Source organism: Cynocephalus volans, chromosome 7 (genome assembly GCF_027409185.1).
Source record: "Cynocephalus volans isolate mCynVol1 chromosome 7, mCynVol1.pri, whole genome shotgun sequence".
NCBI classification, from domain to species: Eukaryota; Metazoa; Chordata; class Mammalia; order Dermoptera; family Cynocephalidae; genus Cynocephalus; species Cynocephalus volans.
The window spans coordinates 80,208,218-81,361,650 of record NC_084466.1 but is presented as its reverse complement, the minus strand read 5'-3'; the positions used below and the strand labels follow the sequence as shown (position 1 = coordinate 81,361,650).

At 41.0% G+C, this 1,153,433-nt stretch overlaps 6 protein-coding genes and 1 non-coding gene across 14 annotated transcripts; 3 read left to right on the top strand and 4 right to left on the bottom strand.

Moving 5' to 3' along the window:
• The first annotated feature begins 117,444 nt into the window (after window positions 1-117,444).
• On the top strand, window positions 117,445-134,185 carry POMP (proteasome maturation protein). The gene is made up of 6 exons (XM_063103227.1): window positions 117,445-117,554; window positions 120,040-120,137; window positions 121,933-121,993; window positions 125,945-126,046; window positions 129,564-129,657; window positions 134,004-134,185. Exons 1-6 carry the CDS (start codon window positions 117,552-117,554, stop codon window positions 134,069-134,071), a joined length of 426 nt encoding a protein of 141 aa, XP_062959297.1. The 5' UTR covers window positions 117,445-117,551; the 3' UTR covers window positions 134,072-134,185.
• A 9,904-nt stretch (window positions 134,186-144,089) lies between these two features.
• Window positions 144,090-146,356, top strand: LOC134382330 (RING finger protein 11-like). Its single transcript, XM_063102844.1, has one exon. The coding sequence runs from the start codon at window positions 144,361-144,363 to the stop codon at window positions 144,823-144,825; it is 465 nt and encodes a 154-aa protein (XP_062958914.1). The 5' UTR covers window positions 144,090-144,360; the 3' UTR covers window positions 144,826-146,356.
• Window positions 146,357-150,690: 4,334 nt separating this feature from the next.
• Window positions 150,691-165,775, bottom strand: SLC46A3 (solute carrier family 46 member 3). 3 transcript variants are annotated; one of them, XM_063102888.1, is made up of 6 exons: window positions 165,563-165,775; window positions 164,584-164,800; window positions 158,694-159,558; window positions 157,162-157,245; window positions 153,229-153,385; window positions 150,691-151,518 (listed from the first exon to the last, which is right to left on the bottom strand). In XM_063102888.1, the coding sequence occupies exons 2-6, from the start codon at window positions 164,770-164,772 to the stop codon at window positions 151,434-151,436; spliced, it is 1,380 nt and encodes a 459-aa protein (XP_062958958.1). In that variant the 5' UTR covers window positions 164,773-164,800; window positions 165,563-165,775; the 3' UTR covers window positions 150,691-151,433. The 3 variants fall into 3 exon arrangements, with proteins under 3 accessions (XP_062958958.1, XP_062958957.1, XP_062958959.1); XM_063102887.1 differs by having other exon boundaries at window positions 165,597-165,775; XM_063102889.1 differs by lacking the exon at window positions 165,563-165,775 and adding an exon at window positions 165,280-165,345.
• Window positions 165,776-238,573: 72,798 nt separating this feature from the next.
• On the bottom strand, window positions 238,574-238,648 carry TRNAN-GUU (transfer RNA asparagine (anticodon GUU)). Its single transcript has one exon. It is a non-coding gene; the product is annotated as a tRNA-Asn (tRNA).
• A 230,102-nt stretch (window positions 238,649-468,750) lies between these two features.
• On the top strand, window positions 468,751-873,610 carry MTUS2 (microtubule associated scaffold protein 2). 4 transcript variants are annotated; one of them, XM_063103094.1, is made up of 14 exons: window positions 468,751-470,955; window positions 476,948-477,188; window positions 533,238-533,432; window positions 680,452-680,613; window positions 710,666-710,764; window positions 732,461-732,672; window positions 821,007-821,073; window positions 851,352-851,566; window positions 860,607-860,712; window positions 863,763-863,836; window positions 866,655-866,753; window positions 867,839-867,958; window positions 870,984-871,081; window positions 872,979-873,610. In XM_063103094.1, exons 1-14 carry the CDS (start codon window positions 468,751-468,753, stop codon window positions 873,190-873,192), a joined length of 4,107 nt encoding a protein of 1,368 aa, XP_062959164.1. In that variant the 3' UTR covers window positions 873,193-873,610. The 4 variants fall into 4 exon arrangements, with proteins under 4 accessions (XP_062959164.1, XP_062959163.1, XP_062959165.1 ...); XM_063103093.1 differs by having other exon boundaries at window positions 533,235-533,432; XM_063103095.1 differs by lacking the exon at window positions 533,238-533,432.
• A 5,488-nt stretch (window positions 873,611-879,098) lies between these two features.
• On the bottom strand, window positions 879,099-952,148 carry SLC7A1 (solute carrier family 7 member 1). Of its 3 annotated transcripts, XM_063102318.1 has the most exons (13): window positions 951,856-952,148; window positions 919,597-919,694; window positions 904,788-905,171; window positions 901,660-901,818; window positions 899,661-899,835; window positions 893,811-893,932; window positions 893,018-893,240; window positions 892,090-892,229; window positions 888,936-889,038; window positions 887,041-887,258; window positions 886,607-886,773; window positions 885,823-885,931; window positions 879,099-884,235 (listed from the first exon to the last, which is right to left on the bottom strand). In XM_063102318.1, exons 3-13 carry the CDS (start codon window positions 905,155-905,157, stop codon window positions 884,132-884,134), a joined length of 1,890 nt encoding a protein of 629 aa, XP_062958388.1. In that variant the 5' UTR covers window positions 905,158-905,171; window positions 919,597-919,694; window positions 951,856-952,148; the 3' UTR covers window positions 879,099-884,131. The 3 variants fall into 3 exon arrangements, with proteins under 3 accessions (XP_062958388.1, XP_062958389.1, XP_062958390.1); XM_063102319.1 differs by lacking the exon at window positions 919,597-919,694; XM_063102320.1 differs by lacking the exon at window positions 951,856-952,148 and having other exon boundaries at window positions 919,632-919,659.
• Window positions 952,149-1,075,372: 123,224 nt separating this feature from the next.
• UBL3 (ubiquitin like 3) lies at window positions 1,075,373-1,143,470 on the bottom strand. Its single transcript, XM_063103261.1, has 5 exons — window positions 1,142,279-1,143,470; window positions 1,087,161-1,087,269; window positions 1,083,062-1,083,148; window positions 1,078,607-1,078,684; window positions 1,075,373-1,078,295 (listed from the first exon to the last, which is right to left on the bottom strand). Exons 1-5 carry the CDS (start codon window positions 1,142,303-1,142,305, stop codon window positions 1,078,243-1,078,245), a joined length of 354 nt encoding a protein of 117 aa, XP_062959331.1. The 5' UTR covers window positions 1,142,306-1,143,470; the 3' UTR covers window positions 1,075,373-1,078,242.
• Between the last annotated feature and the right edge of the window lie 9,963 nt (window positions 1,143,471-1,153,433).

Here is a 1,153,433-nt window from a genome sequence, read left to right as displayed (position 1 = left end):
TAGACACTGACCGAAGATTAACCAGTGGAGATAGCCCTAATTGGTCTCTCTCTCCTTCGGTTCACTGTCTCCTGCCTCTTGTCTTCCAGATTTCCATTGCTGCCCCAGCAATCTATAAAATGTAAGTCAGATCAGAGCCTTACCTTGCATGCATTCTTTAAGGCTCCCCAGCATCTACAGAGTCGAAGTCACTGTCCATTGCATGACTGAGGCCTTTATGATTTGGCCTTACCTACCTTTTCAGCACATCTCTTACCATCCTCCTATTATATTTAAAACTCTTGAAAACAAAGACCTACTTATAATTCCCACCTTTGAACATGCTGGTCCCCTTGCCTTTCCCCTTGTCCTCTCCCTATTGGCAACTGACAGTCTCACACTCACCCTTCAGATCTGAGATTTACAGGCCACTTCCCTCACAGGCTGACTTCGTGATCCTTTCTCTTGGTTCTAACTGTACCTTGTTTACCTAACACTAGATCAGTTATTCTACTGTAATAGATCATTTGCACTGTCTTCCCTGTTATTTAAACTCTTCGAGCTCAGGGACAGTTTCTTTTTATTTTATGTCCCTAGTATCTAATAAGAACTTGGGGTGCACTGAACCCCCTTTAAAGCTTAAGAAAAATAGATTCTGAAGAGGGACTGCCTACATTCCCGGCTCTGTCACTTGCTACCCTGGGATGTTGGACCAGGCACTTACCTTTCTATGATTTTGTTTCATTGTCTACAAATGAATAATGATGTTACTTCTTCCCAAGTTATTGTGAGGATTAACAAGCTCACCCAGGTAAATGCAGAGCACCTGAACAGGGAGGTAAAGCTGTATCATAAAGCACAATTTCAGGCACACAGTAATGAGAAAGTCGATGAAATCACATTCTGTCAGACCCAGACAAAATACACTGGGAAAGGCATGAAGGAGGAGGCCTCGTGATTCTTTGTCTGAGATAAGAACTGGACTTTCTAAACCTTTCTAGAAATCCTTTCACATTCTTCACGTCCCTCATGTACCTCCTGCTTTGCACGTACATATGTGTTTCTGTGAAGAGGTTTATCACTAGACATTCTTTAGAACTGCAGTAATTCAGATAAGATGCTCTGAGAGAAAACTGCCCAGTAGGGAACTGACAACAAATCTGATTTTGAACCTCTGTAACCAATGAATTCTTGTTTCCAAGCAGCTTAACGTGAACCTCGCTGTCTTTGTCAATAAAAACTCTCTCTTACCCTTCCTTCACCAAATGAATTCGTGGCTTGCCATGGTATGCATTCTGGATTATAATCCTATTTTCTGTTCCCAAATAAACTCAACATATTTGGCAATATTTTTCTCTAATGTGTTTTTTCAAAGTTAATAGTAAGCACTTGATAAATGTTAAAATTGTTATAAATGCTCACAGCATGTTTTTATAATGACTGATAATCCTTGCTCTCAAGGATTTGATGAATAAACATCAAATTCAAAGAAATTGTTCCATGCCAACCAGGCAGGACATTTAAGATATTTATTTACTTACTGTAAAGAGAGAGGATGTGCTGTTTACCCAATTTGCCTATCATTGCTTTACCAGGCCCTCTGCTTACTAGGCTACTCTCAAAGATGGTATTTGAGATAAGCCCTGAAAGGAGAGATAAAGTCAGCAGAAAGTGGAAGGGAATGTGTCCCTGGACAGAGGGAGGAGCTTGTGCAAAGGCCCTGAGGCAAAAACAAAAATGAAATAAAAACCCCTGCCATCTCCACTAACCTTACCACTCACCAGAAAAATACGGAGTGTTCCAGGGACCAAGAGGAAGCTGGTATGTCTGACACTTGAGAAGTGAGAGGGAAAGGAGGAAGAGAGAGAATTTGGAGAGAAAAGACCAGACACAGGGTCTTGTAGGAAGTGTTTGAATCCTATCAAATGTGTAATGGGAAGGTTTCAGGCAGTGTGATGGGATGATTTGTTTTCTGTTCTAAAAAAGATTGTCTGACTCTAGAGCCTTTTGTGTTAATAGGTAAATATCTGTAAATTCAAAAGAAAAGTTATTGACAATTCTAAGGGTAAAAGAATAACTTTTCCATGTGTCTTTGAAATTCTTAAAGGTCATTTTAATTTCCAGGAATGTATAGGAAGTGTTAAGAGGGGTAGCTGATTTATTTTAAAAAGTAAATTTACAAAAATCCAGAGGTAGATGAAACTTTTGTAAGATTTTTATTTTCTTTTTATACCATAACAAAGGATGAACATTAGTTGGGTAATTTTTTTATTTGATAAGATAATTTCAGGCAAATCTTATATTCAGTTTTATTTTGATAGCGACTATGTAAAAGACTTCGGTGGTCATTTTTGAAGATTTTGTTAAGTCTTGAATTGTAAAAGTCTGTTGTAGAGAACACGGAAAGATAGAAAGACATTTCATGTTCTTGGATTGGAAGAATTAACATTGCAAAAATGTCCATACTGCCCAAACTGATCTACAGATTCAAAGCAATCCTCATCAAAATACCAATAACATTCTTGACAGAAACAGAAAAAACAATGTTAACATTCATATAGAACAACAAAAGACCCCAAGTAGCCAAAACAATCTTAAGCAAAAACAAAAACAAAAACAAAAACAAAAAAAACCCAAAGCTGGAGGCATAGCACTACCTATTTCAAATTATACTACAAATCTATAGTAAGCAAAACAGCATGGTACTGGCATAAAAAAAGACACTAGGACCAATGGAACAGAATAGAAAACTCAGAAATCAACCCACATGTTTATAGCCAACTGATCTTTGACAAGGGCAAAGGAGCATACACTGGGGAAAAGACTGACTTCAATAAATGGTGCTGGAAAAACTGTTCATCTGTATGTGGACAAATGAAACTAGACCTGTGCCTCTTGCCATATACCAAAATCAACTCAAAATGGATTAAAGACTTATATATAAGACCTAAAACTATAAAATTCCTAAAATAAAACATAGGGGAAACACTTCAGGAAGTAAAAATGGGCAAAGACTTTATGAATAAGATCCCAAAAGCACAGGCAACAAAAGAGAAAATAAATGAGATTATATCAAACTAAAAAGTTTCTGCACAGCAAAAGAAACACAGCAAAAAGACAACCTACAGAATGGGAGAAAATATTCACAAACTATGCATCTGATAAATGATTAATATCCAGGATATATAAGGAACTCAAATAACTTAATAGTAAAAAAACAAGTAACCTGGTTAAAAATGGGCAAAGGAGCTGAATAGGCATTTCTCAAAGGAAGGTATATGAATGGACAACAGACACATGAAAAAATGCTCGACATCACTCAGCATCTGAGAAATTCAAATTAAAACCACTTGAGATATCATCTTACCCAAAAGTTAGACTGGCCATTATCAAAAAGACAAAGAATAACAAATGCTGTCGAGGATGTGGAGAAAAGGGAACCCTCCTATATTGTTGGTGGGACTGTTGGTACAGCCATTATGGAAAACAGTATGGAGGTTCCTCAAACAGCAGATAGAACTGCCATGTGATCCAGCAACCCCAGGGCTGGGTATATACCCAAAGGAATGGAAATCATCATGTTGAAGACTTACCTGTACCCCCATGTTGATTGCAGCTCTATTTACAATAGCTAAGAGTTGGAACCAACCTAAATGTCCATCAGTGGATGACTAGATAAGGAAACTGTGGTATACATACACAATAGATACTACTCTGACAGAAAAAGGAATGAAATTCTGCCATTTGCAGCAATGTGCATTAACCTAGAGAAAACTATGTTAAGTGAAATAAGCCAGGCACAGGAAGAAATACCACATATTCTCACTCGTAAGTGGGAGCTAAAAAAATAAATAAACAAATAAACAAAAAAAAAAAAAAGAAAGAAAGAAAGATACGACAATCACAATAATACATTGAACTTTCAAAAGGAGAGAACAGAACTGAGGTTACCACAGGTGGGAAAAAGGGAGGGGGGTTAGTGTGAAATTGGTAAATAACCACAAAAAATGATTACATTGTGTAATGATAGATACAGTAACTATCCTGATTTGAGGATCACATATTGCACACAGGTATTGATATTCAATGCTGTACCCCATAGATATGTACAATCAATTATGTTTCCATCATAAATAAATAAATAAAATAAAATAAAATAAAAATTTCACCAAGGGAAAAATAAAATAAATTTCTATTTGTAGATATTGCTATTTTTTAAAAGGACAGCTACTATTTCAAAGTTCAAGTTAATGTAATGGAAATCATTTACTTAAATGAAAAGGGATAAAATGGTGCTTATGAAAATTCCATAATTTAAAAGATGAATAATTTCTATCAAACAGGTACTGTTTTTCTGTTATACTTTCTCACTTGAAATCTTATATAAACTTGCTCATTTCTATGTAATTTTAAAAACTTTTATTTGTAGTTTGTTTATATACATTCTTGCAATTGGCAACTTTCAGTAGTGAGATAATTACTTTTCGGTGTGTCCTTAGTTGTTAAAAGCTATTTGAATTTCCAGTATTTTCTTTTTTAAAAGTTTATTCTGGCTGTTTTGTGGAGACTGTGTTAAGTAGAGGCAGCAGCGGGGCTGAGCCCAGTAAGGAAGGAGGCCACTGTGCGGGTCCAGGTGAGAGCAGAGGGCGCGTGGATGATCGTGTGTGGCCCCAGGGAGCAGGGACTGAGATGTCTGCACACCTAGCAGGTTAGAAACAGCAGGCCCTGCTGACGTGTTGGGTGTGGGGGGACAGGATGAGGGGGAATCATGGATGGGGTCCACATTTCCAGCTTGAGCAAACGGCTGAATGGTGCACCAGTTACTGCAACGGGGGAGCTGGGGAGAGGAGCTGATCTGTTGGGTAGTGACAGATCAAGAGTTCCACCTGGATGTGTCACATGTAAAGCAATGCATGCATCCATGCAGAGTTGTCAAACAGGCATTAGATGGAGCAGTCAGAGCTTGGAGAGGTTTGGGCCATCCTTTTGGGAATCCTTAGCACATAAAGGGCATGAAGATCCGGAGATAAGATGAGGTCACCCAGAGGAGAGTGAAGAGGAGAGGGACTAGAGAGGGGCTAGAGCTGAGCTATGAAGCCAACATTTAGAAGTTGTGTCCACGCATGAGGGATGCAGAGAAGTCTTCAGCAGATCCTGAAAAAACAGCAAGAGAGGTAGGAGGCAAACAGGAGAATCCCAGGAGCTGGGAGAAGAACGTGTTTAAGATGAGGAATTAGGTAAATTGAATGCAAAGTTCAAGTAAGATAGAAACAGAAATAACGTTGTTTGGATTTGTGACATGGAGGTGTTAAGTGGCTGGGACAAGAGTAGTTTGGGAGAGCCTGAGGACAGACGCCAGAGTGGAGTGGGTTTGAGGAGGAGTGGGTGGGAGGAAGCCAGCACTGCTGGCAGCTCCTTAGCAGCTGAGTTCAGGGGTGCGGGGGTAGCAGATAGAAGCGTGGGCAGCAGCAGGATGAGGGGTGAGGTGGGGGGGGCAGCGGTAGGTGCCGAGCAAACCACACTCCTTAAAACCAAAGCCTTTGTGTGCAGTAGTATGAATACTCTCCCCATGGCCAATTTTGAGTTGCCACTGTGATGTCAAACAGCTTGCAAATTCCCCAAAATTTAACAGCTGGCTGTTGGGAGCCAGTGGAACCCAGCTCCAGCACACCAGTGGGTCGGGGGAAGGCTGCTTCTCGTAGTGGCAGATGCCAAGTACGTGGGCATGCGCTGGAAATGGTCTTGAGTAGGAGCAGAGAGCTCTGTTCAGGAGGGCACGTGCACAGACAGGAAGGCGAGGCAGAGGGAACGAGGGCCGGCTGCTGCAGGTCTGTCGGTTTGGGGGTGGGGGGAGGAGGGAGGCCTTCCTGTGTCTCTTCTCTGTGCAAAAGAGTGGGTGGTGAGTGGAATCTGGTCTTTTTTAAAAATTGAATCATAATTGATTATGCATATTTTGGGGGTTCAATGTTGACATCTGTTGATCGAATCAATATTATTAGGATATACACTATTACAAATAGTACTTATTCTTTATGCCCCTTGTCCAATCTCCCCCCATCCCTTTCTCCCTCCTCCCTCCCACTCTGATGACCCTAGATTTCTTCTCTCCCTCTGAAAGAGTAATGGTTGCTCTGTTGATTTGTTGCCTAGATGATCTGTCCATTGCTGAGAGATGTGTTCAGGTCCCCACTATTATCATAGAGCAAATGCTTCTTCTATCACTCTAGAGTGTGCTTTGTGGAGAGAGACATTCTCTTCTTTTCTTTGGTCTCTGCTGGTGACTCTCCTTGTGTCAATGCACTCGAGTGATTGGCAGGCCATCTGCGCCATGGCTGTGGCATCTAGCTGCTTTTGGGGCAGCTATGGCTATTGTGGTGGCTGTCGTGAGCCACCCACAAGGAAGTGGTGTTTTTGACATGCTTCTTGCCTGTTTGCCAGGGGAGGGGTTGGTCCCTGGCTCCATACCTCAGGACCTGGGGAGGCCCAGTGGCAGCAGCGACATGCCTGGTTGTGGGAAGGGGTGGAATCTGGTCTTGATGGCACCGGGATCTGCCACGCTAGAGGTGTGCACACAGGAGCAGTGGGAAGGATAGGAGGGTGTGCTGGGTGGGGTGGGGGTGGGAGTTGAGACTGGAAGGAATGTTATGACACAGCCCAGGGTGTGGCCACCTGTGCATAGCTGCTGTTGAGACTGCTGAGTAGTAGACAGCCTGAGGAGCCAGCATGGCGCACATGTCATCTGCCTGTACATTGAAGGGGCCCAAAATACTGCAGGAGTTTGGGTGGAAAGGATAGGCAGCCAGGAGTGAAAGCCTTCAGTATTAGAAGGGTGTGTGTGTGTGTGTGTGTGTGTGTGTGTGTGTGTGCGCGCGTCGCGCGCTGGGGGGAATTCTGGAAGTCCATGCATGACAGTTAGTAGGAGGAGATGGAGGTGGCATGGGAGCGGTGTGAGTGGTCTTCGCAATGGGAAAGGAGAGACATGTCTGCAAGCTGCGATGGTGACCCGGGAACACACAACTTTTGTTTCTGGTCCTGGGACCCAAGGGGTGTGAGAGAGAGAAACAGCCCCCAATTGCTTGGACTTCGGTGGGATGTTCTCAGGGTCAGCCAGGTTCTCATAAAGGAAGGAGGTGGAGCTGGAGGGATTTTCTGATCACTGAGCTGAGGCTCCACGGGGGTGCAGCGGAGGGTTGCAGGGGAGGTCGGGCTGGGCTTGGGTCCCACTGGAGATGAACAGAGCCATCTGGGTGTGACCAGAGAGGCCTGGATTTCTGGCAGTGGTTGTGGTGAGGATGGATCTGGAGCATGTAACCTTGTTTGCATATAACACATTCCACACAAATATGCCTCAACATTATCAACAATATGTCAGACTTGAGCTCCTGTGAGACATTACCTGATTTAACCTCGAAGTGGCAGACTGAAAATCTATCAGGCATCAGTCACTGAGCCCTTAATTCCTTCAGTTAGGATCGCCTGAGTTCTAGTTCAGATTTCTGGCATCCAATTTATGTTTCTTGGCCTATGATACTCCTGCCTTACAGAGTTTTTCTCTCTGAGATTTAATTTCACATTTCTTTTGTGTGTCCCCTTTTGTTTTCTTCTCCTAGCTGTCTATTTGTGATGTGTAAAACCGTTCTTTTTATTGGATTTGTATTCCCTTAGTTGTCAGGTTGTCAACTCAAAACATATTACTTCCAAGGGTATTTTCTTTGCTTACTCGAACTTCTCTCCTGAACAAAACAAAAATCTTAAAAATTAACCACAGACCAATTTGATTTCTTTGATTCATGCAGTAATAGTAGTAGTAATAGATCTAGTAGTATTCCTACCTCCTTCTATATGTCCTTTTATAAAGTACTGAGGAAATATTTGTACATTGACCACAAATATTTTTCTGCAGAACTTAGAAGATTCTTAGTTGTCAACCAAATAGGATAATGTGATCTGTTCTGTTGCATTAATAAAATTGGTAGAGAGCTGCCAACCCCTGTTTCAGAGGATAAACACCACATTATGCTGAAGACACAGGACTCAAATGCTTAACTTTATAACTTGGAATTTTCCATCCTTAGAACCAGCCTCTGGAAAGAAGAGAAACAGTATCTTGGGTTTCTGTTTTTCAGGGTGGTGACCTTCAGTGTAGTAATAGCACAAATGAGAAATTCAACAAGGGTGCAGGAACTGCTGATTGGAAGTGTGAGTCAGAGTTAATTTGGTGTGCATGTCATTAGCATTAACTTCTAGTTCTATATTCCCTAAACAAAGCAGGTCCTCTTCATGTACTTAGAATAAAAAACAAAAACAAAAAAGCAAAAGAACACCAGGCCCCCAACTATTCTGTGAACGTGTCAAATAATTGGAGCATAATAATAATTTTAAATAACATGTGTCCATTAGTATAGCTACTGCCCAATCCCACTAATTGTATTCAGAAACCTGTAAGAGCCTACAAGATAAGGTATTTCTCTACAGCAAAGATTCCCTTGTTTTGATATTGATCATGATCCATAGTCTAAGCCTGTTTTGATGATCCATTTATTCTATTCATATCTACTGAGTGCCTGACATATGCAAAGCACCGTCAAGTTTTTTGGGGAAGCATTAATTCATGTAAATAAGTAGCAATAATGCCAAGCACATGTGATAAGAGATAAAGGAAGCCCCAAACGCTCTGGGAGTTTAAAGAAAGGAGCATTATTTCTTGCCAGGGAACGAGAGAAGGAATCGTAGAGGGAGTGGAATTTCAGTGGTGGGTCATAGGAGCAGTGAGAGTGCAACAGGAGGAAGAGGTGATGCAAACAGGGAAGGCCGGGAATCGGTGAGAGCAAAGTGTTCTGCGTGTTTTGGAAATGCCAACGAGCCTGGTTTGAGGGTGGCACAGGACACACAAAAAATAGAAAATTCATTTGTGTTCAGACTTGTGTGAATACCAGGGGAAGAAATATGGTCTCCATGTGAGAGGCCATAGGGAGCCATTGAAAGCCGAGAGCGTTGCTCTCAGCAGTTTAATCTCCCAGCACATGTAGGATGGTTTGGAGACGGGGAGATGGGTGCAGATGGAGTCAGCTTAGACACTATGCATCCCATGTTTAAAGTCTTTCACCATTGTGATTTTACTATTATTACTATTATCTCTCACAGATATATATGAGGTGCCTACCACATGCCAGGCACTAGTCTAGGCTTGGGGATACACAAGTGATCAAGACACAATGTAATGGAAGGTACATTCTCATTGAAGGAGTCAGATAATAAACAAGAGTGAGGGGGAAATTTTCAGGTTGAATAAGTTTTATCAAGAAAATAAAATGGAGAACACTTCCCTTTCCAGGAATGAGTATGATAGGTTATTTGGAACAGCCCTCCCACTGAAAACAACTCAAAGTGCTGGGTAAAATACATTTTAGAAAAACCTTCTCCAAAGCTCGGATACAATAGTAAGGAATTTACTAGGTTGGAATCTGTAGGAAAGGGGAACTGAGGATTGAATCAGTCCTGAAACTGCTTTTGCCCTGAGGACAGATCTAATCCAGGAGAATGTGAATTTGGGATTTGCTGGCCTGGAGGGGTAGGAGGGAGAATCTTAGCTCCTCATCTTGGGGAACTGGTAATATGTTACCCCCATTACATCAAGTTGGAACTAAAAAGGGGCTGCCCTGGCAGTGTTAGACTCAACCCAAAGTGAACCTCCCCACCCTCATGACTAGAGATCTCATCTCATTATCAATCACACAATTAACTTTTTCTAGAAAGTTCTTCTGAACCATGAAGATCACTGAGACTATCTGAAATGATCTGCCAAAGTTTCAGTTATTCGAATTCTCACATCTGTTCAGGGTGTTTTGTGAGTAGACAGAAGAAAAACAAATTGGATAGTTCATCTTCCTTGGCATGAAGAGGAGAATCAAGGACACTGACCCCTTCTCTGCCCATTAAAGTTTACAGCCGTCACGGAATTAGGTAGCTGGAGATGAGCACATGATATTTACGCCCACGAGAGGCACCCTAGCACATCGTGTGACCCAGAGCCACGCAGCTTTGCTGTCTGAAATGCACGTACTTGGCATTAGATAATACAGTCCTCTAAAGGGTGGGCCCCGTCTTGACCTGGACGTCGCTCCCTTCTCCTCAGCATGAAGAGCTACATGCGGTGTGACGACACAGCATCAGGAAAGGTGACCAGACTGGGGTCAGGGGCCTTCACTCTGGTCACAGGACAAGCTCCTCCACCCGTTGTTAGTGCCAGAACACCACCACACCTCCAGCATGAGAAGAGGACCAGGGGTCTTGAAGGATAATTTCCCACAAGCTGGCTGCTAATTACTTACTCAAACAGGGGAAAAAGATAGAACAAATTAAAATTTTCTTTTATATTACTACAAGTATTTACCCTATTTTCCTAATTTAGTCTTGCAATTTATAACTAGATCAAAGAATTTTTTTTTATAAAAACCTGACTCTTAAGCAACGGTAAATGGGTTGGCACTTGTTAGACATTTTACATTTTCTAAGCTTTACAAAAAAGTCCTGCAAGGTGAATATCACTGTGAGCACTGTATAGAAGAGACAGGCTCACTGAGCAAAAGTGAGCTCGGTGAGACCCTCGTGTAACACCTGTCCTCCTCGTAGTACCCTCAGCGTTCTCTCTTTTTTAAAAATTTTTGTATTTAAAAAAATTTTTTATTGCAATATAGTTGATTGTACATATCTATGGGGTACAGCATTGAATATCAGTACCTGTGTGCAATACGTGATGCTCAAATCAGGATAATTAGTATATTCAACATTACACAGTGTGATCATATTCTGTGGCCCTTTACCAACTTCTGGCTATGCCCCCCTTTCCTCCTTCCCACCTGAATGGGCTCAGTCCCATTCTCTTCTTTTGAAAGTTCAACAAATTATTGTGAATGTTTATCTTCCTTTTTTTGTTTTTACATTTATTTGCGTATTTTTTAGCTTCCACTTATGAGTGAGGACGTGTGGTATTTCTCTTTCTGTGCCTGGCTATTTCACTTAACATAATTTTCTCTAAGTTCATCCATGTTGCTGCGAATGGCAGAATTTCATTCTTTTTTATGGCTGAGTAGAATTCCATTCTCAGCATTTTTTATTGTAATCACTTGTTCAAGGTTTTCTCCCCTCCTGGCTGGCAGCTCTATGTGGCCAGAAACTACATTAGACTTGTTCTCACCTGCATATGCAGAGCCAAGCAAGGTGCATACATGAGATGCTCAGAAAACTTTGGTCAAACGAAAGAAAGAAAAACCGATGAAGAAAACCGACTCCAAGGAAACAAGTTTGTTTGTGGCAGACATATATTTTGGTAAAGATTTTATTTGGGGGAAAATTGGCCCAGCACCATCTCTACCATCCTTAAATTAGCATCTTTAGGAAGCTGTACGTGGTTGATAGTGAAGGCATTATCTCAAATCTGCTCAGAGCAGCTGGTGACACGAACTCATAATTTCATAAAACCAAATTTGCTTTCAGATTGAAAACGTCCTGCATGAGGTAGGAAAGATGTGTTCTGGCTGCTTTAATCGGTGTCATGCCCTCCCACATCTGTAAAAGTGCTATACTGTTCAGTGGTTCGTGTTTTAAATAAAACATGTATTTAGAGTATTGCTGTATTTTCTGTTGTTTCCCCGCTAGACAAGGAGAGTGGTAAAGTTTTCTGGTTTGTCCCCCCACTCTACCTTCTACCACCCCTTCAAATGTAAAAGGGGAATGAGGTTTTTATTCAGTAACCAAGTACAGTGGGGTTGGGTTCCCAAACGAGCATGAAAGGCTAAACTGCCAAGTAGTCAAATTACATGAGAAAATCTTTTAAGTTACCTGTAATTCTTTCTCTTAGTCTAATATCCATCTTTGCCTCTAGGGTTGGAGGGGGTCACTGTGTCTCCAGGTGACACCAGATGAAGGAGCTGCCTTGCATTTGGGGTCCCCAGTGTAGAATCAGGTTCAAGAAAAGCACAGCATGGGAGGGCCACAGCTGACGAGAATCAGCAGCTTCTGTGTCTCATCTCACTCACCCCAGGGGTCACTCAGGAGAGGCAGAATCACCAGGACTCCATGGGTTCTCTCTCTCTCTCTCACTCTCACTCTCTTTTACTCTCTTTCCCTCTCACTCTCCCTCCCTGAGCAAATATACATTGTGACTCTACTTGCATCAAGCCTCTCCAGGAGCCTACCAGAACATTGTCCTCACCCTTGAAGGGGCCACAGCCTAGTGAGGTTCACAGCCATGAACCAAAAACTCCATTACAAGGAGGTGAGTCTCAGAGAGATGTGTCCAAATGCTGTGGGTACGTGGAGGTGGCACCAGCTGGCTGAGTAGGAAGCTGGGAAGGCTGCCCGGAAGAAGTGACATTTGCCCTGGGTCTCAAGGGTTGACCATGAGCTCACTAGGCCCAGAGAGGAAGAGAACCTGCAGAGGGAGGCTCGTCCCAGTGACAGCAACAGGTGGAGGGAAAGAGGGAACAAGAAGATGCCGTTGGGCCCAGTGTTTCCTTCCTACTGGCATGTTCAATGAGAAAAGCAGTGCGAGACAAACATTTCATCCCACTCCATAAACAGCCAGAGGGCAAGCCTCCTGTACCCTTCCTCTGCAGGAGGCTCCCAGGGGGAGAGGAAAGAGACCAAGCTAGAGGTGTCTTCTCTAGACCTGCCTCCCCAGGAAGCCACCTTTGGGCAGGTTAACTGTCCAGACAGAAGTCAGTCTCAAGACCCCTCCTGTGCCTTTTGCTTGATCACTTCTTTTCAGTGACAGTGGTTGGGGATAAGAAACACAGCAGTGGTCTTGAGCTTTGAAAATGCAGCAAGCCTCCATTTCTATGATCCTACCTTAGGATCCACCCCCAGACCCCTGCAATTGCCCCAGTGCAGAGTGAAAAGCTCATGGTCAAAATGTGTAAGACTTAAACTCAGCTAGGCTAATATATGATCTCAAACTAGTAGTGATTTGGCATGATCCCAGGAGGAAAAGAAAATTTGTGTTGTAAGTTAAGGCTAATTGTTCCCATATTATTTTGCACTTCCCTATTACATGAGCAGTAAGCATGCTTCAGGCAAGATACGGCATGAGTTAAAGCCAATGTTACAACAAAGCAGGATTGTTCCTTTACAAGAACAGTGAAAGCCAAGGTTTGACAAAGAAAAGGGAGTAATCAGCCAGAAAGCTATTTTCTAATTCTAAGTATGTTACAGAAAACTTGAGAAATAGCACCTCCCGCAAAGCTAACCCTTCACTTTTCTTAATACTCACAGCTGAGCCTGTGAAAGGCCAGTTGATGTAAACAATTTTCTGCTAGAGGTAGATTTATGAATTCCCAGGAGAAGTATTTGAGAATGTGAACTCTGGGAAATATACAGAAAGAGTCAGCCCATTGCCACCCACTCCTCATCGTTTTTAAACCAGACTCAGGAAGAGGTTTCGAAGTCAAGTGTTCAACACATCTGGTTTTTATTTGAAATATAATTAGAAATGTATCTTAATATATAAGGAATTTTGAACCCAAGAGGAAGTACATTTCTGGGTGACCAAATGTTGTGGGTGACATCATAGCCATGGCACGAAGAGGAATACCAAAGACTCTTCGGCAATATTTTGAGAGATTTTCTCCTCATGTTGTTTTATTGTTCCTATGAAAAGTTATTTACAAATGAAATAAGAAGAAAAGAATGAGATTTTCTTAAACATAATTAGGAATCAAGGGGTTCCTAAACCTAAATGATGTAAAGAGAAAAGGTGGTTGCTAAGACATGGTTTCAAAATGCTAATCAATTGAAAAATGAAGTTTTTTGCTATTTTTTCCGTTCTCCGCCCTTTCCCACTTCTGTTTGTTTTTCTTCTGTGCATTTTCCACTCTGGAGTAATAGAGAAAGAGGAATATGTATTTGATTAGAGAATCGGAAAAAGTAAATACATGGCCGCTGTCTGGCCTCTGCCCCAGCTCATGCACCTGTCTCTCCTAGGCCAGCTTTTAAAATCCTGACACCCAGACCTATGACATTAGAATCCCAGGGCCACGAGTGGGGGGAGAGGGGAAGGCATCCGTTTTTTGAAAACGCAGCAGGTGATGCTGGTGTGCAGCCAAGGTGGAGATTCACTGTCCTATACAGCATCATGCCTGAGAGGTTCCCTGGTGACCTCCAGGCCAACAACCAAGTGTTTCCCAGGCCCTTGTAGTCACAGACCAGAAACATTTCAAAAAGCTCTCGGGGGACCAATATAATGTTTTGGTTTGTCAAGACATTAAAAAGAACAATTACCAACTACTATCATGATTATTTCATAAAATAAAGGACAATTTAATATCGAAACAGCAGAAAGAACATAATCTCAGAGTATTAAAAATATCATTATATTTATGCATGTATGTATACATAGATGCACATACACACATACCCTTGCATGTGTCTGTGTGTATATGTATGTGTGTGTCTGCATATCTATACATATAGGGGTGTGTATATACATATATATTTTGTTTTTTAAAAAATTGTGGTAAAATATGTGTACCATAAAATTTACCATTTTGATCATTTTAAGTTCAATAAGTACATTCACATTATTCAAGCTTCACCACGATCCATCTTCACAACTTTTCAGCTTCCCAAACTGAAACTCTGCACCCATGAAACAATAACTTCCCGTCCCTCTCCCCCCGCCCCCACCATTGCACTTTCTGTCTCTATGAATACGGCTCCTCCAGGTACCTCTTATCAGTGGAATCACACAATATTCGCCCTTTTGTGTCTGGCTTATTTCACTTAGCATAAAGTTTTCAAGGTTTATCCATGTTGTAGCTTGTGTCAGAATTTTCTTCCTTTTTGTAGACGAATGACATTCCATTGTATAGATATACCACATTTTCTTTATCCATTAATCTATTGTGAAGCGGTATCTTTGATTTGCATTTTGATTTTTTGGCTTTGATTAGTGATGTCCAGCATGTTTTCGTGTGCTTTTTGGCCGTTTGTACATCTTCTCTGAAGAGACGTCTACTGATGTCCTTTGTGCATTTTTTAACTGGTTGTTTGCTTTTTGTTTTTGAGTCGTATAAAGTACAGATTCTTGGCTATCAAACCAGGTAACTGCGTATTCAATCACCAGCAAACAGGTCTGCCTACTCATCCCTCATTTCAAGTCCAAGGTTTTCAGTATCATTTACATCGATTTGTCTGGAATATTCTATAATCTCACTTCATCACCTTGATGTTCACACAAGCGTTTCTGTCCAAAGACATCCAGGCAATTGTGCAGCACCTGTTTAGAAAGAGGGACTCCAGTGAGCAGAGAGAGTAAAAATCTGGCAGCTGGTCTCAGTTTGAATCTCTAAAGTCGATTTGGACACAAGGCCTGAAATGGGGAACCCAACCCAAGATTTCCATCTTCTAATTGTCTTCCGATCCCTGCTGGGCAAAGCCCCACTTAGCTTACCTGCTCCCAAGGCCCTACTATCTTGAGGGAAAATAAGGAGGCTGTCTGCATAAAATCCCATGGAATATAAAAACAAAGCAGCTCTGCCTTACCCAGAGGAACTCCAGCTTCCCTCAAGCACCCCTCAAGTTCTTCCAGATGGTTTGGAGAATCCCAAGAAGGGCTACACTCTGCTCTAGGCGCCCATTCTCTTGGAGGTGGGTGGCTCAGCCATGGTGCTCTCCCAGTCTCACTCCTGGAGCAGTACGTCTTCTGGGGAGTGCCTACTGAGGCTCTCCCACAGGAGCTGATACCCACCAGGGCCTGTGACATGGCCGTGGAAACCTGCCACAAACACACCGTGTTCCTGTGCTGTCTGGGGCGTTGGCTTTCAAGCTTGCAGGCACCTTGTACTACACCTGTCTCCTCTTCTCGCTGGTACTTGCTCTTCTCTGGCAGCCCCCTTGCCACAGATCAGGCCGGAGCCCTGGGCACAGTGCCTACGGGTTGTCGGACCGACGGCCTGGGCTGTAGCCTCCCCTCCCCACCCAGGCAAGACTATCGCTCTCTGGCCAAACTTGCATAAAGAAACTCACTCACTTTAGGGCCAGTTGTCCCCTGCTTGGATACTCATATCTCTCCCTTATTAAAATACATTCTGTTGTTACAATGTATTCCTAAATTAAAACTTCACACCTATGGAATTTAATTGAGTTTAGGTATTCCTGGAATAACTAAAAGAACAGCCACTCAAGATTGTGTGGTGCATTTATTATTCTGCTAGGGTCCTGTACATGTATATTTAATCGTATTTCTTTTTTCCCTTTTACAAAAAACAAGTCCTTCTTGAACCGCCCAGCTTTGGGAGCAACTTGGATTCTATCTGTCATGCTCCTTCCAAGAAGCTGACACTAATTGAGGACCAACTATGTGCCAAGCACTTGTCTGACCAGTTTACATATATTCAATCATTTAATTCTCACAACCCTAAAAAATAGATAGTTATTATAGTTGTTTTTCAGATAAATTAGAGACAGATCACAGGAAGGCTAAGCAGTTTGCTCCAGGTCACACAGTAAGGGAGGAGCCTGACTCTGAGCCCAGCTTGTCCGATTTCAGAACCCCCCACATTCTAACCATTTTACTTACAATAGCTGGATGTTCACGCATTCTATTATTCTATTATTCAGCAAGCACTTATTAAGCAATTGCTACGTGCGAGGCACTGTGAGGAACTCTGAGGATACGGAGATGAAGGGAGAAAAATCCTGGGTCCTGGGTGCTGGGGTGGGACACACACTTACTTCCCATTCCTGGTATTCCCACCTAAGAGAGGGACTATCCCCAGGAAGGAAGTGAAGGAAGAGCCAGCCCATCCAGCTTCTCTGTGTCCCCTGCTCACTACTGGGAAGCAGTGGCTTTCGATGGCTGGCGGGATGATGGGTGGTTTGGGAGAGGAAACCCAGCAGGCCCGGCAGGGAGTTTCCTGGGCCAGCCTCTTCCCCTGGGGAAGGGGTGGTCTGCCTGGTCTGAGGCTGCCCAGGACCCTGGGAGAAGTCTGACTAATTTACTTATATCCTGGAAGCCCTATTGGTCACCAGCTACTGAGTAGCCTAACCAAATATCAGTGCATGCCACGGCTGTGCTTGTTGTCACTGGCAATGACACCTGGGAATGAGAAAGAATTTGTCTCCCTTTGAAAAATGGTCGGCAGTTGGAACTTAAGTTTCTTCAGGGATGGTCTGCACTGAAAACAGGATTGGGGAAAGCAGGGCATCTGGGCCACATTCTTACCCCCACGAGGGCATCCAATGCCAGGTTCTGTGCACAATGTGTAATGTCCATGAGGGTGAACCAGGAGGATAGGAAGCCCAGGGGAGGACTGTTCCCACCCCCAGATTAGGGGGTGAGGGTGGGCAGTGACTTTTCCCTGAGAAAATGGCGTATGAACTGAGTCCTGGAGGACCACAGGCATTTGGGACTCTGGAAGGGACATGGGTGGGAAGACACACCAGGCAGGGGTGCGAACAAATGCAGAGCAGGAGAGGACAGGGCTGCATGGATGTCTGGGTGACCTGCATGCCCCTCAGAGTGACCCGAGCACAGAGCTTCTGCAGCAGGGGGGCAAGGAGGGGGCTGGGAGACAGGCAGAGATGGGCCATGAAAAGCCTTGAATGCGCCAAGGCCTTGTATATTTTACCCTGAAAGCAATGAGGAGCCCCTGAAGGATTTTAAGCAGGAAGTGACATGATCAAGTTTGCATTTTGGCAAGTTTCCTGAGCAAGAGTATTGAAAATGGAGGACGGGAGGACCTGCTGGGAGGCTGGAGCAGTGGCCAGGCGGTAGCTGATGAGGCCTTGAGATAAGAGAAAGCAGCTGTGGGTTGTGGAGGAGGGAGAGGTTAAAGGCAGGCCAGGGGGTCACGGTGACTGATCAGCTCTGGGCACCAGGGGAAAAGCAGTCTGATTTCTGGCTTAGTGACTGAATATATGTTGGTGCTGTTCCCAAGAGAGGGAATACAGGGAGGACAGGGAGAGGGTGGCAGTTGAGCCATGGCCAGGTGCATCTTGAGGTGCCACGATGGGGACTCTTGCCGTGCGCTGTGCTCAGCCCCTCCCATGGCCCCTGAACTGGACATCCATTCTGCTGGCATGCCACAAGACCTCCGATGATTGCCAGCACACCCATGAGGTTGGAGTGGCCGCCCCGTGTCCTGTGTCATGGCCTCAGATCTGTTTCGTGTCTCCCCCGGCTCTGGGTGCCGGCAGGGCATCTGCTGAGGCTCTAAGGCGTGTTCTGCGTCTTCCCCCATAACCACCGGGCTGCGCCTGGCTCATTCTCCTCCTAAGTCACTCCTGCGGCCTCCACGTGTACCAGTTTCATAAGTTTCTCTGACCATTCTTCTCCCTGCCAGTTTAAAGCTTTCTTGATCAACTCAGCTAGTCTCCAGGCAAACACCTTCCTCCCCTCGCTCCTGCCAGCTCCCTGTCCCAGCCAAGGAGCCACTCTCCCACGGTCCTCCATCCCGCTCCCCACCGGGTTATGTGTCTCCTGTGGACCTACTTGGGGTCAGTTCTGCCTAGGGCTGGCAGATTTAGCTTTAACATCCCAGTGCATCCACTCTCTTCTGAGGTCTGGCCTGCCAGAAGGCCTGCTCTAGTCTCTTCACAGGAGTTGAAGGTGACTAGGGCCGGCCTGGGGCCAACAGAAGGGCTTGTGGCTACACCAGCATGGAGCTGGAGCAAGCCCCACACTGCCCCGTGCCCTACCGCAGACCCAAGTTTGGCCACGAAAGAGTCTTCTGCAGCCTCCCTGTATCCGTCTCCTCTCTCTGCCCTCAGAAACTGGGCCCGGCTTGAGAGAAGATGCCTGGATTCTGGGCAAATCTGAAGATCCCAGAAGCAGTTAATTTTAGTAGACAATCAGAGAACCTAAGTTTAGGACTGAATGAGATCTCGAATTTCCTCCTGCACTCTGCAGCTCCGAGGACTTGCCCAGCAAACATGGTTGATTGGTGTTGGCCAGGGCCAGCCTGGAGGAGCTTGGCAGCCCCAGGACTGCCTTCTGGCTGCCCAGCTCTGGCCGTTCGTCTATAACATTCATGCTTTCCCAGCCAGGAGGCTTCATTTTGACATGAATTGGAGTTCAGACACGGCTGGTTGTAGACTGAGCTCTGCTAATGAAAAGGCATCACTAAATAAAAGCTGTCACACTGCAGCCAAAATACAAAAATATCACTCTGTCGACATTGCCTCTGATGGGGCCGGCCAGCCAAATAACGCCAGTGTACAAACTTCAACCCCAGCCGCATTTTCTCCTGCCCCTCTCCGGTTCCGTGATGCCGTGGGAAGAGCTCCAGACTGGAGCCCGGGGAATCTCAGCTCCCGTTTTTATTCTGTCCCTTACCGGCGGGATCACTCAGGCAGGTCACTTAACTTTTTTGCATTTCAGTTTTCTCGTCTAAAACATCAGATTTAAAAAGAGAGTGGAGCTGGCCTTTTAGCTCAATTGGGAGAATGTGGTGCTGATAACACCAAAGTCAAGCATTCGGATCCCTGCCTAAATAAATAAATACATACATAAAAAGAGAGTAAAGGACATTAAATGAGAAAACGTATATGGCAACTCTTGCATTCAGTACAGGAACAGTAAAATTAGAATTTTTTAAAAAGTCTGCTTCAAAGCATTACTGACCTTTTGTATGCTAATTTAAATGTCTTCATTTTGATTAACATTTTCAGTATATTCATTCAGCAAGCAGTTATCAACATAATAATAATAATGTGGAGGTATAATCTTATTAAACAGCTTTGCCTGTGTTTCTCTCTCTGGTATTTTCGGCCACCCCCAATGCAATCAGACAGAAGGGCCTCTGTTTTTATTGTCTTCAAGGTTGAGAACTAGCTTAAAGCAGAAATACAGAACAAAATTAAGCCACACTCAAGTTAGATTTCAAAATAGACTTTGAGTCTCACAGCAGAGATAGGAGTTTAAATGGAAAAGTTTTCAGTCTCAAAAAAACAAGGCTTTGAAGGACTTAGGGCATAGAGTTTGTGCCATAAACAACACAATTGGGAGAATGAATGATCAGATGAGAATGAATTTTTGCTCTCCAAAGGAGTAATCCAGACTGTGGGAAGGCAAGAGAGAAGACTTGATGGGGAGGTAGAGCCCCTAGGTAGGGTGTGGGATGCAGAGAAGAGCCGTGCTTCTCTTGGGGAGCCTTGGTGGCAAGGCTCTCTCACGTGGTGGAGCAGAGCAGCAATGAGGTCAGCGTGGCAGCCTGGCCCATCCAGACAGGGAAGGTTGGAGACAGCCCAAGTTCCTGTGTGCCCAGTGTGGAGCATCCAAAAGCTCATCACCTCTCCCTGAGAGGAACAAGGAGATTAATGAGAGAGGGTCAGGCACCCTGCACAGGAGGGCTTAGTGGACCCCACATGGATCCACTGCCAGAGACCAGAAGAAATGCAGCCATATCAGCCAATGCCACGGCGGTGGGCAGGGGGTGGGGAGATGAAAATGACCCCAGGGGAGAGGGAACATCTTGGCAGATGCCAGCCTAGGTAGATGATGACAACCAGAGACCTGATCTCTTGAACACGTGGCACTATGTTAGCACCTGAGAACTTAAACAGAGCCCCAGGGACATGGTCAGGGAAAGAAAAGCCTGAATCAACCAAGAAAATTTTAACTAGATTTACTCTGAAGTGACTACATTTTTACCGGCGGTAGAACAGAGGCTCAAGAAAAAATGAAATTCAGTTTTTTAAAAAATAAAGTTATAGTTTTTGCATCTCTGAGATTTGTGGATGAGGGTTTGTAACCAGTAAAATATGTTTCATCACCTGTTGATGGGTCAAAGCACTTTCCCATGTCATTTAATTCAGGGCTGATATTTGGCTGGCATATTTGGGGGTGGCCACCTCTGTGCCTGATGATTGTATCACACAGGTTATTAGATATTTTGAAGTCACCCCTGAAACTGAATGCCTGTTATGCACATCTCCACTGTGTTTGGCTCAGTGTGTCTTATTTCAATTATAAACATCTTCATTCATTTATTAGTTCAGTAAATATTTAAGTTCTAGGAACTGTGCTAGCAACTTAATGGTGAAAAGAAAAGAAAAATCAGTTTTTGTGTCATGGGCTTTATGGTCTAGTGGTAGAGACAGAACTTAACAAAAATAAATGTTAAATTACAACTGTTGCTATGAGAGTCCACTGGAGCCAGGGAGGTCACTGGAGGAGGTGATGACTGGGTTGAGTCTGAAGAAAGACAAGGAGTTAACCAGGTGAAGATAGAAGTGGGAGGGCAGGTGGGGAACAGGGCATTTCAGGCAATGGGCTAGCACGTACGAAGGTCCTGTGGCCAGAGGCAGCAAGGTATATTTGAAGGACCAAGAGAGGCCAGGATGGCTAGAGTGCAGCAGGACCTGGGAAGCTACCATAAGAATTTGGATCTTTATCCTCAGTGGGGAAAAAGGGATTTAAGCAGGAAAGTGGACTGTAAGGGGTTATGACCCCTTGAGTTGATTTTTAGTGCAGGTACACAGATCATTCTGAAGAGTTTATGGCTTTGTAATAGAATGGACCCAAAGAAGGCTCTTCGGAATTTGGTCTCTGATTCCTTTCATCACCAACTTCCTCCCAAACAGAGACGCCCCCCTTTCCCTTTGTCTCTCCTGGAGAGTTGTGGGTTCACAATGGGTCATCCACACAGCCTGGATTTAGCCCGTGAGTATACGAAGCTGCTTCTCTGTGTGGAGACTCCAGTGCCTCCTAATGTGATGAAGCTAGTTAAGGCCCCAGAGCATTCCTGGAGCTTTCAGGAACCAGTTACTTTGTATCCAGCTAAGTGGAGCTGGCTTCTCTTACAGGAGACCCAGGAGTCCTGGGTAACATGCCCGTTGTTTGGGCCTTGCTGACATGACGGTCATCCTTCTGCCCTCACTACTGCCCCACCTTCACCCAGTGATTCCCCCCTCCCCAAACACCTCCCCCCACCTGCCCCAGGCTGAATCTTGCTTTTACTCAAGACCAAACTAGAGCCTTCTCTCAGGTCCTCTGATCTCCGAGGAAGCAAACTTCTTTCGGTCTTGCTCCCTCATCCCCTCACCTGGCCACTCCCTCCTCTTCCAGCATAAAGTGCAGCCCACCCGAGAGCCATTCCTCAGCTCTCCCACCAGGAACCGAGCACAGGAAAGTCCGTCCGCAGCGGCCGCCTTCTCCACTCTCCAGCCATAATTGTATTCTGCCTGCTTCTCTCCCCCGACAGGGGCAGTTCCCGGCTGCTGTCTCGCCTCCCTGCTCTGCGTGGAGTCTCTTCTCCTTTTCACCTCCCATCACCTTAAGCTCCTCCAAGTTCTCAGCTCCATCTTGTCCACATTTTAAGCCACAGGTCTCTCTCAGTGTCTTCAATATATCTCCCAAGTATTGTCACTGTCTTCACAATCAGGGCTCTCAAAAGCTCACATTACCTGGTAAGGTCCTTGCCCTCTCCTTTTGGTTGACAACAGAACTTGCTGCACGTGCCACTGAAAATGAGACGCGTCCGCAGAGCTGGAAGTGGTGGTAGGCCGCACGTAGCCCGCCCTCTCACTTTGTAGGCAAGAAAACTGGAGGCCAGAGAGGTCTCCAGATTACACAGATGGCCACTTGACAGTTGGTTAGTTCTTCAAACAGTTGAGGGGGATGAATCACCCGGCTGCTCTTGTCTGGCATTATTGGAATATTGAAACCCACGGTGCCTATTCGTGAAGCAACCAAAAAGCGAAGGACTGGCTCCCACTGGTTGACTTGGTTGTCCCATGTGGGCTTACTGGGAATGCAGTAACTATTTTAGATTTCAGAAATGAGAGAGAGTGATGGAAACCTTGAGGATGTGAGATTAAGTTGAAAGAATACTCTGATCAGTGGAAGGGACAGAAGCCCTTATTTGCTGCTGGATACATCTCTGTGATGCATTTCTGCTACATCTGTACACAACTCCCCCCAGCAAATTGCAACCCCCATTCAATGGCCACTTGATGTCCCTAAGAAAACAAAAGCTTAGAGCCCTAGGCTGATGTTGAGGTTACCACGGGTAGGTCCCATGGCCAAGGCACAAAGCCAGAATTCGGGCTTAGATTTCCAAAACTTCCCTCTTTCCCCCTCCCCATCCCCACCCTCAAATACATTCTCAACCTCCTTGTTCTGTCCCGGGTGAAGAATCTAAACAGAAACAAACACAAGAGGTCCATGAAGTGGGGGAAAGTAGAGGAGATGAGGAGACAGCGGAGAAAGGGACAGAAATGGAGACACGAAGAAAAAAAAGTGGAGGGACGCATTCAGCCTCTACCCAGATCCTGCTATGAATGACTTTATTGTAGCTATTACCTTTCATTGAGGGAAAGTCTTTCCTCCCTCGGTGAAAAAGGATGAAAATATAAAATAACAATAAAAATGGCAGCTGCCTCATTTGAATAATAATTCTGTGCTCAGCACTGTGCCTATATAAATAGGTTCAAGAGAAATGTAGATAACTGTGTGGATTAGAAAATTGTATAAAGATTTTTAATGTTTTAAGAGACAGTGTCAAGGGTGGAGTAAAGAGGTGTTTCCTCTTAGGCACATGCACACACACACATACACGCACAACGTGCATATATGTTGTATTGTGTATTAAAGGGAATTATTTGTTTCAATAATTGTAAAGTAAATACTCCCTGAGGAAATATGCAAAATCTAAGTTGGGGATGAGGGGAAATTTGGAACCATTTCTCTTTAGCTATTTAGTGCAACCTTTGGAACAATTAAATTGTATTGCTTTTTAATGATAGTCACAGTCAGGGGATGTCTTTCTCAATAGACTAGCGTCCTCAGATTCAGCTCTCCTTCAGTGGTCGCCTTTCTGTGTGCCTGTGTCTTCACCCTCAGCTGAATGCTAGCTCCTAGAATGTGTCTCTGTGCGCTTCAAAGGCCCTGCTCTGGGGACTGTGTGTGCAGCTCAGTAAATCCTGCATGGTTGTGAATTGCCAGCTGGGCTGGCCAATTTTCTTCAAAACCAAGAGGATGACTTGACTTGGCAGCTTGTTCCTTGAACTTAATAAACGACAAGCCGAAGATGGATTTAAAACACAGATCCGGCTGTCCAAACATACTAAGGGGGAGCCAAGTGTGCTGAGCCTGGCCCAAGAGAGCCCAGCACTGTGGTCTGACGGCCACAAGTACCTGTCTGGCCTTGACTCATCCAGGCCTGGCCATGTACCCCTTGGAAAAGAGAAAGCAGAGCCCCACGCAGGGCTTGAGATTCAGACATGACTTTTCAATTTGATCAGTCACCTCAGTTTCCTGTATTGCTTCTCTGTATGTGTGTCTTTCTCTTATCTGGGACGTGTAAAAGGAGAAAAAGGTATGGCAGGTCCTATGAGAACGCCCTGCCCCCGCACCTTGACAGCACTTCTTTTTTTTTTTTTTTTTTTTTTTTTAGTGAAAAACTTTTTTTTTTTTTTTAATTTTATTTTGTCGATATACATTGTAGCTGATTAATGCTCCCCATCACCAAAACCTCCCTCCCTTCTCCCTCCCCCCCTCCCCCCAACAATGTCCTTTCTGTTTGTTTGTTGTATCAACTTCAAATAATTGTGGTTGTTATATCTTCTTCCTCCCCGCCCCCCGGTTTGTGTGTGTATGTGTGTATGTGTGTGTGTGAATTTATATATTAATTTTTAGCTCCCTCCAATAAGTGAGAACATGTGGTATTTCTCTTTCTGTGCCTGACTTGTTTCACTTAATATAATTCTCTCAAGGTCCATCCATGTTGTTGCAAATGGCAGTATTTCATTCGTTTTTATAGCTGAGTAGTATTCCATTGTGTAGATGTACCACATTTTCCGTATCCACTCATCTGATGATGGGCATTTGGGCTGGCTCCAACTCTTGGCTATTGTAAAGAGTGCTGCGATGAACATTGGGGAACAGGTATACCTTCGACTTGATGATTTCCATTCCTCTGGGTATATTCCCAACAGTGGGATGGCTGGGTCGTATGGTAGATCTATTTGCAATTGTTTAAGGAACCTCCATACCATTTTCCATAGAGGCTGCACCATTTTGCAGTCCCACCAACAATGTATGAGAGTTCCTTTTTCTCCGCAGCCTCGCCAGCATTTATCGTTCATAGTCTTTTGGATTTTAGCCATCCTAACTGGGGTTAGATGGTATCTCAATGTGGTTTTGATTTGCATTTCCCGGATGCTGAGTGATGTTGAGCATTTTTTCATATGTCTGTTGGCCATTTGTATATCTTCCTTAGAGAAATGCCTACTTAGCTCTTTTGCCCATTTTTTAATTGGGTTGCTTGTTTTCTTCTTGTAAAGTTGTTTGAGTTCCTTATATATTCTGGATATTAATCCTTTGTCAGATGTATATTTTGCAAATATTTTCTCCCACTCTGTTGGTTGTCTTTTAACTCTTTTAATTGTTTCTTTTGCTGTGCAGAAGCTTTTTAGTTTGATATAATCCCATTTGTTTATTTTTCCTTTGGTTGCCCGTGCTTTTGGGGTCGTATTCATGAAGTCTGTGCCCAGTCCTATTTCCTGAAGTGTTTCCCCTATGTTTTCTTTAAGAAGTTTTATTGTCTCAGGGTGTATATTTAAATCCTTAATCCATTTTGAGTTGATTTTAGTATACGGTGAGAGGTATGGATCTAGTTTCATTCTCCTGCATATCGATATCCAGTTATCCCAGCACCACTTGCTGAAGAGGCAGTCCCTTCCCCAGTGAATAGGTTTGGTGCCTTTGTCAAAGATCAGATGGCAGTAAGTGTGTGGGTTGATTTCTGGATTCTCTATTCTATTCCATTGGTCAGTGTGTCTGTTTTTATGCCAGTACCATACTGTTTTGGTTATTATAGCTTTGTAGTATAGCTTAAAGTCAGGTAGTGTTATGCCTCCAGCTTTATTTTTTTTGCTGAGCATTGCTTTGGCTATTCGTGGTCTTTTATTGTTCCATATAAATGTCTGAATAGTTTTTTCCATTTCTGAGAAAAATGTCTTTGGAATTTTGATGGGGATTGCATTGAATTTGTATATCACTTTGGGTAGTATGGACATTTTCACTATGTTGATTCTTCCAATCCAAGAGCATGGAATATCTTTCCATCTTCTTGTATCCTCTCTAATTTCTCTCAGCAGTGGTTTGTAGTTCTCATTATAGAGATTTTTCACCTCCTTGGTTAACTCAATTCCTAAGTATTTTATTTTTTTGGTGGCTATTGTAAATGGGCAGGCTTTCTTGATTTCTCCTTCTGCATGTTCACTAGTGGAGAAAATAAATGCTACTGATTTTTGTGTGTTGATTTTGTATCCTGCTACTGTGCTGAAATCATTTATCAATTCCAACAGTTTTTTTGTAGAGGTTTTAGGCTGTTCGATATATAGGATCATGTCATCTGCAAACAGGGACAGTTTGACTTCATCTTTTCCAATCTGGATGCCCTTTATTTCCTTCTCTTCTCTGATTGCTCTGGCTAGTACTTCCAACACTATGTTGAATAGGAGTGGTGAGAGTGGGCATCCTTGTCTAGTGCCTGTTCTTAAAGGAAAAGCTTTCAGCTTTTCCCCATTCAGGATGATATTGGCAGTGGGTTTGTCATATATGGCTTTAATTATGTTGAGATACTTTCCCTCTATACCTAACTTATAGAGGGTCTTTGTCATGAATGAGTGCTGAACTTTATCAAATGCTTTTTCAGCATCTATAGAGATGATCATATGGTCCTTGTGTTTGAGTTTATTAATATGGTGTATCACATTTATTGATTTGCGTATGTTGAACCAACCTTGCATCCCTGGGATGAATCCCACTTGATCGTGATGAATAATTTTTCGTATGTGTTGCTGTATTCTGTTTGCTAGTATTTTAGTGAGGATTTTTGCATCTATATTCATCAAGGATATCGGCCTGTAGTTTTCTTTTTTGGTTATATCTTTACCTGGTTTTGGTATCAGGATGATGTTTGCTTCATAGAATGAGTTTGGGAGATTTGCGTCTGTTTCAATCTTTTGGAATAGTTTGTAAAGAATCGGTGTCAATTCCTCTTTGAATGTTTGGTAAAATTCTGCTGTGAATCCATCTGGTCCTGGGCTTTTCTTTGTTGGGAGCCTTCTGATAACAGCTTCAATCTCCTTTATTGTTATTGGTCTGTTCAGATTTTCTACGTCTTCACGGTTCAGTTTTGGGAGCTTGTGTGTGTCCAGAAATTTATCCATTTCCTCCAGATTTTCAAATTTGTTGGCGTACAGTTGTTTATAGTAGTCTCGAATGATTCCTTGTATTTCAGATGAATCAGTTGTAATATCGCCTTTTTCATTTCTAATTTTTGTTATTTGAGTCTTCTCTCTTCTTTTTTTTGTTAGCCATGCTAATGGTTTGTCAATTTTATTTATCTTTTCAAAAAACCAACTTTTTGATTCGTTGATCTTTTGAATTGTTTTTTGGTTTTCAATTTCATTCAGTTCTGCTCTGATCTTAATGATTTCTTTCCGTCTGCTAACTTTAGGATTGGATTGTTCTTGTTTTTCTAGTTCTTTAAGGTGAAGTGTTAGGTTGTTCACTTGCCATCTTTCCATTCTTCTGAAGTGAGCATTTAATGCAATACACACTTCTTAATTGTAACCCACTCCTTTCTCCTCTGTTAAAATACAATTATTCTTCAGGGAGCTCATTCAAAAAATGATAGCAGCCGTTTATACTTTAGCATGAGTGAGTTTACCAAACACTCTGCTTTTCCTTTTTCTCTTTTTTTTTTTACTTTTGAAAAAGAAATTATTTATTGAAAATGCAATCATCTAAAATCACCTGTATATGCAGTGGCACTGAGGCTGGCAGATGTGTTAGAAAGTGTTATAAGGGGCCCAGTTTTTGGCCTCGGCCAAGCGTTGCCCCAACTAATTTTTATGCATGGCTATTGATTAGCAAGTAAAGTACACACCAGGATTTCATGTGGCATAGAGCGCAGAACACAATAAAATGAAGTGAAGCCAAACATTAATTATATATGTGTGTTTAGTTAGCTATGGTTATAGCATGGGTATATATTAGATCAGAGAGGATTCATTCCTTAAAACGGATTTCTGTCCCTCCTACTTTATTTTTTTCTGTATGACGTTGAGTCACTTAAGGTCTTTACAGTGCAGTGTTTTCATCTAAAATGGAAAGACAAGTTGAGACTTCCTGTTCAGACGACAGAAGAGTTTCCTCCTTTTAATTCATTACGTTCCTCAATTGTATACTGTGTGGCTCCGTCATGGTCACTTAAGACCTCTGTTTCCCCAGTTTCCTCACAGATGTGCTGAAATCAAAATTCCAAATAAGTTCATCAAAGCCAAAATTCATCTGCTTTTCTCTCCTTTGCTAGTGCCTCAACCTGCCTTCAGCCGCCCGTTCCACAATCCATCCTGCTTTTCTTATTTCACTAGAAAAGAAATAGATGAAAAGCACGAGCTTTGGGGAAAGAAGGACTAGAAAGAGATGTGACTTTCAGGGAGGGGAGTTGCAGAAAAAAATAAAGCAAAGAGGTGAAGCTGAAGATACCAAAGAGAACATTTCCATCTTTATTATTTTTCCCAGTGTCTACCCTGTCCATCTCTCTCTCTGGTCTCACTTCCCTTCTTTGTGTGGACGTGTAGGGCATTGCTACATATGCCCATAGGCACACCAGTATTATTTCAACAATGCAGAGTATTAACTGATCCTTTAAAATCACTTCAACACTTGGCATTGAAATCATGAAAAATCTACTACGTTTCCAGTCAAGTATCTTTCACTTATCATTCAACAGATATTGATTTAACACTGTGCTAGGCACCTGAGGATACAGAAATGAATGAAACAGATAAATTGTTTTTATCTGCATAGTGAAAACAATTCTGCCCTTTGTCTGAATAGATGGACTGTGTTTTGGAAGAGAAAAGAAATATACCTGTTTAGCTTAGGATAATGGGACTGTGTGTGTGTGTACCATTAAAGGCACAAGGAAATTCGTGAGTCTTTTGGGGTTTTGCTATATCTATTCCTAATTATTTCAAAAATTCAAGTTACCCTGCATGAATGCTGTAATTGCTCATGTTGCAATTCAAGCCATTATCTCCTTTTTTCATATGGTCATAATGTTATAAATAGAAGATGAATTCCTGGAAAGCCATTTGATACCATAAAAACACCAAAAATTAATGACAGAAGAAAAATAGAGAACAAACATATGCTTTTATATGTAATTTATTAAGTATATAAAACCAAACACTTTAAGGTAATCTTTGGGGGATTTTTTTTGCAAAGGATGTACTGAGAATTTTTTAAATGAGCCCATTAAAATCCAGGCTGATGGTGGCTTCTACCACCAGCCCCCACTGCAGCAGGCCCTTGACGTTATAGAAAACCGAAGTGGCATCCTTGTCCAGCATCTTTCTTGCTGACTGAATGTGTATGAGTTGAAATTCCTTGAATGGAGGCGGCTGAAGAATTCTTCTTTCCTTGCTCATGAGGCAAATGGGAGTCAATGTACCATGAGTCAAGCACTGTTTGTTCTGGTACGTGCAGATAAAATCCTAAATGCCCCCACCCAGGAAATGGCTGCGTTATTTGCGAGACTCAGTTCAAAATGAGGATGACAGGACTCTGTTAAAAAATAATTGAGAATTTCACGAAGGCAATAGCAGAGCCCTGAGCCACACACAGGCTCTTCTGAGCACAGGGCTCTGGGTGCATGAGATCTGCCTGCCCACGATGCCGGCCCCGTGCCCACCTGCACAGACAGACAGCTTGCAGAGACATCAGCCGCATTCACCTCCTTACCCCACACCCTGGGCTCTACAGCACTTCTGCTCTGCTTTTGGGCTCCGGCTCAGTCTTCCTGGTCCCAGTGTATTCTTCTCCTGTCTTGAGCAAGCTCTCTCTCTTTCTCTCTCAGCTTCCCTTTCTTCCTAACTCCAGCATCTTGACACTTCGAGATATGGCCCATCCAATCTCTGGATTCAAATCCACAGCCTGTTCCAAGATCAGTTCTAATCTCACATACGTAAATGTCTTTCAAAATTTCCCTGTTATCTCCAGGCATTACTCTTCTTGGTGCCAAAATGGATCATAATGACCAAGTCCTCATCCTGCAGGTGTGACGAATGGGCACGTGGAAGGTGGCTGTGCGGGAATAACCTGGGCCCACTCACAGGGCTAAGAAGAGTCAAAAAGGAAACGATGTCCCCAACCCTCCCCTCGGTTCCACCTCTTTGCTACTGTCCCTTTTATTCTTTTGTTCTTTATCTCAATTCCCCACATTTCCAACCTCACATTGTTTCTCCAGTCTCGTTCTTCCAAGTGTCTGCAGAAGCTCTTGCTGGGGCTATCTTGGACCCACACCTAGGCCAGGAATCCAGGGATGGAGAGGCACCATTGGGCCGGAAGTGAATGTTTCCCTGCAGCGCCACGTGCGAGGGCCGCGACTCCCTGCAGCACGCTCCTGAAGGAAGAGGAGACATGAGTCACATCTCTGATTGCCCTGGGTGAACTGCTTTCAGATGGTTCTCGTCCCGCAGCGGAACCTGATGACTCACGAAAGTTTTCAGTCATGGACTCTTTCTTCAGAGATCAGTTGAAATGACTCACACCTCTATTTACCAGATTTTGCTGGGAATGTTAGGTGAAGTCCTTTCCTCTGGGAACAGGCAGTTTTCGATGTTTCTAGGCAGAGGAGGCGGCCGTGGGAGCAGCACACGCTGATGGGCCGCTCTGTTGTCAGGCGCGCTCAGCTAGCGCCAGCGGGGCCCTTCTGCAGGAGGCGAGTCAGCGTTGACAAGGCACATTCGACATCGGTACTGTTTTACTAATCCTAGTCCCCGGAAGGGGAGGCTGAACAAATGTTTCAAGTTGTGAATATTTAGAAGAGAGACTGAGAGGAAGAAAGTATTATGGGGGCATTGGTAAGAGGCTCAATACCTGAGTCTTGGGAACTGCAATCACTGATTGTTCCCGATGAGGCTACTAAGGTTATCTGCAGTCGATGGGAAAGGAGCGGAAGGTGAGTCAACCAGGCACTGCCACGACTTCAGGCTCAGGCAAGCGGGGCAAGCACCCAGCAGGCAGTGAGGGACTTTGCACCAGAGGCTGGCAGGTGCCACTGGCACTAGTACCTGCCAGAGTTCAGGAGCCTTCTCTTCCTCCTCCGCCGCAGGACAAACGTCTCCCCCAAATGTCAGATGCCATCTCAGGGAAAGATGCAAAGTTAGTCAAGAGACTGAGCAATTGTAGAAGAGAAGAAAAGCACTACCTGAAGAAGCTATTGAAATTAGCAGGTGGACTAAGCTTTAACCCAGATCAGACTTTTCAGTAAAATGTTCCCAGTAGCCATTGGGTAGGGGCATGGGAAAATGATCAGGTTATTTATAGACCAAAATCATTTCATTTTTGTCTACACATCAAATGGTGCCATGCATGACATAGAAATCCTGCTACACAGTTGGTTATTTAGTACTTGTTATGTGCCAGGTACCATACTAGATGTGGGGGGAAAAGTCTAGTTCGAGAGAGGCAGCTAGATAAAACAATTACTGTAGCACTGTTGGGTTGTGCTTTAAATGTGTCCCCCAAACTTCATGTGTTGACTGAAGCTGGGGTCTTTGGGAGGTAATTAGGATTAACTAAGGTCGTCAGGGTGGGGCCCCCATGATGGGACTGGCGACTTTATAAGAAGAGGAAGAGAGGCCAGATCTTGCCCTTTTGCCATGTGATGTCCTGCCCCACCTCAGGACTCTGCAGAGTCCCCACCGGCAAGAAGGCCCTCAAACACGGCCCTCAGCCTTGGCCTTCCTAGCCTCCAGAACTGTAGGAAATAAATTAATTTTCTTTATAAATTAACCAGTCTCAGGTATTCATGCATAGCAACAGAAAATGGACCGAGACAGTTGGTATGATGGGGGATCACCTCAGATGCCCAGGGGCCCGGAGGAGGGACATTTAATGCAGAATAAAGACTCAGAGAAGGCGTCCTAGGAGTTGAGACTTGCTGAATTTGGAAGGGCAAGTAGGTGTTAACTAGCATTGAGGTTCTAGATGAAGAAAAGGGGGAAGCTCTTTCCAGGCCAGAAGGGTAGTGGAGAGACGCAGAGGTGAGAAAGGCCACGACTGGGTCCGAGGAGGGAGAGGACTCTGTAGCTGGGTGTGAGCAGGGCAAGCCCTGGAGGGCCAGGGCTGCAGAGGTACGAGGGGCCTGTCGGGGAGGGGCCTGGGAGCTGAGCCAAGGCATTCGAATTTTGTCCTGAAAGCTATAAAGAATCCCTGAAAGATTCTAACTAAAGATAGGATGGAATCAGTGTCTCGTTGGAAGAAGCTAATCTAGGTGGCAGGGTGGAGGATGGGAGGGGAGGGCGGGGACGGAGGGAGACAGCCCAGGGCAGTGGCGATGACCGTAGCCGGGTGAGAAATGATGGGGCCCGAACCAAGCTGGTGGCTTTGCCAGGGAAGAGGGGGATTCAGATTTGAGTCGCATTTGCCAGACAGAATCTAAAGGATTTTATAACCAATTATATGAGGGAGGCGAAGCAGAGGGACTTGCAGAGTTCTGCCTGGATTGTGGTGCTGGAGTGGGCGCCTTGTCTTAAGGGGGCTGCGAGGCCGACAGCGTTTGGGGGAAAGGAAGGTGATGAGGTGGGTTTGGGACATGATGGATGATGTGGCGCCTCAGATCCAGTATTTCGGAATGTCTCTGAAAAGGAAAACCAGGGCTTGGGCTTGTCGCTTTGGCAGGTACTGGTCATCTTAGTAAGAACAGGTTCAGCGTGGTGCGGGGGATAAAATCCAATCCTCTTTGCAAAAAATTTAATTTAATTTAATCATTTTTATTTTTATTTATTTTATTTTTAAAAATTTTTATTGAATCATAATTGATTATACATATTTTGGGGGTTCAACGTTGACATGTTGATCGAATCAATATTACAAGTATATATATTGTTACAAATTGTACTTATAATTTATGCCCCTTGTCCAATCTCTCCCTATCCCCACCCCCGCACTGATAACCCTAGATTCCTTCTCTCCTTCTGAAAGACTAATGGTTACTCTGTTGATTTGTTGCCTAGATGATCTGTCCAATGCTGAGAGGCATGATCAGGTCCCCCAGTATTATCATAGAGCAGCTGCTTCATCTGTCTCTCTGGAATGGGCTTTGTGGAGAGAGACATCCTCTTCCTTTCCTTGGTCTCTGCTGGTGGCTCTCCTTGTGTCAGTGCACTTCAGTGGCTGGTGGGCCATCTGCGTGGTGGTTGTGGCACCTAGCCACTTTTGCAGCAGTGGTAGTTATTGTGGTGGCTGTGGTGGGCCACCCACACGGAGGTGACGTTTTTGGCATGCTCCTTGGTGCTGGCGGTGTGCCTGGTTTTTGGAGGCAGGTCTGGTCCCCAGTTCGATTCCTCAGGTCCCCAGGCAGGCCCCGAGGTATTGGTGGTGTGCCTGGGCTGGAACTAATTTTTTGTCCTTTGCTTACTTATAAAATGGGGGAACTTCCTGTGGGGACCAGCACTTGAGCCCTGTGGTTGAGCTAAATTGCTGCTTTGCTGCTGATTCCCTGGGGAAGACTTTTTGTGCAGCTCAGGGTTTAATGGTTGATCTTATAGGTACTTCCGGCTCTCCAGAGACCCCATGCACATGGGTTGTGTAAAAACTCTGATCTGGGCCTGAGTCTTTTCATCAAACTGCACCCCAAACAGTTCTATATTCCTGACCGGTCTCCTCTGAGTGGTCCTTCACTGATTGGGGGCAGATCAGCTGTCCCTGCTGTGTCCCAGTGTTCCCCTGGTGGGCCTGTCTCCCCCACCACCCATGCTGCAAACACTTCCCATGGGACAGGCTGTGCTCCAGTCCTTTGCAATGACTCACTGGCTTCTGAGTGACTCCTTTTTTTGTTGTTGTGGCTCCTTAGTCCTATGTGGGTCCATGGGATCCCTATTAGTGGTCTTGCTGGCCCAGGAGCCACCAAGGCCCTCTTCTCCCCTGCCACCTCCAAGCAACTTCATCCAAAGGGCACAGCTGCAGCTTTTGCTGGCTCCTGCTCCATGCACTCAGCAGCTCCAGCTTTAAAGCAGTCATGGCCCAAAACGCTCCAAGCAGTTCTTTCTTTCTTTCATCTTGGCTTCTCCCACCTTCATGCACTCCGTAGGTCTCTCCTCCTCTTCCCCTGAGCTCTAGTGGCCCCATCTTGGCTGTTGTTGCCTTTTTATAGTTGTAAATTGGTTGATTTGTGGGAGAGAGTCATGCTGGGGACCATCTATTCCGCCATCTTGACTGGAAGCCTAAAATCCAATTTTCAGTGAATAAGAAAGTGAAGCTATTTTTTTCTGGTGAACGCTATTCCTCCTGGTGCATGCTTGTCTTGGTGAAAGTCCATTTGGAAACTGGTGGACACCACTGACTCCTGCCTCTTTTTCATACCATGCATTTGGCCAGTTCCTGAATCCTGTTGATTCTATTCCCTTAAGATCTCTTGACTCTGTTTCCTTTTCTCCATACAGCCTCCCACTTGAATCCAGTCTTTCCAAGATTTGCTGCCTCAACTTGAACAGAACTGAAAAAATCCTTTAAAAACACAGATCAAATCAGTAGATGGCCCTGTATAACCTTCAGGATAGAGTTTGGACTCCTCGGTATGACATATAAAGTCCTTTGTGACTGGATCCCTAAGTTCCTCTCTAGCCTCCACCCCTCCATGCCCCCAGCCCACTGCTCCCCAAAACCTCTCTGCTTTGCTCTGATCAAGACCATGTGGCTCCCTCTCTCACTCCAGCTCTCTCTTAGCACCCTGGGCTTGTCTCTAGTTAACACTTACCTCTCAATCATTGCCGTCACCTGCTAGTCTTCTTTCTCCCCACCCACCCCCCAGCCCCTTGACAATAGGAACCACGTCACATCCATCTTTTGTACCCATGGCAGCCAGTAGAGTAGCTGACGTAAGTGTACAAACTCAATGAATGTATGTTGAATAAATGGATGAAAAAGGTATTGATTCTCCAAGAGCTCACTTGTGAAAGGGTGTATGATTTGAAGCAGTGTCGAAGGGGTGGGAGCTGGGAGGCACAGGAGGCAGGAGACCTGGGGGGGAGGGAACAGTTCCAGTGAGCCAACCAGGGAGGAGACAAAATGGGCTGAGAAGCAGAAAAGTCCCTAGACACTCAAAACAAAAGGAGCAGGGGTTTTGCACCTAACAGCCTTCATCTGCTCAGTGAGGAGGAGATGAGGTCTGAGAGTGAGTGGGGATGGGCCAGGGCAGGGGTGAGAGGAGACCAGATAACGTTTGGAGGAACCATGAGGAAGGCTGGGCTAGGTCATGCTGTGGTAGCAATCAAGCCCAAACCCCAGGCACAGCACAACACATGATGATTTCTCACTCTGAATGTACAAGTCCAATGCGGGTGGGCATCAACAATCTCGTTGACAATCTCAAATTTGATAATTCCTCAAAGAACCAGGCAGGCTTCATAATTTTCAGGTCCGGTGTGAAATGAAAAGGCAGGGCTCCAGCCTGGGCTGGGATGCCAATTTCCCTTTCCCACGGGTTCCAATGTCCCCGCCACAGCTGATGGCTGGCCCCCGAGGGGTGGGAGCCTCCACCCTGGGATGCACTTAGTACCCAGATCAGGGTGAGCAAGAGGCCCCCTCTGAGTTGCCCACCAAGTGTGCAGGGGGCTGACAGCCACTGCCTCGCTCTGCCCTGAGATGCTGCAAGGCACGTGTCCAACAGCTATGGTTTAAATGTTTTTGTCCCCTCCAAAGTTTAAGTGTTGGAAACTTAATCCCCATTGTAATGGTGTTGGGAGGTGGGGCCTTTTGGGGAAGTGTTTAGGTCATGAGGCTCTGCCCTCATAAATGAATTAATGCCACCATAAAAAAGGCTTGTAGGAGTGAGTTTGCTCTCTCTTCCACCTTCTGCCACATGAGGACACAGAAAGAAGGCCCATGCCAGATGATGGTACCTTGATCTTGGACTTCCCAGTCTCCAGAACTGTGAGAGAACAAATTACTGTCCTTTATAAATTACCCAGTCTCAGGTATTTTTTCAGGAGTGGAGGGCGATGGTGGAAGATGGGCTTCCCCCTTCACTGTGACCTAGTCACCTCCCCAGATGGAAGGCAGGAGCCATAGTAGGGCAGGGGCAGGGAGGGGGAATTGGGCAGGGCCAGAGGCCAGGGGACAGGAACCAGTGGCCAAGCACATGTCCTGGGATTCAGGGAGACAGCAAGAGGCAGGGCTACACATGAGCAGAGACTCCAAGTCCCCAGCTGTTTTAGTCCGTTTTGCATTGCTATAACAGAAATACCTGAAACTGGGTAATTTATAAAGAAAAGAAAGGATTATTTGGCTTATGATTCTGGGACAGCTGCATCTGGCGCAAGCCTCAGGCTGCTTCTACTCATAGCAGAAAAGTGGCAGGCAGCTGGTGGGTACAAGCAGATCACATGGCAAGAGGAAGCGAGCGAGCGAGTGAGAGAGAGAGAGAGAGAGAGGAGGTGCCAGTGTCTTTTAAACAATCAGCTCTCGCAGGAACTAATAGAGCGAGAACTCACTCACTACCCCCCCTCCCCCAGGGAGAGCATTAATCCATTCATGATGGATCCGCCCCCATGACTCAATCAGTTTCCAACACTGCCACATTGGAGATCAAATTTCCACATGAGTTTCGGAGGGGAAAACACATCCAAACTCCATCACCAGCATGCTCCATTGTCCCATTACACTGCACTTACAGAACACAGGTTTGAAAATAAAATCCTTAAGAATTTCGAGGCAGTGACTCCAGAGCCTTAAATCCTGACCTCCTGAGTACACATCCTGTGCAACTGCACCGGCCCCACATGGCATGATGCCAGCTCTGTGCCTTCCCTCCATCCTTAAAATCCTGGAATGGCTCACATTCTATTTTGTTTTGGTTGGGTTTGGTTTTTGTTTTGATTTTTTTAGGAATAAAAATCCAAATGCTCTAACCTGGCTTTCACCTTTGGGCCTTCTGTCGTACTGTTCTCATTGCTTGGACATGCTTAAGCCCTCCCCCACGGCCCTCAGCCTCCGTCTTGTTCATCACTGAGGTCTCGATTTCAATGCCACTTTCTTAGGGAAACAGTCCACGACCCCACAGCGTGACGATCAAATGCAGAAGGAACTTCCCGTGGACAGGCGGATCACACACATCAGAAAAGAGGATTGAAATAAGCACACAGCTTGACTACAGCCTTTCCACAAGAACGGCTGGGGTTGCCCCTGAGACATGATAGGACCTGGGGTAGAAGCCTGTGTGATCAAGCTGTTATTAGCATGTTCCTCTCCCTGTGACTGCACTTACCACGTGGGGTAGTAATGCCTGTGGTCTGCATCTGTTTACTCGCCCTACAGAGGCTGAGATTTCATCCTCATTACCTAGGTACGTGCTAAGTGCTCAGTGAATATTTGTTGGCTAAATCAATGAATGAAAGTTTTGTAGTTGTATGCTCATGTTACTGTAGCAGCCTAAGACTGCATCCGAATACCAGAGTTTCCTCAAATAATAAAACTATTCTCTAAAGCAGAGGATGCTCACTGGAGCTCCCCAGGGACTCCTAGGGATTGCATGGATTGGCTTGGGGTGGAAGGACTATAAATCCCAGAGACTGAATGCAAAATTTTGTGAGTACATGAAGTTTGGAGAGGTAGATGATCAATAGTTTTTAATATTCTCAAAGGTATCTCGATCCACCAAAGCTAATGAATCTTTGCTCTGAAACAGTGGTTCTTAAAGTGTGTCCCCAGAGGATTAGCATCAGCATCATTAGGAGACTTTATTAGAAATCCAAATTCTCAGGCCCTACTTCAGCCCTGCTAAATGAGAATCTCTGGATGGGGGCCCAGCAGTCTGTGAAGAAGTCTCCCAGTCTTCTGTTGTTGTACATTCCAGTCCGAGGACCACTGGAGAATTAGGAGACATGTGAGGTGTGGGCCCCTGGCATGATGGATGACGTGTCTGACAACAATCAGAAGAAATAGACTTATGTTTTCAAATCCATAGAGGTAAAAAGTGGGGATAAACTATAAAAGGCACAGAAAGAGAGATAGAGAGAGAAGGCAAGACAAAGCATGGCAAATAGCAAACAAAAATACAGTAGTAGAAATAAGTCCAAATATGTGAGTAACTGAAATATACTAACACACTAAAGTCACCAATTAGACGAGAGAGAGGCCTGGGTTGGTTAAAAAAATGGGCCCAAACCTCACGTTATACATGGTAAATATATTATTTTTATTTGTCAATTATACCTCAACCAAGCTGGGGGGAAAGAAAGAAAATTAACGAAACACAATAGGCAGATCGAGGAAGTTACTAAGCGCTCTCATGACATCATCTTGTAGCTTGCAGAGTTTTACAGCCCTGCAGGTGGCAGCCAGTGGGGAGCAGAGCGGGAGGAGGCGGTTCTTCAAGCGTGTTCTCTCCCTTCAGTGATGAGCACGTTCACCAAACCTGCAACTGGTCGTGGTTGTGACGCGTGTGCACGATCATCTGTTATCCTTAGGCCAGCACGTTAGTACTTACTGTGCCATAAAATGAATTCTCTTTTTAATGTATGATTACGTATGATTATCAGAGGCATTTGGTTTACCCTAGTAGAATTTTATATGGTGCCAAGTTTAGTAAGTCTTTTTTTTCTCTTTCTTCCTTCCCTCCATTTCTTTCTTTCTTCTCTCTTTCCTTCCTTCCTTTCTTTCTCCCTTCCTTCCTTCCTTCCTTCCTTCCTTCCTTCCTTCCTTCCTTCCTTCCTTCCTTCCTTCCTTCCTTCCTTCCTTCCTTCCTTCCTTCCTTCCTTCCTTCCTTCCTTCCTTCCTTCCTTCCTTCCATCTGTCCTTCCTTCCTCTCCCTTTCTTGCTTTCTGATAGCTTCAGCCTCAAGAAGCAAAGGGATTGGGCAAAGGTCAAGAGGCCACTTGCTGAGGAGCACAAGACCTGCAGCAGGATCTGCACAGTGAGAGTGGGTGGGGAGAGCCCCCCAGGGGGTCCAGGGGAAGTCAGCGAAGGTGCGAGCTGTCTGCAGAAGGGAAGAGAGTGGTCAGGTAGGGCTGGAAGGAGGGACTCAGCAGGTAGAGACTGCAGCGACAAGGAAAAGAAAATCATGTGTTTGACCTAAGAGCAGAGGAGGGAACATCCCCAAGAGACTTTGAGGTTCCATCTCTTCACTGAGCTGAAACAAGCTGGGGTTTCTTTAGCAGCTCCCATGACATGGGGACAATGGGAGATCCGACACATGGGGAGGGCCTCGCTTAAAGGTTAAAATGAGGAGGAGCTGCTCGGTGGAGAGGCCCAGCTCTTTGAAGTCTGACGTCAGAGTTCACTTTGGAGTGACACTGGGCAATTGATTTCCTTGAGATTCTATTCCCTTGTCTTTGAAATAAGGATTAACAGCACTGTTAGGAAGATGACATAACGAAGCACAGGAAAAGCCCACAGTGCAGTAGACACTCCATCAGCATTAGTTCCCTTGGCTCTGTTGGGTCCCTCTTTTCCCCAATGTACAGCAATATGGATTCAAATTCATTGTGTGCTTCTAGCTCTCCAGCAAGTGTTCTTAGTGCAGCACTAACTATTAAATTTTGCTAGAAAATAATGCATCTCCTTACCTTGCAGCTGTCTAGATAACCTACTTAACCGCATCTAAATCTAGAAATTCAGAAATGTTTGAATGTGTCTCTCCCTCTGTAACATCCTGGGATGTCCCCACTCTGTTTTCTCACCCACTTTCCTTTCAGTGGTTCAGATAGTCTCTCAATATTTGTGTTTGCAAAAACCTGTCCCTAAGCCTGAAATTTCTTCCAAGTTCTAGTGGCACAGATCCAAGCAGCCTGAGGACTGCATCCTCTTGCAGGGCCCACCCTTACCTCACACAATGCTCCTACTCAGTGAATATGTAGGCAAGGCCACAAGATGCCACATCCTGAGTGGGGACCCACGGTCTTCAGCTAAGTCAGAAACAGTTCAGCCCTCAAGGGACTCTCCATCCAAGGGGCCAGGCAGATTACGCAATGTCCCTCTGGTACGGGATGTGCCTGAGACGGGGACTGGGAGGTGGGGCGGGCCGGCAGCTGCTCAGACCTAAAAGAAAAGCAACAGAGGAACAAGACAAAATGCCACCCCAACCGTCGAGGTCCCCAGCCACATCAGAGGGCTGCTGGGCACTGTGGAGTCGCAAGTCCACCAGGAATTCCCAGCCAGCACTGTCTGCCCTGCAGGCAGAAAGCAAAGCCACCATAGGCACCGCAGCAGCAAGGCTGAGCTGGAGAGGGAGCCGTCCCACCAGGGCAGGGCTGCACCTCCAGGACCTGGCCCTCATGAAATGCGGTAATACTTGCTGGGGGATACTGTTCCCACATACTTGCTTGGGAACAGAAAGACCTGGACCGAGGGGAAGAATCTGTGGGCTGACATTCTCCAGGAATTCCACATCCATATGGACGTGGTGATGCCAGCACTGAGGGTTAAGTAAACGTCATGATCTGGCTCTGGGGTGGGAAAAGCTGTCCCACGTGTGGGTGTGCCCCGCAGGCTGCCTGGAGGACAGGGCGACCCAGCAAGATTGCAGAAGCCGAACTACTGAGGAGAACGAATACACCTTTGAACGATCATGTGGAACACCTCTGCAGTTTTCACAAACCGACGCCTCTTTCTTTCTGCATCTGCTTGGAAATCACCGTTCTCGTGGCCATTGGACAACATGATGCGGCAAAGAAAACATGACCTTGGGGTCAGACACACTCAGGTTCAGTCCCAGGCCTGAAGCACGTAGTAGCTGGTGACGGGCGAGTCACTTATCCTCCCTGGCCTCAATGTCCTAATCTGTAAACTGGGGCAGAGGGTCATGGTGGAGACTGGATTAGAACTAATGTATGAAAAGTGAGGTGTCTGGTATGTGTTAAATATTCAACAAATGGTCATGGCGGTGGCTGTGGCTGCCCCTGAGCGAGGGATGCCCTCTCCCTCTTCTCACGCTGTGTCGGGCCACTAGACCATCCTTTGTAACCCCTCTTCTCTCTGCTCCTCTCCCTTCCTTTCTTATCAGGCCCATCCTCATGAGTGACAAAGTACAGCAGAGGCAGCTGTGGGTGTCCCCACTCCAGTCCTCTTGCCCAACGAAGACGCCTCCTTCTTAGCAAAGCTGGCCCTTCTCACACCAGCTGAACGGGGCCTCTTCCACTCCTGGACTCCTACCACATATGGTTTACCCATTCCTCCATGACACTTGCCACGTTTTGCCTGGCATGGTGGTGACCGAGTGCCTGTCACTGACTGAGCTGAATCAGGAGCCAGGATGTGCACAGACCAGGCCATTCCGACCTGGGCTCCCACTCAGCACCCAGCAGGTTGCCCTGTGTGTGTATGTGCTCATTACATATTGAATATGAAGAAATTTAGGAAATGCCACCCAAAAAATGCTGCTTTGGTATGCTGATTTCATCGAACCTAGGACACTTGGAGAATAGCAAACGTGGGGAGGAGCTTCTTCTGAACTCCCCTTATCTGCCTAAAGACAGTTCCTCCAAAAGGATCTCAGTTGTCATGAATCCCTCCCTGGGAATCGCATCAACCAGGGAAGATGAATTCACATCATGGGAGAGGAGACTGGAGGTCCCCTCCACACCCAGACAGATCTGTCACAGGCCGTCACCTGATCTTCTGAGGACTCATCCATTTTTACCAAAACCTATTTACTCACCTCTAAGTTGCCTGCATATCCCCTCCCCCTCCCCTATGAGGAGGCTATACACACTTCTAGGACTCACTGAGGTTTTGTTTGTTTGCTGCTTGGCGGCTGGGATTGAAGAGATTGGCAGGGATTGAAGGTGTTATCAGCACCACGCTCTAACCAATTGAGCTGACTGGCCAGCCCTCGCTGGGTTTTTGAATGCTCACTTTTCTTGATGCCCGTGATGCCCCCATGCACATAATAAGTGTGTATATCTGCCCGTGGCCAGTTTATTTCATAGACTCAGTCATCAAACAGAGGGCAGAGGGAACGTTTTCCCTCTCCTACAAGTGTAATTACAAGAATAGTCAGCACATACTGAATGTGTTAACAAATGCATGAAAGCACTTTCTCCCTGCACATACTAACCCACCAAGAGGTGGGTGAATAAAGGTTATCTGAGCCAATTTCATATGGACTGTATCCTCAGACAGCACCAATTGTCCCAGTCGCTCTTCTAAGCCGGAACCAAAACCATATATTGTGATCTTTAGTTTTCTGGGATTTGCAATATAAAAAGGAACCTGATGCCACATTCCAGAGCTATTACAAGTCAAATTCCAATACTACAAACTCTAAAAGATCATAAAATACATCATGGCAAAGATTACTTCCAATAAGAGTCTGGCTGGCTAGGGTTTTAAATCTCTTGGCTTGTCAGATGCTGTTATAATCTGACTTCACTTGTGGCATTGCTAGCAAACTTTGAAAATCCTAAGCATGCTGTTGGCAGGGGAGATGGATGGAATTGTTGGGAAAGCCATAAGGTGGAAAACATTAATTAGAGATTAAGAAAAAAAGTACAAAGGAAATGAGGAAAGGATAGGCAAGTGGGGAACTCGGTGAGGTTTTGGTGGAATGGTGCTTTATCCTGTGCCTGAGATCTTCCTCCTCCTGGCGTCTTTCTCTACAGAGGCCTTGACAGACCCTAAAGGTGACAGAGTGATCTGAGAAACCTAGGAAGTGGGCAGGCTGGTTGGAGAAATATCTGTGTGCTACCCCCTTTTGACGTTATTCTAAAGAACTTCTAAAGAAAAGTTCTAAAGAAAGATTAACAGCAGAGAAGAGTTTTCCTTTCCTCCCAGTCTCTACTAATCCCAATCTCTACTGATCTCAATCTCTATTAATGATTCCCTTCCTCCCAATCTCAACCGATTGGCACATAGTAGTTGCTCAATAAAATACTTTCAACCTGATTAAAGTGTATGATTGTGGCTTCAGTGCAATTCTTGCCACATTAATTTGTGTTTCATACATTTGAAAGTAAGATGAGTTTTACTTTCAAGATTGTGACGTGACATAATGCAAGGGTCAGCACTGTAGGATCAGAAGTGATTATGTCAGTGACCGGATAAACAGCTTTATAATGGAGGAGTTCTGACAGGTCACTGTGGGTCTCTTTGAGATGTTCTGCTTTGTGTCTGCTAAAAGAGAAATATGAGCAGACAAAACATTGCTCATTTTGCCTAAAAAAAGAAAAGAAAAGTAAAAGGCCATCATGCCCCAGGGTACAAGTAACAGACAATAAAATAGCAAATACCAGTGAATTGTTGGGAATTGGGTTTTTGCTAGGGCATGATGGAAAACACATTTACACCTAAGAAACAGGAACAGATGGGCTAGATTCCATGGGAAATGGCAAGCAAGAGGATAAAATAGACCATAGACAGTGAATCACTTTCATGATTAAGAAAATGTAGATTAATTATAAAGGCTTTCTTTCTGAAGCTCACTTAAAGCTTTATAGGCACACACAGAGAAAAATCCTACAGCATGCCTAACCAGGGGTTATGTGCTAGCTATGTTAACTGAATAGTTAGGGTGGGGGATTTAGGTGGGAATATATGGTACATATTAAACTTCAGCCTCTAACAAAACGCATACTCATTAAAAATTTTCATATTGAGTACTTATGCTACAGCATGTTTATGAAACTCCAGCAACTTTTGTTAAATGCTTCGTGAAGGGGACCTTATTCAGCAAAAGATGCTGCCCTTGTGGTGTTTTTGTACAGCTGAAAAATTCCAGGGTTCCTTGGCATACAAGGTTCTATCATGCTGAGGCTTTTGAAGCCACCAGGTTTTTTGCTACAGAAAAACCACTGCTGAGCACCTGGGGAGTCCCTGGGACATCAGTTAAGAGTCCCAGGGGACAGTAGAAAATCAGAATCTGACCCAGTGTGATAATCACTCTGGGGGCCTTTGCTGTTTATTTTCTCACATTCCTCCTGCCTGCCACCTCATAACTCATCTTTGTCCCCTTCTCTGACACTCTTGATGCAAAGCAGAACCAGCAGAAATGAATAGAAGGTTACAAATGAGCCAGCTTGAGTGGTTTGGGAATCAGCCCTCGGCTGGGCTGAAAGGTCAAAGCAGCAGCAGCCTATATTTAGCCAAGAGGTGCAACAGCTGAGAGGGATCTGATCACAGTCCTAAGAGCTCAAAGCAGGCAGGGGAGCAGTTGGTCACAGGCAAGGGAATGAGAGGTGTGGCTTTACATGCCAAGAGCACTTAGACTGGACCAAGGAAAGGCTCTCCAATCTTCTAGAAGTCTTTGACAAAAGATGGGTGACAGGTTCTGGTAATCATGCTACACTGAGAGCCAGCCTCACCTGTGTGAGGACATCCAAATGGGCACCTGGAAAGAGAAGGCACATGATATGCTGCCCTCCCCCTGACACACACACACATGTGAGCACACACAATTACTCACTGCCAACCTCTCTCCACAGGTCTCGGTGTCACTGCTGCATATTGGTTTTATGAGAAGGCAGGAGAACACTGCCATTGGGGGGGAAGTGAATAAAATAATTCAAATAAAAAAAATTCCTAATGCCTGTTATTTCACCATTATAACTTCATTCCTTTGGATCTTCAAAAGTTTCTATTTAAAATTTAAATACCTTTGTGTCAGAGGTAGGGCTCACTGGTAAGAAAAAATGGCATCTGGTTGTCCTAGGAATCTTTAGTTCTGGGTTATTTTGACATCTCAAACACTGTAGCCTGGCTGTATGTTGTCTGGGGTCCCAGGCCTGCTGAGCTGGGACTTAGATTTCACAGAGGTGAACTTTCCCTGCTGGCTGGCTTAGTCTCCAAGGACAAGAACCTAGCTAGGGATTTATATTGCCCCAGGTCCAAAAACAAAATTAAGAGGCAATTAACATATTGAAAACATATTTGTAACTTGTGACAAAGGTAAATTGCTTTAATATAAAAAGAGCTCTTGTAAATCAATATAAGATGAATACCATATAAAAAATCAACTGCAACAACACAAACCCCTACAAAAAATGAAGAGATAATTTGCATGGGAAGAAATACAACATGATAAAAAGGCAAATGAAGAAAAACAGTTCAAACTTACAAATAATTAAAGAAATGTGACATAAAGCAGCAATGAGACCCTCTTTTACTCCTCAAATTAGCAAACATTTTGTTTTATTTCATTAATGATAAAATTCAGTATTGGCAGGGTTCAGAATGGGTCTCTTTTCCACTGGTGGTAGAAGTATACATTGGCATAGCCTTTCTGAGGGGAAGATTGGGATATTTATCAGTGACCAAGCATTTCTCATTATGTGCACCACAGGGAACTGGTTAAGTAAACTGTGGTACATCCATATGTTACCACTAAAAATGGGGTTGTGGAAGAAACATTCAGTGACATTGAAAAAACATTAGGCTACTAAATAGCACATTCACTATAATTTTTGCTTAAACAATATATAGAAGGTTGAAAAACCAGATTCTTTCAACTTAAATTATTAAGTGTGAAATTTATTTTTCTTCCATGAGTGAGCCTACTTTAAAATCAACAGAATTTTCCAGTGCACGCAGAGCAGGGAGATGTCCAGCAGGTGAGGTGGAAGCTCCTCAGAGATCACACGCCCTGCGGTGCTGCTGTGCAATACAGCAGGTAGGCCTCACCGCCACCACCCGTCACCATCCCCAGCCCAGCCCAGTGTGCACGGAGCACAGAGACGTCCAGCAGGGGAGGCGGAAGCTCTGCAGAGACCACACGCCCTGTGGTGCTGCTGCGTGACCCAGCAGCCCGGCCGAGTGCATACTGACCAGAAAGTCGGCACCCCAGAGAGGCCCAAGACCCAAGGCAACCACACACACAAGGCACTAGTGGCCAACTGAGCAGACACGGAGGTAGCCATACCAAATTGGCAACACCAGGAACATCCTAGCCAGACAATCATGTTAAACCAGTGGACTGTGAAACCCCTTGCCACAATGACTAAACATCAAAGAAAGATACCAGAAATATGAAAAATCAAGAAAGTACACCACCAAAGGGTAATAATGCTCAAGCTCTAGATCCTATAGAACAAGAAGCCCTTGAAATGTCTGACAAGAAATTTTGAGTGATAATTCTAAGGAAACTAAATGAGATACAAGAAAACTCAGCTAGACAACATGATGAAATGAGGAAAAGTATACAGGACCTGAAAGAAGAAATGTATAAGGAAATCAATGCCCTGAAAAAGAATGTAGCAGAGCTTGCCAAGCTGAAGAATTCTTTCAATGAAATAAAAAACACAATAGAGAGTTTAACCAGCAGGCTTGCAGAAGTAGAAGAGAGAACTTCTGACCTTGAGGATGGGCTGTTTGAAATAACACAGGCAGACAAAAAAAAAAAAAAAAAAAGAATTAAAGGCATTGAAGAAAATCTGAGAGAGATATCAGACAACCTTAAGTGCTCAAATATCTGAGTCATGGGTATTCCAGAAGGGGAGGAAAAAGGAGATTGCATTGAAAACATATTCAACAAAATAGTGGCAGAAAACGTCCCAGTTATTGGAAAAGACACAGATCTTCAGATTCAGGAAGCTCAAAGATCCCCAAATGTATTCAACCCGAAAAGGTTTTCTCCAAGACATGTTATAGTCAAATTGGCAAAACTCAAAGACAAAGAGGGAATCTTAAAAGCTACAAGAGAGAAGCATCAAATCACCTATAAAGGAGCCCCAATCAGACTAACATCAGACTTTTCATCACAAACCCTAAAAGCCAGAAAGGAATGGGATGATATATTCAAAATACTAAAAGACAGAGATTGCCAGCCAAGAATACTTTACCCTGCAAGGCTATCCTTCCAAAATGAAGGGCAAATAGTATATTTCTCAGACAAACAAAAACTGTGGGAGTTCACCACCACACGACCACCCTTACAAGAAATTCTCAAGGGAGTACTGGGTTTGGTTCCTGAAAAATAACTACCACTGCCATAAAAACCCAAGAAAAATCAAAACCCACTAGTATAATAAAAATGGCATTCATGAAGAGAAAACAAACAAACAAAAAGGCTATCTACAACCCAAGGAACCAACAAAAACATAAAACAAACAGTAAATCAGAAAGAAAGGAACAATGACACCTGAGACATCCAAACAATAATCAATAAAATGCTAGGATTAAATCAACACTTTTCAATAACAACTCTTAATGTAAAGGGCTTAAATTTCCCAATCAAAAGACACTGACTGGATTAAAAAGGAGGACCCAACTATATGCTGCCTTCAAGAGACCCACCTCACCCATAAAGACTCACATAGACTAAGAGTGAAAGGATGGAAAAAGATTTACCATGCAAACAGAAAAGAAAAATGAGCTGAAGTAGCTATTCTCATATCTGATAAAATAGACTTTAAGCCAAAAACCATAAAAAGAGACAATGAGGGACACTACTTAATGATAAAAGGACTGATGCATCAAGAAGACATAACAATCATAAATATGTACACACCCAATGTTGGAGCAGTCAGATTTATAAAACAAACTCTATTAAACCTAAAGAAGGAAATGGACACTAATACCATAATAGCAGGGGACCTGAACACCCCACTGTCAATATTGGACAGATCATCTAGGCAAAGAATCAGCAGAGAAACACAAGATCTAAACAATACTCTAGACCAATTGGACTTGACAGATATCTACAGAACATTCCATCCAACAACCTCAGAATATTCATTCTCATCAGCACAGGGATCATTCTCCAGGATAGATCACATATTAGGTCACAAATAAAATCTCAACAAATTCAAAAAAATTGGAATTATCCCATGTATTTTTTCAGACCACAATGGATTAAAATTAGAAATCAATAACAAACAAAATTCTGGAAACTATACAAACACATGGAAATTAAACAGCATTCTACTTAATGACATATGGGTCCAGGAAGAAATCAAACAGGAAATCAAAAAATTTATTGAAAATAATGAAAATAATGATACATCATACCAAAACCTGTGGGATACTGCAAAAGCAGTACTAAGGGGGAAATTTATTGCATTAAATGCTTACTTCAGAAAAATGGAAAGACGGCAAGTGAACAACCTAATACTTCACCTTAAAGAACTAGAAAACAAGAACAATCCAAACCCAAAGTTAGCAGACGGAAAGAAATCATTAAGATCAGAGCAGAACTTAATGAAATTGAAACCCAGAAAACAATACAAAAGATCAATGAATCAAAAAGTTGGTTTTTTGAAAAGATAAATAAAATTGACAAACCATTAGCATGGCTAACTAAGAAAAGAAGAGAGAAGATCCAAATAACACAAATTAGAAATGAAAAAGGCGATATTACAACTGCTACATCTGAAATACAAGGAATCATTCAAGACTACTATAAACAACTATACGCCAACAAATTTGAAAATCTGGAGGAAATGGATAAATTTCTGGACACACACAAGTTACCAAAACTGATCCAAGAAGATGTAGAAAATCTGAACAAACCAATAACAACAAAGGAGATTGAAGCTGTTATCAGAAGGCTCCCAACAAAGAAAAGCCCAGGACCAGATGGATTCACAGCAGAATTTTACCAAACATTCAAAGAGGAATTGACACCAATTCTTTACAAACTATTGCAAAAGATTGAAACAGATGCCAATCTCCCAAACTCGTTGTATGAAGCAAACGTTATCTTGATACCAAAACCAGGTAAAGATACAACTAAAAAAGAAAACTACAGGCCAATATCCTTGATGAATATAGAAGCAAAAATCCTCAATAAAATACTAGCAAACAGAATACAGCAACACATATGCAAAATTATACACCATGATCAAGTGGGATTCATCCCAGGGATGCAAGGTTGGTTCAACATATGCAAATCAATAAATGTGACACATCATATTAATAAAATCAAACACAAGGACCATATGATCATCTCTATAAATGCTAAAAAAGCATTTGATAAAATTCAACACTCATTCATGACAAAGGCCCTCTATAAGTTAGGTATAGATGGATACTATCTCAACATAATTAAAGCCATATATGATAAACCCACTGCCAATATCATCCCGAATGGGGAAAAGCTGAAAGCTTTTCCTTTAAGAACAGGAACTAGACAAGGATGCCCACTCTCACCACTCCTATTCAACACAGTGTTGGAAGTACTAGCCAGAGCAATCAGAGAAGAGAAGGAAATAAAGGGCATCCAGATTGGAAAAGATGAAGTCAAACTGTCCCTGTTTGCAGATGATATGATCCTATATATCAAACAGCCTAAAGCCTCTACAAAAAAACTCTTGGAGTTGATAAATGATTTCAGCAATGTAGCAGGATACAAAATCAACACACACAAATCAGTAGCATTTCTATTCTCCAATAGTGAACATGTAGAATGAGAAATCAAGAAAGCCTGCCCATTTACAATAGCCACCAAAAAAATAAAATACTTAGGAATTGAGTTAACCAAGGATGTGAAAAATCTCTATAATGAGAACTACAAACCACTGCTGAGAGAAATTAGAGAGGATACAAGAAGATGGAAAGATATCCCATGCTCTTGGATTGGAAGAATCAACATAGTGAAAATGTCCATACTACCCAGGGTGATATACAAATTCAATGCAATCCCCATCAAAATTCCAATGACATTTTTATCAGAAATGGAAAAAAACTATCCAGACATTTATATGGAATAACAAAAGACCACGCATAGCCAAAGCAACGCTGAGCAAAAAAACTAAAGCTGGAGGCATAACACTAGCTGATTTTAAACTATACTACAAAGCTATAATAACCAAAACAGCATGGTACTGGCATAAAAACAGACACACCGATCAATGGAATAGAATAGAGAATCCAGACATCAACCCACACACCTACACCCATCTGATCTTTTACAAAGGCACCAAGCCTATGCACTGGGGAAGAGACTGCCTCTTCAGCAAATGGTGCTGGGAGAACTGGATGTCAATATGCAAAAGAATGAAACTAGACCCATACCTCTCAGCATATACCAAAATCAACTCAATATGGATTAAAGAATTAAATATATACCCTGAAACAATAAAACTTCTTAAAGAAAACATAGGAGAAACACTTCAGGAAATCGGACTGGACACATACTTCATGAATACAACCCCAAAAGCACAGGCAACCAAAGGAAAAATAAACAAATGGGATTATATGAAACTAAAAAGCTTCTGCACAGCAAAAGAAACAATTAACAGAGTTAAAAGACAACCAACAGAGTGGGAGAAAATATTTGCAAAATATACTTATGACAAATAATTAATATCCAGAATATACAAGGAACTGAAACAACTCTACAAGAAAAAAACAAGTAACCCAATTAAAAAATGAGCAAAAGAGCTAAGTAGGCATTTCTCAAAGGAAGACATACGAATGGCCAACAGACATATGAAAAAATGCTCAACATCACTCAGCATTTGGGAAATGCAAATCAAAACCACACTGAGATACCATCTAACTCCAGTTAGGATGGCTAATATCCAAAAGACTGTGAATGACAAATGCTGGTGAGGTTGCAGAGGAAAAGGAACTCTCATACATTGTTGGTGGGGCTGCAAAATGGTGCAGCCTCTATGGAAAATGGTATGAAGGTTCCTCAAACAATTGCAGATAGATCTACCATACGACCCAGCTATCCCACTGCTGGGAATATACCCAGAGGAATGGGAATCATCAAGTCGAAGGTATACCTGTTCCCCAATGTTCATCGCAGCACTCTTTACAGTAGCTAAGAGTTAGAACCAGCCCAAATGTCCATCATCAGATGTGTGGATACGGAAAATGTAATATATCTACACAGTGAAATACTACTCTGCTATAAAAAAGAATGAAATACTGCCATTTGCAATGACATGGGTGGACCTAGAGAGAATTATATTAAGTGAAACAAGTCAGGCGCAGAAAGAGAAATACCACATGTTCTCACTTATTGGTGGGCGCTAAAAATAAATAAATAAATACACAAAAAAACTGGGCGTGGGGGACGGAAGAAGACATAACAATTACAATTCCTTGAAGTTGATACAAGTGAGGTTGTTGGGGGGGGAGGGGGGGAGGGAGGTTTCGGTAATTGGCCAGAAAATCAACCACATTGTATATTGACAAAATAAAATAAAATTTGGAAGAAAAAAAAAATCAACAGAATTTCCCTAGTAGTAATTCATTTGTTCTATAAATATTTATTAAACTCTGCCTGTGAACCAGGCAGTATTCTTGGTGAGAGGTACAGAAGTGAATAAGACAAAATTCTAGCTTTCATGTACTTTTTAGTAGGGAAACAAGATAATGCATAAGTAAAACATACATAAACAAGAGGATGATAATTTCATGAAGAAAACAAAAGAGATTACTGGGATAGAGACTGTCAACAGGTTGGGGGACAACAGTAGATATGATGACTGAGCCGATGAAATTACATTTAAGTTGAGACAAGAGAGGAGAAGGACTGAGGCACATGAGGAGCGTTCCAGGCAGGAGAGAGAGCAGGTGCAAAAGCCCTGAGCGGGGAACAGCATCGAAATGCTTATGGAACAAATATAAGTCCAGTGTGGCGAGAGTCTGCATGTGAAAGAGAGCGAGAGGGTAGGAAGAAATGAGGTCAGAGTTAGACAGGAGCCAAATCACATATACTCTTAGGTCAAGGTATGGAGATTGAATTTTATTCTAGGGGCAATGGGAAGCCGTTGGAGAATTTTACCAATAATCTGTGAAATCCATTTTTAAGGAGAAAAAAAGTCTAAACTCTGGGTAATAATTTGGTCAATAAATTAGCTTCACATATATAATTTCATTTAATAAAACAATTCTGCAGCATAGTTATTGTTTATGCCCCTCACAGATCTGCTACAAAGGCTTAGAGAGGTTGAGTGACTTGGCCATGGTCACACAGCTGATAGATGGCAGGATTGGGATGAGAGCCCAGGGCTCCTGCACCCCAGGTAAGTTACTAGGAATGAAAATAAAGACCAGGCGGCAACACTGAATGTTAGTCAGTTACAGGGTGGCTAAAATTCATACATTAGCATTACCATGTGAGTAAATTGAATGAAATGAATCTTCCTGTCACCGTCCCCCAGTACCGGCTTTCAAGGAAGTAACTGAGGGACTGTTTGGGTTGCCCCAGGTTATTGCACCAGGACAGGAGAATCTGAGACTCTGATTGCAACATTTGGTATCTTCAATTCAGATTGTCTTTAAGCCTTTTGAAAGACGAGCCTAAGTGTGCTGGATGCAGGCTCTCTTTTGAAAGGACTACACCATCCCATCTCCTTGGGTGCATTCCTGTAGGAGAACTGAGCGCTTATTCCAAAACAGAAAGGCTGCTTCAAGTTGTCCGATCAGGCCCCAGCCATGCCCGGCTTCATGTCAGGATGGTAGAAACATCTGTTTTAGAGTTCAACCTTCTCTTTCATCCTTTGGCCTTTGTTGCAAAGGAGAAGCTGATCAGACTGAGCCATCCCAGCTGAGCCTTTTCCAGCTGCTGCAGAAGCCACCTTGCCTGTCTCTGCTTCCTAACGGGGTCACAACAGCCATTACCTGGTGCTTCTTTCTCTCCACGTGGGGCACTGAATCTTACTCCTTTTCCAGTCCCTCCTCAGCTCTTCTGGGCTCATCACTCAGGCAGCTGCCAGCTGGGCAGCATCTTGTGCCCTCAGTGCTCTGTGTTGTCTCTGGGTTCCCAAAATGCTGCTCTTGGTTAGCCAGACCTTCCCTAGTCGGGGCCCTGCCAGCCTATGCTTACGTCTTCTCTGGGTAGCCCAACTGTTCTTCTGTAGGGTCCTTCACAGACATAGCTCTTTGGAATTCAAGTTCAGCCTTCTTAAATAAGCTGGTAACTTATACGAGGTACCTAGAGTGATCAAATGCATAGAAACAAAAAGAACAGGATTGCCAGGGGCTGAGAGGGGGGGCAAAGGGGAGTTAATGTGTAACAGGCACAGAGTTTCAATTTTGCAAGATGAAAAAGTTCTAGAGATCTGTTACACAATAATGTATACTTAATACCACTGAACTGCAGACTTAGAAATGATTAAGATAGTAAATTTTGTTATATGTTTTTTAGCACAATTTTTTAAAAAGCAAATGAGTGGCGAGTCTGGTCTGCCCAGAGTATGCTGTCCCCTTCTCCACCAGGCCACCACTTGAATGCGTGGAGCTCTGCTTCCTTCCGTGTAGGTCAAGCCGTGGGTAATGAGACCCTCTGACTTGTCACTTGGTGTTCTGGGATAACTGAGAACCCACTGCCCTGCAGTCTCCATGAGTACACAGTCCATCTCCTCAACCCGTTTCACGATGCCACCCTCCCACCAATCCTCAGTAACCCTTCTTGTCAAAGTCACAAATGGCCTCCACTTTGCCAAAGGCAATGGTCACTCTTCTGTCTTCTCTCTCTCAACTTCTCTCTTTGACACTTTTGACCTCCTTCTTGAAATGCACTCTTCTCTTGGTTTCAAGCCCACCTCAATGTCCTGGTTTCCTTCTAACTCACTAAACCTTTTGATCCCTTTGCTGGCTTCACCTCTTCTCAGCAGGTAAATGTCAGTGTAGCCCAGGGCTCTGTCCTTGGCCTTCTCTTTTCTCTCACTATTTCCTTCCTGGGTCATCTAGTCCACCCCTTAGATTTACCCACAAGTCAACAGGATAACCCCAGAGCTGTACTTTCAGCCTGGACCTTCCCACTAAGCTCCAAAATTATGCCTCCACTGCCTCCTTGACCTCTCCTCTTAGATGTCTGTGTCAATGTATTGAGAATTTTCAACTCATTGTGGGTATAAATGTGAAATCTTTTCTTTTTTTATATAACTTGCCTGATTATGCTGTTCTCAATAATCAAGAATCTTGGGATAGTTCAGTCCAATTCCACAATGTTCAGATTATTAAAGCCATCTTATAAGATTTTTAAATCTTAATATTGTTCATATTTAAATATTATCTCAATAGATGATTTTCTGTCTGGGACAGCAAATGTGTGAAATAGGCCTATAACATTGTGGAACACCAGAAAGCAGGGAATGGGTCAAAGAATCCTATGGCCATGCCAAAAGAATTCAGGAGCCAAGTGAAAGAGTCTGCCTCTATCTAAAGAGGGAAACATTTGAACAACAATAAAAGCAATAACTGCAGTGGATTAAACACATCAAAATTATTAAATCTGTGAGTTCATAATGGAATTTTTAAAAATCTTTCAATTTATTCGTCGTATTTTGAGAATATTAGGGAACCAACACATTATTTTGACAACTTGTAAATAAAGCTTTGGGATAACCAAGTAGTTGATGAAGGAAAGTTCTCCTCATAGAAGCATTCCACCTAATAGATGAAGCGGGACTGGATGAGAATATCACAATTTTTGGAATTTCTGCTGAAATAACTGTTCTTGGAAAGGATCGTAAATAATGGCTTAAAAGGACAACTGTAGAAGAAAACATGGGGGGAAGTCTCATGCCATTGGATTTGGCAAGGATTTCCTGGGAATGACACCAAAAGAACAGGAAACAGAAGTAAAAATAGGCAACTGAGACAACATTAAAATTCAAAAGTTCTGCACATCAAAGGAGTCAATCAACAGAGTGAAAAGATAACATACAGAATGGGAGAACATATTTGCAATTCATATATTTGATAAGTGGTTAATATCTAGGATATGTAAAGAACTCCTGCAGCTCAACAACAACAACAAAAAAACAACCAGATTTAAAAATGGGCATAGAACTTGGATAGATATTTCTCCAAAGATGATATGTAAATGGCCAACAAGCACATGAAAAGATGCTTGACGTGACGAATCATGAGGGAAATGCAAATCAAAACCATGAGGAGAAATCACCTTACACCCATGAGGATGGTGTATTAGTCTGTTTCTGTTGCTTATCACAAAATACACAGAATTGGGTGATTTATAAGAAAACAAAATTTATTGCTTTTAGTTTCTGAGGCTGGAAGTCCAAAGTCCAGGGAACACAGAGGTCTTGGTGGTGGTGACAGTAATGGCAGGGTATCACTTTGTGAAAATGGTGGAGCAGTGAGAGCAGAGACTAACCTCCTCATTCACTCTCCTTTTAAAGGCCTCAGAACCAGGCCTCTGGCCTCCATTTTTAATCCATTCACTACAGCAAGGTCCTACAATCACCTCTTCAAGGCCCCACCTTTCAACGACCTTAATAGGATTTCCCACTCTCAGCAGTTACAGTGGGGATTAGTTTTGGGGGGACATTCAACCCAAGGCAGATGGCTACCATCAAAAAACAGAAAATAATTGTTGGCAAGGATGTGGAACAATTGGAACCCTTGCACCCTGTTGGTGGGAATGTAAAATGGTGCAGCTGCTGTGGAAAACAGCATGGAGATTCCTCAAAAAATTAAGAATAGAATTACCATATGGTCCAGCAATTCCACTTTTGGATATATAACCAAATTATTGAATGCAAATCTTGAAGAGACGTTTGTACACCCATGTTCAAAGCAGCATTATTCACAATAGCCAAAAGGTGGAAACAACCCAAATGTCCATGGATGGATGAATGGATAAACAAATTTGGTCTATACATACAATGTGATATTATTCAGCCTTATCAAGGGAGGAAATTCTGACACAAGCTACAACATGCGTGGACCTTGAGGACATTATACTAAGTGAAATAAGCCAGCCACCAAAAAGCAAATATTGTATGATTTTATTTTAAGAAGTACCTAGAGTAGTCATATTCACAGAGACAGACGACAGTAGAATGGTGGTTACCAGGGGCTGGGGGGTGGGGGAAATGCAGAGCTGTTGTTTAGTGTGTGCAGCATTTCAGTTTTGCAAGATGTAAAAGTTCTGGAGATAGACAGTGGTAATGGTTGCACGACAATGTGAACATATTTAATGCCAATGAACTATGCACTTAAAAATGGTTAATAGGGTATAAAGTTTCTGTATGTGGTTTTATTTTATACCACAATAAAAGAGAGAGAGAGAGGCAACTGGACATTATATTCCTCATGAGGAAGAAATATGAAATAGCCTTGTCAAAAAATTAAACCATTTTAAATCTGATCAAGCCTCCGGATCTAAATACTACAGAATGTGCAGGACAGAGGAACACGGTAAACAAGGTCACATGGAAGCAATCAGCAAAATCCGGACTGTGGGAAACTCTACAGGAAAAACAATTGAATTTCTTCAATAAATAAATTGCATGGGAAAAATAAAAAGTAGAGGGAGGAGAAAACCATAGATACCAATTGCAATGTACAGAACTTAATTGGGTCCTTAATTGAACAAACCATAAAAAAAAAAAAAAACACGATCAGAGAATATTTGATAATATTCAGGAATCTAATGGTTTTTTAAAAGTCCTTATCTTTTGGAGATGTATATACTAAATTATTTATGGGTGAAATAGTATGATAGCTGAGACTTGCTCCAAAATGATTTGGGGTGGAGAAGTTGGCAGGTATGGATGAAATATGCTTGGCTATGGGTTGGTTATTATCGAAGCTGGTGATGGGAGTCACTAGTACACTATCCTGTCTTTATGTGTGAAAATTTCTATAATAGAAAGTTTTCTTTTTTAAGTATTAACCTGGTATTCTACTCGAAGACCTCCTCATCTTCCCCCAGCAGCTCAGCACAGGGCACAGGGCCTGGGCTGCAGCACTTTCCCCTCCCATCCCCTGTGCCCGTCCTGCTGGTCAGGGCAGGAGGTGGCACAGAGTGCACAGGGACAGCTCCTTGCTGGGCTGTCCAGGGCGAGGAGGCAGTCTCCTCTTTTCATATAGCTGCAGCCTCTTTGCGCAGTCTGACCACGTGTGTGGCGGGATCTGCATGGCGCATCTCTCCTGGGACACATCTATGGGTTTTCTAGACGAGCCTTCATGTGCCTTTCCCTGCGGCACAGACCCCTGGCCTGAAGATCTGGCTCTGGCTTACTTTAGAGCTTCCTCCCTCCGATAGCCCCACCACAGCTCCTAGGGTTGCCCCTGTCTGAAGGACAGCAGCCTTGGGTGGGGTGCCTGAAGGCAGCTTAAGTCCAGCCACTTTCTGAGCTGTCTGCAAAACTCACAGGAAATCCATGTGTCATTTCTATGTCAAGTGGAGGAAATGCAGGATGCCCAAGTGGCACACCCTCTCCTGGCCGTCTCTCCATCTTTCTCCACATCCGGGCAGCATCAGACCATGTCTGCACAACTTTTAGATAAAAGTCGATTAGAACCGGGGATCAGTTGGGGTTGGGTTTGGTACCCCCACTCTTTGCAATTAATTATCTTGGAGCCTCTCTCTCCATTATTGAATGAATGAATAAATGATTTAACAACAACAACAAACACACCTCTGTGTAAAATACTGCCAGACTGAGCTTACAACTTAAGTTCTACTAGCCCAAGTATTCCAAATAGGGAGAGTCTGGATTTCACGTGATATTTTGAGTTGGCAACTGGAATAAGCTTGTTTCTTGTTTTATTTTTTTAATTACCCCAGGTTTTATGAAAGAATCTCTAACGATTAATATTTCAACTTCTTTTGGGTTTTTCTTATTGATAGAGCTGTAATGGTGTCCAGAAGCATAAAGTTAATATGAGATCATGAGTGTAATACTTTAATAAATTTTTCCACTGTGAAAGTATGTTTCTTAGCACAAAACAAATGCACAGTACGGGAGACTCAAGAAACACAATGCCTAGTGCAGCAAAGATAATAGCAGATATGACTTATTGGCATAGGTCTGATGTTAAGTACTTTCTATTTGTTACCTCATATAATCCCCCAACAACTCCACATGGTATGCATTATTTTTCCATTTAGAGATGAGGCAACCAAAGCTCAGAGAAATTATTTTAGTAAATGATGAAGCCAGGATTCGACTCCAGCTCCGTCTGACTCTAAAAGTTGAGTTCTTAGCCTTTATATAATTCTTATCATAAAACATTAAAAACACAATACTTACCTGGTTAGGAGATAGTTAGATAGAGATATGGATATTCAAGTTAAAATCTGTTGCCCTTTTGAGTAAGGTATAGGAAATTGTGAAAAACTTAGTGTATATAATGATCAAATCCTTACATATTTAACAGTTCTTCTAACGTATCATAAGAATTATTTCCCAAGAAAATGTTATGATCCCAGCTGGACCGGGTAATGTGGCAGAGCTGTTCATACAAGTTACCACATTATAAGTCTACTAGAGATCCAAAGAAATTTGCCTTCTGGAATTTGAAACAAAAGAACAAGCAGCAAAAGCTATCGAGGTAGGTCTAGAAGACCTGAAAGAAAAGAAAGTATCCAGCGTTGTAAACAGTAACCAACTTTTTTGAAACCGCTTCAGTTTCTTAACAATCCCCGAGAAGAATCACCAAGAAAATGTGGTATATTATCAACACAGTCAAAAAGAAGCCATCCGTGCCTAGGGAGCAGCTGGTGAGGTATTTACCTAATATTTAAACACATGTAGTTGAAGTAAAATGAAACCAATGATAACGTTGTTAAAGAAAAACAGAAAGAAGACGACTAACGCCCAAGGAGGAAGGAAGATAACATCCAGGCCACAGAAACAAATGTGGACACAGGCAACAAGAGCGTCTGTGACATGAAAAGACCCAGAACCACATCTGAGGGCTGCAAAGTAGAAATTACTGAACCCCAAAGGTGCCCTCAAAGAAAAAGAAAAAACTGGGAAGAGTTGAAGTGTGCAATTTCCTGAAGTCAGACCAGGGGAAAGAAAGAGAAATAGCTCTGAAGATGCAGACTGCCCAGCTCCCAGACCAAAGCAAAGAAAGCGGCTAAGGAAGACAACATTAACAAGGTGCTCCAGAAGTTTCCAAAGAAAGTAAATCTAAAATGACTTGAAGGTTAGGACTAGATAAATATGGTTACATTTCATCCATTTCATAACCACAAGTATCATAGCTGGACTTTTAATTTCTCAAGATTTGGAAGTCTTTACCGAAGAAGAAAAGGATATTGGAGATAAAAAAGATCCCTTTAAAAAGCAAAAAGGAAGCATAACAAAACAAACAAACAAAAAAACATAAAGAGAGACAAAATGAGAGAAGAGGTTATACGACTAGGAGCACCATCAAAGTGAGTCTGTGGTATGAAATCTGTTGTTAGCAAATGACATGCACTGCAGGGTTAGGATGTATTTTAACAGCTATGACAATACTTAAAAGGAAAAGTTAAGAGGAGTTACATCTTGTAGGTAAAGAAGATGAAGCAGTATGGTTTCGGGTATTTGCAAGTCTAAGGTGTAACTCATAGGGGTGGATTTTGTAATTCTGCAGACCATTTAGGTTTGGACATGCATTTCTTGACACTGTAAAGAAGGTGGAGGGAAAAGCAGCGCAATGCCATGTTGCCTAAATCTTGAGTGACTCAACGATGTTTAATAACATCATGTATCAAGCAGTAAAGTAGGGCTTAGGGGAATTCCCAGGGGAATCTCCACAAGCCGTTTTTATATCTAGGATTGATCTGAAGAAAATCTAGAAGTTCCCATGGACATGCTGTTCAGCTAAATTCCTTACCTTCCTATATCTTAAAATATTTTAGAATACAACTCTTTTGCATAACAAACCAAAGTAAAGTTTTGTTACTTTAGTGTGCTGGAGGGAACTATACATTTGACAATGCTGGATATGTTTGACATGAAATATAAAATTTCATTATTCACTTATTTAAATATTCTTTATATAAAAGGAAAAATCTATTTCTCATTTAGGGAAAAAAATTCAGATTTGGTATCTAAGACAAATAAATTTAATTTTTCTAAGTAATCAAAATATTACAGAAATTAATTTGGACTTTCTATCTCTTTCATAAGTAAAGCTAGTATGTAATTGTATTAGTTAGTACTGCTGCATAACAAATTATTCCAAAACTTTGTGACCTAAAACAATAAAAACCTTCTTTTTTTTCCTTTTAATCACATACTTACTGTGGTTCAGGAATTTGGAAATAGCTTAGCTAGTGGTTCTGGCTCAGGGTCTCTGGGGGTTGCAGTCATCTGAAGGCTGGACCAGGGCTGGAGAATCTTCTTCCTGTGGCTGGCAAGGCAGTATTGGTAGGAGGCCTCAAATCCTCATCATGTGGACTTCTCTATACAGCTGATTGAGTGTCCTGTGGCTGACTTTCTCAAAGCAAGTGATCCAAGTAAGTAAGGCAGAAGCTGCAAGTGCTTTTATGACCTAAACTCTGAAGTCACACACTGTTATTTTCACCATATCCTATTAGCTACACAGGTCACCTTATTCACTGTGGAAATGGATTGCACAAGGCTGTGGAAACCAGGTGGCAAGAATCATTGGGGACCATCTTAGAGGCTTGCTATCACAGTAGTCAAGGCACACTTAAGGAACACATACTTCTAAAATAAAAAGTTGGTCACATGGGGAGCTTGAAACACACTGTAACATATATTCTATAAAATATGGTATGTGAAAAAAAAAATAAATAAAATAAAATATGGTATGGGAGATTGCTACGGTAATTGCTCCTAATATACCACATCTCCTTGAACCCGTGACCTCACATGGTTCGCACTCACATTGATTCTGGCTTTGGTCACATGACTTGATTTGGCCAATGGGATAATGGGAAGTGTGATGCAAGCAGAGGCTTGAAAAGCAAATGTGCATTTGGACTTGATCTCTCCTGCTGCTGGGGATTCTTCCTTCACCATGTGAACAAGCCCAAGCTAGCGTCCTAGAGGGCAGGACAACATATGGAGAGAGACCCGGCCAGTCCAGCTGCCTTAGTGAGCACTGCCAAGACCACCTGAAGTGCAGATGCCATCCCAGCTGAACACAGCCCGCGTGACTAACCCACACATTAGTGGGCGAATAAAATACTTGTTTCAAGCCACTAAGTTTTGAGGTAGTTTATTATGCAGCAATGTATAACTGATACATTTGGAATGCAACGGCCTTTCTAGTTTGGGCTTGGGAGAAATCACAGAAGAAGTCATGGAGTCACAGAAGAAATAATTCTTCAGATCTGTGCTGGTCAATACAGTAGCTATTGAGAGCTTGAAATATGGCTAATCCCAATAAAGGTATGCTGTAAATGTAAAACACACACTGGATTTTCGAGAACTTCATATTATTAAAAAAAGGGAATGTAAAATATCTCAATTTTAAAAAATTGATTACATGTTGAGATGATATTTTAGATACAGTGGGTTAAATAAAATGTATTAAAATTATTTTTACCTGTTTCTTTTTGCTTTTTAAAAATGTGACTCTTAGAAAACTTAAAATTGTGTAAGTGGCTCATGTTTATGACTCACATCATATCTCTGTTAGACAGGGCTGCTCCAGATCCTTCCTAGTTACCAGGAGAACTCTTAACCACTGTCAAAGTTCTGTGCCAAAGCATGTTCCCAAGAGGCAGGGGGAGCTGAAGCTCCAGACCTCAAGACTACTTTGTAAGTCCCACCTCTGCCACCTCCACTCTCCCACCACCATACACACCTTATATAGCCTCATCCCTGGCCACAGTCCTTCTGTTTTCCTATCAAAACATGCTACCAAGAAAAGGTCTAAATTTATCCACACTGCATATAAAATTTAATGGCAGCTTAAGTGTTATATATATATCATTTTTATTTTAAAACAAAAGGTAGATTTTTTTTAAATTCAAAAATCCAAAGGTGAAATAATTAGGGGTAGGTAAAAGGAGTTATGATTACTGTTTCCCCTCCAAGAGTTCCCTACTCTCTCCCCCCAGGTAGTGATTGAGAGGGAGAAGGATCTCGAAGGAGACCTGACAGATGACAGAAATGGCCTCATCAGGAATCAACTGCACTTCATCTGCAGGTCCCGATTGTGCTCTTGGTTGCTAATAATCAGAAATCCAAGAGCCTTTCACTGTGGCCTTAATGAAATCTTCCCTAAAACCCTTACCACACACCTGTACACTACCGGAGTCACTTCTATAGGGCACAGAACTTTATAAGCCCAGCAATGTGCAGAGAAAGGGACCTTTTAAAGGTTTTTTGGTCCATATAGAGTAGCCTGTTATCTTCCCCAAAGCAGTCCATTCTTACTATCATATAGGAAAGAATTGGTTCCCAAATTTGTTCTTATGACCCATATGGCTTTTCTCTATGAAAACACTGCTCAAATCCACATGGTGGGAAAAATGGAATGCCTGTACGCATTCCCTGGTACTTGTTGTCCTTCTTGTACCTAAATGAAACCATCATCAGTAGGGTATATGTGTTGAGCTGATTGTCTAACAGAAGAGATGCATCTGAGAAAGCTCTGAGGCTCTTTATTCTAAACAAGTACAGTGAATAATAACACCTGCCACACCTGCTTTAGGCGGCCACAAGGAACAGAAAAGTGCATGCATGGATTTGCATATTGGTTCCAGAACTTAGGGTTTGATTTGGGGAGAGCTTCTGAACCTCTCCAAGCCTCATCTAGAAAATGAGAACAATGCTACATGCCTCACTGGGATCGGGTGAGAATTCCTAAGGCACTATGTTTAAAACAGAGCACGTGATAACGGGTCTTAATCAACGCTGGTCTCACTCAGCTTCCTTCCCTTCCCTTCCCTTCCCTTTAGATAACACATGTGCTGTGGGAGCTAAAGGCATCACTTCAGTTCTGGTGTTTCATGTGACCGTAGAACAGAAGACCAGAAGACAAAACATTATTATTGGTGTCTGTAGTCAAGGATGAAAGGATCCCTTCTTTTGAAAGTTTCCAGTGTGAGATGGAACGCACTGATTCAGACTACCAGCTACGACTAGGCAAACCAGCCCGAGACAAAAAACAAATGTGTTAATTAGTGACTGGAACGCATAAAGGAATGGCGCAAGAGCTTTCGGTGTGGCTGTGTGATGACCTGCGTGTGGCAAGTCCAGACAGGATGGGTTTGGGGGGTAGGGGTGGGGGTGGGGAATCACCATCCTGGTCCAGCTTGTTGAGAAAGGCTCTGTGAGAAAAGAGTGATTTCAGACTTATTTGAATATTTGTAGGAGGGGGGGGTTGAGCTAGGAGTGAAGGGGGTGTTCTGGGTACAGGGTGTGGCATGAGAGAGAGGTTCAAGGGACAGAGTAGTGAGGAGGAGACGCAAAGCCACACGTGACATTATTCAAAATCAGTTAGGGAAAGAGCAAATCACCACTGAGATCAGGGGTGAAGAAGCTTCTGAAAAGCTGGCAAGGTGAGTCCTTCAGAACTGCATAAATACATTTTCTCTAATCTTGATATCAATTTAGTTTAGGGCCCAGAATTAGAGTGAGGTATGGGGGACCCTTCCAAAGAGGACTCACAGTTGAGGCCCCCATGAAGAAAAGCCAAAGGGACTGGACTCTTAACTGGGACGGCAGACAGTCTGGAGAGACCTGATGCCCTTCCTTTTTTAAAGCCTGCTCTGGGAGCAGTGTGGCTGCTGCTTCTCCACTCCCATGAATGGCAACGTGGAAGAAAGGATTTCAGTTTCAGCAGAAGAATATAGGAAAGGCAAGGAAAGATCAGTGATTCCTGTGACTATGAGACAGAAGAACAGTTTGATCAGAGGGCTGTAAAATTTAATTCCTAGGAGTTCTTTCTGGAGAGGAGAAACCTGTCTCCATGCTGCATTTGTTCATGACCCCTCAGTTTAGGACATTCAATAAGTGAATGTTTGTGAGATCCAAATTCATAATGCAGACTACAACCTTAGCATACCCAATCCCAAGGATTTGCCATTATATAGTTTTCAGGTCCCCTTGAGCTTAAGTTTCAGGAAACCAGCTCCCTCCCCCTGGAATTGCATGTCCTACTGCATTTCCCATCTACGCTACTCACACAGACCTTTGTCTTTCTTCAAACCAGCAACTTCCTTCCATAGGGGCTCAGAAACTGAGCCTGAACCACCAGAGAGGAGAGATGTTGCACTGCCACAGAGTGTGGGAAAGGAGGTTGGAGGTGGAGGGTCTGTGCAGGAGCTAGGAGCAAACACACACACACACACACACAATTACAGGTGGCATAGAGGGTATGGCATAACTGCTGTGTATTTACCAAATTCTGTCTCCTTTTCCTCCCAGCAAATAGAGTCAGCATTCCTTGGTTTCTCTTGCAGCCAGTTGGGGCCATGTGACTGGGGAATCGAAAGTGGGCAGGAGTGATGTGTGCTACTTCCAGGCCTGGACCCTAAAAAAAACAAAGACAACACCCACAAGATCCTCCGTGTCCTCTCTCTTTCTTTCCTTGACTGCTGGCCAGATCCAGAGCATCCAGTGAAGGACTAGGGGACAGCAGAGCCTCGGGGTAGAAGAAGCCTGAGTCCCGAGTGACTGCATGGAAATCTCCTTACCCCGCCAACTCACGTTGGACTACAATGGGAGAGAAATAAACCTTTACGGTGTTGGGCCACTGAGATGTAGGGGGTTGTTTGTTACAGTATTTGGTCTATCCTGACTAATGCACATGGAGATCAGAGAGAAGCTTCTGTTGGATTATAGAAATGCCAGAGCGTGTATTAACATGGGTGCCCTATTGGAAGGCCTGGCCCTGCAGCCTGAGCAGGGGGGCCCAAAATGATGAAAGAAAATAAACTGATGTTTAAAGAAATTGGGGGTGGTATCAGGTCAAAATGTAAGATAACATTTATTTATTTTTATTTATTTATTTATTTATTTTTTAAATTTTATTTTGTCGATATACATTGTAGCTGATTAATGCTCCCCATCACCAAAACCTCCCTCCTTTCTCCCTCCCCCCCTCCCCCCCAACCATGTCCTTTCTGTTTGTTTGTTGTATCAACTTCAAATAATTGTGGTTGTTATATCTTCTTCCCCCCCCCGTTTGTGTGTGTGTGTGTGTGTGTGTATGTGTGTGTGAATTTATATATTAATTTTTAGCTCCCTCCAATAAGTGAGAACATGTGGTATTTCTCTTTCTGTGCCTGACTTGTTTCACTTAATATAATTCTCTCGAGGTCCATCCATGTTGTTGCAAATGGCAGTATTTCATTCGTTTTTATAGCTGAGTAGTATTCCATTGTGTAGATGTACCACATTTTCCGTATCCACTCATCTGATGATGGGCATTTGGGCTGGTTCCAACTCTTGGCTATTGTAAAGAGTGCTGCGATGAACATTGGGGAACAGGTATACCTTCGACTTGATGATTTCCATTCCTCTGGGTATATTCCCAACAGTGGGATGGCTGGGTCGTATGGTAGATCTATTTGCAATTGTTTAAGGAACCTCCATACCATTTTCCATAGAGGCTGCACCATTTTGCAGTCCCACCAACAATGTATGAGAGTTCCTTTTTCTCCGCAGCCTCGCCAGCATTTATCGTTCATAGTCTTTTGGATTTTAGCCATCCTAACTGGGGTTAGATGGTATCTCAATGTGGTTTTGATTTGCATTTCCCGGATGCTGAGTGATGTTGAGCATTTTTTCATATGTCTGTTGGCCATTTGGATATCTTCCTTAGAGAAATGCCTACTTAGCTCTTTTGCCCATTTTTTAATTGGGTTGCTTGTTTTCTTGTAAAGTTGTTTGAGTTCCTTATATATTCTGGATATTAATCCTTTGTCAGATGTATATTTTGCAAATATTTTCTCCCACTCTGTTGGTTGTCTTTTAACTCTTTTAATTGTTTCTTTTGCTGTGCAGAAGCTTTTTAGTTTGATATAATCCCATTTGTTTATTTGTCCTTTGGTTGCCCGTGCTTTTGGGGTCGTATTCATGAAGTCTGTGCCCAGTCCTATTTCCTGAAGTGTTTCCCTTATGTTTTCTTTAAGAAGTTTTATTGTCTCAGGGTGTATATTTAAATCCTTAATCCATTTTGAGTTGATTTTAGTATACGGTGAGAGGTATGGATCTAGTTTCATTCTCCTGCATATCGATATCCAGTTATCCCAGCACCACTTGCTGAAGAGGCAGTCCCTTCCCCAGTGAATAGGCTTGGTGCCTTTGTCAAAGATCAGATGGCAGTAAGTGTGTGGGTTGATTTCTGGATTCTCTATTCTATTCCATTGGTCAGTGTGTCTGTTTTTATGCCAGTACCATACTGTTTTGGTTATTATAGCTTTGTGGTATAGCTTAAAGTCAGGTAGTGTTATGCCTCCAGCTTTATTTTTTTTGCTGAGCATTGCTTTGGCTATCCGTGGTCTTTTATTGTTCCATATAAATGTCTGAATAGTTTTTTCCATTTCTGAGAAAAATGTCTTTGGAATTCTGATGGGGATTGCATTGAATTTGTATATCACTTTGGGTAGTATGGACATTTTCACTATGTTGATTCTTCGTAAGATAACATTTAACAACTCTATTTCATGCTAAGAAAATTCAATATGGAAAAAGAATATTCTTTCCATACTGAATTTTCTTTTCAACAAATGGTGCTGGGACAACTGGATATCCATATGCAAAAGAATGAAGCTGGACTTCTTTATACTGTGCACAAAAATTAACTTCAAATATATCATAGACCTAAATGTAAGAGCTAAAACTATAAAACTCTTAGAAGACCATATAGGAGTAAGTAAGTCTTCATGGTCTTGGATTAGGCAAGACCTTCTTAGATTTGATATTAAAAACACAACACCAAAATAAAAAATAAATAAATTGGACTTCATCAAAATTAAAAACTTTTGTGATACAAAGTACACCATCAAGGAAATGAAGACAAGCCACACAATGTGTGAAAATAATTGCAAATTATATACCTCTTAAGGGACTTGTATACAGAACTAGGACAACTCAATAACAAAAAGACAAATAACTTGATTTAAAATGGGCAAATGATCTGAATAGAAACTTCTCCAGAGATGATATTCAAATAGCCAATAAGCACATAAAAAGATGCTCTATAACATTAGTCATTAGGAAATGCAAATCAAAACCGCAATGAGAAACTATTTTACACCCACTAGGATGGCTAAAATAAAAGAGCCAGACCATAAAGAGTGCTGACGAGGACGTGGAGAGGTAAGAATCCTCATATATTGCTGGTGGGAATGTAAAATGGTGTAGCCTCTTTGCAAAACACTTTGCAGTTCTTCAAATTGTTAAACATAGTTATCATATTACCCAGGAATTTTACTCCTAGGTACGTGTATATCCAAGAGAAATGAAAATTTATGTCCACCCAAAAGTTGTACATGAATGCTCACGGCAGTGTTACTTGCAATAGCCAAAACGTAGAAACAATCCCAATATCCATCAAGTGATGAAAGAATAAACAAATAAAGTATATCCGCATAATGGAGTATTATTTGGCAATAGAAAGGAATGAAGAATGGATATATACTGCCACATGGATGAACCTTGAAAACATTATATTATGTGGAAGAAAAGGAAGAAATAGGCACAAAAGGCCACCTACTGTATGATGACATTTGTGTAAAATGTCCACAGACAGAAAGTAGATGACTGCTTAGTGCTTAGAGGGGAAAAGAAGAACTGGGAGGAAATGGGAACTGACTGGGAACCGGCACAGGGTTTCTTCTTGGGGTGAGGAACACGTTCTAAATTTCATTGTGGTGATGACTGCACAACTCTGTGAATACACTAAGAATCGTCGAATAGTATGCTTTAAATGAGTAAATTGTATGGTATGTGAATTACATCTCAATAAAGCTGTTAAAAATCTATTCTGGATTCTTTTCTATTTGATCAATGACATATTTCCAATTACAGAATGACATAATGGCCCAGTACACAATTGGGTTACAAATGATAGGTCCAATATTATAGTCCCACAAACATTGCTCAGGATAATTGTCCTCAGAGATTACTAAACTGAACTGCCCATGGCACCCCAAGGCCAGTGGAAACTTAAGCAAGTCTATTTCTATGAAACTTCAGAGGGTACTTTGCAGTAATGTGCTAGTAAATGTTTAATAACTGGCTCTCTGGTGGTGGCGGTGGGGGGTTTGGGGGGTTCCCTGATTTGTAGCACTTACTGATTTCCCTGGTGTAAACACTCCCACTATGGCCAATTTCAAGCTATCAACATAAGGCCACTACACATAGAGTTTGGAGGACACGGGTAATAGGATTCCATCTATAATATTTCCACCATATAGACATAATAGATGTAAATAACCTCAAAAGCATCACAAATAGTAAAATGTAAAATAATTAGGAATTTATGAGTTTTGGGCATCTAATACCTTTTTAAAAATATAATATTTTTAATCATAACTTTGCATAATTAATTTTTTTAAAAATGGATGTGTTTATCAGCCAATTTGCAAAATTCCTGAAAATTTTCCAATGGGCTTTCATGAGCTGGTACAAGCTGACTCCAGCAACCACTAGTCCTTTAGTTTATTTCAGTCTGTGGCTGGTCAGAGGAAGAGAAAAGACAAATAGGCAAAGTTTCTCTCCCCTCTTACCATTCGCATGCCCACCTACCCTTGCCCTTAACTAAACAGAACTCCCCTGATTCCCTAATCCAGAATCAGGCAATTCTTGGAAGACTGTAAATTGATTGGGAGTTTTCTTTTTCTTCCTATTTAAATAAAATTCCTGGCTTTGTGGTTCTATTCACCAGATTCATCTGTATCCCTTAATATTCTGCCCCATTCCAAACCCATGTCCAAGGAAAAATAGCAAGGGAACAAGAAAGTGTCAGGCAGAGATGGCAGCTGATTTAATACCTTCCATACGTTCTTCAGAAAGGTAACACTCGGGTCCCTTCAGTTCACAATGAAAGAATTTCAAAGTTATAAGAAATTTGCCTTGAAGCTGTCCTGGAGTCAAGTGAATCATGAAAGTGGTATTTCCATAGAGAAAGTCTGCAGACATTTTCAGGCTGTTAGCCCTAACAGCTTGAGCTAATATGTTTAGAACAGAATCCAGGCTTGTTTTGTTTGTCTCTTTTGTTTGTTCGCCTAAAAAACTGAACATTTAAAGGTAGAGTGTGGCTGCCTGTGGACCTCCTGGGAAGGCAAGGGCGCAGATGCCTTCTCCTTTCTTCTCCTAGTGAGCTGGTTCATACCGGACCCCCAGGAAGGATTAAGCAGCCCCTCCTCTGTGCTCCCACAACTATGCTTATTTTTCTATTGCTACACGCAATCCTGAAATGTTTGCTGAGCACACTGTATGTGCTAGGTAATTGGATGTACTGTCATGAAATGACCGATCCAGTCTCTGTCCTCCAGAACCTTAGAAGTCTATTGGGAGAACTCATCACCTTGTGTTCCGGCTCCTCAAGTATGTCCGCTGCACAAGGAGCCTGTATTGCACATCAAAAAGGGTTTTCAGAACACTAGGTACTCAAGAAAGTGTGACAAATGAATGAAAAAGGTCTATAGCTATTCCATGGGCCCAAGTCTTTGAAAGCTCCTAATGAAAGATCTACCCTAAAGGCACCTGGAACTCTTTAACCTCTGAGAATCCAGACACAAATATCCCAACTCCCCATGACTGATTTACATATTCTTAAGTCACAAATTGACTTAATAACCACAAATCAGTGGATGAATACATGAATCAGGAGTTTAAGAGTAGCTTAAATTTCTGGGTCAGAGATACTCTGAAGAGAAAGGAAAAAAATTGTTCGAATGATGTTTCCAGCTTCCTGGAGCCCGCAGTTTATGACTTCTGTGAGGGGACTATGTTCAAGTAGACACTGCATAAGGATTTAAGAAAAGGAGAACCAAGGAACGGATGGGAATTTTCCAAACCCTTTCAGGCATGCCCATATGTCATCTGCATCACTGTAAATATACGGGACAAAAACCCAAAACACCCCTGAAGAGATGCGTAAACACTAGAACACGTGCTCACACATGTGCAAACAGTCGCCAGTGACCAAGAGGACCACTGGGGTCTTCTGACTTTAACAAATGAGCACTTGAAAAGAGAAAAGTATTTCATAAGTTACACTAAATAACAATTTTACAGACATAACTAGTATAAACTCACTGGACTTTTGTTAATTAGGTGCATTCTCCTGTAATATTTTAAATGATCTCCTTGATGTCTGATTTTACACAAATCAAATGGGACCTCCCTGTTTTGTACCATAGTTTATCTGATGTGGTGAATGCCTCCTTTTATCTATAGAGAAATATTTTGGAAAAGTCAAATGTTTATGTCCTTTCTCAAATAGCTTTAACTCCAACAGGAAGAACAATTAGAAAACATGAGAATCCATCCATATAACGCGTCACACAATTCTACAAACTATCAGAGAGTCTACAGCAACAGTGACGGCTTCACCTGTGAAGGAAGTACAATCTTCATGATCACTTAAAGGATGGGGCTTTAGATTCTACAGCCCAGCGTCCACGGGATGACGGAACGAACTAGAAGGTGCCGTACGGATCTTCCTCATTTTATAGGTGAGGAAACTGAGGCCTGCAAAGTTGTGACACTAATACAAGGTCTATCAACACCCTTAATTAAGTTAAGCATGCTGTCTGCCTTTTTAGATCTACTCTCACACTTTCTTCTGCTCTTTGTTCTGGGAGGCTGATTTGTGTGGGATACAGCAGTGGTTCTCAAAGTGTGGTCCCCATACCACCTAGGAACTTATTAAAAATGCAGATTTTTAGGCCCCACTTTAACCTACTGAATCAGAAACTTTGGGGCAGGGTCCAGCAATCTGTGTGTTACCAAGTCTCCCTGAGGTTGCTAATATATGCTAACATTAGAGAGAGAACCACTGAGCGATATCAGACAGTCTCCTTAACCTCTGACTTCCAGCTGGTCCTTGGCCAATGGGAAACATGAGCAGAAGATTCCAGACAGAAAGAGTGAGTTCAGGGTTGTTGTTTTTTTTCCCCTAAGTTTCTCTTCCTGCAGGATTATCTAGGACTGGCTGGATCAGGGCACCAGAGGTCATTGTACTTCTCAGGACACCCGGAGCCATGGCCCATTTCCTCCTCTCATCCTATAGGTCCAGAGATGGTACCAGTCCCTGCTACTCACTCCAGAGCACTGCCCTATCCCTCGTGGCTCCCCTATACCCCATCACATCTTTGGAAAGGGTCCCTTTATTCAGCCCTCCCCTAACTATCCTAATTTAGATATGCCACCTGGGATGCTCACCCAACGCACTTCTGGGTAGAAAGCTGCTTGCCTGGGTGATGGGGAGGAGCACAGCATGGCACTGTGAGATTTTTCTCACATGGGATAAGAATTCATCTGCCTCTCTCCAACCCCAATAGCACAGACGACACTGGGATATTTCCAAGTACTATATTTACAGCAAAAGAACAGAAAATTTTTTGACACCAAACATAACCATGATGTTTATTGTGTAATTTTTGAGACAAAATGTATTTCTTTCCATAGATGGTCTACCTTGAATTTCTTTTTTTCCATCCTCTCCCCTTTCACTGGCACGTAGCATGTGGCAAAAGGTTTGGCCTGGCCTGGCTCAAGTTCCTTTCAAATAACCTTGACCTGCCTTTTTCTCCTAAACCCTTTGCTCGTGGACACATGTCTCTTAAATCCACTCTGACTCTTATCTTTTTTATTATTTTGGTAAAATATACATACTATAAAATTTACCATCTTAACCATTTTCAAGTACCATTTGGGAGCATTAAGTGCATTCCTGTTGTGCAGCCATCACCCCATCCATCCATAGAATGCTTTTATCTTGCAAATTTGAAACTGTGGACATTAAACAACTCTGCATTTCCCCCTCCCCGCAGCCCCTGGCAACTGCTGTTCTACTCTCTGTCTCTATGAATTTGACTGTTCTAGATACCTCACATGAGTGGAATCATATCGTACTTGTCTTTTGGCGAATGGCCTATTTCAGGTAGGGTAATGTCCTCAAGTTTCATCCACATTGTGGCAGGTGTCAGAATTTCCCTCTTTTAAGGCTGAATAAACTCCATTGTATGTATATACAGCATTTTGTTATCCATTCATCCATCAATGGACACTCGGGTTGCTTCCATGTTTTGGTTATTGTGAAAAATACTGCTATAAACATGGGTGTACAACTATCTCTTCAAGATCCTGCTTTCAATTCTTTTGGGTATAACCCAGAAGTGGAATCACTGGATTATATGATAATTCTATTTTTAATTTTCTGAGGAGCCACCATACCATTTTCCATAGTGGCTGCACCATTTTACACGTTTTAAAGGGCTCCCTCTCCTCTGAGGATTTGGCGTTCATGTATCCTTCCTTCCTGATAAAGATATCAGTGTTCTCACAGAATAGCCAGAAGGGAAGTTAAAGTGCAGGAAGGATATCTCGACTGGTATTAATGTCTTCTGTGATGCTGTCAGGGACTGGCCCAAGCATCTTCCATGCAACCATCCATTTTCCTCCAATCTGGGAATTCGTCGTTTTCTCTCCGTGTCAGCTCACCACAGTTTTAGCCACAGGAGTCTCCTAGAGATTATGGCTTAGCCCCCTGATCAAGCAGCCAACATCCTGCTGACAAGATTGCCATAAGCTCCAAGACCACTCAGATCTTCAAGAAAGCAGCTCTTATCACTTCAGGGAAGAGGCCTCCCTCTGGGCACTAAAGCACCAAGTGGCATGTGGTGAGATCACAGGATAAAAGTGACTTCCTGTCTTCAGTCTCTTTGATTTCTTCTTTAGAGAATCTCCAGAGGGAAGTAGATAGAGATGGGAAAGCCCACACTGTTTCTTTTAAAGGACTTCTCAGGGTACTCACTGTTCTTAGTAGTTGTCAGGGTTTGAGTTAGTTGTCTTAATGAGTTCCATATACTCTTTGAATAGGGTTGTGATCATGATAGAGGTCACGTAGTGCAATCTGACAAACTTCCATTCAACTGTTTCCTTCCTAATTCACATTGTAGGACCTGGGTGGTAAGGCCATGCGTTAATAGCCAAAACATCTCTATTGTGTCCTTTACATTCTAAGTTGATGAATTACTAGCTGTTGATTTTGGAGGCATTTCTCAGTCCCTTAGGAGGGAGCTGCTGTCTGCCCTGCAACCCCAAGTTCCTGTCAGTGCACCACGCATCTCGTATCATCAGTGTCTTGGAGAAATAGAGCATCACAGGGCTTTTCCAGGACTGTGCTGCCATTTCCCATGAAAAATTCCAGGCCCTCCCTGGTTAGGTACAACTTCTTTTTATCACCAGGCTCCCTCCTGGTGAGCTGTACTTTCCTCGGTCAATTTCAAGCCTCACAGGTCAGGGATTCCTTGACAAAGACTTCCCTCTCACTGCAGTTGGTTCTTGAGTTCATTTCTGTAGACTAGAACCCAATCCAGAAGGAAAATATGGGGGTGGTTGCTATCATGTGATACAAAAACACACGGAATTGGGTCAAATCTAACTCAAATCAAAGGATTCATCTCCCTACCTTCATTCACCTGCGTGCCTATACCCCAGTAATGAGGTCATTTCACCACCATGGGACAGGAGGAGGAGGCACTTATGGCACGTGGTTTAAGGGCAAAGGCTTCAAAGACACATTGCCTGGCCTCATTGCTCGTCTCTGCCATTAGTTGTGTGACCTTGGGCAAGCTATCTGACCTCTCTAAATATTAGTTTGTTCTGTAAAATGGGGACATCATCTCATTTAATCTCCATAACAATCATACATAGCTAATCCAGGTAAAACATTTAATGAAGTATTAGTCACAGAGTAAGTGGAGGGTGTTATATTTTTTTTAATATGAAGTCACTAGTCATTTAAAAAAGTGCAGCTCTAATCATGTGATGTGGTTATAAGAAGTCATTTCCAGAGGCCTCTCCCACAGTCAGCTTTGATCACTGGAGCATCAGGCAAGACCCCTGAGGTTTATTCTCAACCCTTCAACCCTTTGCTGTTCTTGTTTTATATATCTGGTTTCTCTGTTACCCAGACCTGCCCTCGTCCAGAGGCTCCCTGTCTATCCCCGTCTATTCAGGACCTGGTGGGTGAAACTAGATCAATGCGGAAGCTATTCCAAGATGTGAACTCGTTCAACCCCTTTAAAGCATGTGCCAGCCTCAGTGCTAGACATTAGGGGCACAACCTGGATGCAGGCAGACATGATCTCTGAACTCATGGAGCTTATAGTTTGGATTAGAGGGTGATGAGCTCTCTGCTCTAGCCACACCAGCTTCTTCAATGTTTCCTAAATATGCCAAGCACATTCCTGCCTCAGGGCCTTTGCCCTGGCTGTTTCCACCACCGCTTGAACACTATGCACCCAGACATCTTCATGGCTTGTTTCCTCAATTCCTTCAAATCTCTGATTAAATGTTCCTAGACCAGGACACCTTTCCTGACCACTTTGCCTAAAATAGCCTTCCCACCCCGTTCCTCTCATTTGCCTTCCCTATTTCATTTTCTTTATAGCACTTATTAATGCAGGACATATTACATAGCTGGGTCACTGTTTGTTAATTGCTAATCTCTCTCCACTAAAATGTAAGCTCTCAAAGGCAGGGATTTTGCCTGTTTTGTTCACTACTATATCCCCAGTGCTTAGCACAGTGCCTAGGACATTATGGATGCTCAATAAATATTTGCTAAATAAATGAAAAGAAATAATTAAACATGCAATTACAGGCCCATGAGCTAAGTATGAAAATTGGAGACAAAGGATATTACATGGGCACATCTGAAGGGCTCTAAACTCTGATGTGGGGGTAGAAGCAGGGGCAGGAAGAAAAGCAGAAGGCACAGCATGTGCAAAGGCCTGGGGCAGAGCGGTGCACCTGGATCTGAAAGGACTTCGGGTTGGTTGGAAGGTGTCACAAAGAGACAGGAGAGGAGACTGAAAGGACCAGATCACACAGGGCTGCAGGGGCAGGATATCTAGTCCTGGTGCCCTCCCTGCAGTATCCCACTCTTTTGGCTGGTAAATGAAGATCCAATAGTAACCCCATATGCTAAGATTAGTAGCTAGGCTGGGAAGGGAGCAAAACAGGAGAATTGATTAGCAGTTTAATCTTGTGTTCAACTAAGTTAATAAATTCCTTTTATTGATTTATTATTTAATATTTTTTAATTCAGCAAATGTTTATTAAATCTCTCCTCTGTGCCTGGCACCGTGTGGTCACAGGTATGATTAACCCAGATGTATGACCTACATTGTGGCGTGAAAGGAGGAAGAACAACAAGAAAACAGACGAAATTTTAAATATCTGCAAGTTTTAATAAGATCTGAAGGAAATAAGTAAGAGAAAAGACTGAGGGGACTTACCTGTAGCAAAATGGCATGCATACTGTGAAAAGCTGACTTAATGAAAGACGACAAGGTGTGCAGCGAGGGATGATGGAGGGGCCACAAAAATGGCTAAGGATGAGCTTCCTGCCTTCATTGCTGGCGCTGCTGCCCGTGATCACCTGGAAATGCATGCGAGGACCTGAGCAGAGAATCGTCATCGGTGGGTTACATGGGGGATACCCGTTTTATTCTCAAACCTCTCCTTTCCATCTTGGTGCCACCTGGAAAGACCATTTGTCCTTCCATCTTCTGTCTCAGACCCTTCACGAGCAGCTCTGGGCTGCTTACATGGTCTCAGCCTACTTTTCAATGGCACCTGTCTGTTCTTTTGCCTTTAATCCACTTAGGACAATAGGTATAAATGTACCGTCTTCACAGATCATGCGATGCAGGGTGGAGAGTCCTCCAAAATGCGGGGCTCCCCTCTCCTGGAGTTAGCTACATGGTCAGTCAGCCCACATCTGTGGAGGGCCCACCACCTCACCTCTCACGCTATTCAAACTCATCTTACAGTTCCCATGGGGTCCCCTTCTTTACAATGAAGAGAAGGCCAAGGGAACCTTTCTGGGGCTGTCAGTCATGGGCTCCCACAGAAATGAGCCCCTCGTCAGCTGCGGTGTTGCTCTGGCTCAGCTGCTTCTGCGGCTGCACCTGTCTAGACCGCCCTTCCTCCCACCACTGCACGAAGGTCTGATCGCCATGGAAACAACCTCCACAACATCCCTCCTTCCCTGGAATCTCTTATGTAAGAAAGGTGATTTCCTCTGACCTCACCCTGTCTAAGTATGTTCTTCCCACAACATGTTCCCTCAGATACACCTGCCTTGTGGCTGGCACCAAGCACATTGTCTACTGTTTGTTCTTGGTTCCTCCGCATATCTGTGGGCTGATTTATCAGTAAGCTTCAGAGGTCAAGAACTATCTGTTTATTTGCATAATTATTATGACAAGGGAAAGGTAAAAATCAGACGAATGAGAAAACACAGACAAACACAGTGCCTGTCCAGAGAAGTGCCAGTAGAGGGTAGTTATCAGTATTTAAGAGTAGATTGTTTTGAACTGTGTATTTTTTGGAGAAGTAGTATGTGAATATGGTATGAAATGGCACAGGTGGATCCTCCCTCTGCTACTTGTATCCCCTCCGCAGGCGGCCACTGTTGCTCCTTGCTTGTGTATTTTTTCAGGGCATTTGTAAAGAGGTTCTTAAGAAGTGAGGCTTTCACTTTGGAGAACAAATTACTGTGCTATAATGCACTTCGCAGTGACATGTGGAAACGACTCTTTCCTTCTCTCCTGATCCCAGCCAATCCCTGTCTTCACCCTGACATTCCCACTTGAAAGAGAGAATGACTCAAAGCAAGAAAAGGTGTTTAAATGAATGTACAGTCCCCTCTGTGGGCAACGTTATAAGAAATTGTTCTTAGCCAGGAAGGAGCAGGGTTCTCTGATCTGCTAAGATCTGAGGCTGAAGCCAATTTCTCTATAATGAGATTTGTTCACTAATAAAAAGGTGTATGTAATTACCATGTTTGATGCAATAATTGTATATTTTAAAGTCTATTCATAGAAAAAAGAAATACACCGCTAGCCCACCAGCAAAAATTTATATATATAGATAGATAGATAGATAGATATGTATACATGAGGGTACTTCGAAAAGTTCTTTAAAAAGTTGAATTAAAGATAATATGAATCTTTCCATGAACTTTCTGAAAACTTCTTGTATGTATATTCATATATAAAATATATATATAGTAAGGTGGTGGAATTATGAGTAAACGGTTCTTTTTAATAATTTTCTATATATCTGTAATGTACTTTTATAACAAAAATATGGAATATACTTTACAATTTCTAATACTTTATTTGATTTAGTTTTATTTATCTGGCTCTCACTCTGCATGTGTATTTAAATATTAATTATATTCCACGAAACAGGGAAAGGTAATAAACTCTTTGATTCAAGAACATTCAGCAAATGAAGTCCATTCCATTCTCATCTATATACTTATTTCTTGAGAGCACAGAGAGTATCCTATAAAGTGGTAATTCTCTAGCTTGCCTGAATATTGGGATCACTGGGGAGCTTTAGGAAAGGGCTGGTGCTTAGGTGCCAAGGGCACAGATTCTGATGTGGTTGGGCTGCAGTGGGGCCTGGTTTGGGGTTTTTGCAAGCTTTCCAAGTACTTCAAATCTGCATCCAAGGTTGAAAACCATTGACTGAAAAAAGAAAACAGGAATGAACCCCATTGAGACTCCATCAGAATAAAGCTCCAGAGAGAGTGTCTACAGACACAAACGGTCCTCAGTGTGCATGGAGGGAAGAAAGTCTGAATGGGTGGTCATCACGACGCCAACACCCTTGTGAGGGGGCAGGCCTATCACTTTTTATTTTAAATATTTCTGTTGTGTGAATTTTTTTTAAAAGATGAACATAAATTATCCTTGTAATTTATAAAGTATAAAAGCCGGCGCGGAGGTAACCATCTGCAATAACACGATGGTTAAGGGCAAGACCTGGACAGGCCGAGGGGCACCATTGCTGTCTCCCCCTGACTTCACTTTAACCTTTTTTTCACCCAAACCTTTTCTGTTAACCAGCGGTAACAACAGTACCCACTCAGGGGTTTTGTGAGGATGAGATGTCCTTAGAAAAGGAATATTACCTATATTACTCCTATATTGTATCACCTATCATCATAGTAATAGCTATGGAGGTCTTTACACTGAAATACTTTAAACTTATTCCTGTTTTAAACCTGGCAGCCAAGCTATGGTAACTCCTGTTTTTGCGGGTGGGGAACCAGAGTCCAGGTCACCAGTACTTGAATGGCAAATAGGCACAGCGTGGCAGGTTCCCAGGCCCAAACCTCCTCTCTTTGCACTCACCCTGCCCTGACTCTCAGTTCACAGGAGGTCATGATTTCCCATAAAGTAATATCAGACAAAGATTAGGTCATCTTTTCAAATTGTTTTATCTGTCAACCATGAGGGCATTAAATGTCAGGGCAGGCCCGGCTCAGAAAGAGTGAGGAGACTCAGTGTCCTGATGGGGCCGCTGCAGACCAGAGCGCCTGGAGGGAGCAGGGGCCACCGAGCAGGACTGGGGGCAAAGTGCCCGCTTTCGACACTTCCTAAAAGCCCCCAACTTCTCATGTAAAGAGCCAATATTTAACTGCCTTCCGACATATTCCAGGGCACGCCCACTTCCCGGAGGAAGCCCACTGTGAGTTAAGGGGAAGGAGAGACTGATCTTCGCTCTGCAGGAAGCAGGGAGGTCCTCGCTGTCCCCACGGCCGTCCCAGCTGCACACGTAGTTGTGGAAACCGGGTTCAGGGCGAGGGAGGAGAAAGTTCCTGAGCAGGATGCCGAGGTGAACGGGGCTGGCCAGAGCGCACGTAGGGGCTGGGCTGTCCTGCTGGGCCTCTGACGACAAATGGGATGTGAATGGTTCTGGCATTTCACAGGGAAAACAGACACGTGGGAGAAAACACACGTGCCTTGCCCCTCACACTCACCGAGGGCAGGAACACGAAACAGATCATCCCCTCTGTAGGCCAGATGGTTGACAGTAAGAAATGCCATGAGAAAGAGCCCAGTGAGAGCACGATTGGAAAATGCTGGAGCCTTTGCAGTCCACTCACGTGTGTTCAGATCCTACCGGACAAGCATGAAATTGAGGCACCAATCTGTCTTCTTTTAAAGGAAGAAAAACAGTTGCTTAGGGGAGAACGTGTGTCAGGAAGAGGAAATTTTTGTGAGCATGAAGGGTGTTTATCAGAGCATGTGTGAGCGTGTATGAGAATGGGAGTGTCCATGAATGAAAGTGTTCATTAAATAAAGAGGTCAAGGCCTGAGAGCAGGTGCCTGAGCGTGGAAGGAATGAGAGGAAATGAGAGGGTGACCTAGGGAAGAGGTTAGGGGCAGCAATGAATGTTTCTGGAGCAGCTCCTGTGGACCAGGTGACCCTTCTGTGGTGTCATCTCTCTTCTCTCTAGAGGTAACTTTTCAGAGCACCCTCTAGAATGAACAATTCTGAGGCTCAGAGAGGTTGAAAATATAATCAGCTTGTACCGCCGTTAAAGGGGGTAGAGATGGGATTTCAACTCAGTTGCCAAAGCCCCTTACTCCATCCCTTCCTCCATGTCATCACTCAAGGTGGGGAAGGACCAAAGGACACCTTACAAAAACAGCCTAAGAAAATTAAGAGCAGGGGCCGGCCCGTGGCTCACTTGGGAGAGTGTGGTGGTGATAACACCAAGTCCATGGGTTTGGATCCCTGTATAGGGAAGGCCGGTTGGCTCACTTGGGAGAGCGTGGTGCTGACAACACCAAGTCAAGGGTTAAGATCCCCTTACTGGTCATCTTTATAAGAAAAAAAAAAAAGTTAAGAGCAACAGGCAAGCATATGGTTAGCCTGTGACTGACTGTCAAGGGCCCTAACTTCTTACGAAGGACTGGCTAGTGCTGGGCCATGCGTGTTCTACGTGACACAGCGGCTGAGTAGGATATTTTAATATTTTGGCATATTGTCTTTCTGGGTGTGGTGCACTATTGTTACACATGCCGCACACCCAGACAACATTGTATGAGGGTTGCTGCTTACCTGGAAACTCCGGGCACCAGGATTTGAACTGCAATAGTCAGAAGGGGTCCACCCTGTGCAGGTATCTTGCTATAATAATAGCTGGAGGCTGTCCTTAACCCAGGACTTTATAAGATAACAAAAGGAAGTATCGAGAGTGTTTGAACCCATGCTGTGAAATAAGCCCAATCTGGTTATTTCCAATTAAAATTTTATGCGACAAGTCATACATGATACAGGAAGGCATTTTGGCATAAACTCCCAAATTCTTCTAAGGAATAAGAAAAACTCTTAGCAGGGGGTGACTAAGAGAATGTTCTCTGTTCTGGTGTGGTCTGAATTCCTCTACATCTTGCGTCTCCAAATTCTGGTGATCCTCCTAAGCATATTCCACCTTGATCTTGTCATATTTCTATAGAAAGGCCTCTGTCTCTACACTGGGACCTGCTCAAATTTAACTTTAAGCACCAAATATTTATCCATCATATTCCTGAGGAGGTTTGTTCCTCCTTCCCATAGGTTCACCGAAATGCCTGTTGCTGGTGAAGTCTACGTTTTGCAAAGGGCTTTCCTATGTTTTTGAGGCCCTGCAAGTCTGAGAACCCAGTGTTCTGGCCAGTTGTACTTGATTTCTTCCTAATTTGTGTGGTCACAATCTATTATACTCAGCTTCTGTTGACAAGAAGAGTGACTTCTTTATTTGCGACCCTCCTCACATCAAAAACAGGAATGCTGGGGCTCTCCTTGTGTAGCCTTAGGTGTAGCAGCTCAGGGGTGTTACTATCGACCGTTTTGACCTCTGTAGTGTTTGGGATGCACTAAGATACATTGCTAAAGGCCCAAATGGATCTAGGTACTTGAAAGAAAAACATTCAGGTTTTGACAATAGGGGAACTAAATTTTGCCTAAATTAGTTTAACTAAAGTGTGAACAACTTGTATGTGCTAGGTGCTGTTAGGAGTTTTACATACATGCTTTCATTTAATCCTCAGAATATCTCTATGAGCGGGTGTTCTATGCCCACCTTACTGATGAGGAAACTGAGACTCCAAGAAATTAGTTGACTTGCACAAAGTCAAGGTCTTACAGTCATTATGACTAGATCTTGGATTTTTTTTTTTTTTTTGTGGTTAAAAAGAAAAACCCCACATAACAAAATTTGTCATCTTGACCATTATTAACTTTATTAAGGGTACAATACGGTAGTGTTAACTATGTGCACGTTGTGCAACAATCTCCAGATGTTTTCATCTTGCAAAACTGAAACTCTGTACCCACTGAGCAACTCCCCCTCGTCCTCCCCCAGCTCCTGGCCACCGCCATTCTACTTTCTGTCTGTGAATCCGTTAGGTTCCTCATATAAGTGGAAGCATGCAGTATTAGGCCTTCTGTGACTGGCTTATTGTTGCATTACTGCGTGATGTCTTCAGGGTTCACCCATCTCGTAGCATGTGACAGGCTTTCCTTCCTTTTTGAGGCTGAATAATATTCCATTATATAGACAGATGACATTTTCTTTACAGATCTCTGATTTTAATCGAGTCGCGAGTCTCCAAATCCCATGCTCCTTTCATGTGAATAAGCCATGTCAGTGCTGTAAGTTAAAGATAATTACAAATGTCACATTAGATATAAAATGAAAGTGAAACGAGATAGAGGTGTCCAGCTCCGTTCTTAACATTCCAAGCTCGCGACGGAGGGACAGAGGGCTGGCAGGCCCTTTCCTCCGATCACCGGCTGGCCCAGCACCACCTCGCGACACGCTCCCACCCCCGCGCGCACCCCGGCCTTTCCTCTTGTCACGTACCCAGGGCTCCTGGACATCGCCAACCGAATATAAATAGCCCTGAGACCGCAAACTCCCCACCCTTCCCTCGCCCAGGCTTCCCTGTTGCACAACTTCTGTGTCCTCGTGGGCTGTGACAGTGTCCTCTCGCTTCTGCAAGTCCGCCGCTCGGTAACCCGTCGCCTCTCTAGCTTTCGTCACACATTGTGGGCTGCCGAGGACAGCAGCTTCCTTCGCAGCCTGCCTCTCAGCTGCCCGGATCTGTCCCTTCCCTAGAACTCCATCCAGCCCCCTCGCCCGTGCTCGAGGGGCTGCACCTGCGCGTCGCTCCCACGTGAACATCCCCCGCGACCCTGCTGCGGAGAGGTCTGCAACCAGCAGCAGCCGGGTCCCCTGCCTGGCCACGTCGTTCTACCACATCCGATCCTCCGTGGTCACCTTATCTCACAGAGTCCACACTGCCCCGCCCGGGCCTGCCTGGCTGCTCACCCGCTGCCCCCCACCCCCACCCCCACAGCCCCAACCCACGCGCTTCACGTTCAGCCTCCAACAACCGGTGGCCGGTCATCGAGACACTGCCGAGACCTGGGACTCCTTCAGCTTCCACTGCCCCTGTGAATCCCTAACCTCTGCTTCCCTCCCTCTCTCTGGACTGCACTTTGCAACCCAGATTAATTCCACCCATTGTCTCGTTTGTCGTCTCTGAGCTCTCAGATTTCAATATAATTAATCTGTTTCTTTATAAATCCTTTCGTAAACCACGTATAAATTTATCTTTCTTTGTACATGAGTTCCCTTGAGAATGAACTCGGCCTGCTCTTCCTGTTCCCAGATGGCTTCCTTGCTCTCACAGCTTGTATTGTACAATGAATATATTATTCCATAAACACATCAGGGGAGCGATACAAGATCGCATAAGGGCTGTCTCCTAGCCAGGCCGAGGTGACCGGGGACAGGGAAGGAGAAGAGAAGAGCTGGAGGAGGTGGCGAGGCCCTGACAGAGACCCCAGATCTGTTTGGAGGGTGGCATGCCAGACGTCTCCATACAGGTTGGCACCTAAGCCCGAGGCAGGGCTGGCAGCGGAAGACCTCTGGGCCTGTGGGGGCACCTGCACCTCAGCCTGACGCCGAGGGAGCACCCCAGGGTTTCCCCATGCTGCCTGCCCCCAGCGCCCATGCACAGAAGTGGCTGTGTGGCCGGCCCACGGGATGCCTTGTGCGGAGCCTCACAGTGGCAGGGGCCTGGGGCAACACCCTGGACCCAGCTTAGCCGTGGCCAGTGACAAACACAGAGCAGACTCAACCTCCCCTTGACCCCCACTGCGAAAAGGACAAATGGAGGGCTGACACCCACGCAGAGTTTAAAGTGCCAGCAAGAGGAAAGGGCCTCGAGGTGAGCTGACTTCACTAGCAAATTCAGTGGAATTCCTCTCCCCTGTACAAATGATGTGCCCAGCACCCTGTGCAGACACGTATGACTTGGGCATGAGCCCCTTGGCAGAGGCTTTAGAGGTGACCTAGGCAGAGCCTGTCACTTTAGAGACAAGGCCTCAAGGCCCCAAGGAGGAGCGGGGATGCCACCAGCTGAGTGGGAAGCAGCCGGGTGCCCACTCCCTGCATCATGCCTGCACTTTTAACCCCACTTCATGGGCCACTGGGCTCTGTTCCCTTCTGTGGACAAAGGATGCCACACTGAAGAGAAGAGGGACCGATGCACTGAGTTTCATATGACAGCATAGGGTTAAACTAAAGGACTGGACCACTCCAGATATTATAGTGCCAGTGTGTATGTTAGGGGTGTAAAGGTGATATGGGGATGGGGGAGAGGCAGAATCCATTATTATTATTTTTTTTACATCAAAATCAAGGTGGGACACAGTGGAGCAGTCATGGAAAGGCAGAGGCGACTCCCTGTCCTTGCCAGCTCCCGGGTCTGGGCGACTTGTAGATGGAGGTGGGACAGCTGGAGCCACCTCCCTGACAGCCGTGACATAGCGGGAATTTGCTGGGTGTTTCTGAAGCTGAAGGTTAAGTTCCAATCATTCCTTACTCCATGAACATTTGCCTTTTTTACAAAGTGTGCTTTCAAAAAATGTATACCCATTTGCCCGATTATCTAACACTTTTTCACAGTAACAGAGGAGCAGCAAATTCCCTTGCTCTTCACTCGTTTGAGAGTGCAATCTTAGCCCAACTCTCGGCTTCTGAGCCAAGAATAGAGTATTTTGGTGTTGAATTAAGCAGTCACGGATTGTCACCGATTCACCTCCCATATGTTAACAGTTCATTTCCCCCACAGAAGCAACTATGGATAGCATAGAAGCAGAGAAACGTATTTAAAATCTTATTGAGTTATCTCATAGCTTGTTATGTGATAAATGAAAGCAAACACCTCCTTAGACAGTGTCTAGATAGGCATCCATAATGTTTAAGGACACTTGTTGGATGGAAAGCGACTCTGCTTATAGTCAAACGTCTCTACCAATTTCGTTGGATAGAATAATTTGAGGCTTATTATGCTAATTATATCTGCCATTTATACCCAGTGTATTGCTGTTCTTAGACTAGGAGGTGATAATTTTCAAGTTTATGGACCCAGTTCACCCAATCAAATTGTTCCTTCCTGGCCTTTTAGGGGTAGGAGTGTGGGTGGAGAGAAGGGATGGTCGTGGAGACCCTTGCGGACTTTGGCTTTGGGGTGAATATATGCTTATGCATATGACCATCATAAGCAGCTGAAAATGAGTCCTGAACCATCTTGCCACACAGGTCAGGCCCTAGGAGCCAGGTCCATGCTCAGTGGTGTTATGGGCTCCTACACGAGGCTGGGGACAAGGGAGCAAAGGTAATTTCTGCTCACAATCCCCCAGGCAATGTAACATTCACACAGATGAGTAGCATTTCCTTGCATTGAATATTAAAGAATAGCTAATCATTCTCCAAGACTGTTTTGAAGGTAACAGTGATGATAATGACCTTGTGAATGACATGTTATGAGCTGCGTTTCACATACACTGTCTCGGTCAATGTTTCTAAACATCATAGGAGGACTATGATGACCACCCGCCCCCCCTTTTACAGATAAAAGGTCTTTGTGTGTGGTATAAAAAAATGGAGGTGGGGACTGGCTCCTACATATGCCCCAGCTTGTTTTAGTTAGAACACAAAGGTAATGTTCATCACGTGCCAGGCACTCTTCAGTGCTTGGTTGCGTGCTCACTTGTTTACTCCTCATTGCAGCCCTGAGACTGGTCACTTTCCCAGGGAGGTGGAGATGGGACTGTGGTCCTTCAGTGGCTGGTACTAGTCACTGCCCGCATCTCCACCATGCCATGCTGCTTCTCTGCGGATCAGAGATGCAAGGTCACATTGGGCACCGTGTTTCTCTTCTTCATAGCCATGATCACTTGGTAAATATGTAATTATTGGTTTACTCCTTCACCACCTCATGGCAAAGGAGTGTTTATAGTAGATCTGCTGTACTCACCGCACAGTGCCTGACGCATCCTGGGCCCTCAAAAACAAGTGGTCGAATTCAAGGATCTGTTCTAGTCGTCCATATTATACATAGAACTGAGCTGACAACACAGTCTTATAATTAATCTCGTTTGTTTGAAGTTGATATATGCTAGGTATATGAGATATTTCAAAAGCCTGAAGCAGCCTAAAAACTATAGTTTTGCAAAATCACAATTGATATCTATTAAAAATGCAATGTCAAGCATTATGTAAAGCACCTGACGTGCATTTCTTGTTTATTCCTATAACAGCTCCGTGAAGTAGGTACTACTTTGCCTATTTCATTTTTTTTCCAACTTCAGATACACTAGCATTGGGTTCATTGAAATCCTTGGTTCAGGGCACACTGCCACTGCTCTAAGCACGGCCCTCTTTCTCTCATCTTTTATTCATTTATCCATATTTTAGATAACAAACTGAGCACTCAACACAGGAACTAGAACATGAACGATGACCTGCATCCATCCACGCGCTCCTCCCATCCCAGCCTCACGTTCTCCCCACATGCAACCACAATCCAGAATTTTGTATTGGTAAATACTTTACTGTCACTTTGAGTTACTTTACTGTCAGTATATAAAATACCGTCAGTATTTTACTTTACTTTAGATTCATCCGTGATGTCACATGTAGCTGCAAGGCATTCATTTCCTCTGCTGTGTGGTTTTTCCATCGTTTGTTAGCGTTTCAGTTGCTTTCCACTTGATAAACATAAAAGGCTATTTCTTTTGGGTAGAATGCTGGTTTTACAGAGGACGAAACTGAGGCCCAGGAAGTTAAGTAACTCATGCAAGATCTCCCAGCCAGTAAGTGGCTTAACCAGGATTCGAGCCTCGGTCTCTCTAGCTCTAAAACATGGGCTCTTTCACCAATATATGACACAGCCTCTATCAGTCTTCCCGTGAAGAAAAGTTAGTAGAAGGTAAAGAGCACATTTTCCTTCCTCATTTTACTGGTGGAAAGTTACTCCACCCACTCTTTGCCTACTGGAGAAGAAAAACTTGTAAGTTGAGTTAATCAGCATTTCAAATAAAATCACTTATTTTCTCCTGATGCAGTAACTATCCACTCCTTCCCATTAAAAAAAAGTAACATTGTTGGGTGTGATCCTTTATCTACAAGACCATATGCCCACATAGTTTGGTTTTACACCTATAATGTGTTCAGCTCTTCTTTTTGTGCTTAAATTCCCTTATCAACTGTGTAGTATGTATTTTCCTTTCAGTCAAAAGTTCTGAAGAACAAAATGATGGAACAATAAAATGAAATGTTAGCTTCTACAGCCTGCTGTAATGTTCCTAGAAGCAAGATAAGGAAATTCACCTCTTCAAATTAAAAACAGGTTTTACATGGAGTGGAAAATAGATCAGTAAAATAAAGGAAGCACTGATCATATCAACTGTAGATCACAATTTTAAAACAAATGATTTTTCACTTACGTGTGAAATAATTTTCCAAAGAAAAGGTTTAGGTATTTGGAGTTTAGGAAAAAATGGGAATCAATGCATCATATGCTTGCGTTTATACAGCCTGTGCTTTTAAAAAATAGGCATTTCTGTACTTTGGGTCACTGAACAATGTAAACTTTGGATTTTCGTGGATTTTAGATGTGGACCAGATTGAGGTCTGGCTTCAATAGATTGTGCTCCCACTCCGCCTGGCTCCAGGGACTTCACTGTCCCTTCCCCTCACCTCTCTCCTCCGTGTAACAGACCATTCTGGGGCCACCCATTTCTTCAACAGCTAATTCTCACTTCTGTTTCCACCTTTCTCTGTGTGCGGATTTGGGGTACAGACGTTTTTATTGTTGTTTAAAAATATCAAACAAAAAATATTTTAAAATCGTCTAACAACTTTACAGGAGGTTTAGGAAATAGAGGGGGGATCTCACGTGCTCTCACCACCCTCCTTCAGCTCCCATCACTGCTGTGTGCACCTTCTCATCCTAGCCGGTGTGCAACACACCGTCTATATAGGAGCAAACAGAGATACATCTCCATTTCCTATCCTGCAGGTCTTAGCTTGGATGTCTCAGAGCAGACACTGAGAAAAGGATCCCTGTGAAGGTAGTTTATTTGGGAAGTGCAGGTGACATTGTTAGGGCAGTGGGGAAGCAATACAGGGAAGAGAAGACAACCAGTAAGAATGCAATTATTAAGTGATCGAACCTTAATCCCCAAGGAAATTTGGGGACATGGTGCAAAACCTCCACCTCAAAATGACCCTACCTTATGGGTGATAAAGCTGGGGTATTATGCATCAGCTTCCCACAGTCATTGTTTGAGGACTGCGGGGGGGCAGGGAAGAGAGCTAATTCCTCCCTGTTGTGGGTGTCCACAGTTGGGGGTGGTTAGCTGGAACTTGGCTGGAACACACTGAGAGCCCTATGTGACATGGGTGGACCCAGAGTGTCTGCTCTCCTGCTTTGTTCACTTAACATTAATTACAACACAGACACTTCCTTGTTGCTACACAATCTTTGCATTTATGACATTAATTTCTGCATAGTATTTCACAATGGAATCATGATTTAACTAACCCTTTAATATTTGATATTTAGGTTGCTTCAAAATGGAATGAATAGGGCCGGCCCGTGGCTCACTTGGGAGAGTGTGGTGCTGATAACACCAAGGCCACGGGTTTGGATCCCTATATAGGGATGGCCGGTTAGCTCACTAGGGAGAGCATAGTGCTGACAACACCAAGTCAAGGGTTAAGATCCCCTTACTGATCATCTTTAAAAAAAAAAACATGAAATGAAAGAGTGGGCAACAAACAGCTAACTCATTTCTCCCCAAACTCGGCAAGCAGAAGCTGTATACCAGGGAATGGAAATGTCATCTGTTTTTAGAGATACTGGAAGTTCTCTAGCTGAATGAGCCAAACAGAATACTGCAGGTGAGAATCGAGGACGCTGAGAATCAGAAGCAAGTAGCCTATGCAATTCACGCCCTGTTAATTAGAGTGACACCTCCATTGCTGGCATATATATGATCACGCAATAGCTGTACTTTTTGTTCTTCATAATTTCCGAGTCTATAAATTTTGTACATCAAAACTTTGCACCAGGGTCATGATAGTTGAAAAGCACATACCTAGCTATCAGATCATTTTGTGTCAAAAAGTAATATTGAAACATGAGCACTAGAGTTTGCTATGGCTAGCCACCAAGCAGCTGCATCAACTTGGGGAGGACTCAGTGCATCTCTGTGCTTCACCTATAAATCAAGGTGTGGGGCAGGCAGAGTCTGCAGCTTCTCTGATAGCCATTTCCACCTCCCCTCTCTTCCTTGCTGCACAAATTTTATACAGTTGCCAGTTGGAGAGTCCCTGTTCCCAGAGAATCAGTCCTGAGAAACCCCAGGAGATAATTGTGATTGGTTTGAGTCATTTGCCGTAATTACATTCTGCTTTGCCACATGAGTATGTGGCAGCCTCCTTTGTAGCTAGGGACAGCCAGGTTAAAAAATTATAACTCTTACACAATATAACACTTTCCATGTGCCACTCTTGAACTACTTTATGTACATATTAACTCATTTAATTCTCATAACAACCCCATGAGTTAAGTGTAGTATTATCATCTACTCTACTGAGGAGGAAACTGTGGAACAGAGAAGTTAAGCAACTTTCTCGAGGTCACATGGCCAGTAGATGTTGGAGCAAGGGCTCTTATCCGGGCTGGTCTGGCTCCAAGAGTTATGCTCCTGCGTCATATGAATATCTTGGCTTGTCTTTATGTACCAAGAGCATATCTAAGCATTATCCGGGAATTTTGCAGAGGTTGGCTCTAGAAGACACTGGGCTTCCCACACAGCCTTATGCATCACCAGTGAGCCCCAGGGGAATTGCCTCCTGGTTCTGAATGATCAACATTTGTAGTTTCTTCTTAAAAGCTTCATCATTAATTATAAACATTAATCAAATCACACTTCTGGGAAGGCAGCAGGTAAGAATGTTTAATTCCCTCTTTTTCCTACCCTCTTCAGCTTAGATTGTGTAGGGTTAGCCCATGTCAAAATCGCCTTTTCTCTAGGGCTGGCCCTTGGCTCACTTGGGAAGAGTGTGGTGCTGATAACACCAAGGTTACGGGTTCGGGTCCCTATATAGGGATGGCTGGTTGGCTCACTTGGGAGAGTGTGGTGCTGACAACACCAAGTCAAGGGTTAAGATCCCCTTACCCGTCATCTTTAAAAAAAAAAAAAAAATCGCCTCTTCTCTAGTTCCACTCTGTGTCATGTGCACGCGCACACATGCACGCACACGCACACACACACACAGGGCACCCCATATAAATGGTGCCCCCAGACAGGCTCTCCTCTGGGTGTTCAGTTGTCTTCAAATTCTTATTTGAAGAAACTTTTCCTTGTACCTCATCCCAACCTGCTTTCAACTCTTCAGGTTCCCTTCTTCTTTAGTCTTTCCCTTTGACTCTCACTTTTTGGCCTAAGACACACTGTAATCTCTCGGGCTAGACATGAGTTCTTTTGACAGAGTCCTTATTTTCTGTCTTAGAGACTGGCTAACACCTCTCCCAACTCCACAAGGCCTTTAGGTCTCACTTGACTTGACCCCCACTATCAAAGTAGCACCCTCAACTGGATTCAAAGCTTCCAGGCAATAACTTGTTAACTCTTTTACTTATTAGCAACATAGTACCTTCCAGAAAGCACTGCTCCTTCGCTCCTTCTTCATTCAAGGCCAGGCAATCATAACCATAGTGCTCAGAGCAAAATCACTTGAGGATGTGCTTGAGGTACTACCATCAGTTCTCCTTGAGAAATCATATGGAGAGACACAGTGCACAGAACACAGGTTATAAGAAAACATTGTCCCAGTTTCCAAATGGGAGAAGGCTATCTTACAGAAACTATAAACTCTTCAGCTTAATCCCCCAGACATGACTGTGAGCATTCAGAAAAGAAATTCAAGAAGATCCCTGAAGAGTCAACATGAATTCACTAAGAACAAGTCAGGCCAGGCTGACCTTGTTTCTATTTTTTTCAAGGGTGGCAAATTGGAAATGCAAATCTTAACCTCAGCTCTCAATATCCTGGCGTGTAACAATCGAAAATGGAAAAGCAGGGGAGAGTAGAGCTGTAACCAGCCCATTATATGTACATGTTCAGTCAATATCAATGTGTTTCAGCCCTTTAAAATATACAAGAGAAAGCTTAACACTGAGCAATTGTTATATTTAAATACTCAGAGGGCTGTTGCGTAGAGGAAGGATTAGATCTCAGAGGGCAGAGCCAGCATAAGTGTGTGCAACTTACTGGGAGGCAGTTTTGTGCTCCACACAGGGGAAAACTAACACTTAAAGCAGCATTTCTTAAACCTGTCATGTACAGACTTCTGACACAGAAAAAATTCTTGCAAATCTCCAGGGTTTACAAATTACTCTTCTATAATATTTCTTAATTATGGACAAACATATGACTAGGTATAAAGTCCTTATGCTTATACAAATTTATAAATGACATTTACAAATGTACAAATTAAAGGCAAGCAAAGCTACAATGTCAACACAATACTTAAATAAGCAACATTATTTTAATGAGAGAGATTATGTTGTTTTGCTAAAACAGAATAACCATTCAGAGAATGAATATGGTATCAACGGCTTTTGTCTTGGGCAGGCATACACCGCTGCATAAATAGGAATAACTGAAACTGAACATTTTTCTGAACCACAGAGGAGCCTTCATTTATGAGGCATGGTATGATGTCACTTTCCTTCACTAAAATTGACATAATTAGTTACCTATTCAGCCCAATTCTGTTCTTTTCTTAATCACACCTATTAAAGTCGAAATACTCTCATAAAACATAAACAAAAGTAACTGCTGAAAAATATCTTATAGTGGTCCTCAGATAAAAAGTGGCCACTACATTTGTCAAAACCCATAGAATATACAACATAAAGAATGAACCCTAATGGAAGGTATGGACTTTAATAATAATGTACCAATATTGGCTTATCAATTGGGACAAAGGTACCACGTTAACGTAAGGTGTTAAAAATAGGAGAAATTGAGGGTTGGGGGGCCAAGGAGTATATGGAAACTATGTCTTTGTTCAATTTCTCTGTAAAAGTAAAACTGCTCAAAAAAAAAAAAAAGTCTACTGATTTTTTAAAAAGTGGTCACTATAACATGCTTATACATTAGCTCTTTTTAGATCATTGTCCAAATGAAAAGGCAAACCTTTACAGATCTTGTATAAAAGTTTTGGACCTCCAAGAGTATGTCAGTGTATTCCGGGGTCCCCACCACAGTTTAAGAAATGCTGAAATTTGGGGTTCAAAAATGGAATGAGAAGATGACAGAATAAAAGGTCCCCAGCATTACTCTCTCCCACAATCAACCATTTCACAACTATTAAAAAGCAATGACAGGGGCCGGCCCGTGACTCACTCGGGAGAGTGTGGTGCTGATAACACCAAGGCCATGGGTTTGGATCCCTATATAGGGATGGCCGGTTAGCTCACTTGGGAGAGTGTGGTGCTGACAACACCAAGTCAAGGGTTAAGATCCCCTTACCAGTCATCTTTTGAAAAGAAAAAAAAAAAAAAAAGCAATGACAGCCAAACTGGAGCTGCTAGAGCCCAGGGGAAGAGGAGGAGAGACCCACAGAGTTCATGAAGGTAGGAAAAGCCATGATGAGAAAAAGAAAGGACCACTCTGACCGTTTTGAGTCCCAACCATTTCAAGGCTGGCCCTGGTGAGCACATGGAGCAAGAGCTGGCAAAAGCTGCTGCTTTGCTCTGTGTGTGAAGTTGCTTGGAGGAGGTAGGGGAGAAGAGGGCCTTGGTGGCCCCTAGGCCAGCTGGACCACTAATGTTTTTCCCACGGACCCACAGAGGAGTGAGGGGCCACAGACAACTGAAAAAAGGAGCCACTCAGAGGCTGGTGAGTCATTGCAAGGGACCGGCACATAGCCTGTCCTATGGGTGCAGCTTGGGAGCCCAGGGGGCTTCCTGTCCTTATAGGTTTTATTGGTATTCTTTGGTGATGTTTGACCTTTACTGGTTAATATCAAAATATGAGTGCAGGTGGTTGGGGAGACGGGCCCACTGGGGGAACACTGGGGCATGGCATGGACAGCTGGTTTGCCCCCCAATCAGCACAGGACCACTCAGTGGAGACTGATCAGGAGTATAGATCTGCAGGGGGTACAGTTTGCTGAAAAAACTCAGGCCCAGACCAGAGTTTCCACACAACCTGGATGTACCAGACCTCACAAAACCCAGAAGTGCTTACAAGGTCACCAATTAAAACCTGAGCTGCACAAAAAGACTTCCCCAGGGAATCAGCTGCAAAACAGCAATTTAGCTCAACCACAGGGCTCAAGTGCTGGTCCCCATAGGAAGTTCTCCCATTTTAGAAGTAAGCAAAGGACAAGTTAATTCCAGTGCAGAGTTTAAGTGGTGGGGGTAGCTAATAATCCAACACAAAACTGAAGGAAAACCCACAGATCAGAGATAAAATTTTCATATTAACCAGTAAAGGTCTAACACCACCAAAGAACACCTATAAAACCTAGAAGGACAGGAAGCCCCCTGGGATCCCAAGCCAAAGTGCGGAGAGGGCCGAGGACCTCACCCATGCCCACCCCTGATGTCCACATCCAGCCCAGCCACAACCAACAGGCTGTCCCCATAAGTGCCCCAGGCTCTTGAGCCAGGGTGGAGGGGCTAAGGGCCTCAGCCAGGTGGGCCCCAACATTCTCATCCAGTCCAGCTACGACCACCAAGCCATAGCTGGAAGCAACCCGGGCTCCTGGGCCAGCATGGGGGGGCCGAGGGCCTCAGCCATGCTCCTGGAAATCTGCATCTGGCCCAGCAATGACCACCAGGCTGCCACTGGAAGTGACCCAGGCTTCTGAGCTGGGGAAGGGACCGAGTGTCTCAGCCACATCCCCCTGACATCCACATCCAGCCCAGCCACGACTGAGCTGCTGCTGGAAGCCCCCTGGGCTCCTCTGCTGGAATGAGGGAGGTTGCCATGGCCTCAGCCATGCCCCCTCCCCCTTACTCATCTACCCACCCTGTCCCCCCTTCCCATCTCCCCTTCCACCCCAAGTGCTCTGCAACATCTTAGAATGTAAAAAAAAAGCAATAATGGTAAATAAATTTAAATTAAAAAAAAAAAAAGAATGGAATGAGATATTCTGAGAAGTTCTTAGAGCCTCTTTACTCAAAGTGTTCCAGAAAATGCCTGGAAGTTCATCTTTCAGAAATGTTCTTCTGGGGACTTCTGCTTTTAGAGAGAGGTCAGAACACATGATCTCTAAATCTAAGATTATATAATTCCAGTTTTTATGAAAATTTAGCCCTGAATTAACTTGCTTTTAGCTCTACTTTTCATAAATTGTACAGTGGCCCAATGCCAGAACAATAATGTGCTCAAACTTGTAGCTCTCTAAGTCATTTTTCTTATTCCCACAACCCTGTCCAAATAGCAACAATTTGTTTAGGGCAATCAATTGTCAATTTTTGGTCCTGGGAAAGAATATAACTAATAAACTCCACTTCATTCCAGCAAATCCAGATTGCATTCCTTTCTGATGGCCTATCACATTGCACCCTGAGCTAAGCTAAGTTGTACCATAGTTACAGCTCCATTTTACATCTTTGGGTTAGTCCATTTTCTAACTGTCCTCTTAGGGAAAACCTAGAAAACTTTTCTATTTCTTTATTCCCTTTGGAAAATATTTCCTTCCAGGAATCTGAGGCTAGGATTAAAACTGTAAGTGGACTCTTGTAATTCTAAACTTTTTAAAACCATACTTTCTTGAATTCACATGTGTTTTGTTTAGTTTTAGCAGATGACAACTGGACATATTAGAAGTTGTAACATCACTGAGTTACAATGAGTATGTAAAACCCTTTGGCACAATGTCAATTGGATCTTAAGATTTAATTTCTTCTATTAGGTAGAATTCCTGAATTGGGGTGGAATTGTTTTCTATTTGGAAGTAAGGAAGCTGGGTCTTAGTCATACATGTGGGTATCTAAGGGAAGAATAGATACCTATGTTTTCTGGTTTCCAGTCTGTCTCTCTCCTAGGCAACATTCTCTCCCCATCCCATCAGACTACTCACACTTCCAAAAATGATGGCTGGCTTGGAGGCATGGCTTTTTATCTCCACCTACCGTCTGCTTCAAAAACTGCATGATCATTTCAGACATTCCAGTACCCAACCCACAGGGAGAGGTGACTCTCCCAACCACGGAAAGAGAAGGAAGTATAAGTGGTGGACCAACAGGTACAAAACTAGCTATCTGCCCTAAGTGAATCATTGTGCAGTATACACATGTATTGAAATAACACACTGTACTCCACAAATACGTACAAGTAATTTAAAAATTTTTTTAAAAAGAGGAAATATATTGGAATTAGAAAGAGTAAAATGAAAAAAAAAAAAAAAGAAAGAGTAAAATGGAAGAACAAATGAACATTCAAAGATTCTGGGGAATACACCTGAAAAATGGGTCACCAAGGGAAATCTATACACCTATCTCTATTTAGATATTTCCAAAAGGGAGCACTTATTTTTAAAAGGTCTCAACCAAAGTCTAATGGTCTGAAATGAGATGATGTTTTCAATGTAATAACAAGATCTACTAGTTACGCTCAAATTGAATGAAAAGCAGTAGTATCATAGCATTTTTACGGAGATATGTTTTTATAATTGCTGTCCAGTGTGTTCCCTGTTTGAAAGCTATTACAAGGTTAGCATCAATTTACTTTGGAAACAGAAGCAATCTAAAAACAGACAAAACATGCCTCCCTGATGTGCTGAGATTCTTCCTTTTTCATTTCAGTGGTTATTTTTTTTTCATACTTTCACCAGTTTCAGGAAAGGGTGGGTTAGAGTCAGGGGCTTCCTGGAACTTTTCAGTACAAGAATTCTAATGAATCAGTGTGTTTAGCGGGGTCCCCTGAGAATCATGTTTGGGAACACACCGACCGCATATAGTATTGTCTTTGCCACATTTTGCAGTTTGGTGTGAAATTTATTTTTAATCTTTAACAAAGCATGCCCATGTTTATCTTAAATGCTGAAAAAGTTTAATAGTTTAAAGCAAAACTTTTAAAAATAATTAAATATACAATGAATGCTGAAACATAAAAGTCAGACAGAATGTTACCTTAACAAGAAAGCGCTTCCTAAACATCAAAGGATTGCTGTTTGTTTTATTTGCTAAAGACAAATAAAAAGTACTTTCTCTTTAAGGGATTCAGATGACTACTGAAGAAGGCTAGGAGTTTTTATTGACCCACCCACACCAGGATAAAGGCTTCCTACACCTCATATTCATAGAACTGGAAAATTTGCTCATTGACACTAAAAAGATGAGTGTTTAGAAAAATGGAATGCTAAGACTTGATTAAAGATAGCATATGATTCACACCAAAGGCATTTTGAGCATGTCTTTCAATTTTATTTAAAATTATGGAGGAAAGAAAAAAAATCTTGGGCTTTGCCTTATTTTGTGTATGGGTAGTAAATAATCAGTGCAACATTAAATCATAACTAATTGCATGAGCTGCTGTGTCCATCACTGAACGCAAATACTTTCAAGTTCCACTCACAGCTTCAATGCTGAGCTGGCTTTAATGCGATAGTTGGTAAAGAAGGGAAGAAATAGGCTTTTTGAGAATAAAAGCCCTTTTTTTCCCCTAAATACCTATAGATTTGGGTTTTCTTTAAGTCAGTGATATTAGGTAAGTCAATAATAAACTGACATGTTAGAAAAGGACAAGATGGAAATATACTCTCAGTCCAATTTGCAGTGGCCTGTAAGACATGGTCTGTTTAATGGTGATCCCTTTCTTTACTGGGCTGTTGTAATCAGGCAAGGCACTTTTAGACATGTCATATCGGGTCATCCCATCCGCAGCCATCATATGGGTCCTATCTAATCCTACAAAATTACTATTCAAAGAGAAACAACAGTTCTTTTTCATTATCTTGTATGTGTCACCTCAAAACAGCTTCAAAATATGTTTGCTATTTTTTATAAAAGCTTCAGCAAATTCATACTTTTATACATGGCTACACTGTGATTTCTGGTTTTTTACCACGATGTTTCTAGGTTTCCTACCCAGGCACTGTAGTCAAGTGGTTAAGAGCTTGAGCTCTGGAATCAGACAAATGGACTCTCACTTGTGTGGTCTGAGCAAATCAATGAAGTCTTCTAAGTCTTCATTTGCTTACTTGCAAAGTGGCAAATATTAATAGTCCTTAACTAGAAAGGTTGTTGTGAGGATTGAACCCATGTAAGGAGCTCAGCACAAGGCCTGGCACTTAGAAAGAATCCACTAAATAATGACTGTTGTTATGATAAGTAGAATGTGTCCAAGTCCTTAAATCAATTACAAAGAACCTAAAAGAGTTTAGGCAGTAATTGAGAGAAATCTAACACTACCTCTCTTTTCAACTCATTTTCTTTCTGTTACAGTCTCATGGAATGATATGGAAGTTCTTTCTAGAACGCACATCTGTAGGCAGTCTATAGGCTCGTGCTGTGAGAGTCCAAAGAAGAAAGAAGGTCATGAAGCAGAGAGAGTGACCCTGATAAGTACAGACATGACAAAACATTCATGCTGAAGAAGCTTTTGTTGAACCTATCATTTTTTACGACTACACGGGACTGAACGTAATTGCAATGTGTGATAATGATATCCCGTGACTTCAGGAAATCTTAAAAAAAAAAAAAAAATCTCACAGTTGGGAGAACAGTAATGCAAAGATTACAAACAACAGATATTCCCCAAATTGTGGCTTTGGAATGCACTGAATCAGCAAATTACCTTGTTTTGTTTAATTTACTTTAATGGGAGGCAGTATGGCAGAGTGGTGAAATGGGGTAGCTTAATTGTTATTGTTTTAAAAATGATTTCATAGTTTTCCTAGCAATAATTGCTTGTGATTGTTGATTGACATATAATTACAAGTTCATCAGGACAGCAGGAGAGGTACTTCATTTGTATTAGAGACAATAAAAGTAAGTTTTAAAAGTATAAGAGAAGGAAACGACTACTTATAAGGGAGGATTCAGAAAGTAGGACAAGTTATCTTGTGTAAACTAATTCTGTTATATTGGGCTTCTAAAAGTTGTTTGGTTTGAAGAAAGATTTGAGTTTGGATCAGCAAAGAATGTTCTAAAGCTCTAATTTTTTTCTGATCTATTTGATATTTTTATATAGATTTTTATTCGGTTTCCAATGGACTGAAAAGATGATTTTTCAAAGTGCTTCATTTCATCTACAGCATGATTAACATTTATATTCAGACTGAGTCTGTGAGTGTTTTCCCAATGTTGATTTCATAGTTCCTTTTCAGTTCTGTATGTGAAGGACAAGCTGCCATCTGAGGAGTGGCTGATTCTGAATGAGGTCAGACTGGGCTATGAGACAGTCCTACCAACAGATGCAACAGACGGTCATTTCTGTTGGAAAGTTCTTTATAGTCACATCCTGATCCGCCAAATTATTAGTGAGTAAACAGTTGATGCTCCCATCCCATAACTCTACCACAAAAATAGAATTTCAGTTCTTTTAATATGAACATTATCTAGATAACACTATATCTAGGTCTTGCCTGACAAGTTATGTGATTCAGTGCTTTGTTTCTATGAACTAAAGTTAGAAACCGAGTGACTCACTTTTCTTTTTGTATGCATCTAAGTATACAAGGAAATCGGACTGCTTCTGGTGTTGCTTTCTTTAAAAGAAAAAAAAAGACAGGCTCCTTCTTGAGTATCCTTTTTAGGTCAGCAGTTTTGAAGTGCAGGACTTATTGGTATCCAAGCGGAAAGGGCCGATGCTCTGATTTATCACGACTCCCTGTGAGTGGAGTTCTTCCGTGGCTGGAGAAAGGAAAACATTTGTTGTACTAATACTGAATGTGCTTCCTGTGTAAAATAACCCTTAACTCTGTGGAGATCCCCCATTTTAATGACCAGTGTTATAGTGGAAGTAGAAAGGAGCCCATAGCCCCACTGGCAGCCATTCTCTTCAGCAGCAGGCACGCTGCAACCCTTGCGACCACACGAGTGGCTGCTGGGGGAGGGTTCGGCTGGGCTCTCTGTCGCCTAGTTTAAAGCATGACTACCTTAATTGCTTAAAGTGTGTGTGACATTTTGACCCAGGTATCGTGAGGTGGATGGATGGGGGAAGAGGGTAGACCTGTCACTCAGGAACCAGTCATGGGTCCTGCGGGGAGTCGGGTGCACTGCAGAACCGGTTCTCAAACCCGGGCCAGACTGCAGGTTTCTAAACCGCCGTATCTTCATCATGTAACTCTTGAGCCTACAGAGACTGCCCTAGCCATGGCAACTCCTCTTTCTACCCAAGTCTTGAAGTGGGATTCCCTGCACCGAAGGAGGGGAAAACCAGGTGAAATTAACAAACCCTTCAAGTCTATTTGGGTTTTTGCAAGCCCCTGCAGTAACCCAGCTCTTTAAGTTGTATGGAAAGTGCACCCATGTGATGGGGAAAGAAAGGAGTTAATGCATGCTTTCAGAGCCTTCCTGGCACCCTGGCACCATGTGTCTTAGTGGGGGACACAATCACATTCTGTCTCAGCAACTACAACTTAATAATGATTCTGTATTCCCAGCTGCAGTTAACAGTGGACAGAGATGAAAGCTTTCCAGTCGATTAGTGGTACGTCACCTCCAAGCTCACTTGCAGGTTGCTTTTTTGCAAAAGACATACAGTAGTCTCCCCTTACCTGTGAGGAATGCGTTCCAAGACCCCCCGTGGATGCCTGAAACCAAAGATAAGCCTGAACTCTATATATACTATGTTTTTTCCTATACATACATATCTATGATAAGTTTAATTTTGAAATTAGGTACAGTAAGGGATTAACAATAATAATAAAATAGAATGATTACAATAATACACTATAATAAAAGTTACGTGAATGTGGTCTCTCTCTCTCCTTCCTCCCTCCCCAACTTACATCTGCAACTCCCTCAAGCCAGATCTTCGTCTTGATTCTCACGTCTTGCCTCCTCCTCCCTAGGAATGAATGATTTGTCTCAGTGAGTACAGACCAAACCTTAACAATACACGAGTCTTGCATTTCACATGCCTCGGACTCTGTCAATGAGTCAGAAAACTCCAGTTAAGTCTGACATGGCTGTGGTGAGGTGGAAGGAACACTAGCTGGTCCCTTAGTAGGTATTGAATAAAGATTTGTTTATCAGCTTGTGTTTGATATTGCGTGTTTGCCGGTGGGTTGGACGCCGGTTAGAAATCATAACAGCCAGCTCTGTCCACATTCTACTAATTTGATGTGCACTGTTTTTGTCAGTCTCCTAGCTTCTCTGGGTTTACGATTTCCTGGCTTTCCAAAGAGGAACTGTACTTTTATGATTCTTAAAATAGGGCATTCATACTCCTAGACAGAAGAGTTCAGAATCGTGTCAGAGAAGGTACATAGCCAGAAGATAAATATCTTCTAACAGTACCAATTTCATTTGAGGGTAAATAATCTTAAAAGTTCTGTTTTCTATTGTTATACGGAATCAAACAAGGATATATTAAGTACTCCTGAAATGGGAAATGTACATCATTTTGTGTTTGCAGTCAAGTTTTAAATCATGCCCACATATTGCCCCTCCATCCTCACCCCATGTTCATATTCACCTTCTTCTGCTTTTAGGGGTTTTTCAGTGGAGAACTCTGGAAAGCAGTTAGGTGATAACTACTTTCTCTTTTAGCTCCTGTTTCTTTCCTAATTTTAAAGTTTTCTCTTTTGGGGGAATCTTCCCATGCCCAGGGCTTTGATCACCCCCTCTACCTAGATGTCTCACTTGTTTATGGATCTCGACACCATGCTGCCTACTTGGGATTTCCTTTTGGATATCTCAAATGTGCAAACCCCACGTCTAAAGTAAAACTCATAACTGTCCCCCCCCCAAACTTGGTACCTTTCCGGTGTTCTGTGAGTAAATGCCACTATACCCATTGAGTTGCAAATATTAGAAACAGTCACCCGACACCTTCCTCTACCTTATTCCCTATAGCTAACCCATCAACAAATCTTGTCATCATTGATTTCTAAATCACTCTTAAACCCATCTTCTCTACATCCTCAAGCTACTCTCCTCCTTTGTTTTAGCCTCCTCTCTGTTCTATGCGACGCCCCATTCTGGCCTCTCTACCTACGAGACCCTGCATGTTCTGGCCCTGCACCTACCTCTAACAGCTTTGTTTTTCTGCTTCTGCCACACTGGCCTTCTTCCAGTCCCTCCTAGTCACCAGGCTCCATCTTCTCACAGGACCTTTGACCATGTCTGTTCTCACTTTCTCCCTTCCTTATGCAGGTAACTTCTCATCAGACCAGAGAAGCATTTTCTGACCTCGCTGATTCCTCTGTGAGGACCATTTATTCCTCTTTTGTGGCATTTGCTGGAGCTGCAGTTTTATTTCCATCTATTTGATTATTTGACTGATGTGTGCTCCCCCAGGCTGAAATTCCATGAGGACAGTGACCATGTTGGGCAGGCGTTGTGCCCCAGAAACTAACATAGTAGATACTTTAACCAATGTTTGGCGAGCCAATGAATAAAGTAATTATTCATTATCAAAAGAATGGGGACTATTGATAAATGCCATCAAAAATAATTATTTAGTACCCATGAAAGCATTCTGTGAATCTAAACTGCTGTTCAATTTTTAGGTTCTGTTTGGAGTGGTTAGTTGGTATGCTATTTTTCAAACAACAAGTGCAGATCACTTGAATATAGTGTGCATATTTATAAAGACAAAATGCAGATGAGCATTTAGAGTCAATCACTCCAGACCCTTTAACAGAACTGCTGACCTTTCAGTGGCTGCTATACCTGGGCATTCAAACAAAAGAGGAGTTTTTATACATATGCACAAATTGGACTCTATCTCTGTTAACTCCTAGAATTATTTTCCTGCACTTGCATGACTTTTGTCCTAACAAGAAAAATATATTTTCACAATGTCTCACCCTTAAAATAAATCTTCCTGAGAATAAATGGCTTGGCATTGGACAGCCAGCAACAAAAATAACAAAAGAATAATACTCCTTTCACTTTTAAGACCAAAACTTGTTTTTTATTTTATGAATATTCATGAGATACAAAGCTGATTGTCACCCCTTGTGCCCATGATGTGAGGGCCAGATTCATACTGGCAGCATACCAATTACCACAAATTGCATTTGTCCCCCATGTCCCCCACCCAATTATCCCCAATCTCCCTCCCCCCCCACTTTGTAGCCCAAGGAATGTTCTCTCCCTCTGCAAGAATGATGTAATACTGTGGTCTTTCTTTCCTTCCTTCTTTCTCTCTTAGCTCCCACATCTGAGTGAGATCATGCGGTATTTATCCCTCTGTGCTTTGCTTATTTCACTCAACATTAAGTTTCTCCAGGCTCATCCATGTTGCTGCAAATGGGAGTATTTCATTCTTTTTTATGGCAGAGTAGTATTATTCCATGGTGTGTATGTACCACAGTTTCCTTATCCAATCATCCATTGATGGACATTTAGGTTGGTTCTATGTCTTGGCTATTGTTAACAGAGCTGCGATGAACATGGGAATGCAGGTATCCCTTCAACATGATAATTTCCATTCCTCTGGGTATACACCCAGAAGTGGGATTGCTGGATCACATGGAAGATCTATCTGTAGTTGTTTGAGAAACCTCCATACTGTTTTCCATAGTGGTTGTACTAATTTACAGTTGCATCAACATTGTAGGAGTGTTCCCTTCTCTCCACACCCTCGCCAGCATTTGTTATTCACCATCTTTTTTATTATAGCCAGTCTAACTGGGGCAAGACTTCTGTTTAAATGACAATATGAGTTACAACACTAAGTTTAAAAAGTAATTAATTTCAAAATAAATTTTCAGTTGAAGGGGAAATCTGATATCACAAAGTTGTCATTAATCAATGATTAATCTCTTCTTCCTAGTCATTAATTTAGACATATGCTCAAAGACAAAACACAGATTTCTCTATGCACGTGACACAAAATGATGAGTAGTCATTTAAAAAAATATCATTGAACAAGTACTATGTTACAATGTTCTGGTGCACTTCACAGGGGAAATAAAGTATTGTATTTTGATTAAGATTACTTTGAATGCAACAGAATACCTGACTAAAGAGTGTAAGTTAAGCAAAAAAGGCATTTATTTTTCTCCTATGGCATAAGTCTAGAGATAGGCAATCCAGTGCTCAATGAGGTTATCAAGGGCATGGGTTCTTTCTCTCCCATTTCTCTACACTTGTGTTTGTCACCTCATGATTTCAAGGTGGTTCTCCCAGCTCCAGACCTCATAACTGCATTCAAAGGTAGTGGTCATGGGTGAAGGGGAGAGGGACAGGCAAGGGTAAAATGTAAAAATTTTTTTATAGTCGCTCTCTATTTTATCAGAAGTTTTAGTATGCCCCCAAAATTCAAGGCAGGATAAATAAAGAAGGATAAATAAACAAGAGAATGCATAAAATAAGATGGTAGAAATGGAAAACAAACACATTAAAGTAACAAACAGTAGGTGGATTAAACTTTTTATCAGCCTAGATAAAAAACAAAATCTTTTTGCTTTTTATAAAAGACAAATGTATAACAAATTCATGGAAGACTTGAAAGTAAAAAGAAAAACATTTAATAAACATTAACCAACAGAAAGTTTATATGAATACATTATTAGCATATAAAAAACAGTTTAAGGCAAAAAACATCACTAAATGTAAAGGTGCATTACATATTGAAAAAGGTGCAATTCATTAGGAAGATGTTAACAATTCTAGACTTGTACACTTCTAATAGAAAAACTTCAAGAAATATCAAAAAATGACAGAACAAGAAAAAGAAATTGACAAATATACCATTATTGAGGTAGACTTTATCACATCTTTGCCAGAAACTGACAAGACAAAAATATCAGTAAGAATATGGATTCCTGTACCAAATAACTGGAGATACACTTTCTGTTCCCAGGAACAATTATAAAAATAGACAATGAACTAGCCCATAGAGCAAGTTCTAACAATGCCAAAGAATCACTATCATATAGATCACATTCTCTGACCATAATACAATTAATTAAACTAATAATCATTAAATTAAGTTAATAATTCAACTGATAATTTAATTGCATAATACAATTAAATACTTAATAATAAAAATATAGCAAAAAACTTGGAAATTTAAAAGTATAATTCTAAATAATTCCTGGCTGAAAAATGAAAGCATAAGGAAAATTAGAAAAGACTTAGAGCCAACAATAATGATTAAACAGAACAACTTGTAAGACACAGCTAAAGTGGTAGAGGGGAAAGTGAATAGACTTCTAATACTTGGATTTTTTTTAAAAGTCGAAATTATTTAAAAAAACTAAATAAAATAGGATAAAGGAAATAATAAAAAAAGAGCAGAAATTAATAAAACGGAAAATATTCAGTAGAAAGGATCGACAAAAAAAGTTGATTTATTGAAAAAAATTAATAAAACTCACAAACCCTTGGCAAATTGATGAAGAAAGCAAGCAGATACAAACAATTTTTCTTTTTTTTTTTTTTTTCCGTGACCGGTGCTCAGCCAGGGAGTGCACCGCTCATCCTTATATAGGATCTGAACCTGCGGCGGCGGGAGCGTCGCCGCGCTGCTAGCGCAGCACGCTACCGAGTGCGCCACGGGCTCAGCCCAGATACAAACAATTTTAAGAAGGAAAAAGGAAACATAGTAAATGCATTAGCAATTACAGATAAAAATATTAAGAGCAATTTATTAATAAATTTTAAAATTTAAGGAAAATAGACAAATTCCTGGAAACATAATTTATTTACAAAACTGACTTAAGAAATTTAAAATCCTGTGTTTCAGCCTGTATGCAACCATATAGCTGAACTGTTTCCTAGGGACAGGGTCTGTTTTGATTGATTGGTGTGACCATTCTAATTGGTTGTTAAAATAGTTTATCACCCAACCTATAATCATTAATGAAATATTGTCAGTAATTAAATTTTTTTCCCACAAAGAAAACACCAGATCCAGGAAGTTTTATAGGCAAATTTACCAAGATTCAAAGAGCGGATAATTCCAATCCTCAACTCTTTCAGAGAATATAAAAGAAAGAACATCTCCTAACTCATTTTATGAGGTTAGCATAACCTCATATGAAAACCAGACTAGAAGAAGATTATAGTCTAATTTCCCTCTTGATCTTGGATGCAAAAATCTTAAACTAAATCTTGGCAACTATATGCAGCAATATATAAATGAAGATAATGAGCAATAGGTTTTATTCCAGGAATGAAAGGTTATCGCACCATTAGAGAATTTATTAATGTAACTTACCACATTAACAGATTAAAAGAGAAAAATATATACACCTATTTCAAAAGAGGTAGAAAAAGCATTCAAGAAAAATTCACAAGCCATTTATAATAGAAACAAACAAAAAACTCTTAGCCAAAAATAAATAGAAAAGAACATCCTTAGCCAATCTAAAAAGGGTATCTGCAAAAAAAATCTCCGACAAACACAGTGCTACATAGTAAAAAAGTTAAAAGCATTTCCTTTAAAAACAAGGAATGGACAAGGAGATAAACTATCACCATTCCTAATAACTTTGTGCTGGAGCCACTGCAGAACATCAAAAACAGCAGCAACAACAACAACAACAAAACACAAAGCAGTATAAGAATTGGAATGAAAAAACTGAAATTGTCATTATTGTTTACATGGAAAACACAAAGAATCTACCACAAATTATAAGAAATAAGAAAATTTAGCATGATTGCCAGATATAAAATCAATAGGCAAAAGACAATTGCATTTCTATGTATCAGCAAAAAAGAGATGCAAAACTTATTTTATCTCTCTATCTCTCTATCTATCTCTCTATCTATCTATCTATCTATCTATCTATCTATCTATCTATCTATCTATCTATCTATTTATTTATTTTTGGCGGCTGGCTGATATGAGGATCTGAACCTGTGACTTGGGGTTATAAAGCTGCTCTCTAAACAAGTAAGCTAACCAGCCAGCCCTCAGATGCAAAATTTAATTTTAAAAGGATGCCATTTACAACAGCACAAAACATAAAGTATTTAGGAAAAAATCTAACTCAGGCTGGCTAGTTAGCTCAGCTAGTTAGAGCACAGCCTTGTAACACCAAGGTCAAGGATTTGGTTCCCTGGCCAGCCACAAAAAAAAAAAAAAAAAATCTATCTAAAATATTACTAAAACTTCATGTAGAATATTATGAAAATTTACTGAAATAGATGTAAAAACACCTAAGTAAATGAAGAAACATGCCATATGAATGGAGAAGTTCCATTTTAAAGATGCCCATTTTCCCCAAACTCTATAGATTCAATAAAAATCCAAATAACCTTTTAAACTGATGCTTAAATTTACATGAAAGAGCAAAGTACCAAAGGTAGCCAAGATTCATCTAAAGAAGAGAGTCTTGTCCTGTCAGATATCAAGAGATATTATAGAGCTTTAACTATTAAGACTATAAAATTTGCATAGATGAGCAAATTGATCAATGCAACAAAAAAAAGAGCCCAGGAACAAATATTTAGGAAAGCTGGCATTGCAGATGAGTGGAGAAAATGATGGATTTCTCAATCTAAACAGAGTTGGAATAATTCATATGGGGAAAAATAAAAGAAATTGGATCCCTACCTCTCCCAATGAGAGTGTATATGTATGCAGTGTGTACATACATTACAGGTCTATTAGGGACATAAATGTGAAAGGTAAACCGTAAAAAGTCTCTGAAAAAAATTACTGGTAAATTTGATTATAATTAATTTTAAAATATTAATTTATCAAAAACCTGTCACTTGATCAGGATTTGATCCCTGTACCACCCAGCTGTCAACAAACAAATCAACCCACACACCTATCACTTACCTACAGATCAACAAAAAAAGATAAATCAATAGACAAATGAGCAGAAGATATGAATAGACACTTCACAGGAGAAAAAAACATATATTGGCCAATAATGTGAAAATATACTCAATTTCAATAGTAATTATAAAAAATAAAACCACAGTAAGATTCAATTTTATACCTGACAGATTGCCCAAAATGTCAAAGTTGAATAAAACCAAGTCAAGGATGTGGACAAATGGAAACTCTGTTAGTTGAAGTGTAAATTGCTTCAGCCTGTTTGGTTAACATGTTGGCATTATCTAGCAGTGATGTGTACATTCTACAAGGCAGAAATTCCACTCCCAGTAGAGACATTCTGCACCAACACAGTTATGAACAAAAATATTTGTGTTACCATTATTTATATTAGCAGAAACTGGAAATAATCCAAAGAATCTAGTAGAACATATTTTTTAAAAAAGATGGTATGTTTATACAATGGAATATTATACAACAGTAAAAATGAATCAATGGAATATCAATATGGATGCATTGCAAAAACACTGTTGGGTAAAAATAAGTCATGATAAATATACCATATGATTTTGTTCTTATAAAGGTTAAAAAAAGGCAAAATTAAGTAATGTATATTTAAGTTACAAATAAACTGATAATGAGAATAAATAAAAGGAAGGGAATGATTTAAAATTCCTTTTCATACATCAGGGTTAAGCCCATCAGTAGCTCTGCCATCTTCTGTGACCTCAGAATTCCCCAGCAAGTCCTCCTTCACCTGACCAGCAGAGAAGACAGAGTCACAGAGGAGGCTCAGAGTTCAGACTGCAAGTGTCATCCACCTTTTCCACTCACTTCCTCTGACCAAAATTCAGTTAGTTTGGATGTACCTAATCCCAAGTAGGACTGGAAATTGTAGCTCATTTGTGTTCCCAAGAGAAAAGGAAAAGGGTTGGGTGAGCATCTAGCCAGTCTCTGCCACAGAGAGTAACTACCTATAATATTAAAGACCTTACCAAAAAATTGATAGCAGACATTATTCTGAAGAGTGAAACACTAAGTACTGTACACATCCACTGAAATCAGGAAAAAGACAGGACATCCACTATCACCACTATTTATTCAACATTATTTTGGAGGTTGTAGCTAACTGTGGTAAGATAAGGAAAGGAAATAATATAAATTTAGGAAAGAAGAGATTAAAGTATCATTTTTCTGATGACTATATATTTAGAAACCCCAAGATAAGCTTTTAGAAAAAGCTTACTAGAATTAATAATTGAGTAACATGGCTGGACACAAAAGAAATATAACACATCGCAACAAATACATATATAAATATACATGTGTATGTGTGTGTGTTTGTGTGTACATTGTTCTCTATATGGTAGAAGCTTTCTTAATTCATTTCTATCTAATTCACTCTGGGGATTTACACAAACTCTCAATTTCATCTGTGAAACCTACAGACTATTGCCCATGGAAGGAAAAATGTGTTACTATCTTATATAACCACGTATTCCACATTTGACAATTGAGTTGTCTGCTTACCAATTTCCAGTTGTGCATGCTCCTAAACATTTTTATGACAGTTGTACTGTTCCTATAACCAAGTAATTTAAATAAACATTACTGAATCCAATAAATAATGTGAAAAGTATAAATTTTTGCTTCTAGGAAAACTAAGTTGTCTGCTTTAGAAAGATTTAATAAAGGCAGGTTACAAAAAATGCTATTGGTTTAGGCATAACAATTGCAAAAGATGAAGGCAAAATGGTAAGAGTCTGTATAAGTTTCTACAAGTATTTTTAAGTTCCTGATCCATGTTAAAGAAATCCAAACTGGAGACTGTGTATGATGTATTATGAATATGGATTATGCAAGAAAGATATCATGGCACTTCACATCAGTGGACCCATACTTAAAGAACTTGTCCTACACCATATTATGGATAAATGATTATACATATATACAATGTTTTAGGGTAAAATATTTAAAATATGTATTATTACTGTAGCATAACCTAGCATAACCGAGGTAATGCTACAGTAATAAAAAAACAAAAACAAAAAACACCATTAAATCTCAGTGACTTAAAACCATAAAGACACTTTATCTGGGTGACACCCAGAGCCACTGTCTTCTATATGAAGACATTTCTAGCTACTTTGATCTTTTTGTACTTCCACATCAAAACATACTTCCACAATCACCACGGCAGGTAAGATATCACGGAGAACCATGCTCCCACTCCTCAGGGCTTCTATGCAGGAATGAAACACATCACTTCCACTCACATTTTCATTGGCCACGATTAGCTACATGGCTACGTCTAATTTTAAGGGATAAGAAAGTGTCATTTTCTCGCATTCTTGGAAGTAGAGAGGAACCAAATATTGTTGAACAGTGATAAATGTCTATCACACATATATCGTTTTCTAGGATTTCTCAATCTTGCTGCCTTAAAAACAAAACACGGTGATGGACTGTATTAATAATCAAAATATTTGCATTCCTCCAAGTCAGATTGTTCATCCCCATCCCATTGATATTTATTTGAAGCCAGCCTTGGCATTGTGACTTAAAGGGCCCTTCCCTGTGGGAGAATTATGCATCCCTGATGCTTCAGTGACAGATACAGGCCTGTGCCTTGCTTTGACCTATAAAGCATGAGGGAAAGCGACATGTGACACCCCTTGGTAGAAGCTTATGAGCCAGCAGATGCTGCACCCTGATTCCTTTTCTCTCTCCTACAAGAAGGCAATGTGCCTGACAGCAATGGCTGCATTAACCCAGGTCCCAGAGTGAGGATGGTATGAAACAGGGCTGTAGCTGCTGCGCTGGGCGTGCAGCGTGGGCAGGAAACTATTTGTTGTTGTAAGCCACTAAGACTTCCAGGTTGCCTGTCACTGAAGAGTAATTTAGTCAAAACCTACTGATACACATATACCATCCTTAATGCATCAGTAAGAATACTTATAGCAATAGCCAAATAGAAGTGAAAATAGAAAAACATATTCCACATGTAACAGTGATAAAAGTACAGAATACTTAAAGGCTAAATTTGACAGGTTTAAGACACATGAAGAAAATTATAAAATATTATTGAAGGATATAAAACATGTCAATTCTCCCAAAATCAATGCATAAATTGAATGTAATTCCAATCATAATCTCAATGGTTTCTTTTCAATTTGCTAAAGGCATTTTAAAGTTCATGTAGAATAACAGAATTTACCCACAATGCTGCCTCCAGGATTGAATGAGCTAAAACATGTAAAGCACTTAGGACAGTATCTGGCACACAGATACTCAATACATGTTAGCTACTTTTGTTAGTTGGAAAAATAATTAGATCATTAGAATAAAGATTACCAAAATGTATCTTAGTACATATGGGATTTTAACATAACCATCTAGAGGAAACTAAAATTAGATTTTATTTAATCCATACTAAAAAATAAATTCCCTATGGATTAAAAACAGATATGTAAAACATAAAACAAATATTTTAGAATAAAATTTAAGAAAATAAATTTATACACTAGGGGTTAGTGAAACATTTTCAACTGAAACAGTAAACCAGGAAGTTGTAAAGGAAGAGAATTTTTTAAAAAATGTGTATGGCAAAGATACCATGAACAAACGAAAAATATAACAGATTGTGGGAAATATCTCTAATGCATAAGACAAAGGTTAGCATCTACAGCATACGAGTCCACCAATTTACAGGAAAAAGATGAAAAACTCCACAGAAAAAATAAGCAAAGTATTTGCAAATAGGCATTTCCAGAAAAGCAAATCTAAATGGTAAATATGAAAAATACTTAATCTTAACAGTAATCAGGAAGATGTAAACTAAAATAACTATGAGTTATCACTTCTCATCATCAGATCAACAAAAATTAAATATTAAAATTAAGTATCCACAGAAATGTGAATTTCAACATTTTGAATCATTTTTACCTTTTAAGAAACAGATGTCTCAAAACAATCTTTTACCAAGGTCAAGGGTTCAAATCCCCATACCAGCCAGCCACAAAGAAAAAAAATTTTTTTTCAAAACAAATCCTTAAATAAATATAGTGGCCAAGGAGGAAATTATTTGGTATTGAAATAAATCAAATACAAACTACAATATTATGAAAGTTCAGATTTTCATGGAATTTGACAAGACACTGTCTTACGCTACTCTTTGTATCTCCCACAGTGTATGATCCTCTAGGTTCCAAACACAGAATTTTGCAACTACTTTTGGTCACTGGACAGTGTTTATTTTACTTTATTACCATTCCAATCCTTGACCACATGAAAGCTCCCAGTAGCTCTGCCCAGCGCACCCTAACCACACATGTTCTGGCAGCCCTGGTTGAACTCTGGCTAACTATGCCTTTCTGGATCTATGACTTGTATGGCTGTCCACACTTGATTCTCCACCTGGTTTCTCACAGCCCTCAGTTTCTCCACTTCTTCCTACTTCTTCCCCACCCCCCATTCATCTAGACAATCTCTCTCTCAGGCTGCTAGGGTCAAGGCAGTCATGGTATCTACTGTAGTAAACAGATCACAGCCGGTGCTAATTGTGCCCTGGCACTCATTTCCCCCAGTCCCCACTCCCAGACCTTTCAGAGAGGCATTGTTTGCTGAGTCCACTTACTCTGGAGATGATGTGGAGAAGGAATTAGGGAGCAGGAGAGTAAGAATGGGGGCAGGCAGGCTAGCTGAAAGGCTATTACAAGTGTTCCTAATGAAAGATGAGAGCTGCAAAAGGATACAATCAGCTCCCAAAAGATGGTGAATGGAGTTTAACAAGGAGAGGAACACGTGAAAACAAGCAGTACAACGTGTTATGGCTGCTGGGATACAACTCTGTATGTCTAGGCAATGCGGCACCAATGGTCTACTCTCCCTGGAAGGGGGAAAAGCAGATGGTAGAGTCAGGAAAGGTTTCACAGAGGAAGTGATCCTTGACCTGAGACAATGTCATAGAGCATTCTAGAAAGAGGAGAGAGCAGGAATAAAGTACAGCGGCACAAAATCAATGACACGCACAGAGAATTCTGAGTAATTAAAAATCACTGGAGTAAAGGATTTACCGAAGCTGGCAGATTACAGAAAATCTGTTTCCCATTCTAAAGAGTCTTAAGTTCATCCCGCAGGGCAGGCAATGAGGCAATATTGAAGGTCTTTAAAGGAGAATTTTGAATTTTAGAGGACAAAACACCCTTAGTAGCAGTATGGAGGATGGCTTGGAATAAGGCAAGGAGCTCTGCTTGTGGCTCAGGCATCAGGTAATTAATTCCATTAATTCCATTAACCACAATCAATTTCTCAAAAGGTGAGTTCACTGAGGTATTTTAGAAATAATACTTTTTCTTTCTCACCAGTGTAAAAACTAGAATGATAAACAAGGTCTTTTTTTTCCTAAACTCTATTGTATAAACTTAGTTGTACACTCTAATAAATGGAGTGAGGCTGAATAGCCTTTGGCATCCATCCCAGATACCGAAACGGTGAGAAAACAACAAAACACGGAACATAATATCTATCCATAAATCCAATTGTATGGCTAGGGTTATGGAGAATTTTAAGAGTTATGATTTCCCTGGCAAAGTATCAAAAAACATACCTTCAAAAGTTACTCAGAACAGTCATTTGGAGTCCGGCCATGCTGACAGAATGAAAGATGTTCAGTAAATAGCCTACGTGTAATTCCCCATTTCTGAAGAAGTAAAAAAAGGATGTTTTCTAAGGCTCCCGAATGACATATTTTATTAAATAGTAACATGGTCGTAAAAAAAAGCCAAGAGAAAACTTCCCAGCACACGTAGAAAATGGAATCAATCTATTTTTTTCTTTAAAAAAAAGATAGGTATCTTCTGTCATATAGAAGAATGTCTGAGAGGAAACTCACCAACACGTTCACAGTGGTAATCTCTGGGTGAATTACAAGTGCTCTCTATTCTTTTTTTGCCTTTTGGTGTTGTCTAATTTTCTACAACAAGCATGCACTGCTTCTACAGGTAAAAACAAAAAAGTCAAAAGAGCAACCAGGTGTACAGTCAGAATGTTGTAGGCCGTCTTTTTCAACTTTCTGATTCTGAATAAGATTAATGTAAACTGCTTTTGAGGTAACCTTCTAGTGTGCTTTGAATATAGGCAAAATTTCTTTCCTTAAGTCTTTGTCTTCAGAGAATAAACTTTTGGATTTTCAAAAATACAAAAATTTCCACTTTTAACTTATTTAGGCTAGTGGAGGGGAATACTGATACTAGTATCTGAAAACAGTTGGGAATTGAAAATATCATGTATAAACATGTTATAATAGGCTTTTGAAAGCATTAAACACAATGTTTTTGGCAGATATGCCTTCTGAATTAAAATTTTCTTTGGCTAATAAAATGACTCTATGCTCCTATATGTGGGCTGATAAATGAAGGGAGAACACTGTGGTAAAAGTGACAGGTCTAGAATTTTAAATTCATTGCATATAATCTACAAACCATATACTCTACAGGAAAATTAACAGACTCTCTATGGTGAAAATATAAACTATTTTTTAAGCACAGGCAGACACGAAAGAGGGCTACAAAAGCATGGAAAACAGAATGCTAATCTCTGCTGTGTCTTATGCAATGCCATACAAAACATAAAATAGCCATACAAAACACCTGGATTCAAAATAGTCCAATCTACTGCTTATTCTCCAAATCCAGCTTTTCATAATCATAGGACACTCTTTTAAAAGAAGATCTATCTAAAATTATAGTCAGCAAAGTATTTCAAAAGAAAAATTAAACACTCATCTCCCAGGGTTAAAGAAAATTTCTGGATTTGTCCAATAAACTTGATGTGAAGTATTTTTCCATCTCTTAACACATAGAAAGGGACTTGCAAAGAAAGACATGTAATTCTGATTCATCTTAAATTAAGTGCATTGAACCTTTCCTGACACTACAAGAATTTGGATAGTTTAAAGAAGATTTGGATGTATTGTTTATAATGTATAGATTCTCTTCAGATCCTCTGAAACACAGTATTTTCTTATAGGGTAAGATGTGTACCCTCCCCTCATAAGAACTCCCTTCCTCAATGCATAGGGGAGCACAATTTCTGAAACCACCATACAACATTCTAATTTTTAGGTACCTTGGAGAGAGAATAAGTTTTACAAAGTTTTTACACTAATTATTTTTCCCTCCCATCTGTCTCCAACAATGGAGTTCTACCCTAAACTCTGAAGAAACACCATCATCACCAGTCTCTGCCACCAGTCCCTCTTCGAATCTTGATTTTGCTTTCAAAGCTCAAAAGAATCTGTCCAGCTGAGAAGGGAGGGGAAAAGACCAAGCAGGCCTGGAGAGAACTGGTAGGCTGATCACAGTCCCCACTCTCAGGGAGCTCGCAATCCAGAGAAATAAGCACTTAAAAAGGCTTTCAACACAAAGGGATGTTGGAAGGCTAGAAAGCAGGTTCTATGGGTAGGGGTATCATTGTACACCTTTTAATCACTTCCTTGACCTTCCTGACCTCTTGTACCACATGGTCATCTAGAATCCCTGCCCTGCTTACTCTCCATGATGTCTAGTTTGCCATCCCTCTTTACCTACCCGTATTGCTGAGAAATGCTACAGAAAACAGTGAAACCGTGCTGATCTAGCCCATTACAAACTGATGTTACTCTCCCTCACTCCTGTCCTCATGGTTCTGAGCAGTTCTTTTAGCTCCTCCTACTGGTCTGCTAGTACCTTCTCCATGGTGACCTTTCAATTTTGCTTCTTTTATAAAGCCACCACCAGCCCCTCTTCTCCCATCACTATTAACAGTGATGATCAGATTTCAGTTCCCACAACATTCTTCCTCCACAGTTCAGGACTACTTCTTCATCATGGTTTCCACCTTTTTCATATTTGTAATCTCCATCGCTGCCCTTAACCCCCTCACACCTGCTCTGGGCATCTGCGAGGTCATTACTTTGATCATTCATTCCGTCTTGCTGCTATCTCTCCCTGCCATCTTCACTCTTGCTCCTTCACTGACTCTAACATCTACCTAACAAACATTGCTCTCTCCAACCACACACATGAAACAAAAACAAATACAAAACCCAACTTTGATTCAAATCAAAATCCTTTTTCCTTTCAAGCCAAAAACCAGTTTCTTTTTTTCGAGACTGTCAACATTCTGAAAAGATTAATCTACAAAATTTAGTGCCTCCATTTTCTTATTACTAATTCTTCACTCCTGGCAATCTGATTTCTGCTCCCACCATTTTACTGAAGTTGCTCATCATACAAATAACATCCCATTTGCCAAATACCATTGATTTTTCCACAATCATAATACTTGACATCATCGGTCATTCCTTTATCCTGACATTATAACTTCCTTGGCTCCAAGACATTCCTTAGCTGAGACATTTTCCTGTCTCTCTTCTCCATGCCTCTTTTATGCCTCTTTTAGCTTGTCCCATGTTCTAAATAAAAAAACATTCACAATATGTTAGATTTTAAAACTTTTCTGAGTGCCTGCTTAAAGTATGCAAGGCACTGTGCTATACAGACAAAAACAGTCATTAAGAGGGGTCGAGCCAAGCATGCTAGTTTGGGTAGGGTTTCGACGCCCAGGGTTTCTTCTTAGACAACGAAGAAAAAAGAGCAAAGGGTAAGTATAATTCCAGATTTTTAGAGAGCACTAAACTTTAAGTCAGGAGGACCAAATTCAGTAGACAAGATGCAGTACAGGAATAGGACCCAAACAGGAAACAGCCAAAGGTAACGAATAGGGAAAGAGCTAGAATGAGGGGGGAGGGTTCTTGCCAGATGCTGTGTACAAAGCTGACTTGTCCTCAGTTGGCCTATATAGGTCATCAGACAGGCTTAAGAATAAAGTCAAGGAAGACAATAAAAAGTAAAATAAAATGGGGTAATTGCTCTTATACAATGCACACAAGTCTCAGTTTCTTCTGTGAAATGTGAATAAAAGCAGTATCTAAGTCATAGGGTAATTAAGAATTAATTGAAACAATGTATGTAAAGAATGAAGCACAGGGCCTTACATATAGTAAAGGTAAGCTATTATTGTTAATATTCTATCCTCTAAACTATATAACACAGATAAAGCTTAAGTTAAACATATGAAATCATTCTAGTATCAAATCTAATTTAATTCTTTCACCTATTTGGCATACTCAAAAGTGGTCTGTAGGTTAATGCTCTAACCTTTTAAAATAGGATATAAACGTGGGTGTGTGTACTGCTCAAACTAAGGTGATTTTTCTTCCTACTTGCTGCACTACTAAAACAACTGCCTTCATATTGGTTACCAACGGCCTATTTTCAGAACATCATGATCTCTTTTTAGATACTTTTGAACTACTTTCTACCTCTCAATATTTTCTTGCCCTGTGGATTCCCAGATACCACTTTGGTTTGGTATTTCTCCTGCCTCTCTTACCATGTCTTCTTCATCTCCATGGAGGCTCCCTTTCTGGCTGCCTTTTGAATTCTGGTACTTCTCAGTTTCATTCCTACTTATTCCCACTTCCAAAGCTTTCCAATATGCTACACTATCTTAATTTATATGTTCATCATCTCTGACTTGGACTATTGCAATAGCTTAAAGGGTTTCCTGGTTCCTACTTTCTCCCAATCCCACTCTTATTTCTCATGACACCATCAAAATAATTTTTTTTAACAGCAAATGTTTGTGACAAGACCTCCATTATCTCCTATTGCCTACAAGAAAAAGTCCCAAACCTCAGCAAACAAGACCCCTCATTTTCACTCCAACCAATCCCTCTAGCCTCATCTCATCTTGCTCCACCAGCTCACCCAGAACTCCAACCACATGGAAATGTTCCCCGTTGCTGAGATTACAACATGTTCTTTCACAAATCCCTGGCTTTCCACATTTCTTCCTTGAAAGCTGTTTTTGCTGTTGCCAACTAGTTCCTGACCCAGCTCCTTTTTCTGTTAAGCATTTACCACACTGCATTTTAAATATCTGTTAACATGTCTATTCCCCGAGGAAAATATAAGCATCTCATGCACTGGGAATAGCCTTCTCTTTTTCATAGCTGCAGAATCTAGTACCAAGCAAATACTCACCAAATATTCACTGACTGAATTGTAAGCTATCAACAAACATTAAAATTATTTTTAAAAAGAGTTGCAGTTTTAAAATTTCTCCTTAGGTGGAACTGATTGAAAGAAAACAGATGCAAATAAAATACTCAAGCTCAAATCTCAAAGTAAACACAGATAATTTGAAGGACCAGAAGACACATAAGGACAACAGCGCAGTAACATCTGGATTTTCCAGAATGTCAAAATTGTATGGCCAGGGCAGTAAATATACAAAACACACACACACACACACACACACACACACACACACACACACACACACACACACACACACACACACACACACACACACACACACACACACACACACTCATCACCTCCCTCTCTAAAATCCTTCACACACACACACACACACACACACACACACACACACACACTCATCACCTCCCTCTCTAAAATCCTTCAATGGCTTTTTAGACATTTAAAGGGCCTGTGTAAAAAACTTGCCTCCATCTAGAGTCTCATCTCACACTACTCCCTACCTTACTCTCTCAGCTTTGGCCAGACAGGCCTTTTCTCCCAGTTCATTTTTTGCACAGGCAGATCTGCCACTAATGTTCTTTACATACCCCTAATACCCCGAACTAGCTCTTATCCTTTAGCTATCAGCACAAGAATTTCTTAAATTGTCTCCAGTATACGGTGGAAGGAGCATAAGGCCGTTTTATCACATTATATTTGGAAGGCAATACAGTATAGTGCTATGACCGTGGATTATGGACTCAGGCTGGGTCCTTGGGCATATTTATTTAACTTCTTAGTTTCCTCATCTTTAAAAGTGAGGAAATAGTCGCGTCTACCTCATAAGGTACTGAAAGGATGAAAGGAGATAATTTATGTAAAGCACTTACAATTGTGTCCATACGTAGTTTTAAGAACCCACTATGTCAGTCATGATCGCATTTACTTTTTTAGCCGTCACCCCCAGCCCCTGGATTCCCGCTGCTGTTCTAGCCCAGCGACCTCGCCAGCCTGGTACTTTTTTGTATTCTTAGCCTCAGCACGGGGTTCTGAACACGGCAGGCCTTTTGATAACTGATTTAAATTTATTTTTTAAACTGTCAAAAACCGTACTAACTGAACGATCTCAGGGATATCACTCAACCCATCTTAGCCACGTTTACACTTCTGTAAAACGTAATATCTGCCTCAGATTTTGTGTTAAATAAGGCGATGCATCTACAAAAGCGCACTGCACATCTTAAAATTCCATACGAACGGTGGATGTTTATTAATAAAGTGGAATCCGCGTCTTCCCTCCCCTGCCGCACGTCTCGTCCCGCTCCTGCCCTCCTCCCAGCCCACACCCTTACTGCGCCCTTGGCCCTCCTCAGTCCCTCGTGATTGCAGGCGTGGGAGCCCCGGCCCCGCGAAGATCCCTCCCGGCGCCCGCGCCCTTCTTCCTTCCTTGCCCGGACGGACGCACTTCCGGCGGATGTACGGGAACGGCCCCCGGAAACGGAAGTGAGCGGCGGGGCCGGCTGCTGGTGACCGCACTGAGAGGCTGTTCGCAGAGCAGGGTTGAAGATGGTGAGTGAGCCCCGGGCGGCCCGAGTTCCAGGCGGGCTCGGGATCGTGGCCCGGCGGGAACAGACCGTCGCCTCCCAGCCCGTCCCCGGGTGGCGGGGGCGACGGAGATGTGGGGATGAGGCCGGCTTCGGGCGCCATGATCTGTCGAGTCACGGGGTTGGGGCGGGTATTAGTGGCTGTCGCCGGGCCCGGCTCCAGCACTGGTTCTGTGAGCAGCGGTTCGACTTCGTCCTGTTCCTCCTCCTCTTCGCTCGGTGTGCGCCCTCACATCCCCAGGTCCCCTAGCAGTCCCGGGTCCCTCTCCCGTAGTTGGCGCGGAGCTGGAAAGGGCACATTGGAATGCGCAGTGTTCCGTGGTGTGGTGCCGCCGACTACCCTTTTCCTCTGAGGAGGTAACCTCTGCGAGCCCCGAGTCCTCAAACTGCTCCCACCCCCCGTCCCTTGTAACTGCCTGATCATCAACCCACAACTATAGGTCGCATCTAAATAACCGTCTTTACAAACGTTTTGAGAGGTATTGGAGAACTCCCCTCCGCACTTTCTCTTTCTTTTTAACGTAAAAGTTGTGATACAATTTGGGGAGACTCCTGAATCGCCATTGCCACTGACTGTTACCAATGCTGTTGATAGGCTATCCGTCCGAATCTAGAAAGCTTCTGTTGGTAAATACTGCAAATCCTTGTAAAGAAGTTTTATAAACACTCCCAAATGTAACTGTAATTAGGTTTTCATAGATTTGTTTTTCTCTGCTACCTTATTAGAAACATTAAGTACTAATCCTGATATTTTACAAAAGGAAATTGGGAAAATGATGGTAATAATAATACCCAGACAGCAGAATTCCCCTTTTCTTTGTGCATAGAAGAAACCTTTCTTCTGTCACTTTACAAGAAAGCAATCTGACAGGAGAATATTCATGTAGTAAAGTAACAGAAGATACATTTGGAAAGCCACAGTCATGCCACTCTACTCCTGGAAAGAGATCAGCTGCCTTGTGCAGATGATTTTAAAAAGCCAGAGAGGTTGTATGCATTGCCACCAGTCAAAAAGTAGGTTAGTGACAGTTCACACTAGATTCCAGATTCTTTTCTTGGTCCACCATGACTTTTTGTTTGTAGGGTATTTGGAACCTGTTGTGCAGGTTCTTGAGTTCCAGCCTAAGGAGTCTGCACTTTATTTTTCAAACACTGATGAGCGAATGAAAGGTTTTATAGCAGTTCTGGGATGTGTGGAGGTCTGGGGAAGGGGGAGTGTGTTTTAGGAAAACCTTGATATGCAGAATTGGAAAATGGGTGAGTGTAAAGCAGTAGGACTCAGTGGAATATTGTTAAAGTTATCCATGTGTGAGAACCTGAACTTGGGTGGTAGAGTAGAGAAACTGACAACACAAAGTATCTGACCAAATGGAATATACAGATGAATTGAGAAGCCAATAAAAAGTTGGTTTATCAGAACAGTTTCTCCTAGAATGGTAGTCTAAAATTAGATACCAACCCACCTGTAGTCGTTTTACATTTTTCTGCAGAGTTGCAGGGATGTTGTACTTGAGCAACAATTGATTTAAAGTCAGCATCTTGTTCTTTACCTGTTGTAACACTTACTTGTGTAACTTCATTAGATTAAGCCCTGGGAGTAAGACCTGTATCTTCAGCACCTAGCAGAGTATCTGACACATAGTAGGTGCCTAATAAATATTTGGTGATTGAAAGTTTCATAGTATAAATATATAGGCTGACAATGTATCGGTACCAAATGCACTGTGAGTCTTTTTTGTTTGTTATACATTATCCTGATTAGATACATTTATTTTTTATAGGTACTGCCCTCTACTCATAAAAACCAAACACTTTCTGAGATTTCCTTTCTTTTTTCTTAGCTTTTGGGACCACTCTTTTCTAGCTACTTGTCTGTTTTTAGTCCCATTTCTTTGTTATTCCTTGTTATTAAGGAATAGTATTCCCCAGCATTCTGCCCTCAATTTTTTCATTCTGTGTTAAACATTCCATCCTAAGGGAGGGATCTTATAGTGAAAACAATATGATGATGCCATAACCCTTCAGAGGCTATCAATTTTGGTATAAAACCCAAATTTCTTTGCATGTAAGGCTTTTCATTTTGCCAGCCTTTATTTCTGCCTCACTCATGCATGCATTTAGCCAGTCATCTCAAACTGCCTGTAGATTGCTCATTTATAGTTTCATACCTTTATCTATGTTATTTCTTTTTTCTTAGAATGCCTTTCAATCTGGCAGTATTCAGAGATCAGCTCAGGAATCCTTCTCACCCCCAAGATTGGTATTACTCATTCTACCATGTATGTCCCTCTACCATAATGTTTAAGGCTCATTGGAATCGCCCATACAGCTCTTTGAAGGCAGAGACCTTATGTTTTTTCTTCTCTGCTTAAACAATATTTTAACATAGGTGTTTGTGTGTGTTTAAAATTTTTTTTGTATTAAATGTTTGTTTTTTATTTGTGTTACAGAATGCCAGGGGACTTGGATCTCAGCTGAAGGACAGTATTCCAGTTACTGAACTTTCAGCAAGTGGACCTTTTGAAAGTCACGATCTTCTTCGGAAAGGGTATATGGGGGAATTGTGGCTTCAATTTTGTTATAATAAAATGTTTCTGGGCTGGCCGGTTAGCTCTCTTGGGAGAGCATGGTCCTGACAACACCAAGGTCAACAGTTTGGATCTATGTACTGGCCAGCTGCCAAAATAAATTAATAAAAATCTTTCTGTGAATTATTTTTCACAATATTCTGTAAATATTTTTAGGCTATAAATGTATATTTAATTTGAGAGATAGCAAGTAATACCTTAGATAGAGGGTGGGGGGAAGAGGCTTAGATGTTTTTCATAGTGGAAGAAGCATCTTATCAGAGTAGTAGGTTCCTAGGGACATCCTCCTAGGAGATGGTACCCAGTAGCATGATTTCATAGGATTCTTCTTTTTGCTATTATAACATTAGCCTACTTATTAACTATTGGAGCAATTCACCTTTTGTGGGGTGATACTAGAACAGCAGTTAAGAGGATGGATTTTAGGTTCAGGCTGCCTGGATTTGGATCCCGGCTCTGCTCTTTATTAGATGTATGCCTTTGGGTATGTTACTTACTTGCTCTGTGTCTCAGTGTGCTCTTCTATAAAATAGGGCTAATAGTAGTGTGTGTGTTATTTTGAGGAATAAATAAGTTAATACCTGAAAAATACTTCAAACAGTACCTGACAGTAGTAAGCACTCAGTAAGGGTTGGCTGTTACTGATTTTCTCTTCTAGCTTTAGCATGCAGTTATGCCCCTTTCCATGATTTCCTTTGTTTCTATATGTTTAGCTCTCAGTTTCTGGTACTAATCCCTTTTCTTGGCAGGTCTCCTTTCTGCTTAATCAAATAAGAATAATACATTTCCCCTTCTATTTTTTTGAATTTTATATCTAATTTTAAGGTATTTACTCTTATAATAGAATGGCATATTAATGCTCATGTTTGGAGACAGATATAATCCCTCACTATAGACTTACAATTTTATAGTAAAAGATGTACCATATTGACTTTGGAATTGGAGATATAACTTGGTTGGTAGTATAATCAAATTCATAGGGTAGCCACTAACCAAGTCCTAATAATTCTTTTTCCCACACGAATTGTTCCTTTTTCTTTTCTTTGCAATTAGACTGTAAGATTGCCATGAGCCAGACCATTTTTGTTCTGTATAAAAGCAGTATTCAATAAATGATTGTTACAGGATTTCTAAGGTTTCTTTGAGCCACCAAATCCTGCTTTGGACAGTAGACAGTCATCTGTATATATCTAGAATGATAAAGACCAGTGGTCTGGTTCTAGCTGTGCATCACCTAATAATACTTTGTATATAGTAGGTGTTCAGTAAATGTTGAACATATTGTTCAACATATATTTATTATAGACATATTAAATATTGAATATGTGTTAGACCTGAAGGAAGGGGAGAAGCTTAGATATTTTATATAGTGCAAGAAGCATCTCATCAGAGTAATAGTAATAAACATACATTTTTTAAATTTCTTGTAGATAGAGGGGATCATTTGGCACCAGTTTTTGGAAGGTTCTGCCTAGTGATTGAAGTCTTGACCACCAGTGTCTGTACTAGATGCATTTTTTAACAATTATCATACAATACATTTGACTTTTTTTCTTTTGGTGTATAGTTCTATGAATTTTAGCACATATATTAATTCATGTAACTATCACCACAATCAGGATGCAGAATAGTTTCATCATCCCCAAAAAACTCTCTCATGCCATCCCATTATAGTCATACCCTTGATAGATGCAATTTCGAGCTATGAATATTGAGTGACATTTGATCTTTTTAAATGCTTTTTTTTTTTTCCAGTTTTTCTTGTGTGAAAAATGAACTTTTGCCCAGTCATCCTCTTGAATTATCAGAAAAAAATGTAAGTATGTTACCTGTGTCTCTATTTTTATCTTCTAGTAGAAAAATACTTTTAGCAATACTTTTGTGGTTTCATTTTATGAAAACAGTTGTGGTGCTGAGGATTTGAACATGGAGAATAGGAGGTCTTATTTTCACTTTCCTTGTAGGGTAGGTTTTCAAATTATCATTAAACTGCATCACTAACACTTCCTTTCTACACATCCTTTTCCATCTTTTTTTGGACATCTCTAAAGGTTGGTTTACCTCTTCTTTCTTCTCATAATCATTTCTCATTTGATAACCCTGTTTCCTTTTATATCTTTTCTGTGCTATTTTTGCTGTTGACCTCCAAGTCCATATCTCTAGCCTTGACCTCTTTCTCAAGCTCTGCATCTCCAAGTTACTGAGGGACATATCTACTAGGCACAGTAGGTATGCAGATAAATATGACATAATCTCCATCCTTAAGAAAGTTAAAATTTAATAAGGAAGACAAGCAACAGGTAGAGGTCATCATAAAGTGCTGAAGAGGACCAAGGACGGGGCAGCCACCTGTGCTTAGGGTTTTTGGAAGGCTTTGTAAGGGAGGGGACATTGAACAGTTTTAGGCCAGTATTCACCAGGTAAATAGGTGGAGAAAGGTCACTCCCAAAGAGAGGATAGCATGTACAGTTTTTTTGAAGGCAACTTAAAAAGTTCTTTAATATACATTTAGAGCAGGAGGAAAGAGGTATCTCACTACTTGGGGAAGATGGTGCAGTGTCACCTAGGTAAAAGAAAGCTGGTCTATCCCCCCTCTTTAGCAAGAAGAAAAATCTATAAGAAAGGGTAGAACAAATAATGGAATTATGAAGCTCACATAAGATGAGAAAATAAAAGAGCTCCTAGTTGCTTTACGTGCATTCAGATTTCAGGCTCAGAAGTTTACAGCCCAGAGTAGACATAAAAGCATACGATGATGATTATAAAACCATAGTTGATCATTTTTGAGAAATAATGGGAGAAGTGGAAGTTGTCTTTAGACTAAAGATGAGTTTAAAATCCCACTTTTCTAAAAGGGATCTAACTAAAAATTAGATTTTTTAGTGGTAGCCTTGGTCCCTGGCACTGTTCAGTGGATTAAGTAGATGACTGTGAGGGTTTAGGAAAGTAGGTGGTGTTCACCAGCAACTGAAGGAGCTCATAACAAATTAATCTTAGTTCATGCTTCTGTTAAATTACCAAATGGGTCAATCAAGGAATCAAAATATCTGACAAAGGGATAAGCTTGAGGGTAAGATGGTGGATATGGGCCAAGTGAAATTAGTGTAGTGTAAATTGTGGTTGATAACTGTACCCAGAGAGCAATGATCAAGGAATTGTCAATTTAGAAAGGGTATTTTGGTAGGGATCTTGGGTCTCTACCTCCATCTTAGGTAGTAAGGTGAACACTTAGGAAGGTTAAGTGTTTTTCAAAGACTTGAGGGTAACCATAGGAAGCATGTAAATTAGGTTTTTGGAAGAAAAAGCTGGTAAGGATAGCTCATTTTGATGAATAATTGAACTATATCATGGATGACAAAATAGGCCAAAACTTTAAGAAAAACATTGATAGAGGTAAGTGTGAAGTACTGCATTTGGGTTCAAGAAATGAATTAGACACATTTAGGTGGGGTAAACCTGACTTGTTACATAAAATTTGAGAATTTTAATCGAATGTATGCTCAGTATAAGCTGCAGATTATGTTAGCTACTAAAAAGAACAGTTAATGTGATCTTGGACTTTATCAATAATAAGATGGGGCTCAAGTAAAAGATTACATTTCCACTTTTTCACTATGTGTTAGTCTGGCCATTAGATTTGGAATATTGGTTCAGTTCTGAGCAATACATGTTAAGAGAAACTGACAAATCTGAGTGAGACTGGTCAGAATGAAGAGTCTAGAAACTGCATGGATCTTTTGAGATCTTAAGACGCAGCTTACATCTACTGCCTCTGTGTATTCTTCCTTAATCACTTAACCACTAATAGTTTCTCTTTTTCTTGAAATTCTTGGGCACTTATTATTTATTATGTCCTTTAGCATGAGTTGTGTAGTTGAACTACCTAGGTACTATGCTTATTAGCTAAGTAAACTTGGGGAAATTGCTTATTCACTCTCCAAGTCTTAGTCTCCTCATCTGTAAAGTGGAATTAATAATAGCCCATCCCTTGGCGTATTATATTGCTGGCCTCTAGTAGCTCTCCATGATTGGGAGCTACAGTGGTGATAGTGATGGAAAATGACTGTCATCATCTGTACCAGTGGTTCTCAACTTGGAAGGAGTGGGATTTTTGCCCTCCCCCCCAGGGGAAAGTTGGCAATGTCTGAAGACATTTTTGGTGTCACAGGTGGCATGGCTGGGGCTGGGCCAGTATTATTAATAATGGCATCTATTGGATAGAGGCCAGGGATGCTGTTAAACATTCTACAATGCACAGGACAGCCCCCACAACAACAAATTATCTGGCCCAAGATGTTAGTGGTGCTGAGAGTTGAAAAGCCCTGATCTATATGTAATGTCTCCCCAACTTGGTTATAACCTTCTCCAGGTTAGGCTGTTTCTTCCATTTTGTTGTATAATGCCACAGAGCATAATTTTGCATGTGGTTGCTAATGTATGTATTGATTGATAATTGCAGTTATCACATTACAAGGTGGGTGTATTCATCTAAGTTTATATAAGTAGAGTTTTTCTACATAAAGTTATATTTACTTATCATGAGGATAACTCAACATCTGAAAGAAATCCTTCACTTAGAACTTCAGATCATGGGCCGACCTGGTGGCGCACTCGGGAGAGTGCGGCACTGGGAGCGCTGCAGCGCTCCCGCCGCGGGTTCGGATCCTACATAGGGATGGCCGGTGCGCTCGGTGCGGCCGGTCACAAAAAAAAAAAAAAAAAAAAAGAACTTCAGATCATATACCTGTAATAAAATATTGCATATTTTCCATAAGGACCATCTGTCAAAATTTGCTGTGTCAAGCTAAAGTAATTAAAAACCATATTGCTAGACACCTTACTTTCAAACATCATATATATGGTCCCCCATCATGTCCCCAGTAGGCACTGATCTTTGAAAAGATTTTTGATCAAAATGATCTTTTTGATGATTGTTAGAGAGTATAGTGTAATAAAAAGTAATCACAAGAAGTCACTTTCACCGCATTATAATTACCTTAGCTTGGACAGATCTTTGTAACAGTCTGTTTGCATATCATATTTATTCTCCTTGTGAACCATTTTGGGAAACTGTGTGTATTAGAATCCTTGAGTTCAGTTGATTCATTTTGCCTGAAGTATATAAAATGATGATCAAAGTTTCTTAAACATAATATTAATGCTTAGTAAAAGTATTATTCCAGAAAAAATTGCTGTTTAGTGCCCAATACAAATCAAATAGACTTTTCAGAGTTTTGGGTTTCCCCCCGCCCTGACTCAATTACCCAAAAAAAGTGGAGTTTAAATATTGTAGTTTAATTAGAGGATTGTATGATTTGGTTATTTCTTTTATGAAATCCTTTAAAATAAATACTTTTATACTTAGAAATTCACTATTAATTTTCAGCAATGTATGTGATATTTTCTGGATCTCAAATTATTTATACCATTTTTTGCTCTACCAGATTTGTATTACTTCTAATCAGGCACTCTAAAATATGCCTTGTAAATACACTTTTGTGATGTGAAAAACATTTAAGTTACTGGTTTTGTAAATACAAAATTAAGGTAGTAATTTTACACTGGTGAAGTATACTTGCCTGATGTCTGGGTAAAATGTAGACGTACATATTCTAAAATCTATCAGGAGAAATTAGTAAAAGTACTTTGTTTTTATTTCAGTTATGGATATTAAAATCTTTCATTCACGTACTGTGTTCCATATGTATTACTCCTGTTTTGAAAACAGAATATTGAGTGTAACGTTTCAAATTACATTGTCTTGTAGTTCCAGCTCAACCAAGATAAAATGAATTTTTCCACACTGAGAAACATCCAGGGTCTGTCTGCTCCACTAAAATTACAAATGGAATTCAAGGCAGTACAGCAGGTGAGTTATAGAGCTCAGTTATTTATGTGTCCCACATGTGTTGATATCAGTTGTAAGGACTCTTCTGTTTTCATAACAGCTATTCAAACCTTATCTTCTCTGCTCCATTACAGCCTATTCTACTTTCTCTCTTTTTAGGATATGACCTTGATTCATACTTCATAGACAAAAAAAAAAGCAGTCATTAAGTGGAAAACTCCTTCAGATTGTAGGCTCAATGTCTGAAAACTTATCTGCCTCTACTTTCATGTTTTTCTTCTTTTTGTGGGTTACACTGAATTTAAGATGCCTCTAGGAGTATCCAAGTGGAGGTATCAAGAGTATGCCATTTACTTATAGCTGGGTGTACCTGTTACCGAGGAATAAGTACTTGGAAAATGTCCTTCCAGGTGTGTAAAAACTGTCCTCCTATACTTGTACTCTGGATTTTATCATATCACAGTACTTCAAGAAATTCCCTTTATCAGTGATCCTTCGTGTTGCTAATATCTTCAATCTCTCTCTCTACTCGCTATGTCTCATCAGCAGCATTTTACACATATTTGAACCTCTTTTGTCTTTTAAAACAAAACAAAAATTGTCAGTCCCAAATCCCGTTATAGTAACTTTTCTCTCATTGAGTATGCTTTTGTAAGCTGAGCCTTTTGAAAAAATTGCCTGTGTTTTCCATATATACTCCTATACCTTCTGTTCATCCAACCCACTATGTTATTGCTCCCATCACACCAGTGAAACTGCTCCTGAACAATGTGTACAATTTTTTGCACTCGTTTTACTTGATCTCTGTAGTATTTGACACTAATGGCTACTTCCTTCTTCCCTTGACTTTTAAAATACCACACTTTCCTCATGTCCCCCTCCTTCTCAGTTGTCTCAATGGAGGTTCCTTTTGTCTTGTCTCTTCCCTGAAAAGTACCCCATCTCCTGTCCTCTCTTCATTCTATTTCCTTCCTATTCCTGTGGCTTTTGTTATCTTTTATAGCTGGCTCCCAAGTTAGGATTCTCATGAGCACCTATAGGCTTTTCCAATTGGAAATCCCATAGGTCCCTCAAATTTTACTTGTACAAATACAGAATAATTCATTATTCCTCACGTACTTCTTACCATGTATGAATAGGTTTCTGTCTAAGGCAGATATCAGAGCATGAGCCTTAGTTATCATAAACCCAGGTTCATTATTTGATCTTCTCACTATTGCTGCTGCATTGGTTCTCATGCCTGCCATGCTGCATTAGGTTTACTGCAACACTCAGCACTGCTGCCCCTTAAACCCATTGTTTGTACTGTAGCCAGAATAACCTTTGTAAAACAGATTTCATGTCACTCCCCTCACTTTGTCCTCAAAATAAAACCCAACTCCTTAACGTGGCTTTGTTTGTGAATTGACTTCTCCTTGCTTCCCACCAAATTCCATCCTTTTCTGAAGTACTTGCAGTTTCTTGATTATGTTCTTTGACCTTTTGGCTTTTGCACATGTTTTTTCTATTAAGATGAATTCCTTTCTGTGACCTAGCTAAAATTGCATCTTTTTCAGTAGTTCTGTTAATGTCATCAATTGTATTGGCAAAGTCATTCTGGAAGCCGCTTTGAGTACTTCTTTCCAACGATAAATCTCTAAAAGGAACATGGCTTTAAATCAGAGTAATCTGGGTCTGAATCTTGGTTCCACCAACTATTGGCCTTAAAAATTTAAGTAAGTTAGAGACCTTTCCAAATCTCAGATTTTTTTCTTTGTTTTTAATGTGAAATGGAGAGAGCAGTAAGGACAGCCTAGGGTTGTTCTGAAGATTAAGCAAAATAACATATGTTTGGCAATGAATTGTCAGCTTTCCTTTTTATTTTCCTATTACTCATATTTCAGCTACATATTGCTCTTATTTTGGGCCTACGTTTTTAATACCATTTCATCTAAAAATCTTCGCCCAGAATTCTGACCCTTTTTTTCTTATCAGACGGATCAGAAAAGAACTTTTGCAATCCTTGCTTGTCAAGATACATAAGAGCTGCCTGCTCATCCCTGCTTTTGATGCCTTCTTAGTACTGTACCTCTCATCTAACTATCTGCCAGACCCCTTGCTGTCTGGTTTAATTTACAGGCTCCCATTCCTTCCTCTTCCTCCTCTTTCCTTCTCACTTGCTTCTTTTTTTTTTTTTTTTTTTTAAAGGTTTGACGATCCAGAGACATTATTCCACACTGTAAAGATTTAAATTACTCAGTAGGCCATTAGTAATTGAAAATAATATCTTTAGTCTGGATACATTTTTGGGGGAAATTCTGAGCATAACGTCCCCCTTAGATTCTAAATGTGTGATTATTGTTAAGATACTAGTATCATTTAGTCACTCACCACCTGTTACTCTTTCAGCAATCTTGACAATATCCAGAATTATCTACATTCAGTTATAACTGTTGGACAACTAACAAAGAACAGAAAAACTGAAATTTGTTTTGGGCACACCAAAGTGTGTTGAGTACCAATTATGTGCTAACCGTTTCAAACAGTAGTGGTAACCAGAGATGCAGATCAAAGCCATTTGTGAAGCCTTTAAAAACAGTGCCATTCTGAACTAATGTCATCTCTTTCTTCCAAGTATTAAATACATATACTGCAGAAAATGTAAGCTATACTATACTATATACATACTTTATACCACACTTGAGAGGAAGGTGGTATTATCTTATTTCACAGGTGAGGAAACAGGCTAAAATGGATCCAGTACCTTGTGCAAAGCCATTTAATTGATGAGCATCCAGATCATTCTGCCTCCACAGCTTATGCGTTCTCCGCTCTATGTACCACATTCTACGATATATGTATTTAATACTTGAAAAAAGAGATCACGTTAGTTCAGAATAGCATTGTATTTTTAAAGGCTCCACGAGTGACTTTGGTCTGCATTTCTGGATACCTCTCCTGTTTGAAAGGCTTATACCTTCCATTTGTACTATGAGCAGTACAATACAACATACAAAATGAAGTAATCTGTTTATTAAGTAGAGTAATGCTCTCACTGAGTTGGAATTTCTTCAGGAATTTGATCATTGCACATGGATCAGGAATGAGACATCGTGTTAGGCTTTGAGTTTTGCATTCATCACGTAGTATGTGATGTAGTTTTCCTGGACAGGAGCAAAAAACTTCAAAATATGTGCAAACTTGATGGGATTGTTAAGTGATAATAAAAGCTACAATTTCAGTGTCTTGACATATTTTGAATAAAATTTTGAGAAAAAAAATTTTTTTTGGCAGCTGGCCAGTACAGGGATAAAACCTGGACCTTTGTGTTATTAGCGCCATGTTTTAACCAACTTAACTGACCAGCCAGTCCAGAGGTATTTTTTAAAACTTTGTTTGTGTCTAAAATATGAGCTGGTGTTTTCCTCCACTGGTTAAGTTTTGTGAATTTTTCAAATAAAGAATGAAGAACATGAAATTATATTATAGATTCTGTATAGATTATAGATTTTTCTCTATTGTTTTTTTCTAATCTTACCCTTTCATAATTTGCCCAAAGGTTCAGCGTCTTCCGTTTCTTTCAAGCTCAAACCTTTCACTGGATATTTTGAGGGGTAATGATGAGACTATTGGGTTTGAAGATATTCTTAATGGTAAGTATCATTCAGCACCTTTTTACAGAGCCCCTGTAATATACAAGGCAACAGCAGCAAACAAAACAGGCACAATCTTCATCATGGAGGATTATAGCTTATTGGATTCCCTTGTTTTTATTCACTGCAGTAAGATAAAATTTCATGGTAATAACTGTTTTTTAACTGTTTTTAACAGTGAGGATCACTTATGGAGTTATAAGGTTATAGTCATTTCAGTCAAGTAATGGTAGTAACTCATTTCATGTCCTGAACATCAAGTCTGATTTGTTGGGCAGCTTAAACAATGATAGTTGTTTCTGCATTCACAGTATTTATGGGATTTGACTAGTTTTTAAAATGACTAGAACAAATAAGATAAAAGTTTTCTTTAGCACCTTCTCCCCAATAATTTTTGTGCTTCTACAGGTGGTAAGTAGAAAAGAAGAATCTGTCATTTTTAACAAAATTCCCTGAATAATTGTATTATGTATAACATAAATGACGTTTGAGTAAGAACAATACATGCAGCATCCTCTATTTTTTTCTGGTCCTAAGGAAGATAAACAAATACATTCCTGTCCAGTACTGCCTTTGCTAAGTATGTCCCAGCAATGTAGGAGAAACAGAAAAACCCAATAAGATTAAGTTTTATTAGTTTTGTTTAGCTGGATGTCCGGTAAGGAAATGCTGTGGACATAACAGAAGTCTAGTGAGCCTCCTCTTTGAGACTCTTCCTTGAGGGAATTTTTTGAATGCAGGAAACCTGGGATTCCTAAGCAATTACATTGAATTTAGACCTCATTTGAAAACTAGTAAGGTGATAGTTCAGGTCTAGGGCTGGCCAGTTAGCTCACTTGGTTAGAGTGTGGTACTGATAACACCAGGATCCTGAGTCCAATCCCTATACTGTCCACCTGCCAAAAAAAAAAAAAAAAAGATAGTTTACTTTTATATGAGGATACTTCAGAAAGTTTGTGGAAAAATAGAATTGAAATAATATGAGTCTTTCCATGAACTTTTTGAAGTACCCTCATATGTTTTTAACCTTTAATTAGTTATAAAAATGTATTCATTTAAAAATCTGCTTCTGTAATTCTTTGGAAAGAAAAGAAGAGGGACTTACTGAGCATTTATTCAGTCAGTCAAATATTTATTATATGTCAGGTATGGGCTAGGCTCTGAATATACATCAGTGAACAAAACATATGTGCTTTTTAGTGGGGGAAGCAAACGTTAAACAGATAAAACACAAATATAAAACTAAATTGTGATAAATTCTAGGAATGACACATAAGTTGATTCCTGAAAGATACATGAATTTGAGCTACAAGTAGAGGGAAGAATGGTGGGTCAGTTAGCTTTGTTGGTTAGAGCAGATGTTATAACACCAAGGTCAAAGGTTCGGATCCCCATACTGGGCAGCTGTCTCCCCCCCCCCAAAAAAAGAAGTTGTCAGCAAGTACAGGGAAGAATATTTTAGGCAGAAGAAACAATATGTTTGGGATCTCTAACCTGAGAATAGCTAAAGAACTTTGAAGGATTTGAGGTCTTACCCTGCTTACAAGTTAACAAGTTTGCCTGCCATGGTTTAATGGATGCTGGTAGATATACTCCTAGAGACAAAGGACAGTTTATTACTCATAGCAATAGCAGTAGCCACAGTATCAGCATTTCTTTTGGTTTCCTGGGACCCATTTCCCACAGACCAGCCTGAAGAGAGTCAGGTGATGCCTGCATGTTGTATTTTGTTACAAGAGAGGAACTCCAAGTTCAGGGCACCTGAATCTTTTATAAACCTGCCTGTCCTATATGCTCCTCTGTTTTCTGAGGCCATTCACTTTAGAAACAGCCTAGAAAAGATAGTTTAGAACAAAGGCAATAAGTGCCTCTGTTCCCCAAGAATGGCATAATTGTGACTGCGTCAGACTGATAGAGTTGTCTCCCAACACACATAAGAACACTTTAAGAAGGCTCGTAAGGCTGGAGTGTTTTGAGCAAAGTAGAGAGTGGAATAAGGTGAGGCTGAAAACTTCTAGGCAGGGAGTAGATGAGCCACGGCCCGCAAACTGCAAAAAGTTTAGAGTTTAGATTTGCAATGGAAAGCCACTGAATAGTTTTAAGCAAGGGCATGATGTGACATAATTTCACATTTAAACAGATCACTAGCTGTCTTGTGGACATCTTTTTTTAATTCATTCTTTGCATCTCTCTAAGGTAGGTATTAGCTGGAAAGATCTCTTGTTCAGACAGATGAGTTTTATCCCAAGGAGACCACTGCCTTACACTTTGGATAGTTTCCCTCTTGTGGAAATGGTGACTACAAAATATATTTGGTAGTTTATGGCATCACTTTAGAACCTTGCACTAGCTGTTACTTCTGCTTAGAATATTTTAAGATCCCAGTTTAAATGTCACTTCTTCAGAGAGGCCTAATCTAAAGTCCCTAGTCACTCTGTCACCTCACCTTACATTAATTCTTTGTGTGGCACATGTTGCTTTGCCTCACATGGATTTATCACCTCTCTTCCCCTGGGTGATGGAGCCACAAAAAGGATTACTCAAATCCATTTCTTCCTAGCAGTGAGAGACCCTGGAGGGGTTAATTTCCCGGAACCTTCAAGAGAGAGGCATTCCTTCCTTGGGAAATTAACCATGAACTGGGGTTTCCCCACATTTATTCTCCAGACCAGGAAGTTACAGTAAAAGAACATAGGTGGGGTTATAGTTTAACAATAGAGGCTGGTAGCATCAGTGAAACAAGCAAAGTGACATTCCATAATGCAATTTGCAAAGGTTAAGTCGATCCACCAACAAAACCTTAATCTTAGCAAACATTCTTTTACTCTACAGCAGCTTTCCCAGTAGTTTACATATCAATCAAGTAACTTGTCTGTCCTTGAGCCAGCAACTTTGCTGTGTTACGAAGACTTTATCCCACAACAGAGACTTTAGCCTGGGGAAACTTTCCTGTCTTTTGCAAGGTTAACATTTCTATATGTAATTCCAAAAGGTTATGCTAAACCTGAGACTACAGGGCTTTGGAGCCCTGTGAAATACATTTGCTTTATAGTATACTCCACAGCACATAGTTATCTAATATTTTTATTGTTTATTATTCATTCTCCCCAACTTAAATCTAAGCCTCATGAGAGCTGGGAACTTTGTCTTGTTAACTATTATATCCCCAGTGCCTAGTCAGGTGCTTGATCTGTAGCTAGTGTTTAAACCTCTAGCACATCTCATTCTCCTCATCACTTTTGACCCAGATTGCAGTTTTCAGTCCATAATAAGAGAGTAGTAGTTAATCTAAACACTGTATGAAGACTTAAAGTCCTGGAGATGATGAGGATTTTGTCTGTTTATCAGTGAAGTGTTTGGCCAAGAAAATTCTGCACATTTTACAAGGAGGGGAAGGATGTATGAGGAGGGCACTAGTAAAGTCAAAACTAGACTTTTTCTTATGGCTGGAAGGAGCTTTTCACATACTGCAGTCCCCTCACTTTAAGATGAGTAAACCGAGGCTTATGGAGAGGCCCTGTTCTTACTCATTTTCAAGGCGAGTTCGCAGCATGAGTGCTAGAACCATAGGCTGCAAGCCCGTGGCTTGCTTTGGTGCAAGAGATTTGTTTAATAAGTGCACACTTTATTAAAGAAAGTCAGAAGCTTAAAAAAGTTTAAAAGAAAATTGAAGTTACATAAATGAGTATATTCTTTGTTTAGAAATTTAAAACAGTATCATTGAAACTCAGATTCCCCATAATTATCCCTGATATCATCTCTCTTTCTCTCTCTCCTTAGTTACCTGATGTTTTAAAATTTTTAAGTTTAGGATTTGAATGCCTTTATATACACAGGTTTGGATCCCCATGCTGGCCAGCTGGATCCCCAGACTGGCCAGCCCCCGGTAAATAAAAGAAAAAAAAAAAGAAAGAGGATCCAGATAAAACATTTTTGCAAATTAGATTAAGAGATTGTTCCCAGAGTTATCTGGGAAGCCACTGGAAAACTTAAGAACCTTGAAAAAGGAGAACTTCTTCAATCTAATTTTTCTTTTAAAGTCAACTGTATTGAGGTACATTTGCCATACAATAGAATGCACCCATTTTTAAGTGTACAGTTCTGTGAGTTTTAACAAATGCGTGCAGCTGGGTCCCCTCAATCAAGATGTAGAATGTTTTCATCAGCCCCAAAAGTTCCCTTGGTCCCTTTACAGTTAGTGCCCCACTCTGGCCCCAGGCAACCAATGGTCTGTTTTCTGTCACTTTGGATTAGTTTTATGTGTTGTAGATTTTCATGTAAGTGGAATCATTGAATTTATCTTTTTTTGAGTATCTTTTAAAATGTTTGTTTTTGTTTGTTTTCAGATCCATCACAAAGTGAACTAATGGGAGAACCACACTTGATGGTGGAATATAAACTTGGTTTACTGTAATATAGTGTGCGGTTCATGAGTATGGAGGGACAGCATCTTGTTTATAGTGTCTTTTTACTATCATTTGATGTACTCAACATTAAAAGTACTGACACATGAGAATTTTTGCCTAAATAGTATTAGTGATCATTTAAAATTATTTTGGTTTTTGATTTATGGCCTTGTAACACTTCAAAGCACTAAAGGGAGATGATTTTAAAAACTCCTACTTTATATTAAAACAATAACATTCTATATCTTTAAGAAATTGTTGCTCCTGATAATTATAAATCTGTCCATAAGTTTCAATTCATTTTTTAGGTATTCTATAAATTTAATTTTGAATAACCATTTTCAGTATTTGAGTCTGCAAACTTCATAGTGGCATCTTTCAGAATAAACATTTGTAATTGATTTAAGTGGGAACACTTCAAATTGAGTACATTATAAAATATTTATTCTTTATCTTATTTCAGTATAGCCCATTAATAGTCATATAATATTTGCTGTATTCATGTAATTTTAGAATTATAGCTATTCTTTGATTCTTTCAGGTTGCAAAATATAAGTTCAGAGGCTTTGATTTTGGTCTTCTCTTTAAAGTGAAAAATTAAAGTAACCAGCAGATGTAAATTAAACTGTTGTACTTCATAGATTTAATACAGATTGCCAAGCAACACTGTTGAAGAAAAGTTAAACTCATTTTTTTCTGGTTCTTAATTTATATATCACAAGATGTTTAAATTTTTAAAAAAATTATTAGAATATTTATATATACACTGTGCATCCATGAACACATTCCATGATAAATTATTTTAAAAATGAATTTTCACCATGGTTGCTCTTTCTTATAAGGTATTCTTTGTGAACCTGTTATATACAAATTTAAGATTTTTAGAACATTAGTGAGTGGGTCATCTTTTGCTAACTAAAAAATATGTTTTCATTATCTGTTATTTACGAACATTTTTATTAGGTAAGTTACTGATTTGAAACATTTCACAATGTCTAGAGACATTTTTGGTGCCGCAACTTTGGGAATGGGCTGCTACTGGCATCTAGTGGGTGGAAGTCAAGAATACAGCTAAACATCCTGCAACAGCACAGGATGCTGTTTATGGTCATGTAACAAATTGAAGATGCTACAGAGAAATGATTTTTTTTTTCTTTTTTAACCAAATTATGCTTTATTAATATTTTTTTTTACATTCTATGATGTTGCGGAGCAGTTGGGAGGGAGAGGGAGAGGAGAAAGGGGAAGGAAATGGGATGAAAGAAGGAGGAAGGACAAGGGGCAGGATTGAGGCCTGTGGCACCCTCCACATTCCCACAGGGGAGGTCAGGGGGCTTCCAGCAGTGACTTGGTCCTTGCTGGGCTGCGTGCAGATGTCAAGGGCAGAAACTCTCACCCCCCACCATCCCAGCTTGGGAACCCCAGGTCCTTACTGGCGGCTTGGTGGTTGTTGCTGGGCTGGTTGCAGGTGTCAGGGGACTGTGGCCGAGGCCCTTGTCCCCCACCTTCGGGACTGGTTGTGGGTGTCAGGGGGCATGGCTGAGGCCCACAGCCCTCCCCCATTTCTGGCTTGGTAGCTCAGGGGACTTCAGTCCTTCTAGGTGTTATAGGTGTTCTTTGGTGAAATGAGACCTTTACTAGTTAATATCAAACTTTGTCTCTGGTTGTGGGTACTTTGTTTTTTCTTTCAGTTCTGTGTGGGGGTATTTGCTGTTCCCACCACTTAAATGCTGCGCTAGAACTAATTTGTTGTCCTTTGGTTACTTCTAAAGTGGGGGGCACTTTTTTGGGGGGCCAGTACTTGAGCTCTGTGATTGAGCTAAATTGCTGCTTTGCTTCTGATTCCCTAGGAAAGGCTTTTTGTGCAGCTCAGGTTTTAATGGTTGACTTTATAGGTACTTCTGGGTCTAGTGAGCTCCAGTGCATCTGGTGGTGTAGAAACTCCAGTCTGGGCCTGAGTCTTTTCATCAAACTGCACCCCATGCAATTCTGTATTCCTGACTAGTCTCCTCTGAGTGGTCCTACACTGATTGGGGGGCAGATCAGCTGTCCTTTCTGTACCTCAGTGTTCCCCCAGTGGGCCCGTCTCCCCCACCACCCATGCTCCAAACACTTCCCATGGGACAGGCTGTGCTCCAGTCCCTTGCGATGACTCACTGGCCTCTGGGTGACTCCTTTTATTTCAGTCTTTGTGGCTCCTCAGTCCTATGTGGGTCTGTAAGAACCCTATTAGTGGTATTGCTGGCCTGGGTGCCACCAAGGCCCTCTTCTCCCCTGCCGCCTCCAAGCAACTTCATCTGAAAGGCACAGCTGTGGCTTTTGCCAGCTCCTGCTCTGAGCAGTCAGCAGCTCCAGCCTGGAAGTGGCTGGGGCTCGAAACAGCGGTTTTTTCTTTCTCTCATCATGGTTTCTCCTGCCTTCATGCACTCTGTAGGTCTCTCCTCCTCTTCCCCTGAGCTCTAGCGCCCCCAGCTTGGTTGTTGTTGCTTTTTTATAGTTGTAAATTGGTTGATTTGTGGGAGAGAGTGATGCTGGGGACTGTCTATTTCATCATCTTGACCGGAAGTTGAGAAATGATTTAAAACTCATAATTTATATTAAAACAGTAGCCTTCTCTGTCTTAAAAAAAAAGTTGCTAAAGAATATTCTAAAACTGTCTACATCTACAGTTTTTTCCCTGGAACCAAGAATCATTTGTTTCAAAATGTCAGACGTGCCAAGGTTGAAAACCTTGAGATAAATGACAGATTAAAAAAAAAAAATCTCTCATCACTTCTCAGCCTTTTGGCTGAGATCAAGTGAAGATCTCTTTTGCTCCTGACTATTGAGATTAAGCTTAAAATTGTCTTTGCCAACACAATATTTGCTAACCCAATTTGCACTTAAATGATGAGAAAATATGGAAGTAAAGTTTCACTTACTGATTCTAATTAAGGGAGTTGGAAATTTCTTCTGGACCTTAGTTTTAGGAATAATAGATACCCCTCCTGACCAGTAGAGGGTGCTACAAAACTAGTGAGTATAGTTTAAATGGAAAATCTGATGGTTTAAGTATGGAAATTGGTAATCATGAATAGTGCTTCCTTTTGCTTCCTCTCTCCTTTTCCTCTTACCTTCTTTGTATTGACACCTGTGGTACTCATCCCTGGATGCATGTGAGAATCAGGAACACTTGCTTAGAGCATGGTGTTGGTAACACCAAGGTCGAGGGTTCAGAACCCTGTATGGGCTGGCTGCCAAAAAAAAAAAATCAGCTGGAGTCTTTTTAAGAAATTTCAGTGTTGTCAGTGTCAGAGTCTGAATCCCAGAAATTCCAATAGGACTAGTCTGGAGTGGATCCCAGGAAGTAAGTATTTTTTGAAAAGCTCTCCAGGGTTGAGAATCTTTGATTTATGTGCTTTCTTTCCTTTCTTTGATTGCTTTGCACTTTTTATTAACAGCATTCATTAGCATCATTTAACTTTTCTGGTGTACATCAGTGCTGAAAAGTTTACTAATATTTCTTGATGTCTGCAATCTGTAGTGCTTGCTGGGAGTTGGGAAATTATTTGGATTTCTTCCAAGGAGTCAGTTGCAGGCCCCTGTGAGTTACCTCCCTAGATACCAAGCTCTTCAATTAGGCATTTTTTCTTTTATATGCTGTGATTTTGTTGGAGAATTAGTTTAGTATTTTCCTTGCCTTGATTTAGCTTGTGAAAGACTAATCTTTGAGTTCAAGGTACGCCATAAGTTGGTGCCTGACCTAACGGAAAAACTAAGTTTTCTCCTACTGTATCACACTCACTCTCAACACTTCACTTCTGACACCAGTACTCTAGCGGACACCAACAGGGTGTCCTATATTTTAATTCAATTCTGACATTATCTGCCTAGAGTTAGAGTCAGATCCCACGGGTTAAGGTTTTAATCTCACAAGACTGCCTCCACTCCAGATGCCAATCACAAGTACCAGGTTGTGACATGTGCTTCTGACCAAATAGCTATAAATTGGGGTTCCCATGTCCTCCCTCCTAAGGTTTGATAATTTGCCAGGACAGCTTACAGAACTCAGGGGAACACTTTACTTACATTTACTCATTTATTATAAAGGATATTACAAAGGGTACAGATGCATAGCCAGATGGAAGAGATGTATAGGAACAGGTGTGTGGGAAGGGGCTTGGAGCTTTCATGCCCTCTTCAGACATACCACCTTCCAGGCACCTCCACTTGTTCACCAACCTGGAATTTCTGAACCCCACAGTTCAGGGATTTTTATGGAGGCTTCATCACATGGGCATGGTAGATTAACTCAATCTCCAGCCCCTCTCCCCTTCCTGGAGGTTGGGGGCGGGGACTGGAAGTGCCAAGCTTCTAATCACAATATCACAATGCTTGATTAAAATTTATTAGCACCAAAATGATAAAAGAGTAGCAGCATACTTAATGGGGGTGCAACCTAATTCTATATTAAGTCTTTTAATATATATATGAGAACAAAAGAATTGGCGGATTGTACCATCCAAAAGTGTTGGAGGGTTGGGCTATAATTGAGCACTGTTTAGCACACCATGGGATGGTTCTTTAAACACACCTCTTCACTCCCACCTCTGTGCAAAATATAAAAGGTTTATCACTTTTCATAAATCTTGCCCTTCTCTGTGGGCATTATCCCTTTTTCAGGAGGGCAGGTAAATACAGTCCAGTGCTCTCTTGCATTTTTTTTATTCCCTTTCAATGTAGACTTTCAAGAATGTAAAAGATAATCTAAATGTTGTGAGGCACCCTCCCCCAAGAAATGCACTTACACGCCACTCATGCAGAAAAGGGCAGTATTCACTCCAGCTGGCCAGCGTCTGTCTCCCAAGGAGCAACCAAGGAAGAGCGGCCTTGGGCCTTGGTCTTGTAGGGTTTTTAAAGGCAAAAACTACATCCTGTTGGCACTCGGGTTTGTCCAGGTGCACAAAGCAAGCCAGGGAGCTGGGTCACAGAGGTTGAGAACGAGCCGTTCGAGCAATCAAGCATACAAGTTTTCCTTGTGTATGGTTCCTGTTCCCATGTAATAATTCATTGTGTATGGCTCCTGTTTCTATGCGAAGGTCAATGGTTTCTCATGCAGAAGTGGGGGTAGTCTGCAGGTCAGACGGGGCAAAATGGAGTTACTTAGGTTAAGCAAGCAATTCTACAGAAGCAGATAGCATATGTTATGAGGATGTAGGGAGCTCTATTTCATAAACAAGTAGATACCTTTTGAAAAATGGAACTGCTATGTGGTATATAATCTTTCACACACATGAAATATAAGTGTACATTAATCAAATTTTGACTTGGTATTTCAGTAAAATAAAACTAAAAATGCTGTGACACTTCTTTGGACTTAGCTCATGATTTCAAAATTGAATTCAAGTTTCTTCATGTACAATAAATGCCTAACTAAGAAACTGTACTTTTAATTTGTTTTATTATAGATCCTTAAATATTATTAAAGAATGAGAACATACCGTTAGTTTCTCAGATAAAATTTCTGTAGGTTTTTTTTCCAGATTAAAAAGATGTAAGGGAATTTAAAAGTTTTTTTCTTTCAAAACTTTTCATCTTTAAAAGCTTTGAGTTTGCTTCCAGATCTTGGATTTATTTCTGGAGCCAGTAAACGTGCTTGTCAGCTATACTTTGTCTTTTGCTTCTTTTCAGTGTCTTAACCTAATGGAGACAGGAAAAAGAGTTAAATTGTTCATTGTTGTGACAAAATAGAGGTCACACAGAGGATATGGCTTGGGTCAATGGAGGATCAGGTAGAATTCTACTTTAACTTTGGCTACGCTTACTGCTTTTGGAGAGATGAATTGATTTTAACTCAAAACTTACACCACCCTTTTTCTTTATTTTTCTGCATTATATAGAAGTCTTGCAAAACATAAACCAAAAAATTTTTTCTACTAACTTTTTATTTTAAAAATTTCAAACTTAAGAGAAAATCTGAAAGTACAATACAAAAAACACCATATAACCTTCACGTAGATTCACTAATAGTTGACATATTGTCTTATTTTCTCATTAAGTAGAGTCAGGATAAACATTTCGGCAAGACATCCACAAAGGTGGTGATATGTACTTCTTACTGCATCTCATCAGGAATTGTACAATGTCAGGTTGTCCTACTATTGGTGATGCTAATAAGTTTGATCACTTGGTTGATGGGTGATGATTACCAGAGCTCTCCATTGTAAAAGTACAGTTTTCCTTTTATAATTATTAAGTAATCTGCAAAGTAATCATTTGAGACCTTGTATATATCCTGTTTCCCAAGACCCTTTCATCCAAAGGTTTTAGCATCCATGGAAAATCTTTGCCTGAATCATTTATAACATGGTCATGGGAAGTCAAGAGAGGGCTGCAAAATCATGATATTTTATTATTTCTTCTACTTTCATTGGCTAAGATCCTGTAAAGCGGAGTTTCCTCACATTTCTCTTCCTCTCTGTAAAGTATCTTTATGAACTCATGGATTCTTATTTAATGTTTTTGGGTTTTGGTGGCTGGCCCATAAGGGGATCTAAACCATTGACCTTGGTGTTATCAACATTGCATTCTAACCAACTGTACTAACCAGCTAGCCCTCTTATTTAATATTTTATAATGTTTCTGTCAATACCCTTCTGATGCCCTAAACTTAATCATTTTAATGAACAGTTAGACCTTCCATTTAAAGAGAAAATTATATTGATGTTAAAGTGCTAAATTAAATTTTTAACATTACTGTTTCACAGTATTAAGTATAGTTGAGATATTTTAGTTTCATAATCACAGTTATCATATATGTTATGACCAAAGGAATACCATGTTGGCCATAAGGGGAGCAACTGCTGATCTTAACAGTACTGACGTTCTGCCGGATCACATGAGCAACAGAGACAGCTGAGGTGACACCGAGACAAGCAGGCAGCCATTCTTGCTCCTCCACTCTGCACCATAGCTTCAAAGTACACGCTATAGTATAGAAACGTGAGAGGAGACAGGAAACATAAGGCACAAGAAGTGCACTTTCATTCTTTTTAGAGTTTTTTCCTGTGGAAATTTTCAAATATCCATAAGTGTATAGAAAAATACAATATAATCCCTTGTCCCCATCACTTAGCTTCAATAATTTATTCATGAGCAATCTTATTTCATCCATATTTTTCACCCATTTTTCCCTCCATATTATTTTGAAAGAAATTACAGATACCATTTCTATGTGTAAATAAATATTATAGTTTATAACACTAACATAACTGCAACACTGTTATCTAAATTAACAATAATTCCTTACAATCAAAAATACCTAGAGTTCAAATTTCTGATGGTCCAATATGTAGAGGATTCATGAAGCAAATGTACTTCACAGGGCCTGGTGTTCCAAAGCCTTGCAGTTTCAAATATTGATCTTGCAAAGGACAAGAAATTTTCCTCAGGCTATAACGTCTCTGGTGTAAGATAAAGAATTCTAACACAGGGCCGGCCCGTGGCTCACTTGGGAGAGTGCGGTGCTGAGAACACCAAGGCCCCGGGTTCGGATCCCATATACGGATGGCCGGTTCGCTCACTGGCTGAGCGTGGTGCTCACAACACCAAGTCAAGGGTTAAGATCCCCTTACCGGTCATCTTTAAAAAAAAAAAAAAAAAAAAAAAGAATTCTAACACAGCAAGGTTGCTGGCTCAAAGACAGACTAGTTACTGATTGATATGTAAAGATACTGGGAAATTGCTGGGAGAAGGAATATTTGCTAGATCAAGCTTTTGTTGGTGGATCACTTAATTGTCTAATGGAATGTCATCTGAGTTGTTTTTACTGAATGTTACCAGCTTCTATTGTTAAACTTGTTAAATGGTAGGTAGAAAAAACCCCACCTATGTCTCTTCCTGTAACTTCTTGGTGTGGAGAATAAATGCAGGAAGAGAACCCCAATTCGGGGTTAATTTCCCAAAAGGAAGAAATGCTTCTCGCTTGGGGGTTCTAGGGGAGATTAACCACTTTGGGGCTTCTCACTGCTCAGAAGGGATGGGCTTTGAGTAATCCTTTGTGGCTCTGTCACCTGGGGAAGTGGGGTGACAAATTCGTGGTGGGCAAAGCAATACCAACAACTGTCAATAATATTTTTTCCTGCAGCTGTTCTATTTAAATTAGGATCCATGTCACATCCACACATTGTGATTGCTCCTTCTGCCAATTGTCTCTTTCTCTTTTTACATTTTCCCCCTCCATCTTCCTCTTTTTTCATTTTCTTGCTAATTGGAGAAATCAAGTTGTTTGTTCTGTAGAGTTTCCCACAGTCTAGATTTTGCTGTTTGCATCTTTGTGATATAAACATGTTCCTCTCTCTCTCCTCTGTATTTCCTATAAGTTGCTAGAATTGAATCTGTAGGCTTGATCAGGTTCAGGTACATTATTTTTGGAAAGGTCATTTTATAGGCAGTGTGCTCTTCCATAAAAAGATCCCTAATGTCTACCCATCTCTCATTTTGTGATATTGGTGGCCATCAATACACAATGCATAGATCCATTTATTTATCAGGTGTTGCAAAATTGTGACTCTAAATTTGTCATTTCTTCATTTTTTTTTTTTTAGCCAGAATAGTTCTTTGAAAAGAAACTTTCTGTAACCTAGCATTTGGTTACCCAGAGGTAGAGTATTTTAATATAGGAAAGGCAGGGAAAAAATACATTATTCTTTCTTTTTATTTCTAGCATTTTTCAAAATATAAAAATTGTAATTATACAATAATAAAAATTATATAACATTTTAAAATTATTCAATATAAAAATTGGGTTATTCTATAACAGTGATTAATTAGTTTTTGTTGTCATCAGTATCATCATGAAGGTGCATATTGTTTAATCAGTGTTTTTTTGTTTGCTTGCTTGTTTTTCACAAAGATAAAGTCACAGAACAAAGTACCATATTAAGGACTAGGCCAGGCTCGAGAGGCTCTTTCTTCCTTTAATGAAACAGTAACTGAATACCTCCAGGATTTATCCTTGGGGAAAAGATAGGCAAGGTCACCAACCAGGTTCCATTACTCTATCTTACCTTCCACGTTGTAAAACTCATTTGTCTTCTTTTGGCTGTCTGGCATCCACCCTTGCTTCCTAATGGCACCCTGAATTCTTTAGGGAAATTGCCTTTCCTTAGTTTTGCATGCTTTTGGGGAGAGAGTGCCTTCCTCCCTCTCTATGCTTCTAAGAAGGCACATCAGCTTTCCTCTGCTCCTGGGGCCTCCAGAGGGCAGGCATGTGGCCTAGTCCAAACTTCTCACCTGGAACTGGGATTCCTGAGCAAGGACATTAGCAAGAGGACAGTGAGGTGCCTATCACTGATGCAGAAAGCCCTCATGCTGCATCATCATTGCTGTGGTTTCTGCTGCTTTCTCTGTTTTAAAAGTAGTTTCTTTTTTTAAATGAAGGTTCCTTAGAATTTTCTATGTCATATCATATGCAAATAAACAGCTTTACTTTTTACTTTTCAATCTGTGTTTTATTTTCGTCTCTTGCTTTATGGCCAGTACTTCCAGTATGGTGTTAAATAGAAATTGTGAGAGTGGATATTCTTCCCTTATTCTCAGTCTTGGGGGGAAGGGATCAGTTTTTTTACCATAAAGTATCATTAGTTGTAAGATTTTTTTAATAGATGCCCTTTATCAGCTTGATTCCTAGTTTCTTGAGAATTTTCATCATGAATGGATGTTGAATTTTGTTAAATGCTTTTTCTGCATCTATTGATATGGTCATGTTTTTTTTTTTTTTTTCTCTTTAGTCTGTTAATGCAGTGTGTTACATGAAGTGATTTTCAAATGTTGAGCCAGGCTTTCATTCTCTGGTTAAACCCCACTCATTCAGGATGTATTCTCCTTTTTATATACGAGGATCTTCAAAAAGTTTATGGAAAGTTTGCATTATCTTTTAATTCTATTTTTTCACAAACTTTTTGAAGTACCCTTGTATTGCTTGATTTGTTAATATTTTTTGTGAATTTTTGTTTATGTTTGTGAAGGATATTAGTTTGTAGTTTTCTTATAATTTTTTTGTCTGGTTTTGCATCAGGGTAATGCTGACCTCATAAAATGAGTTGGAAAGTGTTCCCTGCTTCTCTTTTCTGGAAAAGTTTGTGTTAAATGGTTTTGTTTCTTCCTTAAATGTTTGGCAATGAAACTATTTGGGGAGAAGCTGCCAACAGTGCACAGGTATGAGCTAAGACTCAAACGGCGCGGGAGCAGTGCGTGTGGGCAGGCGCCGGAGACCCCAGACAGGTTTGAGTCAGATCATACATCCTAGCCCCAGAAGATGGGGAACTGCCTCAAATCCCCCACCTCGGATGACATCTCCCTGCTTCACGAGTCTCAGTCCGACTGGGCTAGCTTTGGCGAGGAGACAGAGCCGGATAAGGAGCCGCCGCCGCCATATCAGGAACAAGTTCCAGTTCCAGTCTATCATCCAACACCTAGCCAAACTCGGCTAGCAACTCAGTTGACTGAAGAGGAACAAATTAGGATAGCTCAAAGAATAGGCTTTATACAGCATCTGCCTAAAGGAGTTTATGACCCTGGAAGAGATGGATCAGAAAAAAAGATCCGGGAGTGTGTGATCTGTATGATGGACTTTGTTTATGGGAACCCAATTCGATTTCTGCCGTGCATGCACATCTATCACCTGGACTGTATAGATGACTGGTTGATGAGATCCTTCACGTGCCCCTCCTGCATGGAGCCAGTTGATGCAGCACTGCTTTCATCGTATGAGACTAATTGAGCCAGGGTCTCTTGTCTGACTTCGACTGAACCATCACTTTTGGTGGTTTTGATCTTTTGTCACTGAGCCCAAAGAGCCAGGGATTAGGAATTAAGATCATGCGCAAAAATTTCCTAAAAATTCCTGGATGGCTGCAGATGTTGGGGGAAATATGTGATATTTTAGAAACTTAGGGGGAAAAGTAGGATGGTATTTTTACGTAAAGCCTTGACCCAGTGTTTAAAAATATAGTTGTATTTAGATCTTGTTATTGCTCCAGTACATAGGGATTGTGTAAAGTGTTACAGCAGCTGTAATATGTTTAAATTGTGTGTATTGAAGATTAGGAAAAAGATGGTGGTTATTTTTTCCTAAATAACTTTCTTCTCCACCCCACCCCACCTCCCACTCTTTTCTGAAGTTGCTGGCATTTGGGTCAAGGTTTTATTAAAGCTACATTTTATAACACTGGCACACACACACAAAAAAGTAGTTTTAAGCTTCTTTGCACAGTTCTTTTTTTCCATTGGAAATGGAATTCATTGCCTTAGGTCTTTTTAAATAGTGTATTATTATCGTTGGGGCTGGCTCTATGCTTGAAAACCAGTTTATTTATAAGCTGTTATAAGTGCTATATTCTGTTTGCAGTTAGGAAATGCAGAATTCAAAGTGATCTCCTAGCTTGTAAGCAAACTGAGATGCACTGTCCCTTTTCTGTAAAAAATGAGTTAATGTGTCAAGAAACCAAATCTAGTAAAGTGGGGTTTAATATTTCCCTTTCCTATGTGTTTTATCTAATTATTTTGGTTGTTAATATGGTGATAAATAAAAGTCAAGGTAAATTTAAATATTAAGATTTCTGATTTATTGAGCTCGAATTATGTCACCATACTTACACTTATGTAAAAATGAATGTGGCACCATGGTGAAACTTAACGAGAAGTAGTTTCTCAGTTGTAACAATTTTGATTTATTCTCTTTCGTGTGACCTCCTTCCCTGTTGTCTTGAACCATAGCAAAAGGATACTGCATCTCTCATTACTGTAGTGTTGAGGGTATTGAAATTATATAAAAACACATCTCAGTCTCTGTTTCTTGGAAAGGTATCTGTTAAGTCCTGCTAACTGACTTATAAGACTAAGCAGGAAAAATAAAAATAAATGTGTTTCATGTTTTGCACACAAATGCAGGATTTTTATAATCACATGACTTCATAGTTGTGATTTCAAAAAAGAAGGAATTTCTCCTTTATCTTTTCTTGCAGTCAATGTAAGAATACTCTAAATCTCTAAGCTTCTGAAGTGTTAGAGGTAGAGATGGTCTAGTAAAGGTGTAGTAGTAATGTTTTATCCACTTAGCATGTGTTTATTTTTCCTTATGTACTCAAAGGTGACTTATTTGTTCAGCTTGGTGATATTCCATCTAAAAATCATTCATTAGCAAAAGGAGAAGCAATCTCAACCTAACAAAGAAATCAGAAGTGTTTCTTATTATTTTATATTGAGTTGAATATTTAACCCTAACACTTTTCTACATACAAAATACAAGTATCTTGAAGGTTCTTCATAATTGCATTATAAGTACTATTAGTATGTCATAAGTACTTTTTAGTATGTCATAAGTACTTTTTAAAGATTTGGCATTCAACTGTAATATCTATATGTTGGTTAATTTTCTTATGAGCCCCATGATGGAAAGACTTAAAGATGAATTTGAGAAAAATTGAAACAAATTAGTTTATCAGGTTCTGTTAAATTGTTACATGTATCTTGCTTAAATTTATTTCATTAATTTGTATTCACCCAATTACATACAGCAAATTTGGAGGAAAAAAAAAAAAAGAAACTATTTGGACTAAGCCCCATCTTGATTATACTCCAGCTACGTATTATCCCCAAGAAAGCAGTCCCTAAGCAATGATTTGAGGCTACAGAGACTTCATTCTGTCAGTGCAACCAGAATTAACTGGAGCTGAAGGGACTTTCTTGGGCTAAACAAATGAGACTGATTTTTGAGCCCTCACTGAGCTGGGCACTATATCAAGAGCTTAATGTTTACACTATTTTATGCATTCTATAACCTAAAATGTCAATATTTACAATGAAGGACAAGACCTTTCCAGTGACCAGAATTTGTGTGTCCTTTGCCCAGAGAAGGGGTTTGACAAACTACTGTCTATGGGCCAAATTCAACACGATGCTTATTTTGTAAATAAAGTTTTATTGGAGCACAGCTATGGCCACTCATTCATGCATGGTCTCTGGTTGTTTTGTGCTACAGTGGCAGAGTTAATTAATGTGACAGACTGTATAACCCACAAAACCTAAAATACGTAACACTCTGGCTCTTTTACAGAAAAAGTTTGCTGACCTCCACCCTAGACTAGTGATACTCAACTCGTGCCACATATTGGAATCACCTGGAGAATGTCTGAAAAAACATTGTTTGGATCTCACCCCCGGAAATTGGTTTATTTGGTTTGGGCTGAGACTGAAATATTAGAAGTTTTTAAAGCTGCCCAGGTGATTGGACTTAGCAGCCAAGGTTGAGAACTACTGGCCTAGCATAAGGCCGCCCCCATACTGGTTATTCTAATGTGCCTTTAGGGATAAGAAGCACTTACCTACAGCAGTATTTTCCAGATCTGTATGTGTATCAGTCATCTGGGGAGGCTTTTAAAATAGAAGTTTTAAAATAGCCACGACCCCACTGCAGACCTACTGAATCAGAATCTCCAAGGTATGAGGCCAGGGAATTTTTTTTTTTTAATTCCTCAAGGGGTTCTTGATATGCAGGCATTTCTATAAAAGAATATCAAACCCAGGGTATGCTATTTTTATCATCAAGGTTTTCGGATATTGCTTGAGTAATTGTGTATATTATTTAGTGAGTATAGGAGTGGGGAAAAGGGATTTGAATGGTTTTGAGGCTGTGCGATGCATGCTATGGATGATCCTATTGAATGGTCAAGCCTCACAGAAGTAAAAACATACCTCTCCAGTGATGAAAATACTGTATTCGTTTCTAGTAGGCAGGGTATATCTAACCCCCTTTGTACAGTGCTGGCTAAAAAGGAACAAGTTTTTCCTCTTCAGTTTCCCTTTATCTGGATTCTATAAAGACCAGTCCTTCCATTAATATTCTTTGTTCAAATAATCAGATTACATTATGGGAGATTCGATGTTAGCTTTTTAAAAACTTTTACTTATTTATTTCACACTTCTGTTTTCAGTATATTCCCCCATCTCATTAGCTTGCATGTTTCCCTAGTCTCTTCAGCATCACATTTACTAATTATCTCTTAAGACAGACACTTTTGAGATGGCTAAGTTCATTCATGCTGTATTTCTACCCTGGACCACCTCAATTCAGTCCCCTGATATACTTATTACATCTCAAATAGAGTTCATCTCAAAAAGAGTTTTTGCTCAGCTGAGGAGTCATCTATTAATCCTTCACTGTATTAAATAATATCAGAGCGGGGTGCTGATAACAACGAGGTCAAAGGTTTGGATCCCCATACCAGCCAGTCACCAAAAAAAAAAAAAAAAACACCCCCAAATGTGCCCTTTTCAGTTCAGATGAAATGTGTAAAATCATGGACTATTGAGCTGGAAGGGACTTTATGGACCAAAAAGCAAAAACAAAAACAAAAAATCTTCAAAAAAGGCAATAATTATAGGCAGTTTAGTTGGATATAGGTAGTGCTAATGTGTTTTTGGTGGGCACTTCATGCTATACATGATACACTTCCTGCTTTTGAATTTATAATCTGTTACATGCAAGCCCTAGCTATGAAGAATCTCAGTAGTGTCAAATCCATCCATGTATAATGCTCTTGCTTGACAGTAACTGAATGACCATGGTCAAGCCAAATCTGAGACTTACCTTCCCCATCTGTAAAATGAGGAAAATGAAGATCTACTACACAGGGTTATTAAAAGAATAAGACAAGCTAATAAAGAAAGCACTTTGTAAACTGCAAAGTGCTTTTTCTTTTGGTTTGGGAAGAACATTGAACAGGAAGGAAAACAAAAATAAATCAATCAACTGGAGAATCACTGTTATTACATGAGCCCCTACCCCAGCAGACATTAGCTAAACGGAAAAGGAATGGTCTTGGAAATAAGAATTTCTAGTATATTAAATTATGAGTGCTATTTGCTAGTCAAGTAATCATTGATTACCTAACAGGAAAAAGCCCTAAGCAATACTGTCAAACAGAAGACTGGATCTGCTTAAAAGGGATTTACAAATAAGTTAACCATCAAGTTGCACATCAAGGCTGTAAGGGAGGGAGAGTTCACTTCCACCCACCCCTCCTTAGTTCTTATGTGGGCACTTCGGCTGGATCTGGGAACCAAACAAATTTTATTAGCTTTACATATATATATACATAGGGATTTTGTGAAGTCTGAAGTGGCCAAAGCAAGATGCTTTTGTACTTTTTAGACAAAGAATGATCAATTTGTGAAGAAATGACAGGACAAAGGGGCAGTAAATTCTAGGGGAGTCAATGGGAGACATATGGAGTGTGTGTGTGTGTCAAGGACTACTTTGGGAGATTTATTTATTCATTTCCATTGCAACCCCAATTCCCAATCTCTGGTGATAAGGCCTATTTTCACACCCTGGTACGGGGAGGGCATTCCTCCCAGAGGAATCTTTATGGTTTGCTGCATATGGGAAAAAACAGTTCAATTAGCCCTTTCTGAAATCACAATTTCTCCAATGTTTTCAGCTCAAAATAATCAATATACCAATCTGGCATATTCTGAGATGGCATGTCCTTCACTCCTTCAAAGCATTTGTATATTACATATGGTAAAAGAAGATGGGTGCTATTGGCTGGCTGGTTTGCTCAGTTGGTTAGAGCACAGCCTTAATAACACTAAGGTCATGAATTTGGATCACTGTATGGGCCAGCTGCAAAAAAAAAAAAAAAGAAAAGAAAAAAAAAAGAAAAATGAGTTATTGAAGGACTATGAAAATACCATAAATCAACTTAAAAGGGGTATGGGCTAGCATATTTTTCAATTTATTTGCAAGGCTGGTTTAATGACTATGGCATGGTATCAGTGGTTACTCTCATAAGGCATTATATATATAGCTTTAGGATAGATTTTTACAAACAAAAATAAAATTTTGTAATTATTTAGTTTAGTTCAACAAACATTTATTGAGGATATAATAAACAATCATAGATTATCCCTGTCTTCAAGGTGATGATTGTCAAGTAGGGGAAGCAAACAAGTACAAGACAATGGAAAATGCTGGGATGGAAGTGCTATACATGAGGCCGGCCCGTTGCGGGCCGATAGAGTAGAGTGCGGTGCTGATAACACCAAGGCCACGGGTTCGGATCTTATATAGGGATGGCCAGTTAGCTCACTGGCTGAACGTGGTGCTGACAACACCAAGCCAAGGGCTGAGATCCCCTTACCGGTCATCTTTATATAGGATTTTTTTTTAAAAAGTGCTATACATAAAAAGCATGGTGGAGCCCTGCAGGGACTGGGGGCAGGGTGGTCAAGAAGGCTGGCTACCCAGAGGAAGAAGTACTTCAAAGTTTCAATGACATGTGGGAGGAAGGGCAGATGGAAGGATGTGAAAGACTTGGATGCATGAGAGAACATCGAGTTTTCAGGGAGCAGGGTGGATCCCAGGATGAGTGTAAGGCAGCAAGAAATGACATAGAAAGGGGTGGAATCATGACTAGTTTGCTTGTTTGATCATTTTTTTAAAGGGTGGCAGCTGCTGAGGGACTCTAATTTGGAGAGTACAAGAACTGTGTTTTAGAAGTGCCCTACTCAGCGTGGTGGGAGGATGAACAAGAGCTGGATAAGAAAGACGAACGGTAGAATTCCCAGCTAGGGCTATGGAGTGTGGATACCGTTCTACTGACACACGAACAAATACTGGTTCCATAATGTTAGATACTTTACACCACGATTAGCTGTTTATTCAGTTTTTATACTTATTTAGAACAATTTTATTTATAATCTTATTCTTCCCCAATCACCCCTGTGTTACATAAAGTGCTTCCCTTTTAACGATTTTCTATTAAAAGCTTTGAATATCAACAGCACGTTGATAGGCTTTATAAAACAAAGTATTATGCAAGTATGGGTGAAATTATATGATAAATATTTGGAATTTACATCATCATTTTCCTATCTGTGAGTGATTCACCATAATTTTCATTATGCCTTCAAAATCCTGAGAGAGGTCAGAAACCCATTTTGCAGATGAAGGAACTGAGGTAAAGAGTTCTTCTTGGTCTCAGCATGAGAGACTGGACTATGTCAGAGATTATTGCTTTTATCCTTACCAGGTTCCTTAATCCCTCCTTATACCCATAAGTTTCAGTTTTTTTGTAAGTCCAAAAGTGAGAAGTGTTTTGAGATTTGTTGTTCTGTGTATGAGAAATACCGCACTTCTCCTGACATGCACAATGTGCTCACAGTGCATGGTAGCTTAAGAAGCTAAAGCCAGGAGCCTCTTCTCCGATCACTCAGTTTACAAGAAAGGATATGTAACACTGAGTATTAGTGAAGCGCTGCTTGTGGAGTTAGTTTATATTCAGAAGTCACAGTGTATGTGTGCATTAATTTTTAAAAAAATTATAGTCATCTGTCTGAAGTCTCTTCACTGGATTCTTCCTGTATAAGAAGTCCATAGCTTCCCTCATTCCAGCAGGTGCACTTGACAACACTACGAAAGCAAACAAGACATTTCAAAATTGAGATTAAGGTAATATATAAATAAGTTGTCTGCATTTCATCTAGTCTCCCAAGATAGCCTATCTGTGCCACTGTGTACTTTATGTATTCCACATAAAATAGTTATAATCGAAGCTATTACTGAAGTTCCTGTTCAGTAACTGTAACTGAAGCTAGGAAGGAGGGTATTTGGAAATAACTAAAACAGCATGTAATTTTAATTTTAAAATTGAGCAGTATAGGGTTAAAAAAATCTCAGAAGCCTATCTGCATTTACCTTATTAAAGCATTATTAAAAGGATAACTACTTTTTACCCATCTATTTATAACAATAATTATAAATACATGAAGAATAAAATTAAAATTAGACATTATTCTACCTCCTGTCTATGCAATTCATATTAGTTAAATCATTTTTCATGATATGGCTATACCATCATTTATTTAAACATGCTTCAACTGTTGGATATTTTGGTCATAACATTTTTTACTATAATGAACTTCTTTATATATCAGTTTTTGACAACATTACTGATTATTTCCTTAGGACAGGTTTCTAAAATCAATCACCATGAACTGTTTTTAGAGCTTTTCATACATGTTCATATATTGCTTTAAGTTAGAGCTGAGTAACACTACTTCCAACAACGTATCAGATAGATGTTCTCAGCATGGGCTCACCAGCACAGCGTGTGTTTGTAATTTTGCTAATTCAATAGATAGGCTTTTTAAAAAAGATAATATAGTAAAATAACTTTTCATCAAAATTAGAGGAAATGCAAATACTATTTTTTTTTTTTTTTTTTACTGGTGACACCTGCTCCAGATGCAAAAAATACTATTGTACTCTGACACAGCTCTAGATAGCCAAATTCAATTGAGGCAGTATGAACTGAGCTCCTACTGTGAATAAGACCAGGAGTTCACAGTCTTGGCAAAAGACTTAAAGCCTGTGCTTGTTAGGTAACTTTCTTTCCCCTTACTCACTCACCCCAAAGTGCTTAGGAAAACAGAGAAAGCCTGGCTTTCCCTTGATTCCTACCATCATGCTATGCTGATTTCACCAGCCATGTGAAATGGACAAAGCTCGGTGGTCAGCTCAATGCTTTGGCCCCACAGAATGTGTCAGATGTATTTGCTTGAGCATTTTAGGGACTTATCTAGTTGGCTCACGCTTTTTGTTAATTGCAAGGCAAAGGAAGAAATAAATATTTCTTTTATGTTTACACCTCTGGTCTCCATTATATGTACTATTAATAAACAGAATATTGTATATTGTATTTATTTGAATATTTACATTTAAAAAGGAGTCATTAAACAAGCCAACTCTATGGAAGAAGAACTCTTACTATTCTGTGTATTCTATCTGCTTTGTCATTTACCCAAGAATCCATATAAAGTAAATCTTATTACAGCAATCTTTCACCATCAGGGATTATTATACTCTTGAAAATCATAGTAAGAGGCAGGGGATAACTTCCCAGGGTCTCTAATCCAATTTTTCTTTCTCCTAGTTCTGGTCAGCCATGTCACTGTTTCTATCTTAGACTCCAAAATTATTAATAAATGTCTTCATGTCCAAATGTTCTCACGAAAAACACATTCTGAGGCAAAATTTCAACAGATCTATGTAACTGGTAGGGTTAAGGAATTCACTTAATCTAACAGCCCTTTAATACAGTGATTAAAAATAATTACATACCATAGACTGATTGCTGGAATTAGTAATAGGCCAGCAGACAGCAGAAACGTGAAGCCAGGGTACCAAGAAACAGTGGCTGAATAAATCCCATTAAAAGTAGAAACTGCAGTGACTACACCAAGAGTTTCTAAGAATGCAATACAAGCAAACAGGATACCTGTTTTGGGTAGAGATATGAAGGGAGAAAAAGAAAAGGATGAATTACAAATAAAACTAATGTTGAAAATTATTTTTCAATGAAAACAGCAAACTTGGGGGCACTGCTGGATGAATGAAAATTATTCCTTCAAAATCCCTGAGAAGTCAGTGACCCATTTTGCAGATGAAGAAATTGAGGCAAGCATTCTCCTTGGACTTCATGTGAGATCTGTTGAAAAAACTAAAAATAAATAGATAAATAAATAGCTGAGTTCCATAGTCCACAGGGCAAATCTAAAGAGGCAACAGCAGCTGACTCATTTGAAAACTAAGCCTCAGGCAAAGGCACACCTACCCCTGATTCCCAGCTCTCTATGCTAATCTGTGATACAATGTATAGGCAGCAATGCTCCCCTCCAAGGGCCTTTTGAAAGGTAAAGAAAATTTTTTCATCTGCTTCTCAGTTCTAGCAAAGAGTGACAGCTGCAGGCAAGGAGAGACCAGGAGGTTCTTATCATACACTCTGCAATTTAAATTTTATCCCTTCCTCCAAAGTGAAAAAAAATACAGTCACCACTAGATTCCTGCATGTTTGACTCTTTAAGCTAAGTATCCTGTGCTCTAGTGAACATTTATGCCACCATCTTATGTTAAGTGATTTTTTAGAACATATTTTTCTATCTTACTCAATTGCAGCTGCTTCTGCTCTGAGGTGCCTTACAAGGTTAAGAGGAATGGGGATTCTTCCACAGTCACACTTGCTGTACACCAAGACTGGTAAAGAGTAGGCCACTTGGTATTGTCATGAAGCGTGAAGGGACTGCATGGTCGGTCCAAGCATGCAATCAGAGAGAAATGGATATCATTCTACCACTGTTTAGTTCTTTCTGGAATCCAACACCATGTTGACTGAAGAGTTAAACCTCCAAAAGACAGGCCATCCATCTTGATGTATTTTTCTTCCTTTCGACCAAATTTTGCATCACTAGACATAAAATTTTGTGACCATTTTCATCAGCTCAACATGACTTCCTCAGTCTAAGTTCCTTTGTAGTTTCTGGTTTCTGCAAATAGTTTCATCAAGCCCTTGCATTTGCTCCCTACTTTGCCAAGTTTACTTTTCCATGGTAAACTGCAATGCATTTTTCTTGTTTTTTTGTGGCTGGTGGGAATCTGAACCCGTGACCTTGGTGTTATAAGGCCACGCTCTAACCAATTGAGCTAACCAGGCTGTCCTGCAATGCATTTTTCTTATAGACAATGCACATCATGTAAATAGTTGTGTTTGCTTGGACTGATAGGAAGAAAAAGCAAAGCTCGAGGATTACCTTTCATAGCTAGGTTCTGGTTTACAAGTCTGTTATTCTAATTTTTGCCATAATCTTGATCTTTTAGAGACTGTATTGATTTTTATCCATTTAGACCTTTCCATTCTATTATATATATTCTCATTGCTTCAAATTTTCATCGAATGATAGGACATACATTCATAAAACATAAATCTATTTATACAAAATATAGTGTGGTTACGTGTCTTTTGACTAAAATGAAAGCTCTATCAATGCCAAGTCCACACCTGCTTTGCTCACTGCTGTTTCCCTCAGGCCCAGCTGTCCTGGTGAACAGTAGACATTTAATAAATATATGTCAAATAAATGAAAAAAAGCTTAATTCAGGAACCTACTTATCAATCATCAAGTAGCATACAGACTTTCTGCCTTCATGATTTATGATAACACATTAAGTCAGTTTAATTGGAAGGAAGTTTTCCTATTTGTCTAACTACATTATTGTTTTATTTGTGATCCCTTGCTACAGCCAGGACTAGCGCTATGGAGGACAGACTGCATAGTACTAGTTCTATTATATAAGAGCTTTAATCCATTCTTAACGGGAACTAGGTCAGCCATGTGCCATCTGTTCTGATACAAACAGGCAATTATGAAATAACTTCAGCTTGTTGCTGAATTTCTCTGAGCAGTTCAACGTATTTAATAGTTGTCAGATAAACAGGATTAAATAAGTTCAATTGAGTTTCTCATCTTTTTAAAAATAAATTTTTTTTTTTTTATGGTGGCTGATCTGTAAGGGGATCTGAACCCTTGACCTTGGTGTTACAAGGCTGCACTCTTTTTCACTTTCTTCATATGGTGTCCTCTGAGGCACAAAAGTTTTTCAAAGGACAAACTTTGAAGTTTTTAGACGAAATCTAATTTATTTATTTTTTTCTTAAGTTGTGCTTTTGGGGTCAAATCTAAGAAACCACTGCTTTCTTGGATTATGCAGTCGTAGATCTTTACATAGTAGAGTCACAGATATTTATATTCCTAAGTGATTTTCCAGGTAATCATCACTGCATAATCTATAATCAGCTGGGTGAATGTACAGCTACATTTTATGAATGGAAACGAATCAAGAAATATATTTTTTAATTTATTGAATTATGCAGTCTTCCAGTGTTGACTAAGCTGGCAATAAATAGCATACTTAGGAATTACTTGTAAATAATCAAATAAGAACATTGCACCTGGCTAAGCTATGGAACAAATGAAAAGTGCCAAAGTCTAATAATATTCATATGATATGACAAGGTAGGAGGACAACCCCATATCCCTAATATCTAACTAGTATCTAGTTCTACTAGACATTTATCTGCTGTCGTCCTTCTGCACTGGTTATTCTCTGACTGCTCTTCAACTGTTTGACCTTCTGTGCCCTGCTCTGTGCTGGAGAGGCTGGCCCACAGAGTATGGGACTTGTACTTCCTTGCTGGCCCAACTTCTGATTGTACCTGGTCAAAGGGATGAAGGAGGAGGAAAAGCTTAAGTTGTCTCTTCTCTGCTCCTTCCCTATTTGGGGCATCCCTCTGGCTGCCTCCACACTGTCCGTCCTCTATAACGCCCTTCCCCTTCATGGAAATCTTTTGATTTGAACCAGCTGAGTGGAATCCTGTTTCCTGCTAGGACTCTGAGTCAGGCCCAGCAGTAACACTTGTGAGACCCAGAGAAAGAATATGAGTATAATTAGAGGCGTACATATTCTATTCTAAGTATTTAAAAGTTATAAATCTGGCTAACAGACTGTTGACTAAAATATGTTCAGTCTCCCTACTGTGGGAAATATACCTTTGTAACTATCTGAAAGGCCAGACACAAACTTAGAATTTTCAGGCTTTTTAAGAGTTCCATGTAGGACCATGACAGCACTGGGAGAGCTGACCCTTGGGCCCCAGTCCCTGGCCTGTGGCCCACTTCCACTCTGTTCTAACCCTTGCTCCATCCTGCTCATCCTGGTCATTTATAAGTAGGTGTAGACACTCTGCTCTGCAATTTCAAGGTTGGGCTAGGACCTCCTATAAAGACTCACCACTTGGCTTCCCCTTTGGTCTAACGGTGAGCACACTGGGGCACAGTCCACCCTCGGGGGAAGGGGCTGAGGAAGAGGATAATCCAGGCACTCACAGGACAGGAGCCCAGAGCCCAGCATCTGGGCTGAGAATTATGGGGACCCAGGTAGCCAGAGTGCAGTCTACAAGGGGAGGAGTTTTGTGGGCTCCTAGTGGGCATGTCTGTTTGGTCCTGAGCTCTCTTCTCCACTTGGGGTGGGGCTCGGCCAGAGCTAGGCCAGAGTGAGCCCTCAAGTAGAGGCTCCCATGCCCGAGTGTAAGCCTCTTCCTAATGGAGCTTACCACTTAACGCATGGAGATCAATGCAGAAAAAGGGCTGCAAAATAAACTGAAGCATCAAACGCAGATCATAAATGGATCATTATATCCCTTAAACAAATGTAACTCACCTTGTTCAGTAGAGCGAACCACTTTGGACAACATGGACCGTAGAACAGAGAGCGGCAGAATATTGAAAAAGAACGGCACCCTGACTGGGACAGAGAAGATTGCAAATCACTGGCTAGGTCAGAAAATGAACGGTCAGTTTTCAATGTGAAACTCTTTCTGTCTGTCTAAATATTTCATTTACTATGAGCATTCTAACTCTAATGTACCTAATGATTATATTAATTAATTGTGGAATTCTGCCTAATGAATTAAAATAGACTATGGATAGGTCAGGTTAAGGGTACTTTACTCTAGAAGTCTTATTCTAGTACTAAAAACAAGAATTCAGGGAAACAAGAGTTCAGAGTTTTAGGTCCAGATCTACACAATCTGCCAATTGAAACTGATTTTCCTATTTTCCTAATTATGTAGTAATCTCTTATTTAGCAAGTTGTGACTACTTATTATTTTTTGATTTTTATTTTTGCTTTTTCAGACGTGGCATTCTTTTGTTAACATTCTTTTATTATGTTGATTCATTTATTGGTAAACTGGTTCTTTATCCTCTTGCTTGTTTATCTTTGTGGCTGAATAACTTCATGAACACAAATTGCCTCTGGTCTTAAACTATGACCCTTAATAGTAAGGTTTTTAGATATGTCATAAAATAGTAATACATTGCATTTACACATCACTTTAAAGTTTTCAGAGTGTTTTCACAGATATTAGCTTACTTGGCCTCGGCAGCTCTCAGGGAGACAGGAAGAAAAATGGGCATTTAAAAAATAGTAGCATTGTGCTAAGTGCGTTATAATACTCATTATAACCTGTGAATGAGGTACTAATATGCCCATTTTATAAGTGAAAAAATGAAGACTCAGAGAAAAGTAATTTTCCCAAGATCACCTATAGATGGAAATTAAGCCCAATTCTGCTTGCTCACACTGCTTCCCTGCCAGGAAGCAAGGGGTTAACACCTCCATTGTGGAAGGGTCCCACTACAGTTCCACAGCCCTTTCCACTGCAGTATCTCACTCAAACCCAAAAAACAGTTATGAAGTCGGTAGTCAAGGAAGCAGTCCAATTTGCCAAACAGGAATTCACCAAAAGTCAATCATGAAATGACCAATTTGCTGAAAGATCAATTTGTAAAACCTGTCTTAAAGAATTTTCTTCTTGACTATATTTAATGAATATGAATTTTTCTTATAAATCTAAAATATTTTTATGGAATGTAGTCTTTTTGACAGCATTTTAAGAAATGTTCATTTTTATGAACACTATATTGAAGAACTGATTCATAAGAATATTTCTCAAAACAATTTTTTGGCAAATATGCAAATATGGAAAATTATATTTATTCAGTGATTTAAATTTTTTAAAGCAAATTTGGCTTTCAGCTTATTGGCTTCTGGCGAACTAGCTTTTTACCTTTAATTGAACTAGAATGGGTTAGAGAGCTTGATATTAAAGTTTCTCTCCCAGCAGACTAAATTCATTTTATATAAACAGCAAATACACAGTCAGTTCTAAGGCTGCATTTGTAACTCACCTAAAAGCATCATTGGTGTTGTCCTGGCAAAAGCAGTCATAGCCATTCCTGCCATGGTGGTAAAAATTCCAATGAAGACCATATAAATATCTTCCATACAATAAGAAAAAGCCCATATTCCTAGGAAACTACTCAAAAAAGAGATACTACCCAAAGCTGATCCATAACCTATAAAAACTTCATCCCAGCAGAGTGGTGAATTCAATTCATAAAGGATAAAAATTGGGGCAACGCCAATTATTACAAAAAAATAAGTGATCAGTGTAAAAAATAACAAGCAGAGCAAAGACTTATGAGAAGCATTTTTAAAAAGCCTGTAAGTTCGGTAACATAGGTTTTTAAGGCCTTCATTACAAGACATAGTGACCTTCTGAGATGACGACTCTTTCACTGGATCACCGAGAAAAAATAAAATATAGATCAAGTTAACAGTAAGAGCCACAGCAATAATTAAAAACGACCACATAAAACCTAGTTCTCTAATAAAATAGCCAGATGACAGTCCTGTTAGTCCAGTAACAAGTCCAAGTATAAAGTCAACTATAGCTATTCGAATTGTTTTCTGTTTGTGTTCTTTACACTGATCAACTATATAGGCAAAGCAAGCTCCCCAAAATGTGGTAAAATTGCCACAAAATGCACCAATGAAGGTAGATACAATCAAAAACTGTAAGGGAAAGGCAAAATAAGAAAGCAAACAGAGCCAAATGCTGGTTGCAAGAGCACCAATAGAAGACAAAACCATGGGGAATTTACGGCCGTGGTGATCACTATTAGACAAGAGTATGAACGTAGACACTAGACCAGGAATTAACGCGCTTAGTTCCATCTGCAGACTAAAAAGAGACACTTTTTTCTGAACTTCCTGCAAAGAAATACAAAGAAGACAATGTGTTTACAGAGGTTTACACAATGTGCATAAAAATATCATGGTACATACTTTTCCTGATGTCAGTAGGTCATGGGTGGGGAATCTCTGGTGCATGGGGGGATTCTTTTTTTTTATTTTTAGGAAAAGATGACTGGTACGGGGATCTTAACCCTTGACTTGGTGTTGTCAGCACCATGCTCTCTCATGAGAGCTAACCGGCCATCCCTATACAGGGATCTGAATCCGTGGCCTTTGGTGTTATCAGCACCACACTCTCCCAAGTGAGCCACGGGCCAGCCCATGATGTCACCTTTTGATACTTGCTTTGTGAGCTTGATGAAGATTTAAACTGTGTCAGAATCCCCCATGGGCTCGAGAGAGTGTGGTGCTGATAACACCGAGGCTATGGGTTTGGATCCCGTATAAGGATGGCCGGTTTGCTCACTGGGTGAACGTAGTGCTGACAACACCAAGCCAAGGGTTAAAATCCCCTTACTGGTCATCTTTTTTAAAAAAAAGAAAAAAACAGGTGACATCATCATCCATGCTCAGTCATGATATTCAAGTACCACAGTGGGGACTTTAACCCATAAAAAGAAAAATGTGTGTACTGGTGACTGTCCATCTTATACAGAGGACTTGTAGACCCCAAGGTCTCTGCTGCTGGCCGCAGTATGATTTTTCTTTCTTCTACAAACAGTTTGCACTGAGAGACCATACCACTGTTCTAAAGAAAGAGCAATACCCTTTCCTGTGGTATGTCTGCCTATCTGCTTTACAGGGAAAGGAAAAGCATGTGTCAATGCCGTGCTTGATAGGCCTTTATTTAGGAAGAGCTTGGTTGCCCTTTTTACCTGTGTCTCCACAAATAGACTAGTGAGAAACTCATTCCTTTATTTACTAAATAGAAGAAAATTAAAAACAAAATAAAACCCAAAGAGGAGCCTTGTATCAGCTAAAGATGGTAGCATACCATGAACTGAAGAGATAAACTCAACCCCCAAGGACCAAGACAACAATGACAGACAACTACACACACACACAGATTGGAAGATGTGACAATTGTTAATACTAGTTATTTGATAGAAAGAATTCTGGGTGATTTAAAAACATTTTCTACTTGCCACTTCTCTGAATTTTCCAAATTTAATATAAAGAGTATGTGCCAACTGTATAATGGGAAATATTAAGCTCATTAAAAAAAAAAAAGATTTATTCGTGTATCTAGAAAGCACCCTGAACAATTGATAAACTACAAAAATATGAAAAACTGCCTTCTCCACTACCATCTATCCTATAGGCAGGCAGGAACTTTGTCGTCTTCACCACATTATCACCAGCTCTGAGAACAGTGCTAGGCACAGGGTAGGTACTTGGTAGATGTTGATTGAATGAAAGAATAATCAGGTAAAATAGGGCCTCTGTAACTTGCTAGCTGTGCATGATTATTTATCTCTAGAGCTCCTTCATCTGACAAGAAGGGATAACAATGGTGCCTACTTCACAGGCTGATGTGAGGGCTAAATTTAAAATAAATATAAAGTACTTGGCACAAGGCCCTAGCACACAGTCACAGCTCAATCAGTTATAGCTATTTCATTTGTACTAGATTAGACTTCCTGAGCATATCTTTGTATCTCCTACAGATAGAGTAGCCATCAAGAAAATATTTATTGAATAAGTAAACGCATAAAACAGTAAGTAGTTTTTCCATCAACTTCTCAATAAGATATTCTGTTTGGGGTTTTTCCTCCCATTTCGACCCCTCCACCCACATCCTGTCTTCCCCTTTCTATCTATTATCATTCCTAACCCAATCTTGTATACAGACGACCTTCTCATCTGTGATCTATGTTTTGAAATACAAATTGTAACAAAGACAAATTCAAAGCATATTTCCATCATATACCAAAGTTGAGACATAAACAAATTGTGTGTGTGTGTGGGTTTGTGTGTGTTTGTCTGCACCTTTTAAACTCTGGAGAATTACATATTACATACGGGTAGATAGGAGAAATGAGTCAAAAAATGCTATTTCCTACCCAAGACTGAACAGAACGACAATGTACTGAGACAGGGAAAAATTAAGGAAAGCAATATCAATTTTAAAGAAATTTTTAAATGTATATATTAATTCCAACAGAGTAGAAAACAGTACATGTCATTTTCCCTAAGTAAGAATCTTCTGGTAACAAGGAATTGTGTTAGCTACTAAAAGGTTTACAAATAAATTTCTGAGCAAGAACAACTTCATGATCTGCTGGGTTTCCCCTAAATTTCCCCTTTCCAATAGCAGAGTCCCTATCTTAAAAGCTTCTGCAGAGAACAAACTACAGTGGCCAATTTAATATGTCAAAACTAATCATTTGACAAGGGAAGGAAGGAGCAGGTAAGGGGTTTAAAAATTCCTTCCTCCACAAAAGCCAACAAACCTGCCTAGAATTCCTTATCTCTTCTCTCCTTAGCTGAGTTTCCTTCCCACAGCCTTGCCATTTTGTTAAGGGGTCTTTTTGAGATTAAACTCATTGCCCAAGAGAAGTATGTAGTGTACCTTAGAGTCACAGGGCTCAGAAAACCTGAAGATTTGAAAAATAGGTTAAATATTAAGTTATTTATATAAGTATATATATGTGTGCGTGTATATATATATATAATCCCAAAATTAATTGAAAAATAAGACTTTCATTCATATAGACTTTCAAAATGTCAAATATAAGTGTTCAGTTTATTCTTCTACCTATACCCTGAAATTCATAATATTATCTTGCATTTGAATACATATGCACGTGCGTGTATATTCTGTAGGAAGAATAGATATGGTATAAGAGTAAGAAGACCAATACATGACCATAATAGACACTGTCTTCTTCAAAAAATGCCAAGTATATATTAAAAAAAAAATCTCTTTTATTCCCCTGTACAGTATTTCACTCAGCTTTTATTTTAAAAACTAGGCACTGTCTTCTTACAATTGATCTTTTAGGGGAAGTGGCAAGAAAAAAAATTTGAGCTGAAAAATCACATATTTATTTTATTAGCGATTCATTCTGTGCTATGCTATCTTGTATTTTTTAGGGTTACAAGAACAGTCCACAACCCCCTAAACTTCTTTTGGAGAGCAAGTGGCCAGAGCCCACCCAGCAAGTCTGGGTGTTGGAGATGAAAGTGCAGGGAACTGGAAACATTTGGTCTTGGACTTGGAAGGGAAGAAGATGTTCTCTGAGGAGCTGAACAGGAACAGCACCCTGAAAAGGGGCCAGAAGGAAGTGCTGAAGCCAATGGAGGTGCCTCCTGGGAAGCAAAAATGTTCCTTTGCCCAAACGGTGAGTGGGCCACCATGCCTTGTCCCAGCTGTGGTTGTCATGATGGGGGCGGGGGTGATTTCTACTTCCTCACTCTGAGAAAAAGCAACCTGAGGTCTAAAAGCACCAACTTTAAAGGGAAGGGATTTAGAGTAGCATGTTCTCTTGAATACTACCCTAATCACAAAATAATAAATAAGAAAACAGTCAATCAATTTGAAAATTTGGCAAAAATCTAAGTGAGACCAGTGCTCTAGGCAGTGGGGGGCTCTGAGCAGCAGGCCAGGCTGGAGGCGGGGCCAACACTCATCACCTGCACAGTCACAGAGGCCACCATGGTGGCCGGACCAGGACCTGTCTCCCCTCACCCCAAGACAGCAAGAGCAGCAGACTTTTCCAGACATGCAAGTCCTCACCTCCCTGTTCCCTCCCACTGGAACAAGGGGGTCTGCTCCCAGGGGTCCAGTGAAGGACAGCATGGAATCAAACATAGAAAGTGATGAGCCTCCTGCCTGCTCACTCCTAGGAATGACAAATAATAGACCTCCGTGAAGGGAGACAAACCCACTAGGGGAGACCTTGGCCCTCTCTTTTTATGACCTTAGTGTAGGCCAGTATCTTGATGTCTGCATGGTTGCCCAGAAATAATCAGTTCCAAGAAAACCTCTACCATGGAAATGAGGAAATGTGGAACGTCAGGGGCTGCACCAAACAGCTGGCCTCACCCAGCCAAGTTCCACCTCGGGAAGGGAAGCGGGAAGCGAAGGGAGAAGCGGGAGAGTCTTCCCCTGAGGCCCTCTATACCATTTCCTCCACTCAGACTCCCAGTTACAGGGAGACTCTCTGAGCCAGCAGTGGTGACTCAGTTCCCTTTAACTCTTCCATCTCTGATGAGAAAGGCAGCACCGTTCTTTTGCCATCAAAAAATATCCCCCAGGGAAGAGTGCAAAGTTTATAAGCATGGCTTGTTTTTGAGGCATTACAGGGAGAAACATTTCCAAATTTGGGTGCTATCTCCTTTGCCTTTGGACATCAAAAACTGCCTAAGGGACCAGGAAAATGGTGAAGTACCTCCTGTTTTAATCGAATAATCGAATAAAAATTGGGGGGAGGAGGAAAGCTTCCATAGTATCTGGCTAAACGTTTTCAGTGTCCTGAGAGCAAAAGTGAGTACTCCCTACTCCAGATGTCCTCACACAGCTGCTCCTCCACACGTGGAAGTCAAAGCTGATTTGATACCATCACCAAATGACAAATGCTGCCCCACCTAATGACAGACATTGGCCCGCAGTCTTCAGTAATGGGCCTCTTTCTGGAGTCCCTGAAAGCTGGGACCTGCAGATGCAGGAGAAGGGGCTGGCAGAAAGAGAAACAAAAGCAGAAACGCTGTGTTTCCCCCATCCCGTCCACCACGTAGCTCATTCCAGCCGGCCTTGGTCCAATTTTCAGACTTTTTTTTTAAGACAGAGGAAGGAGACAGCCACAGAGGAGATAAGACTGCACTTAAATTTTCTGAGAGAAAGAAGAGCTAGTGTCACAGAAGGAGCAGGGGGTTTTAAGAAGACCAGGCAGATTAAAGGTGCAAGAAAACCTCAAGTGGGATGAGAACTGAGTAAAGGCCATTGGGTTTGGGATTTAGGAGTTTGGCGGTCACCCTTGAGAAACCCCATTACACATTCCCTTTTTATGACATTTTAGGAATATTTTAATTTCTTACCTCCTGGAATGCAAAAATTGGGCTGCTTTTGTTTTTATCACACTCAGAAATATTGCTATCAGATGGAAAACTGTAATTGCTTGATTCTTCCCATATTCTCCGATAAACATATTGTGCTGTCAGTGGAGCGGTCAAAGACATAGCAAATGCATTTAGGACAACGGCTGGTTCTACAAGTAAAATCTTCATATTGCTTGGATAGGTAGCTGAATTCTATCTAAAAAGAAAAAGGAGAGGGCTAATCAGTTGCATTCTTATCCCAGAGGCTAGATTTTCAAAGATGGGGAAGTTAGAGAAGTGTTGTGAAGGAGCCCTAACATAAACAAGCAACTAGAGAACAAAAAGGCAGCAGAAACACTTCCTAGGAGAATAAAGTTTACTTTGGAGAAGGGTCCTCAGGAACCCGAGACTGTCATCCTTCCCATTTTTAAAAGTAGGACCTTTTGGACTCAAGCCGCCTTTAAGACGATTCTCTGAAATAATCTTGATAAGTTGTCACCCCTCTTGGGAAGCCACTGATCACACCACAGTTCCCACATTGTCTATTGCCAGCTGGCTTTCATAGGATAAACAGTGAGGTTCCTCTGGGACGCGACAGTGGCACAAATGTTATTTTGCTGCGTGTTAACAACGGACAGGGAGGGGCCTTTTAAAAAGCGGCTCCCAGTCGGAAGAGGATCTTTTTTTTTGACTCACCCCGCGACTACAGCCTCCCTGCCAGGCTAGGCGCCGTTCGGACCATTGCCGGACTATTGCCGGACCATTGTCTCCTCCGAGGCCCCGCGCTCCCGCGGCGCCACCGGGCTCGGGGCAGCCTGCGGGGCCGGGGAGACCCAGGACGCGAGGGGACACTGACGGCCGCGCGGGCGGGCCCGGGCTACACCGCCGGCGCGGGGCGAGGGGGTGGGAGGAGGAGGTCCCGGTTACATTGGACCAAATAAGCCTGTCGGGGAAACTCAAGCCCTGTTTTAAAGCCAACCAAGGCAAGCGCCCTTCCGCTTCCAGAGTGACACCTGCGACGTTCACTGCGCAGCCCTCGGCTCCTCCGCGGACCTGCAGACTCGGCCTCAACCAGCTCGGGGAGGCGCCTGGACGCGGCAGCTGCGCCTCTGGCGCGGTCGGCAGCCGGTCGTTCGGTCGGTGGGTCCGTCGGTCAGTTCGCTGCCCGACCCGCGTACACGGTGACCTAGCTGCCGCCCGCCGAGTACCTCTGCCCGTTGCGGAGGCGGGGCCGCCGCCGGTGCTGTCACCGTCCCGCCCCGCTCTCCTGCGATTGGGCCCCGCCGTCGGCGCCCCTGCGGCGATTGGTCCACCCCGACGTCACTCCCGTATGCCCGCCCCCGGAGGCTCCGAGGGGAGCCAGCGCCGCCCAGCGGTGACCGCAGGGCCGCAGGGTACTAAGCCGCGCCGCCCGCTCGCTCCACTGCTGCACAGATGCGATGCATTTTCTGGGTCGGAAAATCGTTTTCTTCACAGAAGCACACAAGATCAGTTGCAAAAGTAACATGTTTGAGCGGCAGCTCCCTGCAGTATCCCGGTCGGCCGGGCAAGTGCCAGATGAAGAAAAGTAGAAGAGGGGGGACAAGATAGGGGCGCCCGAGGAGGGTACAGGAAAGACAGCACTCAGAGGAAAGGGTTAACCGTGGTTTGGAATGTGGTGGCTGGCTCTTCCTGGTGGTGTGACCTTTGACAAATCATTAAATTCCTATGAATCTCCATTTCTTTATCTGTCAGGTGGGGATAATAAAAGTTTTACAGGGTAATTAAGCCCTCAGCTGTACGCACGGCTTAGGTCCTGGGGCATAGGACGAGCTCTCCAACAGGCGCACCAGGAGCACCCCTCCCCGCCCCCGTAGCTGAGTGAGTTGGGGTTATTACTGCTTGCTGCAAGGAGGGATGCATACTTGGGGAACCGTGGGAGCATCTCAGTAAGAAGGTGTTAGAATTTATTATGAGCTTGTGTTATGTGATTCCGGGCAGAGTTCAAGAAAGTAAGGCCTTACTCTGGATTGGTTGCTTTCAGGCGTAATTCTATGATTAGGTATCCTTATAAATTTTGTTTAGGAGTCAAGACTAGATGAAGGCTAAAGTCATAATTGATAAAGAAGAAGCAGTCACACATCCGAGGGTACTTCAAAAAATTCATGGAAAGAATCAGATTTTTCTGTCCATTGTATTTTTCCACGAACTTTTTGAAGTACCCTCATATTAGTCATTTCTGTGGTTTAGAAAATATTCAAGTTTTGTTTGTGTTCAGACAAGATTATGGAGTCTTGTTTTTGTCTTGATCATGGTCACAGAATGGCCTTGTCTGATGTTGGTGTTCTGTGAAATTGCTTTTATTCAACAGAGCACCATGGTCCAGAAAAGCTGGTAGCAACACCAAGGCCCAGCTGATAGTTTCAGGCCAGCACCTGGACATCAGAGCTGCTTTCTCTTCCTCAGTACTCAGTAAATGATAATTATGTCACTGAATATAGAGTTAAAATCCTTAGATTTGAATCCTAATTGCTACTTAGTAGCTCTTAACCTTGGCCTTGCCACTTAACTTCTCAGCATCTTCTTTTTTTTTTTTTTTTTTTTTTTGCAGCTGGCCTGTATAGGGATCTGAACCCATGACCTTGGTGTTAAAAGGCTGAGCAGCTTCTTCAAATGAGCATTTATGAAGCACTTCTGAGTTTCAAATGCTTCAGTGTGGATGTGGGAAAGAAAATATACAAAAATGAACAAGATAAAATCAAGGTGTTGCAGAGTTGAAAAAGTAAATAAAAGATACAGTTTCCTAGGAAGACATAATATTTGTAAATTGCAGTACACTCTGCTAAGTGCTAGATTAGGAACACATGCAAAGTGGGATGGGCTGATGAGAGCAGTTGACTAACCAGAAAAAGTTGGTCTGGACAGCAGAGATAGAGATCTTACTACCTCCCAAGATTACAAGGGAGAATAAATGGAATAATCTATGCAACAGTGCTTTTGACCTTTGGATAGCATTATATTATCTTAGTTATTACTAAAATAACATCTATTTTTGAGCTAGCTGAATCTATTTTCTACATATTTTGGTTGGCTTAGGCCCTCTTGTTGACTGTCTTAACTATCAGGAGTAAAATGATCACTTCAGGTGCTTGGCTCCTGTAAAATCAAGGTTAAGGTCATTCTCCAAATCTTACTATCTTAAAACAGCAAAGGTTTATCTCTCAAGATACATGTGCATCTTGGGTCACTGGGGAGCTTCATTCCCTGTCATTTTCACTCACGGACATAGATTGGTGGAGCCATTGTCTGAATATTATTGCTGGCACCAGGGCAGGGAAAAGATATTCACAATGAATCTGACTCCAGCTCTTAAAGGTTGTCCCCTAGAAAAGATACAGGCCACTTCCGCTCACATTCAGTGGGCCAAATAAGTCACCGGACCATTTGTAGAGGTGCAATCCTATCATGTGCTCAGGAGGAGGAGGAAATATCCATAAATAGCTCTAATGACTTCCATATCCCCAAGCCATAACTTCTCATGCACACCAATAGAAAGGAAAAGGCATTTAGAAGATGTTCCTTCTTATGGGGCAGAAAGAATTAGAATCCAGAACACTGCAATGCTTCGCTGCCTGACTCTAATATAGGAAGAAGAAAGCTAGGCCTTAATGCATTCTGCTGCCCATCTCTATGGTGACAACAATTGTTATGCAAGCCTCTTCCTTCGTTTCCTTTCTTTTCTTTCTTCTTTCCAAATAATATTAAGTGCTCAAGTACGTATTAAGCTAAAGAAGACTTCACTGACTGTTAACGGGAATCTGTCCCTGTACTGGGCACTGTGGATTCAACAAGAGACGTCAGTACACCATAGTTAATCATCAGATTGTTTCCCTGTATTTGGTAAGAAAAGATGGAAATACATGAAAGGAGTAAAAATAATTCTAAACCCAAGTATATGGAAACCATCAGAGACCTGTCACTCCCATTTACCCACTGCTATCATTGCTGCTCACGGCTCCTGCTCAAGCCTTCTTCCTTCAAAGACTGAGAGAAGAAATGGAAAATAAAGGCTAGGTGTGCAGGGAGCTGTGCCATTCGCCAGGCTTCATCTCCCTGTGGTGTTCCTGAAACATGGATTAACAAGATCGTCCAAGGCAGGGGCCTGCAGGAGGATTTTGAAATTTTATGTTTTCAGTTCAATGACCCAGAAATTTTAATACAAGGACATTACTTGTAATCAAGTACTGATATTGAATTTCAGGGTCTGTATTTCTATTTCTGCTTGTGGTCACAGTGGCTCCAAGCACAAGTCAGACTAATGAGAAAAGAAGTAGACTAAATATATAAATGATATGCCCAAGCTAAGTGAAGACTAGATAATATCACATCATGTTGTTCAAGGGAAGTTTTCACAGCATTCCAATAAAAAGTGTGGGAGCGTTGAGTTATCACCTGACATACAGACATACTGAACTCAGATGAACCCATGCTGTGCTGCACGGTAAGAGCCATATTCAAGTGGCAAAAGCCAAAATGGAGTGTAGTAGCTATGAGATTTTGTTGGTTTCAAGAAGAAAGTGGCTTTTTCATTTCTGATAAAATCAGCAAAGTAAGATGTGATGAAAAGATCTCAGTTATACCAATTACTGCTTAAGAGGTGATTGTCAATATGGTACTGACAAGTCTAATATGACACAACTCTAAGCACAAATTGTTGAAAGGAAATGTAATCCAATCATATGATCTTGGTCAATAATTTGCCAAAACCAGACCTGAATAGGTCTTATCTATTTGAGAAATTCATAACCTGAGTTCAGCCCTTGTCTTTCTTGACCTCTGTTGCTTTGGACACTATTGAACAGATTTCCTCTTTCTGGAAACGTTCTCTCCCTTTGGGTTCCATGACTAGACTCTGCCTTCCTGTTACTCTGAGGGCTCCTTTCCAATTTCCTCTGTGAGGAACGTTTCCTTCTGCTTCTCACATGGTCCTGTTCCTTGCGTCCCATCTTAGCTCCCTTCTCCCCAATCTCGTCTGTACTTGTCACTCAGCTTCCACAAATATGCTGACCACTGCCAAATCTCTTCCCTCAAGTCCACCCTCTGTTTTTGAACTTGATACCTAGAGCTTCCACCTGAATTTTTTTTTTTTTTAAAGGTGACCGGTAAGGGGATCTTAACCCTTAGCTTGGTGTTGTCAGTATCATGCTCAGCCAGTGAGCTAACCGGCCATCCCTATATAGGATCTGAAGCTGTGGCCTTGGTGTTATCAGCACCGCACTCTCCCGAGTGAGCCACAGGCCGGCCCGCCTGAATATTTTTTAAAAAAATGACTATCTACTTTGAATGCCCAAAGCAAGGTATGATCTTCATGAGTCTGATACCCTCTTGTAATCCTGTTTCAGTCAGTGACATCACCTGACCAATCAACAGAGACAGAGGCTTCAGAATCATCCTTGACTTTTTGATCACCAAGTACATTGTAGACATTTTACATCATAAATATAACTGGCATTATCTATACCTTTTTTAGGTGTGTGGCAGGGGCAAATGGGCTTCCTGGTTTTGGAGCATTTAGGCTGAACAGCTTTTTAGCTTGGTTAAGGTGTAGGGTTCTTTTTTTTTTAAAGATGACCAGTAAAGGGGATCTTAACCCTTGACTTGGTGTTGTCAGCACCACGCTCTCCCAAGTGAGCTAACCGGCCATCCCTATATAGGGAGCTGAACCCGTGGCCTTGGTGTTATCAGCACCACACTCTCCCAAGTGAGCCACGGGCTGGACTCAAGGTATAGGGTTCTGTCTTGCCATTGTCCCGTTGGTGAGTGGCATTTGAAGGTTGCTGGAGAGAAGGTGGAAAAATATGCAAAGGAACCAAGGAGTTCCCTTGTAAATCAGAAATCCTGACCCTTTCCCTTTAAGGCTTTAAATTATAACAGCACTTCTGATGGGCTGGGATGGCCTAAGAAAGCTCAGTTGTCGGAAATGCATAATAATGGCCCTGAAGAAGAAATCCACCATGACGGTGGTGATGATGGTGATGGGGCTGGAGGAGATCCGGCCTCAACCCCAGGGCCTGTCTTGTCCCAGGGGAGGGTCAGGTAGGAACGGAGTGATGGAGCTGCATCACATGCTGATCCACCACCTTGGACTTTGGGCTTCCTTAAGAGCAATAACTGATTAACTGTAAATGAAACTATCATCTCTAGAGTTGTAAGCAGGCACCTGGTGTCATGTGGTGTGGGTAACCATTGCTGCAATCTTCACATCTGAGAGGGGAATTCGGTTTTCTGTACCAGCCTCACTAAAGCAGAGGCTGGAACTTTAGGTAGTGCAACCAAACTTCTGAGTTGCTTTTTCTGCACAACAATAGTAAACAGGACTAACTCATTTGGACTAAGTAGGCACCTGGAGGATTTTCCTTTTCAAGGAAGGGAAATCTCAGAGAATAAAGAATGGACTTCTCACAAGTATGCAATAGAAGATCAAATCTCCCACCAGCCACAAAATAAATAAATAAATAAATAAGTAAATAAATAAATAAATAAATAAAAGCTTGAATTTGATTTGTTTGTGTATTAACTTAAATGTGACTTTATTTCCTACTGCAGCAGGTGAAATAGGACGTGGGTGAAAGTTCCTAGGACAAAGTCTGATACTTGGTGGGTATTCAATCACGTTAGGATTTGATTCTAAATCTTGCTTGATCAGACACTCATAACACTGTCTTTGAGATGTCAAAGAGGACAACCTGGTCTCTGCTCCAAATTGGCATTTCCTCTTCAGAGGAGTTAGTCCAATCTTTAATGGGCTTCTAACGTCCAGCAGAGGATGTTATATTCACGCACTTGTGACTCTACAATATAGACTGCATGTAGAGGATTATCTGGCTTCCTTCCATCTCCCGCCTCTTCCCCCAGGCCACCAGTCTCTCAGCTGCATTGCTGCAGTTTCTTACTGGGCATTTCACCTCTACTCTTTAATCCGTTCTTCACACAGCAAGGAAGCAGGATCTTCTGAAACCCTTCAATGGCTTCCCCACTGAATTCGGAATAAAACTCGACCTCCTCATCATGGCCTGAAAGATTCCAAATGATCTGGCCACTATCCATTCTGCATCCTCAGCCAGCCAAACTCCCTCCCACATCAGGATCCCAACCCTACCCTTTCCCTTTCCTTAGATGTTTGCTTGACCATCCTACCCAAAGCAGGAAAGTGAGCTCTTTTCTGCTATTCTCTAGCTCCACAACTTCTTGTTCAATTTCTTGTATAACACTTCACAGTCTATATTGTTTTATTTGCGTGTTTACCTTTTTTGGTCATCTATGCCCTGCACTAGAATGTAAGCTCTGTGTATGCAGACTGTAGCTGATTCATTCATGACTGTGTCCACATCCTGAACAGTGGCTGGCACGCAGTAAATCTATGTCAGACGACTGAAGCAAGGTGGTTTTGTTCAGTACTTCCAGATTATGGAATCATACACTAAAGCTGCCCTTGGGAACCACAGAGAATAATTATCTGATGTATTTCTTTTTCTGAGTGAATGTATGACAACACGCTCTGTCTTGCTGAATCACTTAAAATAAATGTGTAGCGGAATATCCAGCAAACTTTGATTACAAGCAATATTCAAATATATGTAATCATAACAGAAATGGAGAAGTTTTTATTCACAAAGTGAGTCTATCATAACCTCCAGGTCACAGGTTCAGATCCCTGTACCAGCCAGCAGCAAAACAAACAGACAGCCAGTCTAAAATGTGTAACTTCCAAGCTAATTGTAGTTCTATCTGAAATTTTATTCTTGACCAGAAAAGGAGGGAGAAAATGTTCAACTTCACTAGTAATCAAATAAACATACATTAGGATAACAATTAAGATATTATCTTTCTTTCATGTTCAAATGATCAAAGATTTTGTTTTTAAGATAAAGTTTATTTGGCCAGCCTGACGTGAAAAAATCGGAGTACACTGCTAGTAAAAAGTAAATTGGCAAATTTTTTTCAGAGTAATAATTTAACAATATGCACAAAATTATTGCACATTGTCTACCCAGCAAGCCCTGCTGATAAAATAATAGGAATTTATACAGCAATTTAGCTACTCGGATTTTTATTATAAGGTTGTTTATAATTTGAAAAGACTTAAATATATACCAATATATAACTAAATATAACCATATATATATATGTTAAAAAATAATAGAAAAATAATGCATACATATAATTGTATGTTTAGAAAGGCCTTTATGTTTTTACGGAACATTTATTTACAAGGAAAAATTTCCATGCTATGACATTAAGTGAAAAAAAAAAAAAAACAGGGAGCCAAAAGTATATAGTATATCTCAATTTTGTTAAAAAATAAGTATTCATATGAATGTGTAGAAAAAAGCCCATAAAGTAATACATCAAATGTTAATAGCAATTATCTCTAAGTGGTGGGATTACTAAAAATGTGCTATTAAATATCATAGACAGTATAACTTTCTGTATTCCTCACATTTTCAACAATGAATATGTATCAATTTATGATCAAAAAGTTTAATTGAAAAGAAATGAAAAAAAGAAATGAGAGAGGGAAATAATAAAACAATTACATGCAAAATCATTTGTATTTGTTAAAAAGCTTAAGAGAAACAAACCCACCCAGACCTTCTCAAAGGTTGATATTTTCCAAGCAGTTCTACAAGCTTTAAAGTTGAATCAGCAACCTCATGGCAAAATGACATTCTTGGATTGTCACAGGGGGCCCAAGATAAGACAGGACGGATGCTAACTACTAACTATCAAGAGCTCTTCACCTCTAGAAAGTGCTGTCAATAATGGAGTAATAACTGTTCTGAAATGAAGAGAGGAACTGCAGTGCGATTCTGGGCTGTCTTTTTTCTTTCTCCTTGGTGGTCGGCTGGTATTGGGGATCCAAACCCACGAACTTGGTGCTACCAGCACTACGCTCTAGCCAAGTGAGCTAACTGGCCAGCCCTGGACCCTGTCGAGGGTCCTTCTCGGAATCTAGGACCTGCTCTCACCCATCTTTTCTCTATTTTCCTAACAGAAAATGGAGTTTTTAAGGAGGCATTTAAGGCGATGCGTAAGAAGGTTGAGAAGGTGTTTTTAAGGAGGAAAAGCTCAGGTCTATGCGTGTGCCACAGGAAGGTAAAGAGACTCTCTTATCTGTCCACTGCCACAGCCACCCCCATCTTTACTCACCTTTTACTGCTGCTGTCCTCTCAGCCACTGCCCTCCCCGTGGTTTCGGAAACAGGGCAGTCACGTCACCCTGACTCTGACACCAAGGGGAGCTGCACCCTTGGGTATCTTTAAATGAAGGGAGAAAGAACTTGTCTCATCAGCATTCATACCAATCCTGACCAATTCTGCTTTCCTTTATTTCTGTCTCCCTGTAACTCTGATAATAGATTTGTAATATGCAGAAAACCCTCAGGTAATCAGAACAGAATCTGCAAGTATTCAGAGCATAATGAAGCAGAACTCTCTATTAATGGGCTTTTTCTTTTAAAAAAATCTTTTCTTGGGCCGGCCCGTGGCTCACTTGGGAGAGTGTGGTGCTGAGAACACCAAGGCACCGGGTTCGGATCCTATATAGGGATGGCCGGTTCGCTCACTTGGGAGAGCATGGTGTTGACAACACCAAGCCAAGGGTTAAGATCCCCTTACCGGTCATCTTTTAAAAAAAAAAAAAAAAATTTTTTTTTCTTGTCTGCAAATAATCTGCTACCCCACTGGATTACCTATCTAGTGTCCCACAAGCCACAACTATATAGGATTTTCCTGAAGACCTATGAGTCAGTTTCCTAGGGCTGCCAAAGCAAAGTACCACTGGGCGACCTAAGCAGCAGAAATTTATTCCTTCACAGTTCTGGAGGTCAGAAATCTGAAATCAAGGTGTCAGCATGGTTGTTTTTTTCTGGAAGGCTCCGAGGGAGAATCTGTTCTATGCCCTGCTGTTAGCTTCTGGTGGCCTGGCAATCCTTGGCATCCTTTGGCTTGTAGAGGCATCACTCCAATCTCTGCCTCCATCATCACATGGGGCTCTCCCTGTGTGTCTCTCTCTGTGTCCCCTCCTCCTATAAGGACACCAGTCATATTGGATTGGGGCCCACCCTACTCTGGTATGACCTCATCTTAACTAATTACATCTGCAACAACCCTATTTGCTTGTAAGGTCCCATTTGGAGGTACTGGGAGTTAGGACTTCAACATACCTTTCAGGAAACATGATTCAGTCATGACACTGTATGTCTTCTGTATCTGTTATCCTCTCGTCGGTAGTTTACCAAGGGCAGAGAAGGGGGCATGTTTGGCCTCAGGTGCAGACAAAAAGGGAAAATAGTGAACAACAGAAAAACATAATACAAATGGCTAAAAGATGGTGGCTTTTTATTATCAACTTGGGCCAGCAGTTCTAAACAATGTCAGTGAATAAGATACTGCCTCCCCCACCCAATCTGTTTGCTTGTTCCAAATAATTAATGTGTGGTAGTTTTAAAAATACATTCAAGCTGGCCAGGTAGCTCAGTTGATTAGAACATGGTGCTGATAACACCAAGGTCCAGATTCAATCCCTGTACGGCCGCCACCAACAACACATACATATCCATACAGATATAATCACAAGTTCCTTAACACTCCTTCCTTCCAGAGGTGCCCAATTCCCTTCTTCTGCATGTGGGCTGGACTTAGCTCAGTTGGTTAGAACATGGTGCTGATAACACCAAGGTCCAGATTCAATCCCTGTACGGCCGCCACCAACAACACATACATATCCATACAGATATAATCACAAATTCCTTAACACTCCTTCCTTCCAGAGGTGCCCAATTCCCTTCTTCTGCATGTGGGCTGGACTTAATATTTTTCTTTGGTAACTGAAAATGTTAGTTCATACATGACCTATTTACAGAACTTGAATTCTATCTTTAAATAAAAATGTATTCTTTTTACTAGTTGTTTTAAAACTAAAGAAGGAATCAAGCAAATATAAAATTAAGTATAAAAATAAAATCATTTGGGCCGGCCCGTGGCTCACTCGGGAGAGGGCGGTGCTGATAACACCAAGGCCACAGGTTCGGATCCCATATAGGGATGACCGGTTCGCTCACTGGCTGAGCGTGGTGCTGACAACACCAAGTCAAGGGTTAAGATCCCCTTACCGGTCATCTTTAAAAAAAAAAAAAATTCATTTTCAGTAATTACTGAAAATAATTTTCTTGTTTACAGCTAAGAGGGTATGAAGAAAATGATTTGGTACAGTTGTCAAATATGCTAAGTATTAGCCACTGCTTTCACAGCATTTAAACTTGAGACTGGGAATTCTCTGAGGGGGATAAGAGCTCCAATAGGCAGAGACGACTACGTCTTCCTCTTCACTGCTCTTTCTGATGTCAGAGAGGTAGCTTATGTAAATAAAGAGTGAAGTCATGTCCCTCCTTGAGCTGATGAAAATTCATCAGACAAATTCAACAAAGGTTTCCTGAGAATGCACTGTGTGCTTGGAATACATCTGTGGACAAACAGACTCCTGCCTTCTGAGGGAACCTTCTAGGAGAGGGTGACAGCCAACACATAAGTGTATCGTAGGATAGAAGTGGGTAAATGCTTTGGAGGAAAAAGAAGTCAGCAGGACAGAAAAGGTGGGCGTGCCTGGGTGGAGTGGAGCGGGCAGGCCGTAGGATTATGCAGGTGGATAGGGCAGGCCCCACTGAGAAGACAGACTTGAGCAAAGACTCACAGGAAGCCACGGAGTTTGCTGTGCAGATAGCCGGGAGAAGATGTCCCTGACAAAGGGAGCAGCTCAGGCAAGGCCCTCCGGAATGTGTACCTTACCTCATAGGTTGGAGGAGAGGCAAGGAGGCCCGTTTGAGCAGGAAAGAGAGAGGGGAAGCTTCCCCAGGAAGGTGGCGTAACCTCGGGGGAGGCAGCGCTCTTCCAGGGGAGTGCCTGGGCCAGCTCAGCTGACAGCCCTCCAGGGCGACATTCCCAGCAGCTGGGGAGCGAGGCTCCAGCTGGAAGGGGGTTCTGGCCAGGACTCCCAGCACCCCCCACACAGCTGGATTTATAGGACTTGAGTCATGCTATTTGGATAAGGAATTGAAGGGGCATCATAGAAAGTTAGCATATTGGGGCTACTCACATAATCCCTAAGGTAGCTGACTAACAGCTACAAAATGCCAAAGACCCATGTTCTACAAGATTTTGCATAGATGGGACCAAGATCAAAGCTAAACATAACTTTGAAGAAGATGAACAGCGCGGTGTTATAATGCCAAGGTCAAGGGTTTGGATGCCTGTATCGGTCAGCCGCCAGAAAAGACGAAGGTCATTCAGCAAGGAAATTGCAAAAGGCCACAAATGTTTCCTGGCTGCTCTCTTTTCCCGGTATCTGAGCTCCATGACTGTATGCAAGCTGTTAGTAAGAAAGAAGTGACTCCTATACTTTTGTGTGCATGTTAGTCTGTGAGGGTTGCCTTAAAATACTACAGGAGCGTATTTTCTCCCAGTTCTGGAGGCTGGAAGTCCACAATCAAGGTGTCAGCAGAGTTGGTTCTGCTGTGACCTCCCTCCTGGCTTGTTGAGGGCCTCTTCTCGCTGCATCCTCACCTGGTCCTTCCTGCCTCTGTGCATACTTGCCTGGTGTCTCTTCCTCTTCTTCTTTTTTTTAAAAATTGGTTATAAATATTCATGAGATACAAAGCTGATTGTCACCCCCTGTGCCCATGATGTGAGGGCCAGATTCATACTGGCAGCATACCCATTACCACAAATTGCATTTGTACCCCGTGTCCCCCACCCAATATCCCCAACCTCCCTCCCCCGTCCTGCTTTCCCCTCATTCCACTTATGTAGCCCATACAATGTTCTCTCCCTCTGCAAGTCCGATGCACCACTGTGGTCTTTCTTTCCTTCCTTCTTTCTTAGCTCCCACATGAGTGAGCACATGTGGTATTTATCCCTCTGTGCTTTGCTTATTTCACTCAACTGTAAATTTCTTCAGGCTCATCCATGTTGTTGCAAATGGGAGCATCTTCCTCTTCTGATAAGGACACCAGTCCTATTGGATTAGGACACACCCTAATGACCTCATTTGAAGGTCCTATCTCCAATTACAGTCACATTGGGGGTTAGGGCTGCAACCAATGATTTTGGGGGGACACAATTCAGTCCAGCATAGTGTGTTACGTTACCTAGCATCATTTTAGGCATTAAAAACCACAAAATTTCAGAATTGGGCAGGCTATTAGACATGTTAAAATTTAATTTTCCCTCAAAGCCAGAACCCCTGGCAAACAGGTCTTAATTCACTGGAGAACTGAACTCTACCAGTTGGCAAGTCTATTATACAGGAATAATAATTTATACCATGTAAGAGTCGGAGGGATTGGAGGGTTAGGCAAGAATATTGAATTCCAAAGCAAAATTGATCTGTAGTAATAAAAAGAGACTACAGGAGGAAGCAATGATAACCAAAGTAGAAGCTGACAACACATCAAATACAGGGCCCAGAAAGGTAGGCATAGCCCTGGATTAGGGGCAAGGTCCCCAGGGGCTGTCTTAACTTTACACCTAACACTGACTTCCCTGCGGATGTGCTCACCACCCCCAGGAAAGGTGTGGGATGATTAAAAGTTGAGATAAGCACACGAATAGGCTGTGCAAGCTGTCATGGGATATAGATGAGGAAAGGGATAACCCTTCTTAAATATAACTTCTCTTCTGAACTTGGATGCTTCTTAGAGTGAAAGGGGTGTGTATCAGTCTGTTTTGTGTTTGTATAAAAGAATACCGGAAACTGGGTGATTTATAAAGAAAAATGACATTTATTTCTCACAGTTTCTGAGGCTGGGAAGTCCAAAGTCCATCTGGTGATGGTGACAGTGACTCAGTGGTCTCACATTGCAAGATGGTGGAAGCAGAGAGAGCAGAGAGAGCAGAGAGAGAGAGAGAGAGAGAGAGAGAGACAGACTCTCCTTTTTTTTAAAGCCCTCAGAACCATGCCCCTGACCACCATTTGTAATCAGTTCACTACTGCATGGTCCTACAATCCAATCAGGCTCCACCTTTTAATCACCATAATAGGATTTCCCACCCTCAACAGTTACAGTGGGGGCTAAGTTTCTAATACATAAAACTTGGAGGACACAATTCAAGCTTCAATGAGTTTTGGGGGGACATAGTTCAATCCACTACAGGGTGCTATTAATAATTATGCCAAGACAACAGGTGCACATGGGGAAACTGGGGCATATGGTCAGTCCAATAAGATAGGGTTATTGCCAAGGAAGGCTCAGTGGATAAGCATGGGGTGGGCACTGGGTGGGAGGATCACACCAGAAGTGGCCTTTCACGTGGAGTGCTGCAACATTTCTCCTTGGCCATAGTGGGCCAAGGGCAAAGGAAGTTAACAAGATAAACCCTTGAAATGTCAAGCTCTATAATATTCTGGCAACCCCCAAAAGGCCATCACTACTGGTCCCTTTCCTTTACCTTCCACTCATTGATTTTAATTTTCTTCTTCTCCAAGCTTTCAGATGTATATTTTAACCCTTCAATAGTCAAAATTTAGTGCTTGATAATAAACTCTTTGTTGAGCAATTGGTCGTTCAGCAAGGAAATAAAACCAAAACTTGTCACCAAATTCTGTGCTTTGGCAGTAGATTATGCAAAGCAGCCTTTCCTATTAAGACATAACATAGAATCTGAAAAACACAACTAGGAGCTCAGTTATGTGTCCCACATGTGTTGTTACCAGTCATGAGGACTTTTCCATTTTCATGACAACTTTTCATGACCTTTTCTTCTCTGCTCCCTTACAAACTATTCCACTTTTCCCCTTTTTAGGATATGATCTTGATTCATATTTCGTAGAAGAAAAAAGCAGTCATTAAATGGAGAACTCCTTCAGATTGTAGGCTCAATTTCTGAAAATTTACCTGACGTCCTTTCATGTTTTTCTGCTTTTTGTGGGTTACATGGAATGCGAGATGCCTCTAAGAATATACAAGTGGAGGAATTGTGTCTATAGCTGGGTGTACCTGTTGCTAAGGAATAAGTACTTGGAAAATGTCCTTCAAGTGCATGAAAACTGTCCTCCTGCCTGTGCTCTGGATTCTGTCACATCACGCTACTTCAGGAAATTCCCTTAATCAGTGGTACTTCGTGTAGCTGTTATCTTCAACCTCTCTACTTGCTGTGTCTCAGCAGTAGCATTAACACATACTCAAACCTCTTTTGCCTTTTTTAAATTTGGTGGCTGACTAGTACGGGGATCCAAACCATTGACCTTGGCGTTTCTTTTGTCTTTTAAAACAAAATAAAACAAAACAAAAATTGCATCAATCTTAAATCCCCTTATAGTAACTTTTCTCTCATTGAGTGTGCTTTTGCAAGCTGAGCTTGAAAAACACAACTGCGAAAGTACCCCATTAAACGTCAACAATCAGCCCAAGGACATAAAAGCATGCACTTATCTTGGCAGGTGTCTTAATATCCGTCTTGGCATAGGAGAACAGAAGTAGTTTGCCTGGGAGCAACTGTCAAATGACTGGGGGCCGAAATTCTTAGAGTTAGAAAATGTTATCAGTAAACTGCACATTTTGAAAACTTGGGAGAGGGAGCCAGTTACAGATGGCTCCTTCCCTCTGTCCCTACTCCTCAGTGCCACATATACTTTTTTTTTTTTTGATGGCTGGCCTGTATGGGGAACCAACCTCTCCCTTGACCTTGTTGTTAGCAACACCATACATACACATTTTTTAAACCTTGCTGTTAGTGTTTGCATTTTGTGCAGGTGTCTATTCTCTTTCACAAGCCCTTGACTTCAAGGCCATGGTCCCTCAAACCTAGTCCAGAGGTAGAATCCTTATTGGTCTAATCCAACCATTTCCCTCCCTGTGGATTACTGTAGCATGAGTGTGTGATGTAATCCTGGTCCATGAAGTGTACACACAAGTCTGCTGGAATGCTTCACGGAGAAAAGGGGATACACAGAATCACAACCTTCCCTTTTTTGCATCCGGAAGTTGTGTAGTTGTGAAATCTGGAACTACTGCAGCTGTCTTGTGACCATGAGGAGAGCTGGCAGAAGACAGACAATCTTCTGAGGACTGAGGGAAAGGTGGAAAGATAGGAAAAATTCAGATTCCTGAAAGAATTGTTGACTTGCTGAAATTTGCAACACTGGAGCATGGTTTTCTCTGCACTTTTTGCTTCTTTCTTGAAACATAGCAGGCAGAGTTGGTTTACAATTTGTCTCTAATAAGTTTTTTAAAGTGTGTGTAGGTCTATTTCTGCTGTTTCTTGTTTCCACTGGCTTTTTCTCATGAAGGCTTGTTTCCTGATCTGGCACTTATATTTGGCAAATGATGTCTGGGGACGCTGGGAGGCCTGGGATGGGCAAGTCTCCTCTGCAGAGGATTTGCATTTGCTTCTGCCAGGCAGGCGCCTGGGGACTCTACCAGTCAAGGACACCTTAAACTCAATATCTGGCTTCACCCATTACTGGCTAGTCACCAAAAACCCCAAAACAAAACAAACAAGACAAAAAACAAACAAACAAAATACCTGTCTTGAGATTCCATGAGGCAAACTGGACTGAAAACCTGCTCAAGGCAACCAGGGTGGGGCTGCAGTCCAGACCACTCCCCCACCCCCCGACAGATTTCTCTCTTTTTTAAAACTCCAGCTGTAGCCAGCACCCAGCAACTTTCCTTGAGGTCCCCTAACATCCAGGGGAAAGAGAAGATTTTTCTCATGTTCACACTTACCATTGTTTTTGGTTTTTTTTGGTGGCTGGCCGGTAGATCCAAACCTTTGGTGTTATAAGGCTGCAACTAACCAACTAAGCTAACCGGCCAGCCCGGTTCTTTGACTCTTTTAAGCTGATGCTCTTTGTAGTTCATCCTGCAAAACGCTGTTTCCATTGAGAGGGTAGATCCTCCTCTGGAGTCATTGTTTTGTGAGACAATACATTCGTTACTTTCCTGACTCTCACATCACTTGAGTCAGGGTTTTCTGCTATTTTCAGCCAACTGCTCCTGACACCTTAACATATTCTGGAGGAATATCTGTTGGGATACCTGAAAATTGGTCAAAATCTCTAATATTAGGTTTTGGGATGCACTGATTCAGTAAAGATTTCTTAGTTATTCTGGACAAATCTCTATCAAGAAAAAAAAATTTATTTATAAAGGAGATGTACAAATATTGTAACAAGAGAGAAAATTAACGTTCATTGAAGGTTGGTAGGTATTTGGGACTTTAGCTTTTTATCTCTGGACTGAAACTCTGTCACTTAGATTACACAGTGAGGTTCTATTACTTAAGATGTCCAATAAAGTGCTAGAACTAGGGAAGGAGAGGAAGACGGAGAAAAGGAAAGGTGAGGGAGGGGGGAGAGATCTGTCCCGCTAGTTCCTACCTGGAACGCATACACGAAAGGTAGTTTATTCTCTGTTTCCTGCTCTTTTGGGTCAGGCAGAGCATATCGAGCAATGAGTACTGAGATCTCATGAAGATTTTCTTCACCGAGCAGAAGCTCAGCTTGTGAATAACATTGCCATGTTTACAGACAGTGCAATTTACGTTTGACTTGATGTTTTCAAGCTGAGACCTTTAGTTAAATTTGTATTTAGAGCCATCGTAGTTGTGGTGACTATAAAGTCATCTTCAGCTGGACATGATATCTTAGAGAGAACCCTGGGAATCCAGGCCTTGGGTCCAGCTTGGCTCTCAAGGTGTCTCTAGACTTTGGGAGAATCTCAACTTTTGGGGGGGGGCCTCTTTGCCCCCAGTTTTTAAATAAAGAGTCCAAAGAGACTCTATAAGATTGATTTTGAAATGTTGTTTTACGAATGTAAAATTTGTTCAGAATCTTAAAGGCTCAATCTGAGGGCAAATCACTGAAATTATTCTTCTAGTACTATCCTTATCCCTGCAATATTTCCCTCATAATGTTCTCGATCCTCTTGTGTGGTTCATCCTACAGCAGAGGATGCCATCTGCCAGCCCAGACCCTTACCTGGCCTGGCTGCTGGGCTCCTGGCTCAGTCCCTGCCCAGGAAATCAATGCCTCACGTGAAGTGAGGTGCCTCGGCCACCGCAGAGCCCCTCCACAGGGCAGCTCACATCCAAGCACCGGCCAGGGGGCTGTGGATTAGTCGGCTCGGCTGCTGTAACAAAATATCACAGACTGGGCGGCTTAGACAACAGACATTTATTTTTTACAATTCTGGATGCCGGAAGTTCAAGATCGAGGTGTCAGCAGGTTTGGTTTCTTCTGAAGCCTCGCTCCTTGGCTTGCAGAAGGCCACCTTCTTCCTGTGCCTGCACATGGCCTTTCCTCTGTGCACAGGCATCCCAGTGTCTGTCCCTCTTCTTATAAGGACACCAGTCAGATTGGATGAGGGCCCACCTATATTGTCTCATTTAACCTAAATTACTTCCTTAAAGAACCTGTCTTCAAATACAGTCATTTTCTAAGGTACTGTAACTTCGACATGTGAATTTTGAAGGGATATTGTTTCTGTAGCAGGAGGTAACTTAGTCTCAGACTCCCTGTCACAGTCAGAACAACTGCAAAGGGCCATCCTGGCTCCAAGGTCTCCCAGAGGCCCAGTGAGTCCTTTGATGCCACTGTTTCTCCTGCCGCCTTCACTCTTTCAGATGCCACCTCAGGGCACACCTCCATACGCTACCTGCACCCAGACCTCCACCTCAGAGTCAGCACCTCCTTTCACCTGAGCCATTTATTTCCTGGAAAGGGACTTAAGACACATCCTCCACCTTTCCTTTTTCCTCTTCTGGGGAAGAGCACTTTGGCACACATCAGGAAGGTGACCCTTACAATGACAGCTTCCTTCAAAAGTGTGGCTTCATTACATAAAGAGTAGCCAGCACTGGAGGGAGATTAAAAGGGTCTGACTAGGTGCTTTCTAAGGACCCTTTTATAGACTTGCCTGTTCTAACTCATTGTCACTGGATAGCTCTTCCTTAAATAGGCAGAGGGCTTAATGGCTTAAATAAAAGCAAAAGTTACATGTCGTGTGCCCCATTCTGCTGTTCTTAGGCCAAACTTATCTCCCTTCCTAAGCTCCCAGTGGCCCCAAACAATTTCACTCACTCCCTGCCTGCCTTTCTTGTACAAACTAAGGAAAGGATTTGGGGTCATTACAATCAATCGCAAAAATGTAAATTACAATGGAGTGGATTTCAATGAGAATCTACTCTTTCCTGAGCATCTCATCTATGCAGGGCAAACTACCCTGGGGAATAGCAAAAAAGCAGGAAAAAAAAAAAAACCCTTGCTCTAAAGTCATTACAAAGAAGACAAAGAGGCAAGTTATATTCAACCCGAAACTTGTCATTGTCACCAGAGATATGCCCAGAATGGAGGCCACTGGCCACTTTAGAGAGGATCTGATAATGGTGGCCTTGCTTCTGGAAATCAAAGTGCTCCAGGGCCTATGACCAAGGGTATCCCCAGCTGTGGGAATCTCTCTTTTTATGTTGACACTAACATCAGGTAAGGATCTGTGATCCTGACTTTGCAGGGCTTAGCCTTAGGGGAAGGTATGGGGGAAGAACAGAGGTCCAGCTGCCTTGGATGAGGTTTCCCACAGGAATCCTGGTGTGGAGGGTGGGTGGAGAGCTCTTACAAATGATCTGCAAAAGGCTTATGAGCTCTTTGGAAACAGATATGGAGTAAACATAAAGATTATGTTTATAATATTAATACAGAAAACAGTTACACAATTCTCAGCTGTTCTGTTCGTACCAGCAAATGCTATTGTTCACAGAACCTACAGCCCCAACAAAGTTAGTATATTTATGTCTGTTCTGTTTCCTCTACGAGTCCTGTATATGTCCCTAAAAAAAAAAAAAAAAAAATCACATTGAGCCAAATGTCACTTAGGTAACAGGTCCAGGAAACTCTCAAAGATTTAGAAGAAAACCTCCTCAAAATCACGTAGAAGAAAAGTGTCAAGATTTAGCTAGCTATTGAATTTATCTCCTGCTCTTCTCCCTGAGTATCAACTACAGCAAAATATCAAGAGAGAATTAAGCATCAGGCAGAGATCCATATGAAGTCTAATAAAAGACCACAGGGAACCTTGGTATGAATTTTGGGACAGTTCTGAAGCCAAAAGTCTAGAAGCTGTCACTGGGCAATGCCAGGTTGCATGGACCCACCATCACTCTTTCTGGGTTTGCTCAAGGCTCAAGGCTTTGGGACATGGGAAGGTTCTAGACATCCACTGGGGGCTTCTTACAGGGGCCATGGGAGATTTGGGCTGAGTTGGGCTATATGCTCTGAAGTTAGCTTAAAACTTGAAGAGATTCCACAGAGACTATAAATTGCCCTCTCTTTAGGACTCCCTAAAATAACTCCATTCCTGGCTTGGGCTAGATTTGTCCAACAAACTCAAGACCAGCTGATTGGTTATTCATTAGCAGGTTCAGAACAAGCATCCCCTAGTGCTCCTTAGGTAGGGTTTGGTTCTTTGTTGGTGACATACTCAACCCAGACCTTTGACGATTTTATACTCAGTTGAAAATAATGTCAAAATACGTTTAGTTTTTTCTTTTTTCATGACTTGCATTTGTCTGTATGTTCTCTGCTATTAGAATTCATTTTCTTTTAATTTTTTTGGAAGGTGGGTGCTTTGTAACCTGTAGGGGAAAGCAGACTCTTTTTTGCATTTTTTTTTTTTGCTACTTTTTCTGCATTTTATAGTGAGTTCTGTGAGAAGAAATGAAGTTAAACTGTTCACTCGATGTGTAATGAAAATACATTGCATTTATATGTCAGAATTTTCTTCCAAAGACCACTCCCAACCATCATTTTGATTTTATAGACATAAATAGACATGCTTATAGACACACATACAGATTAATATGCATATGTAAAGATGTAATTGTTAAATACATATGTGTGTATATATGAAAGATATAGTGTTAATACTGAGTATGTGGATATATGTGTAGATTGGTGGGTATACGAATATATAGATGTGTGTGTATATTACATGTAATTGTAAAATTTAAAGCAAACTATAGTATAGGTGCATCAATGCCAATTTTATCCAAGACAAAAAACTGTTTGTGACAGGATATGGAAATCTATTAATGATTAATTTGAAATGATCAGTTTCCTCAATTGCTAATTTTAATCTACATTTGAAGAAATGCACTATTTGTGTGAGCTCCTTGGGACAAACCCTTCTCTGAGATCCAATTCTCCCCTTAGACCTTGGGATTTTTTTTAACCATTCCAGAATACGGATCTCTAACCTGACAGGAAAAGCTGTTTATTGCTTTATAAAGCCTTGAGTGTTCTCCAAGTAAAAGAGGAGAGGTTATAGAGAAAATCCTGAGATGCCTGGAAGCTCTGACAGCTACACCACCTCCTTGTAGGGAATCTCCGTAAACCAAGTGGAAAGTAAAAAAGGAGAAGGGGTGGAGCTGTGATGGCAGCTGACTTTCATTGTGGCCAGGAATGTAGCTTGGGTGTGCAGTGGCACACCTAGAATATTTGACACCAGGAGTGGTACCTTCTACACAACAAAATTATTTCCACTACTGATCATGTAATAATCAGCAATAATCATTATTCTCTCAATTAAAAAGGATATATTTTGACTTAAAAGATATTATACAAGTTTAATAAAATATTTCAGGGATACACTAAAATTTGCACTTACCACACAAAAATATTCCACTTCATAGTTGGCACTCTGTTTTACTCTTTTACTCTTTAAGCACACTAAAAAATTCCAAGCCGTCATATGAAATGACAAAATTGAAGTATTGGAAGTTCTGCTTTTCCACCTTTTCAAGCCCTCTGTTATCATATTTCACATCTGCTTTTTAAACGCAATAGCATGTGGTAACACAAGATTGGAGACAGGAAATGAGCCTAAAGCGAACTTGAGCAATTCCAGACTGTTATCTATTTATTCTCAAAATGGCTGCATGTAGATGATTTCATATAAGTCAGAATAACTGAGGATTCTCCAAATTAACTTCCATCTATATAATGCAATATTATGAAAGGATGTCATTCAAGTGTGCTAATTTGAAACTTACATATATATTAGTAGAGCTTACCAATAACTGCAGCAATTGTTTAGAACTTTGACCATAAAAAGATTTTCAGGGAGGTGCATTTTGTGTAGAATCACTAGTGCATGATGCTTATAAAAAGAAGATTGGCTTTTAGTTGGTTTTTTGAATGCTTTTTGTCCCTACCAATGATGCACACCCCCTTATCGCCTGCCTTCCCACCCCACTCCCTTTGCAATGGAAAGCGGATCTGGACTTGAGTGATGGTGTATGACCTTGAGAAATTGAGCAATATTATTGCAGCAGCTCATTTTACTTATCAGTAAAATGAAAATGATAACACATCTCTGCTTACCTCACATAGCTGTTAGGGAGACTCCAAAAATGTGGAGCCTGGAGCACGCTATATCAGAGCTAGCATGTACTCGGAACCCCTGAAGCTGCGTTCATTACTGTCAGAGCCTCATCGCCAGGCTCCCTCTTGGGCTTCCCTGATGCTCCTCCTGCTCCTTTTCTCTGCACGTCTCTGGCTCCTCTCCCTTGCTGGCCTCCTAAGCACAGTGTGCGCATTTCCCCGGGTTCTGGCTTGGACTCTTGGCTTCTCCCACATCTTCTATTTCTGCCCTTTTTTCCTCCTCTCTGTCCCTGCTGAGCTTATCCACTTTCTGCTTCCCCTTTTACGAATAGCCCAACAACAGTTCCCAAATCCAGCCCTCCGATGCCAGCCCAGCATTTCCAGCAACCCGCTGTCTTCTGTGCAAGCAGATGAACTCATCCACATTGAAACTTTCATCTTTCTCCTCCCTCTTCACAGCAACGTCCTCCTCTGGGTTTCCCACTTCTGTAAACTAAAGCCACATCTTACAGTCCCAGACGTGAAACCAGAGTCTTCTTGATTCTGTCTTCTTACTGTCCCTCACATCCAAACAGGGGGCGGTGTGGAGGGGCTCCCAGGTCAGCTGACTGGATTCAGATCCTGGCTGCACCAGGTACTAGTTGCCTCGAGCAAGTTTTCTACCCTCTGTGAATCCTGGATTCCTTAAGTGAGTTTTGACCCCTTTTTTTCCATCTCCCACCTGAAAAATGAAGTGACAGAGCTAATAATTTATTCTTTGTATAAGATTCTTTCCCGTTAAGAGGTATTGAATATTTTTTTTAAATTGTTTTTGAAATACAGAGGCTGGCCGGTTAACTTTGTCAGTTAGAGCACAGCCTTGTAACACCAAGGTCATGGATTCGGATCCCCATACCAGCCAGCTGCCAAAAAAAAAAAAAAAAGTGTTTTTAAGGTCCTGCCCGTGGCTCACTTGGGAGAGTGTGGTGCTGATAACACCAAGGCTGCGGGTTAAGATCCTATATAGGGCTGGCCGGTTAGCTCACTTGGGAGAGCGTGCTGACAACACCAAGGCCACGGGTTCGGATCCTATATAGGGATGGCCGGTTAGCTCACTTGGGAGAGCGTGGTGCTGACAACACCAAGTCAAGGGTTAAGATCCCTTTACTTGTCATCTTTAAAAAAAAAAAAAAAATCCCCCAACTGACCAGCTGCCAAAAAAAAAAAAAAAAAAGTGTTTGTTTTTAAAATGCATGTGACAAAGTTTGCATCTTAACCTTAAGTGTACAGTTCAGCGTCATTAAGCACATTCCCGTTATCGTGCAGCCGTCACCTCCACCCTCCTCCAGAGCTCTCTTCATCTTCCTGAACTGAAACTCTGCCCCCGTTGTTAAAATTTGTGGGAGGCCATTGATTTGGACTAGGCTCCTGTACAAGGGCTGACAGGCCAAACTAGTATGAAGTTTACTTATGGTAACTGAGCTCTAGTGAATTGCAGGGGCTCAGTAACCAATCAACCAATTAAGCCGTAACCGTTCAGGTTGTTTCTACACTGCACTTCCGTTTTCTATCAATGCTGTCAGGTCATTCTACTGGCTGGAGGTCTCTGAACCTGCTCTGGTTTGGAAGGCTGCCTGATTTGTGATCATTTTGTTTGCTTTGTTTTGTTTTACTTTGTTCTGTTTTGTTTTTCTTTGCTCAAGTAAACTGAGTTAAAATTTCAAACTTGTCAGGCTGGCGGGTTAGCTGAGCTGGTTAGAGCTTCCCACTCTCTCTCCAAAGACCTTGGCAACCCCATTCTACTGTGTGTGTGAATTTGACTAGGTACCTCATGTATGTGCAATCATAAAATATTTGTCCTTTTGTGTCTGGCTTATTTCACTTAACACAGTGTCCTCAAGGTTCATCCGTGTTGCGGCATGTGCCAGAATTTCCTTCCATTTGAAGGCTGAACAACATTCCGGTGTATATGTATATACTACATTCTGTTTGTCCACTCATCCATGAATGGACACTCGAGTTGCTCCCACCTCTTGGCTATTGTGACTAATGCTGCTGTGAAAACGGGTGTGCAAGTGCCTCTTCAAGATCCTGCTTTCAACTCTTTGGGGCATATCCCCAGAAGTAGGATTGTCATGTGACAATTTTATATTTAGCTTTTTGAGGAAATTTTATATTTCCCCAGTGGCTGCACCATTCTACATTCCTGCCAGCAGTGGCAAGGGTTTCAGTTTCTCTGCATCTCATGAACACTTACTTTCTGGTTTTTTATCTGGATTTTTTTAATATGAGGAATTAACTAGGTTTTAGTCAGCATTTCTCTAAACTTATTCTGAAGATCACCTCCTCGGAAACCTCTGAGTGCTTGTAGAAAGGCAGACTCCTAACCCTGCCTCAGACTAAGTGGGCCTCCGAGAGTGGGTCCCTCGAGTGTGGGCTTTTAAACAACCTCCTGTGCGTACCCTACTGCCTCCACCCACAGGAGGGCCTTTGCAAGGGAGGCTGTGCGCCCGCCTGCTGACAGGCTGCTGGGGAGAGAGAGTCGGGCCCCCCAAAACCACAGCACTTAGGAGAACTCAATCCTCACCCATCAGGACAGTTTCATCACGTGGATTCAAATGACAATACAAACTAAAGGATTACCATCAGATATTTTTTAAAGTTTTCAGGCTTTTCAATCATGATCTGCTAAACAATCAAATTGACGTCTGGAAACATGACATTTTTAGCAAGGGAAATGCTCTTGATCAAAAACCAGATTTTTACCGGTGATATTCTAGTGAAATACCCTATTATCAACTCCCTGCAGATCTCTTAAGAGCCATTCTCAGGCATTAGGGAAGCAGTCTTTACAAGGGCCACCTCCCTGGCCATAATGCCTACTGCGACATGAGTCATGCCTTTTGCCTTGTGCCTGAAATTAGAGGATTTTTATGAAAAGTGCTTGTAAATACTACTCACGATTCCTCTCTTCATAGATTTTTTCCCTCCAACAAAAGCAGCCTGACTTTAGTGCAGGGAGGCTGGCGTGGCACAGGGCAAGTGAGGGTCTCCATAGGAACTCCTGTTGCTGAGCAGGACTGCCAGGTCCCAGGTCTGTCCGGAAGCCAGGAGAGGATCCACATCCTGCCCCTTTTGGTTTGTCCTGCAGGCCAGGGCCCAGGCCCTTGCTACTTGGAACTGGGGACAAGGTTGGAAACGGGTCTTTCCTGTTTTCCTCAAGGTTGCCAGCAGAGTGTCCATGCTGTGCTCAGGTTCCATGCAAACCTTCTTGCTGGGGAGGTCAGTGTGAAACTTACCTGCTCCCAGCTTGTTGGGGACCGAGACACCACTTCAGTGCAGCCCTCACAGCTCACGTCCATGGAGAACTTGTGCTCTTGTGCTTTGGCAGGACCGAGGCAGCAATACTGGTGACGCGGGCAACACTGGCGGTGGCTGCAACACCTCTCCAGTTTCCTCTTCATAGATTATTCCAGAAAAATAAGTATCTAATCACAGGCAAAAGTCATATCACTTCCAGCTCCATTGCCACCTGGAAATGTTCTATTTTACTTGAGAAGAGTGTGTCAGATACTGTCCCCCCGCCACTCCTCCCCAACAGTTTTTGAATTGCCACCAATAATGTTGAAACACACATTTGCATCAACTATACTGTAGGGAAAAAGAAATAACTTTCCTTCCCGTCTTAGGCTCATGGCTGAAGCTCCTATAGCAAAAAACAGAATAACAAGAGAAAAACGTACACATTTACATAGCACAAGTTTTATGTGTCACGGGAGCCTACATAAGGAAATGAAGACACAAAGAAACAGGTAGACCTGTGCATTTTTTAATGCTAGTTCAAAGAAGTAGATAGCTGTGGGAAAGTGCAGTTGGACAAAGAAGTGTGACTCGTGGTGATGAAGTGGGGAGAACTCAGCAAGGCCTGTTTGTTCAGATTCCTCTCTGTGTCCTGTGTTTTCAGAAATAAGGGTGTTTCTTTCTTCCAGGTGTAGGGCATGCACCTCTCACACGAGGGTCTCATCATCTGCTTCAGCGGAGATGGGGGGAAGGCGAGAGTGACCTTTCTGCTTCTGGTTTCTCGAATGCCAAGGTACCGTATTTTGGGGTAGCAAGTCCTTAACCCCATTATTACCGACATCATCTTTTGAGGGCAAAACAGAGAGTCTTGCGGTTAAGAAGTAAATGCTAATAAAAAGCAAAGAATCTTTTTAAGTGTGGGTTTGTTGAGTACAACATCTATTCACCTGCTTCATTTAAATTCCCAGTGCAGGTGGAGATGCAATTAATATACACACCAAGATGACATTTTCCATAGCACAATAAAACCTTGTTTTCAAATTAAACTGCTCTGATATTGATTATTAACATTTTAAAGTAAAGCGTGATGGTTTGTAACTTTTGAAAAATACAGAGAATGGTTCACTTGAGCTTTCTCCCCCAGCGGCACCTCTCAGCGTTCTTCCGTTTAGGCTCCAGACACAGATATTAGACTAGCCCAGATGAACACAGTAAAGCAGGACATAGTCCAGACTGCCCAGCTAGTCTCAAAGAAAACAGAGCAAAACAAAAAGGACAACATTCCACTGGGTCCCTGTAAATAGAAGTACTTGTTATGGAAAGTGTTACCTATACCATCTGTAGTTTGCAAATGTTGACGGAGGGAGAGAAGGAAGTTAGAAATAAAGTGATCAGATGTTCTGCCTAATCAATAGTCTGGGAGAAATAAGTATACTGTTTATGGAAGTAAGCATTTAAAACTGAATTTTTAAAACTTTTAGTTGCTATGGGAATATATTGAAATGGACTTATCCTTAGTGCAGTTTCATTCATGTAAACACGGCTATTTTATAAAGGCTCTGAGGCAGGTGAATTATTAATTGGGCATCTCCACTAATTTTACTGTTTGACAAGATGGAAGAGAATGAAGGCTGGGAAAAGTGAGCCTCGATTCTCCTTTCTTCTGTTCAATAGAAGACGGTAGCAATGACTTCTTTCATAAGTGGAGAAAAAGTTTCTCAGCCTTTAGCGTGGATGCGTCTTACCTGGGGACTGTTGACATGGAGATTCTGGTTTAGCAGGTCTGTGGTGGGGGCTGGGATTCTGCATTTCTGACAAGCTCCCAGGTGTTGCGGATGCTTCAGGTAGCCAGCGAGCACTTTGTGGTGCTGTCTCTCGTTCTCTTTCAGTGTTGTGGAACATGCTGAATTTGCACCTTATTAAAATAACCGCAATAAGAAGCAAACAAGGGCTTTGCATTCTCTCACAGCTGCACAGCAGAAAGCCCTGAACAACAGAAAGACAGCCCAAGCCCTCTCCACTGTTAACCTGTTTGGCTCTATTATCAGTCAGCTGATGATTCACCAGCTTCATCAGACACTATAGTGCTCCCACTTGACAGAGAAACCCAGTCCCTGCAGACCACATCTGCCTTTTGGAAGAAGCCCTGGTGACAAGGTCATGAACATTTCACTCTATGAGCTCTCATTTTTCTTCCCTTCTGTTCAATTTCACAAAAAGCATTAGTTAAATTTTACTAGGAATACAAGGTCATTTTGCCCCAGTGTCCTGGCACAGAGAACAAAGGGACTCTGGGTATTCAGTGAGCAACAGACCAAGGCCAAAGTCAAGAAGTTCTGCGTGGAGAGGTTGTAACTAAATCCCGAAGTCTGCCAGGGCTAAGCTTCCACCTTTTTACAAGATTACTTTTCCTTATTGCTAGATATTTCACTGTGAGTCACAGGGTGTGGGCAAAATGGTCTCAAATATTTCCTCTTAAAATTCACATATGCCACTCCCTGTGACCTCAGGGCCAGTGACAAGTTCTGATAAAGGCGCAGCAGGTTTTTGTTATCCTCATCTCTATATTCACTGGCAACTACCAGCTCCATCCGCCCTTTCCCTGTGCACACATGCATCTACTAAAACATTACCAATGTTAAAAGATAAACTGAGGCACATGAAAATATTGAAGAGTATTTAAGCAGAAAGCAATTCATGAGTTGGGCAGCTCCAGACTTCGGGCGTTTTGGGGCTCTGACAAAAGGGAAAGTTGGGGGGAGTTGGAGATGAACTTGGAGGTAAGACAAAGAAAATATTTGATTCATTGAAGTGTAGCAGTAGCCTTATTTGGATCATTCCAGTCGAAGGTCCCTAGTTAGTGGTCAGTTGGTGATTTCTAATTGGTTAAGCTCACCATTGACAGAGTTGGGTTTGGTTTGCTTAAGCAGGAATCCAGGGCACTGGAGCCACCTCAGCCTAACGGCCTCCCAATCGTTGTTATTATTAGGATTATTATTATTATTTTGTGTGTGTATGGCTGGCCAGTAAGGGGATCCGAATCCTTGACCTTGGTGTTATAACACACGCTCTAACCAATTGAGCTAACTGGCCAGCCAACGAATTTTATTTAAAACACCCGTCATCATTCTTGAGTAACTGCTCATGTGGGTCTTTGGTTTGAGATGATTCTTAAGTCAATGGTTCAACTTAGAATTTTTTGACTTTTTATGCTGGTGTGAAAGTGATACCCATTTAGCAGAAACCATCCTTTGAGTTCCCATACAACCATTCTGTTTTTCACTTTCCATGTAGTATTGAATGACTTACTGAGCTGTTCACTTTATTATATAATAAGCTTCGTGTTAGATGACTTTGCCGAACTGTAGGCTAGTGTAAGTGTTCTGAGCACGCTTAAGGTAGGCTGGGCTAAGCTATGATGTTCAGTAGGTTAGGTGTATTGAATGCATTTTCAACTTATGATATTTAAAACTTACAATGGGTTTACCGGGATGTAATTCCATCTTAAGTTGAAGAGCGTAGTACAGAACTTCCCCCAAACTACCTTTTTGTATAGTCTTAATTTTCTATTGTAGGACGGGGGGATGGGAAGGAGGGGGTGAGGTTTTTTTTAAAGTTTAAGAAAACAGCTATCATAACCATCATGTGGCTGGCTGTTAGTTCAGTCAAAAACTGAAATCAATTCTTGTACAAGGTAAGGACTCCATAAATATTGGTTTATTAAAAAACATTAAGATTTAACTGTCTACAATGCATTACTGTTTATTTTTCCAACACCTCTCTCAAGGGCACATATATATTGGCTGTAGATATATCCAATCTTCAATGTAAGCTGTTAAAAAATAAACAAGTATAGTCGACCATAGTCAAATAACACCCTTCTCTAAAAGGAGGATAAACTCAAGTGCAGAGGTAATTTTTGTGTGTGTAGGAAGAATTAGGTGCTACAAAAACTTGGTTATTTTATTGTTTCTGTTCCATTCAGTAATTAGTTTTGGAGCCCTGGTTGGTACAAAAGCTCAAGTACTGTTTTGCTTCTTTCTTGTCACGGCCTGCCACTTCTTTGACTTTATGACCAAAATCCTTGCTCAAGTTTTCCTTTTCTGTGTTGTAACACCACACTCTAACTGACTGAGCTACCTGGCCAGCCCCTCCCTCAAACTTTCTACTCACCATATTTTACTTTTACTGACATTACCGTTTAAGTAATGGCAATACTAATGGTAACGAGAAATCTAGTCATCTAGTGGGTATTCCCTGCCATGTCTTTCTTCAATCATTTCTGGATTCAAAATTAATGTGAATAAAGACAACATTCCTTCTCCCTGATGTTTTAAATTGTTTGCTTATTTGCATAGAGTGCAATTCAGAAACTACATATGTAAGACTGAAAATTTTTTTTTGCTACATGAAATGCAATATTGTGGAGTGATTAAGATTTCTGCTTCTGAGCTCAGGTTGCCTGGGTCTGAATCCCACTTTGGCACTTACTAGCTGGGTAAATGCAGCTTACTCATCCTCTCTGGGTCTTAGTTTCCTCACCTGTAAAATGGGTTTATAATAGGGCATCTTTCATTGGCTATTGTTGTGAGCATTAAATGAGTTAATACCTGTGGAGTACTTAGAAAAACACTTGGGAAACTGCAGTGTTAGGAAGTGTTGCACCCTACACAGTCAGAAAGGAGGCAACACAGCATGGTTGAGAGTACAGGCCTTGGCATCTGGCTGTCTCTGTGGCCTTAGGCAAGTTAGTGACCTCTCTATGCTTCCATTTCCTCATCTGTCAAATGGGGACAATAATAGCATTTACCTTATAGGAGTTTTATGAGGCTGAAAGAAAATAATATGTGTAAAGCTCTTAGTAAATAGTGCTGCTACATACAAACTGCTCAATAAATACCAGTTATTTTATTATTAGTATTGTTTTAAAAATTCTCAGCATTTAAAGAAATCTACCACCTACTTTCCAAACATCCCATGCTTTCCTCTTCTTTTGGTGGCATTTCTCTCACAGTTTGAGAGATTTATTTAATTAATTAATTTATTTATTTTAAATTTTATTTTGTCGATATACAATGTGGTTGATTATTGTGGCCCATTACCGAAACTTCCCTCCCCCCTCCCTCTCCTCCCTCCCACCCAACAATGTCCTTTCTGTTTGCTTGTTATGTCAACTTCAAGGAATTGTAACTGATATGTCTTCTTCTCCCCCCCCCCCCCCGGTTTTTTTTCTTTTGTGTGTGTTTGAATTTATTTATTTATTTTTATCTCCCAATAATAAGTGAGAACATGTGGTATTTCTCTTTCTGTGCCTGACTTGTTTCACTTAATTTAATTCTCTCAAGGTCCATCCATGTTGTTGCAAATGGCAGTATTTCACTCGTTTTTATAGCTGAGTAGTATTCCATTGTGTAGATGTACCACATTTTCCGTATCCACTCATCTGATGATGGACATTTGGGCTGGTTCCAACTCTTGGCTATTGTAAGGAGTGCTGCAATGAACATTGGGGAACAGGTATACCTTCGACGTGATGATTTCCATTCCTCTGGGTATATTCCCAGCAGTGGGATAGCTGGGTCATATGGTAGATCTATCTGCAATTGTTTGAGGAACCTCCATACCATTTTCCATAGAGGCTGCACCATCTTGCAGTTCCACCAAAAATGTATGAGAGTTCCTTTTTCTCTGCAACCTCGCCAGCATTTATCATTCAGAGTCTTTTGGATTTTAGCCATCCTAACTGGGGTGAGATGTTATCTCAGTGTAGTTTTGATTTGCATTTCCTGGATGCTGAGTGATGTTGAGCATTTTTTCATATGTCTGTTGGACATTTGTATATCTTCCTTTGAGAAATGCCTACTCAGCTCTTTTGCCCATTTTTTAATTGGGTTGCTTGTTTTTTTCTTGTAAAGTTGTTTGAGTTCCTTATATATTCTGGATATTAATCCTTTGTCAGATGTATATTTTGCAAATATTTTTCTCCCACTCTGTTGGTTGTCTTTTAACTCTGTTAATTGTTTCTTTTGTTGTGCAGAAGCTCTTTAGTTTGATATAATCCCATTTGTTTATTCTTCCTTTAGTTGCCCATGCTTTTGGGGTCGTATTCATGAAGTCTGTGTCCAGTACTACTTCCTGAAGTGTTTCTCCTATGTTTTCTTTAAGAAGTTTTATTGTTTCAGGGTGTATATTTAATTCTTTAATCCATTTTGAGTTGACTTTAGTGTATGGTGAAAGGTATGGGTCTAGTTTCATTCTCCTGCATATTGATATCCAGTTCTCCCAGCACCATTTGCTGAAGAGGCAGTCCCTTCCCCAGTGTAAAGGCTTGGTGCCTTTGTCAAAGATCAGATGGCTGTAGGTGTGTGGGTTGATTTCTGGATTCTCTATTCTATTCCATTGATCGGTGTGTCTGTCTTTATGCCAGTACCATACTGTTTTGGTTAATATAGCTTTGTAGTATAGTTTAAAGTCAGATAGTGTTATGCCTCCAGCTTTATTTTTTTTGCTCAGCGTTGCTTTGGCTATGCATGGTCTTTTGCTATTCCATATAAATGTCTGGATAGTTCTTTCCATTTCTGATAAAAATGTCATTGGAATTTTGGTGGGGATTGCATTGAATTTGTATATCACTTTGGGTAGTATGGACATTTTTACTATGCTGATTCTTCCAATCCAAGAGCATGGGATATCTTTCTATCTTCTTATATCCTCTCTAATTTCTCTCAGCAGTGGTTTGTAGTTCTCATTATAGAGATTTTTCACCTCCTTGGTTAACTCAATTCCTAAGTATTTTATTTTTTTGGTGGCTATTGTAAATGGGCAGGCTTTCTTGATTTCTCATTCTGCATGTTCACTATTGGAGAATAGAAATGCTACTGATTTGTGTGTGTTGATTTTGTATCCTGCTACTTTGCTGAAATCCTTTATCAACTCCAAGAGTTTTTTTGTAGAGGCTTTAGGCTGTTCGATATATAGGATCATGTCATCCTCAAACAGGGACAGTTTGACTTTACCTTTTCCAATCTGGATGCCCTTTATTTCCTTTTCTTCTCTGATTGCTCTGGCTAGTACTTCCAACACTGTGTTGAATAGGAGTGGTGAGAGTGGGCATCCTTGTCTAGTTCCTGTTCTTAAAGGAAAAGCTTTCAGCTTTTCCCCATTCAGGATGATATTGGCAGTGGGTTTATCACATATGGCTTTAATTGTGTTGAGATACTTTCCAACTATACCTAACTTATAGAGGGTCTTTGCCATGAATGAATGTTGAATTTTATCAAATGCTTTTTCAGCATCTATAGAGATGATCATATGGTCCTTGTGTTTGACTTTATTAATATGGTGTATTACATTTATTGATTTGCATATGTTGAACCAACCTTGTATCCCTGGGATGAATCCCACTTGATCGTGGTGAATAATTTTACGTATGTGTTGTTGTATTCTGTTTGCTAGTATTTTATTGAGGATTTTTGCATCTATATTCATCAAGGATATCATCCTGTAGTTTTCTTTTTTGGTTGTATCTTTACCTGGTTTTGGCATCAGGATGATGTTTGCTTCATAGAATGAGTTTGGGAGAATTGCATCTTTTTCAATCTTTTGCAATAGTTTGTAAAGAATTGGTGTCAATTCCTCTTTGAATGTTTGGTAAAATTCTGCTGTGAATCCATCTGGTCCTGGGCTTTTCTTTGTTGGGAGCCTTCTGATAACAGCTTCAATCTCCTTTATTGTTATTGGTCTGTTCAGATTTTCTACGTCTTCATGGCTCAGTTATGGGAGCTTGTGTGTGTCCAGAAATTTATCCATTTCCTCCAGATTTTTAAATTTGTTGGCGCATAGTTGTTTATAGTAGTCTCGAATGAATCCTTATATTTCAGATGAATCTGTTGTAATATCACCTTTTTCATTTCTAGTTTTTGTTATTTGAATCTTCTCTCTTCTTTTTTTTTGTTAGGCATGCTAATGGTTTGTCAATTTTATTTATCTTTTCAAAAAACCAACTTTTTGATTCATTGATCTTTTGTATTGTTTTTTGGGTTTCAATTTCATTCAGTTCTGCTCTGATCCTAATGATTTCTTTCTGTCTGCTAGCTTTCGGTTTGGATTGTTCTTGTTTTACTAGTTCTTTAAGGTGAAATGTTAGGTTGTTCACTTGCCATCTTTCCATACTTCTGAGGTGAGCATTTAATGCAATAAATTTCCCCCATAATACTGCTTTTGCAGTATCCCACAGATTTTGGTATGATGTATCATTATTTTCATTAGTTTCAATAAATTGTTTGATTTCCTGTTTGATTTCTTCTTGGACCCATATGTCATTAAGTAGAATGCTGTTTAATTTCCATGTGTTTGTATAGTTTCCAGAGTTTCATTTGTTATTAATTTCTAGTTTTAATCCATTGTGGTCTGAGAAAATAGATGGGATAATTCCAATTTTATGAATTTGTTGAGACTTGATTTGTGACCTAATATGTGATCTATCCTGGAGAATGATCCATGTGCTGATGGCAAGAATGAATATTCTGAGGTTGTTGGATGGAATGTTCTCTAGATATCTGCCAAGGCCAATTGGTCTAGAGTATTGTTTAGATCTTGTGTTTCTCTACTGATTCTTTGCCTAGATGATCTGTCCAATATTGACAGTGGGGTGTTCAGGTCCCCTGCTATTATGGTATTAGTGTCTATTTCCTTCTTTAGGTCTAATAGAGTTTGTTTTATAAATCTGGCTGCTCCAACATTGGGTGCGTACATATTTATGATTGTTATGTCTTCTTGAAGGATGAATCCTTTTATCATTATCTTGTGGCCCTCATTGTCTCTTTTTATGGTTTTTAGTTTAAAGTCTATTTTATCAGATATAAGAATAGCTACTCCAGCTCGTTTTTCTTTTCTGTTTGCATGGTAAATCTTTTTCCATCCTTTCACTCTTAGTCTATGTGAGTCTTTATGGGTGAGGTGGGTTTCTTGAAGGCAGCATATAGTTGGGTCCTGCTTTTTAATCCAGTCAGCCAGTCTGTGTCTTTTGATTGGGGAATTTAAGCCTTTTACATTAAGAGTTGTTATTGGAAAGTGTTGACTTATTCCTAGCATGTTATTGATTATTGTTTGGTTGTCTTAGGTGTCTTTTGTTCCTTTCTTTCTGATTTACTGTTTGTTTTCTGTGTTTGTTGGTTCCTTGGGTTGTAGATAGCCTTTTTGTTTGTTTGTTTTCTCTTCATGAATGCCATTTTTATTATACTAGTGGGTTTTGATTTTTCTTTGGTTTTTATGGCAGTGGTAGTTAATTTTCAGGAACCAAACCCAGTACTCCCTTGAGAATTTCTTGTAAGGCTGGTTGTGTGGTGGCCAACTCCCGCAGTTTTTGTTTGTCTGAGAAATGTACTATTTGCCCTTCATTTCGGAAGGATAGCCTTGCAGGGTAGAGTATTCTTGGCTGGCAGTCTCTTTCTTTTAGTATTTTGAAAATATCATCCCACTCCTTTCTGGCTTTTAGGGTTTGTGATGAAAAGTCTGATGTTAGCCTGATTGGGGCTTCCTTATAGGTGATTTGATGCTTCTCTCTTGCAGCTTTTAAGATTCTCTCTTTGTCTTTGAGTTTTGCCAATTTGACTATAACATGTCTTGGAGAAGACATTTTTGGGTTGAATACATTTGGAGATTGTTGAGCTTCCTGGATCTGAAGATCTGTGATTTTTCCTATACCTGGGAAGTTTTCTGTCACTATTTTGTTGAATATGTTTTCAATGCAATCTCCGTTTTCCTCCCCTTCTGTAATACCCATGACTCAGATATTTGAGCGCTTAAGGTTGTCTGATATCTCTCTCAGATTTTCTTCAATGCCTTTGATGCTTTTTTCTTTTTCCTTTTGTCTGCTTGTGTTATTTCAAACAGCCCATCTTCAAGTTCAGAGGTTCTCTCTTCAACTTCTGCAAGCCTGCTGGTTAAATTCTCCATTGTGTTTTTTATTTTAATTCTTCAGTTCGGCAAGTTCTGCTACATTGTTTTTCAGGGCATTGATTTCCTTGTAAATTTCTTCTTTCAGGTCCTGTATACTTTTCCTCCTATCATCATGATGTCTAGCTGAGTTTTCTTGTATCTCATTCAGTTTCCTTAGAATTATCACTCGAAATTCCTTGTCAGTCATTTCAAGGGCTTCTTGTTCTATAGGATCTAGAGCTTGAGAGTTATTATCCTTTGGTCATGTACTTTCTTGATTTTTCATATTTCTGGTATCTTTTCTTTGATTTTATTCATTGTGGCAGGGGGTTTCACAGTCCACAGGTTTGACACTATTGACTAAGTAAGATGTTGCTGTGGTTGCCAATTTGGTATGGCTACCTCAGTGACTGCTCAGTTGGCCACTAGTGCCTTGCATGTGTGGTTGCCTTAGGTCTTGGGCCTCTCCAGGGAGCCACCTCTCTGGTCAGCTCGGACTCGGCTGGGCTGCTGGATCATGGGTGGCTCTGCAGACTGTGTGGTCTCTGTGGATCTTCCCCTTCCCCTGTTGGATATCTCCCTGCTCCATGCACGCTAGGCCGGGCTTGGGATGGAGCTGGGTGGGGGTGGTGACGCCTAACTGTTGCTGGATCACGCTGCGGCGGCCCCCCCACAGTGTCTGTGGACTCTACAGAGTTTCTGTCTCCCCTGCTGGACGTCTCTGTGCTCCATACAGATTGGGCTGGGCTGCTGGATTGAACGGCAGTGGTGTGGTCCCCGCGGAGTTCCTGCCTCCCCTGCCGGAAGTCTCCCTGCTCCAAGCAGACTAGGCCAGGCTGGGAGTGGAGCCGGGTGCCTGCGTTGAAGCCTAACTGCTGGATCACGCAGTGGCGGCCCCACAGGGTGTGTGGTTTCTGCAGAGCCTCTGCCTCCCCTGCCGGATGTCTCCCCACTCTGTGCGTACTGGGCTGGGCTGGGAATGGGGCCGGGTGGCTGCAGTGAAGCCTATCTGCTGGATCATGTGACAGCGGCTCCGCAGGGCATGTGGTCTCCGTGGAGCTTCTGCCTCCCCCGCTGGACATCTCCCCGTTATGTATGCACTTGATGTTATGTTTTTATAGTTTAAATCGGTTGATTTGTGGGAGAGAGTGATGCTAGGGACCATCTATTCTGCCATCTTGACCGGAAGTTCCAAAACACTGGGTTTTTTTATACTTAGTGCAAAGCAGATTTTTTTCCTTCAGTTTCTGAGGCTAGAAAATCCAAACTTCAAGGAATACATCTGGTGGTAGTCTTGGCAACAGTGACCCACGGGTCTCACGTTGAGAGATGGTAGAAGCAGAGAGAGCCAGTTTGAGAGATTTAATTCCTGGTGTTGTTTAGTTTTATCTTGATGGGGTAGTTTCTTTGATCCTGGGGTGTGCAGTGTTTATGTTGGCTGTCAACAGGGCAATGCCCAGGAAAAATTTTTCAAAAATGATCTAATGTCATTTCTCAGAAATCCTCCAAAAAATAAAAAATGTCTTTAGGGGTAAAATAAATGTGAGACTCCCATTAGTTCTTGCAAGCATCCATCTTTCAGATGCTAAGATTTTCCTGTACATCCTGACCCTATGCCAGAAATTGCATGGCTCTAACATCTAAAATGAGAATTGTTTGGGTTAATTCAGTACATTCTGTTTGGTCTGAGGTATATCATGTACTGGAAGTTTAAAAGAATTACCTTGGATCTTATATTTAGAGTACAATGACTTGTTTTTCTATTTACATATTTATTCAGTTTTGTTTCCTACTTTAGTGTACAATTACTCTATGTTGGGAAAATAGAGTAATTTAATCAGGCTCCCCTCACTTCAAGGCCATTTGGGGGTGGTTCAGCGCATCTCTGTAAACAAATTGTGTGTCTGTGTGTGGGTGGAGTTAGTGCACAAGCACAGCACCACACTTGTCTGGTGACCACCTATGGCTTCCAAGGACCTGCTTGCTGGTTACCTAGCTCATAGACCTACGTGTAAGGGGTCTGGTGACCCAGCCTGCTGTGTGAGGGGTGTGGGGACCCAGGCTGGCATGTGAGGGATCTGGTGACCCAGCCTGGCATGTGAAGGGTTGTGACCCAGTCTGTGAATGGGCTTGATGGTTCTGTGAGCTCCAGACCCAGCCCTAGCTCAACAATTGGCCCAGTTGGCAGGATTATGGGCAAGTAAAAGAGCACGACATTCGGAGTTGTTGGCCTCCATTACTATGCACCTATTTCGGTGGCAGCGGTTACAGGAGAGCCACAGATACGCACAGGGGCAGGGCAGCCACTCCTTGATGGACTGGGCAAATGCAGCTGTTTGAACTGTGTGGGCAAATGCTGCTGAATTGCCTGAGACTGAGTGAATAGCTGATGTAAGCTGAGCTGATTGAAGTAATTCAGGAGCTGGGGATGGGACAGCCAGATGCTACGAACCAGGACAATGGGGAAAATGCCCTAAAGGCATTTGAGAAGTCTGGATGGGTGCTCCACCCATCACAGGCCCTGAAGGCTTTTGAGAAGTTTGGGAAAGCACCCCTCCCATCCTAGGAAGACTAAGTTGTCCCAGAGGACAGACCTCGGGCACAGCTGGCCTCAGTAAACTGCTCCCTGAATCCCAGCTGCTCTGGCTGGAGCAAGCCTGCCTCAGCACCTCCGAAGAGCAAAAGCCAAAAACCTTGGTGGGGTTCACATTGTGTTAAGTTTGCAGGCCAGCAGTATGTGAGAGCAGTGGAGGCATGGTAGCCTCCACCTAGATTTTGGAAGATGTATGAAAAAGCTGGGGGACTCAGACAAAGACCAGCTGCAGGGGTGGAGCCAGCTGCAGAGGTCATCTACAGAGCAATGTGGAGCAGAAAAGTGGGGTCAGAGCCCCCACAAAGAACCCTCACTGAGGAAATGTGTAGTGGAGCCAGAGTGGCAGGACTGCCACTCGGAGCCCAGAACTGTGGGGCTGCTGGCAGTGTGCAGTGCCAGCTTGGAAAAACTGTAGGCACCAGGGCAGCTCAATGGGCTGCACTTGGCGGAGCTGTAGGAGCGTGGTTGCCCAATGCTTTAGGGGTCCAGGCGCTCTAGTGTGCTTAACGTTTGCCCTGTTTGGGTTTTGGATTGTTCATGGGCCTGTTTTCCTTTCTATTCCTCCCTTCTGGAATGGGAATGTGTACCCAATGTCTGTCCCACTGTATCTTGGAAGTAGATAACTTGTTTTTGACTTTTTAGAGGTTCATGTCTGGAAGGACTTTTGCTCTTGATCTCAGATGAGACTTTGGACTTTTGAGTTGGTGCTGCAACAAGCTAAAGACTTTTGGGACTGGGATGGAATGTGTAATATGTGAATGTAAGGGTCATCTATCATCAGGAACATCACGTGGAAGATTCTGAATGCATAGATTGTACAGAGAGGGACCCTGAAGGGGTGGATTGTTGGGAAAATAGAATAATCAGGCTCCCTTTGCCTCAGGGCCAGTTGAGGGTGGTTTAGCACATTCTCTGTAAACAGTGTGTGGGTGAGTGGAGTTCGTGCGCACGCGTGGCACCACAGCTTGGCTGGCAACTGCCTTGGGCGGATGCCACTCCCAGAGGCCGGTGCTCTCCAACCTACAGCTCCCAAGGAGCTGTTTGCCGGTTACCTAGCTCATAGACCTGCGTGTGAGGAGTCTGGGAACCCAGCCTGGCATGTGAAGGATTTGTGACCCAGTCTGTGAACAGGCTTGAGGGGTCTGCGAGCTCCAGACCCAGCCCTAGCTTGACAATTGGCCCAGTCGGCAGGATTATAGGCAAATAAAAGAGCACAACAGTTGGAGTCATTGGCAGGATTCCGACATTAGCTTAGTGCTACACTTCATTACACAACTTATTTTACAATGATTAAAAACACATTAATTTCTTCTGTGAAATCTCCATATGTTTTAGAATTAAGTAGACATTATTAACTGTCTCTTCACTTCTCCCAGAAACTCCACATTCATGTCAGTTCCTGTATCAAAAAGATCTCTAGAAACATTACAAGTATGAAAATAAACTTATTACGAGAAAACAGCATTTCTTTTTATCTCTTAACTATTACAAATATATCAAACTTCTTGGTTCAAGTCAAGTACTAATTTACTTCTCTCAAATTACTAGCAATAGCTTTATTCAGGAATAATGCTGAATCTTGCAGACATTCAGAAACAAACTCTCCTACACTGGAATGCGTGTTCTCTCTGGGGCTTTTATACTCTCAGGGAAGTGCTGAATCATGCTGGCTGCACTCAGGTGCCTACAGTTTCTAAGCCAGCCACGTGCTGGCCAAAGGTCTGAATGGGTCCTCTTTGCCTTTCACTGACATCACTTGTGACGGGCTGAGCTCCTCGGCAATGCTAGCAATGGCTCCTTTAGTTAAAAGAGCTTTTTAAAGCTTTTAACAATTATAAAGATTATTAAAGAAGCTTGGTTGGTTCTGACAGATTCTTTGCTTGGCCAAACTTTAATCAGGCTTCTGAACCTTCTCCTAGGCTCATGTGTGTACTTCCGTGTAAACCCAGTTTTAAAAAAGAACCCCATTAAGTCAGTTCAGCAAGAATCCCCCACCTTCAATATCTGGTCACCTTACATGTCTGATCAGGTTCCTCATGCTCCACTATCCCTCAGGTGATGTCTGATCACCCTGGCCTGCCTTCAGCAAGAATCCTGTTAGGTTGATTTAGCCAGAATCCTAACTTACCCCTGATGTCTCCTCTTAGTAATTTTTCATCCACTGACCCCACCTTCTCTCCTTGGCTCTAAATTCCCACTTGCCCATGCTGTCTTCAGAGATGAGCCCAGTTCCCAGCTGCAAAATCCCATTGCATGGTAGTCCTTATACCTATTGTGATGGTCCTGAATAAAGTCTACCTTACTACGCTTTGACAGGTATTGCTGGATTTTTTCATGAACAATTACCCACACCACAATGCCTCTGTCACTAGTACGATTCTTTAGAAGGCCGCTCAGGAGAAAAGTGCCGGGGAAGCGGGGTTTGTTCAGATCAGAATAGAAGCAGCACGCTGCGGATTTCAGGGGACAGATGAAGCTGGGGAAAGGGCATTTAACTAAGGAGTTTATGGGTAAAATGTGGAAAAAGAAAGCCACGTGTATCTGCACCCAGGCGAAAGGTAGGGCTCCCTAAATGAATGGGAAGTTGACCACGAGGGGGTGGGAGAAGTAACCGTGTTGAGAAGGAAGCGTTGTGCAGATACAGCCGCAGCTGGCACATTTTGATAAGCAATCTGGTATTCAGGAAGATGGAGGGACTGTACGTGTCAAAGGAGCCACAAGTCTTTCCAATGTCTTTGAGATCTACATCCCTTTTGCCCGGTACCACGGTCCCCCAGCTCCCCCAGTGGGTCGCACTTCCAGCACACCGCCACTAGGGGGCCCTGTGGTCCATTCTAGCCTTATAGGCGCTTCCTGCGGAGCCCTGAGCAAAAGGAAACACTCTGCGGGCTCACATCCCGGCTCCCAGCCCCGCAGCGCTCGTGTGCCTGAGCCCGAGGCGGCCCCGTTCTTCCGCAGCGACGCTCCTCCCGGGACAGCGGGCCCGGCCGCTTCTTCACCGGCGCCCTCCCCTGCCCGTGCGCTGGGAGCATCCGGGAGGGCGACTCGGTTTCCGCAGTTTCCTGCCGACTGACCGATCGTCTGCACTGCTCCAGGGCCAGGCTGTCTCTTTGTCCTCAGGAAACCTCAGCATCTAGCTGGGAGGGGACTGGTTTCCTGGGAGAGCGCTGGGGAAAGCCCACCTCCCTAAGAAACAAAGTTTTTATCGAGGCACGTCCTGCTTCCTCGGTGTAAAGCACCTCAGAGCCTCTAAAGGTACTTCAAAGGCTGGGCCCCCCAGGGTTAGGCTCACGGGCTTTTTCCTTTTAACTCTTTATGGCTCACTCTAATGGGGCATTTGTTGTCCTGCTAAGTGGTTTGTGGCTATTCAAGGAGAATTGTTAGTAAATTCTGTTCAACGAATTCCTGCTAACACTCGTGTGTGTGTCCAGTCTCAGCACACGTATTATGTTACGCCTGTGGTTTGGGGCTTCAGAGGAGAAAGCGCGCTGTGTTCAGATGTCACAGTGAGGCTAACGGCACACAGTGGATGCTGCTGTCACTTTTAAGTGCAATAACTTAGATTTATTGATAAAAATTTGCAAAAATGGATACCCATTATACCTTCGCTTGCAAAATTATGGTAGTTTATATTTCTCTATGGCATGCATGTGGTTATTCTCTTGAGAGGCACAAACAAAAATGATGTGAGTTTCAAGATTAGGAAGTCACATCTTAAATACAAATGTCGCTTTAAAAAAAAATTCCCTTTTAAATATACTGGCTAGCAGCAAAAAAAAAAATAAAAATAAAAATAGATGACTGGTAAGGGGATCTTAACCCTCGACTTGGTGTTGTCAGCACCGTGCTCTCCCAAGTGAACTAACTGGCCATCCCTTTACCGGGATCTGAACCCGTGGCCTTGGTGTTATCAGCACCACACTCTCCCAAGTGAGCCACGGGCCGGCCCCTGAAAAATCCCTTTTATAAAGCTAATCTTTCTTGGGTAGAACATGTAAAGGAACTAGCCATCACATAAACCTCACTATAGATCAATCTACTGGAGATTGGAAAGATCTTAATGAAAGGAGACACAAGGGACAAGGGTGAGTTATACAAACATGGGCAAATTACCACTGCTTGAGCCTCCTCATCCTGTGGAAAAGTGGGAGAGATATTATTTCCCAAAGCAGGTTGAATATCAAAATCCGAAGGAGACTGATTTAGTCCATTTTCTGTTCCTTATAACAGAATACTCGAATTTGGGTAATTTATTTTTTAAAAAAAATTCTTACAGTTCTGGAGGCTGGGAAGTGCAAGGTTGAGGTGTTGCAGAAAACAGTGGAAGACAGACAGCCAAAAATCCAAGTGCCACTGGAACTCAAGTCTTTATTACACCGGTGGGCTCAGAGAAGTTAGCACCCTGAATTCTCAGCCCCAAACCAGGGTTTGTAGAAGGTTATATAGGGTTCTTATTTCTGGGTCTTTCAGTCAGTTTCATTTTTTCGAAACCTGTGTAGTGGGGTTTGGCTGATGCAAGAAGCAGGGGGAATTACAAAAGCAGAAGCGCCAGGTATGAGTATATTTCCACATCAGACGGGGTACATCTGGTGAGGGCCTTCCTGCTGGTGGGGACTCAGCAGAGTCCCGAGGTGGTGCAGGGCATCACATGGTGAGGTGGGCTTAGGTCTCTATTCCTCTTCTTATAAAGCCACCAGTCCACTCCCTTAATAACTGTATCATGGGAGCACTAAATCTGAAAGGGCACTTGCATAGTGTTCACCTGTTCCAAAGAAACTCACCCAATATTGCAATAGGTAGAGACATTGGTTTATTAGACTTAAGGGGAGGTGCTGATGACAGCTGGTCAGCTAGAAATCTGCACCAGATCAAAGTACAGGTGTAAACCATTTGCTTGCTTATGTGCCCCTCACGCAACTCAGAGCTCAGAAATCTGGCTGAGTGGATAAGTTAACCCCTCCTTGCACCAGAGTAGTTAACATTAGCATTCTAACTCATTTACATGCCAGTTCATTTACTCAGGGATCCTGCTTCCTTCTGTCTTCCATTTGTCTTAAAGGAGACATACCTTTCCTTGGGTAAAGTACCTTGGCCAGGGTAGTTTCCCAGGGGGAGGGGGACTCTGTCATGAACGGGGAGGGTGGGTATGTCTGTGTCCTGCATTTTACTTACAGTACTCATTAATTCATTACCCCATTAATCCACCAGTCTATGAATGGATTAATCCACTCATGAGGGCAGAGCCCTCATGACCAAATCACCTCTTAAAGGCCACACCTCCCAATACTGCCACATTGGAATTAAATTTCAACGTGAGTTTTGGAGGCGACAAGCATTCAAATCATAGCAGAGATGATGAATGGAAAAGTTCTTCATAAACATCGAACACACCGACCAAATGTCAAGACCGTTATTGTTTTAATGACAGCAGAGGAAGGAAGGGGCTGCAGGAGAGGGGAAGGAGGGTAGGCAGAGGGGAGGGGTCAACGTCTGGGGGCTGAGTGCCCGCCATGTCAAGAACGGAAAAGAAGCAAGGAGGCCTGCGGCAGACTCACCTTGCAGGTTTGCACTGTGTGTGGCTCTGAGGGTTATGTCAATCAGAGGTGGTGACAGGTGTGTTTTGTCATGAAAATGACGTGGGATCTTATATCTTATGAGTCGGCACTGCCAGGTGATAACCTTGGGGAAGTTACTCAAATTCTCTGTGCCTCAATTTCTGATATGGAAATGGCAGATGATGATAGTTGTTATTGTCAGCATTAAATGGGGATCATAGAAAAACTGACTTGGTAAACTTTAAAGAACTGTGGTGACACTATTTTATAACAGTAATGATTATCCAGCTTGCTTTCTGAAGCACCAAACTGTGCTAGCAGTCACTGTGTTCCTCACCACCACACATTCCCAGTCTAATAAAGTCCATTTCCCTTAAGACTGTCTTTGATGAAGCAGTAAAAATTACTAAGTGCATTACATGTCAGCCCTTTAGTACCTGTCTTCTTCTCGCTAAAGCACTTCTGCTGCACGCTGAAGTTGATAGTTATCTTGAGGAAAAGGACTTGTGTGATTGCTCGAGATGTGAGCTCAACTGACTGCTTTGTTCATGGAACTCCAGCGTTACTCACAGAATGATGAACGGTCCAATTATTGTTATTCAGACCGGGTGTTTGGTAGGTAGGGATATTCCTTAAAAGGAATGAGGTGAACCTGTCATTGCAAAGCAAAGAACTGACAGTATTTGTTGCTGTAATAAAACTCAAGATTCCAAGAAAAATCAGAATTTTGTCTGCCACCATGAATTTGACAGCATCCCAATATTTACATTTTTCTGATGAGATCAATGATATTAACCGACATGGTTTATAAAAAATCAATTGACTTTGTATTTTAGGGGAGTTTGAGATTAACTGAAAAATTGAGCAAAAAGTACAGTTCCCATACACCCCTCCCCACCCCAGTTTCTCCTGTTATTCACATCTCACATCAGTGTGGTACATCTGCTACCATTGATGAACCATATTGATAAATTACTGTCCATAGTTTACATGAATATTCACTCTGTGCTTTACAGTTCTGTGGGTTTTGACAGATGCATAATATCATGTCTCCATCTAGCATCATACAGAACAGTCTTGCTACCCTAAAAATCCACTCTGATAGAGATCAGGACATGCTACCCCAAAATATGGCACCTTGGTGTATTTAATATTTTAAGCTGAAGAAACCTGAAAAAACTGCAGAAGCAGAAAGGTCACTGTCACCCTCCCCTGCCCTTCTGCTCTGAAGCAGCCATCATACCTAGGAAGGATTTTCTGACCTTTCCCTGAAGCAGGTCATAAGACCCTTGTGTGAAAGGTGTCCTCCCTACACCCAGAGGAAAAGCATATCTCATCTCTGAAGATGAAGCAGCACAGAGAGGAATCTGAACACAGGCCTTGCCACTCTCCCCCAGTTTAGCATTAGAGCGTACTCTGTCTGGTGGAATTTCTCTGTGACTGTCCACTCTTCATCAAACCTGGCATAGAAATACCCAAGTTTAATCATTTCTTCAGGTCTCCATTTCCTTATGAAGGCTCCAGTGTTATTTAAAATGTATATTAAGTAGATTTGTATGCTTTTCTCTAATTAATCTGTCTTTTGTTACAGGGGGGCCTGCCATGAACCTAGGATGGTAGAGGAAAAGATATTTTTCCTTCCCTACACCTGTGTTCTATCCATGCATCTCTCCCTTCCATCTCCCTCACTCTCACTCACTGATCTTTTTTATTGTGTGCTAAAATAACACATAACATAAAATTTGCAGTCATTGCCTCTTGAGTATACAGTACTGTAGTGTTAACTAACTGCACCTTGTTGTGCACAGATATCTAGAAAGTTTGCATCTTGGAAAGCCAAGACTCTACAGCTACTGAACAATGACTCCTCTATTCGCCTCACCCCAGCTCCTGGCAACTGCCACCCTATTTTCACTTTGTAGAGTTTGACCACCAAGTATAAGTGGAATCCTGTAGCACTTGACTTCGTGTAAGTGCTTATTTCACTTAGCATGATGTCATCCCTTGAGGTTTATCCACATCATAGCAGGATTGCCTCTTTTTAAAGGTTGAATAACATTCTATTGTATGCATATACCACATTTTCTTTCCCTTTCTTTCTTTCTTTTTCTTTTTTCCCATTGGTGATGCAGTTTGCTTTCTTAATTTCATTTTATTTTAAAATAAATGCTGCATTTTTAAAGCTGGCTGTTGGAACCAGTTGGACATCCCAGCTTGTGCCTCTCCTGCCAACCCTGAGTGAGGCCTTGTGAGTCACTCAGGCCCTGCTGGAGGACAGAGGAGAACCTTGGCACTCAGGCCCCTAGAACAGCGGTAAGATCTTAGACATGCAGCGTCTGTCTATAGGAGCTGGGGGCCACAACCCTAAGATGTCATCAGGACCCTATGGGCCAGGAAAGCACACGGTTGCCAAGGCTCTGTTTTTACCAGTTTTTTTAGACAAATATGGGAAGAGCCTTGCATTTTAGCACTTTGTATCCAGCTGCAGCACAGGGTTTCCCCAGCTCAGAGCAGAGGTAAGGGTGTGGGTTGGGGAGATCCAACCGCCACAAATGCCTGTGGGTGAGAAGCTTATATGATGTATTAGTCTGTTTCCATTGCTTATAACAAAGTACCTGAAACTGGGCGATTTATAAAGAAAAACGACATTTATCACAGTTTCTGAGGCTGGGAAGTCCAAAGTCCATCTGGTGGTGGTGACAATGACTAAGGGGTCTTACATTGCAAGATGGTGGAAGCAGAGCAGAGAGAGAGACAGATTCTCCTCTCTCTTCTTTTAAAACCCTCGGAACCATGGCCCTGACCACCATTTTTAATCCATTTACTACCACATGGTCCTACAATCCAATCACTTCTTCAAGGCCTCACCTTTCAATTACCGTAATAGGATTTCCCACCTTAACAGTCACAGAGGAGGCCATATTTCTAATACATAAAACTTGGGGGACACAATTCAAGCTTCATTGAGTTTTGGGGGGATATTATTCAATCCACTACATACCACATATCCTTTATCCATTTGTCCATTGATGGACATTTAGGGTACGTCCACATCTTGGCTATTGTGAATAATGCTGCAATGAATATGGGTGTACAGATGTTTTTTCAAGATGCTGTTTTCAATTCTTTGGGATATATATATACACAGAAGTGGGATTGCTGGATCATATGGTAATTCTTAGTTTTATGAGGAACCTCATACTGTTTTCATAGTGGCTGCACCATTTTACACTGCCACCAACAGTCCACAAGGGTTCCAATTTCTCCACATCCTCACCAACACCTGCTATTTTCTCTTTTTCTGATAGTGGCCATCCTAATGGGTGTGAGGTAATAACTTACTGTGATTTCGATTTGCATTTCCCTGATTACGTTGAACATCTTTTCATATGCTGTTTGCCATTTGTATATCTTATTTGGAGAAAAGTCTGTTCAAGCCCTTTTCCTATTTTAGTCAGATTATTTGGGTTTTTTTGTTGTTGACTTGTAGGAGTTATATGTATATATTTTGGATATTAACCCCTTATCAGATATATGGTTTGCAAATATTTTCTCCCATTCTGTAGGTTGCTTTTTCATGCTGTTGATTAGTTTCTTTGCTGTGCAAAGTTTTTAAGTTTAATGCAGTCCCATTTGTCTTTTTTCTGCTTTTGTTGCCTGTGCTTTGGTGTCATATCCAAGATCCTTGTCAAATCCAGTGTTGTGAAATTTTTCTTCTATGTTTTCTTCTAGGAGTTTTATAGTTACAGGTGTCATGTGTAGATCTTCAATCCATTCTGAAATAATTTTTTGTATATGGTGTAAGGTAAGAGTCCAACTTAATTTTTTTGCATGTGGATATCCAGTTTTCTGAACACTATTTGTTGGAAAGACTATCCTTTCCCTATTGTGTAACCTTGGCACCTGTGTCAAAGCTCATTTGACCATATATGTGAGGATTTATTTCTGGGCTCTCTATTCCATTCCATTGGTCTATATATTTGTCTTTAGGCCAGGACCATACTGTTTTGATTATTGTAGCTTAGTGATATGTTTTGAAATCAGAACGCCTCCAGATTTTTTTCTTTCTCAAGATTGTTTTGGCTATTCAGAGTCCTTTACATTCCATATGAATTTTAGGACTTTTCCTATTACTGCAAAAAAAATGCCATTGAGATTTTAATAGGGATTGCATTGAATCTATGGATTACTTTGGGTAGTATGGACTTTTTCAGCACCACACTCTACCGAATGAGCCACGGGCCAGCCTAGTATGGACTTTTTAACAATATTAATTTTTCTAATCCATGAACACAGTGTGTCTTTCCACTTAACTTGTGTCCTCTTTAATGACTTTCAGCAATGTTTTGTACTTTTCAGTGTGTAAGTCTTTTGTTTTCCTGGTTAAGTTTATTCCTAAGGTTTTTTTTTTTTCCAATTATAAATGGGATTGTTTTCTTAGTTTCCTTTTTGAATTTTTCATTGTTAGTGTATAAAATGCAATTGATTTTTGTATCCTGCAACTTTGATGAATTTTTTATTAATTCTAACAGTTTTTGTGCAATCTTTAGAATTTTCTACATGTAAAATCACATCATTTGCAAACAGAGATAATTTTATTTCTTTGTTCCAATTTGAATACCTTTTATTTCTTTTCCTTGCCAAATTGCTCTGGCTAGGATTTCTAGTACTATGTTGAATAGAAGTGAGAGCAGGTGAGAGCAGGCAACCTTGCCTTGTTCCTGATCTTAGAGAAAAAGTGTTCAATTTTTCACCATTGGTGTGTTAGCTGTGGTCTATTCATATTCGGCCAGTATTATGCTGAGGTAATTTCTTTCTATTCCTAGTTGTTGAATGTTTTATCATGAAAAGATGTTGAATTTTGTCAAATACTTTTTTCCGTGTCCATTGAGATAATCATGTGGTTTTTGTCCTTCATTTTGTCAATAAGGTATATTATGTTGACTGATTTTCATATGTTGAACCATTCTTGCATTCCAGGAATAAATCCCAATTGGTTATGGAATATAATGTTTCAAATATGTTGTTGAATTTGGCTTGGTAGCATTTTGTTGAGGACTTTTGCATCAGTATTTATCAGAGATATTGGTCTGTAGTTTCCTTCTTTTGTAGTATTTTTGTCTGATTTTGTTATCAGCATAGTGAGTTTGGAAGTTTCCCTTCTCTTCAATTTTTTGGAAGCGTTTGGGAAAATTCTTTTTAAAATATTTTCTAGAATTCTTCAGTAAAGTCATACAATCCTGGACCAACATGATCTTTTGATATTATATAATGTAAGGTATCTACATTTAGAAGGTCTCTATGATAGTGAACCAAAATTTTCCAGCTAATCAGTGATGTTATAAAATTATGCATGGATGAAAGAGCCATTCAAAGTGCAAGACAGGTGAATAAATTCTAATGTAACAGAAAAGAAAAGTTTATTCATGTAGTTTCAAATTCTACATTGCGGCTAGCCTTTTGTCTAGTTTTGGTATAATATCAAAAAAGAATACCCACAATTATCTGAAAAGACTATTAAAATACTTATAGCCACATATCTGTGAGGCTGGATTTTCTTCATATAACTTAACCAAAACAACCCAACATAACTGATTGTGACAACAAGGAACAGTAATATTGGAGAGGACATTTCTGCACTCTTTGCTGGGTTGGTCTAAATAAACTCTAAAAAGCATTCTGTTCCAATTCTTAAATTCCAAGATCTCAGCTTTTTTAAAGTAAGATTTTTAAAACTCTTGCCTAAAAATGTTGCCATATAGAAACCAACAATTTGTTGTTATCTTTCTGTAAATGCACGTGGCTGTGTGTGTGTGTGTGTGTGTGTGTGTGTGTGTGTGTCCATTCATTTTTCTGCCCTAGTTATCTTATTACTAGGAACATAGTCCAAGAAATAGATTCTGGATTTCCATTCAAGATGGCAGAATAGAAGGTACCCAGCATCACCTTCTCCCCAAATCAACTAACCAGCTGTGTGACCTGGGGCAGCCACTTGCTCACTTCCTTGTCTTCCTTGCTGGGTTATTGTGAGAATACGTAAAATGGGTCGTGAATTATAAAACAGAACAAAACATAAGGTGACCATTACTTTTATCCTCCGTACAGAGTATTTTAAAAACTTCAATATTGCAATAAATAAGAACTATATGTGTCATATAGAATTTGTGATTTCATGGTAATTTTATAAATCATTGACAGAAAGCACCAAATTTTCCATTGGTTTGGCTTCATGATCTGCAAAATCAATACTTTTTTCAAAGTACGAGTTATTTTTCAGAGGCAGACATTTTTCTTTCCTCTTAGCACACAATTAATTATATCTTCTAGGGTCAGTGAGAGACCAAACCAAGACTAGACCCCCACCTCACAACCACCACTTCCACACGCCGTTCCCCCTGACTCTGTGCCCGTTATTACACACAACATAGCTCAAACCAAGGACAAAGCGTTCAGAAGCATGTTGGACTCCACCCCAAATTCCTATTAATCCTGGGTCTTGGGACTTGGAGGGAGCAGTTTCGGTGATTCTGGGGAGAAGCAGAACAAACTCATTTCAAGCGACGCAGTCCTCAGCCCAGTCTGGTGTGATCCGCTAGAGGGTGCTGATGTCACTTCTGGTGTGTGGTGCTCTGAAGACAGTTGTCGCATGAAGACAGTTGTCGCAGGAGCTCAAGTCCATTCCAGGGAACAGCGGCCCGACACCTGCAGTTACAACAGGGAAGGCGAAGGTGGGGTGAGGTGGAGTCCGATGGGATGAGTCACGTTTACTGACTCTTATGACATTCTTAGCAACCAGGGACATCCCCTCGGGGCAGCCCCAGGTGCGTGGGGCCTCCCAGCAACGTGGTGTTGTAAATAACGCAACACGTCTGAGAAGGAGCCTGGGAGAAGGGCGGCGGGGAGGGCCAGGGCTGTCAGAGGCGAACCGAGAAGTCAGCGGGCTTGTCGCAGTGCCCACGCCCCTCTCCCCTAGATGCCAGACCCGCGGCCTCGGGCTCATGACCTCTGCCTAGGGAGCTGGAGGGACCGATCTGTGTATGGGGGTGGGGTCGGGGTGGGGGCGGAGCTGGGGCTCCCCGCAGGCAGAAGGAATGCAGCTGGGAGACCAGGTGTCAGCCGAGAGTAGCTCCAGAGGTGGGCAGCGTGTCCACCGTGCCCGGCGGGGCAGCAGCCCGAGAGCCTGGCAGCAAGTCCTGCCAGGGGACGCAGAGCCGGGCGTGGCTCCAGGACGGGCCCTGAGACCTGGGCTGAGAGGGCAGGAGATCGTCCCACCTTTCTACCAGAGATCAAATAAACGAGGTTTCCAGCTGTCACTGCGTCAGTCCAGTTGCAATGTGCCTGTCTCCTGAAGGTTCTGAAGGTGGTGTTTTTCAAAGGATAGTCCCCAGATGTATAGAAGCACCTCGATATCCTTGATAAAAATGTAGACTTTGATTTTGTGGGGGTGGGGTGGGGCTGGGGCACGTGCATTTTAAACACAAACTCCAAATGTTCTTACACTTTTTTTTTTTTTTTTTTTTTTTGTCGTTTTTTCGTGACCGGCACTCAGCCAGTGAGTGCACCAGTCATTCGTATATAGGATCCGAACCCGCAGTGGGAGCGTTGCCGCGCTGCCAGCGCAGCACTCTACCAAGTGCGCCACGGGCTCGGCCAAATGTTCTTACCGTGTAAAGATTCCCCTGCCGACGGCTATCTCAGATGTCAGGACAGGAAGGTGAGGCGTACCCTTTTGACTGAGCTTTTCAGCGTCGCGCAAGTCACACTGTGCTGGTTGCTGTTCACGCCATCAAACCTTCAGAGGAAAGTGAGGTTGTGGATGGAAGACAGCTGCCTGACGTTTCTGGCGTCCTTCTCTTCTCAGCTTGGTGTGCTGCTGCGTTTCTGGTGAGCGTGCCTAGCTCAGAGTTCCATGGGCACCACAGGCCTCACCTCCCTCAGCCTGCACCAGGAAACAGAAACCTCACCATCAGCCATGTGTTCGTTTTCTGCGCTCCCGTAGCAAATTACCAGAAACTTAGCAGCTTAAAATACAACCTGTTTATAACCTCATCATTTCCATGGCCCATGAGTACAGGCGTGGCCTGGGGCGGGGGGGGGGGGGGGGGGGGGGGGGGGGGGGCTTCTGCCCCTCAAGGCTGTTGTCGAGCTCAGCCAGGGTGTGTTCTCTTCCAAGCTCCCCTGACTGTTGGCAGAATCCACTTCCTCATGGTTATAGAATTGAGGGCTGTGGCTTCTTACTTTCTTTTGGCTGGAGGCCACCCTCAGGTGCTGGAGGTGCCTGCAGTTCTCTGCACATGGTCCTCACCACAGGGGGGGCCACACTGGCTGCTGGCATCTCTGAAACCAGCAGGAGAATCTTTCTCTGTCTTTCCCTGTAGGCAGCTGAGAGAACATCTTATGTAAGGTACCCTAATCAATGGAGCGATGTCCCATTGCCTTGCCGCATGGGCTGAGTATGTGTCTGCTAGAGCTGCCATAACAAAGTACCACATACTAGGTGACTTAACCAATAGGCAGTTACCATCTCACAGTTCTGGAGGCTGGAAGTCCAAGATCAAGGTGTCAGCAGGGTTGGTTCCTTCTTCTAGTTATTTATTTATTTATTTATTGGTAATTAAAAAAAAATTGAAACATAATTGATTGTACGTACCTGTGGGGTATAGCACTGCATATCAATACGTGTGGGCTGATTTCTCCTGAGGCCTCTTGCCCTGGCTTGCAGATGGCCGTCTTCTCCCTGTGTTTTTGCAGGGTCCCCCTCTGTGTGTGTCGATGTCCTAATCCCCTTTTCTTATTAAGGACACCAGTCACATTGGTTTAGGGCCTACCCACATGGCTTCATTTTACCTCGAGTACCTCTTTAAGGGCCCCGTCTCCTAATATAGTCACATTCTGAGGTTCTGGGGGTTAGGACTTCAACATATGAATTTTGAGGAGGACCCAAGTCAGCCCATAACACAGTGTGTGGGATACGTATGTGTGTGTGATAAGTACCATAGTAAGAGAAATACAAGATGCTGTGGGGGAGTTCCTGGGAGGGTGGTGAGATCCAGACTCAGGAGGTTGCAGGAGCCTCCTTGGAGGAATGGAGATCTGAGCATGGCCGTGAAGCATGAGAAGGAGCTAGCAGGAAGGAGAGGGGAGGGGCGGCGTGTTCAGGCAGAAGAAATAACACCGATCAGTTAGGAATGACTTAGGTGTCAAGTATGAGTGTATTCATAAAGGGTGACTTGAAGAAGTAGGAGCCTGTTTTCGTCACATCATGATAATTGGTGCTGTTAAGTGACACATGCACACAGGAGCAGGACAGATTTGGGAGAAGACAATGGCTCTTTTGAACACTTGAATTTGGGGTTCCCGTGAGGCATCCAAGAAGAGATTTCTAATAGTTGGTCATATGGGTTTAATGTTCAAGAAATTTTTTTTTTTTAATTTTTAAATTTTTATTTTATTTATTTATTTTTTGTCAGCTGCCCGGCACGGAAACCCGAACACTTGACCTTGGTGTTACAACACCGTGCTCTAACCAACTGAGCTAACCAGCCAGCCCTCAAGAAAAATTTCTAACCTAGAGATGTTGATTTGAAAATCATCAATACATAGTTGGTAATGGAGATATTGGGAAAAATGAGATTTACCAGAGAGAGAGAGTGTGGAATGAGAAAAGAAGTGGGGCTCAACAGGATTCTGGGAAGCACCAGCATTTAAAGTCCAGGCAAAAGAACCTGCAGATGAGGCTGAGGAGTGGTCAACAAGGTAGGAGGGTGTCGTGGGCTGATAATGGCTCCCAAAGACAGGTTCATATTCTAATTCCCTGAACATGGAATGTTATCTCATTAAAAAGGGTCTTTGTAGACATGATTAAGGTAAGGATCTTGAGATGAGGAGTTTATCCAGGGTTATTCAGACACACCCTAAATGCCATCACATGTGTGCTTATAAAAGACAGGCAGAGGGAGATTAGACACACGCAGAGGAGAAGGTGATGTGAAGATGAGGGTGGAGATTAGAGTGACGTGGCCGCAGCCAAGGAACATCTGGAGCCACCAGAATACAGAGAGGCAAGGAATAGAGTCTCTCCTGGAGCCTTTGGAGGGTGCACACTCCTGCTGATACCTTGATTTTAAACTTCTGGCCTTTAGACCTGAGAGAATAAATTTCTGTTGCCTTAGGCCACTTAGTTTATGGCAATTTGTCACAGTGGCCCTAGGAGACTAATAAGAGGGAAATCAGGAGAGAGCGATATCATGAAATCAAAGAAGAGAGATATCAAGAGGATGAGTGGTCAACAACTTAAATAGTTATTGAGTGCGTTCTGTGTAGCAAGCCCTGTCCAAGGTGCTGTAGATGCTGTCCTCACACAGCCTACATTCTAGAGGAAAGGAAACAGACAATGAAAGAACAGTACTAAATGCTGCGAAGAGGTCAATTAAAATAAGGATGAAAAGAGTTGTAGTGGAGATTTGTTTTTTTTGTTTTTGTCACCTTGTGTCCTTTCACCATTATTTTTATTAGAGCACCCTCGTCTATTTTTAGAGAACTTGCTTCCCCATTGTGTGCCACCTTGGTTGTCTCCTGAGTGCAGCCCTGTCAAGGCTGTTGAATAGTTGCTGTGACCTAGATCCCGCTAGCCATCCTGGTTTCTGCCTTTCTTCTGATCCTGGTTCTCCAGGTTTTCTGATGATTCCTGCTCTATTTCTTTCTTATTGATTCCTGTTCTGCTTAAGGCAGTCAGAGTAGGTCTCTGTTGCTTGCAAACAAAGACTTCTAGCTGATAGAGACATCTGTTGTCTTTCAGCCAGATCATAATTTATTAAAGAGTATATAGGAGGAAAATGAGTAGGGACAAGTGACAAAGAGAAAAATGGTATAATAGCTGGAAAGGATGTGGAGATACAGGAAAGAGAGGGGGTAGCTGATGGAGATGTGTCTGTGAGAAAAGACGAGATGGGATCCACTATGGTTTGAATATTTGTACTCCCCCCTCTCAAATTCCTGTGTAGAAATCCTAGTCTCCAAGGTGATGGTATTAGAAGGTGGGGCCTTTGGGAGGTGATTAGGTTATGGGGGTGGAGCCCTCACAAATGAGATTAGAGCTCTTATAAAAGAGGCCCAAGAGAGACCCTTCACCTCTTCCACCATGTGAGGACACAGCAAGAAGGCACCATCTATGAACCAGAAAATGAGAGCTTGGCAGGCACTGAATCTGCTGGTGCCTTGATCTTGGACTTCCCAGCCTCTAGAACTGTGAGATGTAAATTTCTGTTTTTTATAACCTACCAAGTTCATAGTTTAGTATTTTGTTGTAGCAGCCCAAATGGACTAACAGAATCTCTAACACAGATCTCAAAAGAGATCTACTGTGAATGAGGAAAGGAGATGGATAGGAACAGAGCTATGTTTGTAGGAGAGGTGGTAAAAAAAAATGGTGAGGTTCCTTTCTAGTATCTTTTATTTTCTCTGAAAAGTGGGAGGACAGGTCATCACCTGGAGGAGAGTGGTGGAATTAGTGGTTTGAAGAAAGAGATGGTTTGAAATCACCATTGTGGACAGTGGGAAGGAGATCCGTTAAACTAAAGCAACTTGGAAGAACTGACTGGCAGGGTTGTGGGCCCAATTTGGGTTAGACACCATGAATGTCTAGTGACAATCTGGGAGGTAGTGTGGTTTTCTTCCACAATGCTTAGCAGCATTAAGAAAGCCAATATGTAGAGTAATCCAGGGTTAAGGTTTTGCCAGGTGGGTGTGATGGAAAGGCAATGAGTTGAGCTTGTTGAGAATAATGCCAAGAGAAGTTTGACATGATAAAACATTGGGTCTAAGTGAGGGAGGAAAGGGAGTGTTGCCAAGAGAGCTAGGTAGATAAGATCAAGAAAGGAGGATCAAGGGACTGCAGATCTGGACAAAAGAATAGAACCACCAAAAAGGAGGGTGACCAAGCTGGGAGGACAGGGATGTGGTCGTAACACAGATGCTGGAGCTAGGTTTCCAGAGGATGGGTAGGTTCAGGTGATGAGAAGGTCTATGCTCCTGGGAGGGCATAGAGCCATGCAATAAACGTTCTAGCAGAGAAGGTGGCTGCTGATGAAGAGGTCAAGGAAATAGAAGATTAGGTCTTTGAGGTCATTCTCAAAGGTGGTTAATTCCCTCAGCCTAGAAATGTAAGGGAAGACTGAGCCATATACTAGAGTCTTCAATAAATTATGGAGCAAGAAAAGAAGTTTAGGGGATAGTAGTGATGGGGGGGGAGAGTGCAGCAGACATGAATCTGTTTCTTGGTGTTCAGGCACACAAAACATGACTTTTTTGTTTTTGTACAAGACAGATCTGGCTCCAAGGCCCCACCTCCCCGGCTGGTGGCACAGCCAGCGTTGGTCATTATCGGGGCTCTTCCTGCCCTCCTCCACGGAGTCCTTTAACAGAATCCCAGAACTTGCATGGTGTCTGGGAGACAGGGCGTGCTGCTTTCTTTCCTCTCGCTCGCAGTGCACGATGTTGTCAGCTCCCTGTGCTGCTCCGGCGGGTGCAGTGATGTCTGCTGTAGCGGACCCTTGCCCATGCCCCTGAGCCTTGCAGATTTAGACTCCAGCCCCCACAGACACCCGGGCACTCAACCCGCCTTGGGTCCAGCCACCTCCAGGGCACATGGAAGCCACGCTTACGTTTCCAACACTCTAGGCATTCAGGGCGCTTGGCTTACAAAGTATTGAGCACTACAAAGAGCTTTTGTTTACGCTGGTGGTGACTGTCAATACTTACTGTGTTAGAAATTAAAACCGAGAAATGTTTAAAAGAATTATTAATTCATTTAATAATAATAAGCCCATTGACACATTAGCCTAAGTAACATTTTGGGGTAAAATTAATGTGTTTTCCAAAACAAACAAATTTGATGAGAAGAGTGGTATTGTTTTATATTTTTGCAAATCACTTTAACAGAGGATAGCTGGATTCTCATCCGTGCTTCTGTGTTTAATCCATTGAATTAGGTGGCCTCTGGACAACTGCATTGTACATTCAGGAGAGAATAAAAGTGGAAAAGGCAAAAAATATCTTACTATTATGAAAATTGCTTTGACCTCCTGAATGTACTTAATGGGTCTGGGGGACCCCAAGAGTCCCAGGATGGTATTTTGAGAACCTCTCTTTAGAGGATCCAACTCTTCTTAGGTTGGAGGGGTCATACCCGATCTTCCTCAAAATTTAGGACACCTCCAGAGACCTGTCATTTCTTCTCCAGGCCAAGAGTAACCCAAGTTTCCAAGACTCAGAGGTAAGATTGCTTTCTGGGAGTAGAGTAAAAAAAAAAAAAAAATGTTTCTCATTATTTTTTAGCGAGACACTAGCAGAACTCACGATAGAAATTTCTCAGTCAGGTTAATCTGCTCCAGGGGGATGACAGGTATTTGGTGAGGGTGGATGGGAAATGCTTTGTTTGGAAGCAACAGAGAGACAGGGAGTAGGGATGGAAAGTGAGCAGCAGCTCCTTGGGAGGGCTCAGCCCACATCCAGGTCCGCATTAAAGCTGGGCGGTTTGAATACTATTAGACTCCACTCTCGTTTTCTCCTTGCCTAGTCTTTTCCTGAATTTCTCCTTCACACCCGTGATGTGGGTAGTACATGGGTCTCACTAACCTCTCTCCTTTATCCTACCCTATTTCCCTCTCTCCAGACTAGCTTCTCTTACTATCCAGTTGAAATCTGGCTAGCTGCATGGCCTCCAGCAAGTCGATTAACCTCTCTAAGCCTCACTTTCCTAATCTGTAAAAGGGGAGATGATAGTAATACTTGCCCCAGAAGATTGTGCAATCACATAAGAAAATGCATGCGACTCACGCAGCACAGTCAGCAAGCATCTGGTACATAACAAACATTCATTTCACATCAGCTATTTTGAATGAACATCTCTGTCAAGGCCTCTGTGATGTCAGAGCCAACTGGAACTTCTTTTGTAACATAGGACTCTGACTTAATATCCTCTCTACAAGTTTTTTTTTTTTTTTTTTTTTGAGACCTCCATGGCACTAATCATTAAAATCGTTTTTATCTCATATCTGGAGAATGGGAGGTAAGGGAGTCTGTGAGCGTCATCTTATGGTTCTTAGGTCTCCGATATTCATCCAATTACATTTGTCAGCAAACACTGGCTACAATTATCCTATCAGCATAACTCTTCCCTTCCTCACCATATCTCTTTATTTTCTTACACTGGGACTAGTTTTAGGTCCACAATAAATCCACCATGGATTTCATAGCAAGAACAGAAATGCACAGTGGGTCATTTCCATCCAGCGGTGTTTCTCCCTGGCTTTGGGCTGGTGGGGAGGGACGGAGGGAGGGGGCATGACTGCGGCCATGGGAGGTGCAGCCCCTCCTAGGGGCCTCTGCCCTCCTGTGGCAGAGTGAGTTGAACCATTCACCCCATCACAAGGTCCTCTCCACCTGCTGCTCAATTCCGAGGCTGATTTGGCAGAAAACAAGACTTGTGTTTAATTAGTGAGGATCAGATTTTAAATACCCTCTTACGAATTTTTTTCCCTTTCCTTTATGAGAAAAAAAGGAATAGGCTCACTAAAAAAATCCAGTTTCTTCAATTTATCATCCTAAGGTACTTTGGTTTGGCAACTGGATTATTTAGTAAACTGTGTATCATTCATTCATTCAACATATGTATCTTGAGAGCCACCCATGTTATGGACAATTTTTGGTTCTGGAGATCCAGCAATATAGAGGGCAGACAAGTTCCCTTTCCTGATGGGGCCATGAGGGAGGCTAGAAAACACAAGAAAACAAACAGACCAGAAAATATCAGGCTGAAGGCCAGGTAAGGACTTTGACTTTGTCAAAAGAGGAATTTTACTGGGAAGATATTGAATTCCTCCCAAAATCAAAGGACAGGCTGAAGAACCAAGATTTGGAAGTTCCAACACCAGAATAACTTTGAGGATCAAGGGAACTAGAAGTGACTGCCTGTGTCTTTCCAGCACCTCCATGGGTGTCAGTGAGCTCCTACTGGTATCTCCTTCTGAGTCAAGATGAGAGAGAGAGACAGAGAGAGAGAGAGAGAGAGAGAGAGAGAAACAGTTAATTGGTGTAGCGTCTTGGCCAGGGTAGGACAGACCATTTGCATTAACTGTTCCTCCAAGATTCTCTCCAATGGGAATGGTAAGTCCCTAAAGCAAAATTGTTGTGCTGTTGCAGAAGAAGGAGCAACAGATACTGAGTAGACAAAAAGGACAGATGTTGCCTGATTTTAAAGCAGTTTTCATAGAAGAGACCTAAGGGTTTTTGCTTATGCAGGTGTTCCAAAACTGGATGTAGTTAATTAGATCCAACTGGGTTTCAAGGAGGTGACAACTCCATAGTTCTCTATAGTGATGAGAACAGAGGATTTAAGTTGAGTCATTTTGAGAAGGACACTGGCAATTTAAACTGTATCAAAGGTAACAGGATAGTGAAGGATCTGGAAAGCCTGATCTCTGAAGAGTAAAGAAATTGCTCTAAATAGTCTGGAGCCCCTAAAAGAGATATTAGTTGTGTCAGTATTGTGATGTATTCTAAATGAGTTAAATAGTAAGTTTTATCCCAACTTTGAATATAATATATTATTGAATTGTATTCTATCAAATACAATTCAATAATATTTGCTATAGAAATATATTCAATTTGTTATAGAAATTACATTAGATATTTGCTATTTCTGCATTTTTGTTTACTGCTATGAAAAATGAATTTGAACCATGATAAGGTTTGAATGTTTGTTCCCTCCAAGGCTCATGTTGAAGCTTAATCCCCAATATGGTATTTGAAAGGTGGAGCCTTTAAGAGGTGATTGGACAATGAGGGCTGTGTTCTTATGAATGGATTAATCCATTCATGGATTAATGGGTTATCATGGGAACAGACTTGTGTCTTAATAAAGAGAAGAGAGCACGTTAACATACTCTTTCCCTCTTGCCATGTGATACCTTGTGCTGACTCAGGACTCTGCAAAGGGTCCCCACCAGCAAGAAGACCTTCACCAGATGTGCCCTCTCAACCCTGGACTTCTTAGCCTCCCAAACTGTAATAAATAAATTTCTTTTCCTTATAAATTACCCAGTTTCAAGTATTCTGTCGTAAGCGACAGAAAATGGACTAATACAAGCCAGACCACATTTGGGGTTTCTCCCAGTTTTAAAATTCTATGTTCTACAAATCTCATCATCTTTCCCAACCTGTTATGAGACAGCTATGTTATAAATAATAATAATATTAACATGATACCTTTGCTTGGCAAAATGTATTCTAAAATGTTTTTGTTTTATCCAAGAGTGTTTAATTAATCTTTATAATCTCCTTTTAAGTAGATAAAAGTCAGATGGAATTTCTTTCATTTTCGAGGTTAGGAAATGAGAAACATGGTGGTTCATAGACGAGGATAGAATACATTTCATTTTTTCTGGTCATGCTGAAATGTATTATTCTTATCCCTTTTGTAATAATTGTACATCTGACACTATTAGATAATTATGTCATGAAGATTATTGTCAAATAGAAAATTTGATATCTGTTCAAAAGTTACCTATGGTGTACTTGGTTGCTTAGTTGTGCCAAGGTTTTAAAAATAGTTTAAGATAAAACATGAGCACAGGATCTCAATGATGAAATCTAAGATCTTCATTTCGGGATGAAGAAGCAATTACAATCTGCAATTTAATTAGAAAAACATAGTTAAAGGAACACAGTATCTATCACAGTATCTATCCTGCTGAATATTAAAGCTCACCACAAAGGAAACCTTTATGTGACATGTGGTTGTGGCTAATTAGCCACAGTAGATGGGCTGGAACAAGTGCCTTGCTCAGGGCTAGAGGATGAACTCCCCAGGGGCCAGAGATCAAAGGTCATTTAGGAAGCAAGTGCTTAGTGTCACATGGCTTAGAATATGCCTGTCTACTGTAGTGTTTCACAATACACAGTTCATCTCCCTCTATTTTTTCTTCATATGTGACATGCAATTGCTTGGAAATATCATATGCTTGGGCTTATTAATGAAGAATTATTGATCTGCTGACCCTGAACTGAAACCAAGGCAAAGCTGACTGAACTCTAAAAACCAGCTGAGTAACTTCCCAAGGTGCTGTGCCACTAAGTAGAGTTACTAGGGGCAGTAGGTTTCAGCGGCTGCCTCCTGATCCTGGAGTAAAGGTACAAGCTCAGGTTGCAGACTACGTGTGCAGAACAGCATGTTCTCTGGAAAGAGTCCAAGGATAAAACTGGTTTTTTAATTTTGAGTTGTGTAACTTTAAGTAAGATTCTTTACTCCTCTGGGCCTTACTTATTTCATCTGTAAAAGACGTGACCAGGTCATTCTCCATGGGTGTTGTAAAAATATCAGATCAGGAGATGGGAAAATGTAAAGATACTATGCAAAGCTGACATTCTTCTGTAGAGCAAATCTGCATACGAGTAAAGAGACCTTTCCCATCCCAGTCACTCATTTAACTGGAATGTCCTCCTTGGTGATAAGACCTGCCCTGGGAGTTCTTTGGTCTCATCAGTTGGTAAGGCCACCATTAGACAGTGGGGTTGTCAAGACATTTATTCTCATTTTAACACTTGAGTGTTTACATATGCTGGGCACTGTTCTAAGGAGTTGGAAATAGTCATGAACAATAAACCACCACAAAATTCCTGCTCTCATGGACACTCTAGCAGAGCAGATTGGTCAAAAGCAAGCAAATAAATACATAATACATCAGGAGTTGAGCTATGAAGAAAAGTAAAGCTGGTTAAAGAGTTAGACCATCCTATGATCTGAATGTTTGTCCCCTCCAAAGCTCATGTGGAAGCTCGACCCCCCAGTGTGGCAGTGTTGAAAAGTGGGGCCTTGGGGAGGTGATTAGGTTGTGAGGACTGGGTTAATTATTTGTGGATTAATGAGTAAATGAATAGTGGATTATCAAGGGGCTAGACTGGGGGCTGTATAAGCAGAGGAAGAAAGCATGTGGAAACCCTCTTGCTCAGCCTGTGCCCTGTGATTCCCTGTGTTGCCACAGGACTCTGTAGAAAGTCCCCACCAAGAAGGCCCTGACCAGATGTGCTCCCTGGACCTCAGACTTTTCAGCCTCCAACACAGTAGGAAATAAATTCTATTTCTTTATAAATTATCCACTTTCAGGTATTCTGTTTAAGCAACAGAAAAGGACTAATACAGACTGTGCCTGGAGAGGGTTGCTAATTTGGTGGGGAATGCCTTCCTGATTAGGTGACATCTGAACAGAGATCTGAATGAAGGGAGGGAAGGGTCCCAGCGGAGGGATAGTTTAAGGGTCCCTTGAGAGAGCAAGCCTGGGTGTTTAAGGAACGTGGAGGAGACTACTGTGGCTGAAGCCAGGAGGAAGAGAGAGAGGAGGTGGGATGTTGGTGGTGTGTATTGTTCCAGATGGCAGTAAGGACCATGGGGAGTAACAACCTTTTTTCTTCCAAGAACTGGAAAGCATGCAGGTGACAGCTGTCTGGATTTAGGGGTTTGGGGGTAGGTTAGCATTGGCTGGGCTCAGAGCAAAGGATACCCTCTAGATGGTGCATGACCTGCGTGCTCCCACAGAGCCCCGCCCCCCGGCTCCCCACTTGGGCTTTAAGGCTCTGTGGCCACCGTCTTGAAATTCTGAATACTTTTATCTTTGCATTTGTGTTCTGGAAGTGCATTTGCTCAATGCAGCCTGTGCCTGGGGTTTGGAGCCTCGGTTCCTGCGCGGTCCTGCCTCCTGCAGCTTCCCCACTCCCGGGATTGGGTCTGGGCCACCCGCTCCTGCCCCTGCTCAGAAGTGCTGCTGCCCTCTGCCCCGATGGGGGACCAGGCATGGTGGTGGGAGGGCAGGTGGGAGCAGGGCCAGGCCTTCAGCGCATGCAGACTCGGGGCTGGCCCCTGGTCCCCTGAATGTCTGCACCCTCCCCGCAAGAATCCCTGTGCCTGAGGAAGTATGACATTAAATAGCAAGTAAAACACACCATGACAGGTCGAGAGAGACAGGAGAAGAAAAGAAACGCTATTTTCCTGCTCTTTGAACAAGGGACCCACATCTTCATTTTGCACTGGCCCCCTGGGTGCTCTTCTTGGCCTGCAATAGAGTGCTACCCGCCTTGCAGCGGCCTGCAGCGGCCCCTCCTGTGGCACGGCCTTTTAAAACTGACAAAGGCTCCTGGACTTTCCTGTGGAGCCTGCTGCCCTCTGCTGAGCCGGCCAGGCATTAGCTCACCTCGAAATCTGTGAAGAAAATGTTCCCACATTAAGAATTGCAAAACCCAATTTAAGACGATGGTTAAATCATCAATTTTCTCCCTCTGGGCTTTTGAAAGCTACTGCAGATTTAAATAGCTAATTCCGAAGTGAATTGCCTCCTAGGTAGGTGATTTTTATTCCAAAAAAAGCAATCACCAAACTTTAGTATCCAGATCCAAGATGTAAAGTATGGCAGAAACATAACCTTTTGAACAGCTGGTGATACTGTTTTGTTGTGTCATCATGTAATCTTGCTTACTGTGAATGAAATATTCTTCATAATCTTTAAAATAATTGGAATGGGCCTACACGTTAATGGTCCGGGGTTTCAAGAACACAATCATTCCCATTTTAAAGTTCTATATATCTGATGACTGTTTTATTGGACATAGGGAGAATTACTCGGGGAATATTTTTTTTAGTGATTGTAAGGCATAAAGAATTTAATATTTAACCATTAAATCACTGCCTCTGTAATAGCCTCTTCTTTTGTCAATGATGAACTTCCTGTGTATAAGCACAGGGGTGTGATTTACACAACTGAAGTCCCCGTCTAGACTCTTGCCCAAGGTTGTTAAGCTAAGAACTGATAGTTTGAACTCAATGCCAGATCCATCTGACCCCAAAGCCCCCCATCCTTCCACTATGCAATGTGTCTGCCTAATGAATGACTTTAACTCCAACTAGTTTTGCAGAGAAATCAAGTTGTAGAGATTTACCAGGTTGTGTAATTCGATAGCACATTACAGTTTATAGATGGCAAAATTGCAGCCCGGAGGAGTGCGGGGACCTGCCCTAAACTGGGTGTTAAGGGGAAGAGCTGGACTTAAACTCCAAGACCTCTTACCCTAATTCAACATATTACATTGCTAGAATAACTTAGCTTAGAAACTGGGGCAATTTTTTTAAATTCTCCCTTTATTATCTCCTGTAGGGTGTTTGGGCCCTCCACAAACTATGTAGAATGGGAGGTATGAAAGAATGACTATTCAACAGGAGTTGAAATGAATTGTATATTGGTCATGGTTTAACTGTTCTGAAAAGAGGACAGAAGCTAAGCAAATTGGCTGCCCACTTTAACATCACCCAGTGCAAACTTTCAATCAGTTGATCAATCAACAACATTTACTGAGCATCTTCTATGTACTAAGCACCAAGATAGGTACTAGACAACTAGAAATGAATGAGGTGTGAGCTCAGCTAAATGAGATGGACAAACGTGTAAATGAAAGTACACTGCAACGCCAGTCCTGCAGACACACTGCCGTGGGACTGTGGGAGGCAGAGCAACAGATCCCACGTGGGAAGATCAGGGAGGGCACCACGAAAGGACAGACATTCACCCACGCCAGCATGCCGTCAATACGCAAATGCTATTCATGCAACATTTTTCTAGTCCTTTCGACAATGAAATATGCATCCTTCGATGCCAGGTTGTACAGACAAGAGGATCATGAGAAAATCTAGAAACTGAGGGCAGGCCTGTGGCTCACTTTGGAGAATGTGGTGCCGACAACACCAAGTCAAGGATTAAGATCCCCTTACCGTTGATCTTTTTTTTTTTAAAAAAAAGAAAATATAGGGCCGACCCGTGGCTCACTCGGGAGAGTGCGGTGCTGATAACACCAAGGCCACGGGTTCGGATCCCATATAGGGATGGCTGGTTCGCTCACTGGCTGAGCGTGGTGCTGACAACACCAAGTCAAGGGTTAAGATCTCCTTACCGGTCATCTTTAAAAAAAAAAAAAAAAAGAAAATATAGAAACTGGAAATAGTAAAACTTTTTGAAAGCAACTTTATTATTTTGGCTACTAAGGGACAAAGGTGTGGGTTTGTAGAAGGTTCTAGTAAATTTAAATTCTTTGGAGGAATTGGGCAGCCAATAAAAGCTTAATTTCAGTTTGGTTAAACACAATGTAATTGAAATAGTTAAATTGGTATGCTAATTTAATTAAAAATTTAAAGTAAAAAGAAACATTAGCTAAGAGGCTAACTACTTATGTAATCTTAATGAGTTTTCAGTTTAAATATTTTTCCGATTGGAAATAGGATTAATTTTAGGGCTCCCACATATATTACATAGAACTCAGAAAAAATAAGAATGATTAATATAACTCTCTTGTTCCAGATAGATTACAAAATAACATAGTTTTAGAGTTTTAGAAAAATAGAAAATGGATTTGGTTATTTTTTAAATCTCAGAATTGGAGAGGACTGTATAGGTTCAAAAGTAGTAGGAAAATAACAAAGGAAAAAACACACAAGTTTAACTAAAAGTCAAAGTTTCCTTAGGTAAAATTTTAAAAAATCATCAAAATACAAGGCAAACTGTCACAGGGGAATAGTTATAGCAATGAGGTAATAATTATATTTTTAAAATTCTACAAATTGATAAGAAAATTTCTAACACCTTAATGGATAGATGTATTAGTCAGCTATTGTTACAATAATGCCATGTAACAAATACCCTTAAAACTTAGTGGCTTGCAACAGGAGCCTTTATTCCCACACAAATCTGCAAGCCCACTCTGATTTGACTGAGTTAGGCTGGGCTTGGCTAGATGATTGTGCTTTGGGCTGCAAGTTGGCTGGGCTTGGCTACAAGATTCTGTTTGGGTACAGGTCTACCCCAAGAGTCTGTCATCATACTAAGACAAATGCTTACCCAGGACTGGTTCTCATCAGGATGGCAAAAGTGCAAGAGATAGGGCCGAGCCTGTGGCACACTCGGGAGAGTGCTGGGCTGGGAGCGCGGCGATGCTCCCGCCGCGGGTTCGGATCCTATATGCGAGTGGCCGGTGCACTCACTGGCTGAGTGCCGGTCACGAAAAAGACAAAAAAAAAAAAAAAAAAGAAAAGAAAAAAAAAAAAGTGCAAGAGATAAACTGCCATGTTCTCTAACACTCTCTTGCCCAAGTAATATGGGCAAACACAATATCACTGGGAGTAGGGAATGGCATTCCATCCACAGTGGGAGAGCAAAAGGAACTAATCCAATTGATCACCATGGGAAAAGGAGATAAACTGGCAACCCACAAAAGAGGAAAACCACAACTAATAGACATGGAAAGATGATCAACCCCTTTAGTAAGGTAAAAAATAGAAATTAAAACTGCATCGATAGCACTTATTATTTATTAACAAAGAATGTACTAGAGAAATTAAATCACTCAACAGTAAAAATTCTTCCTGACAAGAACATGAGAACCAGGTGATTTTACAGTAGAGTTCAGCTAAACTTTCTAGAAGCAGATTATTCTTTCTTTTTTTAATTTATTTTTTATTAGCATATTCATTATATAAATCATACTTATTCTTTATGCCCCTTATCTAATTTCTCCCCCTCCCCTCCCCTTCCCCTTTCCCCTCTAGTAACCATAGATTTGTTCTCTCCATCTGATAGGTCAACTATTCCTCTGTTGGTTTGTTACCTAGATGATCTGTACAGTACTGAGACAGGTGTGATCAAGTTCTCCCCTATTATTGTAAAGCAGAAGCTTCTTCTATTACCCTGGAGTATGCTTGGTGTAGAAAGAGAAACTCTTCTTTTTTTTTTTTTTAGTCTCTGCTGGTGCCTCTCCTTGTGTCAATGCAGTTGAGGGTCTGTTGTGCTATTAGCATGGTGGCTGTGACTGCTGTTATAGAGATTAGTTGCTTTTGCAGCAACCATGGCAATTATGGTGGCTATGGTGGGCTATCTGTGTGGAAATGGTGTTTTGGGTGTGCTCTTTACCTGGTTACAGCTGAGTTCAGCTTCCTCAGCTCCATGCCTAAGGACCACGGCAGGGCCCCGGGGCTGTGGTGACAGCTTGCCTAGTTGTGGCAGTATGTGGCTTCCCCCAGCTCCATGCCTCATTCTAAAATGTTGTTGTGGAGCAGTTGGGGGGTAGGGGGAAAGGAAACAGGGGAAGGCAATAGGGTGGAAGATAGGGTGGCATGATCAAAGCCTGTGGCACCCCCCTCATTCTGGCAGGGGAGAACAGAGGGCTTCCATTGGCAGCTTGGTCATTGCTGGGCTGGATGCAGATATCAGGGGGGTGGCCATCTCTGGGCTGGTTGCAGATGTCAGGGGGGCATGGTTGGGGCCCTTGGCCCCCTGCTGCCCTGCCTCGGGAGCCCAGGGAACTTCCTGCGGCAGCTCGTAGGTTGTTGTTAGGCTGGTTGCAGATGTCAGGGATGTGTGGCTGAGGTCCTCGGCCCCCTATTGCCCTGGCTCAGGAGCATGGGATTCTTCTGGCAGTGGCCTGGGTGTGGCTGTTGGAGGCATGCCTGAAGCCTGAGGCCCTCCCCCTCCCTGGCTTGGGATCCCAGGGAGCTTCCAGTCCTTATAGGTTTTATAGATGTGCTTTGGTGGTGTTAGACTGGTTAATATCAAACTTTGTCTCTGAGCTGTGGGTATTTTGGTTTTTTTTTTTTTTTTTTCAGTTCTGTGTTGGATTATTTGCTGTTCCCACCACTTAAACTCTGCTTTGGATCTAATTTGTTGTCCTTTGCTTACTTCTAAAATGGGGGAACTTCCTCAGGGAACCAGCACTTGAGCCTCGTGGTTGAGCTAAATTGCTGCTTTGCTGCTGATTCCTTGGGGAAGGCTTTTAGTGCAGCTCAGGTTTTAATTGTTGACCTTATAAGCACTTCCGGGTCTTGTGAGGTCTGGTACACCCGAGTTGTGTGGAAACTCTGGACTGGGCTTGAATCCTCTCAGCAAACTATACCCTCTGCAGTTCCAAACTCCTGACCAGTCTCCACCGAGTGGGCCTGTGCTAACCGGAGGGCAGATCAGCTGTATATGCTGTGCCCCAATGCTCCCCTGGTGGCCTGTCTTGCCCACCACCCACACTCTAAACACCTCTCATGGGATGAGCTGCTGTCCCTTGTGATGACTCAACGGCCTCTGAGTGGCTCCTTTTTTCTGTTGTGTGAGCTCCTTGCTCCCACGTGAGTCAACAGGAAATCTGCTAGTGGTGTTGCTGGCCTGGGGGCCACCAAGGCCCTCTTCTCCCCTGCTGCCTCCAAGTAACTTCATATGAAGGACACAGCTGCGGCTTTTGTCAGTTCCTGCTCCATGTGTTCACCAGAGCCAGCCTTGAAGCGGCCAGGGCTTGAAATGATGGGAGTCGTTCTTTCTTTCTCTCATCATGGTTTCTCCCACCTTCATGCACTCCATAGGTCTCTCCTCCTCTTCCCCTGAGCTCTAGCGGCCCCAGCTTGACTGTCATTGCTTTTTAATAGTTGTGAATTGGTTGATTGTGAGAGAGAGTGATATCGGTTACCATCTATTCTGCCATCTTGACTTGAAGCCTGGAGCATATTACTCTATCTTATGTAAATTCTCCCAGAGAATTGAATGAATGGAAATATTATTAATGTATTTTATGGCATCAAAACAAGAAAAGAGCACTATAATAGAAGAAAGTTACAGTTTTATCTCACTTTTAAGCATAGATGTAAAAATCCTAAATAAAATATCACTAAAGAGAATCTAACAGTGTATAAAAAAGACAGCATGCCACAACAAGATACCACCAAATACCATGACTTAAGTAAGAGAGAAATTTTTAGCTTGGCTGGTGTAGGCTGGTGGGGCATCTGTGCTTTGATAGGTCATCCAGAGGCCTGGCTTCCTTCCACATTGTTGCTAGGTTATTCCCAAGAGCTCTGTCCTCATCTGAATAACGCAAGCTGGCCATTCCCATGTCAATGTGGTGATCAACACAACACAAGGAAAAGCTGAGGTCCAGGGAAAGCAGTGTTTCAAGGAGGAGGTACTTAGAAACTGCACTATCACTCCTGGGAAGAATAGAATCTCTCACTGGGTGGCCGTGTGCCCAGGAAGAGGAGAATGAAATTTTTGGAGACAATTGGCAACCTGCCACACTAGGAATAACACTAGCAAAAGATGTGCAAGATCTATATACAGATCATCATAAGATCTTACTGGAAGGCTTTAAAGAATATCTAAGTAAATGGAATGATATTTATGGTTTTGGAGAGAAATACTTGATAGCATGAGGTTATTAATTTTCTCCAAATTTAAAATAAAAGCCAAATGGAATTTTCATTGAAGTTGACAGGTTGGTGCCAAAATTTATGTGGAAGAGAAAGGGACCAAAAATAACCCAGAAGCATAAGGTAGAGGCACATTTCCTAGCTAATATAAAGACATTATAAATCTGTAGCATTTATGCATTGCATATTGGTGCAGAATAGAAAAATTGACCAGGAGAACAATATAAAGAGTTCAGAAAGAAGGCCACATGCTTATGCATCTTTGATATATAACAGAAGTGGCATTGCAGATAATTAGGGGAAGAAGAAACTATTTAATAAACAGTTCTGGAACATCTGGGTATTCACATGGATAAAATTAAAATTGGATTCTCACTTCACACAAAACACAAAAATCAATTCCAGTTGATTGAGTACTTAAAATGTGAAAGGCAGAACTTTAATACTTTTAGAAAAAATACGTAGGAGACCATCTTTCTAAACTTGGAATTTCTTTTTTTTATTTTTATTTTTAATGTTCAAGAAAGGCTAGAGGAATTTCGTAAACAAGACACAGAAACCCATGAAAGAAAAAGTAGGTAAATTTGACTACTTTAAAATTAAGACTTCTTTAAAACATGTCATTAGAAAAATGAAAGTCAAGGCATACTTGGGAGAACACATTTTAATACATATAACCAACAACGAATTGGTATACAGAATATGCAATGAACTTCTGCAAATCTGTAAGACAGGTGACCACATACGAGTGAAACATAAGCAAAAGATATAAACTGGTATCTCTCTCTCTCTTTTTTTCTGCAGCTGGCTGGTTCGGGAATCTAAACCCTTGAACTTGGTGTTACAGCACTGTGTTCTAGCCAACTGAGCTAACGGGCCAGCCTAAACTGGTATTTCACAAAAAAGGAAATACAGATGGCTTATAACCATAGAAAGAGGTGCTTTGTCTCATTAGTAAGCAGGGCAATACCAAGTAGGAACACAGATATTTTATACACACTAGATTGCCGAAAATTAAGAAGTCTGAACCTATCAAGTGTTGGAAGGCTGGCTGGTTAGTTTACTTGGGTGAGTGTGGTGCTGGCGACGATGAGAATAAATGGAAAATCTTTTATATTGCTGGTGAAAATGTGCATTGGTACAGCCAGACTGGAAAAATATTTGGCACTATCTTGAGTACTTTTTGATACCTAAAGTGATTTTTATGAGATGTTCATACGGATTCATAACAACAAAAAGTAGAAATAACCCAACAAGAAAATAATGGAGTATCATAGAGCAGTGGAAATGAATGGACTTCAATTACATGCTACAACATCAATGGATCTTAGCAACATTAAGTTGTGTAAAAATAGCAAGCTGCAGAACCCTATTAAGTATGGTACCATTTTTATAAAGCTAAAAAACCTCACCAATATATTATTCACATGTGAGAAAATTATTTTAAAAGAAAGACAAGAGAATAATGAACATGAAATTCGGGATAAAGCTTGTGTTGGAGGGTGGGGTGAGGAGAAGGGGAACGGGGCAGAGATGAGGCCCCCCAGTGGGTGCAGGCTTGGGTCAAGATTTCATGTGCATTATTTTGTTTTATAACTTACGTCCATGTTGCAGAAATTCTTCTGTAGTTTTCAATGTTATATTTAAATATATGACAAATAATAAGAAAAGAAATCTGATGCCATTTTATCTAATTTGCAAAGATTTTAAAAAGAGATTAAGAAAGGTGAAATAGCCTTTTTTGCACATTGATGTTAAGAGTATAAATTACTCGAATTTCTTTCTCTCTATGCATGTACACACACATGAGTATATGTACATATAATCCATTATATGTAGCCATAAACATGTTAAGTTCTCTATTCCAATAATTGAATTTTGGTGAAATAAAGGCTAAAAAACTCCTTGAAATTAAAAAAAAAAAGAGTTATGCCCACAAAAATGGAGTTAGCAAGTTCTTTTCCACCGTGGGGACCTGTCACTCTCCCTCTACCTGGAAGGCTCTCCTGAGACCTGTAGCACGAGGAGCCAGGCATACGGAGCTCCAGTGGAGGACAGTCTCACACCCAAAGTACATGCCCAACCCCTCCAAGATTCTGTCATACAATCCTATTTATTTTTCCCGTGGTCCTTGCACAATCTGTAATTGCCTAGGATATATGTCCCTTAAGAGCAGTGTCCATGTCTGATGTTTTTACAGCTGTCGCACTGCACTGCCACAAAGTAGGTGTCCAATGAATACCTGTTGAGACCTGAAGGAATGTTAAGTCATGTGTGTCCCTGCATTGTGCAGATTTTACAATCCTGTTTGGATTTTGGGGGTCAATATTTGCTGTTCTCTAGAGAAATGCCTTTCTGAGATCTTAGGTAAATGCTAGAAGATTCTTAACCAGCTAAGAAAACCTCTCGAAAGGTCTTCTGTGATTAGGTTTTTAGATACTATAACAGAACGTAACAATCTGGGACATTAGGAAAACTGGCTTGACTGTATCAGGTTTCCTGAGAAGGATTCTTTATATGCTACAGATTGTTTAAAATCTACGTGTACACTTTCAGTAGGCTTTGCCATAATAACACGTTTATTCCACCATAAATACATGAAATAAGCAAAGGGAAGCAAAGAAAATGTCTTTCAATGTACAGTATTTTAATTAATGTCACATTCTCAAGGGACTCATAATGCATTTGAAATTCAAGTAGCATAAAGAAGATTGTAGTCATTCTTATTTTACTGATGTTTCAGCCATGGCAAATGATTGCCTAGGGGAATTTATCTTAGGTCTAGGGACAGAATTTATGATGATTTTGTATCATATCCCATACTTTATGCCACTAGAAACCCAAAACCAGAGCAGTCTCAAATTGGAGGAAAAACAGACTTTCAGGGCAAACGTAAAAATGTATGCATCATTTAGGCAAAGACCTGTCAACCCAGTTTGTGCCAGTTTGTTCTTTAGGTTATTAGCTATAGTCCTCTAAATTGTAATCAAATTTCAGAAGATCAAAAAGTCCTTAAGCTTTTGGATATTAGAGCCAAGTGAACACTGCTGAGGGAGGGAAAGACAGACAGGAAAGGCCAGCTCTGGGTACACTGTCAGAAGATGGGAAGTCTGCCTTTGTGCCTCTGGCTGTTCTGTTCTGCCTTCCCCATCCTGGGTGAAAGGATTTCCAGTCTCCCCAGAGCTAGGCTGGTGTTACACCTCTTTTCCCTGTGTAACAGAGATGAAAAAAAAGAATTACATGAATACTCAAGCACTATGTATGCACTGAGGCCCAGACAGACTGCACTTCAGTAATTTCCTCATTATGAGGGCTGAAACTGAATGTGTCAGCCCCGTCCAAAGTTAGCCTCCCCCTTTTATTGTAAAGACAGGGAAGTTTTACAAGAAAATTCAATTGATTTCAAACATTACAAAAACACAAGGATATCAGCAGAATTATGGCTAACAAATGGAAAACTAGTTACATCACTGAAATAAGCAAAGTGACATTCAATAATGCAATTTGCAAAAGGTTAAGTCAATCCACCAGCAAAAGCTTGTTCTTAGCAAATACTGTGTTTTCTTACAGCTGTTTCCTCAGTATTTTTACATAACAATAAAGCAACTTAACATATCAATTAGTAGGTTAACCTGCTCCAAGGGCATTTGTTCTTGCTGTGTTATAATTTTTTTATCTATGTCAGAGAATTTAGACTGGGGAAACTTTCCTGTCTTTGCAAGGTTAACGTTTCTATATGTAATTGTAAAAAGTTAGGTTAAACCTGAAACTGTAGGACTTTGGAAACGAGGCCCTGTGAAATACATTCGCTTTATAAATGTTGGTGTACTCCACAGGCCGGTGGTGGCAGAGCAGAGGCAGAGGGATGGGGAGCATCTGGGAGGCCTAGAGTCTGGTGTGCATGGACCACGACGCACAGGAATTGTGTGCCTGGGAGCTGGGCAGTATGTCCAGGGCGGGGAGGCCACTGGCTGGGGGATGTCCACACACCCATCAGCCTTGCACAGCTTCAGGCCCAAACTCCCAGAAAGCCAAGGCTGCCACACTGGTCCTAGATGCAGCAGGTGCTCTTGTTGTGAAAATCACCCCTTTGCCTTCTATATTACTTCAATCCCTGGTTACATTTTTAAAAATTGCCGTAAAATACGCGTAATATAAAATTTACCATCTGAACCGTTTTTAAGTGGCACCAAGGACATTTGCATTGTTGTGCAACCGTCACCACCATTCATCCCCAGAATGCTTCTTGTCTTGTAAAGCTGAAACTCCATACCCATTAAACGTCAACTCACCATGCTCCTCCACCTCCTGCCCAGCCCCCAGCGACCACCCTTCTACTCTCCGGCTCTATGAATTTGACTAGTCAAGGTATGTCATGTGAGTGGAGTCATGCAGTATTTGTTCTTTAGTGTCTAGCTTATTTCACTTAGCATAATGTCCTCAAGGTTTATCCATGTCACAGCATATGTCAGAATTTTGTTTCTTTTTAAGGCTGAATGATATTCTGCTGCATGTATATACCACATTTTGTTTATCCATTCATTGTCATGGACATTTGGGTTTTGTCTACCTGCTGGCTACTGTGAATAATGCTGCTATGAACACGGGTGTAGAAATATCTGTCTGAGTCCTGGTTTTTAATTCTTTTGGGTATATACCTAGCAGAGGAATTGATGGATCATATGGCAATTCAATTTTTAATTTTTTGAGGAACCTCTGTACTGTTTTTTTATAGTGGTTTCACCATTGCACATTCCTACCAATAATGCACAAGGGTTCCAATTTATCCACATTCCTGCCCTGGTAACATTTTATGTGACAAAGTATATCACTGGGACATGTCTGCTTCATTCCAAAGAATATCATCATACATCATATCTGGTTTATTCTTTTCTCTTAAGCTTCCATCTCATGCCAATTTTTTTTTTTTTTGGCAGCTGGCCAGTATGGGGATCTGAACCCACGACCTTGGTGTTAACAACATCATGCTTTAACCAACTGAGCTAACTGGCCAGCCCTTCATGCCAATTTTTTTCTTATCAAAAGCCCAGGACTTGGAATGGTTTGGTTCTGGGAGAGTGGTACAGAGAGCAGCCAGGCCACCAGGAATAAGCCTTAATATTTACAATCATCATGAATTGTATGGCACTTACAGCTTCTAAAACACTTTTGTTTTCATTATCTCTTTGATTCCTGTCCTACAAAGTAGGTGATATACTTTTTATTATTCCTCCTCCCATTATAGATGCAGAAAATGAGGCTCACAGAAATTGGGTAACCTGCTTAGGTTATACAGCCAATGTCAGACTGGAAACAACGTCTTCTGATTTTGACACTTTGGTGCTATTCCTATCCCACTGCAAGACTTCTGCAGTCTACTCCACAGGCACATGCACAGAGACCAGTGTAATTATTCTCCTTCCAGATATTTGGAGGGACTAGATATTCTAAGAAAAAAACAATCCTTGATTCAAATCCTTAAAAAGGTTGTAAACTGTTCAATTAGTATTGGATAATAGACACTGCTCATGGACCTCTGTAAATCCCTAAAAATGTCATAAACTATCCAGTTAATATTGGATAATGGACACTGCTTGTGGACCTCTATAAATCCTTAAAAATGCATAAACTATCCAGTTAATAGTGGATAATGGACACTGCTTGTGGACCTCTGTAAATCCTTAAAAATGCATAAACTATCCAGTTAATAGTGGATAATGGACACTGCTTGTGGACTTCTGTTAATCCATTTGGTTCCACTGTTTGCTCTAGCTGCAGCTGTGGCAGCCAGTTTCAAGAGGCTCAGACCAGCCTCATGCCAGAGTCACCAGACAGCACCTCACCTTGATTCTGCCCTGGGCATCTCCTGTTTTCCTCCCTGAAGAACCTCTGGTGTACAGGTACGTGGGGTACCTGTAGAAACTTCTCATCTCTCACACAGGCACACCCTGGAAGAGTGGGAGAGTTAAGACATGTGGACGACCCATGACCAGTAGAAATGGAAGCCAGTGGCTAAAGAGTGTGACCCTTTTCTCTCCCAGGAAGACATTTCTGAGATGCACTCCGTAAAGCGTTCTTCATAAGGACCTGGCAAGATGTAGTATTATTCACACTTGGTGGCCAACTCAATAATGCATACAATATTGGTTTTCCATCCTTTCATGTTCTCCAACTCCCTCCATATAACTGCTTCTTGGATCACTGGCCCAATAATCTGCCTGAATGTAAGTTTCTCCCTACGTCCTCTTAGGATGTGCTTTCAGGGGAACCTATGCCAAGACAGTCAGTTCTAGAAGTGGCTCTGGAAAGCAGACCCTCAGGATGGGATTTTGACTGGCGTGCTTCCCATTCAGACAGCTGCAGGCACAGCCTCAGCTGGTTTCCCATGACAAAGTCAGTGCCATGATATAAAACAAGTAGGGTCCTGAGATCTTGGACAGGGATGTTTGGGTTGACAAGCCAATGTGCTTTCAATCCCCAGATTTCCTTGAGCCATCTGGACTGGTAAAAGCAGCCCTGTCTCTTTTGCTGAGGAGAGAACACCCTGCTAACTTTATTTCCTGTAAAGATCTCACCTGAGGCAAACTCCTCATAATATTATGCTGTGCTCCTCCAGACATGCCCCCACTGTCCCTCCAGTGCCTCCAGGCTGGCATGCACAATCAGCTCTCAGGTCAGTCTGAGCAGAAAAATGCAGACTCTCCTGCAAGAAGAAAAAACTTTTATACACACACACACACACACACACACACACACACACACACACACACACATTTTGCGGCTGAACCTTCTCCGTGGTATGTGTGCTAAACTGTTGGCTGATGGATGGTGCTGTGTGGTCAATAGTTAAAATATGTTGGTCCAAGAACCACAGGGCATAAGTAGAATTAGGCCCTCTTATTAATACTTCCAGTGACCCTCTCATAATTTGCCCTTCCTCTAAAACCTTGGACTTTGCTGGATTAGAGTCCCCGATTTACTGTGATGTTCCAAAGAACTTGAAGCTACAATGACCATCTGGTCACTTTGAGCTCCCCATGCCAATAGACCAGCAGGCAAAGGAAGGAGTTATTATTCTGGCAGGAGATATTGACCCTGGATATCACGAGGAGCTAAAATTGTTGCTGTATGATTGCTCAAAAAGAAGTATGCTGGAATGCAGGAGACTTACTTGCCATCTTTCACTACTTGATGCCCAGAAACTGCAATAAATGGATAATTGTAGTAGCTATTCTCAAAAAAGTCAAGGGAACTAAGAGCTCAGGTCCCTCAGGGAGGAAGGTCAGGGTCACCTCACCTGATATGCAGCCAAGCCTGGCCAAAGCCCTGGCAGAGATAAAGAAAATCTGGAATGGGAAGTAGAAGAGGAACATGTTGATTATCAATGACTTTCTAGGAACCAGATGCAACAGGAGAGACTATAGCTTGTCATTCTAACCCACTGGTATGAAGTCTCTTTAAAGATTACTGCTGGCCACCACTGTGAAGGAAACTGGGATGGCTTGGACTTACTGTAAAACGCAAGAGATACTAGTGGTGCAAGGAGACATATCTGAGAAGCATTTTATAAGAACCCAGCAAGATCGAGTGTAAGCCATTTGGAGCAGTGGCTGACTCTGAAGAAATGTTTGTTTTCCTCCTTCCTTCGTCCCTTTTTGCTGTTCCCTGGGATCACTTCCCAAATAAACCACCTGCACACAAAACTTTGTCTCATGTTCTGCATTTAGGAGAACCCAGACCATAATAACACATTTTGATGTATAGCTAATCTCACAAAAAAGTAAAAGAAGTTGACCAGGCTCTAAAATAAAAAGAGAAAGAAGGAACTGAACCTACAGTCATAAGCAATTAATGAGTAGATTGCCTATAAAATAGGGTTTGACTGTTTGGGGGATAGAAGATTAGGTATTTGGTTTATACAAGGAAAATGTTGGAACTAAGACCTCTGCATACATTGTCAGTAAAAGGGTAGATTATAGAAAGGCCCATCCATCAGTAAAAGGAGTCCAGAAGGAAATCAAACATGATCTCTAAACAAAGAATTACCAAATATATGAGGATACAATGAGTGAATGTCAGCAGAAAAATTGTCATAGACTGAATGTGCTCCCCTACTATTCATACCTTGAAATCTAATTCCTAATATCATGGTATTTAGAGGTGGGACCTTTGGGAGGTAATTAGCTCATGAGGGTACAGCCCTCATGAGTGGGATTTGTGCCCTTTAAGAAAAGGCCAGAGAGCCAGCTCACTTTCTTTCTATCATGTGAAGGTATAAGGAGAAGGTGGCAATTGCAATCCAGAGGAGAGCCCTCACCAAAGCCCAACCCTGATCTTGGACTTCCCAACCTCTGGAACTGTGAGAAATAAATTTCTGTTCTTTATAAACCACCCAGTTTGTGATATTTTGTTATTGCAGCCTGAAATGATTAAGACAAAAAGCAAATAACATTATTATATGCTCAAGGATTTCAGGTATTGTACTAATCATATTTTAAAATTTAAAAAGTATTTTAAGGTTTGCTGAAATTAAACAGGGAACTGAAAATATGAGAAAAGAATTAGAGACTATAAAATGAATGGGCATATTTGGAAAAGAACTAACTGGAAAGAAATAAGAACTAAAGAGAATGTCAAGAAAAGTTTAATGAATGGGATAAACTGTTGATTAGATACTGGTGGTGACAAATTAGTGAAATAAAATAGAGATAGGAAGAAATTATCTAGAATTCAGAGAGAGGGAGAGAAATAAAAGGCTGGGGTGGGGCGAGTGGGGTGAGAAAAATAGACTAAGAGACACAAAGAGTAGAATAAGAAAGTCTAACGTGCATTTTTGGAATTCCAGAAATATAGAATGGGGAAAAAGTCAGTATTAGAAGATAGTACTAGAGAATTTTCCAAAATTGGCAAAAGACAACAATTGTGCAGGAAGCACAATAAATCACAGTAAAAGGAATAAAAAGAAATCCATACCTAGACACAAAGGACCAAAGTGCAATGCCTCCCGACATCCACAACCAGCCCAGCAACAACCCCTGAGCTGCTGCTGGAAGTGCCCTGGGTTCCCAAGCTGGGGCAGTGGGGGGCTGAGGGCCTCAGCCACACTCCCCCCGGCATCTGCAACCAGCCCAGCAACAACCACCAAGTACCACTGGAAGCACCCTGGGTTCTTGAACTGGGGTGATAGGAGGTTGAGGGCTTCACCCACACCCCTGGACATCTGCATCCAGCCCAGCAATGACTGAGCTGCCACTGGAAGCCTGCTGTTCTCCCCTGCCAGAATGAAGGGGGTGCCATGAGCCTCAACCATGCCCCCCCTTCCTCCTCCTCCCAACCTATTTTCCTCCCTCTTCCCACCTCCCCGTTCCCCCAACTGCTCCACAACAACAGCTTAGGATGTAAAAAAATAATAATATTAATAAATAAATTTTAAAAAAATCAAAAACAAACAAACAAAAAGCACCAAAGTGCAAAACTGCAAAGACAATGAGATCTTATAAGCAAACAAGGACAGATGACTCCCAAAGGAACAACAGTCGAACTGGAAATGACTTCACAGCAACATCAACTGAAGTCTAATGACAATGGAAAATATTTTCAAAGGGCTGAAAACATGGATAACCCAGGACTGTAAACATGGATAGCTATCATGCAAAAACAGAAATGAAATAAAGACATTTTTAGGGAGACAGACTGGAGAATGTTTATCACCAATAAGCATTCATGAAGGAATTTTTGATGATGTAGTCCAGAAAGAAGAAAATTGATCTCAGAAGGAAGATCTGAGATTCAAGAAGGAATAGTGAGCAAACACTGATTATAAAATAATAACAGTGTCTAATTTGGGGGGTGAAAACCCCCCACTAAAATATTGCATGACATCATGTAAGACGGGCAGGGAGTGATTGGTGTGTAAGTGCTCAAAAGTCCTTTATTGTTTGGGAGAAGCACAGCGACATAAAAAAATTAGAATTTCTGGTTACCTATATACAAGTTTAAGGATAACTGCTGGAAGAAAAAAGTAGAGCATATAATTTTTTTAACAGGAAATATAAAACAGCAGAAAATTTCCCTTAATCAATCTTAAGAATGGCAGAAAAGAAGATGCATAAAAAAGCAGGACCAATAGAAAGCACAAAGTTATATAGTGAGAATAGGTTCAATTGTGCAAGTAATTGTAATCGTTTTAAATAGGGTAGGTTTACAAATTAAAAGACAGATGTTGTCAGATTGAATAAAAATAACCAGATATTGCAAAGGTACATGGAACACACCTAAGTAAACAAAGTATAGTTAAAAGACAGAAACAGGTACATGGCTATTATTAGTGAAAAGGAAGCATCTGTAGCAATACTTACATCAGAAGAAAATATATTTTAAGGTAAAAAGTATTAGGGAGAAAGAGACTCACTACATAATGATAAGATACATTTTATCAGGAATATATAACATTTCAAAACTTGTTTGCCCCTAATAACATAGCTCCAATAAATATGTAAAGCAGCAGCTCACAGGACTGCAAAGAAAAATTAACAAATTCAGCATCATAGTGGGGAATTATAATACTCTTCTCTCACTAACTGATAGCTCACAGAGACAAAACATTAGAAAGGATATAGAATATTTGAAACAAAAATTTAAAATGTTTTATCTAAAAAGCCCAACATAGAACCCTGCACCTAAGAGTTAGAAGATACACATTCCTCTCAAGAATATGGAGTATTTATGAATAGGCCGCAAACCAAGTCTATATCGATTTTAAAGAATCTGTATTAAACAGACCATAGTTTCTGGCCACAATGTAATTAAATTAGAAATTAAGAGCAAAAAGATATCTAAAAAAGCCTCATGAATTTAGAAATTATAAACACACTTCTAAATAACTTGTGGGTCAAAGAAGTAATTGTAATGGAAATTAAAAATTTAAAATTTAATGATATTGAAAGTATCACAGATAAAAATATGTGGGAAATTTATAGGAAAAAAGAAAGACTACAAACCAATGAGCTGAGCTTTGAACTTGAGAAGTCAGAAAAAGAACAAAATAAACCCAAGGAACATGGAAAAGAGGAAATAATAATAATCAGAGCAGAAATTAGTAAAATTATAAATAAAATACAATAGAATCAAAACATTCAAAAACTGGTGGGGTTTTTTTTGTTTTTGTTTTTTTCTTTTTGCAGCTGGCTGGTATGGGGATCAAACCCTTGACCTTGGTGTTAGTAACATCATGCTCTAACCAAAAAAAACTGGTTCTTTAAAAACACATGAAAAAGACAAACCTTAGGCATAATAAAGTAAGGAAAAAAAGATTAAGAAAAAAGACACATCTAAACAATCTTAGAAACGAAAATGGCTATAACTACAGAAGCAGCAGGTATTTTAAATGAATAAGAAAATACTGTAAACAACTTTATGCCAGTTGTGGGGAGTACAGAGATGCTCCTTCCAGGAAGGACTTGTCACCTCAGCTGTCCATTGAGCAGATGCCTCACCTGCAGAGAGCCGTTGCCTGAGAACACCCCTACCCCGGACAGTCCGCGTCTGATGGCGATCCAGCATTGACACGGAGACCAAACCAGTTCTTCCACCCTGAGACACCGCTGACCCTGTCATATATGCTGTAATATGCTGTGGTGAGCCTGTAAATGTTTAACAGCTGGCTCTGTGGGGGAAAACACCTTGATCTGTAGTGTTTGCTGATTTCTGTGGAGAATATATGCCCTCCGAGGACGATTTCAAGCTACCAAACAATATCACTAAACGTGGAGTTGGGAATACCCCCCACATAGCACACTATCGTATAATATTTTCACCATACAGATATGCTAGTTGTGAATAAATTCAAGAACATTAATTAGGAAGTGATGAGTTTTGAGTATTTATTAAGTTTGTTTTTAATTTAATATATAAGCTGTATACAATTATAGATTTATATAGTCTTTAATAATGGCTGTGTTTAAAAACTGGTTCACGAAATTCCTAAAAATTGAATGAATGGTGCTCTTGGGCTGGTAGGAGCAGGCTCGCGCACAGCACCCCGAGCACGCTCCGGAGCTCCCCGTGGATTTGGCTTGAGTCATGATTCAATCTCATTCTTGGTCCCTTCACGCTGGCACCGACCCCTCATAACTCTCCTGCTGTTTGGTGAGCCAGGCTGCTGCCCAGGTGTCCTTCACAGCTCGCAAACATTGCTCTATTCCTTCTTCCTCAGTCCTTTCCCACTGGCGTTTCAGCAACTTGGACTTTCTCAAGGTGGATGGATGCCTCTGGCCTACATACATGCTCCTCAGTCTGGCAAGGCTCGGGGAGAATGCTCCCAAGGCCTGCTCTGGCAGACACCATCGCTGCCCTGGGCCACATCTCCTTGGCCACCTCCCAGCCACAGCTCTGATGGGTGCTGTTGACCCTGTCCCACCTCAGGGATGCTGCCACGGGCCACTGTTTTCAGCCTCAGGGCCTTTTTTAAAGCCCTGAATGCCTTTTGAGTTAAGCCCCAAAGGCAATTCCAATCAATAGAGAATGGGAGCCAGAGGGTGAACGCTCAGCCCCATGTCTCTGAAAGGTGAGCTTCTGCAGAACTGACAATTCCGGGAGGACTGTTCATAAGCTTCCCAGAGATCCTGGTAGTATGGTGCGCCTGTGAGCCTGTTGTGTGCAGTGGTGCCCTTGAAAATACACCTTTATATTGCCTTCTCATACTTCCCTGTCTCCATATCTCAATCTCATTACTTCTGCTTCCTGGCATTACCTCCCAAAACCAACCGAGATGTATTGGAGAAAACACCTGTGCAGGATAGTGCAGGAGGTAGAAGGAGTTTGGCCTGCAGCTGAGAAGAGCCTTCAGACTGCGATGCAGGTCTGACACTTGAGAATGGAGAGAGGAAAAGGAGGAAGATTGGGTAGAAAGAGCCCCAGATGGCAGCACAGTCCTGAGGAAGCCCTGGCCAGGTGGTGGGAGTTCCTAAGCAAAGGCCGCCTGGTCAAGGGGACATGCAACAGGCAGAAAGGGTATAGTTCTAGTGCTCCTACCATGCTCAATTGTGGGCTGGGGACAGCTGAGGGACGTGTGACCTTGGTGTGAGTGCTCTGGTGAATCCAAAGTGTGACAGCTGGAGGCTCTCAGTTATGCTCCTGAGATCTGAGGGGCTCACCTCGGTGCTGCCAGACAGGCGTCTCTACATATTGATAGAGGTACTGGGCCTTTGTAGAAGTTGCTAAGGATGGGCTCTGCCTTCAGCCCAAATAGAAGGAAAGGAGAGAGTGCTCGAGGGAGAAGGTTGGTGGTGAGAAAGATAAGGTGCTGTCTGGGGTGGCAGGGGAGGACCCACCCACTTGGTGCAAAGAAAGGTGAGTTTCTGGAGAACTACATGGACAGCTTGGTTATGTGGCAGCTGGAATGCATGGGGACATGCATGAAACCAGAGAGGCTGCCCGAGAAGCCTCAAGGACAGAGACCATCTAGAGCTACCTGTGACCAGAAAATGAAGAGAGTGTACTGCACTTCTAGGGTGAGATGGGCAAAAATACCAGGTGTTGTCTGGGGCCAGCGTGAACTTGGTGGAAGGCAGCTAGCTGGGTCTGCTCACTGGGGCATGGTGCCTGGCAGAGGGTCTGTGAGAGGTAGATCACCAGAGGAGAAGCGAGAGGACTCAGTACTTAAAAGTAAACGTCGTTTTCCTTCTCCATGCCGGCCTGCGTCAGGCTGGGAGCTGGTGGATGGTAGGGCCGGCCTGCGTCAGGCTGGGAGCTGGTGGATGGTAGGAGGGGAGTGGGAACGCTTAAATGGAACGAGAATAAAGTTTTGATTTTGATTGGACTGGACTTTTTAATACCACCGAATCAGACTGTTTATTAGCACCTGAAAGTGCCAGAAAAAGCCATGCAATCTGCCCTAGATTCTTCCAGAGGATAAGGGAGATCGGATAGAATAATCTTAAAAGACAGTGGTGTGAAAAAAAATGTGCTATTTCACGATTTTCCTTCACCAAGTAGTCCCGGTTGTTAAAAAAAAAAAAAAAAAAAAAAAAAAAACCGGTATAAAATATTGCTTAACACAGTAGTTTGAGAAAAGACACTCCCTAAAAAAAAAAAAAAAAAAGCCAACCGAAATAGTGCAAAGGCCAGCACCATCATTTCATGTTTATAATGATAAATCTTTATTCCATTGCTGCTTGAACCAGAGGCTGCAGAAGTCCTCACTGCTTGGGGGAGCCGGAGCATTTCAGATGGGATTGGAAGGGTCTCTGAGAAGACATCAACTCATTTATTTACCATAAGAGGTCAAGGCTTGCAGGAACCCCTCGAACAGTGCGTAGGCGCATTTGGTGCTTATTAAATGCAAATAAGCCTGCTTCCAGAAAGAAACGCCCGCCTTTTCCGCAGACCCTTTCGGAGACCGGCTTCGGGCTCTTGCGAGTCAGGAACGCTGCTGCCTCCAAAGTTCCTGCCAATGCTGAACCCCAGTTCTTTCTGCTGCTCATAATCCCAAGCCGCTCCCTTTTCTGTCTTAAGCGGAAAACAGCAGATCCACTCCTTGAAGCCCGATAGCCGTCAACTCGGTTTTACTCCTTCCTTCACCTGGGGTCTCCTGGTACTCGGGGACCGCGGTGGCCGGCGGGGCCGCCGCCCACCGCTGCTCGGACCCGCAGCCGGACGGCGCGCGCGCAGGGGCGGCCGGCAGAGGGCGCTGCGTCTCCCAGCGGCGAGGCTGCGGTCGGCGGCGCGGGGCGCGGGGCGCGGGCCGGGAGGAGGCGCCGGGTCTCGGCGTGTGCGTCTCCCGGCGGCCGGGAGGGGGTGCGCGCCGCTGCCGCCCCGCGCGGGCCCGCTCGCCGCCCGGCCGCCGGCACCGCGGACCGCACCTCGCGGGCGAGGCGCACGGGCTGCGCGGCGCACTCCGAGGCTCGGGCTGGGCGGCCGCCGGCCCCGCGGCTTCCCTTTGTCCGGGCGAGGCGGCCGGAGGAGCAGCCGCTGCAGCGGCCGAGCCGGGGAGCGCCTGGGCGACGTTTCGGCGGTCCCGGCCCCCGGCGGTCCCCAGCGCTCGGAGCGGGGGCGGCGGCCTGGGCGGTGCCTGCGCGGAGGTGAGTGCGGGGGCGCGAGCCGGGCGCAGCCGCCGCCGCGGCCGGGCGTGGGCGGGCGGAGGTGACAGCGCGCCCGGCGTCTCCAGGTGCGGGGGCGCCTGTCGTCCCCCACCTGCGCCACCTCGGCGGGCTCCCGGGGCAAGTTTGTCGGCCCCGTTTTGCGGAAAGCCTTGACCGGTCGGCGGAGTGCAGACCTGTCGGTGATAGAAAAGTCCAGCTGGGGAGGAGGAGGACGCAGCGTGTTGGAACCTGGTTCGGGATGAGAGTCTCCCTCAGGGCAGTGGTGGCCTCTTGGACATCTTTTTGGCTCCTTCTGACCCAGGTGAGCGGCCTGTCTTCTGCACCGTCCGGCGGGGTCGGGCTGGGCTCCGGCGCCTGCCTTCTGGAGGCTGCGGGAGGACAGGTGCACGAGGCGGGGAGCGGGGCAGCGCGGTCTGTCGGGCTTTTCGCTCCTCCGAGCACTTCTTTTCTGCCCGCATCGCCTGCTCCGGCCGGGGTCGTGCCGTGCATTCGGCGCCTTCGCGGGCTGCCGGGTTAAACGCCCCCTGTTTTAGAGGCGATGTTAGGTTAAAGTGAGGCCCCCTCCCCTCGCTTTGGATAATTTGGTCTGTGTCTTCGTCTTAATTTAGTATGAATGTGTCACTTCCTTCGAGCTTTATAATGGTAAGGCAGTGAAGCGCCTTGCTACATCCATTTTTTCGTTCTGAGCCTGTGCACAGAAGGAATTGCAGGCACACAAGTGATGTTACTACCGTTCTATTTTAAATACAAACACGGAAAGAAGTACTCTTGGCAGGATACCAAAGACGCTTGTACTCTCTGTTATATAAGTGCTTTAAAAATATGTGCTCATTGGTGCAAATAAAAAGTTATGAGTGATTGCCGGAGCATCTAAGACAGCGTGAAGATAAGTCAGAACCATAATTTCTGTTTTAAACTGAAACTTTACTTGAAGGTCTTAGCTTGAGATACCCTTTTAAGATAATATAGGACTCTTTAAAAAAGTCATTAGGTAGAATTGTAAACCATTACAAAATAAAATAGATTTTGTAAAGCTTATTATGAAAATTGATGAGAATTTTTATTAACTACTTACTGATAGTGATAAAAAAAATCCCACAGATATCCTTTATGGTTTTCAAACTATTGAAATGATTTTATTTTTGATATCTGATGGAAACTTAGTCATTGTGAGTTACCAGTTATTAAAGATCTGTCTCTTCTCCCCACCCCCAAATAAAACCTTTGCTCACTTTTATGTTTATTTTTTCAGGTAAGAGGAAGACAAAAGTAGAAAGTGTAAGACATACTGATGTCTAGGCAACCCCCTTTTTGGTGCTTCCTCATATCCTGTTCTAATTGGTTTGGGGTGATCCCTTGGCATCTGTAATGTTAAAAGCTGTCCAGATGATTCTAATGTGTAGCCAGGGGTGAGACTCATTGGAGAGCATTGTTTCTTTTAATTTGTCACATTGTAGCCTACGGTGTGGCTAGAGTGGTTTAAGGTAACTAAAAAATATGTGGGTAGAAATATGGGAAGAGAAAAATGGTATTGGAAAGGAGATATGTTGAAGAATTATAGCATGCACACTTTTGTATTTTGTCTAAATCTTTCTCGATTGTTTTTCCTGCAAAGAATGGTCAGTGTTTATCAGGGACCCATGATTCCATGCAGAATACTTATGGGAGTCCTAAGTGGTACATTTCATTGTGCAGAGGTAACAGTGACAGTTGGGTAGTAATGTCAGGATGTTCCTTTATGTTTATATGATAAAATAATAAAGTCTACTTGAAGATTATTTTCCCTGTCAAGTTAACATTATGTTAATATAAACTAGTAAATTAAGTTCAAAAAACTTTTATTGTTTTTAAGGTCAGAAATAAACCTGGCTGCTGAATCAGTGTTTTCTGTCTACCTTATGTAATTCTAAATATCCAGATCTGGGAGCAGATCTTATGGATGGTTTATGAAGGCTTATGTAAGAACTACGACTGTGCTTTTGGTACTCCATTAAACTCCCTGTTTTGGCTATTACATAATTGACACGGAACTAGACAGTTAAAGCCAAAATCGGGGGAGGATGCACAAGCCAGTCCCACATACGCACTTTTATAATGAATTGCTGCTGCCAAATTAGAGGGAACAGCAGGGATGGTGGTTTGTGAAAGAGAGATAAGAATAGCATCTTGAGAATTGATGTAATAGAAGACCGTTATGCTTAGTGATTTTTTTTAGGAATTTGAATGCAGTGGTAGAAACTTCTCTAGGCTTTTATATCTCCCAAAAGAGGTGGATTGACTGGGAAACTAATGAATCTTAAGCTTCGAGCCCCTCACACAGGCTTTTTCTGAGTCCCTGGGAGGGGTATTCACATGGTCACACCTAAGTTTGTATTTGTAGTTTTGCATTCTTTTTAAAATAGGGAGTGTGCTCTTTCTACCCTCCTACCCCCCAATTATATAAAACTAAGGTTCCACAAACCCTGAATCTGCCTGTTTTCAAGTTATGTTCAAATGTTGTCAACTGATAAAGTTGCCTGATTTTAATTTTTGTCATCTTATGAAAATATAAAAGTAAAGAAATCAGGCCAATATTGTAGTTGACCTGCTGAGAAAATGCAAATTGCTATAACCTAGGACTGTGTGGAGCTGCTGGAGTCAGGTGGTTACCTGGAGAACCAGCTCTTTGCTTTGTGATCTCATACGAATGGGACTTTTTTGGATCTGAGTGTGAGTTGGAGGTGGAAAAAAGTGGAGATGGGGCAGAGAAAGGAGGAAAGTGGGTTACAGCTCTTCCATGTCTTAGAGGCAGGCTGCCAAGGGGAAGGGAAGGAAAAAAGCTACTACTAAAAGATGCTTCATTAATAAAAAATTAATAGGAATAGATAGCATCGGCTCCATGGGAGATCCTTGTATAAGCTCCTAAGGATCAACCTATAATATGAATCTTAAACACTGAGCAAACAAAATCAGACCTGGAAAATATTCTGCAGGAAACAAATGCAGGTTGGAAGGACGGGATTAACAATTGGCTTATGCTGATTAGCAGTTTTTATGAGCAAATGGGGGGCTTATTATATGTCCACCACAAAAGTGTTTGAGAAGTTGTCGTTGAAAAGAGTTGAGGATTTTCCTTCTACCCTGAAATTATTTCTACTTCTTTTCTGAATTTAGATGTGTTTAGATCTTATCCTCGTGATCCTTCTCCCACTGACTCATAGACCTCATCCATCCATCCATCGTCCATCCATCCACAAAGACTCTCTCCTTGACCAGACTTTAGTCAGGTTCCTCTGAGCCCTCTTCTCAACTAGGCCTAAACGTTGGCCTGTAAGAACTGCAACTTTTAGCACAAACAATTCTGTCCAATCTGCCCCACCCTGCAAGAGACTTGAAAACAGTCTAACATGGCTTCTAGAAGCCTAAGGCCTGTCCCTGGGATGACCCTGCTCACCTCCCCACCCCCACCAACTTTGGTCCCCCTTGAGTTTGTGCCTGGAGAAGCATAAGGCTGCCAAAAGAATTTACCTTTTGTTATAGCCAACACCTGTCATTAGGCCCCTGACTTTCCTTTTCTTAGTGAATTTATTAAAAACTTACAATTGTAATTCTCTCTCTGTCTCTTGGAGATATACTTGTATCTCCTACCACCCAGGAGTGTCTTTCTCAAGGACCAGAGAGCCATTCCTTTGAAATGTAATCATCAGGAAGACAGGGCTTTGCCTCCCAGTCTTTGTAGGACCCTAACCTTGATGCTAGTTATCAGGCACAGATGGCCTAATCACACTGACATTAACCAACCCCCTTTCCTGGTTTTTGTGACTTTATACTTCCTTGTTCCCCCTTCCTACCCCCTCATTTTCCCTTTAGAACACCCAGTCACCTCTGCATGGATTGGGGTCGAGCTGTGTCCTGTACTGATGTCTCTTTCCCCTACTGCAGTAGTACTGGACAAAATCTGTCTTTGTTGCCTTTAACTAATGTCCGCTATTTTTTCTTTTGTAAATGCCATCCAACAAATAATTTTGAGTGTCTGTATGTGCCAGGCAGCCATTGTTGTAGGCATTAGATATAGAGCAGTGAACAAAACAGACAAAAAACTGTGCCCTGAGGAGCTTACAGTGTAATGTAAGAAATCAGATGAACTTAAGTAAAATATTTAATATGAGGTAGGGATGACACTATGGGGAAAAGTAAATCAGAGATGGGAGAAGGAGAGTGGGGTGGGGAATTGCTACTTGCAGGAGGCCGTCGGGGAAGGCCTCACTGAGAGGAGATGTTGGGCAGAGCCTGAAGGAGGTGGCAGCGTGAGCCACATGGCTGTCGCTCACTGTGGAGCAGCAAGTGGGGCCTCTGAGCAGAGTTTGCAGCTGGCGTGTGTGAGGAACGCAGGAGCCATTGATGCAGGCAGCCCTGGGGACTCTCATGCTGATGGCCGGTCTTTCCTCTTGACAGCACTTGGGGCTATGTCAGCAAACAGAAGGCTGCTGTTGCTCTTGGACCTTAGGTGGTGTCATGGCTTGGAACAGGGTACAACCGATGACCTATCAGGGTATCTGGAGTCCAGCCTAGACTGTCACCTAAATAGGAGTTGGGGGGCGGGTATGTTCTTCATGGATGCTCCCCACTGGCTTGTGGGAGGAAACAAAGTGGCCAGCAGGCAAGTTCCATGTCAGTCACCCTGGGGACAAGTAGAACTATGATGGATGGAGGATGTTGACAGCAGGAACCATACTGCTCTTTCTTGAGGAATGTCTAAATGTCAGGAGCCTAGAGCAACTTTCTGAGTGAAACTGAGCCAGAGAGAACCCCCTGGCCTCAAGGCAACTTGGGGTAGTTGGAGTTTGAGGAGAGGAAATTGCTTGGGGATTGACTGAGGCTCCTGGGTGCCCGCATGGCTGCCTGTGTGTGCACAGAGTGCACGTGTGTCTGCACACACACTGTCACATGCGTGTGCACCTGGCAGCAGGTTGTCACGGGGCCCTCAGTAGAGGAGGTGAAGAAGCTGTTGGGAGCAGCAGCCCAGAAGTGTCTGCTGGTTTTTAGTTGCAACCTTCCTGGATGCACTGGGGACAGGGGTGTGGGACAAGGATGGGATGGCTGTTTACTTTTTAAAACTTATAACCATTTTTTTTTTTTTTTTTTTGTCTTTTTTTCGTGACCGGCACTCAGCCAGTGAATGTACCGGTCAGTCCTATATAGGATCCGAACCCGCGGCGGGAGTGTCGCCACGCTGCCAGCGCAGCACTCTACCAAGTGCGCCACGGGCTCGGCCCAAACTTATAACCATTTTTGATCCTCAACAGCTAAAGAGGAAATCTTCCAAGGTACTTTGGGTTGTTTGCTGGTGGGTAGGGAGCATCACAGCAGCTTGAATGAACACATGTGCAGTGGCATTAGAAGGTGGCATTTATAGGAGACTGGTGTTCTGGCCTCTTCTTTGTGCCTGTCATTGCTTTGTGTGGTCTGTTGCTTTGCAAGCTTCTGTCATGTGCCCTGCCATGTTTGGAAAATGGGGGATTTAAGATTATTCCTGGGTATTTGAAATTCTTCTTTAGCTTTTTGTAAATGGGCCTTTTCCTAATTGGCTTTGCTATATAACCAATTGGAGATATATATAAATATAAATATATATATATATATATATATATAAAATATATATTGGTTGAATTTATTTATTTTTTCTTGAAACACAGTTGATTGTACATACCTTTCGGGTGGAGAGTTGAATATCAGTACCTGTGTGCAATATGTGATGTTTACGTCAGGATAATTGTTATATTCAACATTATACAATATAATCGTTTTTCATGGCCCTTAATCAATTCCTCCCTTACCCCCCTCCCCATTTCCCCTTTCCCACCTCTGGTATGGTTGTATTCTATATAATCAATAGCTGATCTATATAGAAAGCTATTGATTTTAAGATGTAATCCTGTAAACAGGCACTTTTCAAACTCATCAATTCTAACTGTTTTGTGGTTATTTTCCATGGATTCTCTAGGTAGATAATCATGTCATCTGCTAGATAAGTAGTAAATAAATAAATGATTAGATGAGTGGGTAGATAAATAAAATAAGTGACTATTTCGGTCTCTTTTCTTATTTCTATTTTATGTTTTATTATCAGAGTTCAGACTAGGTAGGGGAAGAGATTCTTAACTGAATCTGTTCAGAGATTTTGTTTTTATATGCTTGGTTATAGTCTTTCAGGCAAAGGTACTTCTCTTGTCCCAGGGAGGATGGGCTGTGTGACCCCTCAAGACTTCTCTGTGTTAGTCTTGCCACCCTTTATGTTCCTGCAGACCCACTGAACCAGTAGGTTCAGTTTCCATAGAGAAACATAAAAGTGTGTACACAGTCATTGTAGGTAAGTCAGCAGTGCATGGGACTAGGGCCAAACCAGGAATAATGACAGGTTGAAATTGACTTTGGAAGCTTGACTCACCAGCAGAAGTGAAAAGCCAACACAGTGCATTAGCTTCTATAAAGACTGTATAAAGGCAAATAAATTTGACCAGAAACAGGCTAATATTGATATAGTGATTTTAAATGCTTTTCAGAAGCACAGTGGAGAAAGCATGGGATATAGAGCCATGGATTACAAGAAATGACAATAAAACAGCAGAAGCAAATAATGAACACTTAATGGGGAAGTTAATTTTCACACTTCACTAGGCCGCTACTGTAAAGTACTAAACTAAAAAGTATGAACACTATCTGTGTTAAGTGACAATATAGGAGATGTAATCTCAAATCATCCACAATTAATTGTCTTTGTACTAAGCTGCTTGGAATTAGTCACTCAAAACAGCCTCTCAAGACAGGCAGTCTTTCTCTACACATAAATAATTGTCTTTTCAGGTTGGAAATGTTGCCACATATTAAGCTAAACACATTTTTTTGTTCCTAATTTCTGTATTACTATAAGTTTATTTTCAGGAGAAGTCAATTTGAGAATAGAAATTATGCAGCAGAATAATTTTGGTTGAAATTGATATTTCTAAGCCTGATGCATTTTCTATTATTGTTGTGTGATCTCTTAGGACGTTTGTATGGTGGACATGCCAAACATTACATTTAATTTGCCGAAGGCTCTAGCAAGTATTTCTTAAAAGTGAAACAGAACAAAAAACCCACCCCACATTGTGTAAGTTTAACTGGCAGCTAGTAAATACTGAGTTAATTTGCTTCTACTATCAGATTTATAAAGTTATTTTAATATAACTGCATTGTCCTCTACCTGTAAACTTTATACTGAAAATTTTATGCTAAATTTTAGGATTATAATTTTGATAGTAGCCCAAGATATTGCAATGAAATATAAATGTGAGTTAGAACTAATGTCTCAGTTTAGAGAATTAAAAAAAACCCCTGCAGAAATGTGGTCTGAAAATTACCCTTCCCAAGGGTGAGCACTGGGGAGAGGCTAGTCAGGCGCTTGCCTCAGGCACAAGATTTAAGGGGGCACCAAAAAAACTCAGGAAGGAAAGTAAAATTTTCATGAAGTTTAAAAAATTAGAATTAATGCACAAATTCATGATGAACAAATATCAAAAATTTAAAAGAAGACAGAATCAGTACTACTGATTTCTCTTTTTGTGTCAGACTTAAATGTGGCTTGGCACACCACTGTTATTGGTCCTGTCTTTATTTAAAATTTTGATTTTTTTTTTTTTGGTGGCTGACTGGTATGGGGTCACTCTCTAACCAACTGTGCTAACTGGCCAGCTCTTAATTTTGATTTTTTAAAAATATTGTGTTAAAATATTTATCTTGGAAACACATTTGTAATGTTTGAGTAAAGGCATTCTGAAAATGCTGTCCTATACAACAGCAATGAGAACATTGGCAAAAATTATCAAAATAAACTATTTTAGAATGGTGGAAATTAACCAAAGTCTTGTAAAAGTCTGAGGAGTGTTTATTGAAGAAAGAGGGATGAATCTCAGTAAGAATAGTGAATTTTGTGGTATTTAAACTTACCTTATTCCCATTCCACCCTCACCAGCTTCCTGGTAGCCTTGAAAACTAATAGCCTAGAAGCCACAGAAGGGGACAGAACAGTTTCAGAGCTCTCTAAAAGCCCCTTTCTCTGAAAATTGTCACTATATGAACTGATGGGCAGCTCCCCGAGAAACTCCATTCTCAAAACTTGTTTTTATTTCATGTACCTAGACCTCATGCTGTGTGAACAGTACTAGGGCATTTGTTGAGAACAATTAGCAGCAATTGTTTAACATCCTGGCTGCCTGAGGTGGTGACACCAGTTAGGGTTAACAAGAGGTTGACCAAAAAACTCAAAAGGAAAAACTGGGAAAGGAGATATCCATAGAGGGTTTTAAAAAGCTTTGACATAGTCCTTGGAACCCAGAAGGAAAGACTTGAGAAGGTCCTAATCTGTTATCTCTTGCTGACATTGAGACTCTACACAAGTAGGAAGAAAAGGCGAAGGCAGAGTTGTAAACTGCCTGCTGGAGTGCTGAAAACATGTGCCAATATACACACACATAGAGCCCCTCAGCAAAGGCTGTGAGACGTATTTGTTCAAGGCATCTAAGGAAATCTCTGTCTCATCATTAGCTAGCTGGCCACTGAAGCTAGACTTCAGCAATTACACATGGTAATGAAAACAGACTTCATATAGTAAGTCCAGGAATTAGATAAACAGCAATAGGAGCAACAAAAGCAACAAACATCAACAACAACAAATGTTTGGTGGGAATGGAATCTGATTTCCAGAATTGTCCTTTTATTTAAAATTCAGTTTTGAACACGAAATTACAACACATGTGAAGAAACAGTAATATATGGGCCATACACAGAAAAAAAATGATCAAAAGTATTCCTGAGAAAGTCTAGATCTTGGACTTAGACAAACGTCTTAAATCAGCTACACTCATGAGTTACTTGACAATGGAGATATGTTCTAAGTAATATGTCATTAGGTGATTTCATTGTCATGGGAACATCATAGAGTACACTCTTACACAAACCTAGATGGTGTGATCTTACTACATACCTAGCCTTTATAACTTATGGAACCACTGTCATATGATACGTGGTCTGTTGTTGACCAGGCTATTGTTGTGTCGCTCATATCTGTATTATGTGTTCAAAGAGCAAATGAGAACCTTGTCTGAAGAATTAAAGTATGAAAATCATGTCTCACTAAATAGAGAATATCAGTAAAGAGAGAGTTTATATTAAAAAAGAACAAAATAGAAATTATGGAGTTGAAAAGTACAATAATTGACCTGAAGAAAATCACTAGAGGGGCTCATCAGCAGATTTGAACTAGCAGAAGGAAGAATCAGCAAACTTAGGAATAGATCAAGTGAAATTATACAGTCTGAGGTACAGAAAGCCAGAAGACTAAAGAAAAATGAACAGAAGCTCAGGCCTATGGGATACCATCATGAGTACCAACATATGCATAATGGAAATCTCAGAAGGTGAAGAGAGAGAGAGGGGACAGAAAGACTGCTTGAGGAAACAGTGATCAGAAACTCCCTAAATTTTATTTAATACCATCTGCACATTCAAGAAGCACAGTGCTTTCTAAATAGTATAAATGCAAACAGATCCACACCCAGACACAAGCTGTCAGAAGCCAAAACAGAGAGAAACCAGCAAGAAAGAAGTAAATCCTCATGTACAAGGGATTGTCTCAATATATTTAACAGCTTACTTTTCATCAGAAGTCATAAAGGCCAGAAGTTAGTGCGATGAAGTATTCAAAGTGCTGAAAGAAATAGACTATCAATCAAGAATTTTATATCTAATAAAAATTATCCTTCAAAAAAAGAAGGAAATATTAAGACATCTCAAAAACAAAAAGAAAATTTGTTCCTAGCAGACCTTCCCTACAAGAAATATTAAAGGGAGTCTTACAGGTTGTTATGAAAAGACACTAGCCAGTAATTCAAATCCATTGGAAGAAATAAGAGTACCAGTAAAGGTAATTACATAGGTAAATATAAGAGTATAAACTAAGAAAACTAGGAATAGAAGGAAACTTCTTGATCCTGATAAAGAGCGTCTATGAAAAACGTGTAGGTAACGTCATACTCAGTGGTGAAAGATAATACTTATTGGTGAAAGACTGTTTTCCTTCTAAGAAATAAGGCGGAGTTGTTTACTCTTATCACATTTATTCAACATCATACTGGAGTGTCTAGCCAAGGTAATTAGGCAAGAAAAAGAATAAAAGTCATCTAGACTGGAAAGGAAGAAGTAAAACTATCTCTATTTGTAGATGACATGATCTTCTAAATAAAAAATTCTGACTTCACACCCACCCACATATGCAAATCGTTAGAATGAACAAACAAGTTTGGCAAGGTGGCAGTGTACAAGATCAATGAAAAAAAAAAAATTGTACTTCTATACTCTCACACTGAACAATCTGAAAATCAGATTGAGAAAAAATTCCATTTGCAATAGCATCGAAAAGAATAAAATACTTAGGAATAAATTTAACAAAAGACATTCAAGACTTATACACTGAAAGCTACAAAATATTGTTGAAAGAAATTAAAGACTGCCTAAATAAATGGAAAGACATCCTGTGCTCATAGATGAGAAGACTTAGTATTGTTAAGATGGCAGTGCTCCCCAAATTGGTCTACATGTTCCATGCATTCCCTATCAAAATCACAGTTGACTTTACCTCTTCCCCTCAAACTAAAGAGCTGATCCTAAAATTTATATGGAAGTGCAGAGAACCCAGAATAGCTAATGTGATCCTGAAAAAGCAGAACAAAGTTTAAGGACACATAATTCTGGTTTCAAAACTTACTACAAAGCGAAAGTAATAAAGACAGTGTGGTACAGGCATAAGTGTAGCCTTATGGATCAGTGGCATAAAATTGAGAGTCTGGAAATAAACTCTTACATTTATGTTCACTTGATTTTCAACAAGGATGACAGGACAACCCTGTGAATATGAGGGTACTTCAAAGAGTTCATGAAGAAATGCAGATTATCTTTCTTTTCTTTTCTTTCTTTTTTTTTTTTTTTGGTGGAATAGGAAGTCAGCTTTTATTCAGGTATACTGGTGACCTGAGGAAAGTATGTTAGGCAGACACATCTCTCTGATAAACCTGAAGGAGAGTGGTCAGATGAAAACTATCTCAAAGACTCAGATTTACTGAGGAGTTTTTTAAAGAAGGAGTTGAGGGAAAGGAAGTGGGAGGTGAAAAGCAGGAGGGAGAGGGACATAAGCTTGGCGGCTTCTTGCACAGAACCAGGTGTGAGGTCTTACCAAGCCTGCATCTAGTTTCTTTTCCTATCCTTGGTATTGTCTTAGGGTCCTGCTGGATTTTGATGTGCTTCAGGTGGAATCGGCATAGCTTTATTGATGTCTTCTTTGGTTTTTTGGGGTCTGGATAGTATGTATCTCATGGCAAGTTTGCAGCTCCAGGCTAACTGGAAAACAATGTTAATTCTTTCATACAATCATCTCCCTACTCTTGAGTTAGTTTAGTTTATGTTCTCTGTTTGCTGCAGTAAATCATTCAGCAAATTTTTCAGGGAAGGTTCTTGGTTGGAATACATTCTTAACTCCTGCATATTCGAGAATGTCTTCCAGTTGCCTTTGTACAGTTATGACTTGGTAGGGTGTATAGTTGTTGGTTCAAAATTATTTTCCCTTAATACCGTAGATATTATATTGTTCCATTGTCTTTGGACATATAGAGTTGCAAGAGAAAATCTGAGGTCAGCCTTTTGCCCCTTCATAGGTAACTTGCTTTCTCTGTCTGGATACTTGTAGAATTTTTTCCTTATCCCTTGAAATTTAAAAACATCAGCAGAATATGTCTAGATGTTGCTTTCTTTCTGTCAAATTTTGAAGGTACCCTGTACTATGCCTTTTCCATTTGTAGCTCTAGTTTGCTCTTCAACGCTGGAACATTTTCTTTCAACTCCATTTGCTTTGTCCTGTGTTTCAGGTATTTTTACTATGTGTAGATTGTATTTCCTGGACTGGCCCTCTAGGTCTTTCTTTTTCTCGTCTTTTCTTATCTTGATTTCTTTTCCCTTGTTCTCTGTATTTTGTGAGTCTTTCTCTTGTTTTGCATTTACTTCAGTAATTCAATTTTGTGGACAATCTGGTTTGTACCTTTCTATTAACTCTCTCAACTTCTTGATACTTTTCGAGCTCTCTGACCATCCTTTCTCTAACACTACAGTTAAAACCATGTATTATATATGGTTCTTAAACTTTTCTATAGCTTCTGTTTCTGGTGCTATATCCATTTCAAGAAGAGTCATTTTCTCGATTACTTAGCTCTGTTCCTTTCTTCTGAACTACAGTATTATGACCTTTTCAATAGCTCTTCTTAGTAATGAGGACCAAAAACAAAGATTAAGAAAGGTCTTCTGCAGCACGGAAAAGAAAACATCCAAAATCCATATTATCTTTCAATTCTATTTTTTCACTAACTTTTTTCCTACTACTTATTATTATTTTTTATTGAAACATAGTTGATTGTATATATCTGTGGAGTATAGAGTTGAATATCAATACCTGTGTGCAATATGTGATGCTCAAATCAGGATAATTAGTATATTCAACATTATACAATGTAATCCTTTTTTGTGGCTCTTTACCAATTTCTCACTTACTCCTCCTTGCCCTCCCCCTTTCCTACCTCTGGTAACCTCAGTTCTGTTCTCTCCTTTTGAAAGTTTAATGAACTTTTTGAAGTACCCTCGTATACTAAAAACTATTGAAGTATACCCTTTAAAATGATGAATTTTATGGTAGGTTAATTACAGATCGGTAGAACTTATTTAAAAAATTATTTGTCTTGATTACTGAGTTTTTTGGTTCTGCTTAAATTTTGTGCCTGAGGCAAGTGCCCTGCCTCACCCTGGTTTTACCCTGCTTTTTCTACAAGCCTATAGCCTCAAAATTCAGTAAAATATCTAATTGGAAGATTAGAAACATTGGGAGCTGCATGTGAAGTGCCAAGAAGTCCAATGAGTTGATAGAACTCCGAAAGCAATATTCTGTGAGCTTTTAGTATAGGGCAAACTCTGTATGTCCAGCCTGGCCGTGTTGCATAACACTGCTGTGCAGACTTTGATGCTCATGGCAAGGTTAAATTATGCTCAGCATTATGGGGACTGACTGGTTAGCTCAGTTAGAGCACAGCCTTGTAACATCAAGATCAAAGGTTTGGTTCCTGGTACTGTCCACCTGCCAAAAAAAAAAAAAAAATTATGCTCAGCATTATGTGAACAGATTCATTAATAAAGAAGAGGAAGGCTGTACTTTATAGAGTAGTTCTGTCCAGTAGAAATATAATGGGAGCTGGATATGTACTTTTTAAAAAAAAAATTTTATTGAATCATAATTGATTATACACATTTTTGGGGTTCAATGTTGACACATGTTGATCAAATCAATATTACTAGCATATATATTGTTACAAATCATAATTATTTTTATGCCCCTTGTCCAGTCTCTCCCTATCCCCCTCTCCCTCCCCACCCCCACCACTGATAACCCTAGGTTTCTTCTCTCCTTCTGAAAGAGTAATGGTTACTCTGTTGATTTGTTGCCTAGATGATCTGTCCAATGCTGAGAGGTGTGTTCAGGCCCCCCAGTATTATCATAGAGCAGATGCTTCTTCTGTCACTCTGGAATGGGCTTTGTGGAGAGAGACATCCTCTTCTTTTCTTTGGTCTTTGCAGGTGACTCTCTTTGTGTCAATGCACTCCAGTGGCTGGTGGACCATCTGCACAGTGGTTGTGATGTCTAGCCACTTTCACAGCAGCTGTGGTTATTGTGGTGGCTGTGGTGGGCCACCCACACGGAGATGATGTTTTTGGCATGCTCCTTGGCACTGGTGGTGTGCCTGGTTTTTTGGTGGGGGGGTCTGGTGCTCAGCTCCATGTCTTGGGTCCCTCGGCTGGCCCCAAGGCACTGGCCGTGAGCCTGGTTGTGTGTGGGGGGGTGTCCAGTCCCCAGCTCGATGCCTCAGGACCCTGGTTGGGCCCCGAGGTGCTGGTGGTGTGCCTTGGTTGTGTGTGGGGGGTCTGGTCCTCAGCTCCATGCCTCAGGTCCCCTGGTGGGCCTCGAGGTGCTGGTGGTATGCCTGGGCTGGAACTAATTTTTTGTCTTTTGCTTACTTCTAAAATGGGGGAACTTCCTGTGGTAACCAGTACTTGAGCTGTGTGGTTGAGCTAAATTGCAGCTTTGCTGCTCTTTCCATAGGGAAGGCTTTTTGTGCAGGTCAGGGTTTAATGGTTGACCTTATAGGTACTTCTGGATCTCCGGAGACTCAGTGCACGTGGGTTGTGTAGAAACTCTGATCTGGGCCTGAGTCTTTTCATCAAACTGCACCCCATGCAATTCTATGTTCCCGACCAGTCTCCTCTGAGTAGTCCTGTGCTGATTGGGGGGCAGATCGGCTGTCCTTGCTCTGTCCCTGATAGGCCTGTCTCTCTCACCGCCCATGCTCCAAACACTTCCCACAGAACGGGCCTGGCTCTGGTCCCTTGCAATGACTCACTGGCCTCTGAGTGGCTCCTTTTTTCAGTTGTTGTGGCTCCTCGTTCCTGTGTGGGTCCACGGGAACCCTATTAGTGGTTTTGCTGTCCTGAGGGCTACCAAGACCTCCTTCTCCCTTGCCACCTCCAAGCAACTTCATCCGAAGGGCACAGCTGTGGCTTTTGCCAGCTCCTGCTCCATGCGCTCAGCAGCGCCAGCCTTGCAGCATCTGTGGCCTGAAATGCTCTGAGCAATTTTTTCTTTCTCTCATCATGGCTTCTCCCACCTTCATGCACTCTGTAGGTCTCTCCTCCCCTGAGCTCTAGAGGCCCCAGCTTGGCTGTTGTTGCTTTTTTTTTAGTTGTAAATTGGTTGATTTGTGGGAGGGAGTGATGCTGGGGACCATCTATTCCACCATCTTGACTGGACCTCTAATCTTCAAAAAAGAAACAGGTGGAATTAATTTTAACATATTTTATTTACCTAATATGTCCAAATATGATCATTTGAATGTGGAATTTTTTTATTGAATATTCAAAATCATGTATTTTATACTTAGAGCATATCTCAGTTCAGACTAGCCACATTTCAAGTGCTCAGTACCCACTTGTGGCTAAGTGGCTATGATATTGACAGTTATTTTAAACTTATAGACTCAAGGCTTCTGGAGACACATCTTGGTGTACTAATTTTGAGTTGGATTCAGATTCAAATTATGGCTTTGGCTCTAGCACTGCATATATTAAAATATTTACTGACATTTGTTCTCAAACGTCATCAGTCTATTTCTATCAGACATGTAAATACTGGAGAGAAGATAGTGTTCTTTTGTTCTAATTATTGCAGGACCCAGTTATGGAAGTGGTCAGTTCTACCTGCGGAAGGGCTGGCAGTGGTCAGGAAGGGCTTTGTAGAGAAGTGTGGCTTGAGCTGCATCTTGGAAGAGGAGTTAGATGAAGGGCAGAGGCATTCCAGGAACAGGCAGGTGCAAAGGTAAGGCAGGGGGCTTGCAACAGTGCTGCCTAGGACATTGCTTAGTAGTTTGGTTTTCCTGGAGCAGGGATGTGATTGAGTGGTGGGTGGAGCTGGTGTTGCGGGCCATATTAGGTAATGGTACCAAGGGAAGAGCTTCAAGAAGGAAGTCATGAGGTAAGATTTGTTTTTTCTTGCTTTAGCATTTTGGGCAAGTCATTGACCTTTCAGACCTGCCCCTCAGTCTCCTCTTCTGCAAAACTGGGATATAGACATCTACTCAGGAGGTTGCTATGAAGATTAAGTGAGCTAGTGTATGTAACATGCCTGATGGTCTGGCTCAGACTCCTGTTGAATTTTGCCCTCACGTTGGTTATTCAATGTGGCTATACTCCAGCAGTACCCAGGGACAGCTTTCAAGAATATAAATTTTTAGAGCATAAGAGTGAGTCTCAGGGTGATGCCCAGGGACCTCTATGTTTAACAAATTCCCTTGGTGAATATTTTGCAGTCATCTGTTTCAGCTTTGCAAACCAATGTGCAGAGTTCTCTTCCTCAGCCCTTTTACGTAGGACTCTGGGCCATTGGGTATCACCTGCTCCCCCCAGTTGCCTGGCTGATGGTCTGTAGACCCTATCCCGATTGCAGTGGCCTATGGCTCCTCTGTATGAGGTTGAACAGTTGGTTTTTAGGTGGCCTCTGGCTCTTCACAGAGAAGCCTCATTTAGTTGGTACCTGACAGCTTCCACACGTGTGTATATTGTCTTCACATATGAGGACCAGCACTCCTTAACTTTGTTCACACTCTTATTTGACCTCTTTGTTGACATAAAGTCACTTTCGTACTCTCCTTCACAATGGGTGGTGTAATTCCAACTGGTCTATTAATTTAGGGATGTTACTTATATTTGCAGCACCTGTTTGTCTGTGGCCATGCCCATTATAATAGTAATGATTGTCTTTTTCTGTTACCGTTAGTGCCGTCATTCAGCTATCACCATTGACGCAGTGACTTTCAACATTACAGTAGTCCACAGTAGACCAAAATATCTCTGTTTTAAGGGGAAAGTTGCTGTTGGAACAACACAGAGTGCCTCTGAATGTCAGATTTACTCTGCTTTCATTTTCCTTTTTGGTTTTATGTTTTTTTTAAAAATTCTGATAGATGAAAACAAAATGATAGGTTTCACCTAGCATGTTAACTTGGACTTTGTCACCACCCTGCATAGTCTCAGTGCTGATTTTGATCCTTATCTTCTTTCCACATAATTAATTTAAAAAGTAGGGAATGAGAAAAAGATGAACTGTACTAAAAAGAGATCAAAAGGTTTATTTTGCAACTGGCTGCTCATTTATGCAGGAAACAAAACAAAGTAGTTTATTGTAGGCTGCTGATTTAATGGGTCTCCTGGTGGGAGGGAAAAACTTATTTAAACCTTTTCTACTCCTTCTCAGAAGAAACCACATTCTGTGAACATGTAAATTTTCTGTACCTAGGGTACTCACATGGCCTCTGGCTGGTTTCTAGTTCTGGTAGTGCTGTGCATACCGTGAATCACACTGATAGTGCTGGGGCTGGTTGTGATGCTGTTTGTTGTGCAGGTGGGCGGTGGGGGAAGTGGGAGTGGTTATGGTAGGTCCTAGACTGATGGGTTTTTTAAATGTGTTATTAGAAGTAAACAGTCCCTTCATTTCATCTGGACTTGAGCTTGGATCTGCTTCCTTTCCTCAGTGTGGTTTGCTGCTCCCCTACCATGCGAGCCCTGGACGGGTGGGCAGCCCTCTGCTCTCTGCCCTTTGCATCTTACTCCTTCATCTGCCTGACCATCGCTGCATCTTGTGTCTCACTTGATGCTGTCTTGGTTTCTCTTTGGCCTGCCCTTCTTAGGGATCAGCAGTCTTACTGTCATTTCTTTGCCCTCTAGTCCTCATCTTTTCTTTCTGCCACATTTATGCTCTTGGAAAAGACTCGTGGTGCAAGGAGGATGCTGAGAAAAGAGTTGGCAGCAAATAGGGAGTGGGTGGGAAGAGAGAATTGAAAAGATACACGTAAGCCCTTCCAACGCCAGAGGTAATTCATTTATTATCTTTTAGAAACTAATGATGACAAGTTGGAATGGAAACAGTTAAGAATATTCAAACCATTGATGCTGTTCAAAAAAATTACTTATGTTGAGCAACAGGTAGTTGTGAAAATTTAATTGTTTCATAATCACTGGGTTTTCCAATCTGGCTTATTTTCTTGTTTGTAAGAATTATAAAATTGCTATTTTTGTAGGTAAAAAATGGTTGAGTATTGGCAATTTTGTATGACTCAGCCTAATAATAGCAGGCATTCCGTGGTATCTACTCCTGTAGCATTTGGAGGAAAATTTGTGTCTTTTCTACTATCTAACAACTAATCTTCCTGTTGGACAATTTGGAGAAGAAAGTAATTTTTGCTGATTTTTTGAAACAAAATTTTCTTAAGGATTTAATTAATATTAATCTTGATAATATTGTAGGATTCATACTTCCTCTTTTTTTATTGCTTCTGAATTAGAAGAACATAAGTATGCCAGGCATAAACTTGGTATAGTTTAAGAAAATTAAGATTTACAAAACGGACATGATTATTCATGTATCAAAGGCATTCTTCCCCAGATAAAAGCTATGACTTTAGTTCTTAAGATACTTCATTTATATGGTGTATTTAAGAATCAGTTTTCAGATCATTAACTACTTAAGGGATTAAGATAGAAAATTGAAGTCATGTAATCCATTGAGGATTAATTTGAAAATAAGATTAAATATGTCTAAAATCCTAGGCTCAGCCAATAGAAAAGTGGTGCATTTATGGAACAACTCCAGTTATAAAGAGTTTATTTGTGGTATAGTTACTTTGTAATTCAGGGACTCCTGAACTAACTTTGTTTTTCAGTGAGAAGAAGTTTATAATGAAGTTACTGTTTATGCTTTCCTGAAGCTTTCTCCTTTCTTCTAAATTTTCCTGTATATTTTTCTTTTTAAGGTTTACACATCTGGATTGTCTACTAGGGCATATTGTCACCAATGGCAGTGACCTTGTGTTCTGGGGGTCAGGGTGAGTTGATGTGGATTTCTACTTGATTTATTATCCCATTTGACTTGGGTCTGTAATTGCCTCTTAAATGTTGTTGAGCACTTCTTGCTACTCAAATTAAATAGCTGGTGGTAGTTTTTTTGTAAGTGATATTATTGATGAAACGAGTCAAAGTAAATGAATTCCTCAGATGAAAGCTTAATTTAATTTTGCTTTTTTTAAAATGTGAGGAATATATTAAGATAGTGACTAAAACTCAGGTTCAAGCGACATGTTTTTGTTAATGATTTTAAATTTGTGGAGAGTGTAAGACATCTCTTTCTTAGTGGTCATTAATCTTCTTCTGCAACAAAAGGTTATTGAATTATTGTTAACATGTGTTTAGTAATATCAGTGGACAAAAATAGGACAAGAGAATGCAGTAGTATTTGGTGGCTTACTTTGAGTAGGGATGAGCTCCGTAACTGAAGTTACTGAGAGAAAAAGGCCAGATTTGGGGCGAGGGGTAATTCATGCAATGTAAACAGAGTCTATTACAATGAGAGCAGAAGCTTTAGTGAACAGCCAAGACCAAAGAAAGTTTAGAACATTTGAGAGAAGGTTTTCTGAGGGCTGCTGCTAGCCCATATGGCACTTTGTGCAAATGAGACAAAGGCGCCCCTTCCACAAGACATTTTGCTTCCTTCTGATGGAAAATTGTTGAGCTATACTGATTTTTACAACAAGGCACACACTTTATTGCTATATGTCAGGAAATTGTAATATAAATACCCAAATTACCCATCTTTAAATCATCCAAGTTTTAATAAAAATACAAACAATTTAAAAAATAATGGAGATGTTCATGATGTAACTGGAGCCCTCTTAAATGTGGTGCTCTTGCACGGCGCACAACCTGAACAACTGGCGGGCCGTCTCTGCTTTGTTGGGATTCAATTCATAGTAGACTCTAAGAAGAGAGGTGTTTTATTAAGATTTGGTCATAGGGGACAGAGGATAGAAACAAGAGTTTGAGGTTTGCCTTTGACTGAAAGCTTGGATGACTCGAAAGAAACTTACCGGAGAGGCACAGTAACTTTTGAAGATTTGGGGTCCAATGGGTGTAGCCTGAGCTTTCCAGGGATAAAACTAGGAAAGAAAAACCTGAACTGTGTTTTAAACCAAGTTTATGACTGGGCTCCTGCAGTTTAGCGATATATAGTGTATACTTTTAGATTCCCCACACTTTAGTGTAAGGTAAGCTTTATTCTGTAGATCACCACTTGTGTGATGTTCTTGTTCTCAAAGACCATCTAAACTTGGATTTTTTTTCCCCAAGTAAAAGGGAGTTGCTTTCAGAATGTTGAGTGTATTCCTAATGTATGGCTCTTAATTGTAAATTTTTGAAATTAATCTTCTGATGAAACAAAAAGCAATTATGTTGATGTTAAGTGTAGTCGGGGGATGCAGCAATACTTTGGGGCCAGACAGAGAGCCGCAGGTGGAGTATGTGGCTGGTGATTGAAAAGTTACTGAGAAAAAATAAAACCCGATATGGGGAGAAGCTCTTATGCAGTGCACATAGGTGGTGGTGGTGGTAGCTGGAGTCATGGTGCAGGTGGCGGTGGTAGGGAGGAGTGGCTGTGGTAGAGGGTGGGCAGCAGCTGCCATGGCACTGAGGACTCATGAGAAGGAAAGAAATGGAGATGGAAAAGTTGCCAGGCCATAGATGTAAAATATGTGGCCAGAGAAAAGCCTTTGCTTCCTTGGGTACTGAGGACAGAATCGATCAGAGGGGAATTCAAGGGGTCTCCACAGAGAGTTTCTTATCATATCATTTGTCCAATTGCCTTTATTCCCCAAAGGATACCTACCACCTTACTTTAAGAATGACAGTAAAGAGAGCTCAGAGAGTAGCCACGATTCCAGTGAATGTTGACATTTATGTCCCAGACTCCTTCTCAAGGCCTGTGTTTCTTCTCTCTCCTTCTCTCTCTCTCTCTTATGTGTATGGTGGGGGATTCCATGACTCTGAATACAGAGGCACACAAACATGATCAATTAAAAGAACCATTTATGAGATTTAGGGTGAAAGGCCCTGGTATTATTTACCTCCTAAATCTCCCCTCCTGTGCCCTGCCAACACACAAACGATCTATGTTTTGAAGAAAAGATGATGCAATGATATAGATTTTTTTCTTTAATGAGGTGTGGGGAGGGGCAGAAGGAAGAGGGGAAACAGAATAAGGAAGGCTTACATCAATCAATTTCCTCCGTGAAAATTGCATAGCTGTCTGTTTTACTTTGTGGGTAGTAATCTGATTTTTTTTTTTTGCCTTTCGAATACTGAGGAAAAGGTGAAAATATGAAGATGTTTTGGGCCTGATTTTGGCACCTGTGATAGTGAGCTAATAATTTTGTGTTTCTATTTTTCCTTACCTTTCAGTAGGGAGAATGATATTTGCTATTAGAAAACACCGAGGGAATGTTTGTAAAAACACCAGCCTAACGAATGTTAAAATGAAACACCATGATCGGTTTGACGACACTCTGGTGTTGTCACTGTGGTTGATTTTCATTCTTTTTGGATTGAAATATTTTATCACTGGATGGTCCAAATAATTGTTCTGATTAAGAAGAGATCCTTTATGGTGATTATGTAAGGATGTACGTACTTTGTGGCAAGACAGATTTAGACATAGTGGAGTTTTTTAAAAAAATTAAAACATAATTGATTATACGTATTTGTGGGGTACAGAGTTGAATATCAATACCTGTGTACAATATGTGATGATCAAATCAGGATAATTAGTATATTCATCATTACAGCATGTAATCGTTCTTTGACCCTTGACTAATTTCTTGCAAACCCTCTTCCCCGTCTCCCTTTCCAATCCCTAGTAACTGTAATAGATCTGTTTTCTCTTTCTGAGAGTTCAGTGTATTATTGTGATTGTTTCTTTCTTTCTTTCTTTCTATTTGTTTATTTTTTGGCTCCCAATTATAAGTGAAGACATGCAATATTTCTCTTTCTGTGCCTGACTTATTTCACTTAACATAATTTTCTCTAAGCTCATCCATGCTGCTGCAAGTGGGAGAATTTTCATTCTTTTTTATGTCAGAATAGTATTCCATTGTGCATATATCCTATGTTTTCTTTATCCAGTCATCCATTGATGGACATTTAGGTTGGTTTCAACTCTTTGCTATTGTTTATAGAGAGAGCTGCAGTAAACATGGGAGTGCAGGTATCCCTTTGACATGATGATTTCCAATCCTTTGGATATGCACCCAGCAGCGGGATTGCTGGATTGTACAACAGTTCTATCTTAGTTGTTTGAGGAGCCTCCATACTGTTTTCCACAAAGGCTGCACTAATTCACAGTCCCACTAACAGTGTAGTAGGGTTTCCATTTCTCTGCATCCTCACTAGTATTTGTTATTCTCTGTCTTTGTGATAATGGCCAGTCAAATGGGGTGAGATGGTATCTCAGTGTGATTTTGATTTGCACTTCCCTGATGCTCAGTGATGTTGACCGTTTTTTCATGGGTCTGTTGGCCATTTGTGTCTTCCTTTGAGAAATGCTATTCAGCTATGGAGTGAGTGGATTATCCTGTGATGCAGGCTGTTGGATGAGGTGTATAGCGCCACATGCTTAATGCATGCAGAGAACTGGCCATAGTGTTCAGATGCTAAGAGAATCTACCATGTGGTGCTGTGCTGAGCCCATAGCGCTCATCATCCCACCTGCTCCCTGCAACCCTCAGAGGCAGGTGCTGCCATTGCTTTCGCGTTACACTCCTGAGCCCGCATGTCCATCACCACTAGGCTTTTCTGCCTCCCTGGGCCCAGCTCTAGCTCCACTCTGAAAGTTCTTTTTCATTTCTCTAATTCTATGCATTATAGACCAGCCTGTCTCATCCCTCATAACGGCTTTAAAATTGAGCAGATAATTCTATCATTAGAGGGCACCAGCCGAATAAGGCCAGAGGAATCCTGGAAATAAATTTGTGCCACATAATGAGATGTGAGAGAATTGTTGGTTACAATTTATTTCCCAGAGACCTTAGAGATTTGTAAAGGCTATGTGTATGTGTTTTTTTTTCCCACACGTCCTGTGATTCTGAAGTATCTAAATGTCAAATAGGACTGGAATATCCTCTGATTTGGAGCATGTGAAGAAACCCAGCAGTATGTGTATCTTATTTTTGGCTTTTAAATTATCCTTAGGAATAGATGAGAAGCACTAGGGTCTCAGAGTCTATTATTTCAGGGAGGGTAAGGTTAATCTTTTTCCTAATACATCTTTTCCTTTGGCAGAAAGCACAGGAGAAGAAAAGACCAAACACATTTTAATATTTAAATCCATAGATCCAGAGCCCAGACTTTTAGGAAATTGGTTATTGGGGGAAGGGGAGCAGATTCACTAAATGTCACATGGGCCATTCTGTTGAGATGATAGAAACCACATAAGCTTCTTTGTTGTCCATTTTTAAATGTACGTGAGACTGTGCAATTTTCCATATGCTGCTCTCATAAGTACTGTTATCTAGCTGCTGTAGCGAGGAATTAAACCTGTGGTCTGCCTGACACGAGGCCAGATTTTATTAAACTAGGTCATCAGGGCACATGCATGGGGGCTGGGTCATGCCGTTGCTGTGTCATCTTGGGTAATTAAATGGGGAAGCACGCCAGTGGGCAAATGAAACGGCTTCATTCCTGCTATTTGAAGTGGATAGCAGAGACTGTGCAGTGTTTGAACACACACCCGGTCAATGATGAGTTACAGTGGGAATCCTGGAAAAGTTCCTGTGATATTCATATTATGTCAGAGGAGTTCATCATATTTGAAATTATCACAGAAATTACAGGAGAATTAAAAATGAATGGATTATTATTCAAATGTCTCGTGAGGTATTGCTTCAACTTGCACATTTTTAATACAATGTGGATTTCCCCCCTCCCCTTTTAGAAGCACTGGGAACGCAAGCTGACATCAGCTGTTTGGCAGCAGTTTCCTGGGGCAGAAGCTTGGGACTTTGCGTAGGAACATCAGCTGGAGATTCATTTATAGTTCTTTTTTTTGAAGGTTTAGTTTGGTTCTAACAATAAGAGAATAAATTAAATGGCTTTAAAAAGAAATGGCTTTTTAAGATCTGCTTTGGCCTGAAAAGGATTTTGTATTTAAATCTTCATCATATTTATGTTATTCATTTTACTTAGTGTCCTGACTTTTTTCCTTCAAATTTCTAAGATTTTTCTTTTTATTGAAACATAATTGATTGAACGTATTTGTGGGATACAGTGTTGAATATCAATAGCTGTGTGCAATATATGGTGCTCAAATCAGGATAATGAGTATATTCAACAGTGTGCAATTCAATCATATTTTGTGGCCCTTTGCCAATTTCTCACAACCTCTGTCTTCCTCCCTAGTTCCCACCTCTGGTGGCCTCAGTTCCATTCTCTCCTTTTGAAAGTTCAATGAATTATTGTGATTTATGTGTCTTTCTTTTTTTTTTTTTTTTTTTTTAGCTCGCACTTATGAGTGAAAATATATGACATTTGTCTTTCTGTTCCTGGCTTATTTCACTTAACATAATTTTCTCTGAGTTCATCCATGTTGCTGTGAATGGCAGAATTCCATTCTTTTTTACAGCAGGATAGTATTCCATGGTGTATATATACCACATTTTCCTTATCCAGTCATCTGTTGATGGACATTTAGGCTGGTTCCAACTCTTGGCTGTTATAAATAGAACTGTGATAAACATGGGGGTACAGGTATCATTTCAACATGATGATTTCCAATCCTTTGGGTATATATCCAGCAGCGGGATTGCTAGATTGTATGGCAGTTCTGTCTGTAGTTGTCTGAGGAACCTCCATACTGTTTTCCATAGTGGCTGCACTAATTTACGGTCCCACCAACAGTGTAGGAGAGTTTCTCTTTCTGCACATCCTCACCTGCATTTGTTATTCTCTGTCTTTTTGATACTGGCCAGTCTAACTAGGGTGAGATGATATCTCAGTGTGGTTTTGATTTGCATTTCCCTGATGCTGAGTGATGCTGAGCATTTTTTCATGTGTCTGTTGGCTATTTTTATGTCTTCCTTTGAAATGCCTATTTAGGTCCTTTGCCCATTTTTTTAATCGAGTTACTCATTTTTTCACTGTTAAGTTGATTAAGTTCCTTGTATATTCTGGGTATTAATCCCTTGTGAGATGTGTAGTTTGCAAATATTTTGTCCCATTCTGTAGGTTGTCTTTCTCTCTGTTAATTGTTTCTTTTGCTGTACAGAAGCTTTTCATTATTTGATATAATCCCACTTGTTTATTTTTTCTTTTGTTGCTGTGCTTTTGGGGTTATATTCATAAAGTCTTTGCCCAGTTGTGCTTCCTGAAGTGTTTCCTCTATGTTTTCTTTCAGCAGTTTCAAGTCTTATATTTAAGTCTTTAATCCATTTTCAGTTGACTTTGGTATATTGCGAGAGGTATGGGTCTAGTTTCATTTTTCTGCATATGGATGTCCAGTTTCCCCAGAACCATTTATTGGAAGAGTCAGTCTTTTCCCTACTGTACGTTCTTGTTACCTTTGTCAAAGATCAATTGGCTGTAAGTATGTAGGTTGATTTCTGGGCTCTCTGTTCTGTTCTATTGGTCTGGGTATCTGTTTCATGCCAGTATTATGTTGTTTTGGTTACTATAACTTTGCAGTATAATTTGAAGTCAGGTTAGTGTTATGCCTCCTGGCTTTATTTTTTTACCCAGGATTGCTTTGGCTATTTGGGGTCTTTTGTTATTGCATATGAATGTTAGGCTTCTTTTTTCTATTTATGTGATGTAATGCCATTGGTATTTTGATGGGGATTGCATTGAAAATGTAGATAGCTTTGGGTAGTATGGACATTATCGCAATGTTAATGTCCAGTGTAGGAGCATGGGATATCTTTCCATATTTTTGTATTCTCTTTAATTTCTTTCAGCAATGATTGTGTAGTTCTTGTAGAGATCTTTTACCTCCTTGGTTAAATTGATTCCTAGGTATTTTATTTTTTTTGGTGACTATTGCAAATGGGCTTGCTGATTTTTGCAAGTTGGTTTTGTATCCTGCAGCTTTACAGAAATTATTTATCAACTCTTAGAGTTTTTTTTTCTTATAGGTTTTTCTATATATAGGATCATGTCATCTGCAAACAGGGACAGTTTGACTTCGTCTTTTCCAATCTGGATGCCCTTTATTTTGTTTTCTTGCCTGATTGCTCTGGCTGGTACCTCCAGTACTATGTTAAATAGGAGTGATGATAGCAGGTATCCTTGCCTTGTTGCTGTTGTTAAGGAAAAAGTTGAAAGCTTTTCCCTATTCAGGTTGATATTGGCAGTGGTTTTGTTGTATATGGCTTTTATTGTGTTGACATACTTTCCTTCTATACCTAATTTGCTCAGTCTTTTGTCATGAAGTGATGTTGAATTTCATCAAATGCTTTTTTGGCATCTATTGAGATAATCATATGGTTTGTGTCCTAGATTTTGTTGATGTGGTGTATCACATTTATTGACTTGCATATGCTGAGCCATCCTTGTCTCCCTGAGATGAATCCCACTTGATCGTGGTGAATAATTTTTTTGATGTGTTGCTGTATTCTGATTGCTAATATTTTGTTGAGAATTTTTGTGTTTATGTTCATCAGAGATATTGGCCTATAGTTTTCTTTTTTTGTGTGTGTCTTTGTCTGGTTTCGGTATCAGGATGATGCTGGCCTCACAGAATGTATTTGGGAGAATGGCTTCTGATTCAGATTTTTGGGATAGTTAGAAAAGAATTGCTATTAACTCCTCTTTAAAGGTTTGGTAGAAGTCAGCAGTAAAGCCATCCAGTCCTGGGCTTTTCTTTGTTGGGAGATTTCTGATTACTGCTTCAATCTTGTTGCTTGTTATTGGTCTGTTCAGGTTTTCTGTTTCTTTTTGGTTCAGTCTTGGTAGTTTGTTATGTGTCCAGAAATTTATCCATTTCCTCCAGGTTTTCAAATTTGTTGGTGTATAGTTGTTAGTAATTGTCTCTAATGATTCTTTATATTTCTGTGGTATCGGATGCAATGTCTTCTCTTTCATCTCTAATCTTTGTTATTTGAGTCTTCTCTCTTTTTTTAGTTAGCCTAGCTAATAGTTTCTCTCTTTTATCTGTCTTCTCAAAAACCAACTTTTTGTTTCATTGATCTTTTGTATCATTCTTTGGGTCTTTGTTTCATTTAGTTTGCTCTGATCTTAATTATTTTCATCTACTAATTTTGGGATTGAATCGTTCTTGTTTTTTTAGTTCTTTAAGGTGTGATGTGTTAGGTTGTTTATTTGAAATCTTTCTATTCTTTTGATGGAAGCATTCATTGCAATAAATTTCCATCTTAGTACTGCTTTTGCAGTATCCCGCAGATTTTGTATGATGTGACTTTATTTTCATATTTTCAAGACATTTTTTGGTTTTCTGTTTAATTTCTTCTTGGACCCATAGGTCATTCAGGAATGTGTTGTTTAATTTACATGTGTTCGTATAGTTTCCAGAGTTTGGCTTGTTATTGATTTCTTTTTTAACCCATTGTGGTCTGAAAAGATACTTGAAAGGATTTGTTTTTTAAAATTTGTTGAGGCTTGATTTGTGACCTAACATGTGCTCTGTCCTGGAGCACGTTCGATAAGAATGCGTATTTTGTAATAGTTAAATGAAATGTTCTGTAGATATTTGCCAAGTCCAACTGGTCTAAAGTGTTGTTAAAGTTTTGTGTTTCTCTGTTAATTTGTTGCCTAGGTAGTCTGTCCAGTGCTGAGAGAGGGGTGTTCAGATCCCCAACTATTATTATTAAATTGGGGTATCTCTTTCTTTAGGTCTCATAGTGTTTGCTTTATATATTTGGGTGCTCTGGTGTTGGGTGCATATGTATTTTATATATAGTCTTCTTGCTGGATAGATCCCTTTATCATTATATAACAGCCTTCTTTGTCTCTTTTTGTGGTTTTTGGTTTAAAGTCTATTTTTTCCAGTATAAGAATAGCTACTCCTGTTTGGTTTTGGTTTCCATTTGTATGGTATATCTTTTTCCATCCTTCACTATTAGTCTGTGTGTATCTTTATAGGTGAGATGAGTCTCTTGAATACAGCGTATAGTTGGGTCTAGTTTTAAAATCTAGTCTGTCAATCTGTGTCTTTTGATTGGGGAGTTTAATCTGTTTACACTTTGGGTTGTTAGTGAAAAGTATTGTCTTGCATTTTGTCAGTTTTCCTTTGTATTTTTTTGATATGTTTTATTCCTTTCTTCCCTTTTTATTGTTTGTCTTCGATGTTTGTTGGTTTTTGAGGTGGTTTTAGTTTCTTTAGTTTAGTTTCTTTCTCTTTCTCATTTGCATTTTTGTTTTACCAGTGTGTTTTGTTCTTTGTTGTGTATTCATGATAGTGGTTATTGTTTTTCTGATTCCAGATGCAGGACTCTCCCCATGCAGGGCTGGACATGTGGTGGTGAACTCCCAGTTTTTGTTTGTCTGGGAAATACACTATTTCTCCCTTGTTTTTGAAGGATAGCCTTGCTAGGTATCGTATTCTTGGCTGGCAGTTTTTTCTTGCAGAATTTTGAATATATCATCCCATTTTCTTCTGGCATGTAGAGTTTCTGTTGAGCAGTCTGTTGTTAGTCTGATGGGGACTCCTTTATAGGCAACTTGATGCTTTTCTCTTGCTATTTTTAAGATTCTCTCTCTGTCTTTGAGCTTTGCCAGTGTGACTATAATGTGTCTCAGAGAGGATTCCCCCCCCATTTATTTGTTTATATATGTATTTATTTATTTTTATTAGCTCCCACAAATCAATGAGAACATGCAGTAATTCTCTTTCTGTGCCTGACTTGTTTCACTTAATATAATTTTCTCTAAGTCCATCCAAGTTGCTGCAAAGGGTATTCATTTTTTTTCATAGCAGAGTAGTATTCCATTGTGTGGTTACACCATATTTTCCTTATCCACTCATCTGATTATGGGCATTTAGGCTGGTTCCAACTCTTGGCTATTGGAAATAGTGCTGCAATAAACATGGGAGTACAGTTATCCCTTTTACATGATGATTTCCATTCCTCAGGGTATATACCCAGCAGTGGAATGGCTGGATCATATGGTAGATATATCTGTTATTGTTTGAGGAGCCTCCATACCATTTTCCATAAAGGCTGCACCATTTTGCAGTCCCACCAACAGTGTAGGAGGGTTCCTTTTTCTCTGCATCCTCACCAGCACTTATCATTCTCAGTCTTTTGGATCTTAGCCATCCTAACTGGAGTGAGATGGTATCTCAAAGTTGTTTTGATTTGCATTTCCTGAATGCTGAGTGATGTTGATCATTTTTTCATGTGTCTTGGCCATTTGTATATGTTCCTTTGAGAAATGCGTATTCAGCTCCTTTGCCCATTTTTTAATTGGGTTACTTGTTTTTTTTGCCGTAAAGTTGTTTGAGTTCTTTGTATATTCTGGATATTAATCCTTTGTCAGGTGTATATTTTGCAAATATCTTCTCCCACTCTGTTGGTAGTCTTTTCACTCTGTTAATTGTTTATTTTGCTGTGCAGAAGCTTCTTAGTTTGATATAGTCCCATTTGTTTATTTTTCTTTTGGATGCCTGTGCCTTTGGGGTCATATTCATAAAGTGTGTACCCAATCCTATTTCCTGGAGTGTTTCCCCTATGTTTTCTTTAAGGAGTTTTACTGTTTCAGGATATATATTTAATTCTTTAATCCATTTTGAGTTGATTTTGGTATATGGTGAGAGGTATGGGTCTAGTTTCACTCTCCTACATGTGAATTTCCAGTTTTCCCAGCACCATTTACTCAAGAGCCAGTCTCTTCCTCATTGTGTAATCTTGGTGCCTTTTTTGAAAATCAGATGGCTGTAGGTGCATAGGCTGATTTCTGGATTTTCTATTCTGTTCCATTGGTCTGTGCATCTGTTTTTATGCAAGTACCATGCTGTTTTGGTTACTATTTCTTTGTAGTATAGTTTAAAGTCAGGTAGTGTTATGCCTCTGGCTTTATTTATTTTTATTTTTTTTGCTCAGGATGGCTTTGGCTATTTGGGACTTTTTTTTTTATTCTGTATGAATGTTAGGATTGTTTTTTCCAGTTCTGAGAAAAATGTCATTGGAATTTTGATGAGGATTGCATTGAATCTGTAGATCACTTTGGGTAGTATAGACATTTTCACAATGCTGATTCTTCCAATCCAAGAGCATGGGATATCTTTCTGTCTTTTTGTGTCCTCTTTAATTTCTGTCAATAGTAGATTGTAGTTCTCATCGTAGAGATTTTTCACATCTTTGCTTAAGTTTATTCCTAGATATTTAATTTTTTTGGTAATTATTGTAAATGGGCTAGCTTTCTTGATTTCTTTTCCTGCTAGTTCATTGTTGGAGTATAGAAATGCTATTGATTTTTGCATATTGATTTTGTATCAAAGAGGATCTTTTTGTATTGAATCTGTTTGGTGATCTTTGAACCTTCTTTTTCTTATGCTCCATGTCTCTCCCTATACCTGTTAAGTTTTCTGCTGTTATTTTGTTGAGTAGGTTTTTAATGCCTTTTCCTTTCTCCTCCCCTTCTGGATCATCCATGATTCACATATTTGTGCACTTTAGGTTGTCTTTTTGCCCTCTTAGATTTTCTTCAGTTTTTAAAATTCTTTTTTTGTGTGTGTGTGTGCCTGGGTTATTTCAAAAAGATCATCTCGAAGATAAAAAATTCTTTCTTTTGTTTTTTCTAACCTGCTTCTTAAGCTCTTGGTTGTATTTTTTATTTCATTGAATGAATCCTTCATTCAGTTCCAGGAGTTCTACTACATTCTTTTTAAGGTATTAATCTTTTTGTAAATTTTTTCCTTAATATTCAGGATTCTTTTAAAAATTTTATTGTGTTGTCTAACTGAGTCTTCTTGTATTACATTGAGTTTCCTTAAGATTGTTGGTCGGAATTCCTTTTCAGTCATTTCAAGGTTTTCCTGCTTTATGGGGTCTTGTATATGAGAATTACAGTATTCCTTTGGTGGTGTCATATTTTATTGTTTTTTCATATTTCTAGTATTTCTACGTTGTTGTCTGGTCATCTCGTGGAACATTTGCTTCTTCTATTACTCTTGGGTGAGATTTGAGGAGAGAGACTTCCTTCTCTTTTTCTGGGCTCCACTGGTAACTCCTGTGTGTCTGGGCTCCACTGGTAACTCCTGTGTGTCTGGGCTCCACTGGTAACTCCTGGATATGGTTGCTGCTCTGGTGGTGAGCTGCCCTTGTGGTGGCAGTGGCTGTGGTGGTTGCTGTGGTGGACAACCCATGTGGAAGCAGTTTTTGTGGTAGTGGTGGGGGCTGTGGTTCCTGGTACACTCCTGCCTTCTGTCAGGTGGGGGTGGGCAGGCTGCCTGCAGCTCCGGGTGGGATTCCATGTGTGCTCCTGTCTTCTCTGGAATGACTTCTAAAATGTTGTGTATGTGTGTTTAATGTTCAGCTGCTAACATGGGAATATTCCTTTTAGATGGCAGGATAGGAAGAATGAGTTTTTGACTCTCAGAAGGAGTTGTTGACTCTGTGTGGCTTGGGGAGCATCCTTGGTACCTGGGGAGGGATGCAGGAGTCTACAGCATTTTCTAATCTTGCCCCTATAGGTTCCTCTTGTCACTGGAGTGTACACTTCATGAGAGTAAAGATTTTGTCTGCTTATTCATAGCTATTTTTCTGGCACCTCGAACAATGGATGCCTGACTTGTATTTGGTGCTCAGGGAATGTTTCTAGAATGAATGAAGCAACTTTTATGCTTGTGGCTTTGGGATGTAGAATTCTTTTACTTTATCTCAGTTGGCAGAAAACAGGAAGATTTACATAGCTTTTCATTTATTCTTTTAGCACAGAGACATATTGAAAGATCAAGGCAACACTTTACTTAAGTAATTGGAAGGAAAAAACATCCTTTATTCCTGGTATATGACTAACTTAATGGAAGGACTGACTTTGTAGTTTAGCGCCTTGGGACATATGGCTCCTCTCTATGTTTTTTACCTAGACAACTTGTTATCCTTGTCACTCAGAATGAGGTGGTAGATGGCTCATCAGCAAGCCATGAAGAAGGACACTGTGCAGTTTGGTGATGGCTCTGGCATTTTGCAGTGTGAGACCTTATTAACATTACAGTTTCCTTACCTTGAAATGGGATGGTACCTGGCGTGTGTGGCTTCATAAGGGTTCAGAGAGATAACAAGGGAGAGTGCCAGTGATGTAACAGTGCCTGTCACAGTGCAGTGACACAGGAGGCCGTGTGTAGAAGTCTCCTTTAAGAAGTTGACATTTCTAGACTTGCTCAATTACTGTTTTTTTTTTGTTGTTGTTGTTTGTTTGTTTTAACATGCATGCAGTTTTTTACACCTCCCTCACAATAGGGCATATTAAACAGAGTCCTGTAAGGGAGTAGAGCTGCTTGAGTCATGATTTGGCATTGTGGAGCTTATTTAGGCATTTACATAACTGCATTGACCTGAACTAGTTTGTTAATGAACCAGCATTCTTAAATATAGAAGCCACATGAGAGACCATGGGGAAATCTAAACCACGTTCTTGTGGTCTGTCAATCCAGGGCAGCTTTCACTTCAGAATTTAATTGAAAGGAATAGTAACTCTCTGTAATAACTAAAATAAATGAGAGAATTATATTGGAAACACTTGGCTAATTATAAATTCTAAGATGCATTTCAGTTCACGTGAGGGTTTTAACATCCACCAGAACACATAAATACTCTTCTGAGTCCATCAAGTCAAAAGCTGTATGTGTCCTTTAAATATTTTAGTTTTGTTTTCTTTTTTCCACTTTAGGAGAGATTAAATTATCTGGGCAGGATAACCTCTGCAGACTATCATCAATGTGCAAATAATATGCCACTTAGGGTGCATTTTTAGTAGACTGCTTGTCAGAAGAACTCATGTTTTCTTCTGCTTCATGCAGAAGCAGTTCTTGTTCTGCATTCAGAAAACAAAGCAGTCTTTCACTTATTAAGAAAATACGCACTTAGCAAAACCAATGAATTTTAATAGGAAAAGGGAATCAGGACTCATCTTCTTCAAAGGCAGACATAAAAATGAATGTCTGTGAAACGTGCCAATTCGTCATTGTTCTCTCCTTAGCACTTCCTCATACCTCAAGGATGATACTTCCTTCTACGTTATAGTTATTTACAAACCCACATTATTTCTGTAGTGGACACTAAGCTTCTTCAGTAGTGTGATTCAGCAGTAATGTGGCCAGGTGCCTTACACCTAATGAGGCTCCCTAAATATATGGTGAATGAGTGGAGATTCTCTGAGCAAAGCACAGAGGGCTGGGTTTGTCATTTGTGGTTCTCATAGTTCAAGATGTGGGTGGTGTGGAAGATCCTGACTGAGCCATTGCACTGTACTACTGTATCTAGGATGGCAAGAGAAGCCTTCCAGAAAACCACCTAGGATAACTTTCTTTGTAAACTGGGGAGACATTGAAATAGGCATGAATGATTTAGTATTTTTGCTAATAAAGTCAATATCACTTGAGTTTTTTGTGTCCCCTTGTTTCTTTCTGTTGGCTCTAGTGCAAAAGAGAAGATGGGGTTGAGGGTGGAGTCTAAGGTTTTGCCTTTCAGAGAGAGGGACTAAGGGCATAGGGGCTTTGACTTTGGGTTTGTCAATGAGAGGGATGAGGGAAGGTGAGCGGACCAAAGGAGCAAGAGGCAGGAGGATCGACAAGAGAGTGCCCAGTGTGGCATCAGGCCCAGATTAGAGTCTAGAGGATGCCAAGGATAACTTAGGAGACTTTCAAGACTGCTTTTGATTTTGTAACTGCCCCCCTGTCTGTTATTTCCTCTGTCTTGCTCAGGCAAATGATCGGGAATTGATGAGGACTTGGTAGAGTGGTTTTGCAGGGCAGGCCTCATTTCCTTTCCTGCATGGTCTCTTCCTCCATCTGTGACTCTCTTGTTAGCATCTCTGCAGACTTCCTTCTGTCCTTGGCTGTTTCAACACCTGCCAGGTCTGTCTCCTGCTGGGGCCCTGTTCGAGGAGACCACGCAGCAGCCTTGAAGATTGATGTCCCTTGGAGTTATATTTTCTAGTGCCAGCTGGGCCTTGCATAGCTGCAGCCTCCGGGCGCCCATCCTGTGCATAGCCGAGCTGTGGGAGGTGGGTGGGAGGGAGAGTAGCCAGGCTGCCCCCATGACAGGCTCACATTGGCCCAGTCCTTCTGTCTCTGCCAGCCTCAGCCTTCCTGTTATCTGACCTCTCCACACATTTACCTCCGGGATAATGCCCAGATTCCTTAGCAGTCATACAGGGCCTTCATGCACTCCATGATTGATCCACATTCCCTGTGACATACTCCCTTTTTAATTCAGGTGTATATGTATTTATCAGATGCCTGCTTTGCGATAGCCACTGTGCCAGCTACTGAGAACATAAAAGGGAATACAATTTAGTTTTTGCTTTCCAAGAATTTATAATCTAGTGGGATAGCCCAATATGTAAACGATTTCAAAGGAATGGTTTAAAAGAATGTAAGGGGAAGCAGAGAGGTGGGACTGACAAGCCCGCTTTTCTCCATCCTTCCTGAGCCACTCAGTATCGGTTTGATGTTGGTGTTTTATAACTGTGTAGCATTGTATGACAATAATTGCTGTTCTGAAAAATAATTTTAGATATAAGAACTATAATAGTCAAAAGGATTACATTATACTCAGTTAATAGTACCTAGTATGATAGGAAACGAGACTAATATTTTGGAAGTATTTTCAATAACAAGGGGGTGTGATTGCTGAGTTAAAAGAAAATTAATCTGAAGAGTCTTTCATTAGATATTCCTCTTACCATTTTATAATACTCTAGCCTTAACCTCTTTCCTACCAGTCCCTCTGCTATTGATGAGAGAATATTTTTGGCCTGAATACACTACATCTCAACTTGGGGTGATTTTGTCCCCTCTCCCAGTGGATATTTAGCGATTTCTGGAGGCATTTTTTGGTTGTCATGGCTGGGAGGTACTACTAGCATCTTGACAGGTAGACGCCAAACGTCTGCTCATTAACACTAATGCATGGGATAGTCTCCCTCAAAGAACTTTCTAATATGAAATGTTAGCAGTGCCAAGGCTGAGAACCCCTGGTCTGGATGAATAGCCTATAATGCTCATATTCACTGGAAAATGTTTACAAGATCCAAAATCATGTGTGCTTATAATGATGTAAAAAAGATGATTTTGAACAAAAGGGGATTGGAGGGTAAGGTAGGAGGATGATAGTGATTTTTGGCTGTTAGCCTTTTAAATTTTATTTTGGCTTTTAGTGCATGGTGTTCTGATAATAGGCCTGTTTTCATTACTTAATCCATAAGATAAATTGTTTTGATTATTGCTTAGCATGTTTTGGAGAACTTTACTAATGTATCTCCAGTGTCTAGCACAAACCCTGTAACATAGTTCACAATGAATATGTATTTGCTGGATGAATGCATGAGTGCATATATTCCTGGAGATAGTAGCATTTTACTCACCTCTTATACTTTCACAGTGAGCTAAATGAAAAACATGCTGCCTGAGTTTATGAAAGTCATTTTAAGAATTCAAAGCGAGTGTTCGGTCAGTAAAAAGGAGACACCTGGCTCTCCAGTAGGGTGCGTCAGCTTGTTTGGAAAGCCGAACAGGAGAAACACGGCAGAAGTTCACGAGAGCCCACTTGGTCTAGAGCCACAGAGGAATATGCTGTAAGCAAACAGCTGCACCAAAAAGCAAACTCAACGCAAACCTGTCATAGGAGAACAAGTGAGCACCGTATAGGGTCCTAAGCGACAGTGGAAACCTTACTTATGGGCAGACTGCTGGCAGCCGGGGGCACAGACCGACGGAGCCAAGGCCAGGCAGAAAGCACCTCGCATGGCTGCTGGACCCCATCTGCGCTGTGCTGTGCTGCTGGGAAAAGCGGGTACCTTGCTCTTCCCACTTCCTCCTTCCCGTTTTCCTGCATGAACCCTTCTCTCCAGCCAGACTTCCCTGCTGCTTCTCTAAACACGCCTCGTGTTGCCCCCCATCTGTTCACCATGTTCTTCTGTCCACAATGCCATTCTCTCTCTCCTTGCTACCTTTGAGTTTTCTTTTACAAGACAGCTCAAGTTCTTTACCCTTTGTGGAACCCTTGCTAGGTTTTCCTACATCAGACATCTTTCACAATCTGATTCCTTCCTCTCTCCCTGCCTAAACAGCTTGCAGTCATGGCTATTAGCAGGGCTTCAAAGGTACTGTCGTTGGCATAGCACATTCTGGGACAGGAGTCAGTAGTAAAGACGTTACAGTTAAGGAAAACACACAAAAGTTTCCACTGTATAGACACCTCAGGTGTCTTAAAATAACTGGGGACAAATTCATCTTGTTTTGGCTGTTGGAACAGTAAGGATAGTAAGGCAGTGAGGATAGGAGAGCATCTCCCTTTGGTCCATCAGGGGCCCATTGGATGGATGTTGTCTTTACATGGCACCTCATGGCTCAGCGTATGAGCGACGGTTCTGACAGTACCTGCCTGGACAAAGGGATCTGGAGGAGTGCTTATATCTTGTCTGCAAACTCCAGACCCAGAGAAAGACAAAAATGTAAATGCTGTCCTAACACTAGTCAGAGGTAGGTTCCCTTATGTATAGGTCCCCATTCCAGTTTTTGGATACAGGTGGAATAAGGCTAGACCTTGTTTTCTCAGCATCCAGGTACAACATGGAAGGGTGTGTGTCTCTTGCTGTGCCCTGGTCTTGGCTCTTGGCAAGCTCAGGGAGTGAGGCCCAGTTTTGCTAATTGGCCAGAGCCAACCCTCTGGGCTAGACATTCTGTCAGTCTCCCCAGGGACCCTCTCCCCAGATTCAATCAGAACTATGCAATATTGTGTAGAATTCCCAGCGATAGTGGATTTTGGTCAGCTCTATTTACAAGAGCAATATTAAAAACATAAAATTGCCCAGAGAGTATGCTTAAAATTAAAGTGTAAAGCAGTAGAAAATAGAAGGGACTTGTGAAAATGAATTTTAATTCTGCTACAGAGAACTTTTATTCTTTGTGCAGCATTTTTTAAGGATGTCTGTAAAACATCCTGGAGACCAGTCTTTAGAAAGTTGATTCATTTTATAGTAAAACTCTGACAGGTGTATTGAAATTAAAATCTCATGTTGAGTGTTAAAATTTTATTATCATACCTGTCCTTATTATAATGACTTGTTTTCTATTCATCTGAGATCGTTGGGTAGAGAAAATTTACCTTGATTTTTGCATTCAGAATATTCAGTTGCCTGTTTACCATGGTTTCATTTATTTTTAGATGAAAATTTCTCCTTTTTTGTGTGCAGCTGAATGTGTCTCTCAGTTGCCAAAGAGGAGGGGAATATAGCTATTAAATGAGGATGGTCATTTATATGCAAGTTAAAATATATTCTGAAAAAGATGGAAGTTTGTTCTTGCCTGTAGCTTATTTGTTCAGTCACGGCTGTTTCTACACTGTGTTTTGTCCTGTATCTTAGCAGTAAGGCCTTTATTTATGTTGAAGTAGAGAAAGGTGATAAAATGTATCTGGAGTGGACCTATAAGAAATAAAAAACCTGTAACCCTTGCATAATTTAAATATGGGGCCAGTGATTCTGAAAGAGTCTAAATTGTCTTTTTAAATGCCGTCGTGTAAACACATACATTTGGCCATTGACCTGATGGAATTTATCTTAAATGACCAGCTTCTAGATCTTTGCTGATCTAGAAAAGAAATCACAGTACTTGTTTCAAAACAAGTCATCACATATATATGTTAAATCATTCAGAAAATATGTACGGAGTGGCTACTGTGTATTGGATACTATGCAGATGTCATGGGTATAAAGGTAAATATGGTCCTTACCCTCCAGGAACTTGGAGTCTAGGAGGAGATACAGACGAATGAAGAAGCAGTTATGGTATTGGGTGAAAAGGGCTCTGATCAGGGCCCCAAAGCATGTAATCCTAGAGGCCCTCCTTAAAAAGTATCCAAGAGAATTTGATAGAGAAATGAACATGTATTTTGAAGGGGTTTGTGCAGGTGAGGAGCCCTGAAGTGTGAGCTTCCCTCCCCTGGCCCTGTGGGACATATCCATAGGGGGTGGGAGCACCTGAGCAAACTTGGCGCCAGCTCCTGGAGGAGGCAGCACTGTGGGTGTGTGTCGTTCTGTTCCTGCTCCTTTACAGTGTACTGTCCACACAGCAGTCAGCTGAGCCTTTGAACCCTGAGTGAGGTGCCAGCCCTCCCCTGCTCACACTTGCTTTCCATCACGCTCAAAACTAAACCCTCCAACATGCCTCGGGGGTTGCACTTGCTGCGTTCCTGCATGCAGGGTTCCTCGCCTGGGTTTAGCACAGGCATGCTCCTTTGCTGTCTTCCCGTCTGCTCAAGCGTCCCTCTCAGAGGGGCCTCACCTGGCCATGTCATCAGGAGCACCCCTGTGCTCTCTGCCCTCTTGATCCTGATTTCTTTTCTTCAGAACATCATCTCTACATTATACACTCATCGTTTTTCTGTCTCCCCTATGGGGATGGAAGCTCTGGGAGGATGGCCACGCAGACCCTGTTCTCTGCAGCATCACCTGCACCGAGAGAGGGGTCTGGCATGAAGGAGGCACTCATTAAATATCTGCTACAAGAAGAAGTGAATGAAAGCAGTAGAGACATGGTGTGGGGACAGTAGCCGGGAGGTCTGTTCTCAATGGCTTGTGCAAAGGGAAGCTAGTGGTCTTCCGGTCTCTAAATATTTTGGGAGGCTAAAAATATTTGTTCCTGAGCATCATAAATTTACAGAATTTTTAAATTTGGAGGGAAAATATTTCCTGCCAGATTCCTATGGAAGGACAGCAGCAGATGTCCTAAAATAGGTCTGATATTGTATTATAATCAACACGTATATTAAATGTTCTGTTTAATTTCAAATGCCTTCATTTTGGGTCTGGTTAGAAGAGATTTTGAGAAGTGGGAAAGGAGGGAACAATTCAGAGTGTATGTGTGGTAGGGGGAGTGTAATTTCTAAGAGGTTAAAAAAATCCCAGATAAGATGTTTTCTTTCCGATTATGCATTTGTTAAGCTTTTTGAAAATGCATTTGGTCATGAAAGCAGCATGTTGAAATGTGCAAGCGGTCTCCTGCTCTTTATGTTTCTGCTGGTACGTACAGCCTCTTTTCTAGGATGGCAGTGGGTGCTTTGAGGAGACTCCTAAAATTCCTTTGGGGGTGGATGATGAGACAGCCACTAAGCTTTTTTATATTTTGATATAAGGGCTGCCATAAACGACCTCATTTAGTCACCTGTAATGCTCTGAACTGAGGTGTCTTGAGGGAGCTAGCGTGTGGAGGGGAAACCCTGACACCTTTACACCCTTGTCCTTTTTATAGCATATATGTGTGGGGTTAAGTAGATTTACAAATTACATTATCTTGTTTAAATTAACCTTCACAAAATAAATAAGTGGCTTAAGAAACAGAAATTGACAGTCATGCTAAAAAGTGGCAGTGCAAGTGAGTATCAGAAGACGGCCGAATTGCTGTGGTTTCTACCACCGTTTCTACGAGAATTTCCTCAGCCAAGTGGAAAAACGATAACTTCATTCCACTGGACAAGAAGTTGGCCAAAAAATTCAAAATCATCAAGAAGAATATTTGGAATGTGGATTCATAGCTATTATTGTAACAATGTACAGTATCTTGCCCTAACTAGATACAGGTTGAGTATCCCTTACCCAAAGTGCTTGGGACCAGAAGTGTTTTGGATTTTGGATATCTTTGGGTTTTGAAATATTTGAAGAATACATACATGCCTCATCTGAAAATCTGAAATCTGAGATGCTCCAATGAGCATTTCCTTTGAGTGTCATGTTGGTGCTCAAAAAGTTTCAGATTTTGGAGCATTTCTGATTTTGGGTTTTTGGATGCGGGGTGCTCAACCAGTAGTAGATCTTGTTATATTAGTTACTGCTCAGAATACACGTAATATACAATGTGTGAACAAGTGTACACATATTGGAGGATGCATGCTCAAAGCATATTGCTGTTATGAGTGTCTGTTCAAGAAAGCTTCGTGTCCACTGCTCCAGCGTCTTGCTAAGACATGAGGCATCACCTGAAAACCTAGAGATGCAGAATTTCAGGCCTCATCCCAGACCTCTGGAATCTTAATCTGGAGCTCAACAAGAACCCCAGGTGATTTCTTGCACGTTACAATTTGGGAAACACTGCTCAAGGGAATATCTTATAACATGCTGCTTCTGTGCATTTGACATCAGGGAGTGATTCCTCTCCACAAGAAATTATGGAACTAAACAGGTCCAGTTTTTAATTTTAGTTATGTCACTAAGAAACTTGGCCTTAGGCAGTGGATTCTCAGACCCGCTGAGACCCGGTTTCTGCAACCGTAAAGCAGAGACAACACTCCCTGCCTCCAGGTCATGTGCAAGGATTGTCCGTATGCGCAGCATTCTCAGGGACACTGCCCTTCAGTCCCTGCGCCTCCCCGCAGCCTCACGTGTCTGTGAGCGCATTGAAGGGTGGATGACTCTTCCTTATCTTTGTATTTCCCAGTGCAGAGGTCTTTAAACTTTCTGTTCGTGTGCCTCCTAAAAGAATCTTGAAAATTTGTGCATATCCTCCCATTTTTAAACATTACATTGAGAAATTTCATCATAAGTTTAAAAAGTTGAAGAATAACTCTTAGGTTATTGTAAACATTGACATTTAAAAACCAGAACAGGTTACATCACTGTTTTCCGTCTAGCCAGTGGAATCTAGATACTGGCTGATTTCATAGCAGATGGGAGAAGCCAGAGGATGTCTTCCCTGACTCTCTCTCTGGCTTTGGTGGCATCTCTAGTAGCAGCTGAGTCTCCTGGCAGTTCCAACTTCCACTGGGTGGGCTCACAGTGGCTGCAGTTACCTGGGGATGCTGGTCCTGAGGCCCTGGTGACACCACCTGCTCCCTTTGCTTCTCCAGCTCAGGGTGGTGCTGGCTTCCAGCCATCTCGGTGTTGCTCTGAGGTTCCCAAGTGGTTTATTATCTCTTCCTTCATGTGTATAACCAGTTTCCTGAACTAATTTCCTCTGTGCCAAATAAAGTGGATTCTGTTTTTTTAGTTAGATCTTGATATAGCAGTCTTTATTGATATACCAATATGTGGAATTGTCCTGTTGTCACTGGAAGGCTTTTATACCCCATATCAATGTATAGAAAGATTCAGTATGTGTGAGGGGTGTTCTTCTCCTTAAAAAATGAAAGAAGGGCAGTTGTAAGGAGGAAGGATGTTCCCAAGCAGAGCAATTTTTGGGAAAATGTACAAATAGAAGATAAGGATTTATAAATTGATTCCTTTGAAAAGAGTACCCCTGAAGAGTCTTTGTGTGCTCTGGTGTGAAGACTGCTGCCTTGCAAAGCCAGGCATGTTGCATATTTAGGTACACTAAGTGTTGTTTGTATAAATGGATGATGGCATATGTACCAAAATCCCAAATTGTCCAGAAAATCATCTATTACAGTAATGGGGCCTGGTTGCCGCCAACTGAGTGGAATACATTGGAGGCTGCAGCTCAGAGTGGGCTGCACTGGGCCTCTGCAAGGGCCGGCACTCGGCTGAGCAGATAGAGCCACCGGAGGAGCAGGCAGGATCTTGGATGCCCAAGCAATAATGGGCCATCAGCTGGAAACAGGGCTGCCTCACTCTCTGTGCCAGCAACAGCAGCCGTGGTGCTGAGGCTTGCAGTTGTCGGCATCTGCCGCTTTGCTTTGGAGCTCTGCCACTTATCTGGGGAAATATCTTTGACAAATTTGTTTACAGTATATCAAGTTGTGCATTTATTGGCTAGCTGACTAAACTGAAAATGGCCCAAGGAGGATTTTAAAAAGGACCACTTTTCATTCATTATAGAACAGAGTCCTCCTCCCCCAAAGAGTACTATTTAGCATCTTTACTTTTTGCTATAATTTTAAATTACAAATATATTATGAACTTTAATCTATATTAAGTGGAATGAGAGGAGTGGAGCTTAAAATCCCCCCCCATCCCACAGAAACCAAAACCACAAAGAAGGTGCTCATGCAGAGAGAGACCCCGTCATTTATAGTGTGCTGACTGGGCTGGGCACCATGCTTAGTGCTCATGTCTTCAACTTATTTCTCTCTCTGAACTTATCAGATGGATATTGTTATTGTGCCTGTTTTATTGATGGGGAAACTGAGACTCACGTAAAGTAGCTTGCCCAGAGGCACACAGCTATTAAGAGGCATAGCTGAAACTGAACCAGGCATTTTGACTCCAGAACTCAACTTCTTAACCACTCAGTCAAAACATCAGAGCAGCTGGGCACACCAGCCACTTTTTCTCCAGAAAGGTGCTGATATTTCCCCAAGGGGTTGATTGCCTTTGTTTGGCTTACTTGGGAGGAGAAGACCTTGGCATTTAGTGTATTGAGACAAGGTTAAATTTAACTGACAGTTGAAATAAATATTCTTTCAAAGAGCCTATACCCTGGGTATAGAGTTGGTTTCTTACAGGGAACGCTGTAGCAACTGAGAAAATTTGTGAGGATGATAGCTCTGGAAAACAAAGGCAAACCTTCTTAAACCTAGAAATTTGCCCTTCCAACTGGAGATTCTTCTTTTAAAAAATCCAAAAGGTTAAAGTCATATGGCCTGTCAGCTTTCTGGAAGGATTAAAGATCAGAGATCAGTTTTTAGGAAGATGTCACGTGTAAAATGGAGACCCCGATAGAACAAAGTTGGCTCTTGAAAGAAAAGGTAGAGATACTCGACATGTGGAGCTAGGTCTCCACGAAGAAAGAGGGCTTTGAACTAATATCAGGAGGCAGCAAGTACCAGGGAACAGGCTGCCTTTGGGAAAGGGAGAATAGATAATTAATGGTTTTGAAAGTCAAACTACAGAACTGCCCTTTTCAAGATTTTTAATAAATAAGAGAACGAAAATATGTTTGATATAGTAATGCAGACACAGTGAAGGACTTGTTCATGGAGTTTTGATGATCAGTATGTAAGAAAGTACTTAGGAAATGAGAATCAAAGTCAGGAGAGTTGCCTACTTAAGTTCAAGTTTGCTCCAGTGTTCTGCGTAGAATCGTACCTTGTAGTTTTACTTTGGTATTTCCAGTGTTACTAGTCATCATCCTCGCCTTCCTTCCCTCCCTCCCATAAATACCTTTGAGCCTCCATGGTATGCCCTGAACCCTGGGCTGGGCACTGAGGACACAGTGGTGAACAAGCCACACATGGCCCTTGCTGTATTAAATTTCATTAAAAAGCACAAGTATATAATTATAGCAGCACTAAGTATTATGCAGGAGAGCCACGTGGTGATCTGGATGTGTAACAGAGAGATCTGACCTAATCAAAGAGCGAGAAGAAAAAATCCAGCGAGGGAGGGTATGCCTGTTCCCCAAGAGGCTGGGTCCTCACTTGTTTGGGAAGTTCAGGATGTGTAGACCTTCCCTAAGGCTGAAATTCTTTTGCAGGAAGGATTCTTGAATGAAGAGATCCAGAGATCAAAAGCCTTTTCTACCTTACATCATTTGTTTTTTAGTTTATACCAGTATATTATACTGGGTTGTGGCTCAGGAATTAAACCATGGCTAAAGGCAGGAGCATTACATTGTCAGTTTGTCTTTTTCACTGACCTGCTGGGTAAATAATATGGGGGTACTTGAAAAAGGTTGGGGAAAATAGAGTTAAAAGATAGTACAAATCTTTCCATGAACTTTTTGAAGTACCCTTGTGCTAAGACTTACATTTGCATAGCAATTAATAGTTGGCTGAGTACTTTCATGCGGTTTTTGATTTTTAATTTTTAAAAGATTGTAACATTTACTTGTACATACTCGTGGGGTACAGTGTGTTGTTTTAATACCTGAGTATATTGCACAGTGATTCACTTAGGGTAGATAGCATAGTTTTGTACCCGTTAGTTCACCACTTCCCACTCCCACTCCCAGCTTCTGGTAACTATTATTCTACTCTCTACTTCTATGAGAACCACTTTTTTTTTTTTTTTTTTAATATTCCACATATGTGTGAGATCATGTGAAATATGTCATTTTGTGCCTGGTTTACTTCATTTAACATGGTGGTTTCTAGTTCTATCCATGTTGTTGAAAGTGATAGGATATCATTTTTTGTGTCTGGATAGTATTCCATTGTGTAAATATACCAGTTTTTTTAAATCTATTCATCCACTGACGGGCATTTAGGTTGATTCTATCTCTTGGCTATTGTGAATAGTGTCGCTATGACATGGGAGTGCAGGTATATTTTTGATATATTGATTTCATTTCCTTTAGGTATTTACCCAGTAGTGGGATTGCTGTGTCATAAAGTAGATATATTTTCATTCTCTAAGGAACCACCATTCTGTTTTCCACAGTGGCTGTACGAATGTACTTTCCCACCAAGAATGTAGGAGAATTCCCTTTTCTCTGCATCTTTGTCAGCATTTGTTATTTTCTGTTTTGTTGGTAATACAATTCTAACTGGGGTGAGATGATATCTCACTGTGGTTTTAATTTGCATTTCCTGGATGATTAGTGATTTTGACCATTTTTCATGTGCTCGTTGGCCATTTGTATGCCTTCTTTTAAGAAATGTCTGTTCAGGTCCTTTGCCCATTTTTTAATTGTTCTTTTTTTTTTTTTTTTTTTTTTTTTTGCTGTTGAGTTGTTTGAGTTCCTTATATGTTCCAGATATTAGCCCCTTGTCTGATTTATAGTTTGAAAACATTTTCTCCCATTCTGTTGGTTATCTCTTCAGTGGTTGATAATGTCCCTTGCTGTGCAGAAGATTTTTAGTTTGATCTAGTCCTGTGTATGTGTTTTTGCTTTAGTTGCCTCTGCCTTTATAGTCTCACTTAAAAAAGCGCTGCCCACTCCCATTTCGTGTAGTGTTTCACCTGTTTTCCTCTAGTAGTTTCATAGTTTCAGGTCTTAAATTTAGGTCTTTAATCCATTTTGAGTTGATCTTTGTGTATGGTGAGACATAGGGGTCAAGTTTCAATCTTCTTGAATATGTGGATACCTAGTTTTCCTAGCACCACTTATTGAAGAGGCTGTCCTTTCCCCACTGTATATTTTTGGTACCTTTGTCAAAAATCAGTTAGCTGTAACTGCGTGAGTTTATTTCGAGGCTCTTTATTATGTTCCATTGGTCTTTTTTTCTGTTTTTATGCTGGTGCCATGCTGTTTTGGTTACTATAGCCTTATAGTATATTTTGAAGTAAGGAAGTACGATGCCTCCAGCTTTGTTCTTTTTGTTGAAGTTTGTTGTAGCTATATGGGGTCTTTTGTGGTTCCATACAAATTTTAAGATCATTTTTTCTATTTCTGTGAAGAGTGTCATTGGTATTTTGATAGGAATTGTGTTGAATGTCTAGATTGCTCTGGGTGATATGGACATTTTGATGATGTTAATTCTTCTGACCCATGAACATGGTATATCTTTTTATTTATTTGTGTTCTCTTCATTTTTTTCACCAATGTTTTATAGTTTTCATTGTAGAGGTCTTTTCACTTCCTTGGTTAAATTTCCCCCTAGGTATTTCATTTTTTGTTAGATGTTATGAACGAGATTACTTTCTTGATTTCTTCTTTAGATATTTCATTGTTGGCATATAGGAAGGCTGTTGACTTTTGTGTGTTGATTTTGTATCCTGCCACTATACAGGATTCATTTATTAGTTCTAGTATTTTGGGAGAATCTTTAGGGATTTCTATATATAAAACCATGTTATCTACAAATAGGGGTAGTTTGACTTCCTCTTTTCCAATTTGGATGCCCTCTGTTGCTTTCTCTTTCCTTATTGCACAGGCTGGAACTTCCAGTACTCTGTTGAATAAGAGTGGAGAAAGTGAGCATCCTTGTCTTGATTTAGATCTTAGAGGAAAAGTCTCTGATTTTTTTCTGTTCAGTATGATATTAATTGTGGATTTGTTGTATTGAATTGAGGTACACTCCTTCTATAACTAGTTTGTTGAGTGTTTTTATCACAAAATGGTGTTGAATTTTATCAAATGCTTTATCTCTTATCTATTGAAATGGCCATAAGGTTTTATTTCCTTTGTTCTGTTGATGTGATGTATCATGTTTATTGATGTGCATATGTTGAACCATCCTTACATCCCTGGGATGAATCCCACTTGATCGTGCTGAATGAGCTTTTCAGTGTGTTGCTGGATTCTGTTTGCTAGTATTTTGTTGAGGATCTTCGTGTCTGTGTTCATTAGGGATATTGGTGTGTAGTTTTCTCTTTCGTTGTGTCTTTTTCCAGTTTTAGTATGAGAGTAATGCTGGCTTTGTAGAATGAGTTTGGAAGTATTACCTCCTCTTCAACTTTTTTAGAAGGGTTTGAGAAGAGTTGGTATTAGTTCTTCTTTGCATGTTTGATAGAATTCGGCAGTAAAGCCATGTGGTCCTGGGGTTTTCTTTGTTGGGAGACTTTTTATTACTGCTTCAATCTCATTACTTGTTATCAGTCTATTTGTGATAATTCTTCATGATTCAACTTTGATAAGTTGTGTGTGTTGAGGAATTTATTCATTTCTTCTAGGTTTTCCAGTTTGTTTGTATATAGTTGTGTAGTATCTTTTATGATTCTTTGGATTTCTGTGGTATCAGTTGTAATGTCTACTTTTTTATTTCTGATTTTATTTATTTGAGTCTTCTCTCTTTTTTTCTTCATTAGCCTAGCTTAAGGTTTATTGGTTTTGTTTATCTTTTTGAAAAAACAACTCTTTGTTTTATTGCTCTTTGGTATTCCTTTTTAAATCTCTAATTCATTTATTTCTGCTCTGATCTTTGTCATTTCTCTCCTGCTGATTTTGTGTTTGGTTTGTTCTTGTGTTTCTAGTTGCATTTCTAGTTCCTTGAGGTGTAATGTTAGGTTATTTATTTGAAGTCTTCTTTTTTGATGTAGGCATTTATTGCTATAAACTTCTCTCTTAGACCTGCTTTTGCTTTATCACATCGGTTCTAGTATGTTGTATTTTCATTTTCATTTGTCTATAGGAATTTTTAAATTTCCTTTTTGATTTCTTCTTTGATGCATTTCTAGTTTAGGAGCATGCCATTTAATTTCTATGTATTTGTATGGTTTGTAATGTTTCTTTTGTTATTAATTTCTAGTTTTACTCCATCGTAGTCAGATAAGACAGTCAATATGATTTGGGTTTTTAAAAATTTGTTGAGACTTGTTTTGTTACCTAACATATGGTCTATTCTAGAGAATGTTCCATGTGATGCTGAGAAGAATGTGTATTGTGCGGCTATTGGATAAAATGTTCTATATATGTCCATTAGGTCCAATTGGCCTAGAGTAGGTATTAATTCTGATGTTTCCTGTTTAATTTTCTGTCTAGATGATCCGTCCCTTGCTGAAAGGGTGGTGTTAAAGTCCCCAACTATTATTGTGCTGGAGTTTATTTCTCTTGTTAGGTGTAGTAGTAATTGCTTTGTATAACTGGGTGTTCTGGAGATTTGGTGAATATGTATTTAGAATTGTTATATCCTCTTGTTGAATTGATCCTTTTATCATTATATAATGATCTTCCTTTTTTTAACGTTCCTTGGCTTGAAGTTTATTTTATCTTGTATAAGTATAGGTACTTCTGTTCTTTTTTGGTTTTTATTTCCATGAAATATCTTTTTCTATCCCTTCACTTTCACATGGTGTGTATGTCTTTGTAGATGAAGTGAGTTTCTTATAGGCAGCATATTTTTGGTTCTTGTTTTGTAAACCACTCAGTCACTCTGTGTCTTTTAATTGGGTCATTTAACCCATTTACATTTAGGGTTATTATTGATATGTAGGGACTTGTTACTGTTACTTTCTTACTTTTTTTTCTGGCTTTTTGTTGATCCTATTTTTTTCTGGTCTTACTGTCTTTGTGATTGAGTGGTTTTATCTAGAAGTATATTTTCACTTCTCACTATTTATTTTTAGTATGTCTTCTATCCATTTTTGTGTTACAGTTACCATGAGGCTTACAAAAAACATGTTATAGTTATAACAGATTATTTTAGACTCATAATAACTTAACTTTGATATTTAAGAAAAAAGGAAAAAGCAAACCCAACTTTATGCTTTGGTGTCATTTCCCCCACTTTTTGACAATTTATAGTTTCAAGTTACATCTTTTAATACTGCCTATCTCTTATATGGTTGTTGTATATGTTAGCATCTTTTTAGGTTTGTTCTTTAGTCTTCATACTAAGGATGTAAGCAGTTTATTCACTGCCCCCCCATGATATTAGAATATTCTGTAGTTGTCTGTGAACTTACTTTATTAATGAGGTTTGTACCTTCAGGTGTTTTCTTGCTGCTCCTTAGAGTTGTCTTTTTTCAGATTGAAGAACTCTGTTAGCATTTTTTGTAATGCAGGTCTAGTGTTGATGAATTCCCTTAGCTTTTGTTAGTCTGGGAAAGACTTTATTACTCCTTCATATTTGAAGGTTAGTTTTGCTGGATACAGAATTCTTGGCTGAGTTTTTTTCCTTCAGCACTCTGACTGTATCATTCCATTCTCTTCTGGCCTGTAGGGTTTCTACTGAAAAATCCACTGAGTGAAGTATTGGGGTCCATTGAATATTATGTGTTTCTTTTCTCTTGCTGCTTTCCATGTTATTGTTTCTTTGTCTTTGGTTTTTGAAAATTTGATTATGATGTGCCTTGGGGTATTCCTTCTTGAATTGGATTTGATTGGTGATCTCTGAGCTTTCTGTATCTGGATGCTGTCTTCTTTCTCCATACGTGGGAAATTTTCAGTCATTATTTTCTTCAATATGCTTTCCACATCTCTTCCTTTTTCCTCTCCTTTGGGTATGTCAGTTATGCAGAGGTTATTTTGCTTGAAGAGTCTCATATTTACTGTATTTCTGTTTCATTTTTTCTTATTCTTTTTTCATTTTGCTCCTATGATTGTATTATTTCATTTGTTCTATCTTTGAGATCACTGATTCTTTTCTCTGATTAAACCTGCTGTTGGAGCTTCCTACTGAGTTTTCCAATTCAGATAATGTAATTCTTTATTTCTGGAATTTCTTTTTTTTTTCAATTGATTCAATTCTTTTGTCAAGTTTCTTATTCTGCTCCTGAATTATTTTCCAGATATCATTTAATTTTCTTGTGACTCCCTGAACATCATTGAGAGGGTTATTCTGAAGTCTCTGTCAGACATTTCATAGGTCTGCTGGTCTTCTGGGTCCATTGCTGTTGTTTTTTTGATTTCCTTTGCAGGTGACAAATTTCTTTGTTCTTTGTCGATCTTTGTATCTTTACATGGATGCCTAGGCATTTGAGGAGACTGCTGCCTCTTCTAGGTTTTATAGGTGTTCTTTGGTGGGTTAGACCTTAACTGGTTAATATCAGAGCTTTTCTCTGGTCTGTGGTTTTTTTCCATGTTCTGTGGTAGATTAATAGCTACCACCTCCACTTAAACTCTGCACTGGAACTAATGAGCTGTCCTGTTGTTATTTCCCTAATTGGAGAAACTTCCTGGGGGGACCAGAACTTGAGCTCTATGCTTGAGCTAAACTGCTGCTTTGCTGCTGATTCTCTTGGGAAGGCTTTTCATGCAGATCAGATTTTAATTGTTGGAATTTCAATGACTTCCTGGTCTGGGCTGTGTGGAAATTCTGGCCCTGGACTGAGTTTCATGCAGACTGTGTCCCTTGCAGTTCTATTGCCTTGAGCATTTTCCACTGAAATCAGCTGCCCCTGCTGGGCTCCAGTGTTTTCCTGGTGGGTCAGCCTTTCTCCCACACTCCAACCACTTCCTGTGGGGTGCATGGTATATGTTTTCTCATGATGACTCACCAACCTCTGGGCAGCTCTTTCCTCAGCTCAACTGTGGCCACTCACTCCTGTGCGTGCCCTGGGGAACACTGCCAGTGGTCTTTCTGGCCTGTGGGCTGGTATGGTGCTCTCCGAAGCCCTCCTCTCCCCTGAAGACTCCAAGCAAGTTCCCAGGAAGTGTGCTGCTGTGGCTTTTGCTGAGCTGTGTGCTGCACTCACAGTCTGGCTTAGAAGAGGTTGGGGTTCAGAATGATTGGGGATGTCCCTATTCCCTCTCGCATGGCCTCTTGTGCCTTCATGAACTCTGCGGGTCTCTCCTCCTCTTTGCCCAAGCTCCAGTGGTCTCATGTCAGCAGTCTTTGCTCTTTAATAGGTGTAAATTGCTTACTTATGGGGTTGAGCAATACTATTAATTGTCTCTTTTGCCATCTCGATGACTCCTCATGTAGTTTAAACTCGTGTCTCTATCTGCGGCCTCCTTCGTCTCTTTCCACACCCACCTACCTTCTAGGTTGGTAGGACAGACGGAACTTCATTTTCATTATCCCTGGCCAAATCAAATGCATTTTGAAGATTTGCTGCATTGGAGATTTACAATAAAATTATAGTATGTGCCCAATAACTATCCACACCCCCCCCTCGAACTGAGTATCTAGAGGGGGACAGATACTTCCAAATATAAGGTGTTAATTTCTCCCCAGGCATGTACAAGGCTTATTGGAATATGAGGGGGATCCCCAAACTCAGAACATATGTCTGCGTGTGAGGGAGATTGTGTGCGGGAAGAGAGAGCTTCCTAAAAAATCTTGAAGAACAGGTAAGATTTAGCTGGAGAACAATACAGGTGGTTGAGGGTCATGTTCAGACTGAGGGTGAGCTTTGCTGGCTGAGGATGCAGGACAGCTAGAGTTGAGGCCAGATCTTCTCATCCTACCTCTAATGCTCATTCCCTGAACTACTTGCCACTCAGGTGGAGGGAGCAGGTGGGAAAAGGAAAGGCAACATGCGGATGGGGTAACCCAGGGAGCAAGAGGACTTGAATATCAAGAGACAGCAAGTACTCAGAACAGGCTGCTTTTTGGGAAAGGGGGGATATAGATAATTATATGTGATTTTTAAAGAGGTGTTGTCCACACTGCCTTCATCGGGCCCTGTGCAGTCATCCTGTTTGCTCTCCACAATGCTCTGATGTAGATGCAGCTGCCCCCATTTTTCAGGAGACTGAGGCCCAAAGGGGCCAGACCCAGGTTGGACTTTACCCTGCACAGCCCTGGGTCATTGTTCAGTACTGCAGGGGTAGGTGGGGCCTGGCGATGTCATCCTAGGTTGGATGTCAGAAGACAGTCCCTACAGTGGTCAGGCATGGTTGGATTCTTCAGGGATATAATTAGCAAAAGGACTTTGGGGACTGGCTTGGGGACCCAATCTCTCCAGTGCAGTCATTTCTATGGAAAAATGTGTTTGGAGACCCGTTTGTAAGCTGGGCCTGTCTGGATGCTTTTTAGGGCTGGGAGTTCATCAGGTGTGTATGTACTGGCTCACTAGGCCCTGCATGGATGGGCGTCTGCCAGCTTTCTAAGCTACAATAACGAAGGCTGTCATGAGTTTGTAGAGCTCAGTGTAATGTGGCACAGAAGAGTCTACTGTAAAACTTAACTACTGAGGTAAGTTTTGTTTTTGCAGTGAATTTGTAAAGGCATGGGGTAAATCATCCTTTATCTGATTTAGGAAAGGCTACGTTTATTTAAGGAGCTTCACAGAGAAACATCATACATAGAGCAAAGATATGCTGTGGGTCACGTGCATGTTGTTCAAGAAAAGTGTTTCTATGGGAAGATCAGGATGTACAGATTCTTAGGGCAGGTAGAAGCCCATCCTGTAGCATGTTTCCCCTACAGCTTTGATAAGAGAGACAGACTGTTGGGTTTTGTTTCAGAATTTATATGCTGATCAATAAACTTCCTTCTGCCTACTTTTGTTGCAAAACCTTGTGCCTGGGGGGAGGCAGCCTTGTGGGGAGGGATTTAAATTACATTTAGTTGTAGTCAGTTAGACAAAGTGCTAGATGTCTTTGACAAGATGGATTTGGAATGTGCTTAATTGCTATTTGCTCTGAAGTTCTGCCATCTGTAGGAAGAGCTTCCATTTGGAGATATAATCAAATTAAATTTCTAGATTTTATTGAGGGTCCTCCTCCCTTAAGCAAACACTGTTGTTTCTTCTTTGCAGTTAACTGTTTTCGTTCTCTGTGAAGACATGCATACAAGGATAAATGAGTCAGCGTTGCTGGTTGTCACTCCTTTGCCAGCTTTGTGCAGGAATCAGGTTGTTTGCTTTTCTTCCTCCTACAAGGTAGTGTGTGAAATGACGTGAGCAGGAGTCAGGCGCCATAACCAGGCTACCACGAGGGGTTTGGAAAGGAGACCTCGGTCTTGACATTTTTATACTCCTCACGGGAACTGGTGGAGAAACCCAGTGTCAGGCAAGTGTGGAAGCTGGGATTGGGGACGGGCTCTCTCGCCCTCAGTCATGTGGGGACAGCAAACAGTGGAGCGCACTGTAGCGGAACATCCCCACAGCTGCCTGTGCCAGCATCAGGTGGGATGTGCCCCAGCAGGGCCTGTCCCTGTAGTTCCATGTTGACACGTGCAGCTTCACTGACTGCACCTTCCTCACCACCCCCTGAGCTGCTGCTCTGTGTTTGCCGGACACTGGAGGAACTAGGACAAGCTATTCTTTCAGACATATGTACTCAGTAGTATGTGAAATTTCCTCCTGTGCCCACTCAGTTTTTGCAAGCATTTGGGGGGTTCAGTGTGGCATCTCATATGTTGCATTGTGTCCATGGTTGTGCTGTGCTGAACAGTGCAGCTGGGCCCAAGAACAGAACCTCACCAATGGCAGGCACATGGTCCCTTGCTGGTTTCATCAGTCACAGATGCTGTTCTTTTCAGTCTATTAGGGAATCTCATCAGAGAGCCCGCAGGTGGAGGGCCGAACCTCTGTGGGTCACAGACAGGGAATTAAGGGCAGAGCTCCTAGCTGGATGCTGTCTCTCTTGGGCCATTACAGGAAGAAGGTTCCCAGCACTATGCCATAAACAGAGAACATACCCCCTGGGGTTAGGACGGTGTGTGACATGGGGAGTAGTATGTGGTAGAGTGTAGTGCCTTTGCACTTGCACAAGTTCTGGCGAGAGTATGTAGATTAATTGCCCATTTAACAGTGATTGCCAGAATTGCATCGGAGAATTAATTGCAGGTAGTCTGCACATCCTTGTAAAGCTCTGCAAAATTATTGCTGTACATGTAGTTGGGAGGCTGTGGGCTGGAAAGGCCTGGTGTAGGGATGGTTGTGTCACTTACTAGCTTTGTATAGTGGTGAAGCCTTTCTGAGCCTCGGTTTTTTAACTATAAAATGGTGATAACAGTCAGCCCAAGGGTTGCTTTGAGGATGAAATAGATGACTTTGTGTGTGTGAGTAAATAAACAAAATGCCTGGCAGTTAGTAGGCAATAAGTAGGCAAAAGCTGCTATTATGTGAAGGCCAAACTGTGATCTTTGGGAATACTCTTTACAAATCAGGAGCCTAGGGTCTGTGTTCGGTGTTGTTTTTGCTGAGCCTAGAACAATGCCTGGCACAGGGTAGACACTCAGTTGGACCTTACCAGGTATATGAAAGAATCAGAGGAAAGTGAGGAGGCAAATATTCTCCATGCTCAGGATGCGCGCGTGAAAGGGAATGAATAGCTCTACAGGCTTGAATGGAAGGGTGGCCACGTGCAGCGCTTGAGTCGCAGTCAGCCTGCACCTGGTTTTCCCTGACAGTCCCTGGAGATTCCCAGAGAACCCCTGTAGGTTCCTTTCCTTTGATTTTTGCTGCAACCCTCCTCCCCATCTATATCTGGCTCCCAAAAATATGTGGGAAAGAAAATCCTTTTTATTTTCATCCTGAACATAGGAGAGAAAGGCTAACATTTTAAGAAGAGCTTCATCAGAAATAGACCCTAGCACATATGTATATATGTGTATATGTGCGCCCCCTTTGCCCCACACATGAATTTAGTGTGCACATATCACAAGGGAAAGAGCAAGAATGGAATCCCACTCAACTTGATTTGTGCTGTTTGGCGGCATGGCTGATTTGAAACCTGGAAAACATTTATTTAGGGTGATACCTGATAGGATATATCCAAATTCCACTCGATTAAATAGTAAAGAACAGTGACGACAGCAATAGCACAAACATTAGAAAACCAGAAGAAAATAGAATTTAATGTCCATGAAGCCCCTGGACAGCAGACGATTGCCGAGTGCTAGAAATGATCAAGGGATCTGACTACATAAAAGTAAAATAATCTGATGCAAAAACAAAACAGAGCCAGAGTGGGAGATATATTTGCTGCAGATATGATCAATGCACTTGTTACACAAAGAGCGTATTAGAATTGAGAAGTAGTAGATAAATAGGCAAAGAATATGCATAGACAATCTGGAAGAAATGCAGCAGATAAATACATGGAAATAGGCCAGTTTCAGTAGAATAAAAAAAAGCAAAGGGAAAGACGCTACCATTTTTATTTACTAAATTTGAAAAAAAAAAATCAATGAGAGCAATACTTGGGCTGGTAAAGATATACTCTTCTATATTTTTGGTTGTATTGTAAGTTAGTATAAAACTTGTAAAACAATTTGGCAAGTAACCTAAAAATCAGTAATGCAAATATCTACTGACTCAGTGTCTCACTTCTGGTAATTTATCTGAAGGAATTAATACAAAAAAGAAAGCCCACTACACACAGGTTGTTGACTGTAGCTTTATTATAATAATGGAAAAATGGAAACACTTTAAAAGCTCAGAAACTGAGATCTATCCCCTGGGTGAATTTTCTAGTCATTAGATGTGATGATTTTACAGATTACTGTAGCATGGAAAAATTTACTGTGATACTAACAAAAAATTGGAATAAAATTTTCATATAAAAAATGACTTTAGTTAAATATGTATGAAAAAGATAAAATACATAATAGGTATTTCCCAGTAGAGTGATTTTTCCTTTTTTCTGTTTCCCAAATATGCTAAAATTTTGTTGTTATTTGTTTTATAATTTTAAACATTGACTATTTAAATACCGTTATTCTACTCAGGGAGATGAAAAAGAAGGAATTACAGAAAATGCGAACATATAAATCATTCACACACAAAAAAACCAAAACCCCCCCCCCCAAAAAAAAAGTCAGTCACATGCTGTCTCATCTTCCATTCCTAAACATTCCAGCAGTGTGTTGGAAGCGTTGGTGAACATACTTCATCTTTATCCAGGTGTAGTTAAAGCAGAGCCCAAGCTCACCAAGTTCAAGACCTCCTTTTCAGTTTTCTTTCTTTAGTGATTCCTAAACAATTGGCTTCCCGGACTCTCAGGAGCAGGTCTACAGGCTGTTTTGTCCCCCAAACCAATAGATCATTCCTCACTAAAATCCAGTCCCTTTTTTGACTCGCATCTTTCAGGTCAGCTACAACCCTCCCACTGAGTTGCATTTGTTGGTCTGAGGGATACACCTAGCCCCTAATTCCGTAGAAACTCACAGTGTCATTCATGGCATGTGACACTAGGCTCATTGTGCCCAGCCTAGTGAGCATTCGAATAATAGCCCCAGGCTGAGGAACTTTGACCTCAGACACGAGAGGGTAGTAACAGGCTGGCGGCCTTTCTGCTTCTAGCAATGTGTGCACCATAAGCTTTGTGCACCTGTCTCCCTACATTTGCCTGGCTTTCCAGCGAGGAAGAGAGAACTCATTTTAGCAGAAGAGTAATGTTTCACAGGTGCTACAAGTGATCTTAGGTTCTGCTGAAAACAGATCTGTTTGAATATAAAGTTGATTTTCAGCCCCCCACCCTCATGCAGTTCCTTCTCTAGGATTCAGAAGCCGCGGGCTAGGAATCACTCACTACATCCCCACAACTCGGCTTCTCCTTTCCTGCTGCTTTGCCTACTGCTGGAGCCTCCGTGAAGATTCATTTAGATGGGTTTCTGAACGTCCGCACCTGCCCCACCACACGCTCACAGACGCAGGAAGCTCCCTTAGAGACTTACTGCTTGTGAGTTTGCAATGTAACAATTGTTAACTACATACTAACCATAGCAACTATAACATAAGGGCCCACGAGGAGTAGAAGGGAAATGGGATTGTTTCGTGTGCTCTTTTATGGGGAAGGCAAGGTTAACCAGACTTTAGGATATCATGTGTTGACCCACAATGGGAGCTGTGAGCATGCCTAGATGGGAAAGCTCTGTGCTTTAAGAATGTATCATGGCAGGGGCTGGCTGGTTAGCTCAGTTGATTAGAGTGTGGTGCTGATAACACCTAGGTCCAGGTTTCAATCCCTGTACTGTCAACCAAAAAAAAAAAAAAAAAGAAAAAGAATTTATCATGGCAAGTGTTTGGGTGTTTGCGACTTGTTGCTATGCAAATTCCCAGGCCTCTTGGTTGATCAGGGGAGGAATATGTGCTGTAACTTATTAGGTAACCTGGGTGATACAGTGGAACTGACAGGCTGAGGGGGTAGATGTGGGCACATCTCATGGGTGAAGAAGACACAGGAGGTACTTGAAGGACACTCAGGATTCTGAGACCCTAACTTCATTCATTCAGCACATTTTTATTTGAGTTCCTATTATTTGTCATCACTCATAATGTGTTTCTTTCTCAATATCTTGAACCCAGCTGTAATCAGGTTGGCCTAATCAGTTAAGGAATTGATGAACTTTTGGAACTATATTCAGTCCTCCTGGGGGCCAGTTTAAAGACACTGTTTTTTGCTCCCAGGTAGTATCCCGGACTCCAGTTGGCTGTTTTGCCAATGCCAACTGTTGGTAACCAAGAGGCCCGAGTTCAGTTAATCACCATATCTGGAGAGCACATTTGAAGAAGTTTGTGTTGCTTTTTTGTCAAGAAACAGCAGCCACTTGATTTAGTATTCCATTTCAGAATAATGTGATGGGATAAGGGCTTTATGTTCTGTTGGGTTAAAAGCCAAGTTGCCTGATGGTGTGTTCCATGAAAACATTGAAAGAAATAAGCAATCCCTTGTTGTGTCCTCACAGCTAAACAAAGCCACCAAGAGTGCCAACCATCAACCCAGGAGATGTCTTCAGCACAGAAAGGGACACAGGGAAAGGTGTTCACTTCTTTTTAAAAGAGCTTCTAAAACTAAAACCCTGTTTTTCCGGCAATGCTGTGTGTTACGAGTACAGGAATTGGAGGTCACAGAATATTTTAGGAAATCAGTAAAATAGATTGAGCCAAAATAAATTTAAGAGCTCTGGGAATTATATTGCAAAATTCAGTAAAGATTTGTATTATCTTTTAATTCCACTTTTCCATGAACTTTTTGAAGTTCCTCAAAAGAGCTTATTGCCTGAAGTGACAGCATGTTTATAATGATCTTATGTACAATTCCTCAGATGCTTTTTTGGAATGAGACAGATATAAATAAATAATGACAGTTATTTATTATTACAATTCTAGCATGTAAACATGTCACAATCGGTGTAGCATGTCTTGTGGTCCCTAGGAGATTGGGGCGGGGGGTGAGAAAGTTTTGTGGGGACTCAGCTGATATTTTTGGATCTGCATTGAGGAATCTTGTATCTAGTTTCTTAGGATAAAACTTAGATTGTTCTGTAATTTATAATCCAATATTTTGGTTACCTGCAAAAAGTTAGGAGATTTTGGTTCTCAGTCTTATTTGAAGAGCATATTAACAAGGTGTGGAGCAAAAAACAATTTTTAAAAGGCTTTTCTGTGTTTCATCACCACTTAATAAATTTAAAACAAGTCATAATTGGCAGAACATAAGTTAAAATGCATTAAATTATCAGGTAAATATCATGAATTAAAAAACCCTATGATGGTTGTTTAACAATGTCCGAACTAAATCAAGGGAAGATTAGAAATGTGGGCCTCAAATTGTGCTCATTCAAGAAGTTGTAGGGTTTAAATTTACTGAACAAAAACACTCCACTCATGTTCTTCACACCTAAGTTGCTAGCCAGTTGCTTTAGTATTATCGGGCATTTTCACTGCAGTCCTCCCCTGGGGAAAAATTGGGTGACTCCTAGAGAGAGAGAAGTATAAGTTGGTGATTGGCAAATATGAATCATGGTTCTGGGTCTGTGATCAACAGTTTATTTTCATGGTATTGTTCTTTTTAAAGTTTTTTTAAAAATTAACTTGTTTGTTTTTGCCCCCATGGACATAGTTGACAGCTGCCAGTAGTTGTTTTGGTTACTGTACAGACATAGCAACTCTTAAAGTATATGAAACCGTATTTGTACTTTTAAGTTCGAAATAAAATATAAAATTCTTTTAAGTGAATACAACTGCAAGTATGTGTGGGTGTGTCTTTGTGTAAGTGTGTATTTGAGTGTGTGTCTGTTTAGCAGGTCAGCCTGTCTGTGAAGCAGATGACAGCATCAGCACGTCTTTCATTCAGCAGTAGGCCAGTTGGTAGCTCATGGAAGAAATTTTAAGGTGCATAAGAATTGTGGGTACAGATCCTGGGGTCTGACTCTTGAGATTGGGGCTGGTAGCTCTGGGCTAGGATTCAGGACTCTGCATCTGTCCTAAGCACTATTAAAGATTGGGCTGTGGGGGATGCCCACGTCCACCATTTAAAGAAACATTGATTTAGAGGCATGAACGTGGAGCTAATAGTGTCCTTTTCATTTTGATTCTGGCTCTAGCTTTCCCCAGTCCTGTGGGTCAGGTCTTAACTCGTGTCAGAATCACATTAAGCCAAAATATATGAAATCTTCATATTAAGTTGGTAAACTGCCATGCTGTTCTCAGCTATTTGTGCTTCCAAGTGTGACTTTATGATTCCTTTGTAAGTGCTTGGTAATGAGAGGCCAAGCCTCGTTATGCAAATTGTTTTGGCACCAAATATCCATGGGCTGCACATTTTAACCAGGGAGAAAATATACCTTGTGTTACGTAACATTTAGGATTTTGGCTGATGGTGGAATCTTCTGCAGTATTAGATGGATTATGGTATGTATGGGATATTTCACTTAAAATTAGCCTATTGATTGTGTCAGCGAAGAAAGAAGAGTGTGATCGGGAACAGACTTTCGGGTTTTCCCCATGGTGACATTAGAGGGAGGACCAGCTGCACTAGAGTGATGGTCTCTTGCATGCTCAGCTGCCGCAGGTCTTTGTAATTGCTTTTCTCTTGCGATTTCCTTGATGAATGAGCCAAACTGTTTTCTTGATAATAAAACTAGAAACAAACCATCTGAGGCTATTGGAGAACTCTGCTTAGAGTTTAGGTTCCTACTTTTATTCATTTCAAAAGCTAATAGAATGTTTTTTGGATTTCTCACTTGTCTTTAAAAGGCCAAGTGTAAACGGGGGAGGGGCATCCACTGATGGTGTGTTTAATTTTTCATGAAGAGTGTATGTTAGTGCCTCCCCAGGTAGGTGGTTCTCATGCTAATTAGTAAGATGTTTGCTCTTTACACGGGAGCACATGTGTGTCCTGCATTTTGCATCTGTTACAAGGCGGTGCCACTGTTACTAGTGCTGTTTGCTGTACTATCTCACTGTTTTGCCCCTGTTCGAGCTTAAATGTCAATTCAGCCATTGCTCGCCATAAGCTGTGTGACTTCCCCCTGCCTCTCGTGGAATTCAGATAATTGGAGCATCATTTTCCTGAATTTCAAAGAGTTGGTAAGCACAACCACTCACAGAAGTGTGTGGGTGGGGCAGGCATGACAGCAACAGTGAATCCTGTGCCACCTCTTGCGTCCTGGCATGTTGCTGTGTGGTTTTTGTGATTGCTCCCTATGGCATCTGTGCTTCTTGGGTGCTGGAATCTATGGGCTAGAAATGTTCTGTATTAAAGTGACTGATTCTTGGTTTTATGCCAGGTTTCAAAAGTTATTTTGAAATGGTTCAAATTAAATACTTACATTTATTGTAAACTCCCTTTGCACACTTAACTTATTTTGAAGATGGCTTTCTATAAGACAGCATGATTGCAAATAGTGGTTTTTAGACAAAGTACATGTAGTTTTCATTTTAATTTGTAGTAGTTTTAATTTAGCATTTATTGTGTTTGAGAACTAAATAGGTTTCTCTATCATGTATTTGATTCAAGGATATCCTTCTGTATGGGACTTTCATGCCTGCATTTTAAATCTGTCACATCCTCCTTAAAATATGTTTAATAATTTATTATGAGGATTGATTGAAATTGTAAAATGGATTTAAAAATTTAGATAAAGTTTTTAAGGGCAACAGTGCGATCATGAATAAATCAAAATGCAACATCTTATACCTGCTATCTGAAATGGATGTTTAAGTTATATAAATAATTCCTAAATCCCTGCAAGACCATGAAAACATGAGAAAGTTTTAAATCATACCTACTGCATTTCAGTGGCAGATGGTAGACAAAGGAGAGCAGAATAATGGTGAAAGAATGTGAGTCGGACTAATCTTGTACAAGACTTGCCAAGAATGGCAAACTTTGTAGCTTCTAAAAGACTTTAATATTAAGTAAATATTGCAATTGTTCCTACTAAATACTTGCTATGGCTCTAGCCCTTTGAGTATGTAATCAAAGCTCTTTTTCTCTCCTCCCCACTTTCCTCATATTTGATTTAATATAGATTTTAAAATTTAATAGTAAAATTATAAGAAAAAAACATGGGGGAGGGAGCATTGTATTGACCAACAAACAATACAAAGCAAAATTTCTAGACCCACTCAATGTCAAGGTGCTTCTGGAGAATGAGAAATGTCATCCAGAACTTCAGTGAATCTCTTAAGCAAAGTTACACTGCTGATTTTCTTACCTTTCTGCTAAATATCCCTTTGTATTGCTTAAAGACTATCCAATGGGAGGAAAGGTTAAAGTTTTCCATACTAGAAAACTTGTAAGTCTTAACCACTGTGTGTGGGTTTCCTTCAGTAATAAGATGAAGAATACTGAAAGTTACTGTCTGAGACAGAGAGTGTGGCCTTTTCCTGTAAGCGGGTTGTGTGTCCAGCCAGTGTGATTCCGTTCAGTGTCACGCGGATGTAGGCAGCTTCTGCACTTGCGCCCCAGGCTTGCTGTTTTGCTGGTGATCGACCATTGCAGCGCCTGTTCTTTTGCCCATGGGAGCTATTGCACTGCTGAGCCCTTTCTGCACGGCCGTCCCCAGGATGCACGTTGTCTGTTCAGACACCAGGGCCCTGGAGGTTTGCAGTCCTGGGACAGTTATGATCCTTTGATGGAAATCCTGAAAAGACCAGTGCAAACCGACGATTGCATAATTTCTTACCTACTTCTAAGGAATCGAAAGCACTTTCTATTCATATCATTCATGTTTATCTGCTTGTAACAGAGGTAAAGAGATTTCAGGGCTGCTGCAAAGAAGAAAATTGGAGGAAGTGGATGTCAGAAAACAGCATTTTCTCCTAAATTAAGAACCTAGAGGATTTTGGATGTGCATTCTAGCCTATTCAGGTGAAAATTGACATTGTGGTATAATAATGTGTAATTTATTACTTTATTATAGCATGATCCTTCGTGGCAAATTCATCTGTTTTCTTGCCTTGCTACGTTTATTTCTGTGGTGGTTTAGCTCTCACCCTGAGTTATTGGAAGGTACTGTAATCAGTGACAACGCTGGTGGGTTTCTGTTCGTTTGTGCCTGAGTTCTGGTGAGCTCTTCTCTCCCCTTGCTGGGTGGGAGCTGTAGGGGAGGATTGGTGACTCGGCTGCAGTGCTACCCTGCAGGGCCTGGCCCCATCTGGCCAGACGTCCCTCCCGTTCAGTTTGCTTCTGCTTACGTTGCTCTCTTGTCCAACTTTTGTCTGTTTGTAGGACTCGGGCCTTATAAAGGGAAGGGTTGGAATAGATCAGTGCATCCTTAGCTTTTTGGATTTCAGAGATCAGATAGTCTTAGGAAAAATGCTGCAAATACTATTTTGATAACCAAGTAAGTTTTCAAACATCTGTAGCCATCGCCTGCCATCATTACTGTCATTCTCTCTGTACTTTTACTGCTCATAGAGAGTTCATACAAGAAAAGACATTTTTTTTTGACCAGTAAGGGGATCACAACCCTCGGCACGGTGTGGTCCGCACCACGCTCAGCCAGTGAGCGCACTGGCCATCCCTATATAGGATCTGAACCTGCGGCCTCGGTGCTACTAGTGCCGCACTGTCCCGAGTGAGTCACGGGGCCGCCCCAAGAAAAGACATTTTAACTCCAGAAAAGCAGAACTTTAGTCTTGACTGCCAGTCCTTCAGAAATGGAATAAATTCAGCTTTTTTTTTTTTTTTTTTTGAGCTCAGTGACATTTATTTTTACTTTTTTTTTTATTGGACCAGAGTTGATTGTACATAGCTGTGGGGTATAGCATTGAATAGCAATACCTGTGTGTAACATGTGATGTTCAAATCAGGATAATTAGTATGTTTGACTTTATACAATGTATATCAGTTTTCATGGCCCTTTACCAATTCTTCCCAAAGAGTTCACTATATGCCATATATATATAAATATTTTATTTCATTAATAAGAACTTCATTTCAGACCAGAGTTTGGGAAGCGTGGGCTAGGAGACTCTAGGACTCCTCTCAGCGTGCCCGTCCTATGACTTGTGTGTGCAGGATGCTCTTGGTGTCCCTTTAACCCTTAGGTGCAAGCAGTAAGGAGGTTGGTGAATATTCAGGTAGTATCCAGGGCATTGCCAGAAACTTCTCTGGGATTTCTTTCCAAGCCACCCAGCTATAATGTTTTCTCAGGGTTGGTTGGAAAATCTGAAAATCAGCTGTAAATCTTTCTCAAAGGCAAGAAACATCTGGGGTTGTTGAAGAGCTCTTTGGAATCTTGAGTCTGGCTTCTGCTCCTACAGTGGTTTGGCCTTTTCTCTTAACCTGCTTTGGGTTTCTGAGTACTCAAAGCTAAGTAGTTAGGGCCGGCTCTCCCAGGTTCTAATGAACTTAACTGGATAGCTCATTGTTCAGATGACTTCACATTGGCATTTTAACTAGTTCTTAAAGTAATTCTACAATGGCTAGACTTTGATGGGTCCATTTGTAAATCACTTATCATTGTGGAGAAAGACTCTTTTTCCTTTTAGTACTATTCATAAGGCTTTTCAAAAAATAAATAGTAAAACAAACAACTAAGGGAGCAGACCCTTATATTTTATGTGTCTGTTTTCTGTGCAATAAAGTTAACTATTTTGGGTGTCATCATGTATTTAAATTACTGTGAAATGTTCACTCTTGGGCTTATCCAGACTCTGATTTCTTCATACACATTAGTGAAAAGATGTGTGAAATATTATTAGATTGAAAATGAACTTTTATTATTATTTTTAGAAACTTAGTTTTTAAGGAGGAACCCAAATGAAATGTCTCCTTGTTTGAGTAGTAAAACAAAAACAATTTTGATATTGTTTCCATTATCCAAATATTTGGAGGAATGGTCTCACCCGGGGAGGCAGACAGATGCCAGAACGTGGGAGGAGGGAGGAAGGCCCCTGGAGTGGAGCTGCACGCACAGCCTCTCCCATCTCTTCTGCAGAGAAGTTCTCTGGTTGGGCTGTTCGTCATCGCCTCATACTGGCTGCCTAGTTATTGTTACCTGTTATTGTTGTCTATGCCTCTGGTAGGGATTAAGCTTGTTGGTTCATTGAGATTTATTGTGTTTGGTTATATTTGCAATTGGTCAGGGATAGTGGTTAGAAAGACATAGGCGGCTTCTGGATAAGATGGCAGAATAGAGGGTCCCCAGCGTCACTCTCTCCCACAAATCATCCAGTTTACAACTATTAAAAAGCAATGACAGCCAAGCGAGGGCCACTAACGCTCAGGGGAAGAGGAGGAGAGACCTATGGAGTTCATAAAGTCAGGAGAAGCCATGATGAGAGAAAGAAAGGATCACTCCCATTTTGAGCCCCAGACATTTCAAAGTTGGAGCTGGTGAGCACACAGAGCAGGAGCTGGCAAAAGCTGTAGCTGTGCCCTTTGTACAAAGTTGCTTGGAGGCGACAGGGGAGAAGAGGGACTTGGTGGCCCCAGGCCAATAAGACCACTAACAGCGTTCCCATGGACCCACATAGGAGTGATGAGCCACAGACAACAGAAAAAAGGAGACACTCAGAGGCCGGTGAGTCATCTCCAGTGAGACGGGTGCTTGGCCCATCCCATGGGAAGTGGTTGTAGTGTGGCTGGTGGGGTAGATGGGCCAACAGGGGGAACACTGGTGTACAGCACGGACAGCTTCTCTGTCCTCTAATTAGCACAGGGCCTCTCAGTGGAGACTGGTCAGTAATACAGAGCTGCAGGGGTGCAGTTTGCTGAAAAAACTCAGGCCCAGACCAGAGTTTCCACACAACCCAGGTGCACTGGAATTCATGAGACCCAGAAATACATACAAGGTCAACAATTAAAACCTGAGCTGCACAAAAAGTCTTCACTAGGGAATCAGCAGCAATGAAGCAATTTAGCTCAAGCACAGAGCTCAAGTGCTGGTCCCCACAGGAAGTCCCCCCATTTTAGAAGTAAGCAAAGGACAACAAGTTAACTCCAGTGCAGAGTTTAAGTGGTGGGAACAGCAAATAATCTAATACAGAAATGAAAGAAAAAACAAAATACCCACAGGTCAGAGACAAGGTTTGATATTAACTAGTAAAGGTCTAACACCACCAAAGAACACCTATAAAACCTGGGAGGACAGGAAGCCCCCTGGGCTCCCAAGCCAGGGAGGGGGGAGACCAAGGGCCTCAGCCACGACCCCTGATGTTTGCAACCAGCCCAGCAATGACCAGTGAGCCACCGTGGGAAGTTCCCTGGGCTCCCCTGCCAGAATGAGGTGGGTGCCATGGGCCTCAATCATGCCCCGCCTCCTTCCTTTTCTTCCCACCCAACTTCCCTCCCCTTTTTCCTCTCCCCCTCCCTTTCAACTGCTCCACAACACCATCTTAAAGAATGAGGCGTGGAGCCGGTGGAAGCCGAACCCCGCTGCAACTAGGCAAGCTGCTGCCACTGTCCCAGGGCCCCTCTGGGGTCCTGATGCATGGAGCTGGGGAAAGCCAAACCCAGCCACAACCGGGTAAAGAGCACACCAGAAACACCATTTCCATGCAGGTAGCCCACCATAGCCACCACATTTGCCGTGGCTGCCACACAAGTGGCTAGTCTCTATAGCAGCAGTCACAGCCATCAGGCAGATGGCATGCCAGACTCTTGACTGCATTGACACAAGGAGAGGCACCAGCAGAGGCCAAAAAAAAAAAAAGGTCCTCATTTTCTACAAAGCACACTCCAGAGTAATAGAAGAAGCACCTGCTTTATGATAATAAGGGAGGACTTGATCACACCTGTCTCAGTACTGAACAGATGACCTGGGCAACAAACCAACAGAGGAGCATTTGACCTATCAATTGGAGTGTAACAATGAATATGCTAATAAAAAATAAATTAAAAAAACAAAGGAAAGACGTAGGAGTTTGTAGGTGCTGCTCATGAGACAGACAGGAGGGTGGTCTGGGGCCAGAGACTGACTCGGACAGTCTGGCTGGCAGTGAAGGAACGGTGGAGCTGTAGTTTGTGTACGTGTGGGAAGACCAGGAAAGTCGCTGGACCGTCGATGTTCTGGATTTCTCTGAAACCTTCCTCTTGTCCTCCCCATGAATGAGGCCCAGTTGTCCAGTTTTAGATCTTGGCACAGCTTGCATATGGAGGGAACTCTGTCCCTGTTTATACATTTATATCATAGTTTCTATTTTGTTCTAATTGATTTTGATAGCAAAGGAAGGCATTTTGGTGTACCATTATCAGTTATCTACTGAGCTTTTAATATGTCCAAGGCACCGTGCTAAGTGTTGGGAATACAAAGATATGAGAACCATGGTCCCTGCCAATAGTAATGTTGTAACAAATGCTTATGAAGTAACTGTCATCTACTTTATCTTGTGTAATCCTTATAATGTCATGCCAGGTAACTTAACTTGTAATAGGACACATAGTTGGTGGCACTGAGATTCTTTGACCTGCAAGCCTTTTGTATCTGTCTGTGCTCTTTTAGCTGGAGTGAAAGGTTTGTGTAAGGGAGATGAAAGAAAAAGCCGGAAGAGTTGCACTGTCTTGGTTATGAGGAGCTCTTCATAGCTGGAGGAGTCTGGACTTTATTCTGCAGGTTCTGGTGGCTCACTGAAGTTTTTGAATAAGGATGTTAAGTAATGAACACTTGTTCTGTAAGGCAGTAGAAAAAGTAATGGGCAGGAGAGAAGTAGAAGCACGAGAGAGAAGTTACAGCAGGTGTCTGTTTTAATGAGATTTACATTCATTTATTTATCCAGCAAATATTGAGTGCTTACTATATGCCACCCACTCTATTAATCACTCAGGATATAATAGTGGGCAAGAAAGAGAAAATCCCCGTCCTCATGGAGCTTATATTTGAGTGGTACAAGTCAGGCATTAACAAATACATGTATGAAAATATAATGTTACATAGTAATGACTGCTATTAAGAAAATACAGCAGGGTAAGGAGGTAGAGAGGATTGCTGAGGGGGATTACTTTCGGGTGGTTAGGCAAGGCTTCTCTAGAGAGGTAACGTTTGAGTGGAGACCTGCATGGTATGAAAGGGCCCGCCATTCAGATATCTCAGGGGAGGAGTGATCCAGGAAGAGGGAAGAGCAAGTGTAAAAGCCCTGTGGGGGGATCAGAATCCACAGACAGATTAGCAGGGCTGGAACAGGCCGGAGAGTGGAGAGATGAGGCTGAGGGGTAGGCAGGAGCTAGGCTGTGTCGGCCCAGTGCCTCATGCCAGACAGTGCAGCTTGCTCCACATGGACAAGACGTTAGAGAGTTTCAGGAAGGGAAGGAAGCATGTGAGCTGATTCATGTTTTAAAAAGATGACTGTGGTTGTAATGTGGACAGCAGACTGCTAGGTGCATGGTCAGCTGGCTCTTGCAGAAGGAGTCTGGTTAGGAGACTAGTGGTGTGGATGCTGTGCTGGTGGTGCAGCTGAGGAGTTGGTGAACGTGGAACATTCTGTGAAGGACATGCTGATGGACTTTGGGGTGTGAGGGGAAGAGAGGGATTGGGGAGCACTCCTAGGTTTCTGTCCTGAGCAATTAATTGGGTTGATGTGGCAGCCTTTACTTAGTTGGCGAAGACTCGGTGAACCATAGGTTTTGGGGAGAAAACAAAACTTTGTGTTGGATAGGTTAAGATTGAGATCCATATTAGACATAAGCAATATTTGAAGAGACAGATTCAAGAAACTTGACAAGCCTCAAATACACAATCCCTTCAACAGAATGACAATAAAACTGACAGCTGATTTCTCAGCAGAAACAATTAAAGCCAGAAGATAATGAAATGATGTCTTTACAACTAAAGGAAAATAACTGCTGAACTAAAATTTTATACCCAGTGAAAATATCTTTCAAAGACAAAGGCATTATAAAGATCTTTAGGACAAATGAAAATTGGAAAAATATATTCCCTGCAGACCAAGATGGAAGTATGAAGATGTAGGAAGAAATAATATATTTCAGTGACACATTTTTGAGTTTCTGAACATGCCACGAAGGAACCTTTCCTCCTTCCAAAGAGTTTTTAAGGCATATCCTGTTTCCTTTGCCTGATATTTTTCTCTGCTCTCTGTTAAGTTAACCTGCTGTTGTCATTTAGATAGAAGCAGAAATGCCACCCCCAGAAGCCTTCTCTGATACCCTATCTAGTTTGGAGCTAAGTCAAGTCCTCCTGTAAAGAGTGTCGTAAATATCCACATATTAATTACCAGAAAGTTCTATAGCACTGGGTGGGGAAGGTATTATCATAACATGCAAATTTTTGTGAACTGACAGCATATAAAATTAGTTCCCACCCAAACCTTTTGCCTTCACACTAGCACTCATCTTGTCAGTATCTTCTATCCATTCATCCCTAGCTGATAGTTGGGTCCAGAGCAAATTGGTTCCAAAGTAAAATCACCCAGATCTCCAGCTGTGCAGAGTTTCTTGAATTTGATGACAGGGATGTTGTGCTACTAGAACCAGATGCAGTGGTAATGAGGAGTACAGATCTGGCAGAGTTATTCCAGTTCATAAGTGAAGAAGATAAAATGGACAAGGACTTTCAATAATCAACCACTTGGAAATGAAAGAATTACAAAGAGACTTTTGAGAGATTGATAATTTTTACAAAAATCACTCTATTATAGTCCTGTAAAAGTTCAAGTGACAATAGGGTTTTGTAGTATGCTGTTATATGGTATTTTGGGGGAAATGTTATACACCCCTCTAATTAATACTTGATTCAGATTTTTGTTCTAAGAATGATTTTTTAAAATATTAGATGAAATAAACGATTTTTATTTTATTTTTTTCACCACTTTTCAGGATAAACAATTCAATTTATTTAATGTTGTGTAAATAAATCACACAAAAACTTGATGGCTTAACACATGGGAATCATTTATTATCCTCTCGTGGTTTCTGGGAGCTAGGAATTCAGGAAGGACTTGGCTCGGTAGCTGTCTCTTGGGGTCTCTCAGACAGTTGCGGTTGTATATTAATGCAGGTGGCAGCTTCTACCTTGGCTTCTTGGGTCACTTGCTCTGGGGAGAGCCAACAACCATGCCCTGAGGACACTCAGGCAGTCATGGAAAGACCCACATGGGGAGCAACTGAGGCCCCAGTCCAGCAGCCAGCCGTGTGAGTGAGCCATTCCAGACTGGTCACCCCTATGGATGATTGCTGCCTCCATCAATATAGGACTGTGACCGTCTGACAGACCCCAAGCTACCTAGCCAAGTCCTTCCTGAATTTATTACACAACAAGGAATAAACTGAATGATTTATCTCAGGATATTCTTGTCCTTGGGTGGTTCTCTGTCCCAGTGAGCCAGGGTTGGCCCCATGTGACCCATCGTTGGAGGAAGTGACAGGGCAAGAGTACCAGTAGTCATGGATCACTGTGGGCAGTCTTGGGGGTTGGCCGTTACCATATACATTACCTTTTCTTCTTCACAATTCACTGTGAAAATTTTGTTTTAAGTATATTTGCTTTAAGGTATCAACTATCCTGAGATAAGGCAGAACTCCCAGATCATTCTTTCATTGATATTCTTACTTAGTTGTAATTCACAGCTATATTTACGGAGTTATTTTGTTGTCTCTCATTCAGGACTGTTTTATGAAGGCAGGGTTCAGTGCAGTACCACTAACTAGCACAGTACTTATAGATGCCCAGTGAAAGTGTATGAAATGAGTGAATAAATGAATCCAGTAGAAATTATGTGTTCTTGGTTGGAGAAGCTCCAAATTTAAATTAAATGAATTCATGTCTTGTTTTGTTTGTTATCCTGGGTACACCCTCACCTTGCTGTTGTAGCAGTCTTGGTATTGAGTGTTCTGTATGTATTCATGTTCATGTTTTTTTTTTAATGGTTAACTTAGTCTGTGTTATTGTGCAAGGGGAAAAAAACCCTTAAGTTAATATGTACTTTTAGGTTGGTATGATTTTAGCTTTTTGTGAGGGAGAAAATTGTTCAGCTGAATTCTGTAATTGATCACTTGGTGTTTCTCAAGAATATTGATGATCATTTCAACAGCTTAGGGCGAGTAAGGAAGATAGAACCATATCTTTAAATGTAAAAACTCAGTTTATGTTCATCGATGTTAAGAATATATCAGTAAGAATTATTCTTATTAAAAGGATTTACAGCAATTATTTAAGTGCTTATTTTGTGCGTTTGCTATTTCTAACATCCTAGAATTTGTTTCATTCGTGATTTGTTTTGCCAACAAAAACCTGTTTAAGATGTTTTTAAATATAAAAATTTGTGAGACTTGGATGGATGGTAGAATGCCTGGAAGGACCAAATTCCTATAGCTGTCTGCACACTATTCTGAAATGGCCATTATTTAAATGGTTTAGCTAATAGCTAAACATGACTTTTTTTCTCTGAGGAGGGTTTTAGACTTTCTAATCTTTTGCCCTGGTCTCTGCCTTTCTTCTGTTCCTCTTCTTGGCTGTTGTTTTGGGAGTGTTAGTGTATGAATTCCATTTTGATTCCCATTAGGAGATGAGGGGACACCCCACTGAGCTGTGGACACAGGGCGTCGGGGGAGCCTGAGATTGCATATTGGATCAGTGTCTGTGACCCCCCTCCCCATTATAAATTCTGAAGCACAGAGACCATATGTGAATTTCAAGGGTTGCCTTCAGATGTTCATACAGAATATCCAGTTAAGATTAGTTAAATAATGAGATTTATTAGCTCCCATACATGTGAATGCTGAGGGGTAGGGTAGGATTCAGCGGGACGTCATCTAGTGGTTCAGCCCCCTTTCTGTGGGAATGTCCTGGCCCTGCTGTCGTCCACATTCTCAGGACATCCTAATGCCGGCTGCAGCCGTCCCGAGCCTCTCTCTCAACACACTTCTTAGAGGAAGAGAGAGTTGTTTCCTGATGGTTCCAGGATATTGGAGAAGGTCTTTTCCAAAAGCCCCCATGAAAGCAGTTTTGTGGGTCTTTGACCTAAGTTGGGTCACAGACCCATTCCTGAACCCATCACTCGTGATGGGAATGGGATTTCGCTCAGATCGAGCAGGCCCACCCATGCTGCTAGGGACTGGTCCAACTTCTCCTGAGGGGATGAATTGGGGGAGAGGTGAATAGCTGAATGGAACCAGGGCTTTATTAGGAAGGAGGGAACACGTGCTGGTAGAACAAACCGTGTCTCCTGCATTTGTTGTGTCCACAGGACCTTGAATAATTTCCAGCACATGATAGGTTGATGACAAATATATATTAAATTAATTTGCCCTTTTATCTTCTGGTTAAATTTCTCAAATGCTGTGATTGCTTTTGTTTCCTGGGAGATAAACATTTACACATTGCTTATTATTGTTTTACTTTTCAATGTGATTTGAAAAAACACTTTTTCAAAGAGCCTGTTACTTCACAATTAATAGAATTAATAAAAACAGAATTAAAACGACTGGGTAGGTATATGTTTAGACAACTTTGCTAGTGTATCTCAGTCTAAGGGCTTATCCTTCGTAAAACTAAGAAAGCAAATCTGATCCATTGTTTATAACTCATAAGACTGGAAGTATACCGAGAATGTCACATCATAGTGATGGCATATGGTATGAGCTACAAAGTCTCACATTACTTGTTGACACTTGTTCAGTTAAAAGAAGTGAATTTAGTGCGAGGTTACTATAAATTCTGTACCTAATGTAGTGATGATGTTGCTTTGGTAAATGAACCCATAAGAAAATACTCGGAAGCTTTCCCACTGATCTGTAGTAATATGGAGATATGTATGTTTTATCTCTTGATGTCATAAACTTTTATTAAATTCTTCCGTTGCTTGTGCCATTGTTGGTTTAACTCAAAATACCAAAATAGTTAGCATCCAGATAATAGATTCCTTGGCTGGATTCTTTACCCTTGGGCTTGTGGTCCTACAGGCAGCACAGAACTCAGGTGCTGGCTTCCCTGTTTTACCATATCCAAAAACGTGTTCCTTTGCATTTGGAAATGAAGCTACTGACCCACTGAATGCAGAGCACAGTCTTAGGTGTATTCTCTTGTTATGGTGCAAGGTTGATCATTCGAGTAATGGTTCATGGATTAGGATGTGTGCTTTGTGGCTCTGAAAAACTTTAATTGATATGGATGAGGATCAAACTTACTTTTTGGTGGCCTTTGTTCCAATGGCCCAGAATAGTTTCAAACACTGAGTGTTGTGGCTTAAAAGAAAAAATAAACTGTATCATTTATGGAACAGTTTAATTACTATTGAAGGCCCTCTTTCCCCCCATCCCCCTCATGTTTATGTTTCTTTGTGCTGTTAATCCCAACTAGGAGGTTCACATTTTAGAACCTGAATGTAGGGTCATAGTGCCAAAGGTTGGAAAGGGCCTGGAGGATCCCATTTTACTTCCTAGAATGTGCGTTTCATCAGTTGCCAGGAGACTTCTCTTGGCCCATTATTTCATGTACTAGTGATATGAAATGCTGATGTTGAAAACTTGACCTAGGGGCTCTCCTTGTTTGAAAAGCATTCTTGAAACATCATTGCTGCAAATTTGAGAGAGGGAATGTCTTCTGACAGGGTATATTGCTCTTTGTGCTTCAATAGAGAGTTTTAAATGATATTTATCGAATTAAAATCCCATGATGATCTAGCAGAGGATGAAAATTGATGGGAGAGAGAAGTGTCTGAAATGAGGTTAAAGAATTTCCTTTTAGTGTTGTGTCCAGTTGACATTGGTCTTAGGGATGTATCCAAGCACGAAGGGCATGGTTATATGGTTTTCAGGGTCAGCACTCAACAACTCAGGTAGAGGAGGATAAGGAAGGCAGAGGTGGATGAATTGATCCAGTTGGGAGAGACAAGGGAGCAAGAGGAGGAGGGCATTTGTATTAATAGTATTTGAAGTCATTGATCATGAGGTTGAGGCAAAGACCTAAAGCTAAGAAGGATCCTATATGTTGAGAGAAGACAGAGATTCAGCTACTGAAAGATTCCATTGACCATTTCCTTATATATTTAGCCAACTTTGCTGATACTTGATTTCACCAACATGTGATCTTTTCTGTTCAACACGTTTTGATTAATAATATGATTTAAGCAAGAAATCTGTATTCATCTTGCTCAACTGACACCAACTCTGAAAAATATGAAAAAAGCATTTACCATCGGTGAAATTGAAATCTCCTTTTCTTTTCTGTCTACTGATCGTTTTCTATTTGCATATTACTCCAGGCTAATGAGGAAAAGACAAAATATTTTTTATCAAGAGTGGAATAAATCTAACAAGGTTGATTCCTAAATATTTATGAAACACAGGAGTAAATGGATAAAGCATGAATGAAGTTTGTTCTATCTTGAATTTTTTATAGTAAAAAAGCAAAGTTTTTGACTCAGGTAAATACTGATATATTCATGCTGACAACTTAGATGGTAACACTGTATTTATCCATCAGAAAGCAAAGCTTAGAAGAAAAAGAGAATTAAACATTGAAGATCCATGTATTTTATAATAGGAAAAATGAGTCTTACTGTAACATATGCATACTTTGGAAAATTTGGGAAAATATGTAAAACGGAAAAGAAAAACTAGTCACCACTGATCACACTACTCAACAATAATCACAGGTAACATTTTGAATATTTTCTTCCAGATTTTGTTTTTCTGTGTATAGATTTTTTTCCTTTTATTAGGGTTTGGGATCATTTTCAGTAAGTTTTAGCCGTTTCTGTTACTTGAAAAGATTAAGTAGACAGTTGAAAAAGAGAAAGATGCCAGTTTTACCATGGTTAACAGTATAGTATTGTCTATTGCTTTTTTTTAAAGGAATTTATTTATTTTTAAATTGAAACCTATCGATTGTACATATTTATGGAGCACAATGTTATATTTCAATACATGTGTATACAATGTGTAATGATCAAATCAGGGTAATTAGCACATTCATCATTGCAAAAACTTACCATTTCTTTGTGATGAGAACATTTGAGCCCCTCTCTTCTAGCCATTTGAGAACATACAATAAATTATTGTTAATTATAGATGTCTAGCACTGCTGTACACCACTAGAACTTATTTTTCCTATCTAGCTCTAATTTTGTATCCATTAATGAACCTCTCCCTATCTCCCTACCCTTTCTCCTTCCCAGCCTCTAGTAACCACAATTCTACTCTCTACTTCTAAAAGTTCAACTTATTATTCTTTTTTAAAATTCCCACATATAAGTGAGAACATGTGGTATTTATCTTTCTGTACCTGACCTATTTCACTTAACATAATGTCTTCCAGGCTCATCCATATTGCTGCAAATGACAGAATTTTATTCTTTTTCATGGCTGAGTAGTATTCCATTGTGTAGATGTACCACACTTTCTGTATCTATTCATTTGTTGATGGACACCTAGGTTGGGTTCATATATTGGCTATTGTGAATTGTGCTGCAGTAAACATGGGGGTGCAGATATATCTTTGGTATGCTAATTTCCTTTCCTTTGGATAAATACCCAGCAGTGGGATTGCTGGATAAAATGGTAGTTCTATTTTTGTTTTTTTGAGGAAACTTCATGTTCTTTTCCACAATGACTGTACTAATTTGCATTCCCACCAGCAGTGTATAATTCCCTTTTCTCTGCATCCTTGTCAGCATTTGTTATTCTCTGTCTTTCTGCTGATGGCCAGTCTAACTGGGGTGATATGATATCTCAGTGTGGTTTGATTTACATTTCCCTGATGATGAGTGATATTGAGCATTTTTTCATATACCCATTGGTCATTTGCATATGTTCTTTTGGGAAATGTCTATTCAGCTCCTTTGCCCATTTTTTTAATTGGATTTTATTTTTTGATGTTGAATTGCTTAAGTTCCTTGTATATTCTGGATATTAACCTCTTGTTAGATGAATAGTTTGCAAATATTTTCTCCCATTCTGCAGGCTGTCTCTTTGCGCTGTTGATTATTTCTTTTGCTGTGCAGAAGCATTTTAGTTTGATGTAATCCCATTTGTCTATTTTTATTTTTGATGCCCATGTTTTAGAAGTCTTTTTTGTAAAATTTTTACCCAGACCAATTTCTTGGAGTGTTTTCTCTATAAGTGTTATAGTTTCAGATTTAACATTTAAGTCTTTAGTCCATTTTGAGTTGATTTTGGCATATGGTGAGAGACAGGAGTCTACTTTCTTTCTTCTTTATATGGATATAAAGTTTTCCCAGCACCATTTATTGAAGAGGCTGTCCTTTCCCCACTGTATGTTCTGGATGCCTTTGTCAAAGATCAGTTGGTTGTAGATATGTGGATTTATTTTTAGGTTCTCTACACTCTTCCGTTGGTCCATGTATTTGTTTTTATGCCAAGATCATGCTGTTTTGATTGCTATAGCTTTGTAGTATATTTTGAAGTCAGGTGGTATGATGCCTCCAGCTTTGATAAAAACTCTCTACAAATTAGACTTAGAAGGAAAGTATCTAACACAACAAAGGCCGCATATGACAAACCCACAGCTAACTGAGCTTTTCCTCTAAGAACAGGAATGAGACAAGGATGCCCATTCTAATCACTCTTATTTAACATAGTACTGAAGTTTTTGAGCAATTAGGCAGGAGAAAGAAATAAAGGGCATCCATATTAGAAAAGAGAAATTCATATTGTCCCTGTTTACAGATAACTTTATCTTATATGTAGAACAACCTAGACTCCACCAATAAACTTTTAGAACTGATAAATGAACTCAGTAAAGTTGCAGGATATAGAATCAACATACAAAAATCAGTAGCATTTCTGTACTCCAACAAACTAGCTGAAAAAGAAATCAAGCAGTCCCATTTAAAATAGCTATAAAAAAAACAAACCCCAACAACAACAACGACAACAACAAAACAAAACTAGGAATAAATTTAACCAAGGAGGTGAAAGATCTCTACGATGAAAACTATAAAACACTGGATTGAATCTTTCTGAGCCTTATATTGCTGGTCCTTTCCATGGTATTTGGGTCTCAGTTTTACTTAATAACTGTTTTAAGAGTAGAATAAAAATAGCTATTGAGGGCCGAGCCCGTGGCGCACTTGGTAGAGTGCGGCGCGCGCGGATCCTATATAGGACTGGCCGAGTGCCAGTCACGAAAAGGACAAAAAAAAAAAAAAAAAAAAAAGCTATTGAAACTCTGGTGAAAGTGCTCTGAATAGGGCAGTGGAAGTCAAGAGAATCGGAAGAGTCATGTCTAATACAGGATGAGACTATATCAGATGGAGAAAACCCATCTCTCTGGTTTTCCCTTTGGCATCTTAATCAGGGGTTCTGTCGATTGTCGTTCTGGCAGGAGACCCCACATAGATCTTGTAAAATCTGAAAAGCAAGAGATATTTCAAGGGAGAATTGGTCCCTTGAGATATTACAATCAACCTTTGAGTTTCATCTTTTACATTTAGAATTGCATTGCCGATTCCACCACATCATTTGGAAAGATTAAAGGAAAAGATATGAAATTGTACGCTAATTTGACCACCCCCCACCCCCGCTTCAAGAAAAAGTGTGACTGGTATTGGAGTCTGACCGCCAAGAATCTACTTGGAAATAATTAGCATTTACTGAGGGTGCTTCATAGAATTCATTTGTTTTAATTTCTGTTTAATTGCTTGTGATGATGGTGGTGACAGGCTCATTGTACACTTGTTCTCAGCTCTTGCCAGGAGACACACTTCTTCACCTGCTCTTGGTTCTGTGTGGTAGCCTTCAGGGGGGAAAAAAAAGGATCTCCTGTTAGTGGCATTTTATCCAAGCGAAAAAATGGTTGGAGGCATTTAGGGATTCACTTAACTTGCAAAGATAATCGAATTAAGACATGCATTGCTTACCCCAGATTAATTAAGCTCATTTCCATGGTAGCATTTTCTTTTCCATGCCAGCATCAGGCTTGCAGGTACACATTCATTGTTTCTGACTTTCTAATTATAGCAGTCATCTCAGATTTTGTTGAGCTGCCTAATTATTAGATAATAACGCACTCTCTGTTGTAGGGCTCCCGTCTGAAGTTGAGATGAAGTCAAAGTGTGTACTGAGCATGGGAGTGTCTTTTTCCAAGCCTTCTATGTTTTCTATCAGTTTATGTATTTATTGCAAACATGTATTAAACACAGAGTGATGCTTTATGCTGCACACTGGATTTACATTTCAAAAGGAACAGCGAGGGATTTTTTTTCTCTTGGAGAGAGGGGTAGCCATGCCAACATTAAACTCTGAGATGATCTAATTTTGTGATTCCAAGTGATTTCCTAATAGACAACCAATAGCATTAAGGATAAGAGCCCCAGAGAGCAGTAGAGAGCCTGGTGTGACCTCCTGAAGCTCCCTCTTCAAGCATGTGCGTGTTTTCTGGTTTTAAGTGGAGTTTGAGCGTGAGAAAGCAGATCTGTTCCACCATAGTGGGGGGTGTGTGAGGCTGGAGTGAGGGGGCACAAGACGCTGGGTGCCCCCGTGATGTTTAGTTAGCGTCTTGGCTACATTCCCCCACACCTGCATTCCGGTGTCTGTTTTGGAGGACGTAGAAGGAAAGTTTCTATGCAACATAGCAACTTCTTATTAGGCTGTAAAGCGCTTATTGTCCCTGCAACATCCTTTATTTTGGCAATGGAGCTTCACTTCTGAGGATTTGTACCCTACCATCACGGAATGGCATAAGTTACAGGAGCTCTTGGTGGTTGTATCATAATTCTAGAAGATGGCTTGGAAGGGACTTTACCGAAACGTCTAGACAAGTATGTTTCAAACATCAGTGATTTGAGTGCTGTATCCATGCTTTTTGCCATATCTGAGAACAACCTGTATTATTATTTACTTAATCATGTTTCTGTATCCTGTGTTTGGCATAGCTTCATCCTGAGCACACTGTCTGGATTTGATAATGTTGCAGCTTGGACTCTGGAGCTAGACTGCTTGGGTTCAAATCCTAGCTCTACCTCTTCCTGATACAGTGTCTGTGAGCGAGTCCCTACATCTCTCTGTTTCCTCAAATGCAACATGGGAATAAGTATAGTTTCTGTTTCAAAGAGTTTTTATGAGAATCAAACGAAGTAAGAAAAAGAATATCAGTTACAATAGTACCTAGCACATCATAAGTACTTAAAAAGCCTATCTATTATTATTAGTTACATACTTAAAAAATAAACATGAGAATATTTAACCATTAAAATAAAAAAGTCACTTTTATGCCACTTAAATGTGATTAGATTTTTTTAGCAGGATATGTATCTTGCTGTGAGAAGCATTGATCTTATCATGCTGTCTCATGCCTTTTTTGGTGCTTGGATCTTTCCCACATTACCCTGGATTAAGGCCACCAGGGGTCCTGCTCTGTTTTAGCTGCTGTGACTGTTAGAAAGGCCACCTTCCCGGGGCTCCGTAGCTTCCCCCCACCCATTCTGTTGAACCCTTTGACATCACAGGTACCTACTCTAATCTCGCTTCTCCCTTACAGCCCTTTACATAATTGAAAAAAGCTCTTGTGCCTCCTGAGTCTTCTGTTTCATCCTACAAAGTGTCAGCTTTTCCCTCTGAACAAGCCCAGCCTGCTTTACCCGTCTAATGTCTTGCCTTTGCCTGGAAGGAAGCTGTGGGATGCATTTTGCTGGTGCTAATTAGTGTTCATAAATTCTACGAGCACCTGGGACCTGGAAGCGTGGACGCCTTTTCAGATGCAGAAGTTGCAGGTGGAAAGTGGACACAGGCAAGATTCCCATTAAGAGCTGGAAACATTAATTTAAAGCAGTCTTGGGAAATGGGTGCTTGTGGTCGCCTCTGTGAAAGGGAACAGGGTGGCAGGTGGACTTACTTTTCACTCTATACTCTTTAATCTTTCACATTTTACACCATACAATATATTGTCTATTAAAAATTCTACACACACACATAAAAAAGGCAGCTTCATAAACTATTGGAACTGGAAGATATTTTTAGAAAATAATGTGAGAGAGCTCTGTAAATGGTACGTTCCTGACTAAGGAAACAAAGAGATAATAGAGACATTGCTCGGAAAGGAGAAGACAAAGAATAAATAAAAAGGACAATAAATGACAAAATCTTATCTCTAGCCTATGCTTGTCTGTCCCCAGCCCCAGGCCCCTCCCCAGGGTCTGGCTAATTCCTACTTCTCCCTTAAGAGTCAGCTCTGGTGTTATTTCCTGCAGGAAGCCTTCCTTAACCCTCTCACCCCTCCACCAGGCTGGGGCCAGGGTTTCCCTTCCTCTTCTCTGAGCATCCTGTGTAGACGTCCAGACCCGTATGAGCCCACTTACCATAGCCTATCATGATTACCTGTCTGCCTCTCAGCCTTTTCCACTCCATACTCCCAAACTGCTTGAGGGAGGGGCCGTCTCATTAGCATTTATGTTCCCAGTGTCTGTGAGACACCTGCACAGAGAATGCACGCGGTGGACAGTTCCTGGATGAGCAAACTGCACAGGGCGTGGCTTGGGGCCTCGGGATGAGGTGTCATGAGGGCTCTGTGGGGCGGCTGGTGCTTGAGCATCCTGGGGTCTCGGCAAGCACTTGCCAGGCAGGGAGGAGAGGGACAGCCTTCTAGGCAAAGTGAGCAGCAAGCTCAAGGGCACACAGGCATGACCGAGGTTATCCTTTTAGAACAACCCACTCTAAAAAAAATTCTAATCCAAAACACGTCTAACACTCTATAGCAAATCATACCTGTTGACCAAAGTAGTAAAAACATTGGTGCTGTTTGCTTTTTACTTCAGAACGAAGATTACTCTGGGTTCATTGTGCAGGTCATTTATTTGAGCAAGTGCTGGAAGCATCTGCTGTCGTTGGATAAGAGCTTGTTGAGACTGGGCGTTTTCTCTTTCCTTACCCTCCTCCTGCCCTTTCTCTCACCGTCCACTTTCCCTCTTCTCCTCATTTCTGTAAGAATCTGCTACGTAAAAGACACTGTCCAGACATTTGGAGGAACTCTGTAAGGAGTTTATGGTCTTTCAGTGAAGCGTGTGTACAGGAGCAGAAAGTGGAAAAAGCCACAGGAGAAAACGTGGCGTGGGTGGGTGTGTGGTGCCTGGGAGTTCACGGGAAGGAAGGAAGAGGGAACTGACTTCCACCTAGAGAAGATCAAAGAGGGCTTCATGGCAGCAGTCACATTTTTAGCATGTGGAATTGTTTGTGGAGACTTGGGGTGCTGGTGTGAGGCGGGTAGGTGGGGGTGGTGGGTGTTTCCGGCGGGGGGAACAGCGTAAGCAAATGTCTGAAGGCAGGACGGCCTGGAGCGTGCCCAGGAAACAGAGGCGTTCCCCGTGGCTGGCGGGGGAAAGGGAGGAGCAGCGAGTCCCCTCGGAAGTTAGTTTGCGGGTGGATGAAGGAGACTGTCACATGCCAGGTAAGCAGTTTGGACTTTCTTCTTCAGGCAGTCAGGAGCCACTGAAGACTTTGGAGCACGCAGCTGATGTATCAGAGCTGACTCAGTCTAGGGTCCTGGCTGGAAAGAAAAACGAGTCTGAAAAGGTGCTTGCTAAGTCACCTGGGCAAGAGGTATTCGTGGAGGGAGAAAACCAACAGAAGCAGGAGGAAGGAAACTGGTTCTGGCACATAGTGTTTTGAGGAGATCTTTAAGGATTCTTTCTGTGCCCAGTTTACTGCAGAAAGTGGCACAGGGCAGATATAGATTGGAAATGACCAAGGAGACAATAAGAATGATCATCTTTTCCCAAGTGCCAAAGATACAGCCATTGGTCAACTAATCTGATTTGTGGTTAGAAGAGTCTTGGAGCTGCCAGGTACGGGCTGTATTATGGGTTCATTTTGTACGTTTCTGTTAGCTTTGGTAGGCCTGGTAATCTGGTAATTATTCTAAGTTTCTTTTTTTTTTTCTCCCGCCACACTTGTCAGCGATTTATATTTTAGAAAGGAGGAGGGTCTTGGAGGTGAGGGGAGAAGACTGTAAAGGGGAAAAACTGAAAATTAAATATGTGCCAAGTGTAAACCAACTCAAAGTACAAACATGGGGGGTGGAGGTGAAGGGAATTCTGATGTAATTATACAGCCAGGGTATTTAAAAAAGCCAGCAACCAAAATTCCAATGTTATAGCTTGGGTCTGAGTTGCAGTTTATATAATAATTAAAAACTGTAAAAGTTTTCTTCACTGAATTCTACAGGACTGTCGGATACCTCGAGTAGGCTTACAGTCTGCCCCAACCCCCTCTTCCCAGTCCCAGGGCCCAAGCCCCAACCAGAAGAGCCTGACTCACAGGAGCCAGTCTCCCCCTCCCTATAGCCTAGACATTTTTGCTCTTGGAAAAGGACAGTCCAAGGGCTGTGGCTTTGGGGACAGCAGCACAGTCTCCCTACTGTCTGATTTAGTCACAGTGGTTCTTGTGGGAGTGGGGGGTGTTATTTAAGACTTGATAATGGATGATTCTGAAGCCTTTTCTGAAATATCAGAACAGAAGTGCCCCACGAAGCACAAGGCTTCCCAAGACACTGTGATTTTCTGCTTCCCTGGAGGAGTTTGGATTTCAGAAACATCAGAGAGAGACTGAGTATTGAGACACCACCCCCAATGGTTTTTAAAGCTACAGCTGGCTAAATGAGAAGACAGGTTAAATACACTTTCCATATGAATAGAAGATGATTATAATTAAAATATCCTTGAGTTGTGAGGCTTAGTTTCTGCCATGTGCAGATTTGCAAATTTTTATGACTCAGAGAAATATGTTGTAAAGCTAGGATCCAGAGAGACATTGTTTTGCCTTTGCTAAAGACTTGAGATTTTGCATTTACAGCGAGTAAGTCACACTTTGTATTTTAGTGATGGGCAAAAGGCACATAGAGTAAGTTTGTTGCCAAGAGTTTCCAGAGTTGTATCATTTACCCCATCAGGGTGTGCCAGGCTATTTCTCACTATTTAACTTTCCTCTTCATCTCTATCTTTGCTATGGACTGAATTATGTCCCCCCAACTCCCATTAATATGATGAAACTTCAAACCCCAATATCACAGTATTGGGGAAGAGGCCTTTGGGAAGTAACTGGATTTAGGTGAAGTCGTGAGGGTAGGGTCCCATGATGGAATTAGTGTCCTCATAAGAGGAGGAAGAAACACCAGCACTTGCCATCTCTCTGCCATGGGAGGACACAGCAAGAAGGCAGCTGTCTACAGGCCAGGAAGAGAGCCCTCACCAGAACCTGACCATGCTGGCACCCTGATCTCAGACTTCCATCCTCCAGAACTAAGAAAATAAATTTCCGTTGTTAGAGCCACCCAGTCTCTGGTACTTTTTTATGGCAGCCCCAGCTAATGCAGTCTCACCATGAGCGAAACTTGTAAAAGTACAACTGAGGATTCATGGACATGTGTTTACTATACAGAAATACTGCACCATTCCTTGATTAGGCTGTGTTATGTAATACACTTTTGACAAATAAATGTCTGATAGAGACAGGCTGAGGTGAAAAACTGGGGTCTGTTTGTTTGAAAAATTTTAGTAAAGGGGAGGGCACACTTAGGAATCAAGAATATCCTTGCAGCCTGGAGCACCGTAGGCTCTAAGTATGGAAACTTGGAGCCATTTGCATGTTTGACTGACTGAATGTTTAAATACAAAAGTTCTTGGGTATACAGCAAGACTAATGAATTGGTTACTTTATGATTAATATCAATTTTGAGGATCACAGTCTTGTAGCAATAAAAAAAGGGTACCTAAGATGAAACAGTTTAAAACAGAAAAAGAATCAAGTAGGAAAGTATTTCAAAGATCTCGGAATCCATCTGTCAGTTTTAGCTCTCCCTAAAATCATCCATTCACAGTGGCTGAAGGCTAGCTTTGTGTGTGCCAAGATATATTTAGAAAAACAAAGGGGGAAGGAGAAACTCATATCCATATGTGGAGGTGGTCCCAGCTATGTGGAGGTGGTCCCTCCCAGATTTGAAATACAAGGGACCCCCCTAGAGCGCAGTTCCATGGGCCTCAAAGGTGGCAGCCCTCTCAAGAGAGAACACATCCTATAAGCCTTTTAATGTACTAGGCTGATACAGTGGCAATATTTCATGGGATCTATTTAACTTCTTTTTTTCTAATTTGTGCAGTAATGAGCTGTGCTTCTGTTGGGGTTTTAGGATATTGAAAGATATTTTGAGGAATTCTGTAATCCAAAGAAAATTATAGATAGGTATTTTTAATTTAGACCACATAACTCCCCAATAGTAGTACAGGCAGTTGGAGCGTTACATTCATTCTTTTAAATTAAATAATATTAGTAGATAGTGTGTATATACCAGTAACAGTTTAAGCAGTGATGAGATTTAATATATAACTTATTGAAAACTCGTGCCCTTAAAATTTGATTGACATTCTATAGGTCTGTGAAGGTACATGTTAAGTTCTTGAGAAATCACATCAAAACAACTGAGTTGTTTATTGTGCACACATCTGCACCAGACCCTACAGAAGATACAGAGAAGCAGCAGACCTCTGCTGTCCAATGTGGTAGCCACTAGCACACGTGGAAATTTAAATTCAAATGAATTAAAGTTAAATGCAAAGAAAAATTTAGTCCCTGTGTTGCGCCACATTTCACATGCTCATTAGCTGTGACAGCTAGTGGCTACTCTATAGCGCAGACATAGAACATTTCCATCATCGCAGGAAGTTCCATTGGACAATGCTCTGTGGACCATTTTCTCTGCCTCTGATTAATTTTAATCCATTTGAGATACAGGACAAAAAGATGTGAAAAAGGAGCAGATAAAAGAAAATGTAATTAACATTTTATCAGCAATGTCTGCACGCATTATGTAATTAACTATTGGAGTCATTTTATATGTAATAAATGATGCAAGATGTTAGGCTGAGATGGTCATGGAAGAGTTGTGATTTTTACCAGATGTTGAAGTAATTGGTGGGTCTCGACAGGCAGTGATGAATGAAGCAAGAGGCATTCTATAAGAATGGATTGAAGTTTTGTTGGGGAGTGGTGAGGAGACAGTGTAAAATGTATTTGAGACAGAACAGCTGGGTAATTTGCAAGACCAAGTGCAAAATGACAATGTGGGGTCTCCTGCTAAAAAAATGATTAAGAATATCCAGGCCACGATAGCAGAGCATTAAACCAAGCATGGGGCCCTTCTGAAACACGGGCTGCATGTCCTGGGTGTGAGTGATGGTGACTAAGCCAAATTGGCTAGGTTCTAATGAGTTCTAAAGTTGAGTAGTAGAATTTATGGCCAGCAACACTATCAAAACTTAAAAACTCAGTTTCATCATATCAGAGCATGGCATATTCAGCATGGGTTGTTGTTTAGGGCCAGAGCCCTGCTCTTTACTCAGTGAGTGGTCTTCCTATCCTGAGCATGATGTTGAAGATATTCTTATTTTTTTTGGACATAATGAAGAGCAATAGTGCACGGTGAACTCCTTCATTCCTGCTAATAGCAAACATTATTTCTTCAGAGAAATAAACAATGGAGTTTACAAAGTGCCATCTGAGTGCTATACTAGTTGGAGGCTTGGCATTCATTAGTATGTTAGTTGTACGAGTACTTTCTCTCTCATTTTGAATACCTCAAAGGGATTTATCACTCCAAATAATATAGCAAAATAGACATCACTGTGGAGGCATTATATTTTTATTTTAGATATACTTAAAAAAATAATACTATGTAACAGGATGGAAATTCTTGGCACTTAGTTTACTCATTTGATGTGAGCTATGATGTGTGCTGTCATCTTTGGTTGATTGTGTGATTAATCTGTACATAGCCATTTCATCTGTGAAGTAATGATTAGAGTACTTGCCTGCCATATGGGTGGTTAAAGAGAATAATAATAAAATAATGAAATCTTGATGAAGATGCACACCTTTTATTTGGCAAAGAATTCAAATTTCCTTTACTCCCACCTTTTCTTCAATCTGTACCACAACCACCCTGGCTAGGCAAGGACAGTATCTCAGTTTACTTCTCCAGGCAATAAACACATTTCCCCTTGACATTATTTAGCTTTTTATTTTGAGATAATTGTAGACTCACAGGAAGTAGCAAGAAATAATAGAGATCTCAGTTACCCTTTATCCAGTTTTCCTCAGTAATAATATCTTGCAAAACTATAATACAGTATCACAACCAGGATATTGGTGTCGATGCAATCCACTGATCTTGTTCAGATTTCTCCAGTTTTACCAGTACTCATTTGTGTGTGTGTGTGTGTGTGTGTGTGTGTTCTGTGCAGTTTTTATCACATGTGTAGGTTCATACATCACCACCACAGTCAAGATTCTGAAGTTCCATCACCACCAGGATCCTTTTATAACCACAGCCTGAGCCCCTCATCCCCCATCACCACTGTTAGCCCCTAGCAACCACTAACCTATTCTCCATTTCCATTATGTTGTTATTGCAGACAAAATCAGTGTAATAATACAATATGTAAGCTTTAAGATAGACTTTTTTTTTCCCCACTCAGCACAGTTTTCTGTTGTGTGTATCAATAGTTTGTCCATTTTGCTGTTGAGTGGTATTCATGGTATGGATGCACCACAATTGTTTATAAGACATCTAGGTAGTTTCTAGTTTTGGGCTGCAAAAAGTAAAGCTGCTATGAACATTTGTTGTATTCGCTAAGCTGCCATAACAAAGTACCACAGAGTAGGTGCCTTAAACAACAGAAATTTAGGACTTCAACATATAAATTTGAGGGTGGGACTCAATTTAGCACTTAACATTTGCGTAAGGGTTTTTCTGTGAATATCAGTTTTCATTTCTCTGGGATAAAAGCCCAAGAGTGCAATTTCTGGGTTGTGTGGTAATTACATGTCTAGATTTTTTAAAAAGTGCCAAGCTATGTTGGAGTGGCTGTACCAGTTTGCATTCCCACCAGCAGTGTATGACAGATCCAGTTTTACCACATTCTCAGCAGCATTTGGTGTTGTCACTACTTTATATTTTTGCTTTTCTGGTAAGAGGTATCTCACTGTGATTTTGATGTGCATTTCTCTAATGATAAATGGTGTTGAACATCTTTTCATGTATTTCTTTGCCATCTGCATAACCTCTCTGGAGAAGAGTCTGTTCATGTCTTCTGCCCATTTTTTTTTTTTTTTGGTTTTGTTTTTTATTGAAATATAATTGGTTAGACACATTTGTGGGGTACAGAGTAAACCATTTTTTAAAAATTGGAGTTCTTTTACTCTCTCTCTCTCTCTCTCTCTCTATAATTATGATCTTTGAGTATGCACACGTTAAACTTCACTAAATATTCCCAAATTGGTTGTATATGGAATTCCCATTGGTAGTTTCGAGAGCCCTGGCTTACCACTCCTTCACTGATACTGGACATTTTTAGGGAAAATGCACTTTTCTCAGACCTCTCATTTTTCCATATGAAGGTATTTCAGTTACATTAACTATTCTTTTCACCGGGGAGTTTTCGAGTACTGCAGAAGGCACTGAGCATGTTCAGGTGATCTTTCCTCTTATCAGGTCTGTGTGCACCAAGAGGATGAATCCTGTTGTCTCAGAGATCTGTGAAAGATATAGTGGAGCAGACTCTGTCCCTTTGCATGTGGCCTGTCTAACTCCTTTCTTTCCAGCGTGAAGTCTGAACAGTAAATCAAATGATAGATTTCAGAATTTCAGCTCAATGACTGCTGAAAGCTTAAATGAAAGGCACAGCTTGGGTGTGCAGCCAAATGGATTTACTAACACAGTCTAAATCGGATAATCTTGCTCACCAGTCACAGGCAGCATGATACTGTTGACTTTTGTGTTCTGTATATATTCCAGATACTAATTCATTTTGAAATATGTGGTTTGCAATTATTTTCTCCGAACGTGTAGCTGTCTTTCATACTCTTAGCAGAGTCTTTCACAGAACAAAAGTTTTTAATTTTGATGAAGTTCGGTTCATCAATTTTCTTCCTTCTATGCACTGTACTTTGGGTGTCTGGCCTAAGAACTCTTTGCTTAGCTCTAGATCCCAAAGATTTTCTCCTGTGATTTTTTAAATAAAACTTTTATGTTTTACATTTAAATCTGTGATCCTCTTGGATCTAAGATATGAGGTTTAGGTTTTTTCTCGCCTGTGGATGCCCAGTTGCTCCAGCACCATTTGTTGGGAAGGCTGTCCCTCTTCCATTGAATTGCTTTTGCATCATTATCAAATATAAGTTAGGCATTTTTTTGTGAATCAATATCTGGGTTCTCTACTCTGTTCCTTTGATCTATGTGTCTGTTCTTCTGCCATTATCACACTGTTTTGATTACTATAGCAATAAAACAAGTCTTTTAAAAAAATTATTTATTGAATCAAAATCGATTATATGTATTTTCGGGGTTGAACATTGAGATATGTTGATTAAATCAATATTACTAGCATATATATTGTTACAAATTGTAATTATTCTTTATGCCCCTTGACCAACCTCTTCCCTTCCCCCATTCCCTCCTCCTCCCCCCTCTAATTCCTCTAGATTTCTTCTCTCCTTCTGAAATAATAATGGTTACTCTGTTAATTTGTTGCCTAGATGATCAGTCCAATGCTGACATGTGATCAGGTCCCCCAATATTATCATAGAGAAGATGCTTCTCTGTCACTCTGAAATGGGTTTTGTGGAAAGAGACATCCTCTTCTTTTCTTTGTCTCTGCTCGTGACTCTTCTTGTGTGAATGCACTCCAGTGGTCGGCTGACCATCTGCGTGGTGGCTGTGGCGTCTAGCCGTTTTTGCAGCAGCCATGGTTATTGTGGTGGCTGTGGTGGGCCACCGATGTGGAGGTGCTGTTTTTGGCATGCTCCTTGGCACTGGCGGTATGCCTGGTTGTGGGGTCTGTTTGGTTCCCCTCTCCATGCCTCTGGTCCCTGGACAGACCCCAAGGCACTGGCGCCATGTGCCTGGTTGTGGGGGAGGGGTCCAGTCCCCTTCTCCATGTCCCGGGTCCCTGGGCGGGCCCTGAGGTACTGGCGCAGTGTGCCTGGTTGTGGGAGGAGGGTCCAGTCCCCTTCTCCTTGCCTTGGGTCCCTGGGTGGACCCCAAGGTACTGGCGTGGTGTGCCTTGTTGTGGGAGGTGGGTCTGGTTCCTGGCTCCATGCCTTGTGTCATTGGGTGGGACCCACGGCGCTGGCTTGGTGTGCCTGGTTGTGGGAGAGAGGTCCGGGTCCCTTCTCCATGCCCTGGGTCCCCGGGCAGGCCCTGAGGTGCTGGCGTGGCGTGCCTGGTTGTGGGAGGGTGGTCTGGTCCCCTTCTCCATGCCCCAGGACCGTGGGCGGGCCCTGAGGCACTGGCTTGGTGTGCCTGGTTGTGCAAGAGAGGTCCAGTCCCCTTCTCCATGCCTCAGGTCCCCAGGCAGGCCCTGAGGCACTGGTGCAGTGTGCCTGGTTGTGGGAGAGAGATCCAGTTCCCTTCTGCTTGCCCCAGGTCCCTGGGTAGGCTCCGAGGTGCTGGCATGTTGTGCCTGGTTGTAGGAAAGAGGTTCAGTCCCCTTCTCCATGCCCTGGGTCCCTGGGTGGGCTCTGACGTGCTGGCATGTTGTGCCTGGTTGTGGGAGGGTGGTCTGGTCCCCAACTCCATACCCTGGATCCCTGGGTGAGCCTCAAGGCGCTGGCTAAGTGTGCCTGGTTGTGGGAGATAGGTCCGGTTCCCTTCTCCTTTCCTCAGGTCCCTGGGCAGGCCCCAAGGTGCTGGCTCAGTGTGCCTGGTTGTGGGAGGGGGGTCCAGTCCCCTTCTCCATGCTTCAGGTCCCCAGGCTTTCCCCGAGGCACTGGTGCAGTTTGCCTGGAAGTGGGAGTGGGGTCCAGTTCCCAGATCCAAGCCTCCGGTTCCCAGGCAGGCTCCAAGGTGCTGGTGGTGTGCCTGGGCCGGAACTAATTTTTTGTACTTTGCTTCTAACACAGGGGAACTTCCTGTGGGAACCAGTACTTGAGCTGTGTGGTTGTTTAAATTGCTACTTTGCTGCTGATTCCCTAGGGAAGGCTTTTTGTGCATCTCAGGGTTTAATGGTTGACCTTATAAGGTACTTCTGGCTCTCCAGAGACCTGGTGGATATGTGTTCTGTAGAATCTCTGATCTGGGCCTGAGTTTTTTCATCAAACTGCACCCCATACAGTTCTGCATTCCTGACCAGTCTCCTCTGAGTGGTCCTATGCTGACTGGGGGGCAGATCAGCTGTCCTTGCTGTGTCCCAGTGTTCTCCTAGTGGGCACGTCTCCGCCACCGCCCGTGCTGCGAACACTTCCCATGGGACGGGCCCTGCGCTGGTACCTTGAGATGACTCACCAGCCTCTGAGTGGCTCCTCTTTTTCAGCTGTTCTGGCTCCTTGCTCCTGTGTGGGTCCATGTGAAACCTATTAGTGGTCTTGCTTTTCTACGGGCCACCAAGGCCCTCTTCTCACCTGCTGCCTCCAAGTAACTCCATCTGAAGGGCACAGCTGTGGCTTCAACCGGCTCCTGCTCTGTGTGCTCAGCAGCTCGAGCCTTAAAGCAGCCGTGGCCCAAAATGCTCAGAGCAGCTTTTTCTTTCTCTTGTAGTTTCTCCCACCTTTATGAACTCCATAGGTCTCTCCTCCTCTTCCCCTGAGCTCCAGTGGCCCCAGCTTGGCTGATGTTACATTTTTATCATCGTAAATTTGGTTGATATAGTAGTTCCTACTATTATACTGTTTTTTTTTTAAAGATTATTTTAGCTATGATAGTGCCTGTGTCTTTTCACATAAATTTTAGAACAACCTTGTTTATGTCTACAAACAAACAAAAACCTTGCTGAGATTTTCATGATAATTGCATTTGATCAATTTTGGGAGAATTGACATAATTATTATGTTGAATCTTCCAATTCATGAAACTATATGTCTCTCCACTTATTTAAATGCCCTTTGATTTGTTTCATTAGCATTTTGTAATTTTCATCATAAAGATCCTATACATGTTTTTTTAAGTGCACATCTAACTATTTCATTTTCTCTGGAGAGGTTATAAATCTTGTGTTTTTAAGTTTGGTTACTATGTGTTCTTTGTTAGCATATAGAAATCTGATTGATATTTATGTGTTGATCTGTGTCCTGTGACTTTGCTGTACTCATTTATTATGTCTAGGAGATTTTGTTTTTTGGTAGATTCCTTGAGAAATTCTATGTAGAAGTCACATCAAGTCAGGATAGTTTTATTATTTTTTTTCCTTTCCAATCCAAATTTATTTCTTTTTCTTGCCATATTGTGTTGGCTAGAACTTCTAGGACTGTGTTGAGTAAGAGTGGTAAGAGGTATGCTGACTTGTTTCTGATTTTATGGAGAAAACATTCAGGCTTAAAGAAAAAGCATTTCACTTTTTTAAGTATCATGTTTGCTGTAGGTTTTTTGTGGGTGCTCTTTATCAAGTTGAAGACATTTTGCTCACCTCCTAACTTGCTGAGAGTTTTTGTCACGAATGGGTGTTAGGTTTTTTCAATGGTTTTTTTTTTTTTTTTTTTTTTTACGGCCATTGATATTATTTTTCTTCATTAGCCTGCATATATAGTGGATTATACTGATTTTTCAAATGTTGAACCAGCCTTTCATATCTGGAAAAAATCCTGTGTGTCTTTGCTAATATTTTGTTTAGAAGTTTTGTGACTAAGTTCATGAGAGATATTGGTCTGTAGAATTTTTTTTTTTTTTTGTACTGTCTTTGGTTTGGTATTAGGGGAGTACTGGCTTATCAGAATGAATTGGGAAGTGTTCCCTTGCTTTCTGTTTTCTGGAGGAGATTGTGTAAAGTTGGTGTTATTTTTTAAACATTAGTAGAATTTACTTTTGTGGTTGTGATTCCAATGATAACTTAATGTTTAAGACTGCTTAGTGTATCTGGTACCACTGAGGCTCCCACTGGTCCCTGCTGGCGCTGCCTGAGGGGGTGGAAGAAGCTTACACAGGCCAGACCACCTTGCCCCTCTAGATGGGGAAAGGTGTCTTCACCTGAGGAGACAATGAGGCTTTCTGTGCCCAGCTTTTTGTCCTGTTGGGATCACCTTCACTGGTGCTGTCCAGCTGCCCAGTGCCTCTCAATGAGGAGAGGGAGTCTTCAGCCCATAGGAACATAGCAACTTCTCATGCCAGGTCACTTGTGATGGGATCCCCCTGCCTATGGAGACGCAGCACTTTCTAGGCTAGATCCTTGCTGTGGGAGGATCCTCTTGCCTGTGTTACCTGTGCCTCTAGGTGGGGAGGAGAGTCTTCTCTCCTTGGGGGGCAGGAGGCTTCTCACGCACTTTCTGTAGTGGGATTTCCCTTGTTGGAGCCACCTCCCCCCTGCCCGCCCCCATGAGTCTCAGTGGAGGTCAGTCTTCTTTTTTTTTTTTTTATTTTGTCGATATACATTGTGGCTGATTATTGCTCCCCATCACCAATACCTCCCTCCCTTCTCCCTCCCCCCCACCCCCCAACAATGTCCTTTCTATTTGCTTGTCCTATCAACTTCAAGTAGTTGTGGTTGTTATATCTTCTTCCCCCCACCCCGGTTTATGTGTGTGTGTGTGTGTGTGTGAATTTATATATTAATTTTTTAGCTCCCACCAATAAGTGAGAACATGTGGTATTTCTCTTTCTGTGCCTGACTTGTTTCACTTAATATAATTCTCTCAAGGTCCATCCATGTTGTTGCAAATGGCAGTATTTCATTCGTTTTTATAGCTGAGTAGTATTCCATTGTGTAGATGTACCACATTTTCCGTATCCACTCATCTGATGATGGACATTTGGGCTGGTTCCAACTCTTGGCTATTGTAAAGAGTGCTGCGATGAACATTGGGGAACAGGTATACCTTCGACTTGATGATTTCCATTCCTCTGGGTATATTCTCAACAGTGGGATAGCTGGGTCATATGGTAGATCTATCTGCAATTGTTAAACAATTAACAGAGTTAAAAGACAACAACAGAGTGGGAGAAAATATTTGCAAAATATACATCTGAGAAAGGATTAATATCCAGAATTTACAAGGAACTCAAACAACTTTACAAGAAGAAAACAAGCAACCCAATTAAAAAATGGGCAAAAGAGCTAAGTAGGCATTTCTCTAAGGAAGATATACAAATGGCCAACAGACATATGAAAAAATGCTCAACATCACTCAGCATCCGGGAAATGCAAATCAAAACCACACTGAGATACCATCTAACCCCAGTTAGGATGGCTAAAATCCAAAAGACTCTGAACGATAAATGCTGGCGAGGTTGCAGAGAAGAAGGAACTCTCATACATTGTTGGTGGGACTGCAAAATGGTGCAGCCTCTATGAAAAAGAGGTCAGTCTTCTTGCCCACCTGTGGCAGAGTGCTTTCTCTGGCCCCTTACTGTCAGCAGCACTCCCCATCATTTCCTCTTGCCTGGCTTAGGTGGCGTTGTCAGTAGGATTCCCATTTGGTTCAGGGGAGGAATGAGCTACCTGGACTACCTTCTGTTGCTGGATTGAGAACCAGGAAATGCCAGGCCTGCATTGCTTTCTGCTTTTGGATCCTAAGGCACCTTGCTGCTCATCTAGTCCTAGGGTCCCTGACCATTCCGCCTTCTTTTTTATAACTTTCAGAATTTCCCTTTGGTTGACTCTTGCTTTGTTTCCAGAGTTCATTATTATATTTAGCATGGAGAAGCAGGGAGAAATGAATCTACACTGTATTTTCCAGATGTATGTGCTTATTGTTCAGCTTTCATTTCCTTCCTGGATTGGTTTTTACCTCTTTTTCCTGAAAAGCTTTGAGAGTCATTCTGCAATCAGGTATCCTCTTGCTCTTGACAGATGGACAGTGCTCTGCTATATCTGGCTAAGGTCAAAATTCTACTAGACTGGATTTATTTTGCTGGTGTGGAACAATGTCATTCTGTTAACTTAAAAACAAAAGTTTAAGTCCACGTGCACAGGGAATAAAGGAGAGGTGGCCACTGCTGCCCCTCTGTGGGGATGACGGGCTGGGCAGTTGCTGCCCCTTCTTCTCTGGCCCTGTGCTGTGGTCAGTGCTTGTCCCTGCTGATGGGGAGGTGGGGAGGGTTGTGGCCATCTGGCTGCCCAGTTTCAATCACTTGAAGCGGTGGCCCTCAGTCAAGGACCTATCTTTGGATTATCTAGAGATAATTCCTGTTCTTTGCACACTTGAAAGGGAATGGAAAAAGTGTGGCAATCACTTTAAGTTCAGTGAGTATTACTAGAGAGGCAGATGAAAGCTCTACTGGATGGCTGTTTTTCCTTTAAAAAAAGGGCATGCACATTGCCTTCTGCTCAGAAAGATAAACCAGCATCAAATTTGTCTTGTCAGGCAAGATGGGTCCCATTAGTAAGACTTATTCCATTACAGGAAATAATTTCATTCCTGCTCCCTATCTTAGATCCTTTTTCTAATGCTAAGAGGACGGTGAGATGAGTGATGCCTTGTTTGCGTTTGGGTCATAGAATGCTTTGGGTCAAGCAAGGCAATTTTGGATCAGTTCAGTTTTGCATTTTACCCAGAACTAGACTGTTGCACTTAATTATTCTGACACAGGCAGCTGTTGACCATCCCTGCTTTGTGGGAGTCAGTGGAGTTGAAGTTTCCGTAAGGAAATAATTTGAAATATATTGATTCTGGCACTACTCATTTAATGAATAAAAAATTAATGAATTCCTGGTTCAGTTCCTGTACTTTCTGTTTTATGTAAGACTAATACTTTCATTGAATACATGAAAATGACTTGGATACTAACACATGTACATGAACATATAATCAATTTAAGTATTTTAAACTAATATTTGATTCTTTCATGAGGAAATCATTAGCTACTTTTAAGTTATTTAAACATTTACTAAATGTCTAGTACTATGTTTTGAAAGTCCTAACTGCCATCTGAGTGACTAGCTGGGACTTACATGTCTCTGTGGGGTGGGTCATGTTCTTCCTACACTAAAGACACTGGCAAGAGAAACTACCTCTTGGTTAAGGACCCAGTCTGAGTCCCCGACGTGGCTTTGTATCCTGGTCATGCTGTTTACAAACTTCGGGCCTTGAGCAAATTGACTCACCACTGGTGCCTCAGTTTCCTCATTATATGCACTAGGGAAATATAGTACTGCTGGATGAGGTATTTTGAGTTCTGAATGGAATGATGTATGCCAGGCATTTAGAACAATATCTTGCTATTATAGCGAACACATAATAGCCGTTAACTTTTCTTGTGGGGGTAGGGTGGTTACTGTTATTATGAGAAAGTAGGTATGACTGTGGGAATTAAAGATAAAACCACCTTGTCTCTGTTATCTGTCACTGGGATCTTGCACACTCCCTGTGAGTAATAAAAATGTGGCACACTCCTTTTTAGCTGGATGCCACGTTATGCTGTCTGGATGACGGTGCCTTGCTTCCAGTGCTGTCTTCCACGTCTGATACCCTTCCTTCCTCCTTTAATCCCAAGGGTGGGACTTCTTTTCAGCTTCTCATTATTATATCCTTCATAACAGTCAAATTGGAGACAAGCTATTGAAGACATAAATCCCCATTTAATCCATTTCTAGAAGGTATGGGCTTAAAATAGTGTGCATTTATGATGGTTAATTTTGTACATTGTTATTAAGAGAAGATGATGTTAATATCAAATGAGTAATAAAAAATCAATTAAAATCATTTAGGGAAATTAAAGTGCTGACAAGTTCATAATAGCTTTTCTGGTTGTTAAGTGCGATTGACATGGATTAACAATTGGTGGTGGACAGAAATTTGCTGAATTTACTGAAGTATATTTCCATTAAAATGACAGCCGTGTATAAGAGCCGGCACTGGGGCATTTAGTTACGGGGCCCATGAGTGTGAAGGAGAGAGCTAATCAAATAAGACAACTCATACTTAATTTTAATTAGGTAAGTTCCCTTTCACGTTTTAATCACATAAACTCAGTCATGGATGGTGCAGAAGTGAGCGGCCTGCCATTTTACTGTCTAACTCTGGTTTCTTTTTCTAAACTTTTCTTTAAAAAATAAACTTACAGACTTAACTTGTAATTGTGCATTCTGAATTAACCTCTTTAATGGGAATCATTTGCCAGTCATCTTTTAAATATTTGAAATTTGTTTCATAAATCCCCACAAGTTATCTTTATAAAAATATACTAGAAAAAACTGTATAGTACAACTTGCTATGTAAAATGCAATTTGATGTAAGGGACTTAGTGAAGGTGTTAGTTGCTGAAATAACAATTATATTCTTCTAAAATACGATTTCTGAAAACCATTAAAGACTTTTTATTTTGGTGTGTGTTTGTTTTTAGGGTTTTTGGCAAGTGCGTATAAATGGAATTCTGATCTTTGTTAGTCTTGCTTCCCTAGGGTGTCAGGCACAGAAAAGTAGCACGTAATCAAGATTTCGTTACACCTGTGGGTGTAACCAGATGCTATAATAGTGCTTACAGTTATCAGATTTTCTTCTACTTAAATGTACAGCATGTATAGTATAAATTTATCTTCTGGTTGATGTAGGAAGAAGCATAATTTATCAATTTTGCAGCAGCCTATGAGATTTGATTCAGTAAATATTTTTAATTTGCTGCTGTCTGAAAAATACTGTGCTAAGCACAGGAAAGATACATAGATGAATTAAAAACAAAGGCCCTGCTTTTAAGTTATCTATAATGGAAGAGACATATACCATGGTACAAAGCACTAGGAAATCAGTTCCAAACAGAGACAAAATTATTTCAATTGAGAAATCTGAGAAGGCCTGAAACTTGACATTTGAGCTTGGCTTAAAGATTTCAGTCCCTAGAAAATGGGTGGAAATGTCCTCTAGGCTGAGAGCTCAGCTTGATTGAAGATGCGGAGGAGAACGTGTCCCTGCTGCATTCAGGGAGCAGCAGGAGGGCTTCAGTAACATACGGGGTGAAGGAGAGAAGGCTTTATTTGCTAGGAAAAGAGTCTGGAAATCCAGGTTTATTCACTCAACAACACACACTTCTTAGCACCTTCTGGGTGCCAGGTGTGTGCCGGCTGCTTGGCCTACCTGGGTGGTCCAGATGGACACGGCCCCTGCTCTCCGGGAGCGGTGAGTCTGGAGGGAAGCCCTGCTGTGCAGTGGGTAAGTGTTTTGAGGACAGAGTTATAGGATCTGACGAGTGTTTTACGAAGGAAACTGGTGAGCTGTTCAGGGGAAGGTTGGACTGAGGAGGTGCATGAATGCAGCAAGGAGGGAGAGAGAAGCCTCAGGGGAGGGAACAGGACAGGGAGCGGAGGGGCGGGGCTGTGTGATCCCAGGTGGCGCTGGGGCTTATTCCGAAGGTCTGGCTCAGTCCTGTGCCATCTCTTTTATGTGAGAACCTCTTCAAGAAAAAACATGTTTGAGGGCTGTAGGCTTTCATTTTCTCATCTTCAGGATAACTTCTTTAGCTTCACATAGTAAAATCAGGTATGTTTATAACTGAAATCATCCATTAAATAGAAGATTGTGAGAAAAATGGCATTGTGTGTTATGCAGTAACGTGATTTTCTGGGTGTAAGTGACCAGCAACAACCCCAAGGCAGCTTTCTCACCGTTTATCCTGGAGGTGGACCAAGGACCTTCCCTGGACCCTGGGTGGTTGGATCCATGGCTGCTTGTTCTTGCCTTGGCTTGTGAGCAGAAGAACATGGTGTGGTGGGGCTAGAGCCCTGTCTGCCTCTCTCTCTTCCTTTGGGGCTGGGAACAGGAGCCAGGCATGGGTCCTACGTAGACTTCTGTTTCCTTATGGGGCAGATTTAAAATTGTGGGTCCCTCTGTTTTGGTATGTGAAAGGGTGTAGAACTCAAATGTATATGGAGATGTACCTTTCAGTAAGAAGAACATCTCACATATCTAAGATTTGTTTAGCCCTTTAGGCACTGATAGGGAGTTTTAATAAGAATAATGATTTTTAGTTTAGTTCAATCAGTGGTTTTTGAGTAACTACCTTGTTCCTCTAGCAGAATTATTCTACCTGGAACAGCTATTGTAGTAAAGTAGAATCTGGAACATTTTTTCCTGCTCTGATACAGTTAATGCTTTAGCCTCGGCACTCCTGAGGGATGGCACTCCTAGTAACCATAGGGTACTATTACCTATGGGACTTGGAGGGGCGTGCAGCTGATGGGCCATAGCTGGCTGAAAAAGTATATGTGTATAGTTGTGATAACTCCTATAGTGGGGTTGAGAATCATTGCCCTTTAATAGCTGTTTGTCTTAGACGAATTAGGATAGTCACAAAGGTAGACCTGGAGTCAGGCGGACCTGGGTCCTGTCTTTTGCTAGGTACTCTATGACTTTGGACAGATTACTTATGGTAGATTGTTTTTTACCCTCTGTTACAGAATTAGATGCCACGGCCTCATGCTCTGTGGAGCATACTTGCTTGACTTTGGGTGTGGCCACTGGCTAATGAAATATTAGCAAAGTGATGCAGGAGGAGGCTTGAACGTGCTGTGTACCTGGCTTGTGCTCAGGTGATTCATGCCAAGAGAAACGGGCCCTTAAAGAGTTGCTGCCCCTTAGGCTCAGGCGCAGAGAGAGGAATAGAAAACAGACCTGCATCGACCTCAGCCTGGAGCCCCACGGGTGAGTGCAGCCCGGATCAGCTGAGCTTCAACTCATGTGCAGACTCATGCATGAGAAAAATAAATGTTTGTGGTGATTAGCCACAGAGGTTTGGGGTTTGTTATGGGACATCATTGTGACAATAGAGAACTAACACCCTGTGCTTGTTTCCTCTTCTGTAAAACAGGAATTTTATCTCCTTCATTTCACAGGGTGGCTTTAAGGCTTAAAATAAAACAATTCTATCAGTACCGTGCTTGACTCAGTAAGCAGTTGACAAATAAATTGTAGCTATTTTTAACAATTAAAATATGATATTTTAAGTATGATAATATGATAAGATAAAGGGCATGCTTTCTGTGCAGTGGGAATTAACTAAGTAAAGAGGAAGAAAGACAAGGCTCTCGGATTGTGTTGTGTGTCTGCTGTAAACTCTTTATTGTCCTGCGTGCTTGATGTTTACTCATTCAGTGCATGTATTAGTCAGTGGTCTCCAGAGAAACAAAACCTAAATAACACACACACACACAGAGATTTATCTATTTACTTATCTATCTGTTATGGATTGATGTCCCTCCAAAACTTAGTACCCACTGTGACCGTGTAAAGAGAGTGGGAAGTCTTATGGTAATTGAAAGGTGGGGCCTTGAAGAGGTGATCGGATTGTAGGACCATGCCTAGTGAATAGATTAATAATGGTGGTCAGGGGTGTGGTTCTGAGGTCTTTAAAAGGAGAGTACACGAAAGTCTCTCTCTGCCATTTTCTGTCATGTGAGACCCTGCATTGCTGTAAAGCCACCACCAAAGAAGATCCTCACAATATTATGTTCCCTGGACTTTGGGCCTCCCAGCCTCTGAAACTGTAAGCGATAAATTTCATTTTCTTATAAATTATCCAGTTCCAGAAATGAATTAATTCTATCTCTCTGTCTATCTGTCTGTCTAATGTAATTGGCTCACACAATTGTGAGGGCTGGAAAGTCTGAGGTTTGCAGGGCAGGCTGGCGGGCTAGAAACTCAGGCAAGAGTTGATGTTGCAGCCTTGAGTCCAAGATCTGGAGGCTGCAAACTCAGGAGGTATTTCTACGTTGCGTTCTCGAGTCAGAATTCCTTCCTTGTTGGGCAACCTTAATCTGTGCTCTCAAGGCCTTTCTTCCACTGATTTGGTGAGGGTAATCTGCTTTACTTAGTCATCTGACTGTAAATGTTAATCACATCTAAAAAATGGCATCTTCACTGGTGTTTGGATGCTATAGCATAGCCAAGTTGACACAACATTAACCATCATGACACATGTTTGTGGGATACCTGTCGTGTGACTGGGCTGGCCCATGGTGATGAGACAACATAGACGTGGTGCTTGCCCTCATGGGGCTTAGAGTCCAGTGACTGTTATCTTGTCTTATCTTTACAGAAGTCCCATGAAGGTGTGCCTTATTTCCCACCATTTAGTCTATGAGGAGCCGAAGGCTTGGAGAGTAAGTCTCACATTAACCCTAACCCTAACCCTAACCCTAACTATGGTCTCACATTTGTCTTCCCCAGAGACTCTGCTGTTTCCATTCCCTCTGCTGCCTCTCAAGGGAGGTCATTTCCCAACATCCAGGGAGCTCTGTTCAGTGAGCTGCAGCTTGCATGGGGTTCTCAGGCAGAAATTGATTCATGATTCCTTGACTTCATGCTTGGGTGGCTGTTAGTCAATTGGACTAATGAATATGGGAATTTATTGGTATAATCTTTAAATGTAGAAAATGCTGAAGGTTTCCATGTGTGCCCATTCTGTATTATCAGATGACACTTCTCAGGGGTGGAGTTAACAGAACTAGTCCTCACTGTTCCAACAAATACCATAATTAAGTAAATATTCTTGCCAGAAAACAAAACAAATCTGTTGTAGAATCCTGTAAACAATAGATTAATTGCAGAGTGTAACACAAAAGCCAGCCTAATGTTTGTACATAGTAGAAATATTGATGGTTAGAGTTTATTTCATGTATCCCTACTTTTGCGTTGTTTTCATGTGCTTCGTCCTTCTTCTTGTGTATTCATCAATCAGTTTGACATGTCAGTGTTTTTGTGTCTTGTTTTCCAGTTCATACTTCAGACAGAAGGACCCGTTTTGGTTTACTCACCATTATACTGTAAGGACATAGGTGCTGTTTACTGCTGGGGCTAGTGGGCTATCTTTGTGATGAACATGATTGTGGTTTTCTTTTTTTAAAGTTTACTTTTGTATTGAGTTATGACTTACATTACAATAAGGACACATATCTTAAGTGTATGGGCCAATGAGTTTTTATATACCCATAAGCCGGTGTAACCCCCATCTGCGTCAATATATGGAATTTTTCCAGCACCTCAGCAGGCTCCCTGGTACCCTTGCTCAGGCTGTCCCCACCCCTAGGTGACCACTATTCTATCACTGTGGATTTCTTTGCCTGTGCTTGAACTTTGCACAAATGGAATCACAGAGCACGTGCTCTTCTGTGTCTGGCTTCTGTGGCTGCTCATTACGGCTGCAGCATATGGCACTTGTGGTCCCTTTCTTCATTGCTGTGAAGTATACCCTTGTATGAACGGTCTGCACTTTATCCATTCTGCTCTTGAGGGACATTTGGGTTGTTTCCAGTTTTGGGGTATTTTGCATAATACTGCTATGAATGTTTTTGTTCATAGTTTTTGGTGGATGTAAGTACTTGTTCCTTTTGGTATATACTCAGGAGTGAAATTAATGGCTTATAGGGTGCACATATGTTGAGTTTTAGGAGATAGCGCCAAACAGTTTTTGAAAGTGCTTGTATGATTTATACTCCTGTGAGCAGTGTTTGATCATTCTAATCACTCTGTATCCTCCCCAACCCTTGTTTTTATATTATAGAGAAGTTCTCTTGAGGACCTTTATGGAGTTCTGTAAGTGACTCTTCTGACAGCAATAATCGTCACAAGCTGTCTCCTTGTGATTAGGTTCTTAGATTGTGTGCAGTTCCTGCCAGGCCCTTTCCTTCAATTTCCAGGGATTATTCTCTGATGACTTTACCTTGTTTGGACACTGAGGCTGAGTTAAAGTGCTTATAATTGCATTTGCATTCCTTCTGGGCATCACCTTAAGACCAGGCATGTTTTTTGGAGGCCAGATTTTGTGTTAGGGAGGTAGAGGTGCTCTTACTTGAAATCCCTTCTCCCTGTGCTCCTTCACATCCCTGCGGGGGACTTTGTTAGTTGCTGTGATGTTCATGCGGTTGTGTGATGTTAGTAAGAGACCAGGTGTTGGGCCAGTGTGGTGGCACCTCTGTTCCCCCACCCTGCCAAGGCCTGAAAGTCCACTTGGTTTATAACTTTTTTTCCTTTTACAGTTGTAATAGGGGTTTCCTCTGGCCACATGTTTTACTTGGATCTGACTTTTATCCTGACTTAGTTCTGCAGGGCCACCAATTGCTCTTGTTATCTATAGGCGTCTCTAGGGAGGTCTGTGGCTCACAGCTAAGAAGTGGTGGCTCTGGTCTCTCAGTCACTTGTCCTTCCTCCTGCTCCTGTGCCTTTTGGTGAGCTTGATTGCTGGGGGAAGAGTGCAGAGCACCTTCCTCAGGAACTGGCAGCCCCCACTCTTGGCTTCCCCTTCCCCTGTCTAAGTCCACAGGCTCTGTCTGTCCTACCTGGCATTGCTGGTGGAGAGGGTGTGTGGGGCGTGGCAAGCCAGCCTTTGTCATAACCCCGTGGAAACCCAAAGGAGAATTGACTTGGTTATCTCTGCTTTCTTCTGAGACGTTGGTCCTGAAGAGATGGTGCGGAATGCCTGGCTGCCTGGATGGGGACCCTGTGCCCGTGGGAGGCTTAGAGGGGAAAGAGGCAAAGCCCGTCTGTTGTGTACTGTGTCAGAGTGCTTTGTTGCTTCACCTGATCGGTAGTTCCAGTTTGTTCCTCTGTGCTAGGACAGTATGATGTGACTTTCTAGTGGTTAGGGTAGTGGAGGAAATCTGGGCATTGTGTGGTTTGAAGGAGAATTAAGGAGAGTGGGTTCTTGCGACTTTAGACTGCAATAACTATGATGCCCAGGAGGAGCAGGGTGGTTTGAGCCACCTGGTGGACTTCCTAGCTCTCTACCGCTGCCATTGTCACAGCACCAAGTTGAAGTGTCCGCCCATTTTGGGGCAGTGCAGGGGACCCCCTGTGTCCTGGGAGCACAGCCTGGAGTGAGTCTGGAGAGCAGCTGCTTTTTTGGTGGCAGCAGGTGATGACTCTGCTGGGGCACTGACTGGTGCTTGTGGCCTGTGGCATCATCACTTGGGTCAGCTGACCTGTAGGCCTGAAGACAGGGACTTGGGAAAGGGGGAAAGGAAGACACCGAGTCTGATGGGCCAGGGGAATTAGTCACTCCCTTTTAAAGAAGAGCAACTTTTGGAGATTCCTAACCACTGACCTGAACCTTCCTGTTTATCCAACAGTCCTGCATGCCCGGGGGTAAGGAGGTTTCCCTAGTCCAACCCCCTGTGCGTGCGGACCCCTGGGAATATGAAAATTAAAGTTTACCTTATGGTTAAACATGGCTGACTTCTTTAAAAATGTATTTTTGTTTTCCTAAAGAATGTGCTAAAAGAGGGATATCTGTATCCTTCAGGTTATTGTGATATTCATTTTCTTGCCCCTTTTAAAACCTGTAGTGGTATATCACAAAGAAGTTTAGGTTTTTTAGGGGGCATAGTCTGAAGGAAGCAAACGTATTAGTTTTATGTTAAAAATAATTTTGCCTCATTTCCCTTTCTTACTAGCATATGTGGTTCACAACTATGAGATTCTCCCAAACATCCTACATGTGGTCTTCAGTTCCATAATAGGAAGGAACTTATTATTAGAGAAATTGAGGCACAGAGAGCCACAAAAAGGCCAAATGTTTCACTTAACTATACCAGTCACCTTTCTCACTAAAGACTGAATAAGCCAGTGAGTTAAGTGCCTCAGGCTCACTAAAACTTTCAGTTTAAGGCATTGAAAGGCATATGATACTTTTATTTACTCTAAAATGGCAATCCGTAAAAGTGAACATAGTTTAATACTGTGCCTTTTAAATGAACTCTCTGCATTATCCCAATAGTGTAGGTGTATGATAATAAAATAGACTGCAAAATCAGATTTCTACACTTGTAATTTCTTCATTCTATTTCACTTTTCTGGACTTTACCAAAGTAATCTGGAACAACCCTACAACCATCTTTCTCTTCTTTGCTGGGCAAGTACATTTTTGTATTTCCATTTCTTCTTCCTCTCAAACTTTATAATGTCTCACATTTTACATTTAGCTTTTATTGTTCCTGAGCTCAATCCTCCCTGATGGGCTGCAAGTATGAATTGCTTCTGCCCAACTGCTATTTCTTATATTAAAACATTATTTCTTTTCTGACAAATGCTAATTTTTAAGTCAATGTTCTTGCAGTCACTGAAGTCCTTTTTTTTTTTAGTGTGCAAGCAACATGTAAGCTGAAAGCTAAGCATTTTTAACTAAAGAAATAAAAGGATAAATACTTAAGACTTTTTATTTTTTTTGTAAAAGGGAATTTTCATATTTTAATTTGTGTAGCATATGTTTCTTGGGCTAAGTTGCCTTTTACACTACTAATTGTTTCTGTATTTAGGCCTTAGGAGAGTGCAGGTAATATTAAAAAAGCATCAACACAGCAGTTATCAAATGTTTACCAAGTTTTTTAAAATGGAGTATTTGTTTTATACTCCAAAAAATAAGTCTTTCTATTATAAATTCAGGATCAATTTATTTTGTGGTGCATTTTTTTCAAAATGAAATTTAAATTTGAGTCTTGTTTCTAGTGATGGTGGAGAGGTTTGCGGCAAACAAGTTCACCTGCTGAGAACAACCAGAAAAGCTAAATAAAAAAATAAAAGAACATAAACATAAACTAAACCAAAACAAAAAGCTATCTTTGTATACACGTGTTTTCAGCAATGCTATTAACAATAGCTAGAAGGTGGAAACAACCCAAATGTCCATCAACAGATGAATGAATAAACTAATTGTGGGATATACATACAATAGAATATTATTAGCCGTAAAAAGGAATGCAGCACTGATACATGCTACAGTATGGATTAACCTCAGCAATATGCCAAGTGAAAGAAGCCAGACACAAAAGGTCATGTATTATATGATTCTGTTTATATGAAATATCTAAAAGAGGACATCCGTAGAGATAGCACATTGATGGTGGCCAGAGGCTGGGGGTAGGAGTGCATGGGAAGTAACTGCTTAATGGCGGGGGGGGGGGTGTTTCCTTTTGCAGTGAGGGAAATGTTTTAGAACTAGATAGAGATGGTGGTTACTCCATAAATGTACTAAATGCCACTGAATTATCTACTTTAAAATGGTTAATTTCACCTCAATAATAATTAAAAAACAATTTTCAAAGGTACTGGAGAGATACTAATGCCACAGGGGCTGTGGGCCAAGATCCCAGAGAAATGATTCAAGAATCTCCTTGAAGTATACACCTGTTCAAAGAGAAAAGCTTCTAGCAGACTCACAGGTGTCAAAGAATAAAAATGCAGCTCGGAGATCACCAAAAGTCAGGGGTCCCAGTAACACATAATGCTTTAATTTAGGACTTGGAGAGGATTACAATCTAGTAATACCAGTAAACTGGAAACAGGCCAGCCTTCACAAAGGCAGAAGCCTAGCACAATCTTTTATTAAAGTAAGGCAATCTTTTCGACCCTAACTAACTGTCAGAAGAAAAAGTAAAATCCTTTCTGGAGGAAGATAACATTCTTCAGAGTCTAAATTATCTCTATCATTTTTTATGCACAACTTCTATCCTTCAGTAAATAATTAGATATGGAAAAGCACAAGAAATGACTGAAAACCAAGAGACAAAACAGACTAAAGAAACAGACCCTATTATTGGGTTACCCTGGTATTGGAGTTACCAAATCCAGACTTTAAAATAACTATGATTACTATAGTCAGGCAATTAAATAAGATGGAGAATTGAACTGGAAGTAGAATTATAAGAATAGAACTGGAAGCTATGGAAAAGTATTAAAATCTGGATCTAAAAAATTAACTGAAACTAAGAACTCAATAATGGGTTTAAGTACAGATTGGATACAGCTGAAGAAAGAAATAGTGAACTCTAAAATAGATCAATTTCCAGGTTAAAGCATGGACATGAAAAATTATTAGAAAAAAATGACAAACAGAAAAGAGCATAAGAGACATATGGGACATGATAAAAAGATCCAGTATAAGTATAGTTAGAGTCCCAGAACAGGGGAATGAGGGGGAAGAGAGAGAGAGAAATAATGTTTGAACAGATAATGGCTGAAAATGTACACCATGAAAACATTAACCAAAAGAAAGATAGCGTAATTATACTATAATCATCTTAAGTAGACGTAGAGGCAAGGATTGTTAACTAAAGAGAGAATGATAGCTATTCTAAATGTGTAGGTAACTAATGACTATCAAGCAAAAAAAAAAAAAACCTAAAAGAAAAAATTGACAAATCCATAATTATAGTTGAAGATTTTAACGTCTCTCTTTCAGTTACTGGTTGGACAACTCTACCAATAATTCTCTAACTTTTTGGTTGGAGAGTTCCAAAGCGCTTTTGTTTATGTCGGTTATATTTATGAATAATTACTGTATTGTAGACTATTATAATGTCTATGGCTATGTATTACAGAATTAACTTAGAATTTAAAAGATATTTATGGATATATGATACATAAATACGTATTTAAAACAATAACAAACCAACACATGCTCATGTTAATAACATTTTTATGGAAAATAACTATTTTTCTAAACTGTTTAATGAAAAGTGTCATTATTTCATGCTTTTGCAAATTTTGTTATTTTCTCAGCAAAAGAAAGAGCTTAGCAGAAGATAGAGACAATAGAAGACAAAATATCTGTTTTGATATGTTGTTTTGGTTGAAGTATATAAAGAAAATCCAACCTCACAAAAATGTATATTTGGAAAAGGGAGTAATATTTTAATAGCTTTTCTAATAACTGTCAATATTCTTTGATACACCAAACTTGACAAGTGGTAGTTTCTTAAAGCTTGGTTGCAGAGTAGAATCTGAAACCATATCAATAAACTTTTAATACTATACTACATTAAAATTCATTTTGGCCTGCCTTGCACTTTGAATTATTTTTTACTCACGCTTGATTTTGTAACACCATTCATTAGGCATTTGGAAAATATTTATTAACTGAGTTATGCAGATCTTTCAAATGTTGACCTATTTCATTGTGTGATGTAAAAAGCTTATCACCATCTATCTCATCAGAAAATATTGACTACATTAGAATGAGGAATTCTGATTATCAGGAAAACATCGAGAATGAAATGGCAAGCTGCAAAATGAGAGAAGATATTTGTAATACATGCAAGTGACAAAGATCTTACATCCTGAATATTTGAATAAGTCCTTCAAAGCAATAATAATGACAAGCAACTCAATAGAAGTCTAGGCAAAAGTCTTGGTTTTCACTTCACAAAGCAGGATATCCACAGGCCAATAAATATAAGGATGTTCCATCTCATTAGTAATTAGGAAAATGTAAGAAAACCACAGTGAGATACTAATAGCCCCTCCTCCCCCAAATGCTAGAATTAAAAAGATGAAAATATCAGTATTGACAACATTGGAGAGTATTAGAACTCTCACACTCTGTTGATGGTGTTATCAGCACTGCACTCTCCCAAGTGAGCTACCGGCCGGCCCTTTACACACTCTGTTGATGGGAGTATATATTGGTACACCAATTTGTAAAACTGTCAGTCAAAAGCTGAGCTTATGTATGCTCTGTAGCCCAGTAACTCCATTCCTAGGAATATAACTAACAAAAATGTACAAGAGTGTTCAAGGCACCATTATTCCTAACAGCCCCAAAGTGGAAACAACTCAAATGTTCTTCGTTAAGAGACTAGATCAGCAGCCTGTGGTATATTCTTAAATAGAATCCTTTACATCAATCAATAGAACTCTTGCTGTATATGGTGAGACGGATACGTCTCACAGTGTTGAGTGAATGAAGCCAGACACAAGAGAGTATGTAGTATACGATTTCACTTTTTATCAATGTCAAAACCAGGCACAACTAATCTATTATGGAAAAAGTCAAGATAATGGTTACCTGTGGGGAGGATTTGGGGGAGGGTGGCAGTAATGTGGGTGGGCACAGAAGGAGGCTTCTAGAGTGTTGGTAACATCCTGTATCCTAATTTGGGTGCTAGTTTCATTGGGGTGTACACTTTGTGTTGACTCATTTATTTAATGACTTTTCTGTATATATGTTATTCTTTAATAAAAGTAAAGGTACATTAATAGTAAGAAAGAAAATTAAATTAGAAATGTAAATTAAAAAGAAAGACCACAGTAAAATGTTGAACTTTCTGAAGAAGAGAACAGACAGGTTACTAGAGGTGGGAAGGGGGGTGGGTGAGGGAGCAATTGGGTAAGGGACACAAAGAGTAATTACAATTTGTAATGATGAGCATGCTAATAATATTGATTTGATCATCACATACTGTACACAAATACTGATACTCAACTCTGTACCCCATAAATATGTATAATAAAAAAAAATTACTGTGTCCATGTCACAGAAAGCTTGGATAAATAGTTAAAAGAGCCCAATACCACAATTCCTCCAGTTGACATTCTTTTGGTGTTGTGCTTAGGGATTCTTCCCAAACATTTACCAGGAGTGTGACTTGGGGCAAGTTGCTTAGTTCCCTAATTTGCTCACTGTTAAAATAGGGATTATAATAGTGTCTTTAGGGGTCAGGAAGGTAATATATTTAATATGCTTAGCATAGTGTCTGGTTCATAATTAGCACTTTAAATTATTCATTTGATAAACATTTACTGAGTTTTTGCTCATGAACTTGGCAATGTGATAGTGATGGGGATACAGGGAAAAATAAGACAGGGTTAGTGAACTCCTGAAGGGTTACTGTGCAGTCTAACAAGTTAGTCCCTAGCCACATATGGCAATTAAAATGAAATAAGTTCAGTTTCTTGGTTGCACTAGCTATGTGTCAGGTACTTCATAGCCACATGTGGCCAGGGCTGCCGTATTGAACAGCACATGTATGGAACATTTCCTTCATCACAGAAACTTCCCAAGAACAGTTTGGACAGGGAGGGTGATATAGTGATACAGGTGTCCTAGTGGAGGTGAGACTTGAGCTGTTCTGAAAGATGAATTTTCAGGGGAAAGAATGAGAATTTGGCCATTCCAGTAGAGTGAAAGCACAACGAAGCAAGGCTTTGAGGGAGCCTTGACTCACCCAGAGATTTGAAGTAGTTCAGTGTGGCAGGAGCACAGTAAGGGGAAAAGGCTAGAAGTGTGGCTGGGAGGGAAGGTGGCCTGGGCTCTGAAGAGCTGGCAATGCCAAGTTAAGGAGCTTTTCTGTGGGACTCTCCAGAGTGCTTTCATCCAATACTTTATTACTCCTTAAGGGTTAATGCTGCTTTTGTTAATTTACCTAATAAAAATAAAACTTCATATTTGGTGAAAATAGTTTTTTCTAGTCTTTTGTTTGTGTTTTTAAAAAAATGTGGTGGTGTTAAAATTTTATGTAGGCAAATCTGTGCTGCTTCTCCTTTAGAATTTCTAAGCATAGAAGGTGTTACTTCTAGACGCTGAGAAATTTTCAATTCTGTTTGATTTTTGTTTTTCTATGCTTTTATTTTTATATATTTAAATATAAAATGGTGTCAAGTTAATTTTTGTATGTTTAGAATGGGGCATGTCAATTATATATATTTATATATAATAGAATTATATGTATATACACGCACATGATTATGTATGTACATATGTAAAATACAGACTGCTAGTTAGTAATTGCCAAACTGTTTATAAACATTTCTCATTCCTGGTGATGGATCCTTTGTCATATATTACATTCCTGTATGTAATGAGATTTACTTGTGAGTTATTCTGTTCTCTTGTTCTTTTCTTCTGTCAATGTCACATTGTTTATTTATGCCACAAAATTTATCAGGTATCTTTCTGTGTTTTGTAAATTAAAACTCATGATTACTTCCTTTCTCTTTTTGTGTTGGTTTGAAAATTGAAATTCATGATTGGGTCTAGGGAGTGGCCTCAGCAGGGTAAATCATACAGCTTGTCACTGAAAGTCCAGTCTAGCACGGTATTTACTGCAAACACCATTCAGTTATGGTAGGTACATCTTTTGAAAATGTATGCGCTGGTCTTTCAGTACTTTGAAAGACAGCTTTACCTCACAGATGATGATATATTCAGTAGTGCTTTTATAAAGCACACAGCTACAGATACGTGGAAAGACTCTTGTTTAGTAGTGTGAGATTGTTTGAGATTCATAGTTATATGGCTTAGTATTGCCATGTGTACAAGCGATAGGAAAAAGCTCTTGACATTTTACTGACTGGAAGACTCAGAAAGATCAAAGTAGCATGTGAAAGGTGCTTTAAATTAACCAGTCTGGCTAGAATTTACAGTGGTGCTTTTATTTTTCCTGGTGTGTGTGTGTGTGTGTGTGTGTGTGTGTGTGTGTGGCATGGGTGTTGAGGGAGACAGTCTGATCAGCATTGTAAGTGTTCCTCAAACACGACTGACACAGCACCTGTTGTGTAACGTGTTCCTGTGGTTTATCTTGAGGCAGATCATCATTGATAGAACCACAAAATGGTTCACTTTTTCAGAGGTTGCTTTAAAGAATAATTAGTGAGTTTCTCAAACAATTTGAAATTCAGGTATTATCACTTAGCTTAAGTGGAATAGCATTCACAGAAATTAATCAACTCTTTGAATTATTGCCCTTCATTTGATGTGAACTTTTCCTGTGTGGAAGTGACTCTCCTTTGCAGAGAGCTTTGGCATTCCCAAAGTACCTTTCTCATCTCTTATTTGATGCTTACAAGATAAGTGAGAGGCAGGTATTCACATTGACCACATTTTGCAGGCTGTAGAGAATAAGGTGCACCCCCAAGCAAGAGTAAGTTCTCTTTCTGGTCTGCCATGTGGCTCAGATTTGTCAGTGTTCTCCCAGACCTATTCCTCAGGGTTTTCCATAAAATGAAAACAAGCAGAATCATTGTAATTATCATGGCAATCCATCTGTCCATGATTATTCATGTTTAAAAAGATTGGTTTTATGACTGTTTCAATTATGCCCCACTGGGGAACATATTTATTTGTTTTCATTATTAGTTGTTATAAATGAACTTCAAATGCACAACAAATGAAGACTGCTTGAGCCATTTTATTAATATAGAGAATTTTTTTTCCCTTATGTTCTGTCCTAAGGCCAGCTTATGAGTTTTGCCATTATATATTTTTCCTGTTGCTGTCTGTCTATGGTCAGGTGGTTTATTACAGGAGGCAACTGAAAAGGAATTCCATGCCCACTTGAATCGGCTGCATCTAAAGGGAATGATTTCATATATAAGGCTGCTCAGTTTCCCTCTTTTGCTTAGAAAATTTCAGGCTGCTGTGACTTATATTTACCACCTCTTACTGGATTTCTGCTTCACAGTGGGATTGCATTTGCCATGTGCCTCACATGACTGGCTGTTCTGCATCCTGCCTGAATATTCACTTGGACACTTTTGTTAAGTAATCATGGAATTTGCTAATGAACCTTGTGAAGTGGGTGTCAAGATAAATGAAGTTATCCCAGAGTCCATGTTTCTTTCACATCTCTGGTAAATAATGGCCTAAATAGTTTAGATAATGCTTAAAGTTAAGTACATTTAAGACACACACTCACAACAACACTATGAAAGAAAATGCGTGGCAGGAAGGAGACAATAATAGAACATGGTAAAATCTCTCTTAGAAATAAATTTTCATTTTCTTGCCAGCATCTTCTGGTCTACATAAGATATTTTAGTCTCCTTGTGGCAAATGATAAACGAATGAGTCTGGTGAAAGCAAGTATATTTTGTACTAGAACTGGTGCTTGATGAGTGTATGGAGGCAGGTGTACCTCAGCTTAATAGAAATCTCTTTGGTGAAATTATTTTTGATGTTTCAGCCAATGATTTACCATTAGCTTTTGTTAAGCTTTCTTTTTTTTCCAAATAGGATGTAGGAAATACCTCTTTGCTACCAAATAGTGACTCCTCAGTTAGGACCAGCTGAAAAAAAAAATTCAACTGCTATGATCTTTGTCTTTACTCTTCTGCTTTCTACACATTTTTGACATGTCATTCCATTACTACAATCTGAGATAATGAAAAGTCTTTGTAAAGTCTGCTCATTTAGACCATTTACCTGATGAAAGTGGCTAGATTTCCCACACACAATGTCTGTGCCTCTCCATTGACTCTACTCTGATGGTTGGGTTGAGTTGGGGTGACAAGTTAAGCATTCCATTAACTCAGAAGCTTTTAGGGAGGTTTCATGGAAAAAGACAGTCTCTGGGAGAGACTATCAAAGAATTTCCTTCATTTTTGTATAAATGCTGCAGCAAGACCTTACCATGTTCAGTGTCCTTTCCTGAGTAAAATGGAATACCTGGGTGGGTGGGGGCCTGTGAGTTGACATTTCCAACAAGTTTGCAGGTGAAGTTGATGTCGCTCTTCCGGTAACTGCGCCTTGAGAACTATTGACGGGGCAACCTACTTAAGCTCTTAGTGTCGTTCTCTGTAAATAGCCACAAGAATTTCTGCCTTAAAGAAAATTCTGCTCTGAAATTGAAGATAACTTTATATAAAAGTGTGATGTGCCCACTTCAGCTGAGCAGCTGCAGAACACCCCAGATTCTCTCTTGAGGGCATAGGGTCCCACCCACAGCCCCAGCAACCTTGCCCAGACTTTCCAACTTCAGATGAGGAGCTACAAAGTACTTCAGTGTCTCCTTTGGGTATAGGGTCTAGCCCAAAGTACCAGTGACCACACTCAGAGTCTTCCACTTCAGCTGAATTGCTCCCTAAAAGTCCAAGGTCCTAATATTGACAACAGGAATCCTGTTGTTCACTTAAGCTGAGGATCTTCAGAGCACTCCAGTACATCTTTCAGGGGCACAGGATCCTGCCTAGGGCACCAGTGAGCCTGCCCAGGGTTGCCCACTCCAGCTGAAGCGCAGCAGAGCACTCCAACACTTCTCCCAAGAGCTCAAAATCTCGCCCATGACTTTTGAAACCCAATGCAATGTTTCCCACTTCAGCAAGGAGCTGCTGAATGCCCAAGAGCCTAGGCCACAGAGGCACTTGCAGATAACTCCAACTTTGAATACAGTTGAAGAAGCCACATAGAGACTACACTATTGCATTCACTTGGGACCAAACCTAAAATACGGTACCCCATCGTCTCTATAGAAAACATATATAAGAAAGAGTTTCTCTTCAAAAGCTACCCTGGAGTATGAGAAGAAGCAGCTGGTCCACCAGATGCCCAGACATCAACATAGGGATGCAAGAAACATGAAAAAACAAGGAGACATGACACTCCCAAAGGAGTACAATAATTCTCTAGTACCAGACCTCAAGAAAAACAAATCTATGAAATGTCTGAAAAGGAATTCCAAATAATAATCTTAAGAAACCTCATGAGATGCAAGGACATACAGATAGACAACACAACCAAATGAGAAAAACAGTTCCAAAATCTTGGAACTGAAAAATTCATTCAACGAAATACAAAATACAACCAGGAGCTTAAACAATAGGCTAGATCAAGCAGAAGAAAGAATTTCTGAGCTTGAAGACAGGCTTCTAAAAATGATCAAGTCAGACAAGGAAAAAAAATTTTTTTTTTAAATGAAGAAAGCCTATGAGATCTATGAGATAACCTTAAGCTTACAAATATTTGTATAATGGTTGTTCTGGAAGGCAAAGAGAAGGGAAAGGACATAAAAGACCTATTTAATGAAATAATAGCTGAAGACTTCCCAACTATTGGGAGAGAGATGGACTTCCAGATCCAAGAGGCCCAAAGATCTCTAAGCAGCCTTAACCTAAGAAGGTTCTCTCTGAGACACAAAGTAGTCAAATTGTCAATGGTCAAAGACAGAAAAAATTCTAAAAACAGCAAAAGAGCAGCAAGTCACCTATAGGGGAATCCTCATCAGACTAACAGCAGATTCCTAAGCAGAAACTTTATAGGCCAGGAGAGAGTGAGATGATATATTCAATGTGCTGAAAGAAAACAATTGCCAGTCAAAAATACTATACCCAGCAAAGCTGTTATTCAGAAATAAAGGAGAAATAGTGTCTTTCTAAGACAAAAAACTACAGGATATCACCACCACAGGAATGGCCCTACAAGAAGCTATTAAGGGAGTCCTATATTTGGGAGCAAAAGAACGATAACTACTACCATCATGATAACATAGGAAAGAATGAAATTTCTTGGTAGAGCAGATAAACAAATGAGAAAGAGAAAGAAATGATAATTTTATCCCTTCGAAAAACCACCAAATAGCAAAACAAACAATAAAAGAGAAAAAAAAAAAGATATATAAAACAACCATAAAAAATTAGTGAAATGTCAGGAGTAAGGCAATACTTTTCAATAACAACCTTGAAGATATGTGGATTAAGTTTCCTATTTAAAATATGTACACTGGATGAATGGATTTAAAAACTAGACTCAAGTATATGTGGCCTACAAGAAAGTCACTTCACCTGTAAAGATATACATATACTAATAGTGAAGGGATGGAAAAAAATATTTGATGCAAATGGAAACCAAAAATGAACAGGAGTAGTTATACTTATTTTGAATATAATAGACTTCAAACCAAAACAATAAAAGTGACAAGGACATTGTATAATGATAAAGGGATCAATTCAGCAAGAGGAGATAACAATTGTAAATAAATATGCACCCAAATCTGGAGCACCCAGATATATAAAGCAAATATTATTGGATTTAAAGAGGGAGATAAGCCCTAATATAGTCATAGTTGGAGACTTCAACACTTCTCTTTCAGCATTGGACACATCATCTAGAGAAAAATCACTGAAGAAACATTGAGTTTAACAGCACTATAAACTAAAACGACTTGGCAGACAAACCATTTCATCCAACAATTACAGAATATGCAACAATTACAAAATATATCCTTTTCCATAGGATAGACCACATGTTAGGCCACAAATCATCATATCAGGTATCTTTTCAAACCATAAGAGAGTAAAACTAGAAATCAATAACAAGCAAAACTTTGGAAACTATACAAATACATGGAAATTAAACAACATGCCCCTGAACATTCAATGGGTCAAAGAAAAAAATTAAGCATAAAGTAAAAAAATTTCTTAAAACAAATGAAAATAGAAGCACATCATATCAAAACCTATGGGATACTGCAAAAGCAGTATTAAGAGGGAAGTTTATTGCAATAAGTGTGTTTATCAAAAAAATCTAATGTTACACCTCAAAAGGCTAAAAAAGCAAGAATAATCCATCCCCCAAATTAGTAGATGGAATGAAATAATAAAGATCAGAGCAGAATTAAGTGAAATAGAGATGAAGAAAATGATATAAAAGATTAACAAAACAAAAAGTTGGTTTTTTGAGAAGATAAACAAAATTGACAAACCATTAGCTAGACTAAGAAAAAAAGAGAGATCCAAGTAACAAAAATCACAAATGAAAAAGGAGACATTACAGCCGATACCAGAGAAACACAAAGAATCATAAGAGACCATTATGAACAACTGTATGCCAATAAATTTGAAAATCTGTAGGAAGTGGATAAATTTCCAGATACATGTAACCTACCAAGACTGAATCAAGAAGAAATAGAAAGCCCAAACAGATCAATAATGAGCCAGGATATCGAATCAGTAATCTCCCAACAAAGAAAAGCCCAGTACCACATATCTTTGCTGTTAAATTCTCTCAAACTTTTAAAGAAAAATGAATACCAATTCTTCTTAAACTATTCCAAAAAATTGAAGCAGAGGGTATTCTCCCAAACTCATTCTATGAGGCCATCATCAGCCTGTTACCAAAATCAGACAAGGCACAACAAAAAAAGAAAACTACAAGCCAATATCCTTGATGAACATGGATGCAAAAATTTTCAACAAAATACTAACAAACATAATTCAACAGCACATCAAACAGATTATTCACCATGATCAAGTGGAATTCATCCCAGGGATGCAAGGATGATTCAACACATGTGAATCAATAAATCTGATTACAACGCATCAACACAATCAAGGACAAAAACCATATGATCATCTGAAAAGATGCAGAAAAAGCATGTGGTAAAATTCAGCATCCCTTCATGATTAAAAACTCTCAACCAATTAGGTATAGAAGGAAGTTTCTCAACAAAGCAAAGGCCGTATATGACAAACCCACAGCTGACATCATCCTGAGGGGGAAAAAGTTGAAAGCTTTTCCTTTAAAAACAGGAACAAGACAAGGATGCCCACTTTCACCACTGCTATTTAACATAGTACTAGAATCCAGCCAGAGCAATTAGGCAAGAGACAGGAATAAAGGGCATCCAAATCAGAAAAGAGAAAGTCAGATTGTCCCTGTTTGCAGATGACATGATCTTATATACAGAAAAACCTTCAGACTCCACCAAAAAACTCTTAGAAATGATTAACAAATTCAGTAAAGTTGTGGGATACAAAATTAACATACAGAGATCAGTAGCATTTTTATACACAATGAACTATCTGAAAAAGAAATGAATAATGTGGTACCATTTACAATAGTTACCAAAAAACAAAAACAAAAACAAAAACAAAAAACCAAAAAAAAAAAAAAAACCCTAGGAATAAATTTAACCAAGGTTAAATCTCTACAATGAAGTCTATAAAACACTGAAGAAAGAAATTAAAGACGACACAAAAAATGGAATGACATTTCATGTTCAAATGACCATACTACCCAAAGCAATCTACAGATTCAATTCACTCCCTATCAAAATACAAATGACATTCTCCACTGGAGAAAAAAACCCACAAAACCTAACATTCATATGGAACCACAAAAGACCCTGAATAGCCAAAGTGAAAATAATAGACCTGGAGGTATTACACTACCTGATTTTAAAATATACTACAAAGCTATAGTAATCAAAATTGCATGGTACTGGTGTAAAAACAGACTCATGGACCAATAGAACTGCTTTCTTGCTACAGTGGGAAAATGGAGTCATTGCAATGGAGACCATATGGCCTGCAAAGCCTAAATTTACTATCTGATCCTTCACAGCAAAAATTTGTCATCCCTTTTTCTAAGGCTGTGATTCTCAAAAACTTTAGAATAAACCGGAATCATATGGAAGGCTTATTAAAACAAAAATTGTTATCCCCCCAAGATTTTAATTAAGTAGTGTAGGGCTCAGGAATTCATTTCTAGTAAATTCCCAGGTGATGCTTATGCTGCTGGTCCTGGGACCACCCATTGAGACCTTCTGGTCTAAAGTAATGCTGCTCAAAGGATCAGACTTCTTTTGAGATAGAGAAAAATCTATGTGAACAGGTTGTGAGCAACTATTTGGGGAAATAAAATGTATTGGAGATTTTAGGATGGTAAGCAAAGAAATATGCTTGGGCCTTTACAGTTAACTTTCAGCTTGTGGGGATATTAAATTGCCTTTGATGCTACCTATATACATCTTTGAATAAATAATAATTAAAATATTTTTACTTTATTAAATATGTTTATTGTGATTGAGTTTACTCTCATTACTATGGCTTATGTAAGATTTTATGTTACTTTCTATATCTTAATTTGCGCCTTGAATTTGTTAATTAAAATTTCACTGGATTTTTATGTTTTGGCTATTAAGGAAAAGAATGTTTGCTTCTTGAAAGCAGGGGGTGCTTGAGAAAAAAATTTTAATGTAACTTTGTAATTTTCTTTTAATAGATTTTAATTTTTTTGTGCTTCATCATGTTTGTGAACAATTTATTCATTTGGACAATGAGTCTTCAAAGTATCTTAAAGACAACTTTTTTTTTTTTTTTTAAATTTTATTTTGTCGATATACATTGTAGCTGATTAATGCTCCCCATCACCAAAACCTCCCTCCCTTCTCCCTCCCCCCCCTCCCCCCCAACAATGTCCTTTCTGTTTGCTTGTTGTATCAACTTCAAATAATTGTGGTTGTTATATCTTCTTCCCTCCCCCCCCCGATTTGTGTGTGTGTGTGTGTATGTGTGTGTGTGAATTTATATATTAATGTTTAGCTCCCTCCAATAAGTGAGAACATGTGGTATTTCTCTTTCTGTGCCTGACTTGTTTCACTTAATATAATTCTCTCAAGGTCCATCCATGTTGTTGCAAATGGCAGTATTTCATTCGTTTTTATAGCTGAGTAGTATTCCATTGTGTAGATGTACCACATTTTCCGTATCCACTCATCTGATGATGGGCATTTGGGCTGGTTCCAACTCTTGGCTATTGTAAAGAGTGCTGCGATGAACATTGGGGAACAGGTATACCTTCGACTTGATGATTTCCATTCCTCTGGGTATATTCCCAACAGTGGGATGGCTGGGTCGTATGGTAGATCTATTTGCAATTGTTTAAGGAACCTCCATACCATTTTCCATAGAGGCTGCACCATTTTGCAGTCCCACCAACAATGTATGAGAGTTCCTTTTTCTCCGCAGCCTCGCCAGCATTTATCGTTCATAGTCTTTTGGATTTTAGCCATCCTAACTGGGGTTAGATGGTATCTCAATGTGGTTTTGATTTGCATTTCCCGGATGCTGAGTGATGTTGAGCATTTTTTCATATGTCTGTTGGCCATTTGGATATCTTCCTTAGAGAAATGCCTACTTAGCTCTTTTGCCCATTTTTTAATTGGGTTGCTTGTTTTCTTCTTGTAAAGTTGTTTGAGTTCCTTATATATTCTGGATATTAATCCTTTGTCAGATGTATATTTTGCAAATATTTTCTCCCACTCTGTTGGTTGTCTTTTAACTCTTTTAATTGTTTCTTTTGCTGTGCAGAAGCTTTGTAGTTTGATATAATCCCATTTGTTTATTTTTCCTTTGGTTGCCCGTGCTTTTGGGGTCGTATTCATGAAGTCTGTGCCCAGTCCTATTTCCTGAAGTGTTTCTCCTATGTTTTCTTTAAGAAGTTTTATTGTCTCAGGGTGTATATTTAAATCCTTAATCCATTTTGAGTTGATTTTAGTATACGGTGAGAGGTATGGATCTAGTTTCATTCTCCTGCATATCGATATCCAGTTATCCCAACACCACTTGCTGAAGAGGCAGTCCCTTCCCCAGTGAATAGGCTTGGTGCCTTTGTCAAAGATCAGATGGCAGTAAGTGTGTGGGTTGATTTCTGGATTCTCTATTCTATTCCATTGGTCAGTGTGTCTGTTTTTATGCCAGTACCATACTGTTTTGGTTATTATAGCTTTGTAGTATAGCTTAAAGTCAGGTAGTGTTATGCCTCCAGCTTTATTTTTTTTGCTGAGCATTGCTTTGGCTATTCGTGGTCTTTTATTGTTCCATATAAATGTCTGAATAGTTTTTTCCATTTCTGAGAAAAATGTCTTTGGAATTTTGATGGGGATTGCATTGAATTTGTATATCACTTTGGGTAGTATGGACATTTTCACTATGTTGATTCTTCCAATCCAAGAGCATGGAATATCTTTCCATCTTCTTGTATCCTCTCTAATTTCTCTCAGCAGTGGTTTGTAGTTCTCATTATAGAGATTTTTCACCTCCTTGGTTAACTCAATTCCTAAGTATTTTATTTTTTTGGTGGCTATTGTAAATGGGCAGGCTTTCTTGATTTCTCCTTCTGCATGTTCACTATTGGAGAAAAGAAATGCTACTGATTTTTGTGTGTTGATTTTGTATCCTGCTACTGTGCTGAAATCATTTATCAATTCCAAGAGTTTTTTTGTAGAGGTTTTAGGCTGTTCGATATATAGGATCATGTCATCTGCAAACAGGGACAGTTTGACTTCATCTTTTCCAATCTGGATGCCCTTTATTTCCTTCTCTTCTCTGATTGCTCTGGCTAGTACTTCCAACACTATGTTGAATAGGAGTGGTGAGAGTGGGCATCCTTGTCTAGTGCCTGTTCTTAAAGGAAAAGCTTTCAGCTTTTCCCCATTCAGGATGATATTGGCAGTGGGTTTGTCATATATGGCTTTAATTATGTTGAGATACTTTCCCTCTATACCTAACTTATAGAGGGTCTTAAAGACAGCTTTTTAACTCTAATTTGTTGAGAATAATGGGTGAAAGAAATAACTTAGTAATTCTCAGCAGTTTTAAATTTCAGTGGTTGGTTGAGCTTGTTATTAGTTTTAAGTATATTGTTTATGCCTTGAGGGAAATTTTCTGTAGAAATTCAAACAGAATTCACAGGCCATCTTTTTCTTTTTCAAAGATGACACAGTTCACTTTCATATTTAGCAGACTTATTCACTCAAAAATTATCAAGTGTAACGTTAGCTATTTTTCACTGGTAAAATAATTTTGCTGTTAATCTGACCTCAAAAATCTCACTTCCTTTGGAGCAGGGACTTTGTGCCCAGGTGGTCACTAAACAGCTGTTCACTCACTTTTGTGACTTCCATGCTTTTCCAGGCAAATAATGTGTTAGCTCAAGTGGTGGATAGGAGTGTTTTCAAATGATCCTAATTGCCTACATAATTTAAAATATTCTCTCTATTTTAACAAGATAAAGCTGATGCCCAAAGGTAGAATTTTTTGCATGGAGGCAATTTTTGGTTCTGTGTAAGAAGGAACTTTATAACTCTTTAGGGCTGCTCAAAAATAGAACGGGCTGTCTCCTTAGGCAGTGACATTTCCCTGCAATTAGAAGTATTCAAGCAGGTGGCAGGCAACTACCATCTACCTGTCAGAAGTTCTGTGGGTGGGATTCCTCTGTTAGGTAGGAAATTAGTCTTGTTGACTTTTAAGACGTTTTTTTCCTTATTCTAATATAACTTATTTCTGTACTCCCATAAAATAGCTGCTTCCAATATCTTTCAGTGCCAGAGGAGACTTTATAACCTTGTTGGCAACACATTTTAGAGTCCTGTAATGGACATATAACATGTAGTTTTCATTATGGTGTTAGCCATTGCTCATTTCACAGGTGGGGGAGGGGGAGAAGGAGCCAGCATGTCCTAGGCCCCCACTCTCCACTTCCCTAGCTTGAGGACAGCTCAGTTCAGATTTCAAGTGTAGGTTGGTGGCTCCTCCCCACCATCCTATTGGATGTCCAGTGTGTCCCCTGAGGACTTAAAGTTGTCCTGGGAAGGCTACCAACTTATAAATCTTGGAAGTTGCTTAACATCTCTGACCTTCATTTTTCTTTTACTTCGTTGAGCGTGTACATATTTTGCAGAATATAAAAGAGAACATGTATATATAGTAGCATACAAATGTTTAAAGTTAAGTTTTTTTTTTTAAATTAAAAAAAACCTTGTTTTTCAGTCTTTGCTGCATAGGAAGGAATTCTTTTGCCCACGTAATGAGAGGCTGACCTTCCCTAGGAGGGAATGTAAACATCTCTTCTCCCATCCATTGAGCACAGCCTGGATTAGACTTTTGGCAATAGGAATTGGTTTTTCTCTAGCATATGATTTGGGCACCAGTTTAATGGGCACATGGGTTATTCCAGGTGGAGTCACCCTCCTGCCTTGGGGCCCTTGCTTTTAGAGTGCTTTTGGGTTTGCACACTTGTTTCCAGCCTAATTTTTTTTTTTTTTACCACTGTTTCACCTATATTGTTATATTTTGATAACAATATCACATTCTCTTAATGTTTAATAAAGGTTTTAATTGTAGTAAAAGTACACATGACATAAAGTTTACCCTCTGTATTAGTCCGTTTTGTATTGCTATAACAGAAATACCTGAAACTGGGTAATTTATAAGGAAAAGAGGTTTATTTGGCTTGTGATTCTGGGACAGCTGCATCTGGCATAGGCCACAGGCTGCTTCTACTCATGGCAGAAAGTGGCAGGTAGCTGGCAGGTACAAGCAGATCACATGGCGAGAGGAAGCAAGAGAGAGAGAAAGGTGGTGCCAGGGTCTTTTAAACAACAAACTCTCGTGGGAACTAATAGAGCGAGAACTCACTCATTAATCCTCCCTCCTCCAGGGAGAGCATTAATCCACTCATGAGGGATCCACCCCCATGACTCAATCAGTTTCCGACACTGCCACATTGGAGATCCAATTTCCACATGAGTTTTGGAGGGGACAACATGTCCAAACTCCATCACCCTCCTAACCATTTTTTAATTGTACAGTTCAGTAGAATTAAATAATTCACATTGTTGGTCAACAAGTCTCTAGACCTTTTTTTTTTTTTTTTTTTTTATCATTTTGTAAAACTGAAACTCTGTACCCATTAACAACTTCTTATTTTTCCCCTGTCCTCAGCCACTGGCAGTCACCATTCTGCTTTCTGTCTCTATGGATTTCACTACTCTAGATACTTCATATCAGTGGAACCATACAGGATTTGTCTTGTGGTGACTGGCTTGTTTCACTTAAGCATAATGTCCTCAAGATTTATCCATGTTGTAGCAGGTGTCAGGATTTTCTTCCTTTTTAAGGAGTATTCCTTTCTGTTTATCCATTTATCTGTTGGTGGATACTTGGGTTGCTTCTACCTTTTGGTTGTGAATAATGCTGCTGTGCACATGGGTACACAAATATCACTTCAAGACCTTGCTTTCAGTTCTTTTCGATGTAAACCCAGAAGTGGGATTGCTGGATTATATGATAATTCTGTTTTTAATTTCTTGAGGAACTGCCATACTGTTTTCCACAGGGGCTACTCCGTTTTAAATTCACACCAACAGTGCATAAGGGTTCCAATTTCTCCACGTCCTTGCTCACACTTGTTATTGTCTGTTTCTTGATAGTGGTCATCCTGACTGGTGTGAGGTCATATCTTATTGTGGCTTTGATTTGCATTTCCCTAATGATAGTGATGTTGAGCACCTTTTCATATGCTTGTTGGCCATTCGAATATCTTCCTTGGAGAAATGTGTATTCAAATCCTTGGCTCATTTTTAAATCATGTTATTTGTTTTATTGTTGTTAAAGTATAGGGTTTTTTTTTTATGTATTCTGGATATTAACCCCTTGTCAGATATATGATTTGCAAATATTTTCTCTCATTCCATAGGTTTCCTTTTCACTCTGTTGATTATATCCTTTGATACACAGAGCTTTTATTATTTTTATTTAGTCTAACTCGCCTGTTTTTACGTTTGTTGCCTGTGCTTTTGGTGTCATAGCCAAGAAATCATCCCATATCCAGTGTCATGAAGTTTTTTCCTTGTGTTTTCTTCTAAGAGTTTTATAGATTTTGCTCTTACATTTAGGCATTTGATCCATTTTCAGTTAATTTTTGTATGTGGTATTAGGTAAGGGTCCCACTCTATTCTTTTGGATGTTCATATCCAGTTTTCTTTGCACCATTTGTTGAAACGTCTTTTCTCCATTCAGTGGTCTCGGCACCCTTGTTGAAAGTCATTTGACCGTGTGTGTGAGGGCTTCTTTCTGTACTCTTCTATTCCATTGGCCTGAAAGTCTGTCTTTATGACAGTACTACATTGTTTTGATTACTGTAGCTTTGTGATAAGTTATGAAATCAGGAAGTGTGAGAGCTCCAACTTTGTTCTTTTTGGAGATTGTTTTTGGCTATTTGGCCAAAATTTATCCACATAAATTTTAGGATGGATTTTTTTGTTTCTGCAAAAAATGCCATTGGGAATTTGATAGGAATTGCATTAAAATTGTAGATTGCTTTGCGTAGTGTTGACATCTTAACAATATTAAATCTTCCAGTCTGTGAACATGGGATGTCTTTTCATTTATTTGTCTTTTAAAATTTCTTTCATTGATGTTTTGTAGTTTTCAGTGTGCAAGTATTTTGCATCCTTAATTCCTTAAGTTAATTCCTAAGTATTTTATTCTTTTTGGTGCTATTGTAAATGGGACTGTCTTAATTTCCTTTTGGAATTTTTCTTTGTTAGTGTGTAGAAATGCAGCTGAGTTTTTGTGTGTGTTTGTGTGTGATGTCTTTGATCCTGCTACATTGCTGAATTTGTTTATTAGTTCTGACAGTTTTTTGCTGGAGTCTTTAGGGTTTCCTAGATATAAGATCATGTCATCAGCAGAGATAATTTTGCTTTCTCCTTCCTAATTTGGACACCTTTTCTTTTTCTTGCCTAATTGCTCTCGCTAGGACTTTCAGTACTATGCTGATTAGTAGTTATGAGAGTGGGCATCCTTGTCCCTGATCTTAGAGGAAAAGATTTCAGTCTTTCAACATGGAGTATGATGTTTGTGGTGGGCTTTTTATATATGACATTTGTTATACTGATGTAGTTTTCTTCTATTTCTAATTTGTTGAGTGCATTTTCTTAATTTTTTCTTTTTAATTAAAGCTTTTGCATTTTCCTGAGCACCATAATTGGGAAACTAAGATGAAAGGTCTGACTTAGATATAATATCTGCAAGTAAGTGGTGCCAGTTGATGGAGCTTATGGTACTGGACAGGGTGGAGTGGTGTTTATTGAAGAGCACAGCTAGAGATGGAGTGTTTTTGAACAGCATTCACATGTAACCCATCTTCCATGTGAAAGTGTACCAGTGATAAATGGTGGGATGACATTTGAAAAAAAAATTCCATAAAGCATTTCTTATTTCTTGTCACCATTATGCCTGTTTTTCCTTTTCTAGACAATTTCTATATTTGATATTTTTAGTTATAGAAATGATACATATTTGTTTTACTAAGTGAAGCAACTTGGTACAAAGGTCATATGTGGGCAAAGTTATTGATCTAATATCCTTTCCCACCCAACACAACCTCTCTGAGATAGTCAGTGTTAATAGCCTGTTACATATCTTTTTGAATCTTTCTCCTTGCTCCACCAAATATATAAACTTCTTTGTACATATTCTAGTACTATTTTTATCTAAACAAAATCATTTTTTTGCATATTATTTTGCAATTTGCTTTTCAATTTAACAATAGGCCATGTACATCTATGAAATTTGGTAGATACAGGTTTAACCTAATCCCATCTCTTTCCTAATATTGTTAATGCATATATATGGGATCATAAACATGTTGGGTGTTCTTTGGGAATTTTTTTTCTGTTTTCACTTACTTTCCCTCTCATTACCCTAGGTAACCCATGTTAATTACTTTGTGCGTATCCTCCTGTCTTTTCCTCTATGTCGAGATAACCATATATGAACATATAAGTGGTTGGAGATAATTGCTTGCTTTATTAAATAGTATATTAAACACTTCTTTGTATCTTGTAGAGGTTCCTCCAATTCAACTGGTATATAGTTCTAACTCATTCTTTTATGGCTACATAATATTCTGTGGTATAGACCCATCCTTATTTATTCAACTGTTAACCATTCATTTTGTTTCCTTTATATCATTATGAATAGAGGTGCAGTAAACATATTTGTACATATATTCTTTAGTACTGGCATTTTTATTTTAAAGAAAATGTTACAATATTTGGAATCTCATTAAAGTGTATATTTAGCAATAGATGTTGCCAGATTGCTTCTATGAATTTTGTAACAATTGTCACTAGCAATTTATGAGTGTCCTTTTCTTTTATTTTAAATTTTATTTATATTTATCAAAACGTTTTGATTATACATATTTATGGGGCAAAGAGTTATATTTCAATATATGTGTGTGATGTGTGATCAAATCATAGCATATTCATCTTTGTAAAACTTAATCTTTTTTTGTGATGAGAACATTTGATCTCCTCTCTTTTAGCTATTAGATAACATACAGTAAATTATTTTTAATTATAAATGCCTAGCTCTACTGTATACCGTTAGAACTTATTTTCCTTATCTAGCTGTAATTTTGTGTCCATTGCCTAACCTTTCACTATCCCCACCCTTTCCTCCCCTTCCCAGTCACTAGTAACTACAATTCTGCTCTTCTAAAAGGTCAAGTTATTGTTATTTATTTATTTAGCTCCCACATGTCTGTGAGAACATGTGATATTTATTTTTCTGTGCCTGACTTATTTCACTTAACATTATATCTTCCAGGCACATCCATGTTGCCTCAAATGACAAGATTTAGTTCTTTTTTTTTTTTTTTTTATGGCTGAGTAGTATTCTACTGTGTATATATACCATGTTTTTAAAATCCATTCATCTGTTGACGGACACTAGGTTGATTTCATATCTTGGCTATTGTGAATAGTGCTGCAATAAACATGGAGGTGCAGATACCTCTTCAGTATGCAAATTTCCTTTCCTTTGGATAAATACTAAGCAGTGAGATTGCTGGATCATATGGTAGTTCTGTATTATAATAGTTAACAAATATTTTCTCTCATTATGCTTCTTCTGTCTGTTGGTTGTTTTGCAGTGCAGAAGCAATTTAATTCGATGTAATCCCATTTTGTCTATTTTTGCTTTTGTTGCCTGTGCTTTAGAAGTCTTCTCCATAAAAATTTTTCCCAGACCAATATCTTGGAGCATTTCTCCTGTGTTTTCTTCTAGTAATTTTATAGTTTCAGGTATTATATTTAAATCTTTAATCCATTTTGAGTTGATTTTGGTAAATACTGAGAGATAGGGGTCTAGTTTCTTTCTTCTACATATGGATATAAAGTTTTTCCTGCACCATTTATTGAAGAGGGTGTCTTCTCCAATGTATGTTCTTGGTGCCTTGTCAGAGATCAGTTGGCTGTAGATATGTGGATTTATTTTTGGGTTGAGAGTGTCCTTTTCTTGACATCTCTGGTAGCAGTAAGTGCTCATCTTTATGATTTTTGCTAGTCTAGGGGGAAAGATGGAGTTTGAACAGCTTCCCAAGTATTTGGTCTTCTGGATCTTGGCTTTTCTGGGAATTGCCTATCCTTATCTTTCTGCACATTTTTCTCCTTGGTTGCTTTTCTCGTCAATTTCTAAGAGAGCTCTACTGACTTTACCATTTTATTTAAAATTTTTTATTGCAAATATTTTTCCAAATCTATTATTTGTCTCTAGACCTTTCTGATAACTGTTACTCTTACAAAAGTTTTAAGTTTTCATATATCCAAGTATATATTTTCTGTCTCTGTGTTTTCTGGGATAAGATAACTGTGCATCCCTAGGTTGTGTGGAGTCCCTTCCCTAGAGTTTCCTTTGGGAATCTATTAGTTTGTCTTTGACATCTAAACTTTACTTTATGTAATTTATTTTTATGTATGAAGTAAGAAAGGAGACCAAGTTAATTTTGTTCTAAATAGACGACTGAAGGTGCCAGCATTGTTTATTAAAATCCCCCCCCAAATATCAAAAGGAGTGTTAAGACTTCCCTTATCAGACATAAATGTATACTATAAAGGCTCCTATAAGAAAATCAATATGATAGACAAAAATATCAGTGCAACACAATGGAGACTCCAGGAATAGATCCCAGCATTTGTAAAATTTTAATACAAGGGTACTTCAAGAAGTTTGTGAAAGAATAGAATTAAAAGATAATGCAAATCTTTCCATGAACTTTTTGAAATACCCTTGTATATGACCAAGTGTTATTTAAGTTTTGTTGGTAAAAGAGTGGTATATTTTTTATTTATTTATTTATTTATTTATTTATTTATCTATCTATCTATCTATCTATTTATTTATTTATTTATTTTGTAAATTTTATTATGTCGATATACATTGTAGCTGATTATTGCTCCCCATCACCAAAACCTCCCTCCCTTCTCCCTCCCCCACTCCCCCCCAACAATGTCCTTTCTGTTTGCTTGTTGTATCAACTTCAAATAATTGTGGTTGTTATATCTTCTTCCCCCCCCCCGGTTTGTGTGTGTGTGTGCGTGTGTGTGTGTATGTGTGTGTGTGAATTTATATATTAATTTTTAGCTCCCTCCAATAAGTGAGAACATGTGGTATTTCTCTTTCTGTGCCTGACTTGTTTCACTTAATATAATTCTCTCAAGGTCCATCCATGTTGTTGCAAATGGCAGTATTTCATTCGTTTTTATAGCTGAGTAGTATTCCATTGTGTAGATGTACCACATTTTCCGTATCCACTCATCTGATGATGGGCATTTGGGCTGGTTCCAACTCTTGGCTATTGTAAAGAGTGCTGCGATGAACATTGGGGAACAGGTATACCTTCGACTTGATGATTTCCATTCCTCTGGGTATATTCCCAACAGTGGGATGGCTGGGTCGTATGGTAGATCTATTTGCAATTGTTTAAGGAACCTCCATACCATTTTCCATAGAGGCTGCACCATTTTGCAGTCCCACCAACAATGTATGAGAGTTCCTTTTTCTCCGCAGCCTCGCCAGCATTTATCGTTCATAGTCTTTTGGATTTTAGCCATCCTAACTGGGGTTAGATGGTATCTCAATGTGGTTTTGATTTGCATTTCCCGGATGCTGAGTGATGTTGAGCATTTTTTCATATGTCTGTTGGCCATTTGGATATCTTCCTTAGAGAAATGCCTACTTAGCTCTTTTGCCCATTTTTTAATTGGGTTGCTTGTTTTCTTCTTGTAAAGTTGTTTGAGTTCCTTATATATTCTGGATATTAATCCTTTGTCAGATGTATATTTTGCAAATATTTTCTCCCACTCTGTTGGTTGTCTTTTAACTCTTTTAATTGTTTCTTTTGCTGTGCAGAAGCTTTTTAGTTTGATATAATCCCATTTGTTTATTTTTCCTTTGGTTGCCCATGCTTTTGGGGTCGTATTCATGAAGTCTGTGCCCAGTCCTATTTCCTGAAGTGTTTCTCCTATGTTTTCTTTAAGAAGTTTTATTGTCTCGGGGTGTATATTTAAATCCTTAATCCATTTTGAGTTGATTTTAGTATACGGTGAGAGGTATGGATCTAGTTTCATTCTCCTGCATATCGATATCCAGTTATCCCAGCACCACTTGCTGAAGAGGCAGTCCCTTCCCCAGTGAATAGGCTTGGTGCCTTTGTCAAAGATCAGATGGCAGTAAGTGTGTGGGTTGATTTCTGGATTCTCTATTCTATTCCATTGGTCAGTGTGTCTGTTTTTATGCCAGTACCATACTGTTTTGGTTATTATAGCTTTGTAGTATAGCTTAAAGTCAGGTAGTGTTATGCCTCCAGCTTTATTTTTTTTGCTGAGCATTGCTTTGGCTATTCGTGGTCTTTTATTGTTCCATATAAATGTCTGAATAGTTTTTTCCATTTCTGAGAAAAATGTCTTTGGAATTTTGATGGGGATTGCATTGAATTTGTATATCACTTTGGGTAGTATGGACATTTTCACTATGTTGATTCTTCCAATCCAAGAGCATGGAATATCTTTCCATCTTCTTGTATCCTCTCTAATTTCTCTCAGCAGTGGTTTGTAGTTCTCATTATAGAGATTTTTCACCTCCTTGGTTAACTCAATTCCTAAGTATTTTATTTTTTTGGTGGCTATTGTAAATGGGCAGGCTTTCTTGATTTCTCCTTCTGCATGTTCGCTATTGGAGAAAAGAAATGCTACTGATTTTTGTGTGTTGATTTTGTATCCTGCTACTGTGCTGAAATCATTTATCACATCCAAGAGTTTTTTTGTAGAGGTTTTAGGCTGTTCGATATATAGGATCATGTCATCTGCAAAGAGGGACAGTTTGACTTCATCTTTTCCAATCTGGATGCCTTTTATTTCCTTCTCTTCTCTGATTGCTCTGGCTAGTACTTCCAACACTATGTTGAATAGGAGTGGTGAGAGTGGGCATCCTTGTCTAGTGCCTGTTCTTAAAGGAAAAGCTTTCAGCTTTTCCCCATTCAGGATGATATTGGCAGTGGGTTTGGCATATATGGCTTTAATTATGTTGAGATACTTTCCCTCTATACCTAACTTATAGAGGGTCTTTGTCATGAATGAGTGCTGAACTTTATCAAATGCTTTTTCAGCATCTATAGAGATGATCATATGGTCCTTGTGTTTGAGTTTATTAATATGGTGTATCACATTTATTGATTTGCGTATGTTGAACCAACCTTGCATCCCTGGGATGAATCCCACTTGATCGTGATGAATAATTTTTCGTATGTGTTGCTGTATTCTGTTTGCTAGTATTTTAGTGAGGATTTTTGCATCTATATTCATCAAGGATATCAGCCTGTAGTTTTCTTTTTTGGTTATATCTTTACCTGGTTTTGGTATCAGGATGATGTTTGCTTCATAGAATGAGTTTGGGAGATTTGCGTCCGTTTCAATCTTTTGGAATAGTTTGTAAAGAATCGGTGTCAATTCCTCTTTGAATGTTTGGTAAAATTCTGCTGTGAATCCATCTGGTCCTGGGCTTTTCTTTGTTGGGAGCCTTTTGATAACAGCTTCAATCTCCTTTATTGTTATTGGTTGGTTCAAATTTTCTACGTCTTCACGGTTCAGTTTTGGGATCTTGTGTGTGTCCAGAAATTTATCCATTTCCTCCAGATTTTCAAATTTGTTGGCGTATAGTTGTTTATAGTAGTCTCGAATGATTCCTTGTATTTCAGATGAATCAGTTGTAATATCGCCTTTTTCATTTCTAATTTTTGTTATTTGAGTCTTCTCTCTTCTTTTTTTTGTTAGCCATACTAATGGTTTGTCAATTTTATTTATCTTTTCAAAAAACCAACTTTTTGATTCGTTGATCTTTTGAATTGTTTTTTTGTTTTCAATTTCATTCAGTTCTGCTCTGATCTTAATGATTTCTTTCCTTCTGCTAACTTTAGGTTTGGGTTGTTCTTGTTTTTCTAGTTCTTTAAGGTGAAGTGTTAGGTTGTTCACTTGCCATCTTTCCATTCTTCTGAAGTGAGCATTTAATGCAATAAATTTTCCCCTCAATACTGCTTTTGCAGTATCCCACAGGTTTTGGTATGATGTATCATTGTTTTCATTAGTGTCAATAAACTTTTTGATTTCCTGCTTGATTTCTTCTTGGACCCATATGTCATTAAGTAGAATGCTGTTTAATTTCCATGTGTTTGTATATTTTCCAGAGTTTTGTTTGTTATTAATTTCTAGTTTTAATCCATTGTGGTCTGAGAAGATACATGGGATAATTCCAATTTTTTTGAATTTATTGAGACTTGATTTGTGACCTAATATGTGATCTATCCTGGAGAATGATCCATGTGCTGATGAGAAGAATGAATATTCTGAGGTTGTTGGGTGGAATGTTCTGTAGATATCTGCCAATTCCAATTGGTCTAGAGTCTTGTTTAGATCTTGTGTTTCTCTACTGATTCTTTGCCTAGATGATCTGTCTAATATTGACAGTGGAGTGTTCAGGTCCCCTGCTATTATGGTATTAGTGTCTATTTCCTTCTTTAGGTCTAATAGAGTTTGTTTTATAAATCTGGCTGCTCCAACATTGGGTGTGTACATATTTATGATTGTTATGTCTTCTTGATGGATCAGTCCTTTTATCATTAAGTAGTGTCCCTCATTGTCTCTTTTTATGGTTTTTAGTTTAAAGTCTATTTTGTCAGATATAAGAATAGCCACTCCAGCTCGTTTTTCTTTTCTGTTTGCATGGTAAATCTTTTTCCGTCCTTTCACTCTTAGTCTGTGTGAATCTTTATGGGTGAGGTGGGTCTCTTGTAGGCAGCATATAGTTGGGTCCTGCTTTTTGATCCAGTCAGCCAGTCTGTGTCTTTTGATTGGGGAATTTAAGCCTTTAACGTTAAGAGTTGTTATTGAAAGGTGTTGATTTATTCCTAGCATTTTATTGGTTGTTTGGTTGTCTTAGGTGTCTTTTGTTCCTTGCTTTCTGATTTCCTGTTTGGTTTCTTTGTTTGTTGGTTCCTTAGGTTGTAGATAGTGTTTTTGTTAGCTTGTTTTCTCTTCATGAATGCCATTTTTATTGTACTAGCGGGTTTAGATTTTTCTTAGGTTTTTATGGCAGTGGTAGTTATTTTTCAGGAACCAAACCCAGTACTCCCTTGAGGATTTCTTGTAAGGGTGGTCTTGTGGTAGTGAACTCCCGCAGTTTTTGTTTGTCTGAGAAATATACTATTTGCCCCTCATTTCGGAAGGATAGCCTTGCAGGGTAGAGTATTCTTGGCTGGCAATCTTTGTCTTTTAGTATTTTGAAAATATCATCCCATTCCTTTCTAGCTTTTAGGGTTTGTGATGAAAAGTCTGATGTTAACCTGATTGGGGCTCCCTTATAGGTGATTTGACGCTTCTCTCTTGCAGCTTTTAAGATTCTCTCTTTGTCTCTGAGTTTTGCCAATTTGACTATGACATGTCTTGGAGAAGGCCTTTTTGGGTTGAATACGTTTGGAGATCGTTGAGCTTCCTGGATCTGAAGATCTGTGATTTTTCCTATACCTGGGAAGTTTTCTGCCACTATTTTGTTGAATATGTTTTCAATGGAATCTCCATTTTCCTCCCCTTCTGGAATACCCATGACTCGGATATTTGAGCGCTTGAGGTTGTCTGATATCTCTGTCAGATTTTCTTCCATGTCCTTGATTCTTTTTTCTTTCTTTTTGTCTGCTTGTGTTATTTCAAACAGCCCATCTTCAAGTTCAGAGGTTCTCTCTTCAACTTCGACAAGCCTGCTGGTTAAACTCTCCGTTGTGTTTTTTATTTTGCTGAATAACTTCTTCAGTTCAGCAAGTTCTGCTACATTTTTTTTCAGGACATTGATTTCCTTGTATATTTCCTCTTTCAGATCCTGTATACTTTTCCTCATTTCATCATGATGTCTAGCTGAGTTTTCTTGTATCTCATTCAGTTTCCTTAGAATTATCACTCTAAATTCCTTGTCAGTTATTTCAAGGGCTTCTTGTTCTATAGGATCTAGAGTATGAGATTTATTAACTTTTGGTGGTGTACTTTCTTGATTTTTTGTATTTCTGGTGTCTTTTTTTTGGTGTTTATTCATTGTGGCAGGGGGTTTCACAGTCCACCGGTTTGAGACTAATGACTAACTAGGATGTTGCTGTGGTTGCCAATTTGGTATGGCTCCCGCCGTGACTGCTCAGTTGGCCTCTAGTGTCTTGTGTGTGTGGTTGCCTCGGGTCTTGGGCTTCTCCGGGGATCCACCTTTCTGGTCAGCTTGTACTCTGCTGGGCTGGTGGATCACGTACCACAGGGTGTGTGATCTCTGTTGAGCTTTCACTTTCTGTACAGGACCTCTCCCCGTTCTGTGTGCTCTGGCCCAGGCTGTTAGATCGTGCAGTGGCGACCCCACCGGGTGTGTGGTTTCTGTCGAGTCTCCGCCTCCCTGGCCGCACGTCTCCCCCCTCTGTGCACACTGTGCTGGGCTGGGGTGTGTCTTCTGCACCCCTGGTCTATCAGCTGGGCCTTCAAGACCCTGCTCAGCACCGCCTCGCCCAGGAAGTCTACCAGGTTTCTGCTAGGCACAGACGACCGGTCTCTCTGGGTGCCTTTGTAGCACTGTGTAGATCTTTCTCGGGTCTTGTTCACCTTTGTATCCCCCCGGTATAAACCGAGTCTAGTGCCCGCCTGCAGCCTGCTCTCCGGCAGGTTCAAGCGGACCTGGGAACTCTCCTGCCACACTATTCCCAACCAGAAATTCGTTAGGCTTTTTTCCAAACTGGTGGTCGCAGAGATGGTATCTGCCTCCCAGTAACAGGAAGTTTACCGGGGCCGGAGTCCAGGGTGTGGTGGAGTGACAGTCGGCCCGCCCGTACTTCCTAGCCCTCCCAACACTGGTCGGGACGCCCCACACCCCCAGCCCCGCCAGAGAACCGCAGAGGGAGTGGGAGAGGAGGCCGGCCCGCAGCGTCCGGAAAGCCCCGCGCCAGGCCAAGCAAATGGGCTCAGTGATGGCCGAGCAGGGTGGAGCTGCCCGCACCTGGGAAAATGGAGGCAGCACCGGGGCAGTGAGTGGCCTGGTGGTGCAGGCGGGAGCCGCGTGGGCATCCACCCCCTTAACAGAGCTGTGCCAGGGATCACTCACAGTGCTGTGCCAGGTCGGGCGCTCGCTCTGTCTCTGGTTTGTTGCCTTCCGTGTTCTCGGCACTGCCGCCTCGGGCTGTTCAGTCGCGGCGCCGCTCGGGCGCTCCCAGGAATCTTCTTTAATGCCGGCCTGAAACCTCGAATCCTGAATAGGGCAGCTGGCCGCCTTCAGTGCGGCCCCAGCCTCCGGGATCCTGGCTGCATCCACAGCAGCCCTGGCGCCGTGTTCCCTGTTTCAAGACTCGCTTTTGCAGCTAAGAATCAGTTCTTTTCCTGCTCCACACTTCAAAGCTGTTGCCTGTAAATGAGGCAGCTTCTCCTGCCGGGGGCAAAGTGGCGTTGAGCCCCCACGACCGGCCAGCAGCAGCAGTCCTCCCTTAAGAGATGGCGAGAGGAAGGTCCACAAGTTTCCCGGCTGCCTGAGGCCCAGTGGCCACCTTTTCCCCCTCAGCTACTCCGCGCCAGCCGCCGCAGCCGCCGCCATCTTGAAAACCAAGAGTGGTATATTTAATTTACATCTACTTTCTTAAAATTTCAGGGGGAAAAAGAATTTGCTGAGTCTATTCATTTTTACTAACAACACATATAAATATTGAAGTCATTTGCTAATAAATTCCACTGAAAAAATTAAGATTTTTGCTTAAGAAATTATCAGTGGCTCATTGTGTGTATATGTCAGTGACTATGACAGTGAAAGTCACATCATTTGCTGACTTCACACCCTGTCTGTTGACAAGTCCCAGGGTGTCACTTCTTAATTTCAAGGCACTGCAGATGATGCAAGATTTCTTTCCTAAAAACAAAACTAAGCTGTGACCTTCCGTTAGTTACGCCCCCTGTTGTTCCATGCACCCAGAGTCTTGGGCAGCGAATTCTAACTGAACACCCTGGGCTGAGTTAGGAGGGAGGATGTATTCCTTTACTCATGACTGTACTCACAGTGACCCATATGGAGTTGTGGCCAGTGCTGAGAGGCTGTGAGTAGGAAGTTGTTGTGGTGGGCACATGCTCGAAGCAGAGCCATGAAGCAGAGGTAGGATTTTAACAGGTAGACATTTGACGGATGGGGGAGGGTAGCCTTTTAAAAAACCCACAGGACATAAGCAAATGTATACGTGCAATAGTTAGGTGAAATGGGTATGAGGAGAGGGAGGCATGATCGGGTTAGGAATAAATGGTCAGAGGTGAGGTCCCAGCATGGCAGACTTACATATGGGGCTGAGCTTGTTTCTGAAAGTTCACCCCGAGATGTGGCTGGAGTAGAGTATATCTAGAAGTCTCTTTGTAACCCTCGCCTCATTTGGCCTATGCTCTGTTGACTGTCCCTGTAACAGCTACCATTTACTGAGCAATGTCAGGTGCTGAAGTTCATTAGGCACTTCATATGCAAAACACTGTGTGGTCAGTCATTGGATCTGGTTTTACAAGCAAGGAAACTGACGTTCAAGAGACCAACTTTACTAGTGTTCTGTTTATTGGCAGAGCTGTGATTTAGAGTCTGGTCTGTTTGGAGCCAAAGACTGTGCCCTTTCCACCCGGCAACATGTCTCATACCTGCCTGTTACTTCTGTGCACCTGCTACCTGCCTGCTGTAACTCCAGCCTGGCATAGATCAATTTGTGTGAAGTTTCCCATAATGTAGCTCATGTTATGGATAATGCTCCCTGTGCATAATTGAATTGACTTAAAAAATATGTATAAATACAAACTAAAAGCAGATTTATAAGTATCTAGAGGTGGCTTTTGGGTAGCGTGGCATTTAAGGAGAGCCTTTGTCTCGTTGTGAGCATTATGCCATGCCAGCCTGAGCCAGCCAGGCAGGAATGTGGTGGCCCACTTAGGTCCTCTTTAGTTCGCTATAAATAGCTTAATGGTGCTGCCATAAAAAGACTGCGATATAACTGAGGAGCTCAGTGTGACCCATATTTGTGATGTTTTTCTAGGTGTCTGTGTCTAGGAAAATTGATGGCCATGTATGAAATGGTTTTTGCTGCTGCAATGAAAGCTTAATTTCCAAGCCAATCATTTCTTATCTCTGGCTCCCTTCAGATGCCGTTGTCTCAGTCGTTCCTTTCTGTCCTCATTCATGGTGAGGATGAGGTTGACAATCTGTCACTCTCACATGCCAGATGGAATTCCAGCACCCACTTGGCCTGGCACCAGAGAGAGGTGCAAGCCTGAGCCCAGTCCTGATGCCCTAAGAGAAGCCACTGCAGGTCTTTATGGCACACCCCGTTCTGCTCGGGCAGTCGTGGGGATCCTAGATGCCTTGCTTTGCTCTAGATATCCATACATTTTCTTGATTCAGTCACTAGATCATCTCTGCCATGGCTGTCACCAACTTTGGCAATCTCCACCCACCCCCACCCCAGGCAGTAATTTCCTTTGAGGTTCTCTCCTGCCACAGGTTGTAGGTTGGTTAGTGTGGCTGCAGCAACCCAGTGTTCCTTTTGGTGTCTCCTCCGCACCCCCGCCTTTGTATGGAGCATCCCGGCAAAACTTGGTTGGTTCCCCCACTGAAGTCTCTCTTTTCAAAAAGAATGAAATCCAGTAGAATTGGAGATTTGAAAGGTGAAGAGGATTGTATTGGAAGGGAAGGGGACTGGTGGGTAAAAAACATATGGAATAAAGACCCAAACTCTAGGGGAATGTGCATAGCTGGAAAAAAAAAAAAGAAAAAGAAAAAGAAAACACCAACAAACCCAGTACCATAACTTGAAAGATTAAAGGGCAAGGGAGGAAATGAACAAAAGAGTGTGGAAAGGAGTCATGGGGAGACCAGATAGATGAGCTGGTGGGAAGAAAGGGTGGTAGGGGCTGAGGAGAGAAAGCCACCCTACAGAACAAGGTTTCGTGGTCTGGGACATTGCATCTGTCTTTGCATGTGTGCCGAAAGATGACTGCACTGCACACAGAACTCTGGATTTGGAGATACTGGGTGCTTTCTAGCCAGACTAAAAATCAATTCAGTACTTTGGCACCAGTGTTAATGACTTGATTGTGGTATCCATTATCCTTTCTCTTCATGAAGAGGTGGCCTTTTGCTTTTGCGTAAAAAATTAAGAACAAAGGTAGGGGATACTTTTCTTGTTCAATCAGATGAGGGCAGTATTCAGGTGACTTGCCAAGGCCACAGCGGTGAATTTAGAATTCCCTGACTTTAAACTCACACTCTTTCTTAGGGACCACATTTTCTCTCTCAGAAGCATAGATGCACGTAGAATGCCCTGTGGTGTGATGTCAGGAATTGGTTCTGTGTGCCATGGAATTCAGGAATGTAGTGTTCTATATTTCGTGATATGCGTGGAGTAGGAGACATGAAACTAATCTGTAAGGTGGGGCTTTAGCCTAAGCATCTTGAAAAATCATGTATCTGGGGTATGGTTTCTGAGCACAGCCCATTTCCCGAAACTAACAGATGCTATGACCCACTGTGCTGGAATTGTCAGCTCTGGTAATGCTCTGATAGTAATAAACTAAGAAAAAAATTCAAAGTGTTCATTAGGCATCTGAATTTAACTTGTGCCTCCTGCGTAATTAACGCAGTCGTTTGGAATTCTCAGCTTCCAGCTTGCCTCGGACCTCAGGCTACCCCGTGTTCGTGGGCTCGCAGAGCCACCAGGAGGAGGACATTTCCCCAGTGGTCTCCAGTTGGCATGGGCCACCCGACTTTCCATGGGCCTACTGCTTGCTTGATCTGTCTTGATTAAAATCGAGAGTGTCTTTAAATACTGTGGCACTTCGTGTTATTTGAGGTCATTTATGTCCAACTTCAACTAACTGGGGGATAGCGAAGAAACTGTGAATAAACCAAAAGGACAGTGGAGCAGCCCAGGTAGATGTTGGGGAGTTTGTGTATAAAGTGGAGAGTCTGTTATTCTTAGTCTGTTTACTATTGTTTAAAAAAATCTCAAAAATATTTGACTGGTCTGTTTCTCAGCCTGCACACTGTTAGAAGCAGCAGATTAAAAGGTACAGGGATTCTCTGGAGGTGGCCGCATTGACAAGAGCAAGAAATAGAAAACAGAGCAGGCAATTACAGGAGCTTCCAAAAATGGGTCAACAGGTCCCATTTAACATGATGGCAAATGCAGTAGTGTTATCACATAACAAACACAAAGCGAACCTTGAGGAATAAGCAAACGTATAGCCAAGGATGTTTGTATTGTTGAGCCTTGTCAAAAAGGTTAAATTAATTCTAGTGGCCTATGTTTCAGAAGGATAAGGCAATGCATAGTTCACCTTAAAGCTATATTTCTCTGATTAAGATTAAACAAAGAAAATATTTTAAAATTGTGTTTAAAAAGACCAGCTGGACTTCTGCTTCTGGGACGATGGTAGGCATACTTTTTTCTGTTCTTCCCAAATACAGTTTAAAACTTTGTACTTTAATTTATGAAAAAAATATAAGAATGGTCTCAAAGGTGAGACAAGAAGGCAGGCCATCTAGGGACCCAAAGACATTCATGTCATGAGAGTTCTGCTAAGAGAGGAATGAAAGGGCAGGCTGAGAAAGTATTCAAATAATGGCTAAGGAACTTCCGGTCAAGGTGGTGGAATAGATGGTTCCCAGCATCACTCTCTCCCACAAATCAATTGATATACAACTATAAAAAAGCAATGACAGCCAAACTGGGGCCGTTAGAGCTCCAGGGAAGAGGAGGAGAGACCTACAGAGTGCGTGAAGGTGGAAGAAGCCACAATAAGAAAAAGAAAAAAACCACTCTGACCATTTTGAATCCCAGCTGCTTCCAGGCTGGAGCTGCTGAGTGCACGGAGCAGGAGTTGGCAAAAGCCGCAGCCCTGCCCTTCAGGTGAAGTTGCTTGGATCCTGGAGAGAAGAGGTTCTTTGTGGCCCCCAGTCCAGCAAGACCACTAATAGGGTTCCTGTGAATTCTACATAGAAGCAAAGAGCCACAGCAACTGAAAAAAAGGAGCTGATCAGAGGCTGGTGAGTCACCTCAAGGGACCAGAATATCACCTGTCCCATTGTAAGTGTTTGGAGCATGGGCAGTGGGGGAGATGGGCCTACCAGGGGAACACTGGGGCACAGCAATGACAGCTGATCTGCTCCCAGTCAGCACAAGACCATTCAGAGGAGACTGGTCAGGAATATAGAATTGCATGGGATGCAGTTTGACATAAAGACTCAGGCCCAGACCAGAGTTCCTACACAACGCAGGTGTACCAGATCTCACGAGAGCCAGAAGTACCTATAAAGTCAAGCATTAAAACCTGAGCTGCACAAAAAGTCTTCCCTAGGGAACCAGCAGCAAAGCAGCAGTTTTGCTCAACCACAGAGCTCAAGTACTGGTTCCCACAGGAAATTTTAGAAGTGAAGCAAAGGACAACAGATTAGTTCCAGTGCAGAGTTTAAGTGGTGGAAACAGCAAATAATCCAACACAGAACTGAAGGATAAAACAGAGTACCCACAACTGGAGATAAAGTTTGATGTTAACTAGTAAAGGTCTCATTTCACCAAAAAACACCTATAAGACCTAGAATGACTGGAAGTCCCCTGGGCTACCAAGCCATAAAGGAGGGAGGGCCGGGGGCCTCAGCTATGCCCTCTGACACCTGCAATCAGTCCTGAGGGTGGGGGCCTCTAGTCTTGGCCACACCCCCCAGACACCCACAACCAGCCCAGTGATGACCATCGATCCACCACAGAAAGTGTTTGGGCTCTCCTGAGCTGGGGTGGTGGGGGGCTGAGGGCCTTGGCCACAGCCCCCTGACACACACTACCAGCCCAGCTACGAGCACTGAGTCCAGCAATAAGCACCGAGTTGCCACAGGAAGTGCCCCGGGCTCTCCTGAGCCAGAGCGGTGGGGGGCCAAGGGCCTCAGCCACGTCCTCCAACACCCACAACCAGCCCAGCGATGACCAGCAAGCCACAGCAAGAAGGGCCCCAGGTTCCCAAGCTGGGGTGGTAGGGGGTGAGGGCTTTTGCTACACCCCTGACATCTGCACCCAGCCTGGCAATGATGAAGCCACCACTGGAAGTCCCCCTTTTCTCCCCTGTGGGAATGAGGGGGGGTGCCACAGGCCTCAATCCCACCCCTTCTCCTCCTTCCTTCTTCCATCTCATTTCCTTTCCCTTTCCTCTCTCCCCCTCCCCCCTAACTGCTCTACAACAACATCCTAGAATGTAAAAAATAATAATAATAAAAAAAGATGTGACACTTTGAGGTTTAAATGTGACAATAGTTGCAATGGATTAAAACATAAAATAAATTTAAATTAATGAGTTTAAGAAAATTGGCTAAAATGTCTTAAATTTGGCAAAAGATATACATTTACTGATTCAAGAATCTGGTGAACCCCAAACAGACAAGTCCCAGAGAAACCCCCACCAGGACATATCCTAATCAAACATCTGGGAAAAAAAAAAAAAAGACAAAGAAAAAATGTTGAAAGTAGCATTAGAGACATAGTACCTTATCTGTAAGAAAAAACAATTAGATTGACATTGGGTTTCTCATCAGAAACCATGAAGGTCAGAATAGAGTGAAACCTAGATACATTCGATTTTACTCCATTATGGTTACTTCTGCCAACTTCTCACTCCTGCCATTCTGCCACAAGTAAAAACTTTAGATTATAAAACCTCTGATTATAAAAATAAAATTTCACAATAGGTAAATTTGGAAATACAGATTAATACAGAGGAAATGCAAATTACTCATGATGTCACCACCTGGAAAATCATTGTTAAATTTTTGGTGTGTTTTATATCCAGTCTTTTTATTGTATACTTTACAAAATTGGGATCATGGAAAATATATAGTTTTGCAGCAGATACTTTTATTTAACTTCGTTAAGTAGTCTTCAAGAATGAGATTTTCCCCCCCCCAACCAGTAAGGGGATCGCAACCCTTGGCATGGTGTCGTCTGCACTGCACTCAGCCAGCGAGCGCACTGGCCATCCCTATATAGGATCCGAACCCGTGGCCTCGGTGCTTTTTTTTGCACTCTCCTGAGCGAGCCATGGGGCTGGCCCAAGAATGTGATTTTTAATGGCTGCATAACATTACATATTCTGAGGGTAAAGTGATTCATGTTTGGTCATTTTTGTGGTTTGAAAATTTTTGTTATTTTAAATAAAGCTCCCATGCACATCACTGGATATAAATCTTTGGCTGTACCTTTGATTATTTTCTTAGGATAGGGTCTTAGGAATAGAACTCTTGGATAAAAAAATAAATATTTAAAAACTCTTGATATATTTTAACAAATTGCTGTCCAGACAAACTGTGCTAGTTTACAAGATGGGAAAAATATATATGCATATATATGTATATGTAAAATTCTTATTAAAATATCAGATGTATTCTTCCACCAATAAAGTCAGGAATCTTGACATGCTCTTCTCTCTCCTCTCTCCCCTTCCCCATCCCTGGCCCCAACTCCTTGATATTTTCCATGTTACAATTTTCTGGAACACTGGTTTTAGATTGTCCCTAATATTTTTTAACAATAAAATTACTTAAACAAATGTAAGTTATCTGGTATATTGGCACTGTATTGTTTCTTGAATCACACTCTTCCTCTTGTAATCATTTTTTTATGTATCTGCCAGTTATATCTTTAACATAGCTTAGTGGACGGCAGGTCACTCTGAAGAATTAGTGGAAATGAAGCTTTTTGAAAGGACACAGAAAAGCCACTTTTCTGTTTGCACCTAGTGTATGCCATTGACTGTTGTAACTCCTGGAACTCTGAAGATTTTTCTGCTGACATTTCTCAGTCTCCTTTTTTTTTTTTCCTTAATTTTATTTTGTCGGTGTACAATGTGGTTGATTATTGTGACCCATTACCAAAACCTCCCTCCCTCCTCCCTCACCCCCTCCCTCCCAACAATGTCCTTTCTGTTTGCTTGTCGTATCAACTTCAAGGAGTTGTAGTTGTTACGTCTTCTCCCCTCCCCCCGGTTTTATTTTGTGTGTGTGTGTGTGAATTTATATATTAATTTTTAGCTCCCACCAATAAGTGAGAACATGTGGTATTTCTCTTTCTGTGCCTGACTTGTTTCACTTAATATAATTCTCTCAAGGTCCATCCATGTTGTTGCAAATGGCAGTATTTCATTCTTTTTTATAGCAGAGTAGTATTCCATTGTGTAGATGTACCACATTTTCCGTATCCACTCATCCGATGATGGACATTTGGGCTGGTTCCAACTCTTGGCTATTGTACAGAGTGCTGCGATGAACATTGGGGAACAGGTATACTTTCGACTTGATGATTTCCATTCCTCTGGGTATATTCCCAGCAGTGGGATAGCTGGGTCATATGGCAGATCTATCTGCAATTGTTTGAGGAACCTCCATACCATTTTCCATAGAGGCTGCACCATTTTGCAGTCCCACCAACAATGTATGAGAGTTCCTTTTTCTCCGCAATCTCTCCAGCATTTATTGTTCAGAGTCTTTTTTTGCCTCAGCCTTACATTTATTATTATTTTGTAGAATACATCCTAAATTGCTGGACTTGGTAAACCTAAATTTGGGATGGGGTGTCAGAGGAAGGGCCGCAGAACCCTCTCTCTCCCCAGGTTTGCCCCGGGCCTCTCAGAGGTGCTGGATTAGAGCCGCGCCAGGACATCTATAGCCTCCTGGACGCCGGGTCTCTGTGTGTTGCATCTTGACCAGTCCCGGTTGGTGTCACCTCAGGGACTAGTAGCACCGAGCATGCAGGTCGAGTCCTCTGTCCTGCACCATCAATTTCTCCTTTTCTACTTGGTTATTCCCGAATTACACAGACATGCTGCAAAAGAGCCTCTTTTTTGTGAAAGTTATTTCAAAACCCAATCTTTTAATTGAGCCTGCAATGTGTGTAAACAATACACAGATTCTGTAATAAAAAGGAAATGTCTTTTTCACACCAGGTGCCCAGTTCCTTTCTGTGTACGTGCGTGTGCTGAGCGTCTCTGGATGTAGGAGAGCGTGTGCGCAAGTGAATATGTCCTTCCTTACAAAACAAAATGGAACCCCCCTCCTTGGCCCCACTTCTTCTGTTACTTCTCTTTGCAGGAGCTTCTCACCGTCCCATGGTCCCTCACCCCGCTCCCGTCAGCTCCCCCTGTCGGTCCGCGATACTGTCATTTGTGGCTCCAGCAGTCACTTTTGGGAGCCTTTGTACAATGGCCCGCTCTCTCCTCGACACACTCTGAGAGTGTTCCATGGCTCAGCTGTGGACTCTTTATCCTTTATTTCCACTTTTTCCTATAGGTCTTCCCCAGGCCCTTGTTTTGAAAGCCATAATATTTCCGAAATTTTAATCTCTAGCCCTAACCATTCCATTGAACTCCATGCTTATTTGGTTAACTGTTTACTTGATAATCTGCAGTTGGTTGTCTAATAGAGATCTGAAAATTCACATTTCCAAAGTAGTTTTCCTAATTCTCCCCCACCAGGTCTGTTCCTCCCTAGTCATCCCCAGTCTAGTACATAACAATACTGTGGACTCTGCTACCCAAGGCAGCCACCTCAGCCAGTCCTGTTGCCTCTCCTTTCACAGTGACCCCCACACTTTCTCTTCACTGCTAGTGCTCTAGTCCAAGCCCTGTCCCTTACACCTGTTCCTTTAATCTGGTCTTTACAATTGAGAAGAATTTTGGAAATGTAAATTGGATCATGTCATTCCCCATACTACATAGAATGATATCCCGATCTCTTAGCACCGCCAACAGCGTCTGTTTCTTGAACCTGCAGTCTTGTTTTGTTCACTGCCACAGCCACGATGCCTAAACAGTGCCTGGCATCTAGGAGGTACTCTGAATCATGGAGGATGGTGACTGCAGGTGTGTATGTACAGAGTTACAACTGACATTGGGGATAAACAAGTCTGTTGCTACTTTTTATGCCTTGCTTTAGGGGCCTCAGGTGACTGGGTCGGTGTTTCAGTGTGTCAGAGCCTTAGTCATGTACCAAGCTTTTGAGTGTCTGTAACACTTGGGTCTTGGGTTAGAAGAACCCAAATGCCCAAAGTCCCATACCTTGTAGTAATGGCTGCCCTTTCTTGGCTGTATGTTTCTGAACAGAGTCATTACATTGCCGAGCTCAGACCTGCTCATCTTGGCAGGGTCTCATGCTGTGCATGTGTGTCTGATAGTCCCATATGTTCTTTCAGTTTCAATGTGGCTCCCATTTTAGAAACATGCAGTTTGTGTACAGTTGCTCCCTTTAGCTGATGAGCAGCATGGTAATTGCTGTCACCCCATGGCATATGTGTGTCACTTTCCATTTTAGTAACATGGCAGGAAGAGACCCTTTTTATAACCTGTGTCATCATAATGAAGTTCAAACGGGTAGTTGTGGTTTATTATTTGCTCTCTTCTAGCTCTTCCTGTCAGTGGTACATTTCTTTATAGTTTACAAAGTTCTTTCAAAGAAGTGGTAGCAGGTGCCCCATTCAACACATGGGGAAACTGACTTGGCCCCTTAATCACTTGTTCAGTTTCCGTTATTTATAACCAGTGGGCCTAGATCGTGAGTCTTGGTGTTTGGATTTTAAAGAGGGCTTTCTGGCATTTCCCACTCTGTCTGCCTGTCTTAGGTGTGCAGTGATTCCTGTCTGTAGCATATAACAGGTTATAACATTGTTTATGAGAGAGAACCACCTGGAAGCCTCTTTGCATTGAATGTCTGTGACTCAGACATGTGTGCCTATGTGATTGGCTGTATTAGCTGTGGTTCTCCAGAGAAACAGCCAATAGCCTGTGTATGGGATATATATATGTGTGTGTGTGCGTGTGAGACTTCAAAAGGTGAAGAAAAATAGAATTGAAAGATAATATGAATCTTTCTATGAACTTTTTGAAATGAATGTACATGTATGTACACACAGAGAGTTATTTTTGGGAATTGGCCCATGCAACTGTAGGGACTGACAAGTCTGAAATGTACAGATGGGCCAGCAGACAGGAGACCACAGTAGGAGCTGATGTTGCACCTCTGGTTTGAAGGCCGTCTGGAGGTCAAGTTCCTTTTTCCTCTGGGGACCTCAGTCTTTTTCTCTTAAGGCTGTCAACTGATTGGGTGTTGCTCACACACATTATAGAGGGTAATCTGCTTTACTCAAACTCTACTGATCTAAATGTTTTCTTGTTTTTTAAAAAAATTTTATTTTATTAACTTTTATTTTTTTTACATTCTATGATGTTGCAGAGCAGTTGGGAGGGAGGGGGAGAGGGAGAAGGGAAAGGGGAAAGAAAGGGGATGGAAGAAGAAGGAAGGAGGAGGGGTGGGATTGAGGCTTGTGGCACCCCCCACATTCCCACAGGGGAGGTGGGGGGGCAGGGGGCCTTCCAGCCATGGCTTAGTCATTGCGGGCTGGGTGCAGATGTCAGGGGGATATGGCAAAAGCCCTTGCCTCCCACTTCCCCAGCTTGGGAACCTGGGGCCCTTCTTGCCATGGCTCAGTGGTTGTTGCTGGGCTGTTGGCTGTGGGTGTTGGGGGTGTGTGGCTGAGGCTCTTGGCTCCCCACCGCACCAGCTCAAGAGAGCCTGGGGTGCTGATTTAAATATTAATCACATGTAAAAAATATCTTTGCAGCACCATCTAGACTGGTTTGGCCAAACAGCTAGGTACCATGTCCTAGCCATGTTGACAAACAAATTAACCATCACATTGGCTAACTAGACAGTGTTCAAAGATGGCCTTTTTACAAAGAAATTTCTAGTATGTCTGGTAAAAATGAAAAGTTTATATTTCCCTTAGGATTGTTAGCCAGATAATAATGAAATAACATAATAACAAAAAGCCAGAGCTTTTAATCGTATGTTATTTTTATTAGGCCCTCCAAATTACTTAGCAAATTAAAGAGATGACCTCTACTTTTTGTATCAGCACCAAAATAGCAAAAAATGATTAATTCCTAGAAAAGTCTATAATTGCTTAGAGGAATAGACTCTAATTGTCACAACCTTTTATTTTAGAGACTTGCTTAAAGACATTTGGTTTACGTGCACGTTCTTTGATTTAGAAATGCTTAGATTATATTTAAATTCTTAGATAATATTCTGTTGGTGTTTTAGTTAACACTTAATTCAAGAGTTGATTATCCTTTTTTGGATATTTCTCAAACTCAGAAGGTATTTAATGCTTGACATCACAAACCTGGGCCTGTCTTGTATGGAAATAATATCCATTCTAAAATATTTAAGATGTTTACAAATTACACAGTAGATCTTGATTTGAGGGAAATCTATATAAGCTGAATTTCTTGAGAATATTAGCAAAATTTCCCTTGATTAAGTGTGATACATATGAGCTTATCCTGAACACCATTACCATGGTTGGGCAGTAATAGTACTGCAGTTGCAATTCCATATACTAGACACCATTGACTGCATCATGAAACTCTCTACAGGACATACCAGGTATTATGCTTACAACATGTGAATAATGTAATTCAAATAAGTCCTTACCACCTTAGTGCCATCATGGGCAGGAGTCAGTGATGGAACGGTTGGTAGAATCATTGGTCATGAAGATGAGTATTATATAAACTAAACCTAACTTCTTTTGCTTTCAACATGTAGCACACCCTGAGCCTGACTCCTGTATTAATATCCTAGGTGCAACATTCTCCTGTTTATAACAGGGGAAGGGGAGGCATTTGCTGAAATAGCCTGTCCATCAATCAAGATCTTTCCAGGAAGGTTTAAATTAACAAACGGTAATTTAGGGTTTACTGAATATTGGACTACAGCGTGTATTCTACCCCACTTTGAACCCTGTAGTCTCGCTAGTAAGAAGAAAAAGGAAAGCTCTGGTCTATTTAAGAAACTCTTGATTTATCCAATAGAGGACATGCTGGAGGGATTAAAGCATCACTGTCCATGTAGTCATTGTCATCATCTCGTCATTATCATGAAAGGCCTCTATCATGTTGCTGGAAGTCATTCTGGATGTTCTTTACCAAAAGCACGATCATGTCTGGTTGGCTCATGACATTGGAAATTGGTGGGGATAGAGGCAGGGTCTTGAGTTGCGTTGCTGTTCTCATTTCCCCTTCTCCAAGCCAGCCACTCTCACACGTGCCCTTGCCACCCAGATGACATAATCTGTGCAAAATGTTCATCCCCACAGGAAAAAGTAGCTCAACATATTTTCCAGGAACGCTGAGTCCGTATGAACGGGGAAAGCTATTTGTTTCAAAGGGAATATGTGGCCACGGTTCCTGTGTATTACTAAGTATCATATAAAAATGCTGTGAGACATGAAAATGTTGGAGGCATGAAAAGGACTACACTTCACCCTGTTGTTTATTTTAATTCACACTTATTGCTTTTTATGATTATTTAAATGATGGCGTATTATTTACACAATCGAAACTGCGTAAATAAAAAATATCCATAATGCCACCATTTAAAGACATCCCTACGAACATTAGGGTGTAATACCTTCAAGTCTCCGCAGTTTGCTGTTTGCTGCATGTAAGTATCTATAATAGTGATTTTTATATTTTTAGGTAACATTGCATCTCAAACATCTTTCTCCACTAAAAATAGAATTCAAAAATTATTTTTTAATGTTTGCATTTTTTTTCATTATAAGGATAAACCAAAATATATTATATATACTGTGAGGCTGGAGCAAAGTACATATGGAGGCCCACATTCAATATGTTTAAGTTTTTAAAAGTTGTAACTTGAGTTAACTGTTAAATAAAATACGTTTTATTCCTCTACCTTGATGAATATGTCATTGCAATGGCAAAGTAAAAAATGTTTGAAGTTATGATTTTATATGAGTGAATGTCAGAAAAATGTCAAATGATTGAATTTATTATTTTGCACTATTATTATTACATGCAAAAAAAAATGGGCCAGGGATGTAATTAAATCTTGATATAATAAAGAATCTAAAATTTCTGGGATTTCATCTTACCAGTTCAGAACTTGGACTTGATGAAGGTACTTTACCTGCTCATATTTAGTGCTTTGATCTGTAATTGAATCTTCATTAAATAAAGAATTTGTCGTGTCCTATTCATGAATTTTGTGTGGCTCATGCTCTCAGAAGTTGGCTCACGTTGTTTCAACATTTGAAAAATTTAAGCAGATTGCTTCTTTGAGGATTTTTTACTTTTTAACCTTTTTCTTTTCTGAATTCTTTCATACTTTCTGTTTCTTAAACAATCTCCACTTGTACTCATTCTCAGTCATTTAAAGGATTACAGATAATGTAATTGTATCCAATGTATTAAAAATGTAAACATTTTCATAAAAAGTGTAAATAAAAGTAACTGTAAAAATTAAAATTAATTAAAATTTTTTTTCTATAATACTAAAAATTATGCGGTAAAATTAAAACACAAAATACAGATTCAATTCAATTTTTTAAGTAGTTATTTTCTATGAAGCTACTATTTTAATATTTTGTTATTTTAATTCTTGTTAAATATTTTTATGAAATAAATTTTTCTGGGGGATTGCAATTTTTTTTTTTTTTTTTTTTTTTTTTTGGTTAGAGTGTGGTGCTGATTTTTGTGAAAATTTTTTACGGTTCTAGTATTCAATGTAAAAAATCAGTATTATGCTTCATGCATGCTATGTCTAGATCTTTATATATACAAATGTGAGAATAATATGAATTGTTTAATAGTGTAAAATGTTCCTCAGCCACCATCAAAATTCATGAATACTTGGCTAGTTTGTGAGTATCTCTAAAATAGGGGTTGACAGTCCATGCCCATGGGCCACTTCTGTCCTGCCACCTGTGTCTGTAAGTAAAATTCTACTGGAACACACACACCGTCATTCATTCACGTGTTGCCTGTGGCTCCTACACACCCCAGCAGCAGATTAGTTCCGACAGAGACTGTGTGGCCTACAAAGCCTAAAATATTCACTATATGGCCCCTTATAGAAAAAGTTTAACCCCTCTGCTCTGGAACCATGAGTTAGAACATGAAGAAAAGCAAGAAAATGAAGGCTTGACCCTACTGGGAAACAGTATATTTTATTCAAGAAATGATTACACTATCCGAGAGGAAGGATTTGAAAACTTAGTCTTTTCCTTCCCTTAGTGCTGATGCCACAGCACAAACTCCAGACCTGCACAGCATTCTGGTGCTTTCATTTGAGATCCATGGGGCAAGAGCTGTGCATACCCATTTCCCTGGGGCCTTCATGCGTTAGTGACTGGAAGAGATGCTTTAGGGCTGTAGGGCCCACTTGCTGGGTCTGTGCTGAGGGTAGGATCCCATGTGACAGAGGCATGCATGTCACATTTTGTTGTGCGGATTTGTGATTTGCAAGGGCAGCTAATGTAAATGGGCCGTACTCGATATTTAGTTTGTCACCTATGTTTTTAATCCAGACGTTGTTCACAAATCAGTATTCTATACTCCTTATCCCTGGGACACACACTGAAAAATAGTGCCAGAAAGTAGAGAGTGGCATTGGATTTGGGATTTTTCAAAATCCTATGGAAAAGTTTTCATCATTTCAATCATTTGAAAACATTTTAAAGATATCTGAGTTTAGAGTATTTTAAAAAAAAATAACACTGTACTGACTCATTTTCAGTAGTGTTTTAATATTGGTGAGTTGGAACCAGATCCACAGTTTGGGGCCACTGAAACATACCAAAATGAGCTATATCATGAAGTAAACAAATACTGTGATTTTGGCATGGAACTCCATGGTCTCATGAAGCAGGTACGTGGGATACATTGAAAGCAATCCTTAGGTTTTCATTTTGAGAAAGAATCTGAGTACCCATTTTTTTAAGCCAAAAGAATTATAATTCAAATTAACAGTTGAGAGACATATTAAATCCATTAGGACTTTAGCAATAAGAGCTGTAGAAAAATTGAATAAGCCATAATGTACAAATATGGAAATAGTAATCTCAGGTGTTTATTTGCATTGTATAATGGGGTACAAACATTATAGTTATTGCTGTTACCACTAATAACAATCCCTCCTTCTGTTTTCATAATGCTGCTTTATGTAGAGCTTCCCACATACTTGAACTCATTGAGTTCTCATATAAACATGAGAAAGCGTAGACAAAGAAACAGAGTTTCAAAACCTTGAAGGCACTTGCCCAAGGTCAGGAAGCTTCCATGTGGCTAAAATAGGACTCAAATTTAGGTGTTCTTATTCCATTTATTTCGTTCTTTCTGTGATGCCAAAGCTTTCTTGGTAAATAAAGTGATAGGTGAATTTGTGTGCTGCAGGCAAACAACTAGGCTAGACAATTCGTGATAACGCTGCTACCAAGTGCTAAGAGCCAAGGGTGAAAACCGACATATGATTTATGGCTTTAATTTTAATGAGACCTTCCGAATTTCATAAGATATAGATGGGACTGAGTCTGGGAGTTGTTAGAACTGTGCACGCAGAGCAACTACTGAGGAGAAAGAAATAATTGCTTAGATCAAACCAATTTTGAATACTGCTCAGCATCTTAGATCCTCACTAACAAAGCTGTCTCTGGAGGATGAGGGTGGCAGGGTCCACACCCCGGGGTTGGGGGGGAAATGCCAGTCCATGGGTGACAGCGGTCACAGGTACGATAATGAATGACTTCTCTTTTAAGTGACCCTCCTGTTCTCCCAGGACACTCAACCACAGAAAATAGTCAACATTATTAATCTGCGAAGTAATTGGTCCCTGCACAGTCCTTCTGCGTTATTTTAGCAGGTGGCCATGTGAGGAGTCAGCTAAAATCATGACTATTCAGCACCAGGCAACGTTTCAACTGCTTCAGAATAAGCAGCGTGTATTTGGCTGTAGGACATTTTTATGTTCAGAAACCCCAAACAATCTTAGTTTCTCAAAGGGTCCAGGTGTAAATAAGCCACTTAGATCAGTTTTACCTTCTGGCCCAAGGTGCAGTAAAACCTAAATACTAATGTCAGAGCCTCCTGTAGATGCTCCGAATTCTGAAAACTGCAGGGTGTTAGAGAAAGACTTTTACATCCTCTGAGGCTCAGCTCCTGTCTTATGGGAGGAAGTGTTTCTGAGAAGGTAATTCTTTAAAAATTATTTAAAAATATTATTTTGTGAATTTTTTCAAACAGAAAAATACAGGAAATAATTCACCTTGTATACACATCCACATTTAAGAGATGCTGATTTTTCTTTTTTTTTTGCATTTGCTGAAGATTTTTTTTTTTTTTAATTTTATTTTCTCGATATACATTGTGGCTGATTATTGCTCCCCATCACCAAAACCTCCCTCCCTTCTCCCTCCCCCCCTCCCCCCCAACAATGTCCTTTCTGTTTGCTTGTCGTATCAACTTCAAATAATTGTGGTTGTTATATCTTCTTCCCCCCCTCCCCCGGTTTGTGTGTGTGTGTGTGTGTGTGTGTGTGTGAATTTATATATTAATTTTTAGCTCCCACCAATAAGTGAGAACATGTGGTATTTCTCTTTCTGTGCCTGACTTGTTTCACTTAATATAATTCTCTCAAGGTCCATCCATGTTGTTGCAAATGGCAGTATTTCATTCGTTTTTATAGCTGAGTAGTATTCCATTGTGTAGATGTACCACATTTTCCGTATCCACTCATCTGATGATGGACATTTGGGCTGGTTCCAACTCTTGGCTATTGTAAAGAGTGCTGCGATAAACATTGGGAAACAGGAAGATTTTTAAAAAAGAAATGGAATGTTTCATATACAGCTATAGCCTCAAACTCCATCTTAATCTGTTCCCTCTCTAAGAAAACCACTTCCCAGAGTAGGTGTGAACATTTCCCTGGTGATTTCATCCTTTTTCTATATATGTATATATCCAAGGAAATATGTAGGCTTTTTTTGTGTCTTTAAAGCATACATACACTGTGTATGTAGTTTGCTTTTTTAGAAAAAAAATCTGGCATTTTTTGAGATTAACATGGATGGATTAATTAATTCACTTTAACTGCTCTATGATATGAACTTGATGTGAACATGACATTTTATTTTTTCTCTCTTCTGTTGATGGACATTGAGATTATTTCTAATTTTTCATTCTTACTGTAAGTAATGCAACAACATTTCTGGTAGATAATTTCATGGACACACAAGAGATATCCTCTATGCTGTGTTTTTCAAATTGTCATCATTAATGAGTCATGAAATCAACTTAATAGATTGAAACCAACATAAAAATAAAGATTAATTATAAATTGAATGTTATAGAAATAATATCAAAATTCATTGCACTTGATAAGGGTTTTGTTCTGGTAAGCCTTTCTTTCTGTTAGATGTATACATATGCAGGTGCACTGGGTTGTAATGTAAGATATATTTCTTACTGAGGGTCATGGTGAGAAGGTGGAAAGCTACCACTTAGGGCATGTGCTACAAATCCCCTCTGCTAGGTCATGGGGTATATGCATCTTCAGCTACTGATTGTTGCTAGAGTGCTCTTGAAAGTGACTGCATCTTATTTGCAGAGTTCCTTCCTGTTTCACCATATTCTAGCCCTTTGTTTCTGTGACAAGGAATCCAGTTGTGATTTTAGTTTGCTTTTCCCGATTACTGGTGAGTCTGAGAACAAGTCTGTTCTAAGTGTTGGAGATAAATGAGAAGAAGATTTACATTTTTTTATATTAGCACAATATTGAATAGTCATGAGAAAAATAACCAAAACATGTAGAAAGTAGATGCTAGGATCCTTACTAGTTTGGTAGAAAAGAAGGAAGGTGAGAGATATCTAATATTTTGATATCTGATGTTAGGACTTAAGCCTTAGAAAGGAACTAGAATTGGTGGTGTTCTCTTCTGTCTGGTATGTGATGGGTTAAACCTGGGGCAGAGGATGAAAATATAGATGCCCTTGGCAGCTTGCAGTTTTATATAAATGAGTAAAGCATGCTGGGTTTGGCATGTTTACATGTTGAACATTCAGGACAGCTCTACACTGCTTCAAAGAATTATTCTCTCTCCCAATTTTCTTAAGTCACATTGCCCTCTGAGACTGTCTTATTTTCCAGCTTTGATTCCTGTGTGGATGTAGAGACCTAACGAGGATGGTAAGTGGTGGCCGACAGTAGGTTTCTGTGTTGGGGATATAATGGGGGGTGGGTTCTGGAGAGGATGTGGCCCATCTGCAGGGGCAGCTGCAACTCTAGGGGATTTTTGATTGGTGGGAATGTGAATCCGATGTTGCTAGATATTTTCATGCATTTTCCAGGAGACAGTAGAAATATTTTTTAAAAATTAGTTTAATTTTGTGAAATTGCTTGATTTACCTTTTAAAATACTGAGCTGTGTTTTTAAAAACACAGTTTGGGCCAAACCTACCATATCTGAATTTAGCCTGAGGGCGACTGATTTGTAATTGTACATTAAGAGGGGAAAATAACTGTGAAATGGCTAAAATTTTTAAAAACGTGACCTAATTTGTCATTTCACATGTTTCCTCCTAGGTGTATAAACAGGTGTTGAAGGAGCTGTGAAATACTGAAGTATTTTTTGTCTTTGTTCCTAGCACCTAACACAATGCTTGTTAAATAGTAGTTCGTAATTAACATTTGTCAAATGAATGAATAAATGCATGATGAAAACATACAGCTCCTATATTCCATTAGAATTGAACATCTTAAAGTTAAAAAGTGTACTTACTGTTGGCTAGTTTTGTGTTATTAGCAAGAAGAATAGCAAGAGGAAATTTCTGCTGCACAAGACTCTCTTCCCTTCGTCACACCCTGATAGTTTTAGTGTTCACCAAAATGCCACATAGCTGATTCATGATTCATAAGGAATTCTCAGCACATTAATAGATTGGATAGCTGGTAGAATGAATAATAAATGGCAAAGCTACATATACAAAGAAAATATGCATAGCTCTTGGAAAAATCATAGAACGAGGGATGGTCCATCTGGAGCTTTGCTGCCCTAGGGGAAATGTGAGGACAGAGTGATAATCTTTCAGTCATAAAAGAAGAAAATAAAGTTCCATATGGGCATTTGATCAAGCACAGGAAATTGCGGTGCTGAGGAAATTCTAGAACAATTAACACTCTTCTGCACTTAACCCAGTAGGCAGCCCAATTGGATTGGTGGCAGCAGGATGTTACTGAAAATGTTAGCATTTGAGTGAGTTGTAATTTGAGCCACGAGCCTTTCCAACCCTAGTGGTTAGAATCATCAAGGTATAACATTTATTTTAAGTATCTTGATCTAACAACGAATTCAGAGCTGTCCTTAGTTCTTCCTTCCCCATCTCCAGCCCACACTGAGGACTTCACTCCCCTGGCCAGCCTCTCACCACTCTTGCCATTGGCTTGTTTCCTTCCTGGCCTGGGCCACAGAGGCGTGGGGAGGGACAGCAGGACCCTTGCCCCACCCTGCAGTTCTGTTCATCTCCTGGTTTCTCCTCTGATGTCCAACAGTGGCTTCTTCAGGCAGTTTTCTCATGGCAGGGGGTAGGGGTAGATTGGTTGGGTGGATCTCCAGATCTGTCCAACTCCAAGGTTCAGTGAATCAGGTTCCTGACATTGGGAGTACCAAGTTCAGGAGCTGGGCCATCTGAAACCCGACCAGTTAGGGGAAAATGGGCAGACCTGGGTGGGAGGGCCATGTTGTGAGGCATGGAAGGACTCCTGGAGTGAAGAGTTGAAAGATGGACCTGAAAAATGAGCTCGGAGGAAACCAAAGACACCTTCTGTGCGTCCACAATGTTTGTTCAAGGCTAACACTCTTCTTAGGAGGAGGAAGGGATAATCTTAATGACCAGAACTCAGCAGTTATGATCAGCTGTTAAAAGGTTCAATTGACTTGGGAAACAACCTGGGAACTTAAATACCACCTGTTATATTTTTTATGGAGAAATGTTTTCTAATAACTTATTCCTAAAGTTTTTCAAATATAACCTATTTGGTAATTGGTTTCTGTTTTTTTTTAAATGTTTCTTTTTAAAAATTAATTGAAACATATTGATTGTACATATTTATGGGGTACAGAGTCATATTTCAATACATATATATAGTGTGTGGTGATCAAATCAGGGTAGTTAGCAAATTTGTCATTGCAAAAATTTATCCTTTCTTTGTGATGAGAACATTTAAGATCCTCTGTTTTAGCCATTTGGCAATATACAATCAATTGTTAATTGTAGGTGCCTAGCACTACTATACACCAATAGAACTTATTTTTCCTATCTAGCAGTAATTTTGTGTCCATTAAACAACCTCTCGCTATTCCTCTCCCTTCCCACCTCTAGTAACCACAGTTCTACTTTCTAATTTGACAAGTTCAACTTATTATTACTCTTATTATTATTATTTGCTCACACATAGGAGAGAGAACATGGGGTATTTCTTTTTCTGAATCTTGCTTACTTCATGTAATTTTCTCCAAGCTCATCCATGCTGCTGTGAATGGCAGAATTTCATTCTTTTTTTATGGCTGAGTAGTAAGTATTCCATGATGTGTATATACCTCTTTTCTTTATCCAGTCATCCATCAGTGGACATTTAAGTTGCTTCCAAATCTTGGCTATTGTGAGTAGAACTGTGATAAACATGGGAATGCAGGAATCCCTTCAACATGTTGATTTCCTTTCCTTGGAATATATTATTTTCCATAATGGCTGTACTAATTTATAATCTGACCAACAATGTATAAGAGTTCCCCTTTCTCTGCATCCTTGTCAGCATTTGTTAGTTTCTGTCTTTTTGATAATCACCAATCTAACCAGGGTGAGATGATATCTCAATGTGGTTTTGATTTGTGTTGCTCTGATAATTAGTGATGTTGAGCTTTTTTTCGTATACTTGTTGGCCATTTGTATGTGTTCTTTTTTATTTTTGATCAATATACAATGTAGTTGATTTTTGTGTCCCTTTACCGAATTCTCCCTCCTCTCTCCCCCCTCCCATCCATCAATATCATATCTCTTCACTTGTCTTAACAAGTTCAAGGAATTATGATTGTTGTGTCTTCTTCCCTGCCCATCCCATTTATTTGTGTTATTTATTTATTTTTAGCTCCCACAAATAAGTGAGAACATATGGTATTTCTCCTTCTGTGCCTGACTTATTTCACTTAATATAATTTTCTAAGTCCATCCATGTTGCTGCGAATGGTAGTATTTCATTCTTTTTTAAAGCAGAGTAGAATTCCATTGTGTAGATATACCACAGTTTCCTCATCCACTCATCTGGACATCTGGGCTGGTTCCAAGTCTTGGCTATTGTAGATAGTGCTGCAATAAACATGGAAATATAGGTATCCCTTCGATATGATGATTTCCATTCCTCTGGGTATATACCCAGCAGTGGGATAGCTGGGTCATATGGTAGACCTATCTGTAATTGTTTGAGGAAGCCCCAAACCATTTTCCATAAAGGCTGCACCATTTTGCAGTCCCACCAACAGTGTAGGAGGGTTCCTTTTTCTCCCCAACCTTGTCAGCATTTATCATTCTCAGTCTTTTGGATATTAGCCATGCTAACTGGAGTGAGATGGTATCTCAGTGTGGTTTTGATTTACATTTCCCAAATGCTGAGTGATGTTGAGCATTTTTTCTTGTGTCTGTTGGCCATTCATATATCTTCCTTTGAGAAATGCCTATTCAGCTCCTTTGCCCATTTCTTAATTGAGTTACTTGTGTTTTTACTGTAAAGTTGTTTGAATTCCTTGTATATTCTGGATATTAATCCTTTGTCAGATGTATATTTTGCAAATATTATCTCCCACTGTTAGTTGTCTTTTAACTCTATTAATTGTTTCTTTTGCTGTGCAGAAGCTTTTTAGTTTTATATAGTCCCATTTGTTTATTTTTCCTTTGGTTGTCTGTGATTTAGGGATTGTATTTATGAAGTCTGCACCCAATCCTACTTCCTGGAGTGTTTCCCCTATGTTTTCTTTAAGGAGTTTTATTGTTTCAGGGTGTATATTTAAATCTTTAATCCATTTTGAGTTGATTTTAGTATATGGTGAGAGGTATGGGTCTAGTTTCATTCTCCTGCATATGGATATCTAGTTTTCCCACATCATTTGCTGAAGAGGCAGTCTCTTCTCCAGTGTGTAGACTGGGTTCCTCTGTCAAAGATCAGATGGCTGTATGTGTATGGGTTAATTTCTGGATTCTCTATTCTATTCCATTGATCTATGTGTCTGTTTTTATGCCAGTATCATGCTGTTTTGGTTATCATAGCTTTGTAGTATAGTTTAAAGTCAAGTAGTGTTATTCCTCCAGCTTTATTTTTTTTGCTCAGAATTGCTTTGTCTATTCATGGTCTTTTGTTATTCCTTATAAATGTTAGGATAGTTTTTCCATTTCAGAGAAAAATGTCATTGGGATTTTGATGGGGATTGCATTGAATTTGTGGATCACTTTGGGCAGTATGGACATTTTCACAATGTTGATTCTTCCAATCCAAGAGCATGGGATATCTTTCCATCTTCTTGTGTCCTCTTTAATTTCTCTGAACAGTGGTTCATAGTTCTCCTTGTAGAGATTTTTCATGTCCTTTGTTAACTTTATTCCTAAGTATTTTATTTTTTTGGTGGCTATTGTAAATGGGCTAGCTTTCTTGATTTCTTTTTCTGCATGTCTTTACAAACTATTTCAAAAGATTGAATATTCAATCTTATTCATAAAATATTTGCTGAGTCCTGTATCCTGAAACATTTCCCCTATGTTTTCTCCTAGAAGTTTGGTATTTTTCAGGTCTTAATATTTAAGTCTTTAATCCATTTTGAGTTGATTTTGGTAAATGGTTAGAGATAAGGGTCTAGATTTATTTTCCTACACATGGTTATCTACTTTCCCCAATGCTCGTAAGAGATTGTCCTTTTCCCAATGTGTGTTCTCAGTGCCTTTGCCAAAGGTCAGTTGGCTGTAAACACGTGGATTTATTTCTGGCTTCTGTATTCTGTTGCATTGGTCCATGTGTCTGTTTTTATGGAAGTATAATGCTGTCTTAGTTACTATAGGTTTGTAATATATTTTGAAGTCAGATAGTGTAATGCCTCCAGCTTTATTCCAGCTCAGAATTACTTTGGCTGTTTGGGGCCTTTTGTGGGTCTGTAAGAATATTAGGATGGTTTTTTCAGATTTTGTGAAGATGGCATTGATATTTTGGTAGAGATTGCATTGAATATGTAGATAATATGGGGTAGTATGGTCATTTTGACAAAATTAATTCTTATAGTTCATGAACATGGAATGTCATTCTATTTTTTTGTGTTCTCTTTCATTTCTTTCATCAGTGTTTTGTAGTTTTCATTGGAAAGATCTTATAACTCCTTGGTTAAATTTATTCCTAGATATTTTTTTTTGGTAGCTATTGCAAATGGGATTGCTTTCTTGATTTCTTTTTCAGCTAGTTTGTTATTGGTGTATAAAGACACTACTGAATATTGTGTATTGATTTTCTCTCCTGCAACTTTACTAAATTCATCTTTTACTTCTAAGTGTTTTTTCGTGGAGTCTAGGTTTTTCTGTATATAAGATCATGTCACCTGCAGACAGGGACAACTTGACTTCCTCTTTTTCAATTCTGATGCCCTTTATTTCTTTTTCTTGCCTAATTGTTCTTGCTAGAACTTCCAGAACTATGTTAAATAGGAGGGGTGAGAGTGGGAATCCTTGTGTTATTCCTGTTCTTAGAGGAAAAGCTTTCAACTTTTCCCCACTTGGAATGATATTAGCTGTGTGTTTGTCATATATAGCTTTTATTGTGCTGAGATAACTTTTCCTTCTATTCCTAGTTTGCTAAGAGTCTTTGTCATGAAGGGATATTGAATTTTGTCAAATGCTTTTTATGCATCTATTGAAATGATCATCTGGTTTTCGTCCTTGATTTTGTTGATGTGATGTGTCACATTTATTGACTGGCATTTGTTGAACCATGCTTGTACCGCTTAGGTGAATCCTACTTGATCATGGTGTATAGTCTTTTTGATATGCTGTTGAATTCTGTTTGCCAGCATTTTGTTGAGAATTTTTGCATGTGTGTTCATCAAAGATATTGTCTTGTAGTTTTCTTTTTTTGTTGAGTTTTTGTCTGATTTTGGTATCAGGGTGATACTGGCTTAAAAAATGAGTTTGAGAGAATAACCTCTGCTTCAATTTTGTGCAGTAGTTTGAGAAGAGTTGGTATTAATTCTTCTTTAAAAGTTTGGTAGAATTTAGCAGTGAAGCCATCAGACCTGGGATTTTATTTTTGTGATAGATTGCTGGTTACAGATTCAGTCTTGTTGGTTGTTAATGGTTTGTTCAGGTTTTCTATTTCATCTTCATCTAATCTTCGTAGGTTCTGTGTGTCCAGAAATTTATCCATTTCCTCAGGATTTTTAAATTTATTGGTGTATTGTTGTTCATAATAGTCTCTAATGATTCCTTGTATTTCTGTGGTATCAGTTGTAATGTCTACTTTTTCATTACCGATTTTTGTTATTTAGGCCTTCTCTCTTCTTTTTTCTCTTAGTATTGCTAATGATATGTCAATTTTGTTTATCTTCTCAATAAACCATCTTTTTGTTTCATTAATCTTTTGTGTCTTTTTTTTTTTTTTTGGTCTCCATTTAGTTCAGCTCTGATCTTCATTTTTTATTTCTGACTACTAATTTTGGGCTTGGATTGTTCTTCTCTAGTTCCTTGAGATGTAATGTTAGGTTGTTTATTTGAAATTTTTCTACTTTTTTGGTGTAAGCACATTGTAATGAACTTCTCTCTTAGTACTGCTTTTGCATTATTCCATAGGTTTTGGTATGATGTGCTTCTATTTTCAGTTGTTTCAAGAAATTTTTTGACTTTATATTTAATTTCTTCTTTGACCCATTGGTCATTCAGGAACACGTTGTTTAATGTCTGTGTGTTTGTACAGTTTCCAAAGTTTTGCTTGTTATTGATTTCTAGTTTAATTCCATTGTGTTCTGAAAAGTTACTTGATATGATTTCAATTTTGTAAAATTTGTTGAGACTTGATTTGTGGCCTCACATGTAGTTTGTCCTGGACAATGATCTATGTGCTGATGAGAAGAACGTATATCCTGCAGTTGCTGGATGAAATGTTTTGTAAATATCTGTCAAGTCCAGTTTGTCTATAGTATAGTTAAATCTAGTATTTCTGTGCTGATTTTTTTTCTTAATGATCTAATGCTGAGAGAAGGGTATTGAAATCCCAAGCTATTATTGTATTGGGATCTCTCTCTACCTTTAGATCCAATAATAATATCTGGGTGTTCTGATGTTGGGTACATATACTTATAATTATTTTATCCTCTTGCTGAATTGATCACTTAATTATTATATAATGTTCCTCTTTGTCTCTTTTTAAAGTTTTTGGTTTAAATTCTATTTTATCTGAAATGAGTATAGGTACTCCTGCTCATTTTTGGTTTCCATTTGCCTGGAATATCTTTTTCCATTCCTTCACTGTTAGTATTTGTGTGTCTTTACAGGTGAGGTGAGTTTCTTGTAGGCAGCATGTAGTTGGGACTAGTTTTAAAATTTATTCACCCAGTCTGTATCCTTTAAATGGGGGATTTAATCTATTAACATTCAGAGTTGTTATTGAAAGGTATTGCTTTCCTGATGAATTCTTATTAATTTTTTATGGTTGTCATATTTTTGTTCCTTTCTTTCTCTTTTAGTTTTTCTCTTTGTTCTTTTTTTGTAGTTATAAAATATAATTTCTTTTTCTCATTTGAGTATCTGCTCTGCCAGTGAGTTTTATTCTTTTGTGTGTTATCATAATGGTAGTTATCATTCTTTTGCTTTCAAGTGTAGCACTCTCTTTTAGGGCAGGTCTTGTGGTGGTGAATTTCCACAGATTTTGTTTGTGTGGGAAAGCCACTTATTTCTCATTTCTTATGGTTAGCTTTGCTGGGTATAGTAGTATACTTGGCTGGTAGTTTTTTCTTTCCGCACTTGGAATATATCATCCCACTCTCTAGGCCTGTAAGATTTCTGCTGAGAAATCTGCTGTTAGTCTGAAAAGGATTACCTTATAGGAGACTTGACCACACTTTTTTTACTGTTGTTTTTAGAATTCTTTGTGTTGGGCTTTTGACAGTTTGACTACTGTGTGTCTGGCAGAGGACCTTTTTGGGTTAAATCTGTTTGGGGATCTTTGAGCATCATGGATCTGAAAGTTTGTGTCTTTCCCAATAATTGGGAACTTTTTAGCTCTTACTTTGGTACATAGGTTTTTGATACCTTTTCCCTTTTCTTCCCTTTCTGCAATACCCATAATTCAGATGTTTGTGTGCTTAAAGTTGCCCCATAGATATCATAAATTTTCTTTATTAATAAAAAAACAAAACTTTTTTGTTTGACTGGGTTATTTCAAAAATCTTACCTTCAAGTTCAGAAATGTTTTCTTCTTCTTGATCTAGCCTGTTGCTTAAACTCTTGGTTGTAATTTTATTTCATCGAATTAATTCTCCAGGTCAAGGTTTTTGCTTGGTTCTTTTTAATGATAGCTCTCTGTTGAATTTTTCCGTTAAATCCTGAATTGTTGTTTTCATTTTGTTGTGTTGCCTCTCTGTATTTTTTTTGCATCTCGTTGAATTTCCTTAAGATTATTATTTGGAATTCCTTTTCAGGCATTTAATAGGTTTCTTTTTCTTTGGGGTTTAATAATAGATAGTTATTGTATTCTTTTGGTGGTGTCATGTTCTCTCTCTCTTTTTTTTTTTCATGTTTCTTTTATCCCTGTGTTGATGTCTGAGCATCTGGTGGAAAAATTGCTTCTTCTCATACTCTGGATTACCTTTTGAAGGGAAAGACTCTTTCCTGTAGATGTGTTGTATGGTGACAGTGGATAGGGTGTTTTCATTTGGTTTTGGGTGAGTGCAGTAGTGTAGTATTGTGATTTGTTTGACTGCATTCAGTGTCAGAGTTGTCTGTGAGTGCCTTCATGGCCTACGTGCTGGGGTGTTAGGCAGCTCCTTGCTGAATTGGGCAACACTGGGCTGGGTCACAGTAGTCATGGATGAGGTCTTGAGCTCTTTAGAGAAACGTTGGAGTGCTCTGCTGCTCTTCAGCTGTAGCGTGTGACTCTGGGTAGGTTTGTTGGTTCCCCAGCCAAGATCCTGTGCCCTTGATAGATGCACTGGGGTGCTCTTCAGCACCTCAACTTAAATGGGCAACCCTGGCTGGATTGATGGGGTTGAGGTTAGGACCTTGTCATTGAAGGGGACAATGAGGTACTTAGCAATTCCTCAGTGAAGTGGATGACACTGGCTGAGGTTGCTCTGGCTGTGGCCACCCACAGCCTGTGGATCTCACATCCTGTGTCCTCAAGAGGGATGCTGGGCTGCCCAGCTTGAGTGGGTCATTCTGGGTGAGGCATCTGCAGTCATGTTTGGGCCCCTATGCCTACAAGAAAGATGCTGGGGTGCTGTCCAGCTTTACCATTTAAGTGGGTCAATTTAGGTACCGTCAATAGGGTTGTGGGTAGGGCCTTGGACCTTCAAAAGAGAAACTGGGTTGATCTGCAGCACCAGCATTATAGTGGGTCGCTCTGGGCAAGATCATTGTGGTTGTGGGTGGGCCCTTGTGCCCCAAAGAGTGATGGTGGGTCTCACTGAAGTTCTTCAGCTGGAGTGTGTTGCTCTGGGTAAGTTGCTGTGGTCATGCGTGGGACCCTGTGCCCCCAAGAGAGATGCTGGGGCTTTCTGCAGATGCTCAGCTGGAGGGGACCACTTTGCACAAGGTCACTGGGGTTGTGGGTGGGCCTCTGTGCCCCCAAGAGAGATGCTAGATCCCTCTGCAGTTCATCAGCTGGGGTGGGTAGCTGTAGGCCGTCCTCCTGGTGTTACAGTTGGGGCTCTGTGCCCTCTAGAGAGGCATGCAATTTTTCCTGTTGGAGTGCATGGCTCTGTGCCATTTAGAGAGGCATGCAGGCACTCACAGTTTCCCTACTATAGTGTGTGGGTCAGGGCAGGTTTGTTGGAGCCGTGGTGGGAGTCAGTGTCCCTGTGAGAGGTGCATGGGTGCTCCACTGAAGAGAGCAGTGCTGCTGGCAGTGGTAGAAGGCACCAGTTGGTTGTCTCTCTGGCTCTGGAAAATGTGCACACTGGCTCCCTTTGTCCTGGTTACGGCCTCACACTGTGCTAGACCACCTTTTCCTAGGGTTGAGGGCACTGTGTGGGCTTGGGGTGCCAGAGACCTAGTGTGATGAGGAGGCATGAGGGCTTTGGAGATGCCAGGGCTATTAGACCCCAGGGCAAACTTCACTTGTGGTTGGCTCTGATGTGAAAATGGTGACTGCTGCAGCAGCTTGGGATCCCAAGGGTGGGGGCACCTCAAAGTGAATTGTCTCCCTGGATGAATGCATTTGCATGGGCTCCCAGCAGCTCCCCATGCTGGGCTTATGGCCTGCAGGGGCTGCGCAGCTCCCTTGTAGCTTGGATTGCAGGTGTCTGAGGTGCAGCTCTTGCTTACCTTTCCTCTGCAGGCAGAAGCCCCTCCTGGGTCCCTGCTGCTGCTGGCTGGGGAATGGGGTTGTGGAAGCCAGGACTTTTCTTTGTTCTCTAGTTTTCTATGTGTCTGTCCTGAGTTTCTGTGCTCACTAGTGTTTCTGTTACTCCTTTGATTTGCTCCAATGCTCTCCTTTAGTTATTTTCATCTAAATATAGTTGCATATTTGTTGTCTTGTCTGTCTTTGTGGGAGAGATGAGCAGTAGAATCTTCTAGTTGGCCATCTTGCCCTGCCCATTTCTGTATTCTTTACTTACTTCCTATTAAACAGGCACTTGACAGAGCACAGTTTTTTCATGAACATTTATAGACTGTTAGTAGCTTCACATGTACATCAATCATCATAATGTTATTTTGCTATATTATGAGGTGGGGATGAAAGCCTTTATTAAAATTAATATAATAAATTTTAAAAATTTCCTTTCGCTGGGGTACAGACAGAGAAAAAAGATAATTACATAAAAAGTACTGTACTAATTCATCTTTTAAACTAGTAGAGTCAAGGACTTATTTACTTATTTAGTGAGAAATTCAAACCTTATTCACCTAGAAAGTCACGATGTTTGCCTGTTTAATGTTTTCAGTTTAAAAATGCTAATTTATGAAACTAACCTCTCTCAGCATCACACTTTTTGCCAGTCGTAATACATTGGCTGTATCTTTCCCAGACTACCACAGCCCCCTGTAAAAGAGATTCATAGCCACACGTGGTCATGAAGACAGAAAAAGGACAGCTAAATCACAGTATTTCACAGAGTGTGGCAACATTGCTCCTTGAAAGAGAATTTCTCTGCCTTATTAAAGAAGTATATTTTTTTCTACTACATTTTTCTTGCCACATGTGCTCTTTCTTTAACCATTTTTTATTGCTCTTGGCATTCACTAGAGTCTATAAAGAACATAGAAGGTTAAGTGAAATAGGCAAATGTCTTAGCTCCCTACTGGTGAAAAATTTTCTCATAGTTTAAAGATTTTCTTACTTCAGAAGGGTTTTTCTAGTTTTACAAAACAATTCAGACAGGATGAGATAGACTGAGTCCTGATCACTTGCTTTGTAAATATAATTTTGATTGGTAGATAGAATAGAATATCCAAATATGCAGTCTCAGGAATGCGAGCTTTGGCCATTGGATTAAGCAACATGAAGCGAAGGACATAAACAATAGAATTTGCTGGAAGTAGAATGGGAAGTGGAACATCATTTATGCATTTCTTTCCTCCTTAAGGTTTAGGTATAACATGCCTGGCCTTGTGTGAATTATTACAACATTCTTATATCCTTAGCCTTTGTATCTTTTGTATATTGGGACTTGACCACGATAGTGACCTCTCGTCTATTGGAAATTACTGTGGTATAATGGTGGTTATTATACTGTGGTCTGTTTTAAAATGCAGACTCAAATGAGTTACAGGTATGTGTGTCCTGTATCCTTTAGTCATAAGACAGTATGTCTTTGGGCCCCAGGACCTAATGGGCTTTCTGCCTTATCAGCCCCCATCTCGTGACTGATCACGTGGACTCTGCACCATCTGCCCAGGTCTTTGCGAGGGACACTATCAAAGGCCATTAAACTCTGACAGCTGAGATTGCTGGAGGACATCCAGCCAGAGTGGATCTATTCCTGGGACCTACTGGCTCATTTCACTCAACTTAGTATGACCTTTCCAAAATGATTGCCTTTTGGGGGGTGCTGTGGAAAGCAACCCCCTGGACAGTCCTGGTCAGAGGGTGGCAAGTCTCTCCTCTATTCCCCAAATGCATCTGTAGACTGTGGACTCAGACATTGCAAGGAGCACCAGAGAACATTTTAGGATAACTCCTGGAGTCCAAGTGATTTTATGAAGGAACTGAAGGCTGGAAGAAAGCTTAATTAAGAGGGACGCGTTTGAGGCAGGTGGCATAACCAACCACTGTTGAAAACTTAAACCCTTTCTCAGGTATTCTGAGTTGAGAGGAATGACTTCCATGGCCAAGTTGTTATTGATTCCTATTTATTCTTATAAATTCAACCAGAATACTGCCTAGTTAGAGCTGCCCTATTATTTTTCAAAAATTATTGTTATCAACATTATTGAAAATTAACATGCCTTTTCGTCCTGAAAGCAATTATTGGGCTTTTTCCATTAAAAAAATAAAATTACGAAAATTAAATAATACAGTGGACTTCTTTAAAGTGTACTAGTAATTCTCAGCTAAAAACAATCTTTTCAATTTTTTAAAGAAAAATATTTAGTTCTATTTTCCTGAGGACAAGATTTAGAAATAACAAATTTGAAGATAATAAAAGAGTTTAGTGGTAAAACATGTAGTCACTATCAGTTTAGTTTTTTGTGGTTCTCTTGGGGTCCATCCTATTAGGCCTGAAGTGGTTCCCAGATTTAAAATGGAAAAGGAATCTGAAAGAGTAAGAGGCTCTGATAAGACTGAGTTCAGTGCCGCAGAAAATGCCCAGTTTCCCAAGATATACTGTAGCACTTCTGCCCAAGTGGCCTCTGAGTCCCTGACACGATGAATGCTTCCCTAGGCCTTGTCAGCAGGCAGTTTTCAAACTGGCTTCTTGGATTTTGGCTTTAGCTCTGCAGTTCTCATCCTCTTTTCCCTTGTTGCTCTGAATTAATTCCAGAGATTCATTTTCATTTCTCAAGTACTTTCTTGACCAGTTCACTTGGTTTAGGTCCAGTTTGTTAAGCCATGTCCCCTCTGTGAACTCTCTGCTGAAGTAAGGTCACCTGTAGAGTTGCCACATTTCAACAAAATACCAGGCTCTTGATGAAAAAAGTGTCAGCTGTATTTAAATGTGCACATGTGTGTATATCATGCACACACAATCAGGGTATATGGGTGACAGCCTATTATTTCATTAGATTTTGAGGTTTTCAACCCATTTACATTTTTAAAAACTCGTTTGGGGAAGCAGAACGGCCCCACAAAGAGGCACCCATGAAGAGGTTGTATTTCTTGGCAAAAGGGTCTTTGCAGATGTAATTAAGGTTATGGACCTTAAGAGATGGAGGTTATCCAGGTGGGCCCCATTGAATTGCAGAAACCCTTAAAGGCAGAGAATTTTCTCCAAGTGGAGTCAGAGAGATGCTGTGGAAGAAGTAAAAGAGATTTGAAGCTCGAGAGAGCTCACCTGACACATGAAAGAATGAGGAGGAATATGGGCAGCCTCAGGGAGCAGAGACCTACCCCCTGTGCTGACAGCCAGCAAGGAAATGGGGCCCTGAGTCGTATACCTGCAAGAAACAGAATTTGGCCAATAAGTAGGCCAGAGAGCTTGGGAATGGATTCTTCTCCAGGTTTCCCAATAAGGAACTCAGCCTTGATTTAGGCCTTGTGAAATTCTAAGCAAAGGACCCAGTCGAGCTGCGTTGTGCTTGGACTTCAGCCCGCACAAAGTCCTACAAAACTGAGATAATAAATGTGTGTATGCATGTGGTGTGTTTAAGTTACTAAGTTTGTGGGGTTTTGTTACAGTAGTCACATTTTTTTTTTTGCATCACAAACATTTAAAAATTAGGTGTTATTAAATTTCAAGAAATCGTGTGTTCATCAGTTCATAGATCATCATGCACGACATTGTTTTTGTGCTAACAATTAATGCGCAAAGTGAAACTGTTGACAGTGTTTTTCAATGTGGAGCAACTGTTTTGTTCTTTTAGGCTTTAAAATGATTCCATTTATTAAGGAACATTGTTCTCTCAAAGAAGTGAACCTGGTATCCAGAAGAGAATTAAGGAGGCACTTTTGTGTTATGGTGACATGTGGTGACATGTTTAAATTTAAAGCACCTCGTAAGAATGAACTTTCTTGTGCTTACCTGATGAATTTGGTAAAAGAAGCCACTTTACAGATATTTGAGGGCTATTAAGTATGTTCTGTGATTAAAAGGGAAATGTATTGGTTTCATGAATATTGGAAATAGATTTTTTACAGTAAATAGTCTATACCATTACACTTGGCAACACTGTGAATGTACTTACTGCCACTGAACTATATACTACAAATTGGTTGAAGTGGTAAGTTTTATGCTATGTATATTTTAATGTAAAAAAATTAATCTTAAAAAAAATCCGAGGGGAATGAGCTAAAGCCAGTGGGGCTCACCTGCAAAGCAAGGGCAGGGCAGCCAGCTGACTCCCTAGGCTGCAGTAAAGGGGCTGCACCTGCGCAGACTGCCTTCCACCTGTGCACATAGAGTCCTGGTTACCAAAGGCAAGTGCCCTATGGCTCTGTTACTCAGATGCTCCTGAGTTTCATGCATTCTTTCCTGGAAGTTGAAGTAGTGCCGCTTTGCTTCCTCTCACTGATTGCCAGTGTGTGCCGAGAGACCTGGAGACCTTGAGAAAGGACTCAGCAGTCAGTATGTATAGTGGACTGTCCTTTTCCATTTCTCTACAGGGCCACACATTCTTATTCTGTCCTGTTCAAACTCTCTCAATCTCCTCAGTCACTGCCCCTTCTGGGGCCCAGCTGATTCTGAGAACTCCCAGGGAGGGTCTCGTGAATTGCAGGTTGAGTCCCAGCCCGGTTGGTGGCAGCGAGGGTTCTGCCACCAAGTTATGGCCCCTTGTCTGAGGCTAGAACTGCAGGTGAGAGCCCTGGGCAGACCCTGCAGCCATCCAATGCAGGGCATCCACCTGGACTTTCTCTGCTTTGGTCCCTGGGGGAGGAGGCAGGTGAGCGGGTTGTGTAGTAGGCTTCTATTTTAGTCTTTTTTGTGTTGCTATAACAGAAATACCTGAGACTGGGTAATTTATAAAAAAAGAGGTTTATTTGGCTTATGATTCTGGGATGGTTGCATCTGGCACAGGCCTCATGCTGCTTCTACTCATGGTGGAAAAGTGGCAGCAGCCAGCAGGTACAAGCAGATCACATGGCGAGAGAAAGCAAGAGAGAGGAGGTATTAGGGTCTTTTAAACAACAAGCTCTCACGGGAACTAATAGAGCAAGAACTCACTCATTACTCCTCCTCCCCCAGGGAGAGCATTAATCCATTCATAAGGGATCTACCGCCATGACTCAATCAGTTTCCAACACTGCCACATTGGAGATCAAATTTCCATATGAGCTTTGGAGGGGACAACACATCCAAACTCCATTATTCTGCCCCTACCCCCCTCAAAACTCATGTCACTCTCACATACAAAATACAATCATTCTATCCCAACAGTCCCAAAAGTCTTAGCTTGCTCCAGCACCATCTTAAAAGTCCAAAGTCTCATCTGAAACCAAAAGCAAAAGTCCTTCCAGCTGTGAACCTGAAAAACAAAACCAAATTTATCTACGGCCAAGACACAATGGTGGAAGAGACATTGGGTACACCTTGCCATTCCAAAAGGGAGGAATAGACCAGAAGAAAGGAGAAACAGGCCCCAAACAGGTCCAAAACCCAGCAGGGCAGACATTATGTCTCAAAGCTCCAAAATAATGTTCTTTGACTGCATGTTCTGCATCCTGGGCACAATTGGGCATCTGGGCCCCCAAAGCATCAGGTAGCCTCATACCCACAGCTCTGCCAGGCACAGCCCAGAGGGCAGCACTGGTGCCTGCAGCTTTTCCAGGCTGATGCTGCACATTACCCATGGCCCTCCAGTTCTAGGGTCCTAGCAGAAGCCCTGCTGTCTTGGCTCTACTAGACATTTCCCTGGTGGGGGCTCTCTGTGTGGGATCTGACCCCACATTCCTGCTTGGCATTGCTCTAGCAGATGGCCTCTGTGGTGGCTCTGCCCCTGTGTGCCTCGATCCCCAGGCTTTTCCATACATCCTCTCAAATCTGGGTGGAGGCTGCCATGCCTCCACTGCTCTCATGTCCTGCTGGCCTGCAGACTTAACACAACGTGGACGCCACCAAGATTTTGGGCCTCTACCCTCCAGGGCTGCTGCAGAAACCACACTTGGGGCCACTCTAGCTGGAGCAGCTGGGATGCAGGGAGCATGATCCCGAGGGCAGCTGCACCCCAGGTCCGTCCTCCAGGATAACTCAGTCCTTCTAGGCCTCAGGGCCTGTGATGGGTGGGGCACCCTTCCAGACTTCTCAAATGCCTTTAGGGCATTTTTTCCCATTGTTTTGGTTCTTAGCATCTGGCTGCCTCACCACCAAGATAATGTCTTTAACAAACAGTTTATCTGTTTCACCCTTGCATTTTTCTCCTGCTCTCCACTTCTCTACAGAGAAGGCTACAAATTTTTCAAAACTTTACGCTCTGCTTCCCTTTTAAATTCTGGCTTTACATTATGCCTTTGCTGCCATAACTCAGAGTAGGCTGTTAGAAGTAGCCATGCAGCATCCTTAATGCTTTGCTGCTTAGAAATTTCTTTGGCTAAATGCTCTGGTTCACAACGCTTAAGATCCAACTTCCACAAAGTCCAAGGGCATGGACACAATGCAGCCAGGTTCCTTGCTATGGTGTAGCAGGGGTTATCTTTTGTCCAATTCCTAATAAGTTCCTCATTACTATCTGAGACCTCATCATCCACACGGCCTTTACTGTCCACATTTCTATCAGCATTCTGCTCGCCAACACATAAGTCTCTAAGACTTGTCTTTTTCTCTTCTTCTAAGTCCTCCAAACTCCTCCAACCTTTGCCCATTACCCAGTTCCAAAGCTGCATCCACATTTTCAAGTATCTGTCTGTATAGCAACACCCCACTCCGTGGTACCAATTTTCTGTTTTAGTTTGTTTGTGTTGCTATAACAGAAATACCTGAGACTGGATAATTTATAAGGAAAAGATGTTTATTTGGCTTACGATTCTGGGACAGCTGCATCTGGCATGGGCCTCAGACTGCTTCTACTCATGGTGGAAAGTAGCAGGCTGCCATCAGGTACAAGCAGATCACATGGAGAGAGGAAGCAAGAGAGAGGAAGCAAGAGAGAGAGGAGGTGCCAGGGTCTTTTAAACAACAAGCTCTCGTGAGAACTAATAGAGCGAGAACTCACTCATTAATCCCCCCTCCCCCAGGGATAGCATTAATCCATTCATAAGGGATCCGCCCCCATGACTCAATCAGTTTCCAACACTGCCACATTGGGGATCAGATTTCCACAAGTTTTGGCGGGGACAACACATCCAAACTCCATCAGCTTCCCTAAGCTCCTGGCGCTCACGTGACCAAGCCCCTCAGTTAGGGTTTACGCCTTCTATAGCATAATAATCCTCCTTAGGACTTGGGCAGAGGGCCAGCAGCAGACACTGAGTAGCAGACTTCCTGAGGGTCTAGGCGGGCCGTCACTTTTCCTGCCTACTGACGTGTGAAGGTCTCTACTCTCATCCCTTAGGATGTATTTTCCTGGGAGGTCCTCTGATCCCTCACAGAGATCCCTGGCGGGCCCACCCCTGCAGAGAGGCCTCACTTCTCTCATCTGTCAATGACTGTCGCTTGGGCTCAAGCTGATCTTCCTGTCACGTACATGGTTATTCATGTGCAGTGACCATTTTCTGTCACTGTGCTGTTCAGTGCATTAGCCTGAAGCCACAGGTGGCTCCTGAGCTCTTCTAATGTGGCTAGGCCCAGCCGAGGTGTGCCATAAATGTCAAATGCACACCAGAGTTGAAGCCTTAGTCTGCAAAAAAGAATGTAAAATCCCTCATTGATCATTTTATATTGATAACATGTTGAAATGACAACATTTATTGTCAAAACTTAATCTCACTTGTATGATTTTACTTTTCTGGTGTAGCTACTAGAAAATTTTAAATTACCTGTATGGCTTACGTGGTATTTCTATTGGTCAGCGCTTTTCTAGAGCTCCAGCGCCTCCTGGGAACTTGTTAGAAATGCACATTCTTTCTTTCTTTTCTTTATTTTAGCTCCCACTTATGAGTGAGGACATGTGGTATTTCTTTTTCTGTGCCTGGCTTATTTCACTTAACATAATTTTCTCTAAGTTCATTCATGTTGCTGTGAATGGCAGAATTTCATTCCTTTTTATGGCAGAGTAATATTCCATTATGTATATATACCACATTTTCCTTATCCAGTTGTCTGTCAATGGACATTTAGGTTGATTCCAACTCTTGGCTGTTGAGTATACTAATTATCCTGATTTTATCACCACGTATTGTACACATGTACTGGTATTCAATTCTGTATCCCACAAATATAATCAATAAAAAGAGTAAAATATCTAATAATTTTTATTTAAGGAAATGCAGATTCTTGGTCCCCACCCCAGGGCCTTGGAATCAGAAACTCTGGGGGTGGGGCCGTCAATCTGTTTTAACATGTTCCAGGTGCTCTGAGGCTTGCTTGAGGCTGAGCAGCAGGATCTCGAGCCTCTCTATCTCAGTCCGTTCCTGAGTCATTAGTTGTTGTGTTGAAAAGATTTACAAAGAAAGGAAAGGAAGAAGGGAAGAGCCAACGGGTATCTGTGAGTGAATGCTAGGGCATTAGTTTAACAGCTACTAAGACTGGAAGGTGGTTTTACCAGAGCTGCCAAGCACATTGACCTTTAATCACAGTGCATCGCAGGAAGGGCGGCAGGTACTAATCAGCCTTGTGCACTCTGCAGCACTCCCAGATTGCAGCATTGTTGGGGCTCTCTGGCTTTGCTCTGGATTCTTTCTTTCTCTCTCTACTCTGGCTTCTGACCCGTTTTGTTTCTTTACCTGTTTCCAACCCTGTGCCCAGTGGACTTGACAGTCTGACTTCCCCTTTTCATTGCACCCTAGGACAAAGGCCTGCAGTCATCCTTGCCTATTTCTGCTACTTGATGCACTTGAGTTAAAGATGATTGCTGAGCAGTCATGTGAAATTTGCTGAATTTTGAATGGTGTTTTCATTCTGCTTAAACAGGGAGGAGGAGAAGATGTAGAGAAGAAGTCAGGAGAAGGGTGCCAAATTATTAGTGGTTTTTGAAATCTCATGTAGTTGAGAATCTCTTAGGAGAAATGAAAGACTCTAAATTTGTCCCCCCTTCCTTTATTTCTTTTGTGGGACATTTTTGGTTTCTTTCTAGAATCAATAAAAGAGATCTTTATGAGACTTCTGCATCTGGTTTTGATGAGATGTGTATTTGAGCAAATCATTTACCTTCTCAGTGCTTCCAACTTCTGGTCCACAAGCCAGAATTAATGCTTTCGAATGCCCGCTTCTGTAATTGCATGTGGAAATGCTATAAGACATTGTGTACTGGTTAAGAATCCCTGTGCTGGCTTTGACATCTAATGGAGCTTTATTTGGGTTCTTTTTGAATCTCAGTGACCTCATCTGTAAAATGGGATAATGTAGGTCCTCAATACTTTCCATAAAACCCGTGGGGCGAAATATATGCAGGAATTTGCACGTCTTCAGGTTTTTAGATTGTACCTGTATCATATATAACATGACAGTCCTAATAAAGTCTGGAGCAGCACCCTCTCTCGAATACATTAATATTTCTAAAATGAAACATATGAACATTAATGCTAAATACAATTTCTAAAAAGACTATACATAGCTTTATGTCAGTATAGGTTATGTTTTGCTGTCAAATGAGTTATAAAAACAATCTCTCCATTTTTAGATCTTTTGGTATTTAGGATAGGGGAAAAGGAGTTGTGGACTTTGGTAGCGAATGTGTTGTCTGAAATAATGAAATAAACTCAGACTAGCAAATGTGTGGCTTTAGTTTATTTTGGAATGGCTGAGGAATGCCTCAGATTAGAAGATTCCAAGAGCCGATTCACATGTCAACCTTTTATAGTTAATATTGATGCCAACAGCCTAAGAGGGCTGTATTTGAGTATTGAGAAGTATATATGGATATTCCCAGAGATCAAGCTTAATGTTATGGTTTGGACTTGTAGACAGAAAAAAAAAATCATCCCAATTTAAACACATCTTTGAATTTGGCTGTATATGCATGCTACACACAATTTTATTTCTTTAAAGACAGGACACAAAGTAGTTGCAAAACCCTCAACAGTGTCATAGGTTTGCTGTGATAACTAAATATGATACTGTATGGAAAACAGGACAAGAGTGTGGTCTTTGATAACTCAGTTATCCTAACTGTGTATTATATTACTATTAACATCTCTAATTATAATAATAAGTAGCACTGCCTATTCTTATTACAGATGTAAATACTTTTTTATCAAAATTTACTCTTTATGTTTTAAATTACTTTTATCAATAGAGGAAATGATATTTTTGTATTTTTTAAAGCTTATCTTGGGTTTTCCCCTGACTTTAATTCAATGCCCTTGGTCAAGTCACTTCAACTCTGTGATGGCTAATTTTATGTGTTGACTGGATAGGCCACGGTGCCCCGGTATTTGGTCAAACATTATTCTTGATGTTTCTGTGAAGGTATTTTTGGATGAGATTAACATTTAAATCAGACTATGAGTAAAGCTGATTATTCTCCATAGAGTGGATGGGCCTCATTCAATCAGTTGAAGGTCTTACTAGAACAAAAGACTGACCTCCCCTTAGCAAGAGGGAATTCTGCAGCACACAGCCTTTGGACTTGAATTGCAACATTGGCTCTTCTCTAGTTTCCAGTCTGACAGCCCACCCAGCAGATTTTGGGCTTGCCAGCCTCTGTGTGATCTAATTCCTTAACATAAACCTCTCTCTCCATATATGAACACATGCTGTTCTGTTTCTCTAGAGAACCCTGATGAATATACCTTTCTTGATTTCATTTGGTTTCATAATTTACAGGCTAACAAGATGGGATAAGATGGCTTTCCAGGCTTCCTTTAACAGTGTGAGAAGTTGTTTGGGTGGAAAGCAGCTGGATTTAGTGTTTGGAAGGCATCTAGGATGGCTCAAGCTTGGCCAGTTGGGAGGAAGGGATTAGGACGGGGAGTTGGTTCTGGGAGAAGGGACAAAGGTGATGAGCTTAGTTTACAGCTGTTGGGGCCTCTGGGGATCCAGGTCCTCAGTGGGCATTTGGATTAGAGTTGGTCACAAGGGTGACAGTGATTCATAGAGAGATGTTAATAGACATGAGATGTAAGAATTTACCTGCTGCACAGAGCAGAGTCCCCGTGCATGCACCAGGTGGGAGATACCAGCTTCCTGGCCTCAGACCCCAAAGGGAAGCCCAACAGCTGGGGCCTCTACTTGATTGTAGTGAAGATGCCATCCCCAGCATCCTGGAGACCGTGGTCACACGCCTTTCTCCTCACCATATGCAAATTGCTGGGACAAAACAATTCCTGAGTATTTACCGTGTCCCCTGATGAATTTTGGTCACTCTTCTGAGAGTAGGATCCTCTAACAGGACCAGGCCTCAAGTTTCCCAGAAATCTGTTCCTGCAGAGTCTGAAGCTCAGGTGGGAGGTCTGAGCTGGAGAAGTTTGCTATTATTGTTTCCTCCATTCATAGTGACAATAATAGTAACTGCATTTGCTGATGCTTGTTTAGTGTTTGTTTGTCACTCCAGAGCTGTGCTGTCCAGTAGGGGCACTGGTCCTATGTAACTATTTAAATTTAAATTTAGGCTTCCAGTCAAGATGGCAGAATGGTGGGTTCCTGGTGTCACTCTCTCCCACAGAGCGACCAATTTGCAACTATTAAGGAGCAATGGCAGAAGGCCTAAGATCTGCGCTGGAACAGGCAGGAACCGTGTGCCGCAGAACCACAGTTCAGGTTGCTCCCGACTGCATAGAGAGACTTTAGAGCTTCTGTGTCCACATGCCCAGAGCCTGCCAGCTGGAGAAGACAGGCAGGGCAGGACTTCTGGCCCAGGCCAGTCCTTGCTGCCAGGAGAGACTTAAGTGGCTTGGGGCCCCCATACCCCAAGCCAGCCAGGCCGGAGAAGACAGGCTGGGCTGGATCTCCAGCCCAGGCTGATTCCCGCCACTGGGAGAGTCTTAAGAGCCTCAGGGCTCCCACACCCTGAGCCAGCCAAGCTGGAGAAGGCAAGTGGGGCAGGACTTACGGCTCAAGCTGGTCCCTGCCCCTGAGAGAGACTTAAGAGGCTTGGTGCCCCCTCACCCCAGGCCAGCCAGGCTGGAGAAGGCAGGTGCTGTGGGACCCCCAGGCTAGTTCCTACTAACCTGAAGCAGCATTCCCTTCAGGATCAAAGCCAGACATCAGGGTGAAATGAATGAAATGTGATACTCCCAGCCACAATGACAAAACATCAAAGGAAAGATACCAGAATTATGAGAAATCAAGAAAGGAGATCGCCACCAAAGGAAAATAATAACTCTCAAGTGCTAGATCCTATAGAACAGGAAGTCTTTGAAATGACAGACAAGGAATTTAGAGTAACTGTTCTAAAGAAACTAAATGAGATGCAAGAAAACTCGTGAAACAACACAATGAAATGAGAACAAATATAATGGATCTGAAAGAAGAAGTGTACAAAGAAATCAATGCCTTAGAAAAGAATGTAGCTGAGCTTGTGGAGCAGAAGGATTCATTCAATGAAATAAAAAACACAACAGAGAGTTTAACCAGGAGACTTGAACAAGCAGAAGAGAGAATTTCTGACCTTGAAGACAGGCTGTTTGAATTAACACAGGCAGACCAGAAAAAAGAAAAAAGAATCAAAAACATTGAAGAACATCTAAGAGAGACTACAGACAACGTTAAGCACTCAGATATCTGAATCATGGGTATTCCAGAAGGGGAGGAAAAAGGAAATGGCATTGAAAACATATTCAATGAAATGATAGCAGAAAACTTCCCAGATATAGGGAAAGTTACAGATCTCCAGATTCAGGAAGCCCAAAGATCTCCAAACACAGTCAACCCAAAAAGGTCCTCTCCAAGACATGTGATAATCAAACTGGCAAAATTCAAAGACAAAGAGAGAATCTTAAAAGCTGCAAGAGAGAAGCAGCAAGTCACCTATAAGGGATCCCCAATCAGAATAACATGACTTTTCATCAGAAATCCTAAGAGCCAGAAAAGAATGGGATGATATATTCAAAACACTAAAGGACAAAAATTGCCAGCCAAGAATACTTTACCCAGGAAGGCTATCCTTCTGAAATGAAAGACAAACAGTATGTTTCTCATACAAACAAAAACTGCAGGAGTTCACTACCACATGACCAGCCCTACAAGAAATTCTCAAGGAAGTACTGGGATTGATAGCACAAAAACAACCATCACTGCCATGAATACTCAAGAAAGAACAATACCTACCAGCAAAACAAAAATGCTAACAAAAGAGAAAAAAATAGTTTATCTGTCACCCCAGGAAACCAACAAATACAGAAGACAGACAGAAAATTAGAATGAAGGGGACAAAAGGTACTTAAAACATCTAAATAGAAATCATTAAAATGCTAGGAGTAAATCAACACCTTTCAATAATAACTCTAAATGTAAAGGGATTAAATTACCCATTTAAAAGACACAGACTGGATTAAAAAGATGGACCCAACAATATGCTGTCTTCAAGGGACTCACTTGACCTGTAAAGACACACATAGACTAAGAGTGAAAGGATGGAAAAAGATATATCATCCAGATAGTAATGAAAAACTAGCTGAAATAGCTATTCTTATATCAGAAAAAATAAACTTTAAAGCAAAAGGCATAAAAAGAGATAAAGAAGGCCACTATATAATGATAAAAGGATCTATCCATCAAGAAGACATAACAATCATAAATATATATGCACCCAACGTCAGAGCAGCCAGATTTACAAAGAAAACACTTTTAGACCTAAAGAAAGAGATAGACACTAACACCATAATAGCGGGGGACCTGAACACCCCATTTTTCATCATTGGACAGATCATCTAGGCAAAAAATCAATAGAGAAACACAAGATCTAAACCACACTTTAAACCAATTGGACTTGGCAGATATCTACAGAACATTCCATCCAACAACCCCAGAATATTCATTCTTCTCATCGGCACATGGAACATTCTCCAGGATAGACCACATGTTAGGTCACAAAGCAAGTCTCAACAAATTCAAAAAAATTAGACTTATTCCATGTGTTTTTTGTGATCACAATGGATTAAAATTAGAAATCAATAGTAAATGAAACTCTGGAAACTATACAAACACATGGAAATTAAACAACATTCTACTTAATGACATAGGGGTCCAAGAAGAAATTAAACAGGAAATCAAAAAATTTCTTGAAACTAATGAAAATAATGGCACATCATACCAAAACCTGTGGGATACTGCAAAAGCAGTATTAAGGGGGAAATTTATCTCATTAAATGCTTACTTCAGGAGAATGGAAAGATGGCAGATAAACAACCTAACACTTCACCTTAAAGATCTAGAAAAACAGGAACAATCCAAACCTAAAGTTAGTTGACAGAAAGAAATAATTAAGATCAGAGCAGAATTAAGTTAAATAGAAACCCGAAAAACAATGCAAAAGATTAATGAAATGAAAAGTTGGTTTTTTAAAAAGACAAATAAAATCGACAAACCTCTAGCAAGATTAACTAAGAAGAGAGAAGACCCAAATATCAAAAATTAGAAATGAAAAAGGTAATATTACAACTGACCTCAGAAATACAAGGAATCATTAGAGACTACTATAAGCAACCATATGCCAAAAAATTTGAAAATCTGGAAGAAATGGATAAATTTCTGGATGCATATAAACTACCAAAACTGAGCCAAGAAGTTATAGAAAATCTGAACAGACCAATAATAATAAAAGAGATTGAAGTTGTTATCAAAAGGCACCCAACAAAGAAAAGCCCAGGACCAGATGGGTTCACAGCAGAGTTCTACCAAACCTTCAAAGAGGAACTTATACCAATTCTCTACAAACTGTTCCAAAAGATTGAAACAGAGGCCATTTTCCCAAACTCATTCTATGAGGCAAACATCACCCCGATATCAAAACCAGACAAAGATACATCAAAAATAGAAAACTACAGGCCAATATCCTTGATGAATATAGATGCAAAAATCCTCAATAAAATACTAGCTAACAGAATACAGCAGCACATACACAAAATTATACACCATGATCAGGTGGGATTCATCCCAGGGATGCGAGGTTGGTTCAGCATATGCAAATCAATAAATGTGATACACCACATGAATAAGAGCAAAGACAAAAACCATGTGATCATCTCTATAGATGCTGAAAAAGCATTTGACAAAATTTAACATTCTTTCATGATAAAGACTCTCTACAAGTTAGGCATAGACAGAAAGTATCTCAACATAATTAAAGCCATGTATGATAAGCCCACTGCCAATATCATCCTGAATGGTGTAAAGCTGAAAGCTTTTCCATTAAAAACAGTAACTAGACAAGGATGCCTATTCTCACCACTCCTATTCAACTTAGTGTTGGAAATACAAGCCAGAGCAGTCAGAGAAGAGAAGGAAATAAAGGGCATCCAGATTGAAAAGGATGAAGTCAAGCTGTCCCTGTTTGTGGATGATATGATCCTATATATTGAACAGTCTAAAGTCTCTATAGAAAAACTCTTAGAGTTGATAAATGATTTCAGCAAAGTTGCAGGATGCAAACTCAACACACAAAAATCAGTAGCATTGCTATATGCCAACAGTGAACATGCAGAAAAAGAAATTGAGAAAGCTAGCCTATTTACAATAGCCACCAAAACAATAAAATACTTAGGAATAAAGCTGACTAAGGATGTGAAAAATCTCTATGAAGAGAACTACAAACCACTGTTGAGAGAAACTAAAGAGGACAGAAGAAGATGGAAAGATATCCCATGCTCTTGGGTTGGAAGAATTAACATTGCAAAAATGTCCATATTACCCAAAGTGATCTACAGATTCAATGCAATCCCCATCAAAATTCCAATGACATTTTTCTCTGTGATGGAAAAAGCTATCCAGACTTTTATATGGAGCAATGAAAGGCCATGCATAGCCAAAGCAATGCTGAGCAAAAATAAAATAAAATAAAACAAAAAATAAAGCTGGAGACATCACACTACCTGACTTTAAACTATATCAGAAAGCTATAATAACCAAAACAGCATGGTTACTGGCATTAAAATAGACACATGGATCAATGGAATAAAATAGAGAACTGAGAAATCAATCCATATGCCTACAGACATCTGATCTTTGACAAAGGCAGCAAATCTATATACTGGGGAAGAGACTGCCTTTTCTTTTTTTTTTTTTTGTCGTTTTTTCGTGACCGGCACTCAGCCAGTGAGTGCACCGGTCAGTCCTATATAGGAACCGAACCCGCGGCGGGAGCGTCGCCGCGCTGCCAGCGCAGCACTCTACCAAGTGCGGAGACTGCCTTTTCAACAAGTGGTACTGGGAAAACTGGATACTCATATGTAGGAGAATGAAACTAGACCTGTACCTTTCACCATATACCTAAATCAACTCAAAATGGATTAAAGAATTAGATATACATCCTAAAATGAAACAATAAAACTCCTTATAGAAAACACAGGGGAAACACTCCAGGAAGTAGGACTGGGTACAGACTTCATGAATAAGATCCAAAAAGCACAGGCAACTAAAGGAAAAATAAACAAATGGGATTATATCAAACTAGAAAGCTTCTGTGCAGCAAAAGAAACAACCAATAGAATGAAAAGACAACCAACAGAGTGGGTCAAAATATTTGCAAAATATACATCTGACAAACGATTAATATCCGGAATATATAAGGAACTCAAACAACTTTACAGCAAAAATACAAGTAACCCAATTAAAAAATGGGCAAAGGAGCTGAATGGGCATTTCTCAAAGGAAAATATACGAATGGCTAACAGACACATGAAAAAAATGTTCACCTCACTTAGCATCCAGGAAATGCAAATCAAGACCGCTTTGAGATACCATCTCACTCTAGTTAGGATGGCTAACTTCCAAAGGACTGCGAATGATAAGTGCTGGAGAGGATGCAGAGAAAAAGGAACTCTCATACACTGTTGGTGGGGCTGTAAAATGGTACAGCCTTTATGGAAAATGGTGTGGAGGTTCCTCAAACAATTACAGATAGATCTACCATATGACACAGCTATTCCACTGCTGGGAATACCTAGAGGAATGGAAATCATCATGCTGAAGGGATACCTGTACTCCAATGTTTATTGCAGCACTATATACAATAGCCAAGAGCTGGAACCAGCCCAAATGTCCATCATCTGATAAGTGGATAAGGAAACTGTGGTATATCTACACAATTGAATTCTACTCTGCTATAAATACTCTGCTATAAAAAAGAATGAAATACTACCATTCGCAACAACATGGATGGACTTAGAGAAAATTATATTAAGTGAAACACGTCAGGCACAGAAAGAGAAATACCACATGTTCTCACTTATTTGTGGGAGCTAAAAATAAATAAACACACAAACAAATCAAGGTTGGGGGGGAGGAGAAGAAGACAGAATAACCACAAAAATTCCTTGAACTATTTAAGTCAAGTGAACAGATATGATGTGGGGGCAGGAGGGAAGGTGGTGGAGAGGAATGGGTAAAGGGGTATGAAAATCAACTGAAATGTATATTGAGAAATAAAATAAAAAAATAAAAAAGTAAAAGAAATGAATAGTAAATAAAGGGAAGAATTAAGCATTTAAAAAAATAAATTTAAATTTAAATTAATTAGCATTAAATATAATTAAAAACTTCAGTCTTCAGTCATTCTAGACATTACATTTCAACTGTGTAATAGCTACATGTACTATGTGGCTTCTCTGTTGTACAGCACAGATGTAGAACATTTTCATCATCTTAGAAAGTTCTACTGGATAGCAGTGCTCTAGCAAGCTTGCATACATTTGCACAGACTCCTGTGGTGGCGTGAAGTGGGAATTATTATCCCCATTTTTTAGATGCAGATATTGGGGCTTAGGCTGAATAACTGGTGCAGAATGACAGCTTTAGAGCTGGGAGCGCACAACCAGTTCTGTGGGATTTTCCTGGAGCCCTTGACTAATGTGCTATATTTGGACTTACGCTGTGTGTGGTAGTACACTGTGAGCATGTAGGAAATCCCCCTTGCTGTGGGGCAAGAGGGACCCCTGTGTGAAACGGTGGCCAAGACAGGAGAGACTTAGAGAGTGTGGACATTTAGACTCCAGAAAGATACAGCATTTGAGAATATCCAGTGCAGCACGGAGAACTGGAGTTGGTTGCACGGTGTGGGATTTGGCCATGTTTGGTCATTGCTCTTTGACGGGGTGGTTTCAGTGCAGTGGAGGGGGAGAAATCTGGATTGCTGGGCTTAGAGGAGTAAAGGGACGTGAGGGAGTGGAAGGGGACGGATGGAATAGCTGGAAAGAGACATGAGATCAAAAGATGGAACATTTTTAAGCTTGAGGAGGCCCTGCTCAGCTAATAGATTCAGGGAAATCTTATCTGTGCAAACCAGGTTAGGAGTGACATCAGGTGGGGGGCAGCCTGAGACACATGCCCTGCCTGAAGGGGGCCGCCACCACGCTGTCCCAGCTGACTGTTTTTGGGAGGCCATATTAGCTTTTTTTAAAAAATTTCTTAAATTTTAAAATTTAACTATACATATTTGTGGGGTACAGTGTATTGTTTCAATATATGCATAGATTGTATAATTATTCACTTAGGGTAGATAGCATATCTATCCATGAACATTTATCTTTTCTTTGCGGTGATGATAGTCATGATTTTCTTTTCTAGCTATGTATAATTATATGATATAATTTTATTGGCTCTAGTCATCCTAGAGCACCAGAACTTATTTTTCCTATCTACCTGTAACCTTGTACCCATTAATCCACAATTTCCAATTCCCCTACCCCCTTTCCCTTCCTTGCCTTTGGAAACTCTACTTCTGTGAGTGAGATCATGTGGTACTTGTCCCTGTAACTTACTTCACTTAACATGATGGTTTCCAATTCCATCTATTTTACTACAAGTGACAAGATTTAATTTTTAAAAAATAGCTGAATGAAATTCCATTGTGTATATATACGATGGTTTTTAAAATTCATTCCAGGACTTCCGGTTAAGATGGCAGAATAGACGGTCCCCAGCATCACTCTCTCCCACAAATCAACCAATTTACAACTATAAAAAAGCAACAACAGCCAAGCTGGGGCTGCTAGAGCTCAGGGGAAGAGGAGGAGAGACCTACAGAGTGCATGAAGGCAGGAGAAGCCACGATGAGAGGAAGAATAAACTGCTCAGACTGTTGCAAATCCCAGTCAGTTCTACGCTGGAGCTGCTGAGAGAGCAGAGCAGGAGCCAGCAAAACCCACAGCTGTGCCCTCCAGATGAAGTTGCTTGGAGGCAGCAGGGGAGAAGAGGGCCTTCATGGTGCCCAGGCCAGCAAGACTACTAATAGGGTTCCCTTGGACCCACATAGGAGCAAGGAGCCAGAACAACTGAAAAAAAAGCCACTCAGTCTGGTGAGTCATCGCATGGGACCGGTGCATGGCTCATCCCATGGGAAGTGATTGCAGCGTGGGCAGTGGGGTAAATGGGCTCAATAGAAGAACACTGGGGCACAGCAAGGACAGCTGATCTGCACCCCTATCAGCAAAGGGCCACTCAGAGGAGACTGGTCAGGAACATAGAATAGCATAGGGTGCAGTTTGATGAAAATACTCAGGCCCAGACCAGAGTTTCGGATCTCTTGAGAGATGGAAATACCTATAAAGTCAACCATTAAAATCTGAGCTGCACAAAAAGCCTTCCCAAGGGAATCAGCAGCAAAGCAGCAATCTAGCTCAACCACAGAGCTCAGGCACTGGTCCCCACAAGAAGTTCCCCCATGTTAGAAGTAAGCAAAGGACAACAAATTAGTTCCAGCACAGAGTTTAAATGGTGGGAACAGCAAATAATCCAACACAGAACTGACAGAAAAAACAAAGTACCCTCAACCAGAGACAAAGTTTGATATTTGCTAGTAAAGGTCTTATCTCACCAAAGAACACCTATAACACAGAGAAGGACTGGAAGTCCCCTGGGATACCAAGCCAGAAAGTGTGGAGGACCAGGGTCCTCAGCAATGCTCCCCGACACCTGCAACTAGTCCCAAGGTGGGGAATGAGGGCCTTGGCCATGCCCCTCTGACACGTGCAGCTAGCCCAGTAGCAACCCCGGAGACCCTGCAAGAAGCACCCTGGGCTCTCCCAGCCAGGGTGGTGGGGGGCCTAGGGCCTCGACCACGCCCCCTGACACCCACAGCCAGCCCAGCGGCAACCACTTAGCCACCGCAGGAAGTGCCCTGGTCTCTCCCAACCCAGGGCAGTGGGGGGCTGAGGGACTCAACCACACACCCCCAACTCATGCAACCAGCCCGGTGACAACCACCAAGCCACTGCAGGAAGCACTCCAGGATCTCCCAAGCAGGGGCAGTGGGGGGCTGAAGGACTCAACCACACACCCCCAACTCATGCAACCAGCCCGGTGACAACCACCAAGCCACTGCAGGAAGCACTCCAGGATCTCCCAAGCAGGGGCAGTGGGAGGCCTCAGCCACACCTCCCTGAAATGTGTGACCAGCCCAGCAACAACCAAGCCACTGCTGGAAACCCCCAAGTCTCCCCTATGGGAACGAGGGGGGTGCCACAGGTCCCAGTCCTACCCCTCCTCCTCCTTCCTTATTCCATCCCATTTCCTTCCCCTTTCCCTCTCCTCCTCCCTCTCAACTGCTCTGCAACAACATCCTAGAATGTAAAAAACAGTAAAATTTCATTTTCTTTAAAAAATAGATAAGTAAAAAAAAATAAAATAAAATTCATTCCATTCATTGATGGGCATTTAGGTTGATTCCATTTCTTGGCTATTATGAATAGCAATGCAGTGAACATGTGACTGCAGGTATCTTTTCAATATAATAGTTTCATTTGCTTTGAGTATATACCCAGTATTAAGATTGCTGGATCATAAGATAGTTCTGTTTTTTTGAGGAACCTCTATACTGGTGTCTGTAATGGCTGTACTAGTTTACATTCCCAGCAGCAATGTATGAAGGTTCCCTTTTTTCCACATCCTTACCAGCATTTATTTTTCAGATAATAGCTGTTCTAACTGGAGTAAGATGATACCTCATTGTGGTTTTAATTTTCATTTCCCTGATGATTAGTAATGTTGAGCATTTTTTCATGTGCCTGTTGGACATTTGTATGTCTTCTTTTGAGAAACGTCTGTTTAAGTCCTTTGCCCGTTTTTAAATTGGGTTGTTTGTTTTTTGCTATTAAGTTCCCTGTATATTCTGGATATTATCCCCTTGTCAGATATGTAGTTTGGAAGCACTTTCTGCCATTCTGTATGTTGTCTCTTTACATTGTTGATTGTGTCTTTTGCTGTGTAGAAGCTTTTTAATTTGATGTAGTCTCATTTGTCTATTTTTACTTTAGTTGCTTGTGCCTTTGTAGTCTTGTTCAAAAAAGCACTGCCCAGTCCAATTTAATGTAGCATTTACAGTGTGTTTTCTTCTAGTAGTTTCATAGTTTCAGGTCTTAAATTTAGGTCTTTAATCCATTTTGAGTTGATTTTTGTGTTTGGTGAGAGAGAAGGGTTTCAATCTTCTGCACGTGGATTTCCAATTTTCCCAGAAGCATTTATTGAAGAAGCTATACTTTCCCCAGTGTATATTCTTGGCATCTTTGTTGATAATCAGTTGGCTGTTAATGCATGGGTTTTTTCTGGGCTCTCTATTCTTTTCTCTATTCTGTGTCTGTCTTTATGCCCATACCATGCTATTTTTGTTACTATAGCTTTATAGTATATTTTAAAGTCAGGTAGTATGATGCCTCCAGCTTTCTTCTTTTACTCAAGATTGCTTTAGCTATATGTGGTCTTTAATACAAATTTTAAGATTTTTTTTCTATTTCTGTGAAGAGTGTTATCAGCATTTTGATAGAGATTGTGTTGAATCTGTAGATTGCTTTGGGTACTATAGACATTTGGTGTTATTAATTCTTCTAACCTATGGACATGGGATATTTTTCCATTTATTTGCATCATCTTCCATTTCTTTCACTATTGTTTTATAGTTGTCATTGTAGAGGTCTTTCACCTCCTTGGTTAAATTTATTCTTAGGTATTTCATTTTTTTGGTAACTATTGTGAATGAGATTACTTTATTTCTTCTTCAGATGTTTTTCTATTTGTGTATAACAGGCTATTGATTTTTACATATTAATTTTGCATCCCACCACATTACTGAATTTATTTATTCTAACAATTTTTTCGTGTCATCTTTAGGGTTTCCTATGTCTATGACCATGTCATTTGCAAATAGGGATAGTTTGACTTCTTCTTTCCAATTTGGATGCCCTTTATTGCTTTCTGTTGTCTTATTGCTCTGGTCAGAACTTCCAATACTGTGTTGAATAAGAGTGGGGAATATGGGCATCCTTGTCTTCTTTGAGATCTTAGAGGAAAAGCCTCCAATTTTTGTCCATTCATATGGTATTGGCTGTGGGTTTGTCGTATGTGGCCTTTATTGTGTTGAGGTACATTCCTTCCATTCCTAATTTGTTGGGTGTTTTTGTCATGAAAGGGTGTTGGATTTTACAAAATGTTTTTTCTGCATCCGTTGAAATGATCATAGTGTTTTTTTCCTTCATTCTTTTGAGTGATGTATCACATTTATTGGTTTGCATAAGTTGAATCATCCTTGTATCCCTGGGATGAATCACACTTGGTTGTGATGAATGAGATTTTCAATGTGTTTTTGGATTCACTACACTAGCATTTCGTTGAGGATTTTCACATCTATCCTCATTAAGGATATTGGTCTGTAGTTTTCTTTCTTTGTTGTGTCTTTTTCTGGTTTTGGTATGAGGATAATGCTGGCATTGTAGAATGAGTTTGGACATATTTTCTCCTCTTTACTTTTTTGAGTTTGAGAATTGATATTAGTTCTTCAAGTGCTTGGTGGAATTCAGCAGTGAAGCAGTCTGTTCCTGAGGTTTTCTTTGTTGGGAAACTTTTTATTACTGCTTCAATCCCATTACTCATTATGAATCTGTTTAGGTTTTCTAGTTCTTCATAACTCATCCTTGGTAATTTGTATGTATCAAGGAATTTATCCATTTCTTCTAGGTTTTCCAGTTTGTTTACATATAGTTGTTCATAGTAGTCTCTTATGATCCTTTGTATTTCTGTGCTATCAGTTGTAATGCCTTCTTTTTCATTTCTAATTTTATTTATTTGAGTCTCCTCTCTTTTTTTATTAGCCTAGGTAAAGGTTTATCAGTTTCTTTTATCTTTTAGAAAAACCTAATCTTTGTTTCAATGATCTTTTGTATTTTATACATCTCTAATTCATTTATTTCTGCTCTGATCATCATTTCTCTTCTACTAATTTTGTGTTTCGTTTGTTCTTGTTTTTCTAGTTCCTTACAGTGTAACTTAGGTTGTTTATTTGGAGTCTTTCTGCCTTTTTGATATAGGCACTTATTGCTATAAACTTACCTCTTAGAACTGCTTTTACCGTATCCCATAGGTTCTGGTATGTTGTGTTTTCATTTTCATTTGTCTCAAATAATTTTTAAATTTCCCTTTTAATTTCTTCTTTGACCCATTCATTGTTTAGGAGCATGTTGTTTAATTTTCATGTATTTGTACAATTTACAATTTCCCTTCTGTAATTGATTTCTAGTTTTATTTCATAGTGGTAGGACAAAATAATTGATATGATTTCAGTTTTCTTAAATTTGTTGAGACTTGTTTTGTGATTTAACATATGGTCTGTTCTATGGAATGTTCCATGTGCCACCCAGAAGAATGTGTATTCTACAGCTATTACGTGAAATATTCTACAAATGTCTATTAGGTCCAGTCAGTCTAGAATGGAGATTAAGTCTGATGTTTCTTGGTTAATTTTCTTTCTGAATGATCAGTTCTTTGCTGAATGTGGGGTGTTAAAGTCCCCAACTATTATTGTGTTGGAGTCTATCACACCCATTAGGTCTACTAGTATTTGCTTTATATAGCTTGGTGCTTCAGTGTTGAGTGCATATATATTTACAATTGGTGTGTCCTCTTATTGAATTGATCCTTTCATCATTATCTAATGACTTTCTTCATGTTTTTTTACTTTGCTTCACTTGAAGTCTATTTTATCTGATATAAGTATAGCTACTTCTGCTCTTTTTTGGTTTCCATTTGCATGAAATATCTTTCTACAACTCTTCATTTTCACTTTCAGTCATTGTGTGTCTTTATAGGTAAAGTTAGTTTCTTGTGGGTAGCATATTGTGAGTTTTTGTTTTGCAATCCATTCAGCTACTCTGTGTCTTTTAATTGGGGTATTTAATTCATTTACATTTATAATTATTATTTATATATAGGGACTTGTTACTGCTATTTTGTTACTTTTTTATTGTTTTGTAGATCTTTTTTATGTTTTCTGATATTACTGTCTTCTTTTGTAATTAATTAGTTTTCTCTAGTAGTATATTTTTACTTCTCACAATTTATTTTTAGTATGTCTATTATAGGTTTTTGTATTATGGTCATCTGAGGCTTACAAAACATGTTATATTTATAACAGATTATTTTAAACTAATAACAACTTACCTTTGATTGCTAAGAAAAGAGAAAATACCAAAGCCAAGTCTATACTTTCACATCATTCTCCGCAAGTTTTTGACATTTTGTTTTTCAAGTTACATCTTTTAATATTGTTTATCTCTTATACAGTTGTTGTATTTCTTTTTTTTTTTTTTTTTTTTTACAGTTGTTGTATTTCTTATTACCTTTTAGGTTTGTCCTTTAGCCTTCATACTAAGGATGTAAGTAGTTTATTCAGCACTCTTACAACACTGGAGAATTTTGAGATTGTTTGTGTACTTAGTTTGCTAATGAGTTTTGTACCTTCAAAGGTTTTCTTGTTACATTTTAGCATCATCATCTTTCATATTGGAGAGCTCCTTTTATCATTTCTTACAAGGGACATCTAGTATTGATGAATTCCCTAAGCTTTTGTTTGTCTGGGAAATACTTTATTTCTCCTTCCTGTTTGAGGGTTAGTTGTGCTGCATATGGAATTGACATTCTTTTTCCTTCAGCACTTTGAATATATCATCCCATTCTCTCCTGGCCTGTAGAATTTCTACTGAGAAATCCACTGAGAGTCTTATTGGGGCCTCATTGAATGTTATGTGTTTCCTTTCTTTTGCTTTCAGTATTTTTTCTTTGTCTTTTGATAATTTGATTATGATGTGTCCTGGTGTGTTCCTCTTTGGAGTGAATTTGATTGGTGACCTCTCATCTTCCTTTTACCTGGATGCTGTAATCTTTTTTCATGCATTGTAAATTTTTAGTAATTATTTTCTTAAATATGCTTTCTAGATCCACTTCTTTTTCATCTCCTTCAGGTGCTCTTGTTTGATGATGTTTCATAATTGCTGCAATTCTGTTTCATTTTTTTCTTATCTTTTTCCTTTTTTGCTCCTCTGATTGGTTAATTTTGTATGTTCTGTCCTTGAGCTCACTTATTCTTTCCTGTGTTTGGTTAAGTCTGCTGTTGGAACTTTCTATCAAGTTTTTCAGTTCAGATAACATATTCTTTATTTCCTGAGTTTCTATTTGGTTATTTTAATTGATTCTATTTATTTGTCAAATTTCTCATTCTACTGCTGAATTTTTTTCCCAGATACTATTTAATTTTCTATTTGTACTTTCTTGTATTAAAAAAAACTCCTGAAAAGTTTTTTTAAAAAAATAATAATACAGTCTTAGGTGTTGTGGTGGGGGGGCAGGTAGAAAGGTGGGCAGGGCTGGCCCATGGCTGGTTCCGTTGCTGGCTTGATTGTGGTTGGGGGGCAGGGCTGAGGCCCTTGGTCTCCCATCTGAGGACCCCAGGGGCTTCTGGCTCTGAGTCCAGCCCCAGCCTGGTTGCAGTCAGTGGTGGGTGGGGCCAAGTCTCACAGCCTGCTGTCTCAGGACTCTGGGGGCTTCTCCCCCTGAACATCTTTAAGAGGATTATTCTGAATTCTCTGTCAGATATTTCATAAATCCACTATTTTTCTGTGTCTATTGCTTGTGCTTTGTTGGTTTCTTTTGATATTGTCATAAAAAAAGTCCGTTCTTTCTCAATCTTTGTGTCTTTTACATTGATACCTATGTATTTGAGGAGTCAGGTACCTCTTCCAGGTTTTGTAGGTGTTCTTTGGTGTTGTTAGATTTATACTGGTTTATATCAGAACTCTTTCTGTGGTCTCAGGTTTTTTTCCATTCTTGGTGGATTAATAGCAATCACTACCACTTAACCACTGCACTGGAAGTATTTTGCTATCCTGCTATTAATTCCAGACTGGGGGAAACTTACTGCGGGGACTGGAACTTGAATGCTGTGCCTGAGCTAAATCCCTGCCTTGTTGTTTCTCAGTCTGGGAAAAACTTTTTTCTGAACTGTATTTTAATTGTTGGCCTTTTAGTCACTTCTGGGTCATGTGGTAACTTCACCAGAGCAACTGGTATGTGTGGAAAATTTGATGTGGGACTCAGTCTTTCCCACAAATTACCCCCTGTGATTTTATTGCACTGACCAGTCTCCACTGTGTGGCACCTGTGCTGATCAGCCTCCAATGCTGCACCTCAGTGCACCCCTGGTGGATCACCACCTCCCCTATCCCCTAGCACTTCAAATGTTTCTCATGGGGCAGGCTTCCATGAGTTCCCTACAAAGACCCAGACACCTCTGGGCAAATCAGACAGTCACTTCCAACTCCCCTCACCTCTGAGACAGCAGGTCCAGAGGCCCTCTTGGTATATAATGCAATGCTGGTCCTGAAAGTAGGGGATAGGACTCTCTGAAGTGATTTCTTTCGTCAGCTGCAGCCCTTTTCTCCTATGCAGGCACAGGGAACCTCGCAAGTAGCTACAGTGGCTTGGGAAAGGGGACTGGGCACTCTGAAGTGATATATATGTATATGTATATGTATATATATATTTTATTTATTTATTTATTTGCTTTTTGGCCAGTGGTCATAGCACCCTTCCTCCTGCTGGCTCCAAGTAACTTCACACAAAAAGTTCTGTGGTGGCTTTGCCATCTCCAGGTAGCTGTTTGGTGCACTGTGCCATGCTGGCCCAGGGAGCAGCTGGGGGTGGGACTGATGTGGACTGATCCCTCCTCCCACTTGCTGAAGACTTCCATGTCTTCCTGGATTCAGCAGATCTCTCCTCCTTTCCCCCCTAGTTCCAGTGGTTTTAGGAGGGCAGTTTTGTGTTTTAATTGTTGTAAGTTCTTCTCTTGTGGGGGAGCAATGCTAGGGATCACCTAGTTTGCCATCTTGGTGACTTATTTTTGGTCCATTTTAACTTTTTTTTTTGCCAGAGTCCAGACATCTGGATTTTTATGTGAAATGTCTCAAGTATAAATGCTTTTTAAATAACATGATACACTCTTTTCATAAGAAGCACACATTTTATTGTAGAATTCAATGCTGCAGAACTGTGCACTTAATAGTTAAAATGGTATAAATTTCGTGTTATTTGTATATAACCAAAAACCAAACAGAAAGCACCTCTCCCTGGGCCATTTTTGGCATATAATATGTGAATTTGTGACTTCTGGGCTGCGAGTATAGATTCTGCATCACTCTCTCCCTTGGCTGAACAGTAGAGTCCTAAAGCCCAGGCCACATCATGGAACAATGAGGTCAGAATGTCCAGGGGAGAGACCCAGGCATCAGAATTGTTTAAAATGAACAGGTGATTCCAGTGTACAGCCAAAGTCAAGAGCCTCTTCTATAGAAGATGAAATAGTTGGAGGATAGAGACAAGAAGGACTCATAACCTAGATGTAGGGGAACCCTCTGCTTCTGGGACTGGAGGGAGAAAAGTAAGGATGTGTGCGGTTTAGGTCCGATTAGGGGCATGAAGATACTGCAGCAAGCATAATGGAGACCTCCGTTATGTCCAGTACTTGAACTCACCTGTTCTTTAACTTCTCCAGTTGTAAGGTGGGAATAGTATAGGTACCTCTCTAGCTACATCATCATATCTTAATGTTTCTGAAAATCTGTTTGCTTCTTGGGAATTAATTTTGTACAAATGTGTTGTAAAACAAAAGTGTCATCCTGGTAAGTGACAAACTTTTGGGAATCACTTTACCTTCTAATTTCTATTCCCATTTCACTACCAAAGAAATTAATTCATTTTGGAGAAAACAGAAAATTAGAAAAATGGATTTGTGAACAAAGAGATTGATCAGGAAAAAGATTAAAGTTAAAATATATAGAGCTACTAACAAAGCTTTTAGTAAATTGCATATGTCCGGAGTATTTACTGAATATGGGCAGCTATTTCAAAAAACATAATTATCACTTTTAACACAAAAATGTTTAAAGTCCATTAATTACCAAATGTTCAAAGAGGTACCTTTGAAGTAGTTGAAAACCTGAGGTGTTCCTAAGAGGGAGCATTTTTATTAAAGGAGAGTATTTTATGTACTAAAAATTAGAGAAGGTTTTGAATAATTTGGGGGGGGGATGAAGTTCTATTTACCCCCTGAATTTAAGTAGTTTGAAGTGATGTAAGCTCATGTCTAAAATGTTAGTTTGATATGAGAACAAGCCCCTTTGCAGCATGAAGATGTCGCTCATTTAGCTTTCCTTGTAATCAAAAGCAATTGTTTGTAAAGCAGCTTTGCAGTACTTTGACCCAATTGGTTTTGGACTAGCTTCTAATCAAGAGATGCAAATGCTTTCTTGTCAACAGTTGCATCAGCTTAGACCTGTCTGCTGAGGGAGATTTATATTGATTCCCTGTAATTTAAGATGCTCTGTCAGGCATGCTTTATAGAATTCATGAGGCTGGGAGCATGCTTGGAGCTGAGGTTCTGCACGCTGGGCCAGCTCTTGGTAAGAGGAGAAGCCAGGGAGTCTAGGCAGCTTCAGGATTACCAGTGCTTAGTAATTTGGACCTTTGGGGATGAATTTTCATCTTGCCCAAAACCTAACTAGTGAAAGAAGCTTATGAAAAATGAGGCCAAGACAGTGATGCCTTTTTAGATAAGGGATAAATGTATGAGGAAGTTTTAGGGAAGCACATATAGTTTAGATACACAGCTAAGAAATTAAGAAAAAAAAGGGCCTCATTAACAGAGTTCCTCAGTAGCTTTGTGAACCAGAAAAATAGCCCCCAGCAAACTAAGAAGTAGGAGATTGCAGGTGTGAAGAGGCTGAGATTTGGCTTGGGTGGTGGTGGGGACAGAGGAGTCTGTGAACCTGGGTTGGTGTGATGAGGGTCAGGTCTTCTGCTCCAGAGGTTCTCTATTCAGGCGTCCACACAGCCCAGGCTTGGGGAGGCTGGCTGGGAGGGTGTGGGTGGATGGCAGCCCCCTTGCGCCTTCTGTTGGGGTGTGGTTGTGGTGACCGGCGAAGCCAGTGCTGCTCCCGAAGAGGGCCACCGGTACAGTGCCCGCTGATCACTGCTGTGTGGGGTGGCTGGGTTGTCAATGCCAGCTCGTCTCTCTTTCCAACTGAAGTCAGGCTTCTGGATGTTTTTTGCAGAATTCCTTGATGTAGGCTTGTTGATAATGAGTTCAAATCATTACATTGTGAGGATGAGATAAAATGCCTCTGTAGGACAGATAGGGCCCGAGTGTCTGGGCCTCCTGCCCCCTGCCCTTCTTTCCTAACTAGGGGCTTGTGCAGAAGGAGGACACTGGAAATTTCTCCTGCCATAGAAGCATTGTGAACTGGCAGGGAGATGTCTTGTGGACTGGGGCTTCACGGAGGGATTTGCTTATTCCACGTTTATTGACTACTACTCTGCAGGCACTAGGCTGGTCGGAGTTAGGGGGGAATTCCTTAGAGACCTGGAATTTTGGAAGGAGCTGGTATGCTATTCATGGAATGACTTTTCTATGTGATTAGAGGGAGAGGGGCCATGTGAGAGAATGGGGGAGGTGTGGTATTGGCAAGTTAAATCATCATTAGAGAGTGAAGGGCTTCATGGTTGCTCAAGAGTTTGGAGGTTTTGCTGTAAGCACAAAAGGGAACCACTTAGCAGAGAAGTGATGTGATCACATTCGCGTGCTTAAAAGATGACTATGGCTGTTGCTGGGCAGAAGAGCAAGATGAGGCAGAAGGGGAGTCTATCCCTTAAAATGTTCGTTCACTAAAGACTGCCACTGTGTTACCTGTGCAGTTAGGTTCTGTGCTGCTCTTGGTCATGTAGGGTGGGATATGAATGAACGTCATAGGGTCATGCGAGTGTAAGCTGGACTTTCCTTTGCTGTCCAGCACAAGTGCGACAAGTGTTTTACTTGATGAATGAGTATGTTTTCTCCATTTTATTTCCATTGAGGTAGTATACCAGTTATGAAACTTAGTTGTGCCTCCTCATTTTCTATAAGTTAATTTAATTTTGACTCTGAGCATTTTTCCTGCTTAGGACTGGCAAGAGATTCAATCTTAGCTATTTTTATAGCTTCTTTCTTCCTTCCCCTTTGTGCAAAGGTCCTGGGGTCAGAGGCAGCACCCAGACAGGAGGGACAACCCTCTGGTCACAGGTGTCAGGTCCATAGAGTTACCTCCAAGATATCACAGGGTCTCTTTGGCTCAGCCAGTGTGCTACCTGTCCTCTGCACCCAAGAATCGGTGCAACCTGGAGCCCAGCCTAGGCCTGACCACATCTGTTCCTTCCTTCCCTCCTACGCTCTGCTGGCTTTGGAAGGCAGCCAGCACAGAGCCTGACGGCCTCTAGGAACCAGAGCCCTCTCTTCTGTGCAGGCCTGGGAAATTTAATTTGGGGGAATCTGTCAATCTCCCCCTTCTCTGTAGTTCTCACAGGGACTCTTCCTCTTGCCTGAAACTCTTTCTTCCTCCATGGGCTTAAGCATTTGGAAACCAAAGCCAGGAAAGGAATGTCTTACTGACAACTCCTGTTCTCTGCAGTCACAAAGCTCCCCCAGGACAAGAAAGCACGGAGCCTGCTTGGGGGAGGCAGACAGAGAAGGGGAATGTGAGAGAAAGAAAAATATTTCCACAAATGTTTTTCTGTGGTGCGCGTTGATGTTACTGTTTGATTTCAGAGCCAAAAGGGAGTAGATATGAGGAGTGTGGGAAAGAGAGGGAGAACCAGGGGCCAGCCAGGACCTGCCTGGTCTGAGCAGCCTGTGCCAGCTGGTGGGAGGTCAGGGGAGCAGGCCAAGGGGAAGGAGACGGTTTCTGATGGCTGCACATGGCCTAGAAGCAGGGTGATGTTAGCAGCTTGGCACACAGTGAACACATTCAACACTTGTCATATTTCCAGGAAGGTGCTAATGAATATTTCTTTAATAATTGCGTTTTCCGTGGTTCACAGCCACCTCCAATAGCTCAGATTATGCCTGGTCATTTCAAGAACTCGGCTTGGCCGTCCCTCCCGTGCTCCCCCTGAGCCTTTTGGTAGACTCTAGTCCTGGCTGCTCCAATGAAAAAAAATTTTTTATTGTGGTAAAATATATATAACATAAAATCTACTGTCTTAGCCATTTTTAATGTATGGTACAGTGGCATTAATATACTCACATCGTTGTGTAACCCTCACCACCATCTACCTCCAGAACATTTTCATCTTGCAAAACTGAAACTCTGTGCCCATTAAACACTAACTGCCCTTTGCTCTCTCCCTCAAGCCCTGGACAACCACCATTCTACTCTGTCTGTATGAATTTGACTACTTAAGGTACCTTATATAAGTACAATCATATAGTACTTGTCTTTTGGTGATGGCTTATTTCTCTTAGCATAGTGTCCTGAAGGTACCTGCATATTGTAGCAAGTGTCAGAATTTCATTCCTTTTTAAGGCTGAATAATATTTCATTGCATGTATGTACCACATTTTGTTTATCCATTTTTCTGTAGCTGGGCATTTGCGTTTATTCCACATTTTAGCTACTGTAACTAATGCTGTTGTGAATATGGGTATGCAGATATCTCTTTGAGATCCTTCTGAGTATTCAAAAGGTTTTAATTCTTTTGAGCATATACTTAGAAATGGGATTGCTGGATCATATGGTAATTCTATTTTTAATTTTTTGAGGAACCACAACACAGTTTTCCACAGCAGCTGCACCATTTTATTCCTACCAACAGTGCACAAGGTTTTCAGTTTCTCCACATCGTCGCTAACACTTGTTATTTTCCTTTTTTTTTTTGATAGTAGCTGCCTAATAGTTATGAGGTGGTATCTATAGCAGTTTTGATTTGCATTTCCCTAGTGATTAGTGATGTTGAGAATATTTTCATATTCTTATTGGCCATTTGTATATCTTCCTTTGAGAAATGCCTATTCATATCCTTTGCCCATTTTTTAATTGGGTTACTTTTTTTTTTTTAAACTGTTGTCTGAGTTTCTTGTGTGTGTGTGTGTGTATATATTCTGGATATCAATCCCTTGTCAGATGCATAGTTTGCAAATATTTTCTCCTATTCTCTAGGTTGTCTTTTAACTCTGTTAATTGTCTGTTTTGCTGTATAGAAGATTTTCATTATTTGATATAATCAAATTTGCTTATTTTTCCTTTTGTTGTCTGTGCTTTTGGGGTCTTATTCATAAAGTCTTTGTCCAGTCTTGAGAATACTTAATTTTAAAGTTACAAAAAATGTGAAAGGATTCCTGAACTTACTGTCTTCAACAGATCCAACAATCTGTTAATTCTTGACAATTGCGAGTATAAAATATGTGAAATTTATAAGATGTTCCACATTTAATGGAAAAATTCAAATGTCAAAAAATTAGGTCAAATAACATGCTTTAATATTTTTAAATGTTACTTAATAATTGAGACAAGATACGAAGCACATTCTTGTGTTTAGTATACTAAACTCCTACTGACATTTGCTATTTGTGTATCCATTATTGAGAGTGGGGTATTGGAGTCTGCAACTATTATTGTTTAACTATTTGTGGCTTCATTTGCCACTTTTTGCATCATGTTTTGATGGTCTGCTATTTTGTATGTTAATGTTTATAATCGTTATACCTTTTTGCTGTACTGAACTTTTTATTAATATATAATGTCTTTTGTCTCTTGTAAACTATTTTGATTTAAATTCTATTTTGTCTGAATTTAGTATAGCCTCCCCTGCTCCCTTTTCATTACTGTTTGTGTGGAGTATCTTTTCCCATCCTTTTGCTTTCAACTTATTTGTGTCTTTAGAGCTAAAGGTAGTCTCCTGTAAACATGATAGGGTTGGGTCATTTTCTTTTTTTTAATCCATGCTGTTAATTTCTGTCTTTTGATCACAGAGTTCAACACATTTACATTTAAAGCAATTGCTGATAGAGACTTCTATCATTTTCCTATTTGTCTTTTATATACCTTATGACTTTTTTGTCCCTCATTTCCTGCATTTCTGTCTTCTTTTGTGTTTAGGTAATTTTTTGTAGTGAAACATTTTAATTCCTTTTTCATTTACTGTTAAGTATATTCTATAGCTATTTTCTACCCCTGGGGTGGTTACCATAGGGACTAAGTTTCTCATCCTAAATTTCTAACATTGTAACTTGAATTTATACCATCTTAACTTTGATAAATACAAAAACTTTGCTCCTTTACAGCTTTGTTCCCGCTCCTTTCAGATATTGATGTCACAAAATTACATCTTTATACATTAAGTTCAAACTAATAGTTTTTTTTTTTTTAGTGCATTAGTCTCTTAATTATATATAAAACAAAATGTGGAATTACAAATCAAAGTTATATTAATGCTGACATTTATAATTGCCCATATATTTACCTTTACTGCAATCTTTATTTCTTCATATAGCTTTGAGTTACTGTCTAGTATCCTTTCATTTTAACCTGCAGAGCTTTTTATAACATTTCTTGCAGGGCACATCTAGTGGTAATGACCTCCCTTGGCTTTTGTTTATGTACGAATGTTTCAATTTCTTTCTCACTTTTGAAGAACAGTTTTGCTAGACATAGGATCCTTGGTTGACAGTATTTTTCTTTTAGCACTTTGTATTACCTTATTGCCTTCTGGCCTCAAATGTTTCTGATGAGAAATATGCTAATTCTCTTATTGAAAATTCTTTGTATGTGACAAGTTGCTACTATCTTACCTCTTTAAAGGTTCTCTTTGACTTTGGCTTTCTATAATTTGATTATAATGTGTCTTTTTTTAGGTTTTGTAGGTGTAGGTTTCTTTGAATTCATCCTACTTGGAGTTTGTTGAGCTTCTTGGATGTTTATATTCATGTCTTTCATCAAATTTGGGTAATTTTGTCCATTATTTCTTCAAATATTCTCTCTTTGTCTCTCTCTCTCTCTCTCTCTCTCTCTCTCTCTCTCTGTGTGTGTGTGTGTGTGTGTGTGTGTGTGTGTGTGTGTGTGTGTGTGTGTGTGTGTCTTTTCTCTTTCTCTTTTCATTCTGGAACTCCAACAATGCATATGTTAGTCCACTTGATGGTATCCCACAGGTCCCTGAGGCTCTGTTTACTTTTCTTCAATCTTTTTTCTTTCTGTTCCTCAGGCTCAATAATTTCCATTGTCCTCACCTTCAAGTTCATTGATTCTGCCTTCTGCCTGCTCAAATTTGCCTTTGAATCCTTCTAGTGAGATTTTTAATTTAGTTGTACTTTGTAGTTCCAGAATTTCTTTTTGGTTTCTTTTTAGGTTTTCTATCTCTTTATTGATATGTTCATTTTGTTCACTTTCTTAACTTTATTCATATTGTCATTTAGTTCTTTGAGCATCCTTAAGACAGTTGTTTAGAGTCTTTGTGTGGTAGTCTGCCATTAGGTCTGAGAAAGACCTAATGGCAGACTAATAAAGCAGTTTCTCTGCTTTATTTTTTTTTCTCATGAATGGGCCATAATTTCCAGTCTGTTTGTATATCTTGTGATTTTTTTTAAACTGGAAAGTTGAATACAATAATGTGGTAACTCTGGAATTCAGATTCTCCCTCTTCCCCAGTGTTTGCTAAGTTTTATTTTGTTATTATTGCTGTAGTCTGTCTATGTGCCAAGAATCAGCCTGAGGTATAAACTTAAGGCTTTTCAGAGCCTGCACCCTTCCTTGGGTATGTGCAGTGCCTTTCTAATTTCCTCCATATATGTTGTTGAGTTTCATTGTCCCAGTATTTAATGTCTGGCTCCCAAATGGGGAAAAATGAAGGAGAAAAATGGTGCTGGCCATTTAAATCTCCAGGAAGTCACATCAGCTGGAGGGGAGGGACTTGCAACATTGGGGAGAGGTGCAACAATGATGGTCACTGCCTCTGCATCTGCATCTCCATGATCAGAAGAAGCAAGCAGCCATTAGAATACAGGTCCCCAATACCTGGAGGACAAGGTCTGCCCACCCCGGCTCCTGCAAGAAGCATGCAAAGTGCTCCAGGAGCACATGTGTGGCTGCCTTCCACAGGCTGGGGTGCAGAGGATGGGTAGCTGCTGCTGAGCTAAGATCTAAAATTGACCATAATTAACCGCAATTTACTGTACAAGGCTTCCCCTGGAAGTTTCAAGCCTTTAATAGATTCCAGAGTTCCAAAATAGTTACATCAGAGATTCTGTCTGTGTAATTATTGTCTGGATGGGGAGATGGATTCCTGGTGCTTCCTACTCTGCCATCTTCCCAGAATCTTCTCCGTGGTTCCTTGTGCCAGAACCCTGTGCTACCTCGGCAGAACATTTACCACAGTGTGTATAAAAATGTCAGTGTCTCTTGGTGTGTGACTTCCCCTCCCCCTAATGCCTAGAAGCTACTTGGGGGTAGGGGTGCCATCTTATTTGCCATTTTATTCTCAGTGCCTTGCACAGAGATGGCTATTTTGCAGTGTCAGGGACTGGCTTTCTGACAGGTGACATTTGAGTAGAAACCCAAAGATGAGTTTGCCAACCTTTGTTCTGGATTCTGTCTTCTCTTCCCTTCTCAGAGACCTCATACGTGGATAATCTATCTCCTGTTTTTCTCATTGATGGTTTCTTCCCATCCAAATTTACCCATGTATATTTTCAACACTTTAGAAGCAAATAAGAAAAGAAGAAAGGAAGGAAAGAAAGAAGATAGAAAATGCAAAAACCTCTTAGGACTCCGCTTCCTCTCCTGATGCTGCCCGGATGGTGCCACATCCCCATCTAGATGTAATTCATGAATGGATTCTCCACTCTTGCTTTCTTCCCTCCCTCATTCCATAGCCCATGGCAGTCTGTCTTCAACTCTACTAGAACTGCTCTTTTCAGAGTCTCTAACAACTTTTGTGACATGAAATCCAATGGAACATTTTCGGCCCTTTTTTATTTAGCCTATAGGCAGTGTTTGGTGCTGGTGAGCACTGTTCTTTGAAATGCCACTTTCTTTTGCATTCTGTCTACAAGACCTGATTCTGCTAGTTTTTTCCCAAACTTCTAGCTGTTCTTTCCCATCTCCTTTGTAGACTTCCATTCCCATTAAAGGGTTCAGTCCTAAGCCCTTTTCTCTTTTTCTTCTATATGCTCATCCTGGGTGGTTTATAAAATCTCTTTCTATGGTTTAAATAACTGTCTTCTGACTGAAGACTTCCAAATACGCATTTCTAGCCAGTATCTCTTAATTTACCATCGATACCATATGGCCAGTCACCTGCTAGCATTTTGACTTGAATGTCTCCCCCACACCTCAGTCTCAGGAAGTCACAACTGGTTGTTCTTCCTGCTGAGTTTCACATGTGGCTGATGAGAGCTCCACCACTGTAGATACCCATTCACTCAAGTTGGGACCTGGGTGTTATTCTTGACTTCACATCAGAGTCATCCCCAAGTTTTGCCACTACTACCTCCTAAATAGCCACAAATCTGTCCACTCCTCTTTCTTTCTGCTGCCCTGTCCTCTCTTTGCTGGACCTCTCCAACAGCCTCCCAACCCTTCCTGCTTACTCTGTCCCATCTCAGACTGCAGCCAGAGCTGTATTCCCAAAGTGCAGACCTGGTTGTGCCACCGCTCTGCTTAACCTAAGCACCAGCAGCTTTCCTTGGTTCTTAGGTGAGAGTCAGCCTACTTCACTAGGGGCATCAGACTCTTTCTTGCTCTTCCTTGCCTCTTTCCCTGGGAGACTTGTCATGAGGACTTGGTTTTACTCTGAGGGAGATGCAGAGCCACTAGAGGTATTTGAAGAGAGGGATGATATGATTTAATTTGCATTTTAAGAGACCCTTCTGGCTGAGGGTTCAGAATAGACTATAGGGTGGGATCTGGGAGACTATAGAAGGTTGCTTCAGGGATCCTGCTAAGAGAAGATGGTGGCTTGGACTGGTGGAGGCCATGGAGGGTGGGAGAGGTAGTCACATGCTGAATCTATTTTTGGAAGGACACACGACAGAACTGGATGACAGGTTGCATGTGGCATGTGAGGGAAAGAGAGGAGTCAGAAGTGCCTCCAGGCTATTTTCCCTGAGCACCTGGAATGATGAACTTGCTGTCAGCTGAAATGCAGGCAGACTGTGGGCAGAACAGGTTTGGACAGTAGTGGTGGAAAGATCTGCAGCTTAGTTTTGTGCATGTTAAACCTGATATCTGTTCAGCAGGTAGGCGGATGTGGTAGGTGGAATAATGACCCCCCAAAGATGTCCATGTCCTAGTCCTTGGAACCTGTAAATATATTACCTCAAGTGGCAAAAGTGACTTTGCAGATGTGATCGAGTTAAGGATATTGATATGCGGAGATTATCCTGGATTATTTGATGAGTCCTTATAGAAGGGAGGCAGGAATGTCAGAGTCAGAGAAGGAGATGTGATGACCAAACAGAAGTTAAGTGATACACCTTGAAGTTGGAGGAAGGGCCACAGGCTAAGCAGTGCAGGCGGCCTCTGTACATTTTGTGAAATTCATTTTACTAGCTTCTAGTTGGAAAAAGGCACAGAAATAGATTCTCCCCTGGAGTCTCCAAAAGTATTGCAGCCCTGCCAACACCTTGATTTTAGGCCATTAGGACCCATTTTGAGCTTCTGACCTCCAAAACTGCAAGATAATAAATTTGTATTGTCTTAAGCCATTAAATTGTAGTTATTCATTACAGAACCAATATGAAACTAATATGGGGAGATATTGAGTAGGCTGTATTATGTATGAGTCTGGGGCTTGGGGGACTCATACTGTCCTTAACTTCACTGTCACTCAGCACTAATCAAAGTGGCTGTGTTCTTTTGGCACCCTTAGCTATCTTAATAGCAAAAATCTGGGAACAATTTTTAGAGTAGGCTAAGTGGATTTCCAAAAAATGTACAGTATACATTTCCTGCTCTTGACTGTTGTCTCCTGCCCACACTACAATTGATATTCTATATACATGTAACACATACTTTTTGCTTTATACAGAATTTTAAAATCTATTGTTAAATGGTTTTAGACTAATAAGACAGGAAAAGTTCTATTCTGAAGCAGAAATAATGATGCTTGTAAGATGTAATACTTAACTAATAGGAGGGAAAGATGCATGAAAAGTTAAGAACAAGAGAGACGCAAAGACTCAAATACAGTCATATTTGAGGTCATAGGTTAGGGGCAAACAGATATTTAAGCCACAGTAGTCAATCCCTAAGACCATCACTATATGACAGCATGAGACCAATGACTGATTTTGGTCACCTTAAGTCACCAAGAGAATTAGATTACTTTTGATGCACTCTTTCATAAAGTAGGACATGCTACAGTATATTTTACAAGCAATCGCTTAATGTAAGTCAGTCTTTTAAGTGCATTTAGCTCCTAGATATGCTTCAGTTGCTAGAAGATTAACTTATGTGGAACACTTAGTTCCCCAGGGATGCTAGATAATGAAGCATCATTGAGCTTTGGCAGTAGATAAAGTCACAAATAGAAATGCATGTGAGGGAGATATTTAAAGATTAGGCTCTAATTGTGCCCAGACCCTGCTGTGAAAGCCTTTTCCTATAGAATTGTAAGCTAAAAGTAGAGTTAAAGTGGCCCAAGAAGAACAACACACCAGAAGTGCACTCCCCAAGTTACACCTGAAGCAACAGCTTTACTATAGCAATTGGGATGGAGAGGGTTTTTTTCTTTTTTAGTTTCTTTAATTTAACAGTTATATCCTGCTTACTGGGTGCCTAGCACTTTTCTAAGCCTTTTGCATATGTTAATTGATTTAATCCTCATAAAAACAACTCTGTGAGTGAAGTACTGTCATTGTTCCCATTTTACAGATGGCAGAACTGAGGCACAGGGAGATCAAGTAACTAACTCACGTTCATCCAGCTGGTAAGTCTAGAATCAAATCCAGGGAGTCTGGCTCTGGAGTCCATGCTCTTAACGGTGCTATGTGCTGACTTGACTGGGTCTTTTCAGTTATATTTTTCAATGGCCTGTAAATGTAGTTCATGCGGAAGGTGTTTATGGGATTTCTCTTTAACACTTTTTCTCCCAGTTTAAGTTCTCATCTTTTGTCTGGTCTGGGCCAACTGTGTATTCTGCCCCCACTGATTCTGATCTGCAATGCAGTTTATATAGCACTGCCTCACCAGATGTCATTCTGCTTGCTTAAAAATAAGCAGTGTTTTCTCATTTCCTAAAGAGTAGGGGCCAAACTCCTTAGCATGATATTGTTATCACCTGAGATTCTTGGTTGTGAGCAACAGAAATCCTCTCTGGTAACTCTGAGCAGAGAAGAAAGGCTGCGGATGGTGCCTGGGCAATGGGCGAGAGCCGGGAGCACCGAGCACGGCTGAGGAACAAGCTCAGCAGGATGCCGCTGCTGACCCTGCTGCTGCCTGGCACAACCTCCACTGCCAGATCTGCTGCCTCTGCCACGCACAGGGACCATCTCACTTCCAGTCTCACCATCATCCCAGTCTTTGCGTCCTGTGCTCTATATTCAAAGTCCCAAGTGAGAACATCTGTTTGACCAAGCCGGCTTACTTCCCTGGGGGAAGGGAGGGTGAGGAGCTGCCTCATTTTACTTCTTTAATGGAATGTAGGTTCCCTGCCTCTGCCAAGACAGACAGCATTGAGAATTCCCCGAAAGTACGAAGTTGGTCTGGTGCCTGGCAGCCAAAGACAATGACAAATATTCCTACAAAAGTGTTTCTCTAATGTTTTTGTCTGCCACTCGGAAAGGACAGACATACTATACATGCATGTGTATGTGCACATACACACAAACACGTTTAATTGAAAAAGCTTTCAGGAAACAATACTTACCCATGGAAATGTGATCAGCTGATATTTCTATTATATCCTCTGTTTTTAAAAATTTTTTTTTTAAAGATGACCAGTAAGGGGATCTTAACCCTTGACTTTGTGTTGTCAGCACCACACTCTCCCAAGTGAGCCACGGGCTGGCCCCTTATATCCTCTGTTTTTAAAATGCCAGTCATGACTCACTTATTGATTCGAGTTTGAGAATCTTACCTACAGTGTTCTCTGTGTAGTGTACTCAAAATACTCCCAACGAGTAGTTTTATCCATCAAATGCTTATTTATATAAAAGATCTTTTTATAATTCTGGTCTTTAGACGGATGTTTGCGAAGTAGATCCTTAAAGTATGGCATTTATTACATTGACAAAAAAGTAGGCAAAAAAAAAAAGAAAGAAAAAGAGAAGAAAATATGAATCTGTTATATAATAGAAAGCAACATTTTGTAGTTTCCAAACAGAATATCCCATTGTATCACCAGAAGTTACCTAATGTAATAGTTTAGTTTGTTTATATATCTTGCCAGAAAAATTCAATTCAAGGATAATTCCTAGAAAGTGATGGAGTTTTAATGTTTGTTGCCTATTAAATAGTAATGTTTCTTTCAGCAGATATGAACTGAGAACCTGTCCTGGGTGAGGCCTTTTGCTGGGTGGTAGGACGGATATAGAGGTGAACTGGCCTGGGATACTGGTCTCAAGGAGCTGAAAGTCTAGAAGGAAAGACAAGGACTAGAAAATAGGTGTACCTTGTAGAACATAACGAGGACCATAAGAAGGGAGTAAATAAAATTCATGGAGATTTAGAGGAGCGTGGCTGTCCAGTTCCTGATGATCAGGTTCTGTGGAACAAAGGAGGACTTCAGGCGCTGTGAGAGGGACAGCCCTATAACCTGCTGTATAACAAAGTGCAGCCGATGGCACCATGGGAAGTGACACGGGGCCTTTCTGCCATGAGGATTCCTGTCTTAGCATCTCTTTGTCCCTGGCTCCTGGCCACCTTTGGCACAGAGTTGATGCTCAGCCCACATGCAGTAAAGGAATTAACCTACTTTTGGCACCAGAGCTCCTATGCATGGTGGTGAGAGCTGAGCTGCCAGCGTTATGGCTGAGGCCACCCGCGCATGGGGCCAAGAGGGGCATGGGAGCTCTTTGGGGAAGCGGGGACTTTGGCAGGTGTGAATTGGGCACGTTATAGTGTATGGGTTACTCTTCTCTAGAAATGATACCAATATCTTGCAACCCTGCTTCTTCCTCAACAGAATTAACCTTACTGTTAACCTATAGTTAACCATAGTATCAACCAAAATACTCTGTGCACTATGAGACTCTGCTAAGCACAGAGTCTGCTGTCTAGGAATATGCACCATGGAGACAATACTGAAAAGAAATAGTTTTATGTCATCTGTTTTTTTCAAAGTAAAACTATTTCTGTGTCCTGGCAGATGGCCCATAGTAACAATTCTTTTCTTATCTGATTTCGGCCAATTCTTCTAAAGATGAAATTTTGCCTAAGGAACATTTTCAACAGTCCCTTACTATAGAGGGAGCCAGTCTCTAGAACTGAGACTTGACATTTATCCTGTATTGATGGATTATAAAAGTTCTAGAATGGAGAGAGGGGTATGACATAACTGGGGGGAGAGGGGTGGAAATGGGGCAGCTCTAGAGCTGGGGTTGAGAGTGGGCAGAGTACAGGCCAAGGTGCCAGCAGAGGATGCTTCAAGCTTCTGTAAAAGTTAAGGGCAAACACGGGCACTCTCCACCAGATGCTGTTAGAAACAAGCAAAAGCAAATGACAGGAAAACTCGTTCTTACGTCTGTGGGCTTTACTCCCTTCTGCGGCCCAATCAACTGTGTAGCACTGAGTTCATACATATTTTTAATGCAGTGACATAGTACTACCGTTTATTTAATACCCACCATGTGATAGGTGTGTCACACACTTTTTTTTCTAGTCCTGACAGCAAAGCTAGAAGCCACTATTTTTAGCTGTGTTAAAATGCAGGTAAGGAAATAGCATGAGACAAAAAGTTACCACGTGGGGTGCCACGTCCCCTCTCGCATACTCCCTCGTGCTGCATTGTGTTTATGCTGGTCATTGCGAGGGCATTTGGAGAGGCCTAATAATAGGCAGATATTTTTTATCTCTTTAAGTCATGACATGGGGGGACCATGTCTTCTTGGTAGCACATGCTGGGCAATTATGAAATATCCTGAGTTGCCACTCCACAGGCAGCTGGAAAATCTTAAAATTTGCTTTGCATGTATCAAAATCTATGTCTTTCCTCTGACATTGTAACTTCATTTTCATCAAACTAGCTCAGTGCTTATTCAAAATTCTCGGTCTGTTGAGCCCAGGCACACAGGGGAATGCCGTCTCCATTTGCCTGGTCAGCTCATGGTGAATCTAGGGCTGCTCTTCTCTAAACAAACCAGAAATACACATGGTGTTCCTCCTGCTGATGCAGTTTCAGATTCAGACGCCCTGTTATTTCAGCAAGCACGTCCAGTCTGCTGAGTTTCCAGGCATCCAGTGCAGTGATCTCCTTAGATCCCTTACATTTTAAATTCCAATTTAAACTGGAAAGTCACAAAGGAGATCTTTTTAATGAGTTTGTAGCTTTAGTTCTTCCTTATTCTAAATCTTCATACTTTGCTGTAGTTTTCTTTAACTAGTCTTTAAGAAAACAGTGGTTTTCACTTTTTGAACTTTTATTATAGAGATAAACAGCTAGTAACAAGAACTTGCAGGCCTCTGCCCCCTCTTCTCTTTCCAACTCCTACTCCTCATAGGTACAGATTTCAAATTATTTTGCTGTTTCTTCTGATATTTAGCTCCATCTTTCTGTGCTCTATTTCTATTGCTTTTTTTTTTTTTAATTTTGGATTTTTCAGTTGGTTTCTCATCACAGCAGTGGAGAATTCAGCTATCCTTCTGCACATCCCCACTGTTTCCTTTCCCCAGACTTCCAAAATTTGGGTAAAACCATCTGCAGCCATTTACGTCATATGACTATTGCATGTAATTTACGGATGATCTCCTTGGTGTACTATGATGATTCACTTTTCTATGAAACCTTTTTTTTTTTTTAAGTTTTTCCCTGAGGTTGATAAATGCTGCGTGAGGCAGGCATTGCTAGTTGCTGCCAGCAGCCGTTTCCTTTTCCTCCTTGCTGGCTGAACCCTGATTTCGTTCCGATGTCCACCTGTTTGCCATTTGATTCAGTAACTTCAGATTTTGCCAAGCCTCATCACTACGCTGTGGGGGAAAGCATGCAGGGTTGCCTTTGGGGAAGGTTTCTTTGTTCTTAGGGAGACAAATAAGGAAGAAACAGCCAACCCTGTCATTTGGAGCAAAGTGTTCCAAGAACCTGCAGAGCATTTACTGAACGCACATATCCAAACACACCAGGGCCGTCAGTTGCGTTGTTCTCCCTGGACCGCCTTCCACAACCTTCTGTGCTTCTGTTTCAGTCTGACCTGGTCATCTCTGGGCCTGGCCACTTCCTGTTTCTTTTGGTCCATCTGTCCTGGCTTCCCTGTCTTCTTTCTTCATTTACAAAGTCATTTTGCAGAAGCATATTCTTTAGAGGTTTGGGAAATATACATACATTTGAATTTTGCATATTTGAAAATGTCTTTATTCTGTACTCACTCTTAATTTGATAGTTTAGCAAGATGTAGAATTCTAGGTGAAAATCATTCTTTCTTGCAGTGTTACCATGGCTCCCCTGACTTCAAATATTCGTTTTTACTGTTCAGAAATCTGTTGCCAGTGTTGTTTTCTTTGTCTGTGATCTATTTTATCTCTCTGGTAGATTTAAGGCCTCCTCTTTATTCCTAGGGCACTGAAATTACTCGATGCCATTCTTTGTAATATGCCAATCTTTGTTTTCTAGGCCGTTGCAGGCTGTTTAATCTGGAGACTTCTGTTCTTCAGTGTTGAAAATTTTCTTATTTTGTTTCTTTGGTAGTTTTCTCCTCATATCTATTAGAACTTAGAGCTCCTAGATTGATCCTCTAATTATTTTATCTTTTCTCCATGAGTTTCTCCTTTTTTGAGGTTCTGATTTCTGAGAGATTTTCTAGACTTTATCTTTAAAGCCTTGTATTGATTTTTACATTTTAATTGTCATACTTTTAATTTCTATGAACTCTTATTTATTCTCTTATTGTCCCTTTCTGTAGCCCCCTACACTTGTTCTATGGGCACTCTTATGTCTCTGAGGGAATTAAGTAGAATTTTAAAATGTTTTCTCATGTCTTTTAACTGGGGACTGGGTAAACAGTGGTACAGCCAAATAATGGAATACTACTGAGCAAAAAAGGAATAAACGTCCATAATAATATTGATGAATCTTGAATGCAGTATGCATTCATGCTAACATTGATAATATTAATATAATTAATATAACATAAACCAGTTAGATTAATAAATTAATATTAATATTATAATACTTTTATTGTCTAGACTTGTTCATACTAAAAAAAGTGAAAAAAGTCACTTGAAAAGCTATATGCTGTATGATTATATGGCACTCTAGAAAAAGCAAAACTAGGGATGGAGAATAGATCAGAATTTACTAGCAGCTGGGGGGAGGGCTGTTTGCAAAGGGGAAATATGAGAGAAGTTTTTGGGATTATGCAACTGTTCTCTATGTGGATTTTGTTGGTGGTTTCTTTGTGCATTTGTCAAAACTCGTAGAACTGTACACCAAAAGAGTGAATTTATTATGTGAATTAAAACAAATTATTTTTTAAAAGTTTTTTCTGTTTTTTTTCTTGTATTTTTTTAATGTCTTGTCTTTTTCATTTGAAGACTTTCTTTCATATTTGGTAACTCGTAGCTGTTCATTCATATTTAAGAGTGAGGCATTAAAAAGCTGATTAGGGCCAAGTGTTATGTGTGGTATGCCTTTGCTCTAGCCTAGGCGTAGAGAGTATGGGGGATGAAAAGTATAAAATGTTTACACACACACACACACACACACACACACACACACACACTCTCTCTCTCTCTCTCTCTCTCACACACACACACACACACACACACACACACAGAGTGCCAAGCAAAGTAGTAGTAAATCACTGCTTAGTGTTTTCCTCTATCCTAAGTCAATTATCTTTTCTACTTCAATGACTCTTGGGTTTTTCTCTCCTTTTCTCTTCTATTCTCTCCTCTAGCCTCTTTTGAATTAAAATTTGGCTTTTGGTGGAAAATGGAGACTTGGCATCATTTGTCCAGTATTACTTTATAATCAGAGGACCTGTTGTCTCAGAGGTTCTATTTTCCTCCCCTCTTTCCTGACAAGTTCTCAGGCCAGGGCGTTTGGCCTTTTCAGGCTAGTGCCACCTACCTTCCTTCCCTTGGGGTTGGGAAGGCCACCACCTAAGGGCTGTCAGCACCTTGCGCTCAACCTGTCTGCTTGCTTGGGAAGCTGCGCCCCGCTGCTGGGGGGAGGTTTTCTTCTGATTACATGCTGTATCACCATCCCTACTGACATCAGCCACATCAGTAGGAATTCTTGGTTTCTCCTCCCCTTCAGTGCTGTCCTCACTTTAGTTAGGAAGAGCCCCTAACAGTATACTTGGAGCAGATTTGTCTGGTCAGGAGGAGGGTAGTCAGTGCAAGGATGTGCTAGTCCCAGCATCAGATGGAGGATAGTCCGTGCTGCTGCTGCAGCTGTGGACAGCTGTCCCCGTGAGAGGAGCTGCCCCTGGGGCCAGGTGCCTCTCTGGAAGCTGTGAGAACCACAGCTGGGGAGGGCTCATTAGCATATTAGCAACCTCGCCCCTCTTTCCACGCCCAACACGCAAGCATACATGTCATAATGTAGGAAGATGTGATTGTAAATCACTGGATCGAATGGACTGATTAGCTCTTTAGCTGTTTTATTTAGAAGATAAGAAGCATGAGACTTACGGAATTTCTTTCAGAGTCTTTAATTAAAATGTATGTTTCTGGGTATTTCATGTTATTTAACAGTGAATTTTAAACTGTGATTTAAAATATTTAAAGCATGCCCATTAAAATTCTTACTTATTCAGGTTTTTGCTTTAGGGAAGTTTGATTTTTGTTGCTTAGGGGAGTTGTCATTTAATATTGAGAATGTATGAAGCTTAACCCCCATCCCAGAAATGCTTGCAAGACAGTTTTCTACCTTGGGGTTATAGATAGGGTGCTGTCAAACACATGTCAACATGCTGCTCTTATAAAAAGTTCTCAAATTTTGTTGGGAATATAAGTATTTTTTACTATTTTTCTTCAAGCTTTGGTGAAATGTTGGAGGATTCCTTCCCACAAGTTAACTGAAGCTATAGTATTCATTTATCTCAGCTGTACAGAAAAACCAATCATTCTCCCCAGCATGTATCCTTTATTTTTCTTCCATGTTTCTAGGCCAAGTTGGTTCCTAACTAAATAATACATTTTTTCTTTTTCTATTTATCTTAATTTCCTTATCTCTTCTTTAGAGATAAAGATATTCCAAGCATGGTGATCCAAAATGCCTCGTTCATTACGTAGTGTAACTAATGAAAACATGGAGATTCATGTGAAAGGCCCAGGGACATGCAAACATGCAGCTCTCACGTAGTCGGAGCCTTTTGCACTCACCTGTGCAGTTTGTTTGTTTGCTTTCTGGTTTTTACAATCTTTTGTGTTTGGGCTGCATCACGGTGTTAAATATTTAGCTCCATCCTGAAGGTATCTAGTTCATTTGACAGAAGAAAGGTTATGAGCTTCTGAGAAAAGATGAAAGAAATTCACCTCTGGAAAAGAAGGAATTTGAAGGAGCCCCTTTTATAGAGACCCCATGCAGGCTTTTGAGCTGTATGCTATCCACACTTTATCCACAATGATGTTAGAAAGATTTTTCTTCCTTTCAGATAGCAATCCCTGAGGTTTCTAGCCTGCGGTCCCATAGATAAGCAAGGGTCATGTGCTGCCTCCATTATGAATGTTGGAAGTCCATTTCATGGGTCTGAAGTGCACAGAAAAGAGTCAAGGGTGTACAGCTCGAGCATGTCTACTGTTCTGCAATAAATCTACTTGGGGAAGCTGGGTGGAGCGGGACTGCACGGAGGAGCTTGAGAGAGTGTCCGGGCTACTCTCTCAGCTTGCATAGGCCGACCCCCCACCCTCGCCATGACCATCCCCCCAGGATTCAGCTTCCCTCCCCACCCGCTCGGCTGGATTTTGGGATTCTCCTGTGGCTGCTCAGTCCAGCTTATCCACATTGCAGAGGAGAATTGGGCCATAGGATTAGTGGTAGGAAAGAAAGGAGAGGAGTGGACTTGTTGGGAATATTTATATAAGGTGTTTGTAGTTCAAAAAGAAGAAGGGAATAAGTTAATGAAATATTACAGTGCTATATTAATACTGGATAAGTAGAAGGGAGAGGCTTTAAATCCAAGCTCAGTTGCCTTCAGGTGCCAGGCAGGTGGCAGAGGCTACAAAGACCCAGGTGGGAGTGAATTGGCCAAGCAGCCACTGCATAAGTGGAAGTGTGTACCCTGCAAACACACATTTGAATAACATTTTTAAAAACTGCTGCCCATGCCTCTGACAAACCAAAAACAGGAACCTTGTCTGACTCAGCCCTTTTGCCAGTCTAAACACCTATATGTAAATACACTTCTTTTTCCATACGTAATTCAAAAAGCGTTCACTTTTATCTAGATTTGGAGAGGCCATGTCTCTCTCTGTGGTCTCCTATTGATAAACACAAGCACATAGTACTGTTATTGGAGCAGTTTGGATCTTATCTAGTGTTTTGTAGTTAGCATATTAATTTTCAATATGTTAGCTTTTCTCACCTGTCTTGTGAAGTAGTGGAAGAGAATTTCTCACTATCTCTTGATGATGAAAAACAGTGTTCTTGCTGCCTTTTGAAACTGCCTGTCTATTAAACTAGATGGAAAAATTTTATTTTCTCCTTTGCTGGAACAGATAACTCCTGGTTTTTCTGGTAAGCAGATAGGGATTGAAATCCATAGATAATCCCCGTGCCTTGTTTTAGATATTATTTTGCCCCTTTTCCTCACAAAATTCTTTTTAGAACAGGCAGTGTTTGGCAGGTTTGAGTATCACGATGGCTTCTTAGCACTTCATCACTAGGGGAGTAACAAGTAAGTAGATCTTAAGGAAGTGGGTAGCTGGGGGAACACAGGGGACCATTCAGCTCTAGCATCACCCACAAATCATCCCCAGACCTTGAATGATGCAGCCCTTCTGGCACACGTGGGTGTCAGGTGGCCAACTTGAGTCCCTGTAAAACTGTCTATACACACAACCCACCCCACCCCACCCCACAGAGACACACACATTCATAAACTGCAAGAAGAGGCAAAGGCCTCATTTTCTGCAACCCTTCCACTGGAATTTCTGTCCCCTTCTTGCCATTCTGTGGTGCTGAGCATTTGTTTAAGAGCATGTTTTATTACACCTTGCCTTGTTTTTATTACCATAGTTATTAGTTGTTTGTACATTATATCCTTTCAGTAGCTTGCAATGTCTTTGAGGATTGGGACCTCTCTTTTATTTATCTTTTATTTCCTATTGTTGCTTGCACTGTAGGTTTTTTTGTGTTTGTTTTGTTTTTTGGTCATTTGATGGCCCCTTTGAGTCCTGCCTCCACTTGGCCTTTCTGACCCGTGGGGTCTTGTTCCAGGGGGCTGTGGTCTGTGAAGGGGCCTGAGGAGCCTGGCCCCTGCCCCGCTGTGACAGGACCTAGCTGTGGGTCTTGGAGTAAACCACACAGCCTCTGTCAGCTGTAGTTTCCTCATTTATAAAACGAGAGGGTTGAACTAATTAATGTTCCTTCCCACTTCTAACACTCAGTGATTCTGTGATTAATGTGTTCTCAGCATGGCGTACCCACAGATCTAAATAAATGAAGAAAGACTTAACGATGCCACCATATTCATTCCTCCAACAAACACTTACTGAGTGCCTGCAGTGTGCTGCGTTCTCTTCTGGTCACTGGGATCCATGGAGAGCAGGACTTAGTCCGTCCTTATCCTCATGGAGCTTTCATTCCATTGGGTGAGGAAGAGCATGAACCAATAACCAACACAGAATCGCTGGTAAAGGCTGTGGAGGAAAGGACAAGGGTCTGTGCCTGGGGGGAGGGACACCACCCAGGAAAGCCGTGTGACTAGGGCATGTTGAAGCTGGGACCTGAAAGAAGAGCCTGGCCATGTGGAGAGCCAGGCACGGGGTGCACAGCTCCAAGGACAGCAGTGTGGTGACAGGGAGGCCCCTGTGGCTGGAGCCGAGAGTGAGGGAGCTCCCCAGGCCACTGGAGGGTACGGGGCCTGGACATGACCTGATCTGGTCAGTATGTCAAGAGAGCCCCTGGCTGCCGTGTGAAGGAGACTGGCTCTTCAGAGATGCAAGGACGGGAGGCAGGGGACCTCGTAGGAGTCCTGTGAGTGTCTTCTGTGGAAGACGATGGGGACATTGGGGAAAAGTGGAAGGACTGGTGATGATGAACATTGGAAATTTACCTCTTAACCCTTGTTGATGCATTGGGTTGAATTAAAGGAAGGGACAAGGAAATTTCTAGATTTCCAGTTTTGGTGGTGAGGGAGACAATGGCAGCAGTAACCCAGCTCGGGAGGACTGGGGAGGGCCGGAGGCTGGCAATGTGAGGTGGGCAGTGGGAAGGGGGTCTTTTCTCTGGCCCTAGTTCCCTGGAACAGGTCCTTAAATTATTAATATCTCAGTTCCCCTTGGTAAAATCTGAATTCTGGAAATAGCCTGTCTCTCATGTTTGCCATGAAAAATAATACTTAAAAATAAGTTCATTTCAGAGATATGTAGTATGAAAAAGAAACACAAATAGTCAAGCATCATATGAAATGATATGTAACTTCACTAGAAGTGAAGTAAAAATAAAATAGCAAGTTTTTTTAACCTGTTGACTTTAAACTTGATGATCTCATGGAAGTGTGGGATGGTGGCTTATGAACATAGACCACGTGTTCAAATCCCATCTCTTCCACTTACTTTCAGGAGTCATCTAACTTCTCTCTGCCTTAGTTTCCTCATCAGTAAAATGGGATAACAATGTTGCTCACCAGATTGTTATGCAGATTAAATACAATAAAGCAATGAAAAAACAGCACCTGGTAATGGTAAGTACTATTCAAGTGTTGATGAAAATATATTGTTATTGTTGATTATTAAATTGTTAATTATCCAATTAAAAAATGCTTTTGAGTGTTTACTGTATGCCAGGTACTGTTCTGGGCTTGGGGTGAGAGAGGTGAATAGAGGGGCGGTGCCTGCTCTCCTGGAGCTGATGTACGACAGGGGAGGCAGGTGATCAAGAGGCACACGAGCACAGGAATCGGGTCATCTGTGTGGTGAGAAGTGTGTTCTGAACCGGGCGACCGTATATCCGGTTTATGCCTGGTATTGTGACATTCCGTCGATTCAGCATTTTTGAACTCTCAGAAGTGTTCCAGTTTCACACAAAAACCTGTACGTGAATTTTTATAGTACCTTTATTCATAATTGCCAAAACGGGAAAAAACCCAATGTCCCTCACCAGAGCAGTGGATGAGCAAACCGTGGCACGTGGTCATTGAATGGAGCTAAGTGCTGATAGACGCAGCACTTGGAGGAGTCTCAGCTGCTGCACTGTGCTGGGTGGAAGACACTGGACACAAAGGCTACACACCTTCAATTATATTTAAGTGGCATTCCAGAACAGGCAGAGTTGTGGGAACCGAAACCAGATCATTGGTTGCCAGTGGCTGGGGGTTGTGGGAATGTTTGGTGCTCTTGAAACTTTTCTATATCTTGTTTGTGGTGATGGTGGTTGCGAGACTGTCTGCGTTTGCCAAAACTTGCAGAACTGTACAGTAAAAATGATGAATTTCATTGTATGTAAATTATACTTCAGTAAAAAAGGGAAGATTTCTGAGCAAGAAAAATATGTTCCAATTTGAATGATAAATGATCTGTTCATTCTCATCATGAAGAGTTTTTCAAGAAAAGGGGTAGATCAGGAAGTGGGGAAATTGAGGTATAAAATGAAGATAGGCACTTTTTTTTTCTTGAGGGCAGTATGTATTTATTCAGCAAATAATTACAGGGCACACACTGTGTGCCAGGCCCCAGCATATAGTGTAGGCACTGGAGAAGCACCTGCAAACAAAACACAAACCCCTCATGGACCTTCGAGTTCTGATACGATGCAAGTGTGCATGCCACTTACACAGGGGCTCTGTCTTTAGGAACACGTGTGAAGGAAATAAGGGGTGCGATCAAGGTGGCACTTACCAGTTTTCTGTGAAGAATTATTTAAAAAGGCAAAAACTGACAACAATGGGGAATTGGTGAGTATATTATGGTACAAGTGATCATTACAGATGATAAAATATTTACTACATGTGTTTATATGGGAAGAAGCCCATGATATGCAAAGTGAAAAATTGGAGTTGTAGAACTCATTCCATAAGTGTAAAAACCAAACGTCTGAGATACTACTCAAACTATTTCTTGGGATGTGGCCAAGGGATTTGGGTATGTTTTTACTCTTTTTTTTTTTTTATCTATACAGTGAAGATACACTTTTATAATTGGCAATATAAATTTTTCCATTTTGAAAGAAAAGCCATCCAAGACAAAAAACAAAACAAAATAAATATTAAGCACAATAAACAAGGAATGAATACCCTACATTTTCTGGGTTCAAGAAAGGATTTGTTTTTTTAAAGGGGAAAACAAATGCTTTTTGTTGGCTAATGTGAATGAAGCTTCCTTTTGCAGAAACATGCAGCATTTTTATCAGGTAGACTTTGAATATCAGTGAACATAATATTTTGCTTAAATAGTGGATTGGTTTAACCTGTGAAAACCAGGTTACTTCCTTTCTTGGTCCTCTGTAAGGGGGAAATAGCAGCATCTTACATATCTGTATATTTGTCACTCTTTTTACTAAAGGTAAAATAAAAATAAAATAGCCTCTGCTACCTCAAAAAAAAAAAAAGATATTCTGAACATAGTCCTGTTTATATATTAGAATAAAATGTGATGTCCTGTCTACCTTATGTACATAAGATAAGGAGAGCAAATGTTATACATTATTTGGCACACTTTCACCGAATTCAGTATCACAGATAGCGAGAGTCCCTGAATATATATCTTAACACCCCCCAACCAACAATTGAATTTTTAACCGTATTGTAGTAAAACTGAACTTGTGAAGTTCATTTAATCTGCAGAGCATGAAGTTTTAGACTGGTACCTATAATCGTGCCTGTTGAGAATAAATGTGTACAACATTATGAAGTCGGACCCAGAGTCTGCATATTTCAAAGTAATCACAATTGCAGAAAACAGAGAGGAATTATTACCATGAAACTTTCTAAAGCAGATGAATAGACCTGTTTGTAAATATTTGTACCTAACTACATATAAAATCATCCTATTAAATGTGGTGGAACATTATAGACTCCAAATATATGCTCAGTAGAGATGTTGCCTAAAATTTAAAAGCTAGGATTTTGATTTTTTCCCCATAGTTATCATACTTACTGTTGAATGTTGACTTCACATCCTATACATTTTTCTGTATCCTGAAGTTCTTCTGAAGGGTAATTTATTGCATGGCGGGAGCTGCAGTTGGAGCTTCTTTGGCAAATCAGATGGAATTGCATTTGCATTCAGAGGTACAGTGTTTGAATATATATGAAAATTCACAACTGATAACGTATCGCACAACAGGCCTGGCAGCTAAGGAAAGCTGTAGGACCATATTACTCAATCTTTTAAAGCCCGTGCCCCTTTTTAATAACATAATTTCCGAAATTTTTTTAAAACTTATTTTCTAGATAAATTATGACAAACATCAATCCAACAGTGATGATCAGAATGTATTTTTCTATACACTCTCCCCTGAATATTCTGATATATTCCTTCTGAGGCCTAACCAGGTATCCGTTTGGAAGGGTGGCTTTACAATCTGCATCTTAAAAGACTGAAAAAAAATTGAGCCCATGATGTATTGAAAATGGTGTGGACATTCACCTTTTTGAGCTCAAGTTGGAAGGAGCTGACTTCTGTGTATCTATGCCTACTATGTGCTAAGTGCTGTCCCAGAAACTACATGAGAAATGGAAATATCGGAGGTGTTAACCTTCAACCTCGTGAATTTATAGTTTCATAAAGGGAATAAAACACACAGACCTGTAATAAAAAGACACTTACCTATAATAAAATAAGATGTACACAGCTATAATAAAAAATGTAGTATGGCAGCACCAGAAGGAAAGATCTGCAGATTTGTGGAGAGACAGTATCTAGCTCCTCCTCCACCTTTTTTTTGGAGGAGGGGGAGGCAAAGGAGAGAATTTAGGAAAAGGCTTCCTGGAGAAGGTGGCCTTTGAGCTAGACTTTGACCCTCAGAAGGCGGAGTTGTTGTTGAGTACGGAGGACGATTTTACTGTGCAGGTGTATATTAAGTAGAAGAGTAAAGCGGATTAAGCCTGGAAACACATATGGGTGCAGTGCAAATTAGAACCTGAATGTCAAGCTGAGACGGCTTCAGCCTGTCATTCAGCCAGGGTGATGTCAGTGGGTGGCACAGTGGTGGGTCTGCTGAGTTTCTCTGTATCTGAGAATGCCTTTCATGCTGTACTGGAGAGAACAAACATGGGTAAGAGGAAATTGAAGCCCGAGATGGAAGAAGAGATTACATATGAGCCTCTAAATGCTAGCAGTCCATTTCATGATTCAGAAATGTAATGTACTCAACTAAAAAAAGTTCTAGATGAGGTGGTGAAAGCATTATCAGAGATTGTGAAGTCAGGAGAGCTGAAGACGTGCCTGATTGTTCAAGATGGGCAAAGACAGTTTTGTTTTTTAGCATTGGAGAGAGTGTAACGCTCCACTCCAGGCCAGTGACCCTGCTGCTGAGCCCAGGGTGGGTGTGTTAAAGCACTGGTAATTGGTGAGTTATCAGAACTGAGAAAAATAAACAGTGGTCCTTATGAGATTGTGGGTTATTATGTAGAAAAGATCCTGGTAGGTCAGTCTCATTTTCTTTCTTTTTCTTTTGGATGAGAGGTGATGTTATAATTATGAACATTTCAGCAACATGGTTGATAAGGTGTCTTCTCTCATGAAGCTTTTGTGGACAACATAGGGACATGCACAGCAGCCTCAGGCACAGGTAGACAGGGGAGCACCCAAGGAGTGCTGCTCATGTGAGGAGAATCGTGGAAGCAGCGTCGTGGGGTTATGTCCCTTTGGTACCCGCAGTTGCTGTTTTGTCCCCTGCCCTGTTCTGCTAACATTGGAGTCAGTGAAATGAATGCTGATACGGAAGGTATGCTTAACTCTTCCAAGGTGGTGTGAAAGCAAGAATTGTGTGCAAGTATTTCAGGTGAAAGATTAAGTGGGCATAAAAAGTTTTAAAGCAGGATGGAAGAATGCAGCAAGACCAGCAAGGTGGAGTCTGAGAGGTATATTCTGATGGTCCTACCTGTGGGTGCTAAAGCCAGTTACCAATGTCTAGAATTGAGTCAGTGTAGTTTAGGAGAACTTATGTGGTACTTTGGCATTTCAGTTGATGATGTGAAATTATCAGGGTGACCTACATGCCCATGAGGAGGACACTCTCTTAGAATGTGTGCTTAGAAGTGTAACTAAGAGAACGGAAGACTCGTTTCCACATGACTCTGGACGATGCAGTTAGAATTGAGTGTGGTGTGTCGCTCCGAGCACCCTGTTTATTAGGGGGGGCTTCAGGTTCCCCAGAGCCAAGCTGCTTACATGATGAGAGTTTCTAAAAGCTTCTCCAATAGTTGGAAGAATCTGAATTCTTTAACAAGGAGAACAGATTTGGGGAGGAAGAGAGCGTATGGCTGTTTACAGATACGAGCACAGAAAGGTCGTCCAGTGGAAGAAGGATTGCGTTGTTCTGCTCTAGGGAGGCAGAATTTGCTGACGGTGGCCCTGCAGGGCTGCCAGGGGCTGCTGAGAGAGCTGGTGTGTTTCCTGGCCCTACTACTGGGGGGAAGCACTTAGAAGACTATTAAGCATCAGATAGGTTAAAAGCCTAGAAGGTGTTTAAGTTCCTCTCAAACCTGGGACATAAATAATGGGGGTTTTTTTCCCCAAAGCAAAGTGCCATTTACCTGTAAGGCCATCATTTGTAACTTTTTTATAGTCATAGATCTGGAGTACATGAAAGTTACATTCCTCAACCCAGGAAAATGCACCTCCGTTGGGGGTTTGCACAGTTGATTGACATAATTGCATATTTTGTTTAATCGCACACAGTTCTGTATTATGAGTTTGAACTTTTATGATCATGTTCTATATTCAGGAAAAATATTTATCTTAGTAGGGGACCTGGGATTGGAAGCTGGATCCTGAAAAAACTCTCATTGCTGTCTGCTGGTGCGATGATGAAGGGGGAAGCACAGAGCTGCATGAGGAGGAAAAGAATCAGGAAACGCTACCTCCTGTGTGTAGTTTTGCCTTATGTAATTGAAGAAAGTTTTAAAATTTGCTTTTCCTGTCTTGTGTGAGCTTCCTCTGCTTTTTTTGGTTTCTGGTTTTGCTTTTCTACCCTTGTTTTTACAGTGGGATCTTTTTCTTTTATTGCTGCACGATCTGTATGATTTTGCCCATGAGCCCTCTTTTATAGCTTCCACTTTCTGTCCCTGCTCTGTCACTTCTTCGTGTGTGACCTTGGGAATGTTACCTTCTCTGCGCTTTCATTTCCTTACCTGGAGGGGAAGAAAAGTCATGGAGATGTTAAGGCCTGTCTCTGGAAGCTACTGTTGCAAATCCTAAGTAGTTGAACTTAAAATTAAATATTAAAGATTAGATAAAATTAATTATAATTGTATAATTATAATTTAAAATTAAACTTTACAAGTTTGTGTAGGTGCTGAGAATTATGCCTGTCCCCTTGGAGGTTCTAGCTTTCTATCCCCTCACCGATGAGCAATGGACAAAGAACATCTGTAATGTAATTCTTTAAAAATTAAAATGCTACTCTTTCTAGCAAGACACTGGTTTTATGCCTTTTGTCACTTTCTAGCAATCACCTTGTGGGCTGTGGTTTATGATGCTCTGTTTCTGTTTGTCCCTGCTGAGCAGAGTTTCTTTCTTTCTCCCAGCCCTGACAGTTCAAACCAAAGAGGGCTCTTTGCTTCATGTTTATACATCTGCCCACAGAGAGTTAGAGGCATTCACCTTTTGTGGCTGTCCCGTGTTTGTGGAATTTTTTACTCTCCTTGACATTCTGGAGGACCTGTTTCTTGACCCAGAGAGCATGGAGTTCTTTTGAACTGCTGTCCTATTGATTTGCCTACATGCTTTTTGTGTTGTGCCTAGAGGACATGTTTTATCTTCAAGGGAAACACTTTTAAAATTGAATAAAAAATGTATGGGTTTGTTGAGAATCCCGTCTGTGTCAGGAAACCAAGGCTGGGATCAGGGTATCAGCACATTGGTTGAGGGCTATATTGGGGTCAGGCTGCACCTGGAGGTGCCACCGGCTTACTGAAGACAGTCCTTGGAGGAGAAGATGGAAAAGGGGGAAAAGAATATAGGAGTGGGGAGGCTGAGGACAGTGAGCGGATGTGGAAAGAAGAGGAGGGGCGTGGTAGGACGTCGGAAAGCACATAGGCAGATGTGCGTGCGTGTGTTCTCCCAGGGATCATATGGACGTGGGGAGAGGAACGGCGGAAAGACCTCCACGAGGATGATAATGTGTCTTGCGGGGTGGGGGATAGGGGCAAATAAAAAGAAAAAAAACTGACATAAACCCTGCTTATAGGAAGTGATCTTGTTTATGTAAGAAATACATACTTATGAATAGATGCAAGAGAAATGATAGGAGAGCTCTACTGCCCGAATTTGCAGGGATACCCTGGTAGGTTAGGTAGAGAGTAGGGTAGGGAAGGTAGGAGCTGAGAAGAAGAGCAGCCAGGGAGGGGTGAAGGTGTGATGACCTCCAGTGCTTGGGTTGGGTGATGGGTTCTCCGTGTCTGTTGTATTATTTTACTTTGCAATATGTGCATTTTTCCTAATATATGAAATAACATATTAAAAATGATGAAGAGAAACCAAGTGGGTTGCCATGTTGCCATGTAACCCGTTTCAGTCGAAACATAGTAGCCTCCCATGTAGTGTGTACATGTGCGTGCACGTGTGTGTGTGCGTTAGTATCTTCTTGTTGAATGAGGAAGAAAATGTGGAAAGCTGTTAACTTCGAATCTCAATTGGGGGAATCAGAGATGGGGCAGAGCCTTGTTACTCTTAAGCTCTCCCATCCCCCATGCTTAATAAAATGCATTCATAGCAGTGGATAAGACAGCGTTGGCCTTGTATTGAATGGTTCGATCTGTGGGTCTACTTTAACAGAAAAGTATATACTGTGTTAGAGTTTAAGCTCTATGAGAGCAGAAATAACATCTTTCTCACTATGCACTCAGTCATTTGTTGGTTCATTCATCCTGCAAATATGTATGATGTGCCTAATATGTAAGCCAGGTATTGGATGATATTTATTTTCAATGTCAGCACATCTGAACGTCTTTTTTTTTTCAATTCTGCAAAATAAAAATATAGGATATTATGAGATTCATCACAGGAGTGCCTAATTTATTCCAGTGGGTCAGGAAGGCTTTTTGAAGGAAGAGGTAGTTATGCTGCAAACTGTAGAAGACAAAGGAGTGAGTTGGGTGAGGCGGAGAGGATTCCACATTCCGTGCAGATGGAAGAGTATGTGCAAAGGCCCTGAAGCAGGAAGTAGGGACCACGGTCATGTGAGGGATGAGGCTGGGTGGCAGCAGCCTCGAGAGTGGAGGCTGAGTGGTGGTGAAAGGTCTGTAGGGGCTGGATCATGCAGGCCTGGAAGTCTGGGACAAAGTATTTCCTTCAACTTTTTATTTTGAAAAGTCCCAAACCTGTTGAAAAGTTACAGATGTAATAGAGTGAATTACTTAGATTTTCAAATGGTTAACATTTTGCCAGTTTCACTCTCTCTCTCTCTTTCTCACACACGCACACACACACCTTTTTTTCTTTGCTGAATCATTCAGGAGTAAGTTACAGAAATCATGTTGTGTTACCCCTAAATTCTAAAGCATGTATCTTCCAAGAGCAAAGATAATCTTTGACATAATTACAATAATATTATACACTCAAGAAAGTTCTTATTTATAAAGTACCTGTACTTAATATACGATCCATATTTAAATCTCTAATTGTCCCAGTAATGTCCTTTGCTAAGTTAAAAAAAAAAAAATCCAAGATGCATTGGCATTTTGGGGCCAATTAGGTCAGTTATTTTGTGAAACATCCCTCAATTTAAATCTGTCTGATTAAATTCCGGTTGAACATTTATGGCAAGATTACTCCACAGGTGACGTGAAGCACTGCGAGCCACCTAACTTCAGGAGTACGTGATGTCAGTTTCCATTATTGGTGACATTAAGTTTGATCACTTGGTTAAGGTGGTGTCCACCAGATTTCTCCATTGTAAAGATAAAATTTTCCTTTCGTAAGAAATAACGTAATCTGGGGGATGATACTTTAAGATTCTTTGAATACCTTATTCCCAAACAATCTTTTACCCAATGTTTTTACCATCTATGGTGTCCCTTCCCCAAGATAATTATTACTCCAGGGATTACAAAATACTGATTGTTTGAATTCTGTCATTTTTTACATGAGTTGGTATTCTCCTGTGAAGAAGAGCCTTCCCTTCTCCTTCATTCTTCTTAATCAGTATCAGTGTGGACTTGAGGATGTTTAAAATTTAAATTTAAGATTTAATATGCATTTATAATCCATTTCTAACATTCATCATTTAGATATTTCAATTTTTCCATATTTGACCAGTAGGAGCCCCTCTCTGAAAGGTTTTTGAGACAAGTACTGAGGGAAAGCAGTAATAGTAGGGGAGCGATGAGTAAATGTGTGTGTGTGCCATGCATGCTTCTCTTGAGAATCTCTGTCTGTCAGTCTGATGTGAACGTGTTTTTATTTCTCTCTAGGTTTCATGGACTAATTGGCTCTCACTCAGCAGGAACCTAACAGACAAGCCACCCTGCTGTATGTCAAGACAATGCTCAGTTTTAAACATGTTCTGAAAATGATTAAAGCAGTGTCGCAATGTGACATTGTCAGGGGAGGATAAAGTAGCCTGAGATTTTCCTATTAATCAGACCACAGCTTGAAGGAAGCCCCTGCCCACTACATAGGACTGTGTGGCCAGCAGCACCCGCTGAAGGGTGACAATGAGCGTCCCAGTGGCTCCGAAGAAAACATGTTACACTCCATTGCAGGACAATAGAAATGGAGTGACAAATGATAACGACAGTATCCTGAGTTTGGGAGATAAAAATGCCAATCAGATCATGCTGGAGGCCACCTCCCCTCACGGGGAGTCCAAGACGCGTGACCCGGTGGGTGAGACTGGAAATGCAAATTCCAGCGAGCCAGAAAACCGTGCCCATTTCCAGAAGGAATTTCACCCGCTTCAGGGCTTTGGGAAAGGCTCTCTGGCTGGCACCAGCAGCCCGAAAGATCTTAAGCTTCCTTCGGCTGTGCACAGGGAGCTGACTGAGGAGCACACAGTGGAGAGAGGGGCACACGGCCTGCAGACCCCCCGGAGCATTCAGGGAGCCAGCAGTCTGTTGGGTTGGAGGAATGTGATGGGCGAGGCCAGTCCAGAGGTTTCAGCTCAGAGGGAGGGTGACAATCCCTGGCATGTTCCCAAGGAGAAACTTGTGAAGACCCTCGACGGTGAGACGCTGAGGAGGCATTCTCTGGAAAGAGCCAGCAGCTCCGCCATCATCACTGCTGGGAGCCTGACTCCACATCAGCCGCCGCCGGTGCCGCTAGATGCCCCTGAAGTGCAGCGTCGTGGGCCTGGGGACGCGGAGGGGCCGCAGAAGCCACCAACAGACCATCCTCCAGGGGCAGCTCTTCCTCCAGCTGACGATACCTTAGAGGGAAGGAGTTCATGTCATCCTAAACCATCTACCTCAGAAACCAAGGAGGGCACCCCCTCAGAGACCCAGGTACAGGGGGGACATATCCCGAATGCTTGCAGTGAGAGCACATCACGATCTTCCCATCCAGAGCCGGCTCTGAATGCAGCTTTGGTGTCGAAGGATGTCCTGAGTATGCCAGGAGCACAGTTAGGTCAGGGAAATGGAGAGCCCCAGCTGGAGCTGAAACACGCTCATCCCAGGGCTGTGCAGGAGTTAAAGTGGACCCAGGCAGGGTGTCTGGGATGTAACCAGGAAGAGACTATGTCACCCCTAGACAGGAAGGAGCCATGTGGGGAAGCACGGCGAGAAGCCACTGCTGCAGTGGGCGGCCTCCTGCACAGCAGCCTCCACCGTCCTGGGGTGGGGGGAGACAGCCACGAGGAGGAGAAGAGAGGAGTCCAGCGAGGGGGCCAGGACCCTCTGCAGACCACCCCCAGCCAGGGCCCTGCTTCCCTGGGTGTGGCTGATAATCAACCCCCTGGCACAATTTTACCAAGTGCAGGTAGGAAGTTGGGTGAAATGACATCCAGCAAGTTTTCGCCAGGTGACGGTCATGTGGCTTTCCTTCCTAATGATCTAGCTGACAGCAAGTCCTCAGAGGTACATGAGCAGAGGTGGCAGCTGGGCAGTGGGAACAAGGACAGTGCTTTGGTGTCAGATCCTTCTGCTGGAGAGAACAAAACTGAGGACTCTGAGCCCCCAGACCCTCAAAGCAGCAGCTCAGAAACAAGGGAAAGCAAAGAGATCACAACTGTTGCTGAAAGTAGGAACCTTCTAGAAAATACAGCTAAGACTGAGAGCGTCCCAGTGAAAGCAGATTCAGTTCTCAATACTCCAGCACCCCTCCATGCAGAGACGACTGTGAACATCACCCACCAGCCTCCAGCACCCAGTAGCAGTTTTCAGGACCTTGGCGTGTCCAGTGTGGATGTGGGGTCACCCTCAGCGGCCCCACCCCCCACCGACAGTGTGTGGTTGTTGAACACATCCCCGAAAGTGCCTGACAAGAACATCTGCCCCAGTGGGATCCCCAAGCCTGTCTTCATACATTCCAAGGACACAGCTTCCTCACAGGAAGGAATGGAGAACCGTCAGACTGAAAAAACAGAAGAGAGAGTAGAAACCAAGCCCATCATCATGCCCAAGCCCAAGCACGCGAGGCCCAAGATCATCACCTACATCAGGAGGAATCCCCAGGCCCTGGGCCAGGTGGACACCTCGCTGGTTCCTATGGGGCCTCCGTATGCCCCGCCCACGTGCAACATGCCTCTTCCCCAAGAGGAGAAGGTGGCAGCTGGAGGTGACCTTAAGCCATCTACCAGCCTCTATGAGAAATTCAAGCCGGACTTGCAGAAGCCAAGGGTCTTCAGTTCTGGATTGATGGTGTCTGGGATTAAGCCCCCAGGACATCATTTCAGTCAAATGAGTGAAAAGTTTTTGCAGGAGGTAAGAGGATATCATTGTGATATGATCTATAAGGTGAATGTTGTAAAGTTTGTTATATATTTTCAAAGAATCGTGAAAGCAAAATATCCTCTCTAAGCATATTGTAGATTTTCATGGATACACTTGTGCAGAAATGGATGTTTTGACCAGAGGAGATTGTCTAAAGAAATGAACATTTTTGACTAGAAGAGTTTGTTGGTCATGAGGAGCTGGACCCCACATCTAAGGATACCCGTTTAAATTTCACAAAGTATAATACATGAGAAATTAGATAAGTATACATTTAAATTGGCTTCCATGTTTAACTAAGTGAGTGTAATTCTTCTACAAGGCAGGTGGAAGGAAGAAAGAATCCAAAGTAAATATATTCTTCAAATTGATTTGACTTATCCTCTGATGGGGAGTATTTCCTTTTTGGGAGATCTCATACTCATAAACGTGAAGAACACAGTGAGGGAGGAGAAAATAATGTTAGGCATGAGCTTTTTGATTAGTAAAAATAATTACAGCAAACATTTAGTTGAGTGCCTACTGTGCACTGGACCCACGTAACATAATATATAGTTGTTTTCAGTCTTTGCTAATCCTTATAGTGATTCTCTGAAGGTTGGCGCTGCAGTTTTTGTCATAGTGTGGGTGAAGAAACAGGCTTGGACAGCTTTAAGCCACTCACCTGAGGCCATAAAACAGGCCTGTGCAGTCAGACCACACTGGGCTGCCCCTTTCAGTACCTGGGTGCTATAGTGAGTCATTCTCTAAGACCTTGGAACTCAGATTTGTCTCCTGAAGCCATCTCTTCATGGTGGCCAGGGTCAGGATGTAAACAAAAAAGTATATATGTCAGGCTCAGGGTCAGGATGTGATGCTGGGCTCTTCTCTGAGGTGGGGACGCTTCCTGAGAGGTCTCTGTGAGCCAGCCCTCCCCAGGGTGATCAGCTAAAAGGAAAGCTGGATCAGAGCATCCTTTCCCTGTCACCCTCGAGGGCTGCCCAGGTCACTTGGAAAGCAGATTGGAATCTGTGGGGTGGCTCAGTCTTGAGGATGTGCTCAGTGTGGCTCCGTTACCTACTCACCTTCCTCTCCGTCCACTCTCCCTGTCTCCCTCTGCTGCCTCAGGACCTCTGCACTGCCCTCTTCTTGGAATGTTCTTCTCCCAGTTATCCAAGTGGCTCTCTCCCTCACTTCCTTTAGGTCTGTACTGAAATGTCATCTCATTGGAGAGGACACTCACCTCCCCTCTGAGTGCACTTTCTCTGGTTTCTTTCTTCTTAGCACTTACCTCCACCTGACATGTGTACTTTTTTGTTTTTCCTACACTGACTCAAATGTAAACTCCCCGAGAGTGGGGATTTTTTTCAATTTTTTCTTCCGTGCTGTATTCCCAGAGTTTAGAATGGTGCTTGGCATAAATACGTGCTCAAAAAATGTTGAATTGGAGCTGAATTATGAAGCCCATGTATGTTGGATACCAAACAAGGCTAGAGGTAGAATGAGGTCAAAGCTGGATTCTAGCTTGATTGAATGTATTGACATATTTAAAGAATGTATTGAGTAAAGCAGAGGTTGTCAGATTTAGCACAGAGGAGAAGCCGAGTCCATTCTCAGCAGATGGACCAAGGCAATCACTGACTAGGTTCCTCAACAAGCTGACCGCGTGTGCTGCCCTGAGAAGGCCCTTAGCAACTGAGTCACACTGTCCTGAGCTGGCTCCCTCTGTTCTGATTCTGGGCCTGTCAGCAGCTGTGTGACTGTAACTGGCTTCCCACCTCACGTGTCTAGAGAGCAGGTGCTGACTGGAGAACTCCAGGGTCCAGTCTCGTTGGCAGAGCTTGGTCTCGCTGTGCAGGACTGCTTGTAAGTGGGCTTCTCACGTGGCAGCGTGCAGTGAGAGCACGTTCTGGCCAGGGGACACTCAAGTGTGGCCCTAGGCAGTGGTATCTCACTAAAAGTGGAGGAATTGCCATTCTGGTTTTACAAATCAGTGTCTGAGTTTGGTTAAGGAAAGTCATTCCCAAATTTCTAAACACTCATCCACCTGGGCCCCTGAGGCTCAGGGTCAGGATGTGATGCTGGGCTCTTCTCTGAGGCGGGGATGCTTTCCGAGAGGCCTCTGCGAGCCGACCCAGATACCAAACCTGGTTAAATAAGTGCATGAACCTTCTTCTTTCAAAGTATCACTGCAGAAATTCTGCAGAGAGACTCTAGATTCTCCTTTGCAAAAATACGCACATGAGGGAAAGTTGATTTGGAGATGCAGGCAAAAATCCTGTTATTGTCTGCAGTGCTTTCTCTGTGAACTCCTTTAGTTTTCTTCTGTATATTCCTTTTCTGTGTTGCTTCTGCTCCTAGCAGGAATACTTTTTTAATTACATGCATATTTTTCCCCAAACGATTTTCTCTCCTTTATCCTCTAGAGGCCACCTCAAGGCTCAAGGAAATGGGATCGTAAGGATTTTGGGTGGCTTTAGTAATTCTGAGGGGTTTGGAAAGACCCCATTGGTGTGGAGAGAGCATCTCAGCCTCATGCCAGCCACTGTCTGGGGACCGTTTTCTGCCATAATCAGAGCATCTGAGGCCCAGTCCCTTTCTTCAGGCTGCAAGATAGAGCAGGCAGCCCCAGTGATTGTGCCAGGGTAATGTTCGTGGTAACATTCTTTCATCAAGAGTGTGGAACACCTGGCCCTTGGCCCTTTCCTTCTACAGCTGCGACTTGATGTAACCAGTGAGTTCCCCTCCTGTGTTTGGGCTTGCTCAGTGCAGGGGGACAGGAAAGCCACCCTCCTCTGCCAGTGTGCCTGAACTCACCGCAGGTAGCTTTAGCCGGTGTCCAGGAAAAAGAACACATTTCTGACCAACAGAAATACTTTTTAGTTATAGAAGCCATATATTTTTTAATAAAATGGGAGAGTCTTAAAAATAAAAGTCCAAACCAGCTTCAGACTCTTCTGCCACTATTGACAGATCCCTGCGGATTAGGTAGCATGGTAGAAATGGAGAAATCAAGAGTAAGTGCTCTTGTGAAAGAGGGAGTCTCTTCTCAGTTGTCAGGAACAACATAGACATTTAAAGCTCCCAGAAGTGGCTTCAAATATCATCTGGGATAGTCATGCAGGGTGGTAGAATATGGTAACTTGTTTGGACTTCTCTCTGCTTTTGGCTCTCCCGAGGTCTCAGGGACACTCTCTCCTACTGACAGCTTGGGAACCCTTTTACATTTTGGTGAAGGGAGGAGGTGAAGAAGGGAGCAGAGGTGAGAGGACGGGAGAGGTAACATGTTTGCAGTGTACAGTTGTGTGGTTCAGGGCTGGTCTTCCTCCTCACTCCCTGGGACCTCCTCATCTTTGAAGGGAGCTGCATGAGGCAGGGTTCCCCAGAGAAACTGAACCAATAGGAGACAGGTGTGTGTGTGTGTGTGTGTGTGTGTGTGTGTGTGTGTGTGTGTGTGTGTGTGTGTGTGTGTGAGAGAGAGAGAGAGAGAGATCTGTACACACACACACACACACACACACACACACACACATACACACACACACACACACTCTCTCTCTCTCTCTCTCTCTCTCTCTCTCTCAGATGGACTCATTTTAAGGAATGGCTCATGTGATTGTGGAGGCTGGCAAGTCCAAAATCTGAGGGTAGGCTAGCAGCCTGGAGATGCAGGGAGGCTGTGTGCAGCGTGAGTCCCCATTTCCTCTTCTTCAGGCGAAGTCAGTCTGTTTTCATTAAGGACTTCCATTGATTGCACAAGGCCCACCTACACTGTGAAGGATAATCTAATCAAGGTTTACCGATTTAAATATCAATCTCATCTAAAAAATACCTTCACGGCAACGCCTAGAATAATGTTGACCAAATATCTGGGGACTGTGGCCCAGTCAAGTTGACACACAAGATCAACCATGCCAGGCACCCGCCTCCCTGCAGCTCTCCTGGGTGGCTTCTCAGCAAAGCCTCCACGTTTATCCTGTGTCCCCCCAGCACAAGATCCCACTGAAAACAGGACAAGGCAAAGAGGAAGAGGGACAGTGAAGTAAGAATTTTTTGTCTGTTACCTTGATTTTAGGAGTTTGTTTGAAATCAAAAGATTCTTTTGTATGCTTTCAAAGTTATTTCTTTAAAACCCTCCATTAGATAAGGAGGAGGAAAACCAGCAGCATTTGGGATTGATCCCTCTCTTTATGACTGTGCAGTGTTCCCTGTGGTGTTCTGTCAGCAAAGATGAAGGAAAAGAGTGTGGAGCTTTTTGTAGATTTCCTCATTTAATTAAAAATGCATAGTCTAAACATTTGAGGCATACTTTTCACAAAGAATTTGTTATCTTACCAGAAACAAATTATTCAACAAAGTGACAGGCATTGAAGTTACTGAAATGGTTAGTGTCATTGTTGAGTGGGTGGGTTTCAACTCCTGAAAACTATCCAGTTCCACAGAACTGAGTGATTACCGAGGTTAGCATATCACAGTCCTAAAAACCTGACAGATGTATTTGGAAATGGTATTAATTTCTTCATGAGAGAACCTGGTCAAAGCCATGAGTAATGATACCCCAAATTTAGAAACTAAGATAAAAACATAGAGGATATGGGATTATAAAAGAAAAGGCAGAGATTGATAGTAAGAGAGTAGGTGGAGAATGGTAAAAATTTTATTAGAGCACAGATGTAGAATGTTCTTTCACAGGAGTATAATTTGCCACAGCCAGAATATAGTCTATCTACTATAACAATCATGCATATTTTACAATGTGATTATGATAAAACTTTAAAGGCCTAATCTTTTGTTTCAGTAATGTCAGTCTTCAAGAGAACTTTGTATCTATTTCAACATTAAAAGGGTATTATATTAAGGCTTTATCTCTTCAACAGTTTGGATCAAAGCTTTATAGTCCTATTAAAGAATACTGTTAAATGCTTGTGATTCCTGAATAGATATGTTTGACACATGAAATGTATTGTGATTTTGAGCAGAGTTAATTAACAGATATATCTTTTTATACGTTGCCCCTAGTACTGTTTTTAAAAAATTTTTAAAGGAAAGAGACTATTTAGTTCTGTCTCTTTTTTCATATTTAATATGAAGAAACACTGATAAATATGAACAGACATTGTGAGTACAGAATTGCATATATAAAAGGTACGCACAAGTTGTATTCTAGTCCAGACTGTTAACTATATGAGAAAGTAACAGTAATGTTGTGTTGTTAAATTTAGGCAAGAATGGAAGCGTGATTCCTTTCTTTAATAAACATATTGACTTCAGCTATGTGTTGGACATTGTTCTAAGTGCTGTGAATTCAGAAGTTAGCAAGACTCTGCCCTAGAACTTCCATTCTAGTGCAGCTTGCTCAAACGTTCTTGGGGTCACCACCTTATTAGGGAGACAAGCAGAGGAGGTAAATCAGTGTCTGGTTTTTAATTATGTAAATGCACAGTAGAAGCCTGAAAACACACTTTCCATTAACTTCTCTATTTTTCCGAATAGACTTTTATCCCTTATTAATAATGCATATTTTATTTCCTAAGTAGCCTAGTAAACACTTTAATATAAATTGATAAAGTTTTTCTACTTCTTGTAATACAAGGTTATCATAAATATTGTGCCTTTTCTCCATAGGCATAATGAAACTTTCAGAATTTTATGGACATTTGCTACATTCTTTCTCTGCTTCGTTGACCTTATTTATAGATTGGCTACTCACTTAAATTCCAATGATTTTTTAACAATGAAATTAAAAATTCTTATAGAGCAAGTTCTTTTTTTTCAGTGAAATATAGATTCATAGGATATTAGAACTGGGAGACACCTGAGAGATCATCTAGTTGTATTATCGACTTAGAGATGAAGACACTGGGTCCCTGAGAAGGTAAGTGATCTAGCACCAAGCAACTCAGTGGTGCAGAGTGGTCCTTGTTTGAGCCTTGTTCTCCTGACCCTGTATAGTGCTCATACTATGATGTGAGGTTCTGATTAAGCTTTTGATCATTTGTCATAGGTTTCAGACCACTCTGGAAAAGAAGAATTTTGTTCTCCTCCATATACTCATTATGAAGTCCCTCCAACTTTCTATCGATCGGCCATGCTCCTTAAACCCCAGCTGGGATTAGGAGCAATGTCCCGTTTACCGTCTGCAAAGAGCAGGATTCTGATTGCAAGTCAGAGGTCTTCAGCGAGTGCCATCCACCCACCAGGACCCCTAGCAGCAGCTGCCAGTCTCTACAGTTCCGATCCTTCAGGTAACCCACCCTGCAACTGCTGCCTTTTCCTGCTGTGCATTCAAATAGTAATCATATAACATGGAGAACACTAAGATATGAATGCCTCTCGGTCTTTAAGAGGAGATACAGACATTTGTAAGAACTCATCTGTCTGCAGCTGTCATCCTCCATGTACCTTCATAATAGTGGCCCTTGTTACCACCTTCTGGCTTCTTGTAGTTTTTCCCTGTAGATCAGGGTTCAGCAGACGTTTTCTGTCAAGGGCCAGATAGTAAGTACTTTAGAGTTTAGGGGTCATAAGAGTCTGTGTCATAACCACTCAACTCAGCCATGTGGCATGAGAGCAGCCACAGTCAGTATGGGAATGAATGGGAGCGTTCCAAATGCAACTTCATTTGCCAAGACAGGTGCAGCGCTGGGTCAGGCCACAGGCGGTCGTTTTTCAGAGAGATCTTCCTACGGTATAGCACTGGCCACTTCACTCCTTCCTTCTGTTCACAAGTCTTGAATACCACATATTTGCCTGCACAGTGGCCCTGTCACCTTCCCCAGACCTCTGCTCCTGCTTTGTAGCAGTGGCTGGTGTCATCGCTGTTGTCCCCTGTACTTCCTTGCTCTCTTCCCCCACCCTCTGCTCTTGTGGTTTCCTTCAGGATTTACATGTTATTTTACTATAGAAATAATACATACCCATCATAAAAAATTTGAATATAGACACATATGAAGAAGAAACTAATAATACTTTTAGCACCTAGCTATTGTAGATATTATGGAGTATTTTCTCCCAGTGTATTTTTTTCTGTGCATTTTTCAATAGTTGAAATAACACTGAATATAAGTTTTTTTTCCCACTAATATCATATTGTAGGCATTTCCTATGCCATTAAGATATTTCAGAAATATTTTGATGGCGTATAATATTCTGTTTTGTTCATGTATTCATTTATTCAACAGATTTTGGATGCTTATTATATACCAGAAGTTGTAAATTGAGGACTAAACCATGAACAAAACACAGAGAGCTTTTGCCTTCATGTAGCTTACAGTCTAATGGATGGAATAGATAATTTAAAAAAAGGAGCACAAAAATATATAATTGTAAGTCTAACACATATTACAAAAGCAAGGCACATAATATTTTGAGAAATTTTAACCAGAAGAGTAATATGCATGGGACAGAGGTGCTCTAGGGACAGCCTCTCTGAGGAAGTGGGAAGAGTGGGTGGCCATGGGGAAAAATATCACATTTAACTATTTATTTAACCATTTAACCATTTCACATTCTCCAACTAGGGGCGATTGGGTTCTGCTTATTTTACATTCTTTTAAATAATGCTGCAATTTTCATTTTTGTATTTAATTATTTGTCTTTATTCATATTATTTTCTTGGGATAGATCATGGGAAATGTAATTAATTATTGGATAAAAGCATATCCTAACTTTATTTTTTGCAGCCAAGTACTTTTCTAGAAAACTTGTAACACTTGTTTGCAGACTAGTGTTTGAGACTGGCTCTGGCCAGTATTGAGTATTACCATTATTGCTGTTGTTTTTGTTACTGCATTTCTTTTATTATTATTTGAGGAGAACTTTTTTCATTTGTTTGCCATTATATTACTTTATAAGTTGTCATCACTCGGCTAATTATTGATGGTCTTAATGTTTTTTGTTTTTCTTTTGGCAAGCACTTTTATAAAAAAACATTCTTTTTTGATGGTTTCCATGATATATGTATATTGTGATAGACCTTTCTGCGGTTGTGAGAGCTCTTACAAGTCAGTTATGTGATTCTGTCCCTCACTCAGCAGTGGTGTCTGTGGGACTGAGGGTCTGTCAGACTGTTCTAGGTGTGCAGGTTAAAGGAGTGAAAACAAAATCCTTTCTCCAATGGAACTTAAATTTTAAAATGGAGGTCAGACTTTTTAAAACAGTAAGTAAATAAATTACATGGTCTATTGGGAGAAATAAGTAGTATTGAAGAAAATGAAACATTAGAGAAGGTGAATAGAATGTCTGAGACAAAAAGGAGGGTGAGTACAACTTTAAATAGGGTGATTAGAAAAGATCTCCTGAGAAGATGACCTTTAAACTAATCCCCAAAGGAAGTGAGGGAGGGAGCCGCGTGGATATCTGGGGTAGAGCATTCCAGGCAGAGGGAGGAGCCAGTGCAAAGGCCCTGAGGTGGCAAGAAGGACAGGGAGGTGGAGCAGAGCAAGTAGTGGGGAGGGTATATGGAATGAGAATAGAGAGCGGATTGGTTTGGGGAGTGGGTTGGGGGTTGCATAAGGCCTAAGTGCCAGTGTAGATATTTGACTCTTACTCTAAGTGAGAAACAAAACTATTGGAGGGTTTGGAACTGGAGTGACATGATTCATCTTTTGTGTAAATGGATCTGTCTGACTCCCATGTTGAGACCAGACCCTAAGGGATGAAGGCTGAAGCAGGAAGAATAGTCAGGAGGTGATACAGTGATCTAGGTGAGAGAGGGTAGTTGGACCATCAGTGATGAGAGACAGTGAGAAGGTGGAACTAAAAGGAGTTCCTGACTGGATGTGGGCAGGGAGAGAAACAGAGCAATGGCAGATGACCCCATGGTTTTGGCCTGAGCAACTGGAAGTACAGAGTCGCTGTGTAGAGAGGTGGGGAGAATCGGGTGCAAGGGCAGGTGAGAGGGGAGAGAAGCAAGTCTACAAGAGCAGGTGATAGGTGGGGAGAAGCAAGTCTACAAGGGCAGGTAATAGGGGAGAGAAGCAAGTCTACAAGGGCAGGTGAGAGGGGAGAGAAGCAAGTCTACAAGGGCAGGTGAGAGGGGAGAGAAGCAAGTCTACAAGGGCAGGTGAGAGGGGAGAGAAGCAAATCTACAAGGGCAGGTGAGAGGGGAGAGAAGCAAATCTACAAGGGCAGGTGAGAGGGGAGAGAAGCAAGTCTACAAGGGCAGGTGAGAGGGGAGAGAAGCAAGTCTACAAGGGCAGGTGAGAGGGGAGAGAAGCATGTCTACAAGGGCAGGTGAGAGGTGGGGAGAGCATGTCTACAAGGGCAGGTGAGAGGTGGGGAGAGCGGGTCTACAAGGGCAGGTGAGAGGTGGGGAGAGCCGATCTACAAGGGCAGGTGAGAAGTGGGGAGAGCGGGTCTACAAGGGCAGGTGAGAGGGCAGAGAAGCATGTCTACAAGGGCAGGTGAGAGGTGTGGAGAGAAGCATGTCTACAAGGGCAGGTGAGAGGTGGGGAGAGTGGGTCTACAAGGGCAGGTGAGAGGTAGGGAGAGCGGTTCTACAAGGGCAGGTGAGAGGTGGGGAGAGCGGGTCTAAGAGGGCAGGTGAGAGCTTAGTTAGGACAGGTGAAGGTTGAAATGCCATTGGTCATCCTGCAGGATTAAGCATCAGATCTGCGGAATCAGAGTGCAGAGGACAGAACCTGACAGGAGATATGATGGTGTTAGTCATGGCAGGTAGATGGTATTAAAGCCAGGACACTTGCCTGCTGGATGGCTGTTGCTTCACCTTCATTGTTAAGTTGTGAATCTGATGTGAACTTGAATTGTGTGCCTTTGGAACAGTATGATGTGACAAATGTTAATAGTTATACTTTATGCAAAAAATGTGGAGAAAGTTCAAAACCCTAAAGATAACTTAGTTGGGATTTGTCTTGTGACAGCCAATGATTTGAAAATATACCACTTGCATAAAAACACCACTACCCAGTAGAGGTGGCAGATTGAGCCCTTCAGAGGCCAGCTTATTTGTAGTCACACATTTGTGATAATGGTGTCCCTTTGTCATCATTTCAGTCCTTAGAAGTACACATGAGGGGCTCCCCCTCCCCTACGCCTTCAGGAACCCAACTCTTTTTCTTGGGCTTCTGGGTGTCTTAATTTAGAGAACGATGTATGTTTTCATGGGTGATCATTGGAGACCTAGCAAAGCTGTTGACACTGATGGTGTCACTCCTACAGGACACAGAAAATGTCAGATCTCTCCTTAGCACTGTTGGGAGGTTCTTACTCTGGAGATTGGGGGGCTTTACAGGCAGATGATTCAGCTCCCACTGGCTCCTGGCACTGGGGCCAAGCCGGGGGCCGGCTTCTGCTTGTCTGGCTCCTGGCTGGTCCCAGGCAGCAGTCTTCCCCGATCTTGGACAATTTTGCTAGAGTCTCCGAAGCTTCCAGCACCTGCTCTGGCAGTGCACCCCGCTCATTCACTGCTTTTCTTTCTGCAGGAATCCTGCATTTTTCTTCATGTTTTCTTCAGTGATATTCCCCTTCTCCTTAAACACGATTTTCTTTTTATTTCACAATAGAGTTTACATGGTCCACTCAGTGCTGAGCCTAAGTCATTATCCACCAAAAACTATGAATAGTTTCCCTTAACTTGAGAGCTTAGGAGGACTTACCTTTCAAACTCCCAGGAAATGAAGGGAAATATCTGCATACCATCTTTCTGGAGGAACAAAGAAAAAGAAAAACCAAGCGGCTAAGATTCCATGTGGAAGCGGTCCGACTGCTCATTTCCTGTCATGCCTTCCTGTGGAACATTTTTTTGAGGCCTCTCTCATTTCGTTCCTTTACTCTAAGAAATCTTCCAGCAGAGGAGAGTGAGGTTCACCCAAGAATTCAGGAAGTTGTGGAAAAAAAGGAAAACTCATTCATTTGTTCTATAATCATTTATTGTATATTTACTACGTGTAGGCCGAATCACAAAAGTGAATGTGGACAGATTTGGTTGAGTTAATACTAACTTCCCTGTGTTTTTTTTTTTTTTTTAAATTTTATTTATTTATTTATTTATTTTTATTTTTATTTTTGACCGGTAAGGGGCTTGCAACCCTCGGCACGGTGTTGTCTGCACCACGCTCAGCCAGTGAGTGCACCGGCCATCCCTATATAGGATCCGAACCTGCGGCCTTGGCGCTATCAGCACCGCACTCTCCAGAGTGAGCCACGGAGCCAGCCCCCTGTGTTTTTAAGTACTCAGTCCAGTCACTAAGAAAAGCATCAAGACTTGATAGATTGATGATGGAAGGGCATGAAGAATCAATTTTAAAATAAGAAAGTATAATTGGTAAATAAATACAAGTCTAAAATCCCAAATCTGCAATTCAGAAATTCAAAAATCTTGAATTTAACTTATATAACTCTCTAACAACACGCCTTAACCGTATTAACACTTACACAGCAAATTGCATGAATATTCACACTAAACAGGATAAATAAAAATACAAATATTCATGTTGGTTCAAGTCAGATATTGCCATCAAATGAGTTATAAAAACCTGTCAGTTTCATAGATTTTTGAATTTCTGAATTGCAGATTTGGGATTTTAGGCTTGTATTTTGCTTACCAGAATTTAGCTGTCTCCACATAAGGACTGTGCTGGTGTACTGGTGCCAGGAGGCCCTGAGGGTATTGTGGGGACTTAGAGCTTTAGGGAGTCTGAAGTTTATGTGCCTCTGGAAAGCTGGCAGGATTGTTGCTGTGGAGCCATCACTCTTATGCCAAATATCATCTCCACAAACTGAGTCCTTTGGCTGAGATGCTTAGCAAAGAATTTACTGATGAACCATTAAGGGAGTCTTCAGGACTGTTCTCTTATCTCTTTTTAAGATCCCTAGTTTTCTCCTTAAGATGATTTTCAGATAGTGGAATTAAGAAGTCTTGGCCATTATCTTTTCTCAGAAGTCTCCCCCTAAAACAATAGAACTATGTAAACAGTCTAACAAATCTAGAAACATCTGTGTATCTAAACCATAGTAATGGAGGAAGGGCCGTCAAATGCAGAAAACACCTGCAGAGGATGCCTTCAGCTGCAGGTCTCAGGACGGGACAGAGCAGGGGCTCAGCCTGGGCCAGGCTGGGAATCCTGGGTTGGAGCTATGGGGCAGGGTAGCTGGGCAGGAGACCAGAGCGTGCGTGGCCCTGGTTCTCACTGCAGAACAGCAGGGAGGCAGGGCTGAATAAGCAAACACACCTTTAGAAAAAGCAGTCTGTGAGGTTGGGTGTCAGGGCTGTCTAAAATGCAGGCAGCCCTACAGCTGCCAAATTTATTTGTCTGGAGAGAAGCATAGGTTGAAATGAGAGCCTGTGCCTCACACACACCCTCTCAGGCCCTAAGTGGAAGTAGCAAGAGTTCCTTCCAGATTGTGCCTTCCTGCATGAACTCATGCAAATAGCTAGACAGGAAGAACTGCCTCATGAGAAGGTGAGTGAAGATCAAAATCTCCACTCCCCACCTGCACACACTTACTAGTCCCCAGCTCAGGGGCCTGGGTCCCCAGGAAACCCCCAAAAGTTTTCTTTCTCTGTTTCTTTCCTTTTCTCTTATATACTCTCATTACCATAACATTTAATGGTTCAAAATGAGGTGCAGAGACTGGGTCTCTCCCTTAAGCAGCTCCTGGGCCCCAGATGGACGAGTCTCTCAGCACAATCTTTTTAAGAAGCTCTTTTCAGCTACCAAGAGAATAATAACACTCACTGTTTCTTAATAAAGCAACTGATTCAATTCCTAACAACTCTCAACATCTCATTCCCTTTTCTCTCCTCATCTCTCATATCCTACAACTTTTTTGGAGCCGCTCTTTTTCTCCCTGATTCTCAAATATCTTCCAGAAATGCTCCCAATTTCCGCTGACACCCACCCCAGGCACGCCATCAGCATCTTCCATCTTCCCTTCCCCGTACCCAACCTCACCACCACTGGACTGGAGTAACCACCAGACCTTCTGCTCTGGTTCCACCCATGTCCTGTGTTCCCTCAGATCAAGGACTGGGGAGCTCTGGACTTTCTGACTCATATGTTGAAAATCTTTGGGTAAAAGGCATGTTGTTTCCTTTTGGACTTTCTCTCATCTTCTCATAAGGTGAGGTCTTCCTGTCTAGCTGTTTACACAAGAAGTATGTTCCAGGCAGAGGAAACATCACATACAAAAGCCCTGAGATAGGACTGAGCCTGGATTGGCTGGAGTAAGTGGAGTTTGGATTTTAAGTTAAGTTTGATGAGAAGCCTGAAAGTTTTAAACTTCATCTGATTTGTTTTATAATGACCATCCTGGGTTGTCTGCAGAATAGAAGAGTTAAGAGTGGAAGCAGGGAGACCAGCAAGGAGCTGTTAGAGTGCAGGTGAGGGATACTGACAACTGGTTGGGTAGAGAAAGAGGGGGATGGAATTGCTGGGATATATTTTGGAGGTAGAACCAATAGGATTGGATGTTGAGGGTGGGCGATGTGGAAAGAGAGGAATCAATGTGACTTCTAGGATTTTGGCTTGAGCAACTGGATGGATGGTGATGCCATTGATTAATGTAGGTTGAGTCACCAGGGGAGTGAAGGAGAGATTAGGCCTGGGAGGAAATGCAAATAGTTCTGTTTTGGAAATTCTATTGGTCCTTTCACAGAGGTAGTTAGATATATGAGTCAGAGGTTCTAGGAGGGGTTGGGGCTGGAGATTGAAATTTGAGGCTCACCAGATGCTATCTAATATTAGGGGAGCACAGCTGGAGAAGGGAAGGCATCCCAGTGTGGCTCCTACAACATTTTAACATTTAGAGATCTAGCAGAGAAGACTGGGAAGCAGCAGCCAATGTAGAAGGTAGAAAACCAGAAGAGTGTGGTACCCTGGATCCATGAGAAAAAGTACCTAAAAGATGCAAGGAGTGGTCAATAATTTTGAACACCACTGAGGAACTGTGTAGTTCAAGGGCAGAGAAAGGATCAGTGAACTTGGCAGCATGGAAGGCACTGATTATCTTTTTAAGAGCAATTTAAGTGGAGCAATGGGGTCAAAAGCCTCATTAGCCAGGAAAAAGGAAGTTGATACGCCCGTGTAGCAACTCGAGCGTATGGATGTAAGAAGCAAATAGCAAAAATGATCCGACAAGACTCATAGTTCTTTTATGAGCTCATACACTCATTTTCATTTTGGGGAATGAGAATGATTCTGTTAGACGGTCAGGATTGCTGAGAAATGCTTGTGGTAATTTGGGATGCTTGTGCTAATGTGCAGAATTTCCTTGAAAAATGCCTCTATAGACTGTGATCCAAACAGACACAGAACTGTCAGCTATATTCAAATGGATCACAAAAAAACCCTATTAATTTTTCAGGTAAATTAATACTTTTATGTTATTGCTGTTCATATGCAAAATATAACCTGCAGTCATTTCTCCAGGTCTATTTGCTCAGCTTTTAGGAAATCAAAACAGCTGGAAAAGAAAAGCCTCGATAAGGAAGGAAAATAAAAATGACCTAGGCAAAAATGAACAAAGAATCTCAATGGCTTACTGCCACAGAATTTCAGAGGATAAATAAAAGTTAGGTAAACTGTTGTCCCAAACAATGAAAAATGCCTATTTCCAGGGTGTGGGGAGAAGTTGCTCTGACATGCCTTAGTGAAAGTAATGACTTGTTTTAAGGCTGAGCCTGTATACAGAATCATTTTGACAACTTAAGTGTGATAATGATGAAGGTGATAATTCGTTGTAACCATGCAGAGTGATTATTATATAAAACAATATATTATGTAATCTGAAAACAACCCTATGAGATAGTGTTTTTGTTTGTTTTTTTACTCTATGTTTCACAGATAGGGAAGTTGTTTTATAGATGAGGGTCAGGTTGACCAAGTAACATTCATATGATCACAAACCTAGTCATTCAGAGTAGTATCCAAAAGGAAATCTGTGTGGTTATTAAGTTATGTTAGTAATCAGCAGAATGACAGAGCCTTGCCATTCAGCTGCAACTGGAGGGCCCAATTCACTCTTTCCTTTGGGCAAGTAGGTAGAATCCAGTTTTGGAAGGTTTGCAAATCAAAACCAAACCTAGACAAATGTATATACCTTTGTACCCATGATGAAGGTACAGAAACTTTCCATAATCCCCCAAGTTACCCTTTTGCTCTTTACCAGGCAATCCCCCCTCCCATTGTCCCACCCCAGACAAATACTGATCTTCTATCACTGCAGACTGTGTTTTCTAGACTTTCATATAAATGGAATCACACAGAGTGTCCTCTTCCCATATCTGGCATCTACAACTCGGTGTAATGTTTTTGATATCCCCCCATGTTGCTACCTGTACCTGCAGCTCATTCCTTTTATTGCTGAGTATCGTATGGATGGATATACCACAATTAGATTATCCATTCACCTGCTGAGGGACTTCTGGGTTATTTTCAGTTTTTGGCTATAACAAATGAAGGTGCTATGAATGTTCACATACAGGTCTTTTTGTGGACATATGGTTTCATTTCTGTTGGGCAATTACCTAGTTTTGTTAGTCTTTTTAATATTAGCCATTCTAGTTAGCGTGCAGTGATATCTCATTATAGTTTTAATTTGCATTTCTCTAATGACTAACGAAGTTGGATATCTTATTATGTGTTTCTTTGTATTCATATTTCTTCTTTGGTGAAATGTGTGTTCAATTCCTGTGACTATTTTAAAAATCTGGTTGTTTTTCTTATTATTCAGCTGAAAGAGGTCTTTATGTATTCTGAATACAAGTTTTCATGTAGATATATCTTGAAAATATTTCCATATAGTTTGTCTTGACTTTTCATTTCTTAACAGTGTCTTTCAAAGAGTGCACTTTTAATTTTGATAAATTCCAGCTTATAAAATGTTTTATTTATGATGTGTGATTTTTTGTTTCCTAAGAAACTTTGTTCAACTCAAGGTCTAAAGATTTTTGTTCTGTATTTTACAGAAGTTTCATAGTTTTATGTTTAGGCATATGGTCCATTTTGAGTTAATTTTTGTTGTAGTGTGAGGTATGGATTAATGATCTCTCTCTCTCTCTCTCTTATTTTTTGCATATAACTGCTCAATTGTTTCAACACCATTTCTTGAAAATACTGTCCTTTTTCTGTAAAAATCAGCTGACTCTATGCTGTTCCATTGATCTACATGTCTCTCTTTATGCCAACGCCACACTCTTTTGAATACTATAAATCTGTAGTAAATCAGGGAATATAAATCCTGCAGCGTGTTTTTCTTTTTGAAAATTGGCTATTCTAGATCATCTGAATTTTCATACATATTTTAGAATCAGCTTGTTAAGTTTTAAAATTATACTTGCTGTGATTTTGATTTGGATATCATTGGATTTATGAATTAATTCAACATTAAGATTTCCAATCCATGAACATAATATAACTCTCAATTTATTTAGGACTTTTCAAATTTCTGTCAGTAGGATTTACTATGTAAGTGTAATGTAGAGATTTTGTGCATTTAAATAATCCCTATGTATTCATAGAAGCATTGTTAACTGTAGTCAAGAAGAGGAAGATACTAAATATCTATGAATAAACAAAATGTGGTATATACATACAATGGAATATTATTCAGCCTTAAAAAGGAAGGAAATTCTGACACATGCTGCAACATGGATGAACTTTGAAAACATCATGTTGAGTAAAATAAGCCAGTCACAGAAGGATAGATACTGCATGATTTCATGTTGGTAGTATTGTTCAAGTCCTCCATGTCTTTATTATTTTTTTTAACTTGTTCTATAAATTACTTAGAGAGGATTGGTAAAATTTATAAATTTAAATGTGGATTTTAAAAATTCTTTCAGTTATATCAGTTTTTGCTTCACATTTTAAAGGCCTGTTATTAGATGCATAAACTCATTTGGGATTTTGATGTCTTCTTATTGAATTCACCACTATACAAACAGGCTCATTATATTTCATGAGATTTTAAAATGTGAAAAAATATTTTTTATTTTTACCTGCATATTTTACTGTTTGTGTTTCTCTTCATTCTATTTTTTGATTCATATCTGGTATCATTCTTCGTCTGCTTGAAGAGCTTTCTTTAACATTTCTTGATGTACAGGATTCTAGCATTGAACTATTTCATTATTTTTAAGTCTATAAAAGTTTTTATTTTACCTTCATCTAAAAAATATTTTCACTAAGTGTAGAAATCTAAGTTGATAGTTTTTTCCCAACACTTTGAGGATTTCATTCCATTGTCCTTTGGCTTGCATAGTTTCTGATAAGATGTCTGTCATATTTCTCTTTTGGGTTTTTTGACACATTCTTTTTTTTTTTAATTATTGCTGTATTTCTTTGTCTGTGTTTTTAAGATGTTCTTCTTATCACTGGTTTTCAACAATTTGATTGTCATGTACTTTGGGTTGGTGTTCTTTATGTTTATTTGTTGCTTTGTGTTGCTTCGCCCACACAGATTTGTCACCCTACTTCCCCTGGGTGTCAGAGATGCAAAGGGTTACTCAAAGCCCGTCTCTTCTGAGCAGTGAGAGGCCCTGAAGTGGTTAATCTCCCTTGGGAATGCTCTATCGAGGGGCATCCCTTCCTCCGGAAATTAACCCTGAATTGGTGTTCTCTTCCTGCATTTATTTTCCAGACCAGGAAGTTACAGGAAGAGAACATAGGTGGGATTATAGTTTAACCATATAGGCTGGTAACTTTAAATGAAACAAGCCAGACGACATTCCAGTAAGGCAATTAAGTGATCTTACAGCAATTTCTCAGTATCTTTGCATAACAATCAGTAACTAGTCTGTCCTTGAGCCAGCAACCTTGCTGTGCCACAAATCTTTATCTTACACCAGAGACTTGATAGCCTGAGGAAAATTTCCAATCATCCGCAAGGTCAATATTTGAACCTGCAAGGCTTTGGAAGACCAGGCCCTGAGAAGTACATATGCTTTATAGTATATTCCACATTTATTCTGTTTGGTGCTCATTATGTTTCTTTGATATGTGGATTTATAGTTAATATCAAATGTGGACATTTTTGATATTATTTTTTCAAATACTTTTTCTATTTTTATTGTCAGCATATATGTTACCTTTATAAGTCACTAAGGCTCTGTTAATTTATTTTCAGTCATTTTTTCTCCATGCTTTTTTGTTTATGGTTTCTGTTACTGTGTCTTCAAGTTCACTGATCTTTTCTTCTTCAGCCTCTAATCTAACCCTAATTTCATCCAGTCCATCTTTTCATTCCAGATATTGTATATGTCCACTTTAGACATTACAACTGTGTTTTTAAAGTATATAGTTTGCTTCTCTCCTAATAATGCTTAGGTTTAGGTCTACATCTTTGATTCTGTTTATCATAACTTTAAAAATCCTTTTCTGTTATCCCATCATCTCTGTCATTCTTTAGTCTGTTTCTATTGATAGGTTTTTCTCTTTTTATGAGTCACGTTCTTTTGTTTCTTTTTATTTCTAGTAATTTTTATTGGATACTGGACATTGTGAATTTTACCTTGTTTGGTGCTGCATTTTGTTCTGTTTCCTTAAAGAAAATTGAACTTATTCTGGCAGGCAGTTTAGTTACTTAATGATTAGTTTGATCCTTTTAAAGCTTATTTTAAGTTCTTTTAGAGTATTATAAGATAACCTTTATTCTAGAGATAATTTCCAGAGTCTTTGTTGAATACCTGTGTATTCAACAAGGTCTCCTCATTTAGGCTATAGGGAAGTTAAAGAATTCCCAGCTTATGTGAGTTCTGAGAATTGTTTTTCTTATGTTTAGTGATTGTTTCCTCAGAATTTGTTCTCACTTAGTCTTGTGGTGTTTCTAATGTTTTTGTGCACAGATTGGTATTCATCTAAAGGCTTAAGAGGATTCTCATGCAGATTTCTGGATAATTTTTTCTGCACATCTGCCTCCTCTCTGCTCCACACATTCTAGCTGTCTTCATCTGCCTAAACTTTGATCTCTGTATCTTCAACTTACCGTGATGGACAACCTTTGTTTGAGTTTCTCCTTCCTGTCCTGTAGCCTGAAAACTGGCAATGATAGGGCTCACCTTGTTTGTTTTCCTCCTCTGAAGATCATAGCACTGCACTGGCTATTGTACAGTTTCTGAAAACATTAGTTTTATATATTTTGTTTGTTTTTTCTAACTGTTCACAGCAATTTCCATGTCTGTTCATTCTTCATGGGAAGAACTTCTCTTACATATTCACCAAAGGTTGTCATCATCATAAGGTTGTTTGTCGTATCTAATAAAAACTTTCCCTTTTGTGTTTACGCTTTTACTTCCAGACTATTTAGTGGTTATTTTGTTTTGTTTTATTGTTTTAAGAGTACCTTTAAATGTATTTCTATATGGTTGTATTTATGTGTTTAACTGGTACAACATTTTCAACAGGTTAGGATTCCCTATAGCTCTTACTTTGATTATTCTCATATCTTTATTTTACATGGTCACTCAAAGCTCTGAGCGTCATCATATTGGCAAATGAGAACTGGAGATAGGAATAGCCCTTAATGCTATACTCTGTGATTTAGCATTTACATATTTCCAACCCTAAGTGATTTCCTTTATTCTGAATTCTAAGACCTGGTTTGATATGTAAATTACATCCATACATTTCTTTAGTTATCAGGTTGGAAACCTCTTAGGTCTCTAATATGCCACTAAGTTGTGACTTAGATGTTGGGAAGAATTCTTGATGTTTCCACTCCTGTGTTGGTTCTGCAGGTACCACTAGGTGTGCTGTGGCCTTAAAGTGGCCTAAAAGAACCGGGAGTGTAGTAAATACATGCTATCTCACAATGAAGAGTCTCCTAGAGTTTTCATGTCATAAATTAATATTTCCTAAGACCCTTAAGTCTTATAGATCTTGATATGACTATATTGTCTGAAGGATAAATGAAGTCTAAGCACTTCATTGCTTACATCATTTGTGTGTTTTTTAATCTAGGGCTTTTTGACCTCACAGTCATGCTTAAAACTATGAGGTTTTACTGTCATCAGGCATGGGTGTGAAGCTCAAGATACTGTTTTCTGAAAGTACAGCAGTACGGCTACCTCCTTTTACGTGGGCATAAAATCTGTTTTAGTGAAACCTAAGATCACATATAAAGATAATTTGTTGTTAGATTACTCACTTGTGAGGAGTAAAAAGGCAGTGGTTTTCTGCACTGCCTTTTTAGTAGATTTATATATATTTCATGTTCTTTCTTGAGAAAAACATCTCTAATGGCTTAAAACATTACCTAAAAAATGTTAACTGATACAATGTGCAGAATGTCAGGATGTAATTTGTGCATATGGTAAATGCACCTAAAATAAATATACCCAGTGTTACTGAAAGCATGATGTTTTTGTGTCAGACAATGCAACCTGAGATAACTGTAATATTTTTGGATAGGAGCAGTTGAAGCATCAAAATAGACATTTTTAAAGAAATAGATGAGAGCACTGCCTTCTATAAATAAGCAGAGAAATTCAATCAGATAAGAAAAGTTTAAAAGAATTTTTCTCAACTTGCATACAGTTTTGTTATGAATTCTGCTGATTAAAATAAATCTTATCTTGGAGTTTGACACACTATGTAAACTTTCCTCTTTGATAATTTTTAAAAAACAGTAACGTGAATCCTCCCAAGTTTTGAAATGTAGACAATGAATTTTTTTAATCATATCTTGAAGAGCAAGTAAACTTGATTAGAGCAATATATACAGGCACAGTCTGAATGGCCGTGATAAATGTGAGAAATATGGCAACGTGTAAGCATCTGCTCAATATTTCTGGTATAAGAATTCTAAAATTATGATGTTATTTTTCCCTATGGCTTTTGCCTTTCTGGTACCAAAGCATGGAATAATCCTGAATCTTCTGATTTGCATTAAAAGACTACTTGCAATTTTCAGTTAACTTAAGTGGCTCTGAAGGATGTGTATGAAATCGTATGGGTAACCCCCCAACAGTAGCAGGGCCTTTTCTGCCTCATCACATTCTAGCAGAGCTCAGTGATAGAAAGAATGAGATCTGGGGATGCTTGGATTCATTGAGTAAACCTGCTGCTAGCGTTGGCTCTGTGAAAGCACTGGGATGTGTTGTGCGAAGGTGTTATTAGAGTGGGGAGAATGTTAGGGGAAGCTTGTCCTGTATTGGAGAGTATGAGAAGGGCCTCATAGAAGGGTGACTTGCGAGCTGGGCCTGGAAGAATTCATTGGATGGACAAAGTGAAACAGCAAAGTTTATGCAGGAAGAACATGGCAGAGTTGGGGAAGTTTTTGGCTTCTTTAGGAAACAGGAACCAGTTTTATGGGTGGGTGTAGGGTTGGTGGGTTGGGTGTCCCTGGAAACAAAGCTAGATGGGTAGGTTGGGGCCAGATTGCAAATGGATTTCAGTGCCAGGCTAAGTTTGGAGGTTTTTTGATGTTTGTTTTTGTTTTGGGTAGAGAATTGGAAACGCTTATATTTTTAAGTAGAGGATTGACAGAATTGCATATTTTGAAGAAATAGTTATGAGCAGCAATACGGATAAGTAAGAGTAGGGAGGCCAGTGAGGAAACTGCTATAGTGGTGTAAGGCTGAGATAATAATGTTTTGACTCTTTTTGTATTTTCCAGATTTTTGTAATGCCACATATTGCTTTGTGATCACCGTACTTTTTATGTTGAGGGTGCACACTAGAAGTCAGGAGGAGCACATGGAAAGGCTGTGTCATTCATTCGCCAATCCTGGTGCTCTGAGGCTCATCCCATATTCTCTACTTACTAGTTCCTCAATCTACACCCCTCTGAGACTCAGTCTCTTCATCTTTAAAATGAGTATAATAACAGAACCTGAAACATTCAACTGTTGAGAGGATTGACTGGAAGCTTAGTGCAGTGCCTGGCATTCAGAATGTATCAACAAATCAAACCGCCTCACCTGACCTCCAAGGCCTCAAGGCCAGGTCTACTCCTGCTTTCTCCTTAAAGCCTATCTGCACCTCTTTCCCTCTTCTTACCGCTTATAACCCATAGTGGCCTTCATTTGGCTGTTCAAGTATGCCAAGCTCTTTCTGACATAAGGGCCTTCGTATTCACCATGCCTTCTAGAATGTACTTCCTCTTACAGCACTCCCCAAGGCTGTCTCTGTCTCCTCCTTTAGGATTCATCATAAATGTCTATGCCTTGGGGAGATAGGCTATCCTGATCAACCTCTCTACAATGACCCCTTCTCAACTGGATACTTTGTAACACATTATCCTGTTTGTATCCTTTACTGTCCTTATCGTGGTCTGTGATTATCTTATTTTGCTATTATACATTTATTATTTCTTGCCCTACTGCAATGTATAGTCTATGAGAAGAAAGGGATTTAAAACATCGATATCTGTTGAATAAATGTTAATAATAGCAGCACAGCAGTAGTAGTTACTGTGCTTTTAAAAATCATTATCAAGAAGTGATTATCCTGTGATGTTTTGGAGGAAGGATGGGCAAATAAAAGTATGGATAGTAAATATTTTAAGCTTTACAGTTTCTGTTGCAACTACTCAACTCTGCTATTGTGGTACAAAAGCAGCCACAGACAATTTGTCAATGAATGAGCACAGCTGTGTTCTGGTAAAACTCCTTTTACAGACACAAGTGGCTAGTCTGTGAGCTGTAGTTTGCTGAATGACCACTGCTTTAGAGGATCACCAACCTTTGAAATGATCAGATTCATTCTTTTATTCCTTTATTCAATGTAGTATTCATTCACAGGTTTTATGAGGACCTAATGGGGCCGGGTGGTGGTCCATGTTTTCAAGATGCACCGATTAAATATGCAGTCCATGACTTTGCAGGGAGACAAAGAGATAAATCAGTAATTACAAGGTGAAGAGATAAGTACTTGGTAGAGATGTGTGTAGAATGTGCTTGTGGAGGGATGCCCAATACAGCGTGGGTAGAGAGTGGCTCTGGAAAGATTTTCTAAATGAGGTGAGGTGAGTTGTGCTGTATTTTGAGGGATAAATAGGAGTTTACCAGGCTGAGAAAGGGTAGAGGTAGTATATTTACCTGTCAAAGAGAGAGGTCATCAATTTGGGTGGTTAGAATTCCTTATAGGGACCAGATTACTCAGTAGGGAACACTTGGGGATGTTTTGTAGAATTGAGGGTGGTTGTGGACAGTTAGTTAGTTGACACATGCAGTATTTGAGATTCCTAAGGGATGCTGAGGTAGAAGTTCCCAAAAGGCAGAAATTAGGACTAGAGAGAAGTCTGAGGCAAAGATGTAGGGGGTTAGAAATCTTGATTCTCATTTGATTTTTAGAATAGAGTTTTTAAGTAACGCATGTATGAGGTAGCAGTCTCCAGCCAGGGAGCAAAAGCCCACAGGTAGCGTGGCAGCAGCCCATCTAATCAACTCTAATCAGTGCTTAGGTCTGGGATTATATATTTTAATGATTTTAGAGCTAACAGGTAGGTGTCATGCTGATCCTGTTAAGAGATTTTAAGAATTGCTGAAGGGAAACATATGAAAAACGTTTGCTAAGAACAATCTGTCTGTTGGTGGAAACTTTAGAGACAATTATACTTAGATTTAATCATAAGAATGTAACTTTTGCTTAAATCATTTGAGGAGAGGTTATATTTTAGATAATGATTGCAGTTTGACCAACTTAGCTTTCAAAAATTGTACTTTGGAATGTCATGTTGTTAATTTTACTGATGTTACTAGTTTTCATAATTTAAGCTATACTTAGCCATAGATAACTTTTGTCACACTGCCCATGTCTCTGTGTCCTTTTGAAATGATTGAATCAACTACTTTTTCTTGTGAAACTTCCTTGTCTTTTCAACAATAAAGAGAAGCTAACTTTGAATTGGGGCTGCACCCAGTTTCTCCTTCTAACAGAGGAGTTGCTGAGGTGCAGTCCCTTCAGGCTTTTCATTGCATTCATGTTGCTTTGAGTAATCTTTTTTTTCCATCTTCCATTACACAGTGAGAAGTGTAACACAAAGATACAAATGTAGGGTCATCACTGTGACCCGGTAGATGTGAATTGAAGCTGTGAGACAGATTAAGCAGATTGGGGGAGGGGGGTAGAGTAAGGGGGAGGTCAAGAAGGGAACTTTACACCTGCATTTAAGGGGTAATGAAGAGAGAAGCAAGCAAGAGACAGAACACTGGAGGGTGGAGTGGGGAGATACCAGGAAAACATAGCATACGAGCCTGAGGAAGAGGGAGTTTCCAGAGTAGAAAATGGCCAAAACTGTCTCACAGAAGAGAGGACAAGTAAAAATGCAAAGGTGCTACTGGGATTGTAAATTAGGAAGCAGTTGGTGACCTAGTTTTGAATGAGCAATTTTAGTAAACTGTGGGGGTAGAAGTCACAAATGAGTAGGATGAGAAGTGAATGAAGAGTGAGGTGGTGGCAGTGCTGAGAGCAGACTGCTGTTTCTAAAATGAGCTGGAGACAGAGCTGCGGGTGCTGGCTGGAGGGGGAAGCAGGGCTGAGTTTCAGTTTGGTTTTTAGAGTGTGGTGGGAGAGATTGGGACTAATTCGAAATATGAGAGAAAGTGGCCCATGGAGAGAACTGGTGAAGGGCACGGTAGTGATGATGGTCAGACACAGTCCTCCACAGTATCACATGCACAAGGGTGAATCTTGTAACATAAGTGGGACATTGATTCTTCTAAGACAAAGGAGGCTCATGCATTAGTCTATTTTCTGTTGCTTATAACAGTAGAGAACTGGAACTGGGTAATTTATAAAGAAACCAAATTTATTTGTCACAGTTTTGAAGGCTGGGAAGTCCAGCGTTGAGGAAGCCCGTCTGGTGAGGGCCCTTCTTCCTGGTGGGCATTTGTAGGGTCATGAGGCAGTGTGAGATATCACATGGCAAGAGGGCGAGCATCTGTGTTAACGTGCCCACTTGGTCTCCTTATAAAGCCACCGGTGCCAATCCCCTGATAACCCATTTATCCATTAACTTGTTAATCCATGAATGGGTTAATCCATTTATGAGGGCAGAGCCCTCACGATATAATCGCCTCTCAAAGGCCCCACCTCTAAACACTGCCACATTGGGGATTAAGTTTCAGTGAGTTTGGGGTGGGGGGTGGCATTCAAACTGTAGCAGGGGACAATAGATGAGAAACAGAGTGGGCAAAGTGTTGATTTCCGTGTTAAGAATGAGAACAATTTACTGACATCACCTAAGTGCTACTTTACTATTTTTACCACTGTTTTACTTAATTTCATGAGAACGATAGCATCTACTAGGGAAGATTAAATCAGATGGGAAAACACCCACATAAGACAAACTTGTGAATTACTGAGATTGTAAAAGAGAACATGGCCAAATTACAGTTCCTTTGGTGTTTTAATGATATGACGACCTTGGGTCTTATCTTGGAGACTGCAAAAGAACCATTCAATTTGTTCCGGTGTTTGTCTTAATACATATTTCAATGTACCCATTTCTACATACTATTGAAATGGACATTGTCAATGGGTATATTTTCATTGTGCGTTCAGCTAACATAGGTGTCCTGTCTTTGGCTTACTTTCTTTTTTTTTTTTTTTTAAGAGGTATATTAAAACCCAGGTTGGCTTTTACTTTATTTTTTTTCTTTTTTTTTTAATTAATTTTATTTTGTCGATATACATTGTAGCTGATTAATGCTCCCCATCACCAAAACCTCCCTCCCTTCTCCCTCCCCCCCTCCCCCCCAACAATGTCCTTTCTGTTTGTTTGTTGTATCAACTTCAAATAATTGTGGTTGTTATATTTTCTTCCCCCCCCCCCGTTTGTGTGTGTGTGTGTCTGTGTGTGTGTGTGTATGTGTGTGTGTGAATTTATATATTAATTGTTAACTCCCACCAATAAGTGAGAACATGTGGTATTTCTCTTTCTGTGCCTGACTTGTTTCACTTAATATAATTCTCTCAAGGTCCATCCATGTTGTTGCAAATGGCAGTATTTCATTCGTTTTTATAGCTGAGTAGTATTCCATTGTGTAGATGTACCACATTTTCCGTATCCACTCATCTGATGATGGGCATTTGGGCTGGTTCCAACTCTTGGCTATTGTAAAGAGTGCTGCGATGAACATTGGGGAACAGGTATACCTTCGACTTGATGATTTCCATTCCTCTGGGTATATTCCCAACAGTGGGATGGCTGGGTCGTATGGTAGATCTATTTGCAATTGTTTAAGGAACCTCCATACCATTTTCCATAGAGGCTGCACCATTTTGCAGTCCCACCAACAATGTATGAGAGTTCCTTTTTCTCCGCAGCCTCGCCAGCATTTATCGTTCATAGTCTTTTGGATTTTAGCCATCCTAACTGGGGTTAGATGGTATCTCAATGTGGTTTTGATTTGCATTTCCCGGATGCTGAGTGATGTTGAGCATTTTTTCATATGTCTGTTGGCCATTTGGATATCTTCCTTAGAGAAATGCCTACTTAGCTCTTTTGCCCATTTTTTAATTGGGTTGCTTGTTTTCTTCTTGTAAAGTTGTTTGAGTTCCTTATATATTCTGGATATTAATCCTTTGTCAGATGTATATTTTGCAAATATTTTCTCCCACTCTGTTGGTTGTCTTTTAACTCTTTTAATTGTTTCTTTTGCTGTGCAGAAGCTTTTTAGTTTGATATAATCCCATTTGTTTATTTTTCCTTTGGTTGCCCGTGCTTTTGGGGTCGTATTCATGAAGTCTGTGCCCAGTCCTATTTCCTGAAGTGTTTCCCCTATGTTTTCTTTAAGAAGTTTTATTGTCTCAGGGTGTATATTTAAATCCTTAATCCATTTTGAGTTGATTTTAGTATACGGTGAGAGGTATGGATCTAGTTTCATTCTCCTGCATATCGATATCCAGTTATCCCAGCACCACTTGCTGAAGAGGCAGTCCCTTCCCCAGTGAATAGGCTTGGTGCCTTTGTCAAAGATCAGATGGCAGTAAGTGTGTGGGTTGATTTCTGGATTCTCTATTCTATTCCATTGGTCAGTGTGTCTGTTTTTATGCCAGTACCATACTGTTTTGGTTATTATAGCTTTGTAGTATAGCTTAAAGTCAGGTAGTGTTATGCCTCCAGCTTTATTTTTTTTGCTGAGCATTGCTTTGGCTATTCGTGGTCTTTTATTGTTCCATATAAATGTCTGAATAGTTTTTTCCATTTCTGAGAAAAATGTCTTTGGAATTTTGATGGGGATTGCATTGAATTTGTATATCACTTTGGGTAGTATGGACATTTTCACTATGTTGATTCTTCCAATCCAAGAGCATGGAATATCTTTCCATCTTCTTGTATCCTCTCTAATTTCTCTCAGCAGTGGTTTGTAGTTCTCATTATAGAGATTTTTCACCTCCTTGATTAACTCAATTCCTAAGTATTTTATTTTTTTGGTGGCTATTGTAAATGGGCAGGCTTTCTTGATTTCTCCTTCTGCATGTTCACTATTGGAGAAAAGAAATGCTACTGATTTTTGTTTGTTGATTTTGTATCCTGCTACTGTGCTGAAATCATTTATCAATTCCAAGAGTTTTTTTGTAGAGGTTTTAGGCTGTTCGATATATAGGATCATGTCATCTGCAAACAGGGACAGTTTGACTTCATCTTTTCCAATCTGGATGCCCTTTATTTCCTTCTCTTCTCTGATTGCTCTGGCTAGTACTTCCAACACTATGTTGAATAGGAGTGGTGAGAGTGGGCATCCTTGTCTAGTGCCTGTTCTTAAAGGAAAAGCTTTCAGCTTTTCCCCATTCAGGATGATATTGGCAGTGGGTTTGGCATATATGGCTTTAATTATGTTGAGATACTTTCCCTCTATACCTAACTTATAGAGGGTCTTTGTCATGAATGAGTGCTGAACTTTATCAAATGCTTTTTCAGCATCTATAGAGATGATCATATGGTCCTTGTGTTTGAGTTTATTAATATGGTGTATCACATTTATTGATTTGCGTATGTTGAACCAACCTTGCATCCCTGGGATGAATCCCACTTGATCGTGCTGAATAATTTTTCGTATGTGTTGCTGTATTCTGTTTGCTAGTATTTTAGTGAGGATTTTTGCATCTATATTCATCAAGGATATCGGCCTGTAGTTTTCTTTTTTGGTTATATCTTTACCTGGTTTTGGTATCAGGATGATGTTTGCTTCATAGAATGAGTTTGGGAGATTTGCATCCGTTTCAATCTTTTGGAATAGTTTGTAAAGAATCGGTGTCATTTCCTCTTTGAATGTTTGGTAAAATTCTGCTGTGAATCCATCTGGTCCTGGGCTTTTCTTTGTTGGGAGCCTTCTGATAACAGCTTCAATCTCCTTTATTGTTATTGGTCTGTTCAAATTTTCTACGTCTTCACGGTTCAGTTTTGGGAGCTTGTGTGTGTCCAGAAATTTATCCATTTCCTCCAGATTTTCAAATTTGTTGGCGTATAGTTGTTTATAGTAGTCTTGAATGATTCCTTGTATTTCAGATGAATCAGTTGTAATATCGCCTTTTTCATTTCTAATTTTTGTTATTTGAGTCTTCTCTCTTCTTTTTTTTGTTAGCCATGCTAATGGTTTGTCAATTTTATTTATCTTTTCAAAAAACCAACTTTTTGATTCGTTGATCTTTTGAATTGTTTTTTGGTTTTCAATTTCATTCAGTTCTGCTCTGATCTTAATGATTTCTTTCCGTCTGCTAACTTTAGGATTGGATTGTTCTTGTTTTTCTAGTTCTTTAAGGTGAAGTGTTAGGTTGTTCACTTGCCAGCTTTCCATTCTTCTGAAGTGAGCATTTAATGCAATAAATTTTCCCCTCAATACTGCTTTTGCAGTATCCCACAGGTTTTGGTATGATGTATCATTGTTTTCATTAGTTTCAATAAACTTTTTGATTTCCTGCTTGATTTCTTCTTGGACCCATATGTCATTAAGTAGAATGCTGTTTAATTTCCATGTGTTTGTATAGTTTCCAGAGTTTTGTTTGTTATTAATTTCTAGTTTTAATCCATTGTGGTCTGAGAAGATACATGGGATAATTCCAATTTTTTTGAATTTATTGAGACTTGATTTGTGACCTAATATGTGATCTATCCTGGAGAATGATCCATGTGCTGATGAGAAGAATGAATATTCTGAGGTTGTTGGGTGGAATGTTCTGTAGATATCTGCCAATTCCAATTGGTCTAGAGTCTTGTTTAGATCTTGTGTTTCTCTACTGATTCTTTGCCTAGATGATCTGTCTAATATTGACAGTGGAGTGTTCAGGTCCCCTGCTATTATGGTATTAGTGTCTATTTCCTTCTTTAGGTCTAATAGAGTTTGTTTTATAAATCTGGCTGCTCCAACATTGTGTGCGTACATATTTATGATTGTTATGTCTTCTTGATGGATCAGTCCTTTTATCATTAAGTAGTGTCCCTCATTGTCTCTTTTTATGGTTTTTAGTTTAAAGTCTATTTTGTCAGATATAAGAATAGCCACTCCAGCTTGTTTTTCTTTTCTGTTTGCATGGTAAATCTTTTTCCATCCTTTCACTCTTAGTCTGTGTGAATCTTTATGGGTGAGGTGGGTCTCTTGTAGGCAGCATATAGTTGGGTCCTGCTTTTTGATCCAGTCAGCCAGTCTGTGTCTTTTAATTGGGGAATTTAAGCCTTTAACGTTAAGAGTTGTTATTGAAAGGTGTTGATTTATTCCTAGCATTTTATTGGTTGTTTGGTTGTCTTAGGTGTCTTTTGTTCCTTGCTTTCTGATTTACTGTTTGGTTTCTTTGTTTGTTGGTTCCTTAGGTTGTAGATAGTGTTTTTGTTAGCTTGTTTTCTCTTCATGAATGCCATTTTTATTGTACTAGCGGGTTTAGATTTTTCTTAGGTTTTTATGGCAGTGGTAGTTATTTTTCAGGAACCAAACCCAGTACTCCCTTGAGGATTTCTTGTAAGGGTGGTCTTGTGGTAGTGAACTCCCGCAGTTTTTGTTTGTCTGAGAAATATACTATTTGCCCCTCATTTCGGAAGGATAGCCTTGCAGGGTAGAGTATTCTTGGCTGGCAATCTTTGTCTTTTAGTATTTTGAAAATATCATCCCATTCCTTTCTAGCTTTTAGGGTTTGTGATGAAAAGTCTGATGTTAACCTGATTGGGGCTCCCTTATAGGTGATTTGACGCTTCTCTCTTGCAGCTTTTAAGATTCTCTCTTTGTCTCTGAGTTTTGCCAATTTGACTATGACATATCTTGGAGAAGGCCTTTTTGGGTTGAATACGTTTGGAGATCGTTGAGCTTCCTGGATCTGAAGATCTGTGATTTTTCCTATACCTGGGAAGTTTTCTGCCACTATTTTGTTGAATATGTTTTCAATGGAATCTCCATTTTCCTCCCCTTCTGGAATACCCATGACTCGGATATTTGAGCGCTTGAGGTTGTCTGATATCTCTCTCAGATTTTCTTCCATGTCCTTGATTCTTTTTTCTTTCTTTTTGTCTGCTTGTGTTATTTCAAACAGCCCATCTTCAAGTTCAGAGGTTCTCTCTTCAACTTCGACAAGCCTGCTGGTTAAACTCTCCGTTGTGTTTTTTATTTCGCTGAATAACTTCTTCAGTTCAGCAAGTTCTGCTACATTGTTTTTCAGGACATTGATTTCCTTGTATATTTCCTCTTTCAGATCCTGTATACTTTTCCTCATTTCATCATGATGTCTAACTGAGTTTTCTTGTATCTCATTCAGTTTCCTTAGAATTATCACTCGAAATTCCTTGTCAGTTATTTCAAGGGCTTCTTGTTCTATAGGATCTAGAGTATGAGATTTATTAACTTTTGGTGGTGTACTTTCTTGATTTTTTGTATTTCTGGTGTCTTTTTTTTGGTGTTTATTCATTGTGGCAGGGGGTTTCACAGTCCACCGGTTTGAGACTAATGACTAACTAGGATGTTGCTGTGGTTGCCAATTTGGTATGGCTCCCGCCGTGACTGCTCAGTTGGCCTCTAGTGTCTTGTGTGTGTGGTTGCCTTGGGTCTTGGGCTTCTCCGGGGATCCACCTTTCTGGTCAGCTTGGACTCTGCTGGGCTGGTGGATCACGTACCACAGGGTGTGTGATCTCTGTTGAGCTTTCACTTTCTGTACAGGACCTCTCCCCGTTCCGTGTGCTCTGGCCCAGGCTGTTAGATCGTGCAGTGGCGACCCCACCGGGTGTGTGGTTTCTGTCGAGTCTCTGCCTCCCTGGCCGCACGTCTCCCCCCTCTGTGCACACTGTGCTGGGCTGGGGTGTGTCTTCTGCACCCCTGGTCTATCAGCTGGGCCTTCAAGACCCTGCTCAGCACCGCCTCGCCCAGGAAGTCTACCAGGTTTCTGCTAGGCACAGACGACCGGTCTCTCTGGGTGCCTTTGTAGCACTGTGTAGATCTTTCTCGGGTCTTGTTCACCTTTGTATCCCCCCGGTATAAACCGAGTCTAGTGCCCGCCTGCAGCCTGCTCTCCGGCAGGTTCAAGCGGACCTGGGAACTCTCCTACCACACTATTCCCAACCAGAAATTCGTTAGGCTTTTTTCCAAACTGGTGGTCGCAGAGATGGTATCTGCCTCCCAGTAACAGGAAGTTTACCGGGGCTGGAGTCCAGGGTGTGGTGGAGTGACAGTCGGCCCGCCCGTACTTCCTAGTCTTCCCAACACTGGTCGGGACGCCCCACACCCCCAGCCCCGCCAGAGAACCGCGGAGGGAGTGGGAGAGGAGGCCGGCCCGCAGGGTCCGGAAAGCCCCGTGCCAGGCCAAGCAAATGGGCTCAGTGATGGCCGAGCAGGGCGGAGCTGCCCGCACCTGGGAAAATGGAGGCAGCACCGGGGCAGTGAGTGGCCTGGTGGTGCAGGCGGGAGCCGCGTGGGCATCCACCCCCCGAACAGAGCTGTGCCAGGGATCACTCACAGTGCTGTGCCAGGTCGGGTGCTCGCTCTGTCTCTGGTTTGTTGCCTTCCGTGTTCTCGGCGCTGCCGCCTCGGGCTGTTCAGTCGCGGCGCCGCTCGGGCGCTCCCAGGAATCTTCTTTAATGCCGGCCTGAAACCTCGAATCCTGAATAGGGCAGCTGGCCGCCTTCAGTGCGGCCCCAGCCTCCGGGATCCTGGCTGCATCCACAGCAGCCCTGGTGCCGTGTTCCCTGTTTCAAGACTCGCTTTTGCAGCTAAGAATCAGTTCTTTTCCTGCTCCACACTTCAAAGCTGTTGCCTGTAAATGAGGCAGCCTCTCCTGCCGGGGGCAAAGTGGCGTTGAGCCCCCACGACCGGCCAGCAGCAGCAGTCCTCCCTTAAGAGATGGCCAGAGGAAGGTCCACAAGTTTCCCGGCTGCCTGAGGCCCAGTGGCCACCTTTTCCACCTCAGCTACTCCGCGCCAGCTGCCGCAGCCGCCGCCATCTTGAAAAACTCTGGCTTACTTTCATTGCAACTGAACATGCCTAATAATGCCCTGGAGAAACATATTAAAAATGCAAGTTTCCTCAGCTCAGACCCAGAGGATCTGGGGTGGAGCACAGGCATGGTATGTGTTCTTCTATTTGGAGAAGCACTATTTGTATATTTAATAAATATTTATTGAACACCTACTATATGTCAAGTTGTCTTAGGCACTGAAGATATAGCCATAAACAAGAAAGAGTTTCCACAGGCAGTTATAATGCAATGTGATTGTATGCTGTGATGTGAAAGTCTTCTGAGATCAGGAGAACATGGGAGGTGAGAGAACATGGGAGGTGAATCCAACACCAAGCTGGGATCCTGGAAGTTTCTCAGGTGCAGTGTGGTATGAAGGGCAAAGGATTTGAGGTGTGGGGTGAGGGATGAGGAAATGGCAAGAGTGGAAGAAAAGGTTTTCCAGGCAGAGGGAATGGTGTGTGAGAAGACTGATGTGGCTGGAATGTGGAAGTGTCAAGGGGAAGATGAGAAAGAAGACTGGAGAAGGTTGTGATGGAAGATGTCGTGAGCTGTGCTAAGGAGTTTGCCTTTTATCCTAAGAGCAAGATGGTGCCATTGAAGGGTTTTGAGCAAGGGATTGATATGATCATATTTCTTTTTTAGAAATATGAGGTGGACTGAAGTTTGGAGGATGGGAATGGAGTGGGGTGGGGTGAGGAGGATTGGAGACAAAGAGGCCTTTGAGGAGGCTGCTGAGGTGTACCAGGAAGGCCAGCCCAACAGAGAAGGTGCTGGAGGTGCGGATGGAGAGAAGCAGTTGGGTTTTAGGAGGCGGATTTGATTAAATACCTGTATAAGTCAGGTTTTCCAGAGGAAAAGCTGTTGTCTGCAAGCTGGAGACCTGGAAAGCCAGAGATATAGTTTGAAGGCCTGAGAGCTAGAGAGCCAATGGTGTAGATTCCAGTCTGAATCTTTAAAATTTTTTTTTTTTGAAACATAATTGTTCATGCAAATCTGTGGGGTGTAGAGTTGAATTTCAATACCTGAATAGAATGTGTGATGCTCAAATCAGGATAGTTAGCATTTTCATCATTATAAAACATAATCATTACTTGTGTTCATTAACCCCCTCTCCATCCCCCTTTCCCACCTCTAGTAACCACTGTTCCATTCTCGTTTTCTGAAAATTCAATATATTATTGTGATTGTTGGTTGTTTCATGCATTCATTCATTTATTTTTTAGCTCCACTTATGAGTGAGGACATGTGGTGTTTCTCTTTCTGTGCCTGGCTTATTTCTCTTAATGTAATTTTCTCCGAGCCCATCCATGCTGCTGTGAATAGCAGAATTTCATTCGTTTTTATGGCAGAGTCGTATTCCATTATGTATAGATACCACATTTTCCTTATCCATTCACCTGTTGATGGACACTTAGGTTGATTCTGTATCTTGGCTATTTACAGTCTGAATATGAAGGCCTGAGAACCAGTAGGACTGACGGCTGGAAAAACGTGATGGCCCAACTCAAGTGGTCAAGTAAAGAGCAAATTCAACCTTCCTCCACCTATTCTGTACTACTAAGGCCCTCAACAAATTGGAAGAGGCCCACCTGCATTGGGGAGGGCCATCTGCTTTACTCAGTTTGCCAATTCAAATGCCAGTCTCTTCTGGAAATAACCCTGTAGACATACGCACAAATAGTGTTTAACAAGATTTCTGAGTATCCCATGCCCCAGTCGAGTTGACACATAAAATTATCCATCACTTTTCCCTTACCCCTATGAGCCAAGTTCACATCAGAATAGATTGGAAAGGAAAAGAGCTAAGGCGGAAAAATCTAGGAAGAGTAATGCTAGCCTAGCTCAACTCTACTGACAAAAATCCATTACTAATTCTAAGGGACTTAGCTGAAGGGTATGACCCCTGCAAATGGCTGATCCATCTGTAATTGTGTTTGTTTCTTAAAATAATAGTAAAGATGATGATGAATTATCTAGATCTTTTTTGCCCTGCTGTCTTTGACCTTTGGTTGATGTGGAATTTCAAGATATGTCTTGTTTATCATTGTACATGAGCACCTAGTGCAAAGCTTGTCTTCTCAGATTTTATGTAACGGGACGGTGCTGTATCCTTATCTTTAAGCACTCTCCTACATCCCTACTCCAAAACCATATAAAAATCATGACTTCAGAACACAGGTTCAGAAGTTGGAGAGTATTGAGTGATTTGGGTACATGGAGTCTCGTACTGTAGTGAAGGGATGGGATCATGCAGTAAATATTTCGTAGGCACCACCTTTGTCCTGGGCTTCTGTTCTCAGGATGCCTCTACCTGTTTCTCCTGGTGTCTCCCTCTGGGATGCTCAATCCTACAGTTTCTGTTTCCCTTCTCCTCCAGATGGTGTTCTTCTGGAACTTCCCTTCAACTTTCTCCTGGGATGGATTCACATGTTCCACCTCTTTGGTTTACTTGTTTTGCTGGAGTACAGCCTTGGTAATTTCCTAAGAGAGAGTTCAAAGAAAGCAAACTTGCAGTTTTTTTTAAATTTCTGAACCTGTCTTTAGTCTGCATTCACTAGATTAAAAATAATTTTCTGGTTGAAAATAGTTTTCTTTCAGAAAGTAAAGACTTCCAGTGCTGTTCAAGAGAAATAAATGGTGATGCCTGTCTGATAAATATTCTTTTGTAGGTGACCTGATTTTTTTCTCTCTGAAAGCTTTAGAATCTTCTCTTATCCCTGGCATTTTGAAAATTTCCAGGTATGTGTGTGCACATGTGGGTAAGTGAATGTGGCAGAGGGAAAGATATTTATCTTGCTAAGTAAGCACTTGTTAAACTGAAGACTTGTGTCTCCCTTCAGCACTGGGCAATCATCTTGAGTCCTTTCTTGTCAATTTCTCTCTATTTTCTCTTTCGTTCTGGAATTTCTTATTTGGTTTTGGACCTCCTAAAGTGATTACCAGTCTCATCACCTTTTTCTCGCATGATTTCCCTTACCTCATGTTGTCCTTCTACATTTTTGACAGTCTTACTTGACTTTATGTTCTAACTCTTCTGTTGAATTTTTGTTTTGCTATTTTTAATTTCTAAGAATGCTTTCCTGGTTTCTGATTGCTTCTTTTCATAGCATATTATTCTTTGTTTTATTGTTGCAATATCTTCCCAAATTTCTCTGAGGATACTAATTAGATTTTTTAAAAAAATACTTAATGAAAACCTTTATTCTTTTTTCCATAAGGTCTGTCATTAAACCATAGATTTTAAAAGATATCTTTTGTTGCTTGAGTACTCTTTATATTCTCCAGGGAAGATTTTGCTTTTTGATTGTTTTATGCTGGAAGATTTTCTCAAATTCTTTGTGATTATTCCCTCTTATTGAGTTGGATAACCTTGGAGTTCATGTGTTCGAATTCTTTAGAAGTCTATTTCCTCCCACTCTGGGGCTTGGCAGGGGGTAGGAGGAAGGAGGTAAATACCTGGGTGCTGGGCACTCACTCCATGCCTGGAAGAGGGGATGGTGGGATGGGGGTGCACAGTTTCTCCCTCATGTCTCAGCTCACGTCTCCCCACCTTCTCTTGGACCTGTGTCTCTGAGCCCTTGGCTGTCCGAGCTGGGAGGTCAGCAGGTTGCTTCCCCCGTGCTGCAGCATTTCTGCTGCAGGCTAAGCTGCTCCTCCTCTGCTCCTCTGTGCTCTGTGTTCCAAAGACTGTTGAAATATCTGGCTCAGTGAGTACCTGTCTTTTTCTCTGTTATTCTAGTTTTAAATATGTAAAGTACACAATGGAAAGCACTCAGTAAATGTTAGCTGTGATTTAAAATTTTACCTCTTAAAATCGAATTGATCTCATTTTAAAGCATCTTTGGTTAAAGAGGATAAAAATGCTTGTATTCTGTCTATCATCTTGAGCTGGTGGTCTCCTGTTCTACTTAAATCTAGTCAACATGAATGACCAGCCCCTCTCAGGGTGCTGTTCAGTATTGTAAAATGAATCCATTTCATCAGTGCTGTAAAAGCATTACATGAACTGTATTTTTAAATGTACTCCATGGAAAAGATATTTTATGTCCTCATATAATTTTCTGAGTTTTTTTCCTTAGCAAATATAGTACCTGCCTTAATTTTTCTTCCATTTTAAAATGCTCAGGCCATTGACCAGAAAGCAGATGACTCAACTGAATTTGCTCATAAAAATATTATTCCTAGTGATTAGCTTTTGAGCCTCTGATGACTCCCCTGAAAATCACTACTGCAAATAGGATCCAGGAGCTTTATCAATCCACATTTATAACACTATAGTTTGGTAGCATTTGTAGATTTAGAATCAGTTAAAAATTGCTGACTAACTCCTCTAATTCTGAAGGATGTGCTAGTACAAGGTCACCCTGTGTTTGACATATCTTTTGAAACAGCTTCTGTTCATCAGCAGATCTGTCCAGCAACAACGCCTGACATTTGCAGTATTTTTATTACTTCTGCTGATTTCCTTATGTTGGGAACACTCTTTCATGCTCGTTCCCTGATCCTCCCATTTTCCAGTCCCTTCTCTGATGCAAAGGCTTTGATTGATTTCGATTCATTTATACACTGGGTTAACTCTCTCTGGTGGTTGTTTTATTCTAATCTAGTGGAAAATACATCACTAGATATTGGTGAATCTCTGGATTGAATACAGTCACTTAAGATGATAAAACAAGAACTAAACAGAAATACAAATGCAGATACTCATATCCTAGTTATTCTAATAATCCAAAATTGCTTAACTTCAATTTTCTAGGTTGTTAAAAGAGAATAAACTGAAGATTTAGACGTCAGATACAAACACACTGCATAAATAGGTTTATTTGATTTTGTAGATGATTGCTCATTTACCACAGTGTTCTGTTTTTACCTTACACCAACCTATTTACAACTCCAAAAATACTAAGGAAACAAAAGAAACAACTTTCACTAGTTTTCCTTTCTGGTCTGGATATTAAATAATGCCACTGAGCCACCACTATCTGATAAATTTTTTGTTTCTTTTTGCTCATCATTCCCAAGTTATGTACACATGTGTAATGAAGTCAGCAAAAGTTTTTTGTGTATGTATATGTGTGTCTTTGGCCGTTACCTTTTGTTAGACAGTTTTAAAAATCAAAAGCATAGGTTCTAAGCGCTCCTGCATCGGATCCCAGCCTTGCCTGTTCAGGCATCGTGTGTACGTCCTGCTCTGCTTCCTTATGCACCTTCCTGGGGTTCTCTTTGCGGATAACAGGGAGTGACCCTACAGGCTGTCTGACCACTCTGTAGGAGAGCCTTCCATAGGGATTTTCTGACCAGAGTTTCCTAAAGTTCCTACAAATTGTATTTTCAGGTGTGCATGATCTCAGTGGGGCATGGTTTAACTGCAGTGGTTCCCTTGGAGATCTTTCAGGTATGTAAACCTTTTTTTTTGTTGTTGTTCCTATAACAAACAGGATTACTTTTTACCCACCCCTGCTTCCCCCATCCCAGAGCTAATCAATCAGCAAGACCTGCTGACTCTGTAACTTAAATCCATCTGCTCCACCCTATCCCTGCTCTCAGAATGTCAGGAGTCCTCTCTCTACCTGCTGCCTCCCGACCCATTTCCCTGCCTTCAGTCTTGCCCTCTTCAACCTTCCTCCATGTAGCAAATTGCGCCTATTCTGCCTCCTTTAAAATTCTTTACTCGCTCTACATTGCTGTCAGGAGAAAGACCAAGCACTTTAATGTCAGTCAAGGTTCTTCCAGCCTACCTCTGCAGTTTCCTGCCCTGAAATGCCATCTTATCTTTTGTGTTTCTAACGTGACTAGCTCCTACTTAGCCTCTGTGACTCAGCTCAAGTTTAGCTCCTCTGTGAAGCCATTCTTTGATCAGCCCAGGCAGGGCTGGGGTCTCTCCCCTTTGTGCTCCCACAGATCTAGATGCATGTCTCTGTCATGCCACTTAGCACATTTTGTTGAAATTTTCTGCACGTATGTGTCTGAGGCTGGTGTTAGCAGGGACTAGGCCTCATTTATTTTGGTTTTGCAGGAGCTGGCATGGCACACGGTGATTGTTCAGTCAGTGTTCCTTGAACTCAGCTGCACTGGGTGAAGGTGGAGGATATACAGCTCTATTCTCCTCTTTCCCTATGTCTTCATTTTTACTTTCCTTTAGGTGATTTTCATTCTGTGACCCTTTGGGCTATTCTCAAGTAGCTGTGATTCTGCTGACACTGTAACTGCCTCCATTTTAGTCATCTGTCTTTTGGGTTGAGATGGACTGACTGACCGAGTCATCCATCTTCCATCTAATTTTCTGTATCTTCTAGCTTGCATTTTTATTTTCTTTTCCTGGAGATAGTTAACTAGCTAGCTAGCTCTAGTGCTCTCTCAGTCTCTGTCTCTGTCTCTCTGTTTTACTGAGATATAATTTACACACCATATACTTCACCCATTTAAAGTGTAAGTTCAATGATTTTAAGCCTATTCACAGAGTTGTGCAACCACCACTGCAGTAATTTTTGGACATTTTATCATTCTAAAAAGAAACATCATTTGCTATCACTCCAGATTTCCCTCAAACCCCAGACCCTGAAACCTAGTCTACTGTCTGTCTCTATAGATTTTCTTATTCTAGACATCTCATATAATAGAATCACACAATGTGTGACCTTTTCTGTATGGCTTCTGTCACCGGCCTTAATGTTTTCAAGGTTAATCCAATTTGTATCATATATCAGTATTTCGCTCCTGTACTCAGGCTGCCATACAGAATATTACAGATTAAATGCCTAGAAGTTTATTTTCTCACAGTTCTTGAGGCTAGAAGTCCAAGATCAAGATAACAGCATGATTGGTTTCTGGTGAGTCCTTTCTCCTTGGTATACAGATGACACTATGTCCTCACATGTCCTTTTCTCTACTCACATCCAGAGAGAGAGAGAGAGAGGCAGAAACCTTTGGTGTCCCTTATTTTTCTTATAAGAACACCAGTCATATCAAATCAAGGCTCTAACCTTATGATCTCATTTAACTTTAATTACCTCCTTAAAGGTAATAAGTCACATTGGGGGCTAGGGCTGCAACATAGGAATTTGGGGGAGACACAATTCAGTTCATAGCAATTCCTTTTTATTGCTAAATAATATCCCGTTGTATAGACATACCATGATTTATTTATAAATTTAGCAGTTGATGGACATTAGGATTGTTTCTACTCTTTGATTTTTAAAAATATTTTTATTTAAAAATTTTTTTTATTAATTCTATTTTTTTTTACATTCTATAATGTTGTGGAGCAGTTGGGAGGGAGCAAGAAAGGGGAAGGGGGAAGGAAATGGGATGGAAGAGAAGGATGTAGGAGGGGCAGGATTGAGGCCTGTGGCATCCCCCTCATTCCCATAGGGGAGACTGGGGGCTTCCAGCAGTGGCTTGGTCATTGCTGGGCTGTATGCAGATGTCAGAGGGATGTGGAAAAAGCCCTCAGCCCCTACTACCCCAGCTCGGGAACCCAGGGCCCTTCTTGAGGCTCGGTGGCCATTGCTGGCCTGGTTGTACATGTTGGGGGGGCATAGCTGAGGCCCTCAGCTCCCCACCTCTCCCACTCAGGAGAGCCTGGGGCGCTTCCTATGGTGGCTTGGTGGTTGTTGCTGGGCTGGTTGCGAGTGTCAGGGGGGCATGGCTGAGGCCCTTGGCCCCCCACCACCCTGGCTCGGGAGAGCCCAGGGTACTTCCTGTGGTGGCTCAGCGGTCGTCCCTGGGGTGGTTGCATGTGTTGGGGGTGTGTGGCCAAGGCCCTTCAGCCCCCACCATCTGGACTGGTTGTGGGTGTCGGGGCATGGCTGAGGCCCTCAGCCCTTCCCCCGTTCTGCCTTGGTAGCCCAGGGGACTACCTTCTAGGTATTATAGGTGTTCTTTGGTGAAATGAGACCTTTACTAGTTAATATCAAACTTTGTCTCTGGTTGTGGGTACTTTGTTTTTTCTTTCAGTTCTGTGTTGGATTATGTGCTGTTCCCACCACTTAAACTCTGCACAGAAACTAATTTGCTGTCCTTTGCTAACTTCTAAAATGGGGGAGCTTCCTGTGGGGACCAGTACTTGAGCTCTGTGGTTGAGCTAAATTGCTACTTTGCTGCAGGTTTCCTGGGGAAGGCTTTTTGTGCAGCTCAGGTTTTAATGGTTGACTTTATAGGTACTTCCAGCTCTTGTAAGATCCGGTACACTTGGGTTGTATAGAAACTCTGGTCTGGGCCTGAGTCTTTTTAGCAAACTGCACCCCATGCAATTCTATGTTCCTGACCAGTCTCCTCTGAGTGGTCCTATGCTGATTGGGGGGCAGATCAGCTGTCCATGCTGTGTCCCAGTGTTCCCCCAGTAGACCCGTCTCCCCCACTGCCCATGTTCCAAACACTTCCCATGGGATGGGTCATGCTCCGGTCCCTTGTGGTGTCTCACCAGCCTCTGAGTGGCTCCTTTTCTTCAGTTGTTGTGGCTCCTTGCTCCTATATGTGGGTCCACGGGAACCCTGTTAGTGGTCTTGCTGGCCTGGGGCCACCAAGGCCCTCTTCTCCCTTGCAGCTTCCAAGCAACTTCATCCGAAGGGCACAGCTGTGGCTTTTGCCAGCTCCTGCTCCATATGCTCAGCAGCTCCAGCCTGGAAGTGGCTGGAATTTGAAACAGTTGGAGTGGTTTTTTCTTTCTCTCATCATGGCTTCTCCTGTCTTCATGCACTCTGGGTCTCTCCTCTTCCCATGAGCTCTAGCATCACCAGCTTAGCTATTGTTGCTTTTTTATAGTTGTAAGTTGATTGATCTGTGGCAGAGACTGACACTGGGAAACATCTAGTCTGCCATTTGACCAGAAGTCCACTTTTTGACTGTTAATAATGCCACTATGAACATTTGTGTATAAATTTTTGTGTAGATATTTCTTGTTGTTTTTCTTAGGTTTATGCCTAGGAGTGAGATTGTTGGGTTATATGGTAACTGTATATTTAACCTATTTTTCAAAATGGCTACAAACTTTGTGCATTCCCACCACCAGTGCATGGGGGTTCCAATTTCTCTACTACCTCTCCAACTCTTGTTATATCTTCTTTTTTATTATAAGGATGTGTAGTGATATCTCATTGCAGTTTTGATTTGCACTTCCCTAATGACTAGTGATGTTAATCATCTTTTCATGTGCTCATTGGCCATTGTGTATCTTCTTAGGAGAAATGTTTGTTCAGATCTTTTGCCCATTTTTAAATTGGGTTGTCTTTTTATTGTTGAGCTGTAGGAGTTCGTTATATATTTTTAATATGTTTCTTGTCACATATATGATTTGCAAGTATTCTCTCCCATTCTGTTTTGTCTTTTTGCTTTCCTGTTTGTGTCCTTTGAAATAAAAAACTTAAAAATTTTGATGGTAGGTGCCCAATTCATCTATTTTTTCCTTTGCTGCTTGTGCTTTTGCTGTCATATCGAAGAAGCCTTTGCCTAACTCAAATTCATGAAAATTTATGCCTATGTTTTCTTCTAAGAATTTTATAGTTTTATCTCTTCAATTAGGTCTGTCATCCATTTTGAGTTTTGTATATGGTGTGAGGTAGGGGTTCCGCTACGTTCCTTTGCATGTGGATATTTGTTTGTCCTAACATTTGGTTTTGCTGAGACACTGAAATCATCCTTATTTGATATAGAACCTATTCTAACCTCTGGTTCGTAGCTCATGTTGTATAAGTAGTCTTACGCATGTCTGTTTCATTTTCATCACTCCTTACACTCAGGGACTTTTCTGCCTATATCCATATTCACAGACATTCTGTAAGTGTTGAAGTTGCTAGTTAAGACTGAGAGCTGTGACTCTAGAATAATCAGTTGCCCGGGTTTGCTTGATGCTTAGAGGTTTCTGAAGATCTGGGACTTTTAGAGCTAAAACTGGGACAGTCACTATGTAAAGCTGAGGTATCACTGTCTTGGTTGAGAGAATGCCCCATTGAATTGAGCCTTGTCTTCAAATCCTGGGAGTCAAATGTCAGCTGAGCTTCAGTCATCTGAAAGCTTGAGGCTTGAGGAACCATATCCAAGGTAACTCACTCATGTGACTGACAAGTTGGTGCTGGCTGTTGGCAAAAGGCCTAAGTTGCCTCCAAGTGGAACTCTACACAAGGTTGCTTGAGCATTCTCATGATATGCTGGTCTGCTTCCTTCAGAATAAGAAGTTCAAGAGACCAAGGAGGAAGCTGCAATGTCCTTTATGACACAGCCTAGGAATCTCACACACTCAGTATTCTATTAGTCACATAAACCAGCCCTGACTCACCCTGGGAGGGAACTAGGAGATGATAATTGTTCCATGGGGTATGGAAGCGTCTTGGAGGCTGTCTACCAACATCTGCTCTCTGGATCCCAATGATTTGTGCTTCTTCCACTTGCAAAAAACACTCACCCCCCTTTGATGACCCCTCAAAGTCTCATGCTTTAGAGCATCCACTTAATGACCAGATTGTTGTCATCTGAACCAAGTTTAGGTGTGACTGAATCTACTTAAATATAGTTGAGGGAAGCTCCTTGAATACAGTTCCTTTTGTATCAAAAATCTGTTATCTAAAGAGGTATACTCCACTCAATAGACAATGGTTGGACAAACATAGGATAACTTTAGTAGACTTTGCCATTTAAAAAAGAAGCATAATGAGAGGCACAGTAAAGTCACTAGCATAAAACAGTTCTAAAATGCAGCAGACATATGTTGGTGGTTTCTTGATTAGGACTAAGTTGTAGTACCATCTGATTGATTTTTCATGGCTCTTGCCTGCATCAGCTGGACTACTGGTTCTTCCCTTTCACTATTTCTTCCTTTTCAATAAAAGGTTTGAATCTTAGGGGTGTTCTCAGCCTGTCTTCTGCAGGTAGAAGTTTGGTTGTTTGAAGACTTGCTTTCAATTATTATTGTCTCTGACTATTTTAGTCTAAGCTGGAAGTGTTTCTGTTAGTAGAATTCTCTTAAAAAGTTTGTGGATCTCCTATGAATATCATTGAATTTGCTGCATTAGACAAAAGCCACACCCCAAAATCGCTTCAAAATAAGGCTTTCTCTACCCTGGGCTTCTGCTGAGGCTACTGAGTGACAACAACCTTAAATTTCCTAGAAGCCTATTGTTTAATGCTTATTTAAGGTATTACCTTAGATCTTTTTGAAGTCTTCTGAAACGATTTTACAGTAACTCCTTTGGCTTTATCATTAGCCCATGTTTCCTTGATGGTTTGAATATGATCATCACTAAGAAGCCACTTCTTAATTTTGGTATTGTTTACCATATATGGAGAAGCTGGGATTTTCAAACCCAACAAGCCCTAGCTCCTTTATGTTTACCAGCTCCTTTACGTTGAAGTCTTTAGGTTATCTCTCTACTCTTACACTTTACTGGAAGAATAAGAAGCAGCGGAGTAGCATCTTCAGCACTCTACCTAGAAATCTTCTCAACTAGATTCCTAAATTCATTAGGTACAATCTCTACCTTCATATTGCTGCAGGTAACATTGTTGCTAATTTTCCTGCCACTGATTAACAAGGATTCACTTCCCATCAGTTTCCTCAGCTTTCTTTAAGCCCTCACTGATAGTTTCCTCTGGGGCCATAATGCTTCTTCTAAATGTCTCTTTGGAGCTGTTTAGTCTTTCACTAATAGTCTCTTCAAGTTTCTTTCAGCTTCTACCCTCTGCCTGGTTCCAAAGCCACTCCTACATAATTAGGTTCTTGTTTTGGTAGCACCCCTCTTTCAAGTATCAAAATATGCATCAGATATACATTACTGAATAACAAATCACCCTAACGCTTAGTGGCTTAAAACTAATAATCATTATCATCTAATGGTTTCTGTGGGTCATGAATAGAAACAGCTTAGCTGAGTAATCCTGGCTTGGGACCTCTCATGAGGTTGGAGTCAGATTTGGTTAGGTCTACAACCATCTGAAGGCTTGACTGAAGATGGAGGACACACTTCCAAGATGAACTAGTTACTCACATTGCTGACAAATTGATGCTGGCTGTTGGCAGGAGGCCTGCTTCTCTCCATGTGGACCTCTGCACAGGGCTACTTAATTGTTTTCATGGCATGGCTGGCTTTTCCCAGAGTGTGCAATCTGAGAGTCTAAGAAAGAATCTGTAATGTCTTTTATGACCTAAACTCAGAGATCATAGAGTGTAATTTCCATGGTATTTTATTGGTCACACAGGTTAGCCCTGATTCACTGGCAAGGATCACTGGGGAACCATCTTGGAAAGTGGCTGCTATGCACCTTGACCTATGTTCTGTTGTTTTTTTTTTCTTTTGGTGGGGAAATGCATTTTGCAATTGTAACAGCAATGGCATTAATAATAACAACAGTAGTAATGCCTTTCATTTATTGGGTGTTTATTACATGTCAGGCAATACGATAAGCACTTTAGATACAATTTCTCTTCTGTCGTTATTATGGGTAGATGGTTTTATTCTCATTTTTCATGTAAGGAAACTGAGGTTCAGAGAGTTGATATCTGGCCTGAAATTACACACTTGGTAGTAAATGTATCAAACCTAGATCTGTAATACAGTACTGCAATGTTCCACTTCCCTTGCTCTGTTTAATTGTGTCCTTCTTTTCTCCTTTGGGAGAGCTGCAGCCTTAATTCCAAGGAATTTTGTTTGAAGAGTTTTGTACCTCATGAAGGAAGCTTGGTAAAAAACAGCTTCTGTTTGTTCATATTCCCAAGCAAGGTGAGAGAGGAAAGATCGCTTCTCAGCTATGTGAACAAAGCAAACCACCTCTCTGCAAAATATCTGTGAAAAGAAACTTTATAAAAGTAACTAGGAAGAACCATACTAAAATTTAAAAAAATAATTTGACCCAAATAATGTATTGCCCTGTACATTTAAATATGCCAGGAAAAAAAAACATTTCAAATAAAAAGTATAGAGAAAGAATAACCCTTGAATAAAAACCCTAAATCATTCTGCTTGATCATGTTGATTTCAATTAGTTTTTTCTTCCCATAGCACTTAGTCTTGCCTTTATTCTGGCCGAGCCTTCCCCTTTGTCTTAGACTGTGGTTTCTGTGACTAATGCCTTTGCTCCAAGGGGTTGTTAGCCCCACTAGGGGACCATTCCTCATTTCTGAATTTCCCACAACACTTTGTGAAGTGCCTTGCCAATGGTAGGTGTCTGTGAATGCATATCAAATTAGATTGACATACATTTACTTTCTTAACTTTATTTTACTGCCTGCAATGTCAGAAATGTTGGACAATGATAGATGGATCTTTATCAATATAATATTGAACCTTATAAGCACTATAATCTGATTCTAGTTGATTGAGATATTTTTCCAGCATTTCAGAGTCATACAAGAAGGCAAAACAAATATAATTATTCATCAAAATTTGGTTTCTTCAAAGGATTTATCTTTCAAAAGAAAAATAAAATTACTTTGAAAGAGCAACACATCTTTTAAACACTCAATAGTTGCAAAATTTCTTTTATTGTTCAAATAGGAATTTTTATCTTTTGTTTTTTTCACAAAATCTTGTCAGAATATAAAGCCTTCATAAAAATAAAATAAAGTGAGTCTACTTTAGCTTCATTGCATGAGATTTGTATATTTGATCGTAGGGTTTTTTTTTTTAATGTTCATTAACTTTTAAATTTATTTTAATTTTCCCAGTATGTTTATATTTATTTGAAAGTGTCTATGATCTGCTGTACAAAACATTTCTTTCACTTGCCTGATAGAAGTATTTGTGTAGAGGACACACAATGACAGACCAAATTCTTATCTGACACAAGCCCTTTGAAAGTGAAGATGTTGATAGAGGTTGGGAAAATAGCCATAGCTCTTTTGTAATGTAAGCCTGTTAACTGAACCAAAGACAAAAATTATGTATTCTTTTTTTTTAAACTTTAGATTTAATATAATGGCTTTATTGAGATGTAATTCACATATACAATTCACCCTTTTAAAGGATGCACTTCAGTGGTTTTTAGTATATTCACAGAATTGTGCAACCATCAATATGATCAATTATATATTTTTATGATCCCATAAGGAAAGAAACCCTATACCCCTTAGTAGGCACTTTCTAGCTCTATAGATTTTTCTGTTCAGGGCATTTCATATAATATAATCATACAATATGTGGCCTTTTGTGTTTGACCTTAATATTTTCAGTTTATTCATATTGCAGCATGAATCAGTACTTCATTCCTTCTTATGGCTGAAAAATATTCCAGTGCATGGGTATTCCACATTTTGTTTATCCATTCATCAGTTGACCTACATTTGCATTGCTTCCACCTTTTGTCTATTATGAGTAATGCCACTATGAACATTGATGTGCAAGTTTTATGTAAACATATGTTTTCATTTCTTATGCTATCACTGGGATATGCTACTCAGAAGTATAATTGCCAAGCCATATGGTACCTCTATTTTTAACCTTTTGAGGAACTGCCTGACTGTTTTCCAAAGTGGCTACACTGTTTTACATTTCCACCAGGAATGTGTGAGGGTTCCAATTTCTCCATGTCCTCACCAACACTTGTTTTTGCCTGTCTTTTTAATTATAGCTATCCTAGTGTGTGTGTGTAGTAATATCTTGTTGTGGTATTGATTTGTATTTTCCTGATGGCTAAACATGTTGTGCATCTTGTCATATGCTTATTGGCCACTGTATGTCTTTTTGAAGAGATATCTATTCAAATTCTTTAATAATTTTTAAATTCGTCATCTTCTCATTTTTGAGTCAAAATAGTTCTTTATACATTTTGGATACTGGGCACTTGCCAATTAAATGATTTGCAAATATTTTCTTCCATTTTTAGGTTGTTTTTTCCTTTTTCTTGATAGTGGCCTTTGAAGCACAAAAATGTTCTATTTTGATGAAATTCAATTTACCTATTTTTATTGTTGCTTATGCTTTTCATGTCATATCTAATAAGCCATTGCCTAATCTGAGATCGTCAAGATTTATATGTATTTTTTTCCTATTAGTTTTGTTGTTTTAGCACATACATTGAGGTATTAATACATTTTGAATTGTTTTAATATGGTGTGAAGCAGGAGTCTAACTTCCTTCTTTTGTATATGTATATCCAGTTGTCCCGGCACCATTTGTTGAAGAAAACTATTCTTTCCCCTTTTAATGGTCCTGGAAGTCTCGATGAATTTTAGTTGACACAACTATTGGGTTTATTTCTGGAATCTCAGTTCTGTTCAACTGAGCTACGTGTTTATCTTTATGCTTGCACTACACCGTCTTGATTACTATAGCTTTATACTAAATTTTGAAATTGGGAATTGTGAATCCTCCAAATTTGTTCTTGTTTTTCAAGGTTATTTTGGCTATTCTGTGTCTTTTGAATTTCCATATGAATTTTAGATGAGTTTGTCAATTTCTGCAGAGAAGCCAACTGGGATTTTATTTCATTTTATTTTATTTTATTTTTTTGCAGTATAGTATTATTTGTTTTTATTTTTATTTTTGGCTTTTTAAAAGTTAATATTATTATTTTTTCACATTCTATGATGTTGTGGAGCAGTTGGGAGGGAGGGAGAAAGGAGAAAGGGGAAGGGAATGGGATGGAAGGAGGAGGAAGGAGGAGGGGCAACCTCCTCATTCCCAGAGGGGAGACCAGGGGACTTCCAGTGGTGGCCTAGTCATTGCCGCGCTGGGTGCAGATGTCAGAGGGGTGTGGCAAAGCCCTCACCCCCCACCACCTCAGCTTGGGAGCCCAGGGCCCTTCTTGTTGCAGGTTGGTGGTTGTCACTGGGCTGGCTGCATGTTTCAGGGGGGCATGGCCAAGGCCCTTGGCCCTCCCCGGCCCTGGATTGGGAGAGCCTGGGGCTCTTCCTGTGGTGGCTTGGTGGTCATCTCTGGGCTGGTTGTGAGTGACGGGGCTGTGGCCAAGGCGCTTGGCCCCACTACTGCCCCAGATTGGAAGACCCTGGGGCACTTTGTGTGGTGGCTCAGTGGTTGTCACTGGGGTGGTTGCACATGTTGTGGGTGTGTGGCTGAGGTCCCTGGCCCTCCCTTCTTTCTGGCTTGGTAGCCCAGGGGACTTCTGGTCCTTCTAGGTGTTACAGGTCTTCTTTGGTGAAATGAGACCTTTAATAGTTAATATCAAACTTTGTCTCTGGTTGTGGGTACTTTGTTTTTTCTTTCAGTTCTGTGTTGGATTATTTGCTGTTCCCACCACTTAAACCCTGCACTGGAACTAATTTGCTGTCCTTTGCTTACTTCCAAAATGGGGGAGCTTCCTGTGGGAACCAGCACTTGAGCTCTGTGGTTGAGCTAAATTGCTGCTTTGCTGCTGATTCCCTGGGGAAGGCTTTTTGTGATGCTCAGGTTTAATGGTTTAAAACCTTATAGGTGCTTCTTGGTCTAGTGAGATCCAGTGAACTCTGGTCTGGACCTAAGTCTTTTTCAGCAAACTGCACCCCATGCAATTCTGCATTCCTGACCAGTCTCCTCTGAGTGGTCTTACACTGATAGGGGTGCAGATCAGTCGTCCTTGCTGTGCCCCAGTGTTCTCCTGGTGGGCCTGTCTCCCCCACCACCCATGCTCCAAACACTCCCCACGGGCCGGGCCGTGCTCTGGTCCCTTGTGATGACTCACTGGCCTCTGAGTGGCTCCTTTTTTCCAGTTGTTGTGGTTCCTCCCTCCTATGTGGGTCCACGGGAACCCTGTTAGTGGTCTTGCTGGCCTGGGGGCCACCAAGGCCCTCTTCTCCCCGACTGCCTCCAAGCAATTTCATCCAAAGGGCACAGCTGCAACTTTTGCCAGCTCCTGCTCTGAGCAGTCGGCGGCTCCAGCCTGGAATTGTCCAGGATTAGAAATGGTCAGAGTGGTTTTTTCTTTCTCTCATCATGGCTTCTCCCACCTTCATGAACTCTGTAAGTCTCTCCTCCACCTCCCCTGAGCTCTAGTGGCCCCACTTGGCAGTTGTTGCTTTTTTATAGTTGTAAATTGGTTGAATTGTGGGAGAGAGTGATGCTGGAGACCATCTATTCTGCCATCTTGACTGGAAAGTCCCAACTGGGATTTTAAATAGGGATTACATTGAATCTGGAAATAAATTTGGGAAGTATTGCCACGTTAACATTATTAAGTTTTCTAATTCATGAACATGGGATGGCTTTCCATTTGTTTATGTTTTCGTTAATTTCTTTCAACAGTGTTATATAGTTTTCAGAATATAAGTTTTATATTTTGTTAAATTTATTCCTTTTGTAGCCACCCTGAAGATATAGATGGACCCATAACCCAAATTTGGCTTGGATTCCCTTTTAGTATTGGGAAAATATTTAGGTAGTTTGAATTAGTAGTAAAGCAAAGTTAAATATTATGAGGAGCTTTTTATAAAGTAGCTTTATAGTCCAGCAGCAGTGCATTCCTTACTTTCAAACACTTTGGTATAAGTAAAATTAATACAAATTAAAAAAAAACAACAACCCAAATACTCAGGTTCTCACATTAATTGAAACTTTAGCAATGAATTATTGCACAGCTACCTTAGATGACAAAAGGGAAAACCCTTAGGTGCTCCACTTTCGTAGCGGAGAATGAAGGTGCCACACACTTACCCCAAGAGGACATGAAAAGCCTTATTACTGACATAATTGAGGTCTCTGGGGGGAGCAGGGCATTTCAGATAATATGTCGTAGCATCTCTGGCTACTGATCACCTCCTTTTTTCTCTGGGGCTTGTTGTTTGCTTATTTATTTATTTAGTGACTCAATTGGTCTACTTTAGTAAAGCCTATTTCCCCTGTATTTTGAAGTCACTGGTGTCACTCCATAGAGGTCATAGCCTTGGGCATGTGCAAAATCACACTGATGGTGTTTTAGCAAGACTGTTTTGGACCATCTCTCTCCCTGCTCTCTGTTAAGCTGTTTTTCTCCCTTTGGTATCACACCCCCTGTCGGGCTCCACTAATGGCTGGCTGATTGCTCTATCATTTTCTACAATGCCCTATGGCATAAATTATTCCACAGTCTGATCCAGTTAAATTAAGGCCCCTTTTTGAAGCTACTCTGTGAGGTTAGTCCTGACCCCTGAATGGCTCTTCTTAGCTCTTTCCTTAGTTCTGTCAGGTAAACTAGCTTACCCACAGTTTATTATCTTGCTTTCATGGAGCTACCAGCCTTCTTCTAATTGATTACCATCAGAATTTCCATTATTTTCAAGAATGCCCTTAGGCTGGAACTTCCGCCACAGTTTGTTCCAAATAAAGTCAATTCCTTTGCAGAGGACTTCAGTGATATCAGGTTTATGGCTGTCCTCTACTCTTGAGCAAAATCTCTTAGTCACAACTCTGGTGCTGTCGTGGGGACAGGGGCCTGATTCTCTTGGATTGACACTCCTGGTTTATAAGTGGGATGGTAGTGGCAGTAGCCTCTAGTCTTCTCTCTTTACCTCTCCTGGTGTTGAACCTCTAGCCTACAAGTAAGCAAGGGCAGTGGTAATTGGGACCCCAATATTTTTTGACCTGCTGTGCCTAGGGTAGTGCCTCTGCCTTATCAATGGAAGTTGGGTGAAGGACAGGTCCCCTGACCTCTTAACCACACTTGCATGTAATGTTTCCTCTGCAACATGGAGCTGGGGGTCTGGTAGAGAGGCAAAATAGTGGTGGATTCCAGGCAGGGCAAGGTACTGGAATAGAGGTGGCCAATGTGCAATCCTTCCACAGAGAGGGACCAGAGCAAGGAAAGGACAACTAAATACAGGGAAGAGCATTAGTGGTAGAGTGTGGGAGAGCAATGGAAGCCCCGTGAGGACCCTGTGTAGCATGAAAACCAAGCAGGATGGTGTAGAGGAGAAAAGGGCATGTGGCTTCAGCTGCCACCACATCTTCTAAACCAGGATCAGTCAGGAGGAATTCTCCCTTGCAGCATAGAGAATCGACTTGGCTGTGAGCACTTCTCAGCAGTAACTTTCCCCCTGCTTCTATCCGAGCCTGGCCTTCCACCTTCCATTTTCTGTGCCATTGTTTAGTCCTAGAGCTGTGGCCCTTCTCCCCACACAAGTTCATCCTACACAGCACACCTTACTGCACAGCCCATGCCATGCATCTCTAGCCTTCCAGCTGCCTGTGCAGCCCTGGTTGCCCATGTTACCTCAACCACCTGGCTGCCACTGGGGCCCGACACACCCACTGACCTCAACCATCCACATGACCCCAACCACCTATCTGCCCATGTGGCCCTATCTGCCAATGTAGGCTCTGCTGTCTAGCTGCCTGCACAGCCCCACCCTCCTATGTGGGCCCAGCCATCCAGCCACCTGTGTGGCCCCAGCCATCCTGGCCATCGGCACAACCCCAGACATCCAGCCACCCATTCAGTCCCAGCTGCCACAGCCACCCACATGGTCCCACCTGCACACGTGGGCCCAACTATCCAGCTGTCTGCATGGCCCCAGGTGCCCCAGCTACTCACACAGTCCCCATCCACGAGAATGCAGCCCCAACAACAGACATAGCTGCTAGTGTCCCACAGAACAACTGAGTCTACCCAGAACTACTGAAACTACTGAGTATACCTGGAACCCAAACTAAAACACCCCGTCCAACAATATAACAAATCTACAGGATGGAGTCTGTCTCCTCAGAAGCCACCCCTGAGTAATAACGGAAACAACCAGCAGATGACTAGGCATCAACACAGGGATACTAAAAATAGGACAAAACAAGAAATTATGACACCACCAAAGGAAAACTATAATTTTCAAATACCAGACCACATACAAAAGGAAACACTTGAAATGTCTGAAAGGGAATTCCAAGTAATGATCTTAAAGAAACTCGGTGAAATACAAGATGAAGACAACACAACAAAATGAGAAAAACAATCCAGGAGATGAAACAGGAAATTTACAGAGATAAATATCATAATAAAGAATGTAGCAGAACTCCTGGAACTGACTCATTCAGTGAAATAAAAACTAAAATTGAGAGTGTAAGCAGCAGGCTAGAGCAAGCAGAAGAAAGAATTTCCAGTCTCAAAGATAGTCTTTTTGAAATGACTAAAGCAGACAAAAAGAAAGAATAAAAAAGAATTTTAAAAATGAAGAAAATCTAAGTGAACTAGCAAACAACCTTAAGTGCACAAACATCTGAATCATGGGTGTTCCAGAAGGGGAGGAGAAAGGAAAAGGCTTTGAAAACCTATTCAGTGAATTAATAGTGGAAAACTTCCCAGGTATTGGATTTCTAGATCCAAGAGGCTCAAAGATCCCCAAACAGTTTCAATCCAAAAGGTCCTCTCTGAGACACACTGTAGTCAAGCTGTCAAGAGTCAAAGACAATGAGAGAATCCTAAAAACACAGAGGGAAAAATCAAGTCACCTATAAGGAAATCTCCATCAGACTAACAGCAGACTTCTCAGCAGAAACCCTACAGGCCAGAAGAAAATGGGAAGATATATTCAAAGTACTAAAAGAAAAAACTGCCCTTAAGAAAACTAGACCTGATAAGGCTATCCTTTGGAAATGAAGGGGAAAGAGGATACTTCCCAGACAAACAACAGCTGTGGGAGTTCACCACCACATGACCAGCTCCACAAGAAATTCTTGTCAGAGTCCTGCACCTGGAACACAAAAACCGATAATCACCACCATGAATACACAAGAAAAGCACTGGTAGAACAGATATGCAAATGAGAAAGGAGGAAACTATACCATACTACCACAAAAAACAACAAACACTGAAGACAAATAATAAAAGGGAAGGAAAAGAATAGGATATTTAAATCAATCATGAGAAAAGCAATTGAATCTCAGAACTCAGACAATACCCTAAATGTAAAAGGCTTAAATTTCCCATTCAAAGGACAGACTGATGATTGGATTAAAAAGCTAGACCCAACTACATACTGTCTTCCGGAGACTCACCTCACCTGTAAAGACACACAAATTAAAAGTGAAGAGATGGAAAAAGATATACCATGCAAATGGAAACCAAAAACAAGCAGGTGTAGCTATTCTTATATTGGATAAAACAGACTTTAAACCAAAAACCATAAAAAGAAACAAGGCCATTATATAATGATAAAGGGATCTATCCAGCAAGAGGACAAAACAATCATAAATATATATGCACCCTGCACTAGAGCACCCAGATATATAGAGCAAACAGTGTTAGACCTAAAGAAAGAGATAGACCAGAATACAATAATAGTTGGGGACCTGAACATACCTCTCTCAATGTTGGAAAGATCATCTAGGCAACCAACCAACAGAGAAACACAAGATTTAAACTACACATTAGACCAGTTGGACTTGGCAGATATGTACAGAACTTTTCAACCAAGAACTACAGAAATACATTCTTCTCATCAGCACATGGAATATTCTCCAGGATACACCACAGGTTGGCCCACAAATCAAGTCTCAAGAAATTAAAACAAACTTGAAATCATTTCAAGTATCTTTTCAGACTACAACAGATTGAAACTAGAAATCAATAACAAGTGAAACTCTGGAAACTGCACAAACACATGGAAATTTAACAACATGCTCGTGCATGACATATGGGCCCAAGAAGAATTTAAATAGGAAATCAAAATTTTTTGAAACTAATGAAAATAAAGGCACATAATACACAAACTTGTGAGATACAGCAAAAGCAGTACTAAGAGGAAAATTTATTGCAATAAATGCTTACATTGAAAGAACAGAAAGATTTCAAATAAACAACTTAATGCTATATCTCAAAGTACTAGAAAAACAAGAACAATCCAATCCAAAAACTAGTAGACGAAAAGAATTAATTAAGAGCAGAATTAAATGAAATAGAGACCCAAAAAATGATACAAAAGATCAATGAAACATTGAGAAGAAAAGCAAAACAGACAATTAGCTAGGCTAACTAAAAAAAGGATAGAAGACCCAAATAACAAAGTCAGAAATGAAAGAGGAGACATTACAACTGATAACACAGAAATACAATTGGGTCTCACTGGTTAGCTCAGTTGTTTAGAGCACAGCTTTGTAACACCAAGGTCAAGGGTTTGGATCTGCATACCAGCCAAATGCCAAAAAAAAAAAAAAAAAAAATAGAAAGGATGAAGAATCATTAGAGACTATTATAAACAACTATATGTCAACAAGTTTGAAAACCTGGAGGAAACAGGTAAATTTCTGGACACATATAAACTATCAGGATGAAGAATCATTAGAGACTATTATAAACAACTATATGTCAACAAGTTTGAAAACCTGGAGGAAACAGGTAAATTTCTGGACACATATAAACTACCAAGACTGAACCAAGAAGACATAGAAAACCTCAACAGATCAGTAACAAGCAACAAGATTGAAGCAGTAACTAGCAGTCTCCCAACAGAGAAAAGCCCAACCAGATGGCTTTATTGCTGAATTCTACAAAACATTTAAAGAGGAATAAATACCAGTTCTCTTCAAACTATTCCAAAAAATTGAAACAGAGGCCATTCTCCCAAACTCATCCTATGAGGCCAGCATCACCCCGATACCAAAACAAGACACAGACACACACAAAAAAGAAAACTACAGACCAATATCTTTGATCAATATAGATGCAAAAATCCTCAACAGAATATTAGCAAACGGGATACAGCAACATATCAAAAAAATTATACACCATGATCAAGTGGGATTCATCTCAGGGATGCAAGGATGGTTCACCATACACAGGACAATAAGTGTGATACACCATATCAACAAAATTAAGGACAAAATCCATATGACTATCTCAATAGATGCAGAAAAAGCATTTGACAAAACTCAACATCCCTTCATGATTAAGACTCTCAGCAAATTAGGTGTATAAGAAAATATTTCAACACAATAAAAGCCATATAAGAGAAACCCACTGCCAATATCATCCTGAGTGAGGAAAAGCTGAAAGCCTTTGCTTTAATAACAGGAACAAAACAAGGATGCCCAGTCTCACTACTTCTATTAACATAATATTAGAAGTACTAGTCATAGCAATCAGGCAAGAGACAGAAAGAAAGGGCACCCAACCTGGAAAAGATGAAGTCAAATTGTTCCTGTTTGTAGATGACGTGATTCTATATATAGGAAAACTGAAAGACTCTACCAAAAAAATCTTAGAGCTAATAAATGATTTTGGTAAACTTGAAGGATAAAAAATCAACATGCAAAAATCAGTAGCATTTTTATATTCCAACTGCAAACTAGCAGAAAAAGAAATTAGGAAAGCAAGGCCATTTATAATAGTCACCAAAAAATAAAATATCTACGAATAAATTTAACCGAGATGAAAAATCTCTACAATGGGAATGACAAATCACTGCTGAAAGAAATTAATGAGGAGACAAAAAGATGGAAAGACATTCCATGTTCTTGTGTTGGAAGAATCAACGACATTGTGAAAATGTCCATACTACCCAAAGAAATCAACAGATTCAGTGCAATCCCCATAAAAATACCAATGCCATTGTTCACAGAAATAGACAAAAAATAATCCTAACATTCATATACAACAACACAGGGCCCCCAATAGCCAATGCAATCCTGAGGGTAAAAAAAAAAAAAAAAAAAAAAAAAAAAGCGAGAGGCGTAACACTATATGATCTCAAATTATACCAGAAAGCAATAGTAACCAAAACACCATGGAACTGGTGTGAAAACAGACACTTGGACTAGTGGAACAGAATAGAGACCCCAGAAATCAACCCACATACTTACAGCCAACTCATCTTCAACAAAGGCACCAAGAACACACACTGGGGAAAAGACAGCCTCTTCAACAAATAGTGCTGGGAAAACTGAACATCCATATGTAGAAGAATGAAACTAGACTCTGTACCTCTTGCCATATACCAAAATCAACTCAAAATGGATTAAAGACTTGAATATAAGACCTGGCACAATAAAAGTGCTAAAAGACAACATAGGGGAAACACTTGAGGAAATAGGACTGGGCAAAGACTTTATGAATATGACCCCCAAAACATAGACAATAACAGAAAAGATAAATAAATGGGATTATATTAAATTAAAAAGCTTCTGCACAACAAAAGAAACAACAGAGTGAAAAGACAAGCTACAGAATGGGAGAAAATATTTGCTAACCATGCATTAAGGGATTAGTATCCAGAATATACAGGGAACTTAAACAACTTAATAGTAAAAACTGAACAAAACAAGTAACCTGATCAAAAAATGGACAAAGGAGCTGAATGTGTATTTCCCAAAGGATGATATACAAATGGCCAACAGACACATGAAAAAATGCTCAACATCACTAAGCATCAGGGAAATGCAAATCAAAACCACATTGAGATATCATCTCATGTGAGACTAGGTATTATCAAAAAGAAAGAAAATAAATACTGGTGAGGATGCATAGAAAAGGGAACCCTCCTACACCATGGGTGGGATTATAAGTTAGTGCAGTCATTATGGAAAACAGTATGGAGGTTCCTCAAACAACTACAGATAGAGCTGCCATACAACCCAGCAATCCCACTGCTGGGTATATACTCAAAGGAAGGAAAATCATCATGTCAAAGGGATACTTGCACTCCCATATTTATTGTAGCTCTATTTACAATAGCCAAGAGTGGGAAACCTAAATGTCCCTATATGTATGACTGGATAAGGAAAATATAGTGTATATACAAAATGGATTACTACTCTGCTGTAAAAAATAATGAAATTTTGCCATTCGCAGCAACGTGGATGAACTTAGAGAAAATTATGTTAAATGAAATAAACCAGGCACAGAAAGAGAAATACCACATGTCCTCACTCATAAGTGGGAGCTAAAAAATATAAAATAAAATAACTAATAAAAGAAAGACAAAAAATCACAATAATACACTGAACTTTCAAAAGGAGAGAACAGAACGGAGGTTACCAGAGGTGGAGAAGTGGAGAGGAATAGAAACAAATTAGTACAGGGCCACAAAATGATTCTAATAATTCTGTAATGTTGAATATACTAATTATCCTGATTTGAGCATGACATACTGTAGACAGGTATTGATATTTAATGCGGTACCCCCACAGATATGTACAATCAATTATGTTTCAACCAAAACAATAGTGGTGGTCCGTCCATCTCAGGGATACCATAGCCCCTAACCCCAAGGAGAAGAAACCCATATTTTTGGCCACCTCCATCTGGAGTGGACCTTCCGTCATGCTGTGATGGTAGGGTGGGGTAAAGGAAGAAAGGGGTGGGTCATGGCTCAAGTGCCAGTGAATCTCACTGTTTTCACTGAGATTTAGCAGATTCTCTTATATAAATGTTTCTTTATGTGCTATATGCTCTTAGAACAATTTCCTGAGACTTTAAAAAAATTAATTATGCATATTCATGGGGTATAAAGCTGACCATCACCACTTGTGCCCAAGATGTGATGCCCAGATCAATACTATCAGCATGGCCATTACCACAAACTGTGATTATTCCCTGCATCCTCCACCCAATTAATCCCCGACCTCCGTCCCCTTCTTTCTCGCCCCATCCCACTCCACAACCCTAGGTATGCTGTCTTCCTCTGTAAGTCCAATGCACCACTGTGGTCTTTCCTTCCTTCCTTCTTTCTTAGCTCCCACCTATGAGTGAGGACATGCAGTATTTTCCCCTCTGTGCCTGGCTTATTTCACTCAACACAATTTTCTCCAAGCTCATCCATGTTGCTATGAATGGCAGAATTCCATTCTTTTTTATTTTGATATATTTATTTTATTTTAACTGCTCAATATACATTGTAGTCGGTTAGAATTTCATTCTTTTTTTATGGCAGAGTAGTATTCCATGGTGTATATATACCATGTTTTCCTTATCTAGTTCTTTGTCAATGAACACTCAGGTTGTTTCCATATCTTGACTATTGTAAATAGAGCTGCGATAAACATGGGAGTGCAGGTATTCCTTTGACTTGATGAATTTCCAGAGACTTTAGACAGTTATTATTTTTAAGAAAATCATTTTCACCAGTTATTTCACTGGATAATGTCCATGGGGCTCTTCATGCCACCATTCTGGAAATTGTCTTTTTTATGTTTCACCTCAGCTTTCTTATAATATCAGTAACTGATTTGTTTACTGAGGGCTTATTATGCCCTTGATACATTATTATTTCTGTTAGAGTCTATGTTCGTGAACAGTCCAAGGACACTAAATACTTGGAAGAATTTATTTCTCTGACATGCTGCATGTGTTAGTTCAGGCTAGTGTAACAAAATACCATTGACTGGGCGGCATAAAAAAAACAGGAATTTGTTTCTCCTGGTTCTGGAGGCAGGAAGTCTGAGATCAGGGTTGAAGACTGTCTTCTCGCGTCCTCTCATGGTGGAAAGAGTGAGCTGGCTCTCTGGCCTCTTCTTACGAGGGCACTAATTCCATTCATGAGGATTCCACTGTCAATGACCTAATTACCTCCCGAAGGTCTCACCTCCAAATACCATCATGTTGGAGGTTAGGATTTCAACCTATGAATTCTGAGGGGACACAAATGCTCAGTCCATAACACTGGACTTGTTTGAGAAATGGTAAGGACTACATAATTTTATAAATAATTCCCTTTTATGAGAAACTAAGATTAAATTAAGGCACATTTGATTAGATCAGCTGAAAGCAGTTATTTCACAGGGTGGGTTGGCATCTTCTGTTCAAGTTTTCAAAGTATGGTTCAGGGACCACCTGAATCAGAATCACTGAGTTGCTTGTTTAAGAATCAGACTTTTGAGCTTCACTTCAGACTAGCTCTCATGAAGAGAAACGAGTAAAGGTATTTGACTCATACTGTTGGCTAAATTAATGTAGTACAAGTTAGCTAACGTAGACTTCAACTAAATATGTATTGAATAATAAATTGTGGAAACCACTGTGCTAGATGCTGATGGTAAAAAATGAATAAGACTTGCTCCTCTGAACGTCAAAGGTGTGTATGCTGTTCATGAGATTAATCTGGTACAAGGAAAGGCCATTATATAGTAACTTGTTGTATAGTGCAGGTTACGTTAAATTTACAAAAATTGTACACACAGAGTTGGTGCAAGTAGCCAAACACACACACACACACACACACACACACACACACACACACACACACACACACACAAATATGTGCCTTTACTAAAAGGAAGAGCTGGACTAGGGGAAAGAGAAAGCTAGAAAATCACTTAAGAGCAAAGAAAGGAAGGAAGGTGTATTATTCTGTTTGTGTTGCTATAACAGAAATACCTGAGACTGGGTAATTTATAAAGAAGAGAGGTTTATTTGGCTTACAATTCTGGGACAGCTGCATCTGGCATGGGCCTCAGGCTGCTTCTGCTCATGGCAGAAAGTGGCAGGCAGCCAGCGGATACAAGCAGATCACATGGAGAGAGGAAGCAAGCAAGAGAGAGGACGTACCAGGGTCTTTTAAACAACCAGCTCTCACGGGAACTAGTAGAGTGAGAACTCACTCATTAATCCCCCCACCCCCAGGGAGAGCATTAATCCATTCGTGAGAGATCTGCCCCCATGACTCAAACAGTTTCCAACACTGCCACATTGGGGATCAGATTTCTGCATGAGTTTTGGAGGGGACAGTATGTCCAAACTCGACCAGAAGGGAAGGAAGGAAAGGAAGGAAGGAAAGGAGACCACAATAAATTGTTGAACTTTCAGAAGGAGATAATAGACTTATAGTTACTAGAGGTGGGGGACGGGAAGGGGGTTAAGGAGCAGTTGGGTAAGGGACATTAAGAATAATTATGATTTGTACTTTGAACATGCTAATAATGTTGATTTGATCATCACATACTGTACACAAACACTGATAGTCAACTCTGTACCCCATAGATAGGTGTAATCAAAAATAAATAAATAAAAGGGAGTCATTTAAGAGACCTACTTCCTGTGTGCTTGGAATCCGGTGCTGTCCATCCTTCTTTCTCTATATGCTCCACTGCTACTTTTCTACTGATGAAATGAACAATAATTTAATATAGGTAAGGGTAGAGTAAGTTGGTGTTTTTGAACATGTCCAGTGGCTTGATTGTCTTATGTAATGCTTTAATATACTTAGTTTTCATTCTTTAGTAAATATTAAATGAATGCTTACCACATGCCAAGGTGCTATTAGGAATTCTGACTTTTCCTTCTTCCCCAAATATGCGTCCAAAAAAAAATATTTTTAAAAATGTTTTTCTCACTTGATTTTGTGTGATCTAAGGTCACTTATTAATTAACTAGGTTAAGAAGGAGATTATAACTGAAAATAGTATAAAAATGTGATGGGCTTAGTGTATACGTATTATTGAAATTATATCTGATTTTTAGCAACTTTTTTACTGTTCTGCAGACATCATCCAAAATCACTTTGGTGTGAACTTATTGTGAAACTGTTATCTGACATATAGGGACACTTTCACTGTTCTGGGGACATCATCTGAAAGTATATAAAATGATATGAGAAGAATATGAAGGCATTTTTGTTCAACTTTGCATTATTTCTTCTTTTTCATAGTTAAGCATTTTTTTTTTTCAAGTGTTAGGACAGGCCTGATTTGGGAATATTTGCAGCCCCAGCTCCCTGTTCCCTTTTCCTTCTGAGCTCACTTGATTCCTCCTTGTCCTAGTCTTGACCCAGGAGTTAGGAAACCACAGCTGTGCAAATTCTGTTCCACCTGGACGTACAACTGGCCATGGCTTTCCTTTCAGTGGGAGTTTCTGGGGGAGGAAGGGACACTTCTCTGTGGGCCAGCCTGGCATCTATTGGGTTCTGTATATATTTCCAACATAGATGCTTTCTAATATGTAGTTTTTTCATTGATTGTTTGATATTGATTTTTTTTTTTTTTACAAATGGGTCGTTTGAATTATGTTTAATCTGAAACCTATTTAATCTTCACTAGATAATAAAGAATTCACTAGCTGTAGCAAAAGAATGCCACGGAATGGTCTGTATACAAGCATGCCCAGGTGAAAGTTGTTAACTGGTTCAGTGAGGACAGTTATACAGAATATTAGGAAAATTGGGCCTTTTAAATTTCATATCAAAGAACATGTGTTTGTTGACAATATCCTGGATGTCTCTGGTGCTGAGAGCCTTCTTGCAGCATTGTGACAGTCATCGCAGTTGCTATTGATAGAACCCAGCTCGGACTTAGAGCACAGTGGTACTGATAATGCTGGACTTATAACTTGATATGTTATTACTCCAAAACAAGCTGGATTTGCACACATCTGGGAGCTAATTTTGAAGTTTGAACTAGCATGAAAGCAAATCATGGAAAAAGGAGAAATGGAACTTAACATTAGTTGAGCGCCTTTCAAGTTCTGTGGTACAAGCAGTGACACTTGCACTAAATTTGTGAGACCAGTTTTATCATCCCCGTTCTTTACACTGGGGAAAACTGGCTCTAAGTGTTAGGGCAATGGCTTGAGGTTACACAGCTAGTAATTGGGAGAGCTCAGATTTCAACCTGGCTAGTTGCAGTCCACACTCTTTCCACCTCATCCCTGCAACAAAAGCTTAGTAAGATAACTCTGTATGTGTTTCTGACACTGGTTTAAAATCACTAGTGAATATTTGCCACCAGGATTCTTTGTCCATTGTATGTCGAAATTTAAGGTGTATCTCAATTTCAGAAATCTAGAGTAACTTTCAACAAGTGTTCTCTTTCCACTCAATGTCCTAAGCACTTTGTACATTTCCTTATGGCCTCATGATAGGGCTGTTTTTCTGTCCTTGACTCATCTGCCTAATGAACCTGTGAACTTCTCCAGGGCAGGGGCTGCCCATTCTCCTCTTTGAGTCCTCTGAAGCACCCGGCCCACAGTAAGGGGTTTTCTATTAAAGACTTTTTTGCAAATGTGCTGACACCAGACCCAACCAGATTAATTTTAGTATATTTATGGTAGAGCTGGGTTAGAATTCACCATCTGTGGCATTTCTCTATCTTGTCATTACCCGAGAATAATATTTTTGGTTTGGGCTCATTTTTATTTTAGCAGATTTAAAGAAAGCCTCCGGTTCAAATGCTGCAAAATCCAATCTACCGAAATCTGGGCTTCGTCCTCCTGGATACTCACGTCTCCCCGCAGCCAAGCTGGCAGCGTTTGGCTTTGTCCGGAGCTCCAGCGTCTCCTCAGTCTCCAGCACCCAGTCCGCGGACAGCACGCAGCCTGAGCAGAGCCGGCCGGCCACCCGTAAGTGGGGCGGGAGGGCAGGGCCTGGTCCCTGAGGCCTCTCCTGCGGACCACACCATGTGCCAAAGATAAATCAGCGTGCCTGTGTAACTGTCATTTTCTTTGTGTGATTAGTTAAGAATTTGTTAGTTAACTTAATCTACCGTTGTTGTTTTTTAATCATCTACTAAAGAGGACAGCCTATTTGGCACTATCCTTTTGTCAATTATGGGGAATTAAAGTGGTAGAAAAAGATTTTAAAGCTCTTCTTACAATCTAGAAAATGACTTATCCAGGAACCGATCCCAGGAGTTCTTTGCTTCATGGATTCTAGGTAAGGAGTCAAAGAAAGGTCCAAGAACAGCATTACCAACTTGTGCTGTCATGAAACATATTAGATATTAAATATTAGCTGAAAGAATCATTTAGTCACCTGTGATTACCTGTAATGCCTTAACATTGGTGGAGCACTTGGCTGGATTTCTAAAAGTTAACTAAATGATGTTTAAAATAGAAAGTACTGCTGAACTTCAAGTCTGTGTCCAGGAAGGTCCCCATTAGTTGAGACAGTGCTGCTCCAGGCCTGTTTCCTGAGACTGAGGTTACAGACTGTATTTTAAAGTGTGAATTAATGGCCTCCAGAGCAAGTTGCAATAGCCACTGTTTCTGATCTGGAGGCTGTCCATTTGGCTGAGCCTTTGATGATCGGACACCATCTCATCCCCTTCAATTTAAAAGTAGTTGTGATTGGATGTGAAGCCATGAAATCTCGTATGCTAGTTATTGGAACTTGCCAGAGGGCTAGGAAAGTCTTAGAGGTTTCCATGTAGAGAGCTGTTTTGAAGGGATTATGGAAGTTGAATCAGGTTGGAGTAAGATGAGAGAGAGAGAGAGAGAGAGAGAGAGAGAGAGAGAGAGAGATTTATCATTTCCCAGTCTTCTTTTTCCAAGCTTGTTCATTCTCTCTCCTTTCTTGGATTTACAGAGGTGATGTGTGGAAAATTTGTACCTTTACAGTTTGAAATATTGATCTACCCAATTATTCCTAAAAGTAATGCATGACATTTTTCTTTATGTGTTTCTAGGTAGTTTCTAAAGGTGTTTTCTTTTTTTCTGCTCTTGGTTTTCTAAAGGTTCTGCAGCTTAGACCTGCTTCCACAAAGGATTCATTTTAGGGATACCACTGTAATTAGGGATTATGTCATTACACAGTAGATATCTCAAAATCTGAAACATAAATTTAATAAAGAACTGTAGTTGACCCTTGAACAACATGAGGCTTAGGGGTGTCAACCCCTCCACGCAGTTGAAAATCTGCATATAACTTTTGACTCCCCCAAAACTTAACTACTAATAGCCTATGTTGACTGGAAACCTTATCTTTAACATAAACAATTGATTAACACATATTTTTGGTTATGTGTATTATGTACTGTGTTCTTACAATAAAGTAAGCTAGAGAAGAGAATATGTTGTTAAGAAAATCATAAGGAAGAGAAAATACTTTTATAGTACTGTATAACAGCTATTGAAAAAAGTCCATGTGTAAGTGAACCTTTGCAGTTCAGACCTGTGTTTTTCAAGGGTCAGCTGTATTTGCAAATGTGTAACCCATGTTTTAGATGTGCTTATGCATCTTAACAGTTTGAAAAATTTGAAATACAGGAGCAACTCTTTGTCACTATTTTTCAGTAATAAAATTTCTAGTTACATGTTTCTCTTAGAGAAAGCATGAAAGAAAAAAATCTCATATTGTATGTGTCTTTCCAAGGAAGGGGTTAAGATTTTGATTCCTTAAAACAAACACACACAAACAAACAAACAAACAAACAAACAATCTCCAGGCAAGTTCAGCTGTGTCCCCACAATATCAGCTTTTGCTAAAGAAGAGCTGACAGGTGTGGACAGAATAATTTGAAGTGTGCTCAAGGCATTTCTTCTTATCTCTGCTTCAAAGGATAGGAGGCAGGGACCCCCTGAGCACCAGGGGATGGGAGCTGTTGAGTGCCCAGGAGAGTAACTCCTAGTTTAAAGACTTCATATTTAGTCTGATATTTACTCTATTTAGAATTTCCTATTTTTAAAAACAGTATGTAGAGTCGATTTGTAATTATCTGCAACCTACGATATATAAATTAAATAAATAAATAAATAAAATAAAATAAAATGTGTATTTCACTGGTAAACCACAGAAAAACCTCATGAGTATTTAAATTGATATCTGAATAGCACAAACCATTATACCTATTCTTGTTATTAGATCTAATGTCAGGAAAACTTTTGTTTCTGTTCTTTAGTGAACAGATGCTTTGATGATGGGGTGAAGTAAAATAGCATGTACTTGACAGGGCTGAAAGTCCCTAGGTCATATGGTCAGGGCAAATCTTTGCTGGTTCAGCCAGTGTGATGTCAGAATTGTTTCCTTTTTTCTTCTTGAAAAGTTGGTCTTTTTGCAGACATCAGTTTCACATAGTGTTCATTTTAGGAATACCAGTGTAATTAGGGATTACCTCATGGCACAATGGCTGTCTCAATATCTGCAACATGAATATAAAAAGGAACTATTTCCACATGTGTGATTCATACTTTTGGATACCCGTGCATATTAACAATCTGAACGATGTCCTCACTGACTGTGGCATGTTATATTTGGGACACTTTTAACTGCTTCATTATGAATTTATCAGTGTTTCCTAGGTTACCCTGGTTCAACTGCAGCTCTCCTATGCTGTTTTCCTGAGTCCTGAGGGGCAAATGACAATGGGTGTGGAGAGGGGAACCCCGTGTAGCCCCTGGGCGGCGGTGGCAGGGCCGTTTGAGTCTCAGCTGTTTCGTGTGGAATCTTCCCTCCGTGCTGGACTCAGGCTCCCTGCTGGTAGTTCAACACCACTCAGCAGAGGCTTTCTAAGTCTAGTGCCCTTCTGTGTCTTTTTTACCTTTTCCACAAGATTTTGGCAAATGAAACAGACACAGGGAAATGAATGTTCATAGGTCCTTGGAACTTGAGGGTATCTTACCATCCAGCCTGCCCCTCATTTTAGAGTGGAGCGAACTGAGATCAGCATGCCTTGCCCTTGGTCCTGAGTCGGTGCTTTTCCTCCCCTGTTTTGTTCTTAAAACTGCTGTATATAGAAAAGATGTGTTGTGAAGAAGCTGTCTCTGAGCCTGGGCAGCTCCGTATGAGTTCAAGCTGCCTCCTTGTGATTTATAGCACCTTCATCTTCACTGGCCTCCAGGAGAGCCCCAGGCAGCCCCTCACTCCTTTATAGGTTCGTTATTTGAAGACTGTGAGGTTGGCCCACTTAGAACTTCAAATAAAACTTCAAATTCTACTAGTTAGTGACCACAGCTTTTTTACGATTTAAATTGAAGAGGGAAAAGAAATTTTCTAACTTAGAACTTAAACTTAAGTTTAAACTTAAAGTCATAGTCTGACTCAGTAGGTAGCTCATATTTTTTTTATAGTTTTAAGAGAAGGAAAAATATCCCAAATATGCTTTAGGTGATAAAAACTGAAAAAGAAAAAGAATTACTGTAGCATTTAGTGTTGGTGACATACTATAACCTAAAGTACACTTGGTTGTCAGTTGATCAGCAGTTAGGTGTAGAATTGATTTTCCCAGTGGGTAGGTAGGTATAACTTAAAGTCAACACCTTTAGGGGTATGTGTGGAGGGGAAACAGGAAGACTTAAGGTTTCATGAATTAATCAGTAATGAAAATAGATCATATCACCCAAGGATAGAATAATTTATGTAGAGGATCCTATTTCATTGTATATTCTATTGACTAGTGCCTAACTTATTGGGTACTCAAGAAACAAAAGACCTACCAGAAGAGAACATGAAAAATATAGCATTTGTAGCATTCCTTTCCAATTTCTTCTCTTCTCTTTTCAAATACTGTCAACATTTTCTCTTTGGGGTGAGCTAAGAACAGAAATTGTGGGGCAAAGAATTTGAAAAAAGAAGTAAAAAAGAAAAATTGAAGCTTTTCCCTTGTTCCTTTTCCTGGTGCAGAGAAGTAGCAGAATAATGGGAAGTGGAGATACAGCTGGGAGGTGGGTAGAGAGGCTGACATTTGCATAAATAATTGTGACACAAGGAAATATGCCCTCGGTGCCTGCAAAGTGGTACAAAGTTGAGGGTCGGAGGTAGAGGGTTAATTTCTGATTAGGGCATTCAGGGAGTTTCTCCCAGAGTGCTGTAAGCTAGGCAGTGTTTTTGGAGGTGGAGATGAACTGTAGGAGATCTTTGCTGGAGGGACGAGGTGGGGCGGGGGGTGGCTGTTGGTGCATCCAGAGAACCTCCTGACGCTCAGAGGTTGCCGTCACTGGTGCAGCCTGCCAGCTCATCATGGAGCTGTCTCCCATGGACTGAGATCCCCAAGATTTGTTCTCAGGATGTGTCTTCCATTTCTCTAGTCCTCTCCATAGTCATCTCATACATAGTTTCAGCTCTTAGCGCTTTGAACAAAACCCCTGTTTTCATATCTCCAACCCCAACCTCCCTCTAGAATGGCTCACCTGCATTTCAAATGAGCAGCCAAATACAACAGGGTGACCCAAATCACCTCAAACTGAACATTTTCCAAAAACAAATTCTGCATTTTCTTTTAGAAGACAACATCTCCTCTGGAAGTTCTGTCTTTGAATAGTATCTGCAATCTCCTGGCAACCCAGACTGAAAATTTCAGAATCTGCATTACGTCTTGCCTGCTTTTTGCCTTCTTTTTCATTCAGTGATCCATTCTGGTCAGTTCTTTCTCCCTGGCATTTACCACATCCTCTTTCTTCTCTCTTATCATGTTATTCTAAATCTGGGGAACCTCTCCCCTAAGCTATTCCTGGCCTACCTTGGCTCTCTAATCCACAGGGCACCTGGTCCTAGGCAGTTCTCTCTCTGGCCCTGTTTCAGTCACTCCATGGTTCCCTGTGCTTGCTTCCACTCCTTTCCGGACGTTCCAGGTCCTCCTTTATCTGGCCCCAACCTCCTTCTCACCTTTCCTATGCCCCATTCCCTGCCATACACTCTCTGCGAGCCAACCAGGGTTGTTCACATTTTTCTCTGAGGGCTTCGTGCTTTCCTGCCTTTGGGTTTTGGTTTAAACCATCTGTCTGCGGAGTGCACTCCCTCCCCCAGACCCACCATCTCCCGTCTGTCTCTGTAGATTCCATCCCTATCAGGTGCATTTCAAGTTCTATGTCCTCTAAAAAGCCAACCTGGTGTAATTCTTTTGGGAACTCCTAGCACTCTGTGCTTGTATTACTTTTTATCACATACTATTGTAGTTCCGTTTCTTTTATTTTTATTATTATTATTATTATTAGCATATTCATTCTTACAAACTGTGATATTTCTTTATGCCCTTTACCCAACCTGTCACTTCCAAAATCCCCTCTGTCTCTTCCCCCCATCTCTAGTATCCTTAAGTTTGTTCTGTCCTTCTGAAAGTTCAAGGCATTGTTGTGGTCTTTTCTTCCTTTCATCTCTTCCTCCCTCCCTCCATCCCTCCTCCTTCCTTTCCTTCTTTCCTAGCAGCCAGTTATGAGTGAGAACATGAGGCATTTCTCTTTCTTTGGCTTATTTCACTTTACATAATTTTCTCCAGACTCATCCATGATGCCGCAAATGGCAGAATTTCATTCTTTTTTATGGCTGTGTAGTATTCCATTGTGCAGATATACCACATTTTCCTTATCCAGTTGTATGTCAGTGGACACCTAGGTTGGTTCCATATCTTGACTATTCTAAATAGAGCTGCATTGACCATGGAAGAGCAGGTGTCCCTTCAACATGATGACTTCCATTCCTTTGAGTTTATACCCAGCAGCAGGATTGCTGGATCATACAATAGTTCTATCTGTAGTTGTTTGAGGAAACTCCATACTGATTTTCATAATGGCTGTACTAATTTACAGTCCCACCAACAGTGTAGAAGAGATTCCCTTTCTCCACATCCTCGCCAGCACTTGTTATTCTCAGTCTTTTTAATAATGACCAGTCTAACTGGGGTGAGATGATATCTCAGTGTGGTTTTGATTTGCATTTCTCTGATGACTAGTGATGCTGAGCATTTTTACTGTATAGTTGTTTGAGTTCTTTGTATATTCTGGATGTTAATGCCTTGTTGGATGTATAGTTTGCAGATATTTTCTCCCGTTCTGTAGGTTGTCTTTCCACTCTGTTGATTGTTTCCTTTGCTGTGCAGAAGCTTTTCAGGTTGATATAATCCCATTTGTTTATGTTTTCTTTTGTTGCTTGTGCTTTTGGGGTCTTATTCATAAAGGCTATACCCAGTCCTACTTCCTGGAGTGTTTCCCCCATGTTTTCCTTTAGTAATTTTATGGTATTAGGTCTTATATTCAATGTACTGAGATTTCCCATGTACTGAGTTGATTTTGGTATATGGTGAGAGGTACAGATCCAGTTTCATTCTTCTGAATATGGATGCTCAATTTTCCATATTGTAGTTATGTTTCTATGTCCTCTCTCCCTTGTATGTTATAAACTCTGAGGATAGGGGCAATGCCTCTTAATTTTAGTGCCTCTCACACTAAAGTACACAGAATTTTAAGGGAAGTTCTACCCCAATAGAAACTTTTTTTTTTTATGTAAGAGTATGGATAAAGAGACTTTTGAGATTAGCTTGGGTAGCTTTCAGAGTATTTTATATTGGGAACATATTTTTACTTTATGCACAGATTTTGATAGTTGGTAAAATTCATCATTATGGTTTTCACAATTTTCTAGGATCTGCAAAATGTTGTTTTCATTGACTGAAATGTACCTGTTGATAATTTACACAACTCTAAGAGTAAAAAACTAATAGATCATTTAAAGTATAATTATATTCAGAAATAAATCATTGTGTAGATTGACCTAATAGTCTCACAAATGTCTAATAACTTATGTATCTCCTTGAATATAATTAGTCATTTTTAAAGAATTGGACTAAAACCCTGCTGTTGTGATCATTCATGAATTTCAAAGTTTTGAAAATTAAATGTCTCAATTTGTAGAGATTAAATATTCTCATTAAGTTCTAGAGTTTAATTTCTTGTTTTAGTACTTGAAATAAGATGTTCTTGTAATTATTAAATACGATTTGAATTTTGAGGATAATAACCTGAAGTAGAAAATAGCTAGCCCTTCTGGAAGGTTAATAAATGAAAATGAAGGTTAATATGAAAGTTTTTTGCAATGTTATCTTCAGCATTTACTCTCATGAACACTATAAAATACATTTACATATATAATGCATTTGATTTTCTGTGTCTGACGTGCATTTTCAATAAGATCAGAGTTGACAAGAAATGTTATTAGTAACTCCTACAGAAGCAGCCATTAACCTTTCTCATGTTCCATTGGCAAAGAGAGAGTCATTTTTTATTCATGGAAAAAGGAGCTGAAAGTGGCTTGTGAGGTCAGACTTGAGAAAAGGTATTGCCTACTTGAAGATTAATCCTTATTGACATTTGTTCATTCCCCTTCAAAACACTTGGACAGTGATCAGGTCCACCCTGAGATAGGATTAGAGTAGAATTATGTTTTGTTTTGTTTTTAAGAATGTTGACCATTTATGGCTCTAAGATAAAGTGAAAGTTCAGAAAACGTTTTTATTTATAGTAAAAACAATGTCTAGTTGAACCTCCTCATTTTTCTTAGCTGTCTTGTTTTTATGAAGTGTAGATTGTCCATTTTCTCTTTTCCAGTCCTACACTCTTTCAGCATTTACTATGTGCTAAGCATGAGCTCAGTGCTGGGGCTACTGTGACCTGGACACCAGGGTCCTCACCCTTGCAGGGAGTGAGAAGATAGGATTATGCACATAAATCCATGCAGGGAAGTGTTAGCGTGGCTGTGATTGAAGACTGTGCAGCATTTGGTGGGTGGGTGGTGCAGGAGGCACAGGGAGGAGGGAGAGTCTGGTTCCCCCAAGCCAAGGGTGAGGAAAGACCTCAGCTCCTGCAAATCCTTTCCAGGCTGCCCCAGTGCTACTGCATTGTTTTCAGATTTAATTGTTCCACACCGGTTTTAGATAATTACAGTGTCCTAGATTTTCTTTAAAATACTCCAGCAAAGAAAAAGAAAAACTGGACGTGGGGGAGGATAGATGAAAAAAGAGTGGCAAGTTTTAAAAGTCTTTGAAACTGGATGGTGGAACCATAAATGTTCATTATAGTACTTACTTTACTTACTATGTATGTTTGAAAATTTCCATAAAAGAAGGTTAAAACCCCACCTTCTCCCTGGACTGGCTTTCATCTCTTTTTTTATTCATTGAATTTTTTTTACACTTGTCTCCTTAGAAAGCTCTTAGACACCCTTTTTTTTTCTTTCAGCTTTGTGGAGGTATAATGGACAAATAAAGATTGTATATATTTACTACATACAGCAAGATGTTTTGATATACGCATTCACTGTGAAATGATTACCACTAACAAGCTAATTGCTATCTATCACCTCCCATAGTTACCTTTTTTGTCAGTGGTGGGAACATTTAAGATCCAGTCTCTTAGCAAATTTCAAGTACCCGATACAGTATTATCAACTATCTACCCCATGCTTTACACATGTCCAGAACTCATTCGTCTCATGTAACTGAAACTTTGTACTCTTTGACCAACATGTCCCCATTCTTAAGAGATGATATAGTGTAGTGGTGAAGGACGTGGATGCTGGAGATAGAATGCCTGGGTTTACATTCCACCTTTGTCATTTAGTAGCTCTGTGACTTTGGGAAATTACTTAACTTCTCTGTGCCTCTGTTTCCTATTGTAAAATAATAATAATATTATTAATAATTAAGTGAGTTTTAAAAATTATCAATAGGGTTGACGAGAACATTAGATAGAATTAATATATGCACAGTATTTAGAACAGAGCTTTGCACAAGAATAATACTAATTAATAATTAATAATAATGTAGTCATTTTCATCCATTGGCCATGTACATAGAATTCAATGTTGAGAAGGATTCAAAAATTCAGTTGGAAAAATGGCCATGATGGATTAATAGTATCTGGCACGGGTTAAAGAAAGTGGTCATGATAACATCTAAGTCAGAGAGGTGACATCTATTTCAGTTCTAAATTTTTATAAGCACCTCTCACAAGTATGTTGAGTAGCTTTCTGATTGTTACTAAAACATATAGAATAACTTTTATGAGACATTAAGGTGGAAGTTGATCCATTGATTTTTATGGGAATCTCTTACTTTTGGGCTATAAGCTTGTGGTTGTTTGGATATTATAAAATAAAGACAAGGAAAGTTGTGTTTTGATTTCTTTATCTAAAAGGGCGATACCAGGCCATTAGCATATTATCATTTAAGAAAATACTTTCAATTGGGTTCCCTTTAAATGAAACATTTATGCAAGGTGACTAATACATAGCACATTAATCTAAGCTGATGGCATTTTAAAACCTCTGCTCAAAATAGAAACTGAGAGTTGGATCTGATTTTATTTCTGTTCCTTTCTAGTGTCTGTTGGAAAAAAATGGGAACATTTGATTTCACAGTATGTAAAGGGCTTCACACAGCTTCTCATTTTGCCAGAGTCTAATTTCCATTGTACTAGTGTTTACTTTGTCAAATATCTCAACCCAATTTGGGTGGGTAGAGAAAAGAGTGAGAACAAAAACTGAAATCAGCTTCTGAGTTTCTCTGGAATTGCGGAAGTCAAACAAATGTCACTGATGGATGTAAGTATCTAGTTCCCTGGAATCTGTAATTATGTAATTTAAAGTATTCTTTATAAGGAAAAAATAGAATCAGTTTTACTGAGTGCTACTGTTAATTTTCCCAATTATTCCCACACAACTCAGTTCTTTCCTCTTTTCTATGCTTTCTTCACACACATTTACAAAGGAGAACATGATTTTTCGGAGTATTATTCAGCACTGTCTGTAAGTGAAAACATTTTTTTCTATTGCTAAACACCTAGTTTATACACCTTGACTGGGTGAAACTTTTGGAAATCACATTGTCCCTCAAGAGGATAAGTTTATATCAAGTTTATAAGTGCCATATTCTAGCATGTTCTAGCTCATTCAATGTTTAATGAAGAAAGGGTAACTCGAACTATGGAAATAGTAATTAAGATAAGAAATATGCCACACACGTGTACGTAATATGCATCAAAACCAGCATTAATGGTAATAGTATAATCCTTGGGAAAGTCAGTTAACTTTACTGGACTCAGATTTTTATTATAAGGCTGGGAGGGATTGGACATGAATTGACCACTTTTGGCTCTCAGGAGTTAGGATTTTGTGACTTTATTTTGTAAAAAACATAGAACTATTTATGCTCTAAGTGAGGAATAATCAAAATTGTAGTTGAAGATTAATATGATAATGGTGAGTAAAGTAGTTTGGAGACAGGAAATTGGGTGTGAGATCTTAATTCTGCCAAAATTGAGGATGTTTCCCTCCGGACTAGACTTTACTTTTTAATTTTTTTCCCCTGTCCTAATGAGATGGAAATTTCAGAACACAATTGGACGGAGAACAGCCCAAAGGCTCTACTGTCTCTGCTTTTTTTTCAGTCGAGTGCGTGGCCATGAGATACTTGGAAGTTACGTTCTTGCCCCTGCCCTCTGCTGAATGCTGGGCATGTTGGCTTATTGGTCTGGGACCAGAGCAGAGACAGGAGGTGCAAGGAGGGGAAGGAGGAGGAGGAAAGGGTTTCACTCCTTTTATTGCTTTTATCTTAGCAAAAATTCTAGGCCAGAGGTCACCTTCTGCCAGAACTCTAACTTCACTCAGGACAACGGGAGAGAGGAAATATTACAAAGCAAGCAAGTGTAGCTTCTAGACTAACATTGCCTTCTCACAGGAGCTGTGCCAGCAGCACACGTTTTCTTGCATCACTGTGACGTGCATAGGCTGCCTTCTGGGAAGGTTTGTAGAGACTCTTGCAGTGTCTTCCTGGATGCAGTAGACAGCGTTCATAGATGGATGATTCCTTTTGCTTTCAAGGAGAAAGAAAATCTTTTACATGGTGATGTCAGAGGGTTCTTCGAGCTCCCATAACGGGCAGCACTTGGCAGGACAGAGTTAAAGGGAGCCTGAAACAGGAGTTACAGTGGGGATGGAAAGGAAGGGCCAGATAGTAGTCAGACTGGCAGGGCAAGAGTGCTTGAGAGATAGAGGGAGGGGTGACTTGAGGGAGGAAGGTGCCACTTCGTACTGCAGGTACAGGAAGAAAAGCGAGCTTGAGTGACTCTGAGGAGTTCAGTTTTGGTCACGTTGAGGTCCCAGGACAGCATTTCCGTAGCTACGACCAGCAGATTTAAACTGCAGTTAAGGAGAGTAGCCATGGAAAGTAAGTAATGCTTAGAACCATGATTGACATCAGCGGGGCTGCATGTAGAATAAATTGGGAAGAGGGAGTTTGCAGGGCGTATCTTGCTAGTTGGGGAGGGAGAGGACACAGCCAGAGAAGGTGTGGCCAGCGAGGAGGAGGAAGCTGAGGGAGGAGAGAGATTCGTGGGAGGAAATGGTCAGTCAGTGCTATAGGTGCTGAGACGTTTGCCTGTTAAGGAAAACAGGTCTGCACACTTAGTGAGCAGGAGGTCACTGGTAGCTTGTAATGAATTTGAACAAAATGTATAAAGGCAGAAATCAGGTTACAAAGGGGTAAGGAGGGTAAAGGTGGAGAACATAGATTACTACCGAGAAATTTGGTGGAGGAAAAAGAAACGACCATAGAGGACTCAGCAGAGTAGCTGGGAAAATTGTTTTGTGCAGCATTTTTTAAGAATATGTAAGAATGTTTATGCCCTGAGAGGAAGGATCTAGTATCAAGGAAGAGACTGAAGATGAAAGCAAGGGAGGATAATAGAGGGAGCAATCCCTGGAGCACACAGGAGGGAATTGTATCCAGTATGCAAGTGGAGCAGCAGCCGTGAACACAGAAAGAAGGGGATAGAGGATGAGAGTAGAGAAAGTCTGGACAGAAGGAAAAGAGCTGCAAGGACTTCACATTCAGTAGCCTCATTTGTTCTGGGTAATTAAAAAGTAGAGTTTTGGCAAAGAGTGGACATGGTGGAGTTGGGCTTGGGGTTGCATAAAGTAGAAAGATGTATAATGGTCGCTTTGAGCAACACACTACGAGCCAGTAAGGGGGGAATGGAGAATTGCAGAGCTGCACAGAAGGCCCCCTCGGGGCTGGAAAATATGATTTTAACAATCTGGTGGATTTTAGGACTGTGTCCAGGGATGTGGTGAATCACACCTCTCTCTGGTTACTGTCCCACTGTAATGTAAGTTACAGCAATTAAAATTCTAAAGTGAATATACGAGGGGTCTTCAAAAAATTCATGGAAAATGCCTATTATGAAAAAACTGTGCCTGGGTTTCAAAAATTTTTTGTGTCAAAGTAAACTTGTACTAACTTGTTGTAACATGTCTGAACAAGAGGCATAAGAAAGATAACACATTAGTTTGAAAAGAGCCCCTATCAGAGCAGCATGAATTCTATTAAAATTGAAACAAAAATGAACACCAAATTTATGGTGAAGCTTGGGTGGAAGAATGGTGAAATCATTGATGCTTTGCAGAAAGTTTATGGGGACAGTGCCCCAGAGAAATCAGCAGTTTATGAATGGATAACTTGTTTTAAGAGGGTATGAGATGATATTGAAGATGAGGCCCACAGCAGCAGGCCGTCCACATCAACTTGTGCGGAAAAAAACTAACCTTGTTTGTGCCTTTATTGAAGAGGACCAATCAATAACAGCAGAAACAGTAGCCAACACCGTAGACATCTCAACTGATTCAGCTTGCACAATTCTGACTGAAAAATTACAGTTGAGCAAACTTCCCACTCAACGGGTGCCAAAACTGTTGCACCCAGATCAGCTGCAGACAAGAGCAGAGCTTTCAATGGAGATTTATACAAGTACGATCAAGATCCTGATGCATTTCTTTGAAGAACTGTAACAGGAGATGACACATGGCTTTACCAGTACCATCCTGAAGACAGAGCACAATCAAAGGGTACCAAGAGGCGGAAGTGGTCCAGTCAAGGGAAACGCAGACCAGTCAAGAGTGAAGGTCATGGCAAGAGTTTTTTGAGAAGCTTGAGGCGTTTTGCTTGCTGGAGGGCCAAAGAACAATAACATTTGCTTATTATGAGACTGTTCAGAGAAAGTCAGCCAAAGCTTAAGCAGAAAAACGCCTGGGAAAGCTCCACCAGAGAGGCCTCCTCCACCATGGCAAGGCCCCTGCTCTCTCTTCTCATCAAATAAGGGTAATTTTTTGTAAGAGTTTTTGTTACAGTCCTGATGTGGCTCCTTCTGACTTCTTTTTGTTTCCCAGTCTTAAAAAAACATCTTAAAGGGCACTCTTTTTTCTTCGGTTAATAATGTTAAAAAGACCGCACCAATGTGGTTAAATTCCCAGGAACTTCGGTTCTTTAGGGATGGACTAAACAGCTGTTCTCATCACTTACAAAAATGTCTTGAACTTGATGGACCTTAAGTTGAGAAATAAAGTTGACATTTAAAATTGTTATCTTTTAATTCCGTTTTTTTCACATTTTAAAGTCCCCTTGTTTAATGCTTAGGAGCTTTGAGTCAAGTGATGTTTCAGTACACTGCTGTGGAAGCAACGGTGTGGTGGAAGAGGGATGTAGGGAGTCCTGAGCCCTCTCTCTATCTTTCCCCTTTCCTGTCCCATCCAGCCGTACCAATCCCTAAGGAGCACAATTGGAAATCACTAGTTTTATGGCAAGTACGTCCAGTTAGCTCAGAATTAGAGACAGACTTCACCACTATAGTCAGAAGGATAAATGGTCTTCTAAATTTAAATTCTTTGGAATCATTGCCAAGAAAGGCCTTTTCTTACTTGCTAGTTTGTCATAGGGCCCTCATGTGTCTCTAGGTCATTTCTGCTTGATAAAACTTTCTGTGATGATGAAATGTTCCTCATCTGTGTTCTTGATACAGTAGCCACTAGTCACATGGCTATGGAGCCTTTGAAATGTGGCTGGTGTAACTGAGAAACGGAATTCTCAATCTTATTTAATTTTAATGACTTTAAATCTAAATAGCAGTGGCTAGTAGCTCCCCTATTGGACAACACAGTTCTAAATTGTATTATCAGTCTGGATATTCTAAAAGATATAATAATACTTCCGATTGTAGCATCTTTAAGATGCATAATGGCAGGTTTTTCTTCCTCTACCTGGAGGTGTCCCACATTAATTCCTAAAGACTGGAGCTTTAGGGTTCTAGGTTGGTGACATAGAACTAATGAAGATCTCGTATTTGATCCTTTAAACCTTTATGTAGGAGTTGGGGCTGGGGAAGCTTTTATAAACCATAGATGTTGCCTCGATCCCTGATCGGCTGTTTTGTAAGTTTGTGCCACTGATCATCACACTAGGCCACAGAACATGGAATAAATACATCATCCATAGTGATGGGGATCAGAGCCATTATGCTCACGTATTAGAACAGCAGAGCAAAGTAGTCTAACATTTTGTTCAAGATACCTTCATAGATGCAGTAACTTAATCCCACTGTCTGGACAGAGTTGGGCATCATCCGAACTAGAAGGAAAAGGTGTGAGAAAAAAAGAAACACACGAAGTCAAAGGACAGTTGGAGGGGAGGGGAGGAAGGTGAGGGGAATGACGTGTAGAAGGGAATATCTCTGAGGTGGGAGGTAACCGAGCAGGGTGAGGGGCCCTGGGCGCTCCATTGCCTCTTTCTGGTTTCCTCCAAGGCTCCTGTGCAGCCACTCTGCTGCTCTGCCCGCCCCAAGGCAGGGTGCAGCGAGCCCAAGCTGAAGCCTGCGCTCGAAGCAGTTCTTTGGTTCTCTTGAAATGTAGAAGTATTTTTTCTACATCCATTATTGAAAATAATTGTATTTTCAATTAAGAGAGATACCAGACCACTAATGAAATACTGGTCAAACAAAAAAATTCTTAAATGGGGGCATATAGCACCCATTTAAAAAACCTTCATTTCTGTGAAATGCACATCTTGCCGTGTGAATTTTTTATGCAGATGACAGAAATATTACGGCATGTTAGCCCCCTTCCATTCTTCAACAAGAGCAGCCTGAATGGAAAATAAGACAAGATGTAAGAGAAACGTACAGTATCAATGAAACAAAATGTAACTTTTATCTGCTAGCAGGTACCACCAGCTGAAATGAGATATTATAGACCTTGTAATAAGAGTGTCTAGATCCCAGTAATGCTGCAAGTGATATTAATATGGCGATTCAACCAATAGACACCCAAAATTGTATCTGGTGACTGTGCTACCTTTTTGATGCTAACCTGCAGGTTATATGTTTGTAAGACAGTTTTGGTTTCTTGGGTGATTTCAGTAAAATAGCGTCACCAACTGGGGTTTGAATATCATTGAGTCTTGTATGCACGTGTGAATTTGGCATTGCATCTGAGGTTCCTTTCCAACCATGCTGTAAGGAGGATTTTGACCAGGCTACGTGTCAACCAGCCACATACTCAGGTAACCAGTAAGCAGAGTCACTAAAGACCAGGTTTTGTTCTTTGTTTTCTTTTAGATTTAGTTCATTTTGTCAAAAATCACAAGAAAAAAAAGGACTGATTTAAATATTGGAAAAATTGTTTGTATGCACCGAAGATAACATATTTTCATTATCATACCTTTGTATCTATCTTCCATAATTATATATGAACATTTGTTTTATTGGATCCCCCCCACCCCCTTTAAATTAGCAAGGTATAAGGGAGGAGAGCTGGATTGGTAGCCAGGACTATGGGACCCTATTCTTAGACATATTAGCTGTGTGGCCTTAGGCAAGTTAATTTTCTTATTTGGGCATCAGGTTCTTAATAGGTAAAATGAGATTTTGGACTTGATCATAGTCAATGCTTCCTCCAAATGATTCTAAAAAGGAGAAATCTCATAAATGTTAAGCTGAATGACAGAATGTATATAATTATTCTACTTAATGGTTGTGGGGCCATAACAGAGCATGATATCAGCCAGATCAACCAGGCACTATAGGGTTGTTCCTGAGTGTTTACTGGGTTGCTGGGTAGTATCTGTGAATAGTGTGCTATTTTAACTTGGAGCACACTGAGACATAAATGAAACATGAGCCAGCCTTCCGTAAACCTGTCTTCTCACCTGGGTCTGTAGGCCCCAGCACCTCTGCTGTGTTAGGGCCGTGTGGTGGTCAGCTCAGATATTTACTTGTCAAGACACTCAGGACTTTGTGAAGACAACATTGAGAACAACAAAATCTGTAAGACAGAATTAGATGTACTTACTATTTGTTATTTTTACCTTAAATATACTTATATGCAATAAATTTAGATTATATGTGGTAGGTTTTGATATAAATGTCTAGTTCTTCTCTAAGGAACTGGTGAGAACCTTCTGCCAGTATAGCTAAGACATTGAGATTTCACTTTTTCATATCAGAGCCCTTAGTCTATGGTTCTGTTTATGTACAAATTCAAAGTTGACTGTCAATATAGTGTTTCTTCACAGATTGCTGAGTGGGTTACTTCTTCCAAAAAGTTCTGAAAAATCCTCTCACTTCCTTTTCCTTTCCACATGAGAGCATTTTCTTTACTGTGTCTGTGATACTTTTTCTAGTTTGAGTGTTTTGTTCTCTTTTTGTGAGCTGGAGTTTCTGTGAGCAAAGAATACTTGATAATATTTTGCTGATATAGGTTGAACATCCCTAATCTGAAAATCTGAAATTTGAAATGCTCTAAAATCTAAAATGTGATGCTTAAAGGAGCATTTTGGATTTCATATTTTTGAATTAGGGATGCTCAACTCTTAAATATCTGCAAATATTCTAAAATTTGAAAAAATACAGAATCCAATACACTTCTGGTCCCAAGCATTTCAGATGAGGGATACTCAGCCTGTACAGCTTCTTAACACAGGCCTGAGGTTGAGATGGGCAGATTTTTCCAGCAGAAACATGGGTGTCATAGCCACAGCATTTTGTGTCTCCCTAATGGCTGCCACATATGGGGACTTCTGGTTAAGCACCCTCTGCCCCGACGAGGCACAAGGTCCTTGTCGCTCTTACTGTCACCTGTGTGTGGTAACAGAGGCCACCAGCAGCTCCAAGAGCCACAGGAGAGTGTGGCTTGGCTGTCCTCCACGTCTTTTAGTAACTGCCATGGTCACGTTAAGTACTAGCACATGCTAGTGCCTGTTCCCACGCACTCTCCTCAGATTTTAGGGTTGACTATTAAACCTGTGACCGCAGTAATATGGGATCCCCAATCACGTTCCTGTGCGTGTGTGTTTAGGTGTGGATATGTGCGTGTGCATACACTCTTACTACAGATTTGCCGAATGCTGCGGTGGAGTCCCCACCCCCACCTCTCGTCCTTGCCAAAATAAGTGTGACAGGAAAATGACCACCCCGTGATCTCCCGCTGTGGCCACTGTGACAGAAAGCTGAGGCTCGAATCCTTTTCCGAGCACTATTTATTAGAACCTGTTGGCAGGGAGTTGACACACCAGGCAGCCGTCAGCTGCCAACACCCATTGAGTCTCACCCCTTTGATTAGAAAATGAGAAATGCCAGCGCATCTCGGTTTCTGCCAGCCACGAGATGTGCCTCGGAAGTTGGTGCCGACAGAGGAGACTTCTGTTGCCCCTGGTAAGGTTTCTTAATGAAGGCAAATGAGCCTGGACTGATCCTGTCAAATGGTTTCCCTGAGGAAATATGCTGATTGGGCTGGAGGTCAGGGAGCAGCTGTTGTTTCCAGCGGGCGCTATTAGTTTGTGTCCAACAGTGGCCCTGAAAATGCATGAGAAACAGACCATGTCTTCCCGGCTTTTATTACAGTTAAGGCAGACATGTGCTCGCTGGCTGCAGCCTGGTTACTTGTCCAGAAAATGTAAGTTGTTTTTGGATGGTCCTTTCGGTCTCTCAGGTACCAGCTTCCTTCTCCACATGCCCTTGGCCCTATGGTTCTTCCAGGAGCCTTTGTTTACCAACACAGAAGCCTGCAATATTGATGATGGTACCTTAGCTATTATGCAGGTGAGCAAGAACATTCCACAGGGTAGGAGAGAGATCCCAGGAGAGGTGAGATGACTTTTATCATTATCCCAGCGTGAGTCAGTGACGGGCCTGGGGTTGGAGCAGCGCTCTCGTCCTCCTCCTGTGAAGTGCACCAGGGTGAGCGGCACTGAATGTCCCTCTGTGCTTTATTGGAGGAAGGCATGCTTGTTCCATGGGTAGCTTGAGTCTGAGGATGAAGAGATTCCAGTGTTGAGTTCCTGCAACATGACTTGGCAGCTACTAGAATCTCACAGTTTCCCATGATATTTCTTTTGCTGTGTATCTGCGGGAAGCTGAGTTCAGCTGCCCCAAACCCACAGGAGTCTGTTAGCAGCATGTAGATGCTGGCTGAGGCTCCATGTGAGCAGTCCACCAAGAGCAGTGGGGGTGGGGATAGTGTTTGTGTGCTAAGCATGGAACTTGGCAGGACCCTGTGCTCCTTCTCAAAGACTCAAGAGAGGCAGCGAGGTGGGAAGAACAGTGACTAGGAGTTTAGGACAGACAGGCCTCTAGACACCGACCTGGGCTACCCTTGGACAAATCCCATAATCCCTGTGGGTGCCCAGTGTCCTCCCTGTAAAGTGAGGGTGTGGGATGGTGGGTTCTGAGATGCCTTCGTGGATTCTGTGTCTCTGGTGCTGTGACTCTGCAGCAGAAGGTTCTCAGTAAGTTCAGCACTCCTAGAATAGAATTTGCTCCTTCTCGTGTTTTTATTCAGAAACTTTAAGAAAAGGCCCCTTGTATTTCTCACGTACTTTTCTTTTGTTACAATTGGAGGACATACAAGGTATGCTGCTGATATATATAGTACTGTCAATAAGAATAATTGCAGAGCTGTATACATAAAACATATGCTTATAGCATATTTTCCATTTAAGAAAATCTAAGCTCTTTTGGTAATACTGTTAAGAGGATAAAATCATGAACCTCAATACCTAAATAAACATCTGGCCAGTTTAACTGAGGAATAAATTCTGAAAAACTAATTTTAAATATCTACGTAGTGGTAAGGTTATATTGTTTGCATATAGTTTCCTTTGATGCCATGCCTTGTATGTACTTAATACAAAGAAAAGTGATAAATGGCCTAGTATATACTGGAGATTTAACGTTATTAATTTTGAGCTTCAGAAGCATCTATAACAAAATCTCTTCATATATTCTTTCATGCGATATTTTGAAAAATACCTCTTTTATGAAATTTAGTAACTTAAAATTTTAATTCATTAAAATTTTATAACTTATAAGTTTGACATGTAGAAATTATATGATTATGTTGTTAAGGTAAAATGTTAACTGTAGGAAAATCAACAGAGAGAAATATTCTTATTTCTCATTCAGGGTCCTCTCCCTCAGAACCCCTGCTTGCCTCTTGTGACTGATGGTGGATCATAGTCACAGACAGATGCCACCAAGTGCCCTCCAGCTTACCAATGGGATGCCTGTCTAGTTTTTAAGCACAGGGCTCTGTAAATTTTTGTCAAAATAAAATGTCTGCCTATAGTTATAGCATCAAGGAGATGAAACAAATTCATAGTGACATACGATTAGCAAATGTCAGAAGATGGCAAGGTCATTACTATGAAGGTCAAGAATGAGACAAAGAAGTCCACTATTATCACTGTTAATTTCTCTTGTTTTAAAAATGCTGGCCAAAGCCCAGTAGGTAAGGAAAAGGCACATGCTGTATTGCAAATGAGGAGATAAAATAATCATTTTGATAGAAGACACTATTCATGGAAAATCAATGAAATTGAAAATTTCTCAGAATCAATAAGTAAGGAGGCCAGTTGCAATATACAGGATTAAAAACAGAAATAGTGCTCTTCTTTAGCTGCTAAAAATATACGGTGTGAGGAAAGCCCTGAATAACAGCAACAAAGAAGCAAAAAGCCAAAAATGAGACTCAACACTGTGAAGAATCTGTGAAGGAAACTAGAAATTTGCCAAGGAATGGAAAAGAAGATTTTAATTAAAAAAAAAAAATACTTTTTTGTTCCTGGATGGGAAAATTCAGTGTTGTAAAGATGTTGTTGAATCCTTCCCCATTAACCTACGGGATGTGCTGGTTGCAGTGCCAGTCAGAATCCCAGGAGGTCTTGACAAAAAAGATTCTAATTACTCATCTGTAAGAATATATGTACAGAAATAACAGAAAATATTAAAACTGAAAAGTAATGAAGAATCATTTGCTCTTCCAGTTTAAACTAGTAATTGAATGATTAAAATAATAGACAGGCATTCTCTGTGGAATGGAATGGAAAATCCAGATATAAGCCCAAGTCAATCAATCAGTCAGTCAGTATCTTCATTTGTATATAATATATACACTATATATGTACACATATTATATATTCATATTAATATTTAATATACACATTTAATTATAGAAAAAGGAGATTTTTAAAGACGTATAATTCAGAAAAAAGATGTTAGATCTCTTTTATCATATAATAATAACTTGAAGATGAATTATAAGTGTAAATCATAACCAAAAATAAAACCATAAAACACTGGAAGAGAATGTAGCTGAATATTTATATAATCTCAAGATGGAAAAAGGTCTTTCCAGTCATGGCATCTAAGCTAGAAGCCATAAAATAAAATATTAAAAGAGTATTTCAGTAGCTTCAATGTACATGAAAAGATGAAAAGTTCTTTTCAATTTTTTCAGCCCAAATATAATTTAAAATTTGTATAGGTGATAAAAAAAATATAAGGTAAACAATAAACTGAGAAATATTTGTAACCTTTTTTTTTTTGGTCATTTTCGTGACCGGCACTCAGCCAGTGAGTGCACCGGCCATTCCTATATAGGATCCAAACCTGCAGCGAGAGCGTCACTGCGCTCCCAGCACCGCACTCTCCCGAGTGCGCCACGGGCTCGGCCCTATTTGTAACCTTTATAGACAGTGATTACTATCCCTAATGTATTAGTCAGGGTTCTCCAGAAAGACAGACCCAATATATGTATGTGGCATAAATTCCAGTCTGATTCTGAAGGCCTGAGAACTAGGAGCACTGAGGGCAGGAGAAGATTGTTGTCCTAGCTCAGCCGTCACACAGAGCAAATTCAACCTTCCGTCACTTTTTGTTCTATTCAGGCCCTCAAAGGATTGGGTGATGCCCACCCACATTGTGGAGGGCCATCTGCTTTCCTCAGTTTACCAATTCAAATGCTCATCTCTTCTGGAAATACCCTTTCAGACACACTCAGAAATAATGTTTAACCAGCTATGTGGGCATGCTGTGGACCAGTCAAGTTAATACAAAATTAACCATCACAGCTAATATTTAAAGAACTCTTACGGATCAGTAAAAAAATACATAAATAAAACATGTTCTATAGAAAAAAGGGCAGAAGACATAAATGGACATTCACAAAAAAAGTGAAGCCAATATCCAGCAAACTTATGGTAAATTTTTTCCCATTACTGTTGATATAATAAAACAAATGAAATGTGATATTTTTTCGCTGTTATTAAACTGTCAAAGATTGAAAAGGGTGATCACATATAGAGTGTTTATGATGAGTACGTGGGAAACTAGGCAGTCTCATAGGCTGAGGTCAAATTCACAAATTGATGCAGTAGTTAAAGAGGATACTTTAGTAATGCTTTAAAAGAAAACCTGTAATCTCACGAATACCTTTTTTTTCAAGTAATGCCACATGAGGAATTATCTTGACAAGTAAGCCGATGTTTCTAAAACAATGTTCCTTCGTTCTTCTCGTAATATCAAAATATTATAGCAACTGAAGTCTATCAGAGAATGTTTGGTTAAGCAAAACATTATATATCCATGTAATTGAATACCATGAAACCCTTAAAAGTGGTGCTGTAGATGCATATTTTTTCCCCAAACATCCGTGATTATTTCAATGGGAAAAAATCAAAACAGTATGTGTGCATGAGCATATTTTTTAAATAAAATAAAGGTAAATGCCTAGATTACTTTCTACTTTAATATTAGTAGTTGAGATTGTTGAAGTCTTTTAAAAATGTTTGTTCAGTTATATTTTCTAAACATGGGGGGTGAAGTGAGGAGAGGAAAAAAGAAGATAGAAATGTATTGCAACTTTAAAAGACGAGAAGAATAAAAGGAAGGGGAGAAAAAGGACACTGATAGATCTGTGGCTGCTGATTGAGAGAAGTTTAAATCTCGGTGTGAAGTGAGGGGAGCTCCCCACGTGGGGACTGCCTGGTCCCCCTGGAGCCTGGTGTGCATTGCAATTTCCTCTGTTATTGAAGTCAGTTCATTCTGGCAGCAGAGATCAAAGTGGGACAGAAAAAATCTCTACAACATTCTGACAAAAATTAAAAGATGAAAGAAGGCTGGATAGAATAATTGATACAGTACGAAAAAGCAGAACCTGCTTGTATTCAGAAAAGACTTTGATAAAAGCCACTGTTATAAGTCATGTCATGTTATGAAATCGACAATACATGGAACAAAATGCCAGAGCACTTCCCTAACAAAGTGCCACAGTGTTTGAATTTTTTCCTCTTCCTGTATTTCTCAAGGGAGTGTCATTTCAGTGATCATAAAATTCCTCATAATTCCTTACTACCTTTTAAGAGGGAACAATATAGGTATTTTATGGGACATCTATAAGAAATAACTCTCTTTTATCCCTAAGGAAACTATCTTAGTACAATTTTGACAGATGTCATTAGGCATGAATCCCTGAAAATGTCTTTGATCACTCATGTTAAAAAAAAATAGAAACAACAACAACAACAAAATACCAGAAATACTGATTAAGAGCCCATTGCTTTTATTCTGTACTGGGTGCTTGAGTAACAAGACAGAAATAGATATGAAAGATGAAGGCCTGGGCATTAAAGAGCTTATGTTAATGTTGGTTTAAGAAAAAGACGTCCCTATATAAAATTAATTTTATATATAAGAAATTATATAAATAAATAAATAAATATATTATATATATATATAATATATATATATTGCACTGGTAATGTCAAATAGACAGATATGTGGAGTTTTTAAAAGAAATATGGTAATGAAGTTAAGTTCCCTACAGGGTACATTTCTGGCAAATAGTGGGCCATGGAAAGAGCACAGAACTTCCAGCAAGAAGACCCAAGTTCATGTGCCTGCCCTGCAGTTGTTCCCTTACTGACTTTTTCATGTCTCCAAACCTCATTTCCTACTGCGTCATGAGAATGAAAGCCTGTCATGGAGACCCCTTATAGAACAAATAGGAATACTTCCGATATCACTAAATCCTGAGCAGAAAGCTGTACTCTTTATTAATGCCCAAAACAGCCCCTACTTGAGCACCCCCCTGAGTAGGGGCAGGTATCCCAGGTCAGCAGTTAAGGTTTTCTGGAGGGAGGAGGAAGGGCTGGGCTGCACTTGGGTATTAAAGGAAGAGAGCCTCTGTGTTGATGGAAGTGAGGGGGGAACATTTCTCTGGGAATCAGTCATTCATGAGGAGACACACTTAAATCAGCCCTCGCCCTGGGGGTTCTGTCACTACCTATGGCCACATTTCCTCCTCACTAGCCACATTGACTGTTTCTGCGGATGACAGAGCTGAGAATATGTTTTCCTGCTATTTAGTGCAAGACACACTCTTTCTCCACCCCTATGTGCAGCTTCTCTGGGAAGATTTGGGTTCTTTTCATGTAATAATAACTTCAGGATGAATTATAGTGGCATCTGTTAATACAGATGAAACACGGTGTTTTTGCAAGGTTGCCCAGAATCAGCTTTAAGTATTTCTACTCATATTAATCTCCTTGTCTAGCTAATGAAGGGAGATGGGCAAGTCAGAAACAGGCAAAAAAACCCAAAGGGATTTGATTATATCTTAGAGTCTCTTAAGGAGTTGCAATTTCCACCTGCCTACCTCAGAGACAGAGAGAAGAAACTAAACAGTGCTGCCTTATCTAAACAAACTTACATCCCCACTCATGTCACTGGTTCTTTCCTTCAATCCCTTTAGACTCTGTCACAGGCATTTATCATATTGGAAGGGAATAAAAAATGTAGCTTTTGTGGACAATACCTGATTGTCAGCCACTGGGTTTATACTGTCCTCAGTGCCAGGTTTCATGCCTGCTCTATACTAGGTGCTAAGTAAATGTTTAAAAATTGAAAATAATTTTAAAACTATGGTAAATATATGTTGGAAATTATAACTTTGATTTCTTTTTCTTTATCCTTGAAATATTTCATTCGTTTACAATTAGCATTCATTGCTTTAGTTTCTCTGAGTACCTCTATTGCTTCCTCCCGCTGGTACTTAAAGATTACTTTTCCAATTATATCATTGGCTGATTTTCTTTTTTCATTTTTCATTTTTCATGGAAAGATTAAATACTTTGTGATTCATTGTGTCCTTAATTTTCATTTGCATTTTTCTTCTCACTTTGAGGTTTATCATTGTTTATTAACTTACTACAGTGTTATTTCTATTTTAATGTTCAAAACAGAAACATTTGAAAAATACATTTTTCTTAATCATGTATTGAGACACCTGTATTAAATTGGGAGTTTCCTCAGAAAATAAAATCACAGTGGTCTCAGAACACAGCTGCACTCTCCCCACCCCCAGGCCTTCCACTTCAGTCCCTAGGCTGTGTCCTCGTCCAGCCACACACTGCTCCTAGCCTGAGTAGACTGTCACCCTAGCTGCTCTGGTCACCACGCCATTGCCAGATATTTGGTCATAGCATCCTTTTACAGAAAAAACAAATAGTCGCTCTCCCTTGTCGATAAGGTAAACACCTCCAGCCTGGCATTCAAGATCTTCCTCAATCTATGGGATACAGCAAAAGTAGTTCTAAGAGGGAAAATTATAGCAATAAATGCCTACATCAAAAAAGTAGAAAGACTTCAAATGAAAAACCTAATGTTACACATCAAGGAACTAGAAAAATGAAAACAAACGAAATCCAAAATTAGTAGAAGGAGAGAAATAACAAAGATCAGAGCAGAAATAAATGAAATAGAGATTTTAAAAACGAATACAAAAGATCAATGAAACAACAGTTGGTTTTTCAGAAAGATAACCTAAATAAATAAGCCTGTAGCTAGACACCAAAGAAAAAAAGAGAAATGACTCAAATAAAATCAGAGATGAAAAGGGAGACATTACAATTGATACCACAGAAATAACAAAGGGTAATAAGAGACTGTTATAAACACCTATATGCCAACAAATTGGAAAAACTAGAAGAAATGGATAAGTTCCTGTTTGTATACAGCCTACCAAGATTTAACCATGGAGAAAAAAAAAAAAATCTGAGCAGACCCATATTGCTTTGCCTCACATGGATTTGTCACCTCTCTTCCCCTGGGTGACGGAGCCACAAAAGGATTACTCAAAGCCCGTTTCTTCCAAGCAGTGAGAGACCCCGAAGGGGTTAATTTCCTGGAACCCTTGAGAAAGGCATTCCTTCCTTTTGGGTAATTAACTACAAATTGGGGTTCTTGCCCCACATTTATTCTCCAGACCAGGAAGTTACAAGAAAAGAGCATAGGTGGGGTTATGGCCAATTGTAGTTTAACAGTAGAGGCTGGCAACATTCAGTGAAACAAGCAAAGTGACATTCCATAATGCAATTTGCAAAAGGTTAAGTTGATCCACCAACAAAAGCTTGATCTCAGCAAACATTCTCTTTCCCTACAGTGATTTCCCCAGCATTTTTACATATTAATCAAATAACTTGTTTGTCCTTGAGCCAGCAACCTTGCTGTGCTACAATTCTTTATCTTACAACAGAGACTTTAGCCTGGGGAAAATTTCCTGTCTTTTGCAAGATTAACATTTCTATATGTACTTTTAAGAAGTTAGGCTAAACTTGAAACTGCAGGGTTTTGGAGGCCCTGTGAAATACATTTGCTTTATAAATATTGGTATATTCCACAGACCCATAATGAGTAATGATATTGAAGCAGTCATAAAAAAGTCTCCCATCAAAGAGAAGCCCAGGACCTGATGGCTTCACTACTGAAGTCTCCAAAATCTCTTCAAACTCTTCCAAAAAACTGAAGAGGAAGAGAATACTTCCAAACTCTTTCTACAAGGCCAGCATTCCCCTCCTTCCAAACCAGACAAGGACACAACAAAAAAAGAAAACTGCAGACCAATATCCCTAATGAACATAGATACAAAACCCTTCAACAAAATACTAGCAAACAGAAACCAACATCATATTATAAAGGTCATTCACCAGGATCATGTGGGCTAGGATGCCACTTTGATGAGTACCTGACAGCTCATAGGGCCAACGGGGCAGAGGTGTTACATCCAATAATAGTAGCATCTTAAAAATAAATCTCCTGTGTAACTGTGAGATCTGGGTGTGTGACGGGCAGCACATTCAGCTTCTTGAGCAGTTTCATTGGTTTAAAATAAGCAGCTGCTTGAGTGGTTTGCTATTCAACCCAAGAAACACTTAGGGTTGCCAAGCAACGTATGACTACTGTCAACAGAAGCAAATCTCACATTAACTTTATATCTCCTAAAATGATAGAAGAAATATTGAATCTAAATGTTTTCATTTCTACCTACTCTATTGAATAATATAAATACTTTGTCAAGAATGTACTGTGCTGTTTCAACAAGAACAGTGTTTCCCGTGGCAGTTCCATGTTTTGTTTTCTTTGCCAAAGCACATTCAGTCTCTCCAGAGGCCAGAGGCAACATGTGGGTGCTTGCTACCGGATCTGCACTGTGAGGACCGGTACCTGCGTGTGAGAAGTGCTGAAGTCACTAGGTGAAATAAAGCCACTAAGTGTCAAACTCTTTCTTTAATGATGATTTTTAAATCCAAGGACTTCTTTTCTATTAAGCTTAGAAAAAAAGCAATAGATTGCTCATTGTACTTCCTGCACACAGCAACAGAACAGACTTACATTAGAGAGCTCTTAAAGAGCTCTTTTGTTTGAAGCATCCCCTCACTAAAGTCTATGAGCCATAGAAATGAAATCAATAGGAAATGTGCAAAATTGAAATGATTCAGCTGAATTTGGCCAAAGATAGCTATAGAAGAAAGGGGATTCTTTTTTCTTCTGAAGCAAGAGCCATATATTCTACTCAGACTACATCTTCACTGTATTTAACTGACTCTATCCAGAGTAGAATAGTAAGGAATATAGTTAAGCATGTGAATTATTTTCATTTTCTTTCTCCAGATACCGAAAATGAGGCTGGTGGGAGGTCCTTATCCCCAGACTTCCTCTTTGCCTTAACTTCTGCCCTCTCCAAGCAGCCATGAGTATGACCCCCTCTGCACCTGGTTTTCTCAATTCCTTGCCCCTGTGATTCCAGTAAGCCTCAATTCCACCGAACTGTTCACACCCATGGTCACAGCCTGTGTCTTGTCTGCGTCTGAGGTCTTTGCTCTCTGTGCTAGTCTGTGGCCAGGCTTCTCATCCTTTCCTGTCTCACCCATTTTCCACAGTGGCCACTGCTCTCTAGAATTCCTGTTCAACTGGAATTATACCCATCCTTACCTTTTCCTTTCTGGTTTCTGTCCAAAGCTAAAGTAATTTCTCCATCTGTGCCTTTGACTCCACTTCCTCCCACAACCTGCAGACACTTCCTCCAGTAAGAAGGCCTGGCTTGGAATCCTGCCTCTCTCCCTAGGAGCTGTGTGACTTTGAGCAGTGAGGTGGCCTCTTTTCACACCAGTTTCTCATCAGCAAGTGTGGTTGATGCCAGAGTACGCAGTTAGTCACTCAAACACCAGTCTACACTAGAGTATCCAGTTATTTGTTCAAACAGTAATCCAGGCTATAGTGCCCAGTTATTAACTCAAACACCAAGCTAGGCTAGAGTACCCAATTATTCACTCAAACACCAGTGTAAGCTAGAGTACCCAGTTATTCAGTCAAACACCAGTTTAAGCTAGAGTACCCAGTTATTCAGTCAAACACCAGTCTAAGCCAGAGTACCCAGTTATTCACTCAAACACCAGTCTAAGCTAGAGTACCCAGTTATTCAATTAAACACCAATCTAAGTTAGATTACCCAGTTATTTGTTCAAACAGTAATCTAAGTGTTGCTGTGTTGGTATTTTGGAGATGTGGTTAACATCTGTAATTCACGGACTTTAACTGAAGGAGGCTGTCCTCTAAACTCTGGGTGGGCCTCATCTAATCATTTCAAAAGCGTCAAAGAGCAAAACTGTGGCTTCCTGAAGAAGAAAAAATTCTTCCTCGAGACTGCAACATCTGCCTGGGCACCAGGGATTCCACCCTGCAGGCTTGTGCTATGGACTTTGGACTCGCCAGTCCTACAATTGGGTGAAGCAAGTGCTTAAAATCAATGTGTGTGTGTGTGTGTGTGTCTTGTGTTCTTCCTGCTTGCGTCTCTGGAAAAGCCTGGCTGACCCTCCTCTCCCTGCATGCACACGCTGCGTTGGGCCCCATGTGCTCTCCGGTTCTCTTCTGGTCTGAACACTATGTGCAGGCAGAAGTCATGTTTCTCATGGGCTTATCCCAATGCCCAATTTGTATTGAATGAATGAATACAAGGGAAAGTCAGCCCAGAATGTATAACAGCACATTCCTGAGCATAATAAAAATGACTCTCTAGTGAAAAATAGCTCTCCCGATTGGTGGCTGTTCCTCATTGTCCCTATGGATGGAATCCTCACCAGACATGGTCTCTTACTCCTGTCTTCTTGTCCTGCCGTTATGGGCGGCAGCGATCATCTTCACCTTCTGCCTCACCCACTGGCCTCAGAGATCGAACGACTCATGTATGTGAGATATAATTTACGTTTTCTCTTCTGTGCAACCCATTTTGCCATGTAGCTCTTTGCTTCTCCTACACATGCGTGAGATGGTTTGTAAACAGCTGTTCAGAGCTGGGTGATTTTTTTTTTCCTACTTCATCCTTCACTAGGATTTTTCTCCTTCTATAATAGGATTCTTTGAAAGTTCTGGCAAGAGGTTTGTTTTGAAACCCTGGCTGAGGCCTGATATGCTCTTGGAGACACCGATGTAGAGTTGTGATGTATGTTTATATGGAAGTCCAGATTTCTGTAATAGTATTGTATGGCACTTTTATTTTTTGTTTGGAAGTTGCATTGCACCAATCACTGTGTCTGCTGTTTCTTAGTTGATTGATCCATCTAGCACGAACCCAAAGTTTGACCCCTGCTTTTCTTCCTGACACTTAGTATTGAAGGAGACAGAAAGCATCTCTGCACTCTGGCAGCCCTGATAAAGATCATATTATCCTATTTCTGAGCTGGCGTGTGGGTCCACGAGACAATTAGGACTGGTTGGCTCTCTTCCCACATGACATAATGTATTTCGTCAAAGTTGGAACATGTTGAAGTTGTGAACTCGGGCAGTTCCCTGAATTGTTTGGATCCAGAGACACTTGAAGGAACTAAAGATATCTTCACAGGGACAGAAATGTATTGAGAGAGTTCTCCTTTTGGAAGGTGTTCTGTTCATTCTGTCTCCAGTTTCTTGGAAAACAGTGTCCCTGGTTCTAGTTCCAGGCATCACAGTGGGATCTGGCAGTGGGGGCTAATGCCCTGCGTCCTCCGAGGCTCCTGTCCAGTCCTCATGCCTCCCTGGCCCTAAGAGAGAAGGGCTCAGTGCCTAAAAAGGCTGCAGGGGTCCGAGCCTCAGGGGGTTGTTAGTGCTTAACGGACTGTCCTCAGTACTGGACTGAGTGAGCAGGAGGGGAGAGGAAGCCAAAGACGGGCTTGGCGCAAGGTGAGCTGGGTTTTGAGAAATCATAAAATGGAATGTTTAACAGCATTTGCACTAGAATGTGAGCTTTGCTGCTCACACTCATCACTCACGAAAATTGATGATGGATAGATGTTGTGTTTCCCATGTTTTAGGTTTTCAGTTGTCACTAGAACGGCTCACTCAAAAGCCACACGAAGTCTGGAAGAGAGCCGGGATATTAAGCTACACTTGCCCATCCCGGCCACAACGTAGACTGGCTTTGGTCTTGTAAAAAGAATGTCAACTTAGACAGTGTGGGTGTGAATCCCAACGGTGTCACTCAAGAGATATGGAATCACCTTGTGCTTTAGTTTCTTCCCCTCAGTAAAATGGGAGCTATAGTCCATCCTTCCTGCTACAGTGTGGTCTTAGATATTAATGTATTCAACAAATGTTTATTGAATATTTGCTCTGTGCCACATTCCTTGCTGATGGCTATGGGTAAAAACCTGAGAAGACCCCATTCTGCTTCTCCAGAGCCACAGCCTGGAGGGGAGATCAGCAAGGGAGCAGACAGCTCTGATGCAGTGGGGGAGGTGTGTGCGGCGTAAGTGAGCGTATTGGGAAGGGGCCTGAGCTTGCTCGGGACATCAGAGGAGGCGGTGAAGGAAGAGACAACCGGAAGGAACAGTAGAGGTGTTGGGTGGGACAGGCAGGAAGAACAGCAGTGTGAATTCACGGAGGCCTGGTGTGTTGCAGCAGCAAGACGGGGACTAGACCTGAGGGACCCATTGCCACACGGGGCACTCAAGCCTCAGACAGTGGACAGGTGCCACAGAAACCATGACATTAGCAAGGAACGAGTCAGACCCATGAATTTAAAAAGGTCACCTGACAGGCACTGTGGAGAGTGGGCTAGAGAGCTGAAGTGACAGGAGAGGAGACCAGTTAGGGATAGCCCAGGAGCAGGTGATATGGCTTGTAATTGGGCAGGGACAGGATCGAGGGGAAGGGATGGATGTAAGAGGTTTTTAGGATAATCTCACTTTATAAATAGAGATAAAAACAGATACCATTGCAAGTGAATTAAATCTCAAATGCTTTTTTTTTTAAAAAAAAAACCATCTTATTGTATGTGAATTATATTTCAATGAAAAGGGGAAAAAACTGTCAGTATTTACATGAGCAAAGATGAAGAAAAATATAATTTCCCCGAATCAACAATGAATATCTCTGAATGGTGGCATTTGGGGTGATTTTAGTTTTTTTCTTCTTTTTCTTTTTAACATTATTTAAAATTTTTGATGACAGCCATGCGCTTGTGTAGTTTGTATATAGAAGAATGCCAGGTTGTCTCCAACTGTGTTTATTAAAATGAGCCCTCTTCCAGCTCTTATTCTTTCCATGCCTTGGTGTTTTGCTCATGTATTAAACTGAACAAGTACTAAAGAAGAAACCCTTCATCTCTGATGCCTTTGTATGCTGCATCACTAGATGACCCCAGTTTGAAAGGAAATGATAAATGATGAAACAAAGGACTGCCCTAAACATGGGGCCTTGTAGAACATTTCTTCAGATTTTTCTAAATGTTGTGGCAAGCACAATTTCACAGAATGATGGACACTCTGTGCACTTTCCATGGTTTATAAATATTTAGTACTCATAAATCCAGGGATTGCAGTGCAACTATTCTTCCCTGGCAGTCTGTTTTCTCATCTGGAATGACATTAAGATTCAAGAAGGACTGGCTGTTATTTAGCTCTGTTATTTGGGAGAGCTGTAATTTTGTATTTCTGTCATTGGGCCAGGGCCCAGATTTTGAGGTATAATATTCTGGTGTTCTTTTCACAATTGCAGTTATAAAACAGAAAATTTGGGTTCACAATGTCAACCTTTTCTGAAAGCCAGATTCCCTGTGCAACAGACTGAAGGGTGATCTTCCCAATCAAATCCACCTTGTCTTCCCCATATCATCATTGTTTAAACAAAGAGGTTCTGCTTGTTCAGTGAAGATGACTTTTTTTAGTCAATGGAATATGACTGTGAGTGAAAGGAGGACAGGATGACTCACAGCTGGTGAGAGCAAGTGTCCTGTGCCCAGGACGCCAGTCCTCAGGACAGCCCCTTTGCTTCAGTGTACTGTGCCAGGCTGACTTAGTGAAACAGAAAATAATCTCCCTTCAGGAAATAATGGTGGGGGGAGGGAAGGAGAGTCATGGTCCATTAAAGCCAGAACAATGAGGGTTGGTTTTGTTTTTACACTTAGGTGAAACCCAGGACCCTTCTCGATACTGGGACTACCCTGTCCGCTGTCTGCCAGCCATTGCTACCAGGATCCTCTTGTATTTTCAGAGAGCTCTGTGACCCTGAGCTGTGAGGGTCTTGTCCCAGTCTATAGAGTACAGAATGAAGCAAGTCCAAGGAGAGAGGAAGATTTGGCCATTCCCTGGGTGCCCTTATTGACGGGATCGGAATACGCATAGATTTTGAGGATGTTGTAAATTTCTTCAGTGTCTCCCATCATGGAATAGTTATTATGGTTGGCAGACACATTCTAGGTCACTGCTGGGGAAGAAGTTGCAATCTTGTTTTTCAATAAAAAGGCAGGTGTAAGCTCTTAGATAAGTGATCACTTTCAACTCATTTAACTCAGATTCTGTTCTGCACCCCAAATCTCCAACTCTCTTTCATTCAGAGTGAAGCCCAAGTCCTCCTTACACTGGCTACTACCGCCCCGCATGACCTGGTCTGCATTCTCCTCTGGCTTTTGCTCTTCCTTCTGGAGTTCTGGAAGGCTTGTCCCCATGTCTTCAGTTCCTCCTTCCAGCCTTGGCTCAAATCTCACCTTCTCGGTGAGGCCTGCTCTGACCACCCGCACTCATACCAACCTTCACCTCCCGCCCAGCACACCCAACCCTCCGCTCCTTTCTTCCGGTAGCACTTTCTGCCTCTAGCACACTTATTCATTATGTGTATATAGTATATAATACAATTTGCTCATTCTTATAAGTATTGATTATTATTCATTTCCCTCTGTCCCAAGAAGAGAGGGATCCTTGTCTCTTTTATTCACTAATGTACCCCGAGTGCCTCAGACTGCTTCTGGCACATAGTAGCCCTCATGTAGGTGTTGAATGGAATCAACTGAAGATTCCATGGGTCAGTTTTTCCATCTGCCTAAAATGAAACTCACTATGTGTGTCACGGGGATGCTATGAACAGAGAAGCATGATGATGATTTCAAGTCTTTGAAGACCCACGTTATAATTCTGCAGGGTAAGTAATAGTAACAACAGCAAAAATAATAGTACTCGTGGCTTCTTACAATGTGCCAGGCATTGAGCTAATCAGTTTATAGTTGTGGAGATAGCTGTGGTTATCCCTATTTTATAGTTAAGAGAAGCCGAGGCCTACAGGGTTTGGAAAGGAACAGAGCATGGTTTCAAACCCAAGCCCTACTGAATTAAAAGCCCATAATCATGACCATTAGGACATACTCGATGTGGAACACCAGGCTTAGAGGTGCCCCCTTGCCCCTGAGACAGCAGGCAGTCTGGACAGCAGTCTCAGGCCATTAATGCCCAGAGCAGGAGGACCGGTTGTGGACAGTCACCTCCTGCCATGGCCATGGCAGTGGCAGGGAAGAGAGGTATCATCCTTTTCCAAAGGGATGCAGGCTAGCTCAAAACATCAGTATCACAGCACCAAGTGCTGGGACCAAGCCTGCTAGGAGCTCCCAGGGAGAGGCACTCTGAAAGATGGTGGACTGTGCCCTTTAGCTGGTAAAGCCTTCCTGCTCCCTTTTACCTGTTTGACCATCCGTCTAGGAGGCTTTAAACAAAGTTTATATTTCTTTATTTTATCACAAAAAAGTACATGTTTACTGTAGAGAATTTGGAAAGTACCAATGCATGCCCAGTATAAAATGAAAGTCATCCACAATGTGCCTGTTGGCCATTTGTATGTCTTCTTTTGAGAACTGTCTGTTCAGGTCCTTTTCCTATTTTTTAATTGGGTTATTTGTTTTCTACTGAGAAATCCACTGAGAGCCTTATTGGGGCTCGGCTGAATGTTATGGGTTTCCTTTCTCTTGCTGCTTTCAGTATTCTATCTTTATCTTTGGTTTTTGATGATTTGATTATGATGTGCCTTCGGGTGTTCCTCTTTGGATTGAATTTGATTGGTGACCCCTGAGCTTCCTGTACCTGAATGCTGTCATTTTTCTCCAAGCATGGGAAATATGCAGCCATTATTTTGTCAAATATGTTTTCTAGGTCTTTTTCTTTTTTTTATCTCCTTTGGGTACACCAATTATGCAGAGGTTATTTAGCTTGAAGGAGCCCCACAATTACTTCAGTTTTATTTTTCTTATTCTTTTTGCTCCTCGGATTTGGTAATTGTGTGTGTTCTGTCTTTGAGCTCACTGATTCTTTCCTCTGTTTGATCAAGTCTGCTGTTGGAGCTTTCTATTGAGTATTTTAGTTCAGATAATGTATTTTTTATTTCTAGAATTTATTTATTTTTTAAAATTGATTCTGTTCCTTTATCAAGGGTCTTGTTCTACTCATCGATTGTTTTCCGAATATTATTTAATTACCTGTCTGTATTTTCTTGTGACTCCCTGAACATCTTTAAGAGGATTATTCTGAATTCTCTGTTAGATATTTTGTAAACTGTGGTTTATCTCTTTAAATCTATTGAAGCTTAATTTGTGATCTAATGTATGATTTATCCTGAAAAATGTTTCATGTGCACTTGAGACGAATGTGAATTCCGTGTTGTTAGGTAGAGTGTTCTGTATATGTATGTTAGATCTAGTTGGTTTATTGTGTTGTTCGGTTTCTCTATTTCCTTTCTTACCTTCTGTCTGTTATTCTATCCATTATTGAGAATGGGATATTGAAGGCTCCAACTATCAGTGGAGAACTATTTCTCCTTTCAATTCTGTCAATTTTTGCTTCATATATTTTGATGGTGTGTTATTAGATGTTTGTTTATAATTGTTATATCTTTCTGCTGTGTTAAACTTTTTATTAACATATAATGTCATTTGTCTCTTGTGACTTTTTTTGATTTTAAGTCTATTTGCCTGAATTTTAGTACAGTCAAACATGTTCTCTTTTGTTTACTATTCACAGGAAATATCTTTTCCATCTTTTCACTTTCAACCTATTTGTGTCTTTAGATCTAAAGTTTCTTGTAGACAGCATATAATTGGATCATGTTTATGTTTTTTGGTTTTTATCCATTTTTGTCAATCTCTGCCTTTTGATTGGAGAGTTTAATCCACTTACATTTAAAGTAATTACTGATAAGGAGGGACTTATACCATTTTGTTCATTTTTTCCCCATATGCCATATAGTTTTTTTGTAACTCATTTCCTGCGTTACTGTCTTTGAGTTTAGGTGACTTTTTTATAGTGAAATATTTTAATTCTCTTCTCATTTCCTTTTGTGTATTTTCTTTAGCTATTCTCTTTGAGATTACCACTGGGATTGCATTTAACATCTTAAAGTTATAACATCCTAATGTGAATTTATACCAGTTAAACTTCAATAATGTACAAAAACTCTGTTCCTTTAATAGCTGTACCCCTACTTTCAGTTGTTGATGTCACAGGATTGCATCTTTATACATTGTGTCCAAAACATAAACTAATAATTTTAATGTTGTCTCTTATTACATAGAAAAAATGTCAAGTTGCAAGCCAAATTTATAATAAAACTAGCTTTTAGACTTATAATTGTTTTTCAAAAAATGTATTAGTCTCTTAAGTCATGTGAAAAACAAAAAGTGGAGTTATACACCATTATTACAATAATACTAGCTTTTAAAATTGCCCATATTATTACCTTTACTGAGATCTTTATTTTTTCATATGCTTTGATTTACTGTCTAGTGTTCTTTCATTTTAACCTGTAGGACTGCCTGTAGCATTTCTTGCAGGGAAGGTCTAGTGGTAATGAACTCCCTCAACTTTTGTTTATCTGGGAAGGGCTTAATTTCTCTATCACTTTCGAAGTACAGTTTTGCCAAATGTAGAACTGTGATGTTGTGAAATATATATTTTGTCTTTGTCTCTGTTTCTTGGCATACAGCTCCTAAACTCTTTGGAATCTTCAGAGTGATAAAAGTATCTTTTGTATGCTAATGAGATGATTAGTGGTTGGACCCCTAGATAGCTTTAGGATGAGGACTGATCACCTGAAAGACCAAGGCATGATTAGAGGGTTTGGACTTTCAGCCCTACCCCCAACCTCTGGAGAGGGGGAGAGGCTGAAGGTTGAATTGATCATGAATGGCCAATGACTACATAATGAAGTCTCCATAAAAGCCCAAAAGGACTGGGTTCAGAGAACTTCTGGACAGGTGAACACATGGAAGTGCCTGGAGGGTGTGGGCCCAAAGAGGGCAGAGAAGTTCCTCACCTCTTCTTCAATACCCCACTCTGTGCATTTCTTCCATTTGGTTAATTATCTGTATCCTTTGTAATATTCTTTATAATAAATGTGTAAATGTAAGTAAAGTGCTTCCCTGAGTTCTGTGAGCCTCTCTAACAAATTAATCAAACTCAAGCAGGAGGTCATGGGAATCCCCAATTTATAGCTGGTTACTTAGAAGTATAGATGATAAGCTATTACTTGCAACTGGCACCTGAAGTGGAAAGCAGTCTTGTGAGACTGCACCCTCAAACTGTGGGATCTGTTGCTATCTCCAGGTAGATAGTTTCAGAATTGAATTGAATTAGAGGAAACCCAACTGGTGTCTGCTGGAGAACTGAATGGTTGCTGGTAGGAAGCAATCTCCACACATTTTGGTGATGAGAAATTAAGTATTCTGGATTTTGTTGACTGTTAGTGGTGACTAGAGAGGAAAAAATATATATATACATACACACAAACTTACAAGAACTGTTGGTTGACAGTTTTTTTCTTTTAGCATGTAAAATATATCAGCCCACTGCCTTCTGGCCTCCAAGTTTCTGATGAGAAATCTGCTGACAGATTTATTGATAATCCCTTGTATGCAATGAATCACTTCCCTTTTGCTGCTTTCAAAATTCTCACTTTGTCTTTTGATAGTTTGATTATAATTTTTACTTGGTGTGGGTCTCTGTTCATTCTACTTGGAGTTCATGAGCTTCTTGGATGTTTATATTCATGTCTTTCATCAAATTTGGGAAGTTTTTGGCCACTATTTTAAAAAACATTCTCTCTGTTCTTTTCTCTCTTCTCCTTTCGGACTACCACAATGTATCATTGGTTTCCTTAATGGTGTCCTACAGGTCGCTTAAGCTTTGTTCACTTTTCTTCAATCCTTTTTCTTTCTGCTTCTCAGACTTGAAAGTTTCCATTGTCCTAGCTTTAAGTTCACTGATTTTGTCCTCTGTCTGCTCAAATCTGCCTTTGAATCTCTCTAGTGAATTTTTCACTTTAGTTATTTTAGTTTTCAGCTCCAGAGCTTTTTAAAATTTCTTTTTAGGTTTTCTATCTGTGATGTTTCTATTTTGTTTATACATAGTTTTCCTCACTTTTCTATATTATCCTTTAGTTCTTTGAGCATTTTTAAGACAGTTGTTTTAAAGTATTTGTCTAGTAGATTCACCATAAGATCTTTTTGGGGACCATTTCTGTTGATTTATGTTTTTCCTTTGAATGTGGCATAGTTTCCTATTTCTTTGTATGCCTTGTGTTTTGTTGTTGTTGTTAGATTCAGGACATTTGAATCTAATAATATGATAATTCTGTAAATCAGATTCTGCCTCTTGTTCAGGTTTTGGGGTTTTTTTTGTTGTTGTTATTGTTGTTTTGTTTTGGCTTTTTGACTGTTGTAGGCTGTCTTGGTGCCAAGTATCAGACTCAGGTGTAATCTTAAGGTCTTAGATCTTTTATGAACCTGCAACTTCCCTTGGGCATGCACATTGGATTTCTAATCTACCCTAAATATGCGGTTGCCATCGAATGTCTTAATCTTTAACGACTAGCTACCAAAAAAGGATAAAGAGAAAAATAAAAGGAGGAAAAAAAAGGCACTGGCCTGTTAAATCCCTTGGAATTTACTTTAGCCAGAGAGGAAGGAGCTTGCAACATTGGGAGTAGGTGGAACAATACTGTCACTGCCGTTTTGGCTGTACCTCTCTGATCAGAAGCAGCAATCAGATCAGAGCCCAGATCCCTGATATTTGTAGGAGAGGGCCCTTTTTGCCCACCCCAGATCCAGCAAGCTGTGTGCACATTGCTCCAGGACCATGTACACAACTGCCTTCTATGAGGCTGAGGGGTAGGGGATGGGTAGCTGCTACTGTACTAAGAGGTGAAATTGACCAAAATTAACCACAATTTACTCTCCTAGCCTTTACCTAGAAATTACGAGCCTTCAATGGACTCCAGAGTGTCAAAATAGTAACATGAAACAGATTCTTCTGGTTTAATTGTTGTTTGGGTAGGGAGATAGATTGCCAGTACTTCCTACTCTGCCATCTTCCCATAACCCTGTATATACTTTTATAATACACATTTAAAAGAATAACCTTTATAAGTCAAGCAGAAAGACCATACTAAAAATAAATAGCTGGATGAGAGGGGAGTGGGGAGGCTAAGAGTACTGGGTTTCTTTTGGAAATGATAAAAATGTTCTAAAATTAGATTATAATGATGGTTGCACAACTCTGTAAATATACTAAAAACTGTTGAATTGTAATCTTTAAATGGGTGAAGTTTGTGGTATATAAATTATACCTCAATACAGCTGTTTAAAAAAAAACAAAGTCAACATAGCAACCTTTAAAAATGCCACTGTATAAGCAATTTTGCTGAAAGTGAGCCAAAACTATATGAATAATATTTTGAAAGATAGAATGAAAAATTATCATACTTATTTAGAAAGAAAAATTAAGATAATATTTTAATAAGTTTCAGAGTCATTTTAATTTTAAAAAACAAAAAACATTACCCAACTGCTTTGGAAACTGGTTTCTCCCCTTTCTGTTAATAAATATATTAAGTTCAGTTTCTTCCTGTCTCCCTCTTTTTTTTTCTTTTTTGCTAACATTTATTGAGCACTCCCCTCATTCCCAGTCTTATGCTAGGTAGTTTGCATGTATTATCTCATGTAAGCTCTGCTCACATATGTGCTCACGCACAGGCAACCCTAATGGGAGACTTCCAGGACTCAGCGGTGAAGAGATTGATGCCCACAGAGTGTGAAGGTCACATCTTCTCAGGCGTGACCTGCTCCTGAAAAGTCTCTGGGCTGCTCTAAGCAGCACAGTGTTGTCTGTGGCTGTTCCCAACCTGCTGTGGCCCGTGCAAACCTAACTTCACCGCGAGGCTGGCTTCTCTGCAGTCCCACGTCCTGTCAGACAGCAGGCCAGCGTTGTGAAGGAGAACAGAAATGAGTCGGAAATGCTGCAGCTATTTTTGGAATGTCTTCCTTTTGTAGAAAACCAAGTTGCCAGTGTTCGCTGGTGTTCTGAACAAATGGTTCTTGTCCTAAGCAATGGTATGAGGGATGACTGGCCTGGAACATGATCATCCAAAGGTATTTGTTCATTGTTTTTTTTCATGTCTGCTTGCCCCATTGCCCTGGTAGGTGATTAGGCAGAACCAATCACTAGAAAATGACCTTTTCTCCTGTTGAGCATGATGACTAATTTTAAAGGTAGGCCATGTGGACATTCAAGGAGGCTTTCCTCATGTGAAGCAGCTATATGCCAACCGTCTCATTGTCTGTACGTTGTACTTCAAAATGCAACAAAGTCCGTGCTCATGCATATCCCAAGACTGGCATTGTGTTCCTGGATTGCTGGTATACCTGCTAACGAAAGACAGTGTGCACTAGATATCAGGAGGGGTACAGAATCAGCCTCAGGGGTCCCCTGACCCCTTTGACCAGCAGAGATGAATTACATTCTAATTCTGAACTAAATTTGTTGTTAGCATAAAATATATTCATATTTGGTTGTTTGAAGAAATTGAAGCATAGATAACTTAATTATACTGAATACCAAACCTTACCCACTGTATTTTCCCCAGTCCACAATGTTGAGACCAATTGTGTGCCAAGCACTGGAACAGAGCTATGAAAACTCTGAACTCAAGGTGCTTACAGTGTAGTGGAACAGAGAGACAGGTGGAAATGCTTTCATAATACAGTGTGGTAAGTGCCAGGATGAGAGTAAATAGAGGGTACTCCAGGAACATAAGAGAGGGATATCTCATTGTGATGGTTGGGGGTCAGAGAAACTTCCTGACGATGGGCCTTGAAGGATACATGGGAGGTATCCAGGCAGTCAAGGAGCAGAGAAGGACATTTCAGGCAGCAGTTTCAGCCTAGAGATGCTGTTGGGGAGGTGCAGACAGCTCAGTATGGCTGCAGCCTTGTCATTTTAGAAGTACCTAGGAACCCCATGAGATGGGCTATAGAAGTCTAAACCCATGGCGCCCCGTGACAATGAACTTTGTGTACAGAACTAATTTTGGTCTTTTCAGCCTAGATCAGAGCTGCAAATACATACTTAGTAGGAAAACTGTGCTATGCTTATCTTCTTTTCTTTGCACCCCTTTGGTCAAAGGTATTTGCATGTTAATATGACAATATGGGATAAAGAGACAAGTGGAATTCAGCCAAACACTTAGTGAGTATAAAGTTTGTGCAAAATACTGTTCTAGGTGCTATGGGTATTAGAAAAACAATAATTATACTCATTAATTTTTATCACATATTTCCTGCTATCCAAAACAGCTGGCAGTCTAAATGGTGACCTAATTTCATAAGTGACATATAATTTAGGCAACTATATGTGTATGTATGTGTGTGTATTTATTTATTTACTTATATGTTGACACACACACTGATAAATCAGGGGTTCTTAAACTTTAGACTTCAGCAGAATCTCATGAAGGGCTTATTAAAGCAATAAAGCATAAAGGGCTTATTAGTGTTTCTGAGTCAATATGTTTGGGGTAGAACCCAAGAATTTGTGTTTCTAACAAGTTCCTAGGTGAGGCTGATGCTGCTGGTCCAGGAACTACGGATATAAATGCAAGAAAATTAAAGAAGTTCAGGTGTATGAGAGCCAAAGAGTTAAGGCCTAGTCAGAGCAGAATAAAGTTAATCATGAAGTGAATATTGTACCTGATTTTAAAGGAGGGGAGAAAAGTTAGGTTGTCAGACATCTGCAAAAAGGCATGTTGGCTTGAGGGATGGCATAAAAAGCAAAGAGAGAAGAAACCCTGCTTAAAGGGGCAATAAGGGAGTTATCTTGGTCCATGTAGAGAATTCCTGGTTATGAGATAAAGAAAAATTAACAGAGAATATCAGACTGGGAAGGAAGATGAATGGAGTGTCTAACAGGGTCTTTAACAAAGCCGAAATATTTGCACATTGAATAATAGGCATAAGAAATTCACTGTAGGATCCTTAGCAGCAATAAAATAATGCTCAGCAAGGTGTTCTCTAAGTCCTGTGTCTGATGGACACGGGCTGGGGGAAACTAGAGCACTAAGAGAAATAGACGGCTGTGGTGTTTGTCTAGGTGTGAAGCGATGAGGGATTAAACCCAGATTTTGTGTGTGGAAATACTACTAGAAAAAATGAAATGGAAAAACACAGATAAAGCTGTGGGAAACATAATTTGATAAGACAGATCTGTATGCCTTCCTTCTTTTCATTTTTCTTAAAATACAGTGCTTCATGTTTTTTAATGCTTAATAAATTGCTCAGTGAACAAATAAATAACTCACAGGGTAACTCCAAAAACATTTTTCTGCCTCTATTTTCTTATCCAAAAAATGGGGATTATATCTAGCAAGTCTACCTCTGGGTATTGCATGGATAAACAAAATAATTGGTATAAAGTACTTTGATCATCCCAAAGTCTGAATATAATTATTATTGCTAATGATAAAATGAAAAATCAAGTTCTCATGTGGATTTAAATTGGTTCAGAGAAAGGAAATTTGTGCAAATTCCCTTTATAGAATGGAGCTAATGGGGTGCCTGAGGAATTGGTGCCTAACATATGAAATAATTAGTTGGAGAAAAGTAGCTAGCTCATTGAAGTAGCTGATGACAGAAAATTATGTAGGCTAGTAAAAACCACAGAGAATTGGATAAAATATTCCAGAAGGAGCTAATCAAACAGGATGACCAGAAAATAGGACAGCAGCTCCATTTTAACGAAGATAAATGACTTGCTTAGAAAAGGAAATAGTTCCAGTTTTCTCAGCATGTTAATTAACCAAGACATAGTAGAGGGGAAAGCAAGATGTCATGGTGGTTAATGTATGTACTAGAATGCTAAAGTGCCTCATTCATTCATTCATTCATTTGCTGGACTGTTTATTCAGCACATACTGTCTGTGTGTCAGACAAGTGTGCTGAACAGCAGGGGAGTAGAAAACAATAGTAAATCAAGGCACGATCCTGATCTTTAAATGATCACAGTCCAGTGAGAGGGACAGAAAGGTAAACAGAGATGGCTGTGAAACCACAAAATAAGTAATCGTGTTAGTCTTCTGTTACATAAACTCAGTGTCTTAAAACAACGCACATTCTCTTTCCGTTTCCAAGGGTCAGGAGTCTGAGCATGGCTTAGCTGGGCCCTCTGCCCAGGGCCTCAGGGGCTGCAGTCAACGTGCTGGTTGGATGCGTCCTCATCTCGAGGTTCAACTGGAGAAGAATCCATTTCCATGCTCACTTAGGTAGTGAGCAGAACTGATTTTCTTGTGGCTGAGGGTCCTAGCTTTGTACTTGCTGTCACCTGGGGGTCATCCTCAGCTCCTCGAGGCCACCTGTAGTTCCTAGAGATTTGCCCTCAGTTCCTTGCCACACGGACTTGCTCCATATGACCACTTACTTCCTAAGATCAGCAAGAAGAATCTCTCACTCCAGTCTGGATGGAGACTTATGTAACATGACTGATCATGGGAGTAACATCTCATCACCTTTGCCACAGTGTATGGGTTATGAGCGACTCCCAGGTGCCGCCTGCACTCAAGGCAGGGGATCACACAGGACACAAACAAGAGGAAGTGGATTGTACAGGGGTGGAGTCACACCTTCGGATCTGTCGGCCACAGTCATATGCGAGAGGCTTGCTAGCAAAGAACACATATGAGACAGATAAATTCAAAAAGTTATCAGACATGTTCATCAGTTTTTCTTGGCAGTTTTGGTTACATCCTTGAATCATTTATGGTTACTGGATAGCTTTATAATTGGACTTGGTAGGACTGTCTTTATTAGGTTGCCCTTTATTGTTATGCTGTCAACTTTTATCAAAGTTCACATGTAATAGCAATAGGAACAATTACTGTTGTAATAACTATATTACTATTATAACTGTTGGTCAAAAAGTAAGACAAAAAGAACATTTACATATATCTTAAAATTTTATTTTGACCTGAAATTCATAAATATGAATATGTCAACATTCTAAGACCAAGGCCATTTACAATGTCCAGTTCAGGTTTCTTCTCAGCTGAATAAACTTTTAAAGACATGTTTGAAGTAATCCAAATGAAGACTACTTCTAGCATGTTATATCACCCACCCCTGCTACCCTATAATCTTCTAAGATTCTCAGAATTTTATTTCCTGCAACTTGCCTCTGTCATATCTTTTCAAAGCATTCAACCTCTTCATATCTTTATGCACTCTATTTCAGCTTATGGTATATTTTAAATAAATTACTTAATTACTATAGCAAGTAGGACTAGCATAAATAGTTTTGGAAGCAAGCACAACCAACTCAGGGTAGCACATGAAACATGCTTTTAAATGGTAAAGACATACGGACAAATGTGATTTCCTAAAGTGGCAGCCTGGGCTCACCTGACAAAAGCCAACACTCTTACTTCCGTGCCTCCTACTATCATGAAGTTTTGCTTCTGCATTAGTTATAAAACTATTTTACAATTGGTGATTGTAGATCTTTATACATCTTGGCTTATTACATAAAGCTCTTTATAGAAATTTATTTTAAGATAAAATGCCAAATTAACCTTTACCCTCCCCTGAAGAATACCAACACCTTTGTAATAAAGAGAGCACAGTAACTTCTGAGTGTCTCTCCTTTGGCCTGGCTGGAGTGTGCAGGCACACCTAAGATGCAAATATTCTGGACCTATCAGTACTTCAGAAATTGTGAAATTAAGTAAGTAGCTGATTTTTAAGACTAATATCTGTACATAGCCTGATTGTTGTTCAATTTAAAACAAGATACTTTTAAGAACAAATTTGAGAATTAAATCTTTGAGAAGCAGTTAGTATACTTTGAAATTTCTACTCCCATTTCTTGATTCAAGGATTTCATCTCTTTACACAGATTTTTTAGAACAAGAATGACCAAACAATTTATACTATAGATTATCATTCATCCAACATTAGTAGCTAACATCTTTATTCTATTTTATTTTATTTTTATTGTGAAATATAATTGATTGTATATATCTGTGGGGTGCAGCCTTGAATATCAATACCTGTGTGCAATATGTGATGCTCAAATCAGCATAATTAGTATATTCAAAATTACACAATGTAATCCATCATTATTTTAGAATCACACAGTATTTGCCATTTTTGACCCCAAATGAAGACCACCTTATTAACATTTGTTAAATATGCAAGGAGAAAACTATTTACTTCACATCTGAGATCAATCAGTTATCCAACCAGAAAGGCTACTTACTACCTCTGCAAATATGACTAAATACCAGTATGAAAACTAATGATATTTGGCTTGTAATGTTCACACACTTTTTGGTGAAGCTGATTCGAGGGGACTGATATTCCACAGACTTGAACTCACTGGTCTCCTATATGAGAAGCACAGTAATATCTATGTTACAGGATTGTTTTGAGAATGAAAGACAATTTATGCAGTGTTCCTAACACAGTACAGGATCTATTAAGTATGCCACATATTTGTTGAATGAACAAATGAACTAATGAATAATTATTGCCATGACAATCATTTTTTAATCAGGATGGAAAAAAACCAATGAGATACCAAACCAAGGATTAGCAGGTAACAGTTGTCAGAAAGACTCTTGTTAACTTTAGCGAGGTGGCTATAATACCCATTGTATGTAAAAGAAATTCAAGTAAAGCGTATATGTCACAATGTCAAAGCTGAATCTATTACTCAGTTGATTCTAAGCCACATTGATTAACCATCAATAAGAATACATTCAGAAAGAGATAATGTTCATCTGACAAGTCTATGACATACAGTAGGTTAAATTCATGGTTGGAACCTTGCAATATCCACACATCAGCTTCTCTCGTTGGAAAACTGTAGTTGATAAAATGGAAGCCACCAGCTAGCTGGTTATATATGATTTATGCAGTTACAAGTACCTGTCAGACCCCAAAATCGAAATCAAGACACTTCCTTTATTCCTAGTCATATAGTACTTGAAAAAGGGATTTTATATGCACAGTGCTAATATTCACTATGCCTAAATTAACAGCAATGATTTGTTTCTAATCAGTTTTCCTTTAAAAATAGTACTAAATAGTCACCATAATAAATGTCTTCTGAGAAATTAGGATAGGGAGGAGTTTCCTAAAAGTTACTTCAGTTACTTTCAAATGCTTTCCTAAGTCTGTTAAAAGATTCTTTCATTAAAAAAAAAAAATCTGGAATGCTTAATATATACAGAAAAAGTACCTGATGGATTCAGTTGTGTGACTTAGAAAAATACCTTAGTATCTACTGCTGAGTAACAAATTACCCCAAAACTTAGTAGCTTCAAACAATAAACACTTATCATCATGCACAGTTTCTAGGGTCATGAACCCTGGTGTACCTTATCTGGGTGTCTCGGCTCAGGATCGCTCATGAGGTTGTCCACAAGCTATTGGAGAGGGCTGTGGTCTCACCTGAAGATTCCACTGAAGGAGGATCTGCTCCCAAGCCCACTTATGTGGCTGTTGGCAGGATCTAGATTCTATGAGTTATTGGACTGAGGGCTCAGTTGCTCGCTGGTGCTTGCCAGAGGCCTCCCTCAGTTCCTAGCCACTTGGACCCTTCCATAGAGATGTCTCAGGATGTGGCAGTTGGCTTGCCCCAGAGTGAGTGATCAGAGAGAGAATCCCCAAGATGGAAACCTCAGTCTTTTTTAACCTCGTCTTAGAAGGGACATTTCATTAGTTCTGCTGTCTTTGTGGGAAGCCTCGCTAAGACCAGCCCAAACTTGAGGAGAGGAGATTACACAAGGGCCTGACTACCAGGAAGTGGGAGTCCTTGAGGGCCATCTTAAAGGCTGCCCACCCCAGAGAGGGAGTTTCCTAAACGTACAATAGAGACTCTTTCATTCTTCTTATTTGGGAGGCTTAATGTGTGAAGGGAAAGTGTGTGATGGATTTGGGAGACTGATCATTTTGTGACCCTGGAAGAATCCTCTCACCCTCTGAACTTCAGGTTTACATACTCAAGGTGCGAGTTGTGCCAGATGAATTCCATAATGCTTTCAGCTTAAATTATTGTGCATCCCTTGTGAGTCTGCTGATTCTGACAAGGAAGCAGTCCTGGTGGGTCTTGACACTTAAGGGCACTGCAGTAGGGCAGGGCAAATGGCAGACGAGCTGGCTGGGGAGACAGGACAGAGCAAGGACCACATCATTACTGCCAGCTTCCAAACAGCCTGAAGAAGTCTCAGTAGTTAACAAACTCTCATTTCTAATGACCAGATTTTAACTGCTAAGGTTCAACTAACCACCCACAAATATTTCACCATTTATTTCCCTTGGAAACAAATAGCAAATTCCACTCTCACCGCTCCTGGCTGCCGGGCACAGCCCCTCCTCTGCAGCAGTCTCTCAGCCTCCCTGCCCAGCTGCTTCCTCGTGCAGCATCAGTGCTGCACATGCTTTATAGGGAGTCAGAAGTCCCCTGGTCCACAACTCTTCCCCACTAAATGCCACCCTCTCCAGGAGGTGAAGCGTGGTGGTCACTGGGCTCCCTCCTTCAGAGCACTGCTTCCAGCTCAGGACAACAGCACTTGCCTATTGGTTGTGGCATGTCGTGGGCTCAGTCCCACACTGCCCATCCCAGTTCTCTCCTGGCTCTTGCCGAGTGGACACCAGACCCGCCTACCTCACACCTCCCCAGTTCTCCTCTTCCTTGCCCCCCTCCTCCTCCTCTTCTTCTTATTCCTTTTTGATTTTCTCTGACAATGTTTCTTTTAGGTTGAGAAAAGATCGGGTAACACAGGTATCTTTTAACATGGTGAAGTTTCTGAGTTTTATATGGTGGGAAGGAAAACACTTGTAGAAGGAGACAGCTGTCATCCAGCTGTGCTTTCTGTTGCTCCGTCAAGAAGTTTTGAAAGTCAAGGGCATGGAGGTGGCTGAGAGACAAAGCAGCCACGGGCACCTAAAAGAATCTAGTTTCCCCTGTTCAGAAGTTGCTGGAGAGAGGACGCTCAGATGTTGGCTCTCGTCTGGCGTTCTAGTGTTAGCTGTGCAGAAATCCCATTTTGCATTATCATTGCAAAAGTATATTATTAAAATTGAATCCTGGGGCCGAGCCCGTGGCACACTCGGGAGAGTGCGGCGCTGGGAGCGCGGCGACGCTCCTGCTGTGGGTTCGAATCCTATATAGGAATGGCCGGTGCACTCACTGGCTGAGTGCCGGTCACGAAAAAGACAAAAAAAAAAAAAAAAAAAAATTGAATCCTGAACTGAACATCAGCTTTCAGTTCATCCTCAGTGTGTTGTTCCAGCCTGGCTTTGACATCATATTGCTCACTGGCTGCTGACTAACAAAATTAGACCAAACAAAATGTCACTACATTTCGTAGACTGAATAGAATATAGATTCTTGAGAACATGTAATATTTATGGGAAAACTGAGTTTTAAACTCTGGATTTTCGTCATGAACTCTTTTTTTTTTTTTTTTTTGGTTACTCTTCAATTTGAAAATGCTTTTCAAATGTTTAGAGGCAACATGAAAGAATCATTTTACCTATCTTTCCTATAATATCGTAGAAGTTTATAGTCTTACTGGAATATAAACGAATTAAAAGGCCATTATCCCATGCATTATTAAACACAGCAAATTCTGCTACTGGCTGAATCAATTAACCATTAACCTTCTTGTAACACAATGTGTCAGGAATCAATTTCATAAACAATATACTTTTGCAGTGATAGTGCAAAATGGGATTTCTGCACAGCTAACACTAGAATACCAGACAGAAAGCCAAAGTGTTGGGACATTCCTTGATACTTCTGCAGGAGAGGCAATGCAGGAAGAGAATTCACATTACCCATCATCACACCATGCACTACATATTTTGCTTATATAATTTTTTGACAGATTTATACCACTTGAAAGTATTTAATCTGTCTGAGCTGGATTGGATTTCATGTGTTAGCTACTACACAGCAAACTATTCAGTTATTTCGGTGTTTCTGTGTCTCAATTTATAACCCCATTGCATTTGCTAATATTTTTAAGAAACCAATCACTTCAAGAAGAGAGGGAAAGTGGCTGTTGTGACAGAGATGTAAGTCATATTAAAATAGTCCCTTGCAACAGAATAAGTGGAAAAGAAGGTAAGTTTAATTGATAATACCTCCTGTTGATGGAATAGGATGCCATGGGAGAGCATTCTGAACCCGTATGGATCTGTAACAAGAAGCCCAGACCTAGTTTTGAATGTTCCAATTTCATTCCTCTGAATCATAAGGATGAATTCTCATGGTTAGGAAGGTTGATAAAGATAAACTATAATACCGTCACAAGGGTTTATAAGATTTGAAAGGTTTGCCTATATTTGATGAAACCGGACTCCGATAACACTAAGCTTGCTTTTTCAGCCTTGAAGAGAGGTGTGGGTTTCTGTAACACCCCAGTAGGGAAAGTGAGACTTGAATGAACAGGGGGATTTTGGAGGATCAGAATTTCATTTAGAAGGGCTAATAGCATTTGGTCTTTCCATAATACGGAATAATTTGCAGTACCCTTAGCAAAGTAGAAACACATAAAATAAGTCCAGTGCACCTGATCTTATCACCGAAGACAAAGTAGAGCTATTGTGTCTCCTCTTTCAGCCATGTGTCACACTCCACCGCCTCAGCACAGAAACCGTGCCCTCGTGGGAACAGTGGAATGGAGCAAAGTGTCGGGCAGGCTCGAAAGTGGCACTCGGGACAGATATACTCAAGGAGAACACTTAACCCAATATTCAATCTTTAAACCTGATTCTTAGATTAACTCTTAATTTTGTTCTAAGAAGTGGACGGTTGACAGTACCTCTAAAGAATAAGTCACAAACTGAAAATTCATTGGTGTTCTAACACCACTTTGCTGTGTGATCTTGAATATATCACCTGTAAAAATAGCTTTATCTGTACTGTTTTTCCAATCTGTCAAATGAGAATCATACCTATCATTGGCAAAAGGCTCTCAGGGTCATACAACAGAAAGCACTGAAATGCTCATTATACGAGGTCTGGAAAAGAGTTGGATGATGAGGGAAAACAGCACTCGGTTTGGAGTCTCGGTCTGAAGCTTGGCTTTGCCTCTTTCTGGCTGTGTGATCTTCAGCAAGTCACCAGCCTCTCTGAGCCTCAGTATCTTCAAATGGTGGCAATATTTCCCCTGTCTACCTTAGAATTACTTCAAGGATATAGTGATGGTGGAGAGTCTCATAAATTCCAAAGAAATTTGGGAATGGGAAGATTTATTACTTAGTTTATATACAAAATATCTGTACTTATATGTTTTAAAAATTATTCTGAAGTTTTGCAAACACTCATGTACTCAGCACTCAAAATTAATAAATCTGAATTTTTGGCCATCAGTTTCCCTCCTGATCCACTCCCCTCACCTCTTCCCAGAGCCACCCGCAAGTCAGATATTGATACATGTACATCCTGTGCATGCTGTAAAACTTTTACTGTAGAAATAATGTGTATCTGTGAATAATATATAGTATTGTCTTGAGGGTCTTTAAATATTAGATAAAAAAAATCAAAACCCTCTGTATTCTTCTCTAAGTCATTCACATCCATTCATGTTCATACATGTAGTTCTTATTCACTGATTTTCTCTGCTTCATGATCCTCATGTCATGTGCTCCATTGCACTGCTTGGGGGCATTTAGGTTTGTTTCTATTGTGGAGCTGTGTGAACTATGCTATGAGGAGCGTATCTGCATGTCTCCTTGTGCTCATGCATGAATGTTTCTCTAGGGCTGGAAGTGGAATTGTTAGGTCATGTACATATCTCCACCATTACTAGATTCAGCAAAATGCCCTCAACGTCATCCCAGTGCCACCCACAAGTCAGATATTGATACATGTACATCCTGTGCGTGCTGTAAAACTTTTACTATCGAAATAATGTGCAAATGTTTCTCTAGGGCTAGATGTGGAATTGTACCATTGCCTCCATCAGTGTGTAAGAGTTTCTAATTCTCTGTATATTCATCAGCACTTGGTGTTTTGATTTTTTAAGTTTTAATAACATCTTTAAGTGAAAAAGGGGCTTACAAGTAAATATTAGAATTTTATTTGATTTAGCAGTGGCAATATTTTTTTGTTTGTTTCAACATTGACCTGTGTTAACCAAACTAAGTACCTACCAAGAAGAAATAGAAAGTATCCAGGATCTTGAGTTCTGCGGCTAACAGATACCCTAGTACTGCCTCTGCTACTTGTGACCACTATACACTTGGAACATCTCTTTTCTGTCCTGGAGGATGACTTCCCAGAACTCTCAGGAGAAATAAGTGAAATCCTGTGTGGCCACATACCTACAGCCAGGAACCTGCATTTCTGACACACTCCTTGGGTGAAACTTCACATCTAGATTAGCATGTATAAATCACAACTCTTCAAACAAGGTAACTTCAAACTGATCAAAAGATCAGTGCTGGGCATAACATCGGCCAACAGTAATTCAAAAAATTTGTTAAAGGGGTCCATGTGACAAAATAAAAACAGAGCAATTCTAAAGAAATGTGAAAACCATGGGGGTTCCACTGACTTTTAAAAACTTAACATTGGCAGCAGCGCTGAGACTCAGTGCCCTCCACACAAGACCCCAGGCCCTTGCCAGGTGAGTCCCTGTCCCCGAGAGAGGCTCCAGCCACCAACCCCTAGGCTCTGAGGCAGCAACAGGTATCAACAACACTCCCTGATATTGCTCCAGACACCAGGGTAGATAGAACAAGTAGACTGCAATAGCCTTTGCCATAATGACTAAACACCAATGGAGAGATATTAGAAATGTGAAAAACCAAGATAAAGTATGACGCTACCAAAGGAATATAATAACTCTCAAGTTCTAGATCCTATAGAACAGGAAGTCTTTGAAATGACTGATAAGGAATTTCGAGCAATAATTCTTAGGAAACTAAATGAGATACGAGAAGACTCAGTTAGACAACACAACGAAATGAAAAAAAGTATACAGGGCCTGAAAGAGGAAACGTACAAAGAAATCAAAGCCCTGAAAAAGAATGTAGCAGAGCTTGTGGAGCTGAAGGATTCATTCAACAACAACAACAAAAACCCAAAAAAACAAAAACAGAGAACTTAACCAGCAGGCTATAACAAGCAGAAGATAGAATTTCTGAACTTGCAAATGGCTTGTTCAAAATAATACAGGCAGACAAAAAAAAAAAAAAAAAAAAAAAAAAGGAAAAGAAAAAGTAAAAAGAATTTAAAAACTTGAAGAAAATCTAAGAAAGATAACAGACAACCTTAAGCACTCAAATATCTGAATCATGGGTATTCCAGAGAGGGAGGAAAAAGGAAATAGCATTGAAAACATATTCAATGAGAAAATAGCAGAAAACTTCTCAGGTATAGGGAGAGATACAGATATTCAGATACAGGAGGCTCAAAGATTTCCCAACATATTCAACCCAAAAAAAGTCCTCTCCAAGACATGTTATAGTAAAACTGACAAATTTTACTCAAAGACAAAACTCAAAGACAAAGCGAGAATCTTAAAAGCTGCAAGAGAGAAGCATCAAGTCACCTAGAAGGGAACCCCTATCAGACTAACATCAAACTTTTCATCAGAAACCCTAAAATCCAGAAAAGAATGGGATGATACATTTAAAATACTGAAAGACAAAAATTGCCAGCAAAGAATACTTTACCCAGCAAGGCTATCTTTCCAAAATGAAGGACAGACAGTATATTTCCCAGACAAGCAAAAACTGTGGGAGTTCACTACCACATGACTGGCCTTACAAGAAATTCTCAAGAGAGTACTGAGTCTGGTACCTGAAAAATGACCATCACTACCTTGAATATTCAAAATAGATCAAAACCTGCCAGTAAAATAAAATGTTAACAATAAAGAGAAAAAAAATTTATCCACTATTTCAAGAAACCAACAAACACAGAAGACAATCAGTAAAACAGAAAGAAAGGAACAAAAGATATTTAAAACATCCAAACAAAAATCAGTATAGTGCCAGGAGTAAAACAATACCTTTCAATAGTAACTCTTAATATTAAAGGTTTGAATTCCCCACTCAGAAGACACAGACTGACTGATTAGATTAAAAAGATGGATCCAATGATATGCTTCTTTCAAGAGACCCATCTCACCTGTAAAGACACACATAGACTAAGAGTGAAAGTATGGAAAAAGATATACCATGCAAATAGAAATGAAAAAAGAGCTGGAGAGCTATTCTTTTATCAGATAAAATAGACTTTAAACCAAAAATCATAAAAAGAGATAAAGAAGGCCACTATATAATGATAAAAGGATCTATCCAACAAGAAGACATAACAATCATAAATATATATGCACTCAACATCAGAGCAGCCAGATTTAGAAAGCAAACAAAATTAGACCTAAAGAAAGAGATAGACACTAACACCATAATAGTAGAGGATATGAACACCCCACTCTCAACATTGGACAGATCATCTAGGCAAAAAATCAACAGAGAAGCACAAGATCTAAACAACACTTTAGACCAATTGGACTACAGAACGTTTCATCCAACAACGTCAGAATATTCATTCTTCTCTTCAGCACCTGGAACATTCTCCAGGATAGACCACATGTTAGGTCACAAATCAAGTCTCAACAAATTTGGAAAAATTGAAATTATTCCATGTAATTTTTACAGACCACAACAGATAAAACTAGAAATCAATAACCAGTGAAACTCTGGAAACTATATAAATACATGGAAATTAAACGACATTCTACTTAATGACATATAGGTCCAAGAAATAATTAAACAGGATATCAAAAAATGTATTGAAACTAATGAAAATAATGACACATCATACCAAAACCTGTGGGATACTGCAAAAGCAGTACTAAGGAGGAACTATGTCACATTAAATGCTTACTTAAGAAGAATGGAAAGATGGCACGTAAACAACCTAACACTTCACCTTAAAGAATTAGAAAAACAAGAACAATCCAAATCCAAAGTTAGTAGATGGAAAGAAATAATTAAGATCAGAGTAGAACTAAATGAAATAGAAACCTGAAAAAAGATACAATGTCAATGAAACAAAAAGTTGGTTTTTAGAACAGATAAATAAAATTGACAAACCATTAGCAAGGCTAACTAAAAAAAAAGAAGAGAGAAAACACAAACAACAAAAATTAGAAATGAAAATAGTAGTATTATAACTGATACCTCAAAAGTACAAGGAATCATTAGAGACTACTATAAACAAGTATACACCAAAAATTTGTAAATCTGGAGGAAATGGATAAATTTGTAGATAAACGCAAACTACCAAGACTGAGCCAAAAAGACATAGAAAATCTGAACAGACCAATAACAATCAAAGAGACTGAAACTGTTATCAGCAGTCTCCTAACAAAGAAAAGCCCAGGACTGGATGGCTTCACTGTAGAATTCTACCAAACCTTTAAAGAAGAATTAATACCAATTCTCTACAAACTATTCCAAAAAATTGAAACAGAGGCCACTCTCCCAAACTCATTCTGTGAGGCAAACATCACCCTGATACCAAAACCAGACAAAGATACAACAGAAAAAGAAAACTACAGGCCAATATCTTTGATGAATATAGATGAAAAAATCTTCAGTAAAATATTAGTTAATAGAATACAGCAACACGGGCCAAGCCGCAGGTTCAGATCCTATGTAGGAATGCCTGGTGCACTCGCTGGCTGGGTGCTGGTCACAAAAAAGACAAAAAAAAAAAAAAAATACAGCAACACATACATAAAATTATACACCATGAGCAAGTGGGATTTATCCCAGGGATGCAAGGTTGGTTCAACATATGCAAATCAATAAATGTGATACACCACATCAATAAAATCAAATACAGATACCATATGATCATCTCTATAGATGCTGAAAAAGCATTTGACGAAATTCAACATTCATTCATGATAAAGACTCTCTATAAATTGAGTATAGAAAGAAAGTATCTGAGCATAATTAAAGCCACATATGATACTGCCAATATCATCCTGAATGGAGAAAAATTGAAAGCTTTTCCCTTAAGAACAGGAACAAGATAAGGAAGTCCACTCTCACCACTCCTATTCAACATAATGTTGGTAATACTAGCCAGAGCAGTCAGGGAAGAGAAGGAAATAAAGGGCATCCAGATTGGAAAAGATGAAGTCAAACTCTCCCTGTTTGCAGATAACATGATCCTCCTATATATAGAACAGCCTAAAGACTCTTCAAAAATCTCTTAGAGTTAATAAATGATTTTAGCAAAGTTGCAGATACGAAATCAACACATAAAAATCAGTAGCATTTTTATTTCCTAACAATGAAATGGCAGAAAAAGAAATCAAGAAAGCTAGCCCATTTATAATAGCCACTAAAAAAATAAAATACCTAGGAATAAATTAACCAAGGATGTGAAAAATCTCTATGATGAGAATTACAAACCACTGTTGAGAGAAATTAAAGAGGACACAAGAAGATGGAAAGATATCCCATGCTCTTGGATTGGAAGAATTAACACTGTGAAAATGTCCATACTCCCCAAAGTGATCTACAGATTCAATGCAATCCCCATCAAAATTCCAATGACATTTTTCTCAGAATTAAAGAAAAACAATCCTAACATTCATATGGAAGAACAAAAGATGATAAATAGCCAAAGCAATCCTGAGCAAAAAATAAATAAATAAAGTCAGAGGCTTAACATTATCTGACTTTAAACTATAGTACAAAGCTATAGTAACCAAAACAGCATGGTACTAACATAAAAAGATACACATGGACCAATGGAATAGAATAGAGATTCCATAAATCAACCCATGCACCTACAGCCATCTGATCTTTGACAAAGGCACCAAGACTACACCCTGGGGAAGAGACTGCCTCTTCAGTACATGACACTGGGAAAATTGGACATTCATATGTAGCATAATAAAAGTAGACCCATACCTCTCACCATATACCAAAATCAACTCAAAATGGATTAAAGAATTAAATATGCATCCTGAAACAATAAAACTTCTTAAAGAAAACTTAGGGGAAACACTCCAGGAAGTAGGATTGGATACAGGCTTTTTGAATATGACCCTAAAAGCACAGGCAACCAAAGGAAAAATAAACAAATGGGATTATATCAAACTAAAAAGCTTCTGCAGAGAAAAAGAAGCAAGTAACAGAGCAAAAAGACAACTAATAGAGTGGGAGAAAATATTTGCAAAATATACATCTGACAAAGGATTAATAACCAGAATATACAAGAAACTCAAACAACTTAACAGCAAAAAAACAAGTGACCAAATTAAAAAATGGGCAAAGGAGCTGAATAAGCATTTCTCAAAGGAAGATATACAAATGGCCAACAGACACATGAAAAAATGCTCAACATCACTCAGCATTCAGGAAATGCAAATCCAAACCACACTAAGATACCATCTCACTCCAGTTAGGATGGCTAATATCCAAAAGATTTAGAATGACAAATGGTGGCATGGGTGCAGATAAAAAGGAACCCTCCTACACTGTTGGTGGGATTGCAGAATGGAAAATGGTATGGAGGTTCCTCAAACAATTACAGATAGATATACCATATGACCCAGCTATTCCACTGTTGAGTATATACCCAGAGGAATAGAAATCATCATGTCGAAGGGATACCTGTACTCCTATGTTTATTGCAATGCTATTTACAATGGCAAGGAGTTGGAACCAGCCTAGATGCCCATCACTGGATGAGTGGATAAGGAAAATATGGTATATCTATACACTGGATTACTACTTTAAAAAAATGAAATACTACAATTCACAGCGACATGGGTGGACTTAGAAAAAATTACATTAAGTGAAATAAGCCAGGCACAGAAAGAGAAATACTGCATGTTTTCACTTATTTGTGGGAGTTAATAAAAATAAGTAAATATACAAATGAACAGGAGGTCAGGGGGGAAACAATCACAACAATTTCTTGAACTTGTTAAGGCAAGTGAACAGATATGATGTTGATGGTGGGGGAAGGAGGGAGAGTGAGGGAGGGATTGGTATAGGAACACAAAAATCAACTATATTGTTTATTGATAAATTAAAATTTAAAAAAAAAAATCCAAACTTAACATTGACTCATGGCATGAGTGCCTCCTCATGGTGGATTTGAGCATCGCAGCCTTACTGACTGCAGAAATACCTCCACGCTGGGCACAATCAAAGGGCTTCACTCCAAGGGGGCTATCCCTCCAGGACTCCTTTAAATGTTTCTGCTTCCTTGATGTTGAACAGTTCAAACGCTGGAAGGAATCCCTTGAAGAAAAGATTAAAAGATCACCAGTTCTGGAGGACCTACCAAGTGCCAGCACTGAGCACATTTTGCCTATTTTCTTATTCACACCTCACAGTGATTCCACGAGGTAGGTTATTACTGCATTTTTGCTCATTAGAAAGCAGGACATGGCAGAGCCAGGCTAAGCCTAGGCCAGTCTAGGAAGCTTGAGCTCACTGCTGTCTCTCCAGGCCCCTGCAGCATCGGGACCAGAGAGGGAGCTGGACCAGGAAAGAAGAGGTGTTAGCAATTCAGGAGGGCTGTCTTCTGTCAAGCAGGGAAGGCGCAGAAGGAAAAATACCTCCTTGGCTTTGGTCATTCTCAGGGGCACTGAAAGGAGCAAGGAACACATAGGTTTCTACACATGTGCCCACTGGTACACCCACATGCTTGCCCTCAAGAAGGGGAGGTGGGTGGGAGGAGAGAAAAGTCATTCTAGCTGGCTGCCTCTGAAAGCTGCCCAGCGTCCTTGTCCCCACCTGCCTCATTTTCTCTCTGGTTCTTTACCAAAGGAATTTGAGTACTTTAAATTCTAAGATGCCCAGGGAATCAACTGTCCAAGGGTGACAGTAATGAGAAGGAGGAGAGAGGGGGACCAGGCTCTGTTCCTCAGAATGTCCAGCCTGTCCTCTAAGCTACCTCCTGCAGAGAAGGCCCATGAGCGAGAGGACACAGGCTGAAATCAGCGGAGCCTGGAAACTGTGGAGGGCTCAACCTGATAGAGCAGCAATTTGGAAATGACGGCCGATAGTGGGAGATCTATGGAACAGACTGGAATTCATTGTATGATCGCTACTGTGTAGCTTTAAAAATGATGCCACGGAGAGTTACTATGGAGAATGTTTATGATATTGAATAATTAGGTGATAGAATCCTAATTTTGTGTTTTAATAGTTTATATATATATATATATATACATATATGTGTGTAAGAGTGCATGTGTGCATATAAACTTTTAAAATACACATCTGTAAATGTAAACTTTATAACACAAACACAGGACTGGAAGGACATATACCAAAAATTAATAGGTAATTTTATAATAAGTTTTAGAGTCATCTTAATATTCTCTTATATACATATGGTTGTATAAGTGTATATGTATACATATCTACATATGCGTACATACTCTGGATTTAAACATAAAACAAAACTTTTAGGAGAAAAATAGAAATATTCAGGATCTTGAACTAAACAAAGAATTCTTAGGTTGGATATCAAAAACCTGGTCCATAAAAGTAAAAATGAATAAATTGGACCTCATCAAAATTAAAAGCTTTTGCTTTGCAAAATACCCTAGTAAGAGGTCGAAAAGACAAGCTACAGACTGATAGAAGATATTTGCAAACTACCTATTCGACAAAGGACTGGTATAGCTAAAGAACTCTTAAAACTCCAAAAAAAGTAAACAATCAAGTTAGAACCTAGGTAAAAGACATGAACAACCATCTCACTGAAGAAGCTATACAGATGTAAAATAAGGTATACAGATGTTCGACATCATTAGCCATTTGGGAAATGCAGATTAAAATGACAATGTAATGTCACTTCACACACCTACCAAAATAGCTAACATCAAAAATAGTGACATCACAAATGCTGGTGACAATGCATAAAAACCGGGCAACTCGTACATTTGGATAACTCATACATTGCTGGGGGGAAGTGAAATGGTGCAGCCAGTCTGGGAAACAGTTTGTCAGTTTCATATAAAACTAAATATTCAGTTACCATATAACCCAGCAATTGCACTCCTGAGCATTTATCCCAGAGCAGTGAAGACTTACGTTCACACAAAAAAGCCTGTACACTAATGTTCGTGGCAGCTTCATTTCCAAAAACTGGAAACAACTTAGAAGACCTTCAACATGCAAATGATTAAGCAACTGTGATGCCTCCTTATCATGGAGTGGTACTCAGCAGTGAAAAAGGTAACACTGATACATACAACAACCTGGATGAATTTCTAGGGAGTGTGTTGAGTGAAAAAAACCAATCCCAAAATGTTACATACTGTGTGACTCCATTTATCTAACCTTGAAATGACAAGATTATAGAGATAGGGAACGGAGTTCAAAGTGTTATGGACTGGGGGTGTGTACATGTATAGTGATGTGTATGATGTGTGGATGATGTGTATATGTATTGCATGTTGTGTGTATGTGTGTACTGATGTGCATGGTGTGTATATGGTGTGCATGTCACAGAATGGAAATTAGGGTGAGGTGAGTGAGGCACCCTCAGGTGCCAAAAAGCTCAGTAAATAAGACAAATAATATTTTAATGTACTATTTTAAAAAAATTGAAAATAATGTTAAAAAGCCCACAACAAGCAAACTATCAAAATTTTAAATGAAAACAGACTGCTGCTATTTGGTTTACAGTGCGGTATTACTGGATATCAGGAATAGCCAGTGGCTCCTGGTCCACATGGCCTGGTGTCCCAACCCCCGCTGGGGGGTTTGTGAGGGCTGACAGTGGTATGCTAGCAGATAGGGTCATGTGGATGTTACATGTAGTCATTTCTTTTACTGTATAGCTTTTATTTACTTTTCCCACTTGGTTCAAACATGGGAAGATATTTTGATAAGTGTCTGTAGTGTGCATATCTTTTTCTTTTGCCTCATACCTCGACATGGGTCAGCATGCCAGCATGTATGTTGGACACTGGAACAGCACTGGGTGGTTATGTAGTTGTTGGTCAGATTCAGTTAAGAGGATCCCCCAGGGTTTGACTTCATTTCAGCCCCACCAGAAGGGCAGGGCCATTCTGGTTGACCCCGGGGTGGCGCAAAGTATTCCTGGGCAGCTCACGTCGGGACATGTAGACCTGGCTGTTTCGTCGTGACCAACATAGCAATCTATACATGGGCACTTTTGGATTTCATGGTGAATGCGGTCATACACCAGGAATCATGAGTCCTGAAGCCTTAACTGGGTGAGGACCCCTTTGTCTGGTCCTCGTGTGCCTACAGCTCAAGCACTCTTGCATTGAATGTTGCTGAAAACTTCAGTTCGTACTTAATTGCCCTGAAAGTGGCTCAGAGGAATGGGAGCAATAGTGTCTCTGCTGTCCCTGGGAGAATAGAAAATCCAGAAAACAGAACTGTCATGCAACATTTCCCCTTTCCCATACCATTAAAACATACCTGGACCTGCTTATAGGCTGGTAGGCTGGAAAATGAGACAAACAGCACACAGATGCTCTGCTCTCTGAATCCAGGAGTGACCCCGTGCCCACGACGGACTGAGGGCTCCCTTCTCCCTTTGCCTTTCCAGGCTCTGGTCAGTGCTGCTCTCTTTCCCAGTGCCATTTTTGCTGTCTGCTCATGGTTTTTGATCATTTTTCCTGTCCTCAAATTAGCAGCACTGTGCATTAGGCTTACATTTTGACAGTGATTTTGGTAAATGTGCACTGCAGTGGGAAGACAGGCACCTTATATAAATCTTAGTGGTATCAATGGTTATAAAATTCTATGGCACACAAACATGATCTCTTCCAGACTGGTTATTGACAGAGTTCGTAGGGAAAAGCCTTTCTAGTAGTGTCAGTCTATTCTGATCCTATGTCTAGGGATGATATATGTATTTTTGCACTGGAGTGAGAACCCACAAAGAGAAAATGACTGAAGATGTGATCCTTTTTACAAAATATTAAAAATAAAGGGTGCTTTTATGAAAAAAAAAATTTCCGGAGAAATCCTGACCCTACAAATAATTTTGTATTAGTCTTATGAAATAATTTCAAGTAGGAAATAATTTCTGTTCACTGTAATTGAAAATATTTTAAATTAAGATGCTCTACTGTTAGTTGTAAATAAAAAAGTTGAAATAATTATATAGATTTTTTTCTGCATAAGCATTGAAACTATAGAAAAGGACTTTTATTTTAAGGTAGAAATGTATTATAAAATAATGAAAAAAATTTTTAGAGGTTCATCTTTAAGAATAGGGATGAATATTTCTCTAGAGCTGGGAAAATATTGGAAAGCTTGACCCTCAATGGCCTGCCATTGCTCTTAGAATAGAAACTACATTGCCCGGCAGGAGCTGTGGGTCACTCTGAGCTCTGCCTCCTCCCTGCTCTCTAATATCATCACACACCAGGCTGCCCTCACTACACTGAGACGGCCCTGACTACTTCAGGTGTGTGTGCCTGTGTGCTCCCTCCTGCCACAGGGCCTTTGCATGTTCTGTACTGCCCGTCCCCCCCCCCCCCTCAGGCCCTCCTTCCCTTCACTCTTCACACTAGTAAAGATTTTTACCTAAAGCATCTCATCTTCAGAGAAGCCTGTCATGACCTTCTTGACCAAATTAACCCTCACCCCCACCCCCATAAATAATATCCCCATCATGTCCGTCTCCATTATAGCTCTTATCAGAACTGCACTTTTATAGGTACATTTGGGATTGTTGTCTCTTGGCTTCTACATAGCCCACAAGTTGTTCGAGAGCTGGGACTTAAGCCCAGTTTTGCTTATCATGATATCCCTTTTATCTATCCTGATACCTTAATAAAATTTTTAGAGGGAAATGAAGATTATCAGTGTGAGGCCAGTCCTGCTTTAATGGCTAATTTATCTGATATAAGGTGAAAAAAAAATATATTGCTTTTAAAGCATTTGCTGTATTTCAAAAAGAGGATTTATATTTTCATGCAGTAGATGATGTTGTAGAGAAGTTATTTTTTTCTGTATTTATTTAGCTATCATTATAGTTTCTGCTATTAGTGCAACATTAATAACAAGTTTACTGTGTTCTGGGTGGAAGGAAAATGTCTGAAATGCAGTTCCGGCTGCTCTGAAGCATTTTTTTTTTCTACTAAGGATGGTGGGGAATAGTTAGATGCCATGCTAAATTGAATTTCTACAAAATGAATGCAGTGAGGAAGCATGTCTTTTACTCATGTCGGGGTGCAGCTACTGATGAGAGCAGAACTCTGCTCTTACTGTCAAAGAATGGTGTGGCCACTCATCCTAATTAGAATGAGGACACAGGACTTTAAGTTCCATATCAATATAGCAATATCTGTTTCTCGACGACTGAGATTTCAAATGTGTAAATTTTACTTCTGGATTGGAAACTTATAGGAGACTTGAATCACAATTTTATTGACCCATACAATTGAAGAGGCTGACATGGAGTACCCACAGAAGGGTGGAGTAGAATTCCAGTTATGAACCTGCCAACACGTGGAACCCTTCGACAAGCCTTCCTGAGTGTGCCATTTCTTACTGACTGTAGCGTGGGCTTCCGTGCTCTAGCAACTCGATACCGAATGAACAACCATGAGGCTTCTTGCTGCTAGCAACAGGCATCAATCCCAGGCCATTATCCACCTCTACCTTTCTAAAGTTTTCTTCATCCTCCAGTAATTCTCAACAATAAATGTTTAGGGTTTAAATGTATACAATTCATTTTTTTCTACATTTAGAACATACTTAAATTGATAGATTTTTATTTGCTTTAGGAAGTCAGACTAGTAGCTGTATGCAGTGTTGGTTTTTATATGTATTTACACACAGATTTTCCAAATCAAGTAATTTTTTACTGACATTTTTAAACTTGAGCTTCTTTAAGAAGTTTTTTAAGGATCTGGCATTTAAATACTTACTGGTCAATAGCCTACCATTTTTAAACATAAAATTTAATTTAATGAAAGTCTATCTGTTCTTGAAGTAAAGATATATTTGCCCTGAAAAAATTTTAGTTTAAAAATAAGATCCAGCCCCATTGATGATTTTTTAAAAAGGAAATGAATTTCAATTGCTTTTCTGTATACTTTTATGTCGTTAACTCGGTTTTTCCAACAATGTAATATTTTTGGCTTTATGGAAAAATAGAAGCACTTATTAAGCCATATACTTGTATTTTACACTTAATGTCACAGATGGTTCTTGTGTTCTTAAGATTTAACTCTCAAGTATTCTTTAAAAGTGATTATTAGGCTTTTTAAAAATGAAGTACTTCTAATAATGCACTAACTTTTTTTTTTTTCTTTTCATGCTAGCTTAGTGCTTTGTGTAAGTTGAATTCTAATGCAATTCCTTTAAGTATTGAAAACTAAGAACATCTCTATGGCTTCTAAATTTGACCAATAAAAAATAATTAGATTTTAAAAATTGTCTTATTTAACCAGAAAAGTTAAAATCAGAATATATTTTAGGAATACACTATAGTAAAGGACCGTATAAAGTAACATTGTATGGTATATATTATTCATGGATGTATAATACTGAAAGAAATAGAAGGTACATGAACAGAGACAAGAAGAGAACAAAGCCAATGCTTTTGTGTCCTTTTTACCTAAGTACAAAAGAGACAAGATGAAATGTATAATTTCGTTGAGCTCATGCCATTTTAAATGATATCATCTGACATTTAGTGTATCTATCATGACAAATTTATTTAATGTTTATATTAATGAGCACATTTTGAAACATGCCAAAACAACTTACTAAATCCCAGAAAATATAGAGGATGATTTATTCAGAACATCATCTGAATGTTTTTTATGTTACTCACATGTCTTCCCTTAACTTTAGGTCATTAAACTAGAAACAAGCTGACTTTCCAAACACGTTAGCCCTTGTGTGCAGCCTGTGCTTGTTATGGACATTGATGCTATTTCAGATTTCAGCTGAGCTGCACATGTATGGCTGCTTAGAAAAGCACCTGATTCCACAGTCCCTCAATAAGTAATATTAGCTGATGACTGTAACTCAAAGGCTTTGGATTTGACAGCCTAGCAGGAAGGGTGAATTCTCTCTCTCAGCACTCTTGCAGCAAAGGTGATTGCTATTAGCTTATCTTATTGTTGAATAGATTATAAATAACTTACCAATACAATAGGCAGTGCCAGAACAAGGATCAGAGTTTACAATTTGAAAATCTTTGTCCATGGCTTTGCTTACATAATTTCACCCATATATCTAGTAGTTTCCGGGCCAACAAGGAAGCCCTCATTTTCAGACAGGAAAAGGGGATAGGTATTCAAATGTAACACTACTGAAACCCCAAATATTTTATTTCCAGCCTTGTGAATAAATTGCTGCTTCTTGATTTCCCCCTAAGTTGTTAGTACCGGTTCACCAGGATAGCTACATTAAAGCTACATTCAAAGCAGGAGGAAGAATTCAAGCTGAGGAATCCTGATTCTGCAATTTAAGCCTGGCCTGGGGGAGGATGTTAATTTTTTGCACACACCACCACACATATGTGGCTCCTTTCACTTTATTAATCCATGTGTATGTGCGAAAAGAACATGTTGCAACAGCAGTATCATTGCTAGGCCATGTGGATGTCAACCCTGCCCTGATCAGATATTTGGAGTACCCACCAATGAGGTGACTTTCTTTCTTTGGCTGTGACCTGCCAGTAGTGTTTGATCAAATAGCTGCCTCAGCCCTGATTGCTGTGCCGCAGGCTTGTTGGGGTAAGAAAGCAAATAAAATCCAAATTAGGCCTCACTAGTTCTCATACTGCATTGATGTTTAAGAGACTGAAATAGAATGCTTGGCATTTTATCAAAGTGAGATTTAATAATAAAGTGGAATATTAGCCTAAGGACGGGGTACTCTGCAGGTCCTCTAGTGAAATAGCCTTCTATTTTACTACAAAAAAAAAAAAAAAAAATGAAGCACATAGTGTGACCATGTCTAGGTAAGATGGCTTTTTAGCATTTAGAAATAAAATAAAAATGGTTGTTCGGAAGATAAAATGGTTTTGAGTGTGTGATTCATTCTTTTGTATTGGACTATAAGAGGTGGTACTTGCAGTACTGAACTTTTATCAGAAAAATAAGGCTGGCTTTCAATTTCTTTGTCAAAAGCATTAATCAAGTATCTGCATTGTATATAGGAGACTATGCTAGAGCTGGGGCAAAATTCCAGATAGATATAGATATTATACGTGTGCCCATATTTTATACATATAGGTATAATTACATATTCTGTCCTCAATTTAGAGATATTTCTCATCTTATCAACCTCTCTGCTGTACAAGTATTTAACTTTCTGTCGTCTTACTGAATTTTGACAAACAATTAAGGACATTTCTAGCCAGTTCTCATGTGTTGAATTTCAGGATTGTTCCCATACATCACAAGGGCTGTCCTGCCACACTTGCAGGAGGTAAAGGTGCGGCCAAGAAAGCTGCAGACACAAGGATTCAACATTTAGCATCTGCCTTTCATATTGTCTTGCCTCAAGCTGAGTCCCCCAAACCTGTTAACTCAGAGTTTTTCCCTGTTGAGGGACTCCTGGACTTGACATTGCCAGGAGCATGTTGATGTATTAGAAAGGGTTTAAAGAAGAGTCTCATCACAGTGATGGATGAGAGCGTGGAGAAAGAAGGAAAGGTTTGATACAAATTGCCTGTAGAATGAGAACTATGACAGAGGGACAGCATGCCTTGGCAGGTATGAGGGGACCAAGTGATTTAGAAAAGGTAGAGGAAAATGTACAAGAATGCAGTGAATCGGAGAAGAGGAAAACTTAGGATAAGTGCAAAAAGCTTTTCTTAATGGGAACTTCCAAAATGCAATGAAACATGCATTATTACTCTATTACTTATTATTATTCTGTTACTATTAACTCTACCCTCATGAGAACTGGTATGATGCAAATCCGAGGGGGCTCTTGTGGGGTGCTTACCTATTCCACAGAAATCATCCAGAGGTCCAGCAGGTAGAGATATTGGTTTATTGGACTTACGAGAGTCACTGATGGTGGCCGGTCAGTAAGAAGTGTGCACCGCCACGGAGTACATGCAGCAGTTATATAGTTAACAGATCAAGGTAGGAATGTAATTCACTTTCATGTGCAGGCCCTCAACCAGCTAACGTAAATCATCTTCACGTAGTTACCGTCCCCTTCTCCCAACGTCCTATTTATCGAAAGGAACCATGCCTTTCCTTGGGTAACCACCTTGGCCAAGTGCAGCCCCCCTGGTCTGCAAGGGATGGGAAAATAGGGATATGTCCAGCACCTACCGTACAACTGGCAACCAGGAACAAAATCGTGTGACTGCTGACAAATTAGAGTTTAACTCTAATTTTAAGCCCATTTCCACCTGAGCCCAGCTATCTGGGTTTCCTTGCTGCCCACCACCTCAGAGTCTCCCAAGCGGGGCCGGGGTATTTGCTCTCAGGGCCGAGTGTGCCTGGGTGAGGTGCACACCTGGTATGAGGGCTGCCAGGCGGGTGGCTTGGAGAAATGTGACAGAGCCTGGGTTTTCCTCCAGCCCTGGATAGTAACGGATGTTCTACTTCCCTGAAAGTGTGTGTCTCCTCTTGTTGTTGTTGTTTAGTAATGTAGTTCCTCGAAAGAGCTTTCTATATTTAGAGACCATTGATAAAACATCTTTCTAAAATGTGGCAGCCATCCCAGGCTTGGATTGAGAGGGAGCATGGCTCACTATTTCATGAGTCTTTCCATCAGGAAGTAAGATGTTCACTGACTGGCGGTTGGACTTTAGAAATTTGCAGTACCTTTTCCAAATTAGTTTTCTCCATGTGTAAACTGTTGATCATTGTGCATATTCTTACGAGGATAATCTGGAAACACAAGATCTCATTTAGCAGGAAGGCTTGGTGGGTGGCAGGGGGAGGGGATAGTTCTAGTGAAATAAATTTTTTTGGTTCATGTAGAGCTAGCTAACAAGAATCTTTTTTGCTTAGGTTCTAGTGAAAAACATTTCTCCAATGTTTCGTTGTACTGCTTTGCTTTATAAATAAAGAACATCAAGCACAATTGAATCTTGATTTAGTGAATAAGAATCTGGCAGGACCTGAGGGCACTCATTCTGAACATCAGTGGACTTGTAGGCTACAACATAGAAAGCACAGGTGATCGAGCTGACATAGGATCTATAGTGGAACTTACTTTCTGAGCGAGCAGTGATGAGACTTACAGGTTGGATAGGACCCATATGGAGTTGTTCTGAGTCGTGAAGAAGATAAAGTAGACCTAATTTTAGTAGTGGTGGAGTTGAGATCTATAAGTAGAAGAAGTCAAATGGAGGAAAAGATATGGCATGTAGGTTATATCAGTTAGGACTAGGCTTCTCTGCATGTGACACAAAATCCAAAATTATTATGGCTTTAATAAGATAGAATTTCTTTTTCTCTCATGTAAAAGAAATCTGGAAATAGGTAGTCCAGGCTTGAATGGCATGGTGTTAGGATCCAAACTCCTTCCATTATATTTCTCTGCCAACTTTAGTTCAATGCTTCTACCTCATGGTCCAGAATAGCTGCTTGAAATCCAGCCATTGTGTCAGCATTCCAGTTAGTAGGAAGGAAGAGCAGACAAAGAAGGACTAGTCCATTTCTTTTAAAAGCAGTTTCCAAAAGATGCACACTATAGTTCTGCTTACATCTCCTGGGTCAGAACTTAGCCACATGGTCCCACCTGGCTGTAAGGGAGACTGGGAAAGGTCCCCTTTCTTCCAGGTGGCCATGGCTCCACTAAAATCATTGGGTTGTATTAAGATGAAAGGAGAGGATGTAAGTATGGAAATGGCCAGCAATCTTTCAGGAGGTTTGGAGATAAAGCATGATTGTGGTGTCATGGAAACAAGACCTACTTATTGGTGTCGTGTCTGGAATCTCATGATGGCTTTGCTCCTGACTCCCCATGTGACATTTGGTAGGTCACTTCACTTTACTGAGCCTCAGTCCCACTATTTATAAGCATGGGTGCAGAACCTGATGATCTCTAAGATCACTTCCCCCTCAAGCATGCCATGCCTTCCGTCCTCCTGAAAGTGGGTTGTCAAAACAAGACCAAAATGATTCATGATTTTAGTTATTTGTACATCAAGGATTTGCTCTTATTCGTGCGAACGCACTTTGGCCTGTGAAGATAAAAGTTACCCAGCAAATTGAAGCATTTAATAAACTGAATAAAATGGTGTAATGAATTAAAGGATTAGTCAGACCTGATATTTCATGGGGAATTAAATGTTGGCAATGTCCAGTTCAGTGTCTTCTTCAATTTAAGACTCTTGGCTCTGGCTGAAATTAGCATTATAATTTATTATAATAAGATTCAGTTGCACACTCAAGCTTGAAATCCTTCAAGGAAATAAAATTACAAAGAGAGCCCAAGACAGGGAGATGGTTTATCTCAATTAAAATTTGGGTATCTATCAAGAGCCAGGCTCTGTATTAGGGACAAAGAAACATTATCAGACTTGTGTGGGATCACAGGCAAGCACATGAAATCATGTTAAGGTGTGATCCCTGCAGTGAATGAAGAGTATACAAAGTAGAGAAGGAGAAATGGAGGACAGAGCAAGAGGACGAGCTCAGATCGGGGTGGGCTGTGTTGGGGATGTGTGTGGCAGGCAAGTGGATGTATAGGCAGAGAACTTTGGGGTCCAATTCAAGGTAAAAATGTAGACTTAGAAATCACCTCTGTGTAAGTGGTGGAGAAAATCATGGGAATGTCAGAGCCCACCCAGGAAGACAGCCTTAACTGAGAACTCAGGGGGACAACAACTTTCAGGGTAAAGAAAAATCAACAGAGGGAATTGGGAAGGAGCTTAAAGGTAGGAGGAAACTCAGGAGATCAGTGTTTCATGGAAGTCAAGATGAAGTTGCTTTGTGAGGGTGCAGCCCATTTGTGGGTGTGTACTTGAGTGTGTGTGTTGTTGTTGTTGTTGACCACGGTAAGCACCTAGTGTCTACATAGCATCAGGGTCATAGCAGTCCTGAATAAGTATATGTTGAAATAAAGGAATGAATGCATGGTGAACAAATGAATGTATATAAATATAAGTAAGGGAGAGAAAGTGTCCGTTTGATTTAGAAATTGAAAGGGACTGACATCGTGGAGGTGGAGGTAACAGCTGTACTGGAGTAGGTGATAAATGAATGAGGGTGAGATTGGAGATACGATGATTACAGTATTCTAGGACAAGAAGCGAAGGTGAGAGAGTTACGGGAGAAGTGAAGGGGAGTTAGTGAGGCCCTTGTGTGTGTTTAGAACCTGAGGGAGAAGAGAAAAGAGCTGTGTTTAAACTCAACTATGGTGATCTGAAAACATTGTCGAGCCCCACGAGGCAGTTCACAGTGATCTGGGTAGGAGCAGGGCTGGCTTAGTGGGTGTACAACTGTGCAGCTGTGCAGAGCCCACACTCAGAAGGGCCTGCACGTAGTTAATGTTCTGTTGTCACCATGTTGACATTTTTAATAATTTTTAAACAAGGGTCCCTGCATTTTCATTCTGCACTTGGCCTGCAAATTATGGAATAGTCCTGGGTAAGAGCAAATAAGTCGTTGAGTCACATTTTTCATAGTTTTTCTTCCTCATTCTTATATTTATTCTTCCATCGAACATATATCTCTTGTGTGCCTAGAATGTGCCAGGCACATTTATATGCACTTAATTCTTATATCTGGGACTTACTGTTTGTGTTGGTTACAAAATGATTGCATTTGTTCATTTTTTTATTGTAAAATTTTTCTTCAATAACTTACTATTCTTTTTTCTTTTGTTTACAGTTGATTTAATGTGTTAAAATCAATATCTCTGTATCCTCAATTTTTACTTTTTGAAGTCAGCCACTCTAAGGATTTGTCTGTGTTTGCAAATAGAAATTCAGAAAAAGATGCTGTTATTTGGCAATTTCACATCCCCGGATATATAAATAAGAAAGCCAAAAGTGCTTGTCAACTTAAATTCTGCAGTCACTTGCTTCAATTTTGAAGTTCATTTTCTTTTCTCTTTAGGTCTAAATGTTAATGATCTTGAGAAAATGAACTATAATTCAGAGGTCTGTGTGATAATAAACATTTAAGAATTGGTTTATCCTCACTTTTTAATTCATGTATTTGCTTATAAACCTTGAGTTGTTCTATAGATTACCTATATGTAATTTTTGTATATTAGTGGAAGGTCTTAGTTATACAAAATGTTGGGGCCTTTAATACTGTGTCAAACATCTTTCATTTACTTAGGAAAAATTATAGCTCAGAATGAATGATTAGGATGGAAATAGCATATTGATTCTCTCATAGAAGGTCAAGATGATGAATTATTGAACCTTCTTGAGAAGATTATCAGTGAGTCAGAACTGTGTTCAAATAAATTATACTGCTCTTTGCACTTTTAATTTGTGGCTCAAATAAACCTATATTTTTAAAAAAGCAAACAAACTCCCCTTTGTTTATTTCCTGAAATTAAAATTGCAAAAAACATGTCTTTGGTATTTATTAAACTTCTGATAGCCTCTTAGACCTAAATTCAGATTTTAATTGAGATGTCTTTAACTCTCCTCCATATATGAATATTTAGATATTTAGATGATATTTTCCCGTTCTATTCAGAGAATACAGACTTCTATACTCTGCAGAAGACATTTTGTAAACCGTTACTCTGTACTTGCAAAGGCAGTCTGCTTTCATTTGATTTTATATTAATTCGAAAAAAACCCCCACACCTACAAGTTCAGTTGTTTCACTCTATTTTCCCCTTAAATCAGCTTTTCTTTACTTTGTTGGAAAATGGGTTTCATTTATCCAAGATTTTCCATGCTACATAGAAATACAGTGATGTGCCTACACCATTTATTTTGCATAATGTGACATATTGCATGTTGGGGTGTGCTCTTAATATATTCTGTTTACCTCTGAGATGATCAAGAAACCAATTTCCTGATGACAAAAGAAGGAGGGTCCCTTGGCAGTCTGCACATTTCTATTTACTGTTTTACCCTTGAGAAATCCTTCACACTGTTTAAGCCTCAACATTGAAAAAAAAAAAAAACAGCCATCAGAACCAGAAGAGTAGCTTGCGTGCTCTATTTGTTAGTGTTGGTCATGGTTGTCCATATTGAATTATGGAATTTGAAAGTGTTTTATGCCATGGAAATGGTGTTGGGTTTGGACTGTAAAAACAAGTGATATACGAATAAAAAAGTAGCAAACTGCATGCTGTTTTGCATTCTAAAATTACCCTCAATTTGCCTCATAGATATATTGCTCTCCATTGATTAGGGATTTTATGTTTAATTTCGCTTACAGCTTGGGTGGTGATTTTCTCCAAATACCAACATGTTCTATATTATGTGGACAAGAATTTCCCCTCTGCATAGTATTGTAGAACTTCGGTGGAATAAATTGAAGGGCTTGTTCCTTTGTCCCAGTGGGGCAAATTGTTATTATTTATGGTCAGTATTTCATGAAAATTAAATTCCCTGAGATTTACATTTTATAAGGATTAATTATTTGCCGAATAAATGCACAATGCCTGATCCTGGCCCGCAGCTTTCCAGTCCCTAAGTGGAAGCAGCTCACTATTCCTTTACTGACAAGCCTTCAGCCTCTTCATGCCTCAATCATATTTTCAGACAATAACATGTTCATAAATCAAATGAATGGTTTGGATCTAAGTGGGGTATACCCGGGATCTGAGAATCATATTTTTGAGGCCTTTAATATATCATTGTTTCATTTTGTTTTTAGAAAATTTGCATTCTTTATTATAAGCTGAAAATAATTTAAAACAGAAAAGTTGACACTGAAATCCAGTATTGGTACATTATAAACATAAAGCCTAAATTCTTTCTTTGAATAATGAAAGACATAAGAATATGCCTCTTATTTTTGGAATGTAAAGATTAATGGACAGTAAAACATGAATATTTATGGATAATTGTAAAGGAGAGGGTTTCGATTCCATTTACCCCCAGGGGAGGGGGATTTGCTGTTCCTCCCTTCATAATTACAGTCATTTCCATTTGAAACTTTCATAGGCAGTAACAGAGAAGAAAATAACAATACTCCATTGCAATAGCCATTAGACAACATGTATTTTCCATTTGATATGTGGGCTGGAAAGAAATTGCTTTAGGATGGTAACAAGGAAAGCAGCCTTGTATAGATATCTGTCATTATTGCTTCATGCAGACTGTCAATGACTTTAGGAAGCCTTATGGCATTAGAGGGCTACAGTATTTCTAGTGTTTTGTTAGATTGCTGGATATATTGAACTCATTAATGATTGCCTTGGAGCAAGACAATAGGGTGTTGCTAACAGAAATAGATCTTTGTCCTTATGTACACGTGGCCAACAAAAGCTGCCTGGAAATTTATATATTTAGTAGGTTTGAAATTTACAGTCCAAACGTGGTCATAAAGAGAATCATAATTTTCTTCATTTTTCTATAGCTGAACTCGACCTGGTCATGAACCATTTCTGCTGATAACAAAGAATATGATTTTGCCTCTTCACGGTAGCTCAGTTTCTGCAGGGTTCAAAATGTTGTCTTCTGGGTAATTATGCCATTGGTTCAATTTTTTTTTTCCTCATTTTATTTCAGTGCAGATTTCAGACTCCCCGACTGTATTGCTCTTTTCTCTAAAGGATTTTTTCTCTGCTTGCCCCCACCAGCATGGGCACTTGGTTACAGAGAGAGGCTTGTGTAGCACCACAGAGGGCGGGAGAACCTGGTTCATGTTCTGTCCTCCAAGCCTTGCTGCACTGAGAGGTCTCATCTCACTTGGTGTTTGGTGTCCACTTTTATCATCACAGCACCCCCTACTGTGTCACCCACTGTCTGTTCTCCTGGTGCAAGTGGAACCTAGCTCTGCTTGTAGGGTGTAGCCAGTGTCTTAGTCCATCTGGGCTGCTATAACAAAATATCCTAGACCGAGTGATTTATAAACAATAGAAATTGATTTCTCACATATCTGGGGGCTGGGGAGTCCAAGGTCAAGGCACCAGCAGATTCAGTGTGTGGTGGGGGCTCACTCTTTGCTTCGTAGGTGGTGCCTTTAGCAGTGCCCTCCCATGGTGAAACGGCTGAACAGCTCCCTCGGGCCTCTTTTAAAAGCACACTAATCCCATTCGTGAGTGCTCTGCCCTCATGACTTAATCACTCTCCAAAAGCCCACCGCTTAATACTGTCACATTGGAGACTAGGTTTCAACATATGAATTGGGGAGGGGGGCACATACATTCAGACCATGCAGCACTCTGTGTCAGCTTGGCCATCTCCATGCACCTGCTTTCACTGGTGCTGCTGCCGCCCTGAGACCTTCCTTCTCTCTGTGGCATCTGCTCCTAGGCTTCTGCTGTAGAGTTCCTAGCAGGCATGGTGGCTCTTTACTCTCAGGTATCTTCTGTTTGCCTTAGAGAGATTGTGGGAAGATGGTGCAACCTCTCGTATGCCAGAATGCCTGGATGGGGAGAGCTGGGTGGGTCGGCTCACCCATCTCTTTGTCTAGACTTGCTGAGACATCATTATCACTCTCTTCCTGGCCGCCCATGTCAGTGCAGAAATCGGGTTGGAGGGGGGAATCAGAAGTCCACTTTTAATCGTCTGACATTTGGGATGCCTAATAGGTGTACAAGTGGGATAGGTAGATGAAGACACAAGCCTAGACTTTAGGGGAGAGGGCCTGGAGGGAGATAAAAATTTGGAAGTCATTAGCCTTTAGGTCCTACTGAAAGCTATGAGACTGGATAAGATCACAAAGGGAGTGGATGTAGACAGAAAAGTAAAGAGATAAAATGGGTTCATAGAAAAAACTGAAAAGAAGCTACTGTAATAATAATCATAATTTAAATAAAATCATTATAGGACCTAAGGCTGGATGGGACTTTAAACTCTTGCACATTCATGAAAGTTGTAATAGATCCAAAAGGGTAGACATTTCTGCTTACCCCTGACCCAAGCCTTCACTAATTGATCTCAGAACTCTTTACACCAGGCCTGGAATCCTTCACTACTGTACAACATTGCTTTCTCAATAGATGGAAACTGGCACGTGTAATGAAGTGTATTTTCCAACACAGGAATAGATTTTAAGGCAAACAAAGTAGCAACTGTTCCCCCCCCCCAAGGTCATGCAGAATTTATTTATTTATTTAATTTTTTATTAATTTTTTAATTTTTTTATTTTAACTTCTCAATATACATTGTAGTTGATTTTCATGTCCCTTTACCCATTCCTTTTTCCCCGCTCCCTCCCCCCCCACTACATCACATCTGTTCACTTGTCTTAAACAAGTTCAAGGAATTGTGATTGTTGTATCTTCTTCTCCCTCACACCATTTGTTTGTGTATTTATTTATTTATTAGCAACTGGTTTAAATAAACAGGCCATCTTATTTACTTCCCGGAAATTTCTTTAAAACACCCAGCCATGACCCACAGACTGGAAGGTCTCCTTTAGTCCAAGACCAGATCCATGTAGTCCCCTCCCTGCACAGGACTGCCCACAGCATGGTAGAGAACCTCCAATGAATGTTCGGATGAGGACCCTTAGCCACACCTTCTACAGCGGAGTCTAGAGTCAAGGTAACCCACACTCTTATCTCCTAGAATCTCTTGAATTCCCCTATCCACTGCTTTCTTTCCCTTCCATATTAGTCTGTTTCTGTTGTTTATAACAAGATAAACAGAACTGGGTGATTTATAAAGAAAACAAAATTTACTGCTTATAGTTTCTGAGGCAGGGAAGTCCAAAGTCCATGTGGCAAAGGTGACAGTAACCCAGGGGTCTCACATTGCAAGATGGTGGAAGCAGAGAGAGCAGAGAGAGACTCTCTCTTCTTTTAAAGCCCTCAGAACCATGCCCCTGACCACCATTTTTAATCCATTCACTATGGCATGGTCCTACAATCCAATCACCTCTTCAAGGCTCCACCCTTCAATTACCATAATAGGATTTCCCACCCTCTTAACAGTCACAGTGGGGGACAAGTTTCTAGCACATAAAATTTGTGGGACACAATTCAAGCTTCAGGAATTTTTGGGGGGGGGACATAATTCAGTCTACTACTCCTTCCTTCCAGGAAGGAAAAAGATACAAAACGTAGAGTATGATGGCCATGAGCTTTTAAGGAGCCAGGGGTCTTGATGGGACCTAGAAGGTCAAAGTCCTAGAGCTGCATTGTTATCTGTGGAGCCTAGGCACTGGGCTGTGGTCCTTCATGAGAGCTCTTTCTACTTACTTGGTTTGTTTTGATGGCTCATATTTATAGAATTTATGATGAGCTACTCGGTATTTGGCTTATAGGTCAGATCACACTGATAAGTTAAGCAACATAAATGCTATAAAATTTAAAATTGTTTAATTTGTCTAAAGCATTTATATTCATGAAACTCAAATTTGTTAAATGTTGTTGCTTTGCCTCTTCTCCCCCAAATGACTGTATTGCTTTTTTTCCCCCCTGGAATTAAAACATGATTAATTTTAAAAAAAAGAATTACGTAGTAACCCTTGAAAGTCCTAGGAGATACTCTAAGGATTGCAAAGCCAGAGTTAGGAATTACTGTCTATAGTGGAGTTTTTAACATTAGCACTAATGGCATTTTGTGCCAGATCGTTCTTCGTTGGGGGTGGCTGTCCCATGCATTGCAGGATGCTTATTATCATCCCTGGCCTGCATTCTCTAGATCCCAGTAGCACCACAGCCCCAGTTGTGACAGTCAAAAATGTCTCCACACTGTGCCAGATGTCCCTTGGGGAGTAAAATCACTTCTGGTTGAGAACCATAGCCAAAAGAATAGGATTTAGAAAGACTTTTTTTCTCTGTAGAGACATATTTAAGCCGTTCTTCTTTATATGTATATATTTTTCAAGTCTCCCAAATACTTTAGCACCTTTTCTCTGTTTTATGGGAGAGAGATGGTCTGGAGAGTTTAATTGACCAAATCATATTTGACATGTTAACATAGGAAAATCTGGTGATGTCTTAGGGCTATGTGTCAGGGGGTGGTCTACAAAGAATAAGTTTTAGCCAGGCTAGGTAAATTAGAGTGGAGCACCAGAATTTAAACAAATTTAGGCTCAGCTCCAGAAGTGGATTCTAAGAGGTATAATACATCCAGATATGTGAACTCTCCAAATGGAGATCTGCCTTGGCCTCCTACTTACCACTGTTTGGTTACAGAAAACTGTGCTGTTGATTGAGAATCTTTACCCAGACATTCTGGAATTTCTATAGGGTGCTTTATTTGTGTTCATTGGTTTAATGTAACATAGGCTCCAGCTCAAAATATAAAATAATAGATGGGTGTTGATGGCTGATTCCTGAAGAGGCAGTCAAGTCAGTTTTATTCCATTAAAAGGGAAAGTTAAGACCGAAGAGTTTAGGAAGAAAGAAAATACAGCTATGATTACTGTTGAAAAAATGTCTCCACATTAACCACGTGCAAGGGATGGTTTAACATGAGTTGGTAGTAAGATACAAAGTGTATGGAAATGGAAAGAAATGTGCAAAACTTAAATATAAAGGGAGTTAAGATTTTAATAGGTCAGTTGCTGGCCTACATTTCGTCAAAAGAGGTTTTTTGGAGCAATGCCATTGGAAATATTTAGCAGCAGCAGTGGTAATAACCACGTTCTTGCTTATGGGAGAGAAAGCGACGGATGACTGAGGAGGGGTTTCTTATACCCAGTCCCCAGCAAAGTGAATAGGATAGGATGATGCTGTGTGCCCTCAACTCACGGAATTTTCTAGAGCAAAGAAAGCACAGGAAGTAAGTGTCTTTCTTAAACAACGAAAAACAAACTTTAAAAACAATTAGAAACAAACTTTGAAAATTTGTTGATTTTTATTCTTATTTGGAAAATCTGGAAAAACATTATTATTCCAGTAGTTACGCTGTTGCTTAGATTTGTCCCTCTGCTTTTTGACTAGCTCGTGTAGGTTTTCAGATTTCTGGTTTATCACACTTGGCCTATAAAAATAGCTAAGGCCTTTAATTTTAAAATATCTGTAGGAATTTTTTTCTCAGACTGAGGATAGATTTTTTGGGGTGGGTTATAAATAAACGCTTTAAAAACTGGTAACAGTTGCTGTGTTTGTAGCACTAATACTATGTAGGCATTTGAGGTGGATGAAATTTATCCCCAAATCAGAATATGAAATGTGGTAAGTGAAGAAAAAGCTTTTTCAGTCCTAAATTTGGTTTTTTTTTCCTTTGGCTGGTTTCCAAATGAAGATGTTCTTTAAAAAAAAGAAAAGTAATTTTTAATGACTTTGAATATTTCTCCGTACAACCCTCTTTGAAGGGATTGAATAATTTATGCATCTTTACTATTGGAGAGGGAGGTTATTCCTTGAAGACCAGCTTTTTATAACCATTTTGTCCTGGTTGATTGATCTCTCCTCTCTCAGTGATATGCCCCCATGAAGCAGGCAACCCCGCAGGTCACTTAAGCCTGCTACCTCTAAGCACATGAGTGGGTCAAATGAACGCAGACATACACACAATATTGATTTTAATTGCCAAACCCGAGCATTATAAAGAAACAAATGTCCCTAGGGTAAAGAAAGAAAAGTGGGATGTAGGGCAAAAACAGAGCTGTGTTTCCCTAAAAGCAAATTAAGTTGCAGCCCTACATTGGCAAATCTTAAGATGTTAAAGTCACTCAATTTGGAAAATTTTTCCTGGCAGAATTGGGCTTTTGTGGGCATCTGTAGACATATATCTGTATCTTCAGATAAATCTGCAGAATTGAGACAGCAGTTCATGGTCTGCTTTCTTCTATCTAGGATTCTCCCAACTTATTGTTTTGCTCCAGGTCACAGGCCACTGGCCAGACCATGAACTGGCTTTTCTTGAGTCTGGTGGCCACCTCTGGTTGGTCATTTATGAACAGGGTGTCAGAATTGGTTACGTGGTATCACATTTGGCTGCTGTGGATGGGACGGTACCCTGCCTGTGAGAGGGGACATCTCAAGGTGGGCCTCTCACCTCCTTAGCACACTCCTGCCTTCTGATGAAAGTATCATTCCCATAAATTGTGTTCTCTTCAATATAAATATTCATAACAGGACCTTAGAGCCTAACTGAAAAGTGATTTTATCTATATCCACTTGATTTTAAGTCTACACATTTCACTATCCCCTCAAAAATTTTTTACCTCTCCTGTGCTTGAACTGTTTCCTGTCTTTCTATAGGATACAGTTGGAAGGTATTAAAATCTTCTAGAAAAAAAAACAAGGTATTTCTGTCCCTTTTTTACCATTTCAGAAACCTTGGAGACCAAGTGTCAGAGATAGAGCCAGGAACGGTGCTGTCGTGAATCCACAGCCTCATTCTCCCGACGGTCCAGTGGTCACGGTTCCTTATGCTAACCATGTGCCCCACTGATGTGTGTGTCATCTCCACAGGTGACAGGAGCAAATGGTCTTCCTCAGGAATCTGCTAAACTGGCAACCTGGCCACAGTGATGTGAGTGGCAGGGAGGCCAGCGGCTGCATGGGCCACCTCACACCCAGGTTACTGGGGACCCTGAGCCTGCCCGTTACCACATGGGACGCCAACCTGGGTGCTCGGAAAGAGAGGGGAGAGTATGTTCAGAACTTCTACAAATTTTAGGGATTCATACTTGAGAACTAAAATATGTGTTCAGACAATAGAAACCAAAAGTAATTTCTTTTGTTATGGAGACCTTTCCCCCCCGCTCCCCGCCCCCCAGGGAAGTGACGATTACAATGTTCGGTATTTACCGTACATCATGGAGTGGCACGCTCCCATGGGCTAAACTCTCATAACAGTTCTGCATGGGAGCCTCACAATATTAAGGCTGTAAAGCTATCTTTGCTTTAGTTAAGCTGCTAAAACTAATAATATCCATCTAGCATAAGAATAATTTTCTCTAGCCCAGACAAAAAATAAATTTACCAGAAAAAAAGGAAGGAAGAAACTTTTGCCTCTAATTGCATAAGTTTCCAATTTCCTTGACTGATCATTTGCTCTTTTATATGGCTCTGCCACGTCTTTTTGTTTGTTTTACTTTATTCCACTTAAAATATTATTGCCCATTGAATTAAACTAGGAAACTCCATCTCACAGCTGAGGTGAGCCTTAAGCACTTGCTCTTACAGAGTAAAAGTTTCTTCAGTGATAAACCCTCAGAGCGTTCACCTCTTTTTTCTTCCCCCATTGTTGTGGTCTGAATGTGTGTGTCCTCCCAAAATTCAAATGTTGAAGCTTCCCTCTCCAATGTGATGGTATTTGGAGGTGTGACCTTTGGGAAGTAATTAGGTTTAAACAAGATCATGAGCTCCCACAATGGGATTAGTGTCCTTAGCCACAGAAGAAGAGATACCAGAGCTCTCTGTCCCTCAGCAATGTGAGGACATAGTGGGAAGGCGGCTGGGCCATCCGCAAGACAGCAAGAGGTCCCTCACTAGGACCTGAATCTGCTGGCACCTTGGCCTTTGACTTCCCAGCCTCCAGAACTGTAAGAAATAAATGGTTGTTGTTTAAGCCACCCAGTCTATGGTATTTTTGTTATATTAGCCTGAGTAGACTCTAGTAATAATAAGAGTAACATAGGTGATACCTAACACTTACATGGTTACTAAGAGCTTTTCATGTGTTAACTCAATCCTTACATTCACCCCATAAGTCAAGTACTATTTTCAACCCTATTATTTAGATGGAAAAACTGAGGCAAATAAAGCCTAAGAAATCTGCCCAGATTTATAAAGCTAGCAAGTGGTGGAGCTGGGATTCAAACCCACATGCTCTGCCACCTTTGCTAAAGCCCATGCTGCAGAGCTGGCTGGGAAGCTCGCCTGTCTCTGGATTGGCTTGGGCTTGCTGTGGCCTTTGTGGTGACTCCCAGGAGAGCCCAGGGGCCTGGGGTGGCAGGCACAGGTGAGCTCAAGGAGAACGCTGCATTAGCTTGTGGCACATTGACTGAACTGGTAGAGAGGAAAGGTTCTCAACATTTTTTCCAAATGACCAAGTTGGAACAACTCAAGCTACAGCATTTCATGTGTATAACTTATTTTGTTCCTTTCAATACTCTGGAGGTTGTTGGGAGTGAAATTGTTGTGACAATCTGTCAGCAAAGTGCTGCTTTCCAGGCATTTCTGGAAGGATTGTGAGGTCTGGACTGTGAGACCTCGACCACTGGTTGGCCCAGGGCATTTACTGTGACCTGCACAATCATCAGAGTGGACCTTTAACCCAAACAGGTGGATTCATGTGATTTACCCTGAGAAGATACCATGCTCTTGGCTTGCCAACATAGGCATGCTCATTAAAGGAGAGTTCTTTCTGGAATCCCGTGCAGAGAAGTGGCTGAATGTGGGGAAACATAGGAGGTTTTGGCCATGGCATTTTCAGGTGTATCTTCCAGACTTATTCTCCAGAATCTTATATTGCTTCAGCTTGCCCCAGTTGTATTCATTTTTAGTCATGCTGATCTTGGGGATTCAGAAATCCAGTTTGAGTTTGAGGGTGTCTTTTTAGACAGCTACAAGCAGTATAAATGACAAAATGTCAGAAAGAATCTCCGACCCCTGGTGACTTCAACATTCCATCGCTGACACTAGAATTTCCAATATATACATATATTGTTTTTGTACATGTATGTATACACCTATATATATTTACATAACTAGCTCATCGGGAGGCTGACTTAGGAGGAGAACTGCAAGTAGGAAAGCAGCAAGGAGTTGTTTAGGTAGACATGTGATGATTAAAGCAGACCCCGCAGCTTGTCTCCCTGGGTTCTGCATAACTGAGATGTTGATGTTTTGGCAGCCAGGGTGTGTGCCTGTGTTCTCTGTGCTCCTGCAAGCTCTTTTTGTGAAGGAGAGCCACCTATCGTGCAAATGATGGGCTGGGGAACGTGGGGCAACTGGGCTGCCATGTCCAAGAGATCACCTGGGGCTGGAGGGAGCCAGCGCTGAGTCCCCAGACCTCTCAACAGAAACTGATCCCTAGAGTCCTGAGATAGGGAGCAAACCATCAGCGCACCATTCCTTGGTGCATGGAAGCCTTCATAGTTAGAACCAGGAAGAAAAACAGATAGCTCAGGGTGCATGTATGCTGAGTATCTCTCAGACTATTTTGCATAGGTATGATTGGGTAGTAGCTGGTGGTGACTGTGAAATTACATAATCATTGATTTCTATACCTTCCCCCTTACCGTAGTGAAGTTTCCAGTACTATGTAGAGTAGGACTTTGTACAGCATCAGTGTAAACAATTTGTTGGTGACGTGGTGAGCATAATGCAGTTATTTCCCAAGTGGTTAATAAACCTTGGGAGAAATGTTAACAGCCTAGAAGTCCATAAAGATGTCGTAAATCTCAAAAATTTGCTTTGTGCCGAAATATTCTATTACAGCATTGATGGTACTTGGGCAAAATTTATTGGGTAATAAATCACTCAAATTAAGTAATTTCAGTTTGAGTGTGGCTCAAAAACTTCATCTAGGTCTTAAATATTTTGGGCAAATTTTCTGGGACTTCTTTGCTTGGGGTTTAGTGAGGCCATGCTTTGGAAAAGGTCCATGTTAGTAGGTATACAGAATAATATGGATAGGTGTGTGACTCTGCTCACGGCGTGAAACCTGCTTGTTAAAATGCTAACCATGTCACATTTCCCATACTCCACTTGAAATTTTAATCATTTTATTTTTAAACCCAAACGAGCACAGTAGCTCTGAGGCCATGGTCAGGCTGCCTACACTATACCTGGGAACAGCACTGTATGGTTTAAAGTTATTAATTTAAGCCCAGAGTGGATGCAAAGCAAGGATGGTGACACAATGTTAAGAGAACGGCAATAGGACACCATGGGTATGAGGGGAAGGGTGGGGAACAGGGACAAATAGCACATTTTGCATTTTCATCCAGAATTAACTCTTTGGGGAGACTGAATCAATAGCATAAGTTTACATTTTATGCCAATGAACAGAATGTTGGAAAGGGATCATTTTCAGCATTCTGATTGATTACTAATATACAATTTGACGGTCTCTCTGTGGTTGCAACACAATGCAGGAGCTGATAGTGACCACCCATTCTCTGAGCTACTTTTTGTTTCCTTATACAGTGAGATGGAGTACTAAATCAGTTAGGAGGAACTAGAAGGGAGGAAAATAGCATGAATTTAGAACACACCATTCGATTCGGTTAAGCACTTTTAGGCCAGGCATTGTACTAAGTCCTAAGAGTTATGTCAACCTAAATAACAAACAGAGAGAAATTCCTGAAAAGAATAATGAGTCTAATTGGGAATAGAGCATTGCAGTGGGAACACACATGCCACAGCAAACTATGTGCATATTCGGGGAGGAAAAGGATGACAAAGTGTTTTAAAGCAAAAGTGATAGAGGATTACATGATTGTTTTAGGATATTCTTCTTGGCTGCAAGGGTCAAAACAAGGGTGATGCCAGTCCGAGGTTGGGCAGACAATTACTGGGCAGAGGTCTTTGTAGAAGTATTTTTTGCGTAAGGTTGTGATGGCTTTTGTGAAAGGTTGTGGTTTTGCAGAGTCCTCTGTGATAATTTTTTATCAGGCATAAATGCATGAGAACTCCCCTTGCATGGCCTTCCCTGGCTCTATTTGTCAGCAATTTTTTTGTAAAAAACAGAAACAACTCCATTTTGACTCTGACAACTTTCACAGCTACGGTAGCCAATACATCTCAGTCCTTCAGGCTACTGTTGAAAGATACAGAGTGCCACGTGCCAAAAGAGAGGACAGTTGAAGATCCTATTGGGGCCGGAGGAAGGGTACCCATCCCAGCCTGGGCCAATCAGGGGAGTCATCCTGGTGTAGGTGAGGCCAGAGTTGCTGTTGGAAGAGTGTTTCATGAGGAGAAACAACCTAACAAGGAACAGTGTGATGTGTTCAAGGAAGTAAAAGAAATTGGTATTTTGGTAGCATTAAATAATGGGGGAAACTGAGAGGTGAGGCTGGAGATAGATTTCTGGGCTGCATCAAAGAAAGGCTGTGTGCTTGCTGTGGAGCCTGAAGCTGGGGCCTTTGAACGGTGACTGATGTGATCAGATTTATGTTCTAAAAAGATTACTGTGGCAACCAGGAGGTGGTTGGGTTTGAGAGGGGCAAGGCCAGAATCACAGAGACAGTCAGAATAATCAAGGCGAGATGACACAGGCCTAAACTACTGCGAAATTCATAGGTCCAGAAAAATCTGTAGACCTACATTTTATGAGTTTCTTTAGTCTTTTTTTTTAAGTATGAGCTATTTTTTAATTTTTTTTTATTGTAGTAAAATACGCATAACATCACATTAACAATCTTAACCATTTTTAAGTCTACAGTTCAGTGGTATTAAGTACATTCACAGTGTTGTGCAACCGCCACCACCATGTCTCTGGAGCTCTTTTCATCTTGCAGATCAGAAACTCTATGCTCATTAAACAGCACCTCTTCACTCTCCGCTCCTCCCCACCCTGCGTCCACCATTCTCCTTTCTGTCTCTATGAATTCACTCTAAGTACCTCATATGAGTGGAATCATATGGTATTTGTTCCTTTGTTTTTGGCTTATGTCACTTAGCATAACGTCCTCAAGGTTCATCCATGCAGTAGCATGTGTGAGAATTTCCTTCCCTTTTAGGGCTGGGTAATATTCTGTTGTATGTACAGACCACATTGTGCTTATCCATTCATCTGTCAATAGACACTGAGGATGCTTTCATGTTTTAGCTATTGTAAATAATGCTGCTATGAACATGGGCATACAAATATCTCTTCAAGACCCTGCTTTCAACTTTTTGGGTATATATCCACAGTGGGATTGCTGGGTGATATAGCAGTATGATTTTTAATTGTTCGAGGAACCGCCATGGTGTTTTATGCAGCAGCTGCACCATTTCACATTCCCACCAACAGTGCACAAGGGTTCCGATTTCTCCACAACCTCACCAACACTTGTTATTTTCTGTCTTTTTTTTTTGATACTAACCATCCTAATGGGTGTGAAGTGGTAGCTATCCTAATGAGTGTGAGGTGGTATTAGTAGGAGCTATTTTAAACATACAGAAAAGCATAGGAAATCATGCAAATACCAATTTCCAATCAAGAAGGTTTAACAGATATTAACATTTTCCATAATTTAATTCTTAAGGAGATAAAACATTAATTACACTTTAGTTGAATTTTCCTGTGAACCTCTCCTCAACCCCAATATGTTCTCCCATCCCCAATTTGCTCTTTATCATTTCCTTTCAGGTGTTTTATATTTTTAACTACACATATGTGTACCTATTATTAAAATATCAATTGCTTTTTACATATCTTCAACTTTAACAACAATGGTATCAGACTATATGCAATATTCTGCAACTGTTTTCATTCTCCATTATTTTTGAAATATGTCTACATTGATATATCATATAGCTTGAATTTTAACTATTATATAGTATTCTGGTGATGTATTTATTTCTCTCTCTCTCTCTCTCTCTCTATATATATATATATATGTACATACATATAAATATCCATTCCCCTGCTGATGGACACATAGTTTATTTCACTGTAGAGTATACATGATTTAACTTTAGGTTATTTCCAACAATGTGGCTGTGGACAGCCTTTGACAGGGTTCCTCTCACAGCCTTCCTCACTCAGGGTTCCCTGGAGAATTAAGCCCTAATGCCCACATCACCCATTATATGTATGAATCAGCTTCTCGCCTACCTGTGCTTCCAGAACGATTATGCACCATCCTTTGGGGATTTGAGAAAACAGTCTCTCAAATCATTTTCTGTGTTCCATGGTTCAAATGAGAACTGCAGTTGAGAAAGGCTCTGAGCAGAATTGCTGGGTCCTAGGGTTGGTGCATAGTTCTCGTCTTCAGCCAGGTATGGCCAAATGACATTCACAGTGATTTTCCACTTTATATTCCCCAGCACTGAATAGCAGTTTGTTCCCATCCTTGCTGATAGTGGTTATTGCAAAATTTTTCTGTTTTTGTCAACTGAGCAGTGTAAAACAATATTATATTGTTTTAATTTTCATTTCCCTGATTATTTGTCTGCGTGGGCATTTTTAATGTATATTTTCTTTTCTTTTTTTAGCCCCCACTTATAAGTGAGAACATGTGGCATTTCTCTTTCTGTCTCTGGCTTATTTCACTTAACATAATTTTCTCTAAGTTTACCATGTTACTGTGAATGGCAGTATTTCATTCTTTTTTATGGCAGAATGGTATTCCATTGTGTAAACATACCACATTTTCCTTATTCACTTGTCCAATGAGGGACATTTATGTTGGTTCCAACTCTTGGCTATTGTAAATAGAGCCACAATAAACATGGGAGTGCAGGTGTCCCTTTGACATGATGTTTTCCATTCCTTTGGGTATATACCCAGCAGAGAGATTGCTGGATCATGTGGCAGTTCTGTCTGTAGTTGTTTGAGGAAACTCCATACTGTTTTCCATTATGGCTGCACTAATTTACAGTCCCACCAACAGTGTAGGAGGGCTCCTCTTTCTGCACATCCTTGTCAGCATTTGTCATTCTGTCTTTTTGATACTGGCCAGTCTAACTGGAGTGAAATGATATCTCACTGTAGTTTTGATTTGCATTTTCCTGATGCTTAGTGATGTTGAGCACTTTTCCATGTATCTGTTGGCTATTTGTATATCTTTCTTTCAGAAATGCCTATTTAGCTCCTATGCCCATTTTTAATCAGGTTACGTGTTTTTTACTGTTGAGTTCCTTGTATATTCTGGATATTAATCCTTTGTCAGATGCATAATTTGCAACTATTTTCTCTCACTCTGTAGGTTGTCTTGTCACTCTGCTGATGGTTTATTTTGCTGTACAGAAGCTTTTTAGCTTGACATAATCCCATTTGTTTATTTTTCCTTTTGTTGCCTGCTTTTGGGGTTGCATTCGTAAAGTCTTTGCCCAGTCCTACTATATTTCGCCTATGTTTTCTTTTAGGAGTTTTATAGTTTCAGGATGTATATTTAAGTCTTTAGTCCATTTTGAGTTGATTTTGGTATGTGGCGAGAGGCCTGGGTCTAATTTCATTCTTCTATGTATGTATGTCCAGTTTCCCCAGCACCATTTATTGAAGAGGCAGTCGTTTCTTTATGTTCATTATCAGGGATTAAGATTTTTTTCTGTAAAATGTCTGTTCATATACTTCCCTTTTTTCTATTTAGGTTTTGTCTTTTTCTTACTTATTGAAGGTTTCTTTATATATTCTGGTTACTATCTTTTGTTGGTTATATGAATAACAAATATATCTTAAATTTACATATGAGGCCTTTTTTAGATAGAGTATTTTAATTTAATTTTAATCAGATTTATCACTCTTCCTTTATGCTTTGTGCTCTTCCCATTTCTTTAGAAAGTCTTTCATACGCATGTTTTTTTTCTTCAATACAGTTTTCTATAAGCTTTAATGCTTAACTTTTCATATTGTAGTTTTTATTTCTTCTGCAACTGATCAGCTGTTGTTTATGTATAGCATGAGGTTAGTGGTCTCATTTTATTATTTTTACAGAGATAACCACTCTTCCTGGGACCATTTATTAAGTAGTCTGACCGTGCACATGCCGCGGCTCGTCTGCCACCACCTCATTGCTTTCCACACGTGGGAAGGGCTGTCTTCGAGCTCTCTACTCTGTTGCATTCTGTTTGTGCCAACACTGCATTGCTTTAATTATTATAACTTTATCAAAAGTTTGAAATCTGGTGGGGAAATTTCTCCCCCTCTTTTTTCTTGGACATTTGTTCTTACATAAGAATTTTAGGATCAACTTATTCAACTATAGAACAAAACTTTTGGGATTTTATTAAAATTATTCTTCGAGTTGATAGAACAATTTTGAGAGAACTGATATTTATGATATTAAGTTTTCTTTTCTATGAATATACTATATATTTGCATATACTCAGGTGTCTTTGTATGTCCTTCAGTAATATAATTTACTTCAAAAAAGGTCTTTTATGTCTTTAGCAAGAGTTAGTCCTCAGTGCCTAATAATTTTCCAGCTATTATCCCTTCAAATATTTCTCCTGCTCTTCATCTATCTTCCATGTTGCTTACCTGTTCATTTTACCTCTTTTCTTTCTGTGCTGCATTGCACAGTCCCGTGTAGAGTAATTCCCATCTGAACTGTTTTTGTTGATTCAAATGGCCATATTTTTCATTTTCAAAAATTCTAATTAGTTCTCTTTTTTATTCACATGTTGTTTTACTTCTGCCTGTTTTTGTTCCATAATGTATTTTTTAATGGGTGTGCCTTTATTTCTTTCTCTGAGTATCCTAAATATTCTTATTTTAAAATCTTTGTCAGACTGGTCTATAAAATTAATTCATGCGCAGTAAATTCAGGTAGATTTTGTGGGCTGTTTTTCTCAGCCTTAGAGGCACTAATGCATTCTGTAGCTTTTGTTTACAGGCTAATTTTGTTGTTGCTATTGTTTCTCTTTTCCTACAATGTTTGCCCTCCCTGTTTAGAGGTTGTGTCTACTAAGTTCTGTGTTCTCCAGTCCAGGAGGAAGTCTTCACAGGTGACCTGAGCTCCTGTCCCACAGTGATATTGTCACTGATCCAGTCACCACTCTGAGACATAGTGGGAGGGAAGGAAGGCTGCTGTGGTTCCTGGTCACCGGGCCATGTCTGTTCTTCCACCTTCCCTAGCTCTGCAGCTTCCCAGAAGTGGGGCCTAGGCAGTAGTGAGCAGCACATTTTGTTCAGCTTCCTTCATAAGACGGTTCCTTCTCTGCCTGCCTGCCTGCCATGGACAGGGGAGTGCAATGAGTCCGTCTCCCCGTAGGAGCCACCTCCTGATTGGGAACTAGTGGGCCCAAGGCTCAAGCCCTTCCCCGGTCTTCCTGTATGGTTCCAATTCTGATTCACAACTCTGTCTTCATCTGCAAGATGACCATGGTTACTTCTATTTCTATTTTTAATCTGTCATTGGCATATGTTCAGAGCAGAGGACGTATATCCAAATGTGATCATATTTTGCCATCTCAAGTAGTCTCCAAACCTAATTTAAAAAGAATAATTTTCAAAGTTGCGTGGCGTTATCCTAACATTTGCCTGTCACAACAATGCAGTTCTGTATCTTTCAGCCCCTGTTCCCATCTGTCTTTACCTGATCATAGAATTGAGGGTGACATTCTTTCAGTGAATCATATCATGATCCACCAGCTGAAAGATTAATTCAAGAAACATGATTAGGAAGTGACATCTGAATAGTTTATCTGAGCCATAAGGCATGGACATCAGTGACAGGATTTAAATAGTTGAAATGAATTCTCTTTAGTTTTCTTGTCTTACCAAATTAGCATCAAAATGTTTTGCCAGTTTAGGTAAGACAGTGTCAGAAAGTCTGGCTGCTTTGCTGGTCATAAATTATTGCTGTGTTCGTGTGCTGACTGAGAGAATACTTTCTGAATACAGTCATGTGTTAATAAAATGCAGTCATGCATTGTTTAACGATGGGGTTACATTCTGAGAAATGAGTCAGGTGATTTCATCATTGTGTGAACTTCATAGAGCGTACTTACACAAGTCTAGGTGGCATAGCTACTGCACATCTAGGCTACACGGTACAGCCATCGTCATCTTATGGGACCACAGTCGTACATGCAGCCCATCGTTGACTGAAACGTCATTATATGGTACATAACTGTGCCTAGTTTGCCTTTTGGAATAAGAATGATATTATGGCATTAATACTATTTGGGGATGTAACATACTCTGTAATTTTTTCCAACAATTTGTCAACAGTCTAAGTAAATAAGAACCTGTGCTTTAGTAAACTCTCTACATTCATTACTTCATGCTTCTAGAGTAACAATGGCAATCCACCTGGAATGGATACGTCCTTTAGAATTAGGGTTAAATCTCCAACATGTCATGTTAAATCTTGGTTCGTGCTGCCTGTGTTTTTCAGTGTTCTGCTGAGTGAATACTAGCCCATATCCCATCGTCACCATGCCATCCGATCTGAATACATGCTAATGAAACAAATTCCCCAGATTAAAAAGACAACGTTACTGATACTTCTTGGGGCCTTCAGATTTACATTCATTTTTTAGCTTAAATAAAAAGATACATGTTTAAAGATGAAAAATGGCATAAAGAGGTACTTGGTGATAATTCATTGTGGGTTCTGCCAAATACCATTTGACGTGTATGGCAAAATTTCAGTGCTAAACTTCTAAGTGGCTTTTCATGTTCTCATTTATACTATCGAGAGAAGAGGATGAGAGCATTTGATTTTAAATATTAAAATATCAAAGCTTTTCCAATGAAGAATGCTGAGAGCTAGATACCCTCCCTCTGTCAGAGGCCACCATCACTTGACACTTCAAGAAAACGCCGTTTGAATTCCCGAAACAGGACGTAGATTCATTTTTTTGATGTTTTGATTTTTAAACATGATATAAGTGTTAATTTTTTTCCTCCAAAGCTTTCAAGACCATGCAATTCAGTAGGGTTCACCAGAATTCAGAGAATTTAGAAATAAATCCTTCAAAATTTAAATTACTTTTATTTATACTTGAAGCCTCTTTAATATTAAAATCTTTGCAGAGGTAAAGGGGATCTCTCTATGCTTTTGAATAACCAAAGAGAATAATTTGAATGAATAGAAATAATCAATAAACACACAGATAAGTTTTGTTACTTTTAAAACTGCACAGTTATGGCTGAAGTTAAGCCATTGTGAAGAGCACGTTTGATTGTAGAATCCTTTCAAGATGATGGAGTTTGGATGTGTTGTCCCCTCCAAAACTCATGTGGAAATTTGATCCCCAATGTGGCAGTGTTGGAAACTGATTGAGTCATGGGGGCGGATCCCTCATGAATGGATTAATGCTCTCCCTGGGGGAGGGGGGATGAATGAGTGAGTTCTGGCTCTATTAGTTCCCACGAGAGCTGATTGTTTAAAGGACCCTGGCACCTCCTCTCTCTCTCTCTCTCTCTCTCTTGCTTCCTCTCTCTTGCTTCTTCTCGCCATGTGATCTGCTTGTACCTGCCGGCTGCCTGCCACTTTCTGCCATGAGTAGAAGCAGCCTGAGGCCCATGCCAGATGCAGCTGTTCCAGAATCATAAGCCAAATAAATCTCTTTCCTTTATAAATTACCCAGTCTCAGGTAATTCTGTTATAGCAACACAAAATGGACTAATACAGAAAATTGGTATTGAGGAGTGGGGTGTTGCTATACTTGAAAATGTGGATGCAGCTTTGAAACTGGGTAATAGGCAAAGGTTGGAGGAGTTTGGAGGACTTAGAAGAAGAGAAAAAGATGAGGGAAAGTTTGGAATGTCTTAGAGACTTATGTGGTGGCGAGCAGAATGCTGATAGAAATGTGAACAGTAAAGGCCATGCAGATGATGAGGTCTCAAATAGAAATGAAGAACTTATCGAGAATTGGACAAAAGATAAGCCTTGCTACACCACAGCAAGGAATTTGGCTGTATTGTGTCCATGCCCTTGGACTTTGTGGACATTGAAACTTAGGAGTTGTGAACCAGAGTATCTGGTGGAACAAATTTCTAAGCAGTAAAGCATTAAGGACACTGCATGGCTACTCTAACAGCCTACTCTGAGTTATGGTGGCAAAGGCATGATGTAAAGCCAGAACTTTAAAGGGATGCAGAGAGTAAAGTTTTGGAATATTTGCAGCCTGGCCATGAGGTAGAGAAGCAGAGAGCAGGAGAAAAACACAAGGGTGAAGCAGATAAACTGGTTGCTTAAAGACATTATCTTTGTGGTGAGGCAGCCAGATGCTAAGAACCAGGACAATGGAAAAAATGCCTTAAAGGCATTTGAGAAGTCTGGAAGGGTGCCCCACCCATCACAGGCCCTGAGGCCTAGAAGGACTGAGTTGTCCCAGAGGACAGACCTGGGGCACAGCTGCCCTCAGGAACTTGCTCCCTGCATCCCAGCTGCTCTGGCTAGAGTGGCCCCAAATGTGGTTTGTGCAGCAGCCCTGGAGAGTAGAACCCTGAAACCTTGGTGGTGTTCACATTGTGTTAAGTCTGCAGGCCAGCAGGACATGCAAGCAGTGGAGGCATGGCAGCCTCCATCCAGATTCCAGAGGATGTATGGAAAAGCCTGGGGGCCCAGGCAGGGACCTGCCGCAGGGCCGGAGCCACCTCAGAGGCCATCCACTAGAGCAATGCTGAGCAGGAATGTGGGGTCAGAGCCCCCACAGAGAGCCCCCACCAGGGAAATGTCTAGTAGAGCCAAGGCAGTGGGGCTGCCACCAGGACCCCAGAACTGCAGGGCCATTGGCAACATGCAACGCAGGCCTGGAAAAGCTGCAGGCACCAGTGCAGCTCACTGGGCTGTGCCTGACAGAGCTGTGGAAGTGAGGCTGCCTGAAACTTTGGGGGCCCAGATGATTGTGCCCAGGATGCAGGACTTGGAGTCAAAGAACATTATTTTGGAGCTTTAAGACATAACGTCTGCCCTGCTGGGTTTTGGACTTGTTTGGGGCCTGTTTTTCCTTTCTTCTGTTCTATTCCTCCTTTTTGGAATGGGAATGTATATCCAGTGTCTGTTCCACCATTGTATCTTGGAAGCAGATAAATTTGGTTTTGTTTTTCAGGTTCACAGCTGGAAGGACTTTTGCTTTTGGTCTCAGATGAAACTTTGGACTTTGGACTTTTAAGTTGGTGCTGGAGCAAGCTAAGACTTTTGGGACTGTTGGGATAGAATGATTGTATTTTGTATGTGAGAGTGACATGAGTTTTGGAGGGCTAGGGGCAGAATGATGGAGTTTGGATGTGTTGTCCCCTCCAAAACTCATGTGGAAATTTGATCTCCAGTGTGGCAGTGTTGGAAACTGATTGAGTCATGGGGGCAGATCCCTCATGAATGGATTAATGCTCTCCCTGGGGGAGGGGGGATAAATGAGTGAGTTCTCACTCTATTAGTTCCTGCAAGATCTTGTTGTTTAAAAGATCCTGGCACCTCCTCTCTCTCTCTTGCCTCCTCTTGCCATGTGATCTGCTTGTATCTGCCAGCTGTCTGTCACTTTCTGCCACGAGTAGAAGCAGCCTAAGGCCTGTGCCAGATGCAGCTGTCCCAGAATCATAAGCCAAATAAATTCCTTTATAAATTACCCAGTCTCAGGTAATTCTGTTATAGCAACAGAAAATGGACTAAAACACAAGAAGAGCAATTACAGGTTTCAGAATGATAGTAGGATTCCAGAATCTTCTCCTTCCTTCTCATGTTTGTCTTAGACTCTAGTCTGGACAGAGGCAGCTCCATCCCAAGCAAGAAAGTCCCTGTTATGTCATGACAAATTGAGAGAGATCTGCCTCTGACTGGAGGGTTTAGTAATCGATTAAATGTCTCCTTGCCACGGTGCATGCGTCTGTCATGCTAGGGCATGTGAGCCAAGGCCCCTGCTGTGGGCAGCACCATGAGACCCAAACCTTTTGGCTTCTCTTCCAGCTGGTGAAGAAGCCAAGAATTCAGTCAAGACAGCCTCTTGAGGTTGCCCCTAATGCAGCTTCCCCACCATCATGCTAAGAAGAATCTGAGGGTACTCCAGTGCTACTGGGGTTGGTATTCTTTCCCTCTTTGAAAAACAGAGGAGGACAAAATTATTGGCAGGGATGATATCCACCTAACCTCTAGGAGGGAAGTTACTTTATCCTTGGAACGGGACTGTGTCAGGCTTTGCTGTTGCACATTACACCAAACAAGAGTCATGTGCTGTTCCTACAGCTTATGTACTATTTCTATCATGTAATCCAGGGCTTCTCAGGCATCTCAGACTTGGCAGAGAAAAGAAAACCCATGCCCTAGGGAATATTAGGATGTGAATAGCTGAAAGTCCCGTGTTTCGTTGAAATCTAATATGTCTTCCAAAGAATCATGTTAATTTTGTATTTTATTCCAAAATATATCCAGCTTTATATTAATAGAATTATAGTGTTTTAACTTACATTTATAAATTACTACAGCCTTTTGGAAAGCAATTTGGCAATGTCTATTATTAATATACCCTTTTACCCAGCAATCTCACTCCTGAGAATCTGTGTCATAGAAATAAAAACATCAGTGCATAAAGATATGTGCATAATGATATGTATGACTATATGTCACAGCAAAAATTGGAATAAAATGAATGGCATTTAACATGGGAGTGGTTAGATACATTATAAATCACAGAGCTGCCATGTGATAGAATATCCTGTAGGCATTAAAGAGAATGAATTGGAACTCTGCCAGGTGACTTGGAGGGATTTCTATGAGTAAAGCAAATGCAGGAAAGTATATGTAACAGCCTGTTTTTAAGGAATAAACAATGACAGTATACAACGTATGCATGTATAGAAACAACAAACTGTATGCCATCAACACGTCCAATGAAAACATTTTTTAAAAAGAACCAAACAATAACAAAAGCTATGGGTTAAATGTGTCCCCCAAAAGTTCATGTATTGGAAACTTGATCCCCTTTATAACAGTGTTAAGAGGCTGGAAAATCCAATTATAGTATTTGAAAGGTAGGGCCTTTAAGAGGTGATTAGATTGTGAGGACTGCACCCTAGTGAATGGATTGATCCATTCATGGAGTAATGGGCATGGTTCTGATGGCTTTACAAGGAGAGTGAGTGAGAAGTTTAGCTCTTTTGCTCAGCACATTCTCACCAAGTGCCATCCTGGTTGCCATGGGGCCCGGTAGAGAGTTCCCACCCAGAATAAGGCCCTCACCAGATGTGTTTCCTGGACTTTGGACTTCCCAGCCTCTAAAACTGTGAGAGATAAATTTCATTTCTTTATAAATTACCCAGTTTCAGTTATTCTGTTATAAGCAACAGAAACGGACTAATACAATAGAATAACCCTATATGTTTTGTAACTAATATTAGCCTGAGGAACTAAGTAGCTCGTCAGGTTACTTGGGATGATGCAGGATGCAGGGAGAGTAGAAGATGAGGGAAGGAAGAGAGAGGGAGGGAGGGAGGGGAAAGGAAGAAAAGAGTAAGAGAGGAAGAAATTGCATTTATATAATCATGTGAAATTACACATGTATGTGTAATATATGTAATACAAATTTTAAATAAGCAAATTGCCTCCCTTCTTGTAAACTTGGAAAATGCACGACTCATGCTAAGTACTTTTTCATTCTCCCTGTCCCATAACAACATAGCCCTGGGAATGGTTGTTCATTGGCTTGAGAAACATGGACAAGACAGCATCCTTTGTTCAAAGACCTGCCAGGTACAAGCTCCTACACTGCCTCCAGCTGCTGGAGTGTCCACACTCTGAGGAGCTTCTGTTGGTTCTACCATGATCTGTACATGAGGGTCTTCATGACTGAGACAGGCTGTACCATTTTAAAGTTTCTCTTGACTTTGATACCTTGGTTGTATAGCTTGATTTCTGTTGGCTCCCTATCTTTTATGTATCACCTGATTTGACCTCTAGCTTTGGCAGTAATTATTGGTAATTTCTGCAGTTCCCCCGTTAGTCACTGACTTCAATCTTGTCTTAACCTCTAGCTTTCAAGTAATTCTGCATCTGAACCATCCTTTTTGATCCCAACATTTTCCCTTCTTTTCTTGGGCTTTACTTAGTACAGCCTGTCTCCTTGATCCACTTTGCCATGGTCCAGGATCAAGGATACTTTTAACATGTTCAATGTTAAATGCAGGCTCCTTTCCCATTGACTTTTGATGGAACATTCTCAAATGGCTACATTATTGATAACAGAGATTCACATGGACCTGTGATCCATTTCATTTTGCTTAAGGAGTATTAATCCTATAGTTGAATTTGGATGTTTGGGTTGGACTCTGTCTCAAATTAGCATATTTCTTTGCCTTAAATATTAACACATAGAATCTTAGTTTGGAAGGCATAGTCTTAAAGGCATATAATTCAACCATACCTCAAGTACAAGCATCCTTCTTGAAATACTTCCACAAAGTGCTTGGCCAAAATTACTGAATATTTTCCTGTAATGATAGGAAACACTGTCCCCAGAGGTAAACCATTTTTATTTGTATATATTTCTTCCTTATTTGCATTAAACTAAAATCTGGCCGGCGATCTGCATACTTTACTGGCAACCAGATAAGAATTAGACTCTTTTAGGATGAAGATGACATCATCAAGAACTTCAGAAATGTTTCATACACAATGTGTAGCATTCAATTTTAAAAATTAACAGGTATTCCAGGAGCAAGGACCAAATAACTAAAATCCAAGAGGGAAAAAACTGATAATATTACCTTGCAAACTGCTGGGAGCTCTAGTTTTCTGCTTTCTTCTCTACCTCAATGTGCTGTGCTGCAAATCAGCAAAGGACCCAAAGGGGAAAACCAACAGGGAAAGTCTGGCTCATATCCTCATGTGTCTGCCTCACGCTGGAATGTTGGTTGCTCAAATTCTGGCTGCCGTGGTTGCTCTCTGAGACTTTCATGCAGTCTGGTTTCTGTATTTTGTACTTTTTGTGGTGTTTGCTATTTTCAGTGAGAGGTTTAGTCTGATAAAAGTAACTTCCTCACAGTCACAAACAGGCTGAATACACATAATAATGAGAAATGCCAATTAAATATTACTAATTTATTTTCATAAACTTTTTGGGTTTCTTTATTATTTTTTTATTGAAACATAATTCATTGTACATATCTGTGGGATACCATGTTGAATATCAATACCTGTGTGCAATATGTGATGCTCAAATCAGGATATTTAGTCTATTCAGCATTACACAATGTAATCATTTTTTGTGTCCCTTTACCTATTTCTCTCTAGCTCCCCTCCCCCTTTCCCACCTCCGGTAATCTCAGTTCTGTTCTGTCCTTTTGAAAGTGCAGTGTATTACTATGATTACTCTTTCTTGCTTTCTTTTCATTTATTTGTTTTGTTTTGTTTTTTAAGCTCTGACTCATGAGTGACAACATGCAGTATTTCTCTTTCTGTGCCTGGCTTATTTCACTTAACATAATTTTCTCAAAGTTCATCCATGTTGCTGCAAATGGCAAAATTTCATTCTCTTTTATGGAGGAGTAGCATTCCATTGTGTATATATACCGCATTTCCCTTATCTAGTCATCCATTGATGGACATTTAGGTTGGTTCTTGGCTATGGTAAACAGAGTGACAATAAACATGGGAGTGCAGGTATATCTTCAACATGATGATTTCCATTCCTTTGGGTATATACCCTGTGGTGATACGGCTGGAATATATGATAGTTCTATCTGTAGTTGTTTAAGGAAACTCCATACTGTTTTCCATAATGGCTGCACTAATTTACAGTCCCACCAACAGTGTAGGAGGGGTCCCCTTTCTCTACATCCTTGCAAGCATTTGTTATTTTCTGTCTTTTTGATAATGGCCAGTCTAACTGACATGAGATGATATCTCAATGTGGTTTTGATGTGCATCTACCTGATGCTGAGTGATGTTGAGCATTTTTCCATGTATCTGTTGGCCATTCGTCTATCTTTCTTTCAGAAATGCCTCTTCAGTTCCCATGCCCATTTTTTAATTGGGTTAAATGTTTTTTTTACTGTTAAGTTGTTTGAATTCCTTGTATGTTCTGGATATAAGTCCCTTGTAGGATGTATAGTTTGCAAATATTTTCTCCCATTCTGTAGGTTGTTAATTGTTTCTTTTGCTGTGAAGAAACTTTTTAGTTTGATATAATCCCATTTGTTTATTTTTTCTTTTGTTGCCTGTGCTTTTGGGGTCTTGTTCATAAAGTCTTTGCCCAGTCCTACATCCTGAAGTGTTTTCTTTTAGGAGTTTTATAGTTTCAGGTCTTATGTTTAAGTCTTTAATCCATTTCGAGTTGATTTTGGTATATGGTGGGAGGTATGGGTCTAGTTTCATTCTTCTACATATGGATAGCCACTTCTCCCAGCACCATTTACTGAAGAGGCAGTCTTTTCCCCCAATGTATATTCTTGGTTCCTTTATCGAAGGTTAGTTGTTTGTAAGTATGTGGGTTGATTTCTGGGTTCTCTATTCTGTTCCATTGGTCCAAGTGTCTCTTTTTATGCCAGGACCATGCTGGTTTGGCTGCTATAGCTTTACAATATAATTTGAAGTCAATTAGTATTATGCCTCCAACTTTATTTATTTATTTATTTTGCTCAGGATTGCTTTGGCTCTTCTTAGTCTTTTGTTGTTTCATATGAATGTTAGGATTGTTTCTTCTATTTCTGTGAAGGATGTCATTGGTATTTTGATAGGGATTGCATTGAATCTGTAGATTGCTTTGGGTATTATGGACATTTTCACAATGTTGATTCTTCCAATCCAAGAGCATAGAATGTCTTTCCACCTTTTTGTGTCTTCTTTAATTTCTTTCAGTAGTGTTTTGTAGTTCTCATTGTAGAAATCTTTCACCTCTTCGGTTAAATTGATTCCTACGTATTTTATTTTTTTGGTGACTGTAGTAAATGGGCTTGCTTTCTTGATTTCTTTTTCTACTAGTTGGTTATTGGAAAATATAAACACTACTGATTTGGGGGAGTTGATTTTGTATCCTGCAACATTACTGAAATTGTTAATCAGCTCTAAGAGGTTTTTGGTAGAGTCTTGAAGTGTTTCTGTGTATATGGCCATGTGTTTGCAAATAGGGACAGTTTGACTTCATTTTTTCCAATCTGGATGCATTTCATTTTTTCCTCTTGCCTCATTGCTCTGGCTAGTACTTCCAATACTGTGTTAAATAGCAGTGGTGAGAGTGGGCATCACTGTCTTCTTCCTAGTCTTAAGAGAAAAGCTAAAAGCCATTCAGGATGATAGACATTCAGGATGATATTGGCAGTGGGTTTGTCATATATGGCTTTCATTGTGTTGAGACACTTTTCTTCTATAACTGATTTGCTGAGAGTCTTTATCATGAAGGGATGTTGAATTTTGTCAAATGGTTTTTCTGCATGTACCTAGATAATCATATGGTTTTTGTCCTTGATCTTGTTGATGTGGTGTATCACATTTATTGACTTGCATATGTTGAACCATGTTTGCATCCCTGGGATGAATCCCATTTGATTGTGGTGTATAATTTTTTTGATATGTTGCTGTATCCTTTTTGCTAATATTTTGTTGGGGATTTTTGCATCTATGTTCATCAGAGATATTGGCCTGTAGTTTTCTTTTCTTGTTGTATCTTTATCTGGCTTTGGTATCAAGGTAATGCTGGCCTCATAGAATGAGTTGGGAGAATGGCCTCTGTTCCAATTTTTTGGAATAGTTTGAAAAGAATTGGTATTAATTCCTTTTTAAAGATTTGGTAGAATTTAGCAGTAAGGCCATCCTGTCCTGGGCTTTTCTTTGTTAGCAAACTGCTAATTACTGCTAAAATCTCATTGCTTGTTATTGGTCTGCCCAGGTTTTCTCTTTCTTCTTGGTTCAGTCTTCGTAGTTTGTATGTATCCAGAAGTTTATCCATTTCCTCCAAGTTTTGAAATTTGTAGGCAATAGTTGTCTATAATACTCTATAATGATTCTTTGTTTTCCTGTGGAAGTAGTTGTAGTGTCTCCTTTTTCATTTCTGATTTTTGTTATTTGGTCTTCTGTCTTCTTTTTTTGGTTAGCCTAGCTAGTGGTTTGTCTGTTTTGTTTATCTTCTCAAAAAAACAACTTTCTCTTTTATTGATCTTTTGTATTTTATTTTATTTTTTTTGCAGGGGGAGGGCTCTATTTCATTTAGTTCTGCTCTGATCTTAATTTCTTTCCATCTACTAATTTTGGGATTGGATTGTTTTTGTTTTTCTAGTTCTTTGAGGTGTAGCGTTAGGTTGTTATTTGAAATCTTTTTCTTCTTTTGATATAAGCATTTATTGCAATAAACTTCCTTCTTAGTACTGCTTTTGCTATATCTCACAGGTTTTGGTATGATGTGTCTTTATTTTAATTAGTTTTAAGAAGTTTTTTGATTTCCTGTTTAATTTCTTCTTGGACTCATAGGTCTTTTGGGAGCATGTTGTTTAATTTCCATGTATTGTATAGCTTCCAGAAGTTTTTTTTTTTTTTTTTTTTTTTTTGCTTGTTATTGATTTCTAGTTTTAATCTGTTGTGGTCTGAAAAGATACTTGAAATGATTTCACTTTTAAAAAATTTTTTGAGACTTGATTTGTGACCCAACATGTGGTCTATCCTGGAGAAAGTTCCATGTGCTGATGAGAAGAATATATATTCTTTATTTGTTAGATACAATTTTAGCTAGATATCTGCCAGATCCTATTGGTCTAAAATGTAGTTTAAATCCTGTTTTTCTCTGTTGATTTGTTGCCTAGATGATCTGCCCAGTGTTGAGAAAGGAGTGTTCAGGTCCCCAGCTATTACCATAATGGGATCTATCTCTTTCATTAGGTGTAATAGTGTTTGCTTTATATATGGGTACTCTGGTGTTCCGTGCATATATATTTATGATTCGTATGTCTTCTTGCTGGATAGATCCCTTTATCATTAAATAATGGCCTTATTTGTCTGTTTTTATCCTTTTTAAAATCTATCTTATCTGATATAAGAATAGATATTCCTGCTCATTTTTGGTTTCCATTTGTATAGTATGTCTTTTCCATCTCTTCACTATTAGTATGTGATATGGGTTGAATTGTTTGCCCCAAATTTTATGTGTTAGAAACTTGATTCTCATTGTAACTCTTGAGGGTGAGAAATCCTATTATGGTAATTGAATAGTGGGGCCTTGAAGAGGTGATTAAGTTGATGGTTTAATGGTGGTCATGGGCTTGGTTCTGAAGGCTTTAAAAGGAGGGGACATCAGGAGCTATCTCTCTGTCTGCTCCACCATTTTCTGCTATGAGACCCCTGCATTGCTATAAAACCAAAGACCCTCACCAGATGTGTTCTCTGGAATTTGGACTTCCCAGCTCTGAAACTGTAAGCAATAAATTTTATTTCTTACAAATCACCCAGTTCCAGATATTTTGTTATAAGAAACAGAAACAGACTAATACAGTCTGTGTGTGTCTTTACAGGCAAGGTGAATCTCTTGTAGACAGCTTATAGTCGGGTATAGCTCTTTAATCCAATCAGTCTGTGCCTTTTGAGTGTGGACTTTAATCTACTTAAAGTTGTTATTGAAAGGCATTGTCTTTCACCTGGCATTTTAATTGCTTTTTGTATTGTTGATTTAAATATTTTTTGTTCTTTTCTTTCCCTTTTATTGTTTGTCTTTGGTGTTTGTTGGTTTTTTGAGGTGATATGGTATAGTTTCTTTCTTTTTCTCATTTTCATATCTGCTCTTCCAATGGTGTTTGTTCTTTCTCATGTATTCATGATGGTGATTACTGTTTTGGGGGTTCCTGGTGCAGGACTCCTTTAAGGATTTCTTGTAGAGCTGGTTTTGTGGTGGTGAACTCCCACAGCTTTTGTTTGTCTGAGAAATATACTATTTCCCCTTCATTTCCAAAGGATATCCTTGCTGGGTATCATATTTGGGGCTGGCAGGTTTCTTTCTTTCGGTACTCTGAATATATCAGACCATTCTCTTCTGGCATCTAGTGTTTCTGCTGAGAAGTATGCTATTACTTTGATTAGAAATCCCTTATTGGTGACTTGATGCTTTTCCCTTGCTGTTTTTAGGATTCTCTCTCTGTCTTTGACCTTTGGTGGTTTGAATGCAATGTGTCTTGGAGACAGCCTTTTTGGATTGAATCTGTTTGGGGATGTTTGAGCCTCTTAGATTCAGAAGTACATATCTCTACCAATACCTGGGAAGTTTTCCACTATTATTTCATTGTATATGTTTCCAATGCCTTTTCCTTTCTCCTCCCTTTCTGGAACACCCATGAATCAGATGTTTGTGTGCTTGAGGTTGTCTGCTAACTCTCTCAGATTTTCTTCATTTTTTAAAATTCTTTTTTTTTAATGTTCACTGGGCTATTTTGAAAAGCCTGTCCTTGAGATCAGAAATTCTTTCCTCTGCTTGCTTTAGCCTGCTGCTTACACTCTTAGTTGTAGTTTGTTTTTGGTTTTTTTTTTCGATGAAGGAGACTTACAGTTCCAGGAGTTCAGTTACATTCTTTTTATGGTATTTAACTCTTTGTATATTTCCTCCTTCATGTCCTAGATATTTTTTTTCTCATTTCATTGTGTTCTCTAACTGAGTCTTCATGTATTTCACTGAGGTTCTTTAATATTGTTACTCTGAATTCCTTTTCAGATGTTTCAAGGGTTTCCTATTGCTTGGGGTCTTATATTTGAGAATTATAATAATCCTTTGGTGGTGTCATGTTTTATTCTTTTTTCATATATCTGGTATCCTTATGTTGGTGTCTAGTAATCTGCTGAAGGGGTTGCTTTTTCCATTACTCTGGGTGGCTTTTAAGGAGAGAAGCTCCCTTCTGTAGATTTGTTATATATTGCCCATTGTGTAGGGTGTTTTGGTTTTGATTCCAGGTAGACTCAGTAGTTTCAGAAGTTGCAGGTAAACTCAGTTATTGTGGGTAGATTCAGTAGTTTTGGGGGGTGCCAGCAGCTATATCCGTAGCCGGGGCCATGCTTGTGGCTAGGGGCCATGTGAGCAGCCAGGGCAGCTGGGGCTACATGGGCAGCTGGACCCATGCATGCAGTGGGGCCACACAGGTGGCTGTGGTATTTTGGACTGTGTGGGTGGCTGAATGGCAGGGCCCTCACAGGTAGGTAGGGCTGCATGGGTGTCCAGGTGGCTAGGACTGTACATGGCATGTAGAGCCACGTGGGCTGCCAGGTGGTTGGGGCTATGTGAGTGGCTAGATGACTGGTCCCACGTGGGTGGGTGGGACTGTACAGGCAGCTAGGCAGTTGGGGTCACATGGGTGGCTGGCACCATATGGGTGGGTGGACACAGCTGCATGCATGGTGTGGGATGTGCAATGGGATGCCCTACAGAGAATGAACTCCTGTGCAGAGGGGGGCCATGGCTCTGGGACTAGACAATGGCACCTGTGACTGCAGCTGTGGTGGGAGTGGACTAAGGCAGAGCAGGAGGAGGGTTACTGCTGGGAAGTGCTCATAGCTGAGCAGATTCTTTCCACCACAAAGGAGAATTCCTCCTGGCTGATCCTGGTGTTGGAGATGTGGCAGCAACCAAAGCCACATGCTTCTTTCTCCTGTACATCCACCGCTTGGTTTTTGTGCTCCACGGGGTCCTCACCAGGCTCTCACTACCTTCCCACGCTCTACCACCAATGCTCTCCTCCGTACTTAACTGTCCATTCCTTGGCTCTGGTCACTTTCTGTAGAAGGATCAAGTGCTGGACACGTGATCTTGCAAAGTCTTCATAAACTTTGAAATTAGATAACCTTTTGGAGAAATTAAGATTTCAACCTGACAATTGTGAGACTAGAGTTCAAGCCTTCATTTTTATTTAAAATTTCAGTATAGGAAAATGAGCTGAGTTATTCATGGCAGATGACTTTTCATTGGTAAAGTGAGTTTTTATATTTGTGTACCACTTGAACATTTATGCAGAAGAGTATTTAGTGTATTCAGGTGGGTTGCAGCATCACCCAAGAACACCAAGTCCTTGATCCACTTTTTCACCATCAGGATTTTGCCTGCGTGATGAGAACAAATTGATTCCTTTTAACACTTAAAAAAAAATGTTTAATACCACAACCTGATTTTATATAGTATAACTTAATACCATATTGTATATCCAGTTCATCCAGCCAAGTATTGAATTGCTGTGAATTGAATAGTAGTGTATCTAGTTCATCATTTTACTACATCTACTTTTAACTTTATAGTTCAAAGCCTTTCCTGGTGAATGATTCAATGAACTGACTTAAAGGATCCCTATGAAATGTTATTAAATGTTGTATAGCATAACATGTTACATCGTATAACAAGTGAATTACCATTCACAGGAGGACTATTTTTGACATTTCTTACTGCATTAAGCTTCTAAAAAAACTTTTAAAAACTTTTTCCAACACACAAAAATAAATAATTTCCTGCTACCATCTATTTTATGGGAAACATCCAACAGTTCTTCAGTCACATCAAATTTCTCTTCACACAACTGATAAAATATAGCTTACAGTGCTCTCAGCAGCTGTAATAGAAAATGTCACAAATAATTTGTCTTTTCATGCAACTTGTCCTGTAAGTTTTCCACTAATTCTTCAATACACTGAACAACAGTTTTTTAGGTTACACTTATATTTGCAAATGGTTATTTCTGTGTGTTCAGGATACATAATTACAGCTACATTCAATAAACAGTTTTATAAACTCACCATCCGTACAAGGTTTAATGCTCAGCAGTTTTTTCCTCTTAATTCATTGTTTCACAGTTACAGCAGCTATTTCATTCACATTCAGAAACAAATCTTGTTGAAGCTATAGTTCTTTTTCTCATGTTATCATGCTTTCATCACGAATCTTTCCTTGCCAGCCCTTATTGTGGTTTAAGTCAAAACAGAATCTTATGTTGTATTCTTCTAGGGGAGATATGCTTATTTACATATTAAACACCTAGCATATTTTTGTATGGAAGTGAAGAATATTACTTTCTCACATTTTTTATGGCACATTCAGCTTTTTGGCTCTGTCTTTCATTTTCCTGCTTTTAATAGGGATACAAGAAAATTTTCACTTTCCTTTCATTGAAGTGTAAAAGAAAGCACAGGTTGACAACTAATGGCACCTGACATTTGACCTAAGAGTTGTGTAGACGATAGAGAGCAGCAGAGACTGTGGCAAACTGGAAGCATGTGTCCTGTCTAAAAGTGCAAGCCACACTACCCAACGCAAGCCAGGTGTCATTTACTATTACCGGATCTTACAGTCTTTTTAAAAGTAAAAGCCAGAACTTTCCATTTTTGTGTGAAATCTGTCAACTTTGAATGTCATTAATTAATTCCATGATTTCTGAAAATAATGTGTGGACCAAACAGAATATATCTGTTGGGCTGACTGGGCTTATACATGTCAGTTTGGAACCTCCTCAGTTTTATATAATCATAGACTCCAAGGATATTAGAGCTGGAAGGAACATTAGGGGGTACAAAAACTAAACAGCTACCGAGGGAAAGGACTAAGACCAAAAACCCAGACTCCCAACTCCCAGTTCAGGACACTACAAGTATATAATCTATTTAGTAGAAAATGTTTTGATCTTCAGAGTTAATGCAAAACACTGGTATCACCAGATAGTCAAAGCAGAAAGTGTTCAAGGAATAGCAGTTGGCTGATTGTTAGTGGCCTATTTTTTACCTGAATTAACTGAGCAATTCTATTTACTTTTTGCTCATTTTTACCTCAGTAAATTTGATTATACGGGAGCAAGGGGGAGTCAGTAACTGTCTGATTTTCTTACATTACCTGTGATTCAGAATTAATTACTATTGTTTTCTGCTTTCTTTCAGGTAGGTAGAAAATTCTGTTTTCACAACATGAAGCATTCACTGTTCCAGAAGAAATGTCTATAGTAAATGTGGTTGAGAATGAAAGCATTCTCACAAGAGTCACATTGTTTGGGCACTGAGCCTGGACAAGATTACTCTGAGGTCATTTCAGTGCAGAGCTAATAAATACCATGTGAAGTGTGTGTTCAATCATGTCTTGGCTTTGCTGTTGTCTTTTTCAAAATTATGTTAATGAGGTTTAACTTTTCTTTCTGCTTTATTCTTGCAGTTGTGATGTAATCCAACTATTGCCAAGTGCCATTTATGAGAGTTTTAGTTTTCTTATTTTTTTAAAAAAAAGCTTTTGGTGTTGTAGAAACACCCTGAGCCTGGCATGCTGGAAGGTAGGTGACCAAGAAGTGAACTCTGCTTAGGCAACCTGTAAGGAGGACAGACAAGTGATGGTACCAGTGGGTATGACAATGCTGACCTTCCAGGCATCTTGGGACTGAGCCAGAGAGTGTGCCTAGTGTAAAACCTACCCGGAAGTAAAATAGGTAAAATTATTGTCAGCATTGGTGTCATTCTAGACTTCATTTTATGTAAGTTTGATGATCTGCAGCACAAGGGTAAATAATTTTATTACCACTAATAGTTAACCACAGTCTGCTGGAGATGCCAAGGACAAGCTGTAATTCAGAGCCTTGTGCTGGGAGGAATGTGGCTTTGTATTTTCATTTGCCCACGGACCTTTTGTATTTGCAGTGATCCAATCTTAGCTTTTTAATTCTGTCTAAGAAGTTGCTATTTCCAGGGAAACATTTCTGCCATAACTTGGAAAGGGAGAGGGAAATCTACCATATCACCTAGAGGTTGACAGGAAAAGAAGGAAAACAACTCTTCTGAATGCTTTTGGAAGGAAAAAAAATGAGGCATTTTAGTCATTCCCATGGCAAAAGGTTATTCTCATCTGAAAAAGACATTCGAAAGGTTGAAATGGAATGTTTCCGCTGCTGTACCTCACATGGAGAATAGAAGTAATAGGCAATTATTTTTGTGGGTGCTTCTCAAAATAAAAGCTATATGAGGCTGGGCCTACGTTTGTGAGAAAGAAAAGAGATTGAGCAGCTACTTCACACAGCAGTTATTTCAAACAGTGTCAATAAACAGTATCAAGAGTTAATCATGATTTTTGCCCTGAAGTATGTAGATTGACTTTTCTAGAGTGAAAATGGACTTTTCCAGTACCCCATTAAAATGATAATATGGTTTCATATAGGAGAAAAAAAGTCAAACAATATAGAAAACTACACAAAAGAATTGATTTCTATTTTTCACTTCAAAAGTATCTATGGAGCACCTACTCGGTGCAGACCGGTGTTATGGATTCAGTAGTGTGCAGAGAGGTGTGGTCCGTGCCCTCTCTCACCGCTGCCTGACTATTCCCCTGAAGGTTCTTCCACACATTACTCTACATTGACAACTGCAGATAGACTTATGGTCATTGCAGAAGAGATTGCCTCATATTATATGAGCAGTTCTGCAGCATAATAGGTGATTCTTTACTGAGTACAACCATGTATCACACTCTTTAATCACTTCATAGTATTCAGTTGTATGGTTTCACCATTATTTAGGTAAAACAATCTCCTATTGAAAAACATTTAGATTATTTTTCAGGGTTATTTAATTTTTTATTTTGTGGACGGTTTTTTTTTTTTTTTTTTTGCTGTTTCTTAAATTAATAGACTTTATTTTTTGAAATACATTTAGGTTTACAGAAAAATGACCCTAAGTACAGAGTTCCCATAGACCCTCTCACTCTGCCCCAGATTACTCTATTTATAATAGGGTAAAACATCTTGCATTTTTGTGGTACATTTGTTACAACTGATGAGCTAGTATTGATGAGTTATTATTAACTCAAAGGGATAGTTTACATTAGGGTTCACACTTCCCATTGTATATTCTATGAATTTGACAAATGTGTAATGATATGTATCTACCATTACAGTATTATACAGAATAGTTTTATTCCCCTAAAATACCTCTGTGCCCTGGTCATCTTTCTCTTCCTCCCTCACACCCAAACACTGGTCAACCACTGATCTTTTTTACTGTCTCCATAGTTTCACCTTTTTCAGAATCTTACACATAGTTGGGATCATACAATATGTAGCCTTTTCAGATTGACTTCTTTCACGTGGCAATATGTATTTAAAACAACTCCATAACTTTTTGTGGCTTGATAGTTCATTTCTTTTTATTGCTGAATAATATACCATTTTATGGATATACCACAGTTTGTTTATCTTTTCGCCTGTTGAAGGACATCTTGGTTACATCTGGGTAAATACAGAGGAGGTTGATTGCTGAATCATGTTTCATTTTTAAGAATCTGCCAAACTGTCTTCCAAAGTGGCCATACTATTTTGCATTCTCATCAGCAATGTATGAGAGTTACTGTTGCCCCGCACCCTTGCTAGCATTTGGTATTGTCACTGTTTTCAATTTTTACCTGGTAATAGATGTGTAGTGATATTGTTGTTTTAATTTGTGTTTCTCTGATGACATATTATGTTGAGTATCTTTTTACATGCTTACTTTCCATATGTGTTCTGTCTTTGGTGGGGTGTCTCTTCAGATTTTGTGCCTGTTTTTTTCTTGCTTGGATTTTTTTTTTTCTTATCATTAGTTTTAAAGGTTGTTTGTATATTTCAGATACCAGCACTTTATATGAGATGTATTTTGCAAATATTTTCTCTGCAACTGAGACTTATTTTATGCTCTGAAGAAGTTTGTAACTTTACTGAAGGGCAACTTATCAATTTCTTCTTTTCTAGATTGTGTTTTTGATGTTGTATCTAAAATGTCATCATCAAACACAAGGTCAATTAGATGTTATCTTTCAGGAGTTTTATTTCTTTTTTACAAATCCGTATATCTTTTATTTCCTTTTCCTGTCTTATTGCATTAGCTAGGACATCTAGTACAATGTTAAATAGAAGTGATAAGAAGGAACATCCTCACCTGGTTCTTGATATTACCGGGAAAGCATCTTTTCTCACCATTGTGGATTTTTGTAGATGTACTGTATCAAGTTGAGGAAATTCTCCTCTATTTTCAGTTTGCTGAGAGTTTTTATCATGAATGGGCATTAGATTCTGTCAAGTGCTTTGTCTGCATGTATTGATATGACCATATGATTTTTCTTCTTTTGCCTATCAGTGTGATAGATTACATTAATTGACTTTTGAATGTTGGACCAGTCTTACATACTTTGAGTAAATCCCATTTTATCACTGCATTTGTTTTCTAATGCCACTATAATAAAATACTACAAACTGGGAGGCTTAAACCAGAAATTTATTCTTGCATTGTTTTAGAGGCTAAAAGTCCAAGATTTATGTGTCACCAGGGTTGGATCCTCTGAGGACTCTAAGGGAGAAACTGTTCCATGCCTCTCTCCTAGCTCCTGGTGGTTTGCTGGCTATTTTGGTGGTATTTGTTTTGTAGATGCATCACCCCTACCTCTGCCATGATCTTTACATGACATTCGCTCTTTGTGCGTGTCTATGTTCAAACTTTATTGCATTAGGGGATCACCTTACTCCAGTATGATCTCATCTTAATTAATTACATCTGCAATGACTCTATTTCCAAATAAGATCACATTCTGAGGTACTGGGGGTTAGGACTTCAACATATGAATTTGGGAGGGAATACAGCTCAACCTATACAGTTTACCCTTTAGCCCCCCAAATTCATGACCTTCTTACATACAAAATACATTCACCCCACTCCAACATCTCCAAAAGTTTTAACGCATTCAAGCATTAACTTTAAGTCCAGCTTCTTATCTAAATATCATCTAAATCATGTATTAATAAGACTTGAGATATGATTCATGCTGTGGCAAAATTCCTCTCCATTTGTGAACTTGTGAAACCAAATAAGGTATATCCTTCCAAAATACAATGGTTGGTACAGGCATAGGATACACATTCTCATTCCAAAAGGGGGAAATCAGAAGGAAAAAAGGGGTCACAGCTCCTAAGTAAGTCCGAAACCTAGCAAAGTAAATTCCATTAGATTTTAAGGCTTGAGAATAATCTTTTTTACCCCAACACTCTGTCCTCTGGGCTTGCTGGGGTGGAGGTCCTGCCCTCCCAGCCCCGGATGGCAGCCCTGCCCACTGGTACCAAGGAGGAGCTGGCCTCTGAATTGCCTTTTGGGTCATTCTTCTCTTTCTTGAAAGATCATGTATGTTCACAGCTGAATAGCTCAGTCTGCCAGTTTCCTGCCTGTAGAATCCCGGAAGTCTAACAGTCTGCCTCATTTCATCCCTCTCTGTCCCCTTCAGCCCAAGCTGGCAGTGTTTCTGATGAGATGGATCTACAAGTCCCACACCTCATCTCTCTAGCAATTGGCTGTCCAGCCACGCGTTTGGTGTTCTCTCCAGAGCATGCCTTCTTATTTTTTGCAATATGGATAGGCTGAGAATTTTCTGAATCTTCAAGTTCTTGTTCCATTTTGCTTAACAGTTCCTTCAATGTATCTCTCACCTCTCACCTTTTACTATAAGCAGCAAAGAGAAACTAGGCTTCACCTTTAACCCTTTGCTTAGAAACCTCCTCAGCTAAGTATTCGAGTTTATCACTTCAAAGTTTTATTTTTCCCAAGATAGTAGAGCAACTTAAGTCAAGTTCTCAGCCACATTTTCTTTTCTTCAGTTTCTAATAACATGTTTTTCATTTCCACCTGCGACCTACCATCTGAGACCTACTGGAAACACCTTTAACATTCATATTTCTAGAAACTGTTGATTAGGCTCTGGCCTTGTTTAGGAGAACAGCATGCTCTGGGCTTATTTCAGAATGGCAACTTCCCCTCCCCCATCAGAAGCATGGGAGGATATTTTTTGATCTTCACTGTGAAAACCTGGTAGGGCTCCTGAAGGTAAAACTCACAAAAGTGTGGAGGTCACCAGAAGACTGGATCCCCCTGGAGATTTTAACTCTCATATGTGTCTGCACGAAGCCTTCAGCAGTTTAGGTTTTCCTATCCTTGTGCTGGCTCGTGCAGAGGCTTCTGCTTATGGGCTTCTGCTCCAGTAAGTTGTGATTCTCTGTATAGGTCCGTCTGTCTCTTTCTAGTTTTGGGAGCAGCAGTTTGCCCTGTGACCTCAGTTTTCTGATGAATCTAAGAAGAGTGACTGATTTTAAGTTTGTTCATGTTTTATTCTCATGTGAATGGGTGACAACTTTCAAGATCCTTACATGCTGGACTGGAACATGAAGTCTGTTTAGGTTTTGGTTTTTGATTTTTTGGTGGTTTTATTTTTTGTGCTGTTATTAGTAATAATTAACAATACAGTGACCTTGCATATATCACCCATTGCCTTCTGAAGATGGGTTCCTTGATGTGGGTCAAAAGTTATACAAAGTGCAAATTTTTATGCTTGGCTAGATTTCCTTATAGTAAAGTCGCTATACTCTGACCAATGTGATGAGTTTGCCTGTTTCCATAAGCACAATTGTCAGACTTTTGTATCTGCCAGTTAGATGAACACAAAGTGATATCTCATAGTTTTACTTGCATTTCTTTGATTAACCATGAACCTAGCTATCTTTTCACATTTATTGATGACTTATATTTCTGCTTTTATTAATTATCTGTGCATATTTTACCTATTTCTCTATTGGGATGTTAATCGTTTTCCTATTAATTTATAAGACTCAAGGACAAAAACCATATGATTATATCAATAGATGCTGAAAAAGCATTTGACAAAATTTATAAGAAAGTTTATTTTAGAGATAGGAAACCTTTGTGTATCCTATAGTTTGGAAATGTTATTCTCATACGTATTTGTTTATTTTTAGCTTTATTTACAGTAGTATTTTTGTTATAAAGTTTTTTTACCTTTTATAATAACATGTATCCACCTTTTTATTTAATTTCTTTTTAAAAAAAATATTGCTAACAAAGATTTTCCCCATTCCTGGAATATGCAGTTGTTTGTTCTGATTTTGGCCTTGTTTTTGACCACCCATATTTTCCTCTAGTCGTTCAAATATAAATCTTTGCTTCACCTGGAATTTATTTTGGTTGAAAGCCTGAAAATGGGGTCAGGCTTGATTTGTAGCCAAATGGCTAGGCAATTGTACAAACACTTGGAGAAAATAGCTTCTTTTTTTCACTGATTTATAATGTTGCCTCTGTCTCCTGCTGGGATCTCCTTCTGTACTCTCCACTGTATGGATTTGTCTATTTCACGCTGCATAATACTATAGTATTTACTCTCTGGTGGCACCCCCCACACACACACATCTCTTCTTCACACCCCCTGCTATTCTGACAGATTTATCCTTCAAGATGGCCCTTCAGAAACCATTTTTTCAAGGTCATCTCCCCACAAAATAGGAGTACCTTTTTATATTAGTCTCATATTTTCAGTTAAATTTGTAAGCTTTTATTTATTTATAAATAATTTGAATGGGATCTTTTATGTTCCTTCTTAAACTAATCACGCTATTGTAATTTACATTTTTAACAGATCATTTCATTGAGTGATGATTGTTTATAATATTATCAGTGGATTATTTTTGGATTTACTATGTATGTTAGTTTATCATCTGCAAGTAATCATAATTTATCATTTTGAATATTTAAAACTATCCTTTTTTCTCTTGTTTTAGCTGTGTTTAAAAAATAATATTAAATAACAGTGGTGTTAAATACCTTTATCTCATCTTGGACTTTGTTGGGAATGCTTCTAGTATTTGTTAATCTTAATGGTCAGCTGAAACCATTAAGCCTGTGGTCTAAAATGTATGCTTTTTTCATTTTAAGGATTTATTCCTACTCTAATTTTATTCTTTTTTTTTAAACCAGAAATAAATGTTGAATTTTGTCAAGTGTTCATTTAAATCAATAATTGACAAACTTCTATGATTTTTCCCCTTGACTTGTTGAGATAGTGAATTATTTAAATAGATTTTCTAGTATTGAGTTAGTTTTCTTTTGTACTGTTGAACTAGTTAATTTGCATATTAATTCTTTCTAATTCACTCATGGAACCATTTTGGCCTGGAGCTTATTATAGCTCAGTAACTGACACCTTTCTCAATGACTTCTTTCCTTTTTTGGACTATTTAGGGTTTCAGTTAATTTCTGTAACATATTTTCTTACAAAATTATTCATTTCACCCCAGTTCTCTAATCCATTAGAATACAGCTCTTTAAGTTTTATCTGTATCTGTCTTCTCCTTTTATGTCCAATACTATATATTTGCATTTTTTTCTTGACTAGCTAGAGGTTTGTATGGTATATTGATGTTGTTTTCTCAAAAAAATCTTTAATTTATTAATCAACCATTTTTTCTTTTCCCTAATTTATTATTGTATTTTTATTCTTAAATCAGTCTTTGGTTTGTCATGGGCATATTTCTTTGTATTTTTTTTTATAATTTCTTCTATTGAGTGTTTACTTCATTTATTTTATTCTCAGTTAGCACAGGTGTATTTTACTCTGAATTTATTTTTGACTGTATTCTGTAGGTTTTATTAAATAATTAGGATGAGATTGGTGCTACTTGATCAAATTATTTCTGGGAGTGTAAGGACACAGACTTTAGTCAATCACCTTTCCCACAAGGTTCCTGAGAACTCAAGCCCAGTACATCTGAGGCAAGAACCTAGAAAGCTGGGATGAGCTGTGTAGAACACTAATTTTTCCTAGCGGGGAACAGGCTTAAATAGCTTGTGATTAAAGGCAATAGTGAGGCCTGTTATATTTTCCTCCTTTTGATAGGCAAATCCAAGTCTGACACAGTATTAGAAAAGTATGAGAGTACTTCAAAAACTTCATGGAAATTTTTGTATTTCTTTCAATTCTGTTTTTCCATGAACATTTTGAAGTACCCTTGTATGTTGCATGACCACCAACACTATGAGAAATGAACAGAGAAAGGTATTGTTGAGCAAGGAAGAGCACATGAGCTCAGAATGTATAGTGTCGGGCTGTCTAGGCCATGGCAGGGTCTCCAGTGGAGGAAAAGAGAAGATAACAGGGAGACTAGATGCCCCTGTCTTCTCCCTGGATGCAGGAACAGGTGCTGTCACTGTCACCGCAGCTTCTGGAAGAGAGGCCCAGAACAGTCAGACCCATGGGTCCATTTTTAATGTTGATCATTAATAGATGTATCCCAATCAGAGTCCTGGAAGGTGATCAATTGTATCAATTCTCATTCTGTTTCTCTGCAGGAGAAAGGTAGAAAGATAAACACAGAAAAAATAAATGTATTCCTAGAGGCCGACTATTTCTGTCTGCACCCTTTACATTTTTGTTATGTTCTGAAGTTATTGTTTTGATGCCTTCCTTGATCCAAGACTTGTTTAGAAGGCCATTTTAAAGATGTCCAGTAGATCCGGCTCACTTCTATTTTAGTTATTTATGTCTGCTTATATATAACTGTGATCGCTGGAGACAATTGAAAAGGTTTTTAACATTTTGAGATTTACAGGCTGTGGGTTCATGTTCTTTCTGGTGGCTTTCCAGGACAGTCCTGTGTGCTCTGGGCTGTAGAGCCATCCTTATAGATGATTTTGTGTCTCTGCCGGGGCCCCGTGGAACTTTCCCTAGTTCTTGGTCTGTTTTCATCATCTCTCAATCTGGGTTTCCTATGTCCCAGCATCCACCCCATCGCAGGCTAAGAGGGCTCCAGTGTCTTTGGCTCACTTAACCACCCTGTCCCCTGGCAGATGGCAGGCGTCTCCGCTTCTTCTCCAGGCTGAGAGTGGAGTTCTCCAGCTCCTGCATATCCTGATTTTAGTTGGGTAACTCACTCCAGCTCCCTGGGTCTGTGGTCTGGACTATCAGGACCCCAGACATTATGGCATGTCCAGTGAGTTGTCCTGGCTTCATCTTCTACTCGGTGACTACCTCTGGGGTGGTCATTTCATAATGTGTACGTAAATCAAAGCTTCATGTTGTATATGATAAACATATACAATTTTTATTTGTCACATATATCTCACTAAAGCTGGGGAAAGAAGGAATATAAACTCTATAAACTCAAACAAAATTTATTTTATTTTGTTCAGAATTTGCATGTGTGAGGAACAAAGGGGTGGAGGTGGGGGGAGGCTCCCTGTGTGACAGTTCCATGCACACAGTTTCCTGGGAATCTGGATTCACTTTGACACCAATACCATGGTTAATGTGTCAGTTCTGGGCCTCAGTTTGTATATAGTTATATAGCCCATACATAATATGTCTCCTTCTTCTACTAATTCACTTCAATTAAATTCAGCAAATACTCACTAGGAATCTGTTACAGGGCAGTTACTGTGTTGGGTACTATGAAAGGTATGGTCTTCATTGACAGTGATTCATGATCTAGTGGGAGGGACAGACAGACAGAACTGACAACAATATGAAGGAGTGCGCCTGTGTGCATGTGGGGGGGATTTCTGGTAAATATTAGAAACGAAGGAGATACATTAATGTGGGCTTTTAAAAAAAATTCTGTTCATTTAGGTTGCTTTTAATTTACCCTTACTGTCTCCTGTCCTACTCTCCTGTTCTTTCTGTACTCCCTTTGCCCAGTAGAACAGACAGAGTACGTACTTTCTCCTGTGGTGACCTAGGGGTCAAGCCACTTGTTGGATTTTGGGGAGTAGGACTCACCAGAGTGGACAGAAGCATGTGTAATCCAAGAGGTTCTCAAATTTGGGGGGCCTCACAGAATCTTTTGAAAATCTGGGGAGAAGGGCAACCAAAAACCTGTGAATCCTCTTCTCAGAAAAAATATTCGTTTTGTGCATGTTTTCAGGATACTTGAAGCCCCTCTACAGACCTTGTAGGGTGAGGAACTGCTGAAGCCAATGTAAGATGAAACCCATTCAGGTTTTGATTGCAAGTCCTTCTGGAAAGAGAAATAATTCTGTTTCAACCACACAATCAATAAACAGGCACACAGATGCCATGAGAATTGAAGTTAATATGGCCACTGTTTCATCAGGATGTATTTTATTATTCCTGGCACTATCTAAATATGTCACCAGCATTATTACTAACAAACTACTGAGGTGTTTATAAACTCAGTCCCTACACCAGTAGAACATGGCAGCAACTGTGGTCTAATTAGTCATCTTTCTCAGCTGTAGAAATTCAATCATATAAAATGCCAACTACCAGATGTGACACTGTAGAAGCCATCTGCAAATTTAATGCTGTTGTTGTAATGATGATGGAAAGACCCTTAGCATGATATCGTATATCTGATCTTTGTTTACAAAGTTGAGTATATTTGCTCCTGCTTTTGCTATTTTTCAATTGCCTTTGCCCTGCATGAATCATAATCATAATGCTAAAAAACAAGCTTTTGTCAGTATAAGGTAAAAATAAAATAAAATAAAACATTAATTTTTCTTTAGTTGTATTCTTGATGCACTGTAACAATGTCAGTGCGTTATCATCGGTAGGTGATTTGCTTCTGGGTAATCTCATATGATTAAAATTCCCAGGTGGTGGGATGCTGATTGTGGGATGAACATTCTCAGCAAACAAATGCAATTTTTACCTTTCTTAGGATTTTATTTTTTAAAGAGTATTTTTAATGAAGTGCATTTGTTTTTATCTCAAATCTATTCCTTTACTTTTGATTTACTTCCCTTTTCGTTGAGTCAGTAGGTGTAACAATTTTATAAAAACCTTATACATAAAATCCAATCTTATAAAAAGAAAAATTATAAAAATTAATTCTTTTAAAGGACAAAAGATGCCTCATCCTCCTTTCTCTTCGTTTACTAGCTTACTTAATGACATTACATTTTTGTTTTTATATTATAATTTATAAAGGAAGGAAGAAAACATTAAAATATATTTTAAATTTTAAACAAACCAAATGCAGGTTGCCCTAATGGGAAATTATGAAAAGGGGAAGACTTTTCAGCAGAGTTGAAAGAGCCCAGACCTGACCTGGGTTAGAGTGCCTAGAGCTTCCAGGATCTGGACCTGGCTGATTCTGTATGACCTTGAGCAAACCACTTACCTCTGTCAGTTTCTCTTTTCATATCTGTAAAATTGACAGAATAATTCTATGGAGACTTTAAATGAAAATCAAATGCCTAGCACCTTATAGCATCCCCCGCAACAACTTCATCTTTTCCCTCATTAGCGATTGTCTCATTTGTAAAGATGCTTTCATTTGTTCCATACTTGTGCATTGCCTTTCCACTTTGTGAGACAGGCACTCACATGCCCAGAATCTAGCTCAGGGCCTGGCACACTCGCACCAGCTCTCTCATCCTTCTTGAATCACGTCCTCTTGGAAGCCTTTTCAGATCTGTCTCTTTTGTCTGGCTTTTTTCACTACGCACAGTGCTTCTGAGGTTGATGTGTGTCACAGCAGGTATCGGTAATTCATTCCTTTTTATTGCTAAATGTGGTGTATCCGTGAGTAGTATTCCAACTCATGGATACACCACATTTTATCTATCCAGAGAATAGAACAATGTTATAATTTAAAACCAATTATTTGGTAATGAATATTTCAGAAATATGGTATAATTTTATTATCTTTAGTGCTTGCTTTCTCTCTATGAATCATCTGTTTAGATGGTGTCATTACTCTGGCTATAGTCCGACCTGTTCATAGGTGGTTTCCAGTGTAGAAGCCAGGCTGGTTCAATTTCTATTTATATCAGCGTTTATTGAGCCCCTTTGTTCCAGGCTCTGAAGAAAAAAACTGAATAAAACATCCCTACCTTTGAGGATCATACAGCCTAGTAATAATAGTTAACGTTAAGTGAGTTAGCTACTATTGCCAGGTATGGTTCTAGTTACATTACATGTATTATCTCACTACGTCCTCACCGAAACATATGAGGGAGATAGTGTCATTGTCATCCCCCTTTTACAGATGAAACTGGCCCAGTGAGGTTAAGTAATTTGCCCAAGTAACTTGGTCTGACTTAGGAGACTGGATGGATGGTAATGTTAGTAACTGAGATAGGAAATTCAGAAAAAATAACAATTCTTAAGGGGTAGTCATGGAAAAGATAGAGTTTGGAGATGCCATGGGACACTGGAGGAAAGATGTTCAGTAGGTCCTTGTACTCACTCATGTAAAGCTGGGGAATGAAATCAAGGCTAGAGATGTAAATTGAGTGTCTCAGCGTGTAGGGTAGAATCATGAGAAGGGAGGAGGTCACCCGGGGAGAGTGTGTCGATTGAGGGAAGTTGATACTGAGCCTTGGGGAGCACCAGTGTGTACAGGACAGCTGGAGAAAGGCGACTCCACACCAAGACGGGCACTGGTGGATGCAGGAGAAGAGCTAAAGACCGTGGAGCCACAGAAGTCAACAGGCAGGCTGCCAGTGCCAGTAACAGCAGCAAATGTAGCAGGAAGGCCCAGGAGATGAGACCAGAAGTATCTCCACGGAAATGTGGAGGCCATTGATCACATTTGCTTTCAAAGAATGGAGCAGTTGGAAGCCAGTCTATAGAGGCTTTAGAAATTAATGGGCCATGCAAAACCCACAGAACTGTACATAACACAAAGAGGGACGCCTAGTGTAAGTGAGTTACTAATAATAGATCAGTGTTGCTTCGTCATTGTAACTGAGTGTACTACACTAAGATAACATGTTAATAAAAGGAGACACTGTGTGTGTATGGGGGGATGTCCATTACCTAGAAAGAAAAAAAGAAATTAATGGACCATGATTGATGGTCACAAGTATGGGCTACTCTTTCTAGAGATGCAAGAACTAAAGACTTGAAGGCTCAGAGCATCAAAGGAAGATTTTCTTTTCAATATGACAGACTTCAGAATACTTATAAGAGAGTGTGGGGAAAATTCAGTGGTTCTCAGGCCTGGCTGCATGTTACAACCACCGAGGTTGGGGAGAGCAGGGGAGATGCTGTTTAGGAAAAACAGGAACTCTCATTCAGCTGGTCTGGTAGTGGTGCTTGGGCATCCGTAAAATTTGTATACCTCCCTAGGTGAACCTAATTTACAGCCAGGGCTGAAAAGCACTGTAATAATTGGTGGGATGTTATTCCAGGAGACGGTGGCAGATGGGATTAATAACACAGTGGAGGAGTTGGCCCTGACCAAGAGAAAGGGTGTCTGAATTTCTGAGACCAGGGGCAAGGATAGGTATATTTGTAAATGAGTTTGCAAAGAAGTAGGAAGTTGAAGTAGCACGTGCCTATTGTCTTCTGCTTTCTCAATTGGAGGGTGAGAGGAGTTGGGGCTCCATAACTTGGGAAAAGAGGTAAAACTTTGGAATACATGCTGGAAGAAATGGGGTGGGGAGCTGACCATTAGTCAGCTGGTGCTGCTGGCCATCAGTAGTTGGAGACACAGCACTAATGCATTTCTAATAAGAAAATCAAACATGGAAGGGCCACTTCCTCTAGCTGTCTAAGGACAGAGAGGGGGAATTGTATTCATGATCCTGGGTGGGAGTTTTGCCAAGGACGGGCTTAGTAAGGATGGGGCGGTAGATTCTGAAGACCCTACTGATGGAATAGTCCAGGTTTTCACTTGTGGATTCCAGGATAAGTAGAGAAGCAAATGAGAGCAGAAGGAGGCTGATTTGGAGAAAATGAAGGATATGGAGTCTGAATGGACCCCTGAGACCCAAGTGAAAGGCTGGTGAGGTTAGGAGTGTGAGAAAACTGGAAGGATGGGAGCTTATGCTTGGTGTGTGATATTGGAATGTGGTGTGTCTGGTATGGATCAGTTCCAACATGCAGTGCTTGACTGTGATTAAGGTTGAATAAAGTAGATTAAAAGTCAGTTGAAGATAGAAAGGAACTATTAAGCTAGGATATTGGATGTATTATTTATTTGGAGATGCCAGTGTTTATGGTAAATAAGGGAATAATCATGGGAGTGGGTCAGAATTAGTGGAACAAGGAGAGGCAGATGCTCAGCCATAAGCTTCAAAGGAGGGGAGAATTTTGCATGAAGGTGGAGGCTAATTGATGGCTTGGGTTGGAAAGGGGAGAGCAGAAGTGGTAAAACTTTCTTCCATCTCAACTCCATAGTATTTGGGCTATGGAACAGTAAGCATCTTTGACCAGAGAAAGCTGCAGGCAAAAAGGAGTCCTGGGAAGAGTCCTTGGCAGGCAAGGAAGCCAAGGGCTGTTCTAAGCAGAGGCTGGCATGTGAGGGGCGTGTTGCTCAAAGTTTAGCATTGAGTAAACGGCACCGCATTAGATAACAGGGACCCTCAAAGTGAGAATTGATTCCCACTTCAAGTCCCCTTCCATTCTTATAATTGCCTCGAGGAGAAAGTCTTAGTTTCTGCTGCCATTCTTTAAAGACCCCTCTAATACTTGCTGATCTTTCTTTTCAGCAAAGAGAGGGTGGACCTCAGGTATGGAGCTGGGTCTTAATATGGTCTCGTTAGCATCTTATTCATTTTAATAGTTACCTTATATTTATGGAAAATGATCCTGGTATGTTTATGCTGTGATAGAAAATCCTTTATTAAAAATGTATTTAAGTTTTTTAAAAGTGAGTTTTTTTTAAACTTTCTATAAATAGTAGCAGAGGTGACAAAAAATAGCAAAGGTGGTATGAGGATGACTGAAGTTTCGAAAGCATTGGCCCAGCGAATGGTCAATGCAGGACAAGATGCAACGGAAAGATTTGGAAGGGCGGGAGGTGGTGGCGGGCAAGAGCACTAGTGAAAGAAAACTATGAAAAGAAAAAGGGCCTGACACAGAAGTACCTGAGATGAATCTTCCATAGCCCTTCAGATCCCTCAGGGTTCCCCCAAAGAGTCTCCAGAACCAGGGAGAGGCCCCTGGGCCTGCTCCAACCCAGATCTCATGCTGCTGCCGGACACGGGGCTCAGAGACCACGCAAAGAGCTGGCAAACCCAGGACAGCCTTCTCCAGTTGGTGAGAGTTTCTTGCGTTCAGTAACAAAAGCTTCTTACTGAAGTCATAGAGAGAACCACAGACCTACCAAGCTGAGTCCAAATGGCACCTTGCTAAGGCTTCTTCCCTCTCAGCACTCATTCCATTAGGAACAAGCTTCTGAGTGTAGCTGAGGGTCCCTGGATTTTTGAGCCATGAGAGCAAGCAAAGGCAATATCGAGAGGTTTTTACTGAAATGGATAAGGACAGGTGGCAAATAATACTTCAAACAGTGATAAAGGAGGAAAAAAATTTTCAAAGTGAGATGTTTTGATTCTGTTGTGGTGACATTGGCTCTCACAGTTTTGCTGTGACCAGGGAGCATTTCATTCTGTCACCAAAATCCCAGGGAGCTTGGTTGTATGCTTTGGAACAGGAAAATTGATGAGCTTTGATATCAGATACCTTCTTAATGACTTCAGAACAGTAGTATTGATTACAGCCGTTCACAACAATATGCTCTCATTTACTTGAAAAACGAAGAGTTGCCCCATTGTCTTAATCCGTCTCTGGAAATAACACATGCATTTCATCTCTCTTGCGTGGCTGAATTTTGCATCCTAGATAAGCTCAGAGCATTTCGCTTGAGCTCCCCTCCCCAGTGAAGTAAATGTAGAGGCAGAGAACGAAGCCACGTGCATCCCAGTGAAAGTAAAAGCCCCACTTCTCTCTCTAGTTTTCACAGGGGGAGGGAACAACTTTGATTTTAGGCTTTCAGAAGTTCTAGTTTAAATATGTCTTCTAATTTGGAAAATATTGATCGGTATTGTCATCCTTAGTCTCCTCTTAGGATAAGCTGCTTTACAAATTTAAAATGATATGCTGGAAAACTTCTTAGTCAAGTACCACAAATTTCTAATTTGTTTTATTGCCTATAAATTCCAGTTTAACACCTACCCGGAGGAAAAAAGTCATCTTCAGTGCTCAGAAGATGTGCGGTTTCCATAGATCTGAGCGAACTGTCTGTGTTGACCAAACTTGTCAACGCCAAAGCAGCACTGACGGTGCCGTCCAGAACAAGTGTCACGGGAGGGAGGGGTTGTCATCAGACATTGAGTCACTGATTCTATTGAACTACACGAAATGCTCCCTCTTTTCATTGACCACTGAAAGTGCAGAAAAGGAAGTGACTAGATGGTGATTTATAATTTAAAGTGGTGAATGCAGCTGTGGTGGAAATGGTAGCGTGAATACGAGATCGTCGGACCACGTTAGTATGAACAACGTCATTTAGCATAAAATTAAGAGCACAAGGTTCAGGATCGAACACTCAGAGTTCTCTGTACTTGCTCGGGCAAGCCACTTAGTGTCACGGAAACTCAGCCTTCTCACCTGTGACACTGGGACAGTAACATAATGCCTACCATCTGGGGTGGTCGTGAGGTTTTTTGTTTGTTTTTGTATGGTGATAAAATATACATAATATAAAACTTATCATTTGAACCACTTTTAGTGTACAACTCAGTGCCATTAAGTACATTTTCATTGCTGTGCAAACATCACTGCCATCCATCTTCCCAAACAGAAACTCTCGTCCCCGTTAAACACTAACCCCTCATTCCCCTGTCCGTCATCCCCGTCCCCTGCCATCCTCCCTGGCAACCATCATCCTACGCTCTTTTCTCTATGAATCTGGCTACCCTAGGTACTGCGTATAAGTACAGTCATACAGTATTTGTCCTTTCATGACTGGCTTAGTTCCCTTAGCATAATGTCCCCAAGGTTCATCCATGTTGTAGCATAGGTCAGAACTTATTCCTTTTTAAGGCCGAATAATATTCCAGTGCATGTACAAACCACATTTTTTTGTCCACTCATCTGTCAATGGACATTTGGGTTGTTTCCACATTTTGGCTATTGTGAATAATGCTGCTATGAGCATAGGCCTACAAAATATCTGTTCAAGCCCCTGCTTTCAATTCTTTCAGGTGTGTACACCTAGACGTGGCATTGCTGGACATACGGTAGTTTCTAGGTTTCATGGTTTGAGGAAGCACCATACTGTCTTGAGTTTTTAATGAGAAATTAGAACTAAGCCTTTGGAATCCTTCTGAACTTTGCACTTCAAGCTTGTTATGGAAATAAAACTGATTTGCCTTCCAAGCTCTAGCGTCTCCTCTCTTGTCCAAACAAACTTTACAGATGTAGTAATCCCCTTTCTTCAAACTGGTGGAGAGATACTTCCAAGTCATGGCTCCTGGTTAGACTATGAAACACTTGTTCCCGTGGACATATTATATTTTCTGATTGAGTTATTAAACCTGGCCCAGTTAACATATAATGTAACCAAATGATAATAATAATATATAACTGTAAACCTGTAGGACCCATCCTGATAATTAACCTTTTCTGGAGCAGGGCTAGATGTGTCCTGGCTACAGTAAGTGAGGGGGTGCTGCAGAGATTGCAGTTTAGAAAAAGTAGGTTACAAGAAAATATCTTGCAACATATTAAAATTTCTAGCTCTAAAGCAGGGAGAACATTCTTCCAGGAAGGTAATCTGGCTAGAGAATTTGTTGTTTATACTGAAGACACCTCTTTGGGTTATTAACACCTCATTTTACATTTTTTGATCTTTTTTTCCTTTCTTCTGAGGGCTTCATCCTGGGTCTTTTTCTCTCCCGACAGTCACATCCACCCAGTGGCTTCATATAATCTCTACTTGCTGCCTACTTCCAATTTCTCACCTCCAGCCCAGCGTCCCTCCTCAGCTCCTTCATTTACTCCTTCATTTACGTGACATCTTTCATTGAGTTCACACTTGTGTGCTGGGCACTGGTCTGGATGCTCGGGATATAGCAGTGAACAAAGGAGACATGGACCTCGCCCTTGGGGACTGACGTGGCAGTGGAAGGTGCACTGTCAGTAGGATGGCTAGGGAGGCGTCCAGAGAGCAAAACAGGTAAGGGGACATCTAACATCCCTCTCAACACCTCCATCTGGGTGACACCAAACCTCTCAAACTCGGTTTGCCCACAGCTGAATTCATGACCTGCCCCTTTTGCCTGCAATCCTACAAAAGGTGTACTGCCACTCTCCAGGTTAAAGCAAACACTCAGACACCATCTGTAAGAACGTCCCCCTCCACCACATCTAATCAGTCACCATTGAGTATCTCCTGAATCTCTCCTTCTGTCTATCTCACCATCATCTCTTGCCTGGACTACCACGAAAATGTACCCCTTTCTTGATAACTACCCTCACACTGCAGCCGGAACAATCTTTGGAAAATGCATATCAGATCACATTGCTCCCCTGCTACCACCTTTTCATGGCTTCCCACAGCTCTGAGGTTAGAAGCCAGATGTATGACTATAATGTGCAGGCCCGCGTGGTCCAGGTCCTGCCTCCTTACCAGATTCAGATTCATCCAGCATCCCTTCCCCTGCCGCCCCTGTCCCCCCACAACTCAGACCACCGTCTGGCCTATCCTTCCTTCCCCTCTCTGGGCCTTTGCACGGGACTCCATTTTCCCAAATGCTTCCCACTGTGTTCACCCAGCGAACCTCATCCTTCAGGTTTCAGCTTCAGGGGACTTCTTTGAAGAGTCTTTCCAACCCTTCCACTCCCAGGTTAGGTTAGAACCCATAGTTTTCCTTTCTCAATGTTTCTTGTAGTTTCTCTCCACAGGCTTTTTTACATTCATTCATCCATTCCAGAGATATTTACCAAATGTCTTCTATGAACCAGGCACAGTTCCAGGTGCTTGGGATACATCGGTGAGCAAAATAGACAAAACCCCTGCAGGGTTTACATTCTAGCAGGGGGAGAACAAATAAATAAACATAATCAGCCCCAAAATGACATTGTGTGTTAGAAGGTGACGTGGGCTCTGGAGAAGAAGTTGGTGATGAGGAGGATGAGGGGTGGCTTGCAATTATGGCTACCTGTGAGTCATTCTGTGATATGCTCAGTATCTTCCTTCCTAAGGGTTCAGCTCCACTGGGACTCACATTCTGTGGCTTTTCTCAGGTACAGAGCAGGTGCTGCTGAGTGAGACGCACAAATGAATGAGTGAGTGAATGAGTGAATGAACAAACAAGCAAATATGGAAACAGAGACGGAATGGCCTGGACCTGGACCGGGCTGTAGCATGGGGTGGAAGAATGGATTTAAGGAATATTTTATGCAGGTACAGGCAGTGGTTTTTGGCAATCAAGGTGAATTGATGTACCGTGATACAGTACAGCAGTGGTCTTACTGATGTGGGGGTTTCTGACTTGGAAGATGGTGCCACGTGGCCACTGTCTGGTGTTCTGGGCAGCATAGACATGTTAGAAGTACTCAGCCTTCTCAGTTTCTCCTTTGCATAGGCAGTGGGATTTCTGATCTGAAAAACATACCATCCGTGTACTCAAAGAAGAATTTTCCTATTCCATCTCTGTGTAAAAGTAAGTTTCTCTCCCATCTCCTAAACCTCCAATGCATTTAGCTTTCTCTGTTTGCACCAGTGAGTCCTTTCTGGTGACAAGAAAATAGAGGAGCACTTTACAGAAACATGAAAACACTGCCAGCTCCAATTACCTCCACCTCACCTCATCCTGCAGTTTTTCAACTTCTTTTACTCTTGATCCAGAAATATGTGACTGCCAGCCAACCTAGAAATCCAACTACACAGGCATGGGCTGCTTGCTTCCTTGCTTTGTCTCTTTCCTCCCTGTTTCAGTTATACTGCTTATGCCATCACTTCTTGAAATTTGTTTCCCTGAATTGCTTGCTTGTATTAAATGTGCTCTGTGACTGTTTTCTGAAATATGCCAAGTTTTACAATCCGAATAGTTCCCAGGTGAAGATTTTCTGCATGCATTCACTGTAATTGCACCCACATAGCTTGAGGCAGAGGGAGGAGAACTGGCCAAGGGAACTGCCCTTCTCCTGTTCTGAGCCAGGTAGAGGCAGAAGGGTCCAGATAGGGGTGAGGCAAGGAAGGTGACTTGATAAGCCTTGGCCTTTGTTATTGAGATTAATCCTGGGGCTTTTCCATTTCAGACAAGATTAAGTGAGGATTTCCTCCTCTGGAGGATGAGTTTCTAATAGGATTGCTTGCAGCCCCCTCTGGTCCATCTGCCATTCTGTCATCCCAGAATTGAAATTCTGACTGTTTACACACAAAGCCAAAGAACTGGCCCATATTAGATATTGGTTCTCAATTTCCTTTGGCTCATTAGTGGCATCGTTCTATGGTGGTTTTACGTTTGTCTGGAAAATCAAATCAAAGACTAAGTAACACTGTAAGAAACACAACAGATTTAAAACGTCTCTAGGGACCAAACTTAAAATCCTAGGATTTACCCTTTGGAATTTGAATGTATTTTCATCTTGCATGTCGAGTGGAGAAAGGTAAGAGGGCACAAGTCTATGGTTTTTAGACTTGTAGCTCCTGTCTGTGGGGCAGAGCCCATGGGGTGGGCTGGAAGGTCATGGAAACTCCAGGTGAGGGGCAGTGCTATCTAGAAGGTCAGTCCTGAGCTAATTGGCCCAGCCCCTGGACAGTCAGGATCCAAGAGCAGCCTTCAGTTTCTGGGCAGGCTGTGTTGAATTATTGAAAGTACTTGGGCTTTGGAGTCAGACAGACTTGAATTTGAATCTTGACCCTGCAGTTACTGCCTTTATGATCTGGCCTGGTACACGTGGCCTCACTGTCTGCTTTTGTAAGATGAGCAAAAGTTGCACAAATTAAATGAGTTCATCTATGCAGGTGCTTCATAAAAATATTTGATATGCATCAGGCCTCTGGTCCATGTTAGTTCTGTTTCTTTCAGGCCTGGGCAGCAGGGCACTGTGACAGAGCCTTCATTCTAGAAGGCAACTGGAGTATTAGCAAAACATCAAGACTATAAATAAGAAACAGAAAGTACTAGTTAGTGATTCCAGCTGCAAAGCTGTGATTCAGAGCAATGGCAGTGAGCCATGGAAGAGCCGGTGACCAGCATGGGTTGTATCTGTATCCACCAAATAGGGACATGGGGAGCAGAAAGCTGGTGGCCAGCATTGGGACATCTTGTCCTGGGTCAACTTATCAGGGGGCACAGTGGTCAGGCCTGAGGCATTTAAGTGGGTCCTGGTGCCATGCCCTGTAGGGTGATACTGTGAGACTGAGCTCAGGGCAGAGGGGGCCACAGCAAGGGGCGTCAGCTGAGCCTGGGAGGGGTGAGGATGGCAAAGCACCGACGGAGGTGCCTCTTATTATCATCATTGTGTTTCCACATCCTGAATCTCCTTCAGGTCTGCACATATGTGGCTCTGTGAATAATTGTGAAGGAAAAAATTAGAAGACTTAATTCCAGTGTTTCAAAATGTTTGACATTCTGCAAAAAACAGCATCTCTACTACTGAGGACAATGACCTTGCTTATAATTGCTGTGGTTTGCTCTGAATTGATCCTAAACCTACTTTATCTGCTTTTTTTTTTTAAATTGAATTTTATTTTGTCAATATACAATGTGGTTGATTATTGTGGCCCATTACTGAAACCTCCCTCCCTGCTTCCTCTCCCCCTCCCTCCCAACAACCTCCTTTCTGTTTGCTCATCCTATCAACTTCAAGGAATTGTAATTGTTGTGTCTCCCCCCCACCAGGTTGATTGTGTATTTATTTATTTATTTTTAGCTCCCACAAATAAGTGAGAAGATGTGATAATTCTCTTTCTGTGCTTGACTCCTTTCACTTAATATAATTCTCTCTAGGTCCATCCATGTTGTTGCAATGGCAGTATTTCATTCTTTTTTATAGCAGAGTAGTATTCCATTGTGTAGATATACCACATTTTCCTTATCCACTCATCTGATGATGGACATCTGGCCTGGTTCCAACTCTTGGCTATTGTAAAGAGTGCTGCAATGAACATTGGGGAACAGGTATATACCTTCGACTTGATGATTTCCATTCCTCTGGGTATATTCCCAGCAGTGGGATAGCTGGGTCGTATGGTAACAGCTTTATCTGCTTTGAAGTGAACTTTCCTCACTCCTCATCCAGGACCCCACCATGACTTGAGCTTGCTCCAAACTGGGCTCATTAGCACGTCTCAGCCCTTTAAAGGCTTATGCAAGCAGGTGTTCTCAAACTGGTAATGGCTTGTCAACAGTAATATCGACCCCTCACACTGGCTTCCAAACAGTTCTTCTCTGAGGTCAACTTCTTCTGGCCTCACCTCCACTGTTGCAAAACAGTTCATGTAACCCAGTAACTCTTTACTGTGTACTGTGTGTGTGTGTGTGTGTGTGTGTGTGTGTGTGTGTGTGTGTATCTCAGTGCAGGGAAATGCATCGAGGAGGTAACTATAATATAATATTATATATAATCATATAATATATGTGACATATATGATATATAATATATATGATATATATGATATTATATATGATATATTATAATGATTTATATATTATTATTACATTTATTACATTATATATAATATATATTCTATATATATTATATTATATTATAGCTACCTCCTCAATGTATTTCCCTGCCCTGGGACACTGCTTAGCTGTGACCTTTACTTTGTCTCATTAACCTACTGAAACAAGTCCTCATTCTTTCCTTGCCTCCGGTCTTGCCCGTTCTAAACCGTTTTCTCACTCCATAGCCTTGGTGATCTTTCTAAAATGTGCACATGACCATGTCAGTCTTCTACCCAAATACTTCAGTGGCTTTTTGTTGCCTTCATGATCGAGGCCAAGCTCCTTCATAGCAAGTGCAGATGCGGATGGATGTGCAGGGGACTTAGGTACCTCAGAGCAAGGTGTTGTCAGCGCTGTCTGCCGCCTTCCCAGAACAGTTCACTAGGCTGGTGACGTCGAGCTGGGTTTTGAAGAATGGACAGAGTTCACCTGGCAGGAGCAGACTGAGAAAGGCATTCTAGGTAGAGTGAGCTTCACGTTTAAAGACAGTACAAGAAAAGAACAGCTTGGCATATTCACAGCATGATAAATAGTCCAGTGTTGTTGGATCTTAAGGTGCAAGGAGGGAGCAGCCTTGTTTGATCTACCAAGGAGCTTGGATTTTATTTTATAAGAGATGAGGAACCACTGAAAGGTGGTCAACTGGGAATGATGAGTTTTGTATTTTAGAAAGAGGAGGTTGGCAAAGAGACGGGAAGAAGGAAGGTAACTTTCACTGAATATCTGCTGTGTGTCAGGAACTCTGCTGGATGCTTTATCCAGGTTATTTCTTGTAATTTTTACCAGAACCCATTTTACAGATGAGGAAATTCAGATTCAGAAAGACTCTGAAATTTCTCTGAGCCCATCTAGCTCAGAGGTGGACGGCTGCGGGGACCAGGCAGCCTCCAGGAGCTGGGGCTGCTACGGCTGCTGGGGCACTGTGGGATGGGTATTCGTGGTCCGTCCTCCCTTCCCGGCTGCAGCCTCCCTTTTCCCGAGGCCACCAGCACTGGTAATGTCTACCTGGTTGATGTACTAGTAGTCTGTCGGAGTTTTCTATTGCCACAAACCTAGCCATGTTATAACACTTTTTATTAGCTCACACGTGGCAAAGCTGAATTTTCTGCCCTGGGTCTCAGGAGCTGAAATCAAGGTATTTGGATGGATTGAGTTCTCATGTGCAGGCTCTGGGGAAAAACTCACTTCCCGCCCCATTCAGAACATTGGCAGAATTCACTTCCTCACGCTTGTAGGACGAGGGTCCCCTCTTGCTTGCCAGCTGTTAGTGTCTGCTCTCAGCAGCTAGAGGCCACCCACATCCCTTGCTATGTAGTCCCCTCCACGTCCAAGCTGTGTTGAATCCTTCTTGGGCTTTGAATCTCCAACTTTCTCTTCTGCCTCCAGCTGGAGAAAACAGTGTGCTTTAATAGCACTCATATGATTAGGTCAGGCCTGCCTGGATTATCTCCTTCTGAAAGTCTGCTGTGACACAGAATAGAATCTAATCACAGGAGTTAAATCCATCATATCTGCAGCCGGAGGGATTATGCAGGGTGTGTCCACCAGGGGCTCCGCTCTTGGGAGACAGCATCCCGCCTACCACACTCACCTTAATCACACATATGTTCAGAATTTGCCATTATTTTAAATAAACATTTTCCTCTTTGGAGTAGCCCGGGTTTTTGTTCCTGTCTGCTGCGTAACACTTTTCCAGAAGTCTCTTTAGGAAAGGAGACCTTAGCAGATGTTGCATTTCATAAATATTTCAGGAAATAATTTATTCCACTTTTGCTTAAGCCAGACAGCTGCAGACCAGCCCCCTCCCCTTTCTGTGCATACAGCCCTTGTGCCTTACTGTTCAGAGTGGGAAACAAAGAAGGTTCCAGTTATCACCACCCCCCCCACCTACCTAGCCCAAAGCTACTGCCATTTAGTCAACGTGAAGCTTTCTTAGAATTCTGTGCCCTTCAGCCATGTGTTCAGATTAATGAAGAATCCAGGTTCTGCTCTTGATTAAAATGCTTTAGCTTATAAACCTTAATTTATGAGTTTTAAACTCTGAATAATAGCTATTTATGCTTATTTTCCATTTACAAACATTCTTCAATTGTATGGATCTTTTTAACAACAACAGAAACAAATGGTGAAGGAGAAAGCATTCGCAGGCTGTTGCTCCGGGAGGGGCTGAGTGGAGAGAGGGCTGGATGTGTGCACTGCTGCTGCCCTGCAGACACTCGGGCGCCAGCCTCACGGAGCAGCGGGGTGACCTTGGGTGTTTGCACGTGCGTGGTTGGTAGCCTCACGATTAGTCAGCATAAGAAATTGCCTCTGTTGGAGGACCTCAAGAGGAAAGCACCTGAAGAGCGAGAAGTGTGTGCAGAAGAACTGAAGTTCACAAGGGGTCGAGCTCGGTATCAGAGAATCATAAAATTCAGAAGCCAAGAGATAGCCTGTCTTCACTGCTTTAGAGCATGTTGAGGCTGCTGGCATCTTCCTCGGGGAATTTCTCTAAGGCGAGTGATAAACTTAAGCCTTTGCCCATATCTCACAAAATTTGGAGGCTTTAGAAGATTTGCAAAGTTTATTAGGCTGTTTATGATAATTTGCAAAAACATTTTGAATACTGTCTACTTTAGTAATTTTTATGATAAATTAAAAAAATAAAAATCTATTTTTTAATTGAAACATGATTGACTATACATATTTATGGGGTAGAGAGTTGACTATCAGTATTTGTGTTCAATAGGTGATGATCGAATCAATATTATTAGCATGTACATCATTACAAATTGTAATTATTCTTTGTGTCCCTTACCCCATTTCTTTCTAACTTCCCTCCCTCTCCCCCTTTCCCACCTCTAGTAACCATAGGTCTGTTCTCTCTTTCTGAAAGTTCAAAGTATTATTGTGGTCTTTATTTATTTAGCTCCCATTTATGAGTGAGGACATGCATATTTCTCTTTCTGTGCCTGGCTCATTTCACTTAACATAATTTTCCCTGAGCTCACCCATGTTGCTGCAGAATTTCATTCTTTCTTACAAATGGACAACGGGCATATAAAAAATGCTCAGCGTCACTAAGCGTCAGGGAAATGTAAATCAAAACCACACTGAGATATCATCTCACCCCAGTTAGACTGGGTATTATCAAAAAGACAGAGAATAACAAATGCTGGTGAGGATGCAGAGAAAGGGAACCCTCCTACACTGTTGATGGGACTGTAAATTAGTACAGCCACTATGGAAAACAGTATAGAGGTTTCTCAAACAACTACAGACAGAACTGACATACAATCCAGCAATCCCACCTCTGGGATATATCCAAAGGAATGGAAATTATCATGTGAAAGGGATACCTGCATTCCCATGTTCATCACAGCTCTATTTACAAGAGCCAAGTTATGGAGCCAAACTAAATGTCCATCTACAAACAACTGGATAAGGAAAATGTGGCATATATACACAGTGGAATACTACTCAGCCATAAAAATGTATGACAGATTTTTAAATATTTGTGTTTTATTTTGTATAGATGATGGCTGGTATAGTCATAGCTTTACTGATAAAAATGAATGGAAATAGGTCTTTGAATTTTTGAAATGTTGTATTAGAGAAGACTTTCAAGGAAATGACTGTGTTCACAAACTAAGGAACAAGCACAATGGTTTTCAGAGGCCTAGAGAAGGGAGTCTAACATTTCTTTAGTGCTTACCTCGTATCGTATTATCTGTACATGATTTTTTAGTCCCAATGGTGCTTGCTTTTCTGATGTTACAAATGAGGATGCAGGTGGAGAAAAGTTAATGGCTGTTCTGGAGCTGTTGTGCTCAGTGCTGCGACAGCATCTACCATGGGGCTCAGTGACCACAGGGCTCGGTGACGCAGTCCCCTTCCATTGAAGCCACCAGCCAGGAAGGCACAACCACAGCAAAGAAGGGGAGAACTCACTTTGTTTTGTTTTGAACTATGAGTCCAGCAAATTTAGTGCTTTAAAAATTGTTTATTTCTCTGTATAATCCTAGGATTCCTACAACAAGTGACGTATTCCCCACTAGCCATGATGACTTAAGCTCTTGAAGAGCAATACCATCTGCTCTCTTCTGGGTTTCCCCAATCAATTTCAGCTGAAACTAGTGGCTGTTTATGTTATCAAGATGTTTTTCATTTGGACTTTAGTGTACCTCCTGGGGATTGAGGTTTTGGATGGAGGCTGTAAAAATCAGGAAATTCAGCCCAGCTTCTGATTGGGACTGATCAGAGTAATAAATATGGAAAGCAGGAGTGGCTCCATTACCAAACCTTTATTAAAATGTTGCTGAATATTGAAAAAAACGTATTTATACAATCCCAGTTCATCTGAAGAATTAACCAACAAAATAAGTGAATGCTTTTAGATAGAAAACTAACCCAGCAGGATTTTTGATGTTACCAGTCTCATTTTACACCAAGACAAGTAAGGACTATATTTTTACTAAATCTTTCAGTCCTTCATTCAGGGAGAGTAGTGGTTCTCAACTGGGGGCAGTTTTTATCCCTAGAGAACATTTGGCAATGTCTGGAGCCATTTTTTTTTTTTTTTTTTTACAATTTGTATAAAGAGAGAGAGGGAGAGTGATACTGGCATCTAGTGGGGAAAGGCCAGGGACACTGCTGAACACCCTACAGTGCACAGGACAGCCCCAGTCACTCCCAGCAAAGAACGATCTGGTCCAAATGTGGATAGTGCCCTTGCTGAGAAACTCTGGGCTAAAGGGAAAGAGTCCTATGGTTGTGTTGAGAAATAAAAACAGTATGTTGAGGAGAAAAAAGATGACTGTCCTCGTGGACCCTGAAGGAAGAGACGGAGTTTTCTAAACAAGGGGAGATAAACAATCTGAGAGTTCAAGGGATAAGTATTATTCTGATTTACGTGTTGACACACCTCCTAAAAGCCAATATGCTGTTCATTTCCTAGGAGGAGGTTCAATTTCTTCTCCCTTAATGTTATATATTCCCCAGAAGCTATTAAGTAGAAAGGGTTCTTTTAAGAGTGTTAGAAATCCACTTACATAGATGGTACAATCTGACTCCTTCTAGCGACAGAACTGCTAAGTCCCTGAGTGTTTATACACATATGGGAAGGTAACTTGGGGCTCAGTTGCAGTGGTCCACTTTTCAACACTGCAGTTGGTTTCTCAGGATTTGAACTTGGTTTGCTGCCAAAATGTGGCTCACTAAGGCAGTGTTTGACATGTAATAACTCATCAGTCCCTCTGATGCCTCGAACAACTCATTAAACAGATCTGTGACACAAAAAGAAGGCTATTTTAGAACACAAAATCCAAGCTACAGAAATGGAACACCTACACTCTCTTATTGTTCTATTAATGAAAGCTGATATATAAGCCCTTGATCATTTCTTTAATTTCTTAGACCGTATTAATAACTTCAGCAAAATTTAAATTGAGTTCAAATCAGATGCTCTTATCTTTTAACAACTCCCATATTAAGCATATAATTAAAATGCTCCAGTTTAAATATTTTCCCCAAGGTATTAACTGCTAAGAGATTCACACAATGATGAAGTAGAGTTGGAGTGTTCATGGATGAGGGCTCAAGCTTTTAAGTACTTCAGATAGGGAAAAGGGATTTATTACAAGTGGTCTAATTGATATATAAGAGGAAAGGTTAAAAAATGCTTTTAATTACTCAGAGGTCTCTTGATATATCAAATTAGCCCTTGGTCTTTTAAGTAACTAACCTCCATCAATATTTGACTATGTTCTCTCCTTTGTGAATGTGACTTGGCAAATATTAAAGAGAATTTCCCAAATCAAAAGGAAGCTTTAAGTCATCTGTGTGCTGGGAGTTCAAAAGTCCTGGGCTGGGTGGTGCTGGCTTTGATCTTCTTTGATTACTTCTGTAGCTTTGAGAGAGTCAGTGTTAGCACCCTGGCCTTTGCTCTCTTTGCTAACCAGCTCTGTCTTTCTTAGAGTAACTCTGTTACTCACAGAGGAACTGAGAGAAGATGTCATAGCAAAGGTGGCATTTACCCAGGCTTTGAAGGGCTGGTAGACTTGCCCAGGGTCGCAGAATGCCACAGCCCTTTCAGATGGAGGAGAAGGCTACCATTCATTAGGGCCTCCTTTCCCTTTTATGCTTGTGTCCCTGGATTATAAGTCTCACTTTACCAGTTCATCTGCATGCATATTCCCCCCATTTCTGAGCAAAAATAAGAAAGGAAAAAATACATCTATTTGCCATGTATTAGAATGGACTCCAGAAGGAGATATGGAAGCTTTCTGGAGTGCCCAAGTTGGGGGGATGGTGAAGAGTAGGGGGAGACAAGTTGTTTCCCCTTCTATGATAATTTAATTGTGATCAGTGTCAAAAGAAGTAAATTTGGGGGAAATGTGCCTAGCCCTGGGACATCCAGATTCTAAGACCATCAATCAAACCACCTCTTGGACCAGAAGAAACTTCTGAAGGTAGAAAAGACTATCACCATCAATCCCTGCTACTTGCAGAAATCATCTGCTTTGGTTATTGAGCTGAGGAGTTAGGGATGTCTTGAGGGTATCCATAGGGTTTTCATGGGTTAGGCTCTCATAAAATGGGGTGCCATTTGGGGTCATGTGGGGAAGATGGGGAGCTTGAAGAAATGACAGCTGATGAAAGAGAGCTGCTTCTGCTGGTGCTGGTGCTCATACTGATGATGATGGCTGTCATTTGTTGAGTACCAGGCACTTTGCTCAGGTCTTTATATGCATTTCCTCATTTAATTCACAGATTAACCTAGTGACAGAGAAAGAATCAATAAAAAGCCAATTAATAAAAGGGCTTAATTAATTAACTTTCTTAAAGGAATGTTACTAGTAAGTTTCAAAGCTGGGATTGGACTAGAGGCAGAGCCTGTGATGTTGGTGACTATACTATATAGTACTCTTATTATTATTATTACAGTTAAAGACCTTGCTGTCAAAGCCCATCCAGGAGAGCTCTGGAGCCTAACCCCTACATCAGAAATCCAGAAAGTTCCTTTGGACCTATAGGAATCATCTTTCCCCTAGCCTCTGTCTGACCTAAGGAAGTGTGTCCTACCACTTGATCAGGACATTGGGTGTAGATGAGGATGTGGCCTCTGGTCTAGGGCTGGAGCAATTCACTGGACTCCTGGAGTGTTGAGAAGACTGGGAGGCCACCTCCTGGCTCAGTGAGAAGTCAACATTTTCTCTAGATGAGGGGGGTGGTAAAATGTGTGCCATGTTTCTCCTTTTATCAGGACTTAGGCTGCCCCGAAAGATGAACAGAGAAAGAACCACAGTTTTCTAGAGTTGTCTCTTCAAAAATATTAAGCCAAGGGAGGACTCGTGGCTGGAAGAAAAAGGAAGGCTGATGGGCTTTGAGTGAGGGTCAGTGTTGTGTTAGTGGGCATAATATCAATGCCAGTGTTACCATTTACTGAGTGCTGATACGTGCCAGACACTATTCTAAACACTTTGTTATAAATATGTAATAACCTTTTAATACGACAGTTCTAATTAGTAGATAACCACTGTTATCCCTGTTTTAAAGATGAAGAAATGAGACAGAAAGAAATTAAACAACTTGTCCAAAGTCAGACAGCTAGTAAAAGATGGATCCAGGATTTGAACTCAGGCAGCCTTAACCACTTAACTATTAAAGGCTCTCAAACTGTATCAAACCCAGAGATTCATGCTTAAGAAAAAACTAAAGTAAAAGCAAATATGATATACAAGAAAATTATTAGGTAAATGGTACCCTCACTTGGGCAGAAACACACACAGACAAACACACACACAAAACCATTAAATTTTGATGATAAGCTCTGATTTTTACCTCTCTGTGTATTGTTTTCAAAAATGTTTTAAAATGACCACACTACACGATAGACATTCCCCACCTTTTAAACAACAAATGCCCTACCTTGGCCATGCCCATTGTGACTACATTCACAGGAGGAGTTGCGAAAAGTGTGAAGCTTTTAGAGAGTCTGCAGGTTCAAGAATTGGGAAAAATAAGTGTATCGGAAAGGAAGCAGTGGTCCCATGGGACAAATTTGCATTCAGTCCTTTATTTGCTCAGACAGCAGATATTTTTCAAGCACAGCCTTGCATATGGTAGGACAGGAAGCCCCGGGGTGGAGTCCTAGTTGCCTGGAGTTTACACTGTACCTGACAAGGTAGCAGGAAATAGGGTGGCAAAGAAACGCTGGGATCAGGCAATGGAAGGATTCGATTGCTAGAAAGGAGAGTTTGGACTTCACTTGGAACACTACTTTGAGTTGCTAGTGGTTTAGGAAGAGTGTCAGGGCACAGGGAGGAGGATGGGCTGAGTGAGGGAGCTGGGGAAGAGAGGAGCTGACGCCGTTGTCTTAGTAACAGGTGCTTTGGGTGCTGTCACAGGAGCGGAGAGGGGGGTTTCGATTTGAAATCCATAAGGAAACTGAAGATACTGAATTGCATTGGCTGACATGAGGGAGAGATTCAAGGATGATTCTGATACTTTATTTCTAGGTTCCTAGAAGTCAATAACAAAGAAGAGAAGGCAGTTAGGAGTCAATGTGCAGCTGAAAGGTTTGCTGCACACCCCACCTAAGTGGGCTTCCCCCTCTCTACCCTTGACTTTTTCCTCTAGCTCTGCCCCTTGTGTTTCTTTCACAACCAATCACAGTGCATGGTGATTTTATTTGTGTACCTGTTTTTGTTCTGTCACCCCCTCTGTAATGTAAATTACATGAGGGCAGGACCATGTCTGCCCTGGGTCCCCTGCCTAGTGTAGGGCCTGGCACACAGCAAGCTATCAGCAATCATTTGTTAAATAAATAAATGAATTGAATAACTAGATATGCAGTGTTTGAGATTTCATCAGACTGTTCCAGCAGGCACGTTAAAATGCAGGACTGATTCCTCAAAGATAGTCTGGCATTCTACATGACAGCCAGAGACTCACTTCAGTTGAAGGCGAATAGCATGAGAACCAAGCAATGAGGCCCCCACAGGAGAGAGTGCAGAGAGAGAAGAGACGGACCAGGCCCTGCAGGGATGCCTACATCGGAGGGCTGGGGGAAGAAAGAAGATCCAGTGAGCAAGAAAGAGCAGCAAGAGACCACTGAGCCAGGGGAAGAGGGAGGGTGTGCTCAGAAGCCTCGAGTGCTATGAACTGTCACTGTCATGCAGGAAAATGAAACTGGGTAAAAGACAACTGTATTGGTAGTCTTGGTAACTAAGAAATCACTTCTACCTTTAAGTAAGGTAATTTTAGTAGACATCAGATTTTAAGGAATGAGTGTCGCAAGAATAGGAAAGAGACGATTAGCTCTTTGAAAGTTTTGGTAGTACAGATGCTCCCCAACTTACAATGGGGTTAGGTCTCGATAAGCCCATCATAAAAAGTTGAAAATATCCTTAAATCCAAGTGCATTTATGGCCTGTAACCTACCGGACCTCATAGCTTATCCTACCCTACCTTGAACATGCTCAGAGCACTTACATTAGCCCACAGTTGGGCAAAATCATCCAACACCTAGCCTACTTTATAGTAAAGTGTTGAATAGCTCATGTAATTTACTGAATACTGTGCCAGAAGCGAATACCAGCATGGCATATCAGTACTCGAAGTGCCGTTTCCACTGAATGTGGTTGCTTCCACACCACCGTAAGTGGAGCCATGGGACCTGGAACCACTGTAAGTTGGGACCGTCTTATAGAAAAGAGAATGTTTTTTGATTTTATAAGATGGAGAGCAGATTTGAGAACAGCTCCTTTTTAAAAAACATAAAGGATAGTTGAGCTCATTTTTAGAAAGGAGGCAATGGACAAGGAGAGACAGGGTCAAATCATGTCCCTCCCAAGTCCTCCCATGCTCCAGCCACTGGCTGTCCTCCCGCTCACCACTGGGCCCTTCCTTCTCTGTTTCCCTCATTCTCTCTGCGGCCACCCTCACCTCTGCCCACGCCCTGCTGCTCTCCTTCCTTCCTCCTCTCCAGCCCCCCTACTCTTTGCTTCCTTGTCCCCTGTCCCCCAGTGAGTGAGGCCTTTCCCAGATCACAACCCTCACCCCTCAGTCTGCTCTATGCTTCTTCATGGTATTTTGCACTGTCACTATGTAATTCCCGGACTTACTCTATCTCTTGTTTATCATCTTTCCCCACTTGCTACAACATAAGCTCCAGGAGAACAGAACGGTGGCAGAGCAGTATCTCAGGAAAGTGTTCAGTAACTACTATTAAATAATAAAATGAACGAGTACAGTCAAGTACGAACTGAATTTTTCTGAATATTAACTTAACAACTAACAGCCATTCTCCAGTGTCTACTTGTCAGTAGGTCAGATTCATAACCACATTTCATACGATAGAGGCATCTGCCTTTCCCTGTTAGAGAGTAGATAAAAGCCTACTAAGTTATGCTAAGCCTGTCATTTCTCTTTCTTCTAAGGAGACTGGTTTTCAAAGGACTGAGACTGTAAATCAGTGACAGAGTTTTTGTTGTTTTTTATATTCTCAAATTTCAAAAAATAAAATTTTTAAAAGAATAAATAGATAAGAAAATCAGGGTAAGAAAACATAAAAGTAGGAGAACAACTTGAAGCTAAAGTTAACATCAGTACATCAAACGAACAGCACACCACAGTGAGATACCGGCTCAGACCTGTTAGGATGGCTATTGTCAGAAAGAAAAAAAATAGCAAGTGCTGGGGAGAGTGTGGAGAAATTGAACCCCTTGTACACCGCTGGTGGGAAAGGTAAATGGTGCAGCCACTATGGAAAGCAGTATCCTCAAATAATTAAAAGAGAATCACCATAGGATGTAGCAATCCCACTTCTGCATATACATCCAGATATCTTGAAGAGATATTTGCACTGTCATGTTCCTTGCAGTGTTGTTCACAGTGGAAACAACTTAAATTTCATGAGCAGATGAATGGGTAGAGAAAATGGAGTATGTACATACAGTGGAATACTATTCAGCCTTAAAAAAAGAAAATCCTGCCATTCGTGACAACATAGATGAACCTTGAGGACATTGTGCTAAGTGAAATAAGCCGGTCACAGAAGTACAAACCGTGCGTGATCTCACTTATATGAGGTATCTGAAATAGTCAAACTCATAGAAGACTGCATAGAATGGTGGCTGCTGGGGGCTGCAGGCAAGGGCGATGGGGAGTGGCTATTCAGTGGGTGTAAAGTTCCACGTGTGCACAGTGAATGGGTCTAGAGAGCAGGCGTCCATCATTGTGCCCACAGTGAGCACTATGTATTGTACACTCAAAATTTAAGAGGGTAGATCTCATGTTCAGTGTTCTGATCACAATAGAAAGAAAACACATGCCACAAGGACCTGCAAGAGGTGGCTAAGTCAAAAGACCACATGTTGAAGGTGCCCTAAGGCGAAGCACCCCTCAGGCAGGGGGAGTCTAGCTCCAAAAGGGAGCTCTGGGCATGAAGGACAGCATCCTCCACCACGTGCCACCACAAAGCACGAGAGTTTCCAGAACCACTTCTTAGAGCCGAGCAAGTAAAATCCATGTGATTTTAGTGACAGCGAATCCCTGAGGGCCAGCAGCTCAGCAGAGAGAAACTGAAAAGGGAGGTGGTGGAGAGTCACAAACCAGAACGCTCCCCTCGGAGTCTGCCCTTGATATTCTCCCCAGTCCAGTTTTCTGACATTTCATCTCTTCCTATGGGGAGAGACAGTGGGGCAGGAGCGTGGGGCTGGTACCGGGCCCCGAAGCGTGAGCCCACACTCCCTTGGAGGGAAGCCGTGGGGCTGACCCAGAGCTCTCTGGGCATCCGAGGCCTCTCTGCAGAGCAGCTGTTGCTCCACATTCTGTGTCTGGCTGGCACCTGGCCACTGCTGACACTGGAATGGCTCTAGACAGGTACAAGGCCACATTGGAGTCTCAGGGCACTCCCAGGGTGAGCCCAGCATCTCCGTCACTACCTGTCACCCTCAGAGAACGTGTTCTCTGCCCTCATAAATGTTATTGACTTGACTCAACCCAGTTTGTAAATAGATATTCTGCTATTGAAAGAAAAGTTAAAAAGTCTAAATTAAACCTATCCGCTTCCTTATTTCAAGCCATCTCTTGGGGTCTGTAACCTCATGCTTTTAGTCTATGCCTTTAAAAACAGGACCTGAATGAAATTTTGGAAATGCCCTTTTGCTTCTTAATTACCTAGCAAAGGATCTCTCTTTCCTCAGTCTCTTGTGGCTTCCACCAGTGACAGCTAACGAGGACCTAACTTTTCTGTCCCTGATACGACTTCTGAGAGAAAGCAAATGAGCGAGAGGTTGATGAGAGGAGAGGAAGGGAAACACCACCCAGATGGGGCCACACAAAGACGAAGTAACACATTGTTCCTCGTCGTTTTAGTGTGGTTTTCCTGGTCTCCTGTTCAAAACCCTTGGAGGCGCCCCGTTGCTGAGCAAATAAGATACAAACGCTTTAACATGTCACTCAAGCCTTCGACCATCTCACTCCCTCCTTCTTTCTCTCTGAATTTCCCATTTTTCCACTGAATCTTATACTCTTTAGCTGAATCATGTACTTGCCAGTCATGTACTTCCCTCACTCTGGGCCTCTCCTTGCTGTCTCTTCTACTTAACAGCGTGTCCCTCCCTGTCTTTACAAGTCCAAATCCCAGCTGACTGTCAAACCGTTTTTGATGTCTTTGAGGGTACCTTCCTGGAAACCCGGGGCCTGAGCTTTCCTTGTTCTTCGTGGGTATTTCTGTTAAGATGCGTGTCACTTTCCTCCTGGTCTCTGCAGTTTGTGTTTCTGTCTTGTCCCTTCCCTGACTGAAGAGCTCACATGTTCCTTGGTGAATTCTCCAAGTGATGGGAATAGAACAAAACGACATCAGCCAGCATGTGTCGGATGCTCACTGTATCCCTCCTGAATTTCTGCAAATTGATGAATTCACACTGAATGTGAACTTCTCAGGATTACACACCAGGTCCCTCACCTCCTTATCATTGAGATTTAGCACAATGCCTGAGACATCACTGGTGAGCAATCAGTGTGTCATGGATGGATGATATAAGGATTTATATAAGCACCAAAGCATGCTGTAAAGGTTTGCTGTGCTTAAGCTGTCTTTTAAGACTCTCCCCTCACTCTTAGTCTTAATGGTTTCTTTTTGTAAGGTATCCGGCACTTGAAAGTTTTCATATCTAACCTTTTCTCTATGAAATCTCAGCTTTTCCTAGTCAAATATTCCATTTTGAAAAAGAAATAGCTTTACTGAAATGGCAAGATATCAGGTTTACTTTATCTCTTTAACGTGAGAAAGAAAATATATACCTGGGTTAAAATATGCAGAAGGTGGGAAATAAAACATTCAGTTGATACTTTAATAATTAAACTAAATTTTGTCACCAAGTGATAAATGCTGCTTAATCAATAAGATATGCATCAATTAGCTAATCATGCAACCAGAACATTATACAACTTGATTGCCTGGAATTGTAAAAAAAAAAAAAAGAAAAAAGAAATCAGTGAAGAGAGTAGTTTAATCATTATAATACTGATAAATATTCAAGACCAGAGAAGCTTGTCTCTTAGAGTTTGGCTGTAATGCCATCATATTATTAATAATGGTTTTGCCATTATTAATTTGCAAATTAACTTCTGCAGTCTTTCCTTCCCCTTAAGAACCTGATTTTGGCCTGGTTATTGTTTGTCTGTCATTGCCATTATTTATTCTTTTTTAAATTTTGGCTCAGTTATTAACATTCCCAATAAATGAAGTCGTAAAAAGAGCACTAAATATGGATCAGAAACCCTTAATTCTCATCTTGACTTCAGTCATGATCAGAATTATCCCTTTGAGGAGGCTTAGTAGGCAGCGCTCATTACTTTGTAGGGGAATGTAAAGAATCCCATAAATCTACCCTTCCTCCTCCCAGTTCCTAAAATTCTATGAGACTTTTCTTCCCCCAGCACAGGCTTTTCTGGCCTGAATTTCCATGTCTCTTCCTCTCTTTGTGATTGTCCTAGTCTGTTTTGTGCTGCTTATAACAGAATATCATAGGCTGGGTAATTTATAAAGAACAGGTTTGTTTTCTCACAGTTCTAGAGGCTGGGAAGTCCAAGATCGAGGGGCCAGCACATTTGCTTGTCCAGTAAGGGCTGCATCCTCCAGTGGGGAGGAAGGCTGTGTCCTCATGTGGCAGAGGGAAGAGCAAATTAGCCAAACGCTGTGTGAAGCCTCTTTTATATGGGCCTTAATCCCATTCACAAGGGAGGAGCCCTCGTGTCCTAATCACCCAAAAGTTCCCACCTCTTAATGCTATCACATTAGCGACACCTGAATTTTAGAGGGGACACATTCAAACAATAGCAGTAATGTAGGACCAGAGCAGCTCAGACTCACACCTAATCTGGTAGGAGTAGCTGAAAAGTGTGAAGGGGTATAGGGAAGAATTGAATATCACCCCTCTCACATAGGAGATTGGTCATTCTGCTATAGCAAGTGGTACGCAATGGTGGGTTTGTGGAGTGTTCTTTCTCATAATATATGAGAGTATACCATCAGGAGACAGAACAGCCCTGGGACATACTGATTGGGATCCACTGTAGCCACATTGCAGGAATGTGGGACAGAGAATAGAAATTGAAGACTGCATGAGAAAAGAATACGAGGATTCTCTCAGGGGAGAGGTGTAGATCTGAATCACTATTTAAGGAACTTGTTCCAACCAGGGGTCCAGGGAAAAAGACTTATGGATGTGTTTTTTTAAAAAATTGAGATATAACTCAAATGCCATAAAATTTACCCTTTTAAAAATTGTACAGTTCAGTGGTTTTTAGTGTATTTGCAAGGTTATGGACCATTACTCTGTCTAATTCTAGAGCATATTTATCACCCTAGAAAGAAACCCTGTACCCATTAGCAGTCACTCCCTATTTCCCATCCCCACCCCCCAGTGCCTAACAATCATGAATCTACTTTCTGTCTCTATGGATTTGTCTGTTCTGGACATTTCATATAAATGAAATCATAAGTTATGTGGCCTTTTGTGCCTGGCTTCTTTCATTTAGCATAATGTTTTCAAGGTTCATGTTGTAGTATGTGTCAGTACTTCAGTCTTTCTTATGGCTGAATAATATTTCATTGTATGGATATACCATATTTTGTTTATCCATTCATCAGTTGATGGACATTTGGGTTGTTTCCACTTTTTGACTATTATGAATAATGCTGCAATGAACATTTATATACAAGTTTTTATGTGTCGTGTACAAGTTTCAGTTCTCTTGGGTATATACCCAGGAGTAGAACTGCTAGCTCATATGGTATCTCTATGATTGACATATTGAGGAACTGCCAAACTGTTTTCAAAAACATCAGCGCCATTTTGCAGTCTCACAGGAGTGTATGAAGGTTTCAATTTCTCCATATCCCTACCAATACTTTTTATTGTCTGTATTTTTTATTATAGCTATCCTAGTGGGTTTAAAGTGGTACTCACTGTGGTTTTGATTTGCATTTCCCTAATGATTAATGGATACCTTTTCATATGTTTAGTGGCCATTTATATATCTTCTTTGGAGAAATGTCTGTTCAGATCCTCTGCTCGTTTTTTAATTGAGTTATTTGTCTTTTTATTATTGAGTTTATTTTAAGAGTTTCTTACATATTCTGGATGCTGGACCCTACACAGATATATGATTTGCAAATATTTTCTCCAACTCTGTGAGTTGTTTTTTTCACTGTATAAATAGTGTACTCTGATGCACAAAAGTTTTTAAAAAATTTTAATGAAGTCTAATTTATCTGTTTTTTCTTTAGTTGTGCTTTGGGGTCGTATCTAAGAAACCATTGCCTAATCCAAGGTTATTAAGATTTATACCTATATTTTCTTCTAAGAGTTTTATACTTTTAGCTCTTACATTTAGGTCTTTAATCTATTTTAAATTGGTATTTGCAGGGGGTGTGAGGTGGTAGTCCAATTCCATGAGATTCTGATAGACTAAATTGATCAGTTCAGGGTGTCCAAGTACTCTGAGGAGTGAACTCAAGGAGCTGTGCCTGAAGGAACAGCAAGAAGGTCGCTTTCCCCAGTGATCTGGTGCTGAGAAAGCCTGGTTGTCCTGATGGTTTAGAGAGAAAAATGTAGAGAGATCAGGTTTGTGTATTAAACTGGACCCAGCTGGATTCTGTAATCAGGCAGAATGTATACCTTGCAAGTTCTCACACTCTGATGAAGAGGACCTTACCTTCTAAATGATAAGTTGATGATATGATGATTCAGATATCTACAAAAGACGACCACTGTCTAGCAGTGAGGCATGCGGCTGCAGTCCTTTAGTTGCTATGAACATAGGAATAATACCTTTATACTTTGTGATGATAATGTGACAGATTCAGGGAGCCCCACTGGCCTGGACAAAGGAAGGGAATTAAGGAGAATGAGTTGGTAACTAACCAGCTCAATAGTTAAGAATAATATAGAGAAATTCCCTTTATGACGTGATTATTTTCTGAAAATGTTGTCTTTTCTTCCTTTCTTGTGTTCCTTAGCTAACATTTATTAACCGCTGTTCTCCATGGTCTCTTACATTTCTGCATGTCTTCTGACAGCCCCACCCCCTAAATGCCAGTATTGCTTCAACCCAGAATATCCTCATAAATTTTGATCCCCTGTGAAGTAATCCTTCCCCCTTTAGAACCACTTGTTTGGGTGTTTATTTTTTCATGACACTCAGGCTTCTTTGTACCTCTGTCATGTGATATGGTACCTTGAATATAGGTGATGCTGAGCATATGTTCGCTGACCTTAGTTAAATCTATGCTTGCTCCTCGTCCTGTTATGTTGCAGTTGAAGAAAAAAGACTTAATTGTGTCCATTGAAAGTTTTGACCATTTTTCATGGAACTTGACAAACAGATTCTAGAATTTATATGAAAGGGTAAAGGGCCAAGGATAGTCAAGACAACTTTTAAGGTAACAGATCAATGTTGGGGGAACTTGTCTTATTCTAGTTGAGTATACCAGTGCTGATCTTACACCATAGTAAATAAATGCAGTATGGCATCGGCATAGTGGTAGACAAATAGATCAGTGAAACAGAACAGAGAGCTCAGAAATAGAGCCTCACGTGGCAGAGAGTGGATATTTGTTTATCAGACTATTTTCCTTTACTCCTGGGTATAATCTAAACTACACTTCCCAGCCTCCTTTCTGATCCCTGTGACTGAGTTCCAGCCAGTGGACTGAAGGCAGACTGAGGCACACCACTCCCAGGCCTGGCCCATAAAATCCTCCCACGGACAATTCATTTCTCTCCTATCTACCAGCTGAATGTGAAGGTCTCTTGAGAACCCCAGAGTTGGACCAAAACCACAAGGTGGAAGTAGCCTGGGTCCCTGAGTTCTGCCTGGAGGAGAGCACCCCAGGACAGCAGACCATCTAGAGCAGCTGTGTTAGATGATTTGTGATCAAAAAGTAAACTTTTGTTAAGTTACTAAAATTTGGAATTGTTTGTTGGACTTCTCCAATACATCATGCCTGCATGGAAACTTGGCATAGCACAGTTGGCTATGCAGATATTGCAGAGAAGTGGGACTCTGTGATATAAGGGCTGGGACAATTGGCTGTCTACATTAAAAAACAAACAAACAAAATAAAAAAACAAATTCGATTCCTGCCCTGTTCCCTATTCCAGTTAGATTAATGATCTAAGTGTGAAAAACAAAACTATAAAACTTTTAGAAGAATACATAGGGGAACATTTTTATGATATCAGGACAGGGAACAAAAGTCTTAAGATACACAAAATACAGATCAGTAAGGAAAAAACTGATAAAAATGAACTACATTAAAATGAAAAGCTTCTGAATAAAGGCACCATAGTGTGAAGAAAGCCGAAGACAGAGAATATTTGAAATATCCATCCAATAAAGGATCAGTATTCTGAATATTCAAAGAACTAGGGCAAAACACCTCAGTGGAAAAATGGGCAAAAGTTATGGGTGGGCATCTTATGGAAGAAAAGAACTGAAGAGCCAATAGCTATATGAAATAAAACCTAACCCCACTACCTGTCAGAGACTTATAAATTAACACCAGTTAGCATCATGTCCAACTGATTGCCAAAATTAAAGTCTGATGATGCTACATTTGTTACCAGTGGTTGGTGAGAATTGCAGTGAGTGATCTGGAAAGCAGTTTTGAATATCTAGAAGGTTGAACAAACTTCCCTCTGTCCCAGCAATTTCACTGACGGTGGAATTGTGAGTTTTATACTTCTTAAGCCTGGCAGTCCATTGTGTTATTATTCTCACCTTTTTCTATGTCTGAAATAGTTCATCATAGTTTTTAAAGACAATCACACTCTCATTTTTCTCTTTAGTCCTTCATCCTACAGGTATTATCAAATTTACCTCAATGCCTGCTTTCTTCTTACTTACAGCAGCCCATCTGATATGTATCTTTGAATCCTTTCCAAGTTCCTATGAAAAACTGATTTGGTATAATGACTAGCTGCAGAATTTAGCATGCACATAAAGGTCTGCCATACACCAGACACTGCCTTGTGCTAACTCTTATATCAGCCTTTCAAAATCCTCCTGCATGAGCACTTTTAATTCTCACAACAGCTCCATGAGGGACATTATCATTATCCCCACTTACAGATGAATAAACTGAGGTGCAGAGAGGTGGTGAGTGGAGGAGGTGGTATTCACGCCCTGGCTGTCTCACTCCCGAGTCCGCACCATTAACCACCTGGCTGATGTTTCTGTTGCTGTGTGGCCAAGTGAAAGGGTGGATAAATTGCCTGGGTCATTCAGGCCAGAGTAGATTCCGGTTGGTTTGGAATGAGGTGGCTGAATTAGACACGTGAACTGCTTCCACTGGCTGAATTCTTTGGACCATTTTTCTGGCTCATACTAGCTGTTTGTTTATTTCCAGTTGTTTTCTTCTCACCAGGCAATGGTTTAATGTTTTCAGCATTGTTGTGAAGTACCTGGAGGATTTATAGAATTCAAGAGCCATTACCAAATTCAGGGTACTTTTCACTTACTGAATAATGCATCTTTAATTACTGGCCAATTTAAGCCAGTTTTCAAAGCATTGAACTGTTTATTGCCAGCTGTACCTTACAATAGGAACAAGAATAGAATTTTGCTTATTTTATTTTATTTTTTGGTAGTTCAAGCCCTCTCTCCAAGGGGAGTACATAGCTTCTTTGACAATTGTACTTTAAACAGATGAATATCTTCCTAGCCTGGAAAGCGGCCAAATCTCTAAATTCACACATTCACTGAATAATAAATTGTATATAAGAGAATGGTGCCAGTTGCAAGAGAATTTAATAAAAGGGAATTTGAACTCTACAAATTGTACAAAATATTTCTCTTCTTAGGAAATTTTAATAAATTGTTAAATAAAAGACTGTGAAAGGTTTTATGCTGGATTCAGCTTCTGCTAAACATTTCAGTGAATAGATTATTCTGCAATGTGTCAGCAGTAGGCTAGACATGAGCTAATTCCATATGAAGTATTTCCAGTGGCCGAGCCTCCTGCCTCTCTACCCACATATGAAATGTCACACAAACCTCCAGAGATTCTCTTAGTTCTACTACTGAACTGATGAGTCCCTTCGATAATTCAGAAGCTAACACTCAGTGTTTTGCAAGTTCATGGTATTGCTTTTCCTGACTGGGTTTGGATCAAACATGTGCATGCTTTTTTATGTGACACACAGGACACAGCACAGATCCTTTAGGTGGAGTTTCAATGCATGTATTCTGTTTGTGCAGGTCAAATGCATTCTCTTAGACCTATTTAGAACTGCTAAAAAACCTTGCACAGCACCTTAAAAGAATCATAAGGCGTAGAAATAGCATACTCTTTTTCCATTCTAAATATGCTTCTAAAGAGAAAACACAAATCTCACCAACTTGAAAACAGATCTTCAGGTCTTCAGAGGGAGAAAAGCAACAAACTCTTACTCTAAATGGTTGAATAAAACCCCTAGATGTTATGAATACTAAAGCCATTTTAATAATGTTATCATTTTTATGCAGACCCTATCTAAATAGAATGTTATGACTATCCTTTTAAAAGGATAAAAACAAAAAATTAATCTTTCGCTAAGATGCTGTATTCTTCTTCCAGCTGTCATTGCTTATTTTTCATGGTAGATGGTCATGTTTCTATGACTGAACAGTTTTATTCCAAACAAGTGGTAATCTCAGTACATTCAGGCTCTCTAAATTAATAGATTAGGCCTCACAGCTGTATTCAGAAGTGTATGTAAAAGATTTATCCTTTAACAGGGAATAGGTGGTGGTGTCATTGTCTTTAACAGATTGCCATGTAAGGTTTAGAAAGATCTAGAAGGAAAGTTTGGACCACAACAATTTTGCATATTTAAGTCTGAGACAAACACCCATCCCAGTATGCCATATCTTCAGAATGTCAGAGCAGTTGATTATAAAGAAGCTGTCCTATAGACATGGAGACGATTTCTAGTTTTAGTAAACTGCAACTATCAATAAGTGTCTTCTGCCTTTGAAATAAACTAGTCTCTAATGCAGGGTCCTCCCAGTTTTGTGTGGCCTTAGCTTTTCAGACAAAAAGCTTTCATGAGTTTCAAGGGATTCTGTCTCTATGCTCCCTGCACCTCTACCTTCATCCTGAGCCTCTTATTCTGGAGATAAAATGAGCTGGGTTTCTGGGAGCTCTCAGTAAACTTCCCGAGCAAGTGATACACGTGTATATTCTTATTCTTACTTCTTCTGGGTCACTCACACTGTATTTCAAAAAAAGAGCTGCTCATCCTCTGTAAGTTATCAAATAAATGTTTATCATATACATATACAATTGCACGTACATAATCAAACTGTGTATGTTTGCACATAAGTGCACATGTGTGTAAAATTTCAGAGGAGTGAAGCTGCTCTTGGCTTTCGTGGATTCCCTTCCAATGCAGGAGATTTGTGTGACAGACATTTATGCAGTGACTAAAAGAAGTTCTTTTCCACATACAGTTTCAGAGAAATGCTTGAGAAGTATTTTTCAAGGTCACTCACTAAGAGTCAGGTCAAGTTCTGAAGTAGATGATGGCCTTAGGATTGGTCGGCAAGTGCAAGTGGTGAGGGGCCCATCCATTTTTCATGAAGGTGTAATTAACACCCTGTCTGCCTCCCACAGGTTCAACCTTTGGGAATGAAGAGCAATCAGCTCTGAAGGTGGTTCTGCCTTCTAAAGACACACCCAAGGGGACCAGCAGGGTGGCCCCTCCAGCATCCTCCAGTGTGACAACACCCCGCAGGAGTTTACTTCCAGCACCAAAGTCCACTTCTGCACCTGCCGGTAAGACTTTATGCCTTGGAGAAGCTCCATAGTGGAGTGCCCTTTCTGCATTAATAAAAAGTCCTTTGAAAGCCCCCGTGATATCTGTTATTTAGATGTGATGACAGCTGAATTTTAAATGGCATTTAAAAATACTACTACTACTAATAATAATATCACTCTTTTCAAGGCACTTTCATACATTCATATGTTTAAATTCTCACAACTGCCTCTCACTCCTCCCCTGAATGGTAACCCTTTGAATCACACAGAAAGTATGAACCAAGCTAATTTAAGCAGATTGGCATTTGGCTCAGGGAAGAGGATGCTCATGAAATCATTGGAAGGGCTGTAGGAGCAAGGTGTAGGCTGCACCTCCAGTAATGAGTCCCTGAACCCCACAGGGAACCACTCTGTGCCCCCTGCTGGCTCCAGGCTTGTACCTCCAAAGCTAGGTGGGACCCAAGGACTGGCTGCTACTGTGGCAGGGTTGGCTCCAGAGCTGTGCTGTGCCTGCTAGATCTGTGCTGCAGAACAGATCCCCGTGTCCTGCCTCTTCACACCCATGAAGCTAGTGGCTAGACGTGAGGGACTCAGCTGATGCAAAGGCAGAACAAGCGAAGCTGCAGAAACTCCCAAGGCACCGCTCTCCTCCCATATCTGACATGAGTGCATGGTTTGCCTGCAGGATGTCTGCGTGTGTGGTCCTTAGCTTTCCAGCTTCTGCACTCTAGAAGGCACACTCCCAGGAAGGTAGAATGGATGTTGAGCTCCAATCTACCATAGATGGCTACCCACATTGGCATTTATTCCTCCATATTTTCATTCTATGCTCATATAATCATACATTAGTGTATATACATATACATACATATGGGTTTTATGGTTTTTTTAAAACGAGATTTCATTATACCCATTTTTCTACATGTTGCTTTCCTTTTTCAAAGCACATCATGAAAGTACCTTCAAGTCAGTGGTATGGCTCATTCTTTTCAGCAGCTGCATGGTGTGTGTATGATCCATGACTCATTCAACCATTCCCCCCGATGGGTGTTCACCGTGTGTAACTTGTATTTGCTGCGACAAACAGTGCTTCAGTAAATCGCTTTGAATGTTGGCATTCTTGCCATGGGATCAATTCCCAGGCATGGGATTGCTTTGGTTGAAGGATTAATAGAAATCCCTAGATTCCTTTTCAAAGAGGCTAAAAGGTTTCACATTTCTATCCATATCCCTGCTGGGAATAGGTGTTATCCCTTTATAAAATTTTGGTCCACTTGGTGGGAGTAACATGTTATCTCAATGTTATTTTAATTTGTATCTCTCTGACCACTAGACTAGCAAGAGCCCCTTCCTCTGTGCTGCAGTAACACCTGGTAATTCCTTTTTGTAAGACTGAGGCTTGCTTAGTTTTGTTCCTCCTCAGGGGAAAGCAAGCTTCTTGGGGCAGTGACCTTGTCTGTTTCATTAAACACAGTATCCCCATTGCTTACCACAGTGACTGACTCACAGTAGGTACTTAGCATCTATTTGTTAATGTTTGAATGAATGAAAGATTGAGTGAGTGAATGAATGAATGAATGAATGCCACATGGCATTTGAATCTTTCAGTTCCAGCTTAACAACACTTTGGCTTTGGTTTAATTAGGAAATAATCAGACAAGGCTATGGTAACTTAAAATATAGTTGTGGAATCAACCCTACAGACCAACGTTTCTCAAACTTTAGTGCATCTAAGACACATGCAGAGCTTGTGAAAACGCAGATTCCTGGGCCCCATCCCTAGAGATTCTGATTCAGCAGGTTTGGTTAGGGGCATGAGAATTTACATTTCTAACAAATTCCCAGATGCTGCTGCTGTTGGTAATGGTGGTTGTCTAGGGGGTCACACTGTTATAGAAGAAGGAGCTAGGAATTTGAACGGAAAGTTCTTAGAAAAATAAATGCAAATGGCTTTTTGCCAAATGAAAAGATAATCAACCTCACTCATAATAAGGAAAACATAAAGTAAAACTGCAATGGACTATAACATTGCATCTATGCGACTAGCAAAACTCCACAAGTTTGACAACATACTCTACTTCTGAGGCTGCAAGGAAACAGGCATCCTCATACATTTCTGGTGGGAATATAAAAGGGTACATGCTGTATGTTGGATGCCTTCCCAGCCTCATTGAGGCTTAATCCCCACTGTTAACTGTTGAGGGTGGGAAATCCTATTATGGTAATTGAAAGATGAGGCCTTGAGGAGGTGATTAGATTATAGGGTCATGCCTAGTGAATGGATTAAAAATGGTGGTCAGGGGCGTGGTTCCGAGGACTTTAAAAGGGGAGTACAGTCTGTCCCTCCCTCTGCTCCACCATTTTTGCAATGTGATATTCTGCTGTCACTTTCATCACCACCAAGGCTCTCACCAGATGTGTTCCCTGGACTTTGGACTTCCCAGCCTCAGATACTGTAAGCAATAAATTTCATTTTGTTATCTATCACCCTGTTCCAAGTATTTTGCTATAAGCAACAGAAATGGACTAATACAGTACAATTCCTATGGAAGGGAATTTGGCAGTCCCACCTCTAGGAATGTTTCCCAAAGGTAGGCTGGCAGAAACACAGTTCATGAGCTGATTCATTACACTCTGCGGCTGTCATAAAGTGTGTAGTAGGCAAACTTTTATCTAAACAACAGAAAAATTTTATATGCACACTTTATTAATAAAAAGCAACAGAAGAATAAGCTATGAGGAAAAGAAGGCATAGGAAAACAAAATAGGGATAGAGGCTAATGGTGGACTTTATTTTTTTATTTTATTTATTTATTTTTATTGGCATTGGTTATATCTTGTACCATTTTTTAAAAAAATTATTTATTATGAATAGTCATGAAATATAAAGCTGATTGTCCCCCCTCCTGCCCATGATGTGAGGGCCAGATTCATACTGGGAGCATACCCATTACCAGAAATTACTTTTGTACCCTTTGTCCCCTCCCAATTATCTCCCAACCTCCCTCCCCCTCCCCCTTTCCCCTCCACTCCAGTTTGTAGCCCTAGGAATGTTCCCTACCTCTGTTGGATCACAGCACTATTGTGGTCTTTCTTTGCTGCCTTCCTTTCTCTCTTAGCTCCCACATCTGAGTGAGCACATCTGGTATTTATCCCTCTGTGCTTTACTTGTTTCACTCAGTGTAAGTTTCTCCAGGTTCATCCATGTTGTTGCAAATGGGAGTATTTCATTCTTTTTTATGACAGAGTAGTATTCCGTAGTATATATATACCACAGTTTCCTTATCCAATCATCTATTGATGGACATTTAGGTTGGTTCCATATCTTGGCTATTGTAAACAGATCTGCAGTAAACATGGGAGTGCAGGTATCTCTTTGACATGATGATTTCCATCGGGATTGCTGGATCATATGGAAGATCTATCTGTAGTTGTTTGAGAAACCTCCAAATTGTTTTCCAAAGTGGTTGTACTAATTTACAGTCCCACCAACAGTGTAGTAGTGTTCCCTTCTCTCCACACCCTCACCATCATTTGTTATTCACCATCTTTTTGATTACAGCCAGTCTAACTGGAGTCAGGTGCTATCTCAATGTGGTTTTAATTTGCATTTCCCTGATGACTATTGATGTTGAGCCTTTTTTCATGTATCTCTTAGCCATTTGTATGTCTTCCTTTGAAAAATGTCTATTCAGCTCCTCTGCCCATTTTTTAATTGGATCATTTATTTTTTTCTGTATAATTGCTTGAGTTCTATGTATATTCTGGATATTAGTCCCTTGTCAGATGCATAGTTAGCAAAAATTTTCTCCCACTCTGTAGATTGTCTTTTTACTCTGTTAATTGTTTCTTTTGCTGTGCAGAAACTCTTTAGTTTGATATAGTCCCATTTGTTTATTTTTTCCTTTGCTGCTTATACTTTTGGGCTCATGTTCATAAAGCTTGTGCCCTGACCTAACTGCTGAAGTGTTTCACCTATATTTTCCCTTAGTAATTTTACAGTTTCAGGTCTTATACCTAGGTCTTTAAACCATTTTGAGTTGATTTCAGTGAATGGTGAGAGATGCATATCTATTTTCATTCTTCTGCATATGGATATCCAGTTTTCCCAGCACCACTTGTTGAAGAGGCAATCTTTTCTCTGATGTAGATTTTTGTTGCCTTTGTCTAATATCAGATGGCTATAAGCCTGAGGAGTGATTTCTGGGTTCTCTATACTACTCCACTGATCTGAATGTCTATTTTTATACCAGTACCATGCTGTTTTGATTACAATAGCTCTGTAGTATAATTTGAAGTCAGGCAGAGTTATACCTCTGGCTTTTTTTTTTGTTTGTTTGTTTTGTTTTTTTGCTAAGGATTGCTTTGGCTATGTGTGGTCTTTTGTTTTTCCATATGAAAGGTAAAATTATTCTTTCCATTTCTGTGAAAAATGTCATTGCTATTTTGATGGGGATTGCATTGAATCTGTAGATCACTTCGGGTAGTATAGACATTTTCACAATGTTAATTCTTCCAAACCAAGAGCATGGAATATCTTTCCGTCTTTTTGTGTCTTCTTTAATTTCCTTCAGAAGTGGTTTGTAATTCTCATTGTAGAGGTCTTTCACCTCTTTGGTTAAATTGATCCCTAGGTATCGTATTTTTTTGGTGACAACTGTAAATGGGCTTACTTTCTTTATTTCTCTTTCTGTTAATTCATTATTTGAGTATATAAATGCTACTGATTCAGGGGCATTTATTTTGTATCCTGCAATGTTACTGAAGTTATTAACCAGCTCTAGGAGTTTTTTGATAGAGTCTTTAGGTTTTTCTATATATAGTATCATGTCATAATGATGGGCTTTAAATACACCTTGCTTCAGAGATTTGGCTTTGAAGTCTCAGAAATATTTTACACAATTATACATTAACATTAAATTTTAAAAGATGATATTTAAAAATCAAAAGTGAAATAACAAAGGGAGTTAATTAGGTAGCTTATCGGTGGCATAACCACACAGAGAACTATTCCAAGTGACTTTAAACCTGGTAATTTGATTGTACATCCCTAATATTATATACCCTAGGTTCAGAACAAATTGCAACAAAATTCCTACACTGTTTTCAGTAATTATATTTTTGATAAAAGTGTTAATATTGTGATTCGGCATCTGCTGTTAGTCTGAATTTGTATATTATTGGATAAATTAGGATATGGGTATTATGGGATAAAGTATGGACACATCTGAAATTTATCTTAAAAAAAATATTTCCAGCTCTGTCCACTGGAAAGTTGTAAACAGTGACGAAACCAATAGTAATGGCACCCCTGGTGTCCAGGTTGTAATTTCTAAATACCTTTTCCATTAAAGGAAGATAGGGATCCTTGAAGAAACAGCTGGTTCCAGGTCCAGGACAGGAAATGGTGATCCCCCAAAATTTTGCCATACCAGAGAGACAAGAAGAATTCAAAGACTTCTGGGGTTATGTGAAAAGGACTCAAGAGTCAACCTGAATAAGTTCTAACTGGTAAAAAATAAGTAAACTTTTAAAAAGAGAGAGAAAGTTTGAATACCAGTAAGATTAGTAAATGAAATGGATTAAAACTTACCAAAATATTTGTATATTCATGAGGGCATATGATATAAAACAAAGCAAACAAACAAGAAACTAGTCATTTTGGAGGATGCTAGGAAACAACCTCATTATTTTGAAATCTGGTAAATAAGGGGAAAAAAAATTTAGCTACTTCTCCCATTCAGTCTGTACCTCAGGATAACCAAATAGTTGATGAGGGGGAAGTTTCTCTTTATAGAAATATTCTAGCTAAGAAAGAAGAAGTGATAAAATATCATCTTTTGTAGTTTCTAATAAGTCAGTGGATGAAGGCAATGATTATCATCTGAGAGAAACAACCAGACTTCATAACCTGTATGTGGATATACACGAATTACCTGTGAAGTTGTCTTCAGGGAAAAAATGAATCTAATGTAGCCTGTAGATTTAACTACTAATTTGCTGGAAATACAAAGGAATGTAGAAGAGCACACTAAGTAACACCACAGGGACAGAATCAGCAAACCCAGACTTTGGGAAACTCCAGAGAACAAAAGAGCTGATTTACTCCACAATAGCAACAACAAAAAAACTGCAAAAAACAAAAGGCAAACCAACATCATTGGGGGAAAAGAGCAGATAGAGTGGGAACCTGTAGATTACAAAGGGCATAGACCGATAAATGAATTGCAAAGTACAGATCTAATTTTGGATCCTAAATCAAATAAACATACCCCCCCAAAATATTTTTAAGATAATTGGGGATATGTGAACATTGGCTATTTGATGATACTAAGGAATTACCGCTTGTATTTTGAGTTTGGTGGTAGTATTTGTGATTATGTTTTTTAAGAGTCATATTTTAGAAATTCACATGTATAAAATGATATGCTCTGTGGAATTTCCTTCAAAATAACCCTGGGTGGTTGTGAGCAGAGCTGGTGCGTTGCAGATGAAGTGACTGCCACACATTGCGGGATGTTGAAGTTGGGTAATGGAATACTCATGCAGTAAGTTAACTCAACTAGTTTCTCGACTTTAGTATGTGTTTGAAGTGTCACATGATAGCATGGGAAAATGTGTAGAGAGTGGCTGTTTTAGTGAAGGTATTTCTGGTGTGGAGAAGAGGGGGAAAGACAGCAGTGTTTAAGACCATAAGAAGTTTATCATGTTTCCAAGTGTTTCTGCCACATAGGGGATTTTTAAAAGCCGTACGATCTTGGGCTTGCTGGTTTCAGATGTGCTTTGTCCTTCTTTCTTCACTGTCAGGAGACTAAGATGCATGAGGCAGAGGCCTTAGGTGTTTTGTTCCCCAGCTCAGGTAAGGAGCTGCCTAAAAACCAAGCAAAAGTAGAATTGAGTTGCCAGGGGAGGACATGGATTGAGAAAACGAGGCAGAAAGTTCATTTTAAATGTGTTCAGAACTTTCTCTTCTAAGTTTTATCTGCCTCTAATATCTAAGGTCTCTTTGCATATCAAAATCATTGTTGTTAAAAGATAAATTTTATTAGAGAATTCTAGCTTTGCATTTATTCCATTGGTTTGAATTTCTAATTTAAATAAAATCTAGTTTCTAGAACAAAATCAGTGTTCACATTGCCTTGTTCTGTCATCAAGCTAATTAAAAAGCAGCTAGTAGGCATGCAGATTATAGTTAAATCCCAAATAATTGGATTTCTTTGGACCGTGAGGTGTGTGGGTTATTTTAATTACTTAGATAACACAAGCCCTAGTTGTAATAAACATTTCTAAACTGTGGTACTTTGCTCCCTCCGTTGGTGACTCTAGGCTAATGATGGCTGAGCTCTTGAATCTCAGTGTCATCTGCCCAACTGTGGTGGATTCAACATGCACCAACAACACAACATACCCTGGGAGTGCTTGAATTGTTTCCTTTAACCTAGATTTGTGATGTGATGTTTGTACGAGTGACTTTTTTCTGGTTCACTCATTCAACAGGCATTGAAGTGCTTGCTTTAAGCCACAGGTGACTTGGACTCAAGGATAATTAGAACAGCCCATACCCTTGAGGGACTCAAAATAAGGTAGACAGATTTGTAACCTAATAATTAGAGTGAGAGTGAGAGGCGTATAATCTTATTATCTAGATTCCAGTTAATTCTAGCAGACCAAGAATTCACAGTAAGATGGGCTAAGAAAAGAATGACCTGAAAAAGTTTAAATTAAGTTTAATAGATGTTACTGATAATTTTCCATTTGTTATTTGTTTAATAACTTTCTAATTTATTTATTATTTATTCACTTTCTAATTTCAGAAAAGATCCAAGGTAATTTGCAGTACAGGGCACAGGATAACACAGATGTGGATAAAAGTCCAAGTAATAAAAAAGAGAAAAACATGACAAAACTAGGATCAGAGCATCTTGGCTTTAAGGGTGAAAGAGGAAACATAATCAGCAAAAAAAGAGTCTGTCATTTCATCAGGAGAGGAAACTCCTTTTCTAGCACAAATTTTTAAGATCTTAATTCTGTGAACTTTAAAAAATTACATTAACTAACATAGTTGACAACTTAAACTGTATTTTTAAAATTATTTTTTTCTTATAAAAAATAGTTGAAAATTTTGGAATGAGGAAATCCTTTCTAAGCATGACATGAAACCTGGAAACATTAAAAAATGACGGATTTAACTACATAAAATTTTTAAACTTTCTACAATGGAAGACATAGAGTTAAGAAGTATGATAAACTGATAGAAAATGCTGCAACAAAGTGTTAAGATGCATGCAGTTTAAAGAACTCCTGAAAATCAATAGGAAGAAGACAACTTAATTTGAAAAATGGGTAAAAGATATGAATGAGTAATTCACACAGTAGAAGTACAAAGTGATCAATGGCTATAAACATGAAAATATGTTCAAATTCATTGATAACTAAAAACATTCAGTTTTTTAATTGACATGCCATCTTTTATTAATTAAAAAGACTTATTGTGTACAGTGTTGGTAAGAATATGGCACACATATCACCCTCTTGGATTTATATTCCCATTAGGAGTGTAAATTGGTGCAGTCTTTTGGAGAGCAATTTGGCAATATCTATGAAAATGTAAGTGTGTGTAATTTGTAATCCAGTATTTATACTTCTAGGACTTTCTCTTACAAAAATCTTTGCTCAAGCAACAATACATATGTACAGGAAATTTTTGTGCAGCACTGACTATAATACTAAAAAGTTGGAAACGATCTAAATAGCTGTCAATATGGAAATGTGTAAATAGGTTATGATACATCCTTTCAATAGACTCTTATGCAGTCATTAAAAAATAAGGTAGATCTACATGTATTATATGGAAAGATGTTCATAATCTGTTATTAGAGGGAAAAAGCTGCAGAACATTGATCCCATTTTTATAAAACCCAAAATAAAATAAATCTTTTTTATGTATGACTTTTTATAAATTTACAGAAAAAGGTAGGACATATTATTTAAATAGTTAAATAGTTATTATCAGTGTGGTGTCCAATTAGAGGAAAAGTTGTGATGAACAGAAAGAACTTTTTAAAATTTTGTTCTTCCTATATATTGTCAGAATTTTTCCAGACGTTTTAATTTTTTCTATAAAATATACAAAAATAACTGAATAAAAAATAGGATAGTAACTTGTTCTGAGAAAAAAAGCATAATGAATACAGAAAAAAATTAAATAATACTTAAAAATATTTCAAAATCTTCTAGTCCATCAGAAGCCAGTAATAGCTTATATTGGCGTATTTCTTTCCAGTCTATTTTCTATATGGGTATGGATTTTTTTTTTCATACCTGAGTTAATGCTTTATATATAGCTCTGTATCCTGCTTTTACACTTAATATTATATCCTGATAATCTTCTAGTGTTATAACACATATGTGAAAGTCATTTTCAATGATCGTATAACTTGTTATTGATTAACCATAATTTATAGAACTGCTTATCTGTTCAGCATTTAGGTTGTTCTCAGTGTTTCACTGTCATGAAACAATGAATTGTATTAAATTTATTTTGCAAAAACATTTTGTTGGGGATTGTCAAGACTACCCTCAGGCTTGATAATTTCCTTGGAAGGGCTCACAGGACACAGAAGTTTATATTTATTAACACATTGCATTACAGTGAAAGGATATAGCGTAAAATCAGCAAAGGGAAAAAGCTCAGAAGTTCAGAGGAGAAGAGACACAAGTTTCCAAAAGTCCCCTCCTAATGGACTAGCACAAGTTGTGCTTCATTCCTCCAGCAGTGATGTGTGACAACATGAACAAAGTCTTGCCATTGAGAGAAGTTCATCTGAGCCTGGTCGTGCAGGGTTTTTGTTACGGATCAGTCACATAGACACACAGCATAAACTATCTCGGCAAACTGATACAGCATGGCTCAAGATCTCAGGCATACAAAATACTCTTATCAGTCAGAACATTCCAGGAGCTCAGCACCCAGGGGCTGGCAAGTGCCAGTCATGGAAAAGGCCCTTCTTAGGAATGTGCAGGGTTTGACAAACCCAGGCCTCCTGAGTTATACTTTTCCCATAAACAAACTGAGGCACAAGTTTCCCATGTGTTCTAGGGAGAGAGTCCCCAAAGTGGAAATATTAAGTCACATTGAATTGTGTCTTTAAAAATAACACAGAAATATTTTGACTGCGGCCATTTCTTATAGCCATAAACCAATTAAATCAGTGATACAATATTAAATAATAGTTGTTTGAAGAGATTTCTTACAGAAGCTAAAGTAATATAATCGAGGAGTGTGCCTCATATGAAATCTAACTTTATAAGCAAGAGTTTAGAGAAGCCATAGAAGAAAATGATAAGCATATGCATTCCACTATCCCTCAAAAGTGAGAGCTGTCTCAGTTTAATTTATGATGGCAAATAAGTCAGTATTAAGTTGCCTTAACTATAGTATCCTATGTTGATAATTGCAGGGATGCATAAGTATTTTAGATACCTGGCATATAAATAACAAATTATTTTACTAAAATTTTTTCTTGTTTCTTTTCTTTTTCTTTTTTTTTAAAGATATTTTTAGTGAGAATGCTCTATGTACCATGTAGTATGTTTTGGGTTTTATATACCCTACATCATTTACTAGAGGAAACTAGGATTTAGAGACATGAACTCTCCCAGAGTCATGTAACTTCTTTATAGCAGATCAGGAATCAACCTAGATCTGTCTGACTTTAAAATCTATAGACCTAACCTCTGTGCTATGCTGCTTAAATATTCTTACTCAGATGAAGGCCAATTAACTACATTTTATTGAAATAATCATGATTAAAAAATACATCATAAAGATTTAGTTCTTTTTAGTAACCTCATATGTAACTATATGTGAGATATATCACAGACCCCTTACAGTAATTCAGTGGTCTGTCCATGCTCGTCCCTCCCAGAGTTTTCAGATGCAGGCTGCGAGCTAATGTACTGTACTACAAGTGTTTGGAGGTGTAAAATATGATACAGTCCTGTAATATTGTTTTCTTGTAAGTTAATAATGATAATCGCCTCATTGACGACATTGTGATAACAATGGAAAGTGTTGTGGGTTTAGTGCTAATGACAAAATGTCCTATCCAGGGCTATGTAAAAGGAAGGTTCACAAGTATTTTAGAAACTTATCCTTGGTCTTTCAATGGGTCTTTTTCCCAAAATTTTCATGAAAAGCTTTTCTGTTGTTTAAATGTCAGATACACATAGGAAAATATTTTCAGTTGAAAATATTGATTTGAAGATAGATTACTTCTTGGTCAATATGCCCTCTGATTCTGTCATGTTGAAATGATCCATTAAAGAAAAAAATTCCTTTATTCAGACTAAGGCATAGAAAGATTTCCTGTGGTTATATAGAAAATGAACAGCTGAGTTTATTGTTTGGGTTCCTCTCTACCTATGGAAAAAATTCCCTGGGAATAGTGAGGCTGCTACTCTATGGGCTACAGAAACTCTACTTGTATCTTAAAAATTAATTTTGCTTCTTTAAAAGCAGGTTGTTATCTCTGAATTAAATTTCACAAATTTAGGTATTTCTGGGTATACTATAATTTAAAAATATAAGTAGCTTGTTGACATCATCAAAATGTGTTTATTGAGCTCTGGTGTGCATGTGTGCCAGACAGAGCTGCTCTAACAAATCCTCCCCGCCCTCCTGAAGTCTGCTCCCCTCTCTGGGTACACCTTAAAGGAAGAAATTGAGCAATAGCTTGCTGAAATAAAATATTCAGCTTTAGGAAAAGACAGGTGCTACTAGGTGATTTGGGTGTCATTCTTATCATGGCATATGATAGGGGTTCTTTTAACATAAATAGCTCTAAATGCACATTATTTTCTGATAATGAAAGAATCAGGGTGCCTCACAATGTGGAAGCTCCTGTTGACTCAGGAGTGTTCAGAAATGTCTCAGGAGTGAGACCACAGGAGACAAGTTCAGAGCACGTAGGTTTCACTGGGCTGTTTTGTGCAGTTGGTGTCATTGCTGTGTGTTGACTGCATTCTCCCTGAGGCTAACTCTGAATTGCTATCACAGTGTCAACTTATGTGTCATTGTGAGGTCAACAGGGGAACCAGCAATCCGTTTGGGAATAGAGGAAGCAGGAGAGTAGAAGTGTTTAAAAAGAATCTTTGTGGGAGAAAAATAAAGGCAATTAATATGCGACCCATTTCCTTGTATGATGCCACAAAGACAGGAAGATATGATAGGTTGATGTATGTGATGTCTGGTAAGAGCAGCTGCCCACTCATTAGAGAGTCACATGTGCGAGTGGACTGGACAGCCTATTTGCTGTTCTTTCTGAGCAGCAGAAAAAAGGTGCAAAGCACTGTGAATCTCAGGCTGTGACACCAAGGTCAACTCTCAGACATCCCAGGGAGTGAGGACAGGTGAGTGTTTGGATGGGCCTTCATTCATTCAACAAATATGTGTTGAGCACGTTCTTTGACTTTAGCACCATGCTGGATACCTGGGGACATCATGGTCCCTGTGGAGCTGATGGGGCAACAGGAGAGAGAAACATACAACTTGTACACACACACTTATTTAGTTATGGTTATGCACAGCTCCACAAAAGGGAAATGAGTGTACAGCAAAGGCATGTGACAGAGAGCCCGAACATCGTGTGCAGGAAACACGCACGCAGCGACCCAAAGGTACAACAGAAGTTTCCAGATGGCAATGGCAGGGTACGGCTCCACTCAGGTGAACAACATGAATTCCCTCTTCATAAAGGTAGAAGTTTTCTAAGCCTCCCTTCCCTTAAAATGTTGGACTAGAGCCGCTAACAATTAGATATCTTGTTAACTTGAATATATACACATTCTCTTCCCCTTCCAAATATTTTATAGAGGAACTTTCAAGCTGTGAAATGGTCTAAAGACAGCATTAAAAAAAATAAATCACACAGAAAATTTAAAGCTACTCCATCAGTCTCTAATTTTACTGGCTAGTCTACTCTGGCTTTAATCATTATACAAAGGTTGCCCCTTAAACAGTTCATTGGGATAGTTCGAATTGTGGCAGGGGTGGACTTGAGTTTAAAACCCTGATAACCTCTTATTTAGTGGCTATCTTAGTCTGTGCAGGCTGCTATAACAAAATACCATAAACTGGGTCGCTTATAAACAACAAACATTTATTTCTCACAGTTCTGGAGGCTGGGAAGTCCAAGATCAAGGTGCCCAAATGTTCGGCATCTGGTGAGGGCCCTTTTTTCATAGACAGTGCCTTCTTGCTGTGTCTTCACCTGATGGAAGGGACAAATGAGCTTTCTGGGGCCTGTTTTATAAGGGCACTAATCCCATACATGAGGGCTCCACCCTCACGACCTAATTACCTCCCAAAAGTCTCACCTCCTAGTACCATCACATTGAGAATCAGGTTACAGCATAGGAATTTGGGGGCACACAGATGTTCAGACCAGAGCAGTGGCTCAGGGCGCTATTTAGCAATTACAATCGAAATACCACAGAATGATCCAAGTGAGGGGAAATATGTTTATCTTTCTCTGCTATACCTTTCAAATAGTTTCATTGAAACTACAGCAAGAATATTTTAGGTAATTTTAGGTAATGTGGGAAGCATTATAGGACACACTCATAGTGCCAGAGGAGAACTCATAAAATGCTGTGATCTACCTTGATATTAAGCCACCTGTTGTGAAACCTTTTATTTCCTGGTGATTCCTCAAAAGTAGGGACTAAAATCTTAACTCTCGTTTTAACATTATGTACACGTATTGTACCCAAAAGGTTACGCACCTGGTATTTTGCCCACTCTGCTTGTCAGCCTTGAGGAGCTATGGGAGCTAGGCTGGCAGTAATTAATGCAGATGGTCTGTTAGAGCTGTGTCTTCCATTGTGATTTCCGACTTTTGTATGTTTCAGAAATCAGCCTACTGTGCTTGTACCCAAATGCATTGTTATGCAAATTGGTACCACAATGTAGCCCAATCTCTAAGCATGATGAACATGGAACTTTTAATTAATTACATGTCAACATTTTAAAACTTTTCACTTTTTTCCAGGCATATATTCTGCTAGCTATATTACATTGATGAAATACCAAGTATTAACTTCTGTCTTTATGAGAGACAGAAAAAAATGCAAATATAGTAAGAAGGAGACAAATGCTAGTTTCCATTTTATAAAATAACTAGAAGTGAAGAACATATTTCTTGAGCATTGCGAAGTCTTCTCAGCTTCTATCTTTAATCCACCAATCAGCAAATGGAGAACCACTCTAGGCCCCACACTTTGCTAATCAATAATCACCCACCATCCTAGCCAATATGAGTGGAACCCCCTCCTGCTTGCCCTCCCTCACTGCCAGCAGTGGCTTTTACTTTCTAAATGCAGGTCTGGTCCTGGTGCTGCCCTGCATAGGACCCTTTAGTGGCTCCCCATTGCCTGCAAGTGCAGGTCCATACTTCCCAGCCAGCACTTAAGGCCCTTTCTGGCTGTGCCGGCCTCCCCTCAGCCTTCTCTCCGGCCACGCCACCTCCTTGCACCTCCAGGTCCCTGAGTAAGCCAGGCCACGTTATGTCTCTGTGCCTTCCTCGCTCCCACTGTTCCCTCTGTTCTGCCCTTCTGGCCTTTTCACTCCCAACCACTTGCCAAACATCTGATGCCCATTCAAGGTGGCGACTTCCTGATGGCATAGCCTTCATTGGCTGAGGCACTTGGCCATCTGGATGACCACCACCACCATCGTGAGCATGATCTCTACAGTTTATTGCCTAGTATTACATGCCAGACTCTGCCCTTCGGGCTCTCACGTCATCCTCTTTCTAAACACCAGAGCAACATTATGCAGCACCTCTTTTCCCATTTTCAAAGGTGAGGAAACTGTGGCTTTCCCAGTGTCATAGTCATTACGCACCTGACCCACGATTTTGTTGGGGTCTTTCTCCAAAGACTCTTTTATTTCCACTATGAGGGTACTTCAAAAAGTCCATGGAAAAATAGAATTACAAGATAATATGAATCTTTCTGTTAACTTTTTGAAGTGCCCTCGTATACCACATTCATTTACCTATTGAAAGGCTGGCCAATTAAAAATAGAACATTGATTATGACTTAAGACTGCTGAATATGACATTGACTTAAGACTCCTGATTATATACTATCATGAGAAGATCAATTAGAATTCCTTTTACAAAGGAAGTCATATTTGTTTTGTAAAGTGTTTGGGGTAGAAGATGAGACCCCAGGTGAGCCTGTATGTGATTATAACTATTCTTATATTGGATAAAGAAATGTAATTTGCCTGGAACCATATGTTATCATGTTTCTCTATGTCTCACCACAGTCACCTGAGTCAGCATTTGACCACCAGAGACAGGCTGTACCATACAGAGTCCTCTGGCCTAGCAGGAGCTCTGACTGTCGAACAGTCTTTGTGGCAGGGTAGCTATGAGGAATAAACAGAGTGTTCTATTGCGTTGCCTCCACCTTTGGGGGCTTTAAAAATAAAGCTACCTTGGGTTTATTTCTGTTTCCACATGATTTTTATTCAAGTGAGTAGAACAACTCTATTAATAAGCCACAGTGAATCATTAGTTTCTGTGATGTAGAATTTTGATGGCAGAGGAAATAGGGAATGAGCTTTGAGATTAGACCCAGATTCTGTTCCTGGTTGTATCACTAATAGCTGTGTGACCTTGATTCAGTTACTTAACTTCTCTGACCCTCGGATTCCTCACTAGAAAAAGGAGATTAACACCAACCTCATTCAGTAATGACTGAATACACTAGCACGGTGCTTATAATCCATAGATTCTGTTTCAGTCCATTTGGGCAACTATGACAAAATATCATAGACTGGGTAACAACAATTAACAACAATTGTTTCTCATGGTGCTGGAGGTTGGAAAGCCAAGATCAAGGCGTTGGCATTGATCTTGTATGTGCTGAGGGCCTGTTCCTGATAGGAGTGCCATTCTTTGTGCCCTCCCATGGCATAAGGGGCAAACAAGCTCCATCAGTCTTCTTTTGTAAGGTCACTAATGTTAAGGGATTAATATCCAGAATGTGAGGAACTCAAACAACTCAACAGTAAAAAAACAAAACAAACAAAACACACACACACAAATAACCAAATTAAAAAATGGGCAAAGGACCTGAACAGACATTTTTCAAGAGGACATACAAATGGCCAACAGTCATGTGAAAAAATACTCAACATCACTAAGAATCAGGGAAATGCAAATTAAAACCACAATGAGATATCTCTTTCCAGTTAGTGTGACTATTATCAACAAGACAGAAAATCACAAATGCTGGCAAGGATGAGAAAAAAGAATCCTACTACATTGCTGCTGGGAATGTAAATTGGTACAGCCACTGTGGAAAACAGTATGGAGTTTCCTCAGAGAACTAATAACAGATATACCCTATGATCCAGCTATCCCAGTACTACGTATATACACAAAGGAAATGAAATCAATATCTCAAAAAAGACATCTGCACTCCCATGCTCATCACAATGCTATTTACAATAGCCAAGAGATGCAATCAACCTATAAATGCTCATCAACGGATGAAGGGGTTAAAAAAATGTGGTATATATACATAGTGAAATACTATTCAGCTATATATAAAAAAAGAAATCCGGTCATTTGCTGCAGCAAGGATGGAACTGGAGACCATCATGTTAAGTGAAGCAAGTCAGGCACAGAAAGACAAAATACTGCATGATCTCTCTCATACGTGGACTCTAAAAAAAAAAAAAAAGTGGTTCTCATAGAAGTAGGGAGTAGAATAATGGTTACCAGAGGCCAGGAGGGGAGGGAAGGGGAGGGGATGGGAGGGAGGAGACGTGGTGGATTAATGGACACAAAACCATGCTATCTACTCTAAGTGAATCATTGTACAGTATATTCATGTATTGAAACAACACACTGTACCCCACAAATATGTACAAATAGATATTTAAAAGAAAATTTTGGCTAATTCTCCACAGAAGAAAAAAAAATCAAATGGCCAATAAACGTAGGAAAATCATACGAAACTTCATCAGTAATCAGGAAAATGTAATTCAAATCACGGTGAGCTGTACACCCATCAGAATGGCAGATGAAAATTACAAACACAATGTTTAGTAAAAATTGCAAGACCACAGAATCCATAGAGTGTGATTTCATTGATATAAAGCTATTGTTTAATGGTGCATGTGGAGTGGCAGAACTATGAAGAAAAGCAATAAGTGATGACTAAGTGCATCTCGGCTGTGGTTTCATGGAATGGGAAAGGAGGGGTGGGTGCCTGGCATGCTTCTGGGCTGCTGGTGATATTCTCCAGATATCTGGACAGCATTCTCCAGATGCTGTCCTGATTCTTAACCTGGGTAGCAATTTCATGGGCATCTGCTTTATAGTTATTTGTTAAATGGTACAGGTAAGTTTCAAGTATTATATTTCACAATAAAAATGTTTTAAAATTGTATTATAGTATTTTATTAAAAAATATATAAACATATATAACATAGTCTGATATAATGCATTTCAATGGTTTCATAGTAGTTATAGCTGGGTCAGAATATGATACAAATGAAGAAAAAGTGTATTTTTTCACTTTTTTCCAATGAATATGTATCCTTTTGTAAAAAAAGGAAATAACTTATTTAAATATTTGTGTATTTATGTATTTTAATACATTTGATATAATCTTAGCCAGATAACTTACTTTAAATGTCAGCTTTGAATTTTATTATGCTTGAATTAATGCAATAGTAAATTATTGGGTGGAATTAGACAAATAATACACCATTTCTTTCATTTTGGCTTACTTAACTAAAACTGCCGCAATGAATAAAACCCAAATATCTATTTGTGTGGTTTCAAAAATACAAAGTATCTTTTCCACCACTACTTACTTATTCACATTTTCTTAGTACCTAATACATCATGGAATGTCCTGATTCCCCAGGGGAACTGGATTTTCTTCCCACAGATGCATCATATTCAGAGCTTTACTTATTTTGTTTGAAACAGCATGTACAGTAATTTCTCATTACTCACTTACAACATGCCTGTTTATTATGTGGGGAGAGAGCAGAACTGGAAAAGAAATGAGGAGAAAATAAGAGGTTTCACAATGTCAAGAATTCACGTAATCTCAAAGTTGATTTTATTTTCCACAGGGGAAGAACATGATTAATTAGTCATAATAACCAACTTGTATACGGTATTTACGAATATTTACTGAATGGGCAGTTCCCATGAAATCTATTGTCTACTGGGACTGTGTACAGGTAAAAAAGCATTCAACCCGCAGTGTAAGAACACGTAGTCCCAGAGCGTTAAAGCAACTTCCAGAGATGTCCAGACTGAGGTCTGAAGGATGAGTTGGAGCAGAGTTCACCAGAAATGAGAAGATAGGAGGCTGCTGCAGAGTTCCATGAGAGAAGTAATGCTGGTCTGAATTATGAAGTTGCAGTGACCATGAACAAAAACATGGACTAAATTTAAGAGATACAAGATGTATTTTTCACAAGATTTGGAATTTTACTGAATGTAAAGAGGTGAGAAAGAGAGAGGAGATGAAGACAAAATCAACATTTCTGGCATTTACTGAGTTAGAGATGATAAAAGTGAGAAGTTTGGTTGGGCTACAATGAGTTCAATTTTGGGCATATTGAATGTGATGTGCACGGGAGACATCCAAAGACAGACATCCATATATTGTTTGGAGAGATATATATGGCACAATATAGAACAAATATTGGGAGTTTATTAAAATAGAACAGAGAAATCAGAGGGGAGAAAATTTTTGAAGCAACATTTCAAGAAAATATCCTAGACCTGTAGGGTAAGAGTTTGCAGACTAAAAGGGCCCACCAAGTGCCCAGTATAATGGATGACAAAAGACCCATACCAAGACACATCAGCATGGAATTTCACAACATGAGGGGGAAATGGAGAGTACCAAGAGCTTCCCAAGAGAGGAAACAGATCACACACAAAAAGTTGAGATTTAGAATAGCATTGGGCTTGTCAGGAGCAACCCTGGAAGCTAAAGGAGAAATGCCTTCACATTTCTGGGGGAAATGACTACCACATTAAAATTATACATTTAAGCCAAACAATCAATCGTATGAAGTAATTTTCAGCGGTGAAAGGAATCAGATAATTTACCTCCCATAAACCTTTTTCCAGAAACTCAAAAAAAAAAAAAAAAAATAGAAAAAGAAAAAAAATGTGCTCTACCAAAGCAAGGAAGCAGACTAAGAAAGAAGAAGACGTGGGGTCCAGAAAATAGGAACTCGACATAGGGAAGAGGCAAAGTGATTTCCCATAATGATGATGAAAAGAGATTTGAAGATAACAGATACTCAACAGTCCCAGAAATGACTGGTCTAGAATAAAATGCAGAATGGAGGGCTCCAGGAAGAATGACTTCAAGAAAACAAAATGAAACTGAGGTATAACTTTATATGTTATAATTGTGAGAAGAAAATTATACTCTGGTGGAGAGTTTTGGCGAGAATTAGCAATATGTGCATAGGAAACTAAGGAAACAAAAACCAAGGTAGCTGTTAAATCCAGGAAAAACAAAAGGTCATACAAGTAAAGAAATGGCTCAGTTGTGAATAATATTTACATAGTTATAAGATGGTGAACAATGAATTTTGGCTTAATCAAAAATTATGGTACTACGGTACTGAGATGGAAAAGATCCTCTAGAGAGCAAAATTATTTTCTGTTGTAGGAAGCTACTAAAATATGTCTAAAATGTAAATATCAAGAAATAGCATTATAGATGTGTTACTTAGAACTATGGTGGAAAAAACAGCCTTAAAACAGCCTTAAAAGTTGAAAGTGGAGGTATATGGAGGGGCATATAGAGGGGTGGGACAAGATACTGCTGTTTTTTGTTTAAAGCCTTACAGAATGATATTTTAGGAAGGTACAGATATACAAGTAGAACTTGGGTTTGTTTAAAAATTAAGTTTAAAAGAGGAATGCAAGAGATGAAGAGAAATAATAGAATTGCTGGATTGTATAGTGGCTGCATTTATAGCTGGTGGCTGTAAATTTGGTGGTCCCATCTGTGTCATTATGTGCTCAGCTGTGATGTTGGAGGAGGCCTGATAGCCGGCCTCAACCCACCCCAACCTCTTATCGAGATCTTGACTCAGCCACAGGAAAGAATTCTAGAGCAGAGTCACAGGAGAAAGTGAGAACAGGTTTAATGTAATGAATAAGAGATACAGATTCCACAGAGAGAGTCTGGCCTACCTCCAGAGACTGAGCAGGGCCTGCACCAAGTTTAATACAAAAGTAAGAAATACACAAAGTTTTGTACATAGTGCCAGCTGGCTCAAGAGAGTAAGCAGCCACCTGCTAAAAGTAAGTCTAACACAAAAGTAAAGCATACACTCCTCAGCTGTCAAAGTGCGGGTTGGCCCCAGGGAAGTGAGCAACAACCCCACATTCTGCCGGGATTCAACTTTTATAGTTCTGCTATCTAATACATATTCATGCTATCTAATGAATACTCAGTTAAGGGGCTGGTTCCCTGTTGTGTAACATAGTCTCATATCTGCTCAGTTGGTCTCCTTTCAGGGCATGTTTATTGGTCAAATTCTATCACATGCACCAGACATCTTCAAGAATACTCTGTGCTCTTTAGCATCTCTAGTGGGAGGTCATTCAAAGGATAAACTCCCTTCCGCTAAGCATGCTCAGCTACTAGGGTTATATAACCCCTCACCATTGAGCATGCCCAGCCACTGGATTTGCATAAGCCAGCCCCTTGTGGTCTTAATTTCTCCATGTTGGTGCTGAAAATAGGTCTAACTAGCAGCAGTAACTCTCCTCTAGGGGAGAGCCCAGAGGAGGGGCCTGAAACCTTGGGGAGTGGCTTGAAACCCAGAGGTGTGTCCTGTGACCCAAACCCATGGAAACTGAGCACCTTCTATCTCAGCTGGACTAGAGGAAAATGACAGCTGGATTAAGCCAGGGTTGGACTCTGCAGACAGTTATGACCATGGTGGTTTCTGTTTGTCTCTGTGGCCATGAGGGTGATAAAAGTGAAGGACAAGGGGTAAACTTTAGAATAATAGGAAACGAGGTGAAGACAGAGGAACCTGTGGTTTGGGGGAAAAAGATTGGTGGCCTAGATCAGAGAAATGACATGATGGAGACTGGTAACATAGCGAGATGGCTGGAGGATAGAAGGTTGTGCCCAGAAAGTGGGGTATGTAAATTTCAGAGGTAAAGTTCAAGGTGATAACAAGGTCCAAGGCGATGTCTATGGATCCTGACTAAAGGTGCGCCTTAGGAGTTGCAGGTTTCAAAGGACTGAAAGTCTGGGATGCTAGATGAGTTATCTGTGGGGTAATTGACATTTACCAGGATGATGGCAGAGCCTGAGGGTAAAGAGGAGACTGAACCTGGACGTAAGTTAGGAACAGGAACCATGCCGTAGGTGACAGCAGGGAACAGCATTAGATTAGGCCAGCCAGAGCCTTGGAACCCGCAAGGAAAGGGGGCTTTACACAGGTGTGAGGGCTTCAAGTTCCAGCAGGATATTAGAGAATTTGAAGGAGAATGCCTGACCCAGACATTAATTGGATGAAGAGGAAAAGGACAAGTGGCAACCATTTGAGACGACTGCTGCGAGAGAGGTTGAGGACACAAGTAGAAAAGGGAGGTTTTTTATCAAAGGAATGAAGAGCTCCACACAGTGAGGAATAAGGGTCAGAGAGAGGGTGGTGGGGCCAGGGATGGAAAAGATGTTGGGATTCGCTGGCCTTCAGCATTGGAAACAAGTGGCTTGAGCCATTCCGTGGTCTCTCTGTGACAGACCGAAATAGAAGGCCTTCATCATCCGCACTCTCCTGCCCTCTCCCCGGCCCCTGCTCTCCTCTGAGCTTTCTCACGTGTGCTGCATCTATCTTCCCTTCATTTGGAGTCAGGCTCACCTGGAGTCTTCATGCTTCCTGGTGCTGGAGGGCAGCAGGCGACATAACTCGTTACTCCTCAGGACTCACGGAGGCCACTGCGGTGCAGTGAAATGCAGGCTAGAGGGAGACAGGAAGCCACAGGTTCAGAGTCTGCTCAGCCACGCACAGGTGAACGTGGACATGTTACAACCGCCATACCTTAGTCTTTCCATTTGCAAAGTAATAACACCAATAATACCCACAGAGCTTGGAGGGGGTAAAGTGAAATAATATGCACAGAAGCAACTGCAGCCTGGTACCCGGCATTTATAAATGTTTATGCTAAATATGCTCCACAAAAATGTGAACTCTATGACAGCTCACACGTCTGTCTTTCCTGGGACAGCACCTGATGAGCACTTGGTGCTTAATAATGAATGAATCTGTGAATTTATTGGGGGAGGGAGCTAACAAATCTTTTACACATTCAGTGTGTATGTTAAAAAACCACTTCTAGCTGGCTGGTTAGCTCGCTTAATTACAATGTGGTGATGGTAACAAGGTCAAGTGTTCGGATCCCCGTACTGGCCTGCCGCCAACCCCCCCCAAACCCCCCCAAAAATATATCTTCACTCTGCTATCCTTACCTTTTTATAACAATCTTCAGAATGGATTATTCCTAAGTCTTACTCCAGGGAGTAATGAGGCCTGTCTTGGACAGAGACTTCCCTTTCTCTCCTTATACTCCCAGCTACAGTGTCTACGTTTGTGCATGCAATAAGTGGTTGTTAGGAATGAATCATAAGTAGGTTAAAATCCGAATTCCTTTCAAGTATATCCCATATTCAGATTGTTCCCCTCATGAACTTAGTTCTCCTCTAATATCAAACATTCCTTTTGATGATTTTTTAAAAATTACCATTGGCAGCTAAAAACTGTTTCTTTTTCCTCTTGTCCTTGTACCTAACTCCTCTGAGTGCATTTTCTCTCTAATTTATAACCCATCCAGGTTTCTCTTTTATTTGATATATTCTTATCTAGATAATGTTTCTTTTCTTCATTCTGGTCAATCCCTATAAATCTTACCTTGAAATATTCTCCCATTCAATTTGTCTTGTGAGTGGCACCAGAATCCCTATTTCCTGATTACATCACTCAGTTTTTCCATTCGCCTCCTTCCAGTTACAATGGTACGATAATCATTGCTTGCACTGTTGCCACATTTGTATTTCATTCTTGCTTCTCTCCATCTTGGCTCTACAGTTCAGTTCATTGTCTGGGCGCAGGGCTATTGGCCAGGGGCAGGGTTGGCCGTGCTCCATCCACTTTCTCGGCGTGTGAAGCAAGAGCATTAGATGGATGAAGGATAAAGTCTGGTGCTTTGTATATTTCTTTATCCTTTCTAGTTTCTTATCTTTTCTTACTTATACTGAGATTTTACTTGCAGGAATTTGCAGCCTATTGTATGAGCCTGTCAACATTTTCTTTGATTTATTTTGATGTGCTTATTTCTTTTCATTAAAAAAGTGTATAACCTTCTACCCATTATCTTAAATCTATTTTTCTTCATTATATGTGCCCCATAAGGATTCCAAATTATCTACTGTCATTTGAGGTGACAGCCTCATTCTCAGAGGGAGCCATCATTCTTGATTGGGAGGCTTTAGGGCCGAGCTGCATTCTCACGATTCCTGTGTAAGTGGGCTTTGCTTTGAGCATTCGTAATAAACATCTAACCACATGGACTGAGAGAAGGAAGGGCTGGTTCCCCAAAAGTCAGCAGGGGTTGTTAAAGAAGCTGCTGGGGCCAAACACGAGACATGCACTAGAGGCATAGAGTCTGCATTGGGGGAAAAAACAGGGCCAGCTGAATGGGGTCTAAGGCAAGACTGCTATTTAAGAAGAGTCAAGGAAGTTAGGAAAACTTCACAAATGTCAGGGATTCAGAAAGCTAATAGAGACCAAGGAATTAGTGTCTTTTTTAGGAGTAAAAAGAGTTTCCTCATTTATTCATTCAGTCAGATGGGGAAGGTGTGGAAGGCTGAATAACGGCCTTTAAATATGTCCATGTACTAATCTACAGATCATATGGATATTACTTTTATGTGGCAAAGGGGACTTTGCAGATGTGATTAAGTTAAGGATTTCAAGGTGAGGAGATTATGCTGGATTTACTGGGTGATCCCAATGTAATCATAAGCATCCTTATTAAGAGGGAGGTGGGAGGAGTTGGGAGAGGAGGAGATGACATTGACAGGGACTGGACTGATGCACTTGGAAGATGGAGGAAGGAGCCACAAGCCAAGGAATGCAGGAGTCAGTCGAAGCTGACAAGGGCGAGGAAACAGTCCTCCCCTGGATTCTCCAGAAGGAAGCAGCCCTGCCGACACGCTGACTTCCGCAACTTCCGCAGTCAGTGAGACTGACTTCAGATTTCTGCCCCCACAACTGTAAGAGAATGAATCTGTGTTTGTTTTAAACTACTAAAAGTGTGGTAATTTTCAACCACAGCAACAGGAAACTGACACAGAAGGCTTCAGGGAAGAGAGAGGAGCTGAATTTGAGGTTCATCAGGAGCAGGCCAGGCAGACACGGGAGAAGCAGAGTCTTCCAGCCTGAGGAAACAGCGCAGGGCTGGAAGGAAGGTGCGCGGATCAGCTGGGGCAGTGGTGGAGAAAATGAGGTCCTGGGGGCTGCTGATCCCACGCAAGGAGTGGGTACTTCCTACTGACGACCACGGGAAGCCTTGTGATCCGGTTAAAGACGGAGGAAGGTCGTTCTGGCAGTGCAAAGGAGGGCGAGTCAGGTAAAGATGCAGCGGCAAGGCACGACGGAGAAACCACTGAGGAGGTGTTTGTAGTTGTCGCAGCAGGAAAGGAAGGAGGACTGTGCTAACGTAGAGAGAAGGAACACAGGGCCGGATCCAGGCGCTGTGAGGGGCGGGGCGGGGAGACTGACGGGCGGCTGGACGTGCGGGAGACGGGGAGGAGCCGCGGGGGGGCGGGACAGGGAGACCGACGGCAGGACGTGCGGGAGACGGGGAGGAGCCGTGGGAGGCGGGGCGGGGAGACTGACGGACGGCTGGACGTGCGGGGGGCGGGGAGGAGCCGCGGGGGGCGGGGCGGGGAGACTGACCGACGGCTGGACGTGCGGGGGGCGGGGAGGAGCCGCGAGGGGCGGGGCGGGGAGACTGACGGATGGCTGGGCGTGCGGGAGACGGGGAGGAGCCGCGGGAGGCGGAGCGGAGAGACTGACCGACGGCACGACGTGCGGGGGGCGGGGCGGGGAGACTGACAGACGGCAGGACGTGCGGGAGACGGGGAGGAGCCGCGGGGGGTGGGGAGGGGAGGAGCCGCGAGGGGCGGGGCGGGGAGACTGACCGACGGCAGGACGTGCGCCGATTGGTTTCTGGTTTCAGTGGAGGCGGAACGACAGACTAAAGAAAATGCAGGAGTGGGTTTGAGAGGAAGCTAATTAGTTCCATTCAGGGCATGGTAATTTTGTTATCTAGTAGGTAAGCGACAACGTCTAGTGAACCACTGGAAGCAGGTCCCCAGGAGAGGTGTCCGGGCCTATGGGATTGGGGTTAACAGCTTTTGTAGTCTTTGGTGTATATAAGTCGGTGGTGTGCGCGTGTTGAGCGGACGAGCTCACCCAGAAGACTGGACGGGGGAAGGCAGAGGAAGCGTCTTGGGCCCCTTTGTGTAGGGAAAGGAGGTGGCGCCGCAGGAGGCTGAGAGGAGGGCCCGAGGGCAATAGGAAAACCAGGAGACCCCGGACCGCACTGGCATTGCTAGACACTCAGAGATCTCCTAGAGTTAAATGAAAGCTTATGGTGACTTCAAAACCTTAGGCTGAATCTAGTTTACAAGAAAACTACAAGAACGGAAAGTCTTGACTAATCGCTGTAATTCTCTGTGCCCTGTGCCGTCCGTCAGGAATTCCCAGGACCACCCAGTTTCCCGTGGCCTTGTGTTTGGACAGCTGGGTTTATCAGTGGAGGGAGGGTGAAACTTTCCATCCAAGTTATTCCTGAAGGATTGCTTGGAGTAAACAGGTCTCCCCTCCCCTTATCCTTTCATGGATCAGACAAATTTTCATTTAGGCTTTGGTTTCTCTCCTTTTATTTTTGTTTATTCTTTACTATACAAATAATGTGTGATCATCCTTTAAAAAATGCATATTCCAGTAAAAAGTAAAAGCCCGTCAATCCTACTGCTCAGAAGTGACCACTGTTAAAAGTTTAATGCCTGTTTTTCAGCTCTTTTTACATATTTAAGACCATACTATAGATGATATTTTGTGTTATAAAGATGGCATAATACCATGCATACTGTTCAACAACTAGATTTTTTATTTATCACGGACGTCTTTCCATGTCAGTGCTATATAAAGCTACCTCATTCTTTTTAATGGCCGCATAGGACAAAATGGTTTGGATATACCAGAATTTACTTAACCATTTCCCAATGTGCATTTTGGCTCTTTACGCATCTTTATTATTGTGAATAATGTAGTAAGTCTCTTTGAAGAAAAGTCTTTGCACACTTGCAGAAGTGTTTCAAAGAGAGATTTGTAGAAGTGGAATTGTAGTAGGGTTAAAGCTACCAACACTTAAATTTTTGATAGAGGCTGCAGATTTTTGAAAGCTGAACGGAAAACACCAAAAGGCTAAATAAATATTACTGTTTAGTTTTCCTCTAAAATATGAAACGTCATATTTAATGTAGATTTTTGAACTTCAGCGTTTCCCTTTCAGCTCCCAGCAGTCCCAGTGTCTTTTTATATTTATTGGTATCTAAAATCAAAGCAGAAGGAAGGAATAAAAGGGTGAGATTAGCCATATATTGGGTACACTGAGGGGTGCCTCTGACTTCAGTGGAGTGGAGTGGGGGGCCGGGTTTCTAAGACCTCGAAGTTCCAGCATCCCATTTGCCCTAAAATGCCTGGGGAGACCTCCTTTGAAAGGGACTTGGTGTGGGGGGAGGCAGCTGGAGGGCACATGCTGAATGACCACGCTGTCCAGGGAAGGGCATGGCCATCTGGTTGAAGTTTGTGTTCCAGTGGAGAAAGCAGATAACAAACAGGAGTATACATAGATTTTTATGTAGTGAGGAGCCTATAGTCTGAAGGAGTTTTCCATTTAACAACTGCTTTTTTCCTTTATGAAGTATGAATCAAAGGTCATATCCTAAAAAGGGGGAAAGTAGAATAGTTGTAATGGAGCAGAGAAGATAAGGTTTGAATGAATTCTGTAAAGAAGAATGAAGCAAGTGAAAGGGGAGTGGCAGATGGCAGGAGGGCAGTGTTAGCTATATTGAAGGGACAGCATTTGTCCTGAACCAGTGCATGAGTGAGCCACGTGCATAAGTCAGCTTACGGTCTGGGGGAAGACTCCTCCGTGCAGAACTCCAGCACCCGTGCCCAACATGGAGGGAAGTGTGACATGCACAAGGACCAGCAAGGCTGGCAGTGTGGCGGAGGGCGGGGAAAGGAGTAGATTGAGGTTAGTGTGTCTGTGAGGTCATCTGGGTCCGCACCATCCAATAGGGTGGCTATTGGCCACCAGTGGTTATGGAGCACTGGGAATGTAACCGGTGCCAGATATGGAAATGATATTGGATATATTGGGGTCAATAAAATATATTATTACTTATTAATTATTACTGTTTAAATGTTATTACTGGGATATTTAAATTTACAGAGTGACTCACATTCTATCTCTATGGGACAGCACTGGTCTGTAGGGCCTTGTAGGCATGGGAGGGAGCTTGAGTGTCTGCGAAGATAACGGTGGGGTTTGAGGTTGGAAGTGACTTGCTCTTAGATTTAAGTAATTGATCTGTTGCTGTGGGAGAATGAGCTGTAGAGGGTAAGAGTGGGAGCAAAGGCCAGGTGGGAGGCTGTAGAAGGAGGTGGAAGAGATGATGGTATGTGGAACCTGCAGAAGCAGTGGAGGGAGGGAAGTCGTCAGACACAGGAGCTTTCTGGGAGGAGAGCTGACAAGCTTTGCTGATGAACCAAATATGAGGGCATCAAAGAAATAAATCAAGGTGCCTCCCAGTGTTTCTGGCCTGAGCACAGTGAGTGAATGATGGTGTCACTGAGCTGTGAAAGACAGAGGGTATGCTAACTAAATGCCACAAAGCATATGAAGAGCAGAGGGGAAAGGAGTATGGGAGGAGAAAGACAAAAGAGAATGCAGGCCTTGGAAGAGTTCAATTAACAAGACTAAAACAGTGTGCTTAAAGACAAGTACAACAGAGGAGCTGATGGCAGGTGCGTGGTAGAACAGCAGAAGGCCAGTGGGCAAGGGTGGAGAGTGGGTGAGGCAGGTCCAATGGAGCTGGGGAAGTGTGGTCACCCAATCAGGCCAAAGAAGAGAGGGGAGATTTCACCCAAATACCTGCCTCCCTCTCCACATGCCTGACCCTTGCCCCCAATGTTATGGACACACACATGCATACTTTTGCATGCAAACATATGTATAAATCTATAATAGCACTTTTAAAGCTTGTAAAGGGGGAAATTGATATATTGGAACATTAAAATTTTAAAAGACCATGCAATGAAAGATACTGTAAATTTTAAAAAGTGAGAGGTTGGCAAATATAATGTATATAGGAGGTAAAGATTTGTTATCCAGAATAAATAAAGAGTTCCTACATATCAATAAGAAAAATGGGCAAAGGGTTTCATTAAACAATTTACAAAGAAAGACATATGGCCAGTATGAAAAGACTCTTGGTGTCTGTCAAAAATTAAATGATTGAGACTTTAATGTCTCTAGATTGTGGGCATGTAGGGAGCTGTTTCTCATACGTTGTTGTTTTGGAGTATGAATTAGTCAATCCTTTTGGTGAACAATTGGATTGTGTCTAGCAGTATTGCAAAAGAGTAGACTCATTACCCAGCAAAAGTACTTCTATGCATTTGTCTTCTAAAGATACTGGTATATGTGCACAAAGAAACAAATAGAAGAATGTTTATTGAAGCACATTCAGTGATTTTAATAGCTAAAACTTGCAAACAATCTAAACATTCATTCATAGGAGGATGGTAAAATGAATTATGACCCATCTTTGCCCATTAGTATGATGTGGCAGTTTTAAAAAGATCTATAAATACACTGATATGAAAAAAGATCTCAAAAAAGCATGGGTAGGTAAAAAGAAATTGTAGTGTTTGATTCATTTACTTAACTAATAGCTGGATTTTAATATGTGTATATATTTATGAATACCTGAAAAAAGATCTGGGAGAATAAAATTGCTAGCACTGGTTACCTCTGGAAAGAGGAGTGAAGTCACAGGGTTTCGGGGGTTGGGAGGACCTTCATGTTCTGAATTGAAGGAACAACCGCCAAGCTTTGTTTGTGAAATGACATAGCCGGGTGCTGAAGCTGCGGTGGGTCTGGGTATGTCTAGGTCTGTGTTATTTCTCTAATCTTCCATCTGCTGTTCTTTGACTCTCTGGCAAAGGTGAAGCGAAGGTGAGTGTTGTGCCTAGCAGGCGAGGGATGGGCCGCGCTGTGCCCCGCATGCCCTCGGACATACTTTGAGGAGCATCCGCATGCTATTCTTAGCTACTGCCCACCCACGTTCAGGTTATCCCTTCTGTTGGGCCAGCTCTGGCAGCAAGTTTCACCAAGTCTCAGCTGCTGCCAAGAGAGCTAAAAGGCTCTCTAGGTCACCTCTGTGGGCCAGCTGCGTGGAAATTAATTAGACTCAGACCGTGTCCCATGTGGCTTGGCTCTGGATGATGCTAAAGTCATTAGCAGTTATATTCTGCTACAGCTTCCTTCCCTGTCTTCTGAAAATTGGTTTCAGCAGAGAGAAGCAGGCAGACTGAGTTGGTGGCTAAAATTTTAATTCCCAGATGGTTTGTCAGGGTCATTGGGGTGCCACCGATATCCAGCAAAGGGGGCGTCTTCCATCAAATCAGAGACACCTGACCACTTAGAACTGAATTCCTTTGCTAGACCAGCCTGTCCTTCCTCAAGCACAGGGCGTGGTGACCATAGCAACAAATCATCCAAATGTTGTTTGTTGTTCTGTTTATCTTTGTTACGCTGCCCTTTCCACAAACAATTAATGTGACTGTTCTGATTTTAACTAGCTTTCTTTCTTTCTATTTTTCTTTTCAAACTATACATAGGAACAAAGAAAGAAGCACAAAAAGATCAAGATGCTAATAAACCTGCTGTTTCATCTCCTAAGAGAACAGCAGCTTCATCAACCAAGCTTCATTCACCAGGTATTTAAGACATATGATGTATTGTTTGGGGAGAAGACTTAAACTTGGAATTTATCTTATTCAAATGTCATTAATGGAGCAATAAGAGCCCATGTTGTGTGTATGATTGTTTCAGAGCTTGACATACATATGCTGATGTTTTCTGACTCTAGATGAAATGAACCAGCTGTTGGCATCATTTTATCTTAAAAAACACAAGATGTGATGCTACGTTTAGGTGGGAGAATCTTCTTTGTGTAGGAGTATCTACTCTCCTGACAGCATATAGAAGTAATTTACAATTGAAAAACAGACTTTGAAGATCTAACCTCAAGAAATAGTACTTTCTGAAACAAAGAAAAATAAAGACAGTGATATCAAATTTTTTGTCAGTTTGTCAATGAGGAAACCATTTATTTACAGTCAGATATGATTAAGCTATGTGATGTCTCTTGAAAGTTGGAAATTCTTTATTATCAGTATTCATATTGTAAAACATTAACCCCTTAGTAGAATAGTATACCATATAAGCTCAAAACATTTTCTTTAAATACAAAAATAGTGGCTATGATAGCAGCTGTTGTTTGATCTCTTACTTAGGTACTATCCTAAGCTCTTTAAGTATATTAATTTATTAATGCCCACAACAACTGTGTGAGACAGGTGCTATTATTGCCCTTCCCCTTACATGTGGAGAAACTGAGGTATAGAGATTTTCATTAATTTGCCTAAAGTCCCAAGTAATAAATAGAGCATCGGTTTGAACCCAGGCAATCTGAATCCCACACTTGCATTCTAGTCGCCATTAATCTGAAAACTTGGAGACTAGAGAGCCTATTAAAATTTCTGATTAACACTTCCGGTCAAGATGGTGGAATAGATGGTCCCCAGCATCACTCTCTCCCACAAATCAACTAATTTACAACTATTAAAAAAGCAATGACAGCCAAGCTGGGCTGCTAGAGCTCAGGAGAAGAGGAGAGACCTGTGGAGTCCATGAAGGCAGGAAAAGTTGTGATGAGACAAAGAAAAAACAGCTCTGGCTATTTCAAGCCCCAGCCATTTCCAGGCTGGAGCTGCTGCGGCAGAGCAGGAGCTGGCAAAAGCCACAGCTGTGCACTTTGGATGAAGGTGCTTGAAGGCAGCAGGGGAGAAGAGGGCCTTGGTGGCTCCCAGGCCAGCAATATCGCTAATAGGGTGCCCGTGGACCCACATAGGACTGAGGAACCACAACAAATGAAATAAAGGAGCCACTCAGAGGCTGGTGAGCCATCGCAAGGGATCAGAGCACAGCCCGTCCCGTGGGAAGTGTTTGGAGCACGGGCAGTGGGGGAGACGGGCCAACCCGGGGAACACTGGGGCACAGCTGATCTGCCTCCCAATCAGTGCAGGACCACTCAGAGGAGACTGGTCAGGAATATAGAATTGTATGGGGTGCAGTTTGATGAAAAGACTCAGGCTCAGACCAGAGTTTCTACACAACCCGGGTGCAGCAGATTTCACTAGAATGGGAAGTACCTTTTAAGTCAACTATTAAAACCTGAGCTGCACAAAAAGCCTTCCCCAGGGAATCAGCAGCAAAGCAGTGATTTAACTCAACCACAGAGCTCAAGTACTGGTCCCCACAGGAAGTTCCCCCACTTTAGAAGGAAGCAAAGGACAACAAATTAGTTCCAGTGCAGAGTTTAAGTGGTGGGAACAGCAAATAATCCAACACAGAACTGAAAGAAAAAATAGAGTACCCATTGGGGCCCACCTGGGTCCTGAGGTATGGAGCCTAGAGCCACCAGCAATTAGGTAAGGAGCATGCCAAAAACATCACCTCCATGTGAGTGGCCCACCACAGCCACCACAATAACCACAGCTGCTGCAAAAGCAGCTAGACGCCACAACCACCACGCAGATGGTCCGCCAGCCACTGGAGTGCATTGACACAAGGAGAGTCACCTGCAGAGACCAAAGAAAAAAGGATGTCTCTCTCCACAAAGCCCATTCCAGAGAGACAGAAGTAGCATCTGCTCTATGATAATATTGGGGGACCTGAACACACAACTCTGCATTGGACAGATCATCTAGCCATCAAATCAACAGAGCAACCATTGCTCTTTCAGAAGGAGAGAAGAAATCTAGGGTTATCGGTGGTGGGAGGGGGGAGGGAGGGGGTATGGGGAGAGATTGTACAAGGGGCATAAAGAATAAGTATGATTTGTAACAATATATATGCAAGTAATATTGATTTGATCAACATATGTCAACGTTGAACCCCCAAAATATGTGTAAGCAATTATGATTCAATAAAAGTTTAAAAATAAAAATAAAAATAAAAAGAGGCCAGGGGTGGGGAAAATTTCTGGTTAATTAAAAATATGTAGAAAATAGGTCAAAGGAACACATGTGAAGGTCCAGAGACAAAGCCTGGTACCTAAATAGGAGGGGAGATAGATCCAAGGGCCCTGCATAAATCTGGAATCTGTAAAGGGCAACAGCCTTGCTGGATGAACTAGGAAGAAAAGAAAACTCACCCTGCAGCAGCCTGCCTATCGTGGCTCTGGCTCTGAGAGAAGGTGGGCGACAAGGACAAGCCCTCCCTAGGAACCTGTAAGCACAAGTCTGCCCTGCAGCGATTTAAGAGCTGGAATCCACGCTATCCCTGTGGTCTGAAAATTCGGTTTCAACTGCTGCAGTATCTGTGGCCACTTAGCAGAATAAAATGTGAAATTATTATACACACAAGGAAATAAGCCATAGTGATTAAGGTCCTTATATTCTAGGAGAAGATAGTAAAAATATTGTGTAGTAAAGACTTAAGTTAAAATATTTGTTAACATTTCTAGGATAACCCATAAAATAAGGTGTATGATTCTGATCCAGTAGAGGGGAAAAAGGTAGAATGAGGGGTTTGAAAAAATGTAATCAATACAAACAGAGGCAAAAGAGGGAAAAAGGAAGAAGGAAGGAAGGGAGGGAGAGAGATGGGATCAACTGAAAGAATGAAAATTAGAAATGAGCTCAAATATGTCATAATGAATGTATGTGAACTAAATTCTCTACACTAAATAGTGACTGAGATGACCTGACTGCATTCATTTACTGAACAGTCAAAAAGTATTTATTGAGTGCATATTGTATACCGTAAAATCTAGCTTTTGAATGTTTCCAAAGTATACACCTAAAACATAAAAATACCAAAAAGTTGAGAGTAAAAGGATGAAAATATTTTTATCAAGAAAATACTAAACAAAAGAGAGTATGTGGCACTATAATTTTAATACATCTTTATTGTGGTATAATTAACAAATGCTGAACGACTCATATTTACAGTGTAGAACTTGAGGAGTTTTGACATGTGTACACACGTGTGAAACCATCACTTCAAGCAAGAGAACATCTGCTTCCATTTCTCTTGGGTCATGTGGTAACTATATGTTTAACTTCTGTTTTAGTCTGTTTTGTGTTGCTATAACAGAAATACCTGAGACTGGGAAATTTATAAGGAAAAGAGGTTTTTTGGCTTACGATTCTGGGACAGCTGCACCTGGCACGGGCCTCAGACTGCTTCTACTCATGGCGGAAAGTGGCAGGCAGCTGGCAGATACAAGCAGATCACATGGCAAGAGGAAGCAAAAGAGAGAGAGAAGGTGCCAGGTCTTTTTAAGCAACTAGCTCTCGCGGAAACTAATAGAGCAAGAACTCACACATTAATCCCCCCTCCCCCAGGGAGAGCATTAATCCATTCATGAGGGATCCACCCCATGACTCTGTCAGTTTCCAACACTGCCACATTGGAGATCAAATTTCCACATGAGTTTTGGAGGGGACAACACATCCAAACTCCATCAACTTCTTAAAAATGTGCCGAATTCTTTTCAAAGTGGTTGTTCCATATCACATTCCCAACAGTAATGAATGAGAGTTCCAGTTCTTCCACATCCTTGCCAACACGTGGTATAGTCAGTCTTTTTAATTTCAGACATTCTAATGGGTGTGTCATGGTATCATTGTCATTTTAATTTGCCTTTCCCTGGTAACTAATGAGGTTGTGGTATTGAGCATCATTCTCTGTTATTTGTATTTACTTGACAGCAGTATATCTTTTCTGATCAAAAGTCTATTTATATCTTTTGCGATTTTTTTAATCCGTTTTTTTTTTTTATTATTGAATTTTGAGAGTTCTTACACATTCTGGATGTAATTCTTTTATCAGCATGTCATATACATTTTTTTCCCCACAGTCTATGACTTGTTTTTCATTCTCTTAACAGTGTCTTTTGAAGAGTAGATTTTCTTAATTTTAAGGAAGTCCAATTCAGGATTTTTTTTTCCTTTGATGGACCTTGTTTTTGGTGTTCATGGAAAAATATTTGCATAACCCAAAGTCTTAAAGATTTTCTGCTTTTTCTTCTAAAAGATCTAAAGTTGTAGATTTTACATTTAAGTCTGTGACTCATTTGAGTTCATTTTTGTATATAATCTCAGATCGGGTTTAAATTTCTTTTTTTCCTAAGGATATACAACTGATTTTTTTTTTTTTTTTTTTTTTTGACCGATAAGGGGATCGCAACCCTCGGCATGGTGTCATCCACCCAGTGATTGCACCGGCCATCCCCAGACAGGATCCGAACCCGTGGCCCCAGAGCTACCAGTGCCACACCCTCCCGAGTGAGCCACGGAACCAGCCCTATACAACTGATTTTGATTCTTATTATTTCTCTGCTTCTGTTTACACTGGATTTAATTAGCTGATGTCATTAGTTTGAGGTCTTTCTTCTGATCTAAAGTATGTCTTCAGTACAATAAATTTCTTTGTAGATACTGCTTTAGCTGCAATCCACAAATTTTGATATATTGGATTTTTATCTTCATTGAGTTCGCAATATTTTCAACTTTCTCTTTTTGATTTCTTCTTTAACCCATGATTATTTAGAAGTGTGTTGCTTAGTTTACAAGTATTTGGGGACTTTTCAGAGATCTTTCTATTATGATTTCTAATTTCTAATTCCATTGTGGTTGGAGAACATACTTCAGGTAATAAAAGAAAACCCTATTCATTTATTCACAACACTTCTGACACCAGATTGGTGGGGGTTTTCCATACCAAGCAAATCTCTTTTTTATATATATTTTTACTTTTTATTATATTTTATTTTTTATTGAAACATAATGGATTGTACATATCTGCGTGGTACAGCATTGAATACGTAATACATGTGTGCAATATGTGATGCCCAAATCAGAATAATTAGTATGTTCAGCATTATACAATGTTATCATTTTTTGTGGCCCTTTACCAATTTCTCAATAACTCCCCTTTCCCCTCCCCCTTTCCCATCTCTGGTGGCCTCAGTTCTGTTCTCTCCTTTTGAAAGTTCAATGAATTGTTGCATCTTTCTTTATTTCTTTGTTTATTTTTAGCTCCCACTTATGAGTGAGGACATGAGGTATTTCTCTTTCTGTGCCTGGCTGATTTCACTTAACATAATTTTCTTTAAGTTCATCCATGTTGCTGCAAATGGCAGAATTTCATTCTCTTTTATGGCTGAGTAATATTCCATTGTGTATATATATCACATTTTCCTTATCCAGTCGTCTTTTGATGGACATGTAAGTTGGTTCCAACTCTTGGTTATTGTAAATGGAATGGCAATAAACATGGGAGTGCAGGTGTCCCTTCGACATGATGATTTCCATTCGTTTAGGTATATACCCAGCAGTGGGATTGCTGGATCATATGGCAGTTCTATCAGAAGTTGTTTAAGGAACATCCATACAGTTTTCTATAATGGCTGCACTAATTTACAGCCCCACCAACAGTGTAGGAGGGTTTCCCTTTTTCTGCATCCTCACCAGCATTTGTTATTCTGTGTTTTTGATAATGGCCAGACTAACAGGGATGAGATGATATCTCATTGTGGTTTTGATTTGCATTTACCTGATGTTTAGTTATGTTGAGCATTTTTTCGTGTGCCTGTTGGCCATTTGTATGTCTTCCTTTGAGAGATGCTTATTCAGTGCCTTTGCCTGCTTTTTAATCAGATTATTTCTTTTTTTACTGTTAAGTTATTTGAGTTTCTTATATTCTGGATATTAATCTCTTGTCAGATGTATTCTGTAGGTTGTCTCTTCACTCTGTTAACTGTTTCTTTTGTTCTGCAGAAGCTTTTTAGTTTGATATAATCCCATTTAAAAATTTTTTTTCTTTTGTTTCATGTGGTTTGGGGGTCTTATTCATAGTCTTTGCCAAGTCCTACTTTCTAAAGTGTTTCCCTTATGTTTTCTCTTAGGAGTTTTATAGTTCAAGGTCTTATTTTTAAGTCTTTAATTCTTATGAGTTGATTTTGGTATATGGTGAGAAGTACAGGTCTAGTTACATTCTTCTGCATACAGATGTTCTGTTCACCCAGCACCATTTATTGATGAGGTAGTCTTTTCCTCAATGTATGTTCTTATTGCTTTTGTCAAAGATCAGTTGGCTGTAAGTATGTGGGTTGATTTCTAGTTTCTCAATTATGTTCCATCAGTCCAAGTGTCTGTTTTTTGCCAGGACAATGCTGTTCTGGTTACTCTAGCTTTGTAGTATAATTTGAAGACAGGTAATGCAATGCCTCTGGCTTTTTTTTCCTCAAAATTGCTTTGGCTATTAGGGGTCTTTTGTTGTTACATGTGAACGTTAAGATTTTTTTCTATTTCTGTGAAGAATGTCATTGGTACTTTGATGGGGATTGCTTTGAAATCAATAAATCACTTTGGGTAGTATGGACATTTTCACAATGTTAGTTCTTCCAATCCAAGAGCAAGGAATGTTTTTCCATCTTTTTGATTCCTCTTTAATTTCTTTCAGCAATGATTTATAATTCTCTTTGTAGAGATCTTTCAAATCCTTGGTAAATTGATTCAAGGTTTTTGGTTTTTTGTTTTTTTTTTTTTTTTTTTTTTTTTTTTTTAATAACTATTCTAAATACATTTGCTTTCCTGATTTCATTTTCTGCTAGTTCATTACTGGAGTATAAAAATGTTACTGATTTTTACATGCTCATTTTGTATCCTGCAACTTTACTGAAATCGTTTATCAGCTCTAAAAGTTTTTTGGTGGAGTCTTTAGGTTTTTCTACATATAGGATCATGTCATCTACAACAGGGACAGTTTAACTTCATCTTTTCCAATCTGGATGCCCTTTATTTCTTTCTCTTGCGTGATTGCTCTGGCTAGTACTTCCCTCCTATGTTAAACAGTAGTGGTGAGGTTGACATCATTGTCTTATTCCCTTTCAGGATCATATTAATGGTGGATTTCACATATATGGCTTTTATTGTTTTGAGACAATTTCCTTCCATACCTAATTTGCTGAGAGTCTTTATTATGAAGGGATGTTGAATTTTGTCAAATACTTTTTCTGCATCTATTGAGATAATCATATGGTTTTCATCTTTGATTTTGTTGATGTGGTGTATTGAGTTTATTGTCTTGCATATTTTGAACCATCCTTGCATCCTGGAGTGAATCCCACTTGATCGTGGTATATAATTTTTTTGATGTTTTGCTGTATTCTGTTTGCTAATATTTTGCTGAGGATTTTTGAGTCTATGTTCTTCAGAGACACTGGCCTGTAGTTTTCTTTTTGTGTGTTTGTGTGTATTTTTGTTTGGTTTTGGTGTCAGGATAATGCTGGCCTCGTAGAATGAGTTTAGCAGAATGGCCTGTGTTTCAATTTTTGGGAACAGTTTGAAAAGAATTGGGATTAATTCCTCTTTAAATGTTTGGTAGACTTCAGCAGTAAAGCCATTAGGTCCAGGGCTTTTCTTTGTTGGGAGACTGCTTATTACCTCTTCAATCTTGTTGCCTGTTTTTTGGTCTGTTCTGGTTTTCAACTTCTTGGTTTGGTCTTGTTAATTAGTATGTGTTCAGAAATTTATCTGTTTCCTCCAGGTTTTCAAATTTGTTGGTGTATAGGTGTTTATAATATTCTCTAATGATTCATTTTTCTGTGATATCAGTTGTAATATTTCCTTTTTCATTTCTGTTTTATTTATTTGAGTCTTCTTTCTCTCTCTCTCTTTTTTTTTTTTTTTTGTTGTTGTTGTTAGCCTAGCTAATGATATGTCTATTTTATCTTCTCAAAAAACCAACTTTTTGTTTCATTGATCTTTTGTATCATTTTTGGGTCTCTATTTCATTTAGTTATGCTCTGATCTTAATTCTTTCTTTCCATCTACTTATTTTGGGATTGGATTGTTCTTGTTTTCTAGTCCTTCAAGGTGTTGTGTTAGGTTGTTTATTTGAGATCTTTTTTCCTTTTGATGTAAGTGTTTATTGCTATAAACTTCCCTCTTAGTTTGCTTTTGCAATATCTCACAGGTTTTGGTATGATGTGTCTTTATTTTCATTAGTTTCAAGAAATTTTTTGATTTCCTGTTTAATTTCTTCTTGGACCCTTAGGTCGTTTGGGAGCATGTTGTTTAATTTCCATATATTTGTATAGTTTCCAGTGTTTCTCTTGTTATTGATTTCTAGTTTAATCCCTTGTGGTCTAAAAAGATAGTTGTAATGATTTCAGTATTTTAAAATTTTTTGAGACTTGATTTGTGACCCAACATGTAGTCTATCCTGGAGAATGTTCCATGTGCTAATAAGAAGAATGTGTATTTGTGGTTGTTGGATGAAATGATCTTTAGGTATCTGCCAGGTGCAATTGGTCTAAAGTGTAGTTTAAATCCCATGTTTTTATGTTGATTTGTTGCCTAGATGATCTGTCCAATGCTGAGAGAGAAGTGTTCAGGTCCCCAGCTATTACCATTTTGGGATCTATCTCTTTCAGTAAGTGTAATAGTGTTTGCTTTATATATCTGCAGGCTCTGGTGTTGGGTGCATATATATTTATGATTGTTATGGCTTCTTGCTGGATAGATCCCTTTATCATTATGTAATTAACTTTTGTGTCTCTTTTTATGCTTTTTGTTTTAAAGTCTATTTTTTCCAATGTAAGAATAGCTATTCTTGCTCATTTTTGGTTTCATTTGATGTATCTTTTCCATCCCTTCATTATTAGTCTGTGTGTGTCTTTACAGGTAAGGTGAGTCTCTTGAAGACAGCATATAGTTGGGTATAGCTTTTTAATACAATCAGTCAGTCTGTGTCTTTTGAGTGCAGGACTTTAATCTGTTTACATTTATGGTTGTTATTGAAAGGTATTGTCTTACTCCTGGCATTCTATCAATTTTTATTTGATAGAATTTTTTTTATTTAAATAGAATTTTTATTTTATTTAAATATGTTTTGTTCCTTTCTTCCCCTTTTATTGTTTGTCTTTGGTATTTATTGGTTTTTTGAAGTGGTAAGATATAGTTTCTTACTCTTTCACATTTTTGTTCTACCAGTGGGTTTTTCTCTTTCTTGTCTTTTCATGGTAGTGATTATCATTTTTCAGATTCCAGATGCAGAACTCCCTTGAGGATTTCTTGTAGGGCTGGTCTTATGGTGGTGAACTCCCACAATCTTTGTTTGTCTGAGAAATACATTGTTTATCCCTCATTTCTGGAGGATAGCCTTGCTGGGTATAGTATTCTTGGATGGAAGTTTTTTCTTTTAGTATTTTGAATATATCATTGCATTCTCTTTTGGTCTGTAGAGTTTCTGTTGATAAGTTTGCTGTTAGTCTGATGAGGACTTCCTTATAGGTGAATTGATGCTACTCTTTGCTGTTTTGGGGTTTCTCTCTTTGTCTTTGAGCTTTGCCAATTGACTTTAATGTGTTTTGGAGAGGATTTTTCAGGATTGAATCTGTTTGGGGATCTTTGAGCCTCCTGGATCTGAAGGTCCATGCCTCTTCCTATACATGAGAAGTTTTCTATTATTATTTCATTGAATTGTTTTTCAATGACTTTTCCTTTCTCTTCCCCTTCCGGAACACACATAATTTGGATGTTAGTATGCTTAAAGTTGTCTGCTAGCTCTCTTAGGTTTTCCTCATTTTAAAAAATTTTTGTTTTGTTTTGTCTACCTGCATTATTTTGAAAAGACCATCTTCAAGATCAGAAGTTCTTTCTTCCACCTGCTCTAACCTGCTGCTTAAGCGCTCAATTGTGTTTTTTATTTCACTGAATGAATCCTTCTGCTACATTCTTTTTTAAGGTGTTAATCTCTTTATAAATTTCTTCTTCTTTCTGGGTACTTTGTCTCATTTTATTGTGTCTTCTAACTGAGTCTTCTTCTATCTCATTGAGTTTCCTTAAGATTGTTGGTCAGAATTTCTTTTCAGTCATTTCAAGGGTTTCCTGCTCAATGTGGTCTAGTACTTGAGAATTATTGTATTCTTTGGTGGTGTCATATTTTCCTGTTTTTTTGTTTTGTTTCATTTTGATATTTTTGTATTTCTAGTATCTCTGCATTGATTTCTGTCTATCTGGTAGAGCAGTTGCTTCTTCTGTTACACTGGATTGGGCTTTGAGGAGAGGTAGTTTCTCCCATACATGTGTTTTATATTGACTGTTGAATAGGGTGTTTTTGTATTGGGGTAGGGTGGACACAGTAGTGTAGTCTCCAAGTGGGTACTTCAGCCTCATTCAGTGTTAGAGTTGCATGTGAGTGCCTCCATGGCCTAGGCTCTGGGGCATTTAGTGATGCCTTGCTGATGTTAGTGACACTGTGTTGGTTTATTGAGGATGTGGGCAGGCCCTCAAGTTCTTGGAAGAAGTGCTTGAGTGTCCTGTTGCTCTTTCACTGGAGTGGGTGACTTTGGGCAGGCTTGTTGTCACACTGGATAGCATTTTGTAACCCTGATGGGTACACTGGCATATACTGGAGCTGCTCAGTTTGAATGGGTGACCCTGGACAGGGTTTCTCTTTCATACTTCCTACAGGCAGAAGCTCCTTCTGCATCCTTGCTTCCCCTGGTTGGGGGATGAGTTTGTGGTGATTGAGAATTTTCTTACTTACTTTATTTTGATATCTTGGGTTTCTACACTCTCAGGGGGTTCCATGTCTGTCTCTCCTCAAATAAAGTCAGTCAACTGGTCTGCATACATGCCTCCCACCCCCAGGTGTGCTACCATGTGTGGCAGTGTAATTTCTCCTGTGGGTTGGGCTACCAAGTCATGGGTCTGCACTCATTCACCTCTTTCCCTGGGGTTTGCTGGTGACTCTCCTTGTGTTGCTGCAGTACAGTGGTCAGTGGGCTGCCTGCACAGCAGTGGTGGCTGATGCTGTGGCAGCAAGCCACCATTGTGTCAGCAGTGGCTGTGGTGAACCACCCATTCAGAAGTGGTGTCTGCAACAGTGGCAAAGGCTGCCCTCAGCTCCTGAGGTTCCTGAGCATGCTCCTGCCATCTGTCAGGTGGGTGGGGGCTGCCCTCAGCTCCTGAGGTCCTTGTGCATACTCTTGCCATCTTTTGGGTGGTAGGGGCTTGCAATTTTCCAATTCTCTGCAGATAGCAACTTGGTGTCCTACAATTTAATTCAATTATAACACTAACTACCCAGAGTTTGCACAGACCCCACAGGTAAAGGGCTTAATCCTACAAGACTGCCCCCCACTTTCAATACTAGTCACAAGTGGTAGGTGCCCGGGTTATCCACATTTCTGTCCTATTTGGCTTCAAATGGGAAGTTCCCAGAAATCCCACCTCAGGTTTAATATTTTGCTATAACAGCTCACAGAACTCAGGGACATTTTACTTATGTTCACCAGTTTATTATAAAGGATATGATAAAGGATATAGATGAACAGTCAGATGAAGTAGTACGTAGGATGAGGTCCAGAAGGCCCTGAGCACAGGAGCTTCTGTTCCCATACAGTTGGGGTGTACCACCCCCGGCACATGGATGCACATAGGCATGATTGATTACTGACTCAATCTCCAACCCCTCCTTCTTCCCCAGAGGATGGGGGCAGGAGGCTGAAAGTTCCAAGTTTCTAATCATGCTTCATCTTTCTGGTAACCAGCCCCCATCCTGAAGCTATGCAGGAGCCACCAAGAGTCTCTTGATTAGAACAAAAGATGCTTCTATCGCCCAGGAAATTCCAAGAGATTTAGGAGTGTTGTGTAAGGAACTGGGGTCAAAGACCAAATGTTAGAACAAAAGATGCTCATAGCACTCCTATCACTCAGGAAACTACAAGAGATTTTGTGGCTCTGTGTCAGGAATTGGGGGCAGATACCAAATATATATTTCTTATTATGTCACAGATGACTTCAGTCCTTTTAAATTTATTGTTTATGGCCCAGAACAATGTCTATCTTAGTAAATGTTTTATGCATACTTAAAAACAAAGTCTATCTTGCTGTTTCTATGGGGAGTGTTCTTCAAATGTCGTAGGTCAAGCTGGTTGATAGTCTTGTTCAAGTATTCGACACCCTTATTGATTTTCTGTCTACATATTCTGTCAGTAATTGAGAGAGGGCTTGGTATCTCAGGCTATAATGTGAACTTGTCTGTTTGTCTTTTCAATTTCATGAGCATTTGCTTTATATAATTTGAAGCTCTGCTATTAGGTAAATAAACATTTAGTTTATCATTTTGACAAATCGATCACTTTATCATTATGAATGACCTTCTTTATCCCTGGCAATATTATTTTTTCTAAAATCTACCTTACTCATTATTAATACAGTTTTCCCTTGGTATTCCACAGGGGATTGGTTCTAGGACCTGCCTCCCCCCCCCATACCTAAACCCTTATATGAGAGTACTTTAAAAAGTTTGTGGAAAAATAGAATTAGAAGAAAACAAGAGTCTTTCCATGAACTTTCTGAAGTACCCTCATATAAAATGGTGAAGTATTTGCACGTAGCCTGCGTACATACTCATGTATACTTTAAATCATCTCTAGATTACACATAATACCTAGTGCAATGTAGTAAATGCTATGTAAATAGTTGTTATACTGTATTTTTATTTGTATTATTTTATTGTTGCATTGTTATTTTTCACTTTTTTTTCCCAAATATTTTTTGTCTGCACCTGGTTGAAACTGTGGACTTAGAATCCGTGGATATGGAGGGCCAACTGTAGGGCCAAATTAATATCAGCTTTCTATTAATTTCAGGGTATATTCTCTTTCCATATTCACCTTTTCATCTATTTGTCACTATATTTAAGTAGGTTTTTTATAGGCCGCATATAATTGGGTCTTGCATTTCTATCCAACATGAATTCTCTGCCTTTGATGTATATTTAAAGTTATTATTGATTTGATTACAATTAAACCTCCATCTTGCTAAATTTTCTATTCACCCATATGGTCTTTTTTCTCTTTTCCCTCTTTTACTGCCTTCCTTTGCAATATTTTTTTATTATTTTGTTTATCTCTTTTGTTGATGTACTAGCTATCTGTATCTTGTTTTTGTGTTACTTTAGTGGTTGTTTTAGAGTTCATAGTATACATCTTTAACTTTTAACATTCTAGCTTAAGCAATATTATATCACTTCATATTTGGCATAAGAGTCTTATAACAGTGTCCTTCCATCTCTCCCCTGACCTTCCTGACATGTGTTATTGTTTTCAAACATTTTACTTCTACATTTATTATGAACCCATACTACATTGTTGTTATTGTTGATTATCAACACTCAGTTTTCTTTTAAAGATATTTAAATAAGAAAGAAGTGTTTTAGATTTACTCATTTAGTTACCATTTCTGGTACTCTTCGTTCTTTTTTGTAGATCCAGGTTGCATCTGGTATTAGTTTTCTTTTGCCTGAAGTATTTCCTTTAGCATTTCTTGTAGTGAAGGTTTGCTGGTAATATATTCTTTCAGTTTTTGTTCACCTTCATTTTTGACAGATATTTTTGCTTTGTTCAGAATCCAAGTTGGCATTTTGGTTTTTTGTTTTTGTTTTTTTCCTTTAAATATTTAAAGATGTTTTTCTACTATATTCTCACTTTCACTTTAATGGCTTCCAATGAAAAATCTGCTGTTATCCTTATCTTTGTTTCTCTTTACGTTATATGGTTTGTTTGGTTTTTTTCTCTGTCTGCTTCAAAGATGTTCTCTTCATCACTGGTTTTGAGCAATTTGATTACAATATGCCTTGGTGTAGTTTTCTTTGTTTTTGTACTTGAGGTTTGTTGAGATTCTTGGATCTGTTTTCATCAAGTTTGAAATATTTTTGCCTGTTATTTCTTCTAAAATCAGTCTTAATCCCTCCTCTTCAGGGACTCCAGTTACACATATATTATTCAATTTGAGGTTGTCCCACAGCTCCTGTCCAAATTGACACACTGTTCATTTCTCTGTTTTGTTTTATATAGTTTCTCTTGCTATATGTTCACTAATCTTTTTCTTTTGTTTTTCTTTCCTTTTTTAAAAAATAGCATCCATTTGTTAACTCACAGTTCTGTAGGTCAAACATCCAAATGTGGCTGCTCAGTGTCACAAGGCTTAAATCAAGATGTCAGCCAGGCTGAGTTCTGACTAGGAGCTCTAGAGAAAAATCTGATTCCAAATTTATTCAGGTTGTAGGTAAAATCCAGTTCACTGTGGTTGTAGAACTGAAGTACCTGTTTCCTTGCTGGTTGTCAGTCAGGGATCACCTTTAACTCATAGAACCACCCACATTTTTGCCATCTGGCCCCCTCTATCTTCAAAACAGTAATGGTGTGTAAATTCTTATCAAGCTTCAAATCTCTGACTTCCCACCCTACAACCAGCTGAAGAAATTATGCTTTTAGTGGGCTTGCCTGATTAGGTCAGGCTCACCAGAATAATCTCCTTCTTGGTGTTTAATATAATGTAATCATGAGAGTGGTATCTCATCTTATTCATAGGTTCTGCTCACACTTAATACCGTTATGTAGATGTCTTAGTCATCTCAAGCTGCTGTAACAAATACCATATCCTGGGTGGCTTAAACAGCAGAAATTTAGTTCTCACAGTTCTGGAGGTTGGATATTCCAAGATCAAGGTGCTAGCTAGCTCAGTTCCTGATGAAGGCTCATCCTATCCAGTGTATTTTTCTTCTCAGACACTGGACTTTTTATCTCTAGAATTTTCATTTTGGTCTTTTTTTCTTCCTTGTCTCTATTTGACATGTTCAGTCATTTCTCTAGTGTCTTGAAAATATGAAATATAGTTATAATAGTTGTTTTAATGTCCTTGTCTAGTAATTCTCTCATCTGTATCATTTCTTGGTCAGTTTCAATCGACTGCATCTTCTTCTCATTAAGGGTTATATATCCCTGCTTCTTTGCATGTTGGAGAATTTTTTTTTTAGATGCCACACATTATGATTTTTTCCTTTTTGAGTATCAGATATATTTTTATTCCTATAATATTCTTGAGCTTTGTTCTTAGATAAAGTTATGTTCCTTGGAAAGAGTTTGATCATTTTGAGTCCTGCTTTTCAACTTTCTTAGGCAGATACTGATCAGCAGTTAGTCTCAGGCTAACTTTACCATACTACTGAGCCAAACCCTTCTGAGTAGTCCACCTGACGTCCCATGAGTCAGGGGTGTTCCACTCTGGCTGGGGGGAAAAGGCGCTATTGCTGGCCTTCTGTGAACTCTGGGGATTATCCCTAAAATCCTTTGCAGGATTCTTTCCTCAGCCTAGGGTACTTTATCATAGGCATGCACTGATCAGAACTTAGCTAAAAATTTGAGGGGACCCTCTTCAAATCTCCAGTTCTCTCTGTGGAGCTCTGTCTTGTCTCATACTCTGCCTCCCTGTACCCCCAGCTCTATTTTCTCAACTCATGGAAATCTCCAAACTCCACCTGGCTTCCCTGACTCCTTGCACTGCAGCCTGAAAAGTCACTCCAGGCAGTAGCTGAAGCAGGTGTAGGCTTACCTCATTTGTTTCCAGCTCTCAGAGATCCCTGCCCTTCACTACCTAATGTCTGATGTATTGAGAACAATTGTCTTCTATATTTTTGGGAATGTTTTGGGTAGTTTCAGGTGACAGAGTAAGTCTGATCCTTCTTATTCCATCTTGTCCAGAAGTAGTTGTATTTTTTCATGTAAAAATCTGTCAGTTTCTGTAACACTATTAAACCATTATTTTTCACCCTTGGAGAAAGAAGTTCTGATTTACCTTGATATATAGCACCTGCACTTCTTGTAAATAATAATATTTCCTGAAAATGAGAATTTCTGTGCTAATTTTTATTTTGTCTAAGGTGTGGATTATATTAACAAATCTTTCATTGTTGGCTTTGGAAACCTGGATTGTAACTTCCTGCTTTATCTGTTCTCCTCTACGCCAAAATTGAAAAGAATCTGCCCCTTTCTTGGGATGGGAAATATAAACCTCTCCTTTCTACAGCGGTAACAGGTCACTTAGTCATTGCATGACTTTGTGCTGCCCAGTTTCGAAATTCCTGCCCCCACCCACACTTAGCACCAGCTGGAAGGAAAAATCTCACCCTCATGCTGTCTCCTCTTCACCTTCTCCCACCAATAGCCAACCCCAGGCAAACCACTGGCAATGCTAAGTAGGAAAATAGGTTGCCACTAGTACAATTTTCTAAAATAAACTTAGATTGATTTAATAAAAAATAAAGCCTGTTCAAGTTCACAAAGATCTCAGCACATGTGCTCCCTGGGGTGTCCTGCTGTCTATTAGGATGTTGACCAAACTCACGAAGTGCTTTCCATTAAACTGAGAAGCTATCAAAGTTGTGTCCTACAATTATTTTCCTTCTTGTTTACAAGCATGAAGGTCATGGGTCTTCTCTGGTGTTGTAAATATGCAGGTTCTAATGCTGCACTGTTGGCTTGTTGTTATGTCAGTTAAGCTTTCCAGCTTTAAAATTAAACCAAGCTTTTCCATCCATTACAATCCTCTGGATAGTGACTGGATGGCTGCAGATGAATTTTTAATATTCACTTTCCATTTTCAAGGGCTGCATCCTCCCCAGTGCTCAGCCTTTGCACGCAATGCTCAGCCTTCACACGCAAACTGCTCGCATTCACCTTTGTGACAATGTAAGCTGACTGGCTTTTTCCTGGCAGCCTCTGACTTGCCAGTTGTCACTGGAACCAGCACAGATTCTATCTGCCCCTAACCAGAGTTATGCAGCTAGGGAGATTTCTAAGGTGAGATTGTGATCGGGGCAAGATTTAGACAGCAGGGAGGTGTTCTATTCTAGATTTAGAGTATGCCCCAAATCTGTGTTAGCTGTGAGAGATGTTGCAGAGTGGTTCAGCACTGTGCATAAAGATGTAAGATCCCTGGGCAAGGAGTCAGAAGACCTGAGGTTCAGACCTGGCATGGCCCCTCCGGGGAAGTGGGTCACCTGAGGGCAAAGATGGGGTCTTATTCCTCCACACTCCCCACTGTGCCTCACACTGTATCATTTGCAGAATATGTGCTCAATAAAAGTTGTCCCCCACAAACCACGTGACATGAAATCAGCTCTGTAGGTCATGGCAAGACACTAGATATTTCTGCTCATATATTTTATGCAGAGGAGGTACACTGGGGATGTATTAGTCAGTGTTCTCCAGAGAGACAGAACCAATAAGATATGTATATAGAGACATGAGAGGAGGTTTATTAGGGGAATTGGCTCATGAGATTATGAAGGTTAAGAGGGCCCATAATAGGTCATCTGCAAACTGGAGACCCTGAGGTACCAGTAGTGTGGTTCAGTCCAAGTCCAAAAGCTTCAAAACCAGTCTGAGGCCAATGCCCTGAGAGCCCAGAGTTGCCACTGGTGTAAATCCTGGAACCCAAAGGCTGAGGGGCCTGGAGTTCTGATATCCGCGGATGGAAGAGAAGAGTGTATTCCAGCTCTAGCGGATAGAGAGATTCGCCTTTCCCCTGTTTATATTTTCTCTGGGCCCCCAACAGTTTGGATGTTGACCACCCATATTAGGGGCTGTTCTTCCCCATCCAGTGCACTGAGGCTTACATGCTAATCTCCCCTGGAAACACCCTCATGGACACACCACAAAATAATTCCTTACCAGATTTCTAGGTATTCCTTAATCTAGTCAAGTTGACACCTAAAATTAACCATCACCGGAGATACGACTCAACAGTTGGGGAGTGTACAAAGGCCAGTATTTCCACTAATTTTTCACTTCACTTGAAGACTCTGAAATGATCGATGAGCCCTGGGGTGAAACTCTTCATTCACTAATGCCAGTCTCCTGGCTCAGCTGGGCGGACATCAGAAAGCTGTCATAGGAGACCAGCGCTGTGCTTCTCCAGGAAGAGACAGCCCCAGACGAGCCAGCTCTGGCTGACTGTGCGGCGAGCTCTTTCTCAGACCAGCCCAGAAGCAACAGAAACACTGCGAGGAGCAGGGAATCAGAGATAACACTATCTCCCAGCATCTGGAAGTGTGCTGAGGCCACGCACATGCCCTCATGTAAAGTGCACAGTGGCTCTTCCCGAGAAGGTGGGCACAAGAGGTCGGCCGTCCACACTTCCCATCCTTCACAGCTTCTCCATGAGCTCCAGGTGGCCGCTGCCCTCTGCAAGTTTTCCATCTAATCACCCCATTAACCCCTTCCTTCCTAAGCAGATGAACATTTTAGTTCTACTACGTGCTGGCTCTCAGGATAAGAAAGCAAAAGCAAACACCCATTCTCCATAGGTCAGGCTGGCGTTCTGTCAGTCACCATCTTTCATCATAAGCTCTCTGACCCCAGGGTGGCCTATGAGCCAGTGCCACTGTCTCTGTGTTCCATCCTTGGGATACCCTGACATATTGGTGGACTGGAAAGTAGGTGACCGAACTATACTTCAAAGGAGTCAACTAAGTAGTTAAAAATTGACAGTACAAGAAAGAATCCTGTTTTTAGTGAAGACTGAAAATATGTCACTGACAGTACAATGATTATTTAAATTAGGCAAAGTTATGTTTGATATACACATTCGGCATCTCTAATCCAAAAATCCAAAATCCAAAATTCTCCAAAATCTGAAACTTTTCGAGCACTGACGTGATGCTCAAAGGAACTGCTCATTGAGCGTTTTGGATTTCGGGTTTTCAGATTAGGGATGCTCAACCGGTAAATATAATGGAAATATTTCAAAATCCAAAAAAAAATTCCAAATTCTCAAACACTTCTGGCCTCAAGCATTTTGGATAAAGGATATGCAACCTTTATTTAGAAAACGGCAGGGCCCTTTTCAACTGAAAGCAATAGAGAACCCCACAACCAACCTGACAAAGCTTTTCATTTCCCAAGTCTTTGCATCGGGGCCTGGTCTTAGTCTATGCTGTGACTATTTGTCACAGGTGCAGCCAGCCAGGGTCCCCAAACTAAGATTGGTTTCATAAAGTAGTTGGTATCACAAAGTAGCTAAACTTTCACTTGGTGTGTTGATTTCAAAAGTTGATGTTCTTAGGAGAACCTCTGTCTTGGCTGAGAATGTCAGTATTTTGGTGGCCCCAGGAGTAGAAATGTGAGCTGAGTGTACCATTGCCCACTACGACACTGGGAATTTGAGTGTGTGAGTAAACGCATTATAATCATGACACCAATATCAAAGTTAGTGCCAAGAAGAAGATTTCACTAAATCCTTTTATAGTGTCCATTTACCGTTGAATTTAATTTCTAACCTAATGATGATAATGATGATAATCATAGTAATAATTATATTAAAGGTACAGTTCTAGGAGCCATCCCACCCAGAAATTAATCTAATGGCTAAAAGTACATGCTGATGTGAGTGCTCACTAATGTCCACAACCTCAAAGGCGACCCCGTGTAGCATACATTGCAATTAGTTTTAGTTCATTGAGCTGAAAGTATGTTGCATTATTTCCTTCAGGTTGCTAAAAGAAGTGCCGTCTATTGTAGCAGTGTCAGGTAGCTGGTACCTCAACACATTAATTAAAGCACTAGAGTGTTTTATAAAAATCACCAGCCACAACAATAAAGTGCCAAACAGTAATTGTGAAAAAAAAAAACATCTACCTGAGGCCTTAGGCTGTGTCTTAAAGTTTAGTGCAGACAGTAAAATTTCTCAACTTTTGTAGGTGGTATTCTGTTGATAGTTATATTTGTTGTGTTTTCAGTACTAAGAATGTTGACATATGAAGTATATATTAAGATTGATTTGTTTACAACACGCACATTTTCTGGAATAACATGTACTCTGCTATCATGAAGACATTTTCTAAGAAGCAATCATTTCACATTCTGCTATTCTATTAAGTCATAATAATTTAAAATATGTCAGATGAGAGGTCACATCTCAATCTCTGATGACTTCTTAAAAGAAGGAAGATTTCATTAAAATCAGCATGGTTACCATTACACTAACAATCAGAAATATTTAAATGAGCTAACCACCTTCTCTTTAAAAGATTAGGTCGTGTGTGTACTCACGCCCATTACTCTACGGTGTCTCGTACATCAGGTGCTAAAGAGACTGCCATTTTCTGGATTTTATATGTTGCTCCCTGATATTTTGGAGAGGGGAAAAAAGCAAAAGAGGAAGCAAGGACGTTTGAAATATTAAAGTTGATTGATGACTGTGATGGTCAATGTCCATGTCATGTCCTCTAGGAAGGTGACCTACCTGAGCAAAGGAAGGAATGTGCCTTTGAGATTTAAGTCCATTGTCCACCACAGAGGTTCTCTGACTGCTGTGGGTACAAGGTCTGTCTGAGCCTCACATGGAGTGATGGGGTCCTGAGCAACATGCTTATCAGTGGATCTTCGATCATGATGGTCTTTCCTCTGTGCTGTTTCCTGTGGCCTTTCCTCCTTCAGTCTTCAGCATGAAAGTCACCTCTCCTTAAGCTTCCCTCAACCCTGGCCCCAACCCCCCAGGTGGAGCTCCTGGTTCCTTCTTCTTGGCCCCACAGTACCTCATGTTTGCCTGGCAGGAGCCAGAGCTCTGAGGCCTCTGTGGGCATGATAAGGAGGACAGACTTTCTGCTTGCTGCAGTGGGAAGCAACGGGAGGGTTCCACGCAGGACTGCCTCGCATGTGTAGAGAGGATTCTGGCTGTGGTGTAGAGAAGGGTGAGAGGGAGCCAGGCTTCCACTATAGCATGGGAAGTGACGGTGACTGGCACTAGACCTTTAGCTGCAGAGGTGGCATGAAGTCACATTGAGGGCATTTGTTGGAGAGGACCTGACAGGACTATGGTGTGATAGGAATTTAAAATCAGAAATCCCCGGAACAGAGGTGATCAGGGGTGGAACTTGAGCTTGAACTTGACATTGAAGGAAAGGGTGACTGGAAACAGAGGGAATGGGGCATTTAGGCCTTACTCCTTGGTGCCCAATTAAGAGGTTTCTAGTTCTTCATAGTTTGACTTCTATCTAGATTGATTGATTGATTTCTCATTAGACATTTTCAAAGAGTAATTCTCTTTAAGGAAAAAAAATCTTCTATCTCCCCAAGCAGGCCTAGAAGAAATGTCAGAAGCCATAAAGAATTTGGCAAATATTTTTTCTATACACTTTTGACTGAAATAAATGTTAGTACAGAAAGTATGTAAATCATAAATGTAGAGCTTAACGAGTATCACAAAGAGAACAAACCATGTAACCACTAGTTTATTATGATTTTTTGTATGGTATATCTTTTTTCATTCTTTCGCACTTTCTCTGTTGTTCTTTTGCAAGCCTGAGACCTTGCACTTAGAACCACATAAATGGAGTGAATAATTTCAGTCCCTGTCTATGTTTTCCTTCTCAACCCTTAGGCAATTCCTGCTCTGACCCTTGTGATGAGCTCCTTCTGTCACAAGGAGCTGTTGTCACGTTTGTGCTGAATGTTCTTTCACAGGTGATGATTTTTTTTTTAACAGGGTACCCAAAGCAGAGGACTGCGGCTCCTCGAAATGGGTTTTCACCCAAGCCCGACTTGCAGGCCCGCGAGGCCGAGCGGCAGCTAGTCCAGAGGCTGAAGGACAGGTGTGAGCTGCAGGCCAGGCAGCTGGGCCTCGTGCGGGGGCAGCTCAGGAGGGCCATCTGCGGCTTCGACGTGCTCGCTGTGACTGCACAGCATTTCTTTGGAAAGGTGAGGCTATGTTTGGTGAATGTTGAAGGGCTTTTTGTTGTGTGGGGGAGGGTGATGGTAGTGGTTGTGTGTGAATGTTTCAGTTTTGGTTTTGAGTTTTGATTAGAGTTGAGTTTTGATTTTCAGTAGGTCATACAAAAACTCCTGCAGCATCCTACAATGGTTTGGTGCCCAAGTTTATCCTTATGTGTGAAAGAAATTAGTGTGGGAAGAATGATTAATAACCTTCAGTCTAAAAGATAAAATGATGTTAAAAAAAAAAAAAAAGAAAGAAAGAAAAGGATATCCATGAACATTTTTGAAGGTGAGATCTTTGAAGAAAATGGAGCATGTGATTGTTTGCATGTTAGAGCCGAGATGGCCAGATTCTGAAATTTCTGCTCATTTCAGATCCCAGAGAGACAGGGCCACAGTACTGTTCCCTTTCATTACTGACAGGAGATCAGATGTGCCAGGCAGGGGGCTCTCCGCAGGGCCACGCTCACAGTGTCCTCAGAGCAGCATGGAGTGGGGTTAGGGGTTCTCCCTGCACCCTCAGTTTTTCTGAAAATGCAGAGAGTGTTGCTTTCTTCTCAGCAAGTGTCTGGCGCTCCTGGGGCCCTCTGGACCCTGAGTCTGTAGCTGTGGAGCAGATAAGCTTCCCAGCCTCTCACTATAGAACAGAGGGAATGACAGCATCATTCTCAGGAGAAGATATTCTCAGGAGAGAAGATGAGCATTTGCCTGGGAGACTGAAACATTATGAATAAGTGTTTTGAGTTTCAGATATGGATCTTCTGGTGTCTGTAAATGCGAGGAAGTAAAAATGCTGTATAAGTGCTCTCCAAGTAGGAAAGGTGACTGACTAAATGTCTAGTCAATTTAAAGAAGAAAAACAGAAGAAAGTTAAACAGAGCCATGACCTCTGGCTTCTTCCTTTATTTGTCATCTAAACTTCAGAGTATGGAGGACTCTTTGGCCTTTTACGATATCCTGCACTTTCCACTCCCCTCCACTAAGAAGCCTGAGCTGCTCTTTTTTATGTTCTTGTCTTTATTGCTTAAAGCTTTCAGCAGAAAGAGCCATTGATCAATTTGTCACTGTAACGAATGACAAGATGATACACAGCACCACAGTTTCAGTTTTACCATAGTTTCAGCCTCCTCCCCAACCAAAATTTTAACACCAGCAGCAAATGATCAACTTGAATTTCGTATCTTTCTTTCTGGTCTAGCAGTGTTAGTGTCAGCCTTGAACGACTGATGTAGCCATGCCCCCACCCCTGTAAGAATTAAAGCAACAAACACGTGTTTGAGGTTCCGGAGAGGTCTCACTTGCCATGGTAAATGTTGAACATTTTTCGTATCGCGAAGGAGTGGTCTGCTCTTTTGTTCTTCAGCTGGATGCGTATTTTCCACTTACTGTCAAGTCTTTAATACAGAGAGGAAAACAGGGCGATCGTTGCAGTTCAGTGACCACATTTATGCTGTTACTCTGCCTGCACTGGCAGTCCTCCTTCATGCATCATCCACAGAGTCAAAACGACCCCTTGAGAAAGATTTCACATGGATGAACATGTCGGTAGACATTGATATAACATATTGGTAATTTATGCTGTGTTTTACATTTGGAGCTTTTAGACCCTACTTTTGCCATTGCGGCAGGGGAAGGAGTTACTGTGCCAGAATTAAGGGTCAACTGCATTTCTGTGTCCCAGGAAAATTCCTGTTGGCCCATGGACCATGAGTTTAGTTTCTGTGTAGCATGCACATGGCTCTTAGAGAAAAGAAAGGGCCAGAGGTGATCTGTAGGCATCTCTATTGGACTTCTCTGCTCTTGGCATGACATTTCAGTAAGAGGGATGGTGGACTGGAACTTCATTTTCTTTTTAGTAAATCATAACCAGCAATTCCAGACAGACCCCTAAAAAGCCCACGGCATTCACCTCCCACACAATGTGCTCTTTTTTCTGTCTTTCTGGTTTCTACTCTCTCTCCAAATAAACCCCAGAAGAAAAAAATAGATATGTTTGTTTTTTTAAAAGTCCCTAATTGAATATAGTCAGTGGCTTCCATTCAGGCTGTTATGTTTTCCACTTGGTTTAAGATGATGGACTTGAGAGTTTGCCACGCTGGACAAGAGGTATGAGATGGGATGGAGACCTGCTAAAATATAGGCAAAGCAGCCTTGAAACCTCCAATGATGGAGCCCTCTGAATGTACAAGGGCTAGCGAACCTGAGGGGCCCCATGTCTCTCTTGTGGGAAACGGTTGTGCTGTTTTTGTGCATGAGGAATGGGCATAGCCAAGCGTGCTACCTATGAAGAAGCAGGGCCTCTGTCCCCAGCCTGAAAATGCAGTCTCCTTTGCTCTTCTGGTTAGAAGACCCTGCCAGAACCCCATCCTCTAAGTGATACACATGTATCTGTTGTACACTGTAGCATATTTGTCTGCAAAGCATGGCATAGTGGAGAGAGGGCACAGTGCCAGCCAAGAGTCAGTCCCATCTCTGCCTCCCTCCAGTGGTGAGATCTTGAGCATGGTTCTACCCCTCCATGAGCCTCACCATCATCACCAATAAAAATGGTGTCTTTGTCCTTGCTCAGCCTCCCCCTGGCTGAGTCACCTCTGACCAGTGATCCTCGAGTCTCAGTTCCCTCCATTTCAAATAGGATTAGCCATAACTCTTCACAAGGTTATTGTGAGGATGTAGTGAATTAGCGGGAGAAGGCACATACAACAAATACCCAATAAAACATTCTTTTTTGAGTACAAGGAAATCTGACAAGACCTGCCTTGAGGATTTTACTCTCAAGCAGGATAAGACATATACGAGGTGTATAAAGTGAAAACATAATCCAAGCCATTCTTATTTCATTATTCATGTCCATAAAGGGTTTGACCTGGCTGTGCTTTAACAGCAGAAATCATTTTCCAGTTGAGTTCTCCAGTTGCTGCTATGTATTTTTTTCTTGAATGTGCTGATGCCATTAAGTATGAGTTGGAAGTAAGTCTCATCATTAGAGAAAAGGAATTAGAAGCCCAGATAAGAATCTCACTTTTCTGCGCTGTGTTTTGCTGCTTCTAGCAGAGCAGCTGTGAAAGTTGTCATCGTTGAGGCTGTGACACCTCAGCCCGGCATCCAGGGATTCTAAGATGCCACATTTAGGTGCCAACAGCAGCCTCACGCTTGTGCTGGTTTTAGGCAGCTCTCCCTGCAGCAAGGCATGTTCCTCATCATAGGCCAAGCAGATTTGCTGAACTGCATGGTCCCACACCTACAGGTGGTGTAGTAATGAGTGTGACTCTCAGGGATTTCCACTTCTCAGGGTCAACTTGCATGGTTTTTATCTTTCTCTTGCTGCATGGTCCTCAGGAATGCTACTGGTTAGCAGCCCCTGGTGGCGAATCCGTGAAAGAATCCAGATGTTGGTCCTACTGTAGAAAGATGCCTTACAGCATTGAGACATTACATTCGAGGGTGTATTTATTTTCATCTTATTTTTAAGAAGATTTATTATAACCAAATAGCCATCATCTATGAGGGTACTTCAAAAAGTTCATGGAAAGTTTTGTATTACCTCTCACTTCTATTTTTCCACCAACTTTTTGAAGTATCCTTATATATTTAACACTTAACATTCTGCTACATTTGTTTTGTCCTATGTTTTGTTGTTGCTGTTAGTTAGGGGTGTATCTTTTTAATATATTTTATGTACTTCAACTTCAACCTTTCAACTTCAATTCACTTATGTTAATAGAGGATCTTTATCAACCCTGCCCCTACCATATGAAAAGGTCTATGGAGGATTTTAAAAAGTAAAAAGCAAGGCTCCTAAACAATAGAGCTCTTATTTACTGACCATCTACTATGTCCTGGGCACATGATATACATTATTTTAACCTCACAACAACACTAACTGGTGTAGATATTATTGTCCCGTGACATCATGGGAAACTGAAGCTCAGGGAGATTGTGTAGGCTCTGAAGACAACATAATTAGAAGATGATAGAACCAAGATACAAATACAGGTCAATTTACATGCAACATCCATGTTTTTCCACTATATTATGATGCTTCCTTCTCCCTCCCCTCCAGCTCTCAAGGTGCTTTGATGTAGTTAAGGGAGGGGGGCATAATTGCACAACAAGTGAACAAGCATCTATAAGTTAAACACTTATGCAGTATGCTAACAGAAATATAACCTGTTGGCACACAAAAAAATGCTACGTGCTCAAGTCAGAGCCCAGTTATGGTGAATGGTAAGGAAGTGGTCTGAGGAGACTTGGAAGAGTGAGAGTTGGAGGGGGCAGGATTTGGGTGAGTAAAGAGGAAAGAAGAGCTTATGTGGGTAGAGAACGGCTAAAGCCTGCTGTGTGCAAAGTGGTGTCCCACTTCCTACTTTAAGCTCTTCATAAATTAGTTGATGGTTTGTGAATAGAGAGTTAGGCACTGGGGAACTGTTTTTAAAAGTGCAGTGATTCCACTGTAATGGATTGCAAACTCCTCACAGTGCAGCTGGCCCAGACTTACCTGTAATGCTCAACAGCACCTTTGTCCAGGCAGGGCAGGGTATAGGTGAAGGGGGAAGAGAGAAGAAACAGAGGTAGAATCCTCTTCTAAAATAAATGCTTACTTGCTTTAGCCGTTTAATGCATTCAGATTTTAAATTCAGGGATTCATCAGGACAAATGTCTGCCCTTGAGCTCCAAAAGCAGTAGTGAAGCCATTATGTCCACCAGCCAAAGGATTTCATATGTGAGAGATTTTCCCACTGAGTGGAGCTCTCAGAGCGGTGATTACACCTGCTCAAAATTGAAAACAGTAAGCTCTTTGCTGCTTCCTAAATCCAAAAGATGGCTATTTGAATATAGTGTTTTGTGCCCCTCCCCCTTACATACAATGCCCTGAGATTGTCTTCTTGTCCCTTAATTTTATCTTGAATAACTAAAGGCTTAAAGAATATGCGAGTACTTAGGTTTGCATTTCTGACATTTATTCAGCATATGAAGTGGTGGAAAATGTTGTGAATTGGTGAACTTGAGGTAAATTAATGGTTCCGATGATTGTTGTTCTGAAAGAATGTTATGTGTCACAAAAGTAAGTGCTCCATGGTGCTCTGCTGAAAGAACCATGAGCATTTGCTTTTTCTCTTAGGACTCTAGCTTAAGGAATTTCTTAGCACAACCCCCAAATATCAAAATCCTCTCAATAACAAGAGGTAGAATCCCCCAGCTAAGTCAAGCAGCTCTTTGAAGTAGTAAGAACCCCTAGCCTGGAGTGTCAGTAATGGAAAATGTCACGGTAGGAGGAAAATAAAACTCAAAACAGCAAAGTCTTCTCCACTTTTATGGAAGATCCTCAATACTGGAGCCTTATAAAACCCAACTTTACTAATGATAGTATGAATTTCATAATAAGGTGCAATAAAATAAGAATAGTTACTTGACTAAGGTAAAAATTGATTGCCCCCATTCAGTTCATTTCCCCAATGCTTTGTCACAAATGGTTTATTTATTAAAATCAAATGACACTCTTTGGAAGGCAGATGGATGCCATGGAGGAAGAAAGGGGAGCCTCACCTGCTTCTTTGGAGACGAGGCCCACAGGCTTTCCCAAGACTTGGTGGGAACTTGTTTAAACTGTTCTGTAGTAAAAGTGCGTGCCTTTAAAATATGCTGGGAGGACCCTGTACCACCACCAATGGAGGAGGCACCCAGGCAGGCAGGAGAACAGGCCAACCATGCACCAGACCCCTGTCCTGCCTGCAGAAGGCAGGACCCCACACCACACTGCCACTGATGGGGGAGGCACCCAGGCTGACAGGAGAATGGGCCAGCAACCCACCCAGGCCCACCCTGCCGGTGCAGAAGAACCCCACATGCCATACCACCAACATGAGGCTTCACATAGCTTTCGCAGAGGCGGTCCACAACAGCCACCACCACTGCTAATACTGTTGCAAGGATGGCTCACTGCTCTAGTAACATCCATGACCACTGTGCAGGTGGCCCACCATGTATTTGAATTCACTGATACAAGGAGAGTCACTGGAGGAGCCTGGAAAAAGGGGAAGAAACCTTTCCCCTCCAAGTCCACTCCAGAGTAATAGAAAAAGCAACTGATCTATGAGATGACCAAAAATCAACATAGAGATACTAGAAATACAAAAAAAAAAAAAAAATCAGAATATATGATACCACCAAGGGTATTCAGTAACTCTCAAGTACCAGACCCTATAGAACAGGAAACCCTTGCAATGACAGAAAAGGAATTCCTGTTAACTATCTTAAGGAAACTCAATGAGATAAAAGAGGACTCTGTAGGACAGCATAATGAAATGAGAAAAAAATATCCAGGATATGAAAGTTAAGTTCACAAAAACATTAATACCTTAAAAAAGAATGTAGTAGAACTCTTGGAACTGAAAACGCATTCAATGAAATAAAAACACAACCAAGAGCTTAAGCAGCAGATTAGAACAAGCAGAAGAAAGAATTTCCAAACTCAAGGACGGTCTTTATGAAATAACCCAGGCAAGTTAAAAAAAAAGGAAAAAGAATTAAAAGAAAACAAAAACAAAGAATCTCTAAGAGAGCTAGCAGACAACCTTAAGTGTACAAACATCTGCATCAAGGGTGTTCCTGAAGGGGAGGAGGAAAGTTAAGGCATTGAAAATCTATTCAGTGAAATAATAATGGAAAACTTCCCAGATATAGGGAGAGACACAGACTTTCAGATCCAGGAAGATCAAAGATCCCTAAGTAGTTTTAATCAAAAAAGATCCTCCCTGAGACACATTGTAGTAAAACTGGCAAAGCTCAAAGACAAAGAGAGAATCCTAAAAGCAGCAAAAGAAAAGCATCAAGTCACGTATAAGAGAGCCCCCATTAAACTAACAGCAGACTTCTCAACTGAAACTCTACAGGCAAGAAGAAAATGGGTAACATATGAAAAATACTAAAAGAAAAAAACTGCTGGCCAAGAATACTATACCTGGCAAGGCTATCCTTCAGAAATGAGGGGGAAATAGTGTATTTCCCAGATAAACGAAAACTGCAGGAGTTCAACACCACATGGCCAGTCCTGCAAGAAATTCTCAAGGGAGTCCTGTGTCTGGAATTTGAAAAACAATTATCACTACCATGAATACACAAGAAAGAACAAAACCCACTAGTAAAACACAAATGCAAATGAGAAAGACAAAAAGAAACTAAATCTTACCACCTCAAGAAAAACGCACAAATAATCAAAGGAGATGAAAGGAACAAATTATACTCAAAACATCTAAATAAAAAGCCATAAAATGCCAGGAATGAGATAATACATCTCAATAACAACGCTAAATATAAATGGATTAAACTCCCCACTCAAAAGACCCAGACTGATTAGATCGAAAACAAGACCCAAATATATGCTGTATTCGAGACTCATCTCACTAATAAAGATGCAAAGAGACTAATAGTGAAGGGATGGAAAAAGACATACCATGCAAATGGAAACCAAAAATGAGCATGGGTAGCTATTCTTATATCAGATAAAATAGACTTTAAACCAAAAACCATGAGAAGAGACAAAGAAGCCCACTATATAATAAATAAAGGGATTGAGTCATCAAGAAGATATAAAATCACAAATATATATGCACCCCACTCTGGAGCACACAGATATATAAAGCAAGCACTATTAGACCTAATGAAAGAGATAGACCCCAATACAATAATAGTGGGGGGCCTGAACACCTCCCTCTCATCATCAAACAGATCATGCAGGCAACAAATCAACAGAGAAGCACATGATTTGAACTATACTTTAGACCAATTGGACCTGGCAAATATCTACAGAATATCTCATCCAACAACTACAGAATATACATTCTTCTCATCAGCACATGGAACATTCCCCAAGATAGACCACATGTTAGGTCACAATATCAAATCTCAAAAACTTAAAAAGAAATCTAAACCATCTCAACTATCTTTTCAGACCACAATGAATTAAATCTAGAAATTAATAACAATAAAACTCAGGACTCTATGCAAATACATGGAAAATAAACAACAGGCTTTTGAATGACCAATAGGTCCAAGAAGAAATTAAGCAGGAAGTCAAAAAGTTTCTAGAAAACAACAGAAATAAAGACACATCATATCAAAACAAGGAATACTGTAAAAGCAATACTAAGAGGAAAGTTCATAGTAGTAAATGCTTCCATCAAAAAAATAGAAAGATTTCAAATAAAAAACTTAACTCTACACCTAAAAGAACTAGAAAAACAAGAACAATCCAATCCAAAGTTAGTAGATGGAAAGAAATAATTAAGATTAGAGCAGAATTAAATAATATAGAGACCAAAAAAACAATACAAAACATCAATGAAACAAAAATTTGTTTTTTTGAGAGGACAGACAAAACAAAACAAAAACAAAATAGACCATTAGCTAGGTTAACCAAAAAAAAAAAGAAGAGAGAAGACCCAAATAACAAAAATCAGAATTGAAACAAGAGACATTACAACTTATTCTACAGAAATCATTAAGACTATTATAAACAACTACACACTAACAAATTTGAAAAACTGGAGGAAATGGATAAATTTCTGGACACATACAAACTACCAAGACCGAACCAAGAAGACACAGAAAACCTGAACAGACCAATAACAAGCAACGAGATTGCCCCCGCAATGTTCACATTCAGTCCAGTGATGACCACCAGGCCTCCACCAGGGTGGGGGGACTGCTGAGAGCCTCAGCCACACACCCCCAAAATCTACATCCAGCCAGCCACAATTGAGCCACTGCTGGAAACGCCCTGGGCTCCCCTGCCAGAATGAAGGGAGTGCCACAGGCCTCGACCATGCCCCCCCCACCTCCTCCTCCCATCCTATCTTCCTCCCTTTTCCCCCTTCCTGTCCCCCCAACTGCTCTGCAACATCTTAGAATGTAAAAAATAATAATAATACTAATAAGTAAATTTTTAAAATATATACTACAAAGCTATAGTAACCAAAATGGCATGGTACTGACATAAAAATAGACATTCAGACCAGTGGAACAGAATAGAAAACCCAGAGATCAACCCACAGACTTATGGCCAATAGATATTTGAAAGGCAACAAAAATATACATTGGGGAAACACAGTCTCTTCAGTAAATGGTGCTGGGAAAATTGGACATCCATATGTAGAAGAATGAAACTAGACATGCACCTCTCACCATATACCAAAATCAACTCAAAATGGATTAAAGATTTAAGTATAAGACCTGAAACTGTAAAACTACTAAGGGAAAATATAGGGGAAACATTTCAGAAACTAGGACTGGGCACAGATTTTATGAACGAGAGTCTAAAAGCACAAGCAACAAAAGAAAAAATAAATGGGATTATATCAAACTAAAAACCTTCTGCATAGCAAAGGAAACAATCAACAGAGTGAAACAACAACCTACAGAGTGGGAGAAAATATTTGCAAGCTATACATCTGACAAGGGTTTAATATCCAGAATATCTGACAAGGGTTTAATATCCAGAATATACAAGGAACTAAAGCAATTACACAGTAAAAAAAACAACCCAATTAAAAAATGAGCAAAGGAGCTGAATAGACATTTTTCTAAGAAAGACAAGCAAATGACCAAAAGGCACATGAAAAAATGCTCAACATAACTCATCTTCAGGGAAATGCAAATTAAAACCACATTGAGATATCACCTTAATTAGGCAGACAGGCTATAGTCAAAAAGACGGAGAATAACAAATGCTGGTGAGCATGTGGAGAAAGGGAAACGCTCCTACACTGTTGGTGGGACTGTAAATTAGTACAACTGCTATGGAAAACAGAATGGTGGCTTCTCAAACAATTACAGATAGAGCTACCATACAATCCAGCAATCTCACTTCTAGGTATTTACCCAAAAGAATGGAAATCATCATGTCGAAAGGATACCTGCACTCCCATGTTCATCGCAGCTCTGTTCACAGTAGTCAAGATATGGAACCAACTTAAATATCCATTGACAGAAGACTGGATAAGGAAAATCTGATATATACAAACCATAGAATACTACTGTGCCATAAAAAATAATGAAATTCTGCCATTCACAGTAATATGGATGAGCTTGGAGAAAATTATGTTGAGTGAAATAAGCCAGGCACAGAGGGAAAAATACCACGTCCTCACTCATAAATGGGAGCTAAGAGAGAAATAAGGAAGGAAAGAAAGACCACAGTATTGCGATGGATTTGAAGAGAGAGAGACAACAGACCTAGGGTTGCGGAGAAGGGTGGGTGGGGGAGGGAGGTAAGGCATTAATTGGGTGGGGGACACAGGGAATAATTGCAATTTGTGGTAATGGGCATGCTGATACTATTGATTTGGCCATCACATCCGGGGCACAAGTGGTGATGGTCATCTTTGTACCCAATGAATATGCAGAACCAATAAAGTAAAAAAATAATAAATTTTAAAAATAATAATAGAAAAATAAAAATAATAAAACAAAATATTCTGGGATGCTGTGGAATATGCCGGGTATGGACGCAGCGCTGAGGGAGTCTGGAGGAAGGAGAGATGCCTGAGGCCCAGGAACCCTCCAGAGAGGAGGGAGCCTCGTGAATGGGGCCTCAGAGAGGAAATGCAGTCTCATCAGGCAGAGGAGGGGGAAGCAAGTGATCCAGGCAGCAGGAAGAACGTGAGCAGAGAACAAATGGCACAGTGCTGGGAAAGGCCAGGGCTGTTCTGCGGAGGAAGAAAACTCTAATTTGCCTAGAGCTTGGAGTGTGGGCCTGACCGTAAGTGGGAATGAGGCTGGAGAGCTGGGGCCTCGAACAGCAAAGTAAAGACTCTCTTTGAGGCAGTCGGGAGGCACTGAGAGTTTTGGACAAAATACTAACGTGTTGTAAGCTGCGTTGCAGGAAGATTAATATGGTAGCAGGGTGGGAGACAGGTGATAGGAAGAAAACTCCAAGCAGAGCAAACAATTAGGAGGCTCTGCTAGTAGAATAATAATCCAGGCAAGAAGTGAGAGGGTCAGGGGGATCAGGGGTGTCGAGGGAAAGGAGAGGCAGACACAGGACCTGAGGACCCTCATCGTGAGCCTGGCAACTAAGTAGGTTGGTTGGGCTTTCAGAGGCTCGTGATGCCCCAGAAGACAAAAGATGAACCCTCTCCACCCCAGCCCCAACAACCCCCTTGTGGCAATCACAAAACTGTAGAATGTTAGTGCTAAGAACTTAGGAATCATGTGTGAATGGAGCTCAGAAATGTTTCAAGGGGTCATGGACTCCCTTTAAGAAATCACTGGAACTGTGTTTTTTAATGCATCGGTTAAACCTCAAGGTCCAGGGGAAATAAAGCAACAGCAAGGGATGTTGGAGTTGATGGGCATTTTCTCCCCAAGTATATTTCTAACTTAGATACCACTTGTCCCTTTGAAATAGTGTGGAACCCCAGTCCATGTTCCAGGGGTATCCAGTGTCTCTCCCCTCCTTTCCAGGAATTTCAGTGTGGCTCTGAATTGCTGCTTCTCTTAAATCGATTCCATGTGTGGTTTCTGCCATCCTGCTTGTGCTGAATATTCACGCAGCATCCCTCCAGAGCGGGCACAACCTCCTTGTGATTTCCAGGACTATTTCTGCTTTATGATGCTGAGGTCTCCATTAGGGGGTTAAACAGGGGTCTAGATGTCAGGAGAGAAAGGGAATGCTCTAGAGAAGTGAACTTGGAGCTATTTGTATAGAAGTCGTGTAAAAAGGAATAAGATTAACAGGAGCATGAACACAGAGGATGGAAGAAGACACGGGACAGCATCTTGGGAAATGTCTGTGCTTCCCAGATAGGAGCCAGTGTAGGAGCAGGGTCAGGAAAGGAGACAGGGGTGGGTGGTGAGAAAGGTTCGTGAAAACGGGAGAATCCCACCTCGCAGAAGCCAAAGGAGGAAGGAATTTCTGGAAGACAAGAGTGATTACAATACCAGGTACCAGACAGAGGATGAAAAGGATATGGAATGAGGAAGTACCCTAGAGATTGGCAGTTTGAGAGGAGTATCTGTGAAGAGGTAAGGACAACCAAATTTTCCTGGTTTCTCTACAATCAAATGATTTAGCAATGTTTGGCCTCCCTTCAGCCCACAGTGAAGCCAGGCTTTTACCCTGCAAGAAATGGCAATGGTGCCATCTACAGGGCATTGCCTGGAAATGAAAATCTGTACCCAGAGAAAAGTCTTGCCAAACATTACCTTAAATTCCAGGCAATTTTGCAAAACTCAAGTGCTATTTTCCTCCTCCTTGTTCACTAAAGAGTGAACTAAAGACCTGCCTATTCCACAAACTTAATTGAAACTAGGTTTGAAATAAAAAACCCACAGCTCCTCTCATTTTTCATTGTATTTCTGACAAATTACTAAGACAGCATGAATAAGATTTACGTGGTACACGGCAAGCAGTTTACCTATGAAATAATTCATAAAAACAATTATATATTGAATCTAACAGTCAAAATGATCTGTACCTGTAATTCAGTCCCTGGAGACAGTGAACGCCCATCACTTCTGCCCTTCCAGGAATAGAAATAGAAACACTTCCAATCCCGAAGTAATAAAACATGACAGTGTTCTCTTGAAAACAAAGACTTATCATAAGTACTGAGCTGACAAAATAGATGGGGGGTGATATTATTTCTCAAATTCTTCTTCTATAGAATTTTCCCAATTTTTGTTTTAGTTTGAAAGAAACCCACAGCCAGAATTCTATATTTATTTTAAAAGCGTGAAGGAGGAAGAAAATGAAGGGAAAAAAGAAACAAAGAAGAAATACAACGAATGGAAAACAGTTACAAAGATGGCCAATATTAATCCAACTATGTCAGTAACCACTTTCTATGCGAGTGGTCTAACCACACCAATTAATAGACAGAGCCGGCAGTCAGTTGGGGTTTTTAAAAAACCCAACTATATGTTGCGCATAAGAAACCCAACTGAATATAACTGAGATTAGAAGTAAAGGGAGAGAGAAAGATATACTGTGCTAACACTAATCAAAAGAGAGCTGGAATAGCTATATGAATTTCAGACAAAACATACTTCAGAACAAGAAAGTTTATCAGGGGTAGAGAGGAGCACTACATATTGGTAGAGGGGTCAATTTGCCATTAAAAAGCATGAAGGTAACTGTTGATATTTTAAGCTGACTATTGGCGTCCAGTGTCTTGTGCATTCGGCTGCTGTAAAATTATTGCAGCCCTGAGAGCCCTGTAGCTTCGACCTCAAAAATCTGTGTCTGGGGTGCTGCTATGTCCTTTATATTTGTATGCACGTTATCTCAATTAATCTTCACATTAACCTTTTGATGTAGGTATTTTGATGCCCATTTTATAGATAACTCAAGTTACTTTGATCAGATAATGTTTCATTCATTATTTCATTCACCAGATATTTATCAAACACCTTCTAGGTCTCAGAATAATAAAACGTATATAACACAGGACCTCCCTTCAAGAAATCACAGTCAAGTATCCTACCAAATAGTTGCAAAACACCTCCTCTTTTGATCCTCTCAGCATTGCCAAAAGATAGGCAGGAGAGCTCTTAGTATTCCCATTTTCCAGATAAAGAAACAGAGGAAGAAAAGTTGTTCCTTGCCTGAGGTCTCATAGTCAGTAAGCCTAGAATCAGGACTTCGTGCCCATAAGTTCTGGAGACCTAATGTACAGCATGGTGATTGTAGTTAATAATTCTGTATTGTATATTTAAAATTGGCTACGAGAGTAGATCTTAAGTGTTCTCACCACACACACACACACACACACACACACACACACACACACACACGGTAACTATGTAAGGTAATGGATATGTTAATTGGCTTGATTGTGATAATCATTTCAAATGAATATACACAATTTGTACAATTGTACATATGTAACTTTTATTTATCAATTGTACCTCAATAAAGTTAGAAAAAAAGAAAGCCTTCATGCAGATCGCCTGTCTCCAAATCTAGTGTGCGCCTTCCGCTATTCTAACTATGGTATTTTATTGACAAGGACATGAAATTGACTTACCATGTTAAGTTCGCCAGGGGTCAGAATGATGAAGAGGGGAGATTTGCCTATCAGTGTAGCTGGATGAAGCCATGTGGGCCATTTATTGCAAACCCCTGCCTCTGACCAGGGCTGCATGGAAAGTGACAGTTCTCCAAATACCACCTCGGTATTAACACTTGACCTTTCCTTAGGCAGTGGTCAGAGTGTTTCTGCTTTGATTTTCCTTATCCCTGTATCAGTCTAGCAACACCAACAGACCAAAATATCAATGCAAAATAGCATCTTGACCTTATGCTGAGATGTCTCACTTCTGACAGTGAAGAGCAGTATTCAGTGTCTACAACAGTAAGCCAAGCTCCATCCAGCAATTTGGCACTGTGAGTGAAGAAGCACTAATACCTTACTGGTTTCTTGCTGATCTAAATCTCCAAATGCTAGGTGGTGTGGTAGCTATGTTGAGATTAACTATGAGGTTGGCCAGAAGCTCAGCACTCTACCCCACACCTCGGGACTTAGATCCATCCATGGAAGACTGTCCACCATGCCCAGGACAAGCCATGAAAGAGGTTCAGGTGTCACAGCAGGTGGCTGTTAAGTGACAGCCACAAGATGCTATGTTTTCCTCAAAAGTAAAGGCCTGAGCAATTTTTCAGACCTGAGATATTCCAATTTTTTTTATTCCTTCTATGGTCATAATTTTTTTCTTCAGATCTTTATGTATATTATTGGCAATGAGCAGCTCTTCCGAATGACTGTATCTTATATAAAGACCCAACACACAAACTAAGCAGGTGATCCAAAAGATCTCAATTAAGTTCTGGTTCTGGGTAAGACAGAGCAAGCACAGTCCACCCTGCCTCTCCTACAGAATGCAGCTGTGAAACCTGGCAGCATGCATGGAACAGCTATTTGAGGACTCTGAAAAGGAATATATAGCAGGCATATTCGAAAGAAGATCAAAATTTGAAATATCATACAACTGGTGATGAATTTACAAGTTTTTTCTTTCTGTATTCCCTGGCCTGAACTCAGTGCAGCTGGAAACCTGGAAGTGGGCGCCTGGACATGGACAGAGAGCTCTAGGAAAAGCCCTCTAGTTCTGGCAGGAGAAGTGAGAAAGGGAGTTTTTGGGAGTGATGAAGCTATTCTGTATTCTGATTGTGGTGGTAATTACATACATTTATACATGTCTTAAAATTTATAGAACTGTACACAAAAAAGTCACCCACACAAAACACAGTCAATGTTACTGTATGTTAATTTTTAAAATATATATATATATATATTTTTTTTTTTTATCTTTTTCGTGACCGGCACTCAGCCAGTGAGTGCACCGGCCAGTCCTATATAGGATCCGAACCCGCGGCGGGAGCATTGCCGCACTCCCAGCGCCGCACTCTCCCGAGTGCGCCACGGGCTCGGCCCTAAATATATTTTTTAAAAGAAAAAGATTACACTTCATGTGGTCATTTTCTTATTGTCCTTTGAGTCTTATTCATTCAAAATTTACAGGAAAGGCAAATATATTAGTGTTTGGTGAGGAGGGTTCTCCTTTCTTCATAGGAACAGGTTGGGTCTGTTTCCGGCTAGTGTGGCAGTGCTGACTGAGTAGAATTCAGTGCACTCACAGCTGTCTCTTGACCCCTCCCCCCACGTGGGCAGCCAGGCACATGGGCACCTTCCCCGTAGCAGAGGCCATGTGGCTCAGCAAGGACTCATGTTCCCAGCTTCTCACTGAAAAGGAAGATTTGAAAAGGGCAATGAATCTGCTCAGAAATTAATCTCCAGTCTTCCATTCACCTTCAATTCGATGGAAATGATCCAAGCTGGGAAGGGGGAGAGTGTTCCAGAAAAATCCCAAAATCTCAGCATCAGTCTGTTTTGCACATGTCTCAGGCAGAGTCCTAGAGGTGGAACTAACACTCAGCGGGACCCACATAATTTGGGGATCCCAGAGGGGTGGGCACCCGGACCTTGCTTGCCCCGCGTGGACCCCTGATGGTGACAAACCTCACTGGTGTCCCTGGAGCCACGGTGGATTGACAGTGGCAGAGTAGAGGCTGCGAGAAGCTCAGAGAGGGTGGATCCTGTGACCCAGAGAAGGGTCAGAACAAGAGAGGACAGGAGACCTACATGGGCCTGACAACCAAGGCCACCTCCCAGCACACAGGGACTGCGGTCCTCACAGCATGGTTATGCACAGTGGCAGGTGTGGTGGGAAAGGCGGCTCCCTGGATCATCAGATGAGCCAGGACTCAGTGATGAGCCAGAAGTGAGGTGGGAAGAGAACCAGCATGAGCAAGCGTGGGCCCCACCATCCCCAGCTGCGCGAGTCCCTGCAGTGTGTGTCAGCCCAGGAAGAGTTAGAGAGAAGGAAGCCCGGGAGAGGGTGTTCAAAAAGGAAAGTGGCGGGTTTACATAAACCTAAATAGAGAAATTACGAGATTTAACTCTTTACCTAAAAGCAACTAGATTACATTTCCCAATACTGAGGAAAACAGAGGCTTAAGAGTAGAGATTAAAGACAGTCAGAGAAAAGAAAATTATACTTTTGGGTACTTTTTAGTCTATAAATTTTATATCTGTAATATACCTTTTGAAACACTGTCGTAATTGAAGATAGGAAGGACTAGAGGTAGGCGTGTTCTCTGACCTGCTAATCTGTTCTGGCCTCTAGATGAGGCCCGGGGCTGTGCCAGCACCCTGCACACGCGACAGTCTTAGGATACATCCCAGGAGCGCAGAGAGGCTAATGCCGCAGAGGCTGCAGCTGATAAACGGGAGCGCCAGGGTTGGAAGGCATCTGACCAGCTGGTGCTCTCCCCTTCTCGGTTCCACACTGCCTCTCCCACGGAGGAGGAACGCCGGCAAGGGCAGCCCCGCCTCTCAGCTCTCAGGGCACCCCTACCCCAGGGCGGGGGAGGTGGGGAACTCAGAGAGACCGTCCTCCACGTTGGGCATGCGGCGTGAGAACAACCAGCACTGGCCCCGACACTGGACAGTTGTGAATTTCAGTTGACCCTAGAGAATAGTTTCAGACCAAGAACTCACTTGTACTCCAGGGAGTTTGTATTGTTATTTGAAGCGCTGTATGTTAACATCTTTAAAGACAGCAGCGTAAAGTAAGAAGGGATTCCTCTACCCCACTTTTTTCTCCGGGGGGTTGATGGAGTATAACCAATGAGTTGTAATGTGTTGGTCATCTCATTAATTTCTCTTTCTAAAAGGTTAAATTGTTCTGCTAGAAGAAGGAACACACTTGAGGAGATGGGTTCATGGGTGCCTAGTCTTTGTCAGTAAAAAAGGAATGAAGTCAGCTTAGGCTGCTGCAGAGCAGCTCCCATGCTGGGGAGAGCTGTGACCATCCGCTTTTGCAGAAAGGAAAATCTACACTGATTTTAGGAGGATTATGCTATAGCAAAGGAAGAAATGACCCAAATTAGAATCTCCAGCTGGCAGGAATCCTTTCTGTAGCTGGTAATCTATAGCTGGAGTCCTAAGGAGACTTCTGGGATTTGCCCAGATACAGGTGCTGGTATTGAGGAGAAGAGAGAACACTCTGTGCCAGGAAAAATCTGGGGCAGATAAAATAGACTAGAGAGAGTGAGGAGATAGTTTGTAACTGTAGCAAGCAAGGGAGAAAAATGGCTTAAATTCCTAACACAATAAAGCAAAAGAGTTTGACTCTCTATAAAATCAGAAGCTACAGTGCTTATAGCATATAGCATAGTTGCAGTATAGAAAATAACCTGCCCAAGTATAATAATTACTCACAGGTATTGGAACTAAGAGGAACTCATATACTGTTTATTCAGCATTATTATTAGCTAACATTTATATATGCTTACTATATGCAAAGCACTTGGGCGGGTGCTCACCACACATTGTCCTATTTAATTCTCCCAGCAACCCCGTCATTAGCTTAGGGATGAATTACTTTGTCTAAAGTCACTCTAGTAAATCAGAGCAGGGCTGGCATCTGAAGCAAGATTGCTCTAACATTAAAGCCCCTGTTCATCATGACGTACTACTGCCTCCTAGTAGTTTATATTTGGAATGATACTTACTACAATAAAGTGAGAAAACACAGTGTAGAGAAAGCACAGAAGTGGCAATCAGAAATCTGTCTCAGCTCTGATCCTCATTAGCACAGAATCTTTCTCTGTTTCAATATGTTCATCTGCAAAATGGGAATATTATGAGAGTGACTTGAGACAATATGCATGAAAGCATGGTTATGCACAGTGAAATACTCTATTATCTCATGCTAATGACTTTATTCAAAAACAATCATCTAGTGCCTGCTCTGGGCTGGAAACTGTGCTCAGTACTGGGGATACAACAGAGAGCAAAATGGGCATGATCTGAGCCCTCATGGAGCTTGGAGTCTGGTGGAGGGATTGATCAAGTCGCCACAAACATAAACATAAAAAGCAATATCAGGGAGCAAACCTAGTCCAGGAGGCCAGGGAAATGATCACTTCCCTGAGGAATTGGGGTTTGCTCTGCATTTGAAGAAAGAGGTCAGGGAGCACTTTGCCAGTGGGAGGAAGTGGGGAGCTGCATATAAGAGGCAGTGTACAGAGGGGGGTATGGCATGTCCATGTCATTGAAAGGAGGCCAGGGGAGTAGAGCACTAGGCTGGGATGAGTTTGACAGGCCAGGCCTTGCAGAGCCTCCTCAGCAATGATGGGAGCCCTGGTCCTTATCTAAGAGCAAAGGGGGGACTTCTGGTCAAGATGGCAGAATAGACAGTCCCCAGCATCACTCTCTCCCACAAATCAATCAATTTACAACTATAAAAAGGCAATGACAGCCAAGCTGGGGCCGCTAGAGCTCAGGAGAAGAGGAGAAGAGACCTACAGAGTACATGAAGGTGGGAGAAGCCACGATTAGAGAAAGAAAAAACTGCTCTGACCATTTCATGCCGTGGCCACTCTAAGGCTGGAGCTGCTGATCGCATGGAGCAGGAGCCGGTAAAAGCTGCAGCTGTGCCCTTCAGATGAAGTTGCATGGAGGTGGCAGGGGAGAAGAGGACCTTGGTGGCCACCAAGACAGCAAGACCACTAATAGAGTTCCTGTGGACCCCTATAGGAGTGAGAAGCCACAACAACTGAAAAAAGGAGCCACTCAGAGGTCAGTGAGTCATCACAAGGGACTGACACATGGCCCATCCCATGAGAAGTGTTTGCAGCATGGGCAGTGGGGGAGACAGGCCCACGGGGAACACTGGGGCACAGCAAGGACAGCTAACCAGCACCCCAGTCAGTGAAGGAACACTCAGAAGAGACTGGTCAGGAATATAGAATTGCATGGGGTGCAGTTTGATGAAAAGACTCAGGCCCACATCAGTCAGGTGCACTGAGTCTCTGGAGACCCAGAAGTACCTATAAGGTCAACCATTAAACCCTGAGCTGCACAAAAAGCTTTCCCTAGGGAATCAGCAGCAAAGCAGCAATTTAGCTCAATCACAGAGCTCAAGTACTGGTTCCCACAGGAAGTTCACCTGTTTTAGAAGTGAGCAAAGGACAAAAAATTAGTTCTGGCATAGGCAAACTGCCAGCACCTTGGGGCCCACCCAGAGACCTGAGGCATGGAGCTGGACACCGGACACCTCTCCCACAAGCAGGCACACTGCCAGCAACAAAGAGGATGCCAAAAACATCACCTCCATATGGGTGGCCCACCACAGCCATCACAATAACCACGGCTGCTGCAAAAGCAGCTAGACGCCACAACTACCATGCAGATGGTCCGCCAGCCACTGGAGTGCATTGACACAAGGAGAGTCACCAGCAGAGACCAAAGAAAAGAGGACGATGTCTCTCTCTGCAAAGCCCATTCCAGAATGACAGAAGAAGCAACTGCTGTACGATAATATTGGGGGACCTGAACACACTTCTCAGCATTGGACAGATCATCGAGGCAACAAATCAACAGAGTAACCATTACTCTTTCAGAAGGAGAGAAGAAATCTAGGGTTATCAGATGGCAGATGGGGAAGGGAGAGGGGGATGAGGAGAGATTGGACAAGGGGCATAAAGAATAAGTATGATTTGTAACAATATATGTGCTAGGAATATTGATTTGATCAACATATGTCAGTGTTGAACCCCAAAAATATGTATAATCAATTATGATTCAATTAAAATAAAAAAAATAATTAAATTTTTAAAAAAAGAGCAAAGGGGAAGCCTCGGAGAGGAGGGTGACCTGAGCAGACTGGCATTTGGAGAAGAGATGGGCAGGGAGACCCAGGAGGAGGCTATGGCAGTAGTCCACACTGGCGGGGTTGATGGGGGCCTGGACCAGCATGGTGGACGTGGAGACAAAGGGAAGTTGTGATGGATGGTCGGAGAGATGAGTGGGAGGTAAGGCGGGTAGGAGTGGTGATGTGTTGGAGTAGGTCATAAAGAAAAGGTAGCTTCCCAGGATGAGACTGAGTCTCTGGCTGGGGAACTTGGTGACTGGGGGCACCGGTCACTGAGACGGAAATGGTGGGAAGAGTGGAAGCCGTGGAGGTTCATGAGCTGGGCTTAGGCCGTGGAGTTTGAGGTGCTTTGAGACATGGAGTGAAGATGTTAAGTAGGCCAAGTAGAGCCGTGCTCTTAAGACCATTGACTAGCACGTTTTGTCTGACATTTACTTTTAAGGAGTGACTGAGCCCCAGCTGTGAGCCTTCATAGGCTGGGTCCAAAGAGAGTCTTCTTCATATAGACACAGTGTTTTCCCTTAGGGAACTGGGCTCACTGGTAAGATGAGATGAGCACATGGCACAATGGGAAAATGTAAGTCAGTGTATGATTAATTACCAAAGATCAGGGTCTGCTGGAAATGAGTAGAGAGGCCTCCTGGGAAAACTGAGGCTCAAATGACAGAAACCTGGCAGGCTGGGGACAAATGGCAGGGAAATCAGCAACACGAGCAGAACAAATGTTCTGCTGAGCCGGGGCACACGTGTTGCGGACTGACTGTGGATTGCAGCGAGTCTATCAGATGACATGGGTCACAGAGTCCAGTCACTTAATGCAGATGTGTATTTGAAGATGAGATACATATTCTTTGAGTTCTTGACCTTCTATTTTATTGGCTTCTTCTAATCTTATTCAAGGACACAGCAACCATGTCAAATGGCAAACACAAGTGCAAACAACATGAAAATTGAGTATATATATGCGTGTGTGTATATATATACATATATACATATTTTTTCCATGCAGGGCCTTAGTCAGTATGGTGCCTTACAGCCATCTTAGTAAAAATATTTAAAAATAGATGTGAAGACTAATGGAAAAGGAAAAATATGGTGTTTGTTTTGACTTCTTGGTAACCTTGGTATTGGGGGTAGACAGGGTGACCCTATAAGCTCATCTGAGCTTGCCAAGGGAGAGGATTGACAACTTTGCCTAGCCAAGGCAAGGATGTGCTTCTAAGAGAAGAATGAATAGGTGACTCTTTTTAAATTTTGGCTCACGTGAAAAAAAATGCCTTCCAATTTGAATAGAAAGTGTCCTTATAGGGAAGATTTCTTATCCCAGGGCTTTCAGCTTTGTGTTCCTGCCACTTCATGTCTTCCCTCCCCTCTTTCAGGTGATGGGACCAGCCCTGTCATTTTAGATCCCATCAGAAAGTACACACGGGAGCCTGGCAGGACGGAATCTCTCCTGAGGGCTGAGCTGAGGGAGGGGCTCACCTTCTGAACCCGGAGACTCACCATCTTCCTGTTCTATCTGCTTATTACTGTCCTGGAAAATCATCCACAGGCCATTGACATAGAGGAAATACTTGTCTTTAGCTTGTGACTGTCCACTGTTTGTCAGTAATAGGGAAACTTACTCATGCAAAACATGCAAAGTAGTTCAGGGACAGCCACTTTGGGGCCCATTTAAAATAAGTTGACCTATATTATATCTAACTAAAACTGGAGTGGGGTTACATTTTGAAAAATGCTTTTAAGCTAATGAATGCTTTTATATCGCACCCAGAAAAATTCCAAAAGTAAAGGAGAAAAGTAAAATCTGTGGGTATTTATAAAACACCCTCCTTGTGTGACTATATTTGGTGAAAGGTAGATAATAAGGGAAAACACACAGACAAAAGAATAATCTTCTCTTCCACTAAAAAGGATGTTTTTATATCAAAATTACAATGAGTTCAATTTAATTATCCAAGCCCAGGAAAAATCCTGTGTGCACTGGACTTCTGATATTGTCTGAACTTTCTGATATAATCGTCATGATTTAAACCCCCACTCTGGTAAAAAAAAAAAAAAAAAAAAAAAAAATACCAGGTATTGTAACCCAGGGTCCAACGCATCATATTCTGTCCCAAAGACAACATCTGTGGATGCAGAACTTTACTTGTGTTCATGCTCTGGATGCTGTTTCAGCTCATAGAGAGGGAACCCACCAGGCCATGAGAAGAGCTCAGTGCAAACCGTGTGTCCCTTAACAAAGTCTGGGTCCCTCAAGAGCAAAAGGATTAAAATATAGGCCTCCACAGCTTGTGATTGCCAAGGACTGTGTTCTGTGCAGTGTGTTCCTCTTATCTGCAGTCCTGACAGCAGCGTGTCCTGACAGCAGCATGGGGACATGAGCCTTGTCTGCTCAGCTGCTGACACCTCTCCAGGGCACACACTGCAGCCATCCAGTGCCATGAGACACAGCCTCACCTGGCAGCCTGGAAACCATTCCAACATGCTGCCCAGGCTTGGACCCAGCCAGCAATGCTCCTAGCCTGTTTTAATGTAAACTGCTCACCTTTAACAGTTAGTTCTAGCTGAAAACAAACCACAGCTCCTATTCAAGTAGTGCTGGTGGCCTAAAACTATGTAGCTGTAGTTTAAAAAATATGATTGGGGGACTGCCATATCAGTTTGTAATACTAGTGTGGGGACTCAGTGTTAATTCCAGTCCCAGCTAGATTCATCATTTATTACATTCTTCTTGAGGGTCTGTGGTGGTCCAGACACTGCTGGGCTCCAGGGTCGAGCAGGGAGCAGGATTAACACAGGCTTCCAGGCCACAGTTGGTCAGAATAAGGTAAAGTCTCAAGAGCATTATAAGTCAGGCTGAAAATGTGCCAGTGTTTGTGGGAAATGCCTGGAAATGCTACCAAAATACTAGCTCAACACATATTCTTTTATGGTCCCACCAGAACATGCTGTCTGCTTTCATTTAGCCCCAGAGTACCTCTCTGGCCCGTCCCTGCTCTCTGAGGAGTGATGCTCAGAGTAGCCCCAGGTGCTGCATGCTGCATGCCCACAGATCCCTGTGACGTCCTTGTGGCCCAAATGCCCAGGCAGAGAGGGGGTCAGAAAGTAAAGATGGCAAGGACAACAAAGAAGGTTCTGGTTGCTTCCTCCTGCCAACCTTTTCTTGTCTTCCTCTACCCTCCAGAAAGGGGGAGAAAGGAGGGGAGTCCCTTTAGCCCCCCATCCATCCTGTCCACCCTTAGCAGTGAAGTCTTTAATGCAGGCTGCCTGTTGCCTGCCATAGCTGGAGCCCTCTCTTCACTGGTGACTGCTTGTCCTTTTACTTGGATCTAGGGACAAATGAACTGCAGGATAGATTGATGATGTGTGTTGAGTCAATCAGTGACAGAACCACCAGCACGCAGAATACCGTGTCTTCCTGATGCGAACCAAAGTGAGACATTTTCTTGTTTAACTGAGTAGAGAGAATCTCACCCAGTGGAAGAAAGGATGATTATTTCAGCTTTCTGATCCGACTTTTCCAGCACTATCCCACACTGGGCAAGGCCAGCTCTGTTTCTCTGACTGTAACAGGGAACCCCATTTCAGTACATGGAGCACATTTCATAAGCCTAAAACAGGCACCCTCAGTAGATGTGAGAGGGATAAAGGAATTACCTACTCAGAATGCTTTGAATAAATGAATAAATTGAATTAAAAGTCATTTTGAATAATGCATGGATAGGATGAACAAACGAAAGAACATGTCAAAATGTAGGACCCTCACAAGGTAAAATCTTTCCTTTGGTTAAGGAAGAAAATTATCCTGATACTTGTTAAAACAGTAGGGAAGATTTTATTAAGGACTATTGTGATAAGCATCAAAACTTTTGCAACTGGGGAGAGAGATTGGGCTCCACTCTGAATACAGCAAAGACAGTTGGGGAGTGGAGAGGTCAGTAGATGGGATACTCCTATAGGCAGCATCAAAGGTAGAGGGATTCTTGCTGAAGTAACTAGACAGGATCCCTGCTGAAGGCAGGCCAGGGAGATCAGAGATCAGAGGATGAGGAATTTGATCAGATGTGGAGGGTACTTGGATGTCAAAGGTGGGGGGGTTCTCACTAACCTAACTTAGTAGGATTCTTGGTGCAGATGGACTGGGCAGGTCTAAGGCAGCCCCAAGGGTGAGGCCTAGTCAAAAAGAGGGCTCTGAGGAGCCTAACTAAAGCTTGGTCAAGGAGAGAGTCTTTGTCACTTTATATTTGTCAACAAATTTTAATGAGTTTATTTTCTTCTGTGGTTATTCATATATGTACATTATGCTTGAGCAATGAGTCTAACTGCCCAATTTCTCCCCTGAAAGAGAGTAACCCCAATAAGCCTGCATCCAAACTGCAGAGATTTTAGAAATGGGAGTGCATGACAGCTCCTCCTGCCTGGTTTGCGAAGATCAGAACTGTGTTGAGAGGAGACTCTAGGTCTCTGATAGGGCTTCTCTCTCCGCCAAGGGAAGGGGTTTAGGGACAACTCTTCATGCTAATCAGTCTCACCATTTTTGTCTTGGTAGATCTTCCACTCCAAGTGTTGAAAGGTTTAAAGGTCTAGAATCTCAAAGTGTTCATTTATTTATTCCACAAATATTTGTTGAGTGTCCCCCATGTGCTAGGCAGGATGCTAGGCACAGGGCGAGCAGTTGTGGGGGCAGGGTAACAGCTCCTGCCCTCGAGCAGTTTATCTGTAACTTTACAGAGAGGTGTAAGCGTGCTCCAGTGGGGACGCACCCTGTGCGGGAAGCTCACAGAAGGCAGAGCTGATCTCGCATAGGACGGGAAGGAGGCTGTTGTTTGTAAGGACATAGCAACCGAGAGCTGAGAGCTGAAGGATCTGCTTAGTAGATGCAGAGGGACAGGGGTGGGTATTCCAAGCAGAGGGAGCTTCAGCACGAAGCCCCAAGCCCCGGGATGGGAGAAAGCCTGGTAAGATCATAAGCACGAGGGAAGAAGAGGCTTCCAGGCTACAGAGGGGAGCACAGGGGGGACAGAAGAGTACCACAGACTAATGAGTTTTGGTTTTTATTTTACCCTAAGCACAACAGAAAGCAATATAAGCAGGCTAAGCTTCTGGGGAGTGCGTAACAATCAGTGCTGTGTGTCCACAACTATCACTCTTGTGCAGAATGACCAGCAGAGTGAGGGGGCAGAGTGAACTCCAGGAGACCTGCCAGTGGCTGTGGAGTAATGAGACAGGACTGAGGTACCCCAGCCAGAAGTGGGACCTGGGGGGGGAAGCAGGGAAAGTTAGGAGATACAAGGGCAGTAAAAGCCAGCAGGACTAGGTAAGGGATTGGCTACAGGGGTGGGGTTGTGGGAGATGTTTAGGAAAGGTCTAGGGAGCATTTGTCTTCAGTTGGCTTTACTGGGTAGATGGTGAAGCCACTTCCTGAGACTGATAGACACCTTCCACAATCTAATGACTGAAGTCCTATGAGTGGCAGTCAAAAATTTTGACTCATTTTAGTCATATTTACAGATATTAATGCAAAAACTAGAAACTCCATTAGCATGTCACAACTGAAAATACAGCACATATACATGATGGTGTCACACTTCACTCTGGACATGTGTTTAACAGAGTACAGAACTTTGTACTGCTGTAAACACATTTCACTGCCCTGTGAGATTACAGAGCTGTGGCTCTGAGGACCCAGTAGGACCCCTACCCCGCAGCCCAAGATGGATTGTCCCCCAACCGCACCAGCCTATGTGGAATTCATCCAGGTGGTTGGGAGGTGATAACTCATTCCAGGTCAGCTTGACTCAGCCCCAGTGGATTTCCCTTAGTTGACAGTCAGTTTAGCACCATGCAGGCTACTGTAAAATTGCTAATATCACCAATGGCAAAGTTAAGGTGGAGTCAGGGAGGCTGGCTTTGGTCTTTTCTAATTAGTTTTTATAGTTTACCTGATTAAATTTGCAGGTAAAATGAGGCACCATTTGACAAAATGTAATAGATCAAGCTTTCTAAACATAGGAATCCAGCAAAATAGCATGTAGTTGCCTTCCTTTGTAATCTACCTACACAGAAAGGTTACTGAGACTAAACTTTGTTCCCTAGGGACTCAAGTCTGGCCCCTGTCTACACACAGAGAGCTTGGATTCAATTCTTATGTTATGTTGGCTTTCTAGTTATCAAAATAGCTAAAATTTAACATTGTTTATAATCATCAAAGTTAAGTTTTACTTTCTTTCTGGGGATCATTTTATTTTAAAACTGAAAAATAATTAAGCCACCTTTGCAGGTGTTGTAAACTGAGCTAAAAATTAGGGAAATGCCTTCAAGGTACATGGTCTGTGACTGACTTATATTGGATTATCACCTCTCAGTAGAATTTGAGTTTGGCTCCATTGCTACGTGATTTTTGATGGACACTTCAACTTTTGTATCCATTTGAACTAAAAAAGACATATTCATACCTTATGTCTCATTGTATGTAGCTTGCCCTGGGCTATTGTCTTTCCCCTAGCAGTATTTCCTAATGGAAAGGCCATTATAAAAGGCCACCTGCATCCATCCACCCCCTTCCTTTTCTCATAGCAATGATAATCTGTAAATTAAGCTAATTAACATTTCATAGACACAGTTGATACATAATGTTACATACTTAATACCTTTGTTCTCATTGAAGATGATCTGGATTGTTTTAATCACAGTTTTACTGACAAAGAGGAAAAACCAAAGATATATTTCTAACAGAGAAATGACTGAAAGGAAGTAAGAGTAAGGATTCATGAGGCCCAAATTACTTGTAGGATCAGGGGCATATGCAAGACTTACGGGTAGCTTATGAGTCAAATCAATTGATGTGTTAGAGATGAGTGGACGAGTGAATTTGTAACATTTATTTGTGTTAAGCCTGAAAAGATGTCTTGGGGTCCTTGCTGAGCTGAAATAGGTGTTGGCTTAGGAACACAGCCTTTGCAAATAGTTTGCAAATAGTATTATTTTTGAGAACTGCCTGAAGAGCTGTTTTGTTACCAGACAGCAGTTCCAGGTTCTTGGTCAAACAGTGAAGGAGACCCTTTCATGGATCGAGTGAAGTCCACAACACAGTGAGCGCCCTCTCAGTGAAAAAAGGAAGAGGGATAGATAGGTGGAACATTCTAACATAGGGCTTTATTACAAAGTGAAAGTATGCACAGAAGGGTGCATGGGTGTCCCCACATGTTAGGTGTGCCCCTGAACTCTTAGAGGGAGGGTTTATGTGCTGTTCTGGGATGGGAGTGTTACTCTATCCCAACTAAGAGGAGGGATATTCAGCTGTGGGGGAGAGTCTCAGGTAATTAAGGCCTAACAGGTGATGCAAGGTTGCATCAGCTTCTTGTCAGGTGTCCTTGAGCTTCTGAAGTTTTGGTCATGTGCACTGAAGTTACTCTTCCCTTAACTTTGTCCTTTCTGGTCTGGCCACATGGGTAGAAGGTCACATAGTGGTTGTTTGTACTTTTGTTCCTTTCAGTGCACAGGCACTGCAATTTTTGTAAGCTGCAAAGTTCCAGGTGTAGCAAGCTGATTGGTAGGGTGATTAAGCTGTCATCAGCTCATTATGGGTTCACTAACTGCAAAACAAGGAGGTGGCTAGTGCCAATCCAGTCCTAATATTTCTGAGCAGCCTCCCTGGAAGCATCTCTATTCTGTCCTGCCTCAGTTTGTATTTACAATTGGCTTCAGGCTCAGTGGAACCCCTAAAGCTGGAGTGGGTGTTCACATTTAGGTGGTCCTGCCTTCACTGGCCCCTTGCTTTGGTAATGGTGTGATGGGAATTCTCCTGTAGTACAGTGTGTAGTGCCCAGAAGGAGTAGTAAGTCAGATAGGTCTAATTCCTTACTTCATGTGGCTTCAGGGGCAGTATTGTCCTTGAGAGGTTTAGGGAATCTTCTTAACTTTCTCATACTCCTGGTCTTTGTTTAGTTTTTAAAATGTATTTTTTTTTTCTATTTTTTTATTGTAGTAAAATACAAATATAGTAAATAAATAGAATTTTTAAAAATGTAAAACAAAATTTACCATTTTAATAATTTTTAGTGTACAGTTCAAGGCAGAAGTACATTCACATTGTTATGCAACCTTCATCACCAGTTTCCAGAACTCTTTTATCATCCCAGACTGAACCTCCACACCCATTAAGCACTAACTCTCCATACCCTGCCCCTGCCCCTGCCCCTGCCCCAGCCTCTGGCAACGACCATTCTACTTTCTGTCTCTATGCATTTGACTACTCTAGGTACCTCATATAAGTGGAGTTGTACAATATCTGTCCCTTTGTGACTGGCTTATTTCACTTAGCATGATGTCCTAAAGGTTCGCCTGTGCTGCAGCCTGTGCACTCTTGGTCTCTGAGATCTGTGCAGTGCTGGAAAAATAGACAGAGCTGAATTCTCACCTCCACAAGGACATCCAGCTGAGATGAGAGTCCTCCCATTCTCTCCCTGGACAGCTCTGGCTCTGGAGAAATTAAGGAGTGAATTTTCTTACAGTCAGTTATATTAGGAATTCTTTATATACAGTAAGATTCACCCATTTTGGTGTAAATTTATATGAGTTTTGAGGCAGTGATTTTTTTTACGGTTTTATAGCCATTTTTTATTCAAAATATTTTAACATTTACATATTTGTGGGGTACAGTGTATTGTTTCAATACATGCATATACTGCACAGTGATTCACTTAGGGTAGATAGCATCGTTTTGTACCCATTAGTCCTCCACTTTTCCTCCTCCCCACAGCCCTCTGTAACCATTATTCTACTCATTTCTATGAGAATCACTTTTTTCTTTTTTTTTAGATTCCACATATGAGTGATATCATGTGGTATTTATCTTTCTGTGCTTGACTTGCTTAATGTGATGGTTTCTGGTTCCATCCATATTGCTGCAAAATGCTAGGATATCATTTGTTTTTGGTTTTTGGTTTTTTTAATAGCCGAGTAGTATTCCATTGTGTATATATGCCACCATTTTTAAAAAAATTTATTATTATAATTATTATTTTAAATTTTATTTTGTCGATATACATTGTGGTTGATTATTGTTGCCCCTTACCAAAACCTCCCTCCCTCCTCCCTCTCCTTCCTCCCCCCCAACAATGTCCTTTCTGTTTGCTTGTCGTATCAACTTCAAGTAATTGTAGTTGTTATATCTTCTTCCCCCCTCCGTTTTTGTGTGTGTGTGTGTGTGTGTATGTGTGTGTGTGTGTGAATTTCTATATTAATTTTTAGCTCCCACCAATAAGTGAGAACATGTGGTATTTCTCTTTCTCTGCCTGACTTGTTTCACTTAATATAATTCTCTCAAGGTCCATCCATGTTGTTGCAAATGGCAGTATTTCATTCGTTTTTATAGCTGAGTAGTATTCCACTGTGTAGATGTACCACATTTTCCGTATCCACTCATCCGATGATGGACATTTGGGCTGGTTCCAACTCTTGGCTATTGTAAAGAGTGCTGCGATGAACATTGGGGAACAGGTATACCTTCGACTTGATGATTTCCATTCCTCTGGGTATATTCCCAGCAGTGGGATAGCTGGATCGTATGGTAGATCTATCTGCAATTGTTTGAGGAACCTCCATACCATTTTCCATAGAGGCTGCACCATTTTGCAGTCCCACCAACAACGTATGAGAGTTCCTTTTTGTCCACAACCTTGCCAGCATTTATCGTTCAGAGTCTTTTGGATTTTAGCCATCCTAACTGGGGTGACATGGTATCTCAGTGTGGTTTTGATTTGCATTTCCCGGTTGCTGAGTGATGTTGAGCATTTTTTCATATGTCTGTTGGCCATTTGGATATCTTCCTTAGAGAAATGCCTACTTAGCTCTTTTGCCCATTTTTTAATTGGGTTGCTTGTTTTTTTCTTGTAAAGTTGTTTGAGTTCCTTATGTATTCTGTATATTAATACTTTGTCAGGTGTATATTTTGAAAATATTATCACCCACTCTGTTGGTTGTCTTTTAACTCTGTTAATTGTTTCTTTTGCTGTGCAGAAGCTTTTTAGTTTGATATAATCCCATTTGTTTATTTTTCCTTTGGTTGCCCGTGCTTTTGGGGTCGTATTCATGAAGTCTGCGTCCAGTCCTATTTCCTGAAGTGTTTCTCCTATGTTTTCTTGTTTTATTGTTTCAGGGTGTATATTTAAATCCTTAATCCATTTTGAGTTGATTTTAGTATACGGTGAGAGGTATGGATCTAGTTTCATTCTCCTGCATATGGATATCCAGTTATCCCAGCACCATTTGCTGAAGAGGCAGTCCTTTCCCCAGTGAATAGACTTGGTGCCTTTGTCAAAGATCAGATGGCAGCAAGTGTGTGGTTTGATTTCTGGATTCTCTATTCTATTCCATTGATCGGCGTGTCTGTTTTTAGGCCAGTACCATACTGTTTTGGTTATTATAGCTTTGTAATATAGCTTAAAGTCAAGTAGTGTTATGCCTCCAGCTTTATTTTTTTTGCTCAGCATTGCTTTGGCTATGCGTGGTCTTTTATTATTCCATATAAATGTCTGGATAGTTCTTTCCATTTCTGAGAAAAATGACTTTGGAATTTTGATGGGGATTGCATTAAATTTGTATATCACTTTGGGTAGTATGGACATTTTCACTATGTTGATTCTTCCAATCCAAGAGCATGGGATATCTTTCCATCTTCTTGTATCCTCTCTGATTTCTCTCAGCAGTGGTTTGTAGTTCTCATTATAGAGATTTTTCACCTCCTTGGTTAACTCAATTCCTAAGTATTTTATTTTTTTGGTGGCTGTTGTAAATGGGCAGGCTTTCTTGATTTCTCCTTCTGCATGTTCACTATTGGAGAAAAGGAATGCTACTGATTTTTGTGTGTTGATTTTGTATCCTGCTACTGTGCTGAAATCATTGATCAATTCCAACAGTTTTTTTGTAGAGGTTTTAGGCTGTTTGATATATAGGATCATGTCATCTGCAAAGAGGGACAGTTTGACTTCATCTTTTCCAATCTGGATGCCCTTTATTTCCTTCTCTTCTCTGATTGCTCTGGCTAGTACTTCCAACACTATGTTGAATAGGAGTGGTGAGAGTGGGCATCCTTGTCTAGTTCCTGTTCTTAAAGGAAAAGCTTTCAGCTTTTCCCCATTCAGGATGATATTGGCAGTGGGTTTGTCATATATGGCTTTAATTATGTTGAGATATTTTCCCTCTATACCTAACTTATGGAGGGTCTTTGTCATGAATGAGTGCTGAACTTTATTAAATGCTTTTTCAGCATCTATAGAGATGATCATATGGTCCTTGTGTTTGAGTTTATTAATATGGTGTATCACATTTATTGATTTGCGTATGTTGAACCAACCTTGCATCCCTGGGATGAATCCCACTTGATCGTGGTGAATAATTTTACGTATGTGTTGCTGCATTCTGTTTGCTAGTATTTTAGTGACGATTTTTGCATCTATATTCATCAAGGATATCGGCCTGTAGTTTTCTTTTTTGGTTATATCTTTACCTGGTTTTGGTATCAGGATGATGTTTTCTTCATAGAATGAGTTTGGGAGATTTGCGTCTGTTTCAATCTTTTGAAATAGTTTGTAAAGAATCGGTGTCAATTCCTCTTTGAATGTTTGGTAAAATTCTGCTGTGAATCCATCTGGTCCTGGGCTTTTCTTTGTTGGGAGCTTTCTGATAACAGCTTCAATCTCCTTTATTGTTATTGGTCTGTTCAGATTTTCTATGTCTTCATGGTTCAGTTTTGGGAGCTTGTGTGGGTCCAGAAATTTATCCATTTCGTCCAAATTTTCAAATTTGTTGGCGTATAGTTGTTTATAGTAGTCTCGAATGATTCCTTGTATTTCAGATGAATCAGTTATAATATCGCCTTTTTCATTTCTAATTTTTGTTATTTGAATCTTCTCTCTTCTTTTCTTTGTTAGCCATGCTAATGGTTTGTCAATTTTATTTATCTTTTCAAAAAACCAACTTTTTGATTCATTGATCTTTTGTGTTGTTTTTTGGGTTTCAATTTCATTAAGTTCTGCTCTGTTCTTAATTTCTTTCCGTCTGCTAGCTTTCGGTTTGGATTGTTCTTGTTTTAGTAGTTCTTTAAGGTGAAGTGTTAGGTTGTTCACTTGCCATCTTTCCATTCTTCTGAGGTGAGCATTTAATGCAATAAATTTCCCCCGTAATACTGCTTTTGCAGTATCCCACAGGTTTTGGTATGATGTATCATTATTTTCATTAGTTTTGATAATTTTTTTTATTTCCTGCTTGATTTCTTCTTGGACCCATATGTCATTAAGTAGAATGCTGTTTAATTTCCATGTGTTTGTATAGTTTCCAGAGTTTCATTTGTTATTAAATTCTAGTTTTAATCCATTGTGGTCTGAGAAAATACATGGGATAATTCCAATTTTTTTGAATTTATTGAGACTTGATTTGTGACCTAATATGTGATCTGTCCTGGAGAATGATCCATGTGCTGATGAGAAGAATGAATATTCTGAGGTTGTTCGATGGAATGTTCTGTAGATATCTGCCAATTCCAATTGGTCTAGAGTCTTGTTTAGATCTTGTGTTTCTCTACTGATTCTTTGCCTAGATGATCTGTCTAATATTGACAGTGGGGTGTTCAGGTCCCCTGCTATTATGGTATTAGTGTCTATTTCCTTCTTTAGGTCTAATAGAGTTTGTTTTATAAATCTGGCTGCTCCAACATTGGGTGCGTACATATTTATGATTGTTATGTCTTCTTGATGCATCAGTCCTTTTATCATTAAGTAGTGTCCCTCATTGTCTCTTTTTATGGTTTTTAGTTTAAAGTCTATTTTGTCAGATATAAGAATAGCTACTCCAGCTCGTTTTTCTTTTCTGTTTGCATGGTAAATCTTTTTCCATCCTTTCACTCTTAGTCTATGTGAATCTTTATGGGTGAGGTGGGTCTCTTGTAGGCAGCATATAGTTGGGTCCTCCTTTTTGATCCAATCAGCCAGTCTGTGTCTTTTGATTGGGGAATTTAAGCCTTTTCCATTAAGAGTTGTTATTGAAAGGTGTTGATTTATTCCTAGCATTTTATTGGTTGTTTGGTTGTCTTAGGTATCTTTTGTTCCTTGCTTTCTGATTTACTGTTTGGTTTCTGTGTTTGTTGGTTCCTTAGGTTGTAGATAGCATTTTCATTTGTTTGTTTTCTCTTCATGAATGCCATTTTTATTATACCAGTGGGTTTTGATTTTTCTTTGGTTTTTATGGCAATGGTAGTTATTTTTCAGGAACCAAACCCAGTACTCCCTTGAGGATTTCTTGTAAGGGTGGTCGTGTGGTAGTGAACTCTCACAGTTTTTGTTTGTCTGAGAAATTTACTATTTGCCCTTCATTTCGGAAGGATAGCCTTGCAGGGTTGAGTATTCTTGGCTGGCAATCTTTGTCTTTTAGTATTTTGAAAATATCATCCCATTCCTTTCTAGCTTTTAGGGTTTGTGATGAAAAGTCTGATGTTAGCCTGATTGGGTTTCCCTTATAGGTGATTTGATGCTTCTCTCTTGCAGCTTTTAAGACTCTCTCTTTGTCTCTGAGTTTTGCCAATTTGACTATAACATGTCTTGGAGAAGGCCTTTTTGGGTTGAATACATTTGGAGATCATTGAACTTCCTGGATCTGAAGATCTGTGATTTTTCCTATACCTGGGAATTTTTCTGCCACTATTTTTTTGAATATGTTTTCAATGCCATCTCTGTTTTCCTCCCCTTCTGGAATACCCATGACTCGGATATTTGAGCACTTAAGGTTGTCTGATATTCTCTCAGATTTTCTTCAATGTCTTTGACTCTTTTTTCTTTTTTTTTGTCTGCTTGTGTTATTTCAAACAGCCCATCTTCATGTTTGGAGGTTCTCTCTTCAACTTCGACAAGCCTGCTGGTTAAACTCTCCATTGTGTTTTTTATTTCGCTGAATAACTTCTTCAGTTCGGCAGGTTCTGCTACATTTTTTTTCAGGACGTTGATTTCCTTGTACATTTCCTCTTTCAGGTCCTGTATACTTTTCCTCATTTCATCATGATGTCTAGTTGAGTTTTCTTGTATCTCATTCTGTTTCCTTAGAATTATCACTCGAAATTCCTTGTCAGTCATTTCAAGGGCTTCTTGTTCTATAGGATCTAGAGTTTGAGATTTATTAACTTTTGGTGGTGTACTTTCTTGATTTTTTGTATTTCTGGTATCCTTTTTTTGATGTTTAGTCATTGTGGCAGGGGGTTTCGCAGTCCACCGGTTTGAGACTATTGACTAACTAAGATGTTGCTGTGGTTGCCAATTTGGTATGGCTACCTCCCTGACTGCTCAGTTGGCCTCTAGTGCCTTGTGTGTGTGGTTGCCTTGGGTCTTGGGCCTCTCCGGGGAGCCACCTCTCTGGTCAGCTTGGACTCTGCTGGGCTGCTGGATCATGGGGCGGTACTGCAGGGTTTGTGGTCTCTGCTGAGCTTCCACTTCCCGTGCAGGACTTCTCCCTGTTCCATGCACTCTTGGCCCGGGCTGCTGGATCACACAGTGGTGGCCCCACAGGGTGTGTGGTCTCTGCCGAGTCTCCGCCTCCCCACCCGGACGTCTCCCCACTCTGTGCGCAGTAGGCTGGGCTGCTGGATCTCGCAGTGGCGGCCCCGCAGGGTGTGTGTTTTCCGCTGAGTCTCCACCTCCCCAGCTGGGCGTCTCCCCGCTCTGTGCACACTGGGTTGGGCTGGGACGTGCCCTCTGCAACCCTTGTCCATCAGCCGGGCCCTCAAGACCCCACTCAGCACTGCCTCATCCCAGAAGTCCACCAGGCTTCTGCTAGGCACAGACAACCTTTCGCTCTGGGTGCCTTTGTAGCACTGTGTAGATCTTTCTCGGGACTTATCACCTTCCTCCTGGTATGGCGGTTATTTGTGTACTTGTCTTATCTCCCATACCAGAGCGTAAGCTCCTCAGGGGAGGAGCCCGCAGCACATGGTTCACCTTTGAAACCCCCCGGCGCGGACCAACTCCAGTGCCCGCCCGCAGTCATCTCTCTGGCAGGTTCAAGCGAACTTGGGAACTCTCCAACCACACTATTCCTAACCAGAAATTGGTTAGGCGTTTTTCCAAACTGGTGGCTGCAGAGATGGTATCTGCCTCCCAGTAACAGGAAGTTTACCGGGGGCCGGAGCCCAGGGTGCGGTGGAGTGACAGTCATCCCAGCCCGTACTTCCTTGCCCTCCCGATGCTGTCTGGGGATGCCCCATGCCACCAGCCCCACCAGAGAACTGCGGAGGGAGTGGGAGGGGAGGCCAGCCCGCAGGCCCCAGGAAGCCCCGCGCCAGGGCAAGCAAGTGGGAAGGCTCAGTGAGGAGCCAAGCTGGGTGAGGAAGATAGGCCTGGCTGAGCCGGGCCGGAGCCGCCACCACCTGAGAAAATGGAGGCAACCCCAGGGCCGGTGAGTGGCCTGGTGGGGCAGGTGGAAGCCGGGCGGGCGTCCACCTCCCAAGCAGGGCTGGGCTGGGGGTGACTCACAGGGCTGGGCCAGGCCACGCGGGCAGCTCCCTCTCTGCCTCCCTGTCGTCGCCGTCCCCGTCCTCAGCCGCCGCTGCCTTGGGCTGCTCGCTCGGTCCCGCGGCGCAGCTCAGGCGCTCCCAGGAATCTTCTTTTATGCCAGCCTGAAACCTCAAATCCTGAATAGGGCAGCTGGCCGCCTTCAGCGCGGCCCTGGCCTCCGGGATCCTGGCAGTGTCGACTGCGGCCCTGGCGCCGTGTTCCCTGTTTAGAGACTCGCTTTTGCAGCTAAGAAACAGTTCTTTTCCTGCTCCACACTTTAAAGCTGTTGCCTGTAAACGAGGCAGCCTCTCCTGCCAAGGGCAAATTGGCAGTCAGCCCCCACGACTGGCCATCAGCAGCGGTCCTCCCTTAAGAGACGGCAAGAAGAGGGTCCACAAGTTTCCCGGCTGCCTAAGGCCCAGTGGCTGCCTTTTCCACCTCAGCTACTCAGCGCCAACTGCCACAGCCACCGCCATCTTGCCACCATTTTTTTAAATTGATTCATCTGTTGTTGGACATTTAGGTTGAGTCTATGTCTCAGCTATTGCGAATAGTGCTGCATTGAACATGGGAGTGCAGGTGACTTTTTTTTTTTCCAATGCTTATATTATTTTTTATTTTATTTTATTTTTAAAATTTATTTTATTTATTGAATCAAAATTGATTATACATATTTTGGAGGTTCAACATTAGATATGTTGATCAAATCAATATTACTAGCATATGTATTGTTACAAATCATAATTATTCTTTATGCACCTTGTCCAGTCTCTCCCCCCCCAATTACCCTAGATTTCTTCTCTCCTTCTGAAAGAATAATGGTTACTCTGTTAATTTGTTGCCTAGATGATCTGTCCAATGATGAGAGGTGTGATCAGGTCCCCCAGTATTATCAGAGCAGATACTTCTTCTGTCACTGTGAAATGGGTTTTGTGGACAGAGACATCCTCTTCTTTCTTGATCTCTGCTGGTGACTCTCCTTGTGTCAGTGCACTCCAGTGGTTGGCGGACCATCTGTGTGGTGGTTGTGGCATCTAGCAGCTTTTGTGGCAGCCATGGTTATTATGGCGGCTGTGGTGGTCCACCCACACAGAGATGGTGTTTCTGGCATGCTCCTTGGCACTGGCGTGTTGTGCCTGGTTGTGGGAGGGGTGTCCAGTCCCCTTCTCCATGTCTCGGGTCCCCAGTTGGGCCCTGAGGCACTGGTGTGGTGGCCTGGTTGTGCGAGGGGGAACCAGTCCCCAGGTCCGTGACTTGGGTCCCTGGGTGGGCCCTGAGGCACTGGTGTGGTGGCCTGGTTGTGGGAGGGGAGTCTGTTCCCTTTCTTCATGCCTCGGGTCCCCAGGTGGACCCCGAGGCATTGGCTCGATGTGCCTGGGTGGAGGAGGGGGATCGGGTTCCCTTCTCCATGCCTCGAGTCCCCGGGGCAGGGCCCCGAGGCGAGGCAGTGAAGTTTTTAAATGCTGCTACCTTGACAACGAGTAAAACTGGTAAGTGGATATATGCAGTCAAATTCATAGAGACAGAAGGTAGAACAGTGGTTACCAGGGGCAATGGGAAGAGAAAGTATGTCATTTTTGTTTAATTGGTACAGTTTTGGTTTGGGATGTTTGAAAAAGTTCTGGAGATGGATTGTGGTGATGGTTACACAGTAATATGAATGTAAAAATGCCACTAACTGTATACTTAAAATGATTACAGTGGTAAATTTATGTTATATGTATGTAACTGCAATAAAAAAATTTTTTTAAACTGATAAGTGGATTCTATGCAATGATATCCAATACTTGGGAATCCAGAATTGTCTTAAACACAAGAAGAAAAGAAATCTATTCCTTTTCACAGCCCAAACTATAGGGATGCGTATGTGAGACAGAGTCACGGTGTCCCCACTGCAGCACAAATGGAGGGAATCTACCTCAACCCTGCACCCTTCCTGCTGGAGCCAGCAGTAAGCTTATTATTTTAGTAAGTTGCCGTTCCTACTGATTCTTAGGGCTCCCAGAACACTGCATGGCAGACTCCAACCTGGAAAATAGCACAGTGAGTCCAAAGACCACATGCCGTTTGTTTTTTCTTTTCTGACAGTAATCCCTGGTGTGACCTTGAGCAAATCTTCTTGTTGGCCCATTTCCTGGCTCCCAAGTGGAACTGTTACCTTTGAAAACTCCTATTTCAGCATCCTCTCCCAAAGTGAACATTCGCCCACCCTGTAACCTCCTGATCATACCAGCGGGCTGTCCCTTCTTTCTGTCAGGGAGGTGCTGTACTCAGAACCCAGGGGGATGCAGAGTTCTTCCCTCCCCTCACCTGTAGCCAACCGGTCACTAGCCGGAGCCACGTGGGGGGAAAGACCACAGTTCTTGGACAACACTAAAGGCAAGACTTAGGCTATGTTCCTGTATGATTCTGTCCACAAGGCTGATACCATGGTGAGCACATGGTAGCTGCACAATCATTCCTTGCTGAATTTAATTTTTATTTAAAAAGTAGATCTGTATCAAGCACTGTGATGCTCACAATATTAATTCCTAATATTACATTTTTAAATGCATGCTACAATTGTATGACACTGTGATGATTCTTTTCTTGACTTGAGTTCGTTCAACAAATATTGTTGCATGTCTTCTCTATGCCAGGCATTGTTGTGGGCTCTGGAGATGTAAGGGTCACACCAAGGCAGAGGTCTTGTCCTCCTCACTTTATATTCTAATAGGGAAGACATAAACACATAAACACAGTCACTGCCAGGTTTTGCTTTATTAAGCAAATTCACAGCATTTGTGCATGGCAGGGCTAGTCTTATTAATCAGAATGCCTAAAATCCATATTTATAATCCATCCACTAGGCTATGCTCTACTGCAACTCAATAAACCTTTCTGTTTTGCTTAAATGGCTGTTTTAAGAAGACATGAACATAACTCTTTTTGTCATAATTCATCAATATATTCATTATGTAAGGGGAATATTGTCATGTCATGCTTTCGAAATAGGATGTCCTTCTGGTCTTTTTAAAAATTGGTATCCAGCAAAATTTATCATCAGTACACAGGGAAAAGGCAAAAATCCTTGTCACTGTCTCATGCTGTCAGATTGAAATGAAATAAATAACACCCTGCTAGTACTCCTACACTGAGACAGTTTTGTCTTGCTTTACAAGCTTCATGAAACTAATCACAAACTTCTCTGTGAACCAACAGACTTGTATTTTTGTGTGCTTGTGCTTAGCTGTGGTTAGGATATCACTCAGTCACCAACATTCATTGGATACCCACTGGGGGCGGAACACTGTCAGAAAGGATGGAAAGACTTTTTAAAAGAATAGTCATGTGATCTGCATCATCTAGAAGCTTATAATCCAAAGAAGGAAAGAGTGATCTCTTCTAAGACATTTAAAAACATCAATATATCACCAATATATAATAACTCCTGGTATATATTTTTTTAATTTTCTGGCATTTAAATCTGTATAGGTGAATACTGTGTTGAAAAAAATTCCCAGAGTCACTTTTCGCTTAGCCTAGAATAGTGCCTGGAATATAGTAGGCATGCAATAATATGTTTTGAATGAATTAATGTCATGAAAAGAATTATTACAAAGTGTCATAGAATTTGTAACATACATTTTAAAATGTGATATTAGGGATTAAGACTGTGACTGTCAGAGCTTGATACCGATCTACTTTTTCAATGAAATCAAATTCAGGAAGGATTCACAACGTCGTGCCTGTGTGGAATTTGAGGAGGAGATCCAAGTCAGACACAGGCTTAGTATACGGTGTGGTCTGGAGGGCTTGCAGTACCTCCCATCAAAAATATTTTCTCCAGATAAATATACTGCATGTCTGTAATTCCCCAAATCAAACATTTCTGGGGAGAAGATGAGCCAGTGACTAGAGAGTGGAAAAAGGTTTCCGTCCTTTCATCACGGCTCACTGTGAGGCTCACTCAGGAGTAGGGGCAGCCTCACTGTTGCTTTAAGATCATACTGCTGCTGTCTAGAACCTGCATCTAGTTAGGATACTTGAGGCCTGCTATGGGTCAAATGTATCCCAAACTTGATCCCCACTGTAACAGTGTTAAGAGGGATTCTGATCATGATATTTGAAAGATAAGGACTGTGCCCTAGTGAATGTATTAATCCATTCATGGAGTAATGAGTAACCACGGGTGTGGACTGGTGGCTTTGTACGGAATACCTGAGAGAGCTCTTGCTCAGGTCATTCTCCCCACGTGATACCCTGCATTGCCATGGATCCCTGCAGGGAGTTCCCACCCAGAAGAAGGCCCTCACCAGATGCACTCCCTGGACCGTGGACTTCCTAGCCTCTGAAACTTGAAGAAATAAATTTCATTTCTTTATAAATTTCACAGTTGCAGGTATTCTGCTATAAGCAACAGAAGCAGACTAACACAAGACCAATTACATTTAACCATGATTTTCATATCTCTCATCCTGGGCCATCAAATAAACAGTACTTCTCCTCCCTTGTCCATGAGACTGCCTCATGCCTTTTATAAACTTGTCTTAGGTTGATTTCTCCAGAAGCAGAGTCTGAGGCAGGGATCTTGGAGCACATGAAATATTGGGGGATTGTGCTCCAGGAAAACCTATAAGGGAGTAAGGGAAGCAGGATAGAGAAATGGCAGGGCTACTTAGACCACAGCCTAGACCTATTACAGAGCTCTTTCTTGCTCTGGGTCCCACTCAGAATTAGCAGGCTTCCACATGACCTGATAAATGGGCCCTAGCAGTATTCCTAAGTGTGGAATATGCTGCCTCCAAAATGCAAAATGGCCTGCCAAGGGCTATTTTTCTCCCCTACTGTTAGTTAGCAAGTTTAAGGTACAATAATTTGTTCTTTACTTTGGAGATGTTCTACCTAGGCACAGGCCACTGCACCTCCCAGAACTTTATCCATGTGTCCAGCCCCTGTGTCTTTGAACGGTTTCTCTCTCACGTTCAGGAGTGCAGGTGTCTTACCAAAACCTCCAAGGCGCTGGCCACTTTTTACTGATCCAGTCAGATTAACATGGTGCATCAATGTGTTGGACCAATGTGATGTTCTGCATATGTTCAGATGGCCTAAGTTCTTTCAGACTTTACTGTGATGGAGAGCAGAATTAACATAGCCCAGGGACAAGAGGCTTCAGTGCAGAATGTTTTTCATCCCATGTGATGTTAACTGCTTCTGATTTGCCTTTTTGACTGGTATGGAGAAGAATGCATTTACCAAAGTAATAGCCACATACCACACACCAGAGTCTGTGTTCATCTGCTCTGTACATACCACCGCGTCAGTGCACTGAGCCTACTGGCTGGTTAGGTCTGTGCTGGAACAATGTCATTCACCTTGACCATCTGGTTTGTTCAGGGGCCAGATTGGTGAATTAAATGGGGCTATGATGAGGACCAACAGCCTTGCACCCTTTAAGTCTTTGAGAGTGACACTAAACTCTGCCATTTCTTTCTAGGGTGCAGTAGTGTCTAATTTACTATCTTACTTCCATTTTGACTTTCCTATTACAATAGTTCTTACTCCACAGGTTAAGGAACCAATGTGAATGTTCTGCCAATTTCTAATTATGTCCATTCTGATTATACACTTGGGAATTAAGGAAATAATCACTGATGTCCAGGACTTGGTGACCCACTTTGATTTGTACGTGGGCCAGGATCCATTAGTTTACCTGACTTCCATATGCTTCTACTCTAACAGGGGAGCTAGGATAGAGCTTAGTACCAAGACACTGGGTGTCCATGTCTACGACGGCCTTGTATCCAACATCCCTCAGAAGGTCTAGGCATTCCTTCTTTAGTCAGGACAAGACCATAGGTTCCTTTGGTAAAGGACTGGAGAAATCACTATTGCATGTACTTGTGATTGTGTTGCAGAGTCCTGGAGACACAGCTTCTTTTTCGGCAAGTGGGTTTTGTGTCTGAAAACTGACTCAAGTCTGAAAACTGGACAAGGCAACTTGACTTTCCACTGGAGTGGCTTACCTCAGTCTTTGTCTTGTTCATCCTTAATTTCTTTTGGCTTTGTTGATATATATATATATCAATACTTCCATTGGTTGCCCATATGTCTTGCCTCTAGGAACACCATGTTCTTTCCTTAGATCCCCGCAGGCCAGCCCATTATACTGTCATTCCGGTCTGGCTGATATTTAAGGGCTACCGCATGGCCTTAGACACTCTGGAATCCTCTTATTCCCATTGACACTGTGAAGTCCTGTTTCATAACAGTGTCTCCTACCATCAGGCCTGGATTGCAGAGGGGAGCTCCTGTAAGTTTCTCAGTAATGCTGGTGTAACCCTCACCAGCACATTCCTCGTCTCCATAATAAAAGGAACATATTCAGCCAGGTGAGTCTCCCAAACTTATATAAAATACCCATTCCACATGCTCACTTCTCTGGCTTTTTATTCCCCTCCTCCCATTACTACAGCAACTTGACTTCTCTACTTCATTGTGGACCATCGCTTTTTCCAAGCTTCTATGAGCCATTCCAGTAGCATATCATAACCACACTCATGGCCCTTCCCAGAGTATTAAATCCCATGTCATGGAAAGTACCCATATCAACAACCTCTCCTTATCCCCCTTTATATTCTGCTCCTCCTCTTGTTCCAGAGCCCTGGGATCTGCTCTCTCATTCCTGCCATGACAGGTTAGTCAGCTCCTGTATTCCCTTTGCTTAATCTTTCTCTTCCCTTAAGAGACTTGGAACTTTCCAGTTGGGTCATGCCTCAATTTGACCCTAGTTGGTCTGGTTGCTAACAGGGGAGGTGGGGTAGATCCTGAAGGGGACAAGCATGGTCCTGTAAGGCACCTGCTTCATCTGAGGTCTCTGCATGGTCTTCAGGCAAGGGGGAGAGGGTGTACTGTTCACCAACAAAGGGGTGATAATCACTTTTGCAGCCCATAGGTTTTAGGGAAATACAGGAGTTCAAGGTTTTTAAATGCATCTACCCAGATATCTTCATCCTGAGTCTCAGGGTCCCACTTCTTCCCTCTTGTCTTTGGTGTAGGAGACTTGCCAGAGCTCAGAATTATCTCTCTGAAAGGGTGTGACTACTACTCTTAAATTAGCTTCTGAGCCTGGTTGATGGGGATAAAGGAGATGCTCTGGCTTTCATAGTTTGTTTTACTTGATATTTGATTGCCCTGAGTCTGTCATTTTTCTTCACAGCATCAATGCTGCTCAAAAAATCCTGTTTCTCTTCATACTTCACAAATTACAGAGAAAATGCACAAGCCAGTGCATTTCTTTCCATGTGTACCCATTCCCAAGTCACACAAGTGCTGCAGCATTCTAGGGACCATGGCTACTGCTCCTGGCCCATCATTGCTAGCAGCTGGTGGGTGATTTGGCTCCAGACTCCGTCCTTGGGGTCTGCTTCCCAGGACTACTTCTGGGATTACCTGCCTTAGGTCAGCCTGCTCAGAAGCAGAGCTGAGACAGATTCGGATACATGTGATTTATTGAGAAAGTGCTCTATAGGAAAAACCTATAAGAGTGTTAAGGGAATAGGATAGGCAGCAGAAAGGAGCTGAGCAAGGATGTGGTCTCAGTGACATCTAGACATGGCCTCACCCACAAGGAGCCTCTGGGACATAAACCACATGATAGAGTTGTCCTGTCCAGAGGCAAAGAGCTTTAGTGTCCCCACACCAGTCATTTATTGACCACTGCTTGGGAGAGGGGGATGTTACCTCCCAAACAGCTCTGGCAGGATGACCCATCCCAGCCAACACCCCTTCTTCTCTGGAGAAGGTAACAGGTGTAAACTCTCACAGCAGCTGGGATGAGCATGTGAGCTAGCTAAGGGATCTGGGGAAGGTGCCAACAGTGTTTACTGCAGACTCATTCCCTCACTATCAGCCCTCGACTTATCCCGCTGATGACTTCATTCCATCAAAACAAAATCCTGTACTTACCAACCATTTCAGAGATGTTCGCTCCACTTCCTTTCCTTACCTTCTCCTCCTAACTTTGCATGTACCAACTTTTCATTGTAAAGTTCATTCTCTTTGGAGGCTCTGTCTGCCTCTAAACCTCCTTGCCACGGTCAGCTACCAACCTCTGAAATGCTCTCACGACCACCCCACTCAGCCCTATTTCTCAAAGACTTGCAAGCAGGCACTCTCTTGTGTGCCCCAACTCCTGCCAAAATGACTGTAGGTTCCACGAGGTTGACAACTCAACCAACAACTGACAACTGAACCTCCAGTTCCTGGACCTTTTTGACTCCAGCTACCTTCATAACTCCACTTGAGCTACCCGCTCCGTGAGCAGTGTCCTGTTCTGTCTCAACCCAGAGCTTCTCTACAACACAACACTAAACTGCCATGCCTCTCCCTGCCCACTCTTCTTTCTCTGCCCAGCTCTCCTGCTTCAAGGCAGAGGGACCTCCCTCCAGTTCCTTGGCCCCTCTATTTTCTTCCACTGTATGAGCACCCTTCTTATCTCATTCTCTCCATGACCAGGACCACTTGGATACTCAAGGAGTAGTCCCTAGACCAGCAGCATTGGCAATGCCTGGGAACTTTTTGGAAATGCATGTTCTCAGGTCCCATCCCAGACCTAGTGAACCGGAATCTGCATTTTAACAAGAAACCAGATGATTTATATGTGCTTTATTTTTTTTTTGATATTGATGATGCTAATAATATTGTCATCTTATAGATTTGATTCAATTACACAGCTACACATAGTGCCTTTTCATCTGGTGAAACTTAAAATGTGTGCCCTTGCCAAAAAAGAAAATGGGTAAAAGGGGATAGGTGGCAGAATACAAACTCATGCACACTACTCCAAAAACTCTTTTTGTATACATCTTAACGTAGTGTTAAGAAAAGACTCATTTTGAATATTGTCACAGAAGCTCATGATTTATTTTAAGTATATGTACTATGCATAACTTCACAAAGAAATAAAGCAGATGATATAACTTTCAAAACAATGACAACATATTGCCGTGAGAAGAGTAATGTAGAATCACAGAGCCAGGTAAATATAGACCAGGTTCCTGATCACAAGATGCAGTGGAGGAGGGAGAGGTGTTCACTGTGATTGAATTGTTCTGTCTGTCCCAGGTAGCGAAGCACTGCAGAGGCAGCAAAGCTTGGTGGGTATGAATAAGGATTCTAAAGCCTGACTCCACACTTAGCTCTTGTGCATCTCCAGGCAAGATACTAAACTTCCATGTGCCTCAATTTCCTCATCTATAAATAGGGACAATAATAGTACTATCTTCCTAGGATCCTTTAAAAGAACTGAAGAAATTAATATTGATAAAGAGCTTAGAAACACTACCTGGTATACGGTAAACATTACATGCTCTCATTAGATGACTAACCGAGACACGGAGACAAGGGGAAATAGAGTATACTAGTTAAGCCTTACAAATGACTATATTTTATAGACTGCATATTTGGCTTTCAATTCCTTTGTAGCTAGAGCAAAAAAAAGAAAAACAATTTCCAGAGAGAGACAGAGAGAGAGAGAGAGAGAGAGAGAGAGAGAGAGAGACAGAGAGACAGAGAGAGAGAGAGAGAGACAGAGAGAGAGAGAGAGAGACAGAGAGAGAGAGAGAGAGAGAGGGAGGGAGGGAGGGAGGGAGGGAGGGAGAGAGAATGTGTCTTCACATTGTATGTGTTGGGAGGAGTGGAACAAGAAACTGTGTTTTGTTCTCCAGGAGGAAAACAGCCTTTCTTGACACTTGGCTTTAATATGCTCCCCGCGGGTCTGTATACAAGAGGCAATGAGCAATAGCACAGACCATCATATGATGTCATATGACGGTTTTTCATTGTATCCCTCAGTAAACTCCAAAGCATAACTCTCTCAAGCTTCTTTAGTAGGAAGCCAAGGTAATGTGATACAAACACACAGCTCTGATGGTCTGGCTCATGGGACACAACTGCCCCAGAAACCTGCAGTCCCTCTTTGATCTCCATTTCTCTCAGTTCTGCTGCTGATAATCAGAGCTGAGGAGGAGACAGTTCCAGATTTGGGGAACAAATCTCTAACATCAGAAGATGGCCAAAATATAGCCACATAAAAATACTAAGTAACCTGATGCATTGAAAAGGAACTCTGCCAGAAGCACCTGTTAAGATTAATGGACTTGATAGTCACTGCCTGGCAAAAGAACAAGTATAAGTATCTCAAGGGATTAAACAACTTGCAAGAATACTCCTAGTTGTCATGGTTGTCTCGGGCTCTACCTAACAGTTAAACGTGGAACTTTTCCAAATTACCAAAGCTACTGTGGTTAAGACACATTTTATTGTAAATTGGACAATAAACGAATTTTCATTAAAAAATTAGTTATTAGAGAGCAAACCTGAGCTAGAAAAGGACCTGTGTTCCTTCAGGTATTCCTTTACTATGCATGGAAGATGTGATACAGTTGGAATTTTCATGGTGATTCCAGAGACCTGGGAATAAGTTGATGTCCCAGTGATTTGTCAACCTTTTTCATTTCATCTGGCAAAGTACATTGTTCTTAAGACTAATTATTTAAGAAGTTTTTCCTTCAGATGAAATGGTATTAATCCTGAAGTGGCTAATCAACTACAACAATGTATTTTCATTTTAATACTTGGGGGGGGGGGGTTCTGGCCGGTTAGCTCAGTTGGTTAGAGTGCAGCCTTATAACATCAAGGTCAAGAGTTTGGTGGCCAGCCACCAGTAAAAAACCAAAACTTGTGGTATTGCTAAAGTAGAAATAGACTAACACATATGCAGTTCACAGGCACTAAATGTAGTATTCTGCAAGGAGGAACAGCAAGAGCTGGCATTTATAACCAGCCCCTGTGCAGCCTTGGGCCAACAGTGCTTTCTTAGAGAAGGCTTTCTTGACCATTCCAGACTGGATTAGGTTCCCCTTCACTGGCTCCATATTACTCTATATTTTTTCTCCATCATAACAGTTTGCTAATTGTAATTATTTAGTCAATTATTTGTAAAGATGTACTTGTCTCTTTTCTGTCAGCCTGTGAGCTCTGTGAGGGAGGGATCACATCTATCAAGTTTTCTGCTGTCTTTCTGGCACAAACTGGATGGTTACAAATACTTGTTCACTGACTAACTCCTACTTTATAAGATAAGCTGTATTCCCAAATGTCACATGTCACCTTCTTGCAAGCAATATAAGGAAGTCACTGAAGTAATCCTACAAAGGGTGTGGTGGGGGGGGGCAGAGAAAGCATGATAATATTATGAAATAGTGACCCACAAGTTTGAACTTTGAAGATTTCAGAAGCAGAGTCCATGGACGTTCCTATGGCAGATACGCAAGAGAGAGGGAGGAAGGGAGCAATGACCCCCTAATTTAGATGGGTGCTTTAAGATTTTATTATAAGAACTCAAATAGTGTTTTCTAATTACAGACTCAGATTTAAAATATCATGAAAGATCACTCTGTACTGCCCTCCACCTAGTGCAGGCTGCAGTCAAAGCATCCTAGAAACAAGAGTCTTTCTCTCTCTCTTTTTTTTAAGAGAGGAAGGTTTAACAGCAGATCAAAAAGCCCTGTGTCTCGAAACCTCTCCTTTCTAGTTTTTCTGTTAGGTTTTCCATGGCCCAAACAATCAGCAATCTAGTTCTTCCCTTCATGGTACAAAGTTGTTGTTATTACATCCAAAATTCTAAACTTCTCAGAGTAAAAGTCATAAGCAATGACAAGATGGTCACACAGAATCATAACAGAGAAAATTAAGTAATTTCTAATTTTAACAAATGTCTTCGAACCTTCTGCAATGAGAGAAAATAACCCCTTTGTACTTTAACATTGAAAGTGTGAAAGTGTTTAACCTTACTGGTGAGCCAAAAAAAAAAAAAAACCACGAATCAAACAAGTGGAATCATTTTCTCATATATTAAATTGGCTTAAAAAAAAAAAAAAAACCATAAAACTACAGAGATGTTCTCCAGGGCTATTGTAAAATACATTTCTTATATTTCACAAACTCCTTAAGAATGCAAACAAACATGTAGTTCTGGGCATATTAATCATGACATTGTTAATAACAATGAAAAACTGAAAACTTAAGGGTCCAATACTAAGGGGTTGCTTAAATAGCCTGTAGTGGATGGTACAATGAAATAGTAAAACCTTTTACCATACTTAGTGGGGAGTGACAAGAGGCTCATGATATATTCATGGGTATAAAACAATGATATTTGTATGTCCCTATTTATCCTGTTTTTTAAAAGTGTAATATGTAAACATAAATATGACTGGAATGATAACAGAAAATTTTAATAGGCAGCAGATTTATACATGACTTAAATTTTCTTTTTGTTTATCCAGGTATAAAATTTCCTAGAATAAACATGCTATTATAATTGAAAAGTTTTTTTTTCTTTTCTTTATTTATTTATTATTTATTTTTTCCTTAATTTTTATTTTGTCAATATACAATGTGGTTGATTATTGTGGCCCCTTACCGAAACCCCCCTCGCTCTCCCCGCTACCACCAACAATGTCCTTTCTGTTTGCTTGTCGTATCAACTTCAAGGAATTGTAGTTGTTATGTTATATGTGCTTTAAATCTGAGAATCACCACTGTAAACTACTCTACCTGTGGGTTTCCTAACTTTTTGTCTTTTTGCCAGACCCACAAAGCAGAACCCCAGTCATATGTGTACACTGCAGCATGGATACTTACAGTTGTGAGCCTTTGCCATTCTGTGCCTCCATCCACAGCTGAGCTCTTAGAGCTCTTTATCAACCCTTTTGTTTGTTTTCATCATACTCTCCCAGATTCTCTCAACTATTTCAGATGCTTACAATTTCCTGCAAGCCCTAACTCAAACCCCTAATCCTCTATATAAATTAAACTAGTTAAGAAAATTTATACCAATGAAATAGTTATATTCTCTCATTTCAATCTTTGAAAATAATTGTTATGTTTTGTCATCAAAATACCAATAACTTTCTTCACAGAAATAGAAAAAGCAATCTAACATTTATATGGAATAACAAAAGACCCTGAATAGCCAAAGCAATTATGAACAAAAAAAATAAAGCTGTAGGCATAACACTACGCGACTTCAAATTATACTACACACACAAAACAAACAAAAAATAAACGAACATTGAAACCAGTGGAACAGAATAGAGAACCCAGAAATCAATCCACAAACCTACAGCCAACTGATCTTTGACAAAGACAACAAGAACATACATTGGGAAAGGACTGCCTCTTCAATAAATGGTGCTGGGAAAACTAGACATCCATATGCAGAAGAATGAAACTAGACCCACACCTCTCACCATATACCAAAATCAACTCAAAATGGATTAAAGACTTAAACATAAGACCCGAAACTATAAAACTCCTGAGAAAAAACATAGTGGAAACACTTCAGGAAGCAGGTCTGAGAAAAGACTTTATGAATAAGACCCCAATGGCACAGGCAACAAAAGAAAAAATAAACAAATGAGATTACATCAAACTAAAAGTCTTCTTCACAGCAACAGAGTGAAAAGACAGGCTACAGAATGGGAGAAAATATTTGCAAACTACTCATCTGACAAGAGATTAATGTCCAGAATACACAAAGAATTCAAACAACAGTTAAAAAAAACAAGTAACTCAATTAAAAAATGGGCAAGGAGCTGAATAGGCATTTCTCAAAAGAACATATACAAATGGCCAACAGACACATGAGAAAATGCTTAACATCACTAAGCATCAGGGAAATGCAAATCAAAACCACCTTGAGATATTATCTCACCCAAGTTAGACTGGTCATTATCATATAGACAGAGAATAACAAATGCTGGTGAGGATGTGGAGAAAGGGGACCCTTCCTACGCTGTTGGTGGGACTGTAAATTAGTGCAGCCGTTATGGAAAACAGTATGGAGGTTCCTTAAACAACTACTGATAGAACTGCCATATGATCCAGCAATCCCACTGTTGGGTATGTGTGTGTGTATACACACACACACACACACACACACACACACACACTCAAAGGAATGGAAATCATCATGTTGAAGGGACACCTGCACTCCCATGTTTATTGCAGCTCTATTTACAATAGCTAAGAGTTGGAACCAACTTAAATGTCCATCGATGGATGACTGGATAAGGAAAATGTGGTATACATACACAATGGAATACTACTCTGCCATAAAAAAGAATGAAATTCTGCCATTCACAGCAACATGGATGAACTTAGAGAAAATCATGCCAAGTGAAATCAGCCAGGCACAGAAAGAGAAATACCATATGTCCTCACTCATAAGTGGGAGCTAAAAAAATAAATTAGAAAGAAAGCTACAACCATCACCATAATTCATTGAACTTTCAAAAAGGGAGAACAGAACTGAGGCCACCAGAGGTGGGAAAGGGGAGGGGGACTTAGTTATAAATTGATAAAGGGCCACAAAAGATGATTACATTGTATAATGTTGACTATACTAATTATCCTGATTTGATCATCACAAATTGCACACAGGTATTGACATTTAACTCTGTATCCCACAGATAAGTACAATCAATTATGTTTCAATAAAAAAGAGAGGGAGAAATATATGAATTGACATATGGTTTACTGAGAAAGAAAGAGAATTGTGAAACAATTAGAAATTAGAAAGATAGAGAATTGTTAAACAAATACAGCAAAACCGTCTGTTTGATCTTGACATTGTATATTCATGAATCTGTTATATTACGTACTATATTTCTCTGTGTCTTTGATTTGTGTTACTTTTAAATAAAATTTAGAAGGTCATGATGGTGCAAAGAGAAATTAAGAAATTTCCCTGGTACTTTGTGACCACTGGCCAGCCCACCTCTCTCATTCTTCTGTTTGCCTAATCTGAAAAGCTGCAAGCAAAAAAATAAATTTGAAATGCACTTTGATCTGAAGTGTGCCTGCAGAGGAAATAAAAGCAAATTCCCCAAATAGGACTGCATTCTCAAACCAGATCTCAAAGTTTCCATACATAAAGTTCCAAAAGAGAAACACACAACAATTTTTTTTAAAGTCACTAAACACACACACACACACACACACACACACACACAGCCCAACATTAGAGTCAGCAGAAACAACAGTAGAACCACATACAGAAGACTTCTGATATTAGAATTATCATAAACAGTGCTCAAAATAAATACAGATGTGTTTTTAGAAAGAGAGGGAAACCAAAATATGGTTCAAAGACAGTCAAAAATTATCAAAAAATCAAGTAGAAATTCTAGAACTTGGAAATATAATAATTGAAATTAAGACTTAGAATAATTCATGTACAGAATAGATCATGTATAAATTAAAGATCTGAAGAAATTACACAGAACATAACCCAGGAAGACAAAGGGAAAATATCAAAGATGTTAAGTGACATAGAGGATAGAATCAAATGGTCCAACATGTAATGAGAGTTTCAGAAAGAAAGAGTAGAGAGATTTGGGAGAGGCATTATTAAAAGCAATAATGAGATACTGACTAAGAATTTTTCAGAATTAATAAACAACATGAATCCTCAGATTTAAAAGGAATAATGAATCAAGGTAAATAAAGAGAAATTCACACCTACATACAGTGTGGTGAAATTGCAGAACACACACCAAAAACGGAAGATTTTTACATCAATCACACAAATAAAGAATATATACAAAAGGAGCAACAGAGTATTGAGTCATTAGGAACAATACAGAGCAGAGGACAGTGGAAAAAATAACTGTCAGTCCATAATAGCACTTCCAGTGAAACTATCTTTTAAAACTGTGGGCTGGGGCTGGCCTGTTAGCTCAGTTAGAGCACGGTGTTGCTTACACCAAGGTCAGGGATTCGGATCCTTGTATTAGCCAGCTTCCAAAAAAAAAAAAAAGAGAGAGTGAAATAAAGACATTTTTAGACAAATGTTGAAAGATTTACCCACCTGTAGACTCTCATAAAGGAATTTGAAAATGAAGAAAATAATCACAGCAAGAAGGTCTGAGACGTAAGGAGTGTTGTATATGGAAATGGGTGTATATTTTATTTATATATATTTGTGCATATATGCAGCCAGCGTTTATGAAGAACTTCAGTAAAACAGTGGGAGGCAATGTAAAGAAGAAATAAAGATGTGGACTTTGCCCTTGAGGAATTTATGAATCAGTTGTGATCATCAGAACATCTCTACACAACACAGAAACTGTGAATTGATAAAGACTGGAAATTCTGGAAAAGAGGAGATGATGTGATGTGCTTACTGTGACAGTTGTTCAATAAATTGAAAAGACCTTATATCTAATTACGGCAGACAATAATCTATCCTGTAGTCTCTGAAATCTGGCTTTCTTCCTGCCAGGGACCGAGCATGGGGTTCTAGAATGGCCCTTTGTCAACAACAATGAGGGTTAATGCTAACCTCATGTCATCATTAGTTATTCATTCTGATGTGTTCAGCAAACCCCCTCCCCAGGAAAAAGCATGCTTAGTAGTTCAGGACTACACATGATAATTTTGCAGAGTGGGCAGAGGCATACACTTTGAAAATTTCAAATCTTATGCTCTTCAAAGTTTTTCAAAAGAGATTAAGCATGTCCACATCCACTGTTCATTTTTTCCCTTATGTAGTTTGTCTTTTGCACATTGATTTATGATAAGCTGTATATTAGAGATCCTAGCATTTTGTCTCTCATATATGTTGCAAGTATTTTCTCCAACCTAAAGATTAATTTTTACTTTGATTAAGCCAACTTTTAATGTATATAAGATTTTTTGTGTGTGTGGTCAAACCTATGGCTATTTGCTTTATGTCCAATTGGTTTGATTCATACTTAGAAAGATCCTCCCTCCCAAAGATTATAACATTCTTATACATTTGCCTCTGATACCTTGATAGTTTTAATTTTATTCTTAATATGTATAGTCAATTATATTTCAATAATTAATTAATTAAAAAAATTTTTAATCTTTAGATTTTAGATTCATTTGAAATTTCTTTTGGCACATGATTTGAGACAGAGGGTTCACATTTTTGTTTTCCACATAAGTATCCTGTTGTCTCAACACCACTGATTGACTATTCTGTAATTACTCATGGATTTCAAGTGCCACCTTTATTATATTAAGTTCCAAAATTAGAAGCATGTATGGTTCTGTTTCTGGCTCTGTTTTTTGTTCCATTGATCAACATATCTATATCTGTGCCAGGACCACATGTTTTTAATTACTGAGGTTTATAAAAAAGTTATATATATTTTCTCCTCACCATTATTATATTTAAAAATTTTTCATGGCTATTCTCATGCATTTTCTCTTCCAGTTAAATTGTTAAAACAACCTATCAAATTTGAAAGAAAAACTCATTGGGATTTAAATTGTGATTGCATGGGATTTATAGATTAATTTGTCAGGACATGATATTTGTACAATTTAGGGTTATTAATCAGGAACAAGAAAAGGTATCACCTCATTTATTCAGAACTTAAGATATATATATATTTTTATATACATAATAGGTTTATGTGTATATATACATATCCATCCTTTTCTTGGTATTGGTTCTGCACATTTCTGAATGTGAATCTGTGCACAGATTTGTTATTCCTTTCAACATTCTGCCAACAACTACCTGTAGAGAAGAGTCATCTGTGCTACTTTAGTTCCTTTCGATTATGTCACTGTGCTTGGTAGCCAGACCCTGCCACCCTGGCCCCGATAAATTTGACCAGCCACTGAGACTAGAACTCTACCCAGAGGCAAGCTCTGTACTAGAGCTTGAACAAGTCAGAGCCTCTCTCTTAGGGACTTTGCTTTTCAGATATAGTAATAGAGTCGGCTGATGGTAGCAGAGTCAGAAGCTGAAAAAGAGAAAGCAGTAAGCAAAAGTCAAGAGGCAGTAAAATTCTTGAGTAAGCATAACACATCAAAGGGAAAGCAGTATAGAGATAGCAGTGGGTAGTGGCTGCAGAAAAACAAATAAAAGGTGTAGGAAAAAATGCTGAATCATGCCTTTGGCAGGGGTGTGAGAGTGGGAAGCAAGAAACACCTGTTGCTGCAGGGTAAGATCACTAGGCCCTCTGGAATAATTCATATTTGTGAGCCATCAGTGCTGTTTTGTCTCCTATATTATATTCTAGTTCTTCATGAGGTTAGTCTATGATACTCTTTTCCCTCTTCTCTTTATTTCCTTCCAATAAATACTTATGAACTTAAAACCGAACTTTGGGAGGGAGGGGAGTTAGAGGCATGTCCTCAGCCCAGCATCTGGAATGAAAACCTACCTTCCCCTCTTAGCAGAAAACCTTGCCTCCTGTTTCATCATGAAGAATAAGACTAAGCAAGATCTCCCTCAATCCTCACATCCTTGCCCCCCTACAAAATTATATACACCTATATTAATCCTCGTTTGCTTCTTGCCAGTCTCAGAATAAATAGCTCCTTCCTTCAATTCAAATGTCTTCTTTCCCCACACCTCACGCCTGTGCCCCGGATCAGAATCCCTGGCCACTGCTTTTGGGATTCTTCTCCATCACTCCTTCTCTCACTATTGCCTTCGCTTCTCCTTCCTTTCTGACGTTGCTCACCCTGTAAACATGCTCAAGTCCCATCTCACCTCATCTTTCTGCGCTGTCACCTGTTGTCAGCTGCTTCTGCTCCAGGTCTCAGTGGGGGTTGCTTTCTCTGAGGTCATCCCCAGTGGTGCCTACTTGCCAGTGACGAGGGATAGCTTTCAATCTCTGCCTTCTTGAATCTCCTTGCTGATCATTTCTTCATTACTTAATTCAGGAAGCTCTACTTCTTTACCTTCTGATATTGCACTCTTCTGATTTTCCTTGTTTTATGACCATTTCTGACCATTTCTTTCTCAACTCATCTCAACTCATCTCTGTAAATCCTGTTCTGGTGACTGCATATATGCAAAAGGCTCCCCAAACACAACTCTGCCCTGAGCATCCCCACTTGTACATCAAAAGACCTGCTGTTGTCTCCACCCAGTTACCAGGAATATCCATTAGACAGATCCCAAACTATGCTCATTGGTTTCTTGCTGTACCTGCTCCCAACCTTGTTTATTCTGTTGCATTTTGGCACCATAGTCACCTAAATTAGGAAACTGGGTGCACTCTGTGATGGTTAATTTTATGCATTAGCTTGACTAGGCCATGAGGTGCCCAGACATTTCGTCAAAAGTTATTCTGGGCATGTCCATGAGGGTGTTTCTTTAAAAAAAAAATTATTTATTTTTTATATTGAAACATAATTGATTGTACATATCTGTGGGGTACAGCATTGAGTATCAATACCTGTGTGAAATATGTGATGCTCAAATCAGGATAATTAGTATATTCAACAATACACAATGTAATCATTTTTGTGGCCCTTTACCAATTTCTCCCTAACACTCCCTCTCCCTCCCCCTTTTCCCACCTGGGGTGGCCTCAGTTGTGTTTTCTCCTTTTGAAGGTTCAATGAATTATAGTGATGGTTGTTTTCTTTCTTTGTTTATTTTTTGGCTCCCACTTATGAGTGAGGCTGTGTGGTAATTTCTCTTTCTGTGTCTGACTTACTTCACTTCACATAATTTTCTCTAAGTTCATCTATGTTGATGCAAATGACAGAATTTTATTAATTTTATGGCTGAGTGGTATTCCATTGTGTATATATACCTCATTGCCCTTATCCAGTCATCCATCAGGGGATATGAAGGGTGGTTCCAGCTCTTGGTTATTGTAAATAAAGCTGCGATAAACATGGGAGTGCAGGTATCTCTTCGAAACATGATTTCCATTCCTTTGGGTATATACACAGCAGTGTTATTACTGGATCATACAGCACTTCTATCTGTAGTTGTTTAAGGAACCTCCATACTGTTTTCCATAGTAGATGTACTAATTTACAGTCCCACCAACAGTGGAGGAGGGTTCCCTTTCTCTGTATCCTCACCAGCATTTGTTATTCTCTGTCTAGTCTAACCTGGGTGAGATGATATCTCAATGTGGTTTTGATTTGCATTTCCCTAATGCTGAGTGATGTTGAGCATTTTTTCATGCTCAACGATGTATTGTATACTTGAGAATTGCTAAAAGAGTAGATTTTTGTTGTTTCTTTATTATTTTAATTTATAAATATACAATGCAGTTGATTTTCATGTCCCTTTACCAATTCCTCCTTTTCCTCCCTCCTTCCCCCCTCCCCCATCAACATATCTGTTCACTTGTCTTAACAAAATCAAGGAATTGTTGTGAGTGTTGTGTCTTCTTCCCCGCCTCGTTTCATTTGTATATTTACTTATTTATTTTTATTAGCTCCCACAAATAAGTGAGAACATGTGGTATTTCTCTTTCTGTGCCTGGCTTATTTCACTTAATATAATTTTCTCTAAGTCCATCCATGTTGCTGTGAATGGTAGTATTACTTTATTTTTTTTTTTAATAGCAGAGTAGTATTCCATTGGGTAGCTGTACAACATTTTCCTTATCCACTCATCTGATGATGGGCATTTAAGCTGGTTCCAACTCTTGGCTATTGTAAATAGCACTGCAGTAAACAAGGGAGTACAGGTATCCCTTCAACATGATGATTTCCAATCCTCTGGTATATACCCAGCAGTGGAATAGCCAGATCCTATGGTAGATCTATCTGTAATTATTAGAGGAACCACTGGAGTGAGATGATATTTCAAAGTGGTTTTGATTTGCATTTCCCAAATGCTGAGTGATGCTAAGCATATTTTCATGTGTCTTGGCCAGTCATATAACTTCCTTTGAGAAATGACTATTCACTTCCTTTGCCCATTTTTAAATTGGGTTGCTTAGTTTTTTGCTGTTAAGTTGTTTGAGTTTCTTGTATATTCTGGATATTAATCCTTTGCCAGATGTATATTTTGCAAATGTTTTCTCCCACTCTGTTGGTAGTCTTTTTGCTCTGTTAATTTTTTCTTTTGCTGTGTAGAAGCTCTTTAGTTTAATGTAATCCCATTTGTTTATTTTTCCTTTGGTTGTCTGTGCTTTGGGGGTCATATTTATAAAGCATGTACCCAATCCTATTTCCTGGAGTGTTTCCCCTGTGTTTTCTTTAAGGAGTTTTATTGTTTCAGGACATAGATTTAATTCTTTAGTCCATTTTGAGTTGATTTTGGTATATGGTTAGAGGTATGTTTCTAGTTTCATTCTCCTACATATGAATGTCCAATTTTCCCAGCATCATTTGCTGAAGAGGCAGTCTCTTCCCCAGTGTGTGGTCTCGGAGGCTTTGTCAAAGGTCAGGTGGCTGTAGGTACATGGATTGATTTCTGAATTCGCTATTCTGTTCCATTGGTCTGTATGTCTGTTTTTATGCCAGTACCATGTTGTTTTGGTTACTGTAGCTTTGTAGTACAGTTTAAAGTCAGGCAGTGTTATGCCTCCAGCTTTATTTTTTTTGCTCAGGATTGCTTTGGCTGTTCGTGGTCTTTTGTTCTTCCATATGGATGTTAGGATTGCTTTCTCCAATTCTGAGAAAAATGTCATTGGAATTTTGATGGGGATTGTGTTGAATCTGTAGATCACTTTGGGTGGTATGGACATTTTCACAGTGTTAATTCTTCCAATCCAAAAGCATGGGATATCTTTCTTTCTTCTTGTGTCCTCTTTAATTTCTCTCAACAGTGTTTTATGGTTCTCATCGTAGAGATTTTTCAGAACCTTTGTTAAATTGATTCCTAGTTATTTTATTATTTTGGTGATTATTGTAAATGAGATTGCTATCTTGATTTCTTTTTCTACTAGTCTGTTATTAGAGTATAAAAATGCTACTGATTTTTCCATGTTGATTTTGTACCGTGCAACTTTACTGAATTCGTTTTTCAGCTATAAGAGTTTTTTTGTAGAGTCTTTAGATTTTTCTATCTATAGGATCATATCTGCACACAGTGACTGTTTAAATTCGTCTTCTCAAATCTTGATGCCCTTTATTTCTTTCTCTTGTCTGATTGCTCTGGCTAGTACTTCCAATACTGTGTTAAATAGGAGTGGTGAGAGTGGGCGTCCTTGTCTTCTTCCTGCTCTTAAGGGAAAAGCTTTCAGTTTTTCCTCATTCAGGATGACATTGGTGATGCATTTCTTGTATATAGCTTTTATTGTGCTGGAAATACTTTCCTTCTATACCTATTTGCTGAAAGTCTTTATCATGAAGGAATGTTAAGTGTTGTCAAATGCTTTTTCTATGTCTATTGAGATAATCATATTGTTTTTGTCCTTGGTTTTGTTGATGTAGTGTATCACATTCCTTGACTTTTGTATGTTGAACTATCCTTGAATCCCTGGGATGAATCCCACTTTTTTTTGTGATGTGTTTCTGTGTTCTGTTGCTGATATTTTGTTGAGGATTTTTGTGTCTATATTCATCAGAGATATTGGCCTGTGGTTTTTTTGGTCTTGCTGTATCTTTGCTAGTCTTGGTATCTGGATGATGCTGGCATCATAGGATGAGTTTGGGAGAATGGCCTCTGTTTTGGTTGTTTGGAGTAGTTTGAAGAGAATTGGTACTAATTCCTCTTTAAATGTTTGGTAGAATTCAGCAGTAAAGCTATCTAGTCCTGGGCTTTTTTTTTTTTTCTGGGACACTGCTGATTACTGCTTCAATCTTGTTGCTTTTTATTTGTCTGTTTAGGTTTTCTGTGTCTTCTTGGTTCAGTCTTGGTAGTTTGTATGTGTTCAGAAATTTATCTGTTTCCTCCAGGTTTTCAAATTTGTTGGTGTATATTGGTTTTATTTGTTTCTAATAGCCTGTAATGATTCTTTGTATTTTTGTAATATTGTTATAGTGTCTCCTTTTTAATTTCTGGTTTTTGTAATTTGGATCTTCTCTCTCCTTGTTCTTTCTTTTCTTTTCTTTTTTTTTTTTTTTTTTTTTTTTGGTGTTGTTGTTAGCCTGGCTAATGGTTTGTCTACTTTGTCTTTTCAAAAAACCAACTTTTTGTTTCAGAGATCTTCTTTATCATTTTTTGGATATCTATTTCATTTAGTTCCACTCTAGCCTTAATTCTTTCTTTCCATCTACTGATTTTGGGATTGGATTGTTCTTGTTTTTCTAGTTCTTTGAAGTGTAGCATTAGATTTTTATTTGAGATTTTTCTGTTCTTTTGATGCATGAATTTATTTCAATAAACTTCCCTCTCAGTACTGCTTTTGCAGTATCCCACAGGTTTTGACATGATGTGTCTTTATTTTCATTACTTTCCAGAAGTTTTTTGATTTCTGGTTTAATTTCTTCTTGACCCATAGGTCACTCAGGAGCATGTTGTTAATTTCCATGTATTTGCATAGTTTCCAGAGTTTGGCTTGTTATGGATTTCTAGTTTTAATCCCTCATGGTCTGAAAAGATACTTGACATGATTTCAGTTTTTTAAAATTTGTTGAGACTTGATTTGCAACCTAACATGTGGTCTCTCCTGGAGAATGCTTCATGTGCTGATGAGAAGAATGTATATTTGTAGTTGTTGGATGAAATGCTCTATAGATATCTTCCAGGTCCAATTGGTCTAAAATGTAGTTTAAATCCTGTGTTTCCCTGTTCATTTTTCACCTGGATGATCTGTCCAAGCTGAGAGAGGGGTATTCAGGTCCTCTATGATTATTTTTGTGGGCTCTATCTCTTTCATTAGGTCTAATAGTGTTTGCTTTATATATCTGGGTGCTCTGGTGTTGGGTGAATATATATTTATGAGTGTTATGTCTTCTTGCTGGATAGATCCCTTTATCATTATATAATGGCCTTTTGCTCCTCTTTTTATGGTTCTTGGTTTGATGTCTATTTTATCCAATATAAGAATAGCTACTCTTGCTCATTTTTGTGTCCATTTGCATGGTATATGTTTTTCCATCCCTTCACTATTAGTCTGTGTTTGTCTTTAGAGGTGAGGTGAGTCTCTTGAAGACAGCATATAGTTGCATCTAGCTTTTTAATATATTCAATCAGCCTGTGTCTTTTGAGTGGGGAATTTAATCCATTTACATCTAGGGTTGTTATTCAAAGGTATTGTCTTACTCCTGTCATTTTATCAATTTTCATTTGAATGTTTTAAGTATCTTTTGTTCTTTTTTAAAAAAATTTTTATAGTTTGTCTTTGATGTGTGTTGGTTTTTGGAGATGGTAAGATACAGTCTCTTTCTCTTTCTTGTTTGCATTATTGTTCTACCAGTGGGTTTTCTTCTTTCCTGTGTATGCATGGCAGTGATTAGCATTTTTTTGGATTCCAGATGCAGTACCTACTTGAGGATATCTTGTAGGACTGGTCATGTAATGCTGAACTCCTGCAGTTTTTGTTTGTCTCAGAAATACACTATTTCACTCTCATTTCTGAAGGATAGCCTTGTTGGGTATAGTATGCTTGGCTGGCATTTTTTTTTTTTCTTTTACTGTTTTTAATATATCATCCCTTTCTCTTCTGGCCTGTTTAATTTCTGTTGATAAGTCTGCTGTTATCCTGATGGAGCCTCCCTTATAGGCAACTTGATGCTTTTCTCTTACTGTTTTTAAGTTTCTATATTTGTCTTTCTGTTTTGCCAGTTTTACTGTAACATGTCATGGAGAGGACCTTTTTGGGTTGAATCTGTTTGGGAAAGTATGAGCCTCAAGGATCTGAAGGTCCTTGTTTCTCCTTATACCTGAGAAGTTTATTATTTTGTTGAATAGGTTTTCAATGCTTTTTCCTTTCTCCTCCCCTTCTGGAACACCCATGATTTGGATGTTTGTGTGCTTATTGTTGTCTGCTGGCCTTCTTAGGTTTTCTTTTCCCTTTTTTTTTTTTTTTTTTTTGTCCACCTTGGTTGTTTCAAAAAGACCATCTTCAGGGTCAGAAAATCTTTCTTCTGCTTGCTCTAACATGATGCTTAAGCTCTTAGTTGTGTTTTTCATTTCTTTGAAGGAATCCTTCACTTTCAGGAGTTCTGCTACATTCTTTTTTAAGGTATTAATCATTTTGTAAATTTCCTCCTTTATATCCTGGATACTTTTTCTCATTTTGTTGTGTCTTCTAACTGAATCTTCTTGTATGTCATTGAGTTTCCTTAAGATTGTTGGTTCAAATTCCTTTCTAGTCATTTCAGAGGTTTCCTACTGTATGGAGTCTGGTATGGAGAATTATTGTATTGCTTTGGTGGTGTCATATTTTCTTGGCTTTTTGAATTTCTAGTATCTCTATGTTTATGTCTGGTCATCTAGTAGAGCAGTTGCTTCTTTCATTATTTTGGAGTGGGCTTTGAGTAGAGAGACTTATTCCTGTAGATGTGTTTTATATTGACCATTGAATAGGGTGTTTTAGTATTGGTTCCAGGTAGATGCAGTAGTGTAGACTTCATGTGGGTCCTGAAGGATTTGCGTGTGAGTGCCTCCCTGGCTAGGTACTGGAGCACTTAGTGATTCCTTGCTGACACTGTGTTGGGTCATCAAGGACATGGGTGAGCTCTTGAGTTCTTGGGAGAAGTGCTTGGGTGCCCTGTCCCTCTTTGGCTGGGGTGGGTGACTTTGGGCAGGCTTGTTGGCATACCAGCTAGCATCCTATGACCCTGATGGTTGCACTGGGGTATACTGGAGCTCCTCAGTTTGAAAGGGTGACCTTGAGCAGTGTTTCTCTTTCCTCTTTCCTACAGGCAGAAGCTCCTCCTGGGTCCTTGCTTCCTCCAGTTGGAGGATAGGTTGAGGATGAATAGGAGTTTTCTTCCTTGGTCTATTTGGGTATCTTGGGTATCTGCACTCCCAGGGGGTCGACGTATATCTTTCCCTGGATCAGGGCAGTTGCATGGGCTGTGCATGTACCATCCATCCCCAGGTGTACTACCATGTGTGGCAGTGTAGTTGCCCCTGTGGGTTGGGCCACTAGGTCATGGGTCTGTGCTTGCTTACCTCTTTCCCCAGGCTCTGCTGGTGACTTGCCTCATGTCAATGCAGTGAAGTGGTTGGTGGGCTGTCTGCATGGAGGCAGTGGCTGCTGCTGTGATGGTGAGCAGCCCTTGCAGCAGCAGTGGCTGTGGCAGTGGCAGTGGCTGTGGCAGACCACCCACTTGGCAGCAGTGTCTGCAGCAGTGGCAGGGTCTACCCTCAGCTCCTGAGGTCACATGTGCTCCTGCTGTCTGTCAGGTGGGGGCTACCCATGGCTGCTGAGGTTCTGCATGCTTCTGCCATGCCAGATGGGGGTTGCCTGCAGTTGCTGAGGTCTCCATGTGCTGCTGCTTCTGTCTGTGAGGGTGTTTCTTTGTGAGATTAACATTTGAATTGGTAGGTGACATTTGAAATGGTAGATGACTCAAACATTGCCTCCCTAATGTGGGTGGGCCTCATCCAATCAGTTGAAGGCCTGAACAGAACAAAAAGGCTGAGTAAGAGAGAATTCCCTCCGGTTGACTGCTTGTGAGCTAGAACTTTGATTCTTTCCTGCCTTCAAGCTCAAACTGAAACATTGGTTCTTCCTGGGTCTTGAGCATGCCTGTTTTTGGACTGCTGCTACACCATCAGCTTTCCTCGTTCTGAAGCTTGCTGACTACAGATCTTAGGACTTCTCAGCCTCCATAATTATGTGAACTTATTCCTTATTTTATGTATACATCTGTGTGTCCTCCAGAGAAACAGAATCAATAGGATTGTATCGTATTTTAAAATTCTATTGGTTCTATTTCTCTGGAGAACCATAATACACCCTCCTTGCTTTATTTCCTCTCCAATTTTTTTCTCATCTTTACATACTTATATATATTTCTCCTTCCAGGCCACTCCGTCTGTATTCTATCTACTACACCAAATGTCATGTCTTGATTGCTTCACAGGGGAGCTACCTAAAACACCAATCTGACCATGTCCCTTCCCTATTAAAAACCTTCCAGCAGCTCTCCAGGTTAAGGGAGTCAAAAAAATAAGGGGCATTCTCCTTGATTTGAGATTCAAGACCATTATGTATCCCCTGCATGCCTCTCCACCCTCATCTCTCTCCACAGAAATGCTATTTTAGCTTTGCTCTTAGAGCCACAGGTGGCTTTCATGGCATTTTCCCCCCAAACTGAGGCCACCTAACAGTAGATTAAATTCTCTACTAGAACCTGAGTCACCCCTGTGCAGCAAGCAACAGCCTTCCTGAACCATCTCTAGAGTTTAAACCTAGATTATAAACAGAATGAGGAAGGGATAAAAGTTGGGTAGAGGAAAGATATGCATTCCTTATCCTTGAGGGCTTGGTCTCTTGACAAAACAAAGTAGACAAGACAAAAGTGGTAGTCAATCACCAAAACAAAGATGGGTTCAAAGTGCTTTTAAGCTAAACTTCTAATAATCAGGAAAGTTTCCTTCTGCCCTTCCTGAAAGGCTGTTCTCCTGGAATCCTTATGTTACTCTAAATGAGAGGTCACGATTCCTTTTATTTATTTATTTATTTATTTATATTAAATTTTTTTTTTTTTTTTTTTTTTTACATTCTATGATGTTGTGGAGCAGTTGGGAGGGAGGGGGAGAGGAGAAAGGGGAAGGAAATGGGCTAAAAGAAGGAGGGAGGAGGAGGGGTGGGATTGAGGCCTGTGGCATCCCCCTCATTCCCACAGGGGAGACCAGGGTGAATTGGTCATTGCTGGCCTGGGTGCAGATGTCACAGGGGTGTAGTAAAAGACCTCATCCCCCATGACCACAGCTTGGGAGCCCAGGACCCTTCTTGCAACAGCTCGGTGGTCATCACTGGGCTGGTTGCATGTGTTGGGGGCACGTGGCCGAGGCCCTTGGACCCCCACTGCCCTGAATTGGGACAGCCCAGGGTGGGGCACTTCCTGTGGCAGCTTGATGGTCATTGCTGGGATGGTTGTGCATTTTGGGGGGTACGGCTGAGGCCAAGGCCCCCATCCTTGGTATTGGTTGCCAGTGTCAGGGGGCATGGCTGAGGCCCCTGGCCCTACCCGCTTTCCGGCTTGGTAGCCCAGGGGACTTCTGGTCCTTCTAGGTGTTATAGGTGTTCTTTGGTGAAATGAGACTTTTACTAGTTAATATCAAACTTTGTCTCTGGTTGTGGGTACTTTGATTTTTCTTTCAGTTTTGTGTTGGATTATTTGCTGTTCTCCCCACTTAAACTCTGCACTGGAACTAATTTGCTGTCCTTTGCTTACTTCTAAAATGGGGGAACTTCCTGTGGGGACCAGCACTTGAGCTCTGTGGTTGAGCTAGATTGCTGCTTTGCTGCTGATTCTCTAGGGAAGGCTTTTTGTGCAGCTCAGGTTTTGATGGTTCACTTTATAGGTACTTCTGGCTCTCGTGAGATCCAGAGCACCTGTGTTGTGTAGAAATTCTGGTCACGGCCTGAGTCTTTTCATCAAACTGCACCCCATGCAATTCTGCATTCCTGACCAGTCTCCTCTGAGTGGTCTTACACTGATTGGAGGACAGATCAGCTGTCCTTGCTGTGCCCCAGTATCCCCCTGGTGGGCCCATCTTCCCCACTGCCCATGCTGCAAACACTTCCCATGGGACAGGCTGTGCTTCAGTCCCTTGCGATGACTCACCGGCCTCTGAGTGGCTTCTTTTTTTCAGTTGTTCTGGCTCCTCGCTCCTGTGTGGGTCCATGGGAACCCTATTAGTGGTCTTGCTGGCCCAGGGGCCACCAAGGCCCTCTTCTTTCCTGCTGCCTCCAAGCAACTTCATCTGAAGGGCACAGCTGTGTCTCCTGCTCCGTGCACTCAGTGGCTCCAGCCTGGAAACAGCCAAGATTTGAAATGGTTGGAGTGGTTTTTTCTTTCTCTCATTGTGGCGTCTCCCGTCTTCATGCACTCCATAGGTCTCTCCTCCTCTTGAGGTCATAATTCCTATATTGATTGTGGAAGTAAAGTGTTCCTGATCTTCTTTTTAGACACTGCCCAGTAAACTGTCAGTTGTTTTCCTAATGTTCAGGAAAAGAAAACAGTCCAGCATGTGTTCAATATACGAGTAAAATCACCTGTTCTTCTGCTGCTGGGGAGTAACTTAGTGTTCTTGGGAAATTTGTGACTAGTTAATTTCACTTGAGTAATCAGCACTTATAACCACGTTAATAGCTGTGGCTTATGCATTTTGATTTACTTCTTAATTAAATCATTTTACTAGAACCTATGCAACATTTTTCAGCTTTAAATCATATGGACAACCTGATCTTGACTTCTTTATTATCTAAAACATGAGGGTTTTTTGAAAGTTTATAAGCATCATATTTGTTTAAATAAAATATCAGGTTCAATACTGTTTCTCATTTATTGTAACGGAAACCAAATTACATAGGCCAGCTCACTCAAAAAACTTGACTTCCTAAGTTCTATATTTTAATCCTGCTGAGTGCAAGTGACTTATGCATCCTTGCTGAAGAGAACTGACATATGTAGCAGTAAGTGAGCAGAATTGCCACTGCAGGTTTGCTGCGGCCACGGGGAACCTCTTGCTACCAGCAAGGTGCGACACTTGCAAGCAGTGGTCTTCTGTGTGTGAAATATTCCAGACATGCAGAAAAGTATAAAGAATTATGTGATGATGAACGTGTGCTAATTATCTAAGTTTAGTAAACCTTAATATCTTGCCATATTTTCTTTAGATATTTTATTCTTAATATAAGATATTTCAGATGTAGGCAAAGCCTCCTATGTACCTCTCCACAATCTTATGACCGTCTTTCCCAAGGAGAAACCTACCCTGTGTGAGTTATCTGTTGTTGCATAGCAAATTACCCCCAAATGCAGCAGCTTAAAAACAAACATTTATTATCTCACACAGTTTCTGAAGGTCGCGTACCTAGGAAAGACTTATCTGGTAGAAGCTGGTGGTTCTGGCTGAGTCTCTCGCAAGGTTGCATGAAGCTGCAGTCACGTCAAGGCTGCCATGGGGCTAGAGAATTCTCTCCCCTGCTCCCTCACACGTTAGCAGACCTTGGATCCAGCCAATAGGCCTCAGTTCTTTCCCACATGGGCCTTTCACTAGGGCTGCTACAACATGTCTACTTGTTTTCCCCACCCCACAGCAACAGATCAGATAGAGATTAAGAATAGGATGCTAGGCATGAAAGTCATGGTCTTTTATAACCTAACTTGGAAATAACATGCCATCATGTCTGCTATATACTATTGATGACACAGACCAACCCTAATACATGTGGGACGGGACTATATAGTGGTATGAATTCCAGAAGGTGGGACTCATTTAGGGCCATTGTGAAGGCTGGCTATTGCAATTCCCAAGAACGTTTTTATATTTTTACCATATAAATATTTACAACATAAAAAAGCATTGTTTTTTACATATGTTTTGATCTATATAAATATCATACTGTATATATCATCCTACCTACAAACTTATGTTTTTGAGATGTTTCCATATTCATACGTTTAGATCTAATTCATCCGTGTTCCCTGCTGTATGGAATTCCACTGTATGACAGTACTATAATTTCGGTAGCCAGTATTTAATTGAGACATTTCGATTGTGTGTGTTTTTCACTATTAAAAATGAACTAAACATTCTTAAACATGTCAAAATGTACACTTGTGCAAAAGTTTCTAAGGTATATATTTAGAAATGTAATTGCTGAGTTAAAGTGTGCATATATCTTCAATTTTCTTATATTGCCACATTGTTTTCCAAAGTGATTGTACTAATTTATACTTCTACCAGCTAGGTATGAATATACCCTTTATTACACATCCTAACCAACAGAAATATTATCAGACTTTAATTTTTGCCAGTTTGTTGGCATGAACTGGTATCTCATTGTGGCTTTTCTTTGCATTCACTAATTGCTATTTAATAATTGAGTATCTTTTTGTATATTTATGGGTCACTTAAGTTTCCTCTTCTAAGAATTGCTTGTGCATATCCTTTTATTCCTTCATGATTTTTGTAAAATGTTGATTTTTCAGGTTTCTGTTGGGTTTTTGGTTCTCGGTTTGCAGTTTTGAAGTGTTCCTTACATGTTAGGTATATTAGCCCTTTATTGTGTTACAAGGGTACTTCAAAAAGTTCATGGAAAAATGTAATTAAAAGATAGTACACATCTTTCCATGACTTTTTTGAAGTACCCTTATATTTGTCTTTTTCTTACCAATTAGAAATAATTTTCACGTGTTCTGGATACTAATCATTTGTGGACTATATGTGTTACAATAATTATCTTCCAGTTTATGACCTGGTTTTCACTTTATTTTCAGTGTCTTTTGAAGAACCAAATTTTTAATTTTAATGGGAGTCAAATTTATAATTATTTTTCTTTGTTGCTTGTGATTTGGAGGGTTTTATTTTAAAAAGACTTTCTCTCACAAAAGGGCATATGATATTTTGTTGTAATCTTTTCTAATGTTTTAACATTTTAAATTTCACATTTAAGCCTTTAAAACAATTGAAATTAGTTTTTGTTATGGTATGAGGTAGGTCATCACTTTTATTTGTTTTTGTATGGACAACCATTTGTCCCAGCCCCATTTATTGTGAATAGTTTGTGCTTTTCCCACTAGTGCACAATGCAATCTATGTCATTTACCAATTTTCTTCACTTGTATATCTGTCTACTGTGTATATACTAAAAACATGAGTTCATCCTCAGACCTCCGATTCCAGTCCAACACTATAGAGTTTATTCTAACCTGCCCTCTATGCTTATTTGTAATGCCTTTCTCCAACACTCAGCAACGTGGCTGCCATTATCCACAATATATCTATGTTTTTGCTCTATTCTGTAATAAACACAAGTAGTTTTGATTGCTCACCCACTTGTGTATGGTTCTTTTTGTCTTTAGCCTTATAATAGTATACTTCAGTCAAGATACTATTTTCTAGAGTTACTTAGGTTAGATTTTTTCTTCCCTATTTGCTTCAGTGTGATTATGTCATTCATTTGTTTTTAAAAAATAAATTGTTTATTGTTTGTATTCCCTTTTTGAGTCCCCCTGCAGCCAGGTTGATTTTAATTATTTCTTTACTTTTATGAGCGTGTGATATATTGACATGGTTCTGACACACAGGATTACACAGAAAGGTCCACTCAGAAGTGGCACTCTCCCCTCATCCCTTTCATCCTGTTCCCATTTCCTATTATTTCTATTTCATTCCCACCTACCACCTTGTAGTGGCAGGATTAGCTGGTTTATCTTTCCTATGCAAAGAAGAAGATACATACTTGTTTCCTTGTGGTCTTTCTTTCATGGAAGATCACATACTATGGTATAGAATTTTTTTTTTTTTTTTTTTTTTTTTTTGCACCTTGCTTTTGTCACTTAACAATATATTCTGGAAATCATGCCAAATAAGTTCATAGAGATTTTCTTCATTCCTTTTTTTCCCCCCATAACCATAGTACTTCACTGTGTGAATGTACCATAATTTGTGGAACCATTCTCCTACGTCTGGGCATTTAGGCTGGTTTTTAATATTTTGGAATTGACAAACGATGTTATAATGAACAACCTCGTGCATTATTAGAGACGTGTCTTCATAGTAAAATCCTAGATGTGTGATCTCTAGGTCAAAAAGTAAGTACATATATAGTTTTGTTAGGTTTTGCCAAATTCCCCTACAAATGACTTGCACCAGTTTACGTTTCTACCAGCTGTGTATGAGAGCGACTGTCTCCAAAGCCTTGCCAATCAAATGTGCTGTCATACTTTTTATTTTAGACTGCCCAATAGGTAAGAAATGGCATCTCAATGTTATTTTAGTTTGGCCCATGTTTTAGCCAACCAAACAAATTGTGAGAGCTCTTTCTAACTCCCCAACCTATGGCATTAAATGCAGAATCTCTGCTTAGGGAGCCCATGTCAATAAATTCAGCCTGATCCAACTTTATGTTTTTTCCATCATTATCCACACCTTTAGTAACCATTCCACACGTGTTCCTCAGACTTCTGTCTGTATACATTAGAAAAAGCAAGTAGTTCTTTTGGAGTATAATGTGCCTTGTCATGGGTCACACATTGTATCTCTCCCTTAGGGACTTGAGTCTAGTTATAGATCTAGAAGTAAAGCGGGTTGGTGGGGGTGGATCCTGAGGAAAGTCAGCATTGTTTTGCATGGCAGCTGCCTCAGGGGAGGGCACTACAGTTTTCTTAGGTAATGCAGGATTAATCCCCTCAGAATGGAGGTGGAAAGGCAGGAGGTGGAAAGGCTGATACTGCTGCTGGTGGGAAGGCTGCTGCTATGGCCTGAATGTGTCCCCCAAAATTCATGTGTTGGAAACTTAATCCCCAATGCAACAGTGTTGAGAGGTGGGGCCTTTCAAGAGGTGTTTAAATGAATTAATGCCACTATAAAAAGGGCTTGTGGAAGTGGATTTGCTCTCTTTTCTCTTTGGCCATGTGAGGACAGTGTTCCTCCTCTCTGGAGGACACAGCAACAAGGTGACATCTTGGAACCAGAAACCAAACCCGCTGGTGCTTTGATCTTAGAATTTCCAGTCTCCAGAACTGTGAGGAAATAAATTTCTGTTTTTTTATAAATTACACAGTCTCAAGTATTGTCTTAGCAGCACAAAACAGACTAAAATAGCCACTTCTGGGGTTGAGGAGGCTGCTTCTGTTGAGGCTGGGGAGACCAATTCTGCTGGGGCTGGGAAGAGCTCTTCCCACTGGCAAAAAAGACTCATCAGCATTTGGGGGCTTAACATCCCCAGTTTCATCAGGGTCTTCCCACATGTCTCCATTCCATTCTTTTGTGAGCAACACTGTCTCTTTAATAGTAGACACCCTACAAGTCTGGAAGTTCAACTTGTGTTGTCATTCAGCCAGTCATAGGATGAGATTTTGCATTTGATTTTTAGTTATTTCAGTCCTGATCTACAGGGGATAAGAATAAGGGTTTCCTTCAGGGCATACATGGATGCTCTTAGGTTATTTATGTGACACTTGAGCTGGGAATTTGACTCCCTAAGCTCATTGTTTTTTTGTATCACTTTGTCCAGTAATATGAGAAGCAACCAGCCAACATCATTTCATTGATGTCCCAAAAATATTTAAAGATATCGTATACAGGGTCACCCAGCTCCTTGCTTCTTATAAGTGGTTGATTAGGAATTATTCATTGCAGATATTTTGCATGTGCCTATTGCCAGATCACAGCAGGGACTATCAATGCTCTTATTACTACTGGAAATAGAGTCATTAGCATCTTTAGATATGATCAAATTTGAGAGCCAATTCTAGAAACCTTATGTGGTAGATAATTTTATCTATATCTTATAGAGGGGAAACAGAGAGTAAGTGGCCTACCCAAAGTCACCCAACTGAGATTCAAATTGAAATCATCTGACCTCTGTGTTGTAACTGCTCTTTTTCTCTCTTTTGTTCTTTCTTTGTAATAGCTGTCACGTTGTTGATTGATATTCAGCTTATGGTTTACTAGGATCATCTAATACATGTCAAATAGACAAATGCATTTGGGCTTTGCTAACTGCTCCCTATCATTATATCTGATTCCACCTATCAGTTGTCCAATCTTGTACAATCTATTTATCCAGCTAGTAAAGATAATTTTGAATTTCAGTTCTCTAATGAGAGTAGTCAACTCTCCTGAATATAATGCAGAAACTTAAGGAGGATACCTGTCTTGGAATCTTCCTAGTCACTGACTTAAAAGGGAAAAAATAACGCTACTGTCAAAGACTAACAGACTAGAAAAAGAAAAAAGATTATCTTAACATTGGTAGTAATTTTCCCACTTAGGTATTATAGAAAAGTGACATTTCTTTAGTTCTCTTTTGACAAGACTCTCAGAGCATATCTAAGAACAAAAGCACCTATGTCATTAGTTTCTTCTTTTTCCTCTCGATTTTTTAAAATCCTGATTATTATATCAAAGGTGTTTCAGAGCACTTATTGTCTCCATGCGATGATCATAACCACCAGTCATTTCCAGTTCAAAGATTTCTGTTTTGTGTTCTCCCTTTCCAGTCCATTCTTACCTCACTAAAAATCTCAAGATGGATTATGCTTGGTAAAAGCAAAAATACTATGTATTAGCAAAAATAATAGTATTTTTTCTCATATTTTAGATGCATTGGAAAAGGACGGACATGGACAGAGGAACCTAAGTAAACAGCTGGTTGCTTTGAAAATCCATAAGAGACTGTTCATGATCATTTTTCATGGTTTTCTTTTTAAATAAACAGTAAAACAAAGGTACCATTTTTATATTGTTGACCTCCTGCAAATAGTAGCAAGGTTCATATATCAGTCCGTTTCTGTTGTTTATCACAAAATTACTGGAACTGGGTAATTTGTAAGAAAATGAAATTTATCACTTACAGTTTCAGAGGCTGGGAAGTCCAAAGTCCAGGGAACACATCTGGTGAGGGTCTTCCTTGGCAGTAATGCAGGGGTCTCACGTGGCAGAATGGCAGAGCAGAGAGAGAGAGAGAGACTCTCAAGTGCTCTCCTGGACCCCGCCCCTGACCACCATTATTCATCCATGCACTATGGCATGGTCCTAAAATCTAATCTCCACCAAGGTCCCACCTTTCAATTACCATAATAGAATTTCCTACCCTCCCAACAGTCATCGTGGGGATCAAGCTTCTGATATATAAAACTTGGGGGGCACAATTCAATCTTTATCAGCTCACAAACTGCATAAAACACCAAAATGCCTCTCCTAGGAAACCATCTTTATTTGGATTTACTCCCTGAGGTCCCATCCTGCATCACCTCAGGAAATGGTCACCGAGACCTGTTCTCAAGGCCAGTGTGTGAGTGTGAATGTGAGCGAGGCATAGCAAGGGTGCTGTGATACCAGGGAAAGTACTCATATAAGCAAGACATCATGGTGCAAGAGCTGCAGAATGATATGAAATCACAGAGAAGGAGAAAATTTGCTACAAATGGGAGGATCAGGCAGTGGCCCTGGAGGGGGTGAGGTGGCACTGACTGGGATTGGGGAGCCAAGTTTGAGCTGAGGAGACTTTAGTCTGACTGGATTGAGTGAGGGCAGGGGATGTGTAAAGAGTTCCAAGTTTAAGGAAAATGAAACAGAAATAATAACATTGAGCATTTTAACACTGACTTATGCATGTAGTTTCTACTATGTCAGTTTAAAGCTGTTTGTATATTTGTTTGTACATGTACTTTAAAAAAAAAATGAAAATGTGGGGCAATGCCATACCTATGTTTCCTTTTACACTTTCACATGCTCAGACCCATGTGTTGTAACATAGCTTACAATTCTATAGGACTTACAGACAGAAGTCTCAATGACTACAGTGCAATTAAGAAAGAGTCAGACCTGAGTTCAGGCCCCATCTATCACTTCCTAGCTTGATGTACAGCCAACAGGTTGTGCAGTCTCTGAGCCTCAGTATGCTTATCCGTAAAATGGAGATGATAATAGTGCTTGTTTTACACAGGTCTGTGAGAGTTGCATGACAGTTGCCTGGTCAGCAGTCTGTCAGTCAATGCTCATCATTAGTTATTGCTCCAAAACACAGAGTGTTCGTAAAGTTTCCTCTGATGAGATACATCATTACACTTTCTTATGACTTTTCTAAATGCTCCTACTTCAATGCAAGAAAATATGCCAGGAATAAAAATCATCTCAAACTTTTCTTGTGTGTGTGGCTGGCAAAAGGATCAAACCCTGGACCTTGGTGTTATCAGCAAGTTGGTCATGCTCTAACCAACTGAGCTAACCAGCCAGCCCAAACTTTTTTAAATATTGGGAGCCAAAATGTTCCTAATTTCATGAGGCTGCGAGGTCATAGTTTCCTTTTATGCCAGATCACGACAGTGTAAACCCCCATTCTGTTTGCCTTCAAGAAGTTTAGTCTTTTTTCAGGAATCCAAATATTCTGGGGACTCCCTGGAGAAATTTTATTTGGAGAGTACCTCCCTGCTTGGCCCTTAGCTTTCCACCATGTTATAGGGCCAGTTTATCTCCCTCAAAATAAGTGTTATTCAGCATTGTTTCTCTACCTGGAATCCAGGCCCCAGGAGAAAGAGCTGTTTCCTTCTCACCCCAGCCCAAGGCCCCATCCTGGTTTCTTCACGGACTTCCCAGGACATTTGTCTGTGGGAAGGATCACTTCCTTCAAGGGAAGTCTCACTCCTGGTAGCTTTCAAAACACAACATCAGTGCCCATGTTTGTGGTTATCTAATCACCATTCCCAACTAGAAGGAACCAAGCCTCCTGGAAAAGAGGGATGATTCCAGATCTAGAGCAGGAAATGCATAAGATGAGCCTTTCCTGTTGTGTCAGAAAACAAGGAAGGTAGACTAATGAATTGTGTCAAAAAAACAAAGGAGCCAACAAGAAGGGGCTTCCATAAACCAAAGATGGGACACACTGAGCATCTAAAAGGGATAATAAATGCAATCAACTAAAACACGTTGTATATATTAAAATAAAAACATGAGTTTATAATTTATAATGATGTTTTGAAAAAGTGAGAGTAAGCAAACAACCTCAACAACAACCTCATTGGGGACCATTTTAACACCAAGCTTTATTTAGAAAATTGGCACTTAGAAGGGAAGAATTAACTGTTTGTCCTATCTTTCCTGTGTAAACTGTTATTGCAGGAAATTGAAATCGACCTAGTTGATGAAGGAAAAAAATCCTTTTTTTATATAAAAATTCCTGCTAATAAATGCAAAAAGACAAAAGCAATGGAACCTCACGTTGCAGCTCTCAATGAAATAATCGATTCGGGTAATAATTATGAACCGATGAAACATTAGATGAAAGGTTGATGGGGAACTTCACAGTGGACGAGATGAGGCCATCACACCCCTTATCCATGATAGCTCACTAAAAGTGGAACACACGGACATTGTGTACTTCCTGTTAGAATGAGATGCGATGCCCACAGCATCGCACCTGAGATATCCTTACCCCTGCCCCCCAAATTGAACCTGAGTCAAACCCAGACTCAAGAGCTTAATTTCACTTACAAAGATGTAGGAACAAGTGAAATGACATTACAAGGAAGCAAAGAGGCAAATCCAGCATGTAGGACATTGTACACAGCAGCTGACCCAGTTTCTGAACAAGTCAACAACATGGAGGAGGAAGGGGGAGGCGTGAGGATTGCTGTCCATAAGAGACCCAAGAGACTTCAAACCTAATGTAGTATGTGGACCTAGTTTGAGTCCTGATTCAAACAAACTGTGAAAGAAGAAAACGTTTTTAGAAATCAGCAAAATTTTATTATGAGCTCAGTATTAGATGCCAAGGAAATATTGTCAATTTTGTTCAGTGTTTTAATGGCATTGTGCTTATGTAGGAAAATATGTTTTAGCAATGCATACTGAAGTATATAGGGCTTTGCTTTGAAATACTTTAACAAGGGACAAAGAGAGAAAGAAAAGGGACAAGTGACATTAAAGTAACAAAGTGCTGATAGTTGCTGAATCTGGCAAATGGGTGCATGAAGAAAAAGTAAAAAAGGAATAGAAAAGATGAATGTGCCAAAGTCTTGATAATTGTTGAAACTGGAAGTGGTTATATAATGATTCTTTATCTCTATTTTTTAGTATGTAATATTTATAACATGTAAAAAAACCCCACACAATTCTAGTACAATGGTACATTTCTCAAAATCTGGGTTATGTGCACTGAGATCATACCATGTGCGCCATTTCAGCAAGGCCATATAGAATGGACTGGACCTATCTCAGTGCCGTGCCCTTTAGTGCCCTCTGTGCACAAGAGAGAAGCTGAACTTCCACTTTCTTTGTGTGGATTCTCCAGTCTCACTCTAACCTCGGACAGAATCATAAGCAAGAGCTCTAGTACATCTCCCAAGAACAGGCAGTAATTTTCTAGTACAGTGCAATCTAAATCCTAATTTAGAAAGAGTTTGGGTTGCTGAGTTGGTTAAAGCGTGGTGCTAGAGCACCGTGCTGGTCACACAACAAGGTCAAGGCTCGATTCCTCTACCCCCCAGCCAAAAAAAAAAGGAAAGAAAAAAATCCTAATTTAGAAAGAAATGGTTCCCTAAGGTAGACCATCTGCTGGAAGACAACTCTACCCAAAGAAAGCAAAATCTCTCACTGTGGGGAGAGGTTTAGCTTGACGTGGCCTCCCCACACCCCTTGGCTCTTTCTGCCAGGGGCTTTGCTCTATCTTGACTCGACCCATCTCTGTGTGCTGGGACTGTTTGCCTCCAGGTGAGTTCAAGCTACTACATTTTTTTAAAAAATTGTGTTAAAATACACAGAAAATTTATCATCTTAACTATGTTTGAATGTACAGTTCAACAGCATTAAGTACATTCACATAATATTGTGCAATTTCCAGAACTCTTTTCATCTTGTAAAAGTGAAACTCTGTTCCATTAAGTAACTCCCTGCTCTCCCCTCCCTCCACCCATGACAACTGCCATTCTATTCTCCGTCTCTATAAGTGCCTCATATAAGTGAAATCATATAGTATTTGTCCTTTTTGTGAATAGATTGTGTTTGCCTTAGCATAATGTCTTCCAGGTTCACCCATGTAGCATGCGTCAAATTTTCCATCCTTTTTAAGGCTGAATAATATTCCACTGTATGTATATACTACATTTTGTTCATCCACTCATCTATCAGTGAACACTTGGGTTGCTTCCTTTTGGCTATAATGAATAATGCTGATATACCAAGCCACTGCTTCTTGCAGCATAAAGTTTTTCTCCCAAGGTTACCAAAGTCCCAGGAACAGCTGTCAGCCCAGGTTCAAGCTCAAGGTACTGTGAGCTTCTCTCCCTTTGAGAGGTCTGCCCAAGCTCTCTGCCTGGGAGCATAAGCCTGTATTAGAGAGACGCAGCTCTGCACCTCCCGACAGCACAAAGCCCAGACGGGGGTCCTGCCTTTACCCTGGTACACTTTGTTTTAAAACAATAAAAATAAAAACATGCTAGCAAGAGGGTAAAAAATAGAAATTTGCTCCCTCACCTATTTCCCATTCTGTAGGGGTAGGCTGCTTCTACATGAACAGTGTGTATCTTCCCAAAACATTATTCCAAACATGCACAAGTATATGTTTGTTTTATTTATAGAGGTTTTCCTTCTCACTCAACAATGTATCACCTTTCCATACAATGGAAACATGTTAGAAATCTAGGGTATATTCCATATTTATGCTGTTACAAATGATGCTGGATTGAAATCCTTATGCATACATGCTTGCATATTTATGTATTATTGTAGAATAAAAGTGGAGATGTTAGGTCAAAATGTATGTATATTTAGTATTTTGATAGGTACAGCCAAGTCGCCTTCCTACAGGACTATGGTAACATACTTGTTAGCTTAAAGAAAGATTTGAGTTTATCCTTTCAAGTTTAGGGCAAACATCCCAGTCTGTTCCTATTTGATCACCAAATATTCTTGTTTTCTCTACAAGCAACTCTAAATAGCCTCTAATACTTAAAATCTGCTTGGAAATTTTCACTTAAGCTATTAAAATCACCTGATTTTAATAACTATTGTCTGCTTGTAACCGTAGGCAAATTTAGTGGATGAAAATATAATGGTTATTTCTGAAGATGATAAATTTCAGGATTTCTCCTCTGAGGTATCAGGACACATAAAGTTAATCTTGTAAAAATTTGCATCTTTTACTTTCAGGATTACATAAATATATTTTTATTTTTTTAAATATATTTCTTTTTCTTTTCTTTTCTTTTTTTTTTTTTTTTGGTGGCTGCCAGCACAGGAGTCCAAACCTGTGACCTCAGTGTTGTAAGGCTGTCCTCTAACCAACTGAGCTAACCAGCCAGTTCTTAAATATATTTTTAAATAACAAGTCTTTCTTGAAGAAAACTTTTGCTCCCTGTCCCCTTCCCTTTTGAATTTTTAACTATTTGAAAAATTATAGATTGCCTAAAAATGTGATCAAGTCCTTCAAAGCTTTATGCCAATCTGCCTAGGAGAAATACCCGCCCCACACCCCAGTTTTAACAACTTAAGCCACTTGAATGATTTGTGTATGTCAGCCCGGGCAAGCCATTTCACACGTATATTTCAAATACGAAGATTTCATCAAATAAGGCAAAAAATGGTTCGTGGCATGCAAATTTGGAAATGAGCACTTGGTGGTCCCCATGGACAACAAATACCTCTGGAGGGGTTCCATGGGAGGAGAGGCCATGTCCATCGCGTTTATAAATATTTTGACTTCTCAGAAAACCAGAAAGCCAGGATTTGAGCCGAGCCGAGCCTCTCAGCCCTTCTGCGGTCCTCAGGCCGGTGTCCCTGGAAGCCCGGGCTCTGCTTCTGTGCGTCCCCTGCGTCCTCTCCAGGCGTGTCTGCGTGGTGCAGAGGCGCATCCCCAGCGGGGCGGGCTGGGAGCGGCCTGGCTGTCCTCCTCGGGAGGAGGCTTTGGCCATCGCTCCGTTGTTATGCGACTATTGATGTGCCTCACTCTGAGGATTCCAGTGGCAAAGTGACCCTCCCTCCCGCCTGTCCCCTCCCTTCCTCGCTCCCGCCCGCTCGCCTCCGGCTGCAGAATCCCCACGCTGCCGCTCTGCTGTCTTCCTCCGCTCATTTCTCTGGCTCCTGGATTCCTGAAGTTATTAGGAGAAATAAGGTAGCCGAGGGAAGCACATGGAATTAGTGACAGCGCCCAGCGGCGCGCCCCTTTCGCGTGTGCCGGTGCCTGGGCTGACGCGCTGAGTGAAGGAGGCGCCCCTGCCTGCCAGCCAGCCTGCCGGGATGGGCCACTGCTGCTGCAAGCCTCACGACTGCCTTCAGTGCCTGGACAAGACGGTACTTTGCCTTCCCTCTCTCTTCTTACCCCCTCCTCCTCTGCAAGGGCCGAGAGAAGGCGCGAGCCAGCACCCCTGTCCTGGTCCCCCTAGCATGCTTGTGCGCTTTGTCGGTGGACAGGAGGCTCCCTTTACCGCTCCAGTGTGCTGAATTGTGAGTGGTGTTCACAGAAGCATTGGGTCTCACATACTCTGCAGTGCCTTACATAATTCTGTATTCCTGCAGTCTCCAATGTAACTCGAATGTTGGATTTTCCTGAAATAGTCGGGCTCTGTTCAAACATCTTGCAATCCAGCCTGCCAGGAAATCCTTGGAATATTTTTAATGCGTTTTACTGTACCTGCGGAACCTAGGACGTTCCAGTGGGGAATTTAGATTGGCGAAGCATGTTTTTCTTCGCCAAGTGCTAACTTTGAAAGTTTACCACTCTTGTAAAAACAACCCCACCCTTGCAATTTATATTCTTAACGTCAGAGAACAAACACACCAGTATATTCTCTCTGTACTTCTTTGCATCACAGAGGGGTGAATAACTCAGAGGTGAAAAGTTGAAGAGCCAGAGAGAGGCTGAGGTGTATTCAAGCAGTCTCTGGAAGGAAAATTCACAGCCTGGGAACTGAAAATAGAGTATGAGCAAGAATTGTATGGCAATTCCAACACAAAGCCATTCTGGCTTTTGACATTTGCCTACTTTGTGAGCTTGCAGATGGATTAGGATATGCGTTTAGTTTCACTACTAGAAACCTGCTGGCAAGAACTCTTGTCTCTGTGATATATTTTATTATCATGCACATTTGGATTTCTCAAAGATGCATGAAATGGGATCTCACAGGGGGCTGAAATTGCCTCCTTTCTACACGGGTGGGCATCAGCTATCTAGATAGCTTGAGGTATAGTATGTGATCAGGTGAAAGAAAATATATGGCTTAATATAAAACTCGTTACAAGACCGTCACTTGGGAACATCTTTTGTCAGTTCTGCTTATGATCTTTGACCTAAAGTAGGGTTACATAGCACCTAGGAAAATTAAACCAATACCTTAAAAGTCACGTAGTACTTTTGTTCCAATAAAAATATTTCAATCGATTTGGCTTTTGCTACCATGACTATGACCTGAGATATTTATGTACATACACATTTATGTACTTTCCGCTAATAGAAATATAAAACATTTGTACTCCGGTTGTCTACAAATCCAACATTGAAGTGATTAAGCCTTTTTCAAAAGAAGTGCTCGGAAAAGGTATGGAAGGGAGCTTTATGACAATAGTTATAATAAAAGGGAAAGATCTGCTACATGCACAATATTATAAAGTTCATATTGCTAATAAACCCTGATACAAAAGTTTTAGAAATAGAGGCTGTAATATGTAGGTCTTTTTGTTTTAGAAAATATATTTTAAAGCGAGTTGGTCCCCCTGTTTCGTTTCGAATCAAGTTCTCAAAAATAATTATCTTTTTGTCATTCTTGAATTCAGAGGTTTTGGAAGATGATTCAATGTTATGTCATCTCTTTAGCAGTGAGATGTTTGAGTACTTTTCCAATGTTTTAGCTTTGAAACTTCAAACTCAATTCAAATTATTCTTTACTGATGAAAACTTTAAAACTTACACTGCATTTTTGAACTTTTTCATTATGTTCATACTCATGTTTCTTGACTTCACTATATTTCAGAATAACATTCCCATTTGAGGTTTTATAGATACATATTCATAGGTGCTCTTTTAAAGAATTGAGGACTTTCTATTTTTTTGATTTAAAAAGGCATTGTTTTCATTTAGTTGCCTGCTTTTTAGGATCACTTCACAGGCAGTATGCCAAAATAATTTATTTATTCAATTGTAACCTATTGGGCCAGGTATTGTATACTAGGAACATTATAGGATGCCACTCCAACCTCGAATTCTAGAAATCAGCACTCCTTTAAATCCCACAATAGAACTGTTCAGTCTGTTAGTAAGCTCTGACAACCCTAGTGCCTTGGATTGAGTGTCCCCCCACCAAAAAAAAACTTCACCTCCATTGTGATAGTGTTAAGAGGGTGGGAAATTCTGTTATGGTAATTGAGGGGCCTTGAAGTGGTGGTTAGATTGTAGGACCATGCTGTAGGGAATGGATTAATAATGGTGGTCAGGGGCATGGTTCTGAGGGCTTTAAAAGGAAAGCACATGAGAAATTCCTTCTCTCTGCTCTGCTGTATTTGCCATGTGAGACTTCTGGGTCACTGTCCCCACCACCAAGACTCTCACCAGATGTGTTCCCTGGACTTTGGGCTTCCCAGCCTCCGAAACTGTAACCAATAAATTTCAGTTTCTTATAAATTACCCAGTTCCAGGTATTTTGTTATAAGCAACAGAAAGAACTAACACACTCAGCATCAACATGATTTGAAAGAGTCCTGATAAAATTGTTGATAAAATTGTTTCTGATTACTTTAGCCCAGCTTAATAAACCTTAAAAAAAAAAAAACACAAAAATTTCCTCAGAACTTCATACAGATACAAAATAGAAAACTTTATTTTGAGAAATTTTAAAAAAATCATTTTAACAGTTTGATGTATAGTGCAGCTAAAGATGTTCTAAAAAACATGGTGGGACAATTAAAGATGCTTTTCAAATAATCAGTTTCAGAGATTGGGCTAAGAAATATGCATCTGAAGATGCGTCTTTAGCATTAATTTATTGGGGGAGACTGTAGAATCTTCATTATATTCTAGAGAATATAATGTATAAAAATTATTAAATGAACAAGTGGTTGTAAAAATTATTGTGCTTATGTATTTCCCACTTATAAAGACCTGTCCATTGAGAATATTTGTTGCTGGTTTACTCTGTGCCTAGTTACTATAGGGACTGATATAGGAATTCTTAAAGGGCATAGACAGCTCTTATGGAGTTTACCAGTTACTGGTTGATTGTACTTTCACTTTTTCCAGGGAAAGTACAAGTGGGGTGGGCAACAGTAACATATGCAGACCAACTAAACATTAGTACAAGACTGTAGTGTGATCACGTGAAGGTGACGTGGCACTGACCATCTTGGTTCTAGAATTGAGTGAAAGGAGAAGCAGTCAGGCTAAACCATAGGCAAGGTTTCTTGGAAAAAGTGGAACATGAATTAGACTTTGAGGAAAGGGGTGGAATTTTATTAAGCTGAAGAGGAGAAGGAATGTAATTTCAAGCAAGGAATGGATGAGGAAAAGTATTTTGGCCCAATTTGATGAATATGAGAGGGGAAATCTCATGGTAAACACAGTGGGAAATACAACACATAGAAGTATGGAGGATTTTCCCACCTAAAAGTCAGGCCTGGGTGGGGTGTTTTTGTTTTTGTTTTTGTTTGGTTTTTTACCCTGAGTTAATAATAAGTAGGGATCTATCTTGGGTTTTTGAGCAGAGATGAAATCTGTAGAAAGACTCTTCTACAGATATTTTAAAAGGATCAGTATGACCCAGGAAGGCCACTGGGAAACCAGATGGATCCCAAAGGGTCTGTTCACCTATGGACTCAACACGGCCAGAATGGAGCCGGCAGCTCTGCATGTACAGAATCTCCTTACCTTAACTGAGTTACTAAGAGAAATAAACTAGATGTATAAACTAGAATGTCAGCTTGCTTTTTAACAAGACAAAACATAACTGACAAGCAAACGAATGATACCGAGCTGATAAACAGGTTACTTCTTTTTAGAGTCAAAAGTCTAGCTTCATAAGAAGCTTTGATGTGAACAGAATTTGAGTTCTGTTCTTTAGAAACCAGTGGCCTCAGAGCCTCACGGGTTCATGTCCCTTCACTGCTCTCCCCTGAAATGCACGTGGGACCGCTGTGGATGATTGTCACTGGCCCTGGCGACTGCCTTTTATAAGCTTCCTTTGCTCTCCAGCTCCCCTTGTAATGGACTTGTACTTTCTCGAGCTGTGTTAACAGATTCAGTCTGGTCAAGTCTAAGCCAAGTCTTGCTGGTTCAGGCACTGGCCTGTCCCTTTACGGGTTAATTTGCATATCTCCACCCTACCCCTTTACAAGCTGATTATAATCACAGAGGCAAGTCTTTTTTACCTGTTCTCTAAATTCTTGGTAGTGGGGGTGGGAGTTGGGAGAAGGCTCCTTGCAGTTCTTCCCAGGTTTGTGTGGGTGCTCTGACAGTAATAAATGTGGGATTAGAGGAAGATAGAATCCAGAAAGTCCAACGAACTTCAGTGGAACGTAAATGGATTAAAAATCAGGGTACCGGCTAATTTTCCTTTCTCCTGCACTTACTCTGAGACCCCGAACTTTCCAGCATTACTTCTTTGGGCTAGCATTCCTTCCCCAGAGGCCCCGTTGGCCTCTGTCCTTTTCTGTTGCTCGTTAGTCATCCAGGTGTGGTATGATAGTTCCTTAGGAGCTCTTGGATAAACTAGATTGTTTTTTGAACCAGTGACTCCTCCCTGCCTGCACAAGGACAAAGGCAGGAATTATTCACTTTTACATTTAGTCATTCTAGCTTCTTTTAATACAAGGTGTGACTTTGCTTATTTTTCACCCTAGTAGACACTGAAATGTATTGAAGAGTATTAAAGGTGAATGATACTTTGCCTTTGACTGGTCTATATTAAATTTCATTTCAGAGTAGAAGAGCAGTTCATTACACAGAAACACAGAGGCTTAATGTTAATGATATGTGAAAGAAGTAATACTTATTGATTAACTCAAGACATGGTAGCAGGGCTGCCTTAAAGCTATCATAACTGAAATGAAAAACAAAAGGTCAGTCCACCTCCCAAGGGATTTTTCTACAGAGCTATATTATAAATCTGGCCAATCTTCATAATATTAATATTGAAAATGAATGTAGGATTCACAAAAGGTGGTATGAAAACAGTTCTGAAGACTTATGTTCTGTTGATGTCACCTTGTGGCTGGTTCATTTTGAAATACAAAAGAAAACGTTTCCCTATTAAGACAAATTCTACTTTGTTGAATTAAACCCTAACCTGAACTCATGGAGCCCTGGGTTAAAAGCAATATTGTTTCTGGGAAGAATCAAAAATTCCTTAACCTTTTTGCAATTTAATGTGTATATATGTCACGTTTGAATTTTAAAAACTTACCATTAAAAGGATTTGGATATTTCCTCAAATACTAGAATTTCATAGACCGCTTACTTAATTCCTTGTTGTGGTTCTTTTGTTTAGCTTGGGAAAAAGTGGCACCTATCACATGGTTGGATTTTCCTGATCTGCACTGATTTCAGAGCTAAGAAGATAGGCAAGATTTTTTGTGAATCTTTGGGCTTACAGATATATTTTTAATATATAAATATATATATATATGCCTCTTCTGTTAAAAAAAAAATATAGAAAAAAGGGAGCTGATAAAAATGCTCAGAACTACAGTGAATTTTATGAAATCATCCTCAGTACCCCTTGTACCAAGAATTCCTGCAGGGAGTGTCACAGGCCAGAAACAGAAAGTTGGGGAGAAAAAGAGAAGGCCCATCTGGTGGGGTGACAGAGGTTCTCAGATGGCCCCAGGTGCTGCTTCCTGTCCCCAGTTTGCCTGGGTGCTTCCTTCACATCCTCCTGCTTATTGATCCTTCAGTTTCAGTTTAACTCTCCGAGACAGCCTTGCCCCATGGAGTTATGTCAGGTTGTTTTGTCATTGCTTACCCATTTACTGACGCTCTGGGAGACAAGGTCCTGGAAGGAAGAAATGTCCTGCCTGGCAGTGTCTGCTGGGCACATAGTAAGCACTCAGTAAGTGTGTGTTGTTTTGTGTAAGTTTCCTCCTTCTGAATTAATTGAGGCAAAAGTACCTCAGATTCACCTAGCGTTAAGTTTTAGTAGTAAAAGGCAATTCTTTTGGCTTCTGTTTGGAGGAAGAGCTTCGGTGGCCGATGCTCAAGTGCAGAGTCAATGCACTTTGACGTCCTGTTACCACCAGGTTCACACAGTGGCACCAACCATCTGAGCAGACAACTCCCATTGACCAAGCAGGTTAAACCAACAGAGTGTGGCAGGCTTGCTTGGGGCCTGGCCACACTTCCAGCTGCTTGAAGTGAGTGGAATGATTAGCAGGTCATATGCTTTGCCAGGCTTCTCTAGCTAGGCAAGATGAATGGCGGCATCCCCAAGAGTTTGAGAAAAGCCTTAGCACTGGGAGCCATGTCTGAAAGGAGTGTAGGCTTCACTGTGGCACACTTGCAGTGGCACAGTTAGGGCTGGAGGTGGAGGGGGTGAGTGGGAGGTTTCATGGGAGTAGCTCATCTTGGATTCCATCTGTGAGCGAGGAATGTGTGCCAAGCTGAAGTGAACAGAGCACCGGAGTGCGAGGGAGAGTGACCAGAGAAAAGAGGCAGCCAAGAAGATGCAGTTGCTGGTTTGGGCTTTGGATGAATGTTCCCAAAGTGTGCATTTCCTGTTAAGCCTGTTGGAGAGTAAACAGTAATCTTAGAGGAATGGCCTTCTTAGGCTTTGCGATTTCTGGATTGTATCACCAGGATACTTCGGATGGTTAAAACCGAGTTCTATTTTTAGCCCTCCTGACAGAAAACAGGAGCTCATGTGCTTGGCACCAGTCAGGAATTTTCCACTTATCCCCCATGTAGGGAAGCACTGACCTCACCCTGGGCAGCCAGAGGAGGCCTTGCTCATATTTCAGCCATCCCCGTGTCATCACCCGGCCCTTAGGTTGGGGGACGAAGGGGAACAGTGAATTGAGATCCTTTCAGAGGGAGGTGTGAGGTGGAACCCTAGGGCCTTGCAAGACCACTGCAGGATTCTGTGGAGATGGAGGGATAACTTTTTGTAAAAGTCCATTTATTTTTTAGTTGACATGTATCAATTGTACATGTTTACGGGTACAGAGTTATATTTCACACATTGTATAGGTGTGTGATGATCAAGTCAGGGTAAGGGATAACTTTTTGAGGCAGGAAGTAGTGAGTGGAAGGTTTCTGTCAGGTCACCTCTTGCCCGAGGATGAGTGCTGCTGCGGGCACAGCTGTTGGCCCGTTATTGCTGGGGAGCACTACGTCATTCTGGTTTGGCTTGCAAGAAACAGAAAGTAACTTACTTGATGCAGAGAATTCATAAATTAGAAGAGTTGGTATCATTTCAAAAACAAGCACATAAGGAAGAGGAGCTGTGGCCAAACTGCACAGGCTGGCCTCAGGGAGCCAGCGCGGAGCAGTGCTGGCATCCCCAGCAGGGACGTATTCAGACGGTCCTTCTAGAGGCTGTTGGGGAGAACTGAAGAGCTACGCAGCACAGGTTACAGCCCCTGCAGGCTACACTGGAGTGGCCCCAACACTGGACATGTACTGACATGCAGCCCACAAATCAGCTTCAAGCACAGATTCGGGGAGCTCCGGCTATGGGGGCTGTGAACACAGCCAGGGAGCTTTTCATTGAGACAGTAGTCAGGAGCTGACTCTGCCTTCCAGGCAGGAGTAGAAAGCTCTGTGGTAAAAGTGCTCTGATCCAATCTGAGGATCAGTGCCGTTTGCACCCTGCTGTGGTGTCTGTGCACGCACAGGTGGGAGGGAGAACCTTGGTGCGCTGGTGGGTGATGAAGGGAGGGTGTGGGCCATATCCTGGCGGCTTGTGCCAGGCTGGTCCCATCTCTATAGAGCCCCAGTTTTCTCCTCCATACAGGGAAATAAGAACCCACTGGGCAGAGTTTGGAGAAGTAAATGAGGTAAAGGGCTTATCTAGCACTGTGTTTGGTAAAGGTTAGCATTAGTAACCTTTAGTAATTAGTAAATAATAATTAGCTAGAACCTACCAGAGTTTATTCATTTCATTGACATTCCAGTCGTCAGGTTTGTGGCTTATCTTTAGCAACCGATCCTTCCTTGGTGAGCCAGTTGGTGACTGTGGTTTGAAACTGACTGGGGTGAGGTGGGGTCCACCTTCACGCAGCCTTCCTGGCCTCTCCTTCCCACATGGCGACAGTGTAGGGCCTCCAGCCTCGCGCTCCTTCCTTCCTCCTCCCCCTCCATCTCGTCTCTGTCCCCATCCCTCCCTTTCTTCTCTTGCTTCTCTTCCTTCATTCTCATGCTTTGTTCCCATCAGTCTTATTTGTGTTTCTCCTAAAGCAGCGGATGGGTGGGAAGGCCCAGTCCAAGTCCTCAGCATCAGCTTTTCACCAGAGAGGTCCAGTCTCAGCATCTCCATCGACAGCCTCCTGGGCACTCAGCGCTGCGTCCTCCTCACGCGGCCTTCCTTCCTTCCTTCCCCAAATGCCTGTTTCTTCTGTGGCTGGAAAGTGCAGAGTGGTTTGTTACGATAGGGGAGATCCCTCAGAACACAGCATCCAGCAGGGAACACTCCAGGGAGCCAAGGGAAATGTTGGTTGGGGGTTAGAAATTAGAATTATCTTGTTTTTTGTTAAATTCTTGTTGTTCATTGCCTGACCCAAGTCTTTGCAACTCTCATAGCTCTGAGAATGAACTCTTTAGTAATGCCATTTCTGCACAGTTTGTCAATTCTCTGGCTGTGTTTAGGAATTAGAATTATCAGTTCAAAATCTTTTTTGATAGTGAAAACAAGTTAGTTCAGGATAAATTAAGATTATTTCAGGATAAATACTGAAATTAACCCTCTCCAAAACACCGGATTTTCTCAGCGGGTAGTAACAAGTTGACTGTCAGCTGGCTGTATTATGCTGATGTTAGAACAAGTATATAATCCCTGTGGTCAGTCTGATTAGAACACTTTCCCTGCTCTGGGATCCCCAATCGTTGAACCACATCAAAACAGAGTAGAAGGGCTGGCTGGTTAGCTCACCTGATGATAGCATGGTATTGATAACACCAACGTCAAGGGTTTGGATCCCCTGACTGGCCAGCCGTTAAAAAAAAAAAAAGAAAACTTAGAGTAGAATCAGGGCAGAGCCAGGAAGGTGATTAAAAAACCAGAGCATAAGGCTGATATGCAAATTCTAAGCTCATTTAGGTATTAGGTAATTAATATGGAAAAGCTCTTATATATATGCAAGTAAGATATTATCCAGTTGCAAATAAAATAAAAGGAAACAATGGAATTATAATAACTAACACATATGAGTTTGCTAAGCACCAACACAATTCTAACTACTTCTCATATATTAATTTATTTAACCCTCATGACAGCCCTGTGCACTGGGCACAGTATTGATACAGCATCACTTAGAGGTTAGGAAGCTGCATGCTCTCGGGTGTAATTGCTAGCCTGGACATTCAGGGAAAGCAAGGATGCTATGGGCCAGGACGCAAGGAGAGAGCTTCATGAATGAGATGGGGGGTGGTGGGTAGGTCCATTTTAGTCCATTCAGGTGCTATAGCAAAATACCATAAACTGGGTGGCCGATAAACAACAGAAATTTATTTCTCATGGTTCTGGAGGCTCCAGCAGATACGGTGTCTGGCAAGGGCCCACTTTCTCATAGACCTTCTCGCTGTGTCCTCACATAGTGGAAGGGGCATGGCAGCTCTCTGGGGCCTCGTCTGTTAGGGCACTGATCCCATTCATGGGGGCCCCACCGTCATGTCTAAATCACCTCCCAAAGGCCCACCCAACTCCTAATACCATCACCTTGGGGGTTAGGATCTCAAAATATGAATTTGGGGGGGGACACAAACATTCAGACCATATCAGGGTTCATTGTCCTCATAGGATGGATCTATTGCTACATTTTCTTAAAGAGACATAAGCTAATAAGTTGACACCTGTCACTAAAATAACTCTCAGTTTATCATGAACATAGAGTTTTATTTTTGGCATTATGAATATTGTGAAATTGCTTAGCAAATGCCCTTTGGATGACCTGAGCCCCTCCCACACACTTGTTACCCGAGTCTAAATGCAGCAGACCCAGAGACAAGGTTGTGAGAACTGTTTAGTCACATCCAGCACAGGTTTTTCAGAGATGCTGAAACTAAAGTCAAAGGTGGTTAATAAAGGGACAACATTGACCAGGCCGTGATGAAATTCATGCTAGTTATTTGGTCCACATTTTAGCAAAAATTCTCTCTCTGGAAATCAGTTTGCTTTGGCAGTATATTCTACACAATGTCAGAGAGTTTTATTGAAGACCTGTATTTCTGGTATTTCTAACTTGAAAATAATTTATATAGTACATCTTCTCTAGTTATTATTATTCACAATAAAAGCATAGTAAACTGAAATTTTTATGATGACTCAATAACGTAGATTACAAATTCAGCATATCTTCAACTACTGCTCTGTTTTATGTCATATAATGTATTTGATTTGAAAACAACTTGGCAGTCCTTTAGTTACAAATGGCATTCTTTGCGCTAAATAATACTTCAAGTGTGAGATTTCCTCATTCCTTCCATTGATGCTGATAGTGGAACAAAAAATTTGGAAACCTTAAGTATTGCTGTTGATCTTATTACAAAGAGAAATGTTTCATGTTAAGACTTCTGCTCTGATCTGCCTTATTTACCAGGTAGCTAACCATGTACGGAGAAAAGGGTAAGTTTAAGGGCACGGTTGGTAAAACAAGCATTTGCCCCTCAGCAAAATATGGCACAGACTTTTTCATGGTCAAAAACCTCATAGTAGTGATAATAATTAACAGCATATGATAATATATGATAGTAGTTTAATGTGTAGGACACAGACACACAGAGAATTATTGCAGGGTGATATACATGAATGTAATATAGAGAAAAGCACAGCCATGGGTATTAGTAATGTTATATTACAAGCTCTGCCATTTGAATGTGATACAAATGAATGAATCAGACTTGGCTTTATAGGCTTTTATATGCTTATATAATGAGAAAATTATCTCCTTAAGAGCTGGACTTATAAATATTTGCTTAATATGATTCATTAATTAAACATGTGAAAGTGCTTATCTAGCATAAAACTAGGGGACTCTCGGTATCCGTTTTGTTTTTGCAGAGTGAAAGTGCCCTTGTGAAAGAAAAAGAGCTGTCAATCGAACTTGCAAACATCAGGGATGAAGTTGGTAAGTAGGGCATTGAAAACGAGGAGCGTAAAGAATGTCTTTTCCTGATTCCTGTGAATGTGTAACAAGAGCAATTATGCCTCCTGTAATAAGCCTGAGCAAACCCGCCAGGATGAATGAAGTACTCACCCAGCACAGTGGTGGGCTGCTGGAGCCTTGCAGGGAGCCATAATTTTTATGTCTCTGTTGTTATAAAGACAGTTCCATAACTGTTCACAATGGAACTAATCAGGCCTTGACTGTTGTCCACAGATGGCAGCACAGACATCAGTCTGCGCTGTGTGCTGTGACAAGCACCGCTCCATCAGCATTCCTTGATACCATGAGGTGCTGTCTGCAAGGTGCAGATGTTCCATGGCTTCCTGCCACTGTACTCCTGCCATGAATACTCTGTGCTCAAGAATAAGGTCAAAAACACAAATCTGGTTGGATTAAAAGTATGAGTGTTCAGTTGAAGCTCTTAATCTTTGGTGGGTGGTATGATCAAATTCATTCTGAACCATAAGGGGTCCTACAAAAAGAAGCATGATCCCCACCCCTGGAGATGTGGTCAGAGACAAGCTCTCATTCTAGGCCAAGGGCCAGCCCAGGTGTTTGCCATGTCCTCATGTCTTGGTCCCATTTTCTGTCTTGACCATCTGTTCTCGCTTCCCTTGGAGTCAGTCACAGGGTGGAATGAACCTAGCCATCCCCCTGGCCTGCTGTTCTCTTTACAGTGGGCACATCTCCCCTGTCTGCAGTGCTCCTTGGAGCAGCCCACCAAGTGCAGGTGTGTTGTCCTCCGTGAGCCTCCTGGGTGGGTGGCCAGCCACATGGAATGTCCGAAGGCCGGACTTCCCCAGGGACCGCAGGCCCCCAGGTGTGCAGTGCCCAGGTTAGTGAGTTCCAAACATAGCTTTCCCTATCCTTTTTTAAAATTTATTTTTTTCTCCCCTGTGAGTTTTGTGACTTCTTTTGTCATTGAAGTAGGTCAGCAGTGGTCTCTCCTCCCCTCTGAGGAGAGGGGGTCCCTGTGGGGAGCAGTGGAGACCAGTGCCCCCAGCCTCGCCTGCGTGTCATCCTGCAGCGGCAGAGCCCGGGATTAGCCAGGTGTAGGCTGCTCTGAGCCAGGCTGCCTAAGAAAGGCTGACCCCACCGGAAGGAAGAGTGGCTGGACGGGAGGGAGAGGTCACAGCCACTCTGTCACCCTGGCTCCCCTCAACTTCCTGCTGGAAAAGCCTCATCCTTCCTTTTGTCATTGTTCTCACGGAGATTCTAACTTGCCATGCCCTGGGTATACACCAGGGAGCTCTTTGCTTATAGCCCTGGAGGTGACTGAAGCCCCCATACCCCCACTAGAGTTCCTTCACCCACATGGCCACCCTCATGGACAGATCCCCACTAAGTCCTGAAACACTCTCACTGAGAGTGACCCCACACTTTCCTGAAGGGAAGCCCCTGGCACAGTCCTGTTGGTGACCCTGCCAAATGCAAGGGGACATTTTCACTGTCCTCTAAGGAGGTCCTGCCATCCATCCACCAACAGCGCCACTGGTTGCCCATGTGATTGCACTGTCCTCCTGTGTATGCCCACACCGTACACACACACACGCACACATGCACATGCACACACATGCACACGTGCAGGCACACAGTGAGGGAGCTCTTCATTGAGGACTCCCCGTGGTCTTTTTAAAAGGACGTTCCACCCCTTCGGTTGATAGTGACTATCTTATCAAAAAGGAGTTCCTCCCTCATCATCTGATTGACTGCAAAGGCCATCTCCCCCCACCCCCAGCAGCCTCACTCACCTCAGGCCCTGCGGTGATAGGTGATATCCATGTGATATCATTCTGAGACCTCTCCTTCCAGCGCAGCTGGACAAGAGCAGGTTTGACCAATCTGACCTTCAGATCAATTTGAGGGTGACACGGGGGTGGGGACAGCTGTGAGCCTTGGCCTCACCTCTGGATCACAGCTCCTCCTACCTTGTAAAGGATGGCGCCTAGAGGCACTATGGGGGCAGCTCAGAGGCACTGGATAGAAGAACCAAAATTCATAATTCACAATGACCACAGTGTCCTAGTAATGTTTCCCACAGTCTCAGGGCCACATAAATACCTCACAGCACCACTTATTAAGGAGGTCTAAGCAACTTTAGTTGTATGTCCTAACAGCCTAGTGGTCTTTGGAAAAACTAATGCAGGGGTCAAAGGAAAAGCTTTCTCTTCACCCCTGAAGGTTCATTAAAATAAATCAACTGTCAAAATTTAACTACTGTGAAGAAAAGGCATAACAAATATTATTTTAATATGCTGGGAGGGAAAATGAACTGGGGAATCACAAGAGAGCAATTTCCCAATAACCCAGCAAGATACAGAAACTTATGTACCATTCTTCATAGGGGAGGGGCAGGGGAATGTGGACAGTACTGTGCAGGGACAGTAAATGGTTATCAGGGATGTGGGAATGCCTGTCCAGGTGTGGTGCCCTCCCAGTCTCCAGTCCCTCCAGAGTTGTTCTTTCCTGGTTATTTGATAAGATTCCTAGACAGGGAATCTTAATTGCATTCCTTTTGGTCAGACACTTTCTTAGATAAGAAAGTCCCTCCAGAAAAGAGACTTTGGGTGAGGGGAATAAGACAAGGTTAGAGGGACCTGGATTCTGAGGCTTGTTTCTGAGGCCTCATATAACTTGAGATATTTGTACAGGACCACGATTACTTGCTAGTGGCGTGTGGGGCCTGTTGGGCTCTGCACAACTGATCAAACCTCAGGATCAGATGGAATAATCCCAGCCTCATGTCCCATTTCACACTGATTTTCACTTCATATTTTTTTACATAGCAACAGACAAAACCTCAGCTTCGCAGGGATTTGATATCATCAAAAGGAATGAAGTGTGAGCTAATGCTGAGCTAATGTCAAAACTGGACTACCCCAAGCTAGCGAGTTCACGTGGTGTCCCACAGAGATCCAGCATCAACGTGTTTCTCTTGGGATTTTAAGATATCCTGCAGTGCCCCTGTGAGTTTACTGCAGTGGCTCAAGGTGCCTCAGCACACAGTTTGGAAACCACAGTCCTAGGGACACCTCCCTGCCCTCAGTGGCCGAGGTGCTTGAGTGTGAAGACGGGTAGGTCTTCCAAGACTCCAGAACCTCAGGGTGCTCATGAGGAATGGTTCATCCAGAAAGGTGTCTGGTATTACCCCGTGTGAATTACACCTCTGGCCACATTTTCTTCTTGTTTGACCAAGATATGTTGGTCTTAATTTAGGGAATGATACAAAAACATTGAATTAATAGATTTTCTCCAAATTTTCCATTTGAGAGATATCAAGTCTATAGCACTAAAATGCTATAAGCCAATCTCTGAGTATGTTTCTCCATGAGAGATGGATGAGTTTTTCGGTGGTTCCTGGGTCTGGTGGTTCCAGACATGGGCTCTGGAGGCAAATGGCCCAGGTTCAGGTGGGTGAGTTGGCTGACCTCTCTGTCCCTCTGGTTCCCCTTCATAGCATGGAAAGTTAATTAAGGAAGAGAATGTGGAAAGTCAACTAAGGAAGAGAATGTACTTAAGCACTCAGTACAGGTGACTCTCATCACTATTAGGCATGTAGCACTTTGATCTAAAGATAGAGGAAGAAATTTTTCACTCTAGGGTGTATTCCTCCCCAGAGGAATTCTGCACCCTGCCCCGTGGGCAAGCTTTGGGTCTGGGGATATGCACCTTGACACAACCGGGATGGGTGTGCCAACTCCAATGCTGTTTTCCTCTGTACTTTCCAGAAGCTTCTCAGTACAGCAGACACTACACAAGGATCACATTGAGTTTTTGGTTTGTCTTACTTGATTTCTGCATTACCACTAAGAATAGAACCAGAATTATCTGCCAAATGAAAAAGCTACTGGAGGGAGGGCAGCTGCGTCCTTTCAGCCCAGCATTCATCCCTGGTGGACACTTTAGCAGCAATATCCAACCCGCTGATTGCATCTATGAAAGGAGAAAACAGAGGGGAATGTGGGGGTCAACTGTCCACTGTAAAGCCCATACATTCTGGAGCCTTGACCTGCAGTGCACCCTCTTGAAGGGAGAAGAGAATTAAACTTATGAACCTGACTTCTGAGTGATCCGTAGAGAGAGATGTGGTCAGTCCCACTTACCACCAAACCTGTCTTTATTAGACCTCTTGTCAGCTGAGTGAGGTGGGAGCCACTGGAGGTGGGGTGTGCGGGAGAGATGGAATTGCCAAAGGCTGTGAATTCAGACATGGAAGAAGGGAGGAAGCTGCAAAACATCAGAATAATTCAGGTGTATTTATTGCAGATGTTACAACAGGTTTGGCCTGTCCCCCAAATCTAGAAATTGCTGCTTAAACTATTTCATACCCATTTAACTGCTGCCCTAAATTCTACCAATATCTGCTAATAAGTACCCCTCAACTGTCCACACTCTTGGGGTGAATAAATGCAATCAATTGCATTTAGCATTTGGTCAGAATCGGCTTTGCCTGGTGCAAGGTCTCAGCCTTGGTGCATTTTGAATCACCTGGAATGCTACGCAGGGCAACAGAATCAAAATAGTTGAGGGTGAGACCTAGGCATTTTTAAAAATCCCTCGGGTGTTTATGAAGTACAGTGAAATTTGAGAATCAATTAACTACACTGAAGGAACAGGGGTTTTGATTTGGGTCAGGGACAAGGTGGCATGAGGGACAGTAGGTAATTTGGGATAGGCCTGGTGAGGGGTCCCATAGTTGAGGGCTCTGGGCAGTTGAAGGCCGGGTTCTATACTTGAGGGCTCTGGGCTCTGGAGGGCCAAGGGAGGGAGGCACTGGGCACTGGTGGGTGGAGAAAGGGTACAGAAAAGGAAGATGCAAAAGACCAATTCCACCCTCTTGGAAATTACTCCTAGGGCTGGCCTGTCTCCTGGAAAGTGGGAGAGGGATACCCTCCTCTTCCTTCTTTCTCTGCCTTCCTTCGCCATTGCCTGCCAGGCTGGGGTGGTCAGGCCCCCGAATCAGCTACCTTCTGGGTTAGGTGGGCTTTCGGGAGCTAGCAGCAGAAGGTAACCCCCTGCGGTATTTACCAACACTTTGCATTTACAATGCCTTCCCATCTGTGATGCCTCTGGGGAGCCACGGCAGAAGCTTCCAGGTATGCAGTTCGGCCAGTGACCTCTACCAGGGACTTTGACATGTGTCATTCCACACTGATTGAGAATCCCTGATAGTTTTTAAGTAGGAATTTTTTGGCGACTAAATTACAAGTAAACTTAGAGAACATCCCTAAGTGAGAGATGTTTTTGAAACCAAATGTGTGGGGGAGTTTTCCATGCCAGCAACCAATTCTCTGACACCAGCCGAGTGTTCAATAATTCCATTCAGTTCTGACACTAATTACTCAGGGTTAGTGCAGACCCCACTTCACGCAGTCACGAGACTGCCCACACTTCAGACACCAGTCGCAAGTCCCAGGGACCACCCACAGTTCTAACCAACCAGCTGTAAACTCAGAACCCTCTCCTCGGGTTGGATAATTCGCTGGAATGATGCATAGGACAAGACCTGTGGAGGAAGGGGGTGTGGAGCTTCTGTGTCCTCTCTGGGTGGACCACCTCCCCAGCACCGTGATGTTCCCCAGCCCAGAAGCTCTCTGAATCTTGTTGCTCAAGAGATTTTGTAACCCTATCGCCAGCCTCCCCTCTCTCCCTGGAAGTTGCGGATGGGACTGAAAGTTCTAACCCTCTTATCAGTTAGTCTTTCCTGAGGCACCCTGAGTCATCCATTAGCATAGACTCAGGTGTGACTGAAAGGGGTTCATTATGAATAATAAAAGATACTCTTATTACTCTGGAAATTCCAAGGGTTTTAGGAGCTGTGTTAGGAGCTGAGGACAAAGACCAAATATATTATATCACACCTGGACAAGGTACTAGAGTTATGGAGAATGAGTCACTCATTTAACAGGGCTCAGAACATCTTATATGTAGCAGGCACAAAAGTCATAGCATTTTAGAGCTGGTCCAGATCTTAGTGACTACAGCCTACCCATCACATTTCAGAGATCAATAAACAGACTCTTCTGATCTTGGCTTAAGCTGGGACATGTGCAAAAAGCACCAGGAAGAAAAACTAGTTCTCCTTAATCTCAGTCTATTCATTCATTCAACAACTAGTAACTGAGCACCTACTTTATGCCAGGCACAGGCTAGGCAGGGTCACTGTGGATCATGGAGAAGGTCATCCCTGTAACAGGGCACCCTCTGAGTGGGGCTGAAAGCATCCACACTGCAGCCACTCCCAAGCCCTGTGCCCCAGCGTGGGACTGCTGCCACTTAGAGGAAGGGAGCACTTTTTTCGAATTTGCACAAAGGTGCTATGTGGGCTAACTTGATCTGGTTCTATGTCATACGGGGGATTCTGTGGTGAATAAGACTCAGCTCATGTCCTCAAGAAGTTTTCAAAGGCTCCATGGAGGAGGTGCTATCTAAGAGGGGGCTTATAGGCTGGCTAAAATGTAGACAGATGCGTATAGGCAGGGAAAGCACAATTATTGAGCACCTGCTCATGCCTGCTGCCCCCAGTAGATGTGCCCTGGACAATGGATGCCACGACCATTTTTCAACATTACCCATTCTATACACCTAAGGAAATAAAAATTCTATTTGTTCCCCATTCCTCTTTCCATGTATCAGAGTTTTCACACTTGTCATTTCATAGTCATAGAACATCTTGTGATGATAAGCTGGAATACACTACTCTCCTTTGAACATTTGAATTTTTACTATTTTTTGTTATTAGGCAATAACAAATATAGTGTTTGCAAATTACTTTTTTCTCTTTGTGTTATTTTCTTGGGAATATATTCCCAAAAGCATGGACCAGTAATTTTGATAGGATTTCACATTTCTAAACTCATCTGTATGTAAAATGTCTTTGTTTATATTGTAAATCAAGATAAAAGATTATGGTGGATTTAATTTCAGTGTAGCTAGGGTTGCCTTATAAAGGGCAAATTAAATCTCTCTTTCTCTCCCTCTCACACATACAAACACACACACACACACACACACACACACACACAGACACACAACTGAGAAGAGATACATACTATCCAATTATATATCAGGGTGTAGTTTGGGTTGGAGCCTTTTGTGGTCCAAGAACAGAGAGGCCCTGTGGAGTGGCTGAATTTGCCAATATCTGTGTTACTTTGTATCTCCTCCAGGGACAGGACTCTGTGTCAAAAATGAAATCAGATTAAGTTAGAATTTTTGAGTTTGTTGTGCATATAAAAGTTTATTATATTCATGAACTGGGAGATCTCAAACCAAAGAATGACAGTAAGTCTCAATTTTATAGCAGTTACAGTACAGTTTATAAAGCATAAAGGAGGAAGTATTTTGACCTTTCTCATGATTATGTCATATATTCTTTTTTAAGGCAAATAGAGCTTTTTAAGTTGATTTTTCTATAACTGATTCATTTGATTTCATTGAATCATGCTGATAAGGACAAAAAGCTTATGTTTGTGTTTTGTTTAGGGTTAGGGTTAGCCATTTAGGGAAATCAAGGTGGCTAAAGTTTTGGTTTAGGGTTATGGGTGGTTGACCTGGGGGCTTTAAACTGTGGCCTCTGTTTTTATTTACTTTTTTTGAACACTGATCAGCCTCCTGAAAGTTTTATGCCCTCAAGTCACTCTACAGAGATGATTGCTCTTGCCTTGGCTTTGGAGTTGTCCCAAATTGGGTCTGTCCTTGGAAAAGTCTTTCCTAGGCCTTGGTGATTATGGGGATGAAAGGGCATTTTGGATTCCCAGGAAACCAGAATCCAGAACTGCATTGAGGGAAGGAGCAAAGATGCTAGAAATAGATTTAATATTTGATTTTTTAAAATCACATCTAAAAATTTTCCAGAAAATGTAGTTTTGAAAATATGACCCTTGATTTTTGGACGGAGTACTCCAAATTCATAAGTCCATTACCAAATAACTGAAGGGTCACTCTTACATTTGTAAGCACTGAAATAGACTTTTCATGTTCTTCCTAGAGGCATATTGTTTCTTTTGCAGACCTTATACCTCAAGTTTTGTTTACAGCCATCAGCGGATGTTTAAGGTCCTCTCTCCAGCAAAACAGAGAAAGAATGACATCGCAGTCTCATTGTTACTGCCTGAGCCTTAAAAATCAGTATAAATTACATAGACCCTAGCAGACAGAAAAACATATGCAGTGCGGCACCTGGGTACAAATGCAGCATCTGCCTGGCACTCCTGGTTGGCCACATGCTCTGCCAGCCAGACCGGAAGCCCTGCTGAAACAAATGCTCACACAGACTGGCACTGGCCCCACGCTGGCCCCACTGCAAACCTCCAGCTGCTTCTTTCCAGGGGCTGCTCAAAGCTGTGACCCCTGAATGTGGTGTGAAATTGGCTCTTCCTTTAAAGTTCTCAGTCACCCCGATGCTCTCCTCTGGCCTTAGGTACCTGCCGCTGCCCCCGTCCCCAGCACTGGTGGACAGATCCCCCTTCTTAGCCTCCGTCCTCTGCTCTGCCGTTCCCACCCAAGGGAGGCCCACAGGTTTTTATCTTCCTGTGGCTCCACACTTAAGAAGGACTTTGCTTCTCTATCTCCACTAAACACTTTAAAAACACTGAAAATGAAATATAGTTTTAAAAGAGAAAGCAGTGTGAGTATTTAACAAAGCAATCTTTCTAGCAAAGTTTCCCAGGTATTGTGCAGAAATCTGAATGGTTAAATCCAGATTTTGATTAAAATCAGCTTATTGAAATATAGCAAAAAATAGACCTAAATGTTTTCTATTACATAAAATAAAGAAATATTTAAAGAATTTTGAGAGCTTTGATATAAAGTTATGGTAGAAACCTACCTTTGTGGCAGTAAGCACCGAATTGTGATTTATTATATTCTGAAGTTACTAACTAGCATGAATCTTTTTGTTTATTCTCATTTATAATTAGCTGCCCACACATACATGCACCAGTTGTGGGTGATTTTACCTTTCATGGTCGTACATAAAATTTGTCTTCTAGTTTTATGATTGTAAACCCTTATATTAACATAGTGCCTAGTACCCACCAAGCTCTGCCACGTGTGTTTTATTTACTCAATCAAGGCAATAAAGTAGGTATTGGTATCTTTATTTTATATATAAGGAAACCGGGGCTCAGAAAGACTAAGTGATTTCCTGAGAGCACACAGTTGGTGTGGGACAGAGGGGTCTGAAATTCTTCCCACATATAGTATGTAAGTTTACCATGGCATCCCTTCCCCTACCACCAAAGTTTTTTTCCCAGTTTTTAATTGTATAAATTGAAAAATCAGATAAACAAAAGAAAATAGCCATTTCTTCCAATCCTATATGACTTTCATGTAAAACCATAATAGAAGCTAGTATGAATCTGCCCAAACATGGATTAGAATGTTAATTATGTAACACAGTTTGATGTTAATTGGTCCTAGACTATATTCATTAGGATTGGGTTCAGGCACAAATAACAAAATCTGAAAACAACAGTAGCTTAATTAAGGTAGCTGTTCATTTCTCTCTTATGCAAGAGTCAGGAGGTGAGCACCAGGGGCAGGTACAGTTCTACTCCCCAGCCCTCGGGGGACCCAGGCTTCTTACAGCTCATTGTCCTACCACCCAAAGAGGACACTGAGACCCTCCTTCTTGTGCCAGTATGGCAGTTGGTGCTAGGGTCATCAAATCTACATTCCAGGTAGCATGATTGGGGAAGGAATGGACAAAGAAGCAGAGAGAATAGGTCAGCTCTCTCTGGGAATGTTTCTAGGAGCTGCACTTCATGTTACGTCTCACTGGCCAGAACTAAGTCACAAGGCAAACTTAGCCATCAGAAAGACTGGGAAATATGCTTGTCTTAATTCCCTTAATTCCCAGATTAGATTCTACTCTCTTCCTCCCTGTCCCAGCTTTAAAGAAAGCTGAGTCAAATTCAGAAACCAGGCTGGCCACTTAGCTTAGTTGGTTAGAGCATGGTGCTGTTAACACCAAGGTCCAGAGTGCCAGCTGCCAGAAAAAAAAAAAAAAAAAAAAAGATGAAAAATGCAGAAACCAAGATGGCAACTCAGAAAAAATGACCAATTCTGAGATGACAAAAGTAATGCATACTTTCTGATTTATAAAAGTATCTCTTATAAGCACACCAATTAAAAGACAGAGTTTGTCAGATTGGACTAAAAAAGGTAAGACTCAGAGATGTGCTACCTAAGAGAAACCCACTTCAAATATCAAGACAGAAAAAAATAAAAGGATGGAATAAAGATATACTATGCTAATACCAATCAAAAGAAAATTTCAGTGTCTGTATTCATATCACACAAAGTAGACTTTTGACTCAGGAATATTACTAGGGATGAAGATGGACATTACGTAATAAAAAAGGTGTTAATTTACCAAAAATAATAACACCACCAAATATCTATGTACCTAACACAATAAAGCTTCAAAACGCATGAAGCAAAAACTGACAGAATTGAAAGGAGAAATAGATGAATTCACAATTATGCTGGAGACTTCAGCATTCCCCTCTCAGTAGCAATAGCAGGCAGAAAATCAGTAGGAAATAAATCTGAACAATACTATCTATGAACTTGATCTCATTGAAATTTGTAGAACATTCCATCCAACAGCAGCAAAATACACATCCTTTTCAAATGCACATGGAATGTTCAGAAAAATAGACCATATTCTGGGCCATAAAAACAAACCTCAATAAATATAAAGGAATTGGAATCATACAAAATGTTTTGGACTGTAACAGAATTAGTCTCTAAATCAGAAACATGAAAATATCTGGGAAAACCCCGAACATTTGGAAATTAAAAAAAAACATGTGGAATTGAATGAAAATAAAAACACAGCATATCAAAATCTGCAGGATGAAAGATTCTCTCTGATCAGCAAAGTTGAATCTTGTTGTTCAACTTGCCCAACAAAATATGGAGAGCACTCAAAAGATACCTAACACTGTCCTCCTAGGTGATCTAGCAGTGAGGCGGGAGTGTTATTTGAAAGAAGGCTTTGATTTAGTAGGTTTAGTGTACTGTCAGAAATTTGAGTGTGACAGTGTAGCTTCAAATAGACTGATTTCCTTGCAAGGTGAACCACCCAGCACAACTAGGTGTGGGAATCACCTGCGCCTCTTACAGGGATATGGCAGCAGTTCTGAGCTGGGAAAAATTCTCACCTGTGATGTCAACTGCCATGATGAGATTTTACTCCAGTAAATGTAATTTCTAAAGTCATTTTAGTTTCTATCCCAAACAGGTGCTTACCCATGCACAGTAATATCAATACTGCAAACTCTCTTAAACGTACCAGAGACTGGGTTTTGTTGCCATGGAAAATACATTATCAGCTACAGTTCCACAAAACGGCTTCACTTTCTCACAGACAGTGATTTATTCCAGTTGGCAGCAACACATTTTTTATTTATAAAATCCTTTTACACCTCTATGCATATCACTTTCTAGTTATTTTATGTGGAGGTGTTTGTTTTGTAATCCTTTAAAATATTTACTCCTTTGTGAATAAAGATAGTTTTGTTTTCTGATATATGTTAATGTTACTATTTTAAAATCTCTGGTTTAATTCTTAACTGACCTGAACTGACTGACTAGGACAGCTCAGATACCAGGGTCTGCGCCTAAACCACGCTGGGGACAAGCACTTTCTCAAAACTTGGAGCCAGCTGCCTCCACAGATTTAGGACTCCATAAATCTAATATTTAAATAGTGACGTGTAGTTCACAAAGCCCTTTCGCATACATTGTTTCATTTGATCCTGACAACAACTATAGGAGATAGGTAAGGTAGATAATAGCACCACTATTTTAACAGTAAATAAATCATGGCTATAGAGAGTAGCAGCAAACCCCAAGTCACATAACCATGAAGGATAACAGAGCGGGCTCCTTATCTCTTTCCTCCATGACCACACCGGGCTGCCTTCATGTTGTAATATCTAAATTGGTGTCTGAAGGAAGATAATAAATAGCAAGGAAAAGACATGACGTTATAGATTTAACCTAAAAATCACTGGAGAGCATTTTGAAAAATATGAGTTGTAAATTACAAGCAATCACATACAAATTATGCAAATATAATGGCCTCCCACTTGTGAGCTTCTCATCACATGGATCTCCTCTTATTTTCTATGTATCTTCAGCCCAGGGCTTAGCACGATGAATGCGGAGTACTTACTGCTTTATTTTATAAACTTGATTGAACCCAGGAGATGTACCCTGTACTGTGCCAGGAGGAAAGGAGTGATGTGACAAAGGCTATGACCTCCTGAAATGTCTATGTATTGGAGAGACAGACACATAAGCAGGTAATTAAGGTCCAGTGCAGTGAGAAAGGTGACAGTGGTCTGGGAGTTCACAGGAGGGTTTGTAACCCAGTCAGGAGTCCAGAAAAGGTTTTACAGGTAAAACAGCTGAGCTTAAAGGAAATGTAGGAGTCAGTGAACAAATGATTCTTCCACTCACTGGATTGGCTACAAACACAGCATTAATGACATCGCGTGCTTCATCTCTCTACCGGTAAATGAGAAGATAGCGAAGACAGTTATGTTTCCCATGTGGCCGTCCCTAAGCAAGAGGTGTAGGGCAAATGAGTCATGTTTACGGTACCCTTTAAATTATTCTCATAAAAAGCAGGGCCAGTGTCTGGCAGAGTTTTTAACATTTGATTTCTCTTGTCATGTCTAATGCCATTATGAACTAGTCTCGTTCACTGAAAGAACCACAGGTACCAGCAGGGTCATATTCAGGTATTCAAACTTAATTTGGCGGTTTATTTGAACAAAGTAATACATAAATTGCAGCGCATGCCTATGTGACATTCCAGTCACTCTTTCTGATAAAAATTGCAGGTTTTTTTAGCCAAACGGGAGGTCTTTGGGAAGTTAATTCTATTGAAGAAGATGATAACTAGACCAATTTTCCATTGCAAGTAACCATGTAAAGACTTACCAGGTTTCAGAAATAATGAATCTGATCAAGAACTCAGGGCTCTTTTGGTTAGCTCAGTTGGTTAGCGTGTGTTGCTGATAATACCAGGTCTGGGGGTCGATCTGTGTACCTGGCAGCTGCCAAGAAACAAAAACAAAACAAAACACTCAGGGCTCACTAATGCAGCTGTTTTCTTTTTACAGTGCTCCTGATGAAGAATTTGGTCAGAGTTTAGCCAGTCAGAATGATGGTTCCGGGTGAGGTGTGTCATCTGGAGAGACCAGGTGGCATCTAAGTGTGGGCATTTACCTTAGTGGATTCACCATGGTCCAGCTTGTTTTCTTCCTTTGTTAGTGCACCAAGAATGGCTGTGACTTCCGGGAAACACCTTTTAAATAAGTTTACTAGAACATGATGTAGAAAACCAAAATACCAGTTTATTAATTTACAGTGAGAAATATATCTCCTTTTAGGCAGAGCTACCTAGAAACCCAAAATTGTAATCAGAGGCTGCTCAGTGGACCAAAATCAATCATGTGCTGTGTATACTAACAGCGTCACTCTCAGATATCTCTGGTCAGCCACCTGCCTAACCCTTTCTTTTCTAGGCCGTCAGTGCTTAGCCAGGGATCCTCATAGGAGGAGGCGCAAGCCTACTAGACACACCTAGAAGCTTTTGCCAACTATCCATGCCCTGCCTTCCACTTCCAGCCACAATAGCATAACTGGTATTGGACAGAACACCCCACGCTACATAGTTATAAAACAGACAAAATACATGAGGCACCTGTTTCCAAGCATTGGACAGTAGGCACCGTAGTCCTGCGATCCTTTAGAAAAGAGAAACACACTGAGTCCTATGTTAGCCCCAGCTTTCTGCCTGGGGCCACTTATCAGACCTGAGCACAGGGAGAAACTCTGGGCAGTGGCCGTCGTCTTGCTGAGTTGAAGAGGCAGATACCAGAGTTCAGGGCAATTGAAGTGGTAGAAATTGTCGTGTGAGCACTGCACAGGAGTAAGCTGAGCAGAGCAGGGCCCTAGGAATTTGCACAGGATGGATTCTCATGTGCTCTTGGGTAAAGGGTAGGCTGCACATACACAGAGAGGCCTGCAGAAGGCAGCTGCTGCAGGACTGAGAGCTGAGTGGAGGTACCAGAAGTTGTGTGGGGCTGGAAATTCCAGCCCAGCCAGCGTGGGGAGATCTCACTGAGCCCCTTGAGCAATCAGTAGAGACCTGAGAAAAGCCAGTCTTTAGGAGTAAGGACCATGACTCTTGAGTCTCTCTAGGACTAAAGACAAACTGAAATAGACCTACCCTAGAAAAAATAAAACCAAGTCGACAGAATCAAAGGAGCCCAATAATTTAACTGCCTGCCAGAACAAAATTCAATGCCAGTTAAAGAAAGTCAATGTAGTACAAACTCCCTGTGATTTATCATCCATGATGTTGAGCATACAATTAAAAAAAAATTAGACATACAAAGAAGAGGACCCATAATCAAGGGAAAAGCTAGTCAATAGGAATGGGTATTGAAATGACCCAGATGTTGGAGTTAGCAGATAAGAAAATTCAAAAGCTATTATAAACACTTTCTAGCACTTTTAGAAAAAGAGGAACAAAGACCTAATGGAAATGTTAGAACCAAAAAAAAGGTTTAAAAAAAAGTGTCAGTGATCTGTGGGACTATGCCAAACAGTCTAACAGATGTGTGATAGAATTGCAGAAAGAGGAGGGAAATTGGAGAGAAAAAAATTTTGGAAAAAAACCAAAACAAACAAAAAACCCTGTCAACCCAGAATTTTATATCCAGAGAAAATTTCCTTTAAAAATTATTGAAACTGGGACCTACAGGGAAGAATTAAGGTTATCAAAATCGTAAATATGTGGGTAAATATAAAAAGACTATTTTTGTTGTTTTTAAGTTTTTCTTATATTTAAATGTTCAGTTCGATGAACTTTGGCTATGAATACATCCATGTAATCACTACCCTAAACAAGATATAGGACCTTTACATTGATCCAGAAAGTTCCCTCATGCCTCTTTCCAATCAATTCTCTCTACCTCTAAAGCAACCACTTTCTTGTTCCTATCACCATGGATTAGTTTTACCTGTTCTTGGATTCCGTATAAATAGAATCAAACAGTATAGACTCTTTTGTGTCTGGATGCTTTTGCTCCACAGAAGAGAGTCATCGAGGTTGCTGAGTGCATCACTGGATTGTGCCTTTTTATTGCTGAGTGGTGTTTCCTGTGCATGAGTGTACCCAGTTCATTTACCCGTTCTTCAGCAGATGGACATGTGGGTTGTTTCCACTTCTGTGCTGTTAAGTAAGGCTGTTATGAATATCCTTATAGAAGTCTTTCTGTCAACATCAGCATTTTCATTTCTCTCAGGGAAATCCCTACGTGTGGAATTGCTGAGTCATGGGATAGGTGGTGAGCTTAACTTTAGGAGAAAATGCCAAACAGTTCTCAAAAATGGTTGTACCCTTTGCACTCTCCCCAACAGTGTTTGAGAGTTCCAGTTCCTTCACGTCCTTGCCAACATTTGTCAGGGATTTTGTTGCTGTTGTCTTGGCAATTCTAGTAGGTGTGAAAAGAATATCTCATTATGGTTTTAATTTGCATTTTCCTTATCACTAATGATGTGGAGCACTTTTTATGCGGTAATTGGCTGTTTGTATATCTTCCTTTGTGAAGTGCTTTGGCCCATTTTTTGTGGCATTATTTGTCTTTTTACTTAGTGGCACCTGTCCCCTTCCCCTGGTCACTTCGGCTCTCTCAGGCTTGCCACAGTCCCACCTGTCTACAGTCATGAAATGAAAAAATAGAAAGCAATAGATTTATTGCTAAAATATAAAACATTTTAAGAGTGCTGTTCTTAAGATTATTTTGAATGCTTGTTTTGCATAAAAGCATTCTGGGTTTTTTTTATTCAGAGATGAGTAAGCCGTAATCCACAGAACTGAAGAATTTATAATCAAGTGGGAAAACACACATCAGCAAGTGATCCTTACATGAAATGAAGTGCTTTCTTAGAATATCTATTTGTCGTAGATGCCACTCTAGGCCCTCTTGCTGGCACACTTTTTCCCACGATCTCCCTGGTAATCTCTATGCCTGCGGCTCCAGCTACGGCCTGTGAACTGCTCCTTCCTGAATGCACTTCTCCAGCACTGATCTTCCTCTTGAGCACACCCCTCGGTGAACCACAGGCAGTATGACTCTTCACGGTCAAAGTAGTTTTGTTTCCACCCACTGCATACTCCCCACCTCAAAACAAGACAAAAATTCTCTGCTTCTCCTCCTGCATTTCTATATCAGTTAAAGCGCAAATGAAGCTTCTATAACAAAGAGACCCCCAAATAAGAATAAATAAGATGGAGGCTACTTTTCTCTTGTGTAATAGTCTAAAGATGAGAGGCTCAGGGATGGCCCCTCTGCTCCACCAGGGCCTTGGGGACTCAGCTTCACTGTCCCCAGGCTGTTGTTCCCATCTGTACTATTGAGGCTGATGCACACGAAGAGCCTATTTCAGCTCAGGGAAAGGGAAAGAAGAAAGTAAAGGGCTAGAAATTTCCCTGTAACAATATGATCTAGAAGTTGCACGTTTTCGTTTCGTCACATCATGGTAAGTCAGAGTCACATGGCCACGCGGAGCTGCAAGGGGGTTGGGAATGGGACCTCTAGCGGGAAAGCCTTTTCAGTTAAAACTTGGAGAGGACTATTCATGAAAGAAAGAAAAGGAGATGGGGGACAATTTACAGACTCAACCACAACTTTTTACCTTAGTTATTGACATGTCACAATTCACAAGGTGACCTGATGCAGAGGTCTGGAGTCACCGTTGACTCCATCTCTCTCTTTCCTTCATGCTTCATATCCAGTAACAGGTCCTGTGGATTATAATTTCGAGATGGGTCCTAATTCTGCTTTCTCCACCTCATTCCTATAGTGACACAGTCTCTTCTATTGCAAAAACCACCTCGTAGTCCTCTTAACCCCAGCCTTGGCCCTGTCTCCCCTCTCCACTGCTACCACTGTGGGTATATTTGAAATGCAAACCCGACTTCACCTCCCTGATTAAAACCCATTAGTAACCAGAAACGTGTTCACCTCTGGCAGGAACAGTTGTTGTCTCTACTAGAGGGTCTGGGGTAGGAAGGAAAATTACTTTTCACTGTATTCCCTTTCATAGTGCTTGAGATTTTTTTGATATGCAAAAAATAAAAATCAAAACACTATGATAGAGATGCTTCAGTGGCTTTCAGTCATGTGTAGGATAAATGGAATTTTCAAGCTTTCTGGCAAGGCATTTGGGGACTGCTGTCTGCCCACCGTCCCTCCCTCCCCCCAGGTATAACCCCTGCTGCTCCCCCACCCACACCCCATGGAAGTTCTGCCCACTTCCTCTGCCTCTACCTGAACTACCCTGTCCCCCGCTCACCCCCCAACCTCCCAGGCTTCCTGGAAAACTCAAGTCTGCCACCACCTCTGTCATCCCCACCTGGGCCGTTCCTCCCCAGAGGCTCTTGCTGCACAGCACTTCCCTGCTGCTGTGCTCCCATCACACACTACTGCAGCCTTGTCACGTTACTGGCTTTGTTCATTTGTCCATGGGATCTCCCTTCCTGCCACTAAACCAGGGGCCCTCAAGGGGAGAGTCCATATTTAATAGTCAAGGTTAGTTTCCTGAATATATTATGCAAAAGATTTTGTGTCTGAGGAATTTGAGAGCATATGGGAAACATTACTGGGGGAGACAGAGCTTACAAGAAAAACTCTTAAAAATATTTTTTTGCATTCACTAAAATAAAAGAATACAGCAGGCTCTGTGGGCCTGAGTTCTGAATACTGAACCCTTACTGCTTTGCCATTCAAAGCGTGGTCCCCAGATCAGCAGGTCAGCATCATCTGGGGGCTTGTTTGAAATGCACATTCTCAGGCCTGACCTCAGCCCTACTGAATCAGAAGCTCTGGTGGTGCTGGGGCAGCCGTCTGAGTTTTAAAAAGCCCTGCTTGCTGTTGATTCTGATGCACGCTCAAGTGCAAGAGCCACTGGCTTAGGACAGAGTGATGTGGCACTTACGAGCATGGGTTTGAGATACCTGTGGATTAAGGTTAACTTGGTTCTGCTGCTCAGGTTCCTTTTCTGTGAAATGGGAAAATTAAGCAGGAGTCATGCCTACTGAACTTCCCAGAGTTTTTGTGTAGTTCCATAACCCTCTCTATGGCGAGCACTCAGTAGAGCATCCAGTGCCCCGTGAATACTCAGTACCCACCAGCTGCCGAGTGCCTGAGCTAATATTTACTGGATGATTAATAGAGGCCAGGCAGGCTGCTAAGCACTTACTATGAGTTACCCCACTTAAACCTCACACTGTCCCTAAGAGGTAAATCCTAGTGCAGTACTCATTTTACAGATGAAGAAACCAAGGCTTAGGGAGGCTGATAAGCAGTGAGCAGGACTCAGGCCCAGGTGTGTTGGACACTGAAGCCCAAGCTTTTACGCACTGTGCTTTACCCACCACGGCACTGGGAGAAATGCCACCACTGAAGTTGTCCCGGTTAATACGTTTCACACCCAGCAACTGTGTAGGCTATCCTTACAGTTGTCATCTTTGCACACTATCATTTTGGCCCTGTTTAGGGTTGCATGTCCAGCCCTATTTCCTGCCCTGAAAAGGGGTAAGCATGCTTCATCATCTGGCCTCAGTTTGTCTTGTTTTTCCTCTAACTTGCCACTCTTTCTAGCCCCACATTCTAAAACTCATCAGTCACTCCTGCTTGCACTTGGCCACCAGTGACCTCAGGGAGGGCCAGCGTCAAGCTAGCCAGGCAGTGTGCTGGACGCTCGTGAACATAAACACATTTAACTCTGGCCTGAACACTAGGAGGCAGCATGACCTTCGTTTTCCAGTTGAAGGTCACTTCTCTGGATGTCCACTCTGTCTTGGAGATGGTGTAAGTTAGAACAGTCTGCGTGTGGGCAGGAAGCTGGGACTCCACAGAGAAACTGCTAACACACAAGCTACGAACTCCATGAGAGCAGTAAGGGGCCGTTCCAGATGCAGTCGCCAGTGAAATGCAATTCACCCCTGCAGTGGAAACACAAACCAGGACCACCCAGCATCTGAAGGTGGGGCTGCTCCAGGTATCCTGACAGAGCTGCTGCTCTTTCTCCCACGCCACTGTCTCAGGCCTGCCCCCACAAGAAGGCGGCCCGCACCTGATCTTAGCAGACCAAGGACTCTCGGCTCTGCAGGAAGTGATTTCCTGGCTTTATTCTGTGTGCCTGGCATCATGATGAGTGGTGGGAAGCCATCGAGGAAGGAGGCCCAGCCGAGGTCTAGCCAGGGCATCAGACAGACACTTCTTTTAGTAATAAATGAAAACACATTCTTGCGTTATTGTCGATTGCCTAAAAACCTTGCTTCATCTATGTCTGTGCCTAAAAATTAGTGGATAGAAATAATTCAAGGTGATCTGCTTTGTTCCTTGGATGTGTTTGAAAGTAATGCGAGAGACTGGGAGGGGTTGATGGGGAAATTCGTGCCTCTAACACTTAAAACTAGGTTCTGTAGGTTTAAAACCTCAATCCTCCATTCCTGTGCAAAAGTGAGGGCAGCAAACCCACAAACAACAAATAAACACCATCAGAGGTCGGGCAGACCTCAGAGAGGCACCGCCTAAATCCTGTGGCAAGCATAAACTGCATGGGCCAGGGCATGCTTTGCACTTGACAGCCTGAAAGAAGGAATGGAAAATTTTGAGCCTGTTGCCATCAGATGCATTAGAATTTATTATCTGGCAGCCACTTGGCCTCGCTCCCTGCCCAGGAGCAAGTAAGGGGGATAGGGCTGCCCAAACCATGGGATAGGGTAGTGACACGCTGGGTAGTGAGGGTAGTGACACGCTGGGTAGTGAGGGTAGTGACACGCTGTGGAATGGGCCCCTGTGACGCTTATTCAGTGATTGGGTCATAGGACTTCATTGTGCAGAACTCTCTAGGGTGAATTCTACACAGTGAAGAGGGGTACAGGACTTAAACTTTTGCCTCTGTTTAAACATTTTTCAGTAATTTATTAAAAGCTCTTTCTAAAAAGGATGTTCAACACCAAGGTGATGTTCCCTGTATAATTTATGTAACTAATATTAATTTGAGGTAAAATTGAAGGGTCATTTTTTGATGCCACTTTGCAGAGGAAAAAACAATTAGAACTAGTAACTGCTCAAGCACTGCAACCACACGGAGCCGTTATCTGCCCTTTCTAAAGCCTGGGCCTTTGGAATGCCCCCTGCATAGGGTATTATATAAGCTGGTATCATGAAGATGCTTTTGAAACCCACAAAGCCCAAGTTAACCGGAAGAAAGGAAGAAACAGGCTCTATGCAAAACCATTTCCCTGTAAAGCCATTTCCTATTTATGGGCTGTGGTGTTACTAGTTCTCACGTGGGTAGTGTTTTCTCTTTTCAAAAACTTATGATTACAACCACCCTCTTAAGTCCATTTCCTCTTTCCTCCTTTGCCTGTGTAAATCATTCTTGTACTTTTCTCCCCTCATACCCAGAATGTTACTTATAAGTCTTGCAATTATATTCACAGAAAAATCAGTCATTATCCATTTGCTGAAATGCTTTTCCTCTGTCTTAAAGACCACATAGAATGGCACAAAGTATTTGTTGCTAGAAAAGAACTTTTAACTAATTGGGATTTTTGTATCTGTTTTTCCTTATATTTCTTTGTTACCCTTCTTCCAAAATGTGGCAGAATAACAGTGTTATTACTCACAAGAGCACTACTGAGATTCAGTCCCCAGCTTGGATCCTGACTTGCCCTCTGTCTAGCCAAGTTAGCTTAGAGGAGCTTTGCAATTTGCTATGAAGGTTAAAGGTGTTAAGACTGTGTGTTAAGAAGTTCATAAACTATAAAACATGTACAAATGCCAAGCACTGATATTACAACGAATTTCTCATGTCACTGGGGACTGAATGATTCTGCAAAAGCACGTTTTCCCTGTAGTTGAAGCTTATCTCTTTTGGGGTTTATTTTGCAGGGAAATCATAATAAAAAAAACAGTATTCCCTTCCCTGTCTCCCTCAACAGAAGACAGTGGACATAAAGTAACAAGAGTGACAAGAGTGACTCTGCATCATCATTACAATTCTCATACAATTTCACAATGCCAGAACAGAAAAGGGGCTGAACACTTCAGGTACCCAACCTCCTCATTAGATGGATGAGAACGTGGGGACCCAGGGAGGCCGAGTGACTTGCTGAAGCTCCCACAGCTGGTGAGGGGACAGCCTGGACTGCAGACAGAGCGGAGACAGCGGCCCCCCTGCCCTGCCCACCCTCATGGCTTCTGCCTGTGTCTCTCTTCTTATCTGACCTCCTCTCTGCCTGGACCCTCACTTTTTCCCCCACAACTCTTCTGATCACTTGTCTTCTGGAAACTCTGATCTTCAGGATTCAGTGTACAATGAGTTATTTAATATCACTCTTGTGTGAAAGCACTAAGGGATGGGAGATCTCTTTGGGGATCTTGAGATCTCTGTAGTCGTCCAGTTCAGGGGGTGTATTCCCGAAGTTTCACCCACAGGTAAGTACAGTCAGTGCACTTTATAGTGCCACCTTGATAAAAAATCTTTCTGTATTTGTCACATAGCATTTGAAACTCCTAACAGCTAATAAATGCTCTTCATCTTACAGCCAAATCTTGATTATTCTTCCATAAATCATTTACAGACCCTCAGGGAGAGAAACACATCTGTCAACCTGCCCCACTTCACTGGGGGAGATTTAAAAACTAGAGTCTATCCTGAGGCCTCATGCTTTTAAGACCTCAATACTGTTATAAAAGAGACCACAGCATATGAACCATGTGATATAGAATATCATAATTAATCATTAAAGTGTCACAGGGCTTGTCAAAACTTAGCAGTGCTGAATTTTATATTTTTCATACTAACTGACAACACCCAGCATCCAGAAAGGCCCTTCCTGGGTATCCTGGGCCAGAGGAAACTTCCACTGTAACATTTGTGGACTGTTGATCCCTAACTGTGCGTTAATTAATTTATGAATTCAGTAGAGATTTGTGCAGTACCTAATGTGTGGTGTTTGTCCCCAGCGGATCCTCCAGTGTTCCCATCCCCTTCCGTGGCACCACCATCCCCAGTTGCTCAAACCAGTAGCCTGAGTCATTCTTGATTCCTGGCTTTTCCTCATCTCCCTCCTCCAACCCAGGAGCAAATCAAGTGGCCTTTGCCTCCAGATGCATCCCCAGTCAACCCATTCCTGCCAGCCACAGCCTCAGTCCACGTCACCAGCAAGTCTTGCTCCTGGACTCTGAAAACCTCCTCCTCACTGATTTCCGTGCCTCCTTGCTTGCCTTCTGTGGTTTGTTCTCCGTGCCAACTACCAGAAGAATCTTTTAAAAGCTTGATTACTTCCTGTTATCCCTGCTTGAGACTCTCAGGAGCTTTCTGTTGTTAGCAGAGTATAACCCTAACTCTTCCAGGGACCGTACACTCGTGTATTGGTCCCTGCCTCTGGAGCTTCTCCTGCGCCACCCTCTCCTCGGTGGACAGTCAAGCCTATAGTTGTCCTCATGTTCCTTAGTGTGACAGACTTGCTCCCACCCCAGGGCCTTTGCCCTTACCGATCCTTCTACCCAGAACTCTCTCCCCACCTCTCTACACTCTTCCTCTGAATGGCGTCTTCTTGTCCATCTTCAAGCAGCCTTCCCTTCTCCATTCCTTCCTTCCCTAGCATTTTCCTATTTTACTTTCTTTACTACCATTGTCGAAAGTCTTTGCTATCTAAATTTTTTGCTCATCTGTTTTTTTGCCCTCCACAATGGCGCCTCCATTCGCCACTATGCCTAGAACTATGCTTGGCACACAGCAGGTGACTGCCTATCTGACCACAGATACAAAATGGACATGGCACTGGCCTTGCCCACTGGAGAGGCAGGCAGACAGGCAAAGAGATTTACTGCAATTCAAAACAGCGGGTGCTGTAAGAAAGACACGCGGTGACAGTGCCTCACCTCTGAGGTGCTACAACACCTGCACACGGTGGGATGGAGGGCAGAGGTAAGGGGCGAGGCCTGGGCCATGCTCCAGCCTAAGCTGTGTAGGTCCTCGCCCTCTCACGCAGGACCTGAGATCAGTTAGTTACTTTTTCTGAGCTCCCATCTGCTCTTTGCAAATGCACACCCAGTAGGGTTACAGTGGGTAACAATACCTGTCTGGGTGAGGCAAGACCGTGGCCACCGGGAAATTTGTAGAAGGGTGGCCCTTACGAATGCCAGCTGTTATTTTCCCAGCACCAGCTCCCCTTCAGTCAGCAGGCCCGGGAGATGCAGCATGGACCTGCAGAGGTGAAAAGGACCCACTGACTCGTTTCCTCTTGGTGCATTCATCTTTCATACATTATTTTCAGCCACTCCTTCTCTCTTTTCTAACATTTTCATCCAAAACAATAATTTACAGAGAGGGTAGGGCCATACAGGGCAGTGTGTCCAGGTTCTCAGGCCTCTGTGTTGTCTGAGACCAATCTTGTCACCCTGCAGATGTTACTGTGATCTAACATATTTGGACAAAGACATTCACCCCAGAGGGCATTTTTCAGGCGTCACGGCTCCCCCTGGTGGTCACTGATTTGTTACAGGATCACTACCACCAAAAATGGAAAAGAAAAACCACAACTTCACTGCATAAAGATATACATGATCTCTAATCTCATGTAATTTCACTCCTAGGAATTTATCCTAATGAAAACAGCAAAATGATATATGGGTGAACATGTCCGTTGCATAACTTCTAATGGTGACTCTTGGAAACAAACCAAACGTCCAACAATAAGGAGATTGTAAATTACGTCACTTAACATTTTTAGGTAGCCATAAAAATGTTAAGTAGTAGTACATGGAAAATTCCTAACAGAATACCAAGAATTCACACCCCTGCAACACTACAAAGGAATCATACGATTGAAAATTCCATTTTCTTTGTGTAGTGAGATTATGGGTGATTTTTGAATTTAGTTTCTCCTTGACAGTTACTTTGTCTTTTCAGTTACTCCCCATCTCCTGAAGAAACAACTTAATCTTTTATCTGCCTGTGGTATTGCCTTCATTGGTATGCAATGATAGTGACCGTTATAATAATAACATATATAGGTACTGTGTATGTATATGTATAATATACATACTCTGTGTGTACACATGTAATAGTAACATGTATGAGGCTACTTCGCAAAGTTCATGGAAAGATTTGTACTGTCTTTTTTTTTTGGCAGTTGGCCAGCACAGGGATCCGAACCCTTGACCTTGGTGTTATCAATACCACACTCTAACCTCGTATTATCTTTTAATTCTGTTTTTCCACTAACTTTTTAAAGTACCCTCATATCTGTCATATATCATCATATTTCAATGATTTATTTTATAATGATTATATCTAAAGCACTCCCTATGACATGAAAGGCAGTATAATATTATTCCTATACTCTCATCATGAGCTATAGAGCCAGATAGACCTCTTCCCTTTAAGTCTATTACTGTAGCCCTCTGTCTTTGCTACCCTGGGAAACCATTGAAAAGTTACAATTATTCAAGAGACACTTGGAACAGTTGTTTAAAGCACACTGATCTTACTTGCTGAGTATTGTCTTACTTGATTTGTGAGCTGGTTGAAATTAAGCTTGTCTTATCAATGGTTCCAGCAGCAATTGTCCTCTGCTCTTGTCTCAAGAATCACACAACAACTTAATGGTTTACCTCATAAGTTGGCAAATAGGTATCTTTACGTTATGTATGTCTGAGGATGTTCCAATTATATATATTATGTATGTCTGAGGATGCTCCATTATGCAACTTCAATAATATTTTAGGTATTTTTACATACATTTTTACATCATATTAATAAAGATCAATTATTTAAAACTGTATGACAAATTCCAATCCTGCTTTTGCTTTTTAAATTCATGCTATGAATTAGAAGTGACATATCTCTTGGCCAATCATATTATTTTAAAATTTATTTTCTCAGTTTTCTTGATTCTAGGTATTTATTGTGGTGGTGTTTGCCTGTCACTATAAAGGTCCAAATGTTTTCATATGAGTAGAAATAAAGAAAGAAATAATGAAAGTAAGACTCCAGATGTTGCCTAATGCTATAAAATTAGCTTACATTACTCTCTGTATGTAAAAATGCCCCAATAGATACATTTTTGAAAATTTACCAGAGGCAAGAGGATATTTATTTCTTAGGGACTCCATTCTTGGAGCTCTTTCCCTAGGTGCCCTGGCAGCTCTTATTATCCAGTATCTTCTGCAGGCCTGGGGCTTACAACAGAGGCTCACTGGAAGAATGTAAGTATCACCTCTCTTGCATGTAACAGCAGTTGGGAATTTGGGAATTGGAGCTATATGAGTGAAAGTGAGTACTTTGCCACTTTATGGACAGCAAAGCTGAGTTCATGATTTATTGAAGGCAACAGTACAGTTCAGGGCCAGTGCTAGGACGAAAACCAAGCATCTCCGAGCCCATGAGTCATCCTGCCCCTGACATGAACAAAACTGCAAGAAACATAGAAGAGTCTGACTACTGGATACCACAGCCTTCTAAACCCCGGTCTTCTCCTTAATTGTGATAGTCATTTTTAAAATCTTTTTACTTGTAAAGCATACAAACAGAGGATAGGGATTTTATTAAATACATATTATTCCAGGTGTTCAATGTACAGTGAATTCTGTAACTTGACCCACAACCTCCCAAAGGAGGAGGAATAGAAATACACATTTTTATGACAAACAGAATTACGCAATCATACTATTTCTGCATCTTGCCGTTTTTGGTTTAACGATATATTACAGATACCAGTCCATGATACTGCAACAAGATTTTATTCTTTTACTGGTTACATACACCCCTCTGTATATAGGGTTTATCCTATATGTTTGTTGGATTTATCATCATTTATTTAACTAGCCCCCTGCTATTTCCCTAAGGCAAATCGTGGTGTAATGATCAACCTTGACCAGAATTTTTTGTGTACTTGGGAATTGTTGTGTTAAAAGCTACGTGACATTTAATTTTTTTGCCAGTGTAACTGATTTCTTTTTATCCATTTCATTACCTTCTCATCTGTTTTATTCCATCTGCATAATTATAGTCAATATATTGCCTTGATTTTCTACAAGTTAAAGATAGTGATATTAGCCTATGACAAATAATTTTTCCCATGCAAAACAGTACTTTCCAAAGATGAAATAAATGTTGTTTTTTTTAAAACGTTCATTTGATTGTATGTGCTCAATGTATCCCTAGTTAAGAAACAGTAAGAATGGTTCTTATGTTCCTTAGGTTTCACATATATCCATGCATATATGTGTGTGTGCATGTGTATATATGTATGTAGGTATATAAAACAATGTAGTAGTGAGGTTTCCATTTTTCTTTTACTGTGCCAGCATATGTCTTCACCTTATTATATACAGTTTCTTTTTGGTTGTGGTTTTTTTTTTTTTTTTTTTTGGTGGCTGGCTGGTACAGGGATCCAAACCCTTGACCTTGGTGTTACAACACTGCACTCTAACCAACTGACCTAACCGGCCAGACCTTATATAGAACTTTAAAATCAGAATATTAATTTTTCCTCTATAAAATATCTAAATTTATCCTCTGAGATATTTTCCCTGTCATGTTATTTTTTAAAATTTTTTCTCCTTTTTTTGGTAAAAACTTTGAGATATAATTTACTTACCATACAGTTCACCCATTGAAAGTATACAATTCAATGGTTCCCAGTATATGCACAGAGTTGTGTAAGTGTTACAATCTATTTTAGAACATTTTCATCACCCCAAAAAGAAACCATATTCTCTGGTTTTCACCCCCTTAATGCTCCCATCCCTGTCATTTAAATTTTGAAAAATATCTTTGCCCTCCAAGCAGCCGTTTCAATTATACTCCCACCAACAGTTCGTCGAGTGCCTGGTTTCCTCATACTGTACTGTATTATCAGAATATTTTATCTTTATCAGCCTCGTCGATGAGAAAGTATTTCTTGCTTCAGTTTGCACGTATTTAGTCATGAATGGTGCCGACCGTCTTTCCACGTGTTTCTTGGCCGTTCTCGTCTCCTCTCTGAGCTTCTTTGTAGACCTGTTCTAAATACAAGCAAACACTTTGGAGTCTCTGCTTTACTTTATCGCATCCACAAGTACCTGATCCATGGGGCAAAGGCAACCATGAAGTTAGTTCACCCTGAATTACAGAAACAAAAGCAGCCTCCAAACAGGCCCCCATGTACTCAGAAACCCTCACGGGGGCTCCTTACCTGGGGCTGCCCAGTAGAGGTTGTAGAGACTGTGATTCCTCCTAACATGGATAAAATTCCTGCTCCTCTGCTTCCCTGAATTTGACTTTGTCTCAATTCATCAGTCACTATTTTTAAATTGACATTCCGTGTTCTTTGTTCTATTCTATTGGTATCCAGTCATTCCAGGAAACCTCTGGTAACTTGCCTTAGTTGGAGGGTCTTTGGGTAAAGATGGAGCCAGGGAGTCAGAGCTCCTGCCAACAGGCATTTCCTCACCGCTGTCACAAGACCTGAGCCACTTTGCCATCAATCACTGTTAATTAAGTTCCTTTTAAGGGACCATAACCTCCAGGGATCAGAGGTAAAGGAAGACTCTGGGTCTTCTCCCCAACATCCTCACTACCAGGTACCACAAAGCCTCTGACCAAGTCTGCCTTTCAACTAATATTATAAGCAAACAAGCAAAATGCTGTCTTCCTCCCTGTGGTCTTAAGCTACTGAGCTTAAGTCTTCCCCGCTCCTTGTTCCTTACCTTACGTACAACTCACCTAAAAGATGTACTTGCAGCAGCTACAACGATAATATATATATATATATATGTTCAGGGGCATACCTAACATTTGACACCATAGTGAGCCATTTTTAACCCTCTCTCTATACCACAAAAGTATTTACAGTATCACTATGAAATAATCAGTAAATATTTTCCTGACTTGCCACATAAACAATTAAAAAAAGAAATTTCCATTTTAAAGCTATTATTCATATTTATTATTATTTAATTGAGAACACAGCACCACCTTTGTGATTTTCCTGCCAAACTTGCATGACCTGAATCAAATAAGGAAGAATCATCAGACACACCAAATTGACAGACATTCTACAAAATACTGGCCTGTTGTCTTTAAAATTGTCAAGGTCCCAAAAGTCAAGGACAAACTGAGGACGGCTGCAGACTGAAGGGGACTAAGGAGACAGGACAGGCAGATGTGACTTATGATTCAGAACTGAATCTTTTTTCTAGAAAGGACATTACTGAAACAACTGGTACACGTAAATGGGTCTGAGCATGGGGTGGCACTGTTGTGTCAATGTTTATTTCCTGATTCTGATGATAGGATTGTGGTTAGGGAGGGAAATGCCCTTGTTTGTAGGCTGATGGGGCAACAGGGCAGCATTTTACTCTCAAATGGGTCAGAAAAAAGCAAAAGTCACTTATGTAATAATGTCCTTGTGCTATATTTCCAACTTTTCTCCATGTTTGCGATTTTTAAGAAATAAAATTCTTAATGGTTGAAAAACCTCAACAGTAATTGTAGCAATTGTTTGGAACTTAGACCAACAAGACTTATTTGATGAGTGCTTTTTCACCAACATTGTTTAGAATAGTTGTCGCAAGGCAGTAATAGAAAGCAGAGGCCTTTTAAAGACAGTCTGGTTTTCGCTGTTAAGTTCCTGCCAGACAGCATATGTCCTTACTCCCTATGCATGGAGTGGACGGCTCCCGCCACCTGGCCCCGGTACACCTGCTTACACTGGTAGATCAGAATCCTCCATTACGAGGTAGGACCCAGGACACGGGACCAACTGGAGCCCTCAGCTCAGAAGACCATGGGGGACAGTGTGAGGCTGCTGGGCTACCAGGTTCCTACATGCCGTCCACTCAAGAACGAGGTGCCTTTACCATATCTAGCCTGTCCACTCATTTCACCAGGGAAAAAATCTTGAAAGTCCCTCTTACTAATTAAACTCTTCTAGAGCTGGTTATGGCAAAGAAATCCTTGATTAGCTGCCTCTATGGGGTGGGATTTCTGATTAGGGTGTTTTAAATGCTGTCTAACAACCTTGGACATATATTCCCCATCATAGCCAGCCACCTTCGGATGTAGATGACGGTTAGCCAGCACATATACCCGCTCGCTCCATTTTAAAGTAAATGCTAGCATCTGCTCAGCTGGTCACACAGCAGAGGGCACAGTAGCACCCGAGCTCTGAGGACTGAGCGATACATATGTGTGTCTTCGCACCTGTGTGTGCATAAGCAACTCCATTACACTAGACATAGTAGATAAGGTGTTTTTCTCCTTCTTGGGAGCAGGTTTGCAGCTCAGGAAGAGATCTTTAGGGTGAAAGCAGTCACTCTTGCCCACAGCTCAGGGGAGACACAAATGCTAAGGTAAAGCAGACCTGCAGGAGCTGGGCACAGGAGCCATGGGGGCTGCTGTCCTTGCCTCATGCTCTGCTGGTGTCTTGCACACTCGAGGCAAACCATGATAATGGGTGGAATGCTTGTGCAAATGGGGTGCCGAGTGGTTAATCATCCTTCTGGTGGAGAAGAGTGGTATTAGCAAAGCTTTGGGTTACTTGAAAGGAAATACCGACATATAAATCTGAGATTGTCCCGTTTGGCATTTCAGCCAGAAGGGAAGAGCCTTAGGCATTCATCCCCACCCCCATTTCCAGCTCCCATGAGTGCACAGCTCGCAAATCTTGATGGATGGAAGAGTCACCTGTTGACCTTGTTAAAAGTTTAGATCCTGGACTACTGGCTCAGGGGCTCTGATTCACCAGGGTGCACCCAGGTGTCTGCATTTTGAGCAACCACCTAATATTTCTGTTGCCTGTGGCCTATGGGCCCCTCAGAGAAACTGCTCTAGGGACAGGAACATGGGCCTCATGGTCAGAAAGCCCAAATTTGCCTTCCCAGCTCTTTCACAGCATGGGAAAGTTTCCAGAGCTCTGTGAGGCTCTGGTTTCACCTCAACATCCAGGCTCTTGTGAGGGTCAAACACAGTGGAAAGAAAAGCACGTTATAAACTGCAGCTCCACAGTAAGATCATCTCTCCCGTTTCTTACATTAAACTTCATGATCTAACCATGGATATTAACACAGCACTCAGGTTGGTTCCTTCCAGTGTCTCCTACCGAATAATTTAAGAAAGATCTTGTGCTCTCTTCCCAGCCTTCAACACAGCAAAGTGTGAGAAACTACAGAAAGACAAGGAGGACCTGGAGAGGCGGTTCGAGGAGGAGGTGAGGCGGCTGGGCTGGCAGCAGCAAGCCGAGCTCCAGGAGCTGGAGGAGCGGCTGCAGCTGCAGTTCGAGGCGGAGATGGCGCGCCTGCAGGAGGAGCACCACGGCCAGCTGCTGAGGATCCGGAGCCAGCACCAGGAGCAGGTCAGTCTGTGGCTTGGCTTGGCTCTGCTGTGGGGTAGTGCCGGCAGCAGGTGGAGGGGAGCCAGCTCCACATTAGCAAGAAGTCCTGTTCAGTAGGTGAGCTTTTTGTAAAGTTCACTCTCCAACCTCATTTCTTCCTATGCTCCTTTGCCCCTCCCCTCCAGCCACTCTGGTCTTCCTTGCTCTTCCTCAGAGCTCTTGCACTGCTGTGTCCTCTACCTGGAGTGCTCTCCCTCTGGACACTGCATGGCTCCCTGTCTCCCTCCCTACCAGACTTTTCTCCAACGTCACCTTCTCAGTGATGTTTTTTCTTTTCTAAAGTTGCAATTCCTTCCTCCACCGCATACACAATCTTCCTATCCCCTTCCCTGCTTTAGTGTTTTCTCAACACTTATCACTATTGAACATATTGCAGATTTTGCTTTTGTACCTTATTTATCACCTGCATGTTCCGTGAGGGCAGAGAAAATAACAAGCAAACATGTATCCAGCACTTGTCCTGCACCAGGTCCTGCTCAAGGTTTGCAAATTATTACAAATACTAATTCACCTAATCATCACAATCACCCTACTGAGGTAGGTACCAATTTTATCCCCACTTTGCAGGTGACAAAACCAAGACCCCGAGGTTAAATAACTTGCCAAAATTCACAGAGCTGGTCATGGAAAAGCCAAGTGGAGCCCACTCTGGCTCAGTAGTCCCTGCTGTCAATCATTAAACTAGAATTGTCTGCTGGGTTTACTACTGGGTCTTTGGTACTTGGAACCATGCCTGCACAGAGTAGGCACAAATTATACATTTGTTGAATGAAAGGAGAGGAAAATCCAGCCATGGTATAAATAGAGAATAATGCCCAGGGAGCCTGTCAATGTGAAAGTGGGTAGGAGCCAGATGTGCCCACCTCACGGCCAGCTGCCATCAGCACCGATGAGAGGCAGGTGGAATGAGATGATGAACAGACTCGGCTTCCGTGAGAACTGCTCCTTTCTTTTCTCTTCTATCTAAGTTCCCAAGCTCTGATGCCTTACTATCCACCTTCTGATCATGTGTTATTGTGCATAGTCTGCCTATGATATGCCTAAGGTAAGTTGATGGTTTTGAAGAGTGCTGTTTAAATCTCAGTTGACACTCAGTTTGGTGTTGAGTGGCCCTTCATTACCACGATCCTTTGGGATGCCCTCCTCAGCTACTTCCAAACAGATATCCCAATGGCAACACCCCCTCCTGTCCCAGACTCTTATGAGTCATAGGGGGTACAGGAGGAATTTCAGAGTAGTAATAAGTACTGTTGTAGTAAAATCTCTTATTTTATAGCATTTTGTTCTATACAGCATCTCAGGTTAGTCATTCTCCTTTTCTAGAGGCCTATAAAAACCAGATGCACCTCCCTGCTTGGGTTGTTTAGACTTAGAGACTGGGAAATAGAATGGGTTACAGCTAAAGTTACCTGCTGGTGTTAAGACTAGAGACTGATCCCCGGCGTCTTGCCTCCCAGGGTCTCTGAGCATAACTCCTGTAAGTAGACATCCACACCTGCAGCTGTCTGTAGTCTTACCTGTTACGTGGTTCCTTTGTATAAATGCATATCTCAGACTGGTACAAACATCAAATTGTTCTGTGCTTCTGTATCCTGGGCTATTCATTACTAATTTTACACAAAGAACATGTTTATACCTGTATTTACCAAAGGCTTCTAGTCTGAAGGTCTGGGTAAGTTGGGAAGATGCTATGGGGTGGGGAGGAAGGGCAGGAGGTGACCGGCAGGCAGGAGAGCTTGCTACATGGAAGTCCCCTGAGTGAAGGCCCCCATGGTGGTGCCATGGAACTGAGGCCACTGCCTAGTGGAGCGCATCCACGAGAGGAGCGTGGCCTGGGGCCAGAAGGCCTTGCCAGGAAGCGCATGCTGGGAGCTGTGTTCTCAGCTCCCCTTGAAGCTGGGGCACAGCAGCCTGTTAGAGATTTCAGACTGAAAGGGACAGAAAGGAAAGAAGCCCCTGGCTTTTCCCCCTGAGAATGAGTTATGTAAACCCTCCTGTGGATATTTATAAAGTGCTCAGTCCTATGAGGGTTCTGAGTTCTGTTCTGATCCTTTATGGTAGCTAAAGCCGTTTATTTATTTATTCATTTGCCTGTGCAAAGAATATTTATTGAATATCCACTATGCACAGATACCATGACAGGGCACTGTAAGAGATGCCAAGATTTATAAAATGTGGGCTTGCTCATTCCTTAGGGCAGGCTCCAAGACAAGTGCCCGAGGAATTGTGACACAGGGTGAAAAGTACAGATGACGTGTTTAGGAACTGAGAGTTCACTTCCCATCGTGAGGGTAAGGGAAGATGTTCCCACAGAAATAGCATCTGAATGCTTCACATCTGAGTGAATCTTTCCTATAGAAACCCATTGATTTGGGGGGACTGGTGATTCAGATCTGTGAATTACTCAGGCCCTTGGTTCTGCTCGGGCCACTGGCGGTTGGCAGAGAGCATGCAGGAAGTGAGCGAGAGGAGGAAATGCTCACCAGCCCGGCATTCTGATTTCCAAATTGGATAAATGCTCACGTTTAGTGGGAGAGGAGACTCAGGTGGATGACTGATGTGGGGATTTGGGTGATCTGTGGTTTCGGTATCCATGCTGGATTCTCCACACTTGGGTCTTTCTTCTTAGGAATGGTCACCTTTGGCAATGTGACCCCCATGGAAAGTGACATCGCTGACCTTCTGCAGCCTTAAAAACCAGGTTAACCAGTCTGGCATCTCCTCACAACCCAGCACCCCCATGGCCAACGGTGGGGTGGGAGTGGCTTCAGTCCTGCCACATGGGATTTACCAAGGCTGCAAGTATCGCCCATTACTCAAAAGGGACCCACCCACTGAGGTAGGCTGCCCCTGGCTTTACTGCAGCACCTTCCTTAGGACAAAACCAGCCGAATCTCCTTCTTGCTTAGCTGTCCACCCCCAAAGGGGCAAGGGCTGTCTCTCTGTCCACAGCCTCTGCTCCGGCTACACATGGAATCACTTGGAGAACTTCTGGCAAAACACCCCTTCCTGTCCTCACTCCACACTAATTCAATCAGAATCACTGGGTGGGGCATCGGGTCATTTTTAAGAGCTCCCCAGGAATTTCCATGTGCAGCCAGGGCCCAGAACCGCCCAGACCTTGTCCTTCAGCCCTGCAGGCTCTAGTGAGGGGCCTGAAAGTGCAGATGGGGGGGGGGAGGGGTTGCCTTGCATGTTGGCTTTCTTAAATGAGTTTAAAAGCATGATGTAACTCTTATTTTAAAAGTTTATGATTTTAAAGGTGCTTGGTAAAAATGAGCTCTCATTCTGTAGCAAGCTACACATTAACAGAAGCCAAAATGCCACAATTTCCCTTACTCAAAGCATGCAGCACAGACTGTAAACACACGTGCTTTTTTCCTTTTTGCCCCGAACATAGTTCCTTCTCAGTCTGGCTTCCAGTCTTCCTTTCTGGGCTGCCTTTGGCTGTTCCCCAAAGAGAAGCAGACACAGAGCCCAGTTCTGTGATCAGACTTGTGACTTTTGACCCCGTTCCTCTAAGACCCTTTGGCAGTTTGTCTTACTCCACAACTTGCCCTGAAGTCACTTACTTCAGGGACTGCTGGTTCCTGGAGGCATTATGGATTCTGCTCAACAAAGTCTAAGCAGAGATTCCTTCTCCTTAAGAAGCAATAGAGCTTATCCTTTGGAGTTTAAATGTGCTTTGTCTCATATCCAGGACATACTTTCTACCCCTTCCAAAAGAAAACATCCTTTTAGACTAAATGGCAGAAAGAGCATCCCCACGATTAATCCTGCTGTACAGAGACCACTTTGCTCATTCTCTTGCATTATGTTTCCTTAGCTGTCCTGCACGGCAGGCTCACCGCTGCCATGAAGCAGGAACCACACTTTCTCTGAGTAAATTGAATGAGATCCCGGGGGACTCAATCTCCCAGCACCAGAGCTCTACATGCTGGGAGGAGGTGGTGCAGAGGAGCCAGGACCTCTGTCAGCACCTGCCCACATCCTGGGCTGCAGAGGGGGCCAAAGGCATCCCCCAGAATGGGATGAAGTCAGATTAGGAGCTCTGGCAGGGCTAAGCGCCTGCTCTGAGCTGGCATCCAGGCTGCTGCAGGAGGGACAAAGTGTGGGAGGGTCTCCTCGTTAACTGGAAAGGCAAGTCTTTAAGAGAGCACCGAGAGTGTCAGCATGGGCAGGCCCTCTCTGTCTCCTCCTATATGGACACCTGTCTGGGAGTCTAATCTGATTTAGGTTTAATGAGTAAAGCCAGGACAATATAAAGCACATGCTTCTTGATTCGAAATGTTAAGTCTCCTTTAAGTGAATGCAAAGCCGCAGATAATTGCATTTTGCAAATGGCAGGATGAGGGGCTCCCTGCAGCTCTGCTCTTCCTCTGACTGTGGCTTTGCAACCCTCGCTCTGCTGCGGTAACTCAGGCAGCTGTGGGAATGCAGTCACGTCACAGGGAACAGCAGCTCTTCTGCATGACTAGGACTATTTGACAGGCATATTGACAGGCTCCATGCCACAACCCAGAACTCTGTCTCTGTGAAGGAGGGAGAAGGGGGGCCCAGCTGTGATCTAAGGGGGCCCCACCTCGGGTTCTAAAAGGAAGACAAGGTGCCTCGCCCAGTCTAAGTTTGCCACAGGCTGATAATGTTTTAGTGCCTTTTGTCTCTGATTAATGATCTGTAATGCAGTAAATGATCCTGTGTTTCCCTTGGGTCTACTTGTCTCAATCGCCTTAAATGTCTTCAGAAGTTCTTGAAGTCTTACTGACTGCGTCACGAATGTGAGCTCATGCTCCAGAAAGAAGCAGGGAGCCACAGGAGGAAAAGCCAGAGACAGGCTGTGATAAGAGAGAGGACGGCCAGTTGTAGACAGCCCCTTCCTAAAATCAGAAAGAACATGAAACCTAAATTACTGAAGAACAAGGTTATTGTGCCCAAATTTTGGCTTACAGGCTCATTGATTTCCTTCCAAACGTACTGAGCATTCCTCTAATTCCGTATAGACTTTTTGAGTTAGAGGATCGGTATTTCATTCACAAAACCACCTCTGAGAGGCTGTAACAGATAGATCCTGCCCTTACATCATCCTTAATATGTTGGGCGTGGTATTTCATCATCACTAAATTAAAGACATGCTTTCCAACAACCCAGATGGGCATACATTTCAGCCACAAACATAACGTAGTACTGCCAATCAGGGTGTAGCCACCTCCAGGGACACATGACTCTTCTGGAACTTAACCTTCCGTCCATCTCCCTTTTCTGAAGCCACCCATGGTAATTTGTGTAAGAGCCAATAAATTAGAATCATACCAAGGACTGATGAAAAATTTTTCATTCTAGTGAACTATATAACATACCTGCAAATAATGCGTAAGTACTTGTTTCTACAGACGGTGTGCTATGGACTTAACTGACATCCATAATGGAGCAGAAATTATATATATATATATATATATATATATATTTTTTTTTTTTTTTTTTTTTTTTTTTTTTAAACCAGTAATTTATTTTTCCAACAGGCTGAAAGTCTTTGGACAAAGATTCCATAAAAACCTCATATAAACAGGAATTGGACAATAAATACTGTGATCAGCCTTTCTGCTGAGTGGATTCATAGCTCTGAGCCTCAAGTAAAATATTATTTAATCATGAATGGGCCAGTAAATTAGAGTAAATCCCCACATCCTATGTCTGTTTTCACATTGTGATGCAGCTTTCCTAACTAGCTCTGTGAACTCCATTACTGATTTTGCCCAGTGATATTTCTGTTTCAGTGGATGGAGTTCTCTTTTACCACAGAGAGAAAAGTCAGGCAAATTTTCCCATGAAATTATAGTATTCACAATGGGAATCTGCCACCTACCCCTTTTTAAATTTGACACATAATAATTATACATATATATGGCATATGTATAATAATTATACATATACATAGATACATATACAATGTGGTACTGGATACCTGTATACAAGGGGACATCAAAAAGTTCATGGGAAAATGGAATTAAAAGATAAAAATAAAAAATATAAACTTTATTTCTCAACTTAAACTCCATCGAGTTCAAGACATTTCTTTAAGAGATGGTACCAGCCATTTAGTCCATCCCTAAAGAACTGAGGGCCCTGCATCAACCATGCCAATGTAGTCTTCTTTACATTATTAGCTGAAGAAAAATGGGTGCCCTTTAAAGATTTTTTTACGATTAAGGAGCAAAAAGAAGTCAGAAGGAGCCACATCAGGACTGTGAAGTGGATGCCTAATGGTTTCCCATTAAAACTCTTGCTAAATTGCCCTTGTTTGATGAGAGAAATGAGCAGCAGCCTTGCCATGGTGGAGGACGACTCTCTGGTGAAGCCTTCCCAGGCATTTTTCTAATAAGCTTTGGCTAAATTTCTCAAAACAGCCTCATAATAAGCAGAAGTTATCATTCTTCGGCTCTCCAGAAAGTCAACAAGCAAAATGCCTTCAGCATCCCCCAAAATTGTTGCCACGACCTTTGCTCTTGACCAGTCCACTATTGTTCTGACTGGACCACTGCCACCTCTTGGTGGCCGTGGCTTTGATTGTGCTTTGTCTTCAGGATCATACCGGTAATGCCAGGTTTCATCTCCTGTCACAATCCTTTGGAGAAATGCTTCAGGATCTCGATCCCCCTCATTTAACATTTCCGTCGAAAGCTCTGCTCTTGTCTGCAGCTGATCTGGGTGCATCCATCAAGTGGAAAGTTTGCTCAATGGTAGTTTTTTAGTCAGAATTATGTAAGCTGGTCCAACTGGATGTCTGTGGTGTTGGCAATTGTTTCTGCTGTCAATCGTTGGTCCTTTTCAATTAGGGCACCAACACAGTTAACTTTTTCCTTGCAAATTGATATGGATGGCTGGTCTGCCGTTGTGGGCTTCATCTTCAAAATCGTCTAGTCTTGTTTTCTTGAAACAGACTATCCATTTGTAAACCTCTGATGTCTTTGGGGCACTGTCCCCATAAACTTCTGTAAAGCATCAATGATTTCACCATTCTTCCACCAAAGCTTCACCATAAATTGGACATTTATTCTTGCTTCAATTTTAGTAGAATTCATGTTGCTCTGATAAGCACTCTTTTCAAGCTGATGTCTGACCCTTCTTAGTGCCTCAAACTAAATCTTGTTCAGACATGTTATAACAAGTTAGTACAAGTTTATTTTGGTGCAAAGAAATTTTGAAATCCATGCATAGTTTTTCCATAATACACATTTTCCGTGAACTTTTTGAAGACCTCTTATGCAATGTGCAACGATCAAATCAAGGTAGGTAGCATATCCATCACCTCAAACATTTGTCATTTTTTTGTGTTGGGAACATTCAGAATCCTCTCTTCTAGCTATTTGAAAATATACAATAAATTGTTGTTATTGTTGTTACCTAAAGTCACTCTACTGTTCTATAGAACACTAGAACTTAATCCTCCTATCTAGCTGTAATTTTGTATCCATTAACCAACCTCTCCCTATTCTCCCTCCCCCAGCCACTAGTAACCACCACTCCACTCTCTACTTCTATGAGCTCAACCTTTTTAGCTTTCACATATGAGTGAGAACATTTGTATTTGTCTTTCTGTGCCTGGCTTATTTCACTTAACATAATGTCCTCCAGGCTCATCCCTGCTGCTGTAAATGACAGGATTTCATTCTTTTTTATGGCTGAATAGTATTCCATTGTGTATATGTACCAAATTTTCTTTATCCATTCGTCTGTTGGTGGACACTGAGGTTGATTCCGTATCTTTGCTATTGTAAATAGGGCTGCGTTTAACATGGGGGTGCAAGTATCTCTTCGACATGATGATTTATTTTCCTTTGTTTATATACCCAGCAGTGGAATGCATGCCCCTGTGCTGACTTCATGAGCAAGTCTTCTTTCTTGTACAGAGCACTTCCTTCTTTCAGACCAAAGGTCAGCCTATGACTTATCCCCAGAGAAATGAGGGCCTCTCGAGGTGGCTGAATATTACCAATGAGAAGCAGCGTTTTAACTGGTCCCCCAAAACGCTTTGGGACCGGGGTACACTTTCTGGTTCAGTGTTTTTCAAATGCCAGGTTTTGACATATTAGTAGGTTGTAAAATAAAGTTAGTGGCTTGTAACCAGCAATTTGTAAAACAAAGTAAAATAGAAGAAAAAATTTTAAACCGGACCATTGCAAATGGGAAGGATAAGTTTTGTTTTGTGAAACTTTGGTTTTGGGTTATGTGTGCGTGGGGGGGGGTGCTGTGTTATAGTATGCAATGGGATTTTTTCCAGTGGGTCACTAATGAAGAATTTGGATAAAGATTGCTGTGTCCAGGAGAGGTTTGTGATCACAGGGAGAAGTCATTTTATGCAATTACTCCTGTAAGTCATACATTTGAAGTTAAATAAAACAATAGTCAACAATAACAGTAAACTTAGTAGGCAAGAAGGTGAGGGGTAGGGTTGGGGATCAGGAAGCATAAAAATAAAAAATCCTGGAGTGGCTGCACTCCTAGAAATGCACCTTCAACCAAGGAGACAGCAGCTAAGTGTTGCCTGGGCGGGAGGTCCAAATTGTAATGTGGCGTGCAGGCATATGTGTAGGCAGCTACACAGAGTTCTGCCAGGCTCATCTTGGTATTGGTGAGAGGATCCTAAGGTGTTAGTTTCTGGTCTTGCTTGAGGGAGGCAATAATAGTGTATTTGAAAGAGCTTCGCCTTTGGAGTCAGATAGACCTGGACCCCACTGCTAGCTCTGCCATTTACTAGACATTGGGTAAAACATTTTGAATTTCTCTGAGCCTTAGTTCTCTCATCTGTAAAACGGGCATGAAAATATCTACTTGGAACAGGCTAAGGGTAGTTGTCACATCAGCAAAATGATTTGTCCTTGACATTTTGGGCCACTGGCCTTTTCCACTCATTGGATTGCTCCCCTGTTGTCCCAGCAGTGAGAATCTCACCAACATCCATTCCCTGGCTCTCCCTATAACAGTAACTGTGACTCTCCTTCAGGTCGAAGATATCACGGCCAGCCATGAGGCGGCTCTCCTAGAGATGGAAAATAGCCACACAGTTGCCATCACGATCCTGCAGGAGGACCACGACCACAAAGTCCAAGGTAGTTACCAGCCTGGCATGCAGCAGATGGGGACAGGCTGTGCAAGCCGAACCCTTTCTGCTGCAGAAGCAAGGAGCCCTCCTTTCCTCTCTCGTCCCTCCTTTCCTTCATTCCCTTCCTGTCCTTCCTGGAGCATCCTTTGTGCTAGTGTCTATGAAAAGAAGAGATAGAAGCCACAGATCCAGGTAACTACTTCTTTCCTAAAGAAGCAGTTATTCTCAACCTGGCTAAATATCGGAATGTCCAGGGGAAAGACCAGTGCCAGCCTCATCTCACCCCAGGGATTTTGATGTAGTTGACCTGTGGTGCCGCCAGGTCGTCAAGAAGTTTTAAAGCTCCTTAGAGATTCTAATGTGGAGCCAAGCTTGAGGACCACTGTTCTAAAGTAGGCATGAAAATCTTGGACTTTACCTTGTTTTGTGGCCTTCTAAAACTAAACGGAAACCCCATGTGGCTACGTTTTTCCCGTATTTGTGGTGTCTCCAGGGCTGGGGCTGCATCTGACTGATCTGCTAATCGGGTCCTCCAGTGGATGTGATTGGAGTGCCGGGGCTTCCACTCACATAGCACGTTCACCTGCACGTAAACTGAGCCTGAGATCTTTCTTTTCACACTTTTTGTAACTTTGAATAATTTGGGGATACTTAGGGATTTCATGCAGGCCATAACAACAACATTACTAAGTTCTGGTAAGATTTTCCTTTGTGAGAAAAGCAGTATTTTATACTTAACATGCATTTACATGAATAGATGCAATTTGTTTTTCAATCCCTTTTTCCTACTTTTCTCCTCTGGTCAGCTGGTTGTTAAAGTGCATATTAAAAACAATGAAATTTAACAATAGACTAATAATTTTTGAAACTTTGGAATTAGCATCAGATTTTTTTTTTATTATTACTTTAAAAATGTTCTCCGTAGGCAATAAAACCCGCTGTGCAGTTCTGGCCTCCCTCAGGCCCCAGTCCCACCACCTCAGGGGCTGTTAGCAGGGAAGAGCCCAAGCCAGAGGTAAGGGAGAGCAGCCTCCTGAGAACTAGGCCAGCACACTACCTGTGCCCTGGTAGTGCATGTCATACCCGCAGTGCTGGGCCCACCCTTGGCTGCGCACTGGAATTACCAGGGGAGTTAAAAAAATTCCCATCTCATCTATTCCGATTTAATTGCTCTGGGGCGCAGCTCAGGCATCAGGATTTTTACCCCCCCCCCATGTGATTCTAATGCAACAAAATTTGAGAACCATTGTCTTAGCACACAGTATTAAGCATGGGACAGTGTGTCGTGACCTAAAATAAAGAAATACATTATGGGGACAAAGATTAGCAATAGTTTATATCATCATCAGAATAAATACTGCCTTTTCTTTTCCCTTAGGGTCTTGGGGGTCATCTGAAACCCATTACTGCTCTGTTGGAAACTGGTCTCTGGAAAGGGGATATGAACAGAGACGGTGCAGTAAGCCATGGTGCTGCCTTTGGTTTGGATTTTTATATAAATAGATCTGGTAGATTTTTCTGACTAATGAAGTCTCACTGAGACACCACATCCAAGGCCTTTGAATTATATATAATATCAAGATGTGGGCATATGTAATGGTAGCTAAAAAAAAAAAAAAAAAATCATTATTGTGGTCAGGATGACACTTTTAATGACTATTAAACTAATCATTTAGACAGATGCAGGTGACCAGAAGGCCACATGGTCTCACGTCAATGAAATCATGAACTTATTTTTTCAAACACAGACTTCAGCTGTAACAACGGGATTTCTTAGTGACCCTTACCGCTATTAGCTAAAAGTTTCAGGTGAATGGAAACCACAAAGTTTTTCCTAATTGCAGCTCATGCCAGCCAAAATGGTAACCATTGGTCTCCAGCACTCTCCTGTTCTAAGCGTGTGATCCCTGCTGATTAATGAGAACTTTCCTCCCTCTGGTTATTACAAGAAAACAAATTGCTTGTGTAGCTAGAATGAGATGGGGTTTACTCAACTAATAAGACTCTTCCCATCTGGAGGAAAACAGAATCCATTTGCTTAATAACTCTTATATGATATCTCATTCTGCCTAACTTGCAAATGATTACTGGGATGACACTTTTCACGGAACAGAATTGTTCCAAACCTTCCAAGAAGAGCCAGTCCAATTAGTCCTTCCTTCTGTCTGTCTCAATAATGAATCTTTGCTCAAGCAAATCCTAGGAATTTGTGGTTATCAGACTGGACCCAGCAGCCACCAAGGTGTCCTTGTAGACACAGCCCTGTTCCTGTGTACCCGTCCATTCTCCAGCGAGCCTGGGCTGGCAAGACAGCTGCTTGACCTTGGAAAGCTCCCTTGCTCAGCCCATTTTGCTGCTTCACAGTGGGAAGGAAGAGTGATCCTGGGAGGGGAAGAAAACGCGGACTTAACATTAATTGCCCCGTTGTTTTACCATTAGGAAAAGCTGGAGGTCATTGAGTGCTGTGAACGAATGATCTGACCTGGCCAGCATGGTGGTACAGCATGGAGTAGGAGTGTGCGTGTGTGTGCGTGCAGTGTGTGTGTGTGTGCGCACGTGTGCATGTGTGTGCGTTCAGTATGTGTGTGCAGTATGTGGTGTGTGTGCAGTGTGTGCACGTGCGTGCGCGTGTGTGTGCAGTGTGTGTGCATGCGTGCCTGTGTGCGCATGTGTGTGTGTGTGCATGCGTGTGTGTGTGGTGTGTGTGTGTGCGTGCGTGTGTGTGTGCGTGCGTGCGTGTGTGGTGTGTGTGAGGGTGTGTGTGGGTGGTGTGTGTGTTCATATGTGCGCTCCTTGCTTCCCTCTCTCTTTTCTTTCCTCTTTCCCTTTCCCCTTCTCCTTTTCCCCCTACTCCTTCCTTTCTTTCTCTCTCCTAAGTAACAACGTGGTCATCACATACAATTTCACACTAGTGGAGTCGTCTCTTTGGGGCTTGAATCTGCTGTATACAGGAGTCATATATTCCCCCAAAGTCGCTAGTCTCAGTCTGCCAATATAGTCTTATTTTATCCTTTCCAAAAGAAAGACCAACTTAACAATTTGATGTCTTCTCTCCAGAAATGATGTCTACTCATGAGGTTGAAAAGAAAGAATTGGAAGAGAATTTTGAAAAACTGCGGCTGTCGTTACAGGTTAATCTTTTCTTATTTTCTTAACTGATATTAGATAAGGGCAGCGTCATTATTCCCATCCAGAAACACTGATGCAGCACCTGGAATATAGAGGTAATAAGACACTCCCTGCCCTTGAGGAATCTGCTGCAGCTCAGAGAGCTGGGACACAAAGAGTAACAGACAACAGTGGAAGGAAACACACACCTGCACCCAGTGAGTCAGACAGTTAGCGAGAACACAGACATTCTAAGGGACTACTCCACACTTGCTGTGGTCACAAGTACCCACGAGTGACCGAGCTGTGTTTGAAGAGAGGGGAGGACTTAGGGAAGAGAGCATTCTAGGCAGGGGGAGTGATGGAAGGAGAGTTGGGAAGATCAGGTTTCCTAGAACATGCCGTGGGAATTATAAAAGGAACTTTAGTCACCTGGAGGTGGGTGGCATGAGAAACACTCTCTCTGCCCCTCACCACCAGCTAAAGAAAATGTTGGTTTCAGATGCCAGAGGAAATCTCTGCCTGGCTTCGTGCTAGCCTCTCAGGGGACAATGCAGGGTCTCCCAGATGCTGCTTGTCTCTCTCTTGCCCTGCAGAGATCCAGGCCAGCTGCCTCTGTGAAAAGACATTGACAACCACCAGCCCTGGAAAGCAGCTGCCTGGAAAATGGCCCTGCTTCCATTTCCAAGTGTAGAACTTCCAGACATTCTCATCACAAGATTATTTTTTAGGGATATATTAGGGATATTAGGGATACTCACATCTGGAAATTACGGAAGGCGTAATATATAGGCACAGCTGTAATATACAGGCAGGAATTTTGCCTCTTCAGTGGCTTGCTTTCTCCCGGTGATGTAGCAGATTAAGGGAAATAATGTATGAAAAGTGTACATCATCGGGTTGGCTGTGGTAAGTGCTAGTAAGTAGCAGCTTGCATAAGAGTTACAAGCGTTGTTTCGTTTTTTATTGTTATTATCTTGCTATTACTTGACTCCTGGGTGGCCCTTGCTGGGTCAGGCCACTAGCTGGGTTCCCTTAGCTTGACATAAAGGAGCCAAACCTGTCTGACTGCAGCAGCACGATTCTGTCCCTGTGGACAGAATCTGTTTTGAGTAATGGTGAATACGGCAGAAAAATCAGTTTGGTATTTTAGATCCATCCTAAGTGGTAATTGCCTGATGAGTTTTTTAATGGAGGGGAGGAGGATTAAAAGAAATACTCCCTCTGACTACACTGATGAGGTTTGGTGCAGGAGCTGTGTAGAGATACAGTCATTTTCATAGTCACGTTCCAGATGGTAACCGCAGCAGTGCAGTGGACCTGTGTGGGGGCCCCCCGGAGTTGCCCTGGGCCATGATTGACATTCAGCCAACTCATGTGCACACAAACTCCCACTGACAGCTATATTGGCCTAATGCACCAGCATTTGCATTTAATGGCACTATGGAAACTTATATTTCTTAAAAATAAGATGGAAGGAACTAGAAGAAAAAAAGAGGAAAAGGAGCCTTCTCAGGGAAGTTTACAAACCAGGGTTTTCAAGCCAGGCTTCATACTTTACAGTGTTATTATGTAGAATTACAGAATTTACAATACCCAGCTCCTATTGTATGGTGGGATACGGCCCTTTCTCCAGCCAGAAGAGTTCATGGGAGACCCTAATCCCTATGTTTTAATAGTACAGAAATGATGTCAGTGGGCAGAGAACTTTGGAGTGTTCAGCTGAGTGAGGCCCCGGAGTTAGGCATCAAGAGAAAAGCGACTGGAGGGCTTCCTCTGCTCGCCCGTGGTGATCAGTCATGGCTGGTGCCGGGTGGGGAAGGGTCTGCATAGCTGCATCGGCCCTGGGAGCTGGGGAAGGGGCGCGGTGTCTCCACCTGCCTTCCTTTCCCCTGCACGAGAAGGGCTGCCCCACAGTCGGCATGCGCTGGGGCAGGGAGTGTTGGTCCAGCAGAGAGGATGGGACTGCATGGACTCATATCAGGGACGTGCCACCCAGCCCTGAGGCCAGGAAGGCTGAGGAGGGCCCATAAGTGAGCTGGGAGTGAGTGAGCGGGTGAAGGCGCTGCCATCAGGAGGCTGGAACGTGGGATGCATGAAGCGGGCAGCGGACGCCGAGGCTGCGTGCGAGTGTGTGCTCCTCCTTGAGGGTAGTGGGGTGTTAGGAGGGGAAGGACGGGTTCAGGTTTGTACATTACAAAGAGCAGCCTGACTGCAGCAAAGAGTAATCTTGCAGGTGTCAGGACAGAAGTGGAGTGGCCTGTGCTCAGCAGAGTCCTGGATTCCAGGGACATTAAGGAGGTGGAATCGGCAGGACTCGGACTACGACTCGACTCGTAATGAGAACATTTGGCGGTGGGGGGAGGGGAGGTCGAGCAAGGCCGAGGAAGAAGTGAAGGATGGTGTAAAGGTTTCTGGCCTGAGCTTGTCATACATGAGGACAGTTGTTGTTTGAGATGATTAAGGATGGCCCTTCTGAAGCCAGGGCTGGATGGCTCCTGGGCTAGACGCCCGTCCACTGATTGTCGGCATCTGCAGGATCAGGTATTCGGTGCCCCCGTCACCGGCACACAGATTCACCTGTCAGTGTTTTGTGCTCTGTTCTGTTCTGGACAAGGCGCCAAGAAGGGCAGAGCCAGGGGGCGTTGGGAGGACTCTCCCTCCATCATGCAGATGTGGGGTTCCCCCTTGACACCCTCTGTGCCAAGCCCTGAGGGAGATGCTCTGAAGAGCCCCAGGGCGAGGCGGCAGGCCCTCGTGTCATAGCTGCATGCCGTGTCTGCATGCCATGTCTATCGTCCGTAGGGGCCCACGCTGGACTAATCATGTCGTTACTTGCAGGACCAGGTGGACACGCTGACTTTCCAGAGCCAGTCCCTGCGGGACAGAGCCCGCCGCTTCGAGGAGGCTTTGAGGAAAAACACAGAAGAGCAGCTGGAGGTAGCCACTTCTGTCCGGGCCTCCCAGCACCCACGGGGCCCTCGCCCCAGCCAGGCCGCATGGCTTCTCCACGGCGGCACCCAAAGACAAGGCCACTGTGTTGATCCACTGCCGAAGTGACAGCTGGTCACGACCTCCCCAGGATTTTTACACAATTCCTGTCAACACCTCTCCCCTGAGACAGACAACAGCTGTGGGTTTTGTTATTGTTGCCAAATTCCACAGCACTCCCCAGCCAGGTTCCCTGGGCTCCTATGATAAACACAGTCTGGAAACCCTCCACCCTGGCCGGGACCCCCTGCCCCCCATCCGATTTTCTCCCAACTTCGGTTTAGTCTGGCCTGGGGTGGCACTGGATACAGTGTGAATTAGTAGGTTGAGGGGAATTTTTTCCAGAAAAGCTGGCAAAACTCCTTCCCTCTAATATAGGTCTAGTGTAAGTACAGGACACCAGTTAAATTGAAATTACAGATAAATGAATTTTTGAATATAAGTATTTCCCATGCAATACTTATACCAAAAATTCTTTTAATGTTGCTTATCTGAAATTCAAATTTAATGGGATGTCCTGGATTTTTATTTGTTACATCGGCAATCCTACTCTAACGTCTTTTTCTAAAATGACTTTTCTGCTTTTTAAGCCACTTCGCTTATTTCATAGGCATGGTTGCGGGCAGGGGGAAACTCTCCACGGGCACAGATGGGACCTATAAGATCCCCACCTGCCTGTTGAATCGAGTTGTCTGGGTGAATGTTAAAAGCCAGTGTTGAATTTACTCTTTCTACCCAACCCCATGAGTTCCGTTCTGAGGATGGGCTGGCAGTGTCCAGAAGCTCCAGCCACAGACGATGGCCATGTCACCCCTGCTGCCCCACAGAGCTGGAGTTTTAGGAGGGTTCCCAGTAGGGAACTAGCAGGGCACCTTTGTCAAAGAAAGCTGCGAGCATCTTCTCTCTCTAGTGCTGCAGTTGCCCACTGGGAAGTGTATTAGAGAAGAATAGATGTTGCGGGCTTCGTGACACTGCTCATTACTGGGTTCTGCTGGGAACTCCGGTTAACAGCCCATCACTCCCTGCCCCTGCAGATCGCACTGGCTCCTTATCAGCACTTGGAAGAAGACATGAAGAGTCTGAAGCAAGTGTTAGAGATGAAGAATCAGCAAATACACCAGCAGGAAAAGAAAATCATTGAGCTGGAAAAGTTGGTGAGTTGGCCTGTTTGCTTGGGAGAGTATCCTCAGTCACATTCCTGTTGTCATCATCGATGCTGCTGTGGACAGTGTTCAGTCAGTGGGGCCCCTTCCCTGCCCTTTGCTTACAGCTGAGCAGAATAATTCCACAGCTGAGCCCCAAGGCCTTTCTCAGGAAGCCAGGAGTTCTGAAAAGATCTCAGAGGTGGCCTCATTCTGCAATGCTCTGGGGTTCTCCTGAGGCTGTCTCTTCTTTGCCTTGCTGTTTTTCCTGTGAAATGCTGTCTCCTCGCCACCACGCCACCCCCCGCAACCCATCCCCTGGCAGGGTGTGTGGTGAGCCAGCACACTGGAGCACCACGCAGAGCATGTTATGTGTGTTTGTCCTTGAACTTGACAACAATCCCATGGAGGGGCACTGCCCTGAGCCTCATCTTACAGATACAGAGATGGAGGCCTGGAGAGAGGGTCAGCATCTCACCCACAGCTAAGTGGCCACACCCAAGCGGGAGCCCTGGCTGAGCGCTCCAAGTCCTCACAGGGCAGAAGGGGCAGGGAGCTCTCTGGAGCTCCTTGTGTCAGGGCACTAATCCCATTCATGAGGGCCCCACCCTCCTTCATGACCTACTCACCTCCAAAGCCCCCACCTCCTGACACCATCCCAGTGAGGGTTAGGTTTTGACATAGAAATTTGGGGCGGACACACAATGTCTTTGTCCTTAGCCCTCCAGCCTGGCTCAGCACGACTAACCAAGGGTGCCCCTGGGGGAATTGAGCACCAGGGTTTCACCCGGGCCTGCTGCACAAGGCCCACCGAGGGCTGGAGCCAGAGAAAGGTGCCCAAGGGGAATAGCACAGAAGCCGCTTCCAGGAGAGCCCATCCTGATGTGAAATTGGCCCGAGGATCTCAGATTCTCATGAAGAATCTGGGAATCTCATGAAGGGAAAACTTCATTATTATTTTTAAAATAAACTTTTATAGCATAAAAGGAAAATATGTACACTTTGGGAAATTATAAAATAAGGTAAACAAAAATAAAATTAAAACATTATTTTCCTACCACTGTTAACACTTTCCAGAGCTTTTTCTCTGTAAGTTGTGTCTGCACACACATCATGTGTGCAAGTGCTTGGTATCTACTTTCTTTCTGTTAACGGGTCTTTAACCTGCCATCTCAGGAACTGATCATCTCATCTAATTTTTCAAGTTTCCCATTCGCCTGTGAAATGTCCCTTATCCAAACCAGGAGCTAATCTAGGGCCACCCGTTGTATTCAGCTGTCATGTCCCTTTTCACTCGCTAGCTCTGTCTCTTTTTGCAGACAACTCTTACTGCATAGTGCTTGTCACATAGCGGTGTCTGTTACCAGCATTCTGGGGGATGTTGGCCACTGGGCACCTTCCAGCAGTCAGAACTTCCCAGCATGGTGAGGAGCTCAGGGACAGAGCCTGCCCCCTGTTGACTCTGCCCTGCAGCCCAGCCAGTGTGGGGACGGCTGCTCTGAGAGCACCCAGCCACCCTCCTCCTCCTGGTGGGGCTGTCTGCATCGGGTCACCCACAGGCCTCTGGGCTCACTTGGCTGTTTTTAGCCATGCTCCAGGCTTTCTGCAGGCTTGCACTACTTCCTTCCCAGGAACCTTCTCAGGCAAAACAGATCCCATTTGATCATTGCCCATTTCCTGCAGCAACAACGAGGGCTGGGTGGGGTGCCTTGTAAAGATCAGGGACAGGGACCAGTCCTGTGGCTAGGATTCATGGACTAGTGACAGTTTTCTTTAAAAATTAACTACATTAACGGTGACATTGTAACATTCTTTTTTTAAAAAAAAAAGATAATTCATTTCTAAATTCATCTTAGAACAGAACTATACTTCAGCTAGAGGTCTCAGGCCCCGGGGGACCCACTGACAGAGAGAATGGCATGGATTGTGGGGAGAAGCAACCATGGGATGGTGGGATTTTCTGGAAAGGTGCCACACTGGTCGTGCTGGGGCCTGTGTTCCTGGCTGCCCACAACCTCAAAGGGAAAAGTGTGATCGTGCTATTTATATGTCCACCCCTCCATTAATTTAGATCGTCACAGAGCATGTGCGTGCCTGGCCGGCGACACGGCTGCCCCGAAGTTGACCCGTGGGGAGAAACGTTGGACCCACTAGTCAAACCAGGTCCTGGTGGTGGTCATGGCTTATCTCTGTTAATGGCAAGGCCTGTGGACACTCACTGTGAGAAATATTTTCTACACAGGAACCCAGTACACTCACACACACATAATACAAGGGGTCTTCGAAAAATTCATGGAAAGTGTATCAGCCCATTTCTGTTGCTTATAACATAAATACCTGAAACTGGGTTATTTATAAAGAAAATGAAACTTATTGCTTACAGCTTCAGAGGCTGCGAAGTCCAAAGTCCAGGGAACACATCTGGTAAAGGCCTTGGTGATGGCGACAGTGACCCAGGGGTCTCACATGGCAGAGGTGGTAGAGTATAGAGAGAGACTCTCATGCACTCTCCTTTTAAAGCCCTCACAGCCACACCCATGACCACCATTGTTAACCCATTCATTAGGGCATGGTCCTCTAATCTAATCATCTCCTCAAAGCCCCACCTTTCATTACCATGATAGGATTTCCCACCCACTTAACAGTCACGTGGGGATCAAGCTCCTAATACATAAAACTTGGGGGACACAATTCAATCCATATCAGAAAAATTCATATTATCTATTTCCATTTTCCACACACTTTTTGAAGTACCCTCATTTACATCATCAATATAAATGTATAATGTAAAAAGTATATATAATGGTACTTATTTTACTGCATACAGTACACTCTGGCATTTTCTATTCTGTTTTGTTTATTTAAAAAATGCTGGTCACGTCCTCCAACCTGATTTTACAACCCACCAATGTATTGTAAACTGCAATTTGCAAAATGTTGTTCTGGATCACCCTGCAAGCCGGGAAGCTGTGGGCACTGGTTTGCTACCTATCTTAGGGCCTTGCTGAGAACCTCTTAAACACTGCACCCTTTATAGGTGGAAAAGAACATTATCCTGGAAGAAAAGATCCAAGTTCTCCAGCAGCAGAATGAAGACCTCAAAGCAAGGATCGATCAGAACACGGTTGTCACCAGGTAGGTGGGCCTGGGTGTCTGGGCTTGCAAAGCACATTTAACCAACAAAATGGCTTTGCTTTTGAGCTTCTTTTTGTCCCAACGACCAGTTTACCTCACTCTGAGCTGTGAGGCTTCCCCACACAGTCTCTTGCCATTTCCCATCTGACTAGAGGAACAAAAACACTCCAAGGTGACCACCACACCTGAGCCCTGGCCCTACATATCAGTAGACCCCACCCTGAGATAAATGAGTGAAATCAGCAAAAGAATGTGTGGCAGGGGTGTCCAACAGCACTGGGAGAGGAAGGGATTTATTTCTGGAAGAGATCAGGAAAGAGATGCCTGCTGAGTGTTCCCAGGCAAAAGAGAACCACCACTGGGTAACACCCTTGGGCTTCCAGAAATCTGCCCTTTCAGGCCAGTCCCTGCAGGACCTTGCTCTGAGGTGCCCAGACTTCCAAGGAAGAGTGTGGAGGCCCCCCCCTCTGCAGCTCCAAGTGGCAGTAAAGCAGGGTTTGGGCTTCTTCAGCTGTCGGAAGTCACTTCCTCTGAGGGTGCACCAGGCTCCTCAGCACGCCGTTGTATGTCACCCTGTGTGCGCACACACACTCGCATGCATGCACACACCAAGGCATGGCAGCTCATGTGACACTCGCACACAGCTGCACATTCATGCTCACACACACGCGTACTCCCACTCGTGTGCACTCACACGCTTAACCCACACTCATGCCCACTCTCCCATGCACTCACACGCTCCCATACTCTTGCTTGCTCACAGGCATGCATGCTCACCCTCAAATACACACTGACAGCACTCACATTCACACATGCTCTTGCACATACACGCACATGCACACAGAGCCGCTGCCTCCACAGCCAAGCCCCGGGTGCCAGTATTTTCTTCCCACCTCAGAGGCACACAGGAGAGACTGTGCTGGGGGCAGTGGGTCCTGTCACAAATGCCCCTCCGGCCCCCAGCCTCGGCTTGGGCAGGCAGTCTTGCCAGCCTCCCTGCAGACATAGCCCAAGAGTGTGGGAGAGGGACCCTGAGCAGCACAGGCCTCCCTGCAAATCTGCAAAGGTGCCCTCATCAAAAGAGCAAAGCAGACCTTATCCCAGAGGGGGCTTCAGTCTGTGCAGCTGTAGAGTGCATTTATACTTACTCCTGTCAGTTCCTCAAAGGTGCTGTCATTTTTTTTTTTAAAAATGCAACAAAGCAAGCATCTTAAGCTTCGCAACAGAAGGCACAAAAATGCATTCATTCCTTTTTCCCTTGGTGTCCTTTGTCAGCAGACATTAAACAAGCATTTTTTATGTGCTGGGTGCCACGCTGGACATGGGGGATTCAGCGTGCAGCCTCGGCCCTGTCTGCTAGAGCTCACGGGCCAGCAGGGGACAGATGTATGCATTTGCTTCAGGGGAGGACAACTGCTGTCATGGAGGCCCAAGCCCGGGCAAGAGGGCTGGGAGAAGGTATCCCCAGCTTCCTGGCAGGGTCAAGATGGCCTGCGCTTGTCACTGCCCCATGCTGTCATCATTGTCAGTTGTCGACTCTGCATGGCTGTCCCTCATCGGAGATCCTGGGCGGATCACCCACACCAGCTCCCACTCCCCCTCTTTCCTCTTCAGCCTCTGGCCTTCACTCCGTCCACTGCATGACCAGTGCCTCCCCTGACCGGGCAGAGGCCCTGTGAGCTGATTGGGTGCTGGGGGACAGACTCTGGGCATGGCTGTTTGAGCGGGACAAGAGGAAATCATGTTTCCACCAAGGTTCTTGCACACGGGGGCGATCTTGTCCCTGTTCTCCCCTCAGGTGTCCTGCCTCCCCCCTCTGCCCTGTACCACTGGCCTGTTCTTGTGTTAAGTGTCTACTGGCCTGATTGCTACTTGTCTGTCATTCTTCCCCATACAGACAGCTGTCAGAGGAAAATGCTAATCTCCAGGAATACGTAGAGAAAGAAACCCAGGAGAAGAAGAGATTGAGCCGAACCAACGAAGAGCTGCTTTGGAAGCTCCAAACTGGGGACCCAACCAGCCCAATTAAACTCTCCCCCACGTCCCCTGTTTACCGCGGCTGCTCCTCAGGGCCCTCTTCTCCGGCCAGAGTCAGCTCGATGCCCAGATGACGCCACCATGCAGCTTGCAGGCGCTCCAGCTTCTCGTCCACCCCGAGGGCACACTGACCCAGTGCCGCCGGAGCTGGCCTTGCACGCATGCTCGCCCTGCGTGCATGCTCACAGCTGCATATGCATCCCAGGCCACGTCCCCCTTTGGTCCCCATGTAAGACTGTCCTGGCATTGGCACTTAGGGAAGCATAAGTGGTAGAGTCTGATGTGCAAGCATTTTACCATAGTTAGAGCCAAAAGAAAAACAACTCCAGTTCTTGAGTGATGAACTTTCACTGCAGAATTTCAGGTTAGCTACAAATAGCTCAGTTTTCAATATACATTGAGTAATCCTTGTGTACTGCACCGGTGTATATTTACATATACATATATACACATGCGGCAGTTCTGAATTGCATTTTTTATAACATGAAGTGCTGACATATTTTAGTGAAGGTCAGCAGTTTTCTAACTTGTGCCTAAGAATTATTGGGAGATGAAAATGCATTTCTATCTAGCTTCCTGGGAATATTTCTACCCAAAATAGAAAAAGGAAAAAAAAAAAAAAAAAGATAACAGAAAAGAAGCGCCTTTCAACCTACCACTAGGTGGTACTCTAACATGTACACCAGCGATTTGTGAAGGTAACTGCCTTTGGAACAATCAGCTTCTTAGTCAACATGATGTGAGGTCACTGTTACTCCATTCGCACGTTTTAATTATTAATACTCTTGTCGTGAGTGGACAAGGGAAAGCAGTGGGAGACCCTAAAGGGTTTAGCAGTTTTGCAGATTTACTCATGATGATGTACTCATCTATAATAGTCTCGTAAACACAAGTTTTGCTTTTTTACTAAATGGCATCTTGGAATTGGTCCTTAAGCACTTGTTGCACCCTCGGGAAAACATGGAAGAGCATGACCTTTTAGAGTGAGGGTGAGGACAACCTTGGAGATGACCAAGACCATTCATGCTCCATCCTTGTGAAGAAACACTGCTGGCAGGGTCGGTATCTGACCAGGCACAGAGTAGGGAAGCGTCCTGCGGCTTGCCATTTGGTTTGCTCTGATGCGCTGCTGTTGATGCTCAATTAGCTGAGATATGACCCTCAGGCCCCATTTCATTGGCAAACCGCCTTCAGTTTGGTTCTGTAACTCAACTCCTTCACTGCACGTTGAGATGGCCAGGGGCTCTAGCAGGGGCTTCCAGAAAACCAACATTTCTGTCCTGGGGGACCAGTTGTCAGCTGTGCTAGATCATCACACGACCTCCCAGAATCCCAGTTGTACTTTTTGCTGGATGATCAAGCAATACTGCAGCTGAGAGTGGTCCCACTTCAGCCCAGAAGGTTCTCCCTAACAGAGGAACCCAGTGAAACAGCCAGCCAGCCATCACCAGCTCCTGGACTGGCATTTGTCTCTGAATGGTAGAATTAGAGTGTGAAAGATATTCACGTAGTGCTGTGGAAGATTAGGAGCATGACACACACAGAAAGACGTAGTTTTACCAGTCGATATGGTGATGATGATGATGATGACGCCTTTGTTTCCTGTATGTGACAAAGACCCTGCACTTTTCTTTCTAAGACCCCTAAAAATAGTCATGAGCATAGGCCTGTCTTTGAGCATGCCCAGGGCCAGAAGACCCATGCTGGGATCCTGCAGGGGCCAGAGCCATGGTGCCGGGAAGAAACGGCCAATGGAAGGGGTCGGCTTGCCAGGGCCCAGCCTACTTGGTGCATGTGTGGCCGACACAAAGGCATACATGGTCTGTGTTCTTGGCATGAGTCAAAGTTGGGCATCCTGGCCTCAGGTACATCTCATTTCTAGCAGACCTCCGAGGGTCTTGCCCATTCCAGGGACATGCACAGTAGATAAACATTGGAGAAACATTTCTTTTTTTTCTTTCGTGGCTCTGCATGATACTGTAATATTGAGTTGGGCATTCCGTTAGAGTAGATCATGCCACGTTGACTAAAGACACACTATTTATTCTTTCAGCAGGCACAGCCTGCAATCACAAGTTCGGTTGCAGCTTAGCTCTCCGAATTAGGAATTGCTTCCATAATCGCACTTGCTAAATGCAGTTACACAGCAATACTGACTTCAGTGTGATGTTAGAATGTGGTACAGTGTGGTAGGCTATTGCGGTCAAAGTTGTAGCGATATTAGAACTAAGGAATCCCTCACTAGTTGGACTAGAGCTTTGCCCTAACCAGCCCTGATCTTGGGTAGTTAAGCTAATTTCCACACGGCCCTGGCTTTGTTTTTTCACCATGGAACCCACCATGTCTGGCTCATCTGAGCCATTACCACTCCTGAAACCATGGGGAGGCAGCTGCTGCACCCCCACCCCACAACACCATTAGGATTTGGACTTCTGACATGGAAGTCTGCCGCGTCTGTTCCCAGGCTGCCACCTACGGACGCTGCAGCCTTTCACCTGCGTCAGACCCACCCACCAAATATCACCAGTCTCTTCTTTGCAGCTGGGAGACGTGTCGGTGGCCTGCCCCCCACACCCTGCCCGCCACACCCTGGGATGAGATTCTGGTGGGATGTCAGGCCGGGTGGGGGCGGGGGCTGGCACCCTCTGTGATTATTCGAATGGGGTCACATTTCTTTTCCTGCCCCTCCAGTTTCTGTGTTGCATATTTGTGTTTAACTCTAAAGCCTATTAAAATGAACTTGAGGGACTCTCTGCGATATCCACTTGATGTAACCTGTCCCTCTTAGGCTGGGAATTCCAGGCAGGGAGCTGAGGGTGGTGTTTTGCGGGCTGGATTCCTTTTCTGTGTGTGTGCCAGGCTCAGCAGATTGTCACTGAGAGAACTCTAGAGACCCTCCTCCCCCAACTCAGCAGGTCCAAGGTCCCCACATCCACTCCTCAGCCTGGGGTCTTCAGTTGCCCATGCCTTGGACTAGGGAGCTCCATGTCTCCACTCTGCAATGCCGGGGCAGTTGGCATTGGCTGAGAAGAGCACACAAAAGGTCATTCACTCACTTCAGGCTGAAAGCACTTGCCCCCCATCCTGCCAGCCTTCAGCATGGGCCGCAGCCAGTTTGGCCAGCCTGACCGTGGAGTGTCCCACAGGTGCCTGGCACTGGTTGGGGTCACAAGGGAGACCTAATGTTTGCCAGTTCCCTGTGGTGGTTTTGCAGGGCATGTGGAGTGGCAGCTATTTTAGGGAGACTTCAGCAAGTCCCTCATGAACAATTGCTGAATGACAGATCCTTTGTAGATGACACACAAGTCACGAGGAACACTATGCTTCCCAGAATATTGAAGGCAATCTCTTATTTATTAAAGATCTACTTGTCAGCATGAGCCATTCATTTCTTTTGGGGTGTCTTGAGTGCCCTCCACTTTGATAACAACCACCTCTCATTGTCCTTATGCCCACCCTGAGAGGTAAACAAGGCAGACGTCTGTACCTCCGCCTACCAAAGGAGCAAGCTGGGGACTCACCCACTGGCACGTGCCAGAACGACACTGGAGCCAACTTTCTCCTGTCTGCAAAGAACTTTGTCCCCTCCCATGGCTGATTTGCAGCAGGCAGAGGAGACCCCTGAAGTCAACGCACTCAGTCACCTCCTCTGTGCCGAGGAGCTGTCCCTGCGTGGGAGACTTGTGTCATCTCAGCAGGAAGTGAGTTACGGGCTTAAGTGCAGGTAGCAACTGAGAAGCTGGATGCCTTCCCACCTGCTGCTGGAGTTGAAGGACATTCTCAAAGCCATTGCTGCATCACGTGTGGGATGACTAACTCAGGTCACGCCCTGTCACCTCATCCATGACAATCAAAAGGTGAGGATCCTGCCCACCTGACAGTCTGTGTCAAATGCTTAAAACACACAAACACTACCAAAGGCTAGTAAGCCATTCTGATTAAGACGGGGAGTTAATTCACAAATTAAACTTGCTAACCTATCTTTTTTTTAGCCAGTCTGCTCCTCTCAAACTTCTTGTCCCTAACTTCATAAAAACAAAACAAAGGACACGAGGTTTCTGAACAAGCTCTGTTCACTTCCCCCTCACCATGAAGATGCAGGCTAGTTTTCCTCACTCACTACACCTGGAAGTTTTTTCCAGTGCCAGTGCCAGTGCCAGGTGGGGTTGGAATCCCTGCAGCTGTGAGCTTGCTGGCCCTCATGCATGTACCTATGGGACCCTCCTGGGCACCACACCACAGACAACTGAGCAAGTAGCAGCTCCTCATTTGCACCCAAATTCACGTGGTAGGGAACAGGCTGCGTTCCTGCCTCTCCCACTGCAGTGGTGGAATAGAGTGCCCCTATGCAAGGGGCACGCAATGACTGCATTGTTGCAAGGAGCAGAATTTAAAGGCACACATGGGAAAGTCCCATCCCAGCACAGCTCCTTCTCCACTCAGCCCTGCATCCATTCAATCTCCTCCCTGAGATGCCAAAGGGTTCGCGTGAGCTATTCTCATTAGCAAAGGTATTACCTGTTTCCCCAACGCCTCTTTTTCACCTTGCATTTTTTTAATGGCTATATTTATAACTTGATGGACAGGCTTAATTTGGTAAAACTAAACCATTCCCTTTGAACAAGGCTGACGCAGTTGGTCCCAACCCTTCCCACTGTAGCTCCAAACCTTGCCCAGGTCTGTGTGGTAGTTGAGCAAGGCTGGGCTGTAATGACGATTTGAAAGCCCAGGGCAGTACTCCAGGCTGTGAATGCTGTTTGGGGGCAGCTTTTGACTCCCACAGGTGTTTCATACCCAACTGTGCTAGGGGGAAACTTGCTCCAAGTGATGCCCCTCAAGCCTCCAGCGCAGCAGCCACTAGGTGGCAGTGTAGCACCAAGGGAGCCGGGGTCCACCTTGCACTGGGCTCAAAGTCGTCAGAGATCGCCTTTTTACCCGTCACATGCAGAAACCCAGGAACAAGGCATGCCCCCCCACCCCACCCGGTGCTTATTTCCCGCTTCCAGGACCCACTCTGTGCTGCTTTGTGAAGCCGGCCCATTTTCTACGTCAGAGCTGAGCTCTGGTTTCTGCCTTCCTAGAAGCTGTGTCTGCAGAACCTCCACCAGTAATCGCACTGGGGTGGAGAATGGGGCTGAAGAGACCACTGCTGCCCCGTGTGCCCTGGCACACCCTTGTTTTCACACTGCCCATGCTCTGTGGCCTGGTTCCCTTATGTGGCCAAGGAACATGAAGCGTGTGCAGCCTGCTCAAGTAGATTCTCATGACAATAAACACAGTGACATAAACACAGTGGTGCTGGGACAAGTGGCTGGCCTGCCCTCCCTCTGCATAGCTCCCTGCCTCCAACGCTAGCCCTCCTCTGAGGAAAACGCAAAGGTGAAGCCTTATCTTCCAGGCAGCAGATCCTCTATTAGTTACTGTGAATCACTGCCCCTCAGTGCCTGCAAATTAAGGCCTTCTTGACTGAATTTGCCTCCTGTGCAAAAAAATGCATCCTTTCTCAAAGGAGTTGAGGAAGTGAGATAGCAACAATTATTAGAATAGCCATGGCCCTCTCCCAACCCCTCTGCACCCTGTGTACCCTCCGTTACCCTTAACCAGATAGGGCGGGGGGGGGGGCATGCACAGAACTGCAGTGTCAGCTGGGTGAGGGGGTTTGCTGCCTCAGACCCAAGTGCTTCAGCAAATGCCAAGTAGCCTGAGCAGAAGGAAGATCCCTGGAGAGGCAGTGAGGTGGGAAGACAGCATCAGAGGATCTAAAATGTGGGTTGGAGGAACTCCTTGGTTGAGGCTCAAACTGTTGGAATGAGGATTTTCCCCAAATGCCACAGAAAAATGAGGCCATCAGACTAAAGCCATGGGCTGTGGGAAGGCGGGAAGAACCTAAAGGGCCAGGGCAGGACCCAGAACTCCCCGTGGGGCACCACCAGGCTGGGACCCAGCTGAGAGCTGCAGGAATTCCTGAGATCACACTGTGTACATGGAAGCCATAGACGAAATTTATTAGAATTTGGGAAAGCATGAGATAATGTACCACAAAATAGTTTGACTTTACAACATAAAGTATGGTAGGAAGTTGTCAACGTACAGTGTTGTCAGCAAAAAGGGGATACAGAGTTTCACATTTTTGTAAAGGTGATGGATGACACCAGCACTTTTCCTTGAAATAAAATGGAAACAGGAGGGACCCAGCAGAGACCAACCTGATTTGCAGGTAGCATCAGAATCTAAACCTAGTATCACAATTATAAGAAACTATGAGAAAACTATTAGAAAAATAGAACATCAAATAAGCAAAAAATATTATACAATTTACATAATAAAAAACACACAACTCTTTTAATAATGGCTCTGTGTTCAGTAGAAGAAAAAATTTACTGGAGAAACCACAGCTATTCAGGTTTGATAATAAACCAACCCACATTATATCATTCCCCTTATGCTCCTTAACCCACGAAGCTGAAAGGCACAACTTAAGCAGGAAATTTATCTTAAATATACATCTCAAGTGGGAAAGTAAGTCCCAAACTTAAAAGTTTGTCATCAAGAAACATGAAATCACATCCCTCGTTGATGAAGTCTAAATGCACCTTCCTGGTCCTGCTTCCTGACTGCTGCACAAGCTAATACCCTGAGAAAATCTGCTTGGGCTTCCCGTGAAGCCTGGCCAAGGTCTTCGTCTCCCGTGGGTTTCTCAGCCTGCAGTTCCACACATCTGTAAGACCATCCAGGACGGCTCCTTGGCTGAGCCAGGTCCCTTCGGAAAAACAGCGATGCAGCTTAATGCAGCAATGGGCACAAAAAAAGAAGACTGCATCAGAGTGATGAAGATGAAAGTCAGTTGACTTTTTTTTGCTTTAAAAAGCCATTAGGTATTGAAACTACAATGACATATGGTGTATAGCTTTTTGCACCAGTGGATCAATAAAGCATTTCATTACCCCAAAAAAGTCCACAAGCATCTGATAAAATGTACATCTCACTCTCCCTTAGGAGCCTTCCACATAATCCTCCCATCATGATGGCAAACAGACACATTTTAAATTATATACAACAATTATACATAACATATATTCGATCCCATCTAAAGTTGGACTCTAACAATTCCATACACAAGCGTCACATCCTCTGCCCAGCAACTTCCCATCCCAGGAACTCAGGAGGCCTCCAGAGCGTAGACACACACACGCCTCTCACCCATCCCAGAGCACAGCGCGGCTGGGGCCCCGCATCAAGACCCTCACTCCCTGTCTCCATGGTGCCAACACAACTGTCGGCTCTTTCTAGAAAGAAAGAAGTGGCTGTGTAAAAACGGGATGCTCAAATCAAAAAAGACAGGGCTGGCATGGAGCCAGGCAGGTTTTCTCTAGCAGTAAGGCCGTGCATGTCGGGTGGTACCCATGACCTTGCCTGCAAGTCTGGGTGTTGCATGTCCACACGCCTCCCAGCAAGCACTCACGGCTGTCCCCAGTCTTCACCCAGTGTCAGGCTAGAGGCCACACTGTGTGGGACTGCAAACACCGGCCAATGCAGAATGCCTGCTGTGGGAGGCTGAGGGACAAGAGCTGCTGAATCTCCACCTGTCTCCACAGACAACACAGTGGGCGGGTGTGCCAAAGGCACGGGAGGGAGTATGTCAGGGCCTTGGCCACTGGCCTGGGTGGAAAACCTGGGTGCCCCACCGGTCCTGCAGTCACCTCTGGACTCTCTGCATATCCCAGCCACCACGCCACAGGCAGGCGGGCAGTGCGTGGTGCCCAAATCATCGCATCAGCACACAGGACCAGGCGGCTGCTCACCTGCTAGATAAGACATAAGAGACTTGATGGGAAGAGAGTTTTAGCTGCTGCAAAAACAAAACCAAAAGTGGGGAGAAATGTGAACAATTCTGACAACAACATACATTTCATAATTGTTCTGAAGCAGCCTGTCACTTCTCCCTCTTGGTTTGGAAAAACAAATCAGATCCACAGAGCCCTGGCTGAGGGTGTGGGCAGGGGTGATGGGTAGGGTGGATGAGTGCGGGGTGTTCAGAGGCCTGATCTCCCCCCACCCAGGCTGTGCTGCCTTCCTGGAAGCTGGTTCACGTCACCAGGGGCCCCGCTGCTTCCCTAGAGACCCCCTTCCCCTCTTCAAGAGGTCCTGAGGGAGGGCTCTGCTGTGTTTGCTTCTTCATGAATTTGTACCCTTGGGGGTCACAAAAACACTCAGGGTGGTGGGGTATGAGAGACAGGAAGGGACACTTACTCATCACCAATGTCTCTCCAATGCGGGCATTTGGGGCTTTGTACAGACAGTCTGACAGGAGACACACTGTTCCTGCAGGGTGTGCGTCTCCTGCGATGTGGAAGTTCTATGCAGGAAAACACTGGCCAAGCCAGGAAACTGAGAATGATATTCTTACTGGGCAACAATCGTTCGTTTTTGTGTTTTTGCTCGTGTGTGTGTGTGTGTTTATTTCAGGGGAAGGAATGAGGGATGTGATATTAAAAAGTCTATTAAAATTGTGAGGCTCACCCCAAACACCATTACTTATACTACTGCCCTCACACACAGAAGAGAAAACCTCTGGCCACTGTACAAAAACTACTCCATAAAAGCACAGGGATCAATGAACTACGGATGCAAGTTGCCCTCAGGTGACCTTTCTTGACTAGTACGTCCTTCCTCTACTCTGGGAGGGCGCAGGGGTGGCTCTGCCCTACAGAGCCTGTGCGTGCTTCCGCGCCCCACTGCAGGCTCCCGAGTGAGGCGAGTGGCCTCACGGTCCCCAGCCAGCACACCCTCGCCATGGGAGCACACCCTTTCTTTCAGTCTGTAGAAGGATACGCGTAGCGAGCTGACGTGTCAAGTGTAAACAGTCTGTTGGGTGCTGTCTTGCATGGAAATTTGAGCCAGGAAGGGAAATTAAAAATTTCTCTCCCCAACCACCTTCCTTGGATACCCTCCTTCCCTCAAGTTCTCTTTGCCTATGTAGAAAAATAATAGGGAAAAAAAATCAAGCAAACAAATAGCTAAGAAGACAACAGACAACCAAAACTACAACAAAATAAGTTAATATTTATCAAAATATTTTACAGCACCAATCTACATAAATTTAAATATCTTTCTTTGGAAATCTAAGCTTTGGGCTCATATGATGCTCCTCCAGCACGTCCAGCAATGAGACTTAGAAGAGAGCCACCCCCAGCAAGGTCAGAGCGCCTGGCCACCCCTGTCCCCGGCTGACCCAGCCTCTCAGCCGTCTCCCTTGCTCTTGCGTCTCTCTCCAAGAACCTTCCGTGGCACAGGGAGAAAGACAAATGCCATCGATTTATCAGGCTTCTTTTTACCAGATGTGTGTCAAAGGCCAGACTGGGAACAAATGGGAAATTAAGCTTCAAAAGCAGCATTTACATTTCCTGCATTGTCCAAAATGCTGGCCTCCCATCAACCCAGGACCCTTCTGTCTCCTGCATGATACTCTAAATGGAAGTAAGGCTCCGTCAGCATTTTTTCCTCTGGCTTCCACCTACGAGGAGTGTGTGGAACGGTGTTGGCCCCAGGCCCCACCCTGAGCAGGAGAGGAGTGGGGTGGAGCACACAGTAGGCACAGGGAGCCGTGGACGGAGGGTTGGCCAAGTCTCAGCTGCACCTGCCCGTGGCTCTCCAACTTACAGAAGCATGAGGTCCCGGGCAGGGTTAGAATCTCACCGCGAACACAAAGCTGCAGCATTTGGATGACAGATGCATGAGAGGGACAGCAATATGACTGCCCACCACCCCATGTGCAGACCACATCCCCAAGATGACACACCATGACATGGGGTAATTATCTGGCCATTTTCCAAGTTAATGTTAAGCCCCAACTTAATTGAGTGGAGTGGTTCCCAGCAACTAACAGGAGGCTTTACTTTCATTACACACAAGAAAGAGGCCAAGCAGATCATGTCTGGGGCCAGAGTTATGACCCCAACTTGCCATGACCCTGGACCAAGTTGCCACCTGCCTTGAGAAGCCTACAAGACCCAGGAGATTTGCAAGCATTGGAGGGCAAGATTTAGTGAATGGCAGAGACCACAGAAAATGGAGTTCTAAACTCTGCCTATTTGAGGCCAATCCTACACAAATAGAGTCTCATGTTCCAGTTACTCAAGATGCATAGCCAGCAGCAAGATGCCAGGAGCAGCACTTACTGGCCCAGGCCTGGAGGGGACAGGGCCGAAGACTGTCTCCGGCTCTCACACACACATGCACGGAGCCAGCCCTCCCCCAGCCCTCTCGCCTTCGTTCCCAAAGGAAGCCACCTCTTCCTACTTGTCTTCGACAAACCCCTGCCCTCACTCCTGCTGCTGGGCCGTTGGTGCCATCAGAGCAAAGCCCTGCTGGGAAGGGAGGTGGGGAGGGGCCCAGTCCCAATGCCCCATCTGGAAGCAACTCAGATGGCAGAAGCAGGAGTAGGAAACAGTCCTGGTTGCCCTTTGTAAGTGAACAGCTGCTGCTGGGCTGGGGTGGGTGGCGAGTGCTGGGGACGTAGTTTTGTGGTACTCATCTTGCATCTATGGCCAGCTGTTTGGGGCAGAGGGAGAGGGCTACAAGGCTGGAGTATGCACATTGTCAATACCAGAACAGTCCCCAGGGAGGGGCCTGGATTCCCCCATCAGGAGAGAAGGGGACCTCCATCCTGCTTGAGGCCACAGCAGCCCGGACGCTGAGCTGGCAAGGAGAGGCGCAGCTTTCTTGTTCAGAGAGAAGTGAGGAGACATGGCAGCCAGCCTCAGCCAAGTGGTCCCAGCCACGGAGCTGTCCGGAGGGGGCCAGGGCCTCATTAGCCGCCCGCAGAGTGGAGTGTGGATAGAACACGCAAGCTGTGGCTGAGGCTGTGGTTCAAGTCATTGCACCTTGGGTTGCACTAGGGGCATCATGAATGTGGGTGGTTCCTGCTGCAGCGGTGGAGACAGCAGGGTGCCTCCCGGTCCTCTGGGGGTGTCCCTCAGGGCTGCTGCCACCTCCGGGGGGTGGGGCTGCGCATCACTTGCACTGGTCCAAATTGCCATCAGGAGTCCTTGCTTGGTCAGCGGCCAGGGATGCCTCCTCGCTGTGCCAGAGACCATAGCCAAAGTAGATGATGAAGCCTGCAGGGCGCAAGCAGAGAGATGGGGCATGAACGGAGTGGGACAGGCTCGGGAACCAGACGGAGGGTGGCCCAGGGCTCACAGTCCCGTGGAAAAGCCTCCTGCACACTGCCTACCCCTGCCTGGCCAAGCCCATAGCCAGAAGCCCTCATGGGCTGACTTTCAACCCTTCAAGTAGGTCGGCAAAGGTCTGGCTTCCATACATGGCAAAGCCACGTGTCTCTCTGGACGGCCTCTCACTGTAGAGCTTCCTAAGCAGACAGAGCAGCTAGGCCAGGCCAGGGGGGATGTGGGGCCCTTCAGCTTAACCCCTTGGCCACCTCTGGGTGACCCAAGAGCATTGGGAAGTCGAGCTGCTCCCTACCAGGCAGGATTTCCAGCAGTTGCCAGAGGTCCCCAGGCTCTCTGTCTGGATAATCCCTCCTGCCCCTTTTGTCTACATTAAGTGATCATCAGACTGCAGGAGACATTTAATACCCAGGAACATGTTTAACACAAGAATCCACTGCCCTGTTTCAGCATCCAGAACTCCAGAGGTCCATGGCAGGGTGGGGACCTGTGCTTCTACCATGCACCCAGTGACTGTGGTCAGATGGCCCCAGGGCCACCTTGTGTGGTAGACATAGAGGAGAGCAGGCCTTAAGGAAGGACTCAGCAGCCCAGACCCCAGGAAATGACCAAGCATTCTGGAACACAGGGAATTTCATGGGATGCTGGGAAGAAGCACCCTCCAACCCCCCCAGGGCTTGAGAAGTGGCCAAGGTGGGCTGTGAGCAGTTCTCTCAAAAAGGCTCTAGAGAGGTCTAACTAGACAGGGGCTCTACTTGCAGAGCATGGGGCCACAAAGTACATCCTGGACAGAAAGTGCCCCTCACAAGCCCTAGGAGACCACAAGGCTGCAGCCACCTGCCCCACAGCACCCCTGCCTGGACAGAGAGGTCAGGCAGGCCCATCCCTCCAGCCTTGGGGGCAGATGGCCCAAGACAGTGGGACATGGTTAGACCCAAAGAGCATATGCCAGCACCCGAGAGGCCAGTCCACCCTTGTGATCTCATGCGGCAGGAACACACCAAGGCCTGAGAGGAAGAGAGCCACCATCCCACCAAGTGACCCCTGCCCTAAAGGCACCTTCCACATGCTTCCAAGTGCCATCCTCCTACAGGGATGCTGCCGTCATCAGCAGAGGAGCCCAGGGGGAGCTCACACTTGCCAGGTGTGACACCCACAACTGCTGGGGCCCATAGCCCACATGGACCAGATGCTGGCCGGGCCGTGGGGAGGCACAGGCAGGGGAAGACAGCTGGTGCCTTATCGACAGCAGACACACAGTCTTGTCCTTACTAACAGCAAGCCCTTTCCCCACAAGACAACGAGTTTAGACAAGAGACTATTAAAATGAAAAGGATCTGCATGGGAAGGAAGGAGCCACAACCTACCAGGAGTTCGATAATATTTTAAAGAAAACCGCTATCAACATGCGTCTGTGTCTCACTGTTGTGAAGTGTGAACCAAGGGAGGCGCCCGATTAACCACCCAGCCAGGCGCTGGGGAGCCAGGACACTGGACGTGCTGGTCACAGCCACATACCTATTATCATCCACACTGCAAAGCGCACCCACGTGCCTTGGTCCAGCTGCATCATAAGATAGACATTCACAAAGATGCTCAGGACGGGGAGAACTGGCAGAAAGGGCACCTGTGGAGACAGGAGGTGGTGTCAGACCTGACCGAGGGTGGCGAGTGAGCCACGATGCCTGTTTGAATCATTTAGCAAAAGTGCCTTGGAAAAGATAGTGTCCTTGAGAGTCACACGGACCATCAGGAAAGCACGGGAGGAGGAACTATGTGCCAGTGTCCATGGCCCCCACCCACACCCCAGTATGCACGCATGAGTGAGCACACACGCGCACACACCCACCCAGGCAAATCCTAATAGGTGGGAATGTGGTTCTAAGCTACTCATTGCCAAAGTGAGCTGCATTCCAATTTTTATCTCTTGCTATCCTCCTGCTACAGAAGGGATTAAAAGAGGGACTTCCATTTTATCTCTAAGGTCAAACTTTTCATTATTTGTACAAATATAATCTAAAAATACAGAAGCCTTGATCATTTCCAAGGCTTGGAAAAGCCATGCGATCCACCAGCACAGACATTTATGAGAAGCCCCTGTGGACAAGGTGTGTCCTACCCCCCAAGAACAAGGGGGAGGGAGGGTGCCTCCTCCCAGGGTCAGGCCCTCTCTCTGCAGACACAGTCTGTGCCCCAGGGCCGCCTGTCCTAGATCCCCCTGAGGCTGGCCTCCCAGCAAAAGGGCCAGGGTCTGTGGCCTACCAGGAGGGTCCTTACAGGCCTGTCAGACTGAGCTGCTCACCTTAAACGAGAGCTTGGTCTTGCTTTCGGACTGCCTCCAGATGATGCCCGTGACCACTGCGCAGAGGAGGGCAGACACTGTGAGCACCAAGACTGCCCACAGCTCCCCGTGGGCCAGAGCCTCCCTTCCAAGCACGGCCACGATGCAGAAGGTGATGATCAGAACAGCTAAGAGGGAGGGAGGGGGGAGAGAGAGGCGCAGCTCAGTCTCAAGCTGAGCTCCCATGGGTGTCCTCAGTCCTTCCCAAAACCTGTCGAGAGGGTGGCTCCACTTGTGGAGGCATCAGCCACAGTCAGGACAGAATAACTGGCATCACAGTCCAGCGACGAAACAAATGCTCATCGCCTCAGGCACCTTCCCCCACCCCACCCTCCATCGCCACTGACAAGAAACCATGTCAGGCCTACAGGCATGACCCCAAACCCCTCTCTTACCTATGAGGCTGGCAGACACATTCACAATTAGCCCAGATAATTTGGAAGGCTCCATGGTTTTGGGTGAGAGTACGGTTTTCAAAGAAAAATTCTCTGCCTCTGGTAAAAAGCCCGTCTGGGAGTCACCGGTGCTCACCAGCTCATTCTGGTCTACTTGATCTAACTCATCAGTAGTTCTGGCCATCTGGTAGACTACGTTAGGTTGCTCTGGCTGATACCTGTAAAGAAATGTGTTACATGACCACCATAATCTCCTTCAAGCAAAAGGACATGCGCCAACTCGCAGGTAAGCTGCCCACCACACAAGGCATACAATGGGAAGGAGATGGCCAGAATGGTGCATTCTCCAGCAAAGTGAAGACAGGAGGAGACCTGGGTCCTGATTCTGCACAACACCCTCCTTGGTGTCTCTGTTTTGGAGGGAACATGACTTCCACTTTGAACCAGCCCAGAAAAAAATGTCCTGAGAAGTTTTCTCTTGCTCTGTGAGGTAGCAGTGGCCCTCAGATACTAAAGATAGGAGGCCACTCCCCACAAAACTGTGGCCGCAGAGAGCTAGAAGAAGGACAGGAACAGAAAGCAATAACACTACGGTCCTATTTGGTGCAGAGCCAGAGAAAGGTGTCTGCAGGCTGATAGATTTGAGAAATTCTGTTTGCGTGACTTAATTGGATCAATTTATTTTAAAATTCCAAGTTCCTAGGAGTAAACGACTACAGAGCTGGTGAAGGACAGGCCTGTGGCACAATTTCCAAGACACAAGCTACCTGCAAGTAAACTACCTGCTTTAAATAAGGTTACTTATCTTCCCACCCAGAATGAATGGAGCACAAATCTTTTCCACCTGCTTTGAAAAACAGTGCTTTACGAATTATTTTGCACATGACACTTCTAAGAGTGAGCATAAAGATACCTGAGCATTTTTGCACCGATTCATTTGTGTAACACTATTTAGTCAATTAAGAGAATGTTCTAGTGGTGAGCCCCTGAGAAGAAATGAGGGGTCCACAAACTAGTTTTACATGATTCTATACAGCCACTACTAAGGCTCAACCCAGGTTTTACATAAACTAGTTGCTGAGCACATTACAAATGAAATCAGTGGCCTTGAAAGTATAAATACTAGAAAAGAAATAGGAAGGCTCTTGCTGGGAGAACGGTGCTGTGTCTCCATGAGCCCATGTTCTCCTGATGACTGCTGCCGTGGGCCAACCTTGGAGCAGGGCCCTCTCCTTCCATAGCAAAGGAAAACTGGAGTCCAGGGATGCCCTTTGGGAGGGGTGCTGGGGCGGGTGAGAACACCAAGGCACCAAGCCACTTTGCCCAGAGCCGCTTTACCGCGACAATCCATAAGACTCGCCTGGCCCACACGAGACCAAAACAGCCAGCACCTAGAAAGTGTCCCTGGATGCCAACCTAGGCTGCTCCACGCCATATAATGGGATTCATTCCTCCAGCCACAGTGCACGAATGCTACAGACACATCACACCTAAGTTTCATAGGCTTTGGATTCTTCCAATTCTTACCAGGGCCAGCCCCCAGTCCTCTCTGTCCCAGGAACCCAGACCAAACTGCAATCATTACCCTAAGCCTTCAAACATTCTGATCCCAAGATCCAGACCCAACAGTGGGGCTGAGAACCTGTCCCTATCCTCCCACCATCTAGCCAGAAAAATGAGGGCATCTGACAGAAGGAGTGGGAGATCCCATGACTCAGTTCAAGGACAACCTCCTGACTAGGCCTCAACCACCAGATCCTGCCCTGTCCTCCGCAGTCCCAGTGGAGCTGTCATCAACCTAGAAGTTACACCATATAAATCATTAATGTGAACAGTTAAAAAGCTACCAGGTGCATCTGCATTTCTGCTATGGGACCCAGAAAAGCCATACATACCGTAAGACCAACACACAGGCAGCCACCAAAGAGTAAGCCAGGAGAGTGCCAATGGACATGAGGTCCACCAAGTCCTTCAGGTCAAAGAGGAAGGCCATCACAGCTGGGGAGGAGACAGACATCAGGACCTGTGCATGGCCTTCTGTACACACAGACAGCCAGAACCGCCACCCACCTGTGACCCAGCACATTTCAGGGCTACTGCTTTTACTCCCACCCCCCAGGCCTGGCCATTCCAGGGAAGGACAGCGCTTAAGGGGAAGACAAGCTCAGGATTAAATCACGTACACAGCCCTCGAGAAGGTAATGAAAACTAACATTTGTATAAAGAGTACTTTCATCCTCTTATAATCTCATGACAACTTTGCAAGCCAGCCCTACACTACAGATGAAGAAAATGAAGTTTACACAGGTTAGGAGACTTATCTAAGGTCATACAGCTCCTAAGTGGAACAGCCAGGATACAAACTAGGTTCTTGTGGCTCGGAGTCCAGTGTGTTGTCCTCTATACTGTGTTGACTCACAGACAGTTATGTGCATCCATCTAACCATTCATCACCCATCCATCATCCACCCATCCATCATCCATCCACCCATCTATCATCTACACACCCATCCATCCATCTATCCATCACCCATCTCACCCATCCATCATCCATCCATCCACACATCCATCACCCATGTATCATACACCCATCCATCATTTATCATCCATAATCCATCCATCCATTTACACACCCATCCATCCATCCATCACCCACCCATCCATCAATCATCCACGCCCATCCAACCATCCATCATCCATCCATCCATCCATTCATCATCTATTCATCCATCATCTGTCCATCGTCCATCATCCTTCCATCATCCATCTATCATCCATCCCATCCATTATCCACCCATCCATCCATGATCCACACTCATCCATCCACCTATCATCCATCCCATCCATCCATCATCCATCATCTGTCCATCATCCATCATCCATCCATCATCCGTCATCCATCATCTGTCCATCATCCATCATCTGTCCATCATCCATCATCCATCATCCATCCATTATCTACCCATCCATCCATCAATCATCCACATACCCATCCATCCATTCACCCACCATCTACACCCATTTATCCATCCATCAGTCCATCCAGTACTGATTGAGAATGTGCCAGTTACTGAGTTCTGTAACTAGAACAGATAAACACCACTGAACAGGGCAGAGCACAGTCCCTAGCCTCCCTGACAGTATCCTCCCAAGACACGGGCATCAGGAGACAACAGTGATAGAGAGGTAGGGGAGGGCAAGTCTGTTGCTCTGGGAGAACTCGCAGGGGCTCCTAACCCAGACAGGTGAGCAGGGAAAACACAGTTGTTCTCCACATGTGACATCATTTCACATGGAAGAAATGTGAAGAGTTGTTCCCACACAGCTCCGTCACCAAGCCCTACTCCCTTAAAAAGAATTAAACACACATGCTTATTTTAAGATGCTTTGTAATTTTTGTGAGAGTGTGTGTGTGTATTTATGTGGGTGTATATATCAAGTTTCCCGTTTAAAAAATAACTTGGCTAGATCTACTTTGGGATATTTTCAAATCATATGCAATCAACATAAGTTAAAACATAAACAAAAAACCTTTATTTTTCCACAAATATCTCTCAAGCTGCTCTACATCACTACAACTAAAACAAATTTAAATTGAGGATAAATAATAGGATTAAAGAGCAATGAGGGCCTCCTGGATGATCTGAACAGTATCCCACTACGCATGCCACGAACGCCTACGTCCCTACTCAAGAAACTTGAGACATCTCTTCCACGTGAGACGATGTTAGAAAACCAACTACCTATTTACCACTGCTGCCAAATGAAAAGAAAGAGTAAATCCTTGGTTTTGTGAATGGCATGTGCTTTATGGTCACTTGAAAGATTACAGTTTGATCTTCCTCTATTGGCACAGGAAAGAAATTAAGGCCAGTTTTTCATATGGTCAACTACTTGTAAACACTGAAAAACCATTTACTATTTCTAGTTCCTTAATCCTTTAAATACACTGGTCATAGTTTGACATATGGTGCCCCTCAAGCTGACCGCTGCAATCCTCTCAAGAGTGAAGAACTACACAGCAAACATGTTAAACAATAAAAAAATTAGCTTTCTGTTATTACATAATATTAATCCACAAAATTAAGCACATGTTGCTAAGGGCATAAACACTACTAAAGCTTAGTAATAATTCACTCATTTAAGATGGTCAAGTACCATTCAACAAGTTACTATGGTACAAATTGTGAGAGGTATGTGTCCTAATTTACCAAAAAGAGCACCACTCTACTCATTTCCTGGACAGGACTTGTCTGCTTTGGCATAAAAACAAACCAGAAATCAAGAGCCATCTCCTCACTTCCTGGGTGCGCACCCTCACGTCACCTCTCTCGGCCTCCACTCTATGTCTGTGTGGTGGACAATCCCTGCCTGTCAGGCTACAAAGTGCGGTCAGGAAAGGAGGAAGCACACGAAAGAAACAGCACACAGCAGCGTGCACATGAGCTTCCTTTCAGTTGTGCTTCCCTTCATCGGGGAACCCTGGACATCACACAGCTCACAGGGTGCTTTAGTCCACTTCATCTGACAAAATCGTCCTCTTGATGATGAACCTGATTTGATAAGATAAATCTCCTCTGGGTCTGCCATTATTTATAAACTTAGGAGCACCCTCGATATCCCCTGAGGAACAGGTCGCACATTTTATAAGGCACTGATTATAAGGGACATGCGTTTTCCAGAGAATTCATGAACTAGGATGCACAACCCTGGATTTCCAGGTACTAACAAGAAGTCTCACTCAGCCTGTTTATGCAAGATGTCAGCCTGCCAAAGTCTACTCAGGGAAATGTCCAGAAAAGGGGAAAGACGGATGGCTTGGAAGAAGCAGTGTGCGTTCTAAGTTATGTCCAATGACAGGATAATAAAAGAGTTCAAACTCTTCAAGAATCACGTCTTCTGTAAAACTGGCCTCTGCCTTTTGTCAAATGGGCTGTTATCTTGGAACCAGGTGCCAAGTATAAAAACTAAGTGTTACAAAGATGTCTCCCAGGGAATAATAACTCACTTGTTGAAATACTGGCATGTGAAATTAGTTCTGGTACTTACCAGCTATGGCACCAGAGGTTAATGTGGCGATTATTGGTGTTTTGGTCCTGTCATTGATTTTGGCCAAAAATTTAAATAGCAGTCCATCTTCAGCCATGGCATAGATCACTCGAGGCATGGGAAACATGGAACCTAAAAGACTAGATGGGGGGAAAAGGCAAAATGCATGAGTAAAACCAGCTTCTCAGGAATAAAGGCACCACACACAAGCACGCATGGTTTACCACCGAGGAGAGGGAGCCTGATCTTCTCACGAGAACAGCTATTCCTCCAAACCGTGTGAAACCCACAGCTAAGAGACTCAGCATTTAATAAGTCAACCCCAGAAAAAGCACATACTGTATGAATTAAGGTAAAGAATGGGGAACATCTAGCATAAACTAGCATGAAATCTAGTCGCAATCTTTATGGAAGGAAAGTTTTGTATTTGTTCCTGCAATTACTTCTAGCAGAATCAAACAGAAAATAAAAGCATCACTGCATTCATGTGGTTCGCTCTGTGGCAAATCAATATTTAGCAAATAGTTCCTAATTCACAGTCTAGCAAGAAATACCAGAGGCAGTGTTTTTCATTAAAAGGCACTTACTCCCTTTTTCAGAGTAATACCTGCTTTGCAGCCAAACTAAGGGCCAACACATGGTGTTCAAAGAGGGGGCCTAGTCCAGTGGTCAAAGTTGGGGACAGAGAGCCAGTCCCTTGCTAAGCAGATGGTGTTGAAAAGTGGGTCTCAGGTTCTTTGTGATGAAAATATCTTGGGGTAATTAACAGCAACAAGGGGGAAATACCACATAATCAGGGTTGGGGTACTGGTTCTACTTGGAGGGAAAAGAGGAATATTAGCAGCTAACAGGTGTGCCTGGCTTCCCGCAGCCTGCTAACAGGCCTCCTCCTTCCCAGGAGGTGCGGCAGCAGGAAGCCCTCTCTCACCTGGTGGACAGAGCGCAGAGGGAGCCCACAGCCACCGCGTACTTGGCGCCTTCCCACCCCACATGCTTGAAGGCATCGGGCAGGGGGCTGTCCTTGTCCAGGCAGAAGTACGGCATCATGAGCGTGAGGGCGGCAGACACCCCAAAGTACGCGATGAAGCAGATCAGGAGGGATGCCACAATCCCCATGGGGATGGCCTTCTGGGGGTTCTTGACTTCTTCTCCTGGAAACAGCAAGGGGTCATCCCAAGGAGGGCAAGACGCACCCACCCACCATGACTGACTACCCCACAGTGAGGCCCGGGGCTTCTGGGCTTCAGGAGTGGAGGGGTGGTCCTCTGTAACACACACCAGACAGCCTGAAGCCCTGGGATGGTGTTCTCAGCCTCTACGTCACGAGTTCAGCCAAGGAAGAGACTTGTTTCCTTTGGCAGAGAAAATCTGGGAAGCTCAATGGAGCCCGGCCTATTCCACCCACCAAGATAACAGTATTTTTAACAGCCTCGTTTCTCTCAGATGACGCACAGATTTGAAATCAGGCTGTAGCTTTGCTGTCATTATCCCATTCTAACTGCAGAACCGTGAGTCATGTTCACGATGGAGTTTCCTGTCTGGCACTGCCACGTGGGCAAGTGATAAGGGGAGGGGGAGATTAGCAGGAAGCTGCCAATCTACACGTTCCAACCACGTGCATGAGCAACTGTCGGGTGCCAGCAGGCAGGAAGACAATGAGCCCCGGGGAGGCTTCGTCCCACCTGTCTGCTGGGAGCAACAGCACCGGCTGGTGGGCCTACCTGTGGTGGCAATGCAGTCAAAGCCCACGAAGGCGTAGAAGCAGGTTGCTGCCCCCGACAGCACACCGGAGAATCCAAAGGGCATGAATCCACCAACTCCGAGTTTCCCTTCTTTTGTGTCACTGGAAGAAAGCCACGGTCAAAGATCACAACACCCGCTGCGCAGTCTGGTCCTGAAGAGAAGCAATGCCAGATGGCCACCTCCCACCCTGTTACACTGCCAGGCCCAGGGGCTGCGAGCCTTAGCCATGATCCTCGGGAGGCCGTCACCTGCCACGGCATTCTGACTCTGTGGGGGCAGACCTTGCCCTTTCCAGAGGCATGTTCTGCCTAATGACTTTGGCAGGCAGAAGCAGGGACTGTGACGCAGGGGTTCAACCAGGAAACAGGGAAGAAACCAACCACCAGCCAGGGGTGCTGAACCCACCCCAGGTCCTGTATTTACCAGCAGGTAAATACAAGTCTCAAAACAAACATTACCAGAGAAGCTAAGGTTAAGAAAAAAGTGAACTGCTTTCGTCAACAAAAGCATTGCTCAAGTGCCTGTGTGCACCTGGCACACACCCCAGGGCACCAGGACTACATGGCTTCTGCCTGGTGCAGGGACCCGGCCCAGCATGGCTCCAGCACACAGGCATGACTGCAAACCCCAGCAGTCCAAAAGAAGCCTGGCTCCCTAAATATTCAGAAAACAGCCCCAACAAATCTGACACAGTGACTAGACACTGTGGCCAGGTTCAGAACAGCACTCTGGCCCCTTCAGGGCCCTGTCCATGGCCCTCCGAACTCCTGCTCCCTGCCACCCGGAGACTGGACCTGTCTGTCTCCCCCATACATTCCCTTCAATTTGCTGGGGGTGCACCACACAGTCTGTCCAGGTGGCTTTCCTGGCCACTGTTGTCTGATTATGAGGCACGCTGTCCCTGCCCATCACCAGGTCACCTTAGGGTTCTGCTGCCACCTAAAAAGCAGCCCAACTCTTTCTAGTCCAAGAAGGGCGGCCCCTGTTCCTCCCCCACCTTCCACTCCTTAGTCGGCAGCAGGGTCCAGAGCCCCAAAAGGTGATCACCACCCCCTTCAGCCCCCCCCAGCTGGACAGGACATTCCTGCCCCCACCCCAGCAGGAGAAGAGGAGCCACACAGGACATTCCAATCCTATAAACACTGACTTTCTTAAGGCTGTATTAGCAGCCAATTGATGAAATTTGCCTTCAATGGGATTTATCAACTGGCTAATAAAAGAAACAGTTTGGACCCAACTATTTTCTAATGTGGATTAAGCCTTGACTGATTCCTAGGGGATAATCACATCTCTCAGTTATCAAAACCGCCACCAAGATACTAGAACTATATATATGAAGTAGGTGTGTGTAAACGTGGGGTCCACTGTGGCTCAGGAAGTCGCTGTATGAGGGAAACCCAGAAATGCGTAAGTGACGGATGTAGGAAAAATTATTACCCAGCAAGAGTTTATTTTGTTATCTTGAAGCATAACAGCCAGAACGAATCAGTGAGCAGGCCACAGGGCCTGGGGACCGCGTGGAGCTGTGGCCTCCTCGCCCAGGGCAGCCCGGCCTCCCAGGCCCCTGGGACCAGCTGTCCGCTCCCACCACGCACACAAGTCAGCCCAAGAACGTGGAACTCCTGGTGAGCAGACTTCTACTAGACAGTGGCCTAGGCTTAGAACAAAATAGGTAACAACCAAGTGGCTCTGGAGGGGGGTGAAGAGACCGAAGGAGGGGAACAGGAGAGTGAAAATGTCTTTTGTGGGGTCTCCTGACAGGCCTCCCGACTCCTGACACAACTAGGTGTTTGCTGACACCCTGGGCTGGGTCCTACCTGGGTCCCCCGTCACTGCCAGGACAACAGATGGGTGGGGAGGCCTCCAGATGCCCACTGGAGCATCAAGCTATAGAAATGGCCACAAATAGAAATAAATGAATGTCATCATTGATGGGTTTGCTTGAAGTGACCACGAGGCAGAAGCACGCGGAAAGGTTTCGAGAATTTTGTTTCAGGGGAAAAGGAAAGTGCTAGGAACTGCCTCTATCACTAAACCCCAGAACGACGTGGGACTCAAAGAAGGGAATGAGGTACTGGAACGTGCCTGTGTCACACAGACAGGGCAAGCACAGGTAACAAAAACAGCATGGGAGAGAGGAAAGCAAGGGGCTGTGGGTGACTAGCAGGGGAGGGCATCCCACAGGCTCCTCAGGACTGTAACGGGCAGTGACCAACAGCCCTCACAACTGATGTCACCTGAGTGACAGGCAAAGGCGTCCACTTCTGGAGCTGGGAGCAGACTGTGATAACTGCCGTGCCTGCCTCAAACTCCATCACTACACACCGACACGAGGAAGACCCAGGTGCTGGGCGAGGTGAGGGACTGATATATAAAAATCTACAGGGCATGCTAATAAGCGAAAAAAAATGCAAAGTGCAGAAAAATGTGTATAGAATGCCACCTTTTGTGTGAGAAAGGGAGACATAAAATGCATCTATATATGTGTGTATGTATATATATGCACGTTTGTGTTTATATAAAGAAAAGCAGGAAGCTGAAACACACACACACAAATAATAAAAATGATTATACATGGGGACGGGAGGTGGGGGAGATGAAGAAAGGGGTGGGAACAAGATTTCTCAATGTCAACTACTGCAATGTCATGACATAGGAGCCATGGGAACATACTACCTGCTCAAAACCTTAAATTCAACTTTTAAGAAAGGTTTGGGTGTTCCTGATCCCAGTGGCGGGATATCAATATAAAGTAACCAGAGAATCCGTTCTAGACAGTCTCAATCCATTTTTTAAAAACATTGTGAAATGTTTTAAAAAACATTTAGAAATTTTTTAAAAAGTCTCTTTAGATATAATCGATAATGAACCTGCTACAGGCACATGGTGGCTGTGCCACTCATCATCTAGTGGCTCACAGGTGAAGGAAAGGGGGACTGTCCAAGGCTACAACCTGGTCAACGTCGCCTCGTGACAAAGCAAAGTGAAACCCAGGTCCCAGTTCAGTGCTCTGTCCCCTGCAGTCTGGGTGACCAGCCCTTTTTCATCCCACTCAGCTGGTCACTTAGAAGTCACCAAAGACAATGACCGGCAAAGTAAGGGAGGCTGGGCCCAGGCCAGGGCAGGGGTGCCTCCCATTGTGCCCTCTTCCCACCACATTAGCAGCAAACATACTTTATTGGGACTCCAAACGTAACTTCCACCTGCCATCCTAAAATAAACTGTTAGTTGCCCCCAAAAGCCACAAGCCCCTGTGCTTCTACACAGTAATGGAACCCTTAACTATTCGAGCTGGACACAAACCCACTAAGAATCAAGACTGTGTGTCTCCCCGTGTCTCTAGCTATGAGGTGTAGCCATTCGACTATGTTCTGATGAAGGAGATTTAAGCAGACATGGCACACACTCTCCTGGCAAATGTCTGGGGGTGAAGGGAGAGAGGATGATCTCTAGTTTTTCCTTTTCCTTCCTGCTAGGTGGAGCAGGATCAGCCGTCTTGGGCCCTGGAATGACCTGGGAATATGGGCCATGGAAAAAGCCACTAGAAGGAAGGACTGGATTCCTAGCCCAGTGACAAGATACACTGGACTGACCACCTCTAGATGTTAGCTGAAGAGAACTAAACCCTTATCTTGTTGAAGCCAATGTTATTTTTGGGTTTCCATCCTAACTAACCAACACCATCCAACAAAACTTCCTCGACAGGCCTCCACGCTGTGTTGATGCTACACTGTCACCACATCTACAGGGCACGAGAAGAAAGCCAGAGACAGCCCTCGTCAAGGCAGCGAGGAAGCAGCCAGTCTGGAGGACGATGCTTCAACCCCAGACCAACAGACAGACTGACTCACAGGCTCCAAGCAGCCTTCCCGGCCAGCCAGAGACAGCACATCACAAAATCACAAACCCACGGCGCTCAAAGCGGCCGCCAGATTCACACACGCCGCAGCTCTTCCACAGTATAGGGTCTGGTTGGGAGACGCCCTACTAATTCAGAGAGACAAGCAACTTCGTGCCAAGACCATGTGGCTGTTGTCAGAAACACAAATCTACAGTTGGCTAAAAAAAGAAAGGAGCTCAGAGACTGCGATCAGGTGAAAGCGCCAGCTCTGCTCCAGTCCTCTTACAGTGGCTGCTCCCTGCAACCCCCACAGCAGTGTCACCAGTCTGGGGGCTGGGCCCTCGCAACGAGGCTGACAGATGTAACTGAAGGCCCCCCCATGACCAACAGGCCAGGGCGACAGATGCTGCTTTGTCCGGGAGGCCGGTGCAGTCATCACCAGGGCACCTCATGTGAGGACGGCCAGTCGAGATCAATACTGTCACTGGCACAATCTCTTCATAAAAATAATTAAATGCAATCTCTACCGGCAGCCAGGAGACAAGAGGTGTCCTCTATATTTCACTCCTGAACTGCAAATAGTAACCAGGAAAATAAGCTCTCAAAGTTTTCAGTCTACATTACTTCAAAGCATATTTTGAATTGGTTTTACTCCACTCTGAATTAATAGGCACCAATAAATGTGGCAAAAATATGGCTCTGGAATGCTTGGGAATGATATACCAAAAGCCCTCATTTCTCTGTAATAGAGTTTAGGAAAGGAAGGCCATTTTTATTTGTACTGTTAACCACACAACATTTGTGTCAGTTTTCTGGTTGTGTTCTGGCTGTCAACTAGCCACGCATCAGTGCCTGTCCACTGATCAGACCACTGGAGCATGTGGCTGGGCCCCAGCCCTCAACCACCTTGGCATGTGAGACTGCTACGACTCCTAACATGGGGCGGCCTTTCTCAGCCTCCCTTGCAGCTAGACGTGGATGTCTGCCAACGGGATGAGGCAGAAGGGGTGTGTGTCTTCTGGCCTGTCCTCAAAAGCCCTGGGCACACTCTCCTCCATGCTCTCCCCTTTCTGGGAGGGTGGGTCATGCCTGTGCCCACCGCCCAGCTCTGACCAGGCAGACAAGGATGTCGCCTGTGGTGGCCGAGCTGGCTGCTCACTTCAGGACCTGCAATGTCACTCTGAAGGCACTGCATCCTAGGAGGGTATCTCTATCACAGAAGTTTAGCTTTTAGCCTTAATGAAAATAGAATTCACAGACAAAATATAATGCCCCACTCTTCATCCAGGGATCCTAAGATTCACCTGAAAATATGACAAAAAAGATATATTATAGTTGTTTGGCCTTGTTTCTGAGAGTCAAGCTTGTCACTGAGGGCTCACTGTGTGGCCTGAGAAAGCACAGGCTCAAGCTGGCCATCCCCTCTGGCTCTGGTTGTCCTTAGCCAGAGAGTAATGGGCCACTGCTGGTCAGGGCTTAACCAGCAAAAGTCAAGTGTGGCAGAGATCATTGTAATCACATTTCAATACTTTAGTAATTCTGAAAACCTCTGATAAAAGCACCACATATTTCTTCTTCCTCTATGTTATTAATACTATAGAAAGGCATTTAAAAGTAAAGAGGCATTGCAGAGAAAATCTTTTCTGAAAACAAAATTCGGAGGTTGGTCATGAAACAGAAATGGAGGGAAGAGTTTGACGACGATCCTGAACTATGCACAGTATGAAATTAGAGCAATGACTTTGTTTTCCTGAATGTCATTCTTGTCATACCAGGTTCTGTCCAGTTCTAGGGGATAAGCCTTGACACAAACTCTGAACATACAAAATACCTTCAGCTGCTTCACTACAAAAAACATAATGAAACATAAAAATTAACAAAAGAAATTCAAAGTATATAACTGTCCTGCCAGTTACATCTCCAAATATGTGTATATGCTGTTAAATACCAAATATGGAGAATTGTCACATGCCAACAGACAACTCACTTGTTCAAGCAGAGATGGCCAGATGTATTCCAGAAATCCTTCTCCGTGAGCTGCCAGTTTTTAATCGATCCTTTCACAAATCCTGACACCATGATGAAGCCCAGGACCAGAACGTTGACACAAGTAAATATTTTGTTGACCATGGCAGACTCTTTTACACCAAGAGTTAAAAGTCCTGAAAAAGTACACAAACAGAAAACAGTGTTAACCACGTACCAGGTAAGTCCTTCCAGGGACAGGAACAGGGACGAGGATGAGAAGGTGACTGGAGAAGAAGCAAAGTGGCACTGAACCTCTGAGAACCTCTGTGAGCCTCTGGGAATGAGAGAGTTCATGATCTTTCTAGGATCGGGGATATAAATAACCAAAGTCTGTGCGGTGTTCATGAGCTATCGGAGTCGGCCTTCAGATCCCCTTGGGAACTGAGGGCACTGCCCAAGGACCAAAGGCCTGCAGAGACGAGCGACACGATGGCCAGCCCCCCACAGACAGCAAGCCCCTCACAGACGGGAGTTCCTCGACCCACGTACCACGCTGCCCCGTCTCCAGAAAAGGCCATAACTGGGAAACAACTTTCTGCAGCAAATCCAGGAGGAGACAATTTGCTCAGATTCTTTGTAGAATGAGAGTTTTTCGGAGGAGGAAATCATTCAGATTTACTTTGGGATGTTAGTAATATGATCAGAAACAATTACGTGTGGTTTTGGAACCACTAATACATATGTTTCCTCCTTGGACTATGCATATAAAATAATGTCTAAGCTCGTCTAGCTCTAGCTCGCAAACTAACTTAAAAAAAAATAATAAAAAATAAAAGACGCAAGTGATGAAGATGCAGAGGAACCTCTGACAGCACTATCTTTGCAGCCACAGGACCACCTTAGGGGGAAGATGCCATTTGGGGGCTTCCATGGTTAAAACTCTCCGCCGGGCAAGAAGAGGCATGAAAAGGGGCCTAGAAACCCTCTACCATCACTTATGACTCGAGACTACTGCCCTGCCATGGACGCGTTTTATACATTTTAAAATAAAAACTGCTGCGTTTATTAGATTAAATTCTGAAATACAGATGTTAGAAGAGAATTGAGTAATTAATCAATGGGGGACACGTCAGCACACTCCAGTATATTTTTTCCTTTAGCATCCCGCCCTCTCGTGTTTATTAAAATGAAAATCTCACTAATACAAACTTATTTTCGGATACATGTTTCTGCCAGCTGGACCAGAAATACTGCTGAGACTGGCCTGCATGAAATTATTTCAATTATCTGGTGTGCAAAATAAGGCATGTTGTTTTTAAAATACATTCAAGATTTTCTAAACTCAGATGAGACTTTATCAGCCTTCAGCTTCATGTTTATATACTAAATGTCCTACAGACTAAAACTCTCCATCCTCGTGGCAGTCACAGACAAATGCCACTAACAGGAAGCTGCCATCCTCTGTGTTCAAGCAGTACCTGGAATTTAAAAATTCTGTAACCACGACTTTGTTGTGAAACTTAATTATTTAAAGGGCGTTTTGTTGGTTGTTAGGTGTATAACTGTTGAGGCGCCTTTAGACACCTCAGGCACACATTTGTGTTCCAGACGTTGCTAACTCCTCCACATTTTCCTGGTCCATGAATAACAACTTTCTTTTCCCAATGGTCATCCACTGAGTCAAAACAATTTTTATTCCTAGGTCACTTGTACGAAAAGACTGCAGTGTTCATAGAATCTTATTCCACAAACAGTTATACTAAACTCCTGAGATTCTCTTTTAATTAAATGGCACACAACTCAACGGTTATTAAATAGGCCAACCCTTTGTGAATCTATAAGCCTTTAAGACAGGGACAAATAAACAAAGATGGCTGCATGCATTACAAAAACAAAAAAAGAAAAAAAATGGGGGAAGGGTTAAAGAGAAAAGAAAAGAAAGGAAGAAAGAAACTGAACAGAACCCTGTCACAGAACCTCTATGCTCCAACCTGATCTTGTTTTCCATGTGACTTTACCTGTTAAGATGATAATTATAATCACAGCAAATATGTCAGGGTTTTCGGCCAGCACCCCGGGGGCATTCAGAGCCATGTGTGTCCGTGAAAACTCCCCGATGGGTTTGCCTATCAGCTCGTCAAACGTGGCGCTCCAGGCTCTTGCTACACTTGAAGTACCTGCCACAAAACACACGCACCAGATGCGAGGAAAACAGTTAACAGCTTATTTGTCATCGGGCTAGATGTTTTCCGCTTCCACACAGGGATCACAGACAACACTGAAATCTTGCAGCAGCTCCAGACCACAGTAGAGGCTAAGCCAGAAGTGAGGGCAGCTAGCGTTTGAAGTGGAAACCATGAAAAGGCTTCTAGGGCCTGGAAAGAAATGCATTTTAATGTCACAACCCAATACGCATACATACACTATGCGTTTCAAATATATATATATCCGAATAAAAAATTTTACAAAACAATAGTCACCTTACAACCTGAGGGGCACTCTGACAGCATTTACTCAATTCTACCTATTTTATTTCATTAAAAAAAAATGCTGGCGACATCTCATGAAATTGATTTCAGAGTGCACTCCTAGGGTACAGTTGGCAGTCTGGAGAAATATTGCTTAGGAAGCCCCATTTCCAAGACCCTCCTGGCAGCACATCTGATGGGCACATGCACCCCGAGAACACTGTTCTTCCAGCAAGAAGAGGGGTCCAAGAAGATCCAAGAAGGGGGGGACCCCCACCTCAGGGACAAAGCCACCTGCTCAGCTCAGAGGCGTCGGCCACCTCTGCCACTTTATGCTTCAGCCCAGGCTTGCACCACCTGCCTCAGAGTCCAGTCATCCCCAGAGGGCAGGACCACAGACAAAGCCCAGTCTTCCTCATTCCCCCCTTGCCCACAGTCCCCAGCCTCAAGGAACACAGACAGAGGTAGCACCCAAAATGCCAACAAAACATGGCTGCTCTCTTTATCTCTCATTTAATTCTGAAGATGTCACTGCTTTTCCAGTGGTGTTTCTCAGGAAACATCACTAAAATTCCAATATTTGCGTATAGCATTTTCCTTTATTTTCAAAGGGGACCTTGCCAGTGACTATGGTCTGAATTATCCACAGTATTTTGCCAGAGTGATCTGCACAGAGATTTAATATTGTTGTTTGGTCTCATGCTAAGTATTTTTCCAACAATGCAAAAATTTCACCACATTCTCATCCTGACTTAGCCAACCTATTACGAATTCTGTCCATCAAGGCTACAACCCAATGAAGCAAAATGGTCTGTTTCCCCCATGGGATTGGGCTCCCATACCTGTCCTGCTGGAGGCGAGGGGCTACCCCACACCTTTCTTCCCAGCCTACCTCCTCCTAATTTCTGAATCATGCCTTATAAAAAAAATGCTGGAAAAACTGCCCTTCCCCAGTAGCTATGGCTGAGAATAAATTTCCGTAATACATGCATGAATCTTACACAAGCAAATAGCACTCTGGCAAAGACTCTTTTATTCGTTGGTCTAGAAGCAGCAAGCCCTTCATGCTCAGTGCTTTGTTTTATACCCATGTAAATCCACTGGAAAAATAACAGTCCATTTAAAATAGATAGCTACATTCCCACTGAGAGACTTCAGCGTATGAGAGCCATTTGTGGTTACAAGTGTTGAGGTTGCATTGAAAAAAAAAAAATTATGAATTTTATTTTAGAACTTAGAAGAGTAAGCTAGGTTGGCTCTCAGCAGATATTTCAGCTGCTCTAAAGAAAGTGAGCCAGAGTGTGGGCCCTCTGCCAGCAGGCCTGACAAAGGGATGGTGGCCTCCACACAGGGATAAGGCCACAAGGAGCCCAGGGCCATGCACACCCCAATAGGTGGCACACAAGACCACGGGCCAGGTCCCAGTGGAGGTGGACACAGAAGTGAGCTGCGACCCACATGGCCCAACTTCCCATCTCTTATTGCTTTTTGCTAATATTACCAAAGAGCTTGGTTAAAAATAAACTGAATCTTTAGTGTCCATTTGTATTTCTGCTTTTGTGAAGTGGCCATTCATATCCTTTGCTTATTCCTACATTCAGGTGTTTGTCTCTTCTAAGTTGGTGTGCTCAGCTTCACTTGTAATCAAAAGATAAATGATATAAACAGAAGCAAAACATTCTTACCTACCAAACTGAGATTTTATATTTTTGGTTACCTTGTTTCTTGGGTGGTATGTTTAATGCTAATGCCCAGTGTTGAAGCTTCAGGCAGGAAGGAGAATCACAGTCAACAAAGGCCTTAGAAATAAACAGACCCGTTAACCTAGATAGTCTGCTTCTTAGTTTTAAGGAAAAAAAATCATGGCTATGTCCAAAGACAAACTAATTAACTGTTTATTACAACAACGCAACTGGAAACAATCTAAATATCCAAAACGGACATCTAATAAATTACACTGTGTATATAAATATATATAATGACATGTAACTATTAGCAATATTACTATGGAAAAATAGCTAATGATATGAGAAACGTTTACTATATATTGTTTTAAAGAGATATACTGTACAAAAATGTATGTGTAAATTCACAAAAGTATTAACAATATTATATCCCTAAACAGTAAACTCTTACGGACAGAGACAGTTTTATTCCCCCACTGATTCCCTATTGTCCAGCATAATGCCCGGCACACAGCAGGTGCTCAATAAATATCTGATAGACGAATGAATGGACAAATACAAGAATTAGTTTCTCCAGGTTGTCAGGTTGGGTATTTGTACTTTCTTCTTTATGCTTTTCTGTATTTCCCAAATTTTTCTCTATTGGTGATGACGTATTTATTCTAGCAATTAGGAAAAAAATACTAAAAGAAACTACTTTTTTAACTAATTAGAACCATCCTATTAATTCTATGTACCTCATGTGAACAGGAATGGCGTCCTTGTTGGCCTGGCTTGGTCCCCCCCACAAGGGCACAGAGCAGTGGAAACCTGGTCACTAGTGATACCCACAGGCTGCATAACCTTTCATAAAAGGAAAGGGAAACATTTCCAACAGTTAAGCTAGAAGGTAGCTCCTGTGGAGGGGCCAGACTCAGTCTATGTGGGGGGACGCTTGGAGGAGGGAAGAGGAGGGTGGCAGAGGGTATGAGCTGCAGGCCTACTGGGACCTACCGATGATGTAGGAGAGGATTAAGTTCCAGCCAGTGATGAAGGCCCAGAGCTCCCCCACGGTCACGTAGCTGTAGAGGTAGGCCGAGCCCGTCTTTGGGACCCGAGCACCAAACTCGCCATAGCACAGGCCAGCCAGCACCGAGGCCAGCGCAGCAATCAGAAAGGAGATGACAATGGCAGGGCCCGCATCCTCACGGGCCACAGCTCCAGCCAGGACGTAGACACCAGCACCCAGCGTGCTGCCCACCCCAAGGGCCACCAGGTCAAAAGTGTTCAGGCAGCGGGACAGCCGGCTCTCCTCCCGGCTGCAGTCCACCACCTTCCGCCGCAGCATCTGGCGACCGACGCTGAGTAGCACTTTGCACCCCATCTTGCTGAGTCGATCTGTCGGAAAAGAGCACAGGGGTCGCGTCACTGCCGCTCATTCCGCCCACTCACCTCATCTCACCGCAGTATCGAAACACGAACAACGACCAGGTCCTTTATAACGACTCTCTACTAACATGTTTGAATTAATAAGGTTCCAATTGAACTCCACCATCGCTTGTCAGGAGAACACGTGGCTTCCCTAGTCTCAGGTCTCAAGAGCATGTACAGAAACATCCCAGGAGGCCAGAACCCCCAGCTGACTTTACTGTGAGGTCTCTGAGCGTCCGCATTGATTTAAGCTCCTCTTAACTGGACAGAAATGAGGTAGTATAGGAAACACGAATTAATGGCACTGTTCCTACCCTCAGTAATCACATAACTTACCAAGGAAAACAAGATGTTATTCCAAGTATGCTTTAATGAAAGGAAAACCAAACCATATCTTAATTTAATTATTAAAACTCGGAGGCCCCGAACAGCAATGACAGTGCTTTCTAGATCTTTCTAGGATTCTCTGAGGATGAGGAGCAAGTTGTTTCCATTTTTAAGTTAACACAGAGTTAGGTCCAGAGCAGAAAAATGTTGAGTATTACAAATGAGGGTTTTCGTAACTGTTACTGCTCCAGAAAGCACTTTTCTTCTGGGCCAAAATGCTAACCCAACGTGCTGAAACACTCCTGAGTACTTATCAAGAGAGGGACGTGTTCATTCACACCCTGGCTCGGGCATCCGCCGTCACAAGGAGCACACCCCGCGAGTGCCCAGGATGCCTCACAAGCCAGGGAACCTTGAGACTGCCTCCCTGTGACGTCCGGGCCCACCCTGCCCAGGCGGGCAGGCACTATTGGCAATTCCTTGGCCATATGGGCCAGCGGCCACTCTCGAGGAGGTAGAGCTGCACTCCCACTCCAGAAGGGTGGGCTCTGCAGAGAGACGCCCTTCCAGAGGGCATGCGGGGAGAGAAACTCTGTAGTGAAGAAGCCCGAATACCTTGGCCAGGAGATCCAGGCCCCAACAACAGTAACAAGCCACGCTGATCGCTGACACGATGAGCAGGCACTTCACCTCTATGGGCTTCCTCCCCAAATCCATAACCCCAGGCTAGTCACGGGAAAAACCATCAGACAGATCAGAGCCAAGGAACATTCTGCAAAATGCCTGACCAGCACTGCCCAACTCACCAAAAACCAGGGAAGTCTGAGAAACTGTCAGAGCCAAGAGGAGCCTGAGGAGGGTGGCCACTAAATGTCATGTGGAATCTCATCTGGGATTCCAGAACAGAAAAGGGACATCACAGGAAAACTAAGGATATATGAATAAAGTATGGACTTTAGTTAACTAACGTATCAGTACTGGCTCATTAGTTGCAACTAATGTACCACACCAATGCAGACACATGTTAGTACCAGCAACAACAGTGAGCGAATGTGGGAAGTCTCTGTGCTACCTTCACGATTTTTCTGTAAATCTAAAACTATTTTAAAACAAAGAGTTTCTTTTATTTAATTTATCCATATACAATGCAGTTGATTTTCAAGTTCCTTTACCAATTCCTCCTTTCCCTCCCTCCTCCCTCCCCCCATCAACATCATATCTGTTTAATTGTCTTAACAAGTTCAATGAATTGTTGTGATTGTTGTGTCTTCTTCCCTCCCCCTGCTGCTTCTTTGTTTGTATATTTACTTATTTATTTTTATTAGCTCCCACAAATAAGTGAGAACATGCAGTATTTCTCTTTCTGTGTCTGGCTTATTTCACTTAATATAATTTTCTCTAAGTCCATCCATGTTGCTGTAAATGGTAGTATTTCATTCTTTCTTACAGCAGAGTAGTATTTCATTGTGTAAATGTACCACATTTTCCTTATCCACTCTTCCTTTGATGGGCATTTAGGCTGGTCAGAGTTTCTTTTAAAAAAAAAACCAACGTATGCAGAGACAAGCTGTCATCATGACTTCTGGCTACTGAGGTACAAAAAAATACCACTGATTTTTCATCTTGATCAATTAGTATTTATTGACCTAACTTAGCTGCAATTAAGTCACTAGAAAACAAAAGTCTCGATGGAGATCACAAGTCTAGAAAAGTCTGTGCCTAACCAACTTAAAACACCTCTCTGCCTGCCCACACCTTTGCTCTCTCTGCAACTGGGTGCAGGGCCATCAGGGACCCCACCTGGGCCTCAGGGCTCAGGTCCCCTCTGCCTTGGTCACATCACTGGCTGGTTCCAGGTCACGGAGGAACTGGGGGTGGTCCCTTTTGTATTTTATCTGACCAGCCAAGAGAAAAGAAAAATCTCAAGACTCATAAAAATTTTTGGTTAGAATGGGGATTTAAAATCATCTGATCCCATCTCTTGTTATATAGATAAAGAAAAATAACTCAGACAGTCAAGTGTCAATCCAGGTCAGGAGCTCCAAAGCACAGTGGCTGAGCCCCCTCTGGGGTGCATGTGGCATTGCAGGAGGGACGGAAATGACATCCTGGCATAGCAAGGCGGGGGCCAAGTGGGGAAGAGACAAGGAGGAGGTGAGGAGGAGGCTGTCTGGGGAACGGCAGGCAAGTGGGCTGCGGAGCAAACAGGAGGAGGACAGGCACAGAGGTCCATGCTCCCCGTGTGTTTTCAGCCCCACTCTGGCCTGTTCCTGACAACTCCCAGGCCAAGAGCAGGTTCTGAGGGTTTCAGCAGGGCAGCAAGGCCCGGGAGCAGCAGGGTTCCCCGCCAGTTGAGACAGGCTTCCTGTGTGGCCTGACGGGAGGGCAAAAGGTGCTGAGGACAGATGCTGGGCCCAGGGGCAAGTTGTCGTCCACTGCCTTTTTCTTTTTTCTTCCTTACAGGATCTCACCTGACATATTCAAGTCAAATTGTAAACCACGACAAGTGAGAAGCAGCAGCATCTCAACCCAACCCTCAGCAGAAAGGCTGTGCTAGGGATATGCCCAGATTGCCGGGGGTGGGGTGGGGGTGACTTCTCAGTATCACCTGTGGGGACAGGGGTAGCTTAAGTAGACAGGAGCCTGAGGGAAGCGGGCGGGAAAGCCCACGTTGCTTGCACTGTTCCCAATTTGGATGGTAAATGTGGCTGAGGGATGCCTTCGGAGACAGAGCCTGCCTGCTCCCGTCCTCCCCAAGATGTAGTTTGGGGTTCATAGTGAGCAAGTTCGCGCCTCAAAACACCAAAAGCCAAGTGCATGGCTACCACAGTGCTACTCAGTCATGTTCTTTCCTAGGCTTCCCAGAGCCAAGTAACCTAAGAGCCAGGAAGGTGAGGAGTCATCCCTCTGCCTCCCTCGTCCTGGGCTCTTGGGAGGCTGCTCCACAGTTCGCATCCTTCAGTGACAACGTGCTATTGTCCTCAGCAGAACCATAGCTGCAAGGGCGATTGAACCGGGATTCCTGGCAAGGGGCACATTGGAGCCAGACACAACCAGGAATAGATTTCTGAGCTCCTTAAAATGGAAGGTGAATGTGAATGCAGCAACCTCACATTAGGACAGAACGACCCACCTGGACGTGCACAGAAGCTAAGTGTACATGAACACATGCACCTGTGTCATCACCAGCATGGGACGGCTCCCACTAGCCGACTGACTTATGTTGGCGCTTCAGCACCACCTTCAAAACGAAGGGTCAGGTTATTAAACGCTATAAATTTACATAAAGACAGTGGTTTTCATTCATAATGTGGAAAGGCAATTCTGTGCGGAGGTGACAGTGACTACGCAGACTCAGTTCCTGGCCTGTTCCTCCCTCACCACAGTTTTACCTTGGTTACTTCTTGAGTATTGCTAGATCTGCAGAAAGGCAAACTCAATTCCTTTGGAAGACACTGGAACAAAAATGCAGCCTGTTGCTGCTGAAAGGCTTAGAGCGGATAGCCAGGAGAACAGGTCTCAAGTTAGGTGTTCATTTCTACTTCCCAGGGTAGAGGAAAATGAGATGCTCACTAATCACGCATTGGTTTTATTTTAAGAGATATCCCTTCTGTCCCCCTGGAAGTACTGCAAAAACCTGTTCTCCAAATGGCAGCACCCGTCAGTCAGCACTTTGTACACACCACATCACCACTGACACTCACGCTCACACTCCAAAGCTGGTCACTGAACCAGCGGTGAGACTAAAGAAGCTGCTCTGCTCAAAACCAGCCTGACCGTTCCAATCCCGGCAGTGTCAGGTTGATAGACACTTCCCGCTGTTGGGTTTACACAGGAAGCGGCCAGCCAGAATGCTTCGAAAGCATTATCTGGAAATCAGGTTACCCTTTCTTGCGGGGAGGAATTTGTACCATGGTCCACACCTACTTTTGTTAGAGGTTTTGACAGGACTCTTGCAACACCAAGAGTCTCAGATCTGTCTTACTCCCTCAACATCTGTTATTAAAGAACAGCCACCTCAGGTGATACTCTCTTAGAAAAGCAAGGAAAATCTGTCCCGGAAATTCTAACTCCAAGTTCTATTCTAGTAATTGCTACCTAAGAAAAGGAGTAAAATGATCCAGTGGTCAGGATTTCAGAGATAAACGTGGATCACTAATTCTATCACTGAAAAAGTACAATTTAATGTCTTAGGGGAGGGTGGTCAGAAGCAGGCTGTTATACTATAGTCATAAAAGGCATCCTTTGAAGGAAATCTTCATACTGAACTACTTGGTATTACTAAGTCAATGCTTTTAACTTTTCCTTTCAGTGGTCTTCAGAATGTCCTAGGCCCCAAATGACCTTCTTCACCAGGCGCCTGGTGGGAGCCATCTAGAGTAAAATCATTCCAATAGGAGACAGACCAGGGTCTACACTTGTGCCAGGCTAAAGAATCTACATTTTGCTAGTGTGGTAGTATTACGGGAAACCACTGATGGGTGGGCACAGGCAGCCAGATTATTTCAGCTTCCCTAAAGTAGGAGCGCTGGCCAACCTCTTGGCTGAAGTGTGGGCGGTTGCCCGGGTATCCCTGGAGGGCTCCAGAATGAGGATGTCACAGCTTTAACAGGAGGATGCAGGATTCTCACAACTGAGGGATTTGCAAGCTGAAGTGGTAGAAAGGGTCCAAAACAGAGCATCCTAGGATGCTGACCATTGTGGGAGAAACAGGGTCAATGACAGGGGAAAACCTGTATAGAAGGAAATGATTTCAATGCAGGCGTCACTTCCCTCAGATGTCAGGAGACAGAACTGAACAAGGTCTCAAGAAGGAGCAGTCGTGGTCACTTAGGCAGAAAGAGACAAAGGACAAAAAGAGAAAGTGACAGTGGTCAGTGCCTAAGACCATCAAAGGACAGGTAACAGCCGACCTAACGTGGATTCATTTAAGCTCCCTGGAGAATTTAGGTATTTATAAGTCATTAGGTACTTCACACAGAAGGTTTAGAGAGAATAAAACACAGCATAAGTATTGGGGGCCACTGGCAATTTGGGGTGGGGATCAGACAGGAGGAAACTCAGCAGGCTTAATATATACCAAAGGGGAAATCCTTATTCATAAAAATCCAATTCGCACACAATATATAAGATATTGATAAAGAAAGGACACTGTTATTAAGAAACTCATGGGGAACATGTTCACAAATGCTGAATAAAATTTAATTAAAAATCATTCTGGATGTTAACAAGATGTCACTAAGTGGAAAAAATAGGGGGAAAAACTCTCCCTGTCTAATAGTTGGGAAAATTATTCATAATTTTTTTTATGAATAACAGTAAAATATGACAAATTAAGAAATATTCATGATACGTTAACAGAAAAATACTACAAAGGTATATATTATTGAACAAAATACATATGTACTTTTTAAAGGCCAGATCAAAAGTACATTAAAATATTAATTTTTTTATTCCTTATCTTCTTAATACTTTTTAAAATTCTGTTTTACATTTATCAACAGAAAAACACACACAATCTTTCCAAAATCATTCTGCACTGAACAAGGCATGTTCACCTGCAGGGAGTACAGGCAGAGAATGGTCTCCATAATCATGTCCGTAAGAATACTAAATCAAAGAACCAAAAGTAAGGCAATGAGGTGGGGATGGGAAGGAAACAACGCGTTGAAGAGTCCCAGTCATACTGAGATGCTCTCAATGGGCTTCTAGAAGGCTCTGCCTATGGTGAAATAGGGCTTTCGACCCTGGACTCTTTTAAAGCCTCAGGGTCTATGTCTGGTTGACCCAGGCATCCAGGAACATGCTGAGGATGTAACTAAATTCCACCCAAAGTTACTTATCCCACACCTGCTATGTGCAAAGCACTATGACAGCCAAGGTCCAAAGTTTAAGAAAAATACACACATCCCTAGCCCTGACCCTCAGAAAGCACAAAGTGTCAGGGTGGGGAGGGGATGTGGACATAATGGCTCCAGGAGCTCAACCGGTAGAATGATGGGGTCCAGGGAGGAGTGTGGAACCAAGAAAAGGCTCAACTGTCCAACTCAAAGGCCATACTTTCATGGGGGAAAAAAAAAGGTGACATTTCATCAAGAACAAAGACACAAAGCCACTAGGTCCATCTGGTCACATCTTTACTTGAAGTTGGAAGCCTCAGTTAGAGAGACACTTCATGCTTTTCTAAATCCACCAGCTGCAGGTAATGTGACTTCTTGAGCTTGGCACAAATGGGCAGAGGACACAGTGACGGCTGGACCATGTGGTGCCCTTGGGTCCTTCTGGACTCAGTGACTGTAACGGCCTTGGCCATAATCAGAAAGCCCCAGGAGCCTCGCCTCCCTGCACCCCGCTTCTTCTTTCTGATTCAACAGGAGCCGATTGCAGAAAACTCCCAGAGACCTCAGGTCCAGTGAACAACAAGGTTTACCACCTGCCACTCTAAGTCCTAACAGAAAAAGGGGTGCGGAAGGAGGCAGGAATCAGAGGTTCTGTGGAATGAGGCCATGGGGGTCAGCTTCAGGTGCATGCCACCTGTCTGCACAACGGCTTCCAGGCACCGGGGAGGATGCCAACCAGCCAAAAAACAGCCACCCACAGAGCTCCCAATGCAGGGATTGTGAAGACCACAAGCACAGCCTCAGCCTCTCAGGGGGCAAGAAGCACTAGGGAGCAGGGAACCGTGAGCAGTGCTGGACTCTCACACTCATACCTCGCAGAGTCTCAAACAAACAACCTACAGGGCAGAAGCTGACTATGCTGCAGCATGAGAGCAGCCAGCAACATCGTTCAAGTGCGAATCTGTTGCCAAAATGGTATGCCGTCAGTAACCTGTTTGCAACAGTTTTAATGTCATGGGACAACGCCAAGTCCAAAAGAACATAATATAATCTCCGTGAGTACGTGTGGATGTGTGTGTGGGTGTAAAATACCAAATATCAGCCAAGATTATCTTTCAGACTATGGGTGCATTTTTGCTGTTATTTTCTTCTTTTCTATTTATTTGACCTCTTGTCTGTAATGAAATGTCTTGCTTTTTAAGTCAGAAGACACTAGTAATAACTAAAAACAGCTAACATCTTGGGGCCCCAGACAAATGAAATGTTCTTTAAATAATTTATTTAATCTTCACACCACCTTATTGAGTAGGTAATACCTTGCATGCTAGAGATGAGACCAGGCTTGTTCACAACTCAGTAATTCTCAACCCTGGCAACATAAAAAAGGGGAAGTGGGAGAACTATTAAGTACCTCTTTACAAAAACTGGACAAAAACAGTTAAAACTTAAGCTATCGGGATGTGAGTGAAGAAAACTTCTGTGTCGGGAGGGATTTACCATCTTTACTTGGGAGGGCCATGTCCTTGGGAGGGCCATGTCCTCGGAAGAGATGCCCTAGCCCTGTGTGTGGCAATGCACTACGACAAAAACATGGACTATCTTCCCGATAGCATTCCTCTGACACTTGCCTTTTAATCATACTCACTCTGGCAGTGTGTAAAGAAAACATCAGTCTACAAACTCACTGGACAGGTCCAAAGGGACAGTCCCCACTGCCTCCCAAGCGTGATGTCAATCAGCCAGAACTAACCAGGGACCTGGTCCTAGGGAGAAAGAGCTTGCGTAAAATAGCTTTATATCAACTGTGCGGCCCAACGTCACTCGGGCCGTGAAAACAGTTACAGAGTTGGCTCCTCACAGGTCAAGATGGGAAAAAAAAACATTTTAACTAAAGCTCCTCTAAGATTAAAACACTGGTGTTTTAATTCTCTGGGCCTTTATGGTATCCTAAAAGGCAGATACATTAGAGTTGTCTTTGGCTCCTTCTAGAAATGTTCTCTTTCAAAAAGCACAAGGAGAACTAGCATCAGCAACAAAAGTAAGGGCAGAGGATTCCATGCAAAAATAATTTAATTTTCACTCAACATCCACAGACTGATGTTTTCCCACCCATGAACTCATTTACTCACTCAACAAACCTTTAACAAACCCATGCAATTCACTGATTAATACACAGGCCTGGGAACACGTTACTTCCCAAATTCCTGGAAACTTTCACTCCTCGTGCAGTCTTCCCACCATCACAGGCAACTTCGTGAAAAAACTTGGAATTCCTAGATAATTCACTGGTTCAAAAGTAGACAAAGAAAAGAAGCTGTGAAAAGTCAGGGACAGCCATAGCAACTGGCCCTGAGAATAGACTCCCAGTGAGCTGGGGCCTGCGAGAAGCAGCCAACATTATACTTCACCAGATCCACACCAGACACGTACACTATTTCCTTTAATCCTCACAAGAAACCAGTAATGTAGCAATTGTGGGTCCTCTTGTAAGAGAGTGGAGTTTAGATGGCAGATTATTTCCTGCAGTCACATAACTTACAAGAAGTGGAGCCAGGATCTGAACCTTGGTTACCGAATTCCAGAAGCCCTGTTCTGTGACAGATGCCAAAGTGCCTCCACTTTGACCACGCTCATTCTTTCTGCTGCTCAAGAATTCTTATTTTATTTGTCACCTTGTCTGAAATCCTACAAATAATAAATTCACCTGGGTTAAGTGACAACCTCTTCTTGAATACGAATACCTCTTTATTTGGGACTGAGGAAAAGTTAGTAATTTTGTGCGCAGGACCTAAAGTTTTGGAAAGCATACAGATAGCAGAGGCTTTGAAAAGGTATGTAGAGAAAAGATGGATTAAATATTATACTGGAGATATTAAATCCCTGATAAAAGGAAGGAAAAAGTGTCAAAACAGCATGTATAGTATCTCTTAAAAAAAATAACACAAACATAAGTTTATACAAATAGGGGAGGAGGTCTGAGACAGCTGTCTCTGGCAGAAGGAGATTCGGGGCGTCTTTTGTTTTCTGCATTTTGACAATCCTTTTCTATGATGAGTGTGTATTGCTTCTGAATTAAGGGGGAGGATATCTCTTTTAATGAAATCAACAAGGGGAAAAAAAGGAAGGCACGAGGGTCCAAAGACACGTCAAAACCATCTCGAGAGTCTGTTTAGGAGATGATGACAGTTAGGTACATGGGGTTTCATTATGCTTTTCTCTCCACATTTGTGCATGTTCAGAAATTTCCAAAATTAAATGTAAAAAGAAAGGAATCCATCCAGGACTGACCAAGAAAACACTGAGGAAACTCCTCCCACTACCTGCACCAAGTTCCACCCCACACCCCCATGCCAGGACAGCCCCAAAATGCTCCCAGCCCAGTTACATATTAGATAGTCTTTTATATAGGATTAGGTTGAGCCACATGGAATTGCCAATACTCAACCATTTCAATTTTACTTAGAAAAACAGCCAATATTCAAGGATCTGTGATAGGCAGACCTGGCCTCACCTCTCCCTAGCTATATCCTTAGACATTTCTCTGAGCATAAGTCTGAATCAGTGGGGACTTAGGCTGAAAGGCCAACCATCGCTCACAACACAGGCTTGATCAGAAAAGCCAGGGTGAGTTTCAGAGAACTGACTTAGAAAGAAGGAGCGGTTCATAGGTGATTCAAAGCTGGTGGTGGCTAGGCACACACACATTTTTGTGCCACACACTGTGAAGAACACAGATGAATTTTGCAGTTCACCTCTTACCTTTCAGCAGGTCACAACCTAACCGAGGAGATACAGCACATACCGGCTGAGCTACAGGTGGCAAACAGTGAACAGTGAGGCCAGAGCGCTGGTCTGAGAGTGGCTGGCGAGGGATTTACACCTTCCCCTAGACGTGAAATTTTTTTTCCCCCTTTCAGCCCCCTAGAAGTGAAATTTTTAAGCAAAGGAAGGTCATCAACACAATAATGTCTTGGGAGGCTTAACCTGGTCTTGTGGTGAAAGATGCTGGAGGGAGACAACTGGGCACAAGGACTTCCAATTGCTCAAGGCTCAGCCTTCCTTTTGGTAGCAAATCAATGTTTGCCTTTGAGTACGATATCTTAATCCAACTAATAAAGCACCTCTGCGTAAGCAAATGCTATATAACCTTCCGTATTTACCTGCTATTTGTTCTCCTGTCCCTGCTTTTTTCTCTAAGAGCCCTGAGACACACACCACACACACGCATGCAGTTACCATGGGAATTATCTCTGCCGTACATGTCATGCACGAGATAATCCCTCTGCAGGAAATGAAACATTTTATGGTAGGGCTTCCTGTCCTGTTCATAGCCATACTCCACCAGTGGCCAAGATTTCAGACACTTGCTCCAGAAGGAGCCTCTTGCCCATTTTCAGTCTTCAGCAAATACCTGTCGTAGCTTTCTAATCGCTAGGTGTTCTCTTTATGTAACATGCTTACAGCAGATGCCCTAGCAGGTGGTCACAGAACAGCCTCTATTACAGAGCAGAATTTCACTCAGTTTGTCCAAAATTCCTTTGAGGTGTCCAGAAGCCAACAGCCAATTCCCAGAGAGGACCGGGTGGAAGCCAGGGACGGTCAGAGCAGCCCAGAATGCTGGGCAACTGTGAGTCTTTCCCACTCCACAAGACAGCGGGTGGTGTTAAGTGTGAAGGAGCTCTTCCAGCATGTCAGATGGACCACAGTTTTATCATACGTCATAGGCAATGCTACCTGCTTTGCTTTAATGGAAGGATCCAGAGCAACGGCATAACCAGACTGTCACTCCAGAATGCTCCCCGAACTTTACCTCACAGCTTCTCACCAGCCGGAGTCCAATGCAACAGTCCATACTGCAAATGACCGAAATTCTCCCCTTTAGTCACTGCTTTAGGACAGTTAAGACTCCACATCTTCCAAGAATAAGGAGAAAGAGCACAGATGACTTGTATTGATTTTAAAGGAATTCTTTTTTTTTTTTTTTTTTTAAATTTTATTTTACTTCTCAATATACATTGTAAAGGAATCCTTAAAGGCTGAAAATAGACACTGCAACCTATGCCCCAATAATACCCTCTGCAGTCCCCATTGCCAAAGAAAAGCTACTGTGAGGACATCTCGTCTGCTAGAAGTTCATTTTCCTACACAAACAATGTGACAAAACCACAGCTGAGTTCTAAGGCAGTTCAGAAAGAGCGACTGGACCCACCACGCTCCTCCTGTAGGACTGGGCCCTCCAGAGCCCTCCCCAGCCAGCAGGGTTGGTGATGGCCCAGGCATACCCATGCTGGCCCGAGGATAGACGGGCCCTGTAGAGCTGTGACCCTTTAACAGATTTAAAATCATGAACCACTGTAGAGAAAAGAGAGGAGCAAAGTAATTTTTCACAAAAATAGATAGCAGATGGGAACCACTTTTCAACCCCTCCTTTCAAGGAGCCAGGAGAGGTGGCCTATGCTGGGCAGTCCCTAAGGGGGCCCTGTGATCTCCACCTCCTGGTGTTCCTTGTGTGGGTGGGACCTGGGACTTGCTTCTAACCAAGAGAATATAGCAAGGGTGACAAATGTCACTCCCATGATTACATGACATTACAGATGGCTCCATCTTGCTGGCAGACCCTCCTCACTAGCTTGATGAAGTAAGTAGCCATGTTGGGGAAGCCCACATGGCAACCAACTGCAGGTGGCCTCTAGGAGCTGCATCGGGCTCTGGGAACTTTGGGTGGCTTCTGGGAAGTGCCTGCGGGCTCTGAACTGCAGGCGGCCTATGGGAACTGCGGGCGGCCTGTGGGAACTGCTGGCAGGCTCTGGGAACTGCGGGTGGCCTCTGGGAACTGTCATCACGCTCTGGAAACTGCAGGTGGCCTCTGGGAATAGCCAGTGGGCTCTGGGAGCTGAGGACAGCCTCTGGGTCAGTCAACAAGAGTCCCAGGCCCTCAGTCCTACAACCACAAGTGAATCTGCATTCATTCTCTCTTTAAACCCTAGAGCACATAAAACCCAGATCTCACCATTTCTTTAATGCTCTGCTTCATTGGGGGGTAGTGGCGGGGGGTTAACCTTACTTCACCTGAAACTATTTTTTCTTGATTAAGGCTGAATGGTTTGAGTGTAATTTCCCCTTCTGGAAAAAATGGAATATACTAAATGCCTGTTATTTCATCTTTTAAAAATTAAGTATCTACCCCAGGCCCCTGTTCTAGGAGTTACAGGAACTGCATAGCTGATGATGTACACATTGTCTCTGCACTCAGAGTGCTCACAGTATGGAAAGGAAGAAAAAAGCAAGTAACTATTTACAATCACACACCCATGCGACAATTATTTATTGTGCACCTACTATATGCTCTCTGTCCTTCTAGGTGCTCAGGAGGCAGCAGGAATTGAACAGACAAAGCTCCTTGCCTTCATGGTGGGAGAAGACAGAATATGATAAATCAAAGAACTGAAAGGTCTCCAGGAGATGCACATCTGCGTTACCACCTGGTACCTGGTCTCTATATCCTGAAGGGCTGATGTCATGATGGTACCCAGTAGGCCCTGAATTCACCGATTTGAACACAGTTCAGGACCTTGGCCCGAGGATCATCCAAGGGCTTCCCACACACTCTGATACAGCACTGTCTGACCCAAAGAAACGAAACAGTCAGATGTAGGCTTTTCACTCAGATGTCAACACTCAGCCCCAGTGTTAGGTAATAGGAAGATGTTCTAAAACAGTCTGTTAAGAAAGTAGAAACACATCTGACTGATGCAGCAAGAGGAAGAATGCAGAATGAACTCACTCGAAGTAATTTTACTAAATAAGCACCTAAAATGAGAAAGAAAAAAAGGATCCTCAAGGCTTATACGCCCCGGCACACAATGGCTTCTGGCCTATAGGGAATATCCTCCCACTTCTCTTGCTGGCCAGGATCTAACTTCATGTATTGTCTTTGGGAAAGTGCACCTGGTAGTTCTGCACCTTTGCTTCTGACATTTACAAGGTTGCAGTATCCGCATAAACAAGGTGCTTCCTTATGGGCTAATCCTCCCCTGGAACGTGCAGCTATAGGCAGCCCCTCTGCTCCCCCTCTTAATTCTCATTTCAAGGCAGATGTTCAAAGTTGCTTATAGGTGGCAAAGGTCACTGGCTATATCCCCCACACAGTCCTTCTGATTAAGGACTCAGCCCAGGCTGCTGATCCTGACGATGTGTGCATTCTTAATGTAGCTATAGACTTTAAATTAAGGCTCTGAATGGCCTCGAATGACTGTAAGAATGTGAGAGAGGGAGGTGAGGTTCATTATACAAACATACACACACTTTCAACTGAAAAAACTTTACCTCTGTTTTTTGTGATGAATAAAATAGTGACAATAATGATGAAGTCTCCATACTCAGGGAATATTTTTAGTTTAATGGAAAAATAACAAGAGCAATAGTTTTAAAGTGTTTTTATAGTGGAGCACTTTTTCCCCAAACTACATCCTAAACTGAACCCAAATATAAGAATCATAAAACTGGAGCTACTCTTATTTAAAGAGAGATGGCGGACATGGAGCCTCACTGGCCAGCCTCGACTTCCCCTGCCCTGCCTGGCTCTGGTGCCCCACTCAGAACTCTCAGGATCCAAGGAACAGAGTGAGATACACTGACGTACAGTAGATCGTCGTAGTGCCTAAAAGTCTTAAGTAAAACAGTGAGAAGTTAAAGGGAGAGAGTGAGAGGAACAAGAGTAAGATGAGAAGTTTTGCAGGTGAAGAAACTGGAACCAGCCCTTGACCTTGAAAAATGCAAAGGCCCCAGAAGTCAAAGAGAGAAACACAGCCCGATATTCCTGCCACGGCACTGCACGCAGCACGGGCAAGCCAGTGACCCTGCATGGAGCATGATGACCTGACACCTGCGTCCGCACCAGGACTGAGGTGTCAGGGCTTCAGACTGATCCCTTTCCCACACCGTGCTCCAGTGCCCAGGCCTCAGGCAGCAGGCCTCGCCAGTGCAGGGTATTAGAATTCTGTCTGAAGGAAATGTGAAAAGGCAAACCTGTGTTGTGCTGAGCCGACAGAGGCCTGAAGAGCTAGATGAGTCTGGAAAAGCACAGCAGTTAGGGATTTAAAAAGATGACGACTCAGAGTTTTAGCTGTCAGGTAACTCAAAAAGTCAACAGCCAGCTAAACGTCTAAATGAACCACACATTCTAGCACAAAGAAGATGCAGCAGTGATGGCGGGCAGACTGTACCTGGAATACAGTGTGAGGACTCAACACCTTCTCACCTGAAGATCTCCTGGATCTCAGAGCAAAGACGTCTCAGGAGGACTACAAGGGGCTTCAAGCTCCTGAAAGGTAAGAAAGAGCCATCAGACATGCTGTGTTTTGGCCCCAGAACCTCCAAGTCTGAGGCTGGTGCAGGGAAGAATGGATAAGCTCAGCTGTGCAGCAGGACGGCACCCCGACTTCACACCAACTGAAGACGAGGTGAATTGCACAGGGAGGCAAGAAGGTACCTACCATGGGGACTCATCAGGCAAAAGGGGTGTCACTAGGGGAATTCAGGGAGAAGTTGGGAAACCAGACTAGGTGATCTCCAAACCAGGATTCCACAATTTTATCTCAACAGATGGAGTCTCATATTTCAAAAAGGATGATATAAACGCACCACATCGGCTATTTCCACAAATTTAGGGCACAGAGGTGGATAGGCAAAGGCTCTGAAGCCCCTGCTAGGGGTCATGAAGGGCACTGAATCCTCCTGACACTGGCATTGAGAAGCAAGGTCAGCTGGTTTATTCGGCAAACAGCTGCACTCCAATTCCATTTGGGATGGAGTTCTCTATGCATTAGCTGCAGGGAGCACACATCTGCCCATAACATCAGCAGTCTGATGACTTAGGGATTGGCTGAAGATTGTCCCAAAAGTGGGACTTGGTGCCTGGAGGAGTGGTCTGCAGTCCTGTCAAGGCAGCCTGAGGGCATGGGCGGAAGAACCTCCCAGATGCATAGCATATAAAGTCCTCTGTTTCCTAAATCTTAGCATTTACACTCTGCACAGACTCATGTACTCACCAGGAGCTGGAGAGGTTTAATTAAGCTGCCTGAATATGATTTGCACCTAATGTGAACCCAGAGAGGATTATCATTATGCCAAAAATGCACATAAAGATGCTAATCAATGGCTAGAATTTTATAACTTCAACAGCAGCAAACCAGATTTCCAGCAGTTGAAATCCTATCCCACCCCAGTACCACCTTCTGTCCATTCATTCTACATCGATATTTCATTCCTTTCCACTTTCTATTCCGAAAATGTCCAAACCCACAGAAAAGTTGAACAAAAACTTATTCTTCATCTCCATTTACCAATATTTAACATTTTGCCATATTTACTTTATCTTTCTTTAGACAAATATATACTTTCCTTATGAACCACATGATAAATGGGCTGTAGCAATCATGACATCTGACCTCTAAGTAGCTCATAAGAATGACACCATCCTAAATAACTGTAATGCTGTCATCACTTGCAAAAAAGTGAACATCAATTCAATAGTATCTAACAAATAGCCCACGATCAAATGTCCCTGTCGATATATTGCTATGTCTTCTATCACATGCTAGGAGAGCACTGAGAAAAATGAGGATTAATAAGGTTAGTTCGCAGTCCAGAAGGAACACAGACATCCAGGTGCCCTGCCGCGAGATGGCCACCAAGGTGATGATTTATATGTCAGCCTCTGTCACGGTAGAACAGAAAGAGTTGCAGACTTCAAGAAAGGCTTTGGCAATGACGTTGTTTAAAGGGTGAGTTTACCGAACATAGAAAGGGGGAGGGAAGTTCCAGAGATTCAGAACTGACTGCAAAAATGTATAAGGGCTTGAGTGAGACAGACCTAATCCCAGGAACCTATGAATGTCACATTACATGGCCAGGGGGAATTCAGGTTGCAGAAGGAATAAAGGTGCTAATCAGCTGACCTTGACAGAGGAAGATTCTCCTGGGTGGGCCCAGTATGCTCGCTAGGGTCCTCAAGGGAGCGAAGAGGGAGTAGAGGAGCCAGTGTCAGAGAGATGTGATATGAGAGAGACCCCATCCGCCCCAAGACCAAGGACCATGGAATGCAGGCTGCCTCTAGGAGCTGGGAAAGGCAAGGACGGATGCTCCCCTGGAGCCTCCAGAAAGGAACACAACCCTGCTAGCACCTTGATTTGAGCACACGACAGACCTCCAGAGCTGCAAGATAATAAGTTTGTGTTGTTTTATTCTCACTAAAAAGAAAAAAAAAGCAGAGATTTGAGAAAAGGCTGAGAACCATCAAGAGTGCTGAGTGCCAGTGACTTAGAGGCAAAGTCATCCAAGTACTTGTTGTTGAGCCAAGAAAACTGCGTTTTATTCTAGAGGAGAGGGAAGGACAGCCAAGAGCCATGATCGGGATTTGTATTATACGAAGATAACTCTGGAAGAAAAGGGGCAGAATCTAGAAGGGAAACAACAACATCATTTGTTGCAAATGATAAAATTTGAACTCTCGAGAAAAAAATTATAATTTTATAAAACTTGTGTCAGTCATCAAGATCTCAACAGCTTCCTAAAACTTGAGTTTTCTGATAACATTGGGGATGATACTGACAAATGTGACATCTAAAAAAATATTATATGATGAAATGCGCCAACATTTGGAAGATCTACATAATTCAGTAGACAACAATTCAGTAAAACAGAATCATGCACAGGTAAACGACGGATCCAAAGCACAAAACAGACTCATGGATTTTAGAGCACAAAATGCTCATTGATACGGTTTCGGATTCCTCAGTGGAACCAGCAACCAACCGCCTGTCGAGTTTTGGTGTACTATCAGAAAAGAATATCCACAATTACCTGAAAAGTATTCCCCCTTTTCTAAGTCCATACCTGTGGGACCATATTTTCTTTATATACTTTAACTAAAACAACACCGAAACTGACAGAAGGCAGGAGCAGGTGGAGGAATCCAGCTGCCTTCGATTAAGCTAAACGTTACAGAGATTTGTAAATATGTACAACAATGCCTTCTCACTGAATTTTTTTATTTTGCAAAACAGCATTCTTCATAAAAATGTTATTTATGTTAACATAAAACAGGTTCATTAGGTGATTAATACATCATTATTTCAAGCTGTTCTAAATTTTTACTTCTAATTGATAAATATTGATAGATACAACCCCCATAAGCAAAAGCTCCTTGGAGGCCTCAATAGTCTAAGAATGTGAGAACATTTGGAGACCAGTTTGAGAACCGCTGCTTGAAGGGTTTGTCCGAAGAAATGAACAAACACAGTGAAGCGTATGTATATGCTCAGCATCAGAAAAGGGCTCTCCTGATTCTTTGGGCATGAATTAAGCAGCCTGCGATAGTGATTCTTGCTCTAGTCACATTTTCCTGTCATCATATAACAGCAGTTAATGCTCATCTGAAAAGTCTAAAAAAAGGCATACCAAACATAAATCCAAGATGAATTCAGCAGGATTAATGGGATTGGAATATATACCAAATAAATTGACTGCTTTTCTTAAATCCAAGAATGTGCCAACAGGGTTTATTCTAATATTTCAGATTTGAAAATTCTTTTGTTAAAAGCAGAGTAATGAAAATGCTAGACCTCATACCTAAAAAATTCAATTTCATTTTTCATAATATAGCAAGCAACATTCCAACACTACCCTTGCCAGGCTTCCAGGAGCACACAGGGACTGTAAAAGTATGACCGTGACAGCATGTGGCTATATTATAAGACATTAATAGTGGACGCCTGGCATACCAAGGGAAAACATGCACATAAAATCACCTGAAAACATCAGCAAACGTATTTCACTGAACAATTTATAAACCAAAAGGAGTCAGATCTTTCCATTAAGCATATTCATAGAAACCAGTAAAAATGATTTATTTGATTAAACATAATGTCCAACTTTTTGGCAACTTACATAGCTGCTTTGACTGTAAATGGGTTTTCATATTATTCTTCATTTCAACAAATATGTGTGAGTGCCACATACAGTTCTAAAAACTGGAGATGCAGTAGTGAACTAACTCGACCAAAATCTCTATCTTTATGGAGCTTACCTTCTATTGTTGGGAATACCTCTTCAAAAAATAAGAATAGATGAGATACTAACTGGAGGAAGCACATTTCCGATTTCCTAAAGCAAATGCATGAAATAACAAGAAATAAGATGAACCCAACTATGCCAGAAGCTGTCGTGTCCCATGAGAAGGTCAGATGTTATGGTTACTGGCAACTGCAGCTGAGGTGGCTCTAAGGGATGAAGCTACAGGGGACCACAGTTCTAGGGGACTTCAGTTAAGTCTCCTGACTTCAGCCAATAACTCTGGCAGGACCTGGGCTCCTCAGGGATGGCTGGGTTCCTAGGAACAGCACAGGGACTTCCCAAGGTGGTATGTGGGGGTGTCAGTCTTAGGAGGGCATTTGTAGTTTGAAAAAGCAAACTACAATTAGTTCAATTTTTCCTTTGACGTGAATATTGTTTGGAAATTTCTACATGAGTTTTTCAGGTTTGTTAAAAGGGAGCATGGGCTAAGAGGCTTAAATAACTTTCCTGTTCAAGGAGAGAGATGGAGGATGCAATCAAAACCTAAAGCACAGAATGAAGCCCTCAGGGTCCCTAGAACCATGAAGGCACGGCCCTAAGCATCACCAAAGAATTCAAAACTGTCCTCAGAGGCTCTGGCAGTCTGAGGCCTTTCTGCACCTTCCTATCAGGAGCCTACAGCATGGGCACTAGGGGGGCATCATCAGGACCTGAGCATCCCTGAGGCTGCACGTGCAGACACGCAATTCCCAAAGGGGTTCTTGGACCACAGGAACTTGGGAGCAATACCCTCTGTCCTTCAACCTTCCGGCTGGAAAACTCTGCATTTTACATTTATCCAGACTCTTGTATACTGGCAAGGGACAGATGTGGACAATACTAGAAACCAAAAGTCTTTTATACATCATGTTCTCCTAGATTCCTTACTGACCCACACTTCTGACTTCCACGATTCTATCACAGCATAACATATTCCCACTTACCAGCTTCTCAGTGATAATGTGCTGTCTTTTACCTGATGATAGGGGGCTTCCTAGCTGTTACTCAATGGTTCCCCAAGCAAATTCACCAAATAAATTCCACTGTCTACTTGAAAATACTAATTTCTCTTTTTATTATTTTATTTTACATTGACAGATAAAATTGTATGTAATTTACTATGTATGACAGGATATTTTGAATATATATATACATCATGGAATGACTAAATCTGGCTAATTAACATATGCATTACCTCACATAATTATCATTTTTGTGATAGTCTACTAATTTCCAATGTCCTGATGCCACCTTTATTTGGCACCCACACCAGTTTCTGTCCACTCCCTAAAGCAGCAATAAAATTTAAATATAAAAGCTGTTTGAAAGACCACACAATCTATATAGACATTGTGGTTCTATAATACTTATGGTGGAGGAGAAGGGGGTTACAAACTCTAAAGGAAATGCGGTCAAAGAAATAACAGCAAGGTATTTATCCTACTCCTAACCCTTTAATAATTAAAATTACTCCAGTCCATTTTGCACCAAGGAAAAGATCACTTGGCTCAAAATTTGGTGATTCATTCGCCTCTCCTTTGAGATGCAAAATACTCTGGGAAAGGCTACAGAATCCTTCTTTGCTGTGCACTGCAAAAGGCCATTCTTCCCTTTGGCATAAATCTGGCAATGGCTCAAAAACAAAGGAGCAGCTAGAGACACTGGGATGGGCTGAGTCAGTGGTAGCGAGAAAGTGGTTCTCCACTAGGGGTGATTTTGCGCCCCCCCCCCCCCAGGGGACATCTCTGGAGACATTTTTGGTTGTCACAACTGAGGCATGGTGGTCAACTATGGAAAAGGCCAGGCATGCCGCTAAACACTCTACAGTGCACAGGACAGCTCCCTCAACAAAGAAAAGTCCATAGTGCCGAGGTGGAGAAACCCTGCCTCACTTGTGGAACTGTGGACTGCAAAATGTTCTACAGATTTAATTGAGTGGGATTTTTAATGCCTTACTATTTAAATTTTTTTTAAAAAACTACACATAATGTCTGCAAATGAGCACCAAATGTATTCATGGGAAAGCAAAACCTTGTCTTCACATCCCTGGAGAACTCTCGATGTCCCCAAACCAGGATAGAGAATAACTAAGAGGCAAGCAGACGAAGAAGAAAAGGAAAGGATTCAAAGGTGTAGTGGAGGGAGATGAGTTTCCTGTATTCACCGGGTTCTCCTTTCTAAGAGCGAGGCTGCTGTCCTGTAGAACTGCTGGAGGTGCTTCCGCCCTGCAGGTAAGGTGGCCAAGATGCCAGACACCCACGCTGTGCCCCGCATTCTCATGTGTCTCCCGGGTGGTGCTCACGACCGTCCTCCCACCGGGGACATGCCATCCCCACTTACAGATGAGGTGCTGACGCTCAGAGAGGTAAGTAACTCAACTGTGAAATGAAGGTGACATTGACATTTTATAAAAAAGCCCCTGTGTCATGAAAAGGACAGTGTGTGGTGTTGCAGTGGGAAGGCTATCTTCACCTGGGAGAGGCAGTGTCCCGTGGGTGGGGTGGTGGCTTCTCTCCCAGCAACACTCTGCCGCACAATGAGCAGTTGGCGCCTCTTTATTTAAGGCCTGAGAACTTGAAATCTTAAGCCCTAAGAGTTGGAAGGGACCAACTAGCCACCTAATGTAGAAATCCATCCCAGGCCGTAAAAGGGAAAAATGACCAGAGCAGGACAATAGTGGGAGAAGAGGAAGGAGGACGGGGGAAGGATGCACTGATTTTCCATGCGGTCATTTCCCTCCCTGCACTGTACAAGCTCTCACCAACTACCCTCCGGCCTAGCACAACAAATGCACACCTGAAGTCACTCGTATCCGCACTGACACTAACCGTAATATAGGCTAACGTTTACATTACGTTCACAATAAGTGCCTACTATGTGCCAGTGCCCCCCTGAGAGGCTTATACAGCCACTACCCCCACTCCACCTATGAAAAGCCAGCCACATAAAGCAGGTATGAAGTGGAGTCTAGGCTCCAGCTCTAAATCCACTCTGATCCTCCATTATTTTTAATACTACTGAAACTCCACGTGAGACTTACAATAGGTCCCCTAGGGCAACAGGCCTAATGTAATTATGGTAAAAGCTTAATTGACACCAGGAAGAGCCTCCCGCTTAGCAAACACACTAAGATGCAACACAACGTGGAGGTGCAGGTTTTGAAGACAACTCTGGTATCAATGCCTGCTCAACCACTGACTAGATGAATAAGCCTGGGCTTGTTATTCTGAACCTCAATATCCTCACTTACCCAATGAAAAAACTACTGCCAAACTCTCAGAACTGTTAATTAAAAAAACCCAAAATTAAGATCATGCATATAAATACACACAGCACTTTTTGAAATAAATACATTCTTGGAGAATTTCTCTGAAACACTTTCTTTCATTTCATTCTGTTCTTCAACTGCACTGGCTCTTAGCTGGCACTTTGAAATTTTTCTGCCAAATAGCTAATAAACTACACAAACAGATAAATGAAGCCAGGGGGAGCTGCTATTTAAAAAAATCCTCCAGTTTAAGTGAAAGATTGTTTGATAATCAGTTCTTAATTACATGGCTTATCAGTATTTTAAAAAATTATCTCATTCAGGCTGCTGGGGAAGACTGTGGCGCCTATCCTGAATTTGGACATTTGATGTTTCTCTCTGCCAGTGACCTGACCAAAAGAATACAAAATACAGTCTTTGCCAGTGAGGAAGTGCCCAAATTAATGAGAAGGCAAGAGAGCTACTCATGAAACATAGGAGTACAACACAAACACTGCAGGGTTATCTCCAAAACAAGCAGAGGGAGAAAGGAGGCCTGGGGAATTTCAGGGCAGAGCCAGCGGACCCAGCTTGGAGTGGTCAGGGGAGACTGAGGCAGGTAACCCTGAACAAAAAGCCAGTGGTGGGGAGGAGCACAAAGGGCCCAGGGACAGCAAGGGCACCAGCCTCCCAAGAGATGGGATAGAGGCACCTCAAGCCGGGCTCTGCTGTCAATGGTCGAGCCACTCCAAGCTTCCTCAAGGTTTCTTCTAGCTCTACGACAGTTTCCCCTGAAAACACACTCGCTCGCTTTGGCCCCACACTTGTACATTCTCCCGTGACTCAGTCAATACAATCCACAGTCAGTCCCTTATACTCAGGGTCCCCTTATGCCACCTGCCAGGACCCAGTTGGATCCACCAGGAAAATCGGCCTCTTGTGCACCTGGTTGTGCCCTGGAGAAGTGTCCGGGAAAGGCACTGCCCCTCGAACACTCCCAGGTGGGCTCTCCCCGCAGGATCAGACAGCAGCCCACCTTACAATTTCCCTTCTCCCAGTTCTTGGGCAGCCTCAGGCTACCCCACCTCATCCACCTTAACCAACATTTTTTTAAAGCAGCAGCATCCACGGATGGTTCTGGGCCAGGGACCCATTTCCATCTGCAGACCCTCATACCTCCCAAGAGGTGGTGAGCTGGCTCATTATTAGCCCATCACTTTGTCAAGTCAAAGCCAAAGTCACTTCCCCTTTCTGGGGAACAAGACATGGAGCTGTTTCATCAAAACCGAAGAGGAGGATGATGGTGGTGGCTGCAGGACGATGTGAACGTAATTACTGTCATTGAACTGTACACGTAAACATGGTTGAGACAATGAGTTTTGTTATGCGTACTTTACCACAATTAAAAAATGCTTACAATCCAAAAAAAAAAACTAAGAGGATTCCTCAAAAAATTAAAAACAGAGATTACAATATGACCCAGCAATTCCATTCCTTGGAATTCCCAAGATAAATGAAAGCATGTGTCCACATAAAAACTTGCACAAAAATGTTCATAACAGCATTATTCATAATAGCCCAAAAGTAGAAACAACTCAAATGTCTATCAACTGATGAAAAGATAAAATGGGGCATATCCGTACAATGTAATATTTGGCCATTAAAAGGAATGAAGTACTGTCACGTGCTACAACATGGATGAACCTTGAAAACACTACGCCAAGCGAAAGCAGCCAGTCACAAAGGCCATATGTTGTGTTATCTCACTTATATGAAACACAAGAAGGAGATCAGCGGCTGCTAGGGCTGGGGTGGGGACGGGGACAGAGAGGGGGGAGTGGGCATGACTGTTACAGGTACAGGCTTCCTTTGGGCAGTGATGAGAATGTTTCAAATTGTGGCAATGGCTGCACAACCCTGTGAATATACTAAAAATCACTAAATTTATACTTTAAAGGGGTGAACTTTATAGTATGTAAATTGTATTTAATAAAGCTGATTTTTAAAAAAAAGCTAAACGGAGCTCGGTCCACAAGCAACCACAGTATATAGTCTTTCTATGACCTGTGACCAGGCAGTCCCAACAACTTCTACACAAGCTCAGTTGCTAAAGCAGCGCTTTCTCCCACATATTTTAATTCTGCTTCAAGTCAAAACCCCCTACCCCAAACTCAGTAATTATGGCTCTGGCTGCAGTTGGTTAGAGGCTCTCCACTCTACTTGCAAAAGCCATTTATTATACGTTATAGTCATTTTGCTTTGAGAGTCTCACCAATGTGAATTAGCTCCTACTTAATAAATCTCCCAACGAGTGCTGCCTCATCTTTTGTTGTTGTTACACTGGGAACACAAGCTCCAGTTTTAACACACAGCTTAAAATATTTCACGGCGACAGGGCACAGAATGATAGAATTGAGAAAGCTTGCAGCATTCACTGGTTTAAATAATGCAATGTCCATAGTTTTTAAGTGTTTAACTCAAACAGGGTGCTGGGGAGACGGAACCCCTCTCACTGTGTGCATATGGTCCAGGATCTCAGAGAAAATGAAACAGCTGGAAGAGGTACTGAGAAGCAAGCCACAGATATCAGCGGCGAGAAACAGAACAAAGCCTCTTAGCCCCAGCACAGCCTGTCCTCGGGCCAGCAAGGCTCACTCCCAGGGCAAACCAGTGAGGCTGCGAAAAGACATGCCCAGCTCAGGGAGCTGGAGGCAGATTTGCGGATACTTCCTGCACTGAATGTTTGGAATGCTCACAGGGCTTGGTCGCCGCCTTGCCTGCCAAGGCACACCTGACAGGTGAGTTCCTGGCACTGACAAGCTCAGGGTACAACAGCATGCAGGGGGTGTCAGCCTACCTCTTCTGACTGGGGGAGGCCCCCACAGTGTAGCGGCCTGGGAAAAGCCCACAAAGATAAATGAGCCTCGGATGTGGCCTGGAGCCCACACAGGTGCCCAGGCTCAGGAGCGAAGAAATGCCTGCATGCCAGCCGGGAATTACCAAAGGGAATTAAGCAAGCTTGCAAGCCTTGGCCTCTGAATTTCTGTGCTTCTTTTATACACTTAATTTGTTCTCCTTGAGCTAAATCACTGTGTTGCTGCAATTCTACACAGGAACAGCGGGACAGGTAATACTCATGCTGTTAAGGCCCTAGCTTTGGGGTGTGGTTTATGACCACCTCCCCCAGCTCCCACCTGGACACTCTTTCCTGGAGGGAGCGGAGGCGGGTACAGGGCACCCTCACACCTGGCACTTGTTGGTCATGACTCACTTAAAAGAGGGCCTTGCCCTCTTATTTTCTCCTCTAAATTTACTCAAAGTTTCTTCTTTGAGGCTCTGGGTAAAAAGGTCCCAACAGGCTACACATAACACACGAAATAGGCAAGGAATGTGTTATTGGGACAGAACAAGATAAGATCTAATCCATCCCAAACCACAGTCTATTCGCAGACCAGCTTCGTGAGTTTCTACTCTGTGTTCACAATGTCATTTACAGTATTTTCCCTTAAATTCACCTTTTATAATTTAAACAAAAACTTTTAAAACTATTACTCTCATAACTGGAGCACCACCAAAATTATCTGAAATCAGACATTAAACTCACCTCCATTACCCAATGTGAGAGAGCCAGCTGTTTCCTGATGGCTACAGCCTATGGGTGGTGGCTGTGGGTGTGCCAGTCATGTAACACACATTAGAACTTAAACACAATTTTAAAAAATGCTTGCTGGTGCTCATCACACACAGAAGCACACAAAGAGCCTTTATGAACTATGGCACTTGGCCCATTTTTGTATTGACCATGAGCTAAAAGTTTTTTGTGTTTTTTAAAAATTTTTTAAGTTTTTATTTAAAAAAAAGAAGATGGTGATGATTATGGAACAGAGAACACATGTGGCCCGTAAAGCCTAAAATATTTGCCATCTGGCCCTTTACAGAGCCCGTCTGCTAAGCCCTCATCTGGTCTACACCTTTATTGTACCACAAGGCAACTAAGTCCAAATGCACTGAATGACTCAGAAGCACCTGAACACAGGTCCCAAGGCTTCTGAATGAAGATCACCAAAGAGGCCACCAGCCTAAGTACTTTCAAAATGGGTCTGTCCAATCATTTCTATTACATTTTAAGAACCGAGTCTCATCTAAAGCAAAGAAGAATGTGGGCTGCACAACTTAGTTCACTTGTGTTTGTCCCCAGCTCAATTGAGGGCAGCAGGAGAGGTGCCTGATGTCTGAAATCACATCCTGTTTACCCTGAACCACTCTCCACTCTTCCCTACTGCGGGGCTCACCTGTGTGGGTCTCCACACCAGGTCACCTGGTACGTACGACCCAAGCTCCTGGGGATGTTCAGGTCCATTCCTCACTACTCCATGATGCTAAAACCCTGCCTTGCCTTTATAAATAGTCACTTCCAATCGCCCAATTTGAGAATGTCACCTATTCCCTACAGGGCCCCTGAAGGCTCAGCCTTAGGGACAGGGGATCCTGGATGTCTGCGGCTACTGATGCTAACTCCCGGCATGCAGATGCCAGTCCCACTCCACGGATGAGGCTTGGCCGGATGAGCTCACCTCCATCTACTCTGTCCACAGACAACCCAGTCACAGTACACAAATTAAAAGAAAAACAGTCACAACCAGGGACAAAAGTTTTCTAACATAGTAGAGAAGCTCCCTGACAGCCTCATTCACACAGTCACATCACCTGGACGGGCCAAAAAGGTGAAAATATCTAGCATCTCCCTACCGGACTGTGACTCACGGGTAGGTTCATTCATGATGTTTCTATGGCATAAGATGAAATGGCTGCTATGCTGTGTGCAGTGGTCCCTCTCCCAAACTCCACATGGAAGAGGATGCCAGGGCCTGGGTGGGAGGGCCTGGCAGCGCGTAACAAGCTACATCACCGATGTACCAAACGAAGTACACACTGAATGGAAAATTTTTTTCTATGTTCCATTTTCTATCTGTTCATGGATTTGATGAGGAACCAGAAGACCTGCTTGCCCTGGCTGTGTGATCTTAGGCAAGCCACTTGACATCTCTGTTTCAGTTTGACCATCTGAAACTGGGATAACGATGCTTACCCTAACTCACACCACCACCCCACACCTTGTTCCTACCGTGAGGATCAAAGGACACAGAGGCAACATAGAGGTTAAAATCTCAGATTAAACTGGATTCAAAATATGATGGGCAAGTCACAAATTCTCTGAGCTTCCTTTTTCTCCTCTGCAAGATGAGGAAGTTTAAATGAATTAATGTATGTAGAGCACTGAAGAGCACCTGGCACTATATGTTTGCTATATTATTAATTTCTTAAACTATAAGCCATCTTATTAGTAGCCAATATTATAAAGTGCTGTGAAAACTAAGTACCCAAAATGATAACTGTGTTTTTACATGAAAGTATCCCGTAATTGACAAAGCACTATACAAATATACAATTTAAAAAATAATTATTTTATTTTAGTGTTTGAATTATTTCCACCTGCCCAAATTCAGATGCTTGAAGATTTGAAGGCTGGTGCCTAGAAATATTAAAACTATTAAAAATCTGTATAAAAAATTTTTTTAAATGGGGGAAATTGTAAAAGCATAACACAAGGACTGAGTTTTTACCCACTGATTTTGATTAAGTATTTACACATCTAAACATCCCAGTCTCTGTAGAGCTAACAACCGAAGTCCTCTGCTGGGCATGTGTGACTATGGCCGCTCTGGATCTCAGCTCAGGCCGTCCATGTGCTACAAGTGATCTCAAGTCATGTGCTGCTGGGCACACCCGTGGAAGGCCCAGCTCCACCGAGAGGCCTTTTCATCTCAGTTTGGCTCTTGGGCCAAATTTGGAAACTTTAACTTTCATGAAGAAAATAAAATGCTTTTGCTTTACCCATTTCACTACAGGGTGGCTTCTCCAATTTCTTCCACCCAGAACTCAGGCAGAAAAAGAATGCCCAGTTGAGAGACGGCTTTCCTCCTTCCAGGAGGTCTAGACGCTCACAGAGCACAGTTATTTGTTTTGCAAACTGTGTGTATATATACATTGAATGGAAATGTTTGTTTTCCATGTCCCGCTCTACGTCTCTAAAGACAAATGATTAAAGAGTAATTTCAAGGGCATCTTTTTTTTTGGCTCATCCCCTGTGACCTGGTTATATTAAGCAGCCTCACTTCCTGCCTTTTAACTCACGTTTCGGTCAACGTCTCATCCACTCTTCTTTGTTGACCTTTATGTGTACAATGTTGCTTCAAAAACCTTCTTCAAAGGAAAGGTCAAAGTGAAACGTCACTGGGAGGAATGCCAGATGGCCAGCAGCCAGGGAGGCACCCGATGCCCAGACCTGCAGCCACCTGTGGCGTGTTCGACACAGGCACCAAAAGGCAGGTGGTGGGGGGGTGCCACGGCAGCCACCTGTGGGCCCCAAATGCCACACACTGTTGGGACCACCTGGTCTGACTCCAGGTCACACCCAGAAGATGAACAGGCCCCCAGACCCCCAGGCCCTCCACCCAAGAGTTCCCTACTGGGTTTTGTACTCCACGCACACACTCTGCTAGAAACCACAGGCAACAGAAAAAGGGGCAGTTGGGGTCCCTGCCCTAGAGGGGCTTGTAACTGAACAAGGGAGAAAAGGCATAGAAAGAGTTACAGAAAGACCAATCAAGAGGATGCCATAAAGACAGAGGCAGAGGACTGGGAAGCTAAAACCATTCTGGAGTTACCGCACCAGGTGTGGGACCACAGAGAAGAGGAAAGAGACCATGAGACAGACAGGGAGGAAGGACCAACCAGATGCGATCCAACACTGAATCTGACAGGCAAAAGACGGGAATGAGCCCAAGGTAACTTAATTTACTGTATGTTCTCAAGTGGCTAAAAGAGAGGATCTAAAATGCTTTCATCACAAAGAAATGATAAATGTTTTGTGATGACAGATATGCTAATTACCCCAATTTGATGATCACAGATTGTATACCTGAATTGAAATATAACTCTGCGCCCCAGAAATATATACAATTAATACGTGTTAAGTAAAAAATAAAGAAACTAAAACAAAAACAAAAAATAAAATCTCAAGCCCAGATGACCAAAAGAAATCCTAAGTATGAATTTGGAAGTACAGTCCCGTGTTGCTTTACACATTCCAAGCAATGTGTTGTTAGGCAATTTCGTTTGAGCATCACACAGTAGACTTACACACACCGAGATGGCACAGCCTACTCCATGATCGCTCGGCATGACCTCTCACTGGCAACCTCAGCAGTGGACTTCGTATGCTCAGGGGCCTTGACAAACAAAACAACACAAGATTAAACCAAGCATAAGAAAATGATGCGACCAAGACACTAGGTAAACATGAGGCTGCCACCAGCCCAACACGGCCTGTTGTTTTCCAGTAAACCTTTTTCCTAATAAGTAGAAGGAGCACACTAAAATAGCAATAAAAAGTATAGTGTGGTAAGTACATAAACCAGTAAGATCGGTAGTTTATCATCAGTTTTTTTATGTACTGTACACACAATCATTGCGCGTACTGGCTTTACATGACTGGCAACATGGTAGGTCTGTTTACACCAGCATCACCACAAGCAACTAAGTCATGCATGTGCTATGATGGCTGCAATGTATGTCACTGGGCGACAGTAATTTCTCAGCTCCATTATAATCCTAGGGACCCCCATCATACATGCAGTCCACCACTGAACTGAAACAACGTTATGTGGCAACTGAAAACAAACGTCAGGGGTAAATCTTAACGTTTCGTAGCACTCACCGTAGCAGCTAATATTCTTTACTCTTTAAACAGTTTGTCAGCTGAGGATTATTTGGAGTACAAGTCACAAGTATCTGTGCTGAGCCTAAACCAAACAAATGAACAAACACACCTGCCGTTACTCCTGAGGACACACATGTTAAGGTTCACATACAGCAGAGAGGCAGCAAGGCCACCACCTCCCAAACTAACATGAATCTCATCTAGGCCCCTTTGTGTAACTGTTGTTAGTTCCAAGAGTGTTTAATCAAATGGACATCTAAGAACAAAATGATTTTCCTATTTATACATAAAAGTGCTATTCAACTTAGTACCGATTTCTCTTGATCTGTACTCAAAGAATTCCCAGGGATGCCTTATCAAAAAAAAAAAAAAAAAAAAAAGAGTACTATATACTGGGTTTATATGATAAATCCACAATGTATTTTTAATTTGTTAAAAGAAACTTTTATTTGCTTTGCTACTGAGAACTTTCCATTCTGCTAAAAGGCCCACATTTAGAATTTACACACAAATAGAGCCTGGACAAATGAAAGATGTGTTTAGCTTTTGGATATGCCATTAAATATTATTTGGCATAAAACAAACATGCCATATCTATGCCTCTAAACTTTGAGGTATTTTATGATACAGTTAAAGGAGTTAAGCTGAAAGCGAGTTTATGTACAAACTAAACCTAAGGTTTTGCATACCAATGACTGAAAAGTACAGATTCCAAATGAAGCGTATATTCTTTGTAGTAACTTTTTCAAACTTGGCCCAAAGGACGATATTTCTGTCCTCACTTGAGGGACACTGGCACGTGCTGTGGTCATCTGCCACTGCCCTGCAACTTCCAGTAAAGGACCTATCAGCCTATAGTTCCCCATTCAGAGCTGAAGGTACATTTTTTTATTGGTTTTCACTAAATATCATTAATGCTTAATGTTTGTTGCCTAGTGCTCCCATGAATAAAAAGCATAAACTCATGGGACTGGTAGAGTCATCAAGAAATATAAAGCTTTCTGCAGGTAGAAAAAACCACACAACTATCTAGGATAAAACTGACCAATTTCTTAACAGCAGAGAATTAGTTAATGTAACTGACATTGTCTTAAAATTGGGGATCAGTTACTTGCATTGTATCATTGCTTCCTGGGGGCACAAATTCTGACATCAACAATAGAAACTTGAAACCAAACCTACACACTTCGTGCAACTAGAAAGTTAGAGAAATGAAGGGAGCAGGATGTCTGGGGCCGCTTGCTGCACCTGCTTTAGATGTCCATCTTACCTGTGCATTTGCTGAGGAGCCATTAGGTGAGTGCCCTGTGGGCTTTCTGGACAACAAGTGAGCCATCTCTACTGCCATTAAAAAGTAAGTGTAGGAATGAGAAGAAACGTAAAAAGGGAATGAATATCTACCACCCAACTGCTAAGTGTGCATACTGTGCTGAGAACTGGCCAGCCCCTCCCTGGATTCCCAGACACCCTGGAAGGTGGCATCTGACAGGTGAGGAGAGGAGGCCTGGAGCTCATTCCTACACACAGTCCGACATAGGAGCCAAAGCTGGACTTTTCGGTGTCTGCGTGGCACCAGCACCCCCACTCCTCCCACTTCCCATCCAGGTAGCATGGGGCAGAGGAGCCCTTGCCCTGGCCCGTCACCTCCATTCCTGATTTTAGTCTTAATTACCTAAATTTAAAAGCCAATATGAAACTCGACAGATTATTTTATCAAGAAGAAAACACTAAGTCAATTCTACAATTCAAATAAAATTCCACACATAATGTGGCCTTCTTTTACTGTGCTCTGATTCGGCTAAAGGTACAGAGAACTTGAGTCAGATGGGGCTGAAGGCTCCCTTTCCTTACACCTCAGCAGCAACCACCTTCCCTTGGGGCCGACTGCTCCGGCCAGCGGCCTGGCTGGAATCCAGCTCTGACTCTGCACTACCACCCAAGGGTCAGAAGCAGGGCACCAGATTCATAGGGCTCCCACAGCTGGTGCCAGCCCCAAGCACCTCCCTGGGGGGATGGCAAAGCTGCAGAGGAAGCTGAGCATCCAGTGCAGGAGAAGTGACACTGACGGCAGGGTGGCAGTGTCCCCTGGGTGTGTGGTTCTGTGAAGTACCAAGTAAGGGGGAATGGGGTAGAAGAACTCCCTGGCTAGAGCAGGGGAATCTCCTGCAATTTGGCTCCTGGAGGGGGCAAGAGGGCTGTGTCCATCCCGGGGCTGCACCTCACTTTATTACCAGTCATGGAAAGTCCTATTTGCTTTTTATTTATTCTAAAACATTTGTGAGTCCTGACAAGGACACGCACTGACTTGCAGAGCTGGTTAACGAGTTCGTGGCTCTCCTGGCCATGGCCTGTGGCAGTTTGAATCTCTGATCACATCTCTTACTCTTGGTCTCTCAAATCTCTCAGCCAGCCCCCGAATGAAAGTGAAAGCCTCTTTGGGGCTTGACAGACCTATCAGAATTCTGTCCAGAGAGCAGATATTTGAGACATCTGAACTTGGGCTGTACAACTGAAGTCTTTTCTGCAAATTTGACTATTTACCATCCTTTGTCCTCCTATGAACCTGCATGAACTCGGTGGCACAGCTCGTGTACACTGTGCAACACAAGGGCGTGTTATTTTCATAAACACACATCTGCATGTGTAAATAAGAATGCTCCATCATCAGCTGGATCACATCTGCTAAGGGAAATCTCAAGGACCTTGGGCAAAACGTTTTCAGGCCAATAAACAGTGCTGAGTGTCCCACCGTCTGTCTCCAGGCTGAGACCACCTCACAGTCCAGCAAAGGCAGCAGGGAGAAATGCAAATCTGGCATGATCTTCTCTGAGCTGCTGTTTCTTCCTGGAAAGGACACAGTGAGTTGCTGAGTCAATCGATGATGGGCACCCTGGGCAAGCTCCCGCCCTGTACCTTTTAACCAGGCACTCCTTGCACCAAGGTCACACCGGCACTGGAAGTGAGCCTTCAACATGCCTGCTGTTGGTTCCCTGCCATAGCCCATCAGAGGCAGCAAATTTTAAAGACTCCTCTTGTTCCAGATCCAAGGCTTCCCTCCCACCCTGGCCCTTTTCTTTGCATGCAGCTACCCGGCAGCAGGAAAGAACCCTCTCTCGTCTTTCAATATGGCCTTCTGCTTTATTCCGCCAGGGAAAGTATGTTTCTCAGGAGGGCAGGGGATGCAGAATCAACAACACTGTGAAGGATTTTAGAAAAGAAATGTTTCGGGCAGAGGACAGCTCTTTCTAGACATCTCGACAGAACTGCAGCTGGGCTTGGCCGCTGCTGCTGAAATGCAGCATCCTAAATTCAAGCTGGGTGGGTTCACACAGGAAAGATTTCTTTCTCCTGCCTTTGTTGAGGCCTGTATATTTTTTGATGTGTCTGGCTGGCCACTCTTTTTGAAAAACAACCTCTCTCAGGCTTCCCCCCTGGTGAGGCAGTTTGGGACTGAAACTTCTCATGGCCTATCCCGACATTCCAAACCTCCACCGGAGACGCCCTACACAACAGGACACTGCTGCCACTGACCTGACACCAGGAAACGGCTGCCCCTGCCATGAATGGATAAGCATCCACTAGCGTTTCATCAGACCATGAAGCACTTGGTCCAGGACCACTCACTTTTTCCAGAGTGGCACTGAGGAAATACACTATTCTGAATGGCAGAAGCTCTTCCAGAGTATTCCTGTAAGGGGGCACAAATCTGGCACCAGGTCTTTTTTTTTTTTTAATGACAGTCATTTGTTTCCTGCCAGTGGCACCACTGCCCTGCTTAACATTTCTCAATTGAAACAAGGGCAAAAGTCACACTTCTCAAAATCTTTGTCATCATCCTAACACCAGAACTTCTGTTTCTACCACGTCTGATCATCACTGTTCCCACTCGACCCACTTTCACAGTGTGGTCACCAAACTGTACAGAGCTCTTTGGTGGATCCACGATCATGGAATGTCATAAGTTCCCATAGAGGGCCAGAAACTCCAAAGAGAATAGTATCCTAATGCAATCTCTTGGAATCCAAAGGCAGAAAACGTGGCCCTGAGTGCAGGCGTCTTGCCCAGGACCATGTGAGTCTGTGCTGAGCTGGTGGTGTGCAGGCCTCTCTGCTTTCAGGACACGTCTGTTGAGGGGAGGAAAGCCTGGGGGTAGAGATACATCCTGGATCTGACTCTTTTGGAGGGGAAAGTATGATGAGTCCCCAGGAGGTCCTCCATGGGCAGAGCAGCAGGGGACACTGGAGACGACGTCTCCAGATCCTCAGGCTCTATCGGCCTTCCAGCCCTGTTAAGAGCCCAGAACTACTGCAATGGCTCCCTCTCTGCTTCACCAAATTTATTTCCCAGACCCTTCAAAAATACATCCCCTTTTTGAGATCTATTCCACATTACCCCTCCACGAACTCACAAGGAGATCATGCCTTGTGATGGACAACACATCCTTCTCCTTCACAGTCATTTCTTACACCGTCAAACACATCTTAATTTCCTCACCAGGCTGCTTCACTGAACAATCAAAATACATCCCTCTAGCTGATTATTTCCCTCTCCAGCAAAGGCAAGAGTACAATAAAGCAGAGAGATTCTTCATGGGCTCAACAGCAAAGTTCCACCCATGTAACATGGTATTAATCTTAATGCCTGGTGGGGCAAATAAATAATGTGCAAGTTTCTAGAGACTGAAAAATGTAAAAAAAAGTGGATTAAAAGCTGCTATCTACATTCCTGAAAGAGGTGCCATAAAAACTAAATCTGATTTTCCCAAAGAAACAATGACAAGATGGGATTTTCATAAAGGGAACACATACATGGTGCAAAATTCAAAAGCTATCAAAGGGCACAGAGTTAACTGTGAGTCCCCTCTATGTCCTGACACCATCCAGAGACTTCTCTGATCACAACTCCCAGATTTTGAAGAAAAATACAAATGATATTTCTATATCCTATTTAACATAAAATCTTCTAATGAACCAGACAACACAGCAAAAATAAAAGACACATGCAACTGAATTTAGGAACACACCATTCCCCTTGCTTCCCTTATTTTTTTCCCTTGAGAAGGTACAACCAAACCATCTATATCATGGAATTCCGGATGATTTCTGGATGTTTTCACAGGCATTTGCAGTAAAACATGTGGAGGAGCTTAGGACCACTTCAAAGCTTTTTGAGAATCTGATCTGTTTTGCCATCTTCTTCCTCACTTTAAATTTCCTTACACAAACCGAATGGTCAAACACAGCCGAGGTCTTTCCTGTATTAGTCAAAGTCACATCTCTCCCCTCAGCTGTGCCCAGCACCTCTGGGATACTAGAGGGAGTGGAAACCATGCCCAGGCCCCCTTTTTACCTTTAGTCATCCATTCCCGAGACATTTTAAGAACTAAACATAAGTAAGCTGCAGGGAGGCTTACGTGCCCAAGCATACACCTAAACATGTGCCACCCCTTCTAAGTGGCAGCCTGGTTCAAGGTCCTCCAAGCAGGAGACCCTGGAGCCTTGCCCACCACCCAGCTCTGGCAGCACAATTCCCGCCCCCACAGTGCACCTCCAAGCCAGGTTCATCTTCCCCTCGCTCACCTTTTATTACAAATCTCCTGACATCCACCTCTTCCATTAAGAACTTCCTGACTAAGAGGGAACAAGTAGCAACCTCTCCGCAGCATGCTTCTCCACCCTCAGCGCCCTGGAGGGATCGCTTTGCATGTTAATTTACACCTACTCCTGTACCAGCAAAGTGACAACACATTCAGGTACAGCCTCAGGAATGGGATTTCTCATCTGGGAGAAACCTCCCTGAAGGCTGAAGCTTCACCCTTCACACACCAATCCTAATTATAGCGGGCATTTACTAAGCACTCATGCTAAGCCAGGCAATATTCCAAAAGCTTTAATCCTCAGTGCAGCCTACAACATGGGGACTGTTACTTTCCCCATTTTTCAAATGAGGAAATTGAGGTGCAGAGTTGCAGGTGATCATGCAACATAGACCTCCTGAGATGGGGAAAGCTGCTTGCCACTCAGCTAAATTATCCCAAACTGCAGTGTTACTGAGCATTTGTGACTCTTCACACAGTTCTGTCCCCTTCCTAGCTGCTGGGCCCTCTGCTATCACTTCTCACTGCTGTTGTGAGCCCCACCTCTGCAGCCTAACTTACCACTTCCTATCTGCAGTGGGCTGTAAACAGATAACCAGGCTGGTCAGAAATGAATGCATGGACTCCAAATGAACCACCACACCCCTCCCGTCCCAAGGGCACTAAAGTAAAATGGGCTCTGGGACGCAATTTCTTCAGATCAGTTGAAAAAATATTTGAGCGTCTACTCCATGCCAGGCACTAGTCTGGGCACAGGAGACACAGAGACAAATGCATCCCAGTCCCAGGCCCTACCTACCCTCAGAGAGGTGAGGTCTACTAGGCACTCCAGCCTCCCTGGATCAGTTCCAGGCTCCAGCAGTTTTATTTTACATGCTTGCAACTTACTCCAAGGGGTCCTGGGTGCTGGTTAGAAACTCAGTCTCAGACCACACCCCAGACCTACTATCAGAATCTGCATTTCAGTGAGACCCCACAGGGAAGGAGCTCATATGCATGTGCTGTCTAGATTGTTTAAAGACACCCAAAGTTTGTCTTCAGGAAACTTCAGGATATGAAAGGCACTATCATGTATGCCAAGTACTTAACTTACAGGCAGGGCAGTACCTTAATTCAGGGTAGTAGCGCTGCCTCCACAAAGCATGGTGCTGAGGACCCGTCCTCTCCCTCTGGGCCTGCTCCCAGTGCTTCTCCACATAGCGGACACCTCGCTAGAAAGAGACCTCTGCTGGGGCCTCTGAGAGCCAGCCGCCCCGAAGAAGCTCCAACTCTTCCACCAACTCTAAGGCTCTGCAGGGTGACTCAGCAAGACCTGCTTGCGGATGCTCCACGCAGGACAGTTAACGGGCAGCCAGGGGCAAAAGGAAAGTGACTCGAATTTGTGCAGAGCGTTTCTCCTCCCCTGAACACTGCCTCTACAAAATCGCCCAAGGAGGCAACGCTCTCACTGTGACTCACCAGACCACAAACTCGGTCTTCCAGTTATTAGTCCTGAATCCTAGCACAATTTAGATCTGATAATTTTCTAAAATACTGATTGCATCAAACTGAGACCAGCAACACAGACATTCCTCCAGTTCAATATGATTACTCAAAGAATTAATGAATGTTCTTGCTTAATATCTCCCAAGATTGCTGAAAAAGAAATGTCTTCCAACACAAGTTGAAAAAAAAACCAGAAACTAGCTGCATAAAATTCCGAGGTTACAGACTTATGAGGGAAGTGTTATATAAATGCAATTATAGATTATCACTTATTCCAAATGACATTAATATGTATAAGAGCATAAAATCAAGTTCATGAGGTTTCTTCTCAAATACTAACAATATAGTAACATTTGTAATTTATTCGTGAATTTTTTTTAAAGACTGTAAATGAAGTACTCTGAATTCTTACAGTAAATTTATTTTTATCGAGAAGCATAGTAAACAACAAGTTCACAAGGAACAAGGACACCTATTTGTACATTGTTTCAATAAACTGGGCAATCTATCTTGTTCTAGTTCTCTGTTATGTCACTATGCCCCTATTCAGTAGAATCAATTCCCTTGATTTACAATTGTTTTAGAATTATATAAACAGACTTGTTACTTAAAGGATATTTATTTTCCAAGCAAAAAATTCAAACACTTAAACGAAAATCCATCCAACTCTTTCAAGAACTATTTAATGGTATGACTGCCATTCTAATTTTATATTCTCAATATTACATTCAATTTTAACCATCAGACTTGACAGTCCAAAAATTAACATTTCTATCAGTAGATATCTTTTCTCCCTCTTCTTCCCCCAAATCCTTAACTCTAAAAGAGGAGGCTAACCTTTCAGATAGGCTCTTCATCATATCACTCTGAATAAAATAATCTCAAAGAAAGTCAAAGCACTGAAATTCACAAATGTATGGCCCATTTCTGAAAAACATCACAGACAGTCTGACCAAGCTACCTCTGTAACACCAGTGTGTCAGGTCAGCTAGCGACAGAGCTACCCCCATTTGCATAAGCAAACCACACTGGAAAATTCACACAGGCCTGCCCTGGAAACCTATTCACCTTCTTGGGAATCATCACAGAGAGTAATGTCCACTTCACTCAGGCACTCTGAAGTCAGCATGAAAAGAAACCTGCACTAACCAATTTTCTTGGCCCAAACTGGTCTGGACAGAGAATTACTCCTGTACCCTAGTGCCAGCAGCAAACCTGAAATTCAGGACAGCGCTGAGGGATTGCAGCCTTGGTTCAGCTTGCATGTCCAAGACCAGCGGTGTTTTACAAACTGCAAGTCACCACCAGGATCTTTCTTTTAAATGGAATAGAAAAGAAAAAAAAAATTATCAGAGCACACTACAGGTAGTAAGAATGAGTGCTGTTTTATGAAAATTTTCATGTTAATCTATAATCAATATGTGTGTCCCTGTGTGTAGTTGATCACAACGTAAATTGTGTGGGCACCGGTAGGCCCCCCTCCCAAACAGCCCAGAGAAAGGCTTCCCCAGGACTGGGCTTCCAGAACCCTGTGCTAACAGCACAGATAAGCAGCCATCTGGGCTTGGAGCCCCAAGTGCTCATATCTTACCCCAGGAGGAACAAAACAATCTTAACAGACAGAGGTACGGACGCTGCAACAGTCACACACTCGCAGAACGTTTTCAAAGTTAACCTACATTACAGGTAAGAATGAGAAGCTGCATATTTACAAAACTTGATAAATTAGAAATCAGGATAATATACAGCCAGTGTATCTTGGTAGTCCTGATGCTTGAAGATGAGAAATCCTAGGAAACTCATGCAAAAATTCTCAGCAACAGGACAGGACAAGCTGGCCCAATGGAACACCAGCTAGTCAGCCACAGGGTAAGTAAGGGAGGTTGTAATTTTATCCCACCTGTGAAGGCGCTTAATAACCAACCCAGGGAAAATGTGACATTGTGATACTCGCACCCATTCCCAGGATGATCTGTACCAAAGTGCAAAACGTGGTATGCATTTGTTCCAAAGAACAAAATAAACCCCAAATTGAGATGCCGAGCAGAATTTTAACAGAAATTTAAAGTAATTTATTGTCCCATCCACCTGCCAAAATATTAGTATTTAGTTCAAAGACATTTCTCCTTTAAAATATACTGCTGTTTTACTACTAATAAAATATTAATTCAATAAATATTTGTTGAGCACTATTTCAGGTGCTACGAACACAACGGGGAACAAAACAAAGTCCAATTTTAACAGTCTTTTCTTTCTGCACAAATACATATATTTCATTAAGATAGATAACAGTGAACAGAGAAAATTGCAACTAGATTTTTTTTACTTTTAACATTAAAGTTTTTCCCGTAACATCAACTGTTCTTTGAATACACCATTTTTATTGGCCATGTACTATTCTAACATGGAGATGGTGTCGCAATTCACGGAAAGACATTTCCACATGCTTACCACAAGATAAAAACACAGAAGAGAGACAAGGTTAAATGTAACATGTTAGACCTAGATTTAGGACCTTAAGGGAAAAGGGGTGGAAAAAGGAAAAGACAATCTTACCAATCTCAGAGACCCACCAGGCTCCTCCGCAGAGGAGGATATTCACACCCACACCGGTGGCTACATCTAGGTCTAACTTGTGAATCTCCCTTTATAAGCCCCACTCCCTCTTTGATCAAGAAGAACATTGTTGCACAGAACAATACGTTTTCATTTCAATTTCCCTTTTTTTCAGGAAAGGAAATGTTTGCACTTCAAAGGGTTTCTTTGAAGAGCAGCCCTCGGGTCCTGGCCTGTCCAGGTTAGGAGTTAGGTGGCTCAGCAGGGTGTGCAGAGCCTGGACGGCTGCCCGCCCGAATCCCTCTCAAGGCCAGCTCCTTCAAGGAGAGGGTCTGGGGCGGGAGAAGAAAAAACAAACACATGGAAAAACACTTGAGGCGTTTGATCATGACCTTCGAGGCCCTTTTTCACACGCAGGGAAACTGAGGTACAAACAACGGGAATCCGTAGACACTGAAATAGTAGCTTCTAAAGAACAAAATCATTCCAGAAACCAGCTTCACGTAGCGAAGACCCATTCCAGCTCAGGAAAAAGGGGACCGCTCTCAGTTACTGCTGGTAATGACAAGGGGGATGACCTAAAAGATGAGACAGAGCAAGATCCAAACTTCACTACATACAACAGGAACTCTTGAGCAGCAAAGACATTAACAAAGAGCAAATTTCACAATTTAGAATTTTACCTTTTATTTCTCCAGTGGCCCTTGTTAGGGGACCAAGAGGCTCCTCAAAGGCAAGTCTAACACCCATAGGAAATAGCCAAGAGAGAATGGACCAGAGGCTAATGCCGTCCCCCTCATTCAGGCCCCATGCCTCACCTTAACCTCTGCCAAGTCTCGGAAGCAAGGGGTACTCATCAGACAAGAGAGGACCTGCAACATTTCTTTTCGTGTCTGGAACAAGTTCTGGATTTTTAATAATGATCCCCTACCTTTAATAATGATCCCCACCCCGAGGGTATGCAGGACAAAAGCATCACCAAGGGCGGGTAAGCTTGCCTGCTGGGTGGGCACATGCCCAAGGGAAGGCAGGGACATGAAAGAGAGGTGGCTCCAGACTGGGCGCCAGCCGGCCCTCCCCACGGTTGCGGGGCTCCTGCGCACTGTATTGGGGTGCAGGGACCACAGGTCACCCAGAGCCAAAGAAGACTTCCAACCACCTTTCTGCAAGCCCTTTACCTTTGCGCCAGAATTATGGATCGTTTTTATTTTTCTCTTTCTTTCACTTTTCTGTAGTTTCCAATTTTTTACAATGAGCATTCTAACTTTTAGAAACGCTTTTTCTTCTGAAGTAGAAAAATAGACCATAGCTCCTTTGAAAGATGCTCCCCATACTCACACCCCCAAAATATACAGCTGTGAAGAACACTATACGGACAATTGCAAGTTGAATATGGGCTATGGACTAGATAACAAGGTTGTATCAACGTTAAATTTCTTGATTTTGACATCATACTGTGGTTATGAAAGAAACGTCTTTGTCCTTAGGAAAAACACACTGAATTATGGTCAAATGGCTCAGAAAAATGTGCATGCACGTGTGTGTGTGTGTGTGAGAGAGAGAAAGTGTGAGTCAGTGTGTGTATGAATATGTGCATGTGTGTGTGCGATTGTGAATATGTGTGTGTGCACGTGTGTGAGTGTGAAAGTGAGTGTGATTGTGTGTGTGTGAGTGTGTGCGTGTGTGTGTGTGAGTGTGAGTATGAATGTGTGTGAATGTGTATGAGTATGTGTGTGTATGTGATTGAGAATGTGTGTGAGTGTGTGCACGTGTGTGAATGTGTGTGAGTGTGTGCGTGCATGTGTGAGTGTGAGTGTGTGAGAGTGCACGTGTATGTGAGTGCATGTGTGTGTGTGTGAGTGTGAGTGTGTGCATGTGTGTGGAGAGAATGAAAGGAGCAAAATGTGAGCAACTGGTGGAGTTGAGAAGAGCACACAAGAGTTCCTTGCACTCCTGAAACTTTTAAGTTTGAAGTGTTATCAAAAAATAGTTGAAAGAGAAAAGGGGAAAAAGGAGAAAGGCGGGAAGGAGTGGGGAGGTCTTCCTACTCTTCCAGCCGCTCCTCCTTCCCAGGGGGCCTCCAGGACCCCACCTCAGCTGGGCCGCGAGGGGCTGCGCCCAGACAGCATCCAGAGTGGCCTCAGGGGTGTTTGCTGTGTGCACCGGGCTGGGAAGCTCCTGCCCCAGGCTTTCTGAGATGTCAAAGAACTGTCCAAGGGAAGAGGAACCTCCCCAACAATCACTATGTTGTAGAACCCAACAAAGTGATGACAGGAAGGACTCCGGTTGCCACTGGCCCTAAGAAGGATAGAGAGCAGAAAAGGAAGCTTACTTTCCTGTTACCAGTCTCTGGTTCCCACAAGACCCCCTGTGAAGGGTCCCACGGAGGTGGAGGTGGAGTGTGGGAATGACCGGATGGGGACAAATCAAACAGGGCTCCCCGTGGATGGGAATGCCAAACTACTGACAGAAAGAACGTAGCCCCGACTCTGTCACACACGCCTGCTCCTGGCTCTGGCCACATCCCGCAGTGCTGCCGGGGCCCCGGGCTCAGCAGAGCAGGGTGCACAGGGACTGCTGGCGGGGCCTGGAGAGGCAACCTCTGTGTTCAGCGACAGCAGAGGGGAACCAGGGTGAAGGGACAGAAGGCAGGTGCTGGCCAGCGGCGGGGAGGCCAGCAGCAGCGCCACCTGGACTTAGCCAAGAACAAAGAGATACGCGGCCGACAGTGTTCGGGTGGGGTGTGCCATCTCAGCATGCCCATGGCCTGTCAGATACATCCCAACAGAGCCCACCGCTGCCACTTACCACCTCAAGGAAGGAATTAAGGGATGAAGGGATGGCCCTGAGCTTTTGGCTTTGGTTTTTCTAAAACCATGGCCCTCAGAGTAATTTGGACAAAGTGTTTGGGAACTGAGATGACTATGATGAGGGTGGCCAGTCCTCCCCTCTACCCCGCCAAATGCACATCCACATGCACGCACAAACATGCAGCCAACACTGACAAAGGGGCATGAGCTCTGCTTCCCAGGGGTGTCACGAGTGGCCAAGCCCAATGTGTGTGGACCTGATACCTAAGAGAACTCAGGGAGGCACCTGGATCCCAAAGAGTGAAGGCTTCAAGGGACATCCAGGCAGTCAGAGCCAAAACGGCCCCAGAGACTGCTGCTCCTCCCCCCAGACCCAGGACTAGATGGGATGGCAAACTTGTCAGCAGATGCCTTAGAGGCCCTGATGTCCCCACACCAACACCTTGGGACTATATCTGTCCCCTCTAAGTCAGACACAATCTCAAGGAAAGGGGACATTTTAGCGCCTTGGCAAAATGGAAGAGCAAAGTTACGTTGTTATAAAAATTATTTTTCTCCTACACCTAAATCAAAGAACTGAACTTTCTTTCCAGTATAACGGTTAACGTTTATATTAAACACTTAGTGGTGCCAGATGCTGTGTTAAGTGCATAACCTGGATAATCTCATTTAAATCCTCTCACTCCTATAACGTAGGCACTAGAAGCCAATTATTAGGCAAGCAACATGGAAAAAGAATCTAAACGCAGCTCTGAGAAATATCTTAGAAAAGGCACTTATCTAACAAGTGGAGCCCACTCTGGGATTTGGCCCTTTCTGTGGGAGGGGTCATGGCATCTCCTTCAACCCATAGTTCGGGGCCCCATAGGCTCAGGTGGGCCATGTCAAGCAGAGGCCACTCCCAGAGTCACCTCTGCTAACTGATCTCTACAACACAGAACTCTCTGTGCCAGGAGGACACAGAAGAGCGCAGGACCCGCTCCTAAACAAATGGGAAAACATTTGGTTGTCTTCACGGTCAAGAACTTTGAACTTTATCTGAATGAATGTAAAAGTACTGCAGTAGAAATACAGAAAGGTAAGGAAACAGAACTGCTCGTGCCCTCTGTTCCTCCAGAAAAGTGAGGAAAAGATGACAATCAACCCAGGAAAAGGGGAAGACGATGTAGAAAGACAGTCCTACCAGGGGAAGAGACATTCTTTCTCCACCCCTACATAAACTCACTAAGCCACAGCCTTTAAAAAGGTTTCCCTGCACTTAATATCTGGTTGTCATGATCAGAACTGTAGGCTGGTGACACAAAGAACTGATTTCAAGAAAGCAATCTAAATGCACTGACCTTTATTCTTTCAAGGAACACTATGGACTTCATGCATCATGGCTTCACTATTGTCAGAAGCACAGGTTCCCCCAATCTATAGATGGAGCCAGTGTGTAAGGTTCAGAAAGTCTAATTTGCTTTCCAGAGGCCACTTACAGAGAGAGGAGCAAAGCCAGGCCTCTGGAAGCCCAAAGTGGCACTGTCCCCAGCATTGGTGCCACCTGCCCTTGGCTCCTCAAGCAGCAACTTTTGTTTCAGGATGGAACACCATCCCATTCTGCACCAGAGCTGTAAAGTCCTCTTCCCTCATTCACACAGCTCTCAGTCCAATTTGTACAGTGTGTTTACCACACGTACTACCAGCTGGACCCCCACCATTCATGACAACAACCAGGGGGAAAAAGCCCAGTGAAAGCCACTGGGAGTGGCAGGAGGGGTGAACCTTATGCCACAATCTATCCCAGTGTCCAGAAACACGTCCTTCCCACAGCCCGTGGCCCTGGGCACCCCCAGTCTGCCAGTGCTGCATATCTGAATGATTTCCCTGGGAGTGAAATGAACAGTCAGTTCATTAGAGAAACGAATGTCCACCAAATTGTTTCCTCAACTTACTGCCCATCCTTCTACAGATTCCAGGTGGCAAATGTACTATCTCCCTTGACAAATTATGACCCACTTTGAACAACTGAAGAGGCAGCTGTTTTCAAGGCTGCTTTGGAGTTGGGGGTGGAGGTGGGGGCAGGTTATGGAGAAACAGAAAGAGAAGCCGCTAAAATTGGCCACAAGGCTGGTAATCTGCCACAAAAGATGTTACTACTTCACACGTGATCTTAGCAAAAAGGCCGAGAAGTGATATGCGACTACTCCATCCTCTTATTGGAGGAGAGGCCTCAAATGTAGGGTGGGTAGCAGCTTGGCCTGGGATCTGATGCCGCTGGCCTAAGGCCCAGGAAGCCTGGGGGACGCAGGTGTCCTGAAGGCCCAGCAACACCCAGGGCTTTAGAACCCCAAGCTCAGAGGGTCCCCTCGCCACAGAGCAAGAGCTCCATCATGATGCCCACTGGAGGGTGGCAGGTGAGACAGAACTAGAAGAGACCCCCAGGTTTGGTATGACATTCAGGAAGGCTGCGTGAAGGGGAAGGGGGCCACCACTCTGGGGCAGCTTGCTGCAACACAGTCACGCACCCAGGAAGGGTCCCAGGGGAGTACATCTAGTTCGGCCCTGTCCCCTGAGGATGAGAGTTTGACTTTTAAAATGTCCTTCCTTCACCCAACGTGCTCTTTACTTAGCCTTCCCATCTTGTTAATATGGCAACCCCACTGTGCTTAGAATCATATTTGACCTCTGTCATTCTTCACATGGAATCCATTGGTCAATCCTGTTGGGTTCACCTTTAAAATCTATCCCGACCTGAAGGGGCCAATCATATAGAAAGACACTAGGGTCCCATCCGCAGGTCCTGCCTAGAGCAAGGACCAAGGGCCGGGTGGAATGATGGACATCTCAGAAGATGCCTCAGGCAAGATGACACACAAGCCCAGATATCTCCAGGGCTGGAGGAAAGTGTTTCTCTCCATAACCAGGCTGCACTCATTCCTGTTTCAAATTCCTCCTTAGGGGCTAGCTGATTCACTCAGTTGGTTAGAGCACAGTGTTGTAACACCAAGGTCAAGGGTTCAGATCCCCTTACCAGCCAGCCATCAAAAAATAAAAATAAACATTCCTCCCGAGGATCAATAAGCAATACCTTCAAATACATGGTTAATAATGAGAAAGGATCCATTTAATTGGGCTTAATGCTGAGCCCTCCAACATAATTACCTATTTTTACTGTCTTTGGTAAAAAGAAACTACAGACTAGAATAATTAATAAGCATTTATTTAATTCCAATAAAGAATGGGATCTTCTATCAAATATAATTAACATGTGTGTCTTAGAATTCAAACTCCCTGAAGTCCACAGTCTTGTCTTTCAAGCCTTTTTTTTTCACCTAAAGCAAATAATTGTATGCATAAGAAGGCCCACGTGGCTCTAAGATCCAGATCCAGACAAGTGAGTACATTTTGGATCTATCTATTAAGCCTTGTCCTGTTTGATTACTCAAAACTCCTTTTGACATCCTTTGAATTTTACTTTTATAATTGATTAAACATGATCTTAATATGCTAAACCTTTAAAAACTATTTTAATCCATTGTTGAGCTTTCACTTAAATTTCTATTCTGGTGTGACTTAAATAAGATCTTTTGTTTTAATGACAGAAGGGTGGGCTCATATAAAAATAAGGATAATTTCTACTGAGACCAACTTAAAATATCAGGGGAATAAACGTATCATAGTTTCCTATTATCTGAACTAATCATAAGGGGCAAAAAATGTTAAGATAAGTCCCAAATAAGTTATAATTCAAACTAAACACAACTAGGGCATTCAGCTAGTCGAACCACATTTTTTAGAGAAAATACACCTGGGATTGAAATCCCAACCCATCCCACTCCTAACACCAACAAAAACAAACAAAAAAAGAAATCCCAATCCTCTGGTAATTAAATCTTGAATAAAACCCAACACACGACAGCAGGGCTGTGGGTATTGGGAAGTGTAGCTTTTTTTTCCTGAAGGCACACGTCTGACTACCCTAATCATACCAGTCAAACACATCTGGTTCCCACACCCCTGAAAGGGGAAGGAGCTAAAATAGCCCGCTGTAGTAGAACCGTAGCAGTGCAGCTGGGGGCTGTGCACACGCAGGTTTTAGAATGACTGCCGGTGCCCGGGAAGTCTTCTACTACGCAGAAAGGAACACTGAGAATAGGTTGTCTTTCTGAAGCCGGAAGAACTTCCTCCCACTCCAAACCATCTGGAGGACTTGAAGAACACAGCCTTTTCTGGCCAAACCGGGTCACAAGGACGCCCACTCTGATGGGACTTCCCCGAAGTAATCTTGGGGACCCAGAAGAGAGGTGGAGGTGTGCCAAGGCACGCTAGGGGGTCTAGTGAAGAGGGGAGGCGGGCGCCGCGACCACCAGGTGAGGGTGCGCGGCACAGTCCCTGGGCCGGCCACCTGCCGCACGCGGGACCACCCTCCGGGCCGCCGGGCGGGGTCCCCACCCGCGGCTGATGACACATCTCGGACCTCGTGGCGGGGCGGGGTGCTGTGCACCGCGCCATGTAAGGGAAGGTCTCCCTCGCCGCCAGCGGGCTCCGGATGCCTCCTGGACCGGCCCCCGTGCCCACCACCAGCCCCTGCCCATCCCGGCGGGCCAGACGCCCGGGTCCCTGGACAGGCGCGCGGCGCGGGCATCCCGGAGGCGCCAGGTCGCCCACGCTTACTCACTGGGTGTTGCATCATGCACCACGCCGCGCCTTCAGGAACCAAAATGGACTCCGTGGAGGCGACAGCCACATGGGTACCGGCCCCGCGCGCACACCCCCGGGCCCGCCCTGCCCTCGCCCTGCCCAGAGGATGCCAGCGCCCCCAGCGCTGGGCCCTCGCCGCTCCCGCGGCGACCGGACCCCCTCCGAAATGACCCGGCCCGAGGAGCTGCCCCGCGGCGGCCGGGCACTCACCCAGCCGGTGGCAGCGGCGGGAGGCGGGCAGGACCGCGGACGGATGGACGGACAAACGCACGGACCGACGAACTCCCGGCCGGAGAGGAGGCGCAGCGGCGAGGTGCGGCGTGGAGCTGCGGTGGCGAGTGCCGGGGGTGCCCGCCTGCCCGGCAGTGGACCGGCCGCTCACACCTGCCCGCGCGGAGTGAATGGGGCGCCGAGGGCGGGCTGGCGGGCAGGCGGGCGGGATCGCAGAGGGTTTCAGCAGCCGCGCCCGCCCCCGCTCCCCGGCCACCCCCAAGCCCCGGCCCCGAGGCCCGGCCCACTCTTCTACGTCACCGCGAGGCACCAATAAGAGCGCAGCGGCAGCGCCAGAGGTCCCCGAGGCGCCGGCGGGGGCGGGGCGGCGGCCTCTTCGCGCGCCGGCGCCCAAACTTGGGATTCCGCCGGCGGGCTGCGTCTCGAAAGCGCTCGCTGTCGCCCCGCCGGAGTGTGCCTTTTCTCCGCCAATCCGAGCTCACGGCGCGACAGCATCCTATGGTCCCCTGCAGCGCCACCCTCGCGCGCGCCGGGGCTAGTGCTGCAGGCCAGGGCGTGCCAACCCGGACCCGGCGGGCACCAGCACGCTGACCCGGAGCTCGCAACCAGTCTGCTTTCTCCAAAATAAAAGATTGTGAGTGCACTTCAGAGTTTTACAAAAATTACTATAAATCTTCATTTCTTTGTCATTGGACGTTGCTATTCCCTTGCCCTAGCTAATACCTTATCCTCGCCCGTCGTCACTCAGGGCCCCAAAGCCTGAACCTACCTGTGCCGCTGGCCGATGGCTCATGCGCTCCTGGCCTGCGGGTTTGTCCCAGCCGGTCACTTCGCGAATTACTCTCCCGGAGCTGGCATTAACTTTCATACCTAATCCCACGGTGCTCAGCTCATGAGGTCCCTCCTTGTCTCTGCTCCAAAATGCCAAGCATGAACCGCAATCTATAAAGATCCGGTGATCTGTGAGACGGGTTAGGTTAACGGGTCACAGATTAAAACTGCCATCCTCCCTCTCTCTTTGTAGAAAAACAGAAAAATGTGGACAGTGTTCATGGCTTTTGAAACGTTTCCAACACTACCACCCTCCCCGCCCCCACCCCACCTCCTACCTCCCACCTCCCGCTTTCCGGGTGTCCCTGGTCAGTAACGGGGTCTTATTGTCAGCCGCTGGATGTTATATACAGTTCCCTGGAATTACACTAGCAATTTATAAAGTACATAATTGCATGGCGCTAGCTTCAGAAAAAGTTTTAATGGACGCATAGAGATGGGTTAATATTTGTAAAACACTTTGAACAGTGCCTGGCATCATAATAAGCCACCATATGTGCTTTGTTTTAAAACAGTGAACTTCAGTGTCGATTGTACAGTGGTGAAATGATGCCCTCAAGTCACATAAGGAGGTCTCCGGAATCCCACACAGCCTCCTTTGCCTGCTGACACTCCGGTCAAGGGATGATCTTCTCACAGAGGGAAGGCTGGTGTGATTTAGGACCACCGGCCTTGCCTTTGGCGCCAGATCAGAATTTGAACCTGAACTCTACCACTTCGTTTGCTGGGATCTTCCCATTTTGTGGGATCTTCTGCAAACTATTTCAACTTTGTTCGGAGCTTATAAACCTTTTATTCTTATCAAATAACTATCCCTCAGTGTTTTAAATAGAATTGTGGGACTTTTTTCCCCGACTTTCCTCAGTATAATAGAATTCAGTAGACTGTAGAGGTGCTCTACTTGGGCAACATGGACAGTTAACAGAGTTAATGTTTGTAAATTCTGGGAGCAGGTGTTCCAGGCCCTGATGAGGAGTTTTAGCACGGTGCTCAGTTTAGCAATCCCACTCAGCATGCTCACCCTTCAGAAATGCAATGGGAGACCCTCAATACAAGGCCCATGAGCAAATGACTTCTCAGCAAAAAGGTTTCAGTGTGAGACAGGGAAAAAATAATTATGTTCAAGGTCTCAGCCAAAAAACTAGAGGATGCTGATAAAACAGGTTAAATGTTTTAAGAAAAGCTACATTTTAGGCCGGTCGGGATTCACAGGTCCGGAGGAATCATAAGTGACAGGCTCTGCCCTTGATTATGATTAAAGAGCAGCTGAGCCAAGAGTCCAAAGACTGTTAAGAAAAGGAGATGCTAGAATTCAGGACCTAGGGAGCAAGCATCATCTACAGTTAAGGTTGACAGATCCCACTCTAGCACCACTAGGCAGCACGGGGCACAGAAAGTGCCCGGAATCAGCATCAGACAGATGTGGTTTTGAATTCTAACTCTACTTCCTGACAGCTGCTGTCCTGGGGAGAGTGTGCTTGTGCATTCTGAGCCTCAGTTTCTTCTTCTTCATAGTAAGGATTTTTCTACCTGCCAGATAGATAAAAACTTCATGCTAAGTATGAAAAATTATATGCTGGCCAGTTTCACAGTAAGTTAGAGCATGGTGCTGATAATAACAAGGTCCGGGGTTCAATCCCTGTACCGGCCAGCCACAAAAACAAACATCAATCACTCTCAAATAGCAACAACAAAAAATACAAAACTAGACATAGTCTTACCATGCAATCCAGCAATTGCACTCCTTGGTATTTACGCAAATAAGCTGAAAATTTATATCCACACAAAAACCTGTACATTAACATTTACAGTAGTTTTATTCATAATTGGCAAAACCTGGAAGCAACCACAATGTCCTTCAGTAAGTGAATGGATAAATAAACTATGGGGTTGGCCGTTACCTCACTCGGTAGTGCTGATAACACCAAGGTCAAAGATTCAGATCCCCATGTAGCCAGCTCCCACAAAACCAACCAACCAACAAACAAACAAAAACCAAACAAAAACAAAAACAAAAATCCTGGTACATCCATACAATACAATATTACTTAGCAATAAAAAGAAATGAGCTATCAAACCATGAAAAGACATGGAGGAAACTTAATTGCATATCATTAAGTGAAAGAAGCCAATCTGAAAAAGCTACACACTGTATGATTTCAACTAAATGTTTATGATATTTTGGAAAAAACAAAACTACAGAGACAGTGAAAAGATCAGCTGTTGTCAGGGGTCAGGGATGCGGGGAGGATGACTAGGTAAAGCACATGGGATTTAGTTCAGTGTAACTGTTCTCCATGATACTTTAATGGCGGATACATGTCATTGTGCATTTGTCAAAACCCATAGAGTATACAACTGAAAGAATGAACCAAAGAATAATATAAACTATTGAATTTAGCTAATAATAATGTATCAGTATTGGCGCATCTATGATCCCAAATGTACCACACTAATGCAAGATGCTAATAATAAGGGCAAGTGGGAGTGGTGAGAGGAATAGTGAGGGACTATATGGGAACTCCGTATTTTCTGCTCTTTTTGTAAACTTAAAACTGCTCCAGAAAACTCTATTAAATATGTGTATATGTATATGTATGTAAAGCACCTGGTGTATGTCTACATGTAGAAAGTGCTGAATCAGTAAAGTTATTATTAACAAAACGGAGCCCTCCATTTTCTGGAGTGTTTTAAGGCAGTATATTGATAGGTTAAGTGTATGGGTGCTGGAGCCAGAGGACACGGGTTCAAATCCTGACTTTGCAACTTCTAAGGCACATATACCTAGGCAAATACTTCACCTATCTCCAAGGTTCATTTTCTTCATTTCTAAGACAGAGATAATAGTTCCTATGATGAGTAAATGGCAATATTCACGTAAAGCAATTAGCACTGCACCTGGCACATAGCAAATGCCCAGTGAGCATCATTATTATGTATGACACTAGACTGATTTGTGAGATCACACAAAATGCTAAGTTGGGAGCATTTCTCTTTCCATGATAAAGGGGTTTTTCTTTGCCCATTGCAATGAACGAGTAGACACCTTTGCAGGGAAGGGCTGTCAGTAGTTGGCCCTGCAAGGATTGAGTGATAAAACCTCACCATCCTGGCTCCCCGGTGGTTCAGGCGGACAGGTAAGAAATACAGTTGCCACTGCATTCTTCAGGGGAACTTTATTGTTGCTTGGGCAGCTTCCATTCTTCTAGAACTAATACCATTTCCTCTTCTGGGAAATTCTGCTCTTGTCTCTCCTAACCTCCACTGCTATTGTGGCTCTAAGAGGAACTTCCATCTCATAAAATCCCACCTCCTTTGGCAAAGAAATTTTGTTGGGGGCAGGAAGCTCCTGACTACAGTAAGGGCCCATAGTGTGTGAGCAGATGACCTAAACTGAGATCACACCAGAAGCCTTGCCAAGTACAGTCATCCCTCGGTATCCATGGGAAATTGGTTCCAGGACCTCCTAATACCAAAGTCTGAGGACACTCAAGTCCTTTATGTAAAATGGCCTAGTATTTGCATATAAATTATGCACATCCTTCTGGATACTTTAAGTCATCTCTAGATTACTTATAATACTTAGCATAATATAAATGCTATGTAAATAGCTGTTATGCTATATTTTTTATTTCTATTGTTTTTTATTGTTTTATTATTTTATTGGGTTTTTTCTGTCTGCAGTTGGTTGAATCCAGGGTGCAGAACCCATGGATACTGAAGCCTGACTATACTTTTTGGAGTTAGAATAAAGAGATTCTTTCCTCCCTGTGGGCAGAGGTGGGCAGCCAGCTGCTACCAGCAGCCATAGTTCCAGCCCTTCAGGATAAGCCAGTCTGAGAGAGCAAAGTGGTTACACATTGAGAAATCCAAGGGGAGTGATGAAGCTTCTGTTAACAGCCTTCAATCCCAGTTCCAGCGGCCACCCCCTCTGGAAATACTGCAGAAGCCACCTTATCTTGATTTATGTCACTTATATCCATGAGTTCTGATCATACACTTTCCTGTTCTAGGAACTTTCTACCCTGGTTCAGACAGGAAGAATTAGAAACACCTTGACAAAGGATTGCCCCGGCAGAAAAGGCAGCCAAAAACATTTGACACTCGAATAGTGTTCCGAATTGCAGCCTTTGGGCTCAGAGGAGTTGATTATTGGTCAGTTAATAGAGAACAAAATTAGATCTCTGCCAAAAACTTTTGGAGACTTTTGAAACCAGCAGTATGCGTGGCAAAAAGTGCTTTCTCTCTTCTACGACACAATGTGTCCTCAAGAGGAAGGGCCTTCGCACAACGTACATCTTTGTAAGAAAATATAGCTATAGGAAATGGTGAGAGATGCTCACAAAAGTTTATGCACATGTGTATTTATCACAGGGTCATTCATCATAACTAAAGAAGAAACTTTTTAAACGTCCAAAAATAAAGAATTGATTAAAGTACATTCAAATACATGCATAAAATAGAATATTAAACATCCATTAAATATTATGTTTTCAAGTAATATCTAATGTTGTGGAAATTACTGAGTCTATACTCATTATGAGAATGGAGTATAATATTTTGTCTCCCATGTACTTCCAATTTTTATATATACACAATCATATGCACATATTCATATATATAAGCATATGTTATATACACATTATTTACATATATATTATATATAATCAGGATAGAAACATATAAAATTGTTGTCCCTAGAGGAAGTTTTAATTCTTTTATACACTTAGAACAATTTACAGCAAACTCAGTAGATATTATTAAAAATTAGAGTTGTACCAAAAAATAAAATAAAATATAATTTTATCTCTTGTCCCATCCTCCCCCCAAAATCTGAATAGCCAAAGAACATCCAAGCCTTCACTTTCAATTTCCACTATCTCTTGTGGTTTGTCGAAGAAAAGACGCAGGCCTGGCATCCAACTATTTTTTTTTCTTCTTTTTTTTTTTTGTCGCTGGCCAGTACAGGGATCTGAACCTGTGACCTTGGTGTTACAAGGCTGTGCTCTAACCAACTGAGCTAACCAGCCAGCCCCCATCTAGCTATTGACAAAGTTTTCAGGCCATTAGCAACAGGTAACCAGGTAACCAGGGCAATGAACTCTAATTACTTCCCCATAAGTAACTCAAAATAAAAATGTTAAAATAAGTGTGACGGGTTTGCAGGTTAGCTCAGTTGTTTAGAGCTTGGTGTTAACACCAAGGTCAAGGGTTTGGATCGCCATGCTGTCCAGCTTCCAAAAATAAAATAAAATAAAATAATAAGTGTGAGGAAGCCCAGTGACTCCTGTTTTTTTCATCAAGCTGCCCTGCTTCCCTTCAATCCTCTTTTTCTTTAACATCATATTTTTCAAACAAAATTCTTTCAGGGCCCCTGTTTAGCTGGAACCCTAGGCATATGGGCTTGTTTGCCAGGTCAGTACTCCTGCACTGATGGTAGCCTCTAACCTGCACCCTGGCCCCAGTCATCACTGAGAGGATTCTTCCTCATGCACCTTCCCAGTGTAGATTTCCTTCCAATTTGAAGGCGAATGGTACATGTTTCCTACTGGATTTCCATAGTGTTTAGAAGTTTTTTTGTGCTCCATGAAAAAGTCCTTAACTCACTTCCCATACCTTTGCTATGTTCTTTGACAGATGAATGCAATATCCATTGACATTTAAATTTAAGAAACACGTAAGAACATTTTGGCATATATGGTGTGTTATGGGCTGAATTGTGTCCTCTCCAAAATTCATAGTTGAAGTCTTAACCCCCATTATCTCCGAATATAAACTTAATTGGAGATAGGACTTTTAAAGAGGTAATTAAATTAAAATGAGGTCTTGAGGGGGCTGGCTAATCCAATTTGACTGGTGTCCTTAAAGGAAGAAGAGATTAGGACATACACACAGGGAGAGACACCGGGGATGTGGACCTATAGACCATGTAGGGAACATAGTGAGAAGGCAGCCGTCTGCAAGACAGAAGAAACCGAACCCACAGACACCTTGATCTTGGACTTCCAGCCTCCAGAACTGTGAGACAATAACTGTCTGCTGTTTAAGCCACACAGTCTGTGGTATTTTATTATGGCAATCCTAGCCGATTAATACGATAGAAATCATATTTAAAAAGAAGATTGACTGTCAAAGCTGAAAGAGACATAAGCTAACAACTGCCAGAGCAAACCTCTGGTTTTATAGCCACAGGAGGCCCTATGCAGTCCTCAAGGTCACAGGACAGTTAGAGGCAGGACCAGCCTCTGTTTGACAGTGCAGGTCTTTTCACAGCAGAAGACAGATGCCTCCATTTGCTTATTTATCAGTTTGTTGCTTTCAAGGTGTTTCCCACATTACTCTTCCCCTCTTGGCTCAGATGCCCAGTATGGAGGACAGGAAAGCCTTCAAGATTCTTCATATCACCCTCGTCTATCTTGTTTGCAGTTTAGTAGATGTGCTGCCAACACAAGCAACCTACTTGCTGGGTGCTGATAGGAGCACAGTGCTACCAGCTGCAGAAGGCTCTTACTTCCCTCCATGATCAGAATGGTTAAAAACAGAACTTTTGGCATCGGACAGGCCAGGCGTAGGTGTGAATCTGAACTCTGTGTGATTCAACCGTGTGACTTTGATCAAGTTATTGAACCCCTTAAAGTCTCCTTAAAGCTGAACAACAATACTTACCCTTGGCTGATAGTTGCGAGGATCAGATGAGACAGCGTATAAAAGGAGGGGTTAAATCACTAGCTCTCTTCTACCCTCCCATCTCTCCTCAATCCTACTGTTCCTTCCTCTCCTCTTCTTGCCAGAAGAAAGGAAGTCAAAAAAAGGGTAGGAAGCCTGGACCCAGCTTTTCAACTTTCTCCTACTGCCATTTGCACTAAAACACATCTGTCTCGCTCAACCGGGAAGGCCAGCCTGTGGACTTTGGGGTTCTGTGTGGCACTTGGAGGTGGCTCACCTGATCATTATCTTTTGGGGAGTTTAGCTCATTTCTGCAGGGATTTGATTTGACAGAAGACATAACTTGAACACCCCAGAAGCTGCTACTTGATGAAACAAAGGTATAAGCTCTAGAAGACATTTTGGGCTTCTAAACAGTTTGCCTGTATCCTTACAATCCCATTCCAGCCTTGAGTTACTCTCACCTCACAACATTGGAATTAGGTCTCTGAATGTTTGCACTGACACTAAACGCTCCTCCTGCAAGAGTGGGCCATCAAGGCAGCAGGCACAGTGTGGTGGCTAAGAACACAAATGGTGGAGACAGAGCTGTTCGTGTGACTTTCTGCAGGTAATTAAACTCTCTGGGCCTCAGTTTCCTCATCTAAAAAATGTGACATCTAATGAGCTACTGTAAGAATTGAGATGAAACCTGAAAGCTCCCTATGCAGTGCCTGGCACATAATAATAATGATTCCATAAAAGCTACCTATTATTATTATTATTATTATAAATAATTTTCACCTAATGCATGCTCTGCTGTACAAGGAAATACCAGCTGAATACCATCATTTGTGCCTAGTTATTTTACTCTTTGACCACTAGAGTTCAGTGTGGAAAAAAACCACAGAGGCAGTGGTGTTTATAAATGGCTTTCATCGTGAGCTGATGGCACACCCCCAAGTTGACAAGCTGAGAGGAACCTGCCCTCAAGACCATCTGCAAAAGGTTTGTTATGAATCAGAGCATGGGCGGCTCTTGCTCAGACTGAGAGTATCGCCCCGAGCAAGGTTTCCCAACTGCACCACAACAATTGGGCAGACAATTCTTTGTTGTAAGTGGCTGTCCCATCCATTGCAGGATGGTTAGGATCCCTGGCTTCTACCCACTAGATGCTAGTTGTGCCCTCCCACAACCAAAAATGTCTCCAGACATTACCAATGTCTCCTGGAAGGCAAAATCCACCCCCACCCCCACCCCCAATGAGAACCACTGGCCTAGAGGAATATCTGGTTGTCTTGCAACAGGTATTGGATACTGTCTCTTGGTGAAAAGAGAGTATGTGATCCCAGCAGGCAGGGCGGAGAGTGCTGGTAACCACTGTTTCAGATGAAACACTGTTTATACCTCGGTGCCTTATTTGATTGGATGGTGCCTATGCCATATTGATTGTTAAATATGCTTAATCTAATTCATGTGCTCAATATAATGCATCATATAATATATATGTTAATATAATCCAGGTAGTGAAGTTCATTCAAAGAGCATTGTGGTGGCTAAAAGTAGTCAGGTGACTTTTACCCTACCTCGAAGTTGTTCAACTGTCACCTCTTCCAGGGTGATGGAGATGCAAAGGATTACTCAAAGCTTATTTCTTCTGAGCAGTGAGAGGCCCCAAAGGGGTTAATTTCCAGGAACCCTCAAGAGAGCAGCATTCCTTGGAAAAATAAACCTGAACTCGGGTTTTCTCTCAATATTTATTCCCCAGGCCAGAAAGTTACAGAAAAGGAACATAGGTGGTTATAAAAAGAACAGTGAGATAATTGTCATGGCAACAATCATTAAGTTTAGCTGCACCAAGGACATCTGCCCTTGGAGCCAACAATTTTGCTGTGTTACAATTCTTTACCTACAGCAGAGACTTTAGCCCAGGGAAAGTTTTCTGTCTTTCATAAGCTTAACATTTCTACGTGTAATTCTAAAGAGTTAGGCCCTGTGAAATACATTTGCTTTATAAATGTTAGTATACTCCACATATGCCCCCTTTTTTTTATTTTTTAAAAGAAAAACCAAAAGCTATAGATCAAGGTTTCACAGTTAAGACAAAAACATTTTGTTAAAGCACAGTTAGTATCATTTTAGCATGGCAAGTCCTTTTAATTTATCCCAGGTGGGGACTGAGGATGTCATCGTCTCTCTGGGCTGTTGCATTGGCGTCATTCCCGGTGGTGTGAATTGGGGTGTTATTACCAGTTGTTGAACTCTGCAATGGGGTTCTGTTCCGTGTAATAGTTGATTTTTTTTTTTTTTTTTTTTTTTTTTGTCATTTTTGTGACTGGCCGCACTGCGCTCAGCCAGTGAGCGCACTGGCCATCCTTATATAGGATCCGAACCCGCGGCGGGAGCGTTGTTGCGCTCCCAGCGTCGCACTCTCCCGAGTGCGCCACGGGGTTGGCCCATAGTTGATTTTGAGTCCAGAGAGTTTGTTGGTGTTCATCCATCCAAGACATCACTGCTTCCAAAGCATCTAATCTTTGTAAAATTTTTTTGATCAATTACAAATCTCTTGTTTAGGAACAAGATGTCTCATCCTAGTCATAAGCACCCCCTTTAAGCCTGTGAAACTTTAGAGAACTGCTTTTGTAGACAAGATATTATTTCCCCCTTTTTGATCAAAACATTCCTCATAAAAGCATTGATGATCAATTTTCTGATTGAAAAGGTTTTACTTTTCTTTGTATAGATCCCTTGGCACTGGGAAGGCTCATTCCCAGGTTGTCACGTCCCATGTCAGGGACAAAGATGAAACAGGAAGATGGAACAGGAGGTAGGCCAAATTAGGGCAACATGAAGAGGGGTCAGGGACTTAGAAGAGACATGCTTTTTTATAACCAAAGTTTTAAATTATATCCTGTTATAAAGAGAGAGTCAACTTTTATTGAACTTATGAAAATAGCCACATTGCCATAATAATCATAAAGATACTCAAAGTTTTTAAATTTGGGAAGATCAAATAGGGAAAAAACAAATGCTTTTATCTCTGTTTTAAATTACATTTTATCAAACTGCTGTTGTAGATAGTTTAAGAGAGAGGGTTTTCTTAAATCTGGAAAACAAGACATTAATGAGCAATGTTTTAAAATAAAAATTGTAAAAACCTATAATTCCTTCTAATCAGTTCATTAATTGTATGTTATTAACATTTGTTGTTTTGACCTTGGTGAGTAATTTCACAAACCTATCAGTTTCTTCATTAGAATTTTGGAAATTCACTTCAAAGACATGAACTCAAAGTTTGTCAGGAAACTGTACCTGTCAGAGTTTTTTCATGAAGTATTTGAATACATAACATTTTAAAATTATAATTGAACCAAGATTATGATTGATAGCATTTTATAAGACATAGATTCTTAAGAATCTTACTTAATTTTGAAACACATATTCATAATATATCAGTACTGATAATGTTTTCCCATATAGTCTAATTTATCAAATAAGCTAATTGGTTTTGATACATCTCTTACATAAATATCCTGTGAGAAGCTCCAGGGCCCTTGGAACCCCTCAAAATTAGTTTAAGTCAGAAGGCTGAGCTTTCAGAATTTAGTTTTGGAAAGTTTGTTAAATAACAAAGGCTTAAAACACTTAGTTAAATAAGATCACGAATCACTACAAAAATAAAACCAAGGTGACAAAGGATTTTAAAGGTAGAGAGCACAAGAAATTATGATAAAACATGAAATAAGTTTCCCCAGCCAGTTATGTAAAAGATAAAGACACTGTTTACAATTTTTTATTAAGAGCAGTTAAGTACATTCAGGAAATCTTGTTGTTTTAATGTACGAGAGCAAACTTTAACTCTGCATAGAATATTTTTTATATTAATTTTTAGAAAAACTTATACATAATTTGTTTTTAATTTTAGCCAACTTTTAAAATTTCTTTTACAAATTACCCTGTACAAACCATTATCGCAACTTAGTCAGACTTTCTATTTTTGTCCTCTACTTCCTACTTCCTAAATAGCCAGTTATTTTACTCTAGGACAAAAACACATTATACCAGATGCTTTCTTATACACATACACACACAAATATATATATATATATATATTTTTTTTTTCTAGCCTTTCTAACCACAACTACATCTTCATATCCATAGCTTTCTTTAAATCATCTTTTTTACGTATTTGTTTTTTCTCTATCAATGTAATGTTATTTCTCTATCAATGTTGGCCTCATTTGTCTAAAAATTATAGAAAGATTTTTCTGGTTTTGGCTGGGTTCACAAGTTAAAAGCCTCTAGCAAAGACAAATGTAATCCTGTTCGGTTAGTAAACCCAGGCAAAACTGTGCGCTGATAAGGACATTTTTATACATTCAGGTTAGTAAATGGGGGTCCATTTGTCAGAGCAGATGACATAACATCCAGTTTGAGCCTCAGCTATTTTTATCAAATAAATATTTATGGTCTCCCAGCCAAAAACTTGGTGTATTAAATCAATACCCTTAGCAGTTAATGTTGACTAGTGCCTTTGAGATATTGGGCATAGGTCCCCTTTCACTAGCCATCCTGTGTCCCAAGTATCCACATGGCATTTAGGGCCATGTGGAATTCAGAGATGCCATGTGGAGCTTAAGGAAGAGGGAGGCATTCACAAAGATAATGTCTAAAAGATATTGTTTCTCCGAGCATGGCCAGGAGGCAGGGCTGAGATAAGGAGGAGATGTATTGGGTTTTGTCCTGCAGCTAATGGCCCATGTGTTGTGGACACATTATGTCCTCTGATCTCACCAGTGCCCAGAATTTAGAGGCTTAAAACCAAACACAAGCTAAGAGCAAGACATGTGCAGGGCTTTGGGAGAAGCCCAGAAGCCAGTTCTCTTACAGCTTTTAGTGCTTAAACAAATTAAACAAGCATTAAACATACTACAAAATGTGTTGAACTAAAGACAAATTTAGGCAAAAGGGTTAAATCAAATTTTGAAAATATATTTATTTTATCAAAACTTTAGAAAATTAAAGTCACGTGAACTTGAAAATTATACTTATTTATTTAATGAGCGTGCATTAATTACAAGCCAATTTGGTACCATGCAGACAATTCAAACACACATACAGACATGAACATGTAGACATAACATACATTTATGTACATATATATGTAGACATAAACAGAAACAATAAGGATTTTATAGGTTTTGTTTAAAATATAATAAGGAGAGAGATAAAATAGAAAACTCACTAGTATAAAAGGACAGTCAGGTTTAAATTGTGTTTCTAAAGAATGTTAAAGCTTATCTGTGAGGCCTCACCCTGTTTTAGAGAAAGAAAGTAAGGTAACAAAAACAGGTAGCTTTTAGTCTAGTTTTTGTTTCTCAAGCGCTGAGCTATTAAACAGATAGAGATGAAGCCATTTGACTTTTGGGATTTCCAGAGAAAGGAGGTCTGGTTGGCACCAGGGCTGCGTTTCTCATAAAGCCTCAGAGTCTTTGGTGAAGAAGAGAAGCGCATGCAGTTAAGAAAAGAAAACATGCTCAAACAAAACCAACATTGCAAAGAAATATTAACTTCTTTTACTTTAGTTTGTCCAATTTAAAGTTTTTTCAGTTACTGGCAAAGATTAAGTTTTATCATTTTTCGATGACATAAACATGCCTTTGTTTTTTGTTAAGGTCTAGAATAGGTCTCAGAGTGACTTGACATAGATTCCAAACTGTTAGATGGGATGCCTTGACAAGACCCATTGTATAAATTGACCCATTAATTTAACCCACAAAGTGACCCATTTGTTTCCAAATTTTTATGTCAAGTCTCCCTTCCTTGGGGTACCGAGGACATTGTTTCTAATAACCACTTACAGTTTTACAAGCTGTCATTCAGTTACTATATAGCCAGCCGCTTTAAGGAGACATTGAAGTTGTAATTTATGTTAAGTCTCCCTTTTTGTTAAAGAATTTTCCATATTTTGAAAGTGAAAGAAAAAGAAAAAAAACCTTCAGATTAAAAGCTAGCTTGACCTGCTGCAGGTGTGCAATGCTAATTGAGAGCTGCCTGTGATTCCCTTACCAGGATGAGTATTCCCTTACCTGAATGCACAAATATCAATGTCGGACATCCTTTACCTTCCAAGGCTTGGCAGGTTAGTCTCTGATCCATGGAGTCAGAATGCCTCACATGGGGCATCATTTGTCACCTCTCCCAGGGTGATGGAGATGCAAAGGATTACTCAAAGCTTATTTCTTCTGAGCAGTGAGAGGCCCCAAAGGGGTTAATTTCCAGGAACCCTCAAGAGAGCAGCATTCCTTGGAAAAATAACCCCGAACTCGGGTTTTCTCTCAATATTTATTCTCCAGGCCAGAAAGTTACAGAAAAGGAACATAGATGGTTACAAAAAGAACAGTGAGATAATTGTCATGGCAACAATCATTAAGTTTAGCTGCACCAAGGACGTCTGCCCTTGGAGCTAGCAATTTTGCTGTGTTACAATTCTTTATCTACAACAGAGACTTTAGCCCAGGGAAAGTTTTCTGTCTTTCATAAGCTTAGCATTTCTGTGTGTTAGGCCCTGTGAAATACATTTGCTTTATAAATGTTAGTATACTCCACATTCAACAACACCTCCACATGTCTTTTCACCCATTGTTACCTTCTCTTCCATTTTTCCCAGTCATAGCACAGAGTGGTATTTCAGAGGGCCTGACCCTCAGTATAACCACAAGCTACTTACCTAGTTCTGGACTTTTTGCAGAGCAGGTTTGAAGAGATGTTTCCCCCTCAAGCAACTGTGTGAATGGAAATATACCACTTCTGATGCTGTATCCTTAGGTTCCAGGTGGCATACGCATACCATGTTTCTCTACAGGACGGTTTCAGACTTTGGGTCCCAGAGTGCTTGCAGTGGGGATGTTGGCCTGTTATTAACAGAAAACACATCCAGAAGTGTTGCCACTGGTATTTGATGTGTGTCCAGAAGAGTATTCCAACAGGGAAAAACAAACAAAACACCAGGTACCTGTAGTACCAATGAATTCAGGATCAAGGGAATGATCACAGATACATGAGGTTGGCTAACCTCCCTGCGATTAACCCATTTGCTGAATGGAGTCACACAGCCACAATAAGCAGCAATGCAAATGTCACAATGCTGTTAAAACTTTGGGAATAACGGGCCACACAAGGTGGCCTTCTCAAAAGACAAATTTTAATCAAGATGTGTTTTTTGGTCATAGCACTGAGCCACATTTCTGGAAATGAGCCAGGAATTCAATGTAGTTTATCATCCAGATCCTTGGTCAAACTGAATGGGCATATCAGTCTCTGAAAACAATGCTCCTGAGGGTGTGGTCAAGGCAATGGGGAAACAGGGATGCTGAAGTCACCAGTCTGCGCATGTCTGCTAAGCCTATTGACCTAGAGTTCCTTGTCTTCTCAGAGTTCAGGCTATAGCCAGCTCCTCAGAGACACCCTGGGTCTGTTCACATGCTGTTCTCCACCTGGAACATTCTCTCCTCCCACTCAACTTACCTAGCACCCTATCCATATACTACCTGTGGAACTTTGAAGATATTATTAAACTTCTCTGGGCCTCGATTTTATTTTCTTCAAAATAGACAAAATACGGGCTCCTACTTCAGAGGATGTGGTGGAGATTAAGTGAGATAATATATGTGAAGTGTTTATAGCACAATGCCTGGCTAAGCATTCAATATCTGTTAGCTATTGTTATAAAAATTGTTACTCATCCTTCACATGTCAGATTCCTCCAATAAACCTTTTCTGATGCCCTACAGAATGTCGTTTGCCCTGTTACGTGTTCCCACAGCACAAATTTCTTCAAGAATTCACCTCCTAGATTCTTAGTACAGCCTAAGATTGCACCCATAAACCAAACCAGTCATAAATACAACTCCAAATTTCTGGGCAAAATTATTGATCCAATGGTATGCATGGACGAAAAAGTCAATCTGAATAATTGAAGGGATTGCTACAGAGATGGGGAGAAAGATCTGTTTTTTTATGAGATCTTATGCACTAAGGATGATACATTTCTGGAGTTGCCAGGTACTATCTTTGCCAGCAAGAAAGCTGGCCTGAGAGTGAGGCTGATGCAGAAAAAAGCACAGATCAGAGAGAGACAGACAGTCAGACAGACAGACAGAAGAATGAGGATGAGAGGGAGAGAGGGACTGGATTACATCATTGGCATCTGGATCCAGCCAGACCTGAAGACATCTGTACCCAGGGCTATTACACAGTCAGTCCATGGCCTCTTTTTTTACTTAAGCTAGCTCGAATTTGGTTTCTCTCACTTGTTGCTAGACTCATGATTAATACATCATACTTCCCCATTCAAAACACGTATCACATTTCATCATCATTAATTGTTTGTCTATCTTCCCTAATTAGGCTGTAAATTCCAAAAAGGCAAGACCCCTGCCTTATCTGTTCACCATTGTGTGCCAAGCATGCACTGAGACATTCCTTGCTTGTAGGAATGATGAATAACATGAGGGGATTCCAGACGAGCATCACAGGCTCTATGGGGAGCAATGAAGGGAGGAAAAAGCCCCACTGTCTTCTCTCAAGTCCTCCCCAGCTGAATATAGATTAGAAATTTCATTACCCCCAAAAGACAGCTCCTCATTTCCCTATCTCCCTATTCCCCTCATTTCTCAGAGAAACAGGTGTTATGAAATCATTGCAGCCTGTTGGAAATCAGTGTCCCCAAGCCCATAGTACAAGGCTCCATTCCAAAGTGGGAGATATGAATACCTTAGAGGAAGTACCCCTGGGCACACCACATTTATTTTGTTATCATCATATCAGATCATCAACTTTTTGAGAATTGCCAAAGATAAATACTGGTGTTCACATTAACAATTTCCCTGAAACAGCTGGAGACATTGGGTATGAGATTCAGGAAGGGGTGATTGTCCCTGATTTCTTTCTTTGAGGTTTGTGTTGCCACTGGTCACAGCAGCCCACAGTGTCAGATGGTCAAAACCAGTCCTCTATATCGGTCAGGAATCACTCAATTGCAAGTCATCCTCACCTGATTTAAATAAGCTGTAACAGAAAAGTTTAGGTTTGGAGACAGAGGTACACGTGGCTGGAACCAGGTCCTCAATTTCTGTCGTTCTCTCCACCTCACGGTTTTTCTGATGACTTTATTGTCTGTCACACCTCTTTATTGTGGGAACAATGGTCACTTTGAGGCATGGAGGGAGACTTCTTCCAGCAATCAGTTCAACCCTGCAAAAGGCCTCTAATTGGCTCTGCTTGGGTCATGCGTGTGAGCATACTCACCTCTTGCTGATTCCAGGAGAATGTATGCTCTATTTGGTAAGCCTGGGTCACAAACCTTGGGGGACATGAGAACCATGGGGGGAGGAGGTAGATTGGCAGCTCCATGAGCATCACAGAGGTAGAAGAAGAGTCAGCTCCCAAAGGAGAGGAACGTGAGCAGACAAGTAAGGACCAGGTGTGCACTATTTATCGCAACTCCCCTATCTGCTCAAATGTCTCCCAACCCATTTCTAGAGGGCCTGGGGGGACATGCACCACCTCTCCCATCCGAGCCCAGTGATCTCTTGAGCTACATCTGTCCTGTGCTCCGGTGTCACTCCAGGTAGGTAAAATGAGCTTAACATCCATTTCTGTCACACACCGCACACCACGACTCACCAGCGACACCTTGTGCTTTCACTGCCTGGAGAGAGTCATCATGTTTTGCCTTCTCTTTTTCTTGACCTCTCTCATGGAATCCTGAGAACTAGGCTGAAGGACAAAACATGGGAAACCAGGCTGTAATCAGAAATGCCCTGCCCCTCAACACTGGCCTTGAAACAGAATTGTGGACTTGAACTTTCTCCTCTGAGGCTGAGTTTCTTTCCAGAAGGTTCCTCGGTGTCTCATGCCAAAACGCTTCAGGCAGGCAAGCCCCACACCCTCCAGATGTTCTTACTAGATCAGTCTAGATAACTCAGCATGGTATTTAGCTGGGATCACTGTATGCCTGTTTAAGAGGATTACTTTACTCTTAGTTAGATGTCCTGTTTAAGTTTTCTCTAGACAGAGCTATTTGTTAGTTGTCCCGAACAGCTATTCCCCCACCACTGATCATCCATCAGGTTGGCTGGGTAGAATTTTAATTGGCTGTCATAAGGAGAAAACTATGAATTTCTCCTCTTGATATGTTCTTTCTTTGGGGGACCTTGATTTACCTCTCATATCTAATACTGGTGATATCAAATATGAACTAAAAAACCAAATTTACTACATTCGAGGGATCAAGAAAACACGGAGATTTTTGGCAGAGGATGAGAAACTATGAAAAAGAAACAAATGGAAGTTCTAGAACTGAAAGATACAATGGCTATATTTCAGAACTCAATAGTCAGATTTGATAGGAATTTAGACAGAGAGCTAAAGAGAAAATTAGTGAATTGAAAGATAAGTCGAAAGAAATGATGCATATATGCATATCCAGAATGATGCGTAAAGACTAGAAATAATTGAAAATCCAAAAGAAGGAGTGAAAGACAAAGAGGATATAGTGACAGTATTCAGCTGAAGTCCCAGAAGGAAGAGACCTACAGTGAGGTCAAAATAACATTTGAAGAGATAATAGCCAAGGACTTTCCAAAACTAATAGAAGACACTAATCACAATTTTTAAAAATCTACACACATTCGAAGCACGATAAATCAAAATAAAATATAGCAAAACACAAGAAAATTGTTTAAAACCAAAGGAAAACAGGAAAATCTGAAAAATAACCATAAGAAAAAAAATTTACTTCCAAGGAGCAGCAATTAGACTAGTTTCTTACTTTTCAGAGGAATGGAACTAAACGAAACGGCTAGAAGAAAGTGACTGTCATCTTAGAATTTTGTGAATTCTAAGTATATTCCAGTGAAAATACCTTTCAAGAATGAAGGTAAAGGGCTGAGCCCGTGGCGCACTCGGTAGCGTGCTGCGCTAGCAGCGCGGCGACGCTCCCGCCGCCGCGGGTTCAGATCCTATATAAGGATGAGCGGTGCACTCCCTGGCTGAGCGCCGGTCACGGAAAAAAAAAAAAAAAAAAAAAAGAATGAAGGTAAAATAAAAATAATCACACAAACAAAAACAGATAATTCAATGTAAGAAGATCAAGATCAAAACTAATGAAAATGCTAAAAGATATTCTTCAGGCAAAAGCAAAATGATCTCAGAAAATCAGAGTTGCACAAAGGAACGAAGAGCAATTAAAAAAGTAAATATTTGTATAAATCTTAGTGAATAGCAATTGCGTAAAAATAATGTCTTATGATTTCCAAATATGTACAATTGAAATTTATAATAACAATGGCATAGAAGTAAGGGTGGAGGATAAATGGTGGAAAAATATTTTAAAGTTCTTGTGAAAGAGGGTAAAAAAAATGAATAATCCAATAATTAGATGGCATATTTATACCCAAATATGTCAGTAATTATAACAAATATAAAAGATTAAAATTTCAATTAAAAGACTAGACTACTAAACTGCATTAAAATAAAAACAACAACACCTGTTTACTGCTCTTATAATGGAGGTAGAAAAACATAAGGATGGAAAAGATATACCACGTAAGCACCCATCGAAAGACTACTACAGTAGTAGCTATGTTAGTATCAAAATAGACTTTGACACAAAAGGCGCTACTGCGGGCATAGAGAGAAACTTGTAATGATAAATGGTCTGATTCTCCAAGGAGATATCATAATTCTAAATTCGAACATACCTAATAACACAGATTCAAAATATGTACAGCAAAAAAGAACAGATCCTAAGAGGAGAGGTTCACAATCATAGGGGAATACTCTGCACATCTCTTCCAGTCAGTGGCAGAATAAGCAAAAACAAATTCAGTTAGGAAACAGAAAATCTGAACAGCATGATTAACCGAGCTGATCTAATTGTCAAATACAGAGCACTAATGCTCAACAACAGAAGACCATCTGTTATTGTTAAATGCACATGAAATATAAAAATTACTACATGTGGAATCAGAAAGCAAATCTTACATGTCAAGGAACTGAAGGCATACAGAAAATTTTCTTCTATTAAATGCAATTAAGCTACAGATAAATAACAAATTTATAGCTAGAAGTATCTACATGTTTGGAAATTAAGAAATAAACTTCTGAATAACCCATCAAAGAAGATATCACAATGGATATTTTAAAATATTTTAAACTAAAAAATAATGAAAATGTTACATATCAAAACTTGTAGGATGCAGCTAAAAATGTACTTGGAGGGAAATCTGTAAGCTTATATATATATATATATATATATATATATTAGAAAAGAAGAAAGGTGAGAATTCAGTTATTTAAGTAACTGTCATGAGAAAAAGAATGGCAAATTAAGTCCAAAAAATATATAAGGAAAAAGTAATAAAAATAATTCAATAAAATACAAAATAAAATAGAGAAGAACAACAAAATCAAAAGTTGATTCTTTGGGAAGACAAATAAATTAATAAACCTAGGGAGACACCGATTAAGAAAAAAAGACAAAAGATACAAAAGAACAATCAAGGAATAAAAAACTGAAAATACCACAGATACCATGGAAATGAAAACACTATAAAAAGATATTATGAACAACTTTTAACAATATCTTGAAATGTAAAGGAAATGTTCAATTTGTTAAAAAAAGTACAACTTACCAATATTGAAACAAGAATAGAAAATCTGAATGCCATATAAGTATTAAAGAAGATGATCTATAATTTAAAACCGAAGTAGCTTTGCCAATATATTATTCTGGACATTTATAGGAGCAACAACACTAATTTATCACAAACAGAGAAAAAACGAAGTAGCAATACTTTACAACTATTAGGTCAAACCTTGTGAAATGGCTATTTGTGTAGATCAAAAATTATTGAATATCAACAAGTTCATGTAAGTTAACCTAACAGTTTTATGAGCTAACATGAAATCGATACAAAATCCTGGTGATGATATTGCAAGAAAGGATAATACAGCATAACCAAGTTAGGTTTATTCTACAAGATTAATTCAACCATTGCAAAATCCACGCAATTCACCAAATTAACAGGACAAAGGAGGAGAATGAGGCAATCAACTCAATAGACTCAGAAAAGGCATTTGAAGGAAAGAAAAAGGATGGGGGAGCCTTTGGCAAACTAGGAACAGAAAAGAACCGATAAGTTGTATCTACTCCAAACCTATAGCCAACATCATATTTATTGGTAAAGCGTTGAAAGATTTTCTTCTGAGATCAGGACTCAGACAAGGATGACCTTCACCACTACTTTTATTATACAGGGTATTTTAGCAGGCACAGTAAGGCAAGAAAAAAAAAAAAACCAAGTTATACACAATGGAAGAGAAGAAATAAGACTGCCATCATTCACAAATGACATAGCTGTATCCATAGAAAATCTAGAATGATCTATAGGTAATTATTAGATTTAACAAATTTAGCAAGATTGTCAGGTACGGCATCAGTAGATAAAAATTAGTTGCATTTCTCTACAGTGGCAAATGAAATTTTTTAAATGAGATTTTAAAGTTATACCAATAATGATTTTAAAAATATATAAAATGCTTAAGAATAGTTCCAAAGAAAGCTGTTACAGGATACTACAAAAGCTTTATTGAGATAAAAGAGGTGGAAGAGGGGGAGAAGAATATAAAGAAGACCTAAATAAATAAAGGGATATGCTATGGAAGCGTGAATATTCTCTGTTGGGAGACAGCTCTCCACTGGGCTCTCATATTTCTGCACATGTTGGGAACAGAGCTGTCGACTTATCTTCTCAAGGTGTTTGTATAGCACAGCACAGGTTTGCTTACTTCCCGTAATAGAAGATTTGGGCTCCCTAAACTTTGACTAGGTGTTTAGGTGTCACCCGGCCTTATTTGCACCACCCTATGGGAACAGGAACTTAAGGAAACGGCAGCAAATACACTTTTGCTTATGCTATTACGCCGTTCTGTGAGTAGTAAAGCCCTTTGTCTCTGGTGAGAGGTTTTGTGTTTTCTGCCACCAGCCATAAAACTGAGACAGGCTAATATGTTAGCCTGCAAGAAAAAAATCTAAGACCCTTCATAGTTCATGATATTGTAAAGATATCAATTCTCCCCAAAAGCAATCTTCAGAGTTTTGTGGTTCCAATCAAAATAGCAACAGGACCTCTGTATAACTTGATAAGATTATTCTGTAATAAATATGAGAATGCAGAGATCGAGAATAACCAAGAATTTCTTTCTTTCTTTCTTTCTTTTTTTTGGTAGCTTTCCGGTACAGGGATCTGAGTCCTTGACCTTGGTATTACCAGGCTGTGCTCTAACCAACTGAGCTAACCAGCCAGCCCAACCAAGCAAGATATTCTCTAAGGAGAGAAATGTAAAGGCACATGCTCTACCGGATATCAAGACTAGCTGATAATATATCATAATTAAGATAGTGTGATATTGGCACAAGCATGGACAAAAGACAAAAAACAAACAAAAAAAAGAACAAACCAACAATAAAAAAGAAAGGAATGTGCAGATACAGTCCCAGATATATCTGGACCCTTGATGACAACAGAAGTGGTATTGTGGTGACATAGAAAAAAGATGGCCTCTGTCATAAATGATGCTGGGGCAATAGAGTGTCCACATGAAAAAAATGTGGAGGGTGAGCCTTACCGTTTACAGGTAAAAATCAATGCCAACTAGATTTTGGATCTAAGTGTGAAAGGAAAAAACAATAAAGCTACTAGAAGATAATTAAGTGAGTACATTTACCATCTCAAGTAGGAAAAAACAATAAATCTACTAGAAGATAATATAAGTGAATATGATCTCAAGCAGGGAAATGATTCATGATTGATACGTTTTTACTTAACAACTTTATTGACATATAATTCACATATCATGAAATCCACCACTTTGAAATGTCCAAGGCAGTGCATTTCAGTATGTTCACAAGGTTTTATAACCATCAACCACCTAATTCCACAGCATTTTCCTTGCTCCAAAAAGAAAGCCATACCCATTAGCAGTCACTCCCCAGTCTTTTCTCCCACCAGCTCCTGGCAGACACACCTTCTGTCTTTATAGATTTGCCTATTCTGGACATTTCCTATACATAGAATCATACGATATGTGGTCTTTTGTGTCTGGCTTCTCTCACTAAGCATAATGTTTTCGAGTTTCATCTGTGTTGTAACATCTATCAGTACTTCATATTTTTATTGTATGGGTATATTACCTTTTGTTTATTCATTCATAAGCTGAAGGACATATGGATTGTTTCCATATTTAGACTATTATAAATAACACTGCTTTAAACATTTGTGTACAAATTTATGTGTAGACATAGGCTTTCAATTCTCCTGGTATGAACCTCAGAGTAGAATTGCTAGGTCTTATGGTGACTAACATTTTGGGGAATTGTCAAACTGTTTCCCAAAGTAGCTGTACCATTTTATATCTCTACCAGCAATGTAGCAATGTATGAGGGTCCCAATTTCTCCACATCCTTGCCAACACCTGTTGTTTTCCGTTTGATTGTAGCCATCCTAGTGGGTGTGAAGGGGCATCTCGTTAGAGTTTTGGTTTGCATCCCCTGGTGATAAATGACATTGAGCACTTTTTCATATGCTTATTGGCCATTCTTTTATCACCTTTGGAGAAATGTCTATTCAGATCCTTTACCCATTTTTAAGTTGGCTTATTTGTTTTTATATTATTAAGTTGTAAGCATTATTTACATATTCTAATTACCAAATCTCTTATCAGATAAATGATTTGCATACAGTTTCTCTCATTACATAGATTGTCTTTCTTGATGGTGTCTTTTGAAGCATCAAAGTTTTCATTTTTGATGAGGTTCAATTTGTCTGCTTTTTCTTTTGTTGCCTGTGTTTTCTGTGCAGAATCCTTTTTATTTTTTGCCGAATCAGTTTGCTAGTTTTTTGGGGGGGTGGGGTTTGGGGCTTTGGGGGGCTTTTTTTGGCAGCTGTCTAGTATGGGGAACCGAACCCTTGACCTTGGTGTTACAAGGCTGCACTCTAACCATCTGAGCTAACCAACCAGCCCCCCAGTTTGATAGTGTTTTGTTGAGGATTTTTATATTTATATTTATAGAAGATATTGGATATAGGTTTATTTCCTTGTCTGGTTTGGTATCAGGATGATACTGGCCTTATACAATGAGTTGGGAAGTGTTCCCTCCTTTTATGCTAATTCTTCTTTAAATGTTTTGTAGTATTTCCCCATATACTCATCTGCTTCTGAGCTTTTCTTTTCTGGAGGTTTCTAATTACTGATTCAATCTTTTTACTTTTTATAGGTCTATTCATATTTTCTATTTCTTCTTCAGTCAGTTTTGGTAGTTTGTGCATTTCAGGTACTGTCCATTATATAGGTTATATAATTTGTTGGCATGCAATTGTTTGTGGTATTCACTTGTTATCTTTTTTATTTCCATGGAGTTAGTAGTAATGTCCCTGCTTTCACACTTTTAATTTTAGGATTTTTCTCTTTTCTTTCTTTTTTTTTTGCAGCTGGCCAGTAGAGGATCTGAACCCTTGATGTTGGTGTTGTAACGCCATGCTCTAACTAACTGAGCGAACTGGCCAGCCCCTGATTTTAGGAATTTGAATCATCTATTTTTTTTTCTTGCTCAGTCTAGCTAGAGGTTTGTCAATTTTGTTGATCTTGTCAAAGAACTGACTTTTGTTGTTGATTTTCTCTATCCTCTTTCTACTCTATATTTTGATTGTTTCTGCTTTAATATTTATTATTTCTTTCCTTCTGTTTTCTTTGAGTTTCACTTGTTCTTCTTTTTCTAGTTTCCAAAAGTGGAAGATTGGATTCTATATTATCTTCTTTTTTAATGTAGATTTTTACAGCTATACATTTCTCTCTGAACACTGCTTTTTTTTTTTTTTTTTTTGTTGGCTGGCTGGTTTCGGGATCTGAACCCATGACCTTGGTGTTATAAGGCTGCACTGTAACTGAGCTAACTGGCAAGCCCTGAAAACTTTTATTGCATTAAATAATTTTTGGTATGTTGTGTTTCATTTTCTTTTTTTCTTTTTTCATTTTTTTTTCTTGGCAACTGGCCAGCAAAGGGGTCTGAACACTTGACCTTGGTGTTATCAACACTGAGCTCTAACCAACTGAGCCAACCAGCAAGTCCATTCCAATTTTTTTAAAAGGCCAGTCAAGTGTAGCAGTGGCAATGGAGAAGGAACAAAGAAATCTGTAACTGGTTGTGATCAATTAATTGTAAACACCACTGTGCTCAGACTGGCCGCATTTTCATTCATCTCAAAGTATTTTCTGATTTCCATTGTGATTTCTTCCTTGGCCCATTGGTTATTTTGGAGTATATTTTTTGATTTCCATGTATTTGTGAATGTCCCAAATTTCCTTTTGTTATTAATTTACAATTTGATCCCATTGTAGTCAAAGAACATTGCTTCAATTAAATTTTTAAAATTTTTTTGAGACTTGTATTATGTTCCAACAGGTAGTTTATCCTGGAGAATGTTCATTGCCACTTGAGAAAATATATATTCTGTTGTTATTGTGTGGAGTATTCCACTGATGTTTGTTATATGTCTAGTTGATTTATAATATTCTTCAAGTTTTCCATTTCCATTCTGATCTTCAGTTAATTTTTAAATCCATAATCGAAAAGGGTTTATCTTAATCTCTAGCTATTATTGTTGAATTGTTGTTTTTCCATTCAATTCTATTATTTTTACTTCATGTTTTGGGGGCTTTGTTGTTAGGTGCATATGTTTTTATTGTTATGTCTTCTTGGAGGATTGACCCTTTTATTATCATAAAACGTCCTTTTTTGTCTCTAGTGGCAATTTTTTAATATCATTAAAAATAGACATTAATATTCATGTTAATTGATATTAATTAATATTAATTTAGCCACTCCAACTGATATTAATAGAGCCATTCCAACTCTGTTTTGGTTGTTATTTGGACAGTATATCTTCTTCCATCCTTTTGTCTGCAACCTATTGTGTCTTTAAATCTAAAGTTTGTCTTTTGTAGACAGCATATAATTGGATCACATTTGGGTTAAAAAAAATCCATTCTTCTAATTTCTACTATTGGATTGAAGTGTTGATACATTTACATTTAATGTAATTACTAGGAAGATAGAATTATTGTCTGTCATTTAAAAATATTTTTCTTTGTATCATATCATTTTTATTTCTCTATTATTTCATTATTACCTTCTTTTGTGTTAAACAGATATTTTCTATATATCATTTTAATTATCTTGTTGTTTCTTTTACTGAGTTTTTGAGTTATTTTCTTAGCGGTTGCCCTAGGAATTATGATGAGATTTTAATTTAGAATATTAATCTAATTTGGATTACTACCAACTTAATTTCAACAGTCTACCAAAACTTTGCTTCATTATACTTCATTCTTTCCCTCTTTTTGTACTTTCATTGTTATACAAATTGAGTCTTTATACATTGTAAGGCCAACAAGATTGTTTTATAATTATTGCTTTGTGCAGTTGTCTTTAAGTCAGATAGGAGAAAAAAAGCTACAAACAAAAACATGTTTATACTGTCTTTATATTACCCATGTAGTGACCTTCTCTGTTGCTCTCTGTTCATTTGGATGTTAGTTACTGCTCCGTCAGTTTAGCCTAAAGGACTCTCTTTAGCATTTCTTGTAGGTCAGATCTGCAAGTGATAAATTCTCTCACTTTTTGTTTACTCCTTCAATCTTGATGAACAGATTTTCTGGATATAGAATTCTCAGTGTTTTTCTTTCAGCACTTGAAAATGTCATCCCCCTGACCTCCATGGTTTCTGATGGGAACTTAACTAATCTTTCTGAGATTCCTGGTACATGATAATTCCTTTTCTCTTGCTGCTTTCGAGATTCTTTTTCTTTGGCTTTGACTGTTTGATTATGATGTGCTCAGGTATGGATCTCTTTAAATCTATGAGATATATCTGATGTTCATTGAGCTTCCTGGATGTGCAAAAAAAATTTTTTTTAATCAAATGGGGAGTTTGGGGCCATTATTACTTCAAATATTCTTTCTTTCTTCCTTTCTTTTCTTTCCTTCTGGAATTTCCTTTATATGTATGTTGGGATGCTGATTTGTGTCCCACCAGTTTCTGGGGCTCTGTTCATTTTTCTTTATTCTTTCTGTTGTTTCTCAGACTGGATAATCTTAATAAGTCCATCTCCAAGTCTGCTGATTCTTTCTTATGCCTGTTCAAATCCTCTCTTGAGTCCCTCTGGCGAATTTTTCATTATTCTCAACTTCAAAATTTCCATTTTTAAAGGTAATGTCCATCTATGAATATCTTCTGTTTTGTAAGACATCATTCTTTTAATTTTTTTGATCTGGTTTCCTGTATGGTTGCTGATTTAAAGTCTTTGTCTAGTAAGCTTAACAATCAGGGACAGTTTCTTTCGAGTGCTTTTTTTCCTTTGTATAAACAATTTTTTTCTTGTGTTTTGTTTTTTTTTTCATATCTTGTCATCTTTTGCTGAAAACTGGATGTTTCAGATTATATGACATGGTATTATGTAACAGCTCTAGAAATAAGATACTCCTCTTCTGAGAGTGTTTTTTGTCATTGCTGTTTGTTTGTTTTAGTGACTTTCCTGGATTAATTCTGTAAAGTCTACATTGTTTGTCACGTGTAGCCACTGAAATCTTTGCTAGTTAGCTTAGTGGTCTGCTGATGATCAAACAGAGATTTTCCTTATATGATTTTTGAATGAATAAGTGTCCTACACCTTTTTTTTTTTTTTTTTTTTTTTTTTTGGTGTCTTGCCAGTCTGGGAATTTGAACCTTTTGACCTAGTCTCCCATTCTTTACCTAGGTCCCCTGTGTGTGTGTTGAAGCATGCCTTTGAAGCTCCTGCAGGCAGTTTACAACTCTACCTTAGCCTTCACTTTCTGTTTGTGCAGACACTCATGGTCAGTCAGAATTGAGAGTTTAGGGCCTTCTTTATTCTTTCCTGGGCATGCACACAGCTGTAGGTATGTTCACAGTCTTGCACAGGCTTACAGTCTTCTAGAGTCCCAGAAATATATACGATATTTTTAAAACTTCCTATGGACCTCACATTCCTAGTTTTTCTTTTCAGGTTTGTTGGACAGCCTTTTGTTAGCCCCAAATGGTAATGCTTCCTCAAGCAACTGCAACATTAAACAATTGCTGCTAATTGTTTGGACACATTCCCCATGGATAGGGCTTTTCATATAGAGGGAGCTCTGGGTTAGGTCAAACAAACAGAAGTCCTGAGAATGGAACTTTTTGTCAAGTCGTCAGACAAGTCCAAATAGTGTCAATCCTTTGGGTATGGCCCTTTTGTGAGCTCTTCACCCGTTCTGCTTCCTCTAACGGCTGCTAGGCTCCTGGTTTTCAGAGCTACTGTATTTGGCTTTCAAGGCTGCTGAAGAACTGGGAAGAGGTGTATGGGACAGAATGAGTTGAAATGCACAAAGCTTGCCCTTCTTACTTAGATCCACCTATTTTTCTTGAGTGAGCACTCATAGGATTGTTGAAGAATTTCATTTCTAAAGTTCCAGAAAAGTTCATTTTGACAGTTTTTGCCAGTGTTTTTCTGGAGCAGATTTTTAGAGGTTCTTACTCTGCTATTCTGGAAGCTGCACTCAAGGAGAGCATCGTCTCTGCCAACTATGGCAGTGTCTCTTGGTTAATGGATATTACTAGACTATAACTAAGGACTTTTGTCTACCAAAGATACCATGAACAGAAAGAAAAGAAAAAAGCCAAAGAGTGTAAGCCGATATTTGCTGTACGTATGATTGACAAAGAACTGTAAAAAATCAGTAAGATTAAAGGACAATTTAGGCACAGCTGAATGAAAATTAATGAACTGAAGGAATTTTTCAGAATATTATGCAAAAAACAGAGATGCAAAATTAAAAGATGCTGAGTAACAAGGAAGTGAGTAAGAAGGCCTAGCATGTATCTAACTGAACATACAGAAAGGAATAATTGGGAAAATAGGAAAGAGAATTTTCAAAGACATGGGGTTAGGAGTTTTTCAACAATGTTTCTAGGTATTAATTCTCAAATGCAGAAAGCCAAATGTATCTCAATTAGGGGAAAAAAACCCACAACTTGTTACAACCTAGAGAAACTATGGGACATGAAAGACAAAAAGAAAATCTTAAAAGCAACCTGAACTAATACTCAGATTACCTACAAAGTGACAATGAGAGATAAATCTTATTTTTCAGCAACAATCGTAACTAGTCAGTGAATTATTTCCAGTGTGCTAAGAGACAATAAAATGCCTGCAATTCTCTACCCAGTGAAACCATCTTTAGGAGCAAGGATGATGTAAAAACATTTTCTGACTTGAGAACTAGGAGTGTTTTTCTCTGAAAGATACTTACTAAGGAAATTTTAAAAGTTATCCAAAAAACAAAACAAAAAAAAATCCAGATGGAACATCTGAAAGACAAGAAAAAATTATGAGCAAAGATAATTGTGAATAAATAGGTATACAGTAATAAAAATGTATAATTTGGGGGTGGGGGCAGTAGGCTAGAACTAAAATCCCGAATGACAGCTGGTTGGGTGGTCAGAGTTGAATAGTGCCTAGTGATTAAGAGAATGGATGCTAGAACCAGGTTGCCTCAACTTGAATCCTGACCCTAGCACTTATTATCTGTGTAGCTTTGGGCAAGATGTTAGTTAAAATTTCTGTATGTCTATTTACTTCCCTTAATATGGGAATAGTAATAGTATTTACCACATAAGTTATTGTGATGTTTAAATTAGTTAACATATGTAAAGTGCTTGGAACAGTGCTCAGTGTGTTTGCTATGATTCTTAATAAAGCATTCTAAGATCCTTGTGCGAGATTGAGAAAATAAAAATACTATTGGTAAGCTTGTTTTAATTGATTCATATAAAACTCTGTACCAAACTAACTCAAACTACACAGACTTTTCAAAAAGCTATTTGTTAGTCCACAAGATAATTCCAAGAGGTTGAAGTCAAGCAGGCTTGGCAGACACTGGTGGTTCCTTCCCAATGTCCATCCCTCCTCTCTTACAGACAGAACACCAGTTTGCTAGCAAGTGATAATGTGTCCAGCTAAAACACTCACTCTCCCAGAAGTCCTTACACTTGTATGTGGCCATGTGGTCGAGTCCTGGTCTCTGAGATTTAAGTGGAAGTCATTGGTTTGGATGTCTAGAAAAGCTTTTTAAAGCGTTATGCCTTTAAAGCTAATGTGCCTTGAACCAATAAATTTCCCATCTTTTGGCTCCATGTGTGTTGACACACGCCTTCAAAGCTCCCACATGCAGTTGGCAACTCCACTTTAGCTTTTATTTGCTGGCACAGAGACTCAAGGTCAGCCAGATGCTAGAACTTCTGGTCTTCTCAGGTTTTTCCTGGTCATACGTACAGCCCTGGGCATGCATGTGGCCTTCTAGAGTCCCAGAAACATGTAGGAGCTTTTCAATGTCCACATGGACTTTATTCCAAAATTAAAGGCAAGGAGTGACAGGGATAAAAGAAACTGCAACAAAGATTGAAACTGCTTTGCAATTATTTGGGTGATGACCTTTTCTTCTTTTACTTTTTTTTTTTCTTTTGGTTACTCAGCACAATGACAATACAGTTTGGCTTCATGGGGGATTTTATGTTTTATAACATATGTCTATACTGTTTACACTTTTCAAGTGACCTTAACAAGAACAACAGAAGCAAGCTGCCTAATATGGTCCCCTTTGGGTAAAAGAACACTACAGATAGAGGCACATTTGTTATATATTATGTCTGATAAAAGTACACACTGAAGAATGAGCAGTGGCTGCACCCTGGAAGAGATGGGGAGGTGGTGAGAGAGAGAATGAAGGGCTTTTTACTTATATTCTTTAGTCCTGTTTGATATTACAAGCTTGTATTACACTTTTGCAATTTAAAAAATGAGTACGTGTATGCTGATAAAGGGCAGGAGAGAGAAAGACAGTAGCTTTCAAGCTCAGAAGGAAGAAGAGGAGGTGTTTTCAAGGTGGAGCAGTGTGAGTAGACAAGGAGAGGCTGCCAAGGCAGGAGAGAGCATGGGAATCCATGCTGCCATGTCCTGGGAGAGGCAGGACGGGCTGCATGTGACATGCGGCAGAGGAGAGGTGGGGGAGAGAGAGCCAGAGGTGCAGATGTTGAGACTGGCCGTCTGTGAGAAGGCAGGCAAGAGTAGTGCCCAGCCACGAAAAGCATGGAGAAGATATTGATCAAATACCATAGGAAATGGAAGACGTTCTCATTTTTAGATGTGTCCTCCTAACTCTATCAGTGATGGTATTTCCGTGAAAACCAAAATATCTTTCTTCAGTCAGCAGCATGTTCTTTAAACCATGGCCATAGACCACCTGTACCTCAGCCCGTGTGATTCATAACGGATAAACCTTCAAAGCAATTGGGTCTCTTTATTGTTTTACATTGCTTCAGTAGGATTTGGAACTTAATCCTCGCCATAAATGGGTGTGCATGATATTAGAAGAGAGAAAATGTAAATGTGACAAATTTGAGAGTCATAATGATTTTAAGTTGGAGAAGACTGACCTGAGAGAACTGCAGAATAAACACACTGTTAGAACTGCAGAATAGCACACATCCTTAAATTCCACACAAAATCTATACAGTATCCCTAGATGTGATGCATGCTGAGTTAAAATCAGCTAAGCTGAAGTAAACTGGAGTGGATTTGTGTTTGGGGGCAAAAAACATAATGTCCTAGGGACTGAAGGACATCCAGTCTCTTGCTGAAGGACACACATCTGGTGGTTATTGTGAGGTTTTGCTTCTTATTCCCTTTGAAAAATAAGAATAAAATATTACATTTTTTGCTCTTCAAAATTCATCTCTGGTTGTTGTCTGGTGCATATTCTGATTGGTAGAAAGAGGAAGGCCCTGGGGGCCAAGGTCTAGGCAGAGGTGAAGGGCTTTTGAAATCATGCACCATAAGATTATGAAAGGCATGAATCTGAAAGCTGTCCTACCAAAGGGTGGTGATGACTCACTTGGAGACAGTGACGTGTCCTCTGACCCTCTAGGCTTCAGTCATGTCTAACGTCCAGTCCAGCTTCCAAACGCTATCCTACACGATGAACTTATCTTGTCTGTGAGACAATGGCAGCAAATTAAACAACAGAATTTCATTCAGCAGAATTGTGATAATTAAAAGTAGTAACATCAGCCAAGATCCAGACATGGAAGCATTTTCCTGTATTGCTGGTAGAAATTTGAATTGTACAACTATTTTTGGAAAGCATCCTGACCATATCTAGTATATTGACAAACTCATTAATCCCCAGTGAAGAATCTGGCCACACAGGAAGCGAGCAGAAAGGAACCCTGAACACGGCCACTTGAAATCTTTTTGAGGGTTCCTTTCCTTGTCACCTATCCAAACTCTCAGGCAGTGTGCATAAACTTTTCCATCACGTTTAGATTTTTAAAGAAGTTCTCTGGTCACTTTCATTCACAAAAGTCTCACTTCAACATTTAAAATGTCTGGTCCTGGTGTAAAAGGCAAAACTACTGGAAGCCTCTCCCTGCCCCGGCAGGTGCTGCTGAGGGAAAGGCGGTCACCTGGGTCTCCTCTGCTCCCAGCTTCTGCACTCCTACCACCTGCACAGGTTTCCCATGCCTTTGGATTAGGCAGCCGGGATAGGTACTGCTTGTTTGCTACTGTTGTGAGCTGGGGGTGAGCACACTTTGGACTTTGTGAGTCCTTAGGATTTACTAACCCTCCCCTCCCGCCTCCCCCGCCCCAGCCCCATGGAGCACCTTCCTGGAACCCCTAGTTGCTATTTCCATGGTATGCAAGTGCCGCCTGCACGACCACTTTAAGTTTCTCCTCATAGGCGGTGTCATTCACAAGCACCCCCTGCACATGGAGCCCTATCCCTCCGGGCACCTCCTGAATAGGAATCACAATTGCTGCAGGCCACTGTGTCCCGCGTGGGTCACGTGGGCTCCACAGGAAACACCACGTGCAGCGCAGGCCAAAGTCATCTTTTGCTTTGCTGCCTTGTGGGGCTGCAGTCCTCTCCCCTGCAGACTTATTTGGGGAAGAGTCAGAAGCCAGTTCCTTGTGATCTGAGACTCCAGGGGACACGTGCACTCCCTGTGGTCTCCTGAAGTCCTTCGCATTGAGATGTGGGGTGTAAAGCTACTTGACCATGACTACGCCACTTGTTGGGCTCTTACCTGCTGGTAATCCTGCACCAACTGGGCCGATTGTCAAGCTAAGGCTGGGTCTGGTGTCCACAGACCCCTCAAGCCCATTCACAGACTGAGCCACAAACCATTCACATGCCAGTCTGGGTCCCCAGACCCCTTCAGGCAGGTCTATGAGCTGGGTAACCGGCCAAAAGGTCCTTGGAGCCATAGGCTAGAAAGCATGGCTGCACCAGGTGGATGCCCGAGGCCAATGCCCGCCTGCCTGCTTCACTATCTCTCTCTCTCTCTCAGAACACAAGAATAACACACACACACACACACACACACACACACACACACACACACACACACACACACACACACACATCATTTGCTTACATAGGATGCTGAACCACACCCAACTGGACCCTAGGCGAGGGCCCTGACCAAACTATTCTATTTTTTCAACATGGGGGAAGCCCCCTCCTCTGCACCCCCTGAGGTCACGAGAAGGAAGCTGTCACGGCCCTCCGAAAGCCTCCCTCAACCCAGCCTACCTCAACTCTCGACTCCTACATGGGTGCTGGCCTAAGACCAGCCCCTGACCACCTCCTCTGTAAGCCTGCCTCTATTTGCAGGACCCTGTGGAATGGGAAAAGCCCCCTACCTCTCTACTCAGACCCTCGGAACCTTAGGCTAAGACCGAGTCCTGTTTTACATCTTATTAATTTACATCCCCTTTGCCCAGCAGTTCCACTGTTTTTGGAATCTGTTCTATAGAAATAAAAGTACTGTTGTACAAAGATATTCACAGCAGCAATATTTGTGTAAATAGAACAAAAAAAGAAAAAGGGAAAAAGGAAAAATAGAATACCTAACTCTCCATCTGTAAAAAAATGGGGGAATGCTTAATTAAACTATGGTATGTTCATATAATGGAATATTACATAGCTATTAAACTAATGAGTTATATATATATAAATACTATATTATCTGGAAGGATATTTATCATATATTATTTGTGATGGATGAAGGATGTTGCAGAATGATGTGTAGAGTGTATTCCTTTTTTTTTTTTTTTTTTTTTAAGCCACTATCATCTCTGTGCATTTGTATGAATGTGGAGACAGGCAGGAAAGGATACACCCAAGTCATTAATAATGGTCATCTCAGTGCATGATAATCACAGCAAGAATGGGTGGAATGTCTTCACTTTTTAAATATATTTTAAATTGTTGTGCATATTACAGCAAGCATATATACCTTGGCAATTAAAGAAAAATATAATAAAGAAAAAATAAAGGAGGAGAAATGAGATATGAAGAGCAAATTGATAAAATAGTAAGGAGAAATTGCTCAGAAAGTGTTATAATTTCTAAAAAATCTTCAAGGAAGACATAATCCTATGTTATAAAAACTATTACAGAGCATAGAAAACATGGAAACCTTTCAATGTAATTTTTGGAGGCTAGCTTTACCATGATACCAAAACTAGAAAAGAAAACTGAAGGTCAATTTCACTTATGACTAACTGTTGATGCAAAAATCCACAATAAAACATTGGCCAGTTGACTAAGTATATTAAAAGTATGAGACAAGGTGATGAAGCCGAATACATTAGAAAACTTGTTAATATAACTCACAAGCTTAACAGAGAAAGCAGAAAACTATAGATGCTGAAAAATAATTTGATAAAATTCAACAATACTTCCTATTTTCTTTTTTTTTTAAAAAAGCTCTTTACTAGGGGCCGGCCCGTGGCTCACTCGGGAGAGTGCGGTGCTGATGACACCAAGGCCCCGGGTTCGGATCCCATATAGGGATGGCTGGTTAGCTCACTGGCTGAGCGTAGTGCTGACAACACCAAGTCAAGGGTTAAGATCCCCTTACCGGTCATCTTTAAAAAAAAAAAAAAGAAAAAGAAAAAAAAGAAGGTGTTAAAAAAGCTCTTTACTAGGTTAGGAATACAGGGACCTTTCCTGCAATTGATAAGTCATGCTGCTATATTCCCTGGGCCTCTAAATGCCAGTCACCACTTGTGCACCCGGCATGGCAAGGGCTTCTCCTCTCTTGCCACTTCTTTGGTTTCCTGCTGGGATTGACTAATAGGAACTTCTGCAAGGAGTTGGAGGGAGGGAACGGTGTCGGTCAAAGTGTTTGTTCCTCTCTCTCCCTCCCTGCCAGGTCATCTGAGTTGTTGCAGAACCTCTCAAGTCAGCAGACCCCAGGACTTTCCCTCTGCCGTCTGGTACCCACACCCTCTCTTCCTTCCTTTGCCTTACAGCTGGTGAAAGTGCAGCTGCTCCTCAGTACTGGTTTGCTGCTCTATCCTGAGTGGTACCCTGCACCCCAATCTTTGTAAATACAGTCACTTTTAGTTATTTGAGGTAGTTCTGTTCTACAGAATCTCAGCAAACCCTGAATTAGGGAATACTGAACCATTGCTCCTAGAGGAAACACAGGGTTAAGTTCCTGTGAGCCTCTGGACACATTTTCATCAATCGATCAAACATAGCCTTGTTTTATGTGTGCTTTTGTTTAAAGACACCTTATATAATCTGTATCTTTAATTCATTGAACTCATGGCCAACAGCACTATATCACATGCCTGAACAAAGCTCATCAGACATGTGTATTTTCTGTTATTCACAAGCTTAGACCAGCTTTGGATGCAGTAGGAATAAACCAGAAGAAGGTACACACACTCTCTCCCACCAAAAACCTTTTCCCATTAAGGCAGAGGAGTAATATCTCCATCTCATGAACTGTCCTCCCAAATGCAGCTGCGAGAAAATTTATCCAAGTGTAAGCCATTTATATACAGGTTATAGGGATCCATTGACCCATTCCCTTTGGAACAATGGCAGGAACAGCATATGGTGACTGCTGCCAGAGTGTCCCCTGTCCAGTGATAGAATAGCACTTCCCCACCTGGCTTGCAGAGTTTTGCCTCATTAGCCTCAAGTTTAACCTCATTTCTAGAAATGGCTAAATATTTCCCTTTATATTCATTCGTTGTCTTAGTATTTTTTTTAACCAGAAAAGTATCGACAGAAGATTATGCAAGAAAAGTATTTCAGACAAGCTGTGGCAAAGGAAAACTGAATCATTACAAGAATTAATCATCACCAGCCAGAAAGGAATCTGGTGTTAACTCCATGAAAGCAGCTATTAAATCAAGGGCACTGGATTCTAGCTAATTTCCTCATTTTCTGGCTTATCTCCAGCTGGCTTGAAATGCTAACACAATTGCTGAGAAATTGATGGCAAATCCAAACATAGCACAAATCCATAGGACTTCAGGTTTTCTGGGATTCTTTGAAACAGACATTTGTTGTAAGTGTCCATCCTCAGATCTCAGTAAAAACATTCTAAGAATATGGTTTTACTAAGAAGACCTACGATGTCAAAGATGAGCCTATGAGGTGGGTGTTTCTCTCTTTTTTTTACTGATATTTTTGGCTTTTATTATTATTTTTAATTGACACATAATAATGGTACAAATTTATGGGGTACTGTGTGACATTGTGTTTCATGTGTACAATGTGTAATGCTCTGTAATGATGGGAGTTCCCTCTGTGCACTGGTTAATTGGCATTTTCTTAAGTAGCATCTTTCAGCCTCCCTTAGAAGGCAAGGGCGTTCGGGGGAGAAGAATGGTGTGCTGGGGGCAGGGATTTGGAATTTGGAAAGATAGTTCTGACCTCACCACTGACTAACAGGATCCTGGGCAAGTCATAGCATCTTGGGCTTCATTTTTTTGCTCTTTAAAATGAGGGCAAAATAATTATGGCTCATAGACATTATCTGATTTGTTAGGACAAATGTCATGACCACATCAGCATGAAATGTGGATGAGATTAAGACCAAGAAGTGGATTAGAGACACTTAATCAGGGTGGTGAAGGATGTGAATGATTGGAGCCTGGGCAGAAACGACCCCAGGCTGGGAGGGGAGTGGAGGTTGATGGTAGAATCATTTTGAGAACATAACTGTTATTTGAAACTTACAGTATATTGGCTATATCTAAGTTGACTTTGAGTATTTAACATAACATGATATATAAGACTGTATATATTATATGTTGAGATTTTAGATAGAGAACATGATATTTCAGGTGTTCTCTCTTGAAGCTTTTATTATCTTTTTGCTTTTCCAAGTTAGAGGAACCCTCTGGATGGTGTTAAAGAGAAAGACCTGAACTAGATGGATCTACTTCTGATATTTTGATCAATGAACCATTTCCAGTTGCCATCCTGGCGCCTCAGTGGATGGGTGGGCAGATCCAGCGAGCGCCCCTCTCTTTAACCATGAGTATGTAGAGGCATGATTCTGGTATAGGGATGCCATCCTTTCACATCTGAATCTTCTCAAATTGACATGTAAAGCTGATGCTGCTGATTTGCAGAACACTGCGCCCTTTTCAGACCATTTCCATATCATATTCTAGGAATGACTATAAAAACCTAAGGGAACTGGAGGCCTGCATACCTGGCATCACATACAGGTATATGAACATCATTAGCATTATCTACATTGCTGTTCTTTCAGGAAAACAAACAACAACAAAATCCTGAAACAATAATTGGCCAAAAAAAAAAAAAGAGGGGGTGTTTTAGAATGATGAATTGTTGTTACTTGGAGCAAGTTCAGCTTGCTTCTTATTTATATCCAGTCTTTGTGAACATTCTTTAGTTTACTTACATAAAATCAACTCTGCTGAGAAAAAATGAAACACACCTCAAAACCACCTGCAAGAGATCTAGAGGGGACAGATTCTTTAATTACATCATTAATTTCCAAAGACATATCTATCGTACTTGAGCTTGTAGAACATAAAAAACATATTGGAGAAAACGTAATTTCAAGTGCTAATAAAAAAGAAAACAAAAGATTTCATTCACCAGCAATCTGTTTCCTTTGATTTACAGTTTTCAGAATGCAGCAGTGTCATTCAACTGCAGGGTCCCAGAGCCACCTCCTGGTGGAACACTGATTAGATGGCCTGCACTGACAAACACACACCGTAAATGAGTGGATGGCAGCCAGCTCTTCATTACCACGGGCACAGTGGACATGACCCTGCAGAGGAGGTGTCCCCAGGCAGCAGGCCAATCATCGCACAGCTATTGAGGGTCTGTGCACAGAGGGGATTTTATTTTAGACGTGCTCTCAGTTAATACCTTCTTGCCAAAAAAGAGTTACCACAGATGACACAAAATAGTAAACAATCAGCCCGCAGCTTTCCTCAAATCCTTTCTCTCTACTTCTTCAGAAGCATCCTCTGGAACTCTCATCGGCAGAACATGAGACAGCTCCTGCGTCAGTTACGTGTTGGCCACAGAATGACGAGGAAGACTTCTCGCTTCTCTTGGAATTCCTGAGTAGGGGTGTGGGGGGCACTTTTACGATACTGGCAATGATTTGTTTCTTAAGCTAGGTGATGAAAAGGTGTATTATTCCTTATCCCTCTTTTTAAAAACTTAAACGATTTTTTTTAAAAAAATGCAAGTGCATTAGTGAGAAGGGGAGGAAGAGTAAAGCAAGGAATTTGATCTGCAACTGACTGTGAACAACCAATTGAGATCACTCCCTACCTTCATATCTTAAATATTGCACAGCATATTATTTTTAAGAAAAGTAGACTCAAATATGAGGGCTTTGGGGACTAATTCAATCCTGAAATTATTTATGTTTGTGTACCTTTTTTTGTTTGTTTCAGGCAAGAATTATTTCATGCAATTAAATTTTTCTCCCACTCATCAAGTATTTCTTGATATTTAAATAATTAAGGGATGGGAATGTTTGAAAGGAAAGTGTTAATGATTAGAGGGACAGCTATGATCTTAAATGAAAAATGTTTGAGAGAGGCCGTGGTTTGTTTAACTTTCCCTGGACTGTGTGCCCAGAGACTTGTGTAAGACATTCAGAGTGTGGGAACAGAGGGGCAACAGTCACCAGCTGGAGTCCTTGAGACCTTTGTGGTCAGTTGTGCCTGGAGACCCAGCACGTCACTGGGCTCAGGATCTGGGAGTGGGACATGGAGACTGAATGACCGAGGCACAAACAGGACAAAGCTGAGCAATGAAGCTAGTTTCATGATTTAAGCTGACTCCAATGAGGCTGTACACAGGATGTGTCCATAACTGAGATGAAGTACATTTTTCCAAGGGCCATCTCAGAGTGTCACGAGTTGGATGATTCACTGCTGAGCAGAAGCACAGATCATGGATCACACTTGAAGAACAGGACTGTGGTCCTATGGTCCCAACCTGAAGAGGGGTCCCCTTTTATTCCTTGGGTAGTAGTGGGAGATATAAGTATCAAATCTTGGGGAGCCTGCCATTTTACAGCTGCTTTTGGGGCAATAGCTATTGTTCCTTTGACCCCTTGAGAGTGGGAATCGCCTAACATAAAGTGGGCCTCATGACCCGTGAAAGTGCATCTGTGGACACGTACCACATGCAGACACAGTGCACTTACAGCCAGCTTGCCCTTTCCTCTGACTATGATAATTTTCTATCCCTGGGTGCTTCCAGATTCTTCTTTTGTGTTTGTGGGAGTGTGTGTGCTCTCTTACTCTTCCTTTACAACTTTCTCTTTCTTCTTTGTATATTTTAAATTGAATCCCTTAGTGTAGATTTTTTTCTTTTACAATTTTTAAAATTTGGGGATGATAATTTACTTGCCATAAAATTCATCCTTTTACAGTGTACAATTCAGTGGCCTGAGCATAGATTTGCTCCTGCAGCAGAGCCCGCTTTTCTTCCAGGTGCTGCAGGCTATTCCCTGTCAAGGCTCTTTGGGGAGCGGCGTTCTTCCTGGATTTGTTTCCTTCTGACAACAATGAGCTGGAGCAAAGCGGGACATCTGCTTATCCCGGTGGCTGCCTCTGTGCTGCCTCCAGCTGTCCTCACCTCCTGCTTGCGGGCCTGTGCTGATCGTATCTGAGAGCCCACTGGCTCCCACGTGCTGAGAGCAACTTCAGCGCAGTTGCATGTTAGCTGAGCGGGGAGCTCATTCATGCAGACGCTATTGATTTTTGCCATCTTCTCAGTTCCTCTCACCCCCTCTTCTTCCCTGGAGAAACAGTGAGGAAACTAGCTAACAATCTTCGAAGCCACAGTGAGCTTCTGAATTTATTGTATTCCTAAAATAGTGGAAAAGAAATCAAGAATTGGGCCTCAAAAATATCACACGAAAGCAAATTATGTTCCTGTCTGATTGTGAAGCACTCTGGGAAAACCATACCTTCAGGATATGACATAAGCTTAGAAAGGTTATTCCTTGATGTTAAGAAAATAATGGGCTGACTCATACGAGCGAGCATCTTTCTCCACGAGACTAATTAGACAGTTCGGGAAACATAGTCGGGTAATATCTGGTATTTGTCTGATTTCCCTGCTCAAAATGATAATCCAGTGGCTGGAAATAGCTATGGGTACACACAACCTCATGACAATACAATAAACAGAATTCCAAATTCCCAAAACGTTAAGAAGTGAGGAGTAGTTATTCCTTTTCCAAAACAATTATACATTTTTATGCTGCCAAAATTTTGTTGTATTGTATGTGGCTGACAACAAATGGTTCAGAGACAACAGAGCATTCCATGCTAATCATGTTTGCATTCAAATAAGAGCACCTCAGCATGCAGAGCGAGATGGACCCTCAGGACATGAAGACCATATGGTTGTGCGATTACCCAACACAGGGGCCAAATCAGAGCTGATTTTTGTATTTTAAATGAATGTTGTTGAAAACTTTCTCCATAAAAGCTAATGAAAATTATATCTTCTAAAATCCCAGTAAAGTTGAGATGTTAAGAAAGATGGTAAGTTAACTTTACTAGTCTCGGACAGCTACTGATCTACCCATGGAACACTAAAACCACCAGGCAGGAAAGCTTTCCTTACACACTGAGCAGTGGTGTGATTGGCATCCCCTGGGAGCTTATGAAAAACAGAGAGGCCAGGGTCCCACACTTGAGCTCATTCAGCAGATCCTGAGTTGGACAGAGGCCTCTAAAACTTTAACAAGCTTCCTACATGGTTCCGCAGCACACCAAGATTTGAGAACCTCTGCTACAGAGAACACAGCTGGAGGGGATTTTTTTTGTTTGTTTATTTATTAATATTATTATTTCTTTACATTCTAGGATTTTGCTGCAGAGCAGTTGGGGGAAAGGGGTAGATGGGAACAGGGAAGGAAATAGGGCAAGGGAAGGAGGAAGGAGGGGGGCATGGTTGAGGACAGTGGCACCCCCCCTCATTCCTTCAGGGGAGACCAGGAGGCTTCCAGCAGTGGCTTGGTCATTGCTGGGCTGGATACAGATGTCAGGGAGGGGTGGCTGAAGCCCTTGGCCCTCCACCACCCCAGCTCAGGAGACCAAGGGCATCCAGCAGTGGCCTGGTGGTCATTGCTGGGCTGGTTGCAGATGTCACAGGGGTGTGGCCAAAGCCCTCAGCCCCCCAATACCCTGGCTTGGGAGCTCAAGGTATTTCTGATGGCAGATTGGTCATCATTGCTGGGGTGGTTGCAGGGGTCAGGGAGGCATGGCTGAGACCCTCAGCCCCCCCCCCCCCCCCAGTTCAGGAGCCCAGGATGCTTCCTGAGACAGCTTGGTGGTCGTTGCTGGGCTGGTGGCAGGTGTTGGGGGGGTGTGGCCAAGACCCCCAGCCTTCTCCATTCCCTGGCTTGGGAGCCCAGGCGGCTTCTGGTCCTTTTAGGTTTTATAGGTGTTCTTCGGTGATGTGAGACCTTTACTAGTTAATATCAAACTTTGGTCTGTGGGTATTTTTTTATTCTTTCAGTTCTGTGTTGGATTATTTGTTGTTCTCACCACTTAAACTCTGCACCGGAACTAATTTGTTGTCCTTTACTTACTTCTAAAATGCAGGAATGTTCTGTGGGAATCAGCACTTGAGCCCTGTGGTTGAGCTAAATTGCTGCTTTGCTGCTAATTCCCTGCGGAAGGCTTTTTGTGCAGCTCATGTTTTAATTGTTGACCTTGTATGTAGTTCTGGGTCTTGTGAGTTCAAGTGCACCTGGGTTGTGTGGCAACTCTGGTCTGTACCTGAGACTTTTCAGCAACTTGCACCCTCTGCAGATCTGTATTCCTGACCAGTTTCCACTGAGTGGTCCTGCACTGATTTGGGGGCAGATCAGCTGTCCATGCTGTGCCCCAATATTCCCCCAGGGGCCTGTCTCCCTGACTGCCTGCACTCCAAACACTTCTCATGGGACACCGTGTGCTGGTCCCTTGTGATGACTCACTGGCCTCTGAATGGCTCCTTTTTTCTGTTGTCTGTGGCTCCTCTCTTCCATGTGAGTCCATGGGAATCCTGTTAGTGGTCTTGCTGGCCTGGGGGCCACCAAGGTCCTCTTCTTCCCTGCCACCTTCTAGCAACTTCATCCGAAGGGCATAGCTGTGGCTTTTGCCAGCTCTTGCTCTGTGTTCACCAGTTCCATCCTTGAAGCAGCTGGAGCTCAAATGGTGGGAGTGATCCTTTCTGTCCTCGTGGCTTCTTCTGCCTTCATGCACTCCATAGGTCTTTCCTCCTCTTCCCCTAGGGTCTAGCGGCCTCAACTTGGCTGTTGCTACTTTTTAGTAGTTGTAAATTGATTGATTTGTGGGAGAGAGTGATGTTGGGGACCATCTATTCTGCCATCTTGACCAGAAGCTCCCAGTTGGAGTTTGAAATCAAATAGATATGAGTTCGGATTTAGAGTCTGCCCTTGTATGACCTTGAACAAGTTGCTTTCCTCTGATCCTTAGTTTAGTCTGTTTCGCCTACTGTGAGAATTAAGTTAAGGGCCTGTGTTGTGTTGCTCTCCATGTTTGTGCCTCATGGATGATTAATAACTACTGTATTCATCTTGGGCTGCCACAACAAAGTACCCCGAACCAGGGAGCTGAAACAACTGGACTGTATTTTCTCACGGTTCCAGAGGCTGGATGTCCAAGATCAAGGTGTGGGCAGAGGTGGTCTCTTCTGATGCCTCTTTCCTTGGCTTGCAGACGGCACCTGCTCACTGTGTTTTCACATGGCCTTTCCCTTGTGTGCACATTCCTGGTGTCCCTTCCTGTTCTTATAAGGACACCAGTGTTATTGAATTGGGACCCTATCGGATGAAATCATTTAGCCTTGGTTATCTCCTTAAAGGCCCTGTTTCCAAATACAGTCACACTGTGGGTTATAGCTTCAACCCGTGAATTTTGGAGGAACACATAACAGTACATAACATTTCTCTTCACCCTGTCCTTTTACCTGTGCCTCTTCCCTTTACCTTCAACATCTGCAGTAGATTATGTAGGAACTATCTTTAACTCAAAAGAATACTTTTAAAATACTTATTTGATAAAAGCACTGGTTGAAGGTAAGAGTGAGATGGGGTGGGGGTAATTCTGCTCAGGCACCAGCTTTATAGGAAGCCAGATCCCAGAACCCTGGCTTAAGAATAGGACAGAGACTCAACTCTGGGCTAAAGGATTTGATTACTCTTGCTAGCTCAATTTCGTTAAAAAAGAAAGTCCCCTAGATGAAAAAGGCAAAGAATTCTCCTGTGTCCGAATTCTGTATCCTGCATTTCCAGATTATGAAGTTTTTTTTTTTTTTTTTTCCTCAAGAAAGATCACAGGAGAGTAAAAGAAAAATCCTTTCAAATTTCCTGAATGGAAAGCTTAATTTTGTGGTATATCATTTCCTGCCAGAGTGGTTACTTAGCACCTATTTTTAGAGTTTGCAGTTTCCCATTTCAGACATGTGAGGCTTCATGCTAGGCATGCTGCCTCTCCCTTGCCTGTCCCCCAGATGTCTCCTTCATGATGGCATGCACAAGTCCACAGAGGCAGCCAGTCTCAGCACAGAATCTGAGATGCGAGTTGCTCTCACTCTGATGTAACACAGCGGCATCTTGCTGCCTACCAATCCATCCTTCATGTCACTGGAAGCACATGGAAATGAAAGTCTGTGAAGCTCTCCAGACAAAGCAAGGAATCTTCAGCCCCGCACTGTGCTCTTATTCATATTAGAATAAATGAAATTTTCTAGCCTAGGCTATGAATTTTACTGCTTTTGTAATTTCTCACATTCCTTGGCTACATGTTTTTTTCCCATCAAACTAAAGCTACCTTCTGGAAATATATTTTATAGCTCTCTCTATGTATATCTATATTCCTCTGCTTGATTTAAAATGTGCTGCTATAATTACTCTGAATTGTAAATAACAAATTGAATGGAGAAGACCAGAAAAAGTTATTATTATAAATATTAAATATTTATATTAAGTATTATATTTAATATAATACAATATAACATAATATAACTTAATATAAATATATTATGTTTATATTGGTGAATATTTTCCTTTGATAACTTGAGTTTGCAGTTAGGAGCACTTCCAATGTGCTATTGTCTGGACCGTTCTGAGCACTCCAGTGGCCTGAAGCAGTCAAAATCCTCACACTCCTTTCCCCTCTCACTTAAGGGGCTGTAGGGTTAACCCCTAGAATGTCAGATCCCAAAGAGCTCTTAGCATCTCTGAATCCGATCACTTCTCTATTCCGCAATTTTTAATTGAACTAAAATCAAACTACATAATTTCCTCGTGCCCTTCCACTGTGAGGCAAGGCACAATTTACTGCTCCTGGGTTCAGCCATGTGACTTGCTTTGGACAATGTAATGTTAACAGATATGGTGCAAGGGGAATCTTGGGAAGTACGTGTGCAATTGGGCTGCTCTCTTGTAATTCCACTAGTGCAAAGAGAAGGACGTCTGAGCTATCCCACTAGCTCCAGGAGGACTAAATGAAACATGTCACCAGAATTGTCCCAGCTAAGCTTCCTCAGCCCAAGCCTAGAGCAGAGCTACCCAATTGACCTGCAGAAAATTGAGTGAGCCCAGCCAAGATCAGCAGAGCCACCTAGTTCAGCCCAACCTAGGTCAGCCAAACTCTAGCCAGCTAAAAGATATGTCAGCTGTAAAAATAAATGATCACCATTTATAAGTCATTAAGTTTTTTTTTTTTTTTGTCTTTTTTTTTTTGTGACCCGCCGCACCACACTCAGCCAGTGAGCGCACCGTCCATCCTTATATAGGATCTGAACCGGCGGCGGGAGCACTGCTGCGCTCCCAGCACTGCACTCTCCTGAGTGCACCACGGGGTCAGCCCTATAAGTAATTAAGTTTTGGGCTGTTAAATGATGCAGTATTTTTGTGATAATAACTAAAACATTAATTTTTGTTACTCGTTTTGTGTTGTCTGCCAGACCTCCCCATTTGATAAGTTTTTTTAATCTTTGTAATTTATTAGTAATATGTGGGAGGATACTTTAAGGTCATGTGTATGTTCAATTTCTAATAACATTTTACCCAATTATTTCAGCAGCCATTCCTGATCTTATCTGAATCAATTATTACAGTGAGAACAAAAAACTGTTGATTTTTCTATTATTTCTTCTCCATGGAGCAGCTAAGTGTGCTTTTGTAGTGATCCTTCCCTCTCCCCACCTTTTATTTTAGTACTAGTGTAGACTCATAGGTTCTCTTTTGTTCAATAAATTGTAACCCATTACTGTCAGTGTTCTTTTTGATTCTCAAATGGCTTCAAAATTGACCAGTGGTAACTCCTTGAAGTCAGCCTCTGTGTCCTTTCCATGTGACCCCTTTAGTCTTTCAGCCTTTCCTGCCTTTTGACAGTGTAAGATATTCCCTATTGCTGGATTTAATTTGCTAATATTTTTTAAGGAGCTTTATGTCAATGTTCATGAAAGACATTGATGTATAGTTTTCTTGTAATGTCTTCACATGTTTTCGTATCAGATTGTTCGCCTCAGTGTGAATTGGGAGGTGGATCCTTCCTCCTCTATTTTTCCTAAAGAATTTGTGTAGAATGGTATTTTTCTTTCTTAAACATTTGGTAGTATTCATTAGGGAAATTATCTGGGACTGAAATGGCTTTTGTAGGAAGGTTGTTAACTATACATTTAATTTATTTAATAGATATAGGGCTATTCAATTATCTATTTCATCTTGAGTAAGCTTTGAAAGTTCATGTCTGCTGTGGTTTGAAGTTCTCCCCCAAAGTTCATGTGTTCAAAACTTAATCTACAATTCAACAGTGTTGAGAGGTGGAACCATTAAGAGGTGCTTGGATCATGAGAGTTCTGCCCTCATGAATGGATCAATGGCACTACCACGAGAGTGGGTTTTTATAGTGAGAATGGGTTTGTTATAGAAGTGAGTTCAGCCCTCTCTCTCTCTCTCTCTCACTCTGTCACTCATGCAAATGCATGCAAGCTCTCTTGTCTTTCTACACACCATGAGGTGATGCAGAAAGAAGGCCCATGCCAGATGCTGGCACCTTGATATTGGACTTCCCAGCCTCCAGAACTGTGAGAACTAAATCTTTGTTCTTTATAAATTATCCAGTCTCAGTAGTCAGTTATAACATCAGAAAACAGACTAAGACAATGTCTTTCAAGGAATTTGTCCATTTCATCTAAGTGATGAAATTGTTCCTCATTCCCTTATTTTTGTTCCTTGTTTCCTTATTATTCTTTCAATGTCTGTTAGATATGCAGTAATGTCACCTCTTCACTCCTGATATTAATAAATTATGTATTCTTTTCTTGATCAGTCCAGCTAGGGGTTAATCAATTTTATTGATGTTTTCAAAGAATCTGCCTTTTATTTCATTGATTTTCTCTACATTTTCCTGTTTTCTATTTCACTGATTTTTGCTTTTTATTATTTCCTCCCTTCTTCTAGGATTAGGTTTAATCTTTATTTTCTAGTTTCTTAAGATGATTCATTGATTTAAGAAATTTCATTTTTTCCAATGTGAGCCTTTACTGCTATACATTTCCCATTAAACACTGCTTTAGCTGCATCCCACAAATTTTGATATGTTGTGTTTAAATTTCACTCAGTTCAAAATATTTGTCAAAATTCCCCTGAAATTTATTCCTTGACCCATGTGTTACTTAGAAGTATGTTGTTTAACTTCAAAATATTTGGGAATTTTACAGGTATGGATTTTAATTTAATTATATTATGGTCAGAGAAAATCCTCTGTATGATTTCAATTCCTTTAAATTTAAGGTATGTTTTTATGGCTCAGAATATGGTCTGTCTCAGAGAATGTTCTAAAGAATGCCATGAAGAATGTGTATTTTTCTGTTGTTGAGTAGAATGTTCTAGAGATGCCAATTAGGTCAAGTTGATTAATAAGCACTGTTCAGATCTTCTGTATATTTGCTGATAGTCTATTAATTACTGCAAAAGAAGCACTGAAGCCACAAACTGGAGTTGTAGATTTGTCTGTTTTTCCTTTTGGCCTCATATATTTTGGAAATGTGTTTTGGGGTTTATACACATTTAGGATTGATATTGTCTTTATCAATTTTCATTTAGATGTTTTAGTTATCTTTTGTTCCTTTCTTCCCTTTTTATTGTTTGTCTTCAATGTTTGTTGGTTTTTTGAAATGGGGAGATTTAGCTTCCTTCTCTTTCTCGTTTGCTTTTTTGATATACCAGTGAGTTTTGCTCTTTATTGTGTATTCATGGTAGTGATTATCATTTTTTGGATTCCAGATGCAGGACTCCCTTGAGGATTTCTTATAGGGCTGGTTGTGTTGGTGAAGCCCCACGGTTTTTGTTTATCTGGAAAACACATTATTTCTCTCTCATTTCTGAAAGATAGCCTGCTGGACACAGTATTCTTGGCTGGCAGATTTTTTCTTTTAGTAGGCTGAATATATCATCCCATTCTCTCCTGGTTTGTAGAGTTTCTCTTGAGATGTGTGCTGTCGGTCTGATCGGGGCTCCCTCATAGGTGATCTGATGCTTTTCTCTTGCTGCTTTTAAGATTCTCTGTCTTTGAGCTTGTCAGTTTGACTATAATGTGTCTTGGAGAGGATGTTTTTGGATTCAATCTGTTTAGGGATTTTGAACCTCCTGGATCTGAAGTTCTGTGTCTCTCCATATACCTGGGAAGTTTGCTGCTATTATTTCATCAGATAGGTTTGCAATGCCTTTTCCTTTCCCCTCCCCTTCTGGGACACCCATGATTCAGACATTTATGTGCTTAAGGTTGTCTGCTAGCTCCCTTAGATTTTCTTCATTTTTTAAAATTCTTTTTTCATTTTTTTGTCTGCCTGGGTTATTCTTAAAATGCTATCTTCAAGATCAAAGGTTCATTCTTCTACTCACTCTATCTTGCTGGTTAAGCTCTCAGTTGTATTTTTTTAAAAATTTCTTTGAATGAATCCTTCAGTTCCAGGAGTTCTCCTATTGTTTTTTTAAGGTATTGACCTCTTCATAAATTTCCTTCTTCATAACCTGGACATTTTTTTCTTGTTTCATTGTGCATTCTAACTGAGTCTTCTCATATTGCATTGAGTTTCTTTAAGATTGTTGCTCAGAATTCCTTTTCAGTCATTCTAGGGGTTTCCTGCTCTGTGGGGTCTGGTATCAAGAATTACTGTATTGTTTTGGTGGTGTCATACTTTCTTGGGTTTTTTTCTTTTTTTCATATTTCTAGTATCTCTACATTGATGTCTGGTCATCTAGTGGGCCAGTTACTTCTTCTATTAGTCTATTTCTCTGGAGTGGGCTTTGGAGAGAGAGACTTCCTCCTCTTTTTCTGGGCTCCATTGGTGACTTTCCTTGTGTCAATGCAATTGAGTGTGAGGAAGGCCACCTACATGGTGGCTGTTGCTGCTACTGTGGTGGCCAGCCAGCCTTGCAGCAGTGGCTGTGGTGGTGGCTGTGGTGGACCACTCACATGGAAGCAGTGTTTCCTGTACATTCCTGCCTTCTGTCCAACAGGGGGCTGCCTGCAGTTCCCTAGGCATGCTCCTGCCTTCTGTCCTTGATTATTTATCTTTAACATAATTATTGATATGGTACAATTTACATATATTGTCTTATTTATTTATTTTTGTCCCTTCCAATTTTTGTTTCTCTGTTCCTTTTTCTCTGTCTTCTTTTGAACTATTTGAATATTTTTAAAAATGTATCTGTTGACTTTTTCTCTATATCTTTTAAAATTACATTCTTAGTGATTTCTCCAGGAATTATACATACCTAACTTTTTAAGTTTCCTTGCAGTTAATCTTTTAGCACTTCAAGTACAATGTAGAAAGCTTATAAATATATAAATTTATTTACACTTCACTTTTTATTTTATAGTTGTCATATGATAATCTTTTATTTTTATTTTATAGTTGTCTATCTACATGCATGAAATCTTCCTCCCCCAAAATGTAAAGCTTTTGCTTTCAACAGTGAGAACTTTAGAGGAGAAAAGTATTTTATTGTATTTACCCAGATATTTACTTCTGTTGTTCTTCATTCTTGAATTCCATTTTCCCACTGCTGTCATTTCCCTTCAGCCCAAAGAACTTCTTTTAGCATTTCTTTTGGAGAAGATCTGTTGACAATTAATTATCTGAGTTTTCTTTAATCTGAGAATATGTTTATTTCACCTTCATGCCTGAAAGATATTTTCACTGGATGTAAATGTCTGAGTTGAAAGCTCTTTGCTTTCAGTGTTTTAAAATTTTTTGTTTTGATGCTACTGTCATTATCTATACTGCTTTACATCCTTCAAAGTATTCAGGTGAAGCTACCTTGTGCTTAGTGTGGGGACTGTGCGGCCAGATATTCCTTCTTTGTGTTCCTGCACCCTGGGCCACAGAGGGAGCCTGTCTCTCTACTCTTCCCCTTCCCTCAGTGGTATCTCGTCCCAATCTTAGGCAAGCCCTGTGCACCTGGACCTTGGAGCTGGGGCTTTCTTGGTGGTCCTGTCCCCTCCCAAGGGTAGACAATTCTGCAGTATATTTGTGGGTGGTCTTGAGTAGGAGAGAGATCCCTGCCCTTCCCTCAGTGGTAGCCAACCCATCATCTGCTTTATATCAGTAAGGGATTCTTGGCATGGGCAGTTTTCCTATCCTTCCCTTAGGCAACTGGCTCTTTCTTTCACTCCATCCTCAGTGGCAATGCCTGGGACTGGGTGTGACTGGTTTCCTGCTCTTTCTCTAACTTTGGTATCTCTCTCAATGGCCTCTGCCTGGGACCAGCAGTCTCCTGTCCCATCCCCAGAGTCAGACAGAGTCAGACAGTTGTAGATTTATCAAGGCTTTCTTTTCTTGTTTGGGGTTGGGGAGCAGACCACATTTTTTTGTGGCTTCCTACACCCTAAGCTGAAGCAGAATTCCTCATTCCTCAGATGCTGATCCACAGACATCTCATTATGGTTGTTTTCTTAATATCATATTGATGCAATTTCTTTCTCTTTAATCCCAGAAATATTTAGGATGTGTACGTAGGTGTGTATGTGTGTGTGTGCGCACATTTGTGTTTTATTTAAGAGAGCTAGCAGGGAGTTTTTGTGGTATTAATTTCTAGATTTATAGTACGGTATTAGAGAGTGATTTCTGCCTGATCTTTGTATATTTATCAAGTCTTTTATTGTGATTAAATTTTGAAAATGTTCCACATAGGCACTTAAAAAGGTTTAATGTATCTGTTGTATGATATAGAGTTTGCATTGAATCTTCTTTTTTAAAATAGATTGTGAAATCTTCTATATCCAAAATTATTTTTTATCTGCCTAATTCTTAAAGGACTAAGAGGGTAATGAAAATTTCTTCATATTGTTATTTTTCTAAAATTTTATACGTGTAATTCCAACAGTTTTTGGTTTTTATATTTTGGTGTTAGTAATTTGACATATAATTGTTTATGATGTAACTTTTTGTTTTTTGTGTTTTCCATCAAGAAAAAGTCACTTACTTTGTCCTCTGGATGCTTTGTCTTTGAAGTCTTCATTTGATATTGACAACCAACTCCTGCTCTGTTTTGCATTTACATAACATGTTTTGCCTATCGTTTTCCTTTTAACTTTTTCCAGTCACATGGTATAATAATGTACATTTTGTGCAGTATATGGTTGAATTGCATTTTTTGCAGGTTACAACTTTTTGTGTTCTCTTGGATTTTGGCTCTTATGTCATTGTCTGAGTTCTACCTTGAAGTTTTGTTTCATTTTATTTTGTTTTTTTGGTGGCTGGCTGGTACAGGGATCCCAACCCATGACTTTATAAGGTCTTATAAGGATGTGCTCTGACCACACCTTGAAGTTTTGTTTTTACTTTTCCCAGTCTTCTTCACCAGTTCTTCCAAGCAGAGGTTCCTGGTTGGGGGGCTTTTCCTCTCTATCCTTGACCACCTCAAGTTACCATTACCTCTGCGTGCCTCCATTGCTACCTGCAAAATTGCATCCCAGACACAACAGTGTCCAGCACACAGGAGGTTCTTAATGAATATTTATTTAATTAGTGATGATAGGTATGACTTTAGTTGGGATTGGGTTCATTGGTAAAATATAGAAAACCTAAATACCAGTGGTTTTAAAAGATAGTTAATCTCTTTCTAATGTAGGAGTTTGAGGCCTTTAGGCATTTAGTCCAGAGCTGTTTCCATAAAATCTTCAGGGACACAGGTTCCTCCCAAATCATTATTCTAACACCCCTAGAAAGTGCTCAGAGTCTACTCTTCAGATCCATGATGGCCCACATCTCAAGTCACAGGATGGAAACCAGCAGAGGTAATATTCCAGGAGTCTGTTAGGGAAGGACCCTGGAACCAGCCACATACACAGCAATTCCTGTTATATATCGTTAGCCAGAATGCAGTCACATGGCCACAGTTCCTACAAGGGAAGCTGGGGTATGTTGTCTCAATCTGGATAGCAATGTTCCCAGCTAAAATTTTATTACTATGAAAGAAGGAGCAACCGTATACTGGGGAATTACCAGTGACTGCAGAACACTAAAGACCTGGAAAGGCACAGCATGTTTGTGGAAACGACAAGAAGTCAATGGAGCTGGTCCATGGTAGGAATGAGGTAATATGGTCTATCAGCCAGAAGGGTAAGGGAGGGCTAGAAAGTGAAGAGTCTTAGCAATGCTAAGACTTTGGATGTTACCCTAAAGACTTTTTTCATCAGTTGGGGTCCTGAGAGGAACAGATGGCACTCTTGAAAGGGGCAAAGTGCGTTTAATGAAGGGACTATTTTAAAGGTGAGCAAAGCTGAGGAAAACTAACAAGGGATGTGGAAATACCCCAGGGCGAGAAACAGCAGGATGCTACCATCACCACCAGGACCACCAAGGCATGTGGATAAGCAGTGGCTGGAACCCAACAGCTTTGGTTGCAGGAAATGGGTCTCAGACATTTGTGCCTTTGATAGAGGAACATTGTCACTGCAGCATGTGCCCTGAAAGCACAATTGGTGACATGATTTGTAGGGCCCAGGGCAAAAACGAAAATGAGGGCCTATTGTTCAAAAATCAGTAAGCGTTTCAAGATGGTGACAGCAGACCCTTAAACCAAGTGTAGGGCCCTTCTGAGCACAGGGCCCTGTGCGACTGTTCAGGTCAATGCCTGTGAAGTTGGCCTTGCCTGGCAGGGAAGAAGCTGGGGGAAAATAACCCAAACTACTCTCTCTTCCAACCCTCTGATCTTTGCCAATACCTCTCATTGCCCACACCCAAGCATCAAAGATTAGGAGACTGGTTGAGGCAGTCCATGAGGGTTAGCCCCTGGGTGGGACAGTGGACAGTGGATCTGGAGGAACAGAGAATGACTAGCTCAGCTGTGAAACCATTAGAGATTTTTAAGCAGAACAACACATCCAATTTATTTTTAGGGAGAATTTTTTGGCAGCAGTGTGGAGGATGGATTGGAGAGCCTGGAGGCAGAAAGACCAGTTAGGAGGCTATTATGATATCTCCATGGTTGCTTTCCTTTTTTTCTATCACAACTCACGGTAAGAAATATATTTTATATTTATATTGATAACGAGCAGCATATACGTATATATCAAGCAAACCCAAAGTCTATGAAACAACATCAATCCTTACACAACGAAAATTGAACTTTGCGAGAAGCAAAGTGCTCTGATTTCATTTTAAAATGCTGGTTTTAAACCACAAAGTTGATTCAATGAATCACTAAGGAGTCACAGCTTTGGGTTTAGAAAATATTGGTCTAAGGAGTATGGGAGGCAGAATAATGGTCCCCCCAAAGATGATCACGGCCTAATTCCTGGAACCTGGGAATATGGTACTTCCTGTGGCAAAGGGATTTAGCAGACTTGATTACATTAAGGATCTTGAGATGAGGGGGGGGATCCTGGATTATCCAGGTGGGCCCAATATAATTAAGTACAAAGGTCCTTATTAGTGAAAGAGGAGGCAAGAGGCTCAGAGTCAGAGAAGATATGGTGAAGGAAGCAGTCGGTGGTGCAGCTGGCCCCTGTTGGCTTCAACGATGGAGGAAGGGGCCCTGAGCCAAAGAATGCAGTCAACCTGCAGGAGAGAAAGGTAACAAAATAGATTCTCCCCTGGAGGATCCAAAAGGAAAGCAGCCCTGTCTGCACCTCGGTTTTAACCCAGTGATATCCACAGGGCTTCTGACCTCTAGAACTGTGAGATAATGTGCGTGTTTTAAGCTGTCACGTTTGCGGTGATTTGTTACAGCAGCAATGAGAAACCAATACACAGAGGGAGACGATGAGAATCAGAAGACAGTAGCGTTAGGGTGGGACGGATGGAGAAGAGAGGACCTGGTGTTCTAGCATGACTTCTTCTGAGAAGGGGAAGGCCCAGGTCCTAGAGTGGAAGACCATGTCCCCAAGACAGATCACCATTTTTCTTCCCCTAGTGATTTGTATGCCTGGGAAAGTTCAAATGAGTTTCAAAGACTTAGAGGGGGAAAAAAGTCTGTTTAAAGCTGTTTTAATGACTCAAATGTATAGATTCAGGGCAGTTAAGTAGAATGTGCTGTACACCTGTGAGCTGATCTGGAAATGGAAGGAGCCACCTTCGTGGTTCTTTACTTAGTTCTAGCTGCCTGAGGAGGTGAACTGAATCAGCACAGCTCTCACAAGGGATCTTGCTCATATCTGGAACCCAAGACACAAAGCAAATAATACTAATTTTCCTGGAAGTAAGAGAAGAAACTGCTCCAGTATAGAACGGGTCATTGGCTACACCATGAAACCAAGGGATGAGTGATTTGTAAAAGGGGCAGACGAGCAAGTGTGTTAGCATGAACTGGTTGTGTCAGTTGTTGAATGCTGACAAATCAACAGACAAATCAACAATAAGATCTGGTGATGATTAACTCAAGTATAATGGTCAATTCATATTTACAGGTATATTTTTTCTGAAAGCACAAATCACCTGAAAAACAAATCTAACAAAAACCAGAAAGTGTAATTTAAAACAAGAAATTTACAGTAGCACTAGAAAATATAAGATGTCTAAAGAAAAAAAAAAAAAATCTAAAGATGTGCAAGACCTTTACATAGAAAATTCTAAAACTTTACAGAAAGACGTGACAGGACCAAAAGCTCCCAGCTCTGTGCTCCTGTAGCCTCCTGTACATTCCCTCCTTCCAACAGTCCTGGCATTGTTCTGGGTCTGGATTTTTTACAGCTGTCTTTTTCATGAAACTCTTCAGGCCAGCAATCTCTTCAGAGTAGCAATCCTGTCCTGCACCTCATTATGTTGCCAGCACCCAGCATTCATTTGGTGAACATTTGAAACATTCCAATTATATTTTGTACCTCATGTGAAACCTTATTAAATCTCTTAAATCAGTTCTGTTAAAATTGTGTTTTATATCTCAGGCCAGTAGGAACAGGTAGATAGAGCAGTAAATGTATATTGTCTGCAGATCAGGTCTGAATAAGTTGCTAATTACAGGCTCAATTAGAGGGAGGAACTGGAAACCCTTAAAAATGTTCTGAACCCTTAGGGCAGAGAAACCTTTGGTGTTCTGGGGAATTTAGTTCCTTAGTCACAGGGCATGGATCTTGCTGAAAGTATTAACATGGCTTATAGGAGGTTTACAGCCTTGTTCTAAGCATGTATTTTTTTTTTTTTTTTTTGTTAAAAACACCCTCTAAGAGCAGGCAGATTGAAAGGGTAAAATGAAGGCTGCCGAAGATGAACTCCAGCGGCCTGGCCAAGGTCCCACCTTCAGTGAGTCCTCCCTGCTGGCCGAGAGCCTGCCCTGTGCTGCCTGCTGGAGGGAGGTACCCAGGGCAGGCTCTGACCAGCCTGCCCAAGCCCAACTGCGGCACTGCCACTTGGCGGCTATGACATCTTGAGCAACTTATTTCACCTTTCTGGGCCTTGGAGTGCCAGACTTAATAAATAAAGTATTGTACAGGACATACTTATACTAAAAATCATTTCTTCTTGACCTGAAATTCAAATGTAACTGGGCATCCCGTATTTTAACTGGTAACTTTACCAGGGCCTCACTCTCTTCGTGTCTAAGATGGATATGATAATGATACCTAACTGGTAAGGTTGTGAGGATGAAATGATTGAATGGGTGGAAAGTGCTTAGATCAGAACCTGGCACAGAGGACATGCTCAGGAGGGTCACTTTCACGGTCTACAGCTCTTACCAGAGCCATTAATTACAGCAAGCTCTAACTGGTCACCCTCATTCCAGTTTTTTCTCCCTCCACCTTTCCTCCACCTGGGTGCCAGAGATATCACTTGAAAATATCATTCCACACTGAAAGGAAAAAAAAAAATAAGAAAAAAAATACTAGCTATTAGTGTAACCATTAATATTATGTATGATCATCTACCATGGGTCATGTTCTACTATCTGTCTGTTATTCACACTTGCATACATACAAATATTTATATGTTAAAAGAAAAGAAAAGAAAATATCATTCTGATCATGTGCTTTAAATGCTACTTAAAATCTTCTGATGGCTGTTACTCACAGGATCAAATCCCCATTCCTCAGTCTGGGATGACCTTGAGGACTCACACCTCCTTCCCTTCCAATCTCCATCCCCACCACCCTTGCCCCTCAGATCCCATGCCACGTCTGGACCCAACGCTCTCCTGCCTATCTGCCCTCTCTCCGAGGCTCCCTGTGCCTGCAATCCCTTTCTTCCCTTGGCCCCAATGAATACCCGAATACCCGAATACCCATTCATCCTTTGGAGTTCCCCTAAGGATGACCTCCCCTGGAAACTTCCCCAAAGCCACCACCGTGAGCACCATCCAATTTGTCATCTGGCTCTGCATTTGGGTTCACAGATGTTTGCGCCTATCTTACTATATTATAATTTCAATTTTTGTGTTGTTTTCTCTAACAGAATACTGTGTGTGTGTGAATTAACTTTTACTCACAACCTAGAGCTTTTAGTATTTGAAGTATCTTAATCAGGAACCCATACATCAAGGGTAGTTAGTGAACACTTGAAAAGCCCTAGCAGGAGTCCATAGTCCAGAGGGGGCTGCGGCAGCTTTAAATATCCTTAACTAAATCTGCACCAGAGGGCTTGCTCTTTGGGTAAGGGGTGGGAAAAATAATTTTTCACTTATAGAGTGGTTGGGGTTCAAGATAGAGGGTGGACCAGAAAGAATTATACCCTTTCCTGGGCAGAAGAGAGAGCACCTGAGGTCTAACCCCCACTCAGCCCATCTCCTTACTGGAAGCTTCTGCCATGTGACAGATTTAGTTGTCAGGTATCTTAGGGTCTTCCAGAGAGACAGAACCATCAGGACATGTATGTAAATATAGGAGATTTATTATGTATGTATGTATGATACATACATGTATCAGGACATGTATGTAAATATAGGTATTTATTAGAGGAATTGGCTCATGCGATTGTGAAGGCTGAGTAGTCTCACGATAGGCCATCTGCAAACTGGATGCCGGTAGCGTGGATCAGTTCAAGTCCAAAGGCCTCAGAATCGGGAAAGCCAGTGGTATCCTTGGTGTAAGTCCTGGAACCCAAAAGCTGGAGAGTCTCAAGTTCTGATGTCCAAGGACAGGAGAGAATAGTATATCCTATCTCCTGTAGAGAGCAATTCACCTTTTCCTCTGTTTCTTTCTCTACGGTTCCTGCCCATAGTGAGGGCGGGTCTTTCCCACCCAGTCCACTCAGGCCACATGCTAATCTCTTCTGGAAGCACCCTCATGGACATACCTAAAAACGTTGCTTTATCAGGTTTCTAGGTCTCCCTTAATCTAATCAAGTGGACACCTAAAATTGACCATCACATCAGGACATGGTCACATTTGCCTCTAGTGAAACTTTCCTGTAGAATGTTTGTTGGAGGACCTGAAAGAACGGTTAGCTCAGTTGGTTAGAGCATGGCGCTGATAACCGGAAGGTCTGGGGTTTGATCCCTGTACCAGCCAACAACAACAACAAAAAATTTTAATGAAAAAATTAAAAAATGCAGCGTGGAATTCTGCATGGGATTGCAGAACAGAAAAAGGACATTAGAGGAAAAACTGGTGAGATCCAAATAATGCCTGGAGTTTAGTTGATGGTTCTGTGCTAATGTTAATTTCTTGTTTTTGACAGATGTACCATGGTAATGAAAGGGGTAGTGAGAATTGTGTGGGGGGGATCTGGGAACTCTGTATGCTATATTTGTAACTTTTTGGTAAAACTAAAATTATTACAAAATAAAAAAATTATTACAAAAAAGAAATATATTTTAAAACAAAGGTAAATATTTGACTGACTGGACTTATTTTAGAAGCAGAGAGGTAACTTGTCCTTGATTGTAAGAAAGCAGAAACTTAAAAGGTAAGTCACGCTGTGTGGAGCAGAACCCCCTCCACTTGGAAGCCCACCTCAGGCGGGGACTGACTCTGACCGCTTGGTCCACATGGTTCCTACCAGGTTTTCAGCTAGGAGCTTGTGTCAACTTGGTCTACTTCTTCCCTACGTGGCTTTGCTGAATGGATGGACAGCTAGTTGTAGTGTAAAATCAGCTTTGGGGAAGTGGAATAGCCTCTTGAGGGTTGATCCTGCAAAGCTAAAGGTGTAGAGAATCACAAATATCACAGCATCAAACCCTCTCTACTAACAAATATTAAAATAAACATCAAGGCTTATTTCCTTCAAGTGCTTCCCACAGCACTTGGCATACATACTATGGGGGCACCATAAATATTTGCTGAAGTTCATATTACAAATGACCCATTTCAGTACAGGGTTGCCCATGCTTACCTTGATGGGGGGGGAAAAATACAGCCACAGTGGGTATAAAGCTCAGCTCTTCTTGCTGATGTTGACTTTGGCGTCTTTAAGTCTGAGATGAGGGGAATAGTGTTTACCTGTTAACTGGATCATTTCTGAGATAACTAGTCCATGTGTCTGATGATGTACACACAAGTGAAATCATGGAGTGAGTATTTAATATTGCACAATGAGTGTTTACAAATTAATTTATTTCTCTCTATGGAATATACAACCACACAGTGCTCTCTATGGAAAACATTAATACAATAAAAGGAGAAAGAAAGAAAGAAAAGTCACACCTCATAATCTCACAACCCAGAGACCAACAACATTAACATAATGACTAACTTTCTCATATGGAGGATCACGAATAGAAGTGTAGCTTCTGGAGCCAGGCTGCCCAGTCCAAACCAAGAGGACTTCAAAAAACTCATGGAAACATTTGTGTTATCTTTTAATTCCATTTTTCCATGAACTTTTTGAAGTACCCTCCTATAAATTTTTTTTACATAACTGAAATCGTATATGTAACCAACTTTAAATGATTGTTCCATCACTAAATTCTCATATTTTAAAAGTAATACTAATAGGTATTAACTATGCAGCACTTGTTATGAGCCCAGTGGCATTCTATGGTTTTACGTATATTATCTCATTGAATCCCCACAACAATCCTGGGAGGTGGCTGTTATTTTCACCCTCATTTTACAGATAAAGAGAGTGAGGCACGTGCTGGTGTTTGTTACTCAGGATCATGTAAATCTTGATATTTGGTAAGCCCTAACAACTGGATGAACTAGGACGTGGACTGGGAAGTCTGGCTCCAGAAGCTACACTTCTAATCATGATCCCGCATTGTTCCACAGGGATTCCTCAAAGAGTGAAACGGGTGGCCAGCCTCCCAAATCATGCTCGCCTCGTGGAATTCACTCCCTGTGTAATCCCCTCCCGTAACTCAGCATTTGTCTGTGTGGAAGTGACAGTGTGTGACAACGGGTCGCCAGCCTCCCAAATCATGCTCGCCTCGTGGAATTCACTCCCTGTGTAATCCCCTCCCGTGACTCAGCATTTGTCTGTGTGGAAGTGACAGTGTGTGACAACGGGTCGCCAGCCTCCCAAATCATGCTCGCCTCGTGGAATTCACTCCCTGTGTAATCCCCTCCCGTGACTCAGCATTTGTCTGTGTGGAAGTGGCAGTGTGTGACATCTGAGGCTAGGTCAGAGAGGCTGTTGCAGCTCTCCCCTCATCTCGTGGGCAGCAGTGGCTCTGGGGGAAGGCAGCTGCCACATCGTGAAGCTTCTCGAGGGTCATAGTGGAGAGGACTCTACTTGCCAGCCGTGCAGATGAGACTTGCTGGACGCAAGTCCTCCAGACCCAGTGACGCCTTCATGAGGAACCTCAGGCCAGAGCCATCCAGGCGGTCTGCTCCTAAAGTCCTGACTCCCAGAAACTGTGAGAGAAAAGAAATGCTTCTTATTTGCTCACGTTAAAAAATTGGGGAGTAATTTGTTACATAGCAACTAGATTACAAGTGTAGAAACAGGCAGAAGGGTATGAGAAAAAAAATCACTTCGACTCTTACAATTCCAAAATAAATTCATTATGACTTAGAAATAATCCCTTCTTTTAATGCTTAGACATACTAAACTAAATGTGCACCATTTTAAAATATAAAACTGGGATAATAAGTAAGTTCATCTATGTATACTGATGTTTTTCCTACTAAAGGTGTGAATAAATTGTAGATAATTTATCCAGGTCATTAGACGATTCCTCAGAAACATGAGTTTAGTGGCTCTATAATATCATACTAAAGGAATGGTCCACAATTGAGCCATATTTTTGTACATTTAAATTGTTTCCATGTTTCTGCTATTATAAACATGACCACGATAAATACCTTTGAAAGAGATAATATAGCTAATTGTTGGGAGCACAGGCTTTGAGTCCACTGTGTGCAAATTCTAGTTCAGCCCCTCCTTAGTTTTACGACTTTGAGCAAGTTCTTCAGTATCTGTGCCATGTATTACTCATCTATAAAATAAGGAATGCAGTGCCCTTGCTAGCACTTACTTTATTTTTATTGTAATAAAATATACATAACCTAAAATTTCCCATTTTAACTAGTGTTAAGTGTACAATTTAGTGGCATTAGGTACATTCACATTGCTGTGGAACCGTCACCATCATCCATCTGCAGAACTTTTCCAACATCCCAAACAGGAACTCTGCACCCATTAAACAGTAATTCCCCATTCCCTTCTCTATCCAGCCCCTGGTAACCACTGTTTGACTTTCTTTCTCTATGGCTTTGACTATTTTAGGTACAGTATTTGCCCTATTGTGTCTGGCTGATGTCACTTAGCATAATGTTATTCCTGACTAATATTCCGATATACGTATGTACCACATTTTCCTTATTCCAACAAGTTCAACAATAGACATTTAGGTTGTTTCCACCTTTTGCCTATTGTGGATAATGCAGCTATGAACACTGGTGCACAAGTGTCTGCTGGAATCCCTGTGTTCAATCCTTTGGGGCCTACACCTGGAAGTAGAACAGTTGGATCATATGGTATTTTTGTGTTTTTCATTTTTTGAGGCACCATCGTTCTTTCTATCACAGCAGCTGTACCATTTTATCTTCTCACCAGTAATGCACAAGGGTTCCAATCCTAACTAACACTTGTGATTTTCTTAGTTTTTTTTTTAATAATAGCTATTCTGATTAGTGTAAAATGGTATCTCATTGTGGTTTAGATTTACATTTCTGTTACGATTCATGATGTTTAACATCTTTTCATGTGCTTATTGTCTATTTGTATATCTTCTTTGGATAAATGTCTATTCAAGTCATCTCTTGACTATCACCTCTTTCTTAAAACTCTTGCCTGCCTTTACCTCCAGTACCCTGTCTTCCTCTGTTTCTCCTCCACCCCTGTGGCTATGCCTTCTCAGTTCTCGCTGGCTCATCCAAGATCCCCACCCCCTTGTGGTAGAGTTCCCTAGAGAGAGATTCCTGACCCTCGCTGTACCAAGTTTGCACACACCATCTCCCTAGGGAGTCTCATGGCTGGTGTGAGGTTCGAGGAACTGATTCCCAATGAAGAACTTAAATATTCAACTAATACATTATAAATAAGTAAATAAAACAAGACAGAGATATAGCTATAAAGACAGTAAAAGAAGAATAACTGAACATTATGAAATATTCAGGTAATCAAAAGAAGTCAAGAAAGGCAAAAAAAAAAAAAAAGGAAAGTTAAGTGACATCAAATGAGATCAATAGAAAAAATAGGAAGATGTTAGATTTAAACACAAAGATCTCAATAATTACATTAAATTTAAATGAACCAAATGCTTCAATTAAAGGGGACTGTCAAGCTGGATGAAGAAAGCAAGATCAAACTTTATGCTGCTTATGAGAGACATATTTAAACAATAAAAACACAAATAGGCTAAAGTAAAATGGTAGGAAAAAATACACCATACAAAGAGCAATCATAGGAAACCTGGAGTGTCTATATAACATTAGATGAAGTAGACTTCAAGACAAAAAATTTTACAAGAGGAAAATATTTTACACCATAATGAGAAATAGAACTGTTCATCAAGAAGACATAATAATCCTACATGTGCTTGAACCTACATTTGCAAAATTTATGAGGTGAAACCTGACAGAGAAACAGACAAAAGGATAGACAGACAAATACATAATTATTGTCAGAGATTTCTAACATGCTTCTTTCAATAACTGATTTAATCCTTATGCAGAAAAATCAGTAAAGATAGAGATCTGAATAACACTAACAAACAACCTAAATGAAATTTATTTAGCATTCCAACCCAAAACATTCATAGTACACATTATTTTTAGGTGCACATGGAACTTTCACAAGACAGATCATATGTTGAGACAAAACCAAGTCTATTCAAATTTAAAGACAACGATATTATACAGAGTCAATGCTGTATATAATGCATATGGAGTCTATTCCTTGATCACAATAGAATTAAAAGGGTACCAGCAAGATAACTAAAAAACTCCAAATATTTGGGAGTTAAATAACATTTTTATGAAGAACCCATGGATCAGAGAAGAAATAATAGGGGAAATAAGAAAATATTTTAATTAAGTAATAATGATATTCTATTAAATATACAACATAGATAATTTACAACATATCAGAATTTCTGGGATGCAGCTACAATTATTCTACTTTTTTTTTTTGGCAGCTAATCAGTAAGGGGATTTGAACCCTTGGACTTCACTGTGCTCTGACCAATTGAACCAGCCAGCTAGCCCTACAATTATTCTTAGAAGGAAATACATAGCTTTAAATGTTTACAGTAAAAAAAATTAGCCTCAAAGAAAGCAGAAGAACAAAAATAATATAAGAGAAGAAATCAATTACATGGGGGAAAAATCAATGGGAACAATAATAAAAATGAAATGTTCTTTTTTTTTTTTTTTTTTGTCCTTTTTGTAACCAGTAAGGGGATTGCAACCCTTGGCTTGGTGTCGTCCGCACCGCGTGCACTGGTCATCCCTATGTAGGATCTGAACCTGCACGGCGGGAGTGCCGCTGTGCTCCCAGCGCCGCACTCTCCCGAGTGCGCCACGTGGTCAGCCCAAAATGAAATGTTCTTTTAAAAGATTAATACAATTAATAAGCCCCTGGCTACACTGATCAACAAAGAAAGGTGAAAACAACATCCACCAGTGCCAGGAAAGAGTAGGCAACATGACAAGTCCTATAGACACTAAAAAAATAACAAACAATATTATGAAGAACTTTATGCCAATAAATTCAACAACTTAAATAAGATGAACAAATTCCTTCAAAAATACTAATACCAAAACCAATAGAAGAACAGAAAATATGAATAATCCTGTCCTTCTTGAATTCATCAAGAAGATATAACAATTATAAACATATATGCACATAACAACAGGGTCCTGAAATACATGAAGTAAAAATGACAGAATTGTAGGGAGAAATAGGCAGTTCAACAATAGTTGGAGACTAAAATAACCCACTTCCAATAATGAATAGAAGAACTAGACAGAAGATCAATACACAGTAAATGTAGGATACACGTTCTTTTTAAGTGTGGATGAAACATTTTCCAGGATAGACCTTATTGGTCCCTAAGACAAGTTTCAATAAATTTAAGGGCACTGAAGTCATACAAAGTATGTTCTTTGACCATAATGAATTGAGATTACAAATCAATACTAGGAACAGAGAAATTTGGGAAATTAAAAAATACGTGGGAATTAAACAGCATGCTTATAAATTACCAGTGGGTCAAAGAGAATGTCACAAGGGAATTCAAAAATACCTTGAGATGAAAAAATATAAAAATATAACATACCAAAGCTCATGAGATTCAGCAAAAACAGTGTTTAGAGGGAAGTTTATATCTGTAAATAATTACGTTAAAGTAGACTTTCATCTTAAGAAACTAGAAAAAAAGAACAATATAAATTCAAAGCAAGCAAAAGGAAGGAAATAAAGACTAGAATAAAAATAAATAAGAAAATAGAAAAGCAATAGAGAAAATCAACAAAACCAAAAGTTGTTTCTTTGAAAATACAACAAAATTAACAAATCTTTAAAGTAGATTGACGAAGAAGAAAAAGAGAAGACTTAAATTATTGAAATTAATAACAAAAGAGGTAACATTGCTACTGGCCTTATTGAAGTAAAAAATGTATTATGGAATACTATGAACAATTGCTTGCCAACAAAAAAAACACAGAGTAAATGGACAAACTCACAGAAAGACACAAACTACTGAAACTGACTCCAGAAGAAACAGAAAATGCAAATAGACTATAACAAGTGGAGACATGGAATTAATAATAAAAAATCCCATGAAGAAGAGCCAAGATGGCTTTATAGATGAATTCTACCAAATGTTTCAAGAGTAATTAACACTAATTCTTCACAAGCTCTTTCAAACATAGAAGGGGGAAAATACCTAGCTTATTCTATGGGTCTACAATTATCCTGACATCAAAACCAGACAAATATATTACAAGAAGTAAACTACAGACCAGTATCTCTTTTGAACACAGATGTAAAAAATTCTCAACAAAATGCTAGCAAACCTAATCTGGCAGCATATAAAAAGGATAAACACCATGACCAAGTGGGATTTATCCCAGGAATGCAAGATTGCTTCAACATAGGAAAATTAATTAATGCAATACACCATATTAATAGAATAAGTGACAAAAGCCCTGGGTACATCTTAATAGATGCAAGAAAAGCATTTGACAAAATTCATCACCTTTTCCTGACAAAACACCAAAAAAAAAAAAAAAAAAAGAAATAGAAGGAAATAAAGGGAATCCTCAATCTAATAAAGGGAATCTATAAAGTTCCAGAGTTAACATTATACCTAATGATGAAATACTAAATGCTTTTCCCTTGGCACGAGGAACAAGACAGGAATATCTGCTCTTGCCACTTCTAGTCAACATTGTATGGAAGTTCTAGCCAGTGCCATCTCACAAGAAACAAAAATAAAAGCTATTCAGGTTGGAAAGAAAAAAGTAAAACTGTCTCTATTTGCAGGTGACATATCTTATAAATGGAATAACCTAAAGAATCCACAACAAAACTACTACAGCTAATAAACAAGTTCAACAAGTTTGCAGGATACAAGATCAATATACAAATTTCTACTTCTATACACTAGCAATGAACAATCTGAAAATAAAATTAGGAAAATATTTGCATATACAATAACATCAAAATCACAAAATGCTTAGGAAAAAATTGAACCAAAAAAATGCAAGACTTGTACCTGAAAACTACCAAACGTCGTTGAAAAAGAGTAAAGAATATCTAAATAAATAGAAAAATATTCTTTGCTCACAGACCAAAAGACTTAAGATTGTTAAGATGGAAATACTTCTCAAATGGATCTACAGATTTAATGACATCTCTATCAAAATTATAACTGCCTTTTGCAGAACTGGACAAGTTGATCCTAAAATTCAGATGAAATCCAAGGGATCCCAAATAGCCAAAACAACATTGAAAAAGAAGATCAAAGTCAGAGGACTCACATCTGCTGTTCTTAAAACTTACTACAAATCTATAGTAATTCAGACAGTGTGGTAGTAGCATAAGGATAGACATATAGGTCAATGAAACAAAATTGGCAGTCTGGAATTAAATCCATTCATATATAGTCAATTGATTTTTGACAAGGGTGCCAAGACCATTTAATGGGTAAAGAACATCATTTCAACAAATGACACTGTGACAACTGGATATCTACATGGAGAAGAAGAAGTTGGACCCCCCACTTTACACCATATACAAAAGTTAACTCAAAATGGCCCAAAGACCTAAATGTAAGAGCTAAAACCGTAAAACTCTTAGAAGAAAACTTAAAAGTAAATCTTCATGACCTTGGATTAAGGGTATCTTAGACAAGGCACTAAAAAGCACAAGCGACAAAAGAAAAAGTAGGTAAATTTGAGGCTATGGACTAAGTTGTGTCCTCCCAAATTCATATGTTTAAGTTCTAATCCCCAAAATGATGGTATTTGGAAAGAGTCTTTAGGAGGTACTTAGGCTTAGATGAGATCATGAGGGTGGGGCCCTCATGATAGGATTCGTGCCCTTACAAGTAGAGACACCAAAGACCTTGCTTTTTTTCTCCACAGTTGGGATGATGGCACGTAGAGAAAATCCCAAGGAATCTGCCTAAAAATTTACTTGAGCTAATAACAAATCTAGTAATGTTTGCAGATTACAAAGTTAGCATGCAAAAATCAGATGTATTTTTATATAGTAACAATGAACAATTGGAAAATAAAATTTAATAAAACAACAGTACAATTTACAATTGAATGAAAAAATAAAATATTTAGAGATATATTTAACAAGTATGTTTAAGACCTCTACACTAAGTACATACATTCCTGAGAGAAATTAAAGAAGATCAAAATAAATAAAAAGACATATCACATTCATTGACTGGAAGACAATATTGTCAAGATGTCATTTCTCCTTATATCCTTCTATAGATTCAATGCAATCCCATTCAAAATCCAAGGAGGCTTTTATTATAGAAATTGACAAGCCATTCTCAAATTTATATAGACATGCAAAAGACTTAGAAGAGCAAAACAATTTTGAACAAGATTCAAAATACTATAAATCAAATTGAAACTATAAAGTAATAACAATTTTGAACAGGATTTCAAGTGTTACTATAAAGTACATTAATCAACAAAGTGTGATATTGGCAAAAGAAATCCTTCTAGATCAGTGGAATGGAATAGAAAATCCAGAAACAGACCCATAATTATATGACCAATTTATATTCAATACAGCTGTCAAAGTAAGTCAATGGGGAAAAGAAAATATTTTTCAACAAATAGTGCTAGAAAAACTAGATGTTCACATAGGAAAAAAAAAAAATGAATCTTGATCACTACCTCACACCATACCCTAAAATTAGTGTTGGATATTATTAAACCTAAATGTAAAAACTAAAGTCAAAGATTCTAGAAGCACACATAGAATATCTGTATAAGCTTAGAGTAGGAAAAAATTATGTAGATAAGACATGGAGAATGCTAATCATAAAAGAAAACATTGATAGATTGGGCTTCATAAAATTAAAAAGAGTTCTGCTCATTAAAAAATGCTGTTAAATAAATTAATAGGTGAACCATAGATTAGGAATAATATTTGCTATAAATATATATCTGACAAAAGGTCTGCATTAAGAACATATCAAAAACTGCAACTCGATAATAAAAAGATTAACAAGGGCCGAGCCCGTGGCGCACTCGGGAGAGTGCGGTGCTGGGAGCACAGCGACGCTCCCGCCGCGGGTTCGGATCCTATATAGGAATGGCCGGTGCACTCACTGGCTGAGTGCCGGTCACGAAAAAAGACAAAAAAAAAAAAAAAAAAAATAATAATAATAAAATAAAAAGATTAACAATACAATAAGCAAGTAAGTGAGCATCGTTGAGATCATGGGCGCAGAGTTCACCTTAGGTCTCCGGAAGCTAAGAAATAAAACTTGAAGTATATTGTAAGAAAATCCACTCCATTATCAGTAAGGCTCTTTAACGCTTTCAAAAGAAAATAGCCACATAAATTCAAAGTGTAGTTTCACTATTCCAGTAATCTTTGGTACATTCTGTACAGAGGGTCTCCAAAGAGCTTTGGAAAGATTAAGCAGAGAATCCTGTTTCCTGAACAGACAGGTGAGAGAGTGAACAGTTCAGCCTCATCCCGTAAAGACAGGAAACCAAGGACAGGCTGTGCTGAGCTGCAGCTGAAGGCAGAGGGCTCGTGGCACCCGGACAAATGCTCCCTGTCGGTTGTGCCGTGGATCAGCACTGTGAGTAGGATTTGTCCTTCGCCCTTCCTGATGGACTTGCCCAGCCTCTCCCTCGGCACATAGCTCTTACATAATGCCTCCCACTCAGGGAAAGTCAGGGCTCGCAGCTTCACCGCGGGCTCTCGCTTCAGAGGTTTGTCCTGCCCCACCTCCTGGGGTGGCTGCAGTGACTCACCTCCCGCTCCTGGGCTGCTGCCCTAGCATGTAGCAATGACCCCAGGGTCTCTGCTCCTTGCCACTGCTGTTTCCTGGCCCCTTGCAGGCTTCCAGAGCACCACCCAAGCCTCCTGGGTGCACTCTACGGACACTCCATCTTCCCTCCGCAGCACGTGGTGCTGCTAGAGTGACAGTGGTAAGTTCTCATTTGCTAAGCCCCAGGAGGAACCTTTGGGCCTTACAAAGTGCAGCCGTCATTCTGGCCTCAGAGCCTTCACTTCTGCTGGTTCCCTCACCTGGAATGCTCTTCCCAGCCCTCTTTGGCTCTCCGCTCAATACCCATCATTCAACAACCACCTCGTCCATGGGATCCTCCCTGGTCTCTCCCTCCTCCCAACTCTCTTCTCCTTCTGCACTTGGGGAACTTAACAACATGTACCATGTAGCAGGACACCCACAGCTCTGGCCCCCTTGGAGGAGCAGACAGACAGTAAACTTGTAAACATGTAAATAAATACAGGTAAGTACTATGAAGAAAATAACACAGGTGCATGGACTAGCAAATGGGGCGGTAGTGAGGGGCAGTGCGCCGAGGACAATTCATTCAGGACTGCGGGGGCGGTGACAAGAGGCAGCGTTCATGCTAATTGCTTTCCGTCTGTGGAGCAGGGGTGGGGACAGACGCTGTGTGTACAGGCCCTGTCGTGCTGAAGGAGTCGGGACGCTCCTTGGGAGGGGCATTTTGTCTCCTTTCCACATCCCTGCGGTTGTGCTCTGTTGCAGGGGCCTTCTGTCAAGTGTTCCGTGGGCCTCCCTGGACTCTTTTGGTGGAAAGAAATTACCTCCCATTCAGAAGACACAATGAGGGAGCTGTAGATTGGGAAGGCAGTAGATGGAGATTCTTCCAGGTGCCCAGGTCTCTTGTGAGGAGACGGTGGCAGAGATTTGTGATAATCCTTTCCCAAACCAGCCTTGTGTTTTACGTAAATTAGGTCATCAAGAGAAAGTCTCGGTGTCTCTCAGTGACTGAAATAAGCATCTGCAGTGACAAGATAGGCTGGAAAGTGGAGGAGTTCGCAGGGTGGAGGTGGTGAGCTCACAGTTCTGCTTCCAACCCACTAGCACCGGGTTCCAGGGGTGGGATGAAAGGTGCCTTAGGCTGGTTTCCTTCCTCTTGCTGATTATAATAACCTGAACAGCAGCACTTACTGAACACACCCTGTGAGCCAGGCACATCATGTTCAGCAGTTTATCTGGGAAACCATTCAATCTTTACAACCACTCATTTTTTAGAGGACGCTCAGAGAAGTTAAGGAATTTGCCCACCATTATCACGTGCTTGGCAGATCTAGGATTCAAACCCAGTCTGATCCTGGAGGCCAAAGTCGAACCACTATGTGTCCAGCCTCTAAGTGGCCAGGCCCTTTGCATATCTGTTCTCAGTTCCCAGACACCTGCAGCGCTAGCTGGAGCTCGTTGTAAGCTGCACCCAGGCATAGCAGCTGCTCTGAGGCTGGGGCCTATCTGGGCAAAGCTGCTGTCCCTGCAGGTCCCACCCCCACCATCAGGAGAGCCAAAGCAGAGGTGAATCCAGCACTGGCAGACACAGGCCAAGACCTTTTTATGTTTCCTTTGGGGAAAAAGATTAGGAAATTGTGTGTTTTATGAGTGAGTTTAGTCCGGCCTCCTTTGGACTCCACACCCAAGTGCTGCACTCTCTTTGTCCTCACATGGATTTGCCGCCTCTTTCCTCTGGGTGACAAAGATGCAAAGGATTACTCAAAGCCCATTTTCTCTGAGCAGTGAGACACCCTGAAGGGGTTAACTTCCTGGAACCCTCAAGAGAGAGGCATTCCGCCTTTGGGAAATTAACACTGAACTGGGGTTCTGTCTCAGTATTTATTCTCCAGGCCAGAAAGTTACAGAAAAGAAACATAAGTGGAGTTATGGCTAAGTATAGTTTAACAATAGAGGCTGGTAACATCAGTGGAATAACAGTGTGACATTCCATAATGCAATTTGCAAAAGGTTAAGTTGATCCACTAACAAAAGCTTGTTCTTAGCAAACATTTTCTTTCCCTACAGCAATTTCCCCAGTATTTTTACATAACAATAAAGCAACTTTTTAAACATATTAATCAGTAGGTTAACCTGCTCTCAAGGGCATCTGTCCCCCAACTTTGCTGTGTTACAATTCTATATCCTCAACAGAGACTTTAGCCTGGGGAAAGTTTCCTGTCTTTTGCAAACTTAACATTTCTATATGTTATTTTATTTAATTTAATTAATTTATTTATTTATTTAACTGGTAAGGGGATTGCAACCCTCAGCATGGTGTTGTCTGCACCATGCTCAGCTAGCGAACGCACCGGCCATCCCTATATAGGATCTGAACCTGCAGCCTCAGCGCTACCAGTGCCACACTTTCCCGAGTGAGCCACGGGGCCTGCCCTCTATATGTAATTTTAAAAGGTTAGGTTAAACCTGAAACTATAGGACTTTAGAAACTAGGCCCTGTGAAATGCATTTGCTTTACAAATGTTAGTATACTCCACACCGAAGTACATCCAACCTTCTCTAGAAGCTTCTTTCCAGGTGAGATATTGACTGTGGTGGGGGGCGGGGGATGGAACTCCCACACTTTTTCTTAAAGTCAGCCTGTCTGTTAGGTGGTGTGTTCCTTGAGGCTGAGGATTTGGCTGGAGATGAAGACCCTGGGCCAGCCAGGCAGACCCTCACGGGTGCTTTTTATGATGCAACAACAGGACTGAAGTGGTCAGCAAAATCGATTTAAAATAGAGCCAGATGCGACAGCAAGGGCCAGTCTTGGTGAAGGCAGTCTGCCCCCAGACGTCCCATGGGTTGGCTGACTCTGCAAAAGTTTCTACCCCCCAGAGGCCAGCCCCATGTGACAGGCCTGGGACCCTGATGTGGGTTGAATCACAGCCCCCCAAAGATATCATACTGGATTTAGGATGGGCCTTAAATCCAATGACATGTATACTTATAAGAGAAAGGAGAGGGAGATTTGAGACACACACATAGGGAGAAAAGGCTATGTGAAGGCAAAAGCAGAGATTGGAGCGACACAGCCACCAGCCAAGGAACACCTGGAGCCAACTGAGGCTGGAAGAGGCAAACATGACACCTTGATTTCTGACTTCTGGCCTCCAGAACTGTGAGAGAATAAACTTCTGTTGCTTTAAGGTTTGTGGTCATGCATTACTGCAGCTGCCTGAAACTAATAGATGGGTCACTGCTCCTTGTCTCAGGCCTGTGTGTCTAGTTACACCTCCCCGCCAACCCCCAGAGCAACAGTCTATGCGTTTACAGCAAGAACGCGCTGAGGAGGGGATGCCTCCATGCGCCCCACATTCCCCCTCTGCAGGCAGAGCTCCAGGGCAGGAAATGAGACAGTTCTGCCAGCTCAGGCCCTCTGCGGAGGCTGAGCCAGCACCCTGCTCCCTGCAGGGCCTACAGCCAGCGTGGCTTCCCTGGCTGCCTCTCGTCTCTGCATCTTGGGCCCACAGAGCCATCGCCTGGCTCCTCCCTGCCTCTCCAAGGACTGCTCACTACATTATCACTGTAAGCCATTTTTCCTCTCAAGTCTTCTTGAGTTTTGGATAATTCCAGCCTTTTTGGTCACACGTTTACCAACAATTCTTCTTAGTTAATTCCCACAGATGTCTAATCCATCCTTCATGTGTGGATTTTTCTAGTTTCGCACTAAGAACAATTTCCAAGTTCTTGAGGATGCGGGAGGCACCCATGGGTGGGAGTGCATGCTCATGGAGGAGACAGTGCCTGGTGAGGCCACAGCCACAGGGCAGAGCTGGTCCTCCCAGTGGGAGCTGCGTGGCTGCACACAAGGTGCCAAAGCGATGTCCTTAAGCTGGTGTTTAACGTCGGGCAGATTCGTCCTCTCTCCCTCGTTTTCCTTCTGCGAGCGTGTGTGCGGGTGTGCACCAGCCACTGTAAATAGAAGGAGACTTTGAAGTTGTCATTCTTTTCCCCCTTAGCTCTGAAATCTTAAGATTCTATGGAGCGTGTCTCAGGAGGATTTAAAATACAAAATAAGGAGCTCACAGTGCTTTCCACAGCTCACACTTAGGAGGGAACGTCAAACCCACAGGGAAGGAAGAGCCCTCTGGACCCTCGTCCTCACCTGCTCCCTGTCTGTCGTACCCACACCTTGCAGCAGAGGGCGCTCTTGTGGGGGACTCACACCAGACGACATCGTGAGCTTCTTGGTTTGTTCTCACAACACTTGTCCTTGAACAACCTTCCAGGTGGCAGGACTGCTGCCCACAGAGGTGATGCCTGAGAATGGGTCGGGGCCTCACCCCCGTGCCAGGTGAGGGTCACCAGGCTTCACACTCTGAAGAGTTTCTTTATTTTATCTATCGTCCCCTTGATTCCCGAGTGTCCTCTTTTCTTTGCAGATTTCCTTGACCACAACAAAGAGAGGCAATAAAACCAAAGACTCACAGTAAAGGAAGAAATAGACATATAGACGTGAAAAGGCAGAAAGCAACATGAATAGCTCAACAGCAGATGCTTCCAGCTCATTTCATCTGGATTTCTGGATTTACCTCCGATCCCTACAGCCCCACCTCAGGTGTCAGATGGACACTGTCACCTGCAGACATTGAGGCCTAAAGTGCTGGCCTTCTGGAGGCGGGGGGTTGATCTGATTTTTCACTGTCCCTTCTTTGCTTCGCCTACCCTGTGTTTGTGGACTTGGTTTGGGGTATGGGATGGGTGATTGAGAGGGGGTGTGATCTCCAGAAATTTTCCTCCTTGCGAAGCTAATTAGACCCACCACTTGGGCCTTGTCAATACTCAGCTCTATCCAGTGAAAAGACCAGTCCAGGTACGGACCCACCAGTGGTTAACAGGAATTTATGTGTTAACTCTAGTTACAGCAAAGGCCGGAGATCCAGACTAAGTAATCTGGTCCCACTCCTGTCGAGGTTTTCCTAGATTCATTCCTTTTCAGCATACCTTCTTTATGCCAGGCACTGTGTGGGGAACTGGGGGATAGACTGGTGACCAAAACTGACATGGATCCCATCTTCAACTGATTTACGTCGTTGGTTTGCCTTTCCTAATGCTGGGGAAATGCCCAGAGAGAAAACACGGCTGTCTCCTCCCTTCCCTGAGTGTGTGGATATTGGGCTCAGCACCTGCTCCAGCTGTTGTGTTTGGACATCCCATCTCTGTCACTGGCCTGCAATGAGCAGAGAGCTCCATCACCCAAGTGCGCCCCGCCTTGGGACCTAGCCTTGCTCTTTCAGGTGTATAGCGCCCTCTGCTGGTGACCTCGACAAATGCCCTGGGCACGGAGTGTATAACCAAATGCCCTGGTAGCCTTTTCTGCTCATCTGAATGAACCCTGTGCGTGTTGTCTGTCCATCCAACGCCCACTGCTGAATGACAGGTCCTGTTCTAGGGGTTGAGGACTGTATAGGTTATAACTGTATATAGTTATAACTGTACCAGGTAAATTTTCAATCTTCTCCCAAGTTTCAAGTTCAACTCCCATCTTTTGAAGGAGGCCCCCAATGCTGGTAGATGGGTTGGGAATGGGGCTCATTCTGGGTCCCATGATCCTTTTCAAAGGAGCTGGACTAAGGGGTCCAAGTATCAAGTGGTCCCTCTGTGCTCATCCTTCGTTCCCCAGAGTTTGCTACCTAAGTGGGCAGATCGGGCCCCACGCAGACCCTGTGATAAATGTGGAACAATGGGCTTAATTCCTCCAGGGAGACTGAAACTCCTAACCCCCCCACACCTACCTCCACCCCCACATGCAACTCCTCCCTTCTCCCCGCTAATGGGAACCCACTGACATTGGGCATGATTGGGGAGGGGCAAGGCCCTATCAGAATCCTCTGCCCCCTCCCTTCCTGCCAAATCATCATTGCTGGGCTCTTCCTGCAGCTGCTGGTCCCCCCACCGACACCCCTTATCATTCAAAGGCCAGGGCACACACCTTGATTGTCAGCAATGACCGTGGGGAAACTCACACTCCTTTTCTTGCTCCAACAAAGATTATGAAAGTACAGGAGTTGTGTGCAAGGGGTCTGCCCTCCAGAGGCCAGCAAGTGTCACCACATCCCCTAAAGAAATCAGCCTCTTCTGGAGGGACCAGCCCTTACAGTGCAGCATGCTTGCTGGCAGGAAGACAGAGCGCACACTTTCCTGTTTTCCCTTCCTGGTATTTCTGTGGCTCAACTATTCTTAAACTTTTGTTTTAGTATAACAGCTTCATTGAGCTATAATTCATATTCCTTACAATCTATTCGTTTAAAGTGTACAATTCAATGGTTTTTAGCATATTCAGTCATGTAGCCATCACCACAATTTTGGACCATTATCCTCATCCCCAAAAGAGGTCCTATACCCCTTAGCAGCCACTCCCCATTTCCCCCAAGTACCCCCAGCCCCTGGCAACCACTGACCTACTTTCTGCCTCTAGGGATTTGCCTATCCCGGAAATTGTGAGTGGAATCATGCAATATGCCTTTGTGTCTGGCTTCTTTCACAAAACAAGCGTTGCTCCTTATTTCATTTGCACTTTAAATAGAATGACTATACAGTTTTTCACCTAAGCTGGGACACTTTTAGAGTGAGAGGGACGTTTGCAATTATTGCACTGCCACAATCAGCATAAAACGTAGCTGCCCCTGGACCAAAACTGGAAGGTGTGGGCATCTTACCTTCAACTGAAGTGGTTAAAGGATACAAACCTCCCATGCACTCTGCATCCCCCTCCGTAAATCAAGTGACCAAATCACTCCCCCAGTAACGTCGGCTCTTGTCTGAAGTTAATTTTCTGCCAGAGTTGCTGATGCTTTGTTTAGAGCTGAAGCATGATTATGATTTATGGGAGAAATAAGGGTAATTTCCCCCAAAGAGATGAGAACTGGCTGTTTTATTTTTCATTTTGGAAGCATGAAATTTGACTGCACGGGATGCAGACTACAAAGAAAGCAGACACAGAAAACAAAGCTGTTGTGACAAATGTGTAAGGGATGTGAACTGCGGGCCATCAGAATGAGACTCACGGAGGCTTAATTGGGTAGGTCACGCGTCACGGCTCTGAAAAGGGCAGCCCGATTATTTATTGTTGTGCTGTTTTGTGCACCTGGCTCAGTGTCATCTCTCACTGCCACAGTCTCTCCCCGGCTCTTTTTGATGCTCTTAGAAATGATTTCAGTGTTTGTAAGCAAATACAAAATTTATGATTTTTTTAATTGTAAGTATCTGTTGGGTTGAGAGAGAAGTTAAGCCTGTTTGGCAACTCTCTGTCCGGCTCCTGCTGACAAATGAGCACAGGATGCAGCTCAGCAATAGACATTTTTAACTAGTGAGTCCCTCTTTGCTGCAATAGGGCTAGGTCAAATAAGGAAGTCTCTTTCTCAGTAAACACAGTATTGAGGGCCCACCGCATACGAGACACTCCACCACACCCCACCAGAACTGCAAATAAATATGCTCAGGCTGCCTCAGAAAGCAACCATGCAAAAAGAGAAACTGGATCTAGTAACCGAGAAACCGTCTTCCCTGAGTCTTTGCCTCTGATCAGATCCCTGCGTCAGCCTCAAGCCTAACTTCTATAAGGAACCGAATAATTTTTCCAGGAGTTGTGTTGTGAATTCACTGACAAGGCCAATTTGGGCCTCCTGCCACCATGTGCTCAGGGGTTGCACCACGTGGAAGCTGGTTTGGTGCTGTTTGGGTGCGGGCTCTGTCCTGGGAGCCGGATGTTGGGTCGAGACGTCTCCATGCCAGGGGGCTCCCTCCAGTCCAGTTCTGGACCCCAGATGCCAAGGTGCTCGGCTGGCACCCTGAGCAGCCTCTGTGTGTTTTGTGTCTCAGCCCCTCCATCTGGCTACCCTTCTGCCACCTTTTCTTCTATTTACCCAGCATTCTCAATTTGTCTTCCAGCTCTTTGTGAACCAATTATGCCATAGACAGATTTAGTCAATGTCTAGGCCAGATGCTCAGATACATGCTTTTCTGCATTAAAGATAATCAAAGCAGGCTCCCTGCCAGCCACAGTATACAGACCCCTGAAATTCTGGGAGAAATCCACAGAAACTTTGTCTGATTCTGGCACAATCCCCAAATTCATTCATCAGGAGAAAAAAGCATTGATTTAACAAGCATGGAAAACATCTTTTTTTTTTTTTTTTTTTTCCCTGTGGCTGGCCAGTACAAAAGCATCTTAAATGCTGGTCAGAAGACCTGATCTCTCATACAGCCAAAAGACCTGGCCTAGATCAGTGGGTGGGTACACATCTTTCCCAGTGAAATATTCCTCGTGAGCTAGGTCAGACTCTACTTCTAGGAGGGCTGGACTGCCATGGAGGGTCTCTCAGCAATGGGCCAGGCCCATCCCGCAAGCCTGGGAACCTGGGTTTTTCTCGTCAGCATGATGTTCAACATTTTGTTGCTTATTTGGGTGCCCTTGTGCCAACTCCTCCATGTTTTCCAGGTGTGTAGCATGTTTAAGATAGGACCATCATCTCCTGCCTCAACTCAAAGGTTCGGGAAAGGGGGCACCAATGAAGTGGCCATGGCTTTCCGAGGAGAAAAGCCGCTCTCATCACACCACCAGGGAGAGAAACCAGTCCCCTAGCTGGGGCTCAGTGGAGTCCTTACAGAAAGAGTATTCATGCCATGGGGGGAGAGACACAATGCCCCGGGCTTCCTTGCTCACCGAGGGAGAGCTGCCCATCACTCCCAGAGCCACAAGCAGATACATCTGCCATTCTGCTCTCACAAAGGCCTTCCCTGGCTTCCTGCACAGAAGCAAGTCTCAAAAATTCAGCATGCAAAAGGACTCCAATCTGCTGCCAGGTGTCTCAATTCAGTGAGCCCCAGGAATTTGCATTTTAAACAAGCTCCCAGGTGAATTTGATGCCAAGAGTCACCAACTTTGAAGTGCTAGTCACACCTTGGCATGGCCTCCCTCATCTCCCAGGATTCTTGGTTCCAAAGACAGGTGTGCTTCACACTGCCCTGTAAGCTGTGTGTAGAGTACCCCACCTGGCTCTCAGGTGAGGTGAGTCGGGTGAGAGTCCAGGGCATTAGAGCAGAGGGAGGGTTCCTTGTACCTGGGGCCAGATGGAGCACTCTGCACATGACCTACGAGTGCCATGAGGAGCTTCTGGTCACACCTGAAGGCTGAGAGGATAAAACCCAGTCCCACCTGGACCCAAGTCAACCCAGAAGAGCCATTGGTCCGAGGGCTTGAGGAAGAGAGGGATCAAGTGTCACCAACAATTGTCCCAATGCCATAGGTTAACCCTGAAGATCAAGCCTTCTAAAATAAAACTGGCTCTCACGTATCAATTATCATTACATTAACTACATTATATATTATAAATATAATGCATTTGATATTGTTTAATGAACTTTTACTCTGTGCCACGAAGTGGGGATCCTTCCTGTGAAAGTGAACAGCATGTATGAAGACCCTGTACAAGGTGATGCTCTGATCACTGGCTACTTAAGTGGGGTCCACAGGCCAGCGACATCAGCATCACCCGGAATCGTGCTGGAAATGAAGCTCTCAGGCCCCACCCAGACCTCCTGAATTAGAATCTGCATTTTTAACAAGATGTCCAGGTGATTTGTATGCATGTTAAAGATTGAGAGGAGGCTGGCTGGTTAGCTCAGTTGGTTAGAGTGTGATGTTATAACACCAAGGTCAAGAGTTCAGATCCCCAAACCCACCAGCTGCCAAAAAGAAAAAAAAAATTGAGGGGCACTGCTCTGCCTCTCATGAACCCCAGCGAGCTCGGATCCACAGAGGCTCACAGGAGTTCGGTAAGTTGCCTGTACCTCACCACTAGTGTCGGCAGTGGAATTTGAACCTAGGTCTGTTTCCTCTGTCAATCCCCTTTCTGGCTTTTGTCTTAACTGATAGATGAGCCTCAGCCCATGCCTTTTCATGCTTTTCTTTTTCTTTTAAAGGCACAAGTGCAGATCTCTTGTAATAAATGAATTCCCAATACAAAGTGGTTTCCCTCACCAGCGCCAGCCTTAACGCAAATGCTGACACCCCTCCCTCAGCCCCCTCCAGTCAGAAGGGATTGCTCATGTGCCCCGTTAACAGAAGCACCCAGACGCCTTCAAGGGGAGGCTTTGAAAATCATCAGCCCACTGCCCACACCTCTGCCCCACAATGCACAACCTGGTGCCGGCAGTAAAATGGCTTTAAGATCTTAGCTGCTCGCTGATCAGTGTTAACACCTGGACCGAAGAACAGTCATGGTCAGTGTTTCTCACCGCAGTCTCGGGGACCCTCAGGGCTCCCTGTGGTCTCTACTACTTGCGAGGATGTATAGGTCTCGGGTACATCAGCACCTGCTACTGAGGTTTCTTGGCTCTACCGCAAGAGACACTTGAGAGCAGCCACTGCATTTTCAGGCTTTGACCATAATGGAAAAGGCAAAGGAAGAGAGAGGATCTATACCACCGTCTGGACTTGGCTGAAATGGGGATGACCACTTAGGCAGCCCAAGGGGAATCCACAGGGACTCTTTCCCAAGGGGTTTCCTGTACCCACCCCAGGGCCCTCTGGCCAGCCCCGCCACCTGCCCTGCTAGAAGCAGCTGCTCGCATTCCCATGTGCGCAGATCTCTCTGTTCTCAGCTCCTTGCTGCCCCTGGAGCTACCCCTGGAGAGTGGAGTCATTGATCCTGCCTCTGTCTCTGCCAGGCAATAAGCCCATGTAGAGCAGGGACCACACTCCGCTCATCTTTGGTGCTTCACAGCAGGAGTCCAGTGATGGAGAGTCTTAGAGATGTGTTTTATAAATGACCAAGTCTGTCCCTTTATTAAACTGCTGCCACCAATATGCCCAGCCATAGAACTGTGAGCCCTGTATTCTCTGATCGCACACACAGGGTCCTGCTTGTGGGGAGAGCCCAGGGACAACGTGGTGCTCAGGGAGCCAGCTCTGTACACTGTTGTAATGTCTGTGTCTTTCCAGCCAGAGTGTTCAAAGCTGGTAGGGGGTGAGTGCCCAAGAAGGAGCTATCAGCTGAGCTGTGATAGGATTCAGTCTTCCAGACTTCTGGCCCAACATGTCATCCAGAATAAAGCACTTTTGAGTTCTTACCATCTCCCTGAATGACAATGACATTAAGTGTGACTAATTGGTTGAAGTGCTAGTTGCAAGCTGGCAGGGGGAAGGCTCCCACACTGGCTTTGGAGCTGGAGCTATTGTGCCTTAACCATCTGTCCACATTAGTGGCATTCTCCTGACCTTGCCAGCTGTTCTACGAAAGAACAAAGTACACTCTGAACCTGCCTCTTCTGGATGCCGCCACACTTCCCGGTGTCTTTAAGGATTGTCCTCTCATCCTAATACAGTATTGCATGGTGTGGGTTTCCTTTGGTTGCAAGCACTCTTCAAATATTACAAGTCATTTGCTACAGTTTGAGTGTGCCCCCCCCAAAAAAAACATGTGTTGGAAACTTAATTCCCAGTGCAAGAAGTGTTGGGACATGGTCTAATGGTTGGTGTTTAGGTCATAAGGGCTCCACTCTCACTAATGAATGGATTAATGCTGGTTGTAAAAGGACTTGAGGCTGTGAGTTTGATCTCTTGCTCTCTCGTGCTCTCTTGCCCTTCCTCCTTCCACCATGGGATGATGCAGCAAGAAGACCCTCACCAGATGTGGGCCCCTCGACCTTGGACTTACCAGCCTCCAGAACTGTAAGAAATAAATTTCTTTTCTTTATAAGGTGCCCAGTCTGTGGCATTCTGTTATAGCAGCACAACACAGACTAAGACATCATTGTTCCATTAGTGTCAGATTTAGAGACGACTGTTGTGGTAAAGACCTGGTTTTGAATCTTGGCTCTCTGCCTTTTGCTAGGGATGTGATCCTTGGACAAATTCTTTGCTCAGTCCTCAGTTTCCTAATCTGCAAAATGGTGACAATATTAACTACCTCACAAGGCTTTTTTGAGGAACAAACGAGAAAACATAAATGAAATTGCTCTGTGCATATTAGGTATTTGGTAAATATTTGTGAGATCTGGAACCTTGCTATTGACCACTGTGTAGAACATGGAACAGGGAAGGTCCATTTCAGAGTTAATCCCCAAGGGCTGATTTCCTGGAGCACTGTATGGATATCATTTGAAGGCAATTTGACCCAAAACTAATTGTGTTCATGGTGAAGTTCTGCTGTATTTATAGGGGATCCTAATGCATCAACCCCCTCAGAGAGAGTCATCAGACTTGTGGAAACTCAAAAGGAACAGGATGAAGTCTTTCCTGCCAAGCTTCTCGGAATGCAGAATCCCCCTTAACAAGACTGAGTCTCCCACCTGTGGGCTCACATAAACCAACAGAGGGCAACCCGTCAGTCATTCTCAGATCAAATTCTTCCACACATCTATTATTAAAACAAACAAACAAACAAACAAACATTTATTAACAAGAAGGCAGAAAAGAGTTCATACAATCTGTTCTGTAGGTTTGCTGATGTCCCAGATCCTTGTATTTTAGGTATTCTGACTTCAAAGTCTGTGTGAAAGGATCCTTAGGCAAACACAGCACCGGAGCAGACTCTGCTACTTCCATGGTCAGTACCAGATGCAGGGACACTCTGAAAGCCATGGCTGGACTCTGGGCTGCTATGGACGAGCTGAGCACCATGCTTATGAGCACAGGCGACAGACATCACTAGATTTCCATCCTCTGCTCAGGGTGGGACGAGTCTCTAAAGTATTTTCACACTTCTTGGACATGTCTATATTTTCATCAATGAAGCCCATTTCTAATTTCATTACATTTATTAGTTAGCCACTGATTTCACTAATCAATACCTTTTCAGACATTTACTCTACTTATTAATTAGTAAAGCCTTAAGTACTGCTCAGGATTTGGGTATCAGAAGCATTTGTTGTACCCTCTTCTGGACAGTGTCATTTCTGGAGTGTAGATTCTCAAAACAACTGACCTCCTTAGAACTGAAGCTTAAACTAACCAGCAACTGTGTAATATCATATAGTTTATACTCAAGTGTTTTAATGGGAATTAGGAATACCAAAACTAAAGGATGGATGCGTCGTCAATGGTAGACCCCGTACTGGTGTGGATTGACTACTGACTGTATCATGGGATAAGCACTGGGGAGCTTTAAAAAAGGGTAAGAGTCACTTGCCTTTAAGTAATGTGTAAATTAGTTGAAAAGATATATACATCTGGAACATTTACAGAAGAGTGAGTGAGTGTACAAACCAGAGTTCGGAGACAAGGACTGTGACTGGAAACCTGGTAACCAAGGACAGAGGTCTTGAATTTGTCTTGGCTGCTGGACAGAATCTAGACAGGCAAAGGGGAGAGAGGGACGATGCTCTGAATTTGAGGTGTGGACAGACTCAACAAGGCCACCCTGCTCCTCTTCCTGTTGGAAGGAAGAACCAACGCTGTGGACAACATGGGATTTTGCCGTGGTCAGGTTTGTGCTGCATCCTCGGCTATCAGGCCTGCTCTCCTGCTTTTATGGGCAACAGCTGCCTTCTCCTGGCCACCCCCTGCCCAAGTGTGCAAGGACGGGCCTCCCTCGCTGCTGGGCTCTGGGAGGTTCTCAGATGCACCGGGTGGCCTGTTTAAGATAATTTAATCCCCACCATATGAATAAGGGTTGACATTCGTTTTGCAAGCATTATTTAAGCATTTGGGAAAGTTTTGTCGATTAGGCAACCAAAGTGCCTATAAAGAAAATTAAATATATTTTAATTATAAGTGTACTATAAAATATTTAAGGAAATTTAATGAAGTTCTAAAGTCCTCTGCTAAATGATTACATGAATTTAAATTGATTTGTAAGTAAAATAAGATTTTAAAGGTTAAAAACTTAAGAAAATTTGGGTTTTAATATGTTACTTTAAAAAAAAGTGAATATTAATTTTTAACACCAAAGTCATCTTTTCTTTGCCCAAATTTCCTCTCAGGACAACAGAAAACCTTGCAACATCCTAGGTAGGAAGGGAACACAGTCAGTGTTCGTCCCCAGGGCACGTCCTAATCTTCCCCGCTCCCCCGACTCATGTTCTCTCACTGACGAGGAAGAGAAGAGACGCCGTGAAGTGTGTTAGAGATGGCAGATTTCACACGCTGAGCTCGCCTTTTCTCGTAGAGGTCAGTTCCTTCCTCCTGTCTCCTACCAGTCAGTGATCTGTCTTGATGCTACCCCCTGAGATGGGTCATCTGCTCCTGGACCCCACATCTTCTAAATGCCAGGTCCCTGTTTCATCTACGGGAGGTCCCCAGGAGAGCCTGCGTCACCCGAAATTCAACACATCTATTAGGATCTCCTCCTCGGCCGCCTCCCTTTTTCTTCTTGTCATGTGGCTCAAAACCTCGGGCATCTTCAGTCCCCACCTTTATTTAAATAAGTTAATTCTTCCTCAGAGATTTCCTTCCCTCTGCCCCTACCATCAGAGGTCAGTTTCCTACTTCCCGACCACAACGATAAGTTTTTTTGGGGGGGGAAGGGGAGGTTTTAAAAATTGAGATATAAGTCACATACCATGAAATGCACCCTTTCAAAGTGTATATTCAGTATTTTTTAGTACATGTCCACAGCTGTGTGCAACTATCACCACCATCTGTTTCCAGAGCATTTTTATCCTCCCCTCAAAAAGCCCTGAACAATGACTTTTTAGTTAGTTTTGTCACTGTGTCATTGCTGGTGGTCTTTGCACTTAGTGAAATGTACCTAGAGGTGGCTTGAGGTTTCAGTCCTGACTGTGCCACATTGCATTTACAGCGGGTGACTGTGACACGGTGCTTCAGGGCTCCAAGCTCCAGCTACTACTTACTACTTTTGTGGCCATAACAGTTCCAGTGCCGTTTTATCATCTGTAAAACAGGACAAGAATGATACAATATAAGACTAAATGAGCTAAAGTAGATAAATTAGCTGGCATGATCAGAGCAACCAAAAACACAGGTTATTATTTTATAAACTTCTGATCCAACTAAATAACTATAATGCATCTTTTTAAATTAAAGTTTTTCTTTTGAGATTTGCACATGCAGTTGCAGGAAGTGACACAAAGAGATTACACAGTTTCCCTCAATGATATCATCTTGCCAAACCCTAGTACAACATCACAGCCAGGGTATTGACATTGATGCAGTAAAAATACAGGACATTCCATCACCACAGGGTTCCTCATGTTGTGCTTTTGCAGTCTCCACCTCCTCGTTAACTTCTGGAAACCACTAACCTGCTTTCTGTTCCTATCATCTTGTCACTTCAATAATGTTGTATCAGCAGACTCAGACAGCAGCTACTTTCAAGACTGGCTTTTTTCATGAGCATAATTCACTTGCGACTGATCCACAGTGTTGTGTGAATCACTAGTGCTGAGTGGCGTCCCACGGTGTGGCTGCAACCCATTTTGTTTAACCATTCACCCACGGAGGGATGTCTGGGCACCAGTTTATAGCGGTCACTATAGTGCATATTTATTCAGGCTTCACAGTTTAGAAAGAACTCTTTCACAGATCTCATCTCTTCCATATGATAGCTTTGGGAGACAGGGCATGATTCGTTTCATTTTACAGTTGAGAAAACGGGCTTGCCTAATATCACATAGATACATGACAGAGCTGGCACTCAGATCATCTGAGTAAATATCCTGTGCTCTTTTACCATGTCACTCTGCTTCCTCTGATAAACTCATTCAACAAATACTTTCAGAGTCCCTAAGCTCTGGGGACACAAAGAGGATAAGATACTGTCCCTACAGAGCTTGCAGTAGAGTGGGGAGTCAGACATTCAAATAACAAACATAACCCAGAAGGATAATTACTGTAATGCTCAAGGTGGGACCCGGAGAGATGTGTCGGCATGTGTGTTCCGGCCAGCTGAGCACAGTGGCCTTATGCTGTGGGCATGGGGAGTCGGAGGCAGCTGTGACCAGGGGAGCACAGGGGTGTGGGTGCACTGCTGTGTACAATGGCTCTGTTGAAATTTTCCACCGAGCGTGTATATTCCCTGAAGGTCATGGGCTTGGGACAGATGCAGGCTGGGACCAGTATTCCATTTCTGTGACTTCAAGTCCCAGAGATAAGCAGAGCCCTGTATACAAGAGACCCAGAGAAATGCCACTTTCCTAAGAAGGCCTCTGAGGGAGGAGGGAGGAAAACACGCATCTGCCCAGGAGACCCAAACCTCGGATGATGGAGATAAAGGAACTCAAATAAATGTGTTGTGGCTTAACTACCAGGCCAACAAGGGAAAACGAGCACTGCTGCTTCTCAGGTGCACTGGTTGGGGTTGATAGAGTCATAGGCATTACCTAGCACCTGCTGTTGAAAGAAGTGGCTGCACCCTGAGGTGGCTTTGATGATGGGGACGATGCTGACTGCTGACACTTACCAGCATTTATAATGTGCCAGGCACTGTGCAAAGATCCTTCCATGTATTATGTCATTTGATCCTGTCATCGTCCCCATTTTTCTGGTGAGGAAACAGAGGCCTAGGGACAGGCTCAGAAGCTCATCCAAGACCACTTAGACACAACAAGAAGAGCTGCACCTGCTGGGAGCCTGTGAGCTTTGTCTGCTTCACAGACACCTGCAGAGAGATGGCGATAGAGCACGTAGGTAAAGGGCAGGTCCAGGTGTGGCCGGTAACACTGGTGCCACAGGGCCAGGTGCAGAGTCACCACAGCCTGGGCCACAGAGGCTCCACCAGCAGAGGACATCAGCAGAACCACCAGGCCAAAGGGATGGTGAATTCCAGGACAAGGAGGTGGATGCAGGCCATGAGCTGCTCTGGGTGTATCTCAGCAGCACTCAGCACTGAGCTCTGCCTCCGACAGCGCTGTGCACAGCTCTGTTAAGAGGGCGGTACTGCTGGCCTGGCCCCATTTCCAGAAGGTATTGCCCTGCGGCTGCCTTTGTCAACACAAAATAAGAGAAAGAGGTGAGGGTGAAATAGCAAGGTCACAAGCATCATTGCCAGGGAGCCCAGATCCTCAGCCTCAGTGTCCGGGAGGGTGAGGCCAGAGCAGCACAGAGCAGGAGTTTCTCAGGTTGCATGGGCCCTGGTCCTGAACAGCCTGGAGCCCACTTGAGCCACCAGAGCTATTAGCTCCACAACTGGTGTGACATGCCTGGGAGTGTGTTTCCACCGCTTCTGAGAGAGTCACACTCAACCAGACTATGTCCACAGAGGGGAGCATTCAAGGATGTTGTTGACTGATTCTTTGCAAGCAATATTCTCCAGTGATTAAGAAAATGAACTTTGGGTAAGCTAGGCTGTCTCTGATATGGCTCCCCTGCTAGCTAGCTGTATGATCTTTGACAAGTTTTCCCACCTCCCCAAGACTCAATGTCCTCCTCTGTAAAATGGGGGTGTGACTTGGCTGAAATACTTATGTCATAGAGTGTTTTATGTGAAATAATGTGAACTACATGCTTGCTACAGGGACTGGCCCAGGGAAGCTTGATAAGTGATTATATGGAAATAGACATCTTTTTGCCTTCCAGAAAAGCTACCACAGCTGCTCCCTTTCCTGCCTGACTTGTCCACTCCAGGATTTCTGTGGCTTATAGTCTGTGGGGGCACAGGGGGCTGCCTGTTTTGTGGGAGTCAGAGTGAGTGCAAGCTGCTGTGTGTCAGCACCTTGCTGGAGGCTTGTGGCTGGTAACCACATCTCCTGGGGCACACATCCGTGCTGTCCCAGCCAGGTGAGCATTGGTGGGAGACCAAGCAGGACACAGAGGTGCTGAGGTAGATAGATAAGTACTCCTACCAAGGACTTGAAGGTCAAAGATTTCCCAGGACACGAGCAGCCTCATGGCTTTGTACCCAGGGACTTGGGAGAAGGCTGAGTTAAAGGATAAAGACACCAGCATTTTCCAACAAACTTGATTCTGGGGCCATTGAATGGTGTGTGTGGGTGGGGTGCATGTGTGTGCATGCATGAGTACTTGTGTTTGCACACATGTGTGTCACAGAAACATCACTGGCATACATCTGTTCAGCAAACCTTTGTTATGTGTTTACTGGGCACTGGATTTGGAAAAGAGTCCAAGAGCATCCTATCTTCACAGAGCCAGGAGACAGATAATCAAATACACACAGCCTATGCAGTATAACAACTGCTGGAATAGAAGAGTTCCAGGCACCCCAGAATAAGCAGTGTAGACATGTGACATTCCACTAGAAAACCACCATGCAGGGCAGAGGGTCCATTGGAGGGAACATGGGAAACATTAGGAGTTAAGGCAATAGCACTACATACCAAAAGTTTGCTACCCATCACCACCCACGCTCTATCTGGTCAACACTAAAAAAAACACAAGCACAAGTTAGCAGAATAGACAATCCCAGTGTCGCTTTCCCCATATGTTGCTTTGCTCCCTCCATGGATTTGTCACCCTACTTCCCCTGGGTAATGGAGATGCAAAGGATTACTCAAAGCCCATCTCTTCTGAGCAGTGAGAAGCCCCGAAGTGGCTAACTTCCCTGGGACCCTCCAGTGAGTGGCAACCCTTCCTCGGGAAATTAACGCCAAATTGGGGTTCTCTTCCTGCATTTATTTTCCAGACCAGGAAGTTACAGGAAGAGAACATAGTTGGGATTATAGTTTAACAATATAGGCTGGTAACTTTCAGTGAAGCAAGCCAGATGACATTCCAGTAGATGATTAAGTGATCTTACAGCAATTTCTCAGTATTTTTACATAACAATCAGTAACTAGTCTGTCCTTGAGCCAGCAACCTTGCTGTGTTAGAATACTTTATCTTACACCAGAGGCTTGGTAGCCTGAGGAAAATTTCCTGTCCTGGCAAGGTCAATATTTGAAACAGCAAGGCTTTGGAAAACCAGGCCCTATGAAGTACATATGCTTTATAGTATATTCCACACCCATAACCAACCAACTTACAATTATTAAAACAAAAAAACTGCCATCCTATAATCACTGGAACTTGGTGGAAGAGGAGGAGAGACCCACAGAGTTTCTGAAGGCATGGAAAGCCACGGCAAGCAGGAGAGGGACTACTCTGATCAGACCCTGACCTAGCCACTCACAGAGCAGCTACCAGCACACAAAGCAGCTACTTAAAAATGGTAAAGCCAAAGCAGCATCCTTTTTGTGAAGTTACTGGGAGTCTGCAGGGGAGAGGTGTGCCATGACCACTGGCAAAAAAAAAAAAAAAAAAGATCATCACTTTGGAGTGCACCATCCCATTTCCCAGGCCAGCAAACTGTTCACAAGCTTCCCCTGTGCCCACATAGGAGGGAGGGGCTGTGGTCAATGGGAGAAAGAGCCAGAGGTTGATGAGTCTTTGCAGGGGACTCATGCAGGGTCTGTCCCGTGGAAAATAGTTACAGTGCTGGAGCCTGGGTTGATCCAGCAGGGGTGCATTAGAGAGTGGCATAGGCAGCTGATCTGCCTTCCAAGAGGCACAGGAGCCTCACAGTGGAGACTGGTCAGTCTGATAGAACTGCCGGGGCACAGTTTGCAGGAAAGACTTAGTCCTGGGCTGGAATTCCCACACAGTGTTTGCAGTGGCCCCACACAGCCTGAAAGTGGCTAAAAGGCCAGCATTTAAAATCCAGTCCTCACAAAAAGCTCTCCCCCATCTGAGAAACAACAGAAAGATAGCAATTTAGCTTAGGCACAGAGTTCAAGGTCCAATCCCCACAGGAAGTTCCCCTACATCCAGGAATTAACCACAGGACAGAATATTAGTTCCAGTATAGTTTTTAAATGGTTCTGGTTGTTGTTAATCTACCACAGAATGGAAGAAAACCACAGGCCAGAGACAAAGTTCTGACACTAAGCAGGAAAAGTCTAACACCACAAAAGAACACCTATAAAACCTGGAAGAGGGAGCTGTCTCTGCAAGTGCCCAGGTAGCAATGTAAAATCCAAAGATTGAGAAAGAACAGAGAAATATGACACCACCAAAGGAAACCAACAAAGTACCAGAAATTGACTCAGAAGAACAGCAGATTTATGCAATGTCTGACAGAGATTCAGAATAATCCTGTTAAAGATGTTCAGTAAGCCACAAGAAAATACAGAGAGAAAATTAAATATTTGGAAAACAATCTAGGAGCAGAGCAAGAAACTTGACAAAAAACAAAACAAAACAAAACAAATCAATTAAAAATAAAATAGAAATTCTGGAAATAAAGAATACATTATCTAAACTGAAAGACTCAATAGAAAGCTCCAACAGCAGACTTGATCAAACAGAGGAAAGAATTAGTGAGCTCTAAGACAGAACATACAAAATTATCCAATTAGAGGAGCAAAAAGAAAAAAGAATAAGAAATAATGAAACAGAATTGCAGCAATTATAGGACTCCTTCAAGCAAAATAACCTCCACTTAACTGGTGCACCTGAAGGAGTTGATAAGGAAGAGACCTAGAAAGGACATTAAAGAAAATAATGCTGAAAAATCTCCAAGGATGTAGAAAATTGACAGCACCCAAGTACAGGTCACTGATCATATTTAATCCAAGGAGTAACACCCCAAGGCACATCATAATCAAACAATCAAAAATCAAAGACAAAGAAAGAATACTGATTTGAGGTGAAGGATGTACTAAGCTCCCTAATATGATCATTGCACAGAGTATGAATGTATCCAAATATAATATTATACCCCATAAATATATACAATTGGTCATGAGTCAACATATAAAATATATCATTGGTTAATTAAGAAAAGTAAATTGAAAGGAGAGAAAAAAGAGAAATAAAGAATAGAATAGTTTACCACAGGCAGGGAAAGGGAGGGGATATGGATATATGAGGAAAGGTTGGTAGACTGGTACAAAGTTACAAAGTTACAGTTAGATAGTAAGAATAAGTGCTGGTGCTCTAGGGTGACAATAAAAAATGATATTATATTTCAAAATAGCCAGAAAAGAGGATCTTGAATATTAGAACCATAAAGAGATGTAAATGTTTACATGATAGATATGCTAACTATTCTGATTGAATCATTGTACAATATATGCATGTACTGAAATAACAAACTGTACCCATAAACAGGTAAACACACACATATATATATATTTATGTATGTATGTATGTATAAAAGAAAATTACTGAAAGCAGCAAGAGAAAGGAAATACATACCATTCAACAGAGCCCCAATAAGGCTCTTGGTGGACTTCTCACTAGAAATCCTCCAGGCCAGGAGAGAGTGGGATGATATATTCAAAGTGCTGAAGGAAAAAGACTGTCAACAAAAAATTCTACATCCAGTAAAACTAAATAAAGACATAAAGTCTTTCTCAGACAAACAAAAGCTGAGGAAACTCATCAACCCTAGATCTGCTATACAAGTAATGCTAAAGGGAGTTCTTCAAGATGAAAGAAGATGTTGCTAAAGCATAACAAGAAAACATCTGAAGGTACAAAACTCACTGGCAAAGTAAGTAAACAAACTCAGAATACTCAAATGTTATACGGGTGGTGAATAAACCACTTACATCCTCATAATGAAGACTATAGGACACACCCAACAAGATAATAACAAACTCAACAACCATATAAGAGATAGGCAATAACAAAAGATGTAGCTTGAAGCAACAAAATGTCAAAAAGTGGGGGGAATGACATTAAGGTAGAATTGGCTTTGGTTTTTATTTTTTCTCAATGATTAAAGTTAAGTTGTTATTAGTTAAAAATAATCTGTTATAACTATAACATGTTTTTTGTAAACCTCGTGGTAACCACAACTCAAAAATCCTTAATAGACATACTGAGATAATGAGAAATCAAAATATATTACTAGAGAAAAACCACTTAATCACAAAGGATGACAGTAAGACTGGAATGAAGGAAAAAGGGATCCTCAAATCAACCAGAAAAAAGTAACAAAATGGCAGTAACAAGGCTCTATATATCAATAATAACTCTAGATGTTAATGGATTAAATTCTCCAATTGAAAGACACGGAGTGACTAATAGGCTTAAAAAACAAAAATCAACAATATGCTGCCTACAAGTAACTCACTTCATCAATAAATACACACATCAACTAAATGTGAAAAGATAGAAAAGATATTTCATGGAAATGGAAATCAAAAAAGAGCCAGTGGAGCTATACTTATATCAGATAAAATAGAATTCAAGCCCAAGGAAAGTAAAAAGAAAAAGATAAAGAAGGTTTTATATAATGACAAAGGGATCACTTCAAAAATTAGAGTATATACACACCCAATACCAGAGCACCAAGACATATAAAGCAAACACTACTGGACTTAATAGGAGAAATAGACTCCAGCACAACAATAGCTGGGGACTTTAGTACCCCACTTCCAGCAAAGAATAGATCTTCCAAACAGAAAATTAACCCAGAAACATCAGAGTTAATCCCTACACCAGACTGATTAGATCTAACGGACATTTATGCAACATTTCCTCCAACAGCTGCAGAATACACATTTTTCTTAGTAGCTCATGGAACATTCTCTAGAACAAGCCATATGCTGGGTCATGAAACAAGTCTCAACAGATTTTAAAAAACTGAATTCGTACCAATTATCTTATCTGACCACACGAAATAAAACTAAAAATCAATAACAGAAAGGGCAATGGAAACTACAAAAGCACGGAAATTAAACAACATGCTCCTAAACAACAAATGGGTCAAAGAAGAAATTTTTAAAAAAATTCCTGGAGACAAATGAAAATGAAAACACAACATAACAGAACCAATGGGATACAGCAAAAGCAGTTCTAAGAGGGAATTTTATAGCCATAAAAGGCTACATCAAAAAAGTAGAAAGACTTCAAATAAGCAACCGAATGTTACACCTCAAGGAACTAGAAAAATAGAGTAAACCAAACCTGAAATTAGTAAAAGGAGAGAAATAACAAAGGTCAGAGCAGAAACAAATGAATTAGAGATTAAAAAAAAAAAAAAAAAAGATTGATGAAACAAAGAGTTTGCTGTAGATTGGATGTACCCCCGCTGCAGCCAAACTGAAGCTTAAATCTCCACCCCACTGTAACTGTTGAGGGTGAGAAATCCTACTGTGGTAATTGAAAGGTGGGGCCTTGAAGAGATGATTAGGTAGTAGGACCATGCCTCAGTGAATGGATTAAAAATCATGGCCATGGGAGTGGTTCTAAGGGCTTTAACAGAAGAGCACATAAGAGGTTAGTGTCTCTCTGCTCTGCCATTTTCTGCCATGTGAAACCCCTGAGTCACTATTGCCACCACCGAGGCTGTCACCAGATGTGTTCCATTGCTTTGGAATTCCCAGTCTCCAAAACTGTAAGCAATAAATTTCATTTTCTTTACAAAACACCCAGTTCCATGTATTTTGTTATAAGCAACAGAAATGGACTGATACAGAGTTGGTTTTTCAAAAAGATAAACAAAATTGGTAAACCTTTTTCTAGGCTACTGAAGAAAAAAAGAGAGAAGATTCAAATTTAAAAAGATGAAAAAGGAGACCTTACAACTGGTACCACAGAAATACAAAGGATCATAAGAGAGTGCTACAAACAACTATATGCAAACAAACTGGAAAACCTAGAAGAAATGGATGAATTCCTGGACACATCCAACTTACCCAGGTTGAATCATGAAGAACTAGAAAACCTAAACCTAAACAAACGAATCACAAGTAATGAGACTGAAGATTGATTTAAAAAGTCTCCAAACAAAGAAAACCCAGGACCAGATGACTTCACTGCCAAATTCCACCAAACGTTTAAAGAAGAACTAATACCAATTCTTCTCAAATTCTTCCAAAAAACTGAAGAGGAGGGAATACTTTCAAATTTATTCTATGAGGCCAGCATTATCCTCATATCAAAACCAGAAAAGGACTCAAGAAAAAAAAAAAAAGAAAGAAAAAACTACAGACCACAACACGAAAATCCTCAACAAAATACTACCAAAGAGAATCCAGCAACACATTAAAAAGTCATAAACCATGATCAATGGAATTCATCCCAGGGATGCAAAGATGGTTCAATATATGCAAATCAATAAATGTGATACATTACAACAGAATGAAGGAAAAAACATGATCATTTTAGAAGATGAAGAAAAAGAATTTGATAAAATCCAACACAGTACGGAAGGAATGCACCTCAACACAATAAAGGCCATATAAGACAAGCCCACAGCTAATAGAACACTGAATTGATAAAACTTAAAGGCCTTTCCTCTAAGATCTGGAACAAGATGAGGATGCCTACTTTCTCCACTCTTATTCAACATAGTAATACTGGAAGTTTTAGCCCATGCAATAAGGCAAGAGAAAGCAATAAAGGGCATCTAAATCAGAAAGGAGGAAGTCAAACTATTTCTATTTTCAAATGACATGACCTTATACATAGAAAACTCTAAAGACTCCACCAGAAAATTATAAGAACTAATAAATAGATTCAGTAAAGAGGAAGGATACAAAACCTTCAAAAATCACTATTATTTTTATATGCCAATAATGAAATGTCTGAAGAAGAAATCAAGGAAGCAATCCCATTCACAATAGCTACCAAAAAAACCAAAATATCTAGGAGTAAATTTGACCAAGGAGGTCAAAGACCTCTACAACTAAAACTATTAAACCTTGGTGAAAGAAATTGAAGAAGACACAAATAAATGGAAAGATATTCCCTGTTCATGGGTTGGGAGAATTAATATCATCTAAATGTCCACATTACACAAAGTGATCTACAGATTCAATGCAATCCCTATTAAAATACCAATGACATTCTTCACAGAAATAGAAAAAACAATCTTAAAAATTTGTAAGGAACCACAAAAGACTCCATATAACCAAAGCAATCTGAAAAAGAATAAAGTTGGAGGCATCACACTACCTGACTTTAAAATACACTATAAAGCTATAGGAACCAAAACAGCATGGTGCTGGCATAAAAACAGGCAAATTGACCAATGGAACAGAATAGACAGCCCAGAAATAAACCCTCACACTTACAGCCAACTGATTTTTGATAAAGGTGCCAAAAATACACAATGAGGAAATGACATCCTCTTCAATAAATGGTCCTGAGAAAACTGGATATCCACATTGAATCTAGACCCCTGTCTCTCACCATACACAAAAATCAACTCAAAATAGAACAAAGACTTAAATTTAAGACCCCAAACTATGAAACTACTAGAAAAAAACATAAGGGAAATGCTATATAAAATTGGATTAGGCAGCGCTTTTTTGAACAAGACTATCAAGGCACAGGCAACTAAGCAAAAATACACAAATGAGACTACATCAAGCTAAAAGTCTTCTGCACAGCAAAGGGAACTATTAATAAAGTGAAGAGACAGCTTACAGAATGGGAGAAAGCGTTTGCAAACAACACATCAGATGAGGGGCTGATATCCAGAATATGTAAAGAGCTCAAACAACTTAACAGCAAAAAAAGAAATAACCCAATTAAAAAATGCGTAAAGGACCTGAACAGAAGTTTCTCAAAAGAGGACATACAAATGGCCAACAGGTCCATGAAAAAATGCTCAACATCACTACTTATCAGGGAAATGCAAATTAAAGCCGCAATGAGATATCCTTTTACTCCAGGTGAAATGGCTATTATCAAAAAGACAGAAAATAAATGCTGGCGAGGATGTGAAGAAAAGGGAGCCCTCCTACATTGTTGGTGGGAGTGTAAATTGGTACAGCTACTGTGGAAAACAGTACGGAGTTTTCTCAGAGAACTAAAAAGTGAACTACCTTATGACCCAGCAATCCCACTACTGGGTATGTACCCAAAGGAAATGATATCAATATATCAAAGAAACACCTGCGCTCCCATGTTCATTGCAACACTATTCACAATAGCCAAGAGATGGAGTCAACCTAAATGTCTATCAACAAATGAATGGATAAAAAACTGTGGTAGATATATACAACAGAATACTATTCAGCTATTTAAAACAATGAAATATTGTCATGTACAGCAACATAGATGGAACTGGAGACCATGTTAAGTGAAATAAGTCAGGCACAGAGAGACAAACACAGCACGATCTCATTCATACATGGAATCTAAGGAAAAACACAAAAAGTGGTTCTCATAGAAGTAGAGAGTAGAGTAGTGGTTACCTGAGGCAGGGAGGAGAGAAGGATGGAGTATTGGGGAAGAGGTGGTTTAACCAGTACAAACCTGTGCTATCTACCCTAAGTGAATCTTTGTGCAGTATATGCATGTATTGGAACAACACACTGTACCCCACAAATATGTACAAATAAATGTTAAAAAAAAAAAGTTCCTAGAAAAACAGAATTAAGAGATAATACAAATCTTTCCATGAACTTTTTGAAGACCCCGTGTAGGTAATAAAGCATATAAGTAAATCAAAAAAGAAAGAAAGAAAGCAAAAACAACTAGCCTTGACTTCTCAGCTTGCAGGATCCTGGCTCAAGGGCACACGTGTGCAGGCTTCAGGCAGCGCTGACTATCTGGGGAATCAGAAGGGCTGACTCCCCCCACCAACCTTCCCTGCATCAAACTCAGACTCAGAGCCTACTGTGCACCAGGGTGGTGGCTACTGGGAATGTCAAAATGAGGAAGTTCCAGCCCCACTCTCAAGGACCTCATAGCTAGCGGAGGAGATAGACAAATAGGTGGCTGTGAGGGTGGGGGGACCAGAGGAAGGAGTGGGCAGTGTCCCCTATGGGAAGGATTAGGAGAGTTTCCTTGAAGAAGGTGACCTCAAGCAGTACACACGGAGTCACTGGCCACCATCAAAGCTTCCTGTGGATGTGGGCTTGGCTGTGCCCAGCTGTCTGGAGTCCACAGAGACCTGAAGGCCACCAGAAAGAGAGACAGCAACACAGGGTTACCCACAGCCCTCCTGTCACCTACAATCTGCGGAGGCAGCTGCCAGGTGTCATTTGCATAAAAAGTCCCCATGACCTTGCTAGTCAGTAAACAGTGAAACTCTTTTCTGCAGATTCTACAGAGGTTCTGCCTTGTCCATCCAGTGTGTGTGGTGTCAGCTTTCGTGTGTGGTTCGACAGTGGGAGAAAGACCCCCAGACCAAGCCAAGGCTGCTGAAGAGCCGTAATCTGCCATCTCCAGCCAAGCTATGGGTCTCCCTGGGACACTGACCTGGTCCATTTAGAGTCACAGGTGCCTGGGGCTCATGTGGCAGGAGACAGTGTTTTGTTCCAGCAGCACATTTTGTCAGGTTCTTTCGTTCTAACTTAATTCCATTCTCTAGCAAAGTGAGGGAGGGCGTGTGTTGGCAAAATCTTTTATTCCACCCAGCTTCAGCTTGATGCCAGGGTGGTTCCTTCGCTGGATGCGTGCCAAGAGGTGGGTCTTTTTGTTTTGCATTTTTTTAAGTGTAGTTGAGGCACGCTGTGCTTACCTCTCCCATCCTCTGTTCCACCTGGAACCTGATACCACTTCTAATCTCATTCTGACCCAAACTCCTGTCTCTCCTCATCTATGTCTCTCGCTCCTTCCCATGGAAACTCCACGTGGCAGCCCCTGCTGGTCGCCTACTCAGTAGCTGTGCTCCTTGCTAACAGAACCCCATCTTGCTCCGGTACTGAGTGAAGCTTCCCAGGGCGTGAGGCTTTAGTGGTCTAAGATTAAGCCAATCATGGTAACTCCTGTTTTATGAATGGCTGTGAGATGCATTTCTGGTCAATGAGGCATGAAAAGTCAGCTAGAGGGCTTCTCAGAAAGCTCTCATAGTTCTCACAAAGGACAGAGAGAAGGACTATTCTCTCTCCTTACTTGGGACACGAGTGTGAGGGCGTGATCCTCAGGGCTGCAGCAGTCATTTCAGGACCATGGGGGGACTAGTCAGAGGACAAAAACCATAAATTGAGGATGGCAGAGCAGAAAGGTGGAAGGAACACGTGTTCACGTTGATATTGTTGATCCATTGAATGAACTACTCTCACTTATTTTTACAACATAACAAATCCCCTTACTATTTAAGCAAACTGTGGACCATGGGCCAAATTGGCCTGCTGCCTGTTTTTATAAATATAGAGCTGTGTTGGAACACAGCCGTGCTCATTTGTTTACATATGAGTATTGACAGCAATGGCAGAGCCATGTAGTTGTAGCTGTGACAGAGGCAAACACTGATATACTACCTACACAGCCCTTTACCAAAAATCTACCAACCCCTAATTGAAGCCTGATTTGCCATTTGGGTCATCTATTACCTGAAGCCAAAAGCTGTGAATTGATAACCTTGCAACTTGGTATGTGATATAAATGTCTTTCTTTGTTTTCTATTTTATTACTTACTTTAAAAATTCTGAACTGTACTGAATTCAGTCACAAATTCAAAAAACAAATACTCAAGACCCAACAAGCCACGTGAAAATGTCGTGGCATGGAAACAACATGGTCTGTGGGTTGGCAGGCACAGCAGGTGGCTCTTACTTGGTGTTTCTGGATTCTTTTGGATTATAAATTCTGGCTTTGCCTCATGCCTTTTCTGCCATAACTCAGCATAGGCTGTTACAAGGAGCCACGCAGCTTCCTTCATGCTTTGCTGCTTAGAAATTTTTTCCACCAAATGCTCTGGTTCACAACTCCTAAATTGCAACTTCCACAGAGTCCTAGGGCATGGACACAATGCAGCCAAGTTCCTTGCCAGTTCATAGCAAGAGTGATCTTTGCCCCACTTTCCAATAAATTCCTTCTTATTTCTATCTGAGGCCCTGTAGAAGGGTCTTTAAAGTCCATATGTCCATAAGCATTCTGGCCACCATCATTTAACCAATGTCTAAAACATTCCAAACTTTCCCTGGTTTTCTTGTCTTCTAAACTCCCACCAGCAGCTAGGCTTTTTCTAGCCTGCTCCTCCAAATTCTTCCAGCTGCTGCTCAACACCCAGTTCCAAAGCCACTTCCACATTTTCAAGTATTTGTTGTAAGCAACACCCCACTTCTCTGGTACCAATTTTCTGTATTAGTCTGTTTCTGTTGATGTAGCCAGGTCGGCCTGGATGAGTGGAAGTCCATGTTGCTGAGCCCGTGTGAAACCTCCATCCCTGCCACCTGGCCACTTTGGGCTCATCATGCCTATGAGTAAATAGGCTGAGAAAGGAATTATGGTATTGACTGGGGTGATGGACCCAGACTACCAAGGGGACGTTGGACACTTCACAATGGAGGTAAGGAGGATTGTGTCTGGAGTACAGGAGATCCCTTAGGGCATCTAATACTACCATGCCCTGTGATTAAGGTCAGTGGAAAATTACAACAACCAAATCCAGACAAGACTATGAATGACCCAGACTCTTCAAGCATGAAGGTTTGGGTCACTCAGCAACCAGCTGAAGTGCTCTCTGAAGGCAAAGGGTGTGAATGCCCATAAACAGGTGACCTCAGCAAAGGAGGACTTTAATAATCAGGTGGATAAGATAACCTGTTGTGTGGATACCAGCCAGCCTCTTTCTCCAGCCACTCCTTTCATCACCCAGTGGGCTCAGGAGCAAAGTGGCCAATGTGACAGGGATGGAGGTTATGCATGGGCTCAGCAACATGGACTTCCACTCACCAAGGCTGACCTGGTGAACAGAAACAGACTAATACACCATCCTTCATCATAAATGGCTAAAAGAAATCAGTTGATACTTTCAACATTCTGCCTGAAATCTCGTTAGCCAAGTCCCCTATCCACTAGGCATATTTTCTACATTACTGCAAATGATAGCTTGCTGAACTTCCTGCCCCACATCACTCAAATCTTTTTTTCCAGCTTCCAGTAGTAATCTCCTCACTGTTCTTACAGTCTCCAATGACAATTTTCCTCAAACTCTATAGGCCATGGCCTGTTGCAAAGCCAATGCCATAGTTTTAAGTTTTCAATGGCAACATCCCAGAATTCCGGGTATACCAATTTCTGTTCTGGTCATCTATGGCTGTGGAACATACCACCCAACAACTTAGTGTCTTACAACAATATTTTATTATCTCCCATTGTTCTGTGGGTTGACTAGTCACGACCGAGTGGCACTCACCGGGGTCTCAGTATACGTTGACTGGGGCTTGTAGTTTCACGTGGATGAAACATAATATGGAGATGTGAGGCTAGAGAAAAAACTTGGGGTTGTCTCTTGAAAGATTAATATGTCTAATTAAGAAATTTGAACTTCATAACATAGTAGAGATTCCTGGAAGAAATTCTGAGCAAGACAGTTTTGAGCAACAGGTTATTAAATCTTTCATCAGAAAAACAGTGAGAGGCAGAGTGGGGAAGGGACGGGGACAGGCCAGTGGAAGTTGGTTCCAAGGTCTGGAGGGGGCAGCGGCGGGGTCGGGGTGTGGGGCACAGAGCTTAGGGTTTAAGGGAGAACGTGGCTGGCGCTGAGGACGTCTGTTCCTCCATCCGCTCTGACTCCCGTCTACTGGAAGGCGGGAACCAAGCTCTGCTCCTCCTAAGCATAAGGACAGTGCTCATGTAGACAGTGGTTTAAGAATTTCTCGAAAATTGTTAGGAATTATGTTTTAATAGGCATAATTGGATTTTTTTTTCCCTTCCTAAACACTCCAGAGAACACTTCTTGTGGGTCGGACACTGTGCTACTCCCATGTCTTTGTCACACACTGAACTTAGCTCTTGTCCTCTGCTGTCATCTAACTGGCTCGCCACCATGATTCCCATTTTCAACAATTCCCTTCCTCTTGAGACAGTCTCTTCCTTTACACCCATGACATTCGTTCCAGCGTTCCTTCTACCTCTCTCACTGCTTGTTCTCTGTCCCTATCTGTCTCTTCTACGTGGCCATTCTCAAAGCTCGGTCCCAGGCTCTCCCACTTCTCACCCATGCTCTCTTCTTGGAAACCTAATTCTAAACGCAGTGGCTTCCAGGACTTCTCTGTTCCCACGACTCATGTAACAGTTAGGGTTGGATTTGACTGCATGCATGCTGCATGTGACAGGAAACCCCAAATATCAGTCATTTAAACACTGTAACAGTGTGTTTCTTACTCACGTAGACGTGGGCAGTCCAGGGCCGGGGTGGCAGTGCTGGGACCATCAGGGAACAGGCGTCCTCTCTCGTGGTTCCGCCACTGGCAAATTAGACTTTTACCTCCTGGTCCAAGATGACTTCTTGGGCTCTAGCCATCGAAACCACACTTCTGCCAGCAGGAAGGAAGAAGGCAGGAGCGTGGACACACTCTTTCTTTCTTTTAGGATTCTTCACGAAAATCATACATGACACTTTAAATATTTCATTGGTTAAAATTTAGTCAGGTGACCACTTAGATCAAAAGAGATATGGTGGCCAGCTAAAAATGACTTGTTCTGACACTAAAGAAGAGGGGTAGTGAAAGGGTATTAGGGGACAGCTGGTGGTTTTTGCTTCAACTCCCAGATCTATACCACAGGCCAGACTTCTCCGCAGCTGTCACTTTGGTATCCAAAGGCATCCTAAACCCAAATGTCTGAGGCTGAGCTCATCATTTCCCCAAACCTGGTCCACATCTGGCACTGCCTTTCTCAGTGGAGGGTGCACAGTGTCTCCAGCTATGCAAGCCAGAAACCCAGGAGCCATGTGGATTCTTAAGACAGGCAGCATTATAAACTCACACTTTATCCTCATCATGGCTTTGCTGGGATTCCTTGCCCCACTGTCTTTGGGCTTTGTCTATGGTGTCCTTTGGCTGATGGGATACAAGAAGATACTTTTTAGGCCTTCCTCTGCCTTTAGCTTGTAATATGCTGTGTGTTTCGGCCTGGCCTCCTGCCCTTTTGCCATCGCCATGGCAGAGCTGGGTGTAGCTGCCCCATGTAGCTGCAGGTCCTAGAATGAGAGACACATGGGGATGCCCTGAACCTCCCCTGCAACCTGAAGCAGAAATGCCCCCCAGCCAATCTGCAGACCTGTTAACAGGGAAAACAAATGATTTTATTGTAAGCCACAGAGAATCTGAGGTTGTTTGTGATTCAGCACTACAGTGGAAACCAAATTAATACAATTATCTAGGAGTTCCGCATCTGCTCCTGCTTTAAATCCTGTGTATCTCAGTAATATCTCGGAATCCAATCCTTCCTGCATCCACAGAGACACTGTCACCTTAGCCCAGGCTACTGCTGCCTTTTGCCTGGGCCACTGCAAAAGTAGTACAATTTGAAGTCAGGTAGTATAATGCCTCTGGCTTTATTTGTTTATTTCTTTATTGCCCAGGATTGCTTTGGCTATTCAGGTCTTTTGTTTTTCCACATGAACATTAAGATTGTTTTTTTCTTTTTTTTTCTATTTCTGTGGACAATGTCATTGGTATTTTAATAGAGATTACATTGAAACTGTCTTTCCTCGCAGCCTCTGCTATGACTGCTCAGCATTCAACTCTCTGCCCAGCAGCCAGAGAGAACTTTGACAAGGGCCAATCTCATTTATAACTGGGATGGGTCTCACCACCATTTTGGCCCGGGGGGTTCTGCTTTTGTCACCCACGTGCAGGCACTGAGGGGCTTTGCCATCCTCAGCATCACTACCACACTTGGGTAGGTCCATGTTGCTGCTTATAACATCTCTCAGGGAAGGGAACTTACACGTGTCATGAGCCATTGCACTGGGGTGAGAGTTTGGGTGGCTGAGCAGGATCTGATATTGCTCCTGCTGGTCGAATGGTGGGTGAGGTGCAGCAGCCAGCAAGACGGCCCCTCAGCCAGGCCCGTCGGGCAGCGTGCTCTCCAGCAGGTGCAGACAGTGCGGGGTTGGCTGAGCCCCCATGTGGTGCTTGCTGGGGCCGAGTGGGCTGTCTCTCCATGCAGGCTCTTCTCTGTTCTTGATGTGGTTCCTACAGGTCAAGAAGGCCCTCTGGCCCTGGTACCCATCCTCCTAATTCACTCCCTCCTCCCCACACACTGTACTCAAGTGTGTTATCCATTCACTTTTGAATGAACTTTATCACCCTGCTCTCTTCAGGGCTGCGCCTTTTGATTCACTAAAAGCTCTGCTCTTACAGATCAGAGCTTTGGCTTTCTATTTATACTATCTCTGAAGTGGAAGGCAATGATGCAAACTTGACCCTGTCTTTGTCTTTGCTTTCCAGAAAAGCACAGTTGTAATGCTCTCCGGCAATAGCTGCTTTGACTGAGGACTGCAAAAAAACAAAAGCTCAGTCACACGTTAATATACTTTAAATATCTCAACACGTGATAATGTCACTGCCCCCTCCCACTTGAAACTAGTCAATGGTTTCCTATTGCTCTTAAGATAAAGATTAGAATCTTAAACATGGCCGAAAGGGGCCCAAATGCCTGGCTTTTGACTTCCTCTCCAGCTAATTGTCCACCTGGATATGTGAACTCCAGCTACTCCAGCGCCCTCTCTGTTGAGTCTTCTCTTCCCACTCTTCGTCCTTTGCTCCTACTCCTTCTTCCTTCAGGAAACACTTCAGAAAGTAGAATGGCAAAGACTCCAAAAGCACAGGCAACGAAAGAAAAAATAAACAAATGGGATTATATCAAACTAAAAAGCTTCTGCAAAGCAAAAGAAACAATTGACAGAGTGAAAAGACAACCTGCAGATTAGGAGAAAATATTTGCAAACTATGCATCCAAAAAGGGATTAAAATACAGAATGTATAAGGAACTCAAACAACTTAACAGTAAAAAAAATAAATAAATAAAATAGTAAACTGATTAATAAACGGGTAAAGGAGCTGCATAGACATTTCTTATATGAATATATACAAATGGCCAACAGACACATGAAAAAAAATGCTCATCATCACTCAGCATCAGGGAAATGCAAATCAAAACCACATTGAGATACCATCTCACCCCAGTTAGACTGGCCATTATCAAATAGACAGAATAACAAATGCTGATGAGGATGGTGAGAAAGGGGACCCCTCCTACACTGTTGGTGGGACTGTAAATTAGTGCAGCTATTCTGGTAAAAAGTATGGAGGTTCCTCAGGCAACTACAGATAGAACTGTCATACGATCCAGCAATCCCACGGCTGGGTGTATACCCAAAGGAATAGAAAACATCATGTTGAAGGGACAACTGCTCTCCCATGTTCATCACAGCTCTGTTTATAAGAGCCAAGATATGGAACCAACCTAAATGTCTATCAGTGGACGACTAGGTAAGGAAAATGTGCTATACACACGCAGTGGAATACTACTCAGCCATAAAAAAGAATGAAATTCTGCCATCACAGCAACATGGATAAGCTTGGAGAAAATTTTGTGAAGTGATGTAAGCCAGGCACAGAAAGAGAGCTGCTACATGTCCTCACTCATAAGTGGGAGCAAATAAATAAAAAAGAAAGAAAAAAAGGAAGAGAAACTCAATTACAATAACTATTGAACTTTCAAAAGGAGAGAGCAGAACTGTGGTTACTAAAGGTGGGAAAGAGGCAGGGGTTTTAGCAAGAAATTGGTTTAGGATCACAAAGAATGATTACGTTTTGTAATGATGAATATACTAATTATCCTGAGTCGATCATCACATATCATACACAGGTATTGATATTCAAATCTGTACCCTACAAATATGTATAATCAATTAGATTCCAATAAAAACAAAACAAAACAAATACTTCTTTTCACTCTGTTGTTTCTTTTGCTTTGCAGAAGCTTTTTAGTTGGATACAATCCCATTTGTTTATTTTTTTCTTTTGTTGCCTGTTGTTCTGGAGTCTTATTCATGAAGTCTTTGCCGTCCTATTTTCTGAAGTGTTTCCTCTATGTTTTCTTTTAGGATTTTTATAGTTTCAGGTCTTATATTTAAGTCTTTAATCCATTGGTTCGATCCTCACGAACTACACTTTAAACAGCTCAGCCCTGGAGATAAGGTGAGTAGGATGGGAAAGCAGGAGAGAGGTGGGAGGACAGAGAAAGCCAAGGAAGAGAAACGAGAGGTGAGGAGGGAGACGACGACTGAGGGTGAGGCCTGGGAGGAAAGCAGAGCATCCAAAGGAGTCACGAGCTTCACAGACTGCCACGCTCTGATCCTTCTGCTTTCACGTTTTGTGATCCAGCAAAGAGCATTTCACTGTTGTGAATTGTTCCCCTGCCCCGAGGAACAAAGACACAAAAACAAACAGAAGAAACTTCTTTAGAGGCAAATAGAAGCATATGGACATACAGACCAGGTGTTTAGCATGTGAATATATCCTCCGGGGAAGCTCCATACATTCATCCATTTATTCTTTCAAGAAATGCTATTGAGTGTCTACCACGTGCCAGGCACTGTGCAAAGCACTGAAAATACAGAATGAGCAAAACAGACATTGTTTTTACCACCAGAGAACAGTGGGAACTTCCCACAAGGGCTTTTAGAGAAAAAGCCCGTATGCTCCTGGGGCTGCCCAAACTCCCACGGCTTGGACCTGCCCAGAAGTGGTGGGATAGGGAGACGTGGGGCAAGTGGAGGAATACACTGTATTGTTGGGAGGCATAGAGAGCACTGAATGGGAAAGAAAACCATATTCTCCTTTCTCAGCTTTTTCATTTGTGGTGACAGGACATGGGCAGATGAGGCGAGAGGGATGCGGGTTAGATGCTGGACCCCAGGAACACTCTGCAGTAGTCTGGGGGTCTGAGTCCGGCCTGAGGCTTTGGCGCTTAGCTGCAAATACAGAAAAGATGTCCAATCTGCAGAGGAGAGTTGAAGTGGCTGGTGGCATGAGAATCAGTTAAATTTGCTGCCTCGTATTTCATTTCATTTTTCTTTTCTTTTTGATCTCCAATTTCTACCTTTATTCAATTACATAAGAGCCAGCATCTTCATGTCCTAGCATCTTATCCATAATGAAATTCCTCTTATTCCTTCTTGTTTTACTTTTATTACACATCCCTTCCCCCTCCAGGTCATTACAGAGGGCATGTACAAAATAAAGCTATTTTGCGATTTCAATAAAAGCCATGTAATCTCTTTCTAAAGCACTGACTCTGCTTTGAAAAGTCAATATAACGTGGTTAACTTAACAAAATAAAATTTGAAAAATCAAAATGTTGTGAGAACAATTGCATTCGTACAAGTTCTACTTCATTTCCTTCTCTCCACTGTTTCTTCGTCTTTTTCATGTCCTACCTCCTTGTTAGCTGAGTGAGAAAGACAAGAAAAGCTGGACTTGAACCGTTTCAGAGGAAAGGGTGAATTAGTTGGGGTCTCTTGGTTGTAAATGATAGAAACTCAAGCTAGTCAGAGTCGAAAACGGTGTGGGGCAGGGGTTGGGGCTTGCTGGCAGTAGGAGCGGAGAGAGGTCCTGGGCAACACAGTTAGCAGATGTCCACCGTGGAGGTCAAAAGCAAGTGGCTCCTTCTCACTGCCACCTTCACCCAGGCGATTAGGAGAACGTCAGGAGGTAGGAGGGTGAAGCCGGAGGAAGAGGCTTTTGCGTTTGGGAAGGGTATTCAGGCTGAGGGGTTGAGAGCGGTGAGTTGGGAAAAATGATCATCTCTCCTCTTGGTAGAGTGGGGCCCCATCTTGCACTCCTCTGCTTGGCAAAAGAGCAAAAGCTTTCGAAAAAGCTGACTGCAAAGCTGTCTGCACGTCCTCACCAGCCCAGCCCCATTCCACGTACCTGCCTCGGCACTGAGACTGGGCGTCCCTAGATTGCCAGCAACCTCCACGCTGCCAGTGCCAGCGCACCTTGTGGTCCTGGTCGCTCTGCTGGGCACACTCGACCCCTCTTCCTGAAACGCTGTTCGCTCATGAGTGCCCGAGCATCTCTCCTGGCCTCTGAGATACCACGCCATCCTCGTTTTGCTCCTGCACCCTGACTCCTGCCTTTCGGTTTCCTCTGCAGGCCTCTCCTCCTCTCTGCAGCCCCTGGATGTGGGGCTTTCTCAGGCGTGGTCCCGGGCCCTCTAGTCACTGTCTGTGCTCTCTCTTACCAACACATCCACTTAGACATCTCAGAGGCATCTCAAATAAGATGTGAAAATGGAACCCTGAAGCCCCTCTCTCAGGCGAATCTGATCTTCCCATCTCCTCTTGTCCCAGTCAGAGGCACCATCGCCCACCTTGTCACTAAAGCCCCTAGTTCCTGGGGACCATCCTGGGCTCCTCGCATTTCTGTTCTCCTCTAACCCCACAGCGAGTTTGTTGGCTGTATTTCAAAGCATGTTGGTGTGAGACTACCTCTCTGTCTCCACCACAATGATCTGCGTCAGAACCACAGTCAAGGCTCATGTGGCTGGTGGCAGCAGCTTCCTCACTGGTCTCACTGTTTCCTCTCTTGCCTCCTCCCACCAGTTTTCCACAAAGTATTCCCTGAAAGTCAAATTATGTCAATTGCCTAAAATTAAAACCCTTCAGTGATGTTCCATTGCCCTAAAGATAAAGGCCCACAAGGTTTTGCCTGTTCTGGATCCTCTTAATTTCACGACCTTGCCCCATGACTGTCTCCTGCTCTCCCTCTGTACCAGTCACATGGGCATGTCTGTGTTCCTGGAATACACCATGCTCTTTCCTGCCCCGGACCTTTGCACTCACTCCTCCCCTGTCTGGAGCATTCTTCTTTATTTCCTTAGTCATTATTAGATTTTTCTTATCTTTTATGACTCAGCCTAAATATCACCCCCTCAGAAAGACATTTGCTTTCTAGCTCAGTTTTTTCCTCCAAGTACAAGTCCCCATTTGCAAGTATTTATTTAATTGTTTATTATGTCTCACATTAGGCCATAAGCACCCCAAGGATAGGAATAAGAATACTGGTCATGTTCTCTATTTATCCTTAATGACTAGCAGAAGACCTGGCAGAGAATATGTGCTCAAAGAATGGGTTTTGAGTGAATGCATACAAACAGCATCAATGATAACTAATAGTATGTCAGTCAGGGTTCCCATTTTGAGTATGAACTATAAATGTTTCTGTAGGTGAAACTTTTTTTGAAATATTTAAATAATCTGGAATTGGGGCCATGTTATGCTTTAAGAAGTACTCAGAGAATTCCATGCTGTGTTAATTTTCAAATAGAACAAAGCTGCATTCCTTTACAAGGCATTAAAGGAGGAAAACTTCTATGGCAAGGCTATTTCTCACTCCAATCAAAATTTTCCTAACAAATAGGATATAAGCAGAATGTTAATGAAGGGGGTTTAAAATCCCTGAGTTGGAATCTGTATCTATAGGTGATAAAGCAAAAAGGCAAAGATAAAACTGAGATTCTTTGTTCGAAACAAAACTACAATGTGCTGCTGAAAAAAACTTTCAGTCCTTGACTTCTTCCCCCAATCCTTCCCCCCAAAGACCCAAAGACCTCAAGAAGTTATTTTAAAAGAATTCTTTAGAGTTATCAAGCAGAACATGAGATTCTTTGAAGATGGAGCCTAAGGAGATCATCAAAGTTAGCTGTGGCCTCTTAATTTCTCTAACGAGTGTAAGATGAAAAAGATTTTTAATGGTTGCAAAATTTTTCAACAAAAATATGTTCTCCAACAATGACACCATTGAGCCTCTTTGTTTAAGATAGAACTATGAAAAAAGATCAGATTTATTATTTTGTTGTCACTTATTTATGACTAAATATTCTCCATTTATGTAGTTCTTTGCTTATTTTTAAAGTACTTCATTTTAATGAGTTTGTCTTTAAATAATTTAATGTTTGAATGATAAAGTATGACAATTGTAAATGTATTTCCTGCTATTTGTAGCATGTTTATAATTTCTCTGATGTATAAGGTATTATTTGTTTTCTCTGATTCTTTTATAAATTCCACACAAAAAAATATCAGTATTAATGCTAATTTTTTTTATAAATGTAAACAGGTCTTTACAACATGACAACTTTGTTTTGTTCGGGGTCTGTAATTGCTGCCCCTGCCTGGCTCTAGCAGCCCACTGCAGATAGGGGGTGCTCTCTTCCTTACCAGTACGTGATGCTTCATGTCGATCAAGGTTTAATAAACCACGTGTTTGCAGCCCACCTCCTCTGATCTTGACTGGGCTGGTGAGCCTGATCCAAACTGAGGTAATGTGGTTACTGATCCAGGGAAAGAGGGGAAATCTTCATGGGATGCATGGTATACGTCTCTTTCAACAACCAGAGTCACCCCGTGTTGTGAGTAGTATTGGTACTACTTTTCAGTTGAGGACACTAGGGTTTAAGGAAGTTAAATAACTTCTACAGATCCCACAGCTTGTGAGTGTAGAAACCGAGAGCTGAGCCCATGCCAGTCTGACACCAAAGCCCTTGTCACTGTGCCTTCCTACCTTCTAATGGCAGGAGCCACCAGGAATTGCACTTTTGCAGTGACCCAGCTCCAACCTTTCTAAGAGAAAAAAAGGAGGGCTAAAATGATTTTTTTTTTTTGCTGAGATGGAATTGTGGTGGAATTTCAGAACCAAGTTCAGGACTACGCAGGCTAAAGAGTGGTCCCAACAGTGGGGCAGGGCTCCCTTCAGAGGTGTCCTACTCTCTGCAGCTTGCTCACGGTTGAGTATAAAATGGACAAGGACGTTCCTTTATTGCTCTTGCCTCCAAGGACAGCTGACCACTAGGAGGAGAGAAGAGAACCTTGTGTATGAGAACATCTAGGGCAGCTTTCCGTAAGTCTGAATTCCTATAAATACCCCAAATCCTGTAAAATTTTAGATGCAGATGTGTCATTTATTAATTGGATAATAAGTGCTCCTGCTATTCTATCAGTACTGCTATAATTGTTATTAATACTGGTTAACGTCTTCAGAGACCTGACTTGACCGTCCTCAATTGCACGTTCGTGGTCAATTCAACATCGATGGAAAAGCTGATGAAGCTTTTGAGGGATGGGAGCGTTGATGACAACTTAAAATAAAAATTTTATTGCTTTTTGTGCTCAGAACTGCGAGGTTCACATTTTAATCACTATTGTAAATATTTAAAAGAATTTTCTTTAAATTATTACTATTTTGAGTTAAAGTGGTATATTCTAACTACAGCCTAATAGGCACTTAATATCAACTTGCGTTAGGACATTTTGTATGCTGTTTGTCTCAGATTGATTTTTAAATAAAATTTCTAGATTTCTTTATTCAGTACACATCCTATCAGATTATTGTGTTTGATTTGTTTTAGACTTCAAATAAAAGCTATTTGCTGTTAAATTGAATGGATAAACTTTACAAGTAATAACTGACTGAACATTCAACTACAGTTAAAGTAAAAATCCTTTGGAGATAAATTAAAACAATTGTATGCACCAAAAACATTGTAAAACACTTAGAGTTAAATCTCTCAAAGATAATGGCAAATTGAAGGAGTTGTCACATCTGCTATGTCACTCAAAGTCTAAAATAAATTATATCAACTTCTCTTAGCCTAGGGGTGATTTTAATTCAAAACAGTCCGGACCCATACTGGGTTACAATAAAATGCAAATGGTCACCAGGCCTTGTGCATTTCCAGCATTATAGCTAAAGTCTAAAGGAGCAGAGTCCCACCAAACCTTGTCGGCAACATTCAGTCCACATTTTAGAAAGTTAAGTACTAATAAGTCAGAAATCCATTTAGGTTTGAGTGTAAGTTCTATGTGCTAGAAAAGTAACTCTGTTCTATTGGAGTTTTATTATTATTATTATTATTGAAACCATGAACTTAAGGAATATACCTTTGCTGAATTCTTAAGAAACTGAGGACTTTTGTTATTTTTGCAATTTTCAGAGGCATAGACGGTTTATTCAAGATAACCATTCTATTCCCTATGCAAGTTTAAAGAAACCAGACCATTTAAACTGTCAACTAGACCTAAGGAGCTGTTTTTTAAAAATAAAGACTTTAGTAGCAAACACTAGAGGCAATTTAAAGGAATATCAGTAAGGAAAATGTTAAAATACTGAAAGATTTCAGAGCTGCATTACTAAACAAAGAAAAATGAGTTGCAGAATACAGTGTATGATACCGTTGCATCTATAAAAAAGACTCCTACATATGCACATGCACGCTTCTAAATGTAACAGTGGCTACGCAGGGAGAGGAGAAGTTTGGGTAAAAGGGGATGTATTCAAGTATTATTTTGAAGTTAAATATTAAGAAGCAAAACAAGCTAGCCAACAACAAGCTCGTCAGGACTCCAACCTAGTAACAGTCTGTGTTAGCCTGCTAGGGCTGCCCCAGCAAAATACCACAGACTAAGTGGCCTAAACAACAGAGTTTTATTTTCTCACAGTTCTTGGGGCTGGAAGTCCAAGATCAAGGTGTTGGCAGGTGGGGTTCTCCAGCAGCCTCCTTGTGCACTCCCGGGGCCCTTCCTCTGCGCATGCACATCCCTGATGGCTCTTCCCAGGAGCCCTAATCTCTTCTTATAGGGACACCAATCATACTGGGTCAGACAGGGCCCACCGTAAAGACGTCATCTCAACTTACCTTTTTAGAGACTTTATCTCTGAAACGGTTGCATTCTGAGGAACTAGGGGTCAGGACTTCAATGCATGAATTTTCAGGAACACAATTCAGCTCATAACAGTATTTACGTTTTCAATTTTAGACCAAACTGCTTACAATGTCATATTGGTTTTAACAACAACTGTATAGTTTTACACTATAGATAGGTGCCTGGCTTTGCAAATGTGTTCCGGTAAACAAAGTCTTAGATACTAAAATCTCCCTCAGTTTCGTTAGGAGCAATTTAAAGATTGTGCCGCTCAACGCAAATACTCAGACGTTATTTCTCTAAGCTTCTTTCCTTCATGCTCCAAAGGAACTTCATGCATAATTCCAGTTGTCCTGCCCGTCAACTGTATTGTGGCTTCCAGAATATTCTACTCAACATGTTCCACTCCAGATTGTGGGTAAATCAAGTACAGACTGTGTGGACTCATCTTTCTATCCCTCAACATCCAGCAAAGGTTTGCCACATAGGAGGTGTTATGGGTTGAATTGTGTGCCACCAAAATTCATATGTTGAAGTCCTAACCCTCAATACCTGAGATGTGACCTTATTTGGAAATAGGGTCATTGCAGATGTAATTAGTTAAGATAAGGTCATACCAGAGTAGGGATGGCCTCTAATCCAATACGACTGGTGTCCTCATAAAAAGAGGAGATATGGACAGCACTGCACACAGGGAGAATGCCATGTGAACATGAAGGCGGAGATCGGGGTGATGTGACTACAAGCCAAGGAACATCAGTGGTTGCCAGCCAACTGCCAGAAGCTGTGGAGAGGCCTGAAACAGATTCTCCCGCGCAGCTCTCGGAAGGAACCAACCCTGCTGATGTCTCAATCTCAGACTTCTAGCCCCCAGTATTGTGAGACTAAATTTCTGCATTTATGCTACCCAGTTTGTTATGGCAGCCCTAGTAAACCAATACAGTAGGTATAAATAAAAGAAAAGAAAGTACCTACCGCATGGGCTATGTTTGTAGGTATACAGTAGGTATCAATACAGTAGGTATCAATAGAGTGAAAAGAAGCACTATTAACAGCCACAGACAGCAGGCATTACTGGGCATATGGCTCCCTTTCCTATAAGTATTTGATGGTTTATAGTTCTAATTTGATTCTCTTTAGTTTCTTGTCTCTTTTTCACCGTCTCTCCTCAAAGAGAATGAGTAGGATCTTGGGTGACAGGAAAAAGGCCTGTTTCTCATACTGCTGCATGTCCACTCTATCTCTGATGAGTCAAAACTTTTTTTTCAGTCTGCTAAAGTTGTTATTTGCTTAAAGTTATGCATACCAGTAATAAGAGTTCAGGTTAAAAGGAGCGAGCTCTACAGCTAACACCTCAAGCTTACCAGCACAAACTCGTGTAGGCACTTATTTTTAACCTGCTCAGCATCTGTTCCTGGGCCAGGCACAGTTGTGCAGTAACATTCGTTTCTGGCTTTCACTTGCGTTGATGATCTTGGAGACCATTCTCAACTACTTACAGCTACAGCAACACTTCTTACTTGGGAGCTGGTCTTGGGGATCCCCGTAGCGTTTGGGGGAACTGAAACTGGAGAAGAAATTTGCACTTTTCGCTCATGCACCAACCCCACCTGTCAAGTGTTTGGTTCTGACTGTCCTGTTGCTTAAAACTCGGCCATCCTAGCAGCAACAGGTCAGGCAACACAAAGCACCAATTTTAATGTTTATTTATTTGTTTGGTGTGGATACTCTGTCTACTTCCAAAATGTACCCATAAGCAAAAAAATAGCTAGGGTGGGCCCATTAAAAGAAGAAAAAGGAAAGGGAATTCACATGTTTTGAGCATTTACCATGTTCGGTACAGACGTTAGCTTGTTGAATCTCAGCAATGATAAAACCCACTTGGAGACTAGGTATTTTATCTCTATGTTCACATGGAGAAGCTGATATTTAGAGACGTTAAATTATGCACCCACATTCATTTGACTAGTCTGTGGTACACCCGGAATAGAAAGCCACTTCTGTCTCATCGTGGAGCTTGCACTTTCTCCACAGTGCCGACCAGGGCTATGTAACACTGGGCGGGTGTGGAGACAATAAACAGAAAACAGACTCAGAATAGTTGCTGCAAATGAATGTAAAAGAGGGTGGAGAGTTTCCGGGCACCCGAGTGACAGGTTGCTCTCATCTGACCAATAGATCAAAAACAATTGATCACAAAAAATAACCTTTCTGAGAAATTTGCTATAAAAGCCTTCTTCAGTTGGGGGCTCAATATCATGACGTCCAATGTTTCTCACTGTTCAGGAACTGTCTAATCTCCCTCCCTTAGAAAGTGGTGCTGAGACCGTGAGTGTTCAGGTGTAGGAGGTGTCCTGGGGAATGGGCCACAGGGCCCCGAGGAGATGCCAGGCCAGGGTCAGAATGAACCAACACGCCAGGTCTCCAAGCCACGTGGGCCTGGGCCCATGTGTACATGCGTGTGTGTGTGTGTGTGTGTGTGTGGAAAAGAAGGCAGCGATGTTTGAAGATGTCAGAGGAAATGGAAATAGGGTAAGCCTGGAGTCATTTCTAACCCAAAGTTAGACTGCTTCTGTGATCTGTTTTTTAAAGAGGCGTCCATGGCTTCTGGGATGCACACTTACGGCACATACAGAGAAACTGGTAGAAGTGGTTTCTGGTTGGCCATTTTTTACATCGTCCCTTGATGACAGGTAAGACTGTAATCTAGTCCTAGCAGGGTCCTCCAAGGGGTGGGTCAGGCAATGTGATGTAGGGGTGCAGACCTTGGATGAAGAGGGGCTCAGAAGGTTGGGGTCAGTGGATGCAGAAGGGACCTGAGCTCCCAGGGTTCCCATGCCCTGCTGAACACAAGAGAGGCTCTGGGTTTACTCTTCCATGGACCCTGTCCTCCAGGTGATGGTGACAGCCTCTGCACCCTGTGTCTTACTCTGCACAAAAAGGCTGGGTAGAACCCCTTGCAATGACCTCATTGTTCTGCTACACCAACCATCCCCAGGCTGCATAAGCACTGGCTCCTTGGAGATAAGCCTCTCATGAAGCTTGGCGTGGCGAAGGCTCTGTCCTCTGGGCCTGGCCATCTGCCTCCTCTGTAATGTGTACTGAGAGCTTGTTCTAGAACCTCACCCATCCAGCCTTCACTGTGGCAAGGAGGTCTCAGTAGACAAGCTGGGTAATTGAACATATGAAAGTTGTTTACTTTGCCTGTAAAGCAGTGACCACACTCTGAGGAGGCATTGCCTTGTTAAAAAAATGATTCCGTTCCTCATCGCTCAATGCCTGGCTCTGCCAGCTGCAGGGATGTTCTTTCCAGCAATTAAACTAAACAATTCCACACGTGCACAGTCAACCTTGTGGAAAAAGGTGTCAGGAAATAAAGATGTCACAGAGTTTGAAAAAAAAAATGAGCAGCTTGGCTCTCTCGAATTGGGAAGTAGCTTTTAGGCATATATTCCAGAATGAGGTCAAATAGGACTCAGATAAACAAATGAGTCGGAAGATAAGAAGAGGGAAGTTGCACATAAAGCATAAAAAATGTTTGTGGGCTATACTTAGGGAAAAGCATGTGAATAAAATAGAGTTTGAATAATGTAGGAAAAATCTAGTAAGAAAAGTCCTGCTTTATTGGGAGGCAGTTTTTTGTGAAAAATTCCTGGAACTTAGGAAGCTTGCTGGTGGGGACAGACAATAGTTGAGCTTGTGGCAAGTGCTAAGCATTGTGGGTGTGTCATAGTCTTCATTTCCAGAAATCTGGTAAAACAGAACTCATCTTCCTTGTTTTCTAAGTGAGCAGAGGCTACGTAACTTCCCTGGGTTTACCTAGCTGGTTGGTTGTGAAGCCAGGATTCCAGATAGGTGTGCATCTAATTCAAATTCTTTCTACAATATCCCACTATCTTCTGAGAAGCAATAATAGGATTTGGAACCTATTTTATTCTCATAAATGTCAAATGCAAGGTTTGACCCTGTGGTAGGCAGAATAATGGCTCTACAAAGATGTCTACATTCTGATTCCTGGAACCTGAGAATATGATACATTACATGGCAAAGAGGAATTAAGGTTGCTAATTGGCTGGCCTTAAAATAGAAATATTATCCTGTGTTACCCAGGTGGGCTCAATGTAATCACTTTAAAAGTGGAAAAGGGAGGGAGAAGATGGGGTCAGACTGAGGTAGCATGAGAAGGACTCAAGTGCCATTGCTGGCTTTGGAAATGGGGCCATGAGCCAAGGAAAGAAAGCAGCCTCTAGAAGGTTTGCAGGAAAATGGACTCTCCCTTATAGAATCTGGAAAGAAATGCAATCTTGCTGGCCCCTACATTTTAGTCCAGTAAGACCCATTTTTCAGACTTCTGACTTCTAGAACTGTAAGACGATAAATTTGCATTGTTTTAACCTACCAAGTTTGTAGAAATTTGTTACAACAGCAACAGGAAACTCATAGAAGTCCCTGAAGGCTTTGATTTCACGTGGTCTTTGCCATGGCAAGCCATTACTTTCTTGTTCATTCAGGTAAAGTCATTATATATATATAAAGTATAAATATAAGGCATTTTCACATATAGTTTCTTGTATGTGCCTAAAACATTCTTAAAAGTAAAGTGAGATTGTCTTTCTCTTTCTTTTGAATACATGAGGGAACTGAGAAACAGAGTTTAAATGACTTGCTCAAGATCATGCAACTTATAAGTGATCAAAATAATAATAGATACCCAAATGTGGGATCGTGTTGATGTCTTCCATGTATCAACTGCTCATTAGGTAAAGAGTGGAAGGAGTGGGGGTGGGCGAAAAGGGACAGAGGGCATCTAGGAAGTTCCAGAGTGCACAGGGACATGCAAAGCTTCAGGGTCCCAGGGTGTGGGGGGTGGTGAGTGGGGAGGGGAGAGGCGAGGCTGGCTGTGCTTTGTCCTGAAGATGTGGCCAGTTGTTACAACACCACTTTGTATTTGCTTTCTCTCTTTTCCCACCTAATTTCTTTTTTCTTGCCCTGGGATTGAGACTCCCAGTAAAGCCTTAGCATGTGAGCTTTGCCTAAACCTCTATTCTATAGGGAAATTTGGCTTAGAAAAATACACTAAGGGATAGTCACACTTTAGTTAAAACATGAAAATGGTTCAGATTTGGAAAGGAGCTTAGGTGTTAAACAATTAATTCTTACACCCAACGCATGACTCTCCTCCACAACCTCTCTACAAGGCAGGGCATTTGTGCTTTCTGACAGCCTCTGCTTGATCACTATCTCTGATTAAAACTCATTACTCAAAAATAGCTTCTTCCATTCTTGCAAAGATCTGAGCCAAACTGAATCAAAATTTTCCTACTTGGAAATTCTACCCATTAGTTCTGTTCTGACCGCTGCAGCAACTCCCAATAGGTATAAAGCCTTTTCTGCATAACAGTCCTTCAAATATTTGAAAGCAGTTGTCAGTTTCTTCTCTTTTTTGGGGGTTAAACATCTCTGCTTCCTCTAATGTCCCCACTTTTAATTTCTAGATTTTTTATTATCCCACTTGGTCATCTTTGAACATACTCAGGTGTGTTAACAAACCTTGAATTGTGAAACCTAGAGCTAAACACAACATTCCAAGTGATCTGAAGAAATTGGAGCACAGTATTATTGTTCTTATTCTGAGGTTTATCATTCTGTTAATGAAGTCTGAGATGGAACTTGCTTTTTGGCAGCCATTCAACAATATTGGGTCATGCTGAGCCTAAAATTGGTTTTAAAACACTGCTCTCTCCTCTGGCCAAATCATATATTCCAGGGGCTCTCAGATTATTTGGATTTTAGTTCATTGCTAAAAAATGTTGAGACCAACATAGCATTATGAACTTCTTTTTTTTTTTTTTTATTATTCCAAGGAAAAATATTTTTAAGAGACAAAGAACTAGAGGAAAATTATATCAGATGGAAAGTTGTATCTATACAGATTAATGTAGAGTTTTAGAACTGGTAAATACATGGGTGAATATAGAAGCATTTTCAAAAGTCATTTTTAAAAAATTTTTTAAAAAGATAATTGGCTGTTTATATAATAATTGTAACAATATATTTTGGGACTTATATAAAGGTAAATTGTATGGCATAATAGCACAAAAGATGAAATTAGGGAAATGAAAGAAATCTGTTTTCAGGTTCTTGAATTATATGTAAAGTAGTATAATTTTATCTGAAGGTAGACTGTGGTAACTTAAAGATGTGTACTGTAAACCTTAGAACACTAAAAGAAACAAAATGGTATAGTTAGTACTCCAATTGTGGAAATAAAATAAAATATATGTAATCTAGAAAAAGTCAGGAAAAAAAGAAAAAAGGTACAAAGAAAAGATGAGACAAACATTTCAGTTTGTCACAATTGGTTTTCACAATGCTAACACTTTAAACCAATATGTCCCTAATTACATTAAATGTAAATGTATAAGCACTCCAATTAAAAGGCAGAGATTGCTAGATTTTTTTAAAAAGCAAGAACCTACCATATACAGTATATAAGAAACACATTTTAAATATAAAGACCCAAATAGATTAAAAATAAAAGAATGGAAAAAGATACACTGTGAAATCTCTAGTCATTAGAAAGCTGGAGTGGTAATAGCAGTTGTAGGAGAAAATAAAGTTTAGGACAAGGAATACCAGAAAACGTTGGACATTTTATAATGATAAAAGGATCAAAGAGATATAGCAATCTTGATTGTGTATGTACCTTATTACATATCTTCAAATGCATAAAGTAAAAAGTGACAGAACAGAAAGGAGATTAGACAAATCCAGATGTGTAGCTGAAGATTTCAATAGTTCTCTCAGTAACAGAACAAGCAGACAGAAAATCAGTAAAACCTGAATAACGCTCTCAAAAAATTTGACCTAATTGATATTTATAGAACACTATACTGAACAATAGCAGAATACACTTTCTATTCAAGGGCATATGGAATTTTCACCGGGATAGACCCTGTGCTGGGCCATGAAGCAAGTTTAAAGAATTGAAATCATAAGTTTAAAAGAATTAAAATCATATGGGGGATGTTTTCAGTTTCCAGTGGGATTCAGTTGGAAATCAGTAACAAAGATATCTGAAAAACTCCTACTTGGAAATAAATGGCATATTACTAAATAACCCTTGGTAGAAATCATAAGGAAAATTAGAATCTTTTTTAACTGAATGAAAATAAGACCACAACATAGCAAAGTTTGGGAGACGCAGCTTAAGCAGTACTTAAAGGAAACTTATGCTTTAAATACTTATATAAGAAGAAAAAAATCAATCTAAACCACTACCTTAAGAAGTTAGAAAAAGGAACAGCACGTTAAAATCATAATAAGTAGAAAGAAAGAAATAATAAAAATAAAAATGAGAGGAGATCACTGACATAGAAAATGGATAACTAACAGAAACAAAAACAATTAAACAAAATGCTGGTTCTTTGAGAGCAACAAAATCAATAAACCTCTAGCCACGAGAGAGAGAGAGAGAGAGAGAGAGAGAGAGAGAAATTACCTGTTCCAAGAATGAAAAAAAAGGGTGATGTTGCTGCAGGTTCTAGGGACATTAAAAAGATAACAAGCAGATATCATTAAGAACTTTATGACAATAAGCTTGAGACTTGGATGAAATGGACACATTTCTTGAAAGACACATCATAACCCAAATTGAAATATGACAAAATAGAAAACACAATAGCAATTTAATTGTTATGGTTACAAGGATGTAAACATTTGTCAAAACACATTGAATTATACATTTGTAATAGGTCCATTTTATTGTACATACATTTTACCTCATAAGACTGATTTAAAAGAAGGAGGTGGCAACTGGAAATGTAAGTAGAGCGTTTTTATTTATTTGAGGGAATGACATGCTTATGTACTAAAGGAAATGACCCAGAAGAAAGGAAAACATTGACGAGACCCAGGAGCCAGAGAATTGCTGAACGTCTTTGCGCAGGCAGAGGGGATGAAACCAGGGTACCCCCGGAAGGGTCAGCCGTGCGAGCACCTAGCAAGAGAGGAGGCAGAGCATATGTTTACAGATTCTGGTAGGTTGTACATATGGCAGGGGGAGGAGAGGCTTGTACAATTTCTTTTCTGTTTGTTTCTATTTACTCTGAAACAGAAAGCAAGGTTGGAGGAGGAGGTGTTGAAAGTTTGGAAGAATTAGCGGTGTGACTGTCACCTCGTGGGGTGAGTGTGTGAATGAACGAGGAGGTGGTACCACTGCTAAGCTGCACAAAGAGCTCTCTTGATCAGAATCTGTACATTTAAAATGAGACCAGTCAGCTAGTTTGTGTTTTGCTTTAGTCCTGCTTGGCTCCACAGAGGCAGGTGCAGAGTAGGTGAAGAGTTGGACTTAGGGCTTAGGATTTTGCCAAGCGCAGGGGGAGAGGGGCAGGAGAGTTGAGAGGCACGGATTATAAGGAGCAGGCTGACTTCGGCTCCGGGGAGGGAAGGAAACACGTGCAGGGTGAAGCACAGTTCAAAGGCCGTGGCAGGGGGGACTGCAGCCTGGCCAGGGGGGAGCATTGTTGGTATTGGGGTGCTGGATGAAGCGGGCTAGAGAAGGGGAAGGTGTTTGGAGAGTAGGAGTTTGACATTGAGATTACTGTGGGTTGCTCATTGTTGGGTATAAAAAGATCTAGAGTGTGCAAATGGGAGCAAATGGTTGAAGCAGCAGGCAGGACAGGAGGACGAGGGAGTGGAAGGATCACCTACGTGGATTTCAAAATCAGCAAGAATAAAAAAGAACTAGGGTTGAAGAGAGTGAGCCACAGTGAACCAAGAGCTTAGATGGAAGGAACGAGGGGAGGCTGGGGTCAGCAGACGACTACAACAAGGAGGGGTACCGTGTATCCTGGTCTGATGACAGGGGGTTGGAGCTGGGGGTGGGAGAAGGGTCCCTCAGGAGCACGCAGGCTCAAGGAGCGCAGGGATGTGGGAGTAAAACGACTCAAGACTCTCTGGAGGCTGCACAGCCACTAGCCTGGACTCTTCATAAATGTCAATGTCTTGAAAGTCAGAAAAACTCCGGGGATTCTCCCAGGTGCAAGAAGACTAAAGTGACACATGCAAAGCATGACACTTGATTGAATCCTACACTGGGGGATAAAGAAATGCTTATAGGATGTTACCAGATGATCAGGGAACATTCAATATTGGCTGTATTTTAGATAATATACTTTGAATCAATGTTAAATTTCCTAAATGTGAAATGAAAAAGGAATGTCCTTATTCTTAGGAAATATATACTGTAGTATTGCGAGGTAAAGTGTTATGAGACCTGCACTTTCAAAAGATTCAGCTCTTGCTCCCCAATTTTCTGTCACATGTATCTGTCTCTCCATATACAAGGAATGTAATATAGAGAAAAAATGTGGCAAAATGTTAACAAATGGCAAATATGTAGATGAAGGATGTACAGGTTTTCCTTAGACTATTTTTACAATTTTTTTATAGTTTGGAATTTTTTAAATACAAAGTTGAAGAAATTTTTAGAATTTATTCTTCATATAGTCAAGCATTTGACGTTTGCCTTAACAATTTCTTCTATTGCTTTAGGCGTAGAGATATTTGCAAAAGCCTAATTGTTCAAAATTAGATGAATGGTTGAAATACGGTAAGCTCAGAGGCAGGCCAGACTACGGCTGTGATGTCCCTAGGGCCTTGTATATTCTTATTTCCTGACATGGTAGCTGCTCATTCAATGTTTCTTTTTGCTTTGTTTTTATTGAAGTCTGACTTATATCCAGAAATTACATACAATAAAGTGTACAGATCTTAAGGGTATAGCTTGATTGATTTTTACATGGGGGGTATTAACACACCATCCATTTCAAGATACAGGACATTTTCAGCACCCCAGGAAGCCCCCTCATTCTCTCTCCTAGTTAATAGCAACCTTCCAAATGGTGACCATTATTCTGACTTCTGTCATTATAGACTAGTTTTGCCTGCTTCTGAACTTTATTTAAATGAACTCATACAGTACATTTTTTTTTTTTATGTCGGGCTTCATGGTGGTGTTGCATTCAGCAGTAGTGTGTTGTTTTACAGTTTTGTGGTATCTTATTGTATGAATATACCACAATTTAAAAATCCATTTATTGTGATGAACATTGGGTTACTTCTAGTTTATGAATACAGTGACTATGAAGGCTTGTGCATGTCTCCTATGGACAATCACGTTCTTTTCTGTTGCATATTTATCCAGGAGTAGAATTGCTAGATCAGGGTGTATATGTATTTTTAGCTTTGGTAGATACTACAAAAGTTTTGTAAAATGGCTGTTCTAATTTCATTCCCTCTGGGAATGTATGAACATTTCAGTTGCTTCACATCTTTGCTAACACTTGGTTTTGTCAGTCCTTTTCATTTTAGCCAACATGGCAGGGATGTAGTGCTAGTCCATTGTAGTTTTAAAATTAAACATTAAATGAATGAAAACAGTACAACTGCAAGATAGAGTATTATGTAGCTATAAAGAAATGTGTTTTCAAAGAAGATTTACTATTCTGGGGATATGCTTGTGATATACAAAAATGAAAAATAATATACAAACTCTATATACAGTACACTTTTATTTTTTATTTAATTTATCCATATTTAAAAAAGAGGACTAGAAGTAATTCACCAAGACATTGAGTTGATTCTGGATGGTGGGAACTCATTTTTTTTCCTCTTCTACTTTTCTATAATCATGAAATGTTCTACAATAGATAAATATTAATTTTAAAAGGAGAAAAAAACAGCACAGCATATCTTTAAAAATAATCTTTGCCTGGAAAAATAATCCTTCTATGTTAAAAAAAAAAAATGATACTTCTCTGGGCCTGTTTTATCATCTGTAAAATGGGCCTACGTCATGACCATGGAACACTGCTTGGCACCCAGTAAGCCTTCAATAAATGATAGTTTTTAAAAAATATAATACTTCCAGGACTGCAGGGGAACAAGTACCCTCAGGGGAGAGCTAGGGATCGAATGTAGAAGAACTTTCAGAAAAGAGGCAATGTGGCAGGTTTCTGGTGGAGCCTGAGTTCCAGACGCACCATGAAAGAGTTTCTGGAATGAAGGAGTGTGGTAGGAAACGGGAATGGAAAAGTGAACACCCTGGGGCCATGTGGAGAGTCCAGTGAGGATACAGAGAAGTGATCTGGTTCCGTGGTTTCTTGTGGTCTCAGAGCAGATGGTGGTGGTGAGGACGTGCCAGGGCCGGTAGGAAGGAGAGGTCTGGGCTCCCCTCCACTCCAGACAGTGGCACTGGGCAGTGGGCAGAGAGTACACGCGTTCTTTTAGAATCCTGAACTATAACTCATCTGGGTCTGGGAACTTGAATCCAGAGCAGCTGGGCACCTGCTTTCAGTCTTCATCATCTCACTTGGTTTCCAATTTCATTTTAACTTTTCTTATTCCCATCTTCCCACTTTATTCTCCTGTATTCTTGATATTTAAATGGTTCTGCTTTCAGTCATCTGCAAAAAATGAGGCATCTGCTCCAAGGCACATGTGTTCAAATTTAATTCAGCTGATGTGAGGACCAGCCATCAATATTAAAAATTAAAAACTTAAAACTCCCTGGGTAACTCCAATGTGCAGCCAGGGTCTAGAAGCAGTGGTGTATCCCTGCCTTGTTCCTTTTGCTTTGAACATAGCAAACATATACTTTCTATTGTTTTCTATCAACTCCAGCTCATCCTGGGCCTTTCCAACATTATTCTCAAGAGGTGTTTGACACTTACTATATTCTTCCTTGATCTATATATCTAAACTCTCATTTTCTGCTTGTGTCTTTTAAAATAATGAGATTGAAGAGCTGACTTGTAGCTACAATGGTCTTCTTTAGATGTCTCTGTTTTCTTCATCTTCAAGCTAATGTGACTAAATAGCCAGAGATTTATTTTTGAGCATCTGAACAGAATCATCTTCATATTTCCTCTGATCATTTTTAAAGCTAATGTCATAAAGTTTGGAATAAATATATAGATTTTTTTTTCTGGAGTGTATGTTGATAGCAATCCTTTCTACAGTTATCATGTTTTTGACGGGAAGAAGAAAAAAACTCCAGTAAATAGACTGGACGACCTATTGAGAAGTCTAGAGCATTGGGGTGTCCCGCTGGGCAAAATGAACAGCTTCTCAGACGAGGTTTTTGCTACTTTTCTACTCTGAAATTTCAATTTGCAGGCTTTGCCCTCGAGCTAGCTCCCCTCTGGATCACAAGGTGGCTGTAGCAGTTTCAATCATCACATCTAGACGAAACAATGTCCAGAGGCAAAAAGTCTCTTGCAAGGTCTGTGAACTTTCTCTAGAAACCCCCTCAGCAGAGTTCCTCTCATGTCTCATTTGCCAGGTTAGGATCCATGAACACTCCTACACCAATCACACCCAAGGTTATGGGCTGTACTCCTGGAGCTGGGATAGGGTCACTCTTCCCTGAGCCATGTGGGGGAAGGGCAAACAGTCCCCTCTCCTCCAAAAAAGTCAGCCGGCAAGGAAGCAGCAGCATGCTGGAGAAGCAACCTAGCACCATCTGCCTTAATTAGTGTTATTACAAACATCTAAAAGGCACAACTATTTCCTCGGCAGGCTCCTAACATTTCCACTGGAATCATTCTTTCCCTCTGGGTCAAACTGAAATCTTAAGAGCAGCAGTTTTCTTTTGTTACCTCTGTTAGCCTAACGGGATGGCATTACCACAAGTCAGGTTAGTCAGACTGTGGGCAAATAAGGCACCCAGCAAGGTCCTGCATAATCATCTGCTGCCTCACCACAGCATCTTGCCTCGATGTTTTCCCGCTGCAGACTCAGAACAGAAATCGATAGCCTCAGTCTGGTGGAGAAATGTGCAGATACCACGATCCTATTTCTGACTCTTTTCATCATTGTGCAGATTCTCAACCACTTCCCTTCGCAGGTCTGTGAATTCCTTAGTTTTCTTGACACATGGTGATGTTTTCCACCATTATTAGACTTATTTCCTTTGAATAATGCACATATGTATTTTAATATCCTAGTAACAAATGCCACCTCAAGTTTCAACAGTCATGTTTACGTCCTTATGTTCTGTTTATGTATCCAGTTCTGTTCATTGTCCAAGCTCTGTATCCCGGTGTATAGACATCTGAAGCCAGATCTCATTGATTACTGGGTCCTCTATTTTTCTTCTAATCCAAGACTTATTTTTGAGACGCCCCACTTCTTGTCTCCCTTTTAAATGTCTTTGAGCACAGAATCATCCATGCATTCTCTCTGGCCTTTTGATAAGCTACTTTATCACGAGGTTTAGCATACTTGATGGTTAGCACTTTATTTCCTTGTGAAGCCTTTTGACAGGTTGCCAGTTTGTCATAAGATCTTAGGGCATAATAGTGTTCTAAATATTTATTTTAAAATAATCCTTACAACCCTACAAAATAGGTATTTTTATTTCATATATGAAAACTGAAGCTCAAATATCAAGTGACTTGTTCAAAGTCACCTAGCTCAAAGCCAGGCCTTACAACAAAGCCCAGCAATTCTCGTGGTCTTCTGAGTGCTAAGTAACAGTATGAGTCGAAATGCAAATGAGCTAAAGTTCTCAGATAAAAAAATGCTTCTGAGGAACACTGCGGGAGAGTGGCACAGTAACTAGTGGAACTCAGTTAAATGATGCCCCCAGAGAAAACCATGATAAGGAAGGTACATGAGGGGAACCAGGCTCCAGAATGCGGAAAGACCGATCTTATCTGGCAGACAACTGAGAACTGAACAAACCGCTAAACTGTATTTCTCTAATGTAATGTCTGGACAGTCTAAAAGCAGCACAGGGGAACCCCGAGGTCCCAATTCCCCTCTAGCTCTGCTCCCTCCTGTATTACATTACTTACTACAGCACAGTTTCTCCTATAGTTCATCCTTATACCAAAATAAGCTTCAAGAAATATTTGTAGAAAAGTCAGATATTGAACAATGTTTGAATGTGTAACAACCACATTCTAAACCAGTTAGACTCTGTCTAGGACTTTTAAAGACATATCACTTCCAGAGCCATTTTAATAAATATGCATTTTACCCAACTCCTTTTTTATTGGTTGAATCATGTAAAAGAGAATGACATTCTCTTTTCCCAAACGTTATGTCTACCCCATATTTTTTGGAAAGGTGTCACTTTTGAAAAAGAGGCAGAATATAAAAAATAATATTAAAGGACATTTGACATCATTAATAAATGACATTGGTCTTCACATTCTAGTACTGGTTTAAACTCTGTAGTCTAAGAATTAGATGCTTCTCACTTAATTTTGTCCATGAACTCCTTCAGAAGTCAACCCTCCCCACCCTCCACCCCAGCCTGTGTGTAAAGGAGCTTCATGTGTTACAGCCTTCTGAAGAAAGCAGGGGTGGGGGAGAAGCCAGGAGTCACAGCCAGTCATCTACTGCCCAGGTCCAAGAACCCCACCCCACCATGGCCTCAGACATTGTGCCTAGAAACCTGTCAGCAGCTGCAGTCTTGTCAACCAATGTACAGGTTATACATCTCCTCTCAAGCCCTCCTTCCACCCCAGTCACTCTGCCTGGCTAACAAGTGACTATATTACAAAACAATCATGGAAAAAAATTGGAATCCTCCAACAGTTACTAATAAGGATGGTATGAAGGTACAATACATTTTGGTTGACCACTTTTCTTTGATTTTGGTAAAATAAAGCAGAGTATAGGCTGGCATAATGTTAAATTTTACTGAAGAATGTAATAAAATAAACTGAAGAAAGGCAAAAAGAGAAAAGCAGAGAGATAAAGAATAGGAAAATACAACAAAATTATAAATGGAAGTCATTTAAAAGAAGAGAAATATTCTATAACAGATGAAGAAAGGTTTAATTTCTTTTCACATTAAACATTGTTTACCACAATCAGCTAACAGAAATTACCGTAACATTGGTCAAGAAGACTTCATAAAACTAAGGATAAATGTTTGTTATGAGAAAACCTCATTTAATGTGAATGATGATGTTAGATACTATATTTTTCATGATAAGATACTTATCTTGAAGAGAAAGCAAATAGTTCAGATCAGGGAAACATGCTGAGATTTTAATAAAGAAAAAAAGCTTTGTCTTGTCCAGAATATTTAACAAAGTCTAGGACAATTTAGGTAAAAGATGAGTTAGATATCAGGTGCTGGGCAGGGGCACAGGCCCATTATTCAGGCTTTATTTACATTACTAGATCTACGCAGCTCTCAACTTTAGGTATGGATGCTGCCGTTTTTGGCAGAGGAATCTTTAATAGTAGCCTTGGGTATGATCAATCATATTTTAACTATCAGGCAATCCACACAATTATTTTTAAAGGGATAATTGGGTATTTTCACATATATGCTATTAAGGCATCTAAATTTTTGGTGTCTTCAGTATATAATTTTACTGCTACCTTTTATTCTTTTTTTTCATTTTGTACAACTATGATAATAGGTATTAAGCATCATAATTCTTTCATTACTAATGAACCAGTTTATCCCACTTAGCAAACTCTAAATCAAGGTCTTGTGAAAGGGAAAAATATAATGTGGGAACACAGAGAAAAATACATTGAAGACCAAGAGAGAATATTTTTAACCATCATAAAAACTCAATCATAACTCTTGGACTTTGGAAAAACAAAAAAGTAATTAGAATTAAAATAGGTATTAAAAATAATAACCAATAGTTTGTTTTACAAACGAATACAGCCATAAATGGCTTAATTACCCAATTAAGTGACTACCAGATTTTTTTCATCAATACTAGCAGAATTCACATTTGAACTAGTCAACAAAGCATATGAATATTTAACATCTCTTGAATATAACCTTTTAGTGATAACAGAAACTACATAATTCTATCCATTGTTGTGACTATTCACAAATTAACCAGGTTAAATATCAAAGATATGTTGGGAATACTCCCCAAACCAACAATAGATTAATAAATGAATTTTAAAAGATTCAGAAATTAAAAGTAGAAAACAGTTTTAACATGGATGAGACAGTGCTTATACAATTATCGACCTAATCAAGACCTTTAAAATTACCACCAAAATGCACTACAATATTATTTTATTTGGTTTACAGAAAGAATCTCTAAGTACAGGTTGCAGAAAGAAAATGCTTAGTGCTATTTACATTCGTTTTAAAACTCTGCTCTATACAAATTTAATTTTGATCATTATGAACAATATTTTCGTAGATCTACTGCATATAAAGCCTTTTCATCAAAGCATTAACAATGAATAAAATAACCTGATTACATTTAAACAAAACTGACCATTTGAAACCATGTACATTTAATATTCATAAGGGCCATTGACACTTAGTAAGTACAGAACATAATGTCAGCCTGCAACTTCATTTTTTATAAAGGCTAAAGTTATTTATATGGAATATTGTTCTATATACTACACGCCAATCTATATTTAAGTTCTATAGTTACGTATTTTATAAGTCTTTTATTAAATATATTCTACACATATTTGTAATTTCATCCAGGAAGGATTTCTTCCCAGTGAAAAAATATAAAATCTTTCAAATTTTTACAGGTTTAGATGAAACTAGCTCATGCTTTAGTGCTGTGCAAATTGTTTTTAGCATATCAATCTTTAAATTATTGGTACAAAATAAAAGAAAGAATGGCAATCTTAATCATGTATGCCTTAAAAATCAGCTTTTGATTTTAATACAATTGCAAGCACTAATACCAAATGCAAACTATGTAAAGAAACAAAATTAGTACTATGGAGATTTTTTTTTTTTTTTAATTTTAAGAATTCATCTGAACCCTCTAAGGATTAAGCATGACACTGGATGTGGTTACAGATGAGCAATAATTATGGAAAATTTCAATTTGCTGATATTCAAATACATAAAATTGACCAGTCAGTGAGGTTTTCTAATATTTCTGCACAATAACGAAAGCCTATGAACGACTGGAACTCCCCTTCCACGTTAAGGCCAGGAGATGCACTCTCACCCCTTCTTGTGCTGTCTGAACAAGCACTCAGGTTACTGTAGGACTCAAGAGTGCACATCGAAAAAAAATTAGTTTTATCAGCCCTCTACTGAGTGCTTTAAACAACAGGCACATTTTTTTTGTTTGTTTTTTTCATTTGTTGCAGTGAAAATAGTCACACTCAGTTTACTATTCTGTGCCAGTGAAGCCAGCACGGCTGACTTTGGTAGAATTCACCCAACATTTTAGTTTCTTTTCCATTTTTTCCTTTCAAGTTGTCCCAGAAATTAACTTCATTAACTGCTGAGTGTCCTCCAGTGTGGAATTGTATATATGAGTATTTCTAGGTACCATTAACTGTCATAAACTCTGCTGATGAGAAAAATGTCAATCTTTTTTAGTGCAAATTGTATTTGGAACACTGAATTAGTTCTGGTGATGAGAATTTTTGTGGCAGCAAAGTGGTTTTGCTATGAAAGATAACTTGTTAACTTTTCCCCTGGAGATTGACTGCATTCAAAAACTAATATACTTTAAAACTGCTCAACATAAACAAAAATACAAGAAACAAAAAAATCATAGTGAAAAATGTTCTTGGTTCTTTCTACTTTCTGAGGAAAGATGACAGTGTTCATGTGATAGTTCAGTTCCATGAATTTACAGGCAGACTGTTCTTAAAGGTTTCTGAAGCAATGTTGGGTCTTTTCTGTCCCAGCAGCATGAAAGACAAAGACTACGTATCACACCACACTTAGCAGACAGCGTTTACAAGATTACACAACAATTACTTTCTCCAGTCTTTTCACGATTCCTCTGACCTAGGAAAAATGAAAAAAAGCCTTGTTTATAAAAATGTTAGAATTGGAGGGGGAGAAGGGGTTAGCCACTCAAATATAGTAAGAAATAGTTTTGGGTTTTTTAATGTTCGCATTTTTAAAAAATTGAAAAGTTGTAATAAAGCCCTTTTTTGATTTTAGCATGTTTCAAAACATCTGGTTATTTGCTTAACAAGCTCTATTCATAAACTAAGAAAATTTCCTTTCCCTCAGAATGTCCAAGAAAAAACCAGCCATTTTTGAATGCCTGTCTTTGGGGCTCAAGTGAGACACTTCTCCAGTGCATGGCTTACCTTGAGAGTTTGGCTCTGGCAATGTTTCTCTGGCCACCAAATGCATCACTGTTGTTTTGCCAAAAGGAAGTTTTAATGCTATGTGAAAAGCAGAAGACAATTGGTTACATATACATCAACCTATTAAAATCACCACAGAATTGAATATATTTTAAAAATTAATTGGTTTTTGTATGACTGCTTCAACAGACTGAATTTCGTACCAGAGTATCTCATTACAAAACGAAATTAGGTTAATATTATCAGAAATAACTTTTACAATTTAAAAATTATTCTTCCCAGCTTTGGCCATTAGTTTGACATATATACCCATATTATTTAAGGAAGGGGATAAGAGAAAGTACATAATTGGTTAATGTCAGAGATCACCTATAGAGGAGAAAAAATAGAATTAGAAAAAAAAAATTTTTTTTAAAAAGGAATACCTTTTCTAGATTAGGGAAAAGTTTAAATCAAGAGACATTTGTTTCTAAATCTAATTACATGTCTAAGTCTAATTACATTTAAATAATTAAAATTATTTTCACTGAACAGGCTTCTACAATGTAGAAGAAACAACAATTTTAAGTATTTATTCTCAACCTTGTATTCTTCAATTAGGAAATAGTTTTCTTAAAAAGGTAAGATTAAAAGAATTACTATTCTCAGCATTACTAATAATCATTGTTTTCTAATGAAGTCTTTAAGACTTTTTCTCACTCATAAATAATAAAAAATTTTATTATGAAATATTTCAGACATAAGAAAAATAGTATAATACATATCCATGTACTAATAAACCACACCGCCACTAACTACACTACATTTACTAACTACAAACTTAAGTAAGGCTTAAGATCATTACTTGGCAAGTATGATCCTCCTGCTACCTGCTTTTTAAATCTTGCTCTATAGAATGATGGTTAACATGTAAACTTTAAAAAGAGTCCTAATTATCTTCAATATTCGTACTATTTTATATAATGAAGGTGAGTCTATTTAAAGTTGGCCATCCATTATTCCATCTATTTTCTTTACCTCTGACGTTCAAATGAAGCATTATGGTCCATAAATACACACACGATGAAAAAAGACAGCCTTTTTTGGATAACTTCCTAGGCCTAACTTTACATTAAAATGCAAGCTAGACTTTACATTAAGAAAAAATTCACTAAATGTTTTGAGAAAGCCTGATCAATATTTTAAACCTTGAACTTAAAGGTTTAAGTTAAACCTTAACTTAAAATGTACATGTACCAATCTGTGTCTCACTCTCATACCCATCCTCTTGACTCGAATAAGCCCAAACTGGGTTAAAAATTTTGTCTCTGCTACTTACCTGTAGTGAGTTATTTACCCTCTCACTTAAGCCTCCATTTCCCCAACCTATATTGGAGATATGAATTCTATTACCTGCCCCTTACGGTTGTGTCCATTAAATGAAACAATCCAAGGAAAGTGCTTCACCCACGGCTTGGCACAAAGAAAACATTCAGTAAATATTACCATGATCATCATTATTTTAAGATACCAAAAAAAAAAAAAAAAAAAAGGAATCTCAGGAAACAGGTAAGTGAACTGAGATGTAAATTTAAAGAAATATTGGAAAGCTCCTGAGTGGCTAACCACTTGAAGCCACAAATTTAATTGGTGGGGACTATTACTTTTCTTTTCCATTTGAATTTTAACTAGAAATAGTAGATATTGATGCTAACAATATTAAAGAAGGTGAAGGAAGAGGAATACTGGAATTTAAAATGCTTTCTTTTTCCTTCACTGTGGATGCTGCTTCTTTCTACTATGACATGGTACAATATTCAGAACAGAGGTTTCCAACCTTTAGCATACAAAAAAATCACCTGAAATTTCAACTCAGTAGTAAAATTGGGAGATGGGGATAGGAAAGAGAGGGCATGCAGAAATCTGCATTTTAAAATAAGTATCCTACGTGGTTCTCATGCCCACCGTTGCAGAACCAGATTTGGGAAACACTGAGCTGGAACATACTAAACGTCAAGCTTTAGCTGCTCATCATCTTCATCCTCCAATTAGTAAAGGCTGTCAACACACCTTTTCATTAGTGGATTGAAATTCTATGTGACTGAAAGGTTACTCCTCAAAAAAGAGGATTTAGGGTCATGTTTTTAGAGACTTAATAACCAAAAATTTAAACCTGAAAATTACTGAACCACAAAATCTCAAGAACGGCAGAAAATGCCCATGCCTCCTCTAACCATTCATATGATGACTGATTCCACCCGTTGCTGTATCCCCACTACTTCATAGTTACCCACTGCTTGAACATCACCTATAACAAGGACCCCGCTTTTTCCCATGGTGGGCCATTCTTTCTTTAGGTAGCTCAAATGGGTTCAAATATCCTTTCATATAATTGAATAGAAAACTGTCTGCCTCTGACTTCTAGCTATTGGTCCTAATTCATAGGGCTACACAGAGCAAAGCTAGGGCCATATAAAAAATGCTCAAGCCTTCTTCCACACCAGCCATTCAAATAACTGAAGATAGTTTCCATTACCCTACATGCTATCTCCTTTACAATTCACATTCAAGAATATAAGGAGGTTGAAAAGAAGAACAGACCGAAAAGACAAGTAGTTGAATGTTATTATCCAACCTTGACCAAACACCCACTATAGTTATCAACTTGAAAAGTCCAGGCTATGCTCCTATGCTATCCATCTAAATCACTAGGGCCAGAGATGATTTACTTTGTTTTCAAAAGATTGACAGCAACACAGAATGACAATAATAATGTTAAGTCAATATGCTGATTATTCTAAAACAAATTCCAAAAAAAACCCGATAAAAATTTATACTTTAATGAGAATGACTAAATAATTTTGATTTTAACACAAATTCTGTGGTATTTAATATGAAATTAGAACTTTGAGGCCACAACAGAAAGGTAATTAAGTAAAGGAGATGGTGGGAAGTTGTTCACATAGATCAGTACTCAAAGGGAAATGGAGAATCTCAAGATTCACTCATATACTCCTAGTCCATAGATTAAATTCAAACAACATTCACCAGTTTTTAATTCACACAACACCTGTGTGAGCCACAGCAAATAAGAAAAGACTAACACACTGTCCTGTCCTTAATGAATGTACAATACAGCCAGGGAGCTAAGTCTCAATTCCTACATTAAGGGTTGGTCCAACTAAACAAAAACTATGAAAAGAACTACAAACCAGAAAAGCAGCTCTATTTTTAAATGGCAGATATCTCTTAGTAGACAGCAGCACTTTTTAGACCAAGTTATAACACTGCCACTGAAACTTGGCTCTGTGTGAGATAATATCACAAAACATTCTACCAACTTAATAGCACCATAAAATCACTGTGTTCATATACTCTAGCCCTAATCACACAGTATTTTTACAGTGGATTTTATCTGTTTGGTCTACATAATAACAGAGCATACCTTGAAGAGACAGATTCTCTTATTCAACCCAAGTGTTTAGCATAGTATTGACAAATAAGAAGAATAAATATATGCTTAATGAATGAATAAAAATATTCTACCTTTAAGGCAAAATAGGTTAAATATTTCATTGTTAGGTTTAGAGGAAAAAAGTTTAAACTACATTGAAAGAAAGATATATTTAAATAGATCATTTCATTTGCCTACAAATTTCCAATTATCTGAATATATTTGAAATACACATTCTCAAAACAAAACAAACCCTGTCGATGGCAGAAAATGTACCCCATAAGGGGGCACTATTAAACTACATTTTTCCAGTCACATATAAAGAGCAGTAATAGCTAAGAATTCAAGTGTTTATTAAGTGTCAAACTTTTATATATTCAAGTACTTTAAATATGTAAATTAATTTACCCCTCTTAACCTATGAGGTAGGCACAATTATACCATTTTACTGATGAGGAAACTGGGACATAGATTGGTTAAGTCACTTGCCCAAGGTTACATGGCCAGTAAGTAGTGCAGTTAGCATACAACTAGGACAATCTAGTTCCAAAACCTGTTCTTTCAATCACTACAATATACTGCTGCTCTTATGTCAGTGATTTACTTTTATTGTCACATGATGAGCAATTATATCAGTTGGAGTCAAACTGAAATATCCCTTCATTATTATATTTGAAAACCAATTATCACAACCTTTTGCAAGTTTGTCTAGTTTTAATGCAAAAATATTATGTCTAAATTATATTATCCAAAAGTACAATAAAATTACATTTATAAAATAGCAGGTATAGATTCCTATTTATACTGGGATGGAGTTTATTTCATAAGGTGGTAAACACTTATCATAATGCTAAACTTAAATTTAACAGAATATAAAATATAAAGGAATAGGCATGCCAAAATAGGCAGAATTCAGAGTTTGAATTTATCATTTTTTATGTAGATTCAAAGACATAAGCACTTAAAACAGATAATGCTACCATGAGGCAGAGATGAAATCCAATTACCACGGTGACTATTACCTCCTAATGTGACATTTCCATGTAGAAATCGTCCTTGATAAATAAGTCGTAGAATATTTGGACTGCTGACCTGCTCTTCTTCCCAGTCTGAAAAGAATCCATTGAACTGGTTAGGTGCATAATCAAGACACAATTAAGGTACTACTGCATTGTTTTAAAAATTAAGATCCAAATCAATTAGAATATGTTAAAGAAGCTTCCTACTAAATAAAATAGTCACTACTCATGCATTCACTGCAGCCTCAGCGCTTGCTTTTTCTTCTCATTAAATGGCAAGAGCTTCAAAAAAGACTATTTTCTGCTTCTTCAAGAACACTACAATGTGCCAAACTGTAGTCCTGAGTTTACAAAATTAAAACAAGTGAGCTGGGAAAAATTTAATCCTAGTAAAGAGAAATTATCATTTGAAAATTAATTTCAATTACCAGTAATTAACAAAGAATAATATTCTGTCCCAATATTTGTAGCTATTAAAATGTACATTTTAACTGTTAATGTTACTGTTAATGTTTACTGTTAATGTTGATTTATTATTTTGTCTTTTGAAGCCAATTGGTAAACATTACAGAACACACAACTTTAGTTCACTTTACCCAAAATGAATACTTAGAAGAAACCCCCCAAATAATATATAAGGTACTATACAAGTATAAAAACTAGGAAAGTGCACAAAGAGAATCAAAACACTATGGTTAACAATTAAATTTTGTATACTGCATAATAGCTAGAGGAAAGGCTTTTGAATGTTTTTGTCCCGAAGAAATGATAAATGCATGAGAGTAACTGATACATTAACTACTCTCATCCAATTATATACAACATATATATTTATCAAAACATCAGACTGTACCCCATAAGTATGTACAATTACAATGTGTAAGTTAAAAAAAAATCAAAACAAAAACTGGTAGGTAGAATGGGTAACAGAATATTTAATTTTAATGTATAACTTATGTTACAGTAAAATATGGAATACTCCTCTGTTAATGATTTAAGCACACTGGTGTTATGATACAATATGGGGTTAGTAATTTTTATTAGGTTGTAGATGTAACAATTCAAGTTGATTTTGATAATGATTTGAAATTCCTTTATCATCTTAGTTAACAATTCTAGTACAATGTGTTTCCTATAGAAGCTACTATTGTCAGGAGATAACTGTTTTAACACAAAAATAGCTTGAAATATTCTGAAAATAGAGAGTGAGAGAAGAGAAAGGGGGTTAGTAGGAGGGGGCTTTTTTTGAGCATTCAAAATGATGGAAACGAATTTTTAAAAATCACTGCTCCTCGGTCACTTCCTGCCCCCTGCCCTATCCCTTTTTTCCCTTTCCCTCCTCTCACTCTGGCAAGCCTTTGCTGCCTTCTTACACCAAGGCCCCCAGGTCCCTCCTCTTCTAGAAGAAAGATCAAATAAGACTGACATTTTAGTGTGAATTACTTTGAATTCATCACTTCCAAAATTTTTGTTTATAACAGAATATTTCTGGTCAATATGGAAGTGTTCCATAGACATAAAGGCAAATGAAGGTAATTGTCTAATTCACAGGAAAAAGAAAAGACTAACATTCTAAAAATACTTAAAGTATTATTTTGAGATGCAGAAACGAAGCCACATAAGTCATTATCTTACACAGAGTGCCATGATTTCCTCATAATCATTGGTTTAATATGTTATCCTCCTTTCCCTCTCCAAGGAACTGAAATTTAGAGACCTGTAGAACAAAGCTTAAAGGAGGAATTTCAGGTATCATTAACATACAATAAATGGATTATTATTATTATTTTTTTAATCTCTGACCCAGTAACAGTTATGTGTCTAACTCTTTTACCTATTAGCAATATTTCCACTAAACTGCATTATGTGAAGGAAAACAAATTCATTCCAGAAGTACACTGCACAAAGTATTTTCTTCTATTGATTTAATATTTAGTACACTTTTGTTATTAGTATCAATAAGTATTTATTTATATTATAGGACACAATATAGATCTTGATTTTTAATATAATATTTTATATAAAATAAAAATACAACTATTTCTTTTTATTCTCTGCAGTGTCTAAAATTGCTGAGTAGACTTGGCAATGACTGGTAATCAAAAACTTATAGGTACATTTGGGATACTATTTATGGCAAAGACAAGCATTTGATTCTTACCTTTGTTTACTATTAATCTGGGTATTTTAAGGAATTGAAACTAATTTTAATATCTAAGTCAAATATTTATAAAAATAAAAGTATTTCTTTTCCTCATTATAATATTGCCCAAATAAAATAAGTTTTTGAAAGGGATCATCCTTTTTTGTCTTGTGTTATCTTTTCTCCAGTATCAAAAGCTATTCTTACACCACCCCTGCCAAGAAAACCCCATAAAAATCATCTTTTGTATCATACTTAGCACTACATCACTCTTAGACCAGTATCTAAAATGCTTTTTATACTGTTATCTATCCTACCTGGCTATAAAGAATATCCAATATTCTTAGAGCCCCAAGTTTAGTCTACTTTAGCTTTTCTAAAAGCCCTTCTTAGCTATAACCTTTAGTCCCTCCCTGATTTAACAACTAGCTCCTTGGTTACCAATGTGAAGAAAGAGCCAGTAGTTCAAAGTATTTGTCTAAATCAGTGTTTCTTAAACTCAGGCCTATGAATCCACAAAAACATGTTCATAGGGTCTGAAAGTCCTCTTCAAGAATTTTTAAATTGTGTTTTCATTTTAATGATAATCTGGAAGAGATTATCTAGATGATTCAAACAATCACTTTATAACCAAGTACAGCCTTGGGATTTTAGTACCCACGTATGAATGAAGTTTATTATTGTACTAGTGCCAAGCAGTCAATACTTCTGTAATTGTCAAGAGGCTAATGAGAAAATAACAGAAGTAGACTTAATCATTGAATGATGCATTCTTTCTAAGAGAAAGTTGAATGAATGAAGGTTTTGCGGTGGATCTGCAAATAACAGGGTCATCATACACCATGCAGAAACACAGGTATGCCAAACTCAACAGCATTCATGGTGCAAGTAGTGAGCTGGCTTTAGCAAAAAGACATTACCTGGCACATTAATGCTGTTAATTTGAACATTACTGGTTTTAGAGCACATGTGCATTTTCTTTATAGATCTGTTATAGTTTTACAGTTGTATATGAGTTAATAAGGATAAAGAGTTTTAACAGGATTTTATGTTTCTACATTTAAAATTATTTTTATTATAATGTGCATTTTAAGTCAACACTAGGGACTCTACAAGAATTTTCTTCCTCTAAAAGGGTTCCATATATTATTTAAGGTTGACAAACACTGATCTAATTTTCTCATTTTGTATACATTGTGCTCTTTGTTGAAATAAATCTTGTCCTTTAAAAGTTCAAATTGCTTCTACTAGTGAAATTAAGTACAATCAGCTAAACAGTCATATCACTATGGGACATACCATAAAAAGGGTCAAGATGACACCTGGGGAAGTTCAAAGAAAGAACCTAAACTAAAGATTCACTTAAGGAAGCCAAGACAGAGTCTTATTACATAGAAAGAAATTAGAGAAAGGAAGGAAACCCACACACACTCTTCAAAATTGTTTGTTATGGCTGCTGCCTTGAAAATGCAAAGCATAAATCGACTTTATACCTTCCTGACCTTGTAGGACTTTAGGGAATACAAGAAGTGACATGAATTACATGTTAACTTTGTTTCAAATTTAATTTTAAATAGACCAAAAAGAATGGATTATTATCTGTTAAAAGTAGTTTTTCTTTCCTTTTACTTTATGTTCTGATATAATTATGTTTATTGATATGAAAGTATATGTGTATTAACTATTTTGTTTTTCTTTTTAAAAATATTTTTCACTTACATTAAAACATTTCTAAGACAAAAACTGGGACTGCGGTACTGGGCTCCTTTACCACCTTGGAAGGAGATAGCTGAGGAGCAAAGTCTAGGGAAGGATACATACAATGATCCCCTTTAAGCCTGAGCCTTATATCCTCAATTAATTGTTTTTATATTTTAGATATTTATAACTTTTTCAAAATGTTTGTGAACAAGGCAGGGCATAAAAATCATTCATCCTCAAGAGAAAAACACCACTTACCCATTGGCCAATTGTCATACACATGCTTTGCAATGTCGGAAGCAGAATCGTTAGGAGAAAACAGGAACTCTTTTGTTTTTCCGCTTACCAAGATGAGACGCAAATTGATCTGAAAGAAGACAATGACCTTTTAATATAAATCTTAATGTTTTTAAAGTAAAAAAACCTCATAGGCTTTTCACTTCAATCATACTCTAAATTATTACTAATGCCATTTTTTGGTTTTTATTTACTTAAATTCTATAAAGCTTTTTTTTAACAAAAGAAAGAATTTGGTTTATGATTTTATTTCCTCTTATTTAAGATATATGTGTATGTGTGGCAGATATACTTGCCATAATATATGAACAAAAGAAAACCAAAATTCATCATTATTTTAAATTTAACTACTCGAACAATGTTCAGAATTGAACTTTTGTAGGTACTATGGGTCAAATGTGTCTCCCAAAAGTTCAAGTGTTGGAAACTTGATCTCCATTGTTAACAGTATTAATAGAGTGGGAATTCTGATTATGATATTTGAAAGGTGGGGCCTTTGAAAGGTAATTGGATCGTGAGGACTGTGCCCTCGTAAATGGATTAATCCATTCACAGAGTAATGAGTAATGATGGGTGGCAGACTGGTAGCTTTATAAAGGAGCATACAGGAGAGCTCTTGCTCACGTCATTCTTGCCATGTGAAACCCTGTGTCACCTCGGGACCCTGTAGGAAGTTCCCACCCAGAAGAAGGCCCTCATCAGATATGTCCTTGGACCATGGACTTTTTAGCCCCCAAAACCTTAAGAAATAAATTTCATTTCTTTATAAATTATCCAGTTTCAGATATTCTGTTATAAGCAACAGAAATGGACTAACACAGTAGGTTATCAGTATTACTACAGAAAACACATTTTCTATTGAAAAACCAATACAAGTGTTGACCCTGCAGATCTCATTAAGCAGGAAAAAAACAAAACAAAACAAAACAAAAAAACCCCTGATATTCTACTTCTTAAAAAAAAGAGAAAACAAATTATATACAACTTTTTATCATACAAAAACTATTCAAACCAAAAAATTAACCAGAAACTATAATTTTAAAGAATTTTATCATGGTTAATGGAGGAATCAATAATAGTTTCTACTTTAATACCAACTGCACAATAATTTATTTTCTTGGGGATGTGGGGTGGAGCATATGTCTCAAAGAAAATAAATTCACCGTCAGTGAAAACTCTAAGGGGGATAATAGAATTAAAATGTTTGAGATCCACTGGATTCCCATTTCCAAGTCACTGTATATTTACTTATACCATCCTTAACATATTCTCCAAAATGCTCACTTTTTAATTTTTAGCTGCCATAATTAACTTCATGTTAGTTTTAAAAACCACCATATCTACCAATTTCCCCATAAGTCACAGAAATACAAACATGGTTTTCTATAGCTCCAGGCCTCTGTTAAGAAAGTAAAGAAGACCTTACTAAAGTTGGATGTGGTGCAGAGCTGAGCCCTGGGACTAGCTTAGCTTATTTATACATAAAGAACGAGAAAGAATGTCATTGTACCAGTTTGAATTGTGCCAGGTCCCAGGTTACCCAAGCTCTCTTCTTATCAATTTTTTTCTTATTAAAAATGCCAGAAAATCTTTAAGACACCAGAATTTATAATGAATAAATTCAGTATCTTCACCACCACCATGACCAATGCCACTCCCAGTGCCTCACCACTTTGAACATGTGTTGAAAGTAGTAAAACATCTCCTCTAGAAAAATGCACACACACAAACAATTCTGCATTCAATGAAATGCAACTGGATTTCATATTAGGTGGAGTGGAATTTGATTCCATCTCAAAAAAAAGTTTTTAGAAAGATAAAAGAAAAAAAATCCATATTCTGGGTAAAATGCTCTTTCAATATATCCAGTAAGAATTTCTTGCTGCCTTTTCTAATTTGAATGAAATTAGACCGAAGAACATAATACAGGAAGAGATCTGATGAGATCACACTACTGTAAAAAGTAATATAATCCAGAAACTTTGTGAGCTCCATTTGAACAAGTTCAAATAGTAGTTTGTAACAATGATTCAACTGTGAAAAAGCACCACTTTATTTGTTTCCTATAACAAATAAGTAATCATTGACTCTTTAAGCAAAAAACCTAACATCTATGCAACACAATGTGAAGTTTAGTTCTCATATATTAATATACATGGCTATCTCTTTATGTATGAATATTAATAAATTTCATGCTCTAAACTTATATGGAATCTTTTAATGGCTTCAAACTACTGCATAAGGCCCTTCAGTAACCAATGCCCAAGAAATGATGTCCTCCATAATGGTTCAGCCACATGTGTTAGTTTAACCAGAAAAAAATATCATTAAATTCAAGCCTCCTAAGAGTTATGGGAATGATGTGCACCTACTATTTTTGGAATCATCTTTTAAGTTTAAAACTAATTTCCATTATGCTTTTATTCAAGTTATAATATTTAAAAGTAACAGAAGAAAGATTTAGTCTTTAGAATCTGTAAAGGTGACACCAAAGAATTTTTGGTTTTCCCTGATGTTCATCAACATGACAATGGAAAAATATATGATAGTACACTCTTACTATGGGAATCCATACAGCTGTCAAATAACATGAGATCTATATGATTTGACATGGAAAGATGCCACTATAAATTGAGAGAAAGCTGGCTATAAAACAGTATTTTGGAAACAAAAGAACACACACCTAGTTGCTCAACAGTCTGATCCGTGTCCCCCCCCCCCCCCCCCCCCCGCCATCCCTATGTTAAAGCCCTAACACCCAGAGTGATTGTATCTGGAGACAGGGTCTTTAGGAGGTAATTAAGGTTGAGTGAGGCCATGAGTGGGGCTCTAATCCACAGGACCGTGGCCTAATAACAGAGAGAGGAAGAGCGTGAGTGTTCTCTTTTTCTCCCCTCCATGTGAGGACACAGCAAGAAGACAGCCAGGAAGAGCACCTTCACCAGAACCCAACCATGCTGGCACCCTCATCTTGGACCTCCAGCCTACAGAACTGTGAGGAATAAATTTCTGTTATTTAAGCCACCCAGTCTACAGTATTTTGTTATGGTGGCCTGCGCTAACACATTAAGAAAGAAAACTATAAAACAAAAAATGTGAGGCTCCCTTTAGAAAGGAAAGAAGCTTTTGATAAAATAGAAACTATGAACTAAATTACTTGGATCTAGAAACATTTTGTTTATTTAGCTACTATGTTATAAATCCCTTCACTGTGCTATGTGAGGCTAGAAAATATAGAATATTCGTGGATTGCTAAACAGATAACCTGTTTACTGATAAGGTTAAGGAAAGGTGTAAAGTAAGAGTAAATCTAACTATACTGTATTTTCTATCAGGACTCTCTTGCTGCCAAAATGTTTTATTATAAGAACTTGGTCTCTTGCCTCACTGGTAGAGCAGCTTGTAAATTTATAACTTTGAATTAAGTAAAAGTGCTTCTGACAGCTAAAAACCTAAAATGCAAAACAGAGCTGTTTATTCCTCAATAGCATGGGTGCATATATCTCATACATATATATTATAAACCAAATTCTAGAAGGATATGTATCAAATATTAATAGCAGTTATTCCTGCATTAAAGCTGGTCTTTACTTTCTTCTTTGTGTATTTCTGTATTTTCTTTTACATAGTATTACTTTTAAAATAGAATAATATAAGACTATTTCAAAGAGTACTCCTTAATCATTTCAGAATATTCCTAATAAACTTAATATAAAACACTGTTAAAGCTATCAAGTACTATGTCAAGAAGGAATTTCAAAGCAATTTAAATGAAGATTTTCTTAAGCAGATGTTCCCCTTGAGAATATAAAAATAAAAAGCTGGGCATAACAATGGTAACAAATGTACCCCTCTGGTGGGGGCAGGGTACGTGGGAAATCTCTGTACCTTCCCTCCCAATTTTGCTGTGAAACTCAAACTGCTCTAAAAAATCAAGTCTATTAAATTTTTTTTTTTTTTTTTTTTTTTGTCTTTTTCGTGACCGGCACTCAGCCAGTGAGTGCACTGGCCATACCTATATAGGATCCGAACCGGCGGCAGGAGCGTCGCCGCGCTCCCAGCGCCGCACTCTCCCGAGTGCGCCACGGGCTCGGCCCTATTAAATTTTTTTTTAAACTAAGCATGGGAATAAATAAACACAACATTTTAAAATGAAGTTATAAGACATTTATGGGTCTTTTGAAGACTACTCACTGAACCTAAGTTAAGACCTTCTAATCTAGAAGTTTGGTTGAAAGAATCATCTATGGAATTCTCAGTCTCCCTGTTAGTTTCTCTCACAAGTACAAAACAAAAGCAAAACAGTAATATACAACACACACACACACACAAAATCTTTAAATATAACTGGGTTCATGTGGCAAAGTTCTTAGCATTTCCTATTTTAAAACTGACACGCATCACTGTCATCAATAAACTGATATTGCACTTTCTTTCATACTTCAAAAATCAAAGGTCTAAACAGTTTGTTTAGATGTTCAGAATGTTGGAAGCTTTTGGCCTTTAGATGTGTTTGACACAGGTTTAAAAAACAATTCTTTAATGTCTATAGGTGGGCACGAACTTTCAGTTTGAACAGACCCTGCTCATCCATCCTTCCTCACACCTGCCTGCTGTCTACCCAGAAAACGCTTGTGTTTGTCACTCATGGTAGAGTATGAAAGTGGCTTCGGGCTATAAAATGAGAACAAAAAGCAAGATAAGATTTTAAAATCTACTCAGAGGAAACCTAATCACCCTTCTGGGTGGGGAAGGGGGAGAATATGACAACACAGAGTAAGTCTGTAAGTACATAAATCTAAGAATTTATCAAGTCTTACAAATGAACAGTTAAAGACTGCTTCAGCAAAGAAGCTTATATCCAAAATTTAAACTAGTAGCAATAAACCCACAACATCAAGTTGCTGAGTAAAGTAATCCATTGCCTGAAACACTTCCAATGCCTGGAACAGTGCCTGGCACATGGTAGGTATTCAACCGATATTTGTTCACTGATATTTCAGTTTTTTTCAGTTTCAAGATGTCAGTGGAAGTGCAGACTAGAAAGGTCAGAGCTAAGATTCAAATCCAGGCTTGAGCATTCTGGGCATTGTATCGAATAGCCAGTGCAGTAGGTAGAATGGGAATGGATAACAATCATTTCTTGGTAGTGCTGTGGACATGTGGATAGTTCAAACATGTGAACACCTCACTGTTTAATTTTTTGGGCTCTGGATCTTCATTGTCAGCAACATGGCACCGTTAACATAAATGCTATCATCTAGTGAGGCATTTTGAAAAGTAAAATTAATTCTGAATTACCTTTTTTTCTTTTTCTTTTTTTGTCTTTTTCGTGACCAGTAAGGGGATCGCAACCCTTGGCTTGGTGTCCCCCGCACCGCGCTCAGCCAGTGAGTGCACCAGCCATCCCTATATAGGATCCGAACCCGCAGCGGGAGCGCTGCTGCGCACCCAAGCTCCGCACTCTCCCAAGTGCACCACGGGGCTGGCCCCTGAATTACCTTATTAACATATATATTGATCCTAGTTTTCAAATGAAGATAAAGACCGGGTTATTAATATGGCAATGTGTATAAATGGGAACTAGTTTCCTTTAGAATATTATGAACTTATTATTTAAATATTTATTAATGAAAGACCCTTTTAATTCTTTGGAGCCAAGCTGAGTCAATCTATAAAATATCTTTTAAAAAACCCTCTGCTTGTGGGGTAGTGGGATCCCCAACACATCGACAATGGGTTAAAAACAAGACTCTTATTTACAGCTTAATGTAATACGCTTTGCGCACATACTTGCCTAAAATTAAAACTGTTAATCAGGGCTCTCGATGACCTGGTATGAGATGGAACTCCTATTATGTAATAAAATTCCCAGGGAATGCTATTTAGATAACACAAATGAATATATATTTTATAATTATTTCTGAGGCAAAACAAATCAAAACTAGACTATTAGGCAAGGTAGAACTACCATTATCATTTCCTGTAAGGCCAATGGAAACAAGAACTCTTTGTGCATGTAATTTCAAGCTTAAAAACTGTTTCAGTCAAGCTGCTATTTCTACTTGTTAGTTTATATCAATTTGGAGAAGTCTTATCTAGAACCTGATTAACACAATAATTTCTTTTTAATTGGTCAGGACCAAAAGTGAGGGGAAGAAAAGAGGGAGAATGAATGAACTGATGGGTATGGTCTTTGGAGATAACAATTACGGAGATCGGCCATACACTTTAAAACAAAATATGACTATTTTCCATCAACAGACCAACATGTTAATCAGAAAAAGAATTCCTACTTCTCCTCTGAGAATCTCTTAAGAGTAAAATGACTATTGTGGTACTATAATTTACATGTTTGCCTTAGGGGAGAAATACCAGCAGAAGCATCTTTGCCTTTGTAGTGCTCCGTTCCTGATCTTTTTGCTAAACAGCAATAATAAGCAAGTGACCAGTGGGTAAGGTGTTGGACCCTCTTTGCAAATCACTTTTTAAAAAGTCTTCAATTTATCTCAAGGGAATTATGCTTAGTGTAAAAAGCCAGTCCCAAAAGGTTACATAATGTATGATTCTGCTTATATAATACACCTGAAATGACAAAATCATAGAGATGGAGAACAAATTAGTGGTGGCCAGGTGTTAGAAAAGGGGGAAGGAAGAGGAGTTGCTGTGCCTATAAAAGGGTAGCGTGAGTGATCCTTGTGATGGAACTGTTCTTCATCTTTTTTTTTTTTTATTGTTTTATTTATTTTTCTTAATTTTTATTAAATCAAAATTGATTATACATATTTTTGGGGTTCAACATTGAGATATGTTGATCAAATCAATATTACTAGCATATATATTGTCATAAATCATAATTATTCTTTATGCCCCTTGTCCAATCTCTCCCCACACCCCCCCTCTAATTACCCTAGATTTCTTCTCTCCTTCTGAAAGAATAATTGTTACTCTGTTGATTTGTTGCCTAGATGATATTTCCAATGCTGAGGGGTGCGATCAGGTCCCCCAATATTATCATAGAGCATCTGCTTCTTTGTCACTCTGAAATGGGCTTTGTGGAGAGACATCTTCTTTTCTTTATCTATGCTGGTGACTCTCCTTGTGTCAATGCACTCCTATGGCTGGCGGACCATCTGTTTGGTGGTTGTGGCACCTAGCCGCTTTCTCAGCAGCCATGGTTATTGTGATGGCTGTGGTGGGCCACCCACATGGAGGTGATGTTTTTGGCATGCTCTCTGGTGCTGGCAGTGTGCCTGGTTATGGGGAGTGTCTGGTCCCAAGGCATTGGAGGGAGGGCGGTCTGGTCCCATTCTTCATGACTTGGGTCCCCAGGCAGGCCCGAGGCACTGGCGTGGTGTGCCTGGTTGTGGGAGGGGGAGTCTAATACCCTTCTCCATGCCTTGGGTCTCCAGGTGGGCCCCAAGGTGCTGGCAGTATGCCTGGATGTTAGAGTAGGGTCCAGTCCCCAGCTCGAGCCTCAGGTTCCTAGGCGTGCCCCGAGGCACTGGTGGTGTGAGTGGTTGTGAGCAGGGGTCCTGTCTGTGGTTCTATGCCTCATGTTCCCTGGCAGGCCCCAAGACACTGGTGGTGTGCCCGGGTTGGAACTCATTTTTTGTCCTTTGCTTACTTCTAACATGGAGGAACTTCCTGTGGGAACCAGTACTTGAGCTGTGTGGTAGAGCTAAATTGCTGCTTTGCTGCTGTTTCCCTAGGGAAGGCTTTTTGTGCAACTCAGGGTTTAATGGTTGACCTTATAGGTACTTCTGGCTCTCCAGAGACTCAGTGCACCTGGGTTGTGTAGAAACTCTGATATGGGCCTGAGTTTTTTCATCAAACTGCACCCCATGCAATTCTGCATTCCCAACTAGTCTCCTCTGAGTGATCTTGTACTGATCAGCTGTCCTTGCTGTTTCCCAGTATTCCCCTGGTGGGCCTGTCTCCCCACCGCCCATGCTCCAAACACTTCCCATAGGATGGGCTGTGCACCGGTCCCTTGTGTTGACTCACCGGCCTCTGAATGGCTCCCCTTTTTCAGCTGTTCTGGCTCCTCGCTCCTGCGTGGGTCCATGGGAACCCTGTTAGTGGTCTTGCTGTCCTGGGGGCCACTGAGGTCCTCTTCTCCCTGCCGCCTCCAAGTAACTCCATCTGAAGGGCACAGCTGCGGCTTCTGCCGGCTCCTGCTCCATGTGCTCAGCAGCTCTAGCAGTAAAGGGGCCATGGCCCGAAACACTCTGAGCAGTTTTTTCTTCCTCTCATCGTGGTTTCTCCTGCCTTCATGAACTCCATAGGTCTCTCTTCCTCTTCACCTGAGCTCCAGTATCCCCAGCTTGGCTCATATTACATTTTTACAGTTGTAAATTGGTTGATTTGTGGGAGAGAGTGACACTCAAGACCATCTATTCTGCCATCTTGACTGGAACTCAGAACTGTTCTGTATCTTGACTGTGGTAATGGGCACAAGAATCTACACATGATAAAACTGCACAGAACTAAATATGCACAGATGTAAGTGCATGTAAAACTAGACAAATCTGAATAACATCTGTGGACTTCATCAATGTCAATTTCTGTTGTGATACTGCGCTGTGGTTACATAAGATATTACCATTAGGAAAAACTGGATGAAGAGTGTATGAAATTTCCCATAGACTCGTTTCAGAAAGAAATAAAGATTGAGGGAGAAGAGAAATGTGCTCGTTTTTCTACATATATTGACAGATTGTTTTAAAATAGGAATTATCCAAACAATTGCAGTGCTATAATATGGTAACTATATATTTTATAAACTTTCATTTATACATTCATGTATTCAAACATTTTCTGAAACAGACACTATTCTTGGTGCCTGGATTACAAAATATTTAATATAAAATCCCTTAAGGATTTCATAACCTTGAAGCTATGAGAGATGTACAGATAACTATAGGAGGGAGGGGTAGCTAGGATATAAAATTCTAAGTTCTCAATAAATATTTGCTGAGTGAATTTTTAAAATAATGAAAAGGAAGCACGTGTGGGTCTGAGATTCCAGAGTAGGGTATGGTACAGTGAAGAAAAAGTAAAAATAGCAGCTTGCCATTTATTGAGTGCCTTACTATACTTCAGGTACTGCACTTAGTTACTCCACCTATCCCATCTCTGAAGCAGAAATTACTAATCCCACTTTAGAGCTGTGGGAATGAGTTTAGAGGCTTTAGTTAGTGAGTAACTAAGGTTTGAACCTAAGTACACTGACAACACAGTACCTACCTACTTCACCACTCTGCTAAAGGCAGACCCACAAAGTTCCTTACCATGGTCTGTATGGCCCTGCTTATTTTCTAACATCGTCTCAACCACTCTTGTCCTCATCATGCTCCAACAAAAGGTAGCTTCTTTCAGTTCCTCAAAACTGCCAAGTTCTTACTTTCCTCAAGGCCTTTACACAGGTTTTTCCTTCTGCCTGGAATGCACTGTGCTGAGCACCTCCCACCACAATTCACACACTCTAGTTTATACATGTTTGACAGGGGATGGTATAAATAAATCTCCCTGAGCCTAATCAGCCTGGATGAAATAATGAAACCAAATATTTGAAAAAAAAGGTACGAAAAGAATTTCAAGATAGATTTGGGGAAGCCAAGAAAGCATTTCCATTTCCCAGCAATGATTATTTGTGAAGAAACTATAAAAGGAACCCGTGAAAACAAATTGTAATCTACAAGAAAATATAACTGAATTACTATCTATGAATTTACTTGCATTCAAGGGACTAAGGCATGGAGTTGCAAATTAAGGTATACTGAGATTTGCTAAATGGATGGACGCTATGGGATCTTTTTCTATACTCTTTTTTAGCACTTATAATGAAGTAGATTCAAATATATATTAAAAATTAAATCCTTATGGGTAGAAAACTCAGTGAAATTCCTTACTTTTGATTGTAGAAACATTTACCTATCCTAAGAGGTCAAAGAGTTTTCTAGCTTAAGTTCCCAAGTAAAACTTTTACACCATTTCCTTGTTTGCTTGGAATGTGAATTTTTAGAACATTTTTAACTCATTTTAAAATGTAAGTGAAGAACTACATTGTAAAGCAACATTTAATACTTTCTGTGTGATATAAACCACTCAACCATTTATTTAATTAAAATATATTTTTTGAACACTGAACATGAACAAGAAGCTGTTGGGCTATAGTGATGAATGAACAATAAGAGTGAATTAATCTATTTGCTTTCTATGCAGGATGATTTTTTTTCTCACCAGTGAAGAAAAAGACAAATCTAGGTTTTTGTAAGTACATTTCAGGATCAAAGTATGCACCTTAACATTTATAAAAGCATTTAGTGCCCAGCACTTAGTAAATGCCTAATTAGTTAGCTATTATCACAATCTATCATCATCATCATAACCATCATCAGTTTAGTAAATCATATAACACTAACTACGAGTATATAACGCTCTCTTTTAGTACTTTATAATGTACATTTACCGTAAAATAAATTTGAGAAACTTTGATAAAACAAAAATCCAGAAGACTACATTTTCTTGAGAATATTTGCCAAGTATTCTTAAAATCATGATTTTTTTAAGTTCCAAATCCTAAAACTTATAAAACATGCTGGTTCTGAAATTAAATTATGGTTCTGTATCACTTTAAAGCCTGGCCCTTCAAATCCAGCGTATAGGGTACAAACTAGCTGCTTTAACCTGATTTCAATATGCAATGGCAGCAGTCTAATTTCCTATACATACTATCAACTAAATAACAAATTTGAATGAAATCAAAGTACCCTCTCTGAGGCACTGGATTTGTATCTAGGGAAACCTTTGTTTTTGAGGAGGATTTCCGGGGCTCATGGCTCACTAAATTAAGCATAACTGTTCAGGCCAATTGTTTCTGTCAACCAAGCATTGAATATATTAAACTAAAGACAGGAGAAAGGGAGTTGGCAAAGGCAAAGCAATGAAGAGGACACTAGGAAAAGGTTTTTTTTCTATATTCATGAAATATTTCCAAGTATTGTGGGGAGATGATAATTCTCTTTCCTTTGCCTACCTCCCATTAGTGAAAACACAAGGGTGGAAGTATTTGGCTAAGAAATCATGGGAAAGGAAACTGGTATTTACTGTATACCAACTAGATACCAGAAGTTTTCCTTACATATGTGTATATTATTTCTAGTATGGGTCATATTTCAGCACCTACTATATAATACTTCCTCTTCTCTCTAATCATCTATAGTTATTCCAATAAATCAAGGTATTACACAGGATGAATGTTTTATGTTTACACTTAATGTGTCTTGGCTTTGCCATTATTTGAACCTTCCACGATATTCTTTTGAGCTGTTTGCTCTTTGGCTGTGAGTGTCAATTCCCAGATTCTCTCCCTCCTACTATATCCTATGCTATTATCAAATTCTCAGTACTATTTTAAATGCTATGCCTTTTACAATATTCCTCAATCATTCAATACAGAATAACTTTCAAAGCTGGAAGGAGACTGAGAATTCCCTCAGTTCATAGGTAAGGTATAGACCAGAGAAGAGAGGTCCTGAGAGGCTAGCTAGTCAGCGGCAAAGCACAATAAAGAATACAGGTTTTTCTCTCTCCTAGCTCAGGGTTTGTTCCAGCATACTTCAATGCTGCACCAAAACACCACCTCCATACTCTTTTTCTAGATCTTTCTTTAAGTATTTGATTCCTGTCTTATTCAAATAGCTACTCTAGAAGGGTTTGCTTTTCTCTTAGCATTCACACAACTGTTAAGATGAAATACTTCATAATTAATCTGCTACATGCTAATTAAAAATTTAATCCTGCATTTCTCTGAGCCATGGAACTTCTAGGGAATTTAAGTAGATGTTAAGAGGAAAATGATTCTTATTTACCGTGAAATAAGTTTGAAAATAGGTTGAAAATTTCAAACAACGGTTTCCAGGGACTCGGGGAAAGGGATAACAGGGAGTTATTATTTAATGGGTGTAAAGTTTCAGTTTTGCAGGATGAAAAGAGTTCTGGAGATGGATAGTGGTGATGGTTGCAAAACATTATGAATGTATTTAATCACTGAACTGCACATTTTAAAATGGTTATGACGGTAAATTTTATATCTGTATTTTACCACAACTTAAAAATAAAAAAATTAATTTAGACAACTTTCTTCACTGCAAAAGTTCTCAGAATCTTTCATACGCCAAAATCTCTGAGGAAGGAGGCCTATACCAGAATGGTTAAGACTGTTCTACTTTCAGCTGATACCTCAAAAGACTGAACACGTGAATGTATGTTAAGCAAGGCACTAAGCTAGTTGCTGTAGAAGATTCAAAGATGATCAAAACACTGTTGCTAACTCTATAGTACTTTGGGTTTGCTATAAGGCATTCATGCACCTCAGCAGGCAGTAAGGCTAACAAACGGGTCACTGAAATTCAAGTTTGTTTACTAATTTTCAAATTTGTTGGGCATGATATATCAATGTGGAAACAAATTTTACTTGTAATGATAAGTCAGCCAAAAGTCCTATGGCATAGTATTGTATCTTTAAAAATGTTGAAATATTGGTAATTAAAATAATCTACTTAAACCTATTGTTAGAGGATGTCAGAATAACTTCCCCCCTTTTACAGCATAACTGTGAATTAAATGCTTGTATCGTTGTTGTAAGAAAGAGCAAAATGCACCCAGAGATGGTCTTTAATATTAAACTAAAATTTATATAAGATGGACACCATAAAAACACACAATTGAATAAGGCTTACTGTTCCCATATACTTTTAAGAAAACATGGAGAAAATGGTTTAGATGATGCCGTGGCTAGAAAAGAAAATAATTTCAATGTGTGCCTTTATCCTATGGAAAGGAAACTAATGGTCTTCAGAAGAATTGTTCTAGATAACTGCCAAAGTCCCTTCCAGCACTAATATTACATGATTAGCATGGAACAAAAAGGGCATATTATTTAGAAATATAACAATTTTATTATGTTTAATAAAAATAATATACATAAGACACATAAACAGTAATGACTAAGTCATTCCTATCAGTCACACTTTATACCTGAATTAACAGAGGCGGAATGATTTAAATCCACTAATCGCTAACTCTTTATCTTTAATTACCTATAAATCTGTGCCTACTGAAGCCACGCTACTGTACTCTTAACAACAAAAAGCTCCTTTTCATTTCTCATCTTCCTTAGTCTCTCTGCAACATTCCACACAGTTTAACTCCTTCCTCCTTGAAAATCTTTCCTCATTAGGTTTCTATAATTCCCAAAGTGCATTTTCTAGAATACTAGCCTCCATGAGGTAGTCTGAGGGAGAAAAGGGTTCAGTGATCAGATAATTCTGTAAAACACTACTTTATATATTCCCCTCTTGTAGATTTGCCATGCATATTAACATATTAAAAGCCCAGAGAAGTCCTGCAGTGAACAAATTTGTCTAACCTGACACAGCTGCAGTATTTAACCGTAGAACCCATTTTCTTTCCCATATTACCTCTCGCCGCCCCACAAATCTAATGTTTGGTAAACATACTTAGGGGAAGACTATTTCTGCTTCTTTGATCCTCTGGATCCTCTCTTTTATTTTGGGTTTTTTCCCCCCCTCTTATAATCCAAATATGGGCTTTTCCAAGGATCCCTCATCAATATTCCCCCTCCCACTGGCCCAATACTCTGTCCTTGAGAGACCTCATCCACTCCCAAGGCTTCAAATGCCACCTATTTAAAATATTCCCAAACTAATTCTCTATGGAGCACCACTTTCATTTCCCCAATCGCCAGCTGGCCAGCTGACCATTTGAGGGTGCTGTCCCCTCAAAATTTATATGTTTAAAATTGAACTTAGAGGGCTTCCAGTCAACGTGGAGGAACGGATGGTCCCCAGCGTCACTCTCTCCCACAAATCAACCAATTTACAACTACTAAAAAGCAATGACAGCCAAGCTGCGCCTGCTGGAGCTAAGGGAAAGAGGAGGAGAGACCTATGGAGTGCATGAAGGCAGGAAAAGCCATGATGACAGAAAGAAAGGACTGCTCCCACCATTTTGAGCCCCACCTGCTTCAAAGTTGGAACTGGTCAGCTCATGGAACAAGAGCTGGCAAAAGCCGCAGCTGTGCCCTTTGTATGAAGTTGCTCAGAGGTGATAAGGAAGAAGAGGGCATTGGTGGCTCCCAGGCCAGCAAGACCACTAACACTGTTCCCGTGGACCTACAAAGGAGAAAGGAGCCACTCAGAGGCCAGTGAGTCATTGCAAGGGACCAGCACATGGCCTGTCCCATGGGAAGTGTTTTGAGTACAGGTGGCAGGGGAGATGGCCCACCTGGGAACACTGGGGCACAGCACGGACAGCTGATCTGCTCTCCAATCAGCACAGGCCTACTCAGTGGAGACTGGTCAGGAATACAGAACTGCAAGGGGTGCAGTTTGCTGAAAATACTTAGTCCCAGACCAGAGTTTCCACACAATCCAGGTGTACCAGACCTCACAAGACCCAGAGCTTACAAGGTCAAAAATTAAAACCTGAGTTGCACAAAAAGCCTTCCCTAGAGAATCAGCAGCAAAGCAGCAATCCAGCTGAACCACAGGGTTCAAGTGCTGGTCCCCACAGGAAGTTCCCCCATTTTAGAAGTAAGCAAAGGACAACAAATTGTTTCCAGCACAGAGTTTAAGTGGTGGGAACAGCAAATAATCCAACATAGAACTGAAAGGAAAAAACAAAATACCTACAGATCAGAGACAAAGTTTGATATCAACCAGTAAAGGTCTAACACCACCAAAGCACACCTATAGAACCTAGAAGGACTGGAAGACCCCTGGGCTCCCAAGCCAGGGAGTGGGGAGGACCTTGGGCCTCGGCCACACCCCCCTGACATCCGCACCCAGCCCAGCAACAACCACTGAACCACCAGGAAATGTCCTGGGCTCCCAAGCTAGAGCAGTGGGGGGCCAAGGGCCTCAGACATGCCCCCCTGACTTCGGCACCAAGCCCAGTGATGACCACCGAGCCTCCATCAGAAACACTCTGGGCTCTCAAGTCAGGTCAGTGAGGGGCCGAGGGCTCCACCCACAACTCTCCTGACATCTGCATCCAGCCAACCAAGGACTGAGCTGCTGTTGGAATCCCCCTGGTCTCCCCTGCTGGAATGAGGGGGGTGCCATGGGCCTCAAACATGCCCCCACATCCTCCCACCATATTTCCCTCCCACTTCCCCTCTCCCCCTCCCTCCCAACTGCTCCGCAACATCTTAGAATGTAGAAAAGTAATAATAGTAATAATTTTTTTTTAAAAGCTACAGTGAAAAGACTTCATGTTTATACCATTGAGATTATGTACTATCTCCCTAAGGAGATGATAAATTTCTTTAGGGCAGAGACTATCTCATTCCTACTTTATATCTCTTATGAAATCAAGTGCCATGCTGTATCATTTCCTGATGTTCAATAAATATTTATGAAATGAAAATAAATAAAAATAAATTAATTTCTTCCTAAATAACAGGTATTTTTCTTGACATTTATTTCTGCTGAATTCTCTTGGTCTCCCAGTCATTTATGCTTGAAAGCTCAGTTATCATTATTCTTGCACTTTTTTCTCAACTCCCCTAACCCAGTTACTAGTTCTTTCAAATTCTCTCTGCTGCCAGTCTCTCAGCTCAATCTATCCTGCACATGGCCAAGCACTCTCAACAGTCAAAAATTCTGTCACTGTGTTCTAGACAGCTAACATTAACTGATCACTTATAAGTGCTGCACAGAATTTTGCATGAGGTACACAGTTAATCATCATACAATCCTATAAGATAGGTACTACTGTCTCCATTTTATAGACAGTAAACTGGGATGCTGAGGTTAAGTAACTCTTAAGAACACATAGTCCACAAATCCAAACTTTTCAGTCCAACTATCTCTACGAATTCAAAAAGCTTATAGAAAAACAGAATTAAAAGATAATACAAGTCTTTCCATGAACTTTTAAAAGTATCTCACATTTCCCCACCCAAATTTCTTTTTCAGTTAAATGGATATATTCATTATAAATCCCATCCTGACAAGAATCACCAGGATGACTTCCTGATTGCTCTTGTTCAGTACTAAGGTCACCTCTGAAGCCTACCTGACCACTGAAGCCTACAATACTCATTCCTTCCTCAGAATTTCCATCCAATCGTTGATGTACCCAATCACTGGTGACACTATGCCCATGCCTGTCTGGGACAATTCTGATTTATGTTTGTCTCACGATTATTATGATCAGTACTTCCCTTTACTCTCAAAAGTACCTCGATTTAGAAAATATATATAAGGTTGTTCTACATATATCACATCAGTTATTGTAGCAAGATGCAGTTTAAGTGTGCATCTTCAGTCCCCAATTAAATTGTGGTCCTTGAGGATGAAAAATCAACCTTAAAACTTATTTCTCTTAGCATCAAGCACGATTTATTATGTGTATGTGGCTTCAGAACAATTTTGGAGATGAGGTACCTTTGGCTGCGTTTTGTTTCTGCATTAAATCCTGCTTTTAGATGAAAAAAGTAAAAGATAATGCATTTCAAATTAAATCACATAATTAACCTCAGTCACAGTGCCTGAAAAAATTTAATATATTGGGAGGATAAATAAATAATGTACTAGAGTATGCTAGATTACAGCCGACATTCCTAAAATATTTTAATAATGTACACGTAACAGAATAATTTATGTATAACCAGGAAGCAGATCTACCAACAATTGTCAAGAAAAAAAAGTTTTCAAATTTTTTTACTGTTATGCACAGTTAGGTGATAATAGACTCACTGTTTTCCACACACAATTATCATGGAATACAAGCTCTGAAACAGATTACAATGATTAAAACAAACAAACAAACAAACAAACAAACAAAACCCAGTTACCCTGAAGAGGGGGAGGAAAATAGTTAAAAAATCATCCTATTCTTCACAATATGTTTGTCAGTCAACTCATTATTCAAGTGATAGCAAGCTCTCCTGTTTAAGAAGAATACATTCTGTATGTCCATGAAGAAAACGATTGTTTTACACTGCCTGTGCTTTGCAGTGCTATTCAGCTTGCACAGACAATTTGCAACAACCTGTGACTAGTGATACTGTCACTTAGTGGTGTCCCAGATAGCCATGACCTCATGTGCTCTTAATATTGAGGTTCAGTTATAAATTAATGTCTCTGGAAAACTCATGAATTCTTACTTGAATAAAATGGTGTCGTGTTAATTATTATTTATTAAATTTTAAAACCCTAATAAATAATTTATCAATTTACTTAGGATTGGTGTGACAAATTACTCAGCAGGAGAGCTCTGCATAACAAGCAGGGAAAGAGATAGGCAAAAGTGCTAATATATCAATGTCACTATGCAATATTAAATATAAGTATCAGTAAAATATAGCATAAAACTCTGCATCTATGCATACTTTCTAAGCTAAGAATGCTAATTAACATAATCATTAAGTGCTAGTCACTGGAGGTTTTTTAAAAAAACTGAATGCTCATAAACTAAGGTTGTTACAGAATATAAATCCAACAGCATCAAAATGCTTAGTTTTACAATACAGAAAGCATGTTTTGTTTAATGGCAGCAGATGGCTTCAAACGGGAAATAAAGAAGAGAACTATAGAGTAGTAAAGTGCGAATTAAAATTGAAAGGAAAATTTTACAAAAGAAATAACTAAGGAAAAGGACAGATGAACTCCTGGGAAAAAGTTAATGACTAAGAGACAGCAAAAGGAATATACATAAACAGGAAAGACTGTTATGAGCAGATTAGACAATTATGCAAGGCATGGGCATGAAAAGAGCAGAATAAGTTGTTGCCAGAGAAACAATTCAAGAACCAAAGGATCCCTGGCACTGAGCTAGAAAATGCCACATTACACTTTTTGCAAATTTAGAAACTTAGGTTTGGAGTCACAGAAAAAATGTCTAAGGTTATAAAGAAACCACAAGATAGTCAGAATTCTAAGTAAATTGGTGTAGGTCTGTTAAGAATGACAACCCTCTGACTTGAACGATACGCTCAGCAATGTTCAATTTTTAATCAATGAAATAGCCTATGTACTCACGTTTATTAAAAACAATCCTCAAGAATGGGTGAGAAATTCCAGAAGTTGCTAATATATATCAATAATAATGCAGAGTAATCACATGATAAAACAGAAAAGTCTGGTAAAGATATTTAGTCTCTGGACTTCTCATTATAAAAATCAATGACAGTGTTCCTATCTATGTTACATTTTCTTTTATTTTCAGAATATTGAAGATGTCAGTGTTTGAACACTACCAATCCCTAAGGTATTGTCCTTACTCTGCCTTCAAAGTTTTAGAAAGTATAACTATGCCATAAAAGCTGCTTTCTTAAGGTATATAATTAAATTATTTTTCCCTGTTTTCCTCTAGAGGAATTCAACATTACAAAGAAGGAATCTATAATAAAACTACATACACATGCATATACACACACATACACCCACCCACTCATGTGTATGTTGACTTTTTCTGGCCTACCTTTAGTTATATTTGTTAAAACTTACTACCCAGGTAAAGGTTAATTTAATTTAGAAAATGTGATAATGATTCTAGAAGTTAGAAGAGATGAAGAACATGGCTGGTAGTCGATATGACTTTAAATTATATTCTACTAACAACTATTTTTACATAGCTACTCAGTCACCAGATTTTATTAATTTTTCTACTGCAGTGTTTACTGCATCTTTTCTTTTCTTTTTTTTTTTTTTTAAACTCATTCATTTGTCAGCATCCTAATTTAGATTGTTATCACTTGGTCAGTAACTTAATAATTGGGTCTTCCAGGGCAATTATGTGAACCTTCTCCAAGGGATCTTGCTTTATTAGTTAATCCCATGTATTGTAACTCATCCATGCAACAAGTATTTGTCAGGCACTTATATGAATGCTTAATATTTGAAACCTACAAAAGCAACAGAAATTAGCAGGTACACTTCAGTATGTGCTTCTGAGATCACAACATTTGCTATGCATTTGATTGCATTTTCGTGCAGCAGTTGTAGAGAATTAAATGCATAAGTAGTACAAAATAACAAAGGCAGAATTATACCTAAAGTGACTTACAATATTACATATTGGAGCCAAAAGATTCTTGTCTTGGCACTCTTAAATGATGTCAGCAAACATTCATTCCAAATTCAAGTATTTGAGGTATTCACCCATGAATAGTTAGTGATTTTGATTACATAATACTTACATTTAAGTTTTTAATGCATAGGACCTTCAAGGAACAACTCTACTATCAATGGCTTTGCTCTAGGAAATATAAATAACTTGGAGCCTAATCAATTCTGATTTATAAACTTTTATGTCTCAAAGCCTTCATTTTTTTTTTTTTTTTTTTTTACTTTTTTTTCAATTGAAACATAATTGATTGTACATATTTGTAGGGTACAGTGTTGACTTTCAAGGCTTCATTTGTAAATCTATTGTTTGTAACCTGGATTACATTCTCTACAGAAAAAAAGGCCATATATGCCAGTGGCCCACAGAACTCCTAAGAATCCATTTAATCTCATAATATGACTAAAATATACCTAATACACAGTGCAAAGAAGTAACATTACTAATAATTGCTAACACATCCAACTCTAATTATGCGCCAGATCCTTTTTTAGGTGTTTTACATTTACTGACTCATTTAATCCTCACAGCAACTCTACAGGGAAGTTATTACTATTTTCATGTTTACAGATAAGAAAACTAAAGCAGAGATTAAATAACTTGTCCAAGGTCCAACAGCTAAGAAGTAGCAGAGCTGGGTTTCAATCCTCATCTGGCCTTAGAATCTCTGCTTTTAGGCACTATGTTAAATAGCCGACAACCATTAAAAAAGTTTGGTTTAGCTTGCAGAACATTCACATCTTCAAAAGTACATCATGGTTTTACTTAAAAAGACTCCTCTGATACTTTAAGGTTCTTGGGAAGTCAAATCACTTATTACTTCAATCAAATATTATTTAATGCATGCTCATATATGTATATACAGAATTTACTTCAGGATCAGTCTATATGATCAGGGCCTCTAGGTGAGTTGAAACACTTGGACCGCCCCATTTGTCTCCAAAATACATGCTTCCCAAATAAAGCTGAATTGTTCTGGCTTTTAAAAACAAACAAAAACCTAAAACCTCTATAAAAACCTAAAAAACTGTAAAGGAAAATATTGCTGTCATATCTACTAATCACTCCAGAAATATACTGAATTAATCTCTGATTGTAGTTCTCACTGTGGTCTTGTATGTTTTACTTATTGGGGCAGGGTTATAGCTTGATATTTTAATCTATTCATTTTCTGTAAATTTCCCTCCACCATTGCTCCTGGTAATACCAATCTTTGTAGTGCTATCTCCTCGCCCCAGAAACAAAGATTCAAAGAAATATTAACACAGGTTCAAATCAGAATGATCCATTGGTGTGCTTACGGAACCAGTTTTTCTGTGAAGACAAGAATGGGACGGGGTGGAGGGCTGGAGGATGAAGAGAAACCTTACTGGTGACTCAAACTGGAGAGAAAGAAATGAAGAGACAGAGTTCTTCAAATGAGAGAGAAAAGAAGGATCTTTGATTCAAGGACCAGGGGGTGAAGTGTGGACTATTTGTTAACCCATTAAATTGCAGCAACTGACAATAACAAATGTTGGCAAAAATGTGGCCAAACTGGAATCCTCAAACATTGTCAATGGGAATGTAAAATGGTGCAGCCACTCTGGAAAAGTTTTGCAGAGCCTCAAAATGTTAAACATAGAGTTACCTTATGATCTAGCAATTCCAATCCTAAATACAGTCAATTCTCAATACTGTGGTCACAAAGTAGTGATTATACATATTCTTATCTGTTAGATCAGACCTAAGGATTTAAGGTGAGATGACAAGATAACTGAGATTTATGTTAAAATATTGCATTAAGAACAATGAGCAGGAGAGGGTGGTGGTGAATAGGTATAACAAGAATGGTATACGTTATTAACTGCTGAGGCATGGGGATAGGTACATAAGGGTCCATTAGAATATCTTTCCGACTTTTATGAATGTTTGAAACTTTCTGTAATGAAGAGTTTTTAAAAATTGGAATTATAAGGCAGTCTTAATTTTCCAGGGAGTAAAAAATATTTGTGTAATAACAGACTTTTTATGAATGTTTGAAACTTTCTGTAATGAAGAGTTTTTAAAAATTGGAATTATAAGGCAGTCTTAATTTTCCAGGGAGTAAAAAATATTTGTGTAATAACAGACTTTTATCATCACAATTTTGTGACAACCGTCCCATGAAACTTTTAGGTTTACCTTCTCAGTTGCTAAAGTTTCTTCAAGATTGGAGGGTACTTGGGGGACAAGGATTCTTGCTTGCAACCACAATTGCCAGGCTAAGTCTGTTTTATAGCTGTTACATCAATGGCTCCATAACTTAAGGAGACATACAGGTCCCTTAGCAGCCTGCCATAGACCTAAATGATGTCTTACTGACCTCAGACAAGACACTTGTCTGTCACCTGCCAAAGAGTTGTCAAAAAATATATACACAAATCACCCATTTTTGTAGTCAACAATTATAATAAAACCATGAAAAGGCCATTCTCGCCATGTGACACCCTGGTTGCCACAGGACCCTGCAGAGAGTTACCTCCCAGAAGAAGGCCCTCACCAGATGTGCTCCCTGGCTGGACTTCCCAGCCTCCAAAATTGTGAGAAATAAATTTCATTTCTTTATAAATTACCCAGTTTCAGGTATTCTATTATAAGCAACAATATGTACTAACACCTTTACATATATAAAGACTATAAAATTGTAAGTCTGTGACAAAAATAGAACTTTTTACATGCATATGAGTGTGGTTCTTCAAAGTAGTCTCTGGTCTGGATATACACAATTGCTACAATGGGGGGGAGGGGTTAAATGTTAAATTTTGGAAGTATTTTCAATCCCAGTTTGGTACTACTTCCCTCTTTTGTTCTCCATCACCTCCTTACTGCACTGTATTCACATATAAACCTTGCTTTCTTATTTTAGAAATCACATTTGGCTCTTTCTTTTAAGCCTAGAACAATATGAGTATGATGTAGTTTATCACCATTTTATTTCAGACTTTAATGTCTTGAATGATTTTTGCTTGTTTTCAAAAAAGTCCAAATCTCAAAGGACAAAGTTTGCCACAATTGTGGGTACCAAGGGGGAAAAAAAGGCTCCAAAGTGAAAGCATTTTATGGAATGACAGCATCAACGGATTGAGGATAAAATCTCCTAAAATGATTGGGGGATGGGGAAAGAGAAGGTGGGAGTGTCCAAAGGTTTCAGGAGTTTATTTTAACATCCAATTGCTGAGCAGTCATTCCTTTTCATGTTTATATTTATGATTATAAAAGAGTTTTACTTTTGCAAATACCTTATCAATTAGAATCGATACTTACTGAATTTCACAATTTAAAATATCTCTTGAAATACTGGTTTTGACATCTTCCTCTACTTGACAAGAGATGCCAACAAAGTAATAAGACTGATGGATTTAAATTTCAGTCTCTTATTTCCCCTCCTAAACCTAGCTGAATGAATTCACAAGTGCTGATGGCCAATGGGTAGACATATTTCAGGAGAGAAGGAAGGTTTGACAGTGTAAACCCTTTGGAATGTCATTTGACAATTAATATCATCAGCTGTAAAAAATGTTCTCTTTAACTGACAGACTGCATGCATTCCTAGAAATTGGTTGGATATAAATAATTCAAAAAAAGAAGCAGCAGCAGGAAAAAGGCTAAGACATACAAAAATGTTTTCTTCTAAACTCCCAACAATGAAAAAGAAAAAGTGAATGGGTTTAATATATCCAGAAAAACAGGAGAAGATTAAAGAAAAATATGGCAGATCTACTTGATGAAATAATATGCAGCCATAAAAATTTGTAAAATATGGAAAAATACAGATGGAAGAAGTCAAGCCAACCTTTTGGTGTGACGGTACTAACCAATCTGTCAAATTGTTGTAGCAACACTGCCCTAAACTACACTTATTTATTCAATTAGAAAAAAATTCATATACCAATTTCTGGACAGATATCAATGACCAAAAAGATTATTATATGTTTCTGTGTTTAAAAAAAAATTCTTTTATTTTTTTCTTTAGTTTATGATTAACTTACACTTAGTAATCTGTGTTAGAAATTGTAACAGATAAGAGGAGTTATCAGGAAACCAGCACTGAATCTGCTGATCAAATGCAGCCTGAACTCCAGACAAAGGAGCCAGTCAACATGCGAACATCAATTTGAATGGATGGTCACATGGTGTATGTTTAGGTGAAAAGATTAAAAAATTTAAACTAGTTTACTGTGATGAGTTACTCCAATGTAGGGGAAAGAAGAAATCACGAGCATCTTTTTTTTTTTTTTTTTTAAATTTTTTGTGAATATAAAGGCTAGAACTATATCAGATTCATCTAGTGCTAAAGAGGACAAGGTTACAACTGGAATTTTTATTAAAAAATTAAATTTTGGTAAGTTTTAGTTTTTTAATTCTTTAAAAATAAAACCAGTAAACAGCTATAGATATTAAATACTTAATAACTTTTAAAAGTTACAATTTTAAAAAAAGAAATATATTGTACAAAGAAAGAAGAGATGAACAGAAAGAGAATCTCACAAGTTATAAGAACTGGGATCAAATACAACATTGCATTTTTAACTATGATTAAAATTATGTAAGATAATCATGTAAGATAAGAACAAAAACCTATAAAAGAGAAAATATTATATTCTCTGGTAAAGGGAAAGGGAAGACTGTGGGTTAATTAACCTTATTTTGATTTTTAAAAAATTATGTTTATGCAATAAATAAAAGGAGAGGGAGAAAAAAACCCAGAGAAGCAAAAACTTACGGAGAAGCACTTAGAAGAGCCACCTTACAAAGAATTAAAAGACTGTCACATCAAGAAATGTACGAGTTTATTAGACTAATCTTTGTAGTTCTCAAGGCATGCCTGGGACCAATGAAAGGCAGTTATAGGAACACAAACTGCCAGAGCTGGAAATAAAAAAACAGGCTACTTAATGAAAAAATGAGTTTCCCATCCCAATAAGGACGTTTGCAGATCACTACTTGTTTGATGTTCTGGGTAGGAGACTGGAGCAGTCTCAGGATAGCCTGTAAGAACTTTCCATCTCTAAGGGGACTTATATTTGTTGAATGCTTATTAATGTGCCAGCACTATGCTTGAAATTTTATATACATTTTCTTATGATAGTAAGGCTCAATAATTGCATTTTAAAAGAATATTTAGTAACCTGAGAAAATGAACATCCCATAATACTAATTTTAAAAACCAAAATAAAAGACTGTATTTACAGCATGACGGAGAGAAAAGGGAACATGCAAAATATTAACAGTTGTTATTTTTGAGTTATGAGCGATTTTAAATTTCTACTTTATCCTTTTCTGCATTTTTCCAAATTTCTACAATGAACATGATTTACTTTTATATCTATAAACAAAAGAGTTTATGAAAAGAGAGCTTACTATGCATTCAGTCATCCCACATTACAATGATCTATCAGATCATGCACAACACTTGGGTATATGGCCTGACATATACATGCACATATATATACAACTTGGTTGCATATAATTCTATATTTCAGGCATCAGAACTAACTCGAAAGAACCAAAAATTAAATATCAAAACTGCCATCTGATTCAGAAACATGGGACCATTTAATTAAGTGAAACAAACTAAGAAAAAAACAAACAAACTGTAAAGAGACTACTTAAGAATTAAAAGGTATTTAAAAACCTTTGAAATACTAATATATATGTAAAACATACACATATGTCAAACTAAGTATGTCTGCTATTTTATGACAATGTAAGAATTAAATGATCCAGCAGCTTTCCACAGCAATTCTCACCTTAGAATTCTGTCTGAAAAACTTAATCTTAATTTCCGCTTAAATTTTTAAAGTTCCCAGATCTCAGCAGTCCTTGAGGGCAAAAGAGATTTAGAATCATTTTGGAAGCTTTTGAAAATTACGTTTTTAAGTCTGGGCCCCCTCTCCTGAGACTCTCATGTACCTGCCCTCTGGGATAGAAGCCTGGACATCTCCACTTAGAAAAAGGCCCTTATGCCACCAATACCTCCTTGTCTTTGAGAAACATGGCTACATATATTATACATCTTTCCATAAGAAAAAGTCTCCTTTAATGGGGGGAAAAAATCACTCCCAAGTACAAGTGGAAGGACTATTATGACGTTCATTATTCTTATATATTCAGATAATCTGTCCTCCCTTATTACATATGATTTCCATGCAATTATCCAACATTAAATTTTACACAGGCTAGGTTTAAAAATAAATTCTTAACAAGCAATTCTACCATTTTTTAAAACTAAGGATTTCTAGAAAACTAGGGGCATTAGAAGTGACATTCTAGAATAACTGGTATGCATCCAAACTAGCACCTTGTATTCTACATTAGTAAATTACATACAAGTCATCCAATTAGAGAAAATTGTGCCATGGAGAAAAAAAGTTTTGTTACTCAGCGAGTGAGCAGTTATCTCCTTTTGTATGGTTACTGATCGACTGACTAACCTGTCCCATTAATCTACTTTAGAAAGGAAAGTAACCAGAAAATATCTAATGCCAGGCTGGAAAACAGAGTTTATCACTCTTGCAATTCCTACTGATTTATAGTTGCTGCCAAAAATATACTCCATCTCTGGGCTCAGTGTAAAATAAAATGAGATGCGATTAATTATCAATGTCTATCATGAGCAAAGGGTAGGGGTTGGAGGGGCAGGGATGGGTTCAGTACTAAGACGTAAGGGTGCCATACTATTTAGTGACTGCTATTTGATGCCTTTTTTAACTGGACCAAGAGTTTTGCTTCATCATAAATACTAAGTGAGATTTTCTTTACTCCAAAATTTGCTTCACATTGCTATTGTCTAAAGGGATATATTGGCCTTGGCTTGTCATCTCTCCTGACCCAGGGATATGTCTGCATGCTCTTAATTCACTTTATTGTCTTTTGTGATCAGTAATGCTTTATTCAGTACCTCGTGTGTCAAATGGTGCGATTTTTAGGCCTTTTAATAATAACCTCTATCTTTTTTTCTCTTTCCTGCTGTGGGGTTGTATTTTCAAGTTAATACTGAATGTACACATACCATATTGTATCACTTTATAATTATCAATGACTGTAATACGAATATGTAGCACACTTTAAAATAATGAAATCACAAAGAAAAAATGAAAACAAAAAGGAATTGGTCAGAATTTGACTAAGTGTGTGAATCTGAAAGTTTATAGTATTTTCATTCCTTTTCCACAGGTTCCCAACTACTGTTAAAGACAATATGGGTACCACAAACTTCATATAATGTCAAAACTTGTAGAATTCATTTTCTATAAAGTCAGGTCCACATTTTGTTGCTTTGTGTATAGGAGACATACTAAGCTGGAAGTCTCGAGCCTTGGATTCTCTTAGTCTTGGCTTTTACACTAACTGGTTATATAATCTTGGGTAAGTCACTTCACTGCTCTCAACACAATTCCCTAGACCATAAAATGAGGAGCTGGACAAGAATCTAGACTGCCAGTCTAGCTCTCTTACTGCTCCTGAGTTCTGTGATTCTCAATACCCCACACTTCAATTCTCATTGCCTTTAATTATCCTTTTGTTTTATATTTTCCACCAAATTTCCACTGGCTTCAACCACTATTCTACATCCAGTTTGTCCTATTCTACGAATTTCTGAAGCTCTTTTATCCAATACTTGTTTTTTATTCAGTAACTTTTTATTGTTATTCAATAACGTATGGATTGATCTGATCTAATAATTGTAAACATAGTATCTAGTGGAGAGTCTTAACAGCATCATTGCTTCCTTGCTTGCTGTATTTGGTCTAACAATCAGCTATGCTTGCTGTTTTGAAAAAAACTGAGGAATTCTGAAGAAGAAATGGAAAAAGCTGATCCATGACTTTAATAGTTATTTGCAAGACTGGCAAAAAATAAACCAAAAAATTTATATTGACTATCTTTAGGTGTTAACAGTGTAGGTAACTTTTCTGTCACAATACTTTCTATATTTTATAATTTTTAAAAAGATTATCTATTGTTATCTAATAGGTAAATGTGTTTTTATGCAATAATAATCTATTTTATGAATCCTATATAGTGGGGAAAAACCACAATCATTAACAAATATGCATTAAAAAGCTTTAATAGTACTTGGAGGGACTGGGTGTACATGATGAAATTCTCAAAGCCTTCGTATGTTAAAAGGAAAAATAAGGGGAAAAAAGTTACTGCTTAGGCAGCTTTCATTAATGATCTATTTTAGACAATTAAAATAATCTTCCAAAAAGCCCTTACAACTTTTAAAATGGAAAAAAAATAATTAAATATTTAATGTATAGCAAGTTAATACTGTGTCCAATTTATAAAAAGGTGCTACAGTATGCTTATTTGCACTGTGTGTACTCATATATGTCCATTTAATAAACCCAAAGAATGGTTTACTATTTTAAATAATTACAGAATTTCAATTACTGCACATTTCCTTTAGGAAACATTGCTGGACATATTTTTATTTACTTAGTGCTGAGTCCTTAATTAGGGATGCACCTCCAAATATGACAACAGTATCATAGTAAAATTACTTCCAATTTAATTCATGGCTTCTAGGAATGTATACGGTAAAAAAATAAAGAACGCCTGTCCACACACACAAGTGCATGAGCGACTTATAAAGCCATTCTAATACTTCACTATTCAAAATTCTTGACTTTTCCATTTTACTATACAGCCTGGGTTTGGTTATCAACCATTCCACTTGAAAGCTGTGATATCCTGGACATGCTACTTACGTGCTCTGGGAGCTAAATTTCTCATTTGTAATACCACTACTACTACCAACACCTGTTTTGTACAGCAAAGTTTACAAAATATTTTCATATATATTAATTAAATGGATACTCACACCACCCTCACTTTGCAGATGAATTACCTATGGTCACATGTGTAGTGGCAAGACCAGTTAAACACCTTATCCACTCAGAAGGCTATTTTGAAGTTCAAATGAGAAAATATGCATGTGAAAGTGTTTTGTAAACTCTAAAACTTTTTGTAAAAATGTAAAGTAGTATATTAACATCCATGTTCCCTTATTAGGGAAGTAGTGATTGCATTCAATGACCTCCAAAGTTAGGCCTAGATGTAAAACTGCTGGTTAGAAGAATTAAATTTTTTTTCTGTCAAAAAAGTTAATTGAAAAAAACTGGATCCCCACTACCTAATGAATATTAACATTTTTAATACACTATGATCATGCTCAATAGAATATAAAAATTATCTTTCTATTCCTCAAAATAATATAAGTATCTCTCTATAGTATCAATCATGAACTCAGAAAGAAAAAAATTTTTGAGCACCTACTGTGGACATACTGGGTACATATGGTGAAAAACACAGATAGGTCTCTGACAATATGGAGCTTACAGTACTTAGCGAGGAAGGCAGGTAAACAAGCGAACAAGCAAAAGACAATCTGTGGGAAAGGGCTATAAAGGAAACAGCAGGGCTCTAGAATACAGAATTTGAGGAGAGGGAACTTGAGGAAGACCTTCACTAAGGCATCTCTCAGGAGGTGATACTTGCACTGAGAACAGAAGTAGGAGCCAGAAATACAAAAAGTAGGTGGTAGAAAGTTCAAGGCAGTGGGAACAGCATGTATATATAAAGACTTCAAGGCAGAAAAGAAAAAACACTTGACACATTTGAGGGAAGAGAGGACACACAATAAGAACAGAGAATAGTAACTAAGGAAAAGAAGCACAAAAGAGGTTAAGGAGTAAGCAGGAGTCAGATCTCACACAGCCTGGGAAGGACTCTGAATAATATTCAAAGACTCTGAATATTACTCAAAGGGTACTGTGAAACCATTAAAAAGTTGTCAGAAGGGAGCACATGATCCAATTTATGTTTGAGATCCCCCTGGCTATTATAAGGATAAAGCATTCTTTGTTTGGAGACAACAGAAATTAGGAGACCAGCTAGGAGGCCGTGGCAGTAATTTAACCGAGATTACAATAGCCTAGACAGGGGTGGAGGCAGTGAGGAAGATATGATTGGATTAGGTAGGTATATATTTTAGAGGTGAAACAACACAATTTGCTGAAGTAGTGCATGTGAATGATGGAGAAACTGGGGAATTAAGGTTAGTCCACATATCTATCAATCTCCAGGATCAATCCTAAATTTGAGATGTCTGTGAGATTTATTTTTTAGAAAAAGTAGAGATGTAAAATAAATAACTGGCTATATAATTTTAAAAATCAGAGGAGGTAGTTTGGGCCAGAAATTTAAATTTGAGGGTCATCAGCATTTAAATGGTATTTAATGTCTAGGAATTGACTTTATTCTAGAGAAGAAAATAGAGAAAGAGATATGAGAGTCCAGACTGAGCCCTGAAAAAGGCTAGCATTTAAAAAGCAAATAAAGAATTGGCAAAGGAAACTGAAAGGGAGAAGCTAATGAAATAGCAAGAAAACCATGTATGTGGGGTCATGAAAACCAAGAGAAGAAAGTGTTTAAAGGAAGGCCAGATGCTCTACTGATGCTGCTGAGAGGCCAAGTAAGATGAAGACAGAAGCAAGTGTCTTTTAGATTTGTAACCTGAAGATTACTAGTGGCCTAGAATAGTTCTAGCAGTGTGCAGTATATTTTGTACACAGCCTTTATAAATATTTAATGACTACTTAATATTCTACTGAGGGGAAATACAGGTATTTTTCATTTAACAGTATGTTTTCTACATGTGAATTAGATATTTTAAATTCAATTAAAGAACACGATTTGCCATATTTGAACCAATGTTGTTTATAATACAAGCAATGACTGGGAGCCACACACATGACACAGAGGGACACAAAACTTCTCCACTTCAAAGCCTTGCTATTGTGTGGGTGCTGTGTTCTTTCGATTACTGTTATTATTCGAACCTCTACAATAAAAACCTGAAAGAGATACTCAAATTTCTAGCACCTATGCATGGACCCTTGGCATATTTCCAGTCAATGTGGGCATAGGTTAAAGTACCTGGGGAGGAAGGGTTCCTTCTTAAAGTAATGCCAGAGAAAAGCCTTTTGTCCTTCCACCTTTTCACCATCTGGAACACAATGTGATGTTTGGAATTACAATAATCTTTGGACCATGGGGAGGAAATCCATAAGCTAAGGAGAGTAGAGCAGGACACAGAAGGAGCCTGGTCCCTTCAGGGAATTCTCAGGCCACTATACTAGCGCTGGACTGCCACCTCCTTGCTGCAGAAGGAATGCAAACCCTTTACTTGTTTTAAGCCAGTAAGTATGCTTTTGCAGTTACTAATAGCTAAATGTAATACTGATACATGCCATGTTCTTTTCATTCTTCCCTAAGTAACAGTATTTTTAAATGAAGCAATGTTTAACACAATAAGAAGACATTCAAACTGTAGCAAACTCCACTGCAACTAGAAGTGCCAATGTGACCTAGTTCTGGACAATGAAGTATAAGGAAGACTGATGGGGGCTTCTATGAAATTTAATCCTTTGAGGTTAAAAGGAGAGAGCTGCTGAAGAAAAATGGCAGTTAGGCTGTCCTTGCCACGCCCTCTACTCCACCACCCCTTGCCCACTGCTCTTCCTGCCTTTGAATTGGTTGTGATACCTGGAGGTGCACAGCCATCTTGAAACCACAGGGCAACAAGCACAAGGATGGAAAAGCCATCTCCAATAATGAAAAAACCTGGCTGCTTGATTATATCACTCAGCTGCTACAACAGTCCTGGACTGCTTTTTTCCAGATTTCTTGTTATGTGAGATAATGAAATCCCTATAGTGATAAAGTTACTATTAGTTAGGGTTGTTTTCTTGTTTGTTTTGCAGCTAAAAGCATTCCTAACTGATACACTATCTACCTTCTCTCAAATATCCAAGTGTCTTTATGCTGTCCTCTTAATAAACCAAATTTCTCCCTTACTCTGGCTTTTCATTGCCTCTCGAAATTTCTTCTCCAGTATAGGTTGAAATTGTATTAATGTTCTCATACTTGCAATGCTCTCCCATCTAAATCTGACAGTTTTTCAAAGGCCTAGCTTAACTCCTGTGTCCCTCAAGAAGCCTTTCCACTAAAGGGGCCATAGGGATTATGTCTTGAGGTCCACGATTCTCTCTATTCATTTATTGACAGTCTCAGCATTATCCATCTCTTGTATTTATTCCCTACATAAACCCTCTCTTTCAAATCAGCACAAGATTTAGCCATTTGAACATTCAATTCTAAGAGTTTTCAGGCTGAGAATGTTGAATACCTGCACTTTGTTTCTGGGCTGCTGAACTCTTATCAAAAGCCTAGTTCGCAAGAACTACTATTCATGGTTACATTACATAAGTATGCACTCTATGCAGCTCATTTTTTCTTCTAGAACAGTGAGTCTTGGCCAAGATTATAAATCAGAATATGCCTGGGAATCTTCTCCAAAATGCTGAGGCACCTCCTCAGACCTAATGAATCATTTCCAAGGTCATATATGTTGAAAACCCCAGGTGATTTTGATATGTACCCCTGGGTAAGATTTTTCTAACTCTAGACATTTTAGAACTGCACTGTTCAATATAGTAGCTACTGGCCATATGTGGCTATATTGAGCATTTAAAATTAATTTAAATCTAAAATCTGATGTGAGACTCAGTTACTGAAAAACTTTTAAGGATTTTTGAAACTTGGGTATAAGAATTTATTTTTTCCACTATAAATTTTATAAAATATAAATACAGACTATTTCTGATGAAAATTTAACATTTGAATTGAAATGTGCTACAAGTAAAAAATACACGCTAGATTTCGAAGACTTAGTATGAAAAAAGAAAAATGGTATCATTAATAATTTTATATTGATTACGTTTAGATGATAATATTTTAGACATATCAGGTTAAAATATATTATTAAAATTAATTTTTACCTGTTTCTTTTATTTCATTTTTTAATGTGTCTACTAGAAAATTTAAAATTACATATGTTACTTACATTGTATTTCTATTGGACAGTGCTGTTGCCTAAAGAATCATTTTTACCTGATGTGCGAAGAGTTATGTCATTCAAAATCCCTAATATATTTACTTGGGGAGAGCTAGTTACTTACTTGATATCTCCTTTATAAAAGCCTACATAAAGAATTTCTCTCAGACTTCAGTGTCAGGAAAAAAAATTTCCTTTTCCTAAATAACTAGCATAGTTTTATTTTACAATGTTGATAGCCAAATTATAGCCAAACTTTTAGTGATTGTATAGAATTTCAAGGAACACTTTCCTAGCTAGCCCAAACACAGTATTCTACCTTACTTTCTCTTTGCTTACATTTGTTTTTCTTTTTGAAAGTCATAATTAAATCTTTTTTTGTAATGAGGAAGGAAATCATCTTCAATAAGAACGAAAGCCTGGATAAACACTGAAAACAACTTGAGGCAAACTTAAGTAAAAAGTTATATTCAGTTCCTCCAATTATTATTTTCTAATTCACTCTGCATAATTCATTATTTTCAATGAAAATAAAGCACCCTTTAAACAACACACTACAATCTCATATGTTCTGGGGAAGGAGAGCCAGAGACATTTTTGAAATAAAGCAGAAATTCTCAGAAGAAAGAGATATCATTAGTGAATATTAGTGACATTATTAATGAAATAATATTGAGTTATAAAAGAAGAAATGCAAATCAGATTTATTGAATTTATTCAAGATAATTCCTATTCTGAGTGATTAGGTCTAACCTAAGAGGAAACTAGTTTTAGGTCCAATTTAGAAGCTTTTTAAAAAATAAAAGAGTATGTAATTTTATTTTGCTGTAGATTTTGTGAAATTATCTCATTTATTTTACAGCCAATATGCATAAAAACAGATTGTTTTAATTACCTCAAATGTCATAAGCAACATCAACGTCGTTCAGCAATTCTTAATTAAAACTGAGCCTGCCTGCTAGTTCACAGATGTTATCAAGAAAAGTAAATTTACATTCTAAAAAACAGAAAACAATCTAGAGAAGAAATTTAGGGTAACAACATGAAAGCTTGCTAAAAGCTTCTACTGTTCATATGAATAGCTCATTTAATACACAGAGATATACACCATGTATGAAAAACAATGATAAAAATTTTATTTCTGAGACTCCAAGTCAAATTTTGCACATGGGTAAAGGGGAGAAAAACTAACACTCTTTCAACAATTCATCAAATATTTATATGAATACCCACTCTTTTCCAATCATTGTAATAGGCCCAAGATACAAAGCTGAGTAAGATGCACACAGAACATGCACTAGTAGAATATGGGCTAGTGGGAGAGACCAGAGTGAAACTGAAGTAATGGTCCAGGTGGGCTGCAGGCACACTAACGCACCACTGGAATATACTGACCATACGTGGTTGCAATAAGCTGAAGTTCCAAACTTGAACAGTTTAGAGATTTTTACCAGAATTAATAAATTTTATTATCTAAATTTTAAATATCCTGTAGGAAACCGTCTAGTTCAGAAAAATCAAGAAATAAAAACAAAGGAATTAAAACTACCAAAACTTGGGAAATGTTTCGTCTACTTAACTTTAGAAAACTGCATTGGGGGCCAGTAGAAATGAATTAACAAGGTATTTGTTTCTACATAGAAATGTTATGAAAAGAATATGATTATTAGTTTCCAACTCTTAATTTCCCGCTCACACATGAATTGGCCTAATTGTGGGCAAAACATAGTAGCAACTGAAATGTCAATCCAGTGTCACTAAGTACTACAACAGGAATCCTGTGTCACTGGGGCATACAGAGCGAGCACCAATACAGATTTAGAACAGTCTGAGACAGCATCCCAGAGAAAGGGACTCCTAATCTAAGATTTCAAATAGGAGTCAGTCAACTGGGAAGCAGATGGAGGAAAATATCTCATAATAAATCTGCTTCAAACTTCTGAGATCTTCTAGTCTGGATGCTATAAAAAATACATGTATTTTGGGAAATGGCCATTAATTACCAATCTACCATTGATCAAAGATATTTGTGAAGGCCAGAAGCTGAGGAAAATATATAACCCACAGTTACAATGGAAAAAAAATCTCATTTTATTCTTGCTTTTCTAAATGCCACTTTATCCCCAAATATGTATTATATCCCCCAAATCACAAAACAAAATTTCAGGCACTGTTACAGACATTTTGCAGAAATTCTCAGAGTACTTCCCAAATTGCCTAGAAATCTAAATCCTAGAAATATATCTCTAAGTTACTAGATGAGCTTCCGTACTCCTTACTGCAGTGAAGGAACTAAACTCATACAGTTCTATGTTAGCTTTAATCTTCTGGGGCTACCTCAACTTGTGAACGGTTGAATAATCCATACATTTCTAATGTAGATAAGTTTAGCACCCTTCAATATCTGTCAAATAATCAGTTTCTACATAGAACCATCATAAATATTTACCACATAATAATTCCTTTAGGATCTATTAGGTGGGTGCTCAGGGATATCTTTCCCTAAATTTTCAGGATGCTACGCCAGGAATTCTGACAGCATTTTAGGATTTTTTTTTTTCACTACAGCAGAATCTGATGGAGAAAAAAATGAACTATTTTTAAATAAGACGATATGAATAAAAGCATTTTAACTATAGAGCACTCTAAATATACTGCAACTGTATTAGCATTATTTAATAATATTAATGTTATTATGTTACTTTTGTAGACCCCCTTCTTCCCCTCACTTTGAGCAATGTGGTATTGATGAAACTGACTAGATTATGGAATATAACCACTGAGCTTAGAGAATATACTTTTGGAACCAACTAACTAACAGTAAGGAATTTTTAATCATAGAAACTGACTGTTGTGACTATTTAAAGTAAATCTCTTGCTGTGGGCTGAGATAATCAGTTTTAAACTGTTTGTTTAAAATAAGTACAAGTGTATCTAAAATAAGAGCAAATACACCCATAATTTGAGCTCTGGAAATCTTCCCGGAATAAAGTTTATTAACTTGGTTACAAGAAGCAGTGTAGTATTTTTGCTGTTTGGAGACCTTTGTTATTTCCTTTTCTTAGCTAAACTCTAGGGAGCAGAGACTGCTGTGTCAATAATCACTAGGTAAATTAGGAGTTATCTATCACATCTTGATTCAAGAAGTGGAACCAAGTTATCTTGGCTGCATGCAACAATCCTCCAAAGATACAAATCCTAGTAGTGCTACTATGCTGTTTTCTCTTTATCCCTGGACATTTTGTAATGAGGACTGTTTGATTCCAAACTCTAGCACTAAATACTAAACCACCTCAATTTTCAAATTTCACATTTAGTGACTTTGAAATAAATAAATAAATTTAGTGACTTTGAAATAAATACATAAATTTCTTGTCTGACACATTTTATTCTTTATGGAATAAATGAAAAAAAAGCATTTTTTAGTTTAGAATTTGAATGTGACTATGGGGAAAGGCTACAGCTCAGTATGCTACAGTGTTTAAAATGAAAATATAAACTGTAATAATAAAACTTCAGTTTCTCTATTTGTCTTTTACTTGACAGACATAAAGGCAGCAGAAACTCTGAATGTTTAAAAATATGATTTAAGCCATCCAGGCTTGCTGTAATGTTTTAATCACTGCTTAGTCCTCTCCGTGCTTGGCAGGGGGAGGGGTATGATGATAAGGGTGGTTGAAGTGATGGGAATGACAGAATGGGTCTGGGGGAAAAGAGGAAAGGAATCATAAGCAAAATAGCTTAAATGTATTAGAAAGGAGAGGGTTTTTAGGGGGTTTTGATTTTTTAAAATATAATCTGTAGCAGAGTCACCAGCAGAGACCAAAGAAGAGGATGTCTCTCTCCACAAAGCCCATTCCAGAGTGACAAAGAAGCAGATGCTCTATGATAATATTGGGGGACCTGAACACACCTATCAGCATTGAACAGATCATCTAGGCAACAAATTAACAGAGTAACTATTACTCTTTCAGAGGGAGAGAAGAAATCTAGGGTTATCAGTGGTGGGAGGGGGGAGGGAGAGAATGGACAGGGGCATAAAGAATAAGTACAATTTGTAACAATATACATATTAGTAATATTGCTTTGATCCACGTATGTCAACATCAAATCCCCAAAATATGTATAATTAATTATGATTCTATAAAAAATAAAAAATAAAATAAAATCTGCAATCCAACTCTTAAAGCAGAAAGTAACCTTCAAAAAATTCCAATCAGCAGATCAATGCTATAATCAAGTTTGTTAAATGGAATACTTATGTACAAATTCACATGTATATGTGTGCATGCATGTATAAACTTGTGCATCTGACCAGCCCCTACTCCAATCCCACACTGGGGCAGGTTTCTGATAGATGGGAGAGCAGGGAGCTATGTAAATGGCAACTAGACATAAAGAAATGCTTTCTCTGTAAGCCAAGGATTCAAAATTAGATTTCATCCAGTGAATGACAAACTTTTGCTTTTATTCAGTTGTAGAAATATCTTGTTCTAGCCTGAACTGTTAGCAAAAGTTTATTTTTAAAATTTGATTCAGCTGCCAGTTTAGCAAATTAGTGTAGTTCATTCAGAAATTTTATTTTAGTCCCTGTTTCAAGTCTCTGCACATTATGTGTAAAAGCTCTGGCCTAGAAGCTGCATCACATCAGCATTTAGATCTGCATTTGCCCTTAACTTCATAAAGGAGTGGGAAAAAGGAAGTTCAGCATCAAAAAAAAAAAAGCTAAAAAATAAAGGTCATATTCTACCCCTCTTGTTCACATACACTCACAAGCTCTCTAATTCATGATCGAGAAGTCTAAATTTAAACTAACTAAGGGGAAAAAAGACACTATCACACATCCTTTTTAGTCAGGAAGAGAAAGTTAATATCTGTAAAGCTTTCAAACCACAGGAATTCAGAGACACTTAACATCAATTATTTAAATAACTACTAATCTCTTAGGAGCCAAAGGAAAAAGAGAATTGTTTAGGGTCACTTGACCAGAGGTACAAATACTATTTATTTTCTTCCTTTTCCTTCCAATAAAAAAGAAGACAGAGACCTAATGAGTTTTCAAATAAAAGCCAACAGATCACCTGAAGGATATTTCTCTGTTCAGGAACCATTCCTAAACATTGAGAGAGTTTTCATAGACTTTCGAAAAATAGTTTGTTACCTTATTTAAAAAGTTCTTACTTCATATAATATATATGTCACAGTGCTGTGCTTGTGCTCAACATTAGTGGCCAATGTATAATACTTTGTATATTCTGGTAGCAAAGTGAGACTTTACTTCCTTCAGTGTAAGACTGAAAGACAGAACTCTAAGAAGCTTGTTTCAAATAAGATTAAAACAGAATTTTCCCATGCCTTCTTAAGGTTCACAAGACAAAAATGATTTTAAGGCTAAATACATTTTGAAATGTTATTTTTTCAATGCCTTTATTTCAAATTGCTAAAAGACAGCATAAAAATTTGGCTTTACATGCTTTATATATGTATGTTTGATTATATTATGTAATTATTGCTTATTTTTAAAGGACGATAAAAGTATTATCAATAGCTTAAAAATCACAATATATTATAATATGTATCTAGAAATATTTATGAATAAAATATATGTGGGATTTGTTTCAAAATAATCCAGGAGGAGCAAGTAGAGCAGATATGGATATAAATAAAAACATTGTTGGACATGAGTTGACAATTATTGAGGCTGGGATATGGATATGTGGAGTTTCATTATAATAGTTCATGTTTGCTTATGTTTAAAATTTTCCATAAAAGTTAGGAGTGTTTATACCTAAGTGATATTTTGAATGTTACAATCCAAAAGATTTAAGTCAAACCCCACATAAGGATGATAATTTAGCTTTGGGACAGAAAACGACAAATATGCAATGTAAGATGAAAGGGAAAGACCAAGTAAGGTTATTTTGCTGCAGTATGTGTATCCATACCAGTAGTCCTGGAATAAAGATACATGGTAAGAGAGTTCAAAAGAAACTGGTGAATACAAGATTCAGCCATTAACTAAGAAGGTTGTTACAATGGTATTCTACAAACCTGGAAAAAATTAACCTACCAATTCATGGGATTAGAAGCCTTGATGATAATAAAGCAGTTACAATTTCTGTAATTGATCCTGGATAATTATTGTTTACCTGTAATAATGAATTAAAATACTAGGACACTGCAAATTATGTGCATTTTTCCAAAATAAAATGTGTTGTTCTTGTACCAGAAAGGATATCATTTTTTTAAAAAAGAAAAAGAAGAGAACCAAGGAAATGCTGGAAAAAAACAATTTAGAAAGAATGCAAGGACTCCTCCACTTCCCAAGGAATTAAAGAACAACATTCATTAACGTCAGTGTGCTGATTAAAAGACCTGAGATCCCCAGCACAGGGGATAACTCAAGGACAATAATATCCCTTTTCCTCACCCCCATCCCAAAAACTTTTCTACAGGCAACTGGAAGGATAAAATGTCAACCACTTCAGAAATGTAAAAGGTTCTACAAATAAGCTTTATAGGATGATTTACGGTGTTTTGAAAAGTCTAACAATGTCTCAAGTTATAGTACTTTCAACACGGTATTTTATTTCTTTTCTTGAAAGAACCTTCTCTATTGAAGTCCCTAGTGACAGTAGCCTGTTAGTGACCCTGTGAAAGAGATGTACCAGAGACCAGCAGAATTTCACTGAGAGGTCCTCAGACTTTTTATAGTAACACCAAATGAACTCTAGGTTTAGAATATTCCCCCAGATTCCTTGCAATCCTGGAGTTTATTTTTCACTCATGGTTCCTAAACTTGAAATGGTTTTAAATATTTAAAAATATATCAAGCTCTTTTCCCCGTGAGTTATCTTCCAGTCTACTTTTGTTCCTTCATTCTAAAGAGTTAACTATAGACATTGCTCAAATCAACATATTAGGTTATGACCATGATACAAAAAGTAAACTTAACTACATACTAAAGATACTAAAGTCAACCCTTATTTGCCAGTATTTATTAAATGAATGATGCCTTTTTGCTCTACAATCTTACCACATGCATATACGAAATGAACTGCCTCATTTCTAATATATGTAGTACTTAATAGCACAGTACACCTTCCCAGAATTCTAGAGATGTTACATTGTCACATAATAGGCTCTGGAAACAAAATGCCTCAGTTTGAATACTGGCTCCACCACTTACCAGCAAATTGCTCAAGGATTCAGATCCCCTTACCAGCCAGCTCCCCCCCCCCCAAAAAAAAAGAAAAGAAAGAGAGAAAGAAAAGAAAAAAAAGGCTCCATGTTTCAGCTTCCTTTATCTATAAAATGGGAATAATAAATAATACCCAGCACAAAGAACTGTAGGGAAATTTTATTGAGTTAATATGTGTGAAGCACTTGGAAGAGTGCCCACCTGGGATATGCTAGCTAAATTGTATTCAATTATTAAAAATAACTTGACATGAACAAGACAAGGTGGCTTGCTGACTTAGGCACCAAAAGCACCTTGTTATGTAAGACTACAAAATCTGAGCAGTGTTTCAATGTGCTTACACGTTTTAAAATTTATTATTCGTAGATTATATATCTATTTGACTTATTACAGTAAATTCATCAAAGAGAAAAATAAAATACCTTCCTTGTGACAAAGAAAACCTTTGCACATACCAGGACTGAATTTGTGTGTAGTGTTTACAGCTGTACTATGTCATTTCACAGTAATCATGGTTCTTGGGTAACTAATCAAACTGTTTAGGAAGCCAGATGTAATATCTTTTGCAGTCATTCTGTAAAAGTTTATTGGTAGGTCTAACTTTAAAACCTCTAAAGTAAGAGATTGGGCTACTATTGCTTTGCAGATACTAAATTTCATCTGGAACATGAAGACTCTGTCTTTTACAAAAGAACATGCTAACTTTTTTAGTTGAGTTTCCTAACATTTTCTATGTGTATCATTTATTCATTGAGTATATACTTTCCACAGGTAAGAAAGTTTAGTAAGCCAATAAAAACTTTTTACTTCATATTTCTCTAATACAAGGTCACATAAAAATTATGACTTTTTAAATTTACCTTTGCTTTATGGTGTTCTACTGACTTTGTAAAGAAATAATCTAAATTATCAGATTGCACATAAATCCCCCAAATAGAATCATCAACAAACAGTGGCTCTCAAGGAACTAAGATGGAATTAAGAACTATTTTATAAGTAGTTGCCACAAGATTGCAACTGGTCTTTTAAAGCCTTTTGTTAAATTACTTAAATTAGAAGATGTAGAATCCTGTTCTAATTCAGCACTTTTGAGAAAGTGCTGATGTCTTAATTCTGATATAATTAACAATACCATCACTGGAATATATGCAGCCTTGTTTGAATATATCTGGTGGGCAAAGTAGCTTATAAACTGGCAGACACTAAACTCAATGAACCTTACACAAACCTGATTTCTCAAAAGTAAACTGTATGTGTAAATTTTGTAAATCATACATTTAGAGATCTTTTTTACTTTACTTTTGGCAGGTGGAAGGGGAAGTAAATAAAATTTAAAGTATAAAATTCTTTTAAAAAATATCTTGTTCTACAGAGATGTATACAGATACCATACATATATTTTCAAACCTAGAAACAGGATAATGCAAAGTACGGATTGGAAAGGGAAAAGTTTTTTTTTTTTTTTTTTAACGTTGAATCCTTTTGGGGGATCAAAAGACTTTAAAATAAGCACTCCTGCAAATCTCAAATATAAATAAACTCAAACTCCTCCCCCTTTTGATTCTGCCGAAATAAAGGACATACACTGGTTCAGGTGAGTTTTTATTTTGCTTTTACTTCAGTGGAATTACTGACTTAAAATTAGAAAAAATATTTCTAGTCACTGGCACAACCAGACTATAGAATTCCCAGAAAGAAGACTGCATTTTAAAAAGGAAAAATGTTACATATATGATGTGTTAAAAAGAAGCCGATTTTATCCATTAGAAAAACTCAAACACTTAAAGGTTTTCTTATGAGTGAATGTAAATTGCCTATAAAAAGACACACAGTCAAATTCAACCTTTAAGACCTCCCCAAACAAGAACATTTCAAAATTAGTCAATTACACACACACATACACATGTACATCACCTACACAAAAAGACTAGAGGGTAGAGAGCAAAAACATTAATAGCATTTACACCTAAAAAACAGAATTTAATAGATGGCATTATTTTCTTTAAAATGTTTTCTATTTTACAAGTTTTACAATAATCCTGTTACTTTTCTAATTAGTTACAAAATTAGAGTAAAACAATAATACACAAAACAATAAGTCTAGATTTCTCAGTGTTGACAGATAAGATGAATAGAGTATGGTGAAAAAAGGGCAAAATGGGTGGGACAGACCACATCAACACTTTCCTTTAGGAACCACTGGTCAAATACACTGAGAGATCACAGAAAGGATAAATGTTATTCATTTCACCACGGAGGATAAGTTACATTTTATCCATGGATGAATGGTAATTACACGAACCTATTTGATATTGCATATTTATGATTACCATTCCTTTTAAAAAGTTTATTTCTAAAAAATATTGAATTACTTTCAATTTATTTCATTAAACTATTATATTTATACAACTTATTTTCAATTAAAATGTTAAAATATTAAATATTAAGACAAAGATGGTCAAATTAGGCAAGTTATCCTTCTGGCTGAAACTTATAATATGTGACCACAATTAGAATACAAGCAGGTACCATTGTTCTTATCTTTCTAATATCTGATATACCTATACTGGGACACCTCCCTTTTGTACTTGTGGTAATCTTTGGTGCGTTCCTCAAGTAATTATAATTTATGTAAGTTATTCAAGTCACCTGGGAAACAAGAAAAGGGTTTCACAATTTCAGGGTAGATTGCTATCCCTTTTGTCCATCCTGGAATGGCCTCTTGAACTATTCCAGGAAGACTTCAGCTGTGTATCTAATGGTTCTAATTGAGAAATGAGAAACATAAGCATTTCTTCCAGAAATGACTCATGTGTTGGGATAATTTGAAAAACAAAATATAATAATAAGCTTATATCTGAACTCTATACTATATACAAGAGTGAGCCCAGAATAAAGATATTTAGGGAAAATATTTTCCCAGTTTTTTACTTTTCTTGGCTGCCTAACTTCCAAAGGAGTAGGTAGACAGTACTTTGGGGAATGAAAGAGCTGTTTGCTTGCTTCCTGTGCCAGCTGGAAATCTGACAGCACCTCTGAGAGGCAAGATGTCCCAATTTTTTAGTAAAATTGTCTTTCTCTGGGTACAGAGAATTTAACAAGTAAACAGTATCTCTTAGTAAACCCTGCATCAAAACATGAACTGAATGGTTACTACTGAACCAACAACCCTACTATTTGGTAATAAGAGAAATTCACCTGTGTAGGATTAAAAAGGGTCAATTTCAGAGCAAAAACCAAATACTATTCATGCTTGTCTAGATTATATATAAAAGCAAAGCAGAATATTTTGACAATTAGAAGGGTTGGGAAAAGGTAGATACGAGGGCAAAACTGGAAAAATTACAATGATTTAGAAAAATATGGACATATTAAATAAATCCTATGACTAGCACATCAATATTTGAAGAAAACTACAAGAATTATATTAAAAACACTGTTTGAACACATCAAAATATTCACCAAACTACACAAAATGCATTTTAATTAGTCCTTATACTTTACGTCCCTGCAATATCTCTTGTTCCTATTCTTTGAGTCTTATTCTTATTATTTGAGTCTCTCCCTGTATGGCTTTCATAAGAATCCAGCGTTTTTTTTCTTTTGGCTTTCTCATTTTATTAATTTCCTTATTTGAGAAAGGAACTCTGTTTCTTTTCTCACTTTTTTATTCCCCTGTCCCCAAACAGAGATGTTGTACTTCTGGGCTATCCTCCCTCCCTTGAGGAATTCATCTAATCTTATATTGATGTTCTTTTTCTTCAATTGGGTACCCACACTAATTTATATTTTGTAGCCTTCTCTTCTTTCCTGAGAGCTAATTTCACATTCTTACTGGAGTTAAGAAGACGTCAAAGATGACTCCCAGGTTCCTATACTACCTGCCCTTTTTAAAAAGATAATTCTACAACCTTGATTATGTTTTTCTGTATCACAGTAGATTCAAATTAGAAAAGTTAAAAAAAAAAAGGATAATGACAGCGAACCTAAAGACAGAAACAAAAAGAGGATGCTGACATTGAGAGAGAAAAAAAAAAAAAAAAAAAAACTCCAGAGAAATTACAGAAAGTAAAACCAAAAACTTGGCAATCTTAAGACACACACACACACGCACACAGATCTGTTCAGTCCACTGAGAATTAAATATGTAAACCACATAACTGCACTGTCCAATACAGTAAGTAGTCACTGGCTACATGCAGCTATTTTCATTTAAATTAATTAAAATTAAATAAAATTAAAAGTTCAGTTCCTTAGTCACAATAGTCACATTGCAAGAGCTCAAAAGCCACATGTACCTAGTGGCTACCTTATTGGACAACACAATAAAGAACATTTCTATCACTGCAAAAAGTTCTATTGGACAGAGCTGCAGTACTAATTCAACATTTGGTGAGTATTCTCTACGTACTAGGCACTATGCTAGGTTCAGAGGTATAGAAAGATAAGGCCTCGCTCTGCCTTCAAAGAGTACATAGTCTTTCTAGTGAGGGAAACAGATTTTTAAAAATTTTACAAATCCAAGAGTAGAGGTAATATTTGTGAGAAAGCAAGTGATTATGCAGCCTAGTTCTGAATTCCAGATCAATTAACCAGGATTCCAAACCTTTTACCTAGTTTCTATAATCTACCTTCTCCGTAGAGTTGGCCTTGTTTGTTCATCTAGCATTATGACGGAACGGCAAGTGATGCTGTAATTTACCACTACCTAGAAAGCCCTGGCCATCAGAACTGGAGACACTGCCACACAAACACAATTTAAGTAAACTCTGTCCCTCTGGAGTTGATGCTTTACACTGCTGGCAAGCCCTGAAGCCATCTTGCCACTCTGGCTACTTTTCCTTGGTCCCTCCCAGTAGGCAGCTTTGCCTCAACTGTCACTTTTGGTTTAGAGCTCCCAAAATGTCCTCTACTTATAGTTACTAACACCCTGACAAAATTATAAGACATTACCAAGGAATTAACACTGCAGTTGAATACAAGTCTCAGATGCAAATGGAGCAGGGAAAGAAGAGGCACAATCTAAGTAGAAAGGGAAGACTCCTCAAGGATGAAAGAGAGAAGCATAAAAGGTAATGGAAAGATTTGTGGACAAGCATGGGTTCATTACAACTCAAACACAGTGTACATACAAGGGGGCAACTTCAGGAAATGAAGCTATATTGCAGCCCATCTGCCAACAGTCACATGTTCAGGCAAAAAACCCAGGATTCATTACCAGAAGACCTGCACTGAAAGTAGTACTAAAGAGAGATTAAAATTACCAGTGGATACTTCAAAAAGTTTGTGGAAAAATAGAATTAAAAGGTAATGTGAATATTTCCATGAACTTTTTGAAGATACCTCATACAATAAAAGAGGAAAAAATGAAAACCCCCAGAAGGGCAAATGTGAGGACAAAATGAAATGAATAATGACTATTTTAACAACATTATTACTGTTACTACTATTACTATTTCAACAACAATAATAATGATGTCATTGGGGTTTAAAATAAAACAAAGGGTGGAACAGGGGTAAATGGGATTGAAGTGTTGTAAGGCCTTTCAAGTTCGCAATAAGTGGTAAGAGGCAGTAACTTATGACAGACTCAAATAAGTCAAAGATGTATTTGTAATCTCTAGGTTAGCCAGTAAAGATAATATAAGAAATAAGCTAAGGGAAGAGAGAGGGAAAAAATGTTTGGTTAATTCCAAAGAAACAAGAAATGGAAAAGTTAAAAGGACTGATGGTGAAAGTAGAAAACAAATAGTAAAATGGTAAATTTAAACCTCAATAATGTAGTACAGTAATTACAAAATTAATGTAAAACAACAAAGATTATCAAACTTAAAGAGATTATCTGAAGTATAATGACAAAGAAAGGTTTAAAGAAAAAGGGTGAAAAATAAGCCTAAAGAAAGTTGTATTAATATGCAAAAATAACCAGACTTTAAAGCAAAAAAAGTCACTAGAGATAAAGATAATAGTGCATCAATCCAATAGGAAGACACGACAATCATAAATTTGCAGCTAATAACTTAGCTTCAAAATATATAAGGCAAAATTTGAGAGAACTAAAAGAGCATATAGACAAATCCTCACACACTTGGAGCTTTTAACACACTTCTTTCAACTGAGTGATAAAAAAGAGACAAAAAAGTCAGCAGTGATATAGTAGAACAAACATGATTAATAAACTTTATATGGCACACCACACTCAATTTTCTAAAACTGACCTTAAACCAAGTGTCAACAAATTACCCACAACTGAAATCACAGAAAGGATAGTCCCAGTTCACAACAGTATTAACTATAGATACCAATAACAAAAATATAGCTAGAAAGTCCCCAAATGCTTAGATATTAAGCAATATATTTCTAAATAACCCATGGATCAAAGAAAAAACCACAATAGAAATTTTGAAATATTTTTAATTGAATGATAATTAAAATAATATATATTGGACTTGTGAGATCGAGCTAAAGTTGCATTTAGAAGGAAATGTCATAAAAATAAATGTATGCATTAAAAAAAAGTCTGATAATTAATGACTTAAGTATCCATCTCAAGAAATTTGAAAAAGAACAGCAAATTAAATTTTTAAAAAGTAAAAGGAAAAAAATAAAGGTAAAAGCAGAAATCAATAGAAAGTAAAGAATTTTTAAAATCTGAAAATTGGCTCTTTGAAAAGACTAATTTAGATACAGAGGCAGAAATTACCAACAAACAGATTCAGAAAGCAGATACCATTAAAGATACTACAAACATCAAAAAGATACTGAAAAAAACTTTAAGACAGATTGATAAATTTAGATGAAATGAACAAATCCTTTAAAAAGCAAAACTTGTCAAAATTGACAAAGAAGAAATAGAAAATGTGACTAATCCTATGTACACTGGAGAAACAGAATCAATAAACTCTACATGAAAAATCTAGATGGCTTCACCAGTGGATTCTTTTCAACATTTATTGATAAAAAAAAAAAAACCCAAAAAACAAACAAAAAAAACAATCTCCACAAACACTTCCAGAGAATAAAAAAAAATTCCCACTTCATTTTATGAGGGTAGTGTAATCTTGACATCAAAATCCAAAGACTTTACAAGAAATTAAAACTGCTAGTCAATCTTTTTCACAAACAAAAATAAAAACATTCTAAATGAAGTAAAATCAAGAATACTAAAAGGATAATGCATAATGAAAAAGCTAGGTTTATCTAGAATTCAAAGATGCTTTAAAATTAGGAAATATGTATTCTCTTCCCTACATCCCTTCTCCCTCAAATTACACTTATCTTTTGACACAGCCACTACATTCCTAAGAATTTTATCCTAAGGGAGTAATCAGACAAGGCACAGAGATATGTTTAAGAATATCCATTATACAATTGTTTGTAACAGCTTTTAAATGCCCATGAATATGGAATTCGCTAAATTTTTTGTCAGTATCAGTTCAAAATTATAAAATGGTTCTATACTTATTTGAATAGATGTTCATGATACATGACTAAATGAAAAAAAGCAGGATACAAAAACAAATATTTCTAAGGCAAAAACACTAATTTTACATGAAACAAAACTATCCATTCTTTGAGCTTGTAAGATAAAAAAATAAAAGAAAAAAGGGAAAAATTAAACATATATAGTGAGAACATTTTGTCTAGACAATGAATTGCCATCTTAAGTACATAAACAAAAGATACAACAACAAACTTCAATAACATTCTTCAGCAGAAAGAACATTTCTCTTCTCAAAATCTAGTCAAAGAAAACTGCCCACATATGTATTTTACTTAGACCATAAAAAATGCTACTAGATTTGAATCAATCAAGAAAATCTTATATATAAGTTATAGTATGAACATAAAACTAAAATGCCCTGAAAGCACTCAATTCTTTACAAATCAATCTATTCGTTACATATAAGAGTATAAAGCATTCAAATAGGAAAATTCTATTGTGTCACAAATATATACACAAGAGGACTCAAAGTTCCAACAAGTTTAAAGGAAACTCCCTTCACCCTTTAATTTTAGCAATTAGTAAGACAACCGACCTTCATTAAAATCACTGCAATCTAGAAGTTACATAGTATATTACAAAGATATATAAAATAGGTTTCATCTCTATGCTACCTTGCTAGCTCAGAACAATCAGCAGTGACTTCCTGGAACTAGGTGTTGGGAAGGAATCTGAGGCATTCTGCTTAAGAAAATGTGCCTGAGGGATTTAGCAATGTTAGCTCGGGCATGGTAGGGGAGAAGGGTGCTGGATGTTTATCATTTATCACTGTTACCATCAGACCCAAATTCCTATCCTAGCTGAACTTTTTCCTTAGCTATGTGACCTCAAACAAGTTCCTTATCCACTCTGAGGGAAAAGTGAGCTCTGCTGATAATCAGACTATGATGTCTGAAAGACACAGACAAGGCCATCAGAAGACCAACAGATAACAAGGCCACAACTAAGCTCCAAAATCACTAACGATCTCCCTTTCTCTGAGTGATTACTACTTTCTCACCAATGACTCTCCCAGCCCCCTTCATTTCTCCTGCCTTCTAAACACTGTTGAGAGCTGCAATTACTAACCCACCTCCACCTCATGCATGACAGCACTCAATCAGGAGTCCCTATTTCCCCTAGTCTCTCATTAGAATCATTCAGCACAGCCCAAACCCTACTGGAAACTCCTCCCATCCCCTTTTAGGGAGACTCCCCAGGACTCTTCTGGCCTGTGCTCTTCCTTGCTGCAAGCCAATAAACCTAACTTGTTTCACTATAGATGCATTCCTAGTGGTCTTCACCTGGTGGGCATTAGCAGTTTCTTTATTTGTATACTAACTATAATTATCCAGGGTCTCTGTGAGGAATAAATGAAACGTTATAATAAAATTCTGCCTGGTAAATAGCAAGTATACAACAAACAGTCCTCTCTTCTCCATGAGCTCAAAGTAAAGCTATATATGTAATTTTATTTTTTAAATCATCTACCTAGTTCTTCACTACAAGAATCTACATCTCTGTAAAACACAGTTAAGAGCCAGAAAATAAGCACCCCAAATATGACATAAACAGAACTGCAAGCAACCAAAACAAATAAAAGATCATGCACTTTACTCTAGAGCAACTCCTGAAAATCCTACTTGGACACCAATTGCCCATTTTAAACACACATTATTCCAATAAACTTTGGAAATGTAGTTTCCACACTCATAGCAAATTAGAATCAATAACTGTAAATAGTAAGAGTGGGATGGATAGGCACACTGACTACAGAAAGAAGTAACTGCTCAACAAGGCAAGAGGCAGAAAAACCATTTTAAATATCAAAGACAGGAAGTTAAAAAAAAATCTTCAATGCTCAAAAATCTTCAATCATCTAGAGAAGTGGCTTCTAATTTTTTTATCGAACATCCCAACTATAAAAACTTGAGCACATATCTTCAGTACATGTGCATTCATTTATAAATTGTATATTACACATAATAAAACATACTAAAAACAGAAATTAAAAGATAAAAATGTTTTAATTTTTACTTTATTATTTTAACTATTAACTATTTTAAATATTAATTTGTTTTAATTTTGCAATCACTAAAAATACTATTACCATTAACATATTAAGTGAGAGCACTGTTATCAAATATGCCTCTTTATTTTTTTAAGTCTTCATTTCCCAGTTTGCAAATTTCAATGTATTTTGACGCTTGGTTTTAAGACCTGTCATAACTGAAAAACCTAGCTCATAACGATGCATAGATCCATATAAAAGAATATGTCATTTACCAGTGCTTAATAAATCATACTACTTTTCAATTCTATCACTAAATTTGCAAAAGTTTTTTTAAAAGCCAGCCACCTGATGTCAATGTTATTTAAATTTTATTTTTCCTTAGTTAGGAAAAAATTTTTGCAAACTAAATGTTTTACTTTTGGTGTTTCCAATAAACAGGTCCAAAGTCCATTGAAATTCTTTGCAAAGAAGATTTTTCAACAGATTGGAAATATCTAAACACGCTTTCGAAATGATCTCTCTCCATAACATTAGTTTCTTCTGAAAAGCAGGTACTTTCTTACTGTTTAAGAAGTCAATTTGCCTTGAAGTGGCAACTGAGTATTTGTTTTCTCAAGAATATCTGTGAGGCAGCATACTATTAATAGCCTGTAGTCATCATGGAAACCATCAGCATCTAGAATTCTCATTTTTTTGTAATAAAAATGTGCAATTTATCTTAGAGTTCTACAACTCTTAGATACTTTGACAATAAATCTCTGTTCCCCATCTTAATACAAAGTATCATAGGTTCTTCATTTTGAAGTATTTTTAAAAGTAATTACAGGGCCAGCCAGAGGCTCACTTGGGAGAGCATGATGCTAACACCACCAAGTCAAGGGTTAAGATCCCCCCTTACCGGTCATCTTTTAAAAAATAAAAATAAATAAAAAATAAAAGTAACTACATATATACTATAGCAGAATAACTGCAAAAACTTTAAGGAACTCATGGTGCTGCTATTGACCTCTGTGTTACAGCATTAACACATCTTCCCTCAGCAAACCACACTCACTGTAACCACCTGAATGTGGACCTAGGAAGGCGTCAGAGGTCACCCTCCCCCTCTTTTGGGGGCACAAAATAAACAAACAGAAGTTCTAATATTTTTTTATTTCACACTTCAAAACTGACTCATCTCACCTAACTTTGTAAATTACTGATCTAGTGAAGAGGGATAAAGCTTTGCTATCTACATTAGGTGCTGAGGGTATCACATTACACAGATAGGTACCCAATTAACTCTGACTGAACAAAACCAGTATTATTCAAATGGTGGCTCTAAGTCACCAAAAATAAGTTAAATTATGTATAGTATATTGTTTAAATAAATATAACAGTACTTCAAATTTATTAGGTCTAGCTATTTTAAAACACAACCTTCACGTATTCAGAAAATTTACTGATTCAGAATGACTTATAATTGAGGGTTTCCAGGTTATCATGAATTCTACAGTCACTTTCAATTTTCTTCCCCAGAATGACAGGAATTTGAAAATCAAAGAGCATACTGAAGAAGTGTATGCTTCAGTCTCCTAAAAAATTTAGTGTTCCATATTATGAAAATTAATAGAGCCATCAGTATTTTATCCACTGACTTAAAATAATTTCAAACTTTAATATTAAAAAATATTTTTCATATTCAAAGTAATAATAGAAGTAGACATCATAGATTTCAAATTTAATACCACTATTAGTAGTAGTAGTATGGAACAATATTTACTTTTTCCAAAGTGACAAAGAAAGGAACGCTTTGTGAGTCAAGAAAGTCACTCAGTTTTTCTGTTTTTTTTTTTTTTTTGGAGGCTGGCCCGTATTGGCCAGTAAGAGGATCTGAACCCTTGACCTTGGTGTTATCAGAATAACACTCTAACTAATTGAACCAACCGGCCAGCCATCAGCAGTTTTAAATGTCTATTCTGTTTTAGAAACTATGGGAGAGAGAATAAACATGAGATACAGTACTTCTATACACGTAAATTTGATACCTGTGTAAGAAGAATGTCAAAAACTCTGAAGGAAAATGGTTCCAGGAAGGAAAAAGATCACTTTGGGCTTGAATGAACTAGAGACCATTTCACAGAGGAGAGGGACACGAGCTGGGGTAGGATTCAGAGTCAGAAAGAAAAAGGCATTCAAAGCTGAGGGAAATAATTTGTCATCTGTTTTCTTAATAAAAATGTTTAATTCAAAACACCAAATATAAGACACACTCAAGTAAAACAATTTAGAAAAACATTCAATTAGAAATATATTCTTCATTAAGCTATTCATCAAGTCACACACATATAGGTAAACGTTACTTATCTACCCTTTAGCTTCATAAAACTTCCCAACTTAGACATAAAATAAGAGTCTAGCAAGAGAAAGAAAAATAAAAAGGAATTGTAAGAAAGAAAGTCCCAGGGACCGGCCTGTGGCTCACTTGGAGAGCGTGGTGCTGACAATACCAAGTCAAGGGTTAAGATCCCCTTACCGGTCATCTTTAAAAATTAAAATTAAAATTAAAATAAAAAAAAAAAAGAGAGAAAATCCTTTGGCATTAGATCTCATTATACTTTTCTCAATGTTAAAAATGTTCTATTCCCTGGACCTTTTTCTAGCATGGCATTTTCCCCTGGTATATCTATATCTGACATTTTACTTTAACTTGGAAAAGTGGTAAAAGTTCATTTTGAAAGGAAATTCATTTTAGCAAGTTCCTGTCCACAAGAGGGCTCCAGTATTTCTTCCATGAATGGAAGAGCTATAACAAAAATTACAATGAAAATATTCATTAAGCACGTAAAATGTACTACAAAAAAACCTTGAATTATCATTATCTCATTTTACCCCAGACTACAAATTGTTACATCTGCTCCAATTTCTACATTCATAGTTTTTAAAGATACAGGGCTTTTCTAACTTTTTTAAAAAATCAACTAAAATGTTTCAAATACCAATACTGCTTGGCCATTATTCTCACGTTGTCAATTTTTCTCTTAGGTAGAGTTTTCAATTTAATAGAATTAAAGTATCATTTTAGTCCAAAGCTCTAAATAGTAGACCAAATGGTATATATAATACTTTTATAAATACAAGAATGCATTTCTTGATAACTTTTCCAATCCAGAAAGCAAAATTACCACTTTATTCACCCAGTCTTAGGCCTTATTACTAAAATGGACAGTAAATATTTTCTTGCAGAAAACCTACAGTTAGCATAAGTCATGCTACAATTATAAACAATGAATATTGCCCCATCATGAACTATAATCTTGGCTGAAAAAAAAAAAGTAAATTATTTAAATAAAATGTATTATGATATTCCCTTTGGATATTTTCAGATTGTTTTTCACAAATAAGTTACTACACTGAGATGTTAGTAAATCTCGTTCAAACTCAATCACTCTTAGCAAAAGAAACACCAATATATCATGTAAACACATTTGTAATATTTACAGGACATATACCTTAGAGAATGTTGATTGGAAAAGTATCAACTGAAAATTTTTTTTCTAAAGAGTACAGCAAACCCATTCACTGGGGTGCCATTCCCCCCTTTAAAAAATTGACTAAGTTTGGATTTTAAAAAATAAACTGGTAAACACAAAAGTTTTATTGAACATTTAAAAAAATTTTTTTGTAAATGTGACCCTATTTACAAAAAAAACCCAATGCTAAAAAATCGATTTTTAAAGTGAGCCTTAATCATAGCTATAAGAAGACTTTACCAAAAACATCAATTGACTTAGCAATTACCGTAGCTCAAGAATGAATTCTCTCTACTGAAAACATGACAGGGGTTATAACTTCTCCATGTCACTTTATCTCTCAAATAGGATTTTCCTATACTACTGACAAGCACCATTTAAATGTAAAAGAGCGTAACATTTGTTTCTAAAATAGCACATACTAGCTGTCAACACTTAGAAAGCTTAACATTTTATTGTAAAAAATGTGTGTAAACTTGCAAGTTTAGTGGATTGTAACAGAAGGTATCCTGATCAATTTAGAGTTATGCTGCAAAGGAAATGTTAGTTTGTGGAAAGATGTGGGAGTGGTGAGGCTGGCTTTTCAAGATTCAGTGTAGTAAATTGTTCTCACTTTAAGTCATGAATGTAAACTCAAATAACTGCCAATTATTGGTATGAAGAGTTTAACAAATATGAAGCATTTAATTGACAACTTCTAACCAATATTCATCATGTTATATTTCAAAAAGTTGATAATTCTAGGCATATATCAAATGAAGGCACTTCTTAAGCAAAAATGCAATGTAAGTAATAGAGAAAAAAGGTTTAAAAGGCTTTAACCAAAAAACCATAACCTCCAACAGGTTGAAGAGCTAGAAAACGAGACATAAAAAATACTCAGAACAATCTAACCTGTGCAGTACCTTAGTACACACTCTGAAATAGCATCATCAGGGCATTATATGTTTATTACATAATACTGCTTTGCCCTTGCATATCACCTTTAATCAAGGGATCTCAAAGCACCACAGAATCATCAAGGCCTTAACATACAGTCTGAAACTGATAAACAGTTGTATTTTATAACTGCAGCTATGAATAAAACCTTGCCCCTACTTCCCAGTCTTCTGATTCCAACATCAGCTTCCTTACCCTCTCTGTCTTGGAAACAGTATCCCCCAAATCATTTCAATTTGTGACTGATGCTATGCACATTCCAGCTTTTCTTCATTAGTGGGCCAACAGAAACTAATAACTCTGTTTTAATGACACAAATCTATTTCATTACAACTTCTATGAGAGAAAAATGCTACTTAGGATGAACATATCTTTCACTGTGCATGAAGATATAAAATGGAGCCTTTAGAGAGAACATATCTTCGCTGGAGGCTATGAGCCCACAGATCAGTCATCAAACAGGGGAAATAGCATTTTCCAGCACTGTCTAGAGACCTCTCCAGGCAACTTCAAGAGCAGTGTAGAGGAAACCATGTTCAGCCATCCTTAACCAAGCAGGAGACTATTCACATGTGTGCGCACCAGGAGGGAAGGGAAAACTAAAAAGACAACGCATGAGTTTTAAGACTCAGGAAGGAAAGTGTAAGGTTGCCATGTGGCCTCCCAAGAGACCAAACACTGTGGTTCCTTTGCATTTAAACAGAGCATTAAATGGGAAATCAAACACAAGCGAAATGTCTTTAAACCAAGGACAAATATGCCATTTAGAGTCATTTTATTTTTCTTATTTTAAAATCTGTAAATGAGGTTTGCTCTTATAGAAACATTTGACATGTTAAAATTTAATTATCAGCAAAGTCCAATTTTGTTTTTCACTGTAATACACACTCAAATGTTAATATAAGTAAGCATAAACTACATTAACCTCAATTCTTTCATACACAGGATTATTCATCTTCCTGTTAATTGCACTATGTTTGTTCTTAGGACTGCAAAGTATAATTTCACACTCATACAAATCCACCCCCCAGCGCTGTAAGCCTACACGGTTACAGTTAGTCAACAGATTCACAACCTCAATCTTTATAAACAAGAACAAAAAAGCCTCAATAAACAAAAGTACTTTTTCTTTCAAGTTCTCAACATTCAGTGATCAAGGCTCAATAACATGTTCCATTAGCTTTTCAAAGTCTAACATGTAATACTACTAAATATTTGTAGTAAAAAGCCCTGGAATATTCATTAAAAGTACCAATATACAGTCAGCCTAGATTTGATTCCAAAACGTCTTAATGCTTCTCTTGTCATACCTATTCACCCAGACGTTTCGAAAAGCTCACAGCAAATTCTAGTATACTTTTTCTTGAAGAGATGTGCATCCCTGTTCTTGAAAAATATCAGGCTTGTAACTACTGCATTAATGATCCCGTCTGTGTCACTGAGCGAGATTCCCGTTTCCTGTCTACCTTTGTATGAAGTAGGACACCCGTCCTCAGCTCTGCTCACCGTCACTGGCGTTTTCAGAAGCGTTAAAATACAAGTGTTCAGAAGTTTCCAGCAAAGAGGGAGATGTTTTCTCAACTTCAAGCTACCTTTCTCCATTTCCCTACTTCTCCACTGTCTTCAACGATTTTAAAAACATAACAAAATGAGAAACCCCGTATTAAAAGCAGTACTTTCTAAAAGGGGAAAACCAGAAGCTCCAACTTCTCCAAATCTCTCAGTACGGTGGCTTTTCGACAGTCCCCAGCAAACCTTCGCCCCACGCCTGCGTCCTTTCTGATTAAATAAGATTAGAAACCACAATTAAATCAGAGTGTCATAACTTATCCTTCACTTACCATATCCGCCGGGACATTACTGGACATCTTGCCGTTTGATATATACCCAGATGTTTACGGAAAAAGAAAAAAGAAATTACAACAACAAACAAAAAAAGAGCAGGTCTTCAAGCTACAGAAATAAACCTTCACGATTTTGATGGGTTCGTGATGCGCTTTCCAGAAAAAAAAAAAAAAAAAAAAATAGTAAGTTATTTCGGAGCCAAAGTGCCGGCCTAGCCGAGGGTCTGGTGCGAAGAGGAACAATCCCCAGGAGCTGTGTGGCCGGACGGAGGAAAGTGTCGGGACGGCAGCGGCAGCCCCGTCGGCCTCGTCGTCAGCAGCAGCAGCAGCAGCAGCAGCAGCAGCCCCAGGACCGGCCGCGCCAGGTGGACCGAGCCGAGTGACACACGGACATGGAGCGGGGTGGGAGGGGGTTAAATCCGCCTTCCTCCTTTCCCAGCCCCGGCAATGATTCACACTCGCTCCCGAGTCAAGTCCTCATTAAGCAGGAGAAAAATGCCGCGGTGTGGATGTCCACAGATAACTATGTAGCTACACATCGACGCGTGAGCAGCGAGGGGCGGCCGCGCTGTGGCCGGACGCCGGCCGCGGACCCCGCCGAGGGGCCGCACGCCAGGGGCTGGTGCGGACGGCGCGCGGAAAGGGCTCAACTCGGAGCGCCGGGGCTGAGAGCCGGGCCGCGGAAAGCCGCGCTCAAGGGCATTTAACTAGTTGGGAGCCAAAGCGAAAGCCCCGGGTGGAGAGTCGGGCCGGGGGGCGCGGGGGCGCTCGGGGCCGGGCAGGACGGTCCACGGCCCCTCGGGGCTCAGGCCGCGGGCGCCTCCGGGAAGCAGCGGGGCTCCGGGCGCATCGTCTCCGGCTCCTCGGCGATCCTCTTCTGCCTCCGCCCCCCCGCCACCGCCTCCCCCGTCTCCGCCTTCCCCTCTTCTCCCCGGCCTCGCGAGCTCCGGCGACGCCGACTCCGGCTGGTCCCCGGAAGAGGCGGAAAGGGCCGGGTCCTCCCTCTCCTCAGCCCAAGAATGGTTTCCTGTCAGAGCTTTGTCTCTCCACTTCCTCCTCCACTTTTCAGTCCCACACGCCGCGGCCGCCTCCTGTCATCGCCTCTCAAACCAACATGGCGGCAGGCGGCGGCGGCAGCCTCAGCGCTAGTAGGAGACACGGGGAGAACACGGCCCCCCTCGCAGCCGCCGCCCCCGCCCTCCCTCCGCGGACACCGAGTGCGTCACCACGGAGACCACCCTGGAGCATCACGGGAAGTGTAGTCTACGGGGGTGGGGGGAGGGGGCTCCGAACGCGTCCTCGCCAGGCTCTGAAGCCACGCCCCTCGTAGCAACAGTTGCTAGGAAAAGAAAGCTTCCTTCCCTGCCTTTAGCCAAGCTGCTGTCCAAGAGTTAGGTGATACCTGCTACCAGGAGTGCTGTGATCATGAGAATTGTTGGGGGAAAATAATCCTGCACAGAAAAATTCCTTCATGCACCGTATGCACACAGAGTTAAAATATGGTATACCTCTAAGCAGAATCATTCGTTTTAATTACGGCACGCTCTCCACCTGCAATCTCAAAGCATTTTGTAGAGTGATATCATCTAGGTCTCCTGAACATTACATTCTGAAGATCAGAAACAATCATTGATTTCCAATAAGGCCACAGACGTTCAACAGGAACAAGGATCTCATTAAGCAATGAGAATGTTTGAACGTGTGTTTCTTGAAGACCCAGTGCCATAAAGCCACAATCTACTTAAGTGAAATTACCAAAAAATATATTTGACACAATAGCGTTATCGTGCCAAATCTATATCAGGAAATAGCTACTACAAACTACATGGGCATTCACCAGTTTACCCAGCTAGCCTCTAAACTCTGTTTCACTCATAATGTAATTGAAAACCTATCCACCTGCAGTGATTAGCAAATAGCAGAAAATAATGCCATTATTGAGAGACTTAGGTGAAAAATATGTCTACTCCAGTTTTAGGAACAAAATGCAGAAACCATAAATGCCCATCTGAATCCCTGCTCATATCTCTCTTAGTCCTTTGGCAGAGTACTTTAGGAAAGGTAGTCTCAATAAGACACCTGTATAAAAATGCCAGTGGGTTTAGAGTCTGAAAGCCACCTCTCCAGCCTACAGCTATATGACCTCATTTGCAAAACAGCCTTGCCTACCTTCCAGGAGTAAAGCAGGGGCAGTGTGAGGATGAGTTCATTCATGGGAAATAAATCACTTTGTAAATAATAATGCATCATTTGATGTGAAATGTTACTACTCATTCTCTCAGCTTGCAAAAGTGCCAGGCACTCTGCTAGGCGCTAGGAGTTTAAAAATGGATACTCCAGTCAATGTCTTCGGGGAGCTCATTGTCTGGAAGCCTGTGTCATTCACCACAGCAATCTCTCCAGTCAGGTTTGTCTCATCAGATGAAAACTCACAGGATTTTTAGTGTACCTGCCTCTTGAGTAGCCTGGCTGGAGAGATTCCAAGCACTCCTAGGAGCCTACATCACCCTGAGGAGGATAGATCAAATTCCCAAAGAAACCAAATGGCAGAGGAAAAAAGGGACCCAAATCTCATCATTATTAGGCTTCAGGACTTTGTCTAGATACTTCTGAGTCTGTGGTTGTGTTATTTTTCCATGGCCTCTGTTATTTGGTTGCTTATTCTGCATGTTTAACAGGCACAGAGTTCGCTTACCTCTCCACCAGCCCTCCAGAAATAAGGGCAGTTGAAAATGCTTTAATTGACCAATGAGTATAGAAGGAATACTGGAACACATTTTGAAAGCTCCCCCTCACAAAGCTAGTCTCCCGCCCCTGACCCCAACTTTTATACAATGACCCCCCCGGGCCATGGCTCTGCCAGGCCTAAGTGCTACTGTAGAGAGAGAGGCAAGAAGCGTAAGACGGCAGGACCAACTCACACTTCCTCTGCCACTTTTCAACAGCCCCACAGCCAGGGATGCAATTGCCACCCCCAACCCCTCACGCCAACCCCAAAGCTTGGCGGTGTGCCACATGATGTTGCTGTGTAGTACTAGTTGCCACTGCCACCTCCACCAAAGGCCACATCTTTCAAAAGTAGCTGTTTCCAACTACTCTTCTAAGAAAGCCTGAGACATCATTCTCAATAAAACTCATTATAACTCTTCCCTAACGTAGTCAAGGCATGAGGGAGCACTACAGAAAACGGTTACAGATTTTTCCACTCTCCTCTCCTAACTCTCTGCTTCCCGGCTTGGTTAGGTGACACAGGAGGCTGTAGAAAGGAGCCCAGCTGTCCACAGCAGGGAAGGGTAACATCTCATTACCATGAATCTATTGTCAGCATCAGTTGGAAGGAAGTGAATGACACAGCATTTTCGTAATGGAAAAAACCTTCACAAGAAGTCAAAAGTCCTGGCTCTGTCACAAATAAGTTGTGTGTGAACTTTGCCAAGATGCTTTTCCTCTCTGAGCCTCAATTTCTTCATTTGAAGAGACTGAACAAAATCTCTAAGGTCCCTTCTAAGGGTCTATGAGTGTCAAGTCATGGAAAAATAGGACCTGATGCTCATGGCCTATTAAAAATATCTCCCCCAAGTGACTACTCATGGGTACAAGGGGTTTTTTTTGGAGGATGGAGAAAGGAATGATAAAAATATTCTAAAATTACATTATGGTGATGGTTGCACAACTCCGTAAATATACTAGAAACCACTAAATTGTACACTTTAAATGGGTGAATTTTCAAAAATTGTGGTTAAAATACACATAACATAAAAATTTACCATCTTAACCTTTTTCAAGTATACAGCTCAGTGGCGTTAGGTACATTCACATTGCTGTGCAGACCTTGCCACCATCCATGCACAGAGCTCATTTCGTCTTGCAAAACTGAAACTCTGTACCCACTAAACAATAACTTCCCTTCCCTTCCTTCCCAGACCCTACCAATCATGATTCTACTTTCTGTGTGTACGATTTTTGACTACTGTACTCTAGGTACCTCATATGAGCAGAATCACGCAGTATTTGTCATTTTGTGACTGGCTATTTCATTTAGCATCATGTTTTCAAGGTTCATTCACGTTGTTGCAAATGACAGGATTTCCTTCTTTTTAAAAGCTGAAGACTATTCCACTGTGTATATATAACCACGTTTTCTTTATCTTTTCCTCTGGTGATGGACACTTAGGTTGATTCCATATCTTGGTGGATGATGGTTACCAGAGGCTGGGGGGTGGGGGGAGGAGGGAGGGAACAGGGATCTGTTGGTCAAAGGGTACAAAGTTTCAATTAGATGGGAGGAATAAGTTTTGAGGACTATTGCACAGCAGTGTGACTAGAGTCATAAATAATGTATATCTCAAAGTAACTAAGAGAGTAAATTTCAAATGTCTCACCACAAAAAATTATAAGTGAGGTGATAGTTATGTCAATTAGCTTGATTTAATCATCCCACATTGTATACATATACCAGAACATTACAATGTACCCCGTAAATGTATACAATTATGATTTATCAATTAAAAATAACATTAATTTAAAAAATAACTGCAAGTTATTTAGAAAGACGGATGCCTGAATCCAACCCCAGACTAACTAGATCAGACTCTCCAAGGCAGGGACTGACACTGGTATTTTCTAAAGCTCCCCAGTAATTCAAATGTGCAGCCACTGTTGAGAAACACTGTATAAGCCAAATTCCCTCAGTCCAGCTCCCTTCTTTTCCCCAGTCAAGTTTCTTTTATCATAAAAGTCACAACCTGAAGGTACTGTAACTTGTAAAGGTGACCTGTGGCCACAGTCTTAGCGGTTTAAGGAATAATCATATCACTGCTCTCTCCTCCCCCGACCCCACTCTATTCATTTAGTAACTAAGACATTAACCTCTCCCTGATACAGCTCAAATCTTTTTCTTCCAAGACGTCTCCCCTTTGTTTAGAGTCTACAGGAGACAGGAAAGGTGAAAATTAAAATATCATGTGATGAGCCGATGAATGCTGCCATAGGATTAAGCACCGGGCACTTCAGAAGCAGGTGGGAAATGAAGCAAACCCATCCTTGAGGTGTGTGCAGTTTAACTAGGTGAAGGCCAGGTGAACAGGTGGGGTGGTCGGAAAAGGAACACATGGGCCACGGCTGGAGGCAGAGGGGTGCAGGGAGGGGAAGTGGCTGTTTGGGAGTTGGGACAAGATTGGGTCAGAAAAGCTCTGGAGAGAGACTGGAGGCAAATCTCCAAGGACTTTGTAATTTAGGCTGAACAGTTTGGATTTACTCTGATAGCAAATGGGAGCCACTGAAAGATTTTAAGCTGAGGAATGTCATGACAAGATTTGTTTTTATAATGGGATAAAAATAGGCCTCTGAATTCCAGTAGTAACTTTTGTCTGTATGTTTTGTCTGTGTGGTTTTGTCTTGCATGTTGTGGTGTTGTGTGACCTCTCAGACTCAAGTAATTTAAAAACTCTTAAGAGGTTTGGAGATCTTCAAACTGCACCTCTTCGTTTTGCAGATCAGGAAACATACCAGTTTAATGGCCTGTTACAGCTGACTCCCAATACAACGCTTTTCCTAAATTCTGAAACAAGGAAGACTTTTAGTCATTCTGCTGCATAATATATAGTCAATCCAGTAAAAATGAATTTTCTCTTTTATTTTTAAAATAAAGAGCAATGTAAATGTTATAGAAATTCTGGAAATTGGAGAACCTATTTTTGGCCTATTTCCTTCCAGGTCTGTGTGTGTGTGTACACACGCGTGTGCACATGTGCCTATGACTTCATATATTTATGGTATACATACATTTTTATTTTAAATATTAAAAAGTCTTTTAAAAATTAAAAAATGTTCATTTTTATAGATGACTACATAATCTTACTGTGCATTTTTAAGGGCTTCATACTATTCCATTGCATAGATTATCACACTTTATGTAATCATTTTCTATTTGGAAGACATAAAGATTGCTTGCAATTGTTCACCATTTGTGCATATAAATCTTTCTGCATTTTGAATTACTTATTCAGGCAAGAATCCAGAAACTGCTACCCCTGGGTCAAAGACTGTGAGCATTTCCCTTGCACTTGAACGGCACAGTCAAATTACTTTCCAAAAGCATTTTACTTGCTTAGAATGCTACCTGTGTATGAAAATACCAACTTTTGCACCACCAGCACCAGCCCTCATATGTGTCTACAGCTGCATCTACATGTTCATGACATACACATATAACCTTGATGCAGCGGCACTGCACAGTGGTAGTGGGAGAGATCTTAGCCCCTCTCAGGTAATCTCATCAACTCTTGTCCTGTACTCCAAGTAAAGAGACACAATCCAAGTAAAACAAGTGTTTTCTATGCAAGCACAGCTTCAGCAACACACTTGCACCTACACACACACACACAAACATACGCTCCAACTACATAGGAAACCCCTCATATTTAGAAAATTTGGAGCCGTCCCCGATTTATTAGGTTGAGAAATGTACTTTGTGATTGTTCACTTTATAATTTGATGATTTCTATCAGATTGAGTCTTTTTGTATGCACAGGAAACACATTTTTGAAGGGCTGGCACTGAGCAAGCCGAAACAGGTCTGGGGCTTGATGGAACAAAGCCCAGAAAGCCTACCTTGCAGCCCAGGCTTTCCTCCCTTGTGGGATGGGTGGGTGGGTGCATCCTCCAAGATGGGGATGGACAGCAGTAGCCCTTCCTCACTCTCCAGCTGCTTCCCCCCTGGAAGACCACTTGGTTGAGAGATTGCTGGCAAACTCTAGGCTCATTGTCTTGGCCCAGGAATAAATCCTTGGTTTCAAGATCATCTTGTACAAATATCAATCTGCTAAAACTTAGAAATCAGATCTTATTTACAAATAATTTATGGACATAGTACAGCGCTGGGCCATCCATCATGAGTGCAGGAGGAGGTGACATCCAGTCTTACTATAGATCAGCGGCTTTGTTGTTTGTCTCTCATACTATCATTCATTCATTCATACTTCCATCAGTCTGTTCCTCGGGTCTCCAACTACTGGTAAACTCCTTTAGGGTCAGAGCTGGATTTTATTCATCTTTGTATCCCCAGGACTTAACATAGTGAATATTACCAAAAAAACCTCAATAAGTGCACGGAAGAGATGAACATGTGACCTTTTAAAATCCCTTCTGAGTTCTGTGATTCTGTAAAGTCAGAGATTACCATCTCAATGTTATCTTCAGACCTAGAAGTATGTCTGGGGTACACAGAAGTGATGTCCAAGGCTTGCTCAGTTGCTCTCCCATGACTGAGAGAATATTCTTGAAAAAGCATGGACAATTTTTATGTTAGGGTTGGAGAAGTTCTATTTTGAAAAAAAAAAAAAAAGAGTTACATTTTTTTTTATGGTTACGATGTGAGATGGGTGGTCTAAGAATTCATAAGCCACCAAAAAATTAATACAGTAGTTGCGTGTTGTCTGCTGCTGATGTCCCACAATGCATTTCTTCCTGACCTGACCCCACTTGCCCACACCATGGGGTCAATCATCCAGTGCTGGAGCTGGAGAGAACCTTAGAGATGACATCATCTCCATCTTTTATTTTTCCCCGTGAATGAGGAAAGAGAAACTTCTTGAGAAGCAGCCACATTTTCTTTGTAATTTTCAAATATACATGAGAATGAGTTTCTGCTAAGATGTCCCAAGAAACAAAAAGATAGAATGATTCCTAGTAGCATTATGTAATTGTTGAATTATATAATTTTATGTTAAATCATGACAAATACGTCAAATATGTATAGAATTTATTATCAAATTGGTATCACAAAACACAATCATTATTCCTGGCTTTCATTGTCATAGGAATAAGCCCACAATCATAGGGTTATTCAATACAAAAAAAATTTTAAATGACAAAAGTAATAAAACTACCCAAAATTTTTAAAAATCTTATATAAGCTTTATATTCCCCTCAGTGTAAGCAAGTGAACCCTCCCTAACACTAATCTCATGTCATGAACTGGAAATTCTATTTCTCTTGTACCCAGATAACCTCTAGCATAGTTATGGCATACAGTTTTTTTTACATTAGTTTTTTGATTGATTAATTGGTCCATAATTATTACACATGTTAAAGTTATGTTTTTCTTTATTCACCAAGGGAGATACTGGCACTGTCTGTCAGTAAATGCATTGTACATTACGTAAATATTTAACAGAGCAGAAGAATCAAGGAGGTGTTTCTCCAAAGACTTTGCTCTTGAAGGCTTCCACATTGACATGGTGGTGGCCACAGTGGGAGAGTGGCTGCAGCCAGAGAGCGGTGTCTGTCATTGCTGATTCAGTTCTTGAGTCAGGCTTTGTTGGGCAACTGCCCACATTGTTGAATTTCATGACCACCATGTTTCCTCAACTTATAATCCAGTTAGCACCCTCCAGCATGGCGATGAGAGACTTCACAGAAGAGCCAAGGGCCTAACTGTCTCACAGGGGTAGCGACATTATAAAAAGCTGATTATCCTGTCTAACTTGGTGTCTGGTCTAGCATGCCAGGAGCCTTCCTATCAGAGGTTGAATCATTTAGAGGATTCAGATATGATTAATTTGTCACAATGACAACCTTTGACTTAATGCCACAGATAAAACAGAAGGCCTGAAATGAACTTAAATAGATTGGAGAGAGAGAAAGAGAGAGAAATAACATGCTGATTAAGAGTGTGGGCCCTGGATTCAAATTCTGGCTCTGATTACTAGACTTGGAAGCATGTGCAAGTTACTCAATTTCTTTATCTATTATAAAAAGAGGGGAATAATAAAATTAAAAGTAGAAAAGTGCATACGTTTAGAATATTACATCAAAATATATAAATTTAAAACTTAGAACACTTTCTAGCACGTCATGAGCCCTCAATAGCTATTATGGTAATTAAAATGAAATGGGATACTATTATTCACATATGATAGTAACACTACTAAACCAGCTTCTCTTAGGGTGTGTGTTTTCAGTTATTTGTTCAAACTCAGCACAGATCTATCCACACTGTCTGCCTTTTTTTAATAGACACCGATGTACCACATTTCTGAAAAGATCAGCCTCATGGCTAACAGAGTAAGGCAAATTGCGCCTGGGACTTTGAACCCCAAACTGCGACCTCACAGCTACTTCATTCATAGAGAAAGGAGTCAAGTAAGAAACCTCCCAAATGTGCATCCATCCCTGTTAGCCTCCACGTTTCCTCTTACCTCTTTACCCTCCAGCCTCAGGGGAAGCTCTCTCCCCTTACCTTCCAAACCTCAGCCTTCTACCTGCCCCGTCACCACCCCCTCTGTATGTGGACTCTTGTTCCAACAATCATTCTCTCTCTTACATCTTCTGTCTCTCTCTCCGCCGTGGTTCTTCTGTTTAGGGTGACCATATAGTATATTGTCCAAACCAGGAAATGTTACAGGAAGGGGACACTATTAATAATTCCTAGAGATAACAGGTAAGCTGGAGCTATCCCAGCCAAACCAATCTACTTCTCCTTAGAATGGAAATATGCTCACATCTCTTCCATTAAAATAATAATAATAATAATAATAATAATAAGCTCTCTCATTTCTCAGTGCTCTTCTCTAGCTCTATCTTGTTCCATCCTTTAACATCAAGCTTCTTCAAAGTATGTGGGAGTGCATCCATGTACCCCTCTCAACATGCAGGCAGGGCTGATACGCAGGCCGTACACCACACAGCTCCAGTAGTGGCTTGTACCATAATCGGTGCCAATGGCTCCCCCTGGAGTTGTGCAATACACATTTTTCAGGGCACACACGGTGGCCCTATCCACTTCAGTGTGGTATTCCTACTTGCCTTCCCTCACACTTCACCCAGACTCTCAAGCTAGGATTTCAACTGCCAAATACCACAGACATCTTTCAGGTCTGGTCACCCTTGATAAGTGCTTTCATTCCTTGACGCTATGGGCCACTCCCTCACCCTCTGGAGTCAGACTGTGTGTAACTGCATTCCAGTTCTACCACTCATGAGCATCGTGGGCATGTTGACTTAATCTGGGTAAAATGTGAACATCTCAACGGTAAAATAATGTTAATAATAGTATCTACTTCATAGGTTTGCTGTGAGGACCAGAGGAAATAGAGTTTGTGAAGCACCTAGCACAATGCCTGATAGATAAAAGGCACTCTAGAAATGCTTACTAGCATTATTTTTTAAAAAATATCCACGTGGAGAAAATTGGGAGCTAAGAAAGAAAGAGAGCGAGAGAGAGAGAGATTACCCATGGTCTTCTGCAATACCACCCTTTCCAGGTTTTCTGACTGCCTCTCTCTGCCTCCCCTTCTTCACTAATGTCTATGCTACATCTAACCCTTAAATGTCGATGTTCTCCAGGGTGCTGCTTTTGGCTTCTCTCTTCCCACTCTGCACACCCTCCACTCCAGTGGCTTCCAACACCTCCCTGGAGCTGATGATGTCCAAATGTGCATCTCAGGCATAGACTACTCTCCTGGGCTCCAGACCTGTACATCCCAACTGCCCATCAGACCGCTCTCCTGGACTGCCCTGTTAGGACTCCAAAGTGAACACAAGGCAGACGAAAGCACCACGTGCTCGTCCAGCAGGCCTCCTCCTCCCCGTGTTGTACCACCTTCTTCCCATCGTCCATCCTTGACTTTCTCCCATCACTCATGCCCCACCTCCAAGGCCTGCTGACTCTACCTTTTTATCATCTCGCGTCAATCACCCACATTACTGTGCCCATTTCCACAGCCCTACTTCATTTCTTCACATGTTCTTCCTAGGACCAGCTGCCATCCATGTAGTCTCTCTGAATCCAGCTTCATACCCTCTAATAAAGTCTGAATATCAGAGGTTTTGATATTCCAGTCCAGGTGAATACACTTATCCAGGAGAAAGTCTTCATTCATCTGTGGGAAAATGTTGAAAATAATGCAGTGAGTCTTTCATGAAGCAATTTTTCTTTTCAATTGAAACATTTGCTCTTTGTTTGGAGAGAATGTTCTTATTATTTTTCTGGTGTTAAAATAATTTCATTTGAAATGGTTAATAATAGGTCATCAGTATTTTTTTATAAGTTGGCATTCTTATATGGGTATCCAAAAATTCCTTAAAATATTTTGTCAAGTTTTATACTGAAAAATGTGCAGTTTGCTTCACATTGATTTAATAATGTTTT

Bases quoted from the DNA above. Each gene is read 5' to 3' on its own strand.
- POMP (XM_063103227.1), top strand. The intron at 120,138-121,932 runs GTATATGGGGGA...TTTTTTTTCCAG, and splicing joins CACGATCTTCTTCGGAAAGG to TTTTTCTTGTGTGAAAAATG. The intron at 126,047-129,563 runs GTGAGTTATAGA...ATTTGCCCAAAG, and splicing joins AATTCAAGGCAGTACAGCAG to GTTCAGCGTCTTCCGTTTCT.
- LOC134382330 (XM_063102844.1), top strand. From the start codon at position 144,361: ATGGGGAACTGCCTCAAATCCCCCACCTCGGATGACATCTCCCTGCTT.
- SLC46A3 (XM_063102888.1), bottom strand. From the start codon at position 164,772: ATGAAGATTTTACTTGTAGAACCAGCCGTTGTCCTAAATGCATTTGCT. The intron at 153,386-157,161 runs GTGAGTTACATT...TACCCAAAACAG, and splicing joins GGTTCGCTCTACTGAACAAG to GTATCCTGTTTGCTTGTATT. The intron at 151,519-153,228 runs GTATGTAATTAT...TTGCTTTCGTAG, and splicing joins ATTCCAGCAATCAGTCTATG to TGTTGTCAAGTGCACCTGCT.
- MTUS2 (XM_063103093.1), top strand. From the start codon at position 468,751: ATGAGCGTCCCAGTGGCTCCGAAGAAAACATGTTACACTCCATTGCAG. The intron at 863,837-866,654 runs GTTAATCTTTTC...CGTTACTTGCAG, and splicing joins AACTGCGGCTGTCGTTACAG to GACCAGGTGGACACGCTGAC. The intron at 867,959-870,983 runs GTGAGTTGGCCT...CACCCTTTATAG, and splicing joins TCATTGAGCTGGAAAAGTTG to GTGGAAAAGAACATTATCCT.
- SLC7A1 (XM_063102318.1), bottom strand. From the start codon at position 905,157: ATGGGGTGCAAAGTGCTACTCAGCGTCGGTCGCCAGATGCTGCGGCGG. The intron at 893,241-893,810 runs GTAGGCCCACCA...TGCTGTTTCCAG, and splicing joins TGACTGCATTGCCACCACAG to GAGAAGAAGTCAAGAACCCC. The intron at 886,774-887,040 runs GTAAGAGAGGGG...CCTCCCTCTTAG, and splicing joins TGTGTCTGCCAGCCTCATAG to CTGTTCTGATCATCACCTTC.
- UBL3 (XM_063103261.1), bottom strand. From the start codon at position 1,142,305: ATGTCCAGTAATGTCCCGGCGGATATG. The intron at 1,087,270-1,142,278 runs GTAAGTGAAGGA...GTCTTCTTTCAG, and splicing joins GTAATGTCCCGGCGGATATG to ATCAATTTGCGTCTCATCTT. The intron at 1,083,149-1,087,160 runs GTAAGTGGTGTT...GATTCTTTTCAG, and splicing joins GTATGACAATTGGCCAATGG to ACTGGGAAGAAGAGCAGGTC.